The sequence below is a fragment of the Elephas maximus genome, chromosome 4 (genome assembly GCF_024166365.1).
Source record: "Elephas maximus indicus isolate mEleMax1 chromosome 4, mEleMax1 primary haplotype, whole genome shotgun sequence".
Classification (NCBI taxonomy): Eukaryota; Metazoa; Chordata; class Mammalia; order Proboscidea; family Elephantidae; genus Elephas; species Elephas maximus.
Window position 1 is genome coordinate 57,030,300 of NC_064822.1, and position 1,153,433 is coordinate 58,183,732.

The window sequence follows — 1,153,433 nt, forward strand, 5'->3', positions numbered from 1 at the left end:
GGGCTCCAGATGTGGAGAGGCTTGCAGAGGGTATCCCACTGCCTGTGCTTTACCAAGGACCAAGGAAGCACACCAGGGTTAACTTTGTAGCTGTAAAATGAAGGAAGAAGGGAAGAAAAGGAGATAAAGTGGGATTTAAACTTAATCTCTGATTTTTTTTGTTGTTGAGTCGATTCCAATTCTTGGTGACCCCATGTGTGCAGAATAGAACAGTTCCATGGGGTTTACAGGGCTGTGCCCTTTCACAAGCAGATCACCAGGCCTGTCTTCTGAGGCGCTTCTGGGTGGGTTCAAACCGCCAACCATTTGGCTAGTGGTTGAGCACTTAACCATTTGCACCACCCACTTATTATTTAACTTTGTGCCAGACCTTGGGGAGAGGGCTTAAATGTATTGTTTTACTTAATTTGCACAATATTCTCCTATCCTTCTCTCTAATCACCAGACTAGAACTCTAAAACATCTCAATTTCCTTATTCTCTTCCATACATGTACCATGTAGCAGGGTCCTAAGGGTCAGATAAAAAATAAAAGGAGACTCATGAAAGATAATCATGTGTCCAAATAAGGACAAGGAGAGAAGCCTCAATGAAGGGTATTTAATGTCACAGAGAAACTGTACATCTGGGCCAGAGATGAAGAGACCGAGCCAGGCCAGCTGCACCTGACCTATCAATGGATCCTGTTGGTTCATGAGGCTTCCCTTGAAGGAGGAAGTGACAGCAGCAGCATCACAAGTTTCCTCTCCCTGTGTGGGAGGACAGTGCAACGTTCACTCAGTTCAGTTATGCACCTGGATTTCCACAGCCCAGGCACAAATATTCAGTCCATGTCCTTTCTAAAACATCAGGTCAAATGAACCCCTTGCCCCTTGGTGCAGGGAACTTGTGGCAGGAGCTAGTGAAGTGTGGAGGAAGAAGACTTCTTGCTGGAAAGACAGGCCTGGAAGTCCAGGGAGGTGTGGATCCTCAGGTGTGGCCACCTGGTCAGAGACGACACCAGACCGCTCCTCATTTTGGGAAAGGAGCTGTTGCTGTCACTGTGGATTCTGCAGATATGTACACAAGTGAACAGGTAAGAAAGCACCAGGCCTCTTACTGAACCAATTGGTATTCTGGGCAAGACCCTGAAGACATCAAGGTCCAAAGTGAATTTCTGCCACCTTCCATGGGGCCTCTTGACCTAATGCCTGGGATCATGGAGCAGTCACATACCCACCAAAGACTTCAGACTTCCAGACAAAATCATTTCTCCATCTAACCACCACCTCTCTCCTCAAGGCATTGGTGGGTAGACAGTAAATATTTCCAAGTTCTTACAACCTGAGCGTCTCCACCAGAGGGAGAGAAAGAACCCCTTCCTCCCACCCACTGGGAGTCGAGAACCAGCAAAGTCCAGTCCTCAAAGATCTCCAGCGTCTCTTAAATAAGCTTTTCCTTTCTGTTTTCTTCTTTTAATTATTTATCATCCATCTATTTATTTATACAAATATAAAATATATTTATATAGATTTATATAATATAGACTTTTGTGAGGCAGAGTGGAGGAGAGGGCCAGAAGAGAGGGGCCTTCTCTGGCTATTTACAGACATACTGGTCTACGATCTTGGTGCACTTTTTGCACTTGACAAAGCAGCACCAGTGGAATCTGCAGTGGCAGCGCTCCACCTGGACAATCTTGAACTGGTCGTAGCCCCGGCCACAGCACATGAGCTCACAGCCATCCATGCCCTCCGAGGTCTTGTTGCAGAGGCGGCCCTGGGTGCCCAGGGAGCCTGTGGTCTCATTGCGCAGGCAATAGTCAGGGCTGGGATCCACGTACACCAGGTCCTCTGGGGTGGGCTGGTTGAAACGGCTGTTGACCAGCTCCAACTTGCCTTTGCGCGTGATGCGCATGGCGGCGGCGCTGTCATACTTCTCCTTCAGCTGGTCCCCCACCTTGCGGAACTCGGCCAGCTGGAGCCAGCAGGTCTTGAGGCTGCAGGACCCTGAAACGCCATGGCATTTGCAGGCTACATCTGCCATCTTATACACAGCCTGAGGGAGAGATGGGAGGAGAGAGAAGGGGATAAGAAGGAGAATCCCTGATGGATGATATAAAGAGGGTGGCTAGGGTAGACACAGGCTAAACACAGAAGGGGGGCTGATATGGGGAGGTGGTGGAGATAGTTTTTTAAAGTATACAAAGATTTTCCCAGAATCCTCCAATACTCAGACTGAAAGCAGACAAAAGGAGCACCACATAGACAGCTGTCGGGGAGACAAAGGAACATCATCTTATACTTTCACTTTCTACTTTATGCATTTCTTGAAATTTATTACAATAAATATGTGTCATTTTTACCATCATGGGGGAAAAAAAAGACATTTCCATCTTGATCAAGTTCTCAAATGAAAACCAGCAAAATGTGCCCAGCTTTTACATAATATGAGGCACGAGTCAGAAAAAAAAACACCAGTCGGATTGTAAGCCTATAACAGGAGCCGATGGCATGGCCCTAGTTAGCCAAAAGCTTTCCCCCAATCCTGCCAAATCCCCTAAGAATTAAAAGGTCCCTTTTTCTGTGTTGCCATTTGGTCACTAACTCCACAGGGTTATCAGGAGCCACCCATAAACCACATCATGTTCGTAAACAAGACCAGTTTCCTCCATCCCAGCACCCCCAGTCGCCCCCTGTGCGAGGCTGTGAGGGTGGAGGAAGAAAGGGGAGAGAATGTGCAATGGAGGAAGAGCAAGACAGTGGGCCTACCTACAGGGGCAATTCATTTGAAAAGAAGTCCACCCACAACGACATGGAGTGGACCTGAACTTGGGTCATCCCACATCAGAATTTAAAAAGCAGGTGTAGACCAGAAAGCTGCTTACAAAGTCCTTTTCAATGAAAGCATACTGATGCATTGTGTGAAATAACCCTGGCAGCAGGCCCAGAAGTGCAGATGGCAGGATAAAAATGCAAGCCTGCTGCAGAACACTTCCTTATGCCACCGCTATTGTCACCAACTGAGTCAGGACTCTCTTTTCAAGGGTTTCTCTTAGCTTTCTTTTCAAGAGCCCCCAGATTGCGTCTTTATTCAGCTCTGTGCAGAGACCACTGCAGGTGCAAGAAATAGCTTAACCATCATCAGCTCAGATTACTATTGTCAAAACTCTTCCTGATTTTTTTTTCCTGGTATGAAATTATTCTTGCTATATTATGGCGGGGAAATTAAAGACTGAGAGAAGCTAAATAACATGTTCAGGGCCACCCAGAAGGGAGTCAGAATGACTATCTGCTCCTGCACTCCAATCCTGGAGCTTTAAAAAGGCTTAGGGTAGAGAAGGAAGGAAGGCTCCTCTCCAAGGTTAAAGGCACCAGCACTTAGCCTGGAAGCTCCAGGCACAAAGCATAAAGGAACTGACACCCCATTCCAACAGGCACTTCAAAGCTGGGAGCCTGTAATTATCCTTCTGGCACAAATCCCCTGGGTCTGTGCTGAAGCCTGACATTCCTCTGGAAATGGTCCTTGGTTTAGAGAGGGATGGCAAGCATCTGGCGCTGCTGAAAGGAGGAAGCATTAACGGTCTAAAATTGTGTACCCTGCCACTAAGTGACTAAGGGGACAGGATAAGCATCTCCAGTGGGAGTAAACACTTAAGGAGATTTGGGGAAGGAGAGTCAAAGCGAGAATCTGTGGAGTAAGGACAAGAATTTTAGCAAAACAAATCCAAGAGGAAGAGTTCCACAGACCCTCACTAGTGAGACATCCAGTCCATCATTCCTCTAATATAAAGACATTGTAGAGATAAGATTTGTATGTTTTCTTTTTTCTATTTTATTATTGATAATATATATAAGCTCCTCTTGTAGACAAGAAGAGAGTCCCAATTTTTGGCCCTTCCTGCTTACTGAAAAAGCCATAAAATGCTTTTAAAAATGTTTTAGCGCCACATCTTGCCCCCAGCAAAGCCGTCTCTAAGTTCCTCTTCCACTTCTATCTGACGGCGTGGCTGAGTTTGGTAACGGACAGGAATGTCACAAGGATTAGACAGCTTTTACCTTTTCGAGTGACTAAACAACACCAACCCACTGGTCTTGCCACTGGTATGTAAAATGGACTTACTAGAGACTCTTAAAGGCCAAGAGAAATTTCTTGCAAAGCATGATTTACTCTACGATCAAGATGTCAGATCCTAGATAGTCTGCTTAAAAAAAAAAAAAATGCAGTTGTAAAGCACTAATCCAGGGCATGTTCAATCTCTACCCTCTTTAGTTCTTCCTGGAGAACTTTCTGTGTAGGTGTGAGGAGGTGGGAGGTGAATACCTTTGGGCTCAGATGGTGACTGATGGCCAAGGCCTGTTCCTTGGAGAGAAGATTAAAAAAATGGAGGGACAAGAATTTCCAACCTGGAGCAGACAAAGGCAAAGGGAGAGATAAAGGGCTATGGAAGAGGTGTGGAGACTGGAGGAAGGGGGGCCGATGAAGACAGACAGAGCAAGACTGGGAAGGTGTGTAAGGGAGAAATGAGGCAGATGGAAGGGAAGGCGCTGTTGAGATAAGGGCCTGGTACAAACAAACAAACAATTAAGGGCAATAAAATGAGGAGCCAGCAGAAGTGGGGTCAAGACTGTGACTGAGATGGGGAAGAACTGTTGTCTCGTCTTCTCCAAAGCGCCCCAGATTAGCATGAATGACATCTGCCACAATTCTGCAAGGATAGGTCAGAGCAGAGATAGGAAGCAAACAGCCTCCCATGAATTTGACATCTTACTAGGAGGCAATATAGAAACTTTTCTCTGCATATTCGCAGGCACCCACCCATGTAAAGCACAGTGAGGGCTGCAAGGAAGTATAGATTTCAATGTCTGCCCTTGGGAACCTACAGCCAAAAGGAAAAGGCAGAATAAGAGATATCTCAAGAAAGGCATAAAATGCTCTCCTGGAGTTCAGATGTAAGAGGGACTACTCACTATGGGGATTTTAAGGAGTAGGTAGTATTTGAATTGGAATCTTGAAAAGTGGATAGAATTTGGGCATTCAGAGGATAAAATAAAGCTCTTAACCCCTTTCACTAATCTCTTTCTACTCCTCGGGGTTAGACACCTGAAGACTCAACACCAAGGACTGGGGGCTAATAGACTTCCAGATGGAAACGAAGCCCTGGGATCCAGGAGTCCCAGAGGTTCCCTGAGAGTTGAAGGTCATCTGAGATGGCTGCAATCTCTCTGCTGTCTGCCCTGGCGTATACCATCACAACCACAGATCAGAGCAATGACCAGAACTCCTAACATCACCACAAATTAACACCTCTGAGCCCATATCTGGCTAAACAAAAGTAGCTTCTGTATATGTGGTATGTAAGGAAGACAGTAGACAAATTCTAAATTTTAGTTGCTGTCACACTGTTGATGATGCCAACTTTACACAGGTGTACGTTGTGCTAACCAAAACAAAAAACCCGTTGCCATCAAGCAGATTCTAACTCATAGCACCCTATGGAACAGAGTATAACTGCCCCATGGTGTTTCCAAGGCTGTAATCTTTATGGGAGCAGACAGCCACATCTTTCTCCTGTGGAGTGGCTGGTGGGTTCCAACCACAACCTTTCAGTTAGCAGCCAAGCACTTAACCACTGTGCCACCAGGGCTCCCGAACTTTGTGCTACCAAGCCGATATTGCGAGATCTTGATTCACACAAAGGACATTTCCAATTGCATTTATTTGATATGTGCCCTTATAAAACATGAATTAGTTTTTAAAATTTATCTATAAACAATTTTTAGAAATATACCCATATCCTCTTACTGAATCACCAAGGACCAATATTAAACTTCTGAACTTATTTCTTCTCAAGTAACTGCCACTCTGTGTTAAGGATAGATTGATGGAAAAATGTGGGAACTGGTGATGGTTGCACATGACAAATGTAATTAATGTCACTGAATTGTACATATAAAAAATGTTCAAATGGCAAATGTTTTGTTTATATATATATATATTCACCATAATTATTAAAAAAATCCATTAGTTCTCATTTTTTTAAATTAACTCTTTGGTCTTACTGTAATACCTAGCTTGGGCTGCAGAGCTAGCTGGCTTAATATAGACCTAAGTCTGGATAACACTCCAAGAAAAGAAGTCTGTTTTGATTCCTGAGAGGTCTGTGGTCTGCTGGCCCTTCGCCAGGAGAAGAAATACCCCACCACCCAGCACTCAGACCTCAGAGCTTTCTAAGGAGTAACCTGGATGCACATCCACCCTCCCCTCCAGTCCCTCTCATTAATGGATACGCTGAACCAGTAAAAGGTGGAGCTTCCTGCAGCAGGCCCACAAGTTTCCTGAGGCAAAGGCCAACTATGATCGGGCAGCAAAGAAAAGGAGAGGCCAGAGCGTGTGCTCAGAGGTGAGGTCCTCATGAACGAGGTGCAGGCAGAGAAGAAATACACTCTCCAGCATACCATAAAGGGAAACCTAAAGCTGATGGCTTATGTTCTGCATTTAAAAAAAAAAAAAAACACAGTTGCCGTCAAGTCAATTCTGACTCATGATGACTCCATAAGGTTTTCAATGGCTGATTTTTCAGAAGCAGATCACCAGGCCTTTCTTCTGAGGTGCCTGTGAGTAGACTCCAACCTCTAATCTTTCAGTTAGCAGGGACTCCCATGTTCTGCATATACAATAAACCAAACTCACCACAAAAGCGATATTTTAGTTTCTACTGAAATTAAGGCTCAGAAGGCAGCATCACGTCTTACGTGAGACTGGTAAGATGTTTGCTTGAGTCTTAAAAAGATGGGTGTCTCCAATACAGGGGAAGTCAGCACAATTGGACTAAACCAAAAGCTATGAAGTTTCCTGAACACAACCAAACACTTGGAGGGACAGAGTAGCAGAGGCAGGAGTCTGGGGATCATAGTTTCGGGGGACATCTCGGTCAACTGGCATGACAAAGTTATATTCTGCATCGCACTTTGGTGAGTGGCATCTAGGGTCTTAAAAGCTTGCGAGCGGCCATCTAAGATGCATCAGTTGGACCCAATCTACCTGGAGCAAAGAAGAATGAAACACCAAAGACACAGGGAAAATATTAGCCCAAGAGACAAACGACCACATAAACCAGAGACTCCATCAGCTTGAGACCAGAAGAACTAGATGGTGCCCTGCTACCACCAATGAATGCTCTCACAGGGAACACAACAGGGAGTCCCTGATGGAGCAGGAGAAAACTGTGGTGCAGAACTCAGGTTCACATAAAAAGACCAGATTAACAGTCTGACTGAGACTGGAGGACCCTTGAAGACATGGCTCCCCCCTCCCCGCCCCCGATGCTCCTGTTAATCCAGAACTAAAATAATTCCCAAAGCCAACTCTTCAGACAAAGATTAGACTGGTCTATAAAACATAAAATAAAATAACACACAAGACTAAACGGGCAGCTCCTGTCTCGAGGCGAGATGAGAAGGCAGAAAGGGACACAAGCTGGTTGGATGGACATGGGAAACCTGGGGTGGAAAGGGGGAGTGTGCTGTCACATTATAAGGATTGCAACTAGTGTTACCTAACAATATGTGTATATTGTTATGTGTATAAATATGTGTATAAATTTTTGTATGAGAAATTAACTTGAGCTGTAAACTTTCACCTAAAGCACAATTGCAAAAAAAAAAAAGATGGGTGTCCCATACTCCCACTGATGTGAAAAACTCCTGGCCTAGAAGTGTGTTTGTCATTAGTACTTGAATGGGCTTTTTGACTGGGTTTCTGGATATGTATGATAGCAGCTCTTAAAAGTCAGCTCTGGTTTTTTCCTGAGCCTTTAACAAATCATAAACCCTAGATGAGGTTTAACGGCCTAGATTTCCAATCGTCTTATTTGTTCAAATTACAAAGCGGGGAATGTCAAGACAAGACCTCTACTCCACATGTCTGGAATTCCAACCCAAACATTCCATCTAAATTCTATAGGGACAGATGTCCCGTGTAGACTCCGAGTAATAAATCAGGTTAAAAAAATAACGATCACCTGTGTCCGTTGGGAAATGGGGCATTTTGAAATGGATTAGTTCAATATGCGGACATCTAGGTCAGGTAATTATGTAAGAAGCTCCACGGTCAGATTAACTTCCTTCCTCGGTGGCCAGGCCACAAGGTCACAGCTCAGCTCAGGAGCAGCCCAGTTGTCCTACAGTGTGTGTGGAGGTGAGGGCTGAGGTCCATCTTACCCTCCGGCCCGCCTCATTGTTCTGCAGGTTCATGAGCACTCGTCCTTGCTCCTCTGATCCCTTGGCAAAGTTCTTCTCCCGCTCCCGGGCGTCCACAAACTCCTTAGCAAAGCGGTAGCCGTACTCCACATTGTCCCCACAGCCACCCCACAGCCAGTCCCGGGGAAGGTCCTTGGGCCGCGTTGTCCGGCTGCAGCCGCAGGTAGAAAGCTCCCCCTCACGGCAAGCCCGACTGATAGCATTGACCACCCCCGCAGCACTCACTGCATAGGTGAAGGCAGTCTCTCGGCTACCTGCAGGAGAAACAAGAGAGGTGGTGAAGGAGGTCAACTCTCCTCTTCTGGCCAGGCCCTTCCTTCTCTCTGCCCCCTCCCAACCCTTACACCACAGCCTCTGCTGCGGGCTCCCAGTGATGGGAAACAATGTTAGGAGGGAGCACCTCCCACTTCCCATAGCTCTAATGTTTCGAAACTTCTCTTTATCATGAGCTGGAATTTGCCTGCTGGTTACTTCTGCCTATTGGGCCTAGCTCTGCCCTGTGACTCCACCAGAATAAAATGACTCCCCCAAGTCTTGGCCTACACTAAGATTCATTCCAAAGAAGTTTCCGTTACCAGTGATCCCTAAGAGGTAGACCTAAATGGAGGGGAGAGTGGGCATTAAAGAATTTATGGAACATATGGGACCAACAGAATGAGATTGAGTCAAGAAACAATGGGATCAATAGTAGGACTCTGTATCCTAAGCAAAAATTTCTTCCTCCCAGATGCAATTTCTCACCACTCTATGAGCCACACGTCTGTCTCTTTTATTGCTACCATTATCCATTATCTAGCTAGACAGAGGCAGAGACCAAGAGTAGAACGTGAACTAGAAAGTACAATGTTCAAAATAACCCCAGCTGTCCCCTTTTCTCCTCCATAGGGTCCACACTGCCCCCTGACTTGAGAGCAATGGGGAATCACGTCAGCGGTACCTACAATTTCAGACACTAAGCTTGGTCCCTGTAAATATCCAGATATTTTTCCAGTAGAAAATCTAAACTACTTTCCTCCTCATTGCTAAACTGAATCACTTAAAAACTCACATATGTTCTACTTTAATAAACATTTTTTTTAAATAATACTCATTAGTCATCAGATGAATGCAATCAAAACCACAATGAGATACCACTTCACACCCACTAGGATGTCTGTAATCAAAAGACAGATACTAACAAGTCGGTGAGAATGTGGAGAAATTGGAACCCTCACACATTGCTGCTGGGAATGAAAATGATGCAGCTGCTTTAGACAGCAGTCTGGCAGTTCCTCACAAAGTTACACAGAGTTGCCATATGACCCAGCAGTTCTACTCCTAGACATACACCCAGGAGAAATGAAAATACACATCCACGCAACAACTTGTACACGATGTTCACGACAGCATTATTCATGACAGCCAAAAAGTGGAAATAACCTAAATGTCCATCAACTTACGAATAGGTAAACAAAATATGGTGTGTCAGACAATGGGCTATTACCTGGCCATAAAAAGGAATGAAGTACTGATAAATATTACCACGTGGATGAACCTTGAAAATATTTTGCTAAGTGAAAGAAGTCGGAAACAAAAGGCCTCATGTTGTATGATTCTGTTATATGAAATGTCCAGAATAGGCAAATCCATAAAGACAGAAAGTAGATTTAGTGGTTGCAAGGGACTGGGGCAAGGGAGGAATGGGGGGTGACTGCTAACGAGTATGAGGTTTCCTTTTGGGGTGATGAAAATGTTCTAGATTTAGATGGTGATGGTTGCACAACCTTGTGAACATACACAAAACCACTTAACTGTACACTTTAAAAAGGTGCGTTGTATGGTACATGAGTTACATCTCAATAAAGCTGTTATAACACTCATACGGACTCAGATATGAGGGAAGGGAATGGTTCTTAGTAGAATACTAGGATTCAGTCCTGATCTTAGAGACTAAGCCAGGTGGAATCTTCAGCTTTCCATTTCCTCCTCTCCTGACTCTCCACAGTTGGAGTAAACTCAACCCAGTGCTGTTGAGTCGATTCTGACTCATAGCGACCCTTTAGGACAGAGTAGAACTGCCCCACAGAGTTTCCAAGGAGCGCCTGGCCAATGGTCGGAGTAGGCACCCCATAGTCCTGTCTTGGCAGGTGGAGAGGGAAGCAGTCTGCAATCAACTAATAGGTCTAGAGTGATCTCCCACTTTGGCCTATTTCTTGATTATCTAGGCAGGACACAGAGAAGTTTGCAACCAGACCACACTGGGTGAGTCAGTTTTTCTCAATTAACCTGGCGTCAGCTTCTGGTCAGTTGTGGAATAGGAACAGCCCAAGAAAAACCCAGATGATGGCAGGAAGTTACACTCATGATTCAGCCATCAGGACTGACATTTGCGTCAGTACCCAAATACAGCCAGAGACCAGGGAGTGAGCGGTCTGGGGGAACCAGACTATGAGAATGAGCACCCAGGACGATAAGATGGCCAAAGAGGCACTGAAGGAGAAAGGTCTGGGCCCCAATTTGAGGGATTCATCCCTGGGAAGTCTTCCTAAAATGCAACCTCAACCCCCTGACATGGCATCTTGGAGCAGGAAGGAGCCTTTGAAGCTACAGCCCAGATCTACGTTCCATCCACTGTAAACATTCTTTTTACAGTATTCCTCAGAGAAGCTGGCTGGGTTTTCAAGGCAACCCATTCCTTTTTTTTTTTTTTGGGGGACTCTAATCACCAGAACACTCTTTCTTATATTAAGTTGAAATATGCCTCCTATAACTTCTGCCTGGTGGAGCTACGCTGTCTAATCCCTTTCCATTTGACAGCCCTTCAGTGTTTGAAAACTAGTATGCCTTCTATGTTTTCACTTTTTCAAGCTACATATGTCTGATTGCTTCTACCATTCTTTGGCAAACAAGCTTTTCAGAGCTGAATCACCTCTCAGAATTGGCCCCAGGTTCTCAACACGCCCTGTAAAATAATGTGCCTGCTGCTGACCATAACACACCAGACACGATGTGCTCTGACAGCTCTAGCCCATCATGATGACTTGGGACTCCGATCTGTCCTCCGGTGTATTAGCTGTCTCACACAGGCACTGTCTCTGCCTCTTTTGGTTAGGCGCATCACCATGTGCTGAGCGTGGGTGGCTCTGCCTGGATGTGGCATCAGTTGCATCCCCTGGTAAGCTCAGGGTACTAGTAGTTGTTTTTGTTTTTTTAATTTACTGGTACTAGTAAAAGTACTAGTGCTACCCTTAGCAAGCGAGAGATAACCAGGGCCTTCGGGATGGATAAGCGATGTGGGGGGCTTATCCATACGTGAAACAATTCAGAGTTGAAACTCAAACCATCTCAAAGGTAAAGGCTAATAAACCAGGGGTTTTTTTATGAAGCCCCTAGAGAGGCCTTGAATCTGCCTCCACAAGGAGGACAAGAAGACAGTACAACCATATCATGCCCTCTGCATTCCCAGAACTATAACTACCAGGAAGGTGCCTCCATGCTCCCACCCTGGGCAGAAGCTCCCTGAAGTGCCAATGGCTCCCTCCAAGCTGCTCTGCTGCCCTCTGGTGGCTGACTTTTGCAGCCGCTTCAAGGAGAAAAGGAGTCTTTTGGAAGTCATATACAAGACAGCAGTGAGAAGACTCACCAGGAGCTACTCTGGGCCCAGGGGGAGGCATGGAGAGCAGCTTCCCAGGTAGCATTAGCCTGCAGGGAAGTTAATAAAAAAGGAGCGGTAAAAATAAGGCAAATATATGGGTTCCATTTTGTAACAGAGTAGGACTGACATGTCTGCTTTCACAAGTCACTCCACATACCAATCTGAACCCAGTGGAGAAGCATCTACTCCGCCAACCCCTTTACTTCCTAAGGGCAAGCCTTGCTTTTTGGCCTTTTCTCAAACAAGATAACACACGAAAAGGTTCCAGCCAATGTCAGTTAAAAACCAGCTGCCGTGTAGCAGACCCCGACTCATGGTGGCCAGAATAGAACTGTGCTCCACAGGGTTTTCGGTGACAGATTTGTTCAGAAGTAGATTGCCAGATCTTTCTTCTGAGGTGCCTCTGGATGGACTCAACCTCCAACCTTTCGGTCAGCAGCCAAGCTCGTTAACCATTTGCACCACCCAGGGGTTCTCAGGCATATATTAGGTTCCCAATATAGGTCAGTCCCCTTGAATCGATTAGAGACTGCCCTTTCTCTATACCTGGGTCATCGTCACTTTCTTACCCAAAACAGGTCTGGAGAGTAAGACTAAGACTTTCATCCAAAAGAAGGGATTTCAGTGGGTTTAAAAAGACTTTAGATAAATTATGAACAATCCCACTTAACCCACATGTCCATTCTTTTGGGAAAGTGGCCCAATAAGGCCGTCACAGGAGCTCAAGCTCTTTTATGCACTTTGAGTGGATATTCAAGGGACCAAGAGAGCAACAAGGTTCAAAATGTACTCCCCGCCACCCCCCCGCCCCCATTCCTTACTTCTCAATATGGGGTGGGGAGGTAGGGGAAAGACTTCTAGAATAAATGGCTAAGAGTGGGGTGGAAGCGGGAGAGGACTTCCAAGTATCCGTCATAACGAGGAGCACAGAACCTCTAACTCCCTTTCACGCTAAAATCACTCTTTGGGGGAAGCCCCAGCCTCAGGTAACTCCTGAATGTTGTTGCCTTTTGAGGGGAAGCTGTTCTGGGAGAATGTGAGACAGGACAAACACAGTGTTCTAACACCTTCCTTTTATGGCCCTGAGGATAAGACCCAGTAAAATAGGGCCGGATTTCTCAATTTCTTGCCAGGGAGGGGAGGACTGCATTTCAAAAGGACCTAAAACAATTAGACCCCAGATCACACCTCCATCTAAGCAATAGGGTAGCCAAAGAACCCTAGACCAGCAGTGGGAGAGGGAAGGACAGGAATCCAGGAAGGGAGGGCCCTCTCATCTTTCTTCTTTAGTCTGCCCCCTTCCCCCACTTTCGCATACATCCCCTTTCATATGAAAAGGCCAGGACTGGATCTGGGTCGGGTTAATGACAGCTATCATCAATTTGGCCCAAAGTTTCGCCCTCTCTCAAGGGTCCAAGTGAAAGAGGCAAAAAGCCGAACAGACATTCAGGGTTGCGATTTTCGGTTCCCTAGCCAAGGCTCTCAAAGACGGCCGTTGTTGTACTAAGAGACAAAAGGCAGTGGTGGTGGGCGGGTTTCCTAATCCACTAACTCAACTCAGATGTTCTGACCCCTTCCCGGAGTGAGTCACAGACAGCCTGACCCAGGGCAAAGCTGGAAAACAGAGGGCTAGAGGAACACCAAGATGTGTGGTTAATACATTACCGGAGACACCTCTTTTTTTATGTGTGTTTCTCTCTCTTCTTGCCCACTGCTTCCAAGCCTGTCATAACAGCGCATGCTCTTTCATGCACTTTTAGTTGATGCTGGGCCAATCCTGGCAGACGAGCACAGTTCCTGCGGCCAAGCCCTGTTCTGGTAGCCTCTTACCTATTTGCATGACTCTCCCAAACACGGAAGTGTTGTCCACGGTGCTGCAGTTCCACCGCCTCTGCCGAAACTGGTACTGGCACTCCTTGATGCCTGTCTTGGCTCCCTCCCCTATGTAGGCCATGTGCTCCTGGTATAATTGGCACAGTTTTCTCTGGCCAGGGGAGAGTCCAGGAAGCTGGCTACACACAGGCTGGGCACCAATGATGAACATCTCGGGTCTCTGCACCGGGTTCATAGCTAGTGACCTACAGCAGTGATCCAGAGAGGGAGGAAAAGGCCAACGGGTGAGCTGCAGGAAGTCATTCATGCCACACATGCATCAAGTGCTTTCTGTGTTCAAGGCTTGGGGAGAAAGAGGAACACACGTGACATGTGAGATGCCAAGAGCTTAGGGCAGACTTGAGCTTCTAGATCCACAGTGATCAGATAGGGAAAGATCTTACAGCTGGGGAGAAAAGGAAAGCTTTTATGATGAGATGGCCAGAATATGAATTGGGTCTTGAAGGATGGAGGGGGCGAGTGGAGAAGGAGACAGGGAAAGGAGGCTATTCATTTGAGGCAGAGGGCAAAAAGCACCAAGCCTCAACAGTAAGCATATGACTTATCCAAGGGGCAGGAGGAATTAGCTCTGTTTGGCCCAAGTGCAGGGTATGTGATAAAAAGCAATTAAGTTCCTTTAAACAGAAATCCCCTTATGCCTTTAAAATAGAGTCCAATTTACATATATCACAATATATTCTACATGTTTTCACTTCCATGTCTCACTCCACACATCTCCAAACGCTCTTTATCTGCTCAGGGGATCTCCCTTTTGCTCCTCATCTACCAGATGTAATAAAGTTTTAACTTAGATGAGAGTGCTGTAGATTTGTCATCTGAGTAAAAATGTGAGCAGAGCATAGACCATGCAAAAGAGATGGTGATCGCCTGCCATTTCCATGCTGACTTGACAATGACAAAGTCTTAAAAACATGCAGGAAAGCCACATGTGATCTGCAAAGCTCTCATCTGCTCTTAAGACTTTTAAAACAGTCATTCTACTCTTCCTGCCCCACTCCCCCCTCCCCTCCAAAGAAAGATATCAATATTCGTATTGATCCAATAGCAACAAGAGAGCTATTTCTAACAGTTCAGGAAAGGAGAGCTGAGAAAAGGATCAGAGAAAAAGGAATTCCTAGTCTTTTATCTTTGGGGGTATCCCTTAACCCCTGAGAGAGAGAAAAAGAGCCTTCTCGTTTCCTGGGATAAAAAAGGGCCCTTAGTATTCCTAGAGGAAACCCTGGTGGCACAGTGGTTAAGAGCTACAGCTGCTAACCTAAAGGTCAGCAGTTCAAATCCACCAGGCATTCCTCGGAAACCCTATGGGGCAGTTCTACTCTATCCTCTAGGGTTGCTACAAGTCAAAACAGACTCAACAGCAATGGATAATGGTAATGGGGTAGTATTCCTAGAAATAAAGGAACGAACGATCACATCTCAATTACCAAAACAGGGAGGCCTTAGGTTGGAGAAGTAGGACTTGAGCTCCCTCTCACTCACCACCAGGAGTTGGCTTCTGCAAGAAGCTGCGCCCAGCTAGACAGCAGAGCAGCCGTGAAGAGCAGCAGCAGGCCAGGCATCGTTGGCCTCACCCCTCTCCAGTGCCCTGGGAAGACCCTGGGGACCGACAGCTTCCAAGATGGGGCTCCCTAGAGAAAGCAGAAATGAAGGGAGAATCAATGTGGAAATACAACAGATAAAGGAAGACCAGGAAAAAGGGGTGGGGTGGGGGCAAGTACAAAGGATAAGCTCCGGGGTAGATCTGAGGTCAAGTTCTGGTACTCCCGATGGAATCCAGCCTCTTTCCAACCTCCATCTCTTTTGCTTATCCTCTCACCACAGAGTTTTTATGCCTCTTACCCAAAGCTGTGGGCACCCTTCTCAGGAGCCAATCCCAAGGGAAGCAATGAGATGAAAAACCAGAAAAAAATAATGAAAGCAAATCATCTCAAGAGCAGAGTGTGCTCTATGCAGTATTTTAGGAAGACGCTTTGGCTGTTGCAAAGCACACCTGTCCTTCTTCTAGAACATCCAAAGAGATGGGGAGGACCATCCCATCCACCCCTCCCTTTACCACTCACGCCAGCCCAGAGATTTTCTTCTCTGACATCAGGCTTTCCTTTGTCAGGTTAAAAAACAATTAGTAAATTAGAATTATCTACACCTAAATAGGAGTCTTCCCTTTCAATCTGTACCGTTTTCACTCTCACCAAGTTTCCTAAATCCCAACCTTGTTTATTCTTCGCTAAACAAGGGATAATAGCAGTAGTAGTAAAACAAAGGCTTTTCATTTTGCAAGGCAATTTCTCTGAGAAATGCGAGAGCCATACGGGGAACTGCTGGCGCCTAAAGCTTTGGGGGCTGAGGTGCTGTCTTCCTAGGTGGCCTGGTCCCCTCCTGTGCACTCTGCGGTCCTCTTGGGCCCCCACGAACACCTTTCCCAGCAGCAGTGGGGACATGGCCAGCTCCTGGTCTGCAACTCTTGCGTAAAATGTCTGTGCTGTGGACACATCCTTCAGAAGCAACAACCCCTCCCTTGCAGCATGAGAGCTTCCCACGTTTCCCTTTCACTTTTTGTAACTAATGTCCGTGCTCCCCACAAACACCTTTCCTTGAGCCCTTGAAAAACAAACATCCAGAAAGTCCACGCTTGTGGATCATAGAGCAAGTCTGTAAACACACGCCCCTTCCACTCACACCCACCTTGTTTCTCCCTTAGTGTCCATCTAGGGCATGACCCCACATCCCCAATGAGCCTTCTTCCAACGACCCCTTAACACCTCCAACTTTACACACACAAACACTCTCCCACGCACACGCGTGCTGAGCTGCACTCCCCCCCCCCCCGCCCCGCCGCCAGCTCACCGTGCTGGTCCCGCAGTTCTGGGTCTCCAGGCTCTCCGGGAGGGGGTGGCAGGTGCTTTGGGTCATAAGCCTAGGAGATATGTTTGTCCTGGGGCCACCAAAAGAAGAAGGTGGCCTGAGCAGGATCCAGAGAAGCTGGGACACAGCCTTTTCCCCACCCCCTTTTGGTTTTTCTTCTCGAGGTCTCAGCTGGGGTGGGGGTACCAACAGGCAGGTGTGTGGGGCCAGCAGGGGGCAGATCAAAGAAGAAACTTGCTCCTTCCCCTTTGTCATGCAGAGTCAGCTCGGAAATGATCCGGTCTCTATCCCGGAGGACTAACAGCTCCCCACACCCTACTTTCCTACAGACCTCTCCTCCTCTAAAGGATGCCCCCTCCCCCTCGACCCTCTACCCCCCAATAAATCCTCCCCCATCCCTCAGGGCAGGAGGTCTGTGAATGCACCGACTGGAACCGAGAGAGATGGAGCAGAGATAGGGCTGGCACCAGAAGCTAATGGCTTTATGGAGGGGAGGGGACCAGGTCCAGAGTAGTGAGGATGAGAGAAAAGCTTCAAAGAGCTTCCTTGTCCAAACATCCTCAACTCCACCTACCAGGCCTTCGTAGGGACTGAAGAGTCCCTTTAAGCCTCCTCCCTCCTGCTTCCCCAACCCCCTTCTCCCCCTACCGCACCCTCCTAAACTACATCACCATTCCCGCCACCATGCCTCCCCAAACACCCTATGCCCCGGCTGGCATATATCCTCACACATTGCCACCACCAGATAGCCAAGTTCTTTCTCCCAACTGGTGACACTTCTTATCCCCTTGCTGCCACCCTCACACCAGTGTCTCTCACCTGTGTCACACCCTTTCATCAGGCTCCTGTTAAATCTTTCTGCTCCTACAAGCCCTAGGTCCAAGCGAGGTCACGATGGGGGGCCGCCATTCCCGAGCCAAGGACAGGAGTCAGTGCCTGCTAACGGTCACTGTGGCTTTGACTTCCCAGTGACAGGCTGAAAGGCGGGCTAAAGCCAAACTCGCCAAGAGCTGCTAATCCCGCCCCTCGTCGCCTTATAAACATAAATGGAGACAGGAATCACTCCCAGCAACTGTTCCCACCACTCTATTGTTTCCACCAAACTCTCAGCTCATTAAAAAATTTTTAAAAATACGAAAGAAAGAAAGGAAAAGACTTTAACATGTGTGGTGGCTTCTCTCTTTGCTTCCAGATGTGTGGTACCTGAAACTGAACACTCCTCAACAACCCCTTCATCTTCTTCCCTGCTGCCCTCTTGCCTGGCAGACAGATGTGTGCCTCTGCTGTGAGTGGGAACAGAGCCTGAAGCTGGCAGCTGTTTGCCCTCTCCGACATTCTTTGCTTTCCTTGCACGGGGGTGGGAGGAGAGAGGAGCTCTAAGAAAGGCAGCCAAAGAGGTAAATGTTAGCAATCGGTTTAATTAGCATGGGCAGCATGGGAACTTCTTACCTCAACCCAACTGGGGAGGAAGGAAGTGGTGTGGGAGTGATGGTTTGGTCTTGATGAGCAGGACTCATCTAAAGCCCTACTTATGGGTCCCTAGTGAGTTTTACAGCAGGACTCAACCAGGGGAGGCTCTCCTTTGTGTAGAAGGAAAGATCTAGTAAATACTCAAAAGGCAGGGAGAGAGAATTCCTGCTGCTGCCATTGCAATAGCTACAGATTTCCTCGGAGAACTGAACAGTTTCCCTTCCTAAGAGAGGCAACTGTCATTTCAAATACACCTAACACAGTATTGAAGTAGGAGAGAATCCAGGGTCTCTATTCTCTAGTAGTAACCGGGATGGGGGAGTGGGGAGGAGGGGAGAAGGGGAGGAGACTGTGGTAGAGAGGGCCAAGATACAAAATCCTCAATCAAGACCCTTCCAGAAAGCCCAAATCAGCTGGTCAGACATCTGCTCTGCCCTACTTCTTCATTCATGTATTCATTCATTCAATAAATGCATTCATCAAATATGCACTGAGTGCCTATTATGTGCCAGGCTGTTTTCTAAGTGCCAGGAATATGACAGTGAACAAATAAATGCATACTATGTTAAAAACCAAAACGAAACCCACTGCCATTAAGTACATTCCGACTCATAGCGGTGGAACTGCTCCATAGGGTTTCCAAGGCTACGCATCTTTAAGGAGGCAGACTGCCACATCTTTCTCCTTTGGAGTGGCTGGTGGGTTCGAACCACCAAGCTTTCAGTTAGCAGCTGAGTACTTTAACCACTGCACCACCAGGGATCCTCATACTGTGTTACGTCCTGTGAATACTATGAGTTAAAATAAGTTAAAATAAGGCAGGGAGAAGAATACAGAATGATAAAAAGTGATGGTTTATATTATATCTTTTGAGGAAGGCCATTCTCTGAATAGCTGGCCACCCCTCTCCTAACCACCATGTAGATAGGATGGTAGCAGGGGTGTAACCTTGCTGCATATCCCCAACTCCTCTGTACTGAGACTGCACCATCCAATTTTATAGTCACAATCATCCAGTCTAGTTGAGTCAATTCCGACTCATGGCGACTTCATGTGTGTCAGAGTAAAACTGCTCCATAGGGCTTTCAATGGCTAATTTTTTCAGAAGTAGATCACCAGCCCTGAAGGACCAAATTACTGGGCTAAGGATTGTGGGAACCATGGCTTTGGGGAACATCTAGCTCAAATGGCATAACATAGTTTATAAAGAAAATGTTCTACATTCTACTTTGGTGAGCAGCCGTCTAAGATACTCCACTGATCTCACCTCGTCTGGAGCAAGGGAAAATGAAGAAAACCAAAGGCACAAGGAAAAGATTAGTCCAAAGGACTAATGGACCACAAGTACCACAGCCTCCACCAGACTGGGTCAAGCACAACTATATGGTACCGGGCTACCACCACCGACTACTCTGACAGGGATCAAAATAGAGGGTCCTGAACAGGGCTGGACAAAAAACGTAGAACAAAATTCCAACTCAAACACACACACAAAGACTAGACTTACCGGTCTGACAGACTGGAGAAACCCCAAGAGTGTGGCCCCGATACTTTTATAGCTCAGTAATGAAGTAACCCCTGAGGTTCACCCTCCAACAAAAGATTAGACAGGTTCTGAAAACAAAACAAGACTGAATGGATACACCAGGCCAGGGGCAAGGACGAGAAGGCAAGAGGGGACAGGAATGCGGGTAATAGGGAATCCAAAGTCAAGAAGGGGAGAGTGTTGACATGTCGTGAGGTTGGCAACCAATGCCACAAAACAATATGTATATTGTTTGTTTAATGAGAAACTAGTTTGCTCTGTAAACCTTCATCTAAAGTTCAATAAAAAAAAAAAAAAAAGAAGAAGAAGTAGATCACCAGGCCTTCCAAGATACCTCTGGGTGAACTAGAACCTCCAACCTTTTAGTTAGCAGTCAAGCACCTCAACTGTGCACCACCAAAGGACTCCAGGGGGCGTGTATTTGAAAATAGAAATTCCAAGTTACCTCCCTTTTTCTGGTTGGACTCAGTCACCAATTTTCATTCCCTTAACAGATCCAGCCCAGAATTAAGAGACCACAAGAGAGACACACAGAGAGAGAGAAAGCAGAGAGACCTCAAGGAACTCTGCCCTTTAAGGGGTATCTCTGTGCTTTTCACAAACACTTCAGAGAGTGGCCCTCAGATGAAAACCCTAACCGAAAGGGCAAGGGGCTGATTTCAGGTCATTAACCACCCCTGGATGTCTAGGACTGAGTTCCCCCAGAGCATGGGAACTCAAGCAACAAGTCATGGGAAATGGCATCACAATCCCATACCTGCCCCCTTCCCCTAGGCAGGAACCCTGACACCTAGAAACCTACCCAGAAATAACAAAGAGCTTGGTCGGATTGTGAGCCTTTTCAAGGCTGCCACTGGCTAATTCTTATGTTGTGACCCGATGGGGAGCTACTGAATGCGTAATTTAAAAATACATTTGCAATTTTATTAACATTCCTGGCATAACAAGGTAGAAAATCTTAGATCTTAGCAGCCTTTGGAAAGGGAATGCCTCTCTTTATGAACCAACCCCTGGATGCACTGCTACTGAAGGATCTGTATGCTCTTCAATGATTTCCACGGGGCAGGGGCGGGTTGAGAGGGGAGCAGACAATACAGAGCTGCAGTCTTCTGCATTCTCCGCCTGTGTAGAGAAGGACTCTTTATGGGCCTCAACACACTTGATAGACACCTCCTAAAATGTACGTCTGGCTCAGTCATTTCCTTCCCCATTTCCAACTAAGTGCATCCTCTCCATCTATCTGAATATCAGAGCAGTTCTTTGTGGTCTAACCTACAGCAGCACACGGCTACAACATGAGTTTTCCTAAAACACTAATTTTAAAGGATAATATCCCTCTGTTTGAAAAGTTACAGTGGTTCTCAGTGCTTTAACCATTTTAACCTTCCCAACCTGGCCTCATTCTACCTTCATTCTTTTCCTGAATTTCCAATATTGGGTCTCTTTTCTAATCTCCTACTCTTAGAACAAGCCTTGCTCTTCTCCACCCCAAATGACATTCCAATCCTTTTTCCAGGGATACATTCTCCACTGCTCTCCAGCAATCCAAATCTTTAACTCCTTTCAAGTCCACACTCAAGATTCACTTCCTCCATGAAATTGTCCTTGATTAATCCAACCTCATGAAAATCTTTCCATTTACTTGTGATTTCCTTACTGTTTATGAATACATGTATACAGTCTACACCACCCTAACCCACACACGCTGCCTTCGAACATGTTTTTCAAGCAATGTGTATGTTTCTTACTTTCCCAGTAGATCAAAGGTTTCCTGAAGTTACAAAACATTTCTATTTCTTCCGCATGCCCCATTGTGCCTAGTACAGTTTTATTTAAACCTGTTGCAGCCAAGTCAATTCCAACTCATAGTAACCTCGTGTGTATCAGAGTAGAACTACACTCCATAGGGTTCTCAATGGCTGATTTCCAGAATTAGATCTCCAGACCTTCTTCCTAGCCTCCTCTGGATGGACTTGAACCTCCAACCTTCCAGTTAGTAGCCAAGTCTGTTAATCATCTGTACCACCCAGGGACTCCATAGTTTTATTTGGGCAATAATAAGTGACTCTTAGTCAATAACCAGTAATATTAGCTAACATTTATTGAGCACCTACTACATGCACTACACTGTACATGCATTTTTCTCATTTGATTTTCACTTAAATCCTACATGGTGGTGTTATTGGATGCCATCGAGTCTATTTTTGATTCATAGTGACTCCATGGGACAGAGTAGAACTGCCCTCATAGGCTTTTCTAGACTTTAATCTGTATGAGAGCAAATCAACAGGTCTTTTCTCCCAAAAAGCTGCTGGGTAGGTTTGAAACACCAATCTTTCACTTAGCAGCTGAGAGCTTAACCACTGCACCACCAAGGCTCCATGCAAAATCCTGTGTACTATATGCTATTATTATCCTCACTTTGAATACAAGGAAACTGAAGTAAAGTGGTTAAGTACCTTGCTCATACAGCTATTGAATGGTAGATCCTGGTATGGAAATCAGATTTTCCACACAGGTAAATATATTGCTTGGTACTCCCTCCTTGTCACAGGAACATAACGCCTTCTCTGCTTTACCCATCTTCTCTCATTACTAAACAACAGTTCTCTTCACCATCACCTATTACTAAGGCTGAGTATAGTAAGACTGCCAAAGAAACAATATCCTGATTACAAGAAGTTAACACAAAAAGCAGTGTTTGTCAAAAACACGCCAATTGCAAAGTTACTAGTACTAAACAAAAATAAAAACACACCCAAAAAAGCCTTGTGCATGTGGTGGGGGAGCCAGACTTTTCCCCCAACCAAAACGATATACAGATTGAGAATAGGCAAGACTGCCTAAAGCTGGAGGAATCAAAACAATACAATGTTTTAAAAGAGCTGGTGTTTATGTTGGGATGGAAAAGACAAACCCAGGCCAAGAGATGTTGTTGTTAGGCTGTTAGGTGCCATCAAGTCAATTCTGACTCATAGCGGCCCTATGTACAACAGAACAAAACACTGCCAGGTCCTTCACCATCCTCATTATCACTGCTATGTTTGAGCCCACTGTTGCAGCCACTGTGTCAATCCATCTGGTTGAGGGTCTTCCTCTTTTTGCTGACCTTCTACTTTAGCAAGCATGATGTCCTTTTCCAGGGAATGGTCCCTCCTGGATAACATGTCCAAAGTATGAGATGAAGTCTCACCATCCTTGCTTCTAAGCAGCATTCTGGCTGTACTCCTTCCAAGACAGATTTGTTGGTTCTTCTGGCAGTCCATGGTATATTCAATATTCTTTACCAACACCATAATTCAAAGGCATCAATTCTTCTTTGGTCTTCCTTATTCCTTGTTCAGATTTCACATGCATATGAGGCAACTGAAAACACCATGGCTTGGGTCAGGTGCGCCTTAGTCCTTAAAGTGACATCTTAACTTTTCAACACTTTAAAGAGGTCTTTTGCAGCAGATTTGCCTAGTACAATGCATCATTTGAGTTCTTGACTGCTGCTCCCGTGGTCGTTGAGTGTGGATCCAAGTAAAATGAAATCCTTGACAACGTCAATCTTTTCTCCGTTTATCATGATGCTTGCTTATTGGTCCAGTTGTGAGGATTTTTGTTTTCTTTATGTTGAGGTACAATCCATACTGAAGGCTGTGGTCTTTGATCTTCATTAGTAAGTGCTTCAAGTCCTCTTCACTTTCGGCAAGCAAGGTTGTGTCATCTGCATATCACAGGTTGTTAATGAGTCTTCGTCCAATCCTGATGCCTCCTTCTTCTTCATACAGTCCTGCTTCTTGGATTATTTGCTCAGCATACAGATTGAATAACTATGGTGAAAGGATACAACCCTGACACACACCTTTCTCGCTTCTTGGTCTAAGGACAGGTTCCTCATGAGCACAATTAAGTGTTCTGGAATTCCCATGCTTTGCAATGTTATCCATAATTTGCTCTGGTCCACACAGTTGAATGCCTTTGCATAGTCAATAAAACACAGGTAAACATCTTTCTGGTATTCTCTGCTTTCGGCCAGGATCCATCTGACATCAGCAGTGATATCCCTCATCCCACGTCCTCTTCTGAATCCAGCTTGAATTTCTGGCAGTTCCCTGTCGATGTACTGCTGCAGCTGCTTTTGAATGATCTTCAGCAAAATTTTATTGGTGTGTAATAGTGATGATATAGTTTGATAATTTCCACATTCTATTGGATCTCCTTTCTTCGGAATGGGTACAAATATCAATCTTTTACAGTCAGTTAGCCAGGTAGCTGCCTCCCATATTTCTTGGCATAAACTAGTGAGCACTTCCAGTGCTCCATCCGTTGGTTGAAACATCTCAATTGGTACTCCGTCAATTCCTAGAGACATTTTTTTTCACCAATGCCTTCAGTGCAGGTTGGACCTCTTCCTTCAGTACCACTGATTTTTGATCATATGCTATCTCCTGAAATGGCTGAACATCGACCAATTACTTTTGGTACAGTAACTCTGTGTATTCCATCTTCTTTTGATGCATCCTGTGTCTTTTAGTATTTTCCCTGTAGAATCCTTCAATATTGCAACTCGAGAATTGAATTTTTTCCAGTTATTTCAGCTTGAGAAATGCCAAGCGTGTTCTTCCCTTTTGGTTTTCTATTTTCTTTGCACATGTCATCAAAATACTTTACTTTGTCTTCTCGAGCTGCCCTTTGAAATCTTCTGTTCGCCTCTTTTACTTCGTTTCTTCTTTTTGTTTTAGCTACTCAATGTTCAAGAGCAACTTTCAGAATCTCTTCTGACATCCATTTTGGTCTTTTCTTTCTTTCCTGTCTTTTTAATGGCCTCTTGCTTTCTTCATGTATGATGTCCTTCCACAATTCATCCGGTCTTCTGTCATTAGTATTCAATGAATCAAATCTATTCTTGAGATGGTCTCTAAATTCAGGTGGAATATATTCAAGGTCATACTTTGGCTCTCATGGACTTGTGATTTTCTTCAACTTCAACTTGCATATGAGCAATTGATGGTCTGTTCCAGTGTCTGCCCCTGGCCTTGTTCTGACTGATGATATTGAGCTTTTCCATTGTCTCTTTTCACAGATGTAGTTGATTTGATTCCTGAGTATTCCACCTGGTGAGGTCCATGTGGATAGTTACCGTTTATATTGTTGAAAATAGGTATTTGCAATGAAAAAGTCGTTGGTCTTGCAAAATTCTATCATGCAATCTCCAGCATCGTTTCTATCACCAAAGCCATATTTTCCAACTACGAATCCTTCTTCATTTCCAACTTTTGCATTCCAATCACTAGTAATTATCAGTGCATCTTGATTGCACGTTTGATCAATATCAGACTGCAGAAGTTGGTAAAAATGTTCAATTTCTTCATCTTTGGCCTTAGTGTTTGGTACGTAAATTTGAATAGTCACATTAACTGGTGTTCCTTGTAGGCATAAGGATGTTATCCTGTCACCGACAGCATTATACTTCAGGATAGATCTTGAAATGTTCTCTTTGACAATGAACGTGACACGATTCCTTTTCAATTTCTCATTCCCGGCCTAGCTGACCATATGATTATCTGATTCAAAATGGCCAATACCAGTCCATTTCAGCTCACTAAGGCCTAGGACATCAAACTTTATGCATTTCATTTTATTTTTGACAACTTCCAATTCTCCTAGATTCAAAAGGCCAGGAGATGATAGTCTGGGAAGATGGGCCCTGGCATAGTGTGAGGGGCTTGTGGGAGACAGTGGCAGAGGGGAGGGTGCAGAGTGGTTACGTAAAGAAATGAAAGGTTTTGGGAGAAAGGAGAAAGACATTTTAATCAATCTTAAAACAGGGGAACTGACTGACCAAGGAGCTAGAGAAGACTCTACTTTGATAGCATAATATTGTGCATATTATCTTTCAATGAATACAGCTACCACAGAGCTCTTTTTTTTTATTGTGGGAAAATACATATAATAAAAAATTTATCATTTTAACCATTTTTAAGTATAAGTTTCAGTGGCATTAATTACATTCACAGTGTTGTGCAACAATTATCACGACTTTCAAAACTTTTTCATCACCCCACATAGAAACTCTATACTCATTAGGCAATAAATCCTTATTCCTCCCTCCCCCTGGCCCCTGGTAACCTCTAATTTACCTTATGCCCCTATGAATTTGCCTAGTCTAGATCTTTCATGTAAGTGGGATCATACAATAATAATCCTTTTGCATCTGGCTCTTTTCACTCAGCATAATGTTTTCAAGGTTCATCCATGTTGTAGCATGTATCAGAACTTGGTTCCTTTTTATGGCTGAATATTCCATTGTATGGATATAGCCCATTTTGTTTATCCATTTATCTGCTGATGGACAGTTGGGTTGTTTACACCTTTGGCTACTATGAATAATGTGAGTAATGATATGTGGAATTTTTTTTTTAGTTTTATTGTGCTGTAGGTGAACGTTTACAGTGCAAATTGATTTCTCATTCAAAAATTTATACACAAATTGTTTTGTGACACTGGTTGCATTCCTTGCAATGTGGCAGCACTCTCCCCTTTTCCTCCAGGGTTCCCTGTGTTCATTTGTCCAATTTTCCTGTCCCTTCCTGCCTTCTCATCTTGCTTTGGGAAGGAGTTACCTATTGGGTCTTGTATATTTGATTGAACTAAGAAGCATATTCCTCAAGTAAGTTATTGTTTGTTTTATAGGCCTGTCTAATCTTTGGCTAAAAGATGAACTTCAAGAGTGGTTTCAGTTCTGAGTTAGTAGGGTATCTGGGGGCCATAGTCTTGGGGGTTCCTCCAGTCTCTCTAAGACCAGTAAGTCTAGTCTTTTTTTGTGAATTTGAATTTTGTTCTACATTTTTCTCCTGCCCTGTCTGGGACCCTCTATAGTGATCCCTGTCACAGCATAGGTGGTGATAGCCAGGCACCATCTAGTTCTGGGCTCAGACTGGTGGAGGCTGTGGTTCATGTGGTCCTTTAGTCCTTTAGGCTAATATTTTCCTTGTGTCTTTGGTTTGGAACTCTTTTTAAAACTAAAATTTGACCATGTGACTTCTCTGTTTAAAATTCTTCAAAGATTTCCTATCTCCTGAAGGATGAAGTAAAAACTCCTCACCACATTATATAAGGGCTTCCAAAATCTGACTCTTTCCATCCCCTTCTGTTTTTCCCTTTGTGCTCCAGAAACCTCAAACTACTTGTACTTCTTCACCCAATCCCCATGCTGTTTCTCCCCTTTGTGCCTTTGCCCATGCCCTTCCTATAAACGATCCTTTACAAGATCATTTTCCCCTTACCCTTTGCATAGCAGGGTCATCCATCCTTGAGGTCACACATTCAAAGTCGCATTCCCTGACCATCCTACCCAAAGAAGGCTCCCACCTCCATTATTCTCAGTTCTGGCTTCCTACATAGCATTTAAAATAATTTCTCACAGCATTTACTATAACTTGGAATCATTTGGTGGGCTTATCTGTTCATTTGTGTTTTCGTTTATTTCCTCATAGGCACCAGGAGTTCAGAAAATGGTCCTATTCACCATTTTCTCCCCAGTAGTTAGAATAGTGCCCAAGGGTACCTAATAGGTGCTAGACAAATATTTGTTGACTGCAAGAAGAGTGAAGCTCTTGCTTCCATACAGAGGGACCTCTTTTGGCTCTCAGGGAAGGGGCTAGCCTCTCACCAAGGTTAGCCTCTCTTTTTGGCCAAGAGAATCAATCTTTTTGGCTTCTGGATGGCCCAGCTCATTCGCCAGTGAAGAACTGCTTCTATTGGTATATCCCCTTCTTTGACAGTCTACTGAAAGTTGCTGAGATTTTGAGATTCCAGGTCCCAGCCTTTTCTCTTATCTTTTCCTTAAAGACGCAAGGAACATTCAGCTTCTAAGAGTAAAGTACTACGTTGCTCACTATAAGGTACTGTGAGAAAAATCTATTGTTCCTTAAGGTGCTTCTGTCTAGTTAGGGGAAACAGGAAAAACTTACTCTAAAAGGCAGGACACAAGAAGTGCCAGAGGACCCAGGGGGACGAACGTACTCAGGGAGTTGTATTCAAGCAGGACCTTGAAGAAGGTGTAGGCTTTAAATAGGAAGAAGAGAGCAGAAGGGTTTCAGCAGATCTAACGCGTCTGGTCAAAGACAGAAAATTGCAAGTTGCTTGGAAATTGGAAGGGTAGGAGAGGTACTGTACTGAATTCGGGTTGAGCATTCAATACCAAACACCAAGGAAAAATCCCATGATGACCGGCTTCTAGTTTCGGAGGCCAATACTACAAGAGCAAGGCTAAAAACTTAGGGGATAAGTCAACCTGGGCGTTGCCCTTCTGACCATCAAATAATGGTTGAGTGAGTGAATTTTCCTAAAGAGCCAAGAAGCATAAAAGTTAAGATGCTGATTTATTATGCCCTTTTCCTCCCAATCCTACTTGTCCTCCTCGTCCTTCAATTCTCTTCATGGATCCAGGTATGAAACCTCGGTGTCCTTCTTTTCCTCTTGAAAACCCTAGAGAGCACAGTTCTACTTTGAAACACATGGGGTTGCCATTAGTCAGAATTGACTCAACGGCAGGTCCTTTTTTTTTTTTTTTTTTTAATTAGTTTCCTAGGGTTGCTGTAACAAAATAATTCAAACTGGGTGGATTATAAGAACAGAAATTTCAACTAGATGGTGCCCAGCTACCACCACCAACCGCTCTGACCAGTATCACAATAAAAGGTCTCCGTTAGAGTAGGAAAAAAAATGTAGAATAAAATTCAAATTCATAAAAAGAGACTAGATTTACTGGTCTGAGAGAGACTGGAGGAGCCCCTGAGATTATAGCCCTTGGATACCCTTCTATCTTGGAATTGAAGCCATTCCCAAAGATCACCTTTCAACCAAATAATAGACAGGCCTATAAATAAACAATAACACGTGTGAGGAAAGCGTTCCTTAGAACATTCACCTGCATGAGACCAAAAGGACAACATCTGCCCAAAAGCAAAGATGAGAAGGCAGGAAGGGGCAGGAAAGCCAGGTGAATGGAAATGGGGAACTCAAGGTAGTAATATGGAGAGTGCTGACACATTGTGTGGATTGCAAATAATGTCATGGCACAATCTGTGTATGAACCATTGAATGGGAAACTAATTCGCTCTGTAAAACTTCACCTAAAATACACACAAAAAGAGAACAGAAATGTATTGTCTCACAGTTCTGGAGGACAGAAGTCTAAATCAGCATTCAGCCAGGACTTGTTTCCTCCAAATTCTCCAGGGGAAGATCCTTCCTTGCCTCTCCAGCCCCAGGCATTCCTTGGCTTGTGGATGCAACTTCACGTGACATTCCTTTATCTCTCCTCTTTTATAAGGACACCACTCAGACTGGATTAGTACTCACTTTACTCCAGTATGACCTCATGTTAATCTAACTGATATACATGTTCAAAGTACCTATTTCCAAACAAGGTCACCTTCATGGGTACCAAGGGTTAGGACATCAACATACCTTTTGGGATGCAATTTCAATCCACAATAACTCCTCTGCCTCCTTTAGCGTCTGTGTCAAATCAACTGCCATAATATTTCTTGAATTTATTCCCTACTCTTCATTCCATACTCGGAGCTACTATGAGAGCCTCGTAACCACCCTCTTTTCTCTTCAACAAATCCTGAGTGTCTTATGTCCCATTCCTATCTGATTTAGGAGATAAAATTGGAGCCATTATTCCTTGTCCTTGAGTATAAAGAATGTGACCTAGACAGAGCTGGACTCACAATGACACATCAGCTGGGCCCTGAGACCCTTTATAGCCCCTAGCTATAAAGGCAATACCTAGGAAAATCTTTGGGCCCTGGTGGTGAAGTGGTTAAGCAGTTTGGCTGCTAACCAAAAGGTCAGCAGTTTGAATCCACCAGTCGCTCCTTGGAAACCCTATGGGGCAGTTCTACTCTGTCCTATAGGGTCGCTATGAGTCCCAATCTACTCCATAGCAACTGGTTTGGTTGGGGTTTTAGGACAATCTTGGAAAACATCTTTTAGGGAAACTTTCACAAAAACAAATCATAAACAGAGCACAAAAGACCCACATACTTTCTACTCCTATCTTTTGCTATTAGCATTTAGTAAGTAGTAAGATTTGTTGGACCAGTGAAGACCCTCTTGACTGTCTTTACTGAAATCTGTACCAATGATTATTAAGAAAGACAATCCGAAATGTAGAATCATGGTGATTTGGCAATTTACAGCCAATCTGTGAAAAGGTGAAGCTTTCAATGATTTTACCCTGAAACTCTATGGGGCAGTTCTACTCTGTCCTATAGGGTCGCTATGTAGCCAGAATAGACTGGACGGCATTGGGTTTTTTGGGGGTAATGTTAATATATACTGATGATTCTGTAACATTCTGACAGACACAGCTCTGGCAGCATGACCGTTTTCCACTTTCACTTATTCTGTAACATCTCTTGGATTTGGGCAAACATGGCTCTGGCAGCTTGCTTGTCCGTTTCTTACTTTTGCCGCTTTGAACATATGCCGAATAAAACCTTTTTTTTTGCTTTACTATAACTTTGTGGTCATTTTACCTAGAACATATCTGATTCAATGAATTCCTTCCATACTCAGTCCTCTAATTTCCAAGGTAACAGCCATTTACCAGGGTTCTCAAAGGTTGGTCCCAGGAGTAACAGTATAAGCATCACTTGTTAGAAATACAAATTCTAAACCCCACCCTAAAACCGAAAAACCCTTGCCATCAAGTCCAACTCATAGCGAACCTATCAGACAGAGTAGAACTGCCCCATAGAGTTTCCAAGGACAGCCTGGCGGATTTTGAACTGTCGACCTTTTGGTTAGCAGCTGTAGCTCTTAACCACTTCGCCACTAGGATTTCCAAACCCACCCTAGATCTACGGAATCTGAAACTGGGGGTGGGGCCCAGTAATCTGTTTTAGAAAGCCCTGAAAGTAAGTTTGATGCCCACTAAAACTTGCGAACCACTGTCATAAATCCATCCGTAGTAATATACAATGAATGAAAGCATTAAGTCATTCAAGTAACACATGTGTACTTTAATGGCAAATTTCCTCATGTAAATGCCTAACCTGGGGGCAAAGGACCTCTAGGGCCACAGAACCAGGAACCTGAAAACACATATGCAAACCAAGTACTGTCTCTAGAATGAATAAATATTCTATTTTGATTCTGTATTTCTACTGATAGTCACATGTATGTAAAAAAAAAAATGTATGTAGACCTTTGTAATTAACAATATACTAATTCATTTAAAAATGTTACTGAAAATTGACAGTGGTGATGGTTGTGCAACTTCGTGAATATAATAAAAATCACTGAATTGTACACTTTAAAATGAGTGGATTGTACAGTATGTGAATTATATCTCAATAAAGTTATTATATTAAAACAAAAAGCGTTTCTGATGACCCAGCTATTCACTGCCCTAGAGAAATCTGCCTATGTGTGCATCAGGATACACGTCAAGAATAGCAGCACTGCTAATGGCCTCAAAGCAGAAACAACACAAATGTCTATCACCAATGGAATGGATGGAACAACTGTGGGTTTTTTTTTTTTATTTATTGTGCTTTAAGTGAAAGTTTACAGATCAAGTTAGTTTCTTATACAAAAATTTATACACACATTTTTATGTGACCCTAGTTGCTCTCCCTATAATGTGACAGCACACTCTCCCTTTCCACCCCGGATTTCCTGTGTCCATTCAACCAGCTCCTGTCCCTTTCTGCCTTCTCATCCCACTGCCGGACAGGAGCCGCCTAATTAGTCTCCTGTATCTACTTTTTTTTTTTTTTATCTACTTGAAATAAGAAGCACATTTTTCACAAGTATCATTTTATGTCTTAGAGTCCAGTCTAACCTTTGTCTGAAGAATTGGCTTCAGGAATGATTTTAGTTCTGGGTTAACAGAGGATCAGGGAGGCCATGTCTTCCAGAGTTCCTCCAGTCTCAGTTAGATCATTAATCTGGTCTTTTTACATGAATTTGAGTTCTGCACCACAGTTTTCTCCTGCTCTGTCAGGGACTCTCTGTTGTGTTCCTTGTCAGGGTGGTCATGGTGGTAGCCAGGCGTCACCTAGTTCTTCTGGTCTCAGGCTGATGGAGTCTCTGGTTTATGTGGCTGTTTGTCTCTTGGGCTAAAATTTTCCTTATACCTTTGGTGTTACATTCTTCTTTGCTACAGGTAGGTTGGGTCCAACTGATGGCCGCTCGAAAGCTTCTAAAACCCTAGATGCCACTCACCAACATGGGATGCAGAACATTTTCTTAATAAACTTTGTTATGTCAGTTGACCTAGATGTCCCCCGAAACCATGGTCCCCCAACCCCTGCCCCTGCTACTCTGTCTCTGCAAGTGTTCGGTTGTGCTCAGGAAGCTTCCTAGCTTTTGGTTTAGTCAAGTTGTGCTGACTTGCCCTGTATTGTGTGAAGTTCTTGTTGACTATCTAATTAGTGAATTCTCCCTACCCCGCCCCCCGTAGCCATCAAAGAATGTTTTCTTCTGAGTTTAAAACCTTTTCTTGAGTTCTTATAATAGTGCTCATTTGTCCTTTTGTAACTGACTAATTTCACTCAGCATAATGCCTTCCAGATTCCTCCGTGTTATGAGATGTTCATGGATTCATCATTGTTCTTTATCGTTGTGTGGTATTCCACTGTGTGAATATACCATAATTTGTTTATCCATTTGTCCGTTGATGGGCACCTAGGTTGTTTCCATCTTTTTTGGTATTGTGAACAGTGCTGCAGTGAACACGGTGTGCACATATCTATTCATGTGACGGCTCTTATTTCTCTAGGATATATTGCAAGAAGTGGGATTGCTGGATCATATGGTAGTTCTATTTCTAGCTTTTGAAGGAAGCACCAAATCGATCTCCAAAGTGATTGTACTATTTTACATTCCCACCAGCAGTGTGTAAGTGTTCCAGTCTCTCCACAACCTCTCCAACATTTATTATTTTGTTTTTTGAATTAATGCTAGCTTTTTTGGGGTGAGGTGGTATCTCACTGTAGTTTGATTTGCATTTCTCTAACGGCTAATGATCATGAGCATTTCCTCATATATCTGTTAGCTGCCTGGATGTGTTCTTTGGTGAACTGCCTGTTCATATCCTTTGCCCACTTTTTAACTGGGTTATTTGTCTTTTTGTTGTTGAGGTTTTGCAGTATCTTGTGGATTTTAGAGATGAGACCCTGTTTGGATATGTAGTAGCCAAAAATTTTTTCCCAGTCTGTAAGTTGTCTTTTTACTCTTTCGGCAAAGTCTTTTCATGAGCATAAGTGTTTGTTTTTAGGAGCTCCCCATTATCTAGTTTCTCTTCTGGTTTTTGTGGATTGTTAGTTATGTTTTGTATTCTGTTTAGCGCTCCTAGCATTGTCCCTATTTTTTCTTCCATGATCTTTATCATTTTAGATATTATATTTAGGTCTTTGATCCATTTTGACTTAGTTTTTAGATACAGTGTGAGGTATGGGTCTTCTGTCATTTTTTTGCAGATGGATCATCCAGTTATGCTAGCACCATTTGTTAAAGAGACTGTCTTTTCCCCATTTAACAGACTTTGGGCCTTTGTCAAATATCAGCTGCTCATATGTGGGTGAATTTACATCTAGATTCTCAACTCTGTTCCATTGGTCTATGTATCTGCTGTTGTAACAGTACCAGGCTGTTTTGACTACTGTGGCTGTATAAGAGGTTCTAAAATCAGGTAGTGTGAGGCCTCCCACCTTGTTCTTCTTCAGTAATGCTTTACTTATCTGAGGCCTCTTCCCTTTCCATATGAAGCTGGTGACTTGTTTCTTCATCTCATTAAAAAATGTCATTGGAATTTGTATTGGGATTGCATGGTATCTGTAGATCACTTTGGGTAGAATTGACATTTTCACAATGGTGAGTCTTCCTCTCCATGAGCAAGGTATGTTTTTCCACTTATGTAAGAGTCTTTTGGTTTCTTGCAGTAGTGTCTTGTAGTTTTCTTTGTACAGGTCTTTTACATCTCTGGTTAGATTTTTTCCTAAGTATTTTATCTTCTGGAAACCCTGGTTACATACTGGTTAAGAGCTACAGCTGCAAACTAAAAGGTCAGCAGTTTGAATCCACCAGGCACTCTTTGGAAAACCTATGGGGCAGTTCTGCTCTGTCCCTTAGGGTCATTATGAGTCGGAATCGACTCAATGGCCACGGCGGCATTTTGTCTTTTGGGGGGCTACTGTAAATGGTATTGATTTGGTGATTTCCTCTTCGATGTTCTCTTTATTGGTGTAGAGAAATCCAACTGATTTTTATATGTTTACCTTGTGTCCTGATATTTTGCTGAAATCTTCTATTAGTTCCATAGTTTTCTTGTGGATTCTTTGGGGTTTTCTGTGTATAAGATCATAGCACCTACAAATAGTGATGCTTTTACTTCTGCCTTACCAATTTGTATGCCCTTTATTTCTTTTTCTTGCCTAATTGTTCTGGCTAGGATCCCCAGCACAATGTTGAATGAGAGTGGTGATAAAAGGTATCCTTTTCTGGTTCCCATTCTCAAGGGGAATGCTTTCAGACTCTTTCCATTTAGGATGATGTTGGCTATTGGCTTTGTATAAATGCCCTTTTCATGTTGAGGAATCTCCCTTGTATTCCTATTTTACTAGGAGTTTTTATCATGAATGGGTGTTGGACTTTGTCAAATGCCTTTTCTGCATCAATGGATAAGATCATGTGTTTCTCGTCTTTTGTTTTATTTATGTGATGGATTACATTCATTGTTTTTCTAATGTTGAACCATCCCTGCATACCTTGTATGAATCCCACTTGGTCACGGTGTACTATTTTTTTGATATGTTATTGAACTCCATTGGCTAGAATTTTGTTGAGGATTTTTGCGTCTATGTTCATGAGGAATATTGGTCTGTAATTTTCTTTTTTTGTGGTGTCTTACCTGGTTTTGGTATCAGGGCTATGCTGACTTCATAGAATGAGTTTGGGAGTATTCCATCTTTTTCTATGCTCTGAAATACCTTTAGTAGTAGTGGTATGAACTCTTCTCTGAAAGCTTGGTAGAATTCTCCTGTGAAGCTGTCAGGGCCAGGGCCTTTTTTTGTTGGGAGTCTTTTAATTACCTCTCCAAATCTCTTCTTTTGTTATAGGTTTATTTAGTTGTTCTACCTCTGTTTGTGTTAGTTTAGGTAGGTAGTGTGTTTCTAGAAATTTGTCCATTTCCTCTAGGTTTTCAAATTAGTTGGAGTACAATTTTTCATAGTATTCTGTTACTATTCTTTTAATTTCAGTTGGGTCTGTTGTGATTATCACCCATCTCATTTCTTACTCGGGTAATTTGCTTCCTCTCCTGTCTTGTCAGTTTGGCCAACGGTTTATAGGTTTTGTTGATCTTGTCAAAGAACCAGCTTTTGGTCTTGTTAACTCTTTCAATTGTTTTCCTGTTCTCTATTTCATTTAATTCTGATCTAATTTTTATTGTTTGCTTTCTTCTGGTGCCTGAGGGCTTCTTTTGCTGCTCTCTTTCTATTTGTTCAGGTTGTAGGGTTAATGTTTTGATTTTGGCCCTTTCTTCTTTTTGGATGTGTGCATTTATTGTTGTAAATTGATCTCTAAGTACTGCTTTTGCTGTGTTCCAAAGGTTCTGGTAGGATGTGTTTTCACACTCACTTGATTCTGAGAATTTCTTTATTCCATCCTTAATTTCTTCTATAACCCAGTAGTTTTTGAGCAAATTGTTGTTCAGTTTCCATGTATTTGATTTTTTTTTCTCTGCTTTTTCTATTGTTGATTTTTACTTTTATGGCTTATGGTCAGAAAAGATGCTTTGTAATATTTCAATGCTTTGGATTCTGTTAAGGCTTGCTTTGTGGCCTAATATGTGGTCTATTCTGAGACCACGTGAGAATGTTCCATGTACGCCAGAAAAGAAAGTATACTTGGCTGCTGTTGGGTGGAGTGTGTTCTATATATGTCTATAAGGTCAAGTTGGTAGATTGTGGCATTTATATCTTCCCTGTTTTTATTGAACTTCTTTCTGGATGTTCTGTTGTTCACCGATAGTGGTGTGTTGAAGTCTCCTACTATTATTGTGGAGCTATTTCTCTTTTCAATGCTGTTATAGTTTGTTTTATGTATTTTGGAGTCATTGAGTACATAAATATTTATTATGGTTATGTCCTCCTGGTGTCTTGACCCTTTAATCATTATATAGTGTCCTTCCTTATCCTTTGTGGTGGATTTTGCCTTAAGTCAATTTTGTCAGAGATTAATATTGCCAATCCTGCTCTTTTTTGATTGCAGTTTGCTTGATATATTTTTTTCTATCCTTTGAGTCTTATTTTGTTTGTGTCTTTCAGTATAAGTTGTGTCTCTTGTAGGCAATATACAGATGGATCGTGTTTTTTTTTTTTTAATCCATTTTGCCACTCTTGCCTCTTTATTGGTGCATTTAGTCCATTAACATTCAGCATAATTATTGATAGGTATGAGTTTAGTGCTGTCATTTTGATTTTTTTTTTTATGTTGACAGTTTCTTTGTTCCACTTAATTTTCTGTGCTGAGTCATTTTTCTTTACGTATTTTCTTTTCGTCTTTTTCATTGTTGTTGCTTTTGTATTTGCTGAGTCTTTATATTTTTCTAGTTTATTATTTTGATGTGTAGGATTGTTAGTTTCCTTTGTGGTTACCTTAACATTTACCTTTATTTTTCTAAGTTTAAATCAATCCTTTATTTCTTGATATCACCTTGACTTCCTCTCCATATGAAAGATCTATGATTACACTGTTTAAAAAAAAAAATACATTGTTTAGTCTGTCTTTTTTGTTTTAATGTTGTCATGTTTTACATATTGATGTCTCTGTTTCCCTATTTTCAGTGTTTTAGCTTTGATTTATTTTTGTGACTTCCCTATCTGGGTTAATATCTGGCTGTTCTGTACTCTAGTCTTGGGTTGTTATCTGATGTTATTGCTTTTCTAACTGGAGGACTTCCTTTAGCATTTCTTGCACGTTTGGTTTGGTGTTTACAAATTCTCTAACCTTCTGTTTATCTGGAAATGCCCTAATTTCACCATCATTTTGAGAGACAGTTTTGCTGGAAATATAATTCTTGGCTGTTAATTTTTTTCCTTCAAGGCTTTATATACGTCATCCCATTGCCTTCTTGACTGCATGGTTTCTGCTGGGTAGTCCAACGGACGACTCTCCTTTGTAGGTGACTCTTTGTTTATCCATAGCTGCTCTTAAAATTCTCTCTTTATCTTTGGTTTTGGCAAATTTGATTATAATATGTCTTGGTGACTTTCTTTTGGGATCTACCCTGTATGGGGTTTGATGAACTTCTTGGATAGATATCCTCTCATCTTTCATGATATCAGGGATGTTTTCTGCCAAAAAATCTTCAACAATTCTCTCTGTATTTTCTGTTATTCCTCACCCCCCCTCATTCTGGTACTCCAGTCACTCACAGGTTGTTCCTCTTGATAGAGTCCCACATAATTCTTAGGGTTTCTTCATTAAAAAAAAAATTTTTTTATCTGTTTTTTCCTCAAGTGCTTTATCTTCAGTCTCACTAATGCTGACATCCATTGCCTCAGTTCTGCTCCTACAACTTTCTATTGAGTTGTCTAATTCTGAAATCTTATTGTTAATCTTTTGGATTCCTGTTTGCTGTCTCTCTATGGATTCTTTCAGCCTGTGAAACTTGTCATTATGCTCTTGTATAACCTTCTGAAGTTCCTCTGTTGGTTTGTCTGTGTGTTCCTTGGCTTGTTCTGCGTTTTGTCTGATCTCCTTCCTGATCTCTTGAAGAGCTCTGTATATTAATCTTTTGAATTCTACCTCTGGTAATTCCAAGAAATCATCTTCCTCCAGGAAGTTTTTTGATTCTTTGTTTTGGTCACTTGCTGAAGCCATCATGGTCTGTCCCATTATGTGATTTGATATTTACCGTTGTCTCCGAGCCATCAGTAAGTTATTTATTTTATGTTTGCTTACTGTGTCCCAGCTTCTTGTTTTGTTTTGATATGCCCAAATAGGCTGGTTGTGTGAGCTGCTTTGATTATTGGCGTCTTTTAAGCCTCACGTCCTGTCACCAGGTGCTTAGGGATGTTACTAGGTATGTGAGCCCAGAGTCTGTTTACTTGTCTTGTGTGGATTCAGCTCAGGTGTCCAGGTCATTGTCACCAAGTGTGTGGTGCAGGCTCTCACCTACAGTCCTAGACAAGCAGGGGTGATTGGAGTAGGCACAGGTATCTAACTGCAGTAGGGGGTCATGTGCTGAGCAAGGCAGGGGGTTGACAGATGCCCCAAGTGCCTGGGTGGAAGGTGTGTCCCTGTTCCCTAGAGCACGTAGGTGGGTGGGCTCTGCAGCTAGACTTTGGACACCCAATGCTGTTGGCTGTAAGGACAGGGAGATATCACTTGTTCTCAGGCCCCTGTCGCAGGTGGCTAGGTGGAGTGGGTGGAGCCACCAGTCTTCAGGCCCCTGATGTGAGTAGATAAGGATCCTGCTTAATGGGCAGGGTGGCATCAAATGTCTTGAATCTGCTACTCCCCATTAATTGTTTTAGTTGAAAATAGGCTTCAAGCATATACCATGTTGTACTGTGCTAATGACGGCCTACACTGTTGAAATGGGCTCACACAGATCTTGGCAGGATGAAAGGCATCCAAAGTCTGTGGACCCGTTATGCCTGTGCCTAGGCAAAGGGGTTGTGCCTGCCCTGAGTTGCCTGCTTAGGGGAGCTGGCAGATTATTTTTTTCTGATTTGTTAATTTGTGCCCTATCCAAAGCCAGGAGAATGGCTTGATGTGTGTGACAGGTCCTACTTCCATCCCAGGGGGCACAGAAATCACTAAAGCCAGACCGGGACCCAGAACGGAGCAGTGAGGGGGCAGGTAAATGTGAGAGAGGTACTTCCCAAGGGGAAAGGATTTTTTGATCCATGCTGTAGGTTAGATGCTTGTACTTATCTTTCACTGATTCAGCACAGCTTCTCCCTGGTTCTGGATGTCCCAGCAGTCTCTCTGCCACTTGGTTTCTCCCAGTGTGGAAAACATGTCCCAAGCACTACTGCTTGCCTCAGCCTGCACATGCCAGCCAATCCAGCCTGCAGGGTGCGGGCCAGGTCAGGTCTGGCAAATCCTCCTGCTTCTGAACTGTCTCTCCCTCCACCTGCCACTCAGTCTGATTCCTCAACTTTGTCTTTTATGTTCAGGGCTCCTAGATTGTCATATATAATCGGTTCACTTTTTCCTCAGGTCCTTAGTGTAAGACGGACCACAGGAAGCATCAGACTACTCCGCCATCTTGGCCCCGCCTCTTTTACTGTGATATATTAATACAATGAAATATTGTACAGTCATGAAAATGAATGAACCACAGCTAAATGCAACAACATGGATGAATCTTACAAGCACAATGGTGAGAAGAAGCAAGTCACAAAAGAATTTATAAACTGTGTGTTTTAGACATCTAGTGCTACTGTAACAGAAATTCCACAAGTGGGTGGCTTTAACAAACAGAATTTTATTTTCTTACAGTCTAGGAGGCTAGAAATTCGAATTCAGGGTACTAGGTCCAGGGGAAGGCTTTTTCTTTCAGCTCTGGGGCAAGGTCCTTGTCATCAATTTTCCCCCAGTCTAGGAGCTTTTTAGCCCAGGGATCCCAGGTCCAAAGGATGCATGCTCCTGGCTCTTCCTGCTTGGTGGTAATGAGGTCTGCCTGCTTCTCTCTTTTATATCTCAAAAGAGATTGACTTAAGACACAACCTAGATTGAGTCCTGCCTCTCATTAACATAACTGCTGCTAATTCCACCTCATTAACATCATAGCGGTAGGGTTTATAACACATAGGAAAATCACATAAGATGACAAAATGATGGACAATTACACATACTGGGAGTCATGGATTATCCAAGTTGACACACATTTTGGGAGGACACAATTCAATCCATGGCACTGTGATTCCATGTATAGCACACTATATTGTTTAGGGAACCCTGGTGGCATAGTCGTTAAGAGCTCAGCCTTTAATCAAAAGGTTGACAGTTTGAATCCACCAGCCACTCCTTAGAACTCTAGGGGGCAGTTCTACTCTGTTCTATAGGGTCTCTATGAGTCAGAACTGACTCAACAGCAATGGGGTTTGTTTGTTTGTTTTAATATTGTTTTGAGATCCATGCATAGGTGATAAAGCCATAAAGAAAAGAAAAGGAACTTTAGGAAAATGGTTTCCTCAAGGGTGGAGGAAGGGTCAAAGGGAGTTTCTGGCATGTCCACATGTTCTATTTCTTAATCTGCATAATGGATAACTGGCAGTTCAGTTTATAACAATTTATCATTGTGCATATATGCTCTAGGCACTTTTCTGCATTATTTCACATTACACAAGAAAAGTCTTCAAAAATGAGAAAGAAAGCCATTAATGTCTAATGGTTTGAGTCTTTTACATATTCTCTCAGAGGAAAGTACAACTATAGCCTTATGGGAAACATGACCCCCTACCCCAACCTAAAAAAGGGTCCTGATTTAGGAAATAATATTGGCACCATTATTCCCTGTCCTTGAGCATACAGAATGTAACCCAGCTGGAGACGGACTCACAAGAGCTCAACAACGCTCACAAGAACGCATCAACTGGGCCTTGAGGTATAAAGATAATAGATTCAGCAATCTTGGAAAATATCTTTTAAGGAACCTTTCACATAAGCCAGAACACAAAAGACTTTTCACTCTTATCTTTTTCTATTAACATATAGTGAATAGAAATTTGTTGGACCAATGAAGGCCCTCCTGACTGTCGTTACTGAAACCTGTACCAACAATGGTTAAGAAAGACAATTCAAAGTGTAGGATGACAGTTTCTAGCCAATCTGTGAAAAGGTGAAGCTTTCAATGGTTTTGCCCATTTATAATGTTAATATATACTGATGACTTGGGCAGACATGGCTGTGGTAGCCTGCTTGTCCATTTTCCCGTTCTTGTTTATTCTGTAATGTTCCCTGGACTCGGAAGACATGGCTGTGAAACACACTTGTCCATCTTCCCATTCTTGCTTACTCTGTAATATTTCCCTGGATTCGGGCACACATTAGCTCTGGCAGCATGCTTGTCCGCTTCTGACTTTTGTCTTTTTGAATATATGCCAAATAGAACTTCTTTTTGCTTTACTAAACTTTGTGATATTTTTTGCCCTACAACAGTCCTTCCTTATTCTCAAAAAGAAACCCCTGCCTTAAAAGAATGGTGGAAAATCTGGTACAGAGACAGCCACATGGAATAACTATTTTGAGGGCAGGTGGTTCTGGAGGGGTGGGGCAGGGGTTCACTGCAAACCACAGAGGCCCCTTACACATACTACTTGGCCTGGATTAACTACACACAGAATAGCAGCAACCATGCCAGGAACCCACTCAGCATTTTGTTTCCTCTTTTTCTCACTCCAGGAAATGAGGACCTGGCAAAACCATCTTCTGTCTGACTTTTCTTTGTCAATTATTAGTATTTAGTCCTGGGGCTAGCTGTTTCTCTTGTATGAATTTTTTTTTCCATAGCTACCTTTCTCCCTTAAAAAAATTTTTTTTTTAAATAGTGACCACAGATGAATGCAATAATGTATCCAAGACTTGATCAGAAAATTCCACAACCTCTTGAAAGAGTCCCCAGGTGCTCATCTTTCTTCTCAGCTCAATTAATGTAGCCTTTCCCTGCCAGCCTTAATTATTTCTCCCAAGAGTCTCTCTCAGACTCTCGGTGTCTCTCTTTCTCTCTGACTCTAACTTCCAGGCTTTGCTCAAGGAATGCTCTTAGCCCTGAGGAATAACATTCCTTTGTGTGATCTACTTTCTCGACAGTTGGTAAAGATGAAAGTATAAAAGGTTTTCTTGGGAGAGTGTCCTAGCTTCCACCACATTACTTTGCAGCAGCCCTTTGGAAAGCTTCAACACCCAAAGACCTTGTAGCTTTCTCATTGTTCCTCTAGCTCACAGAAGAGTAATGTCTTGGTGCGGGGAGGGCCTAGTTGGAGCAGGAGGGATGAGATGTAAATTCTGGCTCCCACAAGAAAAATGCAAAATTGCCCTACTCTAGAAACACTTCTGTCATTTGTAATGCTGATGTGCACTATTTGGAAAGTACAGAGCAAAAGAGGCCCATACCAGAGCAGGGGGCAGGGACACGGAAATAGATCCTGAGACCTCCACGCTAAAATCTAGCTCTTCTTGACATTTCAGAGGAAGGGGATTCCCAGGTCTCCAGGTCCTAGTGCCTTGAGAAGTGGGAAAGGGACCTACCCACACACTATTAGAAAAAACTCCACAGTGCAGACTGAGCAAATCCTCAAGGCTCTAGATCACTGGGGAGTTCCCAGGAGTGGCAGGTCCCAGCTGACTCCTCAATATTACCTGGAGAAACACAGTTTTCTCCCCGAGTACCCAGCAAAAGTCCATTGGAAGTCTTAGTACGTGCAGAAGATAAGAAAGACGAATTTTTTCTGTTCCTGAATCATGATAAAATAAACTTTTAAATGTTCTAGAAAAGAAGGAACGGAGCCCTGGTGGCACAGTGGTTAAGCGCTCAGCTGCTAACCAAAAAGGTTGGTGGTTCGAAATCACCAGCCACTCCATGGGAAAAAAGACCTGGAGATGTGCTCTGGTAAAGATTTTAGCCTAGGAAACCCTATGGAGCAACAGCTCTACTCCGTCCATAGGGTCACTATGTATTGGTAACGACTCCACAGCACACAATGACAACAGAAAAGAAGGCGGGAGTGTGTGGCCCACAGGCCAGTGCAGTATAGGAAATTATTTTGAGGAGCATGGACTGTAGAGCTTGAAGGGTTGAGGGGAAAGCTGACTGGATGTCTCAGCTTTCTCTAGGTAATTTGTTTTCTCCAGCATTCTGGGGGAAAACATTTCCCTGGGCAACTGCCACCCATTTCCATAAATTCCCTAGCTTAGAGTCAATGAATTAAATAAACGGAGTTCTGGAACCCCATCATGCACAGGCTGAAGACCCTTGCTCTATATCACGGCAAACCAGAATAAAAATACATTTTGTGCTACCAAGAAGGTGTGTTCCTGCTTTTGCAAACTGAAGGGGATTTTAAAAGGACCTGGGAAAATCTAATTAGTTTAAAAAGCAGGGGTCACCAGCAGACAGACAGACAGATTTATTTGGCCAGCACCAAACCAAAAAAACCCATTGCCATCAAATCAATTCCAACTCACAGCGACCCTGTAGGACAAAGTAGAACTGCCCCATAGGGCTTCCAAGGCTGTGATCTTCTTGGAAGCAGACGGCCACATCTTTCTCCCACAGAGCGGCTGGTTGGTGGTGGCTAGCACAATGTTTTTATATTTTTGGAATATGAATGTCTTGGTTTGGGGGACGTGGAGGGGTACATAGGCTCTCCAATTTTCCAAAATCCCCACCACTCCCTACTGTATTTTTCCTGGCTTGTCAGGTTCCCAAAGGCTTTTAAATTTGCCACCCTGCTATTTACATGAAACTTAATATACATATTAATATAGATATATAATTTATATATATACACATATATATGTGTGTGTGTATATATATATATAATTCTTACATATTATACATAAGGAGGACACTCTGGTGGGTTAAAGGTTAAGAGCTATGGCTACTAACCAAAAGGTCAGCAGTTCAAATACACAGGGCACCCCTTGGAAACTCTATGGGACAACTCTACTCTGGCCTATAGGGTCGCTATGAGTCGGAATCCACTCGATGGGAATGGGTTTGGTTTTTTTGGTTTACATATAAGGTGCCCTGGTGGCACGGTGGTTAAGTGCTCGGCTGCTAACCGAAAGCTTGGCGGTTCGAACCCACCAGCAGCTCTACAGGAGAAAGACGTGGCAATTTACTTCCATAAAGATTACAACCTTGGAAACCCTATAGGGCAGTTCTAAGTTGAAATCAACTTGGTGGCAATGGGTATGTTATATGTATATATATGTACATATGTATGTCTACATACACATATAATAGTCATTTTACTATATGAATAGTCAATCTTCATTATCTATTTATAAATGTGATTTTTCACATATGGTATTTTCTAAAAGTAGGTATATGGATTCTTTTCTCTAAACAATTCTGTAACTTCATCCCTGAAACTGGGTTTGGATGGGAAGTTAATTGCCTCATTTTATTTCAGTCTTCCTGGTCTCTGAAATCTTCTGGAGCTGCTAGTCTTCTTCAAAAATTAGCAATTTTCATTTGGAAAAAATAGAACGGTTATTTCATCTTTATAAACAAGTAGAATAAAAAGGAAGACAACTATAGGAGGTAAATACTGCAGTGAAAGGAACAGCGGAAGTAGCAGCCCTTGGTCCACAGAGTCTGAAAAGACAAGAGGGCCAGAGGCTGTCTCTGGAGCCTTCCTCAGTCAGGTACACATGAAGAGATGGCAAAGGCAGGACTGTGGCTGGCTAAGCTCTAATGGTGGAGTGGGAAAGGGAGAGACCGCAAGCTAATTCTTCTTGTAACTCACCGCTCATGCAGAAATGACGCTTGGGTTTTTATTTTCTGGAAAACCAGTCACTCTAAATTATGGGGGTCTGCCTAATGCTGTCCACAGCTATTGCCGCTGTGCTTCAAACTGACCCTTAGATTGCACTGGAGAAGACTTCCTAAATCCTCAGAGAGAAGTGCCAAGGCATTTTCTAATTAAAACCGTAGGCAAAAACAGTTCACTCCCACTCAGATACAACACTGGTTTCTTACTCACTGGATAAAAACATTCAAAGCCAGGCTGGTGGTCAGTCCCTCTCATCTACTCAAGTCCATGAGAAGAAGCTCACATGTCTTTTGCCAGAACGAGAGTTACCGTCTATAATCATCAGGCCAGGTTTGTGGGTCTCACAGGCTCTGATTTTTGGGGCCGAATAACTTTAATGGCTGCCTCAGGAAAATGCATGATCACCGAGCACAGGCCTGGGCAGGTTGAAGAGGCTTTTGGTTCACCACTGCGATTCTTTAGTTTCATTTATGGCTTTGCCAGGCCTCTTTCCACAGGGCTCCCAACCCTTTTTCCAAATTGCTCCTGCAGCTGCCTGTTTTCCTGGTAAAGGCTGCAATGATAGCGGCCAAGCCTTGTGGTCTATTGTACTGCCCCAACAAGGAGCTCTGCAGAAAATGGAGGTAACACAAGGAACGCCCCTGCAAGCACCTAGCACTCACAGGTGCTCAATACATGTTAACTGATTACCACTTAACAAATATTTATTAAGGGCCTACTGACTACCTTGCATTATATGGGAGATTACAATAAATCAATAAGACATGGTCCCTTCTCTTCTAGTAAACTCAATATCGCTGCAGTGGCTATTAGCATAGGTGGATATTCAAAATTTTAATTAGTTAAAATTGAAGGTCCAGTTCCTCAGCTTCATTAGCCAAATTTTAAGTGCTCAGTAGGCACAAATAGCTAGTGGCTATTTTATCGTTCTAGACAGTGGAGATTATAAAGAGTTTCCATCATCACAGAGTTTATAGGATAGCACTAGTCTAGAGTAAAAGCCAGGTAAGAAATCAAATCATTACTCATACAATACCAAAAGCTCTGACACCTATTATTTAAATTTAAATAAAAAACCAAACACGTTGCCGTTGAGTTGATTCCGACTCATACTGACCCCAGAGGACGGAGTAGAAGTCCCTCATAGAGTTTCCAAGGAGCACCTGGTGGATTCGAACTGCCAACCTTTTGGTTAGCAGCCGTAACACTTAACCACTACACCACCAGGGTTTCCAAACTTAAGTAGGTATATGAAAAATACTATGGGCACTCAGGGTACAGCCACTAACTCTGTAGCCCATGATTAGCACCTCACCTACCAGCCATGGAAACAGGCTTTTTCAATTCCAATGACAACCTCTACTGCTCATCTTCAGAGCTAATAATTAGGAAAAGCAAATACTCTGTAATGAAGTCGGAAGCAATCTCCTATTATCAGAACTAATTGTTGTTGCAGTGGTATGCCGTACAGTTGACTCAGACTCATAGTGACCCCACAGGACAGAGTAGAACTACCCCCCAGGGCTTCCAAGGCTGTAATCTTTACGGAAGCAGATTGCCACATCTTTCTCCCAAGGAGCAGCTGGTGGCTTCAAACTGCTGATCTTTCAGTTAGCAGCTGAGTGCTTAATCACTGTGCCACCGGAACTAAATGGGTAGCTTGGCACAGCGGTTAAGAGCTTGGCTGCTAACCAAAAGGTCAGCAGTTTGAATCCACTAGCTGCTCCTTGGAAACCCTTTGGGCAGTTCTACTCTGTCCAATAGGGTCGCTATGGACAGCAACGGGTCTATTTTTTTTTTTTTAATTGTATTTGTTACTAAGAGTAAAGGGCAAAGTTTAGGCCCAGTGAAAATGCCAGGAAGTAATTTAAATGGAATTCTTTTTGTGAATCCAATTCAAACCAACTTATGTTACCGAGCCTTACTAGGTCTTACTCAAAGATGAGTAAGAGAAATTTTTATAATCTTGCAGGGGTGAGACAGACATGTACAAGACTATAATATTTAGCAGAGTCGAGTTATAATGGTGGTACAAACTATGATCCAAACACCTAAGACTAATCAATTCCAAAGAGGTGGTATTCACGGAAGGGGTGGTTTTTGACCTATTCCTAAGAGAACAGGCAGGAAAAGAGATAGGGGAATGAGACCCTCTCACTGAGCAAAGACACCAAAAAACCAAATCAAACCCATTGCTGTCAAGTGAAATCCAACGCATAGCGACTCTATAGGACAGAGTAGAACTATCCTATAGGGTTTCCAAGAAGCGCCTGGTGGAAGTGAACTGCTGACCTTTTGATTAGTAGCTGAACTCTTTTTTTTTTTTAGTGCTTTAAGTGAAAGTTTACAGTTCAAGTCAGTTTCTCATACAAAAATTTATACACACGTTGTTATATAACCCTAGTTGCTCTCCCTACAATGTGACAGCACACTCCTTCTCTCGACCTTGTATTTCCTGTGTCCATTCAACCAGCTCCCGTTTCCCTCTGCCTTCTTATCTCGCCTCCAAACAGAAGCTGCCCACATAGTCTCATGTGTCTACTTGAGACTACTCCTCACCAGTATCATTTTATGTCTTATAGTCCAGTCTAATCTTTGTCCAAAGAGTTGGCTTCAGAAATGGTTTTAGTTTTGGGTTAACAGAGAGTCCTGGCACCATAACTTCTGCGGTCCTTCTAGTCTCAGTCAGATCATTTAGTCTGGTCTTTTTTACTAGAATTTGGGGTCTGCATACCACTTTTCTCCTGCTCAATCAGGGATTCTCTGTTGCGTTCCCTGTCAGAGCAGTCATTGGTGGTAGCTGGGCACCATCTAGCAACCGAACTCTTAACCACTATGCCACCAGGGTTTCTGAGCAAAGGCACAGAGGCCTGAAAAACACATGACACATTATAAGAATGACAAATACATTACACACACAGTTTCATGTCCAACTATGGGGGTAAAAAACAGAGAGAGCAAGAGACAGACCGACAGAGAGAGCCAAAGTTAAAGCCAATATACAAAGAAAAATAAAAGTCATTAATTCTTGATGAAGCAGGACATTTGTACTGGGCCTTATCCTGGAGGCCCTTGAGTCAATGCCAAGGAGTTTGGTTTTTATTCTGTAATCTGCCGGAGTCATCCAAAGCATTCATACAGGAAGAGGCATCATCAGGTATATAGTTAGGAAAACTCTGGCAATGGTTTGCCAGTAATAATGATGGATGGAGAGTAGAGCGTGAGAGTCTGGAGGCTGGAAGCCCAGCTGGGAGGTCTAATGCAGTAGAGTCAAGAGACAAAATAAGGGTCAGAAAGAGAACAACATCAGCCTGAGAGGAATGGAGGAGACGAGGTGTGGTCTGTGTACTGGGTCACCATGGAAATAGCAAATGTCAGGGGAGGGAACCAGCCACCAGTACAGGCCTTCAGGTCATCCTCTGTCCACTTGCCTTCGGTCATTATCTAATTGAAATAAAGAATGCTGATTGTAATCTCTGTCTGCATGAGGCTTTGGGGAGAGCCCACTAAGATTTTTATGCTCATCTCTAAGGCCACATTAGATGGCTGGAGCAGGTTTGATTGCCATGGAATCTGGCCACCTTGCAAAAACATGCTGTTGATCCAAAATCATTACTGCAATCAATATTGTTCACGACTGAAAAAACAAGTAGCTTGAAGTACACAGGCCATCTAGAATGAGTCAGCAGAAGTATCTTTATTAAAATTAACAAAAAATTATGGTTAATAGTTAAAATTAGAGTTAACATCTGCATTCCTGGGTATACATGTATTTGTTCAAGAAATTGCTTCAGATGAGGTCTCTCTCTTGGGACTCACATAGCTATTTGTTTATTCCCCTGTGGCAGAGACCACTTGATGGTCACTAAAATTGTCTTCTCTTCTTCAGGGGCACATAGTTTGACTGTATTTTCCAGCCTCTATGGCAGCAAGCTGTGGCAATATGACTGAGTTCTGGCTAGGATGGAATGTTTGTAGAAGGGATGTCCACAACTCCCAGGCCTGGCCCATGCGAACTTCCAACAAGTAATCCTCTATGCTCTCTCTCCTTCTTTCAGCTCCATGCATACAAGCATGGCGGCTTTCAAAGTCAAAATTTAAGATAGAGTCATAAGACAGATGAAGCCCAGGTCCCCAGATTCTCACTTGGAGGAGAACTGCCAGAGAATAAAGAACATCCATTTTGGTTTTTACATGGGCAAAAAATAAACCCCTATTTTTTGGAGCCAATTCATATTTTGTTGTTGTTCCAGAAGCTAGCATTATCTTAACTAACACAAACTCTTACAACAGTTATCTTATTCTACTTTGTATTAGACTTATCTATGTTGCTACTGTTAGCTGCCATCGAGTCAGGCCCGCAACTCATGCGGACCTCACGGACGACAAAGTGATCCATAGGGTTTTCTTTGCCTGACTTTCAGAAGTAGATTGCCAGGCCTTTCTTCCTAGCCTTAGTCTGAAGCTCCGCTGAAACCTGATCAGCATCACAGTAACATGCAAACCTCCAATAGCAGACAGGGAGTGGCTACACATGAGGCAGAATGCCAGTCTCCCCCGTGGAAGGCAAGAATTCTACCACTGAACACCACTGCCCTCCACACTTATCTGTACCCTTTCTTAATCTCCCTTTTAGATTGAATATACCTTATTTTTATTTCTAGTTGCTCAAGTGGTTTCTAAGTAAGCCTAGCAAAGAACATACTACCTTTAATTATGGAACAATTATCATCCCCACTGGAGAGATACAGAGGTATCCATCCACTCACTCTGATGAGGACAAGGAGTGAGGGGATTACAATGCCTGAATTTCCTTCTTAGCGGTCTATGACATTTGTGTGTATTTACAAATGGTAAAGCACATCTTTTTTTTTCTTTAATTTTTATTGTGCTTTAAGTGAAAGTTTACAAATAAAGTCAGTCTGTCTCTCATACAAAAAATTATAAACACCTTGGTATACACTCCTAATTGCTCGCCCCCTAATGAGACAGCACACTCCTTCCCTCTACTCTCTCTTTTCGTGTCCATTTGGCCAGCTTCTTACTCCCTCTACCCTCTCAGCTCCCATCCAGACAGGAGCTGCCTACATAGTCTCATGTGTCTACTTGATCCAAGAAGCTCACTCTTCACCAGTATCATTTTCTATCCCATAGTCCATTCCAATCCCTGTCTGAAGGGTTGGCTTTGGGAATGGTTCCTGTCTTGGGTAACAGAAGGTCTGGGGACCATGACCTCCAGGGTCCTTCTAGTCTCAGTCAGACCATTAAGTCTGGTCTTTTTACGAGAATTTGAGGTCTGCATCCCACTGCTCTTCTGGTCCCTCAGGGGTTCTCTGTTGTGTTCCCTGTCAGGGCAGTCATCAGTTGTAGCTGGGCACCATCTAGTTCTTCTGGTCTCAGGCTGATGTAGCCTCTGGTTTATGTGGCCCTTTCTGCCTCTTGGGCTCATAATTACATTGTATCTTTGGTGTTCTTCATTCTCCTTTGCTCCAGGTGGATGGAGACCAATTGATACATCTTGGATGGCTGCTTGCTAGTATTTAAGACCCCAGATGCCACTCTCCAAAGTTGGATGCAGAATGTTTTCTTAATAGATTTTGTTATGCCAATTGACTTAGATGTCCCCTGAAACTATGGTCCCCAAACCCCTGCCCCTGCTACGCTGACTTTCAAAGTATTCAGTTTATTCAGGAAACTTCTTTGCTTTTGGTTTAGTCCAGTTGTGCTGACCTCTCCTGTGTTGTGTGTTGTCTTTCCCTTCATGTAAAATAGTTCTTATCTAGTATCTAATTAGTGAAAACACTCTCCCTCCCTCCCTCCCCCTTCTCGTACCATCAAAGAATATTCTCTTCTTTGTTTAAACTATTTCTCGAGTTCTTGTCATAGTGGTCTTATACAATATTTGTCCTATTAAAGCACATCTTTGAGATATTTAAAAAACAGTTTAATCCTGTATGGAGCTATTAACCTGCCAAAAACCAGTTACCATCAAGTAGACGCTGACTCACAGTGACCCTATGCATGTCAGAGAAGAACTGTGCTCCATCGGATTTTCAATGGCTGATTTTTCCACAGTAGGTCGCCAGGTCTTTCATTTGAGGTGCCTCTGGGTAAACCTGAACCACCAACCTTTTAGTTAGCAGCAGAATATATTAACCATTTCACCACCCAGGGACTCCTGTTGACCTACAGGAAAATCTAAATAACTGCACATCATATTTTACTAACAGAGTTCCAGCTCTACACAACTGTGTGACCCTAGACAAGCCATACAACTTCTCTAGGCTCCAGACTTCTCCACTAGAACATGAAAGGGCTGGGCCATAAGATCCCTAAAGCCTTTTCCAGTTCTAACATCTCTGGCATCGAATGACCAGTCAACCAACTCAGTTAAATTGGATCATTAACTTTATCAGGCAATTCATTACTCTTTCAAAACGAAGTATTTTTAAAATTTCCAACCTTTAATGAAAGTGAAGGCTAATAAAACACTAAGTTTTAGTTTTAAATGACAAAAGCTAATTAAGATGTTTGGCTTGTATCGTTTAAAAAAAAAAAAACCTGGTCACATGATAGGTAAAAAATGCTATCTCATTTTAAACTGCGCTTCTTTGACGATTAGTGAGGGCATATATTTTTTAGATGTTTATTAGCCATTTGTACTTTCTCTTTCATAGGTCATTTAGCTTTCAAGTTACAACGCTTGTAGCAGGATCAAGGGAGGAGACATTATTGCCTGCATCTTTTAGCCAGCAGGCAACTAAAGGAGATAAAGTATCACACCCAAAATTGTCACCAGCTCAACTGGCTTGGAATTGTAGGACTCCTATCATCATCCGTTCAGCTCTGCACCTCCCAGAGTACGTCTGCCTTTCATTATGTGTTAAATTCAATGGAATAAAAGTGGCTGCAAGCATAGCATTGTGAGGTTCCATATTTATTCTTTTTCTGTGACAGCCGCATCCAATTTTCTCAGCTGAGAAGTCAAAAGGGTTACAAATTCCACCCAGGACCTGGAAATCCAGCTGGGCTGTTTGAGCTTCTTTCTACTTCGCCATGAATAAAGATTCTACAGAGGGGCCCTAAACAAACAATGCTGCTAATGATGTGTGAGGCAGATGGGTCCTCAAACTCAACTGGCCAGGGAGGCACTGGCTTTGCCTGGCTAACTCTAGTGCAAAAATATGTTTTTGCCAAAGAAGCCCTGTAACAAGATATGCGCTTAAGTCACACAGAGAGCGGATGTGTTGAATCAGAAGGCTTTTTTTTTTTTTTTTGTCCAGTCGCTTTCCCAAACCTAACCAAGCTTGTGCCCCAGCCCTGTCCTGAAATAACCCTTCTGGGTCTAGGAGATACAGTGCCTGTGCATTGATTCAAATGATGGAAAAAAACCAACCCTCTCCTTCCTTCTGGGTTCTATCAGCAACCTAAAACAACCTTGCTGGTTTCAAACGCATTTAGAAATTCAGTTTAAAAAAAGAGATTTATAAAACCAACAGAAAGGGAAATTCCAATGAGGATCCTCTGCAAAAAATGCCCAGTAGCCAGGGCCCCAGAGTTCAAATCTAGAAAACATCAGGAGGAATGCCCTAGCAGATGTCATTCACTAGGGCAGGGACAAGGAAGGCACGTTCTCAACATTCTGCAAAAGGACCTCATCCTTGTAGATTTTACTGTCTGGGATGGCAGTTACAGGTGAAGACAGCTGGATCTGAAATTCGGGTACATCACAAACAAATATGTGTAAATGGCACAAACACTGTCGTGGTTCCTGGTCTGCCTGGCTGCACAAGAGAGGGCTACATTTTTCTACTCACATGTCACACATTCACCATACCACAGGAAGACTATGACATGGGTGGCACCCACAGATGAAAGTAAAAACAGGAATGTAGAAATGCATCCTGATGGCAATTTCCAACTTAAAATGACTAGACCACCGGGAAAACGTTGGTGGTAAAATGTATTCATGTTTGTGTCGGGAGAAACCACACACCCAACCCTAAAAGCCAATAGCAACAACCAAAAAGTCAATGGAAAACAGTGCAGCATAATGCAGTGAGGATAATATGACCTGCTTTGGTTCAGTAGAGAACAGCACGGAAGGGTGTGCAGCAAATGGAGAAATTACTGCATTTTTCCAACTTTAAGAAAACATTCTCAAAGACTGAGGCAACAACAGATATGTCTGTGCTCAGTCCTAGCTCCTGCCCAGTCCGGATTGTTTCTCATGACTCAGATTCAACGATCAATGCATTTTTTTATAACTCCCTTTTCCTTTCTCTCACCACTCTCACTGTCGCCCTACTACCCTTTTGTTTCTGTTGGGTACGGTTGAGTCGATTTTTGGACTTATAATGACCCTATATGACAGAGTAGAACTGCCCCAAAGGGTTTTCTTGGCTGTAATCTTTATAGGAGCAGATCACGAGGTCTTTCTCTTGCAGGCCTGCTAGGTGAGTCTGAAATGCCAACCTTTCAGTTAGCAGCCAAGCACTTCACAGTTAAGCCACCAGAGCTCCTTCCAGCCACCCTACACAGACATTGACCAAAGAACATGATCAGGTTCCCTGGGTGGCACAAACAGTTAAGTGCTTGACTACTAACAAAAAGGTTGGTGATTTGAACCTGTCTTGGTTATCTGGTACTGCCATAACAGAAATAACACAAGTGGATGGCTTTAACAAAGAGAAATTAATTTTCTCACAGTCTAGTAGGTTATAAGTCCAAATTCGGGGTGTCAGCTCCAGGGGAAGGCTTTCTCTCTGTTGGCTCTGAAGGAAGGTCCTTACCCTCAATTTTCCCCTGGTCAAGGAGCTTCTCAGGTGCAGGGACCCCAGGTCCAAAGGACGCACTGTGCTCCTGGTGCTGCTTTCTTAGTGGTATGAGGTCCCCCACTCTCTGCTTGCTTCCCTTTCCTTTTATCTCTTGAGAGATAAAAGGTGGTGTAGGCTCTACCCCACTGAAGCTCCCTTTACATGGGATCAAGGAGGTGACCTGAATAAGGGTGGTGTTACAATCCCACCCTAATTCTCTATAGCATAAAATTACAATCACAAAATGGAGGACAGCCACACAATACTGGGAATCATGGCCTAACCAAGTTGACACAGATTTTTGGGGGGACCCAATTCAATCCATGGTATTTCACCCTTTGGCGCCCCCCAAAAATCACATCCTTGTAACATGCAAAACATATTCACCCCAGCATATCATAGCAAAAGTCTTAACTCCAAGTCCAAAATCCAAAAATTCCTCTTCATCTGTGAAATCTAGAATACATGTTATTTGCTTCCAAGGGTACAATGGCAGAACAGGCACAAGCTAGACATTTCCATCACAAATGGGAGAAATTGGGAGGAAAAGAAGGGATAACAGGAACCAAGCATGTCAGCAGAACACATTACGTTAGCCCTCAAAGCTTCGAAAATAATCCTCTGTTCTCTGAGACAATTTACACAATGACCCTGCCCTCCAGACTCTAGGTATTAGCCACACTCTCCAGATTATGAGTGGAGGCTCCTTGGCCCTGGGTTTCAGCTCTGCCTTCCAGGGTCCACTGGGACAGCAACTCTGCTCCCTTGGCTTTAGACTCACCATTCTCCTAGTCCATCTGAGTGGCAACTCCACCCTTAGAAACACCAGAGGCCATGGCTCCATCCTTTGGAACCCCTGAGGTCAATGGCCATACCTTTTGAGACTGAGGCAGCTGAGCTTCTTGTGTTCTTCTCTTCAGCTTCTGCTTCCTGGTTTCTTGGCCTCTCGGGTCCTCGGGCCTCACACCTGCATTTGCCCTACTGAGGCAAGTGTTCCAAAGCTCAGTAACTCCACCGATAAGTGTCTGGAGCCACCCCGCTCTGCCAGGAAGTCTCCTGCACACAGGCACTAAGCCCTCTGGCTCCATGGGTTGGCAAGCCTAACTCCACTGATAAGTGCCTGGAGGCACTCCACTCCGCCAGGAAGCCTCCTGCCCACAGGTACTCAGCTTTCACTCCGTGGGTCGGCTCCAAAGCCGTTTTGCCCTGGTCTCCTGGTTCTGCTGCTGCTGGTTCTCTGCTGTTGCCGCTTCTCTGCTGCTGCAGGTTCTCTACAGCGCTGGTCCTCTGCCGCTGTCACAACTCTATCCATTCAGTTTCAAAACTGCTTCCACATTTTAGGTATCTGTTAGAGCAGCACCCCACCCAGAGGTGTCTTGGAAGACAGGCCTGGCAATCTGCCTCCAAAAGGTCACACAATTTACACAGTTCTACTCTGCACACATGAGATGGCCACGAGTCGCCATGAGATCGCTGACTGCAGACTCAAAAAACTGAACCAGGGGCTGAAGGATGGGGTGAGAAGAGGCCTGGGCAGGTGAAGAGTAACAAAGAAAAGAAAGACAAAATCCTTGCCCAAGTTTAGCAGTGAGAGAGATCAGGCCTCAAGAAAGTCCAGGGAGGGAGTAGTAACCACAGGCAAGAGAGGGTTGGGGGGTTGAGAGGTGGGGCCAAATCCCATTCCCTGTTACATTCTGGGCAACAGCTGCTGCAGGACCTGTACCTGTTCCGTGATCCTGTGTGAACAAACAGAACCTGTGATAATTTGTATGCATCAAAAGTAAGCTTTCCTTGACTCATACAACCTTCCGGCTTAAAAGACAAGTGAAACTTTTTTTTTTTTTCAGTTGAAACAAACCATACATAGAATAAAATGCAGAAATCTTAGACAGCTTGACGAAGTTTTACATATGTATCCACCCATGAAACCACCACCCAGGTCAAGAACCACCCAACTTTTCATGGGATAAATTAAACTGATCTGCTGCAGAAAAATGCAGGAATGGAATCCAGTTGGATCTCTAAGACGCCTTTAAACTTTTTTTCTTTTATTGTTGATTCCGTTTTGATATTTAGAGAGAGTTTACTTTGGGGAGGGGAGAGGTCACTCAAAAGGACCTTGGAAACATTCTCCATGCAGGCCCACAGGCATGCCTGCATTCAAGATAGAATTTTCTACTTGTTTAGGGATCTCTCAAGATGCCTAATGTTTAAAAAATGCTGAAGAAAACATTCAGGCTTCGCCCTACTCTGGCCACGTATTTGCATTCCTAATGTTTAGGAACAGGGCGTGAAGCAGTTTAACTTTTATATGTAATCTGGGTGCCTTCTCTTGAATAACACTACAAACCTTTTAATTCCCTCCAACTTTTTTTTTTTTTTTTTGAGTGGGGGAAAGACATTTCTTCTCCATGGTAGAACAGCAATGACAGACAATGTTTTGTTTTCAGGTCTTCAGTTCCCCTTCTCCAGCTTTACCTTAGAATTTAAATGAACAGGATAAAAAATAAAGCTTGATTTTTTTTTTTTTTTAATGATTTAGGAAATAATATTGGAGTCATTATTCCCTGTCCTTGAGCACAGGGAATGTGACCCAGCCAGCTGGAGCTGGGCTCACAAAGACTCACAAGGACACATCAACTGGGCCCTGAGGTATAAAGACAATAAAAAAAAAATAGAAAGAATAATCTTGGAAAATATCTGTCATGGAACTTTTCACATATGTCAGAACACAAAAGGCTTTCCACTCTTATCTTTTCTATTAACATGTTGTGAACAGAAATTTGTTGGACCAATGAAGACCCTCCTGACTGTCGTTACTGAAACCTGTACCAATGATTGTTGAGAGAGACAATTCAAAATGTAGGATGACAGTGTCTAGCCAGTCTGTGAAAAGATGAAGCTTTCAATGGTTTTGCCCATTTTGTAGTGTTAATATATACTGATGACTCTGTAATGTTCTCTGGACTTGGGCAGACATGTCTGTGGCAGCCTGCTTGTCTGTTTTCCCATTCTTGCTTATTCTGTAATATCTCCTTGCACTCGGTCAGACATTATAATGCTCTGACAGCATGCTTGTCTGCTTATCAACTTTTGTCTTTTCAAATATATGTCGAATAAAACTTTCTTTTTGCTGTACTAAACTTTGTGATGTTTTTTCCCCTACAAAAAAAGGAAGAAAAAAGCAAACCTCCGTTTGGAACTTGATCCATGTATTGGAACAGAACAACCAGTTTCTCCCAGGGCCACAGATAACTTAAAACAATCTAATATTAACCGTGTGATTCTTTATAAAATAAAAATGCTCAAATTTAAAGCACTGTGTTATGCTAGATAGAGCCTTGGTGGTGCAGTGGTCAAGAGCTCAGGTGCTAAACAAAAGGTCAGCAGTTCGCATCCACTAGCCAGTCCTTGGAAACCCTATGGTGCAGCTCTACTCTGTCCTGTAGGGTTGCTATGAGTTGGAATTGACTTGCAATGGATTTGCTCTGGTTTTCAGACGCTCTTAATAGCATAATAATTCAAAAAGGTCGCAGCTCTCTATCAGCTTATAACACTTTACAAGGCGTTTTTAATAAATGACGTGTTTAAAGAAAACTATGATGGTTAGGATATTAAGTGCAGAATAAGGAAGCAAACATGTATTAATTTTATTAGCATCTCCTGTGCACTTTCTACAGTGAAGCGTTACAGGCTAAGACACGTTGCTGATGAAATCACAATACAAGCGATTTCAGTGTTAGCTCTACAAGCAATGAGTTGTTAGCTTATATATTCTGTATCAAGGTATGCCATAGTTTTTTAAGGTTTGTGGGCATAAAATCAGGAAAATGGAGAACCAGGCTGAAAGAGCATCCCAAAGACTGTGTATTCCATTTTCCCACAGCACTTCAACAGCCACTAATATGCCTGGGTCCCATATAAAGATCCCACATACAACCATGCTATTTAAAATTTCTACTTTTCCAGCCTTTTACAGTTATATCAATTAGCTAGTCCTAATGACACTTTTTTTTTTTTTTAATGACACAAGCAGTATGTTGTGTGCCCTTGAATCAATTTTCGACTCACAGTGGCCCCATGTGACAGAGCAGAACTGTTCCATAGGGTTTTCTTGGCTGTAATCTCCAAGTCTTTCATCCACAGAGCCACTGGGTAGGTTCGAATCATCAAACTTCTTCAAATTTATATATATATATATATATATATATATATATATATATATATGTTTGGTGATGTCTTGTTATATTCACACTGCCTATGAGTTTTATCAAAACACTGGCTACAAAGCAACGACAGCCAAAGACTGCAATGCTGGGTGGGCATCTGCAATGCTGGGTGGGCATCTGCAATGCTGGGTGGGCATCTGCAATGCTGGGTGGGCATCTGCAATGCTGGGTGGGCATCTGCAATGCTGGGTGGGCATCTGCAATGCTGAGTGGGCATCTGCAATGCTGAGTGGGCATCTGCAATGCTGGGTGGGCATCTGCAATGCTGGGTGGGCATCTGCAATGCTGAGTGGGCATCTGCAATGCTGAGTGGGCATCTGCAATGCTGGGTGGGCATCTGCAATGCTGAGTGGGCATCTGCAATGCTGGGTGGGCATCTGCAATGCTGGGTGGGCATCTGCAATGCTGGGTGGGCATCTGCAATGCTGAGAAGCCTAGGTGTTCTGCAGGTCAGATGAAAGATGCCCAGATTGTTCTCATCACCCTGAGAAAGTTACTTCTTTATTCCATGCCTCATTTTCCTCATGTGTCAAAAACAAGCCCTGTCACTAGATGTCTACAGGGAGCTTCCACAGCTTCCCAGGGAAAGTGTCATCTAATTACTAAGATTCGTTATGTTGAAAACTCTCACTTAGGGTCCCTCAACCAGCTAAATCAAGGAATCGACATGGTTAAAACATGTGCCTGCTAAATAAACCACTGATTACTTGAGTAAGTTACCTGAGCTCTTTGACCTTAAACTGAAAGTGAAATTTAAAAATAAAACTAAGCAACAAACAAAGAATTTCACTGAACTCTAGGTCCCAAAACTGAGGCAAGGTGCGCCAACTTCAGAAAAAACTGGAACAGGTTTATGAAAACTGTTTTTCCCTTACGGGGTGGCGCGGGGGCGGGGGGCAGAGGCAACGCCGATACTTGGCGTTACTGACATTTGGGGGTAATTACTAGTAATTCAGTAGCTGTATCACGGGATATAAATATTTGATTTTTATTTGCTAGCCATCTTTTCTGGGCTGTGAAGAGTTAACACTCCCAAGGCTGAGACTTTGCTTTTCTGCCCCTTGAGATTCTGGCTATTTTTTTTTTAAAACCCTTAACCATAACCTCTTGGCAGAAAAGGGGACCTGGCTGTGAACTCTGAAACAGGGCCCCAATCCCTAATACTCCTCTGGGTCTGACATTATACAAGAAATGTAAATGCTCCAGTCCATCCAAATAGGAATTTCCAGCAAAGCTTGGCTCAGGGCCAGCACCTTTTCAAAGAGGGAATAACCTTCAAACTCCGGCTCAGTGGGCTTTCGACAGCAGGGTCCCAGGCCTAATGCGGAGTTACAAACCAGTTCTGAGTAAGATTGATCTTGATCCCTCCTTGCCTTTTGAAATATTTATCAAGAGATGAGGAACCTATGAGGATCCTGATAAAAATGACCTTTACCAGCAGGGAGAACACAGCCTCGGGCTACAGAGAAGCTGAAAAGTCAGGTGTCCATCCCATGGTGGTAAAAGTTTGGAATTCACTCAGCACTCGGAAGTCCCTCAGCCTATGCCTATTTGGAAAAGAGAATTGAAACTGTTTAAAAATATTCCTTCTCCACTCTTGCTTCAGCCCTTACTTAGTACTAAACCTCTGGAAAGAGCTCTTAAAAAAAAAAAAGACAACCAAGCCCATTGCCATTGAGACGATTCTGACTCATAGCGATCTCTTAAGACAAAGTTGAACTGCTTCAAAGGGCTGCCAAGGAGCAGCTGGTGGATTCGAACTCCTGGCCTTTTGGTCAGCAGCCTTCGCTCTTAACCACTGCGCCACCCCATTGCACAAATACAAGATGGCACTTGATAAAAATAAATATGCAGGAGGCTCACTGGAGACCTTCTTCCTTCCCATTCCGCTTGTCTTTCCTGATGTTCTGCCTTTCCTGCTTTCCCTGTCTTCGCTGCCAGGACCAAAACCAAACCAAATCCAGTGCCATCGAGTCGATTCCAACTCATAGCAACCCTACAAGACAGAGTAGAGCTGCCCCACAGAGTTTCCAAGGAGCACCTGGCAGATTCAAACTGCCGACTCTTTGGTTAGCAGCCGTAGCACTTAACCACTACACCACCAGGGTTTCCAGGAGACTAATAATTATTCCTGGCAGTACTTTTCCCTCTGTTCAGAACACCCTACTCTTTTCTTGTCCCTAGTCATACTTCTCTTTGCTCAACACTGCCCCTCCCTGTCAAAATCTCCCTTAGGTTCTGCTCACCGAATCTCATCTGGAAGAGAGGCCACTGATACCAGGAGTGGGCTGTTTCACGGATAAAGGGCTACTAGGGAAGTAACCACTAGAGGGTGACATGATTACACACAAGCACATTCTTTTGGGACTATACAAGGTCAGAGCCAGCCATGCTTCCAGCTGTGGACCTGGAAGTGTAAAAATGGAATCTGTCCAAGGCATGCACACTCTTACCATGCTCATTCACATAGTCTCTCTCTCTCTCTCTCACACACACACACACACACACATTCTTTGGCTAGTAAAATCAAAGCCTTTAAGTGTTTCGCATGAAATCCACACTTCACCATGGCCAGTACAGTCAATATTTCATTCACTGTTAACCACTGCTTTCACGGACCACTCTTTATTTGGTGTCATACAGCAATGGCATCCCAGCAAGGTAGAATGCTAAGTTTATATTGTTAAGGCAGCAGAGAACCCAAAATCCAAAACCCAGTGCAACCCATTCCAACTCATAGCGACCCTATAGGACAGCATAGAACTAACTGCCCCAGAGGGTTTCCAAGGCTGTAAATCTTTACGGAAGCAGACTGCTACAACTTTCTCCTGTGGAGTGGCTGTCAGGTTTGAACCGCCAGTATTTCAGTTAGCAGCCAAGCGCTTTAACCACTGTACCATCAGGCTCCTTGCAGCAAAGAACAGTGGTTTAGAATGTGAGCTACAGAACCAGATAAAGGGTTCAAATTCAAGCTCTGCTACTTGTTTGATCTTAAGCAATTTACTTCTCTGTGCTACAGTTCCCTCATCTGTAAAATGGTAATAATAATGGAACCCTCTTCATAGGCTGTGAAGATTGGCTCTTGTGAAAATTAGATAAATTTATATATGTAAAGATCTTGAAAGAATATCTAATACACAATAAGTACTCAATAAACATTACTTATTTTCATTATGGTCAGGATACTAGGAGCTTACACGCATTATTCCATTCAATCCTCACAAAACTCCCAAGATGTAGAAACTAGTCCCATTTTACAGATGAGAAAACTGAGAATCCAAGTGGTTAAAAAACTTGTCCAAGGTCACAGAACTAACAAGTGACAGAGTCAAGATTTTAACCCAGAATCCATCTGACTACAGAATCGATGTTCTTTTCACTATACCATCAGAGGAAAAAATTCAGTCTATGTACCAGCAGAGTTTATCATCTAAAAGACAAAAGATCTAAAAAGCATAGGTCTTTTCTATATTGTTTTTATCTTGCTAAAAATGGAGAGCCCTTAAGAAGTATGATTTAGGAAAAAAAACTTATAGCAGGAGAAAGAAATTAACTAGATATTAGGAGGTTGTTTTGGAGTCCTTGGGTGGTACAAACAGTTAGCGCGCTCAGTTGCTAACCGAAGGGTTGGAGGTTGGAGTCCACCCAGAGGCTCCTCAGAAGAAAAGCCTGGAAATCCACTTCTTGAAAAACCAGCCACTGAAAGCACCGTTCTACTCTGACACACATGGGGTCGCCATGAGGTGGAATTGACGGCAACTGGTGGGGGGAGGGTAGGAGGTTGTTCTCTCACTGGTTCTCAGTGCTGTGTTCCGGGATGGACAGCATCCGCATCATCTGGGAACTTGTAAGAAACAAAACTTCTCTGGCCCCACCCCAAGCCTGTTGAATCGGAATCTATCGGGGTAAGGCCCAGTAATGTGTGTCTTCATAAACCTTCACCGTTATTTCTGAGGCCAGCTGAAGTTTCAGAACCCCTGCTCTAAGCGAAAGAAAGTGTGAGAGCTGCTAGTGAAATACACAGGTTCAAGGCAACAGGATGGAGGTCTGTCTGGCAGCAGTGGAGTTTTGGACTATTTGTGGGTGAATAGAACATGCAACCCCTCCCAACCTGCAGAAGAGAAATGAGGTACAAAGAGATAGGTGGCTTGCTCTAACCGAAAGATCATTATTCTCTCGCACGTTTGCTTTGTTTCTGTTCCTTGAACCTGGATATTTTTTAAAAACAGGAAATAAAATTTCTTTTAAATGCTGAACTGTCAGCAAATGTGTATCTGCGCATTTTGAGGGCACGTGTGTGGTTCCCCACCTCCTTTTTTTTCATGGTGCAGTTATATAGAAAAAAAAACAAAAATGGTTTGTATTAGATCCCTACTGTGTGCCAGGTTCTACTCTAGGCCTTTTCTTTCTCATGCATTTTTTTCTCTCAATGAATAGTCACAAAAGTTCTGTGAACAGGAATTACTTTCATTTTACAGATGAGGAAATAGAAGCTCAAAGAATGTAAGTTACTTTGCAATAAGTTATGCAACTATAATGGGAGAGCGAGGATTCAAATGCACAGCTTCTGGCTCCCAGTCTGGCATAAATTTAGCTCACAACGCAGCCTCAGGGAAAGACATGTGATGGAGTGTCTCCTGTGTGCTAAGGAGCCCTGCGTGTCCCAGGTACTTAGGAGAGACTCACACATGGAAACCACCTACACACCCGGGGGTTTCCAGAGGGGCCCAGCACAGCACTCTGAACGTCCTTTTTTCCATCTCTGCCTGGAAAAAGCTCTGTGGTCAGAGAGGGGTAAACTGGGCAAAAGACAGTTAATCAAAACAATCTTTCAAAGCAATCTTGCTTATAAAAATAGTCAGCAGCAAAGTCCAAAGCTTGAACTAAAATCGTCTGACTTCAGGTACCAAATTCCAATTCCAGATAAATAAGAGTTTAAAAAAAAAAAAACACAGTTGCCATGGAGTCGATTCTGACTCGTGGTGACCCCATGTGCTTCAGAGTAGAGCTGCACTCCCTAGGGTTTTCAGGGCTGTGAGCTTTCAGAGCAGATCGTAGGACCTTCTTCTGCCGTGCTTCTGAGTGGATTCGAACCACCAAGCTTTCAGCTACTAGCAGAGCACTTAACCGTTTGCATCACCCAGGGATAAAGGTTCCTTATTCTCAAGGAAAAAAAGCTAAGAATTCTTTGAAAAGGTGATTTTTTAACTTAACCTAACCAAACCAATGCTTCCATATGGAAGAACCACACCAACATATGATAATATTATGATTACCTTTAATACTGTTCTTACTTTTTTCTAAACAAGTAAGGAAAAACTTCAGCTTGTTCCCTAGTAAAATTTCTATCATATGCAATGACCTTCCTCCCATCAATCACGGTCGAGATGCTCTAAACCGAGAACATTTTGTTGCTCTCACTGCTGCTGTTAGCAGATAGGGTCCTAAATCCACAAAGGCAGAGACATTATCTTCAACACCTTTGTTTCCCTTCAGACCACAGAGCAGTGCATATAATTTTTTTAAAAAAATTTTATTGTGCTTTAAGTGAAAGTTTACAAATCAAGTCAGTCTCTCATACAAAAATTTATATAACCTTGCTATGTACTCCTAACAGCTCTCCCCCTAATGAGACAGCATGCTCCTTCCCTCCACTCTCTTTTTGTGTCCATTCCGCCAGCTTCTAACCCTCTCTGCCCTCTCATCTCCCCTCCAGATAGATGCCAACTTAATCTCAAGTGTCTACTTGATCCAAGAAGCTCACTCTTCACCAGCATCTTTTTCTATCCCATTGTCCAGTCCGATCCCTGTCTAAAGAGTTCGCTTTGGGAATGGTTCCTGTCCTGGGCTAACAAAAGGTCTGGGGACCATGGCCTCCAGGGTCCTTCTAGTCTCAGTCAGACCATTAAGTCTGGTCTTTTTACGAGAATTTGAGGTCTGCATCCCACTGCTCTCCTGGTCCCTCAGGGGTTCTCTGTTGTGTTCCCTGTCAGGGCAGACATGCAGTGCATATAATTTGTGTTCATATTTCTTGAACAACTGAGTGAACTGAGAACCTACTTCTCTAAATGTTCAGAGCCCTGGTAATGGTACATTTACTACAAAGCTTTTTTTTTTTAATGAGCTGTCATATCTACCTCTGTTTTGAAACAACTAGCTAAGGTATTTTTAATATTAATAATAGCTGATACTTGGGATTATTCTATTACTGTATTTATAACACTTTGGCTGAGTGCCTGAAATTATGAAAACACATTAGAGTTAACACCCAAAGGTTGCAAATTAAAGATTACAAACGGCAACTCCATCTCAAGGAGTGAGTGATCATTGATCCATTTGCTCTGTCAGCTGGGCGTGATTATTAATAGACCCCCCCCCCTTCACTAGGCTACTAACTGAAAGGTTGGCAGTTTGATCTATCCAAAGGCACCTTGGAAGAAAGTCCTGGCAACCTACTTCCAAAAAGTCATAGGCATTGAAATCCTTAAGGAATGCAGTTTTACTCTGGAACGCATGGAGTCGCCATGACTCAGAATGGACTCAGGGGCAACTGGTTTGGTTTTTTGGTTTTTACTCTCATGAGTTCTCCAGTTTGGACAATAAAATATACAGTCATCCTAGCGAAAGGGCTCAAGCCACATCTCAAGGCCTTATTTTTATGGTGGTGGATCATAAAGATGTTGCTTAGGCTAGGTTTACTGGCTACCGCAAACTAATAATTTGGGAGCAAGAAAACAAAAATGTTTTGGGGTGTTCCTCGCAATTTATTGAAGTGAGAACAATTTTCACTTACTTTTCCCTTTTACTTATATCTTTATTTTAAAATGTTTGTTCTGCTTAAATCTTTTATTTGTAGTTGGTGAATCAAGTCCTCACCCTCTCTTCTCTTTAATATTCTCTAACTAAGGGGTCCACCAAGTTACCCCCTTTCCTAGAAATACTTAGGAATAGAGAGGATGTTGCTCTTAAAACTCTTGATGTTGGAAAGTGGTTGGAGAGGCACCATTTTATAAACCTCAGATATCCATTGCTATTCGTTGCTCAGAACTCTTAGAGAATTTTTGATATTTATGAAGTGTTTCATTAAGACATTATTATTATTAATCTCATTCATTTCAGTTCAATTATGGAGTGTCTATTACATAGTCCCTGAGTGGTGCAAACAGTCTGCGCTCTACCACTAACCTAAAGGTAGAGCAGTTAGAGCCCACCCAGTGGTGCCACAGAAAAAAGGCCTAATAATCTGCTTCTGTAAAGATTACAGCCAAGAAAACCCTATGGAACAGCTCTACTCCGTAGAACTCTGTAGTTCTACTCTTCTGCCATGAGCTGGAATTGGAATTGACTGGATTTCAATGGGATTACATAGCAGGCATTGTGCTGGATGGATTAGAGTTAATTTAAAGGAAAACACACCCAAAATGTTTTAATTCCTTTGATCCAGCACCCACAAGCTAGACCCTGGACCACTGTTTTTGAAGATACATCAACATATATTCTCCCCTCTCCCCTCCCTTGAATGAGGAGTTAAGGGCCGCCCATTGCTTCTGATCTTTCCTGGCAGACCTTCTCTTTCTGAATGAGGAAGTATACATCCTTAACTAAACCTGATCTTTGGGTTGGGCCTCTCAATTTTCCCAGGCCTCACCCAGGTGGAAACACACCCCGTCTGAAAATCTAGTTTCTTTATAATTCTTGGTTAAGTTTTGGAGAGACTCTACACAAGGCTATCATTTCGGCTTCTAAACACAGTAGTTCAGAGCTTTATTCTAGTTGCAACTTGCTGAATCCTACACAGACATCTCAACCTCTCCTTAAAATATGAACACTATCCATGGGATTGTTACACGGGTATACATCTGTTCCAGACAGACTCTCTGGTCCATATATACCCTTCATACATTTTTGTGCCCCAAATCTGAGCCTAAACCGAAACCCCCATGAAGCCACTGCATGTGAAATAGCCTTAATCTTAGGCCTGCATTAGGAACAAAGCATAATCCCAGAGTTAAGGACACAGAAGAACCAATTCTAGGCTCATGGTCTCACAGAGTGTTAATACTGAGAAGGTACCTGAAGATTAACCAGTCAAACCACCATAGATTTAGATGAGGAAACTTGAGGCCTAGAATGGGAAGTCGTTTCCTCAACGCCATTAAAAAAAAAAAAAGGGTCACCAGGTCTCTGGACTTAGGATAGGGCTCTTCTGACACCACTTTTCCCTGCTAATGTTTCTCTTCCACAATGCCTCTTGATGTTATATTTTCCTACTTATCTAATGTGAAAACAATCATATCACATATCTTGAAAATCTTTGCAATGTATCTTTGAATGCTTTAAACAAAAGGTTCTGTATTAATTAAATTCTAGGGTTCAACTCAAGAAAAAGTGTAGCTATTAATTACCAGCTTTGCAGATGGCCAACTTCTAGAGAAAGTGCTCTGAAGCTCCTCTGAATGACTTTTCCAACTTGAGAACAGTGGTCTCTCTAGAGAAGAAAAAACACCAAGTGTCTTCTCTTTAGGTCAGGTTCTCTGTCAAAAAATCCATCCCAAACGTACGGCCTGGTATTTGTTTTGTGTTAAATAGGATTAAGGTACACTACAGGTGCTTTGGATAAAGACCTCAACATCAACACAAACACATCTACTTCCAAAAACCAAAAAAAAGTGACTTTCATGTGCAGTTCAAGGTAAAATTTTAGACATAAGTGATAGCGTATAAGCCCAGATACACCCTAGAATTGTGACACTTATTGCCACAGCACATCTGGAGTCATCTGGATGACTAACAATACAGTTAGTCATTCAGGAAGGTTATAAAAACCTATGGGCCTCACACCATGTCAAATGTGGGTGAGGTAACAAAATTTTAAGAATTTTTACTTCTGCATTTCCTGATTTAGGAGTAGGAGAGATGGGTCTGCTGTAAAATGTATTACGCCTACTAGTGAATCTGTGCATACTTGGTGTGGTGTTGGTCTCCCGGGCAAAAGAGAAGTGACCAAAAGTTAACAGTCTCATGTACTGACTATGGATCCTGTCAAAAGCTTGGTTAAGTCTTCAAAGAATCAAGGAAACCATTTTCCTTTTCTGACAAATCAGCCAGGATGTATTGAGTCAGGTTGTGTGAGCCCGTAAGTTAATTAAAAATAGTTTCATTTCTTCTGATTCAAAAATTCTTGGTTTGTAGTAAAAATGAAACTCTGAAATCTTATTCTCCCATGTGGCCATTTAAGACCCACATTCTAGGTCATTTAAGCCACATTCTAGAATGGACACTGCCCTGGTTCCATAAAACAGTTTACCAAACCAACAGACATCTGCTGGGGCACCTTTAAATCAAGTACAATAGTGCCTCTATCTTATTAAAAAAAAAATAGTAAATTTGTATCTGCACATACAAATACATTGACTATCAGTATAATTGGGACATACAATTTACACATTTTTTAAGAGGCTAGTGAAAAGAAAATTACAATGCTTAGGTCCCGTCTAAGAGCAAAGCAGGCTGTGGGGATGCGAGGGCACGGTTGGTGCACTCGACAGCTCAGAAGCTGAAGGTGAAGACAAGATACTGAAGGAAGTTTTGATGTAAAAGCACTGAGGGAAATACACAGCTGGATCTGGACGCAACGAGAAGATGCTAGAAGGAAATAGTGCTGGACAATTCTAGAAAATTCTGGAATGAGAACTGGAGATGATCACTGTTAAACTTAGGTAAGGATAAAGTCCAGTTTTTCTGCAATGTAAGGCCAAGACCGGGGAATAAGAAATAGTAGGAAACAGCCCCATTGAGGGTTGGGGGTGTGATAGCAGAGATGTGTTAAGGGAATTAGGAACAATAAAAAAGGAGAGTTGAGGTGATGATTATTGAGTACTATTATTGGAGGAGAGTCCTCCAAAGATAATAAATGGAGAAGGTTGTAAAGTTAGGGTAAGGAGCTGGAGGGATAAACTATGGGAAGTGGCTCCGCAGACGTCACCAGCAAAGAAAAAAAGGAAGGAATAAGGTTGGGGCGTGGCTCAGAGAGGGAACGGCTCAATAACGGGCTACGGGGTGAAAAGGAGGAGGGTGGGGAAGAGCTTTGCTGACAGCTGCTCTCAAATGGCGCCTAGAGGGTTAAAAATCAGCGGCGACTAGAATAGGAAGAACTCGGTTTCCAGGGTAACGGCTCACAGTTCCGGCAGCGCAGGCTCGTACCATTGCCCGGGCGCGCGCGGGGGGAAGCAAGAAAGGAAGGAGGGGACGCACGAAGGAACAGTCGAGCAGAGGGGTACGTCCTGGACTCTACCAAACGCGCGGCCCGCCTGCTCGCCCTGGGGTCTGAGCCGAGCCGCGCTCCGGCCGCGGCGGCCGCGGCATCCTCGGTGCCCGAGCCGGCAGCTCCCAACTACCCGCAGCCGGCGGGGGGAAAAGGAACGTGCGCCCGGCGGCCCGGATTGGCCTCCTGGTCCCCCCGCCTCGGCAGCGGAGTGCGGGCGGCCCGGGGCTGGGAGGTTTGAAAAGCGGGCGAGAGACAAAGGCAGCAGGAAGCCTCTTCGGCGCCCGGAGTCCGGTGCGCCCAGCCCCCGGGGCCCTCCTCGCCGGCCCGCGGAGCTGCAGCGGCAGCCGGAGGCGGCATCGGCAGGAGGCGGAGGATGCGGCAGGGGGCGTGGGAGCGGCGACGGCGGAGCGGGCGGAGCGGCGCGGCCCGAACGCTGCGTGGCTAGACCGAAGGCAGCGGCGGCGGGCCGGGTCGGGCTCCGGGAGTGAGTGAGAGGGCGCTTTCCCAGCCCGGGATGTGAGAACCGAGCGGAGCCTGGGGCGGGGGGAGGGAAGGGAAGGGAGGCGAAGCCGGCAGGAAGGAAGGAAGGACGGACGGACCAGGAGGAGGAGCGGCGGCGGCGGCGGCCGGAGCCGGAAGGCGGGGAGGGGCCGTCCGTTGGGCCCGAGGCGGCGGTGGCGGCTGGAGAGAACGGCTCTCGTCACCTCCCCGGGGCAGGAGCGGCGGGGCCCGCGCCTCCTCCCCCCAGCGCCGCGGAGGGGGGAGGAGGAAGATGGAGACCCACATTTCGTGCTTGTTCCCCGAGCTGCTGGCTATGATCTTCGGCTACCTGGACGTCCGGGACAAGGGGCGCGCGGCGCAGGTGTGCACGGCCTGGCGGGACGCCGCCTACCACAAGTCGGTGTGGCGGGGGGTGGAGGCCAAGCTGCACCTGCGCCGGGCCAACCCGTCGCTGTTCCCCAGCCTGCAGGCCCGGGGCATCCGCCGGGTGCAGATCCTGAGCCTCCGCCGCAGCCTCAGCTACGTGATCCAGGGCATGGCCAACATCGAGAGCCTCAACCTAAGCGGTTGTTACAACCTTACCGACAACGGGCTGGGCCACGCGTTTGTGCAGGAGATCGGCTCCTTGCGCGCCCTCAACCTGAGCCTCTGCAAGCAGATCACCGACAGCAGCCTGGGCCGCATAGCCCAGTACCTCAAGGGCTTGGAGGTGCTGGAGCTGGGGGGTTGCAGCAACATCACCAACACCGGCCTTCTGCTCATAGCATGGGGCCTGCAGCGCCTCAAGAGCCTTAACCTCCGCAGCTGCCGCCACCTCTCGGACGTGGGCATCGGGCACCTGGCCGGTATGACGCGCAGCGCGGCCGAGGGCTGCTTGGGCCTGGAGCAGCTCACACTGCAGGACTGCCAGAAGCTCACTGATCTTTCTCTAAAGCACATCTCCCGAGGGTTGACGGGCCTGAGGCTCCTCAACCTCAGCTTCTGCGGGGGCATCTCGGACGCCGGCCTTCTGCACCTGTCGCACATGGGCAGCCTACGCAGCCTTAACCTGCGTTCCTGCGACAACATCAGTGACACGGGCATCATGCATCTGGCCATGGGCAGCCTGCGCCTCTCGGGGCTGGATGTGTCGTTCTGTGACAAGGTGGGGGACCAGAGTCTGGCCTACATAGCTCAGGGGCTGGACGGCCTCAAGTCCCTTTCTCTCTGCTCCTGCCACATCAGTGATGATGGCATCAACCGCATGGTGCGGCAGATGCATGGGCTGCGCACGCTCAACATCGGACAGTGTGTGCGCATCACGGACAAGGGCCTGGAGCTGATTGCTGAGCACCTGAGCCAGCTCACTGGCATCGACCTGTACGGCTGTACGCGGATCACCAAGCGCGGCCTGGAGCGCATCACGCAGCTGCCCTGCCTCAAGGTACTCAACCTGGGACTCTGGCAGATGACGGACAGTGAGAAGGTCAGGTGAGGGCGGCAGCACCAGCTCCCCTTGTCCCGCCCTGTTCATCCTCCCTTCACCACCACCGGTCCCCACACACTCACTCAACACATATACTTCTACGCACATCACTGCAGTGGCTGAGAGGGGGCAGTGACACAGCTTCTGGCTCATTTTCTCCTCCCTTCTCCAGCACCCCTCCCCACCGCCCATTCTCCTTGCAGCTAGGGGTAGAAACTGACCTGACCCCATCATTCCTCTGCCACCCCTACCCTACTCCCCTTTCCTCCCTGCCCCCCCCCCCCAGGATGGAGAGAGGACTCAGCTACTTCCCCAGCCACTCCTCTCTGCAGGGGATGGAGGACTGATTTCAGCTACTGTTTCCCCACTGCATTGCATTTGGAAATGGGGGGTGGGGGGAGTGACTAGTCCTTTCAACCATGGGGAGTTGAGGAAAATGTCTGCCTTCACTTAAGCTTTCATTTGAATACTGTGATCTGGTTTTTATTTTGAAATGTATAAAAAGCAAACCCAACTACAACGGCCTTTTCACCCTTCTTCCACTTCTGTAACTAATCCCAGTCTCTTCTCATCACTTCTCCTTTTACAGCACTCTGGTATTCATGCTCATTTCTTTTCTTTTTTAAAGAAATTTGAAATCACAATTCTTTTTTAAGTACCATTTTTTTTTCTGCTGAATATAGTCTATACAGTATATATATATAAATTATATATATATATACATATATATATATGTCTGGCTACCTCGTTTTAGTTTACTTTTTTCTCTGAAGCCCTGGAATTCTACAAGAGAGATATTTTGAGACTGAAACATTTTTGTGCCTAGACTGGAAAGATGCCCATTGGGTTTGTTCGTCTCTTTTTTTTGTTTTGTTTGTTTTGGCTTCTTCCCAACCCCCATCCATCTAGTGTGTCCCACTTCCACATTCTGGCTATAATTTTCTTTTTCTCCTTATCCAGTGGGATTTGAGGACCCAGTGGTGTTTCTAAATCTCGACTTAATTTATAGCACAAATGTGTGGGAGAAATGAGAGTTGACCTGTTTTTTTTTGTTGGCTTGTGATGCAGATTGTGTCTGGAAAATGATTATTAAATATGCAAATTCTGCCCTTCCCTCACCCTCTTCCAAGTTTCCCCACAGAAAGGTCACACAGTGAGGCTTCCTGTTGGAAGTTGAGGAGCAGGGTTGGCCTGCAGAGCCCCCAGGGGCTGTAATGTGAAGGGGAGGAGACTGAAATTCATGTCTTACTCTGTTCTGTTAATAAAATGGAGTTTGTGGGTTTTTAAAACATTCTGTTTCTAAATGGAGGAATAGATGACTTTATTTTGGTGGGGGTTGGGGCTTTGTGGCTTTAAAAAAAAATCACTTTTGAGTAGGATGTATATTTTTGTTGGATTTTTTGTTGTTGTTTATTTTTTTAGAATCCTCCACAGCAACATGCGAGACCATGGAGTTTAAGAAACCCAGAGATCTTTATCAATTAATTGTACTGTTTGTGAATTTGTATAAATAATAACAAAGATCCTCTTAAAACGTTTATATTCTTACAGTAAAAGGTTAAACTGATATTTATATAATAAAAGAGGAAATATGAAGTATGTTTTTGAAAAAAAAAAACAAAAAACCTTGTATCTGTGAATTATTTTTAAGGCATTGTGTGTTTGGGTACATGCCAAAGTAAGAGGTGCTGTTTGTGTGTTCTGAACTAAAAGGAAATAAGGTACAGTTTGGTGCATCCTATATGTTGTAAGCTCATAGTTAAAAGTTGATTCTGTATTAAGGTTTAATAGTGACATCTAAGTGTTCTGTTTTTTTTCTCCTAGAAATGTGATTAGACTTGAGGTTTACATAACTTTTGGTTTTAAACTGTCAACAACATGGAAATTTAAAGAAATTGAACAAAATGAAACTTTTTTTAAAAAAAACAGATTGTAAGTCACAATTTCCTCAGGGTGGCCAGTTTTTTCTTTGGGTGGAAATCTGTAGAGGAAATGTTGAAGAAGTGGGTCATGAGATGTGGAAGTGGGGGAGAAGGATGGGTTTCCCTACCCCTAGAGTCAGTATAGGGAGGATGGGGAAGGGTGGAGGGAGCTGAAGCCATTGTTCAGAAAAGTTAAAAGAGCACTGTCCTTGCTCCTCGCTGGCTCAGTCATGCATACAGAATCTCACAGTGTGAGTGAGGGTCCCAGTGGAAGGGAGGAGGGCAGTTCAACCCCTCTTTTTAACATTCCCGTCCAGGCCTGGCTGTATTTAAGCACTTTCCTGGGGGATGGGGAGGTTGGCCAGGAGTTCTTATGTATTTGCATTTTAAGCACTTCCATTTATTGCTGAGGCTGGCCACTAGCTCTCCTCTGCTCAGGGTTCTTAGACTGAACTCGGGCAGTTAAACGAGTACTGGCAATTCTAGCAGAGTCCCCTTTGGTAGACAGTAAATAATCTGACACTCCATACACTCCGTGGTTGTGCTGTGGAAACCAGAGTATCAGTGCTCTTAACAGTGGAGTAATTCATATTCCTGGTTCCACACAGGGCTTTCTTAGTCGTTCTGAGTTTTTTTTTTTTTTTTTAAACGTGAAAATACTTACTGATCCCAGCAAGAGCTGATAAGAGTAGTATAAAACTTTCCTGGATCAGCCCCTCTTTCCAGGAAGAGGGCTAGAGCCCAGGTTTCTCTTGGGGTAAGATTGTTTTGTAAAATTTCCAGGCTTTCTGCTGGAGCCTATCACAAAAGCTGCATTGTTCCTTTTTGGAGAGCCATCACAATTGGGTCTAATTGAGCTTGACACTAGATCCATCTTCCTTTTCTTTGGGGAAGGTTTGGATCTCTCTCTTCCCACTTAGGTTACAATGCTTATTGCCGGAACAAAAAAAGAAAAAGAAGAAAATGATGTCTGAGCTCTAGTAAGAAGTAGGGATTCTGGATTAGGGTCAGCTTTTCAGTTTAGCATTTGACACTATACACATGACTGTTACACAGGCTATAGGCTCTTAGCCTATTTTTCTTCCAAGAGACGGTGTGGCTGTACAGAGTCAGTCAGTAAAAGTCTAAGCTCCACCTAAGTCAGGCTCTGCTCACATGCTCACATTCTTCATTTTAATACATAAAGTAATCCTACCAGCTATAACCCCGAAGAGTTTTCTGCATTTTTGTTTTGCTCTTTAACAGTAAAATATAAGCTTGGCTAAAGGTTGGTAAATTAATGTTGGAAAGGTAAGATCTTGTGCCTAGGGTCCTTATCCTGAACTGAACATGCTTAAGAATAATGTCTGGAGCTTCTCTAGAAAAGAATAAACCGCTTTCTGTAGTCAAGGTCAGTTGCTTATCTTTCAACATTTTTGGGTGGAAGAAAATGAATATATATTGAGAATATGGTTTGCATGATACTTCGTAAATTTATCGGTTTCATTCTCAAAGCAACTTGCTGAAACAGGTATCCCCCCCCCTTTTTTTTTTAAACAGATAAGGCATAATACTTGCCTAAAGTCACCCAACCAGTGAGTAAGGGAGCCAGGATTCAAACCAAGGACTGGTTCTAAAGTCCGTTCCCTACTGCTCTGTGAGAAGGTTTAGTTAGTACTGATCACACCTTGTTCTCCAGTCAGATGATCCTCATAGAAATGATTGGTAGCCGTGTGAACCCAATATCCACATATATGTGCCACAGGGCACTACTGTATCTTCACATAAATAATGCGCACCTTCTATGTTTATTTGCCAATCTTGTCCTCCTCCCATGAGGTTTTCATAAGCCACTATTCCAACTTTTTTTTAACATGTTGCTGTAAAAAATTAGCATAGCACGGTTAAGCAAATACCTCATGGGGGGGAGGGCACATTGACATAGAAGGCACACATTATTTGTGTAAAAGTACCATACAAAGGGAGTATGGGTGGGTTCCTGGTAGGTTCTTGCCTACGGGAATGGAAAGAAATGCTTTTAAAGAATAAAAGCACTAAAGACAAAAGTTGATATATATTTTCTGGTTTGTACAAAAGTTAAAAGGCACTTACTTCAGGGCAATTTTTAGAAGAACAAAAAAAAAAATCTGGTTCAGGTATTTGTCAAAACTTTCAAACTGAAAAACCAAAATAAAACTTTGTATAAATCTTATCATCCAGAAGTAATAAACCTCATCTAGAAGCTATTTGGGTAGTAGTAAAAAAAGAGTTTCACGTAGCTTTCTTTCCTAAGGGTCACTGACCAGCAGACCTTTAGCGTCACTACTGAAAAGACAGTCTGTAGTAAATGAAACTGGGGGGTTCAGTGTGTTTCTGCAGCCCTCTAAAGGCCATGATAGGCCCCTAGCTAGGAGTGCTTCCTTGTCGCGTAATTCTCCCTGCCACGGACTCATTCCTGCTGAACTCCTCAGACCTAGCTTTGGAGAGAAGGGGAAGCCATTTGATTTCTTCCACATTTGGCAACAGTGACAAAGATGCTTGCCTAACTATGACATTTACCAAAACTAAAAGGCAGTACCAGTCCTTAAAATAGTTAAGAAAATGCAAACTGGTCATATTCTTTCACGATTCAAATCAACAACAAAACTTTGAAAAAGCAAATTTTCCTTTTTTGGAGTTTCTTTTTAAAGGTAAGAACTTTCTCTTAAAGGACCTATGATCTGAGGACGGTGAACTGAAGCATGGCCTCTCACCCAAATCCTGGTGCTTTCCTGCAGCGACTACCAGGTAGATGCTGGTCTTGCAATATAAGTAAAACCTTTCACTTTTGACTTAGAGAATTTGAACTCAAGTTTTCAAAGGGGGCGGCGGGGGGGGGGGGGGGAGGGGTAGTAGCCCCCAGGACCACTGTTCCCAAAGAAAAAGAGCTTTTTGATTAAAAGATCAGATTTGTAAAACAAAACCAAGACCTCATGCAGCTTCTGACAACTGTCTCTTTCCAGTCCCATGAAAGGGAAAGCCCCTGGCCTCTGATCTTAGCTCTGTTCAACTGTAGAAAGGGAGGGGCTATAGTAAGTCATCTAGTGGCCCCTTCTCTCTGCTGTCTTTCTCTTCCCTGCATCAAACATCACCCCTTTAAAAAGTTAATTCTGTCCCTTCAGTAGAGGGCAAGACCTACATTTTGTGCCACTATGAGCCCCTGAAGAGTCAGAGGGGTGAGGCTTTTTGATGAAATAGTGTGACTCATGGGTAAACACAGGATTAAAGCTGATGCTTATGATTGGACCACATATTTATTTTTAAAAAATTGCTGTAATACAAATGAGATAAATTCATACTTGTATGGATCAGTATCAACTATTGTTGATTTACTTAATAATTGATCAAAGGTAAGTGCACAATTGGAATAGGGGCAGCACTTGAATGGAAAATGGGTATTTCTAGACAAGTGGGAAATTTCAGTGTCCACAAATGATCAGTTTCAGTGTTTTCCTCTTTTCCAGGAATTGCTCTGAGTTTGCCTGGTGGAGTTGCCTTTACCAGCCCACAACATTTGGTACTTTGTAATGCCGAGTCTTCCACTTAAGGTGCAAGAGAGAGGAAGCCTGAGATCGCAACTGTACAGCACTAGAGTAGGGTGTGTAACCACCCCCAAATAAAACAAAATGGAAGTGGGGTTCTTCAGCCTGCTGTTTGTTAACCTGGAAATGGATACACGTTTTCTTAAAAAAGACTTATCATTTTCTTACTACTTTTCTACTTTAGTTGTTCACGGGACAAATGCCGCATATCCTTGTAAGTTTGTTTTTATTTGTGATAGCGGAAAGTAGTAAGTCTCAATTACAAAGGGAAGAAAAATTAGGTCTTCTGGAGCCAGTGGCAAAGAAACCCAGGTAAGACAATGGCAGGAATATGAATACGGTCTAATAATTTAGCAGAGAATAGTGTTCAGTTTCTCTGCCTCAAAAATTTAAGATTCTCAATTCTGGGAGGTATTGTACGTTTAATTTTTTAAAGGGAGAAAGAGGTTTGACAAGGTTGGAAAGATTTTGTCTAAATGACATGAGGAGTCAGTCTCATAGCCGAGGCTGTCTAGACCTTCCCGACCACGTCAGAGGGTGATCAACTTGCAGGCAGCACTCTGATCTTTCCCTGAGACACTGCAAAGCCCCACCCTGACCCCCCTCTTCAGAAAGGTGGGAGTTGAAAAAAAATTGCTAGGAGTTGTTATTACTATTTAATAGTAAATTATGCAAATTTTCTTAGATATGGTCTCCAAGTATCATATACACTGTTACTTAAGAAGCTGAAAACCAGTGCAAGTTGACAAATGGGGTCTCCGGGACTGAAGTAGCCGGCAGTGACAAATCTGTCACCTGTTGTCCTAGAGGACTTGAGCCAGAGCCAGTTTCAAAAACACTGCTTTGTCACAACTGGTGATAAGTACAAATGCTGGAAGTCTATGCTTGTGATCGCGTCAAAGCTAAGAACTACGCACGTTTAATACACTCCAAATATCTGTCACACAACTACAAGAACCTCACAATCCTGTTATAAAGGAGAACTGGGCTGTAAGAATGCTAGCTATTTTCATTCAGGGGTAAAAAGGCTTGACTTCACAGATGTTTTAGTTACAAATCCCTCTTGTCTAGGAAGAGTAAAAGGGTCTAATTCGTTAATACCAGGCACCCTCTTATGTTTATTAGTTCTCGATTTACGTAATCCACACTCCAGGAGGATCAGGCCTAGCACACAGCTGTCTGTCAAGAATTCCTCCTCACATCATGGAACCAAGATTGGACTGTGGGAACAGAGTTCCTTGAGACCAGATTAATTTTTCACAAATAGTGTAGGATTACTTGATATGGCTTGGAAAGCATTACTTTCCCCATCTAAAAACAGAATGAGAAAATATATACTATAAACGTCCATAATATTTCTCCTTAGGAAATCTACCCCAAACTAGCATTATTGGTGTGCACATCTGTTGTAGGAATAGCTACCTGCTTCCATTTTCCAGCCCAGGGCAAGGCTTTTTGAGAAGTGATCTCCAGATAGGGAGCAGCCAAAAAAAATTAGTCCTATATTCCTTCGAATCTTTGGAAAAATTGCCAAGGCTAAAATTGGGCAGATGGGTAAAATAAGGGAGGAAGTGCAACAGCTAAACCCTTCAGATCTGTAATGTTCTTAGAAGACAACTAGTTATTGCCCTCCACTTATACTTCCCATGTTTTAAACCTTAATTTCAGAGTTCAAAACCCATTGCTGTGAACTATCACACACGCAAAAAAGATGGCCAGTAGGTGTGCCTTAAGCAAACAGTATGAAGGCCCAGCTAAATTAACTGACAATTTCTAGCACTTCTGGTTCATTTCAAATGCACAAAATTTGGAGAGTCAGGATTCTAGAAGAAGGGTGTGGCTCAGCTCTGTGGCAGCCTGAACTTGACCAGGCTCGCAGCTTGCAGCTGTAGGGAGCAGAGGCACCCTTCACGGTGTCAGGGCCCAGAGTACATGAGCGGCTCTTCCAGCCCTCGCTGACGGTCTGTGCACCTGAGACAGATGCCCTGCCTTTGTGCTCTGAGTCAAGTGGTGACAGCGAGCAGTGTGACCCAGAGCCAGGCAGCTGGCCAATCTTTTTCCCACACAGAAGAGCCTTAATTTTCTATGGAATCACAAGAGAAGCTGCAGAAATTCACTAGAGCAAACACACAGGATTTAGCAGCTTCATTACTGCTTACTTTAGGAATAAAAATGTGTATTTGTGGGTTAGAAGGTAGATGTCAAGGACTACACATTATTGAAAAGTAAGGGTGGAAAATAGTTTTGCGTCCTCCTGGACTGTTGGTAGACCCTCTCTATACCCACCCCCCGCCCCAAAATAAAAACAAAACTCGCCCACGCATGATTCACGCCCCCTGCGTAATGCATGTGCTCCCTGTTGGAATATGTCCGAACCAGTATCAGCGGTAGCTAGGAGTCAGATCGTGTGTTATTCTTTACTGTAAGTTCATGAAAACTACTTTAGGAGCCACTAATGGCAGCAAAATTAGAGCTTAATGAAAAGGTCTACATATTCTTCAAGGCAGAAGACGGAAAGAGGAAAGATGACATTTATCCACAAAATCTGCAAGTCCTGTGTTTTGTCAGCAGGCGGCAGCATTGTCTGTGAGTTGGAGGTTATTTCCAATGAGGAACCACGACCTCCTTCCCTCTAACAAATCCCTTCTGGTCACCCACCCACTCCACCCCCTAACAATCCTCTCTTAAAATAATTTCCCCAGGGTATAAGAGTTGACGAGAGAGGAATTTCACCAATTCCTCTCATTGCTGAAAAGATGAAATTAAATTTTAAAATATCAGTGAAGTTACGCCCAGAAGCCCAGGTGCTGAGCATTTTGTTTTTGTTGCAAAGTAACAGAGGTGGCCCTCTCACAGAGGTTCCCTGATTTAGCTAGCAGCTCTCTGCTTTTGGAGTCTGCAAGAATCAAACATCAACTTCTATTCTTCTAAAAGGCCATCTCAGTTTGGGAGAACAAATGGGGAAAATTTTTAGTCATCCATGGAGTTATCAATTTTAACAGCAAAGGCAAAAGGGCTAACATTTAATATAAAAAAAAGTGTATTGTCTGTCATGAAAAATTCTAGAGGTCCTCTGAGGAAAACACTCTTTTTATTTTTTTTTAATTACTAAAGGAGTGTCTTTATTGCCCAGATAAAGACATCTATGAAACTGAAAAAGAAGCGAGGTTGCTTGTGTGACCTAAATTCCTCCTTTGTAAAGCAGATATTAGGATAAGATAGCAAAAATTAAAAGTAAGAGAAAGAACCTTCTGAGTGAACTTGGCCAGATTCCATAAAATGTCACAATAAAGAACAGGCTGGGGGAGGGAGTTTTTTGCCCTCTTGGCACTGGTTTATCTGGCCTCAGGAAATCAAAGTGTGGATCTGAGGGCAGTTGGTACAAACGTGGAATCAGATGGTGGAAGGTGGATACCGCCTGTGGATACTTCCACGAAGCCGCACTCACTGGACCGTCACAGTTCATTAGCTGGCTAGGGATAATTTCTGGTTACAGAATGGAAGAAAAGAAGGGTAAAACTTGTGAAACCCAGGGTCTAGGCATGAAGCAAATTACTACTTGTGGAACCATTCATGAAAGCTTTACACGAGCAGAAAAATCTCGCCGGGCAACTTTATGGAAACCAGAGCTGAAATATGCCACTGTTAGTGACCATACTGAAGGAAGGAAAAGTCAGGAAAAACAACTCCATCAAAGAAAAAAAAAAAGGTTAAAGAGGTTGTAGAGGAAAGAAAAGAGAACATGTATCATTCCACACACAAATGAGGAAGGAGAAGACAGGTCAGGCTGAGGAGCCAGAATAAAGATAAGTGGCACGAAATTAAATGAGGGGACATATAAACTATTTAACAACTAGCAATTCCTAAAGGTGGTCCTTAAGAGGAGTTAGAAGGGTTGCTCTTTGTTTTGGTCTAAGAAATAGCTTTCCTGGGCTGTCCTGTTTTCAAGAAATAGGTTCTTTTTCTTTGGTTGCTTGAATTTTGACTTGAGACAAAAATTCCAATTAATTGGGTCATTAGGCTTGCCCGAGGATGAACTGGTGACCGAGAAGATCTTTGTAAGGCGACAGCCACTACAAGCCTGAAAATATCCTACTCAAAGAGATGGAGCTGTTACCTCAGCCTGACCCTCCATGGCCACCATCGACTCACATGTTCACAGCAGCCAGGAGGAAAGTTATGTTTTATCCATTATCGCAGTTGTACAGGGGAAAACAAGCTACAACGACACAGCATATTGACACAGCGTATGGAGAGAGAAACAGAAAACAATGTTTCCAACACAAGCTGACTGCAGCTTTCCTCACAGGGCTCTTCAGGTACCAGCTGGCTCTGGCGGCTTGAATGTTCTCCATCAACCCCACATGACTCAGACTCCTATGTTCCGTTTTGGTAAAGAAGGTATACCTTACAGCTCTATTAATCCCAAGAAGTCAGAACTTCTTTCTGGTTACTTATTTCAGGGAACATTCCCCAAACCATCACCCTAGACGGCTCCCATTGCTCAGTCTGCAAATCCACACAGCCTGAATACTTATTTCCAGGTTGGGCGGCCACTGCTGCTGCTTTCTTGACCTTCCTCTACACTCCTAGCCCCTTCCCCTACTTCACCTCCAAAAAATAAAGGTTTCCGCACAGACACCCATTTGCCCTATAATGTATTTCTTGATTTCTTATTGTCTAGGAGACGGCCAAGAGGGAACAGAGAGTGTTATCGGTGGGTGATTCCAGGTGACACGGATGTACCTAACCTGTAAGGAAGCAAGTCTTATGTCCTCTTACAAGCCACCAAGCAGTTACCAAGCAATACTTTGCAATCCTCACTGACTTGGGTTGCCTTCCAGTTGAAGTCTCAGAGTGAAAGCTTCCACATGCCATTTCCAAGCCTTGGGGTCCGTTAGTTTCTGCTCCTGTGTTCATTCCTACCTCGGCACCCGCCAGGAACCTGCAGAGAAACTAAGAAGTTTGTGTGCAAGTGGCTGGGAACACCTTCCCACCCTTCCACTAGTGCCCAAACCAAGCCGACTAATGCTAATCTACCCCCTCACTTGCTGCTCAACAGCTTTTCTCCTTTAAGCCCCTGATAATGGTTTTACTAAAATCCCCTTTTGATGGAAAAAAATCCCAGCTGGACGTTTCAGGCCCCAGCACAATGTACAAGTCTGCAGGTCCCTTTCCCTACCTCACAAAGGCCTCTAATCAAGTGGAAAATGTGCTGGAGGCCAGAGGTTTGGGTCTGCAATTATTTTTTAAGGGATTACTAGAGAAGAATAGGGGGCAGCAAGGACCTCCCCCCGCCCCTTTGTTTTCCATTTGGTCCTGTGTTTAGACACATTGAGCCAGTAGTAGTCATCCAGTTCTCCAGCCACGAGAGCCTTCCTCGCTCCCTTCCCTGGTGGAAGGATGTCATCTTTGAACACCATCACTTCAAAACGATTTAGAGAGTTTGGAAGCAATATGCAGGTCCTATCCTGACCCTATATAAGCCCTGATTTATAAAACCACCATGGAACAGAACCCTGTGTGTGGGGAGAGCACTCATTCATTAACCCCTAACCCCACTCTGTATGCAGAGGGGAGAGTTCTCACTGTGTCCATACACTGCGAAAATTGGGGGCATTCACTGGGGCTTCCCAGGCTTTGGAGGGCAAGAGGTCATGTTCCCAACCTTGCCAGATATCCTCCTTATTTATACACACTGACCCTTCCCCTCAACACTGAGCAAATACCCATGAAGCCGCTATTGCTTACTCTCAGGGCAAAATATGGATAAAAATACAAAGCACTAACCAGTTTCATTGGTCTATTTTGAATCTCTGTGGAGGATGTACATTATGGAAGGGAGTTGGTTTTCTCTGTATATCATGAAGGCCCATCTCTGGTGTCATTTGCACATGAATGCATTAAGGATTAATTGTTAAAGATGCACACTGCAGGTTGGCCCTAAGTGTTCCCATCGTTGTGTTTGCACACAGAGAGACTGCTCATCCTTCTAATCCTAGCTGGCTAGTGATATATGCAAATACCCAGTAAAAAGGAAATGATTACAAATTCCTAAACTCATCCTGGAATAATCAAGGATTAGACTGTGCAGCTCTGGAAGTTAAAAGTCAGCAGATATTTCACACTAAATACCAGGCTAAGTAATAACTTTTTCAGGTGCTTTCTTTAAAGTCCCTAAAATACCTTTGGTCAGAAACAATAACTACAAATAAAAAAGAACCGTGGTCTGTTTTCATCAGTGTAAATGCCTTACTGATATGTTTTGCCTTATTGATTTTTCAGTTCTCCTTCAGGGATAGAGACCCAAGTACTACATTTACTATATTACATTTAACATTTAATGCAAGTATCACATGACTATTTTATGTTGGCTGTCACACTTCCTTTGGAGGAAGTTAGAAGAGGAAAGGATCAGATAGTTACTTTAAATTAGAAAGCAAATAAGGGCATACTCTCTGGGCCTTCCTCCCCAAATAATGATAGACCAGCTTGTTCAATCAAATCTGCTGGTTATCCTAAAAGTGTTCTCACAGTTTTCTCCAAAGGTGAATAATCTTAACCCTACTTTAGATGAAGATGAACTTCTTTAGAAAGATGAAGTGATACATTCAAGGGCACTAACGAAGATAGGGGAATATCTCTAAAGTCTGAAGTGGCCTGACTTCTTGAATAAGGAACAAATTGTGAGATAAGCCTGCATTTCAGTGGGAGTTTTTCCAAAGCTTCCTCTGGTGGTCATACTTTCTGAATCACAACTCAGAATGCCCGTTTACTTCTTTCCTTTGCTAATCGCCATTGTTTTGGTATTCATCATTATTCTTATATTTCTCTGCCCTTTTAATATACTATATTGAATGAAGTATCAGTTATTTTAAAAGTTGTCCTTCCACAACACTCAATACATGGAAGGTCAGCTCAACTGGACTGGACCAAAAGCAAAGAAGTTTCCGGGATAAAATGAATGCTTCAAAGGTCAGCGGAGCAAGGGCAGGGGTTTGGGGACCATGGTTTAAGGGGACTTCTAAGTCAATTGGCATTATAAAATCTATTATGAAAACATTCTGCATCCCACTTTGAAATGTGGCGTCTGGGGTCTTAAATGCTAACAAGCGGCCATCTAAGATGCATCAATTGGTCTCAGCCCACCTGGAGCAAAGGAGAATGAAGAACACCAAGGTCACACGACAACTAAGAGCCAAAGAGACAGAAAGGGCCACATGAACCAGAGACCTACATCATCCTGAGACCAGAAGAACTAGTTGGTGCCCGGCCACAATCGATGACTGCCCTGACAGGGAGCACAATAGAGAACCCCTGAGGGAGCAGGAGATCAGTGGGATGCAGACCCCAAATTCTCATAAAAAGACCATACTTAATGGTCTGACTGTGACTAGAGGAATCCCGGCGGTCATGGTCCCCAAACCTGTTGGCACAGCACAGGAACCATTCCCGAAGACAACTCATCAGACATGAAAGGGACTGGACAGTGGGTAGGAGAGAGATGCTGATGAAGAGTGAGCTAATTATATCAGGTGGACACTTGAGACTGTGTTGACATCTCCTGTCTGGAGAGGGGATGGGAGGAGAGAGAGAGTTGGAGGCTGGCAAAGTTGTCACGAAAGGAGAGACTGGAAGGGCTGACTCATTAGGGGGAGAGCAAGTGGGAGTAGGGAGTAAGATGTATATAAACTTATATGTGACAGACTGACTTGATTTGTAAACGTTCACTTGAAGCTCAATAAAAGTTAATAAAAAAAAAAAAAGTTGTCCTTCCTATCAAAACCAATTTGGGAAAAAATAAAACAGCAATTTGGAAATGATAATTTGACAAATTGTGGCAACAGTGCAACTCAGATTTTCCAGGGAAGTTGAAAATTTTAGTACTTTGGAATGTAAGCATCTTTCAGACCATCATTTGATCAAAAAGGTATCTAAAACCCATTTGTAAGACCCACTTTCTTAGTTTTCCATTCAAAAAACAAGATGAACGGAATTGGAATTAAGAAGTATAGCATATGGGCTTCCACATTAACCAAGAGAAAATTTCACTCAATGTTTATGAGAGAAGAAAGTTGTATCTTGATATTGACATGGCATCTGCCCAAAGTTCATTGTGTCTAACTGGCATACCTAAAAGAGTTGGAAAGTACCCTTCAGTCCACAAAAAAGATATGAAATACTAGCTTCTCCAGCCTGCACTGAATGGGGTAACCTAACCTACAAGGAGAAGTGGAGACTCACCTTTTCTCTATAGTGTTTTCTCTAGCTCCTTCTCTCATGCTCTTGATAACCGAGGTCAACACTTAACTCCTGCTCAAATTGTTTTAGTCTTTTTATATTGTTTCACATTTTTAAAATCCTCCACTCATTTTCCATCATTTCTGGGCACATTTATCATCTGCTTCACCTAATTCTCTTAGCCACCATTTCCATGCCTAACAATCTCAGTTCAGCATCCATGGACCCTACTGGATATCTCTCCACTCCTGGCTCAATAGCCCTCTTCTTCCTCTGCTCTGCCCTCCAAGTCCATCCCAGGCACCTCCCAACAGCCCAGAATCATCCCAATCTTATATTCTTTTTGCTTCAGCTAGTGGTGGCCATATGAATAATAATTATCATTAGCGTATATGATGGCAATCTTCCCTACAGTTTTTGAAAATAAATTATCACTAAAATATGCCTACTTAAGGCTGTTCTTAAAAAGTGATACATAAATCCTTATTTATCGGCCATCTAAGTTACAACTAATGGTCTCTACTTGTCCAGAGGAAAAGAGAAGGAAGGAAACCAAAGGCTCAAAGAAGAAACTAGTGTACACGAACCACGGCCTCATTTACCCTGAGACCAGAAGAACTAGATAGTACCTGTCTACCACCACTGACCATTCTGATCATGCCACAAATAATGAACACTGATAGAATGGGAGAAGAATGTGGAACAGAACCTCGAACTCCTAGAACAAAAGCAAAAAACAGACTTACTGGACCGGTTGAGACTAGAAAACTCCCCAAGATGATTGCCCTCAGATATTCTTTAAATCTTGAATTGAAACAAGTCCCTGAGGTCACCCTTTCGCAGAATAAGAGACTGGCTCACAAAATAAAGAATATCACCTGTAAATACTGTGCACCTTAAAAAAAAAAAAAAATCATCTGTATGAGACCAAACAGTTAACAATTACTTTAAAACAAAGATAAGAATGTAAGGGGACAGGGAAACTAGATTAATGGAAACGGAACAACCAGAATGGAAATATTTAGAATGTTCACGTACTGTGAAGAATGTAACTAATAGCATTGAACAATTTGTGTAGAAATTGTTGAAAGAGAACCTAAACTGCTGTGTAAACTTTCACCAAAAACACAATATTATTTTTTTAAAAATCATCCAGAATAATTTGGATGACACGGCAAAGTTGCTCCTCAACCCTTATCTAACCCTATGCTCTAATCCCATTACCTCAGGTATTATAATGGGCTGTATTCTTCTGGATCCAGCTCCAGCTTTCAGAGTTGCCAATATCAGTGAGATGACACTGTGCCCCAAATTTGGCTCTGATGTTATTGTTGTTAGGTGCCATCAAGTCATTTCCAACTCATAGTGACCTCAAGTACAACAGAATGAAATATTGCCTGGTCCTGCAACATCCTCACTGAGGGTCTTCCTCCTTTTCACTGACCCTCTAATTTACCAAACATGATGTCCTTCTCCAGGGACTGGTCCCTCCTGATAACATGTCCAAAGTATGCAAGACGAAGTATCACCATCCTCGCTTCTAAAGAGCATTCTGGCTGTACTTCTTCCAAGACAGATTTATTTGTTCCTCTGACAGTCCATAGTATATTCAATATTCTTCACCAACACCATAATTCAAATGCATCCATTCTTTTTCTGTCTTCCTTATTCATTGACCCGCTTTCACATACGTATGAGGCCACTGAAAATACCATCTCTTGGGTCAGGGGTACCTTAGTTCTTAAAGTGACATCTTTGCTTTTTAACACTTTAAAAAGCTCTTTTGAAGCAGATTTGCCCAATGTGATAGACATTGTTTGTGGATCCAAGTAAAATGAAATCCTTGACAACTTCAGTATTTTCTCTGTTTATTATAATGTTGCTTATTGGTCCAGTTTTTGTTTTATGTTGAGGTGTAGTCCATACTGAAGGCTGTAGTCTTTGATCTTCATCCGTAAGTTAAGTCCTCTTCACTTTCAGCAAGCAAGGTCGTGTCATCTGCATATTGCAGGTTGTTAATGAGTGTTCCTCCAATCCTGATGTCGCGTTTTTCTTCATATAGTCCAGCTTCTTGGATTATTTGCTCATATAGATTGATTGGCTCTGATAGGAGAATATTATTCTCGATTGTAGAAGATCTTGAAATTAAACATTCATCAGCACAGGTTGGGGTTGGGGCCTCAAAGGGTCTATGGTAGTCAGGCAACATTAAGAATATATCTTCCCTGGTCTTCTGCTTAAGAATCTCTTAAAGTTCCTCCCTGGGAAATATTAGAAGTTTATCCACATAGCGCTGACAGTCAAGTGGCAAGACTGACAATGCCCGTGCTTGCCTTTATCAGTTATAGAGCTAAGGCTACTTTAAGAGCCTATAAAAATGCTAATAATAAATATTCCTTCTGATCGGGGCTTCGAACTGGTTCAAACTGGTTCAGTCAGGGACAACAAAGCAAAGCTGGAACAGACCCAAATTTTTACAATTTTGGTGATCCAGAATGATAACCGGAATGGGAAAAATTATGGGTCAAAACCCTGGAATGGAAGGCTTGGGGTGGCATAGTGAACACTTTCAGGGTCCTGATGGGTGAGACTGGATTACTGGCAGGACTGTGGAGAGCAACTCACATTCAAAGCAGCGAGGTCGGCCACCATCTTTGGGTGGGGCTCCCATAAGCAAGAGATTTGGTTGCTACACTATGCATAAGCTGCCCTTGTTTCCTAAGAGGGAGATCAAGTTTCTAGTCAGGGCTTCAACTCATAATTTTTCCCATTCTGGTTATCATTCTGGTTTACCCAAATTTTAAAAATTCAGATTTGTTTGGTTTGGCTTCCTTGGCCATAACTGAACCAGGAAGAACTGGTTTGAAGCCCTGCTTCTGACCAACCCATTACAAGAGTCATTGGCAACCACAAGATTCTGCTAGTTTATTGGGATTAATTATTAATGGTTAAAATGCTAAGGTTTTTTAATGACTTAAAAAAAAATTAGCGTGGATTCAAGGCCATCTTTCACTTTCTGAGCATTTATTTGGCAGCTATTATAGGCCAGTCTGGAGTTCTGATGGCACAGTGGTTAAAAGCTTGCCTGCTAACCAAAAGTTGGCAGTTCAAATCCACCAGCCGCTCCTTGGAAAACTTATGGGGCAGTTCTACTGTCTATAGGGTCACTATGAATGGGAATCAACTTAATGGCAACAGGTTTTTATAGGCAAGTCCTGTGCCAAGGGCTGAGGATACAGAGTACCATCTCACACTTACACACTTACTTGTATTGAGATATGCTTTCCTGAGCTGCAGAGAAAGAAGTAGAGTTTCACTGGGAAGTGCTCCCAACCCACAGCCTGATTTATCTGTGCCGCAGCCTGTAATCTGGATATGCCCATGGGAGTGTGTCCCATGTGTGTCTTAGAGGGAGGGAAAAGAAGAAAATACCTGGGAACTGCTGCTTTATAGAATGCTGTTTCAGATTCTCAGTGCAGGAGGGAGCCAGCCAGGGGCAGAAAAAGAGGCAGAACTGAGGTTTGTCTATGTACTAAAAAAAAAAATGTACTAGATTCCCTTTAACTTCCCCAAACAGTGGCTCCAGGGCATCGCCGCAGCCTGCTCCTATCCCGAGCCTGAATTGCTATCCTTTTGGTCTCTCGCCCACCTCCTTGAGCCTGCCCTGGATGGCAATTTGAACCTGATTTCACTGGTACAAAAACACTGAGGAGTGAGGGGCTAGAAGGGCCACACTAACCTACTTTCCCCCCACACGGCACCACTGCAACTGCTGCCCTGCCTTTTGCTCCAGTCAGGTTAACTGCCCAGCTGTTACCAGCAGAGCCCCAGCTAAAATCTCTCCAAGGGAGGCCAAGCCAAACCAGGTCCTCAATCTAACTATTGGAATTATCCCCTGCTTCATCTCCAGTGACTTTGCTGTGTTAGAGAAAGGGCTTGTGGGAAGAAAAGGAAATATTTAGGGCTTCCTCCTGCTGTTCAAGGCTAGTTAAGTGTAAACAGAAAAAACCTGTCGGGCTGAGCTGAGGCACTGTGTACAATTTGGCATCCGCATCTCAGCGTTGACACACACACACATGCTGGCAGGTTCACAAGCAAAGGGAAGTTCCTCCAAGCTGCTTCCCTAAGACAGGTCTATTGAAGATCATGCAAAGGAAGAAAGTTCAGAGTTAATGCCAAACCTGCAGACCACTTTGTAATGATTCCTTAGGATCCATGCACAAACAGGTCCCTAAAGACACTAACACGGAGACAGGAATCTTCTCATCGTTCTTCCTCTATAGTATGCACGTGAAAACTGATTGTACACACTCCACACTGTTTTCCTACCAAGAAACCATCAGGTGCCTTCATAAGCTCCCGTGACTGTCAGCTACAGGTACTGACACACAGCATGGACAGGAGCCAACTGCTGCCCCAGGATCACAGTGTGCTCGGGGATGGAGAGACTTGGGTCGGATCCCAGAGAGTCCTTCAAGAGCTTCAGATATGGGCTTTTGAAGGGGAGCTGAAGCTTCAAGGACAGTATTATCACTAACCAATGAGAAGTAGGGTTTTTTCCCAGGGGATCCTGAGTGGCATAGTGTTAGTGTTCATTCAAAGTACCATTAACCCCAGACAGGCACTAAGGTCAATGAATTATGGCTGGAGTATCAGAACCAGGATAGACAGACAGATAGATAGATAGATAGGCAGGCAAACCAATAAACGGATATATGGATATGAATACTTTTTTTTTTTTTCAACTCTTAAACAGAATCTCCTGAGAATCTAAACTACTTTTATCTCAAAGTCAAATAAAGGAACATCTAGTAAGCAAAGGGGGATAAAACTGTGGGAGATTCTTACTTTTATTTTAATACAATTTTTTTCTCCCTTGGGGGTTTGCTTATCTCTCCACATATGTCCACAGAAAATATTATTCTTACAGTCCAGAGTCTGTTCACGTTTGTTTGTACAGATTTTAAAGGGTGAATAAAAGATGAGCAGGGATACTTTTGATACTGTTGGACTTGTTGATGTGTTTAGATATTTCCCATCTAGTTCAGGGGCAACTTGTTTATTCAGTACTGGCCGAAAAGTACTTTTGAAATACACTAGTAAGTTCATTAAAGATGACTTATAAAGGAAGACCCCAACTTTTCAAGTAAAGCCCTACCAAAACCTTTCCAATAGCCACAATAATGCTCAGATTGTACTAAAATGATCTCCAGGACACCTGTTTGGTCTCCAGGGTAAGGCAGGGCTCTGCTGACTTCACACGGTGTGGTCATGTTTCCAAAGCCTTTTGTCCACATCCAATTGCCAAAGCAGGCCGGGCGGCAAAGCATCTGTGTAGTTTTGTTTTGTTTTTAATCATGGATGCTCTCGGGTCACTGTGGCCCTGAATTTCAGATCACTCAAAGGAAGGTTTTGAAGACTCATTTGCTAACCAGCTGGGGTGGCCCCTATCAACTCAGTGGGACTCCCTGTCCTGCTCCTAAGGGGCCTCCTCTGCCACCAGCCCTGACTGACTCCAGCTTCTCATCCACACCACTGTTTCTCCAGGTGTGGCTTTTGGATCACCCACATATGAATCACCTGGATGCTTGCCAAAAATGCATTTTTCAGGACAAGGGGTTCACCACCTCTCTTTTCTACCCCGAGTTTTCATCCTAAAAATGTAATTTGATCGTATTGCTATCCTGCTTAAAAATCTCCAAGGGCTTCCTTTTGAATAAGTCCCAACTCCTTACTACAATACTATATGCCTTCAATGTTCTCCCAGATCCTCCTCAAACTTCACTTCTGGCCAGTCCTCATCCTCCTCAATGGCAGCCTCTCACGCTGGTCACGTGCAACCCTTTCACTCTTTTGTGCCCTTGTATATGTTCATCCACAGCCTAGAGTGCTCTTCCTTCCCTGTTTGATTGGAGAACTCTTCCTCACCCTTCAAGGCCTGGCTCCTATGAACTCTGCAGGACCTCCCGTTACTTCCTCCTCTGTGTTCCCACAATGTAGCATCCGAGGCTCTGACGTTAGCACTTCTGAGGCCACACTGTAATATCTTCTTTGCATCGCTCTTTCTCCCTAGAAGATCTCCTAGTCAAGAGTGGTTGGGGTGGCATTCATTTGACAAGTAGGAAAGGCTGTACTGGGCTTCTACCAGGGTGCCCAGCCCTGTGTGATGGGGCTGAAGATACAACAATAAACGAAGCTTCATGAAGCCTACAGAATCGTTGGGAAGAGACAATTATAAGTAACTACCGTAATCGTAATGACTGTTTTGATGGAAGCACCTAGCAGTGTTGGAGCCTGAATCAGGGGACCTAGTTTGGTGTAGGGTCCAGAGTATGCCTCCCAGATAATGCCAGGGCTTGCCTACCTTTGTATTTCTAGCACTGTGGCTTGCACACTGGAAGGCTCTCAATGAATGTCCTTCAGTGCAGTGTGACCCAAATGCTGATGGTCCTCAAATGTTCAGCCCAGAGCTCTGGACCCATAGGTCCAACTATTAGAAATTTCAACTGGTGTATCCCATAGATATCTCAAACCAACATATCCAAAACGAAACATTTTCCCTTCCAAACCTACTCCACCTTCCTGAATTTAAAATCTCCATAAAAGGTACCACCTGGCCAAATAATAAATCTGGGAGTTAGGTATGACTCTTCCCTCTCATTTACTATCCCCTGGACCCAACCAGAGTCCAGTCCTGTCAATTCTGCTTTCTAGATTCTAAGTACCTTATTCGCCTCTCCATCTCACCACCACCCTAAGTCAATCCTCATCATTTCTGATTTTGACCAGTTTCCAAGAGTGATTTTTCTAATGTACAAATCTGATTCTATCATTTCCTTGCTGAAAATTCTCCAATGGCTCCTTCTTGCCTCTAGGTTAAAATCTAAACTCTGTTGCACAGCATCTGAGGCCCTTGGTGATCTGCTCACCCCTTCCCCACCCTCATCTTCCTTTCCACTGCTCCGCACCCCAACCTGTGCCAGCAGCACTGAGCAGTCGTGGTTCCACCAACAGGCCATGTCCTCTCACACCACAGCCTATGCACACATTGCGCCCTCTGCTGGGGCAGGACCCCTGATGTGGTGGTCCAATGCAAATGGCTTTTTGAAGTACCAGATGTTCAGAGACCTAAAGACAGTTAAGGGTACCTGGTACATCTTACTTAGTAACCAAAGAAGCCAAAAGATTAATGAGTGGTGTTTTAATCAGGGCAAAACCTTCCTGAGTTGAAAGATGCACATTATTTGCATTAAAACATTCCCTGCAGCAGATTACAAAGGGGCAGGAGGAAACTTTTGGGGATGACAAAATGTTCTGCATCTTGATTGTAGTGGTGATTTCACAGGGGTATACATCTGTCAAAATGCATATTGTATACTTTCAATGGGTGCAGTTTCTTGTACATAAATCCTACCTTCATAAATTTATGAAAAATATTTCCTCCATCAAAACCGTTGCATGAAATATCATATTCCCACCTAGAAGGCTCTATCCCTGACAATCTCCCTGTAAATCCTACTTTCTTCTCCGCTAACAGGCACCACCTTCATGAAGCATTTCTTGACTCCCAGGCAAATGTGGGTCTTGTTTCTCTTCTGCTCTCAGAGTTTCAGTCATGTTTCCCATCCTTGATGGTGAGGTCTCTGAAATTCCCTTTTTAGAAGAATTAGTAGTGAAGGAACTTAAGACTGTACAGAAATAACAGGCTTGGGTGATAAGGTCTCAAGTTACTAAAGTAACAAGAACTGTCCTTTCAGTCTGGTATTCCCTACACCTAGGAGAGTGTTTGGCATATGGTAGCTGTTCAGTAAATACTTGAGGAACAAGTAGATCTGGCGTTGTTATACATATTCAGTACATTAGGCTCAAGTGATTCTTACTTGAGGAAAACAGATTGAGCTACCTGTAATGACGGCAAATGGAATAGGCATAATCTTGTACTAACATTTTTAGTGAGAAATTAATTAAAAACTCACTCTTTGGTACCCTGTCCCAAGGTTACCATTTCTAAGGCCAAGAAACAACATATATGATTAAAATATTTCAAGTGTCTATTTAAAAGCACTATATAGGTTTATATGAGGTATTGGTGGTTTAGTGGTAGACTTCTCACCTTCCCTGTGGGAGACCCAGGATGGATCCCCAGCCAATGTACCCCATATGCAGCCACCACCCATACCTCAGTGGAGGCTTGCATGTTGCTATGATGTTGAACAGGTTTCAGTGGAGCTTCCAGACTAAAAGGGACTAGGAAGAAAAGACATGGTGATCTACTTCTGAAAATCAGCTAATGAAAACCCTATGGGTCACAACGGTCCGAGCCACAAATGATCATGGCGATGGAGAAGCATTTCGTGTACAAGGTTGCCAAGAATCAGTGGCCAACTTGATGGCAGCTACCGACAACAACATGTACGTTTATGTAACTGATGAGTTGTGCTGCACAGGCTCTGCTGATTAAAAAAGTTAAGTGTTTTATAAATACCTACTGCCATACGAAAACATGCTGTTGGAGATACACACAAGTGTATCTAAAATCTAAGATATGCACAAGATTCTAAAATAGCAACTGAAGGACTGTCCAGTCAAAATGTTCAGAGCAACGACAGGCTATTAATGGCAAACAAATGCAACACAGTGAAAGGACTGTTGACAATCACGGCATATTCAATTTGCTGTTGTCCTGCAGAGATCTCTCACCCAGAGATTCAGCAGACAAGGGTAGAAGGAGCTGAGGTGGATGATGCATTGGGCAGTGTGTAGCTTGCCCATGTCATCGTTACTCCTCCCACCATTACCACAACCACCTAGGCAACCACTAAAGGATAAAAATCAAAAGAGATTGAGGAGAATTAATACCATTTGGTCTCCATGATCAGATCATCAAAGATTTATTGAATATTTAGTGTATGCTTGAACTAAAATAGGCAAAAATGGTCAAGAAGCTTGGGTTCTATTCTGCTTTGCTCACTCAGTCTTTGGCTTAACTTGATTGACCTTCTCTTGCCTCGTTTTTTTACTTGTAAAACCAGACAAAATACTAGACATAATTCTTGCCATGAGATCCAGGAAAGACTAAAAAGGATCCTATGTATGGGGGACCATGAAGAGTAAAACAAGCTTCAATTCAGCTAGTATTTATTGTAGGTGTACAACATGAGGTTGGTACCTGCCCAGGCCCTCAAGTCTTCAACACAGAAGCCCAACTTTTTACTGGCAGCCCCTACATTTCTTTGCCTGAGGGCCTTCTCTGGCTATAAATTCTCCCATGGGTTTAAGCTCTCATAGTCCACAGTGGTAACCAGCTTGACAAACCGCCCTCTACTGGCTGCCTCCCCTTTCCTGTTTCACTTTCTCACTCTCCAGCCAGTATTTCCTTTACCTCACAATCTACTTGCCTTGAGTCATTGTTTCAGGTCTGCTTTGGAGAAACCCAAACTAAGACAACAGGTCTTCTCTGGGCAACACACCATATTAGACGAAGGTAGAAGAGACTTAGACCAGATAGGAACAAGAATGTTAACTTCAACTAACCACAGACAAACAACAGCAAAAGTGGTTTCTAGAAGAGTCTCTACCTCATAAAATGGGCGTTGATCTTGCATGCCTGAAAAACCCTTCCTTGCACAGGGAGCATAATTGGTCTGAGGAAAGTGGCACAGCTCTTTGGGGGTGGAGATGGAGAATGCTGTCCCTACAAGTGGACATATACATACAGTGTGACTCTTCCTCCACTCTGAGGCCACTTCCCTTTCCTGTGGATAGGGAAGTGGCTCTGCTCCTTGGCAAGGATCTGTTCTATGAAACAGAATAAAATAAGCATTAAACAAGCTTCTAGGGTGAACTATGCTCAACAGCTATGAAGTGCCAGAAAGAACTAAGTGGCTTACTTTTTAATTCAGTATATGAAGATCAGGAGGGAAGGAAGGGAGGAAGGAGGGAGAGGGAAAAGGAAAGGGAGAGAGATTTAGAAATCAAAGAAGCAAAGATTTTAAGAGCAAAGGGTCCCTTCACAAACAAACAACCATTACCTTTCTCAATTTAGAAAGGAAAAGAAAATGAAAAGGAGAAAAAGTGAGAACACAAGACAAAGAAATAGGATGAATTTAGGCCTCCTCATTCCTTTGACTCATACACCAACCAAAAAAACCAAACCCAATGCTGTTGAGTTGATTCCAACTCATAGCGACCCTGTAGGACAGAGCAGAACTGCCCCGTAGGGCTTCCAAGGCTGTAATCTTTACAGAAGCAGACTGCCACATCTTCCTCCTGAGGAGTGGCTTTCGATTAGCAGCTGAGTACTTAACCACAGCCTCACCAGTGCTCCTTCACAATCTCCACAAATACACAGATATACACATATAAACATAACAACATATTCATTGTATATATTAGCATGTATAGAGATAAAGAGGTTCTGTAAGAACTTTAATGTATTCTTTATGTCCTGCCCCCATGAAGCTGTTTATGAGATTATTATTATTACTATTTTATTGAAGAAAATTATTCTCGGACATGAAGGTTTGCTGCCTAACCCAAAGTGACCTGGAAGAAGCACTCTTCATTTATATATATACATAATGATGATATATATTACTGAGAAAACAAAATATGATGATACCGCAATAGCTGGGCACACAAGGAATTCACGGCTCCCCAAAGAAAACACATCTGCAAGACCTGCCTAGCTATTCTCCCAGGAGATACAGGAACGTCTCTATATTTCATTCCCTGGTCCTTCCCTGAAACAGCTTCAATCACTTGACAAATCATTATCATTCACTAATAATGTTTACTGAGTGCCCATACGTGAAAGAAATTCACTACACATTCCACAGATGCAATTCCTTCCCCCATGGGGTCTTCATTTTAATGCAGACAATATAGACTATATATGCCTTCCTTTTACATATTCTGTTTGGCATTGTTGTTGTTTCTTGTTTTGTCTCTTTCTGGTCCAGAGGAATAATTTCCTGCTTTTATAAACTAAGTTGGATCATTTCATTTCCGGAATCAGGGAGTGCTTGATGAAAGAATAAACATGTAAAGAGGACTGGGAATATGAAATGAAAGGAAGCTGCACAGAAGGTAAACTGAGTCAGCTGAGCACTGAGCCTGTGCAGTGCGATTGTTCTGGAAACTGCTTTCTAGGCCCACTCTAAGGACTCACTGACAAGAATCCTCTCCCTGCTGCCCATAAGAACCTTCTGGTTTGGGACTCTAGCATGAGCTTGCCTACATGCTGAACCTGGATGGCCTGGGCTTTTGGTGTAGGAAGACTTCCTGAAAACATGAGGGTTCCCACCACCCAGTGGTGTAGACAATTTGATGGGCAGACCTTATACTGAATCACAAAGCTTTAAACCAAGTTGCTACTGAGTCAGCTCTGACTTACGGTGACCACCCCAAGGGTGTCAGAGTAGAACTATGCTCTCTAGGGTACTCAGTGGCTGATTTTTCGGAAGCTCACTGCCAGGCTTTTCTTCTGTGGTGCCTCTGCATGGACTCAAACCTCTCGCCTTTCAATTATAGCCAAGACTGTTAACTATTTGCATCACCCAGGGACTCCCACAAAGGTTTAAGGTAGTGATTATCTAGTCCAGTGGTTTTCAACTTAAAAAAAAAAAAATTAGTAGAAACTGTTTTCCACCAAAATTGTATGTTGAACAGTAATAAATAAAAACATTTATGTAGTTAAAATGGGAAGAAGGCAAATGATCTCCACTGGCCCTAAGTATGCCCTATAGAACTGTCTCAAAAACGACTTAGCCCAGTCCCTCCATTTCACAGGTAAGTGTGTGCACAGAGAGGTCAGGTAAATAGCCCAAGGTTACATAGCCAGGGACAAACCTGTTTCTTAATGCTTAATCCCTTGTTCTTTTTACTATAACACCCTGTCTCTGGGACTCTACTCTCAACCAATGGTCCTACATGTGGTGATTTTAAGCCACAAAAATTACTGACTCGATCTTTCATTAACGACTCTCCCCAGCCATATCCTGAGAATTAAAGGGTTTTAGTTCTTCGTACCACATTAACTCCAATTGGTAATTCTGAATTCTTCTTGGCAGAAGTAATATAGGTCAAATTCCATTAAACATATATCACTACAATGAAAATCAGTTTAACAACAACAAAAAAAAAAGATTCAAACTCAGCTTATGGTCTACATACTCCAGTAAGATTCAATCAGCAAGTTTAATACTACACTACAAAAGAATATGGATCGTCTTTTGAGTTTTCCTGGAAAAAGATCTTGCCTATATTGTATATATTGGCCTCATGTTGGTACGTTCAAAAATTCAGACAGCAGATGCCTTCCAAGTCCATTACCATAAAGTGGCTGCGTATCACAAAACCCAGTGCTAGGACACCCTCGCCCAGGATGCCTAGGGGTTTATCCTCACTCCTATTTAGTATATTCCAGGTAGTCGTATACGTGATTTGCTACCCTGGCAAGGAAAAGAACTGTCAGCCCCTCCCCAGGCATAGGCCTACCTTGCCCAAGGCCTCAGTGACCAGTGACCTTCCGTCTAGGAACTCACATGGAGGAGGTGTGGAGTGGCTCTGTGATTCTGGCTTTGTCAGTAAGAAGCCTTGGGTTATTTTCAAGACCACAGTCAGTCCTTTTAATTATGTTCAAGGCCTTTTCAAAGAAGGGAAGATAAGTGAGAATTTGAGAGACATGAGGTAGGGTGTCAGATATGTAAGTGGGGTCCCTCCTTATTCCCACACCACTGGGGAGGGGGTGGGGGTGATGCAGTTTCAGAAACAATTGGTCAGGGAAGTGAAAGCAATGCAAAGGAGGCCACAAGGAACGAGGAAACTTTCTACATGGAATAGACATTCAAGGCCAAGATCCAAGTAAAACATCAAACTGGAAAGAAAGAAAAAAAAAAACAGAAACATTTCAGATGACGAAGCTGAAACTCTGTCCGTAGGATGTGGCTAGTTAGTTCTCCTTCTCATGCCTGACAGCTGGAACCAGAGCCCTGTCATTTCTCGAGGCCGAGTCCCTGGCATGCGATGCTTCTGGTACAGATGGAACCCGCTCACTGCGCAATGATCTGGGCAGGGGACTAGGTGTGCAGGGCCAACTCACATCCCCTACTTGGGTTTCTCAACCATTAGCTCTTATTTGAAACCTCGTATTAGAACAGTTCATGCTGGGACACTCTCTGAACTCTGCTTGACCCGGTCTTGGGACTTCTGCTGTACAAAGCGAGGGGAAAGAGGATGAAACACTTGTAAAGCTTTTGATAGTATTGAGTCATACACATAAAAGCATGCAAGTGGTAAGGGTACTGTATGTTCTATAACCTACACAATAAAAATTTCAGTAGAACAGCCTTGTGTATTACCTCATGGTGCAGGAGGGCTATGGAAGAGCTGAGACCCAAACTGATGTTCCTAAACATCTGGGACTTTTAAATACCTTTGCACCAGAGGGTTGCTATGAGTTAGAATCGACTCAGTGGTAACAGGTTTTTATATATTGTTCTGGAGTGACCTACAGCTTTCTGAGGAGGGATAAGCACTTAGAGTATAGAAATTCTGCAGCACTGCAGAAAAGCACTGGCATTCAAAACTCAGTTCTAAACCATTTATTTGCTACATGGTCACGAGCAAGTTACCCAACCTCTGGCCCTCAATTTCCTCAACCATAAAATGGGAATATTAAAACCTATTTCACCATGTTATTTTCAATCGTTTCATATGCATGCAAAAGCTGGACAGTGAATAAGGAAGACCAAAGAGGAATTGATGCCTTTGAATTATGGTGTTGGCAAAGAATATTGACTATACCATGGACTGCCAGAAGAACGAAAATCTGACTTGGAAGAAGTACAGCCAGAATGCTCCTTAGAAGCAAGGACGGTGAGACTATGTCCCAACATACTTTGGACATGTTATCAGAAGGGACCAGTCCCTGGAGGAGGACATCATGCTTGGTAAAGTACAGGGTCAGAGAAAAAGAGGAAGACCCTCAATGAGATGGGTTGGTACAGTGGCTGCAATAGTGGGCTCAAGCATAGCAATGATTGTGATGATGGTACAGGACCAGGCAGTGTTTCATTCTATAGCACACAGGCTTGCTATGAGTTGAAACTGACTAGATGGCACCTAATAACAAAACAACAGTGCTTCTGTTGTACCTCCTGGTTTGTTGCGTAGTGCCTGGGGTCTTAAAATCTTGCAAGTGGCCATCCTAGGCACATCAGTTAGTCTCTATTCACCTGGAACAACAAAGGAAAGAGAGTCAGGAATAGAAGCAGTATATGGAATATTTGGCTAATCGCCTCCGTGACCTGCCTCCTTTGCCACGAGACAAGAACGGCTTGATGCCCAGCTACCAAAACTGAATGTTTTGATCAAAGAGATTGTGGAAGAATCAAGATCAAAAGGGTGGAAACGCAGAACAAGATTTCAAATTATCGTTGACTCCAGACTTCCTGGAGCCATGAAGGTTGGATGAACCCTAAAACTATTGCCCTGAAATCATCTTTAAACCTTAAATCAAAAACATCTCCTAAAATCTTAAGACCAAACAATAGTCTAGCTTTACTAGTAAAAAAATGTCTGCCTTGAGCAGTATGCTCTTACAAGAACTATCTATCCGGGATCAAATTGACAACAGCAACTCAAAAGATTCGACAGGAAACTTAGGGGGCAGTGAGTGTATGTTAATGGGGGAGGAACAACTCAGAAAGGGAGGGTGAGAATGGTTGCTCAACTCAAAGAATGTAATCAGTGTCACTAAATGGTACATGTAGAAACTGTTGAATCAGGATATGTTTTGTTGTGTATATTCTCAACAACAAAATAAAGAAAAAAAAAAAAAACCTAATTCACAGGATTATGATTAAGGAGCCCTAGTGGTGCAATGGTTAATTGCACTCAACTGCTAACCAAAAAGGCTGGCGCTTGGAACCCTTCCAGGGGCTTCATGGGAGAAAGACCTGGCGATGTGCTCCCACCCATAAAGACTATAGCCTAGAAAACTATGTAGGTAGTTCTACTCTGTCACATGGGGTTGCTATGAGTCAAAATTGACTCTATGGCAACTAACTACAACAACAAAGGATTACTGTTGGAATAAGTGAAATGAGATGATGTTTGTAAATCACCGACCACAGTGCCTGGTACATAGCAGATGCTTCATTCATTCCAGCACTGTTCTAACCCCTGGCGACAGGAAGATAAAGACATACTCCAGCTGGTCTAGTAGCTGGGTCTAGTGGGCTACAGACCCCCCAGCACTATGAGAAGTCATGTACAAGTGCCTAAGGGAGCCCAGAGGGCTAACTGCACCCAGAAAAGGCTGAGATGGCTGAAAGCGGAGGAGACATAATAGGGTAAACTGCAAAGGAAATAGAAGCAAAAAGAAAAACTTTCAGAGGCTGCCGGTTACAGGCTTGACAACTGATTTTCTCAGTTATTGGGTTAACCAGCTAATTGGTTAACGTGGCACGCAGCAAGAGCTCAATAAATATTTGCTGAGTAATTAATGGGATGTTGAGAAAAAAAAAAAAAGGATAAAGATGGATTCTTAGGGAGAATGGTGAGATGTGGGAGGAAATGTGAGTTCGTCTCAGACATGTTGAACTTCTCCAGATAGAGCTATCTAGAGGCAGCTGGAACGCAGCAGTGAACCTTGGGAGAGAAGTCTGGGCCAGAGATTAAGTTATGGGAGTCATCCATACGGAGATAACAGATTAGATGCATTCACCAAAAAAGCAGAAAAAGAGAGCTAAAGGCAGATGTGCTATAATTTAGGGTCTCAGGAAGGACAGAGAAAGAGGAGGAGGGCAAAGAGGCAAATCCTGTGTCACAGGATGACATGTTTCAAGTTATTTTCTTTCCGTAGAACAATGGCTCTTTTTTTTTTTTTTTTTTAACGTAAGTCCATGACAAGTCTCGAATGGTTTTAAAAGGAGCAAATTTTGAATTTCTTAAATTCAAGAAAATGTACTGGGGGAAAAAGTGTTAGTATTAATTCTGCATGTTTCGACTGAAGAGCTCAAAGTGCGCTTACTTGGGCAAATAATCTAGCAGTGAGTACCATGTTCCCCGTGTCACAGATAAGAAGGCTCAGAGAATTAAGGATTTGTGACTCAGTTTTATCCAGGAAATAAAGTTCCAGGGAAGAGCTGGGTTCCGATTCTTGGGTGAATATTCAAATCCAAGCACACCACTGATTCATTCATTCAACACATTGAGCACCTGGCACTGTGCAAGGAGCTGAAGATAAAAAGATGAATAAAATTATCAAGGAGCTTACACAGTAGTTAAAAACTATGTTAAAGGCCTTAACTAGATAAACTTGAAAAAAATAAATAATATTTGCGAATCTACCAGGTAATCATATAAATCGAAGGTCTTTTTCCATGAGTCCCTATCAGAATATAAGGCTGATTGTTCAGTTCAGGGAGTGACTATGTTCTTATGCTCCTAGACACATAAATGTAAGTTGAAAGAAAAAGATCCAGAGCTCTCTATTGCCCAATTTGATGGTTTGCAGCATCCATGGATCAAAAAACACACCAAGGCCTTTTCAACTGTGACTTTTCATATAAAAGGCTTTTTACCCTTCCTCATTAGGGAATGAATGAAGTTGATCCAATGTTCTAGGCATTCAGAAACTACTGCTTACTCATCAGAGAGAGATAAGGACTCTCCCCAACTGGTTCCCTCCCTCCCACTTCCACAGAAAAGAAACTTCTACAATATTCAGCTCAGAAAGAGGCCAACACAGTCTGCAACCAGGGACACTGTAATTTAATTTAAATGGCATGTTACCACTGACATTAACTATTAATGTTTTTCTTAATAGCTGGCATTCTAAATTTCCTTTTAATAATCAGAAAAGGTATGGAGAAGTTAACTGCCTCTTTTTCAAAAAGTCGATTTCGAATTCAAGAAGAGAAACCACAGATCAAAGCTGCCATTCCAATCCCACCCAGTGCCATCGATTCAATTCCGATACATACTGCCTATTTTAAGGTTTTTATCATATTGGCATCTTTAAGAGCAACTTTCAGGTTTCACTTTATTACATGTTCATTTGCAGAAACTGTAGAAAATGTGAATAAGCAATGAAAAGATAAAGCACTTTAAACTCTATCACCCAGAGAGAACAATGACTAGCACTTGGGCATAGCATTTTAGCGGCAAAACGTCCCATGTTCATGTTTCAATATCTTGTAAGGGAATTTACCATTCTCCTCAGCTTACAGATGGCAAACTGTGATCTAGAAAGGGCAGGTGGTTTTCCCAGCATCTCACAGTCTGTCAGGGGCGAAGTCAGAATTAAAATTGAATTCTACTCAGCCAGCTGAGCCTTTCTGCCACTCCAGGAACTCTCTGGACGATTAGAGTCATCGCCTACCACAGCCAGGGCCCCTGGCTAAAAATACAACCTCCACTGAGATGGTTTCACTTATTTAAATGTTTGAGAGCCAGCCAGACCCTGGCCTGGGCACTGAGCAAACATCTGGGTGAGGTATTGGCCAGAAAACCACCCGGCAGCTGGAGGCCATATGGGCATGGAACCCCTGGGGCCTGCAATGCCCCTCCCTCCACCTCCCTGCACTTCTCCTCCTTCAAACCCTTCCACCCCCTCTTCTGCCAAGACCACTGCTCTCCTCTCTCCTACGCTCCTCTGCCCTACCTCACTTCCCCCGCTCTGCCCGGGATCATAATTTCGTCTGCCTTCTTTGTTCCTTTTTCCCCTGTCATGTCTCCATCGTCTGCCTTCCCCACTCTGCTCTCCACCTGGAAGAGTTTTTCCCTTTCTTGCTTGTCAGTCTGATGGTTTCCTCCAAGTCCTACCTCAAAAGCCATTTGTATCACAAAGGTTTCCACTGGATTCCCCAAGCTGGTGGCATTCCTTAAGGTTCCCCTAACCATTTAGCCTCACCAAAGAGGGCTCATTCCTTTAACCATATTCACCAAGGACCAGCTCTGGGCCAAGCACTGTTCCGGTGCCACAGACTCAGTAATGAGAGGAAAACAGCTTCTGCCTGCAAGGGCCCAAGTCTGGTGAAGGGAACGGACTAACACCAAGTACTTAAAGGGGTATGCTAGGTTTTAGATCAGAATGACTGCATATAGATGTCTTCAGGCGCTTTAAGGAGAAAGCAACTCTGGGGAGGCGGGGTGTCAGGGAGGCAGGAAGAGAGGGTGGCTCTGAGGGAACCTTGCAGTAACTGTGGTTATCTAACCCGCGTAGGTGCAGAGGACATTCCAAACAGCAGAAGAGCAAGTGGAAAGGCCCGCAGCACGACTATCTGGGCTTCACGCTCAGGAAAACGGCAAGGGGCTCTGCAAGGCTGCGATGCGAGGCCCATCCCATCCCGGGGAGAGGTCAGAAATGGAGCCGGATCAGGAAAGGATTTCAACTCCATACCAAGAAGTGAGAGTCCAGCTTCCTCTTGGGGCCACAGAATGCCGCTCAGATTTCCCTTGCAGAAGGGGCTTAAATTGGCTATGATCTCACTGGATTCTGGACCTAATTCTTATTTTCAGCTGGGAAAGTTCAGAGCTGTTTCTCCTCGGCATCTGTTCACAGCAGAGCCAAAACCCGCACTGAATGCATTGTTAAAGGGACATAAATGTCACAGGGAACGGTATTGTCACAATGGCTCCTCTTAAAGCCACGATGCAGTCACTGGAGTCTATTTAAGACAAATAACCTTTCTAGTGATGTCAGACTCTTGATAGTTTTGCGTTTGCTCATCTGCAAAATACAGCAGGAAACTGGATCAGTGCCTTCCTCTGAAAAAAGAGGGTTCCATAGTCAAATAAGTATGGGAAACACTCCCCCTCCTGAGGGACTCACATTGTACACTAACACATTTAAGTCCTGTGGTTTAGAAAAAAAAGTGTTTAATTTGACTTAAACCAGCGCTCAGCACCTATTTAATCATACAACACTCCCCCCCTCCTTTTTTTTCACCAAATATCTATTAAACTCTAGAAAGGAACACATGTTGGAAAGTGCTGGATTAGATAATTTCCAACTCTCCTTTCAGCCATTAAAATCCATTGCTGTATGGAGCGAGAATAAGCCATTGGGATGGAACTGGAGTAATCAAAATGCATTTGGGTTTTATACATACGAACATGGACTCTGAGAAGATAATGAACCTGGAAATGGGGCATGACTTTATGAAAGGGTATGACGAAAATGATGAAGGGCAAAACAAGAAGCCCAGAGGACCAGAAGTGGATAGAGAAATAATACAGAAAAAAAAAAAAAGTTCTGAGAGGAAGCTAAATTGGTTGAAAGGTAAAGTCAGTAAAACTCTGATCAGAATAAAAAAAAAAATCTAATAAGTTAGGAAATCAGTTAACTCTTTTGCAAAATGTGAGAGAGTTTCACAGAAATTCCTTGGGCATAAAGAAAGGCTGAGCTAGGAATCGGGAACCTCAGTGACCAAGGGAATGGTGAGAAGGAGCCTTGGTTGTAGACTAAGTAAAAGGTGGGACCAGCATGAAAGCCTACCGTGACCACAGGACCTAAGGAGGAGGAAATCAGATAACCTTAGGGTGAAAAGGAAGAAAGTAAAAAGGGCTAATGAATATCTTAAACTGAGATAAACTGAGTCAACAGCAAGGAGTTGGCTATCTGAAATCTACCCACTTGGTATGAATAGTTACAGGTTAACCCCTTCACCAGTGCTCTCACTCCTGGCCCCTTTTGAGGCCTCTGGGACCACACTCCCCTCCCCATGCATCTTCTGCCCCTTTGCAGCCCACTTCTGAGTTTTCCTTTGACTCCCTACCCTCCTCAAGTTACTACCCAATTTCTGTCCTTCTCTTCACGGCCAAGCTCCCTGAAGTGCCCTATTTCCAACTTCCCGGATAGACTGTTGTTGTCAGGTGCCTTCCAGTTGATTTCAACTCAGCAGCAATGTGACAGAGTAGAACTGCCCCATAGGGTTTTCTAGGCTGTAATATTTACGGGATTGGATCACCAGGTCTTCCTCTTATGGAGCTACTGGATGGGTTCAAACTCCCAACGTTGTGGTTAGCAGCCGAATGTTTACCTGTTGCGCCACCAGGGCTCCTTTCCTGGATAGATCAGCCACCTCACATGTAACGTGTCCAAAAATGAACCCATCCACTTCCCCTTCAATTCAGCCCCTAAGTTAGTTATTTACATTAGTGCTATGACCCTGTTCCAGTCAGTCAGGTTAAAATCACAGCCACCTCCCCATGCCTACTTAGGTGACACGTCTTATAAAACCTACCTCTGTGATATCTCTGGTTGCACGGTGGTGCTAACCAAAAATTCATCTGCATGGGAAAAAGATGTGGCAGTCTGCTTCTGTAAAGATTAAAAACAAAAAAAAATTGCCGTTGAGTCGAATTGGACTCAGAGTGACCCTACGGACAGAGTAGAACTGCCCCAAGGAGCAGGTGGTGGATTCAAACTGCCAACCTTTTGGTTAGCAGCAGAGCTCTTTACTACTCTGCCACCAGGGCTCCATCCATAAAGATTACAACCTTGGAAACTCTATGGGACAGTTTCACCCTGTCCTGTAAGGTCGCTATGAGTTGGTATCAACTTGAAGTAATGGGTTTGGTTATTTTATGATATCTCTTACATTTCTGCCACTGCACCACTGTAATTTATACCTGGCCTTCCATCACAGTGGTCTTCTATCTGTTTTTCAGACTCTAATCCCAGGAGGGAAATCTTCATTCACATGCGACACTCCCGCTTACCTTACCCAGACATCAACTGGAAGTCATAGGTAATTGATTACAGTACTCTTTCCTGCTGAACCAGGACTCAGCTCACAATCCTTCTCAAGACAGTATACAATTCCATGAAGCTGCCATCAGTCAACTAACGTTGACACTCAAGATGACACTCAAGCACACATTTCAGCACAGTGTAACAACTCTGAAGTGTGAGTGCAAATTATACTGCTGTCAGCCAAACAGCAGTCATGACATAATTGTTATTGCCTCTGAATGACAGAACTTGGTCACAATTGTTCAGACTGTTGTCACTTCAGGTGAATAACGTACACTGTTCATACTACACATGCCAAATTTAATTGCCCTTTAAAATGTCTTCAAAAATAGGACATCATGATTCAGCATTGAAACACAAAGTTATTGTTATACAGAAAGGCAGGGACACAGAATGACAGAGTGTAAAATTTGTATTGGTGAATCAAATGTTTGTCATCAGTGGAATGACCAAAATTCCATATTTTCTTGCAAAGTGACAACCAAAAGCTTCACTGGGCCTAAGGAAGGAAGGTATCCACAAGCAGATGAAATTGCGTTACCTCTTACTGAGCTGCGGCTTATCACAGGCCAAGCAATGCAACTGGAGGCAAGAGAAATGGACAAATCTTTGGGAACAGATGAAAGAAATTGCAAAGCAAGAGAGGCTGGCATGACTAATTCATAAGTCTCATAGGACTGTCTTAAAGGCATTGTGTCATAGGTAACTGGAAATGTTTTTTCTTTTTTTGTGATCTAGAAAACAAAAAGATAGCATAAAACCAAAGGCATCTTAAGAATCGATGAGCTCTTGGTGCATGTGGCACTTCAGTGTCTCAGTAAGTTTTACATGGAGCCCTGAGGCTAAAATACCTAATAGTCCCATTTATTAAGTAGTTAAGTCCAAACAACTTAAATATTTATGTCTCAACAGCTTAGCAGCCATTTGGAGAAATGATACACACAAATTGAAAGAATGTTCTTATTTCATTCTTAAATATCCTAGCAATAACCCTTTGAGGTAAATCTCATAAATCCCATTTTAGGGATGAGAAAGTTGAAGCTCAGAGAAGATCAGTGACTCTCCCAATGTCCCAGAGGTAATAAATGGTTCTGCCTTGTAATAGAGTGATTCGTGTAGTTTTTCTTATCCTACCAGTACAACATATGCTCCTTTCAGGCAAGGACTCCGCCTCAGTCATTTTTGTGTTCAGCAGAACCTCACACAGCACCTTGCAACAGAACAGGCACGGAATGAATACTTCTTGAATGAAATAATCTCCACCAAAAGGACCCCTCTCATTATAGCATCTTTTGTATTTTTAGTAGCTAGCTATGCTTATCCCAGCGAAGAGGATGGTGGGGAAAAAGGTACCAAAGGAAACGGGAAGAAGATGGTTGATCTCAGTAGGCTGGACAAAGGTGGCCAAGGGTTACCCAAGTGGTGACCCCTCCTCATAACGAGTAAGTCTGGGGAAGCCTTAAACTTATAAGCTTCTCCTGGACTGTTTATAGCCTTCTCAAATTATGACTCACATGTGCCCCAGTCAGTGCTGGAGTGCCAACGTGAACTCTATAGAAAGGACACAAGTCTTCAATCACCCCAGCATGCACCCCATGGTAAAACTACTTCTGTGTAGCCGCCAAGGAGTTAATCACATGTGTGCTAAAACCAACTACAATAAAGAGCAAAGTGCAGAGCCAAAGGCAGGTGTGTGGCTCCAGGGACAATACACAGCTCGCTATCACTGGTTCAGAGATGATAGCTAAAGTCTGATACCCAGCTCTCTGTAGTGGCAGTGAGGGGTCTCCGTGAAGGTAGTTGTGGTTTCCATTACAGTTATAGCCACCTATCTACCTTTACAGTAAGAGACCCTACAAGGCACTGCATTGTTATGTGTCTTCAGCTGTATTTCCAAAACCAAAAAACCAAACTCGTTGTCATCGAGTCTATTCCCGTGTGCTACAGAGCAGAACCGTTCCATAGGGTTTTGTCTGTAAGCTTTACAGAAGCAGATCACCAGGCCTTTCTTCCACAGTGTCCCTGGGTAAGTTTAAACTGCCAACCTTTAGGTTAGCAGCCAATAGCAAACTGCTCACGCCACCCAGGGGCCAGCTGTATTTCAGGATTCCCAATTTGGCTTCTGCTGTAACAACCAAACACAGTAAAAGCCCAATTTTATACTTAGCTTTTGGCATGGGTGTGAGCCACACTTCCCAGTTATCTGTCCTAAAAAGAGCTTTTATTTCACCTCTGAAGAAAGATCACCTCTGAAGAAAGTGCAGAGTATGTTGGAGGGAAAACCACTCTCCACAGGAATTCATTTAATTCACTTCACCTCATGTACCCTCCTAAATCCTCAACCTGAGGTATGTACGTATGTTTAATATAGGGTGGCTGACAGAAAATGTGTCCCCAGGGAAATGGCTAAGGAGAAACTCTGTAAGGATCAAATGGATCTACCATGCTGAAACGCTGACAAGCCCCCGCAGCTCTGAAATGAGGGCAAGTTAAGAACACAGGATTCATAGATCTCCTGAGACCACAGAAATCATCCAGTGGAAGTTCCATGCGAGACAGAAAACCTAGTAAACAGGACTGTACAGAAACAATCTGGGGGCACAGTCGATCAGTTTGGAGACCTCACGAAAGGTCAGAAGTGAGAAGTTCCCTATTCCTCCTCCTCCCAGGCCTCCTGGTTCTCTTACTGCCCATTCCGACATGGCCAACTGGGGCAACAAGGTGGCAAAAAAATCCTATGATACTTTGCATTTGTGGACGTGAGCGCAGTTTCCAAGGCACTCTCACATATATTATTTCATGTGCTGCTCACAACACCTCAGTGAAGTGGTAGGGCACACATCAGGCCCTCAAGAAACTGTTACTCATGAAAGGTAAATATTAGTCTAAGGTCAGACAGCTAGTTCTCAAATCCAGATCTTTCCAAGTCAGGGCTTGTCTACCTCATCTTTAATCAAAACACCTCAAAGCATTCTTACCACCACACAAATGGGCAAATGGCAGAGTGAAGCGATTTGCTTGAGGTCACACACACATGCAAAGCATTTTCATATTATCACCTGCTTTGGAAAATGATTCCCATAAACAGGGAACGAGGTTGCTAGTTGATGGAAAGAATGGCCTGGCATGGGGGACTTGACTCATCAGTGATGGGCATGCCATTGAAGTATGACTCTTAGAAATACTCTTCAGAATACTTAACAATAATATGTGACCAGAATTCTGTGTTGCTTCTGATTAGCTCAATTATCTGAAGAAAGGCTATGAAACACAAAACTAAATTAATTTTAATTCACATTGATCTAAAAGACATACACCATGCAAAATTTTAGGAGAAGGAGGAGTTGTCACAATGTCACTCTTTGGAAGGTTCCCATTCCAAAGAGTTTATTTTTATTTTCACAGGACTTTCATATCCCTCTAAACCTCTAAAATTGTGCAGAGACACTGTGCCATAAAGGCTCAAGTTGCTATGGAATTTAACGCTCATAAAGTTCCTGAGCTCTAACTTAGGTGCCTCATTTGATTAACCCTCCCATTTAACAAGCCAACTGTCAGGTAGAGCTTTGATACACAAGCCATCTGTCCCAAAGCAATGTCCTGAGGTGCCTGAGCTCCTAAAATCTTGAAGACATCAGCTAGTGACCACTTAGAGTATTTTCTAGTTATTATACAAGAAAACAGCTTAAATACTCTAGATAAATGAAGATTTAAATTTTGTCAAAATTATCATGGCTTGAGTAGATTTTCTAAAGATATTCAGGTCATTTCCTCTATTGAAAAGTAATGCACGATATCTCAGAGGTAATATATTAGCTACGTAACATGTTTCAAACTTTCATTAGTGGCACAAATAATACATCAGAAAGTAAGTAATCTACGACATAGGAGAAAATATTTACAAGTCATATATTTGATAAGAGACTTGTACTGTGAATGTGTAAAGAACTCTTACAACTCAGTAATAAAAAGACAAAAAAAATTTTTTAAATAGTCAGGGGATCGAAATAGACATTTCTCCAAAGAAGATATACAAGTGGCCAATAAAATGCTTAACATCATTAGCCATCCAGGAAATACAAACCAAAACACAATCAGATACCATCCCACACCCACTAAGTTGGCTATAATAATAATAATAATAGATAATAATAATAGATAATAAGAAGCATTGGCAAGAATGAAGACAAACTGAAACCCTCATACGCTGCTGGTGGAATTGTAAAATGGTTCAGCCACTTTGAAAAACAGTATGACAGTTCCTCAAAAGGTTACCATATGACCCAGTAATTCCTCTTCTAGGTATATGCCCCATACAAAAAAAAAAAAATGCCCACATAAAAACTTTATGCAAATGTTTGTTAACAACATTATTTTCATAATAACCCATTTAGAAACAGCCCGAATGTCCACCAAATGATGAAAGGATAAAACATGGGGTAGACATACAATGGATTATTCTTCAGCCATAATAAGAAATAAAGTACTGATACACAGTACAACATAAATGAATCTTGAAAACATTATGCTAAGCGAAGTCACAAAAGACCACATATTATATGGTTCTATTTATATGAAGTAGGAAACCCTGGTGGCATAGTGGATAAGTGCTACAGCTGCTAAGCAAGAGGTCAGCAGTTCAAATCCGCCAGGCACTCCTTGGAAACTCTATGGGGCAGTTCTATTCTGTCCTATAGGGTTGCTATGAGTTGGAATCGACTCGACGGCAGTGGGTTTTTGGTATTTATATGAAATGACCAGAATAGGCAAATCTATACAGAGAGTAGATTAATGGTTGCCTAGGGCTGGAGTCGTTACAAGTTGTAACGGACCTCATGGCAGTGAGTTTGGTTTTGGTTTAGGGCTGGGGGGCAAAGCGGAGAGGATTGGGGAGAAATGGGGAGTGACTGCAAATGGGTATGGAGTTTCGTTTTGAGTGGTGAAAACATTCTGAAATTGTGGTGATGGTTGCACAACTCTATTAATGTATTAAAAAATTATTAATTTATTATTTATTATTAATGTATTATAAACCATAAATTGTACACTTTATATGGGTGAACAATATGGTATGTGAGTTATATCTAAATAAAGCTACTATTTTAAAAAAAAGTAAGTAGCAGTTAACATTCTTAAAATCTAGCTGAGACATGCTTTAGGAGTAAGGACCATGTCCTAGAGTAATACCTATTCAAGTCCTAACAAGACCTAACAGAGTTGGAGCTTGACAAGAATTACCACACTTCAGAGGATGATAACCGAATCCAGAGTATCTAAAACATGTTATCCACAATGTCCAACATTCTTTAAGAAAAAAATCACTGGACAATAAACAAACAGGAAAATGTTGAGAAAAAATAGTCAAAAGAAATCAAACTCAACATGGTCAAGATGTTGAACTAAGCTGACAAAGACTAAGACAACTATTATAACTACATTCAAAGAATTAAAGGCAAGTAAGTCAAAGAATTAAATAAAAACATGTTCTTAATGTGGGATTAGGTGTCCCTGGGTGCCATAAAAGGCCACCCAACTACTAGCCGAAAGGTTGATGGCCCAGAGACACCTCGGAAGACAAGCCTGATGATCCGATTCTGAAAGGTCACAGTCTTCAAAACCCTATGGAGCAGTTCTACTCTGCACACATGGGGTTGCCATGAGTTGGAATCGACTTATCGGCAACTAACAACAACATAAACACAATGTGAGAATAAAAAGGAAAACTCAGCAGAGAAATGAAACTATAAAAAGAACCAAGTGAAAATTCAAAAACTAAAACGTATAAGTAAAATGAAAAACTCACCGCATAAAAGTAACAACAAATTGGTCATGGTAGGAAAAAAAAAAAAAAAAGCCAGTGAACGTTAAGACACATCAATAGAAATCACCTAATCTGAAGAACAGAGAGAAAAGGGATTAAAGAAAACTGAACAAAGTTTTAGGGACCTGGGGGACCGTATCAATCAGTCTAGCATAAGTGTAACTGAATTACCAGGATATGAGGATGAGCATAGTTGCAGAAAAAATATCTGAAGAAATAATGGCTAAAAACGTCCCAAATTTGATGAAAAACACTAATTTACAGATCTAAAAGTTTCACCAAACTCCAAGAATGATAAACATAAACAGAACCACACTGGACACATCATAATGAAACTGAAAGAGAAAGTCTTGAAAGTTGTACAAGTTGTACTTCTTATGTACGGAGAAACAAAAAGCTTTAAAAAGCCAACTTATCAAAAACAACAGAGGACAGAACATTTTTAAAGTGCTGAAAGAAAGAAAACCAGAATTCTACATCTAGTAACAATATCCTTCAAAAACAAGGATGAAATAAAAACATTTTCAGATAAATGAAAGCTGCAAGAATTCGTTATTAGCAGACCTGCACTACAAGAAATGCTAGAGAATGTCCTTTGGGATGGAAGCTTGAATCTACAGAATGAAAAACACCTGAAATGGTAAATAAATGTGTAAATATAAAGGACAGTTTTCTTTCTTTCCATAATTTACTCAAAAGACACTGACTGTTTAAAGCAAAAATACTAAACTATAAAGTGGAGTTTGTAATACACGTGGAAGTAAAAGCTATAACAATACACTAAGGGGGGCGGGGCAGGTAAATAGAATTGTGCTGTAGTGCAAAGGTTAAGAGCTACCGCTGCTAACCAAAAGGTTGGGAGTTTGAATCCACCAACTGCTCCTTGGAAATCTTATGGGGCAGTTCTACTCTGTCCTATAGGGTTGCTATGAGCCTGAATCAACTTGATGGCAATGGGTTCAGTGGGTTCATTGTCAGTTTATTACATTTGTGAAGTGTGGAGCATGAAGAGGTACATTGTTGATTCTAAATAGACCCCGAAGAGTTAGCTCTAGAGCAACCACTAAAAAGAAAAAAAGATGGAGAGGGATGAATGGAAAACAAATAGCAAGTGGTAGACTTAAACCAAATCATATAAAAAATTATATTAAATAATCAAAAGTTAATATCACCAGTAATAAGACATAACGACACCATGTACCTACCCCCTGATATGACACACTGAAAAGGGTACAACATCATGCGTATGGTATTCCTGCCATAAATGCATAACCACAATCTAATCACGAGAATACATCGGACAAGTCCAAACTGAGGGACATTCTACAGATGTACTCTTCAAAAGTATCAAGGTCATGAAAAAGTATAAACATTGAGGAACTGTCACAGATTGGAAGAAATGAGGGATACATGACAACGGGGTGGATCTGGGGCCAGAAAAAAGACAATGGTAGAAAAATTGGTGAAATTCAAATAAGATCTGTGAATTACTTAGTAATATTGTAATAACATTCATTTCTTATTATTGATAATTATACTATGGTTATGTAAAATGTTAACATTAGGGAAAGCTATGCAGAAGGTATATAGGATTTCTGTATTTTTGTGACATTTCTGTAAGTGTGATATTATCCAGAATAAAAAGTTAAAAGATGGCATTAAATATAAATAGATTAAACATTCCAATTAAAAGGCAGGGATTGCCATATTAACCAAGAACTACAATAACCCATGTTCTATCAAAAGTGAAGAGATAAATTTTGGCGTATTCATTCAACGGTATGTTACCCAGCAATAAAAAGGAATGAGCCCCTGATACCTGCAACAACATGGATAAATCTACAGACATTACGCTGAGCCAAACAAACCAGACACCAAGGAGCTGAAAGAAAAAACACAAAATTCTTGTATAATTTCATTTATGTGAAATTACAGAATAGGTAAAACTAATCTAAAGTGATAGAAATCAGATCAGGGGTTGCCTCAGTCAGGGGTGGAGTGGCACGTGGAAACTGCAAAAGAAGACGAGGGAACTCTCTGAGGAAGCAGGAATGTTGTATATCTTGATTATTGGGGTGGCGGCTGCACGGGTATATATATCTGTCAGAAGTTATTGACCTGTACACTTATAATGTATATTATTTCACATAAATTATATCATATGTAAAGTCGATTAAAAAGAAAAGTAAGTAGCATCCCCACCCTTTAGCTGGGGCCATACAGAGCAGCAGGTGGAGAAAGAAATAGAAAGAGGGCAGAATATATGAAGCTTATGAGTTTTTACACTACTAAGGCTTCCCTAACTTCCAAATGCCAACAGACTGTGGAAGTGAGTTCATAATTTCTCAGAAGTCCATGTTCCCTACTGAACCAGAGACTTCAGTGGGGCACCCATCACCCTGCAACACATTTTTTGAGGGCAGGTCTTCTCAGCTTTTAAAAGTGAGATGCCATCCAAAAGCAAAGATGAGAAGGCAGGGAGGGGTAGAAAATCCAGCTGAAAGGAAACAGGGAACCCAGGCCGGAAATGTGGAGACCGCTGACACATTGAGGGGAATGCAACCAATGTCATAGAACACTTTAAGTACAAACTGTTGAATGGGAAATGAATTTGCTCTGTAAATTTTTACCTAAAGCACAATAAAAAAATTAAAAAAAAAATAAAATAAAAGTGAGATGCCACTTAAGATTATTCCTCAACACATGGAATGGTTAACAGAATCTCACTTGAAGTATTAAAAAGCTGTCTGATAGGTTTTGACCAGGATAGTCCTGATTTGGTTACAATACAACAAACTGTATGTGTCTGAAGATGCAGTGATATGGAGGTCAGATTACTGTAGAATTGACATGTTTGTGTAGCTTATTAATGCCATGCTTTAAGTATGAAAATAAATCCGGCTCTATCCCTTCTTCCCAGCCATAACCAAGCTTTGATTATGTCAGCAGAACTAGTCACTGGCAATTGCACAATAGCATTTTTTGTGGTTGTTTAGAAGCATAATTAGAGTTAACATCTACTGGGCACTTTCTATGTGCCAGGCCCTGCTAAGCGCTTACCATGCATTTTGTTTAATCCTCATGATAGTCCTTTAAGGATTTTAACAGATCAGGAAACTCAGGTCAAGAGAGTTTAGGTAACGTGCTCAAGGTCACCTCTGTGTGGTAATCACAATGCAGGGAGTTTCGGAGCCAGGACTGAACTAGCACCTGTTGGGCTGCACAACTTGATTTCTTAAGCATTGTACATAGAGATTAGACTTAATCCTTCATGATAAAGATATTTGTGTTAATGTTACAATATTTTATCTGGAATACTGTCCAGTGCCAAGGCAGTGAGACAGGGATTTATAAAATGAAAAAAAAAAAAAAAAAAAAATCCCCAGACTCTAGTTATAGGATGTAAATTCTTTCTGATCCTCAGGGATACTATTTCACCTTACCAGACAAACTTCTACAAAGTTTTCAAAAACTGTCCTAGACATAGACAAACAAGAAGACAAGTCCCATTTATGAATCATGGCTGAGTAACCTGGGGCTGCGTTTTGCCAGTGGATTTAAAGAAATCTCTGGGTCGCATTTCCACTCTGCATACCCTACAGGTTGGAATAATGCCATATATTTGTCATAAGCCACTATCATACACTCCATTTTATTTAATCCTAACAACTCTATGAAATAGTCAAGGGAGGAACTACATTGTGAACCCACTTGCAAATGAGGAAACAGAGACTTGTAGCAGTTAATTCATTTGCCCAAGATCTCTGTTAACACTGGGGCAGAAATCCTAGACTTCTGAATCCCAGGTGGCTGGAGAAAGGCCAGGCACACTCAAGCATTGAGGGTCCAGGGTCCACGGGACTTCTGGTCTCTGCCTAGAGTTTTCTATCTCTTAGCCAATGGCTGTTCAACATGAACGTAACACTCTTAAATACTGTCTGGCTAAACAAGGGAAAGCACATTTCCAAGGGAACATACTAAGGCAGGCACCATGAAACAACAAGACATCAACTAAGTAAATAGTGATCAATGATATTACCTTATTTCACCAAATCTAAGATACCACCAATTGTAAAATGCACCATTATTTTGTAACACTAAGAAAGAAAAATGCTCCCAATTAAATTAAGATACAATATTGATTTTAAAATACATTTTGATCTCAAATATGTTAAAATGTGTCTTAAAACCAAAAAACCAAACCCGTTGCCATCGAGTCGATTCCGACTCACAGCGACCCTATATGCAGAGTAGAACTGCCCCATAGAGTTTCCAAGGAGCGCCTGGTGGATTTGAACTGCTGACCTTTTGATTCGCAGCCGTAGCTCTTAACCACTATGCCATCAGGTTTCCAAAATGTGTCCTTAGTATTGACAAAATATGGTAATTCAAGACCATCCTTCTCAAAGTGGGGATTACAACCTCCTTGGATGTCATTGACTTTATCAATGTAATTGATTTATATTTAATGGTAAGGAAGGTGGCATCTGAGCTGTACCTTGAAGAACTGGTAATATGGACCAGAGGAGAAGGAAGGGGGGTGGGATTCCCAGAGGAGCAAATGGCATGAGCAAACCTGAGGAGGCAGGAATCCTAGCTTGGCTGCAATACAGGGAAGTGGTGGGAAAGAAGTCTAGAAAACTAGGTTAGCCTTTGAAAAGTACTGAATACCACAGTAAATTTATAATTTATCAATATTTTTTAGTAGAAATGTTGCTAGGTGATGGGACTGTCAGTAGGGAAAGAGGAACAAAGATGAGTAACGCATCACTTCTGCGGTCCATGAACCCACCTCTCAGACTAGGATCCTTACAGGAAAATTCCAAAATTTCAGCTCTTTGGTAAAAGTAGCCATCCTATAAATAAATTTTTAAATCTCTTCTGTTGCCTCAGCTGTCAAGCCAAACCAAATTATGAAGCACTCAATTCCTCTGGACCAGATTCTGAGCAGGTATTTGGAGCACCTAAGTGACAATTTCTTGATACCCTTTTTTCAATGAAGAGGTAAAGAAGGGAACTAACATTTACTGAGTACATACTATGTGTCAGGCATTACCCTAACTCATAAATTATCACATTTAATCCTCATATTAATCTTATGAGTTGGGCATTATTATCCCTGTTTAATGGATGAAGAAACTAGAGCTCCAAAAAGCTAAATAACTGGGTAAGGTCAATCAGGTTGAGCATGACTGAATCAGGATTCAAACCCAAGTCCACTAAACACTAAAGACCAGGTGCTTTCTACTGCACCATGGTAGGAAACAAGAAAGCATGGAAGGCAAAGACTTTTAAAAGCTTGAAAATCGCTGGTAGGCTAAACTGAAGTCTGAATGGCGATATGCTATTTAAACTACAACGCAGTAAGTAACAAAACCTCTTCAGCTACAGGACACCTTCCTCAATTTATTTAATCAATAGGATGGCTATTAACTTCTCTGAGGTGATTTAGGTATAGTCCGAGATGTATGTGGGGAAGTAGCTGTGCGGATTCTCCTGTTATTGTTGTTGTTGTGTGCTGTCGAGTTGATTCCAATTCATAGTGACGCCACAGGACAGAGTAGAAATGCCCTGTAGGGTTTCCTAGACTATAATCTTTACAGGAGAAGATCTTCAGGTCTGTTCTCCCAAATAGCAGCTGGTGGGTTTAAACTGTCATCCTTTCAGTTAGCAACCGAGTGCTTAACCACTGTGCTACCAGGGCTCCTTGAGCATTTTCCTAAGATCCCTCAATCTACCTGAGGAAACAGCTTAATGATGGATTCACCAAGTGGTCACTGACAATTTACCATATGGTGCTAGGGCCTATAGGCATTCAAAGATGGAGGCTAGGCAGTTCTTCTCTCAAAGAACATGAACCTAGTGATGAAGGTAAGACACAAACACAAATAACTACAATAAAGGACAAGGTGCAAAAAGTGTCATAGTGACTAACAACCCAGACTGGGACTCTAGTTCTAGTTCAGAGGGGACTCAATTGTAACAGCCCCTTATGGGAGTCTGCTCTCAGTCACAAAAAGATCACTTTCAACAGGGATGATCATGGAGATAGTCTGAGCTGCACCTTGAAGAATATAGGTAGTATGAAAAGGAGAAGAAGGGATTCCCACAGGAGCAAATGTATGGGCAAGAATAAGCAGGCAGGAATTCTAATTTGGCTGCAATATAGGGAAGTGATTGGATAGAAGTCTAGAAGAGTAGCTTAGGGTAAGATTTTGAAGGGTACTGAATACCTGAGTCTATTCAGTAGAGAAATGAGGAGTCACTAAAAAAATCTGAACTGAAGAGGGACCTAAAGCAGTGGCATGATTCATCTGGGAACAGGGTGAGAGATGCCCTGGTGGGGAGGGGCAGGGACAAACAGCTGCTGCCATAACTGATGTCGGATACCAAAGGGCCTGCACTCAAGCATTAAAAAAAAGTATGGAAATAAGATGCAAAATGGATTAACTCCAAAAGACTGAGGGAGAACTAAAAGGGAAGCAAGGATAGCTGGGATTCAATGATAGGATTCTCACCTTCCATGCAACAGATGATCTCCTTCTAAGAAACCAGCTAATGAAAATTCTGTGGATTACAACAGTCAGATCCCATTGTGCATGGGGTCGCCATGAGTCAGGGGCCAACTTAACAGCAGCTAACAACAACAACGATGAAATAAGGAGAGATAGGAAAAAAATTGAGATACTTTAGAAGGGTGGTTCTCAACCAGGGGTGGTTTTGCACCCCCCCCCCGCCCCAGACTTTTAGCAATATCTAGAGACATCTTTGTCTTCACTGGGACAGAGGTGCTATTGGCATGTAGGGGATAGAGACCAGGGATGCTGATCAACATCCTACAATGCACAAAACAGCCTCCTTCAACGCATTCTCACCAGCTTCCCATCCCTGTGATAGTGAGGGGGAAGGGAAGTAGGATGAAGAGTGACAGAGCAGAGGAAGGGCCACCTGTTCTACTGTTAAAGACTCTCCCATGTTGACATGTGAGACTCCTGCCATTCATTTATAAATTATAAATTCCTTCAGCAAATAGTTACTGAAGACCCACTATGTGTCAGCCGTTCTTTTTTTTTTAATAATTTTTATTGTGCTTTAAGTGAAAGTTTACAAATCAAGTCAGTCTCTCACACAAAAACCCATATACACCTTGCTACATACTCTCAATTGTTCTCCCCCTAACGAGACAGGCCACTCTCTCCCTCCACTCTGTCTTTTCCTGTCCATTCTGCCTGCTTCTAAGCCCCTCTACCCTCTCATCTCCCCTCCAGGCAGGAGAAGCCAACATAGTCTCAAGTGTCCACCTGATCCAAGAAGCTCACTCCTCACCAGCATCTCTCTCCAACCCATTGTCCAGTCCAATCTCCTGTCTGAAGAGTTGGCTTCGGGAATGGTTCCTGTCCTGGGCCAACACAAGGTCTGGGAACCATGACCACTGGGGTCCTTCCAGTCTCAGTCAGACCACTAATCTGGCTTTTTTATGAGAATTTGGGGTCTGCATCCCACTGCTCTCCTGCTCCCTTAGGGGTTTTCTGTTGTGTTCCCTGTCAGGGCAGTCATCGGTTGTAGTCGGGCACCATCTAGTTCTTCTGGTCTCAGGCTGATGTAGTCTCTGCTTTCTGTGGCCCTTTCTGACTCTTGGGCTTGTAATTACCTTGTGTCCTTGGTGTTCTTCATTCTCCTTTGATCGAGGTAGGCTGAGACCAATTGATGCATCTTAAGATGCCTGCTTGCTAGCGTTTAAGGCCCCAGACGCCACTCTCCAAAGTGGAATGCAGAATGTTTTCTTATAGATTTTATTATGCCAATTGACTTAGATGTCCCCTGAAACCATGGTACCCAACCCCCTGGCCCTGCTACGCTGACCTTCGAAGCATTCAGTTTATTCAGGAAACTTCTTTGCTTTTGGTTTAGTCCAGTTGTGCTGACCTCCCCTGTATTGTGTGCTGTCTTTCCCTTCACCTAAAGTAGTTCTTATCTACTATCTAATTAGTGAATACCCCTCTCCCACCCTCCCTCCCTCACCCATCTCGTAACCCTCAAAGAATATTTTCTTCTCTATTTAAACTATTTCTCAAGTTCTTATAATAGTGGTCTTATACAATATTTGTCCTTTTGCAACTGAATAATTTCACTCAGCATAATGCCTTCCAGATTCCTCCACGTTATGAAATGTTTCACAGATTCATCACTGTACTTTATTGATGCATAGTATTCCATTGTGTGAATATGCCATAATTTATTGATCCATTCATCCGCCGATGGGCACTTTGGTTGCTTCCATCTTTTTGCTATTGTAAACAGTGCTGCAATAAATATGAGTGTGCATATATATGTTCATGTAAAGCCTCTTATTTCTCTAGGATATATTCCAAGGAGTGGGATTGCTAGATGGTATGGTAGTTCTATTTCTAGCTTTTTAAGGAAGCGCCAAATCGATTTCCAAAGTGGTTGTACCATTTGACATTGCCACCAGCAGTATGTAAGTGTTCCAATCTCTTCACAGCCTCTCCAACATTTATTCTTTTGTGTTTTTTGGATTAATGCCAGCCTTGTTGGAGTAAGATGAAATCCCACTATAGTTTTGATTTGCATTTCTCTAATAGTTAATGATCATGAGCATGTCCTCATATATCTGTTAGCTACCTGAATGTCTTCTTTAGTGAACTGTCTGTTCATATCTTTTGCCCATTTTTTAATCGGGTTATTTGTCTTTTTGTAGTTGAGTTTTTGCAGTATCACGTAGATTTTAGAGATCAGGTGCTGATCGGAAATGTCATAGCTAAAAACTTTTTCCCAGGCTGTAGGTAATCTTTTTACGTCAGTTGTTGTTCTATGTGCTCAAAGTACAACAGTGAAGTAAGGGCAAGAACTTTTTCCTATTAGTCCTTTTCAAATGATATTCAAAAAGACTTCACTGGGTTCTTGTCTGAGTCATCTAGTGCTGCCGTAACAGAAATACCACAAGTGGACGGCTTTAACAAAGAGAAGTTTATTTTCTCACAGTCTAGTAGGTTACAAGTCCAAACTCAGGGCATCGGCTCCAGGGAAAGGCCTTCTCTCTCTGTCAGCTCTGGAGGAAGATCCTCATCCTCAATCTTCTTCTGATCGGAGCTTCTCAGGTGCAGGGGCCCTGTATCCAAAGGTCGCACTCTGCTCCTGGTGCTGCTTTTGTGGTGGTATGAGGTCCCCAACTCTCTGCTTGCTTCCCTTTCCTTTTATCTCTTGAGAGATAAAAGGTGGTACAGGCCACACCCCAGGGAAACTCCCTTTACACTGGATCAGGGAGGTGACCTGAGTAAGGGTGCTGTTATAATCCCACCCTAATTCTTTTAACATAAAATTACAATCACAAAATGGAAGACAACCACACAATACTAGGAATCATGGCCTAACCAAGTTGACACATATTTTTTTGTTGTTGTTGTTTATTTATTTTTATTAACTTTTATTGAGCTTCAAGTGAACGTTTACAAATCAAGTCAGTCTGTCACATATAAGTTTACATACATCTTACTCCGTACTCCCACTTGCTCTCCCCCTAATGAGTCAGCCCTTCCAGACTCTCCTTTCGTGACAATTTTGCCAGCTTCCCACTCTCTCTATCCTCCCACACCCCCTCCAGACATGAGATGCCAACACAATCTCAAGTGTCCACCTGATATAATTAGCTCACTCTTCAGCAGCATCTCTCTCCCCACTACTGTCCAGTTCCTTTCATGTCTGATGAGTTGTCTTCGGGAATGGTTCCTGTCCTGGGCCAACAGAAGGTTTGGGGACCATGGCCGCCAGGATTCCTCTAGTCTCAGTCAGACCATTAAGTTTGGTCTTTTTATGAGAATTTGGGGTCTGCATCCCACTGATCTCCTGCTCCCTCAGGGGTTCTCTGTTGTGCTCCCTGTCAGGGCAGTCATCGATTGTGGCCAGGCAACAACTAGTTCTTCTGGTCTCAGGATGATGTAGGTCTCTAGTTCATGTGGCCCTTTCTGTCTCTTGGGCTCTTAGTTGTCATGTGACCTTGGTGTTCTTCATTCTCCTTTGCTCCAGGTGGGCTGAGACCAATTGATGCATCTTAGATGGCCGCTTGTTAGCATTTAAGACCCCAGACGCCACATTTAGAAGTGGGATGCAGAATGTTTTCATAATAGAATCATTTTGCCAATTGACTTAGAAGTCCCCTTAAACCATGGTCCCCAAACCCCCGCCCTTGCTCCGCTGACCTTTGAAGCATTCATTTTATCCCGGAAACTTCTTTGCTTTTGGTCCAGTCCAATTGAGCTGACCTTCCATGTATTGAGTGTTGTCTTTCCCTTCACCTAAAGCAATTCTTATCCACTAATTAATCAATAAAAAACCCTCTCCCTCCCTCTCCCCCTCCCCCCCTCGTAACCACAAAAGTATGTGTTCTTCTCAGTTAATACTATTTCTCAAGATCTTATAATAGTGGTCTTATACAATATTTGTCCTTTTGCCTCTAATTTCGCTCAGCATAATGCCTTCCAGGTTCCTCCATGTTACGGAACGTTTCACAGATTCGTCACTGTTCTTTATCGATGCGTAGTATTCCATTGTGTGAATATACCACAATTTATTTACCCATTCATCCGTAGATGGACACCTAGGTTGCTTCCAGCTTTTTGCTATTGTAAACAGAGCTGCAATAAACATGGGTGTGCATATATCTGTTTGTGTGAAGGCTCTTATTTCTCTAGGGTATATTCCGAGGAGTGGGATTTCTGGGTTGTATGGTAGTTCTATTTCTAACTGTTTAAGATAATGCCAGATAGATTTCCAAAGTGGTTGTACCATTTTACAATCCCACCAGCAGTGTGTAAGAGTTCCAATCTCTCCGCAGCCTCTCCAACATTTATTGTTTTGTGTTTTTTGGATTAATGCCAGCCTTGTTGGAGTGAGATGGAATCTCATCGTGGTTTTAATTTGCATTTCTCTAATGGCTAATGATCGAGAGCATTTTCTCATGTATCTGTTAGCTGCCTGAATATCTTCTTTAGTGAAGTGTGTGTTCATATCCTTTGCCCACTTCTTGATTGGGTTGTTTGTCTTTTTGTGGTTGAGTTTTGACAGAATCATATAGATTTTAGAGATCATGCGCTGGTCAGAGATATCGTAGCTGAAAATTCTTTCCCAGTCTGTAGGTGGTCTTTTTACTCTTTTGTTGAAGTCTTTAGATAAGCATAGGTGTTTGATTTTTAGGAGCTCCCAGTTATCTGGTTTCTCTTCATCATTTTTGGTAATGTTTTGTATTCTGTTTATGCCTTGTATTAGGGCTCCTAGAGTTGTCCCTATTTTTTCTTCCATGATCTTTATCGTTTTAGTCTTTATGTTTCGGTCTTTGATCCACTTGGAGTTAGTTTTTGTGCATGGTGTGAGGTATGGGTCCTGTTTCATTTTTTTGCAAATGGATATCCAGTTATGCCAGCACCATTGACACATATTTTTGAAGGGACACAATTCAGTCCATGACAGTCCTTATGATGGGTAACTTGGGACCAAAGAGATGAGTAAGAGATGTTGCCAGCCCTTGGGAAAAAGAGCCTAGCAAGGTAGATGATTATCATTCATTCAGCAATAACTGGGGGCCTGCAGTGCAAGGCACAGGGGACAGAGCACTCAAGGAACTCCTAAAAGCTCCTTCACCAGTTCACAATCTGGTCATGCACATGGCTGAAATATGTCCTCTGGCAGAGGAATGTTCTAGGAGCCCTTGAGAGGAGCAGAAGATCCAGCCTGAGCAAGAGGCCGATTCAGCCGTGCCTCTCCTGAACCTACTGCTAGGTCTGACAGCCTCCTCTGGCTTTCTGTTCTTTCTCCATTTCTGCTCTATCCTGCATCCCCAAAGCACCTGTGACGTGCAGGGTCCCAGAGATGGGTCTTAAGAGCAGAGTTTGAGCGAATAAAAGACTTGGAGATTTTGGAATACTGAGAACTCGCTATTTGTGTATGGTAGAAGTTACTAAAACAAAAGCCCCTGAAGTTCAGGAACTATATCCTAAATCCCAGCACCTGGGACACGGCTGAATCAATACTTGTTATATGAATAACTCAATTGCCCACAGAAAACTATTAAGGATGGGAAAATGGGCTTATTTCTAGCAAGGAAAATGCAACATAATGACAAAGTCTGCTGTCCTAAGATATCAACAATAACAGATATTTACTGAGCACCTTCTACAGTGCAGAAACTGTTTTAAGCTCTGAGGATGTAGTGGAGAAAAAGATAAACATGGGGGGAGCAACATTTAACATGCAAACTAATATTTATAGATGGCAGTGAATGCTATAGAGGAACTAGACAGGAATAGAGAGTGCCCAGCAGGCGGCTACTCCAGACAGCTTGGCCTCTTTGAGAAGCTGAGACCTGAGAGTGGAAAGGAGCCACCCAGCACAGACAAGGGTGGGAGTGGTCCAGGGAGGGGAGCAGCAGGTGCAAAGGCCCTGAGGAAGTACGGCGTGTTCACACAGCATCAGAGAGGCCAGGGTGGCAGAAACTGGGTCCAAGATACAGTTGCAGAAGGAGTCAGAAGCCAAATTGTAGATGGCCTGGTAGACCATGGTAAGGCTCTGGGTTTTATTTTAAGTTGCATGGAAAGTAAGGAGGGTATTCTCTGAGCAATGTGAATACTCCCTCTCAATATCAGGAATGATATATAAATTTTGTTGATAAAAATCCTGTTAGAGAAATATCAGGATATGGCTAAAATCTTGTTTGTAATGGCACAGTACATGACACCTTTGAAAGAGCAGCCATTCTCTTAGAGAACCTTGAGATTAGGTTAGGAGCATGTCTGGGACCAGTAGTCCCTGGGGCCACGACAAGTTAAAGGACCTAGCTGCAGCACTCACCCCCATTCTTGAGACAGGCCTGCAGCCGGGAAAACAAGTGGTCCTCACTTCTCCGCCTCCTTCTGCCCCCGCTTCAGCCTCCTCTGCTCTCTGCCAGCCACAGTCTCTTGGCCAGGAGGCAACTGCTTTGGCCTCAGGCTGCTTGGATTTGTCCTGCCCACACTGGCCGAGCCCCTGAGCTGGTGTCGGTTCTTTCCATCTCTTTTGGTTTCTTCTGTGCCTCCTACCACCTTCCCCTCCTCCCCCTGTAACACCTGGCTCCGTGTGCCATCTTTGCTTCTTCTTGAAAGGCTGTGAAGACACACTCTACTGGGGAACCACACCCCTGGCATGCGACACTACACTGGTAGGATCACTGGGGCTTTTTTTTTTTTCCTTGTTTTGCTTTGTTCTGTTCTGTTTGTTTGTTTTCTTTTTCTTTTCGCAGCTTGGGAGCCTATCTAGCTGGGCTGCACTGCATGGCTTAGAAGCCACTCCCCCAATCTGCGCAGCCACATAGGTGGGATCTCTGAGGACATTTTTTTTTTTCTTTTGTACTTCTTTCTTTTTTTTTTCCTTTCTGTCTGTCTTCATTTCTCAGTTCTCATCTCTCTACATTTATCTTCTTTTCCTGCCTCCTGAATACCTGGTGCGTGTAACATCCATACCCCATGTAGCCGGGCTATACTGCGCAGCCTGGGAGCCACTTCCCTGGTTTTAGCAAACCCACCAGTGGGACTCTGGGACTCCTGGGGGCTTTTCTTTTCCAAATTTTTATCGTTATTTTTTTCTTTCTTTTTCCCTTTTTCTCCATTTCTCAGTTTCTCATCTCTCCACTCCAACGACAAATTCCCTTAGCGCTCTTTTTTTTCTCTTTGTTTGCTTGTTTGTTTTTCTCTCCTCTCTCTCCTCTTTCCCACACCCCTATTAGCTTCACACATCACAACCTCCCCCTTCTTTCCTGCCTACCTGCACCATGCACTGAACATCACACCCTCAAGTAGCACAGGCATGGCCTACTGGAACCTGCCCAGCACTGATTCCTGGCCTGCCTTGTCGGCCCTAGTATGTGCCACAAACAACCCGTCCCAGCCCCTCCCCTTCAGCTGGACCTGCCCTGCTGCACCACAGCTGAATAACTGGTCCTGCCCATTGGACAAAGAGGTGAAAAGTATCATGACCACAGACAAGCAAACCACAAAGATTACACAGCCCACCTTCTCAGACATAACCAAATAAAACAAAAAATCAGGACAAAACGAATCTACAATCAAGAAATGAATAACTACTGAACCTCCCAAAGACAGCAGATAATATCAAAACATATAAAAAACAGGATAGGAGGGGTCCAGTAGGCATCCAATATAAAACACTGATGACTTTCCAGTAGAAGAAAAGGCACTAGAACTACCTGACAGGGAATTCAAATCTCTAATATTCACAGCAATCCAGGAGTTGAAGCAAAAATGAGGAAAAAATAGACAAATTTTTGGAAAAGGCAGACAAATTCATGGAAAATACAGACCAAAAAAAACCGAACGATTCAGGAAAGTAATATAGGAACAAAATGCCCAAATAAATTCACAACTAGAAATTGTACAAAAACAACAATTAGATATTCAAAAGATAAACAACAAGATTTCAGAAATGGACAGTGTCACAGAAGGGCTGAGGAACAGGTTTGAAACAATGAAAGACAGAATCAGCGAAACTGAAGACAAACACTTGGACACAACTCTGTTTGAGAAAAAATCAGAAAAAACAATGAAGAAAAATGAAGAAACCCTGAGAATTATGTGAGATACAATCAAAAGCAAAAATTTGTGAGTGATCGAATTCCAGAACAGGGAGAGAAAACAGAAAATACAGAGAGGACCACTGAAGAACTGCTGAGAGAAAACTTCCCTAATACCATGAATGATGAAAAGCTGACCATCTGAGAGGCTTAACAAACCCATATAGGTATGCCCCAAAAGAAAAATACCAAGGCACATCAAAACCACACTCGCTAAAACCAAAGACAAAGACAAAATCCTGCAAGCAGCTCAAGAAAAACAAAAAGTCACATACAGAAGAGAAACAATAAAACTAAGCTCTGATTATTCGGCAGAAACCATGCAGGCAAGAAGGCAATGGGATGACATATATGAAAATGAAGACTGCTTTAGACACTTACTGAGAGATCAAAGACTACAGCCGTCAGTATGGATTACACCTGATCGTGAAGAAAAGGAACATCCTCACAGCTGGACCAATAAACGACATCACAATAAGTGGAGAAAAAAATTAAGTCATCAATGGTTTCATTCTACTTGAATCGACAATCAATGTCCATGGAAGCAGCACTCAAAAAATCAAATGACATATTGCATTGGGCGAATCTGCTGCAAAATGCCTCTTTATAGTTTTAAAAAGCAAAGATGTCACTTTGATGATTAAGATGTACCTGACCCAACCCATGGCATTTTCAATCATGTCATATGCATGTGAAAGCTGGACGATGAAAAAGGAAGACAGAAGAAGAACTGAAGCATTTGAGTTGTGGTATTGGCAAAGAACACTGTACATAGTGGACTGCCAAAAGAATAAACAAATCAGTCTTAGACGAAATACAATCAGAATTCTCCTTAGAAACAAGGATGATGAGGCTTCAGCTTGCTTACTTTGGATATGTTATTAGGAAAGATCAATCCCTAGAAAAATACATTATTGGTAAAGTACAGGGTCAGTGAAAACAAGGGAAACCCTCAATGAGATGGGTTGGTACAATAGTCACAACATCAATGGACTAAACATAGCACTGGTCATGATAATGGCATAGGAACGGGCAACGTTTCCTTCTGTTACATGTAAGGTCATGATGAGTCTGGGCCAACTCAATGACAACTAACAACAACAACCTTTTTAAAAATAAGAAAATACGGCTAAGTTTTTGAGTAATTTCCAAACACAGGGTAAGTACCAGCATCACTTAGTTAAAACAACAGACATGTTTGAGATGGGGTTAGCAAGATCCCCTCCTTCTCAACCAGTGAGTTACTCAATTTTCAACCATACCAGCCACATCAGACTCTAACTCTCCTACTGAGAATTTCTCACTTTTCTTTCCCTTCATCACAGCCAACCAAACACTTGTCTTCTCCCCATCATTCCACAAAGTGGGATCCTCTGTTCCCATTTACATAATGATCAAAATGACATGTACACTTCATTGAACACAGCTGATGTTCATGAGAGGCATTTCCTTCAGTGCTGGCCACCACATGCAGATATAAGCAGTGGGGGTGCTGCTAACATCCCACACCAAGCAGTCTCCATCTTTAAATGTAAAGCAAACCAGAGGTAGGGCGCCAAGGAGTCCTGCCTAACCTGCCTTTAAGCCTTCATCAATATGGTTACAATAGCTAATGATTCTACAGCCCTGCAAAGTTCCATGTGTGGCCTATGAGCTTTACGTATGTAAACCTTCACCACAACCCACCTCAGCGACCATATGAGATAAAGTTATGGCTTCCAATTCACAAGTGAGGAAACTGAGGCACAGAGAAGTCAGGTGGCCTGCCCTGCCCAAGGCTACACAGATAATGTAATAAATGGTAGTGCTGGGACTCTAGAGCCCTTGTTTTAGCCTCTATTACCTCTTGTCTCAGGGTCTATCTTGTTAATACAGTCTAGAACTCTCCCCTTTTCCCTCATTCACCAGCTCCCGCTCCTGAACGTGATGTAACATTTTCTAATCCTAAACATATATACAAAATCTCTCTAAAGGTTTAATTACCTTGATTGCAGGTCTTGGACCTCAAATAAAAATTTTAAGAAGTATTTAGTAATTTGTTACTCAAATTCTCCCAGAAGAAACTTCCCAATGAATAAGTATACAGACTTAAGGCACCTGGGTGGAACAAACAGTTTGTGCTTGGCTACTAACTAAAAGGTTGGCAGTTCAAATCCACCCAGAGGTGCCTGGGAAGAAAGGCCTGGCAGTCTACTTCTGAAAGATCACAGCCATGGAAAGCCCTATGGAGCGCAGTTCTATTTTGAAACACAGGGTTGCCATAAGTCAGAATCGACTCCAAGGCAATGGGTTTGGCTTTTTTTGGTATATAGGCAGACCCCAGGCTACAAACATTTGACTTAACATACAACTCGTAGTTATGAACCAATCCCTGTAAAGCTAATGATATTAAAAATTTAAGGTACACAATGGTTTGTAGTAACAAACAGATGCTACTTTGTTACACATCAAAACATTACTATTATTACTGCATTATTATGGTTAGTGTATCTGGAAGAGTTTCTTTAATCTTTTAAAAAAAAATGCATAGAAAGGTACACTATATACTATATAAGGAGCCCTGGTGATGCAGTGGTTAAAGCAATTGACTACTAACTGAAAGTTCAGCGGTTCGGAACCACCAGCAGCTCCGAGGGAGAAAAATGTGGCAGTCTGCTTCCGCAGAGACCCCTGTGGGGTCGCTATGAGTTGGAGCTGACTCAGCAGCAGTGGATTGTATACTATATACTAAGACAAACATTTGACTGACGTTAGATATGAACAGTGCCTAACTGTTCCAACTTACATACAAATTTGACTTAAAGACAGATTTAGGAATGACCCTTGTTTGCAGTTGAAGGACTGCCTGTATAGTCTTAGAGACGAGTGTCTGTGACACCCCACTTACTCCATCATCCTGGACCGATGGAAACTTCCCATCATCTTCAGGCATTTACTGGGAAGAGAAACAGAAGGGGGTGCGCTGGCCTCTTGACCATGTCCACCTGCTGGTTAAGGACAGGCTAGGGAAAAAGAGAAGCCTGGTCCAACCCCAGGAGATGCCAAAAATGCACGCACAGCACCAGGAACCAAGCTGACGCTCAGGCTGCACCGTGGCTTCCTACCTGTACCTCGCTAAACCCAGAGGTCAGAGTAAGCCTCAGCAGAAAACAGATCACCCTGAGCTAGTGTCACAAAGCTTTGTTACCGTGTTTCTCCCTCCCTAGCAGGCCTCAGGGCAAATCTAACACTGGAGATGACTCTAAAGAGCTCTTTGAAGGGTAAAGTTTGTAAACCAAGAACTTCTCACTTCACTGTCTTTTCTAACCCAAGCCCACCTTTGGTAAACCTACTCTCTCCCTTTATGAATTAATCAGACAGGAGGAACCTTTTAGGATTTTGCATTTCTGGCGCTCAGGAAGTTACAGAGGAGAGAGGCGTATAAACCAGTTGAAGAATGGAGTCTGGGAGCCTCACCCCAGGAACTCAGACAACACCCCTGAAGTCACCCAAAGCTGGAGACAGAGCCTCGTCATAATCCCTAGGATGCCAACTAACCACAGAGGCCCCTGCTAGGCCGGAGCCTAAAGCCGGGAGCACAACCTGACCCTCCTGCTCAACCACAAGCCCTGCCTGCAAGACCACGATTTGTGAAACAGTAACTCTGTGAAAGCAACAGGCCCCAGCTCCCTCCTGCTCTGGTAGGAACAGCCTCCTGGCCTTTGATTGGCCTGCTTCCCCACCCCCCAGGCCTGGTCCACAGCAGAACGATTTCCAGAACCAGAAATAGCTAACACTGTTTAAAATGACGGAACGTTAGAACTAGAAGGAGCCTCAAAGACAATCTAACACAACGCCCTCCCTTCATAGAAAAGGCCACAAAGGACCAGAGAGGAGAAGTTAGGACAGGCCCCTCCCAAAGAAGACAACTCCACGGCAAGACTCAAGAAGAACATGGTGACGTAAAGGGCAAGGCAGAAAGATGAGCTGGGATCTTTGGGGGCCTGAGGGCTTGGAGGGTTTGGGTGCGCAAAAAGAATTTCTGGGAAAATGTCTCTATCCCTTTAAGGGTTGCATTGCGGCCAGCAGGGTCCCTTCTCAAAGGGGATCCCTGATCCTGGCCGGCCCTGCTGGCTGGGTAATCATTACAGCACAGCCCCCTGAGGACCTTAAGGGGCAGTCTGAATCTAGGCTTCCTGAAACTTCCATGCACGGTACTTGAGGAGAGGTTAGAAAGCTCAGGCTGTACAGCACCAACACACCTAGACTCCCCCCACCCCCTCGGGAGCAAACCAGGTTCCAAATCGCCCAAGAGGAAAAAGAGGTGGGGAAAAAAAACATACGGGTGGAGAAGCAGGGAGAAAAGAGACCAACTTTGGAAAGTCTAGAAGAGAATTCATGCAGCACAGAAAGACCAAACTGCAACCACGGGGCGAAGAAGTCAGGAAATGCAACCACAGCAGCCAGCCCAGTGGCGAGACCGCCAGCCAGTGGGTCAAAGTGGGGTGGAGGCGGGTGGAGGTTTAAATTTAGCCAGGTAAACACAGCCAGCCAGAGGTGGAGAGGGCCTGGGAGGAGCAGAGCAATCACCTGCCTGCAGTGTCATCAGCACCCCTCCCAACATGCCGTTTGGGGTGGTGGACAGACAGCACCTCAGAGATAGGTAAAAAAAAAATGGCTATTTTCACCTTAAAAGGTGGCTCAGATTAGAAACCATCAAGTCTTTTCATCTTTATCACGGTATGTAGTCCCAACCTCTCTGCTGGATTTTTCTGGACTTCTGGATACAGTTACAAGATGCCTAATGGAAACCAACCAAAGGATGCCCTTAAGTGGGGGTCTATTCTTCATCACTATGGGATTTTTATATCTAATATCTATTGCTGTTTTGAGTCTTGTGAAACCTGATGCTTATGCAGAGTTACCAAAATAACAACAGTCAAAAACAATAACAACAACAACTTTTGAGTATTCAGTTCTGGAGCTAGAACAAAGGTGGAATCCAAAAGACTAAGGAGATAAATGACAGTTTGAAAATTAGCAAACCAAAAACCTGTTGCCATCGCGTCAATTTCGACTCATAGTAATCCTATAGTACAGAGTGGAACTGCCCCATAGGGTTTCCAAGGAGTGGTTGGTGGATTCAAACTGCCCAACTTCTGGTTAGTGGCCCAGCTCTTAACCACTGCGCCACCAGGGCTCTGAAAAGCAGCAAGGGAGAACAAAATCCTAATTTCAAACACAGACGGCAAGGACTGTCACTTGATGTAAAAATTCTCCCCACACTGGAGGTGCCAGGCCACAGCAGTCCAGAAACCAGCAGAACTATCCTAAAAGTGGAAATTAGAACAGATCAGCCTGGTCCTCTGCCCTTCTTGAAGAAGCACAAACAAAAATTCTTTCAGCTGCCACTACAGTCAGAGGAGAGTGAATTATGCAGGTGAAGAACAATCCTACTTTTTTTTCTTTCACAGTATATGGCTCCCAGCAATGTGGCAACAGCCCTTTAACTTACGCTTTTTGGTTAGAAACAATTTTTTGGAAAAAGTTGTCTTAAGCCGATAAGGAAACCTTGGAGATGTTACAACCACCAAGTGAACTAGGTACGGGACTAGTTTCAGACACCTTGGACAAACCCACACACACAGACACACACACCCTTGTTCACATATTCATACTCAAATAGATGAGAAACCAGAGCCTGGGAGAGTGGGAAATCCATGGATGGAAAAGAGCCAGTGATCTCCTCCAAGCCTGGCAAGTGGACTCCACAGTGTGTCACAGTGTATGTGTTTAAAAAGAAAAAGATACGGAAGGGAAGGTGTCATCCATTGCTGCCATTAGTTATCCTTACAGCATCTCTTTAGGTCCCTTTACTCCCTTCACCTCCTACCCTGGTCCCAGCTCCATCTGTGCATTCTGGTGTGCAGCCCTGGCTTTACTTACGCCTCTTTCACTGGGTTCCTGGACTTGACGTCCCCATGAAGATCCCAGCTTTACTTCTCCTCTCACAATTGCACAAAAGAGGTCTCTTTCACCACTGCCTTTCCTTCAGAGAAGACACACCTCCTGTCTACTTGCTATTTATAACCACAAATCTTCTGTGTCAAAGAAAGAACAGACACTATTTTGAAATGGAGGAAAACCACCACTCAGCCTTCCACCTCTAATAGGTCGGTGTGTTTGCCAGGACTTGTGTGTGTGAGCCTGGACAGGCATGTGGGCACAAGCTCAGAGCCTGGCATCCACTCATCTATGCCTGAGAATCGAGAGTCTTGCCTTTGATAACTACCTGCATCCCATTTAGACCCCAGCAAGAGTGGCTGGTGCAGGAAAGGGTCCTCAGGATTTCTGGGGGTGTGCCCGCTCCAAGGCCCTATGTCACCTTAGGGGCCAGTCACATAAGGGGTCACCCTAAGCTTCCACCCACGTACATGCATGCTGGTAGTTGGCCAGGAGCAGCCAGAGCACTGCTGCTGACCCAGCGTTTTCTGCAGCAGGCTGATAGCACGGACACAGATGCCTTAAAAAATGCCTTGAACTCTGTCAAATGGGCACATTCCTTGGAGACCAGTCAGGGGATTGGTAACTTGATCCTGAGCCCTTCTCTTTCAGGTACCAGGCTGAAACTCTGCCCGGGGTGGTAGTTATTGAAAGTTGTTGCCAACTTGGCCAGGTGGCAAGAGCAGGGCAGAAGGAACTGGGGAAAGAGGAGAGCAAACCCTTGAATTCACAGCCGAGTAACCAACACATGGCCTGAGCCACCTCAGTTTCCCTCTCTGTAACAGAACCAATCATTCTCCACGGAAATTTAATTATCTCCTACAACGATTTGCAGGATGAAAATATCTAGGAAATTTGGCTCTGACTAGACAGCTTGGCAAATATCCACCGAGGCTCCACGGAGAAGCTGGAGAACGGGGTCACTTCCCACTCTTCCCAGGGCAGGGATGGATGGCATGAGGAGAGAAAAGAGAAAACTTTAACCCCACTCAGGGCTCTAGCCTCTACCTGCTCGGGGCAGGAACTCAGGCACAAAACTAACACTCCTCCCTGAGGTTAAAATGATCCAGATGTGGTCCTCGTCCCAGTCCGGTTGATGCCGTGAGCAGACCTCAAGCAGAGAATTTCAGCTGGGCCCGGCCAAGCCTGGGAAAGCTTGCGAGAAGCTTCGAAGGGCTCACACTTCTCCGGGAGCCGTGGGCAGTGCCCGAGGGCAGTCCCTGCGCACGCCCGGGGGCGGCAGTTCTCCGGGCCACCTCCTCGGTCGCCCACCTCTCGGCGACGCCGCGCCAGAGCTGCCAGGGGGACGGCGCGGCGCCGAGCGAGGAAACCCTACCCTTACCTGCCCGCGGCCGGGAGCGCGCCCTCGGCCGCGAGAGCCGCACACCCATGGAGGCAGCAGCGGAGCGGCCGGGAGCGAGCCAGCCCCAGCTTTGTTCGCGGCCCGGGGTCGGCGATAAAATCCTTCCCTTTCCTCATTCCCATCCCCCCCACCTGACGGGGCTGCCGCCGACTCTGCAGACCCCGCTCCAAGCCCAGCACAACAAAGTCTCCCAGAGGAGAGATGGGCCCCCTCCGGTGGCCGCTGCGCCGCCCCCTCTTCCCTCGCTCCCTTCCGGACCCCCCTGCCCGCTCCCCAGACTCTGAGCGCCCCGCGGCACCCAGACCCACCCGGCCCGCCAGGCGCCGAGGGGGACCGAAAGCAGGGGGAAAACTCTAGGAAGTTGCGGCGGCCGGGGGAGGGGAGGCAGGCGCCTCCAGGCTGGGAGAGCCGAGGGGCCGAGGGGCGGCGGCGGCGGCGGCGGCGGCTCGGGGCCCGCGCAGCTCCCCCTCTCCCGCAGCTGGCAGCCCGGCGCTTACCTGCATGTCCCGCCGCTTGTCAGGCCCCGCGGACGCCGGCTCGCCGCTCTCCTCCGCCAGGCTCTGCGAGTGCCTGGATGCGCTGAACTCGGCCGGGCGCCGCGGCGGAGGCACGGCCCGCGGGAGCCTGGGGGGCGATGTGGGGACCCTGCCCGGCCGGTGGGGCCCAAGGCAGACCCTGCTCGCTCCTCTCAGAGCGCGGGCTGCTCCGCGTGCTGCACCGGACTCTGCATCCGCTGCTAGGGCGCAGGGTTGGCGGTGCAGACGGGCGCGCCCCGCTCCGGGGGTCCCACCGAGGCGTCTCTCGGCCCCCAGATGCTGAGGCAGCCTCCGCGGGGCCCGCTGCGCCCGGCCCGGGGAGTCCCGGGCGTCGGAATCCGCGCTGCTTCCTGACCCCCGGACGGCTCCCTGCTCTTCGCTGGAGACCCCCGAGCTCAGCCAGTGGAGGAATTCAGGGGTGCGGGGCCCGAGGCCAACTAAGAGGGGCGCGCTAGGCCCTGGGCTCCTGGGTCGGCTGGCTGCCGTCGGCAGTCGCTGGGCTACGCACTCTTTTTTAGAGCGCGGGACCCCAGGCAAGTTTCGGCCCCAAGTTGGCTGCGGGGCGGGTGGCGGCCGCGGCTCGGAGTGCAGGGGCCGGCGCTGGGCGAGTGGATCCCGGGGGCTCCTCCGCCTCCGCCCCGCCTCCTGCGCCTCCTCCCCGCCCCCCGGCAGCCGTGCCGGCCCCCGGCTTGCTCCTTCCCACCCGCAGAGCCCGAGACACCCCTCCAGTGGACTCCTCCCAGTCGCTGGGACCGTGACCTCCCGCACCTGCCTCTCGCGGACCGGGCGCACTCGCCACTCTCCTTCGGCCCCTCCACAGAGCGGCCCTGGCTGTGGCTGCGGGGTGCGGATAGGGAGCCCAGGCTACGGGGAGACCCCCCCCACCCCCTTCCCAGCGCTGCACACCCACCACCTCCTCCTCTGGAACTCGACCCCCTTCTTCGAGAGGACCTGGGGGACTTGCCGGGGCCAGCATCTCCCTCTGGGCGACAAGGGACCCTGCGCCGTCTCTTGGAGCTCTTCGCAGGAGCACCCACCTCACGGGCTGCGGAGCTAGAGAATCAGAGAGCAAGAGAGAGTTGCATCAATATCTCTTAAATTACATCAAGCACTTTCATGTGCTCTCGCTTCCTTTGAATCTCCTGAAAAAGTAGAGTGATGAGGTAACTATTATTTCCATTTTACAAGCTAGAGGCATTCCCCTCCCAGTCTTGGATCCTTCTCCTACAGCATCCAACACAAGGAGATCTCTGGAAAATCAGGTGCGGGAGGAAGGCCACACGAAGAAAGGGTTTCCAAAGGGGAAATGCCTCCTCTCAACACTGTCAGGGGTTTGCCGAATTATTCTCCTGATTTCTTGATGGAGAAACGGGCACAAAAAAGTGGCATGACCAGTCCGTAGTCACTAAAGGGGGTCGCTAGAGTCCAGTGTTTGACCTCAACTGAAATCGAAGTTTAAATGATTTTACTGAGGTCCCAAGTCTTGTTAGTATGTTACTTCACAGGACTCCTGGGTCAGTTGCCCAAGAGGGCACTCAAAGAGGTGAAGGGAGTCGCCAAATCCCACAGGAGTCTGGAACTCAACCTCCAGCTGCTGGACCCTGTTACAGACCCTTGTAACCAGGTGTCAGCCAAAAGCCTGCCCTCCAGCTGCCTTTTCTTTTACATTCTGAAAACCCCAGAGTCTTCCCTGAGTGAGGAGGAGGTCGCCCTGCTGAAGAAATTGCATTTGAACGCAGTGCAGTGAGAAAAAGAAAACCATAGAAATAATTGAAGACTTTGCCTTTTCTTAATTAGTAACCTGACAAGGTAACAGCCTCCCTTCTTCTTAGTGATGGCTTCCTTTCAGTGGGGTTACAGGCAGTGGGGAGGGTCAGGGAATGGATGGAACCAGGACCTCAACACATTGGTTAGGCAATAAGGACTTATTGTCCTCTGGACTTCACAATAAGGAAAGTAAGAGCTGTTTTAGCAAATACCCAACTAATTAGAGGGAAAGGCTTCCTTGGAATTGTGCTGGCTTGGGCCGGAGGGGCACTGCGACTTTTCTCACCTCGGGGTGAATGGGGTTTATTAGACCAGGTCCAGCAACCTTAAATGAATGGCCTATAATTGTCATGGGGACCTGCCTTCACTGAGGGCAGCTAGTTCAAGGCTTTATCTTTGGGGACAGAGAGCTGGTCTAAAGAAGGCATAAAAGTTTTGAATCCATGTCGTTGAATTACAAATAGGCTCAGTTCCTCTCCTCAGAATAAAGCAGCAGTTCGGGGGTTACAGTCTTTGTAGGAGGTTAAGAGAAAGCCTTATCCAGGAAACCGTGATCATTCCTGAATGCAACCTGGGAGAATTTGAGGATTCACTTCAACACACATTTATTGAGCCCTAAACACACAGAGATGACTGAGACCAGGAAGTTTAAAATCTAAAAGGGTGTATGTGGGTGGGAAGAGGCAAACCTCTAGAATGAGGGGGGCGACTTTGCTTGGTCCCCACTGATGACTTGGATAAAAGCAGGTGACCAGATGACAGTATCCCCCAGCTGTACCTCCCACCGTCTCCATCCAAGATGAGTCAAAACTTGTGGCCCAGAGAGGGAAGCTACAGTCCCCCCAGGAAAGAAGCTTGTGGCTGAGTAGCTGGGAAAACATTTGAAGAAGGAGACAGAAGAGACATGGGCCAGATTCCCAAGGGAAGTGGTGAGCGCCCTGTTGCTTGACTCACTAAACGACTAGGGAATCTATATCCAGCCCCATAGGCGAGCACTGGTGGGAATGCCAACAGACCTCATCATGTTTTGTCTGTGATTGCTGGGTGGGTCTCTTGCCTTCTACCCCAAATAAAATATATCCCAACCTGGCATTTGTGGTTAGAAAAAAAGAAGAAAAATGGGGAGGGGGGGCTATGGAAAATTTTAATGATTCCTGCTATGTTTATTGGAGACACCTTTCTCCCTCTTGGTCATCCCCTCACAGGCCACCAGCCACATTCAGAGGCCCCTCCCAAGTCAGAGAATCTAACAAAAACCCTGCCTGAAAGACTCGAAGAAGATAACTGAGCCCGTCCCATTGAAGATTTCGGGGGCTTTCCTTAGGGCTGACCTCTGGCCCTTGGGCAGCATGTTTTTGTTGTCATTAGTCGACTTCCAGTGGATTCTGCACCCCTGTGTGCCGAGTAGAACTGTTCCATAGGGCTTTCAAGACTGTGAACTTTGGGAAGCAGATTACCAGGCCTGTCTTCTGAGGTGTCTATGGGTGGGTTCGAACCACCAACCTTTCAGCTAGAAGTTGAGCACCTAGCCATTTGCGCCACCCAGCAACTCCTAGTGTGTTCTTAGGGCTATTGCTTTTCATCATCCTTGTCACCATCCCCAAGGCCAAGAAGGGCTTCAGGTGGCACCATTATTCCCACTGCTGCTGGGGGAAGGAGGAAAGCACTCCTGTTGTGGAACAACCCTCATTCCGCCCTATCTGCTCCTCTGGCCCGTTTCAAAGGGTTTATGTGGAAGGCACAGAAAGTTTGCTTGGTGAAACCAGCCTAATGAGTTTTCCAAGCCCAGAACAGGGCTTTTGAGAGGCAAAGCTCATAACCTTTTATCCCAGCAGCTGTTTCCCGGTGCTCTAGCTCTATGCCTGTGCTATTCAGTGTTCATGTTATACTTGTTACGTGGATGCAACATCAAAATTATTGCTTTTCTAAGAATAAGGGCTTAAAAAACTGGTAGAATCTAACCCAATTACCCAGGCACCATCCACGAATTACCCTCACCGACTCACAATACAAAAAAACCCCCATTGCTTTCGAGGTGATTTCAACTCATAGGACAGAAAACTGCGCCATCTGGTTTCCAAGGCTGTAATCCTTACAAAGCTAACTGCTCCTTCTTTCTCCTATGGAGCAGCTGGTGGGTTTGAACTGCCGACCCTTTGGTTAGCAGCCAAGCACTTAACCACCACACCACCAGGGCTCCTATTGACTCACAATAATTGAAAAAATTTGGGACATTTGGATCAGATGTACTAAGATGCAGGTAAAAAAACAAAACAAAACCAGTCAGTTGCCGTCAAGTCGATTCCAACTCATAGTGGCCCATGTATGTCAGAGTAGCGCTATGTTCCATTGGGTTTTCAATGGCTGGTCTTTCAAAAGTAGATCACCAGAGGAACATCCAGAACAGAAACAATGAGAATGTTCACACGTTGTGAAGAACGGAGCCAGTGTCACTGAACAACCTGTGTAGAAATTGTTGAATGGGAACCTCAACTGCTATGTAAACCTTCACTGAAAACACAACAAAGTATTAAAAAAACAAAAACAAAAAACCCAGAAACCTAACCAATGCCCAGTGCAGTGGACGAAAGCAGGCCCATACCAAATTGTTGCTGTTGTTGCTATTGAGTTGATTCTGACTCATAGCGACCCCATTACATCACTAGAACTGGAGACAAAGCAAAGATCTTGCAAATCTTCAAAAGGTAAAAATGAGGTCACATCTAAAGCATGAAAAATAAGATAGGCTTCAAATTTCTCAACAGCAGCAGTGAAGAAAAACAATGACACTATGTTTTCAGTATTCTTAACCAGTTGCTGTCTAGTTGACTCCAATTCATGGTGACCCATGCTGTGATTAAAGTGCTTTAGGTTCAGTGATAGAATTCTCACTTTTCATGCAAGAGACCCAGGCTCAATTCCTGGCCAACGCATCTCCTGTGCAGCCACCACCTGTCTGTCAGTGTTTCTGTGATAAGGAACAGGTTTCAGCAGGGCTTCCAGACTAAGACAGACTAGGAAGGAAGGCCTGGCAGTCTATTCTGAAAATCAGCCAATGAAAACTCTGTGGATCACAATGGTTCAATTCACAACTGATCATGGGGACGGTGCTGGATCAGGCAGCATTTCACTCAGTTGCACATGGGGCTGCCATGAGTCAGAGGCCCACTTGATGGCAGATAACAACAACCTGGTGGACGTTATGCGGAAGAAGGAGACAGGGTGCCTGCCCTCAAGGAGTTTTACTCTCGTGGTGGGGCCAGAGTACAAGCACATGGCAACGAAAACAACAGATGGCCATGTCATAAATTCCCTGGTACCAAAGCCTGGCGTTGAAGGCCACCAGGACTGAAAGATGGTGGTGGTCTAGGTTCTCCTCCCCATTCCTGAAGCTGTCTCCCCTGGGCAGGCCACTTCCCCGCTCTGGGCCTTAGTGTCCCCACCTATAAAAAACATAGGTTTGACTAAATAATCCCCAAGATTCATTCCAGAACTAAACAAGCTTCTGATAGAAAAAAAAAAAAAGGAGGGGGGTGGGGATCAAGAAAGATGGAGGTTTGGGTAGAAGACAATGAATTCTACTTCATATACATTTAGTTTTGAGTGTCAATGGGGGCATTCAAGTGTTGACAGCAAGAAATAGGGAATTGGAAGTAGGGTTAAAGGTCAGGGTGGATGGAGAAGCAGTTTCAGTGAAGTGAACTGATAAATACGAAAGCCAAACGACCCAGGGTCAAGGCGGGACGAGATGGTGAAGACCCAGGCAACACATGCAGATAATCTCTACACGTTTAACTATGAAAGGGAGAGGAGGGATTGGATAGTAGTGGGAAGGGGCACTGGGGTCAAGAGATGTGTTTTTCACAATAAGGGAGCCCTGGACATGCTTGAAAGCCTAGAGAAGAAAAGTGAGGAGGGTGCAAAATCCCTGTTGGAAAAGGCTGGCAGAAGGCCGGGAGTCAGCTCTCACTCCCCGAGAGCTGAAGGAGGCCAGGAACCCATTGAGGGGGTTAGCATTCCAGAGCACAAGGGGGCCACTTTTTCCTTCCTCTCCAGGGACTCCTAGGATGAGAGGAAGGGCAGACACCAAGGAGAGGCCAGTGGAGAGAGAGAAGGGGGAAACAAGCCTGCCTGGTTAGGAGCACTCCTGGAAGAGCATCAGGGGCCTCCTTAGCTGCTGGGAGGCTCCTAGGGGAGGAGGGGTAGCCGGCCCCATGTGGGAGAGACATCTATGCCGTGTGACCTGAGGACATCTGTAGGTCATTCACCCCCAAATGGCTCCCTGGAGGCTTCCAGGGCACTGATGTATCGAATAAATGTTTTATCAGACTCTCCTGGTTGAACAAAACTTAGATTCCAAGGCTGCAACTCAGGCTTTCTGAATATGTATGGTTGGAGTCTGTAATTTTTAAGTCCCCACAAGTGAATCTGATCATCAGTCCAGTTTTAAACACAGCCACTGGGTCATACAACAACGGTCCAGCACCCAGTGAGCCTTAGGGGGTGGGAGTGAGGGGTGGTGCTGAAATACACAAAGGTAGGAGTCCCTGGGTGGTGCCTCATGTTGTTAACTGAAAGGTCTGAGATTTGAATCCACCCAGAGGTGCCTTGGGAAGAAGGCTGGTGATGTACTTCTGAAATGTCTATTGAAAGCCCTCTGAAGCACAGTTCTTCTCTGACATACATGAGGTCGCCATGAGTTGGAATCCACTTGATGGCAGCAACTGGTGTGAGATACTGAGTTAACCGGGACGAGAGCTGTGGTCGCTCCCACTCCCCACCCCGCCTCCCCCCAGCCACAGGAACCGTATCAGGTAAGTTCTTTCAAGCTAGGGGTAGGGTAGAGCTTGATGTGCCTTGCTTTCCCCCAGCCTGGCTCCTTCCCGCCTTATCTATGATAGGGACCAGGGGTGGCGCTCTCAGCCTGAATTGAAACTGAGTTCCGGGCCATGCCATTGTGTTTGAGAGTTAACTATCGCTAAATGATACTAAAAAGGATGATAAAGGAAATCCACACATAATCCAAACATTTCAAGGCAAGTAATAGCTTGTCTTCTGATCTTTAATTATTATCGGAAACATTTATAAACTACTGAATTCTGCTCTCTGAGCTTCGATGCTTTTCTAGACTGTTCCTATCTGAAACACTTGAAGCTGCATAGTGAGAAGCAAATCGTGATACGTAAAAGTGTACCATTGTAATGGACAGTTAGGCCCCTAAGTGGTGCAAGCTGTTTGCGCTCTACTGCTGACTTAAAGGTTGGCTGTTCGAACCCACCCAGTGGTACTGAGAGAGAAGAGACCTGGTGATCTGCTTCCATTAAGATTGCAGCCAAGAAAACCCTAGGGGGCACGCACGGCTCTACTCTGTAACACATGGGGTCACCATGAGTCAGAATAGACTTGATGTCAACCAACAACAACAACAACGGACAATTGTTTAACAACTAGAGTTGTTAAAAACATTCAGAATATTAGATTTAAAGCATTTAGCTCAACACCCTCCCTTATTCTTTGATTTTTTTCACGCTATATGTTTATACAAACATCTAGGTTAGCACATAAGTTAGCACGTAAGTGAAGACATAACTGCCTTAAATATCCTTCATTAATCCTTTAGGTTCTGAAATATGTTGATCAATAAAAATGACTCATAGAAAATAGCAGTCAGCTACAATATTAATTACCGGTAGCTGCTGGTGAATTGTCAGCCCCAGACTCTTGAGGACCCCGTGCACAACGGGATTGGACCATTGTGACTCACAGGGTTTTCCTTGGCTGATTTTTCAGAAGTAGATCACCAGGCCTTTCTTCCTAGTCTGTCTTAGCCTGGAAGCTCTGCTGAAACCTGTTCAGCAACATAGCAACACACAAGCCTCAAATGACAGATAGGTGAGGGGCACTGACCAGGAATCGAACCCAAGTCCCCTGCATGGAAGGCAGAATTTTACTATTGAACTACCACTGATTCCGCAACGTTAATCAGGCTCTAACGTTTCTCCCTTCCTGAGACGTCGTGATTTGGCCACAGAGAAGACGAGACAGAGAGAGGTGATTAACAAAGAGATTAAAATGTGAATTACGTTCAGTACTTCCTTTCCTTTCAAGTTTCAAATATGGGCCTTGAACACCCTCGATTATAAAAAATGAACACCCTTGGTGTTTATAGGATTAGAAGTATATTGGAGATGCTGACTTGCATGTCCCAAACCTGAGTAGGTAGGAGGGAAACAGATAAGGAGAGAACAAGGCAAGAGGCAACTAGCCCAGGGAGAGGAGAAGCGCTGACTGGTAACACTCTGCTCCCAGGCAAACGCTGAAGAGCTCTATGCCTGTACTCTCACCTCTCCCTTCTAATGTCCCTTGGCCTTTTTTTTGCAGGAGCCCTGGTGATGCAGTGGTTAAAGCGCTCGGCTGCTAACCCAAAGGTCAGTGGTTCGAACCCACCAGCTGCCCCACAGGAGAAAGATGTGGTAGTCTGCTTCCATAAAGATTCATACCCTTGGAAACCCTATGGGGCAGTTCTACTCTGTCCTATAGGGTTGCTATGAGTCAGAATCGACTTGATGGCAATGTGGTGGGTTTCTCCTTTTTTGGAGCTTGGTAATTATACTTGTACCCTCACCTGCCTATTTTACTCTTGGGCTGCCGTCTGTGGTGCATTTTAAGCAGGAATTTCTGGAAACAGAAAAGGTACAAGATCCATACCAGATGATTCACCAGTGGTAGAATTTCAGGCACCATGGCATCTGAGTGGAAGGGATATTTCAGGGCCCCAGGGGCAGGTGGCAAGCTGGTGAGAGCCTTCTGAGTACTTCTAGATCTTACCACCAGACAGCAGCCTGGAGTCCTAAGGCAGTTCTGCTCCGAATTCCCCCACCATCCCACCCAGTGGCAGGCAGCCAGAAGCTACTCACTCAACTTCTTTAATTTAAATGTCCATCTGGGTTTGGAGGACGTTCTAGGGACAAAGCCCTGGGAGTGAAGACTCTGCCCAGGTAATCTAAGCTTTGGCCGGGCAATCCTTAGCTCTCAGGATGTTCCCTCTCTGGGTGGGGTTGTATGTGTGTGTGTGTGTGTTAAAGATGCTTTCATTGTAGCAATTAAAGGATCAGAATAAACCTGGCCACAATCAGTACTTTAAAATCTTCTCGATTTGCACTTAGAGAACCCTCTGCTGTGACCCTGCTTGCCATGATGACAGATGACAGTGACCCAGATACACAAAGGACACGCACTTGCTGCAAATACTGAGAACATAAATATTTACTTAGGTACAAACAATGGCCCCCATGGCTTTTATGTGGCTGGGAGAGAAGAATGAGTCATGCAGGTTGGTAGTTAGGCCAAGATGGGGAGAGGCAGGGAAGCTCCTCCTCTGGGGAGCAACAGTCTGAGAGCTGGTATAGAAGGGGGGCTCCAGGTGGGGGGAGGGGTGGCCCAAGAGGATGCAAGAGGGGAGTCAGTGGGCACCACTAGGAGGACCCGAGCTCTGCTTGTGAAGGGTCTTGGACAGCTCTCTCACCAGCGGGTGCCAAGGGCCACAGGGGCCCCGGCTGAGTTTTCACCAGTCTTTGAAACAAAAAATGGGCTCTCCCCTTTGTTCTCAGCGGGCCAAGAAAAGGAGGGAGCAGAGAGAGTGACCCCCCGTGAGGGAGGGTGGTCACAGTGAGGCCCTGGCCCCACTCAGCTGCCAGGGGCCTACAGTTCCACCACGCTGAGGGATGGGTTCCAGAATCCATGCTGCCCAGAAGGTGGTCCTGAAGTTGGATTATGTTGTATTATGAGACGGTATGTCTTCTCCCAACACAGGTAACACCATCAGACACATGCTAACCCCCATGCCTAGACTCAGTTTTAGCCATAGAACACCATGCCGACTTTATTTGCAATCTCAGTAGGGTCAGGGAGTACCTGAGTACTTCCATCTCTCACCCCTGAGGCTGGAAAGGTGTTGCTTTTAATAGTAGTAGCAATAAAGGATGTTTTGAGCAACTGAACCTACAAGTACTGTATAGAGTTGGATTCTGGAGAAACTCCAGAGCCAAGGATGGGATAGTCCCTGAGCTGTAGCCCTTTCTGTCAACTAACAGCTTATCTTTCAGGGCTGCTTCAACAAGGAGAACCTCTCAACCTGTGGTTCTTTCCACGGCTCCTCACTTGACCATTTCTCTGCTCCAGAGGGCAGCTGAGAAAGAAGGAAGCCTTGAAGTGGAAGTGACTCTCTTTGGTCCATGTTCCCAATTTGGGTAAGAGGGAAGGGGATGTTCTCCTTCTATCAGAGCCGGGCCCAACCACCTCCTCCCTTCAGACACTCTGCTTTCCCTCCAGTAGACCCTCTGGGTATACCAGGATCGCTCATTCAGCAGGCCCAGACATGGAGGCTGGGGTGGGGCTGGGATGGCGTTCTATGAGTTGGGGTAACGAATACCTTCTCCAGCATCATCCAGTATTAGAACCACTGTTTTGGTGGCACAGATTCTGGAGTCCAGCCCTTAGGAAAAGCTTTCAGACTAGGATAGTTTCTATGGCTACTAACTGAAGGTGCTTTGTCAACTGCACTGTACCATATAAATGCTAGTTTTATATATACTGTATTGGGATGTGGTGTAAGAAAGTATGTGGGGGGACACCTGCCACCATCTGGGACAACCTTCTGCAGAAGAATTATTATAGCAGGACAACAATAATAACCAAATCTAATTTTGAATCTACAGTGTGCTAAGGAAGCCTTTGAACTGTGGTGTTGGTGAAGAATATTGAATGCCAGAATGAGCAAGTCTGTCTTGGAAGAAGTATAACCAGAATGCTCCTTAGAAGCAAGGACAGTGAGATTACATCTCACATATTTTGGACATGTTATCAGGAGGGATCAGTCCGTGGAGAAGGACATCGTGCTTGGTAAAGTGGAAGATCAGTGAAAAAGGGGAAAACCTGCAACAAGATGGATTGACAGTGGTTGCAACAGTGGGCTCAAGCATAGCAATGATTTGTGAGGATGGCACAGGACCAGGCAGTGTTTCGTTCTGTTGTACATAGGGTTGCTATGAGTCATAATTGACTCAATGGCACCTAACAACAATGAGGAAGCACTTCATTTATTTTTTTTCACCTTCCCAGGATAAACTCCATTTGGTCGTGGTGTATTATTCTTTTTCTGTATGCTTGGGTTTATAGTTTTTTTTTTTTTTTTAAGGATTTTGGTGTCAATGTTTATGAGGGATATTTGTCTGTAGTTTTTTTTTTCTTCTTCTGGTTTTGGTATCAGGTTATGTTGGCATCGGAAAATGTTTCGGAGTACGTTCTTACCTTTTCTCACTTCATTGTATCTGACTTTCGTGGTTTACATTATTTGTGCTTAGAGTGGGGCCTGGAATGCCAGAGAATTTTTCTCAGTGATCCTTCTTCATCCTAATTTTTTTTTCTACTTTTTTTTTTTTAATTGTGCTTTAGGTGAAAGTTTATAGTTCAAGTTAATTTCTCATACAAAAATTTATACACATATTGTTTTGTGACATTAGTTGCAATCCCCACAATGTGACAGCACAGTCCCCTTTTCCACCCCAGGTTCCCCGAGTCCGTTCAACCAGTTCCTATTCCTTTAAGGAGGTACTTTAGATGCAGTAGCTCATTTAATCCTTACAACAACACTATGAGATTGGCACTGTTAATATTCCATTTTACAGATGAAAACACTGAGGCTTGGAGAGGTTAAATTACCTCCCCACAATCACACAACTAGCAAGGGGCCAGGTCAGGATTCACACTCATTTGTAGAAGAGCCTTTCTAGAGAGAGGCTTAGGAGAATCTTTGCTGCTGTTTGGGACAAACTCTCTGCCTCAAAATTACCTACCTAATCGTAGGAAGGATCTACCCTCCCACAATCTCTCAGGGACAGGAAATCTATTTTGGCCCTAATTCTGTAAACCATGGGAGTGGAAGAGTTGAGCCAGAGAACTTGAGAGAAACAAGCAACATAGAAGTTAATATGCTCTTAAAAAGTAATGTTTTACTCATAACCACAGTGAAGCAGGAAACCAATTTTCCCCAAACTAAGAAATGCTGAAAGGGCAGTCCTTTGATTCTTGTTCCATTTCTCACCCCTGGGGCTGGAAAGGTGTTGCTTTTAATAAAGCAAATTCAAATGGTGCTTGGAACTCCAGGGAACAAGACAACTGAAGCCAGCTCAGGCTATGCATGGGCCAAACCAACGAGAAATGGTCCTTGAAAGCTTAGGAGGGCTGCGATTTCCTTCATTTTTGTCCTACTGTGTCCTTTCTCATTCCCACCCAGCCAGAGGCAGAAAAGAAAGCCAAAGACCCCACCAAATCCCAGGGTGGGGAGCTCCCCCTAGTGGCTCAGAGGGCCAGCTGGTTAATGGCCCCGGGGCCTTTGCAAAGAAAGGAAGGGGGCAGGTTGATGAGTAAGTCCAGAGTCTGACAGAACAGAGAATGGACCCACAAAACACACCTTACCCCAGGTTCCTAAAAATTTCCCCAAATCACTCAATTTAGGTTGAAATTTTTTGTGCTTGATCTCAACCAAGAGTGAATATTGCATTAAAATCCACTTAGCTTAGAAGATTAAAAAAAAAAAAGAAGATTAGGTGGGAGGAATCCCTCCAGCCAATATTAAATTCACTGTGTTGTTGTTGGGTACTGTTGAGTTGATTTTGACTCATAGTGGCTGTGTGTGACAGAGTGGAACAGCTCTGTAGTTGCCATGTTTAGTGGAAGTTTACACAGGCTGTGATCTTTACGGAAGCGGACGGCCAGGCCTTTCTCCTGCAGAGCAGCTAGATGGGTTTGAACCATCAACCTTTCAGTTAGCAGCCCAGTGCGTAACTAAGGCTCTTTCAAATTTACCATACAGCTAGAGTTTTCATGACAGGGTATTTTGCTGGACCCTGGAACAGAGAACCCAGAAGCAGACCAACATAAATATGCCCAACTGATTTTTGACAAAGGAACAAAAGTAATTCAATGGAGAAAAGACAGCCTTTTCAACAAATGGTGCTGTACATTATAGGTTAAAAAAAAAACCAGTCTAAACCTCACACTCTATACAAAATTAATTCAAAACAAACCATGGGTTTAAATATAAAACATAAAACTTTTTGAAACAAATCACCAGCTTCATATGGAAGAGAAAGAGGCCCCAGATAAATAAGGCATTACTAAAGAGAAGAACAAAGTGGGAGGCCTTACTTTACCTGATTTTAGAACCTATTATACCACCACAGTACTCAAAACAGCCTGGTACTGGTACGACAACAGATACATGGGCCAATGGAACAGAATTGAGAATCCAGACATAAATCCATCCACCTATGAGTAGTTGATATTTGACAAAGGCCCCAAAACAGTTAAATGGGAAAAAGACAGTCTTTTTAACAAATGGTGCTGGCGTAACTGGATATCCATCTGCAAAAAAATGAAACAAGACCCATACCTCTCTCCATGCACAAAAACTAACTCAAAGTGGATCAAAGACCTAAATATAAAATCTAAAACGATAAAGATCATGGAAGAAAAAATAGGGACAACGTTAGGAGCCCTAATACATGGCATAAACAGTATAGAAAACATTGTAAAGAACGTAGAAGAAAAACTAGATAACTGGGAGCTCCTAAAAATCAAACAATTATGCTCATCCAAAGACTTCACCAAAAGAGTGAAAAGACTACCTACAGACTGGGAAAAAGCTTTTAGCTATGACATTTCTGATCAGCACCTGATCTCTAAAATCTACATGATACTGCAAAAACTCAACTGCAAAAAGACAAATAACCCGATTAAAAAATGGGTAAAAGATATGAATGGACAGTTCACTAAAGAAGACATTCAGGTAGCTAACAGATATATGAGGAAATGTTTGCGATCACTAGCCATTAGAGAAATGCAGATCAAAACTACAATGAGATTTCATCTCACTCCAACAAGGCTGGCATTAATCCAAAAAACACAAAAGAATAAATGTTGGAGAGGCTGTGGAGAGATTGGAACACTTCTACACTGCTGGTGGGAATGTCAAATGGTACAACCACTTTGGAAATCGATTTGGCGCATCCTTAAAAAGCTAGAAATACAACTACTATACGATCCAGCAATCCCACCCCTTGGAATATATCCTAGAGAGATAAGAGCCTTCACACAAACAGATATATGCACACCCATGTTTATTGCAGCACTGTTTACAATAGCAAAAAGATGGAAGCAACCAAGGTGCCCATGAATGGATGAATGGATAAATTATGGTATATTCACACAATGGAATACTACACATCGATAAAGAACAGTGAGGAATCTGTGAAACATTTCATAACATGGAGGAACCTGGAAGGCATTATGCTGAGTGAAATTAGTCAGTTGCAGAAGGACAAATATTGTATAAGACCACTATTATAAGATCTTGAGAAATAGTTTAAACTGAGAAGAAAACAGTCTTTTGTGGTTATGAGAGGGGGGAGGGAGGGAGAGAGGGTGGGAGAGGGACATTCACTAATTAGATAGTAGATAAGAACTACTTTAGGTGAAGGGAAAGATAGCACACAATACAGGGGAGGTCAGCACAATTGAACTAAACCAAAAGCAAAGAAGTTTCCTGAATAAACTGAATGCTTCAAAGGCCAGCGCAGCAGGGGCAAGGGTCTGGGGACCATGGTTTCAGGGGACATCTAAGTCAACTGGCATAATAAAATCTATTAAGAAAACATTCTGCATCCCACTTTGAAGAGTGGCGTCTGGGGTCTTAAATGCTAGCAAGGAGCCATCTAAGATGCATCAATTGGTCTCAACCCACCTAGATCAAAGGAGAATGAAGAACACCAAGGACACACGGTGATTAGGAGCCCAAGAGACAGAAAGGGCCACATGAACCAGAGACTACATCATTCTGAGACCAGAAGAACTAGATGGTGCCTGGCTACAACCGATAACTGCCCGGACAGGGAACACAACAGAGAACCCCTGAGGGAGCAGGAGAGCAGTGGATGGCAGACCCCAAATTCTCATAAGACCAGACTTAATGGTCTGACTGAGACTGGAAGGACCCCGGTGGTCATGGCCCCCAGACCTTGTGTTGGCCCAGGACAGGAACCATTCCCGAAGCCAACTCTTCAGACATGGATTGGACTGGACAACGGGTTGGAGAGGGATGCTGGTGAGGAGTGAGCTTCTTGGATCAGGTGGACACTTGAGACTAGGTTGGCATCTCCTGCCTGGAGAGGAGATGAGAGGGTGGAGGGGGTTAGCAGCTGGCGAAAAGGACACGAAAAGAGAGAGTGGAGGGAGAGAGCGGGCTGTCTCATGGGAGTGTGTAGCAAGGTGTATATGGGTTTTTGTGTGAGAGACTGACTTGATTTGTAAACTTTCACCAAAAAGCACAATGAAAATTATTTTTAAAAAAAAACATAAAACTTTTAGAATATAACCCGCGCAGTGCCATCGAGTCGATTCTGACTCATAGCGACCCTATAGGACAGAGTAGAACTGCCCCATAGAGTTTCCAAGGAGCGCCTGGAGGATTTGAACTGCCAACCTCTTGGTTAGCAGCCATAGCACTTAACCACTATGCCACCAGGGTTTCCTTTTAGAATATAGGAGAAAATATTCTAGACCTAGGGCTAGATGAAGAATTCTTAGACATGACACCACATGTACGATCCATAAAAGAAAAAAAAAAAATCAATAAATTGGACTTCATCAAAATTAAAAACTTTATCAAGAATGTGAAAAGACAATCTACAGAAATGGAGAAAATATTTACAAATCATATATCTCGTAAGGATTTAATATCCAGGATATATAAGGAACTTCTCGGGGAGATGAGAGGGCAGAGGGGAACAGAAGCTGGCTGAACGGACACGGGAATACAGGGTGGAGAGAAGGAATGTGCTGTCACATTGTAGGGAGAGCAGCTAGGAGTATATAACCTAACCTAACTCACTGCCATCGAGTCGATACCGACTCATAGCGACCCTGTAGGACAGAGTAGAACTGCCCCATAGAGTTTCCAAGAGCTCCTGATGGATTTGAACTGTCAACTTTTTTGGTTAGCAACCGTAGCCCTTAACCACTATGCCACCATGGTTTCCAATATATATAGCGAGGTGTATAGAAATTTTTGTATGAGAGACTGACTTGATTTGTAAAAAAAAAAAAAGAACTCAACAACAAAGACAACCCAATTTAAAAAAAAAACGAGCAAAGGACTTGAATAGACAGGTCTCCAGATAAGGTATACAAATAACCAGTCAATAAGCACGTGAAAAGATGCCCATATAATTAGTCATCAGGGAAATGCGAATCCAAACCACAATGAGATAGCACTTCACACCTACTAGGATGGCTGTTATTAAAGAAAGAAACAAACAAACAAAAAGAAAAATAACAAGTGTTGGGCCAGGATGTGGAGTAATTGAAATCTTCCCGCTTTGCTGGAGAGAATGTGAAATGGTACAGCTGCTGTGGGAAACAGTTTGGCAGTTCCTCAAAAAGTTAAATGTAATTATCACGTCGTTGTGTGCTGTTGAGTCAATTCCGACTACTAGCAACTTTACTGGACAGAGTAGAACTGCCCCCTAGGGTTTCCTCGGCTGTAATCTTTATGGGAACAGATTGCCAGGTCTTTTCTCCTGTGGAGCTGCTGATGGCTTTGAACCTCAAACCTTTTGGTTAGCAGCCAAGAGCTTAACCATTGTGGCAACAAAACCAAAAACCAGTTGCCGTCAAGTCAATTCTAACTCATAGTGACCCTATAGGTCAGAGTAGAAATGTCCCATAGAGTTCCCAAGGAGCACTTGGTGGATTTGAACTGCTATCTTTTTGGCTAGCAGCCATAGCATTTAACCACTATGCCACCAGGGTTTCCCTGCACCACCAGGGCTCCTATAATTACCATATGCCCCAGCTATTCCACTGCTAGGTGTATTTCTAAAAGACTCAAAAGTAGGGAATCAAACAGATACTTGTACCTCAATGTTCACTGAAGCATTTTCACAGTAGCTAAAAGGTGGAAACAGCCCAAGTATTTATCAATAGCCCAAGTACCCATCAACAGGAAAATGTACATATCCCTTTTTTTATATTGGAATATTATTCAACATAAAAAAGAATAAAGTTCTAATACATGCTACAACATGGATGGACCTTGGAAACATTATGCTAATTGAAAGAAGCCAGATGAAATAGGACAAATATTGTATGATCCCACTTACATGAAATAGCTAGAATCGACGAAAAGCAGATTGGAGGTTACCAGGGGCAGAAGTGCGGGAGGGGAGAATGAGGAGTTATGGCATAAAGGGTACAGAGTTTCTGTTTGGGGGTCATGAAAGGTTTTGGAAGTAGATAGTGGTGAAGGTTACACAGCATTGTGAATAATGTAATTAACGCCACTGAAACGTAGGCTTAAAATGGTTAAAAAGAAAAAAAAAGGGGCAATTTTATATGTATTTTAGCACAATAATTTTTTTTTTTTAAAAAAAGAAACTGAGGTCTCTGGCAGACAGTAAGAAGTCCCTGGGTGGTGCAAATGGTTAGCACTCTGCTACTAACCAAAAGGTTGGTGATTCAAATCTACCCAGAGGCACCTTGGAAGAAAGGCCTGGTGATTTACTTCCAAAAAAATTATAGCCATTGAAAACTCTGTGGAGCACAGTTCTACTCTGACACCCATTGGGTAACCATGAGTTAGAACTGACTCAATGGCAACTTTTTTTTTTCAGGCACTCAGTACAGGGCTCTTGAATAAATGAATTGTGAACTTATTACATACAGTCTTGTATTGACATTGAACGTATATTTGTATGTTTTACCTTTCTAACCAAGTGACAAGTTCCTTAACTTATACTATTTTGCCTCTTTTACAGCCCCTAGCCCTGTTTGTTCACCGATTTTTAAAACAGCAACTAATATGAGTGCTTATTCTCACTCCTGGGTGGTGCAAACGCTTAAGCGCTTGACTACTAGCCAAAAGGCTGGAGGTTCGAATCCACCCAGAGGTGCCTCGTGATCTGCTTCCAGAAAGGTCACAGCCTTGAAACCCCCTTGGAGCAATTCTACTCTGCTACGTGGTGTCGCTACGAATGGGAATCAATTCAACTTGCTCACACTTAAAACTGGATATCAACCTGCCCCCTGGTCAGCAATTTGGACAATACTGCCTCAGACAAAGTCACTGCTGTGGGTGCTAGTGGGCTTGGGGTCCAGCCACCATTGACTTTCTTCCTCTTCTTTTGTGAAGAAGTTTGAGATGCAGAGGTCCTGTGCTGTATGATCCCTCGGCAACAGCCCATCCACCCACCTCCTTCCTCATGAATGTTTCCTCCAGCAATTATAGCCTTCCTCGTGGGGGCTGACTTGGCTCCTTCAGTGTCAAGACCACGTCTGAAATGAACCCAGATATCAGTGTTCACAGCTGTGGTCATCCATCTCTTCGAGTTAGGAGAGAGCTGTAGAAAAGTGTAACTGAAGAAGAATTAGTTAGCGGCTGGGGAAAGAGCCGGGGCTGCTGTTATGAGGGGGCTGACCTCATTGCCTTTCATAACACAAATCAAGTCTGAGGCTTTGAGGGAGACTTGCCAGAGGGAGGAAGGTGTTCGTGAAACTCAGATGACTGCGTGGGGAATGAGCTGGTGTCAAAGACAGTCAGTAGGAAAAGCTGCCTCTACGTTCTCCTGTCCAGGTTCTTCTGAATCCAGTGTCAGGGGACTCTAGCAGCCCTCTGGAGCCAGCTAGAAGTTAAAAGCATCTGCTCAAGGGGTGCCATTCAGAGGGAAATTCTTAATTCTTGAGCCCTAGCTATGGAGATCAGGGATCAGACTATGGCATCACCACTCTCTTAGGGTGGGCTCTGTATAGAGAAGCAAAACCAGTGAAGAATATACATATATATACATATACATATAAATTTTTTTTTATACATATATATATATATATATATATATATATATATATATATATATATATATATATATATATATATCAAGGAAATGGTGGTTGCAGAGGTTGGCAAGTCCCAAGTCCATGGGTCAGGTGTCAGGCTGGAGGCTTCTCCTGAGTTGCGTAGCTGCAGGGGCCAACTAACCCAAGATGGGTAGGTAAGACAGCAGATTGCTGACTCAGGGCCTAAGAACCAGAGGTCAGATGATGACAAGCAGGATGAAGGACCCACAGCGAGCAAAAGCCAGAGAGCCTTGCCAGAACGTCCATATGTATTGGATGCAGGCCACACCCCCAGGCAAACTTCCTTTATAACTGATTGGCTGTTCACATCAGATCACACCATGGAGGTGATTATATTAAATCACAAATCGGAGGATAACTACATAATGACGTAATTGCCAAACCACTAAGAATCATGGCCCAGCCAAGTTGACACTCAACCTTAACCATCACGACCCCCCTGCAGTCCACATGGCACTGTGCACATCGCCTCAAACCATACACGATCTCTAAATAAAGTCAATTATAAAGTCATACTTGTGCCTAATGCGATACAACTAACATGCACAACTGAAAACACACTAGCCCTGTTTACAGCTTATATTTTATAAGTGAAGAAACCACAAATATTTGATACACACATACAAGGAAGGAATACTCTTAACAATTACAGTCCTCGTTTCTGCCACTGGTCATGTGGTTGTAACTGGTATTTAAAACTACCTTCTTCTACCACCCATTCCCTGTTCCCTTTGTCCTCAGCAAGCACTTTAGCTTCTTTGGTTCTTTGCCTGGTGAGGTGACCCAAACCTTCAAATCTGAAGGGTCTGGGCCATAGTAGTCATGTCAGAATTGGGTTGCTGTAGTTTTCCATTGACTTTAATCACAGGGCATGGTAGTGCTAAGAGACACTCAGAAGGATCTCCTGCATTCCAGATACACTCTTCATTACCTTCATCATGCAATATCAATCTGATTTCCCCTTGGTAATCAGGATTGATCACATCAGCCAATACAGTAATTGCCTTCTTTGTCTGTTGATCCAGAGGCAAGAGGAGCCCAAAGTGGCCAGTTCAATGGAATCAGTGTAGTGTTTCCTGATGGAAGAGGTCTTAGTCATCTAGTGCTGCTATAAGAGAAATACCACAAGTGGATGGCTTTAACAAAGAGAAGTCTATTCTCTCACAGTCCAGTAGGCTAGATGTCTGAATTCAGGGCACCAGCTCCAGGGGAAGGCTTTCTCTCTTTGCTGGCTCTAGAGGAAGGTCCTTGTCATCGGTCTTCTCTTGGTCTGGGAGCATCTCAGCACAGAAACCTCAGGTCCAGAGGATGCACTCTGCTCCTGGCACTGCTTTTTTTTTTTTTTTTTTTATTAACTTTTATTGAGCTTCAAGTGAACGTTTACAAATCAAGTCAAACTGTCACGTATAAGTTTATATATACCTTACTTCATACTCCCACTTGCTCTCCCCCTAATGAGTCAGCCCTTCCAGTCTCTCGTGACAATTTTGCCAGCTTCCAACTCTCTCTATCCTCCCATCCCCCCTCCAGACAGGAGATGCCAACACAGTCTCAAGTGTCCACCTGATACAAATAGCTCACTCTTCATCAGCATCTCTCTCCTACCCACTGTCCAGTCCCTTTCATGTCTGATGAGTTGTCTTCGGGAATGGTTCCTGTCCTGGGCCAACAGAAGGTTTGGGGACCATGACCGCCAGGATTCCTCTAGTCTCAGTCAGACCATTAAGTATGGTCTTTTTGTGAGAATTTAGGGTCTGCATCCCACTGATCTCCTGCTTCCTCAGGGGTTCTCTGTTGTGCTCCCTGTCAGGGCAGTCATCGGTTGTGGCCGGGCACCAACTAGTTCTTCTGGTCTCAGGATGATGTAGGTCTCTGGTTCATGTGGCCCTTTCTGTCTCTTGGGCTCTTAGTTATCGTGTGACCTTGGTGTTCTTCATTCTCCTTTGATCCAGGTGGGTTGAGACCAATTGATGCATCTTAGATGGCCACTGGTTAGCATTTAAGACCCCAGACACCACATTTCAAAGTGGGATGCAGAATGTTTTCATAATAGAGTTTATTATGCCAATTGACTTAGAAGTCCCCTTAAACCATGGGCCCCAAACCCCCGCCCTTGCTCCGCTGACCTTTGAAGCATTCAGTTTATCCCGGAAACTTCTTTGCTTTTGGTCCAGTCCAGTTGAGCTGACCTTCCATGTATTGAGTATTGTCCTTCCCTTCACCTAAAGCAGTTCTTATCTACTAACTAATCAGTAAAAAACCCTCTCCTACCCTCCCTCCCTCCCCCCTCGTAACCACAAAAGTATGTGTTCTTCTCAGTTAATACTATTTCTCAAGATCTTATAATATAGTGGTCTTATACAATATTTGTCCTTTTGCCTCTAATTTCGCTCAGCATAATGCCTTCCAGGTTCCTCCATGTTATGAAATGTTTCACAGATTCGTCACTGTTCTTTATCGATGCGTAGTATTCCATTGTGTGAATATACCACAATTATTTAACCACTCATCCATTGATGGACACCTTGGTTGCTTCCAGCTTTTTGCTATTGTAAACAGAGCTGCAATAAACATGGGTGTGCATATATCTGTTTGTGTGAAGGCTCTTATTTCTCTAGGGTATATTCCGAGGAGTGGGATTTCTGGGTTGTATGGTAGTTCCATTTCTAACCGTTTAAGATAACGCCAGATAGATTTCCAAAGTGGTTGTACCATTTTACATTCCCACCAGCAGTGTATAAGAGTTCCAATCTCTCCGCAGCCTCTCCAACATTTATTGTTTTGTGTTTTTTGGATTAATGCCAGCCTTGTTGGAGTGAGATGGAATCTCATCGTGGTTTTAATTTGCATTTCTCTAATGGCTAATGATCGAGAGCATTTTCTCATGTATCTGTTAGCTGCCTGAATATCTTCTTTAGTGAAGTGTGTGTTCATATCCTTTGCCCACTTCTTGATTGGGTTGTTTGTCTTTTTGTGGTTGAGTTTTGACAGAATCATATAGATTTTAGAGATCATGTGCTGGTCAGAGATATCGTAGCTGAAAATTCTTTCCCAGTCTGTAGGTGGTCTTTTTACTCTTTTGGTGAAGTCTTTAGATGAGCATAGGTGTTTGATTTTTAGGAGCTCCCAGTTATCTGGTTTCTCTTCGTCATTTTTGGTAATGTTTTGTATTCTGTTTATGCCTTGTATTAGGGCTCCTAAGGTCGTCCCTATTTTTTCTTCCATGATCTTTATCGTTTTAGTCTTTATGTTTAGGTCTTTGATCCACTTGGAGTTAGTTTTTGTGCATGGTGTGAGGTATGGGTCCTGTTTCATTTTTTTGCAAATGGATATCTAGTTATGCCAGCACCATTTGTTAAAAAGACTATCTTTTCCCCAATTAACTGACACTGGTCCTTTGTCAAATATCAGCTTTTTTTTTTCATATGTGGATGGATTTATATCTGGGTTCTCAGTTCTGTTCCACTGGTCTATGTGTCTGTTGTTGTACCAGTACTAGGCTGTTTTGACTACTGTGGCTGTATAATAGGTTCTGAAATCAGGTAAAGTGAGGCCTCCCACTTTCTTCTTCTTTTTCAGTAATGCTTTGCTTATCCGAGGCTTCTTTCCCTTCCATATGAAGTTGGTGATTTGTTTCTCCATCACATTAAAAAATGTCATTGGAATTTGGATCGGAAGTGCATTGTATGTATAGATGGCTTTTGGTAGAATAGACATTTTTACTATGTTAAGTCTTCCTATCCATGAGCAAGGTATGTTTTTCCACTTAAGTAGGTCCTTTTTAGTTTCTTGTAGTACTACTTTGTAGTTTTCTTTGTATAGGTCTTTTACATCTTTGGTAAGATTTATTCCTAAGTATTTTATCTTCTTGGTGGCTACTGTGAATGGTATTGATTTGGTTATTTCCTCTTCCATGTTCTTTTTGTTGATGTAGAGGAATCCAAGTGATTTTTGTATGTTTATCTCATAACCTGAGACTCTGCCAAACTCTTCTATTAGTTTCAGTAGTTTTCTGGAGGATTCCTCAGGGTTTTCTGTGTATAAGATCATGTCATCTGCAAATAGAGATAATTTTACTTCCTCCTTGCCAATCCGGATGCCCTTTATTTCTTTGTCTAGCCTAATTGCTCTGGCTAGGACCCCTATCACAATGTTGAACAAGAGCGGTGATAAAGGGCATCCTTGTCTGGTTCCCGTTCTCAAGGGAAATGCTTTCAGGCCCTCTCCATTTAGAATGATGTTGGCTGTTGGCTTTGTATAGATGCCCTTCATTATGTTGAGGAATTTTCCTTCAATTCCTATTTTGGTGAGAGTTTTTATCATAAATGGGTGTTGGACTTTGTCAAATGCCTTTTCTGCATCAATTGATAAGATCATGTGGTTTTTGTCTTTTGTTTTATTTATATGGTGGATTACATTAATGGTTTTTCTAATATTAAACCAGCCTTGTATACCTGGTATAAATCCCACTTGGTCATGGTGGATTAATTTTTTGATATGTTGTTGAATTCTATTGGCTAGAATTTTGTTGAGGATTTTTGCATCTATGTTCATGAGGGATATAGGTCTGTAATTTTCTTTTTTTGAGATGTCTTTACCTGGTTTTGGTATCAGGGAAATGGTGGCTTCATAGAATGAGTTAGGTAGTATTCCGTCATTTTCTATGCTTTGAAATACCTTTAGTAGTAGTGGTGTTAACTCTTCTCTGAAAGTTTGGTAGAACTCTGCAGTATAGCCATCCGGGCCAGGGCTTTTTTTTGTTGGGAGTTTTTTGATTACCGTTTCAATCTCTTTTTTTGTTATGGGTCTATTTAGTTGTTCTACTTTTGATTGTGTTAGTTTAGGTAGGTAGTGTTTTTCTAGGAATTCATCCATTTCTTCTAGGTTTACAAATTTGTTAGAGTACAATTTTTCGTAATAATCTGATGTGATTCTTTTAATTTCAGTTGGGTCTGTTGTGATGTGGTCCTTCTCGTTTCTTATTTGGGTTATTTGTTTCCTTTCCTGAATTTCTTTAGTCAGTCTGGCCAATGGTTTATCAATTTTGTTAATTTTTTCGAAGAACCAGCTTTTGGCTTTGTTAATTCTTTCAGTTGTTTTCCTGTTCTCTAATTCATTTAGTTAGTTCAGCTCTAATTTTTATTATTTGTTTTCTTCTGGTGCCTGATGGATTCTTTTGTTGCTCACTTTCTATTTGTTCAAGCTGTAGGGACAGTTCTCTGATTTTGGCTCTTTCTTCTTTTTGTATGTGTGCATTTATCGATATAAATTGGCCTCTGAGCACTGCTTTTGCTGTGTCCCAGAGGTTTTGATAGGAAGTATTTTCATTCTCCTTGCATTCTGTGAATTTCCTTATTCCCTTCTTAATGTCTTCTATAACCCAGTCTTTTTTCAGGAGGGTATTGTTCAGTTTCCAAGTATTTGATTTCTTTTCCCTAATTTTTCTGTTATTGATTTCTACTTTTATGTCCTGGCACTGCTTTTTTGATGGTATGAGGTTCCCATGTCTCTCTGCTTGCTTCTCTTTTATATATCGAAAGAGACTGGCTTAAGACATTACCTAATCTTGTAGACCTCATCAATATAACTGCTGCTAATCCATCTTATTACATCAGTGATAGGACTTACAATATGTAGGGAAATCACACCAGAAGATAAAATGGTAGACAATCATATAATCATACAAGGGAGTCATGATGTAGCCAAGGTGACAGATATTTTGGGGGGACACAATTCAATCCATGACAGAAGCATACCTCCATTTGGAACTAAGACCTCTAGAACAGCCCAGTCTCCGCCAGAAAAACCCTGTGGAGTTAATGGGAAAAGGGACTAGGAAAGGATTCAGCCATATGTGTCTTAAAGATGACTTGTTTAGTATCCCTCCTGTCCTCTGGTACTTATAGTTTTCTACTATTCCCTGGTCCCTCTAGCATCCTTTCTGCCCTCTATCTCTAGTGTCCCTCCTCTCCTCTGTCTCTCTAGTGTCCCTCCAGTCCTCTATCTCTCTAGAATCCCTCCTGTCCTCTGTCTCTAGTATCCCTCCTGTCCTCTGTCTCTAGTATCCCTCCTGTCCTCTGTCTCTAGTATTCCTCCTGTTCTCTATCTCTCTAGCGTCCCTCCAGTCCCCTGTCTCTCTAGCATCGCTCCAGTCCTCTGTATCTCTAGTGTCCCTCCTGTCCTCTGTCTAGTGACCCTCCTGTCCTTTCTCTGTCTAGTGACCCTCCTGTCCTCTGTCTCTCTAGCATCCCTCCTGACTTCTATCCATCTAGTGTTCCCCCTGTCCTCTGTCTCTCTAGTGTCCCTCGTGCTCTCTGATCAGGCAGAAGAAGCAGATCCAGAGTCACAACTTTGGAGATAAAGTGAGTTTTTGCTGTAACGGCTAAGCACTGGGCAGCAACTCCTTGGAAGGAAAAACGGAGTGATGTGCTCCCATAAAGATTACATCCCAGAAAACCCTATAGGACAGTTTTGCTCTTTCACATGGGATTGCTCCGGTTTGGAATCTACTTGATGGCACCTAACAACAACACGATACAACATGCGTTCACTAAAGAGAAATCATCCCAAATTTTCTTTTTAGGTACAGCTAAATTTTAGGGGAATCCCTGGGTGGCGTAAATGGTTAAGTACTCAGCTACTGACCAAAAGGGTGGTGGTTCAAATTCATCCATAGGCACCTCAGAAGAAAGGCCTGGCAATCTACTTCTAAAAGATCACAGCCATTGAACAGCCTGTGGAAAACAGATCCACTCTGACACACCTCAGGTTGCCATGAGTGAGAGTTGACTCTTGGCTGTTGGTCTGGTTTTTGCTTTTAACTGTGTGTGGTAGGAGATGCATAAGGCAAGGCTGGCGAATGACATAGATATGGGCGGCAGGCTTTCGATTCGGGCACTTATCTCGCGTTTATACCAAAATATTAAAAAAAGTAGACATTTTCTTCATGCATGAAGTTAAATTCAAAACTGTAATTTTTGGAATCTTCTTATTTCTCACATACCGCGATAACTCATTTGAAAGTCTACCCCATATGGCTTATACTTGCATTGAGAGGTTACTTTTGAAAGTTATTTAGAAGTTATCCGGACTTTTTCTCAAGCCATTGTTAGAGCTGTGCGTGGGCTATGCTCAGATATGCTAATTGAATTTTGTACAAACCTAGGCAGCAGATACATTTTATGGCTCCAAAATGGGGAGTGAGTGACTCCCCACCTTAATCCCAAAAGGTTAATGTTTGCTGGTAATTCAGAATTCAGGTGAATTTCATAGCTTTGGAAGCTGTGCAGTCTTTTGCTGTCTCCAGTAGATGATATCAACCTATTAAATAAGATGTGAGATGCGACTTCCACAGGAGGCCCCAATGTGGTTTCCTTTTCTAGTTGGAGCAAATGGGAATGACCTTTGCTATTTCTAGTAGAACAGATTTGTTCTCACTGAGGTCGAAAGGTTTGGGGAATGGGACCCTGGCTCAGCCTATGTCTTGTCTCCACGTCGCTGAGCTCATGGGTTCCGCTTAGGGAAGACGTGCTTTTCACTTCCTGTAGACAGGGAGGTTCCCTGAGCAGAGCAGCACATGGCTGGCCGAGGCTGGCATAGGAGGAAGAGCTGGCTGTAGGGGGAAGACACTAGCTGGTGTCCAAGTTAGCCAGGGTCAGGCTGTCTAAGCTCTCCAAGCTGGGAGAGCTCACCTTTCAGACTGGGGGGAGCCCTGGGCTGAAGAGAGCTGGGCGCAGCCACTAAGTGGCTGTGTGGCCTTGAGAAAGTCACTTAAAATGAAGAGACTGGACAGGATTATCTCTGATGTCTTTTCCGGCTCTCATCATCTATGAATCCGTAAGGAAGAATCTCCTAACATAAAAAGTTGTTCAAAAATAGAACTGGCCACCTTAGTGAGGTAGAAGGGATATGCACAGTGGAGGAAATTCTTGCAATAAGAGGGACGTTAGGGTGTCTTGTTGTTGTTAGGTGCCATCGAGCTGGTTCCGACTCATAGCGACCCTACGTACCACAGAACGAACACTGCCCGGTCCTGCCCCATCCTCACAATCATTATCACATACCATGATAACATTTGAAAGTCTACCCCATATGCCTTATACTTGCATTGAGAGGTGACTTTTGAAAGTTATCTAGAAGTCATCCGGGCTTTTTTTCAAGCCATTTTTAGAGCTGTGCATGAAGTTGAGTACACGTTAGCATTTTTGTCAGATATGCTAATTGAATTTTGTACAAACCTAGGCAGCAGATATATTTTATGGCTCCAAAATGGGGAGTGAGTGACTCCCCACCTTAATCCCAACCAGCCCAGTGTTGCAGTCACTGTGTCAATCCATCTCGTTTAGGGTCTTTCCTTTTCTGCTGACTGTGTACTTTACCAAGCATGATGTCCTCCTCCAGGAACTAATCCCTCTTGATAACATGTTCAAAATATGTAAGATGCAGTCTCACCATCCTTGTTTCTAAGGAACATTCTGGTTGCACCTCTTCCAAGACAGATTTGTTCATTTTTTGGCAGTCCGAGCTATATTCAATATTCTTCACCGACACCACAATTCAAAATAGTCAGTTCTTCTTCGGTCTTCCTCATTCATTGTCCAGTTTTCGCACGCATATGATGTGATTGAAAATACTGTGGCTTGGGTCAGGCGCATCTTAGTCTTCAAGGTGACATCATTGCTTTTCAACACTTTAAAAGAGGTTCTTTGCAGCAAATTTGCCCCATACAATGCATCTGTTGATTTCTTGACTGCTGCTTCCATGGGTGTTGATTGTGGATCCAAGTGGATCCATTTATCATGATGCCTTATGATGCCCTTAATAGAAAGTTGTTGTTCCTTGCAGTCAAGTTGGTGCCTGACTTGTGGTGACTCCACGCACAAGGGAGTGAAATGCCCAAGGTCAGTTGTGGATGGGACTGTTGTGATCTACAGGGTTTTCACTGGCTGATTTTCAGAAGTAGATTGCCAGGTCTTTCTTCCTAGTCATTAGCTTGGAAGCACCACTGAAACCTTTTCAGCATCATAGCAATTCTTAAGTCACCACTGACAGACAGGTGGTGGCTGTGCATGAGGTACCTCAGCTGTGAATTGAACCAGGGTCTGCTGTATGGAAGGTGAGAATTCTCATATAGCCATTAGAGAAATGAAGATCAAAGCTACGAAGAGACACCGTCTCACCCTGACATTACTGGCACTAATCAAAAAAAACAAAATAACAAATGTTGGAAAGGCTGCATTGAGATTGGAACTCCTATGCACTGCTGGTGGGAATGCAAAATGGTACAATCATTTTGGAAAACAATATGGCATTTCCTTAAAATGCTAGAAACAGAAATACCATATGATCCAGCAATCCCACTCCTAGGAATATACCCTAGAGAAATAAGAGCCGTCACATGAATAGACATATGCACAGTCATGTTCACTGCAGCATTACTCACAATAGCAAAAAGATGGAAACAACCTAAGTGTCCATCAACAGATGAATGGATAAATAAGCCATGGTACATAACACACAATGGAATACTACGCAACAATAAAGGACCATGGCAAATCTACAAAACATCTCACGACATGGATGAATCTGGACGGCATTATGCTGAGTGAAATAAGTCAATCGCAAGAGGACAAATATTGTATGAGACCTTTATAAAAACTCATGAACAGGTTTCCATATAGAAAGAAACAACCTTTGATGGTTACAAGGGAGAGGAAGGGTGAGCAGGGAAAAACACTAACTAGACAAAATTTAGGGAGTAATTTTTTCGAAGGGTAAGACAGTACAAAACACTGCAGAAGCCAGCATAACTTGACCAAGGCAAAGTCATAGAAGCTTCATAGACACACCCAAACTGCTATACAGGTGGAGTTGCTGGGCTGAGGGCTGAGAACCATGATCTTGGAGGACATTTAGCTCAACTGGCATAACATAGTTTTTAAGGAAAACGTTCTATGTCCTACTTTGGTGAGTAGTGTCTGGGCTCTTAAAAGCTTGTGAGCGGCCATCTAAGATTTGTCTACTGGCCCCAACCTGTCTGGAGTAAGGGAGAATGAAGAAAACCAAAGACACAAGGGAAAAATTAGTCCAAAGGACTAATGAACCACAACCACCACAGCCTCCATTGGTTTAAGTCCAGCACAATTAGATGGTGCCCGGCTACCACCAGTGACTGCTCTGACAAGGATCACAATCTAGGGTCCCAGACAGCTGGAAAAAAATGCAGAACAAAATTCTAACTCACAAAAAAATACCAGACTTACTGGTCTGATGGAGACTGGAGAAAACCCAGGAATGTGGCCCCCAGACACCCTTTTAACTCAGTACTGATGTCACTCCTGAGATTCACCCTTCAGCCAAAGATTAGACAGGCCTATAAAGCAAACAATAATACACGTAACTCAACCATGTATACAAGACTAAATGGGCACACCAGCCCAGGGGCAAGGATGGGAAGGCAGGAGAGAACAGGAAAGCTGGACGAATGGAAATAGGGAACCCAAGGTCAAGAAGGGGAGAGTGTTGACACCTCACGGGGTTAGCAACCAATGTCACAAAACAATATGTGTATTAATTGTTTAATGAGAAACTATTTTGTTCTGTAAGCCATCATCTAAAGCACACACACACAGAGTGGCACTGTGGTGTTGTAGTGCAGGAAAGGTTGGGGGCAGAAAAAACACAACAAAATAGTGGGTAGAGAGCCTGAGTCAAGAGACCTGGGGAGGTAAGGAAGCCTGACTACTTGGGGAAGGACATGGTGCGGGCAAGACTCTGTCAAGAAACTTCCAACATGCCAGAGACATTAGCCCCAAAAGGGACCCAGGTTGAGCAAGGGAGGCAGCCAGGCTATGGAATGCTGGGATTGGGAAGGTTGCCTGGGGTGAAGTGGCCAGGCCATTGTAGAGGCCATGATGACAAGCTAATGAGTTCAGATTCTACCCTTGGCTAAAAGATGCCTTAGAGCGATTCTAGACCAGGGTGTGACGTGACCAAAGCAGTGCCCAAGAGGAAGGGATCTGGTGTGGTCGTGGCAGCTTTGAAAGAGCACCACAGGCTTCACCCAGAGAAGGTGCAGAAGGACTGTGGATGGCTAAGGAGGAAAGCACAGGCAGTCCAGGGCTGGAGTCTGCTTGGAATCTGCCCAGCGGCACGACCTCATGCAAGGTGCATCATCACTTGGAGCCAGGGTTTCCTCACATTCACTAACGAGTGTGTTTTGATGAACAGCTAACAATGCTCCCGCCACTGTTCTATGCACAGGGGTGCGCGTATGAGAAAGCAGACATGGCCCGCATTCTCATGCAATATCTGTGTGAAATGTGGACAGTGATCCCCAGGAACACATGTAAAGGGCCCACTCAGTGTCTCACTCATCACACAAAAAAAGCACTTAATAAACCCTTCTTTCCTTCCGCTTTAACGTGGGAGCTGGAAGAGCATGTTGATTGATCAAGGACACTGTATGTTCTCATATAAATAACTCCTTTCTAATTCTCACTTTTAAAACTCGAAGAAGGCTGTTGTGGAAAAAATAAAAACAAACTCAAGGGTGCTTCATATGGAGTTAGGAGTCACTTGTGGAGGCAGGTTGCTCTGTACAGACAGATGTTGCTGCCCACAGCTTTGCCGTCCTTACTAGGTGGGAGGTCAGGCAGCAAAGAGGGGAACTGACTGGGCCCAGGTTTGCTCTGGTAACTAAAGCTACCCACAGTCAACAGTGACTGACGCAAACCTGGAAACAAACACGTATCAGCAAACCTCAAAGGCATCCCAAGAAGAGATGGTTTGAGAGACACAGAACATAAATAATGGAGTTTGGGTCTGGAAACGCCTCCACCAACCTGGCCTGGCTGCACATAGCTAAGATTTTGTGTCCTGGAGACCCAGGAAAAATTCCTTCCCAGCCTTGCTGGGAATAGATCAGGCCTTGAAACCATCCCCTGATCCGCACCCGAATATAGCAAACTCCGGCCCTCGGACCAGCGCAATTTCCAGTCCCTGCGGTTTCCTGATCCTGGTTGTTACATATGGAGAAAGAGAGGAAAACATTCTTGTGGCGGGACCTTTTTAAGCAAAGAAAAAATATGGAAGAGAAAGAAGATAAGGGCACTGCTAGGAAAGGGCCTGACGGGTTTGGGGTTGTTGGGGCAGCCCCTCTGGGCCAGGTTAGGAGCAGAGCACAGGTGAGGGTCGGGGCAGAGGGGCGCAGTGTCCTTTCCCTTTGGCTGTCGAGTATTTCCACACCACAGTCACCAGGAGGCTGATTCTTCCCCTGGTTATCAAATCCCAGCATGAGCAGTCACAAAATCCTGTGTGAACCACCATCAGTCCCTCACTTTCCTGGCTAGGCTATGGCACACAGCTCTCCTCGCTCACTCTTGAGAGGAAGAATTTAATGAAACTCCAGGAAGGGGTAATTACACCTAAAAGAAGCCCCATTTTGCAGACATAGGCATGCAGTCAGGAATATTCATCCATATTGGGTATTACGCCAAAGGTATTATATGAAGTGCCACAGGATTCTCCCATCAAGGTTGCAAAGATTCTGGGCAAAGGCTCTTCATGCTCCAGGAGATCACCTTGAGGAGACTAATAAGAATTTTATGGCCAATCCCAAACCGTCCTGATGATATTTAACTTGTTAAAATAACACCAATACTTATCTTGAGACGGATCCCTGAGTGGTGCAATGGTTAAAATGCTTGGCTGTTAACCGAAAGGTTGGAGGGTTAAGTTTACCCAGAGGTGCCTTAGAAGAAAGGCCTGGGGATCTGCTTCTGAAAGATCACAGCCAATGAAAACCCTGTAGAGCGCAGTTCAACTCTCACACATATGGGGCCACTATGAGTCAGAGTTGAATTGATGGCAACTGGTACTATGTTGGTAGGAGGTATCAACCGGTCTTCTGTAGTCATTTAGCCACAGAAGTCTAAATGGCCAAAAAAGATGGGTGTGGTCCTGTGTCTGATAACTGAGGCCCCCATTTCTTCTTCAACACAGCTGTCATTTCTAGGTCCTCCCCAGACCCTCAAGTCAAAGAGCTCAGAGGTGCCTCTTAGTCCTGCTCAGTGGATGGAGGGCTTATGTCAGGCTGTGGATACGACATCACAGAGCAACTGAGAGGAGGCAAGAGACGGGCCCCTGTCCTTGGGGAGCTTATGTCAGAGCAGGGGAGATGAGACACCTGCAATTTTGATGACATAAATCACAAGGGACCCTAGTGGTGCCCAAACATCCTCATGGAGTGTGAATATTCAGGAGATGCCACAGATCAGGGACAGGAGCTGGGCTGGGTGTGAGAGAAATGCCTGAGCTTGGTGGGGCCATTGTGGGAAGAATTTCCGGAGCTGAATTTGGGTTGGAGGTAAGAGAGATAATCCTCTGCACTGTGAAAGCTTTTCCAGTTGGTTCCCCTACTTGGATTCTGTCCTTAATGACATTCTCGCTGTTGATCCAGGTCTTCATTCTGGATCCTCAACTGGATTTAAAACTCTTTGCAAGCAGGGGTCTGATTTGTATTTCTGTGCCTCATACTTAAGTCCTTGGGTAGTTCAAACAGTTAATGGTCTCAACTGTTAACCAACAGATTGGAGGTTCAAGTCCATGCAGAGATACCTCAGAAGAAAGGCCTGGTGATCTGCTCCCAAAAAATCAGCCACTGAAAACCCTGTGGAGTACAGTTCTACTCTGACACACATGGGGTTGCCATGAGTTGGAGTCAACTTGATGGCAACTGGTTTCAAGCAGTGCTGAGCTAGTCCCTGCACCCAGGAAAGTCGCAGCTAGTCTCTGGAGAAGGGAGGAGGCCTCAGGGTGGGTGAGAGGAATGGGGCATCAGCAGGGTGGAGCTCCTCTCCTGCTTGTTGATCAGAGCTACTCTGTGGGCAATCCTGGCCAGGTCTGGGTTTTGCTGGAGTAGACCATCCCATCCCCTACCACGGGCCCTTAGGCATAAGTAAAGCTCCAGTTGCTAAGGAAATTTTAAGAGGAAAGGTATAAAAAACAACCAAATAGTGTAAAGGTCATACCTGGGCTCCTGTGCCGTCCTCCCAGGGCCCAGGGTGGGTGACTGAGTCAGAGCTCGGCAGCTCCTACCCTGCCTTTCATAGGTGGGATGCTTTGGCTCACGCCTACCCTGCTGTCTTCCTCCGCTTGATTCCTTCTGGATTAGCTCAGTGTAGCATTACCCCAAAGACTCTGTCCAAGTTGGCAAGAGCCACACATTGGGCTGTTTGGCTTTTAACAAAGTTTATGATTTAAATCTTGTTCTCTTCACACCTTCTTTGCAAGATTCAGAGGGAAACAAAAATGTTGAAGTTGTTTACTCATTTCCTTCGTAACATGGAGACCCTCACACTTGGCCACACACACACACACAACACACAACACACACACACACAACACACACACACACACACACTCAGAGGGAGAAGAGGGAATCTTTAGAAAGACTGGCTGCATCTCACCGCTGGCAAGCTCCCAAAACACCAAGTGAGCCCTTCAGCATAAAGATTTTCCTCTAAAGAATAAATACCTGTACTGGACTGTGTGTTCTTGCTCCCTCAGCCAGGTCAGTGTTCAGCTTCACTAGAGATAGAGAAGGCGTCTGTCTTATCAGGCTCCGGAAGAGGATAAAAGTTCAAAGAGCACCAGAGGACCTGAGCAGAGATTCTGGCCCAGCGGAGAGTAGAGGCCAAGGTAAGAACCCTCAAACAGGATGCTGAGACTTCAAGGTCAAGCCTGAGCTGCTTTCCTCCCAGCTGTTTGGACAGGAGGCACCGTCAGAGGCCCCATTGTGGGAGGGAGCCATGGCTCCAGTGGGAGCTTGGCCTGGAAACGGGGAATGTGACAGAAGGCAGCAGGCGGGATTCCCCATGACATCAGGTAGCTATGGCCCAGGCTTGTTCTGACCTGTCCTGCTTAGAGGGTAAGTTATGGTTCATAACAAATGTCCATGCTAATATTTCAGGGACTGATACATTTTCAATGACATGGCCTAAAACTGGGCCAGCTGTGGAAAAGAGTATCTGGGAGTAAAAGGCTAGTGGGAAGCCTACAAGTAAGTAACTGTTCTTACCACTTAGTTGGCCGCAGTGTGTTCATTGGCCTGCTCAACTGGGCATGATCCGAAATGAAGAAGAGACTCATTCCCTGGCCTCAGGGGGCTATAGTCAGTGAGGGGAGAAGAAAAGCAGGCCTTGTGCTTTGGGTGGGAGGAAATAGGGATCAAAGTGAGCTCTTCTGAGAAGGAATGGGGACCCCATAGGTGCCTTTTGCAAGTTTTAAACTTTGTAGGAGGGCTAGGAAATCTAGGACCCAGGGTTTGTCTGTACACTGTAGCTTGAACTCCATGATGTGATATCCTGGCCTATGAATCCAACTCTGGGCTCCAGCCTCCCTGCGTCTCTTCTGTCACAGTGACTAACCGGCTGCAGGGCAGACAAAGCTCTCATTCAGGAGCCCATTCCTGCAGGAGGGTAACTCGTCCCCAGATGATGAAGCAGACCGATTGGCATCTGGGCTCTTTTCCTCCTAAGGCAGAAATAATGATTGTTGGCACATGACTTCTCTGAGGGGAGGGGCCTGAAGCCCAAGCCAAGGGACCAGCTTCCCACAAAGGCAGCTCAGAGCCCCTGATGGGCAGGAGCTGGGAGGGCCAGGAGGGAACCAAGAACAGGGTAGAGTGAAGTGCTTGTTTTCCCTTCCCTCCCACCTCCAGGAGACTTCCCATTCCAGGCCTCAGTTTCCCCATGTGTGAGATTATAGAGGATTTCAGACAGCAGGAAATAGCTCTTGGAGTTGACTCTGGTCAGAGTGGGGTGACCTTCTATAAAGGTGATGGGCCCATTTTCAAGATTCTAGCTTCTAGGCAAAACAGTGTATGGATTACCTCAAAGGCCCTGGGTGAACCAAGAGTTTCCTTGGCGAGGGTTAGCTCACCCAATCTGATTTAACTCAACAAATGGCTGCTGGGCGCCTACCAGTGCAAATCACCAGTGCAAATCAACCATTTCATTTAACCTTCACTATTTTTTTATACACCTGTGGGAAACCCTGGTGGCGTAGTGGTTAAGAACTATGGCTGCTAACCAAAAGGTCGCCAGTTCGAATCCACCAGGCGCTATGAGGCAGTTCTACTCTGTTCTATAGGGCTGCTGTTAGTCAGAATCAACTCAACCGCAATGAGTTTTTTTTTAATACACCTGTGAGGAGTCTCTGGGTGGTGCAAACGGTTAATACGCTTGGCTGTTAACTGGGAGGTTGGAGGTTCAAGTTCACCCAGAGGTGCCTTTGAAGAATGGCCTGGCAATTCTGAAAAATCAGCCATTGAAAACTCTACGGGAACACGGTTCTACTCTGACAAACATGGGGCTGCCATAAGTTGGAATTGACTCAATGGCAACTGTTTTTTAATATACCTGTGAAGTGGGATCAATATCTCCATTTTAAAAATGAAACTGAAGGTCAAAGGAGTCAAGTGGGTTTACCTAAGCCACACACCTAATAAGCTGTAACACCAGAATGAGATGCCAGGTCTTCCAAGTCCTTGTCTAGTGTTCGTTCCAGTCCTGCCTTCATGTCCAAGGTCAAGAGCCCCACATTCTAAGCCCTACTTTGGCCTGAAGTCATGAAGCAGGTTCTCTGTCCATTTGGCAGGATAAGCATCCTGCTCCCCACAGCCCCCTTAGGTCTCAAAGAGGCTGTACTGAGCAAGGAACCAGTGCAGCCTGGAGACAGCTCTCCTGAGATGGCATAGCCTTTCCTGGACAGGGCCTCCTCTAGGCAGCCAAACAAAAACCAAACCCCTTGCTGTCGTGTTGATTCCAACTCATGACGACCCCTGGTGTTGCAGAGTCGAACTGCTCCATAGTGTTTCCTTGGCTGTAATCTTTACAGAAGCAGAGATAGCTAGGCTTTCCTTCTGAGGGGCTGCTGGGTAGGTTCAAATGGTCAACCTTTGAGGTTAGGAGTTGAGCACAAACGGTTTGTGCCACCAGGGAATCTAGGCAGCCAACCCCATGGGAATGTCCAGGGATGAGCTCAACTGACAGGGAAAGCAGACTGGGTCTTCTATTTTCCTGTAAAGAGCCAGATGACTCCTAAAAGCTATAGGATCATCCTGACATCAATGCTTAAGATGATTAAAAAAAAACAAAAACAAAAAACTTCGATATGTATAAACATGAACCTGGCCCATGTTTCCAAGGTCAGTCCCTATGTCCACTTGGGTTTACAGTTTACCTCAGTGCCTGGCTGGCCCTGGCTGCTGCGGGAGGGGGCAGTGGTGGCTGGAGCTCTGTCACACAGTTCTCGTTTCTGGGTTGTGTTCCCAGCACGTGCATGCTGCACAAATGCACAGTAAGGAGGCTAGGGACAACCAGCCCATTAAACAGTGCATGCAACTCCAAGTTAAGATTGCAAACAGATTCCCTCCAAAGCCTCATTTCCGACAACCCTTAAGAATAAAATCAGGGAAAAAAAAAAAAAAAAATTCAAGCCCAAGACAATCCAAGCAGAAACCATCTCCAGAGTGTGGATTCCAGCAAAGGCCAGAGACGGCTTTTTGGCATAGAAACTTTGCAGACAACTGACGGACATTTTCTCCGAACATGGCTCAAGTTCTTCACCCTCACAAACAAGGCTGAGGAGACCAAGGTCTTGGGGAGACAGACTGAGAGACTGGGGTGAAGCCAAAGCAGTCAAGACAGAAATGAGCTGTTGATTCAGGAAGGGAAAGACGAATGTTAGCGTGGTTGTCACAGTGGGAAGGAAGACAGAGTGATTCAAAGCTGCGACCAGCACAGGGCTGTGAATATTCCACAGTCTCCCTGTAAGCTGCTGCCTGTGGCAGGGTAATAACTTCTTCCCCAGACAACATGGCAAAGCAACGGTCAATGTGGATGAGGATGGCTGACGTGGCATTACCAAGTCTTCAAGCCTCATTCATTTTCCACTAAGGGCCCCGAAGAAAGAGAGAACATTCATAAACGCTTCATCACCTGATTCCCAGGAAATAAATGGCGCCCAGAGTGTAGCCAAGCATGAAATCCTGGTGTGACTCACATCCACCCTGAAGGTGAACAAGCCAGGCAAATGATTTCCCTCTGTCCTCTGAAACCCCACCCCTACCTGGCCCCAAGGGCTGTCAGGAAGGTCTCCTCAGTGTCCCAGTTCACGCTCCAGCTTCTAGCCTGGCTTTGAGCCTTTGGTGGTGCTGTGGGTTACCGAAAAGAGCAGGGAGAGGTATGGAAACAGACCAACCCAGGTTTGAGCCAGGGGTCCGTCACATCCTGATTGTGTGACTTGGGGAACTCAATCTCTGATCTTCAGTTTCTTTATCAGAAAAGCAGTGGTGAATACCTACCTCATAGAGTAATTGAAGATTAAATAAGATAACCTTTGTGAAAGGTCCACCTGCCTGCACATATTAGGAGATGTGCTAAAAAAAAAAAAAAGTTACTTTCTCTGTGGCTTACAAAAATACTCCCTGCATTGTTCTCTAATCTGGCCTCTCTGACTAAATTTTGGAGACTCCTCTTGACAGCTCCAAACCACAGCTGGGGAGGCATTAGGGCTGCCACTGGTGTTGTGAGGTACTGCTCTCCCCAGCTGTCTTTCCTTTCTGCGGCATTAGAGACCTTTTCACAACATGGGTCCAGACAAACTCCTTTCAGGCTGCATTTATGGCTACCATGTCTCCGTAATTGTCTCCTTCCTCTTAAGCCAAGCAGTACTTGATCTATCCACATTGGACCCCTTGCTATCTCTGAACACCCAGTGTACTTTCTAACCTCCCTGTTTCTGCTCATGCCATCTCTTCTGCCTCACCTCATCCTTGAACTTCTCTGCTTGAAAATCCATCTTTCAATGTCAAACTCAAAGATCTGTGATGAACATTTCTTGCTCTTCTGTGTTCCCAGAACATGTTTTATTGGGGTCACAATAGTAGGTGAAAGGGCACAGGCTGTGGAGACAGAGCTCTGCCACTTACTAGCTGTATGACTTTGGGAAAGTTGATTTCCCACTCTGTGCCTCATCTGGAAGATGGGAATAGTATCTACCTCATAGGACTGCTATTAAGATTAAATGAGATAAAACCCTCAAAGTGCTTAGAACTGAACCTGGCACATGGCAAACATATACCACTATTATTTGCATCACTAGAGCCTAGAACACCCGTTAACTCGTCGCTGATTCCAACTCATAGTGGAATCACCTACAGTACAGAAAGAACTGCCCCACAGGGCTTCCAAGGCTGTGAATCTTTACAGAAGCAGATGGGCCACTTTCCTCCTGCAGAACAGCTGGGGGGCTCGAACTGCTGACCTTTCAGTTAACAGCTGAACACTTGATCACTGTGCCAGCAGGGCTCCTTGCCTAGAACACACACACACACACACACACACACACACACAAAACTGTTGCCATTGAGTTGATTCCAACTCATAGCGACCCTATAGGACAGAGAATTGCCCCATAGGGTTTCCAAGGAGCAGCTGGTGGATTCGAACTGCCGACCTTTTCGGTTAGCAGCTGAGCTCTTAATCAAGAACACAGTGGAGTACAAATGTTGAAGGAACTGAGTGCTACAGTGGAAAGTTGTAAATGTGTATTACTTGGATGCTGGGGAAGAGGTCTACATGTGATGATTTGGCAAGAACCACGGAAGGGTGTGAATATTGAACTTATTCAGAAAAATCTCATACACGAGAGAGAATAGCATAATGAATTCCCCACATACCCCATGCCCAGCTTCAACAATTACTGACCCATGGCCCATCTTTTTCTAGCTATATCCTGCTCTTCTCTCCCTCCCTAACAGAAACACTGGATTATTTTAAAGCAAATAGCAGATGTGAAGAAAGCAATTTTATATTTTATACTCTCAAAGGAGCCTTCGAAAAGGAAAAACATAATCTCGTATCATCATTATGACCTGTAGCTTGTGTATTTTACGGAAGAGAGAAGCTGAAGAGAGGCCGAGGGATCAAGGGGCAGCCAGGGGATCCAGTTCGAGTCCAGGATCTTCCCAGGATACCCAGGAAAACTTGTGGATCTCAAACCAGCTCCCTCAGGACCTCTCCCTGACCCCAGCTTGAGATATTCCACCTCAAAAATCAATAGTGGTCTTTTCCCAATTCAGAGAGAAAATCAAGTTAATGGATGGAATTCTCAATTTAAAGTTCTTCTTTCACATATTTTCCTTAAACCCGTGGTCTCTGTGCCCATTTGCCTGCAACTGAGAGCTGGTAGACCACAGGATGAATGGAAACAGCGGAGCAGTGTAGCCCGACAGCTTCTGTGGACACATGTGCTGCTGTGATTTCATACTGTGCTGTATAATACACATTCTGCTAGTAAAACTGCTCCTACTTCCTATGATGGAATTATGAGTAACATCGGTCTTTCAGAGTCCTGCTTCTAAGTGGCCCCATGTCTCCCAGGTGTCCCTTCCACCTGGCAGAGCTTCAGAACAGCTGTTCTGGCGGGAGAACGTGAGGAGGGGATGGAATCTGGGCACTGTGTGCGCCTACCAGGAAGAGCAAGGCTTGGCTCTCAGATTACAAGGCCTGAGTGCCGAGGCGCAGTGGCCAACACTAAGAGCGAAGGAGAGGGAGGAAGTGCAGCCAGCAGTGATGTTCTGATTCCTTTCTGGGGTAAACACAGAAATAAAGCTAAGCAGAAAACTAACTCTCATCAAATAAATCCTCCAAAATAATGTCTTATTGTGCATAAGGCCCAAGACAAATATCCAAGCTGAAAATCACAACCACCTTCAAAAGCATAGGTGCTTTTGGCTCCCTTTTAACCTTGCTATTTACACTTTGCTGGCTGAAACAGCCCCAAGGTCCCAGAGTTAATACATCATAATACAACTCAGTGAAGCTCAAATCCCAGAACAAAGCCCTCTCAAGGTGTGACCATCCGTGGTGCTCTTCCATCTCGGTGTGAACCGCTCTATGACCCCTCAGCAGTGGGCTACTTGCTCTAAGCTCTGGAACACAGACTGGAAATGAGGACCTGGCTCACAGCCTAGGGTGTAAAGAAGGAAGAAGGGAGGTGGAAATTGACTTTGAAAGGCAATTAAGGGGCTGCCAATCCATAATTGAGGTGGTAACCTAAAGGAAGCTTACTCTTCTCCCCGATGAGATCGCCCCACCAGGCCTGTGGATAAGGAACCAGATCCTGTTCAGGGCTGAGTGGGCTGTAAATCACCCCCCTCCCTTAACCCTGGGCATCCCTGGTTCTCGGGTTACCTAGAACTGGAGTTGACCTCTTGGGGACCGCTGGCCTCTCCTGGCTTTTTTTAGCATTTGAGGACACATCTCACCTAGATGAGGCTCAAAGGACACAGCACAGAATTTTTAAATAATTTTATAATTTCCTGATGGATTTAGTTTGTGAATAAAAAAGAAAAAAAATGAACAAAGTGTTTACAGTAATTATCAAGGCAAAGTTGAATAGAACACAATTTCTTTGTAGTGTCATCCTGTCAGTTAACATGACTCCAGCAAGCACACACACATACAGTTGAAGGCAGTGGGTGTGTCTGCATCACAGACACCACCATTTAGGCTGCTACTGTTACCAAAAGGAACTCAAGCTACAAGGAGTCAGTACCCAGTGCTCCTCAGCGCCTCCACTAAAGTGCAACACTTCTCGCCTGAAGCATAGGGAAGCCAATCCCAGATGATCCCCAAGCCCCCATCCTGGATCTCGGATGTGTTTGGCAGGTTCCTGGGCTAGTCCTGCATAGGGGCTGGCTGGCAGGCAGGCAGGCCAGGATGGGTGGTGTGTTGCCCTCAGGTAGGTCTAGCTGCATTAGAGGATGAATGCAATACTGGTGTGGTATGGAAAGAAGGGCTGGGCCCGCAGTGCTGGCTCTGGCCCAGGGGTGGATTCTCTGGCTTCGGCAGGGTTCACTTCCTTTCCTGACCATCTCTGGGGCCAAGGAAGCTATCTTGGACCTGGGAGATTTGGGGCCAAAAAATCTAGGAACTGAAGCCAGAAGGAACTGAGATCTGAGTACAATTCATTCTACCTGAATTGTAGGCTCCAGGCTGGCCAGTGCTGCGCCCATGCTGGATGGGTCGCTGGATGATATAGCACCAAGTCGGCAGGAGAGAGGTTAGGTTCTGTGGCCTGTACAGGCTGCCGCCAGGAGTAGTGGTTCAGAGTCAAGCCCAGATGACCACACAGAATTAGGTACACTGAGCTGGGACCAATGTGGGGTGAGGGTGGTTCTGGGGTGTGAGCTTTGAGGCCTCCCTCCAGAGGTCCTGAAGATAAAGGAAAACCCTGGCACAACTGGGACTCTCTGAGCACCCAGATTCATATTCCTTTTATTCAGCAGTTGTCTCTTTCATCCAGGCAGTCACCTACCTGCAAGCTAGCCCAGCTTCCACCTAAGCCAATTTGGTAGGAGAGGGAGGAGTCTGGTTGCCCCATAGCTTGAATTCCTTTATGAATGTGATATTGGTTTGCATTTTTTAAAACACAGCTCTTTTTCAGTTCTACAACTACTTTTTAAAATTTTAATAATCTCAACAATGGACACAACATAACTGTCCCAGTTCTCTGAAACACACAGACAATATCGACAAGCAGAGAAATCAAAGAGGAGGTGGGCTGGGACAAAAAACCACTCCCCTCAAATCAATCCCTAAAACCACCTCTCCCCCAAAAGAGTCAGGAGGATAAATACCTACAATAGGGTCACAACACTTGCCAAACACATTGGAAAAAATTAGGAGACACTTGGTTACAGTTTTGACACTAAAAAGTTTGGAAATGGTTTTTGATTAAAAAGAGTAGGTAAAGATAGCCATTTTGTTCAGAAGGATTTCCCTGTATATTTTTTCTTGCCTAAATGTTCCCTTAGTTCACATGGGGGAAAACCCAGATTCTTTTAAAAACATTTCTTTAAATGGTTCAAGTCACTGTCCTGAGAAGCCCAGGGATTGGCAGTGATGGATGGGTTGGCCTTGCAGCAAAGGGCACCTTGCTGTACTGCAGTCTGTTCTCTCGTCTCATCCCCTTTTCCATAGTTCTGAACTCTTGCAGGTGGGGAGATGAGGTTGGGGAGGCAGACATGCATGTTACTGATACTGGTGACACAGGGCCCCACTGGGACTTAGGAGAGGCCATGTGAAGGTTACAGTCTACGCAGCGACATATTCCTCGTTTTGCTCTTTCTTCAAACTCCTGAGGGTAGTCAATGGGCCTAGTGCTTAAGTAATGGGGCTGGAGAGGAGAATGGGACGGACCTGGAATCAGCAGGACTCTCTAGCAGCAAATCCAAATGCAGATCCTGACCATGAACAGGGGAGGGATCAGTTCAGCAGTTGACTAAAGCTTTGTGATGACTTCCCCCTTCCACTTCTCTCACTCTGGGGAGCCAACGAGCCCCTCATGGAAAAACCAAATAGATTTTTATTGACAAAAACATCAAGTCACATCATCACTATCAACACTGAAGGTAGCTTTAGGTCCAGTTGGCTTTATTAGTTATGTCTGAAGCCAAAGTGAAAGGAAGAGAGAGAAGTACCTGAATCTTCTTTAGACTGTAAGATGCAAGGTCAATGTTAGAGCTGAGACAGATCTGGGGGTTCCCATTCATATTTCATAATATGTTAAAGCCTATTTAAAAACTTTTCCAATTCAAATGGTATCCAAGTCCTTGAAAAATCTCAATTCAGATACTTCATCAATAACTGGATGAGTACCTGGAATAGGGGTATGAAAAGATGAGAAACTCACATTGTATTTCTTTAGTCATGAACCCCAGGTTGGATTCTACCCATTTCTCACCGTCACCTTTATGATGATCTTGATTTGGGGTACAGACCTTCAGGTATTAATGGACAAGCAGACTTGCCAATGGAATGGATGAGTTTGGTGGACATTAGGTAATTTGCATTGAGTTTTCAAGGCTACAGACTTTTGATAGCAGTTGAGTGACCTTGTGAAACTATGAACACCAGAAGAGAGCCATGGAATCCTAGTGTGATGGGAGTTGTGTATTTAATAAATGTTGGCTCAATGAATTGTATAAACTCAATAGGACATTATAAATGCTAGACATGGTATTAACTTTGCCCCTACAATATAAAGACAGGCCATGTTCTATTAAACTTTAGCCAGAGTTTACTTTCATCTAAAGCCAAACAATTTCATAATCATTTGAGATGTCAGGATCACCACCCAAGAAGGATCAAGGCGATTCCCTGCTATGGCTCATAGAGGCCAGCCAGATGATGTCTGTCCCAGAAATTTTTCTTCTTAAAAGTGTTTGCCACAGATGGCTTCCATAAGTTTTCTGACGTGAAAGTTACGGGGAGGACGGAAATAAAGAGGGGGAGGAAGGAGGTACAGTGAGAGTCACACACTAAGTGGACAAGAGTGGTAGGTATTGTATTTGATGATAAAGGCCAAATGGATGGAGTCCAGGAGATCTGCTTGATGCCTTCCCTTGCCAGAACAGGCAGAGAACAGCAGGCCAGTGCCAGGCCCAGCCACTTCTGCTTTCTGTTCTGCTGTGGTCCTGTGAAGGGTGTTATCATACCTCAGTTCTTTGCATTATGGTAGGTAAAGTGAGATCCCAATACTCCAGCCCTGAAGTATTAGGGGCTTTCTGTACGATTTATGGGCAATGCAATAAATAAAAGGAATTGAGGTAATTGACCACAAACAACCACCAGTTACTCCCTAACCCCTGCACCCCTCTTTGGCCAGCCTCACTATCAGGAAGCATCTCAGTAAGACGTTTACGAGCAGAGTCCATTTAAACCTTCGATAAAGAACCCTCCACAGCTTCTCACAGGGAGAGGGATTGTTTTACAGCGGGGAATAAGAGCAGCTGGGAATCTGACCATATAAGTTAATGGGACAGTCAAAGGCTGGTGGTGCAAGATACTGGACTGATGGCTGTGATGACTTTACAGGCAGCGTTAAATTCTTTGGGTGAGTAATTGGGGGAAGGGGAGAGTAGAAAATGCAAGACGAAATCATTTGGCCTAGCAACTCTTAGAAGATGTGAGTGTCTGGTGGGTGTCTGGTGGTAGAGCTGGTCAAAGGGCTAGATGTGGGTTAAGTGGTTTATTTCTTGGTGCCTGATTATTTACCACTGCCATTGTCTATGCTTGGGAAAAATGCCCTTCAAAATGCCAACACCTTCAACTGGATTTGCAACTTTGGGGTCAGCTTTCTGATTTGCAAAGTGGAGCTAGCCCAGTTCCACAAGGTGCACGTTGGTGTGCTGAGAAACCACTACCCACAAGTAGATATTCATAGTTCCCTGAACAGTTCATTCTTTCAGGGGAACGACAACCACCACCAAAATTCTGAATCACAAAATGGGATCCTGCAGAAATAGGTGCTTCGACTTCCCTAAAGACATCAATTCCATTATAATTAGAAATGCTGATTTATGAAAGACTTTTCTAAAGAAGATATCTTCTATTAAAATGAGGGAGGGGAAGGGTATGCTTTTTACTACTCTGAATCAACCAGGGATTTCTCATAGAATCCTCTCCCTCATTGAAGAGAGATTTTTCAAGGATGGATGCTTAGCACAGTGGCTTGCACACAGTATGCAGTTTATAAACACTCTCTGAATGAATGGAAGAAGAAATGTGTGTGGGACAAGCAGTACTCATTTGTGTCAGAAGAAGGTTCTAGGCACTGCGTGCAGCCGTGGTTCTGGGACTAAGAGTCAGGTATGAAGCTCACAGGAGGGAAGATAGGTTATACACTTCAGCAACCACTGAGCTGCAAGGGCTCTGCAACATGGGTGATGGGAAGGAAGACAGCATTCTTTTGGGGTCCAGGGACCTTGAGTGCTGATGAGGGAGATGTTCAGGAGAAACCAGCCTGACCCAAAGGAATGGTCATCTTCTATAGGAGCAAAGCCGTAGGTGGTGACTACAGTGCCTCACAAGTCAAACCCCTCTTCTCTTTCTTCCAATTTGAGACATTTTATCTGGCAAACGAAATGTAACAGGGCAAAGGTCTTAAACAAGAAAGGCTAGGGAGAGACTGGGTGAGAAGTGCAAGGAAGGTCGAGACAGACAGGGTTGGGGGGAAGACTCCAAACTTGGGGTATTAGAGTTTGCTAAGTGATTATGAGGTCTGCCTACAGCTCCCCTGCATAAAATATTGTTGTTGTTGTTAGGTGCCGTCTAGTCAGTTCTGACTCATAGCGACCCAATGAACAACAGAACGAAACACTGCCTGGTCCTGTGTCATCCTCATTGTCTCTGCTATGTTTGAGCCCATTGTTGCAGCCACTGTGTCAATCCATCTTGTTGAGGGTCTTCCTCTTTTTTGCTGACCCTCTACTTTACCAAGCATGATATCCTTCTCCAGGGACTGGTCCCTTCTGTTAACATATCCAAAGTACGTGAGACGAAGTCTTGCCATCCTTGTTTCTAAGGCAGATTTGTTTGTTCTTCTGGTAGTTGATGGTATACTCAATATTCTTCCCCAACACCATAATTTAAATGTATCAATTTTTCTTCGGTCCTCCTTATTCACTGTACAGCTTTCACATGCATATGAGGTGACTGAAAATACCATGGGTTGAGTCTGGTGCACCTTAGTCCTCAAAGCGACATCTTTGCTTTTTAACACTTTAAAGAGGTCTTTTGCAGCACAAAAAAACATTACACATGAAAATAAGCAAGAGACAGTAAAAGGAAGAGTTGGTTTTCTCTTAGTCTCTGTTCTCCGTCTTTTTAATACCCTCTCTCTTTTTGAGATTTTTTTTCCACCCTTTTAGGAGAAAGCACCTATTATGATGTTAGCACACTTAGCTTTCTGGTTCACTGAGGGGCATTCTCTCATGTTGAACTCCAAGTAAATTCCAGATTTAATTCTCATGTCAAAGGACAGAAAGTAAGAGGGCTCTCTATTCCATGCCCCTCTGTAAGAGCAGAGCCACCAGCTTCCATAGTTCTCCACTGCTGATGACTGGATGAAAGTTATTTGTGGAGATTCAGCCACTTACCCATTCAGGAAATCAAGAAAATTAGGGTAGGGACAACATTCAAAGCAGAAAGGCAGAGTAGGATGACAGATGTAGAAATGGTGCTGGAATCACTCTTGAAGAACTGATCAAGATAGGATGTAGTTTGTAGTGTTTGGTGCTAAAACGTTTCTGGGTGCCTGTTCCTCATACTCCTCCTTTCTTGGCTCCCGGATTGACTGTATCAGGCTGCTGGGCTAGACACTGCCATGAAGCAGGGTCATGATGACTCTTCTAATGCGTTGACCACTTGCTCTAGGATGTCAGGGCAATGATCTGCTATCTGCTGGAGGATGGCATTGGCAAACTCCTGCAGTTCGGCATTGTCCCGCTCACCTTTTTCTAACTCATTCCGAAGCTGAAAGGGAAAGGAGAAATGATTTCAGATAAAATAAAACAATCTTATTTGTACTGAGTTAAGAATTATTATTCATTAATAAAGAAATGATGAAAAGAGGCACTTCCTATGTAAAGCTCCTCTGCATCAAAATTAGTAACAAAAGTGGAAAAGTAAATGCCAAATGTGTCTTCACGAAAATGAGGCTCAGAAGAAGTTAGTGACTAGACCAAGGCCTAAAGCTAGTAATTTGCAGAGCTGGAACTCCAACCCTGGTCCTCTATTCCAGTTGGAATGTTCTCTCCACTGTACCACAATATCACACACATGCACAGGAAGCAGAAGAAGGGTACAAGGATTATTTTAGCTAGGATCTTGATCTTGCTATTGCCTTCTGGCATAATGGTCCTTGCCCTAGAGAAACTTGAAAGACTTCCCCCATTTGCTAGGTACCATCTTCTAAAAACAAACAAAAAAGTAATAATAATATTTTATTGTGTTTTCAGTGAAGGTTTACACAGCAGTTTGTGTTCCCATTCAACAACCGCTATACAAACGGTTTAGTGACATTGGTTACACTCTTCACAACACATGAACATTGTCATTTTTTCTGTGCGAAGTATAATTTTTATTTAATACATTGGACCACCTTATTTTGGCCTACTAATTCAGCTAGAGATGTGACAGTCTGGCTCCCCAAAGATTACAGGCTTGGAAACCTATGGGGCAAATCTCCCCTGCTCTATATGGTTGCTACGAGTTGGAATCGACTCGACTGCAAGAGGTTTAGTTTTTGGTTTGCTATGTGGTAAGTGTTGAAAGACTAATGTATTTGGTCCCTGACCTGAAGACCCATTTAGGTTACTGGAGGAGACAAACATGTACATGATACATTACAACTCAGTGCAGTAAAGGCCATTACCAAGGCATGAACATGTGTTATGTGAGATGATATAGGAATGGCTGGTTCATTCTGGAGGAGTCTGAGAAATTGTTACTAAAGTTAATATGTGATCTGAGTCATGAAGGCTGAACAGGCAACTGTATGGAGATCCAACTAGTAAAGGTTTTGAACAGCGGAAACAAATGCAGATACATGGAGGTATGAAAGGGCTTGGCCCAGATCTAGGGAACAGTGAAAAGTTCAGTAAGGGCATTGGGAGGAGACTGATAGGAATTAAAGCTGAAGAGACAGTTTGGGGTCAAATCGTGTATGTAAAGTTAAAAAGTTGAGGTTTAATCTGTAAAAAAAAGGAAGTCCAGGAGATTTGAAACCGTGCAGTGACATGATCAGCTTTATTGTCTTAGAAGATAACTTAGAAGAAAAAAAAATATGCTAAATTGAACAAAAGGCAGAATACTACAAGGGAGGCTACTGTTAGAAGTCCAGGTAAGAGTTAAAAAAAAAAAAAAAAGGAGGGCTAAAACTAAGGTATGGCTGAGGACGTGAAGAGGGACAGACAGATCTGAGACTTTTTAAAGGTAGGATTAATAGGAGGTGGAGTTAAATGAGAGAAACTGGAGAATACTTCAGAAAATTAAAACGGGACATTGGGCAAATAAGTCGAAAAAAAAAAAAAACAGGAAGCAGAGCAGGTTTTAGGAAAGAAAAGAGGGAAATTAAACATTGAGTTTAAAGTCTAGTTAAGAACATGGACTCTCGAGTTAGACTGCCTGGGTTTCAATGCCAGTTCTGCCAATTATTAATTTGTATGACCGTGACTTCTCTGAGCTTTGGTTTTCTCATCTGTAAAGTGGAACAATAATAACACTTACAGGGTTGTTTTAAGGATTTAATGCAAAAGTCATATGAAGTGTTTAGTTCACTGACACATAGGAAATGCTTGATAAATATGAGATGTTGTTATAGGTATTATTACTGTTATTGTTATGAAATAGATGAGAACACCACAAAGAGCATATAGGTTGAAAAGCAAAGAGGACCAAGTTTTAATTCCACTCTGATAGAACTCTAGGTGCTCTGAGTCAAGAATTAGCATGATGCTTGTTCAAATATATCAAAGAGTTAGAAACAGTTCTAGCAATCCTCCTTTTGCTAAATGCTGACTAAAAGACCAGGACATGTGAGGCCAGATTTAAACCACATTGACTCTTGGCGCATCTCAAGATCTGGCTATGTCACATGAATACAAACCTTTGAAATGGGGAAACCTAGAAGGTCAAGAGCCTTCTAAATTCAGCTACACAGAAAACAACCCAGAAATGCCGCTAGGTGAAAAGGCTAACTTAACTCTCAGGTCTCTTCAATGGAACCAAAGTCAACCATGCAAAGCAAGTGAGGAGGTTGTGAGGTTGTGTTGCTTCAGTTTCCTATCTCAATCCCTCCCAGGGGACTACTCTGGACAACGCTGTTTTATAGTTTACATTTCCCTCTCTACTAGTCACATACTTATTTCCCACGAATTTTTTTAAAGTATAATTTGATTTCTCTTACAGTAAGCTGATAATCATAAGGTTACTAATGAATACATTTTAGTTTAATAACAATTTTTCAGGTTCATTTCCCCTGATTTTAAAAGAACTACATATGCACTGTAGAAAGATTGGAAAAGAAAGTACCAGAAAAAAAAAAAAATCACTTACAATACTACCATCACCTAGAGATAACCACTGCTATACATTTTGTCATATATTCTGAGACTTTAATATATAGTTGTGCAAATTTTAGAAACAAAATGGCGATGACATTATCTAGACTATTTGTAAACTGGTTTTGTTTTCACCTAACGGTATACTATAAACATATTCCCGAGACAAATCCCCAAGGCTTCTGAACTTCACTATTAAGTCTAAAATTTATCTTGAAGTTTAAATACATGAGTCAAGAAGGCATTTTGAAGGAAGAAGGATGATAAGAGACTTGGCCTACAGATAACAGAACATGGTGAACTATAAAAAGTACACTAATTAGAAGAGTATTGTGTGGTTAAAAGTAGATCAGTAAAATGCAGAATATGATCAGGAAGCATTTGAAATCGGTGAATTGTGTTACGTCAGCTGGGACTATTTGCGGTTAGATTACTGCCTTATACCACACATAGACTTTTCAAACTGGTTAAAAATACAAAATTAAAAACTGTACAGCGAAGGTACTAGAAATAAATTTAGGGGCATAATTTTATAATCTTAGGCTGGGGAATGCTTAAGTGCTTTTAAACACAGAAGCCATAAATTTTTAAAAAAGGGTAAATTTGACAAAGCAGAAATTTAGAACATTTATGTGGAGACAGGGGAGATATAAATTAAAACAACTGATAGAAAAAACTGGTAGAAGATATGAATCAAAAACCCACAGAAGAAATATAAATGGCTAATATGCATATAAAAAACACTTAACCTCATTAATAAGCTTTAAAGATTGATAACAATCAGTGTTGGGAAGGGTTTAGGGAAATGAGTACTCTTATACAACCATCGGTGGGAATAGAGAGAGATCAATGAGGAATTTGGTCTCATCAAGCAAATTTAATTGTAATATGCTTTGACCAAATAATTCTACTTCTAAGAGCATATTCTACAGAAAAACCAGTAAGAAATATAAGAATGTATGCACAGTATGCTTACTAAGGCAATATGTAAAAGGAAAATTTATTAACAATGTGTAGTAAATGCTCAAAGAGAGTTACAGATAAAGTGCTCTTGACTTTGAAGGAGGAAGCCGTTAGTTTTTTTGGGGGCATAAGGAAGAAGGAGAGAGAAGGGAAAGTTTCTTAAAGAATGTGGCATTTGGTAGCAAAGGACAGGAAAAGGGTCATTCCAAATGGAAAAATAGTATGAATTTAAGGCATGGAGGAGGGAAGGCACTGGGCTGTTGGTTGGTATTTAGTAATGCAGGGATTATTGGGCCTTTACAGAAGCAATCCCAGCTCTGTCTGCGTGACAAAAGGCCTCTGGGCTGCCCAGGCTTGGGTACTACCCCTCAGAGGACCCACATTCCATTATATGGTTTCCCTGAAGCCTCACTTAGGCCACGTGTTCCATTTCAGACACCTCATTATCAGAAAAATGGAGACAAACTAGAAAAGTTTAAAGAAAAATGGAAGGCATGACTAAGAAGCTGAAAGGATCATTTTATCAGGCAGGATTAGAAGAACTAAATATGTAGACCTGAACAAAGTAAAACTAAGGGGCGGGAATGTGATTATTACCTACAAATGTCAGGAGGGTGTAAACAATAAGGGGGAAGAGTGATTTAGCATTGGTGGAAAAACAGTAACTAGAAGCGACAGAACAAAATTCAGGGGGGAAAAAAAGAGAAAACCAACAGAGGTAGACTATAAGGCTACACTTTTTTTAAGGTTTAAGGAGTGATTTGTCTGGGAAAAGGTGTTTAAAAATAGAGGGGATCAGAAGAATCAAAAAGTTTAGAGAAGGAAGTGTTCCTTCATCCGCTGGAGTTGCTTTCCATCTGTGGTAGGCCTTCCTCTTCTCTCCAGGGATTATGCATGGCTTGAATTTTATCTGAAACCAGTATTAAATGCAGGCATGGCTGACCAGGGAGAGATTTCACTGGCACTTGATCCATTACATGCTAAAATTTCCTGGCTTGAAAAAATCCCAAAGATCATCCCCTCTTGTGAAACTGGAATTACTTTTAAAATTAAGATTTTTATTTTGCTGTTTTTGAAATGCAAAGCTTTAGTCATTCTGAAGTCAAAGGAGTAGAAAAATATGTTGTTAAAACTTTTGACCACTTAAGGTGAAATAACCAAACTAAAAACTTAGACAGATGTGTTACACAGTATAGGTGTGAAAACAAATCTTGAAATGGATTAGCACCTTGTTAAAATATTTCTTTAGTACGTGCATTAGATGCAAAAAAAGGAAGTTTTTGTATGGTTTCTGTATATAGTAGGTCCTACGGAGCCCAGTGGCACAGTGGTTAATAGCCTGTGGCTGCTAACCAAAAGGCTGGCAATTCGAATCCACCAGCTGCTCCTTGAAAACTCCATGGGGCACTTCTACTCTGTCCTATAGGGCTGCTATGAGTCGCAATCAACTCGATGGCAACTTTTTATTTTTTCATGGATAAATTGGGAAAGGTATATTTTTACTTCTGAAATCTAAACTTGCCATTTCTAACTCAAGCTTTTTTGCTCCTTCTACCGGTTATCTACTGCCCATACTCCCTCACGCCTACTCACTTCTCAGTTTCCCAAAAGAAAGGTCCCTTTAGGCTTAACATAAATAAAAAAGACTTCCCCAAGTGTTCAAACCTGTATTATTTGGGATTTAATGAAAATATTTATTACATCTTAAAACCCTAAACAAAAACCCGCTGCCGTCGAGTCGATTCCAACTCATAGCGACCCTATAGGTCAGAGTAGAACTGGCCCATAGGATGTCCAAGGAGCACCTGGTGGATTCGAACTGCCAACCTTTTGGTTAGCAGCTATAGCTCTTAACCACCATGCCACCAGGGTTTCCTATTAATCTTAGTCAAAATTAATTCATTACTTCTCTCTCCATTTTTCCCTTCCTTGATTAAGACTATAAATCCAAACATAATGAATTGTAAAACTGAATAATCCATCAAGATCTTCTGTTTCCAATTCTCTAGTTTCTAATACTGGCAGGCTAATTCTGCGACTGCAAATACTGAAGTAAAAAATAATACCTTCTTTTTTACTTTCTTACATACACCACAACTATGTGCAGCACGAAAGTTTACATAATTTCCTCTCTAGATACAGAGATGCAATTTTCTGCATACGTATTGAAAGTTTTGTATCTGAAGACAGACAAAACCTAAAAACACTTCCATAGTAAAATAATTTTCACTAAACTGCAAAACAATTGTTCCCATGAATCCTACAAAACCTTTCTATAACTTAAGCATTAAGTTTCATCTCTTAGCACCTTTGTTTCCCCCATGTATAAAATATCTGCTACAAAACACTCCTTAAACCTCTAGGCACTGCGAGATTTAGTGGAAAAGCCCCTTTCCACTAAATCCCAATTTAACTGAGATACTCTGGAGAAAGGAACTGTTGGAATCACAGAAGTTTGTACCTCCAGAAGAGAAAATATAAAACTAAAAATAATATACTCTTTCTTAAGGAATAGGGATTTGAATATATGATTAGGATGACCATGAGGGCAGCAAGCGTTACTGACGTACGCATCCTGCATGTGGGATCTGGTACTATTAGTGGCAAAGGCCACAGCACTCACACTAGATCAGTACTGTTTACTGTACAAGTAACTGGTGAGTCTGAGGAAATTGTCACTAAGGTTAACATGTACATAAAACATCCTACCTCAAAATAACCCCATAATACTCCTGGTTCCTATTTCTCCAGGCTAACAGGGTTCTCCACCCATGCTCTTGAGCTACCCTTCCATTTACCCCTTCGATGAACCCTGTGTTCATCCAGCCACTCCCCTTGCCCTGATCTTTCACCATGTCTTACCAGGACACTCAAATCCCTCCCATCCTGAAATGCATTTCTGAATCTGCATTTCTCAAGCTAGTAGCAATCTTTCTCTTTCACCATCAAACTTCTCAAAGCATAGTCTACATTTGCTGTCTCTGCTTCTCACTTCCTTCCTTAATACCTATGAATTTAGTTTTTGCTATTTCACTGAAATTGCTCTCTCAGAAGTTTACTAAAACACGACCTCTATGTTGAAAACTACAAATCATTACTTAGAGAAATTAAAAACATCTTAAATAAGTGGAGGAATATAACATGATCATGGACTGGATAACTCAATATTGTAAAAATCTTATTTCTCTCCAAACTAATCAATAGATTCAATGCAATCTAAATCAAAACCCTGGCAGTTTTGTTTGTGTAGACGGACAAGCTGATTCTAAAATTTAGGTGGAAATGCAAGTAGCCAAAGCAGTCTTGAAAAAAAAAAAGCTATAAGAAGACCATTACTATCTTGAAGAAGAACCTTACTACAAAGCTACAGTCATTAACATAATTTGCTATGAGCCCAAGAACAGATGTATAGATAAATGGGAATAGAAGAGAGAATTCAGAAAAAACAACCAATACATACACGGCCACTTGATTTATGACAAAGGTGACATGGCTGTGCAGTGGGGAGAGGATGGTCTTTTTGATAAATGGTGGGTCTATATGAAAATAAATTCTGACTCCTACCTCATACCATACACAAAATCAGTTCCTTATGAATTATAAATATAAATGTGAAAGGTAAAACAAGAAAATCTTAAAACATAGGATAACATTTTTAGGTGATGCAAAGATTTCTTAAACAAAACACAAAAAGTGCTAATCGCAAAGGAAAAAAAAAATTAATAAACTGGATCATGTTAAGACTTTCTTTCTCCTAAAAGACACCACTAAGAGAGTGAAAAGGCAGCCTACAGAGTAGAAGATATTTGCAATGCATATGTTAGACGAAGGACTCATATCCAGAATACATAAAGGAACTTCTACAGATCAGTAACAAAAAGCAAATAACAATAAAAAATGGGCAAGAGGCTTAAATAGAAATCTTAAAAAAGACTACACTGAAATGGCTAACATATAAAACAGAGCACGACTTCATTAGTCAATCAGGGAAATGCAAATTTAAATCACAATGAGATACCACTTTGTACCCACCAGAAAGGTTAAAATTAATAAAAACAGACAACACCAAGGGCTGGCAAGGATATGGAGCCCACTGGAACTCTTACACACTCCTGGTAGAAGTGTATATTTGGAAAACCACTTTGGAAAACTATTTGGCAGTATCTGCTAAAGTTGAACACACATACACTCTGTGACTGAACAACTGGACTTCTACGTAATATGTAATTTCACCAGAAGACACGGACAAGCAACACTATTTGCAAGAGCCAAAACCTGAGAACAACCCAAATGTTGTTGAATTTATCATTCAACAGTTGAATTATAAATAAATTGTGGTATATTCATACACTGGAATATTACACCACAGTGAGAATGAATGAGCTATAACGATGTACAATAAAATAGATGCATTTCAGAAACACGATGCTGAATGAAGAAAGCCAGACACAAAAGAGTACTTTTATACTGTACATACTATTTTGTACCCTAAATACTGTATTATCCCATGTTTAGAGAGTTATATAAATAGGCAAAACTAATCTCCGAGCGAGTTACCCTTGGAGGCTAGGGTAATGACTGGAAAGAGGCAAGAAAGAGGCTTCTGAGGTGCTAAGAATGTCCTGCTTCTTATTTCAGGTGCTCATTATATGTGTATAAAAATCCATTGAGCTGTACACTTACGATGTGTGTACTTTGCTATTTCATGCATAATTCATTCAACTGTACTTTAAAACTTAAAAGAAAGACAAAACAAAAGCCCTAGGATTTCCTAACTGCTCAATCCGATGGTCTTTACTCAGTCTTCATCTTATTTGACCCTTCTGTGATATCTGACACTGATAGCCACCTCCTTCTAAATTTTTTCTCCCTCTTGACTTTCCTAACTATAAGAACATCCACATTCTTCTGGGTCTCTTCTCCCTGCCCAGATATTTCTTCTCTGTCTTGGTGCTGCTTTCTCTTCCTTCTGCTCATTCCTACACATGGAAGGGTCTCCAGAAGTCTAAGGAAATTCCTCTGTTTTTCTCACTGTATCCTGTGCTTGGGTAACCCTTTCTACTCCTGGCTTACAAAGTGGTAATATTAGCAGCAACTAACTTATCGGGCTTACTAAACTTATTGTTTAAGTGCTTTGATGCATGAAAACATTTAATCTACTTTCTTTTGAGGTGGGTTTTTAAAAAAACTTTTATCATAGAAAATTTCAAATATATACAAAAGAAAAGAGAATAGTATAATGACCTTTCTATGCACATCACCTAAGTATAACATCAAGGCATCACGTCAATTTAATTATAACCCTTGCACCCTTCTCTCTCCTGAGTTTTAGACTTGTATTTTTCAAATAGCTGATAAACATCTCTTTGTGAATGTTCCAGTTACACACCAAATCATACTGTTCATGCTGTTTTATAAACTGTTCATTTAATAATTACTATAAACATTTATTCATGTGATTACATATTCTTCTAAAATACCATTTTTAAATGGGATGCATTGTATTCCGTTTTATGGATGTTTTGTAATTTATTTAATTCGTATTATAGAAATTTAGTTCTCAATTTTTTACTACTGTAAATATTAATGTGTTGAATTTTTATTTACATAAATCTTTGCATGGCTGTAATTATTTTCTTAAAACTCCTGGGTTAAAGGGTATATACTTCTTTAAAGCTTTTGATGTGTTGCCAAACTGTTCCAAAACAGTTGTATATATTTTCACTTTACAGACAGTAAATAAGGGTACCCATTTCCCTACTTTCTTGCTACACAGGGAATACAAACAAACCTCAACCATGCCAATACAAGACGGTTTTGTTTATAGTTCTCTGCCATTTTTTCATTTGTTGTGAAGCCAAAAATTAAGGTGAAACATTTAAAAAGATATTTATTGCCATTTTTTTTCCGTGAATTTCCTGCTAATGCCCTTTCCAGAGTATGTTTTTATTTAGTTTCTTCATTTCTGATCTCATGGCCATGACTGTAAATTGTCACATTCTATCATCTTTTGCTTATTGCAATAGCTTCCTAATCACTATCACTCCACCCTTGTGTAAGAGTAATCTTTCTAAAAGTACTAAAATGGATTACCTAGGTTAGTAATTTAATAATCTTTCTAAAATTATAGCTAAGGTTGGATTAGGTCCCTTTTCTTCTTCCAACTCTCTTAAATAATGCATTTGAATTATGGTGTTGGCAAAGAATATTGACTATACCACAAACTATCAAAAGAACAAACAAATCTGTCTTGGAAGAAGTACAGCCAGAATGCTCCTTAGAAGCGAGGGTGGCAAGACTTCATTTCATGTACTTTGGACACGTCATCAGGACTAGTCCCTGGAGAAGAACATCATGCTTGATAAAGTAGAGAGTCAGCAAAAAAGAGGAAGACCCTCAATGAGATGGATTGACACAGTGGCTACAACAATGGGCTCAAACACAGCAATGATTGTGAGGATGGCGCGGGACTGGGCAGTGTTTTGTTCTGTTGTACACAGGGTTACTATGAGTCGGAACCGATTCGATGGCACCTAACAACAACAAGTACCTATAAAATAAAGTCCACACTTTTGGCATGGCAGCTACAGTCTAGCCAATTTTCAATTTTTTTTCAATTTCATCTCCTGGTATAGACTTGCCATTCCCTTGTCTTTGCTTTGTCTTTAACGTAGTTCTCCCATCCCAGTCTGTGGACAATCTTACCCCCTCCCACATCTCTCTTCTCTATTTTATTCATCCTTCATGGTTGAGATGAGTTGCCCTTTTTTTCTGTGAAGTCTTCTCTAGTCAGAAGTGACCGCTGCTACAGGATGTATTTTCTCTTGTATTTGTTTCAAGAATTGGTTAAGTTTAATTTCCCAACTATTCTGCAAACTCCTTGGTGAATTCTTTTCTATATGCCAATGCCGCCTAGCAAAATATGCTGCATATAGATCTAAAAATGTCACAGACAACCTAAAAATGAGTGATGAGTGAATTAAAGGAACAGACATTAATCTTGGGGAAAGCACTGATAGCTTTCAAAGAGCCTTTAAGATCAAATTCGAAGCATCTTCAAATCATAACTGTCTGATGATACCGATCTTTGCTAGATAGCAGGGCACATAAACTACACACTGTTACCACCCTACTCTGCTTAGAATTCTCAAAAGTTGGAATATGGGATAAAGATAGGATACCAAAGTAGCCTCTGGCAAGGATTTTCTGGCTTTCGTCTGCTGAACGTTATTATAATGTATTCTTGTTCTTAGTAGCCTTTCCAGCCCTCCTTGAACTCAGAGTGGTAATATGATTTCTAGAGGGACTCATGCCAAGAATCACAAATGCAACAGCAACTCAATTTGAATGCTCAAAGCAACACACACTGGAAGTGTGTGCAGCAGAGGGGAAGGGGAGAATGCTTCAGCCTCCACCACTGCTGAGGGGAGAAAAGGATGGAGGAAGCTCAGAAGGAAACTGAGATATTTCAGAGATGCTATTCTATAACCTCACACCAAACAAAAGCATTGCTACGAAAGGCTGGCTAGAGGGGAAACCACCCGCACCTCCTTCCTGCTTTCAATGTTAGGATTCCTGTCAGAGAACAAAACATAGATAACAGAGAACAGGCAGGATGAAGAATGATAAGGAACACAATTATGGGTTGGATGAAGGAATAGAGGTATAGCTGAGGGGGCCTGGTTGATTCAGGGAAACTGCCCCAGATATGTACTGTACAGCACAGGTCAAGATTGTAGACTAGGTGTTATATCTCCTCTCCACAGTCAAGCAAAGCTACTAGAAATCCACAATACAAGGAATTCTTAAAAGAGAGAAAATAGCTAAGAATACTGTAGACTTGGCTTTATTTCAAGGTAAACAACTCTCAATTCACAGTCACAAAGGATGAGGTTAAAGTGGAGGATGTATCGATGGGTATAAAGGGATGGTTACAAGAGGGGTCACTGAATATATTCATCTGTGGCTGGCAGTGACTCAAATTAATTTCTTTCTGCACATGGTTTGGTGGTGGACAGGAAATTATACAGAGATGCCTAGTTTGGTTTAAGCAGACAAGAATCTAAACTTGAGGTTTTAACAGCTAGGTCCTAGAATGCATAGGCCATGAGGCCTGAGCTATAAACTGGCATGATTATTGGAGCTTTCTGAAAGAGCTGATGGATAATGGCCTAAAGAGTCAAGCTGAAATGGATCCTGGTCATGGTCAGGCCTGACCTATAGCTGAATCTGCAGGCTGTCTACCTGCATCTGCTTAGGATGTATGAAGACTTCCCACTTTGGATGTTTGAACAATAGAATCAACTGAGTGTATTTTGCCATAAGATTTATGAACAAAACATAAAAATTATCTGGTTAGACGTATCTGAAAGCATGGTGGATATTTCTTGCCCAGGCATTTGTTTTTCTACAGGCATTTGGTTACTCTTTGACTTTGTAGACTCCCTCTAGCACTTAGTACCGAGGAAAACTGAAGCTGCTCTTCAAGAATTTCTCACGTGATCATTTACCATAGATTAAGACTAATTCCAAAGTCCTTTCTTCCTTGATATTTCAACAGAATATTGATTTAAAATGAGGCTGAGTTTGCAGCTTGAATCTCCCAGGCTTCTTTCTGATGTCTCCATTCACCCCAGCTGCATGCATGAGCACATGGGAACGTGTATAAGATTGAAGTATATGCAACCACGGTCCTAGGCTCTGTGCAATGCCCATTAGAAAGGGAATGATCATGAGATTGCTATTGGGTCTTTCCCTTTCTTTTCTCTTTCCTTGTAATAAACTCCTTTGCCAGACAATTTCTGAATTGGTTGTTATTGCTGTTTTTGTGACTTATGGAGACTCTACGTGTTACACAACAGAACTGCTCCATAGGATTTTCTTGTCTATAATCTTTATAGAAAGGAGCCTTGGTGGCACAGTGGCTGATCACTCAGCTGCTAACCAAAAGGTCGGTGGTCCGAACACACTAGGAGCTCCACGGGAGAAAGATGTAGCTTCTGTAAAAATTACAGCCTTGGAAACTTGTTGGGTAGTTCTACTCTGTCCTATAGGGTTGGTATGAGTTGGAATCAACTTGACAGTAATGGGCTTGGGGTTTACTCTTTATGGATGCAGGTCACCAGGCCTGTTTCTTTGGCAGTGCTGCTTGGTGGGTGTCATTTAGATAATTGTTTAGAGGGGCACAGTATTCACAGGTGGTATGATTTATTTTATAAGCCACTCTGTCTTTTGGCTGATAGTTGACCTCTGGGAGTGGTTTGAGTTCCAAGTTTAAAGGGTAACCCAGAGCTATAGTCTTGGGGGTTCCTCTAGTTTCTACCAGTCCAGTAAGTCTGGACTTTTTTAGGGATTTAAGTTTTGTTCTACATTTTTTCCCCCATTCTATCCAGGACCATCTATTGTGTCCCTGGTTAGAGCAGTTGGTAGTAATAGCCAGGCTCCATCTAGTTCTTTTGGTCTCAGGGTAGGTGAGGCCGTGGTTTGTGCAGACTATTAGTCATGTTAGACTAGTCTCTTGAGTCTTTAGTTTCCTTCTTTCCCTTTTGCTCCAGATGTGTAGAGACCACTAGCTGTATCTTAGATGGCCACTTGCATGCTTTTAAGACCCCAGATATTACTCACCAAACTAGGATATAGAACATTATCTTTATGAGCTGTGATGGGCCAATTGACCAAGGTGTCCTGAGACTATGGTTCTACCCCCACAAACCCGGTAAACTAATCCTGTGAGGTATTTGGTTATGTCTAGGACGTATCCATAACTGATCTTAAATATATATGTGATTTTATATATGAATATATATGCAGCACAAATATATATATGCTTACTTATACATATATAAGCATACATATCTAACTACACACATATTTTTTTATTGTTATTACTATTGTTGTAAAATTGCATATGTTGTAGCTTTTACCAAAATTGTCCCTTATTCTTGTGTACTTCTAGTGTCATCTTTTACCTCGGTCAAGTTGTGCTGACTTCACCCTTATTCGGCAATGCCTTACCCAACATTAAAACCAACAAAATGTCTACTATCTAGAAAGCAATTCCTCCTCCTTTTCCCTCCCATCCCTGCCAAAGACTGTTGCTTACTATATGTATACATATTCTTGTCTTTTTACAATAGTGAGATCATGCAGTATTGGTCCTTTTGTGATTGACTTATTTCACTAAGCATAATGACCTCCAGATTCACCCATGTTATGATATATTTTGAAAACTCAGATTCTTTATGGCTGCATAGTATTTCATTATGTGTATGGACCATGGTTTGTTTATCCACTCATCTGCTGATAAGCAGTTAGGTTGTTTCCACCTTTTTGTTATTGTGGATAATGCTGCAATGAACACAGGTGTGCCTATATACGTTCATGTCAGTAGTTTTAGTTCTCTAGGGTATATACCTAGGAGTGGGGTTGCTGGATCACATGGTATTCCTATTTCTAGCTTTTTGAGGAAGCACCAGTCAATTTTCCACTGTAGCTGAACCAATTTACAATCTCATCAGCAGTAGAACAGGGTTCCAATCTCCCTGCAACCTCACCAGCATCTGTTTTTCTTTTTTTTTTTTTTTTGATCAGTGCCATTTTTGCAGGGGTGAGATGGTATCTCATTGCAGTTTTGATTTGCATCTCTTTGATGGCTAATGATCATGAATATCTTTCCATGGTTTGTTGGCTGCCTGAATATCCTCTTTGGTGAAGTGTTTGCTCATGTCCTTTGCCTATTTTTTAATTGGTTTGTCTTTTTGCTGTTGAGTTGTTGGTTGTCTATATATTTTAGAGGTTAGATCCTTATTGGATATATCATTCCCAAAGATTTTTTTCCCAATCTGTAGGTTCTTTTTACTCTTTTGATAAAGTTTTTTGATGAGGGTAAGTATTTAATTTTTAAGGGATTCCAGTTATCTAACCTGTCTTCTGTTGCGTGTGTATTTGTAGTTGTGTTTGCTATTCTATTACTGAAAAAAATTAAGGTCTCATAGTTTTGTCTTTCACATTTAGGTCTTTGACCCATTTTTGGGTTAGTTTTTGTGTATGGTGTTAGGTATGGATCCTGTTTTATTTTTCTGCAAATAAATATCCAGTTTTGCCAGCATCACTTGTTGAAGAGACTGTTTCTTTTCCATTGAATGGACTTTGACCCCTTGTTGAAAACCAGCTGCTCACAGATGGATGGATTTATTTCTGGGTTCTCAATTCTATGCCATTGGTCTATGTGTCTGTCATTGAGTCAGTACCAGGCTGTTTTCATTATTGTGGCTGTATAATATGTTTGGAGATCGAGGAGTGTGAGGCTTCCAACTTTGTTCTTCTTCAATATTGCTTTGGTTATTCAGGTTCTCATTCCTTTCCATATAAATTTGGTGGTGCGTTTTTCTATTTCAATAAAGAATGTTGTTGGAATTTGGATTGGGATTGCATTATACCTATAGATCCCTTTGGGTAGTACTGACATTTTCAATGCTAAGTCTTCCAATTCAAGAGCATGGAATGTTTTTCCATTTATGAAGGTCACTTTTTGTTTCCTGTGGTAGTGTTTTATAGTTTTCATTATATTGTCATATGTCTTAGGGTAGCTATACCTTTAGTTTTCAAAGGTTAAGAACAAATCAAGAGCTTTTCTGCTTCCTTGCTATGGCAAACTCTACAATACGAAACTGGCAACTCCCTAGGTTCTAAAGGAGGTAACAGTTAATATTTTTAGTGAATCTGTATAAAAACAAAGCTCATAATATAGTTTTCCATACTGCTGCCATCCTCAACTGCATCCCAGGCAAATAGCTGACTGTGGATCTACTAGACCTAAACGTAGATCCAAAAGCAGTCGAATGCTAGATCCAAAGCAGGCTAATGCTGAAATTTAGAATCATAAACCTAGAAGGGAGCTTAGAAAACTAGAGTGCAATTCTGGAAACTTACAAGTGAGAGCCAAGGCCTAAAAAGGTAAACTGGCTAGCATAGGTTAGATTGATGTAACTATTTGCTTTAGGACAACCTAGTATGTATTATTCCTCAGGCCCAACCAGCGGCTAATAGGGGATCAAATTCTGTCTCCAAATGCACAAATTCTCTGTAGGGAAGAAGAGGAAGTATTCCTTTCCCTAGAGGAAAGTTTTAGAAGAAATCTGGGCTTGTTAGCTAACTACCAGTCATTTTAGGGTTGTCGTATTATTCACTGTTGCTTACTATTCTTTTGAAAGTTAGAGTCAGCATTATGATTTTGTGAAAGTCAACAACTGTGAGGTCAAGAAACCCAGGTAATAGTGGATAAATGAACTGGGGTCAATGGCAATCTACAGGACCAAAACACATGCTGCTGATACCAACCAAAAAACTAAAACCGTTGCTGTTGAGTCAATTCCGACTCAAAGTGACCCTATAGGACAGAGTAGAACTGCCCCACAGGGTTTCCAAGGAGTGGTTGGTGGATTTGAACTGCTGGCCTTTTGGTTAGCAGTCAGGCTCTTAACCACTGGGTCACCAGGGCTCCTGCTAACACTTGTCACTCTAAATTAATCTCCTCTCATACAGCAGGAGCTGTAACCAACCAAGTATAATGGATGCAATAATCCGGTTTCTAGCACTTATCTGGACGTATACCAGCACCAAGTTTTGCTTTCATCCGATGATTCTATTTTGTATTTGCAGATGCCACTAATATACCAATGCCTTAATTTCTAACCTACTTATGTCCAGACACTTCTAAAATGCTGGGTGCTTTCCTTCCTAAAACATTCTTCCCAGGCTGAGTTCATTTTAGTTTTTTCTATGTGATATTTTGTGCCTACAACAACTTCCCAGGTTACCCTCTTTCATGAAAGGTCGAACAATATAGGTGTTATACCTTCTCTGAACAAGTGAAAAGGGGGGATGGACAGAGAAAGGGTAGGGCAAGAAAACTGAAAACATGGATATAAAAGATAAAAGCAGGAACAGGAAAACCCCCAGAAAGCCAACAGGAGATTTACATTTGTCTGACTAGACCTGTCACAGATTGAGTTATGTCCCCCCCAAAACGTGTTTATCAGTTTGGCTGGGCCATGATTCCTGGTATTGGCTGATTTTCCTCTATGACGTTAATGAGGGTGGATAGGTGGCAGTTGCATTAGTGAGGCAGGACTCAATCTACAAGACTGGATTGTGTCTTGAGGCAATCTCTTGAGATACAAAAGACAGAAGCGAGCAGAGAGACGAGGGCCTCATACCACAAGGAAGCAGTGCCGGAAGCACAGCACGTTCTTTGGGCCTGGGGTTCCTGTGCAGGGAAGCTCCTAGTTTAGGGGAGACTGATGAGAAGTCCGACAGAGAGAGAGAGAGCCTTCCTCTGGAGCTCACACCCTGAATTTGGACTTTTAGCCTCCTTTACTGTGAGGAAATAAACTTCTTTTGTGAAAGCCATCCACTGATGGTATTTCTGTTATAGCAGCACTGATGACTGAGACAGGCCCCTTTTAAAAGCCAGGAGAATGGAGAATCATCTCTTATGTAGAAAAGCTCCTGGAACACCACAGGAGCTGTGATGTATCACCCCACTCAAAGAATAAGCCGGTTACACCCAGCTGGGGTGGAATGCTTAAATGAAGAAGCACAGTTCTGAGGCAAAGAGATGGATAGGATGGTCTCTAGAAGGCTTTACAAGTCCAAAGATTTGCTGATGTAGTACTTGAGGCCTGAGAAAGGGTAGTGTGTTATAAATAAAGAACCAGATTTTTCAGCTAGGCAGAATTCTGATACAGTTGTCTAAGCTGATTTGGTAGTATCTCACGTTATCTCTTATAAATCTGTTAACTGAAGTGAATAGAGACATTCAAATTAAGGGCTTGTCATTATCAAAATGGAGAAAATCTCCCCTCTTTGCCAAAGGATCCATCAGAACAGCAGTGGGGTTCTGGGAATTGTAGACACAGCCAGGTTAGCTAGCCAGCCCAGTGTATTTGGTTTGGCTCTCGGAAATGAAAAGTGTCAAAAGAGAGAGGATAAAAAAAATCTCCAAACAACTAATAAGAAACCTAATGCTGAAACTGTCAGGGCGGTAAGAACATGGCTTTGTTGCAGCTGAGATTTATAAGTGTTAAACCAGCATAAAGCTCAATCCACGTTCAGCCAATCTCTCTGGCCAAGCACGAAGGGAAAAAGAAGTTTCCCCCAGTCACAGCAAGCACGTGCTCAGTGCACCCACCAGGACTGCACCCTGCTGTTTCCAGCACCAGGTATCTGGTTCTCGAACAGTACGACAGGGAGAGACCGGAAAGGCTTCTAGAGAGAGCTATGGATCTTGCTTTTTTTTTCTTTTTTAAATGCCAACCCAATACACTACCTGGGCAGTGTTTCCTGACTGACTGGAAAGATGATGTAATGACCCTTTGGTATGATACAAACTCATGGCCCGTAACTCAGAGGGGCCAGGGAAGGGGTTGCATTACTTATCAAAGCTCTGGGGTCATGTGGGCTGCTCTGTGTTACCTTCTGGACACACATGACCATCTCATGGAGAACTATGTGCAGTGGTGTGGGGGGCCTGGAGTTGTATGTTACTAATTTTGGATTGCTGAAGGAAGAAAGTACGTGATATGACTGGAAAGCTCTTGGGAAAGGTTGGGGTTGGAAGAAAAATATTCCCACAGCCCCCTAAAGCTCAGAGAATTTTGTAGTCAGTGTTGACTTAGGTGAAGAAGGGTGAGAAAGAGAGACTCCAGGGACATTTCCAGTCTAGTCTGGCTAAATGAATGCTTAAAGCTCACCACATTGTGAGCACAACTCCCCCATAAAGTATGGGCAAAGCCATGACATTCCAGGGCTCAAATGGCCCCACACAGCTTTATTTCCACATGGAGGGGATAGCCAAACATGAAAAGGAGGGCCCATTCCAAAGCAAGTGCTGCTGCGAAGTTTCGCCTTGCTTGTTCAAGAGGAGAGAGATCACTAGATCTTTTCTATTTCTCTTCCGAAAGAAGGTGCTGGAGAGGGAGGCGGCTCAACTCTCAGAAGCAGGCAAGTGAGAAAGTGAGCTCTACACTTGGTAAGAGAAGATTGAGGAATCATGAAATCCTCCGACTGCACACGTCCTGAGGAGGCCAATCCAAATAAACAACAGCCCCAGCTACTCCTACATGTGGCTCTTTCCACAGCACCATTGCCTATGGGTTGCAGCATACTAGGCACTGCTTAAGAGCCTACCTTCCTGCTAGTTGTGTTGTGACATCCATCTGTAATAACCTTTTAGGAATAAATATATATTGATTCGAACTTAGGATAAAGACTTTCAAAATTGATTTCCCATACATGTACTCTGGACGTACCAAGCAGCCTAAAGTCGGAGAATCCTGAGGATCCTGATGCTTTATCACCAGGCCTAGGCTACACTGAAGAGATTAATCTGACAATTTTGTCCTTTTTTGAGCTCTTCCTTCCCCAGCCACTCACTGTTCTTATTATCCTAGTGATCAGGCATCCCAGGTGTGCTAAGGTGGTAAGTGATAATGTGTTACCCTTCCTAGAAATACCTGCATTTTAAAAGGCAGCAGCTCAGAGAGACGCTTACTTAAATAAAGAACTGGTGAAATCCCAGGTACTTGGGTAGGAGAGATGACATCAGGCAGCAGCCTTATCAAACATCCCATCACACCGTATTTAAACTACTACCATAGCATGCTTTTTTGTTAAGTTGACAATAAGATGTTCGTATCTGAAGTTTGGCTTAGGGTTTACAGTAGAAAAGGGGAAGATTTTTCCAGTCTGATAACATTAAAACCGCTATTTATCTTTAACAAGAACCCCATGAAAAATCCCATCAATCAAAACCAGAGCTCTAAGGCTATTAAGCATCACTGCAATTTACAGCAAGAACTGTGATCTTTAGTGTCAAAATGAAAGGCTCCCTTTCACCAGGAGAGTACTAGCCAGGTAGGGCCTTTTTCTTTTGTGCCTAGGTGGTCTTTTGTATAAAAAGAGTTAAAGAGAGCAGTAAGATAGCATTTATGCAGTGTTGAAAACTACCACAATCTCATCTTCAGAAAATTCCTAATTTCATTAATTTGTTAAACAAGTGTCTGCTTCATATTTTACTGCTGTATGTCTATTACACAGCTCTTTAAGAAAGGTCCGGCTTCTGAATTCTTTTCACATAGCACATAGTACTAGTTCTGGACTGAAGAAACCAGCAGGCTCTGCAGCTTCCCTAAGGGAGTGCTCTGTAATTAATGGCTGTAATAGACTCTGCAGCACTCCCCTACTTTTTAACATGCAGAACCCCGTGGTTTATCTGGAATTCCATTTCCATAGTTTGTTTCGAAGTCAGGTGTTTGAAACCCTGAAACAATTGCCTAATAGGTTCCCAAGTAGTCCCCATGAGCCTAATCTTACCCATAATGCTGTTGGTGTACAGTGCCATAAAACCTAACCACCATTTGTAAGATTTTATACATAGGAAAAGACTTCTGAGTTCTACCTTCAGACATCAGGAACACATCTCCACTTGCCCCAGTGGCAAGTGTGTGTGGTCTGGCCCCATCTTTCCTACTGGTAGGGGTCAGGGAAAAAAACCTCACTTCTCTGGTAGTGTCTCTACCAGTAGGACATTCTCATAAAGGGTGCAGGAGATTCTCTTAGAGGCTCAGGGAGCAATAGCAACAACAGCTAGAAGGACTCAGAGTCTGCTGTGGAGGACTGGGTAACTCAAGCAGCTGGCACTCTTTGGACTAGCGAATAATATGGCAAACAAAGGAAGCCATGGAGTGTTTCTGCCAACGCCTGAGGGAAGCAGGGCTTTAAGATATGGGGCACGGGGGAGTCAGGTAGGGAATGACAGCAAATCTGTTAGTATGTAAACTGGACACTGCTTCTATTTTGAGGTACCCTTTTGATTTTACACCTTATACCCCACTGGAGAAGGGGTGTGGTTCCACACCTTTGTCTTCTTGAAAATTTACATAGGTTTCCCTAGAGAATTACTGCTGTACATGGAGCCCTGGTGGCACAGCGGTTAAGAGCTATGGCTGCTAACCAAAAGGTTGAAAGTTCAAATCCACCAGCCACTCTCTGGAAACTCAATGGGGCAGTTCTACTCTGTCATATAGGATCACTATGAGTTGGAATTGACTTGATGGCAATAGGTTTTTTTTTTTTTTTTTAATAGCCACTATTACAGGAGCTTCGTATCCTCCAGGTGTGAAGCTGAGAGCCCCTAGCACACACCACCGTAGGGTATAGTCTAAAAGAAATATAAGTTACTTCAATTTACAGACTTTCCCAAAAAGACTGGCATCACCAAACCTTTTGAAAAGAACTCAAGAGTTCAGAAGAAAACTAAGGACAATTTATATCAGATGTTCTGACTGGACTGGAAAACTGTCATTTCCAAAGTTTCTAAATTCCACTGGCTTTAGGCTTGCAGTGCCTATGCTGGTCATGTTCATGGTTTTTGGCATTCGTAAGGATTCATTTTCTTCTTTGCTTAGTTGGGAGGAGGGCATTATCTCCAGAAGATGACATTGGAGATGACAGATCCAATGTGTTTAATGTACTGGATTGTAGGAATTGTCAAGACTCATTAAAATTCCAGGATGGGAAACAATTGCTCCTGTAGGAGCTCCAGGGAATCTGGGGGACTAACCTTCTTCTCCCATGGGAATACTTTAAACACAAAGGAAAAAATGCAATTAGGGCAGAGAAAAGACCATTCAGATCTCTATAAATACAGAGATTTGTAATTGAAAAAATATTCCATATTCCTACTTTATAATTCTAGAGTCCAGCGCAAGGCAAAGCTAATAAAAACTAGATTAAAAAAGGCTCTTGCATCCTTTGCTGCAAAGCAGAGGGCACATGAGACCTGAATTCAGAGTAGGCGTTTTATGTGCAATTATTTAGTCCTGGTGATTTGGGAGTAGGCATCAGTAAAGGCGACCAAGAGATACTCTAGTTAAAAAGTGTTAGGAAAGACTGGTAGACCAGACAGTAACCACAGAATTCCCCTTCTTCAAGACATGCTATGGAAGAAAATGGTTGGAGGCATCTTCTGTATCAAAAAAGTTTTGGGCTAGATAGATCTCTTAATATTCTGGAGGAAGAATCATATATATAGCCTTCCTATTTTCTTCTGTTTCTTCTCTCTCTGTGCTGCCTCCTTTCCTTCCTCTCTCCACAAACAAGACTGTTCTACATTTAGCACAAAACCTATAGTTTTGCCCTTATCTAAGTGTTTCTATCCATGTGTACACCAAAGCACCATAAGGCTGTTCTCACACTGGGAGTGAATTGTAAATAATGCACTGTATCTGTGCAGTTTTAACTATGTAAAAGAGTTCCTTATCTCTTCGGTACTCAAGCCCCCATTTCCTCCTCCTTTCTCCAACTTAGTTGTAGGGAACTTTATCAGAAGTAAGGCAGCAGTTTTGTGTCCTAGGTTCCAACCTATCACCCTGTCAGCCCCTGTGCCTCTCTTGTGGTGTGTCTGCCCAGCTCTTCCCTATCTTCCTCCTTTTTTTAAGAAACAAACTTTTCTTTGCCAGTGGTTTCAACATCCAATTGGCAAGATACCTTGTTCTTTGCATAAAAAGGTTAATGGCAGATGCTGGAGGAAGGAGAAAGTGCCAGACTCTGTGAGAGTGGAGAGCAGAGAGGAGAGGAAGAAAGTGAGGCTACATAACAGTGTTTTTCTCATAAATTTCTTAGGACACACACATGGACACGCACACACACACAGATAAACATCATTTTCAAGCCCAGTCCTGATACAGACATACATTTATCTTCATGGCTCTGCAGTTCTTTTTTCTGGATTGCTGGTCTTGCCTCCCTCAGCCTCTCACACCCTGCTGTTCTTAGTTTTTTGGACAAGAGTCCAACATCTGAGCTGAGGAAACAAGTTCAAACATCACAAAAAGAAGAAAACCAGATCAGAAACATTCAGGCTGGGAACCAGAACAAAGTTTGTTGCCCTACAAAGAACCATTCTTCTTTTTTCTTTCTTTTTTATTTTCTCTCCCTGCTGCCCTGTATCCCCTGCCCCGCAACAGCTCAAATGTCCATTTGGCTCACTTGTGTGGTACAACAATCTGTGCAAAATGCATTCAAGACAGAAGAATGAAATGTCATCTCTGTGGCTCATGATTGATGCATTCCCTGAGTGAGGGAGCCGACTTACTGGTTTTGTGCTCAATACTCCCCCAGTATTAACACCCCTTAATCCACCACCTTGAAAAGAAAAGGGTGCAAGCCAAAGAGCAATTGATCAAAATTGAGAAAACAAACGGAAGAAAGAATCCAAGGAGAGGACCAGGTCTGAGCCAAGTTTTCTAACAATACTTCCTGAAAATTAAAAATGGGACTGAGTGCTGGGAAAGGGACCTGAAATCCAAAGCTCAATGACCCACAGAGCGTGCTGGCCCATACAAGTTCATTCCAGTCTGGTTCAGTCCCTGATGAGAGGCTGGCATTTACGGTGGGGAAAAAAAAAGTTTGTGCTCTAGGGAGAAATCCCATTTTTAGTATTTTAGCGAATCTGCCTATCATTTGAACTGTTTCAACCAGTTCAAAAGGAGATTGGAGGTTATGGTTTTCGTTTAATGTAAACTAACATTTGCATACAGCAAAATACACAGATCTTTAAGTGTACAATTGAATGAATTTTGATAAATATATACACCTGCGTGACTGTCTTCCCAATCAAAATACAGAACGTCTCTATCATTCCAGGAAGTTCCCTTGTACCCCCTCCTTTCAGTCAATCCGTACTCTTATGTGCATTGTTCTAATTTTTAGCACCGTAGGGTAGTTTATCCTGTTCTTAAATGTCATATAAATGAAATCATATACAAATTATGTATTCTTTTGTATCTGGCTTAATATAATGTTTTTGAGATCCATTCATAAAGTTCTTTTTTATTGCTGAGTAGTATTCTATATATGATATGTAATAATTAAAAAAAAAAAAATTCTCCTGAAAATGGGCATTTGGGTTGTTTCCACTTTGGGGCTTTTATGGATAAAGCTGCTACGAACAATCTTATACAAGTCTTTTTGCAGACATATGTTTTCATTTTTCTCGGGTAAATAAGAACGGAATTGCTGAGTTACAGATGTTTGTCTAACTTAGTAAGAAACTAACAGTTTTCCAAAGTGTTATACCATTTTACACTCTCACCAGCAATGTATCAGGATTCTGGTTACTCTACATTTTCGCCAACATTTTATGTTGTCAGTCTTTTTAATTTTAACAGGATTGTAGCATTAATTCCTCATTGTTGCTTTAATTTGCATATATTCTTTTGTGAAATGTCGAAGTCTTCTGACCATTTTTAAGTATGTTGTTTTGTTTCTTTATTATAGATTTAAAAAATATATTCTTGACATAAATCCTTTGTTCAATATCCATATTGTGAATATTTTCTCCCAGTCTTTTGACGAACAGAAGTTTAAGATTTTGATGAAGTCTAATATATCACTTTTTTCTTTTCTGTTTAGCATTTTGTGTTTCTATGCCTGCTGAGTTAGGGTAGTTTTAGCAATATATGTGCCTCATGGCTAATATCTGAAACTAAAACACATTTTTTAATTAAGGCTTTAAAAATAGCCACTCACTGCTAATCTTTGGCTACGGAGGCTCCATTCTAGAACCAAAAATCTCTGCTTTACCTAAAATTCCAGGGCTACTAAGATTTTAAAAATCAAAGTTGCAGTTTCAAAAATATTCAATCACTCAACACGCATGTACTGAAGACTTAAAAGATAAGATGATCTGTATCAGATGTGCACAATGTTGACAAGCAGGGCGAGGTGGAAGAACCAAACACCAAACCAGTTGCCCTCGAATCAGTTCCGGCTTATGGAGACCTCATGCGCTGCAGCATAGAAATGTCTTCTATAAGGTTTTCAAGCCTGTGACTTTTCAGAAGCAGATCGCCAGACCTTTCTTCCGAGGCACTAAGTATCTGGCACTCAACCTTAGTTTTTTAAATTCTCCAAAAGGAAATTCTACAACATTCCTTTGAAATTTGTTCCACATTTTACAATTCCATAATCAGACAGTTCTTTTCTATATTTAATTGAAATATATCTTTTTGTAATTTAATATACTCTCTATCCTCAAAGAAATAGAAAAAAAAAGGAGGGGGGAGCATCTCCTCACCATCAGGCAAAACCCGTCATCCTATAACTGAGGTCTATACCTTTAATCTTTTCTATGTAACCTGTCCTTTCTAAACAATGGTTTCCTTTTTATCACTCCTACCTTCCCCCTTTCAAGTTTTTCATCCCATTTTTAAAATTTTTTTGTAGAGTTTAAGCTGTGATGTCACATTTAAACACAGTCCTAAAAAAGTGTTCGGCTGTTCTGCATTCCCTTTATAGTGGAATAATAGACAGTCAGGATTGGAAGAAACCTTAGAAGTAGTCTAACTCAAATCGTCTTCCAATCCTGAATTCCTTCTACAACTCAACTGAGTAGCTTCTCCTTTTTAAAATCTTAGTAGCCCTGGAATTTTCAGTAAAGTCTAACTCAGCAGGCATAGAAACACAAAATGCTAAACAGAAAATAAAAAAGTGATAAACTAGACTTCATCACGATCAAAGGATGATGTTTTTATGGACAGATCTAGAAAGTTTTCCTTTCTGTAAAACAAAATTTTTCCTCCATATCATGTCTACTCACTAGAAGTGGGTGGGTTAACAGTCTATATACACAAAACTCGTTTCTTTACCTGTAACCGATCAGGTCATCTTCCAGTTACCTCTGTGTACTAGAAGACCATAGATCTTCTATTTTGGCTAATATACTTCTTAGTATTCTCAATACTCTTAGGCTTCTCAATTTTCACAAGTGAATGTAAATCTTAACCCCAGATTCATGGCATTAAAAAATTTTAAACTTAAAAAAAAAAAAAAAATTTTTTTTTTTTACACAGAAAAGTTGCAAAAATAGTACAAAGAGCTCTCATATCCTTCACCTGGATTCTTTAATCGCTAACGTTTGTTTTACTACGTTTGCTTTATCATTCATTCATTCTCTCTCTCATAAGATAAAGGCGTGTGTACGTATCTATTTATCTATTTCTACATTACAACTGTATCTATGTAACTACATACATGTTTCTTAATAGTTACATTCAGGTTATACGTTGCTTGGCAGGAACACCCACTTGAATTCTTAGTATGTCATATCAAGAAGCATACAGTGTTGATTTGTCCCATAACTGCTGATGTTAACTTTACTCACTTGGTTTAGTTGATGTCTGCCACGTTTTTCCAATGTAAATTAACTAAAAGTATTTTGTGCTAATTAATTAACTGGGAAAAAAAATTTGGGAGGGGCAAAGAGACACTTTCAGACTATGCAAATACCCCGTTCCTCAACAAACTCTTACCCATTGTTTTTCACATTCATTGATGATCCTTGACCAAATCGTTTCTTACTACAATGGTTGCCAAATGATGATTCTCTAATTCCATCACCCTTCTACATACATTAGCCAGCATTCCGTTGTAAGATACAGTTTTCCCTTTTCCATTTATTTGTTTATGCATTCATTCATTTATTTATACCAGTATAGACTCATAGATTTCTAATTTATTCAATGGGTTATTATCTATTGGAGCCCTGGTGGTGCTGTGGTTAAGAGCTTGGCTGCTAACCAAAATGTTGGCCATTGGAATTCACCAGCCACTCCTTGGAAACCCTGGGGCATTTCTACTCTGTCCTACAGGGTTGCTATGGGTCAGAATCCACTCAATGGCAGTGGGTTTGGTTTGGTTTGGGTATTATCTATTACTATCATGATTTGGAAACCCTGGTGGTGTAGTGGTTAAGTGCTATGGCTGGTAACCAAAGGGCTGGCAGTTCGAATCCACCAGGTGCTCCTTGGAAACCCTATGGGGCAGTTCTACTCTGTCCTACAGGGTTGCTATGAGTCGGAATCGACTTGACGGCACTGGGTTTGGTTTTGTTTATATATATATATATATATGGAAACCCTGGTGGCATAGTGCTACAGCTGCTAACCAAGAGGTTGGCAGTTCAAATCCGCCAGGTGCTCCTCGTAAACTCTATGGGGCAGCTCTGCTCTGTCCTATAGGGTTGCTATGAGTGGGAATTGACTCTATGGCAATGGGTTTGGTTTTGGTTTTATATGCATACACACACACACACACATACACACACACACATATATATACACACACACACACACACACACTTTCTGGCAAGGCTCCCCCTTGCTCTGGATTCTGCATCTGGCTCATCATTGTCTGACCTGCTGATTCTGGAATTTGTCAGGTTAGGCAGCCCTGTGAGCCAACAGCCTACTGTCTGACCTGCTGATTGTGGGTTAGTCAACCCCTGCAACTATGTGAGTCAGGAGAAGCCTCCAGCCTGACACTTTATGCCTGACCCATGGATTTGGGACTTGCCAGCCTCCACAACTGCATGAGCCATTTCCTTGAGATAAATCTCTCTATATATGTTTATATATATATATGCTCGACTGGTTTTGCTTCTCTAGAGAATTCAGCCTAAGACAGCAGTTCCTCAAAAAGTTAAACACAGAATTACCAGCAATTCCACTTCTGATATATACCCAAAAGTAATGAAAGGAGGGTCTCAAAGAGATATTTGTACACGAATGTCCACGTAGCATTGTTCATAACAGCCAAAAGGTGGAAACAACCCAAGTGTCCATCAACAGATGAATGGGTAAGCAAAATGTGGTATATCTTTACAATGGAATATTACTCATCCATAAAAAGATTGAAGTTCTGATACATGCTACAGCATTAATAAACTCTGAAAACAGTATGCTAAGTAAAATAAGTCCAACACAAAAGGACAAATATTATATAATCCCACTTATATGAAGTACATAGGGTACGCAATTTCACAGACATAGAAAGTAGATTAGAGCTTCTCAAGGGGGAGAGGAGTGTGGAACGGGGGAGATACTTTTAATGAGTTTAAAATTTCTGTTTGGGGTGATGAAGAAGTTCTGGAAATAGACTGTGGTGATGGCTGCACATCACTGTGAATATAATTAATGTCAATGAATTACACAAAAATGGCTAAAATGGCAAATTTTATGTTATATATTTTACCACCATAAAAATTACAAAAAAATAAACAACTTAGAGGCAAAAGGAATAGGATCTAAATACTTAAGTCTTCAAAATATAATTCGTATATATCTTTTTACCTACAAACCAAAATATTTAAAGTATACACAATTAACTGTAGGTAGCCAAGACCAAATCTATATAGTCTCTGGTGACTACCTGACTCTGGCTGGTGTGTGTAAAATCACAACACATAAAATTTCTTTAAGCTAGGATACTTTGACCCAAGAACAATATTATGCTCCAAGCTGGTTACCACATTCATTTTATAACAGTATGAGCCACTGCACTGGTGACAAGTTGAAAAGTTGAAGTTTATTGTTGCAGGGAAATTGTGTTATACGGCACAGCAGTGTATGAATAAGATAGCCATAGGAGACTTATAAAAGTTTCCTCACCTCATTGTAAAGTTGAATACAATCATTTGCAGCTATGAGAAAGATTCCATACAGCAGTGTGGTCTTTCCAATATCTGCACCTGCGAATATCTGGAGTATCATACCCTGTTACATCTTTCTAAAATTAAGGAATTGATGTGTAGCATGTATTTCAGTACAACCTCTTAAAAACATACACAATGTTTATATTAAACCCATTGCTTCCCCTCCCAAACATATAGGACCCACCAACATCCTTGAGCTCCATAAAAATAACTAAGTTGGAGATTTTAAAACCCAGAACTGTTTGGATTTATACTGAAGAGAAAAGCCATTGGTCTGAAAAGTTTCAGTTGAAACTTTCCCACAATTTTCATGTAGTTCTACAATACTTGACCTAAGAACTAATGACTCAAATCTTCAAATAAATGTTAGTTCTATGTTAGCTAGTGTCAGTGCTAGAATCATGGAGACACTAAACAAGCTTTCTTGCCCAAGAGTTGATAAAAGGGCTTGGTACAGAAATGAGGGTACCTTATGTATGAGGAGAAGTTAACAGTGCAGTATGGGAAACCTAGTGAAACTGGACCTGTACTTTCAATAACAAACTGTAATTCTGGAAGATAACAGATACTGGTCAAATATGGGAGTCTCCTAAAATAGAGAAGATGCTTAAATCAGAAACTGAACTTAATAAAACCTTTTTCTTAACGCTAGGTCAAGCCACTTTGTGCCATAATTCCATTCTACGTTGGTACTATGGCAATCTGTTTCTTCAAATAAAGCTTCTTTAGAGCTCTTGGATCATATGTGAAGTGGTATAAGATTCATATCTACCTGAGAAATTTCAAAAATGTCTCTTCTTCCAATACCAAGTGACTAGAAGGGCCTGAGTTCAGTAAATAATGATGAACAGAAAGATAGCCTGAGCAGCATGATACCATATATTTCAAATTTACATCACACTAAACAATACTGCATATTGTTTATGGAAATATATATGTGTATTAAAAAGTTAAAATATGACTTGGAAAAATACACACCAATTTAGGACAGTGGCTGGCACTAGAGGAAAAAAAAAAGTTAAAATATGACTTGGAAAAATACACACCAATTTAGGACAGTGGCTGGCACTAGAGGAGGAAGAAGAAAATGCATCTGAGAAAGGGTATAAAGAGGACTTTAACTACGTTTAGAATTAAAAAAGGATCCAAGACAGATATGGCAAACTAATGTTTGTTAATTCTGGATACAAAAGTGATGTTATATTAATCTCTGTATTTTTCTGAATGTCTGGAAAAATTCATTAAAAATTATTTGGTACATACAGAACAGTGTGTAGCGTGTAATTAAGTTTAACTAAGAAGCCAAGGATTGGAAGAAAAAATAATTTGGTACACCACACACAAAAAAGAAAAACAAACAAAAAAACAGCCTGGGAATCAAAACTGGAACTAACTGTATATATATATCATATAAAAAATGGCAATTTAGGTTTTCACAAAGAAAACCTTACTCTGGGATTCTCTGCAAAATATTTTTGTGACTCCTAAAATATATATTTAAGATTGCTCTCTTAAATCACAAGATGGATATAGAATGACAGGAAACTTGGAATTAAGAAAACCCAGATATGACCAGAGATGTAGGACCAGAATTTTCCATGCTTAAGATTCTGGATGAAACAATTCCAAAGCAGATGACCAAGACTGATGTAAGGCTCACCAGGCTAGTTCTTACTAAAATATTAACTGAAAATAATTGCAGATAATAGCAATAACAACTATCATCTATATACATTATAATTTTCACACCCAATTCTCACAAGGACATTATTATGCCCCTTGAAAGATAAACAGTTAAGACAACTAAGATCAAAAAGATACGAAGTGGTGAAAGAATGCAAATCCAAGTCTATTGACTCTAGAACCTGTGTGCTTAAACTTCCATACTACACTGAAGATGGCACTAATACCATGTGACACTAATGTCTGTCATCCATGTCCCCATCTGTCCATTCCAATCCAAATTAATACATCATATCCAAAGAAAAATTCTATTGGGCAGTTCTACTCTGTCCTATAGGGTCACTATAAATTGGAACTGACTCGACGGCAAAGAAAACTCCAAAGAGTATAGAATCTGGGGCAAACTTATACAACTCAAAAGTTAAAAATCACTGCTATGAAAAGATTCAAGGCAGAGGCTAGAAAGGATTTCATCACTTTTAGCTGCTATCTAGTTATCTGTAACTGTCACTAAGCTACAACAGGAAGATGGATAGGTTGAAAAAAAAAAACAACAAAAAAAACCTCAATATTTATGTGGGGCTAAATAACCTTCTAATTCCCCAAATGGGAACATTTTACTTGACGTGAATCAATGCCAGTTTGGTCAATTTTATAACACCAGGAATAAAATGACATCAAGTCATCAAATTTTCTAAACAAACCACTATGGAATTCTGAGACAATGATAAGACTTTACTTCTAAATTCCTTTCTAGGCTCTGCCTAGGGCCTAGCAGTGATTTTTAATTTTTCAGTTTTATAAGTGTGACCAAAAACTTTATATGCTCTTATCTCTGGATTTTTAAAAAAGCTTTATTCATCTTTCCAATCTATTTGAACTATTTTTATTCTTTATAATACTATGGGTTGTATAAGAACAAGTGCCAAATGTGCAACTGTATTAAAAAGAAAAAAAAATGGTTTATGGAATTGAGAAAGCTTAACTAAGTCCATAGGGAGACTCTTTGATAAAGTGATTCGTGATTGAAAGTAGGGTTCTGATATTCACTTCCTTTTAATTCACCACTAAGAGTATTTGTCAGTGACTATGTTAGGTAATTTAGGTAATGTTATCTCATTAAACCTCATGCAACTCTGAAGGGCAAGAATTATCATCCCTATTTCAGTGTTGAAAAAACTGAGGCTCAGAAAACGTAAGAGGCGAAAAAATTAAAAAAAAGATTAAGAAACATGCTCAATGTCCCATAGTCAGAAAGTGACAGAGCTGGGCTTTGAACCCAGATATGTTTGACTCCAGTGTCATTATTTTTTATACTATGCCACTCTGCCTGTGTATGTGTGTGTTTAAAGATGTGAGAACAATTCCTCTGAATATGCCCACTGAATTTTATTTCTACTTGGTCTCCCTTGGCTTTTCAAAAAGTCCACAGCCCCTATCCAGATAAGCACAAATTAAAGTACCAGTTACATATCAGCACCTAGAAAGCATATGTAATGAGTTGCTTTCTGCACTCCTCTTCTGTATGTATTCTATACAGAAATGTACAGAAAAAATATTGAAGCATAAACTTAATATACTCCAGCTGTCTAAGTAAGCAGAATCTGAGGGACTTGGATAAAGACAGCTTTGTATAAACATGTGCAAACTTTGTGTAAGTAAGGGCCAGGAGATGCTGGAAGTCTTAAAATAATACCCTTTGTGCATTTACCTTGCAAGATGACAATAATCCAAGTTTATAACGAGTTTCACTTCTGCTTAGAATATAGAAAGCCCTAAAGAACATTGTTCCCATCCTTAATAACAACAACAAAAGGCTGGATAATCTACAAAACCGTAACTTTTTGAAGCCCACTGGAGAGCAGAAGTCACAGGGTAATGAGGTGAACCGAATTTAAGGGCGATACGCCCATCTTTGGAGGAAGAGGTGGCGATTTTAAAAGTGGGTAGGAAGAAAATAGATAAAACTTAAACTTCTTAAAGTCAGAGCATGGGCCAGCTTGACAGTTTAGAATCACTTGGAGCTACAGACACAAGGTGAGTCTGCATCCGCTATCCAAATCTTTTCCATCAGCCTCCACTGAGTGTTTGTGAGAAACACTGGGAACAGGGCAGGAAACGTGAGAGCCCTCCTTCTATGGCACAGGTGTGTGGCGCCTGCTGAAGTTTGAGGGTGGAGCAGGAGTACTAGAGAAATTGATACATGCTTTGAGCACTGCATGACCACAGGTGGTCACCGACAGCCATGAGAGGACAGACACACAAAATCCAGACACCCAGGACTCTTCTTTCATATGAAGCAAAAACCATGTGTAGGGGCAAGAAACTCTTCTGTGCCTACAGTCTAATTTCCTCTGTGGGGATATGGCACGAAAACAAAGATGGGCTGCCAGTAAAAAAGCGGTAGAAAACTTACCCTACTCCTTGCACTGATACCAGGAAAAAGCAATTTGTTATTGGGGAAGAGACAGGAAGTCCACTAGTCCCCAAGATTCTGAACTGATTCAAAGAGAAGTCTGGAATTACTAGAGAAGGGGCTGCATATCCACCTGCAGTCTAGACCTTTCATTGGGTAGTAGACAGATGGTGTCTTGTTGTTGGGGGCAGGGCAGGAACACTGAGACTGAGGCTGCCTAAGACTGAGGCTGGAGCAGGAAAATGAAGAAACCACCCTTGTTCCCATCATGAGTCTTGCAGTGAGTCACAAGTGAGAGTAGTCTACTGCTTGGAGGAGGGCAGGACCATGAAGAGGTGTTCTCTGTGGTGCAGGCATGCAGGACCTGCTGAAAGTTGAGAGTGAAGAAGGAAAACTGAGAAAAATTGTCACTTCAGAACTCACATTAAGCATATGGTAGTGACAATCCACTGCTGGAAAATTTAAAGCCTATGGTGCAATGAAGGTAACTACAGGAAAAACCCAGTTCAATTACTAACTTATCTGACTGAGTCCCCCACACTAATGACCTGAAAAAAGAAGAGAAATGTGCATTTCTAGACATAAATATTATTTACCACAGTCTCTGTTCTTTTATATACAATATTTAACATTTAATAAAAAAATTATTAGTAAAATCACAAACATCAAGTGAACTTGAAAATAGATCAGTAGGAGTTATTCAAATTGAAATACAAGAAAAAAAGTGAGAAAAAACTAAACAAAAACCAGAACAAGCATCCAAGAGCTATGGGATAATATAAAATAAGTAAGAAAGATGAATTTTAGTCCCAGAAGGAGAGGAGTGAAAGAGGCAGAAGAAATATTTCAAGAGATAATGACCAATAAGCTCCCAAAATGAAACAAAAGATAACAAAACACAGATCCAAGAAGCTCAGAAAACAGGATAAATACAAAGAAAAGCACAACTAGACACATCACTGTCAAATGAAAACCTGAAGATAAAGAATCTTGAGAGCAGCCAGAGGAAAACAAAAAGAAAAAACAAAAACAAACAACTATGCAAATAACAGATTTCTTGACAGAAACTATATAAGCTGGAAGAAAATGGAACATCTTTAAAGTATTAAAAGGAAAAACAAAAAACAATCTGTCAACTTAGAATTCTATACCCAGAGAAAAATATCTTTCAAAAAGAGGTTTATAAAAAAGACATTTTTATAGATAAGCAAAACATAGAATTCGTCACCAGCACACCTGTACTACAAGAAATTTAAAACAAAAGTTCTTCAGACAGAGGGAATTTGATATGAAATTTGGATCTACACATATACATACAAGATGAAGGTTGTTAAAATGGAAAACATGAGAAAATATAAAAATATTATTTTCTTCTTTTTAATCTCTTTGAAGATATTTGATTGTCTAAAGCCAAAACAACATTATACTGTGGGGTTTATAACATACACAGAAATAAAATATATAAGAACAATAGCATAAAGTTTGGGACAAAGGAAATAGAAGTATGCTATTGAAAGGTTCTTAAATGATACATGAATTGATATACTATTTCTTCAAGATAGCCTATGATAAGTTAAAGAAGTATCTTGTAAACCATAGGGCAATCACTAAAAGAAACAAAGTGCACAGCTTATAAGCCCCTGTTGTTGCTAGTTGCTGTTGAGTCAATTCTAACACCTGCGTGGAAGTAAAACGGAATCATTAAAAAAAAAGTCAATGAATACAAAAGAAAGCAGGGAAAGAGTAAAAAAAAGGAACAAATGACATATGAAACAAACAAAACAAATTGGAAGATGACAGATTTAACTACACTACATTGATAATTACATCAAATGCAAATGGTCTAAACACTATTAAAAGACAGAGATTGAGTGACTGGATACATGCTGTGTGCAAGAAACTCAGTTCAAACAAAGACACAGATAATTTAAAAACAAATGTACAGAAAAAGGTTTAACATGCACACACTAATCTCAAGAAACCTGGAATGGTTACCTTAACAACAGATACAGCAGATTTCAGAACCAGGACTATTACCAGCTTTGAAGACCATTACTTAACGATAAGAGTCAATTCATCCAAGAAAACAACAATCCTTAACGTACACGCACTCAATAAGAGCTTCAAAATACATAAGGCAAAAACTGACAGAACAGGTAAGAAAAAGAAACATATCCACAAGTTTAGTTGGTATGGTAGCCAGCCTCTAAAATGGCAAAGAAAACAAAGCAATTCTGGGAACTCTTCAGATGTAAGGCTATATTTTTAGGCTTTTATAGGCCAGGCAGGAAACCCTGGTGGTGTAGTGGTTAAGTGCTATGGGTCCTAACCAAAAGGTTGGCAGTTCAACTCTGTCCTATAGGGTCGCTATGAGTCGGAGTCGACTTGATGGCAGTGGGTTTGGTTTGGTTTTGGGTATAGGCCAGGCAATCCAGATTACAGGGTCAAGGCTCAGGTGGAGAATATTCTCCTCCAGTTTCTGGCATTATCAATCACAGGCTGTCCAAAGCTATTCAGTAGCACTGAGGAAGCTGTCTTCGGTTGCCTAATATGCAAATTATCAGCTAAGTATCTGGTAAGTATTCTCCACAGACACTACACTGTTCTAGGAACTTTAGAAATACATGATATGGTTCTGATAATGAAGAAACTTACAATCTAGTTAGAGAAATAAGAATTATAAATACAAAATACTTATAAAACAACTACAAAACTATGCAGAACTCATTAGAATTCATTCACTTATTTATGCAACAGTTACTGAACAAGTATTAAACAACCGATATGATCAATTCCTGGAGAAGGACATCATGCTTGGTAAAATAAAGGGTCAGCAAGAAAGGGGAAGACCCTCAGCTAGATGGACTGACACAGTGGCTTCAACAACGGGCTCAAGCAGGATGGGCAATGTTTCGTTCTGTTGTGCACAGGATCACTAGGAGTCAGAACCGATTCGACGGCACCTAACGACAACAACATGGTGATTATTCTAAGATAAAAGGGATATGGTTCCTGCCTTCAACAGGCAGACAGCTTAGAACGGGAAAAATCAAACCAAACCTGTTGCTGTTGAGTTTATTCTGACTCACAGTGACCCTACAGAACTGCCCCACAGGGTTTCCAGGGAGCAGCTGGTAGATTCAAACTGCTGACCTTTTGGTTAGCAGCTGAGCTCTTAACCACTGTGCCACCAGGACTCCAGAATGGGAAGACAGATAAGAAAAAAAAGTAAGTGTAAGTACTAAAGGTACAAGAGATGCCCAAGAGTAGAAGTGGCACATTCTGCCTGTGGTTTCAATAAAGAATGCATAGGAGAAATTATGTCTGAGCTGAATTTTCAAACATTTCTATTTAGGCATTCCCCAGGGAGACAAGGTGGGGAAGGGCATGCATACCAGGCAGAAGGATCAACGTGAGCAGAAGGACAGAAGTATGAAACAGCACAGCCCTTAGGGAAAGGAAAAAAAAAAAAACCCCAAAACTGTAAGTAGTTTGGTATGTTTCCAGGATAGAGTGAGAGAAGGTATGCATTTAGTAATTAGGTCAAATGAAAGGCCTCGTATATGCTGTATGATGTAATAAGGAGTATGGACTTTATCCTGTCTGCCTGCCTTCCTCTTCCTGTCTCTCTTAATCATTCATTCATTCAACATATATTTATTAAGCAGCTACTATCTGCTAGACACTGCTCTTGGTACAGAGGATAGAGCACTGAACATGACAGACAAGGCTCCTGTCCTTTCCTCATGAAGGTGGTATCAGGGACAGTGTGGTGGCACTGAAATGCATTGAAGATAGAATTGAATAATACAAATGTCAGGAGCAGAAGGCTCTATGTCGCAAAAACATAAATGTTAATACACACAAAAATCAACCAACACCTATAGTTGGCAGTGACTTTTATGTGTCTTGGGCTTCAAAAACTAAAGTCAAGCCTTGATTGCAATACTTTCACAGGTAAATCATTTTGCACTGTGAAAGGCCATCTTTGTCAATACCCAGCATTATTCCCTTGATTCTTACTTGGGGTAAAAAAAAAAAAAAAAACAACCCATTGCTGTTCAGTTGGTTTTGACTCATACCGACACTATAGGACAAAGTAGAACTACCCCATAGGGTTTCCAAGGCTGTAAATCTTTACAGAAACAGACTGCCACATCCTTCTCCCTTGGAGTGGCTGGTGGGTTTGAACCATCGACCTTTCAGTTAGTAACAGAATGATGTAACCACTGTGCCACCTGCATTCCCAGGACGCAGAAAATTGGTTGGTTTCTGCACCAATCTGTAGCAGCTATGGAGAAGCTTATAGAAGGCGGTGTTAGTTGTTATGTTCCTTTAAAGATGACTTAAGTCACTTATTTCTTAGGTTTCCCAGGGGATACTGCTGAAGATTGCAATTTCACACACCTCAAACAATAACTTCAGTAACTAAAGTATAATCTCAATCCAGGGATAACATGAAAATATTAGCAGAATTCATGTATGACAACAAAATTGTTTTGACGACTGCAGTATCTTGATTGTAATGTAATATGCAATGTATTGATGAATTCTTGATTTCAGTTATTCAAAATTTTCTGGAAATGTCTTAAGTTTGAAATTTTCTATGCTTGGTTTCATTTTGAAGATTTTTTTTTTTCCTTTGGAAAGACTGAGTTAAGTCCACCCAGGTATACTTTAAATACAGGACTGAGCGAAAATGTTTTTTCCATTTTAAGTACAAGCTGTTTTACAAACAAACAATTTAATGCCGGTTAAACTTTCATACATCACCATGGTTAGTTCTTTAAGAAGCACTCGTTTCCTGCAAAATTTTGAAGTAAAAATCTCTAAAATGAACTACCATGTGCTGTTTTCAGTGGAATTGTTGCACTTTACTACCTGGTTAGTAACATCTATTATGAATTCAACTTAATTCTGTCCTTTACATTTTTCTCTTTTAAAAAAGAGAGAAATAGAAATTTCTATGATAACATGCCAAATTAGAGAGGTAGGGCTTACCTTTTCATATCAGCTATATAAAGTATAGTGAATAACTAGGCTGTGAAATGTCTACTATCAGGTAGTATCCCCATGATGAGGAAGCAAACGCAACCTGAGGGCCTTCCAGTTTGCATTTCTTGACTTATGGTTGCCGTTATCTTTAACATTACACCACAGGAGGTTCTGTATTTAACACAATTTTCCTTCACATACTATGAGTTAAAAAATGCTTGTTGTTTCTGTTGTGGGGTGCTGTTGAGTCGGTTTCAACTCAAAGCAACCGCATGTGACAGAGCAGAACTGCCCCGTAAGGTTTCCTAGGTTGTAATCTTTACAGGAGCTGACTGCCAGGTCTTTCTCCCATGGAGCCACTAGGTGGGTTCGAATGGCCAAGTTAGCAGCCGAGCACTTACCTGTTGCACAACCAGGGCTTCTTAAATAATGCTTAACAAATAGAAAATATTTAGTTGGAAAAGAGAGTATAACTTTACAATTCTGATGAAGAAACTTTAGTAAATTTACAATACCTGTGTCATTTCTTTAGTCTTTCAGTTGGTTTGATTATTGTCTATAAGGGATTGGAGTATCATCAATCTCTATCTCTGAATGAGGAACAAAATCCCCCAAAACTAAACCATTGCCACTGAGTTGATTCCGACTTATAGGACCCTACAGGACAGAGCAGAACTGCCCCATAGGGTTTCCAAGGAGAAGCTGGTGAATTCGAACTGCCAACCTTTTGGTTAGCAGCTGAGCTCTTAACCGCTATGCCACCAGGGCTCCAGGAACAAAAGGAGCTTAGAATTAATGTTTGTAAAACTGCTCTCTCTATTTCTTTCACTTTTTCTATTTGTATTTCTCAGTGTTCATTCAATTTTCCATTCCTTCGCTTTTCATATTTACTTTCTATACTCATCGTCAACCCATTTTCCATTCCTTCACTTCCCATATCTACTTTCTATCCTTATCTTCAACCCATTTTCTCTTTGTTTCTTTTATTTGTGATTGTTTCTCCAGTTAGCCTCTCACTTCTTTAGCGGACTAGAAATCAGAACATGACAAAGATAATCTTTTAATTTTTACAGGCAACAATAAAGAGAGAATGCAGCATGGGAGGGGGGTTAGTCTAAACTAATCCATACTTAAAAGTATGTTGTAATTTACAGTTCCCTAGTTTAGAGATAACTGAAGATACACACTACCTGACTTGTCAAAAATCCCTTAACGAAACATCTTTAACTCAGGCTTTCCTTCAGTGGTCATAATTATAAGTGGCCATCATTTCTATGTAATAACCTATGGCATGTTAACAAATTGCCCTCAACCTTCTCCCTGAGAAAGCAGCCCTTTCTGATACCTGAGCAAGTTACACTGAAGGAATACTTAAGAGGCACTTCCACCAAACAGTAATTCCTAATGCCTGTTGAAGAATTATCCACTGCTTTTTTTTTTAAGAATCTTGAATCTGAACATTGAGTTCCCTAAGGTAAGTCCCATTGCCTCAACCTAAATAGCAGTTGAATTTTAATAGGCTCTTGTGAAAGCTCAAATGAGAGACTTACCTGTTCACGGGTCATCTTCTGCAGCTCATTCTCCCAAGCTGCCTGGTCATCGTCCAAGTTATAGGAAGCTGGTGGAGTGAGTCCACGAAGGATCAGGGGGTCTCGTTCATGGCAGAGGGCTGTCAGGTGTCCAATATACAACTTTAATTTGCTTCTATTTTGGTCAAGTTCTAAGAGGGGCTGGATGATCTGAGGTGAAAAAAAATATGAAAAGTTAAGGTCAAGCTGAAAGAAGTTCATATACTCTTTGTGTCCCAAGTCAAAGTAAATGGATCAAAGACTAAAGCTTTTCTAATCACTATTAAAATCTTCAGGATCAGAAAAATTAACAGACTCACATACTGCTGCACATTTACACTGTCACACCCAACCACCATTCTGGGTGGCAGAGAGAGAATGGTGGCTTAGTATATCAACATGAGACTGAGAATTCTATATTTAGGCAGAAGATTAAGCATGGGGGTAACTTGTTTTTACAGAGATGACATTCCTGATACAGATTGACTCCAGTTACCTCACAATTTCTCTTTTCATTTATTTATGAGTAGATTGCAAAAAATTGATAGTGAAAATTACTCATCTGAAAGCCTGGACTACACGTACTTCATGTGTTTTTCCACCTCCTGGAAGGGAGAAAAAAAAAAAAATTCTGTCTCTGGAGTACGTGCATGTTTTTCTTGGCCAAGAGACGTGATGAGTGAACTCATTACTAAACCTGCCTCATCCTGGCTTAAACTCCTCTCATTCATTTCACAGGGGTTATCTGATACTCTTTTTAAACAGTGATTGATAAATCCTTATATAACACCAAACACCTGACTCATAGCCAAGGGCTCTGAAATTCTTTTAGTTGTTACATTGGTTCTATGTTTTTCTTGAATAACAGATCTGCTCTAAATTTTTTCTCTATTCTATTTACCCCGGATGAACAACTATCACTTTGACTCCCTTTGGAAACACACTTAATAACTTATGACTTTTGCACCGGGATGTCACTTGACAGCTCTCCTGACAATACTCTGGCCAGTAGTCAGTCAAAGTCCAGGGTGTTTAGGACAGGGCTTCGAAATGGTTCTAACTAGTTCAGTCATGGCTGACAAAGTGAAGCCAGAATGGACCTGAATTTTTACAATCTGGGTGACCTGGAATGATAACCAGAACGGAAAAATACGGGTTGAAGCCCTGGAATGGGACGCTTGGAAGAGGCATAGTGAACACTTTCAGCAGCCTGATGCACGAGATTGGATTATTGGCAGGACTGTGGAGACTGACACACATGCAAAGTGGTGTGGTCATCGGACTCTGCTCAAAATCCAGCTGGCAAGAGATTTGGTTGCTATGCAACGTGAATGCTGCCCTTGTTTTCCAAGAAGGGGATTAGGTTTCTAACAGGGCTTCGACCTGTAATTTTTCCCGTTCTAGTTATTGTTACAGTTCACCCAAATTTTAAAAATTCAGATCTGTTCCAGTCTTTGCTTCCTCAGCCATGACTGAACCAGGAAGAAGTGGTTCAAAGCCCTGGTTTAGGAGAGTTGGGCCAGAGCCCACATCTCAGAGCACTGAAGTGTTAGAACAAGCTTCTGCTTGATATACAGCAGCTGTGAGAGCTGCAAAGCCCTGCCAAAATGCTGGCAATCTTCATAATGTTCCCAGCGCTTATAAGGCAGAGGTTTACCCCTGCTGCGTGTCACCAAGCTGGCATTTTTCATCAACAGGATACCTCTGACCTGCCTAATGAATAAGGAACTCGGTGATCTTCAAGTCAACAGAAATGAGGCCTGGTTATTACCTCTAACAGTGACATTGATTTCTCCCTGGCTCCCTCAGAGGACTGCTCCTGTTGCTTTCCCTTATTTAAGAGTTTTTTAAATGAATAAAGTTTTGTGTATTTATTATGAAAGTAATACAGGTTTTACTTTGGAAAAATTGCAAAGAAAAAAGTATAAAGGAAATAATAAAGTTGCCTATAAGCATTCCATCAGGAAGTAACCATTTACAACATTTTGGTGATTTTCTTGCAAGTCTCTTTGTTGTTGTTGTTAGTGTGCTGCGGAGTTAGTTCTGACTCATAGCAGCCCTATGTACAAAAGAATGAAACACTGCTGGGTACTGAGCCATCCTCACAACTATTGTTATATTTGAGCCCACTGTTGCAGCCACTGTGTCAACCCACCTCGTTGGGGTTTTCCTCTTTTTCACTGACCCTCTACTATACCAAGCATGATATCCTTCTCCTGGGACTGGTCCCTCCCGATAGATACTGTGTCCAAAGTACGTAAGACAAAGTCTCGCCATCCTCACTTCCAAGGAGCACTCTGGCTGTATTTCTTCCAAGATAAGACTTGTTTGTTCTTTTGGCAGGCCATGGTATATTAAATAGTCTTAGCCAACACCATAATTCAAAGGCATCAAATCTTTGTTGGTCTTCCTTATTCATTGTCCAGCTTTTGCATGCATTTATGAGGTGACTGAAAATATCATGGCTTGGGTCGGAATTTTTGGGTCGGACGCACCTTTGTCCTCAAAGTGACATCTTTGCTGTTTAACACTTTAAGGAGATCTTCTGGAAAGCATATTTACCCAATGCAATATGTTGTTTTATTTCCTGACTACTGCTTCCATGGGCGTTTGTGGATCCAAGTAAAATGAAATCGTTTACAATGTCAATCTTTCCTCCATTTATCATGATGTTGCTTATTGGTCCAGTTGTGAGGATTTCTGTTTTCTTTAAATTGAGGTGTAATCCATACTGAAGGCTGTAGTCTTTGATCTTCATCAGTAATTGCTTCAAGTCCTCTTTGCTTTCAGCAAGCAAGGTTGTGTTATTTACATATCAAAGGTTGTTAATGAATCTTCCACCAATTCTGATGTCACATTCTTCTTCATATAGTCCAGCTTCTTGGATTATTTGCTCAGTATACAGACTGAGTAAGTAGGGTGAAAGGATGCAACCCTGAAACGCACCTTTCTTGATTTTAAATCATGCAGTATGCCCTTGCTCTGTTTGAACAACTGCCTCTTGGTCTATGTACTAGTTCCAGATGAGCAAGATTAAGTGTTCTGGAACTCCCATTCTTTGCAATGTTATCCATAATTTGTTATGATCCACACAGTTGACTGTCTTTACATAGTAAGTAGAACACACGTAAACATCTTTCTGGCATTCTCTGTTTATAAACCGAAACCTATTGCCATTGAGTCAATTCCGACTCATAGTGACCCTACAGGACAGAGAACTGCCCTACAGGGTTTCCAAGGAGCGCCTGGTGGATTTTAACTGCCAACCGTTTGGTTAGCAGCCATAGCTCTTAACTACTATGCCAACAGGGTTTCCTCTCTCTTTATAAACTTACATAAATCAACTTTGAATAGTATCATACCTCACATTTTACTTGATACATTGTTTATTCATTTAACATTACATTGTGAGTACTGTTCACGACACTGAATATTCCTAGGAAGCACAGTTTTGATGGCTGCATAATAAATACACCATATTTCCTTTGTTTCTAATATCATTTCCATGAAATAATTATTGCGAAGGGAGTGAAGAACCAAAGCTTAGTGTTAAAATAATCTTTGGCTTACTAAAGAGATCAGAGTTCAGATTCTCCCCCAAGAGGAAACAAGAAAAATTAGGGAAGGAATTGGGTTAGATCTATATAGTATGATAGGGAAGCTGGGGCATGGTTAGACAAACCAGAGAAAGTGAATCAATTTAGCATTATTTTTATGTTTTAAACACATGCACGCGCATACACACACACATGCACAAACACATACACACAGTATTCTATCACGATAAAGGTTAAACACTAAGGTGCTAATGTGGAAGACTTATAGTTTCTATAAGAAACCTCTAATTAGCATGCTTATGGTACTAATTCTCTGCTGGAATTTCCTATCTGTGATAGGTGTATCAACACTGCCAATCACAGAAGGCAGGCTGTTTCAATCATGGAGAGGATAAGGAGGCTGGGGAAGTTGGATAGTTTTTTTACAAATACCGTTAACCTCTCCCCAAAACTGTACTTTACTTTATTCCTGACCACAAATACATATCCATTGTAGAAAATTTGGAAAGAATTCCAAAGTACAGTCTTTCAAGGCAATTTAAAGGGAATATTTCTTTAAATGTATGTGCATTTTGCACTTCAATGACTAAAACTGTCCACTGTTCTACTACTACACGCCCAAAGGCTTCAAGTAGCGCAGCCCTACTTTTTTTTTTTTTAAAGCTTGGCCATATTTATCTTCTTTTACAGACTCATTGATTAAAAAAAATCACTTTTGAGATTTACATTGGGTTTGTGCAACTTATGCCCATTTTTTTTAAGGGTTCTTGCCATCATAAAAATGTTACATTTAGGCTACAAGGTGGAAAGAACTGGTATCTTAGGTAATAACTGTTTTGTATTGGAAACTGGCATAAAAATGTATGATCAGTGAGGAAGGATATAATATGATAAATGGTAGTCATGGAAAGGTCAAATTCTTTGTAGCAAAATGGAATTTACAAGGTTACTAGCTCAATACCATATGGCGACAGATGAAAAAATTGACTTTTTTGTTTCTTGTTGTTAATGAAAGATGAATTTCAGTTTGACTTAGATGCATCTAATGACTCAAAAACACAATAGAGTTTTTACCCTCTGAAGTTTTCCAAGTCAATTGAAAACTTAAAACAATGGAATTTGAATTTTTTTCTAGGATACAAACTCATTCTATGCACTGTTCAGGTGACTTTGGCCTTTCCGAGACACATTAGCCCTGTCAATCACATTGGAAATGCCCTTATCTCTTCCTTTGCTCCCCTATCTGACTTGAGCAGGCCACTTAGAAAAGAAATTGCACTTCCCACAAGGTAGAATGGCTACTGTCTAATCTCAAGAGAGAAGAGAGGCACTTGCCAAATAGAAAGAGAATGTCTTATAGGATCCAAACTTTATGTCTCTTGTTCACATAAAACCTTAGGACACAGGCAAGGAATCCTATCAAAATCCCTCAGAAATGTGGCTGGGGCACATTGGTTCTACTGCTATAAGAGAAAAAACAGAACTATAATTATGTATCTTTTTTGCACTGGGGAAAAAGAATGTACTTGTCAAGATAACCTTGCTTGGACTAAATATAATGCCCAAACATCAATAATCCCCCAACCCTACATTTACTAAGTTATTAAGGAAAAGACTTTAAGTTACAAAAAGGGATGAGAGATATTTTGGCTGAAGTACTGAGAACTTTGTTTCTTCTTGCAAGAATTTACTCATTTATTAGATTCTCAAATAGGTTTCAGAGTGCAGCATTCAATGGCATATGGTGACAGAGGATCAGTGATCTTCTGAAGGTGTTTATTTTAACCTCCTTTCCACTTAAGTAAAGTTAGATGACTAAAGGTCTTTTGGAAGATAGACGAATCATTCCTGTATTTTTTGATACAGATAGTAAGTGAAGATTTGGCAAGGTTCTGTTTCTGTAGCTGATTTATTGTAGGAGATCTGAACACGTTTTCAATACCAGGATTAGGTATGTGTAGAGTGAAAGGCTCCCGGCCAGTCAACTACATGGCCAGCTTTTCTCTTCCCATTCCATTGTTTCCCTGTCAAATATTTACTCTAAGTACAGGTTAGGTGGTTGCAACCCTGATTAGATATAAAAACAAAACAAAACCCCTTGCTGTCGATTCCGACTCATAGTGGCCCTACAGGACAGAGCAGACCTGCCCCATAGGGTTTCCAAGGAGCTCCTGGTGGATTCAAATTGCCAACTTTTGGTTAGCAGCCACTACGCCACCAGGGTACTGGATATCAAATCACATATATTGAAACTAAAAAATCATATAATTCACTTAGCAAATATTTACTGAATGTTTTTGTGCCATGTCATCCAGTTTCAGCTGATAAGGATATTAAGAATTAGATGTAGCTTTATTCTACATTAAAAAAAAAAAATCATGAAATAATATAACTAACATGTTAAGTGTGTACTGGAATTAAAATGTGTAAATTCATGTTTGAACCTTAATTTGAAGTTTACTTCAGACAAACCCTTTAATTGCTAAATAAACCCCTTTGCCATGATCAGAAGCTTAGCCTGATTTAGTCTCCAAACGTAAGGTTATGAAATCCAACAAGTTACTCATCCTTAATGGCTTCTGAGATCCTATCTTTTAAAAAATTAGCCTTTCTCACTGAAGTACAAACAAAAGGATAATTGATGGATTCCCAAACTATTTTTGGTGCTATGGCCCTTACTCATCTTTAATCCTAACGACCAGAAAATAAAATATACGTTCCAGAACAACCCTCATTTTATACTTTTCCTTCAAGAAATACACTGGACAAAAACATGCCTAACAGGTATGCATCCTCATAAGAACCTGTAAAGAAGTCAAACCTTCAGTTGACTCTGACTCATGGTGACCCCATGTGTGTCAGAGTAGAAATGTGCTCCACAGGGTTTTGATGGTTGATTTTTTTGGAAGTAGACCACTAGGAACCTCTGGCTGGATTTCAACTGCCAACCTTTTGGCTAGCAGCCAAGCACGTTAACCATTTGTACCACCCTTACTCCTTATAAGAAGGTGTTGTGTGGCATTGGGTTGATTCTGACTCATAGTGACCCAATAGGATAGAGCAGAACTGCCCCCATAGGGTTTCCTAGGCTGTAATCTTGATTGTCAGGTCTTCTCTCCCATGGAGCAGATTGCCAGGTCTTTTCTCTCACAGAGTAGCTGGTAGGTTTGAACTGCTGATCTTCTGGTCAGCAGCCAAGCACTTAACCATTGTGCCACCAAAGATTCTTAAAAACCCATTGCCGTTGAGTCAAAAATCGACTCATAGTGATGCTATATGACAGAGAAGAACTGCCCCAAAGGGTTTCCAAGGAGTGGCTGGTGGATCTGAACCACTGAAGGAGAGGCAAATCCACTTTGGGTTAGCAGCCAAATGTGTAACCACTGTGCCACCAGGGCTCCGGGGCTCCTTGGTATACCTATTTAATCCCCATCAGAAAGCAAACCTTATTGTTAGCCTTGAGAATCTGGAAAATTTCATTAGCTTTAGACTGAGTTTGTGCTTAGCCAGAAGGCTGTAGTCAATTTTAAAAATATCTATAATAACACAGCTGCCTTTTTTTAGGGGTAAGTCAATAAACTTCTAAAATTTCAGAAAAAATTAAAAGATAACCTAATGTTAAAGGCCACACACTTCAGAGCTCCAAATCCTAACCCCCACTTCAGAATTGTTTTTTATGTGTATCTATTTGATTTCTAAAACAGATTTTACAGACTGTGACTATCTTACATTTATCTTCTGTCATGGATTGAACTGTGTCCCCAAAAAATACCTGCATCAATTTGGCTAGGCCATGATTCCCAGTATTGTGTGACTGTTCACCATTTTGTCATCTGATGTGATCTTCCTATGTGTTGTAAATCCTATCGCTATGATGTCAATGATACTGATAAACTCTACAAGATTAGATTGTGTCTTAAGCCAATCTCTTTTGAGATATAAAAGAGGGAAGAGAGCAGAAAGACAGGGAGAACTCATTCCACCAAGAAAGCAGTGCTTGGAGCAGAGCGTGTCCTTTGGACGTGGGGTTCCTGTGGAGAAGCTCCTAGTTCAGGGGAAGATCGATGAGGACCTTCCTCCAGAGCTGACAGAGAGAGAAAGCCTTCCCCTGGAGTTGACACCCTGAATTTGGACTTCTAGCCTACTTTACTGTGAGGAAATAAATTTCTCTTTGTTAAAACCATCCACTTGTGGTATTCTGTTATAGCAGCACTAGAGGACAAAGACATCTTTGAAAACAAAAACAAAAAACTGACAATGATAGAAATAAAAAAACCCAGAATGATATCACACTATAAATATTTATATTTATCTATTATTTAGCATAACAGTTCTATACTAAGCAGAACTCCTTCTTTATCATTCCTCATAGATGACCTACTATTATTACTTGTTTAATTAATGAGGTATTTGTTACCAGTGAATTAGCCTCTATTAACTTCCTCATTCCACTTCTCTATATACCAGGTAAATGACAGGCATAGTAAGTATTCAGTTACCACTAGGAGTTCAAGATACTGTTATTGAGATGGATAAATGCTAATCAGACATCTTACTACTAACAGAAATATATGATTTTAAAAGTAAACAAAGGATTCAGATGAAAAGGCTTTATGGTTTGTTAAAGTCCCCATGAGTGTCTGAAAGCTGCAAAAGGCTACAGGCTTTGAAATATGAAGAAAGGTAGGAATAATTTTTGAAAGTTACCAAGGGATCATTTCCTCTCAGTGTAATAGTTTAGAAATCTGTTGCCAATTTTTCTCTACGCATGCGTTACCACTCCAGTGAAACAAAGCATCCCTTATTTCTTTTATAAGATAATTAGACTCTCTCTCATGTTTTCCTCCTTATGTTACTATCACATTCCAGTCCTGCGAACATTTACTACTACAGATGCTTTTACATACATCATCTTACTAACCCTTCCAACTTTTTGAGACAGGAGCTCTCTAAATTGTTTGTCTCATCCTCATGTAGAGAAACAATGAGCGTTATCTTCATTTTGCAGCTGAACACACTGAAGTTCATTTATTATTATTTTTTTAATCCTTCTTTGTTGTTTGGAATTTCATTGAATTTTCTCTCTCATCTGCCAAAAATGTTTCTTGGATATAGATAAAGATATTTTGAGATTTCAAATGATAATAATAACATGGTTGAAATCTGGACATGGGAATCCCTGGATGGTACAAACCAAAAAGGCTGCTGTCATGGATTGAATTATGTGCCCCCAAAGTATCTGTCAACTTGGCCAGGCTATTATTCCCAGTATTGTGTGACTGTCTAACATTTTGTCATCTGATGTAATTTTCCTATGTGTTGTAAATCCTACCTCTATGACGTTAATGAGGCAGGATTAAAGGCAGTTATGTTAATAAGGCAGAACTCAAACTACAAGATTGGGTTTTGTTTTAAGCCAATCTCTTTTGAGATATAAAAAAGAAAAGTGGGCAGGGACCGGGGGACCTCATACCACCAAAAAATAAGAGCCAGAAGAATAGCGCATCCTTTGGACCCGGGGTCCCTGCACTGAGAAGCTCCTCAACTGGGGAAGACTGATGACAAGGATGTTCCCCCAGAGCCAAGAGAGAAAGCATCCTGAATTTGGACTTCTAGCCTCCTAGACTGTGAGAGAATAAATTTCTCTTTGTTAGAGCCATCCACTTGTGGTATTTCTGTTCCAGCAGCACTAGATGACTATGACAGCTGCTGACAAAGTTTGGAGGTTCAAGTCCACCTAGAGGCACCTTGGAAGAAATGCCTGACAATCTACTTCAAAAAAATCAGCCGCCAAAAACCCTGTGGAGCTCTACTCTGTACCCATGGAGTCGCCATGAATTGGAATAGACTTAATGGCAACTAATAAAAACATTTCTTAATTCAGATATGGAGAGAACAAATTCTGTCTTCAAGGTTGTATGCAGACAGGAACCAGGGTTTAGAATCAAACTGCATTCTACCTACTTAATCTTCATTCAATTAAAAATGATACTATCTTATGCCTTATAAGAAATGCTATTCAAATTAAATCTAAAGAATGTGAAAAGTGAGCAGAGTAGAGTGTTGGGAAATTGGGAAGGAAGGAAATCTGCTAAGCACATCTATTCATGTGATGTTGGTAACTCAAACACTTACTTTAATACTTGGCAACTGGAAAGATACATGAAAATAAGGTCCTCCACCAATAGGAGGGTGTATGTATGTACAAGTATGTGCAGGTGAAGACAGCAAGGGGGCATTAAGTGGAGAGAGTGCTACTATGAGGCACAGAAGCTACTTCACGCTAACTAACCAAGGGCACACGTAGTCTGTACCTTGAAGGGGTAGTTGGATGAGAGACACTGAGGCAACTAGAATCCAGAAAGCCACACCCTCTGATGGATTCAGAAATGCCATCTGCAAGTGTATGTTCCAAAATTCTCATTCTTCATCGTTAAGATTTGGCTTGAGGCTTGCGTCTCCACAAGTTCATCACTTATTTTGTTTTAGTGAAAAATGTGGGAGGTAAATATTAGCTGTAACATATGTAACAGCTGAATGTCTTCCCCACTGTAAAGTCTCAGGGCCATATATTTATGAATGAGAAATCATGGGGAACAAAACGTAGGCATGGGGAGGGGGGAAGACAAAAAAGGAAGACAAGGAGCTCACACTTTTTGAGCAGGCAAGCCAAAACAGACTAATGTTTGGATTTGAAAAGAAAAACTATGTAGGCAGTTGGCCATAGGCAAAAGTGGTGGCCTCAACCCCTTGCATGCCTGTGCATACTCTCAAGTGCTGAAACTGAAAACTCACGTCCAGTTCTGATCCATTGAGGTTTGCTGCCTAAAGTACCCCTGCTATAATTGCTTGCTGCCGTGAAGCACAACTACACTTCTTGGCATTATTATACGTCTGCTAGACAGATGGATCTGAAAAACAGCAACAGGCTTGTTGCCTGCTGGGCAAAATACAACCACCACCTCACTATAGCATTTCATTTTTTTTTTTTTTTACTGTCTCATGGAAGGTACCATTGCATTTGGGAACAGAGGGGAAAAAGCAAGCGGATTTGCCTTAGTAATGAGCAAAAGAAACCTACAGACCTTTACAGTATCTCAATAAACAAGGAATAACATAACAAGGAACGTGCATCTAGGTTACAAGGGACATATCCACTGGCTCCTTCTCACAATCTAGGAGTACGAAGAAGAAAAGAGCCAGGTAAGATTACCAGGTAACTGCAATTTGACAGCTTATGTGCACAAAGGCTCCTGAACAGAGGCCAGTCTCCGGAGGAGACTCTCCTGTGATCAGCAGTTACTCAGGGCCAGGTTAAGGGTATGTGTGGTACATGTACACAGGAGAGATGAAGAATAGACAGAGGCAGTCTGCCTTCAGTCACATTATTATTTCAACTCCAGCATCAAATCAAACACAACAAACCATATAGATATTTCAAAATCTGCTGAATGCTCATAGACAGGCTGTGGCCACTGAGTGTTGCATGCTGTGTCCGAAGCATTTGGCAGAAACAACTCCTCATTAAATAGTGCTTAACAAGAACCTCGTCTAAGACGGTAAAGCGAGCAGAAAGGAGAGTTTAGCTATCCCCTGGAATCCAGGGGAAAATATAAACGTATCTATAAAATAGTTGTGTACAAATATCAGAAATGGGTATCTCTGTGATTTGGTGAAAGACACGTTACCTATAGGAATCTGATCTCTTAATGCTAAAGCTGGAAACAGCCAGGAAACAACCTGTGACAGGTCAGACACATTTGTGATTTGGTGTAGATAAGAATACACACGTGCATGCTTGCACTGGCAAGGGGATGAGAGGGCAAGACGGAAAGAAAGATCTGAGCAAAATAGCCCTTGGCCATTTTCTGAAAATTCATTTCTCTGAAAGTAGACTGCTTCAAGAACTTTGCATAACTGTGAGAGGATAAGGAAGTATGTCTGAATATTATAAAAGAGTACTTCAAGATGCCTTTAAATTACGGTGTCTGTGAAGAATATTGACGGTACCATGGACTGCCAGAAGAATAAACATATCTGTCTTGGATGAAGTACAGCCAGAATGCTCCTTAGAAGCAAGGATGGCAAGGCTTCATCTCACATACTTGGGATATGTTATCAGGAGGGACCAGTCCCTAGAGAAGGATATCATGCTTAGTAGAGGGCTAGCGAAAAGAAGAAGACCCTCAAGGAGATGGATTGACACAGTGGCTGCAACAATGGGCTCAAAAACAGCAACAATTGTGAGGATGGCGTAGGACGGGGCAATGTTTGGTTCCATTGTACATGGGGTCACTATGAGTCAGAATTGACTCGACTGCACCTCACAACAAGTTTTTGGGATGATGGCTATTAATTTATGGACTGTTTTACTTTTGATTCTTCCTTCACAGAAATAACATTTCTCTTCAGTTCAAATCTGTAATAAGGTGTTTTAGGTTGGAAGGGAGAAACATTAATTTCATGTTAATACTTGTGTTTCCTTTAGATCAAGAAAGTTCTAGAAAACACATTGTCCTAGAGAGGTGAAACCATCCTTCCCTCTCTTGACTACCTCTTATTTTCTCCTTGATAGACACAAGATCAGTCCTTGTCACTGTTCTGAAAAGTATTTTTGAATGTTTTGAGCACTTTTGAAAATGTCATAAAAGTGATGGACCTTTAAGATAAACATATATACATTCAAAATTCTGCTTATAATTTTAGGAGTTAGCAGACTTCCTGAAGCCCATACACAGATCCTACAGCTGAATGTATTTCTGAATGCTGCAGAAATCACCACTAGATCTAACTGAAATATGTACACATATCCACCAAATGGCATATACTAGACCATCAGATCAGCACTAGTCACAATAGCCCACCAATGATGAAATGGACAATACCTTGTGGCATAGTTCCATAGTGGAATGAGAAAAAACAATTTAAAAATACACACAACAATCTGGAAACATAATGCTGAGTGAAAGAAGCTGGATATAGCAAGTATGTACCATGTGATTTCATTTATATAAAGTATAAAAACAGATTATTATTCTCTTAGGAGTCAAGGTAACAATTACTCTCTGTGGAGGAAATCTCTAGGAGCATGAAATGGGCCTCTGGGTAATGATAATATTTTGTTTGTTGATGTAAATGCTGTTTACATAGGTGTGTTGGTGAAAATGTATTGACCTACATAACATGTCCACTTTTTTACATGTACATGTCAAGTTTCAATAAAAGTTTTTTTTAAAAAAAAAAAGCACTTCAAGAACTGAAACCAGTACCAAGCAGGAGCCACAGAAGGTGTCATCCTAACTTCTTCTCACTACTGTAAACTGAAATAAAGCAGGTTCTCAGTGAGATACCAGCTGATTCCAGGAAAGCTACCTGCACCCCCACTCCAGCTGCTTGGCTTTTTACCCATGCACTACTATTCTCTTCTCCTTCTACCTCCTCTCCCTCTTCCTGACCTGCCCACATAAAGAAGCTTTTTTTATTATTCCCACTCCACACACACACCAAAAATATTCCATACATCTGAGGAGCGAAGAGGGATCTTGGCTGCTCTGACAGAGTTGCCCTTCCTGGATTTATGACTGCCATAGTCAATCAGGAAATCATATTTAAAAAGCAAATTCTTTCTGAAAATTTTATACACCATGAAGAAATCCCATGGATTAACGATTTCCAGACATCACCCCTTTCACCTTGGGAGCAATCCAGGCTTTGGGTAGAAAAGAAGATTCAGGGAAAACAAAAACGAGGAAGACTGTTTCCTCTACCCACTTTCTTTACTTGAGAATAAAGCCTCCCATGCAGTCACTGAATTAATCTCTTGCTCTCTCAGGGAGTTTAAATTGCTTAGCATAATACAAACCATGATGGACATCTCCATTTCAATATTACCAGTCATTATTATTTGAAGATATAAAAGTCACTGTGAGAAAAGAAGTTTGGCATAGAAAATACCAAGAAATCCTACAAATTATGGCCGATGTCATACGTTACAAGTTAACAACCAGGGGAATTCAGGATTAAATAACCAGGAGCAAGACAAGTCCCATGATCTCCAGTCACAGTATCCTTTCACGTAAATATAACCCCGTCTTGGAAGAAGGGCCATGTGCCCTGACTCCCTCTGCTCCAACACAGGGCTCATTAAGTGCTGACTGAAGGTCAACTCTGAAGTGCAGGGCAGAATGGAGCAGTCCCACTGGAACGTGAGAAACAGAATGGGCGGAAAGATCAAACCCCAGCATTCTGACAGAGCTGACAGGTCCTTAGACGAAAACACCAGAGTACTAGCAAGTCAAAAAATGGGATTCAGACAGGCCACAGCAGAAAGCTCTAAGGAATCAGAAACGGGGGTACATCTTCTAGACTGAAGACATACAGCTATGTGATCTAACAAAGATTAACTACGCTCCTAGTTTAGCTGTAAAGTGACTTGATAGTTAAAAAAAAAAAAAAATCTGTACAGAAATCTTCATATTTCTTTCATCTACTATGCTCTGGAAACCCTGGTGGCATAGTGGTTAAGTGCCACGGCTGCTAACCAAAGGGTTGGCAGTTCGAATCCGCCAGGTGCTCCTTGGAAACTCTCTGGGGCAGTTCTACTCTGTCCTATAGGGTTGCTATGAGTCGGAATCGACTCGACGGCACTGGGTTTGGTTTGGCTTGGTTTTTTACTATGCTCTAGATCCACCTTTTGCAGTATTTATGAAAAAGCTACCACACTTGTGGACCACAGCATTCCAACTGCTGTAGCAATTTTAGTGAGAAAATCCAAATGAGAGACCATGTTGCTGACATAAGTACCTGGTATATGAGGAGTGTATTAAAAATAGCAGGTAGAGTGAAATTGAAACTCCAACTCTAGAGATCAAGCAAAGGAGGGACAAGAGAACGCAGAAATATACCTCTTCTTCACCATGTTAATCTTAATGTTTGTCTTATTAGTGCTTCTCTTTGGTTCTCTTTCCAGAGAGTATATGCTTGATGTCACAGACTTTAGCAGCAACTAACAGGAGGAATAGCTCTCTCCATGCTTCAGGCAATATGCCCACATACATGTACCACACAGTTTTTGGGGATTTGTCATACTCAGCTGCCTTTTGAGCCTCAGCAGCTATAATCTTCTATGAGATGCTGCTGCTGACAAATAAAAAGGCTTTCTTGGATCATCCACAGGGAGCAAACTCTTTGCCAACTTGTTCATCTAAGCAGTAAGGTCTCATGATCCTTGGTTTGATACACTTCTGTCATTCTTCTATCTACTAAACTATCCACACATCTTTTCCCAGCAGAACCATTTCAAAGGATACTGCAAAGTCATTCCAAGGCTGATACCGTGTCTTAGACTGCCTTGTGAGTTCAGAGTTCTATACTGTATGTACCTGAAGGCTTTCAGCTTCCCTGATTTCGTTAACATGCCCTGCATCAACGATCATATATTTCTTCCTTGAGGATAAAATGTTAGGCTCATGTGTTACACACACACACACACACACACACACACACACACACACACACAGAATGTGTCTCACTGGTTGGGCCCAGGCTTCTCTGAACTGGAACTCCTGCATCCTGGCATCTCTTGGAGCAATTACAACTTGTACCTTCCAGGAAAGAACAGCTGCTTGCCTGGCTGCTTGCCCTTATCTGTTCTCATGTTAGTTACTTCCCTCATGAAATTTTGTTAGTTAGCCATGGAATTAAATTAACTTAGGTGGTTCTTCTGTGTCTTATGATCTCAACTAAGAATTTCATCTACCTGAACATTTTTTTGGCAAAGTTGCTGTGGCATCATAGCACTTTGCAGCACTACATTTAACACAGATACAGGAGTCTCCATTCTTTAGTGCCAGGAAAGACAAGATGGCTGGCTGTGGCCAGGGCCAGAAACATGACCCATTCGAACACAGTTGCCAGAAATATGAAGGTCCTTGGCTGGTGACATCATGTGAATTGCTAGGTGTACAGTTTGAGCTGTGGTGAGAAAAGGCTTTCTTTACCCAGAGGTTGCCCTCACCAGGGTCAGATTTATGTCACTTATGTTGTATGCTATGAAATCTTTGTACTTTATTGATCACTCTGTGAAGCACTGCAGAATTTCGGAGCAATACAGTGCAGTGGTTAAGAGCATGGGCTCTGGGGACAGACTGGCTTAACACCAAAGTTTACTACATTCTAGTCAGGAAACCTAGAGCAAGTTATCGTGGGGATAGTAAATCTTATAAAGTTGTTATAATCCCTATTATTGCCACACAGTAAGAGTCTTCAATAATCATTAACTACTGTTATTTCCAAACATCTAGTTCATCATCTGTAAAATGGGAATAATACTACTCATCTTTGTGAATATCAAAAGAATATTTTGTGACATGTGGAAATGATAATGAAATTGGAATTTCAGTGTCCACAAATAGTTTTATTAGAACACAGCCATGTTCATTTGTTTACATATTGTCTATGACTGCTCTGGAGCCCTGGTGGTACAGTGGTTAAGAGCTACAGCTGCTGACCAAAAGGTCAGCAGTTCAAATCGACCAGCCATTCCTTAGAAACCCTATGGGGCAGTTCTACTCTGTCCTATAGGATCGCTATGAGTTGGAATCTACTCAGAGGCAACGGGTTTGGGTTTTGGTTTATAGCTGCTTTAACCCTACAACAGCGAAGTTGAGTAGTTCTGACAGAGACTGTATAGTTTGCAAAGCCTAAAATATTTACTATCTGAACCTTTAAAAAAAAGTTTGCAATACACCAATCCCGGACAACAGGATAACTGCAACATTAGGGAGGGAACTCGTAATTTTCTCACAGATAAATAAATAAATACTGTTTTCTAAAAACTCCATTTCATATTGAATATCACTGGTATCAACAGTAACGCCAACACAAAATAAGATACTGTCTAAAGGGAAAACCGGATTTGGTAATAGGCATAAAAAGAAAACTTCAGTTGCAGAAACTTACAGTTAGTAAAATTTGATATATGGACAAAAAACCCCGATTGATTAAATAAAATTATAATAAAATTTAAATATAGGAAAGAATGAATATGGATGAAAATGATCTCAGTTAAAATATTAAAATTTTAAAATTTGGACATTTTGAATTACATATATAGGAAATTGGTCAAGAAATTAAGTTGGATTTAGTTTCAGCTCCAGAAAATACTCAGTGAAATTTCCTTCAAATTGGAATAATCTGATTTCAACATTTGTGAATAGGTCAAATGTTTGTATTGAGTCAAACAGTCTCAGGGCTACACAAGTTTAAAACATTCAATGGATCAAACAGCATCCTGTACTCATTTTGAGTACAGAACATACAAGGTGGAAGGAATTTTAGAGATCATCTAGGTCAACCTACTCCTTCTCCCTGGCCCAGTTTCTGAATGAAAAACTCAAGACCCTGAGAGGTAACCCAACCTGTAAATAAGTGACTCAATGAGCCCCTGCACATCACAGCCTGATGCTTCTCATCTTGACTTGTTAGAGAACATACAGGCTATATTTCATTGCTTTCATCTGAATAGCTCCTGTGGGCAGAATAACTTTTTGAGCTGCACTTTTAGGCTCTGTTCTCTATTTTCTAAATCAAGGAAGACTTGAAACCACTTGGGACATTTCTTGGAAGAACCAATGCTTTGTGATAAGGAATATATTTCTACTCCTGTAACTGATCCATCACTGCACCCATTCAGGCCCTCAGCATTACTCTCCAGGATAAAAAGTAAGAAGGTCTCAACTGGTCTTCCTATTCACAGTACGGTCCCTCCTCCTGCCCAACCTCTACAAATTGCAATGGCAGACCAGGCTCTTCAGGATCCACCTGCGGCCGACTGTACTAGCCTAGCGTCCTGTCCCTCCCTCTCTGCCACTCTGTGGCGGTTTTAAAATGAGTCCACAATATAAGAACTATCAGCTAAGCTGCTCCTGAATTCCTGACTCATAGAAACCATGTGTGGTAATAAACGTTTATCGTTGCTTTATGCTGCCAAGTTCTGGGGTAATCTGTTAAGTGGCAACAGATAATTAACACACACTCTAAGCATCATCCATAGTGAGCTCTTAAGAGACCACTAAATTTGTTTGGCTGTTTATGGTTCTATACCATTGCAAGTGCTATCCCCTCTAAAATTTTATCTGCCTGGCAAATGCCTATTGCCCCTTCCAGAATCAGCTCAAGTTGTCACCTCCTTTGAACCGTTGTGTCACTGGTAGAGACTGGGACTCTCCTATTGCACCCTTCTCTGCTGGAGAAAACTTACGGTTTAGAATTGTTTTGTGGTCTTGAAACATGCATTTTTACCTATGCACCTAGGGAAACGCAGGCACATTTTATTTCTCATTTCAGTCAGTTTAAACAAAACAATAAAAGTTTCAAACCACACTTAAAGAGTTATTCTAAATGAACTTGAAGAACCAGATGTCAGTGATAAAGGAGTGTGGAGAATGTGATTTTAAGTTTGTTAAAACATTAAGTCAGAGATAAATATCCTGGTTCAATTCCTGGCAGATACAACAATATGAATACTAGATTTTAAATAGTGACCCACCACCAAAATGACTACGAGGCCAAATTTAAGATGTTTTCATTCGATATTCAGAATGCCAAAAAGAAAATCTGAATAGCTTATTTCATATTCAGATGAAAAGGAACCCAGATAGTCTATGAGCTATCTAGGCTTGCCAAATGCCTCCTCATACAAAAAGTCTGTGGTTCTAGTCTTGAAATTCAGGAAGAAAACTGTGGTGTATGTTCAGTTTCACTATCTTTCAATAAAAAGAAATGAAGTCTTGCTAACAAGGGTTTTGCCTTAAAACCTGAATTTCCACCAAAAAGAACCAGCCATCTGTTTTGAATATTTTAAAGACTAAGCCTCTATTTGTGCTTTGCTTTGATCTCCTAGGATAATAGGAAGACAGTGATACAGTCCAGCTACACCTCAATCAAGTGTGCTCATTTAATTTATCCCAGAAATGCTGACTGCCAGATCCAGCTGGAAACTGTAGCCTCGTCATCCCAGGATCAGGAAGAAGAAGGAAGACACATCAAGGGAGAATAGCTCTTTTGTTTTGGTTGATGACGCAGTTTTGTGTTCAAGAAAATATTTCTTTTAACACAAAACAGGTAGTCATCCTAAAGACACAAAGAATGTATACAAAATAACAAATTAGTGGGGAACTGAGGACAAGTTAACGAAGAGTACTGTAGAACACTGCTGGAACAAGACTGTTGTTTAATAGTTCAGATAAAATGTGGGTCAAATCATATCCTCCAAAACATAACTCTATAAAATAAAAATGTTGATGTAATAGGCAGGTGTATTAAAAATGGGCCCCATCATATGATAGCCAAGAGACGGTGGATAACAAACTTAATGATATAACAATATCTAGAAATTTTAGATAATAATAAACATTTAGAAGGTGCACTAGATATCGACTGAAACTAACATAAGCCTGGGAGACCAATACACATAAATGATGTCAGATTACAGACAATCCGTTAGGGGGCAGGGGGATATTAAAAGATTAAAAATGTCTACTACTAGTGTAAGAAACTATAAATAACATACAACTTTTCTTAAGGGTACAAGCTCATCCATTTTTTTCATTCAGTAAGTATTTATTGAGCTCTGTAGGTCACCACATTTTCAGATTGCTACATAAAAACAATTAAGATGTGAAGAGTTTTATTTTGCATACAGTAGGGCAAGGGTATTTTTATTGTCTGAATCACAAATAATACCACAAACAGGAGGAAGTTAACATCCCTATTTAATCTAACGTTCATAACCAGGAAGATATGAACTTCTGGATCTGAAATGCATGTTCCAGACATGCACAAACCACTTTGTTATTTTCAGTCTAAAACATAAACCAACCAAAAACCAAACCAAACCTGTTGCCGTCAAGTCGATTCCAACTCATTGCAACCCTACAGGACAGTAGAACTGCCCCATAGGATTTCCAAGGAGTGGCTCGTGGATTCAAACTGTTTATCTTTTGGTTAGTAGCTGAGCTCTTAACCACTACTAAAGTACATTGAATACATTTTACATTTAATCCTCAAAATAACTTTATGGTGTGAGTTTTATTACTGCCATCTAACAAATGCGGAATCTGATGCTTAGAGAAGAGGTTAAATGGTTTATGGGAAGTTACACAGTTACCTACCGTTAGAGCTGGATTCATACTATGTCTAAAGACAATGCTCTTTATCATCAAGCTAAAAGACCATACATCTATATCTTTATATCTGCCATATAGGGAGCAAAAGGAAATGTATTTTGTTAGTTTCATAGATAGAATGTAATATTACGTTAAAAAAAAAAAAAAAGGCAGATATGGTGGGGCATTCTCCTTTCTTATCTGCTACTACAAAGCAAAAAACAACCCACTGCCATCAAGTCAATTCTGGCTCATAGTGGCCCTATAGGACAGAGTGAAACTGCCCCCATAGCATTCCTAAGGCTGTAAATCTTTACAGAAGCAGACTGCCACATCTTTCTCCCGTGGAGTAGCTGGTGGGTTAGAACCACCAACCTTTTGGTTAGCAGCAGAACACTTAATCACCATGCCACCAGGGCTCCTTAATTGGAAAACGGGATGGGGGTATGCCACTATCTTGATGGTCATCCAGTTTCGGAAGGCTCCGAACTTTAAGAAAAAGCATAGGTGAAGTGGGGTATGAAATTATTCTATGCTGGTGATCAGTGATCTGAAAAATCCTAGTTGGAAATGAAACATATAAATAAATTTGCCTGGAATACCCATGTGGCAGCTCCTGGGGGGTCTAAGTGTTCTAGTCCGCCACTGGAAGGAGGGCAAAGGTAGCTATTTTGAAGAATCCCAACACTTACAATGCTTCTATAGCAGAGAAATGTCTTTATAAGAAAAAAATGGGAGATAGAAACTGGCACAGTCTCAAACCATCCTAAATTATACAGAAAGATAAAATGAATTTAGAGGTACAAAGATAGACATGGTGAGAAAAACTGGCACAAAGTGTTTTAGACATGATTATAATTTGGAAATAAAAGCAGCATTCCACTCCTGTGATAAAGTTCATGTTGTTATTAGTTGCTGTTGAGTTGGCTCTGATTCATGGAGACCCCACTTACGGCAGAATGAAAGGTTGCCTGGTCCTGCCCCATCTTCACCACTGGCATGCTGGAGTTCACGGTTGTGGTCATGCGCATTTGAGTGCCTTCCCAAGGGGCTCATCTGCCAGCACTGTATCAAACAATATTCTGTCGTGGTCCATACGGTTTTCATTGGCTACTTTTTGGAAGTAGATCACCAGGCCTTTCTTCATCTTAGTCTGGAAGCTCTGCTGAAACCTGTCCATTATGGGTGATCTTGCTGGTGTCCGAAACACCAGTGGCACAGCTTTAAGCATCATACCAACACGCAAGCCACCACAGTATGACAAATCTGTCCATCATGATAATGTTCACACAACTTTCAAATCTGAAACTAGCGTGCACTATTATATCTTACTACACGAACTATTGTATATTGTAGTCCACAAAGCATATAGTAGCATTATGGATTGAACTGTGTCCACGAAATACATGTGTTGTAAATCCTAACCTCTATGCCTGTGGTTATAATCCCATTTGGGAATGGGTTGTCTTTGTTATGCTAAGCAGACAGGATTAGCATTGGATATATCTTGAGTCAATCTCTTTTGAGATATAAAAAAGATTAAACAAACCAGAAGAAGGGAGATGGGGTAAAACTGATGCCAAGACACATGGAGATCTCAAGAACCAGGAAGCAGAAGTGGCAGAGACAAGGACCTTCCTCCAGAGCAGACAGAGAGAGAAAGCGTTCCCCTAGTCTGCTCTGAGTTCAGACTTCTAGCCTCTTAAACTGTGAAAAGGTATCTTCTGTTTGTTAAAACCATTCGCTGATGGTATTTCTGTTATAGCAGCACTAGAAAACTAAAGACAAGGACCTTGTAATTCTGTTATTATAGTGAATGGGTTATTTTCATTACATTTGCGAATATAGTGGTGATTGTCAGAATTTTTGTCAATTAAATTAGATGCTTCTAAATGTAATCATGCTATGAGTTGCAACTGACTTGATGCAACAGGTTTGGTTTAGATATAATCATATTTGCTAAAAGTTTTTAACAGATGTCAATTTAAACAATTCTCTTATGTTCTTAGCATTCCAAATATTTTATTTTTCATAAATAAAGATTAATTAAAAAAAATGTATCAGTCAAGTGATGCCAGAAACCTACTTAGGTTCCTTTTATTAAAGGACTATCTTGGCAGTTCCTTAATAGTGACGGCAGTTTTGTTATTTTCCCACACAGGAATACGATTCAATCCAGCGTGCATCTACTGAGTGTCAATCAGGCCCAAGGAACTAGACTGGGAAGTAGAAGATTCCTTCTTTCCATGTGATACAGTGAAAAGACCATGGGATCTGGAGTCAGACAGTCTTGGGTTTAAATGTCTGCCACGTGTAATCTTGGATTAATTACTAAATTTCTTTGAGTTCTGTTTCCTTTTTTGTAAAAAGGGAAAAACAACATGTTCTTCTTAGGATATACATGAAAATTAAATAACAGATATGAAAATGGCCCGTAATTGTTGTTGTTGTTAGTTGCTGCTGAGTTGGCTCCAACTCATTGTGACCTTATGTGTAACAGAACGAAATGCTGCCTGGTCCTGTGCCATCTTCGTGATCGTTGGTATGTTTGAGTTCATTGTTGCAACTATGAAAACCCTATGGCCCATAATTAGGGCTTAATAAATATTTCTTTTCTCCATCCCATTTCTTTGTAGCTATGGCCCTCCTTTTCAGGAAGGAAGCTTCTTGTAAAATAATCTCTAATCCACTTGTGAAAACAGAGTCAAATTCTTCCCTTTCTGTTGTTTGTTATATGTAAAAAATTGGTCCTGATAAGTATTAAGCGAGGATGCTATAATGTTTTACTGGACCAACTGTTTTCTCCATACTGACAAAATATTCCAACTCATTACCCTGTTCAATTCTGTAAGATGATTTAACACCTCCCTTCCCCAGATATATTCTCTAGAGAAAGAAGAGTCTCCTATTGTAGCACTATTACAATGAGAATAATTTTAGGATGTTTCAAACTGATAGGGAGACTATGTGGACAACCCAAGTAGGATAAATAGATAGGAAGGTCAAAAGAGAAAGAGACACCTGTCTTAAAACACTTGTCTTAAAAGCTTGTGTTAATATTTACATCATCTCTAATTAAATAAAAAAAAAAAGTTTTGTAACATACTGGTCTAAATCCTGTTTTGGAACACTGCAGTGCTGATCTAACAGGAATGAAACCCACTGTTCAGATTTAGTCAGTGCAATGTTCTTACACTGAGACCAATGCTAAGGCACTTGGCAGGTACATCCTTTACTTGAGGGGTCTGGGACCAATTTACATAAACTGCTTCCACAGGATGAAGACCAGAAAAAACACATGGTCATGGTACATACTATGCTCCCAACTCTTCCTGACAGCTTGAACCATAGGTTACTAAGAAGAAAATCTTCTACCTGAAGGGTGTTCAGTTAGCAAAAGGAAAGGATTTCTGAATTATATTCAACTCCATTTTATTTTGCATGACATTAAAGGGGCCAAATTCTAGGACTTAATTATGACTTTCTTTTACATTTTCAACATTTCTCTAGAGTTCTTTTGTTTCAAGACACTTTTCTTATCTTCCCTTTCTAAGCTTTACTTTCTTGTACTGGTAGGTAATGGTGATATTAAAGTTAAGCCAATGCTGTTCTTGGTTTCTTCTTCTCTGGATTTCATGAACTCAGAAGTTCATTTGTTCAGTCAATATGCATTTACTGAGGCCCTATTGTACACTAGGTATCGTTCTAGGTGATGGGAATACAAAAGTAAACATATCAAAGTCCCTGTCGTCATCCTGTAAGGAATGACGAAGAAAAATAAGAAGAAGGGATTAAAAAGTGGCAGGGATAGCTAATTTAGTTCATCTGTTCTGTGAGTCGCAATAATGCCACATAACCAGATTTGAGGAAACCCTGGTAGAATAGTGGTTAAGAGTTACAGCTGTTAACCAAAAGGTCAGCAGTTCAAATCCACCAGGTGTTCCTTGGGAACCATATGGGGCAGTTCCACTCTGTCCTATACGGTCGCTGTGAGTTGGAATCACCTCGACGACAATGGGCTAATCAGATTTGATGGCAATTAGACCCAAAGCAATTTAAACATGTTACAATACACAAATTTATTCAATTGACTTACTAAATGGTTACGTAACTGTTATCAAATCATCCTCAAATGTGCATTAACTACTGAATTCAGAATACCTGAAAGGAGTGTCTGAAAAGAGCAGATTGAAATGTGAGAGAGGAAACTAGCTGATTTACACTTCACAAAGATTCTTCCATAGGCTGAGAGAAGAGAAAACGGACTTCGTTATTTTTTTCTAAGTGGAGGTAACCCTTGGCCTCATACATTCTGTGTGTCTCAGTAGGGTTACTTAGATTTCTTTATAAAATCCAAGATGCTTTCCCAAGTGAAGAATTCTGCAACATGTAGGAGATTAAACTTTTGACTGTGAAAAGGAAGACACAATCATTAACATGTTCTGGATATCTCTTTCACTGTCAGCTACTTGTCCCTCTTTCCAGGTCACAGAAATGGCCGGGGACCTTAAAGTTACAACTTCCAATCTTCGTTTTGCACCCTTACCTATAAAATGAGGGTGCTGGACTAGATAATGATATCGAATATAATGGCAACTAACATTTACTGGAAGCTTATTGTTCCCTGGAGATGGATCTAAGTTGACAACAGCAACAAAGATAGTAACAGCACACACTTAGAGCACTTGCTATGTGGAAGGCACCGTTCAAAGCATTTTACCTATATTAACTTATCTAATCCTTCCAACAATCCTTTGAAGTAGGTACTATTAATAAACCCATTTTATAGACAAAGAAACTGGGGTTCAGAGAGTTTAGTTACTTTCCCAAGGTCACAGAGTAAGTGCAGAAGCCTGGATTCAAAGCTGCTGTGCAGTTTGGCTCCAAAGTCCATGCCACACTGCCACTCATAACTCATTTACTTCTCACAACAGCCTCCATTTCAAAGATGAGGAAACTGAAGTGCAGAGAGTACCAAGGTCACGTGTGAACAACTGGCGGTGTTAGGATTTGAACATAAGCAGTCTAGCTCCAAAGCCTATATTCTTAACCACTACACTCTATCACCTCTCATGAAATGGCCAAACTCCAAAATGCCTTTTGGCTCTACAATTCTACAATTCTCTTCCTAGCCGAGTACTGATTTTATCCAGTAATGCTCATTCTTTGCCAGTATTCACTGGTGTTTTATAAAATGTTTTAGTTGCACAATATTTACATTCCTACACTTGATAAGGGTAAGTCATAAATTTCAAATGTGTAAAATTTTGTTGAGAAAAATCTGTCCTCTGTAGAATTAGCACGGAAACAAGTAAAGGAGACTGATTAGCAAGTCAAGACTTTGCAATGTTTTAGGGGTCACTAATGTACTTCTTGGAAACCCTGGTGGCGCAGTGCTTAAGTACTACGGCTGCTAACCTAGAGGTTGGCAGTTTGAATGTGCCAGGCGCTCCTTGGAAACTTTATGGGGCAGTTCTACTTTGTCTTATAAAAAAATTGTCTTATAGGGTCGCTATAAGTCAGAATCGACTCGACAGCAGTGGGTTTGATGTTTTTTTGGTTAATGCATTTCTTTAGGTAAAACTCTTAGGATGTTTGTAGCACATTTTACAAGCTTTGAAACACTGTCATAGAAACTCCAGCTATGGTCAGCTAACTGTGACTGTACAGTGTCAAACCCAAGGCAGTTAATATTTAGTATAACCCAGTGCAGTTAGCTCAATAGTGCAAAAATTGGGAAAAGCAAAATAATTAGCATTCGAACTCCTTGCTAAGAGAGTCGAAGTAGAAAGGAAAATGGAGACTTCAGGAACAAGTCTATGTTAGGGTTTGCTAATTTTTCAGCCTCTTGGTGATGTTATCTATGAGCTTTGTTTCCCAGAACACTAACATGCTTCTTCTCATTAGCTAGAAAAAAGGTTTGCAATCAAAATACAATCCTGCTCATGTATGTGTAGGGGTGTTTCCTGCTGAGGCATGCTAAGAAGCTCCTATGCTCTGCCAAAATAGACAAGGCAGAAACAAGTTCATTTCTAAGTAAGAGACTGGTGAACTACATCCAACTACTGTATGGCCCCCACATGCCTCACGAAGACAAATATCTATCCTTGTAGGGTGTAGATAAAAAGAATTAGTATGCTCATTTTCTCAGCTTTAGCTTTCTCTGGTACACAGCATTCTAACCCAAAGATCTTTTTGGTTCCCACTGCACATTTCACCTTCTTTCACATCCTCAGGATAAAGTCATTTGGAAAGCTTCCCATCTTCACAGTGTATGCCCCTTTCCAGAACTTACCTCATCATCCTTCTTGGCTGTGTTCACTAGTGAGAGGGCTACACGTCCTAAGCAGTTTAACACCAAGACACAGACATTTTAGGAAGAACTGACTCCAAAAGAGTGAGCTCACCAATAAGCAGTGAATCCAGGGAGTGCAAGGCCACCAATATGTGTGAACTTATTAGTCATAATTATTATTTTTTCCTAAGAAAAGGATTTCCTTAGTCAAACCTCCAGGGCATCAGATCAAAGGGAGATACTGCCACAGCTGGACTATATTTTCCAGCCGATTGGCCTGGAAAGGAGAATCTAGACAGTGTCCTGGCAACTGTTTAACACAGCAGCAATCCATGAAGGAGAGGAAAAAGAGTTCTTTACACCAACTTTAAAAAAAGTCTTCCTTTACTTCTTTGCTCCTTCTTATTTTTATAGATAGTTTGAAAGTAATTTCAAAGCTCTTGGTAGGCAATGCAGACGAATTACTGGGACCGACCCTGAGAATTCAGAGCCTTCTTCTATAGATAGAAACAAAAGGAAGTTTTACTCCACAGTTCAGATTTTTTAAAAAAGACTATATATTTACAATTAATTCTCATAAAAAGTATATCTTAAACCTAGGCTAATGGTAGAGTATATGATCAATTTTCTACTTTTAATTTGTTGTAGTCATTATAATTCTTACCAGGACACTGTAAAAAAATCACCCTAGATAGAGTAATTTATTAATAAAATCACAACTGGAAAAATTTAGTTATATGCCCTGGAAGTTCTCCAAAAAAAAAAAAAAAAAAAAAGAAGCATAAAAGGAAATTACAAAAGTCATCATTAACATACAAGAAAAAAAAAAAAAGCCATAAAATCTAAGCCCCACTATGTCAGAAGCACAGCAATACACACAAAAATCATGTGAAAAAGAGAAAAAGAAAGCACACTGAGGGATTTCATGAATTATACAGAAACAAGATGTGACAGTGATTGTATAAAAATAAATAAAACAAACAAACAAAGAACATTTCTATAGTTAAGGAAAGCTGTTTCTCACCGTTCTGAACAAAATGGCTGAACTAAGAGCATCTGATTGGCTATGCCCATATACCCTCCTCCTCATCCTATTGAGAGAGAGATGACAAAGGGAATAATGCCCCAGAGCAGCATGGGAATGAAAAAAGAATTGGTTAGTATTTAAAACAAAGGCATAAGCATAATGTAGTAGAAGAAAATGGTTTCTAATTTCTTGACTCTTCTTATATTGAATTCTAATTCCCTAAACTGTTAAAATTAGTAATTTGTCATTAAATTTCTACTCTTCCTACCTTTCCAAAATGCCTTCTCTATCCCAGGGCTATATGTGGGCAAAATTATCAAGTTGAAAGCTTTTCTTTGTGTTTTCCCTTTTCTTCAGCCTTTCCCATCTCTTTTTGCCTCTCCCTAATCCCCGGCATCCAATTCCTTCTCTATTATGAAAACTGTTTCAAGGAAAGGATGTGATATGTATATTATGCACCCTGAGATAAATTTAATTCCATACATCAGGAATCAGGCAGAGAAAGCAAAGTGATTTCTTGGCAGGAAAAGGATGCTGACACCAGCAGACAGCTCTCCATTTTGCCAATATTAAAGACTGGTACTGCTTTCCCACTAAAATATAAGGCTTGCTTCAACTGGTTTAGTAAATGTCATCACACTAGGACTACTTTCTGAATCTCTGAAAAAGTTGCAATTTGGATATCACTGCTGCTTTCATCTGAAATATTTCTGCTGCTTCTCCTAAGACAATGCTCTAGCTATTGTTTAGTGGAGATGGTTAGCAGGGGAGTTTTCCTTGACTTTTTAGTCATATGGATATAATTACTTAACCATTATTTTTTTCCCTCGGCTATATATTTTAAGACTGGGTGTGATGGAGATGTTGAAATCTGATTTTTGGCAATGGGATATGAGGTAATCTATTCACCACTCTAACCCATCCATCACTTTCAAGATCCTGGGAGAGCTCCCTTCTTCCAAACTGCTGGAGTTGGATATGGCTCCCTTCAGATTCATCAATGCCTCTGTTGCATTGATGGGAAGTTGAGGGCAACAATTTTCCTTGAGAATGGCATACACTGGAGGGATTCACCAAGGAAATGCAGTAAAGAGCCCAAGTTTAAACCTTCAGTTTTCAGAGAGGATGAGCAGAAATTTAAAATTTGCAATTAAATAAAAGTTACCACTGACAAACAAAAGTTACTACTCACTGAGCTCACAGGGCACGAGTCTTGTTTTTCTAGTAAAGTACTGTTTCTTTGATAAGAAAACTAGGACAGCTACAAATTAGTATGCATCACTGAGAACGCTAAAATTTTTCTGAAACCCAATTCAAGGATTCTTTATCATCATCATCAATCTTTAGTGTATCTGTTCTCAAAATACTCAGAATTACCACCTTTTTATAAAAAATTAAATCTGTGCTTTTTCTTAAAAAAGAGTGAAGTTTTCAGAAACTGAAATTAGCTATTTATTTTTATTTTTCTAACTTTATATTAGAATATAATTTATGACCTAGAATTTGCAACATGCTGGTACAAAATACATCAAAATAAAAGCACACCAGTTTTTATAAAACACTCAAGAGCAGTCTTACCTGGTCTGGGGAGGGTTTATGATTGGTTTGATTGGAATGGGAGGATCTGAAGTGGTCATCCTCATAGTTGTCGGCCATTAGCTTCATTCGATTTTGTGTCTAAGAAGAAATGATTTATAAGGTTACATTTAGATAGAATTTCTATAACGCACTGTAAAATAACAAATGCTTTAAGAGTTTTATTAGAAAAAAAAAAACTAATCCTGTTCACAACAAAATAAATGAAACATAGGATTTCTGTGGATATTGTGGAAAAAAGTTTAGGCACCTAAATTGATACATGAACATTTTTGGGGAAGGGCATTCTCCCCCAATTAAGCACTTTAAGCAGTGCTTCTTTGTTGTTTGTTTTTAAAATAAAGACTGGATTCTACATGTAGGACTCCGTAACTTCATTTTTTCACTTTATGATACACAGAAGCTATCTTGCCATGTTACTATATAAGAATCTACTCATTCTTTTAAACAACTATACAGTATTCCATAGCGCAGTTGTTATGAGCTACAGCAACTAACCAAAAACTCAGCAGTTCCAATTCACCAGTCACTCCTTGGAAGCCCTATGGAGCAGTTCTACTCTGTCTTATAGGATCGCTACGAGTTGGAATTGATTCAACAGCAAAGGGTTTGGTTTGGTAGTTTATATAACATACAGACCATAAGTATTAGGGGAGAAAGTTATCATTATTTGTAAATGAAACGATTTTACACCTAGAAAATTCAAGAGAATCAATAAAAGAATTCAGTAAGGTGAACAGACAGAAGCTACGTATGTAAAATTCAATAGCTTTTCTTTATACATCAATAAACAATTCAGGTTGTGAAAGCAAGTCCAAGGCTCTGAAATCCTTCTCCTTAACCCTAGATCCATATTCACCTTCTCCTCAACCCTTTTCTCTATATTTACCAAAAAGGAGGACTGGATTAGTGATCCTGTGTGACTGGCCCGTTTAAGTCCCAAATAAGTGAATAATTTATCCAACATTTTAGAGAATTCACTCCGCAAGGCAAGTGATTGAGAAAATGTAGGGTATACTATACATGAAAATCAAACTAATAATCTGAAGAACGTGCATTGAAAATAAACTTGCTAATATTGTACGATTTTGAAATGTTCACTGTAGGTAACCTAAAAAATAAAGAACACTCTACTCAGTGATAATCACTGTTAATATTTAGGTGTATCCATTCAGTCTATTTTTTTTTTATTCAGTCTATTCCCTGTGGACATACAAAGTGGCATGCTTTTCTGACTGATTTGTCTATTTCTATCACAATATGGTACTTTTACAACTGCTGTATCTTATAGAGTATTCCGATATCTGGTGGAACATGATGTTTCTTTCTCCCCCTCTGCACCCCATCACCAATTCTACTTTTTCAAAATTCGATTGGCTATCTTTAACATATTGTCTTTTCTGGATGAATTCAGAACATTTTGTCTAGTTCTATGAAGAACTTTATAGAGATCTTCTTTGGCATTATTGTCATCTACTGATGCCTAAGAAAGGGCCCTGGAGCGATGTTACCTAGGTATGAATTCTGGCCCTGCTTCGTATATCTACCTAACCTTGGGCAAGCTACTTCTATGCTCAGAGCCTCAGTTTCCTTACTTTTGAAATGGAAACAATATTTTCTCCTCATAAGACTGTTGTGAGGATTAACCAACTTAGTTAATGCAAGCACTTAAACAGGCACCTGGCATAAAATCAATGCACAACAAATTTTAGCTAACATCATCATGAACACTTTTTTCATGTCGCTAGATATTATTCTAAAATATAATTTCAACTGGCTGCATAGCAAGCAGTTGAATGGATGTTTAATGAGTCCCATACTGTTGGGCATTTAGGGTCTTTTCATTTTCACCTAATCTATACGCACATTTTTAAGCCAGTTCCTCCCTCAAGTGTATAATGATAGCAAAGAAAATACTTATCAGTAAAAATTGTATATGATATCAAATTTCTCTTTTCTGGGATGACCTACAGTGACCTTAAAAACATGCAGGGCAATTTTTCTTATGGTATGTGGTATTACATGACAAATGGAAAGTCTTTTGCAAAGCCGCTCTTGAGAGAGGGGGAAGTACAGAGGAAAGGGCAGAGAGAAATACCCAGAAAGTGTGCAAAACATCTGAATGCCATTTATTTGGTTCAGGAACTTTCCCATGTCGACTTTAATAGGAACGTAAGGAAAAAGTATACTTTGGCTAGTTATTTTCTTAGAACACAAGAGACCTAATCTTTAGTACCTGATACACGATTTAAGTTTAAAAATTTAAAGAAATACTAATACAGCACATACAAATCCATTTTAAAGGTGGAATGTATCTCAAGTACTTCTTAGGAATGAGTATGTAAGCTTCTTTGAAAGAACTGATTATAGTAGACAGATAAGACCAAAGATCACTTATTTGATCCATGTAGGTAATGAAGAACTTAATTCTCCATTTCAAAAAGGCATGCAGATTACCAAAGTTTAATGTTCCCAGTCCAGTATTCAGAAGTTTGGTGTAAAGTCCCTGTTCTCTGCATAGTCATAATGTTGAGCACTAAATATCTTCCAGCTCACAGAGCATTAGATGTTATACAGATCATATAAATGACTCTCTGCTCTTAAGCAGCTCTTGTACTATATTATTCTCAAGATAAGACCAAGAAGCAAAAGGAATAAGTCCTTCATGTGTTACTGACATGAAAGAGAGTTTATATCCACACGTTTTGCCTCTTGAACCATGCTATGTGCCTGTGCAGATAGTTGAATTCCCCAAGTCCCAATGACATAAAGAATAAGGTTGCCTGAAAAGAAAGGAGGAGGATGAAATTTGCTGAAATAAACTTCTTTACCTATAAATGCTTATTCTATCTATCTATGTACACATAACCCTCCCAGAGGAAATGGAGTTCATTGTTTATTCTGTTTATCTTTTCTTCTAAGACTAAAATGTTAATGGCCAAAACAAGGTTATTTCAAAAACTCTTATTTCATAGAAAAATACTTAGTTAAGCTGAGAAACAGTATAGTTAGTTATACAAACCTAGTTATTAAAAGTGTGAATTCCAGAGTTATCTGGTGATTCACTAATCTTTGCTTTTAAGTGTCTGATAATCCTATAAACTTATCCAAATAAATTCTAGAAAGAAGCATTAGAGCTTTTGAAATGTTTTAGAAAACATAAACAAATCTTAAGCTTACTAATTTAGGTTATTTCCAATTATAATTATCTATAAAAGAATATTTAAATTATTTCAGTATACATTTATTAAACCATGGAAGAAATTTTAATTAAACTTCAATTTGTTATGTTGATATTTGATACGTAAAATAAAAAAACCCACTGCCAATAAGTTCAATTCTGATTCATAGCAACGGTATAAGACAGAGTAGAATTGCCCCTTAGGGTTTCCCAAGCTGCAGATCTTTATGGAAGCAGACTGCGATGTCTTTCTCTAGTGGAATGGCTGGTGGGTTCAAACAGCTGACCTTTGGGTTAGCAGCTGAGCGATTAACCACTGTACCACCAGGGCTCCTTGTAAAAAACATAACCCCTATCAATTATAGTTGGGTGAGTCAAATTCAGTGTTAGTATAAATTTTATACTCAAGTTGAGCAAAAACCTCAACAAATTAACTTTGCATTTCACTTTATACTTCATTTCATAACAAAATATAAATTAGTCATTAATTATCCTTGAGTTGTTCTATGTGTTTATTTTGTCTTCTCATACACACTTAACTGAAGAGTGTCTTTCAGCTGGGAAAATTCCTTTTCCGTTGATTGAACATCTTTGGGAAGAACTCACGTGAAACAATGAAACACTGAAGTAGGAAGGGGATAGCAATAAGGTTAGAGGAAATAACTATGCTGAATTTAACCCAACAATTGTCAGTCTATTTTATTTTCTTGACTGGAGTATAGGATCTTTAATGGAAAAGTCTGTCTTACAGTGGTTTTGTTTTGCTTTCTGAATACATCTGTTTGGTAGTTTAATTTTGGCGCTAATCAGTATTTTTAGTTTAGTGATAAAATTTTGAAAGTTACAATCCTGCAAACACTTTCTATTAGGCATCAAGAAACATGAAACCATAAAGAATCTCAGCTGCAACAACCTCAAAACTGACAAATTCTCCCCATCTCTTATGAACTGAATCGTGTCCCCCAAATCTGTGTCAGAGTCTTAACCCCTGTAACTGTGGATATAATCCTGTCTGGGAATAGGGTTTTCTTTGTTACGTTGGTGAGGCCATATCAGTGTAGGGTGTGTCTTCAACCTAATCACTTCTGAGTTATAAAAAGAGCAGGTTAGACACAGGAGCAAGCACAGAGGGTGGGGGATGGGGAGTGCCACTTGAAGATCGCCAAGAGACTGAGGAACGCGGGGGCTACAGAAGCTGAGACAAGGATCTTCCCCCAGGGACGACACAGAGTGATACTTCCCTAGAGTTGGTGTCCTGAATTTGGACTTCTAGACTCCTAAACTGCAAGAAAATAAGTTTCTGTTCTTTAAAGCCACCTACTTGTGGTATTTCTACTATAGCAACAGTAAGAAACTAAGACACCATCCTTTCCGCACTATTTTTTGAAATTTAATTATTATTTTTGGAATATTTTTGTACATTTGCATGGTGCAAGAATTTCTAGTAGCAAGTCTACCTCCTTTTACTGTTAGTTCCCCTTGAAGGGGCTACCATTGCTACTGGTTTCTTTTGCATATTTCCAGAGATTTCCAGGTATTCCGTGTTTATGAAAGCATGCACATGTGCACACACACGTGAATTTCCCTGCGATAAAACGTAGCACACCCTTTTCACTGTCCTGCACTCTTTCTTTTTTTCTTTTCTTTCTTCACCTAATAATATCTTAGTCTACTATATTAATAAATAAAAAGCTGTAGGTGCAAAGGTTAAGTATGCAGCTGCTAACCGTAAGGCTCGTGGTTCAAAACCACTCAGCCGCTGTGTGGGAGAAAGACCTGGCAATCTGCTTCTGTAAAGATTACAGCCAAGAAAACCCTATAGAGCAGTTCTACTCTATCACATTAGGCCGCTGTGAGTCGAAATCGACTTGATGGCACCTAAAAACAACAATAATTCTTTTTTCTGATTTAGTGTATTCCACTTTCTAAAGGTAGCATAGTTTATTTAACCAGTATCCTTTTGATGCACATTCAGATTATTTCTAAATTACTGCTGTCACAAGCAATGCTATAAAGAATAATCTTGTGCATATGTTGTCACCAATACTGTTTAAAGTCTTCCAAAAGATAGAGAAGGAAGGAATACTCCCTAATTCATTCTATGCAGCAAATAAACATAACCCTGATACCCAAACCAGACAAAAACACCACAAGAAAAGTATAGGCCAATATCTCTCGTGACTACAAAAAAAGATGCAAAAATCCTCAACAAAATACTAGCAAACAGAATCCAAAAGTCTATTAAAAGACCCATACATCATGACCAAGTAGGATTTATTTCAGGAATGCCCGGATGGTTCAACATTAGAAAATCAATCAACATAATACGTATCAATAGAACAAAGGAAAAGAACCACATGGTCATCTCTATCAATGCAGAAAAAGCATTCGATAAAATCCAACACCCTTTCTTGATGAAAACCCTAAAGAAGGCCAGAATACACTTCCTTAATATGATTCAGGGCATATATGAAAAGCCAACAGCCAACATTATACTTAATGAAGAAAGACCCAGGTCTTTCCCCTTGACATCAGGAACAAGACAAGGATGCCCACTCTTATCACTTCTATTCCATATTGTATTAGCCAGAGCAATAAGACAAGAAAAAGAAATAAAAGGTATCGAGATTAGAAAAGTAGTAAAATTATCTCTATTTGTAGATATGATTCTATACACAGAAAATTCCAAAGAGTTCACAAGAAAACTTCTAGAGCTAATAGAGGAATTCAGCAAAGTTGCAGGTTACAAGGTCAACCAACAAAAATCAGCTGGGTTTCCATATACCAGCAATGAGAATTCTGAAAGGGAAATTAGGGAAACAATTCCACTTAAATAGCATCTAAGAGAATAAAATACCTAGGGATAAATATAATCAGGGACATGAAAGATTTATACTATGAAAACTATAAAACACCGCTGCAAGAGGTTAACAATAAACACATAGACCAATGCAAGAGAATTGACAGCCCAGAAATAAACCTACACATCTTTGGTCAACTGATTTTTGACAAGGGTGCTAAGTCCCTTCAATGGGGAAAGAAGAGTTTCTTCAATAAATGGTGCTTGGAAAACTGGATTTCCACATGCAGAAAAATGAAACAGGATGCATGTCTCACACCATACACAAAAACAAACTCGAAATGGATTAAGGACCTAAATGTGCAAAATAAAACCATAAAATTCTTAGAAGAAAAAGCAGGGTCAATGCTGTCAGGCCTGGCTTTCAACAATGGATTATCTAGTACAGTAACAATAGCACAAACAGCAAAAGACAAAATAAATAAGCGAAACCTCATAAAAATTAAAAACTTTTGCTCATTAAAAGTCTTTATCAAAAAGTGAAAAGACAAGCTACCAACTGGGAGAATATCTTCAGAAACCACATATCTGACAAGAATCTAATAACAAAAACACATATAAAACTTCGATAACTCAACAACAACAAAAAGATAAACACTTTGACAACTTAACAACAACAAAAAGACAAATAATTCATTTATAAAACAGGCAGAGGACCTGAATATACATTTCACAAAACAGGACTTAAAATGGCCACCAAACCCATGAAAAGATGCTCAGCATCTTTAGCCATCAGAGAGATACAAATCAAAGCCACAATGAAATACCATTTCACTCCCACTAGGATGGCTAAGATAAAACAAACAGAAAATAACAAATGTTGGTGAGGATGTGGGGAACTGGAACCCTTACCCATTGCTGGTAGTAACGCAAAATGGTGCAGCCATTGTGGAAAACAGTGTGATAGCTCTTCAAAAAACTAAACATAGAAGTACCCTATGATCTAGCAATTCCACTCCTCGGTAGATAGCCAAAAGACTTGAAAGCAAAGACTCAGAGACTTGTACACCAATGTTCACTGCACCACTATTCACCATAGCCAAAAGGTGGAAACAACCTAAATACCCATCAACAGATGAATGGATGAACAAAATGTGGTACATACATACAATGGAATACTACTCAGCCAGGAGGAGAAATAAAGTCTTGATACATGCTACAATACGGATGTGGCTAGAAGACATTCTGTTGAGTCAAATAAATCAATCACAAAAGGACAAATATTATATGTCTTCACTTACATAAAAAGACAAAAGGCAAATGTATAGAGAACAAAGTTTATTAGTAGTTACCAGGTGCAGGAGGGAGAGAAAAGGGGGGAGGGTGTTAATGATGATCGAAATATCGCATTGATTACGGGTAAGGTTGCACTGCTGCTCATTGTATAGTAATTGCTGTCAGTAAGTTGTATACCTGTAAAAAGTTGAATTGGCAAGAGTTATGTGATAGATATACTTACAACAATGATTAAAAAAAAAAAAAAGAGTAGCTGCTGAAGCTACTTATGTACAATCAAAAACCTCACAGAATTTGGTTTATTGGTTTGGAGGTTTACAGTCATGGTGGTTTCATGAGACATCCCATTTAATTGGCCTACTAACAGATTTAGTGCCTGCGTTCTACCTCCTAGTTCAGTGTGTAGTGCCTGGGGTCTTAAAAGCTTGCAAGAAGCCATCCAAGCATAATTGGTCACTATTTGCCTGCAACAACAGAGAAAGAAGGAGTCAGGAGTAGGAAGAGGATAAGGAATGTGTGGCTAATTGCCTCTATGAACAACTGTCTCCTTTACCGTGAGACCACAAAAACTGGATGGTGCCCAGCTACCCTTACTAAGCATTTGATCAAAGGTTCTATAGAAGAATTCTGACCAAAAGAGGAAAATGCAGAGCTGAATTTCAAATTCTCATGGACTCCAGACTTTCTGGAGCATGGAGGCTTGATTGATGAACCTCTGAAACTACGGCCCTGAGATAATCTTTAAACCTTAAACCAAAAATATCCCCTTAAGTCTTCTTAAAACTAAAAAATAGTTTAGCTTAATTAGTAAAAAAATGTCTGCTTTGAGCATTATGCTTTTTTAAGAACTATTTATCTGGGATCAAACTGACAACAGCAACTAAAAAGGTTAGATAGGAGCCTTAGCGGGGTAGTGAATTTATGTTAATAGGGGAGGAACAACTCAGAAAAGGAGGCTGAGAATGGTTACACAACTGGGAGAATGTAATCAGTGTCACTAAATGGTATGTGTAGAAACCACTGAATTGGTGTATGTTCTGCTGCGTATATTCTCAACAACAAAATAAGATTATACTTAAAAGAATAATCTCATGCATATGAAAAACTCATAAGCTTGAATTGTCAAAATTAAGTATCATTATGTTATATACCACTCTTCCCTAAGGTAAAAAGTCTAAATTTATTGTTTGCTCCTATAGATTGAAGGGTTAAAAAGTCCAGATACTAAGACATATACTGGTTTCACAGAGAGGTAAGTATGGGTTAGAGTGAATAAGAACATCTGTACATCTAGTAGACTTTTATAATATTTAATGAAGAACAATTACAGCATTAGAAAAATTTGTACAGATGTTAGAAAAATTTATTCTATTTGATACGGAAAGGTCAAAAATGTTCAAATATGGTACTTATACCTACTTTTGCATTTCTGAGGCTTCTGGGAATAATGACATGAGTGTATATTATGTGCTCATTCTTGGTAAAACAGCTGAGAGTTGTCATTGTGGGCTCTGTTTACCAGCCTAAAAAAGTTTATTAGCTCTTCGGTTGAGACTTGAAGAAGCATTAGATTAAATCATTGTTAAAATTAGTATACTTTTGACAAATAGCAATACCATAGAGGCAGTTTTCAGGTCTCTTATGAATAAAAAGTTGTTCTTCCCAAGCTGCTCTATCATTTCCTTTACCTTGTTTTTCCTAATCAGAGTCACATCTTCATAATGAAGATGTATATGGAGGACAATATTATGTCAAATATACCACCATGCAGACAGCACAGTGCTCTTCCCTTGTCCGCTCCCCCAGGTCTTCTCACCACTTCAGGTATATCCTCCACTTAGTATTTCTTATCTCCATGAGTACAATCATTATTCATTGAGCTGCTCAATCTAAAAATCTCACAATCACTCTTGACCTCTCCTTTTCCATGAACGTCTACACCTAATCAAGTCACAAAGCCTTGTTAATTTGTTTCTATGTATTTTCCCTGTAATTAGCTGCACTGTTTCATCTCCATTACCACTGATGTACTATATTTTGTTTCTTTAAATTGCTGTCAGGGTTATTGTCCTATATACAAAAAAAAATTTGATACTGACACTGTCCTAATTAAGAAAACATCTCCCCACTGGCAACAGGGACCATTCAAAGTTCTGCCTACATAGTGCACAACATACCAGGGTTTGTCTCTATCTGTCTACACCCTACCACCAGTCTCATTTTAGCAAATGCTTTTTCTTAATCTATTTAGATGATCATGTAGTCCTGGTCCTTTGTTTTATTAATATATTACATTGATTGTTTTTCTTATTTTGAATCAACTTTGAATTCCTGGGCTAACTCCCACTTGGTTATGGCAGATAGCCCTTTTTTGTATGCTGTTGAATTAGGTTTGCGAGCACAGGCAGTCCCTGGGTTAAGAATAAGATCCATTCCTGTCTTTATGTCAGATTTGTAGGTAAGTTGGAACAGGTGCATATGGTTCTTACTTAGCCTTACTTTAGTGCAAGAAAAGGCTTGAAGTCTTTTCAGTGATTTAAAAACTGTAGACGCAGCAAGTGCAGGTGATTGTGATGAAGAATTTGTTGTGCGTACAGGATGGTTAAACCATTTCAAAGCCAGGACAAATTTATATAATACTAAAGGGCAAGTACAAGTTGGACATTCATAACTTGGGAACTACTGATAAAGTCAATTCTCGTTATCCATGGTAATTATGTTCTATAAAGTTGCTGCAAACACAGAATTAGTGAATAATGAACCAATGGCTCCTGAGAGAAACAAAGGGTTAGGTTCCTGCAAGCCTCTGGTCACAACATTTTTGTCAAATAATACAATCTTGTTTTATGTGTGTTTCTATTTAAAGACATTTTACTTAATATATATCAATGATTCATTAACATTGAACTCAAGGTCAACAGCACTATAACTCGTGTCTGAATGAAGCTTATTTTACATACATATTTTCTCCACAAGGCACCTCCAGCTTTCTTACACTGAGAAACAGTAAACAACACAACAACACTAAGCTTGAGGAGAATTTTAAACACAACAGTTGTTTATAGTCTGAGAGCTGAAACAAGGAGGCAGAGGGTCTCCTCAGTTGACCTCAGCTGGGAATGTGTCAGGCAACTGAAATTTTTTGCTGCTCCGTGCATGTCTGTGAACGACTGTGAAAGTGCCACGAGTACTGGCTTACAAGTTAATCTTAGCAAACAGATGAATTCATAACTATGCAATTTGTGAACAATGAGGGTTGATGACATTTACTGAGGATTTCTGCATCTTTGTTTATAAAGGATATTTGTCTGTAGTTTTCTTGTGATGTGTTTGTCTGGCTTTGGTAAGGAGGGTTCTGTGTCCTGTTACTCTTGCTTTCTGGCAAAAGGTATGTCAGGTTCATCTTGTGCATTTCTTGGCCCAGATCTGGAATAGGCCATTTTTCCAAGGAGTCATTCAATTCAGTGGGAAAACTCAATCTGTGTGCTCATTTCTGCAGAGGAGTCATTGCATCCAGGCTGTTTCAATATGAGCTAGGAATTATATATATATATAATATATATATTATATATATGTGTGTATATATATATATATATACACAGACACACACATATATTATACACAAAACCCAAACCCACTGCTGTCAAGTCAATTCCGACTCATAGTGACCCTATAGGACACAGCAGAACTGCCCCATAGAGTTTCGAAGGAGTGCCTGGCAGATTTGAACTGCTGACCTCTTGGTTAGCAGCCGTAGCACTTAACCACTATGCCACCAGGGTTTCCATATATATTTGTATATATATATATGCACATTTTTTTTTAAAGAGGGAAAAACTATGAGTTAACACTGATATTTCCAATTCAGATTTATGACTGCAGATCTTAATCTTTGAGATTAAGATTTCTACTTAACTTTTAAAAATTTTATACTTCATATCTTTTTTCCTTATATGTTAAAAATTCATGGACCCTAAGAACAATAACATAATCACTTTTTATTTTATTTATCCAGCAATATAATGCTTTTAAAATAACAATACCAAAATAATTCCTATCAGTACAACTTCAGAAGAAACTGTAAAACTTCCTTGCATTTTTCTTCTTTTCCTTGAAGTATATCCACTGAGGACGTACAGAGAAAAATCTGTATTACAAGACTAGTTGAAATAAATCTTTGCTCCGTGTGCCTGGATGGATGGTATACAATTAGATTCATTTGTTTCACTTTGTTTCCAAATTTCAAGAGCTGCTTTCCCTCCTTTCTGACCTAATTTTATTTTTGATTATGTAAAACATTTACGTGATTTCAAAGCCAAAACTATATAACTAGGTAGATCAGAGAAGACTTTTCTTCCTTCCTTGTCTCTTGATCTCCTTCCCTCCTCCCCTCTATAGGTAACTTTTTAATTTACCATTTGTTTCTTTTTTGCAATTATAAACAAACAGACACACATTTATGTACACTACCTACTTTTCTTATGTAAAAAAAAAAGCATATTTGATATACTATTCTGGATCTTGTTTTTTTCGTTTAACAATATACTCTAGAAATCATTCCATATCCATACAGCTCCTTCTCACACACTCCACTGTGTTGGATGCATTATAAATGATTCAACCATGTCCACTGTTGGACATTTGGGTTATTTCTAACCTACTACATTACGTATGTATGCAATGAAGTATCTTGATTATTATGTTTTAGTTTTTGAAAATGTGTCTCTGGGATGGATTTCTAGAAGTGAAAGTATTGGGCCAAAAAGTCAATGTTACAGATGAAGAATTTTACGACATATTGCCAAATTCCTTCTACAGGAGTTGCACATGATATATTCCCACCAGCAGTGTAGTAGAGTATCTCGATCGTCAACTGAGTATGTTGCTAAACTTTTGATTTTGGCCGAATGGCATCTCAGTTTGCTTTTTCTTATATTATGAGTGACGGTGAACATCTTTTCATACATTTAAGAAGCATCTACATTTTTTTCCCTGCAAACTACTCATATCATTTGACTGATTTACCCCCCTATTAAATCATCGGTTGTTTTCTTCTCAACTCTTATGAATGCTTTTTATTAGTGATGTTAAGTCTTCGTGATGTAAGTAGCAATTTCTTTTCTGTAGTCTGACTTAATTTGTCTTAAAAAGTCTGTGCTCTTAACTACTATATTACATCCATTGTTCTTATTTGTTTGATGTTTATACCTTCTTTAATCTCTTTAATTATTTTAAAGTCTTTTTTTAAGCTCTTCTATGATCTCAAGTCCTTAGAGAGGCAACCTTCTTGTTTGTTGTATCTTCCTTATGGTAGATTGATTTTAAGTGGGCCCTGTTTTTTTTCTGAGTTGTTGAAGGATCCCACCAGCAGTACTGGGATTAATTTTGTTAGCTCGGAAGAGGTATGTAAGTTTAGGGTCAAATATTATACTAATAAAAAAAAAAAAAAAAGAATTTTTTTTTTTTTTTTTTTATCTCAGGTAGGAACTTCCCACACCAAGTGGTAGTGTAAATTTGTACTCTAAACCTGTAAGAATTTTGATTTCTTAGAGGGCGCTTTTGTTTTTCTTCCCAGAGTAATGGCAGAGAAAAATTTCTTTGTCATCTACCAGTGGTAGAGGTTTGTCTGAATTAGTCCTGTTTTCCCTTGGCTTGCAGCCCTCTGACTGTCCTATTTTTAGTAGAGTTGTCCTATGTTCCAGCTCCCCACCTCCTTTCCCTGTATAGGCATTAAAACCTAAGCTGCTAGTCATAACTGGGTCTGGTAACTCCCCAGGGTTGCTGCTGCATTAGCTCACACACTTCATCTCTGTCTTTCAACCCCCTCTTTGCTTCCGACACCTGGAGGTTTTCCTTTCTCTCCCAGAAGCTCAACCATGCATCACAAATGTTGAGAGGTCAGTTAAAGCTTATCCAGCATCTTAAGGTTTGGAACAAAAGGGTTTCAGTGCTATCTGGAATCTCTGTCAGAATCTAAGAATCTGTTTACATATCTTTTCTTCCAGTGGATTGAGTTTATGCAGACTATGACACAATCTTATTCATCTTTGTATCTCCTCAGTTCCCAGCAAAACTGCCAGCATATATAAGATCACCAACATGTTTGTTGAGTTAAAGAAATCAATTTCTATGGTTCATATAAAGTGATAACAGGTTAGTAGTTCTCAACTTTTCTACCACCAAGAACTATTTTTAGTATTTTCCAGCAATGAACTTCATATTTCGAAAGCTCTTTCTATTAAAGTTCCTTTGTTAAATACATTTGTGCTTCTATTTACATTAAAGATAAGATATATTTACCAATCAGAATTTCTCATGAATATGAAAAATCCAGTGTTACCACAGTGAGTTATTCTCAGTCAAAAGCAAAGGAAATAGACATCTTAATTAATTAGCATACTCTCATCCCCGACAAAGATATGACTTCTATTAAGTTACTTATACTAGTTTCAAAAAAAGAACTCTAGAATCCTGAGACTTCAGCTTTTAAGTATTTATCAAGTTTTTTCTTTTATCTCCTCACATAGAAATAGAATTATATATAAAAATCAGAACTGTTGATGATAAAAAAAAATAAGTATCCATTTATCTATTTCAGGATTCAGTAGTGTTTTTTTAAGCCTCCATTTAATTTGCCCTCTTACCTCACAGTATTCTTAGATACATAACCATTTTTGGCATTAAACTCATAGGATATCTGTTCTTTTAATACATTCTCTATTTCCTACCAAAACCCTACTTTTTTTTTCCTCTTGGTATAAAGGAAAAAACAAAAAACCACACACCAAACTGCCAGTCCTGCTTATTTCTAAGAGCCTAGTCTTTTCTATCTTATTACACCCATTTCCTTAATTCTTAGAATAGTTTGTGTGAGATTCTTTGCTTCTATAACATAGAGAGACAGAATATAGCTGGGAGGATTTTCAAAGATACGTAATTTCTTAGAGCCCAAGAAGATATTCCTTCTAGCTCCCTGAGAGAATATTTTAACCTCAGTGGTTAATCTCAATTACTTTCCTATATGCCATATATAGTTTATCTTTGAACTCTGGAGGAAACCAGCCTACACTTGTTTCTCTCTTCAAACAAATATGAACATGAAGATAAAGATATATTCAGCATTCTTAAATTACAAAAATTTCTATTCCTGTCCTAATTTTTGAGAGCTCTCTTGTTTTATAGCAATGCCAACTGCAATACACTCTGGTGAACAAGTCAGAGCCAGATCCACAAAGCTATTCCTAAAATTAGGTCAAAGATCTAAGTTCCAGGAATGAAGTATTTTGCAGGCCAACTTGCCTATATTGACTCAATCCAATATTTGAAATAAGACTGTTCACAAAGTATAACTGAGACTTTATTCCTGATCAATGCTACACTTTCATGTGCATGTTTCCCCATCTGCGCAAAGCCACCAGAAAGAAAGCTTAAAGTGAACATTAGCTGTATCCAGTGAGACTCAGTGCCATATCTAAAGAAAGAAGAAAACATAGGCAGGTGTGTTCTGTTATTCTAGAAATCAGTAAACAAAGGCCAGGATCTGAGAGCATTTACGATGGAGCTTTGTCTATGGTTTAGTCTGTCTGAGTGGCAGAGTATACAATTAAAATACAACACATACAGAGGGCCATGAAAAAAGAAGTGACACCGAACTTTTTTTGGGGGGGGGGATGATTTTACATGTTGTTAAAGACAAGTTAAAAAATTATCTTCTCAAGAACTGTGGCACAAACTATAGGATTCAGTTATAAGGTACCCCTGCTCAACAATTTTGCGCTACAGAGTGAAGTTTAGTGTCTTCTCTTCAAATAAAAGTATGACTTTTTCCTTAGTACAACATGGAAATTACTTTAAATTCTTTTTATAAATAATAAAATTAATTTTTTTTCTCCTGCTGAGGAGCAGCTAAGAGACAGAGCAGCGATCCTCAAGCAACCATTGTAAACACATACACACACAAACACAAACACACACATTCTAAAGGAAAAAGAACTCACTTTAGATGACATTAATCAAAATTCTTAAAGTAAGAAGTTCTCGGAGAATTTTAACTTTTCTTTTTCAAAATCATGATCCATGTGTGGGAATGCGAAGAATGGAATTGACTCAAAAATAAGCTAACTATAAATTGTGAACTCATGTGCATGTACACTGAAGAATCTTTAAATAAACCCAGGGGATATGAAAGCATTCAGACTCTTACTGGAAACCATTCAGACTGAAAGTAATTGATACAGGGCCAAACTCTGCAATACCACCTTGTTCTCCTGCTCTCTGAAAATTCATTATAAAAGGATTTCTTTGTATGTATGTGTTCGGGCAAACTTATAACCAAACCAAAACCAAACCCGTTGCCGTCGAGTCGATTCCAAATCATAGTGACCCTATAGGACAGCGTAGAACCACCCCATAGAGTTTCCAAGGAGTGCCTGGGGGATTTGAACTGCTGACCTTTTGATTAGCAGCCGTAGCACTTAACCACTACGCCACCAGGGTTTCCGGGGAAACTTATACACACAGTTAAATCATTAAAACTGTCACACGATGACCAGTGCATCCTTGGTGTTTTCTCTATTCCCCAAAGTTACTTCTTTTTTGTAGAAGTGAGTTAAACTGCTTTTAGTCTTTCGTGTAGAAGGAAAAAAGAAAACTTCCATTCTGATATTAAAAAAAGGTTAAATTACAGAAAACATCTTAAATGATCTCAACTATGCATGGGTGTTAACTTTCATTTTTCACTTGAAAAATCTAAGTATTTGAAAAACTTTGATTTCCAGAAATATACAAGAAGTCTATTCAAGATAGATTCTAATAAGAAATGGATACCCATTAAAGTCCATTTAAAAGAAATCAGAGGCTGAATTAGTAATACCAGACAGCAAAACTCCTCTACTACTAGAGGTATGTTTTCCTAAAACATATAAATGTCGCTGGGGCTGGGGGTAGCGTAGTGATGAAAATTACAGTTAAAAAAAATTGGGTTATCTGAATGTAAGCACTGAAGTTCAACCTATTGACTACTTAGATATCCAATTCCAGAACATACCTTTTGTTTTTCCAAAGGAAAAAAGTACTTTTGCGTAAGCCTTCCTTCTTTCAAAAATAAACAACAGTTTTAACTTCTGCTCTGGGAAGATGGAGTAGAAGTATTTTTCCCTATTACTCCCACTAAGTACAACTAAAAATATTGTTGTTGTTAGGTGCCATTGAGTTGGTTCTGACTCATAGTGATCCCACAGAACAGAGCAGAATGGCCCTATAGGGTTTCCAAGGAGTGGCTGGTAGACTTGAACCGCTGACATTCTGGTTATAGCTGAGTTCTTTAACCGCTACACCACCAGGGCTCCAAAAATACTAGACATTACAAATAAACATAAGAAAGGTGGAAAGAAAAAAGTAGATCGATTAGGGACCTTGGGAACCAATGAATGACACAATGGTAAGCTCCCTGGATTTTCATTTTGCCTCATACATCCAGATTTGGAGCTGAAGAAGTTGCAACCTGGAAATGCTAATTGGCATAGACAAAAAAAAGAAAAAGAATCCCAACAGAGGCCTGCTCTCTTTAGTCAAAGAACCAGGGAAAGGTGAGGCCTTGTAAGGCAGAAAACTTTTGCTTTATTCTAACCAAACAGCACAGAAAAAACTGTGATCACACAGCCACCATGCCAGCAAAGGCCAAGCGGGCACCCAGACTTTCATTGCACTAGGTTGTAATGAGGTATACCAACCTCCCCTCCTCCTGTGGAGTGGTGGCACAGAAGGCCAAAGAAAGAAGCAGGAATTTCATCTCCACTGGGTAGTAATGAGGCCTCCCCTCCATGGTGTTAGTGGATACCAGGCGGAGAATTCCTCTTCCACTTGACAGTAATGAGGGGCTCCTCTGCTAGGGGCTGTCAGAGGAGGCCTAGGAAGAGTCAGGACTTTCACCACTGCACAGCTGACTAAGTTGATCTTAACAATGTGGACGAAGTCAAGCTTTCTTGACCTTCATCTGCTGTGGCATGACTCAAAATGAGAAGATACAGCTGCAAACACCCATTAATAATCCAAAGTAGAAATATAGAGAGAATAGATAGGAATATAGTAAAACTGGAAGTCATCAAAAATGAAATGGAAAGCATAAACTTCAATATCCTAGGCATCAGTGAGCTAAAATAGACTGGGACTGGTCATTTTGAGTCAGACAGTCATATGGTCTACTAAGCCAGGAATGACAAATTGAGGAGGAATGGCGTCACATCCATTGTCAAAAAGAACATTTCAAGATCTATCCTGAAATACAACGCTGTCAGCAACAGGATAATATCCACACGCCTACGAGGAAGACCAGTTAATACAACTATTATTCAAATTTATGTACCAACCACTAAGGTCAAAGATGAAGAAATTGAATATTTTTACCAACTTCTGCAGTCTGAAATTGATCACACATGCAATCAAGATGCACTGATAATCTCTGGTGATTGTAATGTGAAAGTTGGAAACAAAGAAGAAGGACTGGTAGTCAGAAAATATGGCCTTGGTGATAGAAATGACACCGGAGATTGCATGGTAGAACTATGCAAGATCAACAACTTCTTCATTGTAAATACCTTTTTTCAACAACATAAACAATGGCTATATACTTGGACCTCGCCAGATGGAAAAGTTCAATATCATCATTCAGAACAAGGCCTGGTGCCAACTTTGGAACAGACCATCAATTGCTCACATGCAAATTCAGGTTGAAAATTAGAACAAGTCCATGGGAGTCAAAGTATGACTTTGAGCATCTGAATTTAGAAAGCATTTTGAGAACAGATTTGATGCACCGAACACTAATGACTGAAAACCACACGAGTTGTGGAATGACACTGACGACATCATACATACATGAAGAAAGCAAGAGGCCATTAAAAAGACAAAAAGAAAGAAAAGACCAAAATGAATGTCAGAAGAGACTCTGAAAGCTGCAGTTGAATGTAAAGTAGCTAAAGTGAAAGGAAGAAATGACGAAGTAAAAGAGCTGAACAGAAGATTTCAAAGGGTGGCTTGAGAAGACAAAGTAAAGTATTGCAATGAAACGTGCAAAGACCTGGAGACAGAAAACCAAAAGGGAAAAACACGCTCAGCATTTCTCAAGCTGAAAGAACTGAAGACAAAATTCAAGTCTTGAGCTGTAATATTGAAGGATTCTATGGGGGAAAGTATTAAATGACACAGGAAGTATCAAAAGAAGATGGAAGGAATACACGGAGCCACCGTACGAACAAGAATAGGCTGGCATTCAGCCATTTCAGGAGGTAGCATATGATCAAGAAGCAATGGTACAGAAGGAAGAAGTCCAAGTTGCATGGAAGGCATTGAAAAACAAGGCTCCAGGGATTGACAGAATACCAATTGAGATGCTTCAACAGATAGATGGAGCACTGAAAGCACACACTTATCTATGCCAAGAAAACTGGAAGACAGCTACCTGGCCAAGCAAGTTGAAGAGATCCTTATTTGTACCCATTCCAGAGAAATGTGATCCAAAAGAATGCAGAAATTATCAAATAATATCATTAATAACACCCAAGTAAAACTTTGTTGAAGATCACTCAAAAGTGGTTGCAGCAGTACATCGACAGGGAATTGCCAGAAATTCAAGCCAGATTCAGATGAGAATGTTGAACAAGGGATATCACTGCTGAAGTCAGATGGATCCTGGCTGAAAGCTAGAAAGATGTTTATCTGTTTTTTATTGACTATGCAAGGGCATTCAACTCTGTGGATCATAACAAATTATGGATAACATTTCAGAACACTTAGCTGTGCTCGTGAGAAACCTGTACTTAGGCTAAAAGACAGTCGTTTGAACAGAACATGGGAATACTACGTGGTTTAAAGAAAGGTGTGCATCATGATTGTATCTATTCGCCATACCTATTCAATCTATATACTGAGCAAATAATACGAGAAGCTGGACTATAGGAAGAAGAAGGTGGCATCAGGATTGGAGGAGGACTCATTAACAACCTGCAATATGCACATTACACAACCTTGCTTGATGAAAGTGGAGAGGACTTTGAAGCACTTATTGATGAAGATCAAAGACCACAGCCTCCAGTATGGATGGCACCTCAACATAAAGAAAACAAAAATCCTCACAACTGGACCAATAAGCAACATCAAGGTAAACAGCGAAAAGCTTGAATTTGTCAAGGATTTCTTTTTACTTGGATCCACAATCAACACCCACAGAAGTCAAGAAATCAAACGATACACTGCGTCGGGAAAATATGCTGCAAAAGACCTCTTTAAAGTGTTGAAAAGCAAAGAGGTCACTTTAAGGACTAAGGTGTGCTTGAACCAAGCCATGTTGTTTTCAGCCGCCTCATACGCATGTGAAGGCTGGACAATAAGGAAGATGGAAGAAGAATTGATACCTCTAAATACTGGTAAAGAATAACGAATATACCATGGACTGCCAGAAGACCAAAAAAATCTGTCTTGGAAGATGTATAGCAGGAATGCTCCCTAGAAGCAAGGATGGCAAGATTTCGTCTCACATACTTTGGACATGTTATCAGGAGGGACCAGTTCCTGGAGAAGGGAATCATTCTTGGTAAAGTAGAGGGTCAGTGAAAATGAGGAAGACCCTCAACAAGATGGACTGACACAGTGGCTCCAACAGTGGGTTCAAGCATAACAATGATTGTGGGGCTGGCGCAGGAACAGGTAGTGTTTTGTTCTTTGTACACAGGGTCGCTATGAGTTGGAAACAACTCAACAGCACCTAACAACAATAACAAAAAACCTACAGCTAACACTAAATGGCTGAAAACTGAATGATTTCCCTCTATGCTTGGCTGACATTTTTTTTTTCTTTCAGTTTTTTAAGTATGTCATACTACTGCCTTTTGGCCTCCATGGTTTCTGATGAGAAATCAGCTCTTAGTCTTATTGAAGCTCCCTCGTGAGTCTCTTCTCTCCGCTGATTTCAGGATTTCTCTTTGTCTTTGTCTTTTAACAGTTTGATTATAATATGTTTTAATGTGAATCTCTTTGAGTGTATCTGATTTAGAGCGCTGAGCTTCCTGGATGTGTACAGTAATATCTTTCCTCAAATTCTGGAAATTTTCCACCATATTCCTTCAGTCCTTTACCTTCTCTTTTTTTTGGAGACTCCTGTAATGTGTATGTTGGCATACCTGAAGAAATCTCTCGGGTCCCTTAGGCTCTGTTCAATTTTTAAAGTTTTTTAAAAAAATTGTGGTAAAATACATACAACATAAAATTTGCCGTTTTTACAAGTGCAAAATTCATTGGTACTAATTACATTCACAATGTTGTGCAACCGTCACAACTACCTATTCCCAAAACTTTTTCATCATCCCAAACAGAAATTCTATCCCTTAAGTTATTCTGTTCATTTTCCTTCATTCTTATTTCTTTCTGTTCCTCTGACCAGATAATTCCAGTAGCCTCATCCACAGTCTCTGAGTAAACAAACCATAGGTAAAATACTAATATTTTTCTAACCAGTTATATATATTATAGAACCCTGAAGACATAGGAGAATGAAACTGCTAATATGAAGGAATGAAGAAGCTGTGTCACATACAATCATGTATTAGCTTCCTGTTGCTACCATAACAAATAACTACAACCTTTGTGACTTAAAACAACATAATTTTATTTTCTCACAGTTTTAGAGGCCAGAAGTCTGAAATGAAGGTGTTAGCAGTGCCCTATTTCCCCTGAAGGCTCTAGGGGAGAGTCATTTTTTGCCTCTTCCAGCTTCTGATGGTTGTTGTCATTCCTTGGCTTCCATGGCTTACAGTCACATCACTGCAATCTTTGCCTCTGTGTTCACATTGCCTTCTCCTCTGCATCTGTCTTCTCTTCTGTTTCTTATAAGGACATTTGGCATTGGATTCAGAGCCCACATGGATAATCCCAAAAGGTCTCATTTTAACTTAATTTAATCTACAAAGATCCTTTTTCCAAATAAGGTCACATTAACAGTGTCCAGAGATTAAGACATGGACAATGGTTTTGGGGGGCCAACACTGAATTCACTACAGACCACCCTCTAGCCCCAGAATTCATGTTCATTCCACAGGCATTCACCCCATCCAACATCTCCCCAAATCATAATCTATTAAAACCAAAACACCAAACCTGTTGCCACTGAGTCGATTCCAACTCATAGTGACCCTATAACCAAAAACCAAAAACCCACTGCCATCGAGTTGATTCTGACTCATAGCAACCCTATAGGACAGGGCAAAACTGTCCCACAGAGTTTGCAAGGAGTGCCTGGTGGATTCAAACTGCTGACCTTTTGGTTAGCAGCCACAGCACTTAACCACTGCACCACCAGGGAGCCGCTATGGGTCGAAATCCACTCAACAGCAATGAGTTTAATCTATTACATCTGCTTTAAATAGAAAAAATCTCATCTAAATAGAATCAGCTCAAAAGTCCCAAATCTATCCACTAAATCGGGTATAAGTGAGACGCTGGGTATGATCCATCCTAGGGCAAAATTCCTCTCCATTTGTGGACATATGAAAAACTAGTAAACAGGTTATCTGCCTCTAAAAGCAGCTGGTTGGTCTGAACTGCCAACCTGTTTGTTTGAAGCTGAGTGCTTAACTACTGTGCCACGAGGGCTCCCCAAAATACAGTAGTAGGACAGGTGTATGACAGACATTTCCATTTCAAAAGAGAGAAAATGAAATGATTAAAAGGGTTACTAGTCACAAGCAAGTCTGAAATCCAGCAGGGCAAATTCTACTAGCTTTCAAGGCCTAAGAATAATCCTCTGTGGCTCAAGGTTTTGCCCTCTGGGCCCATGACAGCTCCAATGGCCTTGCCTCCAGGCCCTGGATATCCATCAGAGTAAAATCTTTTTTTTTTTTTTTTAATTTCCAGTGTGCTTTATGTGAAAGTTTACAAATCAAGTCAGTCTCTCATACAAAAATTTATATACACCTTGCTATATACTCCTATTTGCTCTCCCCCTAATGAGATAGCACACTCCTTCTCTCCACCCTCTATTTCTGTGTCCATTCAGTCAGCTTCTGACCCCCTCTGCCTTCTCATCTCCACTCCAGACAGAAGCTGCCCACATAGTCTCATGTGTCTACTCGATCCAAGAAGCCCACCCCTCACGGGTATCATTTTCTATCTTAGAGTCCAGTCCAATCCCTGTCTGAAGAGTTGGCTTTGGGAATGGTTCCTGACTTGGGCTAACAGAAGGTCTGGGGACCATGACCTCCAGCGTCCTTCTAGTCTCAGTCAGACCATTAAGTCTGGTCTTTTATGAGAATTTGAGGTCTGAGTCCCACTGCTCTCCTGTTCCTTCAGGGGTTCTCTGCTGTGTTCCCTATTGGGGCAGTCATAGGTTGTAGCCAGGCACCATCTACTTCTTCTAGTCTCAGGCTGATGCAGTCTCTAGTTCATGTGGCCCTTTCTCTCTCTTGGGCTCATAATTACCTTGTGTCCTTCATTCTTCTTTGTTCCAGGTAGGTTGAGACCCATTGATGCATCTTAGATGGCTACTTGCAAGCATTTAAGACCCCAGACGGTACTGTCCAAAGTGGGATGCAGAATGTTTTCTTAACGGATTTTATTATGCCAATTGACCTACATGTCCCCCGAAACCATGGTCCCCAAACCCCTGCTCCTGCTACGCTGGCCTTCAAACCGTTCGGTTGTATGCAGGAAACTTCTTTGCTTTTGGTTTAGTCCAATTGTACTGACCTCTCCTGTACTGTGTGCTGTCTTTCCCTTCATCTAAAACAGTTCTTGTCCACTATCTAATTAGTGAATAGCCCTCTCCCTCCCTCCCTCCGCACTCTCATAACCATCAAAGAATATTTTCTTCTTTGTTTAAACTATTTCTTGATTTCTTATAACAGTGGTCTCATACAATATTTGTCCTTCTGCAACTGACTAATTTCACTCAGCATAATGCCTTCCAGATTCCTCCATTACGAAATTTTGGATGGATTCATCATTGTTCTTTATCAATGCGTAGTATTCCATTGTGTGAATATACCATAATTTAATGATCCACTCATCCACTGATGGGCACCTTGGTTGCCCATTGTTGTAAACAGTGATGCAATGAACATGGGTATGCATGTATCTGCTCGTGTAAAGGCTCTTATTTCTCTAGGATATATTCCTAGGATTGCTGGATCGTATGGTAGTTCTATTTCTACCCTTATAAGGAAGCGCCAAATCAATTTCCAAAGTGGTTATACCATTTTACATTCCCACCAGCAGTGTATAAATGTTCCAGTCTCTCCACACCTCTCCAACATTTATTAATTTGTGTTTTTTGGATTAATGCCAGCCTTGCTGGAGTGAGATGGAATCTCACTGTAGTTTCGATTTGCATTTCTCTAATGGCTAATGCTCGTGAGCATCTCCTCATGTATCTGTTAGCTACCTGAATGTCTTCTTTAGTGAAGTGCCTGTTCATATCCTTTGCCCATTTAGTTGGGTTATTGTCTTTTTGTTTTTGAGTTTTTGCAGTATCATGTACATTTTAGAGATCAGACGGTGATTGGAAATGTCATAGCTAAAATCTTTTTCCCAGTCTGCAAGTAACCTTTTACTCTCTCAATGAAGTCTTTGGATGAGCACAGGTGTTTGATTTTTAGGAGCTCCCAGTTATCTAGTTTGTCTTCTGGTGTTTGTGCATTGTTAGTAATGTTTTGTGTATTGTTTATGCCATGTGTTAGGGCTCCGAGAGTCATCCCTATTTTTTCTTCCATGACTTTATCCTTTTAGATTTTATATTTGGGTCTTTGATCCATTTTGAGTCAGTTTTTGTGCATGGTGTGAGCTATGGGTCTTGTTTCATTTTTTTGCAGATGGACATCCAGTTATGCCAGCACCATTTCTTATAGAGATTGTCTCTTCTCCATTTAACTGATTTTTGGCCTTTGTCAAATATCAGCTGCTCATATGTGGATGGATTTATATCTGGATTTTCAATTCTCTTCCATTGGTCTATGTATCTGTTGTTGTACCAGTACCAGGCTGTTTTGACTACTGTGGCGGTATAATAGGTTCTAAAATCAGGTAGTGTGAGGCCTCCCACTCTGTTCTTCTTTTTCAGTAATGCTTTACTTATCCGGGGCTTTCTTCCCTTCCATACAAAGTTGGTGATATGTTTCTCCATCTCATCAAAAAATGTCATTGGAATTTGGATTGGAATTGCATTGTATCTATTGATTGCTTTTGGTAGAATAGACATTTTTACAATGTTGAGTCTTCCTATCCATGAGCAAGGTATGTTTTTCCACTTATGCAGGTCTCTCTTAGTTTCTTGCAGTAGTGTCATGTAGTTTTCTTTGTATAGGTCTTTTACGTCTCTGGTAAGATTCAGTCCTTAGTATTTTGTCTTCTTGGGGGCTACTGTAAATGGTATTAATTTGGTGATTTCTTCTTCAATGTTTTTTTTGTTGGTGTAGAGGAATCCAACTGATTTTTGTATGTTTATCTTGTATCCTGATAGAGTAAAATCCTAAAGTCTTGTTTTTAAGGGAAAACTAATCAATACTGTTAGAATTCAGGAAAGCAGTTACTCTTGCAGGAATGGGTAGCAGACATGGTGCATGAAAGGAAGAGGGATAGTTCCTGGGGTGTTGTTTATGTTCTATTTCTTGATGTGGATGCTGGTTAGATGAGTGTGTTTCCCTGTGGAAATTTATTGAAATGTACACTAATGATATGCGCCCTTTTCAGTGTGTATGTTAGACTTCAACAAAAGATTTTTCTGTGGTTCATTTTGTTTTTCTAAAGGTTGTATTGTGAGAAGCTTTAAACAATAGAGGAACCAGTCTCTGAACAAGGAGAGCCGTTTCCTCTGATTATGATTCATGTTTTGTCTTTTACTATAGCTAAAATATTATAGTGGTGAAAGGAAGCCAGTAGAATAAATGAAGTCTTGATATATGCTACAATATGGATGGAGTTGGAAGACACTACGCTCAGTGAAATAGGTCAATCACCAAAAGACATGTATTTTATGATTTCACTTACATGAAAAATACAAGATAAGACAAATGTACAGAGAACAAAGTTTATTAGTCATTACCAGAGGTGGAAAGGACGGGGAGAAGGGGAGTTATTACTTATGAAGTACTGAGGTTCGGTTTATGGTGATTAAAAAATCATACTGATTAGCAGTAGGGTTGCACAGCTGATTAATGTAATTGCTGTCAATAAGCTGTATACCTCTATTTAGAGTTGAACTGGGAAAAGTTGTGTGATAGATATGCTTACAACAATGACAAAAAAAAAAAAAGGGGTAGCTGTTCAGGCTGTTTATGTACAACCAAAAACTTCACGAGATTTGGTTTCTTCTCTGGAGGTTTATAGTCAAGGTTTCATGGGATATCCCATTTAACTGGCCTAATAATGTGTTTAGTGCCTCTGTTCTACCTCCTAGTTCATTGTGTAGTGCTTCGGGTTTTAAAAGCCCACAAGCAACCATCTAAGGCACAACAATGGGTCTCTATTCACCTGGAACAAAAGAAGAAGGACAGTCAGGAGAAGGAGGATATGAAATGTGTGGTTAATTGCCTCCATGAGACCAGAAGAACTGGATGGTGCCCAGCTACCATTACTGAACATTTTGATCAAAGATTCTTAGAAGAATATTGATCAAAAGGGGTAAACTGTAGAATAGAATTTCAAATCCTAATGGACTCCAGATTTTCTGGAGCCATGGAGGCTGGATGAACCCCTGAAACTATTGCCATGAGATAATCTTTACACCTTAAACCAAAAAATTCCCCTGAAGTCTTCTTAAAACCAAACAATAAAAAAAAATTTTTTTAGCTTAATTAGTAAAAAACAGTCTTCCTTGAGCATTATGCTCTTTTAAGGACTATTTATCTGGGATCAAATTGACAACAGCAACTTGAAAGATTACACAGGAACCATAGGGGGCTGTGAATTTATGTTAATGGAGAGGAACAACTCAGAAAAGAAGGGTTACACAATTTGAAAGACTGTAATCAATGTCACTGAGCCATACATGTAGAAACTGTTGAACTGGTATATGTTTTGCTGTGTATAGTCTCAACAATAACGATAACAAAATAATAAAAAGATATAATTTAGCTGTCTTTCCTACCATATACTAAAAGAAATACATTTATTTCAGTGCATAGCCATAAGAACAGCTCCAAGCCAGTAGCCAATAAGTTCACCTACCATTCATGAGGACAATCCCGGACTCGGAATCATTGCTATGACCACTATCTTTTTTTTTTGGCTTTAACAAACAGAAATTTATTCTCTCAAAGTCCAGGAGGCTAGAAGTCCAAATTCAGGGTGCCAGCTCTAGGGGAAAAATCAGGGTGCCAGCTCTAGGGGAAGGCTTTCTTTCTCTGTTGGTTCTGGGGGAACGCCCTCGTCTTCAATCTTTCCCTGCTCTTTAAGCTTCTCGGCAGAGGAACCCTGGGTCCAAAGGACATGCTCGACTCCTTCTTTCTTGGTGGTATGAGGTACCTATTCTCTCTGCTCACTTCTCTCTTTTATATCTCAAAATAGTTTGACTCAAAACACAACCTCATCCAGTAGATTGCGTCCTGCCTCTTTAACTCAACTGGCTCTAACCCTGCCTCATTTACATCATAGAGTTTAGGATTTACAACACATAGGATAATCACGTCAGATCACAAAATGATGGACAACCACACGATACTAGGAACCATGCCCTAGCCAAGTTGATATATATTTTGAGGGGACACAATTCAATCCATGACACTCACCATGAGGCTATGACCACTATCTTGATGTCTAAATACAAACAGAGTTTGAGATGGCAATCAGCTGAACTAGAACCAGCCTTGAAAATCTTTGTTTCCTGCACCACGTAATTCTACCTGGCTAGTTTTTCTACATAATAAGGCGACAGGGAGCAATTGGGTGGAAAATTATATAAAAGATCAACCCGATTTAAGGAATCTTCCATTTAGAAATTAATGGAAATTGAAATTAAGTTGACTATAAGAGACTAAAGGGATATGATGCTAATGTGGACTTCTACTGGATTCAGGCCAATGACTGAAAGCCAATGAAAACTCAACTAACTAGGCTCTTAGGTGTGTTTTACAATCTGGGTCTTTGTAGACAGTTTGGTAGTAGCTTCAGGTCTACAATTTGGATACATTTGTGAATAGGAGGCATATATTTAAAAAAAGTAATACTCAATCACTTTGTATATTTTTGACGAATCACTAGTTAAAAGCTAGGGAGGCCCTGAATGTGCATGCTCACAACTGGTTAAAGAAATCCTATAATTTTAGATTTGACCGTTAGTAGGTTGTAATTTTATACAAGCCCAGGAAAAACATCATATCCAATTCAGAATGCCCCATCCAGGACCAAGATTGGCAATACCATAAACTTTATTTTAAGCATCCTCTACCTTAAAAACCAACTACCAAGAGTACCATTTTAGTACTAAAGCTCAATGATTTGTTTGGTTAAATTCCTACATTTTATAAAATTTTCAAAATAGGGGGAAACAAACAATCAAACCTTGAACCTTAGGTATGTTGTTCTTGTTGTTAGGTTCTTAGGGGCTGCAGAGTTGATTCCGGCTCATAGTGACCCCATGCGCAACAGAATGAAACACTGCCTCATCTCGCAGCATTCTCACAGTAGTTACTACGTTTGAGCCCACTGTTGCAGCCACTGTGTCAATCCATCTCATTGACGGTCTTCCTCTTTTCCTTTGACCCTCTACTTTACCAAACATGATGTCCTTCTACAGGGACTGGTCCCTCCTGACAACATGTCCAAAGTATGTGAGATGAAGTCTCGCCACCCTCGCTTCTAAGGAGCATTCCGGCCACACTTCTTCGAAGACAGATTTGTTTGTTCTTCTGGCAGTCCATAGTATATTCAATATTCTTTGCCAACACAACAATTCAAAGGCATCAATTCTTCTTTGGTCTTCCTTATTCATTGTTCAGCTTTCACATGCATATGAGGCGACTGAAAACAACACGGCTTGGGTTAGGCACAACTTAGTCCTTAGAGTGACACCTTTGCTATCAACACTTTAAAAAGGTCTTTTGCAGCAGATTTGCCAATGCAATGCGCTATTTGATGTCTTGACTGCTGCCTTCCACGGGTGTTGATTGTGGAGCCAAGTAAATTAAAATCCTTGAAACTTAAATATTTTCTCCATTTATCATGATGTTACTCACTGGTCCAGCTGTGAGGAATTTTGTTTTCTTTATGTTGTGGTGTAATCCATACTGAAGGCTGTGGTCTTTGATCTTCATCAGTAAGTGCTTCAAGTCCTCTTAGCTTTCAGCAAGCAAGGTTGTGTCAATCTGCATACAGCAGGTTGTTAATAACATGTCTTCCTCCAATCATCATGCTGCGTTCTTCATACAGTCCAGGTTCTCAGATTATTTACGCTTAGTGTATAGATTGAACTAGTATGGTAAAATGGTACAACCTTGACACACACCCTTCTTGATTTTAAACCATGCAGTATCCCCTTGCTCTGTTGGAATGACTGCCTCTTGGTCTATGTACAGGTTCCACAAGAGCACACAATTAAGTGTTCCGAAATTCCCATTCTTCGCAATGTTATCCATAAGTTGTTATAATCCACACAGTTGAATGCCCTTGCATAGTCAATAAAAAACAGAGAAACGTCCTTTTAGTATTCTTTACTTTCAGCCATGATCCATCTGACATCAGCAGTGATACCCCTTGTTCAATGTCCTCTTCTCAATTCAGCTTGAATTTCTGGCAGTTCCCTTTTGATGTACTGCTGCAACCACTTTAAATGATCTTCAGCAAAGTTTTACTTATGTGTGGTATTAATGATATTGTTCGATAATTTCCACATTCTGTTGGATCACCTTTCTCCGAAATAGGTACAAATACGTATCTCTTCTAGTCAGTTTGCCAGGGAGCTGTCTTAAAAATTTCTTGGCATAGACCAGTGAGTGCTTCCAGCGCTGCATCTATTTGTTGAAACATCTCATCTGGTATTTTGTCAATTCCTGGAGCCTTGTTTTTTTGTCAATGCCTTCAGTGTGGCTTTGACCTCTTCCTTCTGTACCATTGGTTCTTGATCATACGCTACTTCCTGAAATGGCCAAATGCCAACCAATTCTTTTTGGTACAGTGGCTCTGTGTGTTCCTTCCATCTTCTTTTGATGCTTCCTGTGTTGTTCAATATTTTGCCCATAGAATCCTTCAATACTGCAACTCAAGGCTTGAATTTTCTCTTCAGTTCTTTCAGCCTGAGAAATGCCGAGCTTGTTCTTCACATTGGGTTTTCCAACTTCAGGTCTTTGTACATTTCATTAAAATGCATATTTATACATTTCATATCCAATTCAGAACACCCCATTCGGGAACAAGATTGGCAATACCATAAGCTTTATTTTAAGCCTTCTCTACCTTCAAAATCAACTACAAAGAGCACTATTTTAGTACTAAAAGTTGAGTCAATGATTTCTTTGTTTGGTTAAATTCTTATATTTTATAAAACTTTTGAAATATAGGGAAAGAAACAAACAAACCTTCAACCTCAGGTATAATAGATATTTACTCTTTGACAGCTACAATTTTCCCTGGGCTTTTCAATAAACAGCTTTCCAACTTTTTCATCTTTATGAGCCCTTCTTGAGAATGCGAATTTACTAATTCTTAAAATCAAAGAAAAAATGCTAGTGGCTAAAAGCTATCTTAACAAATGCTGGGTGCTTTGGGACCTGATACATGTGCCTATGTATATATGACAGTAACAGTCTTCTAATAGAATTATTTGCGATGATGATGGTTACCCAGGATATTGATTTTCAAAATTGGCTGCGTAAACATCGGCATATCTTTTCACCTTCCTTTCAGAACTACTGTTGTTCTTTAATAGTCATTAATTTCTAAGATATAGGTAGCCCCAGACTTGCAATATATTCGAGTTACAATGAGCCACATTTACAAATGTCCTTATTTTTTTTTTTGGCATATCTTATTCTAGTAATATGTACTACATATAATGTTGCAGGAAACCCTGGTGGCACAGTAGTTAAGTGCTACAGCTGCTAACCAAAGGGTCGGCAGTTCAAATCCGCCAGGCGCTCCTTGGAAACTCTATGGGGCAGTTCTACTCTGTCCTATAGGGTCGCTATGAGTCGGAATCGACTTGACAGCACTGGGTTTGGTTTGGTATAATGTTGCAGCACATAATTTGCTGATGTTATCATTCTCAGATGTTCACTCGCAGACGTTCAAAGACAAAGATCGGATTTTAAAGACACTGGTAATAAAAGGCAAAAGCGATGAAAACAAACAAAAAAGGTATTCAGCTTACATCTAAACTGACTTAGGACACAGTCATTGGAACGGAACCCCGCTGTAAGTCAGGGACTACCTGCAATTGCTGAAATGGGAAGACCTTTTTTAATTTTATTGTGTTTTAGGTGAAAGTTTACAGCGCAAATTAGTTTCTCACTAAAAAAATTTATAGACAAATTGTTTTGTGACATTGGTTGCAATCCCTGCAGTGTGTCAGCCCTCTCCCCCTTTCCCTTTATGCGACGGGTTCCCCGTGTTAGTTTGTCCAGGTTTCCTGTCCCTTGCTACCTTCTTGTCTCTGCTTTCGGGCAGGTGTTGCCCATTTGGTCTCACATACTTGACTGAACTAAGAAGCACGTTCCTCACGCATGTTACTGCTTGTTTTATAAGCCTGTCTAATCTTTAGCTGAAAGGTGGACTTTCAGGGTGGCTTCAGTTCTGAGTTAGCGGGGTGTCCCAGGGCCATAGTCTTGTGGGTTCCTCCGGTCTCTGCCAGACCAGTAAGGTCTAGTCTTTTTTTGTGAATTTGAATTTTATTCTATATATATATTTTTATAATTTTTATTGTGCTTTAAGTGAAAGTTTACAAATCAAGTCAGTCTCTCACACAAAAACTTATATACACCTTGCTACATACTCCCAATTACTCTCCCCCTAATAAGACAGCCCACTTTCTCCTTCCACTGTCTCTTTGCGTGTCCATTTTGTCAGCTTCTAACCCCCTCTACTGTCTCATCTTCCCTCCAGGCAGGAGATGCCAACATAGTCTCAAGTGTCCACCTGATCCAAGAAGCTCACTCCTCACCAGCATCCATTGCCAACCCATTGTCCAGTCCAATCCATGTCTGAAGAATTGGCTTCAGGAATGGTTCCTGTCTTGGGCCCGCAGAGGGTCTGGGGGCCATGACCATCGGGGTCCTTCTAGTCTCAGTCAGACCATTAAGCCTGGTCTTATGAGAATTTGGAGTCTGCATCCCAGTGCTCTCCTGCTCCCTCAGGGGTTCTCTGTTGTGTTCCTTGTCAGGGCAGTCATTGGTTGTAGCCAGGCACCATCTGGTTCTTCTGGTCTCAGGATGATGAAGTCTCTGGTTCATGTGGCCCTTTCTGTCTCTTGGGCTTGTAATTGCCTTGTGTCCTTGGTGTTCTTCATTCTCCTTTGATCCGGGTGGGTTGAGACCAATTGATGCATCTTAGATGGCTCCTTGCTAGCACTTAAGACCCCAGATGCAGTGGGATGCAGAATGTTTTCTTATAGATTTTATTATGCCAGTTGACTTAGATGTCCCCTGAAACCATGGTCCCCAAACCCCTGCCCCTGCTACACTGGACTTCGAAGCATTCAGTTTATTCAGGAAACTTCTCTGCTTTTGGTTAAGTCCAGTTGTGCTGACCTCCCCTGTATTGTGTGTTGTCCTCCCCTTCACCTAAAGTAGTTCTTATCTACCATCTAATTAGTGAATACCCCCTCCCACCCTCCCTTCCTCCCCTCTCTCGTAACCACAAAAGAATGTTTTCTTCTCAGTTTTAACTATTTCTCAAGTTCTTATAATAGTGGTCTTATACAATATTTGTCCTTTTGCAACTGACTAATTTCACTCAGCATAATGCCTTCCAGGTTCCTCCATGTTACATTTTCACAGATTCCTCACTGATCTTTATTGATGCATAGTATTCCATTGTGTGAATATACCATAATTTATTTATCCATTCATCCATTGATGGGCACCTTGGTTGCTTCCGTCTTTCTGCTATTGTAAACAGTGCTGCAGTAAACATGGGTGTGCACATATCTGTTTGTGTAAAGGCTCTTATTTCTCTAGGATATATTCTGAGGAGTGGGATTGCTGGATCGTAAGGTAGTTCTATTTCTAGCTTTTTAAGGAAGCGCCAAATTGATTTCCAAAGTGGTTGCACCATTTGACATTCCCACCAGCAGTGTATAAGTGTCCCAACCTCTCCACAGCCACTCCAACATTTATTGTTTTGTGTTTCTTGGATTAATGCCAGCCTTGTTGGAGTGAGATGGAATCTCATTGTAGTTTTGATCTGCATTTCTCTAATGGCTAATGATCGTGAACATTTCCTCATGTATCTGTTAGCTACCTGAATGTCTTCTTTAGTGAAGTGTCTGTTCATATCTTTTGCCCATTTTTTAATTGGGTTATTTGTCTTTTTGTAGTTGAGTTTTTGCAGTATTATGTAGATTTTAGAGATCAGGCGCTGACTGGAAATGTCATAGCTGAAAACTTTTTCCTAGTCCGTAGGTAGTCTTTTTACTCTTTTGGTGAAGTCTTTGGATAAAGCATAGGTGTTTTATTTTTAGGAGCTTCCAGTTATCTAGCTTTTCTTCTGCATTCTTAATAATGTTTTGTATACTGTTTATGCCATGTATTAGGGTGAATTTTGTCTTACATTTTTGAGAAGACACCTTTTGATATAAGATGGGAAAGAGATGTTTGACATGTCAAGATTCTGAATTAATTAAAAAAATTGAGGGCAGTGCTTAATGGTAATTTACGTATTTTTATAAATATTAAATTAATTTTATATTTTGTAATTCAAAATAAGGGTAGATTAAAACAGTATTTATCAAAACAGAGTATTATATGGCTACTGGAATCTCTCACCAAAAGTATATTATGATGGTAACACATTTCGGTGCAGTGATTAGGAGAGTCAGCTCTGAAATGCTAATGATTTTTAATACTAGCTCAATCACTTCTTACTAGATACATGACTTTGGGAAAATTACTAAACCTCGCTCCTTTAGTGCCTAATTTATAAAATGAGAAAAACTCTATTTCACAAGGTTGTTGTGAGGATCAAATGAGCTAATTCATGTAAAGCTATCAAAACAGGTCTAGTCTCAATAAATGTTAGATATTACTATTTGTAAGATAACTAATGGCACGAATATGGTTTTCTAGAAAGCTATGGAATAATACAGGTGATTTAATCTGGTCATATAAATTGCAGCTGACTGAAAAAGACACTGTGACAACTAATGTTCTAGATTATCTAATACCACTCCTCTCATCCTTGAATATACAGTGCCTCGGGGGCACAAATGGTGACGTGCTTGGCTACTAACTGAAAGGCTGGTGGGTTGAATCTACCCAGAGGTGCCTCAGAATAAAGCCCTGGTGATCTACTTCTGAAAGCCCACAGCCCCTGAAAACCCTGTGGAGCACACTTCTACTCTGAAACACACGAGGTCATCAGGAGTCAGAGTCAACTCAACGGCAACTTGTTTACTCTCGAACATAAATATCATTTAATTCTATATTCACTTTTTAAGCATCTGCATTAGTTCAAAAGAGACCAAAAGAGGCAGAAGGGAACAGAGTCTGTAGAATAAATTGATTTTACTGATTTCCACCAAGAAAAGTTTAATGGGAAAAAAAAACACCCTCAAACCAATCTTTCTAGTCCTGCTTATGCTTAATGAGATCCTCAGATCAAGGTCAACGAGCACAGGAAACACAGCTATAAATCATGCCACCTGACAGACACAGAGGAAGAAGCTGGGAGAGGAGGGGCACAAGCACAGGGGCAGGAAATCTAGGCTGATTTACATGCACTGAGACAATTCAAGAGGGATCAGGAAACCCAGAAGGTTTATAAATTCCCTGTGGCATCATAAAAGGCAGAAGTTCGACAATAGGAAGGGCAAGTTAGATTGGATGCAAGAAAAGGAAAGAAAGAGTCTTATCAAATTTTTGTGAAGCATTTTCCTACATCTGGAATTGATGACAAAAAAAGATGGAACAGATGGATGAAGGCAGACTGGGCTGACTCCAGATTTCCCCACATCTCCCAGCCTCTGGACTTCACTTACCACAATCAAGCAGAACTCATCAAAATATGATCTATTTCTTCGTAGGATTCAAAAATGGCTTTAAGGGGATAGTGAGTAACCAGGAATTTTTTTGTAACTTCAAAGAGCAATATATGTTTCTTTCATAACATAAGCAAATTTCTATAGACAGATTTAAACAATCCTTAGATACATGTTTTCTTATACATTACAACTGATTCTTTAAAGACGATTCCTAATGTAATTAATTACCAGATAATACAGATATAGGTGATTATGCTGGTTTTTAAAAAATGTAAAGAATAAAGAATTTTAGCCCTAAAAATTCATTTGATATATCCATCTAATATTACAGATGAAGAAGATAAAGCTCAGAAAGGGTAAGTTAGGTAGCCTGTGTCTTATTTGGTCTGGTTTATATTTTAAAAATAATAAATAAATTGGTTATCAATACTTAAAAATCAAGAGATTTGCATAAAAGTCCATATTCTCTGGAAAAAAATGGATGCTTGGGTGACACTGGGCTCACATCTTGCATGGTCACATTAAAAGCAGCTGTCTTCTGTACACAAAACACGTTCATGGCCACGAGTTCATCACAGTTCTCTCTCTCCTTTTTGTTTATACTACTTCACTCATTTATGTATGATGTCTGCCTGGCCCAGGTAGCCCTACGGTGAGTTGTTACATGAAGTATTTAAATAGTGCTTTGCAAATGGTAAAGTGGTGTGTATTAGTTGACAGTGTTACTATTGCTCAAGATTATACATTTAGTTATCAACACAGTTGAAGCCAGAGTTCGGGCCACTTGACACTCAGTTTAGTGCTATTTCCACTGCACTATACTGCTTTATACAAACAAGATGGAACAAGACAGCAACCATTACAGAATGGGAATTCCGATATTTAAAAAAACAGCCACACACCAATGAGACTAAATTGGCTTAGAATAAAGACTAAATTAACAACGATTATAGTGTAGTGAGCGAACAGTTGCTCTTTTTCTTTCTCTCTCTTCCCCCCTTCCTTCCTTCCTCTCATTTGTTTCAACTTACGCCCAAAAGAGGATGAATGTGTGAATGAAATAAAGCATAGAATAACTTGCCAACAATAAGAAAAAAGAAATTGATTTCATGGCTAGGAAATTGCAAACTACAAAGATGAGGCTTGAAGTGAAGATTAAAGAAGAGCTTAAGATGAGGAAGTGGAAGGCAATTCCAGAGGTGAGGGCAGTGAATGGAAAATGCTTTGCATCCAGTTACTTTCAAATAAATCTGGATACCATCAGCACGAACAATCTATCTGGCTTGTGGCAGTGTAGAGGAAGAAGTCTATACATTGAATACTTAATATATAAAAATCTAGAATTGAGGGAGATAGGATAATTAAAAAGAGATCAATAACATTCTTATCTGACCAAGTCAATAAGGGCTGTTGAATCATTAAATATTGATTGAATTGCAACATTTTATTGTGTCAGCTTCTGAATATTGCATATTCTAACTAGATAGAGGGTTTTACCTCTCTAGGATCATGAGACAACCAAGTCATCACTCAGAAGATAATGTCATACAGGATAGCTGAGAAGCAGACATTTGTATACAAAGCACATACAGGAGAAAGTAGGCACTCGTAAGTGCAACGTAAAGCAGTGTCTAACATAAATGCGTTTTGAGGAATGTCTTCTGAGGCATACAAAAGGTACCTAGCACTATAAATGTATGGTGAACAAATGGGTACATGCGTGCTCTCTGAGGCTGGTCTCATTCTTAAGAACTAAATCATTTAGTGAGATGGGTAGATGTCTACTACATTTTACTGTCCACAAACAGCTTCTGTAGCACTCAAGCTGTTAATGCTTGCTAATTAATTTTCCCTTTATTCACTAACAATACAGGAGCTCTTTCTAGCTTTGTTCTACCATTGTTCTTTTTTTACAGAATGTAAAATAGTTTTACTGTTCCTCTTTCTCCAATTTTATATAATACTTTTTAACTAGTTTTAATAGTATGATGAGTGGGCTTTTCAGTTGTTCCAGAAATGGTAATCAGGACCCAAAGCTGGTGAGAAAGAAGAGCTAAGCAACCCAAATTATAAGCAGAGTTTACTAAGAAGAAGCAGAACAGGCGCTACTGCCACCGATCCACCACCTACAGAAGACTAGCAGAAGGAATCCTGATTTCAGGGGAAGTCTATGTTCACGGACAAGAGGGTCCCCTTTGCCTTAGCTAAGTGACTAGAGGCTCAAAGAGAATCATCCCTAAAGACTGGGTGTGAGTACAGGAAAAGGAGATGGTCATTTCACTCCTTTGTTTGATGCTCCTTTGTAGGCATCAGGTTTTGTGATTTGCCCTGTGCCACCCAGAGTGGAGCATGAACCAGTCAACAATGGCCAGCATCAGACCGCAATGGCACGTCTGGTTGAGTAAAAAGGCTCTTAGTCTGTTCTTTTAACCCCTATTCTCTGCCTCAACACCTGAGGAGGGAAAAAAAAGAGTGAAAGAGAATAGAATTTGTTCCTTTCCCCGTGCAGGACCCTCAAGTGAGCTGAGGTGGGGAAGAGAAGATGAAACAAGTTTTACTTTGTTTTTTGGTCTGCTTTCTGACACCACAGATTAGTCTTTTCTAAAAGAGCTTAATACAAATATAGAATCATACAGTATGTACTCTTTTGTGTCTGAATTCTTTTGCTCAGTATGTTTTTGAGATTCATCGATGTTGTTGTATGCATTTGTAGATCATTCCTGTTTACTGTTTAAGTAGTATTTCATTCTGTGAGTATACCACAGTGTGTTTATTCATTTGCTTGTGGTACTGCCTTCAAGATATCCCCGAATGATGCCTATCTAAAATTATTCAGACCCTCGTGTTTTCCTCTCCCACATTACATGAGGGTTGGTCTGAGTGATCACCAGAATAAGGCAGAAGTGAACATATGTAATTTCTGGGGTTAGGTTAAAAAAGACACTGTGGATTCCATCTTAATTCTGTTTTCTCTCAGATTATTAGTTTGGGAGGAAGTCAGCTGCCATGTCCAAAGCAACCCTATGGAGAAGCCCATATGGCGAAGAACTGAACCTCCAGCCAAGAGCCACATGCGTGAATTTGGAAGTGAAATTTCCAGCCCGTCAAGTCTTTAGATAACTGTGGATCTGGATGACAGCCTGACTGCAAATAAAATAAGAAGAACATGCTATTGAGACCCTAGTTATGTAGTACCAAAACGTGGCAACACTGTTACTTGCACTTACGTGGAAAGTAGAAAATGAACTGAGTGATCTACTAAGGAGACATCTAGCCAGAGTGTTGAAGGTGCCACCTCATTTCTTCTTGCTGCATTTAGTAAAATGCAAGAGGAGAGAAATACACTAAAATGTCCACTTCAAAGACAGCTTAGCTTGGGCTTTTAATGTGATTATAGGAATTTCAAATAAAGGGTGAATCTAATAATATTAAAGAAAAATATTCCTCTACATATATCATTCAGATGGACTGCCACAGTGGCTGTAACAATAGGCTCAAACATAGCACGAATTGTGAGGATGGCACAGGACCAGGCAGTATTTCATTCTGCTGTACACAAGGTTGCTGTGAGCTGGAACTGACTTGATGGCATCTAACAACAACAACATACATTATTAGAAGTTTTTTTTAGTGGCATAGTGGTTAAATGTTTGGCTGCTAACCAAAAGGTTGGAAGTTTCAACTTACTGGCTATTCCATGGGAAAAATATATGGCAGTATGCTTTCATAAAGATTACAGCCTTGGAAACCCTGTGGGGCAATTTTATAGTTTCTACAGGGTTGTTATAAGTCATAATTGACTCATCAGCAATCGGTTTAGTTTTGTTTTGAACATATATTACGGGGGGCAGTAGGGGTTCAGTGGTAGAATTCTTGCCATCCATGCAGGAGACCTGGGCTGCATTCCTGGCCAATGTACCTCAAGCACAGCCACCGCTACTTGTCTGTCAGCGAAGGCTTGCATGTTGCTATGATGCTGAACAGGCTTCAGCAGAGCTTGTATAATGAAACATACTAAAAAGAAAGGCCTGGTGATCTACTTCTGAAAATCTGATCCTGTTGTACACAGAGTTGCCATGAGTCAGGGCCTTCCTGAAGGCAGCTTACAATAACAATATATGTTACAGTAACAAATTAAAAGTGAAAAAACTAGACCAAAATATCACACAATATATTCCGTAAATAGTTAACACTTGGCTTAAAAATAACATTTTTTTTTGTGATGATTTTCCCTTTGAGAGTGTGTTTGCCATAAACATGAAGACCCTGCTGGGAATCATAAGTTAGAATGCCCTAACTGTGCAATTTATTTCAGGATATCGTTTTAAATCCCAGGTGCAATATACAATAGTCGACAAGGTATACTCTGTCCTCGTATGCCTTAAGCTTAAAAGTCTTAAGTTCCTGCCTCCGTAAGAATGATTATTTAGTCCTCTGCTGATTCAGAAAGCAGGGGAGGGAAAAAGAAGGGACTGTTGTAGGAAGCAGCTAATAAAATTGAGGTGTCTTTCTCTGACTCACTATTACAATACAGATTCTACATTATGGATGTGGCTTTAAAGGCTGATTAACCCATTATTCCTATTGGTAATAAACTTCCATCAAAGATTTCATTCACAAGGAAATGTTTTAAATGACTAAGGAACCTGCATAAATGTGTATTTTCTTGGCTAAGTAGAAGGATTTTTCATAGAGCAATTTTTTTATGCATAAGAGAATGATAAATCCAAAATGGCGACTTTTATAAAATTAGGTTCACATCAATAGATTGTTAGTATGTCTTCACACTATTTTACCTTCGTTCAGAAACAATTTATGTATTCTACACACAGTCAAAAGAAATTTTGATAGATAACTATCCAATTATATATTTTGTTCTAACTTGGTGGTCTTAAATGATGTTCAATAGGTGGGCCAGAGCCTGGTGCCAAGAATTTAAAAAAACAAATATGGGCTTTAAAAAAAAGTATCTAGCTCATACCTACATTCTTCAGAATGATGCTGAGCCAGTTCGTCCCAACACTTAACAGATAAATACAAATTGCATTTTGCATATACAATAAATTCATATTCTTTAGTCAAAACTTTGAGACAGGTAAAGGATGACACAATTCAAAAGTAAAATGATTTGAGCTTAGCTGGGGGAGAATCAATATCAAAATTGCATTTACTCTCACAGAAGTTGTGGTCAAAAAACATGTGCACCAAAATTAGAGTTGGAACAAATGGCAATATTTTGTTGTTGTAATCCTTGGAACCAAATACACGGAATTCACTGGACTCTCAAAACTGTATTCTCCTTTGGACCATGAATAAGCTTGATATATCTTAGTCCAAAGAATGATTTATTTGAAGAGTTTCAAAGTCTACAGCAGTTATGATAAAAGTGCCTTCTCAATCACAGCACTTCATAGTTGCTACACATGCTGCTATAATAGACAGTAGCCTTCAATACTCTGAGGAGCAAAAGACAGATGACTTATTTGTGCTGAAAGGCGAGCCAACGGCCAGCCCCATGGCATGTGAGAAAAAGGTCTAAAGTCAAAACAAGAAAGGAATTAACCTGTAAGTACATTCTATTCACTAATAACAAGGAAGGAAAATAACCGAAAATAAAGGAAGCAAAGGAGAGCAAGTCTATATTATGGGGCAGCGATCCATTACTTCTGAGCGGGATATGCCGACAGAGCACTGAATACTGTTATTGAGGTAACCTGCATTCTAACAAGCACGACGAAAAGTCTGAAAGCATATACTATGTGGGTTTACAGATGAGTGAATGTGTGCTAAGCCAGAGTGCAGAATGTGTCAATTAGGAGTACAGGCCAGTTTCCTGGACCCAATCAGGGGTTGTCAAGAGTCCTTGGCTCCGCCTGATGAAGCAAGGTATCACTTGTATGTCTTCACTTTTTACTTGACTAAATACTGCCAAGCAGAGAGTGGACAGGACTTAATAAAAGACAGTTATTTAAAATATAATTCAAATTTTTTAATACTGTACCTATTGAAAGTACTCGAGGGCAATAATGAAATACCCCTTTCCATTAAGAATTTAGAGATTAGAGAAATAAGTGGTCTTGTGAGGGTTCCCAGTGCCCACCCCGTGCCGTCGAGTCGATTCTGACTCATAGCGACCCTATAGGACATAGTAGAACTGCCCCCATAGAGTTTCCAAGGAGCACCTGGCGGATTTGAACTGCCAACCCTTTGGTTAGCAGCTGTGAGGGTTACACAGGTAAAATACACATAACACAACAAAAAACTAAGAAAGTTCATAAAAATGTTTTAGAGTGTGGGATCAATGCTGATGCAATCAGGGTCACCTGGTTTAATCTCAGGGAAGTAGAACTGGGACAACTGGAGAACGACTGTATGAACAGAAGGGTGATATTTAGCCTGAAACAGTGAAAAGGAAAACCAAATGGACAGGAGCGCTAGGCAGATGGAGTCTTGGCATTAGTATCTGTTGGACGATCAGCTAGTTTTCCCTTTCTGTAGCTTGTACACCAGGATATCTCAACACATTACACAGCTCTGCATTTATCTACTACTCTTCTCAAGGAGTTACTGGTTCTCTTTGAAGATACTATTCAATGGATCTTCAAATTTCCCCAACAGGAATGGCATAGAGACAACATTCATTTTGTAGTTGGGGAAAATGAGGCACAACTTATAGCAACTCATCTGAGTTTTTTCTTTACCCACTAAACAATACACTATTCATGATTCTTCAGGCGTATTCAGTCAGCTCAGCATCCACTCAGAATTCTTCCACTGAGCATACTGGAAACTGACCATGCGCTCAGAAAACATGAAATGTGGATAAATTAAAGTTAGTTCAGAGCTCTTAAAACGAGACACTGAGCAAAATGAGATTGTATGACAAATTAAGGATAAATTCTTCCACTCAGTTTTCTTGTATGACATAAAGGAAGCTTCTTTGTCAGAACACATGACTCTGTGTGACAGAATACCTAGAAATGCTGAATAGAGTAATTGAGGTTAGGATGGAAGTGGGCATTTTGCTTAATTTCACATAAATCCTGTGAGGTAGGTAACGTTATCCCAATTTATACAGGAGGAACATGAATCACAGAAAAGTAATTGGTCCAACTGGTAAAAGGGATAGCTACAGTTACAACCTAGGTCTCATTACCTCTCTACCAGGCTGCTACAGAAAGCAAGACATTTGCTTTGCATTAATACAATATTTGGCACATAGTAGATGCTCAATGAATCTGAAATGAATGGGCAAAAAAGTCATTTAATGCTTGGATGATCTGCTGAGGCTGTCAGCAGAAAAAATCAGTAAGGCTGGTGATTATCCTCTATAGTATGGGTGTGCCAAATGTTTAGAACTGATAGTTCAAGCACTATCAGTTTCTTTTAAGGCAAGTACTATGTTTTGATATCCCTCATGCCTAGAAAGTACCGGAATGAAAGAATGTATTAAGGCAGACAATCCTATTGCAAAGGATTACAAAATTGTAGTTTCAAATGAGACTGTCTAAGATTCAAGCCACATCATTTTAAGTTTGTAGCCTTGACTCTTGTACTGTTACAGCTGACCTTCAAAAACAGAGAAAACTTCTGGCCTGTCTTGAAAAGCCCAAACTGTCTATGACACATCTGAATAGAGCTCAGAGAGGCAAAGCTGGACTTCACTTTAACAGCAAACACAATATAGAGGCTGTAAAATTCTTTAGGTGATAAAAGGAAAATAATGCTGAGAGAAAGGCCATCTTCTAACAGCTGTACTGGCTAAACAGATTGTATTAATGCTTTTCAGGGCTAGAGATACACTAAGTCCAGCGTGGGTTGCTCGACCATCACAGCAGGGACGTCTTCATGACTTAAAATCTAAACACACTGGTTGACACCCACCACAGCACATCTGGACTTTGTTAGACAAATTTTAGTTTTTATTTTTTTAATTGGCCCTTGCCCCTTCCTCTGATGCAGCCTCTCCAAGTGCTGCTTTGCCATGAATGAGTCAAGGAGACAAGTTACCCTGGCCGGGGGTCGGGGGAAGGAGGGTAAGTAAATTGGGACCGCATTAGAGGGTGATCCAAAAATCTGTAAATCCCTCGTTGCTTCACTTTTTTCTGACAATAGGAATTGCATGTGAATGCCAATAGCCTATCAGACAGTGGCAGTTCCATTTACTGGAAAGCCTGGTCAATGCTGACTGCTTCCCTGTTAGGAAATGACCTTTAGATTGAGGCACATTCCAGCAATTCAAGGACTAGAAGCTTTAAATTAAAACAACATTGATGCCCTATCCTCTTTCCAAAAGGCATCTCCCTTGTCCAAACTTTAATACACATACTTAGAGAAATTACAGAACCAAAATGTCTTTGGCAAGACTCCTTCCTTCTTGCTCACAGTATCCTCAGATACATTTTGGGAGGGCAGGAGTGCGAAACTTTGCATAGAAGTGGGAAAGAAAAGCACATTTAGGAAGGACTCCCAAGAATTACATTATCTTTCTCCTTTCACATGTTGCATCGTTACAGAATATCTGGGGCACAGGGCTAGATGTAAAAGACACTAGGAATTTTTTAGCTGCTGCTTTCTAAGGTTATAAAAAAAAATAAGTGCATAAATCAGTTAATTTCTTTAACCTTCACCTAATGAAAACACACAGCATTGTAAGTCAAGGAATCAAAAGCCACTGTGAATGAGATATAGTACTCTGGTCTGCTAGATATTCTATCCTATTTGGTGTCTCAAGAAGGAAGTGCTAAAGTCGTACGCTTATAACATCACTCAGGCTTAACTAGTTTAAGAGAACTGATATTGCCAAATAGATATACTTACAAACTAGTGAAGTCCTTTCCTCAACAATATCCTTATTTCATATTACCAACTCTGACAAATTGAATCTCAGTTTTTCAACTAAATGACTTCAACAATAAGTAAATTTTTCCTGTTTTACTTACTGCTGTTGTTGTATGCCATTAAGTCCATTCCACTCATAGCGAACCTACAGGACAACATAGAACTACCCCATTGGGCTTCCTAGGCTGTAATCTTTACAGGAGCAGATTGCCAGGTCTTTTTTCCCAGAGAACTGCTGGTGGGTTCAAACCGTCACTTTTGGTTAGCAGTCGAGTGCTCAACCATTGTGCCATCAGGGCTCCATGTTTTACTCGCTAGGCATCCAAAAATTAAATAACGTCCTCTTCCTGTTACAAATTATCTTAGGACCCTGGAAAAGTTTTCTTTCACTTATAAATGAGCAATGCATTGCTTTTTGCCAGTCATCTACTCTGAAGACAAGGGATATCTTTTTGGCATTATATTAGCAAAGTCAGCCACATAAATAAAGCCCATTTCTAAGTGGTTTTAATACTGGTTTACAAATACAACATCTCTATGGTATAAATACTGATTTTTGTCAATTTGCCCATTAAATATTTGCCAAAAGCACTATCAATTGATCACTGATCCCCCAGAGCAGAAAAGAGACTTTCCTACACCTGAAAAGCTCTTTCCCAGTTTCATTAGTTCAGGCAGAAGAACAAATTTGGGTAGAAACTGACTGAGAATGCAGGCGATGACACTGGAAGACAGGGTTGAGAACACTGAAAATAGGACAAGAACAGTCTGTGAAAAGTGTTAACGTTAAAGGAGTGGACTTAGATTTATGAATCCAGCTTTTGCGTTATTTTCTAAGGGGAAATTTTTAGCTTTTGTCTCACAGATGGAAGTCCTCACATAAATATTAAGCATTAAATTTTGGAAGGTCTTAGGTTGGGAAAGAGGTCAAAGCTCTGCTTTTACCTTCAGAGCTTAGCCAACCCTGTGATGAAAACATCCTTAGTGCCTGCTGGGATAGAGTATCTAATTGGACATAAAAAAGATAAGGCTTTTTCATTTCAAATGCGAGAATTTCACTAATTTCATCCAGCCATAGTACAAAGTTAAAAAGTATTCTCACAGAAGACCTGTGACAACTTCCAAACCGGCCCTCCTACCAAGAATACTCCACGCTTCCTAGACATAGCCAGGGATTTGTGAAGATAAAAGTGTCTGCTACTGAAAATTAACTGGATACAGTTATTAGATGTCTAATATGACACATAGGACCTTAGAACTTCAAGACTGCTAATTCAAGCTGGCAAAGCAATGTGTAGAGAATAGCGTGAAAGCTGTTCCCACTGACCCTTCTCCATGGGATCCTCCCTAGCATTTAATTATACCTGCTGCTTGAGCTGCTGCACCAGACGATCCTTCTCTCGCTTTAATGCAGCTACTTCCTCTTGGGTCTTTTTCTTCGAGGAGGAAAGCTCCAAAAGTGCTATATTGGCATCTTTTTCACTAATGGCGGCTAGAAGAGCTTCTTGCCTGCAAAAGAAAGAAAATGCAAAAGCTCATTTAATCCTCACAACAATCTTTTGAAGTCAACATTATTATTACTTCCATTTTATGGGTGATGAAAATGAGGCTTAGAGAGTTAATACAGCTTGCCCAAGTTCACATTTTTAGTAAACGGTGCAGCCAGGAGTACCATTTGGGTCTTTCTGACTCCAAATGTCTTTATTATGCTGTTATACTGCCATCTTAAGCAAGAGTTCCTAGATATAGTTACACTTAAAATCGCAATGTTAAACCAAGTTAGTGACTTGTATCTTTAGTAAGATGTCACCTATACATTTTCATCCATTTATCTAAATCCTGTGGTAAGTATTCTGCAGCTTCCAGGCAAAGCAGTAATGCTGAAATGGAAAACATTTCATGTATAGAGTGTGTAACAGATTGTAAACTTCAGTAAACAGGATTTACTAACACAGCCATCTGTTCCTGGGGCATTCTGAACACCGAAAATTCTTTTTATCTCATCAATCAAATAAGTTTCCAGTTGTGGCTTTATTTGGCAATGATTTGCACACTTCGAAATAGTAATTTAAACTTTATAGATTTCTTGTGGTTTAGCTAACTACTTTATGGTTCATGTCCAGAAGAGGGACAGAAAAAAGAGGGATTTAGAAGGGCTGTGGACAACATGACAAATTTACAAAATAATCAGAATGATGTTGGTGAACAATTAATCTCACAGTGCAAAATGCATTCCTTGGCGGTTCATCTTTTATGTAAGTCATCTGTAAGAAAACAGATTTGATTTATAGGAACTATTATGTAAGTGGCTGAGGGGCCCTGGTGGCACAGTGGTGAAGCGCTCAGCTGCTAACCAAAAGGTTGGTGGTTCAAGTCCACCAGCTGCTCCATGGACGAAAGATGTGGTAGTCTGCTTCTGTAAAAATTACAGACTTGGAAACCTTATGGGGGCAGTTCTACTCTGTCATATAGGGTTGCTATGAGTTGGAATCAACTTGATGGCAATAGGTATGATGTATGTATACATATACACACACACACACACATATACATACATATATATATAAAAAGTGGTTTGAGCTTTTGACCTAAGGAAATGCTGAATCTGAGAATGCACTACCAGATTTAGCTGTGCTTCTGTCTGTTGTTAAGATAATTATGCTTCAACAGCAGTCATGTGGAAGAGTTTTAGTTTAGCCACAAACTGGAAGACTATCTTTGGAGTCTTCTCATTGGGATATTCTTTATTCTGGGTGGTTAGGTATACTGAACTCTGAACAAGCCATACTAACATAAGGAGAATGTACATCAGTTTATATCACGGAAATGAAGATTTGTTTAACTAGTGTTTGCTGTTGGAAGGGACAAAGAGAAGATTCTCATTCACCTCAGTATCACTTTCCACTGTCTCCACACTCAAGTAATTCTAAGAAATGGCAGATGGCTTACAACATGAGGCTCCAGTCAACACCAAAGGGATAACGACAGTCTAAATATATCCACTAACCACTTGAAAAAAGTATGTTAAGTGGTGAAATGAGCTTAAAGGTGAAGGAGTTCAAGATGGTCTCGCTATGCACAGTTTCCTGTTGATTGCTGTCATCTGTTCCCTTTTCGTGTAAGCTCAAAGACTGACAAAGCTGGAATGAGAAATGCGCTTTCTCAATAAGGGTGTTGCATTTCTGTGCACCATTAGTCAGAATCACATATTTAGCAGCAGGAACGCAGTAGAAGATGAAGGAAAGATAAACTAATTAGATTAAGAGTCATCACTACCTTTGCTGAATGCAAGACAAAGGCAATTGGGTCTCAGCTCCATTTTGTGTTTAGGCCTCATAACATGAAACAGTAAAAATTATTATACATCGTTGAAGCATCTTAACTGAATTCCAAACTCTTCATAAATAATACACTTGGTCAGCGAGTGTGGGGTACAGCTAATCTCTGGGGTAAAATGTCAAATTCCCAAACTGCAATATGATAAACCAGGTAACAATTTAGGCTCTAAGCTTGAAAATAAAGGATGTGGCACTGAAGTCTGAGCCACTGGAATAATGCCTTTTTAATAAGATATATAAGTTGAAGTCTTTTTTTTCTTACATAATTCAAATAGAGATTATATTGTGTCATGTCATTTAAACAATTTTTTTTCAGTATTGCAGTAGGCTATGTACTGTACAGAATCAAACTTTCTTCTTCCATACCCATGGCTCTTACTCTAACATATTATTATATTGCTGCCCTTTCTACTTGAAAAGTATACCCTTGATATTGATTTGTACATGTGTATGTGCCTAAAAAGGACAATTAATAATCAAGCAAAATAAAGTGTCTTGATTATATACTGTACATATAATCATACAAATTCTAGGTAATGTTAAGGTCTTTTATGGGCATGTTAGCTTTTAGGTATTTATTTTTATAAAGGTACAGAGATAGTGTTGTTCTCTTGTTTATAATTTTGGTAAGTTTGAAACGGATATTACGGCAAGAACTTAAAAAGAAAAATTTGGAGGACAGGCAAGAATGTGGAAGCTAGTAAATATTAACAGCCATCATTTCATGGGAATAAGAAAAATTGTTGTTCCCCTAATACATCCGATGGAAAAGACCATATGGATAGTTGAACTTATGTGGTTAAGTTTTACAGAGTACACTCTAAAGTATCTAAACTCAAAACATTTTGTTAAGAATACCCTGCTTCTCAGAGGGAATGGGATTCAGAATGAAAAAAAAAAGCAATGCAAAAAGAATCTTATTTTAGCAACCATCTACTCTCAATATAATTGTTTCTTTGTAAGAAAGATATTTTCTGAGAGAATATAAATTCACTGGAGAAAAACAGACACTGAAAACTAGAAAGAAGAGAATAAAAATTACCAGAAATTATTCCTTTTTAATCTGAGGCAATGTCTTGACATCTGAAAATCACCCACTCTAATTCTAATATTTTAAAGAAAATAGCCTTAATGAGGATTACTAATTGACTTTAAGAGCATTCCCAACTAAAGACTATCCATAGAAAAAGAAGGCCTACTAGTAGAGCACATTCTGATTTCATTTCCCATGAGCCCCTAGGGAGTAATACAAGCACATAAAATGTGAAAGGTAATATATGTATGCCACAAGCCCAAAGCAAAATAAGAACTGCAACACTCTTCCTGCCAAATTACTCTCCTTGTTCTATTCATGTCTTTTCCTCAGTTTAAAAAGAAGAAAAACTGAAAATGTGGACACAGAACCTTTCTAAGTGATTAGTAACCCCTACTGCATGACTGTATTACTTGCATAATGAGTAGGTAGCAGCAGAAATTCAACCTTAAGTCATTAAAGTGGTCTATCCGCTCCATCCCTGATGCTTTAAACTACCAGACCAGTTGAACCTGCCCTTTGACCTGCAAGTTCTAATAGAATCAAGATGTCTCTGAAAGTACTCTGCTGTGACATCAATTGTGCTTCAGGAAATAGACCCCCCCCCTTTTCTCCTTCCCCCTTTTGGGTAAATTTCAGAAACAGAAGACAAATATCAGAAGCAAAAGCTCAAAATCCTTTTGATAATTCCTGCATCCTTGAGAACAATACAACATTAGCTTCTATGACATGTAAAATAAGGGATTATAATCAGTGTTAGAATGATGGTGGTTAACAACGAGCGAGTCCTTATTACGTGTGTACATGTTTCACAGGAGTGCAAGACAGAAAAAGTAGTATGAATGAGGGGATGCTGTTAAGGCTTATTACTTCCTCTTCCTCTAAATGGGTATTTCAAACGGAATGACTGCATAATCACATTCCCTGTGTGTACAGTAATCCTGAAAACATCAGGAAAGAGATGGAATGAAAGCAAGAATGAAGGCAAGAATATAAGCAAGAATATCTAGCTTTAGATATTTTAATGTCATGAACATGTAGGTATAGTTAATCTACTCCAGTTTTAAGACAAATCTGAAATCCAGACTCTCTTACTGATGGATTAAATGAGCCTTTGATTTTGCCCCATCATTGATTTGTTATTTAGCCATTTAACTACCCAGAGTGAGCAGCAGACTACCAGGATATCTCTTCCAATCTTCCACCTCATTTCCTGAAGATAGCCTTCTGATTACTATTTTTTCCAACTCCTCTTTCAGAAGTCTCAGAGAATTTGGTAGATACACTGTCCTGGTCACATGGGTGATCGATCCTCTGTGGGCAAGCCTGACTGAAATGTCTGATGTCTCAACCTTTGGTCCTGTATATCACACTATCTTCTCTATAGGTTGTCTTTACTTAGATACTTAGAAATATCTTTAATGTAAAATGTCAACATTAATCAACTTTTCCTTCCATTGTATAAAATTTCTCCTTCTATGTTAACAGAGCCACCATATTCGTGGGTCCATAGGGTGACATTTAAATTATTCCAATTCTTCTTTATTCCTCATAGTCAATATTCAAGTTTTATTGATTCTTTCTTTCTATAGTTTTTAATGAAACCGGTCCTTTGTATCTGCATGGTTGCTACCATAGTCACTACAGTTGTTTTAGTTTAGGCCTATATTATTTTTAAAGCCTCTTCTCTAATTCCCTCACCATTCTATACTGTCCCACTCTTCCAATATCATTTTCATCAGGTCTCTTACCACATCAAACACTTTGGCCTAATATTCAAGACCATATATTGCTTTGGGAGAAACACTGCTCACAGACTGAGTGAGAAGAGTTTTCTTTTTCAATGAAACTTTTTATGTATTCAAATCCTGAGTACTCATCTAGGGTGTTAAGTTTCCTGAGAATAGGGATCATGTCTTAACTTCACTGTGTTCTCCACATATAAGCTCTTCACATAGCAGACACTTGGCAAATTTCAGTCAATTAACTAAAAATTGATCTATTTTGCAACTAAAAGTCCTTCTTGGTCTATTGTATTTAAAGTAAGGTTAGTAAAGCCCATTTACCTGGATAAAAGAGAAGAGAAATAAGATATATGATTATTGTTAGCATTACTCACTTTACATGCAACAAAGCAGACCTTCCAATAATCAAATATATTTTACTCAATGCTTAAACGATAATTTGATCACAGGCAGCAAGTAACTTTCCGTATTATGAGCTCATCTAGGTCATTTTTATGCTCACTTTATGCTGCGCTTTTGAAGATGAAACTTTCTTAAGTCCTAGTACATTAAAGTGGTTAGAGCCCTACAGCAAACAGCGTCCTTTCTGACTCTATTAAGAAACATCTATATTAAAAACTAAATAGGATTATAGAGGAAAAGTATGGTATAATGTCTAAGGAAGCAGACACTTTTGCATAAAGTCAAATTGCTTAAGATTTCTGAATGGGAGTTGTCTGACCGAAGCTACTCTGTAATTTAATGTCTTAATGATTCTTTCGCAGGGGAAAAAAATCTCATTTCTTTTGGCTTGTCAAGAAACACATAAGAAAATTATTCTGTTCATATTCAATATTGTCTTAACAAACAAACTAAATGAAAGAGCAGGGGAGGAAATGTTTGAGTTACTACAGACATTATAGACATCGTAGTAAAGTTCCACAGTCACACAAAAATGGATGGACCCTCACAGAAAAAATCGAAAGCTCTCAAACAATTATACTAGCAAGTCACAAAAGCCAACCACTGAGAAGATTAATTTAATAAACTATGCTAGTTCATTTCCTAAGCATTTTTATGTACTGAGCTATATGCAGGTCCAGGGCATGAGCTGCTTTACTTACTATCCCAATGACCTTTAACTTAGAATCCTATTACCACAACCAAAACAAGATAAAAGTCACCAAATACCAAATTTTTGGTGAACGCTCACTATGTGCCAGGTCTTCAGCTAAGTACTGCTGATATATTGAAAACAGTGACCTCATACAACTTAGCCTATTACAGAAGCCAGACATTAAGCAAAATTATGTACATAATTAAAATAATTTTAACTAGAATTTCTTTTTGCCCTTTAATGTTATATGTCACACAACAAACCCTAATAATTCTCTTTAGTTCTACTCAAAATATCCATGCATCAAAAAGTTAGAAAATTCCTTCTGTATTAAAAAAACAAAACTTTACCTAAACTTTCTTTTAACAAAAGGGCACCTACTTTAAATTTCTATACACTGACAACAAAATGGCATCGTTGAGACTGTGGTAAATGCTGAGTCACCTGTCCATGTGGGAATAAAAAATATCATATAACCTACATTCCATGATTAAACCAACTTGCTCCATAGTAAATAGATTTGATGCCAGAGCTTCCTTGGTACTACTGAAAGTTTAATATCACTAATATGTAAAGACGTTCCTCCTAATCTCCTATTTCCCCAAAAGCTAATCTGGCAAAAATTATTCAGGTGTTTCCTTCATGAAATGTATTATAATGTAAACAAACAATTATACCTGTATTTACAGTTCCAAATGAAAGAAAGCTAAATTCTTCAAAGAATTCATTTTGGGAAGTTACATAAGAACACTTATTCTAATGATGCCGCCAAATTTCTCTTTGAAACTAGCTTCAAAGTTTATTGTATTATCTCAGCATTTGGAATTACCACAGCATTTGGCTTTTGTGACTTGCTAGTATAATTTTTTGAGAGCTTTTGATTTTTTCTGTGAGGTTCCATCCATTTTTGCACTACTGTGGTACTTTACTACAACGTCTGTAGTAACTCAAACATTTCCTCCCCTGCTCTTTCATTTAGTTTGTTTGGAATTACCACAAATATCCTTTTTATTAGATTGCATTTATACCTGACACCACGTCTGGTACATAGACAATGAATCAGGGGGATATGTTTTTTGGACCACAATAAGGTTTAAGTATATATTTATTTCAGAGACATACTGTAAACTGGCTCTGAAAGCAATTCCCAAGAAAGGATTACAAACATGTTTCAGCAATGACAGCACCAAGGGAATAAATATAAAATTGCCTAGATGAGTATTTAGAGATTCATCTGGGTGTGAAGTTGCAACGGTCTTGTTTGTTGTTTGTTTTTATTACTTTCACAGCCAAACCTTATGTTCTTCACAATAAGTCAGGACAACACTGTCTTTCCTACTCAATGTTATATTGAGTGTTTGTGATTAACTTCTGCTGAGTATGACCATCCAGATTCTTGTTTTTGGTATTCTAAGCTTTTTTTTTCCTCCTGAAATTGTACTTTAGATGGAGGTTTACAGAACTAGCTTCTCATGAAACAGTCAGTACACATATTGTTTTATGACATTGGTTAACAACCTCACGATGCGTCAGCACTCTCCTTTCTCGACCTTGGGTTCCCTATTACCAGCTTTCCTGTCCCCTCCTACCTTCTTGTCCTTGCCCCTGAGCTGGTGTACCCCTTTAGCCTCATTTTGTTTTGTGGGCCTGTCTAATCTTTGGCTAAAAAGTGAACCTGAGGAGTGACCTCATTACTAAGCTAAAAGGGTGTCCAGGAGCCATACTCTTGGGGCTTCTCCAGTCTCTATCAGGCCAGTAAGCCTGGTCTTTTTTTTGAGTTAGAACTCTGTTCTGTATTTTTCTCCAGCTCTGTCCGGAATGCTCTATTGTGATCCCTGTAAGAGCAGTCAGTGGTGGTAGCTGGGCACCATCTAGTTGTACTGGATTCAGACTGGTGGAGGATGTGGTAGTTGCAGTCCATTAGTCCTTTGGGCTAATCTTTCCCTTGTGTCTTTAGTTTTCTTCATTCTGCCTTGCTCCTGAAGTGGTGAGACCAGTGGAGTATCTTAGATGGCTGCTCACAGGCTTTTAAGATCCCAGACGCTACTCACCAAAGGAGAATGTAGAATATTTTCTTTATAAGCTATGTTATGCCAACCGAGCTAGATGTTTCCTGAGACTCCGGTCCCCACAGCCTTCAGCCCAGTAATTTAGGCCCTCAAGGAGTTTGGATGTGTCTATGGAGCTTCCATGACCCTGCCTTGGATAAGCTGTGCTGGCTTCCCCAGTATTGTGTACGGTCTTACCGCTTCTCCAAAGTTACCACTTATCTATTGTCTATTTAGTGTTTTTCCATCCCCACCCCTCCCCTCCCTCGTAACCATCAAAGATTGTTTCTTTTTGTGTGTAAACCTTTTCATGAGTTTTCATAGTAGTGATCTCATACAATATTTGTCCTTTTGGACTATCTTATTTCACTCAGCATAAGCCCTCCAGATTCATCCATGCTGTGAGATGCTTCGCAGACTCATCATTGTTCTTTACATCTGGGTTCTCAATTCTGTTCCATTGGTCAATGTATCTGTCGTTGTACCATAGCTGTACAGTAGGTTCTGAGGTCGGGTTTTTTTCAGGGAGGTCATGTAGTGCAAGTCCTCCTACTTTCTTCTTCTTCTTCAATAGTGCTTTACTTATCTGGGGCCTCCTCCCTTCCATATAAAGTTAATTAGTTCCTCCATCTCTTTAAAGAATGTTGTTGGTATTTGGATTGGGATTGCATTTTATTTGTAAATTGCTTTGGTTGGAATTGTCATTTTCACCTATTCTTAAGCATGGTATGTTTTTCCATTTATGTAGATCTCTTTTGGTTTCTTGCAGGAGTGTTTTGTAGTTTTTTTGTATAGAGCTATACAAACTATACAAACTTCACATTTGTGGCTAGATTTACCCCTAAGTATTTTTTTAGGGGCTACTATAAATGGTATTGTTTTCCTGATTTCCTTTTCATCATTCTCTTTATTGGTGTACAGGAATCCAGATGATTTTTGCATGTTTATCTTGTACCCTGCTATTCTGCTGAATTTTCTGTTAGTTCCAGTAGTTTTCTTGTGGTCTTTTGGGTTTTCTATGTATAGATCATTATCATCTGCAGATAGGAACTGTTTTACTTCTTCAATACCAATTTGGATGCCCTTTATTTCTTTTTCCTTGCCTTATTGCTCTAGCTAGGGGTTCCAGCATAATGTTAAATTGGAGTGGTGATAAAGGACATCCTTGTCTTGTTCCGGTACTCAGGGGGAATGTTTTCAGCCTCTCTCCATTAAGAATGATGTTAGCTGTTGGTTTTGTATGTATGTCCTTTATTATTTTGAGGAATTTCCCTTCTATACCTACTTTATCAAGCATTTTCTATCAGGAATGGGTTTTGGACTTTGTCAAATGCCTTTTCTGCATGGACTGAGATGATCATGTGCTTTTACGTGGTGGATTACACTGATTGGTTTTCTAATGTGAACCATCCTTGCATACCTGGTATGAATCCCACTTGGTTGTGGTGTATTATTTTTCTGATATGAGGCTGAATTCTACTGGCTAGAATTTTGTTAAGAACTTCTGTATCTATATTCATAAGAGATATTAGTCTGTAATTTTTTTGTGGTGTCTTTGCCTGGGTTTGGTATCAGGGTTATGCTGGCTTCATAGAATAAATTCCCAAGTAACCCTTCCTTTTCTGTGTTCTGAAATAGTTTGAGTAGTACTGGTGTACACTCTTCTCTGAACGTTTGGTAGAATTCTCCTGTGAAGCCATCTGGGCCAGGGCCTTTTTATTTTCTTCTCTTGTTATGGGTCTGTTCAGATTTTCAACATCATTTGTGTTACTTTGGGTAGGTAGTGTGTTTCTAGAAATTAGTCCATTTCCTCAAGGTTTTCAAATTGGTTGGAGTACAGTTTTTCATAATACTGTTATGATCCTTTTTGGTTCAGTTGGGTCTGTGGTAATGCCCCTCACGTCATCTCTTGTTTGGGTTATTTTCATCCTCTCCTGTTTTTCTTTTGTCAATCTGGCCAGTGGTTTGTTGATCCTTTCAAAGAACCAACTTTTGATTTTGTTGATTCTACTGTTCTTCTATATTTCATTTTTTTTCTGCTCTAATCTTTATTATTTCCTTTCTTCTGGCGGCTGTGGGCTTCTTTTGCCGTTCTCTATTTGTTTGAGTTGTGTAGCTAATGTTTTGATTTTGTCTCTTCTTTTTTGATGCATGTGTCTATTGCTACAAATTGACCTCTGAGCACTGCCTTTGCTGTGTCTCAAAGGTTTTGGCATGATGTGTTTTCATTCTCATTTGAGTCTAGGAAGTTTCTGATTCCATCTTTGATTTCTTCTATTACCCAGTGGTTTTTAAGCAAGGTTGTATTCAGTTCCCATGTATCTGATTTTTTTTCTCTTGCTCTTCCTGTTATTAATTTCTACTTTTACGGTGTTGTGATCAGAGATGATGCTTTATATTATCTCAGTGTTTTGGATTTTGTTGAGGGTTGCTTTGTGGCCTTAAGATGTGGTCTATTCTAGAGAATGTTCCATATGCACAGGAAAAGAATGTGTCCATTGCTGCTGTGGGGGAGTGTGTTTTATATATGTCTATGATGTCAAGTTGGTTGACTGTGGCCTTTAGATCTTCTGTATCTTTGTTGAGTCTCTTTCCAGACGTTCTGTGCTTTACCATGAGTGGTGTGTTGAAGTCTCCTATTATTATTGTGGAACTGTCAATTTCTCTTATCAGTGCTGTTATTTATTTTTTTTAATGTATTTTGGAGCCCTGTCACTGGATGCATATTTATTATGTTTATGTCTTCATGATGGACTGTCCATTTAATCAGTATTAATTTTTTTTTTTTTTAAAGGCCCTTCTTTGTCTTTTATGGCAGATTCTGCATGGCTTCTGCTGAGTAATCAGAGCTTAATCTCATTGTTTCCCTTCTGTACGTGGCTTTTCACTTTTCTCGAGCTGCTCTTAGGATTCTTTCTTTGTCTTTGGTTTTAGAGAGTGTGATTATGATATGCCTCGGTGATTTTATTTTGGGTCAATGGCAGCGGGTTGGGTAGCCCATATGGGGTTCATTAAGCTTCTTGGATGGTGTTGTAGATTGAATTGTGTCCCCCCAAAAATGTGTTATCAATTGGGCTGGGCCATGATTCCCAGTATTGTGTGATTTTTCTATATGTTGTAAATCCTGCCTCTATGATGTTAATGAGGGAAGATGGATGGCAACTGTGTTTCTGAGGCAGGACTCAACCTACAGGATTAGACTGTGTTTTGAGGCAATCTCTTGAGATATAAAAGGCAGAAGCAAGCAGAGAGATGGCAGACCTCATACCATCAAGAAAGCAGCACCAGGAGTAGAGTACATCCTTTGGACCGAGGGTCCCTGTGCCTGAAAAACTCCTCGACCAGGGTAAGATTGAGGACAAGGACCTTCCTCCAGAGCTGACAAAGACACAAAACCTTCCCCTGGAGCTGACACCCTGAATTTGGACTTGAAATCTACTAGACTGTGAGAGAATAAATTTCTCTTTCTAAAGCCATCCACTTGTGGTATTTCTGTTACAGCAGTACTAGATAACTAACACAGATGGGCAGCTTTTTATCTGTCACGGTATTAGGGAAGTTTTCTGTCAGCAATTCTTCAACGATCCTCTCTGTGTTTTCCATTTTCTCCCCTTGTTCTGGAGCTCTGAACACTCAAAAATTGTTGCTTTTGATTGTATCTTACATCACTCTCAGGATTTCTTCATTTTTCGTCATTCTTTTTTCTGCTTTTTCCTCAAACTGTCTTCAGTTTTGCTAATCTTGTCTTTCATTGTTTCAAACCTACTCCTCAGACCCTCTACGAAAGTGTCCATTTCTGAAATCTTGTTGTTTATCTTTTAGATCTCTGATTTTTGTTTTTGTATGCTATCTAGTTGTGAATTTACTTTGACATTTTGTTCCTGTAGTATTTTCCTGAATTATTCCATTGTTTTGTTTGTATTTTCCATGATTTTCCCTATCTTTTCCATGAATTTGTCTATTTTTTCCTCATTTTTGCCTGCTTTTTTGCTCAACTCTTGGATAGCTCTGAATATTAGAGATTTGAATTCCCTATCAGGTAGTTCCAAGTGCCTTTTCTTCTACTATGCAGCCATCTGATATTTTATTTTAGACACCTACTGGAACCATCCTGTCCTGTTTTTAAAATATGTTTTGATATTGTCTGCTGTCTTTGGGACATTCGTCATTATTTTCTTCATTTATTGATTGCAGATTTGTTTGTTTCATCCTGCCTTTTTATTTGGTTATGTCTGAGCAGACAGGCTGTGTGTTCTTTGCTGTTTGCTCATCTGTGGGCATGATACTTTTCACCTCCTTGTCCACTGGGCAGGGCCAGTGACTCAGCTATGGTGCAGCAGGGTAGGTCTAGCTGAAGAGGAGGGGCTGGGATAGGTTTTTTGTGGCACATACTGGGGCCAAAAGGGTGGGCCAGGGATCAGTGCAAGGCAGGTTTCGGTAGGCCATGCCTGTGCTACTTGGGGGTGCAATGTTTAGTGCATGGTGCAGATAGACAGGGATGAGTGGGGAGGTTGTGATGTGTGGAGCTAAGCTGGGCACGGGAAAGAAGAGAAAGGAGAGAGAAACAGTAGCCAAAAAGAAAAAAGTGCTGAGCGAGCCTGCCATTGGAGTGGAGAGACAAGAAACCGAGAAAGGAAGAAAAACAAAAGGAAAAAAGAAAAAAATAAGTTAAAAAAAAAGACGGAAAGAAATGCTCCTAGGAATTCCACTGGTGACTGGGGATGTGGCTCCCAGGCCTTGGGGCACAGTGTGTCTAGAAGAGGCAGAGGTGGCACACAGTGCCAGGTATTCAGGAGACAGGAAAAGAAAGAAAGTAGAAAGAGAGATGAGAGACTGAGAAATGAAGAAAAACAGAAAGAAAAAAGGCAAAAGCAAAAAAAAAAAAGTTAAAAAGGAAAGGAAAAAGAAATGCCTTGAGGAATGCCATCAGCATGGCTGTACCGGCTGGGAAAGCGCCTCCCAAGCCACATAGTATAGCCTAGCTAGAAGAGGCAGAGATGGCACACAGCACCAGATATTCAGGAGACAGGAAAAGAAGGTAAGTAGAGAGAGATGATGAGAAACGGAGAAATGAGAAAAAGAAAAAGAAAAAAAAAGATTCCTGGGCTCCCACCAATGTGGCAGTGTGGACCTGGGAAGCAGCTCCCCAGCCAAGTGGTGCTTCAGAGCCTGTCAAGAAGAAGTAAAGATGGCACATGAAGCCAGGTGTTCAAACGAAAGAAATGGGAGGAGGTGAGAGACAGGAAAGAAACCAAAAGAAGCAACACCAGCAAAGAAGAAATGGCACTGAAGGAGCTGGCCAGTGTGGACAGGGAGAATTCAAGTGGCATGGAGCCGGCACCTCCTGGCTGAGTGACCACAGCCTGCTGGGAAGTGGTGGAGGCCAAGCACAGAGAAGAAGGGTGGGGGGTGGAAAAGCAATGCCTAGAATACCTATCTTCAATCACTTCATTTCTGACAACTACCAATTTTCCTAGATTCATACTTCCCACATTCTATGTGGAACATATGAACTTTTAGTAATGATTGTACAACATGGGGAATGTAATTAACATCGTTGAATTGTACATATAAAAGATGGTTAAAATGGCAAATATTTTGCTATATATATTTAACCAGAATTAAAAAAAAAAAAAAAAAGGTAGTAAGTCAAGGGAGTTTTTGTTGGGAATTTACTCAAATCCTTTCCAAATCCCCATATCTTAAATCCATTGATCTCTGTGTTGGAGGGAATCCCCTAAAACCAATAGCTTAGCATGAGCCCCAAAAGATGAAGCTAAGTGGTGGGATCAGAGTGACATCTGGGGATAGTCTGTACATAAGGATTTATACTGGCCTTTTCTTCCGTTTTGCCTTTACTATTTCAGAACAGCATGTCTTTTCTGCCTTACATTTCATACTACAACAGGAAGAGAAAAATTCATAATACAAACATTTCATATGAAGATATAGTCCCTTCAAAGAAAGTACACCTGTTATCGTATACTCACACTTTTGGGCTACACCATTTACCTCATCCTCTTTCCTTAGGAAGTTTCTATTTCCAAAGGAAAAGAAAGTCTTCTCACATTGTTTCTCAGAACTCAAACTGCAGAATACCTCCATTTATTTAGACGTCTGTTTTAAGAATTATTGAATGCGTTAAGCAATTAATCCCTGCACTTTGTCACTGTCCCACTGTTTACTTAACCTTTTCCAGTCCTAGAGATGGATAACATGTCCATACCAGCTGTCTACACTGAGCTACAGAGAGGACTTGCTTGCCTTTTCTTTAGCTTGCACTGCATTCCAAGTCTGTTTGCTATGACATTTGCTAGAAGAATGCCAGTGGTACCATGGCACTCATTCCTCCACCTTCTAGCACAATCAAGAGCTAACTGTGTCATGATTTCACAAAATAGTCAACATTACACAGAACATCTAATCTTTGGACTTGTTGTGCTGTGCCTGAAAAAAAAAGTAGGGAGCTGTTTCAATGGGTAAATATCTAATATACTCTTCAAGCTGCATGTAAAGCATATGAAAGCTGTGGGGGGATATACGAATGACTGGGTATGCTGAGAGACGACTGAAGACACTGGGACTGCTGAGATCTTGTGTTTTTGTTCTTAGGTGCCATCGAGTTGGTTCCGACTCACTCATAGCGACCCTATGCACAACAGAATGAAACACTGCCCGGTCCTGAGCCACCCTTACAATCATTATGCTTGAGCTTATTGTTGCAGCCACTGTGTCAATCCACCTTGTTGAGGGTCTTCCTCTTTTTCCGCTGACCCTGTACTTTGCCAAGCATGGTGTCCTTCACCAGGGACTGATCCCTCCTGACAACATATCCAAAGTATGTAAGATGCAGTTTCACCATCCTCGCCTCTAAGGAGCATTCTGGCTGTACTTCTTCTAAGACAGATTTGTTCTTTCTTTTGGCAGTCCATGGTATATCCAATATTCTATGCCAATACCACAATTTAAAGGCATCAACTCTTCTTCGGTCTTCCTTATTTATTGTCCAGCTTTCACATGCATATGATGTGATTGAAAATACCATGGCTTGGGTCAGGGGCACCTTAGTCTTCAAGGTGACATCTTTGCTCTTCAACACTTTGAAGAGGTCCTTTGCAGCAGATTTACACAATGCAATGTGTCTTGATTTCTTCACTGCTGCTTTGATGGCTGTTGATTGTGGATCCAAGTAAAAGGAAATCCTTGACAACTTCAATCTTTTCTCCGTTTATCATGATGTTGCTCATTGGTCCAGTTGTGAGGATTTTTGTTATGTTCAGGTGCAATCCATACTGAAGGCTGTGATCTTTGATCTTCATTAGTAAGTGCTTCAAGTCCTCTTCACTTTGAGCAAGCAAGGTTGTGTCATCTGCATAACGCAGGCTGTTAATAAATCTTCCTCCAATCCTTATGCCCCGTTCTTCTTCACATAGTCCTGCTTCTCGGATTATTTGCTCAGCATACAGATTGAATAGGTATGGTGAAAGAATACAACCCTGACGCACACCTTTCCTGACTTTAAACCAATCAGTATCCCCTTGTTCTGTCCGAACAACTGCCTCTTGATCTATGTAAAGATTCCTCATGAGCACAATTAAGTGTTCTGGAATTCCCATGTTATCCATAGTTTGTTATGATCCACACAGTCGAATGCCTTTGCATAGTCAATAAAACACAGGTAAACATCCTTCTGGTATTCTCTGCTTTCAGCCAGGATCCATCCGACATCAGCAATGATATCCCTGGTTCCACGTCCTCTTCTGAAACCAGCCTGAATTTATGGCAGTTCCCTGTCAATATACTGCTGCAGCCGTTTTTGAATGATCTTCAGCAAACTTTTGCTTGCGTGTGATATTAATGATATTGTTCTATAATTTCCACATTCGATTGGATCACCTTTCTTGGGAATAGGCATAATATGGATCTCTTCCAGTCAGTTGGCCAGGAAGCTGTCTTCCATATTTCTTGGCATAGACGAGTGAGCACTTCCAGCACTGCATCTGTTTGTTGAAACATCTCAATTGATATTCCATCAATTCCTGGAGCCTTGTTTTTTGCCAATGCCTTCAGAGCAGGTTGGACTCCCTCCTTCAGTACCATCGGTTCCTGATCATATGCCACCTCTTGAAATGGTTGAATATCGACTAATTCTTTTTGGTGTAATGACTCTGTGTATTCCTTCCATCATCTTTTGATGCTTCCTGCGTCGTTTAATATTTTCCCCGTGGAATCCTTCACTATTGCAGCTCGGGGCTTGAATTTTTTCTTCAGTTCTTTCAGCTTGAGAAATGCCGGGTGTGTTCTTCCCTTTTGGTTTTCCATCTCCAGCTCTTTGCACATGTCATTATAATACTTTGTCTGCTCGAGACGCCCTTTGAAATCTTCTGTTCAGTTCTTTTACTTCATCAATTCTTCCTTTTGCTTTAGCTGCTCGACATTTGAGAGCAAGTTTCAGAGTCTCCTCTGACATCTGTCTCGGTCTTTTCAGTGACCTCTTTCTTTCTTCATGGATGATGTCCTTGATGTCATTCCACAACTTATCTGGTCTTCAGTCAGTAATGTTCAATGTGTCAAATGTATTCTTCAGATGGTCTCTAAATTCAGGTGGGATATACTCAAGGTCATATTTTGGCTCTCGTGGACTTACTCTGATTTGCTTCAGTTTCAGCTTGAACTTGCATATAAGCAATTGATGGTCTGTTCCACAGTCGGCCCCTGGCCTTGTTCTGATGATATCGAGCTTTTCTATCGTCTCTTTCTACAGATGTAGTCAATTTGATTTCTGTGTGTTCCATCTGGTGAGGTCCATGTGTACAGTTGCTGTTTATGTTGTTGAAAGAAGGTATTTGCGATGAAGAAGTCGTTCGTCTTGCAAAATTCTATCATTCAATCTCTGGCATTGTTTCTTTCACCGAGGCCATATTTTCCAACTAGTGATCCTTCTTCTTTGTTTCCAACTTTCGCATTCCAATCGCCAGTAATTATCAGTGCATCTTGATTGCATGTTTGATCAATTTCAGACTGCAGCAGCTGATAAAAATCTTCTATTTCTTCATAATTGGCCCTGGTGGTTGTTGCATAAGTTTGAATAATGGTCGTACTAACTGGTCTTCCTTGTAGGCGTATGGATATTATCCTATCACCGACATTGTTGTACTTCAGGATACATCTTGAAATGTACTTTTTGACAATGAATGCAACACCATTCCTCTTCGAGTTGTCATTCCCAGCATAGTATATGACTGTCCGATCCAAAATGGCCAATACTAGTCCATTTCAGCTCACTAATGCCTAGGATATTGATGTTTATGTGTCCCACTTCATTTTTGACAATTTCCATTTTTCCTAGATCTTGTAGGTTACCAAAAAACACGTGATGGCCAAAATGGATGAAAACAGACTGTGTAATTTATTACCTTTCTGTACTGTTGATTGAACAATTTTGATGTCCATCTACTATCCACTTATTGGCAAAGATTATAGTAACAACTCCTTTCCTACACAGGTTTGGAATGAAACACCTGGTGCAGAAATCCTGTCGAGATGGCCAACTCAGTATACATGCATTAGGTAGATGAGTATTATTATTATGAATTGGGACGATCCCATCTTCTCTACATCTTCCCATAGGTTCTAGCTGCTTACCAAAGGTCAGACGTAATTTAGAAAGAATGCATACTATACCCACTTTTCCTTTTTAAAAGGGGGATATAATTAAAACAGGCCAAATAATAAGAGAAATGCAGAAATCCTTGATAAAAATAGTTTTTTGTTTGCTTTTAATCTGAAGTTTTTCTGCATAGCAATGGCCTTATTCTTAGTGTGGGAAATATGCTCAAAAAGTAGTAAAGCAGTAACTTTCATCACCTTCTGAGTCACACATTCACTTTTCGAAAACACATGAAAATTACAATAGAAAATATTATTTCAAAGCAGCTTTTAAGATTTTACTATACGCAAATTTAAAAAATTTTAAAAGCTTTTAAACTCCCCCCCATATACTTTTTAACTCTTGATTAGCATTTTTAAGAGTAGTAGAGATTTTAAAACTGTAGAAATTGTTATCAATTGCTGTTTGTATTTCCTTTATGGCCTCTGGATCTCTTTCTCCTCTTAACTGAGTATTTCAATTCTCTTAGAGCACCTCTATTTTGTCTTGTATTACAGGAACATACATATTTCGTCCTTTTCTGAAAACTAATTGATGGCATGAACATCATCATGCTTACCTTCTCCTCAGCCAGTCTCTGGCTCAGCTGTAGTGCCTAACTGATGTCTTCCCTACAGGTGTAATTTTAAAAAATATTTGTTGAACCAACTTTTCCGAAGTGTCCAATTGTCTATGGCTAGTTAGCTCAGCTGATAAGAGCAAGAGTAATTAAGAGGAGATTACTTTCTCATATAAGCTTGTTATTTTTAGTCTGATAAAAATGATACACAGCCAAAATTTCTACCTCTAGCACACACAGCTGTTCTCTAGGTCAGCATTTCACAAAAGTATATTCCACGGAAATACAACAAAACATATTAACAAATGTCCCATGAAAAAAGATTTCCATGGGCAAATTAAGTTTGAAAAATACCGGGCCAAACAGCACTGCTGCAGAGCTTGTAAGAGCTTTTTATGGTATATGTTACACATCTTTCATAGGAGGCTATATTTCGGCAGAGGGGTTGGCAAACTACAAAACTATAGGCCAAATCCAGCCCATCAACTGCTTCTGTGCAGCCCATGAGCTAAGAATGGTTTTCACATTTTTAAATGGCTGAAAAGAAAACAAGAATATTTGGACAGTTATATGAAATTCAATTTTTAATACCCATAAAGAAAATCTTGCTGGAACACAAACATGCTCATTTGTTTGCATATTATCTATAGCTGCTTTATAGCTTTAACAGGATAGTTCAGTAGTTGTGACAGAGACTGAATGGCCCACAAAGCCCAATATATTTGCTATCTGGCTCTTTAGAGAAAAGTCTGCCAATTCTATTATAAAGCATTTTCCAAACTAACTTGACCATGGAACCCCACCATCCTTTTTTTATGGGTGTAGTATCTTGAAGGATACCACTACTCCCAGAAAGCAGACTGGGTAAAAGAGTATGAATGAACTGGGTAAAAATTCACCATGATTAACATTGCCACCAGGATTACTATAGAGCCAGAAACTCTGCTAAGCATTTACATGGATTAAGTAATTTAATCCTTAAAATAACTCTATGAATTTAAGATGTCTATGAAACATCCAAAGGAGATAGCTAGTAGGCAGTTGGATTGATGGACCTGGAGCCAGGACCTGAGTTAAATATGTATGTGGGATTCATCAGTATAAAAGACAGCTGAAATCATAGGAGGAAGGGCGCATCGTGCTGGTGGAAGAAGAATCTGTAAAGAACCAAGGGGGTGTAGTCTCAGAGATAAAAGAAAACAAGGAGAAAGTGGTGTCTTTGAAGCAGAACAAAGAGAAGCTTCAAGAAATAAGAAATGCTCAAACACTTTAAAGCATATACAGACAGGTCAAAGAATGAAAATTTCTATTGGATTTAGCTTTAGAAGCACTAATTTCTTTGGAAAGCAGTTTCAGTGACAGGAGCAGAAGCTTCACTGAAAAGGGATGAGGAGTAAACAGCAGTGCGGAAGTGGAACCCATTGAAAGAGACCATAAATTAGTCTTTCAAGATCACAGAGCAAAAACAGAATATAGACTCTTAACACTAAGAGACCTTAGAAATAATCAAAGCTATGTACAAAAACCATGGTTGATTTTGCGCTATTACATTGCTGGCAAATGGCCCTCCAACCTATGCTTAACCACATTTTATGACATGGAACTCCAGCTGTCCTAAAGCAGCTTTGAGAACCTAACTCTTAGAAACTACTTCTTCCTAAAAGCTGTCTCCTGAAGCCTCCTTAGTTCTATCCCTTCTGCTCACGTAAGAGAAATTTAATCACTCTTCCACATGATTGTCCTTAAAATACGTGAAAATGCTATTCTGACTCAGAACTAAACAACTATTTGTCAAAAATTTTACCAAGGTGTTGTGGCTTAATTTAGCTCTTTCCTAAGTCCAAAATACTGAATAAAATCACATAGGCCTGTATGAATTGGCATTTGATGGGTTGATCTGCTAATGAATTTCTGGGATAAGCAAATATGCTAGGTATTTTATTTAAAGCAATTTTTAAGCTGTAGCATGTGTAAAGACTATAAATCTCAGTCAAACAGTTGATAGATGTTGAACCCCCTGGCTTGATTATTTTGGAGAACAAAGTAAGTCTTAAGAAATTAGTACAAAGAGTACAAATAACAAATGTGATTCTTCAATGGCTCTTTCACGATTAGGCTGATATTAAGAAATTTTACAGGGATTAAAACGTAACATCTTTTAACTTAGAAAGTTTATTATTTGACTTGTCCAAAAACACCTTTGTGTTGGAAGACTTGGATTTCAAATGCTCTAGAATATTATAAAAATGTGAACTAAGAAATCTGATTGAATACAGATGCTTAAATGGCTTCTAAGACTAAATTTTAAAAAGAAAAAAGATAACTAAAATTTAATTCAAACTGAATTATCCTAGAGTAAATATACATTGTCTTTCAAAGGAAACTGAATATAAGAAGTCCTATTTGTATGTGCTTAGAAAGAAATAGAAAGCAACAGAAAGAAGATGTAAACCGAAGTGTTACAGCCTTCAAAAAAGTAGCAGATAACTTCTCGTTAAGTATATTATTTTTATCTTCTCAGATTTTGTGATCACTGTGTGTGTATGAGAATACTTTAGGACACATGCTTTAAGAGCCTAAGACTGAAGATGCATGAGAGCAAGAACTTATTTGGGGATCTACTGACAGATCTCAATTTGGTGTTTTCTAGATTAACATAAATTGTAAGAATATTCTGGCCAAAGAAATTTACCATTCTATGAATTTCTGCTGATTAAGTATGTAAGTTCACAAGATAATTATATACGTTCACAAAACTACACATGATGGCATTCAAACCATTTGCAGTTTGGCATCAACCTAAAATTTCCAGTCTGATCTCCAGACTTTTGGAAATTTTTCATGTTCCGTAAATATATGCTGCCCTTTCCTTTCCCTGGTGGTGCAGTGGTTAAGCATTTGGCTTCTAACCAAAAGGTGGGCAGAAACCCTATTGGGCAATTCAGCTCTGTCCTATCGGGTCGCTATGAGTCGGAATCAACTTGGTTTTCCTGCCCCACTGCCTTTTAAATCCTTTTCACTTAAAATGGCAGTCTTCTAACTCCTCTTGCCTCTGCTGGTTCAGTTCACTTCAGTTTAGTATACCTTTATTAACCAAGGTCCAATTATTTTCTGCTTTGAAAAAAAATTTTTTTTTTTTTGGATACTGTGTTTTCATTAATGGAAGTATGTTGAATCATAAAAAAAAAAAATCATGGAGTGTGTTTTAAATTTATTTTGAGAAATATTATCTGGTCCTACATGGTTACCACAGAACTTTTAAGGTTCTCAAGCCCATAATTAGCGGTCGCACATCTGTACCACCGGACCTTGGTTTCCAATGTTTTTCATGGTGCCTTCCATTAGGTTACATGGGGAACCTCTGGTTTTCCAAATATGACACACAAAAAAACAAAACAAAACAAAACCCACCATGGATCCCTAACTTTCATACAGGAAACCACAGATATGCTTACAAGGCTTATCTAAGGGTACAAAAGCCAAAAGAGACAAAATTTTTACCCAATTACACTTCCTGGTTGCACTACCTTACTTGCAAGCCTCATACCCCAGCTATTTTGCTTAAACTAATGCCTTCCACTGTTACGCAAGTCTCCAATGGAGGAAAGCAAATACCCTTAGTATAAAAGCATAGTACTAAAGAACCTGAGAGCCAGAAAAAGTGGGTGGCATACCATATATACCACAACTAAATGTGAATCTATAATTATCTCTAATTACAAAGTTCAAATAAAGAAACAGGCTAGACTATTATTTCATTCAGGTTAAAATGAAAAATTAATTTATTATACTGAGCATTCTGGTTCAAAATCAGGCTACCCCATATAAATCCTAAATGTAATTCTAACAGAATCTCTTTATTAGTCCTAGGGGATCAACTGAAGTTCAAAAGTTGGGTATAATTCTAATCTTATTGCAGTACTATCAATCATAAGCTCAGTACAAATGAGAATGGCTAATAATAGGCTTAGTAGTCCAATGCAGTAATTCCTAAAAATTAAAATAAAATTGCTTGAAAAACGTAATAGTCAACGATCTAAAAAAATCAATTCCACGTTGTAGAAATAAATTCAAGAGAAAATATTAGTGACAACAGTACTAGATTAAATTTCAGATCTATTTTTTAGATTTGTAAGCAGTGAATTAAAGACTGGATGGAGTAAAACACAGCACATAAAAAGTCCAAGGACACATTTCAAGAAGGATGCTGAATTGCACATCCCTATAAAATAGAAAGAGATCTCTTGGACATGACATAAGCTGCTGCTGGCTCTGCCCTATCTCACTTTATGGATTTATGGCAGTTTCCCAGTTAAAGGCCCTTCCCAGAAACCATGTGTGGCTTACATATTTGCCATTCCTACTGTGTTATGGCATAAATAAATCATGGGGCTTGGGTCAGTATAGCCAGTCTGTAAAGTGATTCATAGATCCAGCAGTACCATCCCCTAGGACTGTGGACTTTATTACAATAAACCTCAGAACAAGATACAATTTCCTGACTCAAGAAGCAGTCTTTAAATCAGGACACCTGGACAGCCCTGGAACCACTTACAAAATACAATAGGTCTCAACCCACCACTGATTTTCAATGAGGGCCTGCACTTGCCCCAGGCCTGTTCCTTTTAATGCTAAATACTAAATTCAAAATGAGCCCCCTCTACGTGAATTATTATGATGATAGAACTATAAAACAAATGTTAAGTGCAATAATTCCATTCCCTTATATCCACTGTCCTCTGTTTTGGTCTGACTTCATTTACCCACTCAAAAAAATAATATTCCCCATGTCAAATTTCCTTCTCAGTCCTTTTCCCAGTCCCTAAAACTCACAAGCCAAGAAGAGATCCTTTTGGTGCCAAAACAAGAAAGCGAAGGACTGTGAACCTGGTTTTCCTCTAGATAACCCAATAAAGAGTACTAGTTAAGAGTGATCCTGGAGACATCACTGCTAGGGCCATTCCCTGCACCTGGAGACCCTACACTGCAGTCAATGCTATTTATGCAGATGCTATACATGCTTTAAACCAAGATTGGTAATAGCTCCATACTCTTGTTTATGAGAACTGGAAATATAACTAGTTGTAAAGGTTATGTGTTTGTTGAACTCCTAAGGGGTTTTTACTTCAAGATCTAAGTACAATCACGAAGATATCTTTATGTTCTCAAGTCTTTGCCTGAATAAAATGCTTAAAGCAGCTAAAACCAACAAAACCATGTACCTAGATATCCACAAGAACTCGTCATGAGTGAGCTTCTTGGCTCAAATAGACACATGAGACTACGTGGGCAGCTCCTGTCTGGAGTGGAGAGGAGAAGGCAGAGGGGGCCAGGAGCTGGCTGAATGGACACAGGGAATACAGGGTGGAGAGGAGGAGTATGCTGTCTCATTAGGGGGAGAGCAACTAGGAGTACACAGCAAGGTGTATATAAATTTTTGTATGAGAGACTGACTCGATTTATAAACTTTCACTCTAAAGCACAATTAAAAAAAAAAAAAAAGAACTCTTCATAAGCCAAGATCCTAAACAGTTTTTAGCCAGACAAAAAGCTATTAATCCTAATCGGTTTCACTTTATGGATTTACTGAAGCCTCCAAGCCAAAGGCCAGTCACATACTAACAATGCTTTATGCTGATTCTTACGGAAGCCCTGTAGAAAAAAAAGCGTTGGAGTTCTCTTACCAAGACCATGGAACTGACTTGAACGTTTTGGTCCTTGTGGGTACTCTTCAGACCAGTTACTTTTATTCAATAAAGACCTAGTTGATGCATTTGTTTTGGGAACATGCAGCCAACAACAGACACAAGAAAGGTGCAGTACTTTACTACATTCCTTTATCTTAAGAAACAGGCCGAAGGAATGCAGTCTAGCTCATTAGCCTTTTCACACCTTTCCAAGTTGTTGAAACGACTGGACTGTACACATGTATGAGGTGTTCAAACATTTGAGCATGGCTAGTGGAAGTCAAGGTAAACTGCAATGATCAAAGCTTTCCAGTGAATCATAAAGAGGAAAGAAATGACTATGGGAATTCTTAATAACTACAAAAAAACCTTAACATTTAGATGACAATGTGATTTCCCTTATATCTTAAGGGATATAGATCTTTATAAATCCTGAGTAGGGAATCTTATCATATCACACTATGAAACACTATACTTTTTTTTCCTTAGGCTGATTTTTCACAATTGACCATATAGTCCAGCAAGTTTCCTAAGAATTCGGTAATAAAAGTTTGTTAATTAATAAATATTAAAACTCTTGGAAACAAGAGGAACAGACATGTTTCTTCTCAGTGACCTCTGGCTCACTTCTTGCATCTGTGTCTTGCTAGAAAAGGCTGGCATGTAAGCCAGGAGGAGGCAGTGGCAGGGCACTTACATTGGTCATTGAGTTGTTTCTCACTCAGAAACTCCACCAGCCTTTGTAGCCTGCCCAACAGTGTAAACAAACACTGCAGATAACACACTATAAAATGAATTACACTGTAGAGAATCAATTAATTGGAGAGAAATATGAGAAACCTGTATAAGAAACAAACAAACAAACAAACATTCATTTCCAGATAAGCCTTGAATTCTTAACCTGGCAGTAAAAATCATGCTTTATGTGGCTAACGTGAAAATTGATACCAATCACAAAATTTGTTGAGTATTCTGTAGGAAATACATTTTAAGGACTATCAAGATAGAAAAGTCTGAGTATTACAGAATTTCTCTAGATAAAAATCACCGTATGAGCTCAAGTTCCCTTTTCAAAGTAGTTAATTCTGGTTTGGGTACATTTTAAATTCACTAACAAATTAAGCACACTTTGAAAAAGTAAAAACTTACCTGGTGCTAAGATACATTCAAATATTTCAATGACATATTTTAAGAATGTATAATTCAAATTGTCAAGAGTAAGTCTTGACACATACACAGAACTGTATCTGTCACAATTCTATTACTATCTAAACACCTTTTCTGGACTCCAAAAAACAAAACAAAACAAAAAACCAAAAGAAATCCCTCCAAACCATCCATCTCCTAAATAAACAACTGTCACATCAGACTCTACACACTACTGTAACTGACTGATAGTTATCTACTTATTCTACTAGGGTCAATCACAGGTTCTCCTAGAAATGAAAGAAACATCAGTTTTTTGAGTTAACCCACAGTTGCACAAATTTCTTTTACATCCTTTATCTATATTTCTTATTCAATATTAGGTTAAGAGGAGCTGTGCTAAGTGTTTTTAAACTCAAACATGAAGATTCTTGCTGCCATGAAAGAGTGATCCCTCTTGAGTTTACTATGCCTCTCCTGGAAACCCTGGTGGCGTAGTGGTTAAGAGTTCAGCTGCTAACCAAAAGGCTGGCAGTTTGAATCCACCAGGTGCTCCTTGGAAACCCTATGGGGCAGTACTACTCTGTCCTATAGGGTTGCTATGTGTCAGAATCGACTCGACGGCAATGGGTTTGATTTTCGGGTTTATGCCTTTCCCCCCTCAGTTTCCTCGTTTGTATAATAGAAGGGCTAATATTGACTCATATCAAAGATGTCTATGAAGATTAATAAATATCTGTAAACAGCCCTGAAGAAAGTGATATAATGAAAAGTGGAAAAAGGGTAGGTTTCTTCTAAGGAAAACCCTTTGGATAGTCTCTCTAGGATTAGTGCTTTCTGTAGTTCCATATAAAACTAGAGAACAGGAGCTCTTGGTGGTACAGTGGTTAAGCACTCGGCTGCTAAATGAAAGGTTGGCATTCCAACTGACCAGCCACTCTGTGGGAGAAAGATGTGGCAACAAGCTTCTGTAAAGATTACAGCCTTGGAAACCCTATGGGGCAGTTCTACCCTGTCCTATAGGGTTGCTATGAGTCAGAATCAACTCGGCAGGAACAGGTTGTGTTAAATATTTGGAATATCAAGAGTAAGACACAGTCCCAGCTTCTCCTACCCTCCACACCTATGAAAAAAATTAGAGAGGAAGACAAACTTAGTATTGCCACTCAGACTCATTTCTCACCCAGGCCACTCACCACTACAGATTTTACAATTAAGATAAGCAGACACTGTGTAAAATCTAAGACTTTTAGATACATGTGGGCAGCTGGTAGTTTGAACCTGCACAGCAATGCCACAGATGAAGGCCTGGATATCTGTTTCCATAAGATTATAGCTAAGGAAACCCTATGGAACTGTTCTACGTGGGGTTGCCATGAGTTGGAATGGACTTGACGGTAATGGGTTTAGTTTTGGTTTGTAAAGAAAGAACATATAAATTTTATGGGTGACATGAGATTGGTTAATTAGAAATGATATTGTTCAAAATTATAAAGGAAAAGATTACAGTCACTTAACTTTTAATGATGAAAACATTGTTTTTCATAATTTAGAATTTTATATAAAATCAATATTTTCTTTTTAATCCTGTGACTTTTAGACATCATACAATAATTGTTCCTCTTGATTTGCAATAAAAATTTAAGCAAATATTAAATAAACATTAAACAGACCATAAAAAGTAAATATAGGTTAGCTTATATAGTAAGAATAATGGATTATTTTTGTATGTAACTGGACAGTAAAACTCAGCCCAGCTGACAACTTAATTGCTAAACCTCATGAAGAATCCCCAAAGCACCCAGCTAAGTGGCTCCTGAATTCCTGACCACTAGAAAACTGTGAGGTCATAGCTGTTTGCTGTTTTAAGCCACTAAATCTGGAATAATTTGTTATGCAATGATAGATACCTAATACACAGTATAAATGCTAAGTCCCTTAGCATGGCACATGAAGCTCTCTTTGACCTATGATTATCCCTCCGTGGTCTTAAATTCTACCATTATCCATTCTATTTTATGTTTCAATATTACTGAATTGCTTGTGATTTTCCATGTCTTATCACCTGCTAGAGGGGCACTGGTTAAGTACTCAGCTGCTAATCAAGAGGTTGGTGGTTTGAACCCACCAGTCGCTCCATGGGAGAAAAATGTTGCAGTCTGCTTCTGTAAAGATTACAGCCTTAGAAACCCCATGGGGCAGCTCTACTCTGTCCTATAGGGTAGCTATGAGTCGGAATCAAGTTGACGGCAATGAGTTTGGATTTTTTTAATTAATTACTATTGAGTGTTGAAAATCTGTTTCTGATATCACAGTCTCCTAGAGGTTGTCCCTGATCATTGCTTCCTGTCTCCCTTTACATCTAAGATAATTTGACCACTGCCTGGATGCTGTGCTACCTGTATACATGGTACTTGCAGGGCCAGCTGCACAGCACCACTTGAGTTGTAGTCAATGTACGAACAATACAGTGTAGCCACACACAGTAGCCTTATGTATATGCTTCCATTTTTGCACTTGATCATGCTTTAATATATTTGTTTATATGTCTGTCCTAGCACCCAAAATAGGAGGTATTCAATAAACATTTGTTGAATGAACAGACTTGTACTACATTTTCAATATAAACATGTTATACAAACACTTAAAATATACAACTTTAAGAAATAAGAATTACACAAAAGCAACAATTATAATTCTCAACCCCTATTTTAATTATTCAAATTTCAGCCACAAACTTTTTATCCTAGAAAAGGAATAGGCTATAGAGATGTAAAGAATGTATGCTGGGCAACCCATATCCAACACAAAAATATTTTTTTGTTGTTGAAAGAACAAAGCCTGTAGATTTTAGGTCCAGGAGTTTAGAATAGTTTCCCAATCTTTTTCACATCATGAAACACATAGAAAATGATAGTGTTTGCATGGCACGCCAAGATAAAGAGATGAGACTGCTCTTGGCCCTTACCCGAAAACTATTTGAGATACAGCAGCTTCTTATACATAGCATTCTCTTATATCGCCTTTAAAATTAAATACGCCAATTTTGCCTAAAGGTGGTAGATTTCAGAATTTCCTCCCCAACACTGAAAACAAGACTTTAAAAGCCTGAAAAATATTTACCTGCAGCAATTAAACAAGGAAAAGGACACAATATCAACTTTAGTTGTAGATAAGGAAATGAAACAAAAATTCTAGTGGAGTATGCTAGCACTCTTAGCCCTACTCTAAGCCTAGGAAGAATACCACGGTAAGAAGTGAGATGACAAAATTGTGAGAATTCCCAGTAATAGACCCAATTTTGGAGAAACACATATTGAAAGAGTGAATCAACTGTTCAAGAAATCAAATCAGGAGAAAAAGCTATCTAGAGATGCTTCAGTACAGACAAGAAAAACCACCAGGACATATGCCATGTTTCAGGGTTTTGCTAAAAATTTCACAAATAATATGAACTCACTCACCTCTAACCAGGATGAGTACATAACATTTGTCAAAATTTCAGAAGAGAAAAACTGAGCCTAGGTCCTCCAACAAAGGCTGTGCATGGCCCAAGCTAAGCAATATCCCTGCTTTCCACATCCCTGTTTTTTTTTTTCAGGTTATAGAAAGTAGACTGAAGGCAATTACCAGCCCTCACACTCTGACTTGGAGTAGAATCAACCAGGTTTCAGATAAGGTGTGGTGGGATACGTATCAGGGCACCCACTGAGAACAAATAAACTCAAGAATTTTATAACCAGCCAAGTTGTTCTTCAAGTATAATGGCAAATAAACGTTACCAAGTATATAAAAATAAGAAATGAAAAACAAGTCAGCACCCATGAGTCTTTCCGGAAAATAAATAAATAAACCAAAAATCATTAAAGATGAAGCTCAATAAACAAAAAGATGAATTAAAGTATTCAAGAATAGAGAAAATGTGGTAAAAGGCAGGATATGCACTGAATTTAAAAGTGGAGCCTAGACTAAATATATTCAAGAATTACTGTTATAAAGCCAAATGTAAATATTATAAACCTTGGCAAAGCTGTAATAAAAATATATCATAGAAAATTGTTAAGAAGAGTGTTAAGTTTCATTTTTTAGAGCAGGGGTGAATTAATACCGATTAAAATAAAAAAAGATACTGTTAAAAAAAAAATGACTCCAATCTCTTTTTTTTAACCTTGTAAGAATGTCTTAGGAATTCTCCTATACAGTAAAGAAATATTTAATTGAAATTGCCTTTGTTTATTCTGTTAAAATGAAGAAGTTAAAATTAATTTTTAGTTCAAAATGGCATGTTATTATGATTCCATTAACATCCCTCCCATTGTCCCTCTTGTACATATGCATGGAAATAGGACAGGAATCATGCTTACCTACTATAAATGATGATGATTCTTTCCAGGCAGTTGACTTTTGCCTAGATTTTTACATTCTCTTTGCTACTGCTTACATTTTAAAAAACAACAATCATTTATAATTTTAAAATTAACACTATAAAGTTCTTACTCTTCATGAATAAAAAAGAAGTTCTGAAAAGAAGTACATTAAAAGAAAGTGCATTTAAATTTTCAAGTCAAGGTACATCTCTCCAATCTTATTTAACATATGGTTCATAGTTATAGACTATACACTATAATTTATGTATTTGCCAAAGTGAACTCTGACTTCAGCAGTAAAAGACAGAAGAAAAAGCATGAGCTCTGGACTTCAACTCTGTCACTTACTAGCTACGTAACCTCAAACAAGTAGCTTCCTGAACCTCACTTTTCTGATCAATAAGATGGCAATACAAATCCCTAAACTTCCCACAGGTGTTAAGATGGAGAGAGTTTTAAATTGTAATATACCACTATTACAGCTGTGAATCCAGCACATGGTAGGCACTTAAATGTAGTTTTCCTAGAGAGCTCAGGGTCTGACAACAGAAAAGGAAAGACCAATTACATTCTAGGTTTTATACGTCTCTCCGATTACACTTCTAACCATTAGTTAAGAGTCAAATGGATGCTAGTTTCATTGCCCCAAGATTAATGTGCTAAGATGATGATCGAAATGTACTGTAAGGGGTTTAACATCTCCCCCACTGAGATGTTGACAGAATCTACTGCATATTCAAAGTAAAGGTCATGATTAGCAAAGATAAACAATCACCACAGGACTGGATCAAGTATCTTGAAAATATAATACATACCCCCTTAAAAACGTAATCCACCCCGCTTTTCAGTCTTATAAACATATTTTAACCTAGTTAGATGTTTTATTTATAAACTAAGATGAAATGTTTTTACATATGAAATTCATAATTTAAAAGATAAGCCTCTACACTTCAGAATATAGTTTGTTTCAGCTTACTAGCATATAGAAGCATTACAGGGAAACTAGAGTAACAGGAATTACTTGGTGTGCTAATCTTTCTTAGTACTGTACAGAATGAAATAAAAGCATTTGAGCCTTATGTGAGAGGGAGAGGGTGAAGAAGAAGCATGACACAGATGGTCATATAGAGAGGGTAGGAAAGGTAGTTAAATGATTGATTGAGCGATGAAAGTAATGAGCTAATCACAGCTATACAACTCCCTAAAATATGACTCATTAACAACACCAAGATAACTAAACTCTCACGTTACAGGAGAACCTACTTCAAGGAAGAACTGGCACGTTAGCTTTTGTGCTAAATCCAGCATTCCTGGTGTAGTCCAGAGGACTCTTTAAGTTGAAAGCAGCATGATGACTGAATGAGATATTTTCATCCCCAAATAACGTGCAGCTAAGCTACAAAACTGTGAAATACAAACATTAGTACCAAAGCTGCTGTAATTTGAAAGTCCCATGAAATACTTAGAATCAGTGATACAGGCAAAAGGCGGAAAGACTAGTTGTGACAAATGGAACTCTCCTTTGAGGGACAGAGTCTACAAGCAGAGGGGGGGAAAAAAAAGACTGCAACCGTCCTTTGCTCAGGAAGCTTGTTTGCATAGGACTCTGTTGACCTCGTGTTGCCTACAGGAGGGATCCCCAGGAGAGCTGTAAAGTCTGCTTTAAGTCCAGGTGCTCTCACTCTTGTCTGTCCAAACAGGGCTATTTTCTTAATAAACATTTCAGAGCTGCCTAGTGTCCGGACTGATTAGTTTAGGGGCTGAAGGGAGCTGTGGGGACAGTATGAAGTGATGGGCAAAAAGGGCAGATAACAGAGACATTTATTTTTTTCATTAAAGTTCTAGAGAGTATGCTTAATTCTTAAATGTGTAGAGTGTTCCTATCCGGACTCACACAATAGATTCCTCACTCATCTTCTTTTTTAGTCTCTTCTCTTTCCAAACAATCCTTAACAGAGTCAACATTATCTTCCTGAAATGCAAATTGGATCGTGTCACTTCCCTGCTCCCTGTGCCTACAGAATAAAAATCTAAAGACATTTTAATTTTTTATACCTCTGTGACTTTTCATATGCTATTTTCTCTGTTAAGAATACTTTCAAGGTCCTCTTTACTGATTTTTCCCTTAAAAGATAGTGAAAGTCTGTGAAGCCTGGCTTTACATTCCCAGGTAGACTTCGGTCCTTATCTCTCTTCATGCATCCACTGAACCATGTTCATACCTTCTTTCTATCTATTATCACACTACATTATAATTTCTGTTTTTGTGTATTTCTTCACAAATCAGGGAAGATTAAAACCATGCCTTTTCATCTATGAATCCCCAAAACAGAGCAGTAGCTGGCACAAATGCTTACCATTTTGTGAAATGTCCAAATTCTTACATTTTTCTAAAGTTCAAACAAATTTTTGAATATCCATTTAAAGTGATTGAGAAACAAACCTATCAACAGAATTTAAAGTATGCCAGACTGATCTGAAGGCCTTAAATTCCTGGCCTATTAAAAAATATGACTCCTGCGACACAGATACAACAGAGTTTGCTGCAGCACCATTTACAACAGCCAAAAGATGGAAACAACCTAAATGCCCATCAACAAATGAATGGATAGACAAAATGTGGTACCTACATACAATGGAATACCACTCTGTCACGAAGAGAAATGAAATTCTGAGACATGCCACAATATGAATGAAGCTTGAAAACACAATGCTGAGTGAAATTAGGAAAAATGACAAATATTGTATGATTTCACTAATATGAAGTACCTAGAGCAGGCAAAGGTATAGAAATTAGAGTTTAACAGTGGTTACCAGCGGTGACAAAGACAGGATCGGGGGGAGGGCTATCACTGTTTGGGCAGCAAAGAGGTTTTTGTTTATGGGGTGGAAAAATTGGCAACAGATAAAGGTGATGGCTGTACAAACATGATTGAGGTAATTGGTCTTATTAATTTGTACAGGTGAGAAATGTTGAATTGGCAAATGTTGTGTTCTTTACACTTTTACAACAATAAAATAATATATAACTTCTATTAAAGTCTATTTCAGAGCCTTGCCTGGCATTCAATAGACACTCAATAATTTTAATGGTTAAATGAGTTGAATAACTCCATTTCTCTAGTAAGCAATTTGTGTTTTGAGGATACAGTTTATATCTCTGGGAATCTTCATTTGATCCCCAATTCCTGTCCAACCTAATGTGGCTATAAGGTGAAAAGAGAGTTTTGATTCCCTCAGGTACTGGCAGAAATACTGATCCAAAGAGGCTATGTTAGAGACACAAAGTGTGATCAGCTACTACATTTCTTAAATAGGTTAATTCTGTTCAGGTCCCAGACAAGTTAAGTTTCTGAGTTTTATGAAACTCACTGTTGTCAGGACAACCATACTGAAATATGAGAAGTCAAAAGGGGAAAGGGAAACATAATAGCTTATATCAGGAAGGGAAATGAGAAAGAAAAAGAGGTACCTGGCAGGCTCAGGCTTTAGTCATCTGTAATTATAGAAACCCATTTTCAATCCTTAATGAGGCAGAAATCAGCAATTATGGATTTACTTTATGTCTAAAAAGGTGACCTTCACATATGACTAAGATATGCAAAGTAGTAAAAACTCACTTGCCATAGCATGCATTCCTCAAAAAAAATTAACTAAAGCTGGCTCACAAGGCTGTCCTGAATATCACACATACTGTTCACTCCCCAGCTAGCCTATCAGTCTAATCCCTATTCTACATGGGTTAGGAAGAGGGGAGATTTTCCTTGAGGTTAGCAAAGCAGGACACAGATCTCCAAATATGTCTGTCTCCTCACTTCATGAGTAAGGGGACCGTGTGAATGGGTGAGTTAATGTTCCCAAGGAGCATATGCCAGTTATTAGGCTTGAATGTGTCCGAACAAATTCCAGGGTGTTAGCACTATTGCTTCCACCTACCTTCTATCTCTAAAATTGGCTAAACAGTGCCTCATTGACCTTTCCAAACTCCTCCCAAGGATCATTGCAGACTCTTAAAAGATGTGAGTTAATGCTCCACTCATCCGTTGTCAACTTCTTCTCACACTATGTGTCATGGATTGAATTATGTCCCCCCAAAAATGTGTGTATCAACTTGGTTAGGCCATGATTCTCTTTATTGTGTTGTTATCCTCCATTTTGTGATTGTAATTTTATGTTGAGAAGATTAGGGTGGGATTGTAACACCACCCTTACTCAGGTCACCTCCTTGATCCAAAGTAAAGAGAGTTTTTCTGGGGTGTGGCCTGCACCACCTTTATCTCTCAAGAGATAAAAGGGAAGCAAGCAGAAAGTTGGGGACCTCATATCACCAAGAAAGCAGAACCAGGAGCAGAGCACGTCCTTTGGACCCGAGGTCCCTGCGCCTGAGAAGCTCCTCAACCAGGGGAAGATGGAGGACAAGGATCTTCCTCCAGAGTGGACAGAGAGAGAAAGCCTTCCCCTGGAGCCGATGCCCTGAATGTGGACTTGTAACCTACTAAAAAAAAAGACTGTGAGAAAATAAATTTCTCTTTGTTAAAGCCATCCACTCGTGGTATTTCTGTTATGGCAGTACTAGATAACTAAGACACTACGTAACCATGAGAAAAGGGTCCTAAGCCTAACTTGGCATACTTTAAAATTATACCAAAACCTAACCAGTATAAAATTCTGATGGGTTACCAATATGGATCATAATTTTATTTCTATCAAAATTATTTCTAAATAATCTTATTTCAATTTTAAAAAATAATGTATTAACTACTGTTACCTGGATAATCTACTGTTGTCTCATTTATTGCTGTTGTTGTTAGGTGCTGTTGAGTCGGTTCTGACTCATAGTGAACTTGTGTACAACAGAGTGAAACGCTGCCCAGTCCTGTGCCATCCTCACAATCATTGTCATGTTTGAGCCCACTGTGTCATCCCATGTCATCAAGGTCTTCCTCTTTTTCGCTGACCCTCTACATTACCCATGTCATCAAGGTCTTCCTCTTTTTCGCTGACCCTCTACATAACATAGCCTCTTTGGATCAGTATTTCTCCCAGTACCTGAGGGAATCAAAACTCTCTTTTCGCTGACCCTCTACATTACCAAGCATGTATAGTTACATATCCTGTAACCAACTGCCATCGAGTTGATTCCTACTCACAGCAACCTTACAGGACAGAGTAGAATTGCCCCGTAGTTTCCAAGGAGCAGATGGTGGATTCAAACTGCTGAGCTTTTGGTTAGCAGCCGAGCTCTTAACCACTACACCACCAGGGTTCCATAGTTATGTACAGCTATGGCTATATCTTTGTATATGTTACCAGTAACATTTTATAGGTTAGTTACAGGGTTTCTAAGAATTACATGGAAGGTCCCTCTCTTCCATCTTTCATCTTACAAATCAAATGTCCTTTTTGCCTTTTTGATAATCTTTGTCCAGCAGGAGTAGCCCTCTGAGCTTTGGGAGGATCTAATAATGTATTAACTGATACCTGAATAATCTACCTGTTGTCTTATTTATATAACCTTTGGGTCCTCATCTATTCCTCTAATCCTCAACAACTTTCCTTGGGTAAGTCATATAAATCCTAAAAGAATGACTTATTAGATATGATGTTAGTATGTGGCATATGAATTTTATGAACAAACTGCAGTACTATGACCTCACAACAGAGAGAACAATTAAGTTGGGAATAATAGTGAGTCGAGAAAGGATTTTCAAAGGTGCTAATATTTAGGCTATGTCTGCAAAACTGAGGAAGTTTTTGTTATGTGGGGAGGACCTTCCAAACACATTTCCAAACCAAGGTATTAAAGTGCCTGACTGTGTTCAGCGAACTATATGTTTTTAAACAAACAGTTTAACTTTATTCACAATTCTAAGCCAATAAGCTTTGACTTCAGAGCTTCAATATTTCTTACAGTGTAAAATGCATGAACTTTCAAGGGAAATGGAAATGTTAATATTCTAATGTTTTAAGTCAATATGTGTGTGTTCCTCTGGAAGAACAGTTAAGACAGTGGTGGAATAAAGTGGCAATATACTACTGAAGAGTTAAGATAGCAAGACCTAGAAAATACCAAAACCTTAACAAAAGGGGATCAGATAAATAATTTATGGCATACCATTCAGTGGAAAATTGAAAATAATACTGTAGATTGATATTAGCTGATTAAGAAAGAGTTTCACATTTATGGGTTATTGGGAAAAAAATCTTTATGTGACTATACACTCGAAGAATCAAGTCTGAATAGGCATACACCAAACAATGAGTTAGCCCTACGTAGGATTACAAGTGATTTTCATTTTCCTCTTTAAATATTTATGAAATGTCTGAATTGAAAATATAAGCATAAACCACTTTTATAAGAAAAAAAGTCAACAACAATCCTTCCACTCAGAAAAATATGAAACCAAAACTGTTCCCATCAAATTGATTCCAACTCATTGTGACCCTACAGGACAGTGCAGAGCTGCCCCATGGGGTTTCCAAGGAATGGCTGGTGGATTTGAGCTGCTGACCTTTTGGTTAGCAGCTGTAGTTTTTAATCACTGTGCCACCAGGGCTCCTTGAAAAATATACTGTCCCCAAAAAGAACTGTAGAAGACATTAGAGAGATATCAGGAATTGCTTCCTGAAGGATAAATTTGGTTTACACAAGTGTTTCATTTGTCTATATGGTATTTGTTTTGTGTTTAAACACACTTGAATGCCTTCAGACTGTCCCACTTCAATAATTTATCTGCTTGGTCTTCAAATACATCTGAATTTGCTAACTCTAGTTCCTAGAACTGAAAGACTGGACCAAACAACCACGGAAGAATCTTCTCATTTATGCAGACTGAATCATACGCTCTTCATGTTCAGGTAGCTGCTTAAAAATCTGGAATTGTTTCATAAATTCAGAAGGATCAGAGATTGGTAGGAGAGGACTGGTTCTAGCCCAACATGTTGCTGAGCCTGGAAGCCCGTCTGGTTTTACTAAACTGGCTATGGGAAACAAACATCTGAACATTTGACTAGAAACTAGAAATTTGGGAACCTAAGTAGGGGTCACCACTGTGGCCTATGCAGAAATTTGGTCCAGCAGGGGCACATCACCACAGCAGGGAAAAAAAGGCATCCATAGAATTATGTAGGACCATTTACTGAAAATCAAATGAACCATCCTTGGTTTCTCCATTTCCTTCATCCCCAATATCCAATCCATCAGAGTGGCAAAAAGTTAAAAAAATAAAATAAATAGAACTCTCCAATAGCACTTGGAATAAAATTCAAACTCCTTCAAGGCTTTAAGTGGCCTGGGTTTGACCTACCTCTTTGGTCTCATTTCCTATTAACCCCTAGCTCAATCCTGCTCTATCTTCTTTCTGGAATGCTCTTACCCCAAATATTCACATGACTAACTTCCTGTCATCATTAAGGACAGCGCATTTGAGGGAAAACCTAAAAGAAGCATTCCTTGACCATCTTTTCTAAAAATTTTCCCACACCACCAAAAACTCCTGGCAGTCACTGTCTGTCACAGAACTCTTGCATTTTCTTCCTGTCACTTAAAACCAAAAAAAAAAACCCAGTGCCGTCGAGTTGATTCTGACTCATAGTGACCCTATAGGACAGAGTAGTACTGCCCCATAGAGTTTCCAAGGAGCGCCTGGCGGATTCGAACTGCCAACCCTTTGGTTAGCAGCCGTACCACTTAACCACGTTTTAACGCCACCAGGGTTTCCTCCTGTCACTTACTCACATATGAAACTATCTTATTTCTTTACTTATGTCCATTCCCTCCATTAAAATGTAAATTCCATAAAGGCAGGGACCTTGCATTGTTTGATCACCTGTGCATCTCTAGTAAGTAGAACGCCTCTAGCACATCAGAGATATTTAATAAATGTTTGTTGAATGAAATACTTAATCTACAATAATGATATTATTTGGCAGTAGCCATCTGAACTTCCAAATTCTTCCTGTTAGCCTGGTGTCTGGAACTCTTCTAGCCTAATGGATATTTCATCAAAATGACACTAAGGGAATAAAAATAGGAACCAAACCAACCAAACCTGTTGCCGTCAAGTCAATTCCGCCTTATAATAACCCCATAGGACAGAGTAGAACTGCCCCATAGGGTTTCCAAGGAGCAGCTGGTAGATTTGAACTGCTGACCTTTTGGTTAGCGTCAAGCTCTTTACCACTGTGCTACCAGGGCTCCAAAAATAGGAAATAAATTCATAAAAATGTACAGATGGGAACAGATCTTTCTTGCAAATCTCCAAAGAGGTTCAGAGCTCAAAATCAGCATGTGTGGAGGGTAGGAATGAGAAGTCAAAAACCAGGGACTTCAATTAAAGTCCATCTATTGAGCAGCTACAACAGTTACCCCTCTTCACTTTTCTATCCTCTTACACAGGATAGGCAGCGGAGTACCTTCCCTACTACTACAATAAGCAAGCAAGCAAGCAAAAAAACCTGAAGGAATCATCTCTATGATACTAAATAAACTACCTGGGGGATATTTAGGGATGCTTATGTCAGGCAACCCTGGTGGTGTAGTGGTTAAGTGCTACGGCTGCTAACCAAAGGGTCAGCCGTTCGAATCTGCCAGGTGCTCGTTGGAAACTCTATGGGGCAGTTCTAATCTGTCCTGTAGGGTCGCTATGAGTCGGAATCGACTTGACAGCACTGGGTTTGGTTTTTTGGTTTTATGTCAGGGTTGGTGCCACAGAATAAATTCTTCAGTTTCTCACTGGAGGTTGGCCTCCAACCTAACAACTTGATCCATGCCCACTCATCCTAAAGACATGTCTTCCATGGACAGCTTCTGCTATGCATATGAAGCTCAGTCAGCTGCATCCCTCAGAGGAGAAGTCTAACAGGGAAGTAAACCTACAAACACCAAGAAAGGAATCTCAACCAGCCACCTACCACAATCAATCCAGTTCTTCTTAAATATAAACGGACAATTAAGGATCATTAAACACACGTACGAAATCTCTAAAATTAAAGAGAAAATAAACAAATCTCACATCTAAGGTTGGAGAAAACAAGTAATTCGGGAAGCAGAAGAAAGTTTTTAGAAGGTCTAATTAATTTCCTCAGAGAAATTCAAAGACATAGAAGCCATAAAACAGATACAGGAGTCTATGAAAAAAAAAAATTCAGGTTATTAGAAAGTTAAAATGCTGAATGCCAAATTTTGAAGAAATTCAAAAGAAGGACTGTAAAATAAAATCAAGGAAATCACCTCAGAACTAAAGAAAGAAAATAAAATAAAAAATAAAGAGTTAAAAATATAAGACAAATTGATTATTAATTTAGGGAGGTCCCAAATCTAACTACCAGAGGTTTTAGAAGGCATGAACAGTAAAGATGAAGTAGAGGAAATGGCCAAAGAAATAACACAAAAAATTTTCTAAGTTTTTCTTTTAAAAAGACACATGGATATGCCCCAAAATCCAGGCGTCCTCGGATTCAAAGAAAGACTTCTGGTCAAGGTGGTTTAGTAAGTTCATGCTCTGAGGTATAAAATATATAGCAGTGACAGATAAAGAGAGATCCAGAAATCCATTAAAAAAAAACCCAGTGCTGGGCTCAATTACAACTTAATCATAAGCATGGACCAGAAATGGAACAGAGCTGCAAAGTGATATGCAGGGCTGAAGCTATACCCCACCAGCTCTGGATCAGAGAGCAGGCTGGGGTGGCTAGAAATTTGACTCCTATGGGTTGATAGGAATTAAAAGCGCTTTACGGGAGACAGAGAACTAGAGTCACACTCATTGTTTAAAACAAAGAGCTATGATTCCTAGAAGGGCTGTCATGAACTGAATTGTGTCTCCCAAAAATATCTGTCAACTTGGCTAGGTCATGATTCTCAGTATTGTCTACCATTTTGTCATCCAATGTGATTTCCCTAAGTGTAAATCCTATCACCATGATGTAACGAGATGGACTAGTGGCAGTTATCTTGATGAGATTTACAAGATTTGATAGTGTCTTAAGTCAATCTCTTTTGACATATAAAAGGGAGAAGCAAGCAGAGAGACATGGGGACCTCATACGACCAAGAAAGCAGCGTCAGGAGCAGAGCATGCCCTTTGGACCTGAGGTTCCTGTGCTGAGACGCTCCCAGACCAAGGGAAGACTGATGACAAGGACCTTCCTCCAGAGCTGACAGAGAGAGAAAGCCTTCCCCTGGAGCTGGCACTCTGAATTCGGACTTCTAGCCTACTGGACTGAGAATAAACTTCTCTTTGTTAAAGCCATCCACTTGTGATATTTCTGCTACAGCAGCACTAGATAACTAAAGCAAGGGCTTATAAGGAAAAGCAAATCTTCTTCCTCCCCACTGTTAAGTGTTCTCTAGGATTAGGGCACAGAGAATCAAGAAGACAGCCTCAAGAACTGAAATAGAACCAAGTCATCTATTGGCTCTATGACCGGATCTTTGTGGCAGCCTCAATGTCACCTTGGGTCAGGAATCACCATTATACTGGAAATGTTCATACCACTACTATTTGTTAAGTGTCCCAAACTGTAAACAATCCATTTCCATCAACAGTAGAATAGATAATTGACTCATAAATGATCATATATACATATAAAATATAACACTATGTAAGACTGATACAGGACTGATATAAGACTGAAAGAACTTTTCAACTACATGTAACAATTTAAATAAAGCTCACAAACATAATGCAAAGTGAAAGAACCCAAATAAAAAAGAGTACTTAATTTGTAATTCCACTTACATATAATACAAAAGCAGGTAAAAATCAATATATGCTTTTTAGAGGTCAGAATAGTGGTTATTCAGGTGAAGTGTTACTGACTGGAAGGGAGCACAAGTAGGGCTTTCTGGAGTACTGGTAACATATGTTTCTCGACATGGGTGCCGGTTAGATAAGTTTTTCAGTTTGTGACCTAGTAAGTGGAGACACTACATTGGACATAGCTAAAGAGGGAATCAGTGAATTGGAAAAACAGTACTAGGAATTCACTCAGAACACAGAAGAGAGAGAGATCAAATAGAAAAATTAAGAGGCATGGAAGAAAGACTCAGAGACCCAGAACAGAGAGAGAAAGAGATAAAACTAGAAAACAGAAATTAAGAGACAAAGGGAGAAAGACTGAGGTACTCTTAATGTAAGTCTACCAGAAGCTGCAAAAGAACTCTAGAGAATGGGGGAAACAATATTTGAAGAGATAATTGTTGCTAATTTTCCAAAATAGAAGATGAGTCTTCAACTTTAAAGTATTACGTTATGTCCTTTATGTAAAAAATAAAACTTCAACTATCAGAAGTCAGAAGCTGAAGAAAGGGGAGAGGGAGGAGTAGAGGAAAGGAGAGAGGTACTGATAATCTTGCTTTTTTGTTTTTAATAAACTTCATTTTTTAGAGCAGTGTTAGGTTTATAAAAAACGGTGCAGAAAACAGAGAGTTCCCATTTGCACACCTCTCCACACTGTTTCTCCTATTATTAACATCTTGCATTCTTATGATACATTTATTACAAATGATGAACCAATATTGTTACGTCATTAACTAAAGTCCATAGTTTACATTAAGGTTTACTCTTTATGTTATATAATGCTATGGGTTTTTATAAGCGTTTAATATCATATGTCTACCATTGCTGATAACCTTGCTATAAATAGTGGCCAATCAAAAAGTTCCTATGAAAATCTGAGAGAACAGAAAGTTTTAAGTGATTTAAAGTTAAAAGCTAGCAAATAGGAGTACTACAATAACAATAATATCAAAACTGGGAGAAAGAATGAGGGAAGGCAGGCAGCAATTGAAGTTAGCTAAATCTTAACCTTTTGTAGCAAGGAGTCAGCAAGAAATATCACTATGATCCTAAAGTGTAGAGTGATGAAGGAAACTTTAAAAATAAAAAAAATAATTCACTATAGGATGTGGGACTGGGTGCAAGAAAATTGAGGTATTGTTGCTTTCTTTATAAATCCTGTACTGTTTGATTTTTCACCATGGTATGTGTTATGTTAATTATTTCAGGACAGGAAAGAATAGAAAATACCGATCCTGTACAAAAGTAAAGTTTCTTTTCCTAGTTAACATATCAGAGGAGACTGGTTCTCAGTCATAAAACAAAGGGTACCTCTTGAAACTTCAAGGTTGAGTCCACTGCTGCTGGCTGTAGGATTTAAATATCCCCATCTCAGGTTTTATAATTTACTTCCACTGGGAATTGTTAAACTATTCTCCAGAATCTCTTTAAAGGTGAAACCAAGCACACTAGAAAACTGAGGTCAAAAGCCCTGGAGCTCTTAGCTTAAATCATCTTTGACTTTTCCCTTTCCTTCAAACCCCATATATCCCTTTGTCATTAAATCTTCTGTTCATTCTATCTCAGTACTTCTCCAGCCTCCACCTCTGACATAACCCTAATTCATTATTTCTTCCCTGAATTATTTTAACATCCTTTTTTGTTATATCTTAATTGTTCACATCTTCCCTAACCCTAACTAGGTAAGTTCCAGGAGGGCAGCATTAGGTGGCAAAAGGAAACCAAGGTTTTAGTTCCTGCTTCTTTCTACTTATTAGTATAATTGGAATAATCACTTTCTTAAAGCCTCAATTTCCTCAACTACAAAATGAAGGCAGCTCTTTTTCAGGCTGCTTTGAGGCTTCCATAAATTAACAACAAAATACATACTTCGAAAATGTAAAATGCTACAAAAATTTTATTATTGTTGTATTTATTGCATCTTTTTGCATTCTAAATAGAAGTTCACATACAGAAAATCTACGAAGTGCCTCTGGGTGGACTCTAAGTGCCAACCTTTTGGCTACTGTGAATAATGTTGCAATGAACACTGGTCTATAAGTATCTGTTCAAGTACTTGCTTTCAATTTTTTGGGGTATATAACTAGGAGTGGAATTGCTATATTTAGCTTTCTGAGGAGCCGAAATGTGGCAGAGATTTTAACTCTAATTTTAACCTGTATCTTTAGGTATCAACACTGACATCAGCAATTTAATACTGAAAGCAATTTAATCTGATCAATTTCCTAAACCTATAAATCAATTTATAGAAAATACTACAACAGAGAAATACGTTAAATGACACCATAGGATGTAATCACCAAAATCCAGATTGTAGGTCTAAGAATCTGACTTCTTCCAACAAATAAATTGAAAGGGGGGAAAAGAGATGGAGAGGGAATTTAAAACTAAAATAGATTCAAGAGACACAAACCATTTGCAACATATGGAATGATTTAGATGTTGAGTTGAACAAACTGTATACAAACATAGAAACCACAGCTGGGGAAATGTGAATACTAACTGGATATTTGATGAGAATAAAGAATAACTGTTAAATTTTTTTTTTTAGCTGTGATTATGGTACTGTCAGTAAGTTTGTAAAAAGAAATTTTATCTTTTAAGAACATATACCAAAAGATTTAAGATGAAATGTCTGTAATTTGCTTCAAAAATGAAATACAATGGAAGTGTGAACACAAATAAAATTAAACTAGCCATTAAGTCGGTAATTGTTGAAGATAAGTGATATCTTTGCTCTACTTCTGAACATGCTTAAAAGTTTTCATAGTAAAAAAAAAAAAAAAAACCTTATCCAAAAAAATGGTCAGTCGACAAAAGACCTGATTTCCATGTCCTAAACATAAAATGCTATTAACTAGAATCACAAACTGGATATCAGAAATTTAATAACTGTATTATATTCCATTTGAGTGGCTTATTAAACAAAATCACAGAAAAACTTAATGTCAAAAAATAAGAGAAAATCAAGCAATGAAAAAGAAGGTGAAAAAAATCTGAACTAAAGTAACAACTCAATTCTAACCTTCCAGTAGCCAAGACAAAGAGAGAAACATACAGCTGTTGTTGTCTAAAAGAAGGAAACATTCTAACTCATCATATAAAGTTTTTTTTCTGTTTTCAAATTGTTTTTTGGTTAAAAATCTCTATAAAAGGAACATTAATATAGAGGGTATCATCCATCACAAAATACTTTTTTCTACATATAATTATTTTTAAAATTTAGAGACTTTCAACACCCACCATTATTCCATGTTTAATACACTTCTGTAATTAATACAATGCTTTTTGCTTTGTTTTCAAAATGTTCTATATCCTAATTGGAATGTTGGTTACACAGGTGTTTATATTTGGCGAAACTCATCTAAACAAGCCCTTAAAATCTACGAGAGTATAATCTGTAAATTATATTCCAACTAAAGTAAAAGGATGTTTAAGAATGTGGGCGTGGGCAAATCTGCTGGGGAGAGGAGGGATAGGGCTCTTCCTTACCTTTTTTTTTAATTAAAAAAATTTGTGGTGGTAAAATACATATAACATAAAATTTGCCATTTTAACCATTGCAAGTGTAAAATTTAATGGCATTAATTATTTACAATGCTGGGCAACCATCACCACTATTCCCAAAACTTTTCATCACCCCAAATAGAAACTCTGTACCCCTTAGATAGGAGCTCCCCATTTGCCCTCCCCTCAGCCCATGGTAACCACTAACAAACTTTGGTCTCCATACATTTGCCTATTCTAGATGTTACATGTAAGTGGGCTCATACAATATTTGTCCTTTTGTGTCTGACTTATTTCACTTAGCATAATGTTTTCGAGGTTCATTCATGTCATAGCATATATCAGAACTTCATTTCTTTTAATGGCTGAATAATATTCTGCCATATGTATATACCATATTTTGTTTATTCATTCATCTCTCTCCACATTTTGGCTATTATGAATAATGCTGCAATGAACACTGGTACACAAGTAACTGTTTGAGCACCTGCTTTCAATTGTTTTGGGTATATCCCTAGGATTGGAATTGCTGGGTCATATGTTTAACTTTTTGAGGAACCTCCAAACTTTTACACGGTGACTACACCATTTTACATTCCCACCAGCAATGGGTGAAGGTTCCAATTTCTCCACACCTGCATCAACACTGGTTATTTTCTGTTTTGTTTGTTTGTTTGATAACAGTCACCTTATTGGGTGTGAAGTGGCACCTCACTGTGGTTTTAATTTACACTTCCCTATTTTTTTTAATGAAGGCGTCTAAGGCTATACTACCCTGAACACGCCCTATCTCTTCTGATCTCGGAAGCTAAGCAGGGTCGGGCCTGGTTAGTATTTGGATGGGAGACCGCCAGGGAATACCAGGTGCTGTAGGTTTATTGGAAACCCTGGTGGCCTAGTGGTTAAAAGCTACGTACAGCTGCTAACCAAAAGGTCAGCAGTTCAAATCCACCAGGTGCTCCTTGGAAAGCCTGTGCGGCAGTTCTACCCTGTCCCATAGCGTCGCTATGAGTCAGTATCGACTTGGCAGCAGTGGGTTTGATTTTTTTTTTTAATGACTAATGGTGTTGAGCAACTTTTCACGTGCTTATTGGCCATTTGTGTATCTTCAGAGCACTGAATATTCAAGTCCTTTGCCCATCCTAGGATTGAGTTGTCTTTTTGTTATTGAGCTGGAAGAGTTCTTTGAATCTGTTGCCAAATCCAAGGTCATAAAGACATATCTGTTTTCTTCTACGAGTTTTATGATTTTACCACTTACATTTAGATTGTTGATCTATTTTGAGTTAATTTTTGTATATGGTATGACATTGGCTCAAGCAAAAATGTTTTATACTTTCACATTAAATCGCCTACTGTGTGGGCTACTAAGTATGCATGCATAAGCGGCTGCCACATTTGGAGTCAGAGGATGGGACGAGATGGAAAGGTAAATGAGTGATGAGGCCTGAATGGGATGGAGTCAGGGGATGGATGGATGGGAAAGTAAATGAGTGATAAGACCTGAAAACAAAAGGATCTGTGGAATTATAAACTAAACTTGGAATAACGGAAGAGTAACCAACAATCGAAGTAGCTCTGGTAGCACAGTGGTCAAATGCTCAGCTGCTAACCGAAAGGTCAGTGGTTCAAACCCACCAGTCAGCCTGCAGGAGAAAGATGTGGTAGTTGGATTCCATAAATATCAGAGCTTTGGAAACCCTATGGGGCAGTTCTACTCTGCCCTATGGGGTCACTCTAGGTTGGAATCAACTCATCAGCAAAGGTTTTTTTTTTTGTTGTTGTTAACTAACAGTCATAACTATAAACAAAACTGAAACATTTACTTTAAGTATCGACATTGCTTTCAATTAAATTTGAGATTATTAGAAAACAGTTCTAGAAATTGAAAATCAAATAAATAGGAGTAGGTAATATTTTTGCAGTCTCTAATTTGGCATACCATATGTATCAAATAATTTTTTCAATAGAATGAAAAAAATATATATATATATAAACTTTTATAGCAAAGAAAAAACAAACAAACAGAAAACCCTAAGTCCGTTGCTGTCAAGTCAATTCTAAATCATGGCAACTCCATGTGTTACAGAGCAGAGCTGCTCCAAAGGTTTTCTTGGCTGTAACCTTTACAGAAACATATCTCCAGGCCTTTTTTCCTCGGTGTCACTGGGTGGATTCAAACTGCCAACCTTTAGGTTAGTAGTCAAGTGCAAACTCTTTGTGCCACCCAGGAAGACAGAGAGACGGACAGACACAGATGCACAGGTATATTTTTAGTAAACTTTGTATTCAAGCCGTGCTTTCAATGCTCTCTCTGACTAGAATACCCTAGTGACTGTGACTAAGATCTCTGGCTCGCTATGTTAAGAGTAACAAAATATATACTCTTTGCCATCCATGAGTGACAAGGTACCCTTCTGACATGCATCCAGGAAAAGTCCACCTGTTAACCTTCTTGAAATGAATTCTACTAAAAAGTAAAAATCTTGGCAGGCTCCAGAGTGAGACATGCTTGCTGTCTGGGTTCTTTTCCCACCCAGCCAGCAGGGCAGACTTCTGAGTTCATTATCACTTCATCAGTATGTCTGTTAGCTGCCAATGCTGAGAGAAGACTAAAAAAAAAAAAAAAAGCCACTCACTAATTCCTGGCCTTTGTGCCTTCTCTCAAGCAAAAGCAAATCCAGAACAGATGGATACTTTTTAAACCCACTTTACCCATTTGCTCATTTTAATCTATCAGATCAATTCACCCAACTCAGAATAAGGAATGACAAACAGACACTAGATATGTCATTAATTGGGCACCATTAAAATGCCCTATTGTAGGGACTAAGAGCAAGAATGGCAATATGTGAGTTGGGGGAAGAAAAGAGCATTCACCCACCTTTCATGTACTGTTGAGAACTGGAGTTCGAGTATGATAGAGGCTCAGAGCTTATATAGCAAAGCAGCAGGAGCAAAATTCTGGTGAATGGAGCAAAGTAGGTTGGGAGGTAAAAAGAGCTAACCAGACAGGTCTCAAGATAAGAAGTGGTTTCCTGTTGCACATTTAAAACAAGGAACAGAGCAAACAAAAATAAAAAAGCAGTAATTTCTTCTAAACAAACCATTTTCCCAATGTCTTCTATTTTGGATTGCGGATTCCAATCTTTAATTTTTCCTTGTTAAAATGTGGCATAGTTAAATTCTTTGCAGCTAATTCAATACATATTTTACTCATATTCAGAGAGAAAAATTAGTTAAAGAATACTGAGGAAACAATTTCTAGGCATAAGGCATAATACATAGAAGAGTATATTCTAGGTATAATTTTGTTTTCCTGATTAAATATAGCATTTGATTCTCTAATGTTCACGACACCAGGGCTTCAAACCGGTTTGAACCAGTTCAGTCATGGCCAACAAAGTGAAACCAGAACATGCCCGAATTTTTAAAATTTGGGAGATCCAGGACCACCACCAGAATGGGAAAAATTACAGGTTGAAGCCCTACAATGGGAGACTCGGAAGAGGCGTAGTGAGCTCTTTCAGGAGCGTGACGTGTGAGACTGGATTATCGCCAGGATTGAGGAGAGTGACACACATCAAAGCAGCACAGTTGGCAGCTGTCTCTGAGCACGGCACTGACTCTGCACAAAATCCAATTCTGCACAAAATCTGACGGGCAAGAGATTTGGTCGCTAGGTAATGAGTATGCTGCCCCTGTATTCTAAGTGTGAGATTAAGCTTCTAGCAGAGCTTCCACCCATAATTTTTACCATTCTGGTTCCGGTTCCCCCCAGTTTTTTAAATTTGGGTCTGTTCTGCTGTAGCTTCCTTGGCAATGATTGAACCAGGAAGGACCAGTTTGAAGCCCTGCACAATATGCATGGAATAGTGAGCAATGAGGCCCTTTGCAAATGATGTGACAGTAAAACAGTCATAGACAATGACCATATTTTTTACTCAGAAATATAATTTTATTTATTTATATATGGCATATGTATATAACAGTGCTTTAAAAATTGCAATATGTAGATGTAAGAAGTTGTTTCAATTTTTAAAGTTAACCAACATCCTACATTTGCTGAAGGGAAAGTTAATATCTGAAGTGAAGATAAAACAAATTTCAAGTACCTTTAATCTGATATCTTTGTTGTAAGCTTTTCTTTTTCTATCACCAGCCTCACAATTCAACTCATCAAGTAAGTGTGGTTGATATTAAAATTATTCAGGTTTCAGACACTGCATACTCATGTCCAACATTATTTGTCAAAAGGTGAATATTAAATAAAAGCTGAATATTCACATTCCCCACAAAATATACACTATATACCAACTTGGGCCTTCTTTTTTTTTCTTCACATCAGCTTACTTTACAAATGTAATTTTTGTCTACTTTGGAGATGAAGTAGCCTGGCTATAAAGAAGGGAGATAGAAGGCAAAGTAGGTTTTTTTCAATTCCTAGACCAGAGCTTTCTTTTCATTAATCCTGTTAGGACGTACAAACTCTTATTAATCCGTAATCAGCAAGTTTAAGGAAATGCGGAAAAAGGAGTCAGAGATAACTGCATTAAGCCAGCAAAATCAAAGAAAATTTGGCTATTCTAAAACAGACAAGTAGAGGTTGGCAAACTGGAAAACCAAGCCTAGAAAATATAAGCATGTGCAAAATGGAAAAAGGACTAATGAGGAAAGTTACAGCAGTTTCAAAGAGGGTAAAAGGTCAGTATTGGAAAATTGTATCAGTTGAGAAGACGCGAACGTAAAAGAAACTGCAGAAAATTGTGGAATTATCATTACTGAAGATGTTTGTGCTGGAATCCAACATCCAACTCTCTGGAATGGGATTACCGTAATGAATGCTTAATTTTTAGCAATTTCTCTAAGTACTACATCTTATTAAGCTGGAAAAACATGAGCCAATAGTTTCTGTACAGTTTCTCTTACCAAAAACTGTGCAAATGAGAATAAATGAACATGGATGTTGCTTGGTATAGTGGAAAGAACCTAGCAGTTATCAAAGTTGTAGATCTAGTCTCCATTCTGTCACTAAACTGGCCTTTTGACGGCACAAATTACTTAGCCATTCTGACTATCAAAAAAATATTTACAACAAATTTGCCAATTAGTTATGCTCATTTTCATAAGTGATGAAACCTGGTTCAAAGGCCACGTCTTTCAAATAGGTGGCAGAGCCAGGGCTTGTATATCTTTAACTCTGAAGGCCACAATTTTAATACAATACTGTTGCCTCTCAGCAGCCCCAAATGGTGCCAGAAACCTTAGTTTTCTGTGGTTTTGCTGATGAGAGATTTGCCATCCCTAATGCCACTGCCTTACTCGAGATCTTTTGGTGTGCTGAACTAGCTCCTTGACAAGTTCTCCCTGTCCCCTCTATCATCTCTTGTCTACTTCCCATATTGCTTCCAGAGTTCTATTCCTAAGTGACACAAACTTGTTATTTTCACACTCTTGCATAAAATGTTCCAAATATAGGAAAAATGACAAAACTTTTGGAAACACATGTGAATGTCTTCATAGCTGCTTCCAACTTTCCTTCCTAACCTCATCAATCTAGTCATAATGAGGTACTTGCTATTACCCAAACACATCTATGCCTTTGGGAAGGCTGAAGACTGCCCTAGAATGCCCTTCCTGTTTCAACCATACAGATTTTTTTTTTTTAACTCAATCTTAAAATGTAGTCTGTCTGCACCAAGTAACTTCCTCTACAGTTACCTTGCTGACTATCCCAGAATGTATTTCTTCCTCTCTACTGGCAAAGCACTTAACTCAAATCTTTAAAATACAACTCAACTGTCACTTCCTCTGTGATCTTTCTCCCCTAATTTACCACTGAGCTGATTCTTCACTGAGCTACTATACAGTATCTCATGCGTATCTTTATGAGATACATTAGTTTTTGAGCCTGTCTTCTCTACAGTGAATTCTCAGGGTTTTATCTTTGTCTTATTGCTCCCCTCGTGTTATTAGAATGTCTGGCAAATAATATTTAAGTTTGTTAAATGAATTAATAAATTTGGCAGGGGGGAAGCGTTCATCATCAGTAAATATTTTCACTTCCTCACTAACAGTACAGGTGGTCCCATTTCCAAACATATCAAACCACAAGAGGTCAAAGCCACCTAGCTTTGGATGTACGTGTATATTGTGGGGGATATGGGGAGGGAGAAGGGGAGAGAAAAGATGACAGAAGGAGCTAGAAAGACAGGTGAGAACTGGACTGTGCACAGCCTTAGAAGGAGCTGAGACTTTTATCCTGAAGAAGATGGGGTGCTGCTGAAGAATTTTTAAATTGGGAAATGACCTGGCTATATCTGTTTAGCAGAAGAAAGGATAAGGATGAATTCAAAGGTGAAAATGGCCTGAAGGCAGAAGATTCAGAAGGTAATTTGAACAGGTGAGGTGAGAGATGAGGAGGGGCCTGAACTAAGGTAGTGAGGTTAGAGAAGGAATGGATTGCAGTAGCCCAGGTTGGGGGTGGGTGGGAAGCAGAGTAGAAGTGTGAGGGGGCAGGGGGTTGAAGGACGGGGTGTGCAGTGGGCAGAAGGAGGAATCAAGGTTTTAAAGTTTAAGGAACTGGATGGAGGTTAGTGCCATTAATTAAGATAGGAAATGTAGGATACAGAATCAGTTTGCAGGTAGAAATGAGTTGTTTTGTACATATAAGCGTTCAAGATTCCTGTGGGATACTGAGTTGAAAATGCCTAATCACCACAAGAAAATATAAGTCCAGAAAGTTTCAGGGGAAAAGGCTTGAGGTTTGGAAGTCAAAGGTACATGAGATGGCAGTTGAGGCTAAAGAAGGAAAAGTAATACGAGTATCACCTCCCATTTATTAAGTGCTTTCTATATGCCAAGAACTATTCTAAGGGCATATATGTGTTAATTCATTACATTTTATAATATAGGAGGTAGTTTCCATTATCTTTATTTTAAAGATGAGGAAATTGAGACAAAAAGATTTTAACTATCTTGCCAAGTTCACAAGGTTAGAAATTGGTGTACCTGGGATTTGAACCAAGGCAGTCTGGTTTCAGAACTCGCCCTCTTTAACATCAACTCTAGTAGCATAAGGGAGGAAAGACTGCCCAGATTGAGGCTATAAATAGGAGATGAGCACGCTCAGGCTGGAATCCTAGGGAACATCAACATTTAGGAGTAGAAACAGTTCAATTCCATAAACATTTACTAAGTAACTACTATATATTAGTAGATTAATGTGTGCTAGATATTGGGAGATAATAAAAAGATAAATAAGAAAGAATTTACAGTCAAGTAGGGAAACAGATTTACAAATAATTAAAATACAGAATGATGATTTAGTAGAGAGAGAACAGTAACAAAGGACTAAAAGGAGTAAAGACAAATAAGTATGAGAACGAGGTATCACAGAATCCAAGGAAGAAAACAATTTCAAGGAAAAAAAAAAAAAAAAAAAGAGTGATCAGTACAGTGGTAAATGGTATAGAGCAGCCACATAAGATGAAGACCAAAAAGATTATTATACTTTGCTTCTTGACTTTTGAAAGGCAACAAACTCTGAAATTTCATACTGGAGAAAATGGTATCTTCCAGTTAGGTATTTTCCCTGAAGTGTGGATTTGAAATTTTCATAATTCTAAATACTGCACATGACTAATTCAAGCATCAAATACTTTAACAGTGTGGGATCTAAGTCCTACTGTTCTCTCACTTACATGAACTAGGAAAATATCAATTCATTTCAAATATATAATCTCAAATGAGCACAATTTATTTAATAGGGTCGCTATGAGTCAGAATCGACTTGATGACAACAGGTTTGGTTTCTTTTTTTATTTTTATCGTAAGTTTAGAAGTAGACGACTGGCTACTTCTCAAAACATTGAAACACAGACAATGTTCTGATTACTGGTTCTAAAATAATTACTACAGCAGAGTAGTTCCAGTGGTATGGGAAGACATAAACTCTATTTCTAGGACTATGCTATTAAACTGGGAGTGACTCTTAGTCTTAATATTATGAGCACAAAGGAGGGAAATGCTTTACTCCATGTAGTTGGGGAAGGAGCCCTGGTGGCGCAGTGGTACGCATTCAGCTGTTAATAGAAAGGCCAGTGGCTCGAACCCACCAGCTGCTCTGTGGGAGAAAGACATGGCAGTCTGCTTTCGTAAAGATTACAGCCTTGGAAACCCTATGTGACAGTTCCACTGTGTCCCCTAGGATGGCTCTGAGTTGGAATAGGTTTTTTAAGTTTTTGTGTAGTTGGGTACAACGAATTGAATCATTCATGGCAGAGAAGCAGGAAGCGGTTAAGGAAGACAAACACCCATTGTACTGAACACCCAAATGTTATTTAAAGCCTTGAAAGCATCTTTTTTTTTTTTTTTTAAAGCATCTGCATGTTTTTCCAGTATCACCTAAAACCCTGGGTAAAAGATATGCTATTTAAAATACCCATAGAGAATATTCAGCGGGAAAAGAGCAAGCTTGAGATGTCTCAAGTTTCTAGGAGGGAAAAGTATTTTGCCTTTATATTATACTCAGAAGCAAAACAGATAATTCAATGCAGGGGCTGCATTTTCTATGCTGGTAACTCAATGTATAATTTATTAAATAAACACATCATTGACAATCTCCACAGTATAAGATTACAGCAGGCAGCTGTTACCTTTACAAGAGATACCTGTATCTTCTATGGTAGTTAAAAAAAAAAATGGTAGTTAAGAATATGTAAAAAGGGGAAAAAATTAAGTTTACGTTGTTGTTGTTAGGTGCCGTTGAGTTGATTCCAACTCACAGTGACCCCGTGTGATGGAGCAGAACTGCCCCGTAGGGTTTTCTAGGCCGTAACCTTTATGGGAGCAGATTGCCGTGTCTTTCTCCCATGGAGGTGCTGGGTAGGTTTAAACTACCAACCTTTCTACTAGGAGCTGAGCACTCAACCACTGTACCACCAAGGTTCCTTAAGATAAAGTTAAACATATGGTATCTGTAGCAAAGTGAAAGTCACTGTTCTGTAATTAAGTGTTGGAAAAAACAAAGACTCAGAAAATAAGCATAAATCTAGCTTGATAATACCAGGAGTAAGAAGCAATCATGTACCTGATAACAGGATTAGTAACTATGCTCTTAAGTATCCTCTTCAAAACTATCTGTCATTCATTTTATTTTGCCTGGTTTAAGTCTCAGTGTAAATTTCACTCATGCTCTCAAGTCCAAAGGTTACATTTCTTTTAGTCTTAAGAAAGTGCAAAAGAAATAATTATCATATTCCTTTGCAGACAGTCCAAATCATCTATGTCTCCACGACCTATTGTATTTTGACTGGCAACAGCCAAATACCCACCCTCATGGCTGGTGCTGGCCTTCAGAGAATACGTGCAGGTCTTTACACTTTCTTCAACAGTAGTTGATACATCTGCTGGGTCAGTAAAATCAAAAGCAAAAATAAAGAAAAAAGTCCACATTCTGTTAAATCTCATGGCAAGGCTCTGACTACAACAGGCCAACACAACTGTGCCCTGATGAAATTTTTGATCAGCCTTGTATGAATTTTCTACCGTCTATTCCCTACTTCGGGTAGGCCAAATCCTCTTTGGGCATGAAAAGCAATCTAAGCTATAGACTGTTGCAATCTTAGACCAATCTATACAAAACACCAGGAAAGTGAATGTTCACCTTTTCCCAGCCCATGGTTTCTTCCACGAAGCAACGCCAATGAGAAGACCAGGCAAGGCAACTTGGATATACAGCTACACAATTATATTCACCCTGACTTGTAAAGAGTAAGTTAGGGAAGCCAGTGCGCTACAGAATTCAACAAGTACGTATATTTGATTGATCATCTTTACGAAAGAATAAACTCTCTACTACATTTTGCTCCCTTCTTTACTACACCAACGTTCACACTAGTTTATTTCTCTCGGTAATCTTACACACTTACCCTGGGAATTATATTAGGCTCACACTTTTAGCTGCTCCTATTATCATATCATCATAATCAAGAATTTAGTAGCTCCCTTCCGTTATATATTTCACATGCCAGTTGGAGTTAAACAACCCTCACTGTTTTTTGTCTTTTTGACAAAAGCCTGTTTGTCTTATATTTTTTACTGAAATATTTTCTTTTTAGAGTTGTCATCACCTCCAACTCATGGAGACCCTATGTGTGTCAGCGTAGAACTGTGCTCCATAGGGTTTTCAATAGTAAATTTTCAGAAGATAACCAGGCCTTTCTTCCGAAGTTCCTTTGGGTAGACTCAAACCTGCAACCTTTTGGTTAGCAGTCAAGTGTATTAACTGTACCACCCACAGACTCATTACATAAAATATTTGGTTCTAAAATGTATTAAATGAAAACAAATTTTTACTTTCCACCTCATTAATCCTGCTTTGTATTAGAGAGACTATGATCGGACAGAGGTTACTGACTCTTACTGCTTCTATTTTTGCTTCTAATTTAGAAAAGAAACTAAATTAGATCTAGGATATCAAGATGCTGCAGCATATCAAGAAACTAAATTAAATCTAGGATAAAATACCTGAAGAGTTTATTACTCTCAATCACATTACAACTTCTTGAATAAGACCATATAAACAAAATTAGAGATAAGCTCAGTAAAGACTCTAAGTTTATAAATGAATCTGAACAAGAAATCAGAATTTATAATTTTTTACTCCCTCAGCTTACATGATAAGGATTCTCTTTTGCTAATTCTAAGCTACATTTCATTCCTAGTGAATTTACAAGGTAGAAAGGTTTGGAAAGGTAAAGGTGTGAGTCTAGTTGTCATTAGTATTATCCTAGTAACTATTAGAGCTTAATTTTACATACCTACCACTGATTTCATGTAGCCAACTTTGTCTACCCTCCCCCCGGCAAATGTGCTCAACAGTCATAGAAGGAATAGAAAATTTAGCTAAGTAAAGATGTAGAAAAGTTGTTGCTTAATGAATTTCAACTAAACAGTTGAAATAAACATTATTGAGGTAATGGGAGTTCATTTTTCTATTACACAAGCCTACCTGTAAGTGAACCCATTGGAGTAAGGAACCTGAGAAACATAGGTCAGCAGATTTTTTTTAAAAATTGCCATTTGAAGAATTTATGTAGACAGAGTAACCTTCCTACTCTCTCCATTTTTTTCCAAAAATACTTATATATGTAACATCCTAGAAATCAAAGTTACAAAGATAAAATCTATATGCCCTCAATAAGCTCAGAATCTAGTGGAAGAGACAGTAAGAGGCAAATAAAATACAGTGTGGCCTATTTGAAATACCCTCAAACTGGAAACAACCCAAATGTTTATTTACGGTGGAACAGATAAATAAATAATGATATATTCACACAATGGAATACTACATAGCAATAAAAATGAATGAACTACAACTAAATTTAAAAAACAAAACAAAAAAATAATTGCTGTCAAGTCGATTCTGACTCATAGTGACCCTATAGGACAGAGTAGAACTGCCCCATAAGGTTCCAAGGAGTGGCTGGTGGATTCAAACTGCCAACCTTTTGGTTTGAGGCCTGAGCTCTTAACCACTGTACCACCACGCCTCCACAACTATACACAGAGGTGGGAGAAAGCAGGAGATAAATCATGAAGAACTATACATACAATATTGAGAAAAAAAATGTATTTATTGTAAAGGATGGGTAAGAGCAGAATAGAGGAACTGAAGAATTTTAGGTAGAAAATTCAGCACAAATTGAGGACAATGTGAAGACAGGAAGGCCACTTAGAAGGCAATTAAGGAAATCTAAGTATAAACTATGGTAACAGTAGGGATAAGAAGAGGACAAAAGAAATCAAGGAGCTAGAATCAACAGGACTGGTGCCAAAATGGTTGTGACCTTGAAGAAGAGGCAGAAGTGCAAGGTGAGGCTTAGAATTGTTTCAGAAGGAGCAGAGTCATTTTTTCTTTGCAATATTTTTTGTAACGTTAAAAGATTCTTTCAGGGTTAGTGTAGCTTTACAGCCAGAGAAGAAATTGTAAAATAGGCCTTGTGAAAGTTACCAGAAAATTGCATAATTGTGTATGTTACAATCCTTATGCAGAAACCATAATGTCTATAGATAAGCCAGTGCATAAGCAAGATGACCTTATAGGAAAATACCTGAAATCCACTGAAGTGTTACAATTACCTTTAAAAGAGTTATTAAGAACAGAAATGCTGGTTGCCAGAACTAATTCAGTGTTGTTCTAACTATATTTTTAAAAAGTAAAACAGGGTATAAAATATCTGAATGTAGAAAGCAAAGTATTATTTCATGAAACCTTTTTAATGAAGTAATATAGAATGTATAGTCTGTGTGTTTGTGTGTGTGTCTGTATGTTACATGATTAGAGGCTGAATTTGAACAAAGACCATTCAGAAACTTAGAGGAAAAAAAGATACAATATTAACTTTATAATAAGTTATAGCATTTGAGTATGCTTTTGAATATGAATTCATGTAAAATTTCAGAGGAAGGTCTGCAGAATAATTAGATTAATATCCTACCAAGTCAATTTAACTATGGTATCTAAAATTACCTTTCAGCGTTATCAGTCGGTAAATATTTTATCTTTTATAAATGCTGATAATCTGAGGTGGCAAAAAGATAACAGATAAGAGTGTAATGGACAATGTGAAGGATACTTAAGTGAACTGATGCACAGAAAAAACAAGTAAATTAGTTTTAAAGATGCAAAATTTAGGGAGAGGATAAAGGGAAAAAGAAAACAAAGAATTGCACTTAAGACCTTGTCAATTGTTTGGTAAGCTCAAGGCCACTTGATGTCAAAAGGAAACAACTAGAAATAAACTTTCCAGTAATCCTTTCTAATTAGAAATCCTTGACAAGGAAAATTTTATGAAATCATTGAGGTTCAAATGATTTGGCAGGGAGGACTAATGGAGTAAATACAGAAGGAACATGACATTCTAACGCATTGTTTAGTAATACATACTATTATGAAACTGAGTTGATATTTTTGTATTACACACGTGTACATATCATTAAGTCAAAATTTATTTCTATACAGAAATTACCAAGAAGCTATCACTGGTTAAATTATACTGGCTTCTACACACTCACACATGTACACATACGCACAGCAAAGCAGGAGTGTACACACGCATGCTAATATACAAACTTGGCCTAAGGACTGCTTACATCAGTCGTAGCTTTTAAGTGTTTTACTCACTGAAGCACTATACCAGCTCTATTTGTACTCATTTTTGTATACACTGGTTTCCCACTCATATTCACTTCCCATTATTTGGTAACATAAAAGTCATTGTCACAAAATTAAGCCAGGGTATTAGCCTTCTGCTCAGTAATGATGCACTTCTGCCTCCATATTCACATTTATAGAGAGTGGAACAGATAACAGACATTCTGTGACTATGTGTTATCCCCCTAAAAATGATCTCTCAGGCATTTCACATTACAGGTACACCTTTGGCAAAGAGAATAAAAAAAATCTAAAAGAACTTGTTTACTAATGTGTATCAGGTGCTGGTCACTGTGTTACATACTTTGACATACAACTTCTCATTTAGTTCTCACAACTCTATAAGACAGGCATTTACTAGTTTCATTTACATAAACAAGGAAACTGAGGTTCAAAACAGATTAAATGTTTATTCCTAAGGTCACAAAGCTTAGATTTAAGTTTAGTTCTAACTTGAAAGCTCATGCTTTTACTGCTATATTAAAGAAATATTTAAAATATTATATATGTAATACATTCTTGTGGTTAAAAAAATCACAAAGTATAAAAAGATATAGTTAAAAAATGTCCTTCTCGCCTTTGTCCTTCATTTCCCCCCACCGACCCAGGTAACAACATATCAACATGTAAGTGTCTGTGTCTGTACCTATGTATTTTATCCCCTTGCCGTTTTTACACAAATGGTAGTATACCACGAACAGTTTTCCATTTTGCTCTTTTCATTTAACAATATCAACTAGAATGACAAATGCATCTAGTCTCTGACACTATAATTTCACTTCTGGGACTTTACCCTACCAACATGCTTACATACATGTGACACTGACTTGTGTATAAGGTTATTCTTAAATTTATTAAAATTTTTATCACAAATTTATTATTCTGTAGCACTGTTTGCATCAGCAAATTGTTCGAAGTAACTTAAATGCCCATTAATAGTACTATGAAATATTATACCACTGGGATAGAAAAATACCCCAAATATAGAAATATGTCAGTAAAAATTTAAAAGATGGATAAGATCCAGTATGTACAACCTAACCTAAAAAAACCTGTTGCCATCGAGTCGAGCACAACAGTGTGGGGGAAATGAATGCTCTCATACACGTTGATGAGAGCATACATACGTGGATAAAGTCTTTTTTTTTTTTAAAGGGGAATTTAGCAACAGGTATCAAAATAAAATATGCATTACATTTTTACTCAGCAATTCCATTAAAGCATCTACCCTAGAGATACGAGCTTACAAACGCGAAGAGATGCAAGTATAATGGTGCTCTCTGCAGTACTGTCTATAATATTGCAAAAGTGGAAATAATCTAAAAGACCTTTAACAGAGAAATGATTAAATAATACAAAATCTATAAAGGAAAACTAAGCAGTTGTTAAGGAAAATACAACAGACCTTTATGTTGATATGAAATAGTAACTATTATATATTCATAATTTAAAACAGTAAATCGCAGAACAATGTATCTAAACCTGATTTATATAAAATACAAAATAAAATGAAACAATAAATACCACACATTCACACAAGTATTCTATATGCTCTCCCATTTCCACTACAGCTTTAGCTACTTTTATTATAACAACTTATTGCAGCTAAGTGAAGAAATACAGAGGTTTGGAAACAAGTCAAATTATTAAAATTCTGAGAACTTTATTTTCTAATGATCAACTCAACTCATGAATTTGTTTCAGTGATGATACCAAAATATAAGAACCTAAACAGAAAGACAAAATATGAAATAATAAATCATTAGAATAAAATCTTGCCATAAAACCTAGGCGACCCTTCCAGTAATGTAAGTTTACGGGACTGACCAACGATGGATGGGCATTAGTTCAAAAAAAAGAACATGTATCTGCTATAGCACCTAACAGTGTTCTGCATACACAAAAGATTTAGTATATTAATAGCAAAAAAGCTATGTAAGGAACAGAAATTTGAATCACCTAATAATGGACAATCATCTGTTTTGAGGCTTTCCAATGAGTTACCACATTAGAGCTGGAGGGAGTGATTTAGAATTTTTCCATTTGGTATATGAAACAACAGTATACAACAGAATACACCCACACTGAACATAAATAATGAGATGAATTAAACATCAAAATTGATTCTTAAAGTTATAATCTTAGCATAACTGCATAGATACACTATCGACTTTTAAAAACAGGCAATAAAAGTGACACTGACAAGGCTATGGGAGGAAAAATTAAGAAAATGATCACTGTGGAATATAAAATAGAAATAATAAGACAGCTATCATTAAGCAAGCATCAGTAAGTTCAGAAGTTAGGAACACGAGAAAAATATGGGCTGAAGGTCTTATTCTTCGCAGAAGTTTTTCTCCCTTTTGTTGGGGATGACATATCCTGACACTTAAATACTTACACAGAAGAAATGCGTTTCTATACCCCCTTCTTTAATGTTACAAAAAGCTGAGAATTACACAGTAAATTTTTGGCAGTTAACCTTGGAGAGACTGTTGCTTGGAGCTGTTACACCCAAACACTGAGCTTCTCAGCAAACAGGGCCTGCTGTGGCCCATAAACTAATCTCTGTGGAGGGCCCCACTGAGAGCCCCGCATGTTCTGCAGCTCAGTGCCAACACCCCTTTCAATACTCCAAAGGTTCACTTGCAACCCTGCATAAATTGCCAGTTTCTCTTGGCTCCAGGGACAGCTTCACCTGCAGGGTTTCATTTTTCTGTTTGACACCTTAATGTTGATTTTCCTATATACTACAAAAGAGCCCTCTCCAGTGCTTCTCACACAATTACACAATCACTCCATTGTAACTCTGAAGAGGATTAATGGTTGGGTTTTATTTGATTGTAGTTTTGATTAATCCTGACTTTGTTTAATTTGTGACCTTTGCTGAAATCCCAAGGGCTGGGAATTAGAAAATGCACACTGTACCACTGTATTCGGAGCAGTTTGAGCTTGCCAATTTATTTCATGCCTCATTAGCCACAAAAGCTATGAAATTTTAGTCCAAAAACAGCTCCACATTTTTTTTTTTTTTTTCAGGCTACGGGTACAAAATTTTGTATGGCCTTTTCATTTTGATTTAAATATAGCAAGCCAATAATTAAGTCTATCGTGGTTGGGCCCATAGGGTTCTAATTCCAATTGGCAGGTATCTCAGTAAAATACCAAACCCAGGCAAGTCAGATCATGATGCAGCTACACAGATTTCTCAAGGTTTAAAATTAACTTTTGAGAAAGGCAGAACAATAAAAAAATCAGTGAGTTTTTTAAAATGAAAAAAAAATTTAAAAGTCTGATGAACTTTTTGGGAACTGAACCCATGTTCACACCACTAAATTTAGTAGTTTGTGTTAAATTTTAAAGATATGGCATTGTGGAACAGATACTGTAATTTTCAGTTATTGACTAGTTGAGAATTTATTTACTATTTTGAACATTTTTATGAATAATTTATAATACATGTTATACAAAAGCTTTGCCTTTTAGGCTTCCCAGAATCAACAGGTTACTAGTAAGAAACTAGATAAGAAACCTTTTTTATGTGACACTAAGTCTGCCAGTTGATTAAAAAGTTCCTTGCAGAATAAAAAAATTACACAGGTATCATTAAAATTTTTTAAGCTAAAATATATAAATGTATAGTGCTTTGCTGATTTTTGATGTAAGTGAATTTCAAAGCCTTTTCTTTGAATATGATCCAATGACTTAGCACACTGCCTTTTTTGTATACTTTCCAGTTCTGGTTTTTTAAAAGTAGGGCTAGTACTTAAAGACACTTGAAAGCAACTGCAGTTCACTTTTTAGATTAAAAAGATTCCCCTAATAGTCAACAATTATCTAACTTATATCTAATTCAAATACAACTCTTTAACAACTTGCCTGTATCCTCTTTCCAAAGCATTTAGCTTCATTTTCACAGAAACATTTTTTTAAGTACAATTATATCATCGGTTTTACGTAGTAAAAATACTTAATTACAATGTCAGGAGTAACTGGAATAAACAAGCTTGGGAACAAACATAACTAACATTTAATAAACATACCACTCAACAGATTAACTGCAAAGTGCAGGTGTACTCAAGAAGTCTACTTGGCTATTTCAGCATGCTGTGGGCATCAATCAGGATGTTTAACAGAGAAAATAAAGCCTCAAGTAATTTGGTAAGTAGGTTAGAGTTAAGTAAAGGTTGGTCAAAAGAGTGTCTTCTATACTTAATAGTAGTCAATGCTTAGTTAGCTTAAAAGTGCCCATTAGCTTTAAAAAGATGCTTATTTACCATTTTAAACTAAAGATTTATGATTCTAGAGATAATATGATTATCAGTTTTACAAAGTGATGAGGGTAGGAGCCATGATTCACTTTCCTCTCCTCATATAAATTCAATTACGCCATCTGCCTCTCTTATCTCTCTCTCTCTCCAAGTATGAAGTCTAGAATAAAAATGAGTAAAAATGAGTAGAATATTTTAAAGGTAGAACGGAACTAGGGAAGAAACAAGTCTGAAGATAAATTTGAGAAGGGGCGCAGACTCATGTTTTCAAATCTTGTAGAAAAGCTTCTGAGCGTGGTATCTACTGATTAAAATTCAGTGAAGACATAGAAGACAGAAGGAAAAGTCTCTTACAGCATTACACCATAAGGCAAAGTCCATTTGGAAATACTTTAGTGAGGTTTCTCTAAAGGTAAAATACACAAACTCAAAACAACTTTAATTTTTATTTAAAAAATGTTACATATCTATATCTAACTAAAGATGGTTGCCATTTCCTCTTAATACAAGGTAAGAAAAAAAGGCTCATAGTTTATATTTTCTTTAGAAGGAAAAATAATATATAATGACAGTAAATTATACATTTATTTCTTAGAAAGCTCTGTGCATTTTAATTACTATAGGTAAGGAAAAAACTGGCTGCAGTTTAAGATATGTCACTTTACCAGGTCAGTCATTGTGCAACTGTCTGAAATTCCCTTAGGAAAGGTTCTTTAAAGTAGAACTTAAAGGCCAAAAGGTATGTGCATTTTTAAAACCCATTGCCATCTAGTTGATTTCGACTCATAGCAGCCCTATAGGACAGAGTAGAGCTGCCCCAAATGGTTTCAAAGGAATGGCTGATGGATTTGAACTGCTGACCTTTTGGTTAGCAGTCCAGTTCTTTAACCACTACGCCATCAGGGCTCCATTTTTAAAGCTTTTGATAAATATTCCCAATTGCCCTCTAGAAAAATTTACTACTTTAGACACTGACCTGATTGTGTATGGGAGTAGTTGTTTTTTATGCTCTTATTGGTACGTATTTTCCTACCTTTGCTACTGTTTTAAGATTTTTTTTAAAGGCAACCTTTTTTTTTTTTTTAATTTTATTGTGTGAAATATATATAGAAAAAAATTGACACTTTAACCATACTCTTCAGTGATATTAATTACATATAACGTGTTGTTCAACCTTCCCAACCCACTGCCGGGGGGTCGATTCTGACTCATAGTGACCCTACAGGACAGAGTAGAACTAACTGCCCCATAGGGTTTCCAAGGCTATAAATCTTCACAGAAGCAGATTGCCACATCTTCCTCCCATGGAACAGCTGGTGGGTTTGAACCACAGACCTTTTGGTTAGCAGTTGAGTGCTTTAACTACTACGCCACCAGGGCTGCTCTGTACAACCATCACGCCTATGTAATTCCAAAAAATTTTTCAACACCCCAAATGGAAGCTCAGTAATGCTTAAGCAATAACTCCCTATCTGCCTACCCTGTTCTTGGTAACTATTAATAAACTTTGGTCTCCATGTATTTGCCTATTTCAGATATTTCATATAAATTTGAGATCACACAGTATTTGTCCTCTTGTGTCTAACTTATTTCACTTAGCATAATGTTTTCAAAGTTCATCCATGTCATAGCATGTATCAGAACTTCATTTCTCTTTATGGCTGAATAAGATTCCATTGCATGTACGTATCACATTTTGTTTATTCATCTGTTGATGGACACTTCGGTTGTTTCCACTGTTTGGCTATTGTGAGTAATATTCTAATAAGCATTAGAACACAAGTATCTGTTGGAGTCGTTGCTTTCAAGTCTTTGGGTATATGCCTAGGGATGGAACTGCTGAGTCACATGGCAATTCTAAGGAGCCCTGGTGGTGCAGTGATTATGCACTCATCTGCTAACCAAAAGCTCAGTGGTTCAAACTCACCAGCCACTCTGCAGAAGAAAGATATGGTAGTCTGCTTCCATAAAGATTACAGCCTTGGAAACTCAATGGGGCAGTTCTACTCTGTCCTATAGAGTCACTATGAGTAAACACCGACTCAACAGCAACAGGTTTATGGCATTCTGTGTTTACATTTTTGAGAAACCACTGAACTGTTTTTTCACAGCAGCTGTACCATTTTTACATTCCTATCGCCAATGCAGGGGAAACCCTGGTGGCGTAGTGGTTAAGTGCTACGGCTGCTAACCAAAGGGTCGGCAGTTCGAATCCCCCAGGCACTCCTTGGAAACTACTCTGTCCTATAGGGTCGCTATGAGTCGGAATCAACTCAACGGCACTGGGTTTGGTTTTTTCTGGTTTTATCACCAATGCATGAAGGTTCCAATTTCTCCATATACTTGCCAACATTTACTGTTTCCCCTTTTTTTTTTTTTTCTATAATACCACCCTAGTGAGTGTCAAGTGGTAATCTAATCTCACTGTGGTTTTGATTTGCATTAAAAAGGCATCTTTTAAATTTAACTTTTCTTTTAAACCATAAATAAGGCTTAATATTTTCTTATAGTTTTATTGGCCATATATATTTAAATTTTTTATGACTTGCTTGTTTATGTTCTTCACTCACTTTCTATTAAGGCCAGTGTTCTCACTTTATAAAGGAATAAACAGAGGCCCAGGGAAGTTAAATAGGCTCCTCCTGGTTCTACACTGAATGAATCACCTTCTTGGAGTTGAAATTAAGGTTTCTTTCTTGTCTTTCTAATACAATAGGGATGTGTAAGAAATGCTGCTGAACTACTGATGGACAGTCTAAGCTCAGAAGATCAGCAAAGGAGGTACATCACTCCCAACCACGAAAAAAAGAGAGAAAAAAATAAGTTAGAATATATATTTAAAAATGACATTAAAAGAGACATTACCCTGTCCCATAGGGTCACTATGAATCGGAATCGACTCGACAGCAGTGGGTTGTTTTGGGTATTAAAACAGTCATGGGGAAATCCAGAACTTATTTTCTTTACATATATTTTGTTCAGCATTGATTTTGTTCAATTTTTTATAAAGGCTTGGATTACATTCACCTCTTTTCTTTCAGTGGTTACTGCCTCTAAATGTCTGATACTGGTATTGTTAACTCTGTCTAGATGGAAGTGTCTAATATGCTAGGCAATACAGAGTTATAATAAATTTCTAAACAGGAAAATTACGGGAGACACTGTTCAAAATCCTAGTTGCTTATTCAGTATCCATCCCATCCTCCTTATTTACTGACAGAATCTGGATTGTGAGTGAACAGTCACTGCCCAACTACATTATGATTTTCTAGGTTCCTGTGCTGCTGGGAGCAGGGGACTGCTATACAACTCTGGCCAATAGACGTAAGTAGGTATCTAGTTGGTGATTTTTTGCGATAGCTTTTGTTCAGTCTTGATAAAAGGGTTAGACTCAGTTGGCACATACATTTTGCCCCTTATACATGTCTTTCTTCTTAGTCTGGAATGTATGTATAAGGCCTATAGTACACAGCCATCTTGTAAGCATAAGGAAGAAAGCCACATATTAAAAAAAATAAATAAATTTTATTATTATTATTTTTCACATATTAAGGATGGTAAAAAAAAAAAAAGAGCTCAAGCCCTTCTGGTCCCCTAGATTGCCTGCCTCCATAGTTCTTCTTTAAAAACAAACAAAACACCTAACAGTTGCCGTCCAGTGGATTCTGACTCATAGTGGACCTATGGGACAGAGTAGAACTGTCCCATAGGGTTTCCAAGGAGCAGCTGGTAGATTCAAACTGCTGACCTTTTGGATAGCAGCTGAACTCCTAACCACCGCGCCACCAGAGCGTACCTCTTCTTAGGTGATAAAAGCAAACCTTTATTCTACTAATATTTTCTTATACTTTTATTGGGATAGGGGTGTCATTTGGATTTTCATCAAAAACAACCAAGACAATCCAAAGTGATATTGCAATAACTTGTCCAAAGTAATAATTGAGAGAGTGACTGCAAACAGGGTGTTTCTTTTTGGTGTGATGAAAATGTTCTGGAATTAGATAGTGGTGATAGTTGAAAACCCTGTTTATATTTTAAAAACCACTGAGCTGTACCTTTTGAAAGGATGATTATTATAGTATATGAATTATATCAATAAAAATAAAGTGTTAATATGTTTGTGCTAAAACAAAATAATAATTGAGAAAAATCATTTAGCATTTATGTCAGATAGCTTAGAGTTGAGAGGAGAGTTAGGAAGACTGGTTATACTTATTCAGGGATAAATACTAAGAATAAATACTAAAATGAAAGTGGCTGCAATATAAACAGAAAAGAAACAAATCTTAGGGACTCTGCAAGTAAAGTTAAAACCAAAACAAAAAAAACCTCAACTTATGTGAAGAATGGACCAACTCAAAAATATAGCAGATGATTCAAGTCTAAAAATAAAATGTGATTTAACAGAGGGATTTATGTTAGGTATGTGGGAGGAAAGGATCAACCGAAGTCAATATATTAAATATTTACCAAACAACTACTTTACTTTTCTGAGAAATAAATACATTGTCAAAGAGTCACTGTCACTCTCAGTGGGTCAGGAGGTCAAAAGAAAACATACCACTTTCTTTTGCCTCTACTTTTCTCAAGCTCCTCTGCTGGTTAAGGCCAGAGGTCAAGCTCAAGGTACTAGAGGGGCAATCAGCAGTACTAACTTCAGAACAAAAACTCTAAATGGGGTATGCAATCATATCCCTGATTACAGATAGATATCCAGAGTCTTCTCTTCCTATGGCTGTTACCGCAATTTTAAGAAAAGAGGAAATTATGCTATCCAATCATTGTGCTGAGACGCAAAAAAACAAAAAGATGTTTTTGGAAAAAAAGGCTATCTAGTTTTCAAACAATGCAATATAAACCTGGGGCAGCATCACTAATAATTGGTTTAATTTTACATAGTGGAAATTCAATCATATAAGGCCAATAGAAAAGTTTTTATTCTACTCAGATTTGATAAAATTTCATACCATTCAGCTACTGAAAACATTTATTTTTGGCTAGATAATGTATCTCCATAGGAAGAAAGAAAAGCACAGACAGTTTAAGACACAAGGATAAGTCTATACAGTAAAGCAATTGTTGTTTTTTTTTAAACAAAAAAGTAGACCAGTGCTTGCAAATTTTATGCTATAGATAGTTGTCATTTCTAAGACTTTCTGGTCTAAAATAAGTTGTACAAGTTCATTTTAGTTGACTGGGCACCAGAAAACTCATTAGACAGAAAAAGACCAGCTTTTTCTGATGCTCAAAGGCAAAACAAAGGTTCCCTTTAATAGGGCAACCATGGATTTAGGTTAGCAGTGACAATCAAAACTGGATTAATATATTAATCAAAGAAAACATCAAAGGCACATCTCTGTCTTGCCACCTCAGGTTCATAAAGCCTTCCATAGTTCCCAGCTAGAGAAAAAAACAAAAAAATTCCCTACACTTGTCATGACCTCCGAGCTGTACTATTTTAGTATTTATATTTATTTATATTTACATTATGCTGCAATTGACTCTGTTAACCAATAATCTCTGCCATATTAGGCTTATAATGGCAACCATCAACTTACTACACACTGTGCAGCTGAAAGCAGTAACTTTCATTTCATTTTTTTTAACGATCTGACTCATTTCAAATGAAACCAAAGACTTTTCATGGTGTTACTTATAGAACAAAGTCTCAATGGGAATATGGAAAAGGAAATAATACGAAACCTTCAAAAATAGTACATTCAGGTAGGTTACTAAGTATACTAAATAAAAACTATAAATTCAACTTCAAAGATGGAGCAGAAGATAAAAATTTAAGCCAATTACCTCAGGATGTTTATACAAAACCCTTGACACAGCCTACAAAGCCCTCCATGATGTAAGCTCTGCTCTCTTCACACATCTTGAATACTTCTCACCCGATTTCTACACATAACCACACTAGAGCTTCCTTTCAGACCCTTGAATAAACTAAACTCTTTGCCACCTCTGGATCCTCATTCATGCTGAGACCTGTGGCTAAAATTCTCTTCCCCTAATCCCTTCCCTAACCTCCCTAGTCAATTGGTTACTCCTACAAATTCCTTGGGTATTAAATGCCACTTCACACTGATCTCTGCTATGTAATAAGAGGTCAGTAGTTATTCAGGTATGCCAGTGGGTAGTTCTGCCTAGTTTGGATGGGAAATATTAACTAGGCCACTTGGCTGCAAATATAAATTCATGTTCCCTAATCAGCTTTATTCATAATAAAGACAATATTTTGACCTACCTTGTTCTTACTCCCCTGTTTATCTCTCAGCTGCATCAAAATTCAAAAGATACCAAATGCATAAAAATTTTGGCACAGCATACAACACCTATCTGTACAGGATTTTAGTTTTGAGTAAAAATTCATTCTTTTACTATATATAATACCATTCAGAGCTTGGAACTACTGCTTTTCTGTAATTTTCCACCTGTCCTAGCCTGTAACTATTCATTGAGATTCTAGTAATAAATAACAACAGCAGCAATTAACAGCCAAGAATTGTTTTAAATGTATTAATTTATTTAATCACTTCAGCACTATGTACTATTATTAACTCCCTTGTTATAGATGAGGAAAATGTGTAAGAGGTTAAAGATTTTTGCTCATTGTTATGGACTGAATTGTGTCCCCCAAAATGTGTGTCAACTTGGCTGGGCCATGATTCCCAGTATTGTGTGACTGTCCACCATTTTGTCACCTGATCTGATTTTCCTGTGTGTTGTAAATCCTATCTCTATGATGTTAATGAGGCAAGATAAGAGGCAGTTATGTTGATGAGGCAGGACTCAATCTACAAGATTAAAAACAGAAAACCCAAACCCATTGCCAGTGAGTCAATTCTGACTCATAGCAACCCTAAAGGATAGAGCAGAACTGCCCCATAGGGTTTCCAAGGGAGTGCCTGGTGGATTTGAACTGCCGACCTTTCGGTTAGCAGCCGTAGCTCTTAACCACTAAGCCACCAGGGTTAGGTTGTGTCTTAAATCATTCTCTTTTGAGACATAAAAGACAGACACGAGCACAGAGACGGGGGACCTTTTACCACCAAAAACAAGAGCCAAGAGAACCTGGGGTCCCTGCCCTGAGAAGCTCCTTGACCTGGGAAGATTGATGACAAGGATCTTCCCCCCAGAGCTGACAGTTAGAGAAAAACTTCCCCTGGAGCTGACACCCTGAATTTGGACTTCTAACCTCCTAAAATGTGAGAGAATAAACTTGTTAAAGTCATCCACTTCTAGCAGCACTAGTTAACTAATATGCCCATGGTCACACAGCTAGGAAGAGGTGAGCGCAATATTCAAACAAGTTTGGTCCCACCACCTGTGCCCTTAACCAGTCTTTTTCAGTTTAGGGGAGCATGTTTTTAAAAATGAAGCAAACAAGAATAAAAAAGAATAGAAAATGTCAAAGTGCATGTATAAAAGTTAAAAAAGGAGCAAAACAGTAGTACTGAAAGTAAAAATAACAGTAAAAACAACATACTTTTTGTTAAAAGTTTCAGTTGTTGTGTGTGTCTATGAGAGAGATATAAGATGTTCTTCTTAATAGTATAAAAAAAAAAGTTGGAAAACCACTGTTCTTAATTAACATGCTATACGCTGTCTCCCCACAAGTAAGTGAAGTGACAGTTACTCTGTCAACAACTTACCAAAATTTACTCACTTCCCCTTTAGTCTGGCACAGGAATAACTACACCTGAACTAAGGTGTCATCAGAAACCCTGGTGGCATAGTGGTTAAGACGTACAGCCGCTAACCAAAAGGTCGGCAGTCCAAATCCACCAGGTGCTCCTTGGAAACTCTATGGGGCAGTTCTACTCTGTCCTATAGAGTCACTATGAGTCAGAATCGACTTGGCGGCAACGGGTTTAAAGTGTCATCAATGCTTAGTATTAGATACTCTTACCCCAGACAATACTACCGAGTTTCCCAAATTGTGCCCCAAAGCACCCAGGGAATTCACAGAGGCACTGCAGAATATTTTAAATTTTGGAGGAAACATAGTGACACTGTACAAATTACCAGGTTGAAGTAGTACACAGTTTCAACACTAGAATATGCTACATTCCTCTTCATGGCAGTCTATCGTTAAGAAGCTGAGTTTTTTGATAATTTCTGTGATTAAAAGCAAGTACTGTACAGAAATCAATTGGAACAAGAAATGAGGATGGCAGTGAATGATCTCATTTTAAGGTCTGAAAAACTCTGCAGTGTCCAACAAGTATTTTCCCTCCAATATTTGTGTACTTTTTTTTGAAATGGCTACTAAATTACTAGAACACAAATGTTGTACAGATCTAAGTACTGTTAAAAACTATTAGGTATTTATTTTGGCTTAGACCAGTTGCGGTTGAGTTGCCTCCAACTCATGGAGACCCCATGGGTATTAGAACTGTGCTCCATAGGGTTTTCAGTGGCTGATTTTTCAGAAGTAGACTGCCAGATCTTTCTTCTGAGATGTGTGTAGGTGGACTTGGACAGCCAACCTTTCAGTTAGCAGTTGAGTGCGTTAATCATTTGCACCACCCAGGGCTAGGGGTCATGAAAAAAGTAGTGATGGCACTTGAACCAAGAAAGTTTGTGAGCCTCATGCCCAACAATAAATGGCCTTCCTTTAAGAAAGCTATAAGATAAGGTCTAGCATTTAAGTTTGGAAAAAATTTCAAGTACTTTCACATTTTGTGCAAGTAGAACATAAACTGATTTTGTTTTTCATTAAAAATTACTCATTTTAATAAACTGAAATTGAGCTCTTCTTTTATATCAGGTCTTTATTTGCTATTAATCTGCTTCAATAATCTGGGATCCAAGGGAAATTTGCCCATAAGGTAATCTCTACTATTCATCAAAAAAATGTATAGCTAAAGAAGAAAGGGAACCCTGACTGCAGAGGCACTGCAACTCAGCAGCCTCTGACTCAAGCTGCCACCTTACCTCCATTCCCGCCTGCCCTACTTGAAGGGCAATATTGCTATTTTCAGAAATAATGAAGTAAGATCTTACACATGCACAGTGGCCATTGGACACATGTGACCTTTGGGGTTTATCTCTGGATATTTTGAACCATGTTGCCAGTATTCAGATGGGATTTACAATGATTCAAAGCTACTACCATTCACACTGCATTACATCTACAATAGAGCGCAATGCTACTATTCACACTACATTACATCTACAATAGAGCGCAATGAGATACCATCATGTTTTCATTCAGTATTTTTATTCGCCTACAGTTCAGTTCAGTTCTAGTGAATGAAATATACAGTGTTTTCCAGGTTGAAAGCCCCTATTTACAAGCTTCTTTAAAAAGCTGAATTGGAAGAGGAACACCACAGAGGACATGATTCCTCTGATCTAAAAGGCAAGTAAAAAATATCCAGATTTTTAAACAAAAAATCTTGGGCAGCATAAAGGAATCATCAGCTTACCTAAACAGTGATTGGTAGCTAAAGGGGTGCTCTGGTGTTAGCTTAAAACAACATAAAACAGCTCTGGAGCCGGCTATGCTTTAAGTGAAAACAAAGATGTACTTATTAGGAGAATGCAATAAGGGTGTGCCCAAAGCAAAAAAGTAGTAGTAGGAGAAGCAGCAGCTATGGCAAAGAAAGCCTTTCTTTCAAACCAATGACACTCCATAGTTAACTGTAAGGGGAAGAAGTCACCTCATTCAAAATTCTACTCAATCCTGGGTACTAAAAACAAAACAACACACACACATACCCTACCTAATACGAGCCTGTGGACTCATTAAAGTATTCTGTGCAAAACCATGAAGTAGGGGGACGGTTGGGGGGTGGATGGAGAAGAAAGAAGAAAATACAAGCTGACTCGCCTCATGGTCAAATCACAAATAACTTATATAACAATTATTAAACTCAACTACTGCTTCTGCATCTACTGCTCCAACATTAAGTGACCTGATTTCCTATCCTCAGGAAAAAACCGAAATTGATTTATCTTCCTTTTCAAAACGATCAATCCACAGAACCTGACAACACAGCTGAGATTTGCTAAAACAGCTCCTTTAGTGATAAAAGAGATGGGACACTAATGAGCACTGGCATGTTATAAATGGTCTCTAGAGCTGCTCTTGCTCTGGAGTCTGTCAGCACTTCCCTGAATGGTGGCTGGGAAGAGGGTTTTGCCCACAGTATCCCCATATGAAACCTCCTAACTACAATCAGGCCAAAATATTTCTATTGTTTGCATGTGATATGTACATAAAAGTGTGTGTACGATGTACAATTATTTGGATACTTTCTAGCAAATGGAAAACCTGAAGGTGATTTCCGGAAATCAATTTAATAACTTAATAACAAAATGGTGGGAAACACACTGCTAAGTAGCACTGACTCAACTGGATGATGTACATTTGTCCTGGTCAAGAAACTTACAGATTAGATCCTCTACCACATCTGGAAGTTATTGACAGCTTCTAACCATACTACTTCATCATAATAAGGCTTTATGCCTAGCAAGTAGAACTGTAGGATCTACTTAATGATACAACAATTTAATCCATCTCCTTGTGTTTTAGATTTGAAGGACTGAAGGGTTTAGACACATTAAACCTGACAATAAAATAAAAATAAAACAAGTAAAAAATCAGATCCAGAAATAAAAAGAAATATCTTCTAGTACACTTTTACATAGAGGTGGATATACACAGCATAGTGTGACTATGTTATCTCTCTAGGAAATTAGTTGCTGAAAGAGGTTTACTCCCCTTTCCTCCTTCAATATTAACTGGTGGAGCAATTACCACATGGAGCAAGCCCCTTTAATACCACCTGGTCCACTTCCCAGCAGTAAGTTCCACTCCCAGGCTTGTCATGGCTCATTTAGATAGTACAGTGCACTCCCTCTATAAGTTTGCTCCCAAGTCTTGTGGAGTTTGAGATATAATGAGATACAAAGGTGTTTATCATGAGGTAGAATGGAACTCTTTGCCAAAGCAACAGGAGCTGGATATCAAGACCAGGCTGGGAACAGAAAGTTTTCTTTAAGGTATACTGGAAAAATAAACTACCTCTATAAGACATGCATAAAGTTTAGGTAAAGATGAATGTTTTAAGCAGAAATAACTCTCCACCTTACAGGAACTTAAGTGAATAAAAATAACATTTCAGAAATAGAGATGAGGAGGGGCAAGCATATCTTTTCATCATTGTCTTACGCTGACTTTCCACATAAAATTTTAGTCCAGCAGAGTTGTAATTCACCCCATCCCGCAAACAACGGCAAAATTTTTGCAACAGATCCTCCATCTAAAAAGCAGCAATCAAAATCCATGTGATGGATTTTGAAAACTTCAGGGAGGAAAAGTTTGTATATAACAATAAAAAAAAGGCAGATAAAAATTAGGAGAGGAGAAGAAAAAACTAACAAATGGAAAATAAATTTGGTTTAAATTGGAAGTTACATTTCTGATAAAAATCACGAATTAAGCAATCATAAAAGGACCCTCACCTCTTGCTCTAAACTCATGGAAATTGTATAAAATAGAAAATAATCATTAGGTATCAAGAATGAGCTAGACCAGGCAAAGTGCGGACAATGAAGACAGGACTCAAAGTCAGAGGGCACTGACGAGAGCTTAAGCTGAAATGACTCACGGGGGTAAAGAACCGGGTTATAGGCTTTAATAGCTAGGCATTAGGGAGGAGATTCCAGAATTCAGAACAGTGGGGAATGGAGCTAACCTAACAGCAAAAACCTAAAGAAAGTCACAAAAGCTTGCTCCATCTATAAAATGGAAAGCAGAAAAACTGCCTCTTAGCCAGAGTGGCAAAGAATCTAGGGTTATAGATGGAAAAAGTATAACCCACGAGAAATCAGTAGTGCCTAAGAGGTATACAGAACTCCAAGCATAGAAATTAACATAAAAACTGTCCTAGAAACAGCAGAGACAAACTTGAAACTGACTGCAGGGACAGGACTCCCAAGAAAAGTAGTCCCACAGAAGATGAGCTCACAATCAAAGATTACTAACCAAATGAGGAAATAAATCCTCCATGAGGGAAAGTTAAGAGTTATAACAAACAGGAGACTTCACATTGTAAAAACTAAAAATAACAGAACTGTTTCAAAGGGCCTTTAAATAAGTATTAACAGAGCTCTCTTAACAAAATACCATGTACCAGACTTCCCAGATTAAGCCATGCCCACTTTCTCCCTTCCAATAAATTTGCTGGTACCCAAGGCATATTGAAAGATTGCTATTAAGAGGCAACAAAAGACTCTGTTGGATGTCTAACTGACAATCAAACTTCTCCCACTTCCTTCCTTCCAACTTTTCATGCATCCACTCCTTCCACAGTATGACTCAAAAAAAAAAAAACAAAAACAACAAACCACTACCACTAACAAAAAACAACAAAAAAACCATATCTAGACCTCACATGCAGATCTTGATTAGTCTCAGTCAAAAAGAGTAATCCCATCTTGCCTTCCTAATGAGCTGGCATGTAAATCAGCATAGGCAACCAGGTATTGAGCAGAAGTTTGCTCTAGGGGCAAGCAAGGGAGAAGGGTTTTTGAGATTTTCTTATTCCTAAAAAAGAAAACTAGGAATACCTGGAAACGGTAATATCAGCAGCCAGAGGATAAAATCACTACACAATCCAATGCTGAAATACCTGTCAGTGAATAATTAAAAAAAAATCTCTACTATTATATCTATGCCTTCTTTGCTTTCCTTCTATAAACTGTATTCTCTCACCACAAGGTAGTAATATTGTAAAATCGACAATGAATAACGCCCCTCAATTTTATGAAACAAAACCACCACACCCTAAATGACATATGGGTTGGAGAGAAACACTCAGGAAATCAAAAGACTTTTATAATACACAAGAACAGAATTTCTGTTTGTCAAAACTTGGATACAGCTATGGTGATTCTTAGAGAAAAATTTGTAGTCTTCTATAATGACTGAAAATATTCAATTCATATAACTTAGAAAAATAATCATGGTAAATGTAAAGAAAGTAGAAACAGGAATAGAGCAGAAATTAATAAAGTAAAACATAAAAGAGATTCAATAAATCAAAATCTAGATATTCAAAAATAAATATAAACCAGTCAACCACACACAAAAAAAACAAATATTGTATGTTCTCACTTTTATGAAATGACATGAACAAGCAAATATATACAAACTAATGTCCATTAGTGGTTACCAGGCATGGAGGGAAGAGGGGTTCGTTCTCTAGACAGCAGGCACTTGTTATTTTTGATGATGGGAAAGTAATACCAAATGAAGATGAAGTGTGCGCAGCTTGAAGAAGGTAAATGATGTCACTAAAATGTACACAATAATAAAGGACCTTTTAATAATTGCTAGTAATCGACTTGATGGCAGTGGCTGTGGCATATATAAATTCTAAAACAACAGCAATAACCAAAAACTACATGTGTGAGTATATAAATACATGTGTATAGGCATGTAAATATGTGTACATACATGTGTTTATACAGGTTTATGCATATGTATGTATATGACTATATATGCACATAAACTAAGAAACCAAACTCGTTGTGGAGTCAATAATAAAGCATAAGGGGGACACAGTTATAGATACTTCTGAGACACAGCCAAACGCCTCAGATTTCCTGGGTTCGAAGGATTAAGACAATAGTCTCATGGGACATCTTGGTAAACTGGCATGATAAAGTTTATGTTCTACATCCTACTTTGGTGAGTAGGGTCTGGGGTCTTAAAAGCTTGTGAATGGCCATCTAAGATACAACTACTGGTCTCTACTTATCTGGAGTAAGAGAGAAAGAAGGAAACCAAAGTCTCAAAGAAGAATCTAGCCTAGAGGACTAATAGCCTACACGAACCACAGCCTCATCTACTCTGCAACCAGACAAACTAAATGCTGCCCAGCTACCACTACCAGCCATTCTAATCAGGACCACAATAGATGGCGACTGTCAGAATGGGAAAAAAATGTGGAACATAACCTCAAATTCCTAAAAAGAAAAAAAAGAAACAGAATTACTGGACTGGTTGAGAATGGAGAACTTCCCTAGACTATTGCCCTGAGATACTTTTTAAACCTTGGTCTGAAACTAGCCCATGAGGTCACCTTTTAGCTAAATAACACAATGGCTCACAAAATAAAGAATATCACCCATGAATAGTGTTCTCCTTTAAAAAATCATTTGTATGAGATCAAAGGTCAACAATTACTTTAAAACAAAGATGAGAATGTAAGGGTGCAGGGAAATTAGATTAATGGAAACTGAACAACCAAAATGGAAATACTGAGAACGTTTATGCATTGTGAAGAATGTAATCAATGTCGCTGAATGATTTGAGTAGAAATGGTTGAATGGGAACCTAAACTGCTATGTAAACCTTCACCAAAAACACAAAAAAAATTATTAAAAAAGAAAAAAACAAACTAGACAAACCTGCAGCAACACTGAGCAAGAAAATAACGTAAAAGTTACAAAATATTACAAGTGAAAACAGCATAAATACAATTTAGATTTAAAAAGCACCCACCAATCAGAAATAAACTACTGAAGCTACTGAAATTCTGAGGTTTGATTTTTACAGCAGCTTGTGCTACTCAAAACTAATAAAGAGTACATCAGGATATAAAATAGCAATATGCAAAATACAGCTTTCCTACACACCAGCAATAAAAATTAGAGAATGTAACAGAAAAAAAAAAAAAAACATTCCTAATAACAGCAAATGAGCTATCTAGGAATAAATCTAATATAGATGTGTGAAAACTTCACTGAAAAAAAGTACAAGATATTTGTTGTTGTTGTTGCTGTGTGCTGTCGAGTAGATTCCGGCTCACAGTGACCCCACAGGACGGAGTAGAACTGTCCCCTAGGGTTTCCTAGGTTGTAATCTTTACAGGAGCAGATGGCCAGGTCTTTTCTCCTGCACAGCCACTGCTCAGTTAGAACCATCAACCTTCCAGTTTGCAGCTGAGTGCTTTATGCTTTGTGCCACCAAAGCTCCTTACAAGATATTAATGAAAAGCATAAAAGAGAACTTAGATAGACTGGCCATGTTAGTGGATGGGAAGGCTCAATGTTTTAAAAGTACCAAATTTTGCCCAAATTAATCCATAAAAATCAAGACAAATTACTATTTAATTCCCAAAAAAATATTTTTAAAGGCATTACTCAGTGTTATTATAAAACTCATATGAAAGAGGCAAGGTTCTAGAACACTGAGGAGGGATTTGTCCTACCACATGCCAGAACTTAAAACAGTATATAAAGCAGTAATGAACTAGCATAGCAGTAACAAATAGGTCAATAGAAAACTCTAGAGTCCAGAAACAGACTTAAGTATGTATAGGAGCTTACCGTATTACCACATTTTTATGCAAGTAACATGCGCCTTCTATGTTTGTTTGCCGACTGTTTCTTCCACCCATGAGGTATTTTCATAAGCTGCTATGCTAATGTTTTTGACAGCAACTTGTCAAATAAAATTGGCATACGGTGCTTCTGAAAATACTGGGGTGGGGGGGAAGGAAGCAGTCTGCAAATGTAGAAGGCATGTGTTACTTGCATAAAAATACGTTATGTAGGTGGTACTACATCTGACTTTGCACAGGGAAAAATTAAAATAAAAAACTTTCTTCACACCAAACAGGTGAACTATATTAAAGGCTTAAATGTGAAAACAACACTTTAACACATGAACAACTCTCTTAAAATATCTTATTTTGATAAAATATCTTTATCAAAAGATGTATCCCACTCATACTTGACATTTTATGTTTAGATTTATTCACAGAACCCTATGCTTCACTCTATAACACAATCACTTTTTACAAAACATCAAGAGCTCTGTGAATGCAAGACGTGAGATAAAATGTGAATGTGAGATAAAATGCTTATCTCAATTCATTGCAAAATATATTTATATTTTTATGTATATATACACATACATTTTATGTGTATTACAGCATAATCACGAGTATGGTCTGTGAGTTCTGTGTGGCCACTGCAATGAATTATTGAACTCAGCAGAGAAGTTGAGCATACTGTGGGAGGGACGGTTGGTGTCAGAACTGGTAAAGATGGCAGAGAAAGGAAGCTTCTCTGGCCTCTGCCTCATAGGAGTCAGCCCTGTGCTGTTGATCTTGATTCTCCTTCCACCTGTGGACACCACCCCCACACCATTTTTACTTGTTCCCCTCCCACTTAGCTCTTCATTTTGTATTATTATATAATATGTACTTATATATATTATATATCTATTATATATTATATATTTATTTTAAATACAAAAGAGCAAGACAGTAAAGTAAAAACAAGAACTAATGAAAGAAAACAAATTATGCAGAGTAGATGTAACCGAAGACAAAGAAATACCAATGGGGGCACTAAATATTTGCGGACACTTTGAGGTTTTTTTTTTTTTTCTTTGAGTTAGATAACAGGAATTAGGAAGCCAGAGCCCTGAAGAGGCAGATAAATTCTGGTAGGTTCTCCCCAGGTGTGTACACTGCCACCTGTGAAACTCAAGCTTAATTTCAAGATCAAGAGGGTATGCTGTCCCTGATACCTTAGTAATCACCTTATCTGAAGGGCAATAGTATGTCTAACTAGAAAATGAACGGCCTTTAACACATTGAGAGGAAATAACCTCACTCTGGGTGGAATATTATACCAATGTTGATGGGGTGTTTTAAGAATGCCATTATGTGTAAGAAAACGCAGAGGAGAAAGAATGAGTCCAGCCACAATTGCTTTCACATGTACGGCAACTGCTAGTCTCTGCTAAAGGGAGACGTTCATTTGTTTTCCCTCTGAGAATGATTTATGTGTAATATTGATATGCACATCACGGATATTTTCCACAGCAACTGTTCCTAACCAAATTGGCATCTTCTCTCTAATTTCTCAGAATCTTAAACCAGAGAGAAAAGAGGAACTCTGGACCTAAACAATGTTCAATTTGTCATAAAGATCTAGCTTGTGAAAAGACAAATTTTTAAGACTTTTTAAAAACAATCAGTTACTGGTTATATATTCTGTAGAATACTTGCTTTCACTTTGAGGATAAAATAATACAAGACAATTCAAAAACATTTACTGAATGTAAATTATGTGTTGGGCACTGTACTTGGTTCTGGGGATTCAAGATGAGCAACACTTCCAAACATCAAGAGTCTGGAGTAAGATAATAAAGCTGCAAATAAATGACTAAAATACAAGTGTGGTAAGTCCTATAGGAATGCAAATATGATAGACATTTAAATATAATTTGTAAAGTTAAATATAACATATTTTTCACATAAATACTTTCTATCTTTGTCACCTAATTCTTTTTTCTTAATGCTGTCTCCTGAAGAGCAGCTTTTCATTTTAATGAAATCCAGTGGATCAAGTTTTTCTTTTATGACTAATACATTCTGTGTCTCAAGAAATCTTTGCTTACTCCAAAGTTCTCTGTATCCTTCCTGAAGTTTATAGCTTTAACTTTTATATTTAGGTCTATGATCTATTTAGCATTAATTTTAGTATTCACACATCCAGTTACACCCACATCGTTTGTTGAAAACATGATTGCTTCCCCATTAAATTACAATGGCACTTTTCAGTATTATATATGTGGGTCTCTTTCTGTGCTCTTTATTCTGCCCATTGACCTATGTATTTATCCTCATGTCAATACTCAAACTGTCTTGATTATCACAGCTTTACAGCAATACTTGAAATCAGGAAGCGCAGGTCTGCCAACCATTCTTTTCCCAAATCGGTTTAGCTCTGGCTAGATCTATCACAATTTCATATAAATTTTGGAATTCGATTGTTAGTTCTACAAAAAAGCTCCCTGTGATTTTAACAGGGATTATGCTGTGTCTATTAATCATTTTGAGGAAAATGGGCGTCTTCAAGTTTGAGTAATTGAAATCACGCACTAGATGTAGCTCTCCATTTATGCAGGTGCTGTTTAATTTCAGCCATATTCTATAGTTTTCACTGTAAAGATCCTGTGCAACATTTGTTGACTTTATTCTGAAGTACTTGATGTGTTTTGATGCTATTGAAAATATATATATTTTTAGGATTTCAGTTTCCATTTGTTTATTGCCAGTATGTGGCTATACAGTTAGCTTTTATGTACTGCCATCATGGTGTCTATGAAGAAAGATTCGTTTCACTACTTTCTAATGTTTTACACTTTCTTTTCCTTGACAATGTATGACTAGAATCTCCAATACAAGAGTGAATAAAAGTCGTAACGGCAAATATGCTTCCGTGCCTCATTTCCAATCTTAGTGAGAAATAATAACTTTATCATTAAGTATAATGTTTCACAGATGCCATTTATTGAGCTGAAGAAATTTTCCTCTATTCCTAGTCTGCTAACAAAGTTTTTATCATGAACGTGTGTTGCCATTTGTCAAGGGCTTTTTCTGAATGTACTAAGATTACATGATTTTTCTCTTTCTTCTGATAATATAGCCAATTAAATTATTCTAGAAATAAGTTCAGCTTGGTTGTGCTATCTTAGCCTTCTTATTTATGTTGGATTTAATTTGCTAAGATTTTGTGGGGATTTTTATGTCAATGTTGATGAGGGATATTCATCTGTAATTTTCTCTTTTTGTAATGTTTTTGCAAGGTTTTGACATAAGGGTAACTTTGGTTTCATAAAATATATTGGCAAGTTATTTCCCCTTCCTTTATTTTCTGAAAGAATTTCTTTAACATTGGTATTAATTCTTGCTTAAATGTTTGGTAGAACTCACCAGTGAAGCCAACTGAGCCTGGAGTATGTTTTTGAGGGAGGGTTTTTGATAACAAATTCAATTTCGTTAAAGGTATAGGCCTGTTCAACTTTCTGTTCCTTCTTCAGTCAGTTTTGATAAGTTGTTTATTTTTCAAGAATTTTGTGCATTTTATCCAAGTTGTCAAATTTATTGGCATTAAGTTTTTAAAATATCTTATTGTCTTTTTAAATGTATTTAAAATCTGGAGTGATATCCCCTCTTTCTTCCAGATATTGGTAATTCATGTGTCTTTTTTTCCCCTTGATTATAGTCTTTCTAGGGGACTATCAATTTTAGTAATTTTTTGAAGAACCATGGTTTGGCTCTGTAAATTTTCTGTATTGTTTGTCTGTTTTCTGTTCTTACCTTTATTATTTCCTTCTTTACCTTGTTTTACTTTTTCTAGTTTCTAAATGTGGAAACTAAGATTAACCATTTCTTCTTTTCTAATACAGGCATTTAAAGAAACACATTTCACTCTAAGCACTGCTTGAGCTGAATAACACAAAATTTCGCATTTGTATTTTCATTTTCATTCAGTTCAAAATAACTTCTCATACTTCTTGTGACTTGTTCTATGACCTATGGGTGATTTAGAACTGTTAATTTCTAAATATTGGGGATTTTCTAAATACCTTACTATTATTAACTTCTAACTTAATTCCACTGTAGTCAGAGAACAATTCTGACATATTTCAGTCTTCTGAAATTTGAGACTTATTTTAGGGCCCAGCACATGGTCTACATTGGTGAACAATGGATACGCACTTGAAAAATACATGTAATCTTTTGAATTGAGTTGTTAGGTATGATGTTTCATAAATGTTAAAGAGATGAAGTTGGTAGTCTTCAGATCTTTTATATTTTTACTGATTTTTTGTTGTTTTTCACTTAATTCTATCAATTTCTGAAATGGGTGCTAAAATCGCCTATGATGTCCATTTCTCCCTTTAGTTCTTTGAGTTTGCCCTTTGTGAATTTTGAAGGTATGTTATTAGGTGCATACATATTAAGGACTTTTATGTCTTTTTAATGAATCGTCCACTTTATCATTATGGTATATCCTTCTTTATCTCTAGGAATACTCTGTTTGGAAGTCTCATTAGTCTGATATTAATATAGTCACACCAGGTTTCTTAGTATTACTGTTTGCAAGGTATCTCTTTTCCTATCCTTTAATTTCAACCTATCTTTCTCTATTATTGTGTGTCTCTTCAAAGTGTGTATTTGGGCCTTGCTGCTGCTTCATTTTAATCCATTGAAATAGTCTCTGTCCTTTAATTGGGGAGATTCGTCTATTTGTATTTTATGTAAGCATTTATATGGCTGAATTTATGTATATCATCCATTGGTCCCTTCTGTTCTTTGTTCTCTGTTGTCCCTTTCTTGCTTTTTTCTTCATGGTAAAATCAAATAATTTATAGTATTACATTTTAATTCCTCTATTGGCTTTTCAGTTTTTTTGTCATTGTTGTTTATAACTTTTTGTAAAAATACGCATTTTTAACTTTTCAAAGACTATTTACATTAGAAATTGTACAACTTCGTATCTGACACTTCATATTTTCCACTTCACAAATGTTAACAATCTAACAACATAATTCCATGCTCCTATCTTTTGTGTCTTTTTTTTTGATCTTTTGTGTTCCTATGAGTCGGAACCGGCTCGATGGCACATTAACAACATCTTTTGTGTTAATGTCACATCCTTCATTTCTATACACACTATAAATGCCACCTTGTGTTGTTATTTTTGCTTTAACCAGTCTTTTAAGGAAATTATGAGAAAAAAAAGTTCTATACATATTTACTCATCTACCATGTCTGGTGGTCTAGATTCCTTCCTGCAGATTCACATTCCCATCTGGTATCATGTCTCTTCAGCTGGAAGAACATCCATTAGCATTTCTTGTACAGCATGTTTTCTAAAGATGAATTCTTTTCATTTTTGCTTATCAGAAAATGTCTTTATTTCACTCTAGTTTTTTAAGGGTGTTTTTCATTGGTTATAGAACTCTAGACTGGCAGTTTTTTGTTTTCTTCAGTACTGTAAAAGATGCTCTATTTTTTTCTGACCTCCTCTGCTTCTGATAAAAATTCAGCTGCCATTTTTAACGTAGTTTTTCTGTATGCACTCTTTTTGTCTGGCTGCTTTTATTTTCCTCTTTATATTTTGTTTCCAGAAATCGGATTATGATTGTTCTAGGCCTAATTTTCTTTGTATTTATCCTGCTTGGTTTCACTGAGTTTCCAGACTCTGTAAGTCAAAGTTTTGTTTTGTTTTTTTTTTTTAATGAAATCTGAGAAATTTTTTGGCCATTGTTTTTTTCAAATATTTTTTCCTGCTCCAACCTCACTCTCTTATCCTTCCGGTATTTCAATTACATGTATGTTAGCCCATTTAGTATTGTCCTATACATGCTGAGGCTCTGCTCATTTTGTAAAAATCTTTTTTCTCCCTATTCTTTAAATTTGATCATTTCTTTTCATCTATTTTAAAGTTCACTGATTTTTTCTTCTGATAGCTTTAATTTGCTATAGAGGATATCCAGTGAATTCTTCATTTCTATTGTATCTTTCAGTTCTAAATTTTCCATTTTTTAATCATGTTCCTTTCTTGGCTAAGACTTATCTCTTCCACCATCAAGATGGTATTTCCCTTTAATCAATCTGAAGCATATTTATAAGAGTGACTTTAAAGTCTTTGTCTACTAAATCCAGCATCTAGGAATTTTCTAAGTTAATTTCTACTGAATGTTTTTCCTGACTATGCGTCATATGTTACTACAGCTTTGCATATCTGATAATTTTTTTAAAACTCAATATAGGATATTGCAAATGATAAGGTGCAAAGAGTCTAGATTATGATATCTTCTGAAGAGCACTGATTTATTCTAGTAGGTAGTTCAGTGAATAGTTGATCTCCTTGAGCTTGTGTAGGTTTGCTTTTATCCTTTGTTAGGGTTGATCTGTTGACAGCCCAGGGTATTTTCCATATCTCTGTATCTTGGTGAGACTCATCCTCCAAACTTTGTCTCCCCTGTTGATTTTATTGGGACTCTGTTTTATGTTTTGTTAGGCTGGCCTTATTGTAGGGCATAATCTCTACTTCTAAGGTTCAGCTTTTCTGTTATTTCAGCTAGGCCTCAAAAGTAAAGTAGTTTCTCCAATGGTGAAGAAGAAAGTACAAACTGGATTTTCAGTTGTTGAATATCATGCTTTGCAAATACTTAGCTTTACCAATTTCAAACTGTTTTTATTATACTCTCTCATCTGATCCTCACTACAACTTCATAAAGTGTCTAAGTATGATTATTCCTATTTTATAGATAAGCAAATGGGCTTAAAATGTAAACACAGTCTTTGCTACACAGGGTATCTTACAATATGCTTTTACTCAGGATCCTCTGATAGGCAAAGCTTATGATTAAATGAATGGATTATTGTATCTTTTACATCCATACCTTGAGGGAAGTTTTACCCATTTGCAGAATGAGTAGCTACCTATAAGGTGCTCTCTGAGGGACACTGATAGGGAAGGTCCTGAAAGGAAAAGACAAACCAAACAAACAAAACAACTCCCATACTGGCATATTAAATAACAGATTTTAAAAAAAAAAAAGAATTAAAATTAGGTAAAGGCATTCGTTTACCCACCTGTGACAGTTAACCCTTTAGTTTGATTCTTTTGTATTTAACAGAATGGTCTAGGGCTGAGCTTATATCTCCAGCACAGGAAAGAAAAAGAAAAGATGAGGAAATAAGAAAATAATCCACATCCTTCCCCTTGGGAGAAAGAGGATGACAGGCATTCTTAATTTCATCCCAGCACAAGTGAGGACAACTTCTCATACAGACCACATACTAATAGAAGGAGAAAAAGAATTTTAAAAGCTGGAAAAGAGAGAGACTTTGGGAGACCTTTATCAGAAAACCTAAGTTCTTTACTTGCAGCTCAGAGATTACTCCAACATTTGAGACTTTTTACATGAAAAGATGATTCATTTAGGAAGTATGATTTTTAAAACCTTCTGTTTGGACGTTATATTTAATCCTATTTGGATAAAAGGTGAAACAGCTTTAGGCTTTAAGGGAGGAGAAAGGCAAGGGACTTTTGCTTTTTTGTAACTGATTTCAATGCAGGTCACAAGAGAATAAAAAGATTTGGGGGAAAGCATTTAGTTGTAATGTACATGATCCATCTTGTGGGAAGCTGCGCATGATGGTCAAAGTTTAGGTGTAGGAAGAGAAAAGGTCCTAATTTAATAAACTCATTTCCACCACTATCTTATGACAACTCGGTGCCCCAACTAAACTATTAAGTTCTGATGAGATAAAGATGTTAGGAACAGTCCAGATCCTAGAATCTACAACGTAGGCAGCACAGAAAAGCTGGATATCAAGGCAGAAACAGAAGGTGCAGAATCAGGGAGTTAACCAAGACTAGGGAGGAATTCTCAAAGGACAGTTGATTATAGATACAAACTTTATAATTTTAACTGGGACCAATTCCACCAGTGCTACTTATTTATAGCTCAACCATATATCATATTGTGTTTTATTTTTCAGTTCAAGTGTAGAAAATTTCTGTATTAATTTATGTTGATTTCCTCTGAAATACTTAAATGTCAGTATTTTGGCCCACTGTAAAAAATGCTTCTAACTCTTTTTCATATGGCTAATGACTCAAATAAAGACTTTCTGTGGAAGTATAAGGAGGCCAGGTGGTACAGTGGTTAAGCACTCAGCTGCTAACCAAAAGACTGGTGGTTCAAACCCACCAGCCACTCTGCAGGAGAAAGATGTGGCAGTTTGCTTCTGTAGAGATTTACAGCCTTAGAGATCCTATGGGGCAGTTCTACTATGTTCTACTAGGTTGCTATGAGTTAGAATTGAATCAATGGCAATGGGTTTGGTGGAAGTATAAATAAAAATGGCTGTGTAAAAAGTATACACGTTCTCATGCAACTTAGAATGCATTTCAATTCTGATTTTCCCCTCTAAATTGTTATTAAGAGAAAATCTACGTAAATATTTTCATTTCACGGTTAATTTGAAAAATGGGTCATAAATCCTCACATGGAATTTTCTTTTTAGTGTCAGCAACCTTATAGTAAATTTCAAAATAAATTTGATATACTACTGGGTATCAAAAGGCTAGTATAATTTAAAATAGTTCAATCTAATTATTTAAGGCATAACAGATTATTCACTTACCTGCACTATTCTCAAATAGTCTGACTTTTTTTCCCCACTAGCCATTTTCTATTACTCTCTTTAAATAATTCCAAGCATATTCTATTTTTCTCTTAAAAGAAAATAATTTCTTGATGTCAAATTTCAGTTTCTACTACTGAACTCTTCTTAGGTACATCTGAAAATTTACTTTCTGCCTGTGAAAAGCTAGACCTTTTTCTTTAGCCAAAACGCATCTCAAGAGTATATAACTTAGCCCACAGAGATTTGGGTTTCTCTGCCAACTTGACTGATCTCTGAGAAGACCGGTCTTCCAAGAATGTCTGTGTAGTTACTTTGGTAGATTCTAATTTTTTTTAACTTGTGTGTTCACAGTATCTTTTATATCACAATTCTTTATTATTTTTTTAAGCTCCAATCAACATAACAATTTAATCATCCTTTGACTCACGTCAACTAACTGCTTAAAATTTTTTATTATAAAACCAAATGTTTACATTAAAAACTTTCCATGACACCTGTCTATCTGTGAGGTAAGTCAGGAGAACAAAGGAAAAAAAAATTAAATCCAGACTCAAAGGCAGAGAATGAGCAAGAGAAAGAATGAGACACTGCGTGTGTATGTAATTAACAATGTTTTGGCACAGCGGCTCAGGGTAGACACTGCTACCAGAGACTGGATATGGGATGCTACTGATGAAACCGCTCTGAATTCTCAAAGAAACTAAAGAGCTCTTCCATTCCTTCCCAAAACAAACCAGTTCTCACAGTAGTCAAACACATAGATGGATAAAAACTTTATTAAAAATGAAAAGTAAGGCTTTTAAGGTTTATTCTGAGTGCCAGCATGGGGTGAGATTGTACTAGGAGTTTGAATACACGGTAGCGGAGAATAATCCAGTTCATCTAGAATTCTTAATAGTGAACCTCATGATCTGAACTGATACTTAAATTTTATGACACTTATTAGATTTGTTGTTTTATTATTTCTTTTCCCTCCCATTCTTAAAGGAAAGAGTCTAACATAAGAGTGGAATAAAAACATAATGGCTAACAAAACCACAGGAAAAGAAGAACCGCTGTGGGATCTGCCAATAAAAACGTTCCTTCTCTTCAGCGTTGGCTAAACAACTCAAATGTTTCTAATGAACCACTGGCAGGCCACCAACAGCACAGTTTTACATCTCCCCAAACTCATGGCCACCCTTTATCTGTAGCAGACACACAAAATTTACAATCATAAATGGTAGGGATAGAAAAGAACTATTAGGTCATTCCTTTCTGTTTTAGGTCAGGATTATTCCACAAAACTAGACTCTTTTAGCACTTTGCTCTTTTTTACACAAATGGGTCAATTTCCTTTTTCCTGGGAGGGACTACTTCTTATTCTAGATTCAGAGTCACACACATGCATGTTTCAGTCTCTTTATACATTGTAATCCCCTCATATTTCCTCTACATTTCAATTTTTATGGTTATCCTAAACAAGTCTCTTTACTTCTTCAATTATCAGAAGTTAAACAATTTAAACTTTAAAAAACGGTAGGTCCTGTCATGATGACACAGTGAAGACTCTGGCTGTCATTGCCAATGGCCACAGGTAAAGTATTACCTTAATTCTCTTAAATTTTACTTAAATAAGTTTGTTTTACTACAGATCAGCACCAGGAAATACTTAAAGCAAGCTAATAAGTAGTTAATTATTAAGTGCTTACTGTGAGAGGCACTGTTCTCAAGTCTATGTATTAACTCATTTCTTATTTAATTCTCACAAAAACCCTCTAAGTCGAGACAATTATTATCCTCATTTTACAAATGAAGCAACTAAGGCATGGAGAGGTTAAATAACTTGCTGAGGTCATAGAGCTAACAAGTAGCAGAGTCAGAATTCAGACTCAGGGTCTTCTATTCCAGGAACTATGCTCTTACCACATACAGTAAGTAATAAGAGGCAGATCTTATGCAGAACTACTTGAAGGGAACAAAGTAACTTATAAATTGACAACAGAGTGAATAAATTCTTAGGAAAGTTGTAGAAACTGAGACTTGCGCTCCAGCCCAGCCAACATGCATAATCTGTTCAACATATGGAGTGATGGAGAGTCCAGCACATAGCTGGAGAGGAATTCTTCCTTGGTCAGCTACTTAGCGAAAAGAAACTGAAAGTTACTCTATCAGTACACACAGTATGTCATTTATAGTGCTTTGTATATAATTACGCTTAGGTTAATTGTTTAGTTTTTAATCGGGGCTTCACCAGTCATTATTTTATATTTGTACGCCAAACTTTAAAAATCCACATAAAAAAAAAAAAATCACAAGGATTTCACTTCACTGTCCTAAATGCAAAGAATAGGAAACAATTGTTGCTCCCCACTCCTGGTAAACCCCTGTGCGTTGGTATGCAAAGCAGTGTGAACAGAGATTTGTTAAGAACACACACTCTCTCAACAGCATACCTGGATACAGGATTAGTCCTAAAGCATTGGGATAATTTATTAAAAGACAAGGTATTAAATACGCATTTCACTAAGATATGAAAATGAAAGATGACACAAAGGGAGGATTCAAGTGCAAATTAAAGCAAGGACTGCTTTGAAAACTTTAAGACGGTACAATCTACATGACAGAAAACCTTTGGAAAATCTAAGAACATCATGAATATATCCCGAACAAATGAAAATGATTTAAGAGATAAGTCATCTGACAGAGCCAGGTTTTAACACTTTGTTTCTAGAACTTTTATTTAATGTTCGTTTTTAAAATTTCTATACCATTTATAAATTTCTATGCATACTTTATTTCCCCCATTTCTTACTGTGTGTGTTTTTTATTTTACTGATAACAGTTTTGCTAATCACAGTATTTTTCAGAAATACAATCTCCCATCTGGGTTGGTAAGGGAAATTCATAATACAATTTAGCACTGTGGTACGTAAAAGTCACATGCAATTTTCACTTTATGGTTTGAAGTTATGCATTCTTAAGAAATTCTGTGCTATCTTCTCAAAGTCCTAACAATAAAGTAAATTCGTATAAACATACACCACTATTTTGCTATAAACATCGATTTGAACTGGGTAGGGAAGATCTGACATGTAAAGTTAAGATACTGATGATTACTGAAAACAAAATAAAACAAACAAAAAACTCACATACTGTTGCTTTAACAAGGCCTATTTATGCTTACGAATATTACAGCTTTCTTCCATTTTTCTTAAGGACTTCGGGACCTGATATAATTTTCTTCCCAACTTCATCTCCTACCCTTCTTCTAAGAAGGATTCTGAGACCTCTCCAAACCTAGTGATTTTACTCTCTACTGCTCAAGAGTTATATCTCCTACTTTGTCAAACTTTAAATTTCCCTTCAGTGTTACACCTTTTTCACTACCTTGTTGCTAAATAACATATTCATAAACTTTCTTCTCATGATGATACTGAGAACCCCAACCTTCCCTGTTCTCCCACTATATAAACTTATTTCTGGCTCCACTTACTAATCACTTCTAAGAGTAGGTCATTCAGAATGTTTTTCTAAAAGGGGAAACACTCTTAACCTTTCACTGTGGCCTAATAATCCATAAGAAAAGGTGACACCCCAAAATGTGCTTTCTCACCTCAACTCTTAGGTTCATGTCACAGTATCACAATAACCATGTCCCACGAAAATTTCACACTAAGGCATCACGCTACGTTATCAGGGCAGCACCCTCTGCTACTTTATAATTCTGGTATTCAATATTCCTCCGAGTAACAGAGGGTGAGCTAGCTGGGTTGAGAAAAGTTAATTCATTTTATGATGAGGAGGCTGTGTATTTATACGCAGAAGAAGGACTAGTGGAAATGGAGTAACTGATTACTGAAAACTGACAGAGGAAGTTGCAGAGGATGGGAATAGTAATAGAATTAATGCTAAAAGAAGCTAATCTATGCCTTATGAAGGAGAAAGGGTATCTCCTCTGAGACAGAAGAAAAGACAGCAAAAATAGAAATAATTTTTAAGGTAAAAAAGGTAACTAAGGAATGCCAGAATAGACTTGGTTTCGGTAAAATAGAGTAAAGCTTTTAGTTAAGTGTGAGTGCTGGGGATGGAAAAAAGACAGCACTACTGGGTTGCTATGAGTTGAAAGCGACGGCAATGCATTTTTTTTATTGGATCTTCAAATAAGACATATTTGTTCTCAAGACAAGGAAGCCAGAATTTCTCGAAAAGTCAAAAAGACGAAAAAGGAGCATCTATTAAGTACCGTCAGATGTACACATGCTTCAAAATGAATTATAATCCTAGCAAGCCACAAGATGAGGCAAGTAAGAAAATGATACACAGAAAAGTTTTGCTAAAAGTATAAATTGAGTAAAACTGGCTGGAAAGTGTGGTAAAAGGTTGATTGTTGAATCTGGGGTATAGGTATATGAGAGCTCATTACACAATCCTCTCTACTTTTGTGTACTTTCAGAAATTTTTCTTTTTTAAATTTTTATTGTGCTTTAAGTGAAGGTTTACAAATCAAGTCAGTATCTCATACAAAAATTTATATACGTCTTGCTGCTGCTGTTGTTGCTGTTAGGTGCCGTCGAGTCGGTTCTGACTCATAGTGACCCTATGCACAACAGAACGAAAACACTGCCCGGTCCTGTGCCATCCTTAAAACTGTTGTTATGCTTGAGCTCATTGTTGCAGCCACTGTGTCAATCCACCTCGTTGAGGGTCTTCCTCTTTTCCGTTGACCCTGCACTCTGCCAAGCATGATGTCCTTCTCCAGGGACTGATCCCTCCTGACAACATGTCCAGAGTATGTAAGACACAGTCTCACCATCCTTGCCTCTAAAGAGCATTCTGGCTGCACTTCTTCTAAGACGGATTTGTTTGTTCTTTTGGCAGTCCATGGTATATTCAATATTCTTCGCCAACACCACAATTCAAAGGCGTCAATTCTTCTTTGATCTGCCTTATTCATTGTCCAGCTTTCACATGTATATGATATGATTGAAAATACCATGGCTTGGGTCAGGTGCACCTTAGTCTTCAGGGTGACATCTTTGCTCTTCAACACTCTGAAGAGGTCCTTTGCAGCACATTTGCCCAATGCAACGCGTCTTTTGATTTCTCGACTGCTGCTTCAATGGCTGTTGATCGTGGATCCAAGTAAAATGAAATCCTTGACAGCTTCAATCTTTTCTCCGTTTATCATGATGTTGGTCATTGGTCCAGTTGTGAGGATTTTGTTTTCTTTATGTTGAGGTGTAATCCATACTAAACACTGTAGTCTTTCATCTTCATTAGTAAGTGCTTCAAGTCCTCCTCACCTTCAGAAAGCAAGGTTGTGTCATCTGCATAACGCAGGTTGTTAATGAGTCTTCCTCCAATCCTGATGCTCCGTTCTTCTTCATATAGTGCAACTTCTTGGATTATTTGCTCAGCATACAGATTGAATAGGTAAGGTGAAAGAATACAACCCTGACACACACCTTTCCTGACTTTAAACCAATCAGTATCCCCTTGTTCTATCCGAAGAACTGCCTCTTGATCTATGTAAAGGTTCCTCGTGAGCACAATTAAGTGGTCTGGAATTCCCATTCTTCGCAGTGTTATCCATAGTTTGTTAGGATCCACACAGTCGAATGCCTTTGTATAGTCAATAAAACACAGGTAAACATCCTTCTGGTATTCTCTGCTTTCAGCCAGGATCCATCTGACATCAGCAATGATATCCCTGGTTCCACGTCCTCTTCTGAAACCAACCTGAATTTCTGGCAGTTCCCTGTCGATACACTGCTGTAGCCGTTTTTCAATGATCTTCAGCAAAATTTTGCTTTTGTGTGATATTAATGATATTGTTCTATAATTTCCACATTCAGTTGGATCACCTTTCTTGGCAATAGGCATAAATATGGATCTCTTCCAGTCAGTTGGCCAGGAAGCTATCTTCCATATTTCTTGGCATAAACAAGTGAGCACCTCCAGCACTGCATCTGTTTGTTGAAACATCTCAATTGATATTCCATCAATTCCTGGAGCCTTGTTTTTCGCCAGTGCCTTCAGAGCAGCTTGGACTTCTTCCTTCAGTACCATCGGCTCCTGATCATATGCCACCTCTTGAAATGGTTGAATATCAACTAATTCTTTTTGGTGTAATGACTCTGTGTATTCCTTCCATCTCCTTTTGATGCTTCTTGCATCGTTTAATATTTTCCCCATGGAATCCTTCACTATTCCAAATTCCTGAATTTTTTCTTCAGTTCTTTCAGCTTGAGAAACACCGAGCGTGTTCTTCCATTTTGGTTTTCCATCTCCAGCTCTTTGCACATGTCATTATAATACTTTACTTTGTCTTCTCAAGAGGCCCATTGAAATCTTCTGTTCAGTTCTTTTACTTCATCAATTCTTCCTTTTGCTTTACCTGCTCGACACTCAAGAGCAAGTTTCACAGTTTCCCCTGACATCCATCTTAGTCTTTTCTTTCTTTCCTCTCTTTTTAGTGACCTCTTGTTTTCCTCATGGATGATGTCCTTGATGTTATTCCACAACTCGCCTGGTCACTAGTGTTCAGTACGTCAAATCTATTCTTAACATGGTCTTTAAATTCAGGTGGGATATACTCAAGGTCATATTTTGGCTCTCGTGGACTTGCTCTGATTTTCTTCAGTTTCAGCTTGAACTTGCATATGAGCAATTGATGGTCTGCTCCACAGTCGGCCCCTGGCCTTGTTCTGACTGATGATATTGAGCTTTTCCATCGTCTCTTTCCACAGATGTAGTCAATTTGATTTCTGTGTGTTCCATCTGGCGAGGTCCATGTGTATAGTCACCGTTTATGCTCGTGAAAGAAGGTATTTGCAAGGAAGAAGTCATTGGTCTTGCAAAATTCCATCATTTGATCTCCAGCATTGTTTCTATCACCAAGGCCATATTTTCCAACTACTGATCCTTCTTCGTTTCCAACTTTCGCATTCCAATCGAGAGTAATTATCAATGCATCTTGATTGCATGTTCGATCAATTTCAGACTGCAGCAGCTGATAAAAATCTTCTGTTTCTTCATCTTTGGCCCTAGTGGTTGGTGCGTAAATTTGAATAATAGTCATATTAACTGGTCTTCCTTGTAGGCGTATAGATATTATCCTATCACTGACAGCATTGTACTTCAGGATAGATCTTGAAACATTCTTTTTGAGGATGAAAGCAACACTATTCCTCTTCGAGTTGTCATTTCCAGCATAGTAGACTATATGATTGTCCGATTCAAAATGGCCAATGCCAGTCCATTTCAGCTCACTAATGCCTAGGATATCGGTGTTTATGCATTTCATTTTTGACGATTTCCAAGTAATCTGATATGATTCTTTTAATTTCAGTTGGGTCTGTTGTAATACCGCCCATCTCATTTCTTATTTGGGTTATTTGCTTCCTCTCCTGTTTTTCTTTTGTCAGTTTGGCCAATGGTTTATCAATTTTGTTGATTTTTTTCAAAGAACCAGCTTTTGGTCTTGTTAATTCTTTCAACTGTTTTTCTGTTTTCTATTTCATTTAGTTCTGCTCTAATCTGCATTATTTGTTTTCTTCTGGTGCCTGAGGGTTTCTTTTGTTTCTCTCTTTCTATTTGCTCAAGTTGTAGGGATGATTCTTTGGTTTTGGCCCTTTCTTCTTTTTGGATGTGTGCATTTATTGATATAAATTGACCTCTGAGCGCTGCTTTTGCTGTGTCCCAAAGGTTCCGATAGGAAGTATTTTCATTCTCATTGGATTCTTTGAATTTCTTTATTCCATCCTTAATGTCTTCTATAATCCAGTCTTTTTTGAGCAGGGTATTTTTTTAGTTGTTGTTCAGTTTTCAAGTGTTTTATTTCTTTTCCCTGCTTTTTCTGTTAATGATTTCTACTTCTATGGCCTTATGGTCAGAGATGATGCTTTGTAATGTTTCAGTGTTTTGGATTCTGCTACAGCTTGTTTTATGACCTAATACTTGGTCTATTCTAGCCTTTAGAAATTTTTAACAATAAAAAATGTTTTAAAAACTTGCATAGGCATCATATGACCTCAGAACCAACAGTTTTCTTACCCAGTAAGCTCATCAATTTGCCTGAACTTTTGAGAAGATTTTAGAAATCTCAGATAGGCAATTGGACAAAAATACACAGAAAAAAAAAAAAAAAACACAGAAGAGGAGGCAAAAATAATTCTATTTGACCGGATCTGTTTCAAATTTTACCACATTTGTTCTGGAGAGTAAGAAGAACAAGTTATTACAAAAAATATGCTAAGTGCATTAAGTGTAATAAATGAAGCAGAAGATAAAAGCAATAAGGAAAAGTATTTCTACTAAGAATATGTTTGAGGAATTAGGTTATAAATACTTACTTCATCTCCAGAACTTCCTCTAAATGTTTTCTCCTCTCTGCCCGAAGATTGGTCAAATGAGTTTCCTTTTCTGCCAGTGATTGCTGGGTTGAGGATAGCTTTGCTTTCATAGATTCTAGTTCCTGCTTTACTTTCTCCATGGCCATCAGTAACTCCTCCACCTGTGATAAATATGGAAAAGGAAAAAAAGAGAAGATCTTGATTAAATGAAGTTAGAGAAGCCAGGCAACAGTCAAACACCTGAGTCAACACATCTGAAGATACGTAGGAACACATCTTCAATTCTGTACTTTTCTGGATCAGACATACAAATGAAAAATAAATTGCAGAAGATAAAACAGATCTCTGATGATTCCTTCATTACACTTACTTTCAGTTTAGGTCAGAAAGAACTTCATTTTCTTTTTGATACATGTAAGGGCATTTTTTTTTTTTTTTAAGGGCATACAGGAGCCCTGTTGGCACAATGTTTAAGAGCTCAGCTGCTAACCAGAAGATCAGCAGTTTGAATCCACCAGCTGCTCTTTAGAAGCCATATGGGGCTGTTCTACCCTGTCCTATAAGGTCACTATGAGTCCGAATTGACCCGACAGTGACGGGTTTGGTTTCAGAAGGGCATGTAAGTCATCGGTTCAAGCCATCACACTCTGCCATAAACAATTCCTTTTTAGGAAGTTCTCTAAAAGTGATCCAAAAATTTCCATGGAAATAATATAGCACAAATGAAAACATAAGGAACAGAACCATAACAAATATTTATAGGAGAATTTTAGAAAATAAAAGACATAAACTTCACTAATAACAGATTCAAACGCAAAGGCATTCAACTGTGTGGATCATAACAAATTATGGATAACACTGTGAAGAATGGAAATTCCAGAACACTTAACTGTGCCCATGAAGAACCTGTACATAGATCAAGAGGCAGCTGTTCAGAAAGAGCAACGGGATACTGCGTGGTTTAAAGTCAGGAAAGGTGTGTGGCAGGGTTGTATCCTTTCACCATACTTATTCCATCTGTATGCTGAGCAAATAATGTGAGAAGTTGGACTATATGAAGAAGAAGATGGCATCAGGATTGGAGGAAGACTCATTAACAACCTGCACTATGCAGATGACACAACCTTGCTTTCTGGAAGTGAAGAGGACTTGAAGAACTTACTGATGAAGATCAAAGACCTCAGGCTTCATTATGAATTAGACCTCAACGTAAAGAAAACAAAAATCCTCACAACTGGACCAATAAGCCACATCACGATAAACGCAGAAAAGACTGAAGTTGTCAAGGATTTCATTTAACTTCGATCCAAAATCAACACCCATGAAAACAGCAGTCAAGAAATCAAAAGACACATTGCATTAGGTAAATCTGCTGCAGAGGACCTCTTTAAAGTGTTGAAAAGCAAAGATTATCACCTTGAAGATTAAGGTGTGCCTGACCCAAGCCATGGTATTTTCAATCACATCATATGCATGCAAAAGCTGGACAATAAATAAGGAAGACAGAAGAATTGACCCTATTGAATTGTGATGCTAGTGAAGAGTATTGAATATACCATGGATTGCCAAAAGAACGAACAAATCTGTCTTGGAAGAAATACAACCAGAACACTCCTTAGAATCAAGGATGGTAAGGCTATGTCTTACATACTTTGAACATGCTGTCAGGAGAGATCAGTCCCTGGAGAAGGACACCATGCTTGGTAAAGCACAGGGTCAATGAAATAGAGAAAGACACTCAATGAGATGGACTGACACAGTGGCTGCAACAATGGGCTCAAGCATAACAATGATTGTGGGATGGCGCAGGACTGGGCCTTGTTTTACTCTGTTGTGGTCACTATGTATGGAACCGGCTCAATGGCACCTAACAACAAGAGATTCAGTACGTACATAAATGAGTAATTTTCTTCCATCTAAGCCTAGATTTTCTTGTTTCACCATTTAAAGTTTTATTTTTTTTTTCAAACAGCTAAAATTCAAACAGATAATTTCTTGTTCTAAATCTAAGTAGGCACAGTTTTTAAAGAAGGCAGGAAGGAGAAAGACAAAAAAAGGCCAGATAGAAAGAAGACAGAAAAAACCTGAAAAAAAAAGTTGATAGAAACAGATCCAAAAAAAAAAACAAAACAAAAACTCCAAGAGAAAGAAGACATAACACCAAAACATGGGAAAAAGAAACTAAGAGAGCAAGGCATGTACTTCATCAGTCATTTCCACTTATGCTGGCTGGTCCCAAATCAAAACCATTTCAATAAACATGTTCATTTTAATTCAGAAGCAAAAAAAAATGTTAAGAAAAATATCTGTTATTAACAAAAAAAGTAACCCCAACCATGTAAGCAACCAGTCAACTGTACCTGAGTTTATGTCAGATTGCTGTTTACCAAGAAATAATCTTGGTGACAAATCTTTTCAGAGGTAGAGGTGGAGGCAGGTCAGAGCTTGGACATCTGTCATTCATTGACTCCTACACAGAACCAATTTGCATGATACAAAAACTGAGAGCATTTCAGAGGCAAAACTGCAGAATGACAAATCTGAGTTATTAACTGACCCCTGAATGTTAGTACTTCATACCTAAACAAAATCCCTATGTTGACTGGTAACAGCTGCTAAACACTGATAGTAAACAGATACATTTAGTTTTTTGGCACCTGAATTACTTTACTTTGTTCATCTTTTCCAAAGTGATCAAGTTAATGTCTTCAGCTAATAATGTCCTCACAGTCCCATCTGCTTCAGGAATATACGCTATTAAGCAGACACTTGGATACATATTCACATATCAGCAAGTATTACATAAACACACATCACTGCCCATCCTTTGGAAAACTGCCGGTAAGGATGATGCAATTTTATCAGTTTAATGTGAAATCCTATCTAGAATTGGGTGCAACTGATATACCAAGTTATATGCTTATGATTATACAAAATCTGTTATAGATAGCACCATTTACAGGATGAGAACAGGTTTGGCTAACGGGTCCACTACATAAAGTGTGGGATAGATTTATCTTTTATGAATTTATCTTAAACAGATCTCAAAAGATGCTTTCCCTATCCCTTTCTTTCACTACCCCAGGCAACCAATGGTATCACAGTTCCAAAACCGGCGAGATATTTTATGTGTACGCAAGCAAACACATACAAATAACCTAATCCTCCCTTTCTACACAAAAGGAAAATGTAATACTCTGTAATACTCTTAGGCAACTAAAATTTTTGTTAAACTTTTTATTGGAGTACAACATATGTACAGAAAAATACCAACCACCAACAACCAGTTGCCATCAAGTCAACTCTGACTCTTGATGACCATGCCTGTCAGAGTAGAACTGTGCTCCACTGAGTGAAAAATATAAAGTTGATAAATGTACAGCATGAAGAATTTTTGCCAAGTGAATACACCTATGTAGTCGGCACACAGATCAATAAGCAGATTATTACCAGTATCTCAGAAGGCCCCCAACACCTCCTTTTCAGATAAAGAAGTTAAATATAATTCTGACTTCTAACACTCTAGATGGGTTTTGACTGTTTTTTAAAACTTTATGCAAATTAAATTATATAGAATATAATTTTGAGTAGTGATTGTTTTTCACTCTGTTATGTCTGTGAGATACATTTTTGTTATAGGGTTTAATTATAGTTCTGTAATACTCATAACTATTTGCTATTAGACTGTAAGAAAATATCAAAATTTATTTCAGGTGATTTTGATAAAGAGAAGTTTTAAATTTTTTAAAGGAGTCCAAATAATTTTTAAAATTTTATGCTCCTTTATGTTCAGAGCTTTTTGTATACTGAATAAGAAAATTTTCTCTACCTCAAGACCATGAAGATATTCTATTTTTTCTTCTAAAAGCTTTATTGTTTTATGTTTCACGTTTAGATCTATAACATATATGCAACTAATTTTTGTATATGGTGTAATGGTCAAAATTCATTTTTATCAATGTGGATACTGAATTGGCTCAGCACTATAAACAGTGGAAAGATTTCAATAGTCAAGGGTAGAAGGTACTTCTTACCTACTTTACAAAAAATCAGAAATTATTTAAAGATTATTTATAAATTCTAGGATAAATGACTTAACAATGCTTCATACTGTATACCAAAAAAAAAAGAAGAAAAAAAAAAACCATACCCGTTGCTGTGGAGTCAATTCTGACTCACAGCAACCCTATAGGAGAGAGAAGAAATGCCCCATAGGGTTTCTAAGGAGCAGCTGGTAGATTCGAACTGCTAACCTTTTGGTTAGCAGCCATAGCTCTTAACCACTGCACCACCAGGGCTCTGTACTGTATACAACTGCCTTTAAATTTCAGAAATGAGCAATGTGAAATATTGTATGCATATTTAAAAAAGGAGCCACCATGTGTATATATTCCAGAACCAACAGTAAAACACACACCTGTATACTCACCACTTAGAACCTCTGCAAGTGCAGTTATCAAACTGCATCCCGCTCATGTTCCCAGTGAGAGGTAATTACCACTCTTAACTTGTATTATTTAGGCATTGCTTTTATTCTGAAACAAAATGCTGCTTAGTTTGTCCAGTTTATAAACTTTCTATGGAATCTTCTGACTTTCTTATTTCGTTTCGCATTTATGCTTTCGCACACACACACAAAAAGGCTCACCATATGTGTATGTTCTAGAACCAAGAGCATATTCACCACCCAGGAAATAGAAGCAATGACAATCTAGCAACAATGCATACCCCAGCACCCAGATTGTACTTCCTACTAAATTAGAATGGGCTTCTTGGAAAAATGTTTGATTTCAGATTTGGGATAAGAAATGTACAAGATAAACTTGGCACATCTTGTGCCAACAACCAAAACAAAGGTCATGTAACAGAGGTCATATCAAAACAACACAGATATCCTGACACCAAAACCAGATAAAGACGTCCTAAGAAAAAAAAACTACAGACGGCTATCCCTTATGAATACAGACAAAAACATCCTCAATTAAATACTAGAAAACTGAACCTAGCAACATATAAAAATCAGGTTGTGTTCCAGTAATGCAAAGTTGGTTTAACTTATGCAAATCAATATAATACACTATACTAAAACAGAATAAAGGAAAAAAACCACATGAGCGTCTCAGTATGCAGAAAAAAGTATCTGATAATATCCAATACCTTTTCCATAATAAAAACACTCAATAAAAATTAGGCAAGACAAAGAATTAAAAGGCATTCTAATTGCAAAGGAAGAAGTAAAACTATCTCTAGTTGTATATGAGATGATCTTATATAGAGAAAAAACCTAAGGAATTCACTAAAAAACAATTAGAACTAATGAACTATACCAACGTGTAGGATACATGATCGATATACAAAAATCGATTATCTATGCATTAGCAAAGAAGATTCTAAAAATGAAATTAAGAAAAATTCCATTTAAAATAGTGCCAAACAGAATAAATACCTAGGTATAAATTTAACAAAAGAATTGCAAGTTGTATATTCTGAAAACTACAAAACATTGTTGAAAGGATTTAAAGAAGACTTAAATAAATGGAAAGATGTTTATATTCATGGATCCAAAGACTTAATATTCTTAAGGCAATGCTCCCCATATAGATCCACAGAGTCAACATAATTCCAATAAAAACTCAGGCTGATTTTTTTTGCAGAAATTGACAAGCTGATCCTTAAATTAAAACGAAAATCAAAGAGATCTAGAAACCCAAACCATCTTGAAAAAGAAAAATGTTGCAGGATTCACACTTCTCAACTTCCAAAGTACTGTAGCACTGTAATGCTTCAGTAACCAAGACAAGGTGGTACTAGCATAGAATGGACAAATACAGCAACAGAAAACAACTGAGAGTCCAGAAATTTTAAAACCCTAACTTTTATGGTCAACTGATTTTTGACAAGGGTGCCAAGACAATTAAATGGTAAAGAACAATCTTTTCAACAAACAATGGTGGTACAACTGGATATCCCCATGGAAAAGAATGAAGTTGAACTCTTATCTCACACTATACACATAAAAGAACTTAAAATGGATAGATTATAGACCTAAATGTACAAGTTAAAACATCAAAACTCTGAAAAGAACACATAGGAGTAAATTCTCATGACCTTGGGTTAGGCAATGGTTTCTTCAGATATAACACCAAAAGCACTGGTGACAGAAAAAAACAAGTAAATTGGACTTCATAAAAATTAAAAACTTTGGGGCAATAAATAGCAAGTGAAAAAATAAACCATAACCTGGGGAGAAGATATTTGCAAATCATGTATTTGATAGGAAACTTGTATCTAGATTATAAAAAGAACATTTATAACTCAAAAAAAAAAAACCTAATGAAAAAATGGGCAAAGGAGCTGAAGAGGTATTTCTCCAAAGAAGATAAATAATCAATAAGTATATGGAAAGATGCTCAAGATCACTAGCCATTAGGGAAATGCAAATGAAAACCACAATGAGATACCACATCATACCCACTAGCATGACCAGTACTTAAAAAAATGGAAAATAACAAGTGTTGGTGATGATGTGGAGAAATTAGAACCCTTGTGCATTGCTGGTAGTAATATAAAACTGTACAGCTGCTGTGGAAAACAGTTTGGCAGTTCCTCAAAATGTTAAACATAGAGTTACTTTATGAACCAGTAATTCTACTCTAACGTATATGCCCAAGGGAAATGAAAACATATGTCCTCAAAAAAAAAAATGTTCATAGAAGCTTTATTCATAATAGCCAGAAACGAGAAACAACTCAAAAGTCCATCAACAGATGAATGGAAAAAATGTGGTATACTCATGTAATGGAATGTGATTCATCAATACGAAGGGATGAAGTACCAATACAGGCTATAACATGGATGAGTGACAGAAAATAGATTAGTGGTTGTTTAGGGCTGGCGGTGAGGAAGTTGGGGGAAACGGAGAGTTCACAGCTAAAGAATACATACAGGGTTTCTTTTGGGTGGACAAAAATGTCCTATGTTTGTGTTGATGGTCATACAACCTTGTGAAGATATTAAAAAGCATTGACTTGTACACTTTAAATGGGTGAATGATATGGTATGTGAATTGTATCTCAATAAATGTCTTTTAAAAGATGGATATTATGTGTCCACACAAAGACTGGTATGTGAATATTCATAGCAGCATTATTCACAACAGTGAAAAACTAAAAACAATCCAAATGTTCACCAACTGGAGACTGAATAAATAAAATGTGTGTATCCAGACAATGGAATACTGTTCAGCAATAAAAAGGAACAACCTACTAATATCTGCTACATCATGGAAGAACCTCAAGACACTGTTACGTGAAAGAAGCAAGAGACTACATAAAGCATGATTCCATTTATGCGAAATACCTGGAAAAGACAAATCTACAGGCATAAATCAGGTAAGTGGCTGTCTGTGCTGAAGGTGGAAACAATATTTGTTAATATTTAATTGATAGTATACAGGCAAGAGGGACTGTTTTGAGATGATGCAAATGTTGTAAAACTGGATTGTGGTGATGGCTTCGGAACTCTGTAGATTTACTAAAAGCCACTGAATCATACACTTAAAACGGTTGAATTTTATGGCATGTAAATTACTTCTCAATAAAAGCTGTTAAAAAAAAATTAACGACCATGTATCACAGTATATGTATGCAAGAGTTTCTCTGATATACAAGGTATACTTAGCAGTGGAACTTCTCTGTTGTGGGATAATTTACTTCAGAATGCCAAATTGTTTTTCAGAAATGATTTTGCCAATTTACATTTCCACCAGGAGTGTATTAGAGTTCCTGTTGCTCTATATTCTTGCCGCAAAAAATTTTCAATTCTGCCAAAGTGACAGATGTTAAAAATGGTATTTACTATGAATTTAATTACATTTTCCTGCTTATTAGTAAGGTTAAACACGTCTCATTTGTTTAGGGGTCTTTTGTGCTTCTTCCTCTAAATTCCCAGTCAAATCTTCTAAGTCGTTACTTAGCTAATTTACATTAATTGTAATCATTGACATTTTTGGATTTATTACAATTTTATTTTATGGTTTGTATGTAATCAGCCCTATCTATGCTTCTTTTTCTCTGATTTTTTTTTAGGGGGAAGGGGAGCTTCTTGGGGTTATCTTTCTTCATTCCATATTGTCTACTTACTTGGAAGCAATATATTTGTGATGGTTAAGGTTGTGTGTCAACGTGGCTGGGCCACGATTCTCTGTGGTTTGGCAGTCATGATGTAGTTTGGCAGTCATATAATAACGCAATCACTTCCATGATGAGATCTGATATAATGTGATTATCTCCATGATGGGACGTGCTGGGAGTAGCAATCAGTAAAGGGAGTTTCCTTGTGGGTGTGGCCTGCATCCAGTATAGGTGGGCTTTCTGGTAAGGCTCACTGGCTTTTGCTTGCTCTGGATCCTGAAGCAGCCAGCTTGACAGAACGATGGAATGGTCTTCCAAAGATACGATTATGGTGCCAGCTAGGTGGCAATACCTTCCAGGGTAGAGGCAATTTCTCCAGGAGGCTGTATATGCTCTAAACCAGTATCCCAATATATGGTACTGTCTCTCCCATAGCCAAGATTCATGGGTCCAGGAATCAAGTGGTGGAAATGGGAGTGGCACCACTCACTATTACCCTTAGTGACCCACCTGCAAAATTTTTGCTTCCCATCCCCATAACCTTATGCTCTGTGGGTCTAGAGTTCTTAGTTCCAAAAGGAGGGATGCTCCCACCTGGAGACACATCATTGATTCCATTGAACTGGAAGTTAAGAATGACACCTGGCCACTTTGGGCTCCTTATGCCTCTGAATCAACAGGCTAAGAAGGCAGTTACCATACTGGCTGGTGTGACTAGTCCTGATTACCAAGAGGAAATCAGGCTGATATTATATAACAGAGGTAAAGAGTATGTCTGGAATGCAGGAGATCTCTTAGAATGTCTCTTAGTACTACCATGTCCTGTGATTTAAGTCAATGGAAAACTACAGCAGCCCAATTCTGACAGGACTATTAATAGCCCAGACCTTTCAGGAAAAAAGGTTTGGGTCACCCCACCAGGCAAAGAACCAGGACCAGCTGAGGTGCTTGCTGAGGGCAAAGGGAATACAGCATGGTGCAGAAACAAGGACTATAATTATTATGAGTATTTCTTCCTTGAATGTAGGCGCCAAATATTTTTGTTTTCACCTATGAAATGTAAGATGTAAATAGGACTAGTGTGTTTTTGGTTGTACACACGTCAGTTGTATCACATTAGGCACAAGTATGACTATAACTGTCTTTATTCAGAGATTAAGTACGGTTTAAGGAGATGTATACAGGTGCCAAATTAACAAGGGGTGGACTGTGATGGTAAGGTTTTGTGTCAACTTGGCTGAGCCATGATTCTCACCGATTTGGCAGTTATGATATAGTTTGGCAATTGTATAATGATGCAATCACCTCCATGATGAGATCTGATATAATGTGATCACCTCCATGATGGGATCTGCTATGAATTGCCAATCAGCTGAAAGACAGTTTCCTTGAGGATGTGGCCTGCATTTGATATAGGTGGACTTTCAGGCAAGGCTCGCTGGTTTTTGCTCACTGTGGATCCTGCAGCTGGCTCCTGTTCATCTGACCTTTGGTTCTTGTGACTTGAGCTAGCTTACCTGCCGATCTTGGGATTCCATCAGTTTCTGCAGACTGGATCTTGGGTTCGCCACCCCTTGCAGCTACGTGAGTTGGGAGAAGCCTCCAGCCTGACTGTAAAAATGGCTTGGGGGCAATGCCTGACCTCCTCCAACTTCACCAGGGAGAAGGAGAACCAAGATCAAGGCTGACTCCCACGAGGCAGAGGCCAGACAAACCTCTCTGCCATCTTTACCAATTCTGACACCAACTGTTCCTCCCACAGCACTCTCTACTTCTCTGCTAGGTTTGATAATTCATTGCAATGGCCACAAAGAACTCACAGGCCATACTAATGATTATGCGGTTTATTAGAGAAGTAACAGTTACAATTCAAGCTCAGGAACACTCGGCATACAGTTCGTCCATCAGGTCAGCCTCTTACAAGCTGTGTTCACAGGCATGCCTTTCCCTGGCCATTGGCCGCTGCCCAAAGTCCACTCAGCTTTCTCTCTCCATGGGCCGGGACGCCCACCACACCATCTCCTGTTGCCGAGCCCCTGCTGTTGGGTCTCTTGCCACTGCTTCTCACCATCTTCAAGGTTACAGCTCAAACTCTCTGTCTCCTGCTTCCAGGAGCTTCTCAGCATAGGGATCCCAGGTCCAAAGGACACATTCTCTGCTCCTGGCTATTCTTCCTTGGTGATGACAGGATCCTCCTCTCTGCTCTGGAAGTGGCTCTCTTTTAAGGCAAAACTTACCAATTCCCTCAGAGGGCCACAATTACCCTGTCTCACAATTCCACCCAGTCCCCTGGGTGGGAGTTACAAAGCCATGGCTAGAAAGGTCACATAAAAGTAATCATTTGCACTGCACTGACCCTTGGATTTGGGACTTTGCAGCCTCTACAACTGTGTGAGCCATTTCCTGGATATCTCTCTCGCACGCTCTCTCTCTCTATACATAGATGCTTCACTGGTTTTGCTTCTCTAGAGAACCCAGCCTAAGACAATATTTTATTTATATCTGTTAAGTGTTACCCTAGAAATTTATGACTTACATACTATTTCTGACATTTTAGTTCTTTCTTTGAACTCCACCAGTCATTCTTATTTTCCTAACAGTCAATATTTATCTAAATTAACCGACCTGCGTACCACTTTTACTCTTCACTATCTTCTTGTAGCTCAAATCTTCGCTCTCAGACCAATTTCCTTCTGCCTGAATAATGTCCTTTAGAATTTCCCTTAGTGAAGGTCTGCTCACAAGAATATTTTCACTTTCTGTTCATCTGAACAGATTTTCATTTTGCCCAAATTATTAAAAGATATTTTTGTTTTCAATGATGCTACTGAGATGTCAGACTGTTGCTCTTTTAAAGGCCTTCCTTGTTTCTTTTCCCTCTCCCTCCCTTCTTCCAATTTTGTTTGGAATTTGCTGGGCTCCTTGAATCTGTGGATTTGCGTCTTTTCTCAGCTCTAGAAAACTCTCAGCCATTACTTCTTTAAATCTCAGCCCTATCCTGTTATTTTTCTCCTCTCCTTCTAAAGTTCTAATTAGATATATGTTAAACTTTCTCACCATTTATCCTCCACATCTTTTAAATTCTCTTTCATATTTGCATACTTCTTTATTCCTACACTGGGCTGTACTAAGTATAGTTACCTTAGTTCTTACTTTGACATGGCTAATTCTCCTCCTGGTTCAGTCTAGTCTGCTTTTATATGTACTCAGAGTTTTTCAAGCATTACATTTTTCATTTCTAGTCCTATTTGGTTGTTTTTCTCCTTGTTCTTTACGTGTATTTTCAAGTCTCTCTCATTTCTTTAAATATTATAACTACTTAAGCATCTTGCAATTTTAACATCTGAATTTTTTAAGGTCTGATTCTGCTGGCTCTCACTCATTATATTTTATTTTCCTGTTTTCTTTTTTTTAACTATGATGTTAATTTTCCTTGGTACTTTCTGAAAATATTTTGAAGCCTGAGTTGAATACAGGATCTTCTTCAACCTAGAAGCAAGACCAGTCCTGGACTATTTTTAAGCTAAACTCTCAGATTAAGGTTTTTTTTTAGATACTAAGAATGGTGAACTTGGACAACAAATGCATGAAAAAGTCAGCCCATAATTGTGAATTCTCAAGGAAGAACTTCTCCCCTTAACTCAGCACTCAAGGTTGAGACAGTTTTCTTTGCATCGTCTGGTAAAGATAGGAAATATTTATTTCTAATTTACTCATACACTGAGGGCATATATGCTTGTAAAGTTCTAGTTTGTGTATTAGGAGGAGGAATGCCTATCAGATTGGGCTGCACTGGACTGCTTCTTTTGTCTTGCCAAAACACACAAACAAAAAAAACACTGTTCAAGTTCACTAGTTTATCAAGTACTTATCTCTGGATTCCCTGACTATTTATCCCCTGGCCTGAGAATTTCTTCCTTTCTTGCCAATTAATGAATGCATATTTTATCAATCATCTTCAATTGTTTCTGTGGAAGTTATTTTCTTGGCATCCAGTCTGACATGTGTGCAGACATGTTTTACCTTGCATTCAAAACTTTTACTTTCAGAATTTGTCTGTTAGTAAGATACAATTTTCTTAAAGATTGCTTAATTTTCCCATCCATTTCAGTGCCAGATCCTCAAGATACTTCTGCCTCAGATTGTACATATATTCAAAAAAGTTTTAAAGCATTTTAGTATTCAAGGAAAAACAGTACCATCAACCAAGATTTTTAACTAATCATTTGATTAGTGTTCTGGCTCCAAGCCAGGGAGAAAAAGTTTCAAAGTCAAATTGAATTACTTCACTGTCTGTTATTTTTCTACAATCCAAGAGAACACGTTCAGCTAGAATCATTTGGCTATATATTCCATTACATGCCTACCACACAGCAGTTGTGGCATAGCATTGAGTATAGTCAACTAAGAAATGAAGGTAATGAAAACTGAGTAGAAGAAAAGGAGAGATAAACCACACACTAAACAATGAAGTGCCTTGCAATTTTACAATATGCTCAGGTCACAGAAAGATTGTCAAAAGCACATGTTTTAAGACACAAAAAAAGCCCAGGCCAGAGCTGGGATTCAAGTATGTAATTTAACTGCCTCGAATAACATATTAAGGAGAAAGCACTAGGCTCGACAGTGTGCACTGCCAGCAGAACCAGATGGTTTGCTTAAATCACAAACTAATAAACCTTAAATTTTTTTTTTTTTTTTTTTTTCAGAATAGGAAGGGAACGAATATGACTTTATCACAGACCCATTTTCCTTAAGAATGCAAGAGGGTACGCTTCGGGTGCTGGCAAAGCCTGCACCTTCAAGTTTCTGACCTTCTCTTCTTCCACAACTAAAAAAACTTACCTTTTGTAGTTTCCAAGATACTTAATTATAGAAAATCTTATTGTAGTTTCTTTGTAGGGCAAGGGGCATAAGACTCCAAAGGAAGAAAATGATTATAAGGAAAAAGGAGTGGTACAAAAAGACTACCCAGAGGTTACGCATTCATCATATAAGTCAGGCTTTCACTTGAGGTCTGTTAGTTTTCCCAAATTGAACAAAATTCTAGAATAAAACCCACTCTCTTTTACAATTAAAAAAATTAGAAAGTGGAGGCTGGGCCAAGATGGCGGACTAGGTGGACGCTACCGCGGATCCCTCTTGCAACAAAGACTCGGAAAAACAAGGGAATCGATCACATACATAACAATCTACGAACTCTGAACAACAAGCACAGACTTAGAGACGGAAAACGAACAACTACGGGCAGACAGCGACCGTTTTCAGAACTAGGAGCCAGCGTACCAGGCAGGTGACCTTCGGAGCCCGATCTGGGGCAGAGCCCAGGAGGGCAGATGGCACAGAAGGGGGGCCCAACCCTTCCCCCCCCGAACCCATCCCGGGAGGAAGTCTAGCTGGTTGGCGCCGGCAGCGTAGCGGCGCAGCCGGAGGGAGAAGCACCCGGGAGGCAGTGACTGATCTGGGAGTGGGGAGAACAGCGTCCCAGCCGGGAAGCCGTCCCGCCGAGAGTTTGGCTGGAAGCGGGCGGGGCGCGGGGGGGGGGTCAGCTATATTTCCCTAAAGCGACCCCGGGGCGGGGCCCACACGTTCGTGCGGGGGGACGCACGCCCAGTCCGCGCGTGTGGCGTGGCGCACCGGAGGGAGAAGTCCCCGGGAGGAAGTGACCAGTCATGGAGCGGGGAAAGCAGCGTCCCAGCCAGGGTGCCGTCCTGCTGGGATTTGGGTGCACGTGCGGGCGGGGCGTGAGCTCGGGGTCCAATTTTATTACCCTGAATTGACCCAGGGGGCGGGCCCACCTGGTCGTGCGGGTGACGCCCACCCAGTTCGCGCGAGAGGTGTGGCGCACCGGAAGGAGAAGTCCCCGGGAGAAAGTGACTGGTCTCGGAGCTCGGAAAGCAGCGCCCCAGCAGGGGAGGCGTCCCGCTGGGATTTGGGCGCGCGCGCGGGCAGGGCGTGAGCACGGGGTCCAATTATATTCCTCTGAATTGACCCAGGGGGCGGGCCCACCTGGTCGTGCGGGTGACGCCCACCCAATTCGCGCGTGCGGTGCGGCAATCCGGAAGGGGAAGTCCTCGGGAGGAAGTGACTGGTCCCAGAGCGGGGAAAGCAGCGTCCCAGCCGGGAAGTCGTCCCGCTGGGATTTGGGCGCGCACGCGGGCGGGACGTGACCGCGGGGCCCAATTATATTCGCCTGAATAGACCCTGGGGGCGGGCCCACCCGTTCATGCGGGAAACGCCCACCCAGTTCACGCGAGCAGTGCCGCGCACTGGAGGGAGAAGTCCCCGGGAGGAAGTGACTGGTCTCAGAGCGGGGAAAGCAGCGTCCCAGCCAGGGACCCATCCCGCCCGGATTTTGGCGGATGGGGGCGGAGCGTGAACGCGGTGTTCAGCTCTATATTCTGTGGTGCTACACTCCTAGCTCTCTGATCCCTCCCCCACCCTCCCCAGGCGGCTCCATTAACATCCGAATACCCGGAGCCAGAGGGAGAATTCAGATAGGGATCTGACTGCATTTTTTTTAGCTGATTACCTGGAAAATCTAGTTTCCCAGTGATGGCTCGGAGACAGCACTCCGTATCAAACCACATAAAGAAACAGACCATGACAGCTTCTCCAACCCCCCAAACAAAAGAATCAAAATCTTTCCCAAATGAAGATACAATCCTGGAATTATCAGATACAGAATATAAAAAACGAATTTACAGAATGCTTAAAGATATCACAAATGAAATTAGGATAAATGCAGAAAAAGCCAAGGAACACACTGATAAAACTGTTGAAGAACTCAAAAAGATTATTCAAGAACATAGTGGAAAAATTAATAAGTTGCAAGAATCCATAGAGAGACAGCATGTAGAAATCCAAAAGATTAACAATAAAATTACAGAATTTGACAACGCAATAGAAAGTCAGAGGAGCAGACTCGAGCAATTAGAATGTAGACTGGGACTTCTGGAGGACCAGGGAAACAACACCAACGTAGCTGAAAAAAAATCAGATAAAAGAATTAAAAAAAATGAAGAAACCCTAAGAATCACGTGGGACTCTATCAAGAAGGATAACTTGCGAGTGATTGGAGTCCCAGAACAGGGAGGGGGGACAGAAAACACAGAGAAAATAGTTGAAGAACTCCTGACGCAAAACTTCCCTGACATCATGAAAGACGAAAGGATATCTATCCAAGATGCTCATCGAACCCCATTTAAGATTGATCCAAAAAGAAAAACACCAAGACATATTATCATCAAACTTGCCAAAACCAAACACAAACAGAAAATTTTAAAAGCAGCCAGGGAGAAAAGAAAGGTTTCCTTCAAGGGAGAATCAATAAGAATAAGTTCAGACTACTCAGCAGAAACCATGCAGGCAAGAAGGGAATGGGACGACGTATACAGAGCACTGAACGAGAAAAACTGCCAACCAAGGATCATATATCCAGCAAAACTCTCTCTGAAATATGAAGGAGAAATTAAGATATTTACAGATAAACACAAGTTTAGAGAATTTGCAAAAACAAAACCAAGACTGCAAGAAATGCTAAAGGAGATTGTTTGGCCGGATGACCAATAATATCAGGTACCAGCACAATACAAGGTCACAAAACAGAACGTCCTGATATCAACGCAACTCAAATAGGGAAAGCACAAAAACAAACAAGTTAAGACTAATTCTAAAAAATAAATAAATAAACAAAATAATACACATAACAGGAAATCATGGAAATCAATAGATAAACGATCACAATAATCAAAAAGAGGGACTAAATATAGGAGGCATTGAACTGCCAGATGGAGAGTGATACAAGGTGATATAGAACGATACAAGTTAGGTTTTTACTTAGAAAAATAGGGGTAAATACTACTACTACTACTACTACTACTACTAATAATAATAATAAGGTAACCACAAAAAGGAATATCAATTCCATAACTCAAGAAAAAAGCCAACAAAAACGTAACGACTCAACAAACACAAAGTTAAACATTATGAAAATGAGGATCTCACAAGCTACTAGGAAAAATGTCTCAGCACAAAAAAGCATGTGGAAAAATGAAATGGCCAACAACACACATGAAAAGGCATCAAAATGACAGCACTAAAAACTTATTTATCTATAATTACGCTGAATGTAAATGGACTAAATGCACCAATAAAGAGACAGAGAGTCACGGACTGGATAAAGAAACATGATGCATCTATATGCTGCCTACAAGAGACACACCTTAGACTTAGAGACACAAACAAACTAAAACTCAAAGGATGGCAAAAAATATATCAAGCAAACAATAAGCAAAAAAGAAGAAGAGTAGCAATATTAATTTCTGACAAAATAGACTTTAGACTTAAATCGCCACAAAGGATAAAGAAGGACACTATATAATGATAAAAGGGACAATTGATCAGGAAGACATAACCATATTAAATATTTACGCACCTAATGACAGGGCTGCAAGATACATAAATCAAATTTTAACAGAATTGAAAAGTGAGATAGACACCTCCACATTTATAGTAGGAGACTTCAACACACCACTTTCGGAGAAGGACAGGACATCCAGTAAGAAGCTCAATAGAGACACGGAAGACCTACTTACAACAATCAACCAACTTGACCTCATTGACTTATACAGAACTCTCCACCCAACTGCTGCAAAATATACTTTTTTTTCTAGTGCACATGGAACATTCTCTAGAATAGATCACATATTAGGTCATAAAACAAATCTTTGCAGAATCCAAAACATCGAAATATTACAAAGCATCTTCTCAGACCACAAGGTCATAAAAGTGGAAATCAATAACAGAAAAACTAGGGAAAAGAAATCAAATACTTGGAAAATGAACAATACCCTCCTGAAAAAAGACTGGGTTATAGAAGACATCAAGGAGGGAATAAGGAAATTCTTAGAAAGCAACGAGAATGAAAATACTTCCTATCAAAACCTCTGGGACACAGCAAAAGCAGTGCTCAGAGGCCAATTTATATCGATAAATGCACACATACAAAAAGAAGAAAGAGCCAAAATCAGAAAACTGTCCTGACAACTTGAACAAATAGAAAGTGAGCAACAAAAGAACCCATCAGGCACGAGAAGAAAACAAATAATAAAAATCAGAGCTGAACTAAATGAATTAGAGAACAGAAAAACAATTGAAAGAATTAACAAAGCCAAAAGCTGGTTCTTTGAAAAAATTAACAAAATTGATAAACCATTGGCTAGACTGACTAAAGAAAAACAGGAAAGGAAACAAATAACCCGAATAAGAAACGAGAAGGACCACATCACAACAGAACCAAATGAAATTAAAAGAATCATTTCAGATTACTACGTAAAACTGTACTCTAACAAATTTGAAAACCTAGAAGAAATGGATAAATTCTTGGAACAATACTACCTACCTAAACTAACACATTCAGAAGTAGAACAACTAAATAGACCCATAACAAAAAAAGAGATTGAAACGGTAATCAAAAAACTCCCAACAAAAAAAAGTCCTGGCCCAGACGGCTTCACTGCAGAGTTCTAACAAACCTTCAGAGAAGACTTAACACCATTACTATTGAAGGTATTTCAAAGCATAGAAAAAGACGGAATACTACCCAACTCATTCTATGAAGCTACCATCTCCCTGATACCAAAACCAGGTAAAGACATTACAAAAAAAGAAAATTTTAGACCTATATCCCTCATGAACATAGATGCAAAAATCCTCAACAAATTTCTAGCCAATAGAATCCAACAACACATCAAAAAAATAATTCACCCTGATCAAGTGGGATTTATACCAGGTATGCAAGGCTGGTTTAATATCAGAAAAACCATTAATGTAATCCATCACATAAATAAAACAAAAGATAAAAACCACATGATCTTATCAGCAGATGCAGAAAAGGCATTTGACAAAGTTCAACACCCATTTATGATAAAAACTCTTACCAAAATAGGAACTGAAGGAAAATTCCTCAACATAATAAAGGGCATCTATGCAAAGCCAACAGCCAATATCACTCTAAATGGAGAGAACCTGAAAGCATTTCCCTTGAGAACGGGAACCAGACAAGGATGCCCTTTATCACTGCTATTATTCAACATCGTACTTGAAGTCCTAGCCAGGGCAATTAGGCTAGACAAAGAAATAAAGGGTATCCAGATTGGTAAGGAGGAAGTAAAGCTATCCCTATTTGCAGATGACATGATCGTATACATGGAAAACCCTAAGGAATCCTCCAGAAAACTACTGAAACTAATAGAAGAGTTTGGCAGAGTCTCAGGTTACAAAATAAACATACAAAAATCACTTGGATTCCTCTACATCAACAAAAAGAACACCGAAGAGGAAATAACCAAATCAATACCATTCACAGTAGCCCCCAAGAAGATAAAATACTTAGGAATAAATCTTACCAAGGATGTAAAAGACCTATACAAAGAAAACTATAAAACTCTGCTACAAGAAATCCAAAAGGACATACTTAAGTGGAAAAACATACCCTGCTCATGGATAGGAAGACTTAACATAGTAAAAATGTCTATTCTACCAAAAGCCATTTATACATATAACGCACTTCCAATCCAAATACCAATGTCATACTTTAAGGGGATAGAGAAACAAATCACTAATTTCATATGGAAGGGAAAGAACCCCCGGATAAGCAAAACATTACTGAAAAAGAAGAAGAAAGTGGGAGGCCTCACCCTACCTGATTTCAGAACCTATTATATAGCTACAGTAGTCAAAACAGCCTGGTACTGGTACAACAACAGGCACATAGACCAATGGAACAGAATTGAGAACCCAGACATAAATCCATCCACGTATGAGCAGCTGATATTTGACAAAGGCCCAGTGTCAGTTAATTGGGGAAAAGATAGTCTTTTTAACAAATGGTGCTGGCATAACTGGATATCCATTTGCAAAAAAATGAAACAGGACCCATACCTCACACCATGCACAAAAACTAACTCCAAGTGGATCAAAGACTGAAACATAAAGACTAAAACGATAAAGATCATGGAAGAAAAAACAGGATCAACCCTAGGAGCCCTAATACAGGGCATAGAGAATACAAACCATTACCAAAAATGATGAAGAGAAACCAGATAACTGGGAGCTCCTAAAAATCAAACACCTATGCTTATCTAAAGACTTCACCAAAAGAGTAAAAAGACCACCTACAGACTGGGAAAGAATATTCAGCTATGACATCTCAGACCAGCGCCTGATCTCTAAAATCTACATGATTCTGTCAAAACTCAACCACAAAAAGACAAACAACCCAATCAAGAAGTGGGCAAAGGAGAGGAACACACATTTCACTAAAGAAGATATTCAGGCAGCCAACAAATACATGAGGAAATGCTCCCGATCATTAGCCATTAGAGAAATGCAAATTAAAACTACGATGAGATTCCATCTCACACCAACTAGACTGGCATTAATCCAAAAAACACAAAATAATAAATGTTGGAGAGGCTGCGGAGAGATTGGAACTCTCATACACTGCTGGTGGGATTGTAAAATGGTACAACCACTTTGGAAATCCATCTGGCGTTATCTTAAACAGTTAGAAATAGAACTACCATACAACCCAGAAATCCCACTCCTTGGAATATACCCTAGAGATACAAGAGCCTTCACACAAACAGATATATGCACACCCATGTTTATTGCAGCTCTGTTTACAATAGCAAAAAGCTGGAAGCAACCAAGGTGTCCGTCAACGGACGAATGGGTAAATAAATTGTGGTATATTCACACAATGGAATACTACGCATCGATAAAGAACAGTGACGAATCTCTGAAACATTTCATAACATGGAGGAATCTGGAAGGCATTATGCTGAGCGAAATGAGTCAGTTGCAAAAGGACAAATATTGTATAAGACCACTATTATAAGATCTTGAGAAATAGAAAAAACGGAGAAGAACACAGACTTATGTGGTTACAAAGGGGGGAGGGAGGGAGGGAGGGAGAGGGCTTTTTATTGATCAATCTGTAGATAAGAACTGCTTTGGGTGAAGGGAAAGACAACACTCAATACAAGGAAGGTCAGCCTAATTGGACTGGATTAAAAGCAAAGAGGTTTCCGGGATAAAATGAAAGCTTCAAAGGTCAGCGGAGCAGGGGTGGGGGTCTGGGGAACTTGGTTTGAGGGGACTTCTAAGTCAATGGGGAAAATAATTCTATTATGAAAACATTCTGCATCCCACTTTGAATTGTGGCACCTGGGGTCCTAAATGCGAACAAGCAGCCATCTAAGATACATCAATTGGTCTCAAGCCACCTGGAGCAAAGGCAAAGGAAGAACACCAAGGTCACACGACAACTAAGAACCCAAGAGACAGAAAGGGCCACATGAACCAGAGACCTACATCATCCTGAGACCAGAAGAACTAGTTGGTGCCCGGCCACAACCGATCTCTGCCCTGTCAGGGAGCACAACAGACAACTCCTGAGGGAGCAGGAGACCAATGGGATACAGACCCCAAATTCTCATAAAAAGACCATACCTAATGGTATGATTGCGACTAGAGGAATCCCAGAGACAATGCTCCCCAGAACTTCTGATGGCACAGGACAGGAACCATCCCCGAAGACAAATCATCAGGCATGAAAAGGACTGGTCAGTGCGGGGGAGAGAGATGCTGATGAAGAGTGAGCTAATTAAATCAGGTGGACACTGGAGAGTGTGTTGGCAACTCTTGACTGGAGAGGGGATGGGAAGATAGAGAGAGAGGGAAGATGGCAAAATTGGCACGAAACGAGACTGTAAGGGCTGACTCAATAGGGGGCGAGCAAGTGGGAGAAGGGAGTAAGATGTATGTAAACCTACATGTGACAGACTGATTGGAATGGTAAATGTTCACTTGAAGCTTAATAAAAATTAAAAAAAAAAAAAAATTAGAAAGTTACCAAGCTCAACTCAGGAGCATTTTTTAAGTACGCGTTTAGTGAGAACTTTAAAAAAAAGGTAAATCCTCTCCTAACAAACTCTTTTATTTAGGTATCTCACAGTCAATACTAACGAGAATTTGAATTTACATTTTCTAACACAGCTTTATGCTAGTATTAATAATACGAAAAACTAAACCCATGGCCGTGGAGTTGGTTCCAACTCATAACACGCTATATGACAGGGTAGAACTGCTCCATAGGATTTCCAGGGAGCGGCTGGTAGATTTGAACTGCCGAACTTTTGGTTAGCAGTTGAGCTCTTAACCACTGTTCCATCAGGGCTCCAGAATTTATAATAGGCATCTCTTTTCCACAATACGGCAATATGTTCTTTTTGCCAACGCATGGTAATTCTTCCCTTTGACAAGATATACACCAATACTACAGTATTTTATGGGTATGGAAGAACTATAGCTATTGTATTAATAATCGCAACTTACATTATTTGAACCCTTTGGAAAGCATATTTCTAAGTGCTTTACATGAATTGAATCATCAAATCCTCACTACAAATCAATAAGGTGAGTAGTATTCTCGTTTTTATAGAAGAAAAAACACAGGTTGAGAGAGCTGAAGTGTCTTGTCCAAGGTCATACAGCCACAGGAGGTCAAGCTAGGATTCCAAACAGGCAGACTGACTCTATTGTATTCATAGTTAATGAAGCTTTGCTACCATATATCAGTTTTTACCAACAAGGTCCTAAATTTAACAGCTTTCCACAAGTTATATTTAATCAGTCACTCTGGGAAGTATTCCCATTCCTACTCCTGAATTTTTCTATCTTTCCTTTTTCTTCCTTTTCTCCTACTCCAAAAAATATTTCTTTAATCCCTACCATGTGCTGGGCACTATGTGGTATGCATCGAAGGCATGATAGAAAACAAAACAGACATGTCACCTATCTTGAGCTTTGAGTCCAGAGATAGGTATAGTCATTCATTAATAAAATATATGAATATATTATAAATAATTATAAATTGTACATAGTATTCAAGGAAGTGCAAGATGCCATGAGAATAAGTAACACGAGACTCTGACCTAAATAGTCTGACCTAAACAGTCCCAGACAAAGTTTCCCCAAGAATGTCAAGGAGCAGATGGGGATGAAAATGGCATTTCAGTCTAAGAGCCCTGCATGTACACCAGTCCTGAACTGAGAGAACATATACATAAGATAGAAGATAAAAAAAGACCAAGGTATTACAAGTCATGAGAACAAGGGGAAGAGGGGGTCTGGTTGAGAAGGATCATGTACACTACAACAAAGATTTTAGCCTTTATTCCAAAAGTAATGTAAAAAAACATTTTAGGGATCTGATTATATAGAAAAGTAAGAAGGTTTAGGATGTTAAAATCAGAATTACTAAAATGATGGACCAAGTAATCTAAACTGAATAGAAAAAGAAGGAAGGACAGGACTATGGATGACAAAGCAAAAGGAGACAATGAGCTAGAAGTTCTAATGACATGAAGAGATGTAATGTGCCACAGATTGAACTGTGTCCCCCCAAAATGTGTACCAATTTGCATAGGTCATGATTCCCACTATCGTGCGGTTATGTTCCATTTTGCGATCTGATATATTTATCCTATGTGTTGTAAATCCTAACCTCTATGATGTTAACGAAGCAGGATTACAGGCAGTTATGTTAATGAGGCAGGAGCAATCTATAGGATTAAATTGTATCCTGAGTCAGTATCTTTTGAGGTATGGAAGAGACAGCAGGCAGAGAGGAGAGGGGCCTCCTATCACCAACAACGGAAAACCAGGAGGGAAGCAGGTCATGCTTTGGACGCGAGGACCCTGAGCTAAGAGGTTCCAAGACTAGGGGAAGGCTGATGACAAGGACCTTCCCCTAGAGTTGAGGCAGAGAAAAAGCCTTCTTACGGGGAGTTGGCTTCCTGTATTCAGACTTCTATCCTCCCAGATGGAGAATATATTTTTGTTTCTTAAAGCCATCCACTTGTGGTATTTCTGTTATAGCAGCACTAGTTAACAAGTGGAATACCTGAACAAGAAAAATGAATGACAGGAAATTGTGATGAGGGAGCAAGATGCTTTAATGAGTGAGTATGGAGATAGACTAGATTATAACAAGGTCTAGGGTAGTTGATACAGAATAAAGAAGTTACTGGAGGCAAAGGTCATTGGTTAAGAAACTGAGAGGACAAATTAACAAATGGGTTATCTATGTAGATTCTGAAGTCAGTGAGAATAGCAAAAGGCTTCAATGCTACAGTTAAATGGCATGAACCTCAAACAAGCTAGGATTCTTATAAGATTGTGATGGAATAATGGTCTGAAAGCACAACGGGAAACCAAAAGGACAAGGGTCCTACCTCCTTACACTAAGGTAAAGAATAAACACATATTTATCACCAGAAAAAGGTGAGAGTAGCCAAGGGAGAGCCAGCTTATACTTCAGGCAAAGAAGGTGAAAGATAGTTCAAGAAGGAAGTTAAGAATATAAATGCTTTGGCCTGACACAGGGTAAATACTTCATAAATATTTGCTGAATGATTCAATGAATGAATATAGATGAACTTGTAAAATTTATGGTGACTTAGTAGGGAGATAAGGGGCCCTGGCAGTGCAGTGGTTAAGTGCTAGGCCGCTAAATGAAAAGTCAGCAGTTCGAACCCATTCGCAGCTCCATGGGTAAAAGATGTGGCAGGTTTGCTTCCGTAAAGATTTCAGCCTAGGAAATCGTATGGGGTAGTTCTGCTCTGTCCTATGGGATCACTATGAGTTAGAGTTGACTCTGATGGCACACAACAACAACAACAGTATGGAGATTCAGGAGGGATCAGAGGAATTGCAAGGTTGGTTAAGGTGAAAAAGTACAGAAAAATATAGGGAAGAATGGTGCAGTGGAGCATAGATGATTAGGAGCTTATGTTTGGACACTGATGAAATCCAAGACCAGAGGCAGAGTGAAATTAGCTTCTCTAGTTTCTCTGACGAAGTTGAACACTGGTCCCAATGGACTTCAAAATAAATTTTAATTTTTGTTTTCAGTCCCCACTCAAATACATATATGACATACAGTGTTGATAATAAATTTCTATTATTATTTATTAAAAATAAGAAATTCTAAGTGATTCTTGAGATAACCTAATGGTAACAAATACCACTAAATTCAGAATGATATTAAACTTAGTTATTGTCAGGTACCATTGCTATCTTTTATTCCTGACCTTATGAAGGAGCCAAGTGTGTAAGGAGAAGTCACAGCTTAACAACGAAGAAGAAACTACACTTCTATAATTCAACTATGAGCTTCACTAGATTTCTTTACTCTTTATATATTGCTGCATTTTTTTCCATCAAGTCAATGCTGTCCAAGGTTTCTGAGAACAAATAAAAATCAGCAAATGACACTTTAATTAATGTGCTCCTCGGTTAGGGAATTTACCAAATGTCTTTACCACCTCTCAGAATACGGCTTACAATCCCAGAAGACACTTAATAATGCTGGACATTTCGATAAAAGCATATGGATTATAAGTATCCACATAGTTAAGGTTGAACTGTAGGGCAGATAAATTCACATTGATTGGCTGCAATCCTTCACTGGCAACTGCCTTTAAGTTTCCAGTAATATTCTGTTGTGGTAACAAATCTTCTGCAACTGAAGATAAATATAAGAAGAGAGTGGAAACAAGTCAGTGTGGAAGAAATGCTTCTCATTCAAGCCATCTCAATTTTCTTTCTTTCTTCTTCTTTTGAAAATCAACTTAGAGGGCTTGGGTAGATAAATCCTATAATAAGCACTCATCACTGCTAAGCAGAGCTTCAAAAATCAGACATCAGTAAAATCACCCATATTTTCCAAGTAAAACAAATGTCACCCAGACTGCGATGACTCTCACCATTCTGTGTCACTGAGGCTGGAAGCAGGCATTAAGAAGGGCCAATTCTTATCTCACTGCCAATTCTTCTTAGATGATTTTTTATCAACATATTATTAAAATAGAAAAATTAAAATCTGAATGAAACCACTGAAAACAATTTTTTCAGAGGACTGTTATTTGATTAATTTGCTTATTTCAGCAATAAAGAAGCTGAACCAGAATCAAGTATAACGAAAAAGTTAATAATTTCCTGGAGTCACTTAAGTTCTATAGCTGTTTTATACTCCTGAAAGCAAGACAGACAGAACATCTAGATAACAGCTCTTATGCTCCTTCCTCCAGCAGCAGTAAGAAAGAAGGTGGTGGTGGTATTAGGTGCTGTTGAGTTAACCACACCTCACAACGACCCCATGTGCCCCATAGGGTTTTCTTGGCTATAATCTTACAAAAGCAGATAGCCAGGTCTTTCTCCCACAGGGCCTCAGAGCTGCTGGGTGGGTTTGAAATTCCAACCTTTTGGTTAGAGCTGGCACTTAAGCATTGTGCCACCAGGGCTCCTCAAACGAGGTGTAGCAACCATCATTTTACACTTTCTTCTGCATCTGGCTCAGAGAGCTCTTTATATTTCATTAGAGTTTGTGAGAAATTAATAAAAAGAAATACAGAGGTGGAATGACAAGCCCTCCCTTGAACTTCAAGCTCTAAGTTCTCTCTTGGGGGAAAAAAAAAGTTGTTTTTTTTTTTTTATTCTAAGACGATGGAATAAAGTAAGTGATGAATGACTATGTAAGTTGTCTGAGTTTTGGAAAGAAATTTCTTTATTAATTTGAAATAATTTGGTCATTTCAAATGGAGAAAATCTTAACTGCGTTTCCATTTTATTATGGAAAACAGCAATCCCCTCACTAGTGTAAACTCACCAACAGAGAACTTAAGGCTTCAGCCTACTTCTAAGATCAAATGAGTAATTTGAGTGAAATAGCTGTTTCCTTAAGTTTTCAACAATAAGAAGAAAAGTTTACTGGCATTGTTAATGGGCAACTTTAACCTTTCTTGTTTGCAATGATTAAAAAAAAATCAAAATGCTACTAGAAGCAAACAAAAATGGTATTTCATTAATTAGAGAAATACTTTGTGGACAAATGCATTATTTCAATATACCCCTTAAAAATGGCTAGAAAAATTGGTCCAGTTGTGAGGACCTTTATAGGTTATCAAAACACTTTCAAATCCTTACCTCAATGGGAAGTATCGAGTGGATGTTTGTGGGGTTATTAATTTCCTCCTTATAGGTGAGGCTGCTGAGGCTTAGGGAGATTATGGGATTTGCCTTAAAACATAGCTAATAAACAGAACAAAGTATAAAATCCATATCACTTGACTTCTGATTCAATGTCCTTTACGATGACCCTTAATACCTCCTTACATTTACTAAAGAGGGTAGAGATAAGAGGAAGGGACAACTGAGTGCCAAAATAGAACTTGGAACATGCCACACACAAAAACTATTCATTGTGTAGGATAAATCCTACTGTGCATATTTCTCCAGGAAAATATGTTTCATTGAAAACATCCAGGAAGGTGCAGCCAAGGAGAACATAAACTGCATATAAAATCAGTGGGAAGCCAGCTGGCTCTCATGGCTTCACCTCCAGCTATATCTTGGATGACTGCCTTTATCCTCAATAACTTGGTTTATCAAACTTCTCAGTAGGAGATAACAGAATAAGGGCCAAACACACCAAGAACTCATTACAAGCAAACCATATATCATCTGTTATAGATCTGCCACAGATTCCAAAAGTACTTCCCAGTGCAATAGTACAGTTTAGATGGAAGTATAAAAACTACTTTGAACTACTTAGAAAACTAATGTCTCTAGACTTCTGGCACTCATCTCTGGGGTTCAACTTAGGGGTGTGCCAAGGTTTTCTTCTCCACTGCAGTTAATTTTTTTTTCATTTGTTTATAATGTTTCAGAACATAAATGTAGCCCCTTTGTTGAATAAAAATGAAAAACCAAAGCCTAATTTTAGAGACACAGGTGCATCCTGAACTTCTAGGATAATAGAATCATCTACTACTTCATAAAAAATTGTTCAAGAGGAAGAAACTATAATAGCAAAATAGACAAATAAAAATGCACTATTTTAAGAGCTACTCAAATGAACTACTCATGCACATATAGATGTTTTAGTCATATCATGCCATACGGTTTTTTCCCGGCGGATTCAGTTTTGCTTCAGCATTTCTTTCGCTGTTGTCTACTGACCCCATCTGGCAAAATTACAGAGGATGTCATTGTACCTAAAGCTTCTGCCAACTCATTTTTATGTAAGGAGAAATTTTAAGAGAAATAAGGAAACAGAAGATCAGGGCAAAAAGAACCCAAGCCTCATTCTTCTCTAAGACAAAGAATAAAGGGGAAAACAAGTAATTAAGAAAACGTTATGTAATTGAGTTATTAAGATTTAAAATTCCAGCTATTCCACACTCCTGCTTTATACTATATTTAAAATTTCCATATTTTTTTCTGCCACGTTACTTAGAAGTTTTTCTTTTTTTTTTTTTCAAGTGTACCAAACATGACTCCATCATGTCCTTTTAGGACTATTAGCATTCTGAAAGATAGAATTCATAGTGCTGCTTTTTCCCTTGCTTCTTCTGGTTAGTATTCTGAGCTTTTAACAAAAGAGTTTCACTGAAACTCAGATTTTTAAAAAATACAAAGATGAAGTAATTATTTCAAAATTTTATCTACCATAACTGGATGAATATTAGTTTAAACAGTGCAGGATAGTTTCAGGTTTTAAGCACAGAATTACTTAAAATGGAGAAATTTCAGTTTAAACCATGTAACAAAAATGACCTTGGTATTACAAGTTTTAGTTCTCTGCCATTCTATTAACATTCAAGATCCGATGCTATTTATTAAAAAGGGAGAAAAACTATAAGGAGAAGTAGAAGGAAAGTTTTAAAAACAAATTGAGGGTTTCATTTTATTCACCATCTGACTTATTCCATGCTTGTGAAGGTGGTTACAACAATGGAATTTAATATGGAATTTCAACTCTCCTTTTGAACATTCATTCCCTGAGACGTTTGAGTTTTCAGACTTGCTGTTATTTGAACATATTTGGGTAATTCCCATTAATAAGTGGATTGAAATGCAGAATAATACTGAGCTGCCATTACTACAGACTATATCATTCCTCTACCTAAAACTCCATTTCATACATCTTTCCAACATCAAAAGAAGAAGTCTAAATATGGAGATTTCTGCTATGGGAGGGTATAGCCATTTAACTTCTTCTTTCAACAAGCCAGAGATGGCAGAATTCTCTTTGAAGTGGCAGCCCTGTTGGCCTTTGAAGTCCCTCGTCGATTGTAGAATGGCTCTGGTGGGGTTTGTTTTGTAGCCAGCTGTCACCATGAAGGCAGACATGACGTATTTCCAGCAGTCTCACTTCAGAGTCTGTCAAGTGACTGATTTCATAACCAGTCACCGTAACAAAGGAGATTCAAACTCCTTGACATTTGAGCAAGAGTCTACAATGAAACTTACTAGGTTCCTCTTGACAGAGCTCAATTTAAATACAGAACTCATTACACAGTGGCAAAGAAAAATACATTGCAGACTTAATCATCACATCTCAGATCCCTGGAATATTAAAAATGTACTTTCCATATGTTTATCCATGTTTTATAATAACATCTTACTTTTTGAACAAAGTATCTTTGAACAAGAGTATCTATAATCTTGACATTGACCAAAAATGATGACTTCTGCAGAAACTAGTAAACAGTTTTATAAGCACAGTTGATGTTGTTAACTTAGAACTGAGCCTTCTTAAAAGGCTGAATGATTCTATATAGTTCTGAGAAATGGGTTTGCATTTGTAATACATTTAAACTGCTCAGCTACTCATGTCAAAGATCTCCATCACTACTGACACAGAAGCTGGTTTAGGATTTATAAGGGTAAGTAAAGAAAAACAACTTATGTTAAGTAGAAGCTTCTATAAACTATTAAATGCTGCCCCTCACAGCACTCTATAAAATAAAACAATATTATTATAAACCTATTTTCCACAGTGGTACAAGTGGGGAGGGAGGAGATAAGACAAATCTTGAAAATCCTAGTATCAAATTTACCAATGATGATCAGAAGTATCAAGCCCACTAAAAAGAAATAAAGCAGGAACAAAACGATTTTCATATTAATTTGACAACAGTTTATATCTGGTCTGTAGAACGTCTGAATTATTTAAATGTTTTTATGGAACATGGCTCATTGCTGTTCCAGAGCTGAAGATCAGCTGCTACATGAGACTTTGAGCTAGCTCCCAGTAGCTAAAAGATTACAACAATGGGGCTGGAGTTTTACATTCATTATCTGAGACATAACAAGTCTTCCCACTGAAGGACTGGTCAAGGATAATGAGGATTTCTAAATTTTATTTTTCCATTCTTTAAAATCAAGCACTACAAAATGCAAGTCATTTTCAATTAAATAGTATCTAATCTTTTAAATCTATATTCAAAGATTAATCTTTTAAATCTATAATTTTGAAATCTTTGAATTTTTCTGTTCAGATGACAAAGTGCTTATTCAAATCCAGTGGAAAAACAGTTCTAAATTTTCTATCACAGATAAAAAAAAAAATCACAGATATAGGTAGCAAAAACCTCATTTTCCAAGTCAGTATAAATTAACCTAGAGCTTACATCAAAGAATAAAAACATGTAATAATTCAAAATGTTGTTTTGAAAACTACTATAAAAATAACAAAATTATCATTAAACATTAACTTGTTTAGTAAATAAAGTGATGCTGCTGTTATTAGGGGTGTAAACATTCAAACCCCAAAAAACCAGACCCGCTGCCGTCGGGTTGATTCCAACTCAGGAGGGCAAAATAAAATTTTGCTCATTTACTCTTTCATTCCTTCATCCTCTCAACAGATACTAACTGAATGCCACTATGTACAAGGCCTGGTGCTAGGTAGTAAGGATACAACAGTAAACAAGACAAAGCCCCTGCCCTCAAGGAGCTTTCAATTTATGAAAGCAGAGAGGAAGTCTTCTAAAGGGATAGGAAGTAAAGTAAGTAATAGAGATAAGAAAAGGGTGCAGCTGAAAAACATAGGAGGGGCACATAACTCAGACTTGGAAGGTCAACGTTTATGGAAGGAGAAATAGGATTTATCTAGACAAGGAGGTAGGGTAATGATGAAGAGACTGCTTCATGAAGAGTGAGCAAGTAGTTTAAGAAATGTAAGCCATTCTTCATTTTCTGAACAAGGATACAATGTGCACCGATGCTCATTTGCAGTCAAGAAAACATTTAAATAATGTCTAAGAATCTCTTGTTTCAAAGCTTAAATAATACTGTTAGGAAAATATTTATCACAGTGATTGGCAGATAATAATAAATGTCAGTATCTCAAGCTTTATAGTCTGTATTAAGAATACAAGACTACAAACTTCCTGAGTGTCATACTTTTTATTAAGTGGCCAATCACGTATTTAAGGAATCATTAAAATTTAGTTCATACAAATATAGAGAATAAACAGGTACTTTCTCGGTTCGTGTGTATTTGTAAATGCCTTACACAAAGTTAAAGTGAAGAAAGAAAAGCCAACTAATATTATTTCCCAATTTTATATTTTTATCTCAGAGCAGTCTTGTGGGTTCCCAATACATATACCCAACTACCTATTTGTTATTTTCATTTGAAAGAGGTTATAGGTGTCTCAAATTTAACACATACAAAGCTGAATCCCTACCTTAAACTCCTTCTCCTCCCGTTTTCCCACAGTTCACTAAACTAGGGCTTCGAACTGGTTCTTTCCCAGTTTAGTCATGGCTGAGGAAGCGAAACTGAAACAGACCTGGAATTTTAAAATTTGGGTAACTGGAACAATAACCAGAACGGGAAAAATTACAGTCAAAGCCCCCCTAGAAATTTAATGTCCCTCTCAGACAACAAGGGCAGCGTACACATTGCACAGCAGCCAAATGTCTTGCCCAATGGAGTGGTGCCCTTCTCTAAGATGGCAGCCTACTTTGCTGTTTTGAATGTGTATCACTCTCCACAGTCCTGCCAATAATCCAATCTCACACAGGGGTTGTAACAATTTGGGTCTGTTCTGGTTCCGTATCGCTGACCATGACTGAACCAGTTCGAACTAGTTTGAAGCCCTGCAATAAACACCACAGCCCTGGTGGAGCAGTGGTTAAGAGCTTGGCTGTTAACCAAAAGGTGAGCAGTTCAAATCCACTAGCTCTCCTTGGAAACCCTGGGGAAGTTCTACTCTGTCCTATAGGGTCGCTAAGAGTCAGAATCAACTCGACGGCAACTTTTTTTTTTCTTTTTACCAAACGCTTAGATTCTCACTTCAGAAAACCTGGGATCAGCCTCACCAAATCCCCCTCCCTCATCCTCCATATGTAATCCATCAACAAATCTAAGTCCAAATAGATCTCTCCAACACTACTGCACCACCCTGCTACAAAATATCTTCCACTTCCTTCCAGCCTGCTCTCCTTCTATCTAGACTTCATGAACTGCCAGAATAATCTTTTTAAAACATGAGATGAATCTTATCACTCTTCCACTTACAACGATTTAAAGGCTAACCATTGTGATTAAAATCTAAACTCAGTAACATGACCATCTTGCATGATTTGTTTTTTGTCTACCTCTCCAGTTTCACATCATACCAACCATTCTTTCATTTATTCACTTGCTCCCTCACTTACTTACCCACGCACTCAGCCACTGACTCATTTCTACTTAATATTCTTCAGGAATTCTGGTTTGTTTTTTCTCTGATTATGTCAAGCTCTTTCCATTATTAGGGCCTCCACACAAGTGTATTCTGAAGTATACTTCTTATGATTCTTAATCTCACTCATTCCTACTATTTTTCATGTCTCAATTTAAATATCACTGTCTTAGAGATGCCTTCCCTGACCATTCATTCTAAATAAGGTCCCCTGTTATATTTCTTTGTAACAATTAACTGTATTTATTGACACCTGTCCCAATTTTAAAGTATATATTTATTTCTGTGATCATCTGATTAATCTCTCCCACTAACACATAAACTCCATGAGGTAAGGGATCATATTCATTTGGCTCACTAAAACATTCCCAGTTTCTAGCACATAGTAAACCAAACCAGTTGTCATTGAGTCAATTCCAATTCACGGCAACCTCCTGTGTTTCGGGGTAGAACTGCACTCCACAGGGTTTTCAACAGAGGTAGATCATCAGGCATTTCTTCCAAGGTGACTCTGGATGGATTCGAACACCAACCTTTCAGTTAGTACCTGAGAGTTTTAACCGTTTTTGCCACCCAGGGACTAGTACATAGTGGGTTCTCAGTAAACATGCATTGAATGAATAAAGGCATAAATGATCTTTGTAGCGATTAAACTCTTAATAATGCTGGGATGGCACATTCTCACCATTTCCATGTCCACGGACATCTAATGCAGATTCAAGTTACTTCTGTAACTATTGTACTCTCCTGTTGCCTGCACTAATTCCATCACTCATGCACTCATGCTATCAATTTAAACGTCTAGTATTACATGAATATGGGGTAACACATACACACAATTATGGCATCTCCTGAAAAGTGACCTAGTCCTTTACTAACCCACTAAAAGGAAATGAAAAGCAGGATCAAAAAGATTTTCACACCAATTTGCCTCTTAAACTGCTCAGCTACTCATCTCAAGAATCTCCATCACTACATATTATTTTTTAAAGGAAAAATTACTTTTACACACGTCTTCAGACTACAGACGTCAGAAACAAAAACAATAAAATGATCAACTACATCAGAAAGCATACGTACTTATATATCCCACTACAACTCTGTCAGTCTGAAAAGGAAAAAAGTACCTAACAGCTGCTCAGTATGTATGTATATATGTACACATACATGTCTATATTCATCCAACGATCACATAGAGCTGCACTGTTCAATACAGTAGCCACTTGCCAGAAGTGGCCATTTAAATCCATACTTAAAGTAATTAAAAATAAATGAAAGTAAAAACTCAGTTCTTTGGGTGCTCTAGCCATATTTTAGGTGTTCAACAGAAACATGTGGCTAGAGGCTACTGTACTGGAAGAACAGATATAAAACATTTCCATTGTCTAGGAAGGCTCTATTGGATAGTGCTGCTATAAAGACCACAAAGGCTTCAGTAACCAATAAGGACTTAGGAAGAAAAATGTATATTCCTAGTTATTCTCTTTATGTAAAAAAAAAAAAAAAAGTAGCTTGTGTTTGGAATTCAAATTCTTTTAAGAGGGAATGGTATTTAGAGACCATAATCTGAACACTCAGAATCTGCATTTGTACTGAGATGATCATTATTTTCTGGGTATTTTCAGTACACAGTTAAGATATTCTGTGTGTATATGTGTCATGTGTATGAAAAAAAGTCATGAATTCAAACATAATTCCAACTCCAATTTAAGATAACAAGAATCAAACACTTAAAATTTTTTTTTCAATTCTAAATTTTCTGTTATCTTCTTAAGGTCTAACATTCTAAAGCTCTTATTTTGTTTTAAAAGAAAGTTTTTTTCTTTCTTTCTCATGGAAAATATAGAATACATACATAACTTAGTAAAAGTTAAAGACAGTGTTAGGATTGGACTTCACGGCACACATTTCTAGCTATTTACTAAAGTTACCCAAACTATTTTTAAGAGGAAAACTTAAAAAGTTAAATGGAAAATAATGGACAGGTTACTAATATCCTGCAGTGGCCTAAGAAAGATTCTCAGAGAAAGAATAATCTAATAATAAGAATGATGTCCATCTGACCAATCTATTGGTTTGCCAGGGAGAATGGTTTCCTTTGTCAAGCCAGAAACCATGACATTCTCAGTTGATGCAGATACTACTAATTCTAGGGTATAAGGCTGGAGACAGAGACGGGGACAGGATTTCCTGGAGTCACAAGGATTAAAATTTGATATATGTAAACGGGAACTTTTAACAACAAGCAAGCCATCACTACTGCTGAGCCAACCCAAAACCAAAAACCCACTGCCGTCAACTCATAGTGACCCTACAGGACAGAGCAGAACTGCACCACAGGGTTTCCAAGGCTCTAAATCTTTACGGAATCTCCCGCAAAGTGGCTGATAGGTTTGAATCACCGATCTTTCAGTTGGCAGCCGAATGCTTTAACTGCTGCACCACCAGGGCTCCTTCTGAGTCAACCAGGTAAGATCTATAGACACTAAGTTTCTCTGGGGCCTTAGATCTTGGCAATCTCTCTCCTAGGAGATATGGAGGGCAGTGATAGTAACAACAGAAGTACCTAATGTTTACTGAGGACTTACTATGTGCCAGGCTTTGTTATAAGTGCTTTATAAATACATCATCTCTTTAACGTGGCAGATATAATAATCATCTTTCTTTTATAGCTCCGGGAACTGCAGCAGAAACAACTTGCCTGAGATCACAATTTCTAAGTGGTGGAACCATAATTCCAACCAAGGATTCTAACTCCAAGGTCCAATGTCTTAGCCACTATACAATATTATTTCCCTAATTCTCTGGAATGGCCTTCTCAACTTTCGAACCCCTTAATACTCTGTATGCATAATTTCAGCTTCAGAAGGATTATGGTAGAGTGCTTCTAAAATAAGATTAAAAAAAGTCTGAGGGAAAAACTGGTTTGAGGGGAGGAATCAAGAGTTCTGGATTTAGATGTTTTCTGGTTGAGATGTCAATGAAATAACAGAGTAAAGATATTAAGTAGTCTGTTGTATTCATGAGCTTGGCTCTCAGAAGCAAGATTTGTGCTGCAAATATAAATTTGATGTGGTAATAGCACTACTACTACCGATAAAAAGTAGCCAACATTTCTTTAACACCAATATCTTGACTCTTAAAACAGTTCTTCCCTCAGGCCTTCTCATCTCAGAAAATGGTATGATTATTTCCTTAGTTGCTCAGCCAGAAACCTGAAGGTCATCTTTGATTCTTCTCCCCTCTTTATCCATACATGCAACTGTTCATGAAATATTTTCAGATCTATTTCCAAAAGACATTCTAAATTCACAGACTTCTCTCCATCTCCAATGTCATTATTTAATGTACACAGTCATTACCTCCTTCCTAGACCAAAAAAAAAAAAAAAACCCAAAAATCAGAAACCCAAACTCATTGCCATCAATTCTGACTCACTGAGACCCTATAGGACGACAGAACTGCTCCACAGGGTTTCCAAGGAGCAGCTGGTAGATTCGAACTGCTGACCTTTTAGTTAGCAGCCAAACTCTTAATCACTGTGCCACCAGGGCTCTTCCTAGACCAGGAGCCTTTAAATGGTTTTGCTTGTACACTTTCTGAGTTTATGCAGTTATGAGCCCCGCATACAACTTCATATCTAATTTTTGTTTTAGATCGTTAAGCTTAAGAAGTTGCAAAAATGTAGTTTCCTGTGTATCTTAAAAATTGTTTTTGAAAAATAAAACATCACTCTGTTTCAAAAAAGAAAGTATCTGATGAAGTACGAAGACCATGGTGACTTGATATCCATCATTATCTATTTTGAAAACGTTAAGGACAAACTGTTCTTAAACGACTGAAAAGTTTACATTTTCCTTTTTCTCTTTCACTCAGTGTTTCTGTTCCATTTTCCTGCTAGAATTTTATACTAATGTGATTAATTTTATTCTATACTATTTTTATGGATCCTCTATTGTATTTTTATGCAACAAAAATGTATATAAAATTAAAACTAATCTCTAAAAAATTTCCATAATCATAATTCTTGTGGACAGAGCTATCATTATAATTACTTGTAATACACAATAAAAAAAAATTTAAGATATTTTAGGAAAATAATTATTAAACATAAACAGTAAATGTTTATTTAAAATGCATTTTACCATTAAACATTTATCTTAATGAAATTAATGGGACTTTTATTTTTTCCGACTAGTTTAGATATCTCATGATGAATATTACTTATTGTTGGAATGACACAGGGTTCCGGATCAATTCTGCTGCTATCATTCATTTTTATAGGTGTAAAAACAAATTTTGCTCATACAAATAAGCAGATAGGAAAAGAAGTTTTATTATAGTAATATCACTCAATTCTTTGAACTCCTTCAGGATTATATACCCCAAATCACAGTATTTATAATAACCTATCAGCTGACAAAAAAGCCCTGGTGGCACAACGTTAAGTGCTCGGCTGCTACCAAAAGGTTGTAGGTTGAAACCTACCCAGAGGCTCTGCAGGAGGAAGACGTGGCAATCTGGTTTCATAAAGATTAGAGCCTAGGAAACCCTTTGTGGCAGTTCCACTCTATCATATTGGGTCACGATGAGCCAGAATCTACTCGACAGCACCTAACACCACCACCACCACCACCAGCTGGCAACTTGATCAGGTTTCTCCTCTAATATTGTTAAAAACAAAGAATTGGAAACATGACTTAAAACTCATCCACTTTCTCAACACCAATCTTCTGCATTGTCCCTTTGTCTGATGTACCAGAGGTTTTTTTCCACCCCAGAGGAATGTAGATTAGTAGATTCTGCAAAGTTGCACCTACTGTAAAGTGTGTATGTGGCGGGGGAGGGGGGGTGCATAATTATGAATGGGGAAATGGACAAGGAAAGCCCACACATCTTAGGTGTTTTAGGCAGGTCAATTTGAAGGAAAAGTACATTTGGAGGCTGAGGAGTTGTGCTCATGTACCCTTTGGGAAAGTGTCTCAGCATTTCCAGGCATATGAATACCTCAGTTTGAGAACTTCTGGCCTAGGATACTCTAACAACTCATTTGATCTTCTTGCGTCCATTCTTGTTGTTTTTGATGGGTGCACCCTCCACCCCATCCAGCCACCCACCAGCCAGATGACATCATGTACTGACAAATCATATAACACAAGCCAGATAATGTCATATACTACTTAAAACCCTTCAGTGGCTTCTAAAACTCAAAAGACACAAACTTCTTGCCATGGCTTACATAAGGCCAATACTGCAAACACCTCTAGCTCTTTCCCACCACACTGCTGTTATAAGTGCTGATTCTTCCCCACGCTTCACATGGCAGGCTTGTTCTCGTCCTTCGGGGCTCAAGATAAACATTGCTTCTCAGAGAACCTTCTCTAAACACTCAGTCTAAAATAGGTTCTCAAATTCCTCCAACCTCCACCAAACTATTCTCTATTGCAGAAAACCTGACATTTTCTCTCACAGTTCTTTATGGTAAGTTATAATTAACTGTTTATTTGTTTGTTTGCTGTCTGTGTCTCTAACTATAAGTACTCTTTGGGGAAGAGACTGCAGTTGCTTTGCTCATCACTATATATAATCCAGGATCCCCAGCGTCCCCACTAGATGATCAATAAAGATTTGTTGAATAAACAAATGAATGCGCAAGCAAACTAATGTATAAGTATTTTTCTCTGCTTAGAATTCTTCAATGGTTCTCCACTACCCTGAGTAGAAAACCAGAATTCCTGAGTATACCACATAAGAATGAACAGGCTTCAGCATGATCTGACTGCTTTCTCTCTCTCTTCCTCACTCAGTTCTTGCCATTCCTATCTATTTTGAACTGCAGCTGCAAACCACCATTTAAAGCTCCCTGGATGCTTCTGGCCTCTACATGGAATACGCTGACTATTCTTCACCTCTTCTCTGCCTAATGCTTATTTTTAAGACTCAGGTCATGCATCAGCCACCTCCTCCAGGAAGCCCTCCATACACCTCTCCAATGTGCCTCTGCTATCTCTTGCCAAAACACTTTATTCAGATCCCTCGCATGGTACTTCTCAAACTAACCATAACTATAGGGTTGCTATGAGTTGGAATCAGCTCGATGGCAACAGGTTTTAGTTCTTGTGGTACTCATCAAATTAATTACAGGTTCATTCTTCAGTCTTTCGCAATTAACTATGAGCTTTGAGAAGGCAGAGGCTGCATGTATTACCTTTTTATTTTTAGTGCTTAGTGCAGTTCTGGAAAAATAAAAGGTAATTAATAAATGTGTGTAGAAAAAGAGATACCAAAAGTACATTAATTTTATTTTCTGAGTGTTATGCCATTTAATAAAAAATGAAAGAAATACAACTTACTATAAATGTTCAGACCAGTATAGGATTTTGTTCGTAAGACCAAAGAATAACTTGTCCACTCTGGGAATAGCTAAAGGAGAAGGTAACGGACAGGACTGGGGGGTACAATCAATAGTTCCATCAGCACACATCATAGCATATAGGCTACCTCATTACCCGCACTGTTTCAATAGCGGCAACTGTTCTACCTGAAAAAAGTCTCAGGTATCATGATGATAACTGCTGTAGAAATAACTGGATAGGCTTGTAGCCAAGAAAGAACTTAATAAATCTTTAGACATAAAAGAAGATGTAATCTTTAAAAATGCTCAATAATATGCACTTACTTAGCAAACCACGGATAAAATGTTATGATCCCCTAGGTCAAGAGTTTATACTTAACATCGGAGCTAAATAATGTCAAAATGGCAATTCTGAGTTTCACTATTAAAAATGAGACTTTTCCCTCCAGATATCCTTTTAACTCAGTACTGAAGTCACTCCTGAGGTTCACTCTTTGGTCAAAAATTAGAGAGGCCCATAAAACGAACAAGCCTAAATGGGCACACCAACCCAGGGGCAAGGAAGAGAAGGCAGGAAACTTGGTAAGGAGGAACCCAAGGTCGAGAATGGGACAGTGTTGACACAACGCTGGACTGGCAATCAATGTCACAAAACAATATGGGTATTGCTTAATGAAAAACTGATTTGCTCTGTAAACCTTCATCTAAAGCACAATAAATAAATAAATGAGACTTTTAAATAAAAAAATCAGAACTTACAAGTATAAATGTTAGTTATTTTGAGAGGATATATCTTTATCATTGCTCAAAACATATTAAAAAAAATCTTTGAGACTAGGATATAAATCCAACCTATTAAGCCACACACACAAAAAAAAAGTCTAAATATTTTACAGGCATTTTTCAAAACTTTAGTCAGCAGATCTAGCTGCAAATGGCTCCTCAAGAAATAATTTAACCCTCAAAAAATACCAGTGAGACTATTTAAAACATCCTTTTCAAGTGGAAGGGGGGAAAAAAAGGCATTTAAAAATTCTTTTAAAATCAGAGCAGCTCCACTGAATTAAAGCTATTACTCCTCTACCCCCCAGCAATCCTGACAGTTTTTTAAGGTACAAATTTTACTTTATATTCATTTTAAGAAAATGGACTCTCTCATTCAACAAAACACAAAACCTGCCCAAGTCTGAACAGAGCAAATTTCAGAAGAAGAATCTCTATGTGGAAAGGGATAAAAGCAAAGTAAAAGAGCCCATGGGGCTTATTCACTTTCATCTCTTCATTTGCCACCACAGGTTAGAGAACATCTCCCTTCACTGGATCATTACACAAACTTCTCTACATTTTTGGCACGGGCTCAATTTGGCACAGCACATACTAGAAATGAAGAAACTGCAAGGGGATCCTGTGGAAATATGGGAAAGGCTTCAAGAAATGCTCTCCTTTTGGAGCTTTTCCCTGTTTAAATTTTAGAAGGTTCTGTATCTTACTTTAGTAAGAGAAATGGTTCCCATACACTTTTATTTTGCTCTTTGGAAAATCAAGAGATGCCGACCGATATCCTTCTGCTCGCAGAGGGAGCAATTTATTTCTCAGAGGCTAAATTTAAGCAAGAAACAGATAATTTTAGGGCCTCGGTAAGATCATAAGAATAATATTTCCAGCCCAAAAAGCTTCATCCCTTTCAGATACTGGCAGTCCCTGGGTTACGTACAACCCGTACTTAGGAACCAACCTCTTGTAAAACCCATTATACTAAAAATTTGAGGTACATACCATGATTCATAATAACAAATGGGCACACATCAAAACATTACTATATGTTAAAGATGTTTTAGTATATCTGGAAGTGTTTAATGCTTTTTATGCATAGAAAGGTACATTATATACTATGACGACCATTTGACTAATTGCTGTTAGATACAAACTTGTACCTAATTATTCTGTACAAATTCGACTTATAGACAGACTTAGGAATGGAACTCATTTGTAATCCGGGGACTGCCTGTATTTCAAAAGAATATTTGTAGATTACCTCTGTGTATATCATAATGGTTGGTAAAGTAGAGGGTCAGCGAAAAAGAGCAAGACCATCAATGAGATGGATTGACGCAGTGGGTGCAACAACGGGCTCAAGCATAACAACAATTGTGAGGACAGCGTGGGACTGAGCAGTGTCTCGTTCTGTTGTACGCAGGGTCACTATGCGTTAGAACCGACTTGACGGCACCTAACAACAACCACCTCAGTGTTTGTAAGTGATAAACCTAAGTAAAATTAACACTGGCATTAGAAAACAGAAAAAAATAAAAATAGAAAATGCATGGAGGAGGGAACAGTGGATGAAGGGGAGAGATGATATAAGGCCTCAGAAGTATAAACATAAAAGCAGTTTCTTCATACCTTGAACCACTTAAAGCCCAAATGACTGGTCTCATGCAATATTTCACTGAACAGCTTCAGATAGGCAGTGAGTACCAGAATGGTGGGAAATAAGATAAGCAGAGAAGAGAGAAGGAAAAAAGCATGCAATTAAAAGCAAATTATAATAAGTTCATACAACAATAGCTTAAAAAAGAAAAACACATAACAGCAGTCTATATACCATAAAGACCTGATATTTTTAATTGCTAAATCCCTGCAAGATCTCTGATGTATAAGAGTTGTCTCTCAAAAATGGGACTAAAGCAGAGGGAAATCTTTACAGAAAGAAAAGGCGGGGGGGGGGGGGGTCATTTTGCAAATAAAGGAAAGAATGTACAATGGATGAAATCAAGATAAAAGAAAATCCCTCCCCATCCCAGAACAATGGATGTTGCCCTCCCTTCTCTGAAGCTCTCTCATACCCAAACTCTATTTAATTGTGCATAAAGAAAGTATTCAAAGAAAAACGATCAGTTTCCCCTCAGTTTTGCTAATAAATGTTAGCTTGTCTGTCTTTCTATTCTTGACATTAAAGGAACCATATATTTGTATCTAACACCGCGATGAATGGACCTTGTGGTACTTACTATCATTTGTCTGACTTGAAAAATGTACCCTTCTTTCTTACCATTCAATTACCTTAACTCACAATAGCACCTGCGGTCTGACTAAGAGGGTTCCATGAAGGATTCTGTTACTCTCTCACTGAACTTTTTTACCTGTTAAGCATTTATGTTTCTCCAACAAAGAAAAGAAAAGAAAACAATCACTGCAAAAATTATATCACATGAACCTCTATGTGAGGTAGATTCAAAACCTCAAATCATACTCTTCAAATGGGAATTGAGGTCAGAGCCTTCACTTGCTGTAAAACTTTTTTTCCACTCACATCTCAAAGTTATTCTGCCTTCACAAACTTTTTCTGAAAATGGTATCTCAAAAAACCTATTTCAAATCAAATGTAGCTAAAAAGATGTAAGAAATATACAAAACAAACATCACAAACAGCAATAATTCTTAAACTCTTTTAACAAATCACCTCAAGACTACAACATGCTGAGCTGGGACTCTCCAGTGTCATGATATCTGTGTCCTTCATCCTTGCTATTAACCTTAAATGTTAGAACTTAACTGCTCTTTTGAATAAGGCAGGGTATAATATAGATAAATAAACTATTTCCTCTTAGAAATAATCATCATTGAGCCAGGAATGTTTGTGTTTTCTCGTTCAATTTAAAAGCAGGGCTGTGCCCAGTCCTGTAATACAAGTTCAATGTCATCTCATCAGATACATGAGCATATGCTACGTAAGTGCAGTACATATGAAACCAGCCCTAAATGATTAATGCAGACCTTCTGAAAACTTGAGTTGATTCTTGTACAACTATATTCCAATTTGTATTCAAGTCTAAATACTTATACTTGATGAAATGCCTCTGAAACCCTGTAAATAGACAATATGTATAGTTTACCTAAACCATACTGGTTCGGTTTTACCTTTTGTCTACCCAGCAGCATCGCCAGTAACTATGTAAAATCGCAGACCTGTTTTTCAGCACTGGTCCTGGCTGACTCCTCTTGTGCTAGCACCATTTCCCGCTCTGCAGTTATCTGTACACTTTCTCTTAGCGCTTCTTCCAGCTCTTCAATCCTGTCATCCTTCTTACGGAGACTGTCCTGGAAAACGATGGAAGACTAGGTGAAGTAGACTAATTAGTTAATCCATGGAGAGCCTGTTTACCAAGAAAGGGTTATTTGCTTAATAAATGTTCTTTCTTTGAGAAGTAAATAAAGGTCAAAAAGATACCTTCACCAAGTAAAGAATAAAATAAGGGAAGAAGTAAAGGAAGTTGAAGAAGCATATTATTAAGAGCAAAGGGTCAAGTTAGTTAAGCAAGACAAACTTGTGATGAAGGAATAAAACCGGTTGTGTTAGACAGTGTACGCAGCAAGGGCTTGATTATTTAAAAACACAAAGCTGTTTTCGAACCACTCTCTTAACTGGGCTTAAAGCCAGCTTTGATGAAGCCTAAGTAATTAGACTGAACACCAAAACATTCTCTCTCCCTGAAAAGTTAAGCCTAGATGACAAAGCAAGCAGCATGATCTTTTACATTATATTCCTCATGTAGACAATCGTTGGCAGATTGATTTTTTAAAAAAAGAAATGAAATAGAAGGCAATGTGTCCTAATGATTTCAAGAAAGTGAAGTCTTCTCTTAAGACCATACAAGAAAGTTAAAAATGGTAAATGGATCCAAGGGACTGGTCTGGCTAAGGATGAGCAATTTCATTAACCAAGCAATTCTCATTAGCCCTGATACTCTTCACATAAGTTTAAAAAAGTAACTTTTGGGGTAGTGAATGTGGATTTCTATGAAAATGACAAAAAACTCCTAGAGGAGTTTAAGATCACGTAAGATAGGGGAGATCTTAAACAAGAACGATAAATGAGGCTGAGTTTAAGTATGATGGAGAACTGGGTTAAATGGGTTAATATAAGTATTTCCTCTTTAAATTTTTATAAAGCCGTATGATTAAGAATAAAGTGCTAACTTTTTTAAAACATAAAAGATAAGAACAAGATTGTTAAACCATTCTCCGACTTTCAGCAAAAGATATCAAAGGATTTTTGTCTTATATCTATGCAACTCTCATTTAATTATATTGCAGCTCACTTTTTTAAGTGATGGTACAAGAAAGTCCTTTTGAAAACTTTGTCTTCAAGAATCTAGAACTTGCAATCTGTCATTGATAAGTCAGGTGTTTTTCTCCCAACTCTGGATAAACAGCATCTATTTTTTTTTTTCATTATTTAACATTCTTCCTAATAAAAAAGTTTATAAATTGTTTGCTCTCCTTCTTTTGCCTCAATTAAAAAGTGAGATTTAGAAAAAGAATATTCACATTTCTTTCTATGATGTATGCTATATTCCTTAAAAAAAAAAAAAAATTCACTCTTCTTAGAGATAATGTTATAAAACACTTTGATCGACAGTATTCCCATAAGTAAGGATCTGTTTTATGCAGGGCTGTCGGGCTATATCATAAAATGCTCTTTGTCAAAATCTTGATGCTTCCAGTTGGCTTGCCATGGGTAGCAAAGTCCTACACAGTGATGGTTTCTAAAACAGATGCTGAGCAGAAAGACAAGGAATGATGCCAGTAAAAACAGGGCCAAGGTGATGTCCTCTGAGTCAAAGAAATCCAAATGTAACAAAAGGATTATAAGGAAAGTGACAGCTGCAAAGATAAGCTAGTCCAGCCCTCTCAAACCCTCTAATGAATGACAGTACTTGTAGTAACCTGTAATTCTAAAATACAGATTGCTTTGTTTTAGGCATAAAGAAACACTGTTTCCCAAAATTAACTTGTTGTGAATAGCTCAGTACTACATTTCACTCCAGTCTATTACATCTTTCACTCTTGAACTGTCTTTTATCCCAAGAGACTTCTGTTATCCTAATCTTTGATTCCAATGAAGATAAAACAGTTATTTCAAATAACTTCCCAGGAATCTATTTACTTGCATTTCTCCACGAGATGAAAAATAGCTTTGTGACTTTATCAGTAAAACTTTTTTTTGAGGGAGTATGCAAGGCCATTTATTTAAGAAAAATTTATTAGTCTTAATGGCAAAGCCTGCCTCAAAATCTTTCTACAAGGAATAAGAATAAAAGCCAAGCTGAACTACAAATAAAAATGATTGTTAAATATTTATATGATATTCGAAATTGCATATCATCTCAATCTAAAACTAAGTATGGAACCATCTGCTCTAAGAAAATTCTATTTAATCAGGGTAGTCACAACAGAATTGAAAGATGGCAAATACCCCCATCACCTTTATCAACAAAATCTATAACTACTTAATCCATCTAGTCAGTGAAATTTGGCTCTAATTTTGTTTTTGGAATTTTAATAGACATCTACTAAGATAAACCAAGGAAGTTTCCTTTGTACTGAACTACACTTTGAATCTTCTATTTAATAAAATATTGAGCTAATGCCAGAAACAAACAGGAGAACCTTTTAGTTCTAGAAACACTGCAGTCCCAAACACACTGCCACATCACATTTATAATTACTTTTTCTAATCCTTGCTTTTTCAATGAAGACTAATTACATTCTTCTGTACTCATATGCATAATATGGGTACTCTATATATATTTGAAAAAACATTTAAAATACTAGGGAAAAGATCTTAAAACCCTTTAGACAAGCCAAAAATGGTTACCTACAAGGGGTCAAATATCAGAAGGAATGGAGTTTTCAATGGCAATACCGGATACTACAAGGCAATAGATTAATGCCTTTAAAACTCAGAGGGAAAATGATTTCCAGACAGGAATTCTATATCAAAACTATCAATCAAGTGTGAGGGCAGAATGCAAAGCCTCAAAAAAATTACCTCACATCACAGTCTCTCATGAACTAATAGGGATATGCTCTATAAAACTGAAGAAGTAAACCTAAAAGAGGAAGACATGGGATCCGGAAAACATGGAGGGGATCTACCACAGGTGAGTGGTAAAGAGAAGCTCGAGGGTGACATCAAGCCTAGTGGGTAAGTATAGATAGGATGATGGAAACACAAAGAAAGCCGTTTCCAAGTTGGGAAATAAAGCTGATACATAGACTACCTGAGTGCAATTTATAGGGATGATGGTGGGAGAAATTTCATAGCTCTAGCAAAAAATTTAGGAATAAACTGGCAATGAATATACAAACAACTAATTAAACAAAAAGCCCAAGGTAATTATTACCACCAAGAAAAACTAAAAATATACTCAACTGTAATCATAGTACACCATGTGCATTGATATAACTACACTGGGAGGATGGAAATGGAGAATTGTGTGTGGTGTTTTATTAAAAAAAAAACGGATTCCTCATTGTCCATGATAAAATGTCAATAGATACTGCCCAAATAGGAAAAATAATAAAACTACAACATAAGAATGTCACTTAGAAAGACAGAAAGGAAGCAGAAGAATCAACCAAAAATGTTGAAAGTAGTTGTTTCTGGGGAGCAGGATTCAAACGTAAATAGAAGTGAGGTAACCTGTCCAAACTAAACCAGTTTCTGTGGAGTCAGTTCTAACTCATGGCGACCCCACGTGTGCCAGAGTAGAACTGCACTCCATTGGGTTTTCAATGGCTGATTTTCCAGAAGTAGATCAGCAGGACTTTCTTCCAAGGAGCCTCTGGGTGGACTCGAACCTCCAACCTATTGGTTAGCAGCTAAGCATGTTAATCACTTGTATCACCCAGAGACTCCTAGGAGTGAGATACCCAGAAAACCAAACGCTTTGCCGTCAAGTCGGTTCCAACTCATAGTGACCCCACAGGACAGAGTAGAACTGCCCCGTACAGTTTCCAGGGAGCAACAGCTGGATTCGAACTGCTGACCTTTTGGTTAGCAGCCAAGCTCTTAACTACTGTGCCTAAGCCCTGCAGTATGATTTCACTTTACAAATGATCTAAATACATATTTTTCTGATGAAAAAATCAAAATTAAAATTTTAAATATATTAAGAGAATAAAACATACCACAAATAAGTTAATAAGGATATAAAGAACTCCTGGAAACACTTACAACCCCCCAAAAAACAAACCCATTGCCATTGAGTCAATTCCAACCCATAGCGACCCTATAGGACAGAGTAGAACTGTCCCACAGGGTTTCTTATGCTGTAATCTTTACATAGAACCCATACATAGGTCAAGAGGAAGTCATTCAAACAGAACAAGGGTATACTGAGTGGTTTAAAACCAGAAAAGGTATGTGTCAGGGTTGTATCCTTTCACCATATTTATTCAGTCTCTATGCTGCCACATCTTTCTACCATGGAGCGGCTGGTGGGTTTGAACTGCTGGCCTGACAGTTAGCAGCTAAGCACTTAACCACTGCACTACCAGGGCTCCTTAAGGCTACAAAGAACTTCTGGAAACAATTACGAACGTGGTGATTATTTCAGGTACCAAAACACCAAACATGTGGGCTAATTATTGTAGAAAGAGAAAAGTAGTCTAGGCATGTACATTTCCAGACAGCGCTAATGATAGAAAGAAAAAAAAAAACCCAGTGCCGTCGAGCTGATGAAAACAAAGCAAACATGAGTTCTAAGTCACCATGCTCTTTGGCTTTTCATTTAAACATCTTGTGAAGTTTTTCAGGACAATAATTCGTATGAATAGTGTCAAAATAATGATAAGAAATTTCTTTCAAGTTTTTTGGTAACCATGGGATACTCCCAATGCGGATATTTTTTAAAAAGGGACAATATATTGCACTAAGTTCTGCTGTTATTTTGAAGATTCTGAAGATACGTAAAACTTAAATATTCCAATAGCAGATGTCTAAAACAGGACAAAACCAAGAGTTTTCAAAACTGTTTCCAATCCCCTTTTCTATAAAAATAGTTTCCTTTTTTTGTTTTTTCTTTATACCTACAAAAATAGCTTTGAATAAGTTTTGGTGATAGAATTTGACACCGAAATTTTTGTGGGAAAAAAAAGTGCTTTCCTACACAAGGCTTAATGGCATATTTTGGTTTTAAGAGAAAAACCTCTAATCTGTTCAATGTCTGAACTTGAAGTAGATGAAGTGAAAGTTATCACCACCTTCCTTGAATACAGATGAGCCAATAAGATGTCAGTTGATGAGGTATCGAACTTTAAAAAGTGTGGAATGTAGCAGACTTGATAGACCTCTACTCTCAGACCCAGGCTGGAGGAATTAAAGGGATATACTGAAACCCAGACTTCTTGGTGGCTTGAATTATGACAATGATTACAGTCTAAGGCCCTGAACATGTCCTTTACATTTCAAACTATACTTTTTCTTTGAAAAAGTCCACATTCGCCACTCTTCAAGAAAAACCACAAGGCAGTCATGACATTCTGAGTCTGTGATCTTGAAGAATTCTCCATAGAACCTCTGATATTTGTAATCCATTCTATCCTTGGGATAATCAGCAGATTTGAAGAATTTGAAGTATCTGGGAAACAGGAGGTTGATTTCTGGAACTATACGTAGATAGAGGTTAAAGTTAAGGTAGGACATATCACATCTGGCTTTGAGAAAATCATCCCTGCTGTTCACATGCATTCTTGACTTACGGCTAGCTTGGAACAGTCTTCTTAATTTCTTCAGCTAAAAACTCTATCTATGCTGTCTAATATGGTAGCCACTAGTCATATGTGGCTACTGAGCACTTAAAATGTGGCTAGTGCAAATTGAGATATGCTGTAAATACACACTAGATTTCCAAGACTTAGTACAAAAAAAGAATGTAAAATATTTTATTGATAATTTTCACTTATTATATTTTTAAATAACATTCTGAATATATTGGATCAAGTAAAATATATTAATAAAACTAATTTTATTTGTTTCCTTTTACTTTATGAAATGAGACTATTAGAAAATTTAAAATTACACATGGTCACATATTTCTATTAGGCAACACTGCACTAGCTAGAGTAATTTTTACATATGAAATGTATCTATAAAGCCTATACTAAAACACTTCGTTTTACACAAATTTGTGGCTCTTTTCTTAGCTTATGTTCCATTATCACATCAAAATGAGATAAATAGTTGATAGTCCTTATAACATATACTGCCAAAAGTTCCACCAGTACTCAGCACTGAAAATTACCACAGTGCTAACATTAATAAAACAAATTCAAATAGCACTCTTCTGCCAACAGAGAATAAAACTGTGGATTTAAGAGAAAAAAAGAATTCATATAAATGGCAAATCACTCTAATATCTAGTATATAAAGTCCCTGTGTTAGTTGTTTATTGTTAGATAATGAATTACCTCAAAACTTAGAAGCTTAAAACACTGATGAACATTTATTATCTCACACAGTCTCTGTGGATCAGGAACTTAAAACCAGTTTAGCCAATTACTGTATTTTTTACAAATAACATGCACCTTCTATGTTTGTATTTTCATAAGTGCCGCTCTGTGCTTTTAAATGGCAGAAAGAAAGCTGACGAATTTTTTTTTATATGTTGCTGTAAATTTTTTTAATATGTTGCTATAAAAAAATATTAGCATGGTGTGCTTGCGAAAATACCTTGAGTGGGGAGGGCTTGGTTGGCAAACAAGTGTAGAAGGTGTGCATTATTTGCATTAAAATACGGTAGTCCTGGTTCTGGGGTCTCCCATGGGGTTGTGGTCAGGATGTGGGCCAAGTTTCAAACCTCTGATGTTTGAGTGGGGCTGGAAGATCCACTTTCACTTACATGTTTGGCAAGTTGGTACTAGCTATTGGCAAGAGGCTTACTGAGAGGTCACAGTTGCTTGAGCGTTGTTATGAAATGGTAGCTGGCTTCCCCCAGAGCACATGATCCAAGAGAGCAAGGCAGGAGCAGCAATCTCTTTTATGATCTAGCTTCAGAAGTCACATACCATCACTTCCACTGTCTTCTATTGTTCAAACAGACTAACCCTAGTCTACTACCCATCACTTTACTGTACTGTGGTGGCTTGCGTGTTGCTACAATGCTGAAGCCTATGCCACCAGTATTTCAAATACCGGTAGGGTCACCCATGTGGATAGGTTTCAACAGAGCTGCCAAACTAAGACAGACTAGGAAGAAAGACTTGTCAATCTACTTCTGAAAATTAGGCAACGAAAACCTATGGATTACAACAGAATACCCTCCAATAGAGTATTAGAAGTCATGAGCCCCCTAGGAAAGCACTACACAATAGTAGCAACGATGGATTCAAACATACCAATAATCATCAGGATGACGCAGGACTGGGCAATGTTTTGATTTGTTGTACGTGGAGTTACCATGAGTCGGAGCTGACTCAAAGGCAATTAACAACAACTCTAGTACGATGTGGGAGAGGACTACAGAACAGCGTGAATACCAGAAGGTAAAGGTGATTTGGGGCCATACTGAAGGATGGCTGCCATAGCACCCAACAGTGTAGCTAGCTCCGGTATAAGAAAACTGGATTATCAATGAAGCCAAAACTACTTGTGAAAGAAAAATGCATCTTAGGATAACAAGACTTTTATTACAAAGACACAGCCTTTGTTATATGACTGTCTTAAAATGGAATAATACCCAAACATTCTTAAAATGTAAAGGCAGACATTAGAGAACTTTCACAAAACTGGGATACAGATCAGCCTATCGTTGGTTATGAGATCAACAAAATACATATTCTACCAGGAATCATTCAGAATAAAGTCTGCAAATGGACACTAGTGTTCTTTTAATGAGAAAAGTTTTCCTGTGTTTCAGGTAAAAACTAAGAGTAGCCCCCATTGTCCACTGCCTTCAGTCGATTTCTTCTCATAGTGACCCTATAGGACAGAGTAGAAGTGTCCCATAGAATTTCCAAGGAGCGCCTGGTGGATTTGAACTGCCAACCTTTTGGTTAGTAGCCATAGAGCTTAACCACTACGCCACCAGGGTTTTCAAAAGTTAGTCTTCACATTTGATGGGTGTTTCTTTCTTCTAAAAACCAACTTATTTTTTTTAAGAAAACATGGGAATGAAATACTCAGAATCTTGTTGGTCCCCAGTGAGTAAGGGCCCTCATTAAACTCCTGTTCCCTCATGAATTTTCATTGTAATTTATTCTAGTCTTAAAGTAGACTGAGAGAAAAAGTCACACTATCTAGCCAAAACACAGTCTAATTTAAAATTACAAGGAAAGGAATTATTTGTGCTGTTTGGAGTTATTCTGTTTCTAGCACTCACCATCTGGAAGAGAAGTATTAAATGGGCAGCCTGGTGGAACAATACTAAAGTGGAGACAGAGTTTAATTTCATTCACCTGCCCTAGCTTGGATAGTTCATTCTGTTTAACCAATTCGGGCAACTTTAAATTTAGACATGCACTGTGTCACAGGCAACTCTCTTAATGGTCATCTGGAGACAGTAAAGAAACATGCTTTATCATTTTAAATAATTAATAGCACTTAAAATGAAAACAGTATCTTCAGAGTTTTGCTTCAAGTGCTATAAATTGCATTTGCGCTCATCAAAACTAACACATACCAGTTTTCCTACCACTGAATTAGGTAACCGAAGGCTATTTATTATGCCAGCTATACTTATAACTGAGGCCAAACTTGAGAACACTTCACTCATGGAGTATAAAGCTCAAAGCCAGAAGTTTATGTGACTGCTTTTTTTGGGGGGCAGGGTATGGTAAAAGGAGAAAAACTGGGAAGTTACCAAAGAATTCCTTATCTCCTTGGACAAGAAGACTCCTAAGGCAAAAGCTGCAAGAGCTGTAACAACCTTAACTTCACTCAGGCATATTAACAAGAAGACTGGACCCTTTAACAAATCCCATGATATTACTCCCTTAACACATCCCTCTGAACTGTGCTTCTTGGTGGCAGCTCTAACGTCATCAAGCTACCCTATCACCACAGTTTTAAGACTCTACCTTCCACTGCCTTTCTTTCAAATCAAACATTCAAAAAGGAAAGCAAAGGCAAAGAAGAATACAAATAAAAACAACTCTTAAAAATTAATTTGTCCCCCTCTTCAAACATCTCCTTCGAAATTAAAAGGAAAAAAAGAGGTTTAAAATATAGTGACATAAAAAGAAACCACTTGATAAGGACGATCTTATTAAGCTTCTTCCTTTTTCAGTGGCAGAGAAAAGCCATTTTAGACTTCACATAGATTATCCAAGGTAACACAGCCTCCCACTTTCTCTCATCCCTCTCCCAGCTCTGACTTTGCCATCGTAATGGAGGTCCTTCATTTGGCTTAACATTAACAACTGCTTCCTTTGGAGTAAACACTACTTAACAGAGAGACTTTAACGTGTGCTGAAATACATCAATATTAACTGTATCTATCGTCCTTAATATAAAAGGACAGTAATCCTTTATTATCCTCAATCCCATTGCTTATTCTTCCTCCTTCCCATCCCTCAAGCATATACACACATGCAGAAGATCTCATTAAAATCATTCAACATGTCAGAATTCAATTACCAACTGCTCCAACACTTACTGGGAGAAAAAATTGAAGCCAGATGCATCAATGAAGTCAATTTTAAGAAAAGAAAGCTAGCCTAATATAGAGACAGAATTTGGTTACACACCAACTACTTTTTATTGTAAAGAAATGTTTTGGGCTAACCTTAAATGATAATTTCTTCCCCCTTCTCCTTAAAGCCCCTAAAATACTTCCCCCAAGTTAGAGTTCTACTTGGTTATAGCCTAAATGTTAAAAATCAAAACAAAACCAGATACATTTCATTAAAGAAATAAAAACATAAACATATACAATCATGTTTTATATAAATGAGGAGTCCTGCTGGGGCAGTGGTTAGGCACTCGGCTGCAAACTTAAAGGTCGACAGTTCAAATTCACCAGCCACTGCACGGGGAAAAGATGTGGCAATCTGCTTCCATAAAGATTACAGCCTTGGAAACCTTATGGGGCAGTTCTACTCTGTCCTATAGGGTTGCTATGAATCAGAATCTAATCAACGGCAATGAAAATGGGTTTATGTAAATACCATACAGAGCATCTAGAAAATCCCATAAGGATGGGCCAGGCTCTTGTCTTGAAAATTCTGGTAGCTGGGCACCAGAAACTTGGGCAAGAACATGGGGCTTACCTAATCTTAGGACACATGTCTCTGCAGGTCTATAATGCATATAAACAGGACAAGCATACATTTTCAGTCTTACCAAAAATCCCAAAGATGATCTTTTACTTAAAATGATAAACAACTGATGTGTTCCACAGGAGACTGACCCTTTCTTTTGAGGTCTTGGTAAAGGGACTGATGTAGGCCTACTTCTGCGCCCTCTTAAAAATAAAGTATATCTTCTTGGAGACTTTACTTTCTAAATGCAAACCAAGGAGGAATTCCCAAAGGAAAAGATTAAACCATTCATCTTATTGAGGTGAGAACACAGTAGTCTACTTGTAAGAATTTTAGTCCCAAATGTAACCTTAACTACTCATCATTTTATAGGCAACACTTTTCTAATAATAAGTTCAAAGGATGTCACTAAGTGTTCCCACAGACTAGGGCTAAACTTAACTGTAGGAAATAGCCCAGTAGTTTATACATTAGACCAATCAATAAACATTCTTTCAAAATTCCTTAGGTACTTAGAGAATGGACTCACTCAATGATTAAAGAACTGAAGTTTGTGGGCATAGAGACTATTAGCTATTTGGGCAAAACACTCAGAATATCCACCAGTAAATACAAGGGAAAACAATTGTAAAAAGGGCATTTAGTAAATCAAGAGTATAAACACAATATGACATATGAGGTTAGTTTTTCATAAGAAAAATGGAGACGTTACCACACGCATTTAATAAAATTAATATATGTTTATAATAAAAAAAATCAATGTATTATAAGACAAGTACTGCATATTCATTTCATAAAAGTTAAAAATTTCAGAAAAGCAGAACAAAGACCACTGTCCCACATCTAAAGATAATTTCTATTATTTTGCTGTACTTGCTTCCAGCTTTTTTTCATAAAGTTTATTTGTTTTCTATAGCTGTAATCACACTCTAAAGTAATAGATTTTGAAGAGAGAATAACAATTTTAAAAAGAAAACTACAATCAAAAAAGAATATTATGATAAAATCTATTAAGAAAACATTCTGCATCCCATCTTGAAGAGTGGCATCTGGGGTCTTAAATGCTAGCAAGGAGCCATCTAAGATGCATCAATTGGTCTCAACCCACCTGGAGTAAAGGAGAATGAAGAACACCAAGGACATAAGGTGATTACATGCCCAAGAGACAGAAAGGGCCACATGAACCAGAGACTACATCATCCTGAGACCAGAAGAACTAGACGGCGCCCGGCTACAACCGATAACTGCCCTGACAGGGAACACAACAGAGAACCCCTGAGCGAGCAGGAGAGCAGTGGGATGCAGACCCCAAATTCTCATAAGACCAGGCTTAATGGTCTGACTGAGACTAGAAGGACCTCAGTGGTCATGGCCCCCAGACCTTCTGTTGGCCCAGGACAGGAACCATTCCCGAAGCCAACTCTTCAGACATGGATTGGACTGGACAATGGCTTGGAGAGGGATGCTGGGGAGAAGTGAGCTTCTTGGATCAGGTGGACACTTGAGACTATGTTGGCATCTCCTGTCTGGAGGTGAGATGAGAGGGTGGAGAGGGTTAGAAGCTGGTGAAATGGACACGAAAAGAGAGAGTAGAGGGAGAGAGTGGGCTGTCTCATTAGGGGGAGAGTAACTGGGAGTGTAGCAAGGTGTATATGGGTTTTTGTGTGAGAGACTGACTTGATTTGTAAACTTGCACTGAAAGTACAATATGATACATCACACTGAAAGCTGTCTAGAACTCACAGTTGAAATTAGCATGGCTGGATCAAAAGACTTTAGTCTTTGATAAATTTATAGAGTTTCCAAGTTAAAATTTTTTGGAAAACAGAAAATACAACTCATAATTGTGAAACTATAATCTGGTTTTTTTAAAAAAAGAAAGAAACCACTAACCAAAACCCAAAACACTGCTTAATGATTCTCTACTTGGAAGATAATAAAATGCCATGCCCATTCACTTTAGAATGTCTCCAGTAACTCCCAAGGGTCCTGTAATGACGAAAGTGAGATACCATACATGTACGTGTGTGCAAACACACTCACACACGCTTTGGGAAAAAAAAATAATAGTAAGTGATGAAAGAACAATTACAAGTATTTAGATTTCAAAATACAATCAGTCAAACTAGCCTATAAATCAGACAAAGAAAGAGGATATAAAAGAATCTGAGAGTGTGAAGGGGAGTGGAAGCAGAGAGGAGAACATTTCCATTAGCAATAATTTTACTACTGTTTTATAGTGCTGCCTTCTTCTTTTTTTTTTTCTTCTTTATTCGAAATAGTCAATTTTAACTTTCACCACTAAAACATTAATTTGAAAACCATTAATTTCTTTTTCAGATTTTTTTATTCCCAATCTTATTTATTTTTCCTCTTAAAAAATTTATAACTGTTCCTTGGTCTTCTGTTGATTTGCAGACCTACAGCTATGCCTACATTCCTAAAGTCAAGCATAAAACTACATTATAAATTTAGGAATTTACTTAGGACCCACTTGGGCTATTTGTTCAGTACAGTATCTATAACACATACTGTCATGTGTTTAATAAAAAAAAAGATACCTAATAAATGCATTGAGTTCAAAGAAGCATAAGAAATCAGTGAACATTTATACAGTCACTATAATATGCAAGGTACTCTGTTCTTGCGATACCTCTCCATATGGACCTTAAAAAGAAGTTGAATGGTTTCTTGAGTATGTAGATATATCAAAATGATCAAACTGTGTAATTTAAATATGTGCAAGTTATTATATACCTCAATAAAGCTGTTCAAAAAAAAGTTGAATATGCCCAAACTTTATACTTCAGGGGCTAAAAGATTAATTTCCACATAACAATAAATCTACCTATTGAGAATTAACAAGTCGAACCAAAGCCACCAGCAAGGATGACTCCGAATGACACATATATTTGAATTCTTAGAGCTGGTCTTTCAGGTCATTCAACTAATAAATAGCCATTAGCCATAAATATCATTGCCTATCAAATAGAACTGAATTTTGACCAGAGGAAAACTATCTAGAGAGTTCATTTCAAACACTGCAGTTTCTTAAAATAATTTTAAGACCACTTTTTTTTTTCTTCTAAGTGGTAAAAAATGGCACAGTTTGAGCCAAGAGCTTTAAAAAGTTGTGCACATGCCAACAATTTGAGTAGCTGCTTCACCTGCAGGAGAAGAGAATCTGTAATGTGTAATCTCAACAACCTTCCAGGGGATTGTAAATAATAGACGCTGAATTATATGCATGTTTTTTCAGTGTATTCCTTAATCCCATTTAATATCTGCAGAGAACACCATAAAAATCCACCCACGCCCATATCCTAGTTAACAAAAACCTTGGTTTGCCTAGAAAGAAATTTAATTTAAAACAAAGAAATTGTATAGGATTAAAACTTTAAATAGTTCAAAGAGAAGGCCTAGAAAGAAGAAACAAAAATTTATTTTTATAAAAACAAAAAGAACATTAATACAGGTACCCAGTATGTGACACACCACATACTATTACTAGAAAGATGTCAGACCATCTCAATTTCTATGAGGAGTTTTCTTAAATAATTATTCCCGTGGCCAACTTGAAAACGAAGATAAGTAGTCATTATTTCAGAAAGGAAAAAAATCTCATCACAAAGTAAGAAACTTATTATAGACAGGGCAAATCAAAATTATAAAGAAAAACACAAATGATTCTGCATCTGAGAAGAGGACATGCCTAAATATATGTAAAGCTGCTTTTCCTCTATCTCTATTTCTATTGTTTTCACTTTCTTTTTAATGTTCATGGGTCTCAGGAGAAGGGTCACACAAGAGCCACAGTATGCTGTCATCAGTCCCATTAATCTCTCTGACAGTTTTTCACCAAGGTTAAATTCAGATACTTATCTTTGTCATAAATAAACTAAAAATAAAGCCCCAAACCACTAGTGATATGAGTACGTTTCAGTCTACTCTGCACTGCCTCATTAGAATGCGACTAAAACTCACAGCTTTGTCCAAAGACGTATTTCAGTGTCACTGCTCAAAGAATAAATATAAATAAGGTAAATAAACTCAACTAAGGGAAGATGATGTTTCCTTTGTTAAAATATGTGAGGCCCCTAAAGGGCATCCTATGAAATTTTAGAGACTTATTAGGACGGTGAATGGAATACCAGCACCAAAGGTTTTTAAAAGTATATATATATAGCTAAATTTTAAAAGTTTATTTGTATTATTTATAACTAAATAAAAAAGTTACCTATATAAAATTTACTTTGAAAAAGCTAAAAAGAAATTTTAAAAAGTAGCCCTTAACCATATGGCAGATATAAAGTAGTCGGGAAGGGAAAAGAAAAATAGTAAAATCACACAGGTGCAATTATAAGATAATGCATTGAAAAGTACAGAGTAATAAAGTATAATTAAGCACACAGGCTTAGCAAACAATGAATAAGTCAATAATAAGGACAGGTGAGAGATTCATAAACCAAGGTTAATTTTAAACCAGAATCTTTAGATGGTAAAACTGGAAATCCACAGGAAAAAGGTTCTGCATAAGTAGAAAAGAGTAGATTCGGAAACCAATAGATCACGTTCAATGATTACCAACACTATCAGCTTTTCTAGAACACAGCAGCTATGCTAATGAGTATCTCACCTAAACACGAGGTTAGAAACACTTAAAGGGTTTGGCTAATGAGAGATTCCAAATGCCAGGTTAGGTGCTTGTGACTTAAGAGTTCTTGATATCTATCAATACAATTAAAATCAATAAACACTGATGGGGAACCAATTACATGCAAAGTAACACGATATTGTCCCCAGTCTCAAGTATATGGGGGAAAACTGACACAGAAAACCCACTGAACAATTAGTATATAAGAGAAGGTTAAGATCAAATAAGCCCTGAAATCAAAGCAGAAACAAACTCTAGTGAAGTATAACAGAGGCATGATTAATTTTTTAGCTGTGAGGATTTAGGCAGGTTTTATAGAGGAGAGGAGGCATGGTCATGCAGTGGTTAAGCATTCGGTTCCTAACCAAAAGGTTAGCAGTTCGAATCCACCAGCCACTCCTTAGAAACCATATGGGGCACTTCTACTCTGTCCTATAGGGACACTATGAGTCAGAATCCACTCGAAGACAATGGTTTTTTTTTTGTTTGTTTTATAAAGGAGAAGCATTTGGGCTGGACCTTAAAACATGGATAGGCTTTCAATAGTAGACTTTTCAAATACAAGACCACCACCTGTCAAATTAACTGAGACTATGTTTTCATATGTTTCTTTAAGAGTCTCCTGTTGCTGGGATTTTCCTAATTTCACTTCACCATACAGCAATTACTTACGAATTGTACTTCAGCACACTTTTTGAGATGTTCAGCATGCACACAAAAATGTTATAATAAGCATATCTCCCGTCTGTAGAGAGAACCACTTATTTATCTGTATCCTCACAGCACTCAGCACGGTGACTGGCCCATAACCCCCAAAACCAAATCCACAGCTGTCGAGTCAATTCCAACTCATAGTGACCTCATGGGGTTTCCAAGGCTGTAAATCTCTACGGAAGCACACTGCCAGATCTTTCTCCTGTGGAGCTGCTGGTGGTTTTGAACCACTGACCTTTCATTTAGCAGATGATTGCTTTAACCACTGTGCCACCAACTAAAAAAAAAAAAAAAAACCCAAACAACTCGTTGCCATCAAGTCGATTCTAACTCATAGCAACCTTACAGGACAGAGTAGAACTGCCCCATGGGGTTTCCAAGGAGCGCCTGGTGGATTCGAACTGCCAATCTTTTGCTTAGCACCAGGGTTTCTACTGCACCACCAGGGCTCCTTAATAGGCACTCGATAAAATTTACTGAAGGGAACAACAGATTATTCAGAAATCTGATTGAGCCAATTAAAGTAAAATATGGCTTATCGAAATGTTAATGAAACAAATTCAGAATTGGCACAGTGGTTAAGCGCTCAGCTGCTAACCGAAAGCTCGGTAGTTTGAACCCACTGGCTGCTCTGCGGGAGAAAGATGTGGCAATCTGCCTTGGTAAAGATTCTCCCAAAAAACTCCAAACCCACTGGCATCAAGTCACTTCTGACTCATAGTGACCCTATAGGACAGAGTAGAACTGCCCCATAGGGTTTCCAAAGCAGTAATCTTTATGGGGGCAGATAGCCACATCTTTCTTCCAAGGAGCGGCTGGTGGGTTGAAACAGCTGAGCCTCTTTAACCACTGCGCCGCCAGGGCTCCTTCTCCATAAAGATTACAGCCTTGGAAACCATATGGGGCAGTTCTACCCTGTCCTATAGGGTCGCTATGAGTCAGAATCACGCGATGGCACAAGAACAACAATGTAAGGGCTAACTTCTTGAAGTACGGGAAACAGAAAACTCGGCAAAATTAAACGTAGATTATCAACAGAAGAGACAATAGAAAAATATGAAAATAAGGCTCATCATCAAACATGTTTCCTGTTTTTATTATTCATGTTCTATATTAATGAATGTTAACTGGAACTGTAAAATAGTTTAAATGTGAGTATGTACAGACAATGTGGAGAAAATAAGAGAAAGAGTCATTGTATAAGCAGGTCTTAGAAAGTCATGTGCAGGCAACTGTATGCCCAAGAAAACATTCCAAAGATACTCTGAGGGGCAGTGAATTTTCACGAGCGCGTGACAGAAAAACCGGCAAAGGCAATATGGGACTGTCCAATACCTCCAAGGCCAACAAAGTATAATGTAAGCCATGTATCTTCCTTAGCGAGGCGAGTCCATTATGTGTTACCTCTTGACCATTTAGGACACGCTGGATCAGACAGCTAACAACAGGGTTGTCATCCTCTTTCTCAGCCTCTCAGCCGCACTGACATATCGCACTTATTTCCTCTGCTAGAGATAATCTCTCTTACATGATACCATCCTCTCCTCTTTATCTCTCCTACCCTAACTGGTCTCTTCATCTTAGTCTCCTTTCCAGCACCACCTCCTTGTACTCTATTCCATCCCTAAAGGTTGAGGATTCTAAGCTCTCAGCTCTAATTCCACACTCCTCTCTTAATATTTTCTCCCTACATGATATCACTGATTCCTATGGACTAAAATATTCTTTTTAGGCTGATGTCTTCAAAATTTATTTAACTACTCTAAAAAAAATTAGGCTTCCCTAAACTTCAAATTTACACATCCTACTATACGCCTGACATCTCCATTTGTATACCTCACAAATAACATACTGAAAATGGAATTGTTCTTTTTCCTGCAAATTTGTCTATCATCACTCTTAGGCTTCCCTATCCTATTACTTAGCATATATTGAGTTACTCAAGCCAGAAACTGAGGAATCATCCTTGTCCTTGACCCTTCCCTATCTTTAATGCCCACATTTCAATCCATGAGAAATTCCTCATTCTACCTGAACGTGTATCTCAAATCCACCCCCTCTTCTCCTTCTTTTCTGGGTCTCCAAAACCTCTATCATCAATTTTGACCTTCATTATTACCACAGAGCCTCCTACCAGAATGTGAGCTTCTTTAGCTTTACGAAGTAAGTAATGTTTTCCAAAGCTACTAAGATTAGTTCTCTTCTTCTCCCATTTTGAGGGTGATTATGCTATTCATTTGTAAAACAGGTTCATTCAATAGTGTCTGTATTCCCTTTTTGTGCTTCCCCCACATCCTCCTTAGTTTTGTTTATTTTTTAGGGTATGTGAAACATTACAATGGTTCTAAGAATCAAGAGTTAGACAGAGATTAGCTTACAGAAGTGTCACTTTCTCCCTACCCCAACCCCCCAATTCCATTTCCCCCTTCTTTCTATCTCTTTCCTTACCACCTCCATCCTTCCTATGTTTCTTTTGTAAAAGAGCACATATGTATTTTCTCACATCAAGGATAGTATACTATAGTCTTTGTGCCTTTTTTTTTTTTTTTTTCACTTAATAGTATGTCCTAGAGATTACTCCTTATCAGCTCATTAGAAATCTTCCTCATTCTTTTTTAAAGCTGTCACTACTCCACTGTGTGGACGCACCACAGTCAAGTCAACAACTCTCCCACCTATAGGGCATTTAGGTTGTTTCCAGTATCTTGCAATTACAAACAATGCTGCAATGGATAACCTTGTGTACATGTATTTTTATACTGCTGGAGATGAGTCTTCAAAGTACATTACTAGAAATAAGATTTGTTGTTGTCGTGTGCTATTGATTCCAACTCATACCAACCCTATAGAAGTCAGATAGCTGGGTCAAAATGTACCTATACGTGTAGCTGTTAGGTATTGCAGAATTTCTCTCTAGAAGGGTTATACCAATTTCATTCCCATCAGCAATATATAAGGGTGCCTGTTGAATCACAGCCTCATGAGTAGAATGTGTTGCCACATCCTTTGAATTTTTGCCAGTTTGATAGGAAAGAAATGATATCTCAGCATTCTTTTAATCTGCATCTAAAACTGAGCAAGCGTAAACACTATTCTTTGCTTGAAATCATTTTTATATCTGTTTTGGTCAACTGTCTGTCAATGCCTTTTTTCCATTTTCCCATCAGGTTTTTTTGGTCTCCTGTCCCACAATCTGTAAGAGTTGTTTATGTAATAGGGATATTATCCCTTTGCAGAATATACTGCAAATATTTCTCCCAGTTGTCAGCTGTTACCGACTGTTTTGCTGGTATTTTTGGCATGTAATTAAAAAAAAAAATTATATGCAACCAAATGTATCATCCTTTCCTTTACTGCCTCTGGATTTTCAGTCACAGACAACCCTTCCCTATACCAAGGTTAAAGAGAAACACACCCATGCTATCTCCTAATACTTAGATGGTTTAATTTTTATAGGATTCATTCATTTCGAATTTTGAGTATGCTGGGTGATGTCGATATAATTTCACATTTTGCCAAAATGCTACCCAGCTGTTCCAGCACCATTCACTAAAAAGTCCATCCCTTCCCTCGTGATTTCATACGCCACCTTTGTCATATGAAGTTTTCGTGGAAATCTCGTAATTATTCCTCATTTCTTGGATGATTTTCTCTTTTTCTTCCATTTCTTTCCTCAGTTCAATCAATTCCTTTTCATTTCTCCCTTTCAATGCCCATTTCTATTTTAGTTACAGAGTATCTGATTCAAGGTGCTTTTTCATATGTTCAAATGTTGATTCTTTGGAAAGATGTTTCAGCTACCCAGAAGTCCCCTCAACTAATTGTTAAGATGGTTTTCTGACTATTTCAGCCCTTAGCATCACTTAGGCTGCCAAAAGTATACAGAAAGTGTAAGACTCCCCACCAGCAAGTCTTATAACAGCAGAAGGGGGTATTCACTGTAATACGCAGTCCTGAAAGGAAATAACCATTATTTTCAAACTGAATATTTGGTAGGTGTTTTTTTCTTTGAAAAATGAATGGACTGAGTATATCACATCAAGGAAAACAACTGATAGCATTCATGGCCAATGATAAAATATAAGCTATCAAACAAAAGTTAGATTTTTTGAAAACTTGTATCTGCTACCATTAACTTGACAGCTTCCCAATAGACTTTTCTAATGAGGTTCATGATGATATTTGCAGATATAATATTTTTAATATAACAGAATGAAAGTTATCAACATTTGGAAAAAGATCTCCATAACCTGGTGAACCAGTATTTTTCCAATGATTAATAAATGATTTCAGAAAATCAGCATGGGCAAAACATCTATTCAAATTGCAAGACAGACCCATAGATTTTAACATAACACTTTGAAAAGTTTCTTGACAGGGTTTCAGATTCCACATTGCATTAACCCTCAAGAAGCTACCATTTGTCAAATTTTGATTTAGTATCACAGAAAAATACCCACGATTATCTAAAAAGACTATTAAAATACTCTTCCCTTTTCTAACTATCTCTGAGGCCAGATTTTCTTAATGTACACCAACAACAAAACACTTCACAACAGATTAAATGCAGAAGAAGATATGAAAATTCACCTGATTTCTAGAAAACCAGACATTTAAGATATTTGAAAAATGTAAAACAATGTTATTCTTCTCATGCATCTTTTTGTTTTGGAAAATAGTTATTTTAAAATAACTATGTTATTTATGTTAACATGTAATGGATTTACTGTTATATTAAAATGTTTTAAATTGTTTTAATTTCTAATACAGCAATTATTGATAGCTATAATCACTTTGGGACCTTAAATAATTTTTAAGAGTACAAAGAGTCTTCTAAGACAAAACATGTGAGAATAGCTACTACGGATCACAGTAATATCTGTCCAAAACACAGGGTACAAAAAGGATAAAGTCAAGTGGAAATGTAATACATTAAGAAAAGTCATTCATAGCTAAGGTCATGAAATATGAGGGCAAAATGTTTAGAAGCTATGAGATTCCTAGATTCCATCAGTTTTCAGGTATCATTTCCATTTCATATAAAAAGAATTTGTTTAATCTCTTTGGAACACTTTTAATGTGTTAAGCCAAGAACAAAGAGCACAATAACAACTTATTTCCAGATTCACTTTCTGCCAGAAAGGAATACTTTTGGTTACAACTGAATTATTCAAAAAATAGAAAACTGGAAAGAAAAGAGTTGTCTTTTCAGAATATTTTCAAGATAAAACATGGAATTTTGAATTAAAAACCAGACCAACAATAACAATGAATAAACGAATCTGATCTCACATATAATGTTGAACAGAGGAATTCATAAAAGAATAATAGTATGACTCCATTTATGTAAAACATAAAATACGCAAAACCTATATATTTTTTATTTAATATATACACATATAAAGAAAAGAGCCACAAAAGCCACAATATTCATATCCTTTGGGAGAAAGGAGAAAAGAGTAGCTTTTGTGTGCCTCTATGTGTGTGCGTGCACACACGTGCGTTTTTCAGGTGAGAGTTTACAGAGCATATTAGTTTGCCATTCAATAGTTTGTACATAAAGTGCACAATGACATTGGTTGCGCGCCCCTCAATGAGTCAGCACTCTCCCCATTTCTGCCCTGAGTTCCCTGTTTTCTTTTGTCAGGATTTTCTACCTCCTCCTGCCGTCTCATCTTTGCTTTTAGGCAAATGCTATCCATTTGATCTCATATAATGACTGTTTTAAGGAACATGCTCCTCTTGGGTGTTACTGTTTATCTTATAGGACTGTCTACTGTTTGGCTGAAAGGTGGTCTCCAGGAATGGCTTCAGATCCAGCCCAGAAGGATATCTAAGGGCCATAGTCTTCTCGAGGGTTCCTTCAGTCTCTGTCTGAACAGTAGAGTCTGGCCTTTTTTGTGAATTTTATTTTTTGTTCTGTATTTTTCTCCTCTCTGTCCAGGACCCTCTGTTGTGATCCCATTCAGAGCAGTAGACAGTGGTAGCCAGGCACCATCTAGTTCTTCTGGTATCAGGGATGTATAAGCTGTAGTTCATGTGGTCCATTAGTCCTTTGGACTAATTGCTCCCTTGAGTCTTTGGTTTTCTTCACTTTCCTTTGCTCTGGATGGGAAGAGACCAATAGTTGTATCTCAAATGGCAGCTCCCAAACTTTTAAGATCCCAGACGCTACTCGCCAAAGTAGGGCGTAGAACATTCCCTTTAAGAACTATGTTGTGCCAACTGATGTAGATGTCTCACAAGTCTATGATCCTCTAAGCCTAGGAACTTTGTCCAAAGAGGTATTTGGTTATGTCTATGAAGTTCCCATGACTGTGCCCCCTGTGTGCTATATTACTGTCTATATTAATATACATGCAGTGCTTACAATTATGTATATAGAAATACCCACAACCAAACCTATATCTGCAGGTGGGTGTGCTCCCTTACACCCTCGCACACCTCTTCAGCATACCTATCTGCCTACGTATCTATTTTTAAACCACTGTTTAATACTATTATTGCAGGACTGTCTATGCTATAGTAATTACTATAAAAAATAGTTGCCCTTTATTCTCACGCTCCTCCCAGTGTCTTCCTTTGCCTTGGTCATGTTGTGCTGACTTCCCTCATAACGTGTATTCCCTTTCCCTTCACCAATATTGACACCTCTTTTGTCTAGTTAATCTTCCTCCTTCCTCGCCCCAACCCTACTAACCATCAAAGAATTTTGTGTGTGTGTCTGTGTAAAACTTTTGGTTTTTTATTAATAATAACAGTCTCAAACAATATTTGCCCTTTTGTGACTGACTTATTTCACTCAGTGTAATGTCCTCCATATTCATCCATGTGCGAGGTAATTTACAGATTCATCATTGTTCTTTATCATCATGTATTATTCCATTGTGTGTATGTAGGACAGTTTGCTTATTTATTCATCCACTGATGAGCACTTAGCCTGTTTCCTTCTTTTTGCTATCGTGAATAAAGCTGCAATGAACATGGGTGTGCATATGTCTATTCACATCATGGCTCATTTCTTTAGGGAGTGGGATCGTTGGACCATACGGTATTTCTATTTCTAGCTTTTTAAGGAAACACCATACCATTTTCCATAGAAGTTGTACCATGTTACATTCCCACCAGCATTGTGTAAGAGTTCTAATCTCCCCACAACCTCGCCAATATTTGTTATTTTCTGTTTTTTTTTTTTTTTTGATCAATACCATTGTTGTTGGGGTGAGATGGTATCTCACTGTAGTTTTGATTTGCATCTGTCTAATGGCTAATGATCACAAGTATTTCTTCAGGTGTTTGTTAGCCATCTCAATGTCTTCTTTGGCGAAGTGTCTGTTCATATCGTTTGCTCATTTTTAAATTAGATTGTTTTTCTCTTTGTTGCTGAGGTGTTGAAGTTTTCTATAAATTTCAGAGATTAGACCCTTGTTGGATATGTCATAGCCAAAATTTTTTTCCCAGTCTGTAGGTTCTCTTTTTACTCTTTTGGAGAAGTCTTTTGATGAGTATAAGTGTTTAATTATTAGTAGGTCCCATTTATAGTTTGTATTCTGCTATTTGTGCATTTTTAATCCTATTTGGTATTCTATTTATGCCATATATTAGGGCCCCTAGCATTGTCCCTATTTTTTCTTTATAGTTTTAGGTCTTACATTTAGGTCTTCGATCCATTTTGAATTAGTTTTTGTGTACGGTTTGAGGTATGAGTCCTATTTCATTTTTCTATAGATACCTTTTTTTTTTTTTTACCTACCCAACCACCCACTGCCGTCAAGTTAGACTCATAGCGACCCTAGACATTCAATTTTACTAGCACCGTTTGTTAAAGAGACTGTCTCTTCCACATTTAATGGACTTTGGCCTTTTGTTGAAGATCACTTGTCCATAGGTAGACAGATTTACAGCTGGGTTCTCAATTCTGTTCCATTGGTTTACAATTCTGACATACCAGTACCAGGCTGCTTTGACTACCATGGCTGTATAGTAGGTTCTGAGATCAGGTAGTGTGAGGCCTCCTACTTTGTTCTTCTTCTTTAATAATGCTTTACTTATCTGGGGCCTCTTTCCTTTCCATATAAAGTTGATAATTAGTTTTTCCACCTTGTTAAAGAATGCTGTTGGACTTTGGATCAGGACTGCATTATATCTATGGGTTGCTTTGGGTAGTATTGGCATTTTCACAATATTAAGTCTTCCTATCCATGAGCATGGTATGTCTTTCCATTTATGTAGGTCTCTTTCAATATCTTGCAGTAGTAGTGTTTTGTAGTTTTCTTTGTACAGGTCTTTCACATCCCTGGTCAGTTTTATTCCAAAGTATTTTATCTCTTGGGGGCTATTATAAATGGTATTGTTTTCCTGAATTCCTTTTGAAAGTTCTCTTTGTTGTTGTATAGGAATGCAACCGATTTCTGTATGCTGATCTTGTGTCCTGGTTCTTTGCTGAATCCTTGTTAGTCCCAATAGTTTTCCTGTGGAATCTTTGGGATTTTCTATGTATAGGATCATATCATCTACAAATAGATATAGTTTTACTTCTTCCTTACCAATTTGAATGCCTATTATTTCCTTTCCCTGCCGTACTGCTCTAGCTAGGACCTCCAGCAGAATGCTGAAAAAGAGTGGTGATAAAGGACATCCTTGTCTGGTTCCTTTTCTCAAGGCAAATGCTTTCTATCTCTCTCCATTGGGAATAATGTTGGCTGTTGGTTTTGTATAAATGCCCTTTATTACGTTGTGGAATTTCCCTCCTGTATCTATTTTTTTGCTTAGAGTTTTTACCATGAATGGGTGTTGGAATTTATCAAATTCCTTTTCTTTGTGGACTGAGATGGCCGTATGATTCTTTTATTTATGGGGTGAATAATGCTGATTGATTTTCAAATGCTGAACCACCCTTGGATACCTGCTATGAATCCCACTGTATAATTTTTGGGTTAAGATGCTGAATTCTTTTGGGTAGAATTCTGTTGAGAATTTTTGCATCAGTATTCATGTGGGATATTGGTCCATAATTTTCTTATTTTTTGTGGTGTCTCTGCCTGGCTTTTTTATCAGGGTTATTTTGGCTTCGTAGAATGAATTCCGGAGTATTCCTTACTTTTCTATGTCCTGAAATAGTTTGAGTAGTGCTGGTGTGAGCTTTTCACTGAATGTTTGGTAGAATTCTCCAATGAAGCCATCCAGGCCAGGGCTTTTTATTGTTGTGAATATTTTTTTTTAATACTTCTTCAATCTCTTCTTCTGTTACGGGTCTGTTCAGTTTTTCTACCTCAGTTTGTGTTAGTTTAGGTTAGTATGTTTCTAGAAATTTGCCCATTTCCTCTGTATTCAAATGTGTTTGACTACAATTTTTCACGTTATTCTGTTATAGTCCTTTTTATTTCGGTTGGTTCTGTTATAACGTTATTCATCTTTTCTTATTTGGGTTATGTGCTTCTTCTCCTGGTTTTCTTCTATCAATATGACCAGTGGTTTTTCGATTTTATTGATCCTTTCAAAGAACCAACTTCTGGTCTTGACGATTCTATTGTTTTTCTGTTCTGTTTATTTCTGCTCTAATCTTTATTATTTCCTTTCTTCTGGTGATTGTGGGCTTCTTTTGCTGCTCTCTTTTTATCTGTTCAAGTTGAAGGGTTAATGTTTTTATTTTGGCCTTTTCTTCTTTTTTGGTTTGTATATTTATTGCTATAAATTGACATCTGAACACTGCTTTTGCTGTGCTGCAAAGGTTTTGGTATGTTGTTTTCATTCTCGTTTGATTTCAAAAATCTTTTTGATTTCATCTATTACCTAGCAGTTTTTAGGCAAGGTGTTATTCAGTTTCCGTGTATGTTTTTTTCCCCTTGCTCTTCTTGTTATTGATTTCTACCTTTATAGAGTTGTGATCAGAGAAAATGCTTTGTATTGTTTCAATGGTTTGGATTTTACTGAGGCTTGCTTTGTGACCTAAAATGTGGTCTATTCTGGAGAATGATCCATGTGTGTTGGAAAAGAAAGTATACTTTGCTGCTGTTGGGCGGAGTGTTCTGTATATGCTTATGAGGTAGAGTTGGCTGACTGTGGCATTTAGATCTTCTGTTATCTTTGTTGAGTTTCTTTCTACTTTTTCTGTCCTTCACTGAAAGTGGTGTATTGAAGTCTACTAGTATCGTGGAACTGTGCATTTCTCTGTTCAGCGCTGTTAGAGAGTTTGTTTTACGTGTTTTGGAACCCTATCATTAGGTACATATATATTTACTATGATTATGTCCTCTTGTTAGATTGACCCTTTAATCATTATATAATGTACTTCCTTATCTTTTTGGGTGGATTTAGCCTTAAAACCTATTTATCAGAGATTAATATTGCCACACCTACTCATTTTTAGTTACTGATTGCTTGATGTATTTTTTCCATCCTTTGAGTTTTAGTTTATCTATGTTTTTGTGTCTAAGGTAGCCAGTATATTGATGGTCGTTTTTGTTTTTGTTTATTTAATCCATTCTGCCACTCTGTCTCTTTACTGGTGCATTTAAGCCATTTACATTGTTTGATTATTGATAGGTATGAGTTTACTGCTGTCATTTTGTTGTTGTTTTTTGTGGTGTCGATGGTTTTCTTTGTTCTGCTTAATTTTCTGTGCTGAACTGTTTTTGTTTGTGGATTTTCTTTTCATTTATTTCGTTGTTGTTGATTTTTGTTTATTAAATCTTTATGTTTTTCTTCTTGATTTTGATGAGAAGGTTTGTTAACTTTCTTTGTGGTTACCTTAAAATTTACCTTTATCTCCCTAAGTTAAAGACTGTCTTTTATTTCTTGATATCACCTTGATTTCCTCTCCAAATGAAAGTTCTATAACTACACAATTTACTCCCTCTTTTGTTTTGATGTTGTCATCATTAACAGATTGATGTCTCTTTTTTTCCCGTTTTCACCTTTTACTTTGTTTTATTTTTGAGAATTCTTTATCTGGGTTAATACCTGGCTGATGCTGTCCTGTGTCCTAATCTCAGGTTGTCTGATGTTACTGGTTCTCTGTTTGAAGGACTTGAAGGACTCTCTTTAATATTTTTTTAAGGTTGGTCTGGTTTTCACAAATTCCCTTAATTTCCGTTTATCCGTAAATGTCCTAATTTCACCATTGTATTTTAGAAACAATTTTGCTGGATATATAATTCTTGGTTGGCAATTTTTTTCTTTTTTATATATATCATCCCATTGCACTCCTGCCTGAATGGCTTCTGCCGAGTAATCAGAGCTTCGTCTTATCGGGGAGCCCTGGTGGCACAGTAGTTAAGAGCTATGGCTGCTAATTAAAGGTCATGAGTTCGAACCTACCAGCGGCTATTTGGAAATCCTATGGGGTTGTTCCACTCTGTCCTATAGGGTTGCTATGAGTCAGAATTGACTCGGCAGTAGCAGCTTTGGGTTTTTTTGTTTTTTGTTGTCTTAGTGGTTACCTTTTAAAGGTGACTTCATTTTTCCCAAGCTGTTCTCAGGATTCTTTATCTGTCTTTGGTTTTGGCAAGTTTGATTATAGTATGTCTCAGGGACTTTCATTTTGGATCTATCCCGTGTGGGGTTTGTGAGCTTCTCGAATAGTTATCTTTTTGTCTTTCATGGTATCAGGGAAGTTGTCTGCCACCAGATCTTTTGACTAGTCCCTATTTTTTGTTTGTCTACTCCTATTCTGCAACTCCGATCACACGTAAATTTTTTATCTCAATAGTGTACCACATAGTTTTTAGGCATTCTTCATTTTTCATTCTTTTTTCTGATTTTTCCTCAAACAAATTGGTGGCAAGGGGACTTGTCCTCTATTTTGCTGATTCTGTCTTCCATTGATTCAATTATGCTCCTGTCTTCTTCTATACAGTTGTCTATTTCTGAAATTTTATTGTTAATCTTTTGGATTCCTAGTTGCTGTTTTTGTATGCTTTCTATTTATCATTTTTCTTCTTGTATTGTTTTCCCAAATTCTTCTATTGCTTTGTCTTGTGTTTTCCTTAATCTTTCCCTTGATCTCTTGGAGAACCCTATATATTGGCCTGTTGAATTCCTTATCACTTAATTCCATTACCATTTCTTCCTCTGGAAGGGCTTCTGGTTCTTTATTTTGGTCACTTGCTGCAGCCATCTTGTCCTGCTTCTTTATGTGATCTGATATTGTCCGTTGTCTCTGAGACATTAAGGTGTTATTATATTATTTGTTGAATGTTTGTTTGCTGCATCCTCGTTTTTTGTTTTGTTTTGATATATCCAAGTAGGCAGGGAATGTGTGCTACTCTGTTCGCTAGTCTGGCTGCACTGGAGCTCTCATCACCTGTCTCCAGGTGAGTAAGGCAGTGGCTGGGTGTGTGAGCACAGACCTCTGTTAACTGGTCTCGCAAGGCAGCTGAGGAAGTAGCTAGTATTGCTGGTAAGGTGATGTGTCTGTCCAGCTGGTCACAAGGAGTACTCTCACTGGTTGCTGCGGTGGGTGTTGTGTGGGCACACTGCCAGGTGCACCTGGTCGGGGCAAGGGTGCCTTGGTTGTTAAGTCACTGGGTAGATGGTATGGAAACTCTCACTGATGGTCCTGCGCAGGTAGGGCTGCACAGTGGTGGTCAGAGTGGGCACAACCTCCAGGTGCAGGGCGGGTGGTGTGAGGGCAAAGGAGGGGGAATGGTGCCAGTCCATGCATGCCTCTATGAGGGAGCATCCCTGTCTGCTAGAACATGACACTGGGTAGGGTGTGCCACCAGTCCTCAGGACCCTGTCATAGGTAGCAGGAGGAAGCAGGAAGCACTGCTGGTCTGAGGAACCCTGGCACAAGTGGCTGGGTGTAGAAGTAGATGTCTCCACTTCATGAGCTCCTGGAGCCAGTGGCTGGGTGAAACAGCACAAACCAGCAGTCCGTGGGCCCCTAGTGTGGGTGGCTGGGCATAGGAGCAGGTGCCGTGGTCCTTAGGCTCCTGCTGCAGTTGCCTGAGTGGAAGAGAGGGTGCCACCAGTCCCTGGGCCTCCAGCACTGGAGGCCAGGCAGAGAAGTGGACGCTGCTGGTCTCTCAGTCCTACACTGGGTGGATGGGCTTAAGAGTGGGTACCACTGGTGTATGGGCCCCCAGTGTGGGGGGGTGGAAGAGAGGGCACTGCTAGATTACAGGCTCCCGGTGCTGATGAGTAGGCAGAAGGGGGGTGCTACCCATAGATGGGCTCCTAGCACAGGAGGCTGGGCACGTGGAGAAGGGAGTGCCACTGGATCACAGGTCCCTGGTGCCACTGGGTGTGCGGAAGAGGGGATGCCTCCAGTCCACAGGCCCCCAGCGCAGGTGGCTAAGCAGAGAACGAGAAGCCATTGTTTCAGAGGTCCCCAATGCCAGTGGCTGGGTGGAGATAGGCAACACTGGTTTGTAGGTCCCCGGGACAAGTGGTTGAGCAAAGGAGCAGGTGCTAACCGTCTGTTGGCCCTTGGCTCAGGGGGTCCAGTGGTGGCTGCCACCAGACCACGATTGTGTGCAGGGGTGGGCGGGGGGCACCACATGACTGCTGGCCTCCAGCACAGGGTACTGGAGAAGCATGGTGGGTGAGGTAAGTACACCTAACTTTCACCCTGCCTGGCTCTGCACTCCCAACCAGCTCTGGACGTGGCTGCAGAGTTACTCCTGCTTAGCTATACCAGGTGATAGGACTTCAACTGGGAAAATTGCTTGCTTTGTCTCAATATGGCTGTGTTGTGCAGGTTCAACTGGCAGGGTGCTGGTGATTTGTAACTCTTCATGTCTGCTGTTTTTGTACACTCTCTCATTCTACTTGGCACTCAGTTGTATTCTTCAGTCTGGCCTTTCGTGCTCAGGGTTCCAAAGCTGTCATCTGTATCTGATTTGTCTTCTCACATCTTTGTTTTAACAGGGACATTATGAGGCATCTCACTACCCTGACATCTTGGACTGCCAAAAAGAATGATTTGGAAGGACTATACTTATGGTTTCTAGGATACTGGCAAAGTTCTAATTTTTTTATATGATCACATTATATTTATCATTTACACTGTACAAAATTTATGTACTTTTTTAGATGTGGTTTATTTTTCAGAATAAAGATAGGTAAAATTTTTTTTTAAAGTACATATTTACTTTGTAGCAACCTGTAACTTATACCTGGAAGAATAAAGCCACTGACGAACTTAATACCATAACTAGCAGTCACTGGATAATAAGAGGTAAAAACATATCCTTTAGTTTAAACTAAGTTTTAATCTTCACAAACAAAATTTTAAAAAATGGATTTATTACATGATCATTAACATGATTAGTGGGATGTACCTCTGGATGCCAAAAGATATCAGATAAAAATGAAATATTCATTACTCATCAAAGTTCAAACTAGTAAGCATATAGGTTTTCTTTTTATAGCAAGTTATCCTGCTTTATTTCAACAGGGACAGTAAAACATCACCTTCTCATACCACAATTGAGTATCATTATCATCAATAACTAATGTCATTGCCATCAGATATGTATTAACAACACTCCATGGGGTACTTAGAATTTATTACAAATATTAGCACAGAAACATAAAAATATAGCAAAAGCAAATGAGCACACTCTCTGAAATATTTGATTCTCTTGGGTCTAGCACAATGATCGTGCATCAGAATGGGAAAATCCTGGGGATTCCATGCTTACAGAGACGAGCTGTCTTTTTTTTTTTTTAATATTTTATTGTGTTTTAGGAGAAAGCTAACAGAGCAAATTAGTTTCCAATTCAACAACAGTGCACAAAATGTTTCATGACATTAGTTGCAATCCTCACACTGTGTCAACACTCTCCGATTTCTACGCTGGGTTTCCTGTTTTCCTTTGTCTGGTTTTCCTATTCCTTCCTGCCTTCTTATCTTAACTTTTGGGCTAATGTTGCCCTTTTGGTCTCGTATAATCATTAAATGACTTCTTTTTTTTTTTTTTTTAATAATTTTTATTGTGCTTTAAGTGAAAGTTTACAAATCAAGTCAGTCTCTCCCATATAAGCTTATATACACCTTACTACATACTCCCATTTACTCTGCCCCTAATAAGTCACCCCGCTCCCTCCTTCCAGTCTCTCCTTTTGTGACCGTTTTGCCAGTTTCTAACCCTCTCTACCCTCCCATCTCCCCTCTAGACAGGAGATGCCAACACAGTCTCAAGTGTCCACCTGATACAAGTAGCTCACTCCTTATCAGCATCTCCCTCCAACCCACTGTCCAAATGACTTCTTTTTTAACATGATAAAGAATCTATGTTTTAATCCTGTAATCATTATTATGCCCTATACTGGAAATATAGATTGAATAGGTATGGTGAAAGGATACAACCCTGACGCACAACTTTCCTGACTTTAAACTACTCAGTATCCCCTTGTTCTGTCCAAACAACTGCCTCTTGATCTACGTACAAGTTCCTCAAGAGCACAACGTCCTGGAATTCCAATTCTTCACAATGTTATCCATAATTTTTTATCATCCACAGAGTAGAATGCCTTTGCATAGTCAATAAAACACAGGGAAACATCCTTCTGGTATTCTCTGCTTTCAACCAGGATCCATCTGATATCAGCAATGATATCCCTGGTTCCACATCCTCTTCTGAAACCGGCCTGAATTTCTGGCAGTTCCCTGTCGATATACTGCAGCAGCTGTTTTTGAATGATCTTTAGCAAAATTTTGCTCGCATGTGATACTAATGATATTGTTCTATAATATCCACATTCAGCTGGATCAATTTTCTTGGGAAAAGGCATAAATATGGATCTCTTCCACTCAGCTGGCCAGTAAGAATGGCATTCTTGACAAAACCTAAGTACATGCGTGTATTTTACCGCACCCCCCACCCCAGAGCTGGCTTCAGAGGTTGCTGATTTCCCTGGGCCACAGATAGATAGGCCACAGAAAAGCCCTGTTGAGAACCTGAAGGCATCCTCCCGGCCTTGGAGAACGAATAAATTTGCAACTGGGGGTGAACAGATACTTTGCCAGCTCCACTAACCGGGGGAGCTCCAGACAGAAGCGGCTTCTGTGCAGGCATTGACGGTCCGTGGACTTTGCATACCTTTTCCTCCTGCATGGGCCTATTTCATGAGAATTACATTTCAGCTGTGCAGTGGAGAAGTGGGTGTTTGATGATTGATACCACTTTGCCTATCAAAAAGGGTCCTAACCTACCCACATCAGGGACCTAAGGACTGGTAGCACCACTCAGGTCACCCAGCCACCCAAGACAGGGATCCAAGGGTAACTGGTACCTCCCAGTCATTACAATCAAAAGCATTCAGTGTCCATGGTGTGCCTGTAGAACCCACCCACCTGAACACTCTAGGGAAGAGGGATGCGCTTTCTTCAGAGACACGTGGGGGATGATTCTCAGCCCCCTGCCTTGTTCAGAGCGTGACCCCCTGCAACAGTAAGATATCGGTACCTACACCAATCACCCTTGCCTCTCTAAGACTGTAGGACAGAGCCAGTACCACACACTTGATGACCAGCTACCTGGACACCTGAGCTGAATCCATACAAGAAAAGTGAATGGGCTCCTGGACCCCTAGACTGATATACCTGATAACAGCTCTAGCCATCTGGGGACAGGACATCAGAGCTCCAAAGGTGAAAATAATCAAGCTAGCTCACTCAAGCAACCCATCTGGGCATATCAAAACAAAACAAACCAAGAAGCTATGACACAATAAGTAAACATAAAATAAATTAATACAATAACTTATAGATGGCTCAGACACAACACTCAATATCAACTCACATAAAGAAACAGACCATGATTGCCTCAACAAGCTCTCAAAACAAGGAATCAAGCAATCTTCTAGATGAAAGTACTTTCCTGAAATTATCAGAGGCAGAATACAAAAGATTAATATATAGAACCTTTCGGGACATCAGGAAGGAAATAAGAAAATACACAGAACAAGCCAAGGAACACACAGATAAAGCAGTCGAAGAAATTAAAAAGATTATTGAGGAACATGATGAAAAATTTAATAAGCTGGAAACATCTACAGACAGACAGCAATCAGAAATTCAGAAGATTAACAATAAAATTACAGAAGTAGACAACTCGATACAAAGTAAGAGGAACAGAATTGAGCAAGTGGAAGGCAAAATTTCTGAACTTGAAGATAAAGCACTTGGCATCAATATATGTGAAGAAAAAATAATTAAAAAAAATGAAGAAACCTTAAAAATCACGTGAGACTCTATCAAGAGAAATAACCTATGAGTGATTAGAGTACCAGAACAGGGAGGGATAAAATAGAGAAAGAATTGTTGAAGATTTGTTGGCAGAAAACTTCCCTGATATCATGAAAGCTGAGAAGATATCTATGCAAAATGCTGATCGAACTCCACATAAGGTAGATTTTAAGAGAAAGTCACCAAGACATTATAATCAAACTTGCCAAAAGCAAAGATAAACAGAGAATTTTAAGAGCAGCCAGGGATAAACAAAAAGTCACCTACAAAAGAGAACAAATAAGAATAAGCTCAGACTATTCAGCAGAAACCATGCAGGCAAGAAGGCAATGGGATGACTTAAATAAAAAATTGAAGGAAAAAAATTGCCAGCCAAGAATCATATATCCAGCAAAACTGTCTCTCAAATATGAAGGTGAAATTAGGACACTTCCACATAAACAGAAGTTTAGGGAATTCATAAAAACCAAATCAAAACTACAAGAAATACTCAAGGGAGTTCCTTGATTTGAAAATCAATAGCATCAGGTATCAACCCCACACCAGAACACAGGGCACAGCAATCAGAGATCAACCCAGACAGGGAAATCACAAAAATAAATCAAGATTAAAAAATGCTCAAAACGGGAAATAGCGATGTTATTATGTAAAAGAAGACAACATTAAAACAATAAAGAGGAACTAAGAAATGTAGTCATAGATCTTCCATATGGAGAGGAAGACAAGGCGATACAAAGAAATAAAAGTTAGGTTTAAATTTAGAAAAATAGGGGCAAATAATAAGATAGCCACAAAGGGACAAACTATCCTACACATCAAAATACAACACAAGAAAATAAATACAGAGTCAGCAGAAACAAAACCAACAACAACGAGTATGAGGAAGGGACAATATAATCTACTCAGGACATAAAATTACTGGGAAAAAGAAACTTTCAACAATACACACAAAAAAGACATCAAAATGATAGCATTAATTCATACCTATCCATAATTATGCAGAATGTAAATGCAGTAAATGCACGAATAAAGACACAGAGAGTGGCAGAATGGATTAAAAAACACGATCCATCTATATCCTGCCTAAAAGAGACACACGTTAGAGATACGAAAAAACTAAAACTCAAAGGGTGGAAAAAAATATATCAAGCAAACAACGATCAAAAAAGAGCAGGAGTGGCAATGTAATTTCTGACAAAATAGACTTCAAAGTTAAATCCATCATAAAGATTAAAAAAGGACACTACATAATGATTAAAGCGACAATATACCAAGAAGTTATAACCATATTAAATACTTACGTATGCAATGACAGGGCTGCAAGATACATAAAACAAGCTCTATCAGCATTGCAAAGTGAGATAGACAGCTCCACAATAATAGTAGGAGACTTCAACACACCACTTTCAGTGAAGGACAGGACAGCCAGAAAGAAGCTCAATAAAGACACGGAAGATCTAAATGCCACAATCAACCAACTTGATCTCAAAGACATATACAGAACACGCCACCCAACAGCAGCCAAGTATACTTTCTTTTCTAGTGCACATGGAACATTCTCTAGAATAGAACACATACCAGGTCATAAAGCAAGCCTTAGCAGAATCCAAAACACTGAAATATTACAAAGCATCTTAACTGACCATAAGGCCATAAAAGTGGAAATCAATAACAGAAATAGCAGGGAAAAGAAATCAAACACTTGGAAACTGAACAACACCCTGCTCAGAAAAGACTGGATTATAAAAGACATTAAGGATGGAATTAAGAAATTCATAGAATCCAATGAGAATGAAAACACTTACTATCAAAACCCCCGGGACACAGAGAAAGCCATGCACAGAGGCCAACTGATATCAATAAATGCACACATCCAAAAAGATGAAAGGGCCAAAATCAAAGAATAATCCCTACAACTTGAACAAACAAAAAGAGGGCAACAAAAAAAAAAAAACCCTCAAGCACCAGAAGAAAACAAATAATTAGAGCAGAACTAAATGAAATAGAAAACAGAAAAACAATTGAAAGAATTAACAAGACCAAAAGCTGGTTCTTTGAAAAAATCAATAAAATTGATAAACAACTGGCCAAACTGACAAAAGAAAAACAGGAGAGTAACAAGTAACCCCAATAAGAAATGAGATGGGTGATATTACAACAGACCCAACTGAAATTAAAGGAATCCTATCAGATTACTATGAAAAACTGTAGTCTTAACAAATTTGAAAACCTAGAAGAAATGGAGGAATTCCTAGACACACTACCTACCTAAACTAACACAGACAGAGGTAGAACAACTAAATGGACCCATAACGGAAGAAGAGACTGAAAAGGTAATGAAAAAACTCCCAACAAAAAAACACCCTGGCTCAGACGGCTTCACTGCAGAGTTCTACCAAACTTTCAGAGAAGAGTTAACATGACTACTACTAAAGGTATTTCAGAGCATAGAAAAGGACGGAATACGCCCAAACTCATTCTATGAAGCCACCATATCCCTGATACCAAAACCTGATAAAGACACCACAAAAAAAGAAAATTGCAGACCTATATCCCTCATGAACGTAGATGCAAAAAACCTCAACAAAATTCTAGCCAATAGAACTCAACGGGCATATCAAAAAAATAATTCACCATGACCAAGTGGGATTCATACCAGGTATGCAGGGATGGTTCAACATTAGAATAACAATTAATGTAATCCACCACATAAATAAAAGACAAGAATCACATGATTTTATCAATTGATGCAGAAAAGGCATTTGACAAAGTCCAACACTCATTCATGATAAAAACTCTCAGCAAAATAGGAATAGAAGGAAAATTCCTCAACATAATAAAGGGCATTTATACAAAGCCAACAGCCAACATCATCTTAAATGGAGAGAGCCTGAAAGCATTCCCCTTGAGATTGGGAACCAGGCAAGGCTGCCCTTTATCACCGCTCTTACTCAACATTGTGCTGGAGGTCCTAGCCAGAGCAATTAGGCTAGATAAAGAAATAAAGGGCGTCCAGATTGGCAAGGAAGAAGTAAAAGTATCTCTGTTTCCAGATGACATGATCTTATACACAGAAAACCCTAAGGAACCCTCAAGAGAACTACTGAAACTAACAGAAGAGTTCAGCAGAGTATAAGGATACAAGACGAACATACAAAAATCAGCTGGATTCTTCTACATCAACAAAAAAACATTGAAGAGGAAGTCACTAAATCAATACCATTTACAGTTGCCCCCAAGAAGATAAAATACTTAGGAATAAATCTTGCCAGAGATGTTAAAGACTTATACAAAGTAAACTACAAAACACTTCTGCAAGAAACCAAAAGAGACCTGCGTAAGTGAAAAGATATACCTTGCTCATGGATAGGAAGACTTAACATCATAAAAATGTCTATCCTACCAAAAGCGATCTACAGATTTAATGCAGTTCCGGTTCAAATTCCAATGACATTTTTTAATGAGATAGAGAAACAAATCACCAACTTCCTATGGAAGGGAAAGAGGCCCCGGATAAGTAAAGCACTACTGAAAAAGAACAAAGTGGGAGGCCTCACTCTACCTAATTTTAGAACCTATATACCACCAACAGAAGTTAAAACAGCCTGGTACTGGTTCAACAATAGATACTTAGACCAATGGAACAGAATTGAGAGTTCAGACATAAATCCATCCACATATGAGAAGCTGATATTTGACAAAGGCCCCAAAGCAGTTAAATAAGGAAAAAACAGTCTTTTTAACAAATGGTGCTGGCATAACTGGATACTCATCTGCAAAAAAATGAAATAAGACCCATACCTCACACCATGCACAAAAGCGAACTCAAAATGGATCAAGGACCTAAATATAAAACCTAAAACAATAAAGATCATGGAAGAAAAAAGAGAGACAATGTTAAGAGCCCTAATACATGGCATAAACAGTATAGAAAACATTACTAACAATGCAGAAGAAAAACTAGATAACTGGCAGCTCCTAAAAATCAAACACCTAAGCTCATCCAAAGACTTCACCAAAAGAGTAAAAAGACTACCTACAGTCTGGGAAAATGTTTTTAGCTATGACATTTCCGATCAGCATCTGATCTCTAAAATCTAAACGATACTGCAAAAACTCAACTACGAAAAGACAAACCAATTAAAAAATGGGCAAAACATATGAACAGACACTTTACTAAAGAAGACATTCAGGCAGCCAACAGATACATAAGGAAATGCTCATAATCAGTAGCCATTAGAGAAATGCAAGTCAAAACAACAATGAGATTCCATCTCACTCCAATAAGGCTGGCATTAATCCAAAAAATGCAAAATAATAAATTGTGGAGAGACTGGAATACTTATACACTGCTGGTGGGAATGTCAAATGGTACAACCACTTTGGAAATCGATTTGGCGCTTCCTTAAAAAGCTAGAAATAGAACTACCATAGATCCAGCAATCCTACTCCTTGGAATACATCCTAGAGCCTTTACACGAACAGATATATGCACACCCATGTTCACTGCAGCACTGTTTACAATAGCAAAAAGATGGAAGCAACCAAGGTGCCCAGCAACAGAGGAATGGATCAATAAATTATGGTCTATTCACACAATGGAATACTATGCATCAATAAAGAACAGTGAGGAATCTGTGAAACATTTCATAACATGGAGGAATCTGGAAGGCATTATGCTGAAATTAGTCAGTTGCAAAAGAACAAATATTGTATAAGACCACTATTACAAGAATTGGAGAAATAGCTTAAACAGAGAAGAAAATATTCTTTGATGGTTACAAGAGTGGGGAGGGAGGTAAGCTGGGAGAGGGGTAATCGCTAATTAAATAGCAGTAAGAACTACTTTCGGTGAAGGGAAAGACAACACACAATACAGGCGAGGTCAGCACAACTGGACTAAATGAAAAGCAAAGAAGTTTCCTGAATAAACTGAATGCTTCAAAGGCCAGTGTAGCAGGGGAGGGGGTTTGGGGACCATGGTTTCAGGGGACATCTAAGTCAACTGGCATAATAAAATCTATCAAGAAGACATTCTGCATCCCACTTTGAAGAGTGGCATCTGGGGTCTTAAACGCTAGCAAGCAGCCATCTAAGGTGCATCAATTGGTCTCAACCCACCTGGACCAGAGGAGAATGAAGAACACCAAGGACACAAGGTAATTACGAGCCCAGGAGACAGAAAGGGCCACATAAACCAGGGGCTACATCAGCCTGAGATCTGAAGAACTAGATGGTGCCCAGCTACAACCTATGACTGCTTTGACAGGGAACACAACAGAGAACCCCTGAGGGACCAGGAGAGCAGTGGGATGCAGACCCCAAACTCTTATAAAAAGACCAGACTTAATGGTTTGACTGAGACTAGAAGGACCCTGGTGGTCATGGTCCCCAGACCTTCTTTTATCCCAAGACAGGAACCATTCTCAAAGCCAACTCTTCAGACAGGCACTGGACTGGACAAGGGGATACAAAATTATATTGGTGAAGAGTGAGTTTCTTGGATCAAATAGACACATGAGACTATGTTGGCATCTCCTGTCTGGATAGGAGATGGGAGTGGGGAGGGGGTCAGAAGCTGGCCGAATGGACTAGAAAAGAGAGAGTAGAGGGAAGCAGTGTACTGTCTCATTAGAGGGAGAGCAATTAGGAATATATACCAAGGTCTGTATACATTTTTGTATGAGAGACTGACTTGATTTGTAAACTTTCCCTTAAGGTACATTAAAGAAAAAAAAAAAAAAACCCACTGCAATCGAGTCGATTCCAACAGATAGCGATCCTATAGGACAGAGTAGAACTGTGCTGCATAGGGTTTCCAAGGAGGTTCGAACTGCTGACCTTTTGGTTAGCAGCCAAGTTCTTAACCACTGTGCCACCAGGGCTCCTTGAATAAATAATTGGTTTTCAAAGTCTCTAAATTTGAAATTTTTACCTCGGTTGTATTCACATTTTGGTCTGAGGAAATTTTTGTTGTGGGTGGTAGTTCTGAACATCATAGGATGCAGCATATCTGACCTTTACACACTAGATGCCAGTAGTACGTCCCAGGTTGTGACAACTAAATATGTCTCTAGATATTGCCAAATGTCCCTTGTGGGCCCAAATATCCCCAGACGAAAACTCTGCTCTAAATAAAATCTCACTAGGGGTATTTCTCAGAGAATTCTACTAGGAAAATAAAAAAATTTTTCTCCTAATGAAATGGGGGCTTCCTTTTATAAGATAATTATACAATATGGCATGTTTCCCTAGTTACGTCAGAATCATATTTCAATCCTATGAACATCTACTGTTACAGATGTAAAGATTTTATTCCTGACAGTTATCATTTGTTTTTTTAACATGACAAAGAATAAGTGAAGATATAGACCAAAAATAAATAAATAAATTTAGTTCCTGGCTGGAGCTGACTGAAGATACTATAGGTGATAATATTCTTTAAATTACTAGTATGATAATTTAATATGATATGATTAAAAAGTCCCAAAGGATATATTAAAGGTTACTGGACAAACTGAAAGGTTTACTTAGGAAAAAAGTTTTGAGATGAAGTCAATGATGGTAGAGATTCCCTACCAACTTTGTAAACAATACTGCAAAAAAAAAAAAAAAATGTACAGAACTAAATATAAACACAATAAATCTAGAAGTTAATGGAAATTTCTGTAATATTTACTATATGACTGGGCAGACAGAAAACTCTTTTTACTAAATACTAGTAGGCGAACAGAGTGCCAGGATAAAGAAAGAATAAATCTATGGCTTATAAGATGCATCAAAATAAATTCCATAAGAATTGAAGAGATAAAAACAATAAACACATACATACACACATAGCTAAAGAACTAGAGGAAATATATGGTACTTAATTCTGTTACAGATGGAAGATAAATGAAAAAATTGCCTTGAAAGGACAAAGTAAGCACATTACAAGGTTAAAAAAGAAAGAAATGCTTACTAAATAACAAAGCAGTATCAAAGGAAAAAAATAGATATGACAATATCATTACTTAAATACATATCAATTCAAACCAGATACTCTTGATAGGTAGCAAATGTAATTAAAATTTAACACCTAGGGAATTCCAGCTAATAAATCATTATTTGGAAAAACGTCATAGCTTCATTAAAGAAATAAAGCAAACAAACTCAAAAATACTATTATGTGTATGAAATAAGCAAAAAAAATTAAATAGTTTCAAAGTCACTATGGAGGAAAGTGGAATGCTTAGATACTGCTGGGGGTATTATAAATTGGCTCAACATATCTGAATAGAAATTTGGGGAAAGCTAGAATATTTCATATACTTTCAGCCTATAATTTTGTCCTGAGGAGTGCCCAAAGGAAATCAACCAACTGGGGGGAAAAAATTATCCATAAATTTATTCAGTGAAAATTGGAAATAAATAATATGTTCAGCAAAAGAGGATCCTATAAAGCTATGGAACTTGGGATTCAATTGAAAATATTAAGTAGGTGTACCATTATAAAAATATGCCATTCATAGAAATGTTTAATGATATAATGTTAACTTTTTAAAAAACAAAATACAACAAAGTATATATATATATATATATTATTATTATTACAAACAATTAAATCTAAAATTTAGGAGAAAATTGGGAAGGATGTAAGAAAATTTTAATGTTATTTTCTAGTATGTTAATTAAAAACTATAACTTTTCAACAGTGAAAGCAAAGGTAGATGACCTGAGTTAAAAAGCTGAAGAAATCACTACAAGAAAAGCTAAAGTATGAAACAGAACATCGCCATGACCTAGGAACTTCTTAGAAATGCAAATTCCTCGGACTCACTCCAAACTTAACTGAATCAGCCCTGCCAAGGACTCTAATGCACGTTAAAGTTTAAGAACCACTGCTCTAGGTTTACCTTGTACATTTCCTGCTCCATTCCTGGAACAGGCCACGTCTCCAAGAACTTCCAGCTTCTTTTAGCAGGGAATCATATTAGAGACCACAATCTGGGTGCTAGGCATGCTCACTGCCATTAAGAAATACGTTTAGACTAAGTAAGAGTGCTTTTTAACAGTGCTAGCTAGTAACAAGCTGAGATCAGCTCCTAAGTATACTAATTTACAGTCTAATGCTCTTTTCACTGTAATTTGAAAGAATTACATCTATGTGTAACTTGCATATGGCTACCAGCTATCACTTAATTCTTAACTCTAATATCTATCACTTATTGAGACACCTTGGGAAAGTCACTTAAGGAGTCTAATTATTTTTCTCTATATGTCGCTATGAGTCGGAATCGACTCGATGGCACTGGGGCTGGGTTATATGTAAAATATAAATAAATAATAAAATCTGTCTTATCTCTCAACTTACATAAAGAGGAAACTAAAGATTACATTGGAAAGCATTTTTAGAGGGTATTATCCTAACATCTGTTTACAAAGATACCTTGGTAACAGAAAACATTAATTGAGGGAAAAACAGGAGACAAATGGGGCTAACATAAAGAAAGGCTTGCCTTATCATAAAATAAAGTTATGGTCAAGACAATGAGCATAAGGCATAGATCCAGGAAGTCCTGGTTAAAATCAGGCTTAGCCACTGAGAAAGCCATATGGAGTCAGCTAAGGCATTCACTGTCTTTCAGTCTATTTCCTCATCTGCAAAATGAGGCTACCACCACCTGTCTCACTGGATTACAGTGAAGGGTGGAGAAAATGAATGACCAGGGCCAAGTTTCAAATAATAGGCACTTTTTTAATGGGCACTTATCATATGGTTACCTGTTACTTTGTTACTAAGCCTGGTTTAACTTCATTTGTAAATAATTAGATTTATACATCAATCATTACTCTATTGAAGAGAAAAAATACAGTTTATATATCCCATATCACTATGAATTATTCTAAACTGGATTTTTAAAATAAGAGAAGGAAGCAGAGATACGGGGGGTGGGGGTGGAACAGAAAGGAAAAAGGGAAGGAAGTTACACAAAGATTTATTCCTAATCCTCACTTCAATGAATGGAACTGGCAAACAGTTAAATACTGACTACCCTGAAGGTCAACAGAACCCACTTGGCATTAAACTTACCACTTGAGTGTGATCACCTTGAAGCAAGATGAAATTTCTCCTATGCTGAGGTATCCTCATAAAGCTGTGGAATAAAACTTGCCATTTCTATTTAAAGCCATTCCTTTATTGCTAAACAGTTGGTCTGAGAGGAAGGCAGCAAGCAGGGTTAGAAAGAGAAAAAAGAGGAGGATAAAGATGAAGGGAAAAACAACATGCGATTATAGATCAAATCTCTTCACCGGATCCTTTCATATTCTCCTTGTGTTCTAACCTGTAGCTGTTGGGAGCTGTCATTGAGATTGTCCTCCCTTCGTCGAGCCTCCTCTAGCATCTGTGCACTCTTCTTTTTTTCCACCTGCTCCTTGTGCTTCAGATTTGCTACCTTCTTATTCTGGTCTTTCACTTGCCTATTGATAAGGGGAAAAAACCAAGCTTTTCATACATAAGCATAGATAAAAATACATTTATTATAAACTAACGTAACACTGAAAGCCAACAAACATTCCTGCTGCAAAACGTCTTTAATACTTTTAAATTCCTTCCTATCAGTAGTAGCAAATTGTTTACAATGATGCTTCAGTTTTTCCCTAAGGAACATGTATTCCATGTATGAGAGACTGATTTGATCTGTAAACTTTTCACTTAAAGCACAATAAAAAAAAAAAATGTATTCCAGCATATACTTTACGAAACTCAATGAAATCACAGAACAAAAGAAGGGCATGGATTACTTTGAAATGACAGAAAAAAGAAATCAAGTCAGAGATTAACATTGGAAGTATAGAAACGGTCTCCTAAGATTAACGCTATGTAATATTACAATGTGTGATTAAGACAGGTTTTGTAGTAACACAACTCTAATTTTATTATTAAGTATTTTGAACATTCAAAAGGCTATATATGATGTATACATCAGGTAAATAGAAGCCCTTGTGGCAGAGAGGTTGAAGTGCTCAGCTGCGAACCGCAAGGTCAGTGGTTCTCACCCACCACAGGAGAAAGATGTGGCAGTTGGCTTCCGTAAAGATTTAAAGCCTTGGAAACCCTATGGGGCAATTCTACTCTGTCCTTTAGGGCTGCTGAGTCAGAACCAACTTGATGGCAGTGGGTCTGGAATGGTTTCGGTGAAGTAAATAATGATATAAAGGCTTAGGAACCCAGCTTAAGAAACAACACTTTATCTACTTCTAAAGTTCCCTATGTATTTCTCACTGTTTCCCCATTAAGAGAAAGCTCTATCCTCAACGTTGTATTTAAATTCCCCATATTTTTACTATTTTTTTTTTTTTTACTATAGTTTTGCTACATATATATGGATCCAAGCCATGGTCTTTTTAATCACCTCATTTGCATGCGAAAGCTGGAAATAAAAAAGGAAGACAAAAGAAGAACTGATGCATTTAAATTATGGCGTTAGTGAACAATACTGAATACACTGTGACCTGCCAAAAGAACAAACAAATCAGTCTTAGAAGAAATAAAACTAAATGCACTCTGCTCCTGTCTCTTTTTTTGTGGTAGTAGTGACGTTCTTCTTTTCTCTGCTCACTTCTCTCTCCTTTTATCTCTTGAAAGATAAACGGTGTGACTCAAGCAAGGGTGTGATCAGAGCAAGGCAGTGACTTGGATAAGGGTGGTGACTTAAGATACATCCCACCCTAATCCTGCCTTATAGACGTTTTAGGATTTACAACACATAATGACATCAGGTCACCAAATGGAAGACGACTACATCATTACATAACTGCCAAACCACTGAGAATCATGGCCTAGCCAAGTTGACATGTATTTGGGGGGACACATTCAATCTGTGACAGATCCCTTAAATCTCTATTAATCTAGAGAAGTTCCTCACTTCCTCCATCGCTTTTTTTTTTTTTTAGTGCCACTAACTTGCTAAAGAAACTAAGTCAGTTGTTCAGTCGTTCTGTAAAATGACACACATTCTATACTGTCTGTTTCTTCATGGTATCATTTAACTTGTTTCTCTATCTCCTGAGGATTTGGGCGGGGGGGGGGGGGATGGAGACTACTGAAAGTTAGCTTTAAAGGCTTGATTAGATTGTTTCAACTTTTTAGGTAAGAATACTAAATAAATGGTATTGTATGTACTTCATACTGCCTCGCATCAGAAAGCACATAATGCCTGTTTTTCTCACTCTTAGTGAGGCTAAGATTGATCTGGTGCCACGATGGTTAAGCACTCAACTGCTAAATGAAAGGTTTGCAGTTTTACCCCAGTAGGTGCTCCATGGGAGAAAAGATCTGGCAAACCGGTCCTGTAAAGATTACAGTCTAGGAAACCCTATGGGCAGTTCTACTCTGTCCTATAGGGTCATTATCAGTCAGAATTGTCTCGATGTCACACAACAACAACAGTGACACTTGGTCTCTTCTGTATGTAAAGTTCACCTTTCATCTAAGGGTTGCATGCAGTGATGAAATTCTCCTGAATAAACTATTTCAGTGATATCTTTTTTAAAATTACATTTTCTAAGAATTTTTGCTGGCATATATATATGCAGTTGATTTCTGTATATGGATTTTATATCTGGCAAACTTGGTGAATGTTCCTACTAATTCTAATAATTTTTCTGTGGACTCTTTCAGGCTTACTACATAGACAAAAATATAATACATAAATAATGATTTTTTTCAATCTTCACACGCTCCTGTTTCTTGTCTTATAGAACTTTCTTGGGCTTTCAGAATCAGGATAGAAAGAAGTCATGCTAGTGGGTATCTTTGTCTTTCCCTGAACTAAAGGAAATGCGTTTTACATGTTACCACTGTGTATATTTGCCATAAGTTTGTTTTGCAGAAACCCTTTATCTATTCCTTTTCTGCCAAAAGTTATTGTTTTAATCATGATGACTGAATGTTGAATTTACTAAATATTTTTTGCTCTTCTGGGACGTACTGAGACAATCATATGCTTTTCATGCTTTGTTAATTTTCTAATGTTAAATGAATCTTATCATGAGATAAACCCTATTCAACGTTTTGCTTGATTTTTGCCTCTATGAATTTATTTACTTCCTTCTCAGATCAACCATAGTTATAAAATGAAAAACAAATCTGGCATTTTTATTATTTTGTATAAGGAAGATTTTTCAGAGTATACAGTTAACCATAATGTCAAAAACAAAACTGTGATATCCTCTTTTTCAGGTTTTAAAAAGATATATTCTCTTTTGGGTGGTTTATAGATGTGATTCTACCTGTAACCAAAAAACTCGTTGCCATCAAGTCAACTCCGACTCACAGTGACCCTAAAGGACAGAGCAGAACTGCCCCATAGGGTTTCCAAGGAGCGACCAGTAGATTTGAACCGCCGACCATTTGGTTAGCAGCCGAGCTCTTACCCACTGTACCATCAGGGCAGACCCCGATCCCCCCAAAAAATGAAAAGTAGGAAAGAAATTGATAATTTCTAAATATTTTTTAAGCATAGCATTTTAATTATAACAAATTATTCAAGATGAACAATGAATTAATGACACAGATGGCAAGATAAAAATTCATTCTCTGATGGAAATACAGACTAGTAAGTTATTCTAAAGTTATATTTTAGATCTCTAGCCACAGAGTCTATAATAAAACTAGAATAAAATTCTTCACAAAATCAGTTTATTAAATGCAAAGACTTTGTTCTCTGTTTTAAAAGACAAATAAATTTAAAATAGTTCTTAAATTCTTTTTGCCTTGCATTTGTGAATTATTCCAGATAGTGTTGGCAACTACTGATGCTTACAGCAGCAGCCTGGCTATTTGGGGGCAATATGACACACAAAGTAAGGATCCTAATTAAAGTCAGTTGACTATATTTTGGTCAGAAAGCAGATATTATAGGCTAAACTTCTAATCCAATCAAAGTCAATTTTATTCCTCAGGACTTTTATCATGATTATATCCAAGAGTAAGTGGTTCCCCCACCCCCCTTTACCCCCAAGTCACAGAACTAGGTCAGGGTGTTTTCAGTTATGTCTTAGAAAAGAAAAAATTCATTGCTCCCATCCTTCTCCACAACCCCTAGTTACGGTGTGTATATGTGTGTGTGTGTGTTTATATGTGTTTTATAAAGAGAAGAAGTTTATTTTGATTTTCAAAATGTCAGGTATACAATCTTAATGGTTACCTTCTTCAACCCCAAAGAGATTGATAAAACGCTAAATAAAAAATATAAGCTATCAAGCTGAATACAGAGCATGATCCCAAACGTGTGTGTGTGTACAAGCAGATGTAATGAAGAAAAATAATAAAATATCAAAAAGGAAAAATACAGGATTTAAAATTTTTTCATGGCTTTCTGTAGTTTCTAAATTTTCTAGAACAGGCATAAAATATTTTTAAAAATTTTAGAGTTATGTTTTAAAAATGAGATGTGGTTATATCTTAAAATAGGGTTTCACCCATATCAGACTAGACAGTAGTCCAGTATGGCACATTTGGTGCTCCTACTTCTAAATCCATTTTCTATTCATATTTCCAATCTTCCTAACCTTAGTTTTGTGACTTTTCTATTTTTTTTTACTCTATAGGCTAAAGAGGAAACCCTGGTGGCGTAGTGGTTAAGTACTACAGCTGCCAACCAAGAGGTCGGCAGTTCGAATCCACCAGGCGCTCCTTGGAAACTCTGTGGGGTAGTTCTACTCTGTCCTATAGGGTCGCTATGAGTCGGAATCAACTCAGCAGCAGTGAGTTTGGGTTTTTTTTACAGGCTAAAGGATAACTAAATATAAAAATGATTTAATATATGCCAGGCAACCAAGAAAAGATTAGAAAATTGCGAAAGGATTAAATCAGTATCTCTCCCGTTGTCTATTTCTCATCACATTTCCTTGCCTTATGTGTGTGTGTACACGTGTGTATACACACATGAGCATATATATGTATAGCTCTGAATTCAGGAACTAACTAGGAAGGATGACTACACACGACTTTCTTGCCTCACTAATAATATTCTTTTCAATACATATAATACATATGTAATATTTTAACAATATCATTTTACTTCTAATTTGTGTATTTTTAAGCCCTGTACAAACTGGAGTCTAAATACAGTAGTCCCCCCTTATCCGCGGTTTTGCTTTTCACAGTTTCAGTTATCTGCAGTTAGCTGCAGTTCAAAAATACTAAACAGAAAATTACAGAAATAAACAATTCATAAGTTTTAAACTAAGCATCATTCTGAATAGCATGATGAAATCTCATGCCATCTTGCTCCACCCAAACCCGCCCCAGAACACCAATCATCCCTTTGCCCAGTGTATCTATGCTACCCACTAGTTAGTCACCCAGTAGCCATCTCAGTTATAGGACGGACTGTTGAGAACTCATTGCGTGTGTTCAAGTAACCGTTATTTTACTTAATAATGGCCCCAAAGCGCAAGAGTAGTGATGATGCAAATTTGGATATGCCAAAGAGAAGCCGTAAAGTGCTTTCTTTAGTAAAAAGGTGAAAGTTCTTGACTTAGTAAGGAGAAAGAGAAACCACATACACACAATTTTTATTACAATATATTGTTATAATTGTCTTATTATTAGTAATTGTTAATCTCTGTGTCTAATTTATAAATTAAACTTTACCATAGGTATGTACGTATAGGAACAAAACATAGTACATATAGGATTCATTACTATCCATGGTTTCAGGCATCCACTGCGGGTCTTGGAACATATCCTTCATGGATAGGGGGGACTACTCCACAGTTTTTTTCTCCAGTAAAAACACAAATACCTGACCCAAATTTTAATTGTTAGTGTTTCTTTAAATTCAACAATAACAGCACTCTATTTTTTCCTAAGTTTGTGCTAGAGATTTTTATGATAGGATAACTTACATTACATTACACTAACCTTACACATCTCTCTTTTTGACAAAGCAAAACAGCCAGTAGAAGTGTAGTCTCTGACCTATGTTGATAGTTTCTTAGTAGAATGGAAGTAAATTTTGAAGAAGGAAAACAACATTAATTCCTTTAACAATTAAGTTTTGTGAAATGTTTAAGAAGGGATTTTTTTTTTTTTTTTTGATGCTTACTTGTTTTGGAATGTTAAACAAACTATTTTCCTTCAGAGCTGTGTTTTGGGTGGATTTGGCAAGAGAGGGGATAAACTTGGTTTCCTTTTTATGTATTTGTTCAAAAATATTTAACGAGCATCTATCTACACACCACAGAGAACTGAGATATCCTTTGAAGCCTCAAACTGAAATTATCCCTTTAAATCACCTTTTAGCTAACTAGCGTGTTAGCTCATAAAGTAAATGACTATCACCCTTGAGTGCTGTCCTCTTTTTAAAAACCACCTTTATGAGACTAAATGATCAACAAGTACTCTAAAGAATATATGAAGTTTGCGGGGAGGGTGGCTATGAAAGAAAAAAAATAAAGTGAATAGAACAACTAGAACAGAAATAATAAAAGTGCTGACACAATGTGAAGAATACAACCAATGAAACTGAACAATATGCATAGTAATTGTTGAATGGGAACCTGTTTTGCTATGCACACTTCCAAAAATATATATATATATATTTTTTTAAAAAGGAACATTTAATGAGCATCTCCATAAAACAAGGAACTGTGACAGGAATTGTGAACTACAAAAATGTATCAGATATGAGCCTTAAACTCAAGGAAGTCACTTTCCAAAGTATAACAGGACGTTGTCCACAGACAGCCGTAATATTAGGAACAAATTAGCATGTCATAAAATATATTCAGTTAAAGTAGTATGGCATTTAGCAGGGTGTAACAGATAGATCTACTTAAATTTGAATTTGGATTTTAAGAAACAAAGGGCTGAGGGCAGCAATAATTAAGTAAATGGTGGCAAAACCTGACTGGCATAGCTTATGTAGTAAACCAGTGCTTCTTAAACTTCAGTGTGCATTTATATCACCTAAACATCTTGTTAAAATGCAGGTTCTGATTTGATAAGTCTGGTGTGAGCCTGAGATTCTGTATTTCTAAAAAGCTCCCAGGTGACACTGATGCTGTGAGTTCATGGATCACACTTTGAATAGCAAGATGGTGGACCACATTTTATAAACCTTGTAGTCAAGACCAACAGAGAAACTTTTCCATCCTTTTTCATCTATGCTATCTTTTTACACTTTGATTTGCTCAGATCTGTGAGAAACTGTAGAGAGTTAAATCTATTATTCATCGCTTCACTGTTTATTACAATACTTAGGAACTCATCAATTGAAAATCTGATTTTAAAAGACTGATTCATTCTCCTTTCTCCTATTTTCCTGCTTGAAGGATGATTTAAAAATAATGTAAGTTTACTTTTAATTTTGCTCAAATTAATTCTGGTAGAACAGCAGTCTGAGAGAATTTTTATAATTATACTAAGTCATTAAATTCTTTTCTTTCTGGGAGCACATTAAGTCATGTATTTACTCACATGTTTGGGTTTTCCTGTGAACTCACATTTAAGTTAAATTACATATTGATCTGTTTAAAAGAGAAGAAACTTTCACTTTTCACAGATTCTGTTATATCTCAGAATGTATATTACTAAATACATAGTCAGTTGACCCTTCTCCTCCCATTTTTCTTTTATACATATTTTGATGATACTGCATTGCAATTTCTTAAGATTGTTATAAAATAGTGTTTACTTTGACCCCTTACCTCTTGTGTGTGTTTTACCTATATATCTATATTTATCTATCATTTATACATTATACACGTACACATTCACATTCAGTTCACATAAAGATTAAGGCATGAAATTTCATAATACTACCTAAATATCTAAACTTGGCTTAAAAATCAGAACTTCATATTATACCTGCCAAAAAAAATTATCTAAGAAACTAAAAGTAAAATAATAATAGTTTCACATGTTCTGGGTACAAAGCCACTTCAAATAAGGACTTTATTTTTATGAAAATGTATCCCTGACAATCAAAAAAAAAAATAAGCCAAGATGAAAACGAAAAATAAAAAACAGCTATCAATAAAGAATATAAAATCATTAATAACATGGGGTTTTATAGAAATGTCTTCAACTTCTACAAAAATATTTTAAATCAACAAGTAAATGGCCTGATAGTCCCATTTTACATTTAATTTCATTTATTTCCACGTTTGTTCTTACTACCATTTTGAGCTCCTTCAGGGCAGGGATCTTATTTTACATACATCCACAGATCTGAGGCAAGGCCTCTCATAATAGTTACTAAATATTTACTGAAGTGTTTTGACAGAATGTCTTTTTTTTTTTTTTTAATGTTGATTCTCAGAATGCCTCTAACCTCATACCATTAATTCAACAAATATTTAAATGAAAGCCTCAATGTGCCAGATACTAGCTTTGGGAATATGGAAGTGAATAAAACAGACAGAACTCCCAGCCCTCATTAAGTTTATAGTCTACTGGGAAGAAACAGAGAATATAAGTAAACTGTACAAAGTCAGATAAGTTCAAAGAAAATAAACAGTAAAAGAGGAAAGGAGATAGGAAGTGTGGTACTCAGCAATGGGGTTCCAATTTTAAATAAAGTGGTCAGGAAAAGCCACATGAAGAAGGTTAACATTTAAACAAAGATGTGAAAGAAGTGAGGGAGTAAGCCCCAGCCATGCACATACTGAGGAAAGGGTACACCAGGCAGAGGAAATGCCAAATGTAAAGATCCCGAACAGTGTATCTGATATGCTTAAGGAGCAGACAGGAGGCTGGTGTGACTGGCATGGACATATTATTCTCCCCTCCCCCAACATTTTAAAAATGTAAAAACCATTCTTGGCTTCCTGGACTCAAGGGTAGGCTGCAGTTTGCCAAGCCCAGCTGTAGGAAAAATCTTTTACTTTAGGAAGCAATCCCTTGATATCACGAAATACAACAGGATAGCTCAAAAAACTAGTAAAAATAAGGGCAACCTAATAAAAATTCCAATTTGTATTAACTGAAGTAAAGCTATAAATTTGTCTATAATAGAATTTGAAAGCAGTATGCATCCTCAACCCAACTGTTAAATTTTCAGAAAGAGCTGGCCTTCATTTACCCATTCAGCAAATATTTACTAAATACCTATCAAGTGCCACATAGGTCTAATGGAGAGAAGAGAACACTAAACAAGACAAACACGGTCTCTGCCCTCACAGAAGCTATTTTCCAAAGCAGGAGGCAGACAATATAACACTAACGAACAAGCATCTCCGACACTGATAAAACCGAAACCAAATGCTTTGCCAATGAGTTAATTCCAACTCATAGTGACACCACAGGGCAGAGTAAAACTGCCACACAGGGTTTCCAAGGCTGTAATCTTTACATAGAACCTGTACAGATCAAGAGGAAGTCATTCAAACAGAACGAGCGTATACTGAGTGGTTTAAAACCAGAAAAGGTATGTGTCAGGGTTGTATCCTTTCACCATATTTATTCAATCTCTATGCTGAACAAATAACCTGAGAAGCTAGACTAGATGAAGAGTGAGGCATCAGGACTGAAAGAAGACTCATTAACAACTTGGCAGTATGCAAATGACACAACCATGCTTCCTGAAAAGTGAAGAGGACTTGGAGCACTTACTGATGAAGATCAAAGGCTAGAACCTTCAGTAAAGGATTACACCTCAACATAAAGAAAACAAAAATTCTCACAGCTGAACCAATAAACAACTCGAATGTGATTGTTAAGGTTATATGTCAACTTGGCTAAGTGATGCTTCTCAGTGGTTTGGCAGTTATGATGCAGTTTGGCAGTCATACAATGATGTGATCATTTCATGATGAGATTTGATATAATGCGATCACCTCCATGATGGGATTGGCTTTAAGTAGTCAATCATTTGAAAGGGTGTTTCCTTAGGGGTATGGCCTACATTGAACATATAAGTGGACTGTCTGGCAAGACCCATGGCCTTTTGCTCACTCTGGATCCTGGAACTGGCTCCTGTTTGTCTGACCCCTGGTTCTTGGGACTTGAGTTAGCAGCTTACTTGCCATCTCACTTGCCAATCTTGGCATTTGTCACTAGCAGCCTGTGAGCCCTGCCTTCTGACCTACCAGTCTTGGGTTCACCAGCTCCTACAGCTATGTGAATCAGGAGAAGCCTCTCTCCTGATCCACGGACTTGGGATCTTCCAGCCTCTACAACCATGTGGGCCATTTCCTTGATATAAATCTCTCTATATATGTATTTGGAAACCCTGGTGGCATACTGGTTAAGCACTGGGCTGCTAACCAAAAGGTCAGCTGTTTGAATCCACCAGGTGATCCTTGGAAACCCTAAGCAGCAGTTCTGCTCTGCCTTATAGGGTCACTATGAATCCGAATCGACTCCATGGCAACGAGCTTGGTTTTTTATACATGTATTTATATGTTTTACTGGTTTTGCTTCTCTAGAGAACCCAGAACAACAATAAACAGAGAAAAGATTGAAGTTGTCAGGGATTTAATTTTACTTGGATCCACAAATTGTGGATGCCCATGGAAGCAGCAGTCAAGAAATCAAACCATGTATTGCACTGGGCAAATCTGCTGCAAAAGAACTCTTAAAAATGTTAAAGAGCAAAAGTGTCACTTTGAGGACTAAGGTGTGCCTGATCCAAGCCATGGTATTTTCAGTCGCCTCATATGCATTCAAAAGCTGGACAATGAATAAGGAAGACCGAAGAACTGATGCCCTTAAATGGTGGTATTGCTGAAGCATATTGAATATGCCACAAACTACCAGAAGAATGAACAAACCTGTCTTGGAAGAAGTATAGCCAGAACACTCTTTGGAAGCAAGGATGGTGAAACTTCATCTCATGTACTTCGCACATATTATCAGGAGGGACCAGTCCCTGGAGAAAGACATCATGCTTAGGACAGTAGAGGGTCAGCAAAGAAGAGAATGACCCTCAATGAGGGGGACTGACACAGTGGCTACAACAACAGGCTCAACATAGCAATGATTGTGACGATGGCGTAGGACAGGGCAGTGTTTCATTCTCTTGCACATAAGATCATTATGACTGGATGTCACCTAACAACAACAATCTTTACAGAAGCAGATAGTCACATCTTTCAGCTGGTGGGTTCAGTTAGCAGCCAAGCACTTAATCACTGTGTCAGCAGGGTTTCTTCAGACAGTGATATGAGCTTTGAAAAAGATAAAACAGGCAATGGAATGGAGATACTGTGTGTGACAGGAACAGTATATTTTAGCTACAATGGACAGGGAAGGTATTGCTGAGGTACTACCATAGAAAATGTGAAAAAGCGAGTTCTGTAAAAATCTGGGGGAAGAAGCAGAGGGAGGATAGAAATAGAGTATGGGGGAGAGGAAGTTGTAGGTAATGGGTTCACAGAGGTGGCAAGAGATCAAATGATGCAGAGCCTTATAAATTATGGTAAAGAGTATGCGTTTTATTCTGAGTATGCTCACAGAGCATAGCAGAGTTTTTAAGCAAGGAGTGATGACATCCAGGCACTCTAAATTTTAAGAGCTCAGTCTAGCTGTTTGGAGATGAGGCTAGTACAAAAAACCAAAACACCCAAACCCATTGCCATCAAGTCATTTCCAACTCACAGCCATCCTATATGACATAGTAGAACTGCCCCGTAGGGTTTCCAAGGAGCACCTGGTGGATCTGAACTGCCAACCTTTTGGTTAGCAGCTGAGCTCTTAACTACTGTGTCACCAGGGCTCCCGGACAGTATTAGTACGTGTAATGGAGCCATTCCAGAGTCTAGATGAATGTGGTTGAGCCAGAAATGACAATAGAGAAGGAATGAAATTGGAGAAGAGAAAAAATAAAAAGAATCTGGTGTCAGAGATGCCAAAAGAAAATAACGTTCCAAGGAAGGGAGTGTATAGAATAATGACGAATGGTAAAAAATAAGATGGAGACAAAGAAGTGATGTTTGGGTCTGGCAATGCAGGTATTACTGATAACCCTGACAAAAACAATTTCAGGGGAGTAATAAAAACAGAAGACTGATTAGTCAAACTGGAAGAAAGGTGAGGAAGTGCAGACAGTAATTAGAATCGATTCTTTTAACAAATTTTGCTGAGAAGGGGAAAGAGAGAAATGGGGTGGCAGTTAGAAGGAGACATGAGGTCAAGGGAAGAATTTTTTAAGACAGAAGAGAGCACTGTTAAGGCATGTTATTACACTAGCGATAATGAACCAGGAGAGAGCAAAATTTTGAAAATTAACGGCATAAGAAGAATAACTGAAGGCATAACATCCTTGAGTTGAGGAATCAGAATAGGATTCAAAGTGGAAGAGTTTAAATTTGATAGGAACAGTAACACTTTTGTAAAAGAACTGGCAAAGTACACAGATATAATGGTTGGAGTTTTGCAAGCAAGTATGATAGAAGAGAGAGAGAACCAAGTAAGTTAAGGGTGTTTAAAAGAGAGTGATTATAGTGTTGGGAACATGAAACTGAGCCAGGTAACGAAAGAAGAGGGGAAAAAAAAAAAAAGTTACGGTTGCTTATCAGGGTTTTAATAAGGTCAAAGAATTGTTGGAGTGGCAAACAACTAAAGTAAATGAATTAGAAGGATAGGAGGGGTGGTAGTCAGAGTCGCACAGTATTTTTTAGCATCACCAAACCAAGGTGGAAGATTTCTGACAGATGACAATCTACTCCAAATTCTTAAATACACAGGAAAGGAAAGAGGTAGATTTTACGTTAGCCAGAACAGCTGCACAATTCTCCAAATCACAGAAATGACACTGTCTATGAATGGCAGCAAACCAGAGGAAAAGAAATAGAGAATCTACTTTCAAATGGCATAATAAAATTTGTAGAGTTGCTTTTCTAAAACATCCTTTGCTTACTTCTCAAACTATTTAGATAGGAATCCAGCACTCCTGATACAGTCAAAATAAATTTATAAAATCTGGAAGAAAAAAAACCAGACAAAAGATATGACACAATGCTAGGAACATACTGTGCTGACAGATTTGCAGGTTTGGTGAAGAAACAAGAGAGCCAAAGAAAATTTCTGTCTTAAAACAATGACTTAGCTTTTTGGACCTATGACTGAATAAATAGACTGTGTTTTTTTTTTCTTTCTTTCTTAAAAGATAAAAGGAAGGGGGGCCCTATTCTATGTTGTTCTCTTCTGGATTTCTCCCTGATGTATTCATACCAAAAAAAACCAAACCAAGCCTGTTGCCATCAATTCCAATTCATGGCAACCCTATAATAAGACAGAGTAGAAATGCTCCATAGGATTTCCAAGGAGCTGCTGGTGAATTCAAACTGCTGACCTTTTGGTTAGCAGCTGACTGAACTCTTAGCCACTCCACAACCAGACTTCCATAATAAAATCCAAATTAGTTCTACCACTTCCTCATGCAGTAAATTTTTTCCCCCTTTCAGATGTCAAAATGTTCTTAATCCTTTCCCCTGCACTGTCTTTGTAGGTAGGTCTTTGCCTAGTATATATCTATTCATTCTTCAAGATGAAGCTCAAATGGCAGCATCTTCGCACAGCTTTTCAGCACTCAGTTAATCAGAATTAACTGCTTCATCTCCATTATAATATAGTATACTTGTAAAGAAAAATATTTTCTATATACTCTATTCATAAATTATAATACTTAAAAATATACAAATGTTAAAACCAGACTTTAAAAATTAAATACAAGGAAATCTAAAACACACAAGGAAATTAAAATTATTGATATTAATGTAATATGTGGTTAAATCACTGCTCACAGTGTAAAATCATAGTACTTAATACTATGGTCCCAGTTCTTTTAGGTCATTAAAAGATTCAATTACCCCAGAACTTTTCTTTGTCAAATTCCCAAAAAGTTTTCTTTATAGCCTCATTTGCTTGGTATAAATGCAGCATTATGTATTAAGCCCACATCTGTTCTTTTTTCATTGGTCCCTGACAATTACAGTACTAATACTGAGTACAAGAAGATCATAACCATGAATTCGGATGATGAAATTACCGATGATCTTATGTTATAAGATAGTCACCCAGATGATCTCCTCAGCCTCTCTATTACACTAATTATGAGCAAAAATGGCATATTTGGTAAGTTTTTTGACACTAAATATTGGATGAGCAGGGCCTATATAATACATAAAAAGTGAATTAGAAGACTGGAAACCCACTGCTCTACAGGGCAGTAACCTGTACCAGGATTTCACTGACACGGTTAACTGCATAGTTTCCTTTGTTCTAAAGGAATTTCAATCTTTGGTGTTTTTTCTCTTTCAAAAGGGCAGCACATTCAATGATGTAAATCTCTTAGCATTCTTATATTCATTTTATATTTTTCAATTGAACTCTCCTAAAGGCAGGCTTGAACTCTAAGGCTACTAGCATTTCTAAATGCTTTGCCTTTTAAAAAGCTACTATTTTCTTTCCACTTGAAGTGATGAGTGTGACAGAAGGGCCTTTTAGCTCTTCCACTGAACTTCTCTCTCCACTTGTATCAGGTAGTAAATGTGAAAGTGCATTGTAAGCTATTAGACACTACATACATGTAAAGTATTGTTGTCATTTTTTACTTTATGCGGGCAACCCTAAAAAAAGTCAAAGGAAGAAGCTGTTTAATCAGGAAGAAATTGTTGTTAGCTGCCGTTAAGCTGGCTTCGACTCACAGTGACCCCATGCACAACGGATGAGAAGCAGCCCAGTCTGTGCTATTCCCATGCTTAGCTGGGGATCGGACCATTATGATCCACAGGGTTTTCGCTGACTGATTTTCAGAAGTGGATCATCAGTTTTTTTTCCTAGTCCGTCTTAGTCTACAAACTCCCATGAAACATGTTCAGCAACACACAAGCCTCCACTGAGACGGGCAGGTGATGGCTGCATATGAGGTACACTGGCCAGCAATCAAACCCAGTTCCCCCGGGAAGAAAATGAGAATTCTACCACTGAACAATTTAATAAAAAAAAAAAAGCTAGAGGAAATTACGTCAAGGCCATGTGGCTGCCAGAAAAATAGGCCAAATGCTGGGTTACAGGCAAAGAAAACAAAGACTAACTTCACCAAAGGGCAGAATCAGGCTTTTATCAATCAATTAAAAAAATATGCTTAAGGCTTTGCTCAGGAGAAGATGGGCCCTGAAATGTTTGAAACTCAACATCTGTCTGAGCAATGACAGTCTGCAAGTTCTCTGGATATTCATTATTCATTCAATAGATGAATATTTGGCTAAGCATCACAATCACGTTATCAGAGTGGTACAAACTGTTAATGAGCTTGGCTGCTAACCCAAAGGTTGAAGATTCGGGTTCACCCAGTTGAAAGGCCTGGTGATTTATTTCCAAAAAGCAGCCACTGAAAAACCTGTGGAGCACAGTTCTACTATGACACACGTGGGGTCACCAAGAGTCGGAAGTGACTCAACAACAACTTTTTTGGCTTGATTTTTTATTATATATCAAACACTGAGAGTAAAACTCATGAATAAAAACACTTCCTGCTCTCAAGTACCTCCCAGGCAAGCAAGCAAATACAGTAAATGCTAAGTGCTATGAGAGTGGGCAGGAAAAGTTTTGTACCTAGTCTGATGGTACAGTTGCTGGTGACGATCAGAAAAAGCTTCCCGTAAAGTAACATCTGAACTTTCCTAAGGGATTAGTGTGGGCTACTAGGCAGAGGGAACATATGAGCAATGGCCTGGAGAAAAGGAGAGTGTGTCATGTTAGCAGAAAACTCCACAGTTCGGTATGACTGAAGCTTAAAGTTGAAGGAGCAGAATAGAAAAGAAGCAAAAGGTAAGAAAAGGTGAAATAATTATATCATGTTAAGCAAGGAATTTGTAGTTTATCCTAAGTGTGTGAAGATTTTAAGTAGGAAGGTAATATAATCAGATTTCTAAAATTTGGAAAATAGTCTAAACCATAACTGGGGAGAGGGAGGGAGAGGGAATGGGGGAGAAGATAATTAGATAACTATTACGATAATGCAATAAATGCAGGAAAGATACCCACCCACCCATTGCCATCGAATCGATTCCGACTCATAGCGACCCTACAGGACAGAGCAGAACTGCCCCACAGAGTTTCCAAGGAGCGCCTGGCAGATTCGAACTGCTGACCTCTTGGTTAGCAGCCATAGCACTTAACCACTATGCCACCAGGGTTGGGTTAATCTGACTTTGCCCTAGTTTCAACAATAATAGGCAAACTGATATGGCTTGTATTTCATTAACCTTCTTTAAATTAGGTAAACACAGCCTGTGGTGAGTTTTCATCTCACAACACACAGAGTTGTTTTGATTATACTGAAGCTACACTATCATAACCACTTCTCCAAACCCATTATTCTTTGCTTCCAGTTCTCCTGCAAAGTCACCTGCAAAGAACTTTCCTTTTAACATCTCGATTTTGAAATCACATTTGAAGGGAATCAATTTTCACCACCACTTTCAAAATCGTTAAGTTTAACATGCTTCTCAAGTGATTACTGAAGTTAGAAACTCATAAAAACTAACACTGACATTTGTAAATACCTAGACCAAATACCTAGCTAAAAAAAAAACAAAACTAGAGCACCTAAAAAAATGTCTTTTGTGGCCATTGGTAGCAAATAGCCCAAGCACAACAGAAACAAAACAGTTTCACCTTAGGGAGGGAAGACAAAATGAAGAAAAACTAAATACATACATTTTCTTCCTGCCTATGGCAGAGGGCAGCTTCCTGAATTCCATTAGACTAGTACCTTGTAAAAAGGAATAAACTATTTCTGGGATCTTTGCAGTCATGCTCTATAGTCTGGCACCTCAGACAAAATCAAGATGGCAAAAATAAAAGAATACAACTTCACCAGCAAAGAACATACCAACAGTAGATGCGCTTTCATTAAAACTTTTTTTTTTAAAGACAGAGCAATACCAATGTGTATGCAAATCACCCTACAGATCTGCTAGCTGCCAGATAAAAACCACTGATTTCCTCATCTGTTTCCCTCAGTCTGCAATCTCAAATTCAGAGAGTTTAAAGCCATATATATGATAATACAAACTGGAAGTTTGAAACCAAGATTTCTGTGAAAGTACAATACCATGCCCAAGCAGCTAAGTATTCAATTGTTTTGAAATTTGTGTATTTCTTGTCCCCCCTTGCTCCACCCTCAATTTCTTGTCACCTTGTTATACTGCTCAACTTGTTTTTATACATTTAAGTGACAAGGTAAGGGGTGCCAATGAAAACAGTGTGTTTTGCTCTAACATCCTGGAAATTTAACTTGCCTCTTGTACCTGTGCCAATATGAAACCTTAGGAGTGCTTCCTTGGTGTCCTCAAAACAAGGAGAAACAGATTTTTATAATAAACTCACATATGAGCTTGTATAGTGAAATCAACAGGGATAATGTTCAATGTTTGTAAATTTTAAAAAAAAAAAAAGGGAGGGGGGAAGGAATTCCAAAAATGCTCCTTCATAACCAGTGTTCTGAAGCTTCGTTAATCATGCTATGCAGACAAGCAACATCACTGCCACCTGGGAACTTTTAGAAATGCAAAGACTCAGAACACAGCCAAAACCCACCAAATCAGAACTGCATTTGAAGTCCCATTTGATTTGTATGACGTTAAAGTTTGAAAAGCAGTGTTCTAAAGCACCCTGTCAAATAAACCACATTACCCAATACCTAAGATATAAGTTATGTTGTACAGCTTTCCTTGAGCAAGGCTGGAAATGCATGAGTCAACAGGACAACACCCATAATAATCCAATTAGTACTGGAGGAACATCCCATACAAAAGGCTGTAAGTGGTGGAACAGTGGCAATTCTCACCTAACGATAAAGGCAAAAGGGAAAAAAAATCCAAACTTTGCTACATTAAATCACAAATCCTTAAGTGCATTTATTTCATAAATATTGATAATGTGGCCAAGATAATAATCATACAGAACTATGCACATCAATGTTGTTCTTAGGTGTCATCTGTCTTTGTGTGGGCTATTATAAAAAACACTAGGTAATATAATTACTTGAAAGGAAATGCACTCTTGAACAATAAGGTTGTTTAAGAATGCTAAAGGAAGGAAAGGTAGGAAGCAAAAAATGCTACTGACAATAGACCATTTCTCCAAGGTTATAAACTCTTGCATATGAGCAAAACTCCTTGTAAATGGATCTACAGGGTCAGAAATCCTCCAGAGCCTATAAAGTCCTAAAGGCTTTGGCTAAAAACAAAGAAAATAAGTATACCCTTTAAAAATACAATAAAATCTCTTTTTTGTGAATGATATGAGGCTTTAGTAGCTAGTATCTTTCCTGAATGATATCAGTAAATAATGTAAAAAAATCTCTAAAACATACAATGAGAGAAATGGCTATTTGACCAACCTAGATTTTAGAAACCAATGTAGAAATCTTTGAAAAAACTAGATGAAACAAGATTACAGAATGGGAATGCATTTGAGCAAAATACAATGTATTTACCTTCTACTCTACAACAACGTAGAGGCTCTGGTCTTAATGTACGTAGTAGGAAGCATACCATAGATTACAAATAGTTGTTTTGAAAACAAGTCTGCAACAAACACTGCTAATCAAAACACAGGTCAACGGGTTTTGTTTTGTTTTTTTAAATAATAATATTGAGCTAAAATATTTAGACCTTACTTTAAAGAGCGCAAAAAGATGGACATTTATAGGCTTCACCTCTTGAATGCCTTGCCTTTAGAGAAATGAGCCCTGGTGGCACAGTGGTTAAGCTTTTGAATGCTAACCAAAAGGTCAGCAGTGTGAACCCACCAGCTGTTCCCTGGAAACCCTATGCAGCAGTTCTACTCTACCCTACAGGGTCACTAAGACAATGGGTTTTTAGCTTCACATAATAAAAGGTGCCCTCTTGGCTGGTAATCAAAATGTTGGCAGTTCGAATTTACCAGCAGCTCCCTGGAAACCCTATGGGACAGTTCTACTCATTCATATAGGGTCACTATGACTTGACAGCAACGGGTTTTATATAATAAAAAGGATGAATTCTGAACAGAATCACATATCTTAATGTATACATGGAATTATTTCTTTGTATTCATTCTCTGGGGTTAATGTCACTGAACAGGAAATAAAAAGATGCATATGTTTGAGGATAGAGAGTGTGAATTTTCAGTCGGCATCACTCTAAATAAAATCTCTCTGCTGTGTACTGAATGGATAGGGGAGCAAGGGAGGAAGAGGTAAACAAAAATAAATCTGTCCAAAACAGAAATGCTTAGTTAAGCATCACTGTTAACATAAAACAGGTAGTTAAAACAAATATTGAAGACTTAAGTATCTTGGCTAAGGTCATACAATGAAGTCACCCCAACATCCAATCCTATCTCAAATCATTAATAATGTATACCCTCTTGACCTACTGAACTGGACTTGGGAAAACCATTAATTTAAATGGTGTAATGTTCCTATACTGCACTATATTTCAATCTGGAAGAAAAAGACGCTTTGCTGAATTTTTACACTCTACAGCCAAGATGATCTTTACCACTGGAAAAAACAACACTGGTTTGATTTTGTATTCCTTGGAAAACAAACATATTTAGAAGTATAGTTTAATGGCACTTATTACTATGATAAAAGCTACCACATGTGCCAGCTAACAATATAACTAACATAACTTATAACACAAAGAATTATGTATACAGCAACAGCAATGACTTCCATGAACAAATTCTTCTACAGCTCTTTGTGGCGTTTTACTTAGAAAGACTGAGACCAAAAGCAGTCACTGAAAGAATGAAGTATAGGACAAAGTGTTAAAACTTTCCACCAAAAATACGATTCAGCTTTAAAGTTCTCCAAACACAAGGCAAAAAATTTTATATTTAACTAAAACTGAACAGCTTACAGATTTCACCACTCTCCCAAATACCTAAGTTGAACTATACTATGTGGAGAAAATGTATTAGAAAGAAAAATGAAAAAAAATCACTTTAAAAATGTATTATCGGTGCTTCTCTTCTCACTGCAAACACTGTAAGACTTCTTCTGTAACAAATACAGCTTTTTTGAAAGAAGTTTCTATAAAAATTTAAACAAAATAAAAGTAAATAAAGTCTTTGGTGATAACTATATAGAAGAACCCCCTTTATGAATTATATTAGTAAGTCATGAAAAAGGGTCTTTTGTTTTAACACACACTCCACACAAATTCCTTATTTTTAAATGAATCAAAGGTATGGAGATTTTTCACAATGTTTAGGTCCTCAATATAAACATGCCCTATAACTTGGAGAAAATAAGAAGAAATTTCAGAGGGCGGAAATGGGGTAGAGAACCTCTTTCTGAGAAAGCCTTCCTCATCTTTCTACCTATAAAATAAATTTCAGTACGTGGAGTCTTAAAATGCCATTTCAGAAGAAATATGTCTCCTTTTTTCCATTTTCTACACACATACAACTTTACATTGGAAATCTACTTTGCACTTTCTATTAATACTTGTATGGATCAGTAACAATAGTATGTACATCTTGCTATAAAATACCGGGTCAAATAGGACTGCATGGAAAAGTATTCAAAGGAATAATAATTACAATCATAATAGCTCTATTTACTGCTTATCCTGTGCCAGATACTGTTCTCAGGGCTACGTGTAGTAACTCATTCAGTGTCTACAGCAACCCTTTAGATTAGATAATTATCCCGATCTTACAGGTGAGAAAACTACCAATGAGGAATCTTCCTGAGAAAACTCAAGCAATCTGGAGCTCCAGAGCTCATATTCTAATTCCTAGATGAGGCCGCCAACAGCCCTGAGGTTGAAATAAGAACATCTGTCTTCAAATCTAAGCCCTATCATACTTCTTACAGTAAAACCTGCGACAGCAGCAACCTGTATAGGGCAGAAACCTGCCAGAGAAGGAAAACGCAAATATTCCCCACTAAAATAAGCGATAGAAAAGTGGTAAGACTGCACCCCGTCAAAGGCAGAAAACTTGCAAGATCCAGAAAAGCAAGGCAGCCTGTCAAGTTCCGGCTCTTACAGGTTTCACTGCAGCTGGTTGGCCTAGGAGAAATCCCTTTCTCTGGTCTTAGTTCTTCATGAGAATAATGATATCCCCGGTACAACTTACATGCTTGCTGTGAGAATCAAAAAGCTGGGTGCTTTATAAACACCAAATCTATGATATCATCATGATTAGATGACAGCTGCTAGGGTAAAATATGTATGTTATCAGCAAGTTCCTTTTCTGAACCCTATCAGAAATTCTCACACTCTAATTTACATTGGCATGGCTCATATGTAAAAGAAATTACTTTAAAAATGCAGGTTTTCTCATTATTTGTGTCAGCTTCTCTGACTAATTTACTTACTAATGAAAATGGGCAAGTTACTTAATGTGTTCTGCATTTGTGTTTTTTACCTAAGAGATGGAAATAATAAACTCTCTACATAATAAAAAAAAATGAAAATAAAATAGGTAAAGCTGCTACCATAGTACATCTTGTATGTAAACAGCAGTAGCACTGCTGTTTTTTTACCCCTAGTTCTACCATTCAGGGGAATCACAAACAAAACCAAAATTTAAAGCAGAAGGGAGTGTGACAGTATGTCTAAGTAACATAATTTAAAGGTTCTTATGAAAATCCACAGACTGCAGCAACTTTCCCTCCATCATTCACGCTGCACTTTACCCTACTGAATGGCCAAAACGTCTGCCCAGATGAAAATGTTACTTAAATTAAAACAATGTATTTTTTTTTCCTCATTCCCCTGATGGCTTCTTTCATCTCAATTTCTCTCGCAATCAAAACCTGGTCAGTCTGATTTCTGCTCCCTGAGAACTGTCACTATCTTAGGAAGCGCAGAAATTTGAGTCTACTCTTCTGGTAAACGTAATACTCCTGAAATCTTAAGCACTCGTAACTGAATTTCTAGGCATCTCCTCCTGGAATAAGTTCTATCATTTTTGTCTAAAATTTACCATTCCCTGAAACAGGGAGAAAATCCATTTCTTAAACACAAAGGAAAAGAAGAGGACATTACCCATTTCCCTTCTCATCTAAGTAGCTATTTTTTCTCTTTATTAGAGTTTAAGATAAGATTATACAATGCTCTGTTACATATCTTTGTTTTAGTACAAGCATACTGACCTTGAGGTGAGACTGAAGGAAACAGCAAATCCAGGAAGAAAATGCGAAAGAGAAAGTTAGAAAGAATTAATGAGGACAATATACAGAAATTATATTGCTCATGGACACAGACAAAACACAAAGCACAGGACTGGAGATGGGAAAGGGGTCATACAGATTCTGCACAAACACTAAAAATGAGTAATTTCAGATTTTCAACTCCGAAGTATATTTTCTCATTAGATTACACCATTGTATTTCAATGTGAGTTTCTAAAGAAAATTTTTTTCTCTAACCATTTCCTGGAACAGGGAGAAAACCCGTTTCTTAAATACAAACGAAAAGAGGAGGAGGTCACCCAAGCCCCTTCTCACCTAAGTAGCCAAAAGTGAAATTAAGTGATTTTACAACTTTAGCCAGTTTAGCTTTATATACACTACCCTACTCCACTAAGAGTATCCAAGTTACCTGGAAGCAAAAGCAGAAAAACATTGTTAGTTTCAGTGATTGTATATAATACAGAACTCTAATTTTTCTGGAGGAACTTGAAATAGTTTTCTCAAATTTGAAAACAATTTTATTTTTTCTCCTCATCACAACCAATACTGCTCACTCCAAATCGACCAAAATCCACCTCAAATGGTGTAATCTAAGTGCAATAATGAACAAGAAGACACAGCTCTGTGAACACCAATTCATCCTCAATGTTGCTCAGCAGTAGGAGATGCAAAGAAGCCATGCTTAATATTTCTATGTAGCGAGAAACCCCTGTGGTTCATTATTGCCTCTTAACGATAACAGGCAGTTTTCTCTTCAAAAATTAATCAATTTCACTGAAGTGTGTATTATCCTCTAAATAGTTAGACTTCTGATCACCACAGCCATCCAGATTGTCCTCATTATCTAAATATCCCTTTAAGAATCTAAAGCAAAAGGTTTGTTTCTTGGATGCAAACATTTCAATTTGTAATGTTTTCTAAAACTTTAATGTTGTCAGTACTCAAAACCAGAGTTTTTAAAAGTCATTGTGAAAATAATAGAGAAAAGATATATTATTCTCATTATACAAGACAAAGAGTTTAAAAAAAAAAAAAACCCAGAGAAATAAAATGATCTGCTCACGATCACTGAGTAAGTTAAGTCGCAGGTCCAGGATAAGAACACAGGTCTGCTGACACCTCACCTGGGCACACTTTATATATTCCCTGATGCTTCTTTAAGAATCTATTAACATTCATGGACCTTTAGCAGATGTAGAAACAGTGTAAAATGCTAACAATGCTCACAAGCAAAAAGAGGTCCATCTCTAAATGATTGTTCCCAATGATCTTTTTTTTATTTTCCTTGGTTATGATAAAGTCAGAATAATTTTAGATTGACAATGACACTGACTGAAAGCTCCTACAGATGCAACGCTTTATAGAAGACATGGATAAATACATGGAAAAAAAAAAAAATAAAGCTTCTCCCTGCCAAGAGAGAGCAACTTTATCCTTTTACCTATTTTATCGCTCATGAACCATGTTTCACTTTAGCATCAAACTATAGTCCTTGGGGAATAAATTTAGGAGAAAACAATCTACACATGGAATAACTGAATGGGATTCGCATGTTTATGCTTTTAAGTAAAAAAAGTGGTCACTATTTAGCCACTAGGCGCAAGGTCCTATCAGGCTGTAGTAATAAATTATAAGGCAGCGTGCCCACAAGAAACTTTGGGAAGATGACCTAACAGAACTGGCTTTGTAAAGCTGTGTAAAATTATTCTTTTAAAATGAAATCAGTGAAATTGATCAAGGAGGAAGCGGAAAGAAACAAGCGGCTTCCCCAGTAATTAAGCTGAAGCAAGCAGGATCAGATAAAGAACCAGTCATCTTCCGCTACAATACTTTAGCATCTTTTTTTTTTTTTTTTAACATACTTCATTCTCACTCAAGTAAGAACACACATTATGATTCCTCAAAACCACCATCACCTGCAGTCATTCCTCTTCTACTCCAACTGCGTTAAGTACTTATTCCCTGATACTGTACTTCATGTATCAAAAATGGACAACCATAAATTTAAAAGTAAGGAAAATCCTGAAGAACCCATTTTCCTCGAGAGTTGTAAAGCAGTTTATGCCAAAGCTTATACAACTAGCTATTAATTTCTACATGTCAGATCTTTGGACAAACTAAACTGAATACCAATTCAGAATTTCTTTAAAAGGGAAAAATATTTAGAAATATGCAGACTAAATAGTTAAGGCTTACATTTTCAGGTTATACTGTGTTATCAATGTCTAACATGATCTCAAATATAAAATAAATTGCAAGCAGAGGCCCATTTTCCCAATAAGAAGATGAAAAAAAAAATTTTTTTTTTGGCCAACCTTAATATATAAACTTTCAGGATGTAGGTAGAATAGGCAAACGTCTATAATACTCACTATATTCATTTGGTTACATATACATTTAAAATGGAATATTTGATGTTAATTTAGAAATACTACTTTCTTCCACTCCCACATTCAATGAAACAATTGTACTCTCTTCCCATGCGTCTTCAACATCAACTCACCAAGCACAGAAGATGCACTATTGCTTTATGTAGCACTAAGAAAAATTATACCAGCTAAATTATGCCATACTATTACTTGCACATGTACCCCAATTTCAGAGATGTTAGCATGTGTAAGGTTGGAAATGATAGCTTGTTGTGACAAAAAGAGAAAAGGTATACTTTTGTTTAACCTACAGATTTAAATGTAACCCTATTTAATTAAATTATATAAGAATATTTTAGGCATATGAATATACTGGCACTCTTATAGAAGGAAAAGTAAAATGCACATGTTTAGACACATTCTGAATATATAAAAACAATAATATTGTACATACAATTAACAAGTATATAAGGGACTACTGAATATTTGATTTCTGAAGGTCTGAATATTATGGATGAGGGGAAGATATAAAAGAGGAAATGAGGATGATGAGAGAATGGAAAGAGAAGAGAACACTTCCTCTATTTTTTAATATATACAATGGGCCTTCAAAATTTATAGTCAGAGGGCATAATGTGATAGGCCCTACAGGAAAAACACAAAGAAAGAGATATTACTAAAAGGTCAGTCAAGTTTCCTTTTCTGAAAAAGGTTAACAGTTAAAAGGGGTCAGATTCCCACAAACCAGTAAGGGGAAAGAAAATGTGGTCAAAGAGAAACGAATACGAAAAAAGCAGATAAGAAAAAAGAGCACTCATCTTTTATTTGACTTCTATTTTGCAAGAAAACAGAGAGCTAAGAGATCTAAGACTATTAAACCAAAAATTAGAAGTATCAGTCCTGTAAACTAATTCAAGTTTGCCAATACATTTTTTTTTTATTGTGGTAAAATACATACAACAAAAAATTTGCCATTTTAAACATTTTTGAGTATACGATTCAATGACATTAATTACATTCATCATGTTGTGCAACTGTCACCATCCATTTCCAAATGTTTTTCATCGCCTCAAACAGAAACTCAGTATCCCTTTAGCAATAACTCCCCACCGCCTAGGGTTCTAGGACCTGGAATGAGCAGTGTAGGATCCAGAATTAACTAACTAGTGCCTTCTACCCATCCCCCATAACCAATAATAAACTTTTTGTCTCTATGTATTTGCCTATTCTAGATATTTCATGTAAGTGTTATATTTGTCCTTTTGTATCTTATTTCAATCATAATAACGTTTTCAAGGTTCAATCATGTCATAGCATGAATCAGAACTTCATTTCTGTTCATTGCTGAATACTATTCTATTAGATGTATATATCAGAGCCCTGACGGCTTGGCAGTTAACAGCTGGGCTGCTAACCAAAAGGTCAGCAGTTCAAATCCACCAACCGCTTCTTGGAAACCCGATGGAGTGGTTCTACTCTGTCCTATAGGGTCACTATGAGTTGGAATTGACTCAACAGCAAGGGTTCGGTTTTTTTGGTTTTTATATGCACATACCACATTTGGAGCGCTGGTGGGGCAGCGGTTAAGAACTTGGCTGCTAATCAAAAGGTGGGCAGTTCGAATCCAACAGCCACTCCTTTGAAACCCTATAATAGGGAAGTTCTACTCTGTCCTATAGGGTCACTGTGAGTCGGAATCAACTCAAAGGCAACAGGTCTGGTTTGGTTTGGTTTATACTACATTTTGCTTATCCATTCATCCATCAGTGTTGATGGACACTTAAGTTGTTTCTACCTTTTGGCTACTGTGAATAATGTTGCTACGAATACTAGTTTCAAAAACTGCTTTCAAGACTTTTAGGTATATACCTTGCTAACACATTTTAGAAGATTTATGAAAAAATATGTTTCTCCATTTTCATTACATAAAATTTCAGAAACTAGAAAAATCTTCGAAAGCAAATTAAAAGCTCAAAGCCCGTAAGTGTGAGCCGTTAAGTTTAAGCCTATCAACTGTGTTTTATAATTTCTCTAAATACCATCAGAAAAGTTCTCTTTTGCTCACAAATACAAATGATAACACCCCCAGATTAGAAAGCACTCCTGACATGATAGGAAAATGATCCTATTCTTTGTGTTCAAGCTCAGGTCAGTGTGTTAATCTTGGTCTACAGAACTACAGATATCTCTCATTCACCAAAATAAGGTTAAAAGTTACTGCTTTAGCAGTTCAGACAATTAACTAAGGGGCTAACTACTTTGGGCCTAAGTTCTGAGCAAATTTAGAACATCCTTGCTTTAAAAAAAATCAACTAAAGTGACTCCGTCTTATGAACACATTATATTGCACTTTTAAAATTAAGCTAGTTTATAACTCAAAATGTAGTTTCCCATGAGGAAACTTTGTGTGTATGTATGTATGTGTGTATATGTGTGTGTGTGTGCGCGTATGTGTGTGTACATATATATATATATATATGACAAACTGATCTCTAGTTCTCCTGTTTTCCTCTGAATAGTCATAAAGACAGTGCAATATCCTGGCCTGCGTTCTCCATTTTGTATCTCTACCTACACTTGGGTTTTAGGACCTGAAACGAACAGTCTAGGATCCAGAATTAACTAACTAGTGCCTTCTACCCAAATGATCTTCCAGACGTTAAGAGACCAGAGTTCAATGAGAAGGCCCTTCTCTAAGATACTCCTGTCTTTTGGGGTACACTTTAATTGAGATGGCCAGCCCCTGTTGTATAAAAAAGTTGTATGCTAGGTATTATTTCCCAGGAGAGCTCAACCTGATCTTAAGAAGCTGAAACCTCATCACTGAAACTTTTAGCTATCAAATAAGCTTTGTAAGAATACCTCCGTTAGCATCATTTATAATGAAAACAACAGCTGTCCTACCTCTGGAATCTTAGTTTTTTTGGAGCCAGAAGCACCCCTTTGCACAAAGTCCAGACTTAGGTAAGGACTAAGAATCACAGATGTGGAAAAATCAGCACCTGGCACCAAAATGACCCAGATACCAGTTCCAAACTACCTGTCCTCTAAGAGGGCATTCTAGCACGGGAAAAGCCTCTGGCCTCAGCAAGATCCTCAAGTGAACAGCCTCTAAATCGTCTAGCTATCTATTCCTTCCCTCCTAGGAAATGGGCTCATTAATGAAAACTGAACACAGGAGGTTTAAAATGAGAAAAAAAGAAAGAGATGGTACTGGAATTGTTAGACACAACTCTGCTAACAACTACTTATGTGATATTTGACCAGTTGCTTAACGTTTTAGGCTTCGGCCTCCTTATCTGTATAACAAAAATCTATATAAGAGCCCTCTCCCCATTAAAAAAAAAAAAAAAAAGGCACGTTTTGAGAAGGAGGAACTAAAATGAACAAATAAAACTACTTTAAAAATTACATTATAAGAACTAACTATATGGAATCGAAGTGACAACAGCAACTCAAAAGATTAGATAGAACCCTTAGGGGACAGTGAGTTTATGTTAATGGGGGAGGAATACCTCAGAAAAGGAGGGTGAGAATGGATACACAATTTCAAGAACGTAATCAATGTCACTGAACTGTACACGTGGAAACAGTTGAATTGGTGTATGTTTTTCTGTGTATATTCTCCACAACAAAATTTTTTCTTCTAAAGTATTTTCTTTCTTCTTATCTGTTAATCCTGCTGTTCAATTTCAAAACATGTCCCAATGTATAATCTATAACCATTAAAATTCTAGTACTTGTACTCCCTTTGGCAGCACATACACTAAAATTGGAACAATACAGAGAAGATTTAGCATGGCCCCTGTGAAGGATCACACACAAACTCGTGAATTGTTCCATATTTTTAGGAACATGCTTCTTAGTTCAGTGAGATATATGAGACCAAATGGGTACCTCTTGTCCAAAAGCAGGATGAGAAGGCAGGAAGGGGCAGGGATGGGGACAAATGGACACAGGGAACCCAGGGTAAAAGGCAAAGCATGCTGTCACATTGTAGAAATTGCAACCAATGTCACAAAATGATCCGTGTATAAATTTTTGAATGAGAAACTAACTTGAGCTGTAAACTTTCACCTAAAGCACAGTAAAAAAATAAAAGATAAACAATAATCCTAGCACTTATAAACCAGGAAATATAATAATAAATCCACATTTTCTATTAATTCTTTAGCTCACACAATAATAGATTCTATTATTCTTTAAAAAAAAAAAAAAGATCACTGAAAATTCCTAATATTGAGCGTACAAAGGCAACCTGCCAGCAGCTTGGTCCTTTTTTCTTTTTTTGCACCTAAATTAAATAAGAATCAGAAGATGGTTGCCATTTTCTAAACACAAAAGCTACTGAATGCCATGTTAAATCTGATTTAAATGAACTTCATATTAGAATAAAACTGAAGCTATCTCCTGTAAACATTAAACTCTGTGGATTAATTAGTTATTTCCACATTAAAAAAAAAAGGTAATAAGCAAATACAAAAGCAAAATTATAAAGCAAAACACATCATACGGCATAGGGGATGACGCTCCAGTGTAGTACCACACCCTGGGTATTTAGCTAAAAGGGACAGCAGGAGTAGAGCAGACAATAAACAATTTTTTCAGAAGTCTGCAAAGATGCTATTCTCAAAACTCTATCAGCCTCTATTATTCTGCTTTCTAAATATTTTAAACATCATGCCAGGGAAAAACCTATTTATTATGAATCTAAACAGAAACTCTAATATGCTTACTTTAGAAGACAAATTTCTAATTAAGGACATTCCAAGCTCCTTTTTTTTTCCTTTCTATACAGACTATTCAGAACCACCAGTTGATGACTTTCTTAAAGTGTCAACTTGTCTAAGCTACAGTGCCCAGTTATTCAAACAAACACAAATCTATGTGTTCTTATGGAGGTATTTTGCAAATATACTTAAAGTCTCTAAACAGTTTAAATAAGGGAGATTATTTTAGATAATCCTAGTGAACCCAACTGAATCCTTTAGAAGGCCTCAAAAGCAGGACTGAGGTCTTCCCAAGGGAAAGCAGAAATTCTGCCTATGGACCACAGCCTTAGCCTATGCCTGCGGAGTTCCAGCCTACTCATGACCTTCCCTTCTTGACAGCCACCTGCCCTGTGAATTTTGGACTTGCTTAGCTAGCCTCTGCAATCTTGTAAGCCAATTAATTCCTTGTAATAAAGTCTCTTTATATATGGATATCTCCTACTGGTCCTGGTTCTCTGGTTGAACTCAAACTGATGGACATCACAGTATGGAATATGAATTTAGAAGTAGCAGTTCTTGGATTTAATCGGCGTAAATATTTTGTATTTGGAGATATATGGGTCGTCTTAAAAAACTTTTAAAAAACTACAGCAGGTCAAGACAGTGGTACAAAACTAAATCATCTTGTAATAAAAACTACAGGCCACCATAAGTTGGAGTCAACTCAACGGCAACTAGGTGGGTTTTGTTTTTTATTGTTCTCTAAGAGTCAATACAGGAAGAGACTACTCGTTTATTTCTCTGGGTCATAAAGAAAAAGTTTGGAAATTCTTCACGATAAAATCTAAACCCTTTAATATTAGGGATCTTCACATAAGAAGTGTTATGAGATGCTAAGAATACTAAGAATTTTCTTTAGTTCAATGATTATAACATTCTCCTCTTATTTTTACACTTTGAAGGTTGCTGAACCTTAGAAATTCATTATGCATGCTGAATTACGTGTGGCACTACAGTTGCATCATTTAAGGGGCTACTTAAAGAATATTCCAGCATAAGAACAATGAGACAACAGATTGGCTAAAAACAAAAACTAACACAATTATAAACAATAATATCACAACGTTACCAGAGACAACGCGTACTGATTTTATCCATAAGCAGTGTACCACAAGGTACAGTTCAAGGTCACAAGTAACTGGCTGTTCTTTAATTCTGATCAAGCAAAATTCCCAGCAAGCCCCAGCAATAGCAAGAGCAGCAGCAGCAATTCACTCCAGTATAAAACTGTAGCCTTACATAACACTCACTTTCCCAGGAAGTCCCAAACAAACCCCCCTGACGGTGCAGGCACAGAAACCTGGCGTGGAGGGCACAATTTGCGGGAGACTGGCTTTCTAAGAAACAGCATGACCGGGCAAAGGGGACACACACACACAGATAAACACACAAAGACCAAAAACCCCAATGGAATAGGACCATGATAAAACAAATGAAATGAGAGGTGAAGAAATTCAAATGATAAATTACACGGAGACGGACACCCACACAAAGGAAATAGTGGAATGGCAACACAAGAAGCAAATGGTTAGTAGGAAACATAGCAGCCACACACATGCACCTTAGTACTAAATCTGGGAGCAAAAGGTATAATATAATCCCAACTGTTCTTTGACATATTAAGCACTGGTTATATCCTAGAATAAGCTGAGCTCAGCTTATAAAAATGGCATTCAAAGGCATAAGGGAAATTAAAATCTTAGTTTCTAAGCAAGCCATAATACTAACTATGGCCACTTTTGTTTAAGACACTGGGCCAAGATGGAGCAAAAAGATAAATCCCATATGGATAGGGAAGCTTCGATTAACAGTTGCCAGTAAATCCTAAAAGACCATGTATAACTAACCCTGCTGGAACGGAAAAAAAACTGAGCTAGGAATTATAAAACCAATTCTACTAACTCTACTCAATCACCGTCTTTAGGGATAACTTCCCTGACTCTTGGTTTCCTCTTCCATAAAATGCCATGGTAGATCTCTAAGGTCTCTTTCACAAGTAAAACTCTATAATTCTACTGTTTACTCGAATCTTAACTATGTTACAGAACAGGAAATTATAAAGCTGGTAGCAAAAACTGAGTATGGAAAACTGTTTTTGCTGCTGTTGTTTTTAGTAGGCAAAAAGCTTTGAGTCAAACCCTAAAACAAAATTACAGCACTACATGCATGATCAGAGGGCAGAACTATGTAGTGCTTTTTCAACCTTGTAAGTTATAGTCTGTGGAAAGAGTAGATCATTTAAAATTTTTTCTCAAAATGTGAGAAATAAAGTAGCTAAAAAAGCTGCTAACTGGGGTGCTTTGCATACAAAACTGCACATAATCTAATTGTAGGACTCTGTTAACTTGTTAATTATAATTTAAAGGTACCACTCCATGTATCTTATCCAGAATTGGGGGAAATGAACAGAGTTAATGTATGGGTTAATATCAAAATAAGAGGAAATAAATGAGAAGGCAATCAACCCATGCTATTCAGTGAAGGAGAACTGTGGGGGTTAGAGTTCGTTGATTTCTTGAAAATTAAAATTCTATGGGTATGGAATAGAAGAAAATAATAACTTCTAGGTGGAAATACTGAAGTCTATGGTTACCCCCCAAATTTATAACTTAATGAACAATTTATGGAAGGAATAGTCCAGCATTTCTTCAACCTTCAAGAGCGTGAATATAAATGACTCCTAAGAATAAGGCTGTTCCAGGAACCATACAGAATAGTGACTTCATTCTGTCATAGTCAGTCTTTCTGAGTGTTCAGAAGAATGTGGGTGATTAGCCTCTATCTAATGCAGTTCTACTGGAAGAGCTGTTTCTACTGGAAGAGCTATTTCTATGTACTTGTGGATTTATGTTAAATGTATGGTGTAAACTGTCAAGAGGCATACGCCTGATCTTTAGTACAAAACACTCTAAAAAAAATTAAAAAAAAAACAAAAACACCAAAACTCCGAAAGCTGCCTGGCTGAAGCTGCTCAAACTCAGCTCATTCTGAAGAATTCAAAGTCAGGGCTCTATAAAAATCACAGCCAAATCTCCTAAATTACCTCAAAAATGTTGTTCCTTCTCATTTTGACCTTTGTACTGATGTAAATGTCTGCTTTTTCACAATACAAATTCTGAAAAGCCTATTTATTCATAGCCCACAGGAGCATCAGTTCAACAAATAAGATCTGAACCAATGATAAAATATTAACTCCTTGAATTAGACAGACAGATTCGATAGATAGACAGACAGATAGATAAACTATTTATACTCCATTAGCCAGTAAAAAGTTCTATTTTCTTAATCACTGGATATTTTCTCCTCTGCCAATCAATAACACTGAAGTCCATAACTCCCCAATTTATTACCATTCCATGCCACTTCTTAGAGGCTACAACAAAAGAATTCATACCGACTTACAATAAAAAATGAATAATAAAGTAACACCAAGCACTCAAGAACCTAAACTCAGAAACACATATATTGAAAAAATATGCCCCCAAGGTACAGTTTTAAAATCATACTTTAACATTTCTCACCTAGTGAGTCCCCATTTAGATTCCCTGTCCTTACCTTTCCAACTCAGCTATCTTCTTATCTTTATCATTCTTCTCATTTTCCACCTCCTTCAAGATTTCCAAGAGACGGTCAACTTCTGCCTGCGCCTTGCTGGATTCATCTTTGTACCTGGTAATCTCTCTCTCCAATTGCTGTATTCGGTCACTCATCTCTGGACTGGCTCTGGCTTCCAGTGTTGCCTCATGTGCCTACAAAGTGTTCAAACAGTGGGCAAACCATGTCTCAAGGAGTTGTCTTAAATTCCGATTTAAAATTATTATCATATATCTACTTTCAACAGTGTAAAACTTCATATTATTTCACCTTTCCTAAACTGAATGAGATGTTTTAACTATTACAATATTAATATTGATAATAAAAAGATTAAAAAATAATTTAGAACATAAAGCTTATTATCATGCTTATTATTATAGGCTTTTAGAGAATACGTAGGTCCTTCCAATGTGACCTTGAACAGCACAACGTTTATCTGTATATAAACACCTTCGTATGTTATATGCTTTTAGTTACACTTTGTATTTACTGCATGTGTTTTATTTTTACAGTAATATTTTATTTTACAGTAATACACCTGGATAATTCCATATAAAAAAAGCAGAATGAAAAAAAGATGAAATGTTTTATCAACGATTTAACATGGAACAAATGATAGACCTATAATGAGTTTATTGATTTCTGAGATTAATCAAAGATAAATTAAAATTTCACCAATAATTCCAAAACCCAAATATAATTACTACTATACTTTGGGGTATATTTCCTTCCTTACTTTTTTTGTGTATGTCTGTCTCTCTTTCTCTGCAAACATATGAGATAAATACAGATATTTCTAAAACAAATACAAATATAATAAACTGCATAGATATTTGCATATTTTTTTACTAATAAAAGATTTGCTTATATTCCCACCACCCAGAGATACTGATGTCATAATGATGCAGATTCCTCTTATAGATTTTACCTTATAACACAGACCACACAGCACAACTTTATAATTTTTTTTCACTTAGCTTGCCATGAACATTTCCCAGCATTCTTAAACACAATATAAATATACAATTGTTAATAGCTGTTTATTCCATCTACGTACATATCAATATTTAATTACCATTATGCATTCAGGCTGCTTTCTACTTCTCATTATTTTAATCAACACTGCTATTCTGGGAAACTTTCTGCAAATCCTGAACCTCCTATGGCCCCATAGGTGATCCCTTACTGCTTAAGAGAAACAGTATAAAATTGTGACCAAGTTATGCCAGAAGTTACTACACTCTTTTCCTTACAGAATTTGCATTTTTGCACTAAAGATGGATGAACAGCATGTGTAAGGTCTCCTGTTGGAGCTCCTTTTCTACAGGGATCTTGTGAGCGCATGCTTTTTCAACCTAATCTACTTAGGGAGCAAGCTGTCTAAGGATTAACCTGGATTTTGTCCGAGGAAGGGTAAATATGATGTGTTTATTACTCTGTTCTCCAGATTATTCCACATATTTATACTTTCAAAAGCTTTATTATACTCTACTCCGCAGTGAATATGTATATACTTTATAATGGAACGCTTATTTGTTACTTTGGCAATTTTTTCTAAAAATGCCTATCATACATGGAACATGATTTCTCACATAATAAATTTCTATGGAAACATGGATTTCCAATTCATTAAATTGATGGTTTATCTTTAATATAAATTTCTCACATTCATTATATTCATAGTTTAACTCTTTATGAATTCTTTGATATCACTATATTTTGACCCCTGGATGAAGAATTTATCACATTTGCTTTTTTATCAGAAGGCTTTTTGATATTTATTAGGTTGACAAGGATGAATTCTTTGATGTATAGACTAACGAGGTCTCAGTACAGATGAAGTCATCTCACTTTCAATCTTACTCTTAGGTTTCATCTCCTACATGATCTTTCTGATGTTTAAGGAGAGATGTCTTCTCTCTGACAGCTTTCCTACATTTCTGCATTCACAAAGTGTCTCTCCTGTGTGAATTATCTGATGTTTAATTAGGGGTGCCTCTGGATAAAGGTTCTCCCATAATCACAGCACTGAAAGGCCTGCTCTTCTATATGAGCTCTCTAGGTTTAGCGTGCAACGAGGGCTGACTTTTGGGTGAAGTCTTTTGCACATTCGCAACATCTACCAGGATTCTCTCCATTATGAGTTCTCTGTCGTACACCAAGTTTGTTTTTTGAAAAACATCTTCCACACATGGTACATTCACTGAGTTTCTTCTCAGTTTGAATTCTCTGACTTTGATAAGAGTTTTATGTTAGAGGGTTTTCCCACGTTGATTAGGTTCAGATTTCATGCCAGGGTGAGCTCTAACAAGATGAAAGAATAATTTCCCATATTCATTACATTCATCATCTTTTTTTTTTTTTGGGTGGAGAGTACAGAATGTATTTATTATTCTCTGTCTGGGTTTTGTTCCTTAGACATGACAGTTCCTAGGTGGAGGGGGGCACGCCCCAGCTCCCTAAGTCATGGTCCCACAAGCCGTTCCGATGGTTTTCCAGGATCAAAGTGCTCTGAGAAAGCTTCACAGTTTTAATATTTCCTAGATGCTCAACTGACGCAAAGTGACAAAATGGCCCCCCACCCCCACCCACCAAAAAAATAAAACCCCAAGCCCCCGACAGCTGGTCTACAGCCATATGAAAAAATAATACAAACTCTTCTTAAAAAATAGATTACACAAAAAGAAGACAGAGGGACAGGAGGAGGGGCAGGGGCCTTGCAGGGAGGCCCAGGAGGGGACAATGAGATGAACCTGGGGGCTGGGATGCTGGTAGGCACCTGCCTTGTCCGCTATGCCCAACCTCCCTGGGCCTGGGCTTGCTCATCCCCTCCCTCTCAAGGGACCCTGTCTTCACCCTGAGGCCTGGTACCTGCTTCTCACTAAAGTGGTTTCAATAAAGAAACAAAAAAAACCCAAAGGGAGAGAAAAGGCTGCTGCCTGGCCAATGAGGACTTCCACCTGCAGGATCAGGCCTTCCTCTGCTCTGGGGGTTCCGGTGATTATCAATACCTGCTGCAGCCTAGACACCCCTGGGGGATGATGTGGCCCTAGACCCCGTTTGGCTCCTGGGAACTTGGCCCCTGCCTCCCTTGACACACACCCTCCTATGTACCCAGCCTTTACCAGGGTACAGGGCTAAGGCTGTCTTCAGCCCAGCCTCAGAGGGCTGCAGAGAGCTGGTGGCTGGGCATTAGGGGTGGACAGGGGCACAACTCGCACGGCCCCTCTAGCTCATGCGATGAGAAGCCAGGGGGCAGTCCCCCCACAGCAGAGGTAGGGCAGGGTGAGGTGGTGTGTGTGCAGCCAGGCCAGCTCTGGGGCTAGGAAGGCAAGGGCCACGTGTGCTGGGCAGGAGAAGGCCAGTCGGGGGCCTGGCGCTGGGGGCGGGGTCCGGGCCTCTGCTGCCCCAGCTTCGGGCTCTACACTTGGCCTCTCCTGCAGAGCTGGAACCCGGCTGCACTGGGGAAAAGGGGCAGCTGAGTATGCCGGACTCAGTCGGGGACCTCTGGGTAGGCAGGCAGTCCACTCTCGCCACACCGGTAGGTCTCCCAGAAGCCCCTGTCCAGCTGCTCCAGCTGTGCACCCAGTGGCAGGTGGCCAGCCAAGTGCATACGCAGGGTCTCCAGCCACTGCTCCAGCTTCAGGAAGGAGGGCCTCTTGTCAGGGTCCAGGTCACAGCAGCGCACTGTGATGGGGAAGAAGCTTGGGGGGCAGCTCAGGGGGCAGCAGTGGTCCAGGAAGCCTCACACGTTGAAGCCGAAGTCCATGGCGCGGGGCAGGTAGTCAGGGTCTGCGTTCACCCACCCAATGATCTCACACAGGACGATTCCAAAGGAAAACACATCCACCTTCTTGTCATAGCTGTGGCCACTGATCATCTCAGGCGCCATCCAGTATGGGTTGCCCACCACTGCGTAACGCTTTTTGTGGTCCGGCTTCTTGAGGCTCCACAGGTCCTCGGGCTACGTCTTCTCATCCACCGTGGGCTGTGCCAGCCCGAAGTCTGCCACCATCACGTTCTTGTTCTCACGGACCAGGCAGTTGTGGGAGTTGAGATCCCAGTGGATAATGTCCATGGAGTGGAGATAGGCCATCCCAGAAGCAATGTCCTTGGCAAAACTCACCCTCTGGATCCAGGGGTACTGGCTGTCCCTGCTCTTGATGATACCCCGCAGTGTGCCCCCTTGATATACTTGGTGATGAAGCTGAGCCTCTTGTCCTTGTAGAGTACCCCGAGGAACTTGAGCATGTTGGGGTGCTCCAGGCAGCGCATGACCTTCACCTCCTTGAGGAAGGTCCTCGGGGTCTCCTTGTCGAACCGGATCAGCTCCTTCATCACCATCACCTCGCCGGTCTCCCGGTGTGTCACCTTGATGGCCTGGCCGAAGCAGCCCTTGCCCAGCACCTCCTCATGGATGAGGTCCGATGGCCTAAAGATGCGGTGACGCTGGGAGACCATGTGGAGGGACTCAGAGCGACTTAGATCCTTGCGCTGGGCAGCCAGGGAGCCTAGTGAGCCGACACCCGGAGACCTGTTGATGCTGCAGCTCCTTAGGACACGTTTCTGCTGGGCCACGCTGCCTGCCTCCCCACTTCATCATCTTTCTTTTCTTGTATAGCTTCCATTTTAAATTATGCTTTCAACGCATTCCCCAGGAGTAACTTTTAGGAAGGCTTTTTCTTGTATAAACAAGTCTGTGCTCAAAATTATTTTTCTATATAATTTCTATTTTGACCACTTTCATCTGTCAATGTTTTTTTTTTTTTTGTCTATGAATGCAACTTGCCGAAGAGGTTTGTCTTGGCTTTCACGGAGGTTCTCTACTTGGTTATCAACTTGGTTCCTGTGACTCATGATCCAGGAGGTGCTTAGCTGGGTGACTCTGGCTCAGGGTCTTTCATGACACTGAGATGTAGCAGTTAAGATATTGGCCAGGACTACACTCATTTGAAGGCCCGACTGAGGCTACAGGATGTAATGTCAAGGTGGCTCGTTCATCCGCCTGGTAGTTTAGTGCTAGTTTTTGATCCCATTCTTTGTCACATGGACTTGAGTTTATATGATTTTATGAGTGACCTGGAGCACAAGCCACCAATACAGTGGTCCTATAAGAAAATGCATTCCATACTGTAATTAAATCGATTTACAAATTAAATTGTATAACATCTATTTATAATTACAGACAACATAACATAGGTAATGAGACTACAATCTTAGAGGCCATGATCTACCTCTAAATGTTATCTGTACTTAAGCTGTAAAAGCCTGCAATTAATTTTTGTTTGCTTTATTTAACTCTAATTTTCTATCTCCTCTGACTATACCTATAGTTGCTAAAGAAGCAGGATCTTAGCACAGAAAAGGCAAAAACTTTAAAATCTGACAGACTGGACATCAAATCCTGGCTCCAAAAATTGATAGTTATGCATCTCTGACAATGTTATTTATCTCTGTCTCAGTTTCCTCATCTGTAAAACAGGGGTAATATCAACCTTATAGGAGCGTTATGGAGTCAGTGAGATAATCTTTCTAATCCTCTTCAAATACAGTACATAATAAACTTATTACTAATGGCCTAGCTTTTATGTTAACCTCATTTATAAAGATGAACAGGTGGAACATGGTCCATTGAATATGGTCCATTTCTGGATCACTATAGAAAAAAATTCAGAATGTGTAACAGTAGGCTATTATACAACTTCCAGTGTTGACAAAACTCAACTGTATTTTTAGTAGGCCCAATGGAAAGCAAAATTCTTTTAGTAGTTAGTTAAAGAACACAATTTATGGTCAAACTAATTTTATAGTCCAGATTGAAAAAAAAATAGCCAGTCTTCATTTTTTAAGGTTGTTCTACTTTATTATATAGACAAAAGAAACCCTGGTAGCATAGTGGTTAAGTGCTACAGCTGCTAACCAAAAGGTTGGCACTTCAAATGCACCAAGCACTCCTTGGAAACTCTATGGGGCAGTTCTACTCTGCCCTATACGGTCGCTATGAGTTGGAATCGACTCGACGGCAACAGTTTCAGTTTTCTTTTGGTTATATAGACAAAAGACTAATAAAACATGGAGAAATAATTATCTTAGATTCCAAATAGATTAGTTTTTTTTTTTTTAACTATTAGACTTCTGAATATTCATTATTGTGCCAAAAACTATTATAAGCCAAGAGATGTTCAGGGCCCTAAGATGTACTAAGATGACAGAAGACTGCTACTAATCTCTACAAGATAATATCAAAAGACATCATCAGAGATTCACTGCTGATCTTACTATAGCAGGTACCAAGGCTGAGACCTACTTTCCACTAGACTCTCATTTCCTTTTCCTTCTCCGATATACTGCTTTACCAAACATGTGTGAGTCATACGGCCCTAAGCATATAGAATCATAAAGCTACTGCAAATGTGATACCATAAAAATGGAGTTAGGTAAGAAAATGGTTACCACCACCCAGCTACCTCCTTGATGTAAGGGTTTGGGATTTTACAAGATAATATGGGACAAACAAATGAAGTCAAAAATTAACAGCCACACTTAGAACTGAGAAAGGGAATTCTTATTCAGGATCCTGTTGCAAATAGTTACTAATACCTTCAATGTATTCTGGAATACAAAGCAGTTTCAATAATTAAAAACTAATTTTCAAGGCTTTAATTTTTCTCCTGAATCTCTAAAGCCCTGCATGTATAATATATTTAATAAAAAGATAAAGACTAAAATATCCTATTTTTCCTCATTCTACAAACAATAAAACATATTTAGTGTCTAAAATAGTCTGAAAATAATGAAGGAAAAATATATATATACTTAGGGAATACGGAAATCCTGGTGATGTAACGGTTAAGAGCTACGGCTGCTAACCAAAAGGTCGGCAGGCACTCCTTGGAAACTCTACAGGGCAGTTCTACTCTGTCCTAGAAGGTCACTATGAGTCGGAATCAACTGGACAGCAACAAGTTTGGTTTGGTTTTGGTAGGGAATACTTAGAAAAGCTCTGACACACAAAGTACCTTGAGCAACTGAGAAATTCTAATGTAAACTGTGCTAAATGCTTTGTGGAAGTAAAGGCTATACTTTCTAGGATTATATCCTTTGCCAAGTTCGTCTGTTTAAAGCTTCATCAGTTGTGAAAATCCACAGTTCCTAAGGGTGCCCTTTACTCAAAAAAATAAAAATAACAAAAAAACCGCTGCTGTCAAGTCGATTCTAATTCATAGCGATACTATAGGACAGAGCAGAACTCTCCCATAGGGTTTCCAAGGCTGTACATCTTTAGGGAAGCAGACTGTAACATCTGTCTCCCATGGAGCAGCTGGTGGGTCCAAACCACCAACCTTTTGGTTAGCAGCCAAGCACTTTAACCACTGTGCCACCAGAGTGGCCTTTACAGGAGAATTTATTGGCAAAAGCTTTTTTTTTTAATGCATTAAAAAAAAATTCTACCCTTAATAACCCTTAATTAGTGTGGCTAAAAAGCTACAACATGGTAAAAGCAATAGGAAAGAGAGGCAAGGGGGCCTTGAATAAATTAGCCCACTACAGAACAAAATGAAGCAAAAGTAGCAGATACGCAAGTATTTCCTAATTTGGGAAAGACTTTTTTGGTCTCACAGAAACTTTTCCAACTTATATTCGCCTCCAATATATTTTACCAAGGAGTCATTCAAAAAAAACAATTCCTACTTGAGAAAGAAAGATGAGAAGGTCAAGTGTATTCACTTTTCTATGGAGTAGAAAAAAGGCATTTGTGCATCATATGGGGAAAAAAATTAACCTGATCTTTATGGCACCATTTTGCCAGATCACATATTACCTTAGATGGGTGAACCAACACTATTTCATGATGCTAAAGAGAAGAATCAGTGAGAAAAGAAGAAAGAAAAGTAGAAGGAAATGGTTTAGGAAAAGGACAAGCTAGAGAGAAAAAGGTAAAAGGTTGAAAAAGATGGTTAAAAAAAAATTCAATCAAACAAACAACAAAAAAACAAAACCAGAGACAAGAAATAGAGATTTCTTTCCAGGGAAAAAAAGAAAAATAGCATCTTTAGTATTTTTTAAAATTCTGACAACTCAACAGTTGAGTTTTCCACCCTTTCCTTAATAATTCCAAGGTTGTTATCTTATGCTGAAGACACAAAATATCAAAATTCAGTACGGAATACAAATTATTAAGCTATAAATAAGTAAAAAATGACTTTAATTTATCTTTATTGCAACACCAGTCATAAACAGACAAGAAATTTACTTTGAATATTTCAAATGCTAAACAGTCTTTTGAAGAGATATAAGTTAGAACGCTAACCTCAGGCCAGTTATGGTTTTCAGCAAGGAGAAAATATACCAGATATTATTTTGTGTAAATCTACAAATATGCAATAACACACACACAAAAAAAGAACTGCAAATACGTAAGACAAAGATAACGAAATTCTAGGCCAAATGACCTACTAAGAAGAATTAAAATTGTAGGGAATAAAAAACTGACACAACATTTGTCCCACTTTTAAAATATAATAATGCTAAGGAAGTATTTATCTACTAGAATGAGATAAAATCTGAAATAGGATATTTAACAATTGTTCTGAGACTTATATTTTATCACTTAACTCTTATTTCATTCTTAGCTCAAGATACATGCTCTTGTTTATTCCAAGAAGGGCATTTCTGAAGTTAAAGGTTTTTCTTTCCAATAGAGACAATTTCCAATGTAAACCTACCCAGAAACCAGTAAACCTAAGAGCTTATAAACATTTTGATACTATGGTGAAACACTCAGTTTCATTTGATATCCAGTAGAACTGACAAAGTCATACAAGGCAGCTATTCTGTTAATTCAGACCCCTGAAATCTACTTTCAAATTCCTAGGAATAGGTAATTTATTGATTCCATAAATACTTTTATGCTAATTAATAAAACTAATCTTGAGCCCCAAATATAAGCAATAAACTGTGCTTTTATCATTTTAGTTTTTATTCCAAATGGCAAAATTTATGTAAATATCTTCAGAAGAAGAATGAATAAGGCTGTTCCATATGGAAAACTACAATAACTTCAGTTGCAAAAAGTTAAGAGCTTAGAAGTCATCGCATTCCCATTCTCACAAAAAAGAAAAGGCTGAGCAAACTGAAAATGACTTTTCTTGGACCTAACAAAGAACTGAGGTTACAGGGCAATTTGCCACCTCAAAATCAAGAGAGATGGGCAAATTCAGAGGGTCACAGCTGAGATATGTTTACCTACAGCAGGAGCTGCTGGTAAGAAAACTTAACTTATAATTTTGAAGAACTGCTAAGTGTGGACTAGCCTGAGAGTGAGAAACTCCTGGGGGTCATAGTCTTAGGGGACGCCTCCTCATGTTTTCATGGGCTTAACCCCCGGGAAGCTTACCAGGTTCTCAGTGAAGGGCTGAGAAAGATCCCTACATAGCTCTGGCCAGGGCAGGGGAAGAGTAACCACTGTGAAATACACCCACAACATTCATTCTCTTTCCAAAGGGTGACTCTTCAGAGGAAAAGACTTGACCTAAGCTTCATCTTCATCTTAGCTGAGGGAAGGGCATTTCTCCCACTCTAGCCCCTGCTAGCCTTCCCATATCACCTAAGGGGAGACAAAAGCTCAGAAACGCTTGTGAAGATCACAACCAGGAACACAGGCCCATAAAACGCCGAGATTTCATCTTAAAATGATAGAACGCTTCCCCTCCCCCACACCTTACTACCACACCAATAGGAATCCAAGTATAATAACACTGTATTGCAGCTGAAAGAAACCTAAATATATCTAACAGTTGCATGTGCAATATTCAGCTGTTAAACGGAAAACATCACTCCTCTTTTAATGAAAAAGAAAAAGCCAACTATCAAATTTGAATTGATTATAACTGGAATCTTTAATCTTAATTTAAAAAAACAGCTGCTGTCGAGTCAATTCCAACTCACAGCAACCCTATAAGGATAGAGAACTGCCCCATAGGTTTTCCCAGGACTGGCTAGTGAATTCGAACTGCAGACCTTTTGGTTAACAGCTGAGCTCTTAACTACTGTGCCACCAGGGCTCCAATCTTAATAAAAGTACTTTCTTATTCAAAAGTAACTTTAAGATACCGAATATTCTTCCTTTCCTTAGTTTTAGAATGTGATTTTATTTTTGGTGTTCCCTAAATGAAGATTCATTCTGAGGGTGGCATGTTAAATACACTCAATATATGGAAAGAGCACAAAACTAAGTCTCAAGACTAGGCTATATGCCTTATTCATTATTAATAATATGCAGGGACCCAGTTACTACAACTGCTTCTAAGTCTCAGTTCCAATCCTCACATACTTAATAACTCAAAGACGATAAATACGAAAGAGCTTTGAAAACTATAAACTGCTATATAAAATTAGAGAGGCATTATTATAAATCAAAGAAATAGATAGTAAATATTTGCACCATGTTTACCAGTACAGATGACTATTACTGTTACATTATCGCCTCCTAGAAAGTCTGAGTCTAATGAAAGGAAAATATCAGATCCATTTGAGATTTTTACATTGTGGTCTCATATTTGATCCAAAAGGGAGCTGCATATTTTAATCCTCCTCTAAACTGCCTATTTTCTAAGCATTTGGGGATTCTCATGAACAAAATAAAGTAGGGTAAGAATGCGAGAGAATTAATCAAGGTAAAAACGGTATTTTGAACTTAAAAAAAAAAAAATTTTTTTTTTTTTTGAACTTTGGAGGATTATTATTCCATCTCTAAGTTATTCCACTTGAACACCCTAGAGTTTTCCACTATGTTCTTATTTAACACAAAAAAAGAAAATGGGAAATTTTCCTTTAACCTTTTTCAACTGCGACTCCATTTTTAGACACTCCTCCTTCTTCTGCTCCAAAGCAATCTCTAGTGTCTTCAGCCGGGAGTCCTTTTTCAGTCCTGAAGAAGCCAGGGAAGAAGCATGTTCCTTCAGATCCAAGAGTGAAGCCTGAAAGAAGCAATGTACACAGGGAATAAATACTAACTTTATAAACAAAGTGAATGTTTAAATTTCTAAATTGATTACGTTGGTGGCTTGTCATTTCTTTCAATTACCATATCAAGAACATTCATGAAATATAAAGCAACAGAAATTTTTCTTAAGAAACACTGCCCTTATCCCTATTTAAAATGAGTATCAAATCCTAACTAAAATAAGATGGACTTCAGAAATACCAACCGAACAGTGATTCAAAGAGTTCTATCAACACATAGCCATTCCCATAAAATTAAGTAGTTCAAGCTTTGTGAATATAACTAGTCTAACCTTAGAAACTACATTGACTCAAACATAAAAAAAAAAAAAACTTCCTTTTTGGAAGGAAAAATTCCATTAGGAACTTAAAATTCCATAAATTTTCCTAAAAATGTTAGAAAGAGAATTCAGAGAAAGACCCTAAAGCTCAAGCATTTTTATGTGATCACATGGTATTAGGCATCTTTGCTATTTAGGTCACATCAACAGGATTCTCCAAATGCAACATCAAAGTATATTAGGTCACCTAATTGGTCATTAAAGGTCGTTAAGCCATTTATGATCTCTCTGCCAAGGTCCAAGAAGCACTTTAAAAACTTCTGTAAATAAATTTTCCTCCTTTTGTACACTCCTTTTTTCTGTCACTTTTCTTACCACTAGCACAATATTTCCCAAAATTTAACTGGGCTTCCTGTATTTTAGGCTCTCAATGCTAACACGTAAGATATTAATTCATAACATAGTGAAAGAGATAGGATTTAAGAAGTGACTAATTCAATCTATTGTGTCCCTGCAAGGCTTTCTGAAATATTCTTTAAGGTCTTTACAAAAAGCCTGCTATAAGAATCTTAAGAAAATTTTCCATCGAATGTCTTTTATAGTATATCCATTTTGTGAGCATCAACAACAAATACACATGTGTAACGACTAAGCAAGCCAAATAATTCCATTTCGGTGATCTTAACCTCTTTTTCTGAGAGGTCGCCTTGCAATAGGCTGACTTTTTCTTTCAAGTCTTTAAGATCTTTTTTGTAGTTATCAATTTCCTCTTGCTTTTCTCGCTCCTCTCTGTCCCGCTGCTCCTTTAAGCGTTCAATTGTCCGCTCCTGATAAGAGAGCACATCAATACATGAAGAAATTCTTTTTGGTTCTGATTATCGTTGACTGCAATTCTGCTTTCAGCTTATAAAGTATCATACTTCCATCCTCCATTAGAGAGACAGTGATAAGTTGTTAATAACTGACTTTACAAAGCACTCTGCTTTCCCAGCTTGGTATTTTGAATTCTGGCAAAAACAAAGATCTGGCTTTGTTCTTTTGAATACCCAAGGTTTCTCTTCCTATCATTTCTACTAGTATCACATATCTCTAAAGTATTCTTTTGGAATAATCCCACATATCTAATTCTCAAGTAGTCAAAATCCTATACATATGTCCCCTAGTGACAATAATTTACAATTATTTCTTCTTCTTTATATATAATTCACATGTTGATTAGATGTCAATGGAAACAACTCAAAATTCACAAAAAAGGAGGGCGGAATGAGAGAGATTATGACATGTTACGCTTAAAGTATAAAGAGGGTTAAAAAAAAAAAAAAGAAAGCATCAGAACTTCTTTCAACATATACTCAGGAAATTTAAAAGTTGAAGCAATTTGACTATATTTCTGGATATTATTTCTGAGTATATACAGGGATCAAGGCGTGACCCTTGGCAGGCAGCCTAAAGCATTGAGTCCAAGACTTAGGAAGCAGTGACCCTATCCCTGTTTTTTTAAAAAAAAATCCAACTAAAATGGATTTCCTAAACTTTCTTTGAGACATTAACACTAGTCATATAGGGCTACTTCTTTAGTCAACCAGTCCTGAAAAACTAGGCTTGTTCTTAAAGGTGAAATGAAGTAACAAGGCCAAGACTATAAAAACAGCAAACACATTAGATTAACAATCAAAATCCATAAATATATTAGGCATATACCTAAGATAGATAGATATACAGACAGACAGATAGATACAAATATCTAATGGTCAATGTTTGGAAATTCCCATACCCTTAATTCTAGTTGACCATATAAATAAATATATATATCCTTTCTTCTTCAGAAGAGATTAAATGGGAGATCACAGAAAATTCTGCCACTGTCCTTTAGTGTAGAATCCATCTTGCCTAGTAGCTGATGCTTAAACTGGCAGTAGCTAAATGGATTTTCTTTCCCCTTACACTACGTTTGCCAGCAACAGCACAAAAGAGCTCTTCTCCATTTTGCCCAAAGGGATTTCTTCTGTATTCTATAGCCAAGTCCCATCACCATAGAAACTTTTAGATTAATGAGAAAGCAGAAGAGATGCATCTATGAAGAGTCTGGGCCAGTCACTTACTTTCTCTGCAAGGGCCTCCTCCAAAGTTGTCAAGGCTGTGTCAGTGTTGGTGGTGTCAGCCTGCAAGGATTTGACTCGTTCTTTCAAGCTGCTCATCTGCTTTTCCTTATCTCTAAGTTGCTCTTGAAGATTTTCAATCTGAGTATGAATATACATTTAAGGGAAAAAAAGAGAAGACAATGGTAAATAAAAACAGCCACATTTTAAGTTGGAAACAGGTAGATCAAAGTTGTGTGTGTACATTTTGTGCAGAAATAATTTAACCCTAAAAGTTCCAGAATTGCATGCAAAACCATAAATCCAGGATTTACAGCAAGAGAGAAAAGGTGCACACATGAGTATGAATATACATGCATATATACAAATCCCTAAAGAAATGAAGAAAGTATCTAGGGAGAAAAGATCAAACACATATATGAGATACACGATTTTTTTAAAAAATGCCAAGAGGGATTCCTGTACAAAAAATCAAGGGAGGACAGAGAATGGACAACTAGACAGTGAAAAAGGCAAGGCAACTATATAAAAGAAAAATTGTTCTTAAATGTTAGTGCTAAGTTAGATTTTCGTATCATCTTTTAATCTAAACAGCAAGCATTTTCAGTGAAATGTTTATTATAGCCATTCATTCCTTCATGAACATTTCAATGCATTCATTCACTCAAAAAGCATTTACCAAATTCTCAATTATGGGCCAGGTACTAGTATCACAAAGAAAAATGAACAGACTCATTATATTATGCGATGGGACAAGAATTTCCCAGTCTGTAGCTGAAGCCATGCGTGCTGTCTGAAGCATCCTAAGCAATACAAATACAAAAACAAATTTTTGCAGAGATGGCAACCATTAGAGAGCTTTAAGCAAAGAAATGGTCTGGTCGGTTTTGTACTTCAGAAAGATAATTATGATGGATATAGAGGAGAAATTTAAGGAGACTTGCGCAGAGACAAATTGGGAGGTTGTATCAGTTGTGGGGAAGAGATGATAGAGGCCTAAACGAGCTAAAAGAGATGGAAAAGAGGGAACGGATTTGAGAAACAATGTGGAAATAGATGTTACCACTAGGGAGATTCAACTATGCCAACTAAACCCAAACCCACTGCCATCGAGTTGATTCTGACTCATAGCAATGCTCTAGGGCAGAGCAGAACTGTCCCCTATTGTTCCCAACGCTGTAATCTTTACAGAAGCAGACTGTCACATCCTTCTCTCATGGAGCTACTGGTGGGTTCGAACCACTGACCTTTCACTTAGCATCTGAGAGCTTAACCACTGCACCAGCAAGGATCCCTGATTCAAGTATAAAACCAAAACCAAACCCAGTGCCGTCGAGCCGATTCCGACTCATAGCAACCCTACAGGACAGAGTAGAACTGCCCATTAGAGTTTCCAAGGAGCGCCTGGTAGATCTGAACTGCCGACCCTTTGGTTAGCAGCCTAACCACTTAACCACTACGCCACCAGGGTTTCCGATTCAAGTATACATGATAAAAAATATTGAGCAAAAAAAAAATATAAGGAATTCAAACTCTAAAGAGAAAATTACAATTCAGCCAACTATTCTAGACCTTACAAAGTTCATTCATTCATTCAACAAATATATGAGCTCCTACTGTGTAGCCAGGTACTTTTCAAGGTACTGAAGACACAGAATTAATCAAAACAGACAAAAATCCCTACCCTCATGGAGCTTACATTCTAGTATGGGCAACAGATTAAAGAAACAAATAAGTATGTACAGTATGCAGTTTAAGTTCTACGGAGAAAAACAGAAGTAATATAATCGTAGCCTCCATTTGAGCTAATAGTAGAGCTAGCTGGTTTATTCTATGTGGTTTTTGAAATGCAAAATAAATATTATCTCCTTTAGGAAGACATCCTTATTCTCCTTCCCATGGGAATAGTGTGATCTTAGGACTCCCTTAGCACATATGTATGTATATATTGTTGTGGCTGTGTGTCAATTTCAACTCATAGTGACCCTACAGGAAAGAGTAAAACTTCCCCAGAGGGTTTTCTAGGTTGTAATCTTTACAGGAGCAAATTGCCAGGTCTTTTTTACCTGCAGAGCTGCTAGTGGGTTTGAACTGTTAGTAGCCAAGCCTGTAACACTGCACCACCATAAGGAGTTCTGGTGGTACACTCGTACCCCAGTTTTGTATCTTCATATCTGGCACAAAATGTCTTAAATAAGTATTGGTTCATTAATCAGTAAATGAATATAACATAAGTTTGAGCTTAGGAAATACCCTTTATAAACTATACTTAGGCATACACATGTACTCCTGCTAAGAAAAGATCTACCAAAAAATCCTGGATCCAATCTTCAAATAATTTCCTACATTAATCAATTTAGTACAAGCTCTTTAAGGCCTGTTTCATTCCAGAGAGGAAGTTTTTTTTTTTTTTTTGAAGTCTTTCTCTAGAGTCAGTGAGAACTCCATAGGCAGAATAAATAAGCTAAATGAAGACATTTGGTAAATTTAGAATAGAGAACTATGAATACTCTAAGGCTTGGAATGAAAATTCTTTAACAAAGAAATAATCATAGAGGTGAGCCACTTAAAGGGCTCCAGTCACTGCAGGGCCAATAAGAGTCTGAAGTCCATTGTGAGAAACAAGCTCATCACAGATGAAAATCATTAGTCTTCCTTTGGTTTCATCAGACACCACTACTAGAATTTCATACGGACCAATACTTCGGTAAACTCACAACCACTAAAGAGATTCTTCCCACTCAAAAATCTAGCACTCCATATACATACAGAATACTATGCCCTGGTGTTTACATGTTTAACCAGCTGTGCAGATCATTCTAGTTGTTAGCATACAGACCTTACACAGAGAAAAGATATGACCATGCTGTTGATTAGACTTATCAAGAAAGAGCATTAAAAGAACCATTATTTAAAAGGAAACTGCACAGGACACAAGCAAGCTTTACGTACAACAGAGATTTGTTTCATGAGTCCACCTAATACACACAAACAACTTTATACGCGTAATAAAGATAAATCCTTTTTCCTCCATCATCAGCATCTAGGGAAGTTAAGGAATTAAAATATTAACAATTCAGCTTTTATAACTTATATATAGTCAGATTATTAAAGGAATCCATTATTCTTTGCTGGTAAAAGCTTATGTACAAATACTCAGATGCAGTAGCTGCTAAGCCAGGTAAAAACCCTAATAGCAAGTTGTCCCTGAGCTATTTTCTTCTTCGATTACCCCGTTGTCTAGACAGACAGACTGTTGATTGCAAGGGAGAAAAAGGATGGCATTTTTCGACCCCTATTTGCTTCTAAAAAGGACGAATAAACATTCCACAGTGAAAGAATCTGACAAAATTAAGAAAGGACAGTGGACACTAAGATTGCCTCCTTTGGGCAAGCTGCCATCAGTGAGAAAGACCTGAACTAGAAACAGGTATGTGCAAGCTAGCTGTCCTAAGCTTTGAACAAACCCAAAAGATGTTGGCGGTGCGGGAGAGGGGTATAAAAATACGTCACATTTCATTTATCTAGTATCTTGATGGATAACAGTACCTGCCCTACAGCAGGTTCCTCTCTGTAATATAGCCTCATTTGGGTTGTGATTCAAAACTGTGGGGATTTTTTGATCAAGTACTTCTGGGTTTATATGCATCACTAACTAGCTGGTACATGTAATATCAGCCTCATTACTTTGGAATGCTACTATAGTACCACATAAAAAGCTTGTCATTATTCTCTTCTTTTTTACTAACCTAACACTGAGGTTGGAAAAGTTGCTCACCCTGAAAGTCCCATATCATATCATTTCAGCACTGATTATGCAACTTCTATTACTGTATCTTCTATATAGTAGAGATCCTATTTCCTACTAAGTTCAATTATCCACATGATCTGAAATAGATGCTTCACAATACAACAAACAACCAAGGCTAAAACAGGATCAAATTATACACACACCTGAATTAAAGATGATGGTTTAGAGTTATATTAAGTGGAAAAATACTTCTTTAAATATGCTGAGAATATCCAATTTAAAAAATTAATTCGATTTTATAGAAGTAGAAACCACATAATCCCTAAAATAATAAAATAACAACAACAACAATAATGGTGGTCATCACAGTAGTGCTGAGGAAGAGGTATGCTGATAAAAGCAGCCAACACTTAAAAAGAAAGCACTATGTATGTTGGAGCTCTGGTGGTGCAGCGGTTAAGTGATATGGCTGCTAACCAAAAGGCTGGCAGTTCAAATCCACCAGCTGCTCCTCGGATATCCGATGGTGCAGTTCTACTCTGTCCCCTAGGGTTGCCATGAGTTGGAATTGACTTGGGGGTGAAGAGTTTGGGTTTTGGTTATTTTATGTATGTGTCAGGCAGTGTTCTAAGGACATTATACACAACTATTTAAAATGAGAAGAAGACTATGAGATAGCTACTATTATTAGTCACATTTTAGAGATGATAAAACTGAAACATAAAGAGAGATTAAGCTAATTATCCAATAAGTAACAGAGCCAAGATTTAAGTCTAGGCAATCCAGCCCCAAAATTCTATCTTAATCACTATGCTATAAATAACATATTCTATGATGTTAGTGGATGATAGAAAAAAGGAGCCCTGATGGCATAGTGGTAAAGCGCTCAACTGCTAACTGAAAGGTTGGTGGTTCGAACCCACCAGTCACTCTGCTGGAGAAAGATGTGGCAGTCTGCTTCCATAAAGATTACAGCCTTAGAAGCCCTAGCCCAGTGCCGTCGAGTCGATTACGACTCATAGCAACCCTAAAGGACAGAGTAGAACTGCCCCCACAGAGTTTCCAAGGAGCGCCTGGCAGATTCGAACTGCCAACCTTTTGGTTAGCAGCTGTGGCACTTAACCACTACGCCACCAGGGTTTCCTTGGGAGCCCTACGGGGCGGTTTTACTCTGACCTATAGGGTCGCTATGAGTTGGAATCGACTCAACAGCAATGGGTTTGGTTTTGGTTTTTGATGATGCAGAAACAATCACAAAAAGTTGACCCAAAGCATCTTCCATAAACTATTCCTCATTACTAGACATAGTGTTTATTAATATAGTATATTATTACTATTATCGTTTATATTAAAATTTATCCCCTACTGAAACACAGAAGGAAAGACAGAGGCACCAAACCACTCAAAATACAACAGGAAGACACACATACCCAATCACGATACACTAAGCTGATGGGCAGAGCCAAAGATACTTGAACCCAGGAATTCAGCAGCATGATGTTATTAAAATAGTCTGCTTAGTCTGAATTTCAAGGGCTATAAGGAAGCTTGTTTATTTACAGACATGTGCAGTAAGGCACACCTGACAATGAAATAGCTAAGCTTTGCTTCATTTAAAAAAATTATTTTCAATATTGAAAATTAATAAAATGATTACTACATAAAATGGTATGCTTCTACTTATCTATGTCGTCAGTAGAGGGGAAAGGGAATATTAACTGAGTTTATATACCATAAAATATATATATATATATATATATATATATATATATATACCACAGAGAAGATCTAATGATGAAGAACTCAAGAAGGAAATATTTTTTAAATAACTATTTTAAGATATGAGACATTTTCCTTAAAATGACCTCTCTAACCATGGCAGAGTTCTGTTTTCTGGGTTAGAAAGAAAGTAGAAAACAACCTACTTATATTGTACAGAGCCTTTTCTCTCCAATACAATTTTTTATTTTGCAAAGGAGAGAGAAAAACTGATGAAACCAGAGGAAGACTAATGCTAAATGCAATGCTAGCCGCTGAATTAGTCAGATCTGCATACCAATTCCACATTGGCACAGGTTTATTGACATCTTTTGTTCGGATTTTATCAACATTGCCAGTTGTCAGGAGCTATCATGTTTAAACATGGGTGAGTTACTCCTAGTCAAGTGGAACTGATTACTCTGCCTCTGAGGCCCTAATCGCTGGGGTAAAGATAGAATAGGGTCTTCCTCTAGGATACAGCTCTAAAAAAAAGGAATCCCAAAATACTTCTTACAATCACATGGTTCACCTTAAACATCATTTAAAGGAAAGAAACTTTTTGATGATGCCTCTACAGTTGTTCCAAGCAGACATCTACATCAAATACACTGTGTGAATCAAGCAATTTGGAAATGCTCTAGCCTTTATCTTCTTGGTTAATAACACTTTTCACTATCAATGGCAGAAGTACATACAGTCCACAAGAACTGGTTATAACCAGCTGGCTAAAAGGGATCTATAGTAATTAATAAAATCTTTAAAGGAAAAATTCACTAAATATGCTGATTTCTAGTCAACTGTTTACCACCCTAAACTCCAGTGACATGTACCTACAAGACACGAATGCAATGTACCAGGAAGAGCAGATTTTACCCAGACGGTTTACATCAGCCTCCAAATTTTACTTGCCTGATCGTGTGTTTCCAGTCATTAGAACGCAGAAGAGTAATAAAGTAATTAGAAACTCTAAGCAATGTTTTAAACTTGATTTTGGTTTTTTACAGTTTCCATATCAATATTCTCTATTATCTCTGAAGGCCCAAGAAAGATTTCTGTTGCAACCAATTATTTCTTTGACTGGATTTCCCTCTCAACTGTGCCAGTCTCTCTAGTATAAATTATGGGGCAGATTATTGCGATAAATGAATAGCTAGCTATATGATGCTGGGCAAGCTACTGAATCTCTCCAGTTACTTCATCTGTTAAACAAAAGACCAATATCTCTTTCAATTCTAAAATACAACTATATTCTTATGATGGAAAAAGATGAGGATATTTAAAAAGTAATAAAGATCATCAGCATTCTACCACATTTTATATTAAAAACTATTTCAAATGAAATACACAGGAAGTGTAACCATGGCCCTTAGGAAGATACATTCAGAGTCCAGCGCTCCTGATAGATTTTATTTAATCGCTGGGAAAGGAAGTAAGCTCCCTAATGGACTTTCTCATGGGACAGATAATGGAACTAGGGTCCTTTTGCATTTAAAAGAACTATATAAAATGAAGCAAAAGTTCGTAAGACCAATGATCACTGCCAGTCAAGAACAGCCTGGTAAGCAATTGTGGAAACAGTGCAAATCCTTCTCTTTATATCTGGCAGGCATATATAAAATCTTGACAGGCCTTCCTGTCCTAAAACTGCTCAAAAGACAAAGAGGGCACATAAGTCCACAATGGCAATGCTTCTGAGGCAGTAGCAATGGTGACACTGCACTTACGGCCTCAGTTCACATCATCTATGAGAATGGCATCCCTTGAAGCTGTACTATTACAGTGGCTACCTGGATATTCAGAACAGTCTCAGATCTAACAGCGCACTGTTTTGTAGTGATGAGAGAACCCAATATTTTTGTTCATTTTATTAATGCAGACATATAAGGCTTAGATCATTTCAAAAATAATACCTACTATTTGATGTATTATTTCTAGAAACAATAAAATTGGAAAAAATTAAATACAGAATAGGAGGCTAGTTAAATTAAATATGCTCTATCTGCTAGACAGAATATTACGTAACCATTATAATTCATACACTTGAGGAATAATTAAGAATATGAAACCTGTCTATTATATACCATTATGTGAAAAAGTTTACCAAAAATTATGTATAATATTATCCCAATTTAAAGTAAAGAAAGGTTTGTTTTTACACAGACTTTTCCTCTACAGTTTACTTATTTTTCAAATACTGGGAATGGACACTCCTCACTTTAATGATAATGACAAAAGCAATTAAGTTTCTAAATGCTATCCAGGAATCTTCTTATCATATGCATTGTCAACATGGAAAATCTCTAGGGATTTCTATAGGACGTGTAAGAGACTATTTAACCCACATCTTTCACAGGTCCATATTGTGTGACAAAACAAATCACACTGTCATAGACTTTGGGGGATGTCTGCAAAGCCAAAGAAAGACTGGGGGTCATCAAATGTATTCAAAGAAAACAAGAACCTTCAAAAACCTACCTGAACATAAGGTCTGAAGGGAATGGTTACAGGATGCTTCTCCTACTTTAAATCTAAATTCATGTTTGTCTCAATTTCATTTTAGCCAGCCTTACTTTTATGGCATGAAGTAAGTTAACTTGGGCAAGGCAGCTCTTTTCAGTCGAGGAAATCTCCACAGAGGCTAACAACTGAGGATTTTCTGTCAGCAACAATTCTAACACCAGGGAGAATAAGTCCTTCAACCCTGAGGGGGGATCTGGGTCACTCATCACGGCATCCAATATGCTTAGTTAAATTGTAGTTGACCTGAAATTGTAATTGCTCTCAATTTATGTTGCATTTGAAATATATAAATAAGTTTATGGCTTCGTAAAACCTAGGAACCCTTGTATCCCAACCTGGTATTCTGTAGATGGTGGCAGTCTTAAATTAGGAGCTCATGGATGATCTTCAAGGTATGTATGATGTCACAGTTCATATAAATGAGCTATGTGCATTTTTACACGGAGAGAGCCCATACCTTTCATCTGACTGTCAAAAGGATAGAACTTTAAAAAATCATTCACTGGTGACATTCTTTTCAAGTCCCCAGAATGTTGTTTAAAATGGTCAACTATGTCACTGAAAGTTTCTCGATTAACTGCTTCACAAAAATGTTGTGTTCGAGGTGGAGCCAAGATGGCAGAACAGACAGACGCTTCCGACAAGCCCTCTTTACAACAAAGACCCGAAAAAACAAGTGAAACGAGTATATTTGTGACAAGCTGGGAGCCCTGAGCATCAAAGGCAAGCACAGACAACGAACTGAGGGGCAGGGGAAGGAAGAGACTGTTCAGAAGCGGAGAGGAGTTACCGGACTTGAATTGCAGGGAGCCCTCAGGCACCATTCCCGGAGCAGCAGCAGCGGCGGCGGTGGGCTGGTCCTAGCGTTCCGCCGCGGTTTCCTTAGGGAGAAGCAGCCAGCCACACAGCCCACTCACACCTCCAGAACCTGAGCAGAAGGGCGCTCTCGGCAAAAGCTAAGTACTTGGGTATATTTTACCGCACCCCCCCCACCCCCAACCCAGCTTCAGCGGCTGAATCCCTAGGCCTGAGATAGATCCTGGTGAGCACCTAGAGCCGTCCTCCCAGCCTGGGGAAGGAAAAAATTTCCAACTGAGGGGAAAAGATAATTTGCTAGCTCCATTAAGTGGGGGAGCTCAGGACAGAAGCAGCTCCTGTCCAGGCATAAACCATCCGTGGACCTTGAGCACCCTTCCCTTCTGCACGGACCTGTGTGGGCCTACTTTGGGAGAATAGGCCCTTGTTGGCAAACTCCAACCATTTCACAGTGCGGTGGAGAGGTGGGTGTTTGACGTTTGACTTTGCTTTGCCTATTAAACAAGGTCCTCACCTACCCACAACAGGGACCTAAGGACTGGTGGCTCCACTTGGGTCGCCCAGCCACCTGCGACAGGGGCCCAGGGATAACTGGTACCTCCCAGTCCTTATAACAAAATCTTTGGGTGCCCATGGTCCCTCTGCAAAGCCCACCCACCAGCACGCTCTAGGGAACAGAGATGCGTTTTCCTCAGAGACACCTGGGGGTCGGTTCTCAGCCCCTTGCCTTGTTCAGAGCGTGACCCCCTGCTGTAATCAAATACGGGTATATACACCAATCACCCCCGCCCCTCTAAGACTGTAGGACAGAGCCTGTACCACACTCTTGATATCAGCTACCTGGAAACCTGAGCTGAATTCATACAAGAAAACTGAATGGACTCCTAGACTGATACACCTGATAACAGCTCTAGGCAGCTGCAGACAGGACACCGGAGCTCCAAAGGTGAAAATAATCAAGCTAGCTCACTCAAGCAACCCATAGGGGTATACTAAAACAAAACAAAGCAAGAAGCTACGACACAGTAAGCAAGCATAAACTAATACAATAACTTATAGATGGCCTGGGACAACAGTCAATATCAAGTCACATAAAGGAACATGCCATGATCACCTCAACAGGCTCTCAAAACAAAGAATCCAGGGATCTTTTAGATGGAAGTGCATTCCTGGAATTACCAGATGCAGAATACAAAAGTTTAATATACAGAACCCTTCAAGGCATCAGGAAGGAAATGAGGCAATACGCAGAACAAGCCATGGAACTCACAGATAAAGCAACTGAAGAACTCAAAGATTCAGGAACATAATGAAAAGTTTAATAAACTGGAAAAATCCATAGACAGACAGCAATCAGAAATTCAGAAGATTAACAATAAAATTACAGAATTAGATAACTCAATAGAAAGTCAGAGGAGCAGAATTGAGCAAGTAGAAGCTAGAATTTCTGAACTCAAAGATAAACCACTTGGCACTAATATATTTGAAGAAAAATCAGATAAAAGAATTTAAAAAAATGAAGAAACCTTAAGAATCATGTGGTACTCTATCAAGAGAAATAACCCAAGAGTGATTGGAGTACCAGAACAGGGAGGGATAACAGAAAATACAGAGAAAGTAGTTGAGGATTTGCAGGCAGAAAACTTCCCTGATATCATGAAAGATGAGAAGATATCTATCCAAGATGCTCACTGAACTCCACATAAGGTAGATCTTGAAAGTCACTAAGACATATTATAATCAAGCTTGCCAAAACCAAAGATAAGGAGACAATTATAAGAGCAGCGAGGGATAAAAGGAAAGTCACCTACAAGGGAGAGCCAATAAGAACAAGCTCAGACTACTCGGCAGAAACCATGCAGGCAAGAAGGCAATGGGATGACATATTTAAAAAACTGAAAGAAAAAAATTGCCTGCCAAGAATCATATATCCATCAAAACTGTCTCTTAAATATGAAGATAAAATTAAGACATTTCCAGAAAAACACTAGTTGAGGGAATTCATAAAAACCAAACCAAAACTACAAGAAATACTAAAGGGAGTTCTTTGGTTAGAAAATCAATAATATCAGGTATCGACCCAAGACTAGAACACTGGGCAGAGCAACCAGAAGTCAACCCAGACAGGGAAATCCAAAAAAAAAAAAAGATTTAAAAAAAAAAAACCCAACACAGGGTAATGGTGATGTTGTTATATAAAAGAAGACAACATTAAAATAATAAAGAGGGACGAAGAAACGTAACAATACACCTTCCATATGGAGAGGAAGATACGGCCATACAAAGAAATAAAAGTTAGGTATAAATTTAGAAATATAAGGATAAATAATAAGGTAACCACAAAGGAGACAAACTATCCTACTCATCAAAATAAAATACAAGGGAAAAATACAGACTCAGCAGAAACAAAATCAACAACAACAAATATGAGGAAAGGACAACACATAAGGTAAATCTACTCAGCATATAAAATCAAGTGGGAAAAAGAAGCTGTCGACACACAAAAAAAGACATCAAAATGATAGCACTAAATTCATAAAAAAAAAATTCATACCTATCCATAATTACCCTGAACGTAAGTGGACTAAATGCACCAATAAAGAGACAGAGAGCGGCAGAATGGATTAAAAAACAAGATCCGTCTATATGCTGCCTACAAGAGACACACCCTAGACTTCGAGACACAAACAAAAACTCAAAAAGATGAAAAAAAATATCTCAAGCAAACAACAATCAAAAAAGAGCAGGAGTGGAAATATTAATTTCTGACAAAATAGACTTTAAAGTAAAATCCATCAGAAAGGATAAGGAAGGACACTATATAAAGATTAAAGGGACAATACAGCAAGAAGATATAACCATATTAAATATTTATGCACCCAAACAGGGCTGCAAGTTACATAAAACAAACTCTACCAGCATTGAAAAGTGAGATAGACAGCTCCACAATAATAATAGGAGACTTCAACACACCACTTTTGGTGAAGGACAGGACATCCAGAAAGAAGCTCAATAAAGACACGGAAGATCTAAATGCCACAATCAACCAACCTGACCTAAAAGACATATACAGAACACTCCACCCAACAGCAAGCAACTATACTTTCTTTTCTAGTGCACATGGAACATTCTCTAGAATAGACCACATATTAGGTCATAAAGCAAGCTGTAGCAGAATCCAAAACACTGAAATATTACAAAGCATTTTCTCGGACCATAAGGCCATAAACGTGGAAATCAGTAACAGGAAAGGCAGGGAAAACGAATCAAACACTTGGAAACTGAACAATACCCTGCTCAAAAAAGACAGGATTATAGAAGACATTAAGGATGGAATAAAGAAATTCAGAGAATCCAATGAGAATGAAAACACTTCCTATCAGAACCTTTGGGACACAGCAAAAGCAGTGCTCAGAGGTCAATTTATATCAATAAATGCACACATCCAAAAAGAAGAAAGGGCCAAAATCAAAGAACTATCCCTACAACTTGAACAAATAGAAAGAGAGAAACAAAAGAAACCCACAGGCACCAGAAGAAAACAAATAATAAAAATGAGACCTGAACTAAATGAAATAGAAAACAGAAAAACAATTGAAAAATTAAGACCAAAAGCTGGGTTTTTTAAAAACTCAACAAAATTGATAAACCATTAGCCAAACTGACAAAAGAAAAAGAGGAGAGGAAGCAAATAACCCGAATAAGAAATAAGATGGGCGATCTTACAACAGACTCAACTGAAATTAAAAGAATCATATCAGATTACTATGAAAAACTATACTCAAACAAATTTGAAAACCTAGAAGAAATGGAGGAATTCCTAGAAACACACTACCTACCTAAACTAACACAAACAGAGGTAGAACAACTAAAAAGACCAATAACAAAAAAAGAGATTGAAAAGGTAATGAAAAAACTCCCAACAAAAAAAAGCCCTGGTCCAGACTGCTTCACTGCAGAGTTCTACCAAACTTTCAGAGAAGAGTTAACACCACTACTACTAAAGGTATTTCAGAGCATAGAAAAGGATGGAATACTACCAAATTCATTCTATGAAGCCACCATATCCCTGATATCAAAACCAGGTAAAGACACCACGAGAAAAGAAAATTAAAGACCTATATTCCTCATGAATGTAGATGCAAAAATCCTCAACAAAATTCTAGCCAATAGAATTCAACAACATATCAAAAAAATAATTCACCATGACCAAGTGGGATTCATACCAGGTATGCAGGGATGGTTCAACATTAGAATAACAATTAATGTAATCCACCACATAAATAAAAGACAAGAATCACATGATTTCATCAATTGATGCAGAAAAGGCATTTGACAAAGTTCAACACTCATTCATGATAAAAACTCTCAGCAAAATAGGAATAGAAGGAAAATTCCTCAACATAATAAAGGGCATTTATACAAAGCCAACAGCCAACATCACCCTAAATGGGAAAGAGCCTGAAAACATTCCCATTGAGATCGGGAACCACACAAGGATGACCTTTATCACCACTCTTACTCAACATTGTGCTGGAAGTCCTAGCAAGAGCAATTAGGCTAGATAAAGAAAAAAAGGGCATCCAGATTGGCAAGGAAGAAGTCAAGGTATCTCTATTTGCAGATGACATGATCTTATACACAGAAAACCCTAAGGAATCCTCCAGAAAACTACTGAAACTAATAGAAGAGTTCAGCAGAGTATCGGGATACAAGACAAACATACAAAAATCAGTTGGATTCCTCTACACCAACAAAAAGAACATTCAAGAGGAAATCCCCAAATCAATGCCATTTACAGTAGCCCCCAAGAAGATAAAATACTTAAGTTAATCTTACCAGAGATGTAAAAGACTTATACAAAGAAAACTACAACACACTTCTGCAAGAAACCAAAAGAGACCATAAGTGGAAGAACATACTTCGCTCATGGATAGGAAGACTTAACATTATAAAAATGTCTATCCTACCAAAAGCCATCTATACATTTAATGCAATTCCGATCCAAATACCAAAGACATTCTTTAATGAGATGGAGAAACAAATCACCAATTTCATATGGAAGGGAAAGAGGCCCCGGATAAAAAGGCATGACTGAAAAAGAAGAACGAAGTAGGTGGCCTTACTTTACCTGATTTTAGAACCTATTATACCACCACAGTACTCAAAACAGCCTGGTACTGGTACAACAACAGACACATGGACCAATGGAACAGAATTGAGGATCCAGACATCAATCCAGCTGATATTTGACAAAGGCCCCAAAACAGTTAAATGGGGAAAAGATATTCTTTTTAACAAATGGTACTGGCGTAACTGGATATCCATTTGCAAAAAAATGAAACAAGACCCATACCTCACTCCATGCACAAAACTAACTCAAAATGGATCAAAGACCTAAATATAAAATCTAAAATGATAAAGATCATGGAAGAAAAAATAGGGACAACGTTAGGAGCCCTAATACATGGATGGCATAAACAGTATAGAAAACACTATAAAGAACGTAGAAGAAAAACTAGATAACTGGGAGCTCCTAAAAATCAAACACTTAAGCTCATCCAAAGACCTCACCAAAAGAGTAAAACGACTACCTACAGACTGGGAAAAAGTTTTTAGCTATGACATTTCTGATCAGCACCTGATCTCTAAAATCTACATAATACTGCAAAAACTCAACTGCAAAAAAACAAACAACCCAATTAAAAAATGGGCAAAAGATATGAATAGACACTTCACAAAAGAAGACATTCAGGTAGCTAACAGATATATGAGGAAATGTTCACGATCATTAGCCATTAGAGAAATGCAGATCAAAACTACAATGAGATTTCATCTCACTCCAACAAGGCTGGTGTTAATCCAAAAAACACAAGATAATAAATGTTGGAGAGGCTGTGAAGAGACTGCAACACTTCTACACTGCTGGTGGGAATGTCAAATGGTACAACCACTTTGGAAATCGATTTGGCGCTTCCTTAAAAAGCTAGAAATAGAACTACCATAAGATTCAGCAATCCCACTCCTTGGAATATATCCTAGGGTAATAAGAGCCTTTACATGAACATATATATGCACACCCATGTTTATTGCAGCACTGTTTACAATAGCAAAAAGATGGAAGCAACCAAGGAGCCCATCAACAGATGAATGGATAAATGAATTATGGCATATTCACACAGTGGAATACTACACATCGATAAAGAACAGTGAGGAATCTATGAAACATTTCATAACATGGCGGAACCTGGAAGGCATTATGCTGAATGAAATTAGTCAGTTGCAAAAGGACAAATATTGTATAAGACCACTATTATAAGAACTTGAGAAATAGTTTAAACTGAGAAGAAAACATTCTTTTGTGGTTATGAGTGGCGAGGGAGGGAGGGTGGGAGAGGGGTATTCCCTAATTAGACAGTAGGTAAGAACTACTTTAGGTGAAAGGAAAGACAGCACACGGTACAGGGGAGGTCAGCACCATTGGACTAAACCAAAAGCAAAGAAGTTTCCTGAATAAACTGAATGCTTCGAAGGCCAGTGTAGCAGGGGCAGGGGTCTGGGGACCACGGTTTCAGGGGACATCTAAGTCAACCGGCATAATAAAATCTATTAAGAAAACATTCTGCATCCCACTTTGAAGAGCTGCGTCTAGGGTCTTAAATGCTAGCAAGGAGCCATCTAAGATGCATCAATTGGTGTCAACCCACCTGGATCAAAGGAGAATGAAGAACACCAAGGACATAAGGTGATAACAAGCCCAAGAGACAGAAAGGGCCACATGAACCAGAGACTATATCATCCTGAGACCAGAAGAACCAGATGGTGCCCGGCTACAACTGGTGACTGCCCTGACAGGGAACACAACACAGAACCCCTGAGGGAGCAGGAGAGCAGTGGGATAAAACCCCAAATTCTCATAAGACTAGACTTAATGGTCTGACTGAGACTGGAAGGACCCCGGTGGTCATGGCCCTCAGACCTTCTGTTGGCCCAGGATAGGAACCATTCCCGAAGCCAACTCTTCAGACATGGATTGGGCTGGACAATGGGTTGGAGATGGATGCTGGTGAGGAGTGAGCTTCTTGGATCAGGTGGACACTTGAGACTATGTTGGCATCTCCTGCCTGGAGGGAGATGAGAGGGTGGATGGGGTTAGAAGCTAGTGAAAACGACACGAAAAGAGAGAGTGGAGGGAGAGAGCAGGCTGTCTCATTAGGGGGAGAGTAATGGGGAGTGTGTAGCAAGGTGTATATGGGCTTTTGTCTGAGAAACTGACTTGATTTGTAAACATTCATTTATAGCACAATAAAACTTATTTTTAAAAAATGCTGTGTTCATTTGCTGTGTATATAATTAAGGGTTTGGCAACGGGTGGGATGCAGGAAGAAAAGCCTCTAATGTCAGTTCCTTACCAATATGCACTGCATATACGAAACCAGAGATCGTATAAGATTTGGTAAATTTTTATCAGTAAATTTGGATGATTTTTCTAACCTGAAAAAGCTTCTCTATGGAAAAACAATGTTAAGAGAAAAAAGTGAGGAAGTCTTGGCAATTACAGGAAGATAATAAAGAACAAAATACATGTCTAACACTTGCAACTATTTTCTGGCCAGGGCATACGTATGGGTGTGGGTAAAAAGAAGGATGAGAATAAGAAGCTGCTTTATCAGGCTTGATTTAATAACTTCTTCAGATGGTTAATTACTTCAACTTCTCAACTACAGTTGACAGGTGCGTGGGCACCTATCCAAACAGCAATTACAACAGGTAAGAATGCAACACAAGTTAATTCATGTCAGGTTATAAACGGTTTTTAAAGCAGAGGGATATACTCATTGTGCTTCAAAATTTTGATGAAGGGACTTTTTTTCCAAATACTTTGTCCCTTTCTAGATACTTATCTGTGTATTTACAATCCTGATGGTGCAGTGTTTAAAGCATTCAGCCGCTAACCAAAACACGGGCAGTTCAAACCCAGCAGCCGATAGGCAGGAGAAAGATGTGACAGTCTCCTCCTGTAAACATTTACAGCCTTGGAAGCCCTATGGGGGCAGTTCTACTCTGTCCTACAGGGTCGCTATGAGTTGGAATCTACTCGATGGCCGTGAGTTCTACCTTTTTTTTAATCTATGTATTTATTACTCTGATAAGTTCCTGCTACCAGATCTCCTGTGAGACCACTAAGCCACGACAGAAATCTGATTCTCCCATATTAACTTGTTTATTACCATTTTTCAAGCTGAAAATGTGTGTTCACTCAATACAGAAGTAAGAACAATCTAAACTGGATAGAACTTGCAAGACTCTGAGAATATTTATATTATAGTCTATCAACAGATTTTCACTGGTTAATTAAGTTGAGATGTTTCAACAAATGGATGCAGTGCTGGAAGTGCTCACTCATCTATGCCAAGAAATTTGGAAGACAGCTACCTGGCCTACCAACTGGAAGAGAGCCATATTTATACCTATTCCATAAAAAGGTGATCCAACAGAATGCAGAAATTATCAAACAATATCATTAATATCACACGCAAGTAAAATTTTGCTGAAGATCACTCAAAAGTGGCTGCAGTAGTACATCGACAGGGAACAGGCAGAAATTCCAGCCGGATTCAGTAGAGGACGTAGAATGAGGGATATCACTGCTGATGTTAGATGGATCCTGGCTGAAAGCAAAGAATAACAGAAAGATGTTTACCTGTGTTTTATTGACTATGCTAAGGCATTCGACTGTGTGGATCATAACAAATTACAGATAACACTGCAAAGAATGGGAATTCCAGAACACTTAATTGTGCTCATGAGGAACCTGTACATAGATCAAGAGGCAGTTGTTCGAACAGAACAAGGGGATACTGCATGGTTTAAAGTTAGAAGGTATGCATCAGGGTTGTATCCTTTCACCATACATATTCAATCTGTATGCAGAGCAAATAATCCGAGAAGCTGGACTATATGAAAAAGGTGGCATCAGGATTGGAAGATGACTCATTAACAACCTGTGTTATACATATTATACAACCTTGATTATGGAAAGTGAAGATAACTTGAAGCACTTACTGATGAAGATCAGGACTAAAGCCTTCCATATGTATTATACCTCAACATAAAGAAAACAAAAATTCTCACAACTGGACCAATAAGCAACATCATGATAAACGGACAAAAGACCAAAGTTGTCAAGGATTTCACTTTACTTGGATCCACAATCAACACCGATGGAAGCAGCAGTCAAGAAATCAAAAGATACATTGCATTGGGCAAATCTGCTGCAAAAGATCTCTTTAAACTATTAAAAAGTAGGGATGTCACCTTGAATAAGATGTGCCTGACCCAAGCCACGGTGTTTTCAACCGCCTCATATGCATGTGATGGCTGGACGATGAATAAGGAAGACCAAAGAAGAGTTGAGGCCTTTGCATTGTAGTGCTGGAGAAGAGTTCTGAATATACCATGGGCTTCCAAAAGAATTAAAAGATCTGTCTAGGAAGAAGTACAGCCAGAATGCTCCTTAGAAGCAAGGATGGCGAGACTACGTCTCACATACTTTGGACATGTTATCAGGATGGATCAGTCCCTAAAGAAGGACATTGTGCTTGGCAAAATAGAGGGTCAGTGAAAAAGAGGAAGACCCTCAACGAGATGGACTGACACAGTAGCTGCAACAATGGGCTCAAGCATAACGATTGTGAGGATGGTGCAGGACCAGGGAGTGTTTCATTCTGTTGTACATGGGGTCGCTTTGAATCGGAACCAGTTCGGCAGCACCTAACAACATCATCATCAATAGATTAAAAAAAAGGAAGACAAAGGTAAATATAAATCCTCAAAATTTTCACTAAATTGCTTAAAAGTCCAAAGAAATTAGATTTTAATAAGAGTCGAATTATTTTCCTGTTGTTAAGATATAAGCCCTTCAATAGTCATTATTTATGTTATACCTTAGCAATAGAAAATAAAAGGCCATATTCTCTCAGGTATACCCACTCTTCATTCTTTTTTATCTACGATAATGTTGATAAACCAAGCCTCTTAATTTCTCCAGGAGGGAAACACAGGATATTTTTTAAAAACTCATCATTATCCCAGGAATATAAAATAAGGCTGGTTCAATATGTAATACACCATATTAATAGAATAAGGAGGAAAAAACCATATTATTTCTCAGTAGATGCAGGAAAAGCATATGACAAAACTCAACACCCTTTCATGGTAAAACTACTCAACAAACTAGAAACAGAAGGGAACTTCCTCAAACTGATAAAAGCCATCTATGAAAAGCTCACAACTAACATCATTCTTAATGGTAAAAAACTGAAAGCCTTTCTCCTAAGATACAGAACAAGACAAAAATGTCCTCTTTTGCCATTCCTGCTCCTCATTGTACTCGAGGTTCTAACCAGGGAAATTAGGGGAAAAATAAATAAATAAAAAGCTGTCAGATTTGCAAGGAAGAAGTAAAACTAGCTCTATTTGCAGATGGCATGATCCTTTATGAAGAAAATCCCAAAGATTCTACAAGAAGCTACTATGGCTAATAAATGCAGCAAAGTTGCAGGGATATAAGGTCAACACACACAAAAAAACAGTCCTGTTTCTATTCACTGCAACAAACAATCTGAAAAGGAAATTAAGAAAACAGCTCCATTTAAAATAGCATCTAAAAGAAAAAAAAAAATTAGGAATAAATTTAACGAAGGAGATAAAAGACTTGTACTTTGAAAATTATAAAACATTTCTGAAAGAAATTAAAGGAGATCTAAGTAAATAGAAAGATATCACATGTTCATGGATTGGAAGACTTAATATTGTTAAGATGTCAATACTACCCAAAGTGATCTACAGATTCAATGCAGAACTCAACTGCAATGTACTGAATTTCAAAAGCTTTTTTTGCAGAAATTGAAAAGCCAATCTTCAAATTCATATGAAATTATAAGGAGCCCGAAATAATCAAAACAATCCTGGGGAAAAAAAGAACAAAGTAAGAGGGCTCACACTTCCCAATTTAAACTTATTACAAAGCTACAGTAATCAAAACAGTGTGGTACTGGTAAAAGGATAAACATAAACCAATGGAACAGAACTGACGGTCCAGAAATAAACCCACACAACTATGGTCAAATGACTTTCAACAAGGGTATCAAGTCCATTCAGTGCAGAAAAAATAATCTCTTCAACAAATGGTGCTAGGACAACTGGATTTTCACATTCCGAAAAATGAAGATAACCCTCTATCTCACACCATAAACAAAAATTAACCCAAAATAGAAAAACAAACTAAATATGTATTAAAATTATAAAACTCAGACAAAAACAAAAGAGTAAAGCATCAAGATCTTGTATTTGACAATGGAATCTTAGACAAAAAAAAGCTTGAACAACAAAAGAAAAATAAGACTTCATCTAAATTAAAAACTTTTCTGCAAAACTTTTCTTTTTCAAGAAAGTGAAAAGACAACCTACAGAATGGGAGAAAATATTTGCAAATCATTTATCTAGATAAGTGTCTGTTGTTATTATTGTTGCTGTGTGCCATCCAGCCAATCCTGACTCATAGCAACGCTAGTATCCAAAATATATAAGGACTCCTACAACTCATCAACAAAAAGACAAAAACACAATTAAAAAATCAGCTGAGTGAACAGACACATCTCCCAAGATATACAAATAACCAAAAAGGACATGAAAAGACGTTCAACATCATTAGTTATTAGGGGAAGTCAGATCAAAACCACAATGAGATACTACTTCATATCCACTAGAATGATTATAAACAAAAACAAGGAGAACAACAAGTGTTGACGAGGATGTGGAGAGACTGTAATCCTTGTATATTACTAATAGGAATGTAAATTGGTGCAGATGCTCTGGAAAACAGTCTGGCAGTTTCTCAAAAAGTTAACACATACAGTTACCATATGACCCAGCAATTCCACCTGTAGGTAAACACCCAAGAAAACTGAAAACACACGTTAATACAGGAACTTGTACATGAATGTCCATACAACACTATTCACAAGAGCCAAAAAGTGAAAACAACTCAATGTCCATCAACTGATGAATGTATAAAGAAAACGTTATACAACCACACCAGCCAAAACCAAACCCATTGCTGTCGAGTTGATTCCCACTCATAGTGGCCCTATAGGACAGAGGAGAACTGCCCCATGGGGTTTCCAAGGCTGTAAACATTGATGGAAGCAGGCTGCCACATCTTTCTCCACAGACCGGCTAGTGGGTTTGAGCCACTGACCTTCTTGTTAGCAGTCATGCACGTAACCTCTGGGCCACCAGGGCTCGTTATAAATCCACACAACGGGATATTATTCAGTCACTAAAAGGAATGACGTACTCATTCGTGCTACAATATGAATGAACCTTGAAAACATAATGCTAAATGAAATAAAACAGATACAAAAAACCACATATCGTATGATTCCCTATATATGAAATGTCCAGAAAAGGCAAATCCATAGAGAAGAAAGCAGATTAGTGGTTGCCAAGGAAGTGGGGCGGAGGGGGGCAGGGAGTCACTGTTAAGAGGTATACGATTTCTTTTTGGGGTGATGAAATGTTCTGGAATTAGACAGAGATGATGGTTGCACAACCTTGCAAATATACTAAACATCGCTGAATTGTACACTTCATAACGGTGAGTTTTATGCTATGTGAATTATATCTCAATTAAAAAAGAAATCATCCTATAAAGAAAATGTTCTACATTCTACTTTGGTCGAGTAGTGTCTGGGGTCTTAAAAGCCTGTGAGGCCCATCTAGGATACTCCATTGGTCTCACTCCTTCAGGAGCAATGAAGAATGAAGAAAACAAGGAAAAGATTAGTCCAAAGGACTAATGGACCACATCTACCACGGCCTCCACCACACTGAGTCCAGTACAACGAGATGGTGCCCGGCAACCACCCCTGACTTCTCTGACAGGGATCACAATAGAGGGTCCCGGACAAAGCTGGAGAAAAATGCAGAACAAAGTTCTAACTCAAAAAAGAAAGACTAGACTTGCTGGCCTGACAGAGACTGGAGAAACCCTGAGAGTATGTCCCCAGGACACCCTTTCAGCTCAGTAATGAGGTCACTCCTGAGGTTCACCCTTCAGCGAAAGATTGAACAGGCCCATGGAACAAAACAAGACTAAAGGGGTACACCAGCCCTGGAGCAGGGACTGGAAGGTAGGAGGGAACAGGAAAGCTGGTAATAGAGAACCCAGGGTTGAAAAGTGAAGAGTGTTGACATGTCGTGGGGTTGTTAACCAATGTCATAAAATAATGTGTGTATTAACTGTTTGATGAGAAACTAGCTTGTTCTGTAAACCTCATCCAAAGATTTAAAAAAAAAAAAAAAAATCCTTAGTGTTAAAGGGCCAAATTCTACAATATCCATCAATGAAGTGTATAACCACTCTAAGATGTATCCTGCTTTATCCTCCAAATAGCACAAAATAATTTAGCCAAGGGTACTTGTTCTTAATAAATCTAAAATTTTTTGCATTCCATATATCATCTATACACATACTTGGTCTAATTATGTTCTATAGAATGCAGCTTCTAGAAAGCAGACTCTTTCATTTTAGGTCACTAATATGCAAAAGTTTTCATCTAGACAGTCATGCTTCTCACCTAAGGTGACTCTCCAAAATAAATATCTAGCATTAACTCACCTTCTGCTGTAAGTCCTCCTCTCTTCCCAGACACCATTATTCCTCTGTACTCTTTTCCTAGGAATTATTTTTGTATTACATGGTAATTCCTGAATTAGGTAAAAACAATTTTAAACTGTTTAGAATTCCTTCTGGTTTGGGGTGGCTTCTGTTGGGAGCAGTAAGTAGAACAAGGAAATAGAAAAATCCATCTTCCTTTCTGCTAATAAAGTTGCAAAGTTATAAGACAACAGAAAAGGGAATTCGAGCTTTGTCATCATACCACACAAAAAGCTTACCACCACCCCCCCATATTCTCTATCCCTTATTCTTTATTCAACTGGAACACATATTTTCCAGTGATGGCCACAACAATATTTCCCATCTCAAAGGCCTTTTTGCCACATTCCTATTAAGAGATGAAGTCCATTTCTAGACCTCCTTGAATCAGGGAGGGTCCTCTGACCACTATGACCAACAGAATATAGAAGGAGTAACATCTTCCCACTTGAAAGCCAATTCCTAGCATAACCCTGGTCATGTAGCTTCTACTACCTGATACTGAAAGCCTGATGCCACAAAAGAAGTATGACCACCCAAGACTATTATACTGTGAGAAGCCCAGAGAATGTGCAGAAGCCCTGAGGCAAGAGATGTCATATACAGAGAAGCCAAAGAGCACTGAGGCAGAAACCACGCATGTGAAGAAGCCATCACAATAGTGCATAATCTAAGTGCAGACTTTTTGAAGTGTTAAAAAGCAAAGATGTCACTTTGAGGACTAAGGTACACCTGACCCAAGCCATGGTATTTTCAACCGGCTCATATGCATGTGAAAGCTGAACAATGCATAGGGGGAACTGAAGAAGAATTGATGCATTTGAATTATGGCGTTGGTAAAGAATACTGAAAATACCATGGACTGCCAGAAGAACAAACATCTGTCTTGGAAGAAGTATAGCCAGAATGTTCCCTTGAAGCAAGGATGACAAGACTTCATCTCATGTACTTTGGATATGTTATCAAGAGGAACCAGGACCTTGAGAAGGACATCAAGCTTGGTAAACTAGAGGGTTAGCAAAAAAGAGGAAGACCCTCAGTGAGATGGACTGACACGGTGGCTGCAACAATGGGCTCAAGCATAAATAACAACAACGATTGTGAGGATGGTGCAGGACCAGGCAGTGTTTCTTTCTATTGTACACAGAGTGGCTCTCAGTTGGAACTCACTCAGCACCACATAACAAGAACAACAGCTACCATAAAGGAGCTCTGTTGGCACAGTAGTTAAGTGCTTGGCTGCTAAATGAAAGGTTGGTGGTTCAAACCCACCAGCCGCTCCACAGAAGCAAGATGTGGCAGTCTGCTTCCGTAAAGATTACAGCCTTGGAAGCTCTGGCAGTTCTACCCTGTCCTATAGGGTCACTATAGGGTCACTCTGAGTCGGAATTGACAGTAATGGGTTGTTTTTTTTTTTTAATCTACCATAAAACACTGCTATTGTTGTTTTAATCATTTGTATCTGAAGTTTATTGTTTCTACATTATCAGAATGTAGGAATGAGGGGTGCTTTCTTTTGTTTCATTATTTTTATTTTTTGGAGAAATGTGTTATAGAAGTGGGAGGATTGCGCCAGGTACAGATCGTAAATTAAAAAATATTTTGTAACAACCTAAACTAAGATCCTCCCCTTTTTGGGAACTAATTCTTTGATCACTATAAAATGTCATTTGTACATGATCCACATCATTTAGAAACAGTTAAATGTTGACATGCTAGAAGTTAAACTTTGCAGGTTCAACCCTTTATATCTTTTAAGGTTTACTTGATAAGAGGGGAAAAAGTTTTATGAAGCGAAGTAAGTTCACATACAGAGTACCTGCTCAGCTACCAGTAAAAATGCCATCATCGTCAATCAAACTTTATTTCCTATGCATGCTGTTTTCTTTCCCCCTAATAAAATGATATGTCAGACTTGGCTCTATGTATTCAACATAAACAGAATGTTTATTAAACTGAGTTCTGTTAAACAACTGTAACTAAAAGAGAAAAATTCTAATGCCTAAATAAATTTCAACTCAAAATTTGATTAGGATCTGACCTGGTCTTCTCTTAACTAAGCTTGGTCAACAGCTAGGTTGTGACTTAAAAATAATAGCATTTAGAAAATATCAAAATGACACCGGAAGAGAAACCTGGTAACTGGGAACTTTTTAAAAATTAAACATTTATACTCATCAAATGACTTCACCATTAAGAGCAAAAAGAGGACCTACAAACTGGGAAAAAAATTTTGGCTATAGCATATCTGACAAGGGTCTAATCTCTAAAATCTACAAAATATTTCAATACCGCAATAACAAAAAGACAAATAATCCAATTAAAAATAGGCAAAGGACATAAATAGACACTTCACCAAAGAAGACATTCAGGCCACTAACAGACACATGAGGAAATGCTCACCATCGTTAACCATGAGAGAAACGCAAATCAAAACTACAATGAGATACTATCTCGCCCCCGCAATACTGGCACTAAACTAAAACACACAAAATAACAAATGCTGGAGAAGTTGTGGGGAGACTGGAACTCTTATGCACTGCTGAGGGGAATGGAAAATGGTACAATCACTTTGGAAAATGATTTGGCTCTTCTTTAGGAAACTAGAAAGAGAAATACCATACGACCCAGCAATCCCATTCCTAGGAATGTATCCTAGAAAAATAAAAGCCATCACAAAAATAGACATATGCACACCCATGTTCACTGCACCACTATGTACAACAGCAAAAAGATGGAAACAACCCAAATGCCCATGAACAGATGAACGCATAAACAAATTATAGTACATACACACAATGGAATACTATGCAATGACAAGGAACAATGATGAATCCGTCACATCTCACAACATGGATGAGTCTGGAGGGTATTATGCCGAGTGACAGTCACAAAAAGACAAATACTGTATGAGACCACTTTTATAAGAACTCAGGAGAAGGTTTACACAGAGGAAAAGAAAACATTCTTCAATGGTCACAAGGGTGGGAAGGGAGAGGGAAGGGAAATCACTATGTTTACTAAATAGTAAACGTATGTCAAGTTTGGTGAAGGGAAAGACAACACACAATATAGGGGAAGTCAGTGCTACTTGATCAAAGCAAAGGCACAGAAGCCTCCCAGACACACTTAAACACCTTAAGGGAACAAATTGCTGGGGCTAGGGGCTGGGGACCACAGTCTCAGGGGACATCTAAGTCAATTGTATAACAAAAAGACAAATAATCCTATTTAAAATTGGGCAAAGGATATAATGAAAATGTTCTACATTCCACCTTGGTGAGTATCATCTGGGGTCTTGAAAGCTTGCAAGTAGCCATCTAAGATACATCTGTTGGCCCCATCCCATCTGGAGCAAAGGAGAATGAAGAAAATCAAAGACACAAGGAAAATATTAGGTCAAAGGACTAAATGATCACATGAACCAGAGCCTCCACCAGCCTGAGCCCAAAAGAACTAAATGGTCCCTGGCTACCACCACCAACCCCTCTGACAGGGATCACAACAGAGAGTCCTGGAGAGAGGAGGAGAAAAGTGTAGGACAAAATTCAAACCACAAAAATATACCAGGTTTATTTATTTTTTTATTGGTATGACAGGGACTGGAGGAACTCCCAAGACTATGGCCTCTGGTCACTCTGTTAACTTAGAACTGAAACCACTCCCGAAGCCCACTTTTCGGATAAAGATTAGACACGCCTATAAAATAAACATAATACACATGAGGAACGTGATTCTTAGCTCAATCAGATATAAGAGACCAAATGGGTAGCTCTGTCCAAAAGCAGGATGTGAAGGCAGGAAGGGACTGGAACTGGACAAATGGACACAGGGAACCCAGGGTACAAAGGTAGAGAGTGCTGTCACATTGCAGGGATTGCAAAACCAACGTCTCACAACAATATGTATATAAATTTGTGAATGAGAAATTACCTTGAGCTGTAGAATTTCACCTAAAGCACAATAAAAAATGTAGATATATAAAAGAAAATATCAGAAAAAATCCTTGCTAAAAATAAAATGGCAACATTTTAAAAACAAAATTCATTTTCTCTGAATAAATTATTAAAATTGTTTTTATGATTTTTTATAATAAAACATATTCTCCTTCCCTTTTTATAATATGGAAAGATGAAGAAACTAACCACCACATTACCCAAAATGCCACAGAAAACAAATAAAACATATGGAGAATATAGTCATTCTGACGTTCTGCCCCAAACAACGTGACAGAGGAGACTTATAGAACTAAACTAGGACAAAGAACCTCTTCTAATTCTAAATCAGCTTTCTGCTACCGTTAAATCTAAAACTCTAAATACGAAAAACCAGGAGACTGGAGAAGCAAGCAAAGTGAAATAAACGGAAGTTACAGAGCACAGAAGGGAATGTTGATAGCATCTGCGTAAGCAAATTAAACTCCAAGCTACATTATCATTTATAATCAATCAAGCAAGAAGCTGTACAATTTTACACAGAGTTTCAATGCAGCTCAGATTCGAATGCTCAATTACATTTTCCAGGTCAGTGATTTATTATAAAGATAAGAAATTTACTGTAACACAAAACTACTTCAAACCATAGGGGAGAGCTCTGGGAAGGCGGCGCCCAATACTAATCCTATTGTATGACATGCTTGGCCATCTGCTATTGTTCCACTTCATTCTCTGAGCATCGGTTATGCCAGTGCATGCAAATATGTTCACTACCTAGAAACTAGGAGACTACGGGTCGGCAGCAGTGGCCCAGAGAGAACCAAAAATAGTCCAGGGTGTGTCACTCACAATCCAGCTATTGTCATAGCTGTCATTACGCTCAGAAAAATTTTTTTCAGTGCATATCTAGATGAATGCCAAAGAAACACAGTGTTCTTAGCATTCCTTCTTAAAAATTACAATGATATTTCTACAATAAATAACATTTATAAAAGAAATGATTAGAGAATAACAGATGCCAGAGAACAAGAAAAGGATGAAAGGAGAGTTATTATACCCTACGGGATAAGTTTCTGAATGAAGAAGCAAACTAGGTTAAATGCTACACAGTATTAAGGCATCTCCTGGGATATCTAAAGTTCTACCTGAAAGATTATACTTCAGTATCCCCATTGCAGATAAATTCCTAAAGCTTTCCAATGAAAAACTTCAGGCACTGAGAAATAAAAAAAAAGTGAATTCAATTTTTTGGTTTCCAAAATAAACAGGACAATAAAGTTGACTACATATACTGAAATCATTCTCATTAAGAATTGGGCATAATTGCCAAGAGATCAGATAATCTCAGAGTATATGATAAAAAAGGAAAGATCAGAGGCAGAGCTCTACTACAGATTGTTATGAATGCATATTTCAAAATTGAAGAACAGAAGTCTAATTCTAGGGTAAGACACTTTAGAAAATAACACTCCTCCACATTTTTATTCATACTGCTCTCCAGGCCTCAAATGTTCCCATCACCCTCCTTATCTACCTAGCAAACTTTCATTCATCTTGTAAGATAAGGCTCCTAAGACTTTTTTAGACTCCTTTTCCTCAAGGTCAAATTTAAAACACCCTTTTGTGTGTCCCAGTGTACTCCATTTGTACTTCTATCATAAAGTCCTTAACTCCCACAACTCTGGAACTCTTGAGAGGGAAGATCACATCTCATTTGACTTTATAGTCAGCATAGTGCCTAGCATATAGCAGAGGGTGCTAAACTGGATGCATGAAATGAAGGCAGTTTAGGAAGATTAGGACTTCTAGGAAGCCTGCAAGGATAATTTTGATAGTGCAACTATAAATGTGCTCAGTAAGGAGAAAAATCAAAGAATATTTCAGTGAATACAAACATATAAACTGCTTAGAAACACAGGAAAACATGGGTGAGTGGTAGAGGCCCTGACAAAGCCAAAAATAGTTGAGTGTATCATGTTGCTCACATTCCAGGCATCATCATAAGAACTGTACAGCTTTCCTGAATTTTTATCCTGAATATTCCCTTAGCTTAAATAATAATATTTTTACCACATATGCCCCTAAATATTATAATGCTGTTTTGTTTATATTTGAGCTTAAAAAAAAAAAAAAGGTATCTTCCATGACTTGTTTTTCACATAATATTTCTAAGATTTCATCTATATTGCTGCATGTAGCTATAGTTCATTCACATGGACTGCTATAAAATATCACAATTTATTTACTCATTCTTCTGTTAGTGAACATTTGCATAGTGCCAGGACTTTTTGTTTGTTTTCTAATATCACCTAGGTTACTACACATCTCCTGGGGCCAGAGGGTACTCATATTTAATTTAACAAGATAAATGTCTTCAGAAGTAGTAGCATCAATTTAAACACCCAACAACAGCATGTGAGGCATCCAACTGCCATCCTTACCAACACTTGGTATTGTCAGGCTTTAACTTTTGCCAATCTAGCATGAAATGGTAAGTATAAATCGGTATCTCAACATGGTCTTATTGTATATTCTCATTGCAATAGTGTTGAACAATTTCTCACATTTATTTGCCATGTGTATTTCTCTTCTTACATTAATTTTTTCAGAGTACATACACATTGTTGTCAAGTCAATTCTGATGCATGGCAACCATACATGTGCAGAGTAGAACTGCTCCATAGGGTTTTCAAGGCTGTGACCTTTCAGAAACAGATCTCCAAACCTGTCCTCCAAGGTGCCTCTGGGTAGGTTCGAACTGGCAACCTTTCAGCTGGTAGTCGAGCACTTAACTGTTTATGTTGGCCAGGAACTCCACATAGGCTGTAAAAGTATTTAATTATGCACCCTAACATAAGGCACAGGGACACACATGAACACCAAGATCAAGTGTTGTTTCTGGGATAGAATAGAGGGGAATATCAAGGAATGATATGCCAGGGAAGTTCAACTTTATTTGAAATTTTACTTCTTAAACTGAATACAGTTACTTATATTACTCTCTATACTTTTGAGTATCTCTGAAATAATAAATTTTTTAAATATATAACAATTAGGGGAGTACCGATCAGGTACTTTGCGGAATGTTTCTCAGCTTGGATTTGTCTGACGTCTTTCTCATGATTAGTCTGGGGTTGTGAGTTTCTAGGAGGAGGACAACAGAGGTGGTGTGCCATTTCCATTACATCGTATCAGGGATGCATACAATCAGCCTGACTCATCGCTGCTGATGTTGACCCAAATTATTTTTTTACACCCCAGGGATCTTAAGGCATTGAGTCTTAATAAAAAGTATGAGACATCATGACCCAAAAATGAATATTAGCAGTAAGAATGGCTCAAATCAGACTTAATTCTGTTTAGCCAGTTTATAAGCAATTGTTTAAATATAAAAAGAGTTACAAACACCTCTGAATTTGTCCTTTCCCTACCAATATGGTCTGTTTTTAGAAAACATTTTAGTTCTCCTATTCTACTTTCAATGCTTTAACTATCAAAAGAAAGCTTCTATCTGGGAATAAAGGCAGGATATTGTTCCTACTAGCTTATTCAAGGTTGGGAAAGAAAAAAAAAGAACAAGGGAAGTATGGGCTAGGTAGTTTTCACACATAAGTACATCCAAACTGCATCTGAGTTCCTTCATTATTACGATGTTTGGCATTGTCTGGGAGAGCTGCTTCAAACGTCCACTGTGTTTAAAGTTAACACACACATTTACAAACATGTCATCCAATACCAAATGCTTTGCACAATAAACTGTAAGACAGTGCACTATGAATTCCCCCAAATATATCCAAAGCAACCTTGCCTTAACTCACAACGATGATTCTGTTCTTCTTAAGGTCTCAGTGATAGTCATAAGATTATAGTACCAGAAGCTAGTTTCATTTTGTTTTTTCACAAATATATACGTGCGTGTGTATATATGTATATATATACACATACACACAGTGCTTTAGGTGAAGGTTTGCAGCAAATTATTTTCTCATTAAACAATTAACATGCATATTATTTTGTGACATTGGCTGCCAACCCTGCGATGTGTCAACGTTCCCCTTTTTGATCTTGGGTTCCCCAATTCCATTCACCCAGCTCTCCTGTTACCTCCCGCCTTCTTGTCCTTGCCCCTGGGCTGGTGTGCCCATTTAGTCTCATATACCTGGTTGAGCTACATGTATTACTGTTTGTTTTATAGGCCTGTCTAATCTTTGGCTGAAGGGTGAGCCTCAAGAGTTAAAAGGACTTCAATATTGAGTTAAAAGGACGTCTGGGGGCCATACTCTCACTGTTTCTCCAGTCTTCATCGGACCAGTAAGTCTGGTCTTTTTTTGTGAGTTTGAAGTTTGTTCTACATTTTTCTCCAGCTCTGTCCAGGACCCTCTATTCACAATCCGTCAGGACAGAGGTTAATCTTTAAATAATATTAGGTAGGCAATTTTTTTTAATGTTTACTCCACCATCACCCATGCTATTCCCCAGCAACCCACAGAGCACGCAAAAGCATGAAAACAAAATAATAATAATATTCAGTTACTCTAAATTCTTGCTCAAGTAATACACTCTGCCTCCATGAGACTTTTCAAACTGTCAATCTCTTTCTTGTCTCTATACAGCATAACACATACATTTTGTGCTAGATGTGTCTTGAGAAACAAACAAAAAAAAAGATATAACATAGAATTTAAACTAAGTTCCAGCTATCTGCACCACTCTTCTTTCCCTGGTCCCACGGATAGTTTAAAAATATGACTACAGTGCAATAATAAATGCTGCTCCGACATTTAATGTTTGAATGAAAATGTGGAAAAAGTTGTTTCTCCTCCCTAAAAATATACAAAACTGCATGTTTTAGCAAGAAAAAAATGAATTGCTCCTTTTAAATATTAGTCATTTTAATATAATGAAAATTATGTAAATCCTCCGAGAACTTCCAACTATCTCTAAACATAATACAGCAATTTTGCTTATGTGGATTTAAAAATTAAAGCTGCCTCTATACTCTCAGCAAACAATTGTCCAGGAAATACATTACAAATTTGATTCTGACCATGTTACTATGCTAAATTCTACAACAAAATAATTAGACAAAACACAAAGGCTCTAAGCACTGAAAATAATACATACAGAGATAACTATCTTAAAAGAAGCATATTAATCTAAACCAGTTTTGAATGTAGCTGTGTTGTCATCTATCTGATGTCTGTTTTAAGACAAATCAAAGTTTGTAACGTGACAAGTAACGGAGGCAGTGTAGAGCAGGGTAGTACAGTTGAAAAAGCACAATTACTGGCCCTCCTGTGAAAACTGAACAGGCTCAACAAAGATAATACATATAATATTTATATGATGCTATTTAGTGTCAAAAAGCTTTAACACATCACCACATAATCCTCCCAACAGGAAAGTTGTTGTAGTAGGAAACCATCGTTTTCTAGCTAAACAAATTTGTGCAAATGAACCTCTCTTAACGTATAACACGTCCTGGTTTTTTGATTGGTGGTTGTTATTGTTGCTTTTCTGTTTGTTTGATTTTGCTTTGGGGCGAAGGACTGGGATAGTATGGGAGACAGGATACCAAGGGGAAAACTGGTTTATTAGCAGACACTGAAATCAACTTAATGGGTCAGGACTAACATTTTTTATTTAAGGAGTAGGAGGAGGTAGAACAAAGTACATCAGATACAGTAACGGTAAGCATATTTTGTGAAATTTTTGCTTTAGCTGCATCTCTCTAAAGAATTATATCTATATGTGGATATAGATGTGTGTATATACTGGGTCATGGTGTAAAACGTATTTCTTACTATGTGTCATGATCCAAAAATCTGAAAGCCACTGATTGTGATAGAACAATCAGGATTTAAAAGTTACTGCCACACTAGATAAAGAAATAAAGGGCATCCAGATTGAAAAAGAAGAAGTAAAAGTATCTCTATTTGTAGATGACACGATCTTATACACAGAAACCCTAAAGAATCCTCCAGAAAACTACTAAAACTAATAGAAGAGCTCAGCAGAGCCATCAGGATACAAGGTAAACATACAAAAATCAGTTGAATTCCTCTACACCAACAAGAGGAAATCATCAAATCAATACCATTCACAGTAGGCCCCAAGAAAATAAAATACTTACCACAGATGTAAAAGACTACAAGACACTACTGCAAGAAACCAAAAGAGAGCTACGTAAGTGGAAAAACATACCTTGCTCATAGATAGGAAGACTTAACATTGTAAAAATGTCTTCTACCAAAAGCCATATAGATACAATGCAATTCCAATCCAAATTCCAACGACATTTTTTTTAATGAGATGGAGAAACAAATCACCAACTTCATATGGAAGGGAAAGAGGCCACAAATAAGTAAAGCATTACTGAAAAAGAAAAACAAAGTGGGAGGCCTCACACTACCTGATTTTGGAACCTATTATACCGGACAATAGTCAAAACAATCTGGTACTGGTACAACAACAGATATATAGACCAATGGAACAGAATTGAGAATCCAGACAAAAATCCATCCATATATGAGAAGCTGATATTTGACAAAGGCCCAAAGTCAGTTACATAGGGAAAAGACAGTCTTTTTAACAAATGGTGCTGGCATAACTGGATATCCATCTACAAAAAAATGAAACAAGAACCATAACTTACACCATGCACAAAAACTAACTCAAAATGGATCAAAGACCTAAATATAAAATCTAAAACAATAAAGATAATGGAAGAAAAAATAGGGACAATGCTAGGAGCTCAAATACATGGCATAAACAGTATACAAAACATTACTAACAATACAGAAGAGAAACTAGGTAACTGGGAGCTCCCAAAAATCAAACACCTATGCTCATCCAAAGACTTCACCCAAAAGAGTAAAAAGATTACCTACAGTCTGGGAAAAAGTTTTTAGCTGTGACATTTCTGATCAGTGTCTGATCTCTAAAATCTATATGATACTACAAAAAACTCAACTACAAAAAGACAACCCAAATAAAAAATGGGCAAAAGATATGAACAGGTACTTCACTAAAGATGCCATTCAGGTAGCTAACAGATACATTGGGAAATGCCCACGATCATTAGCCATTAGAGAAATGCAAATCGAAACTACAATGAGATTCCATCTCACTCCAACAAGGCTGGCATTAATCCAAAAAACACAAAATAATAAATGCTGGAGAAGTTGTGGAGAGACTGGAACACTTATACACTGCTGGTGGGAATGTCAAATGGTACAACCACTTTGGAAATCGATTTGGTGCTTCCTTAAAAAGCTAGAAATAGAACTACCATACGATCCAGCAATCCCACTCCTTGGAATATATCCTAGAGAAATAAGAGCCTTTACACGAACAGATATATACATACCCATGTTTATCGCAGTGCTATTTACAAAAGCAAATAGATGGAAGCAACCAAAGTGCCCATCAACGGATGAGTGGATCAATAAATTATGGCATAGTCACACAATGGAATACTACGCTTCAATAAAGAACAATGATAAATCCATGTAACATTTCATAACACGGAGGAATCTGTAAGGCATTATGCTGAGTGAAGCCAGTTCCAATAGGACAAAGATTCTTTGAGACCACTATTATGAGAACTCAAGAAATAGTTTAAACAGAGAAGACAGTATTCCTTGACAGTTATGAGAGTGAGGAGGGAGGGAGGCAGGGGGTATTCACTAATTAGATAGTAGACAAGAACTATTTCAGATGAAGGGAAAGAAAATACACAATACAGGAAAGGTCAGCACAACTGGACTAAGCCAAAATGCAAAGAAGTTTCCTGAATAAACTGAATGCTTTGAAGGCCAGCGTAGCAGGGCCGGGGGCTTGGGGACCATGGTTTCAGGGGGCATCTAGGTCAACCGGCATAATAAAATCTATTAAGAAAACATTATGCGTCTCACTTTGGAGAGTGGCGTCTGGGGTCTTAAATGCTAGCAAGTGGCCGTCTAAGATGCATCAATTGGTCTCAACCCACCTGGAGCAAAGGAGAATGAAGAACACTGAAGACGTAAGGAAAATATGAGCCCAAGAGACAGAAACCAAAAAAAAAAAAAGCCAAACCCAGTGCCGTCAAGTCGATTTCAACTCATAGCGACCCTATAGGACAGAGTAGAACTGCCCTATAGAGTTTCCAAGGAGCACCTGGCGTATTTGAACTGCCGACCCTTTGGCTAGCAGCTGTAGCACTTAACCACTACGCCACCAAGGTAAATCAGAGACTACATCAGCCTGAGACCAGAAGAACTAGATGGTGCCTGGCTATAACTGATGACTGCCCTGACAGGGCATACAACAGAGAAGCCCCAAGGGAGCAGGAGAGCAGTGGGATGCAGACCTCAAATTCTTGTAAACAGACCAGACTTAATGGTCTGACTAAGACTTGAAGAATGCCAGAGGTCATGGTCCCCAGACCTTCTGTTAGCCCAAGACAGGAACCATTCCCAAAGTCAACTCTTCAGACAGGGATTGGACTGGACTATAGGATAAAAAATGATACTGGTAGGAGTGAGCTTCTTGGCTCAAGTAGACACATGAAACTATGTGGTCATTTCCTGTCTGGAGGGGAGATGAGAAGGCAGAGGGGGACAGAAGCTGGATGAATGGATACAGAAATACAGATGTTGTCTCATTAGAGAGAGAGCAACCAGGAGTATACAGCAAAGTGTATTAAATTTTTGTATGAGAGACTGACTTGTAAACTTTCACTGAAAGAACAACAAAAATTAAAATAAATAAATAAATAAAAGTTACTTCCACAGGGTTGTAAGGATTAGATAAGATTATAGATATAAAGTAACTAGCACAGTGTTAGGTTTTATTTTTAGAACTATGATTACTTAAGAATAAAACACCAAGCCAAACCTGTTGCCATCAAGTCGATTCCGACTCATAATGAAGTGTTAGTTCTAACTTCAGACTTCTACTCCAGTTATTAAAAACGCTCAAAAAAAAAAGTTCTTTTTACCTAGTTAGAACAAGAAATGCATCATTTACAAACAGCCTTTGGGTTCTAACCAATATATCTTTTTTCCAGTGACAGTCATTATTTTAAGACTTCTTTAGTAACTTGCTGTCATGTTCTTACGACCTTAAAGGCAAAGTTTAGTAATGACCACAGACCCATGCTATTTTTCTCCATTTTGGTTTCAAATGAAGTCATTCTATATAATGAGAGCCAACGGAAAAGGGGCTGGATAATAAATGTTTCAAAAGTCAAATATACGTCCCTAAGAATATGATCTAAAAAAGTGATAATCCAGCATGTCATCAACATTTCAGGTGTAATCTGCCTACAGCAGACATAGATGCTCTGAACACAGTAGTGAAACAAGTCTGTGCAAAAAAATGCTTTCAGAGACTTGCATTGTACGCCACCAGATGAATTAAATCACCCTCCCCCACCAACACCACCACTATGATAAACAATGAAATTTAGGATACTAACATTTTTACTGGTAACATCCTATGCTAAAGGAAAAGTTTAATAGGAGACTGAAAGCACAAGAAGCTAATGATTTATTATTAATCATATTAAAATAACTGAATAAATCCTAGTCTGCTAAAAGTCAGATTTCTCTCGACATTTTATTGTGCCTAATAAGAACTAAATACGTAAGCAGCACAAAAGAAGAAAAATACACAATGATCAAGTGGATCAGAAATGGACGAATGGTTCAGAATAGTCTACTATTTTAAGTCACTATATTGAAAGATCAAAAGGAAAAAAAAAAAGGCCCACTAAACATGACTGTCAAAAAGGCATGTGTTAAAATTTGACATCCGTTAAAGTCCCGATCTTTGAAGAAACTCATTTGACTTAGATGGATACATCCTTAACGTGATATATCTATGAATTTTTATCCAAAAGTAAGCAACATACTTGAGGGAGACAATTAAAAGGATTCCCATTCAGATCAGATATAAAACATAGATGTCCATTATCACCATTATTATTTAGTTAGTATACATAATTAGAGGAGAGAACGAAATGAAATGCAGACATTAAAACAGAAGACATTAAAATAATAATTATTTGAAAATAGTATTATTATATACTTAGAAAACCAAAAAGAATCAACTAAAAGAAAAATCAATCCAAACCTTAAGAGAATTCAGTATGGTAACTAAGCATAAAACATAGCAATCACAAGCCTTCACATATTAAAAAACCAACAAAAAGCAGTTAGAAGACAATGAATATAACCCTGTTCACAACAGACAGAAAATCTAGTAATAAACTTTAAAAATGTACAAGATCTATATGAAGCTTCATTAAAACACTTCTGAGGAACACAAAACCTGAGCTCATGAAACCACAATTGTCAATTCTCTCTAAATTAATTATTCTACAAATTCCACACAATCCCAATGAAAAACACCACAGAAAGAATGGGAGCCAAGGGTTGAGACAAGATGATTCTAAACTTCATACAGAAAAATGGGCAAACAAAAATAGTTAAAATATCTCTAAAAAAGAAGAGTAGCAAGAAAGGAAATCGCCTTATTAGTTAAGATTTTTTTTTAAAAAACACAATAATTAAAGCAAAGTAGTATTGAATGCACAGACAAATCAATAGAAGAAACATGCTAAAATGGAACTTTTGAAGTATGTCACAGAAGCCTTAAAAATATCAACTGACTTTGGTGAAGGGTAAGACAGTACACAATACTGGGGAAGCCAGCACAACTTGTACAAGGAAGGTCACGGAAGCTCCACAGACACATCCAAACTTCCTGAGGGACGGAATTGCTGAGCTGTGGGAACCATGGTCTTGGGGAACATCTAGCTCAACTGGCATAACATAGTTTATAAAAGAAAATGTTCTACATTCTACTTTAGTGAGTGGCATCTGGGGTCTTAAAAGCCTGTGAGAGGCCATCTAAGATACTCCACTGGTCTCACCCCTTCGGGAGCAAGTAATAATGAAGAAAGCTAAAGATACAAGGGAAGGATTAGTCCACATGACTAATGGACCACACCTACCATGGCTTCCACCAGGCTGAGTCCAGTACAACTAGGTGGTGCCTGGTTAACACTGACTGCTCTGACAGAGATCACGATAGAGAGTCCCGCACAGAGCTAGAGAAAAATACAGAACAAAATTCTAACTCACCAAAAAAGACCAGACTTACTGGCCTGACAGAGACTAGAGAAACCCCAAGAGTACGGCCCCCATACACCCTTTTAGCTCAGTACTAAAGTCACTCCTGAGGCTCGCCCGCCAGCCAAAGATTAGACAGGCCCATAAAACAAAACGAGACTAAAGGGGCACAATAGCCCAGGGGCAAGGACTAGAAGGCAGGAGGGGATAAAAAAGCTGGTAATAGGGAACCCAAGGTCAAGAAGGGGAATGTTGACATGTTGTGGGGTTGTTAACCAATGTCATAAAACAATATAATCCAGTGCTGTCGAGTCGATCCTGTTTAATGAGAAGCTAGTTCTGTAAACCTTCATCTAAAGTACAAGAAAATACATATATATGTATCAACTGATAAATATAAAAAAAGTCTGATACATTTTACACACACACTCACTCACAAAGTCAAAGCTGAACACAAAATATATCGGGAACTCACATCAAGACTAAAAACAGTTAACTTTTTAATTGGGTAAAGAAATCCTACAAATCAATTTAAAAAAAAATACAAATACATAAAGTATAGGAACAGGTAATTTACAGAAAAAATAAAAAGAAATCTTAAACATATAAAAACACACTCAACCTTACTTATAAAGAAAAAACTGCAACTACACTGACATAATGTTTTCTCACCTATCAAAGTGGCAAAAATATCAAAAAGTTTGTGAACACACTCTAGACAAGTATGTGGGAGAAAATGGCACTTTCATACACTGATGGTGGGAATAAAAGCTGGTAAATCCTTTCTAACCCTACTTGGCAAAATACATCGAAATTAAATGTACATATCCTTTCACCTAGCAATTCTACTTCAGGGAATTTATCCAAGAAATATACTTTACACAGGGATAGAATAAATATGTACAGCATTTTTTACTGCAGCATTTTACGTAAAAGCAGACAATTTGAAACAAATTAAATGTCCCTCAGTAGAAATCGTATTAAATAAACTGTAGTACATATACACAATGCCATCATTTAAAAAAACCCTTAGTAGGAGCTCCAAAATATATTAACTGAAAAAAAAAGAAGGAGCAGACAATGAGGAATGGGTGCCATTTGTGTTTAAACACACATTTTTGCTTGTATATGGAGTACGCTTTAAATGTTTCTGGAAGATTTAAAAAACAGGTAAACAAAAAGAATACATTTTTGTTTAATAGGTGCAGGAAGTTTCTGGAAAGATACATAAGAAACAGATAAGGGGAACTGCGTAGTTGGGGGGAAGATGAAAAGAAGGATACAAATATGTGTAAAATTTAAAACAATAAATTAGTACCCATTAAACAAAATATAAACAAAAAAAAAAAACCCATTTGCCACTGAATCAATTCTGACTCATAGTGACCCTAAAGGACAGAGTAGAACTGCCCCATAGGGTTTCCAAGGAGTACCTGATAGATTCAAACTGCCAGCCTTTTAGTTAGCAGCCATAGCTCTTAACCAATGCTCTACCAGGGTTTCCAAACAAGATAGAGTCAAACTATATTTAGAGCATTCAAATTTTTATGATTATTTATGGACAACAAATGAAAAATAAACTCATATAAACTACAGCTATACGACATGATCCTCTGTATATAAAAGATGAATTTGAGGTTTAGTAAAGAGTTTTATTCTTGGACTACTGTCAGAGGTTAAAAATAAACTGGGACAATGACAAACATTTCTAATTTATCACCTGACAGATATGAACAATATATACCACTGGCTAATATAACTGTTACCTCAAGGGCACCCCTTACTTAAAAGCTAAAAAAAAAAAGAAAGGCGGGGGGAAGGGATGGTTGTTATTAGTACTTTTCCTATTTATTCCAATGTTAGTCTCTTTCGAATAACAATTAAGGGAAAGGAGAAAAGAAATTCTTCCCTGCCTTGACACAGCTACATGATAAATTACAGTAGCCATGTTTTTCTATTCAAATTTGTCATCTTATTAATCACGTAGATAGAGTGGCAACTATCATGGCATTACAGTTCCTATAAAAGAGGATAAGAAGAGGTAGAAGAATGTCAATTCAAAACACTTAGGCAATTGACAAGTTACGTAACAGAAACAATAGCATGGAAAATGCTATTGAAACATACTAATAGTGTTTATTTTAAAATTTTAAAAACTGAATATGCAGAGCAGTTTTAACTATCTACTGCAAAAACAGTTTCAATTACTAACCTCAAAAATATAAAAAGAGGGATGAAAAAGAAATTTTGACAGCTCTTAGGTATAACTCAGTGGTAGGAACAAGGACGTGTGCCAGAGGTAGGGCACTGAAGTCAGATACCTGCACCTCACCTTCTTCTGAAGAACATTAACCTTCCGCTCCTTCACATCCAGCATATCCTTAAGGTCATGTATCTCTCCCGCTTGTGTCCCCTTCTCCTCAGCCATTTCCTGAATTTGTTTTGTCTTTTTATTCAGCATGGTTTCCTTCTCTTCCAAACGCAATCGGAGGGCATCCACCTAAGAATGCAAAAGTTTACATATGACTATTTTAAAGGAAAGGACTATAATGCCTGTAGTTGTCCAAATGCTACTTATATAGTAAATCTTTCATTAGAATCAAATAAAATACTTCTCTAAATTTAATTGTTACCATTTAGAAATTAACTCTACAACTTTGTGGGCACTTTTATACATTTTAAGTCAGTTAAACTTACACAGATTATACCAGAATACATAGCTCTGAATCAAGGAGACAAAATAGAGAATTGCTATAAAAAGGTTATAAAGAAGTTGAGTTTTCTACTTCTAGAAAAGTAATTTCTCTAACTTTTTGTCCATCAAAATCACCTGGAGGACTTATTAAAACACAGACCTCCAGGCCCAGCCATCAGTTTCTGATTCAGCAGGGGGTAAGGTTCAAGAATTAGCATTTCTGCTCCAGGAAACCTAAAATCATGACACTGCTGTATGAGAAAATACAATCTACCCCCAGGGTGTGATACTTCTAGGACAGAATATAAGAATACAATTAGTTATCCATACAAGGCAGAAACAAAGGCCTACTTTCAGACCCCAAAACTAATCAGCTAAATTCTGGTATCTCGTTTCAATTATTCCTGGAGTTTAATAGCTTTCATTAGATATAACTTTAACATAACTAGAAATCTACTAACATTTTATAAACCAATGACAGCTAATTTTATCCAGCTTTTAGTTATCCCATGCATACTTACACACTAATTTTTTGTGTGTGTTCTGCTTTTCCACTAAGGAATAATAATTCAGCAAACATTTACACATTTGATTACAGCAAAACATGGAGGTGGATTTCTTTTAAGTAAGACAGGGCTGTTCCACAGATATACAATGTGAGGCATATATGCAAGCCACATATGTAATTTTAAATTTTCTAGTAGCCACATTAAAAAATAAAAAAGAAACAGGTAAAATCAATTTTAATAATCTATTTTCTTTAACCCAATATATCTAAGATATTTTCATTTCAACATGTAATCCATATAAGAATTATTAATTAGTTATTTTACATTCTTTTTTTTTGTACTAAGCCTTCAAAGTTCAGTCTATATTTTACATTTACATCACATCTCAATTTGAAATACTAGTAAGCTACATTTCAATTGTTCAACAGCCACATGTGGCTGTTAGTTATTGTATTGGACAATACAAATCTAAGATACCAAGTATGTTTCTATAAAACACCTCTCATCATTAACTTATCCTATATGGTTTTCCTGTCTAACTACTGATTAACCCGCAAAAGAAAAGCAGGTAATATAAGTAATGACTCACACTGAAAGTATGGCAAAACTGTCAAGAATGATCTAATATTATACTGAACTACAAGGTAACTGAAAATCAGTACTGTGTGTAGAGTCGTACATACTGCTCAGTAAATTCTACAGAAAACTTCCTAGGAGAACAGTCTTAATTGAGACTACTATAGCTAAGTCATTAAGTACTTACAAATTATGCTGGACTATTTTGGAAAGGAAAAATATGTAGATAAACCAGATTTCACTCGGCTGAACTACATTTCCACCAACTACTTCTGTGCCAAGAGTCTCACCAAGCAAGTATTTGGGGAAGCAATCTTTTCAGATCTCATTTATAATTCTTTACGACAAGTTCTACCATGCCCTCTCAACAAACACTCTCACCTCTAATTTACCTCTATTCTACATCAATAAATCATATGTGATTAACATTACTATCTCCTGGAAAGGTCCACCTAAGAACTTCCAAACTCTGAAAATCTTTTTTCTGAATCACAAACACTGTATATTCTTTTTTCTCCTACTCCTACCAAATCTACTCTTTGTCCATAGCACAAGCTCTGATTTATAAAAAGCGTCCTTATTTCTTTTGTCATTTACCTCACTTTATCTCTCTACTCCCCTTTTTCATCATGTCTGCTTTCTTCACCTCACCCTATGGGTAGTAGAGACATTAAAAAAATTAAAAAGGTGAAAAGGAAACTACCAATGTCTGAGATAAAAAACATACTGGATGAGATGAACAGATTAGGCATTACAGAAAAAAAGTTTAGTGAACTTGAAAATATAGCAATAGAAACTACTCAAAGTGCAAAGCAAGAAGAAAAAGAACAAAGGAGACTAATACTACAAAACACCAAGACTTATTACACAGCTAATAAAAAATAATAAGAGCATGATATTGGTACACAAATAAACAAATAATCATTGCAATAGAGCCCAGAAACTAACCCACACATGTAAGTTTTGATCCTTAACACATTTAATAACACTTATTTTCTAACATACCATATAATTTAATGAAAAGACAAGCCATAGGCTGAGAAAAAATATTTACAAGTCATATATTTCATAAGGACTTGTATCCACAATATATAAAGAACTCTCAAAACTGAAGAAGAAAACAACCAATTTTAAAAATGAGCAAAAGCTATAAACAGGCACTTCACCAAAGAAATACATGAATGGCAGGTAAGCACATGAAAAAGGTCCTCAACATCATTTAAAAAAAAAAAAAAAAACTAAACACGTTGCCATCGAGTCAAATGAAACTCATATGACCCTAGAGGACAGAGTAGGACTGCCCCATAGAGTTTCCAAGGAGTGTCTGGTGGATTCGAACTGCCGACCTTTTAGTTAGCAGCTGTAGCACTTAACCACTACGACACCAGGGTTTCCTCAACATCATTACTAATCAGGAAAATGCAAATTTAAAACCACAGTGAGATATCACTATACACTATTAAAATGGCTTAAATTTAAAAGGCTGACCATACCAAGAATCAACAAGTACGTAGAAACACAAACTTTCATACACTGATAGTGGGAATGTAAAACCACTTTTGAAAATAGTTTGGCAGTTCCTTAAAAAGCTCAGCAGACATACATCTACGTACCATGTGATCCAGCCATTTCACGCCTAGGTACTTATCTAAGAGAATGAAAGAATATGTATATACAAAGACTTGTACACAGATGGTCAGAGCAACTTCATTCATACCAGTCAAAAATTGGTAACAATCCAAATGTCCATTATCGGGTGAACAGATAAACCGTGATGATACATCCATATAACAGAACACTAGTCAGTAACAGAAAGGAATGAACTATTGATACATGCTATGGCACTGTTCAATATGATAACTGTATCCAGGTTTTGGTACCTGGACACAACATGGATAAAACTCAAAATGAAGTACCGATACATGTTAAAACATGAATGACTCTCAAAATAATTACACTGAGTCAAAGAAACCAGATTAAAAAAGAGGGGGAAGGGGAAGGTACATACTATGTGATTCAAGTTATGTAAAATTCTAGAAAATGCAAACTAATACAGGGACAGAAAGCACATCAGTCCTTTTCAGAGAATAAGGCAGGGAAGGAGGAGGTGGGAAATATCAGAGAGGGGCAAAAGGAAGGGATACAAGAAAAATCTGCGAAGTGATAGATAATATTCATTACCTTGACTGTGGTGTTGGTTTTCAGGTGTATGTGTCCAAAGTCATCAAATTGGACACCTTAATTATTTGCAGCTTATTTTATGTCAATAAAGCTATTTTAAAAAGGAAAAATAGTAAAACAGCATGGTGTTGGCATAGGAATAAATCAACAGACCATTGCAACAGAAATAGGAGCCCAGCAATAGACCCATACAGATATAAAACAGAGGTGACATTGCAATTAGTGAGGAAAAGACAGAGTATTCAACAGTTTTTAGACAACTGATACTCATGTAGGGGGAAAGGACAGTTAGAGCCTTAATTTATCATACACAAAACAGAATTATGGTTGAAATAAGAATCTATATATGAAAATGTTTTAAAACTTTAAGAAGGAAATACAGAAAAATACTTTTAAGACACTGAGATATGGAAGAATTTTTTGTTTTAAGACATAAAAAGGATACATTACAAAGGAAAATACTACAAAAACCAACTATGTTAAAATTTAAAACTTCTGCACATCACGGCACCATTTTAAAGTGTTTGTTTTACTGTTTTATCCATTTTTTATATGCCTAAGATATTTCTTAATAAAAATAATACTAAAGTATAAAAGGCATATTTATACCTTTTTTTTTTTAAAAAAAAATGCCGATATTTTATGAATTGGCCAAAATTAAATAACTCAACTTTCAAATTCTATTTCTAAAATTTATGACCATTTACAATTACCTCCCAAAATTGAAATACATATAAATCTAGCAAAACATGTACAGGATCTGTATGCTAAAAACTACAAAATGCTCATCAAAGAAATCAAAGCAAACCTGAAGAAATGTGCTCCTCCCTTAAACATTCTGTGAATTGCAAACTATGAGTTAAGGTATGTCAAGATGGCCAGCCTACTTAATATTTTCCTCAGGGACAAGGAAAAATAAAAGCTTATTTTGTAACGACAGAAAACGTATTTTCCTGACAAAAGAAAAGAACTTCATAAGTCAAGCTCTGTAAATTCAACAGATCTTATACTAAAATTTCCAGTTTTAGTACCTGGATTCAGCACTAAAGACCTTAGGGTAAAAATAAAAACCCACTGCAAACAATGATGAACTAACTAGATTACTTGATTATCACTGCATTCTCTAATGGTTTTTTCTAAAGTGCAAATAACAAAACTCTTAGTTTCCATTTGTCTACCTATCAGAAACACTCCACCACGCAAAGAAAGGAAAAAGGTCCAAAGAAGAAATATCAGAAAAGACTGAAATACTGATTCAGTTGGGAGAAAAGGACCACCACCACAAGGACTATTGTGGAATATGAATTCAACAACCAGACTGCTTCAAGGAGCCAAGAGAACCCATTGACCCTTATCCACTTGGCATTCAGGCACAGTTCAAGCCAGCCTACATGGCTACTAATCCTGTTTGACAGTATCAGATTCGGTTCCTACTAGCTGAATGCATAATAGGGCAGCAGTCACAGTGAGTAAAGAGGGTGTTTATTGAATCCTTTGACCCCTCTGCAAAGTTACGGAGGTCAGGGTCTTAGAAAAGTATGTTGTTGTTAGTTGCCATTGAGCTGATTCAGACTCACGGCGACCCCATGTGTACAGAGTAGAACTGCTTCACAGGGTTTTCAAGGCTATGTGGCTTTCTGGAAGCAGATCATCAGGCCTGTCTTCTGAGGTACCTCTGGGTGGGTTCCAACCCCCAAACTGTCAGCTAATAGTTGAGCGATAGTTTGCACCACATACGGACTCCTTAGAAAATTATATGTAACAGAAAATTTAAAAATAATCATTTGCATTTAATGTCTACATTCTAATCTATGTTTTGTACGCTACATATTCCTACCTTTAATACACCTAATCAATAATCACAAGCAAAAAACAAAGCAACTTACCTAAAAAACATTATTTTACCCAGTATCACATAAATACACTGTTAGCTTATAATAAAGGCAAAAAGTTCAGACATTTAAACCTGCAGAAAAGTCTGTATTGCCTAATTTCCTTGTTTCCCATTTCTTCCCAACATCAAATTCAGAAAAATAAAGAGGCTTTTCATCTACAAGTCAGGGATCACGACACAGCAGGAAAACATCCTTCATTGTTTCTAAATGTTTCTTCCATTTGATGGTACCAATGCCTCATAAGGCAGTATCTGTGAGACCCTGTGTGCAACTTCTTTACCAGAAGTACCGAGGTGCCCAAGCTACACTTTCATATTAGATCCCTGAGTCAGGTAAATGACCTGGGAATGTGTCAGTGCTAGCCAGTCATAAATACCTGCATGTCATTTTGAGGGAATGTCAGGTATGGGACCCACAGGAATTGGTGACTGAAAAAGGTAAAGAAATGAAAACTCTTGTTATAAGCATAGAAACCTTTGGTTTAAGTGTTGCTGGAAACGTTGTCTAATACAAAAAATATTTCGTATCACAAATACTAGGCACAAAAGTCATCCAAGTTCATATTCTATTTACTAAATGATCTTTTCTTTACTAAGTATTCAATTCAAATCACTTGCATACACTTATTCTTGGTCAAATTTTTCATGCAATGCAGAATTTAAATGTGTTGGTCTGGAGATGTGAGATAAAAACAACCACAAAAACCACTTCACTACTACCAGATTAATTACTCTGAATTCTACACTGATCTTTTGGTTTGGAGTGAACTAAATTTGTAGTATAATTTTGCGTGAGGTCCATATTTTACAAACCACAAAAAACATATTCAGGAAAACCCCTCATAGACTAGCAAGACACACAGTCATCACCCTAACGCCATTCCTGGCAGGAGGAATAAGACCTTGTTTATTCACATCAACTAAGCTAGAGGAACAGCATCCACCCAGCGTGCCAAGAATCAGGGTCTGCGGTGAATAGGTTATGCCAACATCAACAAAAACAGAACAAAGTTTTCTCTACACACAGTGCTGTTCTGGCCTCTCATGTCTGATCACCAAGTTACTGTCTCAACTTTTTTTTTTTTTTAACATTAGTAAATGTATCTAACTGCATATCAGTTTATTACATCTAACTGCATATCAGTGGTAATAATTAATTGTTGCCCCCCCAAAAAAGTGGCTTGTTCCCTGTAATTCTTCTCTTGGCTTTGCCAATATGACCTCTCCCTTTCTCTCTCTCTGACTGCACCTTTTCAGTTTTCTTCAGTGGATCTTCTTTCATCTTCACATCTTGCTTTATATAGTTTCCTCTGGAGAAACCAACTCAATCCTAGGCTTTAACCATCACCTCCACCATGACAGCTCCAAATCTTTACTCCTAATCTAACCAGTTCTAAAAATCTGAGATTCTAACAAGGGTTTTCTATTTAAACTAGATCTTCCATTGAATATTTAGTTTTTCTTTTAAAGGACCTTTAAAGATCACCTAATCTGGTCAAACATTAATGCATATTAAATCTGAGTGGTATCTGTTATATTACCTTCTGGTATCCTGTAATATTTCATAAATTTTTTAAAAAAGTAAACAACCTAATTTAAACTCATTTTAAAGCTGAAGAAATCAAAGTCCAGCCTAATTAAGCAACTTGTCTAACTAAGGCTATTAAGTATAATTTCCTGCCATCACATTTCCATTGTTCCCATCTAGAAAGGAGGCTGGATGAAGGGCACTGGGCCGTAAGACTGACAGCATACAGACTACATACACAAGTAAACTTATTTTAAAAGGCATTTTCAAAAAGTTGACTTGAGCTCTGTTTGACGCCTCATATTTGACCCTGAAAAAAAAAAAAAAAAAGTTGGAGCATTCAGAGGAACAAAAAGTCTAGCGTGTAAGAGAAAGGTCATATTGGCAAAACCAATAAAAGAATTATAGGCAACGAGCCACTTTTTTCTTGCAATTAGTTATTTCTACTGATATGTCATTAGATAGATCTGCTTAGTAATGTAAACAGAAAAAAGGTTAAGATAGGTTGAGAAATAGTTTTGTGACCAAAAAGGTCAGGGGTAGAGATGTACCATCCCACAGTACACAGTTTATTTACACTTTGTTTACCCAAAAAGAGCTGCAAATTTATAATCTAAAAAACTAATGTCAGTATCTTCTCCACCCACTTCCGCTTGAAAATTCCTAGGAAAGAGGACACAGTAATGGCTATACAGTGTACTGCAATAAGCTGTACCCAGCCATCCAGCCCCGACAGAAACGCATCTACTCTTGTTCTTTGTAAAACTAAGAAAGGCCAACCTAGTGCTTCTATCTTGACCCTTCTAAGCCAACATATTTGTTACATTCCTCATTCTAGTATCAGGACTAAGATCAACTAAGCCTTATAGCCCTATCTATGTGTGAAAACCCTTAGAATCACAGAAAGGGGGATTTCTGTGTCAGAGGGGCCCTTAAAATGTCACCCAATTCAATCTCTCATCCAAAAACTGAATCTCCTTATACAATATCCCTTTCAAACAGACCTCTCTAGCATTTGAACACCTCCAGTAATAACCAGGTACATGGCTGCTCTCCAGAGGCAACCCCCACCCTAGTTTTAATAGGTATAGTAAAAAGTTATATATTATCAGGAAGTAAAAATATAAATAAAAATGTTTTTCTGGTAGTTTTACCCATTGGTCCAAGTTATACCCCACAGGCCAAACTCTCTTCCATATAACAGCTATTCAAACACATGCAGACCATCACGTACCCTCAAAAGTATTTTTTTTCCAAAGTACCCTTCAACTGTTCCTTAATATGTCATGGTTTCAGAGTCTTTACATGTAAACGTGCTTCAATTTGTCAATACCCCTCAAATCATTATACCCAGAACTAAACATAATTATTTTAAGTGTAGTCTAATAACTACTTCCTTATTCTAGACATCTCTGAAGTAACCTAAGACTTCCTAACTTTTTTTTTTTGGTAGCCACTAGCCAGAGGCCTGGTATGCATGGGGAAGTTGGGCAATAAATAAGGAAGACATTGGAAGACTTGATGTCTTTGAGTTACGGTGTTGTGGAAGAATCCTGAATATACCAAGGACTGCCAAAAGAATGAACAAATCTGTCTTTGAAGAAGTACAGCCACAATGCTCCTCAGAAGTGAGGATGGTGAGACTTTGTCTCACATACTTTGGACATGTTATCAGGAGGGGCGAGTCCCTGGAGAAAGACATCATGCTTGGTAAAGCAGAGGGTCAGAGAAAAAGAGGAAGACCTTCAAAGAAATGGATTGACACAGTGGCAGCAACAACGGGCTCAGGCACAACAATGGTCATGAGGATGGCACAGGGCCGGGCAGTGTTTCATTCTGTTGTACATAGCGTTGCTATGAGTCAGAACTGACTCAAAGGCACCTAACAACAATAGCCAGACACTGAGGGAATACTTAATAAGGCTATTTTGTGTTATTATTTTTTTTTTCTTAAATGGGGCTTTTTTGTTTGTTCTTTTTTGCTAGCTTTTCACTGGAGAAAAGGAGACATGGCAAATAAAGACTTTTACATTCATTCTATTAAATTTTATGCTTCTAGATTTAGCCCATTACTCTGCTCTGTAAAATCTTCTGGAATGCTGAATTTCTCATCTAACATGCACATTACATCTCTCCTCCCCATCTTTTTTTCCATCCAGTTCATTAATAAAAATATTTAACAAGTTTAGAGGATTACAGGGTACTACTGGAAACTTATATGTAGGTTATCATACACCATTAAACAATACCTTTTGGGAGAAGTCATTTTATAGTTATCCAGCTTACATTTCTCCATCTTTTTAAAATTGCTTTGCCAGTGCCTTGAAAAGTACAGAGCTACTGTATCACCCATACATTCCCAATCTACCAGTCTTGAAATCCTACCAAAGAAGAATACAAAATTAGTCTGAGTTGGCTTTTTTTTTTTAAATAATACTTTATTACGTCTTAGGGAGTTCTCCAGTCTCAACTAGCCAAGTAGGTCTGGCTTTTTGTTTGTTTTTTTAAGGAATCTGAGGCTCTATTCCAAATTTTTCTCCCTTTCTATCAGGCTGAGATGACCTATTTTTAATGCTGGCTATTAGTGATCACCACTTGCACTTCAAGGTCCTCACAAGCCTTCTCTCCAATACTCCATTCTAAAATTACATGTAGGAAAAAGATTAGGTTGTGTGTAGATGTAGCAATCCTCTTTCTGGAAAATTAAAGTGACATTCGCCCAAAGTCAACCTTAGAAACTACTCTTATCTTCATGATTCCTCAGTGATGATCAACAGCAGATAAGTGATTTTATTTGTATCTGGGATTTAAATCATCCTAACCAAAAGACAAAAAAACTTCAAAACCAAAAAAAAAAAAAAAACCCCGTGGCTGTCAAGTCAATTCCAACTAATAGCAACCCTAGAGGACAGAGCAGAACTGCCCCATAGGGTTTCCGAGGAGGCTGGTGGATTCAAACTGCTGAGTTTTTGATTAGCAGCCGAACTCTTAACCACTGCACCACCAGGTCTCCGTAAAACAACTTTGTAGTACTTCTCAAACTGGAAATCCTGTTAAAATATAGGCTCTAATTCAGTAGGTCTAGGGTGGGCTCAAGATTTGTGTTTCTAACAACCTCCCACGTGAGCCAATGCTGTGGTCGTTAGACTACACTCCAAGTACCAAGGTTGTAGATCTCTTTGATGATTTCTTACAATTTCTCTTTTCATATAACTGGGGCTTCATTTTCATTTTGCCACTCTTAAAATATACATCTTACCTTTTTTAGTCCCATGATCATCTTCTTGACAGGAAAGACAAACAATGCAGATACAGAATTTCACCTGCTCCATCATCTAGCAAATGCTTAGGCACTGAGCTACTAACCAAAAGGTCAGCAGTTCAAACTCACCCAGGGGTACCTGGGAAGACAGGCCTGGCTTCTGAAAGGTCATAGCTTTGAAAACCCTATGGAGCAGTTCTAATCTGATATAGTATACATGCGGTCATCGACAGCCAGAATCGACCCCACGACAACTAACAACAACAACAACGTCATCTAGCAACGTTATACCAACAAACAGAAGCAAAAGATAAGCTATTCCTTTTAGGATCTGTCCCCTGAAAGTCTTCACCTTTTTCGATCTTCAGAGTTTTTAACTGATCTTGGAGTTTTAGCTTTAACAGACTACTGTGGTTAGGTCTGTGCCAAACTATTATATTGATCTTTGATTATTTTTTCCTACTTGTTATATTTATGTCCTTTTGTCTACTATTCCTTCTTGCATCTCACTCCTTGGACATAATGCCCTTCTTTCTAAAGTACATCCCTTAGCAGCTCTTTCTATGGGGATCCATGGGTAGTAAAAAAAAAAAAAACTACCAATTTTTGTTAGTGTGAAAAAATATCTTTATTCTACCTTCATGGATGAATGACATTTTAGCTAGGTACAGAATTCTGAATTGTCACTTTTTTTTCTCTAACCTCAGAAGATTTTTTTTTCATCTTCTCACTTTTGTTGCTGCTGTTGAAAAATCAGCTATTTGGTATAATTGTTAATCCCTTGTAGGTAATCTATCTTTGCTCTCTGATGCCTTTTAAAGATTGGTTTTTCCATGATTTCATTTTCATCTATGTAGGTATGGGTAATTTCCTGTTCAAGAATAATTTGCTCCTGAATTGAAGTACCCATGCCTATTATCAAGTCAGAAAAAAATCTCAGCAATTATCTCTTTTAAAATGTCCACCCATTCCCTCTATTCTCCACTTTAAACTCCTGTAGATGTTGAGTTGGGCCTTCAATTTCCATGTCTGTTAACCTCTCTTTATTAATTTCTGTATTTTTAATCTCTCCTATTGACCCCTAGGTAATATCTAATTAGATTTATCTCCCAATTTGCTAATTTTCCCTGAACCTCTCTCTAATCTGCAATTTAAAACACCATTTTTCACCTTAATTTAATTAATATCTAAAAATCTGCTTAATTCTTTTAAAATCTGTCTATTGTTATAGCGTTTGCTCTTTGTTCAGGCTTTAAATCCTTCCTTCATGTATTTAATAATAATAACTAACATTTACCGGAGCCCTGGTGGCACAGTGGTTAAGAATTCGGCTGCTAACCAAAAGGTCGGCAGTTCAAATCCACCAGCCACTCCCTAGAAACCCTATGAGACAGTTCTACTCTGTCCTATAGGGTCACTATGAGTCAGAATCAACTCAACGGCAATGGGTTTGGTTTTTTAACGTTTACTGAGTGCTACTATACACATACATGTATTAATTCATTTAATTCTCAAAACACTCTATGAGGTGATGCTTTTATTTTTCTCACAGATGAAGAAATGGAGGCACAGAAAGTATAAACTTACACAGCAAGTAAGTGGCAAAGCCAAGATTCAAAGACACTATACTAAACAGTTGGAAACCCTGGTGGCGTAGTGGTTAAGTGGTTAGGCTGCTAACCAAAGGGTCAGCAGTTCAAATCCACCAGGCGCTCCTTGGAAACTCTATGGGGCAGTTCCACTCCGTCCTATAGGGTCGCTATGAGTCGGAATCGACTCTAGGGCACTGGGTTTTATACTAAACAGTAGGAGCCCTGCTGGTGCAGTGGTTAAAGCACTCGGCTGCTAACCAAAAGGTCAGTGGTTCAAACCCATTAGCCGCTCTGCAGGAGAAAGATGTGGCAGTCTGATTCTGTAAAGATTACAGCCTTGGAAACCCTATGGGGCAGTTCTACTCTGTCTTATAGGGTCACTATGAGTTGGAATCAACTCGGCAACGATGTGTTTTATACTAAACAGTATTGCCCTTACTACATGACATCAGCTTTTTCTCTTAGTAGTGCTGAAACAACATCTCAACATGCTCAATCATTGTGGAGAGTGTTCCCATGCTCACTAGTCCATCCTTTACTTTAATCATTTATTTTACAGTCTCATCCTGATCTTCCTAAGGGTCTAACCATCTATTTCTTCTTATTCCTGACATTGGCTCAGGATAGATTAAATTCCACATATGATTAAGTAATTTAGAGTTGTAAATTCATTCTAAGCAGGGCTTTATCTGTGGGACTCTTCATAGGCTAGGTTTCAAGTATGTCCCTTGAGAGTAGTTACGTATATTTAAACTCAAACCTGCAGGAGAACAGACTTCTTTCCCAAAACTCAAACTTGTCTAGCCAATGTCAGGTGAGTAAGTCAATCTTTCACGTTATCTACTACTGGTAAAAAAAAAAAATTAGGAGAAATTTTTTCTAGTCTACCTTTTCTTATGAGGATCCTGCATTTATACAGAGTTATCAGTTTCAATTCCCTACTTCATTTAGGACTAAGGCATATCTGCTGTTCACATGGCACCATTAAAATCCAAGCCTCTTGGTTACCAAAAACAACAGCCCTTCAGGACAACCATAGTGTGGAATCCTTGCTGACAGATACTTAGTGTTGGAAGCGATAAGGAAAGATAGGTAATCAATGAGAATCAATGTGGTAAGAGAAATTACACCCAGTTTACCCTCACAGAAGTTACACAGTCGCAATTATTGCTTCCAGACCTTTACTCAGACAAAGAGCCAAATTACTCATATTCCTCAATTCATTTAAAACTATGACAGATTCATGCAAAGTTCCACTCTTACTTTACTACTATTTTATTTTTCCACTCATGTCCAATCCCCATACCCATTTCCCCCTTAAGCAGACAGCCATTCTAATATGTTTAATATATGTTCTTGAACATTCATATGCAAATGATTTCTGACATCAACTACCTGGAGTTGGGCCAACTTCACATGTCAAGGACACAACCCTCCAGGCTGCCAAGTCTGCCCAAGACTTCAAACACCAGCCACAAGCTCAGGGTTCCCTAGGCCACCCTCACTTCTGACCAGTTGGTTATGAATTCTGAGTACCAGACAGGAACCCAGAGGTCCCCAGGCCATGTTCACTTTTGACCAGCTGGCTACATATTCAGGATTCCCAATACCCCCTTACAACACCAGACGCAAGCTCCAGGATCCCCAGGCCACTTTCATTTCTGATCAGCTGGCTACAAATCCAGTGGTTCCCACTACCCACTCAAGTTCAATATTTGCTAGAATGAGTCACAGAACTCACTGAAAAAGCTATACTTACAATTACGGTTTTATAATAGCAAAAGGATACAAATCTGAACCAGCCAAAGGGAGAGATGCATAGGGCAAGGTCTGGGAGGGTGTCCCAAATGTGAGGCTTTCGTTATCCTTTCCTAGTGAAGTTAAGATATGTCACCCTCCTAGAAAAGTGACTTGTGAATATACAGAATACTGTCAGTCAGGGAAGCTCACCCCAGCCTTGGCAGAGTTTTTACTGAGGCTTCATTATGTAGGCATGATTACTGAACCGCTGGCCACATGACTGATCTCAAGGCCCCATTCCTGGAGGTCAGGCTGATATCATGTGTCTTAAAGCTCCAAACCCCTAATCACATGGTTATTCTTTCTGGTATGGCCAGCCCCTACCCTGAGTCACCTGGTTAATATAAACTACGGAGGGGCCCACCATGAATAACAAAGACAATCCCATCGCTCAGGAAATTCCAAGGGTTTCAAGGGTACCACCCAGGAACCAGGAACAAAGGCCAGACCTTTCTTTGCGTAAAGGTAATTCTTCACTGTGGTATGTATCTTAGAAATATAGAGGGTGGTTTTTTCATATATACGTGCTTTTAATTTATATGAATGCTAATATGCTATAAACTTCATCCTGTTTCTTACTTTAAAAAAAGTGTCTATTCATGGCCTTAGGTATATGTCTAGATCATTGCTTTTGACTTCTGCATAGTATTCCATGGTACACATCCACTGTATTTTACTTATCCAACCTCCTATTAATGAACATTAAGAGCTCTGATGGCTCAACAGCTAAGCACTCAACTGCTAACCAAAAGGTAGGTGGTTCTAACCCATGTAGCAGCTCCATGGGGGAAAGACCTGGTGATCTGTTCCCATAAAGATTACAACCAAGAAAACCTTATGAAGGAGTTCTAACTGTCACATGGGGTTGCTACGAGTCAAAATCAACTCAGCAGCACCTAACAACAATAAATAATGAACATTTAGGCTGCCTCCAAGTCTCTGCTCTCACAAACAATGCTGCAGTGGACACCCTCATACATGTCCTCTTGTGGACCAGTGGGAAAGCTTCTCTAGGGAATACACCCAAGAGTGGGATTACTAGGACCAACTATGCCATATGTGTTCTTGTTTACCCAAATCCTCACAAGTACTTAATGTTAATTCATTTTCTAAGTTTTATCAATTCGATAAACAAAATAAGAGTATTTCATTGTCTTTTAAATATGCACTTCTCAGTTTACTAGTGAAATTAAGTATCTCACCATATATTTGGTTAACTATTTAGCTTCCTTGTATATTAACTGCCTATTCAAATCCTTCCCTCCCTCGGACCTTTTCTTATTGATTTGCAAGCATCCATTTTTTAATTCTTTATCTCGATCCCTTATTATTTTGGGAGGTACTGAAAATATCTTCTCCCAATCAGTTATCCATTTATTAACTTTGTCAATGGTATTCTTTGTTGACTAGAAATGCTGAAATTTGATGGACTCAAATTTATTAATTTTTTTAAGGTTTGTATTTGGGGGATTCTATTTAAAATGTCCTATCCAACATTTTTTTTTTTTATTTAAAATGTCCTATCCAACATTTTTATTTGCAGTAGGTAGCAAGGAAAAAAAGTCAGTAAGGTCTACATTATTTTAACTTATTGATAAATCAGTTCTGCTCTGCACACTGAGAACTTGTCTAGAAGAAAAATTCAACAAAGGTCCATGGTATGGCATCAACATTTAGGAACAAGAAAGTGGGCTTAAGACAGAAAAATTCCTGAGTATATTGTAGCCTATATCAAAAGTCCCAGGGTTACTAGTGAGAGGAGCCCCAAGTGTCAATCGAAAGTAGTACGCTGATAAGCAGTCTATGTAATTCTCAACTACAAAAGCAAGACAACACTACTTATCTTGCCTAAAAATCCTTATCTTGCCTAACCTATGCCATTACCATGCAGATCAAATAAAATAATAAAGACGAAAATGCCTGTAAACGGTAAGGTGTTTTAAAAAAATTCTTTTGACACTTCATAGGTGTCTAATGACATCTGGTTTACCTCAGGCTGTTAGGGGTTAGGGCATAAGATATAGAAGGGGACAATTATATGATATTAATGGAAGAAATCTAAACATAAGGCAAAATGACAGCAACCTGTAAAACTCTTTATAGAGAATTTCTTTTGATATACGAATACATTAGAACTTCCAAAGGGCTAGTTCAAACTGCCTTTTCCTAGGTTCTAACATGGGAAAGAGACGCCCTGTTGGCATAGTGGTTAAGTGCTCTGCTGCTAACCAAAAGGTCCCAAAAGGTCAGGGGTCTGAACCCACCAGCAGCTCTGAGAGAGAAAGATGTGGCAGTCTGCTTTCATAAAGATTTACAGCCTTGGAAACCCTCTGGGGCAGTTCTACCCTGTCCAGTAAGTTTGCTATGAGTCAGAATCTACTCAACAGGAATGCGTTTGGTTTGGTAATAAGGTAAAGACGCTTTGGGGAAAAAGTAACTTTTGCCAAGTTGCCACCAGAGTAATTTTTTAAAAAGGTAAATGCTAATAATAATCCCCAATACAAAAGGTAGTTAGCTTTTACACTGCTATCTTTTAGTACAAGATGACTGCTCAGAACAATTGTCCCAGTAACTTATGGGGCAGTCACTGAGACTCAGCTACTCCCATAGTGGCTAAAAAACAAACATAAAAGCCATTCAAGAGTGACCACAAATACAGTCTTTATTCTCTATGGTACAAGAAACCAATCACAAGCCCATCTGTGTGAGACCTAGCTAATACGAACATTACTTGAGAGGGGTACAAAGAGAATGATGGATTGTCAAGGGGAAAAAGTCATTTATTAGACTGTGACAAGCTTTTAAATGTTTATATTATCATTAAGCAACTGCTTGGTTCTCTGGTGTGCACACCTGCCGCCTCCATCCGAGGCTATTACAGTAGCAAACTTGGAAGTAGGGCTCGCTGCTGAGACGCTGGCACCCTCTTCTGACCCTTCTGCAGTATTGCATGCACACAAGTTACTGCCGCGAAAAACTCTTATTAACACAGCTATAAAATAACTTTGCCGGTAACATTTCTAGATGATTCTATATTTGTAACTCTATGAATAAGCTAAATTCAGCTTGATAAAACACAAAAGGCCGAATCTTCTGAGTAAAATTTATGCCAATGAAAGAGAAAATCAACTACGTTCTCTAACAATCTTTTAAGTTTATACATGTTAACTGATTTTAGTACCAGACTTATAGCAATGATGACAATGACTAACATACAAAGGTGTTTCTATGTACCAGGAAATAGGCATGAATATAGTAGTTCAATCTTTACGACACTCTGAGGCAGGCACTACTATTCTCTTCATCATACAGATGTGGAAAGTAGGGCACGATGAGGTTAAAAGGCCCAAGATCACACACGTGGCAGTAAACTCAAGTTCAAACTCACAAAGTATGACTCCAGAGCCTGAACCTTAACCACTACTGCATCTCATGATTTTATACCCAAAATATCACGTCAGGTAGAATGGAACAGATATCATGATGAAAGGAAACATGTATTAAAATATAAAGAGTGTAGGTTCTTTAACCAAAGTGCACAAAAAATTACATCATCCAAATCTCTTACTTTCAACAAAGCCCCAAACTGTACAAAAATAAAATACCGCATGAAATAAGGTTTTAGTCCTTTCCCTCTGCCTTTCCTCATTTCTCCCCACTTGAAGATTCTGGTCTTCTTGGTTATGATGTTTTTATTCATTCTTTTTCTCCTCATTCCTTTTTTTCCATCAAACCATGCCCTTATTTATCTATGATCTGGTTATTAACAAAAACAAAAACTAATCTTATGCTTTATTTTTTTCTTCTATGAAGCAGAACTACTTAGCTATTTCTACCTAAGTACCCTAGTTTACTGAGATCTTTAATTAGGACAGTAAATCCAAACAGTATCATCAATTCCTTCTCTTTCATCATTGTAAACATGACAGATTCTCATCTGTTTGGAATTTTTTACTGTATTCCTACCTGAAGTCAGGGCTGACAGACTAGATACATAATCCTCTAAGATTTCTAAATATACTATATTTCAAACAGGATATGAAGACACATTGTTCTGATCTGTAGTTCAGAACTAGGTCTATCTAGAACATCTTTAGATTCCAGTTTCCTGACTTAAACCTACTCATAAACTAAAAAATTAAGCACACTTAAACATAATCCAAACACAGGGTAACCAAGCTCATTGTCATTCCTGACTGGAAGATTTACCATGGGTAAGAACTAAAATTCTAAATCAACGATTTCTATTTTACAACTATCTTTTCATTGTAATAATGTTAGTTTAGAGTATACTTTTAAGTACTCTGTGAAAGCCCAAAGAATTAAAAATGTAAGTAAACTGCACTAGTTTTAATTTGTTAGATCAAGTAACAACTAAAACAAGATAGCTACATTTTAATACAGTAACTGATTACATTGCTAGGGAATTAATTACAGAGTTATTCATATTTTCCAACTCTAAACATAACAGAAACAGTACAGTTAACACATATAAAACGGTGCCAACAAATTGACTACCCGCAAATCCCAGAATCTGTCTTACCTCTGTCTGTAGGATGGCAGCCCTTTGTTCCTTGGCGGTCAAGGACTCCTTCAGCACCTCAATGTGTTGCTTACTGTCTGAAAACTGGTTCGTGAGTGTTTCTAACTTTGTCTGCAGGGCTAGGAGTTCTGTGTCCTTTCTGGACAGCTCCTGCTTCACCTGACCAATCTAGAGAAGAAAATAAAACACTGTAAGGAAGGAAGCAATGAAACAATCTCCTCTGATTCGGATCTTTGACAGGACTGAGTCACAAGATGTGAAACTAAATGCTACATTAATTTTTTGAGAGGACATAGTTCTTTTTTTTTTTTACGTCGTCTAATCTTTTTTTTTTTTTTTTAATCTTAGATACACACCCCCAAAGCTTATTCAACAAATAGGAAAATTTCCAGTTTTCATTTATCGTGTTAGCTAAATATTCTTTGAAACCCCCCAACAAAGCTTATTCAACAAATAGGAAAATTTCCAGTTTTCATTTATTGTGTTGGCTAAATATTCTTTGAAACCCCTTAGAAAAGAAATAGAGGGGTAAGAAACCCCAATTCAATTAGATGAGTGTGAATACCAGTAAGCATGTGAACACCACTGTGCTGAAAAAAACATTTTGATTTTATTAAGTCAGACCTCTTCAGAACATGATAGATCAAATGCAGGATTAGTGTAGATGTAACACAGAAGAAAATAAAGAAACCTCCTAGTGCTGTCATTTAAAGGAAATTCAGAAGATTCGGTTGCTGTTTTTTTCCCCCCAATGATTTTTCTTCTCCTTCTTAGAAGTTTACATAAAATTCTTATCTTAAAAGTTACATTAGTGCTTGCTTCGGCAGCACATATACTAAAATTGGAACGATACAGAGAAGATTAGCATGGCCCCTGCGTAAGGATGACACGCAAATTTGTGAAGCGTTCCATATTTTTATGAAACGAGAGACTGTAAGGGCTGACTCAATAGGGGGAGAGCAAGTGGGAGAAGGGAGTAAGATGTATGTAAACCTACATGTGACAGACTGATTGGAATGGTAAATGTTCACTTGAAGCTTAATAAAAATTAAAAAAAAAAAAAAGTTACATTAGGTGTTATACGGCATAATAGACATGCACTTTAAAAAATCCAATTTTGATGAGTTATGGATATTGAATTAAAAAAGATTTCACCTATAAATTCTATCGCCTATAACATGTCAATAGTAACTAAATGGATAAAAGTATGTGACCTAAATAAAGAATGCATAAAATCTTTCTGTAAGAATGTACATAACAATTTGAAGCTCATACCTCTGACAAGGTAATCTACAAATCAATAGGTGTCAGATTTAACCTCCTATAAACTACTCTTAAGTTAGACGATATTTAATTTCAAACATCTCCTTTACATTTCTGTTTTCCTAAGAATATTTTAAATATTCTTTTATTCTCAATGTAAGCCATATAAACAGAAATCAGGTCTGCTTTTACATGTACTGCCTAGTAAGGTAGCTGCACATTAAAAAAAAGATTAATTTTTAGAAGTATGAATTTGACAAGAAGTCAGAAAAGGAGCCCTGGTGGTGCAATGGTCAAAGCACTCAGCTGCTAACTGAAAGGCATGTGGTTCAAACACACCAGGAGAAAAGACCTGGCAATTTGCTCCTGCAAAGGTTACAACTTAGGAAACCCTATAGGGCAGTTCTACTCTGTCCTAGACGTTGCTATGAGTCGGAATCAACTCAACAGAACAGAACAACAGTGAAAAGTACAATTTTTTTTTAATTGCAAGCATTTAATGTATTTTCATGGTAATAATTTGAGGTATAAGGGATGAAGCTTTTGAGAACAATTTCCATGAGGAAATATAAATTTTACTTTAAATAATTTTTTCTCATACATATGAAATTTCTATTTAGATAGTTATTCACTCAACAAATAGTCATTCATTCAAGAAATATTTGCTGTATGCACAGCACTTGAGAATACTAAGAACATCGTGGAAAATAATTGTGAATGGCTGCTATTTTCATCCTGCAAAACAGATAAGCACCCAGAAGTTACCACGTACTGTGATGGTCCGGGGTCTTTCATGATATCACTCTAACAACCAAAAAAGGCAGATCAATATTAATCCATCCCTAACACTGCACTAAAACACATTTGTTGTATGAATGAATACACAAAAGAAATAAAGTATTACCACTTCCTCAGCTAGTGAACTATGGCTTAAAGAACACTCAAATTTCCAGCTACCTCTAATCATGTGATCAAGTGTATATCAGTATTTATGTGCGTGTGTATATATACATAAAATATGTATATACATAAGATATATATTTATATATATATACATACATCTTTTAAAAATCTCAGTTTCCTGACTCTGCATTATTAAAGAAGCTTCAAGTAATGCTAAATTGATCTTAAAAACTGAGAAAAGAGAGAATATTACGAATGGGAAGGAAATGTTATGAGCACAAGGCTTTTACAGTCAATCACAAATGAGGCTGCACTAGCTACGGGTCTTTGAGAAATTACTTTATCTCCCTAAACTGTGGTTTCCTATTCAGGAATATGGAGAAGTTATACCAATGCCACTGTATTGTTTGGGGATTAAATATAACAATGTCTGGACTGTGCTTAGCCTGTTGTCTGATACAATGTAGAAATGCATAATAACAGCTAAGAAAGAAAAAAGTTACAGACCAACTTCTCCAGACAATACATGGTTACCAATAAACCAAGCTAGACCCTTTCAGACAACATATTTTACTTATTTTATTTTATAAAGTGGTCCATAAACAGCAAACATCAAAATCAGCCATTTTTTTTTTTTTTAATACTTCATTTCAGTCTTAGGCCACAATTATTTTCAGAAAGTTTTCCCTGACAATTTGACAAATGTATGCATGGCCAGCAGTATAATGGAGCATTTATGAGCACAGGTTCTGGAACCAGACTGCTTGTGTAAAAATCAAACTCTGGCCCTTAAAAACTGTTTTCCTGGGCACCACTCTGTTAACTCAGTTTCCTCATCTACAAGTTTAGCATGATAATACACCTACCTCAGCAGATTCTAAAAGGCTTCTAGGAAGTGATAGAATGTTAGCTATTCTTCTGTTATTTCATTATGTTTTAAAATGAAATTTTAGGTTCATTAAAAAAAAAAAAAAGTAGAGGCTTACGTGTCATGCTAATTCTAATTTACTACCCAATGCGATAGAGTCGATTCCGACTAATTTACTAAAAAAAAAAAATAAGCTATACTTTCTATACAGAAAGCTAGTTTATTTTCTAAAGAAAGTAACATTTGTTGCAAAATCACTTAATGGGGACTTAAGGTCTATATTAGGAGGTAAAGCACTTTATTCAAGAATTTCAAATTCAAATAAACACATGTGATGCATCGAGAACATGTGCATATTCTTGTATCTAACAAGAAAAAAAGCCATCATCATTCACATAAATGAACAAGTACCTAGTAATAAGAAAGGGACTGCAGAAAACAAGGTTTGAAGTACCATTCAGAGTGACAAAAGCAACAATAAAGAGCGAGGCATATGACTTCCAGAACACGTAAGGGCTCACTGCACACAAAGTGACATATGGGTCAAACTGGTGAACAGGAGTCAGTTAAACAGCAGAGCAGGCTGGTTAGTGCTAGTATTGGGCAAAGCTGCCAAAATAGAGAATGAAAGTATAAGCCACCCAGAAGCCAGAGCTAGCAGGGTCCCACTGTGGGATCACTGCACATAAAGAGATAAATCTTACTGCAAAGACCTCAGCCTGAAGACCAGCCGCTCTCTTTTTCAGCTCCTCCCCTTGAGCCTCTTTCGAACTTAGTTCCTCCTTCAGTTGCTCTACCTGTCACGACATTGTTACACTTTTTCACTTAGATTGTCAACTTAGGTCTTCTTATTAGCTGCTTTTAAGCCAGAGCAGTGACTGGAAATAATAATAACTTATACAACACAATCAAATCTCTTCCCCTAACAACCTCTTCAAAGGGCCCTAGGTGGTTTCCCTGCTTTCGTAGAGTTTTTAAATGGACTGGAATGTGTTAATCAGCAAATGGGACTCATGAGCAGAGAAATTATACTGAAGTATATTTTGTTCTCAAATTATTGGGGTGGGGGGGAGATCCAAACTAATAGAAAGTTGGGTATGTGATTTTTTTTTTTACTTCTAAAATTACAATGAAATTTGTCAGAGAACTCATTAATAGCAGATTCTTAAAATAACAGAGGAATATTCTACAGACTCATGTGCTAGGTATAAGTACTAAATATGCCAGAAACTAGAGAGGGAGTTATGACTGTGTTATTTCTCTACACTATTGGAAAAGTTTCCATTTTCGGTTCTGAGAAATTGGAGAACTAATACAATTGGGTTCTAGAGGAGGAAAAACACTGTTTTCTAGCTAAAATTTTGTAAATTACAGTTATGATTTCTAATTAAACTACAACAAAATGATAAATTGGTAACTGCAATAAAATAAATCCTCCAAAGTGCTAGACAGTTTACAAACTCAAATTAAATGACTTTAGATCTAAAGAAGCAATATTGTAACTGAGTTTCATAAACATGGGCTGATACATTTCAGTGGTACCTATCCTACTGTATACACGCCTAAAGCCCTGTGGGAAGCAATAAGCCTGAAGGCAAATGGATCTTCTCCAACGAATAGAGCAAAGGGCTTTCCTCTGAGGAAATATAGTTGAAGGGAGAACATGATTTTATTTAACCCATTTCAAAGGAAAAAAGGTCGGGAGGGGGAGAGTTCAGTCTCTTAGGGTTTTGACTTTTAAAATACTTCACAAGAGGTTGAGAACCTGATGTCTCATATAAGTAAAAAAAAAAAAACTCATCTAGTTGTAATTCTACTAAATCATCTTTGAGGTATTTATATGAAATGTTAAACTGTGACAATGCTTAGTTAGCTTCATACAAGTAATTTTCTTTTGAATAAAAACTCCTAATAATTATACAACAGTAACTCTGACTTTAATTCTGGGAAAGTTCCATTTGAAAAAACTGTCTTGGAAGTATTCTTCCCTGAAGTTCAATAAAACAGTGTGAAGCAAATCTTCTCCAACACTCAGGAAGTATGGATATGCACCAACTTTTCAAACTTCTTCTAAGAATTATAGTATCACACGCTATTACCTTATTTTTCATAAATTTAGAATGGCTCCGATACACCTCCATTTGCTTCATTTCTTCCTCCCGTTCTTCAGTACTCAACGCCCCATTTGATTTCAGCATCTGAATTTCCTCTTCCAAGTCTCGGAGCCCACGCTCCATAGAAGAAATTTTTGAATCCTGAGGACAAGAGAATATCTAGACGTTAAAGTAGTCACAAAAACTCAGAGAGGTTGAAAGCTCTGATGTATAAAGATATTAAATTCAATAAAGGCAAACAAATTGCAGAAAAACTGCTGCCTGGCACTGATGCCTATAATGCATCCTTTATGGCCATCTGGGTGGAAGGAGGAGGAATCTTACATCCCAATATGATTTTTCCTCTATCTCTTCTTCCAGTTCTGAACTGTTTCAAATAAAGTTTAGAGACTTATCTAAGAAGTAACTGCAAAGGAAAACTGGTTAAAATTTTTTTTGCAGTTTTTAGTCAAATTTCTAGTTGTAAAACATAAAGCCTTTTCTAGCTCTAATATTTTATCATTTTATTTGGTTACCCCTAAAGGTCATATTTCTGCCCCAAAGGGGAGGTAGTGAGAGGGATTCAAACAAAGATTTATGTAAAAATGTGCATAACTATCTTTTCAATAATAAAAATTTTATTAACATCCCCACTGCAGAAAAACAAATAATTACATTAACAATCAGTTTTTATGTTGGAAATCTTATTCTCTACAGGTCTCCGTATAGTTGAAATATTTCATAATAATTTTTTAAAAATCATATCTTTGTAAATCATCACTACTAAATCACCTCCTGGTAGCAGCACATCCTTGTATATTCAATGTGTTGATCTTCTCTGTCACAGTATCTAGTTTATCACTAAGACTGCTTTAAACCAAAACCAAACCCAGTGCCGTCGGGTCGATTCCGACTCATAGAGACCCTATAGGAAAGAGTAGAACTGCCATATAGAGTTTCCGAGGAGCGCCTGGCGGATTTGAACTGCTGACCCTTTGGTTAGCAGCTGTAGCACTTAACCACTACGCAACCAGGGTTTCCAAGATTGCTTTAAAAAAAATTTTTTTTTTAATTTTTTTTTAGATGCCATCAATTAAGAAAAACCCCTACACAGTATATTGTAGTATCTGTAAATGCATAAGCTTATTCACCTAAGAAATAGAAACTTTAAGAGCATAAATTAAATACAGCTTTATTTTACTTAGACTTTTAGGGAAACCATTCCTTTGGGAAGAAATTCTAAGAATGACTTCCTTTTCCACCTTACTCCAAGGATTTCTTCGTTGACGTCCCTTGCTATCATAATTCCTAGAACACTCAGATAAATGAAAACTACAACTAGCTCTTTTCAGGTTCAGGGGAGGAGAGAAAAATGTACTCCTCTGCCTTGCTCATTGCATCAGCTATACAATTTTCACAAAAAAAAATTCCCATTACAAATTGATACAAATTAAACTTACATTTTGTTCAAAATTAAATGTATTCAATTAATACGATCCGATACATTCTAAACCCAAACCAGGATTTTGATTCATCATAATTCTACTTAAGAAGCATGTATTTACATAAAAGTATTTAAATACTGTCATAGATTGAATTATGTCCCCCCAAAAATGTGTGTATCAATTGGGCCTGGCCAAGATTCCCGGTATTGTGTGATGTTCCTATATGTTGTAAATCCTGCCTCTATGATGTAAATGAGGGAGGATGGGCGGCAGTTGTGTTAGTGAGGCAGGACTCAACCTACAGGATTAGATTGTATCTTGAGGCAATCTCTTCAGATATTAAAGATAGAAGCAAGCACAGAGACGGGGGACCTCACACCGCCAAGAAAGCAGTGCCAGGAGCAGAATGCGTCCTTTGGACTCCGAGGTTCCTGTGCAAAGAAGCTCCTAGTCTGGGGGAAGGTTGATGAGAAAGCAGAGGGAGAGAAGAAAGCCTTCCCCTGGAGCTTAAAGACTTTTAGCCTACTTTGCTGTGAGAAAATAAACCTCTCTTTGTTAAAACCATCCACTTGTGGTATTTGTTATAGCAGCACAAGATGACTAAGACATAGACCAATAATTAAATATTCCTGTCATTTTACCAAATATTAAATAAAGGCCCACGATGCAAACGCGGAGCCAAGCTTTTTAGGGCATGTGAAGAAATTAAGGGGTGGCAGGGGTTAGAATCTCTTTAGCTTTGTAAGAAAGAATATGTTATTAATAAAACTAATAGTAGCAGCACTGACATTTATTCAATGTTTACTATGTGCCAGATCCGGTTCAGAGTGTTTTACATGTTTTAATAATTTAAATCTCAAAACAATCCATGGAATGGGTACTATTATTATCATCATTTTATCGATTAAAAAAACCGAGGGATAGAGACATGAGGTAACTTGCTCTGTCGTACAACTGGTTAAGTGAAGCCATGTTCTGAACCTAATAAGTTCAACTCCAGGACGTAAGCTCTGAACCCCCATACTGTACAGCCTTAAGATCTGTGGCCCTTCATTAACTTAAACAGAGGTTTTCGGTGTATGGCCCATGGTCTTCTCGGGGTCCCTGAGACCGTTTCAAGAAGTCTGTGTAGTCAAAACTAGTGTCATAGTAATAATACTATGACAGTATGCGCTTTTTCCATCGTGTTGGCCTCTGCACTAAAGCAATGCCTTAGCACAAATCAAGGCAATGGTGCCACATCGTACTAGAAATCATTGTATTCTTCACTATCAGACACTCAGAGAACAAAAATGTTAAAAATTAAAAGTAAATATTTTAAAAGACTGCTCCAGTTAAGAATGTCCTTGGTGAAGCAGTAAAAATTATTACTTTTAATAAATCCCAGCCCTTGATTACACATCTTTTTAATATTCTGTGTGACAAAATGAGAAATAGGCAAAAAGCACTTCTGCTGTGTCTAGCAGTATAGGGGCCGTCCCTAGGAAAAGTACCTTGTTTCTCTGACTCGCGAGCTGAATTAGCCACTGTCTTCCTGCAACATTATTTTACTTGAAAGAATAACTGACAGACAAACTACGGTTACTGAGACTTGGCATCTGGCTGATATTTCCTTGAAAATGAAGAAATGAGCCTCTCACTTTATGAGAGTAAAGTTTGAGATAAACTAATTTTAAGAACAGCTGATTTAATCAAATTCTGGATAACCTTTTTGATCCAATCTGAGTTACGATTTACAACTGAAACTAAAGTTCTGTTAAAGTATAATTTTTATTAATTCTTACTATTTCCTCTCAATCTACAAAATGAATGATATTTTATCATGCATCATTTTCCAAAACTCACACATGAAAGGTAACACCAATCACTTAAAAACGTGAACTGACTCATAAGATTTTGTATTGGATGGTCACTTACCTTCATTTCAATAACAGTTTGCAGAGCTTTTGTTTTGGCAGAATCAGGGGCATTCTCAAATCTCCGATGCATCTCCTACACAAGAGAAACAAAAACAGAATAAGTGCCCTCCTTTTCACTCTCATTTCGTGCAAAAGATGATAAACCTAGCCTTCTGAGACCCTCTGACCCTTTTCTGTCTGCCTGATCTTTCCCTGTGCATTAGAGAATTCAGACTGCACAGAGGCTAATTCAATCATACAAGCATAGAAAGGCTCCTGTCTCTGAACACCTAATTATTTAAGATTAGCCACACAGACCCCAGCTACTACAACAGCTGGAACCATAGCTGGTCCCCAAGTGAGAGTGTCAACCTTACACATAACTCCAAGACATATAATCGGACCTCCATATGATCCAAAAGGGGAGATTAGAAATGCTCCCTTTTTAAAAGGAGAAATAAAAACAGACACAATCAGTCTGCACTGCACAAAGCTACTGAAAGCATCTGTGTTGACAACATCCTTTCCACAGCACATACCCCCAGAGTAACAACCACCTGGCTGCCTATGATGAAAATCTCTCTCCAGTGGAGCTGTAAGTAGAAAGAAAAAGATAAGACTGATAAACAAGTTTCCTAAGTAGTTGAGGCTTAGAAAATGTCAGAAACAATATAGCTATCTATGTTTTTAACCCAAATTTTAGTGAGTTCAGAATTAGGATCTTCAAGAATCATACAGAAGTTACGAGAAAAGTTACCAGACCATCTCAGGCTATTTTCTTTTCAGATTTCTCAATGTCTCTGAGTTAGTACTTCCAAGTACTCTGGGCCAGCCTCTAGTGACCCCGGAGAATACACAGATGAACACTTTCCATCTGAACAATGCTTAACCATAACAAAAGAGATGTAGAATACATTAATTATATCTTTCACCTAATTTATTCATTCTTGCCTAGCTAGGAAGAATGATTTAAGGTAAACAGAAAATATAACTGCAAATTTCACTGAGTTACCTCTTCGTGAAAGAGTAGTCCTAATAAACAGATAAAAGTTCTAAATTATTAAGTCAACCGGTAATTTATGAACATTCACCCTTCTCCATCTGGCTGTGCATACTATGGCACAAACCACTACTCATGCGTACCATCCCTCTGCTACCTCTCTCCCAAACTCCAGCCTTAACTATCCAGTTGGGTATCCCATGTGTGTGTCTAACAAGCATCTCAAACTCGCCTGCCCAAGACTGAACTCCTGATCGTACCCCCCCCGCCCCAGTTGTATTATTCTTCCAGTTACTCAGGCCAAAATCTGTGAGCCTACTTAACGCTTTTCTTTCTCTTTCAAGCCACAGCCAAGCCGTCAGGAAATCCTGTTAAGTCTACCTTCAAAACATATCCAAAATCCCTGGGGAAGTCAGCACAACTTGACCAGGGCAACATCAGGGAAGCTTCACAGATACATCAAAACTGCCCGAGGGACTGAATTACTGGGCTGAGGGATGGGACCGTGGTCTCAGGGGACATCAATCTCAATTGGAATAACATAGTTCACAAAGAAAATGTTCCATATCCTACTTTGGTGAATAGCACCTGCGGTCTTAAAAGCCTGTGAAGGGCCATCTAAGATACTCCATTGGTCCCTTCCTACCTGGAGCAAGGTAGAATGAAAAAAGCTAAAGACACAAGGGAAAGATTAGTCCAATGGACTAATGGACCACAACTACCACAGCCTCCACCAGACTGAATCTAGCACAACTAGACGGTGCCCGGCTACTACCGCTGACTGCTCTGACAGGGCTCACAACAGAGGGTCCCGGACAAAGCTGGAGAAAAATGTAGAAAAAAATTCTAACTCACAAAAAAAGACCAGACTTACTGGTCTGACAGAGACTGGAGAAACCCTGAGAGTATGGCCCCCGGACACCCTTTTAACTCAGTAGTGAAGTCACTCCCGAGTTTCACCCTTCAGCCAAAGATTAGACAGGCCCATAAAATAAAATGAGACTAAATGGAAACACCAGCTCAGAAGCAAGGATAAGAAGGCAGGAGGGGACAGGAAAGCTGGTAACAGGGAACCCACGGTTGAGAAGGGGAAAGTGTTGACACGCCATGGGGTTGGCAACCAATGTCACAAAACAGTATTTGGTCTGTAAACCTTCATCTAAAGTACAATAAAAAAATAAATAAACATATCCAAAATCCAACCACTTCCTGCCATCTCTTCCGCCACTACCTCAAGTGAACCACTAATCAAAAGCATGTCTTTTAATGCAACAACAGCCTCATAACTGGGCTCTCAGTTCATTATCTTTCTCCCCCTACAGTCCATTCTCAACAGAGCACTCAGGATTACCTTTTTAAACATGAATTCGATCCTGTCACTCCTCTGCTCAAAATCCTGCCATAGCTCCCCATTTGATTCAAAGTAAAACCAAAGTTCTTTCATTAGCCTATAAAATCTCATCTCTTACCACCCTTCCCTCAGTCACTATGCTTCAGCCACACTGGCCTCCTTGCTGTTCCTCAAATATGTCAGGCATACTTTAGTTCCTAGGACCTTTGCATCAGCTATTTCCTCTGTGTGAACTCTCTTCCCCTAGCTGCTGGTTAACTTCATCTCCTTCAAGTCTTGGCTGAAATGTCCCTTCCATATTATTTGTGATAGGAGCATTATGCAAAAAAATGCCCATATGTTTTAGAGATGCATATGATTTGATTTGAAGCATTGGTGTTGGCCTCAAGAACTTCTGAACCCAGTTCTCCAGCTCTCTCAGAGATTCTAAGATCTACCTATCCATTTATTCATGCCAGGAATTATGCTACATTTTGGAGATACAGTGGTGAGAAATAACAAACCTGGTCCTTGTCTCAAGGAACTTTTCTAGTCTATCAATCAGGAAAGAAGATTTTAGTCAAATAATCACCAAAACAATTCATCAGGCTCACTGATGACCTCCACATTGCTCAAACCCATGATTCATCCTTAGTCCTCATCTTACTTGATCTATCAACAGCCGTTTGACACAGCTGCTCAATCCCTCTTCCTTATTATTCCTCTTCCTTATTATATTCTCTTCCCTTGGTTTCCAAGTCATAACTCTCTTAGCTTTCTCTTCTATCTTACTGGTTCCTTTTCTTTCTAACCCCTTTAGGAGTAGACCAGACATCAGTCCTTTGTCCTCTTCTCCATCTACACTCATTCTCTTGCTGATCTTATCCAGTCTCATGACTTTCTATACTACTCACATAATAAGTTCCAAATTTATACCTACAGCTGAAACCCATACTTGTATATACAATTGCCTTTTTAGCATCTCAGTGTGGATATCTAACAGATGTCACACTGTTAGTATGTCCAAAGCTGAACCCCTGGTCCTTCCCCTCGAAACCTGGTTCACCCACCTGATCTCGATCGATGTTAATGTAGTCTATCCAGTTGCTCTGGCCAAAAATGTGGAAGTCATCCTTGATTCATTTCTCTTTCACCTACACCTACATCCAACCCATCATGAAATCCTACTGTTCCTTTTCAAAATACCTCCAGAAATTGACCACGACTTACTACCTTCACACCACACTGGTCTGAGCCATTATCTCCTGCCTGGATTACAGCAACAGTCTCCCAAAGTTTATCTCCCTATTCACAACAGAGAAGCTGGAGTGATCTTTCAAAAACAAATGTAAAAACACACTTGAAACCCTGTAAAAGCTCCCTGTTTCACTCACAATAAAATCACAATCCTTACACTGGTCTAACAGGCCCTACATGATCTGACCCCATTTCCTCACTGCCTCATCTCTTACTACTCTTTCCTTCGCCTAGTCTGCTACAGCCACACTAGTCTCCTTGCTTTCCTCAATACACCAGTCTTGCTCCTGACTTAAGGCTTTTGTACTGAGGTGCCACTGGTCACTTCTGTGTGGCCTTTCTAGCCATGGTCTTGTAACTACCACCCAGGTGATTAGATGGGAGTGTGTGGTAAGGTAATTGTGGGCCACCAAGGGGATTGGTCAAACCAAACAACCAAATCCACTGCCATCGAATCGATTCTGACTTACAGCGACCTTATAGAACAGAGCAGAACTGCCCCCTAGGGTTTCCAAGGAGCAGCTGGTAGATTCGAACTGCCAACCTTCTGGTTAGCTGCCATAGCTCTTAACCACTGTCAGTTTTGCCTTAAAAGAGAGCCTATTCTAGAACGGAGAGGAGGATCCCACCACTACCAAGGAAGTACAGCCAGGAGCAGAGAGCATATCCTTTGGACCTGGGATCCCTGCACTGAGAAGCTCCCGGAAGCAGGAGAAAGAGAGAAAGGGAAAGAGAGAGAGAGCAAGCTGTAACCCTGAAGACGTTAAGAAGCGACAGCAGGAGAAACCTGACAGCAGAAACTTGGCAGCAGGAGATGGCATGGTGGGCTTCCCAACTCACAGAGAGAGAAAGCTCAGTGCCTTTGGGCAGAGACTGAGGGCCAGGGAAAGGTATGCCTGTGAATACAGCTGGGAATAGGCTGTCCTGATGGAAGAACTGCATCCTGGGTGTTCCTAAGCCTGAACTGTAAATGTTACTTCCCTAATATACCCCAAAATCATGAGTATGGCCTGTGAGTTCTGTGTGATCATAGCAATAAATTATCAAGCCTAGGAAAGAGTGTTGTGGGAGGGACAGCTGGTGTCAGAACTGGTAAAGATGGTGGAGGGAAAAGGCTTGTCTGGCCTCCACCTCATCTGAGTCAGTTTTGTGCTGTCGATCTTGGTTCTCCTTCCCCCCTGAGGGGCTGGAAGAGGTCTGACACTGCCCACATGCACTCTCCCCTCTGCCGGGCAATCTCTTCTTCCAGATGCCAAACAGCTTATCCCCTTACCTCTCCAAGTCTGTTCAAAGGGAAAGTTTCAAGGCGGGCCAACCTTATCATTCTATTTAAAATTGCAACTCACCTCTAACACACTTTCAATCCCCTAACCTAAGTTCTATTTTTTTCCCCTTATCATTTTTTTTTTAATAGCATACTGAAAAAAAAAAAAAAAAAAAAGGTGTAAAATGATAAGGGGGAAAAAATAGAACTTACGGGATTTTTCACCTTCTAATTTTTTTTTTTTTAAATAGCATACTCCCCCACTTGTCTGTCAGTTTGTTGTACTGTGGGGGCTTGTGTGTTGCTGTGATGCTGGAAGCTAGGCCACCAGTATTCAGATACCAGCAGGTTCACCCATGGAGGACAGGTTTCAGCTGAGCTTCCAGACTAAGACAGACTAGGAAGAAGGACCCAGCAGTCTACTTCTGAAAAACATTAGCCAGTGAAAACCTTATGAATAGCAGCGGAACACTGCCTGATACAGTGCTGGAAGATGAGCCCCCCAGGTTGGAAGGCACTCAGAAGATGACTGGGGAAGACCTGACTCCTCAAAGTAGGGTCAACCTTAATGACGTGGATGGAGTAAAGCTTTGGGAACCTTCATTTCCTCATGTGGCACGACTCAAAATGAGAAGATACAGCTGTAAACATCCATTAATAATCGGAACCTGGAATGTACGAAGTATAAACCTAGGAAAATTGGAAATCGTCAAAAATGAAGTGGAATGCATAAACATCGATATCCTAGGCATTAGCGAGCTGAAATGGACTGGCATTGGCCATTTTGAATCAGACAATCATATAGTCTACCACGCTGGGAATGACAACTCGAAGAGGAACGGTGTTGCATTCCTCGTCAAAAAGAACATTTCAAGATCTACCCTGAAGTACAATGCTGTCAGTGATAGGATAATATCCACACGCCTACAAGGAAGACCAGTTAATACGACTATTATTCAAATTTACGCACCAATCGCTAGGGCCAAATATAAAGAAACAAGATTTTTATCACCTGCTGCAGTCTGAAATCGATCGACCATGCAATCGAGATGCATTAATAATTACTGGCGATTGGAATGCAAAAGTTGGAAACAAAGAAGGACCAGTAGTTGGAAAATATGGCCTTGGTGATAGAAACAATGCCGGAGATCGAATGATAGAATTTTGCAAGACCAACGACTTCTTCATTGCAAATACCTTCCTTCACCAACATAAACGGCAACTATACACGTGGACCTTGCCAGACGGAATGCACAGAAATCAAATTGACTACATTTGTGGAAAGAGACGATGGAAAAGCTCAATATCATCAGTAAGAACAAGGCCAGGGGCCGACAGTGGAACACCATCAATCGTTCATATGCAAGTTCAAGCTGAAACTGAAGAAAATCAGAGCAAGTCCACGAGAGCCAAAATATGACCTTGAGTATATCCCACCTGAATTTAGAGACCATCTCAAGAATAGATTTGACACATTGAACACTAGTGACCGAAGACCAGACAAGTTGTGGAATGACATCAAGGACATCAACCATGAAGAAAGCAGGAGGTCACTGAAAAGACAGGAAAGAAAGAAAAAAAACCAAGATGGATGTCAAAGGGGACTCTGAAACTTGCTCTTGAGCACCAAGCAGCTAAAGCAAAAGGAAGAATTCATGAAGTAAAAGAACTGAACAGAAGATTTCAAAGGGCCTCTCGAGAAGACAGAATAAAGTATTATAATGACATGTGCAAAGAGCTGGAGATAGAAAACCACAAGGGAAGAACATGCTTGGCGTTTTTCAAGCTGAAAGAACTGAAGAAAAAATTCAAGCCTCACATTGCAATCGTGAAGGATTCTATGGGGAAAATATTAAACAACGCAGGAAGCATCAAAAAGAAATGGAAGGAATACACAGAGTCATACCAAAAAGAATTAGTCAATATTCAACCATTTCAAGAGGTGGCATATGATCAGGAACTGATGGTACTGAAGGAAGAAGTCCAAGCTGCTCTGAAGGCATTGGCGAAAAACAAGGCTCCAGGAATTGACGAAATATCAATTGAGATGTTTCAACAAACAGATGCAGCACTGGAGGTGCTTACTCGTCTATACCAAGAAATATAGAAGATGGCTTCCTGGCCAACTGACTGGAAGAGATCCATATTTATGCCTATTCCCAAGGAAAGTGATCCAACTGAATGTGGAAATTATAGAACAATATCATTAATATCACATGCAAGCAAAATTTTGCTGAAGATCATTCAAAAACGGCTGCAGCAGTGTATTGACAGGGAACTGCCAGAAATTCAGGCCGCTTTCGGAAGAGGACGTGGAACCAGGGATACCACTGCTGATATCAGATGGATTCTGGCTGAAAGCAGAGAATACCAGAAGGATGTTTACCTGTGTTTTATTGAGTATGCAAAGGCATTCGACTGTGTGGATCATAACAAACTACGGATAAGACTGCGAAGAATGAGAATTCCAGAACACTTAATTGTGCTCATGAGGAACCTGTACATAGATCAAGAGGCAGTTGTTCATACAGAACAAGGGGATACTGATTGGTTTAAATTCAGGAAAGGTGTGCATCAGGGTTGTATTCTTTCACCATATCTATTCAATCTGTATGCTGAGCAAATAATCCGAGAAGCTGGACTATATGAAGAAGAATGGGCATCAGAATTGGAAGAAGACTCATTAACAACCTGCATTATGCAGATGACACAACCTTGCCTGCTGAAAGTGAAGAGGACCTGAAGCACTTACTAATGAAGATCAAAGACCACAGCCTTCAGTATGGATTGTACCTCAACATAAAGAAAACAAAAGTCCTCACAACTGGACCAATGAGCAACACCATGATAAATGGAGAAAAGATTGGAGTTGTCAAGAATTTCATTTTACTTGGATCTACAATCAACAGCCGTGGAAGCAGCAGTCAAGAAATCAAAAAGATGCATTGCATTGGGTAAATGTGCTGCAAAGGACCTCTTCAAAGTGTTGAAGAGCAAAGGTGTCACCTGAAGACTAAGGTGCGCCTGACCCAAGCCATGGAATTTTCAATCACATCATATGCATGTGAAAGCTGGACAATGAATAAGGAAGACCAGAGAAGAGTTGATGCCTTTGAATTGTGATGTTGGCGAAGAATATTGAACATACCATGGACTGCCAATAGAACAAACAAATCTGTCTTGGAGGAAGTGCAGCCAGAATGCTCCTTAGAGGCAAGGATGGCCAGACTGCGTCTTACATACTTTGGACATGTTGTCAGGAGGGATCAGTCCCTGGAGAAGGACATCATGCTTGGCAGAGTACAGGGTCAGCGGAAAAGAGGAAGACCCTCAACAAGGTGGATTGACACAGTGGCTGCAACAATGAGCTCAAGCATAACAACGACTGTAAGGATGGCACAGGACCGGGCAGTGTTTCATTTTGTTGTGCATAGGGTCGCTATGAGTCGGAACTGACTCGATGGCACCTAACAACAATAGCATACTAGAGCCCTGGTGGTGCAGTAGTTAAGAGCTTGGCTGTTATCCAAAAGGTCAGCAGTTTGAATCCACAAGCCGCTCTTTGGAAACCCTATGAGGGCAGCTCTAATCTGTCCTATAGGGTTCCTATGCCCCCATGCTGTTTTTACATGTACTCACTGTTCCCTCTGCCTGGCTCTCTCTTCTTCCAGATGCCAAATAGCTCATTCCCTTACCTCTCCAAGTCTGCTCAGAAGCGTAAAGTTTCAAGAAGGCCCATCCTTATCATTCTGTTTAATATTTCAACTCACCTCTAACACACACTTCCAATCCCCTAACCCAGTTTTGTTTTGGTTTTTTTTTTTTTCCCTCCCTTATCCTTTATTACCTTCTAATAGCATATTGGAAACCCTGGTGGCATAGTGGTTAAGTGCCATGGCTGCTAACCAAAAGGTCGACAGTTTGAATTCACTAGGCACTCCTTAGAAACTTGATGGGACAGTTCTACTCTGTCCCATAGGGTCGCTATGAGTCAGAATCAACTTGATGGCAGTGGGTTTGGTTTTTTGGTATTTAGATGTTTAATAGGTAAACTCATCTAAAACAAAACTCTTAATGTTCTCCTCAAACTAGCTCCTTTCCCTAATCCTCCCCATCTCACTACATGGCATTACCACCCCAGTGGCTCAAGACAAAAAAACGGAAGCACCTCCTTTCACTCTTCCTGGATCTTCATTTCTCACAACCAATTCAACGGCAGGTCTTAATTGTTCTACCTCCAAAATCTCTCTTGAGTTCATCCACTTTACTATACTTCCTGCCTAGTTTAAAACCTCGATTACTGTAACAGCCCCTAGCTGGTCTCCTTCCTTTCCCTTTGTCTGCTTTCAGGCAAGCACCAGGGTAATCTTGATAAAACACCAACAAGATCATGGCACTAATCTGCTTTAAATCCTTCAATGGGCTTTCCTTTATACTTCTCACTCTCTACAAGATCAGCACAATCTGATCATAATGAAAGTAACAGACACAAGACTGGCCCTCCAGTCATAAACTATTATTAGGCAAAATGCATGAAGTGTTTTCATATACTGGACAAAACTTAGCACAGGACTATGACTCTTAGAGGTATTTTCCAGTATGTGATGCAGAAAAGGGAACCCAAGACACAGCAGTCTCTCCTAAGGCAGTGGAAATTTGCAGGGTGAAATAACACAGAGAAGGAAACTTGCCAGAAAAGGAGTGTCTAGTCCTACAGGGGTCCCCGTAGAGTCTTTGGCCGAATACTATGCTGTGCATGTGCAAGATTCCTGCACAAGTCTGGGAAAAAACAACTACTGGGAGAAAAACAACTACCAGGGAGTCATGAGTTGAGCAACTACCTGAGCTCAAGTTTCAAATGGCCAGAACGTAGAGAGCACCAGAGCATAAGCTGAGACACCAGAAAGGTCAAACTTTAAAAGTAAAATTAATCAACTCCTCGTTATAGGTTGTATTTTCCCACTTCTTTGCATGTCTAGTAATTTTTTATTATTTGGTGGACATTATGGATACTAGGTGGTTGAGTATCTGGATTTTGTTTTCTTCCTTAATAAAGTGTTAGTTTTGTCTTGGAGGAATCAATTTATTTGCAGATTTATTTCACTGTTTCAAGGATTATTTTGGATTGTTAGGGCTGGTCTAGAGTAAGTTCTGTGTAGGATAGATGGAGTCCCTGGATGGCAAAAATGGGTAAGTGTTTGACTATTAGCCAAAAGGCTGGCAGTCTGAACCCACCCAGAGGCACCCTGGAAGTCAGGCCTGGCAATCTGCTTCTGAGATGTCACAGCCTTGAAAATCCTATGGAGCAGTTCTACTCTGCACACATGGGGTTGCCATGCATTGGAATCAACTCAACGGTAACTGACAACAACATCATCATCTAGCAACATTATACCAAGAAGCAGAAGCAACAGATAAACTATAATGATAAAAATTACTAGACATGCAAATTAGCAAGAAAAATATGATCTAAAACCAGGAGAAAAATCATTACATTAAAATGAACTCAGAAATCATAAAGATGATAGAATTATCATTCCAGCTAATAAAGAAATCATTGACTTGCACAAGGAAAAAAGGAAGAATGGGGGAAAATCTGTAGATTACAAGATTTAAAGGACACTTTTTTAAAAACAGACAAAACTAAACCATAATATTCAGGGATATTTCGAGATAATATTATAAATGTAATATATAAACAGCACAATACAAAACCAAACCCACTGCTGTCGAATCAATTCCGACTCACAGGACAGGGCAGAACTGTACCGTAGAGTTTCCAAGGAGCACCTCATGGATTCGAACTGCCAGCCTTTTGGTTAGCAGATGTAGCTCTTAACCACTATGCCATCAGGGTTTCCATTAGGAATACAGGTATGATAAATATAACGAAGAGCAAGGGAATGGTTATCTTAAAAGTCAGGATGGTGGTTACTCTTAGAAGGAAGTGAGAGAGTTACGACTGGGATGGGGTACTTGAACTTTTGGGTTAAAATTCTATTTCTAGGCCTAGGTGGTTACGAGGGTGCTTACTTTATAATTTATTAAGCGGTTTTATACTTTCTACAACTGTTTTATAATGTATCAAAAAAAGCTCTTAAAATCTCTTGAATCCATCTCTGTTCTTCCAACACCTAACACATTAGTTCAGGCCACAGTAATCTCTCACATGCACTAACAAACTCATCAGCCTCCTCCCAGCCTACAGTTTGTCCACATTTATTCAATTCTTCACAGTGTGAACAAAGTGATCAATTGGGCACACAGTAGATGCTCAAAAATATGTGTTCCATAAATTAATGTAAAACTTTAAAATGTAAAAGCAAAAAGAAAATGAACTCTACCAATTGTAAATTATCTCTGTTAATAAAATATCACAATCCAAACATTTTTTTTCTTGGCTTGCTATTTCTGTATCTACTTGAAAGTACTAAAACTGCATTTCTTTGAAATGCCTCCACATTTCAGATTTTCAACTAATTTTACCCGATTTCTCCTCTCTCTAGTACCTAGATCCAAATTGGGTTAATTTCGTAAAGCTTTACGGTAAACTATCATAACTTCATTTTAAACCCTAGCAAGCATGGAGGCAAAATATAAAGGCAGCAAATCTATTTGAATAAAAAATCCTTCTCTGCATACAAGAAGGAACTAGGATGCACCTTAAACCACTCACAGCATAAAGTATTCCCATTAAGGCATTTTAAAACCTATCAGTGGAAACAGGTTTACATTCAGAGGCCTGCACATTAAAGCTCATTACGAACACATCCTGCAGTCAGTGAGCTGATAAACTCCCCTTTCCCACTGGGCACATCAAGCCTCTGACTCATGCCCTGTTAATAAAAATAGGAGACACTGGAAATAGAAATGAATGTACAATTCAAACAACCGTAAGAGGTAGGATAAGCTATTTGCTCACTTTATTGCTCTCATTTTGGCCTGAAAATTTTCATTAAAAAAAAAATACAGCTAGAATTACCAGGATCTTGTTAAACTGTGAACTGTGATTGACTTACTTAACTGCTCATTTTCTCTCACTAATTTACTAAAGAAGAAAACAATAGGTTAGAAACAAAATTTCATGTTCTCTCTCTACTAGTTTCCTTTAATTTTTTTACTTTTATTGTGCTTTAAGTGGAAGTTTACAAACCAAGTAAGTCTCTCACACAAAAATTTATATAAACCTTGCTATATACTCCTGGAAACCCTGGTGGCGCAGTGGTTAAGTGCTATGGCTGCTAACCAAGAGGTCGGCAGTCCAAATACGCCAGGCGCTCCTTGGAAACTCTATAGGGCAGTTCTACTCTGTCCTATAGGGTCGCTGTGAGTCGGAATCAACTCGATCGCAGTGGGTTTGGTTTGGTTTATGTACTCCTAGTTGTTCTCCCCCTAATGAGACAGCATGCTTCTTCTCTCCACCCTGTATTCCCAGCATCCATTCAGCCAGCTCCTGTCCCGCTCTGCCTTCTCATCTCCCCTCCAGAAAGGAGATGCCCACGTACTCTCATGCATCTACTTGATCCAAGAAGCTCATTCCTTACCAGTATCATTTTCTATCTTACAGTACAGTCCAATCCCTGTCTGAAGCGGTGGCTTTGGGAATGGTTGCTGTCTTGGGCTAACAGAAGGTCTGGGGACCGTGACCTCTGGGGTTTTTCTAGACTCTGTCAGACCATTAAGTCTGGTCTTTTTATAAGAATTTGAGGTCTGTATCCCACTGCTCTCCTGCTCCTTCAGGGATTCTCTGTTGTGCTGCCTGTCAGGGCAGTCATCGGTCATAGCCGGGCACCACCTAGTTCTCCTGGTCTCAGGCTCATGTAGTCTCTGATTTATGTGGCCCTTTCTGTCTCTTGGGCTCATAATTACCTTGTGTCTTTGGAATCGACTTGACAGCACTGGGTTGGTTTTTTTTTTTTTTATTAACTTTTATTAAGCTTCAAGTGAACGTTTACAAATCCAATCAGTCTGTCACATATAAGTTTACATACATCTTACTCCGTACTCCCACTTGCTCTCCCCCTATTGAGTCAACCCTTTCAGTCCCTCCTTTCGTGACAATTTTGCCAGCTTCCCCCTCTCTCTATCCTCCCATCCCCCCTCCAGACAAGAGTTGCCAACACAATCTCAAGTGTCCACCTGATATAATTAGCTCACTCTTCATCAGCATCTCTCTCCCACCCGCTGACCAGTCCCTTTCATGTCTGATGAGTTGTCTTCGGGGATGGTTCCTGTCCTGGGCCAACAGAAGGTCTGGGGACTGGCCGCCGGGATTCCTCTAGTCTCAGTCAGACCATTAAGTATGGTCTTTTTATGAGAATTTGGGGTCTGTATCCCACTGATCTCCTGTTCCCTCAGGAGTTCTCTGTTGTGCTCCCTGTCAGGGCAGTCATCAATTGTGGCCGGGCACCAACTAGTTCTTCTGGTCTCAGGATGATGTCTCTGGTTCATGTGGCCCTTTCTGTCTCTTGGGCTCTTAGTTGTTGTGTGACCTTGGTGTTCTTCATTTTCCTTTGCTCCAGGTGGGTTAAGACCAATTGATGCATCTTAGATGGCCGCTTGTTAGCATTTAAGACCCCAAACACCACATTTCAAAGTGGGATGCAGAATGTTTTCATAATAGAATTATTTTGCCAATTGACTTAGAAGTCCCCTTAAACCATGTTCCCCAGACCTCCGCCCTTGCTCCACTGACCTTTGAAGCGTTCATTTTATCCCGGAAACTTCTTTGCTTTTGATCCAGTCCAATTGAGCTGACCTTCCATGTATTGAGTGTTGTCCTTCCCTTCACCTAAAGCAGTTCTTATCTACTGATTAATCAATAAAAAACCCTCTCCCTCCCTCCCTCCCTCCCCCCTTCGTAACCACAGACGTATGTGTTCTTCTCAGTTTTTACTATTTCTTAAGATCTTATAATAGTGGTCTTATACAATATTTGTCCTTTTGCCTCTGACTAATTTCGCTCAGCATAATGCCTTCCAGGTTCCTCCACATTATGAAATGTTTCACAGATTCGTCACTGTTCTTTATCGATGCGTAGTATTCCATTGTGTGAATATACCACAATTTATTTACCCATTCATCCGTTGATGGGCACCTTGGTTGCTTCCAGCTTTTTGCTATTGTAAACAGAGCTGCAATAAACATGGGTGTGCATATATCTGTTTGTGTGAAGGCTCTTGTATCTCTAGGTTATATTCCGAGGAGTGGGATTTCTGGGTTGTATGGTAGTTCTATTTCTAACTGTTTAAGATAACGCCAGATAGATTTCCAAAGTGGTTGTACCATTTTACATTCCCACCAGCAGTGTATGAGAGTTCCAATCTCTCCGCAGCCTCTCCAACATTTATTATTTTGTGTTTTTTGGATTAATGCCAGCCTTGTTGGTGTGAGACGGAATCTCATCATAGTTTTAATTTGCATTTCTCTAATGGCTAATGATCGAGAGCATTTTCTCATGTATCTGTTGGCTGCCTGAATATCTTCTTTAGTGAAATGTGTGGGTTGGTTTTTTTGGTGTTCTTTATTCTGCTTTGCTCCAGGTGGATTGAGACCAACTGATGCATCTTAGATGGCCACTTGCTAGCATTTAAGACCCCAGACGCCACTCACCAAAGTGGGATGCAGAATATTTTCTTAATAGATTTTATTATGCCAATTGACCTAGATGTCCCCTGAAACCATGGTCCCCAAACCCCCACCCCTGCTACTCTGGCCTTCAAAGCATTCAGTTGTATTCAGGAAACTTCTTTTCTTTTGATTTAGTCCAATTGTGCTGACCTCTCCTGTATTGTGTGTTGTCTTTCCCTTCATCTAAAATAGTTCTTGTCTACTATCTAATTAGTGAATACCCCTCTCCCTCCCTCCCTCCCCACTATCCTATCAAAGAATATTTTCTTCTCTGTTTAAACTATTTCTTGAAGGTTCTTCCTTTTTAAAAGTTAAGTCAACTTACAGAACTGAGAGAAAACAGATATTTGTAACTGACAAGTAGTACTTATGTCTGAAATGTCTTTCTTTTCATTTAAAATTTTAGCCTTCACCACCCTTGGTTCAAGGGTAGATGCTCCAAATTGCTTGTGAAGTCTCTTCACAGATTTGAACCTCTACACGAGTTCTGGATTTACTGCATTCACAACACAGAGACGAGAAATAAAGAAATGGGGTTGGGGTAAACAAAAAGAATCCTCACTACTTTTTCTGTTTCTTAACTCAGCCAATGTCAAACAGCATTATACTCTGACCCTTTATCATTATGCTCAGAAAATGTATCTTCTTGTCAAAATGGGAATGAGTGACAAATGACACAAAAAAGGGGGAGGGAGAATAACCTGAATAAATAATGTAGCTGTTCTCACTTTCCAACATCGCTGCAAAAGATCACACTAAATATGGACCCCTTTTTCTTTTTTAATTCCTCCTATCCTTTGTCTACCTTCTCTATTTCTTTCTCTATACATCTTTATTTTCCTCCTCCACTCATCGTGACCCTACAGGACAGAGAACACCCCTACCCCCAAATCGCCTTTGCTTATACTTTACAACAGCCAATGACACCAACAGGTATTCCTTAGATGTGCTAGTTAGACTGAATATTCCTACCAAAAAACCTGTTCAAATATTAGGACTTTTTAAGCTCAAACACTTCTGCATTTCTACAAACCAAAACATGATAGCAGGTGCAGTAACAAAGTTTGTTGATTAAAATATTATACAGACAAAAAAACTGGCAGGGATGAAATAACGTCATAAAAATTTATGTATTTGATCTATCACCATAGCATCTACCTATATTTGAAACTATATTGGAGCACATATCTGTCCAAAATATATTTGACCTACAAACAATGTTTGGTATGCACATGGATTGCAGAACTAAAAATTCCATGGCCCCTTAGATATCCTCTGTCAAGAGACTGAGAATCAAAGTTTGGCTCTCAAACACTGGTGTTCCTGAACCACCTGTAAAGCTCGTTAAAACTTCAGTATTTCCAAGCCCCAAGCGCTAACCAAGTCCTGACTGTAGTTCAAGACTTGTCCACTAGATGTCCTCATTCTTCTATCAATCAAAAGAAAAGCACTACGGCAAAATAGGAAATCTAACAATGTCAGTACAACAATGTATAGTCACATAACAATGTAATTCTGTACATTCAAAAATGTACAGTGCTTAATTGAAATTTTGCTTTTTCCTCCACTTTTTGGTGGGGAATTATTTACCTATTATCTACAGAATCATGTTCATAAACAAAATGGAAAAACAACCACAAATGTAACTGGATACAAATGCAATTTTAATGTTACCATTATTGCATCAAATCTAAGAAGTCACTGATTTTAAGACATACTATTTTATGTGTTGACAATAAAGATGAAAAAGCCTCCAAATAAATCATGACATTAAGAATTTTTTATTTTTAGAATAAAAAGCTTTATCATTTAGAATTTTTATTTTATACTGATTGGAAGAGTTCTCTTTTTACTTATTTAAACATAGTTTCATCGCATATCATTATTACTGTTTTCCATACCCAACAACTTTTTGCCTCAATACTGATTCACAAACTATTCTGAAGACATACTTTATAACAAAGTTAACATGAGAAACACCACCAATGACAACTCAAGTGAGGACAAAACGAACAGTCATGACTGTCTGTGAACACACAGGCAAACGAATATTTCAGGACTGCTGACTTGCTGTCAGAGATTGTAAAATGCCACCAGGCATTAAGACTTAACCCAGTTTCATATTGTTAAAATGGGAAAAACTAGATCTTAGAACTGATGGTCTATCCAATTTTTAAAAGATGAACCATGATACTATAAATAATAAAACCTCTGGATTATCTTGGTGTTGCCAACCCACAATTATTTTTGCCTTTCCTAATACACTAGTGATACAGTGTACATTTCCAACAGACATTTTAAGTCACCATTCACCTAACCTAGATTACAACAGTTAAATTCCTTACTAACTCCCTTGTTCACTCTTGACTCTCCCTCCCCCACTTATTCTCAACACAACCAGAGTAAATTTTAAAGCATAAATCAGGTTGTATCACTCCCTTGATTCAACACTTGAGGTCTTCTCTTGGATCTGCAAGGATCATGAAGGCTGGTCATTCGTCTCCTAGAGGACATGGGTTGTTTTTTTTTTTTTTTCTCCCCCCACTATTATACCCCTAGTGCCTTGTGCAGGGTTGTTACTGTTGTTGCTGTTAGGTGCCACAGATTCAATTTTCAACTCATAGCGACTCAATGTGACAGAGTAGAACTGCCCCATAGGGTTTTCCAGGCTGTGATCTTTACAGGAAGGAGCCCTGGTGGCGCAGTGGTTAAGTGCTCAGGTACTAACTAAAAGGCCAATCGTTTGAACCCACCAGCCACTTTGTGGGAGAAAGATGCGGCAGTCTGCTTCTGTAAAGATCACAGCCTTGGGAACCCTGGAGGCAGTTCTGCTCTGTCCTACAGGGTCACTGTCAGTCGGAATCCACTTGGCAGCAATGCGTTTAATCAGAATCTTCACAGGAGCAGACTGCCAGGTCTTTTCTCCCTGTTCAAACCACCAATTTTTCGATTAGCAGCCAAGCACTTAACCATTCCATCATCAGGGCTCCTTCTGCACATGGTAGGTGCCCAATGAACACCTGAAGGATGGGATGAATGAATCTGCCCCTGTCCACCTCTCCAACCTCTCATCCCATGCCATTCACTCTTCTCCTTACATAGCATGCCCTTGCCCTCTGGCCTTCTTCCTTTTCCCTCAAAACTCCACTGGCCTTTAAAACTGTCACCCCCTCTTCGTGAAAACATTTTACCCAAGCTCTCAGCAGGGCTGGCTCCTCTTCCTTCCAGAACACTATGTAACAGAAACCACCTCCCCCAACATAACTAGCATGCCACCCAACCCATTTCTGTCATCCCGTAATTATAAGTTTACTGGATTTGCTGTCCATCTCCCACCAGATTTGTAAGTTCCAGAAAGACATAGATCATGTGTCCTGATATAAAAAATGTATACCCAGTGCCTATCTCACTATCAAATACATACTACAGGCTCAATAAATAATTGCTGAATAAGTGAGAAAGGAAAGGTGATACACCAAGTGCCTCTAGAAGCTTACTATTTTGAAAGTCTATTCTGTTTCATTGATTTAGCCTTCTGTTCCTGTGCCAGTATCGCACCTTTTAATGTCAATGGATTTTAAAAATATGTATCATCATCATCACCTGCTTAGCCAATTTCCTTCATTGTTCTTCCTGCAAATAAACCACAAAATCATTTAGCATGTTTCAAGAGTATTTCCATTGGGGTACATTAAATTACAGATTTGGGGAAGACTGACATCTTAATTTTAGTCTTCCCCCCGTCCTGGCTGGGGAAAAGTGGCCTTTTCTCCTTGATTCCCCTTACGAAACTCTGTAAGCTCTTTCCCATTCTTCTATAGCGTGCAGGTCCTTAAGTATTCAAACCAGTTCTCAGCTGGATAAGACAGAGATGGTGAGTTTATCCATACCACCTCTCATCAATTGCCTGATTATTTCTCAATATCACCTTATATTGATCTCATTATGTCCACTCACAGCTTTGACAAGTCCAGCTCATAAAGAACTACAATGATACTTTTCACCTTAGGATATTTGATGCTTTTATCTTTACAATATGCTTCCCCTGTGAAGGCTCTGTCAGCATCCAGTCCAGACTTGTCCCTTGTAAACTGCTTGGGTTCAGCTAGTAATGAGCTTCACCAATTCCTCCCTACTTACTAATAAGTTAAGGAGTAAATCTGACATGCCTGGAACAATGGATGAAAAAAAGGAGCTGTTTTGATTGACAACTCTCAATTCAACTGTGAGCCAGATTTGTATAAAAACTTTGTTTTTAATCACAGATAGGATAATTAAGGTCCATAAACTATCCGACGATACAGGGAGCTGGCCTCTTCTAGATGCCTTTTTAAGGATGGTTAAATATGGGGAAAGTCAAGGGAGATTTGGGGAAGTCTCATGAACCAAACAAAAACACCCCGCCTACAATAACATACATCCTATGCCTACTGGAATACTTCCTTTTTTGTGTCAAATTTTTAAAAAGCATCTCTCTTTTTTTTCAAAGACAAAATACTTGAGGATTATTACTGCCATTTTCAGCACCACAAGGGGGAGCCAATACACACAGCTTATTAAAAAAAAAAAACCCACTGCCATCAAGACGATTCTGACTCATAGCAACCCTATAGGACAGAGCAGAACTGCCCAACAGAGTTTCCAAGGAGCACCTGGCGGATACGAACCACTGACCTTTTGGGTAGCAGCTGTAGCACTTAACCACTACGCCACCAGGGTTTCCAACAGCTTATAGAGCAGACCAAAGACCCAGTGCCATCGAGTCAATTCCGACTCACAGAGACCCTATAGTACAGAGTAGAACTGCCCCATAGTTTCCAAGGAGCACCTGGCGGATTCAAACCGCTGACCCTTTGGTTAGCAGCCATAGCTCTTAACCACTACGCCACCAGGGTTTCCCTATAGAGCAGGGAATACAAATTTATAGATGAAAGAACTGGGACTTTAATCTTATGTAGCCAGGCAGGTCTTGAGAAAGGAAGCTTGAGTTCTTCAGGAGAGAAAACTCTCAAATAAGCAAAAGACTAAGATGTAAGAATAAGACATACCACTCTATTTAGTAGGATTTCTTTTATGTATCTCTAGCAGAGTTTTGGAAACCCTGGTGGCGGAGTGGTTAAATGCCACGGCTGCTAACCAAAAGGTCAGAAGTTCAAATCCACCTGGCACTCTTTGGAAACTCTACGAGGCAGTTCTACTCTGTCCTATAGGGTCGCTACGAGTCGGAATCGACTCGACGGCACTGCGTTTGTTTGGTTTGGTTTAGCAGAGTTTTGGAGATCTCGTCACCCATGTGTTGAAGGAATTTTTGGTGGTTATAATAAATAATGAGGTGTTAAGTTTTCCACAATGCAATGGAATTGTCTAGCCCCAAATACCAATACCCCTGGTGACAAACTCTGAAATTCTTCAAATTTCTTATTAAGTTTAAATCTAGGTATTTCATGAGTTTTGCTGTTGTTGTTATTATGAATAGGCTCATTATTCTACAGTATTGTAATCTACCTCATTACTAATTCTGTCAACTGAAAATAATGAAAATTTAACTCAGGGTTAAGTATTTTTGCCCACATTTCAACTTATTCAACCAACATTTATTGAGTACCAACTATGTGTTTGTTAGACAATGGCAATATAAAGATAACATAGATCCTTGCTGCAAAAAATTAAGTGCATGATGAAGAAACTTATGCATAAGTATACTATGACTGGTTTTACCTATACATAATATAGTTACGCAAGGAAAGTTTCACAGAAGAACTGAAATTTGAGCTAAGTCTTGAAGATGAGTGGAAAAAACAGAAAGGAGAACTGGCATTCTAAACATGTTTTCTGAAGAAATCATTTCCTCTTGCCCTTGATTAATTTTAATTAGTATGACTGTGTCTCCTACTAGATGATGCTATGTTACCACAGGTATGCCCTGCTTTTTGAAACTTCACTTTACGCCACTTCACTTTCATGAAAAACCTACATTCGGGACTGTTTTCGCTAACTGAAAGAAATCCAAGGAGGATTTTCATTTTTACGAGAAAAGGTGAAAAAGCAGAAATAACACACAGCGTTGTCTTGCAGCAAGCCATCAGAGGTCGTGCACACCCCATTAGCCAGAGTGGCCTCGCCAAGCTCCTTCCCCAGGAACTACACTCAGCATCTCAGCGTCAAGCTGCCATAACTTCGAACTGAGTCTGTAAGTATCTGTGCTTCATCTTAATTTATTTTGTGCATCCGTCATCAAGACGTGTCCTAAGGTATCAGAAAAGCCTAAGAGCGCTACTAAGGGTTTCATGTGTTGTTGCCATTAGATGTCATTAAGTTGGTGCTGGCTGACAGCGACCCTGTGTACAACAGAATGAAACACTGTCCAGTCCTGGGCCATCCTCACAATAACTGTTATGACTGAGCCTATTGTTGGAGTAGCTGTGTCAATCCATCTTGTTGTCGGTCTTCCTCTTTTCTGCTGACCCTGTACTTTACCAAGCATGATGTCCTTCTCCAGGGACTGGTCCCTCCTAATAACATGTCCAAAGTACATAAGACAAAGTCTCACCATCCGTGCTTCTAAGGAACATTCTGGCTATCCTTCCAAAACAGATTTGTTTGTTCTTCCGGCAGCCCACGATATAGTCAATATTCTTTGCCAACACCGTAATTCAAAGGCGTCAGTTCTTCTTTGGTCTTACTTATTCATTGTCCAACTTTTGTAGGCCTATGAGGCAACCGAAAACATCATGGCTTGGGTCAGGCACACCTTAATCCTTAAAGTGACATCTTTGCTTTTCAATACTTTAAAGAGGTCCATCAAGTCGATTCCAACTCATAGTGACCCTATAGGAAAGTGGAGAACTGCCCCATATGGTTTCCAAGGAACGCCTGGTGAATTCAAACTGCCGACCTTTGGGTTTCCATCTTTTATAACAGATCTGCCCGGTGCAATACTTAGTTTGATTTCTTGATTGCTGCTTCCACAGGCAATGATTGTCAATCCAAGTAAAATGAAATCCTTGACAACTTCAGTGTTTTCTCCATTTACCGCAACGTTATGTGGTCCTGTTGTGAGGGTTTATGTTTCCTTTACGTTGAGGGGAAACCCTGGTGGTGTAGTGGTTAAGTGCTACGGCTGCTAACCAAAAGGTCAGCAGTTCGAAACCACCAGGCACTCCTTGGAAACTCTATGGGGCAGTTCTACTCTGTCCTATAGGGTCGCTATGAGTCAGAATCAACTCAACGGCAGTGGGTTTTGGTTTTACATTGAGGAGCAATCCATACTGAAGGGTGTAGTTTTTGATAGTCATCTGTGTTTCAAGTTCTTTCCACTTTCAGGAAGCAACGTTGTGTCATCTGCAGATCACAAGGTGTTAATGAGTCTTCCTCCTATCCTGATGCCCTGTTCTTCTTTATATAGTCTACCTAGCTTCTCAAATTATTTGCTCAGCATACAGACAGAATAAGTATGGTGAAAGGATACAACTATGACACACACCTTTCCTGACTCTAAACCACGCGGTATCCTCTTGTTCTGTTCAAACAACTGCATCCTGGTCTATGTACAGGTTCCACACAAGCACAAGTAAGTGTTCTGGAATTTCCGTTCTTCACAGTGTTATCCATAATCTGTTATGATCCTCAGAGTCAAATGCTTTTGCATAGTCAATAAAACGCAGGTAAACATCTTTCTAGTATTCTCTGCTTTCAGCCAAGATCCATCTGACATCAGCAATGATATCCCTTGTTCCATGTCTTCTTCTGAATCTGGCTTGAATTTCTGGCAATTCCTTGTCAATGCACTGCTGCACCTGCTCTTGAATGATCTTCAGCAAAATTTTACTTGTGTGTGATATTAATGATATTGTTCAACAAATTTCCACATTCTGTTGAATCACCTCTCTGGAATGGACATGAATATGGATCTCTTCAAGTCGGTTGGCCAGGAAGCTGTCTTCCAAATTTCTTGGCATAGACAAGTGAGCGTTTCCAGAGCTGCATCTGTTTACTGAACATCTCAATTGGTATTCCATCAATTCCTGGAGCTCTGTTTTTTACTAATGCCTTCACTGCAGCTTGGACATCTCCACTCAGTATCATCAGTTCCTGATCATATGCTACTTCCTGAATTGGTTGAACATTGACTAATTCTTTTTGGTCCAGTGACTCTATGTATTCCTTCCAATTTCTTTTGATGCTTCTTGCACCTTTCAATATGTGTCTATGTGTTATTCAGCATGATTTGGTAGGTTATTTTTTGGTTCTGGGAATGCTCAAAAATTTTTCCCATATAAATTAATGCCAATTGTTTCTTCGCTTTATGCTCTGCTTTCAGATAACAGGAGAAACCTATAATGGCAACTGCAATTGTGTGCTGGTGTGATTAACAAGGCCTGTATTTCTTTTCACATTATGTACGTAAATGAGACTTAATATTTGTAGAGTTTCTCATTATTTGAAAATCAGTCTTAAGTTCACAATTTTTCCATCACTTTTTCAAATTCACCATATTTCTGACTGTTCTATGCCATAATAACACTGTGGTTTTCCACAATCCTTCCTTATTTGACATTTATTAACTCCAAAAACCAAAAATAAATTGGCACAGGTTGAAATATTTACAACACAAGCAATAAAAATGTAACATTTAAAGTTCATCATGATGCCAAAGTTTCATGTTGCATGCTGTCTGAGGTTATTAGAACTTCTCTAACAATATCCTATGACCAAGCTCTGAGTGACCTTATTAAAATATAAAGTCTTTAAAGAACACTGAAAGAAGCTCAGCATGTACCTGTAATGTATAGTTGACTGGGAGTTTTCTGAAATAGTACAGTCGGGTGATCTGAAGAGCACTACATGTACACAACTGTGGATCCGTCATAAGAATACAGGCTATACTGCTGGTAGGGTAAACTGGTCCAACCACTCTGGAGGACAAGCTTAGTCAAAGTTTTGAAAATGTACATACCCTTTGAATGAGCAAATTTATTTCTAGGAATTTATCCTAAAGAAAAAAAATTAGTTAATGTAGAGGGGTACATGATCGGAGCCTTTGTGGTACAGTATTTAAGTGCTGGCTGCTAATCGAAAAGTGGGCAGTTCAAACCCAGCAGCCACTCCTCAGGAGAAAAATGAGGCAGTCTGCTTCTGTAAAGATTTACAGCCTTGGAAACCCTACGGGGTTGTACAGGGTTCATTATGAGAGAATCAACTTGACAGCAATGGTTTTTGTTTGGTTTAGAGGGGTATATACTTAAGGATATTCGATGAAGCATGGTTTCATAATACTGAAAAGTTAATACTGGTCTAAATTTTTGCTCACGTATTTTCTAATTTTATTACAATTCATTTGTAAGGATTTCTTGCAGCTATGTGTAATATTGGTAACAAAGAAATGTTAAAATAAATGCAACAGAATATTATAAAGTCATTTGAAATTATGAAAATCTACATGTACTAACAGAAAAAGTCAAGACAATTAGGTAAGAAAAGCAGGCAATATTACATTATGCATAGCTGCATTATCTAACATTGTAGCAATAGTACATGCAGATATTTACATTTGATTAAACTTAATTAAATTTAATTTCAAATTATATTTAAATAAAATTTAAAATTCAGTTCCTTTGTTGCACTAGCCAAATTTCAAGTGCTTAACAGCCACACGTGGCTAGTGCTACCATATTGGACAGATCAGATACGGAACATTTCCATGATCACAGAAAGTTCCGCTGAACACAGCACAGGCGTTCTAGCCCATCTTTTTAAGAGAGACAATGAAAATAACGGAAGAATATATGCATAGCAAAATAACTGGAAAACATATATAACCAAAGTTAGTAACAGTTAAAAAAAAAAAAAACAGTTATCACTAGGTAATATCACTTTGGATTTTAAGTACTACTTTGCTCACATATTTTCTAATTTTATTACAATTCATTACTAAGGATTTCTTGCATATTAAAACCATGTTTTTAAACATGAAAACCTTCAAAAATAAAAGTGCCTTCACTGTACATAAATATTTCAGATTTTTTCCAAAAGGAGAAATTATGGAACAAAATATGAATTTAGAAATACTTATTTAAACTTACTGTTTTGCTGCTTTGGGACTATTCCACTTCTTTAACTTACTTCTTCACATTTCGTTTTTAAAAAGGATTTATTCAGACTCATACAAACAGTGTTGTGATTTTCCTCCCTACCCAAATGTGAAAATTAACTGAAGTCTCTGACCACGTGTACAGAAGTTATTATAGCTGTTAATTTTTTTATGCTTCCTTAAAATGAAACATTACCTATAAAAGTGAAAAATTATCAAATAGTCACAGTCATCAGCTAAAGCCTAGGTTTCCTCTCTAAAAAGTAAATCACAGTGTGTCTCTATACACCATTCTTTCTAGCTGTGCTTCCATAACAGCAACTGATTTTTATCACATACCTTTTACGGCATGCAACAGTTTACATGAAACCACAGGGCATCCATCCATTACTGCTATCAAGGACTTTTAAGCACACCTAAACTGTGATGATTACCTACTTCCTATCATTACTTTTTAAAAACTGAGAAATAGTTATTCAATTCTGGCTTTGTTGTGTGCATCTCTATGAACAAATCTAGAGGTAAGTAACAAACCAAGAAAATTCTGTGCCCCTCTAGCAACAAATGCATCTATAGAAATACAGGAGGAAAAAAGAAAAGACTCAGAAACTTATCAAGTCAGCATACACACTAGACAATGTCATCCCATACAAGAGAGCAATTCAAAATAGAAATCAGAGAGACACTACATGCAAGAGAAGAAATTCCCCTCCACTAGCACTGTAAAGCACATGAATTTATCTAAGCCAAGGAGCTGACTAATCAGGAAAAAAAAAAAAAAACAGTGAGACATAACAACTTAAAAAGTGGTCACTCACCTCCCTCAACATATTGTTCTCTTTTTCCTTCTGCTCCAAAAGGCTTTCTAGGTGGTGGACATGCATCTCTGCCTCTGCCAGTCGTCTTGTTCTCTCATGGTCTTCCTCAGTTGCCTTGGCAGAAAGTCCTTTGCTCTGCAACATCTCCAGAAGCTTCTTGATTGATTCATCCCGTGCATTTAGCGTTTGCTTCTGAGTCTCAATACGCAGCTCCATTTCCTCCAGAGTCTTTCGAAGAAGAAACAGCTCCTTAGCCTGGCGCTCATGCTCGGCATGCAGCCTCTGGAAGTTCTCCTCCGTCAGCTCTGCCACACAAGGCTCACCGGTCCTACTGCTACTATCTTGCTGAAACAGCTGGTTCAGGTCCCTCTGGATTCGCAACTCATCCTGGAGAGCCTGGATTGTCATCTGCATGTGCTAGAACCAAGACAAAAGGACAGCCCCAGGTCAGTGTTCCTTATACAAAGGAGCAAAAAAGGTGCAGATTCTTTGACCCTTTGGGAGGAGTCAGGAAGTCGTCTCAAGAGCTCTCAGAACTCTGCATTCAGCAAATCAGGATTCATGTTATTCCATTTTACATCCTTTAAAAAAATGGATGAGATAATCTGTTAAAAAAAAAAATTTTTTTTTTTAAATGTCAGTAATTCAATTTATGTTTATTCCCAACAGGGAGGAGGATAAATTAGATAAATCGACAGACCTTCACTTTGCATAAGGCTTGATAAAATAAAGGAAACTCTCCAAAATTAATACAATGTAATACATAGATACTGAAGTTGAGGGGAAAGGGAAGACAGGGAAAATCTACAGGAATGAGAGCACATTCATGAAAAAATTCCACCAAAAAGTACAAACATTATCAAAACACAAAATGGCTTTCATGTATTATAAACTTTAAATAATAAATACTAATACTTAATGAGTATTTATTCCAGGATATAAAATACTTATTCTATATGCCAGATTGTGCCAAACACTTTTTATATGTTCATTTAATCCTCACAAAGACACAGGTATTATTTTGATTTCATAAGTAAAGAAACTAAGGCTTAGAAAAAAAAAAATTTGACCAAGATCATACAATGATAATAGCACTACCAAACCAAACCAATCCTTCCAGCCCACTGAAAGTTACACTAACAAATAGCATAACTTGAAGTTTTAAGAGAGAAAGAGGATGTGTGAACTTGTTATACAAGGGAAGATAACAACTTGGGTGAATAATTAAATGAAGATGTTAAAACAAGTTAAGCTGTTTGAGGGGGTTTATTCTTAGCCCATATCAATGGGTTTTTTGGGTTATCCCTAATGAAGGTATATGAACCTTTAATCTGAATGGATACGCAAATTCTAGCACATTATACAAAGAATTCCAAATGGATGTTACATCAAGAATCTTATTTTTAAGAATGAAGAAGCAACAACAAAAAGATCACTCTCTGAATTCCAGAGCACTACAACATGATCAGAGGACATGAGTTTTGGTTCCAGCTCCCATATTGACTAGTTATGTCATCCTGGGTTTCAGATTCCTCATATTTAAAATGAGAGTACTAATACCTGCGTTATCTTTCCACAGTTAATATATCATGGAATTCTTTCTGATGCGTGTTTTAAAAACATACATTGTTTAAAAATGTTGACAGACTGCAAAATTGTATAATAAAATCTCAGGAAATGATTTGGCAAGTGTATGAAGATACTTGTTTATAACACTGACAACATCAGACTCAATCAGTTGTATATTAATAGATGATGGGTTAAGTAAATGAGTAACGTCCATACAATTTAATATTATTGATCAATTAAAAATAACAATGTACTCGAAAAGCTAAAAACAGAACTACCAGATGAACCTGCAATTGCACACCTAGGTATATACCCAAAAGACTTGAAAGCAGGGACTCAAACAGATACTGGCAGACCAATGTTCACTGCAGCACCATTCACAATAGCCAAAAGGTATACAAAACCTAAATGTCCATCAAGGAATGAATGGATAAACAAAATGTTATACATACATACAATGGAATACTACTCAGCCAGTAAGAGAAATGAAGTCTCAATACATGCTACAATATGGTTGGAGCTTGAAGACATTATGCTGAGTGAAATAAGTCAATCACAAAAAGACAAATACAATATGACCTCAAAGTTTCTTAGTGATTACCAGGAGCAGGCAGAAAGGGGTAAATGGGGGGGCGGGGAGCGTTATTACTTATTGAGTACTGAGTTTTGGTTTATGGTGATGGAAAAATCACATTGACTAGGGGTAGGGCTGTGAAGCCAATTAACATAATTTCTGTCAGTTAAGTAAAAAGCTGAACTGGCAAAAGTTGTGTGACAGATATACTTACAATGACAAAAAAAAAGAGAGAGAGAGAGAAGCTGCTGAGGCTGCTTATGTACAACCAAACACACCTCATGAGATTTGGTTCCTTGGTTCCAAGGTTCAGGGGCATGGTTTCATGGGATATCCCAGTTAACTGGCCTAATAACATGTTCAGTGCTTCTGTTCTACCTCCTAATTCACTGGATATTGCTTGGGTCTTAAAAGCTTGCAAGTGGCCATTCAAGGTACAACGACTGGTCTCTCTTCATCTGGAGCAACAGAGGAAGAAGGAAAATCAGGAATAGGAGGAGGAAATGGAATGTGTGTGATTAATTGCCTCCATGAACACCTGCCTCCTCTGCCATGAGACCGAAAGAACTGAATGGTGCCCAGCTACCATTACTGGACATTTCCACCAAAGATTCTGTAGAAGAATCCTGTTCAAAAGGGGTAAAATGCAAAACAGAATTTTAAATTCTCATGGACACCAAACTTTCTGGAGACATAAAGGCTAGATGAACCCCTAAAACTACTGTCCTGAGATAATCTTTAAACCTTAAATCTTCTTAAAGCCAAGCAAAAGTTTAGCTTAAATAGTAAAGAATGTCTGCCTTGAGCATGGTGCCCTTTTAAGATCTATCTATATGAGATCAAACTGACAATAGCAACTCGAAATATCAGATAGGAAACTTAGGGGGCAGTGAGTTTATGTTAACAGAGGAGGAATAACTCAGAAAAGAAGGGTAAGAATGGTTGCACAACTCAAAGAAGGTAATCAATGTCACTGAACTGTACATATAGAAATTGTGGGACTGGTGTATGTTCTGCTGTGTATATTCTCAACAAGAAAAATAAAATAAATAAATAACAATGTAGATGTATATTTATTGACCAAAAAATATGGTCATGATATACTGTTTATAAGTGTTAAAAAAAAAAAACAGATTATATAATACCAAGTACAGGATGATCCCATTTCTGATTTACAAAAAACTGTATATGTAAAGAAAAGTCTGAAAGAATATAAACAATTACCAATGACTATCTCTGGGTACAGTGGCTTCCCGGTTTTTCTTTATACATTTTTGTACCATCTAAATCTCCTCCGGTAACCATGTAATCCCTTTGTAATCAAAACTGACATTTTTACCTAAAAATAAGAGACCTTAATAGATGCCGCTTGGGTACAAAACACTGTGCTACTGTCTTTGTAAAAATGGGAGGAAATAAATATTTATTAGTATTGTAAATGAATAATAAAATATGTTTATATAAGAAATAAAAATATTTTGAAAAATTATAAATTATTAATAATTGGAAAAAAAAGAAAAAACTAGAATGGTTGAGAGACAAGTTATACGAAGAAGTTTTCACTATATTTTATTCCTCTTGAATTTTTTAATAACAGCTTTCCTGAGTTACATTGTGAAACTTGCAAAAGTCAGAACCTGTGTAAAGCAGAAACTTGTCAGAGAAGAAAATCTCAAATATTTTCCATTAACAGAGAGGGACAGAAAAGTGGTAAGACTGCACCCTGGCAAAGGCAGGAATACTTAACAGACCCAGAAAAACAAGGAACTCCTGTCAAGCTCTGGCTCTCACAGGTTTCACTATAATTCACGTACCATAAATTTCACCCGTTTAAAGGGTACAAGTCGAAGTTTTTATCATATTCACAAAGCTGTAACATCGGTCATCACTACATAATTCTAGAAGATTTTCATCACCCCAAAGATAAAAACCCATACCCATTAACACTCATTCCCTATTTCCTCCTTACCCCAAACGCCCTCATGAATTTTGAACCACATAAATGCACTAGCCATTCAAAAAACAAATTAAATTCATTTTTAAAAGATGCCTGCCAAAGAATTCCACTGTGTGGCTACTACAGCATTTACTATAGGGTTGCTATGAGTTGGAATCGACTCAACAGCACTGGGTTTGGTTTTTGGGTTTCATTGATAAATAGAGTCTCTGGATAGCGCAGTTAAGTGCTCAACTACTAACTGAAACATTAGTAGTTCGAACCCACCTAGAGGTGCCTAAGAAAAGGCCTGGCGATTTGCCGCCGAAAGGTCACAGTCTTGAAAACCCTATGGAGGGCAGTTCTACTCTGCAATATACGGGGTCTCCATGGGCTGGAACTGACTCCACTGCAACTGGTTTGGTTTTTTGGTTTTACTGAAAAATATTTAGATTTGTTTTCATTTTTCACTCTTATAATAGGCACTTTTATATTTACATCTTCACACACATATCCAAATTTTTCTTGGGGATAAATGCCCAAAGATGAAATTGCTGGTTCAGAAGGTATGCAGAGTCACAATTCTGAAACAAATTATAAATGATTTCTAAAATGGTCTGTAAGTTTTCATCAATGTCTGGGAGCAGCCATTTCCCCATACTGTTGATAACTTTGGATATTTTTATTCTTTTTTAATCTTTGGGGAAACCGTGGTGGCATAGCGGTTAAGTGCTACAGCTTCTAACCAAAAGGTCGGCAGTTTGAATCCACCAGGAGCTCCTTGTAAACTCTGTGGGGCAGTTCTACTCTGTCCTACAGGGTCACTATGAGTCAGAATCGACTCAGTGGCAACAGGTTTGGTTTCTGGGGTTTTTTTTTTTTTTTTTAAGTTTTTGCCAATCTGATGGGAAGGGGTCTCATTCTTGTTTTGTTTTGCATTTCTTTGATTATAAGAGAGGCTGTAATCTAGTTTCGCATTTACTGACTACTTTGTATTTCTTCGGTTACTCGTCTATTCTTGTTCTTGGCCCATTTTAATACTGGGATATTTAGCTTTTCTTCTTCATCCATTTTAAGAGTTCCTTATATTTGGAAAATAACTTTCTACCTGTTGTGTATATTATAAATATTTTTCCAAGTCTGTCGTTTTTCTGATAACATTATTTATAGTGACTTTTACAGTCAGGTTTTTTTTTTTTTTTTTTTTAAATGAAAAGATACAAACTTTTTCCTTCACAGTTTTTTGTTTTGGTAATATGCTTAAAAAGTACTGAACTTTCAATTCTGGTAGTTCAAACTATTGAAAAGCATTGCTTTTTCTCACCAAGAATAAACTTACAATATAATTATCAGGTATTTTAATTCATGATTTTTTAAATGTATTTAACTGTAAGCGTTGCCTTTTAAAAATTCTTAATAGTTGCTGGAGTTCAAGATCCTCGACAAAAAGATGAATCAAAAGGCTAATTCTCTGAAGCCTATAACTAATCCTGGATTCCTGTTTTACCTTTAAAGGTAAAAAAAAAAATCCAGACACTCTTGAGGGCTTTCATCCCAAGGAGAAATATCGGAAGTTAAATTCAACAAGGAAACTGACTTCCAGGTACAACTATTCCTCCATTTTTAAGAATATTCATCACCACCAACTCACTTAACTCAGGAGAAATAGGTGTTGACTACAGCTAACAATTGACACTTTAGTACATATGACTAAATCAAGTATGGCAATTACTATTTTGATGAAGAAGGAAAGCACAATTACTAATGTGTCTATTTCTTCAGTTCTACTGACATTCATTTTACTATGGTGTAGAACTAAAGCAAGGTTCTGCCAGTAGCCTAGAAGGCTACACAGCAACCTTCTCCATTGAAATATGAATCAACATTTCTTCTTTAGGCTTCATTCAAGCTAGCTTTACTTTATAAAAGAATGCACCCCAGCTTCCTTGGGTGATGAAAGCAGGCTAGAAGCCAGGCTACTCTTTCACTAACGTATTCATACATAAGATAAAATGAGCATATGCCCACATCTCATACACATTTACGATGATCAACCAAAAACAGACATGCTGAATTTAGTAGAAAGATCTCAGTTGTATGATATCAGGAAAATTTCTATTTGTGAATTCTGCTCATGATACACTCCAAACTGATCTCACACTTCTCACATCCCAAATTTTATACTGACACCCATTAGTTCACATCTTTTGATTTAGGAAATAATATTGGACTCATTATTCCCTGTCTTTGAGCATAGAGAATGTGACCCAGCTGGAGATGGATTCACAAGGACTCACAAGGACACATCAACTGAGCCCTGAGGTATAAAGACAATCGATGGAATAATCTTGGAAAATATCTTTTAGGGAAACTTTCACATAAGCCAGAACACAAAAGACTTTCCATTCTTATCTTTTTTCTATTAACATTTAGTGAACAGAAATTTGTTGGACCAATGAAGACCTTCCTGACTGTCCTTACTGAAACCTGTACCAGTGATGTTAAGAAAGACAATTCAAAATGTAGGATCACAGTTTCTAGCCAATTTGTGAAAAGGTGAAGCTTTCAATGGTTTTGCCCATTTGTAATGTTAATGTATACTGATGACTCTGTAACCTTCCTGGGACTCGGGCAGACATGGCTGTGGCAGCATGCTTGTTTTCCCACTGCTTACTCCGTAATATTTCCCTGGACTCAGGCAGACATACCTCTGGCAACATGCTTCGTCCGCTTCTGAACTTTTGTCCTTTTGAATATATGCCGAATAAAACTTTCTTTTTGCTTTACTAAACTTAGAGATGTTTTTTCCCCTACAACACTTTGTACTTAAACACTTAATCTGGAAAGGCTAGAAGAATAAAAAAGAATAGCTGCCTAAAATCTACTACAAGGGTTGTGCCATTATTACACCAATCTGTATCTCAATGAAATGGCAAGATATTATTTACAACAGCAATGAAAATTCTTAAATCTATAACACTCACTATGACTTTTATTAGAAAAAATAATACATTCATGCAACGACAACAGATCACAAAAAAAACCTACATTTATTTTAGATAAATATGAGAATTTCTTTGGAGCAAAATTTCCAACCAATAAACCATCCTTAATTTCTTGGAGCAAGAGAACACTGTGATCCAATTTTTCCTGATTTCTAAAATGACATTAGTATTTTGTCTAGAGCTATTTTTAGTTAGAGAAAAAGAGTATTATAGAAACATGAAAATGGCCATGAATACAAACAACATATCCACAGAGAATTCAATGCACCATTTATTAAGATGACAACAGTAAGAGAAAATCCCAGTACTGTACCCTATTATAAATGATAAATTATGACCATACATACATTAAGTAAGCTTAATTAATAATGTAAGATGCAAAAGAGCTTACACTAATTCTTACTGAAGTCACTCAAGTCAAGCTTTTGGGTTCTCACACTACCCAGTGTTCTGATCTGTGCTGCCATAGCACTGTATGTGTGTGCCTAGAATAGCACTTACCAGATTGATCTGTAATTTATCTGTTTGCTTCTGTTTTCAATAAACTTTCTAGGACTGGGACTTTCATCTTTCTATCCTGGGGCACATATAAAAATGAAAGATTGACATAAACCAATTTGGAGATACTATTTTGAAAGCAAATGGCATCTGGATAGTAGATTCAATCCAAGACCCTGGAAAGTCATCTCTCTCCCCTAAAAAATAATACAGTAAATTACTCTTATTTTGTAATAACTATTCACAAGGCAATACAAATAATTTTATCATAAAACCAAACTGGCCAAAACATAAGCCTTATGAAAATGTTAATTATATATTCTAGGTTTATGCGATGTTTGTCCTATAATGAAAATGAAGGGAATCATTTTTAGATAATTACCAGTCCACGAGAATCATAGTTTTATGATTTTATATAAAACTACAGCACAGAAAAAGTAGAGAATAGAGCTCTTGTCCAAAATAATGCGTACAAATTGGTAATGCAGATTTGTTACATACACACATTCACTCACCAGTACTTTTTTTTTTTTTTTTTAGGTAAGTAATTTAATGAGTGTGAACCTCAGAGACTCAGACAGAGAAGAGCCTCTGACATCATTTATTTCTCCTGTCTGTTCGTCCAGTGCTCTTCCAGTAGATAACAGAGATTTATTTCCTTTGCTGCAAAGTACACTACAAGCTCTCAAATTTTAAACCAAACCTAAGTTCTTAGATTGGGCCAAACACCAGCAAGAGACACACTCCAAAATGCAAGAAAGAACCACACCAGAACTCAAGATGGATGTATTAAACTGACATTCTCGCACTTCACTTTGATCTTACTGAGAAAGTTATTCTTTAAAAAGAAGAAAAAAAAAATGTCAGAGTCAAGAGAATGATCAAGCAATTACGGTACAATTCTAGCAACTACTATCTGTTACTCAATTCAGGAAAAATAACAGCATTCTATCTTTGCACTCTAGTGACAAAATATTCCTGAGAAACATCAAAATTTGGGCAATAGGATTATATCAGGAATAGACATAATCTATCCTAATGCTAATGCTAGCACAACATAGAATTGAAATTACAGATTAAAAAGCAATGATACCAAAACAATGAAGCTCTAGGATCATAAATACATTCTATATACTATGGGCTCATCAAGGCAATCGACAACTCAAGCAACAATAAACTGCTTGTAGTACAAGTTCTAGAAACCCCAAATAGCTTTTAATTACCCAAACCCTCATGTATTTCTTATTCTCCCCTTAGCCTTTTCTTATGCAGCCTCCTCTGCCCTTTCCCCACTTTCTCTCCTAGCTAATTCCCATTTGCCCTTTCATTGTCAGCTCAGGTATCACCTCCTCTAGAAAGCCTTTTCTGATTTCCCAATAGATGAATGAGATGAGCCCCCTCTATTTCCCCATAATGTCCTCAACATATTTGTATTGTGACACATTATAATTTTGATCTGTTTAGCATCCTCTTCAAACCATAAGCTTTTTGAGGCAAGTATTAATTCTTACTCCTCTTTGCATCCCCACTACACAGCACCACGTCTGGTACAGAGAAGGCCCTCATAAAAAAAAAAAGTTTGCCTAATTGATTAAATGAATGATTAACCAAAATCACAATGAAATTTCTTTTCCTCTTTATCAATAAGGGAGAAGGAATGAAAACGGAGCTACAACAAATCGCAAGTGCCATCACACTGCTACGTTGCTGCTGCTGTTGTTGATGTTAGCTGCCACTGAGTCAGCTCCCTACTCATGGAGACCCCATACAAAACAGAACACAATGCCTGGTCCTGTGCCATCCCCATGATCAGCTGTGGATCAGAACACTGTGATCCACAGGATTTTGATCATCAGGCCTTTTTCCCTAGTCCTTTTTAGAAGCTGCACTGAAACCTGTTCAGCATCATAGCAACACGCAAGCCACCAGTGACAGACAGTTAGTTGGCGGTTGTACATGAGGTATACTGGCCAGGAATTGAACTGGGTCTCCCATGTAAAAGGCAAGAATTCTACCAATGAACTACCAACAACTTGTACAGTGACCATATAATGGCCATCTTCTTAACGTAAGTGATAAGATTCAAGTCTCTAGGGCATCCTTCCTGGAAATTGGTTTAATTTAATCATCAGGTAGTCCTGTTAGTACACAGATAAATGAGAAAAGGGAAAAAAATGTAAAAAGGGAAGAAGAAATTAGTGGAGGAAGAAAAATATGGAAGGAGAAAAGGACAGTACCCCAAACCAGAAATTACAATAGTAAAATTATCATACTAAGCAATGTCAGGATTGGAGAGATTCATTCCATGAAAAACAATATCAAAATAACTAAGAAGAAAAAGGTTCCAAAGTAAAATCGACCAGCAGAAAGATCCCCTAACAGCCACTTGCTTAGTATCTGGCTTAAGAACGCTCAGCAGTAACAAGCAATGGCAGAAACTACAAAGTGTCAAAAAGATACTGCTTATTTCAGCAGCATTTTAAGTATCAACCTCACTTCTTGCTTCATTCCCTACAACTCAGAAGTTTCAAACACCTGTCTACAGAGGCAAATAAGGAACAAAAGATTCACAAATTTAGTCACTAAGATACTAGTGTAAACGAATCAACAACAGAAAAGATGAAGAAAGAAAGGAGACATAGGTGATTCCACCACTCAGCTATGAAAGCATTAACAGCTAATCTTGGCAAGGCTGTTACTGGAAATGGGCTTTGCTAAATGAACACACATCTGGAGGCAAGAACTTAGCCATCTGAAGGGAGCCCTGCTGACATTCAGCTGTAGCCCACACTGCAAAGCTGACAGGGGCCCACGTCTGTATCCAGCAGAGCTATGTCAACACTGAAGTCACTGTGTACTCAAAGCTTATCAGAAGCTATGGATTATCCTTCTTCTTCACCAGCATTTTCCTCCGGAGAGAGGGAGGAAGAAAAGAAGCATGATACCAAGGGAAAGGACAAAAAGACCGTGACCTCGCGGTGTTACAGAAAAGCACTCACGCACAGTGCAATAGTTTAAGGTGATTTCACATAAACCACCACCAAAAAAATTTTAAATTAAGATGAAGCCAAACAAAATCACTTATATAAAGAATATTCTCTGGGGGATAAGAGAATATTTCTATAGAAGAACAGCATAAAGCATATACAAAGAACATCAGTAAACCAGAATAAGGTAACCAAAATTATCCATATTTTTTTCAAGACTTACATTGTTAGTAATGTGTTTTTCTATAAAAATCAAATCTAGCTATTAAGCAAATCAAAATGAAACTGACAGACTACAACCGATAATCCACTGCAGGAGACCAACTCTGGTATTTTTAAATAATTTTTGCCTTCTCCATTGGTTTGCTAACATTGCCCTCCCCATCAAGGTATTCTCATAAGCACGTTATGCTGATTTTTTTACAGCTTTATAATCTACAATATATTAAGGAAAAAAAGCACATACCGAACTGACATATACAGTTGATAAGTATCATATGACTACACATATATGTATATATATACACAGACACATACGTACAGGAAAAAGACTAAGAAAAAAACTAAGTATATTTAAGGGAGAATATTAACAATGGTTATCTCTGTACAGTTAGTATTTATAATTTATTCTTTGTGTTCTTCTGCAGCTTTTACCATGGGTATTTATTACTTTAATGATTTTTTAAAATAAAAAATTGATGTCAGAAAAGGAAAGAAAAAAGAAGGGTCAGATGCCCAGCTTGGAATCTTTGTATCTATAGAACCACTAACCATGTAGTAATAACTTTTGGTGGAAATGTTGCTATTTCACAAAGAAAGCCAAATGACTGTGCATTCAATTCCATCAATAAGGAATAAGGTCAGAGTATTTTCAAAGAAACCTTTGAATTATGAAACTGCTTTAGCAGAGCCCTAGCTTCATTCTCTGAGGCATGTGAAATTTTTTAAATCAAAAAATTCTATCCAAAGAACAACGATGAATCCATGAAACATTTCATAACACGGAGGAATATGGAAGGCATTATGCTGAGTGAAATTAGTTGCAAAAGGACAAATATTGTATGAGACCACTATTATAAGAATTCGAAAAATAGTTTAAACAGAGAAGAAAATATTCTTTCATGGTTACGAGAGTGGGAAGGGAGAGAGGGAGGGAGAGGGGTTTTCACTAATTAGACAGTAGATAAGAACTATTTTAGATAAAGGGAAAGACAACACACAATACAAGAGAGGTCAGCACAACTGGACTAAACCAAAAGCAAAGCAGTTTCCTGAATAAACTGAACACTTCGAAGGCCACCGTAGCAGGGGTGGGGATTTGGGGACCATGGTTTCAAGAGACATCTAAGTCAACTGGCATAATAAAATCTATTAAGAAAACATTCTGCATCCCACTTTGGAGAGTGGCGTCTGGGGTCTTAAATGCTAGCAAGAGGCCATGTAAGATGCATCATTTGGTCTCAACCCACCTAGAGCAAAGGAGAATGAAGAACACCAAAGACACAGGTAATTATGAGTCCAAGAGACAGAAAGGGCCACATAACCCAGAGACTACACTAGCCTGAGACCAGAAGAACTAGATGGTGCCCAGATACAACCAATGACTTCCCTGACAGGGAACACAACAGAGAACCCCTGAGGGAGCAGGAGAGCAGTGGGATGCAGACCTCAAATTCTCGTAAAAAGACCAGACTTAATGGTCTGACTGAGACTAGAAGGATCCCAGAAGTCAGGGTCCCCAGATCTTCTGTTACCCCAAGACAGGAACCATTCCCAAAGCCCACTCTTCAAACAGGGATTGGAATGGACTATGGGATAGAAAATAATACTGGTGAAGAGTGAGCTTCTTGGATCAAATAGACACATGAGACTATGTGGGCATCTCCTGTCTAGAGGTCAGAGGGGGTCATAAGCTGGCTGAATGGACACGAAAAGAAACAGTGGAGGAAAAGGAGTGTGCTGTCTCATTAGGGGGAGAGTAACCAGGAGCATATAGCAAGGTGTATATAAATTTTTGTATGAGAAACTGACCTGATTTGTAAACTTTCACTTAAAGCACAATAAAAATTAAAAAATTCTATCCATGGAATTTTAAACCTATTTCTCCATATAAGGCCTTATGTTTCTCCATTAAACAAAGACGTCCTCCCCAAAAAAGCCCTTTGTTTTTTAATTTATAACTTACCGCCATTTTGAAGACATCACAAGATTATCGAAGAAGGTATATGTAAAGAGACCAACTTCATATTCTACATATACAGAGGATATGTAAGATGTATACCATCTTGCACATTTCTTTTAAAATTCTCACTACCAAATGTTTCCCACAAGAAACCTGCCATCTTTAGCTCCCATGGTATGAAATAAAAACGAACAGGCTACAAAAAGGCTAAGGCTCCAATGAGAAGTTATAACGAAGATCAAACTTGCCAACTGGGGAAAAAAAAAATTAATCTGCTAATTGGATTATTTTATACTGAAGAATCAAACTGATAAGCAATGAGGTATACAGTGGGAAAATTAATAAACTTACCATGCTAATATATTTTAAGGTTTCGGACCTTTAAAAAACAAAATTATAACTAAAATCAGAGCTTCAAGGGCATATAAATGAAATTGAATTATATTTCCTTTGGAGGGGAGGGAAGGCTTTAACATCATTCTACTTCATTAGAGGAATAAAAATGATTCCACGATCTCCATCTATGCTCTTTCCAACCTTGCCTATTCCTTTTTCCACTATAATCTCTCTCTGAAAGAGGAATGAGAGAATAAACAGAAAATATTGGAAAGAATTCTAATTCATCTCCTCTCACCCTACATCCTAAAATGGTATCTTTGCCTGAGAATCCTCACAAAAGGCAGCTACTTTAGTCTTAGTACCAAAGTTTTACTCTTAGAACCAAAGTTTTACTATTAGTACCAAAGTTTTACTCTCAAAGATCCCTGTAAAACTATTTTAGAGATAAGGAACCTAAATATTTAAAAGCCACAATAATCAACACTCTTCCTGAATATATGTATTAAACAAATGTGTGGTAATAACAGATTCCACTCTACAGACTAGTGCCAAAAAAACATGAAACTGTAAACTACCCAAGGACAGTATTTTATCCAAGAAAAAAAAATAACTCGACAGCCTGATCCTGAGAGGCCCTTGGCCACCCTGGGAGTTCTTGCATCAAGAACACAGAAGAGCCTATTTCAGACAGGCTTGCCTGTAAAGATAGGGAGGCAGTGCTGCTGAAAATCAACATCATCAAACAGTGAAGAATAGAGAAAAAAACTGAAGTGTGAATAATCATTCAACGATTGAAGAAATACTTTTAGTACCTACTATGTACTGGGATTGCTATGAGTCAGAAATGACTCGATCGAAGGTCAGTGAAGCAGGGCCAGGGGTTTGGGGACCATGGTTTTAGGGGACATCTAAGTCAATTTGCATATTAAAATGTATTAAGAAAACATTCTGCATCCCACTTTCAAGAGTGGCCTCTGGAGTCTTAAATGCTAGCAAGCAGCCATCTAACATGCATCAATGAGTCTCAACCCACCTGGATCAAAGGAGAATGAAGAACACCAAGAACACAAGATAATAACGAGCCCAAGAGACAGAAAGGGCTACATGAACCAAAGACTACGTCATCCTGAGACCAGAAGAACGAGATGGTGCCCAGCCACAACCAATGACTGCCCTGACAGGGAACACAATAGAGAACCCCTGAGGGACCCGGAGAACAGTGGGATGCAGACCCCAAATTCTCATAAAAAGACCAGACTTAATGGTCTGAGACTGGAAGGACCCCGGTGATCATGGCCCCCAAACCTTCTGTTGGCCCACTACAGGAACCATCCCCGAAGCCAGCTCATCAGACATGGATTGGACTGGACAGTGGTTTGGAGAGGGATGCTGGTGAGGCGTGATCTACTTGTTTCGGGTGGACACTTGAGACAACGTTGGCATCTCCTGCCTGGAGGGGAGATGCGAGGGTAGAGGGGCTTAGAAGCTGGCAAAATGGTCATGGAAGGAGGGAGCAGGCTGTCTCATGGGGCGGAAGTAATTGGGAGTATGTAGCAAGCTGCATATGGGTTCCTGTGTGAGACACTGACTTGATTTGTAAACTTTCACTTAAAGCACAAAAAAAATTAAAAAAAAAGAAATGACCCTACAGTAACAGTTTTTGTTTTTGTTTTTTTAATTTCCCAGGATAAGAGTCATTAGTCAAATACTAATAACATACATATATATACACATAGACACACACATACATATATACATACACACACTTATATATTAACTACAAACAGCAACAAAAGTTATAAGTTCAAGGTACTAAGAGAATACATAACAAGAGGACCTGACTCTCCCAGGAAAAGTTTACCAGTGAAAGTGATTTTTGGGGCTGAATGAAATTTGAAGAGTAAGTTAACTTCTGTTAGCTAAAGACACGATGCTTATTTTATAAAGAGAGGGCAGCACATGTGAAGTCCCTGAAGGGGGGGAGGCGTGGCACATTTGAGGAATTACAGACTGAGGCACAGAGGATTTAGGCAGTGTGACAAAAGTTTTAATGGGTTTTCAAGGCAGTAGGAAGCCATTTAAGAGTTCTGAGCTGAGGACTATCATCACCGGCATTTATCAAGTGCTTACCATGCATCGGGCACATAGTACCTCATTTAATTCTTACAACAATCACATGAGGTAAGAATTATTATCATAGCCATTTTACGGATGAGGAAACTAAGGTTTGAGGAGACTTGGTAACTTTCTCAAGGTCACATAACTAGTGAGTGCTACAGCCAGGATTCAAATCACCACATTTACATTTTTTAAAAGCTGAAACTGGCTGTAAAGTGACTGCACATTAGGGGGAAGGAGCAAACCTGGAGACAATTAGGAGACGGTTGCAGTAATCTAAGCTAACAATGATGATGATCCAAACTATGGCAGTGACAGTGAGGATGGAAAAATGGATGGCTAAGAGAAAAAAAAATCACCGTGATTTGATTGATGGGGGGGAAATGAGGGAGTCAAGGAAAATTCTGAAGTTTTCTGACAACCTGGACAGGTGGCAGTACCATAAACAAAAATGGGAAACAATTTTAAAGGACCAAATTTGAGGAGAGATCATGAATCGAAATTAAAGTTGCCTCTGAGATACTGAGAAAAGGTTTCAAGTGAGCAACTGCATATGTGGGTCTGGAACTTGGAGAAATGATGTTGGCTAAAAATATAAATGTGGGCGGCTTTGGTACACAGATGTGAACTGAAGCCACAACAGTGAATGAACTTCCCTAGGAAAAGAAAATGAGTAAGAGGAGATAGAGTCACGGGACTGATTTTACATTCAATGAAGGCCGAGTATGAAAGGCTGGCAAAGGAGGCAGAGGAAAGTCGGGGAAGTGAGAGAATCAGGAAAGGACAGTGTCACAGAAACTAAACGAAGTAAAAGGGCTGTCTCTTTAGGTTACGGGAAGACCAAGGAAGATTTCGCTCTACCACTACTGACTAGTCTCGCTGGGTTCACAACAGAGGGTCCTGGACAGTGTGGGAGAAAACTGTAGAACCAAAATTCAAATTCATAAAAAAGATCACACTTACTGGTCTGAGAGAGACTGGTAGAACCTCTGAAACTATGGTCCTTAGATACCCTTCAAACCTGGAACTGAACCCACTCCCGGAGATCACCTTTTAGCCAAACAATATACAGGCCTATAAAGTGACAATAATGCCCGTGAGGAATGTGCTCCTCAGAACAACCAACCATAAGAATTAAAAGGGCAGCAATTGCCCAAAAACGAAGTTCAGAAGGCAGAAAGGGGCAGAAACAAAATATATATAAATCATTGAATGGGAAACTAATTTGCTCTGTAAACTTTCATCCAAACCACAATAAAATGTTCAAAATAAAGACTTATAAAGAATTAGCTCTAGGTACAATTCCTGCTTCCACCACTTTCTTCCAGATGACTTCAGTGAAGTTACTTAACCACTCTAAGCCTTAATTTATTCATCTATAATATGAACATTATAAAACTTACCCTACAGTTATTATAATAATTAGCAATAACATATAGAGACAGTACTTATCATATTGTAAATTATCAATAAATGGTAGTTACTACTGTTGTTAGCTAGCTATAAAACTAAAAGGTTAGGGTAGTGGCTTTTCACGGCTCTATGAGGCCCTGGGGGTTCTGGAAAGCATCCTCAGGGCATGCCTGCTACCGGCAATACGGGGGGCTCTGAACTCCCCATTCCTGTCTCGATCAGAACAGCACTGCCTTCTTTTTTATTTTACTTTTTTTAAAATAAGTTTTGTTTACATAGCACAATAATATTTGTTTGAAAAAAGGGGGTCTGCAGCTTTAAAAATTTTCAAAAACCATGTGACTGGATCATCTCAATCGTCCCTCCAGTTCATCTTGAATACAGTTGATAATTCTTGTTCACCCAAGTAAAATATGAGAGGAACAAAACAACCCATTTGATAGCACAGGGCCCAATATGAGCCTTACAATTTATGTCTCCTAAATGAAAATTACTTAACTATAATAATGGTCATGAATCAGTTATCTCTGTTTATCAAAAAGAAGAGGAAATTAGAAGCCAGAGACAAAAGACATGGCCCATATCCTCAATAAATGTTTAAAACACACAGACATAAACACACACACACACACACACACACGCACACAATGGAATTGTTGTATGATCTGCCACAGCACGGAAAACTGAAAGTAACCCATCATTACCGCAAATCTGTTCCAAAAATGTAGGTCCTTATCAACATTTTATTTTACTTGCTAGTACAGCACAAATAAACCAGTTAATCTTCACAAATCCTCTCCCTTCACACCAAATCTTCCAACTCCAACTCTCACGTTCCTCATTATTTGCTGAGTTGTCAAAATAAAGACAACTATTGATTCAACATAAGCTCCTATTTTAACCGCTCAAAATCTCCTTCATACAACTATGCCATATGAATCCCAAGAGTAATTCAAATGCACGCAATTTTAAAACACATAAAAAGAAGATACAATTAAATCCTTTCTAAAATTCTGCCTGTTATTTGATCTGCCACTGTAAATACTGCTAACAAACGCTATCATTTAAGAGGACTGACGGAACACTATTTAAGAATGTAAATTCCAAAGTTATTGTTGAAAAGAATATTACAAAGTACATATTTGACTATAACCTAAATGAAAAAGCCACCAACATTTGGGGCAAAAAATATGCATGGCTTTGCAAAACCTTCTCCTCATTTTTAAAACGAGATACTACAACATTTGTGCCATAGTGTTTCATGCTAAGTGTCCCTGAAAATTTTCAGCTGTACCAGACCACATTTTACAGTATCTGGGATAATTACCACAAAAAGAATGAGACACAATGATAACATGAAAAGTAATTAGTTAATTATAAAGAACCAATAGCAAGGAAAAAAGGAAATTAAGAGAAAGTCTCTAAAGGTACTAATTTCAATAAGAAAAAGCTTGCAACTTTTTTTTTTTTGATGCTCTATTTAGTTTTCCTTCACACAAGCATATCAAAAAGAAAACTACAAGTAATCAGAGCAAACTTAGCCAACTTTATTTTTCATGAAAGAGAAATCCTATGTAATTTTAGTACAATTCAGCTTTTTACTGTTTACATAGTTGTGATCTTAAGCAAACGAACAAGAATCATAAATTATAAAGTTACAGAACTCCAGCAGTAGTAATGACACTGACCCTGACTCAATCAGCCCTTTTATTCTCAAAGACCGCATAATAAGAAATATCATTAAATACCAAACTGCAGGGATAATAATAGCTCAGTTATCTTCCTTTAAGCATTTAAATAAAAGAAATTTATTTGGGTTAGGCACAAAGCCAGCAGTTACAATGAACTAGGGAGGAGCTGACGGATTCAAACCACCAACCTTTCAGTTAGACAAGCACTTAACCATTGCACCACCAGAGCTGCTTTTTACAATATATAAGTACTTAATAAGGAAAACAGAAGTGTCACAAACTGAAAGGAAAGGGGGTGATCGTCCATAACACAGTGTTGAGAAAGTTATTCAGTTATTGGGAAAACAAAAATAAACGCCGTATTTTTACGCAAATAACGCGCACCTTCTACGTTTGTTTAAACACACACCACGCTAATTTGTTTACAGCAACACGTTTACAGCATGTTTACAACATGTTTACAGCATGGCAGCACTTATGAAAATACCTCGAGGGAGGAGTGCAAAGTTTGCAAGCAAATGTAGAAGGTGCACACTATTTTCATAAAAATAAAGTATGTTCTCACACAAAAATAAAAAACAAATTTCCAGGAACATTAATGAGGTAAATATAAAATCCAAATCAATTACAAAATAGAAGAAAATATAGACATATTTAACAATCTTGGGATGGAGAAGGATTTTCTAAGCAAAAAAGAAATGTAAGAAATTATGAAGAAGAGTGTGGTATTTTTAAAACTTGTGTGCATCAAAAAATCAAAAACTAAGGAGGTGGTTGCATAAGTTGAAGAATGTAATCAATGTCACTGAATTGTACATGTAGAAATTGTTGAATTGGTGTATATTCTGCTGTTTATACTTTCAGTAACAACAAAAATAAAATAAATTTATTAAGAAACTAAGGAGAAAATTACAATATGTAATAATTATTTACAACAAATGTGACAGAAAAAAACTTTATCCTTACTACATAAACTTTTAAAACGTTATGGTAAAGTTGATTTTGACGCATATCAACCCTACAGGACTGAGCAGAACTGCCCCACAGGGTTTTCAAGGAGCAGCTGGTGGGTTCAAACTGCCAACCTTTTGGTTACCAGCCTAGCTCTTAACTACTGCACCACCAGGGCTCCCACAACATAAACAGCTCATATAAATAAATGAAATACTAAGATCTTCCTCTCCTCAATAAAAATATTGACAAATAGGAACACACATGTCACAGATAATATGCAAACAGCTAACAAACACATGAAAAATGTAAACAAAGAAGTGAAAATCAAACAAGGTAATACTTTTTAACCTATAAAACAAGCAAAAGATTTTTAAACATTATATTAACAGGTAAGACAACACAGGCATTCTTATACATTGCTAGTAATCACCTAAAGTGGTCTCATCTTTCTGGGAAACAATCTGTCAATAGGTACATCTAGAACATACTTTTACAACAGTGTTCTGCTAAAGAATTAAGCGTTACGTAAAATGATTTCAGTGATTATTCTGTCAATTCTCTCAAGGCTAATTCATAGCCACTGCACAGGAAGTAAGTTATTTCACTACAGTGGACGCCTTAGGGCATTAGGGCGTAATTCTCTTAAAGAACTCAGCTGAGAAGGGCTGATATAGAACCATCAGGAAAAAAAAAATGATGTATTCTTTAAAAGGAATATTAGATTAAATCCCTTTCGTTTTATAAACACAATTGCATCATCTTCAGGAAGCAGGCATTGTATTTTAGCAATGTTGCTTCTCTCTCCTAAAACGAGGTAATTATAGAAATCTGTAGTCATTTTTTACAATGTGTTTTCTCATTACAAACAACTGAATGATTAAGTAATGACTTCTGTAATTCCTTTGACCCTCTTTGATTAATACATTCAATTTTCTAGCAATCAAAGGAAAATAATCAGAAATGTGAAAACTTATTAACAAGTATTGTCATAATAGTATTATTACCTATGACAATAAAAAACTGAAAAATCCCAAATGTCCAACAGCGGAAGAAGGGCTAAAAGTATGACATAATTTTATGTAGTCATCTACAATAATGTTTCTGAAGAATATTTAGTAACACAAGAGAAATGCTCATCTCATAATATAGATTTTAAAAAGTAATACAAAGAGAATATGGGTGTATACATACATACATACACACACACATATATATATATATATATACCTATTGGGTATGTCTATGACAGACGGAATTACAGTAGAGCCTTTTTTTTTCTACACACATTTATGCATTCTTTAAATGTTTTACCGTATCTAAAAAGGAAACCCTGGTGGCGTAGTGGTTAAGTGCTATGGCTACTACCCAAAAGGTTGGCGGTTTAAATCCGCCAGGCACTCCTTGGAAACTCTACGGGGCAGTTCTACTCTGTCCTATAGGGTCACTATGAGTTGGAATTGACTCGATGGCAATGGGTTTTTTTTTTTTTAATGAGAAAAAAAATAGCTCTACAAATTACTATGATATCTCCTTTGTGTTTAGAGAAAGAGAAGCAATATTACTAAAATACAATGCTTCCTGAAGATGACACAACTGTGCTTATAAAAGACAGTGAATGAATTCTTCTTAAAGAATACACAAATTCTTAACCGTGCTACTCTGATTATAAAAGCCCTTCCAAAAAACCCAAACTCATTTCCGTCAAGTCAATTCTGACTCATAGCAACCTTATAGGACAGGGCAGAACTGCCCCATAACAGTTTCCAAGGAGCGCTGGTGGATTTGAACTGCAGACCTCTTGATTTGTAGGCGTAGCTCTTAACCACTGTGCCACCAGGGCCCCATAAGCCCTTCCATATACTCCAAATTCAGTCCCTTAAGAGTAGTCTCCAGTCAGGCTGCAACTACATGGACATTTAGTACTAAACATTTACCACATACTAGATGGCAGCTGCTACGACTGGGTTACTGGGTTAGATAGCAGCTAACAACAAAGTCAACTAAGAAATTTGTTGACCCTTTAAATAAATATACACTATGAAGTACATTTAAAAGCTGTTAGTTTTCCTTGAAATTCAGCCTACATGTAAAATACACCTTGCTGTGAAAAATCCCTTCCCCCATTCAGTGTCATCAAGGTTCTAATCAAGTTCAAAGCTCACATAAATGTAAAACCTAGGCAGCAAATAACCTGAAATCAATATATTTCATCAAGAAATATAAATATAAGCTCTATACTGAAGAGAAATACTCATTTAAAGCATACACAGAGTTTAGAGACTCAATAACAAAGAAACTGTAAAATCATCTTATACTCTAACAAACAAAGCACCAGTGGGAGCTTATGCCTATCATTCAGAAACTCTGAAGTCACTATTTGACATTTGCAACAAGAGTATAATAGGATCTTTGAAATCAAAATGCCAAGCTGACACAACTAGCTATGGCAATTACTCTAAAAAACGGTAGCTAAAATGGAATACAATGAAAGTGGCAAACTTCAAAGGATGTACATACAGTTTGTCTTGTTATAAAATGTGTTTTTATAACATGAATTAGCTCATACTTGATCAGGGTAAATAGAGGAATATCATTGCATCAAAGCTGTGCTGATTCATAAGCAAGTCTTCCCAGGCAAAGGAAGTAGGAAGGGCAGAGCAGAATTACAGCTTTCAGCAGGAAAGGAAAATGCCCTCAGCTTGGCTGGAATTCTTCCAGCTCTATTTTTAAGAAAATTAAAAATGAGCACCTGCTTTCAGGGTGTATTCCTGTGGAGGGCATAGGAGTATACCCCTGAGCACTACAGCTCTAGGTTCAAGGCAGGGTGCATTTCACCTTGCACTCAGAGATTCCCTTCCATCTGCATTTTTTCAGCACTGCAAGCAAACATGTCTCCTCAATTACTTTTAGAGTTTTTAATATCTGTTGGGGCAGCCACCAGCCACAATGGCCTGCTTGCTTAAGATTATCAAAGTTATTGCCTGAGATCCCATTAATTACTTCTGTCCGTGGCCTGGTTACAAACTTGTATATATTTTCAGTAGTCTCTCCCAAACCTTAACTTTCCTATAGTGAAATTATATTACTGATATAGTGATATTTGTTATTGTGTGAGTGTACTTATAGAGAGAGAAAATAATCAAAACCAAACACGCACACACAAACACATATATATATATAATACATATATACATATACACACACAGGGCTCTGGTAGTACAGTGGTTAAGAGCTATGGCTGCTAACCAAAAGGTCAGTAGTTCAAATCCACCAGCTGCTCCTTGGAAACCCTTGGGACAGTTCTACTCTGTCCTATACGGTTGCTATGAGTCAGGATCAACTCAATGGCAATGGGTTTGAGTTTTTATATATATAAATACACACACACACACAGTGATATATTGTGAGTTTAGTGAAATTATACCACAGCACCTAATGGTCTTTACGTAGTAGCAGAAACACTGGCTTCTTAAACTAGTCAGCTGCGTACAAGGTGACACAATGCCTTCTTGATTCAACTTTCAGAATATAAACCTGTGTCCTTTTTACTATCTACTTTTTAGGGTTACATTTTTCACATTTTTGTTCTTTTTTGTTGTTGATTTCACTGTTCAAAATGGTCCCAAGGTAGTGCTCAAGTGCCCTCTAGTGTTCCTAAAAGCAGGCAGGCTGTAATGTGCCTTTTGGAGAAAATACAAATACATGTGTTACATAAGCTTCATTCAGGCATGAGCTGTAGTGCTGTTGACTATGACTTCAATGTTAATGAATCAACAATACGACACATTCGGAAAAAGAAAGGAAATTCACCCGTGTGTAGATAAGGTTGCTCCAGAAAGTGCTAAAATAACATCTATAATGCATGATGAAATCTATGGACAACAAGGAAAAGCAGCTACACTTGTGGCTTCCTGAGATGACATCTGATTTAAAAAAAAAGCATAGAGGACAGTGTTGCTGTGAGGCTGACAGCCAAAGACATTTAAGGTCCCATTACTCAAGGTCAGGAAAATGTTAAACTCTTCTTTGCTAGTGTTTTTTTTATAAAGAAATGCTGCATATAGTTTTTTGTAAAAAATATATATTAAATAAGGTTTCTTTAAACGGAAACAAGAAAAACCAGGGTACGTGCTGATCAGTTGACACCAAACGTTGTGATCTGCGGCTCGCAGGAACATAACCCTATACTTCCTCTAGAAGCAATGGCTCAAAAACAAAAACAAGGAAGTGTCCATTAATTCAGTGCTGACAACAGCTTTATAGAACATGTTGTTGTTAGCTACCACGGAGTCAGTCCCAGAGTCATGGTGACTCCGTGAACAACAGAGTGAAGCACTACCTGGTCCTGCACCATCCCCATAATCAGCTGCAGGTGGATTCTTGTGATCATAGGGTTTTCCTTGCATGATTTTCAGAAGTAAGTCACCAGGCCTTTCTTCCTTGTAGAACATAACCAAAACCCAAACCAAACCCGTTGCCATCGAGTCAACCCCAACTCACAGCAACCCCAAGTGTTACCGAGTAGAACTGAGCTCCCCAGGGCTTTCTTGGCTGTAATCTTTACAGAAGCGGATCTCAGGCTTTTCTTCTACAGAGCCATTGGGTGGGCCTGAACAGCCAACCTTTCGGTTAGCAGCTGTGTGTAAGCCATGTTTGCCACCCAGGGACATTTTATAGGCTATAACTACTGCAAATAATGAGAATCAACTGTATGCCTGTGTATGCCTGTGTATTTTTTAGAGTGATTTATGATTTTAAAAAATGCTTAGTTTATTTCAAAACATACGTATGTGTTTGTGTGTAGATATATATATTCCTAAAACAATTCAAATATTCCCCAAAAAAAAACCAAACCCAGTGCCGCTGAGTCAATTCCAACTCATAGCAACCCTATAGGACAGAGTAGAACTGCCCCATAGAGTTTCCAAGGAGTGCCTGGCGGATTTGAACTGCTGACCCCTTGGGTATCAGCCGTAGCACTTAACCACTACGCCACCAGGGTTTCCAATTCAAATATTAGATGTCACTAAATAGTTTAAAAAGAAATATATTAACTACTAAATGTTACTAAAAGTTTTCATTAAAATGACCACCAGTTTTTAAATTCAAAGTGCTACTTACCGAAGAGGACAAACCTTCATTCATACAACATTCTCAATGGACTAGTCATGCCTGAAACATTAACGCCTGACAAAAATAATGGGGGTGTATTTAACCAGGGTTTATATCAGTCCAAAAAAAAGAGGGGGTGGGAGATACATTATTAAAAGGAAATTTCTTTCCAAGTGGAAAAAAAACTGATTTACTATTTCTTTTAAACAAGTCTCCCATTTAAATTACTTCATATAACACGGACAAGTTTTTGCTAAATTTTTAAGTGCAATTTTCATAGTTCATTTTAAATCAAGACTGTCAAACTTCAAATACAAGAAGCTGCAAACACAAACCATCCTTCTTTGACAAAAACCCTTTTACTTTTCAACTACAATACTGAAAGTTGGAAGATGAAACACAAGTTTCATGGAAAAGTGCAAGTTTATAATCAGATGCTTGAAGCTGATAATTTTCAAAGTATCAAATTCATAGAACAAATCTAACTTTATAGCTTAAGACGCTCTAAACATAACCAGAGCAAAGTAAGTAACAAGAGTGCTCCCTACTGGCCAATCTCTGATTAAATTTCAAGAGCTCAGTCAATTTGATTGATAAAAACTAGGATTAAAGTAGATACAGTCAATATTTTAAACTGTGAAGATTTTTTTAAACCAATATAGTTCTTTATTTTGTTGTTCCTAATACCTATTTTGCAACACTGCCACAAGGATTAGAATATCTGTGAAGCTTCTAACCCACAGTAAGTACTCAATGAATTACAGTTATAATTACCACCGCCATCATCACCATCATCCACACCATCGTAGTGAACACCTTTTTTATTCATGGCCGCTCATAATCTTTTAAGTAGCTTTCCATATTTGAAGACATCCCCATGTTATGAGTCCTGCTTGCCCAATGTAAAACTGAAAACTCAAATTCCCAGTCTCCCTTCTAGCTAAACACAAGCCTGTGACCCAGAATCCACCAATCAGATGTACACAAAGAAGCGTTTGAGATGGAAGCAGCAGCAGTTTCCCAGCGGTTACAAGGTCAATTCTTGACTCTTCAGTGGCATCAGGTGACAGTACTGTCCCCAGAAGTGTTTCTTATAGTGTTTAGTGAACCAACAGGAGTCATGGTTTCCTCCACAGCACAGTGTGAAGCAATGTAGAAGCTAAGCCTCAATCTTACTTCTCCAGCTCTCCCAGCCATTCTGTGAGCTGCTCAGTATCTGTTTGTTAAACTCCTTTGCTATTACATTATCCTGGAAGATGCATTCGATTTATTCTGCCCAGCTCCAGACCGAACACCCAGGCTAAATGTTAAGTAATTACACAGAGGCAGATGTACTCTGATCTAAGAAAATTTTCTAACAGAAGTCTCAGAAAAAAAATAATAAATAATAGAATAAATTACTTTAAAATACACCAAACAACCAGGCACTGGAAATTTAGTGTTGATATTACATGATCTGTTAGAATACCGTGAAGGAGTTGGATGGAAATTTGAACAAGAGTCTTTAAGACTTTTTTCTTCTGTATTTCTACCATGTTTCCTATATTAAATTGGGAATAGGATAAAGATAAAAAATCACACCGACTTTGCAGTCCATTCAATATCACTCAAATATTTCCTAATTTACTACAACTAATTCTAGCTTTTGTCATGTACAAAAGCTATGTAAACTTTAAGGCTAAACCTTATTTTTCTTTATCTTTTACTTTATTGTATAAGAAATGCATGTTCATTAGAGGAATTACAGTTAAACAAAAAGGATAAACATCCATAATTCCACTCCTCTGAGGGAAAAAAAAATCACTGAATATTTTAGTATTTTTCAAAATATTTTTTCTATGCTGATTTTCAACTTAAAAAAAGAAATTATAATAAAAATAATAGCAAATATCTAATTAACATTTACCACGTGGCCAATCCCTATTCTAAATACTCTATGTATTTTAACTCATTTAATCCTCAAATCTCACCCATGATGTACTATTATTAGCTTCATTTTACAAATAATGAAATGAAGACACAGAGAAGAAAAGTAACCTGCTCTGGGTCACATGGATAATAAGTGGCAGAGCCAGGATTCAAAACCCAGAAGTCTGGCTCCAGAGTTTATGTTCTTAATTACTATGTTATAATGACTCTACACTACTTCCAAAAATTGATCATAGTATATATAGTATACATAATTTACCCAATATTTTTCCATGTCAATATAAACATACTCTTTTAAATCCTAAAACTGTGTGAAATACGTATTTTAAAATATACTGGTGTTTTTAAAAACCTATATACTAAATACCAAACTTAAGGAAATCTTGAATGTTAAATAATATTCCACTTATATCAACAAGTTGCACCCTTCACAAGGAAACAGCTTACTCTTACATGTAATTCAATCTTGAAGCTGGTCTAACCCAAAATACCCTAGATTCCACCCCCCTCCAAAAATTCATCTTAATGAAACAACAGGGCATATATATTTCATGTTGAGATGATTTTAAAACTCCTCAAAGGCATGTCCCTGTTTCCTTCTCCTCCCCACAGCTTTTTTCTAAATCCCTCAAAGCCCCCAGCATACTACTGGCATTCACACAATGCACTCAGTAAACACTTATTGATAGACTGACTAAGACAATGCCACGTTGAAACGGGGAGTAAATAGAAACAAGGGTCATCTTGTGAGAGTGAATGCAGGCAGATCTCCCTTCTGTCACCATACAGAATCCCACAAAACATTCCATCCCAGATAACGACAACATACCACAGGAAGAACAACTAGTACTGCCACCCACTTTGCCTAAATGCTGAACTTTGACTGTACTGTCTAAGGTCAGATAAACAAATCTGACAGCCAAATAGGCAAGGTACAAACCAAGTGAATTAAAAAAATTTAAAAAAGTGGGGGGGGGGAGGGCAAAACTCCTAGTGCCACACAAACGACCGGCAAAAACAAAATCATAAAGGGCTTGCAACATGCAACGTACCAAAGTCCATTCACCTATACAACTTCCTAACCAACTGCAGTTGTTCTATGATGTTTATCACACTATATAATAAGCCCAGGTCCTAGAAAAGCATTTGGCCTTACAGCAGGCCTCTAAAAAGAAGGAAGTCAGCAACTAACTGGCAAACCTTCATGAACTGAGAATTACGATAATTAAAACTATGAATATATGGTTTTTATAACATATGACACTGAAAATGGTTTCCTTTTTGTGAATTTTCAGATCCTTATCCATGAATACAGGGAATCTAATTATAAAATTAACAATAATAACCTATATATTTTTTCTAAATCTAAAAGATCAGGACACTAGAGGTAACATAGTATGCGTTGACGCTGGTCCTAATTATAGCAAAAACTTGGAAGATGAGCAAATGCTAAACAGAGGGTCAAGACTAGTTTAAAGAACACACCTGCAAGGAAAAAAGAGGTATTCCCCAGAGAGAAGAAACCAAACCCCAGACTGTATGGAAACTGAGCAAATACCTCAGTAATTTGCAAGGTTCTTGCTTTATCTGTCTTCTACTACCTGCATACACCTGCTATGTGTGCTGTATGTAAACACAAGCTGGCCTCCCTGTTAAAGGAAAAATGAAAGGATTATTTTCCTAATGTTTGGTTTATGAGTGAAGATAGAGTTCTAGCAAGAGGGAACGGATAATCCAAGAAGGAAAGCAAACAGGAAAAGAGTCTTGAAAGGCAAAGCAGAAACAAACACAAGTGTCAAGAAGACAATTACAGACAATATGTGACAGGACTGAATAGATGGATGGATGAGGGGGAGGAGAGGGAGGAAGCGTTTTCATGAGACAATAAATTCATACTTCCCCAAACCATGTACAAATCCTCATGTCAAAGAATAGTGAGGAAAATTAACATACGTTAGGAAATGCAGGGAATCCCAATATTAGCCTCAGGAGGAAAAATGACATAGAGTTTATTAATAATGCCCTTCAGAAGAATATAAAAACGGTGTTTTTTCTATCTGACAAAACCAGCCAGGCTGGGGTGATCTCCGCCTATCTAAAGCATGACAACAATCTAGGCAATATTAATCAAATCTATCTTAACCTGTTCCAGAATCAAGCTGAGGGTACTAAATACAAATTCAATGTTTGTTGAATGAATAATACCCATTAATACTTTTTCCACTTGACCCATATATTTTTGCAGAATTTCAGTTATATTTTAGGTGAACAAGTGGTTTTACAGTTGAACAAATGCATAATATAGTTATCCCTTCAGGTTCTGAGTTCCTGCTTTTTCATGATGTTATCAAGTTTCTTAAACCACCATACATAGCAGCTTATTCCTTCTTCAATCAGGCTTCTAGATATATAAATGAATTCAGTTTATTAATCCTGTGAACTATTCAAATAAACAAATTATTCAAATAGAAAAGCCCAAGATAAAATGATTTAGCTGACAATTTCATTTTTAAATATATATAATAGGTTTTAATGTTTTTCTCAGATTAAGCATATAATTTTGACTATTTTTTTTCTTTCAACCAAGTTAATCGAGCAGTTACCTCTTCAAGATTATAGCAGTTTAACCTAATCTCAAACAAGCCCAGAAAATTACCATACTTTACTCTTTCCTTTACTCCTTGTATTCAAAAGTATGAAATAAGATACAATTCCTTATTATCACCAAAAAGGAAATACTTATTCATAATATTTCTCTGCATACCATTAACATTTGCTAATTTGCAGGAATGGATACACGCATGGCTTTGTTGAATCACTTCTAAACTTTTCTGGATGTATGTAGAGAAAATAAATTTAAGTCTGATGTTCTAGGTTTCTAGCTTGGTTGACTAGTGTTCCTTCAAGTGTGATGACCAGACCAGCAGCATCAGCATCACCTGTGAACCTGTAACAATCGCAAGTTCTTGGAGCCCCACCCCAGGCCTGCTGTTGTTATGTGCCTCAAGTTGATTCCAACTCATAGCAACCCTATATGACAGAGTAGAACCATAAGGTTTCCAAGGCTGTAATCTTTATGGAAGCAGGCTGCCACAGCTTTCTCCTGCAGAACAGTTAGTGGGTTCGAGCTATTCACTGTTTGGTTCACAGCCTAGTGCGTCATCACTGCACCTCCAGGACTCCGGCCTACCAAATCAGAAACTCTGAGGATGGGGCACAGTAATCTGTGTTTTAACAAGTCCTACAGGTGATTCTGATACTCAGGTTTGAGGATCACCTAACTAGATAAAAGATCTTGCCATTCTCAGCATTAACCAAAAAAAAAAAAAACCAAACCCACTGCCATCGAGTCGATTCCGACTCATAGAGACCCTATAGAACAGAGTAGAACTGCACCATAGAGTTTCCAAGGAGCGCCTGGTGGATTCAAACTGTCGACCTCTTGGTTAGCAGCCATAGCACTTAGCCGCTATGCCACCAGGGTTTCCAGCATTTAACCACTAAGAAAATGCAAATCAAAACTGAGATACCACCTCACCCCTCTTAGAATGGGAATGATCAAAAAAATGGAAAACAACAGGTGTTGGCAAGGTTATGGAAAAACTAAAAAACTCATCTACTACTGGTGCAATTGTAAAATGGCACAGCCACTCTGGCAAACAGTTTGGAGGTTCCTCAAAAAGTTGAACATGGAACTACCATATGACCCAAAAAATTCCAATCCTAGGTATATATATCTAGAAGAAGTGGAGGCAGGAACACAAACAGAAACCTATACACCAGTGTTCATTGCAGCACTTCTCACAACTAAAATGTATTATCAACAGATGAATGAATAAACAGTGTAGTGTATACGTACCATGGAAGTACTCAGCCATAAAGAAAAATGAGGTCCTGATAAATGGTACAACGTGGATGAAACTTGAAAACATTATGCTCAGTGAAATAAGTCAGTCACGAAAGAACAAATACTGTATGATCCTACTCATATGAAAGGAAACCCTGGTGGCATAGGGCTTAAGGGTTATGGCTGCTAACCAGAAAGTCTGCAGTTCGAATCCACCAGGCACTCCTTGGAAACTTTATGGGGCAGTTCTACTTTGTCCTATAGGGCTGCTGAGTCAGAATTGACTCGACAGCAACGGGTTTTTTTTTTTTTTTTTTTTAACTTATATGAAATAAGCAAACGTACAGAGACCAATGCTTATTAGTGGATACCAGAAATGGGAAGGAAGCAGAAAAGAGAGGCACTGCTTAGGGGGCACTGAGTTTCTGTTAACGACAGTGCAACAACTGGGAAAAGATGGCTGTACAACATGAAGAACGTAATCAATGTCACTGAATTGTACCTGCAAAAAAAATGTATAATTGACAAATGTTTTGTTACTTATACTTTTACAAATTTTTAAAAGGCAAAAAAAGTTCAATGTTTTAAAGGTAAGTTAATTAAAAAAAAAAAACTACTAACGAAATAACAGTACAAAGGATGGGGGAACATTGCAAAGAGGATAAGCAAATAATAAATTTTGGTTAACCTTCTCCTAGAGCACTTATTGGGGCCCTGGTGGCTCAGTGGTTAAACGCTATGGCTGCTAACCAAAAGGTCGGAAGTTCAAATCTACCAAACGCTCCTTGGAAACCCTGTGAGAGATAGTTCTACTCTGATCTATAAAGTTGCTAGGGGTTGGAACTGACTCACTGGCAACGGGTTTTTTTTTTTTTTTGGGGGGGGGGGTTTATTTTAAAAAAATAAAGACTCCTGGTAAACCAGACATTCTGTGGGTGGGGTCCAGAAATTTAAAGTTTTCACAAGTGCTGCCAGATGATTCTTATTCACTAAAGCTTGAGAAATGCTCTAGTAACAGGAATTTGAGCCTTTTACTATTAGGCAGGTTTGGGTGTCACAGAGAATCTTCTCGTTCCATCTGTTTTACTACCTCCTAGTCTCATAGACCACCACCCATCCATGGATTTGTTGTACTGTGGTGGCTTGCCTGTTGCTAGGATGCTGGAAGCTATGCCACTGGTATTATACACACCAAGAGGGTCACCCATGGTGAACAAGTTTCAGTAGAGTTTTCAGGCTAAGACAGGCTAGGAAGGACTAATGATCTACTTTCAAAAATTAGCCAATGAAAACCTTACGGAGTACGACAGAACACTCACTAACTCACTTGCTTTGGACATGTCACCAGGAGGGATCAATCAATCGCTGGATAAGGACATTATGTTCCGCGAAGCAGATGCCCAATGAGGGCAAGGAAGTCCCTCGGTGAGCAGGTTTGGCACAGTGGCCACAAGGATGAATTCAAGCATGTCAGCAACTGTGAGGTTCTGTTGTACATGGGATCGCCATGAGTTAGAGTTGACTCGATGGCAGTTAACAAGTCTCCCAGAAGGCAAGTTTCCCAGAAGCCAGGACTCCTAATTCTAAGTATGCTCTCTCCTTTTCACCTCCCTCATCATCCTTAACACCCCTACAACTCCGTATATTATGAAGCCAATATGATAACCTTTTGTTGATCATTTACCTTCCCAGCTACTCTGTGAAGTAATTACACACTGGTATAATCTAATCACCCCCAGATTATATTTGTACTCTCAAATTCCAATGATAAAACATCTTCTATTTATTCAAATTGTAAATTGTTTTTAAATGCTCATATATTATGACATGGTTATATACCACCTCAGTAGGAAGGCCGGCAAACAGGTTTCAGTTCACATACCAACTCCTATCCATTTGTAGTAGCTAGTGGTTCTCAACTTTGGCTGCACATTAGAATTACCCAGAGATTTTTTTAAATCTCTACATAAAGACCACATCCCAGACTGAATTAAATCAGACTCTCTGGGGGTGGAGGTATAAGACACAGGCATTAGTTTTTTAATGCCTCAATTAAAAAAATTAGTTTTTTAATTCCTCAATTTAAAAAATGGGCAAAAGATATGAACAGACACTTCACTAAAGAAGACATTCAGGTAGCTAACAGATAGATGAGGAAATGCTCTCGATCATAAGCCATTAGAGAAATGCAAATCAAAACTACAATGAGATTCCATCTCACTCCAACAAGGCTGGCATTAACCCAAAAAACACAAAATTATCAATGTTGGAGAGGCTGTGGAGAGATTGGAACACTTATACACTGCTGGTAGGAATGTAAAATGGTACAACCACTTTGGAAATTGATTTGGCGCTTCCTTAAAAAGCTAGAAATAGAACAACCACATGATCCAGCAATCCCATTCCTTGGAATATATACTAGAGAAATAAGAGTCTTTACACGAACAGATATACGCACACCCATGTTCATTCCAGCACTGTTCACAACAGCAAAAAGATGGAAGCAACCAAGGTGCCCATCAACGGATGAATTCACACAATGGAATACTACGCATCAGTAAAGAACAGTGAGGAATCTGTGAAACATTTCATAACATGGAGGAATCTGGAAGGCATTATGCTGAGTGAAATTAGTCAGCTGCAAAAGGACTAATATTATATAAGACCACTATTATAAGAATTAGAGTAATAGTTTAAACAGAGAAGAAAATACTCTTTGATGGTTACGAGATGGGGAGGGAGGGAGGGTGGCAGAGGGGTATTCACTAATTAGATAGTAGATAAGAACTACTTTAGGGGAGGCGAAAGACAACATACAATACAGGCGAGGTCAGCACAACTGGACTAAACCGAAAGCAATTAAGTTTATTGAATGCTTCAAAGGCCAGCATAGCAGGGGCGGTGGTTTGGGGACCATGGTTTCAGGGGACAGCTAAGTCAACTGGCATAATAAAATTTATCAAGAAAACAGTCTGCACCCCACCTTGGAGAACGGCATCTGGGGACTTAAACGCTAGCAAGCAGCCATCTAAGATGCATCAATTGGTCTCAACTCACCTGGACCAAAGGAGAAGAAGAACACCAAGGACACAAGATAATTACGAGCCTAAGAGACAGGGGGGCCACATAAACCAGAGACTACATCAGCCTGGGACCAGAAGAACTAGATGGTGTCCGGCTACAACCAATGACTGCCCTGACAGGGAATACAGGGAGCAGGAGAGCAGTGGGATGCAGACCCCAAATTCTCATAAAAAGACCAGACTTAATGGTCTGACTGAAACTAAAAGGACCCCGATGGTCATGGCCCCCAGACCTGTTGGCCCAGGACAGGAACCATTCCCGAAGCCAACTCCTCAGACAGGGATTGGACTGGACAATGGGATGGAGAGGGATGCTGGTGAGGCGTGAGCTTCTTGGATCAGGTGGACACTTCAGACTATGTTGGCATCTCCTGCCTGGAGGGGAGATGAGAGGGTGGAGGGGGTTAAAAACTGACGAAATGGACATGAAAAGAGAGTGGAGGGAAGGAGCGGGATGTCTCATTAGGGCGAGAGCAATTGGGAGTATGTAACAAGGTGCATATAAGTTTTTGTGTGAGAGACTGACTTGATTTGTAAACTTTCACTTAAAGCACAATAAAAATGTAAAAAAGAGTTTCTCAAGTGAATCCAACAGAAAGCGAAAATTGAAAACCACTGATCTAGGTTCCGAGAGAGAGACTGTCAAAACAGATTTAGGGATTGTCTGCCATGGGTGAGCAACACTTTTGCCATTCCTGCACTAGATTCACTCAGCCAAATACAGAAGATTCTGACAGAACAGTGACTTCTGAGGACAGAAATTCTAAATTCCAACACTAATGAGATAATATGCAAATGTTTGTTTATATTTATCATAATTAAGGCATTTCTTTACAAAAAAAGAAAAATAATAATAAAGAATATTTATTTATTCTGACCTGGCAGGTGTTTTTTAAAACAAAACATCCTACCTGCAAATATGTACAGTATTTTTATAGAACTAACTTAGCTCAGATTTAGACTTACAATTTTGTTCAGAGCCTAAAATAATGTCATTTATATTTGTCAATGAGCAGGTGAGATCCTGAGCCAGAAGGCTAAAATGGAAAAATACTATTTTCCTTAAGTACCAAATAGAAGTTCAAAGTCCAAAACCACACATCACGATTGCTTCTGGAGGCTGTGATATAAATCCCTTATCATGATTATACTCAGCACAATTAGATCTACTCACTCAATATCCTGTACAGACTGGAGTCTAACATAAGATAAATCTTTGAGCATGTTAAATTCAGATTAAAAACATTTTGCAATACATATGCCATCAAAAAAAATTTACTATATAACATCAAGTGGAAAATATATTCTAAAAAGGTAATAAAATTCAGCTTTCCTCTTGATGTGACAAAGAAATAATGTTTAACTTAAGGAAGCTACAATTTTGCTAATAAAGGAACACTTGGCATAAAGAGTCACAGTTGTATCCACTTCCTGCCATAAATGCCAGCAGCAAGTACATCCAATTTCAAGTTCCTCTAAAGCCTGTGAGTGGGCCGAAGAGAACCATAGCCAAAAAGGGGAACACATGGTATTCGTTCTTTCAAAAAAAGCAGCAGTGGGTTACAACCAGGAGGGAAAGCCATCTGTCACAAGAAAAAGAGGTGGCAGTAGCTGTCAAGGACTATAACATGCCACCTCAACCTGGGCACGTTCAAGTTTTAGATTTTAATTCCAGCTGACCCTTGTAATAAATAGTTTTCAAAATAGTGTCAAACTACAAATGGAACAGGTAAGACGAAGAGAAACGACCAACACTGTAACTCTATCTCACTATTAGGAAAATACTATTAGAAACCACAGGCACACAAAAAATTTGAAACAAGTCAGTACTCAGACAAATTTAATTTCCTCTATTATAAAAAGCACTGGAAGTTTTATCTGCATTGCATTTCTAACCTATGAACATTTGCCCAAAATTTCAAAATGAATAAAGTAAAGCAATTTCCCAAAATGAAAGTGTATAACGATTCCAAAATCAACCTTTAAAACCTCCCTACCCACCCCCATCTCCTGCAAAACACCATAGTACCTTCTTTAGCATTTTGCTTTTAATAAGGTGAAGTCACTGGGCAAGTAAATAGACTTGAAAAAAAATTCTTAAGTGTCCTAGCTTCTCTATGGTCTTAAACCCAGTAAAACCAGTTTCAAACACAGGTTTCTAGGCTTCAGAAGATCACAAAACTACCTGACCGTTAGTCATTCTTAAATCTCAAAATACAGTGAAGTTTACTTTAGTGAAATTGTAGCCACTAGATCTCTATTTAAATCATCATTTTGTGCTATTATTAGAATACAGGAAAGTATTTTGAAACACTATATATCATTTGTGAACTCAGAATTGGTCACACTAACTCTAATTTAGGTCACTTACTTGCCAATATTCTTTCCTTCATTTAAGCAGCTTTTGAAACCTTCCCACCTCCCCTAAGATTAAAAAAAAAAAAAAGAGTAAAAAAAGAGTAGAGCACATAAAATAGGGCCTGGTTCATAGTAAACACTACACTAGTGTGAGCTACTGGTACATACTGTTGTCTACGCCAAGTGTTGGCAAACTTTATAAGGGGCCAGATAGTACTTCTGGTTTAGTGGGCCATATGGTCTCTGTGAAAGCAGCCATGAACAATTTAGAAATTATGACACTGTTTGTGCCACCCAGGGACAATCCCACGCTAGTTTCCTATATTTTTATTATTGTTGTCACTACAGTTTATTTTTTTATTTTACTGGTGTGTGAAATCCAAGTCTGGGAATGATTAACTTAAAGCTGTCTGCCTAAACAAAACAAGAAAAGTACTGATGTGTGTGTCATTTATACCCACTGATTAAAAAAAAAAATTTTTTTTTTTTTTTTACTGATACAGACTGATTATTTAAACTAATAAAATTACACCTTTACTACTTGTTCAATTGATCACCTATAACTCTTTTCTCTGCCCTTTCTCTTAATTTAATGTTATTTCCTTCCCAGAAGCCTTTGGATCCTATGATACCCCACATTCTTGTATTTCCTTCAACTAAAATACAAAGGAATCTTAATGCTGTCTTTTATATTTGGTAATTGACTGCATGTTAAGTTTTCAATAAATTTTAAACAAGTACAGTATCTACGTTTCACTGAGCTGTTTTTAGCTGAAAACACCACAATGACATTATAGTTGGCTTTGTAATCAGACACTTAAATTCATATTCTGGATCTGTCACTTACCAGATGTAAGGCCTGAACAGGTGACTCTCTTGTTTTTTTAGTTTCCTCACCCATAAATAAGGACAATACCACTTACCTACAGGGCTGTCCTGAGGATTAGTAGTAATACATATGAAAGCATCTAGTATGGTATCTGCAAGTGCTCTATAAATGAGTTGTTATTAATATTCTTGCTAGGTCTCTATAATCAGTGCTCTATTACAGATGTATCTGACAATGCCACTGTAAGATATCATTTTCATGAACAAAACTATTACCGTATTTTTAAGGATACAACAGCAGATGATATATAAAGGGAACATCAGAGGTAGTGCTACAATTTTAATGTCAGTAGAGTTAATAATAGGAATAATGTGAGGAAAAAAATACCTATTAGTGACATACACTTATTATCTAAGATTGCACCTAAAGAAGGAAAAAAAAAAAGTAGAATGCACAATACAGAAATTAATAGTTTAAATGCAATAAGTAAATATAAGCATTCTATGTTGCTCATTCTTAAGAAATTTCTACGGCCTTGTGAAGGTTAAGGCTTCCTCCTACAAAAGCACATATTTGAAATTATTTGCGGAGAGTTTTGAACCTAACTAACCAACCAAGAACCCCTTACCACAGAAAGAAAATGGAGCAGTAAAAAAATATTTCCAGCAATATTACATTCCTTTTGGGAAAGCACTCTATAATTTATGGATGAGTCATTGTGGAAATCAAAATTTTAAATAATGGATATGACTGTAACTGAAAATACTGAAAGCTAATTACTCAAAGTTCCTGGTAACTCCTTCAGGAATATCAGGGCTGCACTGGCCGTAATTAGATACCCAAATAAAGCTTATTTGTGGCCCATTTTCTAGAAAAGTTTTACAGATCCCATGCTACTGTTTGCCTCCTGGTTGCAATTTACAAGGTAAATTGAAGGTCCGTTTTTATAACATTTTTAAAAATGTTATAAACATATTATTTACATTGATCAAATATTTTAATTCTAATTCAACTCATGTTAGAATTCGACTAACATTAATTCAACCTACGATATCAGATAGTCTTTTCCATAATTTTATATATATTACCTCCTTTAATTTTAGAAGCAAGAAATTATCTCTAGGGACCACTTTATCCAACTGTCTAGGTTTTACAGATGAGGAAACTCTGAGGTCCAGAAAGATTAAACAACATGCCCATGGTTACACACCTAGTTCCTGACTGGTAGAACCAGGATCAAAATGAGAATGCAGGCATCCTGATTTGAAATTCAGTGTTCTATCCACTACTTGAAGATTCTCAAGCTCATCAGACCCTACACGTCCTCTTTTTATAACAAATATTTTCTAACATGCCCTTTACTACCCTGAAATGAAATTCATACATCCTAAACCCTCCCTCCAATGCAATTAAAAAAAAAAACATAATGCTCTATAAAGGAAAAATGAAATAATTTCCTCTATAAAGGAAAAAAGGAAACAATTTTAAAATAAAATAGTAATACTGTTCAATATGTAAATACTAGGGCCAGTCTACACCACATACCACTTGCAAATGCAGGCTGAATAAGTGGTTACATTTACCAACTCAATGTAATGCTGCTGTTGAAGTCATTTTCCATAGCAGCAAAAGCTCTAGGTAAGTTCCACCAAAACAAAGTACAATCTTCCATCAAATTACACAGTAGTCCTACTGCTAGAAAATTCAGTATATATTAAAACAATCCTAAAAATGCTTAATGTACTTATGTACATTTATGAGGTTAATATCTAAGCTCGGATTATTATAAGCAGGTTTTTAACCTACATAAATGCCTCACAAAACATCTGAAAATCATGGGGTAAGGGAGAATTTTTCACTGTGCGGGGCTATCCTAAGCACTACAGGGTATCTAGCAACCCTTGACGCTCTCCACCCCAAATGCCAGCAACACCCATTGCCCCTAGTTACTCTAGCAACCAATGTCCCCAGAACTTTTCAGCAACTGGGAACCAACATACTACACCTTGAAAATAAGTACCTATCATCAGAAACACCAAGAGGAAGCCAATAACTTATCTGCTACAATTTAAGTAGATTTTCTTTTACTTGCTTCATCTCTTGAAAAATGCCTGTACCATGCTGATGCCTGTACATCTTAACATAGATAAATAGGACAGAAGAGGAAAAGCTGCAAACACTCAGGAAGGCAGCACTCTATGGATGCTTCTCTCCTAAGAATTTGGCACCTATTCTAAGTTCCCAAGCCCATGAAGTGGAGCCATGTGGCAAGAATAAGTTACTAACATATCCATGAGAGATAATCAAAACTAAAAACAAAAAATTTTCTTAATACTGTCTCCCAATTTCTCAATAAATCTTAAATTTTTTACAACAGTTTTCATTGTTCCCAAAAGTATTTTTCTTTGAAATAGAATGAATGCTGTAGGAGGTTTAATAATGTAAATACAAAGCAATTGTATAAAAAAATTTTTGTTTGTTTGTTTCAATACTATCTTTAAACAAATATTTATGACTGGCTAAGTAAGGTGGTTTTTCTGGCAGGCAAGGCCAACAACAGGAATGATGTTGCAGTTGTTGGCTGCTGCTGAGTCGGCCTCATGTATGCAGAGTAGAACTGCTCCAGAGTTGTCAAGACTGTGACCTTTTGGAAGCAGATCGCCAAACCTGTCTCTCGAGGCACCTCTGAGTGGTACTGAACTGCCAGTCTTTCAGTTAGTAGACAAGCACTTAACCGTTTGTACCACCCAGTGAACCTTCAGGAATGATACTAGTGTACAAAGAAAAACTAAATTCCTGTCCAAAACAGATAAAGTATGATATGCCACTATTTTTTCTATTTTTAGATAGTGAAAATACCTGAATTACAGATGCATATCTTTCTGTGGACTTCACAGAACACGGGAGAAAAACTCAATGAAAACAACAAAGAAATTTAACCTGAAGATATATCTTCTTCAGCTATACTTTTGGGTATGGTGAAAATGGAGGACAAAGTTTCCTTATCACAAAATCCTACAGCATGAAAAAAAATTTGGAGGTTAATTTGTTCAAATTCCCTGGTTCAGGGTAAAAACGTATACTGTTACTTAAGTTTCATCATATCCTCCGCTTAAACAACCAGTTGCCATCAAGTTGATTCCAACTCATGGCAACCCCGTATGTGTCAGAGTTGAACGGAGCCCTACAGGAGTTTTCAGTGGCTGATTTTTTGGAAGCAGAACAGGCCTCTCCTCCAAGGCACCTCTGAGTGAAGCAAACGTCCAGCTTTTCAGTTAGCAGCAAGTATATTAACCATTTGCACCACCCAGGGACTCCATACCCTATGCTAGGAGTATCAGAAAACAAAAATACATGTTTTTTTAACCACAGAGAAAACTTAAAAAAAAAAAAAAAAATCAAGATGAAACGTACAAAACAACAGGCCTAAACACACAATGCAACTTTAGCCAAATAAGGCACATATCATGGGCTCAATGTTCAAACAGAGGCCCTTTTAAGCTTAATGGGATGGGGGAAAAAAATAATACATTTCTCAAACACAACCCCCGCCCCCCCGCCAAAAAAACCCTTGCTATCAAGTTGATTCCAAGCACAAAGTAGGTAATAAAAAGTTATATAAAATCTTCCATGAAAATGGCTTAATATGCATTGCCTGCCAACATTAAGAGTCTTTAAAATTGAAGTCTCTCACTTTCTTTCAGAACTCTACAATGCTTTCTAATAGTTATGCAATGGTAATACAGATTTTCTTGGTCAAGAAATTATAATGTTTAAGTACAAGGCACTACTCACAAGACAATTTTTTAAAGTATGCAGTGATTATTAAGGAATTTAGGTCCTCTTAGTTTTTTTTTTTTTTTTTTAGTTTTAGGGCTATGAATACGATTGTATTAAATGACTCCCAGAAAATCCAAACCAAACCAAACCCAGTCCGTCGAGTCAATTCCGACTCATAATGACTCTACAGGACAGGGTAGAACTGCCCCACAGAGTTTCCAAGGAGCACCTGGTGGATTCGAACAGCCGACCCTTTAGTTAGCAGCTGTAGCACTTAACCACTATGCCACCAGAGTTTCCTCCCAGAGAATGGGAGACTAAAATTAAATATTAGTGTGGACACAATTACAGCTAAAAATTTATCACTATTTTTGTCCCTTTTTAATTCTTTCACAGTAAAAACTAGGTAATTGATGAGACAAAGAGGAATCTTGACCACCAAAACACTCAAGAGAGTACTGGCTAGCCAGCCCCAGTAGCTGAGGACTTCTTAAGATAGCCCACCCAAAGAACCTCTTTAAAGGACTAGAAATATATGTTAAAAAAAGAAAAAGAAAACCACTGGTTATTCTGTCCTTTCAACTTCGCTGCTGTTTCTTTCACTGATATTTCCATTAAGAGTTAATATGCATTTCTAAAAGTCTATTATCCTCAAATCCATTTTATACTACAAAATAATTCAAAGTACAAGAAGAAAAATCCAAGAGAGAGTATATGTATTCTTTATGTACAGTAAAGGGGCCCTGGTGGCACAATAGTTAAGCACTTGGCTGCTAACAGACAGTCAATGGTTCAAACACACTAGCCACTCCACAGCAGAAAGATGTACAAGTCTGCTTCCCTACCGATTACAGCCTTGGAACCACGGTCTTGGGGGACATCTAGCTCAACTGACATAACACATTCTATACAGAAAATGTTCTACATCCGACTGTGGTGGGTTGCAAGTAGGGTCTTAAAAGCCTGCAAGCAGCCACCTAAGATACATCTACTGGTCCCAGCTGGAGCAAAGAAGAATGAAGAGGACTAAAGACACAAGGAAAAGATTAGTCCAAAGGACTGTGGACTACAACTACCACAACCTCCACCACAGTCTGAGCCCAGAACAACTAGATGGTGCCCAGTTACCATCCCCACCTGCTCTGGCAGGGATCGCAATAGAGGGTCACCAGACAGAACAGGAGAAAAATGTAGAACAAAATTCAAATTCACACACACACACAAACAGGCTTGCTTCTCGGACAAACACTGGAGAAACCCTGAGAGTATGGCCCTCAGATATGCTTTTAACTCAGTACTGAAGTCATTCCTGAGGTTCACCCTTCCACCAAAGACTAGACAGGTTTATAGGGCCAATGGAGCCCTGGTGGCCCAGTGGTTAAGAGCTACAGCTGCTAACCAAAAGGGCAGCAGTTCTAATCCACCAGCCACTCCTTGGAAACCCTTTGGGACAGTTCTACTCTGTCCTACAGGGTTGCTGTGCGTTGGAATTGACTCAAGGGCAATGGGATGACAGTAAACCCTGTGAAAGCCGGAACTTGTATAAGGCAGAAACCTGTCAGAGAAGGAAAACGCAAATATTTTCCACTAAAATGAGAGAAAAGTGGTAAGACTGCAACCAGAAAACTTGCAAGACCCAGAAAACTGCGGCAGTCCCATCCAGTTCCGGCTCTCATAGCTTTCACTGTATATCCTCTAAACCACTGGGTCACTTTAATGTTAAATAATATTAATTCAGGAGTCCAAAAACTCACGATATCAAATTACCCCTCTGTAAAGTTTTCACATTGCTTTTTTTTTTTTTTTTTAGCTTTAGTTCTAATTAGGGCAACTGACCAGAAAAATATAATCGCACGAAGTAGGTCTTCAATATTTGTTAAATCAACAAGTAAATATTAAACACTAAAAGTAGTATTTAATAAGAGATGAACGCTTATATGGCTTGCCAAATAAAGGGTGGTATCTCTAACCACAATCACTATCTGAGAATGTACTACCAAACACAACAGATACCAAAGCAGGGTTTTATACTCCATGTGCATGGATAAACTCATTCTAAAACTTTGAGGGGATTTTTCAGCTTTCTATTTTGGCCAGTTAGGTTTTGTCCAGTCTTTTCCCCATTACTAACTAAAGAAATAGTGTAATTTTCTAAACCCTGGCAAAGAAATAAGAACCTTGTTGATGTCATACACCATACTATTTTATTACAACACTGAAGAGATGACAGAGGAGGGACATTAGCTAAAGAGTAATCCAGTGAAAACCCTAGCAGCCTCTTAAAGTCTGAAGAACCCTGTAAAATTCTTTATACTTGTAGTTCTCTCTACCTGGAATGTTATTTTCCCCAGATAGTCACATCACTCAGGTCTCTCTTGGCTCAAGCAACGGTCACACCATCATTAAAAAAAGAGGCATAAAGCTCTTCTCCTGCAAACTGAAATAAAATGGTTGCCTAGAAAAAAAGCACTCGTGTTAACTGTTTGAGTTGCTACTTTTTTCACTGAATACCATTTTAACTTAAAAAACTGAACCGATTATTTAGATTTGAGTATATATAGCTGGTATTTTCTCAAAAATTAATTAAATGATCTTCTCACTTCAAGGACAATAACTTATAATATTTTTTGCCGATGATAAATTTGAGATTTTAAGCAAAAATTAAAACTTTGGAAAACTTATTATCTGCCACCTGGTGAGCCTGACAGCTTACCAATACTGAGACTTTTCTGATGTGAGAGGCTGGTGATACTAAATGTGATTTTTTTTAATTTGTCTAAGGAAATCTGTCAGTATTTGGAAGCTCTGAATAACTAAATTAACCAAAATTTTCCAAATGACCAATACCCATGTTACAAAACTGTGCATGGGTAAAAGAACCATTTGAAGTGCAAGGCAGACCAATGGATTTTAACACTGATAGGGTTTCAGAAGCCACACTGCAACTATCTTTCAGAAACTACTACTTGCTGATGAAAATGTTCTAAAACTGGATTATGGTTATTGTTGCACACCTCGGTAACTTTACTAAAAAAATCAGTGAAGTGTACACTTAAAATGGGTAGATTTAATGGTATGTAAATCATACCTCAATAAAGTCGCTTAAAAAAAAAAAAAAACTACCACACTTAGAATTTTGGTGTAGTTTCAAAAACCATCTGTCTTAGTAAATTAGTGCTGCTATAACAAATACCACAAGTGGATGGTTTTAACAGAGAAGTTTATTCTCTCACGGTCCACTAGGCTACAAGTCTGAATTCTGGGCACCAGCTCCAGGGAAAAGCTCTCTCTCTGTGTTGGCTCTGGAGGAAGGTTCTTGTGATGCATCAGTCTTCCCCTGGTCTGGGAGCAGCTCAGCATAGGAACCTCAGGACCAAAGAACATGCTCTGCTCCCGGCACTGCTTTCTTGGTGGGATGAGGCCCCCATGTCCCTCTGCTTGCTTCTCTCTTTTATATCTCAAAAGAGATTGGCTTAAAATACTACCTAATCTTGCAGACCTCATCAGTATAATTGCCACTAATCCATCTTATTACATCACGGTAATAGAATTTACAACACAGGGAAATCACATCAGAAGATAAAATGTTAGACAATCATACAAGGGAATCATAATCTAGCCAAGTTGACAGATATTTTGGGGGGACACAATTCAATCTGTGACATGATCCATAATTATCTGAAAGGGTTTTTAAAATACTCGTCCCTTTTCCAACCACACATTTCTGTGAGGCCTGATTTTCTTCATACACTTCAACCAAAACAACAGACTAAATACAGAAGTAGATATGAGAATCAGCTGCCTTCCATTAAGCCAGGACATTAAAGAGACCTGCAAAACTATTTTTCATAAAAAATGTTGTTTAACACTTAATGAATTTATTATTTTTAAATAAAATTAAATATTTTTTAATTTCTATTTTAATATCTAATATGATAAATACTAACAAATACAGCTTGCACAAACAAAAGCTGCTTAAGGTCCTTAATAATTAATTGGTCCTGATGCCATAAACTTTAAGAACTGCTGCTATAGGAGATCATTCAGGTCCCTGAGGCTATCCAAGACCAGAACAGTTACCCAAGGTTGATCCTAAAACAAAATAGGTCCCTGAATAGTACATACACTGCATGGAATCAACAGCAATAGATTTTTGGATAACATACTCTAGAAATCCTTTAGAAGTATCCACTGTTAAGTGATATTACAACCCTGAGCAGTACGCACATCAAGGCTAAATGACTTCTCACCTTCTCAGCCCACAGGGTCTCCACACATGAAATTAGGCTGGACAGGTGTCATTTCAATCCACAGAATTCTCCACAAACTGTAAAAATTTAACAGAACTTACCAAGAGCCTATTAAGTAGGAAAGACTGGCAGAACAAAGAGAAAGACAGACAGGTTTCAATAAGCATTATTGCTAACAATATGGCAAAATAAAAGAAATAGATACATCATAAGGACTAACTTTCAACTCGAGGAGGAAAAATGAGTATTTTTAGAATGCATATGGCAGCACTGAAAATGAGAAAAATAGAGCTCATAAAAGTATTTCTAATCTTGGCCATGAGGGAAGAACAGAACATTTTCAGTATGAAGTTAATCATTTCCTCACTGAAAGCACATTTTCTACAACATTACTCTTTTTGACAAATTCACTCAGATTATACAAAGATACACAATCTTCAGTGAGCTTTTGTTAACTAAAATAAATGACTTCTCTATTAGTGGAAAGGAGCCCTGGTGACGCTGTAGTTAAGCCCACAGCTGCTAATCCAGAGGTTAGCAGTTCAAATCCACCAGCGGCTCCATGGGAGAAAGATGTGGCAGTCTGCTTCCATAAAGATTACAGCCTTGGAAACTCGATGGGGCAATTGTACTCTATCATACAGGGTCGCTACGAGCAGAACTGACTCAATTGCAAAGGGTTATTAGCAGAAGCTGGCTTATCACAGAAATATAAACCATTATTAACCTTTTTTAATGAATAGCAGCTTTGCATAATTGAGAGAATCACTCAATTCATCTGCCTCCAAAAGAAAAATGCCGCAACAAAGAGGCCAAAGCACAAAAATAGCTGGGTGTGAAAATACATATAAAACATGTCAACAGCTTCTCCTTTCCTCTCCTCTCCTTACTGCCACGAGCAGAGATGTAGCTTGTGATACTGAATTAACCAGAACAGTAACTTCTCCACCATTAAGAAGTATACATTCTATAACATCTATGTGTGTAACTAAGGTCACAGTCATTAGTCTCTTATTTCCAAATGCTTATGAAACACTTCTACTCAAATAATACACCATTTCTTATGCTAAATCTACTTTTACTTTCTAATCTCCATTTTCAATCAATGGCAAAACCATTTCCCCAATCCCAGTATCACGGTTTGTCTTAGTCTTCTCTCTTGTCATTATTGTCTATATCTAAATATTTCTTTGAAAGTATCTCTTGGATGTGCCCCTTCTTCTCCATTCCTATTACTCAAACTAATCCAGGCCTTCTATAACAAACACATTTGCTTTCCTTGTCTGCCTTCCTTCAACCCATTCTGCTGACAGCGATAAAAGCTACACCTAAACATTTATTATGTCATTCATTCCCTTGTTCAAGAATTTCCTCGGGCAACTTCCTACTACTGCAAATTCTTCTTGGAATAAATCAGATTAAGAAAAAACTTTACACTTCTGGATGAATTAAATTGTATCTCAATAAAGCAGCCATAAAGAAAGAAAGCAAAGAGGAAGTAAAGGAGGGAAGGATAAATGAAGGCATGAGGATGGGATTAAACTCCCTAACTGGTTCACCACAAATTGCCACTGTACTCCATACCATTTCAGGCATTCTGAAGAGGTGAAAGACCTTAGAGGTCACCCATACTTCTGTCAGAAGGTAATCTGGCCTCCCAGTGACCACTTCAAGTCATGGTGAAGCATTACTTGGTAAAAGTGACTATTCCATCAAATGGATACAGTTTTGTTAGAAAATATATACCTCCATGGAGTCAACACCTAGAACCTTAATACCTGCATTCATTTTTCCAGTGCTGGCTCTCCAAAGAAAATATCTAAAAAGAAAACACAAAACCTCTATCCACACAATAATCCATCAAAAATAGTTATCATTATAATGTCACAAGCGTTGTCATCTTTAGTTCCCTCAACTACTTCTCATAAAGCATGTTTTCCAGCCCGTTCTGATATTTTTCTGGGCTACCAGAGCACCCATAACAGGATGTCAAGTTCCAGTGGTGGCATGGCTTTTAAAAAGTAAAAACAGAACTATGACTTCCCCCTTGATCAAGATTAATGTAACTCTGGAGAAACTCTAAGAGTATGGTCCCCACACACCCTCATAGCTCAGTAATGAAGCCACTCTTGAGGTTCACTCTTCAGCCAAAGATGAGATAGGCCCATAAAACAAATGAGACTACATGGGCATGCCAGCCCAAGGACAAGAACAAAAAAGGCAGGAGGGGACAGGAAAGCTGGTAATGGGGAATCCAAGGACAAGAAGCAGAGAGCATTGATATGTTGTGTGATTGGGAACCAAAGTGACAAACTAATACGTGTATTGTTTAATGAGAAACTACCTTGGTCTGCAAATTTTCATCTAAAGTACAATTTTTTTAATAATTTTTATTGTGCTTTAAGTGAAAGTTTACAAATCAAGTCAGTCTCTCACACAAAACCCATACACAACTTGCTACATACTCCCAATTACTTTCCCTCCCATGAGACAGCCCAATCCCTCCTTCCACTCTCTCTTTTCGTGACCATTTTGCCAGTTTCTAAGCCCCTCTACCCTCACATCTCCCCTCCAGGCAGGAGATGCCAACATTGTCTCAAGTGTCCACCTGAAACAAGTAGATCACACCTCACCAGCATCCCTCTCCAACCCATTGTCCAGTCCAATCCATGTCTGATGAGCTGGCTTCGGGGATGGTTCCTGTCGTGGGCCAACAGAAGGTCTGGGGGCCATGATCACCAGGGTCCTTCCTGTCTCACTCAGACCATTATCTGGTCTTTTGAGAATTTGGGGTCTGCTTCCCACTGTTCTCCTGCTCCCTCAGGGGTTCTCTGTTGTGTTCACTGTCAGGGAAGTCATCGGTTGTGGCTGGGCACCATCTCGTTCTTCTGGTCTCAGGATGACATAGTCTCTGGTTCATGTAGCCCTTTCTGTCTCTTGGGCTCGTTATTATCTTGTGTTCTTGGTGTTCTTCATTCTCCTTTGATCCAGGTGGGTTGAGACTCATTGATGCATCTTAGATGGCTGCTTGCTAGCATTTAAGACCCCAGACGCCACTCACCAAAGTGGGATGCAGAATGTTTTCTTAATAGATTTTAATATGCCAGTTGACTTAGATGTCCCCTGAAACCATGGTCCCCAAACCCCTGGCCCTACTTTGCTGACCTTCAAAGCATTCAGTTTATTAAGGAAACTGCTTTGGTTTAATCCAGTTGTGCTGACCTCCACTGTGTTGAGTGTTGTCCTTCCCTTCACCCAAAGTAGTTCTTGTCTACTATCTATTTAGTAAATATCCCTCTTCCCCTCTCCCTCCCCCCTCTCATAACCACAAAAGAGTGTGTTCTCAGTTTAAACTATTTCTCAAGGTCTTATACAATATTTGTCCTTTTGCAACTGACTAATTTCACTCAGCATAATGCCTTCCAGATTCCTCCATGTTATGAAATGTTTCACAGACTCATCACTTTCTTTATCGATGCATAGTATTCCATTGTGTGAATATACCATTTTTATCCATTCATCCGTTGATGGGCACCTTGGTTGCTTCCATCTTTTTGCTATTGTGAACAGTGCTGGAATGAACATGGGTGTGCATATATCTGTTCTAGTAAAGGCTCTTATTTCTCTAGGATATATTCTGAGGAGTGGGATTGCTGGGTCGTATGGTAGTTCTATTTCTAGCTTTTTAAGGGAGCACCAAATCGATTTCCAAAGTGGTTGTGCCATTTTACATTCCCACCAGCAGTGTATAAGCATTCCAATCTCTCCACAGCCTCTCCAACATTGATTATTTTGTTTTTTTTGGATTAATGCCAACCTCACTGGAGTGAGATAGAATCTCATTGTAGTTTTGATTTTCATTTCTCTAATGGCTAATGATCGGGAGCATTTCCTTATGTATCTGTTAGCTACCAAAATGTCTTCTTTAGTGAAGTGCCTGTTCATACCCTTTGCCCATTTTTTAATTGGGTTGTTTGTCTTTTGTGGTTGAGTTTTAGCAGAGTCATGTAGATTTCAGAAATCAGGCACTGGTCGGAGATGTCATAGCTGAAAATTTTTTCCCAGTCTGTAGGTGGTCTTTTTACTGTTTTGGTGAAGTCTTTAGATGAGCATAAGTGTTTGATTTTTAGGAGCTCCCAGTTATATGGTTTCTCTTTGGCATTTTTAGTAATGCTTTGTATCCTGTTTATGCCATGTATTAGGGCTCCTAACGTTGTCCCTATTTTTTCTTCTCATGACCTTTATCGTTTTAGATTTTATGTTTAGGTCTTTGATCCATTTAGAGTTAGCTTTTGTGCATGGTGTGACGTATGGGTCCTGTTTCATTTTTTTGCAGATGGATATCCAGTTATGCCAGCACCATTTGTTGAAAAAACTATCTTTTCCCCAATTAACTGACACTGGGCTTTTGTCAAATATCAGCTGCTCATATGTGGATAGATTTATATCTGGATTCTCAATTCTGTTCCATCAGTCTATGTGTCTGTTGTTGTACCAGTACCAGGCTATTCTGACTACTGTGGCGGTACAGTAGGTTCTAAAATCAGATAGAGTGGAGTCCTCTCACTTTGTTCTTTTTTTTTAGTAATGCTTTATTTATTTATTTATTACTTATCAGGGGCTTCTTTCCCTTCCATATGAAGTTGGTGATTCATTTCTCCATCTCATTAAAAAATGTCGTTGGAATTTGGATCAGAAGTGCACTGTATATATAGGTGGCTTTTGGTAGAATAGACATTTTTACAATGTTAAGTCTTCCTATCCATGAGCAAGGTATGTTTTTCCACTTAAGTAGGTCCCTTTTGGTTTCTTGCAGTGGTACCTTGTAGTTTCTTTGTATAGGTCTTTTACATCTTTGGTAATATTTATTCCTAAGTATTTGATCTTCTTGGGGGCTACTGTAAATGGTATTGATTTGGTGATTTTCTCTTCAATGTTCTTTTTGTTGATGTAGAGGAATCCAAGTGATTTTTGTATGTTTATCTTGTAACCTGATACTCTGCTGAACTCTTCTATTAGTTTCAGTAGTTTTCTGGAGGATTCCTTAGGGTTTTCTGTGTATAAGATCATGTCGTCTGCAAACAGAGATAATTTTACTTCTTCCTTGCCAATCTGGATGCCCTTTCTTTATGTAGCCCAATTGCTCTGGCTAGGACCTCCAGCACAATGTTGAATAAGAGTGGTGATAACGGGCATCCTTGTCTGGTTTCCGTTCTCAAGGGAAATGCTTTCAGGCTCTCTCAATTTAGGATGTTGTTGGCTGTTGGATTTCTATAAATGCCCTTTATTATGTTGAGGAATTTTCCTTCTATTCTTATTTTGCTGACAGTTTTTATCATGAATGGGTGTTGGACTTTGTCAAATGCCTTTTCTTCGTCAATTGATAAAATCATGTGGTTCTTATCTTTTGTTTTATTTATGTGGTGGATTACATAGTTTTTCTAATATTGAACCATCCTTGCATACCTGGTATAAATCCCACTTGGTCATGGTGGATTATTTTTTTGATATGTTGTTGAATTCTACTGGCTAGAATTTTGTTGAGGATTTATGCATCTATGTTCATGAGTGATATAGGTCTGTAATTTTCTTTTTTGTGTGTTGTCTTTAGCTGGTTTTGGTATCAGGGTTATGCTGGCTTCACAGAATGAGTTAGGTAGTATTCCATCCTTTTCTGTGTTTTGAAATACCTTCAGTAGTAGTGGTATTAACTCTTCTCTGAAAGTTTGGTAGAACTCTACAGTGAAGCCATCCAGGCCAAGGCTTTTTTTTGTTGGGAGTTTTTTGATTACCTTTTCAATCTCTTTTTTTGTTATAGTTCTATTTAGTTGTTCTACTTCTGTTTGTGTTAGTTTAGGTAGATAGTGTGTTTCTAGGAATTCACCCATTTCTTCCAGGTTTTCAAATTTGTTAGAGTACAATTTTTCGTAGTAATCTGATATGATTCTTTCGTTTTCAGTTAGGTCTGTTGGGATATGGCCCATCTCATTTCTTATTCTGTTTATTTGTTTCTATTCCTGTATTTCTTTAGTCAGTCTGGCCAATGGTTTAACTGACTGATGTAACTAAAAATTGAATCTATTTTCTGGTTTCTTTAGTACAAGAAAATACAAAGTGGGTCTCCCAATGCATATTAAAACTGCTATCTGCAAATTTACTGTAAATCAGAAAATCCCGAAAAATAGTTCTATTTCACTGAGATGAAATCACACACTAGAGACTACACTGTGGAATCCAAGAAGAGAAAGAGAGAGAGAAATAGACTGCAATCCTCAGGCAAATTCTACCATTATTTCCTCACAAATAAGCTCTGTCAGATATTTATTCAACATTTTTATTTGATTCATTGAGTCACTTTTTCATAATTCACCACTACATTCCAAGTAAGCGAATTTACCAACTCTACAAGAAGTCCATGTCCTATACCCACTTATATACTTTCATATTTGACAAGATCCAAAGAATGGGTAGTTTAAATTTCTATAAACCACATGTGCGCACATTTTGCTTCTCAAAATGATCATATAAACTCCTCAAAAGAAACATCTCCCTACCTCCCAAATGCAACCAAACACCGCACAGGATTGGTTTACTGTGTTTGAAGGCTTAGGATCATAGTCTTGTGGGACATCTCAGTTAACACAACATAGTCTATAATAAAGTTTATGCTCTACATAACTGGAAATAGCATCCGGGGTCTAAAACGCTTGTAAGTAGCCATCTAAGACACAAGTATTGCTCTCTACTCATCTGGAGCAAAACAGAAAAAAGGAAATCAAAGACTCAAATAAGAAACCAGTCTACAGGACCAACTGCCTGTAAGAATCATGGCCGCACCTATCCAGACACCAGAAGAACTAGATAGTGCTTGGCTATCACTACCGACCATTCTGACTGAGGCCATGTCATGGATTGAATCTTGCCCCCCCAAAAATATGTGTCAACTTGATTAGGCTATGATTCCCAGTATTCTGTGGCTGTCCTCCGTTTTGTGATTGTAATTTTATGTTAAAGAAGATTAGGGTGGGATTGAACACCGTCCTTAACCAGGTCGCATCCCTGATCCAATGTAAAGGGAGTTTCCCTGGGGTGTGGCCTGCACCACCTTTCATCTCTCAAGAGATAAAAGGAAAGGGAAGTAAGCAGAGACTTCATACCACCAAGAAAGGTGCCCTGGGAGCAGAGTGTGTCCTTTGGGCCCAGGGTCCCTGAGCCTGAGAAGTTCCTCGACCACGGGAAGACTGAGGACAAGGACCTTCCTCTAGAGCCTACAGAGGAGAGAAAGCCTTCCCCTGGAGCCGACGCCTGGAATTTGGGCTTTTAGCCTATTTTACTGTGAGAAAATAAATTTCTCTCTGTTAAATCCATCCACTTGTAGTATTTCTGTTGCAGTAGCACTAGATGACTAAGACAGGCCACAACAGATGGTCAAGGATAGAATGGGAAAAAACTGTAGAACAAAACTGAAAATCTTGAAGTAAAAAAAAAAAAAAGGCCAGGCTTACTGGACCGGAAGAGACCTGGGGAAGCCCCCGAGACTATAGTCCTGACATACCCTTTAAACTTTGAACTGAAACTACTCCCAGCTGTCACCTTTCAAATAAATAACAGATTGGCTCATGAAATAAACAAAATCACCTATTTGAGACCAAAAAGTCAACATTAATCCTAAAGCAAAGATGAAAAGGTCAGAGGAGGCGGGGGAGCAAGGATAATGGAAATGGAAACAACTAGAATGGTAATAATGAGAACACTGATAAAATGTACAAAATGTAACCAATATCAATAATAACATGTGTGGAAATTGTTAAATGAGAACCTAATTTGCTGAGTAAACTTTCACCAAAAACTCAATAAAATATTTTCAAAAAGAAAAGAAACAACTGTCTCTCACATCTCTGTTTAATTCTCTCACAGGACTCTATATAATGCCTCTAATACATCCCACTTCTGGAAGACTAAAAAAGACGAAGTCTACCTGGAGAATTGACCAGAATATCAATTCATCCATAATACTCTCAATAAGCATTCATAATGCATCTCTATGTGGAAACAAAATTATCAAAAAAAAAGTTAGCAGTCCAGGACAAGAACTCAAATTTTATGTAACAGTGAAATAATTAGTAACCTCATGAAACAGCTTATTTAAATTCAAATAATAATGGTACTTATCTTATCATGCAGCCAATCAAGGTATATGCTAAAATTACATAAATGTTAATAGTCAACAGTCTCTAAACAGTGATGACAAATGACAAAACAAAGATTCACACAGTGTATTTTTTTTTTTTTTTGGCATTTCTGAACTTGTAACTCTCTTGATGTCTAAAGATATAAAAATCAGATAATAAAATTAAAAATCCTGAATAAAATCAGACTCCAAAAAGAAAAACATACACAAGTCAAAACTTTAAACTCACTTGCCACCCTATAATGTTAAACAGAATGTACTCTGATCACACAGAATTCCAACGAAGGACTTGAAAATAATTATTTTAAAATAAACTTCCCGCTAAGTTCAACATAGAGTTATTAGATGGCATAATCAAGAAAGACGTATGACAATATCTGTCTCTTGCTGGTTAGACTAAAAATAAAAAATATAAATCATCAAAAGTCTAAGCTCTACAAATTCAACCAAGCTCACAGCTACATTTTTATTCTTCATCAAGTAAACGCAGACTAAAAACCTTCCTTACGCTCAATTTAAAAAAAGAAAAAGCCTTTCCAGCTAAAACATACACTGTTCAATCTCTCCAACCACCGGTATTTGAAAGTTCGGCAACAAAGCAGTGTGAGACATAAAGACAGCTGGAAATTTTCGAAACAATCTTCTAAAAGAACTCAATAATAATAAACCATACACATCAGGCAATTCTAAGCAAGTGTGTTTTTACATCTGATAGGATTCTAGACAAAGATCTCTGTGGCTCAATCACATTAAACATTTAGAATGAACCTAAATTCCCAGTCTCAAACTGAAATGGGGAAATTGGTTTAATTACTGTAAATCCTATTAAACCAATCTTTCTAAAGTAGAAGACGCCCGACCTCTGAGGGCTGTGGAGGGCATAATGAATGTAGAGTTTAATTAGGGCACACTGCTGGATGACTATAATCTATTAATTAGCATTCTCAGTCTCTGTATCTCATTGCAGTGTTTCACTTTACTTTAAAATTGCACCCTTTGGTTTTTGGACCAAAGTTATACAATTTTAGGATTGTGTAGTAATTATAGTGGGTGCAGGAAGACAAAATTCCTGCCAAAATTGGTGTTTAATTAGGGCAAGGGGCGGAATCTCGATAAAGCAGTGTTCGCCCTTCTTCAGCACATATGGTTTTTTTGGCATCATCATCCTCTGGACTGTTTCGCTTCCACCGCGTGAAGTGCTGAGGACCTGCTATGGTCTCTTCAGAAGATTCAAGTATTTTGCTTTTCAATGTAGCTACATAATTAGAAAGGAAACTGCCCCCCACCCCAGCTTTTAAAGTATAAGCATAAATAGTTGCCTCAATCATTTCAAAACAAAGAAGCATGCCAATTTTTTTTCCTCATTAAAATGGACATTTCTGACATTTCTGAGTCAATAATAACCATCTTAGTGATGGGCATACTTTCACGTCATCACAAGGTACACTGAAGGCTAATTCAACTTCTACCAGATTACTTAAAAAAAAAAAAAAACTACATGCTGTCAATCTATTCATGAAAGGTAGAGCCTTTTAAAAAATAAATCTACTTTAAAGGAAGTGCTTATTCACATGTAGTTTCTCCACAATATTTCTTATAATAAGAAATTATCACTCATCTACTTCTAAGGTAAATGGGATGAAAATTCTAATTTTTATTAACAATACATTTGAAGTGGGATCATATCCAGCTATGACACACTGATGCTGAATTGCCTAAACACATATAAAGAACCGCATATCTACGCACTGATGCACTCTCAGTGGAGACGCCAAATTTACCATCCCCATTCTTACAAAAATAAAGACCCAATGCCTACTCTAGGAAGACTGCACAGATACAGCTTCTAAAACCTGTACTACACTGATACATTACTACAAGACTAACGGAAACAAATTCTTTCTCTCCTGATACATATAATTCAATACCAAACTACATAAACTTTTGGAAGGTACTAGTATTTCGTACTTAGAAATGATATATTTTTCATGTTGTCCTCCACTTTCTGACAACTAAAATGTCAACTAAAGAAAAAACATTTCCCAATTTTGTCGTCATATATCATCTGAATATTTTATCTTGCACATCACTGATTCTCAAGGTGGGGAGACAGCATAATCACCTAGGGGGCATTTTTTAACTAAACGTATAAGATTTGCAACACTCCTTTTCCCTACACATACCCTCCTCTCTACTAAGGGCCACTGTCACAGGTAATGATCATTATTAATAGGAATACGTCACATTCTCCTTGGAAATCCTATGGGGCAGTTCTACGCTGTCTTATAAGGCTGCTATGGGGTTAAAAGCTTAGCTGCTAACCAAAAGGTTGGCAGTTCAAATCCACCAGCTGCTCCTTGGAAACCCTATGAGGCAGTTCTACTCTGTCCTATAGAGTCACTATAGATCAGAATGGCCTCAATGGCAACAGGTTTAGTTGTTTCTTTATGTCACATTCCTGAGGTGTAATATGGCAGGGAAAAGGATGAGAAACACTGATCCAAATGGTCCCTTATTCTTTTTCCCATCTTATACAACTCAGCTCAAAAGTGGCACTAGAAAATCACCTCAAGTCCTCTATGGAAAATGGGCAATAGACAAGTTTAGGAATTAGGCGCACTAAATTCTAAAGAGTAAGGAGCCCTGATGGTACAGTAGTTAAGCACACGGCTGCTAACTGAAAGGTCTGCAGTTCAAACCCACCAGCCACTCCACAGGAGAAAGATGTGGCAATCTGCTTCCTTAAAGATTACAGGCCTGGAAATCCTGTGGGGCAGTTCTACCCTATCCTGTAGGGTCACTATGAGTCAGAATCAACTTGATGGTAACGGGTTTAAATTCTAAAGATCCCAAATATGATTTATCATTAGAACCACTAGAGAAACTTGTTTAAAATATAGGTTCCCAGACTTTATATCCCCAGAGATTTTAATTCAGTTGGTATGAAGCAAGACCTGGAAATTCGTATTTTAAACAAACGTACCTTTTTTTTTTTTTTTTTTTTTGACCTATTGATACAGATGGGCCACAGCCACCATTTAGGACCCTGTTCTTAATTTTAAGACCTCTCACTGGGGCCTATTTTAGTTCTTTTCTTTCTTTTTACATTTCTAAAATCTTGAAGGCTCAAACTCACAGAACTTCCTAAAGAACCATTTTTTTCTAAAAGGCATTTTGCTTCTTTAAAAAAGTCTGTGTCTCTAAGAGAGTTAGACATTTAAATATATTAATAAAACATTCAGATTTTGTATAGTGATGATCACTGGTTAAAAAGCAAAATAGTTTGAGTTATAATGTATCTGAGAAAAAATAAAGTATCACAATTTCTGATTACTTTGAAAGTTATGATTCAAAGGACCCAACGTTTGGTTTTTAATTTCCCTTGTACTATTAAATTGAAAGATTTTTGAACTCTGTGATATTTGTTAAACAAACTAATACAGACACAACAGAATTGCACATAAGTGTTAAAAATGATGATTTAGACATGTATTATGGGGCTTTAATAAACAGTACAAATGTTGTTGGCTTAAAAAATGGAGTTACATCGTAACACCTACCATATCCCACTCATTTAAAATCTGCATGTGTGTACGCATAAAGATATTCATTAGGGAGAGACATGAAAATTGCTGACAATGGAATAGCAAAGTTATCAGTAGATAGGAAGATTTGGGTAAATTTTACTTTCCAACCTATTTTTTCTGTATTATTTCTATGATAAGAAAAATGAAGCTACTTTTATTTGTGAAAAAATAAGTCTGGGGCCTTAACATACAAAATTAATGTAACAACAAAAAATCAAGTAACCAAGACAGTAGAGCTGAATAACTCAACTGAGTGTTTATAATAGAATGGTCAGACAACCAACACAAATCTTAGATTTACTTCCTCATATACAGAGAGTATTTCTAATTCTTTCTTCTAGTACTGTTCAAGAACACTGCAAAGGGTGAGAATAGTTGCACAACTCAAAGAATGTAATCAATGTCACCAAACGGTACATGCAGAAACTGCTGAATTAGTGTATGTTTTGCTGTGTATACTCCCAAAAACAACAAAAAAACTACATAAAAAATAAAATTAAAAAAACTGCAGAATTCTAAGCAAGTTTATTACTTTCTTCATAATTTTTATTAACCTAACCCAAAATAAAATATAATGCCAACAGTGAGCTACCTACTTTAAAACTCTCCTAAGAGTACAAGAGAGTTTTTCTAAGGAGGCAAAAAATTCAAGCTTGTAAATTTAAGAAATGTTCTAAAAGTCTTTTAAGCAGAAATTATGTTTAAGATTTTAACTGCTGAAGCTTGGACTGATTTGTTCACATCTTTGGAGTCATAAAATATGTCACTGAATATGACATAGCTATCACCACATATCAACTCTAACCTGGAAGAGTAGAGAAAAATAATAAATGAATGTTTCACTTATCTAGTAAGACAGAACTTAGTTCTTAAACTGCAGTAATTATAATGCCTTGTCAATTCATTTATTTTCTAGATATAACCAATCATACGAAGTTGTCTTTCCTCCACCTTAAATTTGAAGAATTAAAGAATCAAAAGAAAATAGCTATATAAGCATCCTTCATGATATCATACCTTCATGAATGTCCCTAAAAGAAACTGTTACTCATTGTTGATACTTAATAAATAGTTATATCATCAATATTAACTTTTTAAAAGTAATTTCCTTTCTGTATAGAAAGCATACTGATTTGCCTTTTGATGGTCTTTTTTTTTTTAATTGACTTCTTGGACATTTATTACGGCAAATCTTAATGCTACACCTTCCGCTTCAGTAATTCTGGTAATGGATGTTACTTACTGTGTGTGGCAAAAGTATCTTCTCACAAGAACTGAAGAAGACAAAATAGGCTGAAAGGAAAGACAGGAAGAGAAAGAGAAGCCAAGGAAAAGAAAGAAATGAGCTCAAATGTGGAGCAAGCTGACAAGGCATACAGAAAAAAAATAGGGCACAAGGAATGAGGTCAAATCTGGAAAAGGCTGAGAAATGGAGGGCAGAAAATAGTACAGTAAGTATGGAAAAGGAAGATAAATGAACTAAGATGGAAAAAATTTAAGAGAAGAAAAACGACTCTTTTCATTTATAAACATAATTCAGCCAATAAAGGTAAGCATACATATATAACTAACCTGGTTTTCCTCCTGCACAACTCTATACTGTTCCTTCCAAATGGTGATTTTGGAGGCTTCATCTTTTCTCAGGGCTCGTTCTTTCTTCAGCTCTGGGCTCCAGAAGGTCTTGATGCTATTCATTGAGGAGCTCAATTTACTCTCCTTTACTTCCACATCCTTCCGCAAGAGGTCATTTTCCTTTAATACTTCCTTCAGCTGTGTCTGCAGATCCATGATTGTGTTATCTCTTGCCTGACGAAGAGAGTGAGGTACAGTGGATGCCATACTCACAGGAGGGAGGTGATGCTCTCCAAATGCTATGGTGTCACTAGCAACCCCACTGCTAGCTATGTTGGGGCTACTGCCCATAGCTGTCATCCTAACGCCATAAGGCAGACGTCCCCCAGAACGACCAAGTGTCATGGTGCTTTTAGGTGTTTCTGAACCCACATTTTCATGATCACTTAGGTACATAGGGCCAGATGTGGCATAGGCAGCATTTAAGGATTGGATATTCTCCATTGAAAGGGTTTTCCCACTGCCACCTCCAACGCTACTTCCAGAACTCCCTCCTGTACTATTGGTTCGACGATGACCCAAGCGAGGGGAACGTGGAAGCCTAGGTGAACGCCCAGGGCTCTGGTTGCTCTGTTCCACCTTCCCAACTGAGCGAGCGCTTCCATACATTGTTGCAAGATGACCTTAGATGCCAGGAAAGGTGTAAAGCAGAAAAACAAAACGGAACTCCGTGAGGTTTCTCTATGGCTATAAGTCAGCTTAAAGCTAGTCAAAAATAACAGGTCCCAGCTGTCCAATCTTGAAGAAATATCTTACACCATATCTGTAATGAAAAGATCACACATTAAATCCTCCAATAATAAATACTCTTCTCAGAAACTTTTCATTACCCTCACTTGAGAATGATCTCCCCCTTCTATTATCTCTTTACTCATGCATTCAAAATTTGATTATAGCACTATTAATGTACAGAAAACACTGTTTTAAAAATATCTTACAGTCTCAGAAATGAACACTGAAAACATAATATTATGCAACTGGAAAAGCAAAAGAAACAAGAAGCATAAAAACTGGCAAGGAAGTGATAAAACTCAATCGTTGTAAATATACAAATTTCTAAACTGTAAAACCCAAGAACAATTGACAAGTTATTAGAACTAAAAATAGAACTCGATACACTGATGAGAAACAAGATCAATATATAAATATCAATACTTTCCTGTACCTTGGTAACAACATAGAAAATGTAATTTATTTTAAAAGTCCACTCCACGATAGCCATAAAACCATTAAAAACTTTGATGTAAGTCTAACAAAAATGTGCAAGCAAATATGGGGACCATTATGCTGAGTAAACTAAGTCAATCACAATAGGAAAAATATTGTATGAGACCACTATTATAAATAGTCAAGAAAAGGTTTACGCACAGAAAGAAACATTTCTTGATGGTTACTGGGGATGCAAGGGGGAGGGAAGGAAAAGCACTAACTGGATAGTAGACAGATGTTAACTCTGGTGAAGGGAAAGGTAGTACACAATGTGGGGTAAGTCAGCACAACATCACCAAGGTAAGAGAAGACAATGAGAGGTGCACAAGAATAAAAGGAAACAATGGTAAATATTACAACATATATAATCCTGCAACAGTAATAACAATAATTTACAAGTGGATACACAGGTAGATATGTATGTTGAACAGGTGTGGGAAGGAGTATGGGAGTATACCCATGTGCATACATAGGTTTGGCTGTGGATATTTCGGCATGCAAATTTGTACTGCTACATGTATACTCACATATATAATAGAACACACAGTCACGGAAACATCCTAAACATAACCAAATGCCTCACAGGTCTGTTACCAGGCTGGAAGACTAAGGTCCGTAGTCTCGGGTCAACTGGCATAACGTAGTTCATAAAGGCAACTTTCTATATCGTACGTTGCTGAGTAGTGTTGGGGTCTTAAAAGCTTGCAAGCAGCCATCTAAAATACAACTATTGTTCTACTTCTACCCGGAGCAAAGGAGAATCAGGAAAACCAAAGATTCAAGGAAATATAGTCCAAAGGAACTACAGCCTCCACAAGCCTGAGACCAAAAGAACTACATGGTGCCCAGCTACCACCACCGACCACTCTGACAAGGATCAAAACACTAGTCTGAGGCCAGAACTACATGGTACCCAGCTACCACCACCAACCACTCTGACAAGGATCAAAACAGAGTCCTAAACAGAGCAGGAGAAAAATGTAGAACAAAATTCAAATTCACAAAAAAAGACTAGACTTGCTGGTCTGACAGAGACTGGAAGAAAGCCTAAGACTATGGCCACCAGACACCCTGCTAACTCATAAATGAAACCACTCCTGAAGTCTACCTTTCTGCCAAAGGTTGGACAGGCCTATAAAACAAACAGTAACACACATGAGAAACATGATTCTTAGTTCAATAAAGTGTATGAGACCGAATGGGCAAAACCTGCCCAGAAGCAAAGACGAGAAGGCAGGAAGGGGTGAAAAACTGGATGAACGGACATGGAGAACCCACTGTGAAAAGGGGGAGAGTGCTGACACATTGTGCGGATTGCAACCAATGTCACAAAACAGTATGTGCATAAATTTTGGAATAAAAAACTAACTTGCACTGTAAACTTTCACCTAAAGCACAAAAAAAAAAAAAAACTCTACATAGTTTTTCATATAACTCAACAAACTGACTCGAAAATTCAATGGAAGAGTAAAGGTACATAAATAACCAAAACAATCAGAAATAGAAGAACAACAAAAGAAGACTTGCCCTAATAGCAAGATGAATTGCAGGCTTATAATTGTCACTTGCAATATAAAAATGCAAACAGCTCTGAAAAGGTTTTTTTAAGTCATCTAGAGCAAAACCTGACTTGAACTGGTATGAGGCTACTTGTTGTTTATATGTATCCCACTTAGTGCAATTATTTCCATATTTCATTGAAAAACCTATTATGTGTGATCATAGGATACTACATTAATACCCACTGGGGAAAAAAATCTGGGCCCCAAAAACACATCTGAGCTCCAGGGTTTCTCATAAGAAATTATAGCCTTGTAAATCTACAGTAATTAAAACTATAGGGTACTGTCCCAGGAACAGAGTCTAATTTATATATGGGAATTTGTTGTTGTTAAGTGCTGTCGAGTCGGTTCCGACTCATAGTGACCCCATGCACAACAGAACAAAATACTGCCCAGTCCTGCGCCATTCTTACAATCATTGTTATGCTTGAGCCCATTATAGCAGCCACCGTGTCGATCCATCTTGTTGAGGATCTTCTTCTTTTCCACTGAACCTGTACTTTAACAAGCATGATGCCCTTCTCCAGGGACTAATCCCTCCTGACAACATGTCCAAAGTATGTAAGATACAGTCTTGCCATCTTTGCTTCTAAGGAACATTCTTCTTCCAAGACAGATTTGTTCATTCTTTTGGCAGTCCGTGGTATTCAATATTCTTCACCAACACCACAATTCAAAGGCATCAATTCTTCTTCGATCTTCCTTATTCATTGTCCAGCTTTCACATGCATATGATGTGATTGAAAATACCATGGCTTGGGTCAGGTGCACCTTAGTCTTCAAGGTGACATCTTTGCTTTTCAACACTTTAAAGAGGTCATTTGTAGCACATTTACCCAATGCAATGCGTCTTTTGATTTCTTGACTGCTGCTTCCATGGCTGTTGATCGTGGATCCAAGTAAAATGAAATCCTTGACAATCTCAATCTTTTCTCTGTTTATCATGATGTTGCTTATTGGCCCAGTTGTGAGGATTTCTGTTTTCTTTATGCCGAGGTGTGATCCATACTGAAGGCTGTGGTCTTTGATCTTCATTAGTAAGTGCTTCAAGTCCTCTTCACTTTCAGCAAGCAAGGCTTTTAGCATACGCTAAAAGTAACATTTCAAACCAGTGCAGGAAGGACAAATCATTCAATAAATGAGGTCTGAACAAATGGTGCTCTTGAGAAAAAATAAATTATATCCTTACTTAAAACAGTACACAAAAATAAACTCCATGCACATTAAAACCTAAATTAAAAGCTATTAAAATTACCAGAAGAAAATTTAGGACAATGTCCTTGTGTACTCAACTCAGGGTAGGGTAGATCTTCTTAAATAAAAAGCAAAACCCATAAAGAAAAATATTGATACACTTTATTACATCAAAGTGACAGAAAATTATACCAAAAAAAAACACCATAAGCAAAGTTAAAAGATAAACCAAAAACTAGCTGAAAAATATTTCTAACATATGTATAAAGATCCGTATGCAGGGTGCATAAAGAATTGATACATGGGAATACCAAATTTGAAACAGTACTGGTTAGAGGGAAAGGGAACTTGTGTTATAAAGGGAGGATGGAAGAACAATGTTCCTGGAGGCTTTAGCTTCACTTATAAAGGCCGAATTTTTTAAAAAGAACATGTTTATATCCTACAAGTATAATTTAAAAAATTAAATTTTAAAAATACACACTATAGCTATCTACTTTCCACATTTCTATCAAAGATAAATCAATGTAGCACTAGACTAGATCTCTGTGATCTTCTAACATCATTTTACCAAAGAACAGGCTTGGGTCAAATAACAGGTTTCACCCTATTAAATAATATTTTTCAAAAATCCAATTGTTATGTAAACTTCTGGGGGTGACAAAAATGTTCATTACATTGACTGGGGTGATAGTTTAACAGGTGTATACATACATCAACACTTACCAAACTGTACACTTTAAAAAGTGCAGTTTATTATATATATATATTAAACCACAAAAGTTTGAAAAGTTCACATATTCCAAACTCCCTTGCCCTTGATTAATGCCAAAGCAACAGCTTCACTGATTCACCTGCAACCCTGACTGCTGCTGGAGAAAATCACGCAGCTGTTCAGTTCAATTTCTACTTCAGCTGAGCCCTTAGTTTTGCCCCCGGAGTCCTAAAAGTCCCTCAGTCAGCTCTCCATACAATATTTGTTGGCTCCCTATCCAGTATTTGTTATAGTTATTTCAAGCCTTCCTCCTCTGCTTGTCACTTTCAACAAATGATCCAATCTCCTCCTATATCACAGAGAAATACACAGATCAAAGCAGGAACTATCCAGGACTGAAATACCTAATAAGCAAGGTACGCACGGGCCCAATTGTGCCTTCCCACCATCTGCAGTGTACAATTTCACCTGTCCCCCACCACAGCTAAGACTGGTGAAACTGCTTACCACAAATTAGCAAATAAATATAATTAAGCCTTTGAACAAGGAAGATCAAAGAATTGATGCCTCTGAATTATGGTACTGGTGAAGAGTATCGAATATACCATGGACTGCCAGAAGAACGAACGAGTCTGTCTTGGAAGAAGTAACAGCCAGAGTGCTCCTTGGAAGTGAGGATGGTGAGGCTTCATCTCACGTACTTTGGACATGTTATCAGGAGGGAATGGTCCCTGGAGAAGGACATCATGCTTGGTAAAGTAGACGGTCAGTGAAAAAGAGGAAGACCCTCAAGCAGATGGATTGACACAGTGGCTGCAACAATGGGCTCAAGCATAACAATGATTGTGAAGACGGTGTAGGTCAGGGCAGTGTTTTGTTCTGTTGTACATAGGGGTGCTATGAGTCAGAACCAACAGGACAACACCTAACAACAATAAACAATATTATACTTGAGAAATCTTGCCTGCTCCCATAGCTTCAATGAAGACTCCAAATTTGTATCTTCAGTCCTGATCTCTTTTGACCATCAGAACCATATATCCCACTGCCTAGATAGCTCTGGAGCCCTGGTAGCACAGTAGTTAGGAGCTTGGCTGCTAATCAAAAGGTAGGCAGCTGGAATCCTCCAGCTGTCCCTGGAAAACCCTATGTGGCAGTTCTACTCTGTCCTGTAGGGTTACTATGAGTTGGAATCAACTTGACGGCAACAGGTTTGGGTTTTTTTGGTTTTAGATAGCTCCACTTGTACATCTCACATGCATCTAATTCATCACACCCCCAAGGTAAGCACCACATCTAGGTCTCCCCACCACACCCTAACCATATCTGCTCCTGTAGCAGAAAAAAAAGAACATGGTGGGTGCACTTCATTCAATGAATGACTCCAGTTGCTCAGGCCAGAAACCTGGGAGTTGTTCCCAAAACCTAAATCTCCCTCATACTCTGTATTAACCAGTGAATACAACTTCTATCCATTTGACTTCCAAATATCTCTCAAATAGATCCTCTTCCTCCATTCCATAATCATTACCTTGATTTAGGCCATCGTGTCTTTCCTGAATTGTAACAACATTCTAACCTGGTTCCCTGCCTCTTGCCTCAGTCAATATTTTTTTAAACTTTGGGTTATAGCCCATTAGTAGGTTGTGAGATTAATGAGTTGCAGCCAATTTTCTTTTTTCTCTTTTTTTTAAATAAAATAAATGAGAATACAGCAGAAAATAGAGTATACAGTTTACTTTCAGAGTACATCACTCTAAGGTAAAGGTAAGCGTTGTCAAGAACTGTGAAGGGTCCAGGATTTTATTTTACCCTACTTTTAATACTTGTTACTATTTAATGGATATTAACAGAAGATATAAGTCTCCTGGGTCAGAGATGAAGAACTTTATTATTTACAGCACAGCAAGCCACATGAGCACGTGCATGTTTGCACTGGTTCCCTGTTACCCCGAGGTTCCACAAGGCAACACAGAGGGGCCCAGATGGATGGTACAGAAGCAGTAGATTTGCATCACAGCTGAGGGACACTAAGCTTAGGGAATCCACTTTTATAGCAGGCAGTAAGCAAGCCTGCTCTTTGTCCTAGTAGAGACATTACTTCATCGCTCAAGGTGGCTTGCTTCAAACACAGCCCTGAGAAATGTCCTGGGTTAAGAGCAGCCAAGGCCTTGCACTGTTAGCATAACCAGTAAAGCACGCAGACACACAAGAGATGCATAGAGAACTCTCTCTTCTAACAATCACTTACGGTAGTTTTAAAGTGTGTCCACAAATTCTTTGATACTTCTTTCTTTAAGAGAGGGAGCAAAATTCCTCTCTCCTTGTGTGTGGACTAACTTACTGACTTACTTCTAATGATGTATGATTTCTAATACTAACTCTGTCTTAGTTTCTTTCTATCGGATCAGTCACTCTGACGGCGCTAGCTGCCACATCATAATGATATTTAGGCTTCCCTATGAAGCGACTCACACAGCAAGGAATTGACACCTTCAGTCAACAGCCAGTGAGGATTTGACACCTCCTGACAACAGCCAAGTGAAAATGCTTGCAAAAGGACCCTCCAGCCCCAGTCAGGCCTTCAGCTGACTACAGACTCACCTGACATCTTGACTGCAACCTCACAAGACACCCTGAGCCAGAACCACCCAGTAAACTATTCATAGAAACTGTCAGATAATACTTTTTTAATCCACTAAGTTTTGAGGCAATGTTACGCAACAAAAGATAATACAGTATTGTCCCTTGAAACTTGTTTCAGGTATACACATGCATACTGGATCACAACTTAAAATACGTTTCTTTTTATAGGTTCTAAACAATCCTCAACACCAGTGCCAGAATGATCTAATACAATTCTCATAGTGGCTCAGGAACCCCAAAAGAGTCCCCAAGACCTTTTTGGGGGTTCCATTGGAGCAAAACTATTTTCATGTCATTCTCATATAAATGTAGAGTTTTCCAAAGGCTACATGATACATGATGACACTATACCACCGACAGCCGATGGAATATATGCTTGTGTACGCTTAGGTTTTATAAGTTTCTCAATTTTAGATTCCAATATGGTAAACAGTGATAGATACAGCCTAATAAATAAAAGATCTTCAGGGTCCTCATTAATTTTTAAGAGTATAAAAGTATGCCGGAAAAAAAAGTTTGAGAACCACTCCTTTAAAATTTAAATACGACATAATCACAAACACCCCCAAACTTCCTTTGGTAAGTTCTCATTGCCTTCAAAAATAAAAATCTAAATTCCTTGGTAGTGCATATAAGATATTTCATAATTTGGAACCTCTCTAAAGTTATTTCTTGACAATTTTCCCTCTCCATAGTCAAGCACCTGCAATTTCCTGAATTACCATGTTCACTCTTGGTCCATGACCTTCCTCTTCCCCATCAACTGGCTAGCTAGTCCTCATTCTTCCCAACTAAATTTAACAGTCACAATCGTACACAAACCCTTAAGCCCCTCAGTCTAATTCAGGTTTCCCTCTTAGGGAATCAGAGGCTTTTAAAATAATGTACCTACTCAACAAAATGAAACACTGCCCAGTCCTGCACTATCCTCATAATTGTTGCTATCCTTGAGCCTATGACTGCAAACACTGTGTCAGTCCATCTTGTTGAGGGCCTTCCTCTCCTTCGCTGATCCTCTACGTTGCCAAGCATGATGTCCTTCTCCAGGGACTGGTTCCTCCTGATAACGTCCAAAGTAAGTGAGACAAAGTCTCACCATCCTCACTTCTAAGGAGCAGTCTGGCTGTACTTCTTCCAAGACAGATTTGTTCATTCTTCTGGCAGTCCATAGGGTGTTCAATATTTGAGAGTCTGCTTTAAATCCCTTTCCTAATATATAAAGCAGAATCCATTTGCTTATTTTGGTGTTCAGCCCAATGAAAGCTATCTCAGGAGATCGTATTTTACAAGTGGCTGCAAACATATGAAGCAACTTAATGATTTGGAATTTATATTTAAACGTTAGCCAGAGATCTAGAGGAAAGGCATTGCCTTGATGCTGCTAATGGATTTGAGCTGGAAACACTGGAGAGGTGCTAATTGTTCACGTAGAAGAAGCTTGAAAGGGAACCTGGCTTAAATCTCTGCCCTTTGCCCACTCCCCGTTCAATTCAAACGGTATCAAATATTTCTGCAGGGCACGTTTAAGTTCCCCAATTTTATATTTCAAAAGGCTTTGGTAAAAGGTAGGGCCAGACAGCAGAACAAAAAGATATTCAGAAATAATCACACATTCCTCTTTGTAAGACAACAGGAGAAATTGGTCAGTGAGTGGACCCTGAGTGCGAGAGACCCTAGGTGCCACAAGAAAATACTGCATTCTTTTTTGTAAAGATTAACCAACAGGAAACTATAGCAGAATGCATTGAGTGTTTCCAGAACAAGTTTTGAGAGAGTGACAATGGTTGGAATTTAAACTAATAACCAGGTTTCATTTTGCTGAACCTTCTAGATGAGCTTTTTGTTGTACTGACTGGGGTCAGCATGTGGAGCACCCTTTGGAAGAAGATATAGGGGGATGAGTGGGAGAGGCCTTATACCTGTTTCCATAAAAAACTACAATTTTTAGAGAGAAACAGCGAAATGTGGCAAGTACTTTGGACAGTTGCACTTTGGGGAAACAGGTTAAATACTGTATGGTTTAGTGGTCCTGGCAGGAAAGAGATGGCACACTCAAGTTAGGGTACTTTGAGGGGAGTGTAATAAAGGGACTATTAATCAAGGTGTAGTCAGGGTGTAAGGAAATCATAAGGGATAATGCAGAATTCCTGCATTAGAAGAGAAAGAATCCCTGCATCATTGTTACTTCAAGGCCTGAAAGGAAGAACCAGTTACCAGAACCTGGAAGCAGAGAGGTCTGTGATGAAAGTTTGCCTAAGAAGACCTGAAACTCTCAGTCAGGGGCTAAGGCCAACAGAGCAATGCTGCATGGACAGGGCCGGGGGAGCGCAACCTTCTTCCCTCGCCTTTATCTCCTACTGGAATGCCAACCTCCTAAGGCACAGAATAGGGAGAAGAGGGTAGAGATAGGATCTGAAGAGAAAATAGAAGACATCAGCACTGACTTTTTAAAAAATATTTTATTGTGTTTTAGATGAAAGTTTACACAGCAAATTATCAGCGCTAATTTTTGAAGAGGATGTTTAAAAAGTTTTGGTATACAATGTGGGATACAAACAACTATTTTATTTCTCCATGGAAATATCAGTAAAAATCAACATTACTTATCAGTGCTTCTTGGGAAAAAAAAAAAATACTGCACCTACTATGTTTTAATTAATTAATGTCTTAAAGGCAAAGAAAGGTCTTATCTCTATCTCCAAAACCTAGCACAGTGCCTAATTCAAACCAAGCATACAATAAATGTTTGCTGAATCTACAAATTAACCTTAATCCAAGTAAAATTCAATAAATACTTCTTATATATTTAGACGGTGGTAGTAATCTTGAAACTTTCAACTTAATGTAATGAAAGCCTTTATAACACTTCCCTCATGTTGATAAACCTTTCTCCATTTTTAAATTGTATCCAAACTTCGTAAATGGACAATCTCCTTCTCCACATGTCCTGATATGTATTTTTGTGCTCTCATTTATCCCCTGGAAATCAAAAAGAAATGCAGCAAATGGGAAAGATTTCAATTTTTAAAAAATATTTTTCCTGCATGAATAAAACTAGAAAATTCTAAAATCTTAATTCCAAGAGGACTGCATAAGCTCAAGTAAGAATATACTAATGTCCTTTAACTTCCTAAGAAAAAAAATTAAAAATTCACACATACACAGCAATCATGTGCAGAAAATACCATGCCTGTTGGGTACAAATCACATCCAATACTGGAAGATCTCTCTTAAATTATCTGTTAAATATTATAGCCAGAGACCTTCCAAGCACTTAAAATGACTTTTCTTATCCTACACCAAGTTTTTAAAAACACTAAAAAATGTCAGCACAGCATTTAAATCTCTGCAAGCTTGCTAGGATTTATGTCTAGAAATTTTTTCTAAAATCTATTTCTGACAAGAACATTGCCAGAAATCTGGTTTACCTTAAATTATGGCCTTATACCTGTTTCCATAAAAAACTACAATTTTTAGAGCTTCTATATTTTCACCATAGAAGCACAGCCCAAAAGCAGTGTGAGAGTCTCAAAAGACTGGGTTTTACTGTCAAGAAAAGGCACAACTGTTTTTCAGAAAAGAAAGTCAAGAAAACAAAAACTAATGGTGCTTTAGTGATACATAGTTACAAGTAAAGATTTTAAAAAAGGTATATAAGACATGCACATGTGAAAGCTGGACAACAAATAAGGAAGACCGAAGAACTGATGCCTTTGAATTATGGTGTTGGTGAAGAATACTGAATATACCATGGACTACCAGAGGAACAAACAAGTCTATCTTGGACAAAATACAGCCAGAGTGCTCCTTGGAAGTTAGGATGGCGAGACCTCGCCTCACGTACTTTGAATACGTTATCATGAGGGATCAGTCTGCAGAGAAGGATATCATGCTTGGTAAAGCAGAGGGTCCGCAACATAGAGGAAGACCCTCAATGAGATGGACTAACACAGTAGCTGCCAACAACAGGCTCAAACATGGCAAAGATTGTGAGGATGGCGGAGAACTGGGCAGTGTTTCATTCTGTTGTACACAGGGTTGCTATGAGTTGAAACTGACTCAACGGCACCTACCAACAACATATAAGACAATCAACATTAAAAAGGTTGGGTTTATTTTCAAAACAATAATTAAAAACAAATTTATCCCCAAAACTATGGCCCCCAGACGCTCTGCTACAGAACCCAAAACTGAAACCCACTTTTCAGACAAGGATTAGGCAGGCCTATAAAACAAAAAATACACATGTGAGGAACACGATTCTTAGTTCAATCAAATACAGGAGACCAAATGGGCAACTCCTATCCAAAAGCAAGACGAAAAGGCAGGAAGGGACAGTAACTGGACATACGCACACAGGGTGCAAAGGGGGAGGGTGCTGTCACCTTGTGTGGATTGCAACCAATCTCACAAACTAATATGTGTATAAATTTTTCAATGAGAACTAACTTGAGTTGTAAACTTTGACCTAAAGCACACACAAAAAAAGAAACCTTCCCCAAATAAAGTGGCATGGCACATGCTAAAAATACAATTCTAAATCATGACTGCAACAGTGTTCAAGATACACAGACATAGTAGCTTTTATATTATGCTCCTTAACACTGTTGCCCTTTGTACTACTACAGCATATTAGAACACTATGCTCAAGTGTGGAAATGCAACCACTTAAACCAAAAATGGGACTAGAAATCTTTTCTACAGGGTAAGTGTAAAAATGCATAGTAACAAAATGCTCACATGTAACAACACAGCTTCAATATATTTCATCCTAACAAATGTCCCATGAAATAATTAATTTTTACTGTCCTCGAGACTCAAACATGCATTGAGTGGCTAGTAGGAAAGGCCTGGACTGGTTCAACTCTATTATTTAAATGTAATACTTTCAACAAAAAAAAATGAGCTTCTTAGAGTCTCAGTGTCCTCACTGATGAAGCAGGCAGAATATCTTCCTCATAAGATGGCCAAGAAGATCAAATCAGTAAGTGAGTTCTTGGTAAGTTTTCAGTAAATCTCACTCTATTTCTAGGATTTTATCTTACAAATATTTTCACATAAGCAGAAAACTGAATAAACAAGAATATACAGCAGAATTCTTTGAAATAACAAGACTCTAGTAACAGCTTTGTCAGAATACTATGGAACTATTTAAAAGAAAACGGTAAATCTGCAGGTACTGGTATGGAAAGAGATACAAGATATATAAGATATATTATTAATTAAAAAAAAAAAAAAAAAGACATAGAACACTACATATAACCTTTTGCTGTGGAGTCAATTCTGATTCACAGCAACCCTACAGGACAGACTAGAACTACCCCATAAGGTCTCCAAGGAGCAGCTGGTAGATTCAAACTGCTGACCTCTGGTTAGCAGCCAAGCTCTTAACCAATGAGCCACCAGGGCCCCAGAGCACTATATATAGTATGATTCAATCTATAGTTTTTGCTTTACGAAAAAGATCAATATATCATGGCTTCTCAAAGTGTAATTCATGGACCACCAGCAGTCACATGAGGTAATTCAAAATCAAGAATCCTGAACCACAACACAAGAACTGGTAAATCAATATGGGCCCAGAAATTTACATTTTTAAGAAGCATCCCAGGTTCTGTATTTTACGCAAATAACACCTGCCTTCTACATTTGTTTGCTAACCACTCCCTCTCCCTGTGAAGAATTCTCCTAGGTGTCACTATACCAATTTTTTTGTTTACATGTTGTTGTAAAAAAGAAATTAACATACTGCACTTACAAAAATATCTCACAGGGGAGGGCGCAGTAGACAGGCAAACATAGAAGGTGTGCATTATTTGCATAAAATATGGCAATTATTAATCACACAGAAGTTTGAAAACTACTGATAAACGTGTGTTTGTGTATATATGAAACTATATACATATATATACACTTTTTTTTTTAATTCTGGAGGAATACAACAGATTGTGGGGAAAAGTAGCTTTTTACATTTTTCCTGCACTCAAAGGTTTTTAACATGAATATGCATTACCTTTATAATTTAAAAATTAGTTATACATCCACACATATACGGACAATTGGTTTTTGACAAAAATTTAAAGGTAATTCAATGGAGAAAGTAAGTCAATTATGCTTTCCACAATAGGAAACCTGAACAGGACATTGTCATGGAGGCCACAGTCCATCCCTAGCATCACATACATCTACTTCTCCATGCAAGGACACAGAGCAGCTTCTCCATGGTTCTCATGGGCCTCTGTCCTTGGGGGGAAACTTAAAAGAGGAAAGTTACTGGAACAAACTACAGCTGGTGTTGGGCTCAGGACCACAACTAGTACCTATCTTCTCCTTCCTCCACTATTCTAAATTCCACTCAACCTTTGTTATCGCCTCAACAAGTCTTGGTGGATCACCTGATGGTACGACCCAAACTGTCATTCCTAAGGAGTCTGAGCCCTTGACAATCATGTTTATCTCAGGCCGGAGTGCTGCATATGTCCATTCACAGTTAAAATGAGGCAAGGGAGTACCAAAATGTGCCCAGGTGGATCACCTAGGTCCTACATGTATTTCTCCCTGACCCCACTATGTTCATAAGAGTGGAAAAAATTATAATCTAAATGCCCAACAATGGGTCATTGGCTACATAAATTATGATACAACTATAAAATGGATTACTATCTCATTATGAGACATAGCTCTATATAATGATACAGAAAGATATTTGTGATATATTGTCAAACCAAAGAGAAAAAAAGAAGATTTTATAAACAACAGATATAGAAGGATTTCATCTGTGTTTTCAAAAGAAAAAAAAAAAGTTACAGCAGGATATAAAACTCTGGGAAGTGAGAGTTCTGGTTATTTTACTTTCTTTTATACATCTTTCTAACCTGTGTGTTTTTCCCCCCATGAGCACACACTATTTTTATAATCATGAAAAACAATACAACTATTTTGGAGAGAAGAACATAGGAACTTCCAACAGGAATGATATACTGCCCTAAGATAATGCTCTCACCCTCTAGGTACTTAAAACTCCCACTCACCACTTCTAGAATAAAGTCAGGATGTCTTCCTTATACCCAAACTCAATGGATTCGCTTCACGTCTACTGCATCTGACATTATAGTACTGACCACTTTTATCTTGAAACTCTAACCTAGGCTTCTTTGATCCTACTCTTCTGGTTCTCCTCTCTCTCTGATTATTTTTGAATACTTTTTACTGGCTACTCCTCTTCCTCTGCCTACATTTAAAATACTGGTAAATCTTAGAGCTGTCCTCAACCATGTCCTTGTCTCATTCTATATTATCTGCTCCAGGCAATAGTATTCAGAGCCACTTTTCTAACTTGTTTCAAGTATTACTTATTTGTTTAGGTTTTTTCAACCATTTCCAACTCTGGCCTTTCTCTTGGACTGGAGACTTGTATGACCAACGACCTACTATACATTTATTTCGGCCAAGATGTCCCTCAGCTAACTCAACAGTTCTAAAACTAAATACATATTTTCCCAAAAACATGTCCTTTCTCTTATGTTCCCTAGTTTACAGAACTAGTTATGACTCTTCCTTGTGTTAGCCTTCTCCTCAACTGCCATTAACTAACTAATCACTGTTTTATCTTTCTAACATATTTCCTTTCCACCCCTACATTTAAAATTTTAATTTCAGCCCCCAACCTCAGCTGGCCAATATTATTACAACCAAGGTGTGCCCGCTGGTTCACCTGGGTTCTACATATATTCTCCTAAATATACTCCCTGCCTATTTATGTTTTGCCTCTTTCCAATCCATTGATGATCCTTAATCATTTTCCCAGCCCAACAAAAGGGCTATGATATATTATCACCAATAATAGCAGTTCACTCTAATAGAGTCCCAAGCTGACGGTAGATGGGGGCATATTTGAACCTCCATAGGAACATTTTTGGTTTGGTAAAAGTCCCATATTAGAAATTCTGCTGCCCTCTGTTTTCTCCCTCTATGTCCCACTGAGAATACACTTTTCTTTGTATGCCTTTTCATTTTTGCTTTAGCATTTTTTCTTGAAATATAATTCACATGCCATAAAATTCACCCTTCTGAAGTGTACAGTTCAGTGGTCTTCACAAAGTTTTGCAACCATCACCACGTACTCCAAACCGTTTTCATCATCCCAAACAGAAATCACATACTCATTAGTAGTCACTACCCATTTGCTCCTCCTAGAAGTCCCTAGCAACCACTAATCTACTTTCTTGTAGAGGCTGGCCTATTATGGATATTTCACATAAATACAATCATACAATATGTAGCCTTTTGTGTCTGGTTTTTATTATTTAGCATAATGTTTTCAAGGTTCATGCATGTTGTGAATGTATCAGTACTTTATTCCTTTTTATAGCTGAATAATATTTCATTGTATGGACATTCCACATTTTATCTATTCATCAGTTGACACACATTTGAATTGTGAATAATGCTGCTGTGAACATTTGTGTACAAGTTTTTGTGTGAACTTAAGTTTTCAACTCTCTTGGATATCGTCTCAGTTATCTAGTGCCGCTACAAGAGAAATATCACGAGTGGATGGCTTTAACAAAGAGAAATGTATTCTCTGATAGTCTAGGAGGCTAGAAGTCCAAATTCAGGGTGCCAGCTCCAGGAGAAGGCTTTCTCTCTCTGCTGGCTCCGGGAGAAGATCCTTGGAATCAATCTCCCTCCCCCCCCCCCCCCGTCGAGGAGCTTCTCAGCACAGGGAACCCAGGTCCAAAGGATGCGCTATTAATTTAAATAATAATCTTCAAAAAATTATAAGCATGTGTAGCGCCAAATATATTTGGTGCCCATTTTGGTAGAAAATATTATTAATATATTTGATGTATTGCATTAAATACTGTCATTATTAAATGAGCAATACATGCATGTGAAAGTAAAAATTTAAACAATAAGAAATAAAAGTCTCTACTCCCTCAGTCCTCTTTATTAGAGGTAACCACTGTTGATCACTCTGTTTTTAATTCAAGTGGTTATCTCCATAACTCTAAAATTACGTGCTTATAACTTCCTCTACAGCACTCATCACCAAATAATGTACAATTTGTTTTGCTTCTCTCTTTTATTTAGGTAATGTCAGTTTCCCAAAATGAAAGTTCCATGGTGGTAGTAATTTTTCCCTTTTCTATTCACTGCTGTACATCAGCACCTAGAATGAAGCCTAGCACATAGAAAAAAAACCAAACCCATTGCTGTTGAGTCAATTCTGACTCATAGAGACCCTACAGGACAGAGTAGAACTGCCCCCATAGGGTTTCCAAGAAGTGCCTGGTGGATTCGAACTGCCGACTTTTTGGTTGGCAGCCATAGCTCTTAACCACTACACCACCAGGGCTTCCAGCACATAGAAAGCACTCAATAAATACATGTTAAATGAAAGAATGTATCTATTTCTTTGATTTATCACCTTTAAACACACTTTCTTGAGTCTTTTCATAAAAGGTGAGTTTAGTTCATGATCCCTCTTCATTCCCAGTTTGTGTTGAGTTATAGTGTATTTTTAGTTGCTCTACTGGTTGCCTTTATAATTTTTAAGTAATATACCTTTCTTTTTTCTTTTGGCAGTTCTACTCTGTCCGATAGGGTCGCTATGAGTTGGAATCGACTTGACGGCACTGGGTGGGTTTTTTTTTTCTTTCATCACATTTAAACAAACTTAACGCCCCCATCACCCATACTGGTATGAGACGAAGAATCTAGAGTTCCAGTATACCCAGCTACCTCACACTGATCACCTATATTACTACTTTTACATTGACTTGGTACAGGTGTATAACATTTATTTTCTGATATATAACTAAGTCTTCTCTGTCTACAAATCAATTCCAAAACAAAGCCCAATAAATGGTTTACAATATAAAATAATGTAAACATTATTCACTGCAGAACCAGGTAGTAGTTGGAACTATAGGGAACACATTATTCCATGTTCCCTTCCTAGTGATTTATCACAACTTATAATTACTTTCTTTACATGTTTTGCCTATATTTCTTACTTTACCACAAACTCTATGAAAGCAGGAATTACACATACACACCTTGTTCACTGTCCACAGCCCCTACTAATGTACCTGGCACACAGCATGCATTCAATAATTGTTTGTTGACAGATGGATAGATAGGTCTGTGGAAGGAAGGAGAGGGGAGAAAAAGGAAAAAAAAAGGCCAAGATACCAGGGTCAATCTACTTTAAATCAGACATTCAGGATCTTTATATAACAACCATTCTCTAACATCAACCTGAGATAAAGTAGAAGTAAATGAAGTAGATCTGTCAGTCAAGCAAATGTCAACTAAAAATTAAGTTAGAATAAAAAAATAGTATGCTTCTGTAATTTCACAATTTTTACAATGAACATTTATTAATTTTAATAATCCATTTCTTATTCTTTTAAATCTTTCTATAAATGCCCCTTCCCCTGGCCGGATTTGGGTTTCCCCCCCTTAGTTCTTTAGCAAAGTTCCTTCTGAAATTTTTCAGTTTTAACTCCTAACAGGATAAACGCTTTGCTAGTCCTTAATCTGAATATATGAGGAGGAGGAGGAGGTGGTGGCAGTAGTAGCAGTAGCCAGAATAATCTATTTCAAAGCTCCAAAAGGAACCAAGCAAAATAGTGCTGAGACAAAACAGAAAAATATGAAACGTGGAAAAGGTATAGCTGTGGAGGCCAACTCTTTGCAATCCGGGGCTTTTCTTATTGCCCTAAATCCTACTTGCCATATTTATTACCAGAGCTCCAAGAGGTTTAATTAAAAAAAAAAAAAAAGTTCATCAGACCTGGCCACTGCTACATATTCACACCACAAAGCTTCTCAGGTCAGGAAAGATGCAAAGAGAAGAATACTAGAAAATTCCAGAATCATTTTTCCATACAAGAAAAGCATTCATCCCAGTACATACTGAGAGAGAAATAGTGAAAAAAAGCCACCCACCCCACAGCACCAATAGACACCATACACACCCACTCAGAGTCCCGGAGTATACTCAGGTGTCTAAAAATAAAAATGCTTCCACAATGATTGTACATTAGCCTTTAATTCTCACTCTTCCCACAAATAGCTACAAACATAACATGCAACTGCAGACAGCAGTCTCACACTCTTTCTTCACAGATTAGAAGGATAATAATAGCTTTCTACAAACTCAGTCTCCAAAGGAGCACCAAATATTCACAAGGCAAATGAAAGCAGAAAATCCCTTAATAGCAGCATAACCTACTTCAAATTAATTACAATTGAGTAGGCTGACACAGAAGTGCTATGAGATGTTAGGTGAACTAGAAAGTACAATATACCACCCTTAGCTATTTAAAGCATCATCGGTGAAGTTCTGACATAAATCTAAATATTACTAGTCCAGTGGGTTAAATACTCACCAGTAATTTTGCATTTATGATCAGAAAGTGAGTATTTGAAAACATCATATTTCATCATTTAATTTTTTTTTTAATTTTTATTTTCTTACTAGAGCCAAGAAACATGCTATCTAAGCTCTCTGTGAAATGATTAACAACACACCCAAATTTTTTAAAATCCTTTTGAAGTATAATTTGGAAGTATCAAAATTTTAAATACGAATACCTGTTGACCTAGAAATTTCATTTTTAAAAATATTCCTAGATCAGATATATTTTCACAGGCTCAAGGACATATGTGCAATGATGTTCAATTACTGTATTGTCTATACCAGCAAAAAAGAGAGAACTTCACTGTCCACCAACAAGGGGTTGGCTAAATAAAGCGATATTTCCAAACTATAAAATATAATGCTGCTGTTACAAATAACTTTTAAGTAAATATATCTAACATGCAAATATATCTATGATATATTGTGAAATGGAAAACAAATTACAGAAGAATGTGAATACAATCTTATTTGTGTACTAAAGCATATACATATATGTATGTACTACATACACATAGGAAGTATTTCCTATGTTTTGTAGATACATAAGAATTACAGTAAAACCTGCAAAAGCCAGAACGGTGTAAGGCAGAATTCCATCAGAGAAGGCAAACTTAAATATTTTCCACTAATAGAGACTGACAGAAAAGTGGTCAGACTGCACCCTGTCAAAGGCAGAAAACCTGTGAGAACCAGAAAAACAAGAGTCCCATGGAGTTCCAGCTCTCAGAGATCTTACTGTATTTGAATAGTAATGGAAGCTATTTCTGAAAGGTCATATGGAGCCATTTCTTCCCCTGTTTATATGCTTTTTTATGGTGAGCAGGTATTATGTTTACATTTACAAAAAAAAAAAGCCTTACTATAAACTGAGGGTTTGAATAAAGATTTCCACACCATTCACCAGCACTAACTTTAACCAGTTGCCACTGAGTCGATTTCAACTCATGGTGACCCCGTGTGTGTCAGAGTAGACCAGTGCTTTCTAGGGTTTTCATAGCTCATTTTTTTTTTGGAAGTAGATCACCAGGTCTTTCTTCAAGGGTACCTGGGTGGAAGCAAACCTCTAACCTTTCAGTTAGCAGTCAAGCTTGTTAACTATTTGCACCATAAAGGGCCAGGCCACCATGCTTATTGCTAATATCTCTGGGAGTAGGAAGATGTTTAAAAAAATACAAGTTAAAGCACAGATGTCTCTGCTTCCACCCTTAGCGTGTAAGTGAAATGTACAATCTTTCTTCATTATTCTCAGGTTCCTTGTTTGTGAATTTGCCTACTCACTAAAAATTTATTTGTAAGCCCAAAATCAACTCAGGGCGCTTTCACAGTCATTCATGGACATGTGTGGAGAGGCGAAAAATTTGAGCCACTCAACACACACGTTCCCAACTGAGGTCAAACAAGGCAGCGCTCTATCTTTCTTGTTTCAGCTCTCAGACTATAAGCAAGTGTCCCTTTTGCAGTCTATTTAGTGCCAACTTTTTCACATTTTCATGCTTTTTGTTGTGACTTCACTGTTTAAAACAGCTCCCAAAACACAGTTCTAAAGTACTGTCTGGTGTTCCCAAACACACGAAGGCTGTGATGTGCCTTATAGAAAAAAATATGTTAGATAAGCATGAGTTATACTGCTGTTGGACATTAGCTCAGTGTTAATCAATCAACCAAACCAAAACAAACCCACTGCCATCAAGTCAATTCTGACTCATAGCAACCCTACAGGACAGTGCAGAACTAACTGCCCCATAGGGTATCCAAGGAGCAGCTGGTGGATTCAAACTGCCGATCTCTTGGTTAGCAGCCAAGCTCTTAACCCACTTTGCCACCAGCGCGCCAATGAATTAACAATATACATTAAATAAGGTGTCTTAAAACAGAAAAACACATAAAACAAGGTTATGTATTGATTGAACTATAAAAATGCTATGATCAGAGGCTCACAGGAACCTAACTCTGTATTTCCCTTAGGAGCAATGGTTCCCTATTCTGTAATTCAGTGATTTTGTAGAACTCGACTACCGTGAATACTGAGAACTGACTATATGAAGGTATTACGGTATGCATACCTGTATTGCACTGGGCAAATCTGCTGCAAAAGACCTGTCTTAGGTGTTAAAAAGCAAAGATGTCACTTTGAGAACTAAGATGCACCTGACCTAAGCCATGGTATTTTCAATCGCCTCATATGCACACAAAAGCTGGACAATGAATAAAGAAGACCAAAGAAGAATTGATGCCTTCGAATTACAGTGTTGGTGAAGGATACTGAATATACCACAGACTGCCAGAAAAATGAACAAATCTGTCTTGGAAGAAGTACAACCAGAATGTTCCTTAGAAGCAAGGATGGCGAGATATTATCAGAAGGGACCAGTCCCTGGAGAAAGACATCATGCTTCGTAAAGTAGAGGATCATCGAAAGAGGAAGACCCTCAACCAGATGGATTGACAAAGTGGCTGCAACAATGGGCTCAAGGGTAACAGCGATTGTGAAGACGGCACAGGACTGGGCAGCTATGAGTTGGAACCGACTCAATAACAACATCATACAACAGGTTTTATGGCATTAATCTGATTTTCCTCATTCTCTAGAGACCAAAAACTATAAAAATTTGGCTAAAGTGGCACTTTCAGTGACATATCTACCAGAAAGGGTACCTCTGCTAAGAGCAATAGTGACACTATTATCAACTGGAAAGGAGCAATCTTAAAACTTGTCATAGTGACCATTTCACTTTTTTTTATGGAAGGGTAAGTAACTCTAAATTTATACCAACCAAGTTAATTGTAGTTCTTATTCATTCTTATTAATCAATCAAGTTAATGTAAGTTCTATCAAAGTTCTCACCATAACAAAGACCTTGTCAAGTAGATACTTAGACAAAATTCATTAATCATAGTTCTCTCTGTGTATCAGCAATCTGTGCCACTTAGTTCAAGAGAGTCAAGTTCTAGTTTGGGTAGACTTCCCCGACGACTCCAGTTCTCACTGGTATATCCCAATTTCTTAAAATTCTACAATATTACATTATTTGGACTTTAGTTATATTATCTTGCATTTTATATCACATGTTCATACTATATTATTGTTAGTTCAACCCAAAATTCAACAGATCTTTCCAGACTCATTAAACCAAACAAACACAGTGAAAAGATATACTCGTTCACAATCCCTTATCCATAAATTCTAAAGATCTCTGAAAACCCAAAAATTTTATAACTCATACGGTGGCAAAACCTGACCTGAACTGAATATGCTGAAATACCAATGTGTTTGATAAGAGAACTGAGGCACCTAGCCCAGACCCTGCATGGAGAATTACGTAATAATATGTATGATACAAGCATCACATCACCTTCCTAAAATCTGAAAAATTCTGAATTCTGGTCCAAAAGATCTTGGATATTGGTGTGTATTATCTGATAAGATTATAACATCCACATCATTTGCTAGTAAATGAAGAGACTCATAATGCGGAGGAGCTACCCAAGGAGTTTCAACTCTATAATATTTTATTTCTTAAGCTAGGTGGTGGATACACAGGTATTAATTACACAATTCTCTGTAATTTTTTGCATGCCTGAAACATCTCATAATTTTTTTAAACTTTAAGTGAAAAAGTGTAGGTATCCCACTGCAAATAACAGTTCACACATCACAATATACCAGCTTTATTAGTACTCATTCCCCTGGGAAATGTTTACATGAAACCTTAATCTTCCCTCCCCATCATCTGTCTTTTCCCACAAAAGTATATATACACACACACACACACACACACAGAGTAAATCACCCAGTCCATTTGCAGTCCCTAGGTGGTACAAACAGTTAACATGCTCAGCTGCTAACAGCAAGGTTGGAGTTCACCCAGAGGCACCTTGGAAGAAAACCAAAAACCAAACTCGTTGCTGTCAAGCGATTCCAACTCATAGAGGCCTGGTGATCTACTCCCTAAAAATCAGCCACTGAAAACCTATGTAGCGCAATTCTACTCTGACACACGTGGGGTCACCGTTAAGTCAGAGTCAACTTGATGACAATTGATTTTTTTCAACTGGCCTTCTTAAAATCTTTCAATTCTGTATGTTTCTCTCTCCCCCCGCTGTTACTACTTTAGTTTTAAGGCTTTCAGAGGATTACAGCCACAGCCCCCTAAGAGGTCTCCACACTTAGCCTCATCCAACTCACTCCTTGTAAAACGTAAATAAAAACTTACTCCTTTATCCAAAAGTCTCCAATGTCTTGCCACAGCCCTAAGGTTAAAGTCCGAACTCTAACTTGGTTTACAAAGCCCTCCATCACCCAAACCCAATTTCCAGCCTCATCTTTTGGACTCCCTTCCTCTTTTCTGTTCTTGCCCACATCATTAACACTTATCACCCTCTATTGTAATTGCCTGTTTACTTGCTTTCCACCCCAGTCATTAGCATCCTGAGGGCAGAGACAGTGTCTCAAACATGACATTGCCAAGACCTAGCACAATACACAAAGTTGTATTATATAAATGAAGTATATTAGATCTTCCGTAAACATTTTTGAATGAGGGAAGAAAGAGGAAAAAAGGAAATAGATGTGTACTCTTGGATAAATATGAAAATAAAACTTAGTATAGCAAATTATTTTTTTGCTATACTATTTAAAGGGATTTTAATATGAATTTCTTAAATAAAGAAACAATCCTCATTTTGAACTTTTGAAGAAAATCCTGGTTGATGCTTTAAAAAAATACACATACAATCATGTGCCGCATAACATCCATTTGGGCAATGTCTGACCACATATGCATCTGTGGTCCCATAAGGTAGAGTTCAGAAATCTCAATCACAGAACGGGACATAGTGGAAGTAACCAGACGTAGTGAGCGCGACAGCTTCCCCCATGTAACACATGTACAGTCAGTCTCCAGTTACAAACAAGATCCAGTCCTATGTCCGTCTTTAAGTCAAATTTGCAAGTAAGTCGCAACAGGTATACATGCTTCTAATTTAGTGTCAGACAAATATTTGTCTTGGTATATAGTATGATTTTACCTTCTTGTGCATATAAAGGAGCCCCGGTGGTGCAGTGGTTAAGAGCTCAGGCTGATAACCAAAAGGTCGGCAGTTTGAATCTACCAGCCTCTCCTTGGCAACCATGGGGCAGTTCTACTCTGTCCTACAGGGCAGCTATAAGTCTGAATTGACTTGACAGCAATGGGTTTGGTTTTATGGGTATGCATATAAAACACTTAAGAAACACTTCCAAATGGCGCAATGCTTTCATGAGCATCACAAAGTAGTATTTGCGCTTGTCATTACAAACCACAGGATTTAACTTAAACTTTTAATATGATAGGCTTTTGGCAATCTGTTCTTAAATTCAAGTTGCCCACAAGTCAGACGTACATAACCCGGGGACTGTCAGTAATACGGTATTCACACAACATTCAAATCACATAACCTACTATTTCACAGAAAGTGTCATGGACATTAACCAATGCAGAACCACACTGCAAAAGTGACAGAATTTCATTTCTGAGATTAAGTTACAAAAAGACTGAGTAACATCTCCTCCCCTTCCCCCACAGAGCCCTTGATCTAGAAGAAGCAAAGTACCCTGTTGTCAGTAGTCCCACGGAGGCACTCAAGTGGTAACGGACTGATTTCTCCAGCCAACAGTCAGCAAGGACCTGAGGCCTGCCAGCAGTCACCTGAGTGAGCTCGGAAATAGGTCCTCCCCCATTGGAGCTTTGAGATGACTGCAGCCCCAGTCAACACCTTGACTGCAACCTGATGAGAAGCCCTGAGTCAGAGGTACCACATCAGAATTCCTGAGCCACAGAAACTGTGAAATAATAATGTTTGTTGTTTTAAGCTGCTAGATTTTGGGGTAATTTGTCACGTGGCAATAGACAACTAATACAGCTGCTAAGAGGTTAAATAAGATGAGGACAGAAAAACAGCCATTGGTTTCAGGGACATTAGAAACCCCAGCAAAGCAGTTACAGTGAAATAGCGGATATAAACAAGATAGAAACAGACTGAGAAGAAAATGACAGGTGAAAAAAATGGAGACGTACAGCAAATGCAGACAACTCTTTAAAAGTTGGCTATAAAGGAGAGAGCAACTTGTAACAATAGTTAGGGAAGGTATGAAGTTGGAGTTTTTTGTTAGAATAAGAGAGATCTGAACATGTTTACATGATGATAGTAAGAAATCAATACATGAAATAAAGTAGCTCTTGTGGAGCTAATTTATTCACCAACGAACTCCTCTAAAAGTCCTCAACTTCTTCAAGAAATGTTCTTGCTACCTCTCTGCCTTCAGTGAAAAAACAGCCCTTTCAAATGGAACGTATTCAGTCTGTCACATTCCACACTCAGTACTGGGAAATAAGGTTGGTATCTTCCTTTCTCTCAGTGCCACCTCCAGACCATTATTCCTGAAGCCTCATGTAAAATCCCTATTAATCTGATTCTCATGCTATTCAACAACATATCCTTTTACCTTCTCCCCTTCACTCAGCTAATGACAACCTGGACATCCCCAACACTCGATGAGGATATGCTGGCAACTAAGTTACAGACACCACCATCTTCTACTTTACCACTCCTGCCACCATCATGGGTCATTTCAGTGAACACATAGATGAGTCCTCTAACACGTTCCTCAAACCCATCATCTCGAATAAGCAACTTTCCATCCTCTGGTTACAGTCATTTAAAAAGTTACAAATTCACTTAATTGTACTATTATCCACTCATTCACTCATCAACTATTTAGTCATATACCTATCTACTCGGTAATGAACAGTCATGAGATCAAGGACTTTTTTAATATTTCCCACAAAGATAGCATGAAAAGATTTAGTTGAAGTCTAGATACATTATAACTACTGTATTTCCTTTTTATCAGCCTAGTAACCATGTCAATTCTAGGAAACCAGAATTATTCTCTGACGTGACTTAGTGAATCCATGCCGGGTCCTCGTGATCACTATTTGCCTTGTCAAAGTCTCTAAAACTGCCTTTAAATAATCTGTGCTCAAATACTGCTAGAGGGCAATAGTAGATTCATCAAGTCTAAAACTGGGTAACTGTGCTGTCCAACACAGTAGCCAGTCACAAGTGGCTATTTAAATCAGTTTTAACAAAATTAACAATTCCATATCTCACAAGAGCCACATTTCAAGCGTTCAACAGCAACAAGTGACTAGTAACTATTGTATTAGGCAGTGACAATATAGAACATCTCCATTATCAAAGAAAGTTCTATTGGACAGTGCTGGTCTACAGTCTTTTGTATCCACTTCCTTCCTCCTAGAAAAAAATTAACATGACAGGTGCCATTCTCCAGTCTTCTAATGACTCTCTGAAGTTCCCCCAAATGTCCTAAGAGACTCCGTAAGTCAGGCACCATCTTTATCTTTACCATCACTATCGCCACGACCAGCAGCATCATCCTAGCAGTTGACATTTATTGAGCATTTACAACGATCCAAGCACTCTGCTAGAAGTCCTACATTTATTATCTCATTTATTGGTCACAACAATCACATGAAGTGGGTCTATCATCTCCATTTTATAGACAAGAAATTTAAGTTTTAGACAACAAAGTAACTTGCCCAAAGTTACACAAGGAGAAAGTAACAACAATCCACAGAGAATCTGTTAAGCAAATTAGTCACATAATTATTTTACCTGTTTAAGAAAACATAATTTTTAAAGTAACTACGCCTCAGTCTAGTCTTTTTACTAAACCAAGTCCAGCAGCATTTATAGTCAGTAATATTTTATCAATTCTACTGATTTATGCTAAGCAATAATACAACAGAATTTCCTTCCCAATAGTCTGTAATTTAAATTTTTCATAAGTTCGGATTTCCTTTCTAATTCCATCTTCCATATTAGCTCAATGAAAGATACCATGTCCGTTTTTAAGAGTCGTATTTTCCTTCTCATTAACTACAACTGTCAAACAGCCAAATGGTAGAAACAACTGGAATGCCTACCAACAGATGAATGGGTTTGGTTTTTTACGGGGTCATCTTTACAAAAGCCAATCACCAGGTCTTCCTCTGGTGGAGCCACTGGGTGCGTTCAAACTACCAACATTTCGGTTAGCAGCCAAGCACTTAACCATTGCACCACCAGAGTTCCATCATACATCATTAAAAACCCACTCACTGCCGTCGAGTTGATTCCGACTCATAGCGACCCTATAGGACAGAGTAGAACTGCCCCACAGAGTTTCCAAGGAGCGCCTGGTAGATTCGAACTGCAGACCTTTTGGTTAGCAGCCGCAGCACTCAACCACTACGCCACCAGGGTTTCCCATACATCATTAGGGAGATGCAAATGAAAACCACAAAGAGATATTAGGATGGAGTCCCTGGATGGCACAAACAGTTAATACTCAAACCAAAAGGATCGCAGTTCAAATTGACCCAGAAGTGCCTCAAAAAAAAAAAAAAAAAAAAAGCCTAGAAATCTACTTCTGAAAAAGCAGCCACTGAAAACCCTACGAAGCACAGTTCTAGTCTGACACACAGGAGGTCACCATCAGTCGGCACTGACTCTACAGCCACAGTAGGATGACTACGATCAGAAAAAGTTAAAAAAAAAAAAAACAGGGAAACAAGTGTTGGTGAAGATTTCAAACAGATACTTATGTACCAATGTTCACTGCAGCACTATCTACAATAGCCGAAAGGTGGAAACAACTGGAATGTCTACAACAGATGAATGGATAAACAAAATGTGGTAGATACATACACTGGAAAATTATTCACCAATGAAGAGAAATGAACTCCAGATACATGCTATAGCATGAGCAAACCTTGAAAACACTATGCAAAGTGAAATAAATCAATCACAAAAGAATAAATACTGTATTACCCAATTATATGAAATATCAAGAACAGGCAAATGTACAGAGACCAGAGTTATCGGGGGCAGGAGAAAGGGGGAAACACTGAGTTACGCCTCAGGGGAAAATTCTGGAAAGAGAGTGGTGACAGTTGCACAACATGACAAAGTAGTGTCATGGAGTTATACCTGTAAATAATGTTGAAATGGCAAATGTTTTGTTATATACATTTTTATCACAATTAAAAAAAAAAAAAAAGTACTAGACCCACCATACTGTTCCCTAAAGAGAATGAAAGCATCAGCTGGCAAAAATCAGCCTCAACAAATATTGTATGAGGCCACTATTATAAGAACTCAAGAAAAGGTTTAAACATAGAAGAAAACATTCTTTGATGGTTATAAGGGTGGGGAGGAATGGAGAGGGTACTCGCTAACTAGAGAGTAGACATGAATTATCTTAGGTGAAGGGAAGGACAACACACAACACAGGGGAAGTCAGCACAACCAGACTAAACCAAAAGCTAAGAAGTTTCCTGAATACAATCAAACACTCTGAGAGACAGAGTAGCAGTGGTGGGGACCTGAGGACCATGGTTTCAGGGGACATCTAGGTCAACTGGCATAACAAAGCTTATTAAGAAAATGTTCTGCATTCCACTTTGGTGAGTGGCGTCTGAAGTCTTAAACGCTAGCAAGCGGCCATCTAAGATACATCAATTGGTCCCAACCCACCTGGATCAAAGGAGAATGAAGAAAACCAAAGGCACAAGGAAAATATTAGCCCAAGAGACAGAACGGGCCACATAAACCAGAGGCTCCATCAGCCTGAGACCAGAAGAACTAGATGGTGCCTGGCAACCACCAATGACTGCCCTGACACTGAACCCAACAGAAAGTCCCTGACACAGCAGGAAAAAAGTGGGGTGCTGAACTCAAATTCTAGTAAAAATACCAGACTTAATCGTCTGAGACTGGAGGAACCCCAGAAGACATAGCCCCCAGACTCTCTTAACCAGGACTAAAATCATTCCCAAAGCCAACTCTTCAGACAAATAAATAGATAAGACATAAAATGATACTGGTGAAGAGTGTGCTCCTTAGTTCAAGTAGATACATGAGACTAAATGGGCAGCTCTTCTCCAGATGCAAGATGAGAAGGCAGAAAGAGACGGGAGCTGGTTGAATGGACAGGGGAAATCCAGGATGGAAAGGAAGAGTGTGTTGTCACATTATAGGGAGAGCAAATAGGGTCACACAACTGCCATATCTTTCTCCCATGGAGTGGCTGGTGGGTTCAAACCACCAACTTTTTGGTTAGCAGTCAAGCACTTAAGTCACTGCACTACCAGGGCTCAATTAGCCATGTAACCTACCTCTCCCCTTTTCCCCATCTACTTAGCCCATTGTTTTTTCTTTCATTCATTCATTCAGCAAATATTTATGGAGCGCCTATTATATGCCAGGCACTGTTCTAGACACCACAGATGCAGCAATGAACAAAAACAACAATAATTCACTGGTTTAATTCACTGGTAATGCTTCACAAAAACCTGGTAAAGTTCTACTGCCCTATTATTTTCCTAAATGTATTCTCTCCTTAATTTCCCTTTTATTAATAATCTTTTCCTAAAGACAAAATGGTCTTTTTAAGAAATTACCTAAGCACATTTAATATACACTGGGAAGATATACATCTGGGTGGGAGAATAAAAGTCAGGGAAAAACAGAAAAATAAAACTCACAGGTCAGTAGTGTATCTTTAATTCTTGAAGCAACAACTCAGCAAAACTTGACAAAATAATGCCTCCCATTCCAGCATATACTTTCTAGTCACAATCACCATGGATCCTGAAACAGTTAAGAGGTACTCTTTGAACAATACCATAAGAAATAAACCAAACTTTGCCCAGAAATACTAACATGTGGGAGTAAAACTACCTAATTTTATTTTCTCAACCTTTTCTTTCAACCCACCAATGAGCCTTAAAATAGCTGTCAAGCAAACAAAAGAAAGGGGGAGTGACAGGACCCCTCACATTAGCACTCAACACTACAGCCATACCGAACTATTTACAGATCATCCAAATTGCCCTAAAACTTTCTCTTGCCTTGGGTTGTGGTCGTGCTGTTCCCTCTGCTTGCACCCTTTGAATTTAGCCAGATCCTACCTATCCTTAAGACCTCATCTTAGATCTTCCCACAGTCCAGCTTAGGGTCCCCTCCTATGTAGCACCTATACGTCACCTCACTGGTTGAAGCACTCATCTCAGCATACCACAAATTTGTTAACTTCTCCTCTTCTCCCACTAGACTGAAGCTCTGTAAGAATAAGGACCCCATCGCTTATTCACCATGGAATCCATCTGGCCTAGCCCGGGATTGGAGCACCAGTATTTGATAAATTAATGAACGATAAAAACAAGGTGCTTAGAAAATTAAAACATTTCACAAGTATTCACTCAACTAAAAAGAAAAAAAAAATCTAATTTAACTTCTACACATATGGCTTGCTCTCATCTGCTAACCTAAATAAAGGTTGGTGGTTCAAACCCACCCAGCAATACCGGGGAAACAGATAGGTCTGACAATCTGTTTCTGTTAAGATTACAGTCTTGAAAACCCTGTGGAGCAGTTCTACTCGGTAGCACGTGGGTTCATGAGGAGTAGGAAGTGACTCAAAGGCAACTAAACATAACAACGTTTCTATTCAATTTGAGACTATTAAAAGTACACACTAAATGGCTTCCATTTAGTTGGTAACAAAGCATTCCACAAACATTTTCCCCACATACTAAGCAAAACAATTAATACTTACTATAAAAATCAAAAGGCCAGGGAAGTGACTGCTAACTTCTTTTTAGGGCGATGAAAATATCCCAGTATTGATCATACTGATGGTAGCACAACTCTGTAATATACCAAAACCACTAAACTGTATACTTTAAACAGGTGAATTGTATGGTATTCAAATTACATCTCAATACAGCTTTACGAAACAAAATGGTCTGCAGGTAGCTAGACTTAAATTATGAAAACAAATATTTAGCCTGCAAAAAATGCCTAGAAGAGAAAATATTAGTTATATTTACTCATTTTAAGATAGCTAAGCGCCATATTATTGCCTGTATATCCACAGAATTTCACTGGTAGGAAAAGCAAGAAACTGGAAGCAGTGGTTGCCTCCAGAAAGGAGAACCGGATGGGACAGGAGAGACTTACTTTTCCCGGTACACTCTTTCATACCTTCTGATTTGGTACATGTATTATCTATTTTTTAAAAAAAATAAGCATGCATAAGATTAGAAACAACACCACGCAAAAACTCAACACGCATACTCTTAGTACAGGCATACACTCCCAGGCTGCCTATTTTGTTCTGAAAAGAATAAATTTTTTTTCAAGTGGGTTCAGAGAAGTAAAAAATTGAACCATTCTTACACTTGTCTCATTCACCTCACACTGAAAAGCATTTAGTCATTTCTGTTACTAGACATTCTCATCAAGCAAAATTCTCTTACCCAATGCTCTGACGCATCTTTAAACAATAGGAGTTGATCATTCCCTCCTCCTTGAAAATTCCTTTCCTTCACTTCCAGTACATCACACTTCCCTGGTTTTCCTCCTAACTCAATGGTCTCTTATCAACCCCCTTTGTTGAGTTCCTATTCGTTCCCCAGTGTTATCTAGAATGTAAGTTCCATGAAGGCAGGGATTCTTCTTTTTTTTTCAATTCCACCTAATGTATTTTTTTTTTAATTGTACTTTAGATGGTTTATAGAACAAACTAGCTTCTCATTAAACCATTAGTACACATACCATTTTGTGACATTGGTTACCAAGCTCACAACACGTCAACACTCTCCCTTTTCGACCCTAGGTTCCATAATACCAGATTTCCTGTCCCCTCCTGCCTTCTTGTCATTGTCCCTGGGCTGGTGTGCCCTTTAGTCTCGTTTTGTTTTATGGGCCTGTCTAATCTCTGGCTGAAGGGTGAACCTTAGGAGGGACTTGACTACTGGGCTAAAAAGGTGTCTGGGAGCCATATTCTCAGGGTTTCTCCAGTCTCTCTCAGGCCAGTAAGATTGGTCTGTTTTTGAGTTAGAATTTTTTTCTACATTCTTCTCCAGCTCTGTCTGGGACCCTCTATTGTGATCTCTGTCACAGCAGTCAATGGTGGTAGCCAGGCACCATGTAGTTGTGCTGGACTCAGTCTGGTGCAGACCGTAGTAGTTGGACTAATCTTTCTCTTGTGTCTTAGGTTTTCTTCATTCTCCCTTGCTCCAGATAGGCTGAGACTGGTGGAGTATCTTAGATGGCCACTCACAAGCTTTTAAGACCACAGATGCTACTCACCAAAGTAGAATGTAGACCACTTTCTTTATAAACCATGTTATGCCAATTGAGCTAAATGTTCCCCAAGACTATGGTCTCCACAGCCCTCAGCCCAATGTTTCAATCCCTCAGGGAGTCTGGATGTGCTATGGAGCTTCCATGACCTTGGAAGGCAGGGATTTTTGTCAGTTCTGTTCACTCCAGTGCCTAAAAAAGTACCTAGAATCATAATAAATAACTTGAATGAATAAATAAATGAATCGGTGTACCCAAGGCTCAGATGTTGGGATCTTTTCTCTATCTAAATTCATTCCCTGATGATCTCAGCCATTTCATAATTTTAAATACCATATATAACCTGACAACAGTTAAATTTCTCACTAAAACCTAGACATCTCCCCTAAACTTCCGATCTCTTCCCAAACTTGCTCCACCAACAGCCTTCTCCATCTCAGTTACTGGAATTTTTTTTTCTAGTTGCTCAGGCCAAAAGCCTTAGTTATCCCTTATCTTCTGCTCACATCCCACATCCAATCACCACCAAACACTAATTGCTCTGCCTTTAAAACATACCCAAAATCCACACACTCTTCACCACTTCACCTTAGTCAGAGCTACTCTGGCCTGGAATATTACAATCTAACCTCCTGACTAGTGTCCTTGCTTCTGTCTTGCACTGTAAGTTCCCATACTACATACATACAGAGCAATTATTTTAAAACCTAAGTCAGATTATATCATTCCTTCGTTAAAAACTCCACAGTGGCTTCCCACCTTCCTCAAAATAAGGCCTCCAGCCACCCCTGTCCTATGCCCCCATTACCTATCTCCCTCTCCCGCTTAATTTCTTTTCATAGCACTTATCCACTTTTAATTTACTATGCAATTTATTTTATTACTTGTCTCTCTAACTAGAATACAAAAGCTCCACGAGAATAGATTTTTGTCTGCTTTGTTCAGTTGTATCGCCAGTACCCAGAACATGTGGTGCGTAATAGGTGCTCAATATATATACCTTGTGGCTAGTTGCCATCCAGTCAGTTCCAACTCATGGTGACCCCCTGTGTGCAGAGCAGAACTGCTCCATAGGGTTCTCAAGGCTGTGGCCATTCAAAAGCAGATTACCACACCTGTCCTCCAAGGCACCCTTGGGTGGGTTCAAACCGCCAACCTTCCAGCTAACAGTCAAGCACTTAACCATTTGTGCCACCCAGAGAATCCTGTATATATGTATACATATGTATGTATGTGTGTGTGCATACATATATATACACACGCCCATATGTAATGGATAAATAAACAAAGTTCACAGTAAAAGGTCAATAAATTAATCCAGCTATTAAATAAGTTAAACCAGAACTATTCTAAATACAGGAATTAAGTCATCTAACCATTTTACAAGGCTGAGTACCATCTTAGTTATCTAGTGCTGTTACAACAGAAATATCACAAGTGGGTGGCTTTAACAAACAGAAATTTATTTTCTCACAGTCTAGGAAGCTAGAAGTCCAAATTCAGAGTGCCAGTTCTAGGGGAAAGCTTTCTCTCTGTCAGCTCTGGAGGAAGGTCCTTGTCTCTTCTGAGCTTCTGCTCCTGGGCAATCTTCACATGCCTGGCATCTGTATTCAGCCATCTCTGCTTGCTGGCTTGCGTTTAATCTTTGATATCTCAAAAGAAACTGACTCAAAATACCCTCTACACTAATCCTGTCTCATTAACATAACAAAGACAACCCATTCCCAAATGAGATTATAACCACAGGCATAAAAGCTATGTTTTACAACACGTATTTCTGGGGGACACAATTCAATCCATAACTGGTCCAACTGTTATTATTCCCATTTTGCAGATGATGAAATTAAAGCACACGGAGGTTAAGGACTTTGTCCTCAGTCACATAATGGCAAAGTCAGGATTTGAACTCACTCTGACTCCAAGGCACTGAAAAACCTGAAGAGCCATAGAATTATACTCTACATAATCTCTGCATGTTCTACACTATATTTCTCTGAAAATTGATAACTGATGTACTTATTATCATTTGATTAACCAAACTGCTTCATTCTCTGATCTTCCTCCACCAATGCTTCTGATACAATATGTGTAAAACACACATTTGTCTGCTCTTATGCTACCTTCTAAAAGCATAAACATAGTGCAGAAAAAGAGCACCTGTTACTATGAAAACCGTCACTTTTTAAGTTTCCAGTCTTAAACTTAAAAGTCTGGATGGCGCAAGCAGTTTGTGATTGGCTGCTAATTTAAAAGCTAACAGCTTGAACCCACCCATCAGCTCCGCAAAAGAAAGGCCTGGCAAACTGCTTCTATAAAGATTACAATCAAGAAAACCCTATGGAGCAGTTCTACTCTGTAACGCATGAGGTCTCCATGAGTTGACAGAAAAAAGTTGACAGAAGCTAACAAGAAGTCTTAATGTAACGTTTACTTAGCAGACTTAAATACTTATCTACAATTTTAATAATGAAGAAAAAAACTAGTTATGACTCGTGACTTTTTTTGGGGGGTGGAACATTTTATTATGGTTTGGGTGAAAGTTTACAGAGCAAATTAGATTCCCATTCAACAATTTATACACATCTTGTTTTGTGACATTAGTTGCCATCACCTCAGTGTGACAGCACTCTATCCACTAACTCCCTAGGTTAGCCATTTCCATTCACCCATCTTTCCTGCCCCTTCCTGCCTTTTGAACTTAGTTTCTGAGCAAATGCTGCCCTTTTGGTCTCTTAAGGTTAATTGTTCTGAGGAGCATGTTCCTCACAGGTGTTACTGTTCACTTTTCAGGCCCATATGTTATTTGGCTGAAAGGTGATCTCTGGGAGTGGGTTGTTTCAGGTTTGAAAGATGCCTAAGGGCCATAGTCTCAGGGGTCCACCAGTTTCTATCACTCCAGCAAGTGTGGTCTTTTTTATGAATTTGAATTTTGTCCTACATTTTTCTCCCACTCTGTCCAGGACGTTCTACTGTGATCCTGTTCACAGCAGTCTGCAGTGGTAGCCAAAAAAAAAAAGCCAGCACCATCTAATTCTGGTCTCAGGCTAGCAGAGGCTGTGTTTCCTGTGGTCCATTAGTCCTTTGGACTAATTGTTTCCTTGAGTCTCTGATTTTATTCTTCTTTGCTCCAGATGGGAAGAGAGCGATAGTTGTATCTTAGATAGCTGCTCACAAGCTTTTAATACCCCAGTCGCTACTCAACAAAGTGGGATGTAGAACATTATCTTTATGGACTATGTTATGCCAATTGACCTAGATGTCCCCCAAGACTACGGTCCTCAAGCCCTGTGACTCGGTCCCTCAAGGTATTTGGTTAAGGAGTTTTCATAATTTTGCCCCCTCTGTGCTCTACTATATACATGGATATATTTGTAGCACATACAAATATCTATGTAGAAATATCCTCTGACAAACCTACACAGGCTCCTTGGTTTACTCCCATACACCATCCACACCTGTTCAGCACATGTATCTACGTATGTATCCACTCATAAATTACTGTTTATTACTGTTATTGCAGGATTGTGTACCTAACAGTATTTACCATTGTTGCCTTTTACTCTTGCGTACCTCCTTACCCCCGGTGTCTTCCTTTGCCTTGGGCATGTTGTGCTGACCTCCCCCTTATTGTGTACTGCCTCTCCTTTCACTCAAGTTAATGCATTTCTACTCTCTAGTTAGCGATTTCCCCTCTCTCCCCCCCCATACCTGGTAACCATCAAAGAATGTTTCTCTCTATGTGTAAAACCTTTTCTTTACTTTTTATAATAGTGGTCTCATACAATATTTGTCCTTTTGTATTTGACTTATTTCACTTAGCATAACGTTCTCCAGGTCCATCCAGGTTCACCTTTATTCTTTAACACTGTATAGTATTCCATTGTGTGTGAGTACCGTAGTTTGTTCATCTATTCATCTGTTAACAGGCACTTAGGTTGCTTCCATCTTTTTGCTAGTGTGAACAATGCCGTGATGAACGTGGGTGTGCACAAATCTATTCTTGCCACGGCTCTTATTTCTCTAGGATTATATACATAGTGGGATTACTGGATCATATGGTATCTGTATCTCTAACTTTTTAAGGAAGCACCATACCACTTTCCACAGTGGTTATGCCGTTTTACAATTCCACCAGCAGTGTATAAGGGTTCCAATCTTCCACATCCTCACCAGCATTTGTTGTTTGGTTTTTTTTTTTTTGATCACTGTCATTATTGCCAAAGTGCGATGACACTGCCTTGTTGTTTTGATTTGCAACTCTCTAATGGCTAATGCTCACAAGTGTCTCTTCATGTATTTCTTGGTCACCTATATGTCTTCTTTGGTGAAGTATGTGTTCTTGACCTTTGCCAATTTTTTAATTGGATTGTTTGCCTTTTTGCTGTTGAGGTATTGAAGTTTTCTATACATTTTTGAGATTAGTCCCTTGTCAGATATATCACTGCCAAAAAAATGTTGCCAATCTGTAGGTTCTCTTTTTACTCTTTTGGAGAGGTCTTTTGATGTACGTAAGCATTTAATTTTTAGGAGATCCCAGTCATCTAGTTTACCTTCTCCTGTTTGTGCACTTTTAGTTATGTTTGATAGTCTATTTGTGCCATAAATTAAGGGCCCCTAGGTTTGTCCCTATTTTTTCTTTCAAGATCTTTATAGTTTTAGGTCTTACATTTAGGTCTTTGATCCATCTTGAGTTAGTTTTTGTATATGGTGTGAGGTGTGGATCCTGTTTCATTTTTCTGCAAATGGATATCCAGTTTTGCCAGCACCATCTGTTAAAGGGACTCTTCTCCATTTAATGGATTTCTGCCCTTTGCTGAAGATCAGGTAGATGGATTTACTTCTTAGTTCTCAATTCTATTCCACTCGTCTATGTGTCTGTCGTTGTACAGTACGAGGCTGTTTTGACTACTGTGGCTACATAGCAGGTTCTGAGATCGGGAAGCGTGAGGCCTCCTACTTTGTTCTTCTTCAGCAGTGCTTTGCTTATCCAGGGTCTCTTTCCTTTCCAAATAAAGTTGGCGATTAGATTTTCTACCTCTTTAAAGAATGTTTAAGTAACATTTCTTGAAAAATAAAATGTAGCACTTTTCAGGCATAAGGAATTCTAAACAGAAATAGGTCATTTCTACCTTAAACTTTCCTTCAAATCATATGATCTCATTCCTACAAGCAGAAGAATCACATCCCACTATGAGTCATGCAAGTATCACTTAACAGCACAGTTTTACCTTGTAGCTTAGGTCACATTTGACCCCATGTGTACTCAATTAAATCAAAGTAAAATTGAAAAGCCAAAACTAGATATGTGAATTTTAATTTTTTCCTTTTAAGTAACTATCCCAAAAGCAAAAGTATTCACTGTACCAACCTATAATTCAATCTGTCTGAATACAGTTATTTGATTTATCCTCATAAATGAGACCATACCCTTTCTCACTTAATAGCTATTACGCCCTCTTAACTGTACCCTGTAAGTCTCCACAAGCAGAAGTATTTGCTAGAAGATATTGCTCGTTAAATAGGCATGTAGAAAGGCAATGACCTGTAACTACTGAAACTGACATCTGTATATTTCTCTTTGGGGTTACACACGAAAGACTTCTCTGGCTATTTTCCCAAATAAATTGGGTAAGCCTTGGGAAAGTCACTGCTTAAATTTCACTTCATGACGGTTTCTCTTCCTCCATAAATGAGTTATTGAGGGTCATGACAACTTCTATCCATTACATAATACATGTCTATCACTGGACCTGTTTTCTAGGCAAGAAATAGCTTAAATGACACTGATATGCAAGGTCAGTGAACACTGCAACCTAATAGGGAGCAGGAATTCAGAAAAGAAGATTCTGATTTACTGTGCTAAGTAAGTTGTGAAACACTGATGTGAAGAACACTGTTTACTCTTAGTAACATCTCCCTGTAAAGTGTCAAGCACAATGCCCCCTAGCATTTTAGTAAAGAATATTTTAAAAGCACTCAACTCCAAGAACATGCCTCAGAAATTAAGAGGCCTACCTAAAAAAAAGATTATTTCATTTCATCTTTTATAGTGTTTAATAAGATTATACACACATCCTCAATTGAGAAATAATCTCCAATAATTGAACCCAAATTGTCTAAATATCAAGGTCTACTGAAAACAAGGACTGTAAAAAACAGCCGTGCTTTGAAGCATTTAGGCATTTTTCATATAATTAGCTACAACAGAACTGTTCAAATTGTTCATTTTATTCACCCAATGCAGTCAACCCCAACCACCTGCAACTACTACTCAGAAATGTATGCTCCAAAGTAACATCTGATTCTCAAGCCTTCTCTAGAAGTGCCAGGATAAAACTTATAAATAAGATGGTATAGAAAGATCTTTTAGGCACAGAAAAAAGACTGGAAGACAACACCTTTAAGGAACTAGGGTAACGTGACCTATTCCCTAATGCTTGCTGCCAAAAGAAAGTTGTCTAACCCAAGATCACACTCTTCTTGGGTGTAAAACTTCAGATCTATCCACGCTCACAATTTATCAAAACCTTGCCAAAGCAATGCGATTCTCTTCTCTCAGCGCCCTATACCCTCCCCACCCGCCCCCCTAGAATAAGAAAAATAACCAAAACCCTCAAACAGAAATGTGAGACCTAGTACAATAGCTTCTCCAACTGCCTCAAAAGCAACATCCACAGCCCATCTTCCTTTTGAAATACAACCCTTCATCTCCTACCTCACTGTGTCACACACACAAAAAAAAAAAAAAACAGGAAAAAAGGAATCCTCATCTCCAACATTTTACATCGGTCACCTAAACCCATAGATCCACCCTGACTGCGCCCCAACCTCATGGCTCCCCAATTTCTCCATCTCCCCACTACCTCGCCCGCAGCATCACGCCTCATAAACCCCCCGTTCGCCAAGCGCCCAGAGCCCCCATCTCCAGACGAGCCCCCATCTCCAGACTCCCACCTCTTGCCCCCGGTTCTCCACATCTGTCGCCTCAGCTCCCGCCCAATCCCGAAGCTCGGCTGGGTGGAGCCCGCCGGTGGGCTGGGGTGGGTTAGGGTGGGGTCCGCCCCCCCCCGGAGCTCTCCAGCCCCACACACCCCCGTAGAGAGAAGGGGGAGGGGGTCCTGAAGCCTCACCTACGGCTCCGCCCCTCCCCGGGGGCGCTCTGCCCTGCCCTAGCCAGGGCCGTAAGAAAGAAGCCGGGTAAGAAACGGCGAAAGCCCCAGCGCCAGGGACAGGCGGGAAGCTCTAGGTCCCGCCCGACTTCCAAGCTGCCGCTATCTCGGTCGTCTCACCCTCCTCTGAGCTGCTGCTGCCGCTGCCGCCCGAGCTCCGACACCGCTGCCGCCACCACCACTACCGCCGCCGCCGCCGCCGCCGCCACCGCCACAGCACCGTCCGGGCGCCCGCCGACGTCACTGCGCCCCGCCCCCTGCGCGACACCTAGCCCCGCCCACAGTCCCCCGGGTCGGGAGACGCCACGAGCTGCCCCACCTCCTCCCCGCCCGATTACCTCCCTTTCCCTCACCCTCCCGGGAGCGCGATTCGGAAGCCCGCAGGCCTCCCGGCGCCTTCCGGGGGAAGGCGGGTTAGGGGATAGGAAGAGGGAGTGATTCAGGTCTTCGGCGGTACCTCCGCGCGGAAGCAGAGTAAAGAGCGCGAGCGTACTCGCATACGTTCATACACACACACACACACTGTGGCCGAGGGAGGGTAAAGGGAGAGCAGGCTCTGAGAAAAGGCGGTAGGTGGGAGTGAGGAAAGGCGGCATTTGTCTCCTTCTGCTTGCCGTAGGAAGTGAATGGCCTGGAAGCCCGAAGACGGGAATTGTCTTTTTTCCAAACCTCAGAGACGCCCCACCCTCTCCCTCATTCGCAGGGCCCGTTACACAAACCCTGGGACCGCCACCGCCTTAGGGAGTAGCTTTGGGGTTGTCAGTAGATTCACAGCTGGGCTCCCACTTCTGCAGTGGGCACCCTTTGTCCCAGAGGGGTTGCATTTTTTCCCCCCACCCTTAGCTTTTCCGAAATGTGGCCGCAGAAGGTAGTAATACAAGCTGAGAAACTCCGGGCTGTCCACACGACTCTAGGGAAAGAACTTGGGCATCTCAGAAGACTCACCGCCAGTGTACGTGAGTTTTTCTGTAGTTATTATGCCAGGGGAGGAGAGCAGAGTGTGGGCGGAAATCAATGCTTACATTCACCCCCGTGCTATGTGCCAAATACTGTGCTACGTTAACAGTTTTATTTGGTCCTCTTAACAGCTAGGAGAGTCTACCAAACAACTGGTGCCTTATTTCAGGCAACTCGATTTTCTTAGACTGAATGGCAGTCGGTTTTCTTTCATCAGAGTCATGCAAAGAGAGTAGCTGCAGCCATTAATTTAAGAAGGTAGGTAAAATATCTCTAAACCGAGGAAGTAAGAGTGGTGTGAACTCTATTTATTCCCAGCCCTGCAGTGCTTGTTCAAATAATTTAAAATGCCCTTGAGAGGGGAGGAGTTTTACCCCTCCCTCTCACTCCTTTCTCCCCACCTCGTAATTAACCAGTTTACCGACCCCCATAATCCCTCCAACATTTTCCCCTCTCTCCTCGGTATTCACATTCAGCCACTCTAATTGTCCCTTCCCAGGGTCATCGTACACTTAGATCATTGCAGTTCCTGGCCCTGCTGTACAGTCTCCCCCTTCAGTACATCTGACATATGGCTACCAATTGTTAGCCTATGTACTGCCAGAGAAGAAGGTTATATAGCTGCCGAATAATCATCAAATAATCATCCTAATATATTTCGTTCGCTTGGACATCTGACTATTTACGCAGTAAAAACTATCCTTCTTTGACTCTTTGTCAAGACTTTCTCATCAAAATCTTGATCTGCCCATCAGGGTACTCCCCAACAGTGTGTAAGGTAAGAAGGCAAGTGAACCAGGAGTTAATATATCTTTTTACTCTCCGGTTTGTCACTGTCTAATTGTGTGACCTTGGGCAAATCACTTTACTTCAGGCCCTGCTTTTCTCAGTTGTAAAATGGGGTTTGAACTAGATGTCTGAGGTCCATCATATCCCTAAACTGCGTGGATCTGGAGAGTTAAGATGCTAAGCACTAAGTTATACACAGGAATACTGTAATATCAGAGTCTCAGGTTCTGGATGGACATGAATCTTTGGGAACATTATTCAACCCAATTCAGGGGACATCAGAAAAAGAAAAAAAAAGTTTTAATTTCATATACAGAAAGTGAATGTAATATGATTAAACAAAGCAAAGAAAACCATGGAGAGAAATGTTAGAGCCAAAGGAGGCCTGACCTAGAAGTACTTTAGAGAGACTGAGATTTAGAGACACGGACAAGAGAGCAAGAGTAAGAAGCAGGCTGAAAACAGAGAATCTAAGTAAAAGTCTGTATATGGAACAGAAGGAGCCCTGGTGGTGCGGTGGTTAGAGTGCTCAGCTGTTAACCAGAAGGTCAGTGGTTTGAACCTACCAGCTGCTCTGCAGAAGAAAGCTGTGGCCATCTGCTTCCATAAACATTACAGCCTTGGAAACCCTAGAGGGCAGTTCTACTCTGTCCTATAGGGTAACTGTGAATCAGAATCAACTCAATGGCAGTGGCTTTGGTTGTTTTTTTTTTTTTTTTTGGTACAGAACAGCAGAACTCTCCATATCTCATACAATACCCAAGCTTTTACTGAAGGCTACTAATCAAGAGCTGTCAGACTCTCTGGGGGAGGACTTGGGCAATTATTATGAGTAAATGCTAAGAGTAAAGCATTCTTCACTCTGGCATAATAGGTGGTTTACTTTTCACTCACCCTAAAGTAAAGTTGAGTGAGTTGGCAAGACCCTCACAAGTTCACAAGACTCCTAATCAGCATTAATTGCCTCATCTTAAATATGAACAGACAACTAAGGATCATTAGATATTTAAAAGATGGGGTGGTGTCTTAGGCTAGGTTCTCTAATAAAGCAAATCCAGTAAAGTATATAAATATATAGAGAGATTTATATCAAGGAAATGGTTCATGCAGTTGTAGAGGCTGGAAAGTTCAAGTCCATGGGTCAGGCTGGAGGCTTCTCCTGTAGCTGCGGGGGCTGTAGAACCCAAGATTGGCAGGACAGACAGCAGGGATCTGGCTCACAAGCTGCAAAGACTGAAGAATCCCAAGACTGGCAGGCAAGATGGTAGGTAAGCTGCTAGCTCAAGTCCCAAGAACCAGAGGCCGGACAAACGGGAGCCAGCTACAGGATCCAGAGCAAGCAACAGTCCACGAGCTTTGCCAGAAAGTCTACCTATATTGGATGCAGGCCACACCCCCAAGGAAACTTCCTTTTAACTGATTGGCTACTCACAACAGATCTCATCATGGAGGTGATCACATTATATCAGATCTCATCATGGAAGTGATTACATCATCATACAACTGCCAAACTACATCGTAACTGCCAAACCACTGAGAATCATGGTCCACCCAAGTTGACACACAACCTTAATGATCACAGGTGGGGTAAATAGAAAATGTGACCATAGAGGAAAAAGGAGGTTCAGAGAACTTAAAAAAAAAAAAAAACTAGTTAGTACTGTCATAGATTTATATTGCATCTATGAAACAAAAATACCGTACTATGATGAAATAACAATCTAAGAATGAAAGTGGGTGTTCAAATAAGAAATTGCTAAAACTATAGCCAACTGACTATGATATGCAGATGACATAACCTTGCTTGCTGAAATGTGAAGAGGACTTGAAGAACTTACTGATGAAGATCAAAGACTATAGCCTTCAGTTTGGATTGCACCTCAATATAAAGAAAACAGAAATCTTCACAACTAGACCAATAAACAACATCATGATAAATAGAGAAAATATTGAAATTGTCAAGGACTTCATTTTGCTTGGATACACAATCAACTCCCATGGAAGCAGCGGTCAAGAAATCAAATGATGTATTGCATTGGGCAAATCTGCTGCAAAAGACCTCTTTAAAATGCTAAAAAGCAAAGATGTCACTTTGAGGACTAAGGTGCACCTGACCCAAGTCATGGTATTTTCAATTGCCTCATATGTATGTGGAACCCTGGTGGTGCATTGTTCAAGAGCACAGCTGCTAACCAAAAGGTTGGCAGTCCGAATCCACCAGCCATTCATTGGAAACCCTATGGGACAGTTCTACTCTGTCCTACAGGGTTGCTATGAGTCTGAATCCACTTGACAGCAATGGGTTTTTTGGTTTCCAAATGCATGTGAAAGCTGGGAAATGAATAAGGAAGACCAAAGAAGAACTGATGCCCTTCAATTATGGTGTTGGTGAAGAATGTTGAATATACAATGGACTGCCACAAGAATAAACAAATCTGACTTGGAAGAAGTACAGCTGGAAGGCTCCTTGGAAGTGAGGATGGCAAGTCTTCCTCTCACGTACTTTGGACATGTTATCAGGAGGGACCAGTCTTTGGAGAAGGATGTCATGCTTGGTAAATTAGAGGGTCAGCAAAAAAGGGGAAGACCCTCAATAAGACGGATTTACACAGTGGCTGCAGTGATGGGCTCAAGCATAACAATGATTGTGAGGATGGCACTGGACCAGGCAGTGTTTTGTTCTGTTGTACACAGGGTCACAATGAATTGGAACAGACTTGACCGTGCCTAGCAACAACATAGTCAATTGAAGTGTGGAAGATAAAATGTCTATTAAATATCAAAGAACAGAGAAGAAATATGCAAAGTGACGAACATTGTGAGAGAAAATACAAGAAAAATAGAGGGTCAATTCAACAGGACTAGTCTTACACTAGAAAGAAAAATAAAATAAATGAAGGAGAAAAAATTGCCCAAAAAGTAATAGAAGAAAATTTCCCAGAGCTGAAGGGAGATACATGTCTTCAAGCTGAAAGGGCTTACCTAGTGCAGAGCAAAATAAAGAAAAAACACACAATCTTGTGAAATTTTAGAACTCTAAAGATAAAGAGAAGGTCCTACCCTCAATGAGATGGATTGACACAATGGCTGCAACAATGGGCTCAAACATAGGGTCACGGATTGAAATGTGCCCTCCCAAAATACGCGTCAACTTGGTTAGGCCATGATTCCCAGTATTGTGTAGTTGTCCTCCATTTTGGGACTGATATAATTTTCCTATGTGTCGTAAATCCTAATCTCTGCCTGTGGTTAATGAGGCAAGATTAGATTATGTTAAAGAGGATTAGGGTGGGATGTAACACACTTGTTCAGGTCCCATCATGATCCAATGTAAAGGGAGTTTTCCTGGGGTATAGCCTGCACCTCCTTTTATCTTACAAGAGATGAAAGGAAAGCGAGCAGAGAGTGGGGGACCTCATACCACCAAGAAAGCAGCACTGGGAGTAGAGCGGGTCCTTTGGACTCGGAGTTCCTGTGAGGAGAAGCTCCTTGACCAGAAGATTGATGAGAAGGACTTCCCTCTAGAGCCGACAGAGGAAGCCTTCCCCTTGGAGCTGATGCCCTAAATTTGGACTTGTTGCCTGCTAGACTGTAAAAAAATAAATTTCTCTTTGTTAAAACCATCTACTTTTGGTATTTCTGTAATAGCAGCACTAGATGACTAAGATACCTTGTTTCAGTATCCACTTCTGAAAGAATCCAAAATATGACAATGTCCAATTGGAAATATCAAATATGCATTTAGATAGGAGTCTAAAATTCAGAGGAGAGGTTCAGGCAATTTGTGAGTCCTCAGCAAAAAGATGGCGTTTGTTCTGATTATCTACTGCAACAAGACAGATTATCCTAAATTGTAGTAGTTAAAAACTATTAAAGCTCACAATTTTGTTAATCAGAAGTTTGAGCCTATCTCAACTGGACAATTCTGTTATACATGGCATTGCCTGAGGCTACTCCCTGGTATTATCTGCCAGATGGGCTAATCTGGAGGGTGCAAGTGGCTTTTACTCTCTCACCTGACACCTTGGCAGGATGGCTGGAAGGCTGGACTCAGCTGGAACTGTTGACCAGAATGCCTCCATGTGGTCTTTCTAGGGTGATGGATTACGTGGTTGCTCAGGGCTCCCAGAATGTTCCAAAAGACATGAAATAGAAGCTGCTGGTTTGTTAAGACCCAGAAACTGGTATATTTTCATATTTGCCATTAGTCAAAACAGTCACAGAGACTACCCAAAGGGAACACAAATCCCTATCTCTCGGTGGGAAGTGTGTCAAAGAATTCATAGCTGTCTTTAATCTGCCAAAGCATTTAAAACTATAAACCAAGATGCAGACATGCAAAAGATGTGAATGCAGGTAGACAAGTCCAAGCACTGAAACTTCCTATGGTTAGAAACCAGTGAGATGAGGAAGAGCCAGCAACGGAGACTAAGGACTATGTCATGTGTGGCTGGTAAGTCAATAAGATGAGAATTAAGAATTGAGATTGGATTTAGTGATGTGGACATCATTAGGGACCTTAACAAGAGCAGTTTGTTGACTCACAGGTTGGATTGATTGGTTCGAGAGAGAATGGGATGGCTGGAAATACAGGTTGTGAATATTAGCAATTCTTTGGACAATTCTTTTTTTAACTGTACTTTAGATGAAGGTTTACAGAGCAAATTAGTTTTTCATTAAACAATTAATACACATATTGTTTTGTGACATTGGTTTCCAACTCCATGACATGTCAACACTCTCCCCTTCTCGACCTTGGGTTCCCCATTACCAGCTTTCCTGTCCCCTCCTGCCTTTTCATCCTTGTCCCTGGGCTGGTGTGCCCATTTAGTCTCATTTTGTTTTATGGGTCTGTCTAATCTTTGGCTGAAGGGTGAACCTCAGGAATGACTTCAGTACTGAGTTAAAAGGGTGTCCGGGGGCCATACTCTAAGAGTTTTTCTCCAGTCCGTCAGACCAGTAAGTCTCGTCTGTTTTGTGTGTGTGAGTTAAAATTTTGTTCTACGTTGTCCTCCAGCTCTGTCCGGAACCCTTTATTGTGATCCCTGTCAGAGCAGTCAGCAGTGGTAGCTGGGCACCATCTTATTTTGCTGTCTTTAGAGGATTTTTGCTATAAATAGGAGCAGACAACTATGTCAGTAGCGGGTATGGGAAGTGAGGTCAACATCATGTTTCTGTGTACCCTTCTCCTATTTCCAAATTTCATTTGACATCATCCACTTCTGGTTTAAGACTTGTAAATGAATGAGGCATACTGGCTGGAGTAATAGTTTTTTGTTTTTTTTATTGTGTTGTTGAGAATATACACAACAGAACAAACACCAATTCAGCAATTTCTGCACATACAACTCACTGACATCGACTACATTCTTCAAGTTGTGCAACCATTCTCATCTTTCTTTTCTGAGTTGTTTCTCTCCCATTAACATATCTCAGGACAATAGTTTCAGGGGTTCAACCAGCCTCCATGGCTCCAGAAAGTCTGGAGTCCATGAGAATTTTGGCATAATAGTTTTAGATCCTCCTTTATTAAATACTTTTTTTTTTTTACATAATGACAAAATAACTAAACTTGTTTTAAGTATCTGTTAAAGCATTTTAAATTCAAAATTGCAGGAAAGAATATGAGAGTGGTTTTCCATCATTGTTTAGGCATATACAATAGTATCTATCTTAACCTTTGTATCTGAAGTTTTTGATACCTGATAAATATCTATATTGTATAGTGGAAAAATAATTTGCCACAATAAGTAAAGTTTATAGTCATAGTTTTATTTCAAATTGTTGTTGTTTGTTCCTGTCAAGTTGATTCCAGCTCATGGCAACCCCATGTATGTTGAGTAGAATTGCTCCATACTGTTTTCAAGACTGTGACCTTGCAGAAGCAGATCACAAGCCTGTCTTCCGAGGTGGCTTTTGTTGCATTTGAACCACCAACCTTTTGGTTAGTAGTCCAGCGCTTAACCATTTGCACCACCCAGGGACTCCATTATTTCAAATTATAGAACCACAAATATTGAAAGGCAGTATGGCAGAGTAATTATGGGCAAGGGCTCTAGAGTCAGACTGTTCATATTGTGACTTAACCTCACCATGCCTCAATTTCCTTATCTAAAGTGAGATAATAATAGTAACTAGTTCACAAAGTTACTGATAGGATTGAATGAGAAAATACATGTAAAGTGCTTAGAATAGTAAGCATTTATTATATAATGAGCACTTGATAGTGTTAGCTATTATTATCCTTGGGCAGTGAATCAGTTAGAAATGCTTTCAACTCTAAGTAAATACCTGATTTACAGTGGCTTAAATAAGAAGGGTTTGCTTCGCTCATAGAGCAGGCATCCCAGAAGTAGGTGCTTGCTAGACCTGGTTCATTTCTACACCAGGGCTCTGAGTTGGCCTCTCTTTAATTCTCCTGAGTTTCCCTGACAGGTGCAACACCACCAATCATCAGATTCTCAAACAAAGGCATTCAAAGTCAGAAAGCAGGGTTCAAGGGAGGGCAGAGAGCTTCTCCTTTTCTAGTTCCCTCTTATTAGAGGGGGAAATCCCCCTGCCTTTTGTTTTGTTTTTCATGATTGTTTCAGTTGGAGAAAGCGTTCAGCTGCTAACCAAAAGGTCAGCAGTTCAAACCCACCAGCCACTCCTTGGAAACCCTACGGGGCAGTTCTACTCAATTCTCCAGGGTTGCTACCAGTCGGAATTGACTTGACAGCAATGGGTTTGGTTTGGTTAGTTTGGTAAAGTCCCCAGGCCAGGAAATGGAGGTGCTAGCCGTTGGAGATCAGGCTGTCAGAGTGCACTGATGTGGTACAGGCAAGGTGTATGGGTGGGACACCAACCTTCTGCCACAGCTGTCTAAAATGTATCTGAAATCTAACACATTCAAACACAGACTTCTGATTTCTATCCCCAAACTTGCTCTTCCTACATCTTGGCCATCTCAGTAGATGGCAACTCCATCCTTCAGTTACTTTAGCCAAATATGTCACAGTATTGCTAACTCTTCTCTTCTCACATCTCACATTGTTTATTAATAAATCCTGTCTGATCTACCTTCAGATTATGTCCAGAATCCAACCACTTTCACCACTTGCATCATTACCACACTGTCCCAACCCACCATCATTTCTTGCCTGGATTATTTCAGTAGGTTCCTAACTGGTCTCCATGCTTTCTCCAGTTCCTGCCTCCTTCCATCTATTTAAAAACTGGGTCATGTTACATCACTTCTTTGCTCAAAACCCTCCAATAGCTTCCAGTCTTACTCAGTAAAATACAAAATCTTATAACCCCTGTAATGGCCTGCAAGATTTTACCCCCTCATGGACTTTTTAACCTCATTCAGCTCTAGTTCCACTGACTTCCTTGCTGTCCCTTGAGCATGCCAACCATGCTTCCACCTCAAGACTTGCTTCTTCTGATGGGCACAATCTTCTGCCAGATAGCTCCAAGGCTTGCTTCCTCACTTCCTTCAGGTCTCAAATGTCACCATCTGTGAGGCCTTCCCTGACCTCCCTATACAAAACAGCTACCTCCCATATACTCCCTGTCCCCCTTAAATGGTTTTATTTTTCTGCTTCTGACACACTATATATGTAGTTTTTGTATATTTGTGTATAGTATGCTTGTTCATTTATTTTCTACCTTCCCCACTGAAATGAAGTTCCAGAGGACAGGGACTCTCTTTTATTCCATTGTACCCCTAGTGCTTGGAACTTAGTAGGTACTCAAAAAGAGTTTTCTGAGTGATTAAATGAATGCTCAAACAATATTGGACATTTAGGTTGCTTCAAGCTTTGTGCATACAACTCCTTTCCATGTTTTATGATTAATTCCTCTGCATATATTCCCAAAGCAGGATTATTGAACCAGAAGGTAAAAATATTTTTTGGCTTTTAATAAAAATTTCCAAATTGCTGTACAAAACAATTAAACCAACTATGCAGAGGGTACCAGTTACATGATCCTCCTACTGGCATTATACTTTTAAACTTTTTCCCAAGTTTTATAGGAAAGACTAGCAAAACTAATTATTTTTCCATATTTATTTATAATCATTATTAGTTATTTAATGGTTGCTAGATAATTACAGTTACTTATAACCATGAAAAGTATTAGTAATAATTTAAAATAAATAAATAATATAATGTAATGTAAAATAAATAAATAAAAGTAGTACTTAAAAAAGATTAAAATCTCACTCATGGGGTTTCCCAAAAAGGCTTTTTCACTTTTTTGGCTCTGACCTATTATTATTCTTAGCTGCCCATAATTAAAGGTGAATTTATGGACCTACACTGAATGCTGCTGCTGATTTTCCTCCATAGATTGTCATCTGACTCTCCCAAGTTCAAGGTTCTAAGTCCTATTCATTAGCTTTTCTCTTACTCATAGAATTTTTATATTGGGGAAAAGGCAATCTTTTCTCTCTTAAAGACTATGCCTTTGTTAAACTAGCATGCCCCTCCTCATAATGTTTTCTAACAGTATGAGTCAAAATAAAATGTTGATTAAATGAACATACGTATTGATTACTTCAGTCATCACAAGAGAAATGTTAGGTCTCAATAAAAGTAAAGAGTTAGATTCGTTTTCCTTCTTCTCCAACCAAAAGAACTTGCTGCTCAGATTTTAAAACCTGTATTTTGCATATGCAAAGATTTTTTTTTAATCTATGAAAAAATGGGTGACTTGTGCACATAAACCTAATGGGTGACTTGTGCACATAAACCTACTTCTACATATATACACCTTGACTTAAGAGCCAGCTACTACCTCTAAATGTATAATGCAAACAGGTATAGATTTCTGGCATATAAATATTGCTTATATAAGCCTTCTTAAGTATACTTCACGCAGTTATATTTTCATAGAGAATGCATAGTTATATGTAATCATATATAGGTGCAAAGTCTCAGCAAGGAAGGCATCTGACTTTAATTATTGATGAAGCAGTTAATGTAACATTTAAATTGCTCTGATATCCTACCCAAAATAACTCAGTTGTTAGTTCATTTTCTTCAGATATTGCCTTGTCTCATGAACCACCTACTCCCAAATGCTATTCTAAACTACCATTTGCAACCACCTCCTCCCAAATGCCCACGCCCAACTGCCTTTCTAAATCAATATACCACAGTTGTAATTTTTTATTATTCTTTCCAGTTGTCATTTTAGCCTAAGAAATAATTATCTTTGTCAACCACTATTCCTAATAGACCAAACTTTGAAACTGCAGGAATCTTAGGAAGGCTTTTAGAAAAAAGAATTGTCTCTTCGTTTTTTTTTTTAATTGTATTTCATATGAAGTTTTACAGAACAAATTAGTTTCTCATTAAGCAATTAATACACATATTGTTTTGTGACATTGGCTGCTACCCCCATGATGTGTCAATAATCTCCGCTTCTCGACCTTGGGATCCCCATTACCAGCTTTCCTGTCCCCTCCTGCTTTCTCGTCATTGCCCCTGGGCTGGTGTACCCATTTAGTCTTGTTTTGTTTTATGGGCCCGTCTAATCTTTGGCTGAAGGATGAACCTCAGGAGTGACTTCAGTAGCAAGTTAAAAGGGGTTCTGGAGGCCATACTCTTAGGGTTTCTCCAGTCTCTGTCAGGCCAGTTAAGTCTGGTTTTTGTGTGTGTGTGTGAGTTAGAATTTTGTTCTGCATTTTTCTCCAGCTGTGTCTGGGACCTTCTATTGTGATTCCTTTCAGAGAAGTTGGTGGTGGTAGCCAGGCACCACCTAGTTTTGCTGGGCTCAGTCTGGTAGAGGCTGTGGTACTTGTGGTCCATTAGTCCTTTGGACTACTCTTTCCCTTATGTCTTTAGTTTTCTTCATTCTCTCTTGCTTCAGATGGGGTGGGACCAGTGGAGTATCTTAGATGGCTGCTCACAAGCTTCTAAGACCCCAGATGATACTCATCAAAGTAGGATGTAGAACATTTTCTTTGTAAACTATGTTATGCCAATAGAGCTAGATGTTCCCCGAGATCATGGTCTCCTTCCCTCAGCCCAGTAATGCGGTCCCTCAGGGAGTTTAGATGTGTTATTGGAGCTTCCACGACCTTGCCTTGGACAAGTTTTGCTGGTTTCTCCAGTATTGTATATACAGTCTTACTCCTTACCAAAGTTACCACTTATCTATTGTCTGTTCAGTATTTTTCCAACCCCACTCCTCATAACTATCAAAGATCATTTCTCTTTGTGTGTAAATCTTTTCATGAGTTTTTATACTAGTGGTCTCATACAATATTTGTCCTTTTGTGACTGACTTATTTCACTCAGCATGATGCCCTCCAGATTCATCCGTGTTGTGAGATATTTCACAGACTCATCATTGTTCTTTATCATCGTGTAGTATTCCATTGTATGTATATACCATAGTTTGTTTATCCATTTATCTGTTGATGGGCACTTAGGTTGTTTCCATATTTTTGCTATTGTGAACAGTGCTGCAGTGAACATGGGTGTGCACATATCTATTTGTGTGATGGCTCTTATTTCTGTAGGATATATTGCAAGAAGTGGGATTGCTGGATTGTATGGTAGTTCTATTTCTAGCTTTTTAAGAAGCGCCATATCGCTTTCCAAAATGGTTGGACCATTTTGTATTCCCATTAGCAGTGCATAAGAGTTCCAATCTCCCCAAAGCCTCTCCAACATTTGTTATTTTCTGTTTTTTTGATTCTTGCCAGTAATGTCGGGTTGAGATGGTATCTCATTGTAGTTTTGTTTTGCATTTCTGTAATTCCTAGTGATCGTGAACATTTCCTCATGTGTCTGTTAGCTGCCCGAATGTCTTCTTTAGTGAAGTATCTGTTCATGTCCTTTACCCATTTTTTAATTGAATTGTTTGTCTTTTTGTTGTAGAGGTGTTGGATTTTCCTGCAGATGCTAGAGATTAGACCTTTATTGGATTTGTCACAGCCAAAAGTTTTATCCCAGTCCTTTAGTTCTTTTTTTACTGTTTTGGTGAAGTCTTTTGATAAGTGTAAGTGTTTAATTTTTAGACGATTCCAGTTATCTAGCTTATCTTCTGGTGTTGGTATATTGTTAGTTATGGCTTGTATCCTGCTTGTGTCCTGTATTTTAGGGCCTCTAGCATTGACCCTATTTTTTTCTTCTGTGATCTTTATTGTTTTTGGTTTTATATTTAGGTCTTTGATCCATTTTGAATTGGTTTTTGTGTATGGCGTGAGGTATGGATCCTGTTTCATTTTTTTACAGATGGGACATTCAGTTTTGCCAGCACCATTTGTTAAAAAGACTGTCTTTTGCTCATTTGATGGACATCGGGCCTTTGTCAAAGATCAGGTGACCATAGGAGGATGGATTTACATCTGGGTCAGTTCTGTTCCGTTGGTCAATGTGTCTGTCTTTGTACCAGTACCAGGCTGTTCTGACTACCATGGCTGTATAGTAGGTTCTAAAGTCAAGTAGTGCAAGTCCTCCTACTTTATTCTTCTTCCGTGGTGCTTGTCTGGGGCCTTTTCCTTTTCCGTTTAAAGTCAATGATTATTTTTTCCATCTCTTTAAAGAATGCTGTTGGTATTTGGCTTGGGATTGCATTGTATTTGTAGATTGCTTTGAGTAGAACTGACCTTTTCATGATATTGAGTCTACCGATCCATGAGCATGGTATGTTTTTCCATTTGTGTAGGTCTCTTGGTTTCTTGCGTAGCATTTTGTAGTTTTCTTTGTATAGGTCTTTTATGTTCCTTCATTTTTGGTTATAAATATTTTTCTCTTTATTTTAAACCATGGATATCTTACTGACTGAAAAAACAATTAGATTGTGGCAAATAAAAAAACAGCGACCATCCTAATTAGCCAAAAAAGATAATAAAACAACCCCAAAAGGAACGTGGCTCTAAAAGCAAAGACTAGATTGGGATTATATCACCGGAAGTGAAGGTGGGATATAAAAAAAAAATATTTCTCAGTTCTCACTGATGTGCAGTTTCAATCAATAGAATGAAAACAAGAGATCCTGAATCAAATTATCAGCAATATACAATTATATAATGTCTAGTAAGCCTTTTTACATAGTGTCTTCATTTTACATTTGCCAGATTTTGTTGTTGTCGTTAGTTGCCATCTAGTGGGCTATGACTCATGGTGACCCCACGTACAACAGAGTGAAACATTGCTTGGTCCTGCACCATCTTCACAGTCATTAGTATGCTCACGTTCATTGCAGCCTTTTGTATTTTGAGGGTTTTCCAACCTAAGGGGGTGTCACCTTCCAGCACTATATGGGACAATATTCTGTTGTAACCTGTAAGGTTTTCATAGGCTAATTTATAATTTTCAGAAGATTGCCAGGCCTTTCTTCTAGTCTGTCTTAGTCTAGAAGTTCCACTGAAACCTATCCACCATGGGTGACCCTGCTGGTATTTGAAATACTGGAGGCATAGTTCCCAGCATCATAGCAACAAGCAAGCCACTACAGTACAATAAACTGACAGACAAGTGGTGGATAAGCTCCATAAACTTCACTAATCCTTCATTTATTCAACAAATATTTACTGAATTTCTATTACGTACCTTGTGTAGCTCATGACACTGGAGAACAACCAGCCCTCACTGAACCTGCATTCCTATGGGGTAAGATGGGCAGTAAACACATAAACAGATAAACAATTTTAGGTCATTTTAAGTACTTTGAAGCATCCAAAAATATCCTATTAAGTGACATACTCATCACTCCAAGCTATTTACAGTAAGGGAGATGATTCCCCCATCTTCTTTTCGAGGCTTCTCTCTCTCTACACTTCCCCTAGACCTCTCTGACTCAGCAATACTGAATTTGTTTAAGTAGTGAGGTTCTTTCAGCAATATTTGAATACTTGAATTTTTTAGTCACTGAATCTTCTCTTCCTTCCAAGATATTGAACTTGCTGTTCTCTCTTCCTGGAACACTCTGACTAGCTAACTCTAGTAAATGTCACATCCTCAATGAAGCCTACCAAACCAGATTAGGTCTAGTACATCCCTTTCATAATATCGGCAGTCTTGTAATTTACCTTCCCTTCTCAACTGTTGGCTTAAAGAGGGTGGGGACTAAGCTGGTCTGGTTCTCGATTAGTCCTCAGTGCCAATCACAGCACCTAAAACATGTTAATGTATGAGTGGATTTTAACAGCCGTGTTGGTCTGACTTTTTTCTTTAGAATATTGGTGAAAAGACTGAGAAGGGGAAAAATGCAATCAGAATTCTAGGCATCTTTCTCTCTTTTTCCTTCCTTATCTAATTCTTCAGTCTCACAGCCTTGATTCTGTGGTAGTATACAAGTCCATGGCCATGAGTGACCCCACCTGTTTTAACTGTGCTGCTGATCAATTTTTCTCTTTCTGAAGAGGTTTTTGACAAAGACAATGATGCCATTCCAGAGAGTTATCAAACAGAGTTTGTAGATGTGGGAAGATCTTCTTGGGTTGCAATAGGCACTATGTAGAATGAGTCAGCTACATATAGTTCCAAATAGTAAATTCAATCTACTAAATATATTTCTGCTAATTGTAGCTATTTCAATTTCTTGAAATAGCTATTATTAGCTTTTTCACTATTAACTTCCAAATGGATTAATCCAGAAAAATACATTTGATTAGAGTTTGTTTATACATTTTCCTATTTTTCCCGGTTCAAAAAATGCTACAGAAAATAACTTCAGTTTGTGTATGTGTGTGTGTGAGTTTTCGTGTGAGTGTGAACTTGTTTGTATACATGTCCAACTATTTTTCCTTAGGACAAATTCCCTTAAGTAAATAAAAAATAGGCTAGGTTAAATAATATTCAAATTGCCTTTCAGGAAGGTTGCTTTTACATGATACCTTTGCCAACATTGTATATAATCTCTCTTTTTATCTTTGTTGAACTGATCGGCAAATAAGCAAAAAAACTTAATTGTCTTAATTTTTTTCTTTACTGGTAAAGAATATCTTTTCAAACTCTGGCAATGTGATACTACTAAGATTGGCAAAAGTTTAAGTTAGACAATATCAGTTTTATTGTTTATCTATTGTTCTACAGCAAATTACCTCAAAACTAAGCAACTTTCACCAATTTTCACTGCAGCATTATTCATAATAGCCAAAAGGTGTAAACAACCCAAGTCTCCATCGACAAATGAATGGATAAATAAAATGTGTGGTGTGTATATACACATACAAAGGAAAACTATTTGGCCATAAAGAGAAATGAAGTTCTAATATATGCTACAACAACCGTGAACCTTGAAAACACTATCCTGAGTGAAGCAAGTTAGACACAAAAGGACAAACGGTATATGATCCCATTTAAACTAAATATCGAGAATAGGAAAATACATAGGGAAAAAAGTTCATTAGTAGTTACTAGGGGCGATGGGAGGGGAAATGAGGACATTATTTAAGGGGTACAGAGTTTTCCTTAAGGGTGATAAAAATATTTGGAAACGGTTAGTGGTGATTATGGTGCAACATGGTAAATGTAATTAATGTCACTGAATTGCACATGTAAAAATAGTTGAAATGTTTTGTTACATACATTTCACCACAATAAAATTTTTTTTTTAAACTAAGCACAACTTAAACATTTATCATCTCAGTTTCTGTGAGTCAGGAATCTGGGCACAGCTGAGCAGAATGCATCTGCCTCCAGGTCTTTAACAAAGTTGTAATCAAGGTATTGGCTAGTGCTGCTCTCTCACCTGAATGCTCAACTAGGGGTGGACCCACTTCCAAGCTCACTGATGTAGTTGTTGGCAGGATTCAGTTCCTCTCTGGCTGTTGGTCAGAGGCCTTCCTCAGTTCTTTCTTACATAAGCCTCTTCAAAAAGGAGCTCACAATATGGCAGCTAGCTTCCCTCAAAGGGAGTCAGTGAGGGTAAGAGTAAGAGGGAGCCCAAGATGGAAGCCACAGACTCTTAAATCTAACCTCAGAATTGATAATCTATCATGATTGCTATATTCTACTCATTAGAAGTGAGTCTCTAGAACCAGCCCACACTAAAGGAGAGGGAATTACAAAAGGTGTGAATATAAGGATGTTGGGATCATTGGTGGCCATCCTAGAAGCTGACTATCACGTTAGTGTCAACAAGGACGAGGACCAACCAAAACTCTCATACATGACTAAAGGAAAATAAATTCATACAACCACTTTAGAAAACAATCTGGCATTATCTATTAAGTTAAATATATGCACACCTTGTAGGTCTACACTGTATAGAAATGAGTGCTTCAGTATATCAGGATATATATTTTTAAATGTTTATAGTAGCACTGGCCAAAAAGTGGAACTAACCAACATGTCCATCATGAGTAGAATGGATAAATAAATGGTGCTATATTCATTCAACGGAATGATCTACAACAATGATTTGAATGAACCACAGTTACATGCAACAAAATGAATAAATCTTTTTTAAGTTGAGATATAACTCACATACCATAAGATTCTACACTGGAAGTGTACAATCCAGTGGTTTTTAGCATATTCACAAGGTTGTGCAACCATCATCACTAAATTTCAGAACATTTTCAATACTCCCTATAAAAAACCTGTATGCATTAGAATTTACTCCCTATTTCCCCCTCCTGCAGTCCCTGGCAACTGCTAATCTACTCTCTGTCTCTAGGGACTTGTCTGTTGTGGACGTTTCTTATTAATGAAATCATACAATATGTGACCATTTGTGTCTGGTTTCTGGTTTCATTTAGCATAATATTTCAAGGTTCGTTCATCATTAAAGTTGAAAATGTATCAGTACTTCATTCCATTTTACTGTGGGATAATATTCCATTGTATGGATATACCACATATTAGTTATCCACTCATCAGTTGATGGATATTTGGGTTGTTCCCACATTTTGGCTATCATGAATAATGCAGCTATAATCATTTATGTGCAAGTTTTTGTGTGGACACATGTTTTCTGTTGGGTAGATAGCTAGGGGTGGAGCTGGGCCATATGGAAGGTCTAGGTTTAATCTTTTTGAGGAACTGCCAAAATGTTTTCTAATGTGGCTACATCATTTACATTCCCTCCAGCAATGTATGAGGGTTCCAGTTTCTCCACAACCTTGCTAACACTTGTTATTGTCTGTCTCTTTGATTATAGCCATTCTCGTGGGTATGAAATGGTATCTTATTGTGGTTTTGATTTGCATTTCCCTAATGAATAATGATGTCAAGCATCTTTTCATGTGCCTATTGGTCATTTGTATATTTTCTTTGGAGAAATGTCTGTTCAAATACTTTGTTCAGTTTTAATGCGGTTATTTGTCTTTTTATTGTTGAACTATGGATAACACTGTGAAGAATGAGAATTCCAGAACACTTAATTGTGCTCATGGGAAACCTGTACACAGATCAAGAGGCAGTCATTCAAACAGAAGAAGGGGATACTGATTGGTTTAAAGTCAAGAAAGGTGTGCGTCAGGGTTGTATTCTTTCACCATACTTATTCAATCTCTATGCTGAGCAAATAATATGAGAAGCCGGAGCATATGAAGAAGAACAGGGCATCAGGATTGGAGGAAGACTCATTAACAACCTGCATTATGCAGATGACACAGTCTTGCTTGCTGAAAGTGAAGAGGACTTGAAGCACTTACTAATGAAGATCAAAGACCACAGCCTTCAGTATGGATTGCACCTCAACATAAAGAAAACAAAAATCCTCACAACTGGACCAATGAGCAACATCATGATAAACGGAGAAAAGACTGAAGTTGTCAAGGATTTCATTTTACTTGGATCCACAATCAACAGCCATGGAAGCAGCAGTCAAGAAATCAAAAGATGCATTGCATTGGGTAAATCTGCTGCAAAGGACCTCTTTAAAGTGTTGAAGAGCAAAAATGTCACCTTGAAGACTAAGGTGCTCCTGACTGAAGCCATGGAATTTTTAATCTCATCATATGCATGTGAAAGCTGGACAATGAATAAGGAAGACCAAAGAAGAATTGATGCCTTTGAATGGTGGTGTTGGCGAAGATGGACTACCAAAAAAACGAACAAATCCATCTTAGAAGAAGTACAACCAGAATGCTCCTTAGAAGCAAGGATGGCGAGACTGCGTCTTACACACTTTGGACATGTTGTGAGGAGGGATCAGTCCCTGGAGAAGGACATCATGCTTGGCAAAGTACAGGGTCAGCGGAAATGAGGAAGACCCTCAACGAGGTAGATGTACACAGTGGCTGCAACAGTGAGCTCAAGCATAACAATGATTGTAAGGATGGCTCAGGACCGGGCAGTGTTTCGTTCTGTTGTGCATAGGGTTGCTATGAGTCGGAATCGACTCGACAGCACCTAACAACAACAACACTAGTTGTAGATAAGGTGGGGCATTTGTGAGCCAGGGCCTACCTGTATTCTTTCTCTATTGAACTGTCTGGCGCCCTTGTGAAAACCAATTTCCCATAAATGTAACGGTTTATTTCTGTACTCTCAATTTTATTCCATTGATCTTTACGTCTGTGCTTATGCTAGTACCATAGTGTCTTGATTATTGCAGTTTTTTACAAAATTTTGAAATTGGAAAGTATGAGCTTCCAAATTTGTTCTTTTTTTAAGCTTGTTTTGGCTATTTTGGGTTCCTTGCATTTCCATATGAATTTTAGGATTAGCTTGTCAATTTCTGTGTGAGTTTTTGGCTGGTGAGATATTTGGAACTGACAGATTATATAGCATTTTATGCCAAACAGAAAGAACCCACACATTTCAAATGAAAGACTAAGACAGTTTTAGCTGAATAAATGAAAAAATTTTCTTTAAAAAATTTGCTCTACTCTTGTTCCAGTCGTTCACACTACCTAATTCTAGTAAGAACAGCCCATACAGACATGCTGAAATATCTGTCTTCAAAATTGTGTTCTTTGACCTCACTTCTCCCTCCATTATTGCCCATTCCTGATTACTGTCATGACATCTTTTGAAAGTGTTGTCTATGGAGAGTATCACTGCTTCTCCACGTCCCCCCATTCCCTCAATTCTACTCAAGGCTTCATGAAACTTCTCTTGTCAGAGTCATCAATATCCTAGTTTTCTTACCAGGGTACTTCTCCAGCCTTATCTTACCCTACTTCTTGTCACAATCCTATAAAGTTGACCATTCCCTCCAGCTTGAAACATTTTCTTCTCTTTGCTTCTGGAAAAAAAATACCTTTCTGGCTTTCTTCTTGACCTCATTGGCCTTCCCCCCCCCCCCCCCCCCGCCTCCCGATTTTTTTTGCTTACTCCTCCTCTGTCTTGCCTCTACATGTTGGAGTGCTCAGGCATCAGTCTTGGAGTTCCTTGTCTCCTTTATCTACATTCTGTTGTTACGTTATCTTTAATATTAAATATCATCTATATGCCAAAGACTCCTACATGTGTACTTTTTGTTCTGACCTCTGTCTTTACTCCATATTCACATATTAAGTTGACCTTTCCGTCTGGATATCTAAGAGGTAACATTTACATATGCCAAGCAGAACTCTTGATTTACTCCAAACCTGCTCCTACTCCTGTCTTCCCCATTTCAGTAAAAAGCACCATCTTCCTTCCAGTTAAGAAGTTCTGGTGGTGCAGTGGTTAAGCACTTGGCTGCTAACCAAAAGGTCTGCAGTTCAAACCTACCAGCCACTCTGCAGGAGAAAGATGTGGCAATCTGCTTCCATAAAGACTACAGCCTTGGAAACCCTATGGGGCAGTTCTACTGTGTCCTACAGGGTTGCTATGAGTTGGAATTGACTTGACAGAAATGGGTTTTGGTTTCTAACCAGTTACTCAAGACAAGAACCCAGGTATTATCTTTGCAGATGAACATCTAGTTATGCCAACATCATTTGTTAAAGAGACTGTCTTTTCCCCCACTTAAGCGATTTTGGGCCTCTGTCAAATATCAGCTGCTCATAGATGGAAGGATTTACCTGAGTTCTCAATTCTGTTCCATTGGTCTATGTGTCTGTTGTACCAGTACCAAGCTGTTTTGACTACCGCAGCTGTATAATCGGTTTTTGAAATCAGGTAGTGTGAGGCCTCCCACTTTGTTCTTCTTCTTCAGTAATGCTTTACTTATCCAAGGCCTCTTCCCTTTCCATATAAAGTTGGTGATTTGTTTCTCCATCTCATTTGAAAAAAGCTGTTGGGATTTGGGTCGGGATTGCATTGTATCTGTAGATCGCTTTGGGTAGAATTGACATTTTCACAGTGTTGAACTTCCTATCCATGAGCATGATATGTTTTTCCACTTATGTATGTCTCTTTTGGCTTCTTGCAGTAGTGTTTTGTAGTTTTCTTTTATAGGCCTTTTTACGTGCCTGGCAGAAACCGGGCATTATCTTTTCTTTACCACCGTTATCCAAATTATGATCAAGTCTTATGGATTCTCTATGAAAATATTTCCCAAATCTGTTACCTTCTCTCCAACTTCACTACAACTACCTTAGTCTAAGCCACCGTCACTCAGCTCCTAACTGGTCCCCCTGAATCTATACTTGCTCCCCTACAATCCATTCTCCATACAACAACCAGAATGATGTTTTTATTCAAATAGGGTCATTTCCCTGATTAAAATTTCCCAAGAACTTCTCATAATACTTAGAATAAAACCCAAAGTTTTTACCCTGTCTTATCAAGCTTACATGATCTGACTTCTGCCCCCTCCATACCTTCACCTTGTACTAATGTTCCTTTGTCCTGTTACCCATACTCCTTCCCATCTCTGGATCTTTGTATTTGCTGTTCCCAGTCAGGATTGCTCTTTTCCCAAACTTAGGCATGACCGGCTTCTTCTCGTCATTCAGGTATCTACATAAAATCCTCAGACATCGCCTTCATTTAGTGTCATCATAATACTTTACCTGATATTTTATTGTCTTTCCCTACTAGAATGTAAGTATCATGACAACATGGACTTTATCTGCTTTGTTCACTGATGTATTCTTAGTGCCTAGAAGAATGCTAACTTATGACAGGGCCTAATAACGATGTGTTGAATGAATACAATTACATATTTAAATATAATAGGGCAGCATAGTAAAGAGACACTGGAATCACACTTGAGTTTGAATTCGAGTTCTTACTCTTATACTCCCAATGTAACCTTGAAAATTACTTAGCATCCCTAAAATTGAGTTTCCTAATCTGTGAAATAAAGATAATAATGCCTAGATCTTATAGTCATTCTGAGGATTAAATGAGATAACGTATGCTAAGAACTTAGGACGCTGCTGGCACATAGTAAATACCAATGTTAGCGTTATTTTTTATTTTTCAGAATTCCTATGAAAGAATTAAATCATATACATGAATGCATCTTTTTCTGGTGAGTAGATTGGCAATGACTTGATAAGCACTGCAGCTGCCATCATACAATAGACAAGGACAGGAAACAAAAAGAATACTCTATCCCCTGGGAATCGTGGGAGAATTAAAAAAAACAGAATGTTATTACTAGACTTGGAACCTGGCCCAGTTACTAATACTAACATAGTGATGCTTGAGAAAAAAGCCACCCAACCTCCTAAAGCCAGAGTCTCCTACCACTCAGGTACCCCACCCACCTCCATTTTATATAAAAGGATCTCTGAATCACCACATCAATTCTATACAACTCAAATTCTTTAAATTTCATCCTGCTTTATGTGTGAAGCACATAATAGGCTTGCCGACCACTTCATTTCCTAACACAAATCATCAGTATTCTGGGGAAGATTGCATTTTCCAAAAATGGCTGCAACAATACTTCTTGTTTCACATTATTATTTTTTTTAATAATTTTTATTGTGCTTTAATTGAAAGTTTACAAATAAAGTCAGTCTCTCACATAAACAATTACGTACACCTTACTAAAAAAACCCAGTGCCGTCGAGTCGATTCCGTACTCACAAGTGCTCTCCCCCAATGAGACAGCCTGCTCCCTCCTTCCAGTCTCTCTTTTTGTGAGCATTTTGCCAGCTTCTAACCTCCTTTACCCTCTCATCTCCCCTCCAGGCAGAAGATGCCAACATAGTCTCAAGTGTCCACCTGATGCAAGAAGCTCACTCCTCACCAGCATCCCTCTGCAACCCATTGTCTAGTCCAATCCATGTCTGACGAGTTGGCTTTGGGAATGGTTCCTGTCCTGGGCCAACAGAAGGTTTGGGGACCATGACCACTGGGGTACTTCTAGTCTCAGTCAGACCATTAACTCTGGTCTTTTTACGAGAATTGGGGATCTGCATCCCACTGTTCCCCTGCTCCCTCAGGGGTTCTCTGTCATGTTCCCTGTCAGGGCAGTCATCGGTTGTGACCGGGCACCATCTAGTTCTTCTGGTCTCAGGATGATGTAGTCTCTGGTTCATGTAGCCCTTTTTGTCTCATGGGTCACATATTCTTCTTACAAGTGACTTTGGCACTACTCCTTTTGAGAGGTGGGGCTATGTTTTCTCCCATTGAATCTGGGTATCCTTATGGCTATAATGGATGCCACCTGACTTCTGAGGCTAGGTCACAGAAGGCAATATGGCTTTCTCCTGCATTCTTGGGGTGCTTGTTCTTGGCACCCAGCCATATGCCATGAGGAATTCCAAACAGCTGTGGAAAGGGCCATATGGAGAGGAAATGATGCCCCAAGCCCCCAGCCCAACTGAGTTCTGAGTTGAGAGTCAGCACTTACTTGCCATGTAAGCAAGCCATCTTGCAAAGCAAATCCTCCAGCCCCCAGTAGAGCTACCTGAGCTGATGCCTCATGGAACAGAGATGAAGCACCCTGCTGAGCACTACCCCAAGTAAGATTCATAAGCACAATAAATGACTTTTCCCTCTCCAAACAAATAATCTTTATTACCAAAGGAGAAAATTAACGTGCATTAAGCCCATTTTGCCAATGTCTAAACCAAAATGGTAATTCTTAGTATAAATTGTACTTCCTTCTTCAGATTCTTTTTTTTTAATTTTGTGCTTTCAGTGAAAGTTTACAAATCAAGTCAGTCTCTCACACAAAAACTTATGTACACCTTGCTACATACTCCCAATTGCTCTCCCCCTAATGAGACAGCCTGCTCCCTCCCTCCACTCCCTCTTTTTGTGTCCATTTCACCAGCTTCTAACCCCCACTACCCTCTCATCTCCCCTCCAGGCAGGAGATGCCAACATAGTCTCAAGTGTCCACCTGATCCAAGAAGCTCACTCCTCACCAGCATCCCTCTCCAACCCATTGTCCTGTCCAATCCCTATCTGAAGAGTTGGCTTTGGGAATGGTTCCTGTCCTGGGCCAACAGAAGGCCTGGGGGCCGTGACCAGTGGGGTCCTTTTAGTCTCAGTCAGACCATTAAGTCTGGTCTTTTTACGAGAATTTGGGGTCTGCATCTCACTGCTCTCTTGCTTCCTCGGGGGTACTCTCTTGCGTTCCCTGTCAGGGCAGTCATCGGTTGTAGCCAGGCACCATCTAGTTCTTCTGGTCTCAGGCTGATGTAGTCTCTGGTTTATGTGGCCCTTTCTGTCTTTTAGGCTCGTAATTACCTTGTGTCCTTGGTGTTCTTCATTCTCCTTTGATCCAGGTGGGTTGAGACATCTTAGATGCGTCTTAGATGACCACTTGCTAGACTTTAAGACCCCAGACGCCATTCTCCAAGGTGGGATGCAGACTGTTTTCTTAATAGATTTTATTATGCCAGTTGACTTAGATGTCCCCTGAAACCATGGTCCCCAAACCCCTATCCCTGCTACACTGGCCTTCGAATCATTCAGTTTATTCCAGAAACATTTTTGCTTTTCGTTCAGTCCAGTTGTGCTGACCTCGCCTGTATTGTGTGTTGTCTTTCTTGTCACCTAAAGTAGTTCTTCTCTACTATCTAATTAGTGAATAACCATCTTCCACCCTCCCTCCCTCCCCCCTCTCATAACCATCAAAGAATATTTTCCTCTCTGTTTAAACTATTTCTTGAGTTCTTATAATAGTGATTTTATACAATATTTGTCCTTTTGCAACTAATTTCACTCAGCATAGTGCCTTCCAGATTCCTCCATGTTATGAAATGTTCCACAGATTCCTCACTGTTCTTTATCGATGTACACATGTATTCCATCCTGTAAATATACCATAATTTATTTATCCATTCATCCGTTGATGCGCACCTTGGCTGCTTCCATCTTTTTGCTATTGTAAACAGTGCTGCTATGAACATCGGTGTGCATCTATCTGTTCGTGTAAAGGCTCTTATTTCCCTAGAATATATTCCAAGGAGTGGGATTGCTGGACTATATGGTAGTTCTATTTCTAGCTTTTTAAGGAAGCACCAAATCGATTTCCAAAGTGGTTGTACCATTTCACATTCCTACCAGCAGTGTGTAAGTATTCCAGTCTCTCCACAGCCTCTCCAACATTTATTATTTTGTGTTTTTTGGATTAATGCCAGCCTTGTTGGAGTGAGATGGAATCTCATTGTAGTTTTGATTTGCATTTCTCTAATGGCTAATGATCGTGAGCATTTCCTCATGTATCTGTTAGCTACCCGAATGTCTTCTTTAGGGAAGTGTCTGTTCATATCTTTTGCCCTTTTTTAATCGGGTTATTTGTCTTTTTGCAGTTGAGTTTTTACAGTATCATGTAGATTTTAGAGATCAGACACTGATCAGAAATGTCATAGCTAAAAACTTTTTCCCAGTCCGTAGGTAATCTTTTTACTCTTTTGGTGAAGTCTTTAGATGAGCACAGTTGTTTGATTTTTAGGAGCTCCCAGTTATCTAGTTTTTCTTCTGCATTGTTAGTAATATTTTCTATACTGTTTATGAGGGCTCCTAATGTTGTCCCTATTTTTTCTTCCATGATCTTCATCATTTTAGATTTTATATTTAGGTTTTTGATCCATTTTGGGCTCGTTTTTGTGCATGGAGTGAGGTATGGGTCTTGCTTCATTTTTTTGCAGATGGGTATCCGGTTATGCCAGCACCATTTGTTAAAAAGACTGTCTTTTCCCCCATTAAACTTTTTCGGTGCCTTTGTCAAATATCAACTGCGGGGATGGATTTATGTCTGAATTCTCAATTCTGTTCCATTGGTCTACATATCTGTTGTTATACCAGTACCAGGCTGTTTGGGCTACTGTGGTGGTATAATAGGTTCTAAAATCAGGTAGAGTAAGGCCTCCCACTTTGTTCTTCTTTTTCAGTTGTGCTTTACTTCTCCAGGGCCTCTTTCCCTTCCATATGAAGTTGGAGATTTGCTTCTCGATCTCACTAAAGAATGTCCTTGGAATTTGGATCAGAATTGCATGAAATGTATAGATCGTTTTTGGTAGAACAGACATTTTTATAATGTTGTCTTCCTACCCATGAGCAAGCTGTGTTTTTCCACTTAGGTAGGTCTCTTTTGGTTTCTTGCAGAAGTGTATTGTAGTTTTCTTTGTATAAGTCTTTTACATAGCTGGTAAGATTTATTCCTAAGTATTTTATCTTCTTCTGGGCTACTGTAAATGGTATTGATTTGGTGATTTCCTCTCTGATGTTCTTTTTGTTGGTGTAGAGGAATCCAACTGATCTTTGTATGTTTATTTTGTATCTCGCTACTCTGGCGAACTCTTCTTTTAGTTTCAGTAGTTTTCTTGAGGATCCCTTAGGGTTTTCTGTGTATAAGATCATGTCATCTGCAAGTAGAGATACTTTTACTTCTTCCTTGCCCATCTGGATGCCCTTTATTTCTTTGTCTAGCCTAATTGCTCTGACTAGGACCTCCAGCACAATGTTGAATAATAGCAGTGATAAAGGGCATCCTTGTCTGGTTCCTGTCCTCAAGGCGAATGCTTTCAGGCTCTCTCCATTTAGGATGATGTTGGCTGTTGGCTTTGTGTAAATGCCCTTCATTATCTTGAGGAATTTTCTCTCTATTCCTATTTTGCTGAGAGTTTTTATCGTGAATGGGTGTTGTACTTTATCAAATGCATTTTCTGCATCAATTGATAAAATCTTGGTGATTCTCGTCTTTTGTTTTATTTATGTGATGGATTACATTAATTGTTTTTCTAACGTTGAATCATCCGTGCATACCTGGTATGAATCCCGCTTGGTCATGGTGAATTATTTTTTTGACATGTTGTTGAATTCTATTGGCTAGAATTTTGTTGAAGATTTTTGCATGTAAGTTCATGAGGAATATAGGTCTGTAATTTTCTTTTTTTGTGGTGTCTTTACCTGGTTTTGGTATTAGGGATATGCTGGCTTCATAGAATGAGTTTGGGAGTATTCCGTCCTTTTCTATGCTCTGAAATACCTTTAGTAGTAGTGGTGTTAACTCTTCTCTGAAAGTTTGGTAGAACTCTGCAGTAAAGCCGGCTGGACCAGGGCTTTTTTTTTGTGGGGAGTTTTTTCACTACCTTTTCAATCTTTTCTTTTGTTATGGGTCTCTTCAGTTGTTCTACCTCTGTTTGTTTTAGTTTAGGTAGGTAGTGTGTTTCTAGGAAATCATCCATTTCTTCTAGGTTTTCAAATTTGTTAGAGTACAGTTTTTCATAGTAATCTGATATGAGTCTTTTAATTTCAGTTGGGTCTGTTGTAATATCGCCCATCTCATTTCTCATTTGGGTTATTTGCTTCCTTTCCTGTTTTTCTTTTGTCAGTTTGGCCAATGGTTTATCAATTTTGTTGATTTTTTCAAAGAACCAGCTTTTGGTCTTCTTTCAATTGTTTTTCTGTTTTCTATTTCATTTAGTTGTGCTCTAATTTTTATTATTCGTTTTCTTTTGTGCCTGAGGATTTCTTTTGTTGCTCTCTATTTGTTCACGTTGTAGGGACACTTCTTTGATTTTGGCCCTTTCTTCTCTTTGGATGTGTGCATTTATTGATATAAATTGACCTCTGAGCACTGCTTTTGCTGTGTCCCAAAGGTTCTAATAAGAAGTGTTTTCATTCTCATTGGATTCTCTGAATTTCTTTATTCCATCTTTAATGTCTTCTATAATCCAGTCTTTCGGGGGCACGGTATTGTTCAGTTTCCAAGTGTTTGATTTCTTTTCCTTGATTTTTCTGTTATTGATTTCCACTTTTATGGCCTTATGATCAGAGAAGATGCTTTGTAATATTTGAATGTTTTGGATTCTGCTAAGGCTTGCTATCTTACCTTATATGTGGTCTCTTCTAGGGAATGTTCTACATGCACTGGAAAAGAAAGTATACTTGGTTGCTGTTGGGTGGAGTGTTCTGTATATGTCTATGAAGTCAAGGTGGTTGATTGTGGCATTTAGATCTTCCGTGTATATATTGAGCTTCTTTCTGGATGTCTTGTCCTTCACTGAAAGTGGTGTGTTGCAGTCTCCTACTATAATTGTTGAGCTATCTCACGTTTTAGTGCTATTAGAATTTGTTTTATGTATCTTGCAGCCCTGTCATTGGGTACATAAATATTTAATATGGTTATATTTTCTTTGCATATTGTCCCTTTAATCATTATTTAGTGTCCTTCTTTGTCCTTTCTGGTGGATTTAACTTTAAAGTCTATTTTGTCTGAAATTAATACTGCCACTCCTGCTCTTTTTTGATTGTTCTTTGCTTAATATATTTTTTTTCCAAATTTTCAGTTTTAGTTTGTGTCTCTAAATCTTAGGTGTGTCTCTTGTAGGCAGCATATAGATGGATCTTGTTTTTTAATCCATTCTGCCACTCTCTTTCTCTTTATTGGTGCATTTAGTCCTTTTACATTCAGCGTAATTATGAATAAGTATGAATTTAGTGCTATTATTTTGATGTCTTTTTGTATATGTTGTTGACAGTTTCTTTTTCCCACTTAATTTTTTGTGCCGAGTAGTTTGTCTTCATATATTGTCTTTTCCTCTTAGTTGTTGTTAATTTTGTTTCTGCTGAGTCTCTATTTTTTTCTTGTATTTTATTTTAATGAGTGGGATAGTCTCCTTTGTGGTTACCTCAGTATTTACCCCTAGTTTTCCAAGTTTAAACCTAACTTTTGTTTCTTTATATTGCCTTGTTTTCCTCCCCACGTGAAAGATCTATGACTACATTTCTTAGTCCCTCTTTATTGTTTAATATTTTCCTCTTTTACGTGATAATACTGCTATTTCTCTGTTTTGAGGGTTTTTAAAGGACTTGATGTATTTTTGTGATTTCCCTGTCTGGGTTGAGCTCTGATTGCTCTGTCCAGTGTTCTAGTCTTGGGTTGATACCTGATAGTATTGATCTTCTAACCAAAGAACTCTGCTTAGTGTTTCTTGTAGTTTTTGTTTGGTTTTTATGAATTCCCTAAACTTCTGTTTATCTGGAAATGTCCTAATTTCACCTTCATATTTGAGAGACAGTTTTGGTGGATGTATGATTCTTGGCTGGCAATTTTTTTCCTTCAGTTTTTTAAATAAGTCACCCATTGCCTTCTTGCCTGAATGGTCTCTGCTGAGTAGTCTGAACTTTTTCTTATTGACTCTCCTTTGTAGGTAACTTTTCATTTATCCCTAGCTGCTCTTAAAATTCTCTCTTTATCTTTGGTTTTGGCAAGTTTGATTATAATATGCCTTGCTGACTTTCTTTTATAATCTACCTTATGTGGATTTCAATGAGCATCTTGGATAGATATCTTCTCATCTTTCATGATATCAAGGATGTTTTCTGCCAACAAATCTTCAACAATTCTTTCTGTATTTTCTGTTATTCCTCCCTGTTCTGGTACTCCAATCACTCATAGGTTATTTCTCTTGATAGAGTCCCGCATGATTCTTAAGTTTTCTTTATTGTTTTAAATTCTTTTATCCAATTTTTCTTCAAATATACTGTTGCCAAGTGCTTCTTCTTCAGGTTCACTAATTCTGCCCTTCACTTGCTCAATTCTGCTCCTGTGACTTTCTATTGAGTTGTCTGATTCTGTAATTTTATTGTTAATCTTTTGAATTTCTGATTGCTGTCTCTCTATAGGTTCTTGCAGCTTATTAAATTTTTCATTATGTTCTCGAAGAGCCTTTTTAATTTCTCCAACTGCTTTATCTGTGTGTTCCTTGGCTTGTTCTGTATATTGCCTGATCTCTTTCTTAATCTAGTTCCTGATGTCTTGAAGAGTTCTGTATATTAATCTTTTGAATTCTGCACCCAGTAATTCCAGGAAGGCACCTTCAGCCAGAAGATCCATTGATTCTTTGTTTTGAGAGCTTGTTGAGGCAACCATGGTCTGTTTCTTTATGTGACTTGATATCGCCTATTGTCTCTGAGCCATCTATAAGTTAATGTATTAGTTTATTTTATGTTTGTTTAATGTATTCTAGCTTATTGCTTTGTTTTGTTTTCATATGCCCAAATGGGTTGCTGGAGTGAGCTAGCTTGATTATTTTCACTTTTGAAGCTCTAACATCCTGTGACCAGATGGCTAGAGATGTTATCAGGTGTATCAGTCTAGGAGTCCATTCACTTTTCTTTTATGAGTTCAGCTCAGGTATCCAGGTAGCTGATCAAGTGTGTGGTACAGGTTCTGTCTTACAGTCTTAGAGGGGCAGGGGTAATTGGTGTAGGTTCCGGTATCTGGTTGCAGCAGGAGGTCATGCTCTGAACTAGGCAGGGGGCTGAGAACCATCCCCCAAGTGTCTGTGAGGAAAGTGTGTCCATGTCCTCTACAGTGTACATGTGGGTGGGTTCTGCAGACAGACCTTGGGCACCCAGTGCTTTTGGTTGTAAGGACTGGGAGGTATCAGTTATCCTTGGACCCCTGTTGCAGGTGGCTGGGTGACCTGAGTGGAGCCACCAGTCCCTATGCCCCTGATGTGGGTAGGTGAGGACCCTGTTTAATAGGCAAAGCGGTGTCATACATCAAAAACCCACCTCTTCACTGCACAGCCAAAACAGTTTCTGTCTGCCAACAAGGGCCTATTCTCCTGAAATAGGCCCACACAGGTCCATGCATGGGGGAAAGGTATTCAAAGTCCATGGAGCATTTGTGCCTGGACAGGAGCCGCTTCTGTCCAGAGCTCCCCTGGTTGGTGGAGCTGGCAAATTATCTTATCCCCCAATTGTGAATTTATTTCTTCTCTAAGGCCAGGAGTTTGGCTCCAGGCACTCTATAGGGCCTATCTCAGGCCCAGGGAAATCAACAGCCACTGAAGCCAGCTTGGGGGCTGGGGGCACATTAAAATATACACAAGTGCTTAGCTTTTGCCAAAAGTGCCATTCTTCTCTGGACCCGGAGGTGTAAGTAGGCTGTGCGGCTACCTGCTTCTCCCTGAGGAAACCGCAGCTGAACGCTACCAACGACCTGCGCAGCTGCCCCCAGGAGTGGTGCCTGAGGGACCCTAGCGATTCGGGTCCGGTAACTCCTCTTGGCTTCTGAACCGATTCTCCCTCCCCGTGCCACTCAATCCGTTTTCTAACTTTGCCTTTGAGGTTCAAGGCTCCTAGGTTGTCATAAATATAATCATTTCACTTGTTTTATCGGGTCTTTGTTCTAAGAGGGATCTCAGGAAGTGTGTGGCTATTCCGCCATATTGGCCGCACCTCCAAAATCTTCAATTTCTTCATCTTTGGCCTTAGTGACTGATGCATAAATTTGAATAATAGTCACATTAACTGGTCTTCCTTGTAGGCACATGGATATTGTCCTATCACTGACAGCGTTGTACTTCAGGATAGATCTTGAAATGTTCTTTTTGACAATGTATGCAACACTATTCATCTTCAAGTTGTCGTCCCGGCATAGTAGACCGTATGACTGTGTGATTCAAAGTGACCAATACAAGTCCATTTCAGCTCAGTAATGCCTAGGATATAGATCTTTATGCATTCCATTCCATTTTAGACGACTTCCAATTTTCCTAGATTCTTATTTCATACATTCCAGATTCTGATTATTAATGGATGTTTGCAGCTGTTTCTTCTCATTTTGAGTTGTGCCACATCAGCAAATGAATGTCCCGAAAGCTTGACTCTATCGACGTCATCAAGGTCAATGCTACTTTGAGGAGGCAGCCTTTCTCAGTCATATTTTGAGTGCATTCCAACCTGAGAGGCTCATCTTCCTGCACTACATCAGACGGTGTTCCACTGCTATTCATAAGGTTTTCATTGGCTAATTCTTTTCAAAAGTAGGCCACCAGGTCCTTCTTCCTAGCCTGTCTTAGTCTGGAAGCTCAGCTGAAACCTGTTCATCATGGGTAACCCTGCTGGTATTTGAATACCCATGGCTTCCAGCATCATAGCAACATACAAGCCCCCACAGCATGGCAGACTGACAGACACGTGAAGGCTTCATGGTGTACGTCCACCAAATTCTGCCTATCTAATTCCCCACTATAGACAACTTTGTTGCTTCCAACAACTCATCACCATAAGTAATGCTACAGTAAACGTATACACGTCTCCTTATAAGCCTGCGTGAAAATTTTTCTGGAATATCTATAAAGAGGTGGAATTGTTGGGTCACAGGCAAATACTTAATTTGCCTAAGCACTAACAGATTGCTGTCTACAGTGGCTGCAGCGCATGAGAGTTCCTATATGTCAATATCCCCACCAACATTTGCCATCGTTGAGCTTTCTAGTTTTTGGCAATCTGTCTTCACCATGAGTCAGGTTTTTGGTATTAAGTGTAAAGTGATGTCTTATTTTTTATTTTAAATTACATTTCTGATTATTATTAATGATTTTAAACATCTTTCCCATCCATATTAAATTCTGGGTTTTTTCTTTAAATTGGAAGGTCATATCCTTCATGTATTTTTCTATTGTGGTCATTACCTTTTTCTTGTTGATTTGCAGATCTTCTTTGAAATCCTAGATATCAGTCCCTTGTCATATTTTGACTTTGTAAATATCTTCTCCTTTATTCTGTTAGCTGCGTATTAACTTTGTCCACAGTGTCATTCATTGAACAGAAATCCTTAAATTTTATGTAATAATGGTATTCATAGAGTTTTTTTCCATATTCATTTGTGCTTTCAAACTTGTATTTAAAAATCCTTCCTTGGCCATGGGTCATAAAAATATTATCTTACTTCTTTTATTAAAATCCTGTATTAAGTCTTGATAGCATTACCTTTCACATTTAGGTCTTTAATCTAGAATTTTCATTAGAATGTTCCATTAGCTAGAGATCTATTAGGGGCATGATTGGAGCATTCCATGTTTTCAACTTCTTGATTCTGTGACCAGTAAGGAAAGGTGCTTCTTTTTCCTATTCACTTTGAAAAATTACAGAGAAGGACTCTGATTGACTGACCTACATTACATACCCACTCTCATAGCCTGAGTAGCAGAATGCCTTCCCAAGTGCTAGATAGACAAAACAATAGTCACTATGGAGGTGATAAGACAAATACACCCATTAACTAGAATTTAAAATTAAAAGTGTCAAGGGTTTAGAGATGGGAACAGTTGAATTCTATTGGGCGAAACAGAGGAATTTTTTTTTATTTTCTTGAGCAATGGTATGAAAGAAAGGTACCTTTTGGTTTTTTGTTGTTGCTGCTGTTTTTTCCCTCCCCCTGCCTCCTACCTTCATCAGCTAGTAATTGGGGATCCTTTAAAAGAGGAACAGAGGCCTAAATATTTGTATCAACATAAACAAAAGCATTGATGACCTTATTGTTATTAGTTGCCATTGAATTGTCTCCAACACATGGTGACCTTATGTATAACAAAACAAAATGCTGCCCCATCCTGTACCATCCTCACGATTACTGGTATGCTCGAGCCCATTGTTGCAGCTATTGTGTCAGTTCATCCCGATGAGAGTTTCCCTCTTTTTTGCTGACTCTGCTTTTCTAAAAATGATTTTTTTTAATAGTAGGTGACATTTTTTAGTGTATTTGGGCAGTGTGCCAAATGTCTTATATACATGATCTTACTTAAACTTTATAACAGCCCTGTGAGTTGGGATCATTGTTATGTTTATTTTACAGGTGGAGAAACTAGTACTAAAAAAGGTTGACTTCTTGCCTGACTGCAGCACGTTGAATTATTTAATATGACCTTTCCAGCCATTCATGGTCTTGTGACATCCACAAAAATATTGGGTGGGACTATGAAAATAGGATGCTTGTGGCCCACCAAGGGGATTGGACAAGCTGCTAATAATGCAAGGTGCATGGAACCCTTGTGGGGTGGCTAATGCAAATAAGGTATATGGAGCCCTTACAAGGGACTGGTCTGTTTGCCACTCTGTTAGACTTAAAGAGAGGCAATCCCAGAAGCAAAAAGGGAGACTTCATTACCATCAAGGAGAGCCTGGAGCAAAGTGCATCCTTTGGACCTGGCATCTCTGTGCTGAGAACCTCCTAGATCCAGGAGACAGAGAGAGAGCTGTAACACTGGAGACCACAAAAAGCAGCAGCAGAGAAATGGTGGCAGCAGAACCAGGAGACTGGCATGAGACAGCACAGTGGGCTTCTCGGCCCACAGAGCGAGGTGGCTACAGTGGGTATGCGTACCCATAGAGCTAGAGAGCTGAGTGCCTTTGGGCCAAGGCCTCCTGGAGGAGTGCAGTAGTGCTTCCGGACGCTTACCGGTGAAGCTAAAGAACTTTGTAACACTTGCCTGAGCGGGGCAGAAGCCAGGCTGAGGGGCCGAGGACAAGAAACTGAGGGCCAGAGAGAAATCTGCCTGTGGACATGGCCGAGAAGTCCTGACCAAAGAACTTTATCCTGAGTCATTCCTGATCCTGAATTATAACCTGTTACTTCCTTAATAAACTCCATAACTGTGGGTACAGTCTGTGAGTTCTGTGTGGCGATTGCAATGAATTATCAAACCCAGCAGAGAAGTAGAGAGTGCTGTGGGAGGGATGGCTGGTGTCAGAATTGATAAAAAGTTGGAGAATGGAGGTATATTTGACCTTTACCCCATAGAAATGAGCCTTGGGCTGATGATCTTGATTCTGTCTCCTCCCTGTTGTGAAGTTAGATGAGGTCAGACATCGCCATGTCATTTTTACACTAACCAAGGATCCATGGCTGGTTAGTAGTGGAGCAGGGATTCATGCCAATTTCTGTGGCTTGTCTATAGCCTCTATATGCAATCTTAAAATCCTTCGTAAGAGATGCATAGCATTTTAGACTTTTCGCCTCTGTCCTCTGAACTTGGTTCATTGTATTGCTTCTCTTCTCTTCTGTTCAAGACCACCAAGATTTTTATGATACCTTCCAAAGGAGCCTCTAATTATCTAGTATGAGCTTTCGATCTCTCCAACTGATGCCATCTTATGAACAGTTGTAAGTGGGACTTTTTAAAGGGCAGCTCTGTCCAGATCACACCTCAGTTTAGAAACCTCAGTGGCTGAATATTGAATAAAAAGCAGTCCTCTCGCTCTGGCATTCTAAGCTCTAGAAAAGAGCTTGTACGTCAGCCAAAGGACTGAGTATGGGCACTTTGCTCCACCGTGGAATACTGGCTGCTTTCTGTGCCCACATCCATGCTCACCTGGTGTCCGTGCTGCTTCCTCCTCCCAACAGAAGCAGAAGGCTGGGACTGTTCTACGTGTTTTATGTAAACAGTATCGGTTTGCACCACGACTATACATAATGTCACATTCCTTTTCTTTCTGAATCAAACCAATATGTCCCAAGATCAACCCTCCAAAAAACCTATGTCATTTTTTTTCTAGAGCCCCAACTTTATCTGAGACAGGAAAAGAGCTTTAGGATTTTATAAGTGTCCTCAAAAGGAGTCTTTAGTCCATAGTCACTCTTTTGGGGGTTGTTGCCCATGACACATGAGGTCATTTGAAGGGGTGCAGTAGTGTTTTTTGTATGCTAAGCTTGAGTAATGGGCTTAGTTACACTCAGTTGGCTCATAGACAGTCAGGGTACAATATAGGCTAAGAACATGGGCTCTGGACTTAAAATTCGCATGTCAGAGCTTCTACTATTTATGGTCATAGGACCATGGACAAATAGCCCCTCTGCTTAAGTTTTCCCAGTCTCTAAGGTGTGAGTATCAATACTGTCTCCTCATGCTCTTATTATGAAGACTAAAGGACATACACAATTTAGGATAATACCTAGCAGGTAGCAAGAGCTCAATAAAAGGTAGGTAATATTCTTTCCCCATTCAGCGGTCTTACCCTAACTAGGGATGCTGTGGGGTGTATAAGAGCAGAAACCCCATTATTCCCTAAAGTTAGGGCCCTTCCATGTCTGCCAGCTGTATGAGCATCTCTCCCTAGGGACCATCTGGTGACTCTTGGTTGCTCAACCTCTCATAGTATCAGTTTCCTCATCTGTAAAATGTGAGTACAATGTGACTTGCAGGGTGTTGGGTAAGTACTGTACACATTCAATATACATCCTAGCACATAATGAATTTGAGGATCAAATGAATCAGGAATGTAATGTGCTTAGCATAGTATCTAACGTGAATGTCAACCACCACCATCATTGTAGTCCTTATCATCATCATCATATCAGACCTCACATAGCATACTCCTTAAACATTGCAATGGCTAATGTATATTGGATAACTAGTGCATTTAATTTGTAAAACTACCAATAAAGGGAAGTCTTTAGCACTTGGCCAGAAGTTTTATGTATATGCAATTCTTCTCTAAAACCCATTTCTAAATAGTTGATTCCCATGGTTTTGCAGCTATTGATAACTAAATATATTAAGAATATGCTTCCCAGGGCTGACTGAGTGATACAGGGTTTTGATCAACCTTACTTGGGAAGCAGATAATTCTTCATGACAGAAGTGACATTTTCAATTTATTGTTGTTAGGTACCTTCAAGTCGCTCTGACTCAAAGCAACCTTATGTATAACAGAATGAAATGTGGCCTGGTCCTGTGCCATCCTCACAATTATTGCCATGTTTGAGCTTATTGTTGCAGCCACTGTATCAATCCCATCTCATTAAGGGTCTCCCTCTTTTTTGCTGACCCGCTACTTTAATGAGCACGATGTCCTTCTCTAGCAATCGGTCTCTCCTGAAAATGTGTCCAAAGTAAGCAAGATGAAGTCTCACTATCCTTGCTTCTAAGGAGCATTCTGTCTGTCCTTCCTCCAAGACTGATTCATTTGTTCTTCTGGCAGTCCACGTGTTATGGATTGAATTGTGTCCCCCAAAAATGTGTATCAACTTGGCTAGACCATGATTCCCAGTATTGTGTGGCTGTCCACCATTTTGTGATCTGATGTGATTTTCCTATGCGTTGTAAATCCTACTTCTATAATGTGAATGAGGCAGGATTAGAGGCAGTTATATTAATGAGGCAAGACTCATTCTACAGGCTTAGGTTGTATCTTGCATCAATCTCTTTTGAGATATAAAAGAAAGAAGGGAGGAGAGAGGGAGCACCAAGCATGAAGAACCAGGAGGGGAGCAAATCCTTTGGACCTTTGGACCCTGCTCGGAGAAATTCTTAGACCAGGGGAAAATTGATGACAAGGACTTTACCCCAGAGCTGACAGAGAGAGAAGGGCTTCCCTTGGAGCTGGCACCCTGAATTTGGACTTATACCCTCCTACACTGTGAGAGAATAATTTCTGTTTGTTGAAGCCATCCACTTGTCGTATTTCTCTTATAGCAGCACTAGATAACAAAGACACCGTGGTATATTAAATATTCTTCACCAGCACTACAATACAAATGCATCAGTTCATCTTTGGTCTTCCTTTTTTATTGTCCAACTTCTGCATGCATATGAGGCAGTTGAAAATACCATGGCTTGGGTTAGACACTCCTTAGTCATCAAAGTGACATCTTTGCTTTTTAAGATTTTAAAGAGATCTTTTGCTGCAGATTTGTCCAGTGCAATATGTCAATTGATTTCTTGACTGCTGCTTCCATGGGCATTGATTGTTGATTCAAGTAGAATGAAATCCTTAACAACTTCGATTTCTTCACTATTTTCAGTAGGCAAGAAATTACATGTGTTGTGACTTTGAAGTAGAAGAAAAAGTTAAAATGCAGGGGCAGGATATTAGGAATGTGTTCAGGGAATAATCCAAGTTGACTGGATCATAGAATACAGAAAAGTTTAGTGTGTGCTGACACTGTGATAAGGTACATGTAGAAGAAACAGTGATAGCTTACCCATTGGCCATTTGTTGAGCTTTCAGTTGTACTTCAGCACATTCTGATACAATATAAAGATAGGTCAAGATTCAAATAACACTTTCTATAAAAAGACTGAATTCCTACTTCAAGGGGCTACAGTCTGAAATTGTGTAAAGAGTATACATTTTGGATTCAGGCAGCTTTACAACTTGAGCAAGTTTTTGTAAGCCTCTGAAGCTCAGTTTCCTTATTCTTAAAATCAGAATTATTAATACCCACCAGTCAGAGTTGTTGGAGGATTAGATAACACGTATAGCACACAGAATAATATCTGACATTCAATAGATGTCCCGGTTATGTTTGTTGTGTTCTTTTCTCATTTTCACACATTATAATAATCCCACATGCTAGAAAGAGAGATGCGTAAGAATACTATGCAGACAAAAGTTCTTATCTGGGCAAACTACCTTCAGGTCTCAGTAAGGAAAGCCGTTTCAGAAGTTAAGGAATAGACAACATTGTTTAAACTGAAGACTTAAAAGAATCTGAAGGGACCCTCAGGAGCCAAGATGGTGGAATAGACAGACGATTCCAGCGAGCCCTCTTTATAACAAAGACCTGAAAAACAAGTGAAACGAGTATGTTTATGACAAGCTAGGAACCCTGAGCATCAAAGGCAAGCTTAGAAAACGAACTGAGGGGCAGGGGGAGGAAGAGATGGTTCAGAAGCAGAGAGGAGTTACTGGACCTGAATCATGGGAAGCCCTCAGGCACCATTCCCAGAGTGGCTGCAGCGGGCTGGTACTAGCGTTCCGTCACAGCTTCCTCAGGGAGAAGCAGCCAGCCACACAGCCTACTCACACCTCCGGAGCCTGAGGAGAATGGCACTCTTGGCAAAAGCTAAGTACTTCTGTGTATTTTACCACGCCTCCCACTCCCAAGCCAGCTTCAGCGGCTGATTTCCCTGGGCCTGAGATAGGCACTGTTGAACACCTAGAGCCATTTTCCCAGCCTTGGAGAAGGAAAAAATTTTCATTTGGTGGAAAAGATAATTTGCCATCTCCACTAACCAGGGGAGCTCAGGTCAGAAGAGGCTCTTGTCCAGGCATAAATGGCCTGTGGACTTTGAGTACATGTCCCCTCTGCATGGACTTGTGTGGGCCACTTGTGTGGAGAATAGGCCCTTGTTGGCAGATTCCAACCATTTCAGCTGTGTGGTGGAGAGGCAGGTGTTTGATGCTTCACATTGCTTTGCTTATTAAACAGGGTCCTCACCTACCCACATCAGGGGGCTAAAGACTGGGAGCTCCACTCAGGTCACCCAGCCACCCGCGATGGATCCAAAGATAACTGGTACCTCCCAGTCCTTACAACCAAAAACATTGGGTGCCCGTGGTCTGTCTGCAGAACCCACCACCTGCATGCCCTAGGGAACAGGGACGTGCTTTGCTCAGAGAAACTCGGGGGTCATTTCTCAGCCTCCTGCCTTGTTCAGAGCGTGACACCCTGCTGCAACCAGATACCGGTACCTACACCAATCACCCCTGCCCCTCTAAGACTGTAGGACAGAGCCTGTACCACATACTTGATGATCAGCTACCTGGACACCTGAGCTGAATTCATACAAGAAAACTGAATGGACTCCTAGACTGATATATCTGATAACAGCTCTAGCCATCTGGAGACAGGACATCAGAGCTCCAAAGGTGAAAATAATCAAGCTAGCTCACTCAAGCAACACATTTGGGCACATCAAAACAAAACAAAGCAAGAAGCTACGACACAGTAAGCAAACATAAATTAATAACTTATAGATGGCTCAGAGACAACAGTCAATATCAAGTCACATACATAAACAGACCATGATCACCTCAACAAGCTCTCAAAACACAGAATCAAGGCATCTTCTAGACGAAAATGCATTCCTGGAATTACAAGAGGCAAGATACAAAAGTTTTATATACAGAACCCTTCAAGACATCAGGAAGGTAATGAGGCAGTATGCAGAACAAGCCAAGGAACACACAGATAAAGCAATTGAAGAAATTAGAAAGATTATTCAGGAACATAATGAAAAATTTAATAAACTAGAAAAATCCATAGGCAGCAATCAGAAATTCAGAAGATTAACAATAAAATTATAGAAGTAGACAATTCAATAGAAAGTCAGAGGAGCAGAATTGAGCAAGTAGAAGCCAGAATTCCTGAACTTAGAGATAAATCACTTGGCACTAATATATTTGAAGAAAAATCAGATAAAAGAATTTTAAAAAATGAAGAAACCTTAAGAATCATGTGGGACACTATCAAGAGAAATAATCTACCAGAATGGGGAGGGATACCGGAAAATACAGAGAGAATTGTTGAAGATTTGTTGGCAGAAAACTACCCTGATATCATAAAAGATAAGAAGATATCATCCAAGATTCCCATTGAACTCCACATAAGGTAGATGTTAAAAGAAAGTCACCAAGACATATTATAATCAAACTTGCCAAAACCAAGGATAAAGAGAGAATTTTAAGAGCAGCTAGGGATAAATGAAAAGTCACCTACAAAAGAGAACCAATAAGAATAAGCTCAGACTATTCAGCAGAAACCATGCAGGCAAGAAGGAAATGGGTGACTTATTTAAAAAATTGAAGGAAAAAAAATGCCAGCCAAGAATCATATATCCAGCAAAACTGTCTCTTAAATATGAAGGTGAAATTACGACATTTACAGATAAAGAGAAGTTTAGAGAATTTGTAAAAACTAAAGAAAGCAAAACTACAAGAAATACTAAAGGGCGTTCTTTGGTTAGAAAATCAATAATATCAGGTATCAAGCCAAGACTAGAACACTGGGCAGAGCAATCAGAAGTCAACCTGGACAGGGAAATAAAAAAAAAAAAGAAAGCAAGATTAAAAAAAAAAAAAGCTCAAAACAGAGTAACAGCGAAGTTATATAAAAGAACACAACATTAAAACAATAAAGAGGGACTAAGAAATGTAATCATAGACCTTCCATATGGAGTGGAAGATAAGGCGATACAAAGAAATAAAAGTTAGGTTTAAATTTAGAAAAATAGGGGTAAATAATAAGGTGACCACCAGGGAGAGAAACTATCCTACTCATAAAAATAAAATGCAAGAAAAAAATAGAGACTCGGCAGAAACAAAATCAACAACGAATATGAGGAAAGGACAATACCTAAAGATAATCTACTGAGCACATAAAATTAAGTGGGAAAAAGAAACTGTCAATGACACACAAAAAAGACATCAAAATGATAGCACTAAATTCGTACTTATCCATAATTATGCTGAATGTAAATGGACTAAATGCACCAATAAAGAGACAGACAGTGGCAGAATGGATTAAAAAACATGATACATCTATATGCTGCATACAAGAGACACACCTTAGACTTAGGGACATAAACAAAGTAAAACTCAAAGGATGGAAAAATATATATCAAGCAAACAACAATCAAAAAAGAGCAGGAGTGGCAGTATTAATTTCTAGCAAAATAGACTTAAAGTTAAATCAATCATAAAGGATAAGGAAAGACACTATATATAATTAAAGGGACAATATACCAAGAAGATATAACCATATTAAATATTTATGCACCCAGTGACAGGGCTGCAAGATACATAAAACAAACTCTATCAGTATTGAGAAGTGAGATAGACAGCTCCACAATAATAGTAGGAGACTTCAACACACTACTTTCAATGAAGGACAGGACACCCAGAAGGAAGCTCAATACAGACATGGAAGATCTAAATGACACAATCGACCAATTTGACCTCATAGACATATACAGAACACTCCACCCAACAGCAACCAAGTATACTTTCTTTTCCAGTGCACGTAGAACATTCCCTAGAAGAGACCACATATAAGGTAAAAAAGCTAGCCTTAGCAGAATCCAAAACATTCAAATATTACAAAGCATCTTCTCTGATCATAAGGCCATAAAAGTGGAAATCAATAACAGAAAAATCAAGGAAAAGAAATCAAACACTTGGAAACTGAACAATACCGTGCCCCAAAAAGACTGGATTGTAGAAGACGTTAAGGATGGAATAAAGAAATTCAGAGAATCTAATGAGAATGAAAACACTTCTTATTAGAACCTTTGGGACACAGCAAAAGCAGTGCTCAGAGGTCAATTTATATCAATAAATGCACACATCCAAAGAGAAGAAAGGGCCAAAATCAAAGAAGTGTCCCTACAACGTGAACAAATAGAGAGCAACAAAAGAAATCCTCAAGCACAAAAGAAAACAAATAATAAAAATTAGAGCAGAACTAAATGAAATAGAAAACAGAAAAACAATTGACAGAATTAAGACCAAAAGCTGGTTCTTTGAAAAAATCAACAAAATTGATAAACCATTGGCCAAACTGACAAAAGAAAAACAGGAGAGGAAGCAAATAACCCAAATGAGAAATGAGATGGGCGATATTACAACAGATCCAACTGAAATCAAAAGAATCATATCAGATTACTATGAAAAATTGTACTCTAACAAATTTGAAAACCTAGAAGAAATGGATGATTTCCTAGAAACACACTACCTACCTAAACTAACACAAACAGAGGTAGAACAACTGAAGAGACCCATAACAAAAGAAGAGATTGAAAAGGTAGTGAAAAAACTCCCCACAAAAAAAAAGCCCTGGTCCAGCCGGCTTCACTGCAGAGTTCTACCAAACTTTAAGAGAAGAGTTAACACCACTACTACTAAAGGTATTTCAGAGCATAGACAAGGACCACTACTACTAAAGGTATTTCAGAGCATAGAAAAGGACGGAATACTCCCAAACTCATTCTATGAAGCCAGCATATCCCTAATACCAAAACCAGGTAAAGACACCACAAAAAAAGAAAATTACAGACCTATATTCCTCATGAACTTACATGCAGAAATCTTCAACAAAATTCTAGCCAATAGAATTCAACATGTCAAAAAAATAATTCACCATGACCAAGCGGGATTCATACCAGTATGCACTGGATGGTTCAATGTTAGAAAAACAATTAATGTAATCCATCACAAAATAAAACAAAAGACGAGAATCACAAGATTTTATCAATTGATGCAGAAAATGCATTTGATAAAGTACAACACCCATTCACGATAAAAACTCTCAGCAAAATAGGAATAGAGAGAAAATTCCTCAAGATAATAAAGGGCATTTACACAAAGCCAACAGCCAACATCATCCTAAATGGAGAGAGCCTGAAAGCATTCGCCTTGAGGACAGGAACCAGACAAGGATGCCCTTTATCACTGCTATTATTCAACATTGTGCTGGAGGTCCTAGTCAGAGCAATTAGGCTAGACAAAGAAATAAAGGGCATCCAGATAGGCAAGGAAGAAGTAAAAGTATCTCTACTTGCAGATGACATGATCTTATACACAGAAAACCCTAAGGGATCCTCAAGAAAACTACTGAAACTAAAAGAAAAGTTCGCCAGAGTATCGGGATACAAAATAAACATACAAAGATCAGTTGGATTCCTCTACACCAACAAAAAGAACATCAGAGAGGAAATCACCAAATCAATACCATTTACAGTAGCCCAGAAGAAGATAAAATACTTAGGAATAAATCTTACCAGCTATGTAAAAGACTTATACAAAGAAAACTACAATACACTTCTGCAAGAAACCAAAAGAGACCTACATAAGTGGAAACACATACCTGACGGAAAGGAAGACTTAACATTATAAAAATGTCTATTCTACCAAAAACGATCTATACATTTCATGAAATTCTGATCCAAATTCCAAGGACATTCTTTAATGAGATGGAGAAGCAAATCACCAACTCCATATGGAAGGGAAAGAGGCCCCGGAGAAGAAAAGCATTACTGAAAAAGAACAAAGTGGGAGGCCTTACTCTACCTGATTTTAGAACCTATTATACTGCCATAGCAGTCAAAACAGCCTGATACTGGTACAACAACAGATACGTAGACCAATGGAACAGAATTGAGAATCCAGACATAAATCTATCCCCATATGGGCAGTTGATATTTGACAAAGGCACCAATACAGTTAAATGGGGAAAAGACAGTCTTTTTAACAAATGGTGCTAGCATAACTGGATATCCATCTGCAAAAAAATGAAACAAGGCCCATACCTCACTCCATGCACAAAAACGAGCTCAAAATGGATTAATGACCTAAATATAAAATCTAAAACGATAAAGATCATGGAAGAAAAAATAGGGACAACGTTAGGAGCCCTAATACATGGCATAAACAGTATACAAAACATTACTGCCAATGCAGAAGAGAAACTAGACAACTGGGAGCTCCTAAAAATCAAACAACTGTGCTCATCTAAAGACTTCACCAAAAGAGTAAAAAGATTATCTACAGACTGGGAAAAAGTTTTTAGCTATGACATTCCTGATCAGTGTCTGATCTCTAAAATCTACATGATACTGTAAAAACTCAACTGCAAAAAGACAAATAACCCAATTAAAAAATGGGCAAAAGATATGAATAGACACTTTCCTAAAGAAGACATTCAGGTAGCTAACAGATACATGAGGAAATGCTCACGATCATTAGCCACTAGAGTAATGCAAATCAAAACTACAATGAGATTCCATCTCACTCCAACAAGGCTGGCATTAATCTAAAAAACAAAAAATAATAAATGCTGGAGAGGTTGTGGAGAGACTGGAACACTTATACACTGCTGGTGGGAATGTAAAATGGTACAACCACTTTGAAATTGATTTGGCGCTTCCTTAAAAAGCTAGAAATAAAACTACCATACCATCTGGCAATCCCATTCCTTGGAATATATCCTAGAGAAATAAGAGCCTTTACACAAACAGATATATGTACACCCCATTGCAACACTGTTTACAATAGCGAAAAGATGGAAGCAACCGAAGTGCCCATCAACGGATGAATGGATAAATAAATTATGTTATATTCACACAATGGAACACTACGCATTGATAGAGAGCAATGATGAATCTATGAAACATTTCCTAACATGGAGGAATCTGGAAGGCACTATGCTGACAGAAATTAGCCAGTTGCAAAAGGACAAATATTGTATAAGACCACTAGTATAAGATCTTGAGAAATAGTTTAAACAGAGAAGAAAATATTCTTTGATGGTTTTGTGACGGGGGAGGGAGGGAGGGTGGAAGATGGTTATTCACTAATTAGATAGTAGAGAAGAACTACTTTAGGTGACAAGAAAGACAACACCACAATACAAGTGAGGTCAGCACAATTGGACTGAACCAAAAGCAAAGAAGTTTCCTGAATAAACTGAATGCTTTGAAGGCCAGCGTAACAGGGGAGGGGGTTTGGGGACCATGGTTTCAGGAGACATCTAAGTCAATTGGCATAATAAGATCTATTAAGAAAACATTCTGAATCCCACCTTGGAGAGAGGCGTCTGGGTTCTTAAACACTAGCAAGCGGCCATCTAAGATGCATCAATTGGTCTCAACACACCTGGATCAAAGGAGAATGAAGAACACCAAGGACACAAGGTAATTATGAGCCCAAGAGACAGAAAGGGCTACATGAACCAGAGACTACATCAGCCTGAGACCAGAAGACGTAGATGATTCCCGGCTACAACCAATGACTGCCCTGACAGGGACAGCAACAGAGAGCCCCTGAGGGAGCAGGAGAGCAGTGGGTTGTGGAGCCCAAATTCTCAGAAAGAGACCAGACTTAATGGTCTGACTGAGACTAGAAGGACCCCAGTGGCCCCTAGACCTTCTGTTAGCCCAAGACAGGAACCATTCCCAAAGCCAACTCTTCAGACAGGGATTGGACTGGAGTATGGGATAGAAATGATACTGGTGAAGAATGATCTTCTTGGCTCAAGTAGACACATGAGACTATGTTGGTATCTCCTGTCTGGAGGGGAGGTGAGAGAGCAGAAGGGGTCAGAAGCTGGCCGAATGGACACGAAAATAGAGAGTGGAGGGAAGGAGTGTGCTGTCTCATTGTTAGTTGTTAGTTGCCATTTGAGTCAGTTCCGACTCATAGCGACCCTATGGACAACAGAACGAAACACTGCCGGATCCTGTGCCGTCCTTACAATTGTTGTTATGCCTGAGCCCATTGTTGTAGCCACTGTGTCAATCCACCTCGTTGAGGGTCTTCCTCTTTTCCGCTGACCCTGTACTTTGCCAAGCATGATGTCCTTCTCCAGAGACTGATCCCTCCTGACAACATGTTCAAAGTATGTAAGATGCAGTCTCGCCATCCTTGCTTCTAAGGAGCATTCTGGTTGTACTTCTTCCAAGGCAGATTTACTCTTTCTTCTGGCACTCCATGGTATATTCAATATTCTTTGCCAACACTACAATTCAAAGGCATCAATTCTTCTTTGGTCTTCCTTATTCATTGTCCAGCTTTCACAGGCATATGATGCGATTGAAAATACCATGGCTTGGGTCAGGCACACCTTAGTATTCAAGGTGATGCTGTCTCATTAAAAAAAAAAACAAACCAAACCCAGTGCCGTCGAGTTGATTCTGACTCAAAATGACCCTATAGGACAGAGTAGAATTGCCGCATAGTTTCCAAGGAGCGCCTGGTGGATTCAAACTGCCGACCCTTTGGTTAGCAGCCATAGCACTTAACCATTGCACCACCAGGGTTTCCGCTGTCTCATTAAAAAAAAAAAAAGGAGACAATTAGGAGTATATAGAAAGGTGTATATAAATTTTTGTATGAGAGACTGACTGGATTTGTAAACTTGCACTTAAAGCACAATAAAAATAAAAACGAAAAGAAAGAAATTGAAGTTTTACCAACTTCTGCAGTCTGAAATTGATCGAACATGCACTGATAATTACTGGTGATCGGAATGAGAAAGTTGGAAACAAAGAAGAAGGATCAGTTTGAAAATATGACCACAGTGACAGAAACAATGCTGGAGATTACATGATTGAATTTTCCAAGACCAATGACTTCATCGCAAATACCTTTTTCTAGCAACATAAACAGTGACTATACACATGGACCTCGCCAGATGGAATACACAGAAATGAAATCGACTACATCTGTGGAAACAGATGATGGAAAAACTCAATATCATCTGTCAGAACAAGGCCAGGGGCCAACTGCAATCAGACCATCAATTATTTATATGCAAGTTCAAGCTAAAACTGAAGAAAATTAGAACCAGTCCACAAGAGCCAACGTATGGCCTTGAATATATCCCACCTGAATTCAGAGACCATCTCAAGAGTAGATTTTATGCATCGAACTCTAGTGCCCAAAGACCAGACGGGTTGTGGAATAACATCAAGGATATTATACGTGAAGGAAGCAAGAGGTCATTAAAAAGGCAGGAGAGAAAAAAAAAAACATAAAACGATGTCAGAAGAGACTCTGAAACTTGCTCTGGGACGTCAAGTAGCCAAAGCAAAAAGAAACAATGAAGAAGAGTTGGACAAAAGGTTTCATATGGCAGCTCAAGAAAACGAAATAAAGTATTATGATGACATGTGCAAAGACCTGAAGACAAAATCAAAGGGGAAGAACACACTCAGCATTTCTCAAGCTGAAAGAACTGAAGAAAAAATTCAAGCCCCAAGTTGCAATACTTAAGAATTCTATGGGGACTATATTAAACGATGCAGGAAGCAACAAAAGAAGATGGAAGGTGTCATGGACTGAATTACGTTCCCCCAAAAACGTGTGTATTAATTTGGCTGGGTCATGATTTCCAGTATTGTGTGGTTCTCCTCAATTTTGTGATTGTAATTTTATGATAAAGAGAATTAGGGTGGGATGTAACACCCTTGCTCAGGTCACATCCACAATCCAATGTAAAGGCAGTTTCCCTGGGGCATGGCATGCAGCACCTTTTATCTCTCAAAAGATAAAAAGAAAAGGGAAGCAAACAGAGAGTCGGCGACCTCATACCACCAAGAAAGCAGCACTGGGAGCAGAGTGTGTCCTTTGGACCTGAGGTTCCTGTGCTGAGATGCTCCTAGACCAAGGGAAGACTGATGACAAGGACCTTCCTCCAGAGCCGACAGAGAGAGAAAGCCTTCCCCTGGAGTTGGTGCCTGAATTTGGACTTCTAGCCTACTGCACTGTGAGAGAATAAACTCTTTGTTAAAGCCATCCATCCACTTGTGGTATTTCTGTTATAGCAGCACTAGATGACTAAGGCAGAATTTGGTACCGAGAGAGTGGGGTGCTGCTCTAACAGATACCCAAAATGTGGAAGCAGTTTTAAAACTGTGAATGACAGAGAAGCAGCAGTGACAGAGGGCCAGCAGCAGTAGAGAGCTGGCAGCAGCAAAACCAGGAGACCAGCACCGGACAGCGCTGGAGCCAACCCAGGGAGCGAGAGAGCTGAATGCTTGTGCGTGGGAGGCTTCTGGCGGAGTGGGGTGCCTCTGGGCACTTATCGGTGGAGCTACAGAGCTTTGGAACACTTGCCCCAGAAGGGCAGATGCAAGCGTGAGGCCCAAAGAGCCAAGAGGCCAAGAAACCAGGAAACAGAAGCTGAAGAAACAAGGAACACAAGAAGTCGAGCTGCCTCAGTCTCAAAAGGTATAGCCACGACGTCGGGGTTTCAAAGGGTGGAGTCCCAGCCTCTGGTGTTTCTAAGGTGGAGTCACCACTCAGATGGACTAGGAGAATGGTGCACCTAAAGCTGAGGGAGCAGAGTTGCTGTCCCAGTTGGCCTGGAAGGCAGAGCTGAAGCCCTGGACTGAGGGGCCGCCGTTCAGTATCTAGACAGTGTTGCCGATACCTAGAGTCTGGAGGGCAGGGCCATTCTGTAAATTGTCTCAGAGAATACAGGATTATTTTCAAAGCTTTGAGGGCTAATGTAATGTGTTCTGTTGACTTGCTTGCTGCCTCTTATCCCTTCTTTTCCTCCAGTTTCTTCCATTTGTAATAGAAATGTCTAGCTTGTGCTTGCTCTGCCATTGTACCCTTGAAAGCAGATAACTTGTATTCTAGATTTCACAGATGAAGAGGAATTTTTAGATTTTGGACTTGGAGTTAAGACTCCTGCTATGATATGATGGGGTGAATATGTTTTGCATGTTGCAAGGATGTGATTTTTGGGGGGCCAAAGAGTGGAATGTCATGGATTGAAGTATGTCCCCCCAAAAATGTATGTATCAATTGGGCTGGGCCATGATTCCTGATATTATGTGATTTTCCTATATGTTGTAAAGGCTGCGTCTATGATGTTAATGAGGGAGGATGGGCAGCAGTTGTGTTATCGAGGAAGGACTCAGCCTATAGGACTGGATTGTGTCTTGAGGCAATCTCTTGAGATACAAAAGAAAGAAGCAAGCAGAGAGACAGGGGAACCTCATACCACCAAGAAAGCAGCACCGGGAGCAGAGTGCATCCTTTGGACCTGAGTTTCCTGTGCTGAGATGCTCCCAGACCAAGGGAAGACTGATGACAAGGACCTTCCTCCAGAGCCGACAGAGAAAGAAAGCCTTCACCTGGAGCTGGCGCCTGAATTTGGACTTCTAGTCTACCGGACTGTGACAGAATAAAATTCTATTTGTCAAGGCCATCCACTTGTGGTATTTCTGTTACAGCAGCACTAGATGACCAAGACAGAAGGAATACACAGAATCACTATACCAAAAAGAATTGGTCCACGTTCAACCATTTCAGGAGGTAACATATGATCAGGAACCGATGGTACTGAAGGAAGAAGTCCAAGGTGCACCAAAGGCACTGGTGAAAAACAAGGCTCCAGGAATTGATGGAATACCAACTGAGATGTTTCAACAAATGGATGCAGCACTGGAAGTGCTCGCTTGTCTACGCCAAGAAATTTGGAAGACAGCTACCTGGTCAACCAACTGGAAGAGATTCATATTTATGTCTATTCCCAAGAAAGATGATCCAAATGAATGCAGAAATTATCGAACAATATCATTAATATCACATGCCAGCAAAATTTTGCTGAAGATCATTCAAAAGCAGCTGTGGCAGTGTATCAACAGGGAACTCCCAGAAATTCAAGCCAGATTTAGAAGAGGACGTGGAACCAGGGATATCATTGCTGACGTCAGATGGATCCTGATTGAAAGCAGAGAATACCAGAAAGATGTTTACCTCTGTTTTACTGACTACGCAAAGGCATTCAACTATGTGGATCATAATAAATTATGGATAACATTGCAAAGACTGGGACATCATTTCAGGAGGTAGCATATGATCAAGAACCAATGGTACTGAAGAAAGAAGTGTAAGGTGTACTATACGCACTGGCAAAAAACAAGTCCCCAGAGACTGACAGAATACCAAGTGAGATGTTTCATCAAATGGATGCAGCACCAGAAGTGTTCACTTGTCTATGTCAAGAAATTTGGGAGAAAGCTACCTGGCCAACTGACTGGAAGAGATGCATACTTATGCCTTTTCCCAAGAAAGGTGATGCAACCGAATGGGGAAATTATCAAACAATATCATTAATATCACACACAAGCAAAATTTTGCTGAAGATCATTCAGAAACGGCTGCAGCAGTATATCAACAGGGAACTGCCAGAAATTCCGGCTGGTTTCAGAAGAGGACATGGAACCAGGGATATCATTGCTGATATCAGATGGATCCTGGCTGAAAGCAGAGAATACCAGAAGGATGTTTACCTGTGTTTTATTGACTATGCAAAGGCATTCAACTTTGGATCATAACAAATTATGGATAACATTGCGAAGAATGGGAATTCCAGAACACTTCATTGTGCTCACAAGGAACCTGTACATAGATCAAGAGGCAGTCATTCAAACAGCACAAGGGGATACTGCACAGTTTAAAGTCAGGAAAGGTGTGTGTCAGGGTTGTATCCTTTCACCAGGCTTATTCAGTATGTATGCTGAGCAAATAATCTGAGAAACTGGAGTATATGAAGAAGAACAGGGCATCAGGATGGAAGAAGACGCATTAACAAACTGCATTATGGGATGACACAACCTTGCTTGCTGAAAATGAACAGCACTTGAAGCACTTACTGATGAAGATCAAAGCACAGCCTTCGTTATGGATTACACCTCAACATAAGGAAAACAAAAATCCTCACAACTGGACCAGTAAGCAACAGCATAATAAACAGAAAATATTGAAATTATCAAGGATTTCATTTTACTTGAATCCACAGTCAACACCTATGGAAATCAAACGATGCATTGCATTGGGAAATTTGCTGCAAAATATCTCTTTAAAGTGTTAAAAAGCAAAGATGTCACCTTGAAGACTAAGTTGTGCCTGACCCAAGCCATGGTGTTTTCAATTGCTTCACATGCATGCAAAAGCTGGCCAACGAATAAGGAAGACCAAAGAAGAACTGATGCCTTTGAGTTATGGTGCTGGCGAAGAATGTTGAGTATAACATGGACTGCCAAAAGAACAAATCTATCTTGGAAAAAGAACAGTCAGAATGCTCATTAGGAGCAAGGATGGCAAGGTTTCATCTCACATACTTTGGGCATGTTATCAGGAGGGACCAATCTCCGAACAAGGACATCATGCTCAGTAAAGTAAGGGTCGATGAAAAAGAGGAAGACCCTTGTGATGGTTGGGATTGTGTATTGACCTGGCTGGGCCATGATTCTCAGTGTTTATATATAATCACTCCCATGATGGAATCTGCTGTGAGTAGCCAATCAGTTGAAGGGTAGTTTCCTTGAGGGTGTGGTCTGCATCCAAATATAACAGACATTCTGGCTTTTTGTTCGCTCTGGATTGTCCAGCTTCCTCTTGTTCACCTGACCTCTGGTTCTTGGGACTACTAGCAGCTTACCTGCCGATCTTGGGGTATATTGATTTTCACAGCCTGTGAGCGGGAGCCCTGCCCTCTAACCTGCTGATCTTGGGTTTGCCAGCCCCTCCAGCTACATGAATCAGGAGAAGTCTTGCGGTCTTGCCTCCAGTCTTGGGATTTGTCAATCTTCACAGCCTGTGAGCAAGAGCCCTGCTCTCTCACCTATCAATCTTGGGTTCACCACCCCTGTGACTATGTGAATCAGGAGAAGCCTCTATCCTGATCCATGGACTTGGGACGTTCCAGCCTCTTCAATTGTGTGAGCCACTTCCTTGATATAAATCTCTCTATATGTATGTATTTATACACTTTATTGGTTTTCCTTCTCTAGAGAGCCCAGCCTAAGACAGCCCTCAACAAGATGGACTGACACAGTGGCTGCAATAATGGGCTCAAGCTTAACAACAATTGTGAGGATGCTGCAGGGTCAGACAATGATTTGTTCTGTTGTGCTTAGGCTCACTGTGAGTTGGCACTGACTCGACAGCACCTAAGAACAACAACAAGCTTTCTCGTAAGAAACTAGAAAAAGAAGAGTAAATTCAACCCAAAGTAAATAGAAGGAAGAAAATAATAAACATAACACTGAGCATCAAGAAATAAAAAAAAGGAAAAACAATTATAGTAATTAATGAAACCACGAGCTGGTTCTTGAAAAGACCAATAAAATTGATAAGTTTCTAGCCAAACTAATTAAGAAAAAAAGAGAAGATAGAAATTACCCAAATCAGGAATGAATGAGGACATCACTACAGAGCCTACAAACAGCAAAAGCATGATGAAGGAATAGTATGAACAAGATTATGACAACAAATTCAACAGCTTAGATAAAATGAAAAATTTTCATGGAAGGCAAACATACCAAAGCTCACTTCAGAGTGAAGTATATAGTCCTGTATCTGTGAAAGAAACTGAATTTGTAGTTAAAAACTTTCCCACAGAGAAAATTCAAGGCCCAGATGACATCACTAATGAATTATACCAAACATTTAATAATTAAATAACATCCATTACATACAAGCCCTTCCAGAAAATCGAAGAGAAGTATATTAGTCAGGGTTCTGCAGAGAAAAAGAAAAGAATACATATTTTAAGAGATTTGTTTTAAGGAATTGCCTCATGTGAATGTAGGGGATGGCAAGTCTGAATTTTGTAGGGCAGGCCAGCAGGCTGGAAACTTGGCAGAATACTGCAGTTGATGCAGTCTTGAGGCAGAATTTATTCTTTGTGAAATTTCAGTTTTTGCTCTCAAGGCCTCCAATGGATTACATGAGGCCCACCCACATTATCAAGAGTAATCTCCTTTACTTAAAGTCAACTGACTATAGATGTTAATCACATCTACAAAACATCTTCAAACATCTAGATTAGTGTTTGATTATATAACAGGGTATTACAGCCTAGCCAAGTTGATATGTAAAATTAACCATCACAAGGAGGGAACAATTCCTGGCGACTTTTATAAGACAAGCTTTATCTTGATACCAAAACCAGACAAATACAAGAAGAGAAAACTACAGACCAATATTTATCATAAGCATAGATGCAAAAATCCCTACTAAAATTTAGCAAATCAAATCTGACAATATAAAATCAATTATGGGCAAGTGAACTTTATTCCAGGAATGCAAGATATGTTTAACATTTGAAAATCAATCAGTGTAATTCACCATATTAACAGACTAAAAAGGAAAAAAATCATGATTATCTCAGAATACATATGATATATATGTATATATATCCATATCAATATAGACATACTAGCAACAAATAAAAGGAAACTAAAATGAAAATACCATTTACCATAACATGAAAAGCATGAAATACTTAAGAATAAGTTTAACAAAATGCAAACATTGCTGAGAGAAATTAAAGAAGACTTACATAAATGAAAAGATATACCATGTTCATGAACTAAAAGATTCAATATTGTCAAGATGTCAATTCTCCCTCAAACTGATTTGTAGAGTCAACATAATCCAAACAGAAATTCCAGCAGGCTTTTCTTCAGAAATTCATAAGCTTATTCTAAAGTTTTTATGACAATACAAAGTATATAGAACAGTGTAAACAATTTTGAAAAAGAATAAAGTTAGAGGACTTACCCTGCCTATTTCAAGACTTACTGTATGTGTGGTATTGGTGTAATGATTGGCATATAGATCAATAAAACAGAATAGAAAGTCCATAAATAAACTGTCTTATATTTGGTGAATTGTTTTTTTGACAAAGATGCCAAGACAGTTGAATGGAAAGAAGATAATCTATTCAATAAATGGTCCTGGAACAGTTAAATATCCATATGCAAAAAAATGAACCTCAACTTTTATCTCACACTATATATAAAAATTAACTTGAAAAGGAACACAGACTTAATGTTAAAGCTAGAACTATATGATTTCTTGAAGAAAACATAGGAGGGAATATTTGTGACATTGAATTAGCCAAAGATTTTAAAAAGAGACCTGAAAATCACAAACTATATATTATAGATTGAATTGTGTCCCCCAAAAATGTATTGGCTTGTCTAGCCCATGATTCCAAGTATTGTGTGGTTGTCCACCATTTTGTGATCTGATGTGTTTATCTTATATGCTGTAAATCTTAACCTCTATGATGATAATGAGGCAGGATCAGGGGTAGTTATGTTAATGAGGCAGGACCCTATCTAAGGATTAGGGCATATCTTGAGTCAATCTCTTTCTAAATGTAAAAGAGAGAGGGGAGCAGAGAGGAGAGGGACCTCATAGCATGAAGAGAGAAGCTCCAGGAGCACAGCACATCCTTTAGACCCAGGGTCCCTTGACTGTGAAGCTCCTAGACCAGGGGAAAGATTGATTGCAAAGACTTTCCCCCAGAACTGACAGAGAAAGAAAGCATTCCCTGGGAGCGTGCACCCCGAATTTGGACTTCTAGCGTACTAGATTGTGACAGAATAAATTTGTTTGTTAAAGCCATCTAGGAAGAAGGACCTGGCAGTCTACTTCTGAAAAGCATTAGCCAGTGAAAATCTTATGAATAGCAGTGGAACATTGTCTGATATAGTGCTGGAAAATGAGCCCCCCAGGTTGGAAGGCGCTCAAGGGATGACTGGGGAAGAGCTGCCTCCTGAAAGTAGAGTCGACCTTAATGACATGGATGGAGTAAAGCTTTCGGGACCTTTATTTGCTCATGTGGCATGACTCAAAATGAGAAGAAACAGCTGCAAACATCCATTAATAACTGGAACATGAAATGTACGAAATATGAATCTAGGAAAATTGGAAATCATCAAAAATGAAATGGAACGCATAAACATCAATATCCTAGGCATTAGAGAGCTGAAATGGACTGCTATTGGCCATTTTGAATCAGACAATCATATAGTCTACTATGCTGGGAATGACAACCTGAAGAGGAATGGTGTTGCATTCATGGTCAAAAAGACCATTTCAAGATCCATCCTGAAGTGCAGTGCTGTCAGTGATAGGATAATATCCATACACCTACAGGGAAGACAAGTTAATCTGACTATTACTCAAATTTACGCACCAACCACTAGGGCCAAAGACGAAGAAACAGAAGATTTTTATCAGCTGCTGCAGTCTGAAATTGATCGAACATGCAATCAAGATGCATTGATAATTACTGGCGATTGGAATTTGAAAGTTGGAAACAAAGAAGAAGGATCAGTAGTTGGAAAATATGGCTTTGGTGAAAGAAACAATGCCAGAGATCAAATGATAGAATTTTGCAAGACCAACGACTCCTTCATTGCAAATACCTTCTTTCACCAATATAAACGGCGACTATACACATGGACCTCACCAGATGGAACACACAGAAATCAAATTGACTACATCTGTGGAAAGAGATGATGGAAAAGCTCAATATCATCAGTCAGAACAAGGCCGGGGCTGACATTGGAGCAGACCATCAATTGCTCATATGCAAGTTCAAGCTGAAACTGAAGAAAATCAGAGCAAGTCCACGAGAGCCAAAATATGACCTTGAGTATATCCCACCTGAATTTAGAGACCATCTCAAGAATAGATTTGATGCACTGAACATTAGTGACCAAAGACCAGACGAGCTGTGGAATGACATCAAGGACATCATCCATGAGGAAAGCAAGAGGTCATTGAAAAGACAGGAAAGAAAGAAAAGACCAAGATGGATGTCAGAGGAGACTCTGAAACTTGCTCTCAAATGTCGAGGAGCTAAAGCAAAAGGAAGAGCTGATGAAGTAAAAGAACTGAACAGAAGATTTCAAAGGGCATCTCGAGAAGACAAAGTAAAGCATTATAATGACATGTGCAAAGAACTGGAGATGGGAAACCAAAAGGGAAGAACACGCTCAGCATTTCCCAAGCTGAAAGAACTAAAGAAAAAATTCAAGCCTCGAGTTGCAATAGTGAAGGATTCTATGGGGAAAATATTAAACAATGCAGGAAGCATCAAAAAGAAATGGAAGGATACACAGAGTCATTATACCAAAAAGAATCAGTTGACGTTCAACCATTTCAAGAGGTGGCATATGATCAGGAACTGATGGTGCCGAAGGAAGAAGTCGAAGCTGCTCTGAAGGCACTGGCAAAAAATAAGGCTCCAGGAATTGATGGGATATCAATTGAGATGTTTCAACAAACAGGTACATCGCTGGAGGTGCTCACTTGTCTATGCCAAGACATATGGAAGATGGCTTCCTGGCAAACTGACTGGAAGAGATCCATATTTATGCCTATTCCCAAGAAAGGTGATGCAACCGAATGGGGAAATTACAGAACAATATCATTAATATCACAAGCAAGCAAAATTTTACTGAAGATCATTCAAAAACGGCTGCAGCAGTATATCGACAGGGAACTGCCAGAAATTCCGGCTGGTTTCAGAAGAGGACATGGAACCAGGGATATCATTGCTGATGTCAGATGGATCCTGGCTGAAAGCAGAGAATACCAGAAGGATGTTTACCTGTGTTTTATTGACTATGCAAAGGCATTCAGCTTTGGATCATAACAAATTATGGATAACATTGCGAAGAATGGGAATTCCAGAACACTTCATTGTGCTCACAAGGAACCTGTACATAGATCAAGAGGCAGTCATTCAAACAGCACAAGGGGATACTGCACAGTTTAAAGTCAGGAAAGGTGTGTGTCAGGGTTGTATTCTTTCACCATACCTGTTCAATATATAAGCTGAGCAAATAATATGAGAAGCTGGACTATGTGAAAAAGAACAGGGCATCAGGATTGGAGGAAGACTCATTAACAACCTGCGTTTTGCAGATGACACAACCTTGCTTGCTGAAGGTGAAGAGGACTTGAAGCACTTACTAATGAAGGTCAAAGACCATAGCCTTCGGTATAGATTGCACCTTTACATAAAGAAAACAAAAATCCTCACAACTGGACCAATGAGCAACATCATGATAAATGGAGAAAAGACTGAAGTTGTCAAGGATTTCATTTTACTTGGATCCACAATCAACAGCCATGGAAGCAGCAGTCAAGAAATCAAAAGATGCATTGCATTGGGTAAATCTGCTGCAAAGGATTTAAAGTGTTGAAGAGCAAAGATGTTGCCTTGAAGACTAAGTTGCGCCTGACCCAAGCTATGGTAGTTTCAGTCACATCATACGCATGTGAAAGCTGGACAATGAATAAGGAAGACCGAAGAAGAGTTGATGCCTTTGAATTGTGGTGTTGGTGAAGAATATTGAATATACCACAGACTGCCAAAAGAACGAACAAATCCATCTTAGAAGAAGTACAACCAGAATGCTCCTTAGAAGGATGGCGAGACTGCGTCTTACACACTTTGGACGTGTTGTCAGGAGGGATCAGTCCCTGGAGAAGGACATCATCCTTGGCAAAGTACAGGGTCAGCGGAAAAGAGGAAGGCCCTCGACGAAGTGGATTGACACAGTGGCTGCAACAATGAGCTTAAGCATAACAATGATTGTAAGGATGGCTCAGGACTGGGCAGTGTTTCATTCTGTTGTGCATGGGGTCACTATGAGTCAGAGCCAACTTGACAACACCTAACAACAACAACAACAAAGCCATCTGTGGTTAAGATTGTGTGTCAACTTGGCTGGGCCATGATTCTTTGTGTTTTAGCAGTCGTATGATGTTATGATCACTTCCCTTTTGAGATTTGATATGTGATCACCCCCATGATGGAATCTCCTGTGAGTAGCCAATCGGTTGAAGGGGAGTTTCTTTGGGCGTGTGGCCTGCATCAAGTGTGGGCAGACATTCTGGCAGGGCTTGGGAGCTTGCTTGTTCTGGATCCTGCAGCTGGGCCCTGTTCGTCTGACCTCTGGTTCTTGGGACCTGAGCTAGCAGCTCACCTGCGGTCTTGCCTGCCCATCCTGGGATTCATCGATTTTCACAGCGTGTGTGAGCAACAGCCCTGCTCTCTGACCTGATGATCCTGAGTTCACCAGCCCCTGCGGCTACATGAATTAGGAGAAGCCTCTATCCTGACCCACAGATATGGGACATTACAGCCTCTACAACCTGGTGTGCCATTTCCTTGATACAAATCTCTCTGTATGTATTTATATACTTTATTGGTGTTGCTTCTCTAGAGAACTGAGCCTAAGACACCGTTCACTAGAGGTATTTCTGTTATAGTGGCACTAGATAACTAAGACATCATCCTAAATAATTCTGGCAGGCACTTCTAGTTGCTTAACCCAGTTATCTATTCTGCCCTTCTCCCTTACTTACAGAATTCTACCTCTGTTCAGAATGGCTGGGGTGACTATGTGACACTATTTTGGTCACTGAGATCTAAACGTAATACTTGATGGGGTTTCTAAAAAGCTTCTTAGGAGTATCAGGCTCAATTAACATGTCTATCTTTTTACCGTCCTGTACAGGGATGTGAGAGTGGACGTGGAGCAGCCATATTATGATCAGAAGGCAAAGAGCATGCACAGGAAAGCCATGTGTTAAGATGGCGAGTCCAAAAGACAGAAGGAACCTGAGGCATTATGAAGGTTTGATACCAGCTTTAGGCTCTAGATCTCTAGGCTTATTAAAAAAAAAAAAAAAAAACACTGCCCTCGAGTCGATTCTTATTAGGTGAGAAAAATCTACTTCCATTTAGTTAAGCCACCGTAAGTGAGGTTTCTGTTGTTTTTTATACACAAAGGGATGCAATTCTAATTATATCATTTCAATGACATAAATTAGTTTCTTTTAAATGAAACATAAAAAAACTAAGGCATCATGAGCCCTGGTGACACAGTGGTTAAGCGCCTATCTGCTAACCAAAGAGTTGCCAGTTCGAACTTACCAGCCACTCCACAGGAGAAAGATGTGGCAGTCTGCTTCGAAAACCCTATGGGGCGGTTAGTTCTACTCTGTTCTGTAGGGTGGCTGAGTCAGAATCAACTTGACTTTTGGCAATGGATTTGGTTTTTTGGGGGGAGTTCTATGAGGGCTATCTTTAAGGTTCAGAATGGAGAGGAAAAGGTACTTGCCTAAGTCATTTATTCTTTTTTTTTTTTTTTTTTTCCTGCAGTAGGCATTTATGGATCACCTGCTCTGTGCTGAGCACCATTCAAGATTCCCACCAGGAATTCACAGTCTTAAGGAGCACACATATATGTAAACAGATAAATGGCAACACAACACAGTAAAAGCCTTACCTAGATTAAGAAATTTGTCAAAGAGAAAGACTGAAATGATACCGGGCATAGAGTCCAGAGCCTTCCAGAAGATTTTGTCAGAACCTAATTCAACAAATATACTGCAAAAAATCTCAGTGTTAAAAAGCAAAGATGTCACTTTAAGGACTAAGGTACACCTGACACAAGCCATGGTGTTTTCAATTGCCTTGTATGCATGTGAAAGCTGGCCAATGAATAAAGAAGACCAAAGAAGAATTGACACCTCTGAGGTATTGTGTTGGCGAAGAAAGCTGAATATACCATGGACTGACACTTTTTTGACACAGTGGCTGCAACAATGGGCTGGATCATAACAACGATCATGAGGATGGTGAAGGACTGCACAATGTTTCGTTCTGTTGTGCTTAGGGTCACTATGAGTCGGAACCAACTTGATGGCACCTAACAACAACAAAAGCAATTAAACAATGGTGCTTAAATTTTTTCATCTGCCATTGATATGCACATTATTTCCTCTAATTCTTTTGTTAAGAACAATTTCATTTAACTAACTTATGATTTTACTTGGCATCAAAGGGAACAGATATTTCATGGACAATCGAAACCTATAGTTAATTCCCAGATCACATTGGTGGCAACCTACTTAATGTTTTACCACAGCCGCTATTGCAAAATAGGTGTAGTTCTTTGCCCACTTTCTGGCCAAGGTCTTAATGAGCTGTAAAAGGGGCAAATTGTCATTCAGAGGGAAAGGAAAACAAGCAGGCTGGATAATCCAACTATTTGTGTATTGTGTATGTGCATGTATAGGTATATATCTATATCTATCAGTGTCAGAATAAATGATAGTTTACAATAAAGAACACCTACTAATCTATGTGATACATTAGCTCAACTATAGGTTGACCCATAAGAAATCATGATTATTTGATCTTTTCAATATTAAAAAAAATAGTCATTTCTTATGGCTTAAACTAATATGTAAGGCAAAAGATGAAATGCATCAGAAATGGAGGAAAAAAGAGGACAGAACAAATGTGCAGAAGTCCTTCACTTCACGTGCTAGAGTTCATTGAGCATGTATTAGCCTACCGTAGTGCAGTCAGTCAGCACATAGTATCAAAGAAGATAGCAGCATAGTTCAGCTTGGAGCTCCTGAAGGGAGAGGGCCCTATCCTTTTTTATTTTTTTTGTAACAATACTGCTAGGTGTGTTTTGCTCAGTTATTGGCTGACATAAATGTTCTTAACAAAGAGAATTGAAGGGGAGTACTTTCATTTGTATTATTTATTTGATTTCTGTGGGTGAGAGGCTTAGTATGAATTTCACATGTAAATGGACAAATTGAGGTTGAGAAAGTCTAACTGTCCAAAGTAATGGTTCAGTATGTCATATATCCAAACGTGGAATGATTCAAGTCCTCCCAACAATGGCTTTTCTGAATTGCTTTCATTAAATCATGACATATCAGTGTCAAAAAGGGGCTTGGAAGTAATTTAGTCTTAGGTAGTAAATACAGAAGAAGAGACAATTTTTCAGGATATAGATTTTGTATAATAAATAAGGCAATAAAGTTACTATTGATCACTGACGCTCCTAAAGCAATAAAACCAAGAGGCAATCCTTTTCGACTGTAAAAAGTCTTCTCTCAAAGGAGTAATGATTGAGTTAATGGATATAGAACTAGATTTATTCCCTGTAGAAGCTACAAAAATGAAGTAAAAAATTATGTTTTATATTTGTAGAGTGCCCCATACTTTTTAAAGCTCTTTTCAGTAGTAATTACATTTTATATTTGTAGGAGAACTTAAAGTTTATGAAGTTCTTTCACTCAGAAGATTTCATTTGAACTTCCCCAAAATTCTGTGAAGTGGGTAAGGCAGGTATGATCTCCATTTTAAAAACGTTTCATTTTAACATCATTTCATTCCTAAAGAAAAGTTAAAAGAGTAGTCCAAAGAACTCATGGACCACAACTACCACAGCCTCCACCCAACTGAGTCCAGCTCAACAAGATGGTGCCTGGCTACGACCACTGACTGCTCTGACGGGAATCACAATAGAAGATCCCAGACACAGCTAGAGAAAAACGCAGAACAAAATTCTAACTCACACACAAAAAAAGGCAAAAACAAAAACAAAAACTCAGACTTACTGGCCTGACAGAGACTGGAGAAACTCAGAGAGTATGGCCTCCAGACACCTTTTAACTCAGTACTGAAGTCACTCCTGAGGCTCACCTTTCAGCCAAAGATTAGACAGGCCTATAAAACAAACTATAACACATGTAGGTCAATCATGTATATGAGAATAAATGGGCACACCAGCCCAGGGGCAAGGACAAGAAGGTAGGAGGGGACAGGAAAGCTAGACAAATGGAAATGGAGAACCCAAGGTTGAGAAGGGGAGAGTGTTAACATGTCACAGGGTTGACACCAAATGTCACAAAACAATAGGTGTATTAATTGTTTAATGAGAAACTAATTTGCTCTGTAAACCTTCACCTAAAGCACAATAAAAAAAGTATTAATACAATAAAAAAAAGTTCCAAATATTTCCATATATCCTACACTCAGATTCTCCAACTGCCAACATTTTACCACATCTGCTTTATCATTCTCTATGTATGTATGCATACATATATAATATATATAGCATTAACCCAACCCATTGCCATCGAGTCAATTCTGACTCATAGTGACCCTATAGGACAGAGTAGAACTGCCCCTTAGAGTTTCCAAGGAGCACCTGGCAGATTCGAACTGCCGACCTTTTGGTTAGCAGCCATAGCACTTAACTACTATGCCACCAGGGTTTCCATATATAGCATACACACACTCATATATATATATACATACATTTCAGTGGAGCTTCCAGACTAAGACTGGGAAGAAAGGCCTAACATGTACTTACAAAAATCAGCCAGTAAACACCCTATGAATCACAGTGGTCTGATCCAAAACCAATCATGGGAATGGTGTACGACTGGGCAGGGTTTCCCTCCATTGTGCATGGGGTCACTACGAGTAGGGGCTGGTTCGATGGCAGTTAACAATGACAACATGTGTGATGTATGCATGTTGTTGATATTGTTGGGTACTGTGGAGTTGATGTTCGACACATAGTGACCCTGTGTGACAGAGGAGAACTGCCCCATTGGGTTTCCTAGGCTATAATCTTTATGGAAGCAGATCACCAGCTCTTTCTCCTATGGAGTTGCTGGGTGAGTTTCAAGTGTCAACCATTTGGTTAGCAGCCAAGCTCCCACGAGGGCTCCTTGATGTACATATATGTATGTGTATGTACAACTTTCTACGGCTGCTAACCAAAAGGTTGGCAGTTTGAATCTACCAGGTGCTCCTTGGAGACCCTATGGGGCAGTTCTATTCAGTCCTATAGGGTCGCTATGAGTCAGAATCAACTCAATGGCAAAGGGTTTTTTTTTTTTTTTGCTCTGAAATTTGCAGCCCTTTACTTCAATGCATACTTTCTAAAAACAAGTATATTATTTTACATAACCCACTATATAGTTTTCAAAGTCAGGAAATTAACATTGATATAATACTATTAGCTAATTTGCAGATACTTTTCAAATTTCACCAATTCTCCCAATACTGTCCTTTATAGGAAAAGAAAATTCTGAACCACACATTGTAGTAGGTTGTCATGTTTCTTTAGTCATCTTCAGTCTGGAACAGTTCCTCGGGTTTTTATCTTTCACAACCTTGGCATTTTTGATGAGTACAGGCAGGTTAGTTCGCAGAATATCCCTCAATTTGAGTTTTTCTTAACTTTTATTTCTATTTTTAATTATTTAATTTTCATTTTTAATATTTGGTATAATGTATTAATCATCATTCAGTTGCTCCAAAAGGGTCCTTCCGCATTTTCTAATTCACCTTCGCTCGGTTCACTGCCAGTCGTATCCCAATTGTCAGGGTCCTTTCCAGTCTTTTCCTTAGATAATGTTTCTATTTTTTAAGTGAGAAAAATCAGTCTCAAAAAAGTTGAAATATGGCAGAGCTAGGACTCACATTTGTTTTTTCTGACTCCATTATATTGTGCTATAACTTCATAATAATAAAATCTTAATTTATGAACTGCTCTGCTGCTAACCAAAAGGTTGGCAGTTTGAACCCACCAGCCACTCCTTGGAAACCCTCTAAGGCAGTTCTACTGTGTCTCAGTGTTGCTATGAGTCGAAATTGACTCAACGACAATGGGTTTTTTTTTTTTAATAACTTATTTTGCATATGTTCAAACATGGGCTCATTGACTATTTGCCAGGTAAGTTTAAGCATTCAATGTCAGAGTGAATAGTGATTTTCAGAGGTACTTCATGGCTAAGAGGGCATGGCTCTAGGTTCCCATTCCAATTTCACCTAGGACAGAACCACTGAGTTTTCTCTATTGAGATTACATCTAAGATTTCACTTTAAAAAAAAAAAAGATTCCGCTACTAAGAATTTGAAAAGCATAAGATGATCTTTAAGCTTACTTCAAGTAGTGCTGAATGGAAGGCTAAGAGGTACTGATTCATACAATGTTAAGCAGGAGAAAGAAGAAATGAAGTATCTAAACTTATTCTAGAAAAAAAAGTTTTTTAATTTAATAAATTTCAAAATAACATCCCTAGGTATTACATTAGGTATAGTATCTATCATTGTACAACCTAAGTTCTGGTATCAGTACAGACATTCAGATATTAAATACCAGTTCACCCGCTGCTTCTTCCATGAAGCTTTTCCTGCTGTCTCTCTAGACATAACATCTTCTTCATTCATCTAAATTTCATTGTCTGGACTTCTCATAATTTACTACTTTTAGTTCGTGTTGTATACCAGTATATTGTTCCTCTGTGTCTTAATTCTCTACTAGGTTGTAAGATCTTACTGTGTGTTCATTCTCTTTGTATTCCTTATAGTTCCCTACACAGTGTTTTGCCCATAGTAAGTGTTCCATAAATGTTGGTTGAACCAGTTTCCACATCATTTCAAAAACACTGTCAATTAAAAGAGGCATTCAACTTCTGTGAGGCCCAAAGGAACAGATCAAGACGTGCACGATTGTGATACAGAGGCACTTTCTTCCAATTAGAGTTGTCCAAAAATGTACTTGCTGAATTGTGAAACAGGGTTTCCCATCTTGGGAGGTTTACCCTCAGAAACATGCTTATTAAGATACATAGGGTGGAATCTTTTTCAGCTGTGAAAGTCTCTTAGTGGTAAAAGCACTGACTCTGAAGCCAGACCACCCGAGTTCAAATTTTATACTAGCTGTGTGGTTTTTGGCAAAGCACCAAATCTATCCGTGCCTCAGTTTCTGTGTCTGCAAAATGGCAATAATTTATGTGATCCTAAGATACCATTGAAAACCCTGGTGGCGTAGTGGTTAAGTGCTACGGCTTCTAACCTAAAGGTCGTCAGTTCGAATCCGCCAGACGCTCCTTGGAAATGCTATGGGGCAGTTCCACTCTGTCCTATAGGGTCGCTATGAGTCGGAATCCATTCGACGGCAATGGGTTTTTTGATTTTGGTAAGATACACTTATTTTGACATTTTAGTATTTCTGACATCAGAATATGTCTTATAATCATTGTTAGCCAGGTGACAGTTATGACATAATTGTCAGTTCATATTGCTCATACTTGAAATGAGTTATATGCAATGTTAGTATACTATACATGTTGAGTTAACTCCCATTTAAAATGCCTTTCAAAAGATTACAGTATAAATAAGTACTGAAACTAAAAGCTTTTGTGTATGCGGAGAGGCATGGAAACAGCCAAACCAAAAAACCATTGTTGTCCAGTCAATTCTGACTCATGGCAACCCATGTATTACAGAGCAGAACTGCTCCATAGGGTTTTCTTGGCTATAATCTTCACGGAAGTAGGTGCCAAGCGTTTCTCACACTGTGTGGGTTTGAAACACCACCCTTTAGGTTAACAGTCAAGAGCAAACCACTTGCATCACCCAGGGACCTATAGAAACAGCCAAACAAAACCCATTGCCATCCAGTCAATTCCGACTTACAGTGACCCCATACGACAGAGTAGAACTGCCAAACGGGGTTTCCAAGGCCATGATCTTCACGGAAGCAGACTGCCACATCTTTCTCCCGCAGAACAGCTGGTAGGTTCAAACTGCTGGCCTTTCAGAAAGCAGCCGAGCACTAAACCACTGCACCACCAGGGCTCCTATATAGAAACAGCTAAACCAAACCAAAGCCACTGCTGTCGAGTTGATTCTGACTCATAGTGACTGTACAGGGCAGAGTGGAACTGCCCAATAGGCTTTAAAAGGCTGTAAATCTTTACAGAAGCAGACTGCTACATCTTTTTCCCATGGTGCAGTTGGTGGGTTTGGACCACCCACCTTTTCAATTAGCAGCCAAGTGCTTTAACTACTGTGCAGCCAGGGCTCCTTATAGGAACAGCAGTGGGGTGTAAATTTCAGATTAGTAAGAAAAGCACATATTTTTGGTTGATTGGAAGCTTTTCTTTTTCTTTCTTTCTTAATGCTAAGTCTTAAAATTTATAATATCTTAGACTGAATGATATAGTAGCACTTACCTTGTGAGGTTACTGTAAGGATTAAATGAGTTAATACATGCAAACTGCTTAAAACAGGGCCTGGCACAAAGTTAGCCCCATATGAGTACTCTTATTACTATATTATTATGTTTAGTCACTGTTATCAGAGTTCTCCAGAGAAACAGAATCAAAATATATATACAGAGAGAGAAAGAAAGAGAGAGATTGATTCATTTTAAGTAATTGACTCACATGGTTGTAGGGACTGACAAGTCTGAAATCCATAGGTTAGGCGACAGGCTGGAAATTCATGCAGGATTTCCACATTTTGAGGATTTCCAATATTGAAGCAGAATTCCTTCTTCTCAGAGACACCTCAGTGTTTTGCTGTTAAGGCCTTCAACTGATTGGATGAGGCCCACCCACATTACTGAAGGTGATCTTCTTTACTTAAAGTCACCTGACTGTAAATGTTAATCGCATCTACAAAATACCTCCACAGAGACATATAGTGTTTAATCAAACAACTGGGCGTCATAGCCTAGCCAAGCTGACACATAAAATTAACCATCACAGTCACCATCAATTTCTAATGGGTTGTCATGATCAGTAAGACTATGGAGATTGCAAAAGGAAAAATGGGGGGTTTTCCAAGGTGAAAATATACTCTTGGAAATTAAGAGTCGATGGCATTAAAGTAGAAGAAGGCTATGAGAATATAAGAAGTCCTTGTGGAATCAGACTCTTAAACTCCTCTCAGTGAAATGGAATGCAAATGCAAAGGCTCTGGAAATTAAAATATCCAAGTAATGATGGCAGCACCGGGTCTTATCTCTCTCTTACTACAGTTTCTGTGCTGACCCACATCTCTGGTCTGCCACTTTACTATATGGCAGGAGTTCCAGCAATCTGAACATAAATCACTTCATTCTAAATACTGACTGATTCTGCAGCAAAAGGAAGAGAACCAGGGCTTCTCCAAACTTCCATGCCTGCCACTGCCTCAAATCTAGCTAAAATAGAATTTTCCAGGGAGTGGGCTAGTCGGGAAAAGATGTTTTGCCTTGAAGCAGGGTAGATCTGACCCCAGCTGGCTCCGTGTCAGAACCACTTGTTTAGATATTATGCCCAGGGTGGGATATATGGAATGATAACTATTGAAAGAATGTAATATGGAGATTTTCACTGACAACTACTACTTTTTGTTCTCAAAGTCTCTTGTTTTCTGGTTAAGAAATGGCAATAGAATGAATGTACAGGAAATTAAAGGTTAATTGGGTTTATTGCTTGGGCTGAGACCCACGTCTATGTATTAAGTGTCCCACTTTTTTAAAAAACAATGGTTAATCAGTCACCTGTTAAATTTTCACTTATCTTAGACCAAGCATGAAGTTCACTTCTGCTATAACATCAGTAGGAGCAAGGATGGGGTGGGGAGGGGAGAGGAATTGAGGAGATGGGGAGGTCTTCTGCAGTCTCTCATGCTCCAGGATACCAAGGAGCTACAGAAACAAAGGATCGATAATCTCTGAAAATATTTTAGATTGCCACCTCGTCTTCTGCACACCCCCCTCCCCTTTCTGATTTTAAAAACATAAAGACTTATTACGCATTACCCTGGCTTGACATTCCATGCAGAAAAGATTGAGTTTCAAGAAGTCTGGTTTAGTGTGTGCTTCAAGTCAGAAATGACAACCAGCTGTACTGGGAGCAGGTAGAATGTGGACAACCCACAGGAGTGTGCTTTAAGGTTATGGAATAGTGTCTCTGCTGTGAGGTATGACTCAACCTGCTCCATCTCTACCTCAAAGGATTATGCTCAGGATAAAGTACAATTTAAAAACAACAGAGCATTTTATGATACTGGTCAGGAGTGTGCTTCTTAGCTCAAGTAGGCACATGAGACTATGTGGGTAGCTCCTGTCTGGAGGCAAGATGAGAAAGCAGAGGGAGACAGGAGCTGGTTGAATGGACACGGGAAATACAGGGTGGCGAGGAGGAGTGTGCTGTCACATGATCGGGAGAGCAACTAGGGTCACATAATAATGTGTGTATAAATTTTTGTATGAGAAGCTGACTTGAACTGTAAACTTTCACTTAAAGCACAATAAAAGAGAGAGAGAGAGAGAGAGAGAAAAAACTACAGATGAAAAACCTGAGCATTTTAGAAGGCAGTTGTTCAATAAACACCAGGTGTTTTAATACGGCTAACTCTATTAGTGTGAGCAACTTGAGGCACCAAAGTCATGTAGGGGTTGGTACTGAAGTCACATACCAGGAGAAACAAAAATGCCTCAGCTGTCTTCAACAAATAATTTTTTTCTGATTATAAGAACAATACCTGTTTATTGCAGAGGAATACAGAAATGTATAAGGAATTGCTGGGTCCTATGGTAATTCTATGTTCAACTTTTTGAGGAATCTTTCTAAAAATGAATACATACATAATACATATGATACAAAATTAGTATCACATTACATACACAGTATTTTTAAATTTGGAAATAATTTTAAACTTACAAAAAGTTACAAACATAAAAATAGTATAAGGAATACCCTTTAACCAGATATGCTTATAATACTTGTAATAGTGCTTCTAGTTAACATTTTACTCCATTTGCTTTATCATTCTCTCTCTCTCTATATATATGCATGTATATACATTTATATTTACATATTGTCTTAATTCTCGAGTGCTGTTATACCAGAAATACCACAACTGGATGGCTTCAACAAAGAGAAATTTATTCTCTCACAGTCTAGGAGGCTAGAAGTTGGAATTCAAGGTGCCAGCTCCAGGGCAAGGTTTTCCCTCTCAGTTTGCTCTGGGGGAAGGTCCCTGACATCAATCTTCCCTTGGGTCTAGGAGTTTCTCAGTGTAGGGACCCTGGGTCCAAATGACTCCCTGTTCTCCTGGCTCTTCTTTCTTGGTGGTATGAGATCCCTCTGTCTCGCTTGTTACTTCTCTCTTCTGTATCTCAGAAGAGATTGACTCAAGATACAACCTAATCTTGTAGATTGAGTCCTGTCCCATTAACATAACTGCCTCTAATCCTGCCTCATTAACATCATTACAGGCAGGATTTACAACACATAGGAAAATCACATCAGACGACAAAATGGTGGACAATCCCACAACACTGGGAATCACGGCTCAGCCAAAACGACATTAACTTTGAGGAAGCACAATTCAATCCATAACACACACACACACACACACACAGACCAAAAAAAGAATAAAACAAACGAGTTGCTGTCAAGTTGATTCTGACTCAGGGCTACTCAATATATGATAGGGTAGAACTGTGCTCCATGAGGTTTTCAATGGGTGTGATCTTTTGGAAGCAGATTGCCAGGCCTGACTTCTGAGGCAATTCTGGGTGGATCTGAACTGCCAATCTTTCAATTAGTAGCTGAGTGCTTAACCATTTGTGCTACCCAGGAATATATGGGGGGAAAATCCAGTTGACCCTGACTCATGGCAACCTCATGTGTGTTAGAGTAGAAATGTGCTCTACATTTCAATGGTTTTCAATGGCTGATTTTTCAGAATTACCAGGCCTTACTTCCTAGGTGCCTCTGAGCGGACTCCAATTTCCAACCTTTTGATTAGCAGCTCAGTGCGTTAACCTTTGTACCAGCCAGGGGTTATATACATAAAAATCTTTTTGAATCATTTAAGGGTGAGTTACATACACATAATTAGCCCCTAGATACCAAAGTATTTATTTCCTAAGAATAAGGATTTTCTCTTACGTAACTATAGCTGTCAGGTTAATAAATTCATAAATTTATATTGATACAATAGTTTTATCTAATCTACCACCCACATGCCAGTTATCAATTGTATTTTTTCTTTTGTGAAATATCTACTCCTACCCTATGTCTGTTTTTATTAATTTGTTAGAAATTTAATAGATGAACTCTCTTTACCGTATATGTTCACGATATTTCCCCTTTTCCTTATTTATTTTTAAACTTTTACTTTTTACTTCTTTGTTAAGTTAGCCTCCCGACTCTTGGCAACCCCACCCACAACAGGATCAGACCGTGATCCTTACGGTTTTCATTGGCTTATTTTTCAGACCCCCACGTGTCTGTCAGTTTGTCGTACTGTGGGGGCTTGAGTGTTGCTGTGATGCTGGAAGCTAGGCCACCGGTATTCAGATACCAGCAGGGTCACCCATGGAGGACAGGTTTCAGCTGAGCTTCCAGACTAAGACAGACTAGGAAGAAGGACCCGGCAGTCTACTTCTGAAAAGCATTAGCCAGTGAAAACCTTATGAATAGCAGCGGAACTTTGTCTGATATAGTGCTGGAAGATGAGCCCCCCAGGTAGGAAGGCACTCAAAAGATGAGTGGGGAAGACCTGCCTCCTCAAAGTAGAGTCGGCCTTAATGACGTGGATGGAGTAAAGCTTTCGGGACCTTCATTTGCTGATGTGGCATGACTCAAAATGAGAAGAAACAGCTGCAAACATCCATTAATAATCGGAACCTGGAATGTACGAAGTATGAATCTAGGAAAGTTGGAAATCATCAAAAATGAAATGGAATGCATAAACATCAATATCCTAGGCATTAATGAGCTGAAATGGACTGCTATTGGCCATTTTGAATCAGACAATCATACAGTCTACTATGCTGGGAATGACAACTTGAAGAGGAATGGTGTTGCATTCATCATCAAAAAGAACGTTTCAAGATGTATCCTGAAGTACAATGCTGTCAGTGATAGGATAATATCCATATGCCTACAAGGAAGACCAGTTAATACGGCTATTATTCAAATTTACGCACCAACCACTAGAGCCAAAGATGAATAGATTTTTATCAGTTGCTCCAGTCTGAAATTGATCAAACATGTAATCAAGATGCATTGATAATTACTGGCGATTGGAATGCAAAAGTTGGAAACAAAGAAGAAGGATCAGCAGTTGGAAAGTATGGTCTAGGTGATAGAAACAACACTGGAGGTCAAATGATAGAATTTTGCAAGACCAACGACTTCTTCATTGCAAATACCTTCTTTCACCAACATAAATGGCGACTATACACATGGACCTCGCCAGACGGAACGCACAGAAATCAAATTGACTACATCTGTGGAAAGAGACGATGGAAAAGCTCAATATCATCAGTCAGAACAAGGCCAGGGGCCGACATTGGAGCAGACCATCAATTGCTCATATGCAAGTTCAAGCTGAAACTGAAGAAAATCAGAGTAAGTCCACTAGAGCCAAAATATGACCTTGAGTATATCCCACCTGAATTTAGAGACCATCTGAAGAACAGATTTGACGCATTGGACACTAGTGACCGAAGACCAGATGAATTGTGGAATGACATCAAGGACATCATCCACGAAGAAAGCAAGAGGTCATTGAAAAGACAGGAAAGAAAGAAAAGACCAAGATGGATGTCAGAGGAGACTCTGAAATTTGCTCTCGAATGTCGAGCAGCTAAAGCAAAAGGAAGAATTGATGAAGTAAAAGAACTGAAGATTTCAAAGGGCGTCTCGAGAAGACAAAGTATTATAATGATATGTGCAAAGGGCTGGAGATGGAAAACCAAAAAGGGAAGAACACGCTCGGCATTTCTCAAGCTGAAAGAACTGAAGATAAAATTCAAGCCCCGAGCTGCAATAGTGAAGGATTCTATGGGGAAAATATTCAATGACGCAGGAAGCATCAAAAGAAGATGGAAGGAATACACAGAGTCATCATACCAAAAAGAATTAGTCGATGTTCAACCATTTCAAGAGGTGGCATATCATCAGGAACCGATGGTACTGAAGGAAGAAGTCCAAGCTGCTCTGAAGGTATTGGCAAAAAACAAGGCTCCAGGAATTGATGGAATATCCATTGAGATGTTTCAACAAACAGATGTAGCACTGGAGATGCTCACTCATCTATGCCAAGAAATATGGAAGATGGCTTCCTGGCCAACTGACTGGAAGAGATCCATATTTATGCCTATTCCCAAGAAAGGTGATCCAACCGAATGGGGAAATTATAGAACAATATCATTAATATCACAAGCAAGCAAAATTTTACTGAAGATCATTCAAAAACGGCTGCAGCAGTATATCGACAGGGAACTGCCAGAAATTCAGGCCGCTTTCGGAAGAGGACGTGGAACCAGGGATATCATTGCTGATGTCAGATGGATCCTGGCTGAAAGCAGAGAATACCAGAAGGATGTTTACCTGTGTTTTATTGACTATGCAAAGGCATTCGACTGTGTGGATCATAATAAACTATGGATAACACTGCGAAGAATGGGAATTCCAGAACACTTAATTGTGCTCTTGAGGAACCTTTACATAGATCAAGAGGCGGTTGTTCGTTCAGAACAAGGGGATACTGATTGGTTGAAAGTCAGCAAAGGTGTGCGTCAGGGTTGTATTCTTTCACCATACCTATTTAATCTGTATGCTGAGCAAATAATATGAGAAGATGGAGTATATGAAGAAGAACGGGGCATTGGGATTGGAGGAAGACTCATTAACAACTTGCGTTATGCAGATGACACAACCTTGCTTGCTGAAAAGTGAAGAGGGTTTGAAGCACTTACTACTGAAGATCAAAGACCACAGCCTTCAGCTTGGATTGCACCTCAACATAAGGAAAATAAAAATCCTCACAACTGGACCAATGAGTAACATCGCGATAAACGGAGAAAAGACTGAAGTTGTCAAAGATTTCATTTTACTTGGATCCACAATCAACAGCCATGGAAGTGGCAGTCAAGAAATCAAAAGACGCATTGCATTGGGTAAATCTGCTACAAAGGACCTCTTTAAAGTGTTGAAAAGCAAAGATGTCACCTTGAAGACTAAGGTGCGCTTGCCCCAAGCCATGGTATTTTCAATCACGTCATATGCATGTGAAAGCTGGACAATGAATAAGGAAGATGGAAGAAGAATTGACGCCTTTGAATTGTGGTGTTGGCGAAGAATATTGAATATACCATGGACTGCCAAAAGAACGAACAAATCTGTCTTAGAAGTACAATCAGAATGCCCCTTAGAGGCAAGGATGGCGAGACTGCGTCTTACATACTTTGGACATGTTGTCAGGAGGGATAAGTCCCCAGACAAGGACATCATGCTTGGCAGAGTACAGGGTCAGCAGAAAAGAGGAAGATCCTCAAGGAGGTGGATTGACACAGTGGCTGCAACAATGAGCTCAAGCATAGCAACGATTGTAAGGATGGCTCAGGACCGGGCAGTGTTTCGTTCTGTTGTGCATAGGGTTGCTACGAGTCGGAACCGACTCGACGGCACGTAACAACGACAACAACAATTTTTCAGAAGCAGATGGTCAGGACTTTCTTCCTAGGCTGTCTTAGCCTAGAAGCTCTGCTGATACCTGTTCAGCATCTCAGTAACATGAAAGCCTCTACTGACAGGTGAGTGGTACCTGCCTGAGATGCATTGCTAAGGATGAAACCTAGATCTCCTGCAAGGAAGGCAAGATTTCTACCACTGAACCACTATTGTCCTCAGTTTTTACTTACAGATGTTAAAAAAAATTTTTTTTTTTTAAACATAGGCAGTTCCATTTAACTATTGTTTCCTTTATGACTTAATTCTCAACTTTAATACTTAGAAAACCCTTCCTCATTCTGAGGCCAGATATTCATCTATATATTTTTTCACTTTGTTTTTTGCTTGTGTGTGTGTATTTAACACTTCACCCTTGAATTCAACTGGAATTTATTTTTTTATATTTTGAAAAGGAATTTAACTCCCCTACCCCCCGTTTTTTTTTTTTTTACCCCCAGTTAACTAATTGTCCCAGATCCATTAAAAAACAAAACATTCTTTCTTCACTGATTTGAAATGTCACCTTTATCAAATAATAGAGTATGCATATGCACTGGAACTGTTTCTAGGCTTTTTACTCAGCTTCCAGTGGTCTAACTGGGTAGAGCGGTCACACAGAGTATGACTTGCTCTGAGATTTTGCTATCAGTTGTCAGTTCTGACTCATGGTGACCCCATGTGTGTCCGAGTAGACTTGTGCTCCATAGTTTTCAACGCTGTGATCTTTCAGAAGCAGATCGCCAGGCCTGTCTTCCCAGGTGCCTCTGGCTGGGTTCAACTACCAACCAGTGCTTAACCCTTTGTGCCATCCAGGGAACCAGATACTGAACAGTCTGGTTAACAGGGGCTTACTGTAATGACCAATTTGAAAACATAAAAGAATGATTTTGTTGGAGTTTTTTAGTAATTAATTTCGGGTTGTAATGACTGAAGTTTTCGGTCAGTTTTTCAGCATTGCTAATAGAATGTGTTATCATCACCAAGTTCCAAGAGATATACTAAAGAAAGTCACCTCTCCTCCAAGTCACAAGTTTATTTTCCTCCCGTTCTTACTAACTTAAGCAGAAGCTACCGGGTGATGACTGGATGTGCACGGCAGTTTCAGAAAAGGAAGGCTTAGTGAAAAAGCATGTCCACATTGCCACCGTTCGCTGTGTCAGCCTGGGGTGGGCGCTGTGAGGGTCTCTGATAACCATAATTAGTAAGACTTAAAAGCATTATTCTCCCTTCCCGAAAGATCCCAAATGTGCACAGATAAGTACTGGGAGGTCCCTCTCCCGCCCCGCCCTGCCCCTGTATCTGATTGGGTACGTGAGGTAGTGTAGGAAGGCGCAGGAAAAGCAGGCCCAAAGCACCTCAGACTAAGCTGAATCCTTTAGGTGAACTCGCAGGGCCCCTCCAGGGGGCAGCGGAGATCCAGACAGCCGGAGACGGAGACCTGAGCTCAGGAGCGTGGGAGGCGGTGGGGGCGGGACGTAGAGCTCCTGGCGCTTCCGGCTTACTTTACAGCATCCGACAGTTTACTTTGCGGCTCTTCCCTCTTCCGACTTGGTTTACGGCTCCTGCTGTACTGTTCTCCCCCCCGCCCCCCCGCCCCCGTTTGTTTTTGTTTTTTGCGTAAGGGCCAGCTCTCGGTTTGGACCTTCTTCCCAGGGTTTCCTTGCACTTCCTTCCCAGTCTCCTTTGCGCGACCTCTATCTAAGCTCCATTCTCTTGCATTTAGCCTGCACCGAGCTCCCTGCGTGCACCACGCGCTGGCCGAGGCGCGTAAGTCGGGAGGGAGAACCGGCCATGTTGGGGTGGTTCCGTCTGGGGGTTGTGTGGAGCATGGGAGTGCTCACATTCGGAGGGGAGAACGTAGGGTGGCGGTTGGTCGTCTTGAAGATCCCAGGATAGTGACCATGGATCCAGAGGCCTGGACTAAATAATTAATGCAGTAAAGGATCAGGGCTTACTGAGAGTTTGGTTAAAATAAAAAACTGAGAGTTTCGTTAGGAGGGATAAAAAAAACCCAGTGCCGTCGAGTCGCGTATTGTTAATTGTGGCTGTTCCCTGCACCGAGCAAGACACTCTAAATGCTGCTTGTTGACAGAAGTGAAGGGTGCAGAAGTTTATCAGTAACTGGGTGTGGTTGCGGCTGAGGTTGGGAAGGAATTAGGAATTTAAAAGGAATTTGACGCCCAGCTTAGCCGCGTGTTCAGCCATCCTAGAAGTTTTATTTTTTAAAGAATTGAGATACAACTCATATACCATTATAGCCATCCTTTTTAAGTGTGCAATTTAGTGTTTTTTAGTGTCTTTAAAAGGTGCGCTACCATCATTACCATCTAATTGTAGAACATTTTCATCATCCCAAAAAGAAAGTCACTCACACATACCGTCAGCCCCTTATAACCGCAAATCTGATGTCTGTCTCTACGGATTTGCCTCCTCTGGACATTTCGCATAAATGGAATCATAGAATATGTGGCCTTTTGTGCCTGGCTTCTTTCACTTAGCATAATGAGAAGGTTCATTCATGTCATACGTAGCATATGTCAGAACTTTATCCTTTTTTTATGATTCTCCATCGGTTAATGGACGTTTGGGTTGTTTCCATTTTTTGGCTTGCTAGACTTTTTAAGATGTTTCTTCACAGAACTTGCAGTCTAAAGCGTGAACTTTTGAAAACTAAATTTTCAGAAAATGTAATTGAGTCACATTTCACTGCCTTCAAATCTGGTATCTTTTAGGCAAGTGTGCCATTTAAAAGTCTTCTATTTCAGTTCAGCACCTATCAGACTATGTTTCGTAGTGGTGACAAGCAGAGGAATGTTTGTGTGCAGTTCTCAGAGATCACAGCTGCCTGTCATCTTGTGACATAAACCGGGTGTAGGTGGAGATTAAAAACCAAACCAGTTCCTGTCCAGTTGATTCCAACTCATAGCGACCCTATAGGACAGAGTAGAACTGCCCCATAGGGTTTCCAAGGCTGTAAACTTTATGGAAGCAGACTGCCACATCTTTCTTCTGTTTAGTGCATACAAAGTGTAAATGAGTTCCGTATGGGAGACAGGTTTTACCTAAAAAAAGGTAATTAATTATTGAAGGGCAGAAAGCCTAGTGTGGATATTTTTCAGTCTTTTAACATTTCCTACTCAAGACATTCTTTTTTTTTTAAATTGTACATTAGTTGAAGGTTTACAGAACAAATTAGCTTCTCATTAAACAGTACACATACCGTTTTATGACATTGGTTAACAACCCCATGACATATCAACATTCTCCCTTCTTGACCTTGGGCTCCCTATTACCAGCTTTCCTGTCCCCTCCTGCCTTCTAGTCCTTGCCCCTGGGCTGTTGTGCCCCTTTAGTCTTGTTTGTTTTATGGCTGAAGGGTGAACATCAAGAGTGACTTCATTGCTGAGCTAAAAGGGTATCCGGGGGGCATACACTTGGGGTTTCTCCAGTCAAGACATTCATTTTTAATAGCTTACTGGCAATTTTGAAGTGGAGAGAGGCTAAAATGCTTTTCATACTATATACTGGCTGGGGACTGTGCTAAGTGCTGAGGATTCATTGATTAATGTATGTGCTCCCTTCTCAAATGGCTGAGTGTAGTAGAGAAGTAAATGATTGTAGTGTGATATATGCTTTTGAGTATGTCTAAAACACTGTGGGAGAACAGGGTTAATGCTACTTAGGGTGTATGTTGTTAGTTGCCATTGAGTCGGCTAGAATATAGTGAGGTACATAAGGCTTCAAAAAGGAGATGACATTTTAAGATTTATTTCCTTCTTTTTAAAAGTATTCAACTCTGTTGCTAAACATTTTAACTATCACAAACATTATAGCAGCATGTACATAAATGAAAATTAAAGAAAGATACTTGATATACAATCCTGCTCATATCAGGCTGTTCTTGATTCTCACAACTAGAATCACACTAATCACGGAGTCTTGTCTGTTCTGCCCCCTGTAGTACATATCCAGGGTCCATCTCTTTCTGTCATCTGCACTTCCATTGTCTTAGCTGAGCCCTTATTCCTGTCTGGACTGTTGTAATATAGACTAATAGAGAGCTCCTAATCGAGCTCTCCCTCAATTATTCACTGTTGACTAAACTTTCTGAGGCATAAATATAATCTTATCATTCTTAGCCTAAAAATTTCCATTGGTCTTCCATGGCTTACAAAATAAAGTTCAAGCTTTTTAGGGTAGCTTACATTAACCCTTGTGATCATGTCCTGTCCTGGCTTTGATAAAAATGAGAGATTATAAGACAAAAGAAGAAAATTTCCTTACATATATGCTTCTTTTCTGTCTTACTCCTCTCCTTCTCCACACATGTTTAGAAATGCTTTTAGGTGATAAGGAAATAGATAAGAATAGAAACACTTTGCCAGTTTTGTTTGTTTTACCTTCTTAATATTTCTCGAATTCATCCACTTCTTGCTCACAGCCACTATTATCTTGGGAAAATACCTGTGAGAAGAATTGCTGGGTCATATGGCAGACACATGGAGCCCTGATGGCGTAGTGGTTAAGAGATTGGCTGCTGACCAAAAAGTCAGCAGTTTGAATCCACCACCACTGCTTGGAAACCCTATGGGGCAGTTCTGCTCAGACCTATAGTGTCACTATGAGTCGGAACTGACTAGATGGCAACAGGTTTATGGCAGATGCACGTTTAATTTTTAAAGAAATCATCAGATTTCCCCCCAAAATTGTAAAACTATAAAGCTTCTAGAAGAGAATGTAGAAGAATGTCTTTATGACCTGGGGGTGAACAAAGGTTTCTTAGACAAGACTCAGAAAGCAATAACCATTTAAAAAAAAAAAAAAAAGATCTGATCATTTAATAAAATTTCACATGAAAGACAACTCTAAGAAAATGAATAGGCAACCACAGAAACCTATCTGACAAAGCACCAATATCCAAGACACATAAATAACCAGTAGAGTTTAAGACTGGATCTGAACTCTCCATCCTCAGAGTCATCCTTCTTTTTCATGAACGGAGCACGTGTTTTCAGCTGAGTAGCTTTATCAACCTCTTTCCTCCCAACAATGTATGAGAGTTCCAGTTGTTTCACATCCTTGACAACTTTTGGTGTTGTCAGTCTTTCTATTTTTAACCATCCTGGTGGGTGAGGAGTGGTACATCATTATGGTTTTAATTTTAGTCTTTGATTGCTGTATGGATTGAATTGTGTCTCTCAAAAATATATGTTGTAAATCCTAACCCCTATACCTGTGGATACAGAGCCCTGGTAGTCCAGTGGTTAAATGACAAGGCTGCTAATTCAAATCCACCAGCTGTGCCTTGGAAACCGTATGGGGCACTTATAATCTGTCCTCTATGTTTTACATAGACATCTTTTTGAGGGACATTTTCATCATTTTCTTTCCAAAACATTCTTATTATTCGTTTAACCAGAATAACTTTGTGATACATCAGTTCCAAGCGTTCTTTCTGAGAACAGAACTTTTTTTTTAATAATAATTTTTATTGAGCTTTAAGTGAACGTTTACAAATCAAGTCAGTCTGTCACATATAAGCTTATATACACCTTACTCCACACTCCCACTTACTCTCCCCCTAATGAGTCAGCCCTTCCAGTCTCTCCTTACGTGACTATTTTGTCAGTTTCTAACCCTCTCTACCCTCCTATCTCCCCTCCAGACAGGAGATGCCAACACAGTCTCAAGTGTCCACCTGATATCATTAGCTCACTCTTCATCATCATCTCTCTTCTACCCATTGTCCAGTCCCTTCCATGTCTGATGAGTTGTCTTCGGGAATGGTTCCTGTCCTGGGCCAACAGAAGGTTTGGGGACCATGACCGCCAGGATTCCTCTAGTCTCAGTCAGACCATTAAGTCTGGTCTTTTTATGAGAATTTGGGGTCTGCATCCCACAGATCTCCTGCTTCCTCAGGGGTTCTCTGTTGTGCTCCCTGTCAGGGCAGTCATCGGTTTGTGGCCGGGCACCATGTAGTTCTTCTGGTCTCAGGATGATGTAAATCTCTGGCTCATGTGGCCCTTTCTGTCTCTTAGGCTCATAGTTATCGTGTGACCTTGGGAGAACAGAACATTTTTATGAACCATAAGTAAACAACCACATACTTGTTCATTTGAGGGTTGGGGGAGTGTGCATATTTGGAAAGCAGAAGCAGGAATTTAAGGCAAAAGGGAGAGTTTGATTCAGACCTGTGTCAGTCACTTAGTCATGCCAGGTGCCTCAGTTTTAAGGTGCCCTTACACATTCTCTAATTTGCTGTTAAGCTTACCTGGTGAGTTGTGTTTCAACTTTCATAGTTTTAATTCTAGAATTTGCATTTGGCTCTTTTTTTTTTTGTAGTTTCTAATTCTCTGCTGAGCTTTCACAATTGTTCATTTATTCCTTTCATGTCCTTGAGTATAATTATAATGGGTGCTTTAAAATCCTTATCTGCTAAATCCAACACCTGGGTCATTTCAGGATTTTGTCTCTAGTTGATTACCTTTTTTCTTGAATAAGTCACATGTTTCTGTTTCTTCATATATCTAATAATCTTGTGTTATACCCTGGACATTGGGAATATGTTATGGAGGCTTTGGATTTTGTTATGTTCTTCTATGGAGTATTACTTTAGTAGTTGATTAACTTGGCTAAACTCAGCCTTTAAACTCTCTTTGCACTATGTTGGACAGAAGCAGAAATTTCTGTTCAGTTTTTGAGACTTCCCTGGGCGGCCTGGAGTCTGCCCCATACATGTGTAGTTCAAAAGTCAGCTAATTTGGCAGAGTTTGTACATGTGATTTAAGGGCTTTCCCTTCTCTGACCCTTTTCCTTCTGAAATTTACCTCCTCACTTTCCAGCTGCTGTGGATCCCCTGAATTTGTTCTTTTGTTCTTCAAGCCAGTAAGACTGTGGGTTTCTGAGTTTTAGCTATTTCCCACAGCCAGGGACTGGTTTTTGCCCTCGGGTAAAAGCCGTAAAGCTGAAGCTTACCCAGCGCTTCTCTCTTCCAGGCATAGACTTACTTCTGCCTTTGCTTTTGGTTGCTTTCTTGTCTCTTCAGAGAGTTGTTTTTTTAATATTTTGTCTGGACTTTATAGTTTTGAATTTCTGATTCAAGGTATTTTCTTATCTCTAGATACATGCTTTTTTGAGGACATTTCATTTAATTTGGGGTGTTGCATAACAGTTCCCTTCTTTGTGGTTTCTTTTATTGGCGGGAGGGGATTTTCATCAGCTAAAGTTTATTTGGATTCTCATTTTCTATTCTTATAATAATTGTGTATAGAGGAGACTGCTTGTGCCTGTGCATTTTATGGATAGGATTGCCAGTTGGGGATGATTTATGAGATCCTAGTTCAAGAGTAAACAAAACAAAACAAAACAAAACAAAACCTCTTGCCATCAAGTCAATTCCAAATCATAGTGACCATATAGACAGAGTAGAAGTGCCCCATAGGGTTTCCAAGGAGCCGCTGGTGGATTTGAACTGCCAGCCTTTTGGTTGGCAGCCAAGCTCTTGAGCACTGTGCTACCAGACTTCCAGTTCATGCATAGTTCCTGTTTTGTAAGTTTAGTAAAATAATGGTTTCTTTTACTAGAAAGATCTTTTGGGGAGATGGTTGGGGAAGGGGTTTGATATACTTTGAGTTTAAAATTTTCTTTTGTCTTACGAGATCCTAAATTTCTCCATTTTTCCCTCTATGGCATGGTTTTTCAAAGGGTACCTCTCTATTCCTTTTTGACCTTTTTCTCCCCAATAAGCGTTGACTTTCCAGGACTGCTTCATCATGTTCTGGGTACACTTAAGTCTCTCTTTTTCTTTTCTAGTCTGCTCTGATCTATCAGAAGTCACTGTCAGTATTTTCATACTCAGTGAGGGTTTTCTTTCTCAGGGAGTGATTTTAGTTCAGTTAGGCTGGGTTTAGGCTCTCCACCAAATATTCGAAAGCTGCATGTCACTTCCGGGCTAAGGCAGCTGTGAACTGGAGTGACTCCTCCAACTTTTTTTATCCCATCAGCAATGACTTTGGAGGCCACATTTGCTACATGACATGGGCACAAGATGGACAAGGCCACTAGACCACATTAGACCTTTTATGAATGAGATAGAAATCACTATTGTATTAAGCTGTGCCCCTTTGTTTTTTAACAAATAATGTGACAGGTACTCACTTGAGCCTTTGGGAATATTTTGTTCCTCACCTAACAATCTTTTATTATCTATTGATGAATTTTTGCTGGAAGCTATTATTATTATCAAATCATTTAATCCTCAAAATAAATTTAAGAGGTGGATCTTACTAATATTCCCTTTTACAAATGAGAAAATTGGGACACAGCTTAAATTAAAAAAAATTTTTTTGTTGTTGTAATAATACATGCACATATTTTAAAAATTCAGTAGTACTAAAAGTTTTATTCTGAAAAAAGAAGACTCCTGCCACACTCTTTCCTAGCCCAGTCCTACTCCTCAGAGACGTATACTTTTAACTATCCTGGGATTTCCTGTCACATTCTAAATACTATCTTTATTCCACTATTTCTCGATTTAATAATTTTAGATATTATGGACTAACCTAGTTTAGGCTACTATCTTAGTTATTAGTGCCAGATTAATCATTCTTAATTAAGATGTAATATTTAAGTAGATTCTGCATCTTCATCAGAATGTACATAAGAAAATTAACATAAAATTAACAATAACATTCTAACATTTAGTGTCACATTTAATTGTTACAGCAACCCTATGAAATATAGGTACTATTACTGTCTCCATTTTACAGATGAGGAAATGTCCATTGGAGAGGTTACGTGATTTTCCCTTCGCTAAGCACCTTTTAAGCACCTAGTGAGTGATAGAGTGAGAACTTAAGTCTGGAACTTGAGCTCTGAAATACTATATTATAATGCCATGTGCAACATAACATTACTTGACATTCAAGGATTTGTAGTTTCTACTATTAGCAAATAATCTGCAGCTTTATAACATGTAAATTTATACTAAGTTGAGGTACAACTTTGGATCATAGGTGTTGAGTGGGCAAGTAGACAGGCAATGGGTCAGCCACTTGGACATGCTTTTTCTGACTCGTGGCAGCCCTATGGGACAGAGTAGAGCTGTGCCATAGGGTTTCTAAGGAGCGGCTAGTGTGTTCCGACTGCCAACTATATTTTCTAGTGGGCTTTATAAATTTGCATTACCCACTGCTGTCAAGTCGATTCCAACTCTTCGTGGACCCCATAGGATTTTCCAGGCTGTAAATCTCTAGGGAAGCAGACTGCCACATCTTTCTCACGCGGAGCTGCTTCGAACCATGGATCTTTAAGTTAGCAGCCTATCACTTTAACCCGTGCGCCACCAGGGCTCCTTATAAATTTATGTAGTCCCAGTCTAGTGCATTGTTCTCAAATTTGAGCATCCTTCAAAATCACTTGGAGGGCTTGTTAAGACTCAGTTGGTCTGTGGTGGGGCCTGAGAATTTGCATTTCTAACTTGTTCCCATGTGGTGCTGATGCTACTGGATCAGGGACCAAACTGGTTTAATGACCTGTGCTTCTGAATATTAGGGATTTTCTGTATTGCCTTTTTTTACTCTTTGTTTCATGTCTGTCTTCTTCCTCAGCTATCTTAACTCCTGGAAAGCAGTTCAGTTACTATGCCATATATATATATATATATATGTATGTATATATATATATTTAACCCCACAGTGACTAGTGTCATGTTGCCCACTTAAAGCCCACCAAAAACTAAACCCGTCGCCATCAAGTCAATTCCGACTCATGGCAACCCTATAGGACAGAGTAGAACTGTGCCGTAGGGTTTCTAAGGAGTGGCTAGTGTGTTCCAACTGCCAGCCTTTTGGTTAGCAGCCCAGCTGTTAACCCCTGCGCCACCAGGGCTGCATTGCCCACTGTTGCCCACATAGTAGGTATTAATGAGCTGATTGCCCTCTTTTAAAGAGTTTTTTTGTATTTTTTCCATTTGTAAATGTGATACATTCTCATTGTAAAAATAGTCTTAAATGGAACCACCATAAGAGCAAAATTTTAACAGAATGGGAGAGGTAGACCCTAGAGAATTTTCATGGGCTTGGCAGACCATAGTTAAGCACTGAGGAACTTAGTCTTTGATTGGGCCAGTGTTGATAAGTGTGTAAATAAAATAACTCATAGGATATTGCATATGGATGTTTTATGTTTTATCTGAATTTTAGTAGAGGCTCTTGCCTTTTACCTTTAACATTTTTTAACCTTTTATTCACATAAAGGTCAACCAGAATCAACATGTCTGGGATTGAGGAAGGAGTTCTTGGGGGCCGTGACAGCCATCCTTCTGCTGGTGGCAACTCTGTATTATGTTTTGGGCAGGTAACTGTGTGGTTTCTTTATATCTGGAAAGAATGAGGTTAAGTGAGAAAATGTATGAAGAAGCAATTTGTAGAGCAGCATCATACGTGTGTAAGAAATTTATCGTTACTGGGTTTTCCTTTAGACGCATTATTTGGGGCATTTTGGAACTTTAGCATCATAAGACTAATAGTACTAGGGATTACATTTAGATTTCATTTTAGTTATTTTTTGCATAGGTAACATTCAGATGATATAAAATTTGAAAGAAAACAAAGACTATGTGTAGAAAGTCTCCCTGCCTCCCCATTACTCCTGTCTGCATGCCACCCAATTCACTTTCTTCGAGGCATCCAAAGTTACTGGTATCTTTGTACAGATATTCTGTGCATATAAAAGGGCATATTGCCTTGTTCACCCAAATTCTATCTTTGTCAGAGATCTGTTTGTCAGTATTCATTTCATTTAAATAGGGCAAGAGGAAAACTACCAAGGGAACAAGAACAAAAAGAACAAGTAGTAGTATATTCTATACGAAGTTGTTGAATTGGAGAAGAAGGTATAAAACTTAGGAGAGGACAAATGAAAGCAAGACTTCCTATCATATTTCCCCTTTCCTTTCTCACATAAACATCATATACAGACTCTGACACTGGAAGCTTTACTTTTCTAATTCTAGCCTGACAAAGTTTTGTAAGGATGGTAGTGACATCTAAGGCAGTGGTCCTAAAAATGTGGTCTAGGAACCCGTGGGCCCCAAGACCCTTTCAGAGTCCCTAACACTAATTATACAAAGATACCGTTTGCTTTTTCACTGTCATTCTCTCACAAGCATATGGCGGAGTTTTCCACAGGCTGCGTGACGTGTGAATCATTGCTCTGTGGCTAATGGAATGTGCGCTTTAAAAGTTTCTCAGTTTTAATTCCTAATATGGTAAATACTGAGAGATATAACCCATGTAAATAAAAGCTCTTTGGCAGTCCTCAATACTTTTTAAGAATGTAAAGGGGTCCTGAGACCAAAAAGTTGAAGAATCACTGATATAAGCAGTAGTGGAAATGTCAATTTCATATTTTCTTTCTGGATTGTAGTGCCGATACACAGCAGAAGAGTACCAGGCCATCCAGAATGCCCTGAGGCAGAGGCTTGGCCCAGAATATATTAGTAGCCGCATGGCTGGAGGAGGCCAGAAGGTAGGACAGTTTACGTGCCTGGAGAGTGGGCGCCCAAATAGCTGACTACTCAGACGGTCTTTCTGACTTTTCTCTCTGGGTCCTTGTTGATTCACCAGGTGTCTTGATCACTTTCCTAGTACCCAATCCCTTGGGGAGGGAAGGGGGTGAGTTCCAGTCTTCATTGTCATCTGAAGTGGCCCAAGCATTGTTTTGAGACTTGTATACCTGCCATCCTAGGAGTTTTACACCATCTTTGAAAAAATTTCCCTTTGCCATTTGCTTCTAATTTAATTTCAGTGTCTTCTATAAAGTATGTCAGCCTGAGATTCATATCTTTTTGGAAATTGTGTTATGGTCAGTGATTGAGTATCTTTCCCATTGATCTGAATCGCTTTCCCAAGGCAGACCATTAGTTCTGGCTAGCTCCTTCAGGAAGGTCTTTGAAGTTCATTGAGAATTTCCCTGGAATGTTTAAGGGCATTTTTGCCAAAAAAAATCAGATAAGGAATATATTATGTAAATTTGATCCACATTTAAATGTGACAGAGAATTTTAATATAGCCTTTTGTTCTTTAACTTTTCCCTTAGGTATGTTACATTGAGGGTCACAGAGTAATTAATCTGGCCAACGAGATGTTTGGTTACAATGGCTGGGCACACTCCATCACACAGCAGAATGTGGGTGAGTATGCTTCTTGGCAGTGGGGACTTTTTCATTCCTTTTCTTGATGTCTAATTTCCAGCGATAGTATTTTGTGGGTGAGGGTGTAGGTAGGTGTGTTTGGTTGCCAGCAGAAGGAATATGGGTGAGGCATAGGTATCGGTATCCTCTTTACCCACTTCTCTTTTCCACTCCTAGATTTTGTTGACCTCAACAATGGCAAGTTCTACGTGGGAGTCTGTGCGTTTGTGAGAGTCCAGTTGAAGGTAAAGAAAATAGAGTAGACCTGCTGCCTGGAAAGACTGTGTAGGTGGTGGGAGAGAGTGAGTAAGTAGGGAGGTCTCCTGACTGTGGCACAACCAAGTTAGAGAGCTAGGTCTTCTGGCCACAGGTCTGCCCAGAGTTATGTCTCAGCCCGTGTTCCGTAGCATGGTGGTAGTCAAACATTTTTTGCTCATACGTACCCAGTACAAATTTTTGAAAAACTCTGTCCTCAAACATTTTTAAGTTGACATCTAAAAGTTTTCTTCATAAATATAAGTAGTTGCAAAGAGTATATTTTTTGGCATATTATAAAATTTGACATTTTAAAATAAACGTGACACCTCTTTTAAATGTAATGGAATGTAAATACCATAGGGAATTGTCTTAGTTATCTAGTGCTACTACAACAGAAATACCACAAGTGCGGTGGCTTTAACAAACAGAAATTTATTTTCTCACAGTTTAGGAGGCTTAAAGTCCGAATCCAGGATGCTGGCTCTAGGGGAAGGCTTTTTCTCTCTGTCTACTCTGGAGGAATATTCTTGTCTCTTTTAGCTTCCACTCCTAAGTGATCTTCGTTTAGTTAGGTATCTTTCTTTCCCCATCTCTGCTTCTTAACTTGTTCGTTTAATCTCTTTTGTATCTCAAAAGAAATTGATTTGAGATATACCCTCCACTAATCCTGCCTCATTAACATAACAAAGACACCTCATTCCCAAATGGGATTATAACCATAGGCATAGAGGTTAGGATTTATATTTTTTGGGTATACAATAATTCAATCCATAAGAGGAATGATATACTGTCATCCATTTAAGGAAATACATGAGCAAGCTATTCTTTAGTGGTCAGAAATTTTACATGGTTTCTTCATTTAAACTCATACTTCTATTCCACTTTACCACTGGCTTTTATCCTAATGTATATTAATGATTGAAAGTCTTTTATTGATACCTTATCAAACTTGTCTGACTATATGTGTGAGTGAGTATGGGTGTGTGTATAAAAATAAATTTTTTTGAGATTTCCAGTGAGTTTAAGGCTCTAAATAGTAAAAAGTTTCTTCTGGATTGAATTATTATTACAGTTATTATTAACACAGTTGATCAGGTAATTGTGTTTATGTTGAAAAGACACATAAATATAGCAAAAATTTGATAGTTATTACAAATAAAATTTTATGAAAAATGCATTTTTTAATGAGATGGATGGTGATTTTTTCTTTCCAGTTAGTTTATATATCAGTAGTTGACTATTCCTTATCTCTAGAATGAACATTCAGGATTAACTCTATTCTGACTTCTTATTTTTTTATACATAGTACTGAAATACTTTGTTCAGGTAAATAGGTAGCTGGGAATGGAAAGAGTTTTTTACACCAGTGTCACCCATTTATTTAACTACTTTCTGAGTTTTATTCCATAAATCATCAAAAATTATATTTCTCTGCCAGCTAACAACTAGATTAAGTCTGCCCTCACTTTTGGTGAAAGCCAAGGAATGGATACCACCTGACTTACAAAAGGATTTGCTGTCTAATCTTAGATATGATGTTTCAAGTCATGCCTTTGGCTGGTGTCCCAGAGGTTTTTATACCCTAGGGTAATACATCATAGTAAGGGTTGGTGTGCCCTTTTCATGTGAAAGAGGAGGTGAGAAAGGAGAACAGTCTTCGTACGTCGAGCACAGGCACGTCTGCCCTCCAGGCATATCAGGGCTAGAAACAGTGCCTGGGAAGTTGCTGTCCTGTAGATGGATTCCCGTAAAACCATCCGTGCCTATGTGCCCGTTAGCAAGGACCCTGGGACATATGTAGAGCCTCCTTTGAACACTGCTGCTTGAGGAAAGGAAGAGCTATGGAGCCAGGGACACATGACAGCTTTTCATGCTAGAAGTTTAACTACTTTTCTACCCCCAGGATGGCTCCTATCATGAAGATGTGGGCTATGGTGTTAGTGAGGGCCTCAAGTCAAAGGCCTTGTCCTTAGAGAAGGCAAGGAAGGAGGCAGTGACAGATGGGTTGAAGCGAGCACTCAGGTAAGCAAAAAGTCTCTCCTGCTTCATTTCCACTCTTGTTTCAAAGCAGTTTTTTTTTTTTTAAAAAAAAAAGGTATTCTATTCACATAGTTTAAACACCAAAGTAACATAAAAGAAAGGTAGCCTTAGTCCCACTCTCATCCCGGTCTTCTCTGTTTGCTCGCTCTCTTTTGTATTTTCCCAGGGTTTCTTTATGCTTAGTTCTTCCCTTTTTAAGTGGTAGAATACTGTATTCTTTATTCTGTTACTTGCTTTTTTTTTTTTCCCACTCAGTAACGTACCTTTCCACACAAGTACAGAGATGGCTTCCTCATTCTCTTTAATAACACCTAAACAGCTCTCCCTTGTGTAGATGATAGTTTATCAGAGCAGGGTTTTTTTACCTTTTTTAGGGGCCATAGAGCCTTTTGAGAATTGAAGTAAATTGAATCACTAGAAGGATACATATATAAAGATGTACTCAAATTTGCATTATCATTTTCCATGGGGGAGTCCATAACCCCAAGTTAAGAAATTTGGTCATGGAAGAGTGTGCCCTTAAGCCCCTCCTCCCCCAGCCCTCAAAGGTATAAGCCACTCTTACTGGGGAACTACGTGGCAGTCCTCTGAAAAAAGATCTCTGCTCTGGAATTTGTGTTACACGTCAGAAGATAGCCAGTGCTGTTCTGTGAGTTGTTGTCTAGTCTTTTGGTGCTCGTTTCCTGTCCTTGAGGGCAGAGATTTTCGTCTGTGACTTACTCGGCACCTGATACAGGCAGGGCCATGAGAGATGCTCAGTGAACATTTATCGAGTTCAGAGCAGGGTCTGTCTCCTCTGCTGCAGTTGAGAAGCAACTTGTATAAAGGTTGTTACTCTGTTCTCTGAGATTCCAATGTAACAATTCTTAACCCTGTTTCACATTTTTCCTAAGCAACTTGTATAAAGGTTGTTACTCTGTTCTCTGAGATTCCAATGTAACAATTCTTAACCCTGTTTCACATTTTTCCTTACCCTTAGGAGTTTTGGGAATGCACTTGGAAATTGTATTCTGGACAAAGACTATCTGAGGTCACTAAATAAGCTTCCACGACAGGTATGCTAGAAACAGATGAATGGAGTGGGTTCGAGTAAAGATAATGTATCTAATTCCCACATGTCATGGGTGGAGTATTTGGAGGATAGGGGCAGGGGTTGGGGGAAGAGGAGAGCACTCAGCTATTTAGAGGGCCTGGGAAGTTTATTTCAGACCTCTTTGAATGTTAGAGCTAGCAGGAACCCATCGCCACATTTTACAGATGAAGAAATTGAAGCCTGTCATTTGTCTCATACACAGAAAACTGTGTTTGACATGTCTGTGAAACCTAAAAAGCAGCACACAGCCCTCCACAGCACCCTGTGATTTCTTGGCAACGCTCAGAACCTCACCTGTTCAAACCTTCTTGCTTTTCCTTTTAGCTCTTGTGTCTTTAAGGTTTAGCTGTCCCTTGTGTCTGTCAGTGCCTCTCACATGATCTGCCTTTGGAGAGTGGCATCTGGAGTTGAGCATCCCTGTAGTCACACCTGGCCTGGCTCAGCTGGGCTCTGTAGTGTTCTGCTGCCTGGTAGAGTGTGGCTGCTTCCTCTGTGGCGTTCTTGGAGATCTCTGCAGTGCTGCTGCCTGTGACAGCATCCCCCATCCTATATCTGGGGGATTCTTTTTCTTGTGGAGCCCCCAGTAGTGGTGTGCATCAGTTGGCATCTGCAAAAACTCTATATCTTTTTTTTTCTTTTAATGAACTCTTAAAACGAATTACAACATACACTCAGAAAACTGTACAAATCCTAACAGCACAGCCAGATAAATTTTCATAAGTGAACATAGCTGTTTACCTCCCAGATAAGGAAACAACATTGCCAGCACCCTAGGAGCCCCGCTTTGCCCCATCCAATCACTATCCTGGCTTTTTCAGAAGTAACCACTACCCTAACTTCTCTATTCTGACTTCTAGCCTGATACATTTTTCTGTTTCTGAACTTCATATAAATGAAATTGTACTGTTTGTACTTTAAACATATTTAAGTATTAAAAAGAGCATGAAGACATGCAGATGTGTACACATACCATAAATGTTCAGCTTGAATTTTTTTTCTCTTTTATAAAAATTTGTTTATCGTGCTTCAAGTGAAAGTTTACAAATCAAGGCAGTCTCTCATACAAAAAGTTATACACACCTTGCTGTGTACGCCTAGCTGTTCTCCCCTTAATGAGACAGCACACTCCCTCTCTCTACGCTGTATGCCCTGTGTCCATTCGACCAGCTCCTCCTGTCCCCGTCTGCCTTCTCATCTTGCCTCCAGACAGGAGTTGTCCGCATAGTCTCAGGTGTCTACTTGAGCCAAGAATCAGCTTGATGAATTTCAAAACCAAACACAGCCACGTAACCAGAATCCAGACCAAGAATCAGAATATTCCAGTGTCCAAGAAGTCTTTCTGTGTCCCTTGCAGCCACTACCAAGGAAAGCCACCTCTGACAACATAGATTAGTTCTTTTGTGTCTGGCTCTCATTCAGCATGCTTGTGAGATTCATGATTCGTGCAGCCTTTTCATTGCTGTGTAATTGCCTATTGCATGAATATGTCATGATTTATTTTCCATCCTGTCTTTAATAGACATTTATTTGGCTTTTTTCCGGCTTTTGGCTGTTGTGTATAGAGCTGCTATTAACATTCTTGTACATGTCATTTATCTTGGGAATTACTGGGCCACAGTATAGGGGTATGCTTAGTTTCAGTAGATTCTTCCAGTTTCCCAGTGTTTGTCCTAATTTACACTCCCACACAGCAGTATTTGAGAGCTCTAATTGTTCCATATCCCCCAGAACTCTTGGCTTAGTCAGTGTTTAAAAAAAAAATTTCAAATCTCCATTTCTTTTTAACCTACTCGTTTACTTTTCAGTGTAAATAAGAAACCCACGCTTTAATTTTTGGGTTATCTTTATCAAAATTTAGTCATCTCAGTTCTTCATATTCAAACAGTTATTTTAACAGCATCAATATTACGAATTGAGGAAGAAGCTCTCCCAGGTAAGACACCTCTGGGTTTCTGTAGTGCTCAAAGTAAAACCATTTGCCATATGCCATGAAGTAGGCAATCCTTATCTCTCATATTGGTGAGATGCAGGAACTACCCCAAATTGGCAGGTTCCCTCAGCGTTGGCTGACAGCCTGTCAGTGCTTTCTAAGTTTTCTTCTTCCTGTCATTTTAAGGACACTTACTTGTGCCACAGCGTACCTGAGACTCCTCAGTGATGAGTGTTGTATTTGCAGGGGGCAGGTAGTCCTGGCAGGAAGGGCCTTCACAAAGACTATGCCTGATCATTTTCATGAAACAAGGGATAAGAAGGAAGACAGCATCAGACACATTTAGCTACCAAGGAAGGATTCAAATCACATTAGATAGATCACTTGCCCTGAGTCAAAACCCAAGAAAGATTCCTTTTTGTCAAAACTTTATTAAGGGTATAAGTAGTAAATAAAATTGTTTGACTTCTCATATAATTAAAAATATTACTTGGGAGTTGTGGATCCTTTGTCTCAACTTCCCAGGACCTAGAAGGAGTGATGAATAGAGGATTGTCAAATGCCATTTTCCAGAAGTCTAGAATCTAGATCTGTAAGAGGAAAAGAAAGGAAGGAGAAGAGCAGTTGGAGAAAGTTTTTTTTTTTTTCCTTTTGTTAGATGCCTCCTGAAGTGGATTTAACTAAAGCAAAGAGACAAGATTTTGAACCATCCGTGGAACAGGCGAGATATAGCAGCTGCCAACAAAACATGGCTCTGGTACCCCCAAAGCCACAGGAGGTGACCTCCCCTTGCAGACCAGGCCACTCAGATGGCCCCCACGTGGTGATACAGGGGGCTAAGGACAGCAGCTCCCGGTAGGGGGTCTCAGTTCTCTTCCTTTCCTCTTCTGCCCCTCCTCATGTGGTCTAGGTTGCCTCTGTTTCTGCCTTCAGAGCCAGCAGGTGGGTTTGTGTGCCTCTTCAGGAGCTCACCGCACCTTTGTCCCCTCTGATGCAGAAGCGCGTCCTCTTCTGATGTGGAGAGTGAGGCCACATACCAGCGGAAGCTCCGGCAAAAGCAGTTGCAACAGCAGTTCCGGGAGCAAATGGAGAAACAGCAGCAAGGTCAAATATCTGCTCTATCAGTTGAAAAGAAGAGTCAGGGTGTGTGAGGATGGGAGCAGAGGCCCTGGGGAGGTGCACTCTGAAGGTAGAAGGCTAGCCCATGGGGTAGCATGCTCCTCTGCCAGCAACACTGTGGCTGGGTCCAAACTAGAACTCACCAAGGACTTCTCGGATTACACAGAGGATAGAAGAACCCATTACAATAGTGAAATGTTCTCATGCATTTTCCCACTTCTTAAAGCTACTGATCTTTTGTTGGGGAGGAAATGGGCTTTCACATAATCTTCTGGAATTAGAAATTTCAGGGTACAGAACTTTTTTTGCTTCAGATACTTTGGCTATTTCTGCCTTTTGTTTCTGAGCTGTCTTTAAATATAAGGTGCAATTGGATTTGGAGTTGACGGATGGGCTTTTGGCAGATGATTTGTCCATAACTTTATTTGAATTCAAATTCAGGAGGAATATTAGATACATAATTTTTCGGGGTCTTGCTCAGAGTGTACACAGAGACAGGGTTTGTTGCAGACCACCTGAGCATTTGCTCTGCTTCTCCCTAAGCGCTACGAAGATTCATGGAGCACTTGCTGTGTGTTTGGTTCATTAATATTACCCTCGGCACTGATGAACTGAAATTAATGTGGAGAAAAACTTATTGTCCTGGGGATGTTCTTCATAATGTCATTCTAGATCCTTAGCTTCTACACCATCGCAGAAGCCCTGGGAGGTGCGGAGGGTGGAGGTTGTCTTTCAGAACTTTTCCCCATCTCTTATTAGACCATTTGCCCATTGTTTTTATGGTTTTACATATTGAATTTCTAGTTAAGATTTTGTTTTGAACAAGGATATAGCTTAAAAAAGCCAGCCAGCTACTGGAGCAGACGACTTCTACTGTTGCTGCTAAAGGAGAAATAAACTTTTCTGATTTTTACTATGTTGGTGAGAAAAGGCTCTTCTCTCTAACCAGAGGCAAGCAGACATAATCTCTTAATTACATTTAGCGATGTGATTCTGCAATTTGTCCTTTCTCTCTTGTGTATGCTGTAGCAGCGCTGCCGGCCCCTCCTTTGAAGCACAGCACTCCTGTAACTGCTGCGCCAGAACCATTCGCTGAGAGAGACTCCCTTGCAGGTCCGTAGGGGCTAACAGAATGATTTAAATATTGACCTGTAAAAACCTATGAAATGCTTGTAAGCCACTGTGCTGTATGCTTGTAGTAGTCACAGAATGCATTTTAAAAGCGGCATAAAAATCCCATTTTTGATCTGTTTTATAGCCCTATGAAGTTTAGAAAAATAGGAAGAAGATCTAAAACAGATTTAGTGATAGCATGTCTTCTGCTCCTTGATTGTCCTATCCTAGGGAAGCTTCAGTGTGCTTTCAGGGATAGAAGAGAGAGAAATTTGAAAATCATAGGAAGCTCAAGGCATGGAATTTCTTAGGACCAATTTTTCTGTGGCTTTATGTGAGAACTCTTCTGTATTTGTTGATGCTGTGTTTTTCTGTCATCTGTATCCTTGCAGACAACCTTGAAATGTGGGATTTGACTCCAGATTTAGGGGACATTATGGAGCCCCTGCCTAACCCAGAACCACCCCAGACCACACCAGCCTTGAAGAACCATGTGGTGACCCGGAACAGAACTCCACAAATACTTTGCCTCCAGGAGCCACAGACTCACACGGAGCAACATGTAACAGGTGTAGCAGCGAGAAAAGTGGTTAGGAACAAAAATGGAAGGAAGGTCCTGGGTTTAATTCTGTGAATGTTAAAGGAAGGATGACAGTTCACTTTTGAGGACTTGGATGGAATCGCTCCGGGGGAGTAAGCAGTGTTGAGTAAACGGAAGATGAGTGATTGAAGAGCCACAACTTCTCCTTTGGGGCCCTGACTTCAGATGCAGTTCTTCTAGCTCTTGGTAGTAGCAGCAGCTCACCTGTGACCGCCTCAGGGGCTTTAGCTACTGAAAGGAAGTCCATCAGGACTAGGGTTGTCACTTGGTCCAGGGTTAACAAAGGGATTTGCCCTCATAACAGTAACTCAAATTTCCATTCCTGGGTCTTTATTCAAAGTTAGGATAGTTAATCCAAATCAGAAATTACCATCAATTTAGTCCTTATTTTAAGATCATAGCAGCTATATTCTAACCACTTTATCTTCCACAGGAGACTTTGAGTCTTATAGGAAGAGCCAGGACATGAAGAAAAGGAAATTGGATCCAATTTAGCAGAGTCTCAAGTCACAGCACTGGACTCTGTCATAAAGGGACTTTGGAAACCTACTTTTTGGTCATGAAATTGTTCATCATTCCTAGGGAATGAGCTTTATTTCCAAGGATTTACCTTGCTTCCTTCTGAACTTTATCTAGAAGAGGATTTGACTGTTGGAGCCTACGGCAGATAGAGCTGAGCAATTACAGAACCAACAGTGTAAAAAAGCTTGTCATACACTGCAGCGGGCAGGCTCTGGACAGGATAAAATACCTTTTCTTTGGCATGAGGCTTTTCATTATTTATTCCTAAGCTATTATGTTAATAAAGATAGAAATTTTAGGAATCACCGATGACTGCCTGCCCTCAAGCAATATGGGCCATACTAAGCACTAGCTTTAATAATTGCCTGTGTTAAATTATTGTCTTATCTGCCTTCTTTCCCTTAATGTTCCCCCATGAGTACTGAGTATGCTAAGAACAAAGGCTACGGTGGTACTTTACTACCCATCTAAGCTGATCTCCCATTTTTAGGTTAATGAAATCCCTGCCCTGCATTCTTTCAAGAGCAACATTTTTTATAAGATCAAGGGAATAACGATCTAAGATCAAGGAAAAGGCATTTTAAGAAAGTCCAAGAAATCCTTTGCTTTGTAGTAGAAAATATAGTAGCTGACTATATTTTCTCAGTTCTGACATGAGCTATATAGCTCACCTTAACATAAACTGGTTTTTCATGATGTTTAAGAGTTCCTTCCCCAAATGATGACTTTGCAGTTTTACCTTTTAGGTGCATTTTGGGTCGTACATTTTATCTAACCTTAAAGCAGTATTTTTTTTTCGGATCACAGACCCATTTGTGGTTAGCTGTGAACTTGAGGTGAGGAAGTCTACCATTTGCAGTCTTCTTTTGGAATACGAAGAGGAGCAGCTTCCTCCAGTTTCCTCTCCTTCTAAAAGCTTTCACCTTATCTGTTGTTGCATGGATTTGGTTAGTATTTATCTTTTGATTTTTATGTCCATACTGCTTTTTCCTCAGGAAAAATATCATTCTCTTGTCTGTAGCATAATCTTAGTTCAGAGCAGAATTGGTGCTTAAAAAAGGTTCTGGGAATTAGGAGTCCAGTTATAAATTGCATACATCTCAAAATACGGCCAGCGAGGACATGCAAAAGGAATTTGCTGGAAATGAAACCACACAGCTCAACAAAAGCAAGTTTGGTTTATTTGAATGGTTTCATTAAATAAGTCTACAAAGGTAACAAACTGAAGCACAAAGCGCAATCTTACAAGAAGCGCAACACCCAGAGTTAGTGCAAAATGTACAATTAACGGCCGCTGAGAAACCCCCAAGGTTTGAATTAATTTTTTTTTTTCTTTTAAACAGTGTACATTGTTAAATAATGTAAGGAAAACATTTATAATTCAGATTTTTTTTTTAAATGTGGAAAAAGATACTCAAAGTGTACTATTAACATAAAAATAATTTAAACAGTTCAGTAGCACTAGTTCATTCCTCTAGGCTTCAGTTATTTCATCCACAGGAGGGAAAAAAATCAACAGTAAATAAAACCAGTTCTTATCTTTTTGTGTGTGAGTGAAGAGATCTCAAAATTATTAAAGCAAGATAATGAAACAACAATGTGCTGCATTTGGCTCCCTCGTTCCTCTGGTGGAAAGTATTGTTTCACTCCTCTTAGGTGGTCCATTTCTCATTTATATGGCACCTTCTTTGTTCTATCCTCACTCTTAACCCTCTCCCCAAGAATTACAGGAGGAGAAAAAAATAAACAATTTTAAAAGGAGGGCTTAGAACCCCTGCCCTTTTCATTTCTACTTTTCCTAAAACCTTCAGCTTTCATCTTCCATCTTTGGGGCCTAGCTAACTTAAAGAAAACAGGGCCCATATAAATAGGAACAAACAGGATCAGATGGCCCCCAGGCTCTTCCTGTTTTTGTGGTGATTCCTGGGATGTGCCATTGAGGTGGGTAAGAGGTTGGAAATATGTCAATTTCCCAACTAAGTCAAGAGAAGAAGCACCCCCAAAATTAAGAGTCCTAGCTTCTTTCCCCATCTTCAGAGACAATAAAGATCCCAAACATAGCCAATTAGGAGAGTATTTCCTGAAAGCTTTGTAAATAACAGAACTGTCCATCTCTAGGCATAGCACTAAATAATACTGGTTGGTTGCAGTTATATTAAGGGAAATATTTATATGAAAATGTGAGACTATCGGTTGCAATTCTGGAAATATTAAAGGTGGCACAATAGGTGATAAAACTGCAACCATTTGGGCATCATATAGTAAATGGGTAGGAATAAGCAGTCTTTCCTACAATTCTTAATTCAGATGTGGGTCTACTTTCCACAGAAGATAGTACCCCAAGCTGAGAAATGCGTGGTACACGTGCAACAACAGGAAAGCAATCCAAACAGTTTTTCTTAGAGCAACTTTCTCCATCTATGACTTTTCACTATCACATTTCTCAACTTAAAAACCAGCCCACCCCCCTTCATATTCAGTCATTTCTTCTAGGTCTCTCTTATCTGTTCAAGCCCAGCTCAAATAAGTGAGGCGTATGGCGATCATTGGCCAGACATCATGTATCTTCGAAACTAGTTTGTTCCCCCATTCTTTAGTCTTTCTTTTTCTTTCACTTAGCACACACCACCTTTATCTGTTAAAACTGCCCACTTTAACACCTGTCCTCACTGTTCCCAAAATAGAACTTTCTGCTTTCAACCACTGATGCCAACTTAACTCCTCATCCTGCTCATCTTACACCTGCTCAAGACAAAATTGTTGAATGACTTAAAAAAAAAAAAAAAAACTCTCAATTTCCCTTTGGCATATCCACTGCTGGGGTCACATGGACCTAAGATTTCCTTCCACATGCCCTCTGCTGATCTGGGGTCTTTGAGAAATTGATGCGAATGGCAGAAGCAGTAGAAGTCCAAGGCACTAAAATATCCAGCAAGCAATACTGGGAGAACAGAAATATTCAAGTACAGTAATTTATACAATTTTACATTCACATTTATTTATCTAATACAATGGAAATACAAAGGAAAAAGTTAATTAAAGTGTCTCAATAAGTAAAGGACAGAGCTAGCTTTTTTTGAACTTTTTAAATCTTTCATATTTTACTCTTAAAACTACTGTTGTCCAACAACATTTATATATCACAGTGTTTCCACATCAAAACTGATGGCGAAGTTACATGTCCGCAGGGAACTTAATCTTTTTTTTCCTAATTGCTGATGCTGCAGTCAAAGCTGCTAGTATCTTTTGCTTAAAGCACTAATGACCTATCTTAAGAAAGGGTGGCAACCCCAGTCCCCTGGTGTTTTTCACTGGGTTCCAAACAGTTAAAAAAAAAAAAAAAAGAGGGAGGAAGGGTAGGAGAGAGCCCAATATTTTTTTTGCCTTGTCGTCTGGATTCTCAAAGGAGTAAGGGATTTGGGGTGGTACCAAAATTAAGAGCTCCAGTGATGTGAAAATACAGATGGGGCCTGGTTTTACACTGAGCTCTCTAATAATAGCTTCCTGATAAATATGATCCTCTTTCCTAGCCCTCAATGTTGAGTACAAGAAACAGGAAAGCATAATTTGAAGCTGCCCCATCACAAGAAAGCTGCTCTTTCCTTCCCGTCCCACCGCAATAAATGGTGAAGGGGGGAGGGAGATTCTCTATTCTGAGGGCTCAAAGCTGTTATTAAAAACATTCCCGTCTGGCAAGAAATAACCAGTTAAATGCAGCACTAGTAGTTAGTATATAGGCTACTTTCCCACCCCCGCACTCCCAGTATTCCATCTCCTGCCCCCAAACTTCTCATGTCTCTTGGTCTAAGTGGTCCGCAGGTTGGAACCTGGGGGGTTGCTGATGGATTTCTGCAAATTGCTGATGTTGAAATTCTGTAAGGAGGCAGTTCCAACAGGTTGGAACTGGCCAAGTGGCTGTGGTGCTGGACCACCGGTCCCACTCCACTGGGTGCCAAAGGGGGCAGCAGGAAAACCGTACTGTTGTGGGGGGCACATAGACTTGGTGAAGTGACCTAGAGAGGTAGCTGATGCTGCAGAGATGGGGGCAGAGCCACCCAGGTTTGAGGTCATGGAGATGCACAGCTGACCAGGTGCAGAGAACTTCCTTGCCATTCCAGGGCCCTGAAAACAAAACAAGTATATGTAAAGTCTGGTGTGGGTATTAACACCCATGGGTGTGAAACAGGTGATACTAAAATATAATTCTATAACTGGGACTGTTCTAATCTTACAGAGTATAGCAAAATACAACCTTCCATAATCCTTCCTCTTTACACTTACCAGATAGAGGTGAGAATAACTATTCTGACTGGAGTGGGAGGAGAAACATTTGTGTGTGTGTGCACACAGATCAGGGTGTTTAAAGAATAGAGAACTAGAGATGCAAGGAAGGGAAAATAAAGGGTTGCTGGGCAAATTTTATCTTAGTTTGAAGGAGGGTAAAATTCATGTGCTACAAAAGGTGATGGCACAAAATGTTAACTACAAGCCTAGGTAGTTTATATTGCCTCTGATTCTAATGTGTGCTAAGTGATATTCTAAAAGATTAGGAAAATGGCAAAAAGGGGAAGACTTACCTCATAATTCATGTGTCCTTTGCTCCCTCTCCTGCCTGAAAGATTCATGGCATCTCGGGCCCAGTTGTCTACCAACTTGTGAAGGTCATCTGTGAATGTGCCCTTCCTGCTAGATGACGTCATGGCAGGAGGCTGAGCTTGAGGGGCTTGGCTGTTTACTGTTGCCCCGACAGTGTTTGTACTGCTGGTCCCTGAAGTTATAAGAAGCAACAGAATACAAGCATTAAAAGGAGCATTGGCTATGATTTCAGGAAGAGGGAAAACTAGAGGATGATGAATGGCAAGCCACAGAAAGGGAAAGGATGAATGAGGAAGCCATGCAAGAAAGGAAGATTTCAGGGTTTTATTTAGTCATTTGCTTTGACATAATAGGATAATGGGAAAATGGATTCTTTTCAGGAGGTGCACATAAGGATGAAGGACTTAGGATGACGGTAGGCACAAAGGGCAGGGACCTCTTTTTAGCCCATTCACATAGCATCTCAGAATACTGGAACTGACTGCCAGTACTCTTTCCCCGCATCAGGTTCATGACAGAGATGTGCTATGGTCAATGAGGCTAGGTGCTCTGGAATTTTTGCAGACTTCAGGGCAATAGAAGAGGATTTCTTATGGATCGGGCAGGGTTAAAGTAGGATTACAACAGAAATGCAAAGATAAGATGCTTGGCCCAGAAGAAGATGGAGTTCCCAAACCATGTGGATAATGCCACATTATTTAACCATTTTTTTTAATAAAAAGAAGTAATAAGAGAAGTAGTAGCATGCTCTGTTCAAAAAACGTTTTCACCTAGACCCATAAACATGAATGAATAAACATATACTTGGGAGCAGTTAATTTTTCAGCACCTCCCAGCTTCCCCTGAGTAAAGAACAATGATTACTCATGAGGAAGGGACTCTATGGTGGGCCTGAGACATTCAACTCCAGGAAGATATGGTTTTCCTGAAGATGACCTCAGTTTCAACTGGTTCAAGGATTCTCCCCCTCTTTCCAGAACAGCAAGCACTCCCGGGTGGAAGCAGCAGGAACATTCAGCTGAGGCAGGAGTGCAAAGGGGAGGCAGAAGCTTTGAGGCTATGATGAAGGTGTTCTATTCCTATGGTCTGATGAGAAAGAAGGAGTCTGTGTCCTGCCTGATTTCGGCTCTGCCGGAGGGCACACTGAAGATGATTCGAAGAGGCAAGTATTAGGGAAGAGGGAAAGAAGAGTCATGGTCTTGTTTTTTCCCCTCTCCCCACTCTCTTACCAGCTCTCACATTTGCTGCAGAATACATAAAAGCTACTAAAGTAAGTTGTGAGCCATTAGGCCCTAAGATACCCAAGTAATGCTGGGCGCTAAATAAGTGCATACATTTTCCTATGTTTAAGGTCAAAGCAGCACTACAGCACAGCAGCACAACTGAAGCAACCCTTTATGCTGTCCTCAAGTCAAATTTAAAACCTACCACCCAGAAAATGGCACATACAAGCATGTCTGTGCTAGAGTAACAGCTAATTTTGAGGTGAAGCTGAAAAAGTGAGGACGGTCACATGCTTCTTACCACCATGGCAAGACATGGAACTACTGCAGGGTGAATATCAGCTCACTTCTTAGTGCCTGCTAGAGCCACTAAGGGATTGCTGGTGCACATACAATGTAAAGGGAAGAGTAAGTTCCCCCACAGTATAGGAAAACCTAGTGGGAAAGTAAAAAAGCACAGGGAACAGCCTTCTTTGAATTGCAAATGTGAGTCAGGGTGAACTGGGAAGCACAGGCAGTGAAGGTGGACAGTCATAACAGTGAGGAAACCCAGAAAGCAAGCATATCACATGCATGAGGACTCTCATCCTATTTGAATGATTATTGCTTTGTGAGCTTGATGATGAGTGAGACAATCAAAACACAAAAACAAATCATCACAAGTGAGCAGAGCTCTCAAAAGCCAAATACAAGCAGCAGCTTGGTGGAAGTGAATACTGCTTATTCACAACAAGCTCATGCTGGGAGTCACACCTCTCTAGTCTAATGTTCGCCCCCCTAGACGCTACAAGGCCCCCTTTTAAGATTTCAACTTTTAATTTTTTTTATTGTACTTTAAATGAAGCTTTACAGAACAAATTAGTTTCTCATTGAACAATGAATACACATATTGTTTTGTGACACTGGTTGTGAACCGCATGACATGTCAACACTCTCCCCTTCTCGAACTTGGGTTCCCCGTTACCAGCTTTCTTGTCCCCTTCTGCCTTCTGGTCCTTGCCCCTGGGCTGGTGTGCCATTTTGTTTTATGGGCCTGTCTAATCTTTGGCTGACGGGTGAACCTCAGGAGTGACTTCAGTATTGAGCTATAAGGGTTGTCCAGGGACTTAACTTTTCTTTTCTATTACATAATATTAGATTCTGAAAGTGTGGCTTATGCTATGTGGGAGAAGCAATCATATGGTTGACCTTCTTATTCTGGCTTCTGAAAACAGGCTTCCCTGTTAAAGGAGGGAATAAACAAATACATTCTTTTCTGACTAAACAGTAACTCCTGGGAAATGCAGACCTCATTATAAAGCTAGGAGAGAGGCCTTCCACAGGGTACTGATTAACCTCTAAACCCTTTTCGGTTCTATAGAAAAGACCTAAAAAGCAGTATATATTACTTTATCCCATAATCCACTTTTTTATTGCCTCCTGCCATGACACATCCTTTGGCTCCAACACCACCAGATCCTAGTAACAACAATTTATTATGAACCACAATTTATTGCCTAGTAATCCCAAGGATGCGGTTTTCTTGTTGGCCCTACCTGCTGGACTGCTGAACTGCATTTTAATGAGATGCCATCAATTTAAGAAGCCAACTCTACAAATACAAAGTAATGTTTCTTTTCTCACCAATCTAGCAGACACCTCCCACTATGATGTAAATTCTCTAAGGGCACGGATTCGTATGCTTTGATCACTGCTAATTTCCCAGTGGGGAGAACAGTACCTGGTATGTACTTGCTGACTAAATGATCCTTTTTTCCTATAGGAGCTAGGCATCCTTGACTTCCCTATACATATACTTGGGCATTACCAACCCATGGCTGTCATAGAGGTAGGCTCACTGACAGCACTGACTATGAGGTGATTTCTCAATCTGGAAGACTAGCCAGTACTAAGCAATTAAGCATGTTAAAATATTAGAAAAAGGTACAGAGATTGACAGATGGAAGTTAGGAATCAGGGATGTGCGAGGCTTTAGGATTCAAAGAACTCATGGACAACAGGCTTTGCAATCAAGGACCAAAAGTAACAGAAAGAAAAGATAATTACTACAGAGTTGGTTGCAAGGACAGACTTTTTTCACCATCTTCCCTGAAGCACAAAGAGAGAGCAATGTGTTAAAGATAGAGAAACATCAGTGTAAAATATTTAGAATCTCCAAACAGCAAACAAAAGCCCAGCAAGAGAAAACAGGAGGGGAGACAGATTTGTAGGACACGGTAGCCCTTGTCATACATATCATTCTATGGGATGTAGCTAATTGGCTGTTAGCCTTAACATGGTTATCCGATGGACTGTGGTACCTGGCTGACAGAAACTCAGTTCCCACACCCAATCTTTTTATCTAAGAGTAATGTCCTGCATTAGAGTCCTGGGATTGGGAAGGAACTTCAGTCTCTCAGGGCTCACTGCTTGAATTTCAAATACCCAAGCAGTCTTTCCATTGACCCCGTCCCACTTTCTGTTTCTCCTGCTGGGTTGTTAAAAAAGCACTTTATAAAATGCATGAGCAATCCTACCACAGTAGGCTGTTACAATTTTAAGTTAATTTAAATTAGCTATTATATTTCCACATCCCAAGTACTAAGTAGACATACATACACATTATCCCCTTCCTTTCCATAAAAATCTTTAAAAGGAGTGTGGAAAACAAGCAACCTCTGAACATAAATAAAGCATTAAGCTAAGCCGTGCTTCCAAACATTATCTATTTTGAGAGTACAGAATAATGCATACAAACCTAGTAAGACCTCCACCCCTTTAAGTACCTGTTTTCTTTCCACATTTGCTTTAACGATGTATACTGATGTGCCTTCAAGAGATGTAGGGCCTCTCATTTTAGACCCAGATGGAAGTGATAAGATTGAAATAATGGCACCCACAGTCCCCTATTCTCTAATAGGTAAATGAGACTGGTTCCTAGAAGGCAGCTAGGAAAAGCATGGGCTTTGTTGTCAGACTAATGCAGCCTCACTAACTATACTTAAATTAATCTTTCTAATCATTTTCATTTGAACAGGGATAATACCACCTACCTTCCAGAGTGTGATGACAATTCATTGAATTAATAAATGCAAAGTGGTATCTGTTAGGTCATACTTCAGTAAAAAGCCTTGGGTTCTCTTTCTTCCCTCTCAGACATTTCAGGCTGCATAACAGGCCTGACATGTCACATTCTACTTCAAAACAGCCATCTCCCACTATTACTGTCCTTTCATTTTTCTAGCTGGACATGCAAATTAAATGCTTATTCAAGTGTCAAGGTACTAACATGCTTGGTCCAGGTTAGTCTGCCAAAAAAGTTATTGATCTGAGTCTTCAAAAAGCACAAATGCTTGGAAAACTAACATTGTACCAAATTATGTTTCCCACCTCCTTTCTTTTGCTAAATAACCCTGAAATAGTAATATGTGGGGGAAGGTGATAAAATACCATCCCCTCTCAAGTAGAGCCAATTCATTACCAATTGAGGGTAACAACAACAAAAAAAAACAGAACAGGAGTTCTAAAAGGATTACATATGTGTGAATGAGGAAAATTAAATGTAATACATAAAGGCAGATTTGATGTACTTAAAATCTGGTCACTGCAGAGAACAAAACCCAATACCCAATGCCATCTAGTCGATTCCAACTCATATTAGCGACCCTATAGGACAGAGTAAAACTAAGTGGGGTATAAATTCTTCCCACCATGAAGAGGCCCAAGGACCTCTGAACCATACTCCAAAACAGTGACGGTCTTAGTACATGCATTTAAAAAGCACTTCAATAACCACATCAGAAGTTTGAGGCCTTAAAAGAGAAGATCATTATCCAAATTCTACCAAAAATTTTCTATTTGAGCCTTGGTTTTTTTTTTTTGTTTAAAATTTTTACTTCAATATACATTTATTATCTACTATGTGCCAGTTAAGCCCTGGCTAAGCAGGGGAACTGTGAGTGCTTCTCAAGTGCTACATGCTTTTGTGTACATGATTTTATTTGATCTGTACAGTATAGCTCTTTGAGATAGGCAGCTTCTTCATTTCACCTGTGTGGAAGGTGAGGTGGAAAACATTGGGTCACTGGCTATTGAGCCTCGTTTTTAAGTAGAAAGCTAGGAAATCCCAGCAATTATGTAAAAAATTTTCACGTGTGGGTGGGGACTTTGGTCTCTAATAGAATAAATGCTTTATCAGAATAACCACACTGAAAACTCCTTTTTGAATTACTGATTTTATGGGGGTAGAAGGTGGTGGTGGTAGAAGGATTCAATGAAAAGAGATTCCAGCAGCTTTTCAACTGGTAGATACTTAGGCTTAACTGAGAAGAAGAAAAAAAAAAAAAACGCTTCAATTTACTCTGAAAGAGAAGAATGGAAAAATAGGGTGTACCTTTTACCTGCTGCCAGGATCTAACGCATCAGTGGTCATAATGCTTTCTGAAACTTCTAATGCCAGGGCAAGGAGACAATATTGAACATGACTGTGGAGTCCAGACTTCATTATCCTAGATGACCCAGGAGTGTATAGTCTTGATACCATATCTACTCTCTGTCAAGGATTTATGAAAAAGCAATTCTACAGAATTTACTTTGAGTTTACAGAAACCTATTATTATTTCTACATCCTTTACCATAATTAACAAGGGGACCCAAACTTCTGAGGGTAATAGTTCAGCCAAGCCATTGAATAGATGATCTACAAAGAGACAAATGAAAATGGACTGCATGAAACATCAGATCCAAGCAGCAGAAAAACAAGGACGAGGAAGGAGTAAAGGTGTTACACACAAAGAGCCAAGCAGGGCGTACTCAGAAATCGGGTCCTCCTGCCACCAGGTTTGAATGTCACCTGCTCAGATGCACAGTTAAACTTCGCACAGCCTGTGAGAGGGGAAAAACGGAAGAACAGAGAGAGGAAAAGAGACAGAACACAACTACAAGATGTTAGAAACTTGAGGCTGGAGTGGTGAAATGCACTAAGATGGCACACAGAAGAACAAGCTTCCGGGGGAAGGGAGATACGCAGCACAGGAAGTATTAGGCCTCAGTTTCCTCCAACAGCAAATGCTGAAGCTTTTCTCAGTTGAAATAATGCTAGCTAGTCTGTGCTCCTTACCAAGCAAGTACATTCCACCTTGTGAAGAGACAATCTAAACTCTAATTTCTAATTTCTGTGATATTGTGGCAAAGACAGCTAAACTAGTTATCTATGCTTTCTGACATTCTTTTTCACCCAGACACCTAACCCCCCCTTCAACTCTCATTCGAATGTTACTAGATCTTTCTTCTATAGGAATGTTTTGAGTTATAATTTAATAAACAAAACTATATTTGGAAAATAAATATGGCTAAAAAATTGAATCGTAGGGCTATTCACTTTAACATTCCACTCCCCACTTAGAAGCTAAAAACATCTACCCTGGTGGGCAAATGCATTAGCTTTCAGAAACTGCTAAGCGCCTTAGAATTTGGTCTAGGAAACCTCAGTCTAATTTTAAAGCCTAAGTCCCCATATAGGTGCCAGGCTGTTTTCTGGTCAGCTGGTCTCCCAACCCACCTTAACAATAAGGTTACTAATCAGGCTTTTGTCCTAGCTTTGGCAATATCTCCATTTTAATGTTTTTGGAAAATGATGGTTGCTTTGACTTCTTACCTTGACCTGGAACAGAAAGGCTTGGTACTGAAATGGCACCATCACTGGTGAAGGCTGAACAGAGGTTGTCACTGGAAGGAGATGGCTTAAGCGGCTGTAACAGCTGATTCTGCCCAGTCTCTGGGATACTGCCAGGAGGGTGGAGGCTCTGCTGGGGGTGCAAGACTGAAGCTGCACTCTGAGCAGACAGGTTACCTGTCAAAAGATAAAGTGCCATGAGAAAACATGAACACTTTCCCAAAGCACTTAATAAGGCACTGTTCTTATTCCTTCAGTTGGTCCCACTGATTAATGATGGGTCACAAGTTGTAATCGATTAAAGAACAAAGGCCTCACGAACAGGAGGGGAAGTGAGGAATGACATGAGAATTAACAGGCAATAGGGCTGAAAGTACTGCTCTATATAAAACTGCCCCACAAGATCTTTAGCTTTAGAAAACTTAGATGGGTCACAAGTCTGAGCTGAATAAGACTAGAATATGCAGTGAACGCAAGAAAATTCCATTTTGTAATTTCGCAATTGCTTTTTTTTCTCCTATTAAAAAAGTTGTTGGGTCATGAAATAAAAAGGTTAGGCAGCCTCTGCTTAGATTTTCTTGTAAGCATGTATCAGGTCAACTACGAGTAAGTGTAAAAAAAAAAAAATGATGCAGATGACTACAAAGTAATGTGCATTTAAAATTATTCTTGGTAGATAGCTTTCCATTAGTAGATCAATTACCCTGAAACTAACTTCTCTGGTCCCTATTTAGTGACTGAGTGAAAGTCCACTAAAAAGGTATGTCAAAACTGGGATCAGAGTCTAAATTAGTTGATATCCCTTCTAATCCCATTTTTACTAATAAGTTGCATGAATTGACCCAAATGTGCTAGAAAGAAAAGGTGTGAGCATCTCTGAAATAGTTTTCACAGAATGGAGAGCTGCTAAGGAGTTTGCAACTTCTTTCCAACATATTTATACTACGTCTGAAGAGTAAATGATAGGTACAAACTTATTTCAGCCTTCTTTTCACTTTTCAACTAGTTATCAGTTTACAGTAATTTCACCAAAGGGTCAAAGCTCTATATACATCACAATTAAAATAAACTATAATCCTATATAAGAGATTATGATTTAACTATTTCTTTAATTATGACCACTAGCAAGTTCTCTACCCCAATATAAATAAACGAAACAAGTTTAATCAAGGATGTTACTACTTATACACACCCAAATAAATACTGGTATGACATCTGCATTTATTCCAGTTGCACTTACAGCTAACTCATTCATTAAAAAACAACGTATTTCTTTCCAGTTGTGCAAGAATTTGGTTAAATATGGGCCATAATGGGTTAACAGTCAAAACTAAAAGTTTCATCCTTAAGAGTAACTATAAATGAAAACTAACGGTTAATAGCAATATGGATTACGATGGAATAAGCCACTGTACTTACCCAGCCTGCTTTCATAGACTCAAAAAGAGGTACTATGAATATAAGGCGTAGAGAAATCAAGGACACAAGAATGTTATGAAAGTCGAATTCCTTTGAAATTTAGCAAAATGCAAATATTCAACAGATTACATATACTGTTAAGAGACAGAAAAATGGGACAGTCATGGATGACCTGGCCCAGGGTTCTTTTTTACCTGAAAGCTGGGGGCTTTTATTTCCCAAGGAACTGCTGCGACTAGATTTACTGCCTTTGCTTTTAGTGGGTCGCCTTCTTCTCCCTGAAAGGGGAGCAGCTGGAGGAATAATGACAGCAGGGGGAACCTTGCCCAGTTTGGTATACAAAGATTCAATTTCATGCTTCTGGCGACTCTGCAGGTCTTGAATCTCTTTAAGATGTCTACAAAAGATAATCAGATGCAATTTAAAATATTTGTTCATACAGGAATTAACAACATATACTTTAATCTGCATTCAAGTATTTACTAACTCATGAACCTTTAACCTTTCCCCTAAGTGTACTTAATCCAAGTTGTACTACCTTGAGATTCTAGTTCTTCAACTTATCTCATTAGCCTCCATTCTTGCTGTTGTTATGTGCTGTTGAGTCGGCCCCTGACTCATGGCGACCCCATGGACAATGGAACGAAACGCTGCCCACTCCTGCACCACCCACATGATCGGTTGCGGATCAGACCCTGTTGTGACCCATAGGGTTTTCATCAGCTGATTTTCTGGAGTAGATCACCAGGCCTTTCCTCCTAGTCCCTCCTAGTCTAGAAACTCCACTGAAACCTGTTCAGCATCACAGCAACACACAAGCCTCTACTGACAAAGTTGGTTGCACCTTAGGTGCACTGGTCTCCAGCATGAGAAGTGGGAATTCTAGCAGTGGGCCACCAACGCCCTCTAAGCCAAACTCCAACAAGCTCCGAGCCAATACCAAATGGCTGGCAACATATTAGGAGAAAAGATGTCTGACCCTTGAGGTCCTATTCAAGAGAGGGGAATTTGCTACTATGATCCCACTTGCCAAATATAACCAACAAAACCTAGTAACATAATCATGCATCTCAGTGGCATTATTCAATTCATTTGGTAGACTAGTAAATCGTTTAGAATGGTTAATAATGATAAAAGTACTCTTAATAATAATGATACAGTAAAATAATATAAAGGTGCTCAAGAAGTTTTATAACTAGAACTGGTATAAGTATGAGAGTACAAGAGCACTTTTAAGGAAACGAAACATCAGCATATTGCAGTGAAGAGAATACTAACTCTGGCACCAGGATCTAGGTTTGAGTACAATATTTGCCATTAAAATATGGGTGTGATCCTGGGTATTTTTTAAAATGAGGTGACTGGTGAACAGACTACCTAAAAAGCTCATCTTTAAAGTTTATTGGGTATTAGATATTCTCTCAAAAGTGAAAGTATACTTACTTTTCTCGTAGCCGTCGCAGCTCTAACTTTAAGTCTTCATCTTCAATATCTGACTCATTGTCACTGCTCATGTAAGAGGAGTTGAATGAATTACTAAGGCTCTGACTTAGATTCTGGATAGGAAGGCTTTTTGAGCACAGTTGATGGGGGGAGTGTGGACTCCCGGAACCGTCATCCACATCCCTACTTAGGAAGGCAGCCTCCAGGTCAGAAGATGGCCCATTCAGATGTGAAGGCTCTGATAGTTCAGGCTTCTCTTTCCTTGGTATCACAGCAGGAAGAACAGCTTGTTCCAAATCCGTAAAAGGAGAAGATGCCACTGGCCCCTCTTTCTCTGCCATAGTGATCTTGTCATCAGTTCTTGATACAGAGAAACGACCCACTTTGCTTGTTGTAGTTGTTACCTGAAAACGTCCAACCTTGGTAGGCTGCCCAGTTTCTGACTTTGCCTCTGAGGCAGGGGTTTTGTGGGCACTGTCTGGCACATGGAGAGTTACTCCATTAGGCTCGGGCTTCACCAGGGTACTCTCTGGACTACTACTTGATAGCGCTGAGGACTCTGAAGTGCTGGATTCAAAATGAACAGACTTTGCATCTTCTGACTTAATTTTACCTTCTTTCTGGACATCATCCGTTGCAATTGAAACCTGATAGGAAGAGACCAAGCTGAGATTAAAAGCCAAAAGTCTCCAATATTCAATTTTCAGCATGGATTCCCCCGCCCCCCCCATAAGTTTTATCACTTTATTTCCTAGTCAATGTGTAGGCTATCACTTTACACAGTCTTTCTAGCCTTGACTGTGAAAATAAATTGAATACTATTATAGACAATGAATAATCTGTACTAAAATGCATATGCGGAGTGGCTGGTTAAGCTTATTAACTAAATGACTTGATTATATATCCCATACTATGAACAGAAACTCACAAACTAAATGATCTGCTTTCATAGCTCCTGTTATGTATAGAATTCAGATTCATGTCTTAGCCAAAATACAAATAATAACAAGAAATGGAATCTTGAAGATTGCTTGTAAATAAGAAAAACTACAAAGACTTAATCCAATAAACAGTAAATGCAAGCTAAATTTCAAGAATCAATACAATTAACTAGAACTAAAAGGAAGATCCAGAGCCTTCTCCTGGTTCTTCCATGTATTATAAATATAAACTCAGTCCAGTTACAAAGTCTTAGAACCATGTTTTACAAATGAGAAAAACTTCACCTAATATCCCTGAGTCTAAGTGCTATCATGAGAATAACCTGAAAGTAGTTGTGAAACAGTAAAAAAATGATTTGCAAAGCTCATTTCATACTATATACTAAGAGCCAGAAAATGTTCATTCATTGGGTCAGCTGGAAAAATAAAATGATACGGCATCAACTGAGGCTGACCAGTATTTTCACTTCAGGAATTAATCCTAAGAAAATGACATGGAAAAAGTTTTTATACACAAAGATGCTTACTGTAACATTACTTACTATGTTAGAAAAATTAGAAAGAACCTTAATGACCAATAATAGGAGAATGGTTAGATTATTAGAAGAAGAAAAAAAAAAGGCTACAAAATATTATTCAGAGGAAAAGAAGCAGGTGTTAATTTCAGATGCATACATGTACAGAGAAAAAGTAATCAGGGACGGGGGTAGGTAGTGGGACTATGAGTGTTTTTTTCCTCTACTATTCTAAGTAGTCTACATTTTCTTTAATTACCATGCATCATGTTTATGGGAAAAAGATTAAAAAGAACAATAAAGTGGTACATAAGGATATATATGATCAGATTGGCAATTACATCCCAAACAAAAACCAAACCCATTGTCAACTCTGACTCATAAGTGATCCTAAGGGACAGAGTAGAATGACCCCACAGGGTTTCCAAGGAGTCCCTGGTAGATTTGAACTGCCGACCTTTTGGTTAGCAGCCGTAGTACTTAACCACTACGCCACCAGGGTTTCCCCAGCCCAAATAGGAAGGCAGTAATTTTATTATATACACAGCTCTCCTTGAAGAGGGAGTTATGGCAAGGAAAAGTGCTTGACTTACCTGAAATCGTCCCATCTTAAAAACACCGGCTCCTGAGCTAGTTGCTAGGACAGGGCCTTCCGTGACTTGAGAAGCTGAAACAAATACATGGAAGAAAAAAACAGCTTACATTAGCATTTCTTTTCAGTTAACCTCTTTTTCTCTTGGCCAGAAATACAGCAAAACGAAACTACATTGTCAGATAAGGAAAGCTGTTAGAGGCAAGGAAAACTCCCTTACCTCCTTTTCCCTTCAGTTTTGCCCAACAAGTGGAAACCACGGTTATCGTTTGCACTACTACTAGGTATCCTCAGTTTGACAGATTATACTGTTTGTCAAAAATTGTCAAGGTCTGAAAATGTATCATTAATCATCTACCTGTCCTTGTACGCATGTACAGATAACATGGCACTGTTTGAAGGAATAGAAGTCACAGATAAAGTAGCTTCACAACTTAACTACAATAGTAAGAGATACTATAACAACTAAGGTTAACAGGCAATAATGACTCAATTACTTACTCTTCAACTCAGAGATTTAAGTAAGGAAGAAATTTTTCCTAAGACATTAAAGACCCACATCAGATTCATTGGTAAGTACTTCTGAACAACTTTAAAGCTACCTAGATTCTCCTCTCTAAGGGACAACCATTTTTTTTGAGTTTATTTGTACAGATGTTGTAGACATATACCAGCATGTAATCAGCTCAGCAGCAATGTTTTTTTCTTTTTTAGTAGAATACTGACTGGTTTTGGTTCTTTCATTCAATAATATATTTTAGAGATCATTCCATGTCACTGCCTCATTCTTTCTAATGGTTATACAGTGTTATACTGCATGTATTTACCATATATATATACATATTTTTTATCGTACCATATTTTAACCGTATTTCTAACCAATGGACATTTAAATCATTCAGAATTTCCTGATACTATAAGTGTTCTAATAAGATCTGTGGAATAAATACCTAAGAATGGAACAGCTGAGTCATTTTCAATTAAAAGACTACAAATATTACTAAACTGATCTCCACAGAGGTGTACCAATAAGAGATAAAAAATGGTATGTCTAGTTAAATATTTTTATTGCAAAGTTTCTTCTTCTGTATCTTTTGATTCTTTTTGGCTCATGTTGAATTATAGGAACTCTTTATATTAGCAAAACTGGTCCTTTTTGTGATGTGTGTGTGTGTGTATGTTTCTCTAGTTTTTTATGTTTTTGGACCTAATGGAATTTTTTTCCTCCCATGCAAAAATTTTAAATCAATTTTGGCTTCTGGGTTGTATATTAAACTTAAGAATACCTTCCTCTATATCAAGGGTCAGCAAACTATGTATGATCCGTAGAACAAATCTAGCCTACTGCCTGTTTTTGTAAATAAAAATTGTACTGAACATAGCCATATTATTATTTTTTGTTGTGGTTTAGGTGAAAGTTTACAGCTCAAGTTAGTTTCTCATACAATAGTTCATACACATAATGTTACGTGACCCTAGTTGCTCTCCCTATAATGCGACGGCAGGCTCCCTCTTTCCACCCTGGATTTCCTGTGTCCACATTTTAACTATTTCATTTTTGAATAGAAAAGATTCTGAAGTAACACAACAAATAGGGTATGTGAGACTGATAGATAATATAGTGAAAAGATTCACAACAAATTTCAGAACAGTATTAGCTGATGTGACTAAACACAATGATGGAAACTCACATATTTAATTTGATCGTATGGATAATTTTTCTAAAGAGAGCTATTTACGTACATGCCAATTCTAAAAACGCCCAAAATAGTTAAAAAAAAAAAAAAATGTTTAAACTGATCAATTGAAATCTTATATTTGTATTTCTACTGTCTAGGCCATTCAAACTTATCTCTATCTCTAAATGTGCAGTGTCACAAAAGCCAAGAGGATATCAGTAAATTAACTTTAAAATATGCTCAAATTTCATAATCTCTTATAGCAAGGATCTGGTCTAGCCCATAACAAAGTGGCTTATGCTAAAAAAACTATCGTTACCTTCTTCATACCCTCCAAAAATAACAAACATCGATTTCTCAGTACTCTAGCTAACAGTTATCATTAATACTCCCTAGTCATGAATTACATAAAATGTTTGTCTCAATAATTTCAAAAACACCTATATTCTCAAGAATGTATCAACAGTAATCTCTATAATCAACTACCGGCAGGACGGGAAGTAATAATATAAGAAGAAGGATGCTTCTCACCATCCTTCTGAGGATGTGCTCCTGCTTCCGTAACTGCTGTTGGAGCCACCACGGACACAGGCTGCAAAACACATACACACAGACACCACAAAATCTTTAGCTTCAGTCACTCTCAAACTTTTGTCCTTGTTGCCTTTCCTCCGTTCTTTGTAAAAGGGCAGATACATAGTATATATGAAAAAACACTTACGCCCAAGGGCACTTCCTTTTCTTTCATTTTTTTTTTAAAACACAAGTCTGATGTAAAGACAGCTTTTAAAACAAATTTAGAGTCTTAACCCTTCTGTATTGCTTTCTTAATTTTTCTTACAGAATATTTAAGCGTTTAACTTGGACATTCATAGAAAGATAATTTTCATCAGAACATAAAAGTTAAACTTCAAACTTAAAGTACAGTCCCCTCTAAAGCATGAAAACAAAACCCATTTGATTAATCTGTGATATAATTCTAACCAGACAGAAGATAAAAAAGTATCTTTGAAATAAGATCTTTCTCATAGTTACACTACAGGGTCAGTGTTAGTCTTTCATTAATCTATCTCATTTCTCTTGAGTGGAACAGCAGGGACTCCTCTGAAAAGCTGTTAAAGGTATTAATAACAGTTCAGGTTGCAATTTATGTTCCAGAAATATAGTAAATTAGGATTATGGAAAGAAAATCTTAGTAATCTTTGAAACTTACACCAACTGCAGATGTCACTGCAATAGTCTCTGGACTAAGTGTTCGCCTCAACTGAGCATCAAGATCTTCCAGAGGTTGCTGGGACTAAACAAAAACAACTGCAGTAAGTAAAGTCCTACGGCATCTTCACAAGTCACTGTTATATAATCAACTTATACAGGGCACACTATTTTATGCTTTAGATACAGCAGTGACTGCCTCTTATAATGTTACCTCTTGCTAAGCTGGGTGATTTTTCTACTGAGAGATACAGTACACTTTTTTCATGAAATATGACTCTTCTACATATATATACATACATATGTGTGTGTGTATATATATATATACACACACACATATATATGTATGCCAATTACTTCATTGGGTGGTTAATGAAAGAAATGTAAAACATTCAAGACAAAAACTGGTTACACTGGAGTTGCAGCAAAAGGGTACATCAATGTAGTGCCTTTCCCAAGAAACTTTCAAAGTTAATTTTGATCACATAAAATTTATTACTTCCACAATGGTTTAGAACCTAACCTCATACTTAAGATGCAATTTTACCATTCTACAAAAGTACAAATGCTCGGCCACAACCGATGACTGCCCTGACAGGGAGCACAACAGAGAACCCCTGGGGGAACAGGAGATCAGTGGGATGCAGACCCCAAATTCTCAGAAAAAGACCAGACTTAATGGTCTGACTGAGACTAGAGGAATCCCGGGGGTCATGGTCCCCAAACCTTCTGTTGGCCCAGGACAGGAACCATTCCTGAAGACAACTCATCAGACATGGAAGGGACTGGACAATGGGTTGGAGAGAGATGCTGATGAAGAGTGAGCTACCTGTATCAGGTGGACACTTGAGACTGTGTTGGCACCTCCTGTCTGGAGGGGAGCTAGGAGGGTAGAGAGGGTTGGAAGCTGGCAAAATTGTCATGAGAGACTGGAAGGGCTGACTCATTAGGGGGAGAGTAAGTCGGAGGAAGGAGTAAGGTGTATATAAGCTTATATGTGACAGACTGACTTGATTTGTAAACGTTCACTTAAAGCTCAATAAAAATTATTTAAAAAAAAAAGTACAAATGATAGAAGTTATAATATCTAAGAGTACATCCCACCTGAATTTAGAGACCATCTCAAGAAAAGGTTTGACGCATTGAACACTAGTGACTGAAGACCAGACGAGTTGTGGAATGACATCAAGGACATCATCCATGAAGAAAGCAAGAGGTCACTGACAAGACAGGAAAGAAAGAAAAGACCAAAATGGATGTCAGAGGAGACTCTGAAACTTGCTCTCGAGTGTCAAGCAGCTAAAGCAAAAGGAAGAATTGATGAAGTAAAAGAACTGAACAGAAGATTTCAAAGGGAGGCTTGAGAAGACAAAGTAAACTATTATAACGACATGTGCAAAGACCTGGAGATGGAAAACCACAAGGGAAGAACATGCTTGGCGTTTCTCAAGCTGAAAGAGCTGAAGAAAAAAATCAAGCCTCGAATTGCAATAGTGAAGGGTTCTATGGGGAAAATATTAAACGATGCAGGAAGTATCAAAAGAAGATGGAAGGAATACACAGAGTCATTATACCAAAATGAATTAGTCGATGTTCAACCATTTCGAGAGGTAACATATGATCAGGAACCGATGGTACTCAAGGAAGAAGTCCAAGATGCTCTGAAGGCATTGGCGAAAAACATAGCTCCAGGAATTGATGGAATATCAATTGAGGTGTTTCAACAAGCAGATGCTCACTCGTCTATGCCAAGAAATATGGAAGACAGCTTCCTGGCTAACTGACTGGAACAGATCCATATTCATGCCTATTCCCAAGAAAGGTGAACCAATCCAATGTGGAAATTATAGAACAATATCGTTAATATCACACACAAGCAAAATTTTACTGAAGATCATTCAAAAATGGCTGCAGCAGTATATCGACAGGGAACTGCCAGCAATTCAGGCTGGTTTCAGAAGAGGACGTAGAACCAGGGATATCATTGCTGATGTCAGATGGATCCTGGCTGAAAGCTGAGAGTATCAGAAGGATGTTTACCTGTGTTTTATTGACTATGCAAAGGCATTCGACTGTGTGGATCATAACAAATTATGGATAACACTGCAAAGAATGGGAATTCCAGAACACTTAATTGTGCTCATGTGGAACCTTTACATAGATCAAGAGGTGCTCGTTCGTTCAGAACAAGGGGATACTGATTGGTTGAAAGTCAGGAAGGATGTGCGTCAGGGTTGTAGTCTTTCACCGTACCTATTTGACCTGTACGCTGAGCAAATAATACAAGAAGCTGGACTATATGAAAAAGAACAGGGCATCAGGATTGGAGGAAGACTCATTAACAACCTGCGTTATGCAGATGACACAACCTTGCTTGCTGAAAGTGAAAAGGACTTGAAGCACTTACTAATGAAGATCAAAGACCACTGCCTTCAGCATGGAATGCACCTCAACATAAAGAAAACAAAAATCCTCACAACTGGACCAATGAGCAACATCATGATAATTGGAGAAAAGATTGAAGTTGTCAAGGATTTCATTTTACTTGGACCCACAATCAACAGCCATGGAAGCAGCAGTCAAGAAACCAAAAGACACATTGCATTGGGTAAATCTGTTGCAAAGGGCCTCTTTAAACTGTTGAAAAGCAAAGATGTCACCTTGAAGACTAAGATGCGCCTGACCCAAACCATGGTATTTTCAATCGCAGCATATGCATGTGAAAGCTGGACAATGAATAAGGAAAACTGAAGAAGAATTGATGCCTTTGAATTGTGGTGTTGACGATGAATATTGAATATACCATGGACTGCCAAAAGGATGAACAAATCTGTCTTAGAAGTACAACCAGAATGCTCCTTAGAAGCAAGAATGGTGAAACTGCATCTTACATACTTTGGAAATGTTGTCAGGAGGGATCAGTCCCTGGAGAAGGACATCATGCTTGCCAAAGTTCAGGGTCAGTGGAAACAAGGAAGACCCTCAATAAGGTGGACTGACACAGTGGCTGCAAGAATGAGCTCAAGCATAACAACGATTATAAGGATGGCACAGGACCGGGCAGTATTTCACTCTGTTGCACACAGGGACGCTATGAGTTGGAACCCACTCAGTGGCACCTAACAACAACAAGAAAGTATCAACTTGGCCCTTTTTTCATAAGATATGAAAAAATTGTAGCATCTAATGTTTCCTAGGTGACTTATAGCAACATTACTATTATGGATTGAATTGTGTTCCCCCAAAAATGTGTTATATATCCTAACCTCTATGCCTGTGGTTACAATCCATTTGGGAATGGGTTGTCTTTGTTATGGTAATGAGGCAGGACTAGTGTGGGGTGTATGTCTTGAGTCAATCTCTCATATAAAAGAGCAGATTAGAGAAGCAGAGATGGGAGAAGGGAGATGCCAAGCCACATGAAGATCACCCAGGAGCTAAGAAGAGACAAAGACCTTCCTCCAGGGCTGACAGAGAGAGCTTTCCCCTAGAGCTGATACCCTGAATTCAGACTTCTAGCCTCCTAAACTGAGAGAAAATAAATTTCTGTTCACCACGATTTGCGGTATTTCTGTTATAGCAGCACTAGCTAACTAAGACAATTACAAATAAAAGAATCATGAAGCTTCTTACTTTAAGCAGGGCCTCGGTCATCAGCTACACTTTTTTTTTTTTTTCTTGGTGAAAATATACACAGAAAAACTGGTTCCCATTCCACAGTTTGTAGACATAATTATCAGTGACACTCGTTACATTCTTCACATTGTGTCAACATTCTCAATATTTCTGTTCTAGTTGTTTCACTTGGATTTACTTATTCGCTGCCCCTTTCCCCTGGGGAATCTTCTCGCCTGTGCCTTAACATAGCTGTTGACCCCTTGGTTTTATAAAATGTGTGTGTGTGTATGTATAGGTTTTTTTTTTTTTTAAAGAAACTCAGTACTCAAGGATGACAATTTTTACTTGTTATGCTAAACTGTTACTTAGTTTAAAGGTGATTTCAAGGGATAGTTTCATTCAAGGTTTGAATAGCAACTCAGGGTCACAGCCTCAGGGACTCCTCCAGCTTCAACAGGTCTACTAAGTCTGGATTCTTTAAGAATCTGAAGTTCTGTTCCATATTTTTTTCCATTTTTATCAGGATTCATTGTTGTGTTCCTGATCAGAACATTCAGTAGTGGTAGCCGAGCACCAGCTAGTTCTGGTCTCAAGGTAGACGAGGCAGCGGTTCAGATAGACAATGAGTCCTGTAGTCGAGTTTTGTCTCTAATTCTTGAGTTTCTTTCTCTTTTGTTCCAGATGAATAAAGACCAACAGTTGTGTCTTAGATGGTTTCTCGTACGCTTTTAAGACCCCAGACACCACTGACCACACTAGGAGGTAGAACATGAACTTTAAGAACTATACTATTCCAATTCACTGGACTGTCCTATGAGACCACAGCAGTAAGCCCCCAAACTAAGAGAACTAATCCCATGAGGTGACCAGTTATGCCTAATTAGTATCAGCATCTGTAGCCACCCCCTCCCAATTTGGTGGTTGTTATTACTGCAAAACCATATATAACCTAGCATTTGCCCATTCATTCGTTTTCCCTATGTACAGCTTACTGACATCAGTTACATAAGTCATGCTGTGCTAATTTCACCCATATTCAGTGCCACCTTTGCCATTTCTATAAACAAAAAGTGACTAGCACCACTATTCCCCCCCGTTAGCGACACTGTTATAAACAAAAGGTGTTACCAAGTCAAAGCCAAATGGGAGCTAGAAGCCAAGATCATGCAATGGAGAATTTAAAAAAGTTTTGTGAAAGAAAGCAGGACACAGAACAAAATTCTGCCAAGTCTTGGGGTACCTGAGTTAGTGAAGGTCCGGGAAGGGGTGGCAGCTGTTCACTGGGTGGAGCACCAGCTGCAAGTTCAGTACCCACTGGCAGCACCTACAGACAGTGAAGAGAAATTCTATGAGATATGAGTAGTGGAGACTGCATACTAAAGAGCAAATAATCTCATCTGAATGCAGAAGCACATGAGTGAAATATATCCAGTCAAGGCAAGCTTGTCACCTGGGTTATACTCCGGTATCTGCCTCACATAAAGGACACTAGAACCACCGCTACTGTCAAAGGGGTTACCATAACGCATTTATAAAAGGAGAAGTAAAATATAGTAAAAGGGTATTTCACATAGAAAATAGAGAACAAAGGCCTTATGTACCTAAGAGGCACAGTATAGATATTCTTGAGTCATTTATTTGGTACTGTGTTACAAGCTTTTACTTAGGCAAGATTTTTCTGAGAAAAGAAAACATCAGCAGTTGGTTACTTACTTAAGCAAGGAGCAAGTCTGGTAAGAAAGGGCATCAGAACTCTTAATACCATTAAGCTATTTCTATTTTGTCTGAGTGAAGCCTCTATATTACCCCACAATAAAAAGAATCTTTTATCAATGGCAGTGCAGAAAGATGACTGGAACATAGAATATACCAGACAAAACACAGCCTTGTTATCTGGAGAAGATTAGAGAGGCTGGAAATGGCAGAATGAGAGGAAATCCATCACAGCAGAATTAGAGAATACAGTTCATTTTATTCCTAAGATTAGATTCTTTTCTCCTCTGTATTAATTTTTATCACCAACTTCCCATTTTTTTATAAACCCAAAATTGTACATTTGTATAATCTACAGCAAAGCAGAAAATTTGTTTCATTCTCACTGAAACAAAGATTGTGAACTGCTGATAGAAGCAATTAGCTCCCTTTTGGGATATAGATTATATTCAGTTTGAATCAATTAGAAAGAAATGTTTGTATTTTACTGATGATAATACATTCTTAGAAACTAGTACAGTATAATTAACCCCCAAAATCCCACCATATTTCAATGCCCAAAAAACCCAGTGTTCAAGGTATATAACATTCTAAAACCACCTTCAATCAATTTATTTAATAAATATTGAGTGCCTACTATAAGCAAGACACCTTTAAAAATGACTCTCTCTGACGATCTTACCGGAGCCTTAGTTAAAGGTGGTTTTGAGGGAGCAGTTCCAGGTTTCACTCCTGATATAGTGCTGACTGGGGTAGAAACTTGCCCAAGTGTGACCACTGACAAACCAGCTGTTCCTAATGGCAAACTGGTTGGCGGTAAGCAACTACTTGTTGTGGAAGTCACGAGTTTGCTTGGTGCAACAGCAGTGGTTGGGATGCCTGGCATGACAGTGGTCTCTACTGCTAGTGATGTCTCTAGTGAGGCAGAGGCATGTTGAGTTCCAGATGAACTGTGTTCACTAAAGAGAGATCGCAGCTTTTCCTCTAGAGTCTTTATGTCATCAATCCCAGCTTTGGGTTGTGTATCAGCATCTATTTCAGGACAGTGAGCATGCGGCTGACTGGGAAGCAAAGCTGGTTGAGGCTGACTATGAATTAGTGTCTGCTGTACGGCAGGCATACTAGCAACAGGTTGTACCAAGGGTGGGATACTAGGTGCTTGGGGTAATAAGGGTGTAGAAATAGGCCCTGCTGCTTGGGGAAGGACAGGAGTAGAAACTATAGCCGATGGGATGACCAAAGGATGTACCCCACCAGGCTGAGTAACAGAACTAGACACTCCTGCTCCAGGGGAGGAAGAGGAGGATGGTGTAGAGAGGGACAAAGCCAACCCAGTTGCACTGCTATGGGATGTTTTATCTAGTGGGTGTGCACTAACCACCACTGTTTCAGCTAGAGTAGGAGCAGAGCTGCTACTGCTAAGCTGAAGGGATGGCTGTGAAGCTATGATTGGGAAAGGAGTGGTGGCAGAAACTGATGTTAAAGTGGCTACTCCAGTAGTACTGCCTGCAGCCTGCTGAGATAATACAGTTGGAGGCTTAGCACCTGGGACAGCAGTGCTACCCACTGCAGAGGTTGAAGTTGTGGAAACTGTTATAGATGGGAGAGTGCCTGTAGTAGAAACAATGCTCACGCATGTGGGGGTCAGAACTGACTGGGATGTTGTAGATATAGAGACGACTGTAGGTACTGTGACGCTTGAAACCACACCGGTAAGTATTGGTGGCTCAGATACAGATGGTATAGGGAGACCACTTGAAGTTATTACAACCCCACTAATCCCTTTTTCAGTGGGCACTGTAACCTCAGACTGAATTACCGATGTGGGTATGTCAGTAAGAGGGATGCTAGTTGCAGGGACTGATACTGATGGTGTGGCTGCTCCTGTGGCTGGGACTCCGGCAATGGTACTCATGGGAGGAGGTACTACTGGAAATACTGGTCCTGTATGACTAAAGTTTGGAGGTGCTGTACTGGGTCCTTCTGTCATTTGGGCATGTTTAAGTTTAGAAAAGGCTTGTTGTAGACTAAGAGATGAAGCAGAGTGTGACAAGTTCATTTCAGGGCCATGAGATGCAGTGGTGGCAACTACAAAAGAAAACAAAAAACAACAATGAAAAAATAAGAATCATTGCATTTTAAAGGGATAGAGTCAAATGACTGCCCCAACAACCTATTTTTAGATTACCAACATGCCACACACCAGCAAGGTCTAGAGTCCCTCTCAAGGAAATGATAGGGTTTTAAACAGTAGTTTGATCCAAGTAAGTTATCTTCTATGAGTATCTGTCCCTGGGTGTCACAACAGTTAAGCACTCGGCTGCTAATCAAAAGGTTGGTGGTCTGGGCCCACCCAAAGGCTCCTTGGAAAAAAGGCCACTGAAAGCCCTATGGAGTGCAGTTCTGCTCCAACACACATAAGGACACTGTGTCACCCTGAGTTGAAACTGACTCGATAGCAACTGGTTTGGTTTTTGGTTTGGTATGAATACCTACGTCTGAAACAACACAGCATAACCTCAAAGTGTATCCAATAATACTAACTGGAGAAACAAAGACATACTACACCAGGCTATATCTAATGTGGCTGCCCTTTCTTGGCTTTTTTTCTATAATCCTCTCTATTCACTATTTCCTTCCATTATATGTTCCAGTTTCAATTTTCTACTCTTCTTTATTGTCTATGTCACCACTTGAACTACTGCTTGATGACCAAGCCTCCAACATAGCAGAGATGCTGTAGGGTTTGTGTAAGTGTATGGCAGAATCAAGTCCTTACCTGTATCTGAGATTTCACTGGTGAAAAGTTTTGATTCTCGTAATCGACTTTCTGGCACAGGACTCACTATAAATCGTCTTCCAGCAGAATGAACAACTTGAGTTAAAGAACTAGTAGGAATGCCTAGCCAAAAAAGAAGCAAATCACTTGACTGAATTATTATTATATATCTTGTTACCAACATGGGGCTTCAAGGTGTCTTTATTAGCACACAGCTTCTTAATGGTAAGAGCAAATATGGAAAGAAAAGTAATTCACCTATTTGCTGTGGCATGGACGATGCAGGAGCTGGTTGTTTGAACTGTCCTTCCAATTTCTACAACAAACAAAAATGATTAAATTCATTCTGAAATGCAATCTCAATGATTAGGCAAAGCAAAACTCTACATGCAAAGACAATATAAATATTTGATTATCTCAGTGACAGCACAATGTGGTCTCACTGGACTTTTTGCATGGAAAATTTAGCACTGTGAAAATATTTAAAGACAACAAAGCTTTACTTTGGGAATAGTGAACTTACCTGAGAACCTGAAAAGCCATAGTCATCCTTTCCCTGTAGACTCTCCAGTCCCTGGTCACCTTCTGGCTCCACACTGACATCCTCACTGAGCATTTCATCAGCTTTTTCAATAATTTCCCGCACTTGATCCACGAATGACTCTCTTTCTATTGCTAGAATAAAATCATTGTTCACCTGTAAAAGAAGTGCATTGTCAGTCTGATTAGTGCAATGTTTTTCTAGCTTTAAGTCATTCAACTACCACTTTCATGGCTTCTGCCCTATCTGCATACCACTTGTACTATTATTTATTTGGTATTTAATTAGCTCCTCCGTTTTTAAGAACTTTAATAGTTAGACATATCCTAGGCAAAACCATCTGTAAATCACAAGTCAGATGTACTACTTATATTGAAATAAATGTGTAACTACCAAAAAAAAGGGTTACAAAATATTGTATGTTTGTCTATGGTGGTGGATATTAAGATCAAGTACTAAGGCAATATTTGGAACTCTAAATGCAGACATACCATAATTGCTGCTATCTCCTCAGGATTGTCACCATCTAGGTCAAATCTGAATGTAACCATTTTTCGATTATGAGTCTCTAACTGACATTCTACTACCCGGTCTCCTTTATTAGAAACCTAAACGAAAAAAAGAAAAGGTATTACATCTCAGAAGACCATACACAGCTTTGTTACCAAATTTGAGAAAGTAATGCAGATTATCACTTGAACTCCACATTAGAAAGCATAATGTTATCATTTTTCCCTGGACCACTGGCACTTAGCTTCTTAAACTGGTTGCAAGAAAACCGTTTGAGAAGATATCAGCCTCTCGGCTACTCACTCATCTTCCACTGAAGCAATGTAAAGTCAGGGGGCAATGAACATCTTTCTTCTACACATTAAAGCTTCCTACCCACTTTCTAAAAAGTAAATATTACCACAGAAATACGAAATTTTAGAGTATCATTTGGGTAATCAAGAGTTCCTCAACTTTCATCAATACACCTGAGCCTGAAAAAATATTTAAATGATATTAACTGTTGGCCTTGTTATAGCTTTATGAGCTACATTTTCATCTCTTCTTTTTGAAAAATGTGATATTCATTCAGACGGGTTTGTGAAGATTAAATGAGAAGTGTTACCTATATTATCACACAAAGATTAGGTATCTTTATTTTATGACGTGAGGGAACTGGATTAGATGACCTCTAAAATCCGAGCTATGGCTGCCAACCAAAAGGTCGGTAGTTCGAATCCAACAGGTGCTCCTTGGAAACCCTATGGGACAGTTCTACTCTGTCCTATAGGGTTGCTAGGAGTTGGAACTGACTGGATGGCAGTGGGTAAAACCCTTTTCAGTGTAAAATTCCTTTAATTTTATGCAGCCCATAAAGAAGCATACTTAACTTACATTCAAAATTCTCAGTTTTGGGCGGGAAGTTTTCTCATGACGAGAGCGACTTCTTACTGATTTTCGATAATGCCGTTTTGTAGTTCTCCCTTCATGCCTTCCACTGGAAGATGGGACATTCTCGTTGCCATCACTCATACCTGAAGCAACATCTGAATGTGCACTAAAAAAAAAAGTTTGATTTATAATATGAGATTTAAAGGTCTGACAGATTTGAAGTTTTACACCATTCTACTTAACGGTCAAGGAAGGAAGAGAATTTTAGTTTTATATACCTGTCTATAGAAGAGACCAATGTGGTAGGCTGGGTAGGTTGTGGCTGTGCTGTTGGAACTGGCTCTGGAGGAGCAACCTGAGAGACTCCATGGGTGCTCTGTGAATGGGAAGGATAATTAGAATCTTGGTAATCATATATTTTATTTATCATTCACCATCCCCAATAAGCTACTCCTTTTTTTTCTTATCCCTCCCTTAAGTCACAGAAGCACTAAACTCACTAGTAATTCTTAATATTCAGGATTAGAGACAGTGGTCTTAAAATTCCAAAAGAAGTTTCTAAAGCTAGTCTTTGGTACAGACTGCATGGTGAGATCAGCCAACGTATTTGCTAGGTAGTGTGAAACTACAACTTGCCATGCAACCAGCATCTTACCAGAACTGTGCAATAGTGCAGGCAGAGCAAAGTGCAAAGATGATTCAGAACTTCCTCCCAGTAGGGCAAAAATGATTGCTGGGAGCACAGCAGGATAAGATACTCTTATGACTGCCAATGGCAAAAGTTTGTGAAAGGTAAGAATCATGGCTAAAGTACTAGCTAGAGAAGTGAAGTGCTAACAGGGTTAATCTTCTCCAAGGCACACTCACTTCCCAACAGAACAGCCAGTGGCAACAAGGCCCCCACATTGGCATTTCATTCTGCTGTAAGAAAAAGTCATTCAGAAGTTAGTTTAAAATAGTCTCCAAATTAGTTCTAAACCAAAGGAGCCTATGATTCTTCTTTGTCATTTTTATCCCATGATATTTATGTTTTATATATAAACATGCAGTAATTCCATTTACCTCCAGAACTGCTTGCTGGGAGGATGCAGAGGGGGCTTGTTGTGCTAAACTCACTGCTGGTTGGGGCATTTGAACCTGTCCTCCTATACCTCCCATAGGAACCAAAATATTTGATTCCACATAAGGCTGCACCACTGTAGGAAAGTAACCTGGTGTAGCCAATGCTTCTGTGGGCATGGGAGGGGATAGGACTGTAGAAGGGATGCAAACAGAAACCACGCTGGAAGAGGGAGCAATATTTGCATCTCCTGGGTATTGTGGTGGCAGTCGAGATGGGAAGCCCTGTGATAGAAATGAGGAAGGTAGTTAGTGCAGGTTGGGTCATCAAATTAGCAAAACAGCAAGACATGCAAAAAAAAAAAGCACATAGCAAAGAAGAACAGGAGCCCAATCACTCCTTCTATAATTTAATGATGGACTGGTTCCAATTTAAGGGACAGGACCCTACAATCATACTTTAAACTACTGGTTTTTCCCCTCCTGGAGATAATATAGATAGGAATAGATTTGACAGTTCCTTCTAGAAAAATATCTACTCTCTAGCCAATTCTGAATGGCCAAATGCAAAAAATCTTCAAGGTATCAGTCAATCTGGTCATATCATGACATGCTTCTACATCTAAATCCTGAAGCTTTTTATTGTTACGAAGTTGGTTACTCTATTTTAACTATAAAAAAAATAGCCTGATGTACTCTACTATTAGCCATATCTAGCATTCAGTCAGCTTACACTGAATACTTAGAGAAGCACTTTCCTCCCAAGAAGTGTCTTGAAATAAATGGACAGGAATCATCAGACACCACTGCCCTATCCTTGCCCAGAATTTTACTATTTTTACTTCTCTAGTTGAGACCAACAACTTTTGTTATTGACAGGTATTCTGATAATTAGTAGCCTTTTAAGTCCTTGAAAATATACTATTAGAACTGAACCCTCTGATACCCTCTTTTTTTTTTTGCTATCTAGCACAATACCTGGTACAGAACATCTCCAGAGGGAAGAGGAACCTCAGCAGCTTGTCCAAGGTTAGCTGGTATTCCCATGGACTGAACTGCTGGTTGCAGGAGCTGTGGGTGAACCTGACTTGGCAGCTGAGTCACAGGCTGCAGAAGGGTTGGAAGTTGACTAGGAACCACAGTTGATCCCCCTGGGATTGCAGCTGCTGTAGCAGATGAAGCCAAGGTGAGCAGAGGCTGATTAATGCCAGCTGCCATGGTGATGGGAAGGGATGAGAAACCTGTCTGAGCTGTAGATGCATGAGGAGTTGATATGGGAATTTGAGAGCCAGGGTACTGCGGGAGTAAGGAAGTAGGGAGTGGCTGTCCCATAGGGAGGAAATGAGTAGCAGAATGGGCTGGAACAACTGAGGGTTGTGTCGCAACTGGGATCTGAGGTTCCCCTTGGATAGTTGGTACTGGCTGGGAAACTGGAAGCTGAGAAGGTAAAGAAAAACAAAACAGATAGACTTTTTAAGAAAGATGGCCAAAGCAGGATTTATATATTAGCCAAAAAGAAAACAAAAAACCCAGCATACATTAGTGTAAGTTAATATGCATACAAGAATAGGGAAAGGATAGCAGGAGACAAAAAGGCTGACAGACTGGCTACTGTTCCATACTTTTTACTGCAGAATACTTTGCTAATGCTTTATCATTCAACAACAAAAAGAGAACTGTTCCTTGAGCATTTTTTTTTTAAAGCTTTGAAATATATTTCACATACCATAGTCCATAAACATGTTCGCTGTCATTAAATCTATGACTGCTATTACAATAGTTACTGAAATTGAAATTAATTCCTTCCCCGTGGAGTTAGACTTTATCTATATTGCTTCTACAATTCTTAAGTCTAACTAACACAGCCCTACACAAGTAGACATAATTACCATACCTCACTGATTCTAGGATGCAGTCCCTGGCCCCCATCATTTTAACATCTGTGAAACTGGGATATATCTTAAAACTGATGACATCTCAAATGCAATGAAACATGATAACAACAACATACAAGCACAACAAGTATCAAAGATAAAATTGAAGAAAGATTATTCAGAAGAGCATACCTCCTCCTGCAGGGTAGTTTTCAAGGGATTAAAAGAACAACTACTTAGAAAAAGCACCATTCCATATAAGAGTTTATTATGACTTACTGTCAGTAGGCTATAAGGGGGAACAAAGTACAGAAATCTACATGAAAATACAGCATAATTGCGAACTCAGAAGATTAGATAAAAACTGACACAATTCTAGAGAGTATCATCTAAGATTCATGTATTTAACTCATTAGTTCTAATACCTGTCAAATCTATTTTAGACTGATAAAGCTAAATGTTCAACATTTTTGGATTGTCACTGTTGTTAGTTGTACTCATTTATATTAACCAATGCACATGTGCAAAAGAAGCAGCTTTCACCTAACTTATGCAGTGATATTAACCATCTTCAATAAATATTTCACCGTTAGAAGAAAAGATGACCTATTCACATAAAAGGACAAGTTACACAGGGATCCCTTTTAGCATCACTTCTGAAATAAAGCGTTTACCTGTTTTCCAGCTGACACCTGAGGCAAGACCTGTGGAGCCTGAGGTTGACTCGTTGGCTGTGTAGTAGTGGCCTCACTGGAGGCTGATGCCTGTGGAAGTGAATACTGCACTATCTGCTGAGGAGGGCCTGTCTGCTGTATTCCCTGTGGCTGAGAATAAAACATAAGGATTTAGTTTTAAGTCATTAATAGCATGTTCCTAAGAAACTATGTTTACCTTCAGTATTTGTAAATAATGACAATTTTAGTAATCGAGACATACACAAACCCAAATTCATCAATTCCTCTTACACACCCGTTTTTCCTCTGGTGTTCTTGATTTGTGATGGCACCAATAAGGACAATTAACCAATGTTTCAAAACCTGACCTACCATAGTTTCTTCACCCAATATCCGCCTTGCCTCAACAGCAGGTCATTAATAAACTCCTTTACATAATCTGGGTCAGATAATCACATCCAAATTGCACTTGGCCCCCACTTTTTCTCCATTTCTTGGTGTCAGCTCTCACTTTGATTCCTATATTAGGCTAATTCAGGCTCTTCCCTTAATCCCTTTTCCTTAACCTATTTTATCAACTGCATAATTAATATGCTTAAAGAATAGGTCTGCTTATGGCTACAAAATAGTGGGGGAACGCACTGAATCTGGAATCGGGAGACAGCTTCAAATTTTAGCTCTACCATTTGTTAGCTGTCATAGTGTCAAGATGGTTTCTTCCCTTGAAAACAAGAAAGCTATCAAGTAGGGCAAAGGGGATGACATTTGGAAATCAAACATGTGCTAGGCACTGTGTTACAGGACACCTCATGTAATACATGGCACATAAATAGTATTCAAATAATAAATTTTATAATAGACCATACAGACAAAAACATAACCATAATCCCTAAATCAGTGTCATGTCTAACGAATAAAAATCTGAACTTTATAGCTGACTTCTAAGACCATTTAATACCTACAACTAACTTAAAATTTTTTTTCTTTTGTAATACAAAAACAACACTTGTTTGTAACAAAAATTTTAACCAACATATCATATCACAAAGTTAAATGAAAGTACTCCTTCCCCATTCTCCAGAAGCAACCACAATTAATGGTTTGGTGCATCACCACTTTGGAGTTTTTTTCTGTGAATAAATGGTCATTTACACACAGGCACATTCTTTTTTTGTTGTTGTTAAAACAAAAGCATGTCCATCTTGTAAGTGTTGTTCTATAACATGTTAATTTTATTTCTTTTCATTTATCAATGGCATTAATCTCCTAATGATAGATATTTTGATTTTTTTGCTGCTTAAAATAAGCCTTTCATACATGTCCTGGTATACCCATATAACTTATTGGTTGCTGCTGATATAAAGATAAGCTATTGTATATTTATTACGTATCTATCTAAATGAGCTTCTTAGATTTTGTTAGGTGATATTCTGCAAATATTTTTGCCCTCCTGATATTTATTCTTTAGTTCTTTCTTAAATTAAAATCACCAAAAGAATGATGAAATATAATGGTGACAGCAGTCATGTTTGTTTTATTCCTATTTAATGATGTTTGATGATGGATTCCTATTTAAATTTTTAAAAACTTATTTTCAGCAACTAAGAAAGATACATTATTAGTAGCCAACTATAAGGCAACTCTGAACATAAGACAATTTCCTCATTTTCCCACTGCGAAAAGGAACTAAAAAACCAGAAAACCTTTTTGGCCAACCTGAATACAGTTGAACTTTAAAGACTATGGATGAAATAGCTATAAACACCTACAAAATATTTAACTCATTAATTTACATACCTAAATAAGACTGCATATTACATAAATTAACTTGGAAGTATTTTTCCTTGCCCTCATATTCAAACTCTTCACATGTTAATAGTGTCTTTATCTTCACTGAAGCTACATCATGCATGCTCTCTAATAGTTTTCTGGAGCCTTATACTTCCCTTTAAGTTGTGTCTTGTGATAAAACTTGGCGGTGATCAGCACCTGTTTGAATATTAGGAGAGCTGGATTTTTTTTTCCCTGCAGTATTTTTGTAGGTTTATTTATATTCCTGTAACCTTTGTTAACTTCTTAAAATGATCTTTAAACAAGCTGCTTACAATGATATACAGTACTTTAGTGAAATAATGTCCCTAGGAATAAGGACTAAATCCATGTTTGTTTGTTGATCTTCTGTTTTTTAACCAATTCTGTCAGATGTTCTCTACTAACATTCCCACATACAAAATTTAAGGTCCTTGCTGGCATATTTGGTGAGAACCAGTTCTGCTTTATTCCATTTTATTTATTTGGTTAGTACTGTTCAAAATAAAGAACAGTTAGAGAGCCCTGTAATATGAGAGTATGATAAGGATTTGAATATATGGTAATGCCCCTCTTTTCTAAGTGATAAACTTGAAAATTCCCACCTTCTATTTGGGCATATGGTAATCATATGGTACTCCCTCTTTCCCAACCTCCTCCCCAAATGTTAAGGGTGAACCATAGTTGTATCAAGATTTGGATTCAACTGACTCCTTTCTGAATCTATACTCTTACATACCTAAAAAAAAAAGAATGTTCTAGCTAAGCTAAACTAAAGGTGTATTTATGTCCCACACTTTTCTTACCTTGTCCATACTCCCTCTTTTGGGGTTGGGGGCCCCGTAATATTCTTTATTCCTGTATCTGAGTCTAACTTAGAGTCCAATTCAAATGCCATCTCTTTCATAAAGCCTTCCTGATACCCCCTTTCTGCTCAGGAAAGAAGTAATCTTTCTCCTTTCATGACATAACTGGGTAGTTAAATGGCAAGCTGTGGCGCCAGACTACTTGGATTCAAATTGTTTCTACCTCTTACAAACTGTGTAAACCTGGGTAAATTACCCAACTTCTTCAACTCTCAGCTTTCCCATATGTAAAATGCAAAGAATAATAGTAACTACACTCACAGGATTTTTTGTTTTTTAATTTTTATTGTGCTTTAAGTGAAAGTTTACAAATTAAGTCAGTCTCTCACACAAAAACTTATATACACGTTGCTACATACTCCCAATTGCTCTCCCCCTAATGAGACAGCCTGCTCCCTCTATTCTCTCTTTTCGTGTCCATTTCACCAGCTTCTAACCCCCCTACCCTCTCATCTCCCCTCCAGGCTGGAGATGCCAACATAGTCTCAAGTGTCCACCTGATCCAAGAAGCTCACTCCTCACCAGCATCCCTCTCCAACCTATCGTCCAGTCCAATCTCTGTCCGAAGAGTTGGCTTTGGGAATGGTTCCTGTCCTGGGCCAACAGAAGGTCTGGGGGCCATGACCACCAGGGTCCTTCTAGTCTCAGTCAGACCATTAAGTCTGGTCTTTTTATGAGAATTTGGGGTCTGCATCCCACCGCTCTCCTGCTCCCTCAGGGATTCTCTGTTGTGTTCCCTGTCAGGGCAGTCATCGGTTGTAGCCGGGCACCATCTAGTTCTTCTGGTCTCAGGCTAATGTAGTCTCTGGTTTATGTGGCCCCTTCCACTTCACAGGGCTTTAATAAGGATTAAATGAAAACAGGTAAAGGGCTCTGCACATCGTATATAATGGTAGCTATTATCTTTATTATAAGTCGGAATCGACTCCACGGCAGCGGGTTTGGTTTTTTTTTTTTTTTTTGGTCCATTATCTTTATTTATTTTGTAGATGTCTACATGTGTTCACCAGCTTATTTGGTATCCTTGAAACTAGTTCTTATCTGGTCTATCTTGGTAACTCCTTGGTGCCTAGCAAATGGCCCTTCAGAGCATGAACTCAATTAGTAAAAAACTGTTTAACTGGGGGATGGGGAATCCATAAAAAACGAGCAGTTTCATGGGCATATGCTCTCACTCTTAAGAAAACTGAAAGGCATGTATGCCAGTTATATCTTAGAGCATTATGGGAAAACTGGTATCCCTGGGTAGGCCAGTAGTTCATGATTATTTGATAGTACACAATCACAGTGTTACTAATAACCAATACTTCAGTCAAACAGGCATGGTTTAGCACAGCTGCTTGACGTCATGCTTTGCATAAACCTGGCTCATGAAACCTGTTCAAGCTTCCTTTACTGACTGTTGGACACTGGTGTTATGATGAGAAAAATGTTTTTAAGTCCTCAGTTGGACAGAAAAGTAAGAGATGCCTAAAGACTCTACAGGTACTCCAAGGAAGGAAATTATTAAGTTAGTACATCAGCTCACTAACTTGCTTGTGGCACCAAACCACCCCGTTTCCTGGTAGGAGGGATCTACTTTTGGTACCTCCAAAGACCACTTGAAGGGACTCTTGATAAAAACATGAAAAAAACAATCTCCCTCTTAATATGTCCCAGAAATCTTTGACATAGAGTACATTTCTTTCCTTAACTATAATAAAACTAGAGATATGGTTCCCTAGGGTGGGCTTGAGACCCGACAGTATTTAAAACAAAAATCACACCTAAAAATAGTATAAAGGGTTTTCAATCTTTCTTTATGTGAAACCCCAATAACTAAAACAAAGGCAGCTTCTTGGGTACCTTTGCAGAATTAAATCTCTGTAGGATACTGTATTTAATATAGAAAAAAGAACACTATCCTAGAGATGTTGAATTCTAGGCTGTAACATTTAGCTTCATTAACTTGTTGATATGTGACTGTGGAAAAGTTAAATATTCTAGATTACATACATATCTTTTATAAATTGAGGGCTTAATTTTAATATTCTACTAAACATAAATATCATGCTTTACACCTTCTCCTCAATTATCAACTATCTCGTTATCCAATATTTTGCATTTAGGACATATGTCTGGCAGTAACAAATGCTGAAGTGCCAAGCAAGAGTAACACTGGCTGTGATGGTTATGTGTCAACTTGGCTAGGCCATGATTCTCAATGGTTTGGCAGTTACTTAATAATGCAATTTGGTACTTTCGGAATGATGCAGTCATCCTGCATTTTATGACTTGATGTGGTCATACTACATTTTCACATAATGCCAATTTTTGTATAACAACCCGGTCTTTGGAACCTAACCATGTAGGTAAGTGAGGAGTGGGTATATTTAAAATAAGCCATGATATAAAGTATGTAATATAAAAACATCACTAAATCAGAAATTAATTGTTGCTTGTACTATGGAGATAGCAATTTATCTTTTCCCAGAAGAGTCAACAACCTTAATTCACTTAACCTGACATCTGTGGGATTGTCTTCCACCATCCTTGCATACTTTTCTCATCAATGAACTCCAAAGCCTGATTCAATATCCTGTTTTCATTTGGTGGTAAATACATACACACACACACACACACACACCCCACCCACAATATGAAAGATATATAACATATTTGTTTGGAAAAGGAAAAACAGAGCACAGTCTAGTGGGGACAACCTACATCCAAAGACGAGCAAATTAGGAGACTGGTACCCGTGACAGTGCTTCTGTCCTCAACCAGCTTTATGGAAACTGTAATTTATATTCTTATTAAAAAAAAGAAAAAAAAACCCAAACCTGTTGCAGTTCAGTAGATTCGACTCATAGCGACTGTATAGGACAGAGTACCACTGCCCCATAGGGTTTTCAAGGAGTGGCTGGTGGATTCAAACTGCCAACCTTTTGGTTAGCAGCCGAGCTCTTAACCACTGCGCCACCAGGGCTCCGATAATAGAATAAAATTGAACTTGTTGAGGTTGGCAAAAATGTGACTACTTGAATTTAATCATAATCATATACAGATTCAGATTACCTATCTAAAAGAAAGGGCAGGGGTAAAACAAAGCAAATAAAAATTTAAATTCCACAAGATAGAGAGGTATTGGTCACTGAATGAAATGTATGTATAACCAAACTAATCAATTGCTTCTGTACAAAATGGTTTGAAGTGATTTTTATCTTGTACAAGGAATACCAAATCTTAAACTGGTATCAAATGCTACATGGCCACATGCTGGACTAAAAGTGAGCTATGTATAATTAGGGAAATTAGAAGCTTTGTTTAAAAAACTAAAAGAAACAGAAGCCGACTTATAATTTGGTGATCAAAAAATACACTTCTTAGGGAGCTACCAATAAGATAATTCATCAGGAAGTTTTTATGACCATATAGTGGGTGTAACTGAAACAGCCAATAAATATTCAATTGCACAAAGAAAGCATTAGCCCAGTGCCGTCGAGTCGATTCCTACTCATAGCGACCCTACAGGACAAAGTAGAACCGCCCCATAGAGTTTCCAAGGAGCGCCTGGCGGATTTGAACTGCCGACCTCTTGGTTAGCAGCCGTAGCACTTAACCACTACACCACCAGGGTTTCCGTAAGGAAGCATTATTCCCATGCAAACAATCACAACTAATATTAGTGATACTTAATTTTAGAATGACCAGCTTGTGATGCTGAATACATTGCAATAATCTCTTGAATTCCTTGAATCTTCGGGAACACAACCCCAAATCAGAAATTAAAAAGAAAAAAAAATTTTTTTACAGTATTCCTGAAGTACTTGTTTTTAGGCTTTCACTCCATGCCTCTTAGCATAAAATCTGATACCCTACCCCCATAGGAAATTAGAAATAATTAAAAAGGAGGGGTACAGGATTATTACAGGCAAGCACAACGAAAGCTATGACAAAATGCTCACGAAGGAACAAGTCATAAATATAAGTAGAAACAAAATTGATATTCTTTGTATTATTATCTGTAGACTCATTTATGAAGGCAAATTTATAACGTATCAGTAACAATGATTCTTTTAAATTTTAACGTATGTCTCATTTATTAGATTTTTAAAAAATATAACAAAAAGAGAAGGTTTTCTAAAATGTTACTGAACAGAAAAAACGCTGTATCTCTTAATTTTCCTTTCAAAAACTTAGCAAAAGCCATTCACATCAGAAATCTAATTCATGAAAGATGTAAAACAGTGCTTTGTCTGCTGTTAATCCATTAGCAACAAGTTGTTCTCACCTGCTGAGGATGTTGTATGGGTTGGGAAGATGGAATCCCTGTTAAGCTACTTGAGGCTGGCTGACCCTGGCTCTGTCCCTGTGCCTGAAGGAAAGAAGGGAACATAACAAATTAAAAAACTGTATTGAAGACGAAGATAAGTATATAGAAGACAGGCTTTTTGCAATAAATATTTAAGAGCTCGCATGAAAAAAATGAAACATTACCTTGATTAAGAATATACAGAAAAGCCTCTGGGGGCATTTCTTGTAAGAAAAATTTAGAGAAGAATCATATCACGTATCATATTCTGATACCAGGCAAAAACCACTGACAGTGAAAACCTAACCTACCACTGCTACCCAGGCTATAATTTTAGCTGGCTATAATATGTAACAGTAAGAATCATAATAAAATTGTCATCAGAAATATAATAATCAGGAAAAAAAGTGGTAAGAGTATCAATGTGAAAAAGTTTATCTGGACAACTAATTTTAAAAACGGTATTTGATAACATCAATGCTAAGTTGGTAGCTTTTCCTACTTCTTGTACTGTCATGTTGACTTTTATCAGAAATGTTAAGAAAATCTGTTACATTATCAACTGCTAAGTACCTAGAGCAATGATTCTCAGCCAGAAACAATTTTGTCCCCCTCCCCAGGGGATATTTGGCAACATTTGGTGCTATTTCTGGTGGTCACAGTTGGGGGAGGGTGCTACTGGCATCTTAGTGGGTAGAGGCCAAGGATGCTGCAAAACATCCTACAATGCACAGCAACAGCCCCTCCTTTCCCACACAACGAAGAATTATTCAGCCCAAAATGTCAACAGTGTTGAGGTTGAGAAATCCTGACCTAGATTATCTCAACTATCAAGCAATCCAAGTTCAAAAAGACAGTAACTCTAAATGAGAAAGTGAGACATGAATGCTGGACTATATAGGGAGGTCAAGGAAATGAAAAGGTCCACTTTAATTCAGAAGGGGTTCTCCGAAGCTACTTGGATATGACATAATATTCCATTGCAGCTTAACTACTATAGGTATTCATTCATTGTGTAATATGTCTATAAATTAAACATTCTGTTTGATATTTGACAATTCACTTTGGAAAGTTTAAAGAATGGCCAGCAATGCATTAAGATTTGTGCTAGGGGCTATGACAACTAGAGTGCTGATGTGAATGTACTGCATTCCCATACAATATAACTTCGAAGTTTCTGGATCTTTTTTCTTTGCAGTACTACTCTGATATTTTGTGTGCTTTCTCTGGGGTTGTTTACGCCCTTGATGGGGAAAAGACATAGGAAGAACATACTTTATAAAGGCATACAATATAAATACATATAACTATATATAAATTTAATATGCAATTGCATATTCTCCCGTTGGTGCAGCAGTTAAAGTGCTCAGCTGCCAACTGAAAGGTTGGCGATTTGAACTTACCAGCTGCTCCACAAAAGAAAGATGTGGCAGTATGCTTCTGTAAAGACTTACAGTCTTGAAGACGCTATGGGGTGGTTCTACTCTGTCCTATAGGGTTGCTAGGAGTCAGAATTGACTCCACAGCAGTGGGTTTGGTTTTTTTTTTTTCGGTTATGTATTTGATAAAATGTACCAAGAGAATACATAAAATAGGAAGTAGTAACTCCACTTCTTGAATTCCACTATGCCTATCTGGAATACTTTGTTCTTATTTGCAAGACAGTGTTAAGTGCTCGTACACATAAATATATTTAAATTTGTTGAGAAAAAACAAGGCCCCAGATATCTAATGTTCCTGAGTTTGCAACATATACCATGAATTCATAACACAAAACTAAAAAATAAATAAACTACCACTTACTAGATTCCAATTTACTTGCTAAAAATTAAAATCAAGTCCTTAATTTTATGATTAACATTTTATTTGGACATATAATACATAGCGGGTTATCTGATTAATGCCATTTCAAAAAGACATATTCATTTGTTAAGGCAAATTCCTAAACTTTTCCTTCTTTCTCTGTTTTTAAAGATTCCTCTACTCTAATGAAGATTCTATGGATTCATTCTTAATGGTAATCCAAAAGTATCCCCTATTTTCCATTATTTTCATTCTGTAGGAGAAAAATTTCATCTTTTGTGTGTGTGTGTTTTTAAGTACTCATGTTTCTTTCTAGGGAGAAATAAAAAAATAATCAATGCTGAGTCAACCTTACATTATAGACACTTGCATTTTTACTACCAGTTGAAAATATCTTACGTATGTGGATAGAAGTGAAAGATTTTGTTGAGTTAAATGACTAAAATTCTAGTTTTTGTGATTTATTTCCAAAGGCGCTGTACATATTATAGGTAAATCAGATAGTTCCTCATGTTTTGTTCTTCTGTGCAAGTAGTTTATAACCCCCCAAAAGACGGGGAAATTCTACTGATAAAATTAAACAATGCTGCTTATGAATCTATGATTTAGGAAAAGGAGACAGAAAACTTAAATGTAATGGTGCATAGTAGAGTAGTTTAAAAGAATTGTGGAAGTTTTCCTATAACCTGTGGATGGAGTGCAGATCCTCCTGCAGGAAATGAAGCAGCTAAGACCTGCTGAGATGTGGTTCCTTGGGGAAAACAGAAGAAAAGTGGGGATTCTTGTAACATTGTCTGAGGCAGATGGATAAAGGGTAATGACACATCAGAGCCAAAAGATGCAGCTGTTCCCCCTGTAGGGGGAGGTGACTGAAAATCACTGGGGTCTGAAGAAGTAATTTGTGAGGAATCACTGGAATATTCTGGGCTTCCTACTGGCCAGTTCTGTCCGATAGGCTCTACCACAGAAACGGTCAGTTCTGGGGCACAGTAATTATACTGTTCTTCCGTCACGGGCTGCAGGCGGCCATGTAATCCAACTGATTGAGGAGGTAGCTCTTCCTGATTCAGGTCCACTGCGACCTGCCGCGTTCGGTAAGCACGCTGAGGTACAACTCCATCTCCTTCTCCTGAAGAGGAGCTTGGTGTGTGAACATGAAACTCAAACACACAATTGCTTCTGCCCTCATTGTTATGAGTTAACACAGCAGGTGCAGAATGAGGAACAAAGACAGGGTGAAATTTCAAACGTGTAGCATCTGTACTGATAGGTGCAGAAATACTAGAGAGGGGAGATCCTGGACTCACTCCAGAATCTAATCTTAAATTCTGCAGGTGTCCTACCAGGAAAGCCTGTCCAGATGGAAATTCAAAGACAGAACTTGAAGGAGGGGCCCCTGGTACTGCCTTCTGTTCAGGTATCTGCTTCATAGGACTTGACAGTACTGGTGAGTTGTATGCAATACCATCATACTGTTCTGCCACCTGGGCCTGGTAATGTACCCCAGCTAGATACACTGCTTCCTGAGGAATAAAATAATGAGCTTCTTCTGGGGGTATTAGTCCAGATCTATAGTCACTGTAAACTTGAGTTGGTTCAAACACAGGAGGAACCTGTATCTCACATGGCTCTCCAGTTATTCTATTGGCTGTCGTACCCCACAAAACTACTGTCTCTGGTGTCCAGTTAGTTGGGCTGCCACCAAGTGGAAGAAGATTTTGGCCAACAGTCCTCAGCAGGGGTTGGAAGTTGCGAGTTTGGGCTTCCAGGAAGGAGGTGCTCTTACGCCGCTGGGAAATGGCTACCTTCGGTGGACAGGTAGGAGGTGGTGAAAAAGAAACTGGACGTTCATGAATAGTTGGGAAAAATATCTGTGATTCTGGGTGTGTTGGGGTCCCCCCACACGGATGCACCATGGACTGAGGCTGTATCAACATGAATAAGACAAGTAATTCATACATTCATATGTAAAATTACAATAGACATGCACAACTGGATAGCTCTGTGTAACCCTATGAAATGGTTACACCAAATTTAAAATTAATAAAGAAATAACAGTACTTTTGTAAATTATGTGCATAGTAAAAATCCATTAAATACATCCAGGGCCAATTTTACCAATCTGTGGGACTCTTTGCATTAGATAAGAGCTGTTTTCCCATAACTTAACTTTCCTTTCTAAAATGAAACGAAATAAACTTTCTAAGTGTATATTCAGTTGTTACAACTAACATGCTCACTCTTAAGACAATGAAAACTTTATCAGTGGAAAAAGACATAAGAATTAAAGGAAGGCAATAAACCCAACTATTTTTATAATATAAGAAATGTTCTTCAATTTAAGCTACTTTACTGTATTAAGTCTTCTTATATTCTATACTCTTACTATTCTGTGCTGTACTAGAGGCTCCAGTGTTACTTTCTCATCAATTAGTAGTATGTCTTCTAATTAGAAATCCTAACATATGACTAGTGACAGTGTCTCCAACTAGACACAATTGATAGTCGCACTACATGAAACCTGTTATACATGCCAAATCAGCAAATGTCCACTTTTCTAATCCTAGGTAAGGGCTTAATAACCATGAATTATCTGATTTTGATATTTGGTGTTCAAATTGGGTGAAAAGGACAACACAAATAACCGCTTGCTTGGTCTAACAGCACTTTTTGTTCACAGAAACAGTTGTAGGTTTAAGACTCTAAATTTAGACTCTTTGCCTGTCAAATTCAAACAATGCACACTATAATAATTCACTTTCATGGATTCCTTTGAAAGAGTAGGCCAGTTTCATTTTTTCAATAAGTAGACCACTGTCAAGTTAGCCAAGTGGCTCAAATGTTACTTTTTCACAACGACTAATAGATTTCTCTTTCTAACTATAGAATCAGAAATGTTCCATTTTACTGTTGTTTATTCGAGGTATATCCCAAAGCCACAAAACACTGTCACTGTCCTAAATAAAAATCTGAATATTTTGAGGTTGACAGATCAGAATCTTAACTATATTTCTCTATCTGGAAAAGGCGAAGCAAGGTCCCACAGTACGCACAAAACAATTTAAAGGTATATCTTTTGTGTACATGAGTGGGGCAAAGAAAGTCATAAAAACTACATATGGGATGGAGGCCCATTTCATTAGAGTCAAAGCTCAACCCTATTCAACCTAAGAAAAAATACTTTCATGAGGGAATATTACGTGGCCTTTTAGCTTGCTGACACATCACTTTAAGCTGCTAACAGATTAAAACCAACTTTCATTCCTTAATTATTCTTCATTGACTACGAAAAAAAAAAATTTATTCATCCAGCTTCATTAATGTACCTTTAAAATAAAGTGAGGAAAAAACATATTTGGGTATGCTCAATAAAGAGAAAATTTTGATCAAGCCAGAAATGAGTTTAAAATTAAGTAATATATACTTTTTTACTAAGGTTTGAAAAAGCAAAGATACATATGTTGCTAGGGTGTAAGAGAACATATAAAAGCTAACATTTCATTGGGCAGACACTGATATGTACCAAGGGCTTTATAAGCATTCTCTCTCATTGCCTCCTTGCTTTATTCCCCCTCAAAGCCTTATTACATAAAAGTTTCCTACATGAAGAACTAGTATGTTAAAAATGTAATATATGTCAAGTTTAGTCCTGTTCTTTATTAAAATTCTTGGTGCCTGGATGTATTCATTGGTAATAATTTTTCATTTGTCAGGAAGTTTACAGTTACATACAGTACTGACAAAGAGGGAAGGCAGGCTGGAGCGTCGGTGCTTGCGCAGAGAGGCAGAGTGCATGGGCAGGACACTCTCCAATGCTTTAGAAAGGTTTTCGGCAAAAGTTTCCTCAGGGGCAGTCCGAAGGAGGGAAGGAGAAAGAGGTGCAGACAGTACTGATGGTGGGGTGGAAGAAGCACTGGGAGAGATGCGGGACAGAGAGGGAACAGCAGAAAGATGGGGAACACAAACCGACATGCTACGGCCACGACGAGGCTAAACAGAAAACAAACACACATGAAAAACACAGTACTTTGAAAACAAAATAACCAAATGTACAATGATAACAGGGCATAGCTGACATAAAGATATGTTCCATTCTCCCCAAGTTTCAGCAAAGTCAATTTTTCCAAGGAGAGCAATAACTCCACAAAGTACATGTGGTAGGTCACTGCTATTCTTTTTACACGGGTGGTCAAATACAGGCTTTTTAAGGTACTACTACGATAACAATCGTCTTACTAAATATTCTAAAATAACACCAATTGTCATGAGTGTATGAATAAGAATGACTGATTGACTGAAGACAGCAGGACAGGGAAAACAAAGAATATCAGCTCATAATTTCAGTATATTTATTAATAAACAAGAATGAATTCTGTTAGTTTAAAACACATGATACAAGATTTTAAGACTAAGTTATTTTGTAGGAGCTCTAGAAAGGCATCGGATGATTTAGAAGAAGGCATCAGGTTAAAAAGTTGTTGCCTCATAGTACTGTATTTATTAGACTTGTCAATCTTTACCTGCAAAGGTAAAAAGTCAACTACTAGGAAAGGGTTTAGCTTTCTAGAAAAAATTCACAATGGATACAGGAAACCTTCCGTACCTTTGCTAAAGCAGTTGGAAAAATATCTTAATTTTGATTCTCTAAAAAATAACTTTAAAATGTTTCATGCATATTAGAGATTTAAGTTAGCCTTACGAAGTTTGAAACACCTTAACAAAAAGATCTGAATCAGCCTCAAAGCAGTACGTCTAATACTGTAAGGTTGTTCTGAGCAAGTTTGTTGTTTCCTTTTAGATACTGTGAACTGTGTAACTAATGACATTTTCTTTTTCAAAACTGGCTGCACAGAATGGTTGAGCCAAATTTGTAGCAGATCAGGAGCACGTGTATAACTATTATCAAGTGATTATTTAGTTTCATTCCTAGCTCCATTTTTCTCCACTTCTAGTTTTTCTTTTATTTTTATGTTTTTTTCATTCCACTTAAGGTGCAAGCCACCTTAGGTTCTTTCTGGAACAAGACAGCTATAAAATTTAAATAGTAAAACTATAAAATTATTTAAAAATTCTCAATATTTAATGATTCCTTATGATACTGCTATAGAATACTATTGTCAGAAGGCAAGAAACAATCTGCTTTTAGAGCAACCGTAACTATAGCTATGTCTGTGACTCATATTTAATATCTTCATAAATGATCATTCCAATGTTCATAATCCTGTGATAAGTGAAGTTATGAGATTTAAAAGGTTTTTAAAAAATCTAGTTATGGTGATCCAGAAAAAAATCACCTAGAACAAAAGCAGTAGAAACTGACAATAAATGTTGACATATTGCCACAGCACACCAATACGTCTCCTACACGACCTTTATGAAGTTTTACTCTACTCAACTTTTTTAAAGGTCAGAAACCAGATTGTTAAAAAATCAGTACATTAGTAGTATTCCTTGCGTTACTGTGGTCATTCATCTTGAGACCTGGCCAAAGTAGGACTGATGAATGGACTCTGAAACAAATAGACATCTTTTATTCCAAGCTGTAGGATAAAAGACCTGAATAAGCCAAAGTGTTTTCTTAATTAACAGATAAAGGCTTTCATTTAGGGAAGAGCAAGACTTCTCACAAAAACTTTCTGAAAGAGAAGGAAAATCTACCTGCCTCAAGATCTCACTGAAAAAGTGTTACACTGTGATCAGTTATTATGTAATTCCTTGCAAAGGCAGATAATGTATTCTATTTTCTTCTGAAGACCTCACAGAAAGTCAATAAAAGAAGCGGTATTACCTGATGATCTACTTTAACACTCTCTATATGAGAAGCAAGAGTGGCTAATGCAAAATATGGGGTAATAATGTGTGTGTACATGTGATATACACATGCATAAAATATTTCTAGAAAAAACCCCCATAAACTGATGCTAAAAAAAAAATCAGTAATAAAACAGATACCAAATAAAGAGAAAAAAAGCAAAAGAACATATACTAGGGAAGGAACTTGTGTCCAACACAGACTTTAACGCAGGAACACGCACAGCAACTGATGATTAAACACAAGCGCTAACAGTCATACATATAAAGGATTCCTTGACTCTAGAGTATTCACATGCAGCATTCTATAATGGTGGAAGGTCTTACCTGTGTTTTATATAATAAGAAATCTTGTAGAAAATACTTCGTAATTATTTTAATAAGTAAGGTTTTGAAAAACTCTCCTCACCCCCACACCCCAAACACGTGTCTTTCCAGCTTATGTTGCTTCAGTTTCAACTATACAGAGCATTATCTTTAATTAAATGCAGATTAGTCTAGATCTTGTACATAGTTGTCTTCACAAAGGAAGGTGAACTAATTCCTACATGTTAATGTGTATATCCTACCCCACCAGAACTACTACAGTTATATTCTATAACAAATCTACTTCCTTTAGAAATGCTGCTACTTGGATAGTAAAAGGAATTTGAATATAGCAGATTATCCATTGGTTCTTATAGTGTGTTCTTCACTCTTTTACACATTTACTTACCACACTTGAGGGTGGATATACCCCATGAGGTTGAGATTGTGCTTGGACAACAGAAGCTGTATGCCCTGGGACCGTGCCTGTAGAATGTGCCTGTTCGTGTTGGGAACCATATGAAACTGTCTGCTGGCTGCTCACTCGGGATTCTGTGAAGACAGAAGATCCCTGGCCACTGTCAACTGTCCCATCAGCTGAAGGAGAAATGAAAAAAAAAAAAAAAAAAACAGACAAATCACAAAAAAAGAGGTTCCACATTTTCCCGTCCACATTTCAGACCCATTAATTTAGGGCCAGTTATAGTTTTATTTTTGCACAGCTCTGAATGAAATATGAATACTAGTCATTATATTAATAGATTTCTACACATAAATGAGGGATCCACAAAGAGAAGAGTTTTAATGTCTTTTTTAAAAAATTCCCTGGCCACCCCAGAATCTTACTGTGCTTTAGGTGAAAGTTTACAGGGCAAATTAGTTTCTCATTAAACAATTAACATATAAACTGTTTTGTGATATTGGTTGCCAACCCCTTCTCAACCTTGGGTTCCCCATTTCCATTTGTTCCATTTTCTTATCCCTTCCTACCTTCTCGTCTTTGCTTTTAGGCTGGTGTGCCCATTTAGTCCATATACATGGTTGAACTACGTGTGTTACTGTTTGTTTTATAGGCCTGTCTAACCTTTGGCTCAAAGGTGAACTTTAGAAGTGACTTCATTACTGAGTTAATAGAGTGTTCAGGTGCCATACTCTCAAGGTTTCTCCAGTCTCTGTCAGACCAGTAAGTCTGGCCTTTTTTTGATGAGTTTGAATTTTGTTCTACATTTTGCTCCCACTCTGTCTGGGACCCTCTATTGTGATCCCTGTCAGAGCAGTCGGTGGTGGTAGCTGGGCACCATCTAGTAGTTTTGGACTCAGTCTGAAGGAGGCTGCAGTAGTAGTGGCCCATTAAATCAGCCTCAATTTTGACAGAGCTTTCAAAGTCATACTCTGGAGACTACTGGGTTCTCAGTATTAAGCAGGTACTTCAATCAGTAACTAGTAGCATCATTAGTTTTCAGTCTATGTATTATCCAGCTTTGCTAAAAGAGCTGAACCAGATTAATGGGTTCAATTTTAAGTAGCTAAGAAAAGTTTGTTCATTTTCTATTATTAATTATATTTTAAGGAACTGTAAAAAATAGTCAGAACTTCCAAGATGCTGAAATCCATTATTTATATCCTAATCACATTTTCTTCCTTCCCATATTTCTATTCTATTAGTCATGAACATAAGAATAAAAAAGAAAAGCTAGATGGTACCCATTTCAAATCTCTTATTATACCTCAGAGTCATCATTTAAAACCAAGAGGCCAGTGCAGAACTAGAAGATAAAAAGCCAATTGGGATTGTCATTAGCGTATTTATTCAGTTCCCAAAATACTTACATAACACAGATATACTAGGTTGCTGGTATTGTAGTTGTTGATGTTGATCTGCCTCAGGTTCTTCAGGTTCTACTTGTGTAGAAACTGAAGCTGAAGTGGTAGAGGCAGTAGGTATGCCGGTGCTAGCAGTAGAAGGGAGTTGCTTGACTCCTACTTGGGAAGCACTTGATTGTTGTTCTACCTGTTGTTTGAGACTGCTCTCTTCCTGTTTTCTTTTTTCTTGCTCCTGCCTCACCAACTGCCGCTGTTCTCGTTTTCTCTTGATTAGTGACACTCTGTCTTTGATGGCCTTAGCCATGGTCTTGTGATCGCCTTCACAGACATATCCAGACTCCACCTACAGGACAAGAGGGTGTATCAGGAAGCAGTAGGATGTCAAAAAAAAAAAAAAAAAAAAAGGCACTGGAGAAAAATAGAGAGGAGAAGGAAGAAAGAACTCTTCCAGGGTTGATCCCAACCAAATTGTGAAATTATTAAAGTCTGTGTTATGCATCTCACCACTATCTTTGTAAAAACTCTGGTAGGTATGACTTCACTTCTTACAACAAACGAGGCACCTAAAACTGCAGTTCCTAAACTAAGTCAGGCATTCTATTCTAGTCGCTCTATTTTCCTCTCACATCAAATTAAGTCATCAACAACCACTTAACCAGATAAAACAACTATGGTAATTATATGAAGTTAAAAACAAAAAACTAACAATTAAAAATAAATCTCTCTTCCAAACCTGACACCATTCAGAGACAACTACTATTGAATAGTTCTTATAAATCCTAATAGAGATATTCTATGAATATCTTTGCATAATAAACGGCTATTTTAGGTACTATGATAAGCCAAACATTGATGAAGGATTTCCTTTTTGAAATGTGATCTTTTTGACATACTTCAAGTAATGATATATCAAAAAACTACCTACTGATAATTGACCTTGAAAACACCCTTCAAAGTAAAAACAATTTATGGTCCTATGTCTATTTATAAGGTTTATCCAGGGGACTGATCAAAGGCTAATGTGTCAATATATTTGTGATCCTGCTAGAAAAAATAACTTGTCATTCTAACTGAAAAGGGTTTTTAAAATTAAGAGCCATTCTATTCAACTTTACAGATTTTCAAAATGACTTCGAAATGAATTCTACTGTTCTCTTTCCCTTCCCCCTGTATCTCCCTCTCCCTCTACATATCTGTATCTGTATAAATATATCTTTCCATCAAATAAAAGTAACTTAAAAAACTATAAAATCCAGCACTCATTATAAAAACATTACCAAAAAAGTACAAAATACTGGCATTTTGTACAATACCAAAAAGTACAAAAAAGGGAGTTAAAGAAAAAATTCTAGGAAATCCCACTACTCAAAGGTAACAACATTTGGGACCATTAATCAACACAATTTTGTATCAATGGGATATGCCATATACACTGTTTCATAAACTGCTTTCTTGCCAATTCACAGATATCTTTCCATACCAATGTATATGAATCTATACCAATTTTTAGATGGCTGAATAGTGTTATTTTACCATTTCTTGAGCAACATCTTCTGGCACATCTCTCTCCAAGTCAAAGGAAAACTCAATAGCTTCGTTATCTTTGTATTTTCCCTTTAATTTCTTAGTGTCTTCGATACGTAGCCATAGTTTAATGGCTATCTTTTCTCCATCATCTTCTTCTGCTAATTCTACCCGTACCCCTGTTTCCTCCTGGAAGAAGGCATGGTTCAAAAGGTCTTTGATTGAATATCTACCAAAGAGAGGGAAAGGAAAAGAAACAAAAACAAAACCCCATTAGATTGAAAAGATGATTTTCAAGTGTGGCTAATAATTGTTTCACTTGGAAGAATGAAAAAGGACTATGAAAAGAAAAATAAGAGAAGCTTTTAACTAACTTTAACTTCTAAGTTGCTTCACTATCTTCATTTTAAGGGTGATTACAGAGTTTTACTCTCATGTTACAGAAAATCATAACTTAGTCTCATTTATGATTAAGACCTGACAATTTTTAAATCTAAAAATTTAATCTCATATTAACTGTGTAGCAATAATAGAAGTAACACAAAATATCACAGCTTCAAAATGCCACACAGTTATTTTACAGCTAACAAAAAATCCTTAAATATGTAATTTCATCTGATCCAATGAGATATAGTTCACGGCTTATTAGGAAATGGAAACTCAGAGGTTGGGAATCTTGCTCATAGTTACAAAAGCTGTAGGTGGTAAAATTAAGAAAATAAATCTTTTGATTTCTAGTTCAGTAGCTTCTAGTACAGCAATATTTATTTACCCCAATAAATTCTCCTAATTCCTTATTCAATAATTTGTGTACTAAGCAAGCAGAAGTCTGGTTGTGGAATAATCTTCAAATAAACGGTCTCAAAATACCAGTAATCTAGTAAATTGTTCCATCCAGAAAAGAAACAGAGTAATATGTTCTAAGACTGTAAACAAATATTCCTTTGTTTATAGTGAAAACAGTTCTTCAAGAGATTAAGGACTCTCCTTTCCAATCAGTGCATATAAAAATAGAAACTCAAACTAAATTTCTGCCAAAAAGCTTTAAAGATCACAATGTTAAGTTTTTCCAAACAACAAAGCTATGAAAAGAGTATGAGACTGGAGAAGTCAAGATACTGAATTCTTTAATTTAGTTGATATACCTGATTGCTCACATTCTTTAGGAGGTAGATTACACTCAATTTACAATTTATATTTGTACTGACTGGTCTACTTTTTCTTTTTGGGGAGATCAGGTGGGATGGCAAAAGTAGATTATTTTTCAAAAACAGACACTGAACAATTGCCATGCCTAAGTGGTGATGAATCAGCTATATAGCAGATCAGATACTTGCCACTCCTCTGAGAAAAGTCCTCTGTTAGGACAAATGACTAAGCCAGATCTCCTCCAGAGCCTTAGGCGAAGTCTTCTCTTTTTACTCAAAAGAGTTTTGATGTTTTGCTCTTCTTCAATTCTGGCATAATGACAGCAAATCAAGATCTATATAATTTAGTTGATTTTAAAGAGCCAAAATTTTATCTTACCTTTTGAATTCATGGAAAAAACTATGGAACAGATCTGTGTTAGAGAGAGACTGAATTCTATTAGAGTTCTATAAACCATGCTAATGCTGTAGTAGTTCCCACTGAATCTAGTAACTACGTTTAAGAGAGTTCTGGTTTCATTAAACTCTACTGAACCACGTTTTTTACAACATTTCATTATATAAACTCTGAATAACCTCAAAGGACAGAATCCCTACTTTTAAAAATGTTATATGGCATAAGTGGAGAAACTGATCACAAGTAAAGTATTAAAATAAACCTTGCATTGAGTACTGTTGTACTCAGAGCACATTACATTTTAGGTTTTTGTTCAAGAAACACCCAGGTCAAAAGAAGCAACTCACCTTTCATCTTTGTTTTGCCGAATGCATCCTTCTATAATTTCTTTCACTTCAGGAATCGCTACTTTGTCAAAACTAGCAGGCTTTACCCCCTGAAAGCAATAAAAACAGTAACAGAAACACATTAATGAAAGTAGAACCTTTGAACTTTGATTTTTAATTTCCTCCAATCCTTCTACTAGGTTGCTTTTTTACCATCCTGGTTTTTCTCTGAGTTGCCTGCAGAAGCTGGTCCATGCCTAGGTCAGAGCTGAGTACTGGGAATTTGGTTCACCACAAGAAAACAGCAAACAACAATTACACAGTGGGGCCGTGGCTATGTTGAAATTCAGGCTGGTATTAACATCTTCTGCTGTGTTTCGGGCAAAGGAAATTATTGGTTAAGAAGAAGGCTAAATGTTCTAATTGGTTAGAACATCTTTTGTTCAGTCTTGCCCCCCAACACATTAATCAACACAGCATTAACTATTCTGAACAGTTAACTCCCATGCCGACATGAATCCATAGGCTTAGTTTCCTTGGCAAGCATTATATTGTTATAGTACTTGTTAAAAAACTCAATATGGAAGGAATTAAGGATTTAGGCTGGTTTGGTGTGAGAGTTGAAGATCAGATTGTTTGGGACATAAAATAAAAAGTGATATATCAGACCTATATGAAAGACAAGCTTTCTAATTCCAGAAGAAAACACATTACCACTATTATATATAATACTAAATAATAGTATCACATATATCACAGGATAGTTTGGAATCTTCATAAAGTGTAAATTCCTTGAAAATATTTCCAGCAATACATGGAAAACATATACAAGATATAAGAACAACAAAATATTACTGCAAGGGGGGTGGAGAAAAAAAAAGCCTTATTATCTATTCCCAACTCATCTATGTGACCAGTTGAAGTAGCTACAATGATATGATGCCCAAGTGGCACCATAGTCTATAAACATATAAAACACAGTAAGCAGGGAGTGGAGGGGTGTTAAAAAAGTTACTGAATATATATAAATTCTAACTATAGTCTCAGTGACAAAGACATGTTAAAACAAGATTAGTGATAATACAGGCAGTCCCCACCCAGGTTACGAAGGAGATCCGTTCCTGTCTTACCGTTTTTAAACTGAATTTGTAACTAAGTCGGAACAGGTGCATATGGTTCTTACTTAGCCTTACTTTAGTGCAAGAAAAGGCTGGAAGACTTTTCAACGATTTAAAAGTGCCATGTGCAGCAAGTGAAGGTGATTGTGATGAAGAATTTTGAGAGTAGGGCCTGGTTCAATTGTTTCAAAGTTAGGGCAAATTTACATAACATTAAATGATTTGTAATCCAAGGACTGCCTGTAATTTGATAAGCCACAGAAATGCATGCAATCTCTCCTTAAGTCAAAATGAAATACATCATTAGCTCTAAATACACCAGAGTTGTAGTTAGAAAACCCTCATCAATTACTCACGGTCGTATTCAAAAGTCCTGATTTGGAGCAGTTTACTCCTAAGGCTGACCTGCCACTGCAAGTGATTGTGTAGCAGGGCTGACTCTAAAGAGTTAAATCTATGAATTTAAAAGGTTCATATCTGAGTAATGACTACAAGGAACACTATCTGTATTTTTCTTAATCTTCTTATTTTTCCAAATCCAGCTAAGTTTTCCCAATATGTCTGTCTTCACATAGTAATTCTAATTAAAAAAAAAAAAAATGCAGCTGACGCAAAAAGCCACTTTAATTAAGCAAGCTGGTATTTCAAACTCAGGCGTAAGAAAAAAGGACTGTTTTAAGAAAAAAAATGGATGGCACGCACAAAGTTTTCTGGTCGGAGGAAAAACTGAAGGTTTTGTTTTGTATTTGTTTTTAGTTTTCTACAATAAACATGTAAAACTGTATGAAGTAAACATTAATGGACAGAACTAAAATACTATATATTAAAACATTCACTATTGGCAGAAAATTATCTGAAAGTCTCTTCCTTGGTAAACTTGAACATTCATACATGGTTGGCCTTTGCATGTAAAGACAGTCCAAATATTACAGAAAAGTAGATAAAGAGAATAAAGAATATGAGGAGGAAAAAGGTTACTTCTTCCCTAAGCATGTAAATTCTAGAGGAATACGGTCTACTGGCAGTAAAAGTCAACAAATTAAGTTAATAAAGCAGGCATTCAGCATGTTAAAACTCTTCTGTTTCAATCTAGAATTGGAAAGATGAAAGGATTTAACAGTAGAAGACTTGAACTCAGCGTGAATAGGGCAAGTAGAAGTTCTGAGCTCCAAGATTCCCTGTCTAGCATACGAGGATAATACCTGCCCAACTTACCTACCTACATTCAGGCCAGCTGGAATCAAATTTGATACCCAAGTTGAAAGCTTTTTGTGAATTATTAAATTTGCTGACCTAAGGTCACCTTGGAGATCAATGACAATCACCAAAACCATAAAACTTAGAGTTAAAACTGTCCCTGGGTGGCGCAAACAGTTAAATGCTTGACTAACCAACCCAGTGCCGTCGAGTCGATTCCGATGACTACTAGCTGAAAAGTGGGCAGTTAGAATCCACCCAGAGGTGTCTCAGAAGACAGGCCTGGGGATCTGCTTCTGAAAGGTCACAGCCTTGACAACCCTATGGAGCAGTTCTACTCTGCACACACGGGTCACCATAAGCTAGAATCAACTCGTGGGCAACCAACGACCATAGGGCTAAAACTAAATGAATTCTTTCAGAAATTAATCACCAAGATCCACAATGAACCCATTTTCATGAGGTATTTGTCAATCCCAAGTTACTACAATAAAATCTTTGATTATCCTTAGTAATAAATAATTCTATTTTGACTTTACAAATAGGAATACTAATTGAACAAAGAGATACAAGAACATGACAGCAAAACCAGTAACTGTGCATTATACAAACCTTAAATCTACTAGGTTACTGTTTTCCCAATCTATAGCCAAGACTTTGGTATAGAAAATTCCATTCCAATGATATATAACACATTAACATGCCACCGCTGCTTTAAAAAAATGTATTGTAGGTGCCAAGGAAGCCTATAAAACTGAGACACACCTTACTAGTCTAGCAGCTGGTGTTAAAAGATTACAACTATTTACTGCTACCCACTTAGATACCAAATAATTTCAAGAGCTGCGATACTAACTTAAGAAATTTCACCAGTCAGTCACCACCAATAAGTCAGGTTTATCAAAATACCTAGCAGAGATATTCTGTATAAATTTGAAAAGGAGCAAGAATATATAGGGAATATAAACACGATGACCAAGTAAGAATGTCTGGAATGAGTATGAACCCTCACTGACCTTGAAAGCGACCTACAGAAAAATCATCTGGGACATCTAACAGAAAGCTGTTTAAAATAAAGACAATTACAGTTTCTATATACTCATCAAATAACCATAGGCTTCTTGAGATGAGAGAACTCACTTGATTCTGAAAATAGCTGATAATTTTTTACATTAAAAAAAAGTCTAGATTATCCTAAAACATGATTTTAAGTACCAGAAAATATTTTAATGATAAACAATTTCATCCTACTTTAGTTCATTTACTTCAACAGAAGATGTTCAGCTTAGAGCCCAATGATCCTCCAAATGTGATTATGTCACCCTTTTTCTTTATCCCTTGATTTAGCCCTAGTAGTGCAATGGTTAAGGGCTTGGCTGCTAACCAAAAAGTTGGCAAGTCTGAATCCACCAGTCACTCCTTGGAAATCCTATGAGGTAGTTCTACTCTGTCCTGTAGAGTCCCTATGAGCTGGAATTGACTCACAGGCAATGGGTTTGGTTCTTGGTCTTATTCTAGTCCTATTCTGACCAATAAAGGTAAAGTGTTGCTGACCTATTCCAAATAAGATTAAAAATTCTTACAAAAAATAAAAGAGTGCTAAGGTAGACAAACTGGGCTAGTATCTTACACAGAACAAAATTAATTAGTACAGGTAACACAACCCTCTTACTCTACCCCCCCTTCAGCCAGCAACCCACTGGCTCTAGAAATATTCCTGCCTTACTTTGTGACTCACAGTTAGGCAATACCATCAGATTATGTTTTTTTGACATGGAATAGCATATTTATCTGCATTAAACAGAAGTAATTTTTGAACGTCTAATGTATATCCATTTAAGACGCTTTTAGGCTTATATAAAATTTTGTGTTTTCCTAAAACAAAAACAAATGCCACTTCCACACACTCTTACGCGCTATCCAAAAAAATGAACTATTGTGACTCCTCAAAAGTACATCAAGAGTTGATATAAGATAAATTATGTTTCTAATACATGTAGCCCATAAACTAAAAAAATAACAAAATCATACACATGTACTTAACAGAGTATGAATTTTCCTTTGAATTCTTTGTATGCATATTTTGCCCAGTATAGATTCAACCAACTAAACTGCTGGCAAAATAAAAGTGAGTCATAATAGACAATTCTCTGGTTCAATTTTCCAGCTCTTTAAGAATTATTGGAATCTGCTTCTTAAAAGCTTAAATGAGTTAGGGTAACATATAACTATCTCCTGATAAAAGTAAATCTTTTCCTAACAGTTCAGAATTGAGAAAAAAGCCTCCCTCCTCCTTACACAGAGTACAGTGTAAGAAATCGCCTCAAATACTTAATTTATTCTTTTCTATCAATTGCTCTTGGGTCATTTTCTGTGCAACTAAAAAAAGAAATTAAGTCAACTACAGAACTTTAAATATTTTTAAATCATTTTGATGTCAACAATTTTAGTACTTAAAGTAAAACTTTCTATACATATCACCGAATGGCAACAATATATCTTTTGTATATATGGAAACGTCTTACATACCTCATGTACACAATCCTTTTGAGGACAGCAGCAGCAATGAGAATTTACGATGACAAATACTGAGCAAAAATCTTTCTTTGTAAAATCCATCAGAAAATGCAAGACAGACTTGTTACAGTTAAGAAGAAAATAAGGTGAAAATGGATAAGCTGTAAATTAACAGAGTAAATTAGCCCACAGCATAAGGAAGACGGAGATTAAAGTCAGACTGAAGCATACTTTCTTGTTTAACACCAGCCATGCTTCCCCAACTCTCAGACATGAGTTTGCTCGGATCAGCCAACAATCTACTTTAATTCTAGATTGGCCCTTTAAACAAAACTACATGCCAAACAGCAGGGAAACTGTTCTGCTACTATTCTTTCTGCTTCTCCTCCAACAGCAACAGATCCCTGGACAGGCAAAATGAGATACTTTATGTGCTCAAAAGCTCCACCCACTATGTTCACAGGTTCAGCCTCCTTGACATCAAAACCTATCCTGGAGGCTTAACTGTATGTATACTAGAAATTCATTTATCTAAACATCCTCTTACCCCTAATCATGTTGAAACTGTGCTTTTAAAAGAAAAAGGGGATTGAGTGTCCAAAGTGTAAACTCAGAATAATGTAGCCAAAAAAACAGGGAACAAGGAATCAAAAAACTGGAGTTGCATTCTCAGTTCAACCTCTTTTACATTAGTCTGTGTGACCTTGACAATAACCCTTAAACTGACTTGAAAAGAAGGGCATAATAGTTTCTTTGCTTGCCTAATTTAACAAGTGGTAATGTTAAGCTATGTCTTAACCACTCTCTCACACATTTTAAAAAACAAACTGCTGTGATTAGTATACAAAAACAGTAAGAATTTATTCTTCCCGTTCTCCCTTGTATTAAAAGCCTCAACATGCATATTTACCTAAAGATATTTCCATTTGCCAGGAAGATATCAGGGACCCAAATAACAACTACTTTGATTCTGATGATTAAGGAGTATGTTTTTCTTCATGGCATTGTGAATATAAAAAAAATAGATGGTAGAAAAAGAATTGCTCATTGCATTGTTACAACGGGTTAACAGAATAAAGTCCTATTCCTTTAATTTGGTAAATCTGAATTTCCCCCTTCAAGATAGTGGAGACTAACTAAGGATTCAATTATTCAATGCAGCATAAGATAACGGTTTGCAAGCTATTTGGTAAAAATACTTCTGCTCTGAAGGCTAGAAATAAGTACTAATTCTAATGGTCAATCTCAAAGTATTTATCATTGACTGGCTCAACACAATTCAACACTTCTAAGTAGGCAGTCTAAGGTATCAGGTGTTTGGTCAGAAATGCAGCAATGTGGTCTAGCATTACCTTTAACTTAAGTGTTTGAGCAAACCTGCATAAGACACGGTTAGGGAGCAAAGCTAGAAAAACAGGTGCCTTGTTTCCTGCTTCATAAAGTTCATCTACAGATATGTGGAGGTTTTTAACTCTAGTGAGCAAAAACAAACAAAACAAAAATTAAGTAGTTTTTATGGACAAAGGTATGATGTAGGCACAAATAACTAGACTCTATAAAAAGATCCTTTTCTATAAATCAAAGTAAGAGTTTTTAATACACAGGCAGTCCCTGGATTAGGAACAAGCTCTGCTCGTAAATTTACCTTTAAGTTGAATTTGTATGTAAGTTGGAAGAGTCAGATATGGTTTGTATCTAAAGTCTCTTAGTCAAATGTTTACCTTAGTATATAGTGTAACGTTAAAGAAACACTTCCAGATACACTAAGATATCTTTAACATAATACAGTAATAATAATAATAATTTTTGGTGCATTTTGCAAAAGTAGTGCCTGTTTGTTATTAAGAACCACCGTATGTACCTCAAATTTTTAATATAATAGGCTTTATGGAGGTTGGTCTGTAACTACAGGTTGTATGTAAACTGAATGTTCCTAACCTGTGGATTGCCTATATACAATAAAAATGCCATTCCCCAAAGATAACTGTTACCATGACTAAACTCTAATTCATCTTTCTCTCAAAGTTAGTGCACTTCTTGGGATTTCCCCATTTTTTTCAATGGTATCATCATTATTTCCACGACTCAGAATAGAAACCTTTGTCATTCTTAAATGCTTCTTCTCCCACAACATTTAAGTACTAATACGCTCTATGAGCTCGTTAAACAAAATTAAATGTTTAAAGCAGCTGGTGAACTGTTCTACTGCTATTACTTCTATTGTTCCTCCAATAGCCAAAGATCTCTGGCCAGGCAAAATGAATTTCTACTAGCTTCTTTCTTATCTCTTAAAATCATTGCTTCTTTGCATTATTATTGTGACCACCAGAGTTCAGATTATCAACACTTCACCTCTTTAAGCTTAGACCAATTTAAGATGGGCCTCACTGTCTCCATTCTCTACAATTCATTTTTTATATTGTGGCCAGTTCAACCATTCGACTTCATGTAACCATCTCCAATCATTTGACATCATTTAACTCACACTGCCCCACTCAAAAATGGTTAACAGTTCTCTACAAGATGGTAATAGGATCACAGATCTAGAAAGAATCTGAGAGAGACTCCTTCCTTGTTGAAATGAAAAAATTGTGGCCCATGTTCAAAACTAGCATTCTTTAATTCAACTGGTATCTATGGAGCGTCTAGTCTAGTACAAACCAACTCATTGCCGTCAAATTGATTCCAACTCATAGCAACCCTACAGGACAGAGTAGAACTGCCCCATATGGTTTCCAAGGAGTGGCTGGTGGATGTGAACTGTTGACCTTTTTTTTCATTAGCAGCCGTGGCTTTTAACCACTGTACCACCAGGCACAGTTTACTGCTATATATTCAGCACCTAGAATAAGTAAGTCTATATTCCAGTGGGTAATGAATCCAGATTTCCCAAAGTTCAGTCCAATGTTACTATACTTTTAATTAAATTACTCTGGTGTGAAAAGTTTTTACAATTCAATTTCTACCTATTTCTCTACCCTAATCTCTCCAAATAAGTCCAAGGTGGTTACTTGTTCACCAAATGCTTAATGCGTTTTTCCACCGACAAGAATACTCTTTCTCCTCCCCCCCTTTTTAGCTAACTGACTCCTATGCTTCCTTCATTGTATACCTCAAATCATATATAGTTCATTATGAGAAGCCAGCAATCACAAAATATCTATAATAATTGTTTGCCATTTAGCATGTATTTTATTTATAAGATACAAGGAAAATCAGTACTAGTAAAACGTACGTAAATATAAAGACCACCTTTCTACATCCTCAGTTTTTACTCCATAGTCTACCTCCTTGTGAATTATGGTATAGTTCAATATTCAGGATAGATAAGTAAAATCAGCTTTTCTGAGAAATTGACATATGGATTTCATAACTGCTTTTTAGCACCTAAAAATTGGGAATGGCAACCATAACTATCACCTTTAATCTTAATGAAATCATAACAGAACAATGAAATGTCTTTGAAACTCATGCAAAAGTTTAAAATACAGCCCTACAAATCGTAAAGTTTTCATTTATATTTTTAATTTAAACTTGTTGGGTAGACGCAAGAATAAAATTTATCAAAACAAAACAAAACTTCCAGCTAATTCCAGTGGATAAATCTCTGACAGCACAAAAAATTTCAACTGCTAAAGAAATAAATACGAAGTTTTTGACTTTTCAAGCCCTATCTAATCAGGAATCAGTCTCACTTGTTTCTGTGAAAGAGTAGGGTGAGCTGTAACCTGTTATATAAAAACTAAAGGAATTTTAACCTAACTGCTTTAATTCTTTTTATTTCCAGACAAAATGTTCAAACCTTACAGCCCAAAGGCTAAAGGAATCAGTGACAAAGTCAAATTACACAAACAAAGTAATTTAAAAACCCAATTATATTTAACTTGGTTGTTATGGGGTTGGATTCAGCCAGATTCTTACTGGTATGAACCATTAGTTTACAGGAATTTGAACATGCCTTATGATCCCATTGGAAAACAAGCCTCTTCAAACTCCCTACCAAACCCAGCTAGCTCTATCAAAGGAAATTAGTTTACCTCGATCCCCCAAGGCTCATTACTTCCTGGATACATGAAAGCTTGTGTATTGCTCCAACCTCAAATGCATAGTCCTTCATATAAAAAGTTGATGCCACCGCTTGATGTAGTTTTTATCCTTTTATAGCAGCCAAGAGTTGGGTTAAGTATATTACTACTCTTACTTGGATCTTCTTGTTACCAATATTATAAATTTTCAAAATAACTGGGTCAAGATCACAAATAGAATATGCAACTAAGATTTCTCCCTTAATAACAGGGTGCATGAACGTGTACACAGGCCTCAAACCTGTGATACCAGTCTTATGCTACACATACGCCCTAACTTTATTATACTCTCCAATTTTTTTCCTTGAGGCCTAGAAAAAAGGTTTAAAAAAAAAAAGGAAATGGAAAAAATTTTAAGGTTTGAATTAGTATCATCTTAGAGACACTTGTTTTCTGACTCTACTACTATTTTCTTCTGTGTCCCTGAGCAAAATGCTTAATCTCTGAGCCTATCTTCTTATTTGTGAAATGAAGATATTATCTACGTAACAAGATTCAAAAGATTAAAATAACAAAGTATATGTAAAGAGTTTTGCAAAGTGATTTCAAGAAGCAAGATTGCAAATAAATGCTAGCTTACCCTCTTCCATTTAAAACTTGACTATGTTAAATTTATTAAACACATTTCAATTATTGCAATTTGCTGAATGTCACTGGTTAAAAGAATAGAAAAAGAGACAACTTATTTTATTACGCAGCATGTCATAATGAGGTTAATGATAATAATGGCACTAACAAGTACTGACTGAGAACTGTGTTTTAGGCACTTTGCAATGTTTTACGTGCATTTCTCATTGAATCCTTGCAAACACCTTAGGCTCAGAGAAGTTAAATAACTCACCCAAGGTCTCACAGCTAGAAAACAACATTGCTGGGATTTGAACCCAAGCTGTCCCAAACTCCAAGGCCCATTACCTGCATAGGCAACATAGAATTGTTTCACCCACTACAGTTCCTGTATTTATATGTACATTTCACAAATAATGACCGAATGTCTCTTGCTTGCCAGTCCCTAAGCACTGCAAATACAGCAAAGAAGAAAAATAAAATCCCCAAACCACAGACCAAGTATTCCAACTGAGGTACAGATATCTAGTATCAGTATCTAGTATCTTCTGGTTTGCCAGAAGAATGAACAAATCTGTCTTGGAAGAAGTACAACCAGTATGCTCCTCAGAAGAAAGGAAGGTGAGACTACGTCTCACACACGTCGGACATGTTATCAGGAGGGATCAGTCCCTGGAGGAGGATATCATGCTTGGTAGAGAGCCAGCAAAAAAGAGGAAGATCGTCAACAAGATGGATTGGCTGCAACAATGGGCTCAAGCATAACAATGATTCTGAGGATGGCCCAGGACTCGGCAGTGTTTCGTTCTGTTGTACACAGTGTCGCTACAAGTCGGAACCGACTTGATGGCACCTAACGACAAGAAATATCAGTAATATGTCAGATTGTATAAAAGCTATGAAGAAAAAGCAGTAGAGGACATAGCAGTAAGGTGTGTGCATACTTAAGAATGTGGTTTTAGACAAGGTGGGCAGAGAAGGCCTCTGAGAAAGTTACACTTGAGATTTGAATGACTGCTTCGACAATGACACAGAGTTTATCAGTGCACTACAGAACATAACATTAAACCATACTCTAGTAGTTTAAAATGTTTACCCCCTCACATGGGCACTTACACAGAAAGGTTAAAATGCCCTCAGGTCACATATTGACATTGCAATAAAACATTTATGGATTCAGTATGGCATTTTGATATAATCAGGGGTTCTGGGGTTTTCTAGGTGTGTAATCTTGAGCTAACTATTCTGGGCTTCAGACTATTTATTTAAATGCGTAAATAATTGCAGTATTTATCTGGCAGGGTTTTGGAAGAAATAAGTTACATAATATATACCAAGTGTTTAATGCAATGTCTGGCACTGCATCATCTATTATTACATGGCAGTGTACCACTGCAGGGTCAGACATGTAGTAATGAACTGATCTGTAAGAAAAGAAAAAAAAAAGGGGGGGGAAAGAAGAAAACTGTCACTGACAGGCTCACTTCTAGTGGAGGGGGGATAGTTAATATCATTCTAATAATTACTAAAACAGAAGTAGAGTATGCTGGGAACATAAAAAAAGGAAGGACTTTCTTCCAAGTATCCTAGGTAAGGAGCGCTAGAGGAATGAGGCTACTGGCTCATTGCTTCAGACTGAGTTGACTCTCAGCATCCCTGGCATACCAAGTCAATAAAGGTCATAGCTTAAACATACTTCCTCAGGAAGATTACCTTTGACTCTCTCAAGAAGATTAAAACCTTCTATGGGTTTTTATTCACATCTATAACATCCACCTGCATCACCCTAATGTAACTATTGCTTCAACCTTCCCCATAAGATTGTGAAAGCTCTGGGAGGACACTGAAGCATGTATCTTGCTCACTGCTATATCCACAACCCGACACATAAAAGATACATAATTAATAGTTGTTAAATAAGTGAATAATTATTAAATTAAAAAGAAAACAAGAACTACAGCACATGGCTCAAATGACTAGAGTTCTGTGCTCTTTAGACCTGAGCTATTACAGACATTCCAGGCTGACTTAAGAGGAAATACAATTCTTCAAGGCTTATTTCAAAACAGGGTCATCACGATTGCTTACATAATTATATCAATCACTGTATCATCTAGACATGTATTTAAATACCTTACATTTATCTAAGCACCCTAAATGGGAAACTTTAGAAAAGTAACAATATAACAAAGAACAAAGCCATTTGATTCTTAACTGGAAGCCAGAAGATAGGAATGGATATTGCCGATATCAAGATAGCATTTCCCAGACAAGGAGTATAGTATTTGACAGTGAACAATAATGGACTGTAAATCACAAAGAACAAATTTTCACAGTTTAGAGGAAAAATAAGGCACACGTGACTGCCACCTGAAATATCCTCAGAAACTTAAGGATGTAACACAGATCCAATGAACTTCTCAAGCTTTTTATTCCATCTTTTCTACAGAATGCCTTGTTATTTTGCGTTTTTTAAGAAAGCAACTCCAGAATAATGCAGAAAATAAATGAAATTATATAAGGTTAAATTTCTAAGTCAATCTGGATACTTACAATGTTAGTAAAGGAGTCCCTGGCTGGCACAAAAGGTTAAGCACTCAACAACTAACCAAAAAGTTAGTGGTTCAAACACACCAAGAGGCACTTCATAAGAAAGGCCTGGTAATCTGCTTCCAAAAGGTCACAGCCTTGAAAACACTACTCTGCACAAATGGGGTTGCTACGAATTGTAATTGACTCAATGGCAACTAACAATAACAACACCAATGCTAGTTAAAAAAAAAAAAAAGTTCTATGAATGATGGAATAGTAATTTATTCAAATAACATTTTGGTGTTTTATTACCTAGCCTATTTTTTATTTATCTAACCAAAAATAAGGCACACAGAACTGGAAGGGACCAGAAGGGATCACTGGTCCAGCTCATGCTTCTCAAACTTTAATGGGCATATGAATCTTGTTAAATGCAGACTTTGATTCAACAGGTCTGGGATAGGGCCAAAACCTTACATTTTTTTAACAAGTGCTCTGATGCGTTGCTCTGAGATGCAGATATGGCTGGTCTGGGGACTATGCCTTTTTTTTTTTTTTTTGGACTTTAGATGAAGGTTTACAGAACAAACTAGTTTCTCATTAAACAGTACACATATTGTTTTATGACACTGGTTAACAACCCCAGGACATGTCAACACTCTCCCTTCTCGACCTTGGGGTCTCTTATTACCAGCTTTCCTGTCCCCTTCTCATCCTTGCCTCTGGGCTGGAGGGACCCTTTAGTCTCCTTCTGTTTTATGGAACTGTCTAATCTTTGGATGAAGGGTGAACCTCAGGAATGACTTCATTACTCAGCTCTGTGAGGCCAGTAAGTCTGGTCTTTTTTTTGTGAGTTAGAATTTTGTTCTACATTTTTCTCCAGCTCCGTCCAGGACCCTCTATTGTGATCCCTGCCAGAGCAGTCGGTGGTAGCCAGGCACAATCTAGTTGTACTGGCCTCAGTCTGGAGAAGGCTGTGGTAGTTGTGGTCCACTGGCCCTTTGGACTAATCTTTTCCTTGTATTTTTAGTTTTCTTCATTCTCCCTTGCTCCCAACGGGGTGAGACCAGTGGAGTATCCTAGACGGCTGCTTGCAGGCTTTTAAGACCCTAGACACTACTCATCAAAGTAGAATGTAGAATATTTTCTTTATAAACTATGTTACACCAACTGAGCTAGATGTTCCCCGTGACCATGGTTATGGACTACACTTTGCATAGCGAAGACCTAAAATGGTGGTTCTCAAAATGTAGTACGAAGACGCCTGAGTGTCTTCAAGATCCTTCCAAGGAGTCTGTGACTTACTCTCATTTCCAACTACATATCTCCATGAGACCAGATTTTCGTCATACACCTCAACCAAAACAACATATTTCAACAGACTAAATGCAGCAGATATGAGAATATGTGGCCTTTTTTTTCTAGTAGATCAAACATTTAAGAAATGTGCAAATATATAAAAATGCTGCTCTTCTCGAAAAATTTTTGTTCTGAAGAAGTTATTTTTTAATTAATAAATACTTCTAAAATTTCTGCTTTAATTTCTAATATGGCAAAATCAATAGATATAACACAAGTAAACAAAAGCTCTTTGGGGGCCTCAGTGATTTTTAAGAGTGTAATGGGGTCTTGATACCAAGAGTCTGAGAACCACAACTCTAAATGAATCATTCAGATGGATCCACCAGCTCTTATTCATTCTCTTCTCAAAAGAACTTGCTGGACAGAATCTGAAACCTCGACCAGTAGGCCTTTGCAATGTTTTATAATCTTGTCAAGTTCTTTATACCCAACTACAATTTTCCTTTCCTTTCTACTTAATCTCCTCTAGATCAAGAAAATAATTGCTAAGCATTTCCCTCTTCTAATTATGTATGTAAGCTTCTTCTCCTAAGAAGTGTTAAAAAATATAGTTGATAAAATTCAGCATGATGGGCCTCAATAAGAAAGGTTTAAATGACATTAGGACCACTGTCCTGAAATACCTGAGGGACCACTAAGTGTAATTATGATTTGGTTAGCCCTATGAACTCTAAAGAGAACAAAGTGGGGTAAAAGTTAGGAGGAAACACTTTGACATAACACAAAAAAAATCCATGAGTTGCGGAGTAGAACTGTGCTCCACAGGGTTTTCAAGGCTGTGACCTTTCAAAACCAGATTGTCAGGCCTTTCTTTTGGAGCACCTCTGAGTGCGTTCAGCTGGCAAGTTAGCAGTCAAGAACTTAAATCATTTGCGCTGCCCAGGGACTCCTAACAGAGCACAGACCTAGCCATATAATGGAAAGTTACTTAAACTAGTTGTTCAGAAATTACAACTATGAGATTTGGGACTCTATAGAACAGCATGTGACTACATGACTGCCTTTCTAGTCCTGCAACTGTGGCTCCTTTTATTTACCAAAGTTACTATTTTCTGCTATATTTGTAGCCAGTTTTTCTCATCCTATAAAATGATTCCTTTTATATGTGTATCAGTTTCTACTTGCCACTACTTAATTTCATTTTAGTAGGGTAATTTTGTTAATATTTCAGAGGTCATCTTATATTTCACTCCTCTTTCACAGGGCAAATAAAACTCTCCTAAAATTTACACAGTGTATAAATCTGACTGTATTTGTGATTCCTTTTATCGAATCATTTTTTCTTCAAAATATCACCAAGCGCCTAGCATGTGCCATGCTCCCCGTTACAAACACAATAAAGAGAAACAAAAATTTAATAAAGCAGGCTCTAGGACAAAATCTTTTAAGACACTATAAACTTTACCTTCCTGTTCCCAACTCCTCTCCAGATTAAGAGTTGGGTACAGATGATATTGAATATACCATGCACTGCTAAAAAAATGAACAAATCTGTCTTGGAAGAAATACAGCCAGAATGCTTAGAAGCAAAGATGGCGATACTTCACCTCACATACTTTGGAGGGACCAGTTCCTGGAGAAGGATATCATGCTTGGTAGAAGGCTGTCGGTGAAAAAGAGGAAGACCCTCAACAAGACAGAATGACACAATGGCTACAACAATGGGCTCAAGGATATCAATGATGATAAGGATGGCACAGGACTGGACAGTGTTTCATTCTGTTGAACATGGGGTCACTATGAGCCGGAACCAACTCAGTGGCACCTAACAACAGATGATGTTGGACAGGTTTTGGGAGAACTAAGATGGACTAGGAAGGCCTGGTGATCTACTTTCATAAATCAGCCAATGAAAACCCTATAAATCTCAATGGTCCGATCCACAAGAACGGTGCAGGATCATGCAACATTTTGTTCCATTGTGCATGGGGATGAAAAGAGTCAGGGGCCAACGGCACAGCAGCTAGAGACAACAACAGTGGGTTTAAATATTTTAGCAATGAGAAAAGGAGGAAGAAAGTACACAACTAAAAGGAAATAAAACTTGTTGAACATAACAAAATATGGTATACCCATGTTGTTGTTAGGTGCCGTCAAGTCGGTTCTGACTCATAGCGACCCTATGCACAACAGAACAAAACACTGCTTAGTCCTGGTGTTATCCTCACAATCGTTGCTACATCTGAGCTACTGTGTCAATCCATCTCCATGAGGGACTTCCTTTTCCCTGAAACCCTCTACTTTACAAAGCTTTACGTCTTTCTTCATGGAATGGTCCCTCCTGATAACATGTCCAAAGTATGTGAGGTGAAGTCTCACCATCCTCGCTTCTAAGAAGCATCTTGGCTGCACTTCTTCCAAGACAAATCTGCTTGTTCTTCTGGCAGTCCACTGTACATTTGATACTCTTAGCCAACACAATAACTCAAGGGCATCAATTCTTCTTTGGTCTTCCTTATTCATTGTCCAGCTTATGCACACATGAGGCAACTGAAAATATCATGGCTTGGGGCAGGTGTACCTTAGTCCTCAAAGTGAGATCTCTGCTTTTTAACATCTGAAAGAGGTCTTTTGCACTAGTTTTGCTCAATGCAATGCATCATTTGATTTCTTGACTGCTGCTTCCATGGGCGTTGATTGTTAATTGAAGTAAAATGAAATCCTTGACAACTTCAATCTTTTTCCCATTTATCACAATGTTGTTTATTGGTCCAGTTGTGAGGATTTTTATTTTTCTTTATATTGTGGTATAATCCCTACTGAAGGCTGTAGTCTCTGATTTTCATCAGTAAATGCTTCATATCCATTTCACTTTCAGCAAGCAAGGTTGTGTCATCCATATAATGCAGGTTGTTAATGAGTCTTCTTCCAATCCTGATGCCCCATTCTTCATATAGTTCAGCTTCTCAAATTATGTGCTCACTGTACAGACTGAGTAAGTATGGTGAAAGGATACAACCCTGATGCATACCCTTCCTGACTTTGAACCACGCAGTATCCCCTTGTTGTCTTTGAACGACTTCCTCTTGATCTATATACAGGTTCTTCATGAGTGCAACCAAATGTTTCAGAATTCCCAATCTTCTCAATGTTATCCATAATTAGTTATGATCCACACAGTCAAATGTAATTGCATAGTCAATAAAACACAGGTAAACATCTCTGTGCAGTTCTCTGCTTTCAGCTAAGATTCATCTGACATCAGCAACGATATGTCTCAATCCATACCCTCTTGTGAATCTGGCTTGAATTTCTGACAGTGCCCTGTTGATATACTGCTGCAACCATTTTTGAATGACCTTCAGCAAAATTTTACTTGCATGTGATATTAATATTGCTCGATAATTTCCGCATTTATTGGATCATCTTTGGAATGGACACAAATATGAATCTCTTCCAGTTAGGTGGCCAGGTAGCTGTCTTCCAATTTTTTTGGCATAGATAACTGAGCACTTCCTGTGCTGCATTCCTTTGTTGAAACATCTGAATTGGTATTCCATCAATTCCTGGAGCACTGTTTTTCACCAATACCTTCAGTGTAGCTTCGAATTCTTCCTTCAATAGCATCGGTTCATGATCATATTCTACCTCCTGAAGTGTTTGAACATCAACAAGTTTGTTTTAGTACAGTGACTCTGTGTATTCCTTCCATCTTCTTTTGATGCTTTCTGTGTTGTCCAATATTTTGCCCACAGAATCCCTCAATATTGGAACTCAAGGCTTGAATTTTTCTTCAGTTCTTTCAGCTTGAGAAATGCTAAGCATGTTCTTCCCTTTTGGTTTTCTAACTCCAGGTCTTTGTACATCTCATTACAATACTTTGTCTTCTCAAGCTGCCCTTTGAAATCTTCTGTTTAGCTCTTTTACTTCATCATTTCTTCCTTTTGCTTTAGCTACTCTAACTTCAAGAGCAAGTGTGAGTTTCTTCTGACATGCATTTTTTTCTTTTTTCTCCTACCTTTTTAACAACCTTTTGCTTTCTTCATGTATGATGTCCTTGATAGCCCACAACCTGTCTGGTCTTCAGTCATTTGTGTTTGAACAAATCTATTCTTAAGATGATCTGTAAATTCAGGGGGGATATCCTCAAGGTTGTACTTTGGCTCTCATGGACTTGTTTCTATTCTCTTTAGCTTCAACTTGAACTTCCATATGAGCAATAGATGGTCTGTTCCACAGCTGGCCCCTGGCCTTGTTCTGACTGATGATATTGAGCTCCTCCATTGCCTCTTTCCACAGGTGTAGCTGATTTGATTCTTGTGTATTCCATTCAGCAAGGTCCATGTGTATAGTCACCATTTGTTGTTGAAAAGGCACTTCCAATGAATAAGTTGTTGGTCTTGCGACATTCTGTCATGTGTTCTCTGGCGTAGTTTGTGTCACCAAGGTCATATTTTCAAAACTACTGATTCTTCTTTGTTTCCAACTTTCACACTCCAATCACCAGGAATTATCAATGCATCTTGATTGCATGTCTGATCAATTTCAGACTGCAGAAGTTAGTAAAAATCTTCAATTTCTTCATCTTTGGCATGAGCGGTTGGTGGGTAAATTTGAGTAACAGTCATATTAACTGATCTTCCTTGTAGGCATATGGATATCATCCTATCATTGAGAGTACTGTACTTTAAGACTGATCTTGAAATGTTCTTTTTGAGGATGAATGTGATACCATTCCCCTTCAATTTGTCATTCCCAGCATAATAGACCACGTGACTGTCTGATTCAAAATGGCCAATAACAGTCCATTTCAGCTCACTAATGCCTAAGATATCAATCTTTATGTATTCCATTTCATTTTTGATGATTTCCCATTTTCTTAGATTCATGCTTTGTACATTCCACAATCTGATAATTAATGTATGTTTGCAGCTGTTTCTTCTCATTCTGAGCTGTGTCACATCAGAAAATGAAGGTCCTGAAAGCTTTAGTCCACCCATGTCATTTAAGGTAGACTCTACTTTGAGGAGGCTGCTTTCCCCAGTCATATTTTGAATATGTTCCAACCTAAGAAGCTCATCTTCCAGCACTAAAACAGACAATGTTCCACTACTATTCATAAGGTTTTCATTGGTCAATTTTTTCAGAAGTAGACCACCAGGTCCTTCTTCCTAGTCTGTCTTAGTATGGAAGTTCTGCTGAAACCTGTCCACCATGGGTGACCCCGCTGGTATTTGAAATACTGGTGGCATAGCTTCCAGTATCACAGCAACATACAAACCACCACAGAAGGACAAACTGACAGATGAATGATGGGTATATTCAGCCATAAAAAGAAATGAAATATTGATACTTAGATGAACTTTGAAAACACTGCACTAAGTAAAAGAAGCCAGACATAAAACGTCACATATCGTATAATCCCATTTATATGAAATTTTCATATTTGGCAAATTAAATCCACACAGACAGAAAGTAGATTAGTGGCTGCCTGGGGACAGGAGTACGGGGAAGAGAGGAGTTAACTACTAATCGGTATGGGGTTTCTTTTTGGAGTGATAGAAAAGGTTTAGAATTAGATAGTGGTAATGGTTGCACAACACTGTCAATATACTAAATTGTACACTTTGAAAATGGTTAAAACCATGAATTTTATGGTGTATGAATTATATCCAGGGGAAAAAAAAAACAACCCTTTGAACTGAAAACAGGCTAAATAGTATATTAAGAATATACAAACAATGATATTGGTCTTTCCAGGTTGTATTAAATTTATTACCAAAGACTTCTTTAAGAAGGGGATTTTCTTCTTAACTGAGCTTTAGTTTACAAATAAAGACACATTTGATTATTAGAAAGTGGCTTGAAATAATTTGTTTCCTTTGATCAAATTGTTTATATAACTTTTTATATGACCTTATGACATTGCTTCATCCGATTCTCTCTCTGAACTACCCTGTTTTTAGTCCCAAGCCTCTGTTGAGCAACTTTTTAAATCAGTGTAAGATTTAGCTGTCTTTTTCACCTATCCATCTTACACAGTCATCATTTTTAACCAGTTAATCTTATTTGTTGTGTTAGGTATGGAACAGAGAGAAAATTTAATACAGGTCACCCATACAATCTGCATTTAAAAAACTGACACTACAAATAATTTATAGCTTTATTACTTTAAACAGCAGAGTTGTTTTTATACTTCATTTGACATAAAAAAAACTATCCTGACATGTTTTAAGCATCGACCTTTATTTGTTTAGAGAAATAATCAGGAGCTGAATTCATGAGATTAATCAGAGACACTGACCACTAGACAATGGCGGCAGCCCAGTCAACACCTAGTCATAGCATCTCTATAGCAGCTCAGTCTTTGTCTGCTAGTACATAATGAAACATACCATGTTCCAAATTAGGAATACTGCAACACCAACAAAGAAGGCTGGTGGCCCAGACAGACAGCAAAGAATATTTAAGAATATGGCTATCTTATGTGCATTTCATTCCCTGGCGTGTTTGGTATCAAATCATTCAGCACTGTAGGAAGGTAATGGATATTGGTTCACAAATTTTTATGTTTAAAACTCAGAATGATCACCTCAAATAGTAATACTGGGTTTAAGACATCACTTAACTCTTAGGTCAATATCAAGAATAAATACGGCCAGTAAAAAACAATTATTACATTAAAACCTTCTATGTTTTCATTGTAGAATTAAAGTGTTGGTTCAACTCTTAACAGAAAAGGGACTGCCCACGAATTTTCAGAGCTGTTTTAAAGCTACCTTGCTTACACCAAGATCCTCAAGTCTACTACAAGTACAGAGACTAATAGCATTCTTACAGAAAACATCACCATTCCTGCTTTTGTAGATTTGTAATTGCTTACAATACTCTCCACAGGACAATTAAAAAAAAAAATGTTCTGGTGACATGTGCTTAGAATAGGAGCTAGCAAGCTGTTTCTGTTAAGAGCCAGGTAGTAAATATTTTAGGCTTTTGATCGACCACATAGTCTCTGTTGCAATTTTTCAACTCTGCCATTATAGCGTGAAAGCAGGCACAGATAACACATAAATGAAAGACTGTGACTATGTTCCAATAAAATTTTATTTACAAACATTGAAATTTGAATTTCCTGTAATTTTCACATGTCAGGAAATAGTCTTTTGATTTTATGTTCAACCATTTCAAAATGTAAAAACATTCTTAGCTGATGATGTTGGCTGCTGTTGAGTCGATTTCAACTCATGGTGACGCCAAATGTGGCACAGTACAACTGCATTCCATAGGGCTTTGAAAGCTATGACCTTCTGGAAGCAGACCACCTCTGGGTAGGTTTGAACTACCAACCTTTCAGCTAGTAGTTGAGTGTTTAACCATTTGCACCACCCAGGGACAAAAGTGTGTGGCAGGCTGGATTTGGCATTCGGCAATCCCTGGTTTACAGTATAAGGAAATGAAAGTAATAGACAGTAAGTTAGTAAATAAAATACACAAGCTATAAAAGTTATAATACAATCCTAAAATTTAGAATTATGCATTTAACCTCATAATAGGTTTAATATTCAGTTTGAGCTTATTTTCTTGAATATGCATATTTACGATGGGCATTTCTTTTCAAAAATGTGAAGTGGAAATAAAACCACCCAGCTTAAGTCAATTCTAAGTCATAAAGAAAACAAATATCTTGAATCCATCTACTTTAGCCACGTCTACCTCAAGTTCTTATGCCAATCATTCCTCCAGATTACCTCAATAACCTCTTAACTGAGTTTGCAGTAGTCTTTCCTCATAAATTAATTTTCCACTCTATACCCAGAATAATCTTTTTAAACTTAAAAATGTAAGCGTGATCATATGACATCTACCTGCCTTAAAGTGATGTATACACTAGCTTCTGCCAAACTTCGTCTTTTTGAAGATTCAAAATTCAGTTAAGAAATGTACTTAGAGAGTGTATTTAAAACTAAATGCATATTCTAGGAATGTAAGGTTGGTTTAGCATCTGAAATGCATTTAATGTAATATGCCATATCAATAGAAAAGCAAACAAAAAAAAGCACATGATCATCTCAATAGATGCATATAAGAAGTTCATGACAAAATCGAACATAGTTTCACGATAAAAACATTCAACAAACAAGGAATAGAGGGGAACTTCCTCAATGTGATAAAGGGCATCTACAAAAAATTCACAAAAACTGGATGCTTTCCTCCTAAGATCAAAGAGAACACAAGGATGCTCACTTTTGTCAATTCTATTTAACACTGTACTGTAGGTTCTAGCCAGGGCAATTAAGCAAGACAATGCAATAAAACCAGGTTGGAAAAGAAGAAGTAAAATTATCTCTATTCACAATGGCATGATCCTATATATTGAAAATTCAAGGAATCTATGAAAAACCTAATAAAATTAATAAATGAGTTCAGCAAGTTTGCAAGGTATGGGATCAATATACAGGGGGAAAAATTATTTCTATATACTTGTGAAAACAACCAAAAATAAAAGTTAAAACAATTCTGTTGAATAGCACTGAAAAAAAAAAAAACAACTTAGGAAAAATTTAATAAAAGTGCAAAACATATACTCTGGAAACTATAGAACAATGTTGAAAGAAATTAAAGATATAAATAGGGAAAAACATTCCATGTTCATGGATCAGAAGACTTAATATTGTTAAGATGGCAATACTCAATGTAACACCTATCAGAATCCCAGCTGACTTCCTTGTGAAATGGATACTAAAATTTATATGCAATTGAAAGGAACCTAGAAGAGCCAAAACAATCTTGAAATAAGAAGAATAAAGTAGGAGAACTCACACTTCCTCATTTCAAATCTTACTACAAATCAATGAGAATCAGGACAATGTGGCACTGGCATAAAAACAGATCAATGGAATAGAACTGAGAGTCCATGCGCTGACAGGGATCACAATAGAGGGTCCTGGACAGAGCTGCATAAAAATGCAGAACAAAATTCAAACTCACAAAAAAAGACCAGACTTACTGGTCTGACAGAGAATGAAGAAACTCTGAGAGTATGGCCTTGGACACTCTTTTAACTAAGTACTGAAGTCGTCACTCCTGAGATTCACTCTTCAGCCAAAGATCAGACAGGCCTATAAAACAAACAATAACACATGTAGTCTGACCATGTATATGAGACTAAATGAGCATACCAGCCCAGGAGCAAGGAGGAGAAGGCAGGAGGGGACAGATGGAAATGGAGAAACCCAAGTTCAGTAAGGGGAGAGTGTTGACACGTTGTGGGGTTGGTAACCAATGTAACAAAACAATATGTGTATTAATTGTTCGATGCAAAATTAATTTGCTCTATAAACTTTCATCTGAAGCACAATTGACTGACTGACTGAATGAATGAATGAATGAATGAACAGAGAGTTCAGAAATAAACAAGGGTGCCATGATCATTCGATTGGGAAAGAACAGTCTTTTCAACAAATAGTGTTGGGACAACCAGATATCCACCTGCAAAAGAACAAAGTTGGACCACATGCACTAGAATGGCTATTATCAGACAAATGAAAAATAACAAATATTGGTGACGATGTGGAGAAATCGGAATCCTTGTGCATTGCCAATGGGAATATAAAATGGTGCAGCCGCTGTGGCGGTTTGGCAGTTCCTTAAAAATTAGACTTACCACAACCAAAAACCAAACCCGTTGCCATTGAGTAGTCTCTGACTCACAGTGACCCTAAGACAGTAGAACTGCCCCATAGGGTTTTCAAGGAGTGCCTGGTGGATTCAAACTGCCAACCTTTAGATTAGCAGCTGTAGCTCTTACCCACTACACCACCAGTGTTTCCATATTACCCAGAAATTCCACTTCTAGGTATAAACCCAAAAGACTTAAAATTAGGAACACAAACAGATTCTTGTACATCAATGTTTATTGCAGCATCATTCATAATAGTCAAAAGGCATAAACAATCCAAGTGTTCATGAACAGATGAATGTTGTTGTTAGGTGCTGTTGAGTCAGTTCTAACTCATAGCGACCCCATGTACAACAGAATGAAACACTGCCTGGCCCTGTGTCATCCTCACATTCCTTGTTATGCTTGAGCCCACTGCTGCAGCTGCTATGTCAGTTCATCTCATTGAGGGTCTTCCTCTTTTTCAATGACCTGTACTTTACGAAGGATCATGTCCTTCTCCAGGGACTGATCCCTCCTAATGACAGGTCCAAAATATGTGAGATGTAATCTCGCCATCCTTGCCTTTAAGGAGCATTCTGGTTGTATTTCTTCCAAGACAGATTTATTTGTTCTTTTGGCAGTCTATGGAATATTCTATATTCTTCACAACACTGCAATTCAAAGGCATCAATTCTTCTTCAGTCTTCCTTATTCATTGTCAAACTTTCTCATGCATATGAAGTGACTGAAAACACCATGGCTTGGGTCAGGAGCACCTCAGTCTTCAGAGTGACATCTTTGCTTTTTAACACTTTACAGAGGTCTTTTGCAGCAGATTTGCCCAATGCAATGCGTCTTTTTGATTTCTTGACTGTTGCTTCCATGGATATTGATTGTGGATCCAAGAAAAATGAAATCCTTGAGATCTTCAATCTTTTCTCCACTTATCGTGATGTTGCTTACTGGTCCAGTTGTGAGGATTTTTGTTTTATGTTGAGATGTAATCCATACTGAAGGCTGTGGTCTTTGATCATCAGTAAGTGGTTCAAAAGACCTCTTCACTTTCAGTAACCAAGGTTGTGTCATCACAACATATGAGTAAATAAAGAGATGAGTAGATATAGCGATACAATGGAATACTAGCTATAAAGATAAATGAAGTTCTGATACATGCTATAATGTGAATGAACCTTGAAAGCATTATGCTGAGTGAAGTAAGCCAGATATAAAAAGGTCAAAATATTGTACGATCCCACTTACACGAAATAACTAGAATAGGCAAATGCACAGAGATCAAAGTTTATTATTGGTTACTATGGGCTTCCCAGGGTGGTGCAAGCAGCTAAGTGCTTGATGACTAACAGAAAGGTTGGTGGTTCAAACCCACCCAGAGGCAACTCAGAGGACCTGGCAATCTGCTTCTAAAAGGTCAAAGCCTTGAAAACCTTAAGGTGTACAGTTCTACTCTGCAACACATGAAGTAACCATGAGTCGGAATCAACTCAACAGCAACTGGAAAGGGGATGGACAGAGAGGAGATGGGGAGATATTGCTTAAGGGATACTGAGATTCTATTTGGGGTGATGAAAAACTTTTGGAAATGGATAGCACAATATGGTGAATGTGATTAACGTCACTGAATTGTACACGTAAAATGGTTAAAATGGCAAATTTTTGTTATATGCATTTTATCACAATGGTTTTTTTTTTTTAACGGACAAAGAATCTGAATAGACCTCTCTCCAAAGAAGGCATACAAACAACCAATAAGTACATAAAAAGACGGTCAACATCATTAGCCATCAGGGGAATGCAAATCAAACCACATTAAGGTACCATTTCAAATCTACTAGGATGGCTAGAATCAAAGTCAGATAAAAACAAATGTTAATGAGGATGTAGAAAGACTGAAGCCCATACACTTCTGGTGGGAATGTAAAGTGGTCTGGCAGTCTCACAAATGGTTGAAGACAGAATTACCATATATTCCAGCAACTGCACTCATATGTATACACAAAAAAACTTTGTACATGAATGTCTAAGCAGCTGTGATGATTAATGTTATGTGTCAACTTGGATAGGCTATGATTCTCAGTGGTTTGGCAGACATTGGACTGTCTGCTCTTCCATAATGTAATATAATGTAATCACCTCCATGATGAGATCTGCTATGAGCAGCCAATCAGTTGAAAGGGAAGTCTCTTTGGGGGGTGTGGCCTGCCTCCAATATATAAATGGATGTTCCAACATAGCTCACTCTCCCTCTGGATCCTGCTTCTGAATTGCCATCATCTGACCTCCAGTTCTTGGGACATGAGCTAGTAGCCTGCCACCTGACCTGCATATTTTGGGATCTGCCATCTCCTGTAGCCCTGTGACCTGGCTGCCCACTGTCTGGCTTGCCCATTTTGGGTTTGTCCGCCCCTACAACCATGTGAGTCAGGTGAAACCTCCAGCCTGACCCATAGATGTGGGACTTGCCAGCCTCCACAACGACATGTGCCATTTCCTAGAATTAAATCTATCTATATGTATTTATCTACTCTGTCCTATAGGGTCGCTATGAGTCGGAATCAACTCGATGGCACTGGGTTTGGTTTTTGGTTTTTATGTATATTTATATGTATACATTTCACTGGTTTTGCTCCACTACAGAACCCAGCCTAGACACCAGCATTATTCATAATATTCAAAAAGTGTAAACAACTCAAATGTCCATTAACCATCAACCTGATGAGTGGATAAATAAAATGTAGTATATCCATACAACTGAATATTATTCAACCACAAAAAAAAATATATTACTGATACATGCTACATCCTGGATGAATCCCGAAAACATGCTAAGTGAAAGAAGCCAGTCATAAAAGACATATTATATGAAACCAATTATATGAAATTATAAGCAAATCTATAGAGAAAGAAAGCAGATTAGTGATTGCTTAGAACTGGGGGAGGGGAAGAGGAAAGAGGATGACAGCTAAATGATACAGCTTTTTGGGGTGATGAAATTATTCTAAAATTTACTGTGGTAATTGTTACACTTACCTGTCAATATACTAAAAATACATTTTAAATAGGAGAATTGTATGGTATGTGAAATACCTCAATAAAGCCTTTAAAAAACAAATTAAATGTACATTTTTTTTTAGTAGGCACATACACTGCTTACTAATCAATATTCTAATGTTTGACATATTGTGCCACACAGAGAACTATGGCTGTTCAATAAAACTCCACAAGGGTCTCTAAGATTTAATAAAAGCAATAAGCAAAAATTTTAGACTAATGAATTTTTAAAAGAAAACTCACTGAAGGATAAAAAGCAGAATTTGTACTTGTTTTGATAAGCAAGGAGCTCTGGTGGTATAGTTGTTAAGTACTTGCCTGCTAACCAGAGGGTCAGTGGTTCAAAACCCACCAGCTGCTCCACCGAAGAAAGATGTGGCAGTCTGTTTCCATAAAGATTTACAGCCTTGGAAACCATACGAGGCAGTCCTACTTTGTCCTATAAGGTTGCTTTGAGTCGGAATCAACTTGACAGCAATGGGCTTGGTTTGGTTTGGTTTTGGTAACTGGTGTACAGTAAGGAAGATATCAAAAGAACTGTGGCAATGGGAATGAGAAAGGATTGCATCTAAGAAGTACTCTGAAACAAGAACCTGATAAACTACAAATAGAGAATAAAAAACAAGGAGTCAAATACACCTCTTTAGGTTTCAACAATCCTACAGAAGGAATAAGAACAGCTCAAGACCTATTCTGAAGTACAATGCTGTCAGTGACAGGATAGCATCTATTCGCCTACAAGGCAGACCAGTTAATACAACTAATATTCAAGTTTACACACTAACCACTAAGGCCAAAGATGAAGAAACTGAAGATTTTTACCAACTTCTGCAGTCTGAAATTGATAAAATATGCAATCAGGATGCATTTATAATTACTGGTGACTGGAATGGGAGAGTTGGAAACAAAGAAGAACGATGGGAGAAAATACGGCCTAGGTAACAGAACTGATGCCTCGGATCACATGATAAAATTTTGCAAGACCAATGACTTCTTAACTGCAAATATCTTCTTCAACAATATAAACAGTGACTATACACATGGACCTCACCTGATGGAAAAACACAGGAATCAAATGGACTACATCTGTGGAAAGAGATGATGGAAAAGCTCAATATCATCAGTCAAAACAGGACCAGACTTAAGGCACTTATTTATGAAGATCAAAGACTATATCCTTCAGTATGGATTACACCTTAACGTAAAAAAAAAAAAAAAATTCTCACAACTGGACCAGTAAGTAACATCATGATAAACGGAGAAAAGATTGACGTTGTTAAGGATTTCATTTTACTTGGATCCACACTCAACACCCACAGAAACAGCAGTCAAGAAATCAAAAGATGCATTGCATTGGGTAATTCTGCTGCAAAAGACCCTTTTTAAAGTGTTAGAAAGCAAAGATGTCACCTTCAAAACTAAGGTGCACCTGACCCACGCCATGGTGTTTTCAATGACCTCATATGCGTGTGAAAGCTGGACAATGAATTAAGGAACACCGAAAAAGAATTGGAAACCCTGGTGGCGTAGTGGTTAAGAGCTACGGCTGCTAACGAAACAGCTGGCAGTTTGAATCCACCAGGCGCTCCTTGGAAACTCTACGGGGCAGTTCTGCTCTGTCCTAAAGGGTCGCTATGAGTCGGAATCGACTTGACGGCAGTGGATTTGGTTTTGGAAGAAGAATTGATGCCTTTGAATTGTGGTGTTGGCAAAGAATACTGAATATACCATGGACTGCCAAAAGAAGTACAACCAGAATGCTCCTTAGAAGCAAGGAGGGCAAGACTACGTCTCACATACTTAGGACATGTTATCAGGAGGCATCAGTTGCTGGAGAAGGGCATCATGCTTAGTAAAGTAGAGGGTCAGTGAAAAAGAGGAAAACCCTCAATGAGATAGATTGGCACAGTGGCTGCAACAATGAGCTCAAGCATAACAAGGATTGTGAGGATGGCACAGGACCAGGCAGTGTTTTTACTGTACATAGGGTCACTGAGTCGGAATTGAAGTGATGGCACCTAAAAACAACAACAACAAGGGAGGAATAAAGGGAGAAATCATACAGCAAGTAGTCTACTCCACCCCAAAGAAAAAAGGCAAAATGTAAGTAATTATGTGCTAAAAGAAAAAAATGGAATAATAAATAAGAGACCTGAACTTGGACTAAAGGTATAGAACCCTGAGAGGAAAAGCAGATGAGCTCTCTAAGGGTCTAACTGCAGAATAATGACTAGGGTACTTATGAGAATTATCTGACAGCTTAACAAACTTTATTTCCCCCACCCCCCACCCAGCCTGAATTTGAGGATCAATGCTTTGGTGAGCCCCATCATGTATTGGAACCTGGGGTGGGATGCGATGGGTGAGCAATGAAAAGATGATGATAAACATAAAAGTAAGGTCTCATGACAGAAACCAGGAGATACATACCCAATAATAATAACTATATCTGATAAAATGGGACTCCAGATAAAAAGCCAGGAATAACTTGCTCCTTTCTATGCAAATAGCAGCTATTATTATTGTTGTACACAAAGATACCACTAGTTCTTATCATTTATGTTGAATTAAAAAAAATTAACTATCCAAAGTAGTTCCACATCCATCATATACAAAAATGCAACAACAAAAAAAGACATTAAAGGAACATTCACAGCAATGAGGTAATTAAAGATTTCTTCCAAGCCTTTGTTTATGAAGATTTAAAACCAACTCAGTCTACCTAAAGCAAAACGTTTCCCATCCGTTTTCAAAAACAAATTACCACTCTGACCAATCATCAAACCTAAATAGCCCATTTATAAAATCACATCTTAGTCTACTATGTCAAAATTCAAAGAAATTGCATCACTAAAGTGGGTTAAGTACTACATGCCCATTGATAAAATACACAGCACCACATATTAAGTATTCTTGTCAAAAAAGCTTAATGAAAATTTTATCAAGTTTTAGAGTAGTAGTTCTCAAACTTTTCTTATCTCAGGATCCCTTTATACTCTTAAAAAACTACTGAGGAACTCAGAGAGCTTTTGTTTACGTGGGTTTTTTCTCTTGATATTTACCATGTTGGAAACTAAAACTGAGAATATTTAGAAATATTTATTAGTTACAATAATAAACGTGCACATATAAATAATATCTTTTTATTAAAAAAAAAAAAAACTGTATTTTCCAAAACAAAAAAAGCAAACACATTTAGCCAGAAGATTGGTATTGTTTTACTTTTTTTGCAATGGTCTCAGAATACGGCTTAAGAGAAGACAAAGGATTCTCTGATTTGCTTCTGCATTTAATCCGCTGCAAATTACAGATCATATAGACTCTGGAAAGTTACTTTGTATACTTATGTGAACGAGAGCAAAGAAGGCAAAATTATTTTGATGTCGTTGACAAACCCCCTCAACTACTCTGAAACAAACTTATGTTTACATAAATACGGAAGATAGAATAACAAATTAAATTATATCACAAGGAAGCAAATAGATAAACCCAAAATATGAAACGTCCTTCAAAACAATTCCTCTAATTTTGTCAGTAAATCAATGGTATGCAGAAAAAAGAAAGTGCAGACAACAGTTGTAGATTGAGATTAAGAGACATACAATGAAATACCTTCTGTGGACCTTGCTGGATCCTATTTTGAACAAAGTGACTGTAAAAAGGACATCTTTGAAAAAATGGAGGGAATATGAATAGGTTTAGGGTATTAGATGACCTTCAAATTGTTGATTTGTTCAGGTATAATATGGTTATATAAGAAAAGATCTGTATTTTTTAGAGAAACATGAAGTATATAATGGTAAAATGACACAGTGAAAAAGAGAGAAAGGGACAAATGAATCAAGTATAGCAAAACAGTTTTAACATTCATGTTGAGTTGAATGAAAGGGAACTCAGTGTACCATTCTCTCTACTTTTATATAAGTTTGAATTTTTTCATAATAGAAAAAGGTTCAAAATATTCAGTGGCATTACTTAAGTTTTATGCCATTTGTGGAAAGCCTCCTTATGTGCTTTATGATTATAGACCTAATAACTGTATTTTAGGCTTTAAGTAGACAACTCTAGAAAACAACTTCACCGATAGAGATGAACTGTCATGGGTAAACTACATTAAGGTATTAATTTATACCTTAAACTTTGTGGGTACTCACGTACGACTTAATAAATCAAATTAAGTCGTTCAGAGAAAAGACTGTGAACAAATTAATTTGACGAAGCAGCCTGAGTTAAAAAACATTACTTTTAACTCAGAAACTAAGCTTTTGGTGGGAAGGAATAAGAGCTTTTTTAAATAAACAAGTTTATGAAAGTGGGTTTTTTTGTTTATGTGGGTTATATCTATTGATATTTACCATGTTGGAAGTTAAAACCAAGAAAACTTAAAAATATTTATTAGTTACAATGTTTATAAATGTTTATATGGAATAGGTCATGAAAGTGAGTTTTTAAACATTGAAATATATCTCATAATAAAGGTTTAAAAGTATTCAAGAAGGGTCCAGATAAACTCGTGGTTCTTTGTTCTTTATCTCTGCCTGCATTGTATCATGAGCAATAGCTTTGCATATACCTCAACCATCCTAAACTATGGTTCAATGTTATCCAGGTTGGGTTTTCTTTTTGTTAGACGTCACCTTAGTTCACTAATCCGTTATGGGAAGACTTACACTGGTCACTCGACGGTAGATCTGCGCAGCATTTTGGCACTCTGAGTAAGGGTATTCAGACGTGGCCATCTCAAGCATGCACATCCCAAAAGCATATACGTCAACGGATTCATCATATTTCTCCTCATACATCTCGGGAGCCATGAACTCTGGGGTACCTTAAATTAAAAGAACGATTCAGACTCAATGCGAGCAGAAGCTGCAGACGTTACTCACCGTGGGGAGAAGCAGAGGGATTGACCTGCGAGAGAAAAGAAAGTAGAAGGGGAAAAAAAAGAAACAAAGAAAGAGAAAGGGGGAGGGAGAAAAACAGGAAGGAAATCTTCTTAGTCAGTCTGTTCCACCAAATATCATATAGATCTTCCACTGCAAGGCCTTTATAAGAAACTAGAACAGAGTCAAGTGTCTATTTACTGTTTCAAATAATATGTTTCCTGTTTCAGATGGACTCTTATTATACAACATTTCAAAATAGAGCCTTGGATAAGAGATAAGCTAATATAACTCATATTGAAAATAAACAGAAAAGGTAAAAGACTAGCAAGGAATAAAGTAGATATAATGGTAAGATGATGGGTTGAAAAAGTTCAAAATACCTGTCTGCCCCCTACTGTATGGTAGCTGTAAGGTTAACAGTCACTGCTAGTCTTTTGCCATTAACACTCCATCTGATCAGTTTCACTTTAACAGAGTCCTTGCAGTGAAAAACCGAATATTCAGTAAGTTTTTAAAAATAATAAAGTGTAATCGACTATAAAAGGCCACTCACCGGAGCCCTTTTCTTCACATACTTACCATCTCACCTGCAGTACACAAATAAGCCTACTGCAGATACAAGAAATAAAGTGAGGGACATCCTATAGACAAAACAAACACAAACATCCACACACACATATACACAGAATTCAAATACAGAAAGACTGAGTCATGAGCACAATACACATGATGCAACAAAACGAGGTTTTGCAATGCTTCCAAACAAATTAAGTGTGGATATTTAAAATCGTAACTGTTTGCAAGAACAAGTTTGCAAGCTATGATTTAAAAACAAAGAAAGAAAAAAATTCTCTTGGGTCATAGATTTTAAGATGCCAAGGACAATCAAAGAAATGTTTTTCTGTAAGGGAGGCAAAAAAGTAAATTCAGCTTTAAGTAACTCTTCCCATTCTTCTTGTTAATCTGATTGTAAGAAAATGTAAAAACAGCATTCCGAATCCAAGTTAAATATATTCCAGGGAGACCACTGGTTTTATAAGGATATAGTGTTCTATGCTTTTCCCTTTCTATTAATACTTAGCATTCTAGCCTACTTTAAAAATTAATAGGTTTCTTTTGTTGTTATTGTCCCCTTTTGGGGGAGGGAAGTAGAGTATATTAGGAAGATATGACATTTTAAATTGTGATACCCTCTTTAGAGAATGAAAGCTTTTCAAACTAATAAGCATTAGATTATTTTTCCAGTTACTACTCTCTAATATATAGTTAAAAGTCTGAAAGGATAGCCTCGTTCTTTAGACCAGTGATGCTTTATAGGGGGTGATTTTGCTCCCAGGTGACATGTGGCACGTCTGGAAACATTTTTGGTTATTACCAGCTAGAGGGTAGGAGACAGTAGATGGTATGCTACTGGTTTCTAGTGGGTAGAAGCCAGGGATGCTGCTAAACATCTTGCAATGCAAATGACATTACCACACTACAAAGAATTCTTCTGCCCAAAATGTCAATAATACCAAGGTTGAGAAACTGTTTTAGATATATAAACTTTTGAAGAGTGGGAGTAAGAAAAAAGTTGATAAAACTTTTCAGAATGAACTCATATTTTTCATATCTGTTTATAAAGTTTTAAGAGGCAGATATCCTTGAATATACACATATACTGAACAGACTTTAGAAACTAAACTACATAAAAATTCCATTTATTTTAGGGGAAAGTAAGACACTAATTATATAAATAGTACATAACATCAAGTATCAAAAAGTACTAAAAAAAAAATTGATAGTTACATGAGGTTTTATCAAGAAAATTATCCTTCCTTCTTTCTATGTAACTATAATAAAACATCAAGTCTTCATGATGATCCTAGAAACATAAGTAGAACTGATTGCTTCCTAGGTTCAAACTATGAATTTCTGAAGGTTTATTTTACTTAGTAATAGTTCTGAAAGGGCCAGGTTTCTACATAAAAAGTCTTGTTAGAAGGCAAGTTAGGCTCCAAGGTATGCTTGACACATACCTATCACACTCTTGGCAAAAGAAGCCCGCTTCAAGGTTGCCAGACCTAGGTCTCCAATCTTGACTGAGCCTGTAGGGCCGGTGATAAATATGTTGTCACACTTAAGATCCCGGTGAATAATAGGTGGTGTTCGAGTATGAAGAAACTGAAGTCCTTTAAGGATCTGACGGCACCAACTTCTTAGGACTTTGATCTTCATCACTTTAAATCTTTTCAAGTACCTAGAAAAAAAAGACAAGTTTCACCAGACAGGTTATCAATGATATGAGTATACTGCTTTGAAGAATTCCATTAAATTCTAGCACACCTGAAATGGGAACATCAAATTTACAATATTAAGATTCAGTAACCTTTAAAGTTAGTGATCCTTTTAATAAGGTTAAAGAGACTAGGATAGTTTAAAATAAAAATTCTATTAAGAGATACAGAAAAATAAGTCTTCCAAATACTTTTTTCATCTAAAGAGTTATAGTATTAGGTAACCAGACTATTAGCAGAACCTAAATATTTCATAGTAGAAAATACTTAATTAGGTGCCAAATAACTCTGATAACAAAGCACAAAAATGAATTCCTTTAAATTAGTTCATTACTAAAGTGATTAAAAGTTAAGAGGTGGAGTTGTGCTTCTGGTAAATAGTGCAGTAGCACTTAATTAGGACATAGATATTAATTACTTTAAACTATAGACAAAATTTACTAAACAATTATTTGAAGGGGAATTGGAGGGGAATACACACTAAAAAAGAAGGGAAAGCACTGCTTGAATTCCTACTTTTCAGACCTTTTCCCCTGAGGACAGACCCCAGTCTAATTATGCAAGTCACCTAAGACCCAGAGAAAAACTTGTAGTTTTATTGGCTGAAGAAAATGGAGACAGAGTTCAGGACGATCAAAACATCTAGGACAGTGCTATCCAAAAGAACTTTTAGTGATAATGGAAATGTTCTACAGCTGTGCTGTCTAATACAGTGTCCACGAGCCAAATGTGGCTATTTATATTTAAATTTATTGTATTTTTACTGACTTTTAAAAAAAAAAATTTTTTTTTTTTTTTTAGATGAAGGTTTACAGAACAAACTAGTTTCTCATCAAACAGTACACATTGTTGCATGACATTGGTTAACAACCCCAAAAATGTCAACACTTTCCCTTCTCGGTCCCTGCCCCAGGGCTGATGTGCCCCTTTAGTCTTGTTTTGTTCCATGGGCCCGTTCAATCTTTGGCTGAAGGGTAAACCTCAGAAGTGACCTCATTACTGAGCTGAAACGGTGTCCAGGAGCCATGCTCACAAGGTTTCTACAGTCTCTGTCAGGCCAGCAAGTCTAGTCTTTCTTTTTGAGTTAGAATTTTGTTCTACATTTTTCTCCACCTCTGTCTGGGACCCTCTATTGCAATCCCTGTCAGAGCAATCAGTGGCGGTAGCCAGGCACCATCTAGTTCTACTGGACTCAGTCTGGTGGAGGCCGTGGTAGATATGGCCCATTAGTCCTTTGGGCTAATCTTTCCCTTTATGTCTTTAGTTTTCTTCATTCTTCCTTGCTCCGAAGGGGTGTAAATTTAGACTAATTAGAACAAACATTTCAGTTTCTCAGTTGCATTAATCACATTTTAAGTCCTCAACAGGCACATGTGGCTAGTGGTTACTGTTGCAAACTGTGCAGGTAAGAGAACATTTTCATCACTGTAGAGATCTAGAAAATGAAGGGCGGACATCCCAGACATGAGGCAAGAGAGGGAGGCCCCGAATTCTGAATATTCACTCTGCCCAAATCTCTTGCTGACCTATAAAACTTATATATGTGAGGCTGATTCCAAGCACCTCAGCTAACGCTAAAAGAGCTGAACAGTGATTTCTGGTGCTGCCCACTACAGTGAACAAATAGTTGGGGATTGAGTTTAGGTAGGTTAACTGTCTGATTTTTTAAAAAAGAAAATCAATATTGTATAAAAAAAAACAAACTTTTTGCCGTCAAGTCAATTCCAACTCAAAGTGACCCTATAGGACAGAGTAGAACTGCCCTATAGAGATTCTAAGGTGAGCCTCATGGATTTGAACTGTTGACCTTTTGGTTAGCACCTGCAGCACTTAACCACTACACCACCAGAGGAACAAAACAGAAAGTGCAGTCTCTACAACATATCATTCATGATATTCAGGTTGCAATTTGAATTTACTAGCCATATGAAAAAACAGAAAACCTTGATCCATATACTAGAAAAGACACAATAGGTGGAGACCAACCCTGAGATTAACAAGATGCTAGAAACAGAGCTCAGGATTTTAACCCCGTAATTATAATTACTCCTAAGGAAATAAAAGAAAATATCCTCATAATGAATTAAGACATAGACAACCTATAGAAAAGAATCAAATGGCAATTCTAGACCTGAAAAATGCACAAAATAAAAAATTTACTGCACGGACTTAAGAGCAGAATGAAAATGACAGAATAGTCAATGAAGTTGAAAATAAACAATTTACACAATTTAAAAGCCACAGAAAAAAAAGATTTGAAATAAATGAACAGGGCCTTGGAAACATGTGAGACAATATCAAAAAATCTAGCTTATAACTTGATCCCAAAAAGAGAAAAGAGAAAAAATGTGGCAGGAAAAAAGATATTTTAAGAAATAAGTCAAAAATCTCCCCATTAGAAAGACAGAAATTTACACATTAAAGAAATTAAGTAAACCCCAAGCAAAATAAATACAAAATAAAAAGGAAACCAGGCCTAGGTACATCACAATCACAATGTTGAAAGCAAATATAAAGACAATATAACATAGAGGAAAAGGGCATATAACAAAGAACTAGAAAATAAATGACAGCTGACTTCTCATCAGAAACAATGCAAGCCAGAAGACAGCTGAAAATTATCTTTTAAAAGTGCTCAAAGAAAATAAAATGCAAATCCATAATTGTATATACAACTAAAACAATCTTCAATAAAGGAAAAGAGGGAAAAATATTTTTCTAAGTAAGGAAAACTAAGATAATTTGCAGCCTACATAAGAAATGCTAAAGAATGTTCTTCAGGTTGAAGAGAAATGATACCAGATAAAAACTCAGGTCTTCGGGGGGGGGGGGGGGGGTGGGGACATTGAAAATGTTAAATATATAAAGGGCATCAATACAAAACCAACAGCCAATAACATTCTTAATGGTGAGAAGATGAAAACAGTTCCATTGAGAACAGAAACAAGACAAGGATGTCCTTTATCACCACTCCTATTTAACATTGTGCTGGAAGTCCTAGGTAGTGCAATAAGGCAAGAAAAAGAAACAGAGGGCACCCAAATTGGTAAGAAAGAAGAAAAACTGTCCCTATTTGCAGATGGTATGATACCAAAGGAAACCTTGGTGGTATAGTGGGTAAGAGCTACAGTTCTAACCAAAAGGTCAGTGGTTTGAATCCACCAGGTGCTCCTTGGAAACCCTATGGGGCAATTCTACTCAGAGTACTCCCTGAGACTATCGTCCTGACACTCTCTTTAAACTCAGCACCAAGCCTATTCCCTCAGATCACCTTTTAGTGAAATAGCAGAGTAGCACACAGAATAAAGGATATTACCTGTAAGATTGGTGTCCTATTTAAAAACCATAAATATGAGACCAAAAGGTCAAACATTACTCAAAAGCAAAGATGAGAAGATAAGGGGGCAGGGAAACTATAGTACTGGAAAGGGAATAAACATAACACAATTAAAGAGAATGCTGACAAACTGTGATAAATGTAACTAATGTTACTGAACAAGTTGTATGGAAATTGTCAAATGGGAATCTAACTTGCTGTGTAAACTTTCACTGAAAACTCAATAAAACATTATTTAAAAAAAGAAATCAAAAATTAAAAAAGCTAATAAAGAACCTGCTGCTGTCCTGTTAATTCCAAATCATAATGACCCTAATGGACAGAGGAGAACTGCCCCACAGAGTTTTCAAGGGTGCAATCTTTTCAGAAGCTGACAGCCACAGAGCTGCTGGTGGGTTCGAATTGCTAACCTGAGAGTTAAATGAGTGCTTAACTACTGTGCCACTAAGGCTCCTTAAAAAGCTAATGGTGAGGGGCGGGGCAAGATGGCGGAATAGGCAGAGGTCTTCGGCAAGCCCTCTTACAACAAACACCCAAAGACACAAGTGAAATGATTACATTTATGAAAAGCTAGGAGCCCTGAACATCAAAGGCAAAGTTAGAAAACGGACTGAGTGGCAGGGGAAGGAAGAGACAGTTCAGAAGCGGAGACGAGCTACCAGAGCTGTATTGCTGGGCACCCTTAGGCACCATACCGGGAGCGGCAGCGGCGGGCTGGTACTAGCGTTCCCAGTTTCCTCAGGGAGAAGTAGCCAGCCACACAGCCTACTCACACCTCAGGAACCAGGGAACAGTGCTCTCAGCAAAAACTAAGTACCTGCATATATATTCCCACGCCACCAGCCTCCAGTACAGCTTCAGCGGCTGTTGATTTTGCTGGGCCTGGGAGAGGCCTGTTGAACACCTACAGTCATCCTTTCAGCCTTGGAAAAGGAAAAAATTCGCAATCGAGGGAAAAGATAATTTGCCAGCTCCACTAACCTACGGACCTCAGGACAAAAGTGGCTCCTGTCCAGGCATAAGCGGTCCGTGGACTATGAATACCTTTGCCCCCTGAATGGATCTGTGTAGGCCTATTTCAGGAGAACAGGCCCTTGCTGGCAGACTACAACTGTTTCAGCTATGCAGTGGAGAAGTGGGTATTCGATGTTTGACAACGCTTTGCCTATTAAACAGAGTCCTCACCTACCAACATCAGGGGCTAAGGACTGGTGGCTCCACTCAGGTCACCCAGCCACCCGCAGCAGCGATGCAAGGATAACTGATACCTCCCAGTCCTTACAACCAAAAATTCTGTGTCCACATGGCCCATCTGCAGAACCCACTCAACTGTACACTCCAGGGAAGAGGGACACACTTTCCTCAAAGACACTTGGGGGATGATTCTCAGCCCCGTCTTGTTCAGAGCATGATCTCCTGCTGCAACTAGATACCAGTACCTACAACAATCACTCTTGCCCCTCAGAGACTGTAGGACAGAGCCTGTACAACACACTTGATGATCAGCTACCTGGACACCTGAGCTGAATTCATATAAGAAAAGTAAATGGACTCCTAGACTAACATACCTAATAACAGCTCTAAAAAAAAAAAAAAAAAAAAAAAAAAACAGCTCTAGGCATCTGGTAAAAGGACGTCAGAGTCCCAAAGCTGAAAATAATCAAGCTAGCTCACAAAAGCAACCCATTTGAGCATATCAAAACAAAACAAAGCAAGAAGCTAGGAAACTGTAAGAAAAGATAAAAATAAACTAATACAATAACTTATAGATGGCTCAGAGACAACAGTCAATATCAAATCATATGAAGAGACAGACCATGATCACTTCAAAATCTCTCAAAACAAAGAGTCAAAGGATCTTCTAGATGAAAGTGCATTCCTGGAATTACCAGAGGCAGAATACAAAAGTTTAATATACAGAACCCTTCAAGGCATCAGGAAGGAAATTACACAATATGCACAAGCCAAGGAACATACAGATAAACCAGCTGAAGAAATTAAAAAGGTTATTCAGGAACATAATGAAAAATTTAATAAGCTGGAAAAATCCACAGACAGTAATCAGAAATTCAGAAGATTAACAATAAAATTACAGAAGTAAACAACTCAACAGAAAGTCAGAGAAGCAGAATTGAGAAAGTAGAAGGCAGAATTTCTGAACTTGAAGATGAAGTACTTGGCACCAATATATTTGAAGAAAAATCAGAAAAAAGAATTTAAAAAACTGAAGAAACCTTAAAAATTATATGGGACTCTATCAAGAGAAGTAACCTATGAGTGACTGGAGTACCAGAACAGGGAGGGATAACAGAAAATACAGAGAGAAATGCTGAAGATTTATTGACAGAAAACTTCCATGATATCGTAAAAGATGAGAAGATATCTATCCAAGATGCTCATCGAACTCCACATAAGGTAGACTTTAAAAGAAAGTCACCAAACCCACCCACTGCCGTCGAGTCAATTCTGACTCATAGAAAGTCAGCAAGACATATTATAATCATACTTGCCAAAACCAAAGATAAACAGAGAATTTTAAGAGCAGCTAGGGATAAATGAAAAGTTACCTACAAAGGAGAGTCAATAAGAATAAGCTTGGACTACTTGGCAGAAACCATGCAGGCAAGAAGGCAATAGGATGACTTACATAAAGCAATGAAGGAAAAAAATTGCAAGCCAAGAATCATATATCCAGCAAAACTGTCTCTCAAATATGAAGGTGAAATTAGGACATTTCCAGATAAACAGAAGACAAAAACAAAACTACAAGAAATACTAAAGGGAGTTCTTTGGTTAGAAAATCAATAATATCAGGTATCAACTAAAGACAGAGCAATCAGATGTCAAACCAGACAAGGCAATCACAAAAACAAATCAAGGTAAAAAAAGGCTCAAAACAGGGAAACAGCGATGTTATTATATAAAACAAGACAACATTAAAACAATAAAGAAGGAATAAGAACTGTAGTCATAGATCTTTTGTATGGAGAGGAAGATAAGGCAATATAAAGAAATAAATGTTAGGTTTAAATTTAGAAAAATAGGGGTAAATATTAAGGTAACCACAAAGGAGACAAACTATCCTACACATCAAAATAAAATACAAGGAAAAAATAGAGACTCAGCAGAAACAAAATCAACAACAATGAATAAGAGAAGACAATAAATAAACTACTCAGCACGAAGAATTAAGTGGAAAAAAGAAACTGTCAACAAAACACAAAAAAAAGACATCAAAACGACACCACTAAATTCACACCTATCCATAATTACGCTGAATGTAAATGGACTAAACCCACCAATAAAGAGACAGAGAGTGGCACAATGGAGAAAAAAACATGATCCATCTATATGCTGCTACAAGAGACACACCTTAGACTTAGAGACACAAACTAAAACTCAAAGGATGGAAAAAAATATATCAAGCAAACAACAATCAAAAAAAAGCAGGAGTGGCAATACTAATTCCTGACAAAATAGACTTTAAATTCACCACAAAGGATAAGGAAGGACACTATATAAGGACTAAAGGGACAATATACCAGGAGAATATAACCATATTAAATATTTATGCACCCAATGACAGGGCTCCAAGACACATAAAACAAACTCTAACAGCACTGAAAAGTAAGACAGACAGCTGCGCAATTATATTAAAAGACTTCAACATACCACTTTCCGTGAAGGACAGAAAGAAGCTCACTAAAGACACGGAAGATCTAAATGCCAAAATTAACCAACTAGACCTTACAGACATATACAGAACACTCCACCCAAGAGCACTCAAGTAAACTTTCTTTTCTAGTGCACATGGAACATTCTCTAGAAGAGAGCACATATTAGGTCATAAAGCGAGCCTTAGCAGAATCCAAAACACTGAAATATTACAAAGCACTTCTCTGACCATAAGGCCATAAAAGTGGAAATCAATAGCAGAAAAATCAGGGAAAAGAAATCAAACACTTGGAAACTGAACAATACCCTGCTCAGAAAAGACTGGGTTATAGAAGAGATTAAGGATGGAATAAAGAAATTCACAGAATCCAGTGAGAATGAAAACACTTCCTATCAGAACCTTTGGGACACAGTGAAAGCAGTGCTCAGAGGTCAATTTATATCAATAAATGCACACATACAAAAAGATGAAAGGGCCAAAATCAAAGAATTATCCCTGCAACTTAAACAAATAGAAAGAGAGCAACAAGAGAAACCCTCAGGCACCAAAAGAAAGCAAATAATAAAAATTGGAGCAGAACTAAATGAAACAGAAAACAGAAAAACAACTGAAAGAATTAACAAGACCAAAAGCTGGTTCTTTAAAAAAATCATCAAAACTGATAAACCACTGGCCAAACTGAGAGAAGAAAAGGAAGCAAATCTGAATAAGAAATGAGATGGGCAATATTACAACAGACTCAACTAAGATTAAAAGACTCATATCAGACTATTACAAAAAATTGTACTCTAACAAATTTGAAAACCTAGAAGAAACGGATGAATTCCTAGAAACATACTACCTACCTAAACTAACACAAACAGAGGTAGAACAACTAAATAGACCCATAACAAAAGAAGAGATTGAAAAGGTAACGAAAAAGCTCCCAACAACAAAAAAAAAGCCCTGGCCCAGAGGGCTTTACTGCAGAGTTCTACCAAACTTTCAGAGAAGACTTAACACCACTAGTACTAAAGGATGGAATACTCCAAAACTCATTCTATAATGCCAGCATATCCCTAATACCAAAACCAAGTAATGACACCACAAAAAAAGAAAACTACTGACCTAAATCCCTCATGAACTTAGATGGAAAAATTCTCAACAAAATTCTAGACAATAGAATTCAACAAAATGTCAAAAAAATAATTCACTATGACCAAGTGGGATTCATACCAGGTATGCAGGGATGGTTCAACATTAGAAAAACAATGTGATCCACCACATAAATAAAACAAAAGACAAGAATCACATGACTTTATCAATTGATGCAGAAAAGGCATTTGACAAAGTTCAGCACCCGTTCATGATAAAAACTCTCAGCAACACAGGAATAGAAGGAAAATTCCTCAACATAATAAACGGCATTTATACAAAGCCAATAGTCAACATCATCCTAAATGGAGAGAGTCCGAAAGCATTCCCCTTGAGATCGGGAACCAGACAAGGATGCTCTTTATCACCACTCTTATTCAACGTTGTGCTGGAGGTGCTAGCCAGAGCAATTAGGCTAGATAAAGAAATAAAGGCAGCCAGATTAATAAGGAAGAAGTAAAAGTATCTCTATTTGCAGGTGACATGATCTTATACACACAGAAAACCCTAAGGAATCCTCCAGAAAATTACTGAAATAGAAGAGTTCAGCAGAGTATCAGGTTACAAGATAAACATATAAAAATCAGTTGGATTCCTCTATATCAACAAAAAGAACATCAAAGAGGAAATCACCAAATCAATGCCATTCACAGTAGCCCCCAAGAAGGTAAAATACTTAGGAATAAATCTTACCAAAGATGTAAAAGACCTATACAAAGAAAACTACAAGGTACCACTGCAAGAAACCAAAAGGGACCTACATAAGTGGAAAAACATACCTTGTCCATGAATAGGAAGACTTAACATAGTAAAAATGTCTATTCTACCAAAAGCCATCTATATATACAATGCACTTCCAATCCAAATTCCAATGACATTTTTTACTGAGATGGAGAAACAAATCACCAACTTCATATGGAAGGGAAAGAAGCCCTGGATATGTAAAGCATTACTAAAAAAAGAAGAACAAAGTGGGAGGACTCACTCTGTCTGATTTTAGAACCACAGTAGTCAAAACAGCCTGGTACTGGTACAACAACAGACACACAGACCGATAGAACAGAATTGAGAATCCAGATATAAATCTATCCACATATGAGCAGCTGGTATTTGACAAAAGCCCAGTGTCAGTTAAGTGGGGAAAAGGTAGTCTTTTCAACAAATGGTGCTGGCATAACTAGATATCTATCTGCAAAAAAATGAAACAGGACCCATACCTCACACCATGCACAAAAACTAACTCCAAATGGATCAAAGACCTAAACATAAAATCTAAAACGATAAAGGTCATGAGAAGAAAAAATAGGGACAACGTTAGGGACAACATGGCATAAACAGAATACAAAACATTACTAAAAATGCTGAAGAGAAACCATATAACTGGGAGCTCCTAAAAATCAAACACCTATGCTCATCCAAAGACTTCACCAAAAGAGTAAAAAGACCACCTACAGACTGGGAACATAGATCAAGAGGCAGTTGTTCGGACAGAACAAGGGGATACTGATTGGTTGAAAGTCAGGAAAGGTGTGCATCAGAGTTGTATTTTTTCACCATACCTGTTTAATCTGTATGCTGAACAAATAATATGAGAAGCTGGACTATATGAAGAAGAACGGGGCATCAGGATTGGAGGAAGACTCATTAACAACCTGTGTTATGCAGATGACACAATCTTGCTTGCTTAAGTGAAGAGGACTTGAAGCACTTACTAATGAAGATCAAAGACCACAGGCTTCAGTACGGATTGCACCTCAACATAAAGAAAAAATCCTCACAACTGGACCAATGAGCAACATCATGATAAATGGAGAAAAGATTGAAGTTGTCAAGGATTTCATTTTACTTGGATCCACAATCAACAGCCATGGAAGCAGCAGTCAAGTAATCAAAAGATGGACTGCACTGGGCAAATCTGCTGCAAAGGACCTCTTTAAAGTGTTGAAGAGCAAAGATGTCTCCCTGAAGACTAAGGTGCGCCTAACCCAAGCCATGGTATTTTCAATCACATCATATGCATGTGAAAGCTGGACAATGAATAAGGAAGACTGAAGAAGAGTTGACGCCTTTGAATTGTGGTGTTGGCGAAGAATATTGAACATACCATGGACTGCCAGAAGAACGAACAAATCTGTCTTGGAAGAAGTGCAGCTAGGATGCTTCTTAGAGGCAAGGATGGCGAGACCGCGTCTTACATACTTTGGACATGTTGTCAGGAGGGATTAGTCCCTGGAGAAGGACATCAAGCTTGGCAGAGTACAGGGTCAGCGGAAAAGAGGAAGACCTTCAACGAGGTGGACTGATACAGCGGCTGCAACAATGAGCTCAAACCTAACAATGATTGTAAGGATGGCACAGGACCGGGCAGCATTTCGTTCTCTTGTGCACAGGGTTGCTATGAGTTGGAACCAACTTGATGGCAACTAACAACAACAACGACAACAGACTGGGAAAAAGTTTTTAGCTATGACATTTCCAGTCAGCGCCTAATCTCTAAAATCTACATGATAGTGCAAAAACTCAACTACAAAAAGACAAATAACCGAATTAAAAAATGAGCAAAAGATATGAACAGACACGTCACTAAAGAAGACATTCAGTTAGCTAACAGATACATGAGGAAGTGCTCACGATCATTAACCATTAGAGAAATGCAAATCAAAACTACAATGAGATTCCATCTCACTCCAACAAGGCTGGCATGAATTCAAAAAACACAAAGTAATAAATGTTGTGAGCGGTGGTGGAGAGACTGGAACACTTATACACTGCTGGTGGGAATATAAAATGGTACAACCACTTTGGAAATTGATTTGGCGCTTCCTTAAAAAGCCAGAAATAGAAATACCATATGATCTAGCAATCCCACTCCTTGGAATATATCCTAGAGAAATAAGAGCCTTTACATGAACACATGTGCACACCCATTTTCACTGCAGCACTGTTTACAATAGGAAAAAGATGGAAGCAACCAAGGTGCCCATCAATGGGTGAATGGATAAATAAATTATGGTATATTCACAGAATGGAATACTAGGCATTGTTAAAGAACAGTGACGAATCTGTGAATCATTTCATAACATGGAGGAATCTGGAAGACATTATGCTGAGTGAAATTAGTCAGTTGCAAAAGGACAAATATTGTATAAGACCACTATCATAAGAACTGGAGAAATGGTTTAAACAGAGAAGAAAACATTGTTTGATGGTTCCGTGTGAGGGGGGAGGGGGAGAGAGAGGGAGGAAGGGAGGGAGGGAGGGAGATGGGTATTCACTAATTAGATAGTAGATAAGAACTATCTTAGGTGAAGGAAAAGACAACACAGAGTACAGAAGCGGTCAGCACAACTGGACTAAACCAAAGGAAAGAAGTTTCCTGAATAAACTGAACGCTTCGAAGACCAGCATAGCAGGCACAGGGGTTTGGGGACCATGGTTTCGGGGACATCCACATCAACCGGCATAAAAAAATCTATTAAGAAAACGTTCTGCATACCACTTTGGAGAGTGGTGTCTGGGGTCTTAAATGCTAGCAAATGGCCATCAATTGGACTCAGCCCACCTGGACCAAAGGAGAATGAAGAACCCCAAAGGCACAAGGTACTTATCAGCTGAAGAGACAGAAAGGGCCACATAAACCAGAGACTACATCAGCCTGAGACCAGAAGAACTAGATGGTGCCTGGCCAAAATTGATGAATGCCCTGACAGGGAACACAACAGAGAACCCCCGAGGGAGCAGGAGAGCAGTGGGATGCACAGACCCCAAATTCTCATAAAAAGACCAGACTTAATGGTCTGACTGAGACTAAAAGGACCCTGGTGGTCATGGTCCCCAGACCTTCTGTTAGCCCAGGACAGGAACCATTCCCAAACCCAACTCTTCAGACAGGGACTGGACTGGACAATGGGATAGAAAATGATACTGGTGAAGAATGAGCTTCTTGGATCAAATAGACACATGACACTATGTTGGCATCTCCTGTCTGGATGGGAGATGAGAGGGCAGTTGGGGTCAGAAGCTGGCCGAATGGACACGAAAGGAGAAAGTGGAAGGAAGGAGTGTGTTGTCTCATTAGAGGGAGAACAATTAGGAATATATAGCAAGATATATATAAATTTCTGTATGAGAGACTGACTTGATTTATAAACTTTCACTTAAAACACAATTAAAAAAAAAAAAAAAAGCTAATGGAGAAACTAAAATGAAATTCTACTGTAGGATAGCCAGAAGAAGATTAATGGCAAAAGTTGGTTTTACGGTCTAAAAAATATTGAAACAGTAGCCAGTAGCTAGCCCTCGGGGTGAATGATGGGCATTTTCTGAGATGATGGAAATGTTCTATAACATAATGGGAGTTTGGGTTTCACTAGTGAACGAGTTTGTCAAAACTCATCAAACTGATCAAATTATGATTGATTTATGCTTTTTATTGCATATAAGCTGTACTTTAAGGAAAAAAGTATACAAATTATATTGATATAAATATTTTAAGTATATTAAAGTATTTATGGGTGAAGTACACTGATATCTGGAAACCCTGGTGGCACAGTGGATAAGTGCTATGGCTGCTAACCAAAGGGTTGGCAGTCCAAATCCTCCAGGCGCTCCTCGGAAACTCTATGGGGCAATTCTACTCTGTTCTATAGGGTCGCTATGAGTCGGACTCGACTCGGCAGCACTGGGTTTGGTTTGGTTTTTGGACACTGATATCTGCAACTTATTTTGGAATTTGTAAGAAGAATGGCCAGATGGACAGATGTGGAAAAGCAAATGTAGCAAAAAGTTAATAATTATAAATCTAGATGGTAGGTATGTGAATGCTCACTGTATAATTCTTTCAGTTTTTCTATATAATTAAAAATTTTTACAATTAAGTATCAGGAAAAAGGTTAAGAGGCTAACTTACTGCATCTCTTTCACATCTATAAAATGATGATATAGATAAAATATAACTGATTTTTTGTACATTAACCTTGTATTATATGACAGTGCTAAATTTGTTTATTATAGATTCCCTGAGACTTTCTCTGTAAAGAATTAGATAATCTGAAATCGAGGACAGTTTCATTCTTCCTTTTCAACCTTAATGCCTTTTACTATTCGTCCCTCTGTTTTTATGCCTTATTGCAATGGCTGGGTCCTTCAGAAGAATACTGAATATAAGTGGTGAAAGGAGGCAACCCTGCTTTTTTTCTGATCTCATAGAGAAATGATACAGCCTTCTCCAGTTTAGTATGACATTATCTATAGGTTTTTCATAGATGCTCTTTCTCAGTTTTGAGGCAGTTCCCTACTATTCTTAGTTTACTAACAGTTTTTAATCATGAGTCGATGTGGAATTTTCTCAAAGGCTTTTCCCCATCTATTGAAATGATCAGACGGTTTTTCTCTTCTATTCTGTTAATGCGGTGAATTACACTCATTCATTCAATGAACTAATCTTGCAATCCTGGGATAAATTCTACTCAGCTACAATACATTATAATTGCTGGAGTCAAAAAATCTGCAAACATTTTGTTAAGGATTTTTGCATCTGTATTCTTGAAAGATACTGGCCTGTAACTTCCTTTTACTGTAATATATTAGGTTTTGTTGGTTTATGGTGGCTTCATAAAATAAACTGATCACTGATCTTCCTCTTTTTTTTTTTTTTTTTGAGAAAATTTGACACGGTAGATTGTAAAACATTTGATTTGGCATAAATTTCCAACAATGCTAATAACCAAGGTGATGTTCACTTGTAGTATAGAGTATTAAGTTTTCTTTTTGAATTTCACTTCTTAAGCTCTATTATTGGACTTGTTCACCTTAAAATACAACTCAAATCCTAAGCCTAGTCTTTTGCCAAAACCAGCTTGCTTCCTTATCTTACTTTTTCTGTTATTGGTACCAACTATTTCTGAAGTTATTTCTGACTCCTTTCTAGATACCTGTATGCATCAAGTTGCATCCATTATTTCTTTTCAAGGCTTCTTACAGTCACCCCTTCCAGTCTATGACTAACCCCCTAGATTTTTAGAGCTTTTTTAAAATTATAGTATTTAATGAGCATCCATTGTGATACAAACATCAAGGTCAAGTATCTATCTACAACTAATTTAGCTTAATCCTCGCAGCAACTTTACCAAGTATTAGTCCCATCTCACCAATAAAGATAGTAGACCCAAGGCCACACAGCTATTACAAGACAAGAGCCTGGGCTGCTACCACAATTACCTGACTGGCCACCCTCTCTCTCTTGTATACTACCGCTATTATTATTCTTAGTTGCTAACGAGTCAATCCTGACTCATGGTGACACCAAGTATGCAAGGTAGTACTGCTACACAGGGTTTTCAAGGCTGTGATCTTTCAGATAGATCACCAGGCTTTACTTCTGAGGTGCCTCTGGATAGGTTTGAACTGCCAACCTTTTCATTAGTAGTCCAGCCTTAATCATTTGCATCACTCAGGGATTCCATACTACCATTAGATAAATCTTTCTAGTTCTTACAGAGTAGATACTCAAATGTTTCCTGACTCATTCCAAACATTGTATCACTGCCGGATCATGATCAAAACCAAAAATATACCCTGAGGTCTTCTTTAAATTAAACAATAATTTAACTTAATTAGTAAAGAATGTCTGCCTTGAGCACTGTGCTCTTTTAAGAACTATTTGTTGTTGTTGTTGTTAGGTGTCAACTGATAGCGACCCTAGGTATAACAAAACAGAACAAAATGCTGCCATCCTCCCAATCAACAATTTGCTATGTTCAGCACATTGTATCTATATGGGATCAAACCGACAACAGCAACTGGAAAGATTAGATAGGAAACTTAAGGACTTTTCAGGCACAGTGAGTTTATGTTAACTGAGGGGACGAACAATTCAGAAAAGGAGAGTGAGAATGGTTGCACAACTTGAGAAATGTAATCAGTGTTACTGAATTGTACATTGTGTGTAGAAATTGTTGAATTGGTGTATATTCTGCTGTGTATATTCTCAACAACAAAAAGTGCTTTAAAAAAATGGTAAAAAAAAAAAAAAACCCACAAAAACGTTTCAGTTGTTTCCTATTACCCTTAAATTAAAGCAGAATCTTATCTTTTGCACTGCGTTCAAAACTCCCCACAGTGTGCTCCTGATGTAATGAAGCTTTATTTGTTATTACTCCCTTTTCTTAACTTTCTATTTTTAACAAAATGGGTTAGCATACAGCTAACTTTATATTCACATTTTTATATTATTCTCATAGCATCTCTCCACTTACAGAAAACCTGTTTATCCTTTAAAGATCATGAATGGATGTTTAAATCTTATCATTCTGGTAAGGACCTTCAAAAATCACCCCAGCCAGTAGGAAGGGAACTTGCCGCCTTCTGAGCTGCTATTAAAATGAAAAATTACACATAGATTTTGACTCTAGCATTTCAATTTTAATAATTTTTTTCTTTTTATACTGCCTTACCCTTCACCAAAGGAGAATATGTTTTACAGGAATAAATAAGGAGACATATACAAGCATGATTACTGTAGCACCGTTTGTAAGAGAATCCAGTTAATCCCTTACAACCAAATAGAATGGGTTTAGGCTCAGAGAAGCTAAATGTGATGGGAATGAGACCAAACCAAAAACCAAACCCACTGCCATCAAGCAGATTCTGACTCAGAGCAATGCTAAAAATAAGATACTAAAACCACCACAAAAACTATCTTAAGAGAGAAAAGTGACAACGAAGCACTGTCAGTTAAGACATTAAAAAAAAAAAGATCTCCCTGATACAGTATTTCAGGGTCCTTCATCAAGGTTGATCCTTGTCGAATCACCTTGAAGAGAAGCCTAGCAGTTAAAAAGCCCCACTTTCACAAACAGAACTCCTAATAAGCTTTCTGGTGTCACAATATTTCATATAAACTGATAATCAACTCATGGTTAAATGGGGGATAATTATAATACCTAAACGCTGGTGGTATAGTGGTTAAGAGCTATGGTTGATAACTAAAAGGTGGCAGTCTGAATCCACCAGGAACTCCTTGGAAACCCTATGGGGCAGTTCTACTCTGTCCTATAAGGTTGCTTTGAGTCGGAATCAACTTGACAGCAATGGGCTTGGTTTGGTTTTTGTATCCCACAAAACTGGAAGACTAAATGCTAAAAACAGCCTTGAAAACCCTGTGGGGTACAGCTCTACTCTGCAACACATGGAATCGCCATGAATCAAAATTGACTCAATGGCATTTTTTAAAAAATAGACTTAGTGGGCCAGATGAGACCAGAGGACTCTCTAAAGCTACTGCCCTGAGATGATATTCAAACTTTCAACCAAAGCTATCCTGAGATCACCTTTTAGCAAAATGAGAGTGGCACACACAATAAAGGATAATTACCCGTTTAAGTATGGTGCTCTACTAAGAAACCATCTATCTATACGAAACCAAAAGGTCAACAATTACTCTAAAGCAAAGATGAGAAGATAAGGGGGCAAGGCAACTAGAGTGCTGGAAACAGAACACAATTAAAGACAACGTTGTAAATTATAACTAATGTCACTAAACATTTTTTATAGAAATTGTGAAATGGGAACCTTTACTATGTAAATTTTCACCAAAAACACATTAGAACATTATTTACAAAAGGAAGAAACAAAGGCAAAGTCTGCTGGAATGGAAGACTAGAGGTAGGATACTACAAGAGAGAAGTTTAGTTTTGCTCATGTTGACTTAGAAGTTCTTTTAGACATCTATAGTAGTCAGTATACGCATACGTTCGGAACTCAGGAGAAGAGCACAGAAATAGTGATTCAGGTATTATCAGAATAAAAAAAGAAAACCAAACCCACTGCTATCGAGTCAACTCTGGCTCATAATGACCCTGTAGGACAGCGTAGAACTGCCACATAGGGTTTCCAAGGCTGAAATCTTTACAGAAGCAGGCTGCCACATCTTTCTCCCACAGAACAGGGCCGATGGGTTTGAACCACTGACCTTTCGGTTAGCAGCTGAGTGCTAAACCACTGCCCCACCAGGGCTCCTGTTATCAGAATACAGATGGTAAATTAAACCATTAAGGAAAAAGGGATTGTTTAGGGAGCTAAAAATCTAAGAAGCCTGTTCTCAGGCTGTGACGACAGTGAAACTTTTAGACAACGAACACTTGAAATAAGATAACAGCAGTGGGAAATACAATTGGACTGATGAGAGATATTTTTCAAAATTAACAATTCTTGTAGCATGAGTCGGTGTAGGGGGAAAGGATAAATCAAAACTTGGCTTGTAGAATTCAAGCCTGGATGACTATGAAAAAGGTACTGCCATAAACAGAGTTAGAGCAGTTAGGTAGGGAAATCAGGATTTGCAGGGAGGAAATGATCTGCTGGCTTTCAACACGTTAATCTTGAACACTCAAGGGTATAGACCAGTGAATACATACATTCAGGAGATGCAGAATCTGCTCTTTAATGCAAGTGATAAAGAATAAACATATATCACAGTGACAAATTTTAAAACTCCAGTGCCTGTGCAATAAAAAAATTATACCATATAATTTACACTAGCTTCCTCTCTGAGCACAAACAGACCTGGGATTACAAAGACATACTCCAACTCTTACCCCTAAAAAAAAAAATATAATAGAGAACAGGAAATTTCTACATTTGATCTTTGTCAGGTTCCTTAAAAGAGATTAGGATTTGCCTTCAATTTCTGATGCTATGGGAAATGGAACTACAAGTATTTTGTAATAACCATCACAATGTATTAATGTAAGTATCTGACACAACAATGGCAGAGATGTAGCAAAAAACACCTGAAACAAGGTTATAAAATAATTTTTTAATTTTCGTTCAATAAGCTTAAACCTCATTTTAACCACTAGAGGGCTACCTTGTCATTTGCTTTCTGATCCCTTACAGTCACTCAATTTTAGAAACACAAATCAGTATGGCTTAAGATACCTAGGTTTATTCTGCAACAACCTCTCGTTTCAATACTTGTAATAAATAATTATCAACTCACTTTATACACAGAACTATGTGGGCTGGAAAATGTGCTAATATACTAATGGTGGGAGGGATTGCTCCCTGCCTAGAAGGCTGAACAGCAAAAGAAAACACTGGGGTCTGAAACAAGAAAAATCAAATCCCCCCTTCTTCTCAGTCAAATTTTAATATATTTATTGACACACTTACGTTTTAAGTGTTCCCGATGTCATAAGTTCAGTCACCAAAACAATGCACTTCTTTCCTTTTACTGTAGATTCCCAAGAATCATAGAATCGGACAATATTTGGATGCTGAAGACCCTTTAACATTTCAGCCTCTTCTTTAAATCTCTGCCTCTCAGACTTTGTTAACTTTCGATCCTAAAAGCACAAACAAAAACAGAATCCGGTTTAAAGTAATAAAACACCAGTCACGTAGTTAGATTTAGATGCTAAACATTTACTAAACGGTACTGATCAATAATGTTGAAACAAAACAGGAATATAACATTCGAATTATTAATAACAGTTCATCAGGCTGTCATCAGAGCGTGAGAACAGGCAAAAGTGTGTTTAACAAAGCTCTGGGTCATAAAATCACATTTGAGATTATTTTAGTAGCATTACTGTTAACGCGAACCTGAGTCTTATTTTTGTAAGGTGCAATTAACTTGCTTCTTCCAAAAAAAGTCAACTATTGCTAGAGATAAGCAATTTAATATAACGGATTTTGGAAGAAAAAAGATCTAAAATTTCAGTTCCATTTTTACCCTGTTAGAATTTCCTTTATGCGTATATACCATCTCCTTAGAGGATTGTTCTGAGAAATAAGTAATCTACTAAGTATGCTTTCACCACGTTTAAAGTACCTGGTACTTAATAGGTTAATCCACTTATTAAAGATGAAGGGGGTAAAGCACTTAATTTTTATTCTTCCCTTGACAACATCTCATACACACAAACTCTGAATTATTCTGTAAATTAAAATAAAAACAGGCATATTATCTCAAAGCATGCAATCTATATTTTCATGCAACATTCTAGGCATATAATAAAGCAATATGTCCATCACACAGTTAAATAACTAAACACCACAGATATAAAGTCCTCTATTTACCTCCAATGGAGCCCTGGTGGTGCAGTGGTTAAGCGCTTGGCTACTAACCTAAAGGTCAGCGATTCGCACCCACCAGTCACTCCACTGGAGAAAGATGTGACAGCTTTCACAAAGATTTACAAGCTTTGGAAACCCATCCTTACAGGGTGGCTAAGAGTCAGCATCTTTTTCATTAATCCCTAATTGAAATTTAGTATTTGGTTCAATTATGAATGTACACACCTAGTAATAACCAGCAGCACCTGTGGCATTTGTCACCAGAAGACCTCAGATACTTTCATATCACATAATAGTGGTTGCAGATATCTCAAGAAACCATTTAAACTCATCATTACTTTGAAAATACATGGTAGCTATTAAACTTTCCACTAGATTTTATCAGTACACATTAGTAAAAAAAGCAAACAACAACAAAAAGTATTAAATCACACACACAAAGAATTTTATAACAACTTTGATAGAACTGGTTTCCATTGTAATTCTATATATTTTGTTAGATGGACTTAATTTTCTTTTATTATTATTATTCTAGCCTGCACCAGAATGCCAAAAGGAATCTGAAGAACAAAATAATGTTAAGAACATCTATTAGGTTATAAAGTGTTATGGACTGAATTGTGCACCTGCCCCCACCAAAGATACATGTTGAAATTCTAACCCCTAAATCTGTAAACACGAACATGTTTAGAAATAGGAGTTTCTGTCATGTTAATGAGCTTATATAGTCCCTGGGTGTCAAAAATGGTTAAGCACCAGACTGCTAACCAAGAGGTTGGTGGTTCAAACCCATCCAGAGGTACCTTTGAAAACAGGCCTGACGATCTACTTCACAGATGTCACAGTCTTGAAAACCCTATAAAGCAGTTCTACTCTGCACACATCGGGCTGCCACGACTTGGAACTGAGTAGATGGCAACTAACAAAAACAACAATAAAGTTATACCAGAGGAAGGTGGGGCCTTGAACCTAATCACTTGTGAGTTATGAAAAGAGTAAAGAGACACAGTGACACACACAGATGTCATGTGAGGACACATCTACAAGCAAAGGAATGCCAAGAACTGCCGAAGACACTGGACACAAAGAGAGTGGCCCACAGAAAGAACTGATATGGTCAACACCCTTTTGACCTGTATCTAGAACTATGAGAAAATAAATTTCTGTTCTAAAGTCACTCATTTGTAATATTTCTGTTATGGCAGCACTACATAATTAAGACATCATGGCTAGCAGTAGAACTGCTGGACCATAGGTTAAAGCATATAACATTTTCACAGACACTGAAGTATTGATTTTCAAAAGGAATGTATCAATTTACCCTCCCACAAGAAGTTTATGAAGGCTACCATTGCTCCAATCATACCCTGTGTTTCTTTATCTGATTTGTAAGAATTCTTCAGAGACCATTTCAAGAACAGATTTGCCAAACTGAACACTAATGATCGAAGTCCAGACGAGTTGTGGGATGACATCAAGGACATAATACACGAAGAAAGCAAAGGTCATTAAAAAGACAGGAAAGAAAGAAAAGACCAAAACGGATGTCAGAAGAAACTCTGAAACTTGCTCTTGAACTTAAGAGTAGCTAAAGCGAAAGGAAGAAATGATGAAGAGCTGAACAGAAGACTTCAGTGGGCGGCTTGAGAAGACAAAGTATACCGAAATGTGCAAAGACCTAGAGTTAGAAAACCAAAAGGGAAGAACACACTCAGCATTTCTCAAACTGAAAGAACTAAAGAAAAAATTCAAGCCTCCAGTTGCAATACTGAAGGACTCTACGGGCAAAATATTGAGGGCACAGGAAGAATCAAAAGAAGATGGAAGGAATACACAGTCAGTATACCAAAAAGAACTGGTCGAAGTTCAGACATTTCAGGAAATAGCATATGATAAAAAACTGATGGTATTGAACCAAGAAGTCTAGGCTGGACTGAAAACATTGGCAAAAAACAATTCTCCAGGAATTCATGGAATACCAATTGAGATGTTTTAACAAAGGGATGCAGCACTGGAGGTATTCATCTAAGCCAAGAAATTTGGAAGACAGCTACTTAGCTAACCAACTGGAAGAGATATACATTCACGCCCATTCCAACAAAGAATGCATGACCATTTCCAACAGAATGAGGAAATTATCTAAACAATATCATTGGTTACACACGAGTAAAATTTTGCTGAAGATCATTCAAAAGCGGCTGCAGCAGTACCTCAACAGAGAACTGCCAGAAATTCAAGCCGAATTCAGAAGAGAACATGGAACGAAGGACATCACTGCTGGTGTCAGTTGGATCTTGGCTGAAAGTAGAGAACACCAGAAAGATGTTTACCTGCGTTTTATTGAAGACGTAAAGGCATTTGACTGTGCAGATCATAGCAAATTATGGGTAACAATGCGAAGAATGGGAATTCCAGAACACTTAATCATGCTCACGAGGAACCTGTACATAGACCAAGAGGCAGCTGTTAGAGCAGAACGAAGGGATGCTGTGCGGTTTAAAGTCAAGAAAGGTGTGCGTCAGGGTTGTATCCTTTCACCATACCTATTCAATCTGTATGCTGAGCAAATAATCCAAGAAGCTGGACTATATGAAGAATAAGGCATCAGGACCGGACGAGTGCCTGACCATGATGTTTTCAACCGCCTCACATGCACGTGAAAGTGGACAATGAATAAGGATGACTGAAGAATTGATGCCTTTAAATTATGGTGCTGGTGAAGAATACTGAATATACCATGGACTGCCAGAAGAACGGAAACCCTGGTGGCGTAGTGGTTAAGTGCTACAGCTGCTAACCAAAAGGTCGGCAGTTCAAATCCGCCAGCTGGTCCTTGGAAACTCTATGGGGCAGTTCTACTCTGTCCTATAGGGTCGCTATAAGTCGGAATCGACTCAACGGCACTGGGTACTGAGGTTGGCCAGAAGAACAAACAAATCTCTCTTGGAAGAAGTACAGCCAAAGTGTTCCCTGGAAGCGAGGATGGTAAGACTCCCTCTCACGTACTTTGTACATGTTATCGGGAGGGACCAGTCTCTGAAGGACATTATGCTTAGTAAGGTAGAGGATGAGCCAAAAAGAAGACCCTCGAGATGGACTGACACAGTGGCTGCAACAATGGGCTCAAACATAGCAACAATTGTGAGGATGGTACAGGACCAGGCAGTGTTTCGTACTGTTGTACATAGGGTCGCTATTAGTTGGTACCAACTCAACAGCGCCTAACAACAACTTTTTGTTGGTTTTATAAGTTACAAATACTCTTTCTCCATCTGTGGTTTTCATTTTTAACCTTCTTTATGAATTCTTTTGATTTACAGATGTATGTATTTCAATTTATCTTTTCCTCCATGGAGGCAGGGGTTTGTGTTTTCAGTAGACACTTAGGCCATATTTTTTTCTTTTCCTTTTTTAAATACAAATTTGTTTTGTTTACCACATTTGGGAACTTACTGGTAAGACATCCCAATACTATTTCATAAATAGTACATCCTTTCTTCGCTTCTGTCATAAATCCAAATTTCCATATAAGTAGTTCTATTTCTGGATTCTATATTCTATTCCAATGCACTCCTGCACTAATCCCAGTTTTCTTAATTACTACATGCTTTAAAATAACTCCTACCTGAAAAGATTTCCTGCAACACTCTCCCCAACTTTATCTTCAAAAAAAATTTTTTTCAATGAAACAATTTTTATTTTTATATTGTAGAAACTGTAGCATAAGCCAGTTGTCTTGAAATTTCCTCCCTCTTTAGGTTCAGCTCCTTCTCCAAATTGCTACTATAAGATTGGCCTCACTCAGAGTTCCACAAAGCCCCTTCACAGTGCCTTATATCACTTTTATTCCCAACCCCCAACCATCTGCTCACTCAAAAAGTTACACAGTCTATCCACTGAGATCCAGATCCAAGGCAGGAGAGCTATTTTATCCTGGGTCCTCCTAAAACTTATCTTTCCCAAAGAACAGGTAACTAAAGGATAAGTCAAAGTATCTGGCGTCAGATGAATTAAGGATGATAGTATTTGGTCATTTAGTTTTTAATTTCAATGTATTTTTCATTTCTTGAAATTCTATTTGGTCTTTATCAAATCAATCCTTTTTGTCCCCCACAACATATATTTTTTTAATAGTTTCTAGTCCTTTTAACTTTTTAAAGATATACTTAATATAGAGGCTGAACTCAATACCACTTTAACCTGAGGTATTGGGGGATCTAATTTTATCTATTGTTTGGATGCTGACATTGGTTCATGGTGGTTTGTTTCTCATGTAATTTATAATACTGGATAATAAAGTTCTCTTAAACTGTGATTTGTCTGTGAGAATCCTGTATAGCCTTAGCTGTGGATGTATCCCTCTGATTAGCCTCTAAGTTTGTTTCTGTCTGGCCCCAGGGATATTACTAGTCCAAGCCACTGCTCCATGCATTAAAAGTTTAAATCTGAATCTTATACACGTGTGAATACAAGTCTTTGATTATGAATTCTCAGGGCAAACTTTTTTTTTTGCTCACCTGGACAAGCTTCCTTGTCTTTTCAATCTCAGGGAGTGAATTTTTTTCTAGTTTGTCCTTTCACTAAAAGTGAAGCATTTCAAGGAAACTGACTTTATTGGATTTCAGTTCCAATACCTGTTTGGGCTTGAGAATTCATCTATCTTCAGATAGATGGCAAAGCCACAACTCTTAGTTAAGACCTTCTTGTGACCTGTGGGATGTATAGTATCCCAGCTATTTTTTATGACTCTGGAGTTCTTTGGGAAGGTGGTAGCCTGATTTTAACACATTTAGCCTCAAGGTGGGTGCCTTTTGAAATGTGTGAAACTCAAGAACCCTGAGTTGGGGCCTCATTTTTGTGTAGATTGAGCATTGTCTTAGGTGATAACTCCTGGATGTGTGAATTCTCTAAATTTTTGACAGTTTGTCTTTATTTCTGCAAGATAAGCCTCCTCACTATGTTTCCCAGTTACTATGTTGTCACAATAAGCTACTCTTAAGTCTTCATTCAGTCATAGTGGTCATTTTCTCCTTGACAGCATTCATTGTTTCCAGGTGTTACTGGCTCCCTGCTTTTCTAGCTTCTTTGCAAAAAGGAATAATGCATTGCAGTGATACTTTTCAAAAGTCTTGAAGGTCTATAAGTTATTCTTATCCCACATTCAATCTTAGGGCCCAATCACCGTTTCCACCTGTAGCAGGTGGAGCAGGTGGAATGAACCTCTGTGAGCAGTTATGCAATATTCCAGGGCAGCTGTTTCTGCTTCTTAGCTGTTAGTACTGCTGCCGGTATGATGAAGAATACATGGTAGTGGTAATTTTCCTGAGATTCAAATTCTTTAGTTTTATTTGGCCTGTAAAAACTGCTTTTGCAGTAATGAAAAATATACTGCAGTCCTAACTTGCATGAGAAAACATCCCTTTGCTTTATTTATTTGGGCTATAAGTATTGCTTTTACAGTAAGGAAGAAGAATAAAAATTATGTGCAGTCATTGTCAGGTGCCTTCATGTTTTGCAAATTTTCATGAAATAAAACATAAAAAAATTTTTTTTTAATCCTTGACTCATATAATCAGTATTTACTACATCCAGGGTCCATCCACTGAGACATATGGGATTCCACAAAATGGGTATCAAAACCCAAAACTCATAATGGAAATTCTGAATTGGTCCTTTAATCACCATGCCTTCCATTAGTGAAAACACATAGTATCAACAAAAAATTCAAAGGAGAAAATAATGAGTCTTGAAAGGGTTTCTACAAGATGGGCAACTCAGAAAAGTCCTAGTGTCAACTCACACTTTTCCCGTTCTGGTTTTTAGTTTCTTTTAAGTCCCTAGACCTTGGAGATTATCCTTACATCCTTGTAAACTTAGTTCTGCATTTAAAAGGATAGGTTGATGTTGCTATTTTAATAAAAAATTTCACCACCAACAAATAAATGGACAAATAAAATGTGGTATACACATCTATGGAATATTACTCAATCATAAGGAGAAATGAAGTCCTGGTACATGCTACAACATGGATGAACCTTGAAAACATTATGTTGAGTAAAATGTCAGTCACAAAAAGGACAAATCATATATAATCCCACTTACATGAAACAGGCAAATATACAAATACCAATGTTTACTACTGGTTACCAGGGGTAGGTAGGAGTCTTTGCTTAGGGGGCACTGAGATTCTGTTAAGGTGGAAAAATTTGAAAACAGTTAGTGGTGATGGTTGAACAACACGATGAACATAACCAATGTCATTGAATTCTACGTGTAAAAAATTGCTGAATTGGCAAATATTTTGTTATATTTATTTTTACTGCAATAAAACAATTTTTTTTAATTTCAAAATATCAGGTATTCTATAGTGGGAAGAGGGAGCCTTGGTGGTGCAGTGGTTAAAGCACTCGGCTGCTAATCAAAAGTCTGCTTCCGTAAAAATTTACAGCCTAGGAAACTCTGTGAGGCAGTTCTACTGTCCTATAGGGTTGCTATGAGTTAGAATCAACTTGATGGCAACAAGTTCTTGTTGTAGCTAAAAAGATGTAGGAAATAAAATAAATATCACAAACAACAATAATGGGTTTGGTTTGGTTTTTTATTTTAGAAAAGTTGTAAAACTTAATTCAGCCTCAAAACAACTAGAAGACAGTAATCACATGAGACAAATGAATGATGATATTCTACCTACCATTAAGAGTTCAGCTGCTAACCAAAAGGTCGGCAGTTCGAATCCACCAGGCACTCCTTGGAAACCCTATGAGGCAGCAGTTCTACTCTGTCCTGTAGGGTTGCTATGAGTTGGAATCGACTCGATGGCAACAGGTTTGGGGTTTTTTTGGTTGTCATTTTTATTTATTTATTTTTTAACCTACCATTAAGTGGTATTTAAATGTTTTAAAGTTTTTTATATTTTAACATATAATCTACTCCTAATTATCTTGATAAGCGCTCTTATGATTTTGTATACCATACAACATGCGATTATTGTGCATCTTCTTAAATGTTTCCTTAAATTTTAACAAACATTTGTATACCCTGTGTCACACAACAGGATATGATGAATATCAGAGACAAGGTCTCTGCTATCCTAGACCTCATGGTATAAAAGGAAGAGGCCTTAATTTTAGTAAGAACTAATGAAGTGAGGGAAAATTAGATGTTGTGAGAGCACGTAGCAAAAGACCCAACTCTGTTTAAGTGTGCCCAAGCTGAAGTTAGCCAAGTAAGAAGAACTTGTATCAGCAGGTTACTCTAAGGATTAAGTGAGACCATGAACATGGAAGTATCCACAATTCTAGTCACAAAATACTCAAAGCCCATAACAATCTGGATATAGTGGTAAAGGCAAACTTGGAAATGTACGATATAGATTGGAGGTAAAAGGGCTCAGAAACTATTATTAATGGTGACCTGTGAAATTTTTAAAAATACTATGAATGTATTCACCCACTGTTTAAAACTACAGGAAAATACATCATTGTTAGCTGAACTTGGAGTATACATTGTACAGAATTATGTAGTATATAGTACTTAATAGCAAAAGGGTGAATATGAATTATGTAATACAATCACTGTTGTTCAAATATGAAGTCTGAAAAATTTTCTCTCTCTATAGGGAATTCTTACATAGTTTATAAGGCGTACTGCACCTTCAATCATGAAATGTCTTCTCTCAACTGATACATAATTTCAGCCAGAAACCGTCACTGGATGTGAAGTAAGACTTTATAGTATAAATCACTCTACTTATTACTTAAAATTTTAGTTACAATTTAAAATCAACTTTAAGATTGTTTCTACCATATATACAATTCAAAGTTTACAAAAATGCTTTAAAGTACCAAAGATGTGTAAATTTTCCTGTTGAAAACTTACTCAAAGTAATTTACTTATGCCTTTCTCTATTGCCATATCCTATTTCAAGCCACCATGATCTCCCCTAGATTCCTGCAATAATAATCTACTAACTGGTTTCTACATACCAACTCATACCCCTTGAACAATTTGTTTCCCACTTTGTCCATATTACAGACAAAATATCGTAAATGAAAAGCAGAACCAAGAGTTAAATAAAGATTTGATTCAAAGCTCATACTCTGCTCCCTATACTACACAATCATATCTTAAAATTTTTGTAATGCTTCTAAAACCAATTTTCTTAGAAGGCTCATGTTGATGTTTCTGTTATTAACTACGCATCATTGAAAGGACTAAGTACTAAATTACAGTTAAAGGTTAAAACAAGAAGAACCTGTACTGTTTAAATATTACCAATTGTCAATCAAATTATCATGACGACAATGACCAAAAAAGTATCAAAAGAGATTTTAAACAGATTAACCACTGTTGCTTTTTTTTTTTTTTTTTTAGTACCTTTGCCCAGCATTATAGAGCTGGGGGCTTGATACACTACCCCAATTACAGCATTCATTACCTACAGTATAAACTAGAAATGAAGGAAGCTAACCCACTCTATTCATTTCATTCATTCCTTTCCACCTACATTGTTTTCAAAGGCTAAACGAACAAAACCAAGAATCACTGTCACATGACTTCCCACAATGCACACAGTTCCAGACTGCTGGAAGGAGGGGGTGGGGAACCAGAACAACAACTGAAACAATTGTTCATCTCAGTACCATCCAAGTAACAGTGCTCAGTAGATTATTTGCTGATGTAGTTTCTTGTGTGTGGAAAAACAATGCTAGTATTTGGTACAATGGCTTTACAGCAATTTCCACAACTTCACTTCCTTGCTTTTAAGAAGTTATTTCATTTTAAACATCCTCTAATAGGCATTTTCTCTCCCTTTATACCTCATATTTCAGCACTTTTTTAAGGTAGCAATCCCATCCCTTCCTGTGGCTCACTTCTTTATTTGTTCAAGAAAGAAACCTTCCAAACCAATTAATTGTATGATTGAAAATGTGAGAATGGTTTTCATTAACTAAACCTGACATTTTCACTTTATTATTTAACCTAACAACCATACCCAGAAAAGGTATAGTCCTTTTGTCAATATTTAAACTTCTGTTGCATTTTATTTTTTGCAATATTCAAAGTTTTACTGCTAAATTAATGCCACCTATGGTAAGTTTACATATCAAAATATGGGTGGAGAATTGGTGTCTGGAACTCCTTGATTAAAATATTTTAGGTCAGTATTTGAGTCCTCCCTCCTTATCATTTTCTGCACCACACTGACTCAGCAAAGACGTGGACATCTATTCCATCTTTCAAAACGATACTAATTGTTGTGAGATATTGGGATATAGAAATATATACTGTCTTCAAGCAGAGAGTACATTTTGAAGCATTGCTTTCCAGTGCAGATGAGTTTCGGTTATCCTTTACAGGAAAAAAAAAATTTTTAAGTGTTCTGCATTTTAAAAGAAAGTACTCATATAATGAACTCTAGCATATCTATCTCTGACAAAGCCTACGTAATCTAGTAACAACTCAAAGAGGATGGAAAAAAGTATTTTGTTAGCTTTTTAAACTATACCAAAACCAAACCTGTGGCCGTTGATTCCGACTCATAGCAACCTTACAGGACAGAGGAGAACTGCCCCATAGGGTTTTCCAGTGAGTGGCTGGTAGATTCAAACTGACGACTTTTTGGTTAGCAGCCGAGCTCTTAACCACTGTACCACCAGGGCCCTTTTTTAACTATACGTAACTTTTATTCTTCTTGATAATTTCAGAATAATTAGAGATTGAAGGCTTGGGAAAAGGTAGAAAAATAACTAATGGGGCAGAATAATGATTCTTATGCAAAAATTTTTAGCTATTAACAAAAACAAAAATAAAAGTGTCCCTTAAGGTGGTTTAAGATATAACATGAAAATTAAACCTGGAACTTTTATGTGGCCAATTCAGCAGATTAAGCTCTTACTGCAGATTTCTTTATGACCTTCCCATTTGGTACACTTAAAAATGGAAATGGGTCGATCTCATAGTCTCCATCAGTTACATTTTTCTCAATAGGTGAAAATGTGTGGTAACTTCTTAGGGGAGCATTATAAATATGGCATTGTGTCCTTTGCTTCTCCATGAAGCCTTCTAAATATTATTCTGAAATAGTACCTGTTTCAGAAAGTCAAAGAAGGTCATCAAAAGGTTAAAAAAAAAAAAGAACATGGTGGTTCTAACTTACTCCTTTCCCATCAGTCCCTTCTCCCAATCTGGATCATCTTTGTTTGTACTTTCATTTAGTTACAAAAAGTTTTTCTGTTTCAAAGCAGCAAGAAAAAAAATAATTTGTTTCACACAAGAAAAAGACACAGGAGTGCTTTCTCAATAGGTTCTATTCATTGAACCCTCTTCATTCACTCCCCAAATCTGGGCCACAAATATGTAAACTGGAAGCCTAAGAGATTCTCCCCAAATCTCTCTTTTGGAGGCACAAAAACTACAACAGAATTTCAAAATATCTAGAACCTGGCACGTACAGAAAGCTTTAGATTAATGCTAAAAATGTGGCAGATACTTAGAAATGTACCTGAAATCAAAAAGAAACACATTTAGTCCTATCAGAAAATGTCAAACTATTTTACTAAATAACTTAGAATATCCACTGCACACCAAAACTCAGAACAATACCTATGCATTCATATAAATTCAAAATTTTTTCAGCAAAATAAGATAAATTTGAAAGTGAAGGCAACTAATTGATAGGGCTAAACTTCAACTATTATAGATAAGATCTCATGCGAAAACTTTCAAAAGAAAAAAAGGGAACAGAAGGGAAATTGAATATGGATGGGGATGTGATAAAGATGGAGAAGTTATTGCTTATGATAGGAAAGAAGGGGCCCCAGTGGTGCAGTGGTTTAAGCATTTGGCTATTAATCAAAAGGTTGGGAGTTTGAATTCATCAGGCGCTCAAAAGGTTGGGAGTTTGAATTCATCAGGCGCTTCCTGGAAACCCTATGGAGTCTCCTCTGTCCTATAAGGTTGCTATGAGTCGGAATCGACTCCACGGCACCGGTTTTTTTTTTTTTTTAACAGGAAGGAAATTTTACACTTTGGACAGAGACAGAGCTACTCTGCAATTGATACAGAAAAAAGTTTTTAGAATGGGGTAATGAGGAGTCAAGAAACCTGGTGGGCCGTGGTTAATATGCTTGGCTCCTAAATCGAACACATAGCGGTTCCAACTCACCAGCAGCTCCACAGGGGAAAGATGTGGCAGTTTGCTTCGGTAAAGATTTACAGCCTTGAAAATCCTACAGGCCAGTTCTACTCTGTGCTATAGGATCACTATGAGTCGGAATCGACTTGATGGCAACATGTTTGGGTTTTGGTTTAAGCAGGGTTTTATATTCAGCATAAACACGGTATCCTCATGCCTGACGAGGTCTGACAATTTTAAGATGATATTTTACTAATTCTGGAATTCAAATTAATATTTCTAAATGTTTACTGGTCATTTCCACTTGAATATCTCATGACCAAAGACTCAACATATGTCAAACCCTACAAATTTTCTTCCACCAAACAGCTTATCCACTTCAATTTCCCTATTTTTCCTTAGCTCTACACCAAGCAATAAATTTGGAACTTTTCCCAATTCCTATTTTCACTGTTGCAAACTAGTAAAAGGTACGACTACCTCATATCAAATCAACTACTGCCTAATTATCTTTTTCCCACTTCAACATCTGGATGCAGATGTTCCCCCAAAACCCTATTTATATCATGACAGTTGCTCTGCTCAAAAACAGCGAAGGTGGAATTAACCAATTTTACCCAATTAAAAGAATCTTCCAGGAGCACTTGTTACACAAGGATTCTACTGCACTGCCCAAAACCCAGGGAAAAGGCTTCTTACGTCCAGCAACTTTGGAAAACACTGCTCAATGGCTATTACATCAAATCCAAATTCCAAGTCCAAATTCTCACATGCAGGGGGCAGAGCCAAGATGGCGGAATAGATAGATGCTTCCGGGGAGCCCTCTTACAACAAAGACCTGAAAAAACAGTGAAACGAGTACATTTATGACAAGCTAGGAGCCCTGAACATCAGAGGCAGGATTAGAAAACGAATTGAGGGGCAGGGGGAGGAAGAGATGGTTCAGAAGCAGAGAGGAGTTACCAGACCTGAATCATGGGGAGGCCTCAGGCGCCATTCCAGGAGTGGCGGTGGGATGGGCGGGGGGGGGGGCTGTTACTAGCGTTCAGCCACAGTTTCCTCAGGGAGAAGCGGCCAGCCACACAGCCTACTCACATATCCAGAACCAGAGAAGAACAGCGCTCTCAGCAAATGCTAAGTACTTGTCTATATTCTACCACTCCTCCCCCTCCCCCCCCTCCACTCCCAAACCAGCTTCAGTGGCTAATTTCCCTGGGCCTGAGATAGGCCCTGTTGAGCACCTAGAGCCATCCTCCCCGTCTTGGAGAAGGAATAAATTTGCAATTGGGGAAAAAGATAATTTGCCAGCTCCACTAACTGGGGGAGCTCAGGACAGAAGCTGCTCCTGTCCAGGCATAAACGGTCCATGGACTTTGAGTACCTTTCCCCTCTGCACAGACCTGTGTGGGCCTATTTTAGGGGACTAGGCCCTTGTTGGCAGACTACAACTATTTCAGCTGTGCGGTGAAGAGATGGGTGTTTGATGTTTGACACTGCTTTGCCTATTAAACAGGGTCCTCACCTACCTACATCAGGGGCCTAAGGACTGATGGCCATCCACCCGCAACAGGGGTCCAAGGATAACTGGTACCCCCCAGTCCTTACAACCAAAAACATTGGGTGCACATGGTCCGTCTGCAGAACCCACCACCTGTACGCTCTAGGGAACAGGGGCACGGTTTCCTCAGAGACACTCAGGGGTTGGTTCTCAGCCGCCTGCCTTGTTCAGAGTGTGACACTCTGCCACAACCAGATACCGGTATTTACACCAATCACCCATGCCCCTCTAAGACTGTAGGACAGACCCTGTACCACACACTTGATGATTAGCTAGCTGGACACCTGAGCTGAATTCATACAAGAAAACTGAATGGACTCCTAGACTGATATACCTGATAACAACTCTAGTCATCTGTGGACAGGACGTCAGAGCTCCAAAGGCGAAAAGAATCAAGCTAGCTCACTCAAGCAACCCATGTGAGCATATCAAAACAAAACAAAGCAAGAAGCTACAACTCAGTAAGCAAACAGAAAATAAACTAATAAAATAACTTAGAGATGGCTCAGAGACAACAGTCAATATCAAGTCACATAAAGAAACAGACCATGATCGCCTCAACAAGCTCTCAAAACAAAGAATCCAGGGATCTTCTAGATGAAAGTGCCCTCCTGGAATTACCAGAAGCAGAATACAAAAGATTAATATACAGAACCCTTCAAGACATCAGGAAGGAAATGAGGCAATACACAGAACAAGCCAAGGAACACACAGATAAAGTAGTTGGAGAAATTAAAAAAGGTTATTCAGAAACATAATGAAAAATTTAATAAGCTGGAAAAATCCATAGACAGACAGCAATCAGAAATTCAAAAGATTAACAATAAAATTACAGGAGTAGACAACTCAATAGAAAGTCAGAGGAGCAGAACTGAGAAAGTGGAAGGCAGAATTTCTGAACTTGAAGATAAAGCACTTGGCGCTAATATATGTGAAGAAAAATCAGATAAAAGAATTTTAAAAATTGAAGCAACCTAAAGAGTCACGTGGGATTCTATCAAGAGAAATAACCTATGAGTGATTGGAGTAACAGAACAGGGAGGGATAACAGAAAATACAGAGAGAACTGTTGAAGATTTGTTGGTAGAAAACTTCCATGATATCGTGAAAGATGAGAAGATATCTATCCAAGATCCTCATCGAACTCCACATAAGGTAGACTTTAAAAGAAAGTCACCAAGACATAATCAAACTTGCCAAAACCAAAGATAGAGAATTTTAAGAGCAGCTAGGGATAAACGAAAAGTCACCTACAAAGGAGAGTCAGTAAGAATAAGCTTGGACTACTCAGCAGAAACCATGCAGGCAAGAAGGCAATGGGATGACTCATAAAAAAATGAAGGAAAAAAAAATGCCAGCCAAGAACCTTATATCCAGCAAAACTGTCTCTCAAATATGAAGGTGAAACTAGGACATTTTCGGATAAACAGAAGTTTAGGGAATTCGTCAAAACCAAACCAAAACTACAAGAAATACTAAAGTGTGTTCTTTGGTTAGAAAATCAATAATATCAGGTATCAACCCAAGACTAGAACAGTGGGCAGGGCAATCAGAAGTCAACCCAGACAGGGAAATCACAAAAATAAATCAAGATAAAAAAAACTCTCAAAACAGGTAAGCAGCGATGTTATTATGTAAAAGTAGGCAACATTAAAGCAATAAAGAGGGACTAATTTTTTTAAGAAATGTAGTCACAGATCTTCCATATGGAGAGGAAGACAAGACAATACAAACAAATAAAAATTAGGTTTAAATTTAGAAAAACAGAGACAAATTCTCACATGCTATGCTTATCTCTTTCTCTGCACTCCTATTTCTAAAGTAACTGCCTTTTTTTTTTTTTTAAGTTGCCATTGAAACCTTCTGAAACTCCAGTCATCTACATATCATTTAGGATTGCTACTACATTATCAAAATATTTTTTTAACTGAATTTTCCCTCAAAATTCATCTATTTACAAAACTTAAATTTTCTTTTTTAAAGGAAATTTTACATTACTACTGTGAATGAAAACCACTGATGCTTGCCTTATCTAGGAGGTAATCATAAAGGTGTGAAAATGTTACTAAATTCTAGCTAAATAAATGCTGTTCAACCTATGTGCATGTTAAAAATAAAAATAATAATACAGCCTTTAATAGTTCGTTATGTAATTGAGGAATACATGAATCACAATAAGGATGACACAATCAATACAAGAAAAACACAATACTAGAAGAACACTAAAGTATGATAAAGAGACAGAAAGAGATATTTAGTTCTATCTGGGAGGATTCCTGAAAGGAAAAATATTTGTTTAAAAATGAATATGACCAAAAATATCCTCTGAAGTCTTTTTAAAACCAAACAATTTTATTGGAATAAAAGCTGGGAAACAGGACAGCTAGGGAGGCCTCTTAGGATAAGCAGGCACTATTAACATTTAAGTTTTCTGAAATTTATAATAAAATTTTAAGCAGAGTTTCAAATTTCATTAAGAATTCTGATTATACCCTTTGTTAATCTCACTATGTTCCCCTTTCTCTTTCCAATTATAAAGTTATTTCCCTCTCTTCTCTTCTGTACTTTTTCTGGTTCCTCTAATTCATAAAAACATATTACAAAAAGAATACAAAGAATGGGATAAATTGAGAATATACTGTTGTAAGGTACTTAAACTACTCATGAAGGGTATAGAATTATTTGAAAGGCAGACTCTGAATAATTAAAAATGTATATTTATAAACTCTAGAGCCTCCACTAAAAAAAAATTAAGGGTGGAATACATATTTAGCCAATGTTGGAAATAAAATATAAATGCTGAATTAACCCAAAAGGCAGAAAGAGAAAAAACAAAAAATAAATGAAACAAAGAGAAAACAGCTAGAAACTGCATCAAATATCATCTTAAATTTAAATGGACTATTAGAATACTATGAAAAACTATCTCAACAAATCAGGTAATTTGGTGAAATGAAAAAAAAAATCCTAAAAAGACAAAAACTACAGAAATTGACTTAAGAAGTAATATCTGAATATAAGAAGAAAGGAAATAGAATTAATTTAAAAAAAACAAAAAAACTTCCCACAAAGAAAAGCCCAGACCCAGAAGGCTTCACTGGTGAATTCTACAAACCTTTAAAAAAGAATTAACACCAATCCTTCACAAGTGCTTTAAAAAAAAAGAAGAGGATGAATTCTATTAGACCACTATTAACCTGATATCAAAAACAGACAAAGTTATAGAAGTGCCATTCCTTTGCTTATTAGTAACAGCTGCCATGTGTTAGTTTACCAGTATCTATTTACCATGCTAAGGAGTTCATATGTAGTCTCATTTGATCCTCATAATAACCCTATACAAGGTAGACGTATCATTATTCTCATTTTACATACGAAAACAAAGGCTAAACAACTTGCTGGTATTTGAATCCAAACCAGGTATCTTGTCCTCAGAGTTCACCGGACCTATTAACATATCCATGAGTTAGAGTTAAGGGCAAAAAAGTACATCACAGAACAACGTTTATATAATGTTTTGGAAATATGAACACGTATTTACGTAAAATGCATGGACAGACAACTGGAAGCATACACAAACATGACTGTCTCTGACCAAAGGCGTGAAAGCAGGGGCATACAGAAACTTTCAGGCTTCATTGTAAATATCTACATATGGTTTTAATCTTAAAGTAAATATATTCCTGTTTTATTTATGTTTTTCTTATAGGAATAACAATACAAAATGAGACAAGAAGTTTTATTAATCAGAACTAACACATACTAATGTCTACAGTTTTGCATCAAGGTCTCTCACCTTCAAACCTCTGTTCTTCCTCAACCTACAACTATCCCTTTCAGTGTGGCTGATTTCTTCCTCCAGAAAACATTTCCTTGACAAGCTCAATCACTCTTGGGGGGCTGGAGATATGAGAGTAGCAGTGTTTAGGTATTAATAAGGCAACTAAGAAAGCTCCTGTCCTTAGGTCTAAGTGGGGAAGAAAGGCAGGCAGACATGTGGTGTACTGAGAGATCCCATCATTCCCCTCCTCCATTCTGGGCGCTCTGGCTACAGGTTCCGAACAGAATATAAAACTCCATTTCCATTTGAGGCTTGGGGTGGTGGGGTATAATGAAGTGTTTTAAAACCAGACTAATAAAAGACTTACATCACCATAGATATAAAAAGATTAAAAAACGTCTTCCCCCAATTTAAGATTTTATATATACATATATATTCTAATTGGAAACCCTGATGGCGCAGTGGTTAAGACCTGTGGCTGCTAACCAAAAGGTCAGCAGTTGGAATTCACCAGGTGCTCCTTGGAAACTCTATGGGGGTAGTTGTGCTCTGTCCTATTGCGTTGCTGAGTCAGAATCGACTCTACGGCAACAGGTTAATGGTTATAAACAGACGGAAATTTATCAGGAATTGACATATCAATCATAGTACATAACAGTGTTATATACTTTAAGTGGGAGTCCCTGGGTGGTGCAAATGTTAATGTGCTCAGCTGCTAACCACAGATGCCTTGCGAGAAAGGCCTGGTAATCTACTTCTGAAAAATAGCCACTGAAAACCTTATGGAGCACAGTTCTACTACGACACTCATGGGGTCACCATGAGTCAGAATTGACTTGATGGCAACTAGTATACTTTAAGTACAATGTCCTATGCTAAGTACGCTGTAACACAATTTTATCTGCCTCCTTCAGTATCTTTCACAGAGTAAATCATTAATAAATAGGTTCAGTATGAAATGTAACTTTTTAAGAAAGAAATCTCTCTCTCAAAAAAAAAATGCCTCTTGGGCAAGTGTAAGTGTAAACCAGGAAGAGAATATTATTAAAGAAAGCACAAGACAATATTGCACAAAAAGTTCTTTTCACACAGTATTACAGAAAACCACTATTTATAGCAAATATTCTGATACCACTGAAATTTTGTGCGTACACATGAAAACTTCCAGCTGGGCCTTGCTATTCATGTGGTAATCATCTCTTTTTCCCTAAGTTACAAGAAAGACTTTTATTATATGTTCATTAAAAAACAGAAATATGGAAAAATTCTGTTACTGACATTTCTAGATTTCTATTCTAAGTATGCTACTTAATCGCTATATGCTGTGACACTATGACATCCACAAAATTTAAAATAACCCACCAATCCTAACAAAAACAGTTTCATCCCTCTTTTAAAAATATAAGGTTCTCTTGGGTTTAAAGAGATCATAAAAGACAAGAAAAGTATCTCTAGAATCTAAGCAGAGCACATTTCCCTTTTTCTTTCACTACTGCTGCAATTCATTTCCCTAGAAGACCTGGCTTCTAAACCCAGATCTACTAACCAAATGATCTCAACCAATCATTTAATTTTTTGAACCTCTACATCTCATCTCTAAAACTAGGGGTATAAGATCAGGCAGAAAGAAACAAAAGATATACTTAAGTTTCATTCCGTAAAGGAAGAAAAGAAGGAAAGGAGGGAGGAGAGGGAGGGGCAGAGAAAAGGAGAGAGAATAAACACTGGGTATAATATCCAGAATATATATTAAAAAAAAAAAAGACTTCTACAACTCAACAATAAAGACAAGCAACCGAATTAAAAAATGGGCTAAGGATTTGAGCATTATGCTCTTTTAAGAACTATCTATACGGGATCAAATTGACAACAGCAACTGGAAAGATTAGATAGGAACCTGAGACCAATGAGTTTACATCAATGCAGAGGGACAACTCAGAAAAGGAGGGTGAGAATGGCTACATAATCTGAAGAATGCATGTAGAAACTGGTGAATTGGTATATGTTTTGCTGTGTATGTTCTCAACAACAAAATAAATAAAATTTAGAGAAAAACAATGGGCAAAGGACTTGAATAAACATTTTTCCAAAGATGATATTCAAATGGCCAATAAGCACTTGAAAAGATGCTCATCATTAGTCATTCAGGAAATGCAAATCAAAACCACAATGAGATGCCATGGCACACCTACTAGGATGGCTATTGCAACAAACACAAAAGCTGACAAATGTTGGTGAGGATGTGGAGAAACTGGAACCCTTATCTATGGCTGCCAAGAATGTAAAATGGTACAGCCACTAAGGAAAACAGTCTGACAGTTCCTCTAAAAGTTAAACACAGAATACCATATGGCCCAGCAATTCCACTTCTAGGTATGTACATGCCCTAGAGACTTGAGAGCAGATATTCAAAACAGATAGGTACACACCAATGCTGACTGCAGCATTATTCAAAATAGCCAAAACGTAGAAACAACTCAACTGCTGAATGGATAAGCAAAATATGATACAGGCATACAATGGAATATTATTTGACCGTAAAGAGAAAGAGAATTGTGATACATGCTATAACATGGATGAACCTTGAAAATATTATGTGTCTGAAATAAGTAAGGCACGAAAGGATAAATATCTAGAATAGGCAAATACATACAGACCATAGTAACCAAAGTTCGTTAGTGGGTACCAGGGGCTGGGGAGAGGAGGGAATAAATCGTCGCTAAAGAGGTACTAAGTTTGTTTGGGGTGATAAAAACTTTTGGAAATGGATAGTGATGATAGCAAAACATGGTGAATGTAACTACATCATCGAACTGAACACTTAAAAATGGTTAAAATGTCAAACTTTGTTATACATATTTTATCACACACAAAAAAACACTAAACAAAATTATACTTAGGCTGTAAAATAAACTCATAATATCCCCAGAATTAAAAAAAAAAACAAACTAATAAATAGGATAACATCAAAAGATTTTTGTCCTACAAAGCTGGAGAAAAATGTAGAACAAAATTCAAACTCACACACAAGAAAAAAAGACCAGACTTACTGGTCTGAGAGAGACTGGTGAAACCCCGAGAGTATGGCCCCCGGACACCCTTATAGCTCAGTAATGAAGTCACTCTGAAGGTTCACCCTTCAGCCAAAGATTAGACCGGCCCATAAAACAAAATGAGACTAAATGGGCACACCAGCCCAGAGGCAAAGACAGAAGGGAGGAGGGGAAAGGAAAATTGGTAATGAGGGATCCAAGGGTCGAGGAGGCGGGAGTGCTGATATGTTGTGGGGTTGGCAACCAATGTCTCAAAACAATATGTGTATTAATTGTTTAATGAGAAACTAGTTTGCTCTGTAAACCTTCATCCAAAGTACAATTAAAAAATCTTTTTTAATATTTTTGTTCTTTTAAACAGTGATTAGCAGTTTCTTTTAAAGGCCTTACCTCACAGAACATGTTCCATTCAACTAAACTGGCTGCTATATATTTCTTTTAAATATGGAATGATATTTAAGTATGATAGAGCTTTTTACACACACATACACAGAAGGTCAAGACAGATTCCTGAGAATGAGTTAAACACATTTACTATTCTTAAAAAAGAAAACGGAAGCAACAATGCCCACTGTAACAGTGCTAATGGCTCAAGAAGGATGAGAAGTCTTTCTCCCTACTAACCTCCCTTTGTCCACAAACATCAGCTCAGAAGTCACTTTATCGAAGAAGTTTCTTGTTTCCTTTTACTCTATTACCTCCCTAGCCCTCAACACTGAGTTAAGTAGCAGGCCTTGGTGATTGCTTTCCAGCTAACCATAATCTCTTCTTGGTTTGAAGTACCTATCCTGTTGCTACAGGAAAGGCAGGGCTCATCTCCAGTCCAAAAGAGTGAATCATGATTGTCCTAAGCCAATCACAGAGGCTCCAGTTCCAGTACTTAATTTAGGCATGGGCATGGACCACAACTTTGGTCAGTGAGGCATGAGACAGTCTCAAAGAAACTTCTGCTGCTGGATGCTGTCCAGGATACATATGATTCCTAGGAATGCGACTATAAGGGGTATTAGTCTGAAATACATGCTGAGAATGGCAGAGAGATCTCTGAAGACAAGACTGAATCAATCTATCTGGACCGGCACTACCTCTTATGGAAGATTATAAATCTTTATTACTTAAAGTTAGATTTTCTGCTACTTGCATCCAAAAGCATCCTGAGATCTGTGTGCTTTAGAAGACACTTTATCACAGCAGGAGTATAACAGATAATACTTTTATCACAGGACTTTTCACACTCCATTTTAATGTGGACTATTTGCAACTTAAAGGGAGAAAATGCGTTCTTGATCTTTACCATGTCTAAGCTAATAGTACCTTCTCAATAGCGTTCTCGAGTAGGTGTACAAGAGAAGATGAGCTAGAAACGTCGATTGGAGCAAGACTAAAATCCCGACCTAAGGAGTTCAGACTTCACCTTGCAGGCCAGGATTTGCCAAAATGCTGTCATATAAAACACTGCTCTGGCAGATGTTAAAAGAAATGTAATCGAAGAGTACCAAATGCATTTAGAAAATGCTGGTAAAGCTGAGTTAAACAGGTTTCTCCAAGGCAGGCCTTCTTAGAATCTACAACACAAAATGTCATTCTCAATTTCCATGTTAGTTAGGAAAAGGTAATTTTAGGCAATGAAAAGTAATATGAAACATGAAATTTTGTTCCATAAAATGACTCTGATGGCAGTATAGGCAATGAAAGATTTGTATGTATGACTTGGTGGAACACCGTGGGCACCTGTACAGGGGTAATACAGCTAGATGCTGAAATGTCAGTTAAATTACCAATATATCAAGATGAGATGATGACCTAAACTAAGTCAACAGGGATGGAAGGCAGGAATAGAAAAGAGAAAGATGCCTGATAAAGTCGGTTGGGTTTAAGGAAATGTGAAGAGAAAAAGTTGAGATATAATCACATGGTTTCCACCTCAGGGAATGAATGGTAAACATGATAGAATTAACCAGGAAACTAAATAGAGAAGGAAAGGATAATTTAGCTGTAGAATTGGAGACTGAATCTAAGTTTTTTGACTAGTAGCATGCATCATTTATCGTTATCATGCTACAATGGCTAAAAATTATGCTTAACTTCTAACACCAAAAGATTCTATGGGTTTTATCTTATTATTTAATGTTGTCTGTTTATATATAGTACACCACCACGCTTCTCAATGAATAACTACCATAAGATAAGCATTAGTGTTTTGTGCTTAAGACTGCACTTTCTTCCAGACTTAGGAATGCTTTATATAACAAGAGCCCTGTTCAGCAACATCAATAAAAAAAACTACCCTTTCCCAAAGTTATGGACTGCCTATGAATCTTACCTTTCCAACAATTTCTACTACAGCCTTTCCTTCACCTCTGATTTGACCAACAAAAGTGTTACGTAACTTCAGCCTCCTCTCTTATTATTAAGCCTGAATTGAAGGGAGCATGTGCTCTTCCTATCTGAGTATTCAACTAATAAGTTTTCCCACAAGAAGTGTTATAAACAAAGGTTAGAGCCTAAAACAACTATAAACATTACTGGCACCAAACAGATGTACAGCACTTAATGTTTGGCACTTTCATTTTTAAATGTTTCTCTTTCATATGTAATGCATTTCAGATACCCATATAGGTATTAACTCTTGCTGGCTATTCCAGGTCAACCATTTCTAGTCCTGGGATCATAAGCCTTTCTCACTTTGAAGTCAACAAATAACCCAACTTTTGGACTATAATCCATTCATGTATAAGTTGTCCTCATGTTAGCAAGGTATAACTGTAAATAACATTTTACTGAAAATCTATATCATCGTTTCAATGCAGTAATATACACAGTAATTTTTTTTAATTTTAAGAGGCTGATGAACAATAACAATCTATTATGAAACAATACACCCATCTATGATGGTTAGTTTCATGCATTGATCTCGCTAGGTTATGTTGTTGTTGTTAGCTGCTATCAAGTCAGCCCTGACTCATGACAACCTCTTGCACTACAAAATGACATACTGCCTGGTCCTGCGCCATCCCCAAGATCGGTTGTGGACTGGACCATTGTGATCCATAGGGTTTTCACTGGTTCATTTTTTGAAGCAGACTGCCAGTCTGTCTTAGTCTGCAAGCTCCACTGAAACCTATTCCACTTCACAGCAACCAACACACAAGCCTCCACTGACAGATGGGTGGTGGCTGTGCACGAGATACATCAGCCAGGAACTGAACCCCAGTCTCCTGCATGGAAGGTAGGAATTCTACCAGTGAAACACCACTGCACCCTGGCTAGGCTATAAAACCCAACCCAGTGCCATCGAGTCGATTCCGACTCACAGCGACCCCGTAGGACAGAGTAGAACTGCCCCATAGAGTTTCCAAGTAGCGCCTGGCAGATTCAAACTCCTGACCCTTTGGTTCGCAGCTGTAGCACTTAACCACTACGCCACCAGGGTTTCCAGCTAGGCTGTAGTACCCAGTTATTCAATCAAACACTAATCTGGGTGTTGCTATGAAGCTATTTTATAGATGCGGTTAACATCTATGACCAGTTGACTTTAAATAAAGGAGACTATTCAATAATGAAAACAGGTTTGTAAAAATGATAAAGGTTTCTTAAAACATAAAGAGAGCAAATATGGGTTAGGAAGACAAGCATCAACCACTGTGACATACAAAAACTATGCTAATAATATAGTTTCAAGCTTAATGCACCGTTATCTGACACCTAATGATGATAATAACTAACATTTATTGAGTCCTTACTACCTGTGCCAGGCCCTGTTCTAACACTTTAATTATATTAACACATTTAAACTTAACAACACCCCTGTAGACGGCACTATTACCACCTTTAAGGATGAGAAATTGAGGAACAAGAGGGTCACAACCAAAAAACTGCAAAGCCAAGCCAAGAAGCAATTACAGGCTATCTTGCTCTAGAGACTGTGCTCTTTTCTATTATACAATACTACCTAAGAAAGTAGAGGAATAGTGTTATTTTTTTAAAGTGACAATCTAGTACTAAAATTTTAGGGTAATTGCTTGAATAACAGAAAGACTATAATATACAGACCACTATGGATAAAAATAAGCCAATGAAAATTCAATCAATCCAGAAATAAAACACAAAGAAGGCAGGAATAAAACCAACTCCAAACACATCAATTATTACTATAAACGTGAATAGATTAAAGTTCTCTATTCTATGGGGCGGTTCTACTCTGCCCTATAGGGTTGCTATGAGTCGGAATCTACTCGAAGGCAGCGAGAGGAGGATTAAAAGGCAGACTTTTGGAACAGGCTTTTTTTTTTTTTTTTTTTAATCTAGCTGAGTGTTGTTTATTAAAAAAAACACATCTAAAATAAGAAAAGAAAGAAAGAAGATACAGGAATACATAAATATGAATGAGATAAGTGCTAATATAAAATAACAATTTAAAATAGGGAATTAAGCAAAAATTATTTGAAATGATGCATATTTTATATTGATAAAATGAATCATCATTCAAGAATGTATCATTCATGCACTTACCTACCCTAAATATAAAGCAATAAAATATACAATTATGTGAAAGAAATACTGTCAGAAATACAAAATCAACAAATTCACAATTATTTTGTAAGGCTGACACACACTTTTCAATGTTCTAAGCTAATCAAGTATTCCAAGAAGGCAAGAGTATATGGGATTTAAGCAAAACCATTAACAAATATAGAACATTTTCCCCTAGTAAACAGAATACATTTTTTTCAAATGACAACCAAACTCGTTACCATTGTGTCAATTCCAACTCATAGCGACCTTATAGCACTGAGCAGAACTTCCCCATTGAGCTTCTAGGGAGCGGCTGGTGGATTTGAACTGCCGACCTCTCGGTTGGCAGTCGAGCTCTTGATCTCTGTACCACCAGGGCTCCTGAAATGACAACAGAACTCCAATTTTTAAAAAGGCAATAAAGTTTTAATAAAATATCTAAAGTAGAAGTTACATAACCCGTAAGTCACTCTGTGACCAAAATGTAATAAAACCAGGAATCTGACCAGCTCAAGTGAAAAGATCTAAAGATACTGACATCTGGATTCCATAAGATTTCCCAACAGGCCAGTCAGACCATAGTAAGGCTCAAAGACAACAAGTACCACCCACTGTACTTCCTAGTTTTTCAATGCTCAACTCAAATATGAGCAAAAAACCAAGGTTCATAGACACGTAAAGAAAACTTTTAATATCAAAGGTTATTAACTAAAATCAATAGAAAAAAGCAACTTACAAAAATACAGAAGCCATGCAAGGAACTGAAGACTTCAGAAGGTAAAAACAAAAGCAAAAAAACCAACCTATAAAATGAATTTTATATGAAACAAGGGGCTTTTCTTTTTTTTTTAAAGACCTCTTCTAAGTTAGAAAATATGACCGCAAAAATTAAGTAGTATGATCGAGCCAAGATTTTCCAAGAGGAAATCTAGAAAACAGAACCAAAAGATAGGATATAAAAAAACAGAAGGAAAAAATTAAGGAAATCAGACCACTGGTCGAGGATAACCAACACACATGTAACAGAGTTCCACAAGGGACAACAGAGAAAATACAGAACAAGATTTAAAACAATAGAAGGAAAATACTCAAAATCAATGGAAAGTGAGTTTCCACAGAAAAAGAGCCACAGGGACAAAACCAGACCCATACCAGCACACATCACTGTTAAATTTCAAAACAATGGAAATAAGCAGAGGAACATAAAAACTTTCAGAGAGAAAAAAAAAAGGTTATAAGGGACAGAGATCCTAATACCTTTGACAGTAACACTGGAAGCTAGGATAGAAAATGCCTTTAAAATTCTGAAGGAAAAGTAATCCCAATCTAGAATTTGGTAACCAAGCTATCTATATAAGGAGAGGAGGATGAAAGAAGATATTTTCGAACATACAAGATCTCAAATAAATATGTATACACACATACACACAAACACACAGAGTATACACGCCACGTGCCCTTTCTCAGACAGCTATGAAGGTATACTTTCATGAAAGAGGAATAAACCAAGAAAGAGAAATAAATGGGATTTTGCAAATAGGATCTAACATTAGCTAGAAATAAAAGGAATCCCTAAAATAAGAGCGAAGAGAGATACACCTATACTGACACAAACTTGGAATGCAACCAGTATAGACTGATGCAGGTTAGACGTCTCTTAGAGGGGATTTCCAAATTCAAAGAATATCTAGAAGTTTTACTGTACTGACAAGAGGTTTAAACAATCGGGAAGAATTTAGGGGGGAAATACTAATAAATACATAGAAAACTAAATAAAAACTCAAACATTAACCCCAGAGAAAGGAAAAGGTTACAAAAGAAAGAAAAAGTAATCAATTATTACTAGGTTCAACTTTGTATGGCACCTATATATAGTCATAATGATGTAAACACTAAACATTTTAACTTCATTGGAGGTAAGGAGGGAAAGTGTGCCTGGGGGACATAAAAGTTAATCCATAGTGAAAATCGTAAGATAATGCCCAAAACTGAAAAATCAAGGAATTGCGATAAAAGCATGTTACATAGATATATGGAAGTAAATACCAAAAGAAATAACTAAAAGAATTGAAAGCACGTGCCTCTGGGGGCTAGAAAATGGGAACAGAGGGCTGAAAGGAAACAGCTTTTTTGCAATAAGCTTCACAAAACTATTTACCTCTTCAAATTATGTGAATGCACAACCTTCGGTAAACAATAAATATGTATATTTACTTACCCAGCAACTCCACTTCAGGAATTCATCCTATACAAATATGTCTGCACAAATAGAGGACACTTAATGTATTGTTTATACTTTTTACTAAGGTATAAATCTAGATTAGCCTAAATGTCCCCTCAGGCAACACAGTCATACCACAAAAGTCATATAACTGTTAAAGAGAATAATCTCAGTTTAAGAGATACAGAACGCTATCAAAGTCTAAAATATGGGGTAAAAGAACAGTATCCCAACTTTTGTAAAAACTTACTTATGTAAAAGATTCATATCCAATTATTATCGAGGTTCTTCATAAAAGCAATTTTAAACATGAATAATCTATTTAACAATAACCTCTTCAAAAAGAATTACATTTCCAGAGGAAAATGACGGTAAATAAAAGTGAAGGTAGGAGAGAGGATTTAATTCATTTCATTTGTTTATACAGAATTTAATAATGCTTTGTTGCATGGAAAGCATATAGCTAGAATTTGACATGATGCCACACAGACCAAGCCCAGAAACCCATCATCTCCTTAGTGACACAGAATGGGAGGGTAGAAAGGAATGAATAGTTGAGGGACTGAAGCCATGCACAGATGGACCTCTGAGAAATCACTACAGTGTGAGACACACTGGCCATCTATGTCAGTAGACAGAAGAGAAAGAATCATGGTTTGGGGTGTGGCCCAGCCTCTAGCTCCTGGGAGCTAAGAAAATGAACTTAGAAGAAGGCAGATTTTCGCCCTTCCTACAAGTTTCCTGTCTTTTAAATGCAAATACCCTGTTATGGTTAGTAGCTGTTAAGTGTTAAGGCTCCAACTCCTGGCAATCCCACGTACAACAGAACAAAAAGTTGCCTAGTTCTGTACCATCTTCAAGATGATTGGTATGCTTTGAATCCATTGTTGTGATCACTGTGTATTTTCAGTGCCTTCCAACATAGGGGGCTCAACTTCCAGCACTGCAACAGACAATATTCTGTGATCCATGGTGTTTCATTGGCTAATTTTTGGAAGCAGATCTTCCAGCCTTTCTTCCTAGTTTGTCTTAGTCTAGAAGCTCTGCTGAAACACGTCCATTATGGGTGGCCCTACTGGTATTTGAAATACCAGTGGCATAGCCTCCCAATATCACAGCAACATGCAAGCCATCAAAGTACAAAGGACAGGTGTTAAAAAGTTACCATATGATCCAGCAATTTTACTCCTAGGTATATACTAAAATGCAAATATGCTGTACACAAAAACTTGTACATGAATATTCATAGCAACATTATTCATAATAGCCAAAAAGTGGGAACAACCCACATTTCCATCAACAAATGGAGAGAGAAACAAAATATGGTATATACATACAATGGATTATTATTCAGCTATAAAGAGAAATTAAATTCTGATACATGCTATGACATGGATGAACGTTGAAAACGTTATGCTAAAGTGAAAAAAAAAGCCAGTCACAAAAGATCATATACAGTATGATTCTGTTTATATTAAATGCCCAGAAGAGACAAATCCACCGGCACAGAAAGTAGATTAGTGGTTGCCAGGCTGTAGACAGGGGGCAATAGGGAGTAACTGCTAGTGTGTACAGAGTTTCTTTTTGAGGTGATAAGAATGTTCTAAAATTGACTGTGGTGATGGTTGCACAACCCTGTGAACATACTAAGTGAAAGTCACTGAATTGTACACTTTAAGTGGGTGAGTAGTATGTTATGTGACTATCTCAATAAAACTGATAAACGAATGAGGGACAACTAATTTTCAACAAAAGTTCAAAAACAATTAAGTGAAGCATAATCTTTTCAAGAAATGGTGCTGGAACAACCAGCTATCGTATGAAAAAATAATGAACTTCAATTTACACCTCCTACTCTGGTGGCAGTCTGCTTCCATAAAGATTTACAGCCTTAGAAACCTTATGGAACACTTCTACTCTGTCCTATAGGGTCACTATGAGTTGGAATCGACTCGACAGTACCCTGGTGGCAGTCTGCCTCCATAAAGATTCACAGCCTTGGAAACCTTATGGAACACTTCTACTCTATCCTATAGGGTCACTATGAGTTGGAATCGACTCGACAGTACCCTGGTGGCAGTCTGCCTCCATAAAGATTCACAGCCTTGGAAACCTTATGGAACACTTCTGCTCTGTTCTATAGGGTCACTATGAGTTGGAATCGACTTGACAGTAATGGAGTACTCCGGTGGCACAATGTTTAAACGTTTGGCTGCTAACCAAAAGGTCGGCTGCTTGAACTCACCAGCAGCTCGGTGGGAGAAAAGACCTGGCGGTCTGCTCCAGCAAAGATTTACAGCCTAGGAAACCCTATAGGGCAGTCCTACTCTGTCTTATAGGGTTACTACGAGTCAGAATCGACTCACTGCACACAACACCACCACCATATACAAATGTTAACTCAAAATGAATCACAAACTTATATGTAAAACCTAGAAAATAAACATAAGGGAAAATCTCTGTGACCCTTCAGGGTCAGACAAATATTAAGTAATATTGCCAGAAAACTTGATTTTGATTCTTGGATTGAAAAAGTAAGCCACAAATCCTGTAAGAATTCAATCATAGAGGGGGGGAGGGAAGGAGCACTAAGGGAATTTGGCGAATTTAACTCAAAAAAAAAAAAAAAAAAGGACCATTTAAAACATCAGTATATGTATGCCTTAAAATTAAATCTGGTCTCCACAAGACACCTACCAAAAACTCAAATTAAAAAGGTGCTGAAGATTTTTAATGCCAAGAATTTGTGTTATGACTAATGCCATTATGCTTATTACTAAGAGACTAAATGATAAAACTAACAGATCATTAAATTATCAACACTGAAGACCAGCAACTGTAGAACTTTACATGTGCCTAACTTCAATTATCATGTAATATCACCATCATTTGTTCCTTTCTAAGAATAAACTCACTGTGTTCAGAGCTTGTGTTATGATTAATAAACAATGGCAATGCTAGGAGCTAAAATTCACAAAGCTATTATATTTTCAGTCTGTGGCAAATGTTTATCAACAACTTACTACTTGATTTAACTAAGTAGAGCAAGGATCTGGTTTAAAATTTACACTATGAGTGCAACATTTTTCAAAAAGTGGATTGTTAACTTTTTTTTTAAGGAACAGAAGAAAAAATACAGTTCGTCACTAGTAAGACAAGTATTTTGTGAAACTTTTGTCTTCTTATTTGTGTACGTACTGGATCACAATGTGAAACATATTTCTTAGAACACATCCCAGTCAAAAAGGTTTGAAGGCCACTGCATAGTAGTCTATCTATAGCAAATATACTAATATACTTAGTAATTGGAAGAGGGTTAGGAGAATCAGACAGAATCAAAGTAAAATCCTCCTTTTTGATTGTTCAAGAGGACAAGAAGCATATTTTAAGGCAACTACCTACCAAAAGCTGACAAGATCAATAAACAACTCCCAGACTCACTTTACACTAATAATACAACACACTTACCAAGGTCATTCTTCTATAATTTGCATTAGAACCAAGTCTCCCGTTCTAATTCTCTATGCACTAAATTACACTGCAGAAAGCCTCTTTTTAAAAAACCTATCAGCATTTAAGGGCTAATTCTGAATTTCCTATTTCAGTTTTTAATAACCAAAAGAAATTTCAGCTTAACACATGCAACCATTTCCTCCAACAGCTATTCTATCAGATTAATGACCATGCTAGCTCTCCCATTAAAAGCTTTTTCCAGCTAGTTACTTACTACTTAGCTTCTTTATGGCACCTTTCTTTTCCCATTATGCTCAGTAGTGCATGTAACACATTACATTTAGGAATGCAACACACTGCACTTGGGAACGAATGGCCATGGTCAGAATATAAGTGAAAATTTCCTAAATTTCTGCATTGCCTCAAAAGATTTATATAAAGAACACTATTTTCCCTTAAACAATTCGGTTAATGATTACCAATACAATTCCCAATAATTCCAATAAAATTCCAGATAGCCAAACACTGGGATGGCAGAGGCATACAGCTATTTCCCCTGACTTCTGAGTAGATATAAATTCCAAACAAACTCAGGGAAGAGGAAAAGGACGCTGACTGAGGTACAGTGCCCTTCACACCCAAAGAAAATGTCTCTTAGTTATTCTATGGATATAAAATCCAATACCTTCATTTCACAGTCCAGTCCATTCATAAGGTTGTCTGTGAATTTTTCTTTTAGAAAAAGAAGGGGAAATAAATAAATTTAGTTATACTCATAGCAACATAAATTAGATTACTTTCTCAGAGGTAAATTCTAAATCTGAAAGCAAATACCACTCACCTGCCAAATGCAAGAGCCGCCAAAGTTCACTCACTCATTTTTGTAAAACATAATGAAAGTAAGTATATTATTCTACTCTTTTGGGAAAGAGCAGACACTATGATCAGCAGTTCTACTCTGTCCTATAGAGTCACTGAGTCAGAATCAACTCTATGGCAACAGGTTTGGTCTTCTGGTTTTTATTAGGAGGAGTGTATAATCAGTGGCAGTTTGAACCAAAGAAAATTATTTCCCCTAAACTTAGGGAGGGAGATCAGAGTTCATCCATTTCCTGTTTTAGAGTAGTAGTAAAATAAGCAAAACGACAAATTCTCATTTTCCAAACAACAGTCCCCATTATTGTTTGCTCCTTCCATCATGTTAATACCTCCCCTCAGTTCAAAGATTCTCATGTACATATTTTTAGTTTCCCAGCAATACCTAATTTTGTTATTAATATATTTAGAACCCCACTCTGACCGTGAGATGGGATTCCCCGTGAGACAGGAAAGTCATATCTGTGTTACCAGACTACTACCAGTAGATCTGAAATTTTTTTGTTCTACAAAAAATACACCTAGTGCTTTTTTTCCCCTAAAATCTTTCATTTTTCCATAGCTTGGTTATGTTAATCTCCTTAAAAAGTATTTATGTCCTATCCTATACTATTTATTATTTTAATAAGTGATTCACAATCTCAAACCCTAATCACAATGAGTGTTAGCACAATTTCTTCCTTCCAATTTCTACAAATCACCTTTCAATAACAAATTACTCACCTAGTATAATGAAGTAGTCGCAATATATTGACTTTTTTCTAGGTTCATGCTGTGCTTATTACATTAAAATATCTTACCATTGATAATATCTACACAAATTTCAATGCTTTTAAATGATTTTTTTAACTCAAAAATGGAACCATAATCACAGGTATGAAAAATCCAATTTTTAAGACAGTAGTCCTCTTCTTGTTTCCCCCAGTTCAAGCAAATAGTTTAAACAAAATTTAAAGATGTGAAAAAGGTAGATCGATAACTCTTCTTAGGTGAAATTATTATAATTTCAATCATTGGGAAACCAAGAGCCAGCTACAACTTACAGAGAAATTAGCTGGGGCACTAAATAAGTAAGGCTTAAACTGCTTCTCCCGTTAACTATCAAGGCATCCACCATCAAAAGATTTGAATTGTGTTTAAATCATATTTACCTATGACTACAATTCAAAATTAGATGCCTCTTGAAACTTAAGTTTAATAGCACAAATCTGTGACATCTCAACAGGATACAAAGATAACAAAGACTGTAAATTGTTGGAAGCCAAACATTATAAAGTTTAAGTCCGTGGTAACTTTTTTTTTTTTTTCCAAAATAACTACAATGCACTATTAGTATTTGTTTCATGGAGGCAACTACTGATGCTAAATATTTTACCATCTGTCATTCTGGGAAAAATACCATCCATGTAGCAGTAAGCTTTGTTTTCACGTCCTTCCCAGATCATATCACAATACTTAAGAAATTACAGGGCTGAGTAATAGCTCAATGGTAAACTATAACACTCTCAGGAGTTTCTAGGTAGTACTAATGGTTAACACCCTCAGTTGCTAACTGAAAGGTTGGGGGTCTGAGTCCACGCAGAGGCACCTTGGAAGGAAAGCCTGGAGATCTACTCCCCCCTCTCCCCCCCAAAAAATCAGCCACTGAAAATCCTATGGAGCACAGTTGTACTCTGACACACATGGGTTGCCATGAGTCAGAATAGACTCAATAGCAACTGGTAATTGGTAAAACACAAACACACATACACTTTGAACTTTTGATCAAACTTCACATTAGACCCGACAAGGAGCTGCTACTAAAAACACAATTTGTCATAACAGGGCAGAAAGCGAAAGAAAAGTGACTTAGGAACTATTCTGTTAAACAGTATTACTTAATGAACCATTTACATCATCACATTAAGCAGAATCTCAATTTACTCTCCAAATGCTAATCAAAACCCATGGCAGTGAAGGTGATTCTGATTCACAGAGACCCTACAGGACAGAATAGAACTGCCCCAATAAGGTTTCCAAGGCTGCAATCTTTATGGAAGCAGACTGCCACATCTTTCTCCTACAGAGCTGCTGGTAGGTTCCCGCCGACCTTTTGATTGGCAGCCGAGCACTTTAACCAGTGCACCACTCACGCCAAAAAACCATTGCCGTGGAGTTGGTTCTCATGCGTAGCAACCCTATAGGACAGAGCAGAACTGCCCCAAAGGGTTTCCAAGGAGCAGCTGATGGATTCAAACTGCAGACCTTTTGGTTAGCTGCCAAGCTCTTCACTAATGCACCACCAGAGCTCCATGAACACTAATCAAGAACACAGAAACGAGGGGATAACCCCTAACGCAACTGTGCAAGTAAAATTTTAAACAATGATAAGGAACTAGTACGAATACCATTTTTTTTTTTTTTTAAATCTATTTCTGCATATGTTGTTGTGGTTGATGCTGTGTGCCATCAAGTCGATTCTGAAGCAGAGCGCCCCTACAGGTCAGTGCAGAACTGCCCCATAAGGTTTTCTGGGCTATAAATTACAGGGAGCCCCCGGGGCACCCTGGTTAAGAGCTCAGCTCTTAACCAAAGGTCAGCAGTTCAAATCCATCAGCTGCTCCTTAGAAACCCAAAGGGGCAGTTCTACTCTGTCCTAGAGGGTCAATGTGAGTCGGAATAGACTCAACAGCAATGGGTTTGGGTGTTTTTTGGTTTTTAATCTTTATGGAAACAGATGGCCAAATCTTTTCTCCTGCAGAGATGCTGAGTGGGTCTGAACTGAAGACCCTTTGGTTAGCAACCCAGTGCTTAACCACTGCACCACCAGGGCTCCTATTAGGTTAAAATTCAGATCTCAATACTATGAGTTAAAATCTGGATCTTAATACTATAGCATATATATGCCTACACAGGCAAACCAAATTTTAAAAAAAGATCAGGAAGATAAGAAACTATAAATTAATTTAACCAACTTTTGAGAGAAAGCTCACTACATTTAAAAGTAGTGAAAAGAACAGAGTCACGGAGACAAACGAATGTGATGGTATGTAAAACACCACCAGCTCTGAAAAATATTTGCAGAGGATATAATGAAAGATTATTAATTTTTACATAAGAAATTTATTAATGGTGATTAGGAGAGAAAAACACCTGAAAGTAGGTAAACTATATGAAAAGACAATTCACAAAAGAGGAAATGGTTAGTTAAATTTCTGAAGAAACAAAATATGAAGAAACGAGAATTTAATATAATAAAACTGAGCAAGTGGGCAAATGAAATGGGAGCTCTCACTTGGGTCTCGGAAAATACACTTAAGAGTATCTCTTTTGGAAAACAATCTGACAATACTTAGAAAGTATTTAAATGCTCATACACTTAGCACCAATAATTCAATTTTTGAAATTTTAATTCTTAAAGTTTCAAAACTTTAAAGCCTAAAGTTGCAAAAGATCCTATTTCCCAAGATCCTCTGTAACTTTGCCTTCAAAAGAATCTTTCTGTTTTACATAAATGACCATGTCAGTGACAGGCAGTATAGATGGAAGACTGAAAAACCCTTTCTTGAAAATGTTACGGGCTGTATGAATCTAGGCAAGATTTTGGGGACAGGGTGGTATGTGCAGGGGTATACTGACCAACTAAGCCCACTGTCTTTGTAATAAAAATAAGAGAAAAATAATTCAATATCTAACAACATTAAGGGGGAAATGAGGTAAATTATGGTACAACCACATAAGCTGTTAAAAATACACAAATTCTTACATTATACTTGGTTACAAAACTATCAGGATATAAAATTGTATATACACATCTATGATCCCACCAGAACATAATCTCCACAAGGGCAGGATATTCCCCTTTATTTTGCTATCTAAGAGAGTGCCTGGCACACAGGAGTTCAATAAATAATGAATAAATATATAACCCATCACGAGGGGGAGAGAGACTAAGAGGAAATATTCCAAAATGAAATGCAGGCATTACCTTTCAATGATGGAACTTTATTTGCTTTCTATTTTTTTCCTGTTTTCTAAGTTGTCTATGAATACATATATTACTTCTATAATGAAAAACAAAAAACAAAAGCAAACAGGAAGTAATTCCCTTTAAATGCATTAAGAATTTCCTATATTTTCGAAACATCTTTGGTATGCTCTAGAATGGACTTAACTAAAAATTTAAATAAAGGAAGCAAACCTAGGTTATCTTGAGTGGGTAGGAAGTGGAAAAAGCACACTAAGGCTTTTTCCCCCTGTAGCTTAGTCAATATACAAAACTGAACTTCCCCAAAGAACTTTCAATGTACTTATTAAATCCCCTAACACTTGGTTTTTACGAACCTCTCAACCACAGTAACACTGTTTTAACAACAAACTATTGCTTTAAAGTATTTTGACAATGCCCAAAATCGGCTATATGAGAGGTAGTGACAGAACTTTCTTGCAAATCTCTGAACAAATGCTGAAAATGGAAAAGATGGCTTTGCAACATATCACCACGACTTTTAAATTTCTGTTCAAATAATCAATTCCTAAATTTAGTTCTAACTATGGTTTGCATTTGTGAACCAAAGATCCTAATTGCTTTTCTCTTGCTGAGAATTAAGAAAATCATACATACTCAAGTAGGAAATCAAGTGTTGCCGTATAGTCCAACCTCAAGATTAAAAGCCATAAATTGATAAAACAGATCCATGTCACAACTGCATGTGCTGTACCATAAAGTACCAAAAATAATTAAGATAATAGTGTAAAAACAACATAGTAACTTTTTATCTAAAATTTCAAATTTTTAACATGGCAAAATGTTTTTGCTATGACGTAAATCAGACAAATTTTGTCACTGCACAGTATGATTACAACTATGTATACACACATACAGAACAACTATGATTTACAATATACAAACAACATTTTATAGTTTTTGATCTAAAAACCTCAAATTTTTAAATGGGAAAATGCTTTTGCTACGTGGTCAAACAGGCAGGCCATGCTACCATACAGTATGATCACAACTATAAAAAAAAAAAGTCAGACACACAAATTTGTTGTTGTTGCACTTAGGTGCTGTCAAGTCGGCTTCCAATTCATAGAGACCCTATGTATAACAGAATGAAACACTGCCTGGTCCTGCACCATCCTCACAAGCTTTGCTATATTTGAGTCCATCACTGCAGCCACTGTGTCAATCCATCTTGTTTAAGGTCTTCTCTCTTTCGATGACCCTCTACTTTGCCAAGCATGATGTCCTTCTCCAAAAACTGGTCCCTCCTGATAACATCTCCAAAGTAAGTGAGACAAAGTCTCACCATACTCACTTCTAAGAAGAATTCTGGCTATACTTCTTCCAAGACAGATCTGTTCGTTCTTCTGGCAATCTACAGTATATTCAATATTCTTTACCAACACCACAATTCAAAGGCATCAATTCTTCTTTGGTCTTCCTTATTCATTGTCCAACTTTCACACGCATATGAGGCGATCGAAAATACCATGGCTTGGGTCCTCAAAGTAACTTTCGCTTTTCAAACTAGAGTGTTATAAATGGTAACAATGCTTATCCTAAATTGAAGAGATTGATTCTTATCTCATTTTTTAAAATTATTTCTCTAATTTCTTAATTTTTATAATGGGAATGTATTATGTCTACAAATCAAAAAACTTTTTTTCCCACTAAAGTGGAAATAAAAGTTTATATAAGGTAATTTAGTCAAAATCAAATTAGCACAGAGGTATGAACGATGACAAAGGATCTTATACAAAAAGTAAGTAGGCCTCTGAGGTCATTAAATTACCAATAAGACTTTTAAAAGTACTGTTTTGGCATCTCAAATATATTACAACTTTTTAAAAATGAAGCAGATATATTTTCATGAATATTTTTTCACCCTTATTTACTGTACAGGTAAAAACCAGCACGGGAAGAGAACACCAGTTGCCGTGATGACACTCGAGGTGTTTTCAGAAAACTGTACTCCACAGGGTTTTCAATGGCTGTTCTCTTTCGGAAGTAGGCTGCCAAACCTTTCTTCTGTGACACCTCTGGGTAGAGTCAAACTTTTAACCTTTCAGTTAGTAGCTTAGTGCTTAACCATGTTAGTGTGCCACCCAGGGCAACCACTGTACAAGTACAACTAGTCAAATAATTTAACTGTTTCGGAAGAATTTAATGTAATTAAGCAATTAAACTTCAAATAGTATCTCTTTTGTAAACAAAAGATATCAAAATCCAATTCAACCAATTCCTCGATACCAAGATACGAATATGGACACTAAATTAGTTAACAAGTTTAAGGAGCCAAAATAGCCAGAAATTATTAAAGAATATAAAGCAGCAGGTTTACACACTCAATATACAACCAAATGTACATTAGCAGTTTATCTGAAATAAAAATACTTACCAAATATTTCTATATATTTTCAGTAAAAACTGACTTCTAATATGGTCTTGGCAATAACTAAAGTACTCAAAGAATAATGCTATTACAAAATAAAATTTCTGAACCAGACATGCCAGTAAGTAACAAAAACAAAATAAAATTTTTTAAAGATATGGATACCTGAGTGGAAAAGGAGGGCTCAATGCTTAGGCGACACTGAACTCCTATCAAGGGTAATAGGAAATTTTGGAAACTGATAAAAGTGATGATTTAACAACAGGACGAATATAATTTAATGTCACTGAACTGCACATGTGAAGAATATTCAAATAGCATCTCTTACCTACGTATTCACCACAGTAAAAAATAACAGCTTAATGACAACAACAAAAAGTATGGATACCAATTTTTACAAAAATCAGGAATTAAAAGCTTCACAAACCAAAAAGAAAATAGAAACCCAAATTTCTGGGCTCAGCAACAGTTAAAGAATTATGGCTTACAAAGAGTACAAATGAAAGAAACCACAAAAAGGAAGGTGCTAAAGATATTTTTAAAAAGGAAGTAGTAAACTTAACTTACTGCAACATCAGCTCTTTTACAGCATTTTATTTTAACGCAATAGTCTAAGTCAGCAGTGGCCAACTGAAATATGAGACACACACACGCAATTTTAAATTTGCTAGTAGCCACATTGAGAAAAGTAAAAGGAAACAGGTAAAATTAATATTAATAATGTACTTTCCCAATATATACATTACCATTTCAACATGTAATCAATATTTTTTAAATATTTTACATTCTTTTTTGTACTAAGTCTTCAAAATCCATTGTGTATTTTACCCATACCAAACCAAACCCATTGCCACTAAGTCGATTCCGACTCTTAGGGACCCTACAGGACACAGCAGAACTGCCATAGGGTCTCCAAGGTTGTAAATCTTTAACGAAGCAGGCCACCACATCTTTCTCCCACAGAGCAACTGGTGGGTTCAAACTGCCAACCTTTTGGTTAACACCCAAGTGCTTTAACCACGGCACCACCAGGGCTCCTCTCTGTATTAATAAGTAATGGTTTTGGATGTGCACGTAGGGAAAAAAAACCTCCTCCATTACTGCCAACTTCACCTATAACTACAAAGTAACAAAATTCAGGGCAGTTAATATCACCTTTTTTCCTCTGCAATTAAAAAGCTGCATCATACCCTCAAATGCAGCAGCACAAAAAATGTAAAAAGACAGACAGTAATTGAAAAGAGTACTGCTGCCAGAGAGGAAAATGGTGGAGCAAGAAGAGTTGGCAGCCCTGCAGAAGTGGGGACCTGCATGAAACGGATGCTGGAGGGAGCAGAGGCCTGGAGGAGCTACATACAGGGGGGTTGTGCAAATGTGCACATACATTTATGATGATGGAGTTTCTCAGTCTTACAGAACTCATCACAGTCAAGCTGATTCTGACTCATAGTGACCCTATAGAACAGTGTAGAACTGCCCCATAACATTTCCTAGGCTGTAAACCTTTATGGAAGCAGATTGCCAGGTCTTTCCTCCTGTGGAGCCAATGGCAGGTTCAAACCGCTGGCCTTTCAGTTAGCAACCGGGCACTTAACCATTAAGCCACCAGGGCTTAGTCTTAGAGAAAGCAAAACAAAACAAAAAACAAGGCCCATTGCCGTCTAGTTTAATTCGGACTCATAACAACCCTATAGGACAGAGTAGAACTGCCCCATAGGTTTTCCAAGGTTGTAATCTTTATGGGAGAAGATTGGCAGGTTTTGTCTTCCGCGAAGCCACTGGTGGGTTTGAACCACTGACCTTTTGGTTAGCAGCCGAGTGCTTAACCACCACACCACCAGGGCTCCTAGTCTTAGAGAAGGGAGATGTAAGTATGGAAAAGGGAAAATCTAAAATGAACTCTAAGTTGTATTTGAACTGAGGTATTAACATGAGCTCAGGGCTTCTAATATAAAGAGTTCAGGGCTTCTAATATAAAGAAAATAAACATAGACACACACGCACACATGTATTTTCCAACTCTTCACCGACAGTGCCTAGAAACAGCAATAACCCAGCAGCCACTAGCATGTCTGGTCCCAGATCTTGTTTTCTAAATATCATCCTCCACTAAAAGGAACCAGGGCTCCTTCGAGAAAATGTCTGGTCCAGGGCTGGGGTGGGGAAAGAACAAGAAGAACCTGCAACATTTTATGCAGAAAGAAAGAATCTGATCAAAGAATGACAGGGACATGTCAATAATGTTATTAAGGACACAGGAGGCAAATCCAGGACAACTGTTGTACCTGAAATTATTTCACAGTAAACAGTTTTTTAAAAGCATCCACCACATGAAGATAAAAGAAAAAAATTGTATCATGTAACATTTTGCTAAGTGCTGGTTGTTGAAGAAGTCATCTTTACACGTGAGAGGATAAGAACAAATGTTTAAAACATTAGACTAATAAGGTATACACACCAAGTACATACTCACTAAAGACTTGTGAAAGCCTATAGTAGTGATATTTACGGGTAGTAAGGCAGTTTCACTTCTATTATTGTAACAGGGATAAAAAAAAGTCAAGATTGTCATCACAGAAATCAAAGCTATGCTTTAGCCATAGGATCTTACCAGCAAAATCACTGCAACCCTCCACTAATGTCCAAAAGAAAAAAATCAGTGGAAACAAAGAAACTGGAACAACGCAATATAATTTGTCCACCAAACCTAAAAGCTAAACCAGCACCTCTAAAGTAACAGCATACATGTTTAGGTTGAAGAAATATTTATGTTAAGAGACCATTGCTGTTGTTGTATGCCATCGAGTTGATTCTAGCTCATAGCAACCCTGAAGGACAGGGTAAAAGTACCCCATATGGTTTCCTAGGAAGTTGATTGCCAGATCTTTTCTCCTGCGGAGCTGCTGGTGGGTTAGAACCACCAATCTTTCGGTCAGTAGCTGAGCACTTTACCATTGCACCGCCAGGGCTCCTTTTGTTGAGAGACTATCGTTTAAAAATTGCTGGTGGTTTTTTTTGTCTAGGTAGAAAAGAACTATACCTAGAAGCCATCTTTTTACTTCCCCAAAGAACCACTTGAGTGGCCCTTCTCAGTTACGTAGATGAAGCAAATAGGTATCTCTTGCCCTGGAGAAAGGGTGCAGCAGGGTTCTATTTTTGAAGTGATGAAAGCTTCCCAGCCAAGAGCATTAAATAGCACCACCCTAAGAGACGATGTGTTAAAAAAAAAAAAACCAGTGCCGCCGAGTCAATTTTGACTCATAGAGACCCTATAGGACAGAGTAAAACTGCCCCCATAGAGTTTCCAAGGAGCACCTGGCGGATTTGAACTGCCGACCCTTTGGTTAGCAGCCGTAGCACTTAACCACTACACCACCAGGGTTTCCAAGAGACGATGTGTAGGAGTATGCAAAAAAGGCCAAAAGTCTTCCAGCAAGTAACGAGACTCCGAAGGCCTTCTCTTTAAAGTTTAATAGTATTAGAAAGAAGTTCTCTGATTGACCTCAAAGGCCTTGAATGACACCTGTTGGCAGAAAATCCCCCCCCCCATCCTACCCCACAACACACACAATAAAGGGATGGATGAGAGCCTAAATGTAGACTTGGAAATCAAAGAGGGAGAGTGGTAGCTGAAGCTGAGAACCCCTTACTGACCCAGCTAATTTAACCACAACAGGCATATTTTGGGAAATCTGACATATTTTGAAGCATATTTTCAGGTGATCTTGTGTGCCTAGTATAAATTAACCCTGGTGTAACAGAGTAAATGGGATTGACCTCAAAGAACTACTTTCATCTAAAGAACATCTCGAGTCCAGGTCTATGAGATGATATGCTTATTAGTTTGTGCTGGTAGAGCCATAGGCAAATAACTGATACTAACTGCTATACCATGGACTGCCAGGAGAACGAGCAAATCCTGTCTTGCAAGAAGTACAACCAGAATGCTTAGAAGCTGGGATGGTGAGACTCTGTCTCAAATACTTAGGACATGCTATCAGAAGGGACCAGTCCCTGGAGAAGGACAACATGCTTGGTAGAGGGTCAGCAAAAAAAAAAGGAAGATCTTCAATGAGAAGGACTGACACAGTGTCTGCAACAATGGGCTCAAGCATAACAACGATTGTGAGGATGGTGCAGGACTAGGCAGTATTTAGTTCTGTTGTATACGCGGTGGCTTATGAGTCAGAACCAACTCGACGGCACCAAACAACAACCACTGGTAAAAAGGATCATACAGGTTATGCGTACATCATTTCTAAAACTGAAATTATCACAAATTCCAGAAATGCATATAAAATTAGTGACAAACCATGGCTTACCTTTGGAAAAATACCTCAGGAAAAAGAAAAAACCTTAACCTCCAGTCTACAATCTTTTGTATTCTGGTGCTAAAAAAGCTAGCCATCAACAAATAATAAACAGTACCAGCCTTAAGATAAAACCCAGTGCCGTCTAGTCGATTCCGACTCATAGCAACCCTATAGGACAGAGTAGAACTGCCCCATAGAGTTTCCAAGGAGCGCCTGGTGGATTTGAACTGCCGACCCTTTGATTAGCAGCCATAGCGCTTAACCACTACGCCACCAGGGTTTCCAGCCTTAAGATACTTTCAATCAAATCAATTGCCCTAAACTAAATAAAACAGCGGCAAAAAAAAAAAAAAAAAAAATCTCCACGATGTCAGAGTTATCACATTAACATCTTATCCAGACATCACGCAGTAGAAATACAACCAAAAACCAGAAAGCCCCGAGCAACACAATACAATATGTTAAAGCTAAAGCATTTTACTGATACCTATTCCTCTTGCTACTTGGAGAAGAAAAGTTCAATTATCTGGAAATCTTACTGAAGGTGAGGGAACACCTTATTCCCATAACAATGCTCAATAATTTAAACATTCCAGAGGATTCCAAAACACAGTTATATAATATTAATGAGATTTCTATTCAGAGCTCATATAAGCAAGAGGACCAAATCCTTCTCAATAGCATATATACTACTGTCAAAGTAAATAGTGAAAAGAAGAAAAAAGAGGTAACAAGGTTTTTAAAAAAAAAAAAAACATGAAAAAAGTAAATACTGTCATTATCAAGAACTAAATAAGCTAACAAACCATACCTCAACCTCCAAAATAGCTAAAATTGTCTTACAGAAATTATACAATAATTAACATGCCAATTTATTTATAGTATATACTCCAATATCCTTAATTTTGCCTTCCTTATGAGTAAGAAACAGCATTGATACCTAATATTATTATGAATCTAGAACTCCACTTAATTCTTACTATCATTGCTAAAACTTATAAATGAACAAATCTTCACAGATAGAATTCATCTAGAAACCATTCACAAAAGCCCTGCTAAAACCATAGCTATTCAATTTGTCTCTAGTAGATGGAATTTTGATATATATCAACTGCTAAAAATAAGGTTCCTTCCTTTAAATATTTAAACAGAACACATACTCTACAATAACCAATATAAATGGCATCTAAAAAACTCTAAACACATCAAAAAATTAATGAAACAATTCTGCCATCCCCCTAATACATATGTACAATGTTTGGCTAACAGGTCATTTAAGTAGAGTTGTTTTATGAAGTGAAAGTATAAAAGGCATCAGAAGCTCACTGATAAATTACAATTGCTAAAAAGAGCAAAAGAACTTAGAATTGTATCTGGGTGGTACAAATGGGAGGAGCCATGCTGGTGTAGTAGTTAAAACACTCGGCTGCTAACAGAATGGTCAGCGGTTCAAACCCAGCAGCCAATCCGTGGGATAAGGGTGTGGCAGTCTGCTTCCATAAGGATTTACAGCCTTGGAAACCCTATGCGGCAGTTCTACTCTATCCTATAGAGTCGCCATCAGTTGGAATTGAGTTGACAATGGCAGTGGGTTTTTTTTTTTTTTTTTTTGGTGCAAATGGTTAATGTGCTCAGCTGCTAATCAAAAGGCTGGAGGTTCGAGTCTGCCCAGAGACACCTGGGAAGAAAGAACTGGTGGTCTAATTTCAAAAAATCAACCACTGAAAACCCTTTGGCATACAGTTCTACTGTGACACACACAGAGTTGCCATGAATCAAAACTGAGTCGACGGCAACTGGTTTTTATTTTGTGGTGGAAAGAACAAGGATTCAGATATACCATGTGATCTTAAACAAGTTATTAAACCTGAGTTAGTTTCCTCAAATATAAAAATATAAGAAAATATCTGCCTTATACTGAGTAAAAGGATTACAAATAGTATGCCATGGACAGAACGCTGTACTTGTCATAAAAAAATGCCAAAACAAAAAAACCAAACCCATTGCCAACAAGTCGATTCCAACTCATAGCAGTCCTATAGGACAGAGTAGCACTGCCCCATATGGTTTCCAAGGAGCATCTGGTGGATTTGAACTGCCCACCTTTTCGTTAGTTGCCATATCTCTTAACCACTACATAACCAGAGTTTCCTCTTAGTAGGTAGGTAACTGTTAATAGTAATCATTAATACCTTTCCAAATTAACTGGAAAGGAACAGTTCTGCAAACACTAAAGATAAGGCCTGAAGAAAGGCTTTTTGTTGTTGAAAAGTCCATTTTGATGACATCCAAGAAACAATAATGCAGGACCTTCTTTCCAATGGAATTTGATTTGAATTTGGGCTATTTTCTCAAATGACACACAAAACATGCATCGCCATACTAGTGTGCAAATGCAGTATGAATGCCAGAGATTACAAGGGAAAAACAAACTGTTGAAGAATCAGCACATTTCTCCAAATTCATTACTGCTTAACTGAGAATTCTGGAAATGAGTGGATAAATGACATGAAGTATGAAAACTTAGCTGAGTTGAATTTAGCTATGCACAAAGAGTAATCAAAACAAACAGTAACTGATTTAGTACCAACTCTTATAATAGATACTAAGGCAGAGAAAGCATATGAAATACTATAGTTCAATACCTCAACTTTTTAGATCTTTCCTTGCTCATCTATCCATCTCATCCTTGGAAGCTCTTTCTACTCATCCAATCTTCATATTCATTCAAACTTGTCAAAATAAATGGCCTATGCTTATTGTCTCTACTTTCTGACTTTCTTCAGCCACTCCTTAAACCCACTGCAAGTTTTCATTCTTCTGAAACTATAACATTACCAAACACCTAGAACAAATATAACATAAATGTTAATCTCTGTTAATTTTGTATGTATACATAAGTTTGTGATAGCAGTCTCTTTACACTTTTGTATCTCTTTTGCAAAAAAAGAATGTTTTATTATTAATAGAGGATACATTTTAAAAATATACATTAAAATGTTACAAAAGTACCACTGTACACAATACTTTAAGAGAACAAACTGTATAGTATGTGAATTATATCTCAATAAAGCTGTTATTTAAAAAAAAAAAAAAACCACACACACACACAACTCAACCCAAGATCTAGACACAGGACTTTCCAATAGAAATTTATACAATGATGGAAATGTTGTATATCTGCACTGTCCAATACGGTAGCCACATGTGGCTACTGAACACTTGAAATGCGGCCACTGAACACTTGAAATGTGGCTAGTATAACTGAGGGACTGAATTTTTTATATTCTATTTTGCTTTAAGTGATTTAAATAACTGCATGGATATTGAATAGTACAGAATTCTAGGCCATTACCAGTGGTTTACAACTACTTATGTGTGCATTCCCTTATTCAACCTTCCCCTTTCATTTAGGTAATCCTAAATTTTATTAACATTTTTTTTTTTAAGAGCCAAATGTAATAAACAATTTCAACAGCCTTACTAATCTCTCTACTTCCTTTCTACTCCTCAAATCTATTCTCCACAATTACTGCTATGCAAACTGTATTTATCTGTTATATTCCTTTCTTGAAATTTCATTCCCTTGGTACGCGATACCACCATTCTCCTAGTTTTTTATTTAGTTTAACCCCTGGGTTCTTGCTCTTCTTCCTTGCCCACCAATTAATTATTTCTATTTTGTCCTTGGATCATTATATTTTCTGTCTTTCCTCCACCACTCCCCTGGATGATCTCATCTACTTCCATTATTTCAACTACAACTAATATCGATATTCGGGGATCGGCAGCTTTTATTTCTACCTCAGATCTATTCTTTGAGCTTTGGTAATATATCCAATTGTCTATCCAATTTCTTCCTGCAGATTTCACAAGCACCTCATATGCAACACGTCAAATTGAATACATCTCTATACCCCTCCCTCAAAAAAACCTACTTTCTTCTCTCCCTCTGTTGACAGCACCACCATCCATCCCCACCTCCCTATCCATGTTTCATTTTTCCTACAAACGCCAATTAATCACTAAACCCTGCATATTTTATCTCCTAAGTATATTTTAAGATTCCATCTCCACAATTACCACCCTAGTTCACACCCTAAAAAAAAGCTCTTACCCACACAATTTCAACAGTCTTATTAATCCCTGGAGTCCCCTTCTGTTAGTTTATTTTTAGTAGGTTCCAACTGGAGGCAACCTTATGTACAACAGACAAAAACACTGCCTGGTCTTGTGCCACCTTCATCATCACTTTTATGCTCCAACCCACTGTTGCGGCCACTGCGTATTTTGAGTGCCTTCCAACCTAGAGGGCTCATCTTGCAACAATATTCCGTTGGGATCCACTGGGTTTTCATTGGCCAGTTTTCAAAAGGAGATCCCTAGGTCCTTCTTCCTAGTCTGTTTTAGTCTGGAAGCTCCACTGAAACCTGTTCACCAAGGGTGACCCTACTGGTATTTGAAATACCAGTGGCATCGCTTCCAGCATCATAGCAACCTGCAAGCCACCACAATTACTACTATGCAAATATAACCAATTAATCTACCTGCCTAAAGCTTTTCAATTAATCTTCACTGCCTAAAGCCTGAGTGCAGCGGGAAAGGCTGGAGAGTTCAGAGAGCATTTTAAAATGATGTCTACTGCATTTCCCAAATTTACCTTCATCCGCAAAGACCTACTAACCTGAATAAACATATATCCACATAGAGATGGATATATCAGGATATTTAACTCAAAACTACTGGGCAAGCTTATCTCCTTGTGGTTATCCCAAGCAATCTGTTTACCTATATCTATTAATAAAGAGAATATGCCTATCAATAATTATTTGATTAGTTTTCTCTCCTATCGTTTGGTTTATACATTAGACTGTGGTTGATCAACACACAAGGATAAACTAACCAAAAAAAAAAGATCATCTCTGAGAAGCTAAACCGCAGCTCACAAAAGGCATCTACAAAAATAATAGTGTGGTTTTTCTTAACCTGAATATGATTACACCAAGCAGATTTCAAAACACTAAACCAATCTTAAATTCCTGGGAAAACTGTATTTGCTTGTGATGACTAAAAGCTTTTCTTAAAGTTCTTTTCTTAAAAATCATTAAGCACATTCATTTAGCATAGTACATTTAATAACATGGGAATTTTGTAAATACCAAGGCGCAACTCACAACACTAAAAATAAATATTTTATGTAACCTCATCTGAAAATCTAAATTAACACAAATTAAGATGGAGCTATTATATGATCAGTTAAGCAAAGTCAACCACAAAACCAAGCAAATTACTGACAGTTTTCCTCTCTGGAGTTATCAATAACCAATCTTTTTAAAAACCACATACAAAATTAAGCCTGTCACATCTCAAAGGCACAATCCTCTTCCAAATAAAAACACTCCTAAGAAAAGCTTCTAGCAATTTCTCCTCAGTCTGAAAAGTTGCCCTCCTTTTCAGATATGATGAAATTCTTAAATTAAGAAGGCAGAAAGCTCCTAAAACCCAGCTTTAACAAAGAAATTTAAAATATTCAATCAACTTGTACCAACAAGCTGACAATTTATGGCATTCAAGAAGGCTTTTTCAAAGTACCTATTGTTACAATATTCTATTAAACCACAGATGAATCTACCAATACAAGATTAGAGAATCTGCTGTTCACATGTGAAAATGCAAGGACCTACAACCATTTAACTTAGTAACAGAAAACAAAAAAAAAAAATTGACATTTATTAAAGTATACTGAGCACCGATTTAAGTCCTCAAGGATTCAAAAAATAGTAAAGTCCACAAACTATGTAAATGATTTCAATTCAATTTGATTAACTCTTTAAGAATTATATATGGAATCCACCAAAAGGGAAAAATACTTTCCAGGTACATGCAAAGGAGATGAGATAAAGATTTAGGCAAATTATGGAAAAAAACAGTTCAGAAAGGCTGGCATTTGGCAAAGTGACAGGCCATGGAGTTAGATAGTTAGGCAGAAGCCAGTTAAAGTTAAGGAATCTGAAATCACCAATGATACCACATTCAAGTTCAAAGTTCAATATTCCTCCTGTGAGCGTGGTAACAACAGTATGAGTTTTACAACATGATTTTTCAAACACAGATGTAAACAAAAAACTTTGTAATAGATGCCCTCAAAAGAAATGCCTAAAGAAGATGCTGTATCATAGTTAATAGCTAATATTTGTGTCGGTTCCTCTCCTAAGTTTTTTATATATGTTAATTCATTTAATTATCACAAGTAGGTATTCTTATTACGCCTATTTTACAGATAGGAAACTGTAGCACTCAAATTGCCCAAGATTACACAATTATGTAGCCAAGCTAGGATATGAATCCAAGCAGTCTAGTTCTTAACTACTATGCCCTCTTTAAATCTAAATTCAGGTCATGCTAAGTTTCACCTACTCCTGCAGATCGGATTGGTTATATGTTTAATCAAATGACGAGCACAGCAAAGACCTATTAATTGTAATTATTATGAATTTTCTCATGGTATACTAACATTTTCAGAAGTTATATTGAGCATAACCATTCTTGCTTTTACAGCTTTATCTAAAAGTTAAAAATCTATCCAAAAACCCAAACAATGAGTTTAGGATGATTTTGAAAATAAGAACCTCTTTTTAGTTGAACGTTTCCATAGGGATTAACTAGGATGACTATCAAATGACCAGGACCCTGCACTAGAATCTGAGTGTCAAAAAACGAACTCAGTCACAAGGCAGTAAAAGAGTCCCAATTTGTTTTGCTCAAAACAACTCTTTACAAGTTCTTGCACTAGCAACAACCATGGTACAAAAGGTCAGGAAAAAGGTAAGTAAGAGAAAATGAAAACATTACTAAAACCCCTGAGACTAGGTAAAAAACAAAACAAAACAAAAACCCGTTGCCGTCTAGTCAATTTCGACTCACAGGGACCTTACAGGATGGAGTAGAACTGCCCCACAGAGTTTCCAAGGAGCACCTGGTGGATTCGAACTGCCAACTTTTTGGTTAGCAGCTGTAGTACTTAACCACTACATCACCAGGGTGAGACTAAGTAGGACTATACAATTAAAAAAAAATCAACTTAAACATAATTCTCAATTCCTGTACTATAACAACTTCTTATGGCAATAAATATACATGTATTTTAAATCAAATCTTACCTAACTAAAGTCATCCTGCCTCTAATTCTATTCTGCCCTATTCAGGAGGAACAAGAAATTATTTCAAACAAGTTACAAAACAAGCAATGTAAACCTAGGCAAAGTCCAGCAGTAACAGTTCTGCCCAAAAGCAAAAGAGAATTAAAACTAAGTTGCATCATGATTTGCCTAATAAAACCAGGTAAAGAAATTTGCCGTCTTACTAAAAACAACTCCGTTATCACTTAAGATTTGTGGTATCAAAGTATTACCTAGATATTATTTATTAAGAACTGATGCTTATTTGAATAGACAGCTATGCAAACTATGATTCTAAAAATAAACTTGATAGAAAGGAGTTTGATTTGTACTCCACACTCACCCATCCCTCATTTCAAAAAGCCTATTTATTTCTTCACTTGAAGTGATAAAATCAATAACCAAAACAGAAGCCTGAAATTCGTCACTGTTACAGGCCTGGATTTCTCCAGGAATCTGACCTTCTCTAAACCAGAATAGTACTGCTTCATTTGAAATATACTAATTAGCCATCTGCTGGACTTCAGATACTTGAACATGTCCCAAACTATTAGATCCTAACCAGTTTAAGTTTTGTACTTTACAAACCTAAGCAAGTCATTTATTTGGTCTATGAGTTTCAAGCTCCTCATTGATCAAATAAGTAGCTACTAAGATTTCTAGCTTTATATACTAAGATTATTAACTGAACACAATATTTTGTCCAATTTTGCTAGAGAAAAATATGTATCCAAGTATACCTTTAGCGAAAAAGGCTTTCCTTTCTTCCCAATGCTTCAGTAATCCCTTAGTTTGTCCTTCAATTTGCATCTAAACACAAACTCTCAAAAGACCTCATCAGGCATGTATTGTAAATATCATGGTCAAAAAAAAAAAAAAGAAACTGACCCAACTACTGTTATAAAGGATCCTTGGACTAGGATAACCACATTTTAAAAACCAAAATGAAAAACTGTTGAAGCAGGGTCAAATGACACATGCAAGTTGCTTCATTAAACCAGGGTACCACACAATGAGCTAGGACTCGCTCTGCACTGCAGCCAAATCCTGAATTGTAGTTTAAAAATACTATACGAGGTCATAATTTCCTTAGTTTGATCGAGCCCATGCCTAGACAGAGAACTAAAAATCCAAAAAGTCATGTGTTCTAAGAAAAAATGAGAACTTAGTCAAAGCTTATTGTGACATTAGACAGAATTGAGTTTTTTCCACTGTATCATTAGTTCCAAGATGATAAACTATCAAATTCCAGATGACAAAGGAATATATACAAATTACATTCTGAGAAGTCTTATAAGTGAAACAATTGAAACTAACAAAATTAATCCATAAAGTGCTCAACATTTACTTAGGTCTAGTTTTAAGCAACTAAGGTAACTAATTAAGGAAAAAAATATCAAAAACCGCCAACTCAAATAAGAAATTATAACAGAAGAATAAAATTCCAGGGTCAGTAGCAATAACCCTTGGTACAAAAAATACACAGAATAAGAGGCTCTTATAAACTAAATTTCTGCCTGTAAACCAAAAGAAATTAGACCTAAGTTTTGATGTGACTGACCATTAGGTTTTGGACCATTAGAAATAGTTAAACAAGTTATTTTTTAAAAAAGGTCTGCCAACTCTAAACCACTATAAAATTAATGAGTAGCTTTAATTTCACAATATTTTAGAAGTTTTATAGTGACTAACTCTAACCCTTAAGAATTTATTATGTTCCTAAATAACTTGTCAGTTTTAAAGTTTATTTCCACATGCTGTGTTCATTTCCTTTCACATTAGATATGGCCTTGGTCATCTGCAAGCTGACATACAAAGGCTTATGTGTTAACATATTAGTTCATGGATAAAATAAGTCCCCAGATCATTCAGTTACTTTCACATCCTATTTCAGGTTGGTCCATTTTCTTGGCAAGAAGAATAGCATTTTTCATGTAGAGTGGTAGCTGACTTTCTCATTCAGTACAAATCTCCTCCCAATAGCCTATGCTCACTTCCTGGTGAGGGCAACATTCAATCAAGCTGCTACTACTGGTCAAGCAAGTATCCAAATTCAGTTGTTTAAACCTAGAATATACTTTGTCAACCAGAATGACACAACATTATTTACACCATGAAAACCTCCCTGAGAGGTTAAAAAAGGAAGCCTTGTGACTCCTTTCGACTCTTGGGAAAGCTGAGCTTAAACATCTTTTACAACAAGATTAAGACAATGACATGCAACTCTCAAAGCACTTACACAATTTTACATGGGCACTTTTACTATTCACTGCACTGTGAATGTGCAGAAGACATGTTCGTTTGAATAAGCAGTGTCATATCACTGCGAACTACCCTAAGTCTTAAGTATCATTAGGTGGAACAATAAGGCTGATTGTGCTTCACTAGTACCCATTTATATTAAACGCCTGTGCAACAACCAAGATATACCCAAAGGAAGGTAATTCATGATCAAGGTTCTATGTATCTTATTTCTAAAGAACAGCCTAACCTCAGAGATGGAACACCCATCTAACACACCAGCAGCACATCACTGCAGAGCCTCCAAGGAGACTGAAATGCAAAAAGCAAGAAGGCCGGGTACCATCCTAACTCAAATACTTCCCCACTAATTCCAAGTGTCCTGCCAGACACTAAAACAGTAACAAGTAGACAGTACGTCCGTCCTAAGATGACTTTCACCACCCGCTCACTAGTAGCAAATCCCTCTGGGTACCAATCACCCTTATCCTATTCAAACACATAGTTACATGCTCCATATTCTCCTCATTTCAACCATTCATAAATTGGCTTCACTCACTCACTCACTCACTCACTCACTCACTCACTCACTCACTCACTCACTCACTCACTCACTCACTCAGGGTGAACAGCTGTAAAGGGTGAACTCGAGAAACTGGCTTAACCGAGCCAAAGTCGGGATCCAAGCCACCCCAAAATAAAGAAGTAGGCGGGGCTTTACCTGCAGTTCACACCAGGCAACTTCCACAGTGGTTTCAGTGTCCAGACCTTTGTAGACAGTCTTAAAGGAGCCTCTGCCAATTTCGATGTCAAACTTCAGAAAGCGGCCATCATTGGACATCCCCACGGCCTTGGTCTCCAGCTCTTCGATATCATCCTGCTGTTGGCTGCGCTCCTCCGGCGGTTCCCGGGCGCTGCCGCCGCCGCCGCCGCTGCCACTTCTCCCTGACGCAGGCTCCTCTTTGCTCCCCACATGGCTGGGCTGGGAGGCCGGGCGGTCTTTGCTCGTCGTGCCGGGGGCAGTAGCGGCGGCGGGGCCTGGGACGACTGGCCCCCCGGGGGCAGCCGCAGCTGGAGGCTGCTGGGCGACCTGGGAAGCAACGGCGGCGATCAAGGTCTCCTCCCGGGGGGGCTCTGGTGGAGCACTCTGCGGAACAACGGCGGAGACGCTGGGCTGGGCAACAGAGAGCGGGAGGCCAGGCAGTTCCAACGCCGTGGCATTGGAGTCGCAGATGACGCTCCGGCGGAAGAAGCGGTGCTCGGTGGTGGTGGTGGTGGTCGCCGCCGCCCCACGGCTGTCCTTGTCCATAGTGTGGCGGCGACGCCGATATTCCTCAGTCCTGCCAGCGCCAGCGTCGGTGCCCGCAGCGCCCAGTTTCTCCCCGACGGAGGAATCAGAGCTGGAGCCATTCTTGGGGGCAGGCGCCGGCGGCGAGAGGAACAGGGAGCTCGGAGTACTGCTCTGCTTGTCTGCGGCGCCGCCAGACATGGTGGATCCACTGGAGCGGGCTCGAATTTGTGAATGAAAAGGAGGCTGAAGGGCCGACCCGGAGGAGCGGCGAAGGTCTGCAGGGCCCGGCTCCTCTGGCTCCTCCTCCCGGAGGGTTCGGACCGACCCGGACGGCTCCTCACTCAGCACTGACAAGCCGCCCCGGAGGAGAAGCGGGACTCTGGGCCCAGTTGCGGCGGCTGCTGACACCGAGGCTGCTGCGGCTCACAAGGCGGGCTCGTCGGCGGGCGATTCAGGAGTTGAGCCTCGAGGGTTAGCGCCTCACGGTCCGCATCCATCCTGCGGCGAGGGGCGGCCAGGAAAGCTGTAGCAGCAGAGGCGCCGCAGTCATGAGGGGCAGGGCAAAGAGCCGGCACCGAGTCGAAGCGGATGCGGCAGATGCGGCGACGGCTCCAGCTCCCACCGCCGCCGCCGCTTCCGAGCTGGGCGGGCTAGGCCCTGAGGGCGGCGGCAGAGCGACGAAGGGACGAGCACAACCTCCCCGGCGGTGGCAGCTCCAGGGCAAAAGAGAGTGGGAGGGGCGGGGGAAGGCCGGGATCCGAGCTCTCCGGGTCAGTCAGTCGCCTCCTCCTACACGCGCCCCCAACGAGGGGGACCAGTCTCACAGGACGCCCATCGTCTCCAGAAGGGAAGGGCCAAAGCCTCGAAGCCTCGGTGCCTGAGGAGCGGCCCCCCCTTCCCCGAGGCCTCCCCGCCCGCCCCGGGCCTGGCAAACCCTCGTCTCCTCCCGGGCCGGTGCCGGGGGCTGACGGAGGGAGGGAACAGTGGGGAGGGGAGGGCCGCTCACCACGGGGCCCGAGCTCCGCTGCTTCTCTGGGCCGAGAGTAGAGGAGACCGAGAGGACTGAGTGAAAGGGGATAAGGAGAGAAAAGAGTAGTCACCCCCACCAGGCGCCTTCTGTCACGGAAGATGGGGGTGCGGAGTGGCCAAGTGTGAAGAGCCGCGTCCGCCGGAGAAAGTCTCCGAGCTAAATGGCGCCGGGAGTCTGAAGCCTCCACACAGCCCGCTTGAACCCCGCCCCCCGCCGCCCGGGGCAACCCCACCCCCACCTCACTGTCCGGGCCCTCGCGCAGGCGTGCTAGTGCTGAGGCTCCCTGGTACTTGTAGTTTACGAATTCGAGCCCTGAAAGGCACTGAGGAGGAAGGAGCCTACGACTTCCGTGATGCCCTGCGGCTATTTTAGGCTGATGCCTCATGGGAGTTGTAGTTTTCTTTGGAAACCGCCCCTTCTGGAAGGCTGATGGGAGCGTCATCGTGGGTCGCTAAATCCCCTCCTGAAGTCTGCGTTAGCTAGGAAGATCATTATTTAGGCATTAATTGTGGAAGAAGGGAAGGAAGAAAAAAAAAAAGAGGGAGGGTGAAGGGGAAAAGCGATTCCCATCATGCTCTGCTGAGGCGAGAGATCTCTTAGGGTTACCATGCAATGAAAAATGATCTGTTGTTCTTTAATGGAGAGCCGCAATAGTGTTGAGTGACTGTGGAGGTGGAGGGGAATGGTAAAGCAGGATAAGCAGAGCCTGAGCCTAGAAAGTCAGGGGAGCCAAAGACTCCTTCTGTAAGGTATAAGAAACTTTGTGAGGATTGCGCATGCGATTAATATTGATTAAATGGGTTGGAGAAGGAAACAGGGAAAATCATCTTCTATCTTCTGCCTTCCATGACAATTAAGGCCACATTCTCAGCTCCAGTCCCTAGACAGATATTCTGGCTCTCATAGATGGGCTGCCCTACTGAAATCCAGAATCGTGGTGAATTCTATCTTTGCTTGGCCAGAAAAAATGAACATGCAAAGGGGACTGAAAAAAGCTCTGCACATCTCTGCGCCTTGTACCACAAACTCGAGAGAGCTTAGTTGACTTCTACCTATTTCGTTCGTTGAAGCTTATTTTCCATTTCGCTTGGTAAAACAACGTCACGTCTTTCTCTATAGGAGGCTGAATGTATACATGCAGTTTATGCCGAGGCTCTAGACACAGGAAATCTGGATCTGTACAATTCGTAGTAATGGAACACTTTTCTTAAAAGCATCCTTATGCTCCCTGGACCCCATTGCTCCTCGCAACTGTTAAGAGTGTACAGGTGATGAGCACCAGGGGGCACCAGACAGAATAGGAAGCCAGACCTAGGAGTCAGATGGCAGTTAAAAGTCTTAGCCCAACCGGTAAGGGCGGGAAGCACTTAAACGTACGCAACCGCATCAGAGCGTCGACACGCCGCTGCCTCTCGTCAGCGCCCGCTATGGAACGAACTCAGAAGCGCACATCCTAAGCCAAGGACCATACTAAGAGTGAGTAGTTTGGATGCATCTTGACAGAACATTCATTAACACTACGTTACTAGGCAATGCCCACAATTTCTCTTGGGTGTTGGTATACAGTTCATATTTATCTGATACGTAAAATACTTATGCTGATTTATTTTTCCATTTTTTTGTTTATCAAAAGCTACACTTTAGCTTTATAAGAAAGTTTCTTTTAAAACCAGTGGCTGTTAGGTTTCTCGCAGGTTATAGGTTATAAACATTTAAAATACAGCTTCAGTTGTTGTGTGCCATCGGGTGGATCCGGAGTCATAGCGCCCCTATAGGACAGAGTAGAACTGTCCATAAAGTTTTTTAATCCTCACAAGAGCAGATCTCCCCGGGAGCCAGTGGTGGGTTCCAATCGCCAACCTTTGGATTAGCAGCCAAGTGCTTAACCATTTCGTCACCAGGGCATCATAGGGGCAACTGGAGTGCTAGAATATTACAGTTTCATTGTTTTAAAAAATACATCTTTTGCTCATTTGCCACGAATGAATCTTATTATGATAATAGTAAATCTCATTCTAGTAAATGTAATTAGTGTTTTATTTCCAACCGTAAACTTAAGGTAAACAAGGAAAAAAATCGCATTTATTTAGAGCTTCCCATCGGTTGGTTCCAGATGGAACCCCTACTGAGAATTTGAATTTCTAACAAGTTCCCTGCTGAGTATTTGCATTTCCATCCCAGATATACTGAATAAGAATCTACATTTTAATAAGCTCCCCAGGTGATTCTTATGTATAACTTCCTGCTTTTATTGTACTTCTTGAGGCTGCTTCTTAAAAAAAAAAAAAAATTGAAGCTTGCTTAATTGTTGCTTTACTAGGGAAAAAAATTTGCTTTTAAACATAAGATAAACAATTATAAATTGATAAGTTAAAAACATAAAGATTAGTAAATCACAATGGTCACTTTTTGGCTCCATACAAAATGAGGATATCCTGTGTGAATGTTCATTAAAGGACTTTATTATTGCCTTTTTTTGTTGACTGAGCCCTGAAACTTTGGCCACACTGCCCTGGACGCAGATCACTTGACAATCACCGTGCCCTATCAACATATCTTTTCAACCAGGAATAGAAATTTGTTGTAAAGAATTTAATTAACCATTGACTGAAAACCACACTTGCCCACATGCCAGCTTGTCCTATTTGTGTAATGCTAGCTTTACAATGAAAAACAGGTAGAACTTTAAGTTGAGTACAACCATATTTTACACAGTGGTTACGTATGAGGGTTATACTGTCTAGCTTGGATATTTAACTACAGACCCTTATTTGCTCAGTTCTCTTTTTACTGCTTACCAACCTCCAATTAAAATGAGATTAGTCATTGATTACTATAATCCCTAACAATACTTTTTCTTTCTCTCCCATTTCAATTCTCAGCTAAAGAATTGACCCCTCTGTAATCTATACAAGCAGCCCTGGTGGCGCAGTGCCCACCAGCTGCTCTACAATGATGTGGCAATCTGCTTCTGTGAAGATTACACACAGCCTTGGAAACCCAAGGGGCAGTTCTGCTCTGTCCTGTAGGGTTGCAATGAGTTGGAATCAACATGACAGTGGGTTATAATCTATATAAAATACAGGCTATAAATAGCAATAGCAGAAAGAACCAGGATACATGGATGCACTAAGCTCAGAGGTTTAACTTCCTGAAATTTGGATACGTAAGAAAAATACAAGTATTTTTATTCTCTCTCATGATGTTCTTTATTCTCTCTAGCCTGTGTTCATTTTCTCACATTGATTCATGTTTCTATTTCCCATTTTATGTTTGCATGGTCCTTGCCATTGGTAACTGTCTGGCATTAAAACAAGGCTTTGATTTAGATAGTGGCCGAAATATCCCAAACACATAAAATATACTTTATTTTGTATAAAATACCATCTCAAGAATATTTTTCTTTTCTTTTCTTTGGTCCCACTTTTTCCTCATTTCCCATGCTCTTTTGTCTTGCCTATGGTTAATTTCTGTTTTACCTCCCTGTTGTCTAGAACTCAAGAAAGAAGGTAGAGTCAGGCAGTTAACCACTGAAGAATAGATTTATTTTTACCTTTTTATTTCTAAAAGAAATAAAGTGGGTAGAGCTTGCCCTGTATCAAAGTACATTATAAAACCATATAATTAAACCTGTATGGTATTGAAAAATACCTGTATGGTATTGAGATAAGCAGTGGAACAGAAGAGAAAATACAGAAACAGTTTCATATATGTATGGAAATTTAGTATGTGAGGAAGATGGTATTTCAAGTCAGTTGGGAAAGGTTAATAAATAGCGTTTGGACAATTAGTTCCTTATTTGAAAACAAATAAGGTTAATGCCTACCTCACACCTTTAATTTCCACATGGATTAAAGAGCTAAACATTTAAAAATTTTAAAAGCGTAGGAGAACTTAGAATAGGAAAGGACTTCCAAGAACAACCCAAGAAATAGTCATAAAAATATTTGACTATATCTAGACAACTCTGTTCAACAAAACACAAGTGACAAGCTGACAGGAAAAATTTTGAACCTATGTCCAAATATATGAACAACAATTTGAGTCGCTAAGAAAAAAACAAACAACCCTATAGAAAATGGGCAGAGTGTGTGAAAAGACAAGTCAGGGGAAGAAAGGCAAATAACAAGTATAAGCATGAAAAATGCTTAAACTCAACAACTAGGGAAATGCAAACTAAGATACATATATTTTTTTCCTCATAAAATTGGCAAAATGTTTAAGGATTTATAATATCAAGTGTTGGCAAGGGTGTAGGGAAACTCATGTATAGTTAATGATTGTGTAAATTGTTGTTATTGTTATTAGTTACCATCAAGTCTATTTCAACTCATGGCAATCCCACGTGTACAGAGTAGAACTGCTCCCTAGGATTTCCAAGGCTATGACCTTTCAGAAGCAGATTATTAGGCCTCTCTTCCAAGGCGCCTCTGGGTAGATTCCAACCGCCAACCTTTCAGCTAGTAGTTGAGCACTTAACCGCTTGTGCCACCCAGGGACTCCTAGTACAACCTTTTTCGAAGGCAATATGTTAGTAGTTGTTAAAATGTACAATGTGCGTAGCCTTTGACCCACAATTTCCCTTCTAGCTACCTACCTTAGAAAATTACTTGCACATGTACACTAAGCTATAAGAATACCCAGTACAGCTTTGTTTGTAACAAAAAATTGAAACAACTTGCATGTCTATTAATAAGAAAATATTTAAATTATGATATATTCACTTTTGGGGACACCATGCAGCAGTAGAAAAGGAGGTAAATCTGTATGTAGTGACATAAAAATATTTAATTAAGTGAAAAACTCAAGTTGTAGAATAATACGTACTAGATAATGTCTTGTACATTTAAATAAAACAACACCATATTTCTGTGTGTATTTAAAAGCACAGAGAAAAATTTGGGCAGTACATAACAAAATGATAAAAGAGGGTTACTTCTGGGGAGCACTCATATCAGTATTGTGTGAATTTCTGAATACATTCACTTATTGTAAACAATTTAAAATATGTAAAATATGGAAGAAAATAAAAATTACCAGCAACCCTACTGACCAGAAGTATCAACCTTTAACATTTAGATGCATTTCTTTCTAGACTGATAAAAATTTTTATAATTATGTTGTAAGCATTTCCAATGTTATTAAATATTCTTTGGAAACATTTTAATGACTGCTTAGAATTCCATATAACATTACCAAATGTCATCTAGGAAGAACATCACGAGAAATATTTTTAAATGGGGATCCATGTCATGTTCCTGACTTTAACAGGCTCTTACAAGAAGGAATTTATCAGAATCACTTAGGAAGCTTTTATAAAATATACTGTTACCCCACCCACCCACCCAACCTAGATGTAGTTTTAGAAATGTTCCTCAGGTGATTTTAATATGCCCCTTTATCATTCCTCCATGATGGTAGAGAATCACTCCTGAATTGTTACACCTTAAATTTGATGTTCACTATGGACTTGAGATAAATATACCTTATCATGTAAAAGAAGTCATTTTCCATTCACTCTTTAATAATTTATGGGTGAAAATGAGATTACTAGTTCAGTTGAGTAAACCCTGAGCAGTGGTTGTTTTCATCTGTTTCAGTGATTCAAAGGAATAGGAATTACTAGGGAGAAAATTAAAAGAATTCTGAACATACGGCTCATCTTCTGAATACCTTCTTACCAATAAATATGAAGATGAAATTTCCAACTCCTTATGATGTCTCTTAAGAGTTTGCTTACATCACTTAGTCCTTTATGATTAAGGTACATTCAGTATGCTACTTCAGTATTTGTAATTTAGTATTAAGTGACGTTTTACTGAATCTTCAGATGATGATTTTACTAAACATGTTGCTCTGAGCTGTATATCATGCTATAGATTACTGATTCTTAAGCCTTTTATGGGGCGGAGGGGGACTATAATTCAAGTCAAGTTCACCCTGCAACTAGAAAAAGTATTTAGCAAATTCAGTAATAATATCAATAATATTGTCTTTAATCTTATCTTATTATATTAATGATATTATTATCATCAATAACATTAACATTATAATATTAATGTCTGTATGTGTTTGGACCAATTTAAGGTACTATGTGAATTTAGGAGCCCTGGTGCCACGGTAGTTAGAGCAATCAATTGCTAACTGAAAGGTTGGCGGTTTGAAACCACCAGCTGCTCCCCGGGAGAAAGATGTGGCAGTCTGCTTCTGTAGAGATTTATAGCCTTGGAAACCCTATGTGGTCGCTATGAGCTGGAATCCACTGGATAACAGTGGGTTTGGCATCGTTTATTGTAAATTTATTCTCTTAGACTGGCTGGGAATTAAGGAAAGAGCTCAAGTTCTACAGTAGGTAATATTCTAAAGTAGATACAAGTATATATTCTTTTAAGACAGTAATAAGAGTTAAATAGTAAGCTAATTTTTTTCCAACTTAACCACAAAGTTCATAAAATTATACACAATACAAGGAAACAATAGGGGAAGAAGATGAAGAAAAGGGAACCTTAGCCATGTAGGTCAGTAATTGTTGAGACTTTGGCAAGTTTGCCTTCACATATCTGGACCTTAGCTGAATTGAATTAATAATAGGTTGGTATTCCATGTTCAGAGTAGCAAGTTACCTCAATCTACCCTCTTTGTGACTCACTTCCTATTAAGTTTCTTTATACTTCCTCTAGGAAAACCTTAAAATGTTATTTGTTTCTTCCTCCGCTGCTTTCCCTCCACATTTGTGTACATGTCTAAATTAGGTTCCCACAGGAGAGGAACCATGTCTAATTTCATATTTTGGATGCTATGTAACTTTAAATCTTCAATAAGGATGATAAGCAATAATAATAGTATGATGATAGTAGAGGGCCAGGTCAGGAATATGCGTGTGGTTCAAGGAATCAAAGGTAGGAATGTGGGGATTCCTAGAGGAAGACAAGGTAATGTTGCCTCATAACTTAGCACATGTTGGGAGTAGCTTCTCAAATTAGACACTTTCAATTGCCACGCTGATTTTAGCTCTCATATCTATGCATCTCTACACCTTTTATCGCCAAGCTTTGACAGAGGTATTAAGTTATGACAGAGTAGGATCGGGGAATCTTATCACTTGTCTCTGCTTATAACATGCCAAGACAGGTTGAAGTGTTGGATTAGCTACCAAACAGAGTCAGAACACAAGTGGTAGGCCTGTCAGAAAAATAAAGTCTTTCAGACCTTCTCTGTTGTAGTCATTAGAAGGAGGCCCAAAAGCCTGAACACTGGCCCAAAGAGAAATTTAGAGGCCCCTGTAAAGACTTAGTCCCTGTATTATTGCCAAATTAATCCCAGTTCAATTTTCTAAGTGGAAACAAAAAATGTTTTACCCCTTCAGGCTCCTGCGATACATGGCTATCACCTCAAGACGCATAACAGTCCAAAACAGATTTACTAAGATGTTCTTAAGTGTGCAGGTCCTCTCAAGAGGCATGTTCTGATATCTAGGATCCAAAAAAACCCAGTGCCGTCAAGTCAATTTCGACTCATATGAGTGAATGATGATATCTAGGATAGACAAATGTATAGCAACCAAGGTTTACTAGTAGTTATCGGGGTGGCTGGGAGGGAGGGGAAAAAAGGGGGTACTCATTGCTTTAGGGGACACTGAGCTTCTGTTAAAGATGATAGAAAAATTTGGAAACGGATATTGGTCATGGTTGAATAACATGATAAACTTAGCTAATGTCACTGATAATACACATGAAGACTATTGACAAGGCAAATGACTTGTTACATGTATAATTTACCACAATTAAAAAAAAAAAAAAGCATCTTCCAGTCATCAAGTTGGAAACCCTGGTGGCACAGTGGTGAAGTGCTACAGCTATTAACCAAGAGGTCTGCAGTTCGAATCCGCCAGGCGCTCCTTGGAAATTCTACAGGGCAGTTCTACTCTGTCCTATACAGTCGCTATGAGTCGGAATCAACTCGACGGCAGTGGGTTTTTTAGTCATCAAGTTATATAAATGAAACATATTTAATGGCTCATTGAAAAACACCTCAGTTAACCATGGGAAATTATTATTGACATGTTCTAGTCTTATTTCCACAATCAGATTTCAGCCTACTGAGAACAAGATCTATGCCTCATATTCCACAATACCTAGGAGAGGACCCTCTTAGATATTAGCACAGTGCATGTTAACTCTATGATTTATTTAAAAAGTTAAATTTAGCTTTGTGTATCCACACACATATACATACTCACACACACAACAAACTAGTTTCTTAATGAATTCTGTTCATTGTAACAGTAAAAATTTATATTATTTTATCTCTTCAAAGGCCGTAAAATCCATGTTATCTCACTTTTCATAATATTTTATTATGAGTATCAATTATTACAGTCTTTTAAAAAGTGACTTCTATCACTGTCTCATTCCAGCAGTAATACATGCTCTTTATAGAAAATAAGGATAAGCAAAAAACACTCATATTTCCACTATAGAGAGATAAACACATTAAACATTTTGCAATATTTCCTTCCAGTATTTTTTCTGTGCTTTTATGTGTGGGTTTATGTTTTTCTTTTCTTTTATTATGCATATTTTACATATTTTTTAACCTAATATATCATATTTCTGTATCACTGTGTTTATTTACAGTGCCGTTTTAAATTACAGCCATCATATGGATGGAAAAAAAGACAGAACTTACTTAAACACTACCCCAGTTTCAGACTTTCAAGTTATTCCTAATATTTCAACATTATAAATATGATGCATTCTGAAGATCTGTCTCTATCCTCAGGTCTACAAGTGGCTATTATGTGTAGTAGGAAATAGGTACAGGGTATAAATGAAACCTGATAGCACTATCACAGAGACTTCATTCCTCTCTCCCAGGCCCAGCACATCAACAGACCTCCTTTAAGAACCGTTCTTCAATTTTTAATTTAAAGGATAGATATAAGATCTAGAGCATCATATTCCTTACCCCTGCATCCCAGCTTGACTCGCCCAATTACCTAGTTTCCCCTAACTCAACCTTGCATTCATTGTTGTCGTTGTTAAATTGATTCCAACTCATAGCAACCTTACGTACAACAGAACGAAACACTGCCAGATCCTGCACCATCCTTGCAATCATTGTTATGCTCGAGCCCATTGTTGCAGCCACTGTTAGTCCATCTCATTGTAGGCCTTCCTCTTTTTCGCTGACCCTCTACTTTACCAAGAATGATATCCTTTTCCAGGAACTGATCCCCCCATAACACGTCCAAAGTATGTGAGTCGTAGTCTCTACATCCTTGCTTCTAAGGAGCATTCTGGTTGTACTTCTTTTGGCAGCCTGTGGTATATTCAGTATTCTCCGCAATTCAAAGGCCTCAGTCCTTCTGCATTCTTCCCTATTTATCATCCAGTTTTCACATGCATATGAGGCGGCTGAAAACACCATGGCTTGGGTAAGGCACACCTTAGTCTTCAAGGTGACATCTTTGCTTTTTAACAGATTTGCCCAATGCAATGCGTCTTTTGATTTCTTGACTGCTGCTTCCATGGGCATTGATTATAGATCCAAGTAAAATGAAATCCTTGACAACTTCAATCTTTTCTCTATTTATCATGATGCTGCTTATTGATCCAGTTGTGAGGATTTTTGTTTTCTTTATGTTGAAGTATAATCCATACTGAAGGCTGTGGTCTTTGATCATCATCAGTAAGTGCTTCAGGTCCTTTTTATTTTCAGCAGGCAAAGTTGTGTCATCTGAATATCACAGGTTGTTAGTGAGTTTTCCTTCAATTCTGATGCCATGTTCTTCTTTATATAGTCCAGCTTCTCAGATTATTTGCTCAACATACGGATTGAATAAGTGTGGTGAAAAGATACTTCCCTGATGCACGCACTTGTTGACTTTAAACCACGTACTATCCCCTTGTCATGTCCGAATGACTGCCTCTTGATCTATGTACAGGTTCCTCATGAGCACAATTAAGTGTTCTGGAATTCCCAGAGCATGTTATCCATAATTTGTTATGATCCACGCAGTTGAATGCCTTCGCATAATCAACGAAACACAGGTAAACATCTTTCTGGTGAATACATCTTTCTGGTGAATCTCAGCTTTCAGCCTGCATCCATCTGACATCAGCTATGATATCCCTTGTTCCACATCCTCTTCTGAACCCAGCTTGAGTTTGTGGCAGTTCCCTGTCACTATACTGCTGCAGCTGCTTTTGAATGATCTTCAGCAAGGTTTTGCTTATGTGTGATATTAATGATATTGTTTGATAATTTCTGCATTTCGTTGGATTATCTTTCTAGGAATAGGCATAAATATGGATCTCTTTCAGTCCGTTGGCCAGATAGCTGTCTTCCAAATTTCTTGGCATAGATGAATGAGCACTTCCAGCACTGCATCCATTTGTTGAAACATCTCAGTTGGTATTCCTTCAATTCCTGGAGCCTTGTTTTTCGCCAGTACCTTTGAAGCTTGGACCTCTTCCTTCAGTACCATCAGTTACTGATCATATGCTACCTCATGAAGTTGCTGAAAGTTGACCAGTTCTTTTTGCTATAATGACTCTGTGTATTCCTTCCATCTTCTTTTGATGCTTCCTTTGTCATTTAATATTTTCCCCATAGAATCCTTCAGTATTGCAACTCGAAGCTTGAATTTTTCCTTCAGTTCTTTGAACTAAAGAAATGCTGAGCTTGTTCTTCCCTTTTGGTTTTCTAACTCCGGGTCTTTGCACATGTAATTATAATGCTTTACTTTGTCTTCTCCAGTGGCCCTTTGAAATCTTCTGTTCCGCCAGCTCTTTTACTCCATCATTTCTTCCTTTCACTTTAGCTACTTGACAATCAAGAGCAAGCTTCGGAGTTTCTTCTGACATCCATTTTGGTCTTTTCTTTTCTTCCTGTCTTTTTAATGACCTCTTGCTTTCTTCACGTATGAAGTCCTTAATGTCATTCTATAACTCGTCTGGTCATTAATCCTTTCCAAAAATTGGTTTCTCTCTACACCAATAATACTTTGCTTCACAAAAAGACCACTTCAAAGTATATGCAATCTGATAATTCTGTTGCATTTTAATTACATGTAGAAAATATATCATTGGTCTGGATATTATTACTAGAGCATTGTCTTGAGGGGTGGAGGGAAGACTAAAATGAGCTTTTTAATGAGATTCTCACTATATCATACAACTTTGCATTAAAGACTCGTATTCTTACTGTTACGGGGGAGATATGTGGCAGTCTACTTCTGTAAAGATTCACAGCCTTTGAGACCCTATGGAACAGTTCTATTCTGTCTTATAGAGTCACTATGAGTTGGAATTAACACAACAGTAGTGGGTTTGATTTAGTTATTCTCACTGTTGGAGGTAGTAATGAGCACGGTTAGAAATAGCCCGATAAAGAAGAGAGATGACTTGCCCATTTGAGTTGTTTTTGGTCACATTAAATCCCTCCAACTAATATGTATTTTTTTCCATGACCACTGAGAATAACAAGAGTTGACAATGGGGAAAAGGTGGGGAAGGAAATAAGTAGGAAACTGTGACAAACAGACATGAGAGCCAAGCTCCATTTTAAAGGTCAACAAATCCATTTAGATATTATGATACCTTGTCAGCTTCTAACACACTACATACAAACTTTTAGTATTTATATAATATTAAGTGGGGTTTGAAAAGACTTTCCCAGTTTTTTTTTTTTTTTTTCAGGTGAAAACAAGGACACTAAAGACTGTCAATATTTTGTCAAATAAAGCCTGACCTGCTCGATCCTGACAGGAGTCCGATCCACAGTTAAAATACCTCGTCAACAATAGTACCTGAGTTTGCAGCTGGCCATTTATTATATGTGGCTCTTAATTTAAATGGGGCCAGCAGTCCTAATTCCTGCATTTAATTTAGGATTAAGCAGTTTTCTAGCTGGGCTTGCGTGTTTGTGTTTTTAAAAGGTGATACAATGGTATACTCAAGCTGGTTAGTTGTATTTTACTGTACTCTTAAAACTTAACGTGTGTTAAATAGTCTTTAATAGATTATTGTTTAGGATAGATACATTCTAATAGCACCTTGTATTTTCCTAGTATGTTTCACACAGACACAAAGCTCTTCAGCAGGCTTACACTTATTTTCATTCTCCCACCATATGTCCGACTGAAGAAGGGAGGAGACTGGGGTAAAATAGATGGGTCAACTGAGACACAGAAAGGGGAAAAGTTTGGCCCTAGAGTTACCTAGTCAGTGACTAAACTTGACTAGTAGGTTGTCGTATGTCCACATATAACCTCCATGTAGACTCAAGGCATCGGATCTTAGTAAATCTTAGGGTTTTGTTTTTCCTCATATTTACTGGTTGGGAAGAAACTTACCCATCTTAAAGTGTACTTTACTAGGCAAATACCAAATGCTAATCGTGCTCTACTCATTCTCTTTGAGTCACATAATGAGGAAACAGGACAGAAATCTTAAAAGAGGAAATTAAATTTGCAGATAGGTGGATTATCAAATGGTTTTCCTTACGCTGCACCTAGGATTTTTAAAATACAGGTCGTATAAGCACAAATTCTCTAGACAAACTACCTTGACTCTGTCATTAATAGCTATTTACCTTGGGTAGGTTTCTTAACCTTCCTCAGCCTTTTCTCTTATCTATAAAATGGGGATAATAATAGTACCAAAATCAGGATTGTCAGATTAAGTGAGTAAATGGATGTAAATCATTTAGGAAATCTCTGTTAGTAAGCTCTATATAAATATTAGTTATTACTAATGTATTATTTATACAAATATTTTTAGGAACATAATTGTTATATAAAATAAAATAAAATAACATATCAACCCTAAAACTAAATCTTTATAATAATCCTCTTTTCCTTTTCTGATAAGAGTGCTAACCTGGTAAATCAAGAAGATACCATAAGACATAGTGGATTTTACTTTTCCTTAAGGCTTATTACAAAATCCCTTAGGATATTTTTATGGACAAGATGGAGGAATGTGAGCTGAAAGATAACAAAAGAACATAACTGTTTACCAACTGCTCTGACAGGGATCACAACAGAGGGCCTCTGGCAGAGTGGGAGAAAACTGTAGAACAAAATTCAGATTCACAAAAAAAAAGACCAGACTTACTGGTCTGACAGAGATTGAAGGAGGCCCCAATACTATGGCCCCCAGACATGCTACTAACTCAGAACTGAAGCCACTCCCGAAGTCCACCTTTCAGCCAAAGATTCAACAGGACTATAAAAAAAAAAAAAACCACACACGAGAAACAAGTGTCTTAGTTCAATCAAGTATACGAGATCAAATGAAAAACACCTACCCAAAAGCAAAGACGAGAAGGCAGGAAGGGGCAGGAAAACTGGATGAATGGACACTAAGAACCAAGGGCGGAAAGGGAAAGGTGAGAGTACTGACACATTGCAGGGATTGCAACTAATGTCACAAAATAGGTTTTTTAATAAAAAAACTAATTCGTACTGTAAACTTTCACCTAAAACACAAAAAAATTGAAAAAAAAGTATAACTGTTATATTGGAGGGAGGTCCTCGGGCATATGCCACAGAACTCTGTCCTTGACCTGCCTATTCAACATTTTAATCAATGACTTCAACAAACACTGAAAGAAAGAGCAGCTGAATTTTTAGATAAAACAAGGCTTGGAGGGATCGTTGGTTAAAAGGTTTTAAAAGATCTCAACAGGCTTGAATAATGAGCTAAAATGAAATTATTTTAGAGAGATAAATGTAAAAGTTCTAAACTTATATTTAAATAGTCATCTGCACAAGTAAGCTTTGGGGGCATTTCATCAACAGCGACAACTAATAAGAGAGAGCGAGAAAGCCATCATTTGCCAAAATTAACGAGCTAAGTAATCAAACGAACAAACCTGGGATAAAAGAAACTTTAGTCTTTATCAAGTATTCAGCTAAGAAAGTGATAGACTCATTACACTCTGTAAATACCTTTGAATAATGGGTCATGGATGGGCTTTAGATAATTCACAAACTCCCTGAAGAGCTGTGCAAATAAAGATTTTCGTATGTACATTCTTCTAGAAGGAGGGACCCACAATTTTCATTGGACTCCTAAAGGTGTCTAAGAGCTCCGCCCCCGCCCCTCCCCTCCCGCCCCGGCCAATGAAAGGCTTAAGAATCAGTAATCTATAGTATGGTATTCTGAGCCCTGTATTTTAAAAACAAGTTGACATCCATCAATAACAGCATCTCCTCACCACAAACTCTGGAAATTCTAGTCTTACTAATATGCACCTCCTGTTCAGGTGACAAATGACTAATCCTGTCTGTTATTGTAAAGGAATATAGGCTGTTACCACCTGTGGAATGACTGGAAAATAATAGTGTCTTGGGACGCACCAAAACTTCCTGACATGCATTTCCTTTTCTACTTCCATCTTTGCTTTTGGTTCTGTCAAGCCAACTGGAAGGACCTGGTGCTACTGGGCTGCCATTCTTGGGAGGGGACCTAGATTGGCAGGTATGGTTGAACCTTAAGGTGTCCAGGGCATAGGCTAAAACATGTGACCTGAGCCAGCCCTTTCTTCAGTTGACCTCAGTACTCCTGCAACATTTCCAATAGTAAGACATGAATCCCCATCATGATAACAAAGCTAGAAAGCAAGGTGCCTTCACAAGCTCAGCTAAGTTCAAGAGTGAGATTTGGAAGCTCTTTATCCCTTCTACCTTTGGTTCCTGTGTGGCTACTGCTCTATCATCCCCCAAAACTTTTTAAGTCAGGGATGGGAAGAGAAGTGGAAAGGTCGGGAGACTGGCACATCTCATAATGTTCCAGCAAGGAGTCCAAGAATCCTAATCCAAACCTGGCCAACGTTATGAAAATGTATTTGTTAAAGTAGAGTGATGTAAGCTATTTTATTTAACAGTTAGCTTAATTTATAAATTTAAATATTAAGTCTATAGTTTCTTTACAGTATTCGTGCCTTGGATCTCACAAATATTAGACGCAGGCTGGCCTGTCACTCTTCTTTTCTTTTCTCACTAATTCTGCTCAGCTGCTGTCCTTGGCACCCTCATAAGAAGACGGGGACCTAAAGCCTTAACTTTGCCCAATCCAGTCTTGAGTTTGTATCAGCTATATGTTCCAAAAAAAAAAAAAAATTTTTTTTTTTTTTTTTAAATGTTCCACACAGAGGAATCACTTGATAGACTGACACCCTAACTAGCACAGACAGCTTGGGAAAGAATATGATGTGATCAATGTATTTAGGTCTCATTTGAAAAAAGTTGTTGGGCGTGAAAAGAAAAAAAAAAATTCTGTCAGTGTTGGTTAAGAATAGAAAGCCTCATCTGCAGCTGCAAGAAACCTAGGCACTGTAAGTAGCTAGTGGTAGGCAACAAGTATGAGAGCTGCCTTAATAATCACCTTGTGGAGGAGGTCACAGAATTTTGCATTCGTTGTCACATCACGTACCTGAGAGGTGAAATGAGTTACAGAGGCACAAATAAGTGAAGTATTTGTTGCTGTTGTTAGATGCCATCCAGTCGGCTCCGACTCATAGGGACCCTATGTACAACAGAACGAAACACTGCTCAGTCCTATGCTATCCTCACAATTGTTGTTATGTTTGAGCCCATCATTGCAGCCACTGTGTCACTGAGGGTCTTCTTTTTTGCTGGCCCTCTGCTTTACCAAGCATGATGTCCTTCTCCAGAGACTGGTCCTTCCTGATAACATGTCCAAAGTACGTGAGACAAAGTCTTACCATCCTTGCTTCTAAGGAGCATTCTGGCTATACTTCTTCCAGGACTCTTCCCAGTAGGACGTTAATTTTTCTGGTAACTAGCATTTATTACAAGATCACAATATTGTATACAAATGCCTTTTCATTATTCAGGTTCAAATTATACTCTTTGGGGATTATTTAACCCTTTGTTCTCTCCAGTGTGCCTGTCTTTTAGGCTATTTATATATTTGATAAAGGGAGATTAAAGGATAAAGAAGTTGAAGAAAAAAAATTAAAGGGAGGATTGCTGGGATGAAAATTTCTTGCTGAAGTTTGTGTAAGCTCCATAGACACTTCCAAACTCCCTGAGGGACCAAATTACTGGGCTGAGGGCTGTGGGGACCATGGTCTCAGGAAACATCTAGCTCAATTGGCATAACATAGTTTATAAAGAAAATGTTCTACATTCTCCTTTGGTGTGTACACTTGTGAGCAGCCATCTAAGATACTCCACTGGTCTCACTCCTTCAGGAGCAAGGGAGAATGAAGAAAACTAAAGACACAAGGGAAAGATTAGCCCAAAGGACTAATGGACCACAATTACCGTAGCCTCTACCAGATTAAGTCCAGCACAACTATATGGTGCCTGGCTACCACCACTGACTGCTCTGACAGGGATAACAATAGAGGGTCCCAGACAGAACTGGAGAAAAATGTAGAGAAAAATTCTAACTCATAAAAAAAGACCAGACTTAATGGCCTCACAGAGACTGGAGAAACCCTGACAGTATGGCCCCCAGACACACTTTTAGCTCAGTAACGAAGTTACTCCTGAGATTCACCCTTCAGCCACAGATTAGACAGACCCATAAAGCAAAATGAGACTAAAGGGTCACACCAGCCTGGGGCAAGGACTAGAAGGCAGGAGGAGACAGGAAAGCTGGTAATAGGGAACCTAAGGTCGAGAAGAGAGAATGTTGACATGTTGTGGGGTACGTAACCAATGTCACAAAACGATATGTATACTAACTCATTAATGAGAAGCTAGTTTGTTCTGTAAACTTTCATCTAAAGTACAAAAAAAGAAAAATTACTTAGTAAAATTAGAATTTTAAATTATTTTTGGATTTTATTTCTCCATGTCACCTCTTCTCCCATTATCAGTTGATTCATAACAATATATCAAATATTTATTGAAAACCTACTGGGTGCAAAACATTTATGATCATCAAAATAGCCACTAACAGAATTACAAAAACTAGGCTATGCCTCTGAGGAGCCCTGGTGGCCCAGTGGTTAAGTGCTCAACTGCTAACTGAAAGGTCATCGGTTAAAACCCACCAGCTGAATGTAAAATGGTACAACCACTTTGTAACTCTATCTGGCGTTTTCTTCAAAAGTTAGAAATAGAAATACCATAAAACCCAGGTATCCCACTCCTCGGAATACACCCTAGAGAAATAAGAGCCTTCACACAAACAGATATATGCACACCCATGTTTATTTGCAGCTCTGTTTATAATAGCAAAAAGCTGGAAGCAACCAAGGTGTCCATCAATGGATGAATGGTTAAATAAATTGTGGTATATTCACACAATGGAGTACTACGCATTGATAAAGAACAGTGACGAATCTGTGAAACATTTCATAACATGGAGGAACCTGGAAGGCATTATGCTGAGCGAAATTAGTCAGAGGCAAGAGGACAAATGTTGTATAAGACCATTATTATAAGATCTTCAGAAATAGTATAAACTGAGAAGAACACATACTTTTGTGGTTACGAGGCAGGGAGGGAGGGAGGGTGGGAGAGGGTTATTTACTGATTAGTTAGTAGATAAGGACTACTTTAGGTGAAGGGAAGGACAATACTCAACACACGGAAGGTCAGCTCAACTGGACTGGACCAAAAGCAAAGAAGTTTCCGGGATAAAATGAATGCTTCAAAGGTCAGTGGAGCAAGGACGGGGATTTGGGGACTATGGCTTAAGGGGACTTCTAAGTCAATTGGCAAAATAATTCTATTATGAAAACATTCTGCATCCCACTTTGAAATGTGGCATCTGGGGTCTTAAATGCTAACAAGCGGCCATCTAAGATGCATCAATTGGTCTCAACCCACCTGGAGCAAAGGAGAATGAAGAACACCAAGGTCACACGATAACTATGAGCCCAAGAGACAGAAAGGGCCACATGAACCAGAGACTTACATCATCCTGAGATCAGAAGAACTAGATGGTGCCCAGCCACAACCGATGACTGCCCTGACAGGGAGCACAACAGAGAACCCCTGAGGGAGCAGGAGAACAGTGGGATGCAGACCCCAAATTCTCATAAAAAGACCAGACTTAATGGTCTGACTGAGACTAGAAGAATCCTGGTGGTCATGGTCCCCAAACCTTCTGTTGACCCAGGACAGGAACCATTCCCGAAGACAACTCATCAGACATGGAAGGGACTGGACAATGGGTTGGAGAGAGATGCTGATGAAGAGTGAGCTACTTGTATCAGATGGACACTTGAGACTGTGTTGGCATCTCCTGTCTGGAGGGGAAATAGGAGGGTAGAGAGGGTTAGAAACTGGCAAAATTGTCACGAAAGGAGAGACTGGAAGGGCTGACTCATTAGGGGGAGAGTAAGTGGGAGGAAGGAGTAAGGTGTATATAAGCTTATATGTGACAGACTGACTTGATTTGTAAACATTCACTTAAAGCTCAATAAAAATTATTAAAAAAAAAACCCCACCAGCTGCTCCATGAGAGAAAGATGTGGCAGTCGGCTTCTGTTAAGATTAAACCAAACCAAACCTGTTTCTGTCAAGTCGATTCTGACTCATAGCGACCCTGTAGGACAGAGCAGAACTGCCCCATAGGGTTTCCAATGGGGCAGTTCTACTCTGTCGTACAGGGTCGCTATGAGTCGGATTTCAACTGGACAGCAATGGGGATGCTCTGCCTGTATAAAATTTACATTAAGCTTAACATACCTTGAAGAAGGTTAATGTTATGGTCAAAATATCTTTTTTCTTCGTCCTGCCAGCATAAGTGGAAACAAACTTGTAGTTGGGCTTAGGTGTCTGTATATCATGTTCAGAGGACATTTGTTTAAGTGTTTTCTTAGATCTCTTTTTGCTTTCTAGAAATGAAATTGCAGTGTCAGAGATTTTAGACAAAGCTTTTATACATATTGTCAAATTGCCCACCCAGAAAGCTTATACCACTTTACTCTCCCACCAACAATGTGTAATGTGGCACATTTCTCCATATCATCACCAACACTGGTTATTAATTTTTTCTTTGTTGCCAAGCTGACAGGTGGAAATGATATTTCATTATTATTTTAATTTGCAGTTCTTTGATTAGTCCTGAAGTCAGACATTTTTTCATAGGCATTCACTCATGAATGGTTATTTGCTGAGTGCCAACTATGTACCACACACTGTTCTAGACACTAAACATTGATGTTTAAGAAATTCTTGCATTCTAATGATGTTAATTTTGTCACATGTTGTTGTTCTTGTTATTGTTAGGTGCCATCGAGTCGGTTCCCACTCTTAGCGACCCTATGCACAACAGAATGAAACACTGTCCGGTCCTGCGCCATCCTCACAGTCGTTGTTAATGCTTGAGCCCATTGTTGCAGCCACTGTGTCAGTCCACCTTGTTCAGGGTCTTCCTCTTTTCCGCTGACCCTGTATTTTGCCAAGCATGATGTCCTTTTCCAGAGACTGATCCCTCCTGACAACATGTCCAATGTAAGACGCAGTCTCACCATCCTTGCTTTTAAGGAGCATTCTGGTTGTACTTCTTCTATGACAGATTTGTTCGTTCTTCTGGCAGTCCATGGTATATCCAATATTCTTTGCCAACGCCACAATTCAAAGGTATCAACTCTTCTTCGGTCTTCCTTATTCATTGTCCAGCTTTCACATGCATATGATGGGATTGAAAATACCATAGCTTGGGTCGGGCTCACCTTAGTCTTCAGGGTGACATCTTTGCTCTTCAACACTTTAAAGAGGTCCTTTGCAGCAGATTTACCCAGTGCAATGCGTCTTTTGATTTCTTGACTGCTGCTTCTGTGGCTGCTGATTGTGGATCCAAGTAAAATGAAATCCTTGACAACTTTAGTCTTTTCTCCGTTTAACACGATGTTACTCATTGGTCCAGTTGTGAGGATTTTTGTTTTCTTTATGTTGAGGTGCAATCCATACTGAAGGCTGTGCTCTTTGATCTTCATTAGTAAGTGCTTCAAGTCCTCTTCACTTTCAGCAAGGAAGGTTGTGTCATCTGCATAACGTAGGTTGTTAATGAGTCTTCTTCCAATCCTGATGCCCTGTTCTTCTTCATGTAGTCCATCTTCTCGGATTATTTGCTCAGCATATAGATTGAATAGATATGGTGAAAGAATACAACCTTGGTGCACACGTTTCCTGACTTTAAACCAATCAGTATCCCCTTGTTCTGTCCGAACAACTGCCTCTTGATCTATGTAAAGGTTCCTCATGAGCACAATTAAGTGTTCTGGAATTCCCATTCTTCGCAACGTTATCCATAATTTGTTGTGATCCACACAGTCAAATGCCTTTGTGTAATCAATAAAACACAGGTAAATATCCTTCTGGTATTCTCTGTTTTCAGCCAAGATCCATCTGACATCAGCAATGATATCCCTGGTTCCGTGTCCTCTTCTGAAACCGACCTGAATTTCTGGCAGTTCCCTGTCGATATACTGCTGTAGCCATTTTTGAATGATCTTCAGCAAAATTTTGCTTGTGTGTGGTATTAATGGTATCGTTCTATAATTTCCACATTCGGTTGGATCACCTTTCTTGGGAATAGGCATAGATATGGATCTGTTCCAGTCAGTTAGCCAGGAAGCTGTCTTCCATATTTCTTGGCATAGACGAGTGAGCACCTCCAACACTGCATCCATTTGTTGAAACATCTCAGTTGGTATTCCATCAATTCCTGGAGCCTTGTTTTTCGCCAATGCCTTCAGAGCAGCTTCAACTTCTTCCTTCAGTACCATCGGTTCCTGATCATATGCTACCTCTCGAAATGGTTGAACATCGACTAATTCTTTTTGGCATAATGACTCCGTGTATTCCTTCCATCTTCTTTTGATGCTTCCTGCATCGTTTAATATTTTCTCCATAGAATCCTGCATTATTGCAACTCGAGGCTTAAATTTTTTCTTCAGTTTTTTCAGCTTGAGAAACGCTGAGCATGTTCTTCCCTTTTGGTTTTCCATGTCATTATAACACTTTACTTTGTCTTCTCAAGCCGCCCTTTGAAATCTTCTGTTCAGTTCTTTTACTTCATCAATTCTTCCTTTTGCTTAACTGCTCGACGTTTGAGAGCAAGTTTCAGAGTCTCCTCTGACATCCATCTTGGTCTTTTCTTTCTTTCCTGTCTTGTCAGTGACCTCTTGCTTTCTTCATGGATGATGTCCTTGTTGTCATTCCACAACTCGTCTGGTCTTCGGTCACCAGTGTCCAATGCGTCAAATCTATCCTTCAGATGGTTTCTAAATTCAGGCGGGATATACTCAAGGTCATATTTTGGCTCTCGTGGACCTGCTCTGATTTTCTTCAGTTTCAGCTTGAACTTGCATATGAGCAATTGATGATCTGTTCCACTGTCGGCCCCCGGCCTTGTTCTGACTGATGATATTGAGCCTTTCCATTGTCCCTTTCCACAGATGTAGTCAATTTGATTTCTGCGTGTTCCATCTGGCAAGGTCCATGTGTATAGTCACCATTTATGTTGGTGAAAGAAAGTATTTGCAGTGAAGAAGTCGTTGGTCTTGCAAAATTCTATCATTGGATCTCCACCATTGTTTCTATCACCAAGGCCATATTTTCCAATTACCGATCCTTCTTCTTTGTTTCCAACTTCCACATTAAAATCACCAGTAATTATCAATGCATCTTGATTGCATGTTCGATCAATTTCAGACTGTGGCAGCTGATAAAAATCTTCTATTTCTTCATCTTTGGCCCTAGCGGTTGTTAGGTATATTTGAATAATAGTCGTTTTAATGTCTAATATTCATATGGATATTATCCTATCACTGACAGCATTGTACTTCAGGATAGATCTTGAAATTTTTTTTTGACGATGAATGCAACACAATTCCTCTTCAAGTTGTCATTCCCAGCATAGTAGACTATATGATTGTCCAATTCAAAATGGCCAATACCAGCCCATTTCAGTTCACTAATGCCTAGGATATCTATATTTATGCGTTCCATTTCATTTTTGACGATTTCTGATTTTCAAAAATTCATGCTTCGGACATCCCAGGTTCCGATTATTAATGGATGTTTGCAGCTGTTTCTTCTCATTTTGAGTCGTGCCACATGAGCAAATGAAGGTCCTGAAAGCTTTACTCCATCCACGTCGTTAAGGTCGACTCTACTTTGAGGAGGCAGCTCTGTCATATATGTAGCAATATTTTTTATTTAAGTCATCTGCCTTTAATTGTTTTCTTGTAAGTTTTTGATGCACAACTCTTTAACATATTTGTGTCAGATCCATCAGTCATTTCCTTTATGATTTCTGCCTTTGATATTGATATAGACTTTATTCACTTTTAAACCGGTCACATTTGGTCTGCTAGCCATTTTCTGCTTATGATTTGCCAAGTCATATGTAAAAATCAGCTTTTGACAGGCATCTCTTCTAGAGCTTAGCCTACTCCTGCTTCTTACAAGACTCCCAGGGCTTCAGGCAGCAATTCAAAACACGATTTCTCCCAAAAGGCTAATTAAGAGAGGCAGTACTTCTGCTGTGTTTACCAGGTTCATCACTAACGTGGGTTATAAGCAGATATTCTAGTTGATGATGGCTTCCGATTATTAATTTAAGAAAATCTATGAATACTTTTTTAGTAAAGTCAAATAACAACTCATCCATTTTTCACTTAGGACCTTCTAAAATTTAGTTTCTCTGATCCAATAGCTAACTTTTATCCTTGTAGTCTCACAGGAAAAGCAGAGCAACTGTGTCCACAAATGCAGATCTGCAAGAACTGTTTCTCCCACATCAATTAATTTATCTGGGACAGAGGTGCCCGCTACCATCTCATCAAATGTCCTGCATATTCAATAGTAGCAGCTGGAACATGAAGTCTGTGGCTTTTGGCTGTGTTAGAAGGGACCTCCTAGAGTTGCTGGCAACTTCCTGACCCCAAACGTAATTCTGCAAAACTGGTAAAATACACAAAACTTTCCTTCTATCTTTTGTTTTGCAAAAATGCTGTCCAATAGACTTTCTATTATGATGGAAATGTTCTATGTCTCCACCGTTCAAGATGGTAACCATTAGGCACATGTGACTGTTAAGTACCTGAAATGTAACTAGTGAGACTGCAGAACTAAATTTTTAAAAAGTTTTAAGTTGTAATTAATTTAAATTTTAATAGCCGCATGCGTAGGATTGCCACATTTAACAAAAAAAATACAGCCTGCCCACTTAAATTTGAATTTCAGTTAAGCAATGAATAATTTTGTAGAAGTATATCCCAAATTTTGCATGGGACACACTTATTCTACAAAATTATTCATTGTTTATCTGAAATTCAAATTTAACTGGGTGTCCCGTATCCTACCTGACAATCCTACATATGTGGCTAGTGGTTTCAGGTATGAAGTGTCCCATTTCTTAAAAAGTTCTTCAGGATTACTGACAGGCTCCTGTAGGATTAAATCAAGAAAGAGAAAATGGTTACGGTCATATTTTTGGCAAAAAAAGGTAACCTGACTTCTGAAAGAAAGCCAGAACTACCAAACCAATGAAATTCGATTCAACAGCCTTTTATTGTCTACTCTGTGCAGAGTAAACAATCAGCTGTGTGCACCAGAATGGCCACACAAATTGCTGAAGGCCAGTGTCCGTTTTAATTGTTTGGTGTATGTGCTGTTCTGGGTGCTAACTCCCTAACTGTGAGGAAGACGAGAGGGAATAAGCCTTGAGATCCTCCTCTCCCAGAATTCACAATCTGGTGAAGAAGTCAGATATCAACTTTAGAAAAAAAAATGAAATGAAACCAAATACCCTTTAATATAAAGCAGATTCTAAGTGATATACATAAGGAAACTGCTGTGGGAATACAGGGGGTCAGCCACAGAATGTGGTACCACCGGCTGTATGGAGCTGTTTTTTGTTGGGATTTTTTTGTTTTGCCAAGGTCTAGTAAACTCTCATCTGCTCACCTTTTCTTCCTAGGTCTTGAAAAACATTATGAAGCTGACTCCTAGACCCCTCAAGGCTTAAATCAAGGTGGGTATGTTTGTGGTTCTATCCTACAAGGAAAATTCCCCCCTCTTTCTGCAAAAAGGGCCATTGGATTCTTCAGTTATGATCCTCAAACCAATGTAATGCAATTCGATTCAAAAAGACAATTTCTGAATGCCTATTCTTGGTATTTTTTATGATTCCAGGGTACTAGGTTAAGTTTGCAGGCCTTTTATTCTACATTCCTAATCTCTACTGGCAAAAAGAAATGCACAGATTTCTCCATTAGCCACAGATATGGCTGGATTGTACTCTGAGGGTCATCCAGGCCTTGCTCTACCCGTCTTCAGTACAAAAAATGGCCAGTTTTGTCCCTTTTACACTACTTTCCAAATCTCAACTCCTAGGTAAGATTATCTTCTTTTTTTACTCCAAAATTACTCTCCGAAAATCATGGTACAGCAAAATTTCCCCTAGATTTTGAACTTTAAACATGAGTCTCAGCTGCACACCAGGTTGTAGTGGATGTTGTGGCACACCGTTCAGATTCCCAGCTGCAGTGCTAGCTGTTTGTGGATCACAGCTGAGTTCCTCTCCAGAATTGCCCTCAGCAAGGAAGCTGTCTTACCCAGGTTATGCCCCCTCCCTGGGGCAGCCAGCATCCAATGACTGGCCAATTGAGGATACAAAGGTCCACACCTTGCCTCAGTTCTTGACAACTTTGCACTGCCATCAAGCTCCTCATAAGCTCAGCTGAGGCCTCGATTGCAGTGAGGCATTGCATTTCAACTTCTCCCCCTTTCCATTTCTGCTTCCCTCCCTTACAGCTGTTGTTCCTAAGAGTACTCTCCGCAGAAAATCCCTGTATGCATATCTCCCTCCAGATGTCTGTTCCAGCTCTACACAAAAAGATGTAGGTTGTTGAAATATCTCTTAAGTGACCTCCCAGATTCTTAGCACAAATGTCCAGCTTCGTTAAGATTGAATTTCTTTACTGCCTTTTTCCAGACAGATGGGCAAACTTCATAAAGGCAGTTTCTGAAATGAGGAACTTTCTTGGGTTGGTTACATTTAGTGGGATGACCAGACTGGCAGGTGCCTGCAATTCATCTTGCTATTCCACAGTGAAATGCAGATGACCCAGTGAGATCCATAAATCCCTGAATGCCCTTGGGCTAATCCAATCCTGGCCGACAAAATAGCCAGTCATTACACTGGAGAAATCCCAAGAACCAGTTTCACCCTCTGCTAAGGATAACTACTTCCTCTTTCTTCCACTAGGCCTCCCGCTTATCCTTTTCTTGATTAACTTTTCCTGCAAGCCTAAAAGCTGCTCTTTTAAATCTTGGGAGTGGGCCTTGACACCCCTGATTCACGACCACTTAACCCTGTAGAATTTGACTAACCTCTCTTATTGCCAGCTGTTGGCGATTCATCTTTCCTCTTGGCTTTGTGCCTTCTTTCAGTTTAACTGTAAAGTAGGGAATGAGGGTAGAGTAGAAGGTAGCACTGATACAAGTTGAGTTTCTACTATGTGCCAAGCACTGTACTGAGTGCATTATCTCATTAACACCTTATAGCCTACAAGGTACATATATCTGTCCCCCTCTGCCCTCCCCCATCATCAAGGCTCAAAGAGTTACACAATTTAATTATTGAATGTGTCAGTCTCTGCTTTGTCTGCATGGAATTGTAAAGCTGTGTCTTAATTTTAATGTTAGTCTTGGTAGAATTGGCTTAATCGTAGCCTGGAGGCAGATCTAACCCTTGCCTTATAATCTTGGCTGTCCTAATCCTGTACATCGGGTGATATATCTGAAACTGGGATGATCTCCTAACAGTTGCCCAACATTCTTGTTGTGTCATTGATTAATTGATTAATAAATGCAACTAACAAGTATTTGCTGCATTCTGTCTGCCTACAATATGTAAGAGGTGTTCCTTGGTTGGTGCACACCATTAGCTGCACTTAGCTGCTAATCGAAAGAGTGTACCCAGAGGCACCTCCAAAGAAAAGCCTGGCAATCTACTTCTGAAAATCAGCCATTGAAAACCCTATGGAGGGACTTCTAAGTCAATTGGCAAAATAATTCTATTATGAAAACATTCTGCATCCCACTTTGAAATGTGGCGTCTGGGGTCCTAAATGCTAACAAGCGGCCATCTAAGATGCATCAATTGGTCTCAACCCACCTGGATCAAAGGAGAATGAAGAACACCAAGGTCACACGTTAACTATGAGCCCAAGAGACAGAAAGGGCCACATGAACCAGAGACTTACATCATCCTGAGATCAGAAGAACTAGATGGTGCCCAGCCACAACCGATGACTGCCCTGACAGGGAGCACAACAGAGAACCCCTGAGGGAGCAGGAGAACAGTGGGATGCAGACCCCAAATTCTCATAAAAAGACCAGACTTAATGGTCTGACTGAGACTAGAAGAATCCTGGTGGTCATGGTCCCCAAACCTTCTGTTGACCCAGGACAGGAACCATCCCCGAAGACAACTCATCAGACATGGAAGGGACTGGACAATGGGTAGGAGAGAGATGCTGATGAAGAGTGAGCTACTTGTATCAGGTGAACACTTGAGACTGTGTTGGCATCTCCTGTCTGGAGGGGAGATAGGAGGGTAGAGAGGGTTAGAAACTGGCAAAATTGTCACGAAAGGAGAGACTGGAAGGGCTGACTCATTAGGGGGAGAGTAAGTGGGAGGAAGGAGTAAGGTGTATATAAGCTTATATGTGACAGACTGACTTGATTTGTAAACATTCACTTAAAGCTCAATAAAAATTATTATTAAAAAAAAGAAAACCCTATGGAGCACAGTTCTGCACTGACACATATTGGATAGCCATGATTCAAACCCCACCACACAAAATTAACTGTAGTTAAAATTCAAAATTATGAATTTTTAATAAGCACCTCCATAAAACCAAAAAAAAAAAAAAACCTGTTGCTGTTGAGGCAATTCTGACTCATAGCGACCCTATAGGACAGAGTAGAGCTGCCCCATAGAGTTTTCAAGGAGCACCTGGTTAGCAGCTGTAGTAGACTTTAACTACTACACCACCAGGGTTTCCAAACACCTCCATAGACAGGCTTATTACCCCATCCTCATTTTACGTTTAACTCGTAGAAGAAGATTCTTGTACAAGTGGATCATAAATTGTCTTATTTCCTCTTTACCTTCTGGAGATGTGATTTGGCTTAAAACACAGAGAGGGGCGTTATTTTTAAGCTACTTCAGGTTCGTAGTGTAGCCATCAATCAACGGACAGCTCTATAAAGGCTCCTGTTTCTTGTACAGGTAGACGTCTTGGTCTTGTATTACCATGTAAGGTGAAGAGTAAAGGAAGTGACTGACACAGCTTTGCACAAAAAACATAAAACTCTGTTCCCATGTGGGCAGGCAAGGGGTCAGTAAATATTCTGTTGCATATGGGGAAGTGATTTTCCTCCATAATATAGATCCTTCCATAATAACTGTATTTGAGAGTCATATTAGTTGTGTATGTGTGTGCGCACACATGTGTATATGATTCTGGACAACTAAAAAGAAATCTTCATTCTGCATCTCTTGACCTGCTGAAGGGAAGGCCCCCTGTCGTGTTAGTCTAGACCAGAGATCCTAAACTAGGAGCCCCACACTGTGTTGACCTGCACAGTGTTTAAAACTTAAATTAGTTTTCAACATGAAACTGTCAGGGGATATCACATAAAAATTTGGATTTCCAGCTCTTAGTGAAAGAATGAAAAGAAGAAAGGAGAGAGAGCAAGAAAGAAAGAGAGAGCCCGCATGAAGAAGGAAGGAAGGGATAGAGGAAGGAAAGAAGACAGACCTGGTCATCTTGGGCTCTTTTTTTTTTTAATTAAGAAAATTAGCCCTTTGGGTGTCAATTTTTTTCCCAGCTTATTATTTGTCTTTTGACTTTTTGTGGAGTTTTTATTGTTATTATTATTTGTTTTCGTTTCTGTGCAGTTTTTTTTTTAAATTGTGCTTTAGGTGAAAGTTTATAGCACAAATTAATTATACAAAAATTTATACACATATTGTTATGTGCCTTTAATTGCAATCCCTATAATGTGATAGCACACTCACCCTTTCTACCCGGGTTTTTTGTGTCCATTCAACCAGTTCCTCTCCCCTCCTGCCTTCTCATCCTGCCTGTGGACAGGAGCTGCCCACTTGGTCTCCTGTATCTGATTGAACTAAGAAACACACTCCTCATGTGTATTATTTTTTGTTTTATAGTCCAGTCTAATCTTTGTCTAAAGAGTGGGCTTTGGAAATGGTTTTAGTTCTGGGTTAACAGAGCGTCCACGGGCCATAGCTTCAGGGGTTCCTCCAGTCTCAGTCAGGCATTAAGCCTGATGTTTTTACACGAATGTGAGTTCTGCTCCATGCTTTTCTTCTGCTCCCATCAGGACTGTTTATTTTGTTACCTGTCAGGGCAGTCATTGATGATAGCCAGGCACCATCTAGTTCTTCTGTCTCAGGTTGAAGGAGTCTCTGGTTTACGTGGCCCTTTTTTCTCTTGGGCTAATATTTTCCTTGTGTCTTTGGTGTTGTTCATTCTCCTTTGCTCCAAGTGGGTTGGGACCAACTGATGCATCTTCAATGGCCACTTACAAGGTTTTAAGACCGCAGACGCCACTCACCAAAGTGGGATGCAAAACATTTTCTTAGTAAACTTTGTTATGCCAATTGGCATAGATGTCCTCCAAAACCATGGTCCCCACCAGGCCCATCCCAAGCTACTCTATCCCTCAAAGTGTTTGGTTTTGTTCAGGAAACTTGTTTACTTTTGCTTTAGTCCAGTTGTGCTGACTTCTGTTGTATTGTGTGTTGTTCTTCCCTTCACCAAAGATGATTCTTGGCTACTATCTTTTTTTTTTTTTTTTTATCTAGTTAGTAAATGCTTCTCTCCCTCCCTCCCCACCCTCGTAATCATCAAATAATGTTTTCTTCTGTGTTTAAACCTTTTTCTTGAGTTCTTATAATAGTGGTCTCATACAATATTTGTCGTTTTGTGTATGCAGAAGTTTTAAATTGCTATGTAGTTAAATTTAGAATTTCTTTTATTGTGGCTTCTCAACTTTGTATCTTGCTTAGAAAGGTTTTAGTTACCAAAGATTCTTTTCCATTACTTTTATGGTTTTATTTTTAACATCTAAATATTTGACCCATCTGGAATTTGTTTTGGTATAAGGAACAAGATAGGGATCTAATTTTTTTCACCCTAGATAGTAAGCTAAATGTTCCAACTCCATTAATAATCTTTTTCCCAAAAGTCTTGAAATACTACCTTTGTCTTATACTCAATTCCCATGTATATTTGGATCTATTTCTAGGCACTATTTTATGCCACTAATCTGTCTGCCTGTCCCTGTTCTACTACCAAAGTTTTAATCATAGTAGTTTTATAATATATTTTAATCTTCTAGGGCTAATCTTCCCTGGTTATTTTTCTTTTTCAGAATTTCTGTCACTGTTTTTGCACATTTGCTTTTCAGTGTTAACTTGAGCATTGCCTTGTCTAGTTCTAAGAAAATCCTGACAGCATTTTTTATTGGGATGTGGTCAAATATATTTAGGGAGACTTTACATGTTAATATTATTGAGAGACTTACTTTGCATCGTATACCCTTTTATACTGTTTGAGTTTTTAACCATGTATTGTTTTCTATGACCAGGAAAAAAATTTGTTTTCATTCTAAAAAAAAGAATACTTCAAGGGTAAACAATAATTAGCAGAGATAAACTTATTTACAGGGTCCATTTTGGAGTTTCTTATGTCCGAAATCCCACAATTATATCTTCTGTTTATGAGTGAGTCTTGCTTTCTCACGGTAGAACAAAATAGATTCAGCAACACATTTTGACACAGTCTGCATGTTGTACTAATGAGAAATGTTAGTTCTCTGCTCTGTCTCATTTCTGCAAATTCAAAAGATACGCTCCTCTCTCAAAGGTTGTCGAGGCCGAGAGAAGCAGACTGTAAACTTGGCAGGTTTCCCTAACATTCCCCAGCCAAGGCTGTCATTGTCTGACTAAACCAAGAAGGGTCAGGTTTCTACTGACAAAGGAGCTGCTTCAAGTCCTCCTCCAGTCTCACCAGCAACCAGCTGCTTTTCTCTCATGAGCTCAAGTGTCTTCTCTGCCTCTCCTGAAGAGATGTAACCCTACAGAGAGATCAGCAACACCAACAGAGGCACTTTAAATGGGTCTTTATGTCTTAAATATAGTGAGAAAATAAACTGGGAATTAAACTTCTCTTTAGGAGGTCATTTCTAATGTTGTTTACTGGTTCCCAGGTTAAGTAAGGTCTTGCTAGTTCTCCTATTTTCTTCCTTGACCTTATTTTCATTCATTCATTCACATTCAGCAAATATGTGAAAGTGATCATACTAAAATGTAAATCAGGCCGAGCCTAGAACCGAAACTATCCCCTGAAGTCATCTTTAGTAATGGTTTAGCCTAATTAGAAAAGGATATCTGCATTAAGCATTATACTTTTTTTAAAGAACTATCTATATGTGATCAAATTGACAATAGCAACTCAAAAAGATAGATGAGAAGCTTGAGGGGCAGTGAGTTTGTGTTAATGATGGTGAAATAGTTTGGAAAAGGTTGTCAAGAAAGGTGGTACAACTTGAAGAATGTAACCAATGTCACTGAATTGTAAGTGTAGAAATTGTCGAAGTGGTATAAGTTTTGTTGTGTATATTTTCACCCCCAAAAAAGTAAGTCAGACCATGCTACTCGTCTGCTTGTAGCGGAAGCGTTTCACCTCACTCAAAGTAAAAACCAAAGCCCTTACCATGGCCTACTTCAGGTTCTACATGATCTGTCCACCAACCCCCAGCATCTGTGACCTCATATTCAACTTCTCTCTTTGTCATTCACTCTCCTTGCTATGCCCTCAATGCATGGAACACTCACCTCAGATAGTCTTGTGGTGTGCTCTCTCACCTCCTTCGTGCTCTCTCACCTCCTTCAGCTCTTTATGTAAATGTTACCTTCTCAGTGACCAGGGGCTTTTTCTGGTTACCCTATCTAAAATTGTAAGCCCTATATTCCCTACCCCTATACCTGGCTTTATTTTTCTTCCTAGAACTTATCACCATATAGCAAGCTTTGTGCTTTATTTAGTTTCTTATTATCTGTTTCCCCAGACTAGAAGGTAAACTTCTTGAAGGCAGGGTTTTTTTTTTTTTCATCTGTTTTGTTTACTACTGTATGCCCAGGGCCTAGAACAGTCCTTGTTTTAAAGGCACTAATAAATATTTGTTGAATAAATGAGTGAATTTATTAGTAATCACTCTAGGTTGGCATAATCAATAACATTTATTCATCTTCCAACTACATTTCCCCAAAGCCACAGAGGCTTCTGGAATAATCTGGTTCTGTCTTACAGAGATAGACTTTAACTTTTGTGGAACCAATTTATTAAAATTTGGGAATTCCCAGAGGTGTCACTCCCCTTAATAAAACTTTTTCAAGGAAATTGCCTTATTTGCAGAATGAATAATATTTCTTCAAAAAGAAATATAAGAACAAACCAAATCCAGCTTTGCCTACTTTCAAAACTTTCCACAGTTAAAGAGAAAGAATCTCCTCTAGCCATGATGTATTTATTTTATTGTATATTTTTTGGATTGTAATTTAATGCATAGCTCTACTGAAATCCATTCATTTCCTAGTTGAGAAAGAGGCCTCAGACATTCATTTATTCAACAGATATTTACTGAGTGCCAGTAAGCACCAGGTCAGTATGCAATACTGGAGATAATCCCTGCCTTCATGAAACTTACGGCCTAATGGGAGAGACAGACAATGAACTGATAGATAAATAAATATATAATTACACACTGAGAAAAGAATTATGAAGGTAATAAACAGAATAGTGTGATAAATAATAACATAGACAGGTCTTCTTAGATATAGGCAGGGAAGGCCTGTCGAGGAGATAATATTTAAGCTGAAATTTGAGAATAGCAAAGAGCTTGCCATGACATATATAGAGACAGAAACTTGATGTGTTCTTAGAGGCTTGATGTGAAAAGAGGCCAAGATGGCTGTAGCTCAGTGAACAAAAAGAAAAAGGGCTCAAGAAGATGTTGTAAGATAAGGCTAGATCATGGATCTGCTTGTAGCTTGTAGTTCTTGTTAAGGAGGTTAGGTTTTGTTCCAAGTACACCATGAAGCCACTGAAAAGTTTTAAGCAGGTGATGACCTAACCCAACTTACTTTTTTTGAAAGATCACTCGGGCTCTGCAGAATACGGTAACCATTACTCACATGTGACTATTGAGCACTTGGAATGTGGCAAGTCTTAATTGAGATACACCGTAAGTATAAATATAATCAGATTTCAAAGATGTAGTACAAAAAATATAGGATGTCTCATTAATAATTTATATTTATTACATGTTCAATATTTTGGATATATTGGGTTATATAAGACATACTATTAAAATTAATTTCACCCATTTCTACTTAGTGTTTTAATGTGGCTGCTAGAAAATTTAAAATTATATATGTGGCCTGCATTATATTTCTATGGAATGCTACTGCCTGGCTGCTTCACGAAAAATGGATGGGAGGAGAAATGACAGAGTAAGTGAGAAGACCAGTGAGGACTGTATTGCTGGAGTTTAGATATGATGGACTAGTTGGGCTGGGTTGGTTCTATAGGATCTGCTGATGAATTAAGGATGATTCCCACATTTCTGGCTTTGGGAAAAGGTTATATGATGATATTTTTTGAAATGAGTAAAACAAGAGAAGAATTGGCTTTGGGGTGGTGGAGAGAATCCCAAGCCCAGTTTTGGACTTATTAAGTTTGAGATAACTGGAGACATCCTGGTGGAAAATACAATCTGTCTGGTAGTGATCTGAGATTGGAGCTCAGAGAAGAGGTTTAAGCCAGATCAGAATGAGAAATGTTTTGATTCTCTGCATATAAGTGGTATTTAAAGTCACGGTGTTAAGGAGAGAGTGTAGATAGAGAAGGGGGCCCAAAGACTAGGCACTGTTTAGGTTAGTTAATTCACATATCGTAAGTACTGTTAGAGTTTGGGTAGAAGATGAGGGGCCTGCAAAGAAAAGCAAAGGGAACAATCAGAGACCTAAGAGGAAAACTTGAGACTGTGGTGTCATTGAAGCCAAGTAAGGAACTTGAAAGCAGCCCTGGTGGCTCAGTGGTTAAGTGCTCAGCTGCTGACTGAAAGGTCGGCTGTTCAAACCCACTCATCAGCTCTGCAGAAGAACACATGGACATCTGCTAATGTATAGATTACAGCCTAGAAAACCCTATGGGTCAGTTCTAATCTGTCACATGGGGTTGCTATGCATTGGAATTGATTCGATAGCATCCAACAACAGCACCAAAGAGCTTAAAGAAAGAGAGAGTTGCCAGCTTTGACAAATTCTGCTGGGAGGTCAGACAGAACTCATGGGTTCAAGCAACAAGCAAGCCATGTGTTGTAGATAAACATGACAAAAGCAATTTTTCAGTGGAGGGGTAAGAACAGAAGATAGTAACAGAATGAAGAGTGAATGGACACTCTTGGTGAAGAAGCAGGATAAGAAGACTTAAGTCTTTCAAGGAGGTTAGAGAAAAGGAAGGTACTTAGAGATGATGAATCAAAGTGGGTGGGGTGGTAAAGACATGTTATTAGAGCTTTTTAGTTTGAATATGAGAATGATAATTGATGGAGCGAGATTAATCATGTAGGAAAGGGAGGGCTTACCAAAAGAGCAAAGTCCTAGAGAAGTTCAGAGGAGATGCCGTTTTTGACCCAGGTGCAGGAAGAGAAGATTTTATCATGAAACTATTGAAGCTGAAGTTTCAGGGCTCCTCACTTGCAAGGGCTCCTTTCAGGAGCAATTTTTTTTTTTTTCTTTTCTTTTATTGTGCTTTAAGTGAAAGTTTACAGTTCAAGTTAGTTTCTCATACAAAAATTTATACACACGTTGTTATGTGACCCTAGTTGCTCTCCCTGTAGTGTGACAGCACGCTTCTCCTTTCCACCCTGTGTTTTCTGTGTCAAGACCAAATTTTTCTTTGTAATTTTGTGTTCTTTTTCTTAAAGGGGACAGCCAAATTACAGAGGCTCCAGGCCTCATAAAACCTGAATCTGCTCCTGTGTGGAGGCACTGACTTTCAATTTTTATTATTAGATTGGTTATAATAGGCTTAACAAAACATGCATCATCTCAACAATTTCTACATATACAATTCAGTGACAGTGGCATTGAATACATTCTTCAAGTTGTGTAACCATTCTCACTATCCTTTTCCAAATCATTCCACCACCAGTAACATAAACTCAGTGACACCTAACAAAAAAACTTCCTCTTCGCCCGTCCCTCTCACTTCTGGTGACCACTAATAATTTTGGTGTCTGTATTTTTGCTTATTTCATATAAGTGAGATCATACAGTATTAGACTTTTTGCAACTGACTTATTTTACTCAGTATGGTGTTCTCAAGGTTCATCCATGAAGTGAATTCAAACTGCTGACCTTTTGGTTAGCAGCCAAATGCTTAACCACTGCACTGCCAGGACCCCATCCTAGGCATTAGTGAGCTGAAATAGACAGGTATTGGCCATTTTGAATCACACAAGGATATGTCTGTACCGAGAATGACAAATTGAAGAGGAATGGTGTTATGTTCATTGTCAGAAAGAACATTTCAAGGTCTGTCCTGAAGTACAGTGCTGTTAGCGGTAGGATAATACCCATATGCCTACAAGAAAGACAAGTTATTGCATCTGTTATTCAAATTTATGCACCAACCACTAAGGCCAAAAATGAAGAAATTGAAGACTTTTACCAACTCCTGCAGTCTGAAATTGATTGAACATGCAATCAGGATGCAATGATAATTACTGGTAATTGGAATTTGAAAGCTGGAAACAGAAACGATGCCACAGACCATATGATAGAATTTTGCAAGACCAACAATTTCTTCATTGCAAATGCATTTTTTCAACAACGTAAATGGAATGAGAAATATCATTCCTGATGTCAGATGGATCCTGGCTAAGAGAAGAGAATATGAGAAAGATGTTTATCTGTGTTTTATTAACTACATGAAGGCATTCAGCTGTGTGAATCATAACAAATTATAAATAATATTGTGAAGAATGGGAATTCCTGAACACTTAATTGTGCTCACAAGGAACCTGTGCATAGATCAAGAGGCAGTCATTCGAACAGAACAAGGGTATACCGCGTGGTTTAAAGTCAGGAAAGGCGTGTGTAAGGGTCGTATCCTTTCACCATACTTATTCAGTCTATATGCTCAGCAGGTAATCCAAGAAGCTGAACTGTATGAAGAAGAACCTGGCATCAGGCTTGGAGGAAGACTCATTAACAACCTGCATTATGCAGATGACACAGCCTTGCTTGCTGAAAGTGGAGAGGAATTGAAGCACTTACTGATAATGATAAAGATCAAAGAGACTACAGCCTTCAGTGTGGATTACACCTCAACATAAAGAAAACAGAAAACTTCACAACTGAACCAAATAAGCAACATCATTGATAAACACAGAAAAGTTGAAGTTGTCAAGGATTTCATTTTACTTGGATCCACAATCAACGCTCATGGAAGCAGCAGTCAGGAAGTCAAATGACACACTGCATTGGGCAAATCTGCTGCAGAAGACCTTTTACATTGTTGAAAACCAATGATGTCACTTTGAGGACTAAGGTGACCCTGACCCAAGCCATGATGTTTTCTATCGCCTCATATGCCTGTGAAAGCTGGGCAATGAATAAGGAAGACTGAAGAAGAATTGACACCTTTGAGTTACGATGTAGGTGAAGAATGTTGAATATACCATGGACTGCCAAAAGAATGAGCAAATCTGTCTTGGAAGTGGTACAGCCAGAATGCTTCTTAGAAACAAGGACTGGGCAGTGTTTCATTTTGTTGTACATACGGTCACTATGAGTCAGAATTGACTCAAGGCACCTAACAACAGCAATGGTTAGTGATTGTGAGTGTTTCCTTGTGTGTCTGTTAGCTGCCTGAATGTCTTCTTTAGTGAAGTGTCTGTTCATATCCTTTGCCCATATTTTAATTGGATTACTTGCCTTTTTGTTGTAGAGGTATTGGATTTTCTGATAAATTTTAGAAATCAGACCTTTGTGGGATATGTCACAGCCAAACATTTTTTCCCAACCTGTAGGTTCTCTTTTTACACTTTTGGTAAATTCTTTTGATGGGCATAAGCATTTAATTTTCCGAAAATCCCAGTTATCTAGCTTATCTTCTGTTGTTTATGTATTGTTAGTTATGGTTTATGTCCTGTTTATGCCATATATTAGGGCCCCTAGTATTGACCCTATTTTTAATTCCAGATCTTTATAGTATTTGGTTTTATATTTAGGTCTTTGATCTCTTTTGAATCAGTTTTATGGATCCTGTTTCATTTTTTTACAGATGGACATCCTGTTTTGCCAGCACCATTTGTTAAAAAGACTACCGTTCCCCCATTTAATGGACTTTGGGCCTTTGTCAAAGATGAAGTGGCCGTGGATAGATGGATTTACATCTGGGTTCTTGATTCTGTTCCATTGGTCATTGTCTGTCGTTGTGCCAGAAGCAGGCTGTTTTGACTACTGTACCTGTATAGTAGGTTCTGAGATCTCTTTCCTTTTCGTATAAAGTTAATGGTTAGTTTTTCCTTCTCGTTAAAGGATGCTTTTGGTATTTGGATCAGGATTGCTTTGTATTTGTAGATTGCTTTGGGTAGAATTGTCGTTTTCACAGTGTTTAGTCTACATATATATGAGCATGGCCTTCACCATTATTTGCTATTATTATTATTATTTTTATCTTAGCCATCCTAGTGGGAGTGAAATGGTATCTCCTTGTGGTTTTGAAATGCATATCTCTGATGGCTAATGACATTGAGTATCTTTTCATACATATGGTGGTCATTTGAATGTCCCCTTTCATGAAATGTTTATTCAAGTCTTTTGCCCATTTTATGATTGGGTTGTTGGTCATTTTGTGGTAAGTTGTTGAAGTTTTAGTTGTATTTTAGTTACTAAATTCTTATCGAATGTGTGATTTCCAAGATATTCTTCCAGTCGGTAGCTTATCTTTTCACTTTTTTGGTAAAGTCTTTTGATGAACGAAAGTTTTTAATTTTTATGAGGTCCCACTTATCTATTTTGTCTTCTGTTGATTGTGCTTTTGTTATTATATTAGATATTCCATTGTTAAAAGCTAGGCCCGACAACATTGCCCCTGCATTTTCCTCTAAGAATTTTATGGTTTCAGTTTGCACATTTAGGTCTATAATCCATTTTGAATTTGTTTTTGTATATGGTATAAGACGATATGTTCAACTTTTTGAGAAACTGCAAAAATGTTTTCTACAATAGCTGTACCATTTTACATTCCCACCAGCAGTGGATAAGGGGGCACTGACTTTTGATAGGAGAGATGTCCCAGTATTGCTCAAAATTGAGTGATGAGAGTAAAGTAAAGTAAAGTAAAAAAAAAAAAAAACCCACAAAAATATATCAGATGAACCCCAGGAATTTGTGTGTCCCAGTTTGAGAATCACTGATCTGCTTGAGACATCCACATATTTGATTGGAGCCAGGAGGCCTGAGATCTATGTCTGTTTCACCTGCACCATGTACACTGCTGGCTTCATGGCCCTGTGATTGATTGCACAGGGTTTTCCACTTGGTTTAATGCTCTGCTGTCACCGTCTTGAAATTCTTCATAATATTTAAACAAAGGACCCCACATTTCATTTTGTACTGGGGCCTGCAAATTATATATCTGGCCCTCACTATATATTATGATCTTATGGCCATATATTATAACCTTAGGCAAGGTACTTGACTTATTTTCTAAATTGAGATATACTTCACATATCATAAATGCCAATTATCTGTCAGTTTATCATACTGTGGTGGCTTGCATGTTGCTGTGATGCTGGAAACTATACCACCAGTATTTCAAATATCACCAGGGTCACCCATGGTGGACAGGTTTCAGTGGAGCTTCCAGACTAAGACAGACTAGGAAGAAGAACTTGGTGATCTACTCCTGCAAAAATTGGCCAATGAAAGCCTTATGGATAGCAGCAGAACATTGTCTGGAAGATGGGTCCCTCAGGTTGAAAGGCACTCAAAACACGACTAGGGAAGAGCTGCCACTTCAAAGTAGAGTAGATCGTAATGACATGAATAGAGCAAAACCTTCAGGACTTTCATTTGCTGATGCAGCATGACTCAAAACGAGAAGAAACAGCTGCAAACATCAATTAATAATCGGAACTTGGAATGTATGAAGTATGAATCAAAGAAAATGGGAAGTCATCAGAAATGAAATAGAACTAATAAACATCAATATCCTAGGTGTTAGTGAGCTGAAATGGACTACTACTGGCCATTTTGAATTAGACAATGATATGGTCTACTATGCCAGGAATGACAAATTGAAGAAGAATGGCCTCACATTCATTCTCAAAAAGAATATCTCAAGATTTATCCTAATATACAATGCTGTCAGTGCTAGGGTAATATCTATACACCTAAAAGGAAGACCAGTTAATACAACAATTATTCAAATTTATGCACCAACCACTAATGCCAAAGATGAGGAAATTGAAAATTTTTACCAACTTCTGCAGTGTGAAATAGATCAAACATGCAATCAGGATGCATTGATAATCATTGGTGATTGGAATGTGAAACTGAGAAATAAAGGAGAAGGATCAGTAGCAGAAAAATATGGCCTTGGTGATAGAAATGGTGCCAGAGATCACATGATAGAGTTTTGCAAGACAAATGACTTATTTATTGGAAATAACTTTTTTCAACAACATAAATGGCAATTATAAAACATGGACCTCACCTGATGGAATATGCAGAATCAAATCAACAACATCTGTGGAAAAAGAAAATGAAGAAGCTCAATATCATCAATCAGAACAAGGCAAGGGGGCAACTGTGGGAAAGATCATTGGTTGCTCATATGGAAGTTCAAACTGAAGCTGAAGAAAGTTAAAACAAGTCTATAAGGGCCAAAATACAACCTTAAGTAACTCCCACCTGAAATTAGAGATCATCTCAAGAACAGATTTGAAGCATTAGCACTAATGACCAAAGACCAGACAAATGTGGAAGGACATCATACATGAAAAAAGCAAAAGGTCACTAAAAAGACAGAAAAAAAAAAAAAAAGAAATGACTAAAATCAATGTCAAAAGAGACTGAAACTTGCTCTTAAACATAGAGTAGCTAAAGTAAAAGGAAGAAATGATGAAGTAAAATAGCTGAACAGAATATTTCACAGAGTGGCTCAAAAAGACAAAGTATCATAATGAAATGTGCAAAGACCTGGAGTTAGAAAACCAAAAGGGAAGAATATGTTTAGTATTTCTCAAGCTAAAAGATCTGAAGATATAATTCAAGCCTCAAGTTGCAATATTGATATATTTTATGGGCAAAATATTGAACGACGCAGGAAGCATCAAAAGATGATGGAAGGAATACACAGAGTCACTGTACCAAAAAGAATTGGTCAGTTTTCACCCCTTTCAGGAGGTGGCATATGATCAAGAACCAATGGTACTGCAGGAAGATGTCCAAGCTACACCAAAGGAAGGCATTGATGAAAAACAAGGCTCCAGGAATTGACGGAATACCAATTGAAATGTTTTAAGAAACAGATGCACCACTGGAAACGCTCATTCATCCATGCCAAGTAATTTGGAAGAGATCTACCTGACCAACTGACTGGAAGAGATCCATAATTATGCCTATTCCCAAGAAAGGTGGCCCAATGGAATGTAGAAATTATCAAACAGTATTAATATCACATGAAAATAAAATTATGCTGAAGATAATTTAAAAAATGGTTGCAGCAGTACATCAACAGGGAACTGCTAGAAAGTTCAGGCATATTCAGAAGAGGATGTGAAATGAGGCATATCACTGCTGATGTCAGATAGAGCTTGGCTGAAAGCAGAGAACATCAGAAAGATGTTTACCTGTGTTTTATTGACTATGCAGAGGCATTGGTCTGTGTGGATCATAACAAATTATGGATAACATTATAACGACTGGGAATTCCAGAACACTTAATTGTGTTCATGCAGAACCTGTGGGGGGGGGGAAAAAAAACATAGACCAAATGCAGTTGCTCCAGCATAACAAGGGGATACTGCATGGGTGAAGATCAGAAAAGGTATGCATCAGGGTTGTATCCTTTCACCATACTTATTCAATCTGTATGCTGAACAAATAATCTGAGAAACTGGACTATATGAAGAAGAACCTGGCATCAGGATTGGAAGAAGACTCATGAACAACCTGCAATATGTAAATGACACAACCTTGCTTGGGGAAAGCAAAGAGAACTTGAAGCACTTACTGATAAAGATCAAAAACTACAGCCTTCAGTGTGGATTATATCTCAACATAAAGAAAACAGAAATCCTCACAACTGGACCAATAAGCAACATGATGATAAATGGAGAAAAGATTGAAGTTGTCAAGGATTTCATTTTACTTAGATCCATAATCAGCGCCCTTGGAAGCAGCAGTCAAGAAATCAAACAAGGTATTGCATTGGGCAAATCTGCTGCAAAAGACCTCTTTAAAGTGTTAAAAAGCAAAGATTTCACTTTGAAGACTCATGTGCACCTGCCCAAGTCATGGTATTTTTAATCACCTCATATACATGTGAAAGCTGGACAATGAATAAGAAAGACCCAAGAGGAACTGATGCCTTTGAATTATGGTGTTGGTGAAGAATATTGAATATACCATGGGTTGCCAGAAGAAGAAACAAATCTGTCTTGGAAGAAGTACAGCCAGAATGCTCCTTAGAAGTGAGGATGATGAGACTTCATCTCACGTACTTCGGACAGGTTATCAGGAGGGACCAGTCCTTGAAGAAGGACATCATGCTTGGTAAAGTAGAAGGTCAGGGAAAGAGGAAAGATCCTCAAGGAGATGAACTAATACAGTGGCTGCAACAGTGGGCTCAAACATAGAAATGATTGTGAGGATGGTACAGGACCAGGCAGTGTTTTGTTCTGTTGTACATAGGGTCACTATGAGTTGGAACTGACTCAGTGGCATCTGACAAGAAATACTTCACTTATTTGTGCCTCTGTTTCCTCATTTTCAAGTAACTCATTTCACCTCTCAGGTACCTGATATGGCAACGAATGCAGAGCTCTGTGAGCTCCTCCACAAGGTGATTATTAAGGTGACTCTCATTCTTTTTGCCTACCACTACTTATGGTACCTAGGTTTCTCGCAGCTGCAGATGAGACTTTCTATTCTTAGCCAACACTGACAGAACTTTTTTTTCCTTTTCACGCGAGACCTAAATACACTTATCACATCATACTCTTTTCCAAACTGTCAGTGCTAGTTAGAGTGTGGGTCTATCAAGTGATTCCTCTATGTGAAATGTGTAGCTGAAACAAATTCAAGACTTGATTGGGCAAAATAAAGGCTTTGAGTCCCTTTCTTCTTATGAGGGTGCCTGGGACAGCAGCTCAGCAGAGTTAGTGAGAAAAGAAGAGAGAAAGGCCAGCCTGCCTCTAATATTTGTGGGGCCCAAGGCATGAATACAGTAAAGAAGTAAATTTTTGACTTAATATTTAAATTTATAAATTAAGCTAATATACTGTTAAATAAAATAACTTACATCAACCTACTTTAACAAATATATTTTCATAATGTTGGCCAGGTTTGGATTAGAATTCTTAGATTCCTTGGAGTTCTTGCTAGAACATTATATTATAAGGCGTGCCAGTCTCTGGGCCTTTCCACTTCTCTTCCCATCCCTGACCCAAAAAGTTTTGGGGGATGATAGAGCAGTAGCCACAGAGGAACTAAAGGTAGAGGGGATAAAGAACTTCCAAATCTCATCTTTGAGCTGAGGTGAGCTTGTGAAGGCACCCTGCTTTCTAGCTTTATTCTCATGGTGGAGATTCATGTCTTAATATTGGAAGTGTTGCGGGAGTGCTGAGGTCAACTGAAGAAAAGGCTCAGATTGCGTGTTCTAGCCTATGCCCTGGACACCATAAGGCTCAACTACACCTGCCAATCTAGGTCTTCTCTCAGGATGGGCCACCCAACAGCACCAGGCCTTTTGCAGTGGGCTTGAGAGAACCAAAAGCAAAGGTGGAAGTAGAAAAGAAAAGGCATGCCGGGAAGTTTTGGCAGATGAGTCCCAAGACACTATCTTTTCCCAATCATTCCACAGATGTTAACAGGCTACATTCCCTTACAACAACAGACAGGATTAGGCGTTTGTCACCTGAATAGGAGGTGCATGTTAGTGAGATTAGAATTTCCAGAATTTGTGGTGAGGAGATGCTGTGATGTATGAAAGTTTAGTCTCTAAAGGTATCTCCACATTTTCTACCCTATAAAGAAATTAGCTTCAGCCTGAAATTAGACAATTATTCTTATCAGCAGAATGCTAAGTAGAATTTGGTCAAGTTCCTGATAGTTGTCTTGTTTTCTAGTATTTATGTCGAATAGAAAATAAGAGGCAAAAGGAGCTTCCAAGGGACACCTTCCTGCCAGATGGAGAGAACCCTTCTGAGAAAAATGCCAAGGCAGGATAAAGCAGAGCCAGTAAAGTTTCAGGAAGATGGAGAGCATGAGCAAACAAGCTGATGACCGTGGACCCAGCCTTGCCCGAACGTTAGGAGCTCTAACACTTAGAGCCAGTGAATTGCTTCTCTGTTTTGCTTTTGCACAGGTCAGTTTAAGTTGGTTTTCTGTTACTTGCAACTAAGAGTCCTGACTAACCCATGAAGAAAGGCTCTATATGTGTGAATGATGGACTGAGATTAGTTGAATAAAACAAGGAAAACCAAAACCAAATCATCAGTCTGCGAGTTTGGTATAAGTTGAATACATCATTTTGAAGAAACTGATAAACATTCCCTAGGATTCTGTGTGAGCACTTGACCAGAAGAAAACTGGACAGACCATTATTTGTAATCCCACTCCCCCTTATACTAAAAAAAAAAAAAAAAAAAAACCCAGTGCTGTCGAGTCGATTCCAACTCATAGTGACCCCGTAGGACAGAGTAGAACTGCCCCATAGAGTTTCCAAGGAGCACCTGATGGATTTGAACTGCCAACCCTTTGATTAGCAGCTGTAGCACTTAACCACTACAGCACCAGGGCCTCCCCCTTATACTACCTCTCACCAACCACCATCACTGTACTATGTCTATTCCCCACAACATACACACTCCAACAGTTGCCTGAGTTACTCCAGTATGGAAACTCAGGAAGGCAAAGAAATCTCTATATATGTCCACAACAATCTGACAGTAAGACTTTTGTTACTGACCCCCAGGATAAGGGGCATATTACCTTAATTACATGATCATACATCAAATACTTATTGAGTTCCTTATGTGTATAAAACATTGGGATAGATACTGTGGCAGACTGAGGGAAATAGAAAACATTGTTCTTTCCTTCAAGGAATTTATAAAGTTTATTGGGAGACAAAACCTAAATAGGGTATATGTTTGTTGCTGTTAGGTGCTGTTGAGTTGGTTCCAACTCATAGCAACCCTATGTACAGCAGACCGAAACACTGCCCAGTCCTGCACCATCATTGCAGCCACTGTGTCAATCCATTTCCTTAAGGGTCTTTCCGTTTTCACAGACTCTCTGCTTTGCAAAGAATGATATCCTTCTCCAAGAACTGGCCCCTCCTGATAACATGTCCAAAGTATGTGAGACGAAGTCTTGCCATCCTCACTTCTAAGGAGCATTCTGGCGGTACTTCTTTCAAGACGGATTTGTTCAGGCAATCCATGGTATATTCAATATTCTTCACCAACACCATAATTCAAAGACATCAATTCTTCTTTGGCCTTCCTCATTCATTGTCCAGCTTTCGCAAGCATGTGAGGTGATTGCAAATTTCATGGCTTGAGCCAGGCACACCTTAGACCTCAAAGTTACATCCTTGTTTTTCAACACTTTAAAGAGGTCTTTTGGAACAGATTTGCCCAATGCAATACATCATTTTATTTCTTGACTGCTGCTTCCATGAGTGTTGATTGTGGATCCAAGTAAAACGAAATGCTCGACGATTTCAAAATTTTCTCCGTGTATCATGATGTTGCTTATTGGTCCAGATGTGAGGATTTTAGTTGTAATCTATGCTGAAGGCTGTAGTCTTTGATCTTTCATTAGTATGTGCTTCAAGGCCTCTTTGCTTTCCCCAGGCAAGTTTGTGTCATTTGCATATCACAGATTGTTAAAGAGTCTTCTTCCAACCCTAATGCCAGGTTCTTCTTCATTTAGTCCAGCTTCTCGGATTATTTCCTTCAGTATACAGATCGAATAATTATAGTGAAAGGATACAACCCTGACATACATCTTTCCTGATTTTAAACCATACAGTATCCCCTCGTTCTGTTCAAACAGTTGCCTCTTGGTCTATGTGCAGGTTCCTCATGAGCACAATTAAGTGTTCTAGAATTCTCATTCTCCACAATGTTATCCATAAAATGTTATGATCCACACAGTTGAATGCATTTACTTAGTCAATAACACACAGATAAACATCTTTCTGGTGTTCTCTGCTTTCAGCCAAGATCTATCTAACATCAGCAGTGATGTCCCTTGTTCCACATCTTCTGAATCCAACTTGAATTTCTGGCAGTTCCCTGTTGATGTACTGCTGCAACTGTTTTTTGAATGATCTTCAGCGAAATTTCACTTGCATGTGATATTAATGATATTGTTCAATAATTTCCCCAATCTGTTGGATCACCTTTCTTTGGAATGTGCACAAATATGGATCTTTCCAATCAGTAGGCCAGGTAGCTGTCTTCCAAATTTTTTGGCATAGACAATTGAGCACTTCCAGCACTGCACCTGTTTTTTGACACACCTCAATTGGCATTCAGTCAATAACTGGAGCCCTGTTTTTTGCCAATGCCTTCAGTGCATCTTGTACTTCTTCCTTCAGTATCGTCGGTTCCTGATTATATGCTACCTCCCGAAATGGCTGATCCTAACCAATTCTTTTTGGCACAGTGACTCTGTGTATTTCTTCCATCTTCTTTTGATGCATTCTGTGTCGTTCTATATTTTGCCCATAGAATCCTTCAAAACTGCAACTGGAGGCTTGAATTTTTCTTCAGCTCTCTCAGCTTGAGAAATGTTAAGCATGCTCTTCCTTTTGGTTTTCTACTCCAGGTCTTTGCGCATTTCATTGTAATACTTTACTTTGTCTTCTCAAGTATATAGAAAGTTAAAAAACAATGCAAGAACTTTGCAAAACAATTTGGCAATTTTACAGTTCCTCAAAAAGTTAAACATAGTTACTACATGACCCAACAATTCCATTCCTAGGTATTTACCCAAGAGAAATGAAAACATATGTCTACCCAAAAACTAATACATGAATGTTTGTTGTAGCGTTACTCAAAATGACCCAAAAGTAGAAACAACCCAGCTATCCATCATGATGAATAGATAAATAAAATGTGGGATATCCATACAATTGCATGTTACTTGACCACATAATGGACTGAAGTCCTGATAAATGCTACAACAGCAATTAACCATGAAAACATTATGAAAGAAGCCAGACACAAAAGCCACGTATTGAGTGATCCCATTTACATGAAACATGCAGAATAGGCCAATATATAGAGACAGAAATTAGATTAGCGTTTACCTGGGGCTAGAAGGGGGAGGGAATGAAGAGCAACTACTAATGACTATGAGTTTTCTGTTTAGGGTGATGAAAATGTTCAGGAATTAGATAGTGGTGATAGTTGTACAACTTTGTGACTATACTAAAAGCTACTGAGTTGTACTCTTTAAAAATAAGAAAATAGTTTGGCAGTTCCTCAAAAAGTTAAATACTATTATCATAAAAAGGAGCCAGCAATTCCATACCTAGGTGTATACCCAGAATAATTGAAAGCAAGTACTCAAATACCTGTACATGCATGTTCATGCTGCCACTATTCACAGTAGCCAAAAGAGAACTCACCCAAATGTCCATCAACAGATGAATGGATAAACACATTATAGTATATATACACAATGGAATATTATTTAGTCATTAAAAAGAATGAAGTATTGAAACATGTTACAACTTGGACCCTTTGAAACATTATGCTAAGTAAAAGAAGCCACAAAAAGTCATATATTGTATGAGTCAGTTTATATGAAATATTCATAAGAGATAAATCCATAGAGACAGAAAGCAGATTGGAAGTTGCCAGGGGAGTTAATGGGTACAGGGTTTCCTGTTGTGGTGATTAAAATGTTTTAGAACTAGATAGAGGTGGTGACTGCATAACATGTGAGTGTACTAAATGCCACTGAGTTGTTCATTTTAAAATGGTTAATTGTATGTTATGTGAATTTTACCTCAGTTTAAAAGTAAATAAATAAATACACATTTAAAAAAAAAGGTGAGGTCAAGATGGCGGAGCAGTTAGACACTTCCTGTGGTCCCTCTTACAACAAAGACCAGAAAAAACAAGTGAATCGATTATATATGACACTCTAGGAGCCCTGAACATCAAAGACAAAGTTGAGGAGTCGGGCGGAGCTGCAGAGGGAGGGAGGAACAGTTCAGAAGCAGTAAGGATTTGCCAGACCTCACCTAGCCTGCACCCAGCAGCCTGGATTGGCCAGTGCTCGGCTGAGGCAAGCAGTAGCACTCAGGACATGTCTTCTACATCAGGAGAAACCTACTGGCAGAGAGTCTGCTCAAGCCTTCGAAACCAGGGAGAAGCAGCGCTGAATCTGCGAAAGTTAAGTGCAAGTGTCTAGCGTACTGCATGGGATCAAAAAACCCTTCCTCCTCTGGGAAGTACTTCTCTGCATTTACCTGCCCCCCTCTACCCTGCTCTGGTCCCAGTCTGGCTTCAGCAATTGCTGTGCCCCCTGGGCTGGAAGCAGGACCCATCCATTCTCCTAGCTTTGTAGAGGAAACAAGTTAACAAAAAGAAAAAAGTAATCTGCCAGCTCCCCTAAGCCAGGAACTCTGGGCAGGCATAGCCCCCATGCCTAGGCTTAGGCATAAGGGGTCCACAGACTTTGAAAGCCTTTCACTCCTGCCTAGACATGTGTGGGCCCATTTCAACAGCGTACACCCTCGGCACAACAGGGTATATACCTGAAGCCTATTTTCAAGTGCAACAGCTAAGGAGGAGTGGCAGATTTGTGACATTTGACATCACCCTGCCAATTAAGCAAGGTCCTCACCTACCCACATCAGGGACCTGATGACTGGTGGCTGTACCCACTCTACCAAGCCACCCATGAGAAGGGTCCAAGAATAAGTGGTGCCTCCCAGTCCTTAGAGCCAAGAGCATTGGGTGCCCAAAAGTCTGGCTGAAAAACTAGCCATCTATGCACTATAGGGAACAGGGACATACCTTCCACGCAGGCACTCAGAGGCAGCTGTCAGCCCCCTACCTTGCTTTGTACATAACCCCCTATTGTAGCCAGATACCTGTGCCTACTCCAATCACCTCTACATAACACTGCCCATCTAGGATTGTAGGTGAGAACTGCACCACACACTCGATGACCAATGACCTGGACACCTGAACTGAATCCACACAAGAAAAGTAATTGGCCTCCTGGGCTTGCATACCTAGTAACAGCCCTAAACACCTGGTGACAGGACATGAGAGCTTCAAAGATGCCAATAATCAAAGTAGCTCACACGAACAGCCTACTTGAGCATATTAAAACAAAACAAAAGAAGCTAGGACACAGAAAGCAAACATAAAATAAATAAATATAATAACTTATTGATGGCTTGGAGACAACAGTCAATATTAAATCATATAAAGAGGCAGACCATGATAGTTTCAGCAAGTGACCAAAACAAAGAACCAAGAAACCTCCCAGAGGAAGATAAGATCTAGGAGTTACCGGAGATAGAATTCAAAAGATTAATATACATAGCTCTTCAAGAGATCAGGCAAAACACAGTCCAAACCAAGGAACACACAGACAAAGCAACAGAGGAACTTAAGAAGCTTGTACAAGGTCATAATGACAAATTTAACAGGCTGCAAGAATCCATTAAGAGACAACAAACAAAAATTCAAAGGGTTAACAATAAAATTTCAGAATTAGACAATGCAATAGAAAGTCATAGTAGCAGAATTGAGGCAATGGAAGTCAGAATTAGTGAAACTGAAGATAAAGCACTCGACACCAATTTATCTGAGGAAAAATCAGACAAAAGAATTTTTTAAAAAATGAAGAAGCCCGAAGAATTATGTGGGGCTCTATCAACAGGAATAACCCAGAAGTGATTGGAGTACCAGAACAGGGGTGAATAACAGAAAATACAGAGAATTGTTGAAGATTTGTTGGCAGAAAACTTCCCTGATATTGAAGGAAAAAAATTGCCAGCCAAGAATTATATAGCCAGCAAAACTGTCTCTCAAATACGGTGGCAAAAATTAGGGCATTTCCAGATAAACAGAAGTTAAGAGAATTTGTGAAAACCAAAACAAAATTATGAGAAATACTAAGAGGAGTCCTCCAGTTAGAAAATCAATAACATCAGATAACAACCCAAGACTAGAACACAGGACAGAACAACCAAATATCTACCCAGATAGAGAAGTCACAAAAATAAATCAAATCTAAAACACTGAAAACTGGGAAACAGAGATGTCAATATGTGAAAGATGACAATATTAAAACAAAAAAGAGGGACTAAATAATGTAGTCATAGAACTTGCATATGGAGAGGAAATCAAAGTGATATAAAGAAAAATTGGCTTAAACTTAGAAAAATAGGGGTAAATATTAAGGTAACCACAAAGGAAATTAATAATCCTACACATCAAAATAAAAAAGAAGAAAAACACAAAGACTCAACAAATACAAAATCAACAAGAATGAAAAAGATGAAAAGAAAATACATGAAGAAAAATGACTAAGCACAGAAAACTAAGTGCAACAAAGAAGAAACAAAAAAAAGACTTCAAAATGACAGCACTAAAATCATACCTACCAATAATTATTCTGAATGTAAATGGGCTAAATGCACCAATAAAGAGACAAAGAGTGGCAGAATGGATTAAAAAAAAACACAGTCTATCTATATGCTGCCTGTACACCTTAGACTCAAAGACCCAAATAAACTGAAAGGATGGAAAAAAATATATCAGGCAAACAACAATCAAAAATGAGCAGAAGTGGCAATATTAATCTCTGACAAAATAGACTTTAAAGCAAAACCCACCACAAAGGATAAGGAAGGACACCATATAATGATTAAAGGGTCAATATACCCAGAGGACGTAAATATAATAAATACTTACACACCCAACAACAGGGCTCCAAAATACATAAAACAAACTCTGACACCATTGAAAAGAGGAATAGACAGCTCCACAATAATAACGGAAGACTTTAACACACCGTTTTTGGTGAAGGACGGAACATTCAGAAAGAAGCTCAGTAAAGACATATAAAACCTAAATGCCACAATCAAGCAACTTGACTTCATAGACATATACAGAACACTCTACCCAACAGCAGCCAAGTATACTTTCTTTTTCAATGCACGTAGAACATTCTTCAGAATACACCACATATTAGGACACAAAGCAAGCCTTAACAGAATCCAAAACACTGAAATATTACAAAGCATCTTTACTGACCATAAAGCCATAAAAGTAGAAATCAATAACAGAAAAACCAAGGGGAAAAAAATCAAACACATGGAAACCAAACAATACCTTGCTCAAAAAATACTGGGTTACAGAAGAAATCAAGAGCATAATAAAGACATTCACAGAATCAACTGAGAATGAAGACACATCCTACCAGGACCTTTGAGACACAGCAAAAGCAGTGCTCAGAGGTCAGGTTATAGCAATAAATGCACACATCCAAAAATAAGAAAGGGCCAAAATCAAAACATTGACCCTACAACTCGAACAAATAGGATGAGAGCAGCAAAAGCAGCCCACAGGCATCGGAATAAAGAAAATAATAAAAATTAGAACAGAGATAAATGATATAGAGAGCAGAAAAAAAATTCAAAGAGTTAACAAGACCAAAAGCTTCTTCTTTGAAAAGATCAACAAAATTGATAAACCATTGGCCAAAATGACAAAAGAAAAACAGGAGAGGAAGCAAATAACCCAAATAGGAAATGAGATGGGCGATATCACAACAGAACCAACTGAAATTAAAAGAATCATAACAGAATACTCTGAAAAATTGTACTCTACCAAATTTGAAAACCTAGAGGAAATGGACAAATTTCTAGGAATACACTACCTACCTAAACTAACACAGACAGAGGTAGAACAACTCAATAAATGTATAACGAAAGAAGCGGTTGAATAGGTAACTTTAAAAACTCAACAACAACAAAAAAGCCCTGGCCCTGACAGCTTCATTGGAGAATTCTACCAAATGTTCAGAGAAGAATTAACACCAGTACTATTAAAGGTATTTCAGAGCATAGAAAAGGATGGAATACTCCTGACCTCATTCTATGAAGCCACCATAGCCCTGATACCAAAACCAGGTAAAGACGCCACAAAAAAAAAAAAAAAAAATTACAGACCAATATCCCTCACGAAACATAGACACAAAAATCCTCAACAAAATTCTAACCAATAGAATTCAACAACATATAAAAAAAATTCACCATGACCAAGTGGGATTCATACCAGGTATGCAGGGATGGTTCAACATTAGAAAAACAATCGATGTAATCCATCACATAAACAAAACAAAAGGTAAGAGCCATCAATTGATGCGCTTATCAATTGATGCAGAAGAGGCATTTGACGAAGTCCAACACCAATTTATGATAAAAACTCTTAGCAAAATAGGAATAGAAGGGAAATGCCTCAACATGATAAAGGGCATTTATACGAAGCCAACAGCCAACTGTCATCCTAAACGGAAAGAGTCTGAAAGCATTCTCCTTGAGAACGGGAACCAGACAAGGATGCCCTTTATCACCACTCTTATTCAACATTGTGCTGGAGGTCCTATTCAGAGCAATAAGGCAAGAAAAAGAAATAAAGGGCATCCAAATTGGTAAGGAAGAGGTAAAAGTATCTCTATTTGCAGATGATATGCTCTTATACACAGAAAACCCCAAAGAAACCACAAGAAAACTATTGGAACTAATAGATTTCAGCAAAGTATCAGGATACAAGATAAACAGACAGAAATCAGTTGAGTTCCTCCACACCAACAAAGAGAACTTGGAAGAGGAAATCACCAAATCAATACCATTTACAATAGCCCCCAAGAAGTTGAAATACTTAGGAATAAATCTAACCAGAGACATAAAAGACCTATACAAAGAAAACAAGACACTACCGCAAGAAACCAAAGAGACCTACATAAGTGGAAAAACATACCTTGCTCATGAATAGGAAGACTCAATATTGTGAAGATGTCTATTCTACTCAAAGTGATCTACAGATACAATGCAATCCTGATCCAATTTCCAATGACATTTTTTAACAAGGTGGAGAAACAAATCACCAAGGCCCCGGATAAGTAAAGCATTACTGAAGAAGAAGAACAAAGCGGGAGGCCTCATACTACCTGATTTGAGAACCTAATATACTACCATGGTAGTCAAAACAGCCTGATACTGGTACAACAGATACTTAAAACAATGGAACAGAATTGAGAATCCAGACGTAAATTCATCTGCTTATGAGCAGCTGATATTTGAAAAAGGCCCAAAGTTCTTTAAATAATGCTTGCATAACTAGATATCCATCTACAAAAAAATGAAACAAGACCCATACCTCAGATCATATACAAAAACTAACTCAAAATGGATCAAAGACCTAAATATAAAATCTAAAACAGTAAAGATCATGGAAGAAAAAATAGAGACAATGCTAGGAGGCCCAATACATGGCATAAACAGAATTCAAAATGTAACTAACAATGCACAAACACCAGAAGAAAAACTAGATAACTGAGACCTCCTTAAAATTAAACACTTATTCTCATCTAGAGACTTCACCAAAAGAATAAAAAGACAACATACAGACTGGGAAAAAATTTTGGCTATGACATTCCGATCATCATCTAATCTCTAAATTCTACAAGATACTGCAAAGCCTCAACAATAGAAAGGCAACCCAATTAAAAAATGGGCAAATGATATGAAAAGATACTTCACCAAAGAAGACATTCAGGCGGCTAACAGATACATGAGGAAATGCTCATGATCGTTAGCCATTAGAGAAATCCAAATCAAAACTACAATGAGATACCATTTCAACCCAGCAAGGCTAGCATTAATCCAAAAAATGCAAAATAATAGATGTTGGAGAGGTTGTGGAGAGACTGGAACACTTATACACTGCTGGTGGGAATGTAAAACGGTACAACCACTTTGGAAATCGATTTGGTGCTTCCTTAAAAAGCTAGAAATAGAAGTACCACAAAAAAAATCCAGCAATCTCACTCCTAGGAAGGTACCCTAGAGAAATAAGAGCTGTCATGCAAATAGATATATGCACGCTCATGTCCATTGCAGCACTGTTCAAAATAGCAAAAAGATGGCAACAAGCTAGGTGCCTATCAACAGATGAATGGTTAAACCAATTATGGTATATTCACACAGAGGAATACTGTGCAACAATAAAGAACAATGAGGAATCTGCAAAACATCTCACGACATGGATGAACCTGGAAGGCATTATGCTGAGTAAAATTAGTCACAAAAGGAGACATATTGTATGAGACCTCAAGAATTTTAAGGTCTCGAGAAATACAAGAAATATTATAAGAACTCAAGAAACAGTTTAAACACAGAAGAAAACATTCTTTGATGGCTAGAAGGGTGGGGAGGGAGGGAGAGGGGAATTCGCTAACTAGATAGTAGACAAGAATCATCTTAGATGAAGGGAAGGACAACACACGATACAGGGAAAGTCAACACAACTGGACCGAAGCAAAAGCTAAGAAGTTTCCCGAAGACAGCCAAACACTCTGAGGTACAGAGTATCAGGGTCAGGGGCCTGGGGACCATGGTTTCAGGGGACATCTAGGTCAACTGGCATAACAAAGTTTATTAAGAAAATGTTCTGCATCCACTTTGGTGAGTGGCATCTGGGGTCTTAAAAACTTTCAAGGGACCATCTAAGATGCATCAATTGGTCCCAACCTACCTGGAGCAAAGGAAAATGAAGAACACCAAAGAAACAAGGAAAATATTAGCCCAAGAGACAAAAGGGCCACATAAACCAGACTCCCTCAGCCTGAGACCAGAAGAACTAGATGACCACCCTGACAGGGAACACAACAGAGAGTCCCTGACAGAACAGTAGAAAACTGTGATGCAGAACTCAAATTCAATAAAAAGACCAGACTTAATGGTCTTACTGAGACTAGAGGAACCCCAGAAGACATGGCTCCTGGACTCTCTGTTAACCCAGAACTAAAACCATTCCCAAAACCAACTCTTCAGACAAAGATTAGACTGGAATATAAAACATAAAACAATACTTGTGAAGAGTGTGCTTCTTAAGTCAAGTAGATATACAAGACTAAATGGGCAGCTCCTGTCCAGAGGAGGGATGAGAAGGCAGAAACGGATAGGAGCTGGTTGAATGGATATGGGAAACCCAGGGCAGAAAGGGGGAATGTGTTCTCACATTTTATAAATTTTTGTATGAGAAGTTAACTTGAGCTGTAAACTTTCACCTAAAGCACAATAAAAATAAAAAGACGAAGGAGCATGGCACAGTTTTATATATGAGAAGTTATCACACCAGCTCTCGCTGCATAGAGTGATACATGGTGAAGGCAGCTCTGTAATGATAGACAAGAGACATTACAGCTTCCAGTCACTGAACTGGACAGTGACTTCAAAACAGTGGATTTCGTGAGTGGCTATTTTAGGTTGTTGCCTTTGCTTAGCCCAATACAGAAACAAAGGATTTCTTTCTTAATCATATAGCGAAATACATACTGACTCACAGCATTAATTTTCCTCTTAGTCTTGTCTCATTGGTTGCAAGAATTATGTTATTTTATATTGGGGAAAAAAAGCGATATCAAAAAATTAAGGCTACTGTATTAGCTTGTGTTCTTCCTGGAAAGTCCAAGGCTCGAGTAAAAGTAGTTTTGTTTTGTTTGGTGTAAAGGGAGTAATCCCATGGAACTAAGGATTGTAAAACAGGAAAAGAAATCAATACAAAGATGTGGTCTCAAATAGGTCATCATAGGAAACTGGGACTCTATCCTTTTGGGACCCCCTGAGGAGCCATGTAGAATGATCCACAAAATAATCCGCCTGAGGTGAGGAATGACTGGCTGCTGTCTCACAGGTCAAGGATTGTCCCATGGAACAATGTATGTATGAGTGCTGAGTGGATTTTTCAGATACTGCCACCCCCCACCCCCCTCGCTCCTGCCCCAGTCTTGAAATTATTGAGCTAAGCACCAGAATGATGCCTGAGAAAAGTTGGTTGCTTCAGCAGGGCCTATTAATAATTTTAAAATTTCTATAGACAGTGAATGCTGAGAGATCAGTAAAAGAAGGGATCACTCTGGGCTGAGGAGGTAAGGCATCAGGAAAGACGTGAAACTTACATTTGTAATATTAACATAGTTAATTTGTAATATTAACATAGTTTTATATAATAGAAACCCTGGTGGCGTAGTGGTTAAGTGCTACAGCAGTTAACCAAGAGGTTGGCAGTTCAAATCCGCTAAGCGCTCCTTGGAAACCCTATGGGGCAGTTCTACTCTGTCCTATAGGGCCGCAATGAGTCAGAATTGACTTGATGGCAGTGGGTTTTACGTAATAGTTACTTGATTTCATTATCATATTCACTTAAATATATTTTGTTTACAATTTGAGCAAGTCCCGCTTTACTTAGCATAGTGGGAAACCCAACAACAGGCAAAAATAAAATAATACTGAATGTTCTTCAAAGTGACCTCTTCAGCGACATCCAGGAAACCTGTGCCGTTTTAAATTAATGAGACAATTTTTAGGGAATTTTTCTGGAAAGGAGAAACTTGTGGGCAGGGCAGGTAGTTCTCACTAGTGCAAATAGGGCATCTGTATCTGCAGTGCCTGGTAGTGACAATGGTTTGAGAAAAGTAGTTTCAGTTTGGGCAGTTGGGCTGGGTTACTCTGAAACGGAACCTCTACAAGAAGGTTTAGCTTTCCTCTCGTCTTGTTCGTTTGGCTCCTCTTTCATTGTTACGAGCCAAAGCCAAGGCCAGATCACCACCTGCCACCCAAAGATTCAAGAGAAACTTTGATCCACTATCACAGTGTTTCTAGCTTGTGTCGCAGGCTGCTAGAATCCTCAGTCTTATACCTGATGATTGTTCCTGCCCTGTCATCTTTGCTTTCAAAAACTGCCCTGTCACTCTCTCAGCCCTTCTAGGCATTTTCCCCAGAGTTGCTGAATGGGGCTTCAAGAACAGTTTTTCTGGTTCTTCCTGTTTAGTGCTGCTATTGTGATTGCCCTCTGAGATTCACAACAAATGGTTTTTCCTTCCAGTCTCCTTGGGCCATGGCATACAACCAGCTCCAGCTAGTTTGCAGCTGTGAACCCATGCACTCTCTCCCCTCATCTTCCTCATTCTGCCTTCAGATCATCTCTGTAGGACACAAGCAGTGTCTGTTCCTGCAGCCACCTCACATCAACGCTTGTGGCAGGCACAGGCACTCCTGCACTTGTCACTGTTTCCCCTGAGAACTTCCCGCTTGTCCTTTTTTGTGGTTCTTCAAGACACTGTCTTTTGTGGCATACTTTGGTGAAAGATTTCACCTCTCCTTTCTAAGGCTTACATTGGGCAGGATCTCAGATCTACTACCATTTTCAGAGAATGTGTATAAAGAGTTTGAGTTATGTTCTCTTAAATGCTCCCTTGCCAAAATTTAATTTTGACATCTTGCTAATAAAAGTTTTAAAGGATAACAAAATCACCCAGAAATGATCCATGGTAGAAACTGGATTAAAGTGATTCTTGTTGTTGTTAGGTGCCGTCAAGTCGGTTTCAACTCACAGCGACCCTATGCACAACAGAATGAAACACTGCCCGGTCCTGCACCATCCTCACAATCGTTGTTACGCTTGAGTCCATTGTTGCAGCCACTGTGTCAATCCACCTCCTTGAGGGTCTTCCTCTTTTCCTCTGACCCTGTACTTTGCCAAGCATGATGTCCTTCTCCAGAGACTGATCCCTCCTGACAACATGTCCAAAGTGTGTAAGACACAGTCTCGCCATCCTTGCTTCTAAGGAGCATTCTGGTTGTACTTCTTCCAAGACAGATTTGTTCGTTCTTTTGGCAGTCCATGGTATATTCAATATTCTTTGCCAACACCACAATTCAAAAGCGTCAACTCTTCTTCAGTCTTCCTTATTCACTGTCCAGCTTTCACAAGCATATGATGCGATTGAAAATACCATGGCTTAGGTCAGGCGCACCTTAGTCTTCAGGGTGACATCTTTGCTCTTCAACACTTTAAAGAGGTCCTTTGTGGCAGATTTACCCAATGCAATGCGTCTTTTGATTTCTTGACTACTGCTTCCATGGGAGTTGATTATGGATCCAAGTAAAATGAAATCCTTGACAACTTCATCTTTTCTCTGTTTATCATGATGTTACTCATTGGTCCAATTGTGACGATTTGTGTTTTCTTTATGTTGAGGTGCAATCCATACTGAAGGCTGTGCTCTTTGATCTTCATTAGTAAATGCTTCAAGTCTTTTTCACTTTCAGCAAGCAAGGTTGTGTCATCTGCATAATCCAGGTTGTTAATGAGTCTTCCTCCAATCCTGATGCCCCGTTCTTCTTCATGTAGTCCAGTTTCTCAGATTATTTGCTCAGCATACAGATTAAATAGGTATGGAAAGAATACAACCTTGGCACACACTTTTCCTGACTTTAAACCAATCAGTATCCCCTTGTTCTGTCTGAACAACTGCCTCCTGATCTATGTAAAGGTTCCTCATGAGCACAATGAAGTGTTCTGGAACTCCCATTCTTCGCAACGTTATCCATAATCTGTTATGATCCACACAGTATGACAAACTGAAAGACACATGGGGGAGATTAAAGTGATACAAGATGACAAATTCAGATCTTTAAAATTTATCATCGGTACTTTCTTTGTCCTTGGTTTTTGCGTTTGTGTTGGAATTGACTCGATGGTACTGGGTTACTGGGTATCTCTCTTTTCTGTCATTTTAGCCTACGGGGTGAAGATTGTACTGTTTTTCAGGTGCCTTAGGTAGAAGTCCTGGGTGGTGCAAATGGTTAAGAGCTTGGCTGCTAACCAAAAGTCAGCAGTTCAAATCTACCAGCTGCTCCTCGGGGTGGCTCTATTTTGTCCTATAGAGTCACTATGAGTTGGAATCAATGCAACGGGTTTGGCTTTTGGTTTTTATGGTCTATGGTAGTTCTGGAGGAAACAGACCCTGTGTTTAGCGTTTATTAGGGAGTGCCTTTGGAATCAGCAACTGAGGAAGGAAGAAGGAGGAAGCAGGATTGAGTGCAGGAAGAAGTTGAGCTGCTACACAGGTCTAATGACTGCCTCATGCAATGTTATAGGAAGCTCTGGAGTTACAATTACTTATCAAGTTATCCCAAATTGGGCTGAAACAGCAGGGTCTGTGTTTCCCTTCTTTTATCAGTCATTGGATATGGGCTGCCCAGGGAAAGACATGACCTTGGGCTAGGTGGTTCCCCGCGGCTGAGACAATTCCTAAAGCCTGCAGCTGTCAGCTACATTCCCAGCAGCTGGGACAAGTTCATCCTTGAAAGGGGATCTGGGTGGCATGTCACAACATCCCCCACAGTAGCTTTTGTGAAAGTCTATAAAGGGAAGCTTCAGAAGCACAGAAGACCATGGGCCCTCTGCAGTAGAGAGAACGTGGCAGTGCTTTTTTTTTTTGGTATATCATTCACTGGGAGTAAGAGCGTCTATGAGTGGTGGTTAAGAGCCCAGACTCTAGACCCAGACATACTGGGTTTGAATCCGTCCTGGAGCCCTGTTTGCACAGTGGTTAAGCACTCAACTGCTAGCGGAAAGGTCAGTGGTCTGAAAACACCAGGCACTCCTTGGGAGAAAGATGTGGCCATCTGCTTCTGTAAAGACTTACAGCCTTGGAAACCCTCTGGAGCAATTCTGTGAGTTGAAATTGACTCAGTGGCAGTGGATCTGCTACTTCCCAGCTGGGTAACCTCAGTCAGGTTACTTGGCTTCCCTGTGTTTCAGTTTTCTCCTGTAAAAGGGGGGTGATAATAGAATCTTTCTCACAGGAATGTTACGAGAATTAAATAAGTTAACATAAATAAAAGTACTTAGGACAATGGCACATAGTAAGCGCTACATGTGTAGCTATTACCAATATAAGGAGATTTTTGAAGGCTTTGAATGAAGACAGTGACTTTCAGAAATTGTAGAAGCAGCGGAAAACTGGAAGGAGGGAGAAGGGTTGAGAAAGCTGTAAGTAAACACAACGCTGTAAATGAGTGAGGCAGCACTAAAGAAGAGAAATTCATTATAGAAAAAAATAATAAAAGTGGGAGGAAGTGTTCAATTGAAGGTCAACAAATACAACAAATTTGAAAACTTGGCTGGAGAATAGGTTCTCTGAATAGTTAAAAGAACATACTTGTACCAGAATTGCTTGATTCCCACTCTCTGGTCTTCTTTCCAGACATCCCACTATATTTCACCTTCCTTCTACCCACTTTTCAAGTCCCAACTCCCTACTGACCAATTGCTAGGAATTGTCATTGTAGGCATGTTTCAAATGCAAATATAGTACGTTCTATTAGTAGAAAATGAATGTTGCCACAAAGCAGGTCTAGCAAAAGGTGAGATAAGAAGATGAATACATCAAGGAGGTGTATAAGCACCATTATTCCATCAAGTGGTGGCTAAAGGCAAAGAGAATGTGTTGCAAGAGAAAACATCAGAGTCTAAACCCCTAAGAGTTACGTTGAGGAAGTAGATACGCCCCCGCCCCCAGCCCCATTCATACCGTGCCACCAAGTGTCCCAGAGGGAAAAAACCTTGTAACTGGCCAGAAGTGTAATAGAACTGTCCAAAGCACTCAAAATCAGCATTGATTCTCTGACATACGGATGACTATGACAATATATATAAGAATCACACCTTTTTCAAGATGGATCATAAAAACTAAATTAGAATGTGGTTAACTAACAATGATCTTTAATCGTCCTGACTCACTGAGAGTCTTGCTACTATCCCATTCATGTGAGCCTACTGCTCCTCCCCAAACATTTTAGTCCTGCTAATTTTTTTTTATGGGGCAGTTCAGAAACCCTGGTGGTATGGTAGTTAAGATCTGCAGCCACTAACCAAAAGTTCAGCAGTTCGAATCCACCGGGCACTCCTTGGAAACCATATGGGGCAGTTCTACTCTGTCCTATAGGGTCGCTATGAGTCGGAATCGACTAGATGGCAACAGGTTTGGGGTTTGGTGGGCGACTTTAACAAACAGAAACTTATTTTCTCATAATTTAGGAAGCTAGAAGTTCAAAAACAGAGTGTTGGCCCTATGAGAAGGCTTTGTCTGTGTTGGCTCTGGAGGAAGGTCCTTGTCTCTTCAGCTTCTGCTTCCTGGTTCCTTGGAGATCTCGATGTTTCTTGGCATCTGTCTTACCCCATCTCTGCTTGCTGCCTTGCTTGTTTTAATCTCTTTTATATCTCAAAATAGATTGATTCAAGGTACACGCTACACTACTGCTGTCTCATTAACATAATAAAGACAACCCATTCCCAAATGGGATTATCACACAGGCATACCCCAAAACCAAACCCATTGCCGTCTAGCCAATTCTGACTCACAGTGACCCTATAGAACAGAGTAGAACTGCCCCATAGGGTTTCCAAGGAGCTGCTGGTACATAGGAACTGCTGATTTTTTGGTTAGCAGCCTGAACTCTTAACCACTGTACCACCAGGGCTCCATCACAGGCGTAGAAATTAGGAGTTACAACACATATTTTCGGGGAACATAATTCAATCCATAACAGCCATTATGAGTTGGAACCAACTCGATGTTACTCAACAACAGCATGCTTACGCTGAGGACTATAAGATTCTGTATAACTAACCCTACCCAAACCCATAAGGAGGGTGGTCTGTTTGTTAAATAAGTGTGGTCTGAGTTCTAGGGCATTTATTTACATTCTCAGTACGTGTATGGATCTATGCTGCATTGACTACAGATCCCTGTCTTGGCCTTCCAGTATAACAGTACATCTTTGAAAAGGGGGGTATGCTCCTGAGAAAACTCAGAACCAAAGGAGGGAAACAGGGACTGATCCCCGAGTTCAGAGCCCCATCTTCAGCTCTGTGCTAACAATGAAAGTAGTTTTCTCATCCCTTCATCAGCAGGATCCATTGTTCTCTGATTACAACAGGAGTGAGATAAACAGCAGCTGTGAGGCCCCTGCCCTTCCTCCTCCCAGGCCTGGGTACTGAATGTGAGAAGACTGGCATTATTAATACAGAGGGTTCTGACAGTTCTCAAAGGACTGAGTTGACAAAGAAGGCGAGGGAAACACAAAATATTTAAACAGAAAATATCATCTGCCAGGAAACCGAAAAAGGTTGGAATGTTACAATAATTTTTATCATTAATATTTTCTTATATTCTGGCATATGAAATACTAGGGAAGCAACATTCTAAAAAAATTTTTATTGTGGTAAAATACATATAACAAAACATTTGCCATTTCAAGCATTTATATGAGTACAATTCAGTGACATTAATTACATTCACCATGTGGAAACAACATGGTTTTTCATGCAGTTTGTATACATTTATTTGCATTTGCCAAGCCTTATATAGCCTTTGAGTCAACTTTCAAGTTTTTCTTTTTATTGTCTTGATGTTTGAGTTTTTTTTTGTTCGTTTCTGCACCATATTCTCTCAGATTCCTTAGAACATAACTGTACAGCAGACAACAAAAGGAAAAGGAAGAAGTGAAAAAAGAAAAAACAAATTCTTGGGATGCTATTAATGACTAACACATGTCAACTTAGAAGACAAATCTGTGTTAGAGAATGAGACCATTTTATGGGTGCAATCTTGCAGTGGAACCAGGAATCAAGAAAGCATGGTTCCATCAGCTCCCAGAACATGGAGAGTTCTGCTCTAAGGGTACTTTGGGATGTGCTAGCCTTCATATACAAAAGTGACCCTGCCATATTCCCTAACTCCCCGACATTAGAACATGTATTGAGAGATGTTTTTCCATTAGTGGAGATGTATTAGCTCTAAGCCATTGTTTCTCATGGTATGATCCCGGTTGGATTGGCAGCATCAGTATCACCTGGGATGTGCAAATTCTTGGGCCCCATCCCAGACCTACAGGATTAGAAACTCTGGGAGTGACACCCAACAATCTGTGCTTTAAAAAGCCCTCCCAGTGATTCTGCTGCATGCTCAACTCTGAGAACACTGCTCTAAGCCATCCAACTCTGCTGGTCCCCCTTGTGGCTAGTGGCCTGCAGCCAGTCTGTTAACATTTTTCTTTGGTGTGGAGAGATCCAGGGCTTGGTAGACAGAATTGGAGTCAAATTCCACTTCTGCCTTTTATAATGGAGAGATCTTAAGTTAGTTAAATCCTCTGACCCTCCAGTTTCTTCATCTGTAAAAATGAGGAGATTAAGAGAAATAATGGATAAGAAAGTGCCTACTACACAAAAGGCCTTCAGTAAATGTTAGCATTGTTTTATTTCCTTCCCTTCCTTTATTCCTTCCTAAATAAGACATGAAGAGTGAGGAAAACATTCAAGAGACAGTTTTCTTTCCTTAGAATACAGCTTGGGCTTTTAGCTCAGAGGAAACAGTTATAATTTTATCATTCTTTCTCTCTCTCAGAGAAGCTGGTACTCTGAAGGTACTGAGGGGGTAAAAAACATACTAAAGTCCTTCAAAAAAGGAACTCAGACTATTTCACTGAGTTTCTACACCTTAATATACAGTTAAAAAGTTCTGTGGACACATTACATTCCTCCCGTTTTCCTTCTGGAGTCCCTGGGTGGTACAAATAGTTAATGCGCTCAGCTGCTAACCCAAAGATTAGAGATTCGAGTCTACTCAGTGGCACCTCAGAAGAAACACCTGGCAATCTACTTCTGAAATACCAAAAAAAAAAAAAAAGCCACTGAAAACCCTATGGATAACAATATTTGCCAATTCAACATTTTCCAGGTGTACAGCTCAGTGATATCAAGCACATTAATTGGTTGTGCATCCATTACCCTGAATGTGTACCAAGTTTCCCATCACCTCAACAGAAACTCACTGCTTCCCAAACAATGGCTCCTCTTCTCCCCCTTCCTCCCATCACTGGTATCCACTAATAAACTTTATTCTCTATATATTTACCTATTCTTTTCATTTATATAAGTGAGATCATACAGTATTTATCTTTTTGTGATTGACTTATTTCACTCAGCTAGATGTCTTCAAGGGTCATCCATGTTGTAGAATGTATCAGGACTTCATTTCTCTTTATGACTGAGTGGTATTCGTTGCATATATATACTACATTTTGTTTATCCATTCATTCATTGATGGACATTTAGATTGTTTCTACCTTTTGGCTGTTGTGAATAGTACTGCAATAGACATTGGGGTACATATGCCTGTTCCTGTTGCTGCCCTCAAGTACCCTGGTTTTATACCTAGGAGTCATATCGCAAGGTCATATGGTAGTTCTATTTTTAGTTTTTTGAGGAATTGCCATGCTGTTTTCCACAATGGCTCTACCATTCTGCATTCCCACCAGCAATGGACAAGGGTTCCACTTTCTCCACATCCTTACAACATTTGTTATTTTCTGTTTTGTTTTTTTTTTTAAACTTTATCTTAGCCATCCTAGCAGGAGTGAAGTTGTGTCTCCTTGTGATTTTGATTTACGTCTCTCGGATGGCTAATTATGTTGGACATCTTTTCACGTGTTCGTTGGCTATTTGAATATTTTCTTTGGTGAAATGTCTACACAGGTCCTTTGCCCATTTTTAATTGGGTTTTTTGTCTTTTTCTTGTTAAGTTGTAGGAGCACTTTATATATTCTGAACTTTAGATCCTTGTCTCTTATATAATTTCCAAAATTTTTCTCCCAGATTATAAGTTGTCTCTTTATTAGCAAAGTCCTTTGATATACGGAAGTCTTTAATTTTGATGAGATCTCATTTATCTGCTTTTGTTGCCTGTGCCTTTGGTGTCATGTCTAAGAATCCCTTGTTGAGGACTAGGTCTTGAAGCATTTCTCCAATGTTTTCTTCTAAGAATTTTACGGTTATAGGTCATACATTAGGTATGACATTAAAAATCCATTTTGAGTTAGTTTCTGTATATGGTGTGAGGTATGGGTCCATTTTCATTCTTTTGCGTGTGGAGATCCAGTTGTGCCAGCACTATTTGTTAAAGAGGCTGTTTTATTTCCCATTGGATGGATTTAATGAGATTAATTGACCATAGATGTATGAACTTAACTCTGGGCTCTCAATTCTATTCCACTGCTCTATGTATCACTATACCGGTACTAGATGGCTTTGATCACTGTAGCTTTGTAATATGTTTTGAAATTGGTAAGTGAGAGTTCTCTTACTCTGTTCTTTTTCAGCGTTGCTTTGGCTATTTGGAGCCCTTTGCAGTTCTGTATAAATTTGGTGATTGACTTTTCCACTTCTGCAAAGAGACTATTGGAATTTTGAGGGGGATTGCATTGAATTTATAGATTGCTTTTTTTTTTTATAGGTTGTATTACATGTATCATTACAAAAAAAGAGAGAGCAGCTGCTGATACTGCTTATGTACAGCTGAACACCTCACAGGATTTGTTTTCTTGGTTTGGAGATTTAAGATCATGATTTCATGGGAAACTCCAGTCAATTGGCCTAGTCAGTGCTTCTGTTTTTCCTCCTAGTTCATTGCATAGTACCTGTGGTCTTAAACCTTGCAAGTGGCCATCCAAGCTACAACAATAGGTCTCCACTCACCTGGAACAGCAGAGAAAGAAGGAGAGGTAGGAATCAGAGGAGGAAATGGAATAAGCACCTGGTTGCCTCCATGAACAACTGCTTCCTTTGCCATGAGACCAAAAGAACTGGATCGTACCTGGCTACCATTACTGAATATATTGATCTGGGATTCTGTAGAAAAATCTTGATCAAAAGGGGGAAGACAGAGGAACAGCATTTGAAATTCTCAATCGAGTTCAGACATTCTGGTGCTATGAAGGCTGGATGAACACCCAAAACTATTGCCCTGAGATAATCCTTAAACCTTAAACCTCAACCCAAAACCGTCTCCTGAAGTCTGCTTTGAACCAAACAATAGTTTAGCTTAATTAGTAAAGTATGTCTGCTTTTAGCATTGTGCTCTTTCAAAAAATTATCTATGTGGGATCAAATTGACAACAACATCTTATAAAGGTTAGATGAGAAGCTTAGGGAACAGTAAGACTATGTTAATAATGGTGGAATAATATGGAAAAGGATAGGGAGAATGGTTATACAACTTGAAGAATATCAACAGTGTCACTGAATTGTACATATAAAATTTGTTAAAATGGTGTATATCTTTTGCTGAGTGTATTTTCACCAGTAAAATAAATCAGAAAAAGCAAAAACAACAAAACAACCCTATGGAACACAGTTCTACTCTGATACACATGGGGTTGCCATGACTTGGAGTCAACTTTTCCTCAGCTGGCTTTGTTTCCCTTCTACCTGTACCCAGCAACTTCTCTTCCTACTCTTCTTTTAGCCTAAGGAACTAAGAATTCCTTTCAGCTGGTGTACTAGGAGCCTTAAAGACTTGATTTGAAAAATGGATGAGTACAAGCTACTGCCAACCAACCCTCCAACACCCCCCAAGTATAGCTGAGGGAGATGTCAGGTCTCAACATCCATCTTGATCATGTCATGTGCATCAAATTGATTCCAACTCTTAGTGACCCTATAGGATTGAGTAGAACTGCCCCATAGAGTTTCCTAGGCTGAAATCTTTACTATAGCAGATTGCCAGGTCTTTTCTCCCATGGACCAGCTGGTGGGTTTGAACAGCCAGCCTTTCCATTAACAGCCAAGCACTTACCCATTGCGCCACCAGGGCTCCTGATCTTGACCATGCAGTCATTAAAATAAAAATAGAGCCCATCAAGTTGTTGTGCTCAGAGACTGTAATTCAACATATTGGAAGGATTTTGTCTTTGGAATTGCCTTTTTTGTTGTTGTTGATGATCCTCCATAGGGTTGTAGTTCATCTTCTTAGGCTGCCTGCAATGACACCATTTTTCTATATTTAGAGAGTCATCTTGTAGACCTATGTAAAAATGGCGTGGTGGCAGAGTCAGACCTCCTTATCTAACTTCTCAAGGGGGGAGGAAAATCAACAGCACAAAGCTCATTGCTATAAGGTAGAACTCTGACTTACCTCCACCCTCCATCCTTTTTACTGATTCTGATACCAGCCATCCCTCCCACAGCACTCTCTACTTCTCTGCTGGGTTCGATAATTTGTTGCAGTGACAACACAGAACTCACAGACAATACTCACAGTTATGGGGTTTATTAGGGAAGTAACAGGGTACAATTCAGGATCCGGAATGACTCAAGATACAGTTCTTTGATCAGGACAGTTTTTTTCAGCCATGCCGGCCCTTGGCCCCTTAGACCCTCAGCTCAACCTCTGCCTTACTGGGCAAGTGTTACAAAGCTCTTTAGCTCCACCAATAAGTGCCCAGGGGTACCCCACTCCACCAGTAAGGCTTAGGCCTGAAGGTTCTCAGCTCTTTTGCCCCATGGGTTGGCACACCCACTGTAACCACCTTGCTCCATGGGCTGGGAAGCCCAATGAGCTGTCTCTCACCAGTCTCCTGGTTCTGCTGCTACCATTTCTTTGCCTCTACTTCTCGCCATCTTGTGCTGTCTCCTGTGTTACAGCTCTCTCTCCCTGTCTCCTAGGTCTAGGGGGTTCTTAGTGCAGGGACCCTGGGCCCAAAGGATGCACTCCAACCCCTTCTCTTCTTCTTTGTTGTAGTAAGGTCCCCCTTTCTGCCTCTGGAATGGCTCATTGTAAGCCTAGTGGGATGGCAAAACTGACCAATCCCCTCATTAGGGTTCCATACACCTTATTTGCATGGTGCTATCCCCATAGGGGTTCCATGTACCTTATTTTCATGATCCCACCCCTACAAGAGTGCCTTGCACCTTATTTGCCTTATTAGCAAGCTGTCCAATTCCCTTGGTGGGCCACAAAAACCTTATTTGCATAGTTCACCCAATCATTTGGTGGGAGTTACAAGACTCAGAGCTAGAAAGACCTTATAAAAGCAATCCATCACACCACAACCTGGTATTGCTGCCAATGTGTAAAATAGTTTGTCTCGATCTTGACTCCTTCTTTTCCTTGAACACTGGCAAGGTTAACCAGCACTTATGAAGAGAAAGAGAGGGTTGGAATCTTAAGATTCTAATGGTAAAAACCAAAGGGATTTTATTGGTAAAAACCAACTGCCCTGATCTAAGTCAGGGAAATTCTGTAACATAGGTTTCAAGATACCTCACCAGCCTTCCCCATCCTTCCTCTCACTCAGCCCACCTTTATTTTTTTTTTACACTTCAATTCAGATTCTGCTTCATCTAGAAAGACATGATTGCCGTTTTCCTCCCTATGTAGTTCCTTTCTCTGAAAAATAGAACTGAAAGAAGCAGTGCCATTATTTTATAGATAAGGAGCCTGAGACCCAGAAAAGAAGAACAATTTACCCAGATTATATTTTGGTCCAGAGCTCTTTCTCCAGCATTCTACTTCTACTTCATACTCCTAAGCCATTACTTCAGACCCTCCCTATTACCCCAAACTTTACCTTTTCCCTTCCACCAAAACCTGTTCTCAAAATTTTCGAACCTTTATTTAAGACTCATTTCCTCTAAGAAACTAGACCTTGCTGATTCTCTTCTGGCTCTGAATACCCCATTCACTCCAAGAACTTCTTTCTCTTTCAGGTATAGGATCATAGACTGTAGGATCATAGAATTTTCTGGCTTAAAGAAACATGCTCAATTTTTATAGATAATGACCTTGACTGATTAAGAGATTAGTCTGAGATCACTAAGCCACTTAAGAGGCAAAGTCAAGTCTAGAACTCAGATCTTTTAGTTCTTAGTTCAAGATTCTTTTTACTAGGTAGAAATGTCTATTCGTGCCTCTTTTTTCTATCCATATTCTTAAGTCTTTTCATGAGGCTCATCCTTCTAATTTCTTTTATCGCCATTACCATCATCAAGGAGTCCCTGGGTGGTGCAAATGGTTAAGTGCCGGACCACTAATCAGAAGGTTGGCAGCTCAAGCCTACCCAGAGTCATCTCTGAAGTAAGACCTGGCCATCTGCTTCAGAAAGGTCACAGCCTATGGATCCACTCTACTCTGTACACATGGAGTCGCCGTGAGTTGGAATTGACTTGATGGCAACTAACAACTACAATAAAAACCATCATCATCAACATTCTTGCTTCAGCAGTTCCCCATAGCACCCTGCATAGTACCAATGGACACTCAATAACGATTATTGATTGCCCAGCTCTTTCACACTTTTTCCTCGTATCACAAATGATTCCAGGTTTATTACCCTGTGAGTGTCCTCAAGGAGACCAGAGTCACAGAGAATGAAAGAGCCATTGCTACTGATACAGGAAATCCAGATCTTTATATGAAATACCAAATATCAATAGAACTTGCTGAACTGAAAGAGCAGGAGAGCTAGGAACCATAGAGACCATACTTTCAGGAAAGTTTACCCAACTCTTGCCTATTAGAATTCACAGGAGTCCATACCGATTATAAACTCAATGTGTGAAGATGCTGAATTTCTGAATTGCCTGTTAATTGTTTACACTGTGACCTTTACTGGCTATAATGCACTGGACAGTGATGAATTCCTGACCCAGCCTAGGCCAATCTAGAATTTAGAATTGAGGCCCAGAGATACTTGTACTTTTAGAGACCTGAATTACAAAGTGATATAAAGCAAAGGCTCCGATGGCCATGCTTGGTGGAGCTGAGAAAGAGAGGGAATGAAGTAGAACCTCAGAGAAGCAGAGATAAGCAACCTAAAGAAACAAACAGGAATCTTGGTTTCCACTTCTACCCCTGGTTCCACCTCTTTAAGTCTATAAGAACCCCAGTAAATTCACTCGCTCCCCTTCCCCCTCTTCTTCCTTTTTTTTTTTTTCCTCTTGGCCTAAACCAGTTGCGTGGGTTTCTTGTGTAACCAAGAAGCCTTGACTAAGACCCTCCCCTTTTCCGCAGACCTGAAAGATGATCCAGGCAACTGCACACACTTGAGAGGTCAAAGAGAGGGTTGCCAACGATGCAAAGGTATGTTTCCTTTTCTGCAGAAAGGAGTGCTTGTCAGTCAATGGATTTTCTGTGAATCACAGATTTTTCCCTATGCCCCACCCCCCATCCAGGTAACTACAGCAGCTGTTGCCAGCCTTCAGCATTCATGGAACTTCATTTCCTCTCATGAACTTCCTTCCAAAGAACCTAGAAAAGACTTGTTTGGTTGGGACAGAAACAAGCTCAAAATCTTGTTAAAGTGAATCCCATTGGCCTTTGGCTTTTTGCCTTTACTCTGTTGGGAGGTAGAAGGGTGCACTGTAGTGATTCCCCAATTGAAGTTGCTAGCATACCACCTTTGTGGGTTTTGACATTTCCGTATACCGCCTGCACTATTATTAATATTTTTTTAAAGAGATAAAAAAAATTTTTTTTTGCATATCCTCATCCATAATATTCATAAACAAAACCACAGGTTTGTTATTCATATTATATTTTTCTAATATGCATTGAAGTGCCAAACTATTAAAACAAAATTTTTAAAAATTGCTTACTATCTAAGATTGGAAACCCTGGTGGCAAAGTGGTTAAGTGCTATGGCTACTAACCAAGAAGTCAGCAGTTCAAATCCACCAGGCGCTCCTTGGAAACTCTATGGGGCAGTTCTACTCTGTCCTGTAGGGTCGCTATAAGTCGGAATTGACTTGCCAGCAGTGGGTTATCTAAGATTATCTCATGTCCGCCACTTTAGGAAACACTACTATAGAGTGATGTGTTCAGACAGGCCTGGTTCAGGTTTTAGCTCTGCCACTTAATACTCATATGATCTGGACAAGCCACTTGATTTTTCTAAAGTTCAGTGTTGTCATATTTATAGTGTCTTCCTAAGGATTTTTGTGAGGATTGAATGGGACAAATTTAAATGCAGCACATTTCAACTGCTTAACCCATTGCTAGCACATAGTAAGCACTCAATAAATGTTAACTGTTGTTGTTACTGTCCCCTCTACCCCTTCACTTTGTCTATTCCTCTTTATTTTCTTTCTTCCCTTCTCAGTCTAGGTTTGAAACACAGACCAGTATGGGATGGATTTGCTTATTCAAGTGTGTGACATTTATATAAATCCCTTCAGGGACCAGGGTAGAAAGCAAAGTGTGGAACATCTGCTAGATCCAGGTTTGTAGTATCTAATGATGTGACTTATTATCCCTTCATGCTTATGTGGCTGAAATAATGACATTGTTTCTATAGAACCTAGTTTCCAAGGTGTTCCAAGCCCTCATTGGACATTCTTTAACTCATTGCTATTAAATATGGACAAGTGTTATCTTCCTCATTTTTTAAAATGGGGGAATCAAGACCCTAACAGAGGCTTGACCCAGTATCTCAGCAATGTTATGACTCCTGACTGAGACATCAAGATATTGCCCTTGTGCGGCATTCTTCATGCTGCCGTGGAAGGTGTTTATTGAAGTGAACAAGAAAAGTGTTTCATGCACAAATAAATTTATGAGGACAGGATTAAACAAAGTTAAAACAGTTTTCTTTTCTGCAGGACTCAATTTTTAATATGTTAATATGCATCATGATTCTCCAATAGAGAGATAAAGTATACATTGTTTTCTAGATGTAACCACAGATCCTCTTTTTTTTAAGGTATACCTACTTCTTGTTGTTAGTTACCATTGAGTCAGCCTTCAACTCATGGCGACCATGTGTCGCAAGGTAGGGCTGCTCCACAGGGTTTTCTTGGTTTACTCTTTATGGAAGCAATTCACCAGGCCTTTCTTCTGTGGAGCGGCTGGGTGGATTCAAACCGCCAACCTTTAGGTTAGCAGTTGATTGCAAACCACTTGTGCTATCCAGACTCCCTAGCACTAGTTTGGAAAATAGGGCCTTAGTTGATCTTATTGGCACAGAAGCCACTCCTCTAATTCCTTTCCATTATAAAATCAAGCTGCTCTTGGAATGCTGAAAAATAACCGCATCTCAAATAATCCACTCCACATCATGCTAATTCCACCCTGGACACTAAGATTTTATTCCTGTATCACTTGTCACGGGGGAACTGATTTCACCCAGTCTGTCTTTGACCATATGCTTGGTAATGTGTAATATTTATGTGGTTCTTTGGTTTTTTTTTTAATTTGTAATTTTCTTTTGCTTTATTTTGAGAACTTAAAAAATAGTGTTTCTACTTTAAAAAAATAGAACACTGATAGAAAGTTAGAGTTAGAAGAATGTTACATTAGGCAAAAATGAAGCCGAATTTCAGAGAGGCCAAATCACATAGCAAGACAATAGCCCTTCTTGAAGGAGAATTGAAGTATCCTGGCTCTTGGCACAAGGCTGTTTTTCACTACTGAAGTGATTCTTTTGCTTTGATTTACAGGTTAGGAACATTACTGAGCCCTTTGAATTATCTTGACTTTGTGTTGCTCATTTGGCTGTTTAATATAAAATGCTGTGTAGGAAGGGTAGGAAAAGAAAGATAGTTGTGGAAACATTTGCTTTAAAAATATGAAGTATACCAAGAATATATATACACAGAGAACCTCTTTATAATATTAACATGAGAGATCAGGACTAAACCCAAGTTATAGACTCACCTTGGTTATATCAGGCTTTTGCTTAGCATAGTGGCTATGTTAAGGATTGATGAGCAGGTCTGTCCTGCAGTTAGAGTTCCACTGCTGTAGGAGAGACAAAGCATAGACAATAAGAAGAGTTTGAAAAGAAGGCAGTGTATAGAGAAGAGGGTTCATGCTTTATTCACTTTTGTTTTCTGAAGAGGTTTGAGACAGTTTAAAATAAAGTATGCACATAAAGTAAAGTTAGTATCAGGATCATTTAAAGTAAGAGGAAGCAAACCAAGAAGGCTAGCATACATACTCAGTGTATATTTGTCTCTGAGCTTCCTGGCAACCATGACAAAAGGGAAACAAGGGATAAAGAAAGGCAGATGACTACCAATTACCCACAATAGAAAAAGATTTTCCTGGAACTAAATTCCTGAAAACAAATTTAAAAATCTCACGCAGTACCTTATTTTAGAGGGCTATTGTGTAATATAGGAGCCCTGGTGGCACAGTGGTTAAAATGTTTGGCTGCTAACCAAAAGGTTGGCGATTCAAACCCACCAGCCACTCTGCAGGAGAAAGGTGTGGCAGTCTGCTTCCTTAAAGATTTACAGCCTTGGAAACCATATGGGGCAGCTCTGCTCTGTCATATAGGGTTGCTATGAGTTGGAATTGACTCAGCAGCAGTGGGCTTAGTTTTCTGTTTGTTTGTTTATTGTGCACTATAATGGACAATGGGCTGGATTGTAGCTTTACAGTAAATGTAGAAAATCTTCACAGGACTATCTCCTATAACAAGCTTGGATTAGAGTCAATATTATTGTAGCCAGGTAAAGTGGCTGTAGCATTAAATTGATCTTTGACAAAGAACAAAATATTTAGTATTCTTGGCCTCAGTTGCCTCTTCTATAAAATGAAGGAATTGCCTTTTTTGATCAAGGAAGAGGTAGGGAAGCCTATCTAATTCATATGGGGAGTTTTTTCAAAATACATATACCTTCTACATTATTCCCACACACAGCATATCAAATATCTGTTGTAAAAAATCATTCCAGATGACTTTTTTTTAATACCAAAGGAATTCATTAATAATGTTTTATATTAATTACATGGTAAAATGATAATATTTTGACTATTTTGGTTTGAATAAAATATTTTAAATAGCAAAAAATGAGGACAATATAACACTCATGTATTCTCTACTCGAAATGAATAAATGTTAACATTTAGCAGTATGTTCTTTGTTGTTGTTGTTAGGTGCCTTCAAGTCAGTTGTCATCTCATGGTGACCCCATGTGACAGAGTAGAACTTCCCCATAGGGTTTTCCAGGCTGTAATCTTTATAGGTGCAGATCACCAGGCCTCTCTCCTGCAGAGCTGCTAGATGAGTTAAAACTACCAACCTTTTGGTTAACAGCCAAGCACTTAACCATTGCACCACTAGGGCTCCTTAACATATTCTTTAGATCTTAAAAATAAAAGCAAAAGGAATAAAACATTACATAAAAGTTGAAGTCTGTTATCAGGTAGGACGGGCTAGACTATATTGCAGTAGCATACAATCTCAGTGGCTTAAAACAAAAGCAATATATTCTCAATCAGTGCTGCTGTACATTGCCCTCACTCCAGGATCCAGGCTGATGAAGTAGCCACCATCTGAAACATTACTAGTTACTACAGCAGAAGGAAAATAACATGGTAAATTGTGCATATAGTTTTTAAGTCTTTCACCCGGAACTAACACTTCTACTCACCTTTTATTGGCTAAGGCAAGGCATATGGTCATGCCTAATTTCAAAGAAAGTAAGGAAGTATCTACCATATCCCTTGAAGGAAAACCAGAATGTTCATGAACAGAGCCAATAACTACTGCAGTCACCTATGCTTCTCTACCCAAACCTGTTTTCTTCCTTCCTCAGAAGATTTGGTGCATATCTAGACCCTATACAGCCAGAATACTCCTTAGAAGTGAGGATAGTGAGACTTTATCTCACATACTTTGGACATGTTACCAGGAATAATCAGTCCCTAGAGAAGGACATCATGCTTGGTAAAGTAGAGGATCAGTGAAAAAGACAAAGACCCTCAACAAGATGGTTTGACACAGTGGCTGCAACAATGGGCTCAAACATAACAACAGTCATGAGGATGGTGCAGGACTGGGTAGTGTTTTGTTCTGTTGTACATAGAGTCATTATGAGACAGAACTGACTCGACGGCACCTAACAACAACGACATTTTTATACCACGTACTACAAAGATAAACATTCACAAATAATATGTAGTATTAGTTTATGTATTTTATAATAGTATCATATTTTTATAATGTCCTACAGTATTTTAAATCAATAATTTGTTTTCATGAGTTATTTACGTTGAATTAAATAGATCTGGTTCATTTATTTAAACTTCTGTATAGAATTCCACACTATAAGTATCCTGCATTTTATCTATCCTTCTCCTATGAATGGACAAACTGTTTCCAATTGTTTACCGTTACTAATAGTGTGGCATTGTAAATATGTGTAGGGGATTCCCTGGCAGCCTTCTCAACTAGGTTTAACTAGACAAGCCCTAATGCCCTAAAGCAACTGTTAACGCGTTGAATTGTGTCCCCCAAAAATATGTGTTGTAAATCCTAACCTCTGCCTGTGGTTATAATCCCATTTGTGAATGGGTTGTCTTATGTTAATGAGGCAGGATTGGTTTATGCTAATGAGGATTGGGTTATGTTAATTAGGCAGGATTAGGGTGTATTTTGAGTCAATTCCTTTTGAGATGTAAAATAGATTAAACAAGCAAGCCAGAAATGGGGAAGAGAGATGCCAAGCCACATGAAGATTGGCTAGGAGCTTAAGTTCAGAAGATAGAAGGACCTTACTCCAGAGCATACAGAGAAAGAAAGCTTTCCCCTAGAGCCAGCGCTCTGATTTCGGGTTTCTAGCCTCCTAAACTGTGATAAAATAAATTTCTGTTTGTTAAAGTCACCTACTTGTAGTATTTCTGTTATAGCAGCACTAGATAACTAAGACAGATTTTGTTACCAGAAGAGTGAGGCACTGCTCTATCAGATACCTAAAATGTGGAAGTGGTTTTGGAATTGGGTAATGGGTAAAGACTGGAAGAGTTTTAAGGTGCCTCAGAATAAAAGCCTACATTGCCTTGAGGAGACTCTTGGTAGAATTACGGATGTCAAAGGCAATTCTGGTGAGGGCTCAAAAGGAAGTGAGGAGAACTATACAGAAAATCTCTATAGCCTTAAAGAGAGTACATATGGCACCAGCAACAGAATGTTGCTACAATGTGGATATTAAATGTGATTCTGATGAGACTTTAAAAAGAAAATGATGACCATGTGATTGGACAGTGGAGGAAGGGCAGTACTTTTTATGCGGTAGCAAAGAACTTGTCTGAGTTATGTTCAAATATTTGGTGGAAGGTACAGCTTGTAAATGATGAACTTAAATATCTGGCTGATGAGATTTCTAAGCAAGATATTAAAGGTTTCTCCTTGCTGCTTATAGTAAAATGTGAGAGGAAAGAGATGGACTTAAAAATGAACTGTGCAAAATGAAAACAAAACTTAAAGATTTGGAAAATTATGTTGTACAAACTAAGCACACATGTCCTAGAATTTTCACCAAAGACATGGCTACGCAAACTTTTGTTAAGGAGATTAAGCCTGTGCCTGATGTATCTAACCATCTACCACAGCAGAAAACCTATCAGCTTAGGTCGAAGGGGACAGAGAAAGAACGAAAAGAGAGAACACTGTCTGCCTCTTGGGATGCTATAGGCAGAAACAGGCCAAAGGACTTGTATCTGTTGTTCTCCAAGAAAAGAAAAGAAAAGAACCATCCCTGGACCAGCTTGGAGATCAGGAGAACTGTTGGAAGGAGTAAGGGAAGCAGAGCTGTCTCAGTCTCAAAGGGTGGGACCATGGCCTCTGGGGTCTCAAAGGGTGGGGCCACAGCCTCCTAGGTTTCACGGAGTCAGATCTTTGTCAACTTGGTTCTGGAGTGTTGGGCCGCCCTTGAGGTGTGCCGGAGGGACAGGGCCACAGCCCAAAACTGAGGGGGGTGGGGCTGCCATGCCCAAGGGTAGAAGAACAGGGCCTGCCAGGGCCAAGGGGGTGGGGTTGCCACTCAGATGAACTAGGAGAATGGCGCCACTCAAAGCCAAGGGAGCAGAATTCCTGTCCCAGGGGGCCTGGAAGGTGAAGCTGAAGCCCAGGGCCAAGGGGTCTCCACCCAGAATCAGAGAGCATAGCCAACACCCAGAGTCCAGAGGGCAGGGCCATTGCCCAGATGATCTCAGAGAAGAAAGGATTTTTTTCAAGTCTTGAGAGCTGATATAAATTGTTTTGCTGGGTTTTGGACTCGCTTGTGCCTATTATCCCTTTTTTGCCTCTAATTTCTCCCATGTGTAATAGAAAAGTCTCCATTGTGCCTCTTCTACCACTGTACTTTGGGAACAGGTTCACGAATGTAGAGGAATTTTACCCTGGATGGAATACAACGAAAGTCTCACCCATATTTGATTTAGACGATTCAGAAGATAAAATTTTTGACTTGGAGTTAATTTAAGACTTTTGGGATGATGTGTGGGGGTGAATGTAGTTTACACGTGGCAAGGACGTGAATTTTGGAGGGCCAAAGGGTAGAGTGTTATGGATTGAATTGTGTCCCCCAAAAATATGTGTTGTAAATCCTAACCTCTGCCTGTGGTTATAACCCTATTTGTGAATGGGTTAGGTTATGTTAATGAGGCAGGATTAGGGTGCATCTTGAGTCAATCTCTTTTGAGACGTAAAAGAAATTAAACAAGCAAGCAGTGAGCAGAGATGGTAGAAAAGAAATGGCAAATCACATGAAGATTGCCCAGGAGCAGATGTTCAGAAGAGACAAAGATCTTCCTTCAGAGCTGATAGAGAAAGAAAAGCTTCCCCTAGAACCTGAACCCTGAATTTGGACTTCTACCCTCCTAAATTGTGAGAAAATAAATTTGTTTGTTAAAGACATCCATTTATGGTATTTTCTTATAGCAGAACTAGATAACTAAGACAGCAACCATTGTATATAATGAACTAACTTGTTTCATATGCACTTAGAATGATAGTATTTATAAATGGTGTTTGGGAGAGTTGAGAAAATAGTTACTCAAATAATTTTCTGCGTCCTGTGGTTCAAATGAGGAACCCTAGTTGAGAGAGGCTGCCTGAAGTATAAACTAGAAACAGATTGCAAGATCTTAGGATAAGGACGTTTTCAACTTTACTAGATGTCGCCAAATTGTCCTCCAAAATGGACATTGTAATTTACACCTCGATCAGATGTGTATGAGAGGTCTCACTTTCCTACACCTTTATCGACATTTTTACTTTTGTTAGACAGTTTTAATTTTGGTCAATCTGATGGGTGTGAAATAGTATATCACTGTCGTTTTAAGTTGTATGTCCTTTTTTCTAGTGAAGTAGAGCATTTTTTCATATTTGGTTCAAATTCTTTGCCATTTCTCTACTGGGGTGTTTATGTTTTTCCTAATGATTTATAGGAATTCTTTACACACTTTGAATCTATTGCTTTGTCTGTTGCATCTGTGGCCATCTCCAGGTAATGCTGGTGTATCTTCCACCTACACATCACCCCATCAGCACCACCATGAAGGTCACTTCTAGCTATAACATTTTTGTATCTATGTCATGCCTTGACACATGTATACATCCAAACCTAAGCAATTTTAAGCCGAGCTACAAAGGGTTCTAATATATATTAGAAAAAAAAAGCAAACTCATTGCTGTCGAGTCAATTCTGACTCATAGTGACCCTATAGGACAGAGTAGAACTGCCCAATAGGGTTTCCAAGGAGTGCCTGGTGGATTTGAACTGCCAACTTTTTGGTTAGCAGCTGAGCACTTAACCATTGTGCTAACAGGGTTTATTAGAGAGGTCAGTATATGTATAAAATCAAACCAAACCCATTGCCATCGAGTCAATTCCAACTCATAGTAACCCTGTAAGACAGAGTAGAACTGCCCCATTGGGTTTCCAAGGAGTGCCTGGTGGATTCAAATTGCCGACCTTTTGTTTAACAGCGGTAGCTCTTAACCACTATGCTATCAGGGCTTCCATATATATATATATATATATATATACATACACACAAGAGGTCAGTATATATATTAAATATGTAGGAAAGTCAGTTTGCAGTAGAAATAAACATATATATTTATTCCTTCTATTGCTAACTGACTATACATATATATATATATATACGTATATATTCCTTCTATTGTTACCTGACCTTTTTCCTAAACAGAGAACATAATCTGAACTTTTCTAATTTGCAAGCAACTTTTCAATGGCCAGATCTAGAAAAGGCTGTGTTTGGCTAAGTATAGTTATTGTTACCCAAAGGATCAGCCAGTCTAAATACCTTCCTCATAGAGGCCTTCTTTGACCCAGTGGGTAGCATAGTTGTCTAAAATAAGCTGACCCAGCTCTTTAAATGAATCTGGATGTCTGGCCACTCTCTAACAGACCAAGGCTGAGCAGTCAGTAGTGCCCTGTGCTCATCAATTGACAGTAGTGTCTTGAAACGGGACCATTAGCTTAAAAGCCATTTTAAGTGCAAAAATAGTGTGGTAATTATAGGAGTAAGTGGAGAGTCAAATTTTCTAAAAACATCATCATTATTCAAATAAACTTCATGCAGGGATATGTTCGGATCATGAAGTTATTTGTGATTTTTTTCCTTTTCTCTCTTCTCCGAATATTCTATTATATATGTATATATAAATAATTGAAAAATTATATTGAAAATCAAAACCAAAATGTAACCCATTGTGATTGTGTGGCATCTCAGTTTCTCAAGTAGGTGTTCACCTCAAATGAAGGGAGCAACCAAAGGCAGAAAAGTATAAGGATCTTTCCCATTTGTAAGCTTTTCAAAATAAATTTGAAAGTGCTAGAAAACTGCAGGCTTGCCTAAGCTGCGGAACGAGGTGGCCAAATGCTGTGACTGAGAAGTACAGAGGAAAAAACACAGGTGATGGAGGGGGAGGGACAAAATGGAGTGAGAAAGGAAAATGGCAGCTTGGCAAGGGAGAAGTGTAAGCAAAGGTCAAGGGTATCCTGGAGTAGATTTTGGGGCCTGGAAGAACGAGGTAGCAAGGCACAGAGGAAAGAATACCAGGAGATTTAATGGAAAAAGATTCAGGTGTAAATCTTGGCTCAGCTGCTAACTAGTGTTTGACTGTGGCCAATTTGCTCAACCTCATCTATGAAATGAGGGTGATGCACAGGCTTGTGATGAGACTCAAATGCAATAAGGTAGGTGCAAGCTCTAGGTAAATGCTGAAGTTCTGTATTCAGGCTAATTGTTATTAGTGATAAAAGGGCACCAGAGGAGTGCTAGCAAAGAGCAGAGACAGAAAGCTCCAGGCCAGGGGCAGGGAGGGAAGGGTGCCCGCATGGTAGAGAACAGTACCACTGCATCTCAGCACAGGGACTCAAACCATTCCTGCCCCTCCTTATTTGTTGTGATTGACCTGGGGTTATATTCATGGTAGGGATATTCAGAAGACAGAGATTTGGGGGAAACTTTTTATACATGCATTACACATATCTGAAGTCTAATAATGTGATTTCTTGTTAAAACTCTTTATATAACATCCTTGCAAGCAGATCATCTAGAAAGATGCATTTTGATAGGTGGAAACTTAATGCCAAATGAGAAGGGACTTTTCCTGCCCCAGTGTCCCTCACCTTCTGCGAGCGAGGTGACATCACCAGCTATCATTAAAGAAGAAACTGGCCTGAGGCTTTTAACCCTAACGCAGCTCCTAAAGCTCCCCAAGACTCAGTTGACTTCAGGGACAAACAACTGCCGAAGTGCTCTCTTCTTCACACACCCCTAAGGCTGTGGGTTGCATTTTGAGATTTTTTTTCCCCTAAAAGGTAGTTGTACTCTGTCTTTCTTTTAACCACAGTTCAGCAGCAAAAAAAAAAAAAAAGGCATGTGAGAGGAAGTGAGTACAGTGATATGATATGCCCTACTCCTCTCCTTCCTCAGTCCCTGAGCCCTAGATCCCAGGGACTGTAAACACAGTTGCAGTTTTTATTGAGGAATTAAGGCCTCTGGAGAACTTCTAATGTGCAGTGACCTAACTTTGGCTCTTCGTTCAGAAATATCTAGCTTTGGAAAAGGCTCTTAAGTCCTTTCTTCACTAGCCTGTTGAAGTAGCTCTTATGAGCCCCATTTTACAGATGTGGAACCTGAGACTTAGATCCAAAACCAAACCAAATTCATTGCCGTCGAGTTAATTCTGACTCATAACATCCCTGTACGTCAAAGTAGAACTGCCCCATGGGGTTTCCAAGGACAGGCTGTTGGATTCGAACTGCCAACCTTTTGGTTAGCAGCCAAGTTCTTAATCAGTGCACCACTAGGGCTCCAAGACTTAGATTAAGTGAATTTCCCAAGGTCTGTAGTGGTATATAGGAAGGTTTCAGTATTAGCTTCAGAACTAATGCTGGGTCTTTTTGACACATAGCTCAGTGATTGTCAAGGAATAGGGGGCAGAGAACACTCTTTATACAGGTATTTGAGCACACGTGTGTGTATGTGTCTAAGGGGGAGGTTGAACAATTATAATCAATATAATCATATTATTTAGGCTTTAAAAAACCCTGTTGCTTTCATTTTATAAATTGTAGAATGTAAAATTTTACAAAAATCTCCTTGGGTGTTGGGGCTCTACAAAGATATATTCTTTTTAATGTGGAGTACACTCAGAGCAGGGCGAGTAAGATGTTTATGTTGTTTATCAGGTGAGGGATATAGGTTAAATACACCAGCTTAGCCTTTGCCAAGTCTTCACTGGCCACATGTTCCTGCTTTGGCTCCATGGTGTTGGTATTTTGTATTTAATAAAATCTTGCAGTGCAATTATTCTCAAGGCTTTGTCATCTGGGACTTTGCTGTTTCTCACAAATAGCAAGTACTCTTCTCCTATACTTAATGACAGAAGGGAAAAAACACTCATGATATAAAATGGAAAAGAATATAGTATAAGATTTCATATATAGCGTAATCTCAATTTTATTGAAAACATTTCACAAATTCATAAAAGTAGATATGAGAGGCATCGTGCTATACTAGTGGGGAGATCGTGGGCTTGCAATCAGGAAGACTAGCGTGTATTATCTCTGCCACTTACGAGCTGCATAAACTCAGGCAACTTACTGAAGCTCTTTGATTCCCAGTTTTCTTCTCTGCAAAGTGGAGGGGGTAGGGGGGGAATTACATTTCTTTTAAGGAAGTTGTATTAAATTAGAACTGATTTCAGTGAAGCACTTGACACACAGAAAGGACTCAATAACTGATTTTATTGTTATTTTGAGGAGGTAATACACAGGGTGTGTGACCTGCAGCTGCACGAGGCTTTGTGATTAGAAGGGTCCCCACACTTGCTTTATTGCTTTGCTGTTGCTGCCTTGAAATTCCTGATAATTTTTTAACAAGGGACCCTACATTTTCATTTTGTAGTGGGCCCTGCAAATTACATAGCTCGTCTTGGGACTACACACACAGACACACACACACACGCACAGAAGGAAAGGATTGAAAAGCAATCAACCAAATGTTAAGAGTGCTTATTTCTGGGTGGTTTTAAGGGTGATTTTTATTTTCTCTTATTCTTCTGTATTTTCTATAATGCACATGTATTAGTTTTATAGTTAGGAAAAAAACAAACCAGATGCATGTTACTTTATAAAATGACTCTCCCCATTTTGCAGATGCATGAAACCAAGGCAACAGAAAGGAAATGACTCACCTAAGATCAGCAGCTGTCAATGTCACATCATGACAAGTGGTCAAGAAGCTGCACTTGCAGTTCTGTACCCCACTCACTTGGGTCTGAGGTATCCACACTTTTTCTATCAAGTTTCTCTTTGGGCATCTGACTTGGTTTGGGGAATCCAGAACTACACTATGCAGAAGGGGACCCCTCCTCAGAAGTCCATGGTCACCCCTGGTGTGCTCATCTGCGCGGGCTCACTGCTGTGGGAGATTCAGAAATAGAAGCCACACCCCCTGTTCTCAAAGGGCTTACAAACTAGTTACATGTGAAATAGTAACGTAAATACTGTGTGCAGACTCTAAATGTCGGCAGTCCAGTGGAGGAAAGAATTGGTTGGCAGAGAAACAACTGAGAACACTTGGCACAACATCTTTTCACCAGGACTGTTCACAAAGAAAAAATGGGGGACTTTCCCCTCTGCTAAAGTATCTAAAGGTAAACTGTGAAGAAGGGGCTATAAATGCTCCGGATAATCCACAGTTTGCATAGTTCATAGCGCACAGAGTTGAAGGTCTCCTCTGACAAAGCCCCACTGAAAAAGTTTCTTGATTTCACCTTTACAGTAGCTCGAGCAGCTGCTCACCCCCACACTTCTTCACTTTCTCTTCCCCTTTTGTTTCTCTGGGCATGTAGTCTAAACCTGAAACTTTTTTTTCTTTGTCCTGTGGCTCACGTTGAGAGTTCTGTGAACATCCATGCATTTTATCCCTGTTTCAACTAACCTTTCCTCCTCCAAGAACTAAACTTGCAATTTAAGTACTTTTCAGCAGCTCAGTAAATCTTCATGAACTAATATCTTCAAGGAACCTGTAGAAATCATCTCTGGTAGAGTTATCTAGGCTCAGCCTAGAAGCCCTGAGCTGAGATAAAGGAGAACAAAGGAAAGACTCGAGAGGGTTAAACAACCAGGCCTGTATTAATGATATGAATATGAATATTAGCTTCATTTATTAAGTTCTTTTTACCCTGTGCTAGACAGTTAATTTGCATCACATCCTTGATCTGATTTAATTTCATCCTCAATAACGATCTTTATAAATTATGTACTAAACCAAAACTAGTTGCTGTCAAGTCGATTTGGACTAATGGAGTCCCCATGTGTGTCAGAGTAGAATTACGCTGCATAAGTTTTTTGGTGGCTGATTTTTTTCTGAAGTAAATTTCCAGACCTTTCTTCTGCGGTGCCTCTGAGTGGACTCGAACTGCCAACCTTTTGGTTAGCAGGTGAGCGTATTAACTGTTTGTACCACCCGGGGACTTCTAAATTATGTACTGTTATCCCCGTTTTTACAGGAAGAAACAGGCTCAGAGAGGGAAAGTAACTCACGAAAATACAGCTAGTAAATGGCAGGACCAAGAATCAAAACCAGGTCTGCCTGTCTCCTTGGTTGAGAAAGAGTTACTGTCATCAATGACCCACTCAGCTCCACTGCATGGTAGCAACAAGGGAAGTGTGTGTGTGTCATATCCTATTGTAGATCACACTGATGTATGTGTGTGTGTTAAGTAGTGGCATGTTCAGAAAAGAGAAAGAATTGAAAGACAGGGATCTTGAATTGTGCCCTGACACCGCCACCAGCTAGCTGTGGTGATCTTGGGCGTGTCGCTTTGGTTTTAGTTTCCTCGTCTGTAAATTGTGACTGGATCATTATGACGGTAAAATGATAAGACATGTAGAAGTACTCTGGGATTGTAAACAACTGTTCACACACACAATTTCCCTTGTACACATCCATGTGACTCTAAGGGATAAGGAGGAAATTCATACGTAGGGTCACTATTAGTTGGAACTGACGAAAAGACACCTAACAACAACAACAGAAAACTTAGCCCCTTATTCCACCTTCACCACTAAGCTGTTTCTGTAAAATGAAGTGATTGGACTGGTACCTCCATCTCAGAGGGGTTTTTTGAGTCTCTGACCTCTGATATCCACACTCTACTTAGAATTTCACTATTATGCCTGTACCCCTTACTCCTCATGGTGTCTTCTGGCTTTCATCCTCCCCAGACCCCAACCTGAGTCCTCGGATGCTAGCTACAGTGATCCTCATACTTCTCTGTCTGAGGAACACTTTGTCAGTAAGGAAAAAAAAAAACCCTGTGGGCCAACATCCCATCTGCTGCTGGGATAAGTGGGTTAAGTGGCTATGTTTTTAAACCTTCTTCTTTTTTTTTTTTTTGTGTCACTTCAAGACTTGAAAAACTGCACACAAATTTGTGTGACTTGTGATTGCCCAGCCCTGACGCAGCCAAGGGCCCTTAGTGGTTTATAAACCACACCTCCTACTCAGAATTCTAGTGGTTGCCAGGAGGTGCCTTAAGGGCTAGCTTGGAAAATGGAGGGTGGGGCAAGTGGGGCAGGAGTGGATGTGACCCCAGAATCTGAGCAGCTTCACTTTAATCTGTTTTATATAAAACTTTCACATAAAATTTCATTTGAAAAAGGGTTCTTCGGCTTTAAAAAGTTTGCCACTGATCTCTCTCTCTCCTATTACCATGAAAAGATTCGCTATTACCCACTCTTTCCCTCACTGCTACCAAGAGAGTGCCGGGCACCTCTAAGTGTCCTCACAGAGGTGAGAGGTGTTCCATATCAGCATGAGGGAGGCTCTGTTATTAATCATTCATTGAAAAGTGAGTCACAGTTAAAATCCCCCTACCCTGAATGTGAAAGAACGGAGGGGAATTTTTCTTACCACAACCAAGAGCATCCCCCGGCCTCATGGGGCATTCCCGCAAGAGAGCTGTGTGCCCTAAGTTCCTATTTACGTCAAATCCGGCTTTTGCCTGATGAACATCTATTAAGAGATGAGCAGCCTGGATTGTGGAAGTGTTAAATATGCAATGGCCACTGCTAGGCAATGTTTTGAATATACAAAAATTTGGTCTGAATCTCCACTGTCCAATATGGTAGCTATTAGCTATTTAAATGTAAATTTATTTAAATTAAATTTTAAGTTCAGATCTTTAGTCACACTGGCCAACTTTCTTGTGCTCAATACTCACTTATGGCTAGTGGCTACTATGTTGGAGAGTGAAGATAGAGAACATTTCCATCATGACAGAAAGTTCTATTGGATAGTACAGCTCTGCAGTCACCCAATTTAATTCTTAATTATTTATGTATTTGATCTACCCAGATTTCTCACTAGTCCCTGCACCACCAGCTGCATCTTTAGACTCCCAAAAAACTTCTCATTCAAGTCCATCCTTGTCCCAGGATTCCTGGAGCAGTAAGTTTAGAAGTGATTGAGTTAATGTGAAAATGAGCGTAAATGAGTCTATAAGCATGTTCAGAAATTTGCCTTTGTTCTCACTTCTGTGTCTTGCTTGTAGTGTGTTCACCCTGCCTCATCTCCACTAGCAGAGGTAACAGATGGGTAACTTTCCCTTAAAATTTTCTAATTACATAAATATTCCATTAGGGAGGCCTTTATGGGTAAAATCAAATTAAATGTATTGCATTCTTGCTCTATTTCAAGAAGGAACGTATTTCTAGTCAATTTCTTTCTACACACTAAAATTCAGACCTACATCTGAGATCTTATACTATGACGCAGAAAGTATTTAATATAAACAAACACTAGAAACAGAATTTCAGAGGGCTGAAAAGCATTTTTTGTCATGTTTTTGCTCATCTACATTGTGACAATGGTGGGTGACCTGCTCATTGTCCTGACTGTTATTATCGGCCCCTCCCTGGGCTACCCAATATACTTCTTGCCTATCTGTCACTCATAAAAAAAAAAAAGAAAAAAAAATTTTTTTTTTCTCACTCATGAAAAAAAAATTCCACTGCCATTTCCCCCAAAATGATTGGAGACTTACTCTGTGATAAAAAGACTCTTTCCTTCCCCCTCACTGCCAAAAAAAAGGAACAGAATTTCAGGGCTGGAAAGATCTCAGGAATCATCCCACTTCACTTTTCACAAAGGAGGATATAAGACTCAGAGAAACTGAGTGACTTGGCAGAGGACACAGAGTGACTCAGCACAGAGTGGAGCCCAGGTCACTTGGCTCTCACTTTAGAGCTTTTCCTGCTGTTTAACATTGGGACACCTTCTTATTGCTGGCTTCTTCAGTGCCGTATAACTCTTTGCTCCCCCTACAGAGCAAACCCCTATGGTCTCATTTTAGGACCCCCATTCCATGACCACTCTCTGAGGTACTCTGAGTGTATGCGTACTTTAAGTTCAAGCATGTTCTCAAAAACATACTTCCCAAGAGACAGTTTCCCTAAAAATGTCCCTCAGGCTTCACACCACAAAAGCACCGCAGCAGTAAAAAGAAATAGAAACCTTTACCATCTAGATTTAGCAGCCTCCAAGTAGGTACAGTTTCAGTATCAGAGCCAAATGTCAGAAGCACTCTTCGCTATGCTTAACTTTCCAGGCGGGTGGTCTCACAAGGGCATTTATTTTATGCCTTTATATCCCCATAATGTTTAACATATTATCCATGCAGGAAGGCTGAGCTGGCCTTGAAAGACATGGTCTGGAAGATTGGACATGGTTGTCATAATACAATTTAAGATTTCTTACTGGTCAGCAGATAAAACCTGTGGGGCCAAATGCAGCCCACTGCCTGTTTTTGTAAGTAAAATTTTATTAGAATGCAGCCATACTCATTCATTTACGTATTGTATTTGACTGTTTTCACATGATAATAGTAGAGATGAGTAGTTGCAACAGAGACTGTATGGCCCACAAAGGCTAAAATATTTGCTATCTGGTCATTTACAGAAAAAGTGCCCTAGTCCCTAGCCTGGAGTCATGATGTGATCAGGTAGATAAACCATTTACTAACTCCTGCTTGCTGTTTACTTCCAAATGAGGTGGGAGAAAAATCCATATCCAGAAAGACCTTGCCAACCAAAACCATTTTTATAACCAATTACAGGTGTTTCCTTTTAAAAACAGTATGCTTATTAATAGAAAAAAAAATATTTTGAAATATATTCAGGTACTTTTCTGCACTTTCCTGTTCTGATTTCTGCTCTATTCAGCCAGATGCATTTATACATACCTTTTTTTTTTAACTAGGGTATATATATATATATACGTATATATAAAACTAGGGAAGATTGGGATTGTTACAACAAGAATGAAAAAACAAAGAAATAGTTAATATTTGCTTCTCACATCTAAAATAAGATTTTCCAGTAAGACAATATCCTTCACAGTCAGGTTTTGTTGAGAAAGAGGATTTTCTAAATTTCATTATTTCCCCTTTGGATTACTATCATAAAGTTCCACATAAGGTAGGTCCCAGCCAAATAGGAAAAGAAAGAAGACAAAGGCCACCTATTCTGATCCTGGATGATAGGGATTACGGGAAGAAGTAAAGCAGAGGAAGAGAGAGCAGGTATCAGACATGTGTCTTAATCTCTCCTCCTAAGCCAAAATCATGGATAAGAGCAAGAACACTGAATCCAGATTGCCTGAGTTCAAAGCTTTCGACCTTGGGCAATTGCTTAAACTCTTTGTGCTTCTGTTTTCTCATCTGTAAATAGGGTAATAGTATTACCTACCTTGCAGAATTGTTATGAAGGTTAAATAAATGAGTGTGTGTTAAAGTGCTTAGAACAGTGCCTTTAGTAGTATTATGGGGTGATGTTATACAGATTTCGAAGGAATGCTAAGAAAAGAATAGGTTCTATACCTCGTCCCCATTTTGGAGTCTGGAAGGAGATCACCTCAAAGCTGCCCCTGCACCAACCTAGAGCAGCCCATCAAAGCAAACTCTTAGCCAGAAGAGGAATTCAGCTTGGCTTTCTCCAGCGACCATCAGTAGCCCATGTGCACAAGGGAGAACTGGCGTGTTAGCTGAAGGTCAGGTAGGAGAATTTTCAGAGAAGATCATTGTAGAGAGCTGGACCACTGAGCTGGTAACACTGGGATGGGAGCGCATAGAAGTCATAGCAGAGATGGAGAAGCCACAGGATGCATCCTCCACCACCAATCATTAAGCCACACCCCTCCGCATGCATCTAGATGCCATCATCTGGGGTGGGGCTGGGGTAGAAATCTGAAAGACTGATCTGGGCTGAGTGCTTACTATTTAAATTACTGAATTCATATGCTTTTTAGATTAGAATAAAATATAGTCCTCATCCATTGTCCAACCCTCCCTTGCACACTGCCCAGTAGAATGCAAACTCATAAGGACTTTACATCACTTAATAGAAATAAACAAAAAAATTTTTTTGGCACATTTGAGTGTGATTAGTGTAAATTTGTGACAATGCTACCCCCCCCACTTCTTTTACTCTAAACTAGATGACTGTCAACGTCCCCCACGTGTACACCCACACATACACAAGCTGGTGTCTAAAATTAGCTTTAGGAACAAGCTAGAAGAATTTTAGGCTCTAAGGTAAACAGGAGAAAGAAAACCTTTCCAAAAAGAGACTCACCCCTGATAGCTTTATTTTAAAAATAAAGAAAAGGCAATAACTTGCATAAACCAAATTTGAGGTACAACTTTACTCTCTCCCTGGCTAATCAGGAGAAATTGAGGGTATCAACCAACCTGTCCACAAACATTTCTTGTTTACTCATTTTGTATAAGAAGGCTTATGCTTTGGGGACTATAAGGTAAACTATACTCCTTTTTTTTTTTTAATTTTTAAGGATAGAAGGAACAAGAGAAAGAACAGCAGAAGTTCCTAAACCTTGGTCCTAGATATTTGCTGGAGTTTATGCCACCTTTGGCTCTACTAGTGTGAAGTCAGATACATCCTCAGGCTGTTTGTTTTTTTTTTTTTTCCTTTGATAAATACTCAGGGTTGCTTTCCCAGTAGAAAAGCTACTGGCTCAAAGCAGACTGAATGACCTCAGATGGCTCCACTGGGACTGGAGGGGCATTGGAGCCACTATAGGAAAGGATGCTGTCACTACCAACTCAAAAGGCCACCTTTCAGTGTAGCACTGTCCTCCCCCCCAGCACACACATGTGCGCACACACACACTTGCACGTGTATGCATGTGTGCACTTCCCCCAGAAGCTGAGGCCAAGACGGGCATCCCACATCAGATGGATGAATAGCAGGTCTGTCCTGCCAGCTGTGTGCTCTCTCCCACCCAAAGAAAGCAGCAGAGGCTCAGACAGCAAAGCTTGGAGTAGCCCACGCAGTCGGTTACTGGCACCTGGTGCGTGTGGAGGGACTTGAGGGCAGCAGGATGGAATCAGAAAGAGAAAACACTGATCTTCAAGTAAGTTCTCTGTGGTAGAGAGGAGAGGGGAAGTTGGGAACAGAGATGAAGTTGGAGGGAGAAAGGATTAACATTTTGGTCACTTGATATGCTGTCTCTCTCCCCCACCCCTATTCTCTTCTCACTCATCCTCCTTTCTCCAAATGCTCCCTACCCTGCCTTGCCCAGGCATTGTCTCTGTTCTCTCTCTCTCTGTTTCCATGTCTGGTTCTTCACTTGTTTTGAAGTATGTGAGAAACAGATTGTTTAAATCCCTCTTGACCTCTGCTTTCTCTTGCCAGTCAAAGAGCTATGCAATTAGATCCGTGTTACCAGAAAATGATTTCACATTTTGCATAGTGTCTTTCCCCAAACCCCAGGACAGTAGAGACTTATTTGAGAACTGACGGGCAGTTCTCTGGAGACAAGGAAAAATATGAGTTTGGATTAGGAAAAGAGGCAGCTAGCCAACTTTGCATTTTATAGGATGGAAAACGCCAGAGCCATTCCTCAGCTCTCTTCACAAGATCTTCTGTGTGGGATGGAGAGCGTCTCATTTGGACAGTCCAGGGAAAGGAAATTCGTACAGTCTGCTAGGAAGAGACAGAAATGTGTGCCCTTCCCTAACTGGGACAGGCTTGGAAGGCATCAGAGTCCTCTCAGAGCTTCCAGTTCCCCACTGTAGGGGAAGGGAATGGAATGTTGTGGTGAGAGGGGGAGAGTCATTTCATTGGAATCTACTCCACGTCTCTGTCAGTTGAATAGAGTAAAATCAGCCCTTCTGCAAGAGCGATCACAAAGGTTGTATGATAAATTTTCATAGAGTTGGACAATTTAAGAATGGAAAATGATTTTTGAGATCAACCGTTTTGGTCACAGAACCTGTTCTTCAAACAAAATTTTAAGCAGCAACCCAGTGCAAAACTCAGATTAAAAAGGAGGTGCTTTTTTTTTTTTTTTTAATTTTTATTGTGCTTTAAGTGAAAGTTTACAATCAAGTCAGTCTCATACAAAAATTTATATACACCTTTGTATATACCCCTAGTTGCTCTCCCTCTAATGAGACAGCATACTCCTTCTCTCCACCCCCTATTTTTGTCTCCATTCGGCCAGCTTCTGACCCCCTCTGCCCTCTCATCTCTTCTCCAGACAGAAGCTGCCCACATAGTCTCGTGTGTCTACTTGATCCAAGAAGCTCACTCTTCACCAATATCATTTTCTATCCCATAGTCCAGTCCGATCCCTATCTGAAGAGTTGGCTTTGGGAATGGTTCCAGTCTTGGGCTAACAGAAGGTCTGGGGACCATGACCTCTGGGGTCCTTCTAGTCTCAGTCAGACGATTAAGTCTGGTCTTTTTACGAGAATTTGAGGTCTGCATCCCACTGCTCTCTTGCTCCCTCAGGGGTTCTCTGTTGTGTTCCCTGTCAGGGCAGTCATCAGGTGTAGCCAGGCACCATCTAGTTCTTCTGGTCTCAGGCCAATGTAGTCTCTGGTTTATGTGGCCAAAAGGAGGTGCTTTTGTTAAAGCATAATGTGTGTGTGGTAGAGTGAGGTGTATGTGTGTGTGGGGTGTGTGATACGGTGTGTGTGTTGTACAGGGTGGTGGGAGCCTGACAGAGCCTCCACCCGTGTCCCCTCCACCTATGGAAGCTGCCTGAGACACCACCAGGAAACTTCTTGGATCAGTTAGAATACTGTGTCAAAATCGTGGAACTAGTATAATTGCATATCCAGTGTCATTTTCCTTGATTGTCATCCAGCCCCCAAATGTGGCCCACTTCAGGGCACATTGGTCCCTCTGCCTGGAATATTCTTTCTCTGGCTTTTTTCATTTGGCCAGCTCCTTCTGGTACATTCAGGTCTCAACTCAAGTATTATTGCCTCAGAGAGACCTTCCCTGACTACCCTCTCTGTGTTAGAACCCCCCTTCCCAGACTGTGTCATATGTTTTATATAGCACTGCTCACTATCTGAAGTTACATTGTTTGTTTATTTATTATTTATTCTCTCTCTCTCTCTAGAACATAAACTCCATTAAAGCAGGACCTCCTCTGTTTTACTCATCACCCTATCCTTAGTGCTCAGGGCAGTGCTTGTACACAGTAAGCTCTTGGAAAATATTTGTTGAATGAATAAGTGAAGGAAACCATGAGTTAGAGAGGATCAATAACAGGCATAAGGTCACTCAACCAGTCCATGACAAAGCCAGGACTCCAACCCAGGTCTTTTGAGCTTAGGGTATATTCCCTCTTTAAAAATTAATTAATAACCTTTATCTTTTAGAGAATTTTTAGCTTTACAGAAAAAAAATTGAGTAGAAAGTACAGAGTGCTCCCATATACTCTCTCCCCCCACCACAGTTCCCTCTATTATTAACATCTTACATTAGTGTGGTACATTTGATGAATGTATAATGACACATTATTATTAACTGAAGTCTAGAGTTTAAATTATTCCTTGTACAGTTCTCTGGGTTTTGACAAATGCATAATGTCATGTATCCACCATTACAGTATCATACAGAATAGTTGACTGCCCTAAAAATCCCATGTTCCACCTATTCGTCCCTCCTCATGATGTTGCTTACTAGTCAAGTTGTGAGAATTTTTGTTTCCTTTATGTTGAAGTGTAATCTATACTGAAGGTTGTAGTCTTTGATTTTCATCAGTAAGTGCTTCAAGTCCTCTTCACTTTCAGTGAACAAGGTTGTGTCATCTGTACATTGCAGATTGTTAAAAAGTCTTCCTCTAATCATCATGCCACGTTCTTCATACAGTCCAGCTTCTTGGATTATTTCCCTCCATCTCTCCAAACTTCTGGCAATACTGATCTTTTTTATTGTCTCTATACTTTTGCCTTTTCGAGAATGTCATCTAGTTAGAATCATACAGCACATAGTCTTTTCAAACTGGCTTCTTTCACTTGGCAATATGCATTTAACCTTCCTCCATATTTTTTTGTGGATTGATAACTCATTTCTTTTTATTGCTGAATAATATTCCATTGTATAGATGTACCACAATTTTTTTATCCATTCACCTACTGAAGGACATCTTGGTTGCTTCCAATTTTGGGCAATTATAGATAAAGCTATATAAACATTTGCGTACAGGTTTTTGTGTGGACACAAGTTTTCAACTCATCTAGTTAAATATCAAGAAGCACGAATGCTGGATCGTATAGTAAGACTACGGTTCAGTTTCTGAGAAACTGCCAAACTGTCATCCAAAGTGGCTGTACCATTTTGCATTCCCAAAAATAATGAATGAGAGTTCTTGTTGCTCCACATCCTTGTCAGCATTTGGTGTCAGTGTTCCGGATTTTAGCCATTTTAATAGGTGTGCAGTAGTATCTCATTGTTGTTTTAATTTCAATTACTCACTGGCATATGATGTTGAGCATCCTTTATATTCTTATTTGCCATCTGTGTATCTTATTTGGTGACATACCTGTTTAGATCTTTTGTGCATTTTTTAATTGAGATGTTTGGTTTTTCACTGTTGAGTTTTAAGAGTTCTCCGTATATTTTGGGTATAAGTCATTTATCATATATGTGTTTTGCCAGTATTTTCTCCCAGTCTTTGGCTTGTCTTTTCATTCTCTTAAGTGTGTTCTCTTTTTACTTCACCTTGTTCTTATCTCCATTGAACCCTTTGTTGCTAAGGAAACAGTATTGCTCTTTTTCAGTCCTGGAAGAACAAGTTTTATGTTCTGATGGGTTAAACAATCCTGAGTTATAGGTTAAGGACTTTGTGTTTGAACAAAATGTTCAGAAGGAAAGAGGTAGGTGGGACTAAGGAGGAGGAAATTACTGGCCAGCCCTTGATCAATACCTCTATTTCTAACAAATAACCGAAGTGTTAGGGTATCTTTCTCTTCTTTTTTAAAAGTTATTCTCTCTCTCTTAATCCACTTCTTTATTCTGGTATTTTTATTCAGCACCTTCATCTGTTCATTTATTCATTTGGTTGATAAGAAGATTATCCATTAGTTTGCACAACTTCCCATCCCAGCCTTCTGGCTTGAATTTAGTTCTTGGATCCTCTCTGAGAGCTGAGTAGCTGTGGTCTTCTGAAAAAGGTAAGCTGTGGTTAAGGACAAGTACTGGTGTCTGTCCACCAGAGGTATGATTTTATCCTCTCTTCACATGGCAGCTGCCACAGGACATTCGGAGGAAGACATATAAAGGCACTGGGTTTTTTAGTATATTACGTTGCCGTTGAGTCAATTCCAACTCATAGCAATGCAATAGGACAGAGTAGAACTGCCCCATAGGGTTTCTAAGGCTGTAATCTTTACAGAAACAGACTGCCACATCTTTCTCCCACTGAGCAGCTGGTAGGTTCAAACCACAGGCCTTTCAGTTAGCAGCTGAGCGCTTAACCACTACACCACCAGGGCTGGGAAGATCTTTACCTGTGCTTTATTGACTGCAAAGGCATTTGACCATGGGAATCATGACAAATTATGGATAACATTACGAAGAATAGAAATTCCAGAACACTTAATTGTGCTTATGCGAAACCTGTACATGGACCAAGGGGCACTCATTTGAACAGAATGAGGGGATACTATGTGCTTTAAAATCAGGAAAGGTGTGCGCCAGGGTTGTATCCTTTCATCATACTTATTCAGTCTGTATGCTGAGCAAATAATAAGAACGATGCATCAGAATTGGAGGAAGACTCATTAACAACCTGCATTATGCAGATGACACAACCATGCTTGCTGAAAGTGAAGAGGACTTGAAACACTTACTGATGAAGATCAAAGGCTGTAGCCTTCAATACACATTACACTTTAACATAAAGAAAACAAAAATCTTCATAACTTGACCAATAAGCAACATCATGATAATCAGAGAAAAGATTGAAGCTGTAAAGGATTTCATTTTACTTGGATCCACAATCAACACCCATGGAAGCAGCAGTCAAGAAATCAAATGGTGCGTTGCATTGGGCAAATCTGCTGCAAAAGACCCCTTTAAAGTGTTAAAAAAAAAAAGCAAAGATGTGCCTTTGGGTACCTGACCCAAGACATGGTATTTTCAATTGCCTCATATGCCTGTGAAAGCTAAACAATGAATAAGGAAGACTGGAGAAGAATTGATGCATTTCAGTTATGGTGTTGGTGAAGAATATTGAATATACCATGGACTGCCAGAAGAATAAATAAATCTGTCTTGGAAAAAGTACAGTCAGAACACTCCTTAGAAGTGAGGATGGCGAGACTTCGTATCATGTACTTTGGGCATGTTATCAGGAGGGACCAGTCCCTGGAGAAGGACATCATACTTGATAAAGTAGAGGGTCAGCAAAAAACAGGAAGACCCTCAACGAGATGGACTGACACAGTAGCTGCAACAACAGGCTGAAACATAGCAACAATTGTGAAGATGGCGGAGGACCAGGCAGTGTTTCATTCTGTTGTACATGGGGTCACTATGAGTTGGAACTGACTTGACAGCACCTAACAACAACGACAGTATATTATGTACTGAATACATATTAGTTCTCCCCCCTTCCCTTTTTTATGGTTTTCCAATGGTGGGAAAGATCTATTGAATGTAGTTGAGCCATTTCATCCATTCATTCAACTAATATTTGTCGATCAAGGACTATGTATTTTATTCTATGCTTGCTAGGTATGGAAAGTTATCTCAGTTCAAGAACGGGAACCATGAGTTCATTATAGTGGGTTGAATCCCTGCATAAGCCGGGTAACTTTTCTGTGTTTGATAACCCTAAGGCTAATTCTTATACTTGTGAAAGTGTTATTCATTCCAGGAAAGACAGATAGAATGTATGTGAATGATTTACTGCTTCCCATTCCTGTTGTTTGAAAAACACCTTACAGCCCCAAGCCCAACTAATGATGGGACAGTATTTTAGTAAGCCAGGGCACCTTCTTTATCATATAAATGTTGTCTTCTCCTTTGTAATACTGAACTTGGAGACTTCATTTATGTTAAAAATATTGACTATCTCCTACTGATCACTCATCCCATCATCAAAACAAACCAAACCAAAGAAAGAACAAATATTTATTGAGCTTCAACACTGAACTCACAGACTTCATTAAGTGGAAGAAATATACACAATTAACTATAATATAAATAGTTTAGTTCAAAGTGTTTCCCAAAAATGTGGTACAGTTACCACATTTGGCAGTTCTTAATTTTATTATCTTATAATTGTAATGTGTATTAAAAAAAAAAAACTAATCCATCAAACCTGTAATTTCAACATATTGTTGCTTGGATTAAGCAACTGTGTGTTTTAACACCTTATGCAGACCTTGCAATGGACACAGGCTCACCCTGAGTGTTTCAGTAATTGCATCTGTCTTAACTGTTCAGAATTGTGGTTGGTTTGGATATGAGCCACACGTGTATGTGAATATGCATATTGTTGCTTTCTTTTCACTAAGACAGTGACATCACAAATATGATATACCTGAAGCTTGGGTAACTCCAGTGTAAGAAGCATTACTTTGAGCCTCTATAATCAGTGTAGCAGGTGATAGTGGGGTGGTTGGTAGTGGAACAATTGGTTAAAAAAAAAAAAAATTGACACACAACACTCAAGGCAGATTGCCTCTATCAGCTGAATGCCTGGAACTGCTCCCACTTTATGGACACTTCCCACCCCCCACTCCCCACACCACTCCACCAACCCTCAGCTTTCTTCTCCTTCCACAACCTGAGGCTGTAGACTTCAAGCTTCTACCCTTCTCCAGCCTTAGTGCAAGCCCTGCCTGGAGCTAAGGCTGTTCATCTCCCAGGCTCTAGACTTGACTAGTTTTCCAATTTTCCCCTGCTTTCAGGATCTAGATATACGAGGGAGTGAGGAAATTCCTTTTCTTTCCCCTTCAACCAATGTTGCAATCCTACCCTAAATGTGGAGTTCAAGCCAACGGTCTTGCTTCCTTTCAAGACGAAGCTCCTCTTCTGCTTACACATTCTTTTTTCCACCTGTTCTGAATGTTGAGAGAGACATGAAGATGGTTAGAGAGTGTATACTCTAGTAGGGTATATGGGCCAAAAAACTTAGTTAGTTCTTAATCTCTGGTTTCTGAAAATAGCCCTAGGAATTCCCTAGCAATCAAGGTGCCTTTTCTTTTCTAAAACCGCTGAGCAACACTTAAACACATGTAAATGAGTAGGGTCTACGCTTGCCCACCCTAGCAGCAAAGCACAGAAAAAGAGGGGGACATGATGGAATCAATCACACATATTCATTGATTCATGTGTGTGTATTGAGGCTCCAGCCTTGCATATACATTGAGGTCCCAATGACTTCTAAGGGACCCTGGACCTTGTAGCTCGCTCTTTGGGGACTTCCTGCATTGGTGAGAACAGCCATGCATAGTAAAGTATATGCCATGTTCCTGGGATTTGGGATGACTTCTTAGAGGAGATAGCCATTGAGTGAGTTTTGAAGAATGAACAGGACTTTGATTAGAGGGGAGAATATTCTAACGGAGAGAACAGTGTGAACAAAAGCTGGAGGCAGGAAAGCTCAGGGCTTGTTTGGGGAAATGCAAGAAGTCCATTTTGTCTTCTAGTGGCACAGTGGTTAAGAGCTATGCCTGCTAACCAAGAGGTCGGCAGTTCACATCCACCAGGTGCTCCTTGGAAACCCTATGAGGCAGTTCTACTCTGTCCTATAGGGTTGTTATGAGTTGGAATCGACTCGAAGGCAACGGGTTTTTTGTTTTTTGTAAGCTGAATGAAGGAGAAAGAGTAGCAAATATGATTCTAAACGTAGTTTGGAGCCAGATGATAATAGATGTCGGGGGCCAAGTTACTCTCTTCAGGGATGGATTGACCAGTGACTCTGGTGATGGATTTTCTTTACTCTGCAGAAACACCTGGGCTCTCAGGTGGAGGTTCTAGAAAAGAGTGAGTGAAGAATAAAAAATATAACTGAGCTCCCAAGGACCTAACCTTTCTCCCAGAGTTGGGCTTCTAGAGAGTATCTGGAAGAACCATTAGTCTAATAGTCCAAAGCACTTGTTTTATAGAGGAGAAGATTGAGGTCCAGAGATGTTTGATCTTTAATTGGGCCTTAGTCTTCTCACAATTGATATGCCCAAAGTTGATCAGGACACTGGGCAGGGTATCCGGCAGTCAGCAGACAAACCACTCCATAAATATGAGGTTATTTGTTGACTAATTTATATTCAACTTGTCATTCGCAATGCAAGAGTTTTTCAAATACATCATGCAATCTAATCCTCACAACTACCCCGTGGTGGCACACTTTTAATACTTGAGGAAGCTCAGAGGCCAAGTGTAAAATCACAAAGCAGGAAAGTGGCAGGGCTAGGACTCAAACCTAGGTTTTATTCTTGCTATACACTATCTCAAAAGAAAAAGAAAAAAAATTCATTGCCATCGAGTCTATTCCAACTTATAGCTACCCTATAGGACAGGGTAGAACTGACCCCCATAGTGTTCCCAAGAGTGGCTGGTGGATTCAAACTGCCGACCTTTATGGTTAGCAGCCGAGTACTTAACCACTCCACCACCAGGACTCTAGCTCAGTGGATTTTAAATGTGATCCCTGGAGCAGCAGCATCCCAACACCTGGGAGCTTGTCAGAAGTGAAGGAGAAATCCTGGGGAGGGGCTCAGTTATTTATTTTATTTATTTATTTTAACACCATCTTTGTGATGGTTATGGATAGGACCATTGTGATCCATAGGCTTTTCTTTTTTTTTTTTTAATTGTGCTTTAAGTGAAAGTTTACAAATCAAATCAGTCTCATACAAAAATTTATATACACGTTGCTATGTATTCCCAGTTGCTTTCCCCTAATGAGACAGCACACTCCTTTCTACCCTGCATTCCCCGTGTCCATTCAGCCACCTTCTGTCCCCCTCTGCCTTCTCATCTCCCCTCCACATAGTCTCATGTGTCTACTTGAGCCAGAAGCTCACTCCTCACTGGTATCATTTTCTATTTTACAGTCCAGTCCAATCCCTGTCTGAAGAGTTGGCTTTGGGAATGGTACCAGTCTTGGGCTAACAAGGTCTGGGGACCATGACCTCAAGAATCCTTCTAATCTCAGTTAGACCATTAAGTCTGGTCTTTTTACAAGCATTTGAGGTCTGCATCCCGCTATTCTCCTGCACCATCAGGGGTTGTTTGTTGTGTTCCCTGTCAGGGCAGTCATCGGTTGTAGCTGGGTACCATCTAGCTCTCCTGGTCTCAGACTGATGGAGTCTCTGATTTCTGTGGCCCTTTCTGTCTCTTGAGCTCAGAATTACCTTGTGTCTTTGGTGTTCTTCATTCTCCTTTGCTCCAGATGGAGTTGAGACCAATTGATGCATCTTAGATGGCCACTTGCTATCGTTTAAGACCCCAGACGCCACTCACCATAATAGATTTTATTGACCTAGAGTCCCCTGAAACCATGGTCCCAGACCCTTGTCCCTGCTACTCTGGCCTTCGAAGCATTCGGTTTATTCAGGAAACATCTTTGCTTTTTGTTTAGTCCAGTTGTGCTGACTTGTCCTGTACTGTATTGTGTATTGTCTTCCCTTCACCAAAAATAGTTCTTGTCTACTATCTAATTACTGAATACCCCTCTCCCTCCCTCCCTCCCCACCCTCGCATCCATCAAAGAATATGTTCTTCAGTATTTAAACTATTTCTTGAGTTCTCATAATAGTGGTCTCATACAATATTTGTCCTTTTACAACTGACTAATTTCACTCAGCATAATGCCATCCTGATTTCCCCATGTTATGAAATATTTCATGGATTCGTGATTGTTCTTTATCGATGGATAGTATTCAATTGTGTGAACATACCATAATTTACCCATTCATCCTTTGATGGGCACCTTGGTTGCTTCCCTCTTTTTGCTATTGTAAGCAGTGCTGCAATGAACATGGGTGTGCACATATCTGTTCATGTAAAGGCTTTTCTTTCTGTAGGATATATTCCAAGGAGTGGAATTGCTGGATCGTATGGTAGTTCTATTTCTAGCTTTTTAAGGAAGCACCAAATCGATTTCCAAAGTGGTTGCACGATTTCACATTCCCACCAGCAGTGTATAAGTGTTCCAGTCTCCCCACAACCTCTCCAACATTTATTATTTTGTGTTTTTTTGGATTAATGCCAGCCTTGTTAGAGTGAGATAGTATCCCATTGCAGTTTTGATTTGCATCTCTCTAATGGCTAATGATCGTGAGCATTTCCTCATGTATCTGTTAGCTGCCTGAATGTCTTCTTTGGTGAAGTGCCTGTTCATCTTTCTTTGCCCATTTTTTAATTGAGTTATTTGTCTTTTTGTTGTTGAGTTTTTAGAGTATCATGTAGATTTTAGAGATCAGGCGCTGATCGGAAATGTCATTGCTAAAAACTTTTCTCAGTCTGTAGGTGATCTTTTTACTCTGTTGGTGAAGTCTTTGGATGAGCATAGGTGTTTGATTTTTTGGAGCTCCCAGTTATCTAGTTTCTCTTCTGGTGTTTGTGCATTATTAGTAATGTTTTGTATACTGTTTATGCCATGTATTGGGCTCCTAGCATTGTCCCTATTTTTTCTTCCATGATCTTTATCGTTTTAGATTTTATATTTAGGTCTTTGATCCATTTTGAGTTAGTTTTTGTGCCTGGTGTGAGGTATGGGTCTTGTTTCATTTTTTTACAGATGGATATCCAGTTATGCCAGCACAATTTGTTAAATAGATTGTCTTCTCCCCATTTAACTGACTTTGGGCATTCGTCAAATATCAGCTGCACATATGTGGATGGATTTATTTCTGGATTCTCAATTCTATTCCATTGGTCTATGTATCTGTTGTTGTACCAGTACCAGGCTGTTTTGACTACTAGGGCAGTATAATATGTTCTAAAATCGGGTAGCATGAGGCTTCCCACTTTGTTCTTCTTTTTCAGTAATGCTCTACTTATTCAGGGCCTTTTTCCCTTCCATATGATGTTGGTGATTTGTTTCTCCATCTCATTAAAAAATGTCATTGGAATTTGGATAGGAATTGCATTGTATCTATAGATTGCTTTTGGTAGAATAGACATTTTTACAATGTTAAGTCTTCCTATCCATGAGCAAGGTATGTTTTTCCACTTATGTAGGTCTCTTTTGGTTTCTTGCAGTACTGTCTTATAGTTTTCTTTGTATAGGTTTTTTACGTCTCTGCTTAGATTTATTCCTAAGTATTTTCTCTTCTTGGGGGCTACTGTAAATGGTATGGATTTGGTGATTTCCTCTTGACGTTCTCTTTTTGGTGTAGAGGAATCCAACTGATTTTTGTATGTTTATCTTGTATCCTGATACTCTGCTGAACTCTTGTATTAGTTTCAGTAGTTCTCTTGAGAATTCTTTAGGGTTGTCTGTGTATAAGATCACGTCATCTGCAAATAGAGATACTTTTACTTCTTCCTTACCAATCTGAGTGCCCTTTATTTCTTTATCTAGCCTACTTGCTCTGGCTAGGACCTCCAGCACAATGTTGAATAAGAGTGGTGGTAAAGGGCATCCTTGTCTGGTTCCCGTTCTCAAGGAGAATGCTTTCAGACTCTCTCCATTTAGGATAATGTTGGCTGTTGGCTTTGTATAAATGCCCTTTATTTTCCAGTTATTTATCTTAACAAGCTTCCAGGTGATTCCAGTGCAAGCTCAAGTGTCAGAACCACTGCTTAGATACATGTACCTGATTGAACGGTTGGGTCAGGTATACGGAGGCTCCAAGACTGGCTGCTTTTTCTCAGGTAGTCCTAGACAAGCCAAGGGTAACATTCGTACTAGACCTGGAGTAAGGCAGCCCACCAAGAATGAAGCAGGGATGTTGGCAAAGCAAGGGATCCAGGCTGGAGCAGAAGCCAGAGAAGGGGAGCTGCCAGTCACTTTTTGAGAGCACAAAGGATCTCATCCTCACAAGTCCGAACTTCTTGTTTCAATACAGGGCATCAGCACACTGTCACTGCTACTACTTGCCTTCTACATACTTTTGGGGATTACACACAGAGTCATGAGAGATGGTTTGGGATTGCTCCAGCCTGGGAAAGAGGTATGTTTGACAGGCCTACCCCACCAGGGAGATTAGGCTTAATGAATGGGCCGGGTAAAGATGGATATATCCTGTAACCTAGCGCTGTCCCTCATGGAGGCAGGAGGGCACCTGCAGCCAAGAATAGGACTTTCCCACAGGGCGCTGAGGCCTGCAGTGAGTACCTGCTTTCTACAGGGGCGATGGAAAAAGAGTAAAGGGGCCAGGTATCCCTGGAGAGTCTGCTCAGGGCCCTGGAGCAAACTTGGGGATAGATAGGGAGGGCAGAGGGCAGTGCTGAAACATCAGCCAGGTGGAAACAAGTGGCATCCTGCAGTCTGGAGCATCACCTCTAAGCCTCTGAGAAAGAGCAACCACTTTCCCGAAATGGTGAGCCTCTGAGCTGGAAGGTCACCAGGCTCCACACCAAGAGAATGGAAAACCCCTCGGCCTCTCCAAGGTGAACTCCCTGTTTCCGTAAACCCCATCCAGGGAACTGGGTTTGTTTACCTCAAGGTGCGAGGGTCAAGCTTTTGGTCTTTTCATTTTTGTGTGTTTGCCTTGTGCCCTGGGAAAGGAGTCCAGGGGCCAATCGTCTGCTGGGGTACACATTTTCAGTTCTAATCTGTACACTGCCAGGCTGGTCTCACTCACACGGCCAGGACTTTTCCCTTCAGCTGCAGTTTCCTAGAAATGTGACTGCCCAGGGGTTGTGGGTCGGGGGGGGCCGGACCTTTAATGCCGCACCCCGTTTCTCTCTCTGTCTCTGTGTCTTCATCTGTCTGTGTGTCTCCCTCAGGTTTTCACAGCAATCTATGAAATTTAATACTCATCCACACCCCTAGTTGTGAGCTGCATTCAACAGAGGGGTGGAGGTGGGGAACAGAAATCTTGCAAAGCCCAGGACTTGTTCTGGTTGCCACAACAGAATGTCTGTAAACTGAATCCTGGCTGCTCCAGGCAATCACAGCCAGTGTCTTGCTAGCCCTGCCGAGCCTTCCAGCTACAGAGCTCTGAGCTTTCAGGCCACATGGAAGAGTCACCAGGGCAGGAGCTCCAAATTCTCTGTAAAAGCTGAGATTTTTCCATATAGGAGAAAAATGTATCCTGGAGGTTGTGGGGTCAGTTTGAAGAGGAGGCTGGGTGAGGTGAAGGGGAACAAAGGATAGAAATGTTTTTCACACAATACAGTTTCCACTAGTGTCCCAGAACCCCAAGAGCTTAGAACTGCCTGTGCTATCTCCAAAATACTTCTCATGGTAATAGCGGCCGGCAGGGGGCTGTCACTGTGAGATTGAGAGAATATGAGAGGAGCCCTGTTACTTTGATTTCCATCCTCCATGTGATCTGCAGTATTTTCCCTCCTCCCATAAGAAGTCAACTTCCTCCCTCACCATACTGAAGTGACCTGTTTATCTACTCCTTCTAAAGGGAGGTACCCTGGAAGGCATCCAGTCCAGGGCAGTTCTCTTTGACTCTCAAAGAGACCAGTGCCTAAATAAAGGAAATCCACAAGCTGTAAAATTGGGGAGCAAGGTGGTAGGGAGGTTGGGTGAGGAAGAAGGGAAATGGAGTAGTGGAGCCAGGAGGAGTGTATTCAGGGCATGCCATCTGTCACGATGATTGACTCATGCCATGACTAAGGGAGTAGGTTTTGGACCCATCAGAGAGTGGAGGCAGCATCAGATGTTGACTGCAGGAGAGAGTGCACAGGCGAAATAAAAATAAAATTTCAGCTCTTGCAGATTTCCCACTATCTGTTCCTAGTTCCCTGACCTATCTAATCTCTGAACCCAGTTTTCTTGTCTGCAAAAGGGGGATAATAATTTCTACCTCAGGAGATAAATGAAGAGATTATTTACCCTACCCTCTATTCCTTCCCAAAGAAAGCTCAACTAGGCCTCAGAAGAATGGCACATATATGATATCAGCTACCATTTATAAGTATGAGGCATTGGTGGTTCAGTGATCAAAATCTCACCTTCCATACAGGAGACCTGGTTCAATTCCTGGCCAATTCACCTCATGCCCAGCCATTGTCTGTCATTGGTGGTTTGTGTGTTGCCATGATGCTGAACAGGTTTCGGTGGAACTTCCAGACTAAGACAGACTAAAAAGAAAGGTCTGGTGATCTACTTCCAAAAATAAGCCAGTGAAAACCCTATGGATCACAACAGTCTGATCTGCAACTGATCACAGGGATGGTGCGGGACCAAGCAGCGTTTTGTTTCATTGTGCATGGGGTCCTCATAAGTCAAGGGGCAACAATAACATTCTGTGGAAGGTACTGTATGTATAGTTCACCTCACTTAATTCTCAAACAACCCTGTGAGGAATGTATTATGCCCATTTTGCCAATAAGGAATCGAGGCTAAGAAGTTAAATCACTTGTCAAAATTAAAAAGCTAGCAAGAGCTGGGCCTCACGTCCATGTCTGTCTGACTCAAAATTTGAGCTCTTAATACGTCCCCTATGGTGTAGCGTCATTGGCCTTAATAAGAAAGGATTTGGCAAAAAGCCTTGTCCCCAAATCTTAAGTAAATTTAGAATGCTGAGTCAGATTGGGGCCAGAGGAATCAAAGAATAATTGGGTTGTAAAATGCTATCCTTTTACGCTAATCCTGGAACTGAGGAGAGACTGTCTCCAAGTCCTGGAAGACTGAAACTACCTATCTGGTCTCTGGCCTCCAGGCCTCCAGTTTGGCCTCCCTCCAACCCATTCTCTGCACTGTAGCCACACAGAATGTTTTCCTGCTTATGGCGGTGGTTCCCAGCTGCCCTCAGGATTACGTCCAGACCCAGTGTGGCCAGAGCCTGTCCTGTCCTTAGGCACTGTTACTTGGAGAGGTCCTTTCCCATTTATGAGTTAGAATCGACTCAACAGCAAGGGTCTGGTCTGGTCTACCCATTTATTATCAAATGTGTTAAAATATACCCATGTCACTCATTAAACATAGATTTTTTTCATGTAAAATTTTTGAAAGTATTTTTAATTATCTGAATTTTTGAATTATTAATTTAAATGTTCAGTTTTCATATGTAGGTATCAATAAATTACTTTCAGGTCTCAAATATTTGGGACCTTTGGGAAGCTCCTAGCCCTAAGTGCTGTGCACATAATGCCTAGTGGATAAAACAGCCTTGTAGCTCCTGTCCACCTCCCATTCATGCTGACTATCATAAATACTGTTTCCTCTGCCTACAGCTTTGTTTCTGTTTCTTCCACAACTGTACCCTGGCCACACCATTCTCTGCTTCCTCATTCCCCTAGTCATTTATTTTGACTTAAGTTCATATATACTTAACCTTTGAGTACAGGTTAAATGGGAATAATAGTGGCAACTACTTCATAAGACTATTGAGAGGATGAAATAAGTTAATACACCAAAGACTTGCTACACAAAATATGGTCCATGGACCAGCAGCATCAGCGTCGCGTGAGAGCTTGTTAGAAATGCAGAATCTCAGGCCCCACCCCAGATCTACTGAACTAGAATCTGTATTTTAACAAGATGATTCAAATATAAGTAAAAATTTAAGAAGTGTTTCACTAAAGCTCTTAGAACAGTGCCCGGAACATACCATTGCTCTTGTTAGGTGCCCTAGAGTCAGTTCCGACTCATAGCGACCCTATGCACAACAGAGTGACCCTATGTACAACAGAGTGAAACAGTGCCCAGTCCTGTGCCATCCTCACAATTGTTGCTATGCATGAACCCATTTTTGCAGCCACTAATTTGACCCATCTTGTTGAGTGTCTTCCTCTTTTTCGTTGACCCTCTACTTTACCAAACATGAAACTTGCTCTTGAACGTCAAGTAGCTAAAGCAAAAGGAAAAAATGAAGTAAAAGAGCTGAGCAGAAGATTTCAAAGGGCAGCTCAAGAAGACAAAGTAAAGTATTATGATGACATGTGCGAAGACCTGGAGATAGAAAACCAGAAGGGAAGAACACATTCAGCATTTCTCAAGCTGAAAGAACTGGAGAAAAAATTCAAGCCTCAAGCTGCAATACTGAAGGATTCTATGGGGAAAATATTAAATGACACAGGAAGCACCAAAAGAAGATGGAAGAAATACAGAGTCACTACACCAAAAAGAATTGGAACATAACAGGCACTCAATAAATCATAGTTATGATTGTTGTTATTGTCATTATATTTAAAGGTCATGTTTTTATAGTCATCTCCAACTTTTAACTTCCTACTTTTAACTTCCAGACTCTAGTTCAGTAGTTTTAAAATGGTGTTCCTGGGGAAACACAGGCATCCTGAGAGCTGAGCCATGGCATTTCAGCTCAATGCTGAGGTTATAGTCATGACATGGTTCTTGCACTCAGGTAGCTTCCTTCTGTCTACAGAGACAGATAAGGAAATAAATAATTGCAATAGGTGGTGTGATAAGAACTGCTGAAAGGGGAAGTAGAGGTGCTGCTAGAGGCAGCTGACCCAGGCTTGTGGGGGTCAAAGACTACTTCCTAAAGAAAATGCTATCTAAACTAACACCAAAAGGAGCCCTGGTGGCACAGTGGTTAAGCACTCAGCTGCTAACCAAAAGGTCATTACTTCCAGCCCACCAGCTGCTCCAAGGGAGAAAGATGTGGCAATCTACTTCTGTAAAGATTATAGCTTTGGAAACCCTATGGGGCAGTTCTATTCTGTCCTATAGGGTCACTGTGAGTTGGAATAGACTCAGCAGCAACAGATGAATCTAACACCTGAAAAATTAATTGGTAACTCCAGATTCTTTCCAAAGTGGCAAAGTAGCCTCCACTTAAGCAGCCACTTAACTGTAAAGATGTGGGAGAAGGATGATGGCGAGTAGCTGTGGAAAGGCAGCTCAAAAGCTGCCAGCGATGGAGAACTTTTTCGTGCAGGAAGCATCTAAAGACTGCCCCTCTCTCCTACCAACTCTCCTGGAAAGGCCTCTGAGTTAAAGATAGGGAGCATCTACTGCATTTGCTGTGTGCAGGAAACAAGGGAATCCATGAGGTTCTGAGAATGGGCACTACTTGCATCCTGGTATAATGCTGAGTCACTTAGAAAAAACCTTGGCTTCATTGCCATCCAGACTCTCAGTAGCCGTAAGATTCTTCATCTCTCAGAGCCTTGGTTTCCTCATCTCCAGGCTGACAACTATGATACCTTATAGAATTTTTGTGTGGATTAAGTGAGAGGATATGTAAAGTTCCAGGTACACAGTACGGGGCTGAATCACGTGTTTTCTTCTTCCTTTCTCTAGTTTGTGAACTAGGCAGTAGCTGGATGGATTTAGGCCGGAGGGCTGGGACATAGGAAACTCAGAGTATTTCTTCAGAGTATTTCTCCAGAGTATTTCTCCCTTCCCTCCCAAACCTGGACAGAGATGACTGCAATCATATGGAATCTCCAAACAGCAGTCCGTGTGCTAGCTGGAAGGGAGAGATCAGCTAGGGTCACAGGTGGGGTGGTTTTGAAGGGAAGAAAAGGTCTGCTGTTTTCCCGGAGCCCTAAGCAGACCTTGATGGATGCTCTGAGAACTCCAGGGGGACAACCCAGCACAGTGCGGCTGTGGTAAGCCTTGGGCAGCCTGCCTGCCCTTAAGTAGTGCATTCGCTGGCAAAGGCCTTCGTGGAAATGTGAATGTTCTTTTCATAAAGAGGAGACTGTGTCCTCTGAAGGCTTACTGGGCCGAGCTGGCCTCCCCTCTGCCCAAACCGGCCCAGGAAAAGAACGGGAGCGCAGGACGGAAGAGGCCGCGCGCCCAGGCTGCAGCTGATTGGCTGGAGAGGAGGACTGGCCGGTGTGCGGAGGGAGGCGAGGACCCGCCGGCCTTGGACCAGCCGGCGGGCGCAGACTGGTGTCCTGGGGTGGGGGCAGGAGAGCCCGGATGGCCCGAGAGCCATGAGGCCTGCGAAAACAAGGTCAGCTGATTCAGGCAGAGCAAACAGAGAAGGGGGGAAAGCGGCCTAAGGACACACTTCCCCCCATCCGTCTCTGGGGCCTGCTGTGGGTTTGGCCTTGAGCTTTTTGTTACGTAGCTTTATCTATCTCTTCCTTCCCCCATAGGAGGCCGAGGGCAGCCCTCACCCTTGTCTAAAGCAAAACAACCCCCTCCCCACCCTCAGCTCACCCCAGCTTTCTGCTCTGTGTAGACAACCCTCCTGACTACAAGCTTAGCTTGGGGTGGGAGGAGGGCAGAGGGTCCCCTTCCTGCTTCTCCTCCTCCGGCAAATGGAGGAGCTGACAGGGGTGGGTGGAGCCCACTCCCGGCTATTTCGGTTCCTTTTTCGTAAAGAGTCCTTGGTTTCCTGCTGAGTTTCCCCTAGGTTTCCCTTATTTTATTAATAATAATAGCTACCGCTTTCTGAGCACTTTGTATCAAGCAGGCATTCTACTTTTTTATTTTCCTGATTTTTTTAGGGCAACACTGTAGAATCGACTCAACGGCAGAGGGTTTTTGGGTTTAACACTGTGAAAAAGTATCATTAACTCGCATTTACAGATGAGAAAATTGGAAGTTCAGAAATGTTTATTTGCTCGAGGTCACAGCTAGTAAGTGTCTCAACTGGGATTGAAATCCTGAGCCAACTCCCCAAAAATGAGTTGCTTTTGAGGTGACCCCATGTGTGTTAAAGTAGAACTGTGCTCCATAGAGTTTTCAGTGGCTGATATTTCAGAAGTAGTTGCCAGACCTGTCTTTTGAGGCACCTCTGAGTGGACTCAAACCTCCGACCTTTCAGTTAGCAACTCTTCGCAGCACCCAGGGACTCCTGTCTGACTGCAAAGCTGTGTGCTTTTCACCAAGGAAGCCTATGCCAGGACAACGTTAAAGGTGACTATGGAGGTGTTAAGCTAAATTCTACCCTAAAGCTCCATTGTCCTCAAAGACTACAGGTGTTTTCTCGGTCACACTAGGAAATAACCTTGCCCTAGGAAGCCCTGGTGGCACTAGTGGTTAAGCGTTCTGGTGCTAACCAAAATGTCAGCAGTTTGAATCCACCAGCTGCTCCTTGGAAACTCTATGGGGCAGTTCTACTCTGTCCTATAGGGTCACTGTGAGTCAGAATTGACAACGGAAATGGGTTTGGTTTTGCTTTTTTAGGGCAATATTAGAAAAGACACTTTCCCCTAGACCCTGTTTCTTTAGCAAAGGGGGTCTAATCAAAGCGAGTGATCCGGCATTCTTTGCCAACTTCCATAAGAAACATCCTGGCTTGGGGCATGTTCCTCCTCTTATCCTCATGCCTCTTCCCCATTCCTCCACCCTGGTGGGAAAGGACAAAAGTTTGCCTTTGTCCAAGCCTCTTCAATTGGAACCCACCTGCAAATCAGGCATAGGCCTCACCAACCTGAGGAGTGGGAAAGCCAGGCACAAGGAGCAACTCAGTGCAATTACTTTCCAGTGCACTGAGTGCTTGAAAAGGACAATAGTCTTCCACAGAAGGACTACTTGTCCCCTCAGAATGGAGCAGTTTATGTCCCCAGAACAACCCCATCTGTGTGAGAAGGTAGGTCTTTCAGAGGAAGTGTAAGGGGTTGTTGTTAGGCGCTGTCAAGTCGGTTCTGACTCACAGCGACCCTGTGCACAACAGAACAGAACAGTGCCCGGTCCTGCGTTAGCCTCACAATTGTTGCTATGCTTGAGCCCGCCGTTGCAGCCACTGTGTCAGTCCATCTTTTTGAGGGTCTTCCTCTTTTTTGTTGACCCTCTACTTTACCAAGCACGATGTCCTTCTCCAGGGACTGACCCCTCCCGATGACATTTCCAAAGTATATGAGATGTAGTTTCACCATCCTTGCTTCCAAGGAGCATTCTGGTTGTACTTCCTCCAAGACAGGTTTGTTCATTCTTTTGGCAGTCCATGGTATATTCCGTATTCTTTGCCAACACCACAATTCAAAGGCGTCAGTTCTTCTTTGGTCTTCCTTATTCATTGTCCAGCTTTCGCATGCATATGATAAGATTGGATTGAAAACACCATAGCTGGGGTAAGGCACACCTTAGTTCTCAAAGTGACATCTTTGCTTTTCAACACTTTAAAGAGGTCCTTTGCAGCAGATTTGCCCAATGCAATGTGTCTTTTGATTTCTTCACTGCTGCTTCCATGATTGTGGATCCAAGTAAAATGAAATCCTTGACAACCTCAACCTCTTCTCTGTGTATCATGATGTCGCTCACTGGTCCAGTCGTGAGGATTTTCGTTTTCTTTATGTTGAGGTGTAATCCATAATGAAGGCTATGATCTTTGATCTTCCTCAGTAAGTGCTTCAAGTCCTCTTCACTTTCAGCAAGCAAGGTTGTGTCATCTGCATAATGTAGGTTGTTAATAAGTCTTCCTCCAATTCTGATGCCCTGTTCTTCTTCACGTAGTCCAGATTCTCAGATTATTTGCTCAGCATACAGATTGAATAGGTATAGGGAGTGAAAGGGTACAGCCCTGACACACACCTTTTCTGACTTTAAACCATGCAGTACCCCCTTGTTCTGTTCGAATGACTGCTTCTTGATCCGTGTACAGATTCCTCAGGAGCACAATTAAGTGTTCTGGAATTCCCGTTATCCGTAATTTGTTATGATCCACACAAATGCCTTACCATAGTTAATAAAACACAGGTAAACATCTTTCTGGTATTCTCTGCTTTCAGCCAGGATCCATTTGACATCAGCAATGATATCCCTATTTCCGAGTCCTCTTTTAAATCTCGCTATGAGTCGGAATCGACTCGACGGCACTGGGTACTAGGCTTTTAAATCTGGCTTGAATTTCTGGCAGCTCCCTGTCAATATACTGCTGCAGCTGCTTTTGAATCATCTTCAGCAAAATTTTGCTTGCGTGTGATATTAATGATACTGTTTGATAGTTTCTGCATGCGGTTGGATCACCTTTCTCGGGAATAGGCATAAATATGGATGTCTTCCAGTCAGTTGGTCAGATAACGTTCTTCCAAATTTCTTGGCATAGATAAGTAAGCACTTCCAGCACTGCATCCACTTGTTGAAACATCTCAGTTGGTACTCCGTCAATTCCTGGAGGCTTGTTTTTCACTAGTGCTTTCAGTGCAGCTTGGATTTCTTCCTTCAGTACCATCAGTTCCTGATCCTATGTTACCTCCTGAAATGGTCAAACATTGACCAATTCTTTTTGGTATAGTGACTCTGTGTGTTCCTTCCATCTTCTTTTGATGCTTCTTACGTTATTTAATATTTTTCCTGTAGAATCCTTCAGTATTGCAACTCGAGGCTTGAGTTTTTTTCTTCAGTTTTTTCAGCTTGAGAAATGCCGAGCATGTTCTTCCCTTTTGGTTTTCTATCTCCAGGTCTTTGCATATATCATCATAATACTTTATTTTGTCTTCTCAAGCCACCCTTTGAAATCTTCTGTTCAGCTCTTTTACTTCATCCTTTTTTCCTTTTGCTTTAGCTACTCGACGTTCAAGAGCAAGTTTCAGAGTCTCTTCTGACATCCCTTTTGATCTTTTCTTCCTCTCCTGTCTTTTTAATGACCTCTTGCTTTCTTCACGTTATCATGTCCTTGGTGTCATTCCACAACTTGTCTGGTCTTCGATCGTTAGTGTTAACGCATCAAATCTATTCTTGAGATGGTCTCTAAAATCAGGTGAGATATACTCAAGGTCGTACTTTGGCTCTCATGGACTTGTTCTAATTTTCTTCAGTTTCAGCTTGAACTTGCATATGAATAATTGATGGTCTGATCTGCAGTTGGCCCCTGGCCTTGTTCTGACTGATGATATTGAGCTTTTTCATCGTCTGTTTCCACAGATATAGTCGATTTGATTCCTGAGTATTCTATCTGGCAGGGCCCATGTGTATAGTCATTGTGTATGTTGGTGAAAAAAGGTATTTGCAATGAAGAAGTCATTGGTCTTGCAAAATTCTATCACCAAGGCCATATTTTCCAACTACTGATCCTTCTTCTTTGTTTCTGACTTTTGAATTCCAGTCACCAGTAATTATCAGTGCATCCTGATTGCATGTTCGATCAATTTCAGACTGCAGAAGTTGGTAAAAATCTTCAATTTCTTCATCTTTGGCCTCAGTAATTGGTGCATAAATTTGAATAACACTCGTATTAACTGGTCTTCCTTATAGGAGTATGGATATTATCCTATCACTGACAGCATTGTACTTCAGGATAGATCTTGAAATGTTCTTTTTGACAATGAATGCAACACCATTCCCCTTCAAGTTGTCATTTCTGGCATAGTAGACCATATGATTGTCCGATTCAGAATGACCAATACGAGTACATTTCACCTCACTAATGCCTAGGGTATAGATCTTTATATGTTCCATTTCATTTTTACAATTTCCAATTTTTCTAGATTCATACTTTGTACATTCCAGGTTCCGATTATTAATGGATGTTTGCAGTTGTTTCTTCTCATTATGACTCATGCCACATCAGCAAATGAAGGTTCCGAAAGCTTGACTTCATCCACACCATTAAGATGGATTCTACTTTGAGGAGGCAGCACTTCCCCAGTCATATTTTGAGTGCCTTCCAACCTGAGTGGTTCATCTTCCGGCACTATATCAGACAGTGTTCCACTGCTATTTGTAAGGTTTTCACTGGCTAATTCTTTTCAGAAGTAGACCACTGGTCCTTCTTCCTAGAAAAAGTGTAAGGGACAGAAAACCAGATAGCATTATACACATGGGAGGCAGGATTTTTGTATTGATGAGTTGCCAGTAAGGCAGTTGCTAGTTTTTATTGTTTAAAATAGTATAAGCAAATTGTCAAATAATCTCAGGAACAAAAGCATAGCTGTGGTCACCTCCTAAACATGATTACTTAAGAGAAAAGCCTGCAGACCACCTGGAGGACCCATCCCTTAGGATCCTAGTGACAGCATAGGCAAACAATTTATGAAGATCATTTCCTACTCCCATCTCCAACCTAAGGCCCTCCATTCATCTAGTACCCAAGCTGAGAGAAGTCTTCAGCATTAGAGCCTTGGAGATGGTGGGGGTGAGCATGGGAGGGGATGGTCTCCCTTCATATATGTGTAAACACAATACAGACAGGACAATGAAAAATAAAAACAGACTGTTAAATAGATGTTACCAGGAATAGATGTTACAAGGCATCTGGCATGAATTAATGACTGCAGTTGAACACTGAAGGCCATGGAGTCATTGAAAGGGAGATCTGGGCAACTCACGGGTACTGTTCTCCAGAGTGGATTATATATATTAGAACAATTGCACTTTAACTTTTCTCAGGCCAGAAACCCTGACATCTACCCCTCTTTAAAGCCTTAGTTCCCACGTTTGTAAAATAATGACTTTGGATAGGATGATCCCTAAGTTTTCCAAGATTGGAAATTCCTGATTTGGCAATGCCCAGATATTTTCATTATGTGATGCTCAATTCCTCAGTCTCAATAATGTGTTAATCATCTGACTAACTGCTCAGCTTTCCTGCTTTATGAGATCATCACTGCCAGTTCCAAGTGCATTTGGCTGCCAGAGAGCAAACATTCCATGTGTGAACCGGGGATACAGATCACTGTGACAATAGGTCTGGCAAATCTGAAGAATGCTGATTTAATCTGAAAGAGCATTAAACATTGAGTTGTCTCCAACACACTACTGGGGGACCTAGGCCTGGGGCAAAGCCTCCTAGTTCACTTTCAGGTAGTATCAATCTTAATGCCTCAAGCACTTGAGCCAAGAATCAGAGTCCTAGAAATCTTAATGCTTATCATTCTCAGAAGTTATTAGATCTACCCCCCACCTTCAGTCAAGTAGGATTAATTACACCGGGACCATCATCAGCTTGTTCATTGAGCTTAAAACCTGTCTTTGGGAGGCACTCACAGGGGAGATCTATGTATATCACATGATGAAATACAGTCAAGGCAAATGGTCATGTTCTCTCAGTAACAACCACACATAGTTTCCAGAAGGCGTCAGTAGCTCCTTATAGCTACCTCAAACCTTCAAATCCGTAGATGAAGCCATAGGTTAAGGTGAGGATGGGGATTTATTTTTGTCTTTTCAATTAATTCTAACACAATATTCTGAGTGCTGTCAATGAGGCATATACAACATGTAGAAACACAGAGGAGGGAGGAAATGCATGGGAGAAGGTGCACATTTATTGAGCACCTGCAGTGTAGTGGTTAAGAAGACAGGCTCTGGGGCTAGCATTCTTGGGTTTGAACCCTGGGTCTGCTGTTCGCTGTGATATCTAACCTAGGGCAAATTACCTCTCTATGCCTCAGTTTCCTAATAGGACTGTTGTGAGGGTTAAATGAGTTAATTCGTGTAAAGTACTAAAATCAGTGTGTGCCCCACTACTGTAACAAGTCCTGTGCTAGCTGCCTTACACATATTATTTATTTAACGTTACCAACAATTCCTTTTGGAAAGGAAAATACAGGAACTTACTGGGTTCTACCACCACCTACACTAGTCTTTGACTAGGGGAATATGAGCTCAAACATAACAACGATTGTGAGGATGGCACAGGACCAGGCACTGTTACGTTCTGTTGTCCATCGTGTCACTATGGGTCAGAATGGACTCGACAGCACCTAACAACAACAGGTAAACATATGAGGAAGAAAACAAACAAATGGATCAAGTACTTATTTCTTCTGCTCTTCCCTTCTACATAAGGAGTTTCATGCTGTACTTGCTTGCTTTTTTCTTTTTTTTTGACACACTAATATGAGTTAGAAATCTCTCCATGTCAGAATATGCAGAGCCTCTTCATTCTTTTTAACTGCTACATAGTATCCCACAGGGAACCCTGGTGGCATAGCGGTTAAGCGCTACAGCTGCTAACCTAGAGGGTCCACAGTTCAAATCCGCCAGGCGCTCCTTAGAAACTCTACAGGGCAGTTCTACTCTGTCCTATATGGTCGCAATGAGTCGACACTGGGTTTGGTTTATTTGGTTAGTATCCCACAGTATGGGTATACAATAGATCATTTACACATTCCCATATACTTACTGTATATCTAATGTTTAAGGAGTTGTGGTAGTGCAATGGTTAAGCACTCAACTGCTAACCTAAAAGTTGGCAGTTCAGACCCATCCAGCAACTCTGCAGCAGAAAGACCTGGCCATCTGCTCCCGTAAAGATTACAACCTAGATGACTGATGGGGCAGTTCTACTCTGCCACATGGGGTTGCTATGAGTCAAAATTGACTCAATGGTACCTAACATCAACAATGACATCTACTGTTTACCGTCCACTGGATATAGGAGGCAAGCATAGGTGGCAAAAGCAGCATATAGCATGGTCCCCCAAAAGCTTGTGATTCTGTGGGGGAATTCAAAATTTACATGACATAATCAGAGACCAATACAAGAAGGTATGTGATAAAATATTAAAATAAGTTTAAAACTAAGTGCCCATGTTAGTATAATGCTCAGTGGCCAGTGGAAAGATCCAATTTAATAGGAAATAAGTTTTATGTAACAATGGAGCTGAGGGCCTGCCTCCTGGAAGCCTTGGCTGGAGTAGAAAGGAAATTTATCCTTTAGCTCTTCCAGCCTCGTTGAAAAATTACTCAAGACAAGAAGGACAAGTCTACACTCCCCTAACAAGCCGCAACACAGCTGTGTCGCAGCTGGAATTGGAATGTAGCAGGCCTAGGTGTTCTCCTGCAACTTGCTCAGCATGTGGGCAGCATCTTCCTCCTGAAGCGGTGCAGGAGCTAGTTCTCACTGTGATTTTCTGAAAGAAGCTCGGGTTGTTCTCCTTGAATCACAAGTGGTACAGGTCCCTCCAGGCACAATGACTCTGCTCATGGAGCCACAATGCAAACATGAGAATTCCCTCTTTCAAAGTCCTCAATCCTTTGGCCCTGCTTCCTTGGAAAGAACTCGCAGGCTTATGAGAGCAGTTGCCCCACAGCGGCAAGCTGGGGACATTCTGCGCTTACGTATTCATAAGCTTTTGCCAAGGCTGTATTACTTTTACCCCACCCCAAAGCTCTAATCACCACCTAAGCCAGTAACACCTGGTTGCCACAGAGAATTAGGTTGTGTCAAAGCCTACGCTTGACATTTCTTCTGCAAGGCCCTACCCAGCAGTATTTTAATACCTCAGTTGGGTAACCTTTTGACCTCAACCTTGACCACTCTATGGAGCCCTGGTGGCACAGTGGTTAAGAGCTCAGTTGCTAACCAAAAGGTCAGCAGTTCGACTTCACCAGCCACTCCTTGGAAGCCCTATGGGGCAGTTCTACTCTGTTCTGTAGGGTCGCTGTGAGTTGGAATTGACCTGACGACAGTGGGTTTTGATTAGACCACTCTACCTAAACTTCCATACGTCCCTTTCCCTGCATACTTATGAGATAGTCAATAATGAGTCAATAGAAAAATATTTACTGGGCACCTACTATGTAATTAGCTCTGTATAAAGCATGAGATTGAGAAGTTGGAGGAGGAAGGATTGGTACATGAAAAATGAAACATGCCCCTGCCCTTGAGAGTGTACAACCTTGAAACACAACAAGAACAACACAGTAAATCCTGAAGTCAAGGCAGGTAGCATAAACCCTATGTGGTGAAGGAGAGCAGGGAAGAAAGCCCTGGACTCAGGGCCCCAGAAGGGAATAGAGGGTATGCTGTGAGGAGTCACTACTGGTAGGAGCATCTAGTCTCTCTTCCCAAATAATTGCATACCAGCATCTTCGGGCAACTCTGGGGAGTGAGTTCAGTAAAGTAGGATGACCCCATATGGCAAGTAGATCAATATTTTACTCACAGATTCACAGAAAGTTAGTGTTTGTCCCTGATCATTCAGGATCCAAAATGACTTCCATTTTTTTTCTCTGACTTTTTTATTTTTCACTGCAGAGAAGAGGAAAGACTAGTACGGTGAATACCTTTAAACTCTTCACCTACATTCATCAATGTTGCCACATTTACTTTATCTTTCTATAGCCAAAGCCAAGCCACTGCCATCGAGTCGATTCCAACTCATAGTGACCCTATTAAAAAAAAAAAAATTTATAAAACTGCCCCATAGAGTTTCCAAGGAGTGTCTGGCAGATTTGAACTACTGAACTCTTGGTTAGCAGCTGTAGCACTTAACCACTACGCCACCAGGGTTTCCTAAGATACCCTTTTTTTTTTTCTATTTGAAAGTAAGTGGCAGACATCATCCCTAAATACTTTAACATGTATCTGTTAAGAATATTCTCCTACATAACCCCAATATCATCATTCTGAAGAAATTTAACACTGTTATACAGTTATATGCACTTTTCCCAATTGTCCATACAATAATGCCCTTTATCGCTTTTTCAAAAATCCAGGGATGAATTAATGCATTTGGTTGTCGTGTCTCTTAAGTCTCTTCTAATTTATAACAGTCCCCTACCTCCCCCACCTTTTTTTTTCTTTCATGATGTTGACATTTTTGAAGAGTGCAGGTCAGCCGTTCAGGAGAACGTCCCACAATAAGGATTTGTCTAATTGTTTCCTCATGATTAGATTCATCTTAAACTCTGTTCCATTTTAAGAAGCGTATAGTTCTTCCAATCTGTTTATTGTGCTTGTACCCACCCCCTCAAAGAGAAGAAGGAGGAGGAGAAAAAGTCTTAAACACAAAGGAATTTAATGTTATGGTGCCCTGAATTTGAATGCTAGGAAAAGTGCAACATACTGGAGGTGTCTGATTTTCAGATAAGCATTCAAAATGTCAGGGTTGGAAAACATTTTTTTTCCATTTTGAACCCACCCACCTCCTAACCATGTTAGGCACAATCATACTTTACACTTTCTTCCTGTGTTACTTAACATAGTGGACCCGAAAACCTGCCTATAGCTAACATGCTTATAAGTCATGTTGTTTTGAAATCTCACATGATGGGAAGGACACTGATTTTGTGTATGTGTTAAATCTTTAACTTGTAAAAGAATTATTGTAATTAATCAACAGTTATTTGTTGAGTACAATTGTTGTGCTCAGTATTGTGTTAGGCACTATAACAAGATTCATGGTAGCTTATAGTGTAGTTGGGGAGGCAAAATCTCTCTCTCTATATATATATATTTATACATTAAAAAAAAAAAAGAAACTCATTGCTGTTGATTCTGACTCATAGCAACCCTATGGGACAGAGTAGAGCTGCCTCATAGGGTTTCTAAGGAACAGGTGGTGGATTTGAACTGCCAGCCTTTTGGTTAGCAGCCGAGCTATTAACCACTGCACCACCAGGACTCATATATATGTGGGTGGGTATGGATCAGTATGTGTCTGTGTATGTACCATATATATGTATGCATGTGATATATACATTAAGGAATGACTTCATAATTACTTGGAGATGGTAGAGATGAAAACTGAATTAGTTGACAAAATCTCTGAAGTGAGATCTTTTGGGATTGACAAAGAAGAAGAGTAAATTCAAATTCAGGGGTGAAGGTGAAGAATACTGAGCACTAAAACACAGAGGTGGGAATGAGTAAGCATCATAGGGACAGTGAGAAGGCCAGCACAACTAGAGCAGAGGGTGTGTGTGAGAGAGCACAAGTGGATAAGTGGGGCTAAATTATGGAGGATATTTAAATAACTAGGCAGAGGAATGTGTACTTGATTTAGTAGACAGCAGGGACCCATTTAAGGTTCTTAAATGATTTGATCAATTTTTTTTTTTTTAAGTGGGGGAGTGAGTTATTGTTTTAGGTGGATTAGTCTAGCAGGGGATGCTGGATAGATTATTAGAGAAGAGGAATTGATTCAGTTTTCATAGGACTTCCCTGGAAAGGAAAGTAGTAGATCTTTGCTCCAACCCCAATGCCAGACTGAGGTATATTTCACATTCCTTCTTTCTGAAATCCATTGTCAAAAATACACTGAATCTAAGGTTGTATGAAATCTTCCCCAAGTTCAACCTGGCCCATTAACTTTTTGTGCTAACCCATTGCTGTCGAGCCTATTCTGACTCATAGTGACCCTATAGGACAGAGTGGAGCTGCACAACAGGGTTTCCAAGGCTGTAATCATTACAGAAGCAGACTGCCACGTCTTTCTCCCACAGAGCAACTGGTGGGTTCTAACTGCTGACCTTTTGGTTGGCAGCTGAGCTCTTAACCACTGTGCCACCAGGGTTCTTTACCTTTTGTGCTAATGGCATGAAATTTCCACTCTTGGTTCTGGTTTGGGTTGGCAGTCTTCCCAGCTTGCCTCACTGTGGTACCATGTTTCCAAAGATTCCAAGCTACAGGCGGGGCTGTAATTTTCATTTCCTCATTTTTACAAAAGGCAACATTTTCTAAGGCTATTAGTGGATCAGCTGAAATTTGTCTATGTTGATGAAAGTGCATGAAAGCTGAAGGACATTGCAGTTATTTCTAGAGCCTTCTCCCCACCTCTCCTCCCACCTCTATTCCTCAAGACTAAACCTCTTCAGGACCTAGTACTTTCTCTTCCAAGTTTTCCCATAACAGCTGAAAATCACCTGTGACTCACATAAGCTGTTCAAGCTGCTCAGCTCCAGACAGGAATGTTGAGCCTTGCCAGTTGACATTTCGGGGTCACAGGAAAAGAGAGGGCAAGCAGGAAGTGTCCTGTGGGCTAGAATCAGGGGAGATACACAGACACCTGGTGAACATTCCAGAGTACAGTGCTGCGGAATGGCACCTGAGGAGCCATTGAGCTGACTTCCCCTGTGGTCAAAAGGCTGGCTACATTTTTATCCACCCTTCCCTGCCTAAACACTCCTGACATTGGAATTTCTTCAAATGGCTACCGTGTTTGATTTTCAACCAGGACAAACAAAGAAAAGAGATTTGTTTTCCTGTCTGCTTTTGCTGAATGGAATCTCTGATTCTATGTACTGGTCATGCCTTAGACAGCCCGGGGGTGGTGGGAACTTTTAACTCTGAGCACATAGCAGTAGCTGCTTTACTGAATCCTTTTCCATATCCTGAGTCTGAATTCAAATTTCATCCTCCCCCTCAGCTCCAGCATCCCTCCAATCTATGATTAATTTTGCAGCTAACTCCCTGCTAATATTCCACCCACAAATTACTATTTCAGGAGAACTTCCCCAAATTTGAGCATCATTACCAAAGAGCTTGGGCTTCCTCACAATCTAGTTACCTTCTCATCTGTATGGCTTTCTGGAATAATTTTGAAGTGGGAGAAGAATCTCTGATTTTAAAGAACAGTAAGCTTGGCCTCCTAAAGGTTGTTGCAGAAATCTAGAGTCCCACCCTGTTTGTAATTCTAGCCTTCCAGGAGTGTCAGATGAAATCTTCTGGAAACCATGTGTGCTTTGCTTTTTTCTTCACCTTCTTTTTCCTCTAACTGAAAATGAGGTGGGGAGCAAAGAAGGGGATTGTGAATCAGTGATTTAAAAACAATGCACACGCACCTGCAGAAAACACAGGGAGGGTCTTTGCATTTTCCATTTCTGAATCTAGGGATCAGGAGATGGAGGCAACTCTTTCAGGTGGGTAAATTTGCAGATGCCTGTGCATGTCCGGAACATTTCCCGAGAGTCATTAGAGACAGTCCAGCGGGGGCGTGGGGACAGTCTTCCGTTTTGGTTTTCTTTCAGAACTTTTGTCCAGAGAGCATCCTGTTCTGTTATATACATACTCACTGCTGTCTCCAAATTGCTAGGTTGAGGACAACAATACTCAACTGCCTGGCATTGGATTAGAAATAGAAAATGAGCTGGAAAGACCTTGGTCCTAAGTCTGTGACGGGCGGTACTGCTGAATCTTCCCCCACAGCCCTCTGCACTTTAACTCCCTCTCCTTCTTCGCCTCCTGATCCTGAGGTCTCAGCCCCTTCCCTTACTCAACAGTTGGAAGCATTTAAAATGTGTTCAAATGCGCCCTTAATATGTGCCTTGTACATATTAAAAACGTAGCTCTTTCTCCTCCAGAACATCAGCCATAAAGTTGGCCCCTCTCCTTCTCTGACACACACTTGGGTTAGTGGAGAGGATCACACAGCCTGCTCAGGAGAGGGATAAGGCTAAGCTGAGGCCTCTCAGAAGGAAGACTGCAGCTGAGGGTGCATGCACACCCAGCCTTTGAGAGAACAGGATGGGGGTGGGAGGGCTGAGCTGCGCTGGGATTTGCATTTTGCAGGCTATATTTAGAAGCAGCTGTTCTGTTTATAGAGAGCAGTGGCCCACTGTGGCTATAATTATGACTGAAGAGTCACTTTCTTTCTAAAACTCCATTTTCAGGTGTTTACCACTTTCTTTAAAAAGGGGAAAAAATTATTGCCTTAAAGGCAGGCGACCCCAGATACATTTTCAGCCTTCTTAGGAGGAACCTGGGGTGGGTTTGGTAAAGTTCCACTCTGCTGTCTTAGGGGCCCTGGTGGTACAGTGGTTAAGAGTTCAGCTACTAACCAAAAGGTTGGCAGTTCGAATCTACCAGCCACTCCTTGGAAACCCTATGGGGCAGTTCTACTCTGTCCTATAGGGTCTCTATGAGTCAGAATTGACTCAGTGGCAACAGGGTTTCTTTTTTTTTTTTTGGTTTTATCTTAGAGTTACCTGATGACAAGAACTGAGGTGGGGAGAGGTGGGGACTGAAGATTCTCGTTTTCATCACCTAGACTGTCAGTGAATCTTGAGTAGGTTAATTATGTGGAGGGTCCTGAAAGCCAGAATTCCTGGATTGTGTTCCTACTTTGTCTCTTCATCAGTCCTCTCTGTAGGTAGCATAGCATGGTGGCCTATGGAGGCAAACTGCCTCGTTTCAAATCCCAGGTTACTAGTTGTGTGACCTACTTACTGGTTGTGTCAACTTGGGCAGGATCTTCAACCTTCAAGCCCCAGTTTTCCCATATGTAAAATGGAGATAATAATAGCACCTATCTAATAGGATTGCTGTGAGCATTCAATGAGTTCACCCATGTAAAATGTGTAGAATAGGGTCTGATGCATATCATATAAGCACTACCAGGATTATGTTTCTTGCTTTCTCTGTCTGTAAAATGGTGAAATGCTAGTAACTCTTACGCTGGTCATTCTCCACCATGGACAGGAAGAACGTCCATTGTCTGCTGAACACTCACCCTGAGTGATGCTGTTCGGAGATACAGAGGAAAGGAAAGACCTGGCTCCTACCCTCTAGAGGGGAAGAAAGACTCCTCACAGAGACTTCCAGAGTATTCAAAAAAAAAAAAAAAACCTGTATTCCCTTGTTGAAAGTTGTCATGACACACAGGCCTTTGAGAGCTCGCGGACACTTGGCCCCTTCTCTACCCAGAGTAGTGTCTCAGCTCAGCCCAGGGATCAAATAAAGCTATGGAGGGATCATGCAGGCCTCTGACATGCTTGGCCTTGATCTTTGGACTCTAGCTCCCAAGCTTAGTGATTGACCTGCCCGATGGCCACGCCTTGTAAACCTCCTCCCCCATCTGCCACAAGCCTCCCAGCTGGCACTGAGTGTGAAAGAGGAAGCGGGAGGACAGACAGGACTTGGCCCTGCAGACTGAGATTTTGGCAAGGCACTCTTGAACAGCTGATAGACTCCTGTCGCTGGGCCCAGAGTCTGCCCCCAGGGGATTCTGGCTCCACCTCCAACCCTGTCCCCCTGGCCCCACACTCAGAGGCCGGGCTCTGAGCACGTGGTGTCATCCTTACTGAGCATGTGGCATGCCTGGGCTGTGCCCACCAAGTCTGCCGCTGCCTCTCTTGAGCCCCCAGCTCATTTTAGGTTTTTATAATCAGAACACTCCAACTCTTAGTCAAATCTATCAATTTATCACTGTTCATCTCAACCTTACCTTCTCCACGAAGCCTACCCTAACTGCCCAGTTCACACCAGTCTTGCCACCCTAATTTTTCTAGTTTTCTATTCCATTCATTTGGAAATTAAGAATGTACTTAGTTATATTCTCAATTTTTGAGCATCTAGTTGATTGCAAGACACTGGGGGGAGGTGTCGGGGAGACTATAAAAGTAAAAGGATCTTCTTATATCAAGAGGCTTAAAATCTAGAAAACTCCTTATTGCCATATGTTGCTTTTCAGGTCTAATGTTATTATTTAACTCAATGATACTAATTCACCACCACCAGTTGTTGTTGAGTCGGTTCTGATGCATGGGAACCCCATGTGTGTCAGAGGAGAACTGTGCTCCACAGGGTTTTCAGTGGCCAATTGGAAGTAGATCACAAAGCCTTTCTTCTGAGGTACCTCTGGATGAACTCAGACCTTCAACCTTTCACTTTGCAGCTGAATGCTCCACCTGTTTGTATGACCCAGGGACTTCAACAATTGTTGAGTACTTGTATGTACAGTACTCTACTAAGCGCCTACGTGGATTATTTTATACTAGTACCCTTGTAAAAAAAAAAAAAAGGTAAATACTATTATTATTCCTACTTTACAGATAAGGAAACTAAGGTGCAAAAAGGTCTTAACCTTAATCACCCAATGTCAACTAGCAAGTAAGAAAGCCAGTGTTTGAACCAGGCAGCCTCTTCCCACTATTTATACTCTGAACCTCTGCACCATATTTCTCTGTGTTTCACTTTTTCTTTCCAACTAGAGTAAAACTCTTTGAAGGCAGGTACCTCATCTCATCCTTCCGTATGACCCCTGTCGCACTTTGAAGGTAGAGAATATTGTAAGTAGTAGGTTTGCAGTCAATATTTAGTGATGCCTTTATTATCATAGTCTGTACTAGAGAGATGGGATTGTCCGTGGTTTCTTATTTCTGGAGCAATAGGATTGGGAACAGAGACTAAGAGTCCAGGGACCCAAATATTTCTGTCAACTAGCTCCTAGCTCACATAGCCTGTTTACTAACCTAGTTTTTTCTCCAGGCCCATGCCAAGGTTGCTATGAAGGCAGCTAGCTAGATATTAGGAGAGTTTTATATGGATACCTCTTCACACCGTGGACACAGGCCCATTCACAACCAGCCTGAAGGCCTCAGGTGACCTCAGATTAATGCTTGCCAAACATTGTCTGGAACTAGGACTTTATGTCCTGTCTTGATAACAGACTCATCTCATCCCTAAATCTACCAGCCACCTGCATCCCTCCGTACCTCTCACCATGTCTATCAAGTTACTGTGATTGTACTTATAAGAACAGGGAGGAATTTGAAAAAAGGAAGGGTCAGTCCTCATTCAAGGAGACAGATTCTTCTGTAGTGGGTAGGGCCAAGATGGTGGAATCGACAGACGCTTCCAGAGAGCCCTCTTACAACAAAGACCCAGAAAAACAAGTGAAACAAGTATATTTATGACAAGCTAGAAGCCCTGAACATCAAAGGCAAAGTTAGAAAACGAACTGAGGGGCAGGGGGAGGAAGAGATGGTTCAGAAGCGGAGAGGAGTTACCAGACCTGAATTGTGGGGAGCCCTCAGGCACCATTCCTGGAGTGGCGGTGGCGTCGGGCTGGTACTGGTGTTTGGCAGCAGTTCCCTCAGGGAGAAACAGCCAGCCACACAGCCTACTCACGCCTCCGGAACCAGAGAAGAACGGTGACCTCGGCAAAAGCTAAGTACTTGTGTACATTTTACTGTGCCCCCACCCCCTTCAGCTTCAGCGGCTGATTTCCCTAGGCCTGATAGGCCCTGTTGAGCATCTAGAGCCATCCTCCCTGTCTTGGAGAAGGAATAAATTTGCAACTGGGGAAAAAGATAATTTGCCAGCTCCACTAACCGGGGGAGCTCAAGACAGAAGCAGCTCCTGTCCAAGCATAAACAGTCCATGGAGTTTGAGTACCTTTCCCCTCTGCATGGACCTGTGTGGGCCTATTTCAGGAGAAAAGGCCCTTGCTGGCAGACTCCAACTGTTTCAGCTATGCGGTGGAGAGGTGGGTGTTTGATGTTTGACATTGCTTTGCCTATTAAACAGGGTCCTTGCCTACCCACATCAGGGGCCTAAGGATTGGTAGCTCCACTCAGATCACCCAGCCACCTGTGACAGGGGTCCAAGGATAACTGGTACCCCCCAGTCCTTACAACCAAAAACATTGGGTGCCTGTGGTCCATCTGCAGGACCCACCCACCTGTACGCTCTAGGGAACAGGGGCATGCTTTCCTCAGAGACACTTGGGGGATGATTCTCAGCCCCCTCCCTTGTTCAGAGTGTGACACCCTGCTCCAACCAGATACTGGTACCTACACCAATCACCCCTGCCCATCTAAGACTGTAGGACAGAGCCTATACCACACACTTGATGATCAGCTACCTGGACACCTGAGCTGAATTCATACAAGAAAACTGAATGGACTCCTAGACTGATATACCTGATAACAGCTCTAGCCATCTGGGGACAGGACATCAGAGCTCCAAAGGTGAAAATAATCAAGCTAGCTCACTCAAGCAAGCCATGTGAGCATATCAAAACAAAACAAAGCAAGAAGCTACAACTCAGTAAGCAAACAGAAAATAAACTAATAAAATAACTTAGAGATGGCTCAGAGACAACAGTCAATATCAAGTCACATAAAGAAACAGGCCATGATCACCTCAACAAGCTCTCAAAACAAAGAATCCAGGGATCTCCTAGATGAAAGTGCCTTCCTGGAATTACCAGAGGCAGAATACAAAAGATTAATATACAGAACCCTTCAAGACATCAGGAAGGAAACCAGGCAATACACAGAACAAGCCAAGGAACACACAGATAAAGCAGTTGAAAAAATTAAAAAGTTTATTCAGGAACATAATGAAAAATTTAATAAGCTGGAAAAATCCACAGATAGACAGCAATCAGAAATTCAGAAGATTAACAATAAAATTACAGAAGTAGACAACTGAATAGAAAGTCAGAGGATCAGAATTGAGCAAGTGGAAGGCAGAATTTCTGAACTTGAAGATTCTTCTATAGTTCATGAATATCTTGCTCACAGCTTAATCACTCACTTATTGTGCTATTTGTTTTATATTCATTGATTGTCTACTTGGTATAAGAAGCAATGTAAGCACTGAGAAAGAAAGAAAAAATAAATTGGTTTCCTGCCCTCCATTAGTTTATAATCTATCTATGATTCTAGTCCTATATACACATAGCTACAGCATGTAGCATATGATAATGATTATCATATCAACCATTTATTGATTGCTTACCCTTTGCCTCTGTACTAAATGTTTTAAGACTTTATCCCATTTAATCTTTATAAAAAATCTGGGTATAATTATTCCCACTTTACATATGATGGATGAAACTCTGAGATGTTAGTTTGTAGCAGAGCTGTAATTCAAACCTGGGTTTGCTTGACCTCAAAGTCTGCATTAACAACTACAGTGTACTGCTCCCCATAGTGCAGACAGTGAGTACCATCAAGAAAGAAGTCAAGGTTACTTTTGGCTTAGTTGACCAGAAGTAGCTTGGTAGAAAAGGCTCCTATAGAGGTCCCCTCTAACTGATGACCATTCCCACAGCTACCACCAATCCTTTTTTTTTTTTTTTTAACTCTTTCTGTAATCTATGCTCCACAGAACTCCCAAATTAATCTAAGATACAGCTATAATCATCAGGAACTCCTCTGCTCAAAAAGCTTCAGTGAACCCCTTAGAAATTCCAAACTACTCTTAAGCCTGACATTCCAGGCCCCCCACTGGTTGACTGCACCCTGGCTTTTCAAACTTCTCTTTCTCTACTCCTTATCCCTATGTTTTGCTGAATAGAACTATTAGCTAATATGCATATAGATCCACCCCTACTGCTTATAAGTCTTTTTTCATGCTGTCCCTTCTACCTGGAATGCCTTTTCCCCATTGATGCATCTCCAACTCCATTCTTCAATATCTAGTTTAAATGCCACGTCATCTAGGAAGCCTTCTTTGGTCTTCTAATATTAAGTCACCAAAAATTTATAAAGCACCTACTATGTACCAAAAACCAAACCAAACCCGCTGCCATCAAGTCGATTCCGACTCATAGCAACCCTATAGGACAGAGCAGAACTGCCCCATAGAGTTTCCAAGGAGCGCCTAGCGGATTCAAACTGCTGACCTCTTGGTCAGCAGCGGTAGCACTTAACCACTATGCCACCAGGGTTTCCACCTGCTATGTGGTAGACAGTTATTAAGTTATGGAAAATATTTACCACATATCGTGATTTATTTATAAGGCTTATTTCTTCTATTGGACACCAAGCTCCTTAAAAGTGACTCCAAACCTCAGTCATTCTTATATTTTCCCATATCTTAGTATCCTAGTGTATCTTTAATTCCCTCATATCTCCCATATCCTAATATCCTAACTTAGTTAGAACTCCATCATTATTTATTGCATAAATGAATTTTTTTAAATCAAGGAATAAAATAAGTGGAGGCATTTGAACATGTAGGGCCCTCCCCTGGCAATCTTCCTTCAAAGGGCTTGCACCTTTGCACAACCTATAAAGACATCTAGACAACCATAGGTTTAGGGTCCAAAAGAGCTGAGCTAGACTTGAATACAGAAGAGTAAGATTATAGAGAACAATGAATCATTTGCATAGCACATGGTAGAGGAAAAGGATGGAACATAGAGGTCAGGGTGAGGGTAGAGGAAGGGCTGTAATAGCAATGAATTTCATTCTTTGAATATTGCTCAACATCCTGGCATTTGGGTAATTTACCTCCTTTGCTTGCTGAAAATCGTCGCACCCTACTAGAGCCTATCAGCCTGATCTCTTGCTGGTAGACCTATTGATTTTCTCTGGAGCTCTTCCAGAGTCCCTCTCAGTATTCCAGGGCAATGGTTGGATGCAAATTAAATCCAAGGATCTATGCTTTTGTGCCTACTGAACTTGCACTCAAGTTGGAAAATAATCACTGGGCTTTTTTAGGTTCAGAGTTTGGATTATGTGAAGGGTGATGTTTTGTATAGATGGGAAACAACCTTTCCTGATGTTGCCTCATTGACTCAGGGGCTCACAGCACTGATTAGCTGAGCGGGCTGCTTTGGCAGGAGGATCAGCCATAGGAAAAGGTGCTCCACATATGATGAAAGGCATCACTGGGTAGGTGGGAGGGGGCATGGGAGCTGGGAGATTCTTCCCAGAGATGAGAGCAGCCTTCCATTTCAAGGACTACAGATTTGTCAGCCCACAGTTCCTAGGATAGAAACTTGTAAAATAGCACAGTCAAGAGGATATTCTTGACTCTCAGATGGACTCTGTTCCTTAGCCACTATCTTGGGTTTATACACCTCAACCTAGCTACCCAGAGAACCCAGCCTTGAGGTGAAGTCTACCTTTGTTATGCTTTACCATAGAACATGCAGCCTTTTTCTGATTCCAAATCTAAGAAGCCTACAACAATACCAATTTGGGGAGTGGAATACATAGAGGTGCAAGAGCACCAATCTATGAAAAATTAAGAGAAAGTAAATTTAAACTTATCAAAAGCAACCGACGCAAGAGCAGGAGTTCCTAACCCAGGGTTTATAAACACCCAAGGAGGTCGTAGTGAATTCAGAAGATGATGAACCCACGGAAATTGTCTGTACAAATCCCATGTGTATGTGTCTGTATATGTAATGCCTTTTTTTTTTTTTTTCTGGGGAGAGTATCCATAATCTTTATCAGATTCTTAAGGGGTTTGTGGCCTCATGAAAAGTTAAAAATATACTTTTCTAGAGGATGAAGGTAGGAACTGGGTGTCGGGTATTTGGAGGACATCCCAACTCCTCCCACTTCCCATGTGCTGCAAGCATGTGGAGTGGGAAACAATGACCAATACAGGAAAGTGACAGGTCACTTTTTTAAAAAGACCTTCAAATGGATAGAGTCCTGAGGATTTTCCAGATGGTCTTATGAAAGCTGTCCTCCCCTCCTTAAGCAACTCTGCTTTTATCTGTCTGTCATCCTTCCATTTTGTCTTCACTGCTACAGGAGAACATATTCTAGTAGCTACTATTTGTTCAAGAAGGGAATTGAGGCTAGAAAGGGAGGAATGTTTGTTGTCAGGCTAGAACTAGGAGCCATGGTCCAGGAAGGGTTAGGTATGTCCTTCATCTGATCCAGTGGTAGTCAAACTTTTCAAGCTTGAGTATCTCTTTAAAACTTCAGAAACATTTTTGGAATCCTCCAAGTAATTGTAATTGTACTTTCAGTACCATGAATGAAAAATTGCACTCTGAACAAAAGCTACGGTGCATTCAATAACTCTTCTGATACGTAATTTAAAAATTACAGGCAGCATTGTTCTCAACTGCAAAAGGTGGAAATAACCCAAGTGTCCATCAACAGATGAATGAATCAATTAAGATGTTAATTCATTTGGACACAAAAGGATAAATACTGAAAGAATCCCACTTACACAAAATAGCCAGAATAGGCAAATGCATAGGGACCATCAGAGGCTGGGAGGAGGAAACAATGGGGAGTTATCTCTTAAGGGGTACTGAGTTTCTGTTTGGGGTGATGAAAAAGTTTTGGAAATAAATAGTGGTAATGATCGCACAACATGGTGAATGTAATTAGTATCATTGAATTGCCCACTTAAAAATGAGTGCCTATGATCATTCCCACCTCTGCTCAGGCTGTTCTCTCTCCTGAAATGTTCCCTCCCCAGCTTGCCCACTAACAAAAGAGTATAAACCCACTGCCGTTGAGTCGATTCTGACTCATAGTGACCCTATAGGACAGAGTAGAATGGCCCCATAAGGTTTCCAAGGAGTGCCTGGTGGATTCAAACTGCCAACCCTTTGATTAGCAGCCATAGCTCTTATCCACTATGCCATCAGGGTTTCCACTAAAGAGTAAAAAAAAAAATATATAAAGATTTCCCTTTTCCCTGAAGTCCTTCAGAACTACATGAATCCACACTGATTTTCCCCACTCCTTCTGGAGCCTTTCTCTTTGGCCTTTAGCATAGCTTCTGCCTTTTCCCTCTTGATTCGTATGTGAGTCTCGTATCCCCAACGAGATCCTTGAAAGTAGGGGCTAAGTCTTTAATGTATTCTGTATCACCTACGCAATGTGGCCACTCGGGACTGGACACATGATAGATTCCTAACAAATACTTGCTGAATTTAACTCAATAGTCCTGAGAACAAATTTCTTCCCTCCTGAACCATTCATTCTGGCTACTGCTCCTTTCAAGAGAAATTTCTGGCCCCCTACTCTCCACCTAATTCCCCACAAGGTTCATGACCTTTGAAAGTGCTGGGGCTTGTTTTTGCTGCCCTGTCAGGAAGAAGCCTGACCTTTCTGAGAATCTTTTGCTTGTTGGGGCCCATGTGGCTCTGCCTGAGAGACTTGAGACCAGTTTTTCTGTACCTGATCAGGGCTCTTACAGAGCTCTGAGAGGCCGCTCAGGGCTTTGGCAGCTCAGGCTTTGAAAACCTCCTGAGTCCAGCCAACGGGTTAAAAGTAAGAGATGGAGGGAGGTGTTTGCAGTGCTTTTCTCCACTCTTGTCACTTTCTCAAGAGCTCCTATTAACAAAGTGTGTTTGCCTTTTGCTACCTTGGAAGGCTGAAAGCCTCCTTTTCTCTGCAGACTGAGACAAAATGTCTGGGGTAAGAGGCAATTCAGCTCCTGATCCAACATTGCTGTCTCCCCAGACCCAGTGCTCTGGTGTTGTGACTGAGCAGGCCAAGGTGCTATCTGACCTTCACTAGGTCAACCCAGACAGCTAATTGAATCCCGATACATATCTTGGGCAAGTTATGAACCTCTCTGAACCTTAGTTTCTTCAACTGTAAAATGTTGGGATTAGACACCACTGGCCACTAAGTCCCTTCCTGTACTAACGTTCTGTGTTCTGGGGTTCAAGAACAGTATATTGACTTCGCTGCCCCACCCACCCCTGCACCTACTGACTTCCTACAGGACTTTTCTGTAAATATTTTTTTTAATAATTTTTATTGTGCTTTAAGTGGAAGTTTACAAATCAAGTCAGTCTGTCACATATAAGCTTATATACACCTTATTCCATACTCCCACTTACTCTTCCCCCTAATGAGTCAGCCCGCTCCCTCCTTCCAGTCTCTCCTTCCATGACGATTTTGCCAGTTTCTAACCCTCTCTACCCTCCTATCTCCCCTCCAGACAGGAGATGCCAACACAGTCTTAAGTGTCCACCTGATACAAGTAGCTCACTCTTCATCAGCATCTCTCTCCAACCCGTTGTCCAGTCCCTTCCATGTTTGATGAGTTGTCTTCGGGAATGGTTCCTGTCCTGGGCCAACAGAAGGTTTGGGGACCATGACCACCAGGATTCTTCTAGTCTCAGTCAGACCATTAAGTCTGGTCTCTTTATGAGAATTTAGGGTCTGCATCCCACTGTTCTCCTGCTCCCTCAAGGGTTCTCTGTTGTGCTCCCTGTCAGGGCAGTCATTGGTTGTGGCCGGGCACCCTCTAGTCCCACAGGACTTTTAACCGCATACTGCAGTCAGGCCTGGACCTCGGTGTTGTCCAACCGGGGGATCCCACAAGTTGAGATAGTCCTATTGACAGAACAGGGTTGCCGCCATTCAGCAGCCCAGGAAACTGAGGAAACAGGTGGGGTGACTTTTATGCAGTTTGACGTTAAATAAACTAACTAGATTATCTCCCTTAGAAAGTGCTTTATCCCTTTCAGGTTACCAGAGTACTACTATTCACTGAATAATTTAATAACAATACCTGAAATTTTTGTTTATAAAATGATTTTACATCTATTATCTCTTTTTAAAATCTTCACAGCAACCCTGTGCAGAAAACAGATTATTATTCTTGTTTAACAGATGAGATTTACCTAAATTACCCAATCAAAATGATAAAGTCAAGCACTAGTGAAGGTATTATGTCACAAATAGAAACCATAGAGACTTAGCAGCCAGGAACAAATGCACACCTTTTTAAAGGTGCTTACTTTACCACTCGGTGTGAGCATTTGAAGGGATGATCTCAATAATATACAAATTATGTGCAAATAATAAGAGCTTTAAGATGTATTTTGCAAATGGACGCTACAGTACCCATTCTATTTCTTCCCACAAGCAAGAGCCAGAGAAAGCAGAGAAGATTTTGAGGGAAGAGGTTATCGGGCCATTTCCAGGCTGCTTTGTTCTGTCTTCTGATAATTTTGGTGGGAGAGAGAGGGACTGGGAAAGGAGGTAGGGATCTTTTGCCAATCGAGGCCTTGAAAAAGAGAAAAGAGCTCCCTGTTTTTGGCCCCTTTCCCTTCCTTTTCTGATGCCGTAGCTCTCATCCAGCACTAGGCAGGAGAGGGGATCCCTCTTTTGAGATCCTTGACTCCAAGTTTCCTTCATGAAGCCTGCAGCCCTCTCACTTGGGAATGCTGTGGCGAAACTACAATGGGAGTGAGAGGCCTCAGGCTGCAATCTCTCCACTCAGGTCATGTGCTGCCATGAACTGAGGCTCCTTGCTACAAAGTGGCTGAGTGTAATTCTTCTCTCTCAAAGGAAAAAGACTTTGAAAATGGTGATTAAAGTAAACTGCATAATCATCCTTTAATTGAGCAAAGGCAAAGGAGATGATCCGTAGGAAGATGAAGCAAGACCTGTTCACACGCACAGCATGGTCCTCTCTGGACAGAGATGAGTGAATCAGGTGAACTCCAGGCACCTCTCCTGTGACTTTATCTACTGTCTCCTAGGCCCAGTCAGAAAGTCTAACTGCTCTGAGATGGGAAAGGCACTGGATTAGGCATGAAAAGTTATTTGTTTTGTCTATCCAAGGAGGGTTTGCTGATCTGAAACCACAGGGTGACAATGGCACTATAGTTGACATTTCTCAGAAAATAAAACTACTTTGCTTGCACAGGCACTTTAAACAAAATGTCATTTAATCTTCACAACATCTCCGTAAAATAGGAACGATTCTGAAACTTATTTTACAAGGGGATTGGGTAACTTGCTCAAGCTCATGCAGCTAGCAGGTGGCAGATCCAGAATTCAGGCTCACGGCTGGTAACCCCAGAGCCTGCACTCCTAAAAAGTGTACAATATTGCTTCCATACGGGAGCCGGTAGTATACATAGGTATTTGTACATGAGACCTTTGAAGGCAATGCCCAGTGAAAGTAGCCTTTTGTCATATGGAACCAGAGTTTCAGGGCAAAGGACTAGGCTTTGGGGTGACCAAGACCTTCTGTAAAATAAGGACTAATCTCAGACTGACTTGTGAATAAGAAGCCTTTCCTAGGAAGCAAGGCTCTAACCCTGCTGCCCAACGGTAGTTGCCCAACCTCTGTGGCTGAACAAAGAAAGCTGAGGTGAGGAAATCAGAACATCCTGGGGAATGAGCAAAGAGAAGAGAAAGCATGCCAATGCCATGGCCATCTAACACGCCAGGGCCTGGGGGCCCAGGGGCAAGGACACTATGAGCCTGGCTGAGGGCCTTGGTGAGAGCTGCCACTCTTGGCTGTGTGAGTCTCTGCCTACAGTCACCACCTCTGAGAGCTCAGGGAACCGTGAGAAAAAGCATAGGTACCAGACTGGTCCTTTTATCCCAAGGAGCTTGAGAGCTTTACAGACACCCCCTAATTATAAGCCCAGGAGGAAAGAGGATATAAATTGTTGTGCTTTGGCCAGGACACTTGCCTCATCAGCTGTTGTGAAGACAGGTCCTGGAGGCAGAAGGAATGTTCAGGTGGTAGATACAGAGAGGCAGGCTGAGAAACAGCTTTTCTCAGTATGGGACTAAGGCTTTAATTGGGAGAGGGAAGAGCCCTGGAAAGCCTTTGCCCGGGACAATGTGCTCTGAATGCTATGCCTTCTTCCCCAGTGTCTTTCCTCAAATGTTCTCTTTGCATGACCCTGCTTCATTACAACCACCTTGCTTAGGCTAGGAGGCCTAGGACAACAGCAGGGGGTGACCACACTGTCTTTTAATGAAATGGAGGCAACTTTAACACTGCAGATACCAGAGACTTGCAGAGCTTATTTTCGAAGATGATGTTTAATCCTTTATTGGCTTAATTGGGCATTCTTGTCCCCACAAGTAGATCACATAAGGGGATATCATATGGAAGCGTGTCTGCTTTGGACCAATCTTAAAGGTATAAGAAAAAAGAGCACTCACTAGATTCCTTACACCATTCAGAAGCTTTGCTTCTAACTTATAAGTTGATAGACAGGCCCATTTCATAGTGAAGAAGTCCCTGTTCTTGGCATCTTGGCCTCCTTCTTGTTTGGAGAGGGGGGCAGGGGCAGGTTTCCTGGCAATGCTGTGCAGCCTGTAACACTGTCATTGCCACTGTCCCCAGGACCAAAGCATTTTTCACTGTAATGAAGAGAACACCCCACACAGATAATTCCCTGGCATTCCATCCCTGAAAACTTATTGCTGCCACCATCCAAGGATCCAGATGTGTGTCCTCCAAAGACCAAGCCCCTGGACCTACACACATTCCTCTTCTCTTTAGCAAAATCCGTAGTTAATCAGCAGAATGCATGAAATCTTGAGGCACAGAGAGATTAGCAATTTATAGGTACACAGCCTGGTTACTCAGTGCAGCCTGGTGCAGTTTATCCCCACAATCAGGTTCTCAACATTGCCTTTGTTTTCTTCATTCCTCCTCTAGCTTCTATTCCTCAACTGCCCCAGTCACTGAGGAGGCAAGAGTCTTTCTGTCTCTAGGACTGTCTTAAATCGAGGCCAGGTAACCATCTGAAATGGCTATACTGCCCTGGTTTTCCATACTTTTCCCTGAACCAGTACTTTACTTTTCTAAGAACTCCCTCTGCTCCAACAAATTCTTGTTAACATTTTCTAACCACTTTACCTCTGGTCAGTTAAATGTTTCTGCAGCCCCACACCCTAGGTAAAATCCCCTGTGATATTAGTAGAACCTGCAAAAGCTGGAAACTATGTAAGGCAGAAACCTCTCAGAGAAGGAAAACTGAAATATTTTCCACTAAAAGGAGCCATAGGAAAGAGCTAAAACTGCACCCTGTCAAAGGCGGAAAACTTGTGAGACCAGGAAAAACAAGGCAGTCCCATCCTCTCACGGATTTCGCTGAATATCCTATTTCTCAGAGAGCATTCCTCACTTTTCTCTTAGTCTCTTCTTCCTACGTGCTTCCTACATCTCCACCATCTCTGCACCAATCAGCAGGATCTTCTCTTGCCTGTCAATGTGTCCTGAAATGGGTTAATGAAGTCTGTGAGGCACATTTCCTGTGCTTCAGGAGCATGCAGCCCAGGGCTGACAGTCTCACATATAACCCTCTGTAATACCCCATGTTACATGCTGTACTAGTGGAATGAAACAAATGCTTTTGAAGAACTGAGAAAGAAGGATAAATTTAGCCTATGGGGACTGAGGAAGGCTTCCAAGCGGCATGACAGTTGAGCCTCCCTTTGAAGGGTAAGTAGGATTTCTTCAAGTAGAGAAAAAAATGGGAAGCAGATAGACTTTGCAAGGGTTGAGCCAGTCCATTAAAAAAGAAAAAGAAGCCATGCTCCCTTTGATAAATACAAATAATTTCCATTTATCATCCTGACCCCTGTGATTCTGATATAGTTTCTCAGCAGGGCCTGCATCTCTCCTTTGAGAATCACTCATTTACTGGAAGCAAGAGATTGCTATAGATTATTATTTCTATAATCGACAATGAAATCAGGGCTCCCCTTACCCTACCTTTACCCATTCACACAAATTGCTCAGACTTGATTCTTCAGAGAGACCATGGAAGTGCAGAATCTTCCTAGAGTCCCAGAATAGCCTCTAAGGGTCAGGGACATGAGCTTGTATGCTAAGTGGAAGAGGTCAGGACCTCAACCTTCTGTCTTTTGAGCTCAGGACCACAGCCTCCCCAAGCCAGTCAGTTTTCTTGTCTTTGCATGACAGCTGTTTGTTTTTCATAGAACGCTGACAATGCACGCCACTCGGCGTGTTAAGACACAGTCCTGCCCTTAAGGCCTCTGGGAATCTGAGCTAGACAGACACTCAGCTCTGGGTGCAGATACAACCCAAAAAGCAGGCAGGCTGAACGCTGAGGTTTGAGGCCTTTGTTTCCTTCTCTGAGGAAAAAATGAGCTAACTGTATGACTTCTCTGAAGAAGTAAATACTCAGGAGGAATAACCAAGATGCCCTTTGTTGAGGGCAAGAAGGAGGCAGGAATCGTGTTAGGCCCCAGGCAGTGAAGAATGCCTAGGGATAGAGGAGGAAGACTTGGTCAGAGGCAAGTGGGAAACACAGGTTTAGGTAGGGACAGTGAGGGAGGGCAGGCCACAGAGAAGGAAATAAGAGGGCATGACTGTGAGGGAAGAGTGCCATCTGCTGAGCCTCCCATGGGCACCACAGGGCACATACCCCTCCCCCACCCCCACCCCTGGCTCTCATTGCCCAGCACTGATGGACCCAAATAAAGCCCTGCTGAGCAGGTGCCCATGGAGAAGGCTGGAAACAAAGGTAAAAAGTATCCAAGAGGATTGATCTTCTTCAATATATGAGACAATATATGATATTATACAGTTATATAATATATGATATTGTATAAGAGACAGAGTTTAGAGCCAGACCAGCCTGAATTTCTTTTCTAGTACCCTTCTTCCTAGCTATGTGTCTTGGGCAAGCTGATTTCCTTTCTCAACCTCAATTTCCTATTCTGGAAAATGGGTTTTTATAGGGGTTTAATAAAATGGCACATGGAAAGTAGCACATCAAAGAGGTACAATTGTTTTTCCTTCCACAGAACAAAAGCCATTTATTCTTAAAAATATGGTGAGATTTAAGATTAGTGAGAATGATCTAGAAAAAGGAGAAAAGGGTCAGTTTGCATTTTTCCTGGGAGCCATAGAAATGACAAGCTTGACATACTGTCAGTAGGGAGTTTGCTCATTACCATGTAGGAACTATTCCTTTTGTCTTAGAGCACTCCCCCAAATCAGGCCAGCCAGGGGTGGCAGAAGAGAGGAAGTGAGCCTGGGGATCTGGGGTCTGGGTGGCTTTGGGCACACTTTCCTGATGCCTTGTTTCCCTTTCATCCCTGGTTCTGTGATTCCATGAGGCCTGCTTAGTATCCTTTGGGAAATCTATGAATTGATCCATCAACCAATCAATCAGGTAATCACTATCAATCCATTTAGTTTACCTCAGATCCTTCTATCATTTCAATAATGGAAAGATTCCAGTGTGTTCAAGGGGTGTACTGCAGAAGCATGGGTCTCCTGGCCTGCAAGGTTACATAGATCCTTTTTGTAAGGGTCAGAAGAAACTTTGACATGTTTGGTTACAGGGAACAGAAATAAATTTAAAGCATCTAAGTCTTTCTTTTTTAAGTCCAAAAGGCGAAATCTATTACAAGGTATCAGGCAGAAAATCTCCCAGGAACCACAAGCAGGGATATCTGGGAGGTCCCACAAGGGCCTGGAACCAGAAGCTAGAAAGCCCATACCAACTAGTAGCTTCTTTCCTTCCGCCTCTCTCAGGCTGCCTGGCTTCTCATTTCTTCTTCTCACTGTGCATCTTGGTTCATGTAATCAGCTGAAAGGAATAATAAATCTCATTTTCAAATTCATGGGAGACAGAATCTGATTGGCCCTGCTTGAATGAGATAACCTACCACTAGTCCACTCAGTCACAACCAGATGAGCAGGCATTCACACATAGGCTACCCCTATAGGTGAGTAGGAGGAAGTCTCAGAAAAGGAGAGGTTGTGACTGCCTTGACAGCCCAAAGGGGGTCATGTTAGTTAGGGTACAAGTTTGGCTGCTATAAAAAGACCCTAATTAATAAAGGCTTAGACAAGATGGAAGTTTATTTTTCTCTTGTGTGTATAACAATCTGAGTGCAAACAGTTCAGGGGTAATATAGTGGCTCTACAATGCTAGGGACCCAAGCTCCTTCTAGTTTGTTTCTTTGCTCTTAAGATATTTGCCTTATATACATGGTTGAAAATGGCTTACCACAATGTCCACATTCCATCTAGGCAAAGAGGGATGAGGGAAGAAGGAAAGAGGAAATAGAGAAGGCATGCACCTTCCTTTTAAGGGCATAGTCGTTCCTTAGCTTCTCATTAACCAGAACTTGGTTATATGGCCATAACTGACTGCAAGCAGGATTGGGAAATGGTGACTTTAGCTAAGTGCTCAGGCACCCAGTCAAAAATTCTACAACCCTAATGCAAAATGGTACAATCACTATGGAAAACAGTATGGTGCTTCCTTAAAAAAGCTAGAAATAGAAATACCACATGATCCAGCAATCCCACTCCTAGGTATATACCCTAAAGAAATAAGAGTCGTGACATGAATAGGCATATACACACCCCATGTTCAGTACAGTATTATTCACAATAGCAAAAAGATAGAAATAAGCTAAGTGCCCATCAACAGATGAATGGATATACAAACTGTGGTACATAGACACAATAGAATACTATGCAACAATAAAGGAAAATGACAAATCCCCAAAACATCATATAACATGGATGAATTTGGAGAATATTATGCTGAGTGAAATAAGTCAACCACAAAAGACAAACATTGTATGAGACCACTATTATTAAAAAAAAACAAGAAAAGTTTACATATGGAAAAAAAATTTTCTTGAAGGTGTTATGGATTGAATTGTGTCCCCCAAAAATTGTATCAACTTGGCTAGGCCATGATTCCCAGTATTGTGTGATTGTCCACCATTTTGTCAACTGGTGTGATTTCCCTGTGTGTTATAAATCATACCTCTATGATGCTAATGGGGAAGGATTAGAGGCAGTTATGTTAATGAGGCAGGACTCAGTCTACAAGATTAGGTTGTATCTTGAGTCAATTTCTTTTGAGATACAAAAGAGAGAAGGGAGCAGAGAGACAGGGAGCCTCCTACCACCAAGAATGAAGAACTTGGAGGGAAGTGCATCCTTTGGACCTGAGGTCCCTACACTGAGAAGCTCCTAGACCAGAGAAAGATTGATGACAAGGACCTTCCCCCGGAGCCGGCAGAAATAGAAAGGCTTCCCCTGGAGCTGGCAGCCTGAAATTGGACTTCTAGCCTCCTAGACTGTGAGAGAATAAATTTCTGTTTGTTAAAGCCATCTACTTGTGGTATTTCTGTAAGCAGCACTAGATAACTAAGACAGATGGTTACAAGGGATGGGAGGAAGAGGGAAGGAAAATTATGAACTAGATAGAAGACATGTGTTAACATTGGTGAAGGGAAAGGCAATATACAATATGGGGGAAGTCAGCACAACATGAACAAGGCAAAAGAAGACACTGGGAGGAATGCAAGAATAAAGGGCAACTGCAGTAATTACTATAACATAGACAATCCTGCAACAATAGCATTAAGAATTAAGAAAGAATGACCTATGAATGGATTCAAAGGTAGATAGGTATGCTAAAGAGGTGTGGGAGGGTATAAGGGAGTAAACCCACCTGCAGATACAGCTTTGGCTGTGGGTATTTTTACATACATAATTGTAGGTGCTGCATGTATATTGATATAGACAATAGAGCATACGAGGGGCACAGTCAGAGAAACTTCTTAGACATAACCAAACACCTCAAGGGATGAAATTCTTAGGCTCAAAGGCAAAGGACCATAGACTCAGGGGTCATCTGTGTCAATTGGCACAACGTAGTTCACAAAGACAATGTTTTGCATCCTACTTTGGTGAGTAGCATCTGGGGTCTCAAAATCTTGCGAGTGACCACTAAGATACAACTATTGGTCTCTTCCCATCCACAGCAAAGGAGAGTAAAGAAAACTAAAGACTCAAGGAAGCAGATAGTCCAAAGGACTAATGGACCACATGAACCACAGCCTACATGACCCCAAGTCCAGAAGACCTAGGTGGTGCCCAGCTACCACTACTGACAGCTCTGACTGGGATCACAGCAGAGGGTCTCAGACAGAGCAGGAGAAAAATATAGGACAAAAAATTAAACTCACAAAAAAGACCAGACTTACTGGTCTGACAGAGACTGCAGGAACTCCCAAGACTATGGTCCTAAGACACCCTTCTGACCTGGAACTGAAGCCATTCCCAGAGACCATCTTTACAGGCCCATAAAAATAAACAGTAACTCCTGAGAGGAACATGTAACTTAGAAAAATCAATTACACGAGACCAAAAGGACATCTGCCCAAAACAAAGATGAAAAGGCAGGACCAAACCAAAACCCAAACCTGTTGCCATTGTGTCGATTCCGACTCACAGTGACCCTATAGCACAGAGTGGAACTGCTCCATAGGGTTTCCAAGAAGCAGCTGATGGATTCAAACCGTTTAACAGCTGAGCTCTTAACCACTGTACCAGCAGGGCTCCCAGAAGGCAGAAAGGAATAGAAAATCCAGAAAAAAGGAAATGGTGAACCCAGGGTGGAAATGAGGACGCTTTGAAGGGAATGCAACCAATGTCATGGAACACTTTATATACAAACCATCTAATGGGAAACTAATTTGCTTTGTAAACTTTCACCTGAAGCATAATTAAAAAATTTTAAAAATTCTACCACCCAGCAAGAAGGTCAAATATATATTAGGGTACAATCAGCAGTCTGCCACAGGAGCCTCCTACAATGAGTAATAGTGTCCTTGGCCCCTGGAAATGCAGAGAAGTTTTTGTCTATCCTGATTTTGGCCTTGGGAGCAGGTTATTGACAAGAAAGAGATGAGAGATGTAGCAGGTATGGGAATACCTATGTGGAAAATGCTCAGGAAGGTGACCAGGAGGGGCTTAGATGAAATGATTTCTAAAATCCTTTTGCACTCTTACACTATTTCAAGACAAGAGTGGGGATGACATGCCTCTTCCCCCATCCTAACATATGGAAGAAAAGGAAGTTTTTGAGACTAATTGTAGAAGTGAATAGCCCAGCTCTGCAAACAAGGGGGAGTTGAAGTTATCTCCTTCAGACTCTAGGACCACATGTTACATCCCTGCCTAACTCCCCCAATCTGCCCCTGTGCTAATCCACCAGTAAACCTGTGTTGAGCACCCACTGTGTCCAGGGCAGTATGATAGCTGTGGTGGTAGAAGGTGTATCTGACAGAGACCTGGGCTCACTGACCCGTTCTTCTCAGCTACCAGACTGACCTTATTTCTAGCTGAGGGCTTCCTGTCCATCAGTAATTACTTGATGGCACAAGAGGCTTCAGTTCAGAGTCAGCAAATGGGAAAATGAGTCATGATACATACATGGTAGCTGTGGCTTTGCTGACAGTGCCTTCACCATCTTAGTACTGGGCTTTGGGCTTTGGGCAGGAAGAGAGGGAGCTAATTATTAGTCACCCAATAACATTTTAATCTGTGTCTTGTGGGTGTCCAGCACTACTCTGTGTGTGTGTGCATGCGTGCGTGCGTGCGTGTGTGTGTATTTGCCCAGGTAGGGATGGGAAATAAGGGTGCTTGGTACAACATGACTGTGTAGGAAGTTAGGAACCCAAAGTGGACTTTGTAGCTGTTAGTCACAGTGATGTCAAGATGAGGTATGGGAGTTGGGAGCAGAAAGAACCCCAGGCTAGGAGTCAACCTGGGGTCACACTCTGACTACAACTGAACTGTGTGACCTGCCATATTCAAACGTCATTTCCCCCATTTAAAAAAAATGGGGATAATAATTGCCTTGCTCAACTCCAAAGGATTTACAATATAGAAAATAAAATTGGACTGTGCACCTTGCAAAGGCCAGACCTGTATTTTACTCATCGTTTTGTTATCATACACAGTGGCCCCTTCAGCACTTAGCATGGTACCTTGTACATGTAGTAACTCTTTAGTGTTTTCTAGATTGAATTTAAAAAACAAAAACAAAAAAAGCACCTGAAACCACCTGGCCCACTTTGCATATAAGGAGACAGACCCAATGAGGAGTAGTGACATGCCTAAGGTCACACAGGCTCCCTGGGAAGATAGAACATGGAAAGCACTTGACACGTACTTGGCATTCAACAGTGTCAGTGTCTTTCCTGTCTAAGCGGCAGTGCCAGGAGTAAAATCCAGATCTTTTAACCCTGACACCTCTACTCTTGCACCTCACCACATTGACTTGGAGATACTTGGCTAAAATCAGAAAGCTTGTTAAGGCCAAAATGGAATTAGTTTGCAAGTCAGCTGTTACTGACACCTTGTCCCCCAAGCTGCACCTTGTGCCCATGATTTAATTACAGTGATTAAAGAGCAGGGACTCTGAAACCAAACTACCTGGTTTGAATCCCAGTTCTGTCATTTACTGTGTGACCTCATTTAATTACTTTATGCCTCAGCATTCTCACCTGTAAAGTGGGGGTAGAAGTTGTATTTAACTTCATGATATTGTTGTGAAGATTAAGTGAATTAATATGGCAAGTGCTTATAAAAATGCCTGGCACATAGTAAGCACATTATTGTTTATTCTTATTTGAGGATAACGTTAGGCCTATAAGGCTGTAGTAGTGGCTACACAGTTGTTAACTACAAGTCAGGCTCCAAAAGAATGGCCATTTGATGGTGATGGAGTTTGTTATTTGTGAATAGGATAAGATTTCTATAGGCGTTTTGAAGGTTTGTGAATTCTATTTTGTAAATTCTTGGAGGGCTGGGCTACTGCTCTGTTTTTGGTAAAAGACACTTGAGGATTTAGCACAGGCCATGTCATCAGTGGACAATCGGGAGGCAATGGCCAGTAACACCTGGAGAAGATACCAGACCTTAGACAATTGTCCTCTATCCATAACACACTGAGGGCTGAGATGGGACAGTGCTTTCTACAAGCACATCTCCTTTTTTCGTTTAAAATCTTTAAAACCCTAGCTTTCATTCAAATTTACTCAGTATTGAAAAGTCAGTGGAGCCCCCAGCACAAAGAAGGTGGCTGCATGCCAAAGGACTAGAGCCAGGAAAACTATGTGAGAGGCAACCTTGCTCCTGCCAAGAATGAGGATGCGATTTCCTACCCCCACCCTCGCACCAGCCCCCTCAACCTCTTCTCATTCCCATTCCCCTTCCACCCCAAGTCCTATGGGGCACAGGTCTCTGCCTGAAAAAGCAATTAGGAGCTGCTCACTCAGGATGTTTCCTCCCGACCTACTTCCTGAGTGTTGGGGCAGAATGCTTGCTCTGCTGAGAAAGGTAGCATTAGCTCAGCATTCCCCCAGCCAAGCGTCATCCCCGGATGCTGAGTGTCTGTCAGTCACTCAGAGCCAATTGCCACACCTGAAAGGAGATTTTTCTTAATAGTTTCCTATGTCGACACCTGGCCTGACTCACCTGACAGGTTCCTAGAGTACGGCTGAAAGCTGTTTCCCAGTATAAATGTTCTTTCTGCCTTTTCGGTTGTATGTCTGTTTTTGCAATTTGATTCAGCGCCACCATTTGCCATGGTCATAGGAACTCTTTCTGAGATTGTGATTCCAAAGTATTTCTAGTTCAATCATCGTCATTATCATTATCATCATCTGCACAATACCTACTTTGTGGTCAGGTATTGTACATATTATCTCCAATATGCACAGCATTCTACCCTACATGGTGTGGGTAGCCGGTAGAACCAAGCTTCACGTATTACAGCTTCAGCCACTAGAGACTATGACTGGATTTCCAAATGTCTTCTTTTTTTCCTTCCATTAGATGAATTGAGTATTTTTTAATCATTCTATTTTTTTCCCCCTTACTAAAAAAAACTAGTTTGGGGATTATACATCAATTTCTTTTCTCTTAGAGGTTATTCTAAAAATTATAAGCTGCATACTTAATTTACCAGAGTCTAAACTGAATCAATACCTTTACCCTTTTTCTGGCTAATAAAAGGACTTTACAACATTTAAACTCCATTTATTTCCCCTCTCAAGTTGTACATCATTGTTATTACGTATTTTTGTTTTATCTGGGTTTTTGTGTAATCCCCTTCTTCATTATTCCTGTTTTATGCAGTCAGTGTTTGCTTCATTCACTCATGTATTTCTGTTTTTTTTTTCTTTTGTTGTTGTTCTTTATTCCATCTTGCAACTCAAATCTGCCATCTGAGATTATTTTCTTTCTGCTGAAGTACATCCTTTAGTTTTGTTTGTTTAGTTAGTTAGGATCTGCTGGTAACAAGCTTTCAGGTTTTATTTGTTTGGGGGAAATGCCTATTTTCAGCTTCATTCTTTAAAAATATATATTTAATTGGCTATAGAATTCTAGGTTAACAAATATTTTCTTTCTGCCATTGAAGATATCCCATTGCCTTTCATTGTTAAGAAGAGTGCCCATAACAATACTGTTCAATGATGGAGCAACTGGTGCACTAATTCTCACCTCTTTTCCTGTACTCCTCTTTGTCTTGTATTTTGTTGTCTATTTGTAGATGATAATTTTCCTGTGCTTTTAATTTTTAATTTCCAGTTGTCTTTTTTTTCTGAATATTACTTTTTTATAGATTACCATAGATATGACTCCAAAAGCACAGAGACAAAAGAAAAAATAAATTGGACTTCATCAAGATTTAAAACTTTTGTGCTTCAATGAGCACCATCAAGAAAGACAACCTTGGCGAATGGGAGAAAATATTTGCAAATCATAGATGTAATAAGAGACTTGTATGTAGACTACATAAGGAACTCTTAAAACTCAATAATAGGACAAATAATCCAGTTATAAAAGGGCAAAGGATCCTGATAAACATTTTTCCAAAGAAGATGAACAAATTACTGATAAGCATATGAAAATATGCTCAACATCAGTAAACCAAAAACCAAACCAAACACGTTGCTGTCGAGTTGATTCCAACGCATAGCAACCCTACAGGACAAAGTACAACTGCCCCGTAGGGTTTTCAAGGAGCAGCTGGTGGATTCAAACTGCCAACCTTTTGGTTAGCAGCTGGAGCTTTTAACCACTGTGCCACCAGGGCTCCTCAACATCACTAGTCATCAGGAAATGAAAATCAAAGCCACAATAAGATACCACTTCTCACTCACCAGGATGGCTGTTTTCAAAAAGGCAGATAGGAACAACTGTTGGTGAAAATGTGGAGAAATTGTAATTCTCATACACCGCTGGTGGGAATGTAAAATGGTGCAACCACTTTGGAAAACAGCCTGGCTGTTCCTCAAAAAGTTAAACAAAGAGTTCCCATATGACCCAGCAATTCCATTCCTAAGTGTATACCCAAGAGAAATGAAAGCATACATTTACACAAAAACTTGTACACAAATGTTCATAGCAACATTATTAATAAGTCAAAAAGCAAAAAGAACACGTATGTCCATCAACAGAGGAGTGGATAAACAAACCGTGGTATATCTATGCAATGAACCATTACTCAGCAACAAAAAGAAATGAAGTACTGACACTTGCTACAACATGGCTAAACTTTGAAAAATGCTAAGTGAAAGAAGCCTGACACAAAAGACCACATATTACATGATTGCATTTATATGAAATGTCCAGAATAAGCAAACCTATAGAGACAGAATGTGGATTAGTGGTTGCCTACGTGCTGGGGGGACTAGGAGAAATGGGATTTCTTTTTGAGGTGATGAAAATGTTCTAAAATGGATTGTGATGATGGTTGCACAACTCTGTGAAGATACTAAAAACCACTGAATTGTACACTGTGTTGTATGCCCATTGAGTTGGTCTGAACTCCTAGCAACCCCATGTGACAGAGTAAAAATCCCCCCACGGGCTTTTCTTGAGTGTAATCTTCACGGAAGCAAATCACCAGGTCTTTCTCCTGCAGAGCAGCTGGGTGAGTTTGAACCACCAATCTTTCATTTAGTAGTTGAGCACTTAACTGTTACACCAGCAGGGCTCCTTGAATTGTACACTTTAAATGGGTGAATTGTATGGTATATAAATTTATATCTCAATAAAGCTGTTACATATTTTCTGAAATCCCTTTACGGTTACTTTAATGGAGTTTCTGGAAATCATTTGAACACATCTAACTATAGGTCCCCAGTGTCATCACCTTTGCATATGAATGCCTGCAGTTATCAAGGGAGGAGATCCCATCTGAGGTGACAGGTCTGTTCTTAACCTAATGGTTATTTAAGAAATTGCTACCAGCTTCATTAAAATGGAGTTTATTGAGTCAGGTAGATTAATAAACTATGCTGGAGTTTACTCTCTAAATTCATAGAAAATCGTTCATTTTTTAAAAAAGATATTTCCTTTTACTAAGAGCAAACAATATAAAAGGCGCCTACCTACTTGCAAGCCTGGAAATGCATTCTAAATAAGAATGCAAACCGAGTTCATTCATTCATTCAACAAATATCTATTGAGCATTCACTAGGTGCTGGCTATTCTCCCAGATTCTGGGAATGCAAAGGTGAACAAATTATTGCAAGGAAAGAGCTAAATAAATTAACCTTAAGGTCAAAAAAAAAAAAAATTTTTTTTTTTTTTAAGGTCAATGTGAACACACCTTCTTTCGAAGGACATGGACTTCCCTATCCGAAGAATTGGGAGTTTTTGTTTTTTTTTAACTATTGAGAGTTTCAAAGATATTTCTACATGTATCTTCTTTCCTTTGAAAATTCAAGATAGATTTTTTAACATTACATAAATATTAGAACAATGCTGAAAGAAATGGAAAAAAAGAAAAGTTTAACAATCATCCTGCCACCTGCCTCCCCATCAATCTAGTTTCAAACTATTTCTTCACCCACTTTTTAAAATTTCCGGCTCCATTTCCTTCAGATCCTTGACCACCTTCATAGCTCATCTCTCAGAAGGACCCAGCTCAAAGACCTCCCAAGGCTCACTTTGAGGAATTCAGGCCTGAGGTGATGAAGCGTGTTGGCAACCGAGACCTCCCAGTTGTTCTGGAGGTTGGAGGGGTTAAAGGAATAAATGTGAATCTTAGTGCCAGTTTGCTTTTGGGCACATTCTCCAAGACTCAGACACCAAGCAGGGGAGGGCTGTGCCGCAGGGCTCTGCTACGGGGAGCCTGTTGGTTGGTCAGGCAGAGAGGTGCTGGTGCTTTAGGTGCGGAAACTTGGCCTTGGAGGTGTTCTGAGTGTGTGGCTGTGAACATCGGCACCAGCAAATCAGTGAGGGATGCCTTGGGGAGGAACATGAGCACCCACTCAGCATGCTGGGGTGCAGGTCTAATCTGGATGAGGAGGAGTAGAAGGCCCTAAAGTTGGGGGCGTTGAGAGTCTCCCTGCTACCAGACTATGGTGGGTCTGAGTGGTCCTGTTCCCCCAACTCTGTTGAGGCAAGTTGGGGTTCAAATCTCAGTGTAGTAACCAATATACTGTGAGATCCTGACAAGTCTTTTAACCTCTTTGAGCCCATTTATTTATCTGTAAATGGGGATAATAATATTAATAAAATTAATATTTCTTTTTTCTGTTTATAAAAGGAATGCATTCTTGTAAAAAAAAATCAAACACTGTAGAAATATGAATTCAAAAGGATTTAAAATTCCCCTTAATTCTATCTTCCAGAGATAACAGCTATTAACAGTTTGGTATATATTAGGAGTACCTCAAATGACTCCAATTAGAGACTTAGATTCAATTGATGACCATGTTTTAAATGTCTCCCTCGTTTTTCTTTGGAAATCCTAGTGGTGTAGTGGTTAAGTGCTACAGCTGCTAACCAAAACGTCGGCAGTTCGAATCCACCAGGTGCTCCTTGGAAACTCGATAGGCAGTTCTACTCTGTCCTATAGGGTCGCTATGAGTCAGACTCGACGGCAGTGGGTTTTTCTCACTTTTCCTCGTTTCTCACAAGCCCAGACTGAGTCGTGGGTAAGCTCCTTCACTGAAGGTGGCCTGTGCCAGGTCCACGCCATTCACACCCTTGGCACAGCCCAGTCTGGAAACATGGGCAAGCTCAGGCAGCCATCTCAGTCCCTCTCTGGAATCGAGAGCCCATTTTCTCTTTCTGGACAAAGAAAGAGCAGGAATGGGGATGTCGAAATGGAGTTGTGGAGATAGCTACCTAGTAAATGTAGGCTCTGGCACTCAAAGCCCTTGATGCCTGGGGCAAGTGAGTGAAAGCACCTGTGATGTAGCCAAGTATGGAAATGTCCTTGGGCATACAAGAAACAGGTCATTGGCAAACTACTATCTGTACATATCTACATGCACACAGAATTACAGCTATGGGCTGACACACCGTGTGAGTTCGTAGAGTCTGTATGGGAGCAGCTCTCTGTTTCCTCATCCATTAGCAAGCTCATTCCTCTACAGAAAATTTATCTGCAGGTACTTGTGAAATGTGTTTATATATGAGAAATTAATTTATCTCTGGAGGGGACCTCCCACCTATACAAAAGAGCCCAGAGTTATATAGGAAAAAGCCTACTGGTGATAATAGAAAGTCCCTTGTACTAGAGGAGTGGGGTTCAGCATTATACTAGAGAGGTTCCATAAGGCAAAGGCCTCTGGGCTGTCTGGCCTTTAACATTCCTCCAACATTCCTCCCAAGCTAACAATACCCAGTCCATCCACATCTGCAATTCAGAGTTAATGCAACCCTCACAGGCTCCTACAACACTTCTTAATGCTAACTGTTAATGGTAACTCTAATTAATAAAGTCTCTTCTTCCTTGGCCCCTAAGATCCCATATCCTCCATGAAATCTTCTTGGCCAATGGCAAAAGAAGTAGGAATTTAACTCAATCCTACTTTGTCTCAAAGTACAATTTCTTTGAGACTTCTTCAATTCACCATATGTATATAATATCTCCTTGGCTTTATGTTACATGACTAATATGTAATTGCCTTCATCCTTTGATTTGTCTGACCTATTTCCACTTGTTCATTCCATGTAACCTTTAAATCTGTTAGTGTCAGATAGTGTTCTCATTTGTTATCATGTCTGCAGTACAATCTGGGTCAGCAAAATGAAAGCCCTAAGAGCCCATCTGTAAAAGAATGTCTGATAACAATAGCAAAAACTAAGGTTTCTTGAATGATTATTATGTGCCAGCTACTGCGGCAAGTCCTTTACATACATGGACTCATTTAGTCCTAACAACAACCCTATCAGGAAGGCACTATTATTTTTTTTATTTTACACATGAGGAGACTGAGGCATAGAGAGGATAACTGATTTGCCCAAGTTCACACAAGTGGTGGAAACAAACATCACCCATAAGCCCACAATCTGTAAGTGCTAACATGTTGGTGTTTATTTAGCCTTCCATATTTCCTCCTGTGTGTATAAAAGCTTTTTTTTTATTTTAGAAAATTGGGATCATAAATGTACTTCATATGTGTTAAGTGGAAACCCTGGTGGCATAGTGGTTAAGAGCTACAGCTACTAAAATGTCAGCAGTTCTGCCAGGTGCTCCTCGGAAGCCCTATGGGGCAGTTCTACTCTGTCAGATAGGATTGCTATGAGTCGGAATCAACCTGAGTGTTTCTTTTTTCAGGATATAAATTCGTAACATTTTAATTTTGGGAAGTTTTTGATATGAATTTTGAATTTTTTAATGTCTATTAATCTTTTTCTTCGTTATTTCTATCACTGTTTTTGTGGTAGGAAAATCCTTCTCCACTCAGTCACTAACCTGTCTTCTAGTTTTATTGTTCCTTTTTTTAACTTTAACTATTTAAGCCATTTGAATTTTTTTTTGAATAATTTATCCCTTCCCTGATATGTTTGTGATGGTTCTTTAACATATATTAGGTTCTTATTTATATTAAGAGCTGTTTTCAGAGTTAAGTGATCTGTTTATTTAATAGACTGTTATTTAGACTGTTATTTTGTAGGGCAAGCCTTTCTTATCTTTTTTTTTCTCTAAGTGTTCTTGGCTATCCATGCCTTAGTATTTTGAAAAACAAACAATAGAATTGTTCCATCAAGTTGGTGTTATAATAACTTGAATAATTTGACTTGAAAAGAACGGATACATTTAAGATATTCAGATTTTTAATCTTTTTTCATTTTCACGATCCTCTCTCCTACTGTATTTATGTCCTCTTGAACAGTTCTCCTTTTGCGTATTTATATTTTCTTTCTGTTTGTCCTCGATTTTATTTACAGGGAGTGGTTTATTTTACTTTTCTTTAAAAATAACTGCGACGTGATTAATTACTTTTGTGTGTGGCCTTTCTAGCCATGATCTTGTAGCTCCCACCCAGGTGAATGTGTGATAGGGTAATTGTGGTCTACCAAGGAGATTGGTCTGTTTTGCCTTAAAAAAGAGCCAGTTCCAGAGTAGGGAGGAGCCCACCACCACCAAGGAGGGGGAGGCCAGCAGCAGAGACCCAGGAGCAGGAGGCTAGGTGGGCTTCCCAGCCAACAGAGAGAGAAAGCGAAGTGTCTTTGGGCAGGGACTGAGGGCCAGGGAGCGGTGTGCTTGCGAGCGCGGCTGGGAAGAGGCTATCCTCATGGCAGAACTGTATCTTGGGTGTTCCTGAGCTTAAATTGCAGCCGTTACTTCCCTAATAAACTCTGTAATTGTGAGTATGGTCTGAGAGTTCTGTGTGGCCATTGCAATGAATTATCAAACCCAGGAGAGAGTGCTGTGGGAGGGAGGGTTGGTGTCAGACTTAGTAAAGATGGCAGAGAGAGGAAGCTTGTCTGGCCTCCACGTCATGGGAGCCGGCATTGCGCTGTTTTGGTTTTCCTTCCCCCTTGTGCGGCTGGACAGGAAACCCAGGTGGTGCAGTGGTTAAGAGCTTGCGGCTGCGAACCAGAGCGTCTGCAGTTTGAACCCATGAGGTGCTCGTTGGAAACCCTATGGGGCAGTTCTACTCTGCCCTGTGGAGTCGCTAGGAGTGGGAATCGACTCAAGGGCAACGGGTTTTTTTGTATTTTGTGTGGTTGGAGGTCAGAAACTACCCCCAAGCTGTTTTTACAATAACCCAGAGGTTTACTTACTAAATCTACTGATATTCTGCTTTGTAATTCACAAATTTCTAGAATCATCTTAATTTTGTTCTTTCAGTTTTCTTAGGTGTGTTTTGTTCTTTTCATAACTTTATTGAGATAAATTTTAGTATGTTTTTTTTCATTTCTTTTTTTAAAATAATGCTATTTACCTCTGAACACAGCTTTGACTACATTATGTTTTGATTTTCATAATTTACTAAAGTCTGTAACTGACTTTTTAAACAGGTTTTTTTTTGGAATATAAAGTGTACACATTCATCTACTTAAAGCGTACAATTCAATGGCTTTTAATATATTTACAGGGTTGTGCAACCATCACCATAATCTAATTTTAGAACATTTGTACTACCCCTAAAAGAAACCCTGTACCCGTTAGCAGTCACGCCCCATTCCTTCCTCCTCCCAGCCCCTGGCAACCACTAATCTACTTTCTTTCTCTGTAGATTTGCCTATTCTGGACACTTCACATAAATAGAGTCTCATAATATGTGGTCTTCTGTATCTGGCTTCTTTCACTTAGCATAAGGTTTCTAAGGATCATTCATGTTGTTGCATGTGTCAGTACTGTATTGTTATGCAAATAATGTACACATTGTAGATTTTTTTTGCCAAGCACGAAACCCCCTCACACATTATTTTCCCAGGCATCCCGTGTGCATTATATATTTATGTAGGCACGTTATTCGCAAAAAAACCTGTACTTCTTTCCTTTTTTACAGCCAAATAATATTCCACGTATGAACATACTATATTTATCCATTCCTCAGTTGATAGACTTTTTTTTGCTATTATGAATACAATGGTGCTATGAAAATTTGTGTACAAGTTTTTGTGTAGACGTATATTTTCATTTCTCTTGGGTAGAAGATACTTAGGAGTGGAATTATGGGTCACATGGTGATTCTATGTTTAATGTTTCGAGGAACTGCCAAGTTGTTTTCCAAAGTGGCTGAACCATTTTACATTTCCACTAGCAATGTATGAGAGTTCCAGTTTCTTAATAATCTCACCAACACTTGGTATTTCAATCTTTTTTATTAGAGTTAACCTAGTGGATGTAGAGTGGTATCTCATTGTGGTTTTGATTTGCAGTGACTTTCTAATGCTGACTAATATTGGGCGTCTTCTGCTTCTTGGCCATTAATATAACTTCTTTGGAAGAATGTCTATTCAAGTCCTCTTCCCACTTTTTTATAATTAGATTATCTTATTATTGAGCCGTAAGAGTTCTTTATATATTCTGAATATAAGTCCCTTATCAGATATATGATTTGCAAATATTTCTTCCATTCTGTGGGTTCTCTTATCACTTTCTTGATGGTGTCATTTGAAAGACAAAGTTTTTTTTATTTTGATGCAGCTGACTTTATTTTTTTCTTTTATCACTTATGCTTTTGGTGGCATATCTAAAATATTGTTGCCTAACCCAGGGTCACAAAGATTTAGTCCCATATTTTCTTCTAAGAACTTTATAATTTTAGATTTACTTTTATCTCTGTGAGCCAATTTGTGTTAATTTTTGTGTATGGCGTGAGATAGGGGATCCAATTTCATCCCTTTGCATGTGGATATACAGTTGTCCTTGCACCATTTGTTGGAAAAACTGTTCTTTCCCCATTGAAATTGTCTTGTCACCTTTATCAAAAATAACTTGATCATAAATGTTAGGGTTTATTTCTGGATTCTTGGTTCTTTTCTGTTGATCTGTATATCTATCCTTATATGAGTACCACACCGTCTTGATTACTTTGTAACTTCGTTTTTAATTTACTCTTTGACATTAAATGTGTATTAAAAGTATATTTTTTATTTCAAATTTTTAAAAACTTAAACTTTAATATCTATTTTTATTGCATTGTGATTACTTAAGTTTTAATTTGTAGCTTTATTTCATTGTGACTAGAAAAAAAGGTAAGGGATTCATAAGGTACAGAGTTCATTTAAAGTTGTGAATGATAACATTTAGAATTGCACTATCCAGTACAATAACCACTAGTCACATGTGGCTACTGAGCAACTTGAAATGTGGCTAGTATGACTTAGGAACTAAATCTTTTTAAGTTTTATTTAATATTTTTTATAACTTCATTGAGGTATAACTTACCATAAAATGCACTCATATTAAATATACAATTCAAAGATTTTTTGTAAATTTACTGTTGTATAACCATCACCACAATCAATTTTAGAATATTTCCATCACCCCAAAAAGATCCCTTGTGCAAATTTGCAATCAATCACGTTTCCACTCTTTGCCCCAGACAACCACTAATCTGCTTTATTCTCTCAACTGATTTGCCTATTTATAGGCATTTCATATAAACCCACCCAAAACCCACTGCTGTCGAGTCAATTCCGACTCATAGGGACCCTATAGGGCAGAATAGAACTACCCCACAGAGTTTCCAAGGAGTGCCTGGCGGATTCGAACTGCCGACCTTTTGGTTAGCAGCCGTAGCACTTAACCACTATGCCACCAAGGTTTCCTTCATATAAACAGAATCATATAATATGTAGGTTTTTTATATCTGGTTTCTTTTGCTTAGCATAGTGTTTTTGAGGTTCATCCATGTTGTAGCATGCATCAGTATATATGTACATATATCAGTATGTGTCATCATTGAATAAATGGCATTTGTTGTTGTGTGCTGTCAATTCCAACTCATAGTGACCCTATATGACAGAGTAGACCTGCCCCATGGGGTTTCCTAGTCTGTAATCTTTATGGGAGCAGATGGCCAGGTCTTTTCTTCCATGAAGTGGCTGATGGGTTCAAACCTCTGACCTTTTGGTTTGCAGCCATTGTGCTTAACGGTTGCTCCCCCAGAACTCCTTAAATGGCATTTAAAGCCATAGAATTAAATGAGATCACCTGGGGAGTGAATGAGGCTAAAGAGAAGAGGGTTTCTGAGGGAAGGTCAACATTCAGCAGTTGAGAATAAGAAAAGGGACTAACAGAAGGGACTGTGAAAGATCATTCATTGAAGTAGGAGGGGCAGTAAGAGTGTAGTCACCCTGAAGCCAAAAAATACTTAGTATTGCAAGGAGTGATTGATCTACTGCCTCAAATGCTGCTGAGAGGTCAGGTAAGATGAGAACTGAGAGCTGATTATTTGAAATTAAATCTCAGTTTTCTCATCTGTAAAATGAGTTACTTATTGTATCTACTTAATATAAGGCTTTATTGTTATTAGACTTTGTTACGTTAATAAAAAGAAGCACATAATGGATGAGATGGTTTGGGAATTTCTAAACTAGGAGACTGAGGAGTAGACCGAAGATTGGAAAAGTAGAACCAATTAAAGCCACCACCTATTGATGCTATTACCACCTGACTGTTTGAAGTACTATGGCAACAAGAATACAGCAGCCTTTATGCAGTCCAGAAGAAGGAATATTAAGTCATAAGGCTGTAAGATTCAGTGTTTATTCTGTAATGCTCAAAGGAAAGAGGCACTGATTTAGCAATCAGAATATTCTATTGTAGATCTGGAGTCCTTGATCAGTAGTTTTCATCCTTCTTTTTAAAGACCTAAGGTTGGCCAGAGATGCCAAATGGGTCACTGCTTAGGGAAGCAAGGAAGTGAGGTTCTAGTCTCCACCCCTCAACTTCAACCAGAACAGTTCCATGTTTGTCTGCTTTATACATTGAGGTTCTGTTTAAGATTTCATTGAAAACAATTCCCTTTCTGGCAGTATGTCTGACTAGTTGTACAAAGAAACTTTTCCCAAAACCCATCACCCATTGCCTAAAATGCTGTATACAATTCTTAAAAGAATTTTTAAAGTATGGCTGAGCAGGCAATAATCTAAGGAGGCAGAGAAACTAGAATTCTAAACGGGTAAGAGTGAAGGGTTATTGTTTGCCCTAGGGCATCTAAAAATTCCTTGTGGCATAAAGCCTACATTTTAATAAACCAGACTCAAAAAGGACAGGAGATAAAGTCTGGGGCCTGAGCAGGATGGGGGCTTGGGCTGGAGTCCTCTGCATAATGCTGGGAATAATGAAAGGGCAATCTTTTCAGGAAATAGAAGTAGAAATAACAATTACAAATAAAAACAAAACCTCTTCACAGAAGACTTGCCTGTTTGGTTTTGCTTCTGGCAGAGGAGGAAAAAGAAAAGTCTCTTCTGAAGACTCCTAATTACATTCTGTCTTAGTTATCTAGTGCTGCTATAACAGAAATGCCACAAGTGGGTGACTTTAACAAATCTATTTTCTCACAGTTTAGGAGGCTTGAAGTCCAAATCCAAGGCACCGGCTCTAGGAGAAAGCTTTCTCTCTCTGTTGGCTCAGGGGGAAGGTCCTTGTTTCTTATCAACTTCTGTTTCTTAGTTCCTTGGAGATCTCATGTGGTGTGGCATCTATCTTCCCCCATCTGTGCTTGCCTGCTTGTATAATCTATTCTTTTTTATATCTCAAAAAAGATTGACCTAAGACACACTTTGCACTAATACTACCTCATTAACATAACAAAAGTAATCCATTCCCAAATGGGATTATAACCACAGGCATAAGGGTTAGGATTTACAATACATACTTTTGGGGGACACAATTCAATCCATAACACATACACTCAGAATTTGGAGATGAAATTCGCACTGCCTTTGTGGTCTAAAAAGTCCTTAAAAGTGGTCCCTGGTTAGTTGTTCCCCTTGCTCCTAACAGAAGCAAATACAAACACTCTGAATGAGTGTACTGTGAACAGAGACCTTAGAGAATTTCCAAAGTTAAAATTCCAAGCAATATGAGCTCAAAATAAAAAAATAAACATTCAAGAAAACTTATTCTATTATGAATAAGAGAAAAAACAACTACTGGAGGATCATGCCACCAAAGATATTTGAATTATCAGATACAGCATATTAAGAAAGTATTCTTAATATGCTTAAAGAAATAAAATAGGAGGTTGAAAGGACGAAGAAGAAACAGACTATCAAAATCAAATTGGCAGATTAAAAAAACCCAACAAAATAGAGCTTCTAGAAATGAAAAAGAAGCACTTAAAAACTCAACAGCTATTTCAAATAGCAGATTAGACCAAGCAGATGCAAGTAATAGAGAATTAGTAGACAGAACAGAAGAAATTATCTAGAATGTAACATAGAATGACAGAGTAATGTAAAATAAAAATGAAAGGCTAAGAGACATAGAGAATAGAATAAGAAAGTCTAATGTTTTGTCAGAGTTCCAGAAGGAGACAATAAAGAAAATGGTGTAAAGGCAATATTTGGAGAGGAAATACTGAGAATTTTTAGAATTTATGAAAGATATCAATCTTCATATTCAGAAACCCAACAAATCCCAAGCAGGACTGAAGAAGAAAAAGGAGGACAAGGAAGAAATCTATAGCTAGACATATTTTAGTGAAACTGAGAACATCAAAAAGATTTTTAAAGTAATCAGAGAAAAAAGACCAACTTCTCAACAGCGATAACGTAAGCCTAAAGACAATTGAATCTTATTTTCATTATACTGAAAGAAAATGTCTGTAATCTTGAATTGTGCATGCAGCGTAACTATCTTTTAAGAGGAGGTGAAAATAAAGACATATTCAGACAATGAAAAGTTGAGAAACAACTACAAATTATGTGCCTCCTGATCAATACCACTGATAAAGTACTTTTCCCCCAAAATCAAACCTGAATCTGAACACATCTCTAAATCTAAATACCAGTTAACAAGAAATCCAGGGGACAGAGAAACAATGAACAAAATCCAGACAGTCTGTATCAGCTATCTGTTGCTGCATAACAAATTCCTCCAAAACTTAGTGGCTTAAAACAATAATAAACATTTATTATCCTCATAGTTTCTGAGGCTCAGGGTTTTGGGAAATAGTTTAACTGGGCTGTTCTGGCTTGAAAGGTTTCATGAGATTGTAGTCAAGATGTCTACCTGAAGGCTTGACTAGGGCTGGAGGACCCACTTTCAAAATGGCTCACTCCCATGACTGGCAACTTAGTGCTTTCTGTTTTTGCACCAGTTTCTTTCCCTATGGGCTTTTCCATGGGCTGCCGGAGTGTACCTATGACATGGGGGGTACCTTTCCCTTGAGTAAGCAATCCAAAAGAAGGCAAAATGGAAGCAAAAATGCCTTTTATGAACTAGTCTCACAAGTCAGACACCACCATTTCTGGAATATCCTATTGGTCACTGAGATCAGCCCAATTCACTGTGTGAGGGAACACCACAATGTGTGAATACCAAGAGGCAAGGATCATTGAGGGTCATTTTGCAGGCTAACTACCAAACTATGAGAGACTCTATAGGATAAATGACTTGGTTTCTTCAAAAAATAAATTGTAAGGAAAAAAGGGGGGGCAGGGACCATATACATTAAATGAAATTAAGAAACATGTCACTCAATTGCAACGTAGACAAATGGAGAAATTTAAACATTGACTTGATACTTGATGGTATTAAGTAATTATTGTTAATATTTTTAGGTGTGACAGTAGTATTGGATAATGTTTTTTTAAAAAGGTCTATACCTCCCAGCCCTCTGAGTGTGGGTTGGACTTAACAACTTGCTTTCAAAGAATAGAATATGGAAAGGGGGTTAAAAAGTAACTTTACAGTGGAGAAACCTAGCCAGGTGATCAAGGTTAACATGATCAGTAACAAGTAATGTTGACAGACTATATGCCCTGATGTGATGTGATGAGAAAGGTACTTAACCTCTTCCCCCAAAACCCATAACCTCAGTGAAATTGTGAGAAAAATATCATAAAAGAACAAATTGGGGGACATTCCACAAAAAACCTGATCAGTACTCTTAAAACTTGTTAAGGTCAGGACGAACAAAGACTAAGAAACCATAACTGAGTAGACTAAGGAGACATGATGACTAAACACAATGTGGTATACTGGATTGGATTTGGAAATAGAAAAAAAAAAGGGCACTAGTAAAATCCAGTTAAACTCTGGAGTATGTTTAGTTAACAGTTAAAAAAAAAAGGAGGATAAGCAAAGTGTTATTGAAGAATAAAGTGGGAGGCCTCACACTACCTGATTTTAGAACATATACTGCAACGGTGGTCAGAACAGCCTGGTACTGGTACAACAACAACTACATAGACCAGTGAGCAGCTGATATTTGACAAAGGCCCAAAGTCCATTAAATGGGGAAAAGACAGTCTCTTTAAAAAATGGTGCTGGCATAACTGGATATCCATCTGTAAAAAAAGAAACAGGACCCATACCTCACACCATGTACAAAAACTAACTCAAAATGGATCAAAGCCTCAATATAAAATCTAAAATGATAAAGATTATGGAAGAAAAAATAAGGACAACGCTAGGAGCCTTAATACATGGCATAAATAGTATACAAACTATAACTAACAAGGCACAAACACCAGAAGAGAAATTAGATAACTGGGAGCTCCTAAAAATCAAACACTAATGCTCATGAAAAGACTTCACCAAAAGAGTAAAAAGATTAGCTACAGACTGGGAAAAATTTTTGGCCAGGACATATTTGATAAAGGTCTAATCTCTAAAATCTATATGATACAGGAACATAAATACAGCCTAATTTTTAAATGAGCAAAGGATATGAACAGACACTTCACCAAAGAAGACAATCAGGTGGCTAACAGACACATGAGGAAATGCTCAAGATGTAATGCAAATCTAAACTATAATGAGATACCATCTCACCCCAACAAAGTTGGCGCTAATCCACAAAAAAAATAAAATAAATGTTGGAGAGGTTGTGGAGAGACTGGAACACTTATGCTGTGCTGGTGGAAATGTAAAATGGTACAGCCATAGAGAAATAAGAGCCATCACACAAATAAACATATGCACACCCATGTTCATTGCAGCATTGTTCACAATATCAAAAAGATGGAAACAGCCTAGGTGCCCATCAATGGACAAATGGATAAACAAATTATGGTACATACACTTGAAATACTGTGCAACGGTAAAGAACAATGAAGAATCTGAGAAACAGTTTACAACATGGATGAATCTGGAGGGCATTATGCTGAATGAAATTAATCAGTCACAAAATGACAAATATTGTATAAGACCACACTTATAAGAACTCAAGAAAAGGTTTAAACACAGAGGAAAGCATTCTTTGATGGTTAAGAAGGTGGGGAGGGAGGAAGAGGGAAATTTACTGATTAGATAGTAGACAAAGATCATCTTCGGTGAAGGGAAGAACAGCACACAGTACAGGCGAAGTCAGCACAACTGGACCAAAGCAAAAGCTAAGAAGTTCCCTGGATACATCCAAACACTTGAGGGACAGAGAAGGTGGGGCTGGGACCTGGGGACCATAGTTTCAGAGAACATCTAGGTCAACTGGCATAACAAAGTTCATTAAGAAAATGTTCTGCATCCCACTTTGGTGAGTGCCATCTGGGTCTTAGAAGCTGTCAAGCAGCCATCTAAGATGCATCAATTGGTCTCAACCCACTTGGACCAGAGGAGAATGAAGAAAACCAATGACAAGGAAAATATTAGCACAAGAGACTAAAGGTCCACATAAACCTGAGACTCCACCAGCCTGAGACCGGAAGAACTAGGTGGTGTTCAATTACCGCCAATGACCACCCTGACAGGGAAGACAACAGAGAGTCCCCAGTGGAGCAGGAGAAAAGTACGGAGCAGAACTCAAATACACTTAAAAAGACCAGACTTAATGGTCTGACAGAGATTGGAGGAACCCCTGAAACTGTGGAGCCCCGGTGCTTTGTTAACACAGAAAGGAAACCATTCCCAAAGCCCACTCTTCAGACAAAGATTAGATAGGACTATAAAACAAAACATAATACACGTGAGCAGTGTGCTTCTTAGTTCAATCAGATACACGAGACCAAATGGGTGGCTCCTGATCAGAGGCAGGATGAGAAGGCAGGAAGGGGCAGGAACTGGTTGAATGGACACAGGGAATCTGAGATGGAAAGAGGGAGTGTGTTGTCACATAGTGAGGATTGCAACTAATGTCACAAAACAATATGTATAAAATTTTATATGAGAAATTAGCTTGAACTGTAAACTGTCACCTAAAGCACAATTAAAAAAAAATTAAAAGGGTATTGAGAAAATTGATTCTGTTTGTGTGTGTGCACATTGGGTGAAAATTTACAGAGCAGATTAGATTTCCACTTGACAGTTTCATGGTCTTGGTTTCATTCTCCACAATGTGTCAGCACTCTCCCCATTTCCGACCTGGGTCCCCTATTTCCTTTCATCCTGATTTTCGACACCTTCCTGCCTTCTCATCTTTGCTTTTGGGCAAATGTTGCCCTTTTGATCTCATATAATTGATTGTTCTAAACAGCATGTTCCTCTGGGTGGTATTGTTTATTTTATAGGCTTGTCTATTATTTGGCTGAAAGAACTGAAGAAAACCAAAGAAAAAATTCAAGCCTCGAGTTCCAATAGTGAAGGATTCTATGGGGAAAATATTAAATGACACAGGAAGCATCGAAAGAAGATGGAAGGAATACACAGAGTCATTATACCAAAAAGAATTAGTCGATGTTCAACCATTTCAAGAGGTGGCATATGATCCAAGCTGCTCTGAAGGCATTGGTGAAAAACAAGGCTCCAGGAACTGATGGAATATCAATTGAAATGTTTCAACAAACAGATGTAGCGCAGGAGGTGCTCACTCGTCTATGCCAAGAAATATGGAAGACAGCTTCCTGGCCAACTGACTGGAACAGATCCATATTTATGCTTATTCCCAAGAAAGGTGATCCAACCAAATGTGGAAATTATAGACCAATATCATTAATATCACACGTAAGCAAATTTTTTCTGAAGATCATTCAACACTGGCTGCAGCAGTATTTCGACAGGGAACTGCCAGAAATTCAGCCTGGTTTCAGAAGAGGACGTGGAACCAGGGATGTCATTGCTGATGTCAGATGGATCCTGGCTAAAAGCAGAGAATACCAGAAGGATGTTTACCTGTGTTTTATTGACTATGCAAAGGCATTCAACTGTGTGGATCATAACAAATTATGGATAACACTGCAAAGAATGGGAATTCCAGAACACTTAATTGTGCTCATGAGGAACCTTTACATAGATCAAGAGGCAGTTGTTCGGACAGAACAAGGGGATACTGATTGGTTTAAAGTCAGGAAACGTGTGCGTCAGGGTTGTATTCTTTCACCATACCTGTTCAATCTGTATGCTGAGCAAATAATCCAAGGAGCTGGACTATATGAAGAAAAATGGGGCATCAGGATTGGAGGAAGACTCATTAACAACCTGCGTTATACAGATGACACAGCCTTGCTTGCTGAAAGTGGGGATGACTTGAAGATCAAAGACCACAGCCTTCAGTGTGGATTGCACCTCAACATAAAGAAAACACAAATCCTCACAACTGGACCAATGAGCAACATCATGATAAACAGAGAGGAGTATGAGGTTGTCAAGGATTTCATTTTATTTCGATCCACAATCATGGAAGCAGCAGTCAAGAAATCAAAAGATGCATTGCATTGGGGAAATCTGCTGCAAAGGACCTCTTTAAAGTGTTGAAGAGCAAAGATGTCACCTTGAAGACTAAGATGCGCCTGACCCAAGCCATGGTATTTTCAATCGCATCATATGCATGCGAAAGCTGGACAATGAATAAGACCGAAGAAGAATTGATGCCTTTGAATTGTAGTGTTTGTGAAGAGTATTGAATACACCGTGGACTGCCAAAAGAATGAACAAATCTGTCTTAGAAGAAGTACAGCCAGAATGCTCCTTAGAGGCAAGGATGGCGAGACTGTGTCTTACATACTTTGGACATATTGTCAGGAGGGATCAGTCCCTGGAGAAGGACATCATGCTTGGCAGGGTACAGGGTCAGTGGAAAAGAGGAAGACCCTCAACGAAGTGGATTGACACAGTGGCTGCAACAATGAGCTCAAGCATAACAACGATTGTAAGGATGGCTCAGGATTGGGCAGTGTTTCGTTCTGTTGTGCATTAGGGTCGCTTTGAGTCAGAACCGACTCGACGGCACCTAACAACAACAGCATTATTTGGCTGAAAGGTGGTCTCCAGGAATGGCTTCAAATTCCAGATCAGAAGGGTGTCTTAAGGCTGTAGTTTCGGGGGTTCCTCCAGTCTCTGTCAGACCAATAAATCTGATCGTTTTTGTGAATTTGATTTTTTGTTTTACATTTTTCTCCTGTCTGGGACCATCTGCTGTGATCCCAGTGAGAGTGGTCGGTAGCGGTAGCTGGGTACCATCTAGTTCTTCTGGTCTTGGGGTCATGTAGGCTGTGGTTCATGTGGTCCATTAGTCCTTTGGACTAACTGCTGCTTTGTATCTTTGGTTTTCTTCACTCTTCTTTGCTCTGGACGGGGAGAGAGCGACCAATAGTTGTATCTTGAAAGCTTTTAAGACTCCAGATGCTACTCACCAAAGTAGGATGCAGAACATTGTCTTTATGAATTATGTTGTGACAATTGATGTAGATGTCCCCCAAGTCTGGGGTCCTTTGCCTTCTAGCCTAGGAACTTCATCCCTTGAGGCATTTGGTCATGTCTAAGAGGTTTCTGACTGTGTGCCTTGTGAGGAGCATCCACAGTCATGTGGAAACCCTGGTGGCATAGTCGTTAAGAGCTATGGCTGCTAACCAAAAGGCTGCCAGTTCAAATCCACCAGGCATTCCTTGGAAACTGTACGGGGCAGTTCTACTCTGTCCTATAGGGCCACTATGAGTTGGAATCAGTAGCAACACGTTTGGTTTTTTGATTTTACAGTCATGTAAGTAGAAATAACCACTACCAAAACTGTATCCTCCAGTGAGTGTGCTCCCTTACTTGGCATATCTATTTACCTATGTATCCATTTGTAAATTATTGTTTATTAATACTTTTGTTGCAGGATTGTCTATGCTATAGTAGTTACCATGCTGTTGTTGTTGTTATTAGGTGCCGTTGAGTCAATTCTGACTCATAGCAACCCTATGTACAACAGAAGGAAACACTACCCGGTCCTGCACCACCCTCACAATCATTGTTATGCTTGAGCCCATTGTTGCAGCCGCTGTGTCAGTCCATCTCCTTGAGGGTCTTCCTCTTTTCCGCTGACCCTCTACTTTACCAAGCATGATGTCCTTCTCCAGGGACTGATCCCTCTCATAACATGTCTAAAGTATATGATACGTAATCTTGCCACTCTTGCTCCTAAGGAGCATTCTGGTTGTACTTCTTCCAAGACAGATTCATTCATTCTTTTGGCAGTCCCTGGTATATTCAATATTCTTTAACACCACAATTCAAAGGTGTCATTTCTTCTTCCGTCTTCCTTATTCATTGTCCAGTTTTCACATGCATATGAGACAATTGAAAACACCACGGCTTGGGCCAGGCGCTCCTTATTCTTCAAGGTGACACCTTTGCTTCTTAACACTTTAAAGAGGTCTTTTGCAGCAGGTTTCCCCAATGCAATGTGTCTTTTGATTTCTTGACTGCCGCTTCCATAGGTGTTGATTGTGGGTCCGAGTAAAACGAAATCCTTGAGAACTTCAATTTTTTCTGTTTACCATGATAAACATTGCCCTTTAATCTTATGTTCCTCCCATTGTCCTCTCTTGCCTTGGTCATTTTGTTCTAACTTCTCCCATATTATGTATTGCCTTTCACTTCACAAATATTAATATGTATCTTCTATCTATTTGATAATTTTCTCTCCTGCCTACTCCCATCCCTGGTAACCACTGAAGGACGTTGTTTCTTTCTTTTCTTTTTTCTGTGTGTAAACCTTTTATTATTTTATAGTAGTAGTATCATACAATATTTGTCCTTTCGTGATTGACTTACTTCAATCAGCATAATATCCTCCAAATTCACTCATGTCGTGAGATGTTTCATGGATTCATTATTCTTTATCATTGTGTAGTATTTCACTGTGTGTATGTACCACAGTTTGTTAATCCATTCATCTGTTGATAGCACTTAGGTTGTTTCTGTGTTTTTGCTACTGTGAATAATGCTGCAGTGAACATGGGTGTGCATATCTCTATTCGTGTCACAGCTCTTGTTTCTGTAGGGTATATATCTAGGAGTGGGATTGCTGGATCATATGGTATTTCTATTTCTGCCTTTTTGCGGAAGCATCATACTGTTTTCCATAGTAGTTGTACCATTTTATATTCCCACCAGGACTGTACAAGAGTTTCAATCTCCCCACAACCTCACCAACATTTGTTATTTTCTTTTTTTTTTTTTTAAGTGCCAGTAGTGTCAGGGTGAGATAGTATCTCTCCTTTTAGTTTTGATTTGCATCTCTCTAATTGCTAATGATTTCAAGCATTTTTTCATATGTTTGTTAGCTGCCTGAATGTCTTCTTTGGTAAGGGTCTGTTCATACCCTTTGCCCATTTTTTAATTGGATTGTCTTTTTTATTGTTGAGATGTTGAAGTTTTCTATAAATTTTAGAGATTAGACTCTTGTCCGATATGTCATAGCCAAAAATTTTTTCCAATCTGTAGGTTCTCTTTTACTCTTTTGGAGAAGTTTTATGGTGAGCTTTAAGTGTTTAATTTTTAGAAGGTCCCATTTATCTAGTTTATTTTATCCTGTGTGTACGTTTTTAGTTACATTTGGTAATCCATTTATGCCACGTATTAGGCCCCTTAGCATTGTCCCTATTTTTTCCTCCGTGATCTTTATAGTTTTAAGTTTTATATTTAGGTCTTTGATTCATTTTGAGTTAGTTTTTGTGTATGGTGTAAGGTGTGGGTCTTGTTTCATCTTTCAATAGATAGATACCCCATTTTGCTAGCACCATTTGTTGAAGAGACTGTGTCTTCCTCATTTAATGGACTTTGGCCCTTTGTCAAAGATCAGCTGTTCATAGGGAGATGGATTTACATCTAGGTTCTCAATTCTGTTCCACTGTTCTATATGTCTGTCATTGTACCAGTACCAGGCTATTTTGACTACCATGGCTGTGTAGTAGGTTCTGAGATCAGGTGGTAAGAGGCCTCCTACTTTGTTCTTCTTCAGTAATGCTTTACTTATCCAGGGCCTCTTTCCTTTCCATATAAAGTTGATTAGTTTTCCATCTAATTAAAGAATGCTGTTGGAATTTGGATCAGGGCTGCTTTATATCTGTAGATCACTTTGGGTAGTATTGACATTTTCACAATGTTGAGTCTTCCTATCCGTGAGCATGGTGTGATTTTCCATTTTTGTAGGTCTCTTTTGGTTTCTTGCAGAAGTGTTTTGTAGTTTTCTTTGTATAGGTCTTTTACGTCCCTGTTTAGAATATCCCTAAGTGTTTTATCTTTTGGGGGGCTATCATAAATCGTATTGTTTTCCTTTCTGAAGTTCTCTTTGTTGGTGTAGAGGAATCCAACTCATTTTTGTATGTTGATCTTGTATCTTGCTACTTTGCTGAATCCTATTAGTTTCAGTAGCTTTCTTGTGGAATCCTTGGGATTTTCTATGTGTAGGATCATATTATCTGTGAATAGGGATAGCTTTACTTCTTCCTTATCAATTTGTATGCACTTTATTTCCTTTTCTTGCCTTATTGCTCTGACTGGGACTTTTAGTACAATGTTGAATAAGAGTGGTGATAAAGAGCATTCTTGTCTGGTTCCCATTCTCAAGCGGAATGCTTTCAGTCTCTTTCCACTGAGAATAATATTGGCTGTTGGTTTTGTATAAATGCCCTTTATTATGTTGAGGAATTTCCCTTCTATTCCTGTTTTGCTGATAGTTTTTATCAGGAATGGATGCTGAATTTTATTAAATGCCTCTGTGTCAATTGAGATGATCATGTGGTTCTTTTATTTATGTGGTGGATTACATTGATTGATTTTCTAATGTTAAACCATACTTGCATACGTGGTTATGAATCCCACTTAGTCATGGTGTGTTATTTTTTTTGATATGCTGCTGAATTCTATTGGCTAGAATTTTTTTGAGAATTTTCATGTCTATATTCATGAGGGATATTGGTCTGTAATTTTCTTTTTTTGTGGTGTCTTTGACTGGCTTTGCTATCAGCGTTATGCTGGCTTCATAGAATGAATGGGGGAGTATTCCTTCCTTTTCTATGCTCTGAAATAGTTTGAGTAGTATTGATATGAGCTCTTCTCTGAACGTTTGGTAGAATTCTTCAGTGAAGCTATGCAGACCAGGGATTTTTTTTGTTTTGGGGAGTTTTTATTTTTTTAACCTTTTCAATCTCTCCTTTTGCTGTGGGTCCGTTCAGATTTTCTACGTCAGTTTGTATTAGCTTAGATATGTAGTATGTTTCTAGAAATTTGTCCATTTCCTCTAGGTTTCCAAATTTGTTGGAGTGCAATTTTTCATAGTATTCTGTTTAGATCCTTTTTATTTCAGTTGGTTCTGTTGTAATGTCACCCTTTCATTTCTTATATGAATTAATTGCTTTCTCTCCTGCTTTTCTTTTTCACTTTAGCCAATAGTTTGTTGATTTTTATTGATCCTTTTCAAAGAACTAACTTCTGGTCTTGTTGATTCTTTCTATTGTTTTTCTTTTCTCTATTTCATTTATTTCTGCTCTAATCTTTATTATTTTCTTTCCTCTGGTGACTGTGGCTTCTTTTGCTGCTCTCTTTCTATTTGTTTAAGTTGTAGGGTTAATGTTTTGATTTTGGCCCTTCTTTTTTGATGTGTGTTTTTATTACTATAAATTGTCCTCTGAGCACTGCTTTTGATGTGTCTCAAAGGTTTTGGTAAGACGTGTTTTCATTTTCATTTGATTCTAGGAATTTTTTGATTTCTTCTGTTACCCAGTGGTTTATAAATAAGGTGTTATTTAGTTTCCATGTATTTGATTTTTGTCCTTTCTCTTACTGTTACTGATTTCAACTTTTATAGCATCATGATCAGAGAAAATGCTTTATATTATTTCAATGTTTTGTATTTTATTGAGGCTTGGTTTGTGGCCCAAAATATGGTCTATTCTGGCGAATGATCCATGTGTGTTCGAAAAGAATGTATACTTTGCTGCCATTGGATGGAGTGTTCTGCATATGCCTATGAGGTCAACTTGATTGATTGTGGCAATTAGATCGTCTGTATCTCTGTCGAGTTTCTTTGTAGTTGTTCTGTCCTTCACCAAAACTGGTATGTCAAAGTCTCCTACTATTATTATGGGACTGTCTATTTCTCTTTTCAATGCTGTTAGTTTGTGTTATATATTTTGATGCCCTGTCATTTGGTGCGTATATATTTATTATGGTTATGTTCTGTTGGTGGGTTGACCCTTTAGTCATTATATAATGTCCTTCTTTATCTTTTATTGCAGATTTTGCCTTAAAGTCTGCAATTTTGTCAGAGATTAATATTGCCACTCCTGTTCTTTTTCAGTTATTTTTTACTTGATGTATTTTTTTTACATCCTTTGAGTTTTAGTTTATTTGTTTCTTTGTGTTTAAGATGTGTCTCTTGTAGACAGCATATTTGATGGGTTGTGTTTTTTTTTATCCATTCTGCAACTGTCTGTCTCTTTACTGGTGAATTTAAGCTATTAACATTCTGTCTGATTATTGATAGGTATGTGTTTTACTACTGTCCTTTTGTTTTGTTTTTGTGGTGTTGACGATTTCTTTGTTCCACTTAATTTTCTGCACTGATTTCTTTTTGTTTGTGGGTGCTCTTTTCATTTCTTTTTCTTGTTGATTTTGTGATTATTGAGAATTTATGTTTTTCTTTTGATGAGTAGGTTTGTTAACTTTCTTTGTGGTTACCTTGAAATTTACCTTTATCTTCCTAAATTTGAAAGTCTTGTATTTCTTGATATCACCTTGACTTCCTCTCCATATGAAAGTTGTATAACTATACCATCTATCCCCCCTTTTCATTATGATGTTTTCAGCATTTACAGATTGACATCTCTGGTTCCTTGTTTTCAGTCTTTTAGCTTTGTTTTAATTTTGGGAATCCTTTATCTGGGTTGGTATCTGGCTGATACTGTCCTGTGTCCTAATCTCCAGTTGTTGTGTGATGTTGTTAGTTCTCTGTCCAAAGGACTCCCTTTAATTTTTCTTATAAGGCTCGTCTGGTTTTTACAAATTCCTTTAATTTCTGTTTATCTGAAAATGTCCTAGTTTCTTCATCCTGTTTGAGAAATAATTTTCCTGGATATGTAATTCTGGTTGGCAGTTTTTCTTTTTCTTTTTTCTTTTAAGATTTTATATATGTCATCCCATTGCCTTCTTGCCTGCATGATTTCCACCAAATAATCAGAGCTTAGCCTTACTGGTTCCTGTTTGTAGGTGACTTTTCATTTTTCCCAAGCTGCTCTAAGGTTTCTTTGTCTTTGGTAAGTTTGATTATGGTATGTCTTGATAAGATTTTCTTTTGGGGTCTATCCTGTAAGGGGTTCGCTGAGCTGCTTGTGTAGATATCATCTTGTCTTTCATGATATAAGGGAAGTTTTCTGTCAGCAAATCTTCAACAATTCTCTCTGCATTTTCCATTGCCTACCCCTGTTCTGGAACTCTGATCACACACAATTTTTTTCTCTTGATAATGTTCCACATAATTCTTAGACTTTTTTCATTCTTTTTTCTGATTTTTCCTCAAACAAATTGATGTCAAAGGATTTATCCTCAATTTCACAGTTTGTCTTCCAGTAATTCAATTCTGCTCTTACATCCTTCTATTAAGTTGTCTATTTCTGAAATTTTATTGTTAAACTTTTAGATTTCTAGTTGCTGTTTTTGTATGGTTTCTAATTGTCTATTTTGTTCTTGAATTGTTTTCCAGAATTCTTCTATTGTTTTGTCTGTGTTTTTCTTGATTTTGTCTGTGTTTTCCTTGATTTCTTTCTTGATCTATCAGAGAACCCTGTATATTAGTCTTTTGAAGTCCTTATCAGGTTGTTCTATTACCATTTCTTCCTTCAGAAGGTTTTCTGGTTCTTTATTTTGGTCACTTGCTGGAGCCACCTTGACCTGCTTCTTTATGCAATTTGATATTGTCTGCTGTCTCCAAGGCATCACAAGGCTGTTATATTTATTGATTTATTGTATGTTTGTTGCATCCTGGTTTTTTGTTTTGTTTTGTTTTGACATATCTGAGTAGATGGGGCATGTGTGCTACTTTGGTCACTAGTCAGGCTGCACTGGAGCTTTCGCCTCTTGTCTCTTGGTGTTTGGGGCAGGGACTGGGTGTGTGAGCTTGGTTCTCTGGTCACTGGTCTTGTGGGGCAGCTCAGGATGTAGCTGGTGTTTCTGGTGAGATGATGTGTCTGTCTAGCTGGTCAGTTGGGCATGGGTGCAGGGAGTATTCTCAATGGTCAGCAGATTGGGTGTTGTGTGTGTGTGTACTATCGGTTGCCAGATGTTCTGGGCGAGGGTGCCCGGGTTGTCAGTCACCAGGTGGGTGGCACAGAAACTCTTACCAATGGACCTGACCCAAACCAGCTCTGTGAGGGTGGTTGAAACAGGCACAAGCCTCCAGTTATATGGGTAGGGGAGCAATGCAGGAGGCAAGGCAGGGGGGATGCTGCCAGTTCACGGGTACCTGATTGGAGGGTGTGTCCCTGTCTGCTAGAGCATGCCACAGGGGAGGGTGTGCTGCTGCTCCTCAGGCCCCAGTGCAGGTGGCTGGAGGGAGTAGGAGGTGCCGCTGGACTGTGGGCCCTGGTAAGGGTGGCTGAGCATAGGAGCACAGGAGCACCTCCACTCGCTGGGTCAGGGAGGGGAGGGAGGTGAATGATGCTCGCCTGGTGGTAGGGGTGGGTGACAGGTGGGCTAACTCACAAGCACACATGCACACAATCGGGCTGACAGAAAAGGTTGTACGGGCAGCCGAAGCCATGCTGTAGCAGCCTGCTGGTGCTCGTCAGGGTGAGTGGGCAAGAAGAGTGAGGCCAGAGTCGGATCACAGTCAGGCAACAGGAAAGGTGGGGCAGGGGGCCGAAGCTGAGCCAGCATAGCCTGCCAGCACTCAGCATAGTCAGGCAGGCGGGAAAGGCAGGGCTGGCTGCTGAAGCTGCAGGGGAGTGGCCTTCTGGCACTCGGCAGGATCAGTGAGAAAGAAGGAAGGGGTGGGCGGTCGGTTCTGTGCCTGACTGGACTGCTGGCGCTTGGCACTGTTGGGCAGATGGGAAAGGTGGGGTAGGGGGCCAAAGCCAATCCAGCGCAGTCTGCCAACACTCAGCTTGATGGGGTGGGCGAGATAGGTGGGGCAGGTGGCCAAAGCTGCACCAGAGCAGCCTGCCAGTGTATGGCGTGGGCAGGAAAGGCAGGGCAGGCAGTCAGGTGGGGTAGGAAGGAAAGGGGGCTCATACCATGGTCCCCCGTGGTCTGGGCTGCAGTGATGGAGAGATTTGAGCTCCTTTTCACCTTGTTTCTCTCTGGGCGTGTCTTCTCAGTTTCTCTGTGTCCGGATGGAAATTCTATGAAGTTGCCTTCTATGCCCCTCACCCGGGATTGCCGCTAACTTTGTCTCAAGACGGCCACATTGTGCCAGGCCAGTTGGCTAGGCACTTCCACTCCATCCCTTCTTACTTGTTGTTTTCAGTGAGTTTCTTCTTCCATTTGGTTTTCAATCTAGTTCTTCATCCCTTCATTTGATATTCAGGGTTCTAGGATTGACATCTATATCTGTTTTACTTGGTTTTTTGGGTCTTTGCTCCAAAGGGACAGTGTGTTGTGTCTGACTAGTCTGCCATCTTGGCTCCTCCAAAATTGATTTTTTTAGAGCTCAAAAACCAAAGACCAAATCATGATGACCTTACCAAGTACTGCCTCCCTATTAATCTGGGTCTGAACATCCAGTTAATCTTCTTTATCATCTTTCTCCTTTTCTTCAACACCATTTTGTTGGATTTTCACCAAAATGTATCATGGTCGGTCAACTCAACACCTCCAGCAATCATAGTAACCCCCTTGTATTATTTAGCAGGCAGTGTACTACTTTATATGGAGCCCTGGTAATACAGTGGTTAAGAGCTGTGGCTGCTCACCAAAAGGTTGGCAGTTTAAATCCACCAGCCACTCCTTGGAAACCCTATGGGGCAGTTCTACTCTGTCCTGTGGTGTCACTGAGTCGGAATCGACTTAATGGCAATGGGTTTGGTTGGTTTGGTGCTACTTTATGGAACCCCTAGGTGGCACAAATGGTTAAGTGCTTGGCTACTAACTGAAAGGTTGGCAGTTTGAATCCACCCAGAGATGCCTCAGAAGAAAGGTCTGGCATCTCCTTCTGAAAGATCATAGCCACTGAACTGTGCTATAGAGCACGGTTCTACTCTGACACACAGGGATTCCATGAATCAGAATTGACTTGACAGCAACTGGTTTTGTTTATTTTTTTTTGGTGCTACTTTACATACCTCTTTTCATTCTCACAACAACCAATGAGGTAGGGACAATCATGTATCCCCAGTTTACGCTTGAGGAAACTAAGGCTCAGAGAACTTAACTTATCTGAGGTCACCGAGCTAGTGAGTAGTAAAGCCAGGATTCGACCCCCATTCTGACTTCAAAGTCTACATTTTTATCCATTATTGATTAAAGGAAAGTTCACCAAGAATGCAACAAGGTATGTATTTGGCTACAGACTGGTGGCCGGTCTCTAGGCTCTACGTTTAAGGAACAGCTGGAGGGATGAGCAGAGCAGGGAGAGGCAAGGGGATGACTTTGGTAAGATGGGTGGCTATCTTTGCTTGAAATTCTCCAGTTATTTCACGTAGCACTGCTGCTGCTAGCCAATTCACTTCTGTCAGAAGACTTTCCTGTTAAAATGAAGCCCAGAGCTTGTCTCCATCATCCTTGAGAAACACCTCAGGAGAAACAACCTTGGCTCTCAGAGGCAGCTCCCACAAAGCCTGGCAGCACCCCAGCCCAGCTGCATGATAAGATAAGATGTGCCCAAGAGACCTGGGGAAAGAAGCCAGCCTGGTGATGCTGTACTGCTCCCTCAGTGACGTCTGTCCACAGCAGACAGTGTCCCTCTAGGCACTCAGGACTCAGCCAAGAGGCCTCTGGTTTTAGACCAGCTCTATGGAGCTCCGATAAAGAGCCCTGGTGGCACGACGGCTAAGCGCTTGGCTACTAACCAAAAGGTCAGCAGTTCATGCCCACCAGCTGCTCCATGGGAGAAAGACGTGGCAGTCTGCGTCTGCAAAGATTACAGCCTTGGAAACCCTATGGGGCAGTTCTAGTCTGTCCTATAGGGTCGCTATGAGTCAGAATTGACTTGATGGCACACAACAACGTGGAGTCCAATAGCATTTCCCTTCCAGAAGCTCCTGCAATGGGAATTGCCGCTAACTCTCTGCCCAAGGGAGCAGACAAGCCAGCATTTGGTCCTGGGTGGCAGGGTCTTAGCAGTGATGACTGAAAGAAAGGCCCTGCATCAAAAGAGCCAGCACCCTAGATTGTTGACGTGTGTGGATCTGGGCACTGTGAGTGTGATTGGGCTATTTTTGCCCCAAAAGAGTGCTGTCAGCAAGCAGGAGGTGCTGCAGGGAGTTGTGAAATCTAGGCACTGTGCAGCCTTGACCTTGCCGAGGGCTGGGGCCACAACACCCTCTAAGACCTAAAACCGCCCTCATTATTGGGTCACAAAAACCATGTGCAGCTGAGGAGCCCTAATAAGCCTGATATCCAGAGATGAGAGAGAAACTGAAGACCATTGGGCCATTTCGAAAAGAGGCGTCACTGACAATGATCTTTTTTCCCCCCTCTCCCATTTCCCTATAATCTTGATCTAAATGCATTTATTACCCACCTGTTTGGAATTGGAATTGTCCTGGGTTATAATCAGCCCTGAGCATCAGCCAGAGAGGGCCACTGCCCCTGATAGTCTTTCAAACACCCTGGCACAGTGACCAGGGTCGACTGGGGTAATAGGCATCCAGCAAATGTGTACATGCAGAAATATATCTAAGGTGCTGCTCTCTTTACACAATAGCCACACTCATAGAAAGTTGTTTGTTCATAAATTGAATCCTATTAGGGCTGCAAAGCCGAGGGCGAGATTCCAGACTATGAATGCACTGGGGTTGCCTCCCAACAAGAAACGTAGGGTGTCGTCCTCCACATCCAACCATTCACCAAGTCCTGCCAGTTGGACTTCCTTAACCTGTCTTTGGGCAGTTCCGTTTCCATACCCACTGTCCCTGTTGTCCTTCAGAGTCCCAGCATGTCTTCCCTGGACTTTTGCAATCGCCTCCTGATTCCCTCTGCTCCAATCCATCCTTTGTGCTGCATGCATAGAGATACTTCTAAGATGCTGCGGTAAGAATGTCACTCAGCTAAGGAAAACTTTACTGCTTCCACTGCCTTCAGAATAAAGCCTAAGCACCTTAGAGGGCCCTTCCTGATCTGTCTTCCCCTCTCCTCCCACAACCAGCACACACACCTCCAGCCTCATCTCTGACCCCTCCTCCTGCCTTCTACCTTCCAGCCACATCCAAGGCCCCTGTCCATATTCTTGAGTTTTGTGCCCTCTGCACCCTCCCTGAGATTGCCACCACCAAATAGACGCCAAGTAGAGTGGGCTTGCACAGGCCACCCCCTCCCTTCATGTACTAAACAACTACTACTTGTCAGTAAGTGCCAGGCTCATACCGAGTTTCCTCCTCCACAGGAGCTCGCAGTGCAGTGAGAGAACACGCTAGTCATCAGATGGAAGATGTCATGCAGGAAATAACATTCTTAATGGAAGGAAGAGCTCCCTGGGTGGGTGATGGGGAGGGAGCACAGTGGGCATTCCATGCAGTGGGGACAATGTTCAACCACTGCTCTATGAATATTTATTAAGTACCTACCACCCTCCAGGCCCTCTTGGTCCTCCAGCACAAAGGCACTGAGGTAGGGAGGGGCAGGCTATAGCACTGGGAAGAGGTGGTGAGATGGAGGGTAGCCAGAGGCCAGATCACAGAGCTTCAGACTAAGGCCAGGAAAACCAGGCTTCTATCCCAGGTCTAGAGTCCCTAGGTGGTATAAACGGTTAACGTACTTACAAAGGTTGGCGGTTCAAGTCTACCCAGAGGCACCTCAGAAGAAAGGCATGGTGATCTACTTCTGAAAAATCAGCGATTGCAAACTCAGTGGAGCACAGTTCTGACACACTTCAGGTCTCCATGAGTCGGAATCATCTCAATGACAACTGGTTTTTTTGTTCGTGTGTGTGTGTTTTTACCCCATGCTAGAACTTTACTAGTCCGATCGCCTTAAGAAACTGGCTTTACTCTGGGGCTCACTTCACTTATCCTTAAAATGCAGCCTCAGCTTGTATTCTTAGGCAGCTGTGAAAATTCTGTAAGATAGCATGCGTGCAAACGTTCTGTCCTGTACAATCTAAATATCTGACGCCCTCGGGGCACTTTCTGCTGCTAATTGATAACCAGAGCTGCTTCCACCTATGGCACTCAGTGTGGGCTCAGCCTGTCTGCGTTCTCCCAGGCCCCTGAGAGTGCTTCCTGCACGTGGTGGCAACTTCACCTGGATCTAGACCTCCATGTTTGCAGCTCTGGCCTGGTAAACTGACTCTTGACTCCTCACTCCCCCTTGTCCTTTTGTTGGCCAAGTCAGGACTCTAATTCCACTAAACCCTGATAAAGATTCTCCACAGGAAGAGCTGAGTCCTTCCCTGACACACACAGGTTTTTAGTAGCAGGATTAGAAACTGCCCCTGCCTCCCCCCGCAAAAAAACCAAACCCATTGTCGTTGAGTCGATTCCGACTCATAGCAACCCTATAGGACAGAGTAGAACTGCCCCACAGTGTTGCCAAGGAGCACCTGCTAGATTCCAACTGCCCACCTTTTGGTTAGCAGCCATGGCTATTAACTACTATGCCCAGACCTACTATTTCCCTTCGGCCTTGTTTGTCTAAGGCCTTAGTATGGGGACATCTCATCAGTGGCAATTCTATGTCTGCCCACCAGTAAGGGTTAAAGTCTTAGAGCTGGGGCGGATGAGCATCTTCAGTCCAGACCTCAGCCTCTCTTCCCACAACTGTAAGGTCAGCTCTCACTCATGGCAACCCCGTGTGTGTCAGAGTAGAACTGTGTTCCATAGGGTTTTCAATGGCTGATTTTTCAGAATAGATTGCCAGGCCTTTCTTCTGAGGCATCTCTGAGTGGACTCAAACTCCCAATCTTTTCGAATAGTGGCTGAGCACTTTAACCATTTGCAGCACCCAGGGACTCCTCCCACCACAAGAGCCCCGGAATGGCATTCTCTAGTAGACAACTGTGGGTCTGTTATGCAGGCAGGGTCCTAGAGGTCTGAAGATCACTGCAGGGGGCAGCCCCAAGCCCCAGTCCCTCTAGGCCAGTACAGAGGGCACAGAGAGGCATCAGGCTGTTAGGAAAAGGGTACTTAATGGGTGCTATGGCAACCCGTGTTCTGGTTTCAGCACTGCCTGGCCAGGTGACCAGGGCCTTTGCCCTCTCTGGTTCTCAGTTGCCCCATTTGTAAAATGAGAGGTCTGGATGCAGGGGCTGAAAGTGATGCCCTGCTGGCAGATGGCAGTGTATACAGTCGGAAAATGAATGCCTTTAGATAGCACTGGCACTTCCCCGTGAGAAGCAATTCCCACCACTTCCACCACTGGAGGCAGTTGAGTTTGTGTTCTTTGCTGCTCCCCAGACCTGGTCCTTGGGAGAGGAGCCAACAGCCTGTGGCCTTTTTGGCACCATTATCTCAGTCACTGGCCCCAAAGGGAAGAGTTGAGTCCAGAACCAGATCAGGCTAGGTTACCTCACCTTCTGGAGGCCAACCTTAGCCCAGAATGCAAACGAAGCAGTCACTGAGTTTCCCAAGGCCTGTGGTCCTCTAGGCAACAAGAACTCCTTAACCCTTGTCTCGTGCACTTACTGGTATGCAGAGCTGACTTCATGGGTTTGTGACCTGTGCAGTCACACAGGGTCTGCTCAGAGGGCATGGTGCTGAGAAGGGCCTTACACTTGGTTTAATGCTCTGCTGTTGCCGTCTTGAAATTCTTAATAAACTTTAAACAAGAGGTCCTGCATGTACATTTTGTACTGGGCCGTGTAAATTGTGTCCTGCTAATGGGTTACATTGATACCCGTTCAGAAACATTTTTCTCCCATTAGGCTATTGGGAGAGCCCTGGTGGTGCAGTGGTTAAGAGCTCAGCTGCTAACCAAAGGTTGGCAGTTCGAATCCACTGGCTGCTCCTTGGAAACCCTATGGGACAGTTCTACTCTGTCCCATAGGGTCACTATGAGTCAGAATTGACTTGACTACAGTAGGTTTGTTTTTTTTTTGCTTGTTTAGGGCATTGGGTCCCAAGGCAGGGCGTCTGTGATTGCCAGAGGAAGAACAACTCTGGAAGATTTTCTTTATCCTTCAAGGCCCAGCTGAGTTGGTACTGAGGTCCACGAAAACTCCTCTGACCTCCCCAGATAGGGGCTTTCCTGCCTTCCCACTTCAGTTGTATCTCACATGCACCCATCCCTCCCTCTAATGGACCACAAACTCCCTGTTTGGATTATTCATCTCCATGCCATGCCCTCTGTCCTCTGACTTGCCCCAAGTAAATAGATGCTCAATAAATGCTTGTTGACTGACTGGAAAGCAAACAGAGCTATCTTTCACGACAGAGTACAGGGCACTGCACACAGTGGGTTCCCAATCAATGCTGCTGACTCGTCCACAGAGCAGACTGGGTTGTTACACCATGTGGCCCGTGCCCTGGCCTCAGCCGAGTCATAGATGGCTGAAGGGCTGGGCCTCTGTGAGATTCACCTCTGTAAACATTCTCTCTTCTTTCCACCTAATGAGGGCAGAACCAACAGTGAAGTCCAGGGTGATACTCTTGAATAACAGGATTTCCTGGGGTGGGGTTGAAAGGAAAATACTCTCTATTCATCCCTATAGTTCCAAAATGCCCTCAGGGAATATTGTATTAAGTAGAACCCTTTAAACTTGCAAAACACTTTACAGTTTGCAAGCCACTTTCAAGTATATTCTTTTCAAACCTTTTTTTTTTTTTTTTTAATTTGCAAAGTAAAACAGTTAAATACCAGTTCTGTGGTGGTTGTTTCAATTTTTTTTTTCTTTTACTGCGTATCTTCATTGAAGAAAAATTAGAAAATACACATAAAGCAAAAAGAAAAGAACCCTTGATATCCTACCACCTAGAGATAACATTGTCAATATTTCAGTCCACATCCTGTCAGCATTATCTATGCATGTGTGTTTTTAAAATAGGATAACAGCATTACACTGTTTAGTAACCTTATTAGTCCCACTTTTAATAGGTGAATACCATGAGGTCCCAGGTCATGCAGCTATTAAGGGGCAGTGCTGGGTCTTGACCACAGGTATGCTAACTCCAAGGCCAGTGTCAATATCCCTAAACCAGGCTCCTGCTCAAACTCAGAGTGGGGATGGAAGGATTATTCCTTCCATTTTTTTCGCTGTGGAAATGGAGCCCCAACAATAAAGAGGGATTGGGTTTAATTGGGCTCAGGGGAAAAGACCCCGAAATTGTCTACACCAATCCTGGTGTCCCATAGCTCTGCATGGGTGAGGCTGGGATGGGCTGGGCTGGGCCTGGCTGCTCAGGAGTTCTCACCTCTGCAACACTGGACTTTGCCTTGCAGTAAACAGTCACGGGAATGACAGGGGTCAGCTGTCAGGCAGAAGGCCCAGAGGGAACGGGTGCCAGGTGGCAGGATCGGGCTGTACGGGACTGACCCCAGAGAGCAACTGGATATCTGTTTGGTGGCCTTGGAAGGCACAAGCTTTTTTGTATTTTTAGAAAGAGTGAGCGCCCAGCAGTGACCCTGACAACTGCCTCATAACCCTGGGGCATTGTCTTGTGCTGTATAAAGGATACTTCCAGCCTGGGTCTGGGCCAGTGGCTCATGGGAAGCATCATTCATTCATTCATTCATTCATTCCTGAGTGCACGCTACTAGCCAGGCACTGTGCTAGGCACTAGAAGAAACACTTCCCCAGGACTCTGGCCTTCCAGAGAGGTGGCAAAAAAAAAAAAACAAGAGCTAACAGAGGCAGGCAGAATAACACAGCACTTAAGACTTTGGGCTCTGACCTCAGACAAACCTGCTTTCAAATATTGACTCCTCCAGCTCCTACTGTGTGGCCTCAGGCAAACTAATCTCTCTGAGTCTCTCTCATAGCATTGCTGTGAGAAGCAAATGAGGTAATGCATACAAAAGCACTTAAAAGAGTGCCTGGAATATACTAGGTGCTGAATAAATGCAGTTATTAAAAGAGAAGCTGTACATTTGGGAGAATTCTGTAGCTTGGGCTGTTGACCATGTTCAGCATCCATGGTGAATCTAGCTCAAGAGAAGGCCTTGGGGTTTTGACTAGAGATGGCCTGGGACTTACACAGCGTTTTTGCTGAGAGTTTTGCTGAGTTTGACACTGATTCTGAGGTTGCCCTGGCTCATCTCTTTCATTTGTATAGACTAGAATATACACTAGCTCCTCACAATGACTGGGGAGATGGGTAGGGAGAAGGGGTGGCAACCCCTCATTTTACAAATGAGGAAACTGTGAGGCAGTGAGTTGCATGACCTTCCTGAGATCATGGAAGGAAAAAATGGAGGTGAGGCTCAATTCAGATCCCCTGACTCCGTGTGCAATACCATCTATTCACCGTTCATTCAGTGTTGCTTTTCACTAGACCCTGGCCCACTACACCAGAGCTGCTGCTCAGGGTACAGGGTTGGCTCTGGGAGAATGTGTTTTCCCTCCTCACCAGCCACATTCAAATCCTGGGGAAGGAGGGGAGGGCCACAGTGAGGGAAGCTGGGCTGAATCTGTGGGCTGAGAGGAGGGGAAGGGGAGACTCCTAGGGCTGGGGCAATCTAGGTAGGCTGGTTCTGGGCCAAGGTCCCTTTGGATTGGCTGAGGTTGTCAGAGGGCAGCTGACTCAGAGCTGGCAGACCAGTCAGAAGGGGCCCTTTGAGGGCACTTTCCACCCTGGCTTTGATCCCTGGGTCTCAGTGCCCCGGTAACTTCTCTATCTTCATCTCACCTGACCCTGGAGCTGCAGCTGGGCTTCTTCCAGTGGGTGTAACAGCATCCCTTCCTCATCTGTAGCCTGTCTTATCTATGGCCAGGGCTCAGAATGCTGCTGACCACAGGGACAGTGGCACGCAGACACACACACAAACAGAAGCTATGGTGATGCACTGAGGGGACTCAGGAGTCAGCCACTTCCCAATAAGATAGTCAACTGCTGGCATTCCTGGAAGGTTCAATATAAGAGGTTGATGGAGCTCATGACCCTATCTGCTAAGACCCTTCTGAATGAATACCAAAAAACAAAACAAACCCATTGCAGTCGAGTCAGACTCATAGCAACCCTATAGGACAGAGTAGAACTGCCCCATAGGGATTCCAAGGAGCAGCTGGTGGATTCGAACTGCCCATCTTTTGGTTAACGACCGAGCTCTTAACCAGTGTGCCACCAGGGCTCTCTAAATGAATACAGTGGGTGACAAATGCTTTGTCTACTCATTATTCATTCATTCATTCAGCATGCCAGGCTATGTGCCAGGCTCTGGGGTACAGCAGTGACCAAGACAGATAAAGTCCTTGTTCCCAGGAAGCTTATCTGGTGGCGTGAAATGGAAAATCTTTTTATCTCCCTTTATACACTTCATTCTCTGCTAACTCTTGTCATTTTAGGGGATTAGAGGGATGCAGATCTAGGGAAGGCAGAGATCTCTGTTGTATCCTAGATGCCTAGCACATGACAGGAGCTGAAAACTTGTTTTTGGAACTGAACTGAGTAGGAATCTTGGCAGGCTCACTGCAGGGCTGGGCGGGGTGGAAATTCACCACCTTCCCTTTTTCCCATTTCAGTGTCAGATATGATCAGCTCCTGAGGTTTTCTCACCTGGAAGGTAGCCAGAGATTGTAGGCACAACTCATTACTGCTTATTCTAATTGCCTTAAATGCCATGGAAATAATTCTCACCTTTTGGAAATGGGTAATCTGCTGGTAACATATAAAACTCATACACACTGTCCTGTGGAATGTTGATGTTTTGCTTTATAACTAATTGTTCGAAAAGTCATTTTCGCTGACCTGTGTTTAGGCTTCCTATCTGGATTACACCACAAAATCTAATATAAATTTCTACAAAAAACAAGGCAGGCTCAGTAAACGTTCCCGAGTAGCAATATGAAAAAGACCTAAGAATAAATGTATCAGACCCTTGTAAATACACACATGGTCAGCAGCGGCTGGGCAGCACTGGGCACTAGGGAGACAGGGGCTACTGGAGCATGCTGGCTGCCAATGTGAAATACGTGTCTTGATCTAGCCACTATCTTGTGGAAAGATCTAGATATATTACCTATAAATACTTTGTTAATTCCCTCCCATGAGGGGTTTACACAGCTTATGCTTCCAGTGATGAGGTGTAATGATTAAGGACATGGGTTTCAAAGCCTGCCTGGATTCAAATCACAGCTCTAATACTTAAAAGCTGGGTGATCTTGAGCAAAATTACTGAATTGTTCTGAGCTTCGATTTTCTCAGCTGTAAAATAGGGGTTGTTAAGGGAATTCAATGACAAAATCAATGTGAAAGTGTCCAGCACAGGACTTAGATGGTAGTAAGCACTTTAAGCACTGACAGCTACTGCATTTGGATGTCATGGTAGAGACCCAAGGTCCTCAAACTTGAGTGTGCATCAGAACCACCTGTGGGCTTGTTAAAGCAGATTGCTGGGCTCCACCCACGGTGGTTTCTGATTCAGTGCTGCCGTGATGGAACCTGAGAATTTGCATTTCTGTCAAGTTCTCAGGTGATGCTCCTGCTGCTGTGGCTTCAGGAACCATACTTTGAGAACCACTGGTGGCCTAGTGGTTAAGTACTCTGACTGCCAACCAAAAGGTTGGCAGTTTGAATCCACCAGGAGCTCCTTGGAAACTCTATGTGGCAGTTTTACTCTGTCCTATAGGGTCGCTATGAGTTGGAATCGACTAGACAGCAGCGGATTTGGCTTTTGGGGGGCATATAGAAGAAAGAATATAGGTTTAGGATTTTGACTCTGGGACCATCTCTTAGTATCTGGTGACTTTGAGCAGTTAAGCACTGTGAGTCTCAATTTCTTCACTTGTAAAATGGAACAGTTAATACCCACTTTGTGAGGGTTAGAGGAGCCCTGGTGGCACAGTGGTTAAGAGCTCGGCTGCTAACCAGAAGATTGTCAGTTTGAACCCACCAGCTGCTCCATGGGAGAAAGATGTGGTAGTCTGCTTCTGTAATGAATTACAGCCTTGGAAACCCTATGGGGCAGCTCTGCTCTGTCCTATAGGGTTGCTATAAGTTGGAATTTGACTAAATGGCAATGTGTTTTGGGTTCTGTGGGGGTTGTGCCTAGCACACAGAATTATTATTATTTAATTATTATTGTTTAAAGTTTACCTCAATCTGTTGGTCCTTGAAGGATGAGTAGGATTACAGTGAGCAGAGATGGGTTGGGTAGGAGTGAGGAATGCCACTGAGAAGCCCAGAGCCTATAGCAAAGTGCCACATGGGTCTCAAAGCCCCTGAGCTAGGTGCTTACTCTGAAACCACTCTTGTTTAGAGTAGGTGTTGGGGGAAAGCAGATAAATTTTTCAGAAATTTCTGTGGTAAACTTGGGACCCTGACTCAGATCACAGTCTTTCAAGAAAGCCACTGACGAAGTGACCTCTTGCAGGGGAGGGGGACAATGCTTCCCAAGAAAAAGCAAGCAGGCCCCATGGGGTTCCTGTTACAGCCACTGTTCCTTCCCATCCCTCCCTGTACCCTCTGCTTCCATGTATAATACCTAGCCCACCTTTGTTAGAAAGGTGTAATGGTTAAGAGCTACAGCTGCTAACCAAAAGGTTGGCAGTTTGAGTCCACCAGGTGCTCCTTGGAAGCCGTATGGGGCCATTCTATTCTGTCCTATAGGGTCACTATGAGTCAGACCCGACGGCAACAGATTTTTTTGTTTGTTTGTTTGTTTTGTTAGCGAGAAACTCTGTCGACTCCTCTACTCCTGTGTATTAGTCAAAGCAGACCGATTCCCTCCAGGAGTTCTGGCCCACAGCAGGTTGAACTACTGTCAAGCTGTTTCCTGGGGCCCCCGAGTGGACGACAGGGACGCTGCAGACTCATTCACCAGAGGAGGCCTCTCCCTGTGAGCCCTGTGAACGTCACAGCTGTAAGCACCCACTTGCAGCCTGGGGCAAGGGCTGGAGCCTTGTAGCAAGACTGCGCCCAGGGCTCGAAGGAGATTTCTGGGCCAGTCGGGTATTATTGCTGAAATAGCAGGCAAAAGACACCCCACCCTGAGGTGGATTAGAGACTGTTGATTTTTGAGTGCGAGATCCCAATGCTCTTGGCACAGGAAGGTGGCAGTCAGAGTGCCTGCCCCAGACAGAAAGCCTTAGGGGTCTGGCCTTTTGCAGGTTTTGGCCTGAAGACCAGTGGCAGCTTCCAGCCTGAGTCATTCATTCCCTGAGGCTCCACTCAGGGAGTGAAGCAAAGGCTGATGCCAGGGAGAAAGGGCTATCCCTGGGCCATGAGCGTTTATTTTAAAGGCCAAGATTCACTACACAAACACCTCCCTCTCCTCCCCGCCAGAAGCCATTGGACCTGAAATCCCACCTTTAAAGATCCTCTTTTTTTTTCCTTTGATGAAACTATAAGCTTTCCAGAGAGGCAACATATTATATAAGTATTTTCAAATAAAAAATTAAATTCCATTGTCATTGAGTACCTGCTGTGGACAAGGCATTGAGCTAGATACCATGGGGACACAGGATTGTGGAAGATGGACTCCATGCTATCAAGGACCCCATGAGAAGGGGCAGAATGAGCCATCTAGAAAAGTCTAAACAAAGCCCAAGGCCAGCACAGACCAGGGAGCAGGCAGCTTTTGCAGTGAACCCAGATGAAGCACCCTGGAAGATGGGGTCTGGAAGGGAGGAGAGGCATCCCCCAGGGAATTATGGGGAGGAAAGGCCTTCAGTTCTAGAGCAGGCCTGGAAGGGTGGGGTGTGTTCAGGGAACAGTGAGTAATCTGGTATAGCCCAGTGCTTCTGAGCATCACTGTGGCAGGCACAGGCAGAGAGATAATAAGGGTTAGCTCTGTCCCGTCCCCAGTGGGAGGAGGTATCTCTAGATACCAGGCTAAAGGGTAGGTGGGGGCCCGATGAGAGCGGGTCTGCACTGCCTTGTAAGGGAGGGTGGAGACCCAAAGTAGGCTGGCTATTCCAAGCAATTCCCTCCCTGAGAGATGGGTCTGGGATAGCTTGAAGGAGAGAGGCACTGGAGGCAAGGAAAGAGGTTGTTGAAGGGGCAAAGAGGCATTTCAAAGGCTATGGGGGTTGCTGAGGAGACAGTTGGTGCCTACTTTGAATTTTGGGTTGGGACCTTCCCTGAGTCAGAGTACATAATTTAAAATGCCTCTAGGCCCACAGGTGGGAGTATAATCCTGAGTGGGAGAGATTTCTCCAATTTGTCTCCTATTTGTTTAATACTTTACAGTTTTCAAAGCTTATCCACCCACATTATCTCACAAATCTTTTTAACAGCGCTTTGTGAGAAAAGGGCAGATGTTACTCCTGTTTCACAGACGGAGAAGCCAAAGCCTGGGTCAGATGAAGTTATAACTCCACCTTTGCTTTAACCTATCGTTCCATTGACTTTTTTTTTTACGTTTGTTTTTGTTTTAAGTTTATTTTTTAAAATAGCTCAAACATTCACGTGGTTCCACATTCAAGAGGTACAGTGAAAGGTCTCTTTCAATCACATTCTCCCAGCCACAAGGTTCCCCTAACAATTTGAACCCACGTCTATTGAATCTGGGTCTAGTGCCTTTTTTGTCACAGCAGTGTGGGGGCTCAGGAACACAGCCCTGTGGTAGATTCAGGAAGCCTAAGGCAAGTTTCACTCTCAGTGAGCGGTGTTATACCCACTTTGGCAAGTATACACATATGTCCTTGCGGGGTTATTTCATTGTCTTCTTTAGTGTTAGGCCACGTGTTTGTCCTTAGAGCCTAAATTCCTTGGATCCAGGGAATTGTATCTGCAACTTCTGGCAAGCAGTAGAGTAGGGGTTAAAATGATAGGCTTGGACACATAGAGAGGAGCTGTGGTGGTGCAGTGGTTAAGCGCTTGGCTCCTAACGGAAAGGCTGCTAACAGAAAGGTCAGCGGTTCTAACCCACCAGCTACTGCATGGGAGAAGATGTGGCACATAGAGAACTGGGATGCAAACTGTGCTGCGTGACCTTGGGCAAGTTACTTAGGCTCTCTGGACCCATTTCTCAACTGGGTAGACACCCATGCCTACCTCACAGGGTTGTTATGAGGACTAGATGACTCATGTCACATGTTTGATCCTGTGCCAGGTATAAGGTATGTGCTCCATCAGTGGGAACTGCTATGATGCCCACTGAATTGAGAGCTTACTACGTGTGTGCACAGTGGGACAGACACAGGCCCCATTCAAACTTAGTTCAGACAAGAGATTAGGGATCTCAGACATCTAATTAAAAGCTTATTGGCATAGTAGGTCACCTAAATCCATTCATTTGAACAATTCACTCTTCCTAGGGTGGAGTCTGCCCTTTCCTCTTCATGGAAAATCAGTTTTCCCAGGCCAGGATCACCACCATCTCCTTCTTGGGCTGAGGCCTGGCTTTCCTGGGCAATTGATCATTTTAAGACCAACAGAAGAGCCACAGGCCACTGATCCTCTGGGCCTGATTTTGCCTGTAGCCCTGGGTTTGAGCTGATACACAGGGAACCTGCCATATGGCTTTTCTCAGGCCTGATGGGAATGACTCATCTGAGGGTCACCAATGCCCTCGAGCTGCCTAGGTCATAGTGACTCACTGGATCTGCCCCTGGGCCTGGCCCACAGCTGCCTAACCTCTGTCTCTCTTGGGCGAACGACCTCAGAGAGCCCCGGAAACTCCCCACTCAGAGGAGGGGGCTTCCCTGCTCCTAGATCACTCTGTACTAGGGGACTCAAGAAATCACTTGTTCCAACCCCTCATCTTACAGATAAGAAAAGGAGCCCAGTGAGGTGAACAGGCTTGCTCACACATCTAGCTTGTAGCAGAGTCAGGATTTGAACCTGGATCCAGGACACCTTCAGAATACCGTTGCAATACCGCACACATTCCGACCTCTCAGCCTCCTAATCTGGCCTGCTCCTTCCCCACGGGGCACATGGTGCTTGCAGGTTCTAAACACACTGAGAAGTGGATTCCATGGCTTTTTGGTAGGACAGTTACTCACACCCCTTTGGGTTTACCCCCACCTCTATGACCCTCTGGGAGAACGTCCCTATAATCTCGTTTCTGAGAAAAGGCAGTGTGATCTGTTGGGGCTTGCAGTCCCCACTGACCATACTGTCAACAATGTAAAGGTTGTTTATTTTTCTGTTAAAAGAGCCATTCCTTTCCTATCCGACTTAGGTTTTATAAAGAAACAAAAATACAGGCCAACAAGGAATAAGGGATAAACAAGTGTCTGGCAGAACAATGGAGCAATCCATGACTTCAAGGGATGGAATACATATCTACACCAGCCCTGGGAGCTGGGACTTGGCAGGAGAGCCTGGGTCAATGCGAAGTCTGAGCAGGCACAGGAGGGAAGAGGGGGGAACATGGCTGTGCCAGGGCAGGCCCAGGAACAGGGCAGCCTGGGAAACAGCTGGAGTGGATCTGTGGTGCCCCCACCTGCCTTGCCTGATTTAGTACACCCTTTATAGCCAAGCCCATGTTTTGTTGCCCAGCAACCCCATGATGCTCCAGAGCTGAGCTCCGAATCTACTCCCACCCCACCCCACCCGCCCCTGCTCCAACTCCGTATGAACCAGAATTCCCTGTCTGGTGTTCCCATGTCATCGGTCAGCAGAATCTTGATGGATTACCTTTCGCAGGGATGTATGCATTTGAAACAGAGACTTTTGGACGTTGAGTCTCTGGTTCAGCCTTCTGCTATCCTTGGGTAAAAGTGGAGGGGTTGAGTGGGGTAGAACAGGTACATACTGAGAATTGGTGTCATTGAGAAACAGATCTTCAGTGTGGAAAAACAATGAGAAGGGCTTGTCCTTCTGTCTGTTTTGGGGGAGGAACACGGTCTCATTCAGTCTTTCAGTAGCCCCCATTCTTCCAGAGTTGAGATTTTTTCCCCCCCGTTTTATAGATGTGAAAACCGAGGTCCAAAGTCCCAAGCCCAGAGGCAGAGCTAACCCAGAAACCAGGAGTCCTGGCACAGCAGCCCCTCCACTCTGACAAGATGAAAAGGGCCAGACGCAACTCGGTAGAGGGATACGGCCTCCAGGGTTTGAAATGGAGGGAGGCCCCCAGCTCGCCCTGGCCAAGCTCTGGCAGAAAAGCCCCTGCAGGCGACGGTGGGCAGCCCCCAGAGCTGCCGGTCAGCCCTGGAAGGGGGCTGGGGCCCGGACGGGGGGAGGGGCGGGCGTGAGCCAGCGATTCCGAGTCCCTGTGAAACGTGAATGACTCATGCTGGGTGGCTCTGCTCGCGGTCCAGCCCACATTCCGGGCCTTTGTTCCCCGCCCGCCTGGGCCTGGCCTTAAAGGCCCAGCTGCTCTGAGGCAGGAGCAAGGGCCGCCCTGTTGCCACCTTTTCCCTCTTCTTTTATCCTGACCCCTGGGTCACGTTGCTCCGAATCTCTCTGCTGTAGATAACATGGGTGACAACCTGCAGGATTTAGAGGTTTATCCAACTCACTCCTCAGGAAGTGCCTTCAGGTCATTCTGCCTTTGGGGAGGCCTGCGCCTAAACTGGCCCAGAGGGATTAAGAAAACCCTTTCCTTCAGGAAGGGATCGATTTCAAAACAGCTTCTTCCAGGGTCTCACAACCACATCACTTCCAACCACATCACTTCGAACCACACACCCACGCCCCAGGTTTTGCCGGTGTCCCCTCCCCCACGTTCGTCCCCCTCCATTATCCCCACCCCAACCCCACCCTGGCTGGCATTTCAGTATTGGTTTATTCTTGAAATGTCATTTGACACTCGACTTTGACGGGTTTTAGTTTGGCCTGGGCTTCCGGTCCTGGATCTCTGAGGAGCGCAGAGCACCCGATCCTCAGGGGAGAAAGACAGGCCTGTGATTAGTGGGGACCTGGGGAAGTAACTTCTTTGGACCCCGCACGCCACCATGTGGCCACTCCGGAGATCTGTTGCCTTCAGGAGCTTAGAGGGGCTCCATGCACAGATACCCGCCACCACTATGTACCAAAAACCCATTGCAGGTTGAGGGAATTCCAACTCATAGTGACCCTATATACCGAAAAAAAACTCCTTGCCCTCGAGTCGATTCGGACTCATAGCGACCCTATAGTAGAGAGTAGAACTGCCTCTCAGGGTTTCCAAGGAGCAGCTGGTGGATTTAAACTGCCAACATTTTAGTTAGCAGTTAGCAGCCCTAGCTTATCGTAGTTCTTAACCACTGCGCCCCAGGACTCCGTGTATGGGAGACCCTGAAAAAGCATCCTGTTATAAAGCAGTCCTGAACTGGCACAAATTAAAATAATACAGGCAGCACAGTTAGAGAGAAAAGTATGATGCCTACACCCCCTTACAGCAAAGTGAATTCCATGCCCTCAGTGAAACAATGGCTGTGTTAGACTGATTTAACAACAGAAGCCTGCCGGTGGACTCAGACTTACACATAGCAATATTTTTCCATGAGGCTTGGGAGGATCTCTGTGTTCCCCAAGTATTCACCCCATCGCCCACACTGTTCAGTGCTCAGAACACACCATTAGAGATTTGGGTTTAAGGTTTTATCCACTGTTAAAATGCAAATTTTCAGGGAAGCAGCTCTCCCTTGAAATTTTCCCAGTAGATGGGTTCATCAGATCTTGAACTGAGAGCTGGGTTTGGAAGTAGAGAGTGCAAAGCCAGTAGCCTTGTAGCTACTGGGCAAACTGGAGGGTGGGGTGGAGAGAGGCCCAGCAGGCACTGCCAAGGGGGAGGAGTCAAGGGGCAGGGAAGCCCCAGCTCACTGTTGTGCCTGGGCTGGTCCTCCAAGCAGCTCTTTGGAATTGTGGGGAAGGCTGGAGGCAGAGGCATCCACTATCTCACCTAACGGATGGCCTTTGTGACCTAGGACAAACCTTTACCAAATGGGCTTGGACCACAGATTATGGCCTTGGGGTGGGCAATGACCATTTGGCCTTTGTGTTGGTCTTGGGATCCCTGACCCTAATCAACCAGAAACCTGCAAGCCTAGCCTCATTCAGACTGCATTTCCAAAGCACGGGGCTCTGAATGCTCTGAGTGCAGCCTCCCACATCTGCACAGATCCTCACCCAACTCTGTCCCCATCTCATCCAATCTAACAGGTTCCTTTGGTGCCTACAGCCCAGTTTGTTTGAGGGATACAGCTGCATTGTTCTGGGCTCTGAGCCTCAGTCCGATTTTGGTGGCTGTGAAAAATAACAAGACCAGGGCCTGGCATGAGCAGCCAGCAGCCCAGTGGGTAAGTGCTCACTGGCCTCTGCTGCTCACTTGCCCAGAAGAAGTATACAAATGGCTACCCTGGCCAAGGTGCATACTTCCTGATTGCCTTCTGAGAGTCCCAGCCTGCCCAGAAGTTAAGTATAGATGAAATTTTGATTCTGAGCAACCCAGGCACAGGGAACTGCCATGTGTAGAAGGCTCACAGCCTGGAGGAAAATGTGTCCCAGGAAGATGTGTCCCTGGGGTAAAGTGAAAGAGCCCCTCTTTGTGCTGAATTCTCCAGGAATGGTCCATGGAGATAGAGGGGACCTGTCTTGGGAGAAGTACAGCCAGAATGCTCCTTAGAAGTGAGGACGGCAAGACTTTGTCTCACATACTTTAGACGTGTTATCAGGAGGGATCAGTCCCTGGAGAAGGACATCATGCTTGGCAGGGTACAGGGTCAGGGAAAAAAAGGAAGACCTTCAATGAGATGGATTGACGCAGTGGCTGCAACAATGGGCTCAAGCATCACAACGATTGTGAGGATGGTGCAGGACCAGGCAGTGTTTTGTTCTGTTGTACATAGGGTCGCTATGAGTCAGACCTGACTCGATGGCACTTAACAACAACAATATTAGTTTAATGGCTATGTGGAGCCCTGGTGGTGCAGTGGTTAAGAGCTACGGCTGCTAACCGAAAGGTCAGCAGTTTGAATCCACCAGCCACTCCCTGGAAACCCTATGGGGCAGTTCTGCTCTGTGCTGTAGGGTCGCAATGAGTTGCAATTGACTCGACAGCACTGAGTTTTTTTTTTTTTAATGGATATGTATATAATTTTTAATGAAATAATGCACATCTATTAGGGATGCATGGTCAAAAACATTTTTTAGTGCACTATCAGAAAAGTTTGGAAACCACTGCATTTGAGGACCTCTTAAGGGCTTTTAGAGTCAAAGGTCCTGATCAGGTAGGCTTCTCTCCTCTCCCATTGGTCTTGAGGTCTATGTTTTTACCTGAGGTACAGAGAAGTGAAGTGACTTGCTGGGGTCACACTGAATACAGGGAGCAGAACATATCCAGAACCTTCTGAGACCTGCTTCATCCATCCATCCATCCATCCATCCATCCGTCCGTCCGTCCATCCGTCTGTCCGTCCGTCCATCCATCCATCACATCCATCCAACAGATATTTATCCTGTTATGGTATCTGCTGGGTTGGCTTCCCTGCCTCCAGGCTGTAACATCTTTCAAAGTCCTCCCTCTCCTTTCTTACCACCACTATAATTCAGTTCTTGTCACCCTGACCCTAAATTAAGACCATAACTTTTGAATGGGCCTCTCTATTATGGTCCCTCCTAGGCCAAACCATGCCAGGCACCACTTACTATTAATCTCCCTGAAATTTGCCCAAGTAACGTTGAGTGACTGCAGATCGCTTGCAGTATACAGTCTGAATTTCTTGGCCTAACCCAGAAGTTGATACCCTATGCCCTGTATTGTGAGCCTACCTTGGATTAGTGGCTTCTTGAGGAGCTTCGTTGTATGCTTTAAAATCTAATCAAAAGGAAATTATACTTCAATAAATTCTAGCCAAAAAATGAAAAAAAAAAAAAGAATTTAGAGGCTCTGTCTAGTATACATCGCTGCACGTATATAGACAGAATTCTGTGAATGTGTTCTGACACACGTCTGTGGCTGTAACAGCCTGAGTGAACCCGAGCTGGGGCCGAAAGAGATCAAAACGCAGCCCATGCGGAGTGAGCTTCTTGGCTCAAGCAGACACGTGAGACTATGTGGGCAGCTCCTGTCTGGAGGCAAGATGAGAAGCCAGAGGGGGACAGGAGCTGGTTGAACGGACACGGACACGGGGAATACAGGGTGAAGAGGAGTGTGCTGTCTCATTAGGGGGAGAGCAGCTAGGAGTACACAGCAAGGCGTGTATAAGTTTTTGTATGAGAGACTGATTTGATCTGTAAACTTTCACTTAAAGCACACACACACGCAAATTAAAGTGCACTCAAGCACACACACACACCCCTGCAACCCATGCTCCCTTGCTAATCCGTGCTTCTTGCCTTGGGGCCATGTCATTCTGGGACTTTTTCTACTTTCACCTAAGCCTCAGAGCTCCTCCTAGTGAGTTCTCAGATGAAAAGAGCGCAACCCCATGCTGACACCTGGCCCAGGTAAAATCGTGAGTAAAATGCTGAAGGTGCATTTTCAAGCAGTCGAGGACCCTTCCCCCTTTCTTCAGATGGGTGGGTGAAGGTGTGAGGGGTGACCCTCCATGAAATATAAATTTCATTTCAGAGCTCAAAAAATAATTTTTTTTCCCCTAGCCCAGCCTTTTTTTTTCTCAGTCCCACTTGGTTTGGAGGGAACTAAAATTTAATAGCCCTCTGTTCTTTCAACTGCTTCCCTTCTGGAGTCTCCAGGTAAGGCTTGGTTTCTCTCTTGCAGCCCGGGAATTCCAACCCCAGGAGGAACCAGCCCATCAACCTGAACCATTATGCCACCAAGAAGAGCGTGGCAGAGAGCATGCTGGACGTGGCCCTCTTCATGTCCAACGCCACGCGGCTGAAAGCGGTGCTAGAGCAGGGGCCGTCCTCCCATTACTACACCACCCTGGTAACGCTCATCAGCATCTCCCTGCTTCTGCAGGTGGTCATCGGAATCCTCCTCGTGGTCATCGGTAAGGAGCCAGCCTTTCAGCGCCCCCTGGTGGGAATAGAAGCCCTAAAGCACCTCCCTATATCACTCCGCACATGCCAATTTAACGGTCACCTAATTTTTTTTTTAACCTCGTGTTAGGAGTCCCTGGGTGGCACAATCACTAGCAAAAAGGTTGGCGATTTGAATCCATCCAGAGGTGCCTCCGAAGACAGGCCTGGAAATCTGCTTCAGAAAGGTCACAGCCTTGAAAACCCTATGGAGCAGTTTGACTCTGCACACATGGGGCCATCATGAGTCAGAATTGACTTGACAGCAACTAACAACAACATCGTGGTAGCCCTCTGCATCCACAAATGCCCAAACGACGACTCCTATACAGTGAGGGCAGGCATGCTGTCTTATCTCCTGGCATCCCATGTAGTGGACACTCCCCAAATACCTGCTGAATGACTGCCCTCACTAACTTGTGTCAAGAGTTCTTCATAGCATTTTTGTGAACATTTATTCCCACTCTTAGAAGACCCAGTGTAAATTCCCAAAACCACATGGATGCTCAGTGAGAGCAAAGGCATTTCAACCTGATGACTCCCCCCTTCCTTGATTTCTGCTACATGGATCTCTGAGATGGCAGACTTTCTCTAAGTTCCAACGGATGTTGTGAGAAAAGCCCCAGGCTGAGGCCCCCACTCTGACCCTTACCTCCCACCTCCCCACAGCACCCGGGGCTGAGGCCCCCACCCTGACCCTTACCTCCCACCTCCCACCTCCCCACAGCACCCGGGGCTGAGGCCCCCACCCTGACCCTTACCTCCCACCTCCCACCTCTCCACAGCACCCGGGGCTGAGGCCCCCACCCTGACCCTTACCTCCCACCTCCCACCTCTCCACAGCACCCGGGGCTGAGGCCCCCACCCTGACCCTTACCTCCCACCTCCCACCTCCCCACTGCACCCAGGGCTGAGGCCCCCACCCTGACCCTTACCTCCCACCTCCCCACAGCACCCAGGGCTGAGGCCCCCACCCTGACCCTTACCTCCCACCTCCCACCTCCCCACAGCACCCGGGGCTGAGGCCCCCACCCTGACCCTTACCTCCAACCTCCCACCTCCCCACAGCACGGCTGAACCTGAACGAGGTGGAAAACCAGTGGAGATTAAATCAGCTCAACAATGCTGCCACCAGCCTGGTCTTCATCACTGTTGTCATCAACATCTTCATTACAGCCTTCGGAGCACATAAGACAGGGTTCCTGGTGGCCAGGACCTCAAGAAATCCTCTCTGAACGGAGCCTGGGCCCAGGTGAGGGGGAAGGATGGGAGGTCCTAGGTCCAAGGGCTCCCCAGGTGGCCCTTCTCTCACCTCAGGAGGGTTGGGAAGAGAGATTCCTTGTCAAGAAAAAGGAGGCTACAGATTTAGGAGGCAAGGAGGGGATCTTGGAGAAGGGCTTGAACTGAGACTAGAAAAAGCCTCCCCAAAACCCTCTTGTGCTCTACTTCAGTTCCTGGACTTGGGTTTATCTATAGCTTGGGGTGGGGTGGCTGGCTGTGCCCCTCTGGCAAGAGGAAAGATGGAAATGTGGAGTTCCTCTTTGGCATTGTCTAGCATCCTTGCTACTCAAATTGTGGCCCATGGACCAGTGGGATCAAACCACACCACCTGGGAAGTTATTGAAAATGCAGAATCTCAGGTCCTACACCAGACCTGCTGAGTCAAACCTGCATTTCCAGAGGATTGCGAGGTGAATCATGTGCACATTAAAGTTTGAGGAGCACTGGGTCTGCCCTCTCATTGCCTCTTCTTTGCTTCCCTTACAGGTACTGGGTCTGGAACTCCTTCATCCCTGATCTCCCAGGCTGTCGGGTACGTTCCACAGACCCTGGGAGAGCTTCTAAAAGGACAGTATAGATGCCCTTGCTCCCTTCCCATGAGTAACTGAATGAAGATGGGATATTTTGCTGATTTAAGTGAATTCCACCTTGGCCTGGAGTCCTAAGCTCAGACTGGAGTACTGCCAGCCTTTCCTCCCTGGTAGCATCTCCTGAACCCAGGGCATGTGAGAAGGACCGAGTCTTCCTGCTAGAGGACTCTGGTTCTTACTCCACCCCATCCCTTCCCTCTGCTTTGGGTCTCAGTTTTCCTTTCTGTAAAATGGAATGATTTCTGTCTATAAAATTTTCTGCATATCCACTGTGAGTCAATGTCTGTTTTCAGCGGTGAAGGCCCAACCATCCTGGTTGGTGTCTGAATTCCCTCTCCATCTGTGTCCTGGAAAGGGCTCAAAGGAGCAAATACCAGGCTTTAAAATCACTCCCTCTCCTGTGGGTTCTGCTCTGATTCAACTTACCTGGGCCCACATGCCTTTGGCTAATTATCATCTGCTGTATCAATTCCAGATTAGTCATTCTGGATTGATGCTTGGAATCTTTTTCAAGATTGTACTATAAACCTACTCTAGCTTTCACAATTACACGTTCTCTTAAACATGTGTTTAAGGAATACAAACCAATTTTGATCTCTGCCTAGGCTAAATATAACTAGGAAGGTAAGTTTGCACCTGTAAGGCATCACAGAGCAGCCCCAGCTAAAACAGAAATGATTTTAGGTTGTCTGCTATTTTAGAATAAGCCACACCTTGGCTCCTCTCCACTGCTCACTATAGCTAGCCTTCACCCAGGGTAGCCAAAATTCTTTCTCAGCTGAAACCACGCATCTCTGCTAATCCACAGAAGCAGAAAATGCCTGCTCAACTATTTGACTGGGAGCTCCTCAGACAGGGACAATGCCCCCTTCCTGAATAACCCATTGCTCATAGAAGGCTGTCTCCCACACAGGCAGGAGCCAAACTAATAATGGTAAAGGGTGGAGGATGGCATGAGAGGGAACTTGGCGTGTCCATCAGATGCCTGACAGCTGAGGGACACAGATGTGTTCCTGTGCCCCTCAGCCAACCCCTCCCACCGTGGAAGGACAACAGGAAAACACAAGAGCCATTTTTTTTCCTAAGAAGATGCTGTATTTAATTCCCTCCCCCCATCCCGTTCCCTCCCCCAACCCAACCCATTTTCCTACAGAGTAGGGGCCATGCCAGGCCCTTCCACTTAAGGCAGACGGTGTGGAGGTAACAAATATCAAACACAAAGCCAGGGACAGATTACCCAATAAGCAAAGTACGCACGGGCTTACTAGTGCTTGCTTACTCATCTGTAGTACACAAGTTCACCTGTTTTTCACCACATCAAAGATGTGAAACCTATGGGAAATTGTGCACTACAGATTAGTAAGTAAACACTAGTAAGCCAGTGCGTACCTTGCTTACTGGTTAATCCACCCCTGCACAAGGCACTGGCCTAGGGACAGAGGAGTGGTGGGCAGGGCAGGGAGAAGGCTGGGCTGGCTCATCAGAAGAAGTGAAGCAGGAGGCTATTTGGGCTGTTGCAGACCTGCCGGTGCAATGCCTGAGGATGAGGGTGAGTGGCCCCAGGAGGAAACCTGGGCCCCACCAGGCCAACTGCAGCCCTCGCCTACTCCATATAAGCCCTCTCCAGAAGGCAGCAGGCCTGTGTAGGAACCACAACAAGCCAGGGCCTAGGGAGCTTATATGGCATCCATAAGCCACAACCTATTAATTGAAAAGACTTTGTCCTTCCTTCCTGATTTCTTAGAGGGAGGCAGGGATTCTCCCCACCCCCAGAAGGTTCTCCATTCTCCCTTATGCCAAGCTTATGCCCTTGGTGAGTAAGACACCGACTAGGTAGCTCCTGAGGCTCCAGATGCTGTGATTTGGGCTCTGGCACAGCTTGGAGCTTGGGCTCAGCTGATTGGCCTCCTGGGCCCTGCTGCACCCGCAGTCCTTCCTCACAGCAGAGGCCCTGTGCTCCCCTCCCTCAACAGACACTGGAGTTCAAGATCCAGCATCCGATGCACCACTGGTGAATTCAGCAGCAGTGGGGGAGGCAGCAGCAGCAGTAGAAAAACCCCCAGCTACAAAGTCACCTGGGGACTGTTAGTGCAAGATAAGTGTGTGATAATCAGCTGGGTGGGGGGAAGGTTGGCAGTAGAGTACAAGGGCCAAGGGCTATTTTCCCTGAACTGCTTAGCTTTGCCTTTCCTCTTGCCCCCTGCTCCCTTCCACTTGGAGATGCTCTCACCTTCCCAAATCTTTCATCCTGCCCCCTTCCTACTCTGCTCCCTGTTTCACGGTCAGGGTCTCGCCCAAACACCTTCTTCCACCCAAGGCACAGATCCAGCATGTTCCTCCTGACGCCAGCCCTGCTAGGTGGCTGGGGTTCTCCCTGTAGAAGGGCAAGTCCACAGGGGTATTGGACTGTGAGGACTCTGCAAGTTTTCTACATCCCTTTCCACCTTCCTGCCTGCCCCCATCCCCTCTGCTCATCTAAGGGAAGTCGATGGATTATTTCCACATCTGCGTTCCTCTCTTCTTCATATTCTCTCCAGAGGCTGTACCTTATGGGTGAGCTGGGAAGAGACTTAAGCTTCACTTCCTTGCCTTTTTCACCTTGCCCATTCTGCACGGCCTGTATGCCAAACGCTGGTAAGATGAAGAGCCCACTGCCCACCACGTGCCCATCTCCCAGCTCCCCTGTCACACTAGCATGATGATGTCAGCTCTGTGCTTCTGGTCAATCTGAAGTTAGCTCCACCTGGAGGGTAAGGTTAATGCCCTTGTTGGTGGCCACCTTTCAGTGGCTACCTGGGAGAGGTGCATGTCACTGGAAGGCACGTGCATGGGGTACAGCTGAGAACCGCTCCCCACGGAGCCAGCCCCTCTGGTTACAAATCAGCTGCCAGGGTCAGGACCAAGGGACTTGATACTACACAGGAATGGGTCTGAGGTATGCAAGTGGGGACTTTCCCTAGATATACAACTTCATCCCTCTCTCACAGTCAGTGCTGGGTCTGCAAGGGACTGGACAGCTACAGTTTTGGTTTTCTGTTAAAAAAAATAAAACCCCCCAAAAATATGTCCCAAAAGTTTCCAGTTTGTGGTCCATATTCCCTGTGAGGAGCTCTGGGTGGGTGCTGGAATCCACCCTCATGGACAAGGATGGTATTGCTCAAGCGGTCTTGCCTTCCTTGAACTAATTGCCCCGTCCTTCTCAGGTGCTGTTCCATCTCTGTCGACAATGAGTGGCCCCTCCTGGCCCCTCTCCCAAAGTCCTCCCTTCTGGAGGCCCCAGGATGGAGAAGGGAACCTTGGCACCGCTCTCTGAGCAAGGGGGCAGCCCTGGTGAAGTGGGGGCTTTAGCTGAGGCCTCATGAGCCCCAGCCTTTGCTTCTACCCCTTTCCCTGCCGTCTTCCAGCATCGAGCAGGGGCCCTGGAGGAGCAACCACAAGTCAAGGAGCAGGAAGTGGTCAGTCCAGCAGGCCACCCCTCAGGATTATGGCGACCTCATTTGGCGGCGGTTCCACATGCCTCGCTTGGAATGGAAATAATGGAAGAAATTCCTGAGGGAGAGACGTTCTACTTCCAGGCCTGCTTGGAGGATCCTGAATGGGGGGGGGGGGGGGCGGGGGGGAAGGCAGGATGAGCCAACAGAAGCAGGAGAGGTCCCTAGGGAGAGGCTTGGACCCCAGAGGAACCTGCCCTTCCACATCTACGTCAGACCCTGTCCCTTTCTTCATCTATTCACTTCCCACTGGGCATAGGGAGAAGGATGTGGTGGAAAGAATGTGGGTTTGAATTCCAGCTCCGTGACTTAGTAGCTGTATAAGTAATGTCATCTTTCAGAGCCTCAGTTTGCATATCTCTAGGAAGAGGATAATTATGTATAGGAGGGTGGTGGTAAAGATAAGAGGTGACGGATTTTACATACACTAAGTACCCAATAGCTATGGTTTAGCCTACAGAGGTACCCCATTACTATTTGATGGAAGCAGAGGGTGGGAGCAGAAGAGCTTGTCCCCAGGGCCTTCCTGTACCTTTTTTGTGTGTGTAGCTCACTGGGAGTCTCTCTCACAGGGCTGGAAATAGTTAGAACTGGGCACAATCTCTTTCTTCTCAGGCCCAATCTGGCACGAAGATCAAGGGTGGAGGGAACTGCTAGACCAGGCTTCCCAAATCAGGGCTTCCATCTGCTTTGGGACCTGCTTTGATCTAGCTTTATGAACTCTGGTTATCTGATAGAAGCTCCCTCAACTTCCTTCCTTTTCACCTTAAATTCTCTTAATGGTACCGTCTTCCTTTTCTTTCTTCCCTCTAGGGAAGAAAACATAAGCAGACCTGGTTTGTAAGTCTCTGACATTCACTAGCTGTGATATTTGGGGCAAGTTATTAACTTCTCTTCAAGACTCAGTTTTCTTACCTGGAAAATGCAGATGGTTACACCTACCTCACAGAGCTTGGTGGGAGGAGGTATTAATGAGGTAATATACATAAATCACCTGGCAAGAGTAGTGAGTGGTTGTCTCTTGCCCTGTCTCTCAGGAGGAAGTGTGTCTCTTCCTTGTCAGGATGCCCCCTCCCCAGGTGCTCCTGACCATGCCTGTTCACCTCCTCTGGGACACCACACCAGCAATTACAATCTTTCTTTTTTGGATTTTTCCCTCTCTCTCTCCCCTTGTTCCTTCCCCTTAAGGCACCATCCTCTTTTCGTCCCCTTCTCTTGGCAGTAAACTTCTTGAAACAAGAGTCTTATACTACACAGCCTCCACTTCCTCACCATCTCCATGTTCCTCAAACCTCTACAACCTAGTATCACTGTCCAAACTTGCTTCCTGTTAAAATACCCTTCTTGCTCACTTGCCAAGTCTGACAGCTTATACTATGTTCTCCTCCTTCTCTCTGAGGCTTTTCATACCATTGACAATTTCTTCCTCCCCAAAACCCTCTTCTCCCTTGGCTTCCAGGGACCCAGAACATTCTAGATATCTTTTTGCCCTTTAATGGTCCACATGGCTCTCTTTAGCCGGTCCCAAAATCTTTCCTGGCCCTTTCCCCATGTCTTTCTTGTCCATTCACACAACTTCTGCCTCCTCCTCTGGGCGGCCATGGAGGGCAGGAAAGCTGCTATCTGGCTAGGGAGAATGTAGTCATATCCTCAAAGAGTGTCTCGCTTGGTGTTAAGAATATTATCATTTATGTTTGTAGGGCTCAACGGTTTTTTTTTTTCCTTGACAGTTTACTAAACGCTTTTTCACACCTTTAATTTCCACACCAGCCCTGTGACACAGACAGAGAAAGTATCATCCCCCTCTAAGAGATATGGAAACTGAGTGTCAGTGAGGTAAATCTGAACCCTAGTAAGTGATAGAGCCTCCCCCAGCTCAGTGCTCTTTCCACAGCATCTGACTGACCTATGTGTTAGGAATCTGCAGCCAGGAGGATTGCTTGGCTGGTCTAGCCCTGTTCCCTCCCCAGAGCACTTGACGGGATAGAATTCCAGCCTGTCCCCAGTCACCTGTCCAGCAGTTCCCAGTCCTCCCCGCCCCAGCGGTCTCGGAACTCCTTGGTGTTCATGCCCCCGATCCTGTCCAGGTCTGACTTATAGATGCCAAGCAGTCCAAACCCATTCACCTCCCAGTAGCCTGTGGACAAACAAGGAATGAGGCCAGGTGAGACAAGCCTCACGGGCCAGGAAGAATGAAAATGAAAAAGGCTTCAGGGATGTATTCCTACAGACTTTTCTGAAGGAGGGAGGACAGGGCTGGCTCTGATGTGCTGAATAAGGTCAGCTGAAACAGAAAACGATTTCAACTGAAGAAGTACCTTGCCTGTTTTGGGGAGATGCTCCCTAAGCTGCGGTTCAAAGCCAGCAAAAAGCAGCAGTCCCACCAGGGGGTGACCAAAAGGGCTGATGACAGCCCTATAGATAGAATCTGATAACAGCAGCCATTGAAGGCACGGCTGAGTGTTGGTCTCCTTGTCTGTTTCCCTTTCCAGGCTATAGGCAGGAACATACATCCTCAGAGGGGCACAGAGTCTGGCACATAACAGTGGCTTAACACATGTTTTGATCAATGAACGAAGGGGATGAAGAGGCTGGAAATGCTTGCTGCTGCTGTTACTGCTGCTGTCAGCACAGTCCTAGGCCCTTCTCTGCTGGATTGTCCAGCTGAGCAGAGGCAGCAGGAGCTAGGGGTCAGGGGGAGATGCTGACACTTGCGGTCATGACTGTTTCCAGCTCTGGGGCTAAGGGTCAAGGCCAGAGAGGTCTTTCCCACCCCCTGCAGCCCAGGGCAGGGCTCACCCTCAGGCCACTGGGGGGTGGCCCCACAATGCAGCCTCATAACCATGGGAGCGAAGGCCATCTTGCCCTCAACACAGTGCTTCCGGATGGTATCAATGATCCCAGCTGGGAAGTGGATGTGGAGGTCACAGAGGAAGACGATGCTGTGTGGGTCCTGGGGATAGACGTGGGCAGGGTCAGCAGACCAGGCCACTAGGAGACCAGGCTACTGTCTCAGACAATCCCTAAGCTCTTCCCCATTGAAATGACCGACAAACTTCCCCAGAACAAACTGGTGGGAAGATTCCCACAGTACTGGGCATCAGAGCACAGTTCTTACCATCAGAGGGTGAATTCTGAGCCTTCTCCCCATTCTTTATGAACCCCAAAACTCTGGATAACTGGGCAAATGCTCTATTGTCATTTCTTAGTCCCACCCTGGCACTGGCCCTGCAGCATACAGAGAGGACTCCCTGTGTTCTCCCTTCCTCCCCAAGGAGCTGACCACCTTACACATCCCGAATGTCTCTCTCCTCTTGCCAGTCTTTAATTATACTTCCCAAGCCCCTACCAGGCCACTTACCTTCACCAGGTCTATGCCAGCCTGAAGTCCAGCTGAGCGCTCAAAGTTTCCATTTAGCTTCATGTACTGGTAGCTGCAGGGAGAAGAGAGAACTGAGTATCAGGACCCCTGGAGGAAGGTGGCAGGCACAGAGGTGAGAACTGATCCTGGGATGGGATTATGGGAAGGTGAGTTCTCTGGGGAAAGCCAGGGACTGGAAATCAGGAGAGCTGGGTTGGACTGCTGGCTCCGCATCAGGCCCACCAGTCCTGGGACTTGAGGGAGGAGGCAGCCCAGGAGATGCCCTGACCAGGGGCCCTCCTCACCTCCGCAGCTTGGACCTCTTCAGTGCCATCTCAACATCCATGTCCTCACTGCTGTAGTCAGTGATGATGATGTTGAAGTGCGGGTCACCGGTGACCTGGAACAGCTTTTCCATGTCTCTGATGAGCTGGTGCACCCAGCGAGCTTGGTTCTTCACTACCCCAGTGGGGTAGAGGAAAGCAAGAAGCAGAGGTGGGCAAAGGTGAGCACCTCTACTCTTGGTTACAGTCGGGAGTCCTCTGCTTAGGGGATAGTACAACTTTGGGAAACCCTCAGTGATACAGCACAAAGACACAAGGGCAGAGCCAGGACCCACAGCTAAAGGGGCCTCTGTGTCCTGCCCTCCTCATGCCCTCCCAGGCAGGGCCCCATGAGAAGGCCTTGGCTGAAGCTCCTCATCAGTTCTACTCGGTCAC

The 1,153,433-nt window shown here is 39.5% G+C and overlaps 7 protein-coding genes, 1 long non-coding RNA gene, 2 other non-coding genes and 2 pseudogenes across 46 annotated transcripts in view; 7 read left to right on the top strand and 5 right to left on the bottom strand.

Annotated features, from left to right (window-relative positions):
• Window positions 1-584: 584 nt before the first annotated feature.
• WNT5B (Wnt family member 5B) lies at window positions 585-132,947 on the bottom strand. Of its 8 annotated transcripts, XM_049885122.1 has the most exons (6): window positions 97,329-97,976; window positions 65,622-65,704; window positions 15,246-15,394; window positions 13,704-13,951; window positions 8,201-8,493; window positions 585-2,036 (listed from the first exon to the last, which is right to left on the bottom strand). In XM_049885122.1, the coding sequence occupies exons 1-6, from the start codon at window positions 97,378-97,380 to the stop codon at window positions 1,578-1,580; spliced, it is 1,284 nt and encodes a 427-aa protein (XP_049741079.1). In that variant the 5' UTR covers window positions 97,381-97,976; the 3' UTR covers window positions 585-1,577. The 8 variants fall into 8 exon arrangements, 7 of the variants coding, with proteins under 7 accessions (XP_049741079.1, XP_049741082.1, XP_049741084.1 ...); XM_049885125.1 differs by lacking the exons at window positions 65,622-65,704; window positions 97,329-97,976 and adding an exon at window positions 132,238-132,947; XM_049885127.1 differs by lacking the exons at window positions 65,622-65,704; window positions 97,329-97,976 and adding an exon at window positions 130,321-130,392.
• FBXL14 (F-box and leucine rich repeat protein 14) lies at window positions 67,311-81,153 on the top strand. Of its 4 annotated transcripts, none has more exons than XR_007517478.1 (3): window positions 67,311-69,449; window positions 74,061-74,137; window positions 74,854-81,153. XR_007517478.1 is itself a non-coding variant. In XM_049885129.1 (3 exons), the coding sequence occupies exons 1-2, from the start codon at window positions 68,256-68,258 to the stop codon at window positions 74,086-74,088; spliced, it is 1,227 nt and encodes a 408-aa protein (XP_049741086.1). In that variant the 5' UTR covers window positions 67,311-68,255; the 3' UTR covers window positions 74,089-74,137; window positions 74,836-81,153. The 4 variants fall into 4 exon arrangements, 2 of the variants coding, with proteins under 2 accessions (XP_049741086.1, XP_049741085.1); XR_007517479.1 differs by having other exon boundaries at window positions 67,311-69,407; XM_049885129.1 differs by having other exon boundaries at window positions 67,311-69,454; window positions 74,836-81,153.
• A 39,426-nt stretch (window positions 132,948-172,373) lies between the features above and the next one.
• ERC1 (ELKS/RAB6-interacting/CAST family member 1) lies at window positions 172,374-703,143 on the bottom strand. Of its 12 annotated transcripts, XM_049885105.1 has the most exons (20): window positions 694,221-694,325; window positions 693,148-693,253; window positions 663,742-664,564; window positions 605,938-606,354; window positions 580,568-580,642; window positions 577,212-577,367; window positions 575,817-575,909; window positions 572,079-572,246; window positions 553,831-553,998; window positions 513,879-514,016; window positions 512,463-512,603; window positions 511,330-511,470; window positions 500,453-500,646; window positions 467,945-468,080; window positions 425,977-426,108; window positions 383,912-384,072; window positions 290,456-290,600; window positions 245,787-245,885; window positions 217,146-217,334; window positions 172,374-178,397 (listed from the first exon to the last, which is right to left on the bottom strand). In XM_049885105.1, the coding sequence occupies exons 3-20, from the start codon at window positions 664,408-664,410 to the stop codon at window positions 178,260-178,262; spliced, it is 3,360 nt and encodes a 1,119-aa protein (XP_049741062.1). In that variant the 5' UTR covers window positions 664,411-664,564; window positions 693,148-693,253; window positions 694,221-694,325; the 3' UTR covers window positions 172,374-178,259. The 12 variants fall into 12 exon arrangements, with proteins under 12 accessions (XP_049741062.1, XP_049741064.1, XP_049741061.1 ...); XM_049885107.1 differs by lacking the exons at window positions 693,148-693,253; window positions 694,221-694,325 and adding an exon at window positions 703,042-703,143 and having other exon boundaries at window positions 575,826-575,909; XM_049885104.1 differs by lacking the exons at window positions 693,148-693,253; window positions 694,221-694,325 and adding an exon at window positions 703,042-703,143.
• LOC126076619 (uncharacterized) lies at window positions 334,847-334,965 on the top strand (annotated as a pseudogene).
• LOC126076641 (U6 spliceosomal RNA) lies at window positions 495,868-495,974 on the top strand. Its single transcript, XR_007517566.1, has one exon. It is a non-coding gene; the product is annotated as a U6 spliceosomal RNA (small nuclear RNA).
• LOC126074791 (LIM domain kinase 1-like) lies at window positions 503,128-506,865 on the bottom strand (annotated as a pseudogene).
• On the top strand, window positions 572,890-572,996 carry LOC126076615 (U6 spliceosomal RNA). The gene has a single exon (XR_007517543.1). It is a non-coding gene; the product is annotated as a U6 spliceosomal RNA (small nuclear RNA).
• A 430-nt stretch (window positions 703,144-703,573) lies between the features above and the next one.
• Window positions 703,574-762,909, top strand: LOC126076537 (uncharacterized). Of its 2 annotated transcripts, XR_007517482.1 has the most exons (5): window positions 703,574-703,873; window positions 704,010-704,136; window positions 724,921-724,968; window positions 725,637-726,412; window positions 736,498-740,176. It is a non-coding gene; the product is annotated as an uncharacterized LOC126076537 (long non-coding RNA). The 2 variants fall into 2 exon arrangements; XR_007517481.1 differs by lacking the exons at window positions 704,010-704,136; window positions 724,921-724,968; window positions 725,637-726,412; window positions 736,498-740,176 and adding exons at window positions 761,270-761,389; window positions 761,917-762,909.
• Window positions 762,910-777,484: 14,575 nt separating this feature from the next.
• Window positions 777,485-798,095, top strand: RAD52 (RAD52 homolog, DNA repair protein). Of its 3 annotated transcripts, XM_049882147.1 has the most exons (12): window positions 777,485-777,656; window positions 786,146-786,245; window positions 787,317-787,418; window positions 787,989-788,082; window positions 788,260-788,327; window positions 790,244-790,362; window positions 791,360-791,435; window positions 794,062-794,258; window positions 794,401-794,507; window positions 795,552-795,635; window positions 796,028-796,204; window positions 796,670-798,095. In XM_049882147.1, the coding sequence occupies exons 2-12, from the start codon at window positions 786,162-786,164 to the stop codon at window positions 796,729-796,731; spliced, it is 1,170 nt and encodes a 389-aa protein (XP_049738104.1). In that variant the 5' UTR covers window positions 777,485-777,656; window positions 786,146-786,161; the 3' UTR covers window positions 796,732-798,095. The 3 variants fall into 3 exon arrangements, with proteins under 3 accessions (XP_049738104.1, XP_049738103.1, XP_049738105.1); XM_049882146.1 differs by having other exon boundaries at window positions 796,028-798,095; XM_049882148.1 differs by lacking the exon at window positions 795,552-795,635 and having other exon boundaries at window positions 796,028-798,095.
• WNK1 (WNK lysine deficient protein kinase 1) lies at window positions 797,918-955,444 on the bottom strand. 7 transcript variants are annotated; one of them, XM_049882139.1, is made up of 29 exons: window positions 953,638-955,444; window positions 901,308-901,480; window positions 882,730-882,950; window positions 880,496-880,653; window positions 849,799-849,887; window positions 847,916-848,135; window positions 846,389-846,725; window positions 844,968-845,155; window positions 836,618-836,701; window positions 829,670-829,819; window positions 828,100-828,558; window positions 827,125-827,406; window positions 826,930-826,983; window positions 826,341-826,438; window positions 826,066-826,228; window positions 825,174-825,290; window positions 824,665-824,838; window positions 824,400-824,457; window positions 824,142-824,264; window positions 822,045-823,450; window positions 820,890-820,973; window positions 816,033-816,116; window positions 815,351-815,411; window positions 813,142-813,215; window positions 811,093-811,739; window positions 809,844-810,046; window positions 808,213-808,407; window positions 801,336-801,526; window positions 797,918-800,880 (listed from the first exon to the last, which is right to left on the bottom strand). In XM_049882139.1, the coding sequence occupies exons 1-29, from the start codon at window positions 954,403-954,405 to the stop codon at window positions 800,563-800,565; spliced, it is 7,179 nt and encodes a 2,392-aa protein (XP_049738096.1). In that variant the 5' UTR covers window positions 954,406-955,444; the 3' UTR covers window positions 797,918-800,562. The 7 variants fall into 7 exon arrangements, with proteins under 7 accessions (XP_049738096.1, XP_049738099.1, XP_049738097.1 ...); XM_049882142.1 differs by lacking the exon at window positions 828,100-828,558; XM_049882140.1 differs by lacking the exon at window positions 826,930-826,983.
• A 645-nt stretch (window positions 955,445-956,089) lies between these two features.
• On the top strand, window positions 956,090-1,146,130 carry NINJ2 (ninjurin 2). 6 transcript variants are annotated; one of them, XM_049882150.1, is made up of 10 exons: window positions 956,090-956,713; window positions 977,918-978,149; window positions 979,165-979,218; window positions 980,001-981,755; window positions 1,023,559-1,023,627; window positions 1,024,646-1,024,765; window positions 1,035,969-1,036,094; window positions 1,143,732-1,143,963; window positions 1,145,060-1,145,243; window positions 1,145,759-1,146,130. In XM_049882150.1, the coding sequence occupies exons 7-9, from the start codon at window positions 1,036,026-1,036,028 to the stop codon at window positions 1,145,224-1,145,226; spliced, it is 468 nt and encodes a 155-aa protein (XP_049738107.1). In that variant the 5' UTR covers window positions 956,090-956,713; window positions 977,918-978,149; window positions 979,165-979,218; window positions 980,001-981,755; window positions 1,023,559-1,023,627; window positions 1,024,646-1,024,765; window positions 1,035,969-1,036,025; the 3' UTR covers window positions 1,145,227-1,145,243; window positions 1,145,759-1,146,130. The 6 variants fall into 6 exon arrangements, with proteins under 6 accessions (XP_049738107.1, XP_049738106.1, XP_049738108.1 ...); XM_049882149.1 differs by lacking the exon at window positions 980,001-981,755; XM_049882151.1 differs by lacking the exon at window positions 980,001-981,755 and having other exon boundaries at window positions 1,024,651-1,024,765.
• An 887-nt stretch (window positions 1,146,131-1,147,017) lies between these two features.
• The window catches only part of B4GALNT3 (beta-1,4-N-acetyl-galactosaminyltransferase 3), a 107,239-nt gene continuing 100,823 nt past the window's right edge, over window positions 1,147,018-1,153,433 (bottom strand). For both annotated transcript variants that reach the window (XM_049882158.1, XM_049882159.1), the window contains exons 16-20: window positions 1,153,020-1,153,173; window positions 1,152,715-1,152,787; window positions 1,152,153-1,152,306; window positions 1,151,364-1,151,490; window positions 1,147,018-1,149,453 (exon numbers count right to left, since the gene is read on the bottom strand). In XM_049882158.1, coding sequence (XP_049738115.1) covers window positions 1,149,345-1,149,453; window positions 1,151,364-1,151,490; window positions 1,152,153-1,152,306; window positions 1,152,715-1,152,787; window positions 1,153,020-1,153,173 — 617 coding nt within the window. In that variant the 3' untranslated portion in view covers window positions 1,147,018-1,149,344. The remainder of the gene's footprint in view (window positions 1,149,454-1,151,363; window positions 1,151,491-1,152,152; window positions 1,152,307-1,152,714; window positions 1,152,788-1,153,019; window positions 1,153,174-1,153,433) is intronic.

Bases quoted from the DNA above. Each gene is read 5' to 3' on its own strand.
- WNT5B (XM_049885120.1), bottom strand. From the start codon at position 16,883: ATGACAAAGGGGAAGGAGCAAGTTTCTTCTTTGATCTGCCCCCTGCTG. The intron at 15,395-16,610 runs GTGAGCTGGCGG...TGCTTTCTCTAG, and splicing joins AGAACTGCGGGACCAGCACG to GGAGCCCCATCTTGGAAGCT. The intron at 2,037-8,200 runs GTAAGATGGACC...TCTCTCCCTCAG, and splicing joins ACAATGAGGCGGGCCGGAGG to GCTGTGTATAAGATGGCAGA.
- FBXL14 (XM_049885129.1), top strand. From the start codon at position 68,256: ATGGAGACCCACATTTCGTGCTTGTTCCCCGAGCTGCTGGCTATGATC. The intron at 69,455-74,060 runs GTGAGGGCGGCA...TTTCTCTTAAAG, and splicing joins ACGGACAGTGAGAAGGTCAG to GACCTATGATCTGAGGACGG.
- ERC1 (XM_049885104.1), bottom strand. From the start codon at position 664,410: ATGTATGGAAGCGCTCGCTCAGTTGGGAAGGTGGAACAGAGCAACCAG. The intron at 577,368-580,567 runs GTAAGTGACCAT...TCTTGTCCTCAG, and splicing joins AAACTGTTATTGAAATGAAG to GATTCAAAAATTTCTTCTAT. The intron at 178,398-217,145 runs GTAAGTCTCTCA...TTTCCCTTTCAG, and splicing joins AGAAGATGACCCGTGAACAG to CTTCGGAATGAGTTAGAAAA.
- RAD52 (XM_049882146.1), top strand. From the start codon at position 786,162: ATGTCTGGGATTGAGGAAGGAGTTCTTGGGGGCCGTGACAGCCATCCT. The intron at 794,508-795,551 runs GTCAAATATCTG...TGTATGCTGTAG, and splicing joins AATGGAGAAACAGCAGCAAG to CAGCGCTGCCGGCCCCTCCT. The intron at 795,636-796,027 runs GTCCGTAGGGGC...GTATCCTTGCAG, and splicing joins TGAGAGAGACTCCCTTGCAG to ACAACCTTGAAATGTGGGAT.
- WNK1 (XM_049882145.1), bottom strand. From the start codon at position 954,405: ATGTCTGGCGGCGCCGCAGACAAGCAGAGCAGTACTCCGAGCTCCCTG. The intron at 845,156-846,388 runs GTAAGTATTTTG...TTTCTCCTTCAG, and splicing joins ACCTAGTATATCTGTGTTAT to CTGATGGGACAGTTGACAGT. The intron at 827,407-829,669 runs GTAAACGCTTTA...TTTCTATCACAG, and splicing joins AGGTGTCAGCTGGAAAACAG to GGCTTCCCATCTCGACTGCC.
- NINJ2 (XM_049882150.1), top strand. From the start codon at position 1,036,026: ATGTCACATCATGACAAGTGGTCAAGAAGCTGCACTTGCAGTTCTGTA. The intron at 1,036,095-1,143,731 runs GTATCCACACTT...TCTCTCTTGCAG, and splicing joins CCCACTCACTTGGGTCTGAG to CCCGGGAATTCCAACCCCAG. The intron at 1,143,964-1,145,059 runs GTAAGGAGCCAG...ACCTCCCCACAG, and splicing joins AATCCTCCTCGTGGTCATCG to CACGGCTGAACCTGAACGAG.